The sequence below is a fragment of the Python bivittatus genome, unplaced genomic scaffold, assembly GCF_059951505.1.
Source record: "Python bivittatus isolate LINGU-HERP-01145 unplaced genomic scaffold, Pbiv_v1 ctg000060_np1212, whole genome shotgun sequence".
NCBI classification, from domain to species: domain Eukaryota; kingdom Metazoa; phylum Chordata; class Lepidosauria; order Squamata; family Pythonidae; genus Python; species Python bivittatus.
Window position 1 is genome coordinate 1,250,099 of NW_028277044.1, and position 1,153,433 is coordinate 2,403,531.

At 38.9% G+C, this 1,153,433-nt stretch overlaps 4 protein-coding genes and 1 non-coding gene across 6 annotated transcripts; 3 read left to right on the forward strand and 2 right to left on the reverse strand.

Annotated features, from left to right (window-relative positions):
• Window positions 1-27,949: 27,949 nt before the first annotated feature.
• On the reverse strand, window positions 27,950-46,674 carry GPR180 (G protein-coupled receptor 180). Its single transcript, XM_007440503.4, has 9 exons — window positions 46,435-46,674; window positions 42,474-42,632; window positions 40,221-40,421; window positions 38,519-38,699; window positions 37,141-37,190; window positions 36,263-36,420; window positions 35,382-35,573; window positions 34,490-34,567; window positions 27,950-32,621 (listed from the first exon to the last, which is right to left on the reverse strand). The coding sequence occupies exons 1-9, from the start codon at window positions 46,580-46,582 to the stop codon at window positions 32,463-32,465; spliced, it is 1,326 nt and encodes a 441-aa protein (XP_007440565.1). The 5' UTR covers window positions 46,583-46,674; the 3' UTR covers window positions 27,950-32,462.
• Window positions 46,675-46,717: 43 nt separating this feature from the next.
• TGDS (TDP-glucose 4,6-dehydratase) lies at window positions 46,718-62,927 on the forward strand. Its single transcript, XM_007440505.4, has 12 exons — window positions 46,718-47,733; window positions 49,045-49,111; window positions 49,728-49,796; window positions 50,719-50,809; window positions 51,858-52,000; window positions 52,817-52,915; window positions 53,662-53,721; window positions 54,895-54,938; window positions 55,920-56,085; window positions 56,988-57,046; window positions 59,864-59,961; window positions 61,766-62,927. The coding sequence occupies exons 1-12, from the start codon at window positions 47,645-47,647 to the stop codon at window positions 61,849-61,851; spliced, it is 1,071 nt and encodes a 356-aa protein (XP_007440567.1). The 5' UTR covers window positions 46,718-47,644; the 3' UTR covers window positions 61,852-62,927.
• A 6,091-nt stretch (window positions 62,928-69,018) lies between these two features.
• On the forward strand, window positions 69,019-69,091 carry TRNAF-GAA (transfer RNA phenylalanine (anticodon GAA)). Its single transcript has one exon. It is a non-coding gene; the product is annotated as a tRNA-Phe (tRNA).
• An 18,121-nt stretch (window positions 69,092-87,212) lies between these two features.
• DCT (dopachrome tautomerase) lies at window positions 87,213-106,356 on the forward strand. Its single transcript, XM_088136622.1, has 8 exons — window positions 87,213-87,525; window positions 93,253-93,552; window positions 95,028-95,128; window positions 99,069-99,235; window positions 101,107-101,286; window positions 101,389-101,524; window positions 103,968-104,169; window positions 105,169-106,356. The coding sequence occupies exons 1-8, from the start codon at window positions 87,213-87,215 to the stop codon at window positions 105,348-105,350; spliced, it is 1,581 nt and encodes a 526-aa protein (XP_087992748.1). The 3' UTR covers window positions 105,351-106,356.
• Window positions 106,357-116,343: 9,987 nt separating this feature from the next.
• Window positions 116,344-928,746, reverse strand: GPC6 (glypican 6). 2 transcript variants are annotated; one of them, XM_088136457.1, is made up of 10 exons: window positions 927,595-928,746; window positions 694,716-694,874; window positions 518,488-518,879; window positions 327,816-327,981; window positions 172,100-172,230; window positions 169,271-169,414; window positions 163,170-163,199; window positions 127,977-128,113; window positions 125,508-125,683; window positions 116,344-120,731 (listed from the first exon to the last, which is right to left on the reverse strand). In XM_088136457.1, exons 1-10 carry the CDS (start codon window positions 927,755-927,757, stop codon window positions 120,529-120,531), a joined length of 1,701 nt encoding a protein of 566 aa, XP_087992583.1. In that variant the 5' UTR covers window positions 927,758-928,746; the 3' UTR covers window positions 116,344-120,528. The 2 variants fall into 2 exon arrangements, with proteins under 2 accessions (XP_087992583.1, XP_087992584.1); XM_088136458.1 differs by lacking the exon at window positions 163,170-163,199 and having other exon boundaries at window positions 927,595-928,745.
• Window positions 928,747-1,153,433: the final 224,687 nt, after the last annotated feature.

A 1,153,433-nucleotide genomic window follows, 5' to 3' on the forward strand; every position in this document is an offset into this window, starting at 1 on the left:
AGACTTCATTTAAAATAAACCTGTACAGGCTTATTATATAGTATAATTTGTTGGAGGGTAGACATCAATGCAACTATCATTAAGAACCTATTTCTGCTGTGTCCAACTTAAGTCCCCCCCCCCTTTTTTTTTTTGGCCTGGTTTGGCCTCTCCTTTCATTGGAAATTCAGAGTTTTTGGAGAATCTGTAACAGCAGCAACCTTAATTGTGGGTACAGCATCACCCTCACAGACATCTTTTTAATTCTCTTTTTTTTTTTTTTTTTTTTGCTGGGGGAAGAGAGCCAGGAGGGTAGCAGTAATTTAAAAGGGAAATGGGATCTTCTGATTCAGACTTGCTTGCTTCCAATCTTTCACCTCTCTAGTCCTGAGACTTTTTAGGTGAAAGGAATGAAGCAGTCATTGTAAACAGCTCATTGCCTTTTTTGAATGTGCCTATTATCATATTAGCAGAGGAGTAAGAAATACATGGCATATTACTCATCTTGTGCCTCTAGGCAAAGAATTCTCCTATTGAAATCAACCAGTATAACCAGATTTCTTATGGGAAATTACAGAAGGCAGCTATAAACACTTCTCTTGGAAAGATTTTAATGGTGTGCCAATCTTCTTTCTACCTTCATCAGCTACGAGCAAAAGTAATTAGCCATTTATAGCTCAAGACTTTGAGTTGAGCACACAGAGACAAGGTGGAAGGAACACTGAAACCTGGGAGTATTGGAATACCAAATGTATCTAGACTCAACTGAGAATAAAGTCTGGAACTCAGTGGGCACTAACCTCTGAGAAAGCATGCATGAGATTGAATACTGCACATTATCACTGCTAATCTATGGGTACTATTCTATACTTTTTTGGATGCAGCTTAGACGCACTTATTGAAGTTGTTTTCAAAAGCATATATAACCTTTATAAATAGATCCAGGTGCATAAGGTTCTAGCTGGTACGTAAAAGACTGTAAAGGAAACATGTCAAGGAAAGAACTGTGCCAACAGTAGCTTGTATAAATGATCAGCAGAGAAGGAAAAAACACTCTTACCAAATTCTTCCATGGAAATAATTTCTGTGTGGGCAAGTGAGTGATTTTCATGTGTGATCATTTATTTTGGCCTAGTCTGCATGTACATTATTTGATTGCTCTATATTGAATAATTTGAGCCAGGTTGTATCTTCTTGTTCTTTACTTAATGACTGAATAAGCTGGTGACACTTGCAGGTTTAAATGGGCCCTTGGTGATACACTAGCAGAGAAAGAATGGCCAGTTTCTTAGCCACCTTGGATGAAGTTAATCTTTCACTGAAGTCAAGAAATAAAGTCATGTACATACTTGTGTGAGCAAACCCTTGACAAGCACTGATTGGAACTGCCTACGATATTTAAAAACCCCTGACTTTTGTTTTTCAGGTGAGGTGAGACTAAATGAAAGTTTTGCTTCTAATGACTTATAAGTCATTACTGGATCTTAAGTGGACATGCCCATGTTCACTTTAAGCATGCCTTGTGGACTGTTTATAAACTTCTTCATGGATGTCGGTGGTCATGTCTCTTTCCCATTGAGCTAAGGCTCTCAAACTGCTTCCTGTATCAACGATGGCTTTTTGCTCCTCCTCAGTGCACGGAGACACTGCATGTTGATCATCATTCATTGCAGCCTAGAGGCAGTAACCATAATTTCTTCCACAGAACTGAGATGTATGGAATCTTCAGCACATTAGATGATGCCTTAACTCTTTCCCACATTCCTTTGAGTATTAAATTCCCCAAATCATCTCTCAAAGCAATTAGTAAAGAATTATAGTACCTATACAGCAGATGGTAATTGTACTTCTATAAATCAGGGAAGACAAAATCTAGAAGTAACAATAAGGATGGTGAAAAAGAGGAGCTGAAATTGAATGTGGCTTATTTTTTCGAGATCGTGTTCCCTTTCAATGTCTTTTATGCTTAATTTTACAAAACAGGAGCTACAGAAAATCCGTCCTTTTCCTATCTGCACAGCTGCTTCCCAAGTTCTGGTTTTTGGTCACCTTAGCATGTAAGGAAATCTTGGGAGCACAATCTGCATCTCAAGATTCACTAGAGGCCTGATAAGCTTAATTCCTGTCCCTTTTCTCAGCTTCCGTTTATTATTCCATAATGACTAGGCAAGTGGAGAGGTAGGCTGCCTATTTTATTCCAGTTGTAGCTCAGGACTTTCTCCTGTACATCTAAACTAAACATGTTAACCCCCCGCCCCCTGCAAAAGGAGCATTAGAAGTGGATTTTAATTACTATAGCTAGTGATACGTTAACACCATTTCCATTTCATTTCAAATCCATTTCATTTTGTTTGGATTTGGAGAAACTATGACATCATAATGAATTACAGGCTTTGTTGTACAAGTTCCAGGCTTCCATCCTGGAATCACCAGCTTAAAAGAATATCAGATAACACAATGAGGCAAGATCTCTGCCTGGAATAACCTGGGAAAAGCCAGCCAGAGTACCTAGTACAGCACTAGATGAACCAGTGGTGTATGACTCAGCCAGCACTAAGTAACTTTGTGTGTTAAAAAAGCTAGTGCTGTTTTGTATCTCAGTTGTGTTCACTCTTTATTAGTCAACCAGCGCAGAGTACTCTCGAAGTATGGGAAAAGGGAGGTGATATCCACAATGGGGTGCCCTGGAGCAAGTTATGCTAGAAGGCTCAGTGATTAATGTTTGTCCATTCCTGTGACATTCTGCCCACATATATTCACCACTGAGAATAATCCACATTCTGTGGACCAGTGAGGGTAATTGAAGAGTTGAGGAGGGGGATTGGTGGACCCCCCGCCAAAATCACTGGAAAACTTTCTTCTCCTCATTTCCAGTTCCTGAATCCTTTGTCTAAAGCCTGGGCTGCCAACAATCTTTTAAAGAAACCCTCTGCTTTGCAGCTTTCTCAGCTGTTTATCTAAGGCAAAGGGATAAAGCAAGTTAACACACTGGGCTGGAGTTTTCCCTCCTTTCAGGACAGGGTTCCACCTGCTGCGGACAGCTTTGGGCTCCATTGAGAACAAGATAAAAAGGACAGAGTGATTGAATGACCTAACAGCAAGCTTTTTTGGTATGATGAAACAGTTTTTGGAAAAAGCAAAACCACAGGAGCAGCATTCCAACCTCTTATCATTATTATTATTTTGCATTTACAACAGCAACAAAAGCAATAAGGAATGCCATGACATCATAATGGATGGCCAATGGTGTAAGAGGGGATTATAGAGAGAAAGAAGGGGTCTCTTGACCAAATGCTTGGAAATGCTCCTAAGTTCTTCTTCTGTTTTTGAATTTTTCTTAGGCTGCCAGCAATGAAATTCAAGATAGTACTTTCAGGTCCTCAGCAAGAGGAAGCCAATGGATGGGGTGGGAGTGGTGCGGGGGTAGGATGGGAGGAATAAGAAGGAAAGAAAGAGAGGGGGAAGATGTAAAGACATTACATGATCCAGCACGCTTCCATATTTTTAAGTAAACATATGTGATAATTTCTTCACAGCATCAGGTGTGTTTGTTAGCATATACCTTGACAGCTTCTGTGTTCAGTAGGCATAACTAGTCCACTGAGCAGAAGTTTCCATTTTATTTTTACATGAACCCAGTTTATACAGGAGAAGCCCTGTAACAAAAAAAAGTTTGTTAGCATATATCTCAAATGATAATGTACATTCTCCACTGATTTGAACATAATAATTTATAGGGCTTTTTTTAAAAATTAAAAATAAGCATTGCAATGCCAACTAGTTTTTGAAGACCATACCGTATGTTACACTGGTAAAAACATAACTTTAATAAGACATACCTTTGTTGTCAATATGATATCATTACATATTTCATTTAGATGTGTCATGGCTGGTCTCCCAAGTAATGGACATCTTTTTATTTCATGGCTACAGTCATCATTCCTGTGAATTTTTGAGCATAGCAAGGCAAAATTTGTTACCGCTTCAACTTCTTTTCCACCAATGGCTGGGATTGCCTGTTGACATAGTCTTTTTTTCCCTTTAATATTGAGGAGTTGACCAGCTTTTGCACTCTTCTCACTCACCTTTGCTTCCATCCCTCAGAGGGAGATCCTCAGTATATCTGATATTGTTGATGTTCCAGTTTCTATTTATATTTCTTCTAGTCCAGCATTTCTCACAAGTCATCCTGCTTCTGTTAATTAAATAAGGCAGCAGTATATCATCCTGACACATTCTTTCCTGATTTTGAACCAGTTAGCTATTTCATATTCCATGCTTGCTGATCATCACATTATTTAATTGGCATGTGAGCTAGACCAGTTTACCCATGCTTTAAGGGGCAGCCATATTGATTGTTGTCTACACAGTCAAAAGCCTAGGAAGAGGTTAACCTCATATCGAAAGTGCCTGGCATTTAGGTTGAAAAAATGTTGGCACAATATTAAACATTTAAGGCAAACAGGATTGCAAGAATGTGCCTGCTTCTTAAATGACAACAATGGATTGGTAGTTTCTTTACATTAAATATATACACTGATGACAGATTCCATTTACTACTTCTTCACTTGGTGTATTTAGATGAACGTTTTTTGAGCAGTAAGTCTTCAGTCCAATCAGTTAAGTCCTACTGAATTCAATGCAGTTGTAAACAGGCATAAAAAGGAGTGCACTATATGTGATACAGGTGGGCACAATGTGGGTAGTTGGTTTGGAAAAATGGATGACAAATCCCTTACACACCACCGATTCCAGAAAGGGGAATTGTTGCCAACATGGTGATTCAGACATTATTCCATCATCATCTTTACATGGGGTCAGCTTGGACAGGCCATAAGTGTTCTCATAAAGAGATGAAAAGGGCCACAAACAAATGAGTGGATATGGATTCCTTGCCAAAGGGCAAAGAGGATTTATTTGGCCCAATTCAGTTGTCAGCAGATGGTGCAGAGGGTTGGGCAGTGCAAGGATGTAAGACGAAAACAGCTCATTTTGTGATACGTTTACTCTGAAATGGTGCATTCATTGGACTGAGATTTCTGATATGTGAAAAGTCTGCAACACTATCAGCCACTGCATTATACCAAAAAGCCCAGTGCCTTGTATCCCTTAGCTACGACTGTGAGGCTCTCTTGCCCATTTAGTTAATAATGTTTGAAAAAACTGAAGGGGGTCTCATTTGAAATCTGCAATTCACTCAAAAGTCAATTGCTAGGCTGTCCCTCATGATCAGGCTTTTGGAGCATATCTCATTACTGCTTGAAGTGCTACACCTGAAGTGCTTCACTGATTCTACTAGGATCTACTAGGATCTACTACTAGGATCTTTAAGGGTCAAATAATTTACCACTTTGATTTAAGGAGAAAGAGTAGTATAAAAATCAGATAAATCATCATCATCATCATCATCATCTCTTAGCTGCAAAAATCCAGTCAACCACTAATTAGCAGTATCTTTTTGCTGCTATCAGTGATCCTCCAGATAATGGCAGCTCAGATCTCCACTCCATCACCTCCTCCTCCTCCTCCTCCTCCTCCTCCTCCTCCTCCTCCTCCTCCTCCTCTGACATTAAAGCATTTCTTCTAGGTCTTCATCCTTTGCCCCCACTGTCATTTGAGATCAGATAGATGATCATAGGAGAGATGGAAAGAATATTTCTTGACTATAGAGTCCTATTTATGGAATTTGCTTCCTAGAAGATCTGCTTCCTAGGAAGGTTTGCCCAGAGCTTTGACTGTTACCAGATAGGAACCAGATAAAAAATATTCTGCCATATTTTCTCTCTCCACTTCCTACCTGCAAATATTTCAGTGAAAGATTACAGAAAGTAATACAATGCATTTGAGTATCAAAAGGAACTCAACAAAATAGTTTGTGCTTTATCACTCAGTAAATATTAGTATCTTAGTTAATATGGTGCATTAATTAATGTTTTAAAAAAGAGCTGTCTAAATTATGTTAAATTAAACCTATTAAAAAGTTAAAATGATAAACATTGTATCTACTGGTCTACCTTAAAAATTAGAGGCAATATTTAGATATAATATTTATCATTCTCGCTCACAATAACCATCTAGTATAATTTCAACAAGCTTATTATAGCTCACCTAAAGAACAAAAGAAGACCATTTTATCTGAAAATTGCCTGAGTTTGTAATATGACATAAAAAACAAAGTTGGGAAGGAAGCTTTCCCATTACTGCAGTTTGCTAAACTTTTCTGAGTTGGCTGTTAATAGAGAAACCGTTTTAGACTGTGCCCATCTCTCGCAATAGCCATGTAAGCAGGTTGCACCTAGGTGGACTATAGATGGCATATCTTTTGAGTTCTTATTTGTAATTGCTACATCGTGGCAAAACCAGTTGGGGTGTTTCCTGCCCTTGCTGTTTAGTAATACTGCTTAAAATCTGAAAGATAGTACCCACCCACCCACCCTCCAAAGAGCCCACATTTTCACAAAACTACCATGCACATATGCATAGGGCCTTATCTTGACAGTCCTTCCAACAAAAAGATGAAACTGATTTTTGTATGTATGGTAGTTTACTTGGTGTGTTACACTATCTATGAATCACTTTGAAAACAGTTTCTTTCATATTTTAGGAGATGGATTTTAGTGGAGCTATGCAGCAAACTGAAGCCCGAGGCAATCCAATTCCCAAATATCTAGGAAGAATCCTGGCCATGTGTGATTCCTGGGATTGCCCATTCATTTTAGATATTATGCAGAAGTTCCAAGGTCTGCCTCCTTTATTGCATTTTCAGATTTTGTGAACTGCTGAGTTCTTTACCCCCAAATATGCTTTGTTGCAAGCAAAGTTCTTAATTGAAAATGTTGTTAGGGAGCCAGAAGGGCTTGTTATTAAACATTTATGTTGGTAAAAATCCTATAATCTTTGTAAGTTTTTGTTTTCCAATATGTAGCTGGTCCTTTTTTGTCTGGATATAGTGGATGACAGCATACTGAGACCAAGAGGAAGCATGAGAAACGGACCCCTTGTTACTCCAACATTAGGCATCCTAAGTTCTTTCTGGACCTTCTGCACTAAAACAGAGATAATAATAATAAAAAAAATGTGGGTAGGAGTTGCTGTGTTTTTACATTCTCTAGATGTAATTGTTTGGAAGTGTCATTATTAGTTAGTGAGACTAATTGTATCAATCTGTGTCATAATAAAGTATTAAATTGGGAATATTCCAGCCTCCTTGAGAGGAATGTGTATATAACATAGAATGCTTAATTCTAGCTGTTGTTAAATTAAAGCTAAGGTCTTTGTATTAGGTCTTTTTTTGTCAAAGTTAGGAACTGGAGGCACACAAAATAAATAATTGAATTTTGGCAAAATATTCATTTTCACTGCTTGGCTCTTCCCAGCAATGGCAACTAGGTTTCAGCCATTTGAATGGTACTTTCAAATGCCTCAATGCTATAACTATCGATAAACGTTAAGTTTCTAGTAATATTAACATATGTTATACATATGTTAATATACATACATTAAAACAACTTCAGACTTTTGATAATTTATTTGTAACCTTGGGGGCTTTCCTAATGTCTACAGAACTTTTAAATTTTCTACCACTGACCCAATAGAATTTCTTGTCATAAGAATCTTACTGTTTGTGTACACATTTAGCTTTTTAATCTTTTATGTTTGGCCCCTAAAGTATTAGCATTTAACCTCAAAGAATAAGTCAGTAGATCTAATGTTGAGATAAGATACTGGTGACAAGGAACATGCTTGTTTTGCTCCTCACATTATGGAAAAAAGATCTGAACTACGCCCATCTATCCTAACTGAGGTGTGGAAGGGCTGGCAAACTGAAGAAACAACTGTTTTAAATATACAGTATAAGCCATCATTCAACATTTTCAAGAATGTTGGTTAAAAAGTCCAGTTCAGCCAATCAGATTTACATATATTAAGGGAAAGTATGGTTAAGAGGAAGAATACCGCTTGTTTTATTTTTACTTTATTCTGCTACAGATATTTTATTTTGAATTGGTGGCAGATAAAAAATGTAAACTACCATATTTATTGGCGTATAACACACACTTTTTCCCCTAAAATTTGGGGCTGAAATCCTAGCTGCGTGTTATACGCTGATATGTCCTGCAGCTTCTCACCTCAAGCGGCAGGGCTGGGAGAGCAAAGCAACGGCGGCCAGGAGAGCATTTCTTTTTTGGCAGCCACCGCAACCCAGCGCTGCCGCTCCAGATGGCCGCAGAGGGAGGCACGGAGTCTGCAGCGCAGTGTGCAATGCCCCCCTGGCTGCCTGCCAAGAGCTGAGCCCGACTCCTCTAGGATTGCCCCAGGACCGGTGAGCGCGGAAGACGCAGCCTCTCCTCTGGCTCCTTGCGGCCTTGCCTGCTCTTCCCTCCTTCCCATCAGGAGAAACATTGGCGTGGAGGGGCAACCCCCTCCCCCAACCGTTGGGAGCACGGGAGAGATTCCGGGGACCCAAGTTCTCTAGCACTCAGTGTGTCAGAGCAAAGCGCAAAGAGCAGATCCGCATTGGCTCCTCGTTTGTTAAAATGGGGTGGGCAGGGAGCTGCGTGCCACCCATTCCCTAGGCCTCCAACTTTGCAAACCAGCCACTGTCCCGAGTGCACTGTGCCTGGAGGAGGAAGAGTTAAGTGCCTGTGTGTGTGTGTGTGTGTGTGTGTGTGCGCGCGTGTGGTTTTTATTCCTCCCCTGCCACTCCATGATTTTGAGAGACTTTCCGAGAGCAGAGGAGAAAAGCTTGGAACAGGAAAGCCAGGAGCTCTTGGGCAGAGCGGGACACCTCCCGTCGCACTAAGCCTCTGACTTTGCCTGGGCTGAGGGACTGCACAGTCTGGAGAGGTGAGTGTCGTGTGCTGCACTGCGCTGCCCCATCCTGGCGAGGGGATTGGCACTCCTCTGAAGGCTGCACCATGCTGTTGGGAGCATGGGAGAGTCCAGGGACCCGAGTTCTCCAACAGCCTTCGCTTTGCTCTGACACACTGAGTGCTGGAGAACTCAGGTCCTCAGACTCTCCCGTGCTCCCAATGGCGCGGTGGAGCCCTTGGGAGAGGGGTTGCCCTTCCACACCAAAGTTTCTCCCAACAGGAAGGAGGGAGGAGCAGGCAAGGCCGGGGGGGGCGGGTAGCTGGAGGAAAGGCTGCATCTTCCGTGCTCCCCGGTCCTAGGGCAATCCGAGAGGGGTCAGGCGCAGCTCTTGGCAGGTGGCCAGGGGGGCATTGCACACTGCGCTGTGGGCTCCGTGCCTCCCTCTGCAGCCATCTGGAGCTGCAGCGCTGGGTTGCAGTGGCTACCAAAAAAGAAATGCTCTCCCAGCCGCTGGCGCTTTGCTGTGACACACTGAGTGCCGGACCCCACACGTGATGTTACTAAAGACTGCAAACGTAGGAGGCATACCCTAATAATAAATTACTGTACCCCCCAATGCACTCAGACCACCAGGGATTTTTAGCCCCTACTGGTCCACCAGAGATCTTACCTGCCTGCCTGCTTTAGACAGGTAAGCAGGAAGGGAGGGAATAGGTACCAGTATGGTAATAAACAGATTACCATTACCACACATTAAACACAGCTAACAAACACTAATGGTACACACACACTACACACAGCCAGCCTACAACATACAAAAGAGGTGCTTTTTCTTTTATATTACATATTTACCTTGTAAGTGGTATAAATATTAATAAACAAAAAGTTCAGAGCTCCCTTTATTTTGCTTCCAAGTCATTTATTTTAAATTTAAGTTTTTTTACTCAAACTTCCTTCTTAAAATTAAGGTGCATGTTATACTCCTGTGCGTGTTATACGCCGATAAATACGGTGATTCATATTAGACTTAAGCACTGAGAATCTGGATATCCTATTGTAATAGCTCAGTTAGGCTGAATGTTTGTATCCTATTGGTATATTATTACTAATTACTAATCATTATAGCATATTATTATTGGCTGTACCATTATGTGAAAAATAAAGTCTCCCCCAAGCTGAATAGGACTCTGGTGTCTTCAGGAATATTGTGATGGAATGGAATTATGAAGGCCAGCCTCAGGAGATGAAAGAAAATGTTTTTCTCCCTGAGTCTGGCCTTCATAATTCCATTCCATCACAAATATGCTCATACAGTATAGTTTTCTTGGCAATAATACCAAAGATCAATGTGACCAGCTACTGACTGAACTGTGTAAACTCCCCACCACCAGACTGCTTATGGACGAGACGTATCCATACACAGAATCAGGTACAGTAAGGTACAGTTCCTCTCACCATGGCAGGGGGACCTGCAAATTCAACAATAATCGTATCCCACCTGAAACGAAACAAAAACAAGGAAAGATTTTAATCTGAGTAGGAAGACAGCAGTCAGAGACCCAGCATGGTGGTTCTAGGAGTGAGGTCACCCAGGTTCTTGTCCTCCCTTGGGCAGAGAAGCCAACGGGGTGACCTTGGGCCGGGCACTCTCTCTGCACCCTAACCAGCATCAGGCTCTGCCACAAGACAGCCGATGAATAAAGGTCCTTGTTGCAGCTTCGTTGTGAGAACCATATGACTGCACTGCAAAAAGAAGGGGGCCCTGCAACCAATCTGGACAAATGTTGAGGAGAGCAACAGGAGGACAGCAACTAAATATGAAATCTGCTGGAAACAACTGATGGAGAAACAACTTAAACAGAGATGCTTCTCTTCAAATAAAATGAAATAAATAAAGGGACGATGGGTCATATACTCCATAGCCATTAACAAAACTGAACCTGGTCTTGAGTTTGGTCCCCTGTAGACTGACCAAGCATCCTGGGGATCTGTTAACATTACCCACTAGATGAAAGCTTCTTGGGGAAATACACTTGACATGGAATACAACTGAGCTTCATGACTATGGAAAACGTATAGCTTGAAACAAGCAATAACAAAATTCAGTGACTGCCTTTTATAGCAGGGATAAGCTTCTGCCTCTAGGTAGATGACTGAAACTGGGGTAGTCAAGAGAAATGTTACAAGTTGCTTCTAAAATTATACATTTACTGTACAAAGGTTAATAAGTGCTAGAAACTAATACATAAGTAACTGAGAATATAGAAGAAGAATACAATATATGTATTGTAACTGTATTTAGTTATGTACTTATGTATTTAGTTATGTATTGTAACTGCCGCCAGTAGAAGAACATCACAAAGGCAAAACCACACAATTTTCTTGACCTGTCACAAGGGCAGTCCAATTTCCATTTCCAGAGGACACATCCATGTGACATCTCATAAAGTATAATCCCCCTTTTATCTCCAGTGATATCTTCTGTTTTGCAACTTCATGTACATTTTGTTTTTGTAGTTTCAAAATATGGACTGTTTCCTTTCTCCCCTGCTTCACATTTAACATTATTTCTTGTTGTTCCAAGTTTTTTTTTCCTCTAGATTTCAAATAATTCAATTATTTTGTACTAAAAAGATTTCAGTGTACTTAAAGTCTAAAAGTGAGAAGTCAGAATTCAAAAATCTACATAGGAATGGGTTGAATCTTTTTTTGCTTTCTTCTTCAAACATTTCTCTTTTTAAAGTTCAAGTTTAAAAATGCAAATATATCTGGTAGTCTATAACAAAGCATTTGCCCTTATCTGATTACTTGGAAGCTGGTATGAACTTGTGCACCAGATCAGTATAAAATTCCATTAATATTCAGTCCTAGCCTTACAATATAGGATTCCACTGCAAGGTTGAAAAATGCAGGACCCAGGCTGTTCTCAAAAAATTAAGCAGAGTCCAACTTTGTTAGTACAAGGATAGGAGACCACAAGGAATTCCAAGGGCAATAGAATAGACTGGGAAGTTGAAAAAAACATTCTAGAAGTCAGTAGTGGCAAATCAGACATAGATGTATCCATTAAGTCACTGGGAGCCAAATGCAACTTGAAGGCTTTACTTTTACAGGAACCAGCCTTAGACAAACTCAGAAAGAATTGTTTCTCTTTAGATTAATATATTCTGTCATCCAGATCCATATACACATAGTTGCAAACAAGATGGAGCTCTAATCCAAGCTTAAAGGAGGGCAATGAATAACTTTAAAATAGAATGTCTATTTATTTAGAGTTGAAATCACAGCTGCATTTTCTATCTCCAGTCTAAAACAGAGACAGAAAATGCAGCTGTGATTTCAACTCTAAACAAATAAACATTCTAATTCCTAAATCCAGTTCAGTCATGTTCAGATCACAGTGCTTTTAAATGGTTCCTATGACCATCACTAATTATTCTCAAGTCAAATTAGACTGGTTGACATTTGCTCACAGTATCTGTTATTTATTTGCCTCAACTATTTGAGGGCATATATATGCAACTTCAAAACTCAGAAGAACTAAAGGACAATGCATTAACATCTACTTTGCCTCTACGCTCACAAAAGCAAACGTTTATTTATGAGAATAAGCTCTCCATGACATATGTAATTTAAATGGCCAAAATAGAGACTCACTGCTGTAAGTTATGATCGTATTTGAACTAGCAACTTGATGTATAAAAAAGAAGTCCCACAATTGTTAAAAAAAAGAAGTCATATTTCTTCTGAAGATAGTTGATAGATTTTTAATTGCTTTTATCCCCATAAACAGTCTGATATAAAGAAAGCAAGTGAAACTATTATAACAATGAATATGATGTAATCGGAAAGCTCCTGCAAAATTAACAAACAAACAAGTAAAAAACAAATTACAACAAAGACTTATTTAAAAAACAAGGAATCCTGTCCCCAGAGTTTCCTCTTCACATGTCTGGTTATTGTTTTTCTGAAATCTTTTATTAGTCTCTGGAGATGGTTCATTTTGTTATCAGATTACTATTTGATTTATAAACGTTTTGTCTTTCATCATAAAAACAATCCATTATCATCTTCATAATGCTAATCCCTTTCATTCTGCTAATATTATTTTTAAACTGCGCAGTTTGGAAATGAAAACTGATGACAGCTAGCACTAAGGTTTTCCTGTTCTGTCAAGTGCAATGCTCTGTTGGTTTAGCCAAAACTACTACAGTCCTGTGTTCAGTAAAGTCAACCTCAAAAAGCTGTTCTTAGGGTTATATCCTACAGGCCAATCCGATACATGTTTTCTTAGAAGTAAGGGCCACTGTGATAAGTTAGCTTATTATGCATAGGATTACTACTTAAGTTTTTAAGTGGTTAATGTAAGTAAGCATGGCATTGTCTTTTTATGTCACAGTGTCCTATTGTTGACTCAGGTGTAATTTGTTGAATCGCTGTCTTGAAAGCATTGTTGCTTGCTACCATCCAATTTATACTGAACCCTTTCTTTGCATGCTAATTTTCATTTTATTGTGTTCTGCTGACATTTTTTGCCCTGCGAATGTATAAATATTGTTATCCTGTCCTCTAAAGTGACAAATAGGGCAGAGAGTGGCATCTTTTGCTGCCCCTTTGGATTAGTAACTATAAAGTGCTAGATTCATGCTGACCAGTCAGTTTTAGTTTTCTCCCTTCAAACTGTGACTCTGTTAGGTAACTACTGTATTCTTGATCTTATAGGATGAGCTGAAGGTGGTTTGCATGAAGTGAAATTTGAATTTAGGGTTTTCCAGCTCACACTCCTGGCCACAGGGTTTGTCAGAAATGACGAGCTCTGGCTGAAGGTCTCAGCTAGTGGCAAGGCCTGTTTGGGCTCAAAAGCTAAGTAGAAACAGGCCTAGGTAGGACTTGGATGGGAGATCTCCATGGATTCCAGAGATGTAGGCTAAACTAGAAAGTTGAAAAAACACCCCAGAAAAATGTCTGTTGCCAAGCACTGACCTACATGGACCAGAAGTTGAGCTTGACTTCAAGAACTCCAGGTCTCCTTCTAGAAGTTACCTTCACCTTTTGAGGTTAAAGAAAAACAACAACAACAAAGAATATATTTCCCAAAATCTGTTATCATTTGTTGAAAACATAATGTTAAATTTGAGTTATAGAAAAAGGAATAATTCTAATTCTTTTTACAAGATAAATATAGTGTGTGTATATTTATTTTCATATTGCATTTTTGAAATAAAATTAATAGAAATAAAAAGACACTTAAATAAAAGAACTAGAAAAAGCTTGCATCAGTTCAGCTGACAATCATTTCCCAATAGAATGGAAAGAGTCTGTAACCATTTGGTAATTTTTAATGTATAGTTACACTCTTGAAGAAGTAGGTTACACTGATTTCAGTGGAGACCATTCCTGAATTCTGTTTAGCACTGCCACAATAGGCCAACACAGATTATTATTTATTATTGCCCTCTCGTCATTCACTAAACAAAATAATTCCAGATCCATAGCTAAAGCATGATAAGGATGCCAGGATAAAAATCTTTCCATACTGCCATGATGTCAGGAGATCGGATTAAGTGATATCAATTCATGTCTCTTATGCCAACAAAAGTATTAATTAAAAACAACACACACACCACACACACACACACACAAAATGAACTGTAGTGTCAAACAAAAAAGAATCAAACACATCTCTCTCCCACAATAATCCAGGTTAAAATGAAACAATACAATTATGAAATGTAGGGTCAAGTAGGCACACTATTTTCACAAAATAGGGATCAACTTGATTATACGGTAATTTTTTGACAAAAGTTCAGTTTAGAAACATTCAGATGGGGATTCAAATTTAGAGTGATAGAAGTTATCTCTGGTAAAAATTAATAAATATTATTTATGAAATAGTGGCTTGGAAGATGTTTCATAGCCACAGCATACATTTTGAAGGGTATACGAAATATATGCCGCCATCTTCTAATGCTCCTTGCTTATGTATGTATGTATGTATGTATGTATGTATGTATGTATGTATGTATGTATGTATTTATTTATTTATTTATTTATTTATTTATTTTCTTGAATGTATTATACCAGCAGCTGCTGAAGTCTCTCAACAGTTTACAGTGAAGCAGATTTCCATTTCAGTTTTTCCTCTACAAGCTGCCATATTATAGAAACACAGTGAAGTTTCAGCAGAAGATCTGGGAAGGAGGCAGCCTTGCCCTCTTTGTTGAGCATTAATCACAGGACATCGACTAATGTCATTTTCTCAGGTCACTCTTACTACTTCATTTGTGTCGGATATACATTTTCCCATGTTGTTATCTCTTCTGGGCTTGACAGCATTTTGCTGGGGCTGTGCATCTTTTGCAAGAAATTCAACCTGGCAGTATGGAGAATTAAGAGATTATCAGCCATCTCACGACAGACAACTTGGATTTATGTTTAAATGTTACTGTATCATTGGTTTAAGAAAAATATCAAAAGGTACATTTCAGTGTGGTTTGAAATGTGATTTGAAAAGATTGCCCTAATCTATTAGTGTCTGCCTGGACACATATGTGTTTCAATGGATTGCACCTTTTCTCTCCTTCACCTCTCCCAATATAAAGCAATTTAAAGAGATATGCTAAAATCCAGCCGAATGCAGCTTTGCTGTCTCGGAAGTGTTAAACTACAGCTACAGATTAAAAAAACTGATAAAGCCTTTGCAGTCCATGTCATCACATTGCTGTAGAGCTGCCTTTTCCACATGTCTGTGAAACTGAAGTAAAGCAGGTAGCTTGAAATGAAAACTTCCTCTACTGAAATGGTTGGAGGAAGAGAGATTCTTCCCAGAGGATCTTATCCTCTCTGCTATCTTCTACAACTACTGTAGATGACTTTCTAATGGACACTTTAATAGTTTTTAATTAGGATGACACTTCTGCATGTTCAAGGATGACGTATTAATGCTACAGATCATTAACTTTGCTAAATGGCTATAATGACACTGAAGTCTCTAATTGTACCAGTTAGATACTCATTTTTTCATGTGGCTTTCTTTCATTTTTGCTATTGGCCTCAGAGAGAATTCCAGCATAAGTTTCAAATCTTGAAATCATGTACCAAGGAGATAGCAAGAAGCTCCTCTTCAATTATATCAAAATCCTGAAATATTTCATCTGTTTAAGACTGCATACCAGCTAACACTATCATATCCACTCCATCAATAACAGAAGTTAGGAAACTTTGGCTCTTAAAATAAGAACAGACTGCAGTGTATTTAACATCTGCAAAATATTCATGCTTATAAGAAATGAGATGTTCTGTTCTGTCTGCAATGGTTTTAATCTCTTAAGTTCACTCACTGTCCTCTAGCAGACTATACCTTCTTGGATTTCATTTTTAGATCCTTAAGGCTGCATATATCTGTCAAACAGAGGTAATGATTTTAAAGTGCTAATGCTTAGGAGGCTAGAAAAAAAAATAACACTGAAATATATCCTTGGTTGATTAAATTACCACCTCAAGCTACTCTACCTCCTTATGTTCAAACTGATTTCCTTTTCTGCTTTCCAAGTGCTGAATCTAAAAGATGTGGAAGATGTAATTTAACGGCAAAACATGTAGAAATCTTTACAGAAGGACATTTTCTTTTTGACTCTGTGCCTATAAGATAGGGCTTCTAAATAACTAGAGGGACTTTCAATCATACTCAGCCTCTAGGCTGACCTGAGGCTGATGGAAGATTTTTGTACATTGGCACTGATATATAATTAAGGTTAAAAAAATCTCTGACTCTCTCTCTCTATATATATATATATATTGTCAGAAATTTTTTAGCCTTAATTATATATCAGTGCCCCCCCCTCTCTATATATAACATTTGTATTAAATATTTTTAAGAAGGAAGATAAAAACTAATACAAACTAATATAAAGTAAGAAAAAGAAAAGAAAAAGAAAGAAATCAGAGAGAAAGCTAAAAGTGCAGGAAAGGGGAAAAAAGTAAAAGAAAAATAGAAAAGAAAAAAAAAAGATACAAAGAAGGAGCTTCCAATCTTCTTTACAGCAGTTGTAAGTACAATTATAAATTTACCTCTTATTCTATGGTTACAACATAACTTTCTTCTTTCTATAGTCTATCCTGTCTAATCATCAAGACTATAATTCTTTTCCTGATGTAAGTAAAATGTTCGTAGGAGGTTTCCAATCATCAATAAACATAGATATTGTCTTTTCTCTGATCAAAGAAGTCCATTTGGCCATCTCAGCAAGTTCCGTCATCTTCACCAACCATTCCTCCATTGCAGGTATTGCCAAATTTTTCCATTTTTGTGCATGCAATAATCTTGCTGCAGTTGCAGCAAAAAAAAAAAAAAATAATAAATCCATTTTTCAGTATAGTTTCTTTTCCACTTTTTTCTACATGTAACTCTGTTTTCAAAGAAATGTCTGTGCTTGCCAATTTTTGCATAATTTATTCCTTTAATATTGGGTGTAGGTTGTGCTGTCCTATGGCAATTATGTTCTATTTCTGTGTTGTTTCATTATTAAATTGGTACCTCCCAAAATAGTCAACAGATGGTTATTATCAGCATGACTACACTTTGGAGGTAGATTCCTCTTACCTCTAGTCCTGCTTGCAGGCTTAAAAAAAATAATTAGATAATACTATTATTATGCAGCAGCTCTTCCACACCACATCTTATTCCTGCTGTCATCATAAATTGCATTGCCTGTCTTGAAATGATTTCTCCAGATGGCATGGAAAGGTCCCATAGTATTACCAAAATGGATTGTGGTAGTTATGGAAACAACTGAATATGGTACCATTGAATGTGGCATAAAATATGGCACATAGGCTCTTCCTTTATCATAAAAGCTACATGTAGACCAGGCCTTAATCATAAGAGCTGAAAATGAGGATGATAAGGAAAGACTGGATTTAAAGAAGACCAACATGCAGACATTTTGATCTTCATGACACTCTTATATCTGAATCATTTAATTTTTATGACAGGCACAAACATCAGTAACTATTTAAACAGTTTAAAAGCATGTGTGGGAATTATGTCATATACATTCCATTTACTCAGATCCCCATATACTCAAATGAATTCAGGAACACAAAGGCAAAAATAGATAATCAACACATGTGCATATTTAATTAAAATAAAATACCAATACTCATGCATCTAACTACTGTATTCTCTTTCTCTCTCTAAACACATTGAAATCCAGGTTTAGAAATTCTCACTGATTCATAACAATTTTTTTATACACAATCAAGATTACAACCACTCCCCATTCAAACAGACATTCCAACACCAGGTGTGTGTTCTGTATCTGAAAAAAATGAAATCTTCACATTATAATGCTACACAGATAGTTCATTTGCCCTCTCATCTCTGCAGAAATACATTCCTATTGTCTGTCCTCTTGTAAATAAAAGTGTGCTAAGAGTAATGCCTCTTAACATTCTCTTGTGTGTATGCACTAAGCATTGTACTCTCTTCAGTCAAGGTATACACTCATCCACGCAACATCTGGGCTATGCATATACAAATTTTGGGCTTTGGGCTTGTCTCAAACTAGGTATCCTAATTCTACATAGAAATGTGTAACACATGCACCACATAAGTCTTGCCTCCTCCAGAAACATTCATGTATACGCTCTTATACATCTACCCACTCAAATCAAGCCTACTTGCACATACAGGTGTTTTTACCTTCTCTCCTGTTTTTTTTCCCCCAGGCATGAGTTCACAAACAAGTTCTTCCCACAACTACAAAATGTAGACACTTATGCCTAGTACTGACTAGAAAAAAGATGCCCATCACTGTCCCTTCAAGATACATCCATTTATAGGATTATCCCAAGTTTGTTTTGTAGGATTTCTGTATCACTTCATGCCCAATAGAAGCCAGTAGGTACTGCTGCCCACTTCCTCAAAAAAGCAAACAGACAAATATTCCAATAAATGCCAATGCATTTATGCTACTCCTAAGGTGCCCTCCTGAACACTCTGATTTTTTTTGTTTGCTCCAAGAACACCCACTCATCTCATCTAGAGATTCCCAGGGACCTCCTTGGTCTCCATTAAACATTTCTCCTGGAACAAACCCACAGCCAGAAGAAGACACAGCTTCTTCATGAAAAAAGCCAGCAGGCTTTTTAAAAACAGCCATAATGTCACTGTCTGAATTCACATCCCCAGAAATGGTGTGGTGGTGGTGATTGTCCTATTGAGATACATTCAAGTGGATCCTCAAAATGTAGAAACTCATAAGAACAAGTGAAGGGGAGCTGCGCCTGGTGGGGGGGCAGGGGGGGACTGCACCAAACCTCCCTCCCTCCCTTCCCCACTTCTCCCTCAGCAGTAGAGATCCAGGGTGGCCTCTGTGTGTGTGTGTGTGTGTGTGTGTGTTTCTTCTCCATCTGTTGCCAGCCGCCCCCCAAAAGCAGAGCTTGGGGTAAGGGAGAAAATGAGGCCACGTGGGGCAATTCTTTGTCCTCTGAAGCCATCACAGAGTCAAGGAAAAGTTTCAGGGTTGGAAAAACACACCTTCTCCTAAGGGGTACTTTCATTTTATTTTATTTTTATTTTTAAATGAAGAAACCTACCCCCCCCCCCGAGAAATGAATAAAGCCCCACAATGGGGGGTGGGGACGGTGAAAAGGAAAGAAGAAGAGAAGAGAGGAGGGGAAAAGTTGGGGTGGGAAGGAAAAGCAAATGGAAATGAGTGAGACAAAAAAAAGCAAAGAGAACAAGAAACGAGAACAAGAGGGGGAAAAAGAAGTAATATTTTCCTTGATAAAAATGCACAAAAGGGAAGATGAACTTTGTTCTTTTTCTCTTTCTCCTCTCCTCTCTTTTTCTGCTTTTCGCCTCGCAGCACGCCAGCCTAAGCTGAGAGCTGTAATGTCATTAAATTGCAAATGCTTTTTCATTTCCGACACACACTGTTTACTTATCTGGCAAAAACATATGTTGGAAGGAATCCGTTAAATTCTGCCCATTGCCTTGGGTAAAAGTGCAATGGAAACGGACCCAGGGAGCGTCTTCTTTCTTCTCCTTTTAGCACTTCCCTTATCTACAAGCCTGCTTCGCAGCAAACTGGCTAGTTCAATGAAAAATGAAGATACAGCCGGAGATTAAAGAAGAACAGTGAGCAAAAAATTCCTGGAGAGAGGGTCACTTCATTGCAAATGATTTCACTTCTCTAGATCTGCATAAATTACTATTTTTAAGGCATCTCCAAAGTCTGTATATTTTTCTCACTCTGTCAAACATTTAATTTCACGCCCCGTGTTCTGAATATGCTAAAATGCATATCTCTGATGCACCTTTAAGCCAGAAAAACGAATGCAAAATTGAAGATAAAATGATGTGATTTGCACTACAAGCCTATTACTTGAGGTATTTACATATAGTTTACCTCTGCAGTTCTGAGAATGATTTATTTTTTTAAAAATCGGGATTAAACTCATATAAATATGTATAAATCTTTGTTTAGAAAATAGATTTTGCAGCTGTTGTGTCAAAAAGTTCTTTAAGATTCTGAGAAGAATTTTCCTTTTAGCGTAACTGAAAAAATAAGAAAGGAAATTGGACATCCCTCTTTGGCAGGAGAACATGAATGTTTTCCCTAATACCTCGCCTTCCCCCTCCCCAAATTAACCTGATTTTCTTTCTCCCCTGTCCTCCACCCTCCCTCCTAAAGCCATTTGGAGTTTTCCTTCCCACTGATCGTATCACTTTGGACCCCGGGTTGGAAACAACCAAAACGAGACTGTTTCCCCCATAGAAACGCAGATCAAACGGCCGGGGATCCCTCCCGGGCGCTGCGTTTTCCTCGCGAAGGGGAGAGGGTTTGTCCGGGCAGTTCTTGAAAGAAACGGGAAGCGAAGCGCTGCCGACGGAATTCTTTCATTTTGAAACGAATGCCCCTTGAGGAATAAGACGTTTTGGATCTGGAGCCTTTCCTGGCGTGTTTTTTTTTTTTTAAATAATGGAGGAGAACGATTGCGTGACGTATTCCTCCCTCTCCTCCCAATCATCCCCACCCCCGCCCCAGACTCTCCTCTCCGGCCCCGCGTGGAGAAATCAAGGCGGTCGCGGTCGCCCAACGGACGTGGCCAGGACGACGCGTTCGGTCCGCTGGGCGCTGATGCGGCTGAAACGGGTCCTGGAGGACACGCTGGCCCTTTAGAGACGACCTTGCCGCAGTCGGAAGACTGGCCAAAGACTTGGCCAAAGACTTGGCCAAAGCCTGGGAGGGCGGGAGGAGAGTTGGCTTACAAAGCTGCGCTGGGCGCTCTCAGGATGCGCTGGCTTGAGGCTGGCCGATGGCCACGAGAACAAGAGGCAACCCGAAACTTTAAAGTCACTTCCAGAAAGTCACTCCTTCTCCCACTTTCCTAGCAGTTTTTCCAGCGTCACTGAAAATACACAAACATGGCGCCACACATTCCTGCTTAAATGATACGAACTTTGAAAGGCAGAGTTTTGTAAGAAAAGCATGTCTGTGTGTAGGATTGAGACAGACACTTATGCTTTAATATAAGACAAATTTACAGAGCAAGCATGATGTGTGTACCTGAAGAATAGACACATGACAAAGTTATAGAAAATACGACATTTAAATATATATTTTATAGGGAGGATATCAGAACCAATTCAGGGACATCATCTCATTAGTCCAGCATGATTTATGAAAAAAGAAAATTACAAAAATATACAATTTAATTGCTTATGTTTAAATTCTTTGCATGATATAATTAGATATAACTAATGATAAAACAACAGTTATTTTGTTGTTAGTCTCTCCTGAGATAGAACTGACTCCAAATTCGCATATTCGGAGAGAAAAACACATATAGAAAGAGAAAGAAGGCTTTTATTGTAAGATTGTCTTCTTATAATAATCTCTAAAACTCTATGTCTTAATCATCTTTTACTCCTAAAGCAGATGGTTTAGCACAGTTTGAGTGCTGCATACTACGTATCTGTATTAAAGCTCCACTGTTATGCAACCAATCCCCACGCTTTCCATTTTTCCTGTCAAAATGTGGTGGCATTTCAACACTTTTGTGTGTGTGGTTCAGGCAAGAAGAAAAGAGAAAATACGTAGGAAAGCAGGGCTCCTGGAATTCTTTCCAACCCAGTAACCAGAACTGGCCCTTGGAGGCATTTGTATTTCTTCTGCATCGTGCAGTAATGCGTTGCGTTTGCGCTATTCCGTTCCATTGCATCTTGTGCGTAGGTATGCACGGGGCAGCTCAGGGCAGACTGCTGTTCTGGGCATTGTGCCGGACAGAGAGGGCCTCATCCAGCCCATTTCCAACTTGGGCTTTCTTGTGCCTGCTTCTTCCCCTTCATCACCTCTGGCCCTTCATCAATTCTGTTCAGTTTTCAGAGAGTTATCATGCTCCTAGACTGACAGATGGACAGAGTCCCAACCCCCTTTGTATAATTTCTTTCCAACACTCTCTTGGATTGGAAAAAATAAAGAGACCTGTGGTGGGGAGTTGTGACAATAGGTACACATTGCTCAGTGCAATCAATACTTTGCAACAGTTTGTACTATGAGACACCATGTTATGAAAAGATGATTGCTGGAGTGAGTTGCAAATGCAGAAAATTGTATCTGTCCATCCTAGTAATATCACTAAAAATAAATACTGTATCGATTAGCAAGTACGGTATCTTAGGGTTCATCCTCACATCCCACTAACTGCATCATGGAAGTATCTTCATGACATTGCCTTCATCTCATCCCCAGCACACGTGAAGGCTGGTCAAGCTGTTTTTCCTTCTCCCGAGTCTTGCCAATGAGCCACCTGAGATGGCCCAGTCAGGAGCTGGGATGATGGATACCTGAGGCTGGTGTGGACACGACCCCTAGTTCTCCAGCCACTGGGCATTGTGCTCCATGGCAATTTGGTCTGGGCTGCAGGACTGGGCCTCTGGCTTCAGCAGAGGCATTCTGCCTCAGTGACGTTCCATTCCAGGCATTATGCACTTATATACAAGGGCTTAAACTCTTCTGGAAGAGTGCTACAGCTGTTTTTAAATACAAGTTTAGTGGTCTTTAGAAAGAGTTCTAGACGTGCCCATAAGAAACAGGACCGGTGCTCCAGTTAATTTAAACCGAGAAAGAGAGCTGGCTTTGTTGGTTCCACCAGCAATAAATGCATCTTCTACAGCTTATCTTTTATAAAATGTTTGCACAACTGTACTTTTTACTGTTTTAGAAAAAGGGTATGTATGTATTGTGTGTATTCACAGTCCTACATAAATTTAGTTCAGCATGCTGTATTGTTCCCCTTAATTGTGAATGCTTTTTGGTTTGGAAATGAAAGCAGGAGTTTTATGGGGATACAGAAATATGAAGTTAAAAACTAGCGGTCCAGGGACCACAACCATGAAATGAAAATAGATAAACATGAAATTGTAGTGATGAAAGGATGTAAATAACAGTAGAGTCTAGCTCAGCGTTTCTTAACCTTGGCAGCTTGAAGTTGTGTGGACTTCAACTCCCAGAATTCCCCAGCCACCCTGGCTGGGGAATTCTGGGAAATGAAGTGCACACATCTTCAAGCTGCCAAGGTTGAGAAACACTGGTCTAGCCATTATATAGACAGCCCATGATCAGAATTCATCTGACAAATGAACTTGTAGGCAACAACAAGGGCATTTCTTTTTAATTACAGTAGGATTTAACATTTTTGTTTTATATTCTTTTGATTGTGCTGTTTTGCCACAACCTTGCAATCTATTGTGTTTGGATGTACACAAGACTCTCTTACATGTGTACCATCAATATTTCCAAGAGGGAACAGGACAATTTTGTGTTATGTGTGTATGTATGGTTATATTATTTAGTCTATTGTTACAAAGTGAACAGGAATGTTAGAAAAAAACAGGCACATACGACAAGTGCATCTGGACATCCATGTGGGTGAGAATAGCCAATGAGTATTAAAGTAGCTAGAATAGCCAGTGAGTATTTCTAAAAACTACTGATGTCTTGACTTCTGTAGAAAAGTATATATGTTTGGGAAAGGTAGCTCCCCACTTCTCTTTGTAAATCCTCTCAAATAATATAAAATTAAAAAAAATTAAGAGCACAATGCAATTTTGGAATGTATTAATAGATGTTTTATATTTATATTCCAGAAAGCAGTACTTTCACTCTATTCGGTTTTATCCAGGCCACATTTGCACATGTTTAACACCACATTTTTAAGGAGGGCACTGAAAAATGGTCTTTGTACAAAGAAGAACAGCCAGGATGGCAAAAAGAGCTAAAAACAAGCCATATATGGAATAGCTAAACGATTGGGAAGAGAGGCATCTTTAAGCATCTGAAAGATCTTCCAGCAGAATATGAAGGATGGGACTACAATTAATGGATGAAAGTGCAGAGAAAGTGATTTCAGCTAAATTTTAGGATAAATGCTAAGCCAGAATATGTAAGCTAATATTTTGGCTAAACAGACTGTCTCAGGGTTAGAGTTAGGTAAAGGTGATCTCTCCTTACAGGAGACATTGAAACAGAGGCTGGCCAATCATCATTTAGGGGCTGATTCATACGGCCCCCACCCTGGTCCCTTTTAAATGAGTGTAAGACCTGTGTCCCCAGCACTTGGGTTAGAGGAGGTGAAGGACCTTTTGCCTAGTGTTCTGGTTTTTTAAATGATTGCTGTTTTTTCCAGCCTACTGATGATTTTTGTATCTTTATAGTATTTTTCTTGTTGTATTCTACAAGCCTCCATGAGTCATAACAGATTGAGGTGTCATCAATCAATCAATCTTAGCATCATAAAACTGGAAGGAACTATTTACATCAGAGTTTCCCAACCTTGGGAACTTTCAGATGTGTGGACTTCAGCTGGGAGTTGAAATCTGAAAGTTCTCAAGGTTGGGAAAAACGGATTTAGACCATCAAATTCAATTCTCTTCCGAGTGCAGGAATTCAAATGAAAACACCCAGTCTAACTGCTGCTCAGCCTCTATTTGAATGTATTCAGTGAAAGGGTGGTCAGCTCTCCATGAGTAACTGGTTGTGCAATGGAACTACTACTACTGTTAAGAAAGTTATCCTAATATATACAGTTGTCTGAAAAGTTTAGACATATGCAGTCAAATTGTATGTTTCTGTGTATCTCTAAGTGACAAGAACTTTACCTGAAGTCTGTTTGCTTGTAATTTTGTATCCTGCTCTCCAGAGCAATAGAGAGCAGGTCTTAGCCTTCTGTCCAATGTTGGTTCACATGCTGTCATACACCCTGTCAATCTTCTCAAGCTGAAGCAAACTCAGTTCCTTCCACTTCTTCTCATATGATTCACTTTCTAAGCCCCAATTACTTTGGTTGCCCTTCTCTGAATCCTTTCAAACCAAAGTGCCCAGAACTGTACATAGTTTTCAGAGTAATGTCTGAACCGTTTAGAATAGAGTAGAACTGTTATTTTCTGTGATCTGGAAAACTATACTTTTATCGATGCATCCTAAAATTGCATTTTTGTTTTCAGCAGTGCTGACTCATATTTAGCCTGCAGTGACTTTTCACATGCACTATTGCCAAGTCAAATAACCCCCAAGTATTTGTTTGCCTAAGTGAAGAGCTTTGAATACGTTTCCTCTAAAATGCATTGTTATTCTTTCAGTCCCTTCTCTAACCACTGAAATCTTCACAAATTCTCTTTTCTTTCTTTGAAAATTATCACACCCAATACTGAGTCTTTTGCAGATTTGTTAAGCATTCCCCTTTCCCAACCATTAATAAAAATGTTAAAGAACATTGAACCCTGCTGTGCTGCAGCCAACATGTTCTTTCGATGAGAGGAGGAACTCTTGATGAATATAGTTTTCAAGCCAGCTGTTGGCCCAGTTAACAGTCCTGCCATCCAATACTCACTTAACTAGCTTGTTAATTAGAGTTAGCATCGGGCATTTTGTCAGATGATATAGACTGCAGATCTTACATTGGCAGTGAGTTGATCTCTAAGGTCCCTTTCAGCTCTACAGTTCTGTGATTACTGCCACATCAGATATCAGTGCCAACCAAGTGATATGCAGGGATAGAAAACTTCAGAAGTTTTGGACTACAACTCTCATACAGTAATCATGTATCATTGACCATACTGATTGGGGCTGCTGGAATTGAAAAGCCAAAATGTCTGGAGGACAGAAGTAAGGACACTTATGCAAAACTGGTGCGTGTGTGCGTGTGTGCAAATAACTATCCTTAAAACTAATAGAAGACCACCAACTGAAAGCATTCTGTTGTGTCTTAAAATAAGCCACACAAGCATTTCATTGCTCATACTTACAATTCCCTCCTTTAGATTAAATCCAGTCTCTCTCCTGCCCTTATCTCATTGTCATTTTATCTGAATATATTTATTTAAAAGTCACCCCCTGATCTCCCCTACTCTTGGGCAGCTTTTGCTGCCTATCACCCCCATCCACATTTGAGCTCAGTGACTGCTTGGTAGAAAACCTTCTGAGTTTCAGAAAAATGATTGTAACGTGGGCACGGCAGGCAGTATTCAAAGTAAAATATATTGTTTCCATTTGTATTAGTTTAAAAGACCTAAAGCAGTTAAATCATGTAACTGACTAATCACTTGCCAATTTTTCTTTTTTTAATCTAATATATATTAATTTATTACCCTGCCAAAATGCAAATGAAATTGGACTGCTTCCAACCTCTCTTCCATTACAACACAACTTAAGGTCTTCATAATTTGAGTAAAACATTTTTTCCCAGTAAAAACATTTCTTCTTGCCTGTTTGAATGCTGTTTTGCAAGTTTCAGCCTGAAGCAAAAGTTCAGCCTGAAGGAACTGAAATATATATATATATATATATATATATATATATATATATATATATCTTTTGTAAATATTGATCCATCTTTGACTGCAGTGTATGTGTTCAGTTTATGTATTGTAATTCAGACCTCAATTGTCTTAAAGAGGATCACATGCCAAAGAGGTGTTTGTCGAAAACTTACAAGTCTGATTGCCCTTTCGGTTCTACCTACCACATCAAACAAGCGAAATGATGGCCCTCCTGAGACGGCCTATTTGCACAGTTTTCCCTGGTGGGGTTTCTTAGTGTACCGTGAAATACTCATTAGCCAGCATAAATACACTCCTCATTGTTCTATCCTGAAAGGGGAAATATGGTTGAAACTTTCCACCATTTTGTTTTCAATATGTACACTTCAAGTCAGCAAGCTTTATGCCTTGTATCAGTTCAAATGAAATAGAACAAATAGAACAATCTTGCCAGTTTGTGTTGTGAAATAGAACAAATAGAACAATCTTGCCAGTTTGTGTTGTGTGTACTTCACCTGAACACACACACACGATACTTACATTGTTTTTATTACAGTACTGACATTTTCAAGGTATTTAAATATATAGGTTGCTTTCACATAGAAATAAATATTATTCTTGAATCTAAAAGCAACAGAAAACTGGGTGCCCAAGATTTTCCTAGGCATTTCTTGCATGCCTATTCAGCTAAGCATCCAGATGCACAATTATTTCCAGATAGGAAATAGGGCTCGTTCTTCTCTTCTGTAGTCCAGGCTGGGCAGAGAGCTGCTGTCCTCTCTTCTGTTGAGCAGATGGGGGCTCTGCACTGTGAGAGTCAAATTCTCAGTCAGGTTGGGGTGAATGTGGGTGGACAGCAAGGTGTCATGAACGCCCGTAGGCTGACCTGGTTTCTGGTCAGCTCAGCAAGGTTATGGGGGAAATGATTGATGGCAGGGGCTTACCAATTTATTTTCAAACTAGCAAATTCACGTTATATTCTTATTAAAGTTTAGTTGGACCAAGATACAACTCATGTTTGTATGCATCATTTACTATAGCACCACACAGCCAATAAACAGCGCATCCTAAACAGACATGATGAAACATTGAGATTGCTTCATTTGTTCACCTCTAAGAAGGTCTTCCACTGAAGACGAACCCGGCTTTCATAATACTCAGCAAGTCTATCCAGGAAAGGTTACAACTGTCAGGAAAAAAAGATGGGAGTCTCACACACCTTAGAGCTGTGTGAGGGACCGAAATTCCCCAAGTTGAACTTGCTCCAGTAGTTTTTTAAGATATAGAGCGAAAGGCAAGAATTAAAGACCATTCACACATTGCACTAAGTCATGTTCTGCTTAAGAATAGTTTATTGAATAAGCCACAATTGGCCAGGGCTATACAGCGGGCTCATCCATAAACTATAGTTGACGAATTAGTATCTGGGTTCACTTATTTATGTTTTATTTCTTTATAAGATTTATAAACTGCCTCCTTCAAAAGGCTCTAAGTGGTGTGCAAAGTCAAGCATAGTATGAAGCACAATGTAATTTTTTTTTAAATAAGAAAATTGACATTATTAATAGTACAGTTCTTCTTTCAGCTCCTTAATTAATTAAATGCCAGGTTATAATTATTTTCCAGAAAGCTGGGCAAGTGGGGGCCATTCTCAGCATGGGAGCTAGGAGTTCCAAAGAAAGGGACCAGCCACCAGGCTCTCTCACTGCAAACTTCTCAAGAGGAGGGGACTATATTATGCTGAGGTCAAACAAGCCACCATATGGTTTTTCCTAATGTATGAACCCTATCAGTATGGAAACAGAATCTTTCCACATACAATTAACCTGTGGGACATAGGACAGGGGGGCTTAAAGAAAAAATGCCCTTTCAGACAGTAGGGCTACCAGGTCTGGGTTGCCAAAATCAGGATGATCATGGCAGGACTGTGGAGAGACAGATGTTTGCAGCCCAGATCTTGTAGCCCAAACAGAATCAACTTGTTATTAAAACTCAGGGCTTTCATTCCACTCCCATGATTCCTTTTCTCTCCCATGCTATAAGCAGCATTTTTCCACAATCCAAAGGAAGAAAGAACTCCCAGTGTGGGATGTCCCTTATAACTCAGAAGCTTGTCGTACCATAAGTGTCTCTTTTGAGTTCAGCTTAACCCTGGATGACTTTATGGACATGAATCTTTCTTGGCAAAAATATGTAAATGTATTTACCACAATCTTCTTCCAGAATGTTTTCTTCTACTTCTCAATCTAGCTTATAGCCCTGGGACTTCCTGGTGGTCTCCCATCCAAATCTTAATCAGGCTCACTCTCCTTTACTTTCCTGAGATCAGCCAATGTCGACCAGGTGCTGCCATCTAATGGGGCACATATGCCTTAACAATCCATTAAGTTAGGACAAGAATGCCATTACAGTACTGGAATTTATCCAACTGAATATTAACAGAACACTCACATAATTACCTACAATATGCTTACTCTTGGTTGCAAGGCTCTGTTCATCAGCAGGGGCCTGAGCTTCAGGAAAAAAGCAGGATGTACACGTAGCAAATGCTAAAAGATGGGATGGCCAGCATCTTTAGAGGGAACTTTGTTGGGATATACCAGGGTAGCTGCCTCTAAGGTCACAGCTTAGCTACTCAGGATACAAACACTGATGAATTTTGGATCAGGGATCAGCTATTTTTCAACTAATTTATTTGGTGATCTAAGAGAAATGCTAGAGCCCTCATTCCTGTAATTTCAATGCCAATGAATTCTCATTTCAATTGGAAACAGATGGCGCTACACAAAGATTCCTCAATTTGTCCTATTGTAATTATATTTTAAAAAAAGCCTTTCCTAAGGCTTACATGGGTTTGAAAGCAGGAGTGAATTTAGCAGACAGACTATTTGCTTCATTTTATTTGTACCCTGATTTGACAGACCAACATTTATGTTTTCAGTGTATAAGATTTGTATAAACTAACATCTAATAAACTTGTTGGCCTCGGTGAGTAATCAGAAAGCTTTATCCCTCCTCTGATGAAGAGTTCCAGAGTTACATAACTTTGCAGCTTTTGGGACTGGCAAAGAACATTCACGATGCATCTCCAATCTTTGTTTCTGGGGGTTTTTCCAGTCCTTTTCCCAATATGAAAAATCTTTTGTACATGAGAACTGTTAAACAACAGTGTTTTAAAAAAAACTGTTTTGGCTTTTCTTGGGAAGCGATCCATGTAAAGCACAATCCCATTTCTAATGTCTCCTAAAGATCAGGAAGCAGCTGAGGAGAATGACTCTTCTTTCCATGTGACCCAATTACCTTTATCAGGTGAGTCAAAAATAATGTTGGGTTGGTTAGTTGGATAGATTGTTTGACCAGTTAAGGCTGCTTCTTAGGTTCCCATTATCCACATTTAGGGATATCCTCTGGTATTGTTAGGACACCTCTGCCAATTCTCAGTAGACCTGCTTCAACTCAATGACTCAGAAACATGCCATAACAATGTTTGATCATTACATTAACAAGAATGACTAAAAGTACAACCACTACAAAACAGCATCTGATAAAATGCTCAGGGTAGATATGTCTGTGGTACGTAATTACTATATGTTTAAATTGTAAACTCCCAAACTGCCACTGGTAACTTTTGGAAAGCCTACACAAGATAGATTACAGTTACTTTCCATGGCAGCAGCTGAGACGCTGAGAAGGTTTGCTGTTTATGGGTAAGTAATCCATTATCTGCCAGTCCCTCATGACCACACTTTTTCAAATTTGCTGGCAGTGCCAATCTCAACCACATAAAAGCAGAAACCATAAATATAAGAACACCTGTCATTTTTTGGTGCAATTTTCTGAACAAATGGCATGTCTGATAATGCAAAATCACAAATGCCACTATTCTCCAATCTTTGAATTTGTACACAAGTATTTTGGGCACTAGAAAATCCTAATTTATGCTGTTATTAAAATCTGTGCCCAAAAGCACTTTTTCTATTCTAAATATCAGCACATAAACACAACTTTAACCAACAACGTTTTGATGTGGTTAATGAGAAATGCAAAAATAATTTTGCAATCATTCCACTGCTAATGTGAAACTAGGCTATTTCAATCTTTCCAACCCCAACCTTTTATTCTTGTTCCAAGTTACAAAGAATAAGTTAACTTTTTTAGTGAACAACTTTTATCATGTTGTCATTTGCCTTAGCAAGAAACAAATACCTACAGGATCCGTAAGCTGAAATTAAATACTGGGATGGATCTGCTGTCTACTCTCTAACTAGAAGAACTACCAGCTTCACTAGGAATTGTGCTGAAGCAGCAGTTCTGAAGGCTAGACTGTCTGTGATTTTCAAGGATGCATTCCTAAAATTATGTTCAAGTTTGCACAATTTCGGATTTGTAGCCTGAGGCTTCGTTGACAATATTTTTTCCTTGTGCAAGTTCTTTGAGGGTAAGTCTGTGATAGCTGCATTCCTGCTTTTGCTAGACACTAGCAAAAGCAGGAATGAGGACAGAGAGGTAGGAAGATTGCATCAGTGGGTAGCATGGTATTCTTATGTCCTCCTTTTCTTCTGGTGATTGAATCCACCAGCAAGTGCAGGAAGAACACAGAAGCACAAAGCTATCCATTTCTCCCAGATGACAGTAAAACGCAGCATAAATGCAGTTTGTGTGTGCAACTCAGCACAAAGGGGAACAAACGGAAACATCTTTTAAAAAGAAAAGTTGCTTCACATTTCTTGTAGAACCCAATTACAAGCATGTTTGAAAACTGACATTAGCACTGAAATAAATAAAAGCCAGTTACTTAACAGGAACATTAATACTGTATAGAGATACTGTTCATATGATTTTAATCTGGAGCAATAAATAGGCACTTCAATTAAAGTCTGCATTTACTGCAACAGCCTAAATGCAGTAAATCACCGACAAGCATTGCTCTATTACAATGGCTGGAGGATGGCAACCACTTAGAACCCAAATGCCAACATGGATTATAGCAAATCCAATGAGTATTTTGTTTTTCAATTATTCAGAGAAAATTTAATCCTGATTAAGTATCCTTGGGCAGGAATGCATGGGTAGTTGATGACTGAAACTAACATTTATTTGAAATGCTTCTACTGTATTAATTTAATCTGCGGCTATGGCTTAATTATGACTGAATCCTTGCTGAATTCTATCAGGATTAAAATTCTAGTACTGCATCACACATTTCATTTTTTTCTCCTCAGTTTAAGAGGCACAAGCCTGATACTTTATAACCATGCTGCTGTGGGTTTTTTTTTTTAAACTTAGAGTTAGTTAATCACCCTTCTGCTCTTGTAAAATGTCAAACACAGAATTAAAACACAACTGGCAATCAAGCTAAAAACTGAACTACATCCAAGCCTCAAGGCAAGAAAGTGATAATGAGAACTATTGTTCACTGTAAACATTATACACTGGTTTTATGGACCTATTACAGTTTAAGTCCTATTAAACTTCTGCACAAATATTTTGTTTCAAAGCCACCTTAAACAAGATGTGTATTATCTGAATTGCAGAACTGTTCCATCCAATTAGTTTAAATTTATCATTATTTAAATTTGAACTTTAATGTAGATGAAGCAGCTTTGGAGTGAAAATGTGGCTAAAATCACATGGTCTTTATCCAAATAGCAAGAAAAACAAGATATTTGCTCATCACTATTTTTGATAAAATCCAATCACTTCTGCATTTGTTGAGATCCAGTGAGAGCAAAATGCTGTCTTTTAATTATTTAGCTCTTCTTGAGCTGGGCTCACTGCTGAAAATAGCTGCACGATTTCCAAGTCTTTATTGCACCTTTGCCAATCAATCTCCAAAGGGATCTCAGAAGTGATGCCGACTTTTATGTCCAGATGCTACTGTTAGCGGCAATGTCACTGAAGAGAGGGAGGAGACTTCCCAGTAAAGACTATGGGAAACAAAGAGTCGGTACAGAAGGACCATGGAAAACAACTGGCAGAGGATGACACCCATGGTAATAATCTAAGAGGAAACAAGAAAGGAAAAGTGAGTGAGAAACAGAATACCGTTCATACAATGAACAACAATGAACATGCAATTCATGTGAATTTTACTGGATGTAAGTATGGGTACAAATCTCTTAAGGCATCATGAAATGAAAGAACAGTTTATGCCAAGGATAATTTTTTTTCCCTTTCACACCTTGCAAATGTGCTCTAGAGGACTGAAAGTTTGCCTGGAAGGAATATATAGAATATCTGAGAGATGGAGAGGGAAGGAGAATGGGAGGTACAGTGAAATCTTGTTTTAACTGATTAATTGCAGGGAAGGATGTCTGCTATTCCCAAAGGAATGGAAAATCAAAGATTGCATCATCACAGCAACGTATCATTTACACTGTTTAAGTGATGTTATTATACAAGTTATGTAAATTGCACAGAATCTGTAGCATGAAGGTCTAGAAAACTAAAATTTAATTTTACCATTGCATGAACCAAAATATGCTCACATAATGGAAAATCACAGCTTCAGATGGTCTACAAAGTGTCTTTAATTCATATTACCCACAGAAAAGACATAATTCCACACATTCCACAAAAACATGGTTTATTTAACAAGCCATAATGGCTTCGTTCACGTACAATGTTAAGCTATTATTATTCTGTAGTAATGGTTTACAAAACACTGTGTCTGGGTAAGGGTCACACATCAAAATGGGATGGGCATGTTTCAGGTCCCATCAGCCAAGGAATGTTGGCTGGCAGGGACCAGGAGATGTGCCTTTTCTGCTGTGGTGCCTGCCCTCTGGAACATCCTCCCTCCTGAGATTAGGATGGCCCCGACCCTTTTGGCTTTTCAGAAGGCCTTGAAGACCTGGCTTTATGGCCCGGCCTGGGGCCCCAAGTGTACAAAGGGCCCCATTTCATGGTTGTGCTGACACCGACAGTTTTTTAAGATCTCTTGGCTGTATTTATATTTAATTTTCTGTATTGTTTTAAGTGTTTGATTGTTTTTATTATTGTTAGCCGCCCAGTCACTAGTCTGAGATGGGTAGCTATATAAATTGAATAAACAAACAAACAAAATTATATGGCTTGGTGTAGTACATGAAACTGGCCGTTGAACTGCGGTTCCACTACTTTATCTCCACAGTACTAAAACATGGTGTAGCCTGGATTTAAGCCAATAATCTCAGAAAATGTCCTTCACATTTGATTTTCCAACTGAACTTTGATTAACAGAGAGAAAAGCGTAGTGGGCAAACCAATCTTCATTCTTTCCTTTTCTACTTTGATTGTTATGGCCAGATTCAGGATCCTTCCTCTGATCTCCCAGAGCTTCAGGCTGGGTGTGCAATTTCCACTGCCTTGAGGATGGAACTAGGCTTTACAGGGCGGGTTAAGGGTGTATTTCAAAAATGGGCAGGTCCAGGTTCCATTTGGGGAGGCAGCTCAGGAGCTTTAAGGAGTGACACAGGTGCCTTAAGTCATCCATTTTTCCACCCAAAACCTTCCAAATCCGAAAAACACAAGACAAACTCTTTTTTTCTCTTCTCACTGGAGTGGGGGGTACTCTAGGAGGCCACAAAAGGCATGCTGGAAAGCCATGATGCAACTTCTTTGCAGTGCTATTTGCCCTCCTTTTTAGGGCTATTTATAATCATTTAACTACCAACTCAGATAATCACTTTTATCAGGACCACCCTTTATCTGGCTTAGCCAAACACAGAACAAATGTCAGGAGAATAGTAGGACTGCAATCCTAACTTGCTCTCAAGGCCAGCTTAGTGAAATACACACAGCAAGGACAAGCTAAATTAAAATGTGTTGAGTCCTTATCCCAGTGTTTCTCAGTTCTGAAAAGCACCCCAGTGTATTGTATATACGAACCTTCTCTCGCTGATAGTCTCTAAACATCAGAGATACAGTTACAAGACTTGGATGACATAAAAGCCACAGAATGCATCCCTGGAAGAGAGAAGACACATTGGGCGTCAGCTACTGACATCTGGCAGCATCAATGGTTTATGGCCCCCCAGTGAGACACTTTCCCATTGTCAAAACCCAATTTTTTCTAAATTAACTATTCTACATCAAGAAACAGAAAGTTGTAAGGACGCTGACGGAAGTATACCTTAAAAAAGTATTTCCTAAGCAATCCAGAGCATTTTTATTTTCATGTAAATGCACACTTACATGGAAAGAAGCCTCATTAAGATCAATACAACTTTTTTTTTTTTTTGTCTGTGCTCAGTCATTACTGACCCTGCAGTGACTGCTTGGACGAGTCCTTGCAGTTTTCAAGGCAATTGTTTTTCGGAAGTGGTTTGCCAGAGCCTCCTTCCTAGAGCAGAGCCCAGCTGGCGAGCGCAGGAGGCGGGGTTTCCGTTGCTTCGCGCCCTTTTCGGGCGCGCACGGTTTTTCATGCTTACCGGCAACTGCTCCCAACTCCTTTTTGCAAGGCGCCGCCAGCATTTTTCCTCCCACCGGAGTGAGAGTACCCATTTATCTACTCACGTGAGTTTTCGACCTGTTGGGTTGACAGGAACTGGGGAGGAAACAGGAGCTCACCCTGTTTAACGTGAAGGCTGGACTCCAACCGCTGAAGCGTCGACCATTTCTGGCCGGCAACTTTCAGTGTCATTAAGCCGCTGCGCCACCGCGTCCCCCTCAATACAACTTACTTCTGAATAAATATAATTATACTTCTTTGTATTTTCTTCAAAATAGTTTCAATGGGGCTTCTAGAAGAATACATCAGGTTTTCATATAATGTACATACCTTTGTAAAAGTAATATAGAATTCTCTTTTTAGAGTACTTCTCTCAATTCGGATAATTTGGTAAAGTCCGCAACCTAACAGCACAGCTAGACAAATTCTTAAGCCAAGGAGAAGTCCACCAGCTAAACTTTGGTGTGAATGGTAACTATGGTGATTGGTATCCTCAAGCTGCTCCCAAATAAGCAGAACGCTCTGCAGAAGAAGAAGCCATATACCAAGATTAAAAATGATGGCTAAAGAAAACTTTGTTCAGAAAATACAAGCATGATGGATCCACGTTATTAGTAAATAACAACAATAACCATCCCAGATTGGAAAAAAGTAAGGCTCGAAATGATTACTAAATGTGAAAAAATCAATACAGATTTGGAAAATGTACAACGAAGTATTCTGGACTAATGCTTTTTTGGAAGTTATTTTTTTGGGAGGGGGCTTCAAGTCAGTCTTGACCCGTGGGGACTGCCTAGACAAAGTCTCTGCAGTTTTCTTGGCAAGATTTTGGAAGTAGTTTGCCATTGCATTCTTCTTCCTAGGGCTGAGAGAGGGGGACTGGCCCTAGGTCACTCAGCTGGCTTTGTGCCTAAGGAAGGACTGGAACTCGCAGTCTCCCAGTTTCTAGCCTGGTGCCTTAACCACTACACCAAACTGGCTCTTTTTTGGATGCTTGTCAGCCTGAAAGAGTACTTTTGCAACATCTTCCAGTTAACACTAAAATCAGCTGCAGAAACTCCACCCGTTCAACTCGCCTACTATTAACAATCTTCCCCAAAATCATTAGGCTGTTCTATTCAGGTAACATCATTATCGGCATTACATCTTATTAACATTCTGGAATTAGCCAGTAATCCATTCTGCAGTAAACACAAAAAGTCACAACAGACCTGTGTCACAACAGCTGTTATAGCAATGGCTGTGGATGTTGGGGTGGAATCCCACTGGAGGGGTTTGCTCTGAGATTTCTTCATTCTGCCAATTGTCCATCCCATGCAGAGACTCAGTAGCAGGTACAACATCTGCATCTGAGAGATTATGTCACACACTAAGGGGAAGGTCAAGAAAAGTATCATAGTTAAATCATTAACAATGGCACTAGGAATATCCACTACATAAAAAGCCCTTGTGTAGGGCCTTAATTCTGCAAAATGTTTCTAGGGGAAGCCTGTGCCCTCACTGCAACTCCTTCAATGCAACAAGTTCACCCTCACTCTTGCTATATTTAAATCAATTTTGATCTTGTTAGGGATGTTTCTGTACCTACATCCACTTCCACAAAAACGTGGCAAGCCACTTTCAACTTTTACAGCAGAGCAAGCAATCTTCTGGTGGTTAACAATATTTTTAAGAGGCTGAGGGCTCCCCAAATATGCAAATAAGTGATAACACGCTGCCCAACCTCTCACTTTTCCAGCTATAAACATATGTTGCCTGATGTAAAGCATTTTAATTTGTCTAACTATTTGGTTTTAATCTTCTACTTACTCTAAGAGTAATCAATTCAGCAGAGTTCATGTTTGGATAGACAAGCGTACGATTACATTGTTAACATCCTTTGAAACAACCTTATGTATTGTTAGACATAATGGACAAAGCCTGCCCTGTGCATTGGCTGGGGGGATTCTATCAGCCCCAGGTAGTATGTGGAAGTACAGAACAGTCGCGCACTTGAAATAACACATACAGTAATTAAAAAGATATTAAACAGTGTTTCATGATATACTATAGAAAACATAAGTATTCAAATTAGAAAAAATGCACTTACATTCTGCAAGGCTTCCCATAAAAGGCAATCCTACTCCGTTTTTAGAATAACTAATATAAACAAAACAACAATTCTTTAAACAGATCAATCTATTAAAAAATCTAATATTTCACACACAATATTAGGGTTGTGCAGCACTTCAGGTTCAAAGGGTAAAAGGTGCTTCACAGTCTGTCCCTTCATGAACCAAACAAGCCTTTTCCTGGGACGGGCTGTGGCACTGAAAGGGGGCTGTGTGATGCTGGGAAAAGAAGTAGCTGCTGTCAGGAGTGGGCAGCGGGTCCTACTTTTGCACTCCCCGCACACTGAAGCACGCTTTCCCCTTCAAACGCAAAGTGCCCTACAAAATAATTACAAGTAATGTTTTTTCTGGATACATATATAGACACAAACATGTGTACACTCATAATTTTCAGACTGTATTAAAGGTAATCCATAGCAAAACAAATAAGAGATTGGAAGAGTTTTGTTTGTTGTACAAAGAGCACATATAGGATTGTCTACATTGGAAAATAATTTGGCTGATGCAATGCTACTGAGAAACTTCTACATCGGGCTCCCTTTTGTACTAACCATACTCCCTTCTCTTCTCCTTTCTTCTTCATTCGTAGATGTTAGTTTATGTTAGTTTACATGTAAGTTTACATAAAGTTAGTTTACATTTACCTTGCTAAAAAAAAAACCCAAAGTACTAAGAGAACTCTGAAATGCATTTCAACAGTGGTTTATAGTGTACTAGCATTATTTCATGGAACCCATCATAAGAAAATCTATTAAGATTAAGGAAGTTAATTTGAAAAGAAGCTAAAGTGGGAATGTGCAGCCACAAGGAAAGAAGATTATGGGGAAGCCACAAAACAGTTCTGTAGGTTTAATACCAGGAAACAATAACCGGCAACTTGATTCTTTGTCCTACTAGTCTGTGAAACCAGTTTGGTTAGAAACACAGAGGCCGCTGAATAAGCATCCCTGTTTCCCTCAGCAAATCAGAAAAAAGGGTCAGTATGATGGAAGCCTGGTCTGCTTAAAAGTACAAATTACATGTATACATCTGAATGGCTTCCATACCACTGTGGGAATCCACAGTGCAATCCCAAGCAACCCATGCACTCTGTAATGTGTGGTGCTATCTCAGGTTAGTGCACAGGAACGTAGCCTGCTTGCCTCTATGCTGGAGCAGAAAGAAGGTTTAGGCCCGAAACACAGTCTAGGATTTTTCAAAGGAAGCATTTGAGGTTCAGGCCTTAGCAGCAAAGATAGCTGGGAAAGCCAGGAACTCTTGTTAGTAAAGATTGCTGTTTGAGGCCTAAGACAGCAGGCAACAACGGCAGTTTAGAGGAATTCAGCCAAAGTTCCTTCACTGGGATCTTAACTTTACCTTGAAAAATGCAGATAGTTTGCAAGAGCTGAAGCTGCTTGCAGGAGCAAAACCGCAGAGAGCACTTTCAACACGGTGTGCATAGGTCCCCCCTTCTTAATTGTTTGCCACAAGGACTGAGCGTAAATGCAGGCAGCCACAAAATAGCCCAGGACAAGCAGGAAGAAGAACTCGTGTAAGCCTGTGAACAGAAACAACAATGTTCATTCACTTCTTTAGACACTGAATGCCTCATCTCTTCAATGAAAAACCTGACAATTCCCAGAGCACCTTCCAATTAAAACAGCAGTAACACATTTGAGTTAGTAACAATGGAGAACAGCAGCTGATCCGAAGTTTAAGAAATCTGAAAAGTCTGGGGAAATAAACAGTTTCATCTTGTGCTAAAAGATGCAGGGAGCATTCCAGAAACAAAATTCCACTACAGAAGATTCCACTTCACGATCGGACCTGGAGAAGTTCATTAGGTCTTTAAAGGACTCACCTCCATAGCATACAGATTGCTAATACAGATGCAGATATGGGTTACGGCTTCCATATGACAGCTGCTGCTTCCAACAGAGCACTGTTTCTCAACCACAGCAGCTTTAATCTGGGTGGACTTCAACTCCCAGAATTCCCTAGCAAGCATGCTGCTTGGGGAATTCTGAGAGTTGAAGTCCACCCAGCTTAAATTGCTGAGGTTGAGAAACACTGCAACAAAGATGGGAAATTATATGAAACAAGGAAACTCAGTTTTGCTTTTGATTTCAGAAACAGTGCCAATAACTGTTTGGTTATATCATTTTTTTCTCTCTAATCATCCTTCTTTTGAAGGACCATTACCTTCAGGACTGTCTTCCTTTCAGATAAATATGGCAACTATGGCAGCATTTGGAAAAGCAGCAAGTAAGAGTGGGGTGTTTTGTCTTACCACTAGATGTCACTGCTGCAATACTTAAAAGTGATAGGTACTCCATAAAGTGCTTGAATGTAAAATACAACTTAACTGTATATTAGACAATGCTTTGTCATGTAAACCTGGATTAAGGAATTATAGGTTCTATAATCCACATTCTTTCTTTTATTCATTAAAGAGCTACAGGAGAGCAGTCACAGGATACCAGGGAAAGACAACAAAGGCTTTCAAAAGTTGCAGACAAGTGCTTTTTTTTTGCAATCAAGTATGTACTGAACCATCTTTTTGGAACTGAATCCAAAGGGCTCCACAAGCCTAGCATGCAGATATGTTACACATCTCATCAACCTGGGTAATCCCCAGGGCTAAAACATTTGACCATCCCAGTTTGCACTATTAATTCTCAATTTATTCAACACAGCCTAAGGAGCTTTCTTGCTTTTTTTTTTTAAAGCATTAGAACAATGGTACCGTACCATACCTATATTTAAGCAAACTTAAGCACAAAAATTACATATCTTTCCAAAGTAAAAAATGTCAAACAGATTTTTTGGATAACTGTCTATATCTGTAAAAGAAAAATGGAGGAGGGAAGAACCTAACTTTCTGATCTCTAAAGGCTAGTTAAAGGAATTAACCAGTTTAAAGTTAGTATTAAATGAATAATCTTTCAAAGATTTGGAGAAATGCTTCTTCTCCAAAAATGTACTTCCTAAAGATGACTTTTATGTCATTAAATTGGTCACTTCTTCAACTTCATTCTATTTCTCACAAACCCCACTCCATGTCAAGAAAATGTCTTACCTGATTCCCCTGCACTAAAGTGATCTAACGGATTCCTTTCTGCATCTGGATTTAGTAGCACCATTTCAAATTGAACATCCTCAGATTCAGAGTTTTCATACGTCTCCGCACAGGTAAACTTGTCAACATAAAACACATACCATGTGTCTGGATAAGGAACCTGGGATACCGTCATATTTTGTTCTGTGCAATTCATGTTCACTTAAAAAAAATATGTTAAAATCAGTATCTTCAGGAAGCTTTTAGTGATAAGAAATTTCTAGCAGCCACGTAACTTTTCATATTTGGATATGGCTAAGGGGCACATTCATATTGCTGAAAGTATATGTACCAAGATGCTAGGATATATATCAATGAAATATATTTTTTCCAGAGTATGTTTTTAATGGAAATATGCTACTTTTAAAAATACACCTACTCCTTAAATACCATATGGCAAAAATCATCCCAAGTTAAGCATTTTTAACTGCCTTTCAGCCAAAGGGGAAAACATCTGCACTTAATTATGAAAACCATAATGAATGGTCCAATTACAGTAAAATATTATTTAATTAGCACCAAAACTACTTCAATAATTAAGGGGCAGAGTAAAGGCTTTGCCTGAAGGAAGATCCACCATGAATCCCTGCCTTCTTTATGTAAGGTTAGAAAAAACACCAGTCTGAAACCCAGGAGGAGTGTAATTAATATGTGCAAACAATACTGAGCAATGTAGACCAGTGCTCTGAGGATAAAGCGGCTTGTTAAGTTCCAAAATATGATTAAATCTCCATGTGATCAACTATGAACAGACCAATATCCAGTTTATATGTTTCAAAAGAAATCTGGGGAGGAACTACACATAGATTAGCCAGCATAAGGTACCTTTTAAAATCTGCCTAATTTGAGGACATAATTATGGATATTAATGGTATACTACTATTAACATTTTATTTTGATTAGTACACCAATTAAGAATGATCCTGTTTATGACCACTTTGAAATAAACTATAAGAGGATCTTAGTTACTATATATAAATTATCTCTGGTCCACAAAAAATGATATTGATACTAGTTCTATTTTCAGTAAGCTTTAACTGAATAAGGCAAGACAAGGGATCCTTTTCATGCTTTTCTAAAAACTAGACAATATTGCTTTTTTATTTTATGCTACTATAAATATAGACTCAAATATTAACACTTAAGATATGCAAAAATAGCCAATTGCATCAAGTGGTTTAAAACATTGCTTTTAAGTCAGCTACAGGGATAACAATTTTCTCTTCAGACCCGTCAGGAAAAACTTGGAAACAGAAGCAAATATCATTTTAAAAAATGTGGCAAAATGGAAGATTTCCAACTGTGTGAACAAGAGCAATTCTTTGGTGGGGGTGGGAGCAGCTTACCTCTCAAACCCTCCTATCCTAAACAAAATGGCAAAAAGGGGCAAAATATCTTAACCCTGACCATTCTGGTTTCACAGCAACAGAGGGTAGACTTCTGCATCCGCCTTCTGCATCTGGAAGGCCAAGGTAGCCTCTGACCCATCAAAAATTGCCTCCCTCTGCTTTCTACATCTAATATTTGTGGCTAAAAGTCTCCTGGGAAGAGTTTTGGACTCTCAGAAGAAACAGGCTGAGATGCTGAGTCACCAAGTGTTGGGCCTCACTTGATAGCACCTGACTAATCTATATATTAGTCAGCATTATTTCAAAAGTTATCACAATTGATGTAATTAATCCAAAAGAGAACAGTAAATATTAACATTTGCTTGGATTGCAAGTGGCAGCAGGGGTAGAACCTTTTCCTTCTATGAACTTATCCTAGGCACTGTATTTTGTCAACAACTGGAAACCCGACTCTGATTAACTTTATGGGAGTTTCTAAAACAAGAAATGGCCATGCTGGGGGATAAGCAGGATGTAGTAATCCAGAAATTATCTGGACAGAAAAGGGGACCCACGTTTGGCATATTGACTCTAGTATACTTCTACATATATATTCCATCAAAGGAAACAGACTAGGACTAAAAGTTGAAGGTGAAATATATGTATACAGAAGCTAATGTGTGAGGAAGCACAATAGGTGCGATTGTAGAAAGATTTCATAGCTAGCATAGCTAGAAGACAAGGTTCCATGTCTTTGGGTGCAAATTTCAAAGGACTTTAATTCACCTTAAAGTGCTTTACAAAGGATTAATATATGGTCAGATGATGAATTTCAGCAGGCTCTACAATGGCTCAATATATTAATAACACCTGTGCACAGACTCACTTATCAGTTGAGCTTTAGCCAGCTTCTCTTTACAGCTGTAATCCTGCTGGCTTTCTTGAAGCTTTAGCCATTCCTGAGCTTGAAAGAGATGAAGCTTTGCTTCTTTTCCAACAGCAATTGCTACGTTGTTGATTCTGACATACAGAAGAGCACAATCACCTTGATATTTAAAAAGAAGTCAAATTCTGTTATATAACATTAGTGAGAGAGAAACATTCCCTAGAAGGCAGTTAATGCTGGCAGGAGTGCCTCCTAATGCTGATCACTGCCAAAGATTTGCTGTTCTACTACATATTTACAAGTTGCATTTAGTATTTGCATAGCATGGGCACTTTTTAAAGCTTTGTCTATGCCAAAAGGTGTCAAAAATTTCAGTGAATTAACTTTTCACCTTTGACATGCATATACAATGTGCTCAAGACAGCCTTTCAAAACCAGGGACAACTTTCATCTCATTTTGAAAAGCCAAGGGATGATAGAACAAGTGTTTTCCATTGGCTTGAAAAAGGCTAGGCTCATTCCTATTGCAATACAGGTAGTCCCCAGTTTAAGAATGAGTTCCTTTCCCAAGGTTTGTCTTTAAGTCGAATTTGAATGCAAGCAGGAACAGTATTATTGTAGAATACTGTATATGTAGTATTTGTGTAATGAACTTCAACCACTGTGCATTTAACTCAAACCATTGTGTATTTAACTCGAATTTTGCTACAATAGGCTCCGTTCTTAACTATGGGTTGTCCATAAACCAGGTGTTCTTAACCAGGGAACTATCTGTAGGTAAAACAAAGCAGAGGAGGACAGAGCTTCAGTATGTTTAACAGAAAGATGGGTAATCAGGGGAAAACTGATCAAATGTGCTCCCCCTATACTGTACTTATGGTGACCATATTTTCTTGGAAAAAAATAAAGGACAAACCTGAAAAGGGGGCAAATCTGAAAGAGGCTCATAAGGATAAATTTTTTTAATTGTTTATGTTTATAACTTTGCCTTACAAAGGAAAATTCAACTGCAAAACCAAGAAAAACTTTACAAAAACACATAATCTAATAAAGGAGAGCTTTCTGAAATAAAGGACTATAACGAAGGACATATGGTTACTGAACCTATACTCCAAGGTCATGCTGCCAACATTTAAGGGTAGGAATAGAGTAGAAGACCATTCTTTTAACTTCCTGTCTCCAGCCGTTTTTGACCCAATTTTGGAATATCCTTCAGGGCTTTCAAGGCAATGTTGACCCCGTTTTGATGGTTGGAAAAGATTTTAAAATGGTAGGAAAGGAAATGGTTTCCACATCTTCTACTTATATTCCTATTCTTAAAACACTGAGAAAATGGGGTTTTGAAAAATTGAAAAAAGAAATCACCCTTTTCGATTTAACCTCCATCTCATCTGATGATCTCATGAAGACCTTTGGAAAGTCAAAGGTTTACAAGCCTCTTCCCCAGCATTACCTTTAAGAGTTGGATAAAGTCAAGTTGTCTTTGAGTCAAGCTGAATTTCTGGTGTTTTACAGATAACTTCATGTTGTTTTCTTGGCAATAGTACAGAATTGGGTTGTTATTGCCTTCTTCTAGATGCTTTCACCTCATACCATACCATCCATGCCTGACCATGTCAAAGTCAACTAGGTAGCTAGCTGGGCTTAGGACTTACATAGTTGCAATCATTTTTGCACATCAAGATTGTCAGGCAGATACAAACCCATACATATCTATGACTAGTAATAAAAAAAACCAGTTATCTATGATTAGTACTGGTTTAGAAGATTTGTCTCCTTGCTTTAATGGGGCTCTGTAAGTGCTTTTTATAAACCTGAACAACTACCTTTCCAGATTTCCTTTTCTAAGATGTCAATGAGGGTTAATAGGCTTCCTGCTCTCCATTATCTGCCAGGAGAAAGATTTAGTGAGCACATGGATCAATCGAATCATAGCAGGAACTTCTGCAAGTATAGAACAGAAGCAACTCTCACTTCCAGAACTGCTCCTTAAGGAAAAATGACCAGGAAACAATACTGACAAGGTTCCCTCACTTATTCAGACTTTATAAGCCCAAACAACTTGTTTGCCACAAAAATGTTTACCAATCTATGGTTTACCAGAAGAGGCACAATTAGGTCTCAGTCCTGCTTGCTGCCACTCATTCTACTTCTATGCTGGGTGCCAACAAGGCTTTCTTTCCCTGGAGCTTCGCTGGATGCCCCCACCAGGCACAGAAGACGACGGAGGGCTTGGTCCCTACTCTGCTATCCTGCTGACTTGCTCAGAACTAGGATGGCTAGCCCCATAGAGGCCTTCTGCCACCAGCCTCAGATTTTTCATCCTCTTGGTCTTTCCTTCTTCTTTTTAGTAATGTTTTTAATTAAGGTTTTATGTATTTATATATTTTATGTTTTTAATGTTTGTTGTGAATCACCCAGAGTTCCCCCATTGGGGGGAGATGGGCGGTTGAAAATTTTAATAAATAAAATAAATAAATAAACTGCTTGCTGCTTCTGGCTTCCAGGCCAGTGCTTGTTCAGAAGCTGCTGCTTCTTAGTTAAGATGTTTCTTCGCTGCCTAAGGAAAGAAGAGCTTAACTTTCTTGACCTGCTATCATCAACATCATCCAATGAGTAGGCTGGCCCAACACTATGCAGGAGGTGAAGCAGAAATTGGCTTGCAAGTTGATGACCAGTTGCCCCTGCCTGAAAGATTTACGATCAAGTGAATAGATATTCCAGCACTTAGGGGAAAAAAACACTTATGTGAGTTACTTTCAAAACAACCAGTTTATGCAAGTCATGTGTGGCAGGCGCGACCTGAGGATGGGGCATTCCTTCCTGAAAAGAGCAAAGTGGAGGAACTGATGTAGTGAACTAAATGTCCTAACATGAAGTGTTCATGACTAAATGATCTAGTGGTCACCCAGGGGCTAGAATATACCAAGCAGTGTACATGGAAGACTGGAGCAGCTACTTTGAGATGTAGAAAGAAAACATTCTTTGTGGCCACAATGGCATTCACAGATGAATGTATATACTCAAAAACTGACAATCTTTCAAAACCTAACACTAGACTAAGATGGTGGCCGCTGCAGCACATGCAAACCTAGTATCAACCTACCAATTGATGTGCTCCTCTTTCAGAGCTAGACTTTTTATGGAGATGTCACATATTTCTTCTCTTTGGCAATAACACATTTGCCAGTTTTCCTGCTAAATTCCTGAAGATTCAGAGATCAGAGGTTGGTAACAGAAGCACAGCAAATCAGATGGACCATAAAAAAAATCTGATCAGCTAAAAGGAGGTTTTAGAGACTCCGGATGAGGAAGCTTCACAACAACCAGCTGCACCTTTGGGGGAAGGGCTGATCCCAGAGAAGGCCAAGCAGAGTCAGACCTGGCCAGGATTGGAATAGGAGGCTACCAGGACATCCCAGTGCAGAAGTAAACTTCTTAGAGGAAGGCAATGAAAACCCACTCCCACACCGCTGCCAAGGAGACTATAGTTCAACGCAAGGGAGACTTTCCTTTCCTCATGATGAGAATGTACAGCAGCCCTCAGCGGCTCCGGGAGGAGCCTGCAGGGACGGCACGCCGCGGGTGGCAGGGCGAAGAGGAAAGCTCCTGGACTCTGGCCTGGCCGCCGCCTCCTCCCGCGAAGACGCGCGTCGTCCTCGGAGAGATGAGGAGGAGCTCAGAGTCGCAGAACTTAACGCCCCTCCGGGAAAGTGCCCATTTTGGCCCGTATCACCAAAGGTCGGGTTCGCGCCACGGCAGCCCCGGGGTCCCAGCGGGGAAGCGGCTCTTCTCCCGGGAATCAACGGGGCGTTGTTTCCCTGAGGAGCACGCGCGGGGCGGCAGACACTCCACGCGAGCCAGCCCCGCGAAGCGCGGAGGCGGCGCTCCGAGTCAACCTGCCACGGCCTGCCTCGCAACCGCGCCCCCTTCCTTCGCCTCCGACCCGCGGAGCCCTTACCGCGGAACTGGAACTGGGCCACCACCTGGCCGGCGCGGGCCGCGGTGCTGGAGAAGCCGCCCTGGACGGTCTTGGCCTGGGCCCCGCGCATCCAGGCGCAGCTCCCGCTCCAGAGCGCAACCCAGGCGAAGCACAGGCGCCACTCCATCGCCCCTTCGGGACCCACCGTCACCTCTCCCCCATCCCGACCACGTCTGCAGCCGCCCCGAGCCCGGGCGGAACGAGGAAAGGGGCGGCAGCCAATGGGAGAGGGGTTTACCGGGAGGCTGGCCAATGAGGGCCTTCCGAGGCGAGAGCGGCCGGGGCAGAGAGAGGCGTTGCCCCGCGCCACCTCTCACAGGCGGGCTTCCAACGGGCATTAGGAAGACGGTTGCTAGGAGAGGAACGCTCCACCCGCCACGTCACTGAAGTTGGATGGGATGGGGGAGGGAGAACCACGGCCAGGGCAGGCGACGTGGATGGTGGTGGCCGAGTCCGGGAGCGCATCCAGTCGAGCCCTATTTTTACATTTCTGGTCTGGGTGTGCTCTTCTCACCCAGCCCAAAATCTTCCAGACGTGGAGGACCAATTCTGAGCCCGCGTGGCCTAAATGCCAGCAGCCCCATGTAACTTCAGCTTGTCCCAGTTGCGCATGAATGAAAAATGCTTTTAAACATATTTGGTAAACTAGTGTGAATGGTTCTCTTCTGGGGAGCGGAAAAGGTTGCTCCATCTCAGGAGTCTACTGTAAGCCCACTATACTAAACGAACTCGCGTGTCCTCTAAACGGTGCCTCCTTCTTACATCCTGAACGCTGGCTTTCTGTCAGCAGCTGGAAGGAGGGCTTTCTGGTCCAAGGCGCTTGGAATACCATCCCTGCTTGCTTATTGAGACGTTCGGTTGCTTAGGTTCCCACAACACCTTTAACCCGGCCGATCTGACAATGCTTGTACGGAATCCGCTCCTCTGGGTTGGCTTCAACGTTGGCTTGCTTTCTCCTGGCACTGTGTTGTGCAAAGGTCCCTGACTAAGAGACTGGCGTTACTACTGCGACGTTGGACTACAGTACCCATCGCTTACAGGCTCGCGGGCGCCGTGTTACAGAAGCGGCAAGCCCCGGAGGAGGCGCCAATCGCGAGGCTCCCCGGGCAGAGCGCGCGCGAGAAGATCGCCCTCGCGGACGGAATTGACGTAAGGAGCGGAAGTGGCGCCCGGCTCGCTCTGCGGGAGAATGTGCGCGGGGGTCCTGCTGCCTGGGGGGGCTCCGCGTCCGCGGGGTTCGGCGAAGCGAGTCCTGGTGACCGGAGGCGCCGGCTTCATGTGAGTTCCTGCGGGGAGGGGAGGCGGGGAAGCGGCGGCTCGCTTTGTGTTTCGTTTTCCTCGCTTCCAGGAAATGGGCAACGGTAAATGATGCGCTGAGCGAACATCCCGACGCAGGTCATTCGATGTGTAAAGAGAAGCCGAGAAAAAGTAGCCACTTAAGGTGTTTTTGAATGGGAAGGACAGCTTTGAGGGGTATTTGTTTTAGTTAATCCTGAAACGTTAATCATAAATAAGACTAAACATTGAAAACGAGCTGTACAAAAACAAAATAAATGTATAATTTGGGACTATATAAAATGTGTTTATGCTCTTAGAGAAAAATTTAAATGTATCTGTGCAATATTTATATCCAAAAACACTGTGTAAACAGAGGTAGAACTACTTCCTCCATATAAGAAAAAGGAAGGGTAGCATCTGCTTTTGAATTCCTAAAGTAGGTACACAGTAAGTGGCTTAACGGTTCCGGCTGAACCGTGTGCAAGTAAAAAGAAGCTGAATTGCCCAGTTCAGGTTAGAGCTTCAGCATGAGTTCTTTTTTGCTTATCTAATTTTTGATATAACTTTTTTTTAATAAAGCCAGTAACCAGAGATAACAAGTTAGCTGCTTATTCCCAGACTTCTTTCCTTTCCATTGGCCATAACCAAATGTTTTTTCTTGGAAAAGTTCTTCTATTTGATTCACTGATACTCTCATCCAAATTGTGCATTTGAAACCCAGAAAGGAAGTTGTTCACCTGATGAGGGCTGCTTCTGTGCTCTCAAGTCTTTGTGTATTCTGCTTTTTTTCCCCCAAGCCTCTTCCTATACATTCATTTCCTTACTCCAAATCTCAATTTCTTTTATATTAAACCTCTTCCTGATAGCACACTTTTCAGGCCTCATATTTGAGACTGAAAAATATTTGAAATTTCTATAATTGACCATAACCTTGCATATTTAAAGTTTTGCTAGTTTGTTTCCCACAAAATTAGTCATGTTAAATACATGGTTTAAAGAACATCAGAATAAAGTATCATTATTGCATGTGATATGTCCTGTGAGCATTTCTCAAAAGTACTAAAAAAGATTCCACTCCTCTTAATTATGGCATATTTCTTAGTTTTGATTGAGAGGTAATCAAACGTCTTAGTTTGGGCTTGAGAGAGAAGCAGAAAAAGGTTTACACCTCCTGATCTTACTGCCAGAGCAAATAATGCGGAAAGCTATTGAATTGATGTAAATGAACAAGATTTAGAAAAACAACTGAAGTCTGGTGTGTGTTCTGCATTTGAGATATGTTCACCATGTTTTCTCTTCCAAAATTGACAGTGCTTCCCATGTGATAGTTTCTCTTGTGGAAAAGTACCCAAACTATATGATCATTAATCTGGATAAGGTAAGACCATTGGTTTAAGTAAAATGAACCATTAAATATTTGACAGGCAGGTAGTACCCTAAAAAGAGCTGTACTGTCAGATGGTGGGAGGGGAGTCTAAGGTGTCACCCCAGGGTTCTGAGGCTGTAACCTATTCCTAAAGGTTGGTGTGCTAATAGTGTTTAAGGTGGATGAATTTATATACCCACATGTCTTTATAACTGAGCATGTCTGTGAATTCTGAATCATAGATGCAAGTCAAAGAACAAATTCTGCTACTAAATAAGAGTTTGAATTATTCAGTTTCTAAAAACTTAGAAGTATGCTGAAAAACATTGCAAAACTTGTTCATTTTTCCTGATCCAATTTTGCCCAAGCACAGAGTACTTATGAATGTATACCTTTACCCAGCAATTGTGACAAACAATTGTGGCAGTGGGATATCAGCATTTGCAATGCTAATGTAAAGGGAAAGGCAGGCATGTACCTGTGTCCATGTGAAGCCATAGAGCTTTTAGAAAGCTGCTTCTGCAAAAGTTGGAACTCCTGGATCAAAGCATTTTTTTTTGAAAAAACTCTGGTTTTTAGCAACCTCTTGCATAAAATACTTTCTCTTTCCTTTTCTGTTTTTGTTAAGCTGGACTACTGTGCAAGCTTAACAAATCTTAAGACAATTTCTGAGAAAGAGAACTACAAATTTGTTCAGGTAAGGTAACTTTTTTGCATTCATTGTTTTTAAAATCAAATGACTAAGGCTTCAGTTGTAGCAAGGTAGTGAGTTAGGTGGTATGACAAGATATAGTTGACTCAAATTAGGGTGCCATATTCCCAGGCTCTGTATCTTCAGAAGATTCATCAGTAACTTGAGTGAAAAGATGGAGGGATTGATTAATAAATTTGCAGTTTATTATTTATTTATATTTATTTATTTATTAATAAATTCAAAACAGTCTGAGTAAATTTGAGAGCTGGGTTAAAAATAAGAAAATGAAAGTGAACAGGTAAAGACGAAGTTCTTCACCTAGGACACAAGTCAAATGTACAGATATAGGATGGGGGATACTGGCCTGGTAATAGTACTTGGGGAATTTTTTTTGGAATAATAGTTGATTGCAAACTAAATTTGAGTCAGCAGCATGGCGTGGTGGCTAAAAAGGCAAATGCAGTTTTAGGCTGCTTTAACAGAAGTACAGTTTCCAAGTCATGGAAAATAATTGTTTTGTTTTATTCTGCTTTGGTCAGACTGCACCTTGAGTACTGTGGCCAGTTCTGGACATTGTATTCTAAGGATTCCAAGAAACTGGAAGCATTTCAGAGAATTATTGATGACTATGATCATGTGGAAATCAAGCCCTATGATTGAAGTTATATTTAGCTTTGATTTGGGGGGGGGGGGAGAAGAGAACAGTGCTAATCCTAATTAGAATTCTGTACTAAGGAGTTGGAATTGGTGTAAAATTCCCCCTTCCAGCTCTCTGATTCTACTGTGCAATTGTTACAAGATGAAAACTGAGATGAAAGCCTACAATTTTCTATAAAATTATGTACCAATTATATATTGAATGCTTAGCATTGGGAAAAAAATATGGTGTCCATACTTATTTTGTATTTTCTTTTTTCTTTATTAGGGAGACATCTGTGAACCCAATTTCATAAAAGAATTATTTGAGACTGAAAAAATTGATATAGTGTTACATTTTGCAGCTCAAACGCATGTAGGTGAGCATGGCATATTCCTGTAATTGTCACATCTTGCAGGATTGATAAAACATTCCTAAATAGCTTCTAGGTTTCGTGGAAGGGGCAGAGCTAACATTTCATGTAATAGGCTGCATATTTTGATATGGCTGGTGGTGGAGACTTAAATATTGCAGTTTGCCAGCTGTTGAACCCTGTTGAAGTATAGCACTGCTACTAGATTAAATGGAGCAATTTGTAGACAGTCCGTTCAGTACATTTATTCTTTAGTATTTTTATTTGGTATATGCTTATATATAGGTGCAGCACAAGACTTATTTTTGCTGAGGTTTTGTTATGTTGCTGCTATGTTTACTAGAACATTTGAAAAATCTTACCTTTTAATGTAGGTCTTCAGTTCTTAGGGTTGCGGAAAGGAAACTGAATAGGTACAGATTCATAAAAGGACCATGGCTGCATCTAGCACAGACTTGTGTTCTCATTCAGGTTTCTAGGATTAGTATGCTTAATTCTGCATTAGATTCTGGCCTTTAAAAATAATTTTAAATATTGTATGTTTTCCTCATTTCTATGCTACTAAGTCTGATAATCAATTTTAGAATAGCTATTTAGCTTAAACTGCTATGTGTTTGTTTAAAAGATTCGTTTCTGGCTTTTTAATTTTTAAAAAACAAAGGCAGTCTCTCCTAAACATAAACATAAAACATTAATTAAAATACGGAAACACTACTATGCATAAGCTCCACTTATTTAATATCTAGACTTCCAGTGTTTGCTAAATATATTATGTGTGTCTGAAGCATTAGCAAGGATTTCTTTGCTCAAAGTGGGGAGGTTTGTAAGCACAGCTCTTCCTCTCTGTTCACAAAGAGAGAGAACTTTTCTGAGCTGCGGTCCTTGCTCCATACTTCCATGGACTACAAGGTTGCAGCCTTAACATTTTAGGGTGTTTTGTTGTGTGATATTTGGGGGATAAAGAACATATTTTTCTATAAGAGCAGTTAAGGATTATAATTGTTTTCAGTTGTCAAAGTGACACCCTCTCTATTCTTTTTGACTGAAAATTTAGATCTTTCATTTTGGCACAAACTTGAGTTCAACTATGTTAATGTATATGGAACATACATTCTGCTTCGGGCTGCTTATAAGGCTAATGTGGAAAAGTTTGTATATGTCAGTACTGATGAAGTGTATGGAGGAAGTTGTGATAAGGTGAGCTGGACTTAGATATTATTGGTTGAAGTCACTTACTTGTCTTTCTGTGTGGATCTGGATGATTTAACAGCTGCAAATTTATACAGAGGTTATAGTTTTATTTTATCATTTTTATGTATAAGCAGCCTAGAGTCGTTGTACAGTGAGATGGGCGGTGTATAAATTTGATAAATAAATAAATAGTTGATAATATCAACATTTTAAATCCTTATGATATTTCCTGTTAAAAGAAGGTATTGAAGATGCCCATTTGTGCATACTTCAAGACATTTTCCTGATGGTAGTTTGATGTAAGCAGTACAAATTATGAGTACAGGTAGTCCTCAGATTATGAGAACAATTGGGACCAGAATTTTTATGCTAAGCAATGCAGTTGTAAAGCGCAATGTCATGTGACAGTGTCGCTTAGCGATGGCAATTCCAGCAGTCCCAATTGCTGTAATTAAGTGAGGATTGTGTGGGTCGTTAAGTGAGGACCTCACATGATCGCAGCTTCCTGCTAGCTTCCCCATTGACTTTGCTTGTGGGAAGCTGGCAGGGAACATTGGAAATCATGATCATGTGACTGTGGCTCACTGCGATGGCTGAAACTCTGAGGACTAGTCATAAATACCATTTGTTCAGCACCATCATAACTTTGGACAGTTGCTGAATGAATGGTTGTAACATGAGGACTACCTGTATATATTTTCCAACTGGATGCTTAATAATTGTTTCTGGTATTAGAGTTACTTATACTAATTAACTGGAGCCATTTGTAATCTGCTGCTCTATCTGTGTGAAAATTTACTTCATGTAAAGCTTTTGTTGCAGGAATTTGATGAATCCTCACCCAAACAACCAACAAATCCTTATGCAACATCTAAGGCAGCTGCTGAATGCTTTGTCCAGTCTTACTGGGAAAGATATCAGGTGAGCAGAAATGACATTGGAGGTGGTAAATGCTTCTATCAGTTATCTGTTTATTTCCAAAGGGATGTGAATGCACAAAAAGGGGCACTAAAGCTAGTGATTTGTCCCATACAGCTGGGGAGGGTAACTTGGAGGCCACACTTAATGGGAGGAGGTTGAGGCCCACCATATGTCATGGTGAGGTCATGGCTTTTGTTTAGCATGGGGGAAGAACAGGGTATTTTAAAACTATATGAAAGTTATTTTAAAGTTTACACTATAGTTTTCTACTATAGTTTGCTTCCAAATGGGAAGGAACCATGCCACTAATTTTTAGCAACTTGTTTGGAAGCAGATTTGGACATTATGTGTAGCTTAAGGGATCCAGATTGCTCACCCCGTTTTTAGAAGCCAGCTTGTTCCTTGGACTTTCATCTTGAATGTTAAGTGCAGTGGGTCAAGATAGATCCTTCTGCTAAATGTGCCATTTTGATCTTAGCCTCTGTGCCTTAGCAATGTGTATCTTTTTGTTGTTGCTATTCTGCTGGGAAAAAATAATGGGTGAAGTCAGGCATCACGTGAATGCATTTGGATATCAGTCCTTAGCAGTAGAACCTTAGGAAGCAAAAAACTAGGGGAATTGCTGCTATTGTGGCAATAGAAATTATGCCATCAGGAAGGGTTTAACTGGATATCATTCATGTTAGGTCATTAATAGCAATTTTGACTGGGTTCATTTTAATACAGTTGTCATGTATACGTTAAAGTTTCCAGTGGTTATCACACGGAGCAGCAATGTCTATGGACCCCATCAGTTTCCAGAAAAAGTAAGTTAAATGAAAGCCTTTCTACTTTTTAGTTTCTTGAGCTTTTATAGTTTGTCATGGAAACGTCATGGAAGTGACAAACTGCATACTATTTTTAGGACAATTCATGATATGGCCAAGATATAATAAATAATAAATTGATCAGGGTGCAATCCTCTCATAGACCCAGGGCATTTTAGTCTCTGGAAAATGTTCCAAAAGCTGGACCTGCATCTGTTATCAGATCCCATAATTATCCAAAGCTTGACCATTATGAGATATCTATGCTTATAGTAGAGTATTTCCCATTTCCATCCTGCATACAAGTCTAAGTGAAATGAAGATCTGCAGCAAAATCTTTCTAATTTATTTGTAACTAAATCTCATTGTATTTGATGATGCAATTGTATATTAAGTTTATTGTAGACTAAGTACAGTCTAAATTGTATTCTATCATTTTACGTCCAAGTTGAAGTTTTGAGATTTCTGGTGGGTAAAGTTTTTTTTGTAACTCAGCTGAAATGTTTACAGAGCTAGCAGGGTCTCCAATTAGTACAGTGTTTATAAGACTTCCAATTATTTTGGGGTAGGATGTGACCAGAGACTGCCTGTTGGACATCCTTCAGCTAGAAAGTGATAATATCGGACTTAACTCTTGTGAATCTTCTCTGTCACTGATAACTGCCTGCAGAAGATTAGTCTTAGTGTTATCTCCAGTAATAGCCCAATTAAATTACAGTTTTATGTCTAGGCTGTATTTTGAGGAGTTTTAATATAAAGAATGAATAGAGTGAATGTTGTAATCTAGCTCAGGTTTCTAATATATGAAAATGGGCTTTGCTGCTTTAAGAATTCCAGGTGGATAGGAAGCACTCTGTACAGCATGTACATGCAATCCCTCTCTTCCCTCCAGCAGCACCACTGTGCAGATGTGTGCCTGTTATTTGCCTCCACTTTCCCTTTTAATCAGCTTCCTTGGAGTTGAAGCAAGGCTTGAGCTTTCCCTGTCCCCCCACCCTATACTTCCTGTTACTGGATGCACAATTCCATACAAATCTTTTGATGGAACGTAGGAATTTTATGTTCATTGCTAGTATTAATGAGGACATACTTCAGCAATGAAGCTGCATCATTCTCTGTTTCAAAGTAGGATGAATTTTAACAACTGTTCATTTTGTCTTTTATATTTCCTAGGTTATTCCTAAATTCATTTCTCTCTTGCAGCAGAATAGAAAATGGTATGTGTTATATTTATGCTCATTTAAAAACAACAACAGTGTTTTTAAGAAACAAACCATGTCACACTCTGAAAACTCAACTATGGTTAAAAATTAGTCATGGCCATAAAATTAGTTCCCATCTTTGAGACCTCCATGAAGCCTGGAGCTATTTTGATGTGCATATTGGTTTTGATCAAATGGGAATTGGTATTTGGGTATTTAATATCTTGTTCCACCAGCAGAGGTCATAGGATTTGTGCTAGATCATATTCATTATTTTGTGCTTTTCACTAATCTAAAATCTTGGTTGAGGGAGCTGTATGCTTGTGTGTGTGTTAAATCTCTCTTTCTCCCATTGCCCCCCACCCCCAGCAATCTGCAGTTTATGAGTGTGATGTTATATGTGTCATCTGGAATGTTGTTGTTGATAAAAATGGAAGATAGATTATCATTTGCTTTTTACCCAGCAAAAACTGCCAGTTTGAATAATAAAATGAAAGTTTTAAGGTTTCTTCTGCCTACCTTTTACAGGTAGTCCACGCTTAACAACCACAATAGGGACTGGAAGATTGGTTAAGTGGGGCAGTCATTAAGTGAGTCACCCCATGACCAGACCTAATTTTACAACCATTTTATGACAGTTGTTAAGTGAATCATGTAGACGTTAAGTGAATCCAGCTTCCCCAATGGACTTTTTTGCTGGAATTTGCTTAATGACCATGTGATTCGCTAAATGACTGCCGTAAAAATGGTCATAAAATAGTGATCCTGACCGCAGGGGGTAGTGCGATGGTTTGTGATGGTTGTGTGATATAGGTCGTAAAGCAATTTTTCTGAGGCCATCGTCACTTTGAACCATCGTTAAACAAACGGTCATTAAGCGAGGACTACCTGTAGTGAGTTACTCCTTGAAAACTTGACTAGACCATTCTGTTATTAGTGAGGGCCTTGTTTTTAATGACCCATATTAAAAATATCCACTCTTGTCTTTTCCTTTAGTTGCATTCATGGTTCAGGACTTCAGAAAAGAAATTTTCTTTATGCTAGTGATGTAGCAGAAGCATTTCTTACTGTTCTGAAGAAAGGGCAGCCAGGTGAAATCTACAATATCGGGACCAGTTTTGCAATGTCTATTACACAGCTTGCAAAGGAATTAATCCATCTTGTGAGTAATAAGTAAACAGAAAATAGGTGGCCTAAGCAACAGCGGTAAAATAGGCAAGAGCTGACCTGAGCTCGCTGAACAGACAGATCTTGGTTTTTATTTAAACGTTTGACATTTTAAACTTCTTTTTGCTTCCATTTTTTAATGTTTGAAATTCTGTAATGGAAAAAGTCACATGACAAAGCACAAGGATGGATCAATACTGTGATACTCGGTTCTGTGGAGGTGTAAGAGAAACTCTCTCCTTGGCTCTTGTGTCATTCACACTCCTTCCTGTTCTTTGCTCAAATCAGAAAAAAAGATCCTTAGACTTAGTCCAGGGGAGCAGATAACTGGTCTGTCATAAGGGCTGGTCTACTGAAATTACGCATTACTAGATTTTCTCTATTGTAGTTCTGTTTTGTGACAACCATGCCCACATCACTGTATCTTATGCTTTTTAAGTGTTACAAGCTTTTGAGGAGCCGTGCAGAATATATGAGGAAATCTTCAGTGATGGTGTTCATAGTGTTACAGCATAGTCAGCAATACTTTTAAAATGAATTTGAAGATTTGTAGTCAACTCTTTCCCACTAGTTGCGGCTTTTGAGGTCAGGCAGCCTTTGTGAAACTGCCAGCAACATAGTTCTAAAATAGAAAAATGGGACCACATCTACCCTTTCATGTCTTCCCATTAGCTACTCTTTTTGCATCCATAACTCTATAATATTTATATTGTACATTATGTTTGGAATAGTCCTGCTAATGCCAATGAGATTAGTCCTGATTGAAGTACATTAATAACAAATCCATATAAAAGCTGTCCATTTATTCATTAAAATACCTATTCAAAGAATGTTACCCAAATCAATATACATTGTCAAATATTTCATTGGTAATATGCATCTTTTCCTCATTGTCAGATTAAAAATACTAGTTCAGAAGCCGAGATAGAATGCTGGATGGATTATGTTAAAGACAGGTAAGACAATAATGTTTTCCAAGAGTAGGCTTCATTTCAAATCATTTCTTTGGATTGCTTTCTTTTTGTATAATCATCTAAAACGTTACTATTTGCCACAGAGTTAGAGACATAACTCTGTCAATTCTGAGAGAATGTAGACAAGCTGAACCCCAAGGTTTCCTGATCCATTCCTTTGTGGAATTGGTTGTTGTATCGAGAAGACAGCATGGAGCTTTAGTGAATCCCTTTTCCTACTCCAGAGCAGAAAAAAAGAGGGGAGGCTTGTAGAGGACTTGGCAAGTTTGATCAAGATAATCCGCAGCTTTCTGTTAGTCTTCCAGCTGGAGATGGGAGGGCATTTCTGCATACTGTACACTGAACTGGTTCCCAGCCTCCTCTTCAGTTCCAAGGTTGAGAGAAAAACTGTAGCTTGAAGCATTCTTTGTCACGCAGTTGAAAATCTAAAGGCTTGTATTGGCAGACTAATTTTCACTAGCCATAAGTCTTAAGATTTTAAAAACTAGGAAAGATTCAATCTGAGGAGTGAAAAGCTTTAAATACATTTGTATGGAATAGGAAAGAATATTTTCTTTACAATTCTCTCTTTAACAGTTCTGTTTCATTATTTTTTTTTGTCATTAGGATATTGTCTTGCAATAGTCTCTGTTTTTTTCCATTTTCATTGCTTCTGGTCTCAGTTTCTGTTAATTACCTGTCCTGTCTTGTTTTAAAAGATTAGCAAAATTACCATCTGCACAGGGATTTTTGAAAATGAGTGATTTGCTATCAACAAAATTAAGCATTGTCTGTTGACTCTAAAGAATACTGATACTTAGAAATGTTTATGAAGAGTGACTCATCTTTATTGAACATAAGAGGCATTGGGTGCAGTTGGACGATGAAGAATTAAAACGTATATGACCAGTTTCAAATGGAAGGGATAATCTGTAAGGATTAGACTGCATAAAAGCTTGGAAACATCAAAGAGATAGGGAATTTCTAGTGTGCTTACTTGGTTATTAGCAAATACTGGGTGCCGATTTGGAGACAATTGCCTTTACAGATACAAGTGCCATCTTCAGCGACTGTCAGCAGCTTATATGGATACTGAAACACAAAAAATATCTCATATTAGCTCAGAATTGTGTGGTGTTTTCCCCCCTTCCCCCTCCCTTTAGCCAAGAGTGGAGGTAGACAACACTTTAAGAATAATAATATAGTCAGATAACTCAGTTGATACTCTATTTGAGGCATTTCTGCTGTTAAACAATATTTTGATTTTTTAGAAAAAGCTAGCACTTAGAGTTGGAGTTAAATAAATCAGATTTATCCAATAAACTCATTGGATAATAGTTGCTTGAAGCAATGCAATTAAATACTGCAACATAGCTGAGCTCCTTGTAAAACTAATCATGTATAGCTTCTGAAACAACTTTTTCTTCTCTCTGCTTATTAAGTTACATAACTTAAATGACTCTTTGTTTGTTAGCTTCATGCTAAGTAAGTGGTGGGTGGGAGGTTAGTAAAATGAACTTGTGCTTAGAGTACAAGTATGTATGTGGTGTGGCTAATGTGGGGCCACCCGTGTTAAATTATTTATCCTGAAACTGGCTGATGCCTTAGGGATTAGTTTAACCAAGGATATTCTGAGCATTCCATGAGCTCCTAAAGTAGGGATAACAAGCATCTTCAAATATCCTTTTCTGGATTTCTTACATTTTCTGCAAAATGTTCTGAAATACAGTATAACAACAAAGATGGGATTTTCCCTGCTAAAATCTGATGCTCTAAATTGATTTACATCTGGTTTGGTATGTTTAAATTATGTGTGCCTTTTTGTTTTAATTTACATATTCCATCTCTGGTAAAGATGGAATAGGTTGTGCAAAGTAAAATTTAAAGTATATTTGATCCAAATGTATTAAAATATATACACATTCTCTCTTTTTTCCTAGGGACAGTAATCTAGAACTGTACAATTTGATTGCCTACATTATGTGTTGCTTATTCATTTTAAGGCTGACTTTAAAGAAGATGAGAGTCAGTTTGGTGCAGTGGTTAAGGCACCAGGCTTGAAACTGAGAGATTGTGAGTTCTAGTCCAGCCTTAGGCACAAAGCCAGCTGGGTGACTTTCATGTAGTCACTCCCTCCCAGCTCTAGGAAGAAGGCAATAGCAAATTGTTGGCCTTGCTGGGTAAACCAGATAAAAATCATAACCAGATGAGTTAATTCTACTTCATTGTAAAGCTACATGGACAAAATCTTGCAAGTCTGAAATTACATCTCTCCTCCCTTTACAGCCCAAGAAACTAGGGAGGGTCCTTTCTGAGCCTCCTGCCCTGCCTGCTATCCAGTTGCGGGCTATGCTGTCTCTGATCTGACCATTCCCTTGGCAGCGTTTCTTGGCCCTGTTTCCCAAGGTCTTTCCCACATGCTATCACCCAAACACTTCCAAAAATGTTGCCAAGAAAACTGCAGGGACTTGTCTAGGCATCACCATGAGTCAACACTGACTTGAAGGAACAAATTTCCTTTTTTTTTTTTTTAAGAAATGGTAACATTTCACATGGGACATTTCTGCATAATTGAATTATTATTTTCTCCATTGCTGCTACTATCCTATGGTTGTAGCTACTTAATTTGATATTTTGAATTATTTCAGTGGTATGACTGATTAGTGTGGATTAACGTTCAGCTTTGTTCTACTTAAATGTGTGTATTTTAGTAGCAGAAGGAAGGGATCTCTCTCAACTTAAGGGCTGATCCAAAGGAAGGTGCCTTTGTAATGGTAACAATTGCTGTTTCTGTTGAAAGACTTTTTTTCTTTTTTAAAGACCTACAAATGACATGGGATATCCAATGAATTCTGGAAAAATATACAGCTTGGGCTGGAAACCTAAGGTGCCTTGGAAGGAAGGAATCAAGAAAACAAGTATGTTATCTGTACATTAGAATGGGACTAGAATGGAAATGAACAGCCATCATAAGCTAATTTGAAAAATAAAGTTTGCATAGTTCACATGTTAATTTGTCACAGAATTGGACAGTTGAAGTTGCAGTTTCTAAAGTGAGGAACTTGCTTTTGAGTTTTATGAGTTTAATCAGCCTGAGAATACGCAATGTTTGTTGCAAGAATCCTGCTGTTGGATGCAGGTGGAAATCTGAGCACAAATGATCTGTGCCAAAGCAGCAGTTATACCTGCCAACATGACTACTTAATCCCGGGTATCATTTGTCCTGTTGTCATGTCTTAGATTCATATAGAGAGCTCAATGTTCAGTTGTAAGAACAGCAGAAAGTAGCTAATACACATTTATAAATTTTACACGCAGCATTTTTGTTTGCATGATTCCATGTGTTCTGTTTCATTGTTTAAATTATGCATTCCTGCCCCCCCCGCAAATTTGCAGTTCTCAAGTTTAGGTTCCATATTAAAAAAATATTCATCCTGTCCTCAGAACATTAATGAATGGGATCCAGAAATTGCTTTGTGTGAATGAGAGGCATCTCTGTTTATGAAAGAGACCCTCTGCCTCTTTGTAAACTTCTACAAGTCCTTGTGCTACATTGTAGAAGGCCCTCCAGTCTTGAAGAATATACACTATATAATATAGTTGGCATCTTTTCCCCTTTTTGGAATATTCTGGTTCTCTAGAAAAACAACACAAGATTTTCAGTACCTTAAAGTCAAGAAACATTTGTGGATGAGAATACACATTTGAACGTTCAAGTGTGTATTCTCATCCACAAATGTTTCTTGACTTTAAGGTACTGAAAATTTTGTGTTGTTTTTCTAGAGAACCAAAATATTCCAAAAAGGGGCATTACCTAGGGTAGGAGTACATATTACTGTATTTATCTGAATGGAACGTGGCCCATTATTTAAATAAGCCCTCCCCCACCCCCCAGGAGAAACCAACAGAAAAATAATTGTAAACAAAGACAAATCCTTGTTGTTTCCATTTTCCACAGCTAGTCCATCTAGGCTTGCCACCTCTTAAAAGCAACCCTGGAAATTACAAAAAGATTACATTCAACAGAGAAGCAGCCCCTTTTAAGTAGAAGCTGAACTTCCAAGGCATCCCACTTTTGGAATTAGCCTCCATAGCAAATGGCTGCGGTGATTTGCACCTGATGCTAATTCCTTTGCTTTCAACACTTCTAATCTTTGCAGAATGTAAGATGACTCCCATCCCATTGTAATCCCAGATAATTATCCAGAAAACGAACCTTTCCTGCCCAGTAAGTACTAGGGATGTGGAGTGTTTGGGACTGAAAGTGAGCAGGGCGTGGGTATGTGGACACGTCCGTACCAGCTGTTGGCAACTCCTGAAAACAGTTCCGTCTTTTTCTGGGATAGTGTGGCTGCTTCTGCAGCTGTAGGCTGATCCCAGGCAAAGGCATATTTGATTATGGAGTTGCCAGCAGCTGCTGAGTGGGTGCAATGGGCACTCCTGGTAAATAAGGTACAGCCATGATTTTATAGCATGATATTTTTTCCCATCATTAGATGAGAAACTGCTTCAAACTGAAAATTGTTGGAATAGTTTTTAGTATACAGAGAGCCCTTGTAGGTTGTAAGTGTGGTAAGTAGGTTGTTAGTGATAGTGAAGGTTGCAAGGTTGTAAGTAGGTTACTAGTGACTAGTTTCATTTAATTTTTTAATTGAAACTTCCATAGATTTGCCTTAGAAGGGTGTTTATGCTGTAAATTGTTTCTTTTTTTTTAAATCCTAGTTGAATGGTATCAAGAGAACTTCCACAACTGGAAAAATCCAGAAAAGGCTTTGGAGCCATTTCCTGTTGCTGGAGAATCTGTATGAATTTGTATGCATCAGAACTGGAAAGAAAAAAAGAAGAAGGAAATCATCCTACCTCAAGAACCTCTTGGAAACCTCTTCAGCATCAGCTGTAAATCTAAAAGAAAAAGACTTCAGTGGTTGAAGTTGAAGGTATATTGTATTCAAGAAACAACAAGTATCAGCAAAATTGAGAAGGAAAATAGAATGGAATTTTTGAACTCTCAACGTAATCCTCTTTGGGGCCAAATCAATGAACACTCCAGTGCTGAAGCTTTAAAATGGCATTTCAAGACGATGAGATTAACTTCTTTTTCCTTAAAAGTGCACTTTAAAATAGCTATTTTGTATCATTACAACATTGTATTATCAGTATTAGTAAAATCTAGACAATATTTTATACTTAAGGGGTAGGCATACTCTTCATCTTGGTTTACCAGATGACACTAATAATCTGCTTGTTTTAAAACATTGTCCTGTGGTGCTGTCTGATGTTGATCCCAGAGCTGAACTGGAGAGAGAGGATTTTCTCCATTTGCTCAACAGAAATTATGATTTGTGGATAATTAAGTCTATTTTAACAGAATAACAAAATATATTTCAATTATATTTTATATTTGCCATGTAAACACCTTCTGTGTGAAATGATAAAGCATTAGATTCCTTTAAGGGTAGTTAGTGCTTCAAGATTCATGTAAACCAGACTGTTTTTTGCTTCTGAGTTAAATGTGAAGATATGTGCGCGAGACGACCTCTCCTCTTTTGGTTCAACATGCATTCATCAGCCTCCTCTGGCTTCCAGCATCCGTAGGTTCAAAAGAAATATGTAAGAATGGTGTAAACCCAATTTAGCACATTAATTGTATTTTTGCTGAGAATGCTGAAATGATGCTTGCACCTCTTGGAAACCTCTTCAGCATCAGCTGTAAATCTAAAAGAATATGGTTAGTCCTTGATTTACAACCACAATTGGGACCAGAAAATTTGTTGAGTGGTGTGGTCATTAAGGGAGGCTTCGCGTGACCGCACCCGATTTTACCATCTTATTTACTACAGTGGGGCAAAAAAGTATTTAGTCAGCCACCAATTGTGCAAGTTCTCCCACTTAAAAAGATGAGAGAGGCCTGTAATTTTCATCATAGGTATACCTCAACTATGAGAGACAAAATGGGGGAAAAAAATCCAGAAAATCATATTGTCTGATTTTTAAAGAATTTATTTGCAAATCATGGTGGAAAATAAGTATTTGGTCAATATCAAAAGTTCATCTCAATACTTTGTTATACAGTATATCCTTTGTTGGCAATGACAGAGGTCAAACGTTTTCTGTAAGTCTTCACAAGGTTTTCACACACTGTTGCTGGTATTTTGGCCCATTCCTCCATGCAGATCTCCTCTAGAGCAGTGATGTTTTGGGGCTGTCGCTGGGCAACACGGACTTTCAACTCCCTCCAAAGGTTTTCCATGGGGTTGAGATCTGGAGACTGGCTAGGCCACTCCAGGACCTTGAAATGCTTCTTACGAAGCCACTCCTTCGTTGCCCGGGCAGTGTGTTTGGGATCATTGTCATGCTGAAAGACCCAGCCACGTTTCATCTTCAATGCCCTTGGTGATGGAAGGAGGTGTTCACTCAAAATCTCACAATACATGGCCCCATTCATTCTTTCCTTTACACAGATCAGTCCTGGTCCCTTTGCAGAAAAACAGCCCCAAAGCATGATGTTTCCACCCCCATGCTTCATAGTAGGTATGGTGTTCTTTGGGTGCAACTCAGCATTCTCTCTCCTCCAAACATGACGAGTTGAGTTTAGACCAAAACGTTCTACTTTGGTTTCATCTGACCATATGACATTCTCCCAATCCTCTTCTGGATCATCCAAATGCTCTCTAGCAAACTTCAGACGGGCCCAGACATGTACTGGCTTAAGCAGGGGTACACGTCTGGCACTGCAGGATTTGAGTCCTTGGCAGCGTAGTGTGTTACTGATGGTAGCCTTTGTTACTTTGGTCCCAGCTCTCTGCAGGTCATTCACTAGGTCCCCCCGTGTGGTTCTGGGATTTTTGCTCACCGTTCTTGTGATCATTTTGACCCCACGGGATGAGATCTTGCGTGGAGCCCCAGATGGAGGGAGATTATCAGTGGTCTTGTATGTCTTCCATTTTCTAATTATTGCTCCCACAGTTGGTTTCTTCACACCAAGCTGCTTGCCTATTGCAGATTCAGTCTTCCCAGCCTGGTGCAGGTCTACAATTTTATTTCTGGTGTCCTTCGACAGCTCTTTGGTCTTGGCCATAGTGGAGTTTGGAGTGTGACTGTTTGAGGTTGTGGACAGGTGTCTTTTATACTGATAACAAGGTCAAACAGGTGCCATTACTACAGGTAACGAGTGGAGGACAGAGGAGCCTCTTAAAGAAGTAGTTACAGGTCTGTGAGAGCCAGACATCTTGCTTGTTTGTAGGTGACCAAATACTTATTTTCCACCATGATTTGCAAATAAATTCTTTAAAAATCAGACAATGTGATTTTCTGGATTTTTTCCCCCATTTTGTCTCTCATAGTTGAGGTATACCTATGATGAAAATTACAGGCCTCTCTCATCTTTTTAAGTGGGAGAACTTGCACAATTACTTTGACTAAAATACTTTTTTGCCCCACTGTATGGTCATTAAGTGAATCACCGCGGTTATTAAGCAAGACATCATGTGACCACAACTTGCAACCTTCCCTGCTGGCTTCCCCATTCACTTTGCTTTTTGGAAGCCGGCTGGGAAGATCGCAAATGACAATCGTGACTGTAGGAGGCTGCAACCATTGTAAATGCGCAATGGTTGCCAAGCATCTGAATCATGATCATGTGACTATGGGGACACTGTAACGGTTGTAAGCACAAGGACTGGTTGCAAGTCACTTTTTTCAGTGCTGTTGTAACTGAACGGTTGCTCAACAAATGGTTTTAAGTCAAGGACTACCTGTAACTCTTTTTAAATGTGTTTCTAAGGTGGTATGGTTTGGCAGTTCCTTTGCTTCTGTAATACTTAGGAAAAAATCTGGATTACTTTGGTATAAAGAATGTTTTGTGGGACGTTTAAGGACATTTTCTAGATACTGTTTTAAAAATTGACTTATGAAGCCTCTTAGAGGGCAGGAGCAAAGCAGCTCTTGAAGCATAAAAGCAGCTGTGTCCTTGATGCAGCTGCTTCAAGTCTTTCCCATTCTCTTGGTGTGTGCATGTACAGCCCTCTCACTGGATTGCAGAAGTGTTGTGTGCTGCTCTGCTTCGCTTGAGGTCCCAGGGGAAGGTTGTTTGATGCACAGCTATAAATGTAAGCAATTGGATGAAAGCCTTTAAAGCAGTTGCTTTAACACTTTCTGGTCCATTGTGTTTTGCAAGACATCCCTTTCGAATGCTTTGCAAAGCCGTACTGTTGTCATTGGCGGAAGCCACGGAAGGTACTGTATTTTCCGTCAATAAGACATGTACAAGACGACCCCCACTTTTCCAACCCAAAATTAAGAAATCAATATTTTAAAGATAGTGCAGAACACATTTTTATTTAGTAATTAGGTAACATTTACCTGATACACTTGGTGGGAGGAGGTCCAAACCGTCTCTCTGCAGCTCTATTTCCATGCTCTTTTGCATAACTGATTACATTCAATCACGAGTGAAACTGCCGATAGTTTGTCTCTGCAAACAGACTTCCTCTAATTGGTTTGTTCAGCATCAGCTGACATCAGTTACATAAGGCTCGTGATTGGAGGAAGTCTGTTTGCAGAGACAGTATGGGCAGTTTCACTCGTGATTGGAGGTTCGTGATTGGAGGAAGTCTGTTTGCAGAGTCAAGCTATTTCACTCATGACTGGAGGCTAACAATAGGAGGAAGCCTGTTTGCAGAGACAAAGTATGAGCAGTTTTGCAACCGCGTGGTTCTCTCCTTGGCTTACTTCCTTGAATAAGACGCTCTTCAATTTTTAGTGTAAGGATTTTAGAAAAAAGTATCGTCTTATAGTCGGAAAAATACGGTATGTTTACGTGGGCTATATAGAGCCATTCATTTGTTTGGATCAAAGTTTATTAACATTTTATACCACCACAATCACATGACTAGACAGCATATAGAAAGATATTAAGAAAGTGTCCCCATATATACTAATTAGCAAAAATAACCACATGATCCGAAAAAAATAAAATCATCCTCACTAGGTATTAAAATCATCAAGTGCCCGCTTAAAAACATTTTAAAAGGTTTCCTGAAAGCCAGGAGTACTGGGGCAATGTTTTCCATGATGTAGACGCCTTCTGGCCTGTGTTCCTTCACTTTGCATGAGGGCAGAATCTTAAGCAGGCCCTCTAGTTGACCTGATAGGAGGGGCAGAATCTGTATGGACAGGCAGTGCCACACCGGCCTTGAGAAGTGATATGCAATTGAATGTACTACAGCAATAACACCAGTTCCAGAACTGCTTGAAAAGGACACATTATTTTCACCGCAGCATGTCCATGCTCAAAACAAAGCTACCATTGCAATTTAGAAACTGGCTCCAAAACTGTAACACACCTGCAAAAAAAGTACAGCTTAAATAAAAATTCTGTCTGCTCATAACTCTACGCAGAGCAGATGAATTGCAGACATTCTGCTGTGCGGGTTTCTTTGGGATCAGAGATAGGGGCCCTGCAGATGTTAGTTCATTTATTTAAATAAGTTATATGGCTGACCACCTCACAACAGTGACTGAGTGGACTCTAAGGATTAAAACAGCTGCAATAGATAACCCATGACGCCTGAAGTGAAAACAATTACCTTGAAAAACTACAGCAGCAGAACACTCCCTAAACTCTTGTCCCAAATGCCAGTTGGACTCTCTTCCATCATCCCCAGCCAGTAGGGCCAATGGATAGGTATACTGGTGCAGAGTGTCATCAGAGTTTTCAGAATTACAGAGTTAAATTTAAACATGGATTCAGGGGACAGTTTCAGAAAAGAAAAAAATGTCCAAGTTGAAGTGGAAAATGCTTAAAGGGAGAGGTTGGTGTGCTGATTTTTGACTTGGCTTCCAAAGTATGTAACAATATTGCTATTTGGCTGAGTAACTTGATAGGTGAAACTGCTCAAAGAGTGATACAATATATTACTTTGCTATTTTTTAATGTGCAAGTTTGTCCTGTAAAAAAAGTGGGGTCACATTGCATGTGAAATCCACTAACATCCAATGGAACTGAGTCCAGTGTCTGAATTCTCCCTCCTTTTCTGCACCCCCAAATCTGCCAGATTTATTCTCCTAACAGTTTGCGAATAGGTTGAGCTGAAACATAATGAGCAGCCCAAAGTTACCTTGCACATTTCATGTGTGATTTGGGATTGGAACTGGAGTCTTCCCAGACATGATCTAATGCTGGGATGAAACCTTACTTCAGCCCTCTTCAAAACTCATCTGTAATCAAGCACTTATTCTTGGTATCCTGTTATAACCCTTTGTTAGGACTGTAGGTGGAGAGCTGTGTTAGTCTATGGTAGGAAAGTATCAAGAGGAGTCTGGCGGCATCCTTTCTGGCTAACACATTTTCTTAAAAAGCATAAGCTTTGGTGAGCTTGAAAACTTAGGCTTTTTAAGAAAATGTGTTTGTCAGAAAGGTGCTATCAGACTCCTCCGGATCCAGTGTTAGGATGTGTAACTGAAATCTGCCTCTTTTCTCAGTTTCCCTTTGTGTTCTTCTGGTGCTTGTTTTGTGGAAGTGCCTTGGGACAACCTTAACAATGATACTGAGCTTGATTACTACTTTCTTGTTCCTTGTTTGCATGACACCTTAAGAGCCTTAATCATAGAGTTTAATGCTGATATAAAGGTGATAGGGAGGAACTAGTCATTATCTTCAGTGTAATCTAACCTTGTGTGGTTGATGAAGAGCTAAGTTGGGCTTTATTTGCAAAAAAAAAAAAAAAAAGGAGGGGGGTTGCTGAATATGGTATTATGTTAGGAGCTGTTAGGAGATACTCAGCAAGTGTAAATAACCCTCCAGAATGTTATGTTTGGTATATGTATGCAGAATAATTATTGTGGTGCTGCCTTAACAGCAAATACATCAACAAACTTTTGGGAATGCATTTCACAACATTTGTCTACTGGTAAGGTTCTAGATCAACTCAGAGTTCTCGCTGGAGGCACAAAAGCCCAAGCTCAAATGATCATACTTTGGAAACATTATGCAAAGACCAAGCTTTCGGGAGAAGGCTCTAATACAGTATTTCTCAACCTTGGCCACTTGAAGATGTGTGGACTTCAACTCCCAGAATTCCCCAGCCAGGCTGGCTGGGGAATTCTGGAAGTCCACACATCTTCAAGTGGCCATGGTTGAGAAACACTGCTCCAGGGCCTTTGGTGTAACTCAGCCCTCACCATACTGATGGATCATCTTGCCTCGATAGTGAGTTGCTCTAAGAGGCAGACAGTCGAAGGCACAGCTGACGGTGAGCCGGCCGCACGTATTTCTCGCTCTCTGCCGGAGACGCAAACACCTTGCTGGAGGTGCGCCAGACACAGACCAAGAATGGGCGGGGAAGCGGCTCCCTGGAAGTGGGCGGAACCAATGCAGCCGAGTTGATGCACCGCGATGCCGGCGCTGGACGAAGGCGAGCGAACGGGCTCTTGTGCGGGAGAGGAGCGTTTTCCGTCGCCCTTACCTGGAATTACCTATATAATGTTGCAGCTGCAGTTTCGTTGCAACGTGCAATGGTGTTAATTCAAGACCGCCTAATGATAGGCTTCAGTTGGCTAGAATTACTCTCAAATTGTTCTGTTTAAATCCGTATCAAGATGCCATTTGTTTCTACCCCTTAAATGAGGCAGCAGGGTTAAGCTGTGAAATTTGCATTATGAATTTGGTACAGTATCTTCTAGCTGAAAGAAGTCTGCTTTCAGACAGCACGTGCCTTTTTAAACGACGCAACCAGCCTGGTTTTAAAAAAAAACACCTTAAGAAGCGGAGATTTTGGCTGAGTGATTTGCACCTGTTGCATACAAATTGTTATTCGTGGAAGGTTCAGCTAATCAACGAGAAGCTGCGCTGGACGAAAACGACGTCCAACTGTATACTGGATCTTTCTATTGTAAATGTTATAAACCAGAAATCAGTGGAAAAGAATTAATCAGTTTTGTTTTTCTAAGCCATCTGGAACAGTTGTTGATCAACTGCCGAAATAGCTCAGTTGGGAGAGCGTTAGACTGAAGATCTAAAGGTCCCTGGTTCGATCCCGGGTTTCGGCAATAGCTTTTTCTTTTCTTTTTGCTAAACAAGGATGTTCCTTCCCACGCCCAACCTCACCCCGGTTGCAGATCAGTCGCATGTAATCAGGGGTATTAGGAGAATTCACGTGAAGGGGTTATTGCTGCTTTTTTTCCGCATAGAAGGAAGGGGAAAAGGACGCTGCTGGGAGTTGAGGGAACGAAAGGGAGTAAAGCTGCCTCTGAAAACACTCAGAAGGACCCGGCAGACTATCCCGCTTTCTGAGATTAGAGCAGGAGAAGATGCAGAGACGTTAGTTCATCTTCAGCCTTTCTCACGACCCCTGTTCACGTGAAGAGCTTCGCACGGAGACCTTCCTGTTTGTTGCAAAGGCGCGACTCGCTTCCACGAGTCCGAACGGAGGTCTGACCGCGGGCGCTTTGGATGCCTGCGAGCAGACCTCGGCTACTCTTGGAAGGCTGGACAGCGCTGGGCCGAGGGACCACCAGGAGCTCCCAGGCCCGGAGTCTGGGAAGTTGGAAAACGCCCAGAAAACGTGTCCGCTGCGGGGCCGGGCTCTGCCCAAACGCGAGACCAGGCTTTACCCCAAGCCTGCGTCTCCACCCCCAGTCCTTCGATCCGGGGCTTTTCTCGAACTGCCTGGTTCTGTCCCACCCCAAGTGACATCGCAGAGATACCTTTATGGGCAAGGTATTAACACTGTCATATTCGCGCATCACCATTTTAATGAATCCCCCCTGCACATTATACTTCCAAATGAATTTCTTTAAAAAAGCTCGGAGCATGAAAATGCTGCATTAAAGGTGCTTATTACAAAATGACCATCACCATAATCCAAGACGATCAAACACGGAAGCAGCGATGAGCTGTCAGGACGAACGGCCGCGGCCCAGTTTTCTCTCAGTCTGACGGTTTCCAGGCAACCACGCCGCCAGCCTCAGCACGCTCCGTAGCGGCGACTAGAATAGACTGACTGTTCTCTTGTATTTGAACCTGGTAAGCTGTTCTCTGATTGGTTTACGTCATGGAGTTCAAGAAAGCTGGCCCTTAATTGGCTTCTCGCCCAAAAACAGCAGTTCGTGATTGGTTTATCTTTGAGCCAGGCTGACAATTGGTTCCTTGCAAAGGTGGTTTTCTGATTGGTTTATTTTGTAGAATGCCAAGATAGCTGGTCCGTTTAGGTACAGTATCCGAAGAGTGCGGCGCGGCGCCGTCGGGGCTTCCAGGCCCCTCCCCGTCCTGGCAGCCCTCTTCTGATCCCGCCGTAGTGGCACTATGCCAAGTGGGGCCTGGCCAAGGCAGAGCAGAGTGGGGGAATTGCTAACCACGACCTGGACTCTGCTTCCTGTTATACACCCCAAAAGAGCACTAGCCTTTTAACAGTTGCATCCCACTATTGGTTCATCTTCAGCTTGGGATCTACTAGAATCGTGGTTCCCAACCGTTTTTATGCCCCACAACCCCAAGAAAAAGTTTGATGAATGTTTGCGCCCCCTACAAAAGTAATATCACATTTGAAGATGAAGACGTCTAATTTCTAATGCGGGTCAATACATTGAACTTCAAAAAATAAGCTTTTAACTCAGTGCATAAAATTGTTGCACCCCCTGAAATTCCATCTCACAACCCCTGGGGGTGTGGGCACCCCAGGCTAGGAACCCCTGTACTAGGACATCCAAATCCTTTTCACATGAGCTACTGACAGGCTAGGTCTCCCCCATCCTATACTTTCATTCCCCCCCCTTTTTTTTCTAGATGCAGGACTTTAATTTCTGCCTCTTAAATTTCATCCAGTTAGATTCAGCCTCTGTTCAAGCCTGTCTTTTTGAAAAATTTCTTTCTCTTTGAAAATGTTAAGCCACTTCTACTTTGGTGTCATCTGCAAATCTGATAATCATCCCCTCAAACCCTTCATCCAGGTCATTAATAAAAATATTTGACAGCACAGGGGCCAAAGACCTGCACCACTTAGCTCAGTAGTACTCTCCAATCTGATCTGGAGCCATTTATGAATAGCCTCTGGATGTGGTCATTCAGCAGGTTATAATCCATCTAGCAGTTGCATTTTCTAGTCCATATTTAACATTTTATTAATTAGCTTGTCAAGGGAGACTTTGTCAAATGCTTTGCTGAGGTCAAGGCACATTATATCCATGAAATTCCCCCACTCTATTAAGCTTGTAACTTTGTAAAAGCAGAAGTTAATCTCGCATAATTTATTTGTGGCAGTTCTCATTAATTGTTCATTTCTATCCAAGTGCTCACAAACAAGCTGTTAATTTCCTGGATCCTCCTCCTTCCCTTTGTGTCTTTCAGCATTGTAGAGGGTGGAAAGCCACCCCCCAGAAGACATTCCGCAAAATGCATTCAGAGTTTCTGCTATCCTGCTGTGGCTCCAGTGATTTGTTGTTCTTGTATCCTATTTCTTGAAGAACTGTCACTTAAGAAAGGGACAAATATTGTTTTTAGCTGTCTCAGAGGGCTAGATCCAGTGGTGTGCTAGTGCCTTCTTGCACTGACTTGCGAGGGCCAACTGTTAAATTTTCTGGAATTTTGTTAGCTGGTTGAGAGTGGAGCTGAGCCATAATGCCTAGTGCGCCAATCAGCTGTTCTGTGGCGAGTGTCATGGTGCAGTGGTGACCATGAAGCCAGCAGAGCCAGTTCTTACACATTTACCAGCACACTGGCTAGATCTCATGGGTTTTACACTGGAGTAGCTCTTTGATCCATGTTGGTAGCAGATGCTGTTAACCAGAAGAGTAGTGAATTCTTTTTTGGGAGGGAGTTTTTGTTATTTTATTCATATTCGTTCCAGGCAATCAGTGCTGTTGTCATCTCAGGCAGTGGATTCAGATGACTTGTGCATGGCCAGATTCTTCAGCTTCCTAACACTGCAACACTTTGAGATGTGAGTTATATAAAGTGCCCTGAGGAGATGTGTGGTTTCTCCCATCATCCCTGAAGGTTTCATTTTAATGGGCCCATGTTCAGGATGTGCCTTGTGATTTGGCAGGGTGATGTTCCATGTACAATGAACAAATGGCCTTTGCGGTCTTTTTTTCTGTTTCTAGAAAGGCCAAGTCAGGGAACCCCTCATTATACAACGTAAGATCTCAACATAAACACTGTTTTCCTGTGACTAAGTTGCCTTCCTTATTTCATGAGAAAGGCATTGGTACCTTGGACCTTATCTTGTACATGGAACACTACAGTATGTGATTTTGGATTTAAACATTTATGAAACATGATTTTAAAAAAGGCTTCTTTAAAATAATAATAAAAACATCAACAACATCCAAACCATCTTAATTTTGAGGAGAAAAGAAAAGAATATGTATAGTTTTTTCCCCTCACATTTACACTACTTGGAGTGGGGATTCTGGACTTGCTCTTAAGATTTGAGTTATTGCTGAGTAGCATCTGGAAATTTTTGTTTGATATACTCCTGTCTCTGCCCTTACCTGGATGAGGTAACCCCAAGAAGCTTAACACAATAACAGTAGTTAAGCAACTCCTCCTGCAGTGTACAGCTTGTTTGAGACCTGGATTTATTCTGGGGGTGGGGGTGGGGGTGGGGGTGGTAAATCAAAGAATGTTGACAGGCAGAGCAGTGTTTCTCAACCTTGGCAACTTTAAGATGTGTTGAGAAACACTGCGATAGAGAGAGAGTTTGAATTCCACTGATAATGTGAACTATATTCTAGAGGGTGAGAGGAACTTGGGAAGTGTGGTTGTAAGGGTGCCTCTGTGCAAAGCTTGGAGTCTTAACTTAGGAAAACCTCCACCTGTCAGGGTGACTGGCTTAGAAGCATTTATTTAGTGCCAGAAAAAGCAAGGCCTGTAGATAAGTTCTAAAACTAAAGAAACCAGTTGATGACCCATTTTTAACCTTAATTAACATAATAAAAGGTAATTCGTTGTTTAAATGTTAATAAAGTGCCTGTACTATTCTCTACCTTCCTCACACTCCACCAAGTCACATTACTTTCATAGCTTTCCTGGAGTTAATGGAATTATGCTTTCTCTTCCTCCTTTTTTTTCCTTTTGAAAAAAGAAAAGGACCATGATGACTCCAACCCATAACAACGTTTGACATTTTTTTTTAAAAAATGGCTATTAATACCAAAAGGATAAAATACAAAATAAAACATAATAAAACATAATAAAACAAAAACGAATAGAATAAAAATAATAAAATACAATGAAAGGAATAAAGTAAAATAAAAAATATGCATAAAAATTAAAAGGGATTCTGGCCCGGCCCTGCCCACTTTGAGCTGATGAGGTTTATATATCCCTGACTCATAAAATACACACCCTTTATATAAACTTTATAAAGTGTATAAGCTTTATTTATGGTCAAGGCAGCAGTATTGTGGGCTTCCATCATGCTGCCAATATTGCCATCTTGGATGGATGGATGGATGGATGAATGGATATGTAAGGTTTTTCTAGCCCAGAATCCATAAGTTCAAATGAGACTCTAGACTGAGGTTTTTCCAAAGAAAGTTCAGCTTTTATTGTTGGCCAAGAGAAAAGCAGGGTGGACCACCCTCTGTCCGGCTGGCAGAGAAAAGACAGAGAACAGCCACACCCAGAGCACTTTACAACAGCACGTTTATACCTTTTTGTTATCAGGAAGCATCTAGGAGGAGGGTCACACACACAAGTGTACCTGCCTTCCAAGGTTGTCAAAACATTAACTTAAGCAGCATAAACCAATAGTTAAGTTTCTAGCCCTCATTTGCTCCAGGGATTATAAGGCGTTGCTAAATTGTTGGCCAAAAGAAACTAACTTGCCCAAATTGTGCAGAGGATGTGGTTGGATAGTGTGGTTAGAAGCAAGAGCAGGTGCAAAAGTTCATGCATACTCAGGAAATGTGTCTAGGAACTCTGAAGCAAGACATTTGGCCTTTAGCTTAACCACATCTTTCCATTTCCTTTCGCACCTTTGCAAAATGTTCCTTTAGCAATCAGCATAGCTCTTATACATCTTATAATTTTTATCCTTAATAGCATCTAGACTGACCCTAGCCACACAGTCACTAAGTCAGCAAAAGCTTGAAATACAGAAGCAAAATAGGCAGTTAGTCCAAACATTCCTTACAGATGGATGGATAAAAAATTCCCCTCTCACCCCTATGGGTGGTACGTGTCTTCCTCAATCTCGGGTCCTCTACCAGAGGCCTGGGAGTTTGAGGGTTCTGCGCAGTATCTTAGCTGTTCTTAGCTTAACTGCACTCTTCTGCACAGAGAGCTCTGATGTTGTTCCTGGGATCTGTTGGAGCCATTCTCCCAGCTTAGGAGTCATGGCCCCAAGTGCTCCTACCACCACTGGGACCACTTTGGCCTTTACTTTCCACATCCTCTCTATTTCCTCCTTCAGGCCCTGGTACTTCTCCAGCTTCTCATGCTCCTTTTTCCTGATGTTGCTGTCACTTGGCTCTGCTACATCTATCACTACCGCTGTCTTCTGGTCTTTGTCTACTACCACGATGTCTGGTTGATTAGCCAGTACCTGCCTGTCCATCTGGATCTGGAAGTCCCACAGGATCTTAGCCCTGTTATTCTCCACAACCTTCTGTGGAATCTCCCATCTGGACTTGGGGGGGGGGTCTAGCCGATACGCTGTGCAGATATTCCTGTACACAATGCCAGCTACTTGCTTGTGCCGTCCAGTGTATGCTGTTCCTGCCTGCATCTTACACCCTGCCACTATGTGTTGGACTGTCTCTGAGGCCTCTTTGCACAGTCTGCACCTTGGGTCCTATCTAGTGTGGTAGACCCCTGCTTCTATGGATCTGGTGCTTAGTGCTTGTTCTTGTGCTGCTATGATCAGTGCCTCAGTGCTGTCTTTTAGTCCGGCCCTTTCCAGCCACTGATAGGATTTCCCAATGTCAGCCACCTCAGCTATCTGTTGATAGTACATCCCATGCAGGAGCTTGTCTTGCCGTGGCACTTCCTCTGCTTGAACCTCCTGCCTTGTCTGCTGCTGCCTGAGGCATTCTCTCTGCAGCTCATCTTTGGGTGCCATCTTACTGATGTACTCCTGGATACTCCGGGTTTTGTCCAGGACAGTGGCTTTGACACTCATCAGACCCCGCCCGCCCTCTTTGCGGCTGGTGTACAGTCTCTGGGTGTTGGACTTGGGGTGGAAACCTCCGTACATTGTGAGGAGCTTCTGGGTCTTCACATCGGCAGCCTCCATGTCTTCCTTTGGCCAGCTCACTATACCGGCAGGGTATCTGATGACTGGCAGGGCACACATGTTGATGGCATGGATCTTGTTCTTCCCATTGAGCTGGCTCTTCAGGACCTGTCTTATCCTTTGGTGGTACTTGGATGTTGCTGTCTTCCTTGCCTCCTCCTCATGGTTTCCGTGTGACTGGGACACCAAGGTATTTATAGCTGGAGTCTATCCACTCCATCGGTCTTAACTACCTTCCCTCTCTTTACTATCATCCTGCCACACTTCTCCAGTCTGAATGACATCCCAATGTCCTCACTGTAGATCCGTGTCAGGTGGATCATTGAGTCGATGTCTCGTTCACTCTTAGCATACAGCTTGATGTCATCCATGTAGAGGAGGTGGCTGATGGTGATTCCACTCTTGAACTTGTACCCATATCCAGACCTTGTGATTATCTGGCTGAGGGGGTTTAAGCCTATGCAGAACAGCAGTGGGGACAGTGCATCACCTTGGTATATGCCGCACTTGATGGCCACTTGTGCGAGCTGTCTTGGGTTGACTTCCAGTGTTGTCTTCCACAGTCCCATTGAGTTCTTGATGAAGGTCCTTGGTGTCCTGTTGACTTTGTATAGTGCCAGGCATTCACAGATCCATGTGTGTGGCATGGTAGTCAATCCAGGCTGTGCTCAGATTGGTCTGCCTAGACCTTGAGTCTCGGGTGACTGCCCTATCTATGAGTAACTGGTGTTTTGAGCCTCTGTTCCCAATGCCCTTCTGACCCTACTGGCCCATATGGTCTTGTAGCTTGGCAGCTATGATGCCTGATAGAAATTTCCATGTTGTGGGGAGGCAGGTTATTGGCCGGTAGTTGGACGGTGCTGTTCCTTTATGAGGGTCTTTCATGATCAGCACTGTCCTTCCTTGTGTTAGCCATCTGGGTGGGACCCTGCTGCTAGCAGTTGGTTCATCTGTGCTGCTAGGCGTTCATGCACTGCTGTTAGTTTCTTTAGCCAGTAGGTGTGGATCATGTCCGGGCCAGGTGCTGTCCAGCTTTTCATGTTCTTGACCTGCTGTTGGATGTCTGCTACTGTGATGGTGACTGGTTCCTGTTCTGGGAGATCGCTGTTGTCTGCTGGGGCTCAGCTGTTACTCTGTGGTTGCACTGCAGTTGGGAGTACACTTTGGATGGTTCTTTGGAGAACAGGGCATTTATCTTCTTGCCCTCTGCTTCTCTAGTGTATCTCCTTAGCCTGGTAGCCAGTGCTGTGAACCTTTGTTTAGCAGTCTCTAGGGCTTCAGATGGAGTCAGGCCCATGTATTTTTCCAGTAGCCGAGTCTTATCCTTAATCTCCACACGCTTCTGTAGTTCCACCAGCTGACTGACTTCTCTCCACGTTGCCTTGATCTTAGCCTCCAATCTCATTTTCCAGGGTGGGTATGTACTACTGTTCTTCTTGATTGTGTAGCCAAGCATTTCCAGGATTACAGTGGCTGTAGCATATACCAATTCATTGGTTTCAGTTATGGTGGTAGTAGGGATTGTCTGGAGGGCTCTGTTGGCATCTTCTAGCATACTATCTGATGGTACTTCTCCTCTGAGCTTTGGTAATTGGACTCGAGGGTTGACTGTAGTTAGTTTATCCATGATCTTATGCCTCATATCAGCTGCTGTGCTCTGCAATGGAGAGGGTGGCAGTGACATTCCAGCTTCAGGTGTTGGCTGGACATCTGCTTGTTCTTCCAGGTCTGCTTGAGTCCGGGTTGTTGAGTTGGTCTATCTCAAGTTGTGAGAGCAGCTTCCTCTTCACTATGTTGAAGCGCTGGGTAACTAGTTGTTTCTCAGTTAGTGTGGATGTAGGCCTTCTGTCTATCCATAGTTCCCTCATACGTTTCATACTTCCACTCTCATTAGGTCTGCTGTTGTAGTAGCATTCCATCATTTCCAAGTTCTCTTGTCTCGTCCATGTATGGTTTTGTTCCAGTAGCCCACTGTCCTGGTTCTCCAACATTTGACGTGGACCTTGTTAATCCGGGCGACGTCCGAGCTGGCGTGACTCTCTTAGTTCGTGTCACTCTTGTTGGAATAAAATGCTTGCTTATCAGAAACTTGATTCAGGCTTCTGCAGTGTGGCCAGGCCAGTGGCCGGCACACGAACCAGAAACCTAGGATGAGGGAAGGTACCAGATAATAAAAGCACCTAAAAGCACGATAAGGCGATCACTGCTTGAGAAATACCTGATGTTACGTAAGCAAGTAGGGAAACGTATAACCATGACAGGCTATACAGGAAACATAGAGTAAACCAATAGTGTTGCTTAAAGCTGTTGCATGACTATAAAAGGCTATATGCCCCCACAACCTGCCCCCACCACCTGCTTCCTGACTTGTAATACCCAATAAAAGAGTAGTTCAGAACATGCTCTGGGCTCACTCACCTCGAGGAAAACCTGCGTGTTTGTTTTCACTCTCGCCTGTCGAGACCCCATGAGTGGCCCACCCTGATGCGGACAGCAAAACCGCATTGTGGTGACCCCGACGTGATCGCGTGAGTTCACGAGGTGCGTCTCGGACCGTCCTTACTTATTCGCTCGAGGGGAGCTGTGCACTCGTCCCGTCTGAAACACGGCTGGATATTCGTAAGTATGGGCGGAAAATTCTCTCAACAACAGACAGCGCATCTGAAGGAATTGAGGGAATTAACCGAATCTTCCTCTAAAATTTCTTCAAACGGAGGCAAAACCCTCCCCCGTTTGAAAAACAAAGAATTAATTGGCCTTTTGTCTTACATTTGGCAACAATGTCCATCATACCCTGAAAAAGGGTCACTGAAAATATCCACATGGACAAAATTGGGGGAATACTTCCACGCGGCCCCTAGGGCCCCGGTCCAAATTCTGACCTCATGGCGTGTGGTCATGGAATGCTTAATGATTCACCATAAATTCGAAAACCAAATGCCGGCAGAACCCATACCACCCCCGTATGATTCTGTTAAAAATTCTCCGGCCACTTTACTTCCCATGTCAGCAGGTTCTGGGTGCCTTGATCCAGCCAATGGTCCCACGGCTCCCATGGCTCCAAGCTCCCCCCTGACTATAAAACCTCAAAGGGGGGGTCACATAATCAGAGCTATGCAGACTGCTCAGCAGTCAGGTCAACTCTCTGCTGAGGATCTTGAAGCGTGTGCAATGTTTCCGGTGACCTGGGTGGTGCCCGCCGGAGCTGCTGCGGGCGCTCCCGGCCAGCCGGTGCATACGCACATAGATTACAAACAAATCAAAGAGATTAAAAGTGCTGTTAGAGATTATGGCCTGCAGTCGCGTTATGTTATGGGCTTGCTTACTTCGCTTTCTACTGCTGCTGTGGAAATGCTGCTTGCAGATTGGCAGTCGCTTTTTGGCAAGATTTTAACCCCTGCTTAATATGTAATTTGGAATTCGGAGTACGGCAAACAGGCTGCCGTTGCCATAAATGCTGGACTCCCTCAAAATGTTACTGCTGACGATGTCCTGGGGACTGGCACCATCAGCACTATCGCACAACAGCAAAACTCCGATAGAGCTGCTTTTCCTATTATTAAAAATTGTGCCTTAGCAGCCTTACGAAAGGTTGATGACAATCAGGGCAAACCTTTGCAAACCTTTTCTAAAATAATTCAATCGCCTACAGAAGACTATTCTTCCTTTATTAGTCGCCTTCAAGTTGCATTAGAACGCCAAATTGACAACGTAGATGCTAGAGGTGAACTGTGTATGAAATTGGCTTATGAAAACGCTAATTCGGACTGTCAAAAGGTGCTCCAGCCCATAGCTAACAAACCTGGCATCACCCTGGCTGATTTTCTCCAAGCATGTCGTATTGTCGGAACCACCAGCCACAAAATGGCTGCGCTGGCCTCCGCCATTACCACAACCTTGCTTCCGCCTTCTTCTTCCTCCCTCGCGCCACAAGACGCACTTCCTGTGTCACGCCCTGCCGGAAATTGCTTCAATTGCGGGAAACCTGGTCATTTCAAATCTCAGTGCAGGGCACCAGGAGTTGGCTCACATAGCAGTTTCTCCCAACAGGCAGTCAAACCTAAGACCGTTTGTCCAAAATGCAAAAAGGATTTCATTGGGCCAACCAATGCAGGTCCTTTAATCAAAGTCAGCAGAATTCGGGAAACTGATTGTGGGGCATGCAGCCAGCCCCACCCCCAAGGCTGAATTACCCAATGAGGACCCGTCCCCTCACTCTGTAGAGATGACTGCGGACGAGACCGTGACCTATTCTTTACCCGCTCATGTTTATCATCTTTTTATATCGCCTCGCTTGCCTTTGACATTGCCCCCGAAATGCCGGTGCTTGTTTTCCCTAACTTGGACCTTACCGCTCAAGGAGTCATAGCTGCCCCCTTTTTGCGCAGTGCTGACTCCTTTTCTGATTTCGCCTTGGCAATTATGGTTAATTCTCCGGTAACCATCAAACAGGGAGATGTGGTGGCGACAATGATCCCCCTTGAGACTTTTTCTGACTGTATGACTATAGAGCAAAACGTCAACTCCAAAAGGCCAGTAGCCAAGTTTAAACTCAATGGACGTTCTTTTTCCGGTCTTCTAGATACCGGTGCCGACGTCTCGGTCATCTGCTCAGCTGAATGGCCTGCCGATTGGCCTACTGACCCTGCCCCATCCGTCAGAGGGGTAGGAGGGATCCAGACGGCTCAGATCAGCTGCAATTGGATCTCAGTCACGTCAGCCACAAGCCCTGTTACCGCTTTCATTAAGCCTGTAGTTTTACCTTTACATACTAACTTGTGGGGACGAGATTTGATGTCCCAATTCCAAACCAAGCTTATTTTGCAATAATGGCTGTTTCAGCTGTTTTGCGGCTGGAATTGCAATCTCAAACTCCAGTCTGGATAGATCAATGGCCGCTCACAGTGGAAAAACTCACTGTATTAAAACAATTGGTCAATGAACAATTGGACAATGGGCACCTTGAGCCCTCTTTAAGCCCTTATAACACTCCAGTCTTTGTAATTAAAAAGAAATCCGGTAAATGGAGATTTCTTCATGACCTTAGGGCGGTGAATGCAATTATCAAACCAATGGGGGTGCTGCAATGCGGCCTCCCAAATCCAAATTTGATTCCTCAAAATTACGATATGATGATCATTGATCTTAAAGATTGCTTTTTCTCTATACCCTTGCATCCTAAAGATAAACATATCTTTGCCTTTACTGTACCTGCGCTCAATAATTCTCAACCAACTTCTCGCTATCAATGGAAAGTTTTGCCACAGGGAATGCTGAACAGCCCCACCATGTGTCAATACTTTGTATCGCAGGTTTTACAACCCTATAGGGATAAATACTCGTCATTTTTAGTTTATCATTACATGGATGACACTCTGGTTGCTGCACCAGGACCCAAAGGTACTGTCTTAAAAACATTGCCTCACCTACAACACATATTGCAACAAGGAGGATTACATATTGCACCAGACAAAGTACAACTTTCATCACCTTTTCATTATTTGGGACACAAGGTGCTTGAATCACACGCTAACCCCTGTTTGCCGAACATTCAATTGCCACCTGCGCCTACCTTGCTACAACTTTCTCCCTTATTCACGGCACTAACTAAAGGAAAGCAACCTGCAGATGTCATCCCTTTGCAAAAGGAACAATTGGACGCTGTAAAATTAATTAATCAGGCCCTACGTACCAAATGGGTGGATCGCATGAAAGACAACTTGCCTTTCTCTTTGCTCCTACTGAACACGCTGACACTGCCAACAGGTGCGGTGGTTCAGGTGACACCTTCATTGCTAATCCTTGAATGGATCCACCTGTCTCACACGCCTCGTGCAACGCTTACTACTAAACCCGCTCAATTTGCTTCCCTTATTACCAAAGGTCGGCTGCGGTCTAAGGCCCTAGCTGGTGTCATTTATGTTCCTTGCTCTCTCTCCACATGGGAGTCACCGCTAGCGGTCAGCGACCACCTTCAGTTTGCCCTCGCTGACTGGCCTGGCACTGTCTCTTGCCATCCACCACCAGACCCTCGGGTACAACTTCTCAGAACCACTCCCTTTATTTGGCAAGCTCCTATGTCTCCTTTCCCCATTCATGATGCAGTCACTGTCTTTGCCGACGGCAGCAAAAAATTTGGCGCCTGCGCTTGGCAGATTGACGGCCAATGGCACACAAAAACCACCCCTCCACAATCCTCCGCCCAACGGGCAGAGCTTTATGCTTCCATCCTTGCTTTTGAGGCCTTTCCTCATCAATCTTTTAACCTTATTCTTGACAGTCTTTATGTTTCCCAAATTATTTCCTCCATTTATCAAGCCTACTTATCCCCCTCTATCGAACCAACTCTTCTATCTTTGTTTCTGTCCTTACAACACCTCATTTCTAAAAGGACTCATTCTTTCCATGTTGCACACATTCGTAGCCACCAACCGTTCCCTGGTATCCTCCAGGAAGGAAATAGCGTGGCCGACGCTGCGGCTGCGGCTGCATCCTCCTCCCCACTCATTTTTGCCTTTTCCTCTCCCACTCCGTGGGAAAGTCATTCCTATTTCCACCAGAATAAAAAGGCGCTCATTAAGCAGTTCAAAATTCTGCTACAGAGGCCACTGCAATTTTACAGCAATGCCCCACCTGTAGCAAACAAGCGCACTCTGTGCCCATGGGAGTTAACCCCAGGGGGACAGAGTGCAACCAAATTTGGCAAATGGATGTTACCCAATATGCTTCCTTTTCCCCATGGAAGTACTTACACGTTTCCATTGACACTTACTCGGGGTTCATCATGGCCACCCCTCAAAGGGGCGAAGCCTCTAAACACATTATTAATCATTGTATTCGAACCTTTGCAACGCTGGGACGCCCAAAAGAACTTAAAACAGACAATGGGCCTGGCTATACAGGCAGTGCTTTTGCCGCCTTTTGCCAGAAATGGGGAATCACACACAAATTCGGCATACCATACAACAGCAAAGGTCAAGCCATAATTGGAAGAGCAAATCAGACCTTAAAACATGCTCTTGACAGATATATAGAAACAAAGGGGAAAGGGCCCCCTAGCCTCCCAGCGGTGCAAGACATTCTCAACCTTTGCCTCTATACTCTTAACTTTCTCAACTTGACCGGACTACCTGCCACTTCTGCTGCTTGTCGTCACTTTGCCTCACAACCTGCCGCTGACCACCAACGACCACTTGTCTACTATCGTTGCCTGCGAGACCCCGCCTGGAGAGGGCCTGCGCAACTCATCACCTGGGGTCGAGGTTACGCGGCCATTCAGCTTCCCGATAAGGTTCTGTGGGTCCCTGGTCGCTGCGTCCGTCCTTGTCATCTCCCGCTTTCGCCGGACGCCCAAGACGCCCCTCCTCCTCCCCACATAAGAGGCCTTACTGGTGTCACTCCGGAAGCTAACCCTCAACGTACGGCCGAGGAAGAGGACAGCAGGGACAACAGAAGGTAGACCAAGGGAAGGGCCCCAGTCAAAATGTCACATCTGCCTCAATTGGGAAGAATACTGTGGTTCCCGGTTGCCCTTCAGCTACTGAGCGTTGCCCTCTGCGCACCTAACTATGCGCAGCACAATCCCCATCAACCCCAGAACCTAACGTGGGCGGTATTGGACGCACACGCAGACATCCTGAACTCCACTTCATCTATGGCGGTGCCGGGGTCCTGGTTTCCTGACCTGTACTTTGACTTTGGTGTGATGATGGACACCACCACTTCTCCCAACAGACCGGGTATGGTTAGCCACAGATGGATCAAGAGATGGCCCCTTTATGTCTGCCCCGGCCATGTCAGGGCAACAACATACCGGAAGAAGTGTGGTGGGGAAAACGATTACTTTTGTGCGGACTGGAGCTGCGTCTCCACGGGAGAAATAACATGGAACCCTCCTTTCAGAGATGATCTTATTACGCTCAGACGGACTGGTGAGAACGTACGATGTGAGCAAAACCAATTTGGAACATATGTTAATTGTAATCCGGTTAAAATCTCTTTCACCGCTGAGGGAAAACGACACACGGGGTGGCAGTCAGGGGTCACTTGGGGAGGCCGAGTTCATGATAAAACTGGGGAGCCGGGGAATATTTTTACTATACGCCTAACACAAACCCCCATAGAACCCCCAGTACCGGTGGGCCCCAAGACAATACCAGCCAACCGCAGGGAGCCACCCCCACAACCCACCCCCACTCCCGGGAAAAGTTCGACTACTTCCATCGGTTATTCTTTTTCCCCTTCACAGAGCCGCCCTGGGAACCCTCTTTGGGACATCGTCACAGCCACCTATCACATGGTCAATGACACCAATCCCAACCTTACTACAGCCTGCTGGTTTTGCTACGATGTTCGACCCCCATATTATGAGGCTGTAGGGCTTGTTTCTCCATACAACACTTCCTCGAATGACAAGGCATGCAGATGGAAACATGGCTCACAAACATTGCAGTCAATCTCAGGCAAGGGAACCTGCCTTGGACAGGTTCCCACACAGTATAAACAATACTGCAACACAACACATAGTGAGGTTGATACAACACTCTTTTACATACCACCCACAGATGGATGGTGGGCTTGCTCTACAGGCCTCACGGCCTGTGCCCATGGTCATGTAATAAGCACCAAAGGTTTTTGCATCCTTGTCCAGGTCATGCCACGCATATACTACCACACAGAAGAAGAAGTTTACAACATTCACTCAGGGTCAGAACTCACAAGACACAAGCGTGAACCCATTTCCACCCTCACAGTAGCTCTCTTGGTAGGACTTGGCCTAACAGGAGCAGGAACTGGGATAGCATCCTTTGCAAATCAGTATGTCCAATACCACCACCTTAGGGCAGCCATCGATGAAGACTTAGAGAGAATAGAAACTTCGATCTCTCACTTACAAAAATCCCTAACCTCCCTCTCAGAAATGGTCTTGCAGAACAGAAGAGGCCTTGATTTACTTTTTCTAAAAGAGGAGGTTATGTGTGGCTTTAAGAGAAGAATGTTGCTTCTATGCAGATCACTCTGGCATAGTGCAGGACTCCATGACCAAACTCAGGGAGGGCCTGGATAAACGTAAAAAGGAGAGGGAGGGTCAGCAAGGATGGTCTCAATCCTGGTTCAACTTTTCCCCATGGTTGACCACCCTGATAGGTACCATAGCAGGACCACTGATATTGCTACTCCTTGCATGTACATTTGGCCCCTGCATTCTATCTCGCCTAACAAAATTTGTGGAAACTAAAATAGGTGCCTTGGAAAATATGGTACTGGAACGCCACCATTACCAACCAATACGGTCTGGAGAAAATATGGAAAAAGCATCCCTCCGCATATTAGACTCTGACGAAGAGTTGGAATCCACCAGTTTTACTTTTAAAACAAAAACGGAGGAGATGTTGGAATAAAATGCTTGCTTATCAGAAACTTGATTCAGGCTTCTGCAGTGTGGCCAGGCCAGTGGCCGGCACACGAACCAGAAACCTAGGATGAGGGAAGGTACCAGATAATAAAAGCACCTAAAAGCACGATAAGGCGATCACTGCTTGAGAAATACCTGATGCTACGTAAGCAAGTAGGGAAACGTATAACCATGACAGGCTATACAGGAAACATAGAGTAAACCAATAGTGTTGCTTAAAGCTGTTGCATGACTATAAAAGGCTATATGCCCCCACAACCTGCCCCCACCACCTGCTTCCTGACTTGTAATACCCAATAAAAGAGTAGTTCAGAACACGCTCTGGGCTCACTCACCTCGAGGAAAACCTGCGTGTTTGTCTTCACTCTCGCCTGTCGAGACCCCATGAGTGGCCCACCCTGATGCGGACAGCAAAACTGCACACTCTCATATTTTTGAGGTAGGCAGGTGAAGCGTTAAGGGGTCTTTGCCCAAGGACCCCTACTGGTAAGGTAGGTACCAGCCGGGATTTGAACCCCGGTCTCCTGCATCAAAGGCGGTGTTCTAACCACTATGCTATCCAGCCACTATCCAGCCACTTCTGGAGATTATATATATATAATGTGTTTGTATGTGTGTGTGTGTGTGTGTGTAATTTTATTGAACATTTTAAACACAAGAATAAGACTTATACAAACTAAATAACAAACTAAAATAGAACGAAAAGCGAAAAAGAAAAAAGAAAAGAAAAAAAACTAAAGATGTAAAAGAAAAAGAGTAGCAGAAAAGAAAGAAAAAAGATATAAAGAAGTGGCTTCCGATCTTCTTTACAATAATTATAAGTACAATTATAAATTGACCTCTCTCTAAAGTTACATCGCAACTCTCTTCTTTCTATAATCTCTCCTAATCATCAAAACCATAAATCATTTTTTTCTTTTTTATGCAAAAAGTCCATAGGGGGTTTCCCGTCTCTGCCGTCTTGACTTTCTTGACTTCCCCCTGCAGATGCTGTGAAAGATTTGTTGTCTGGTACACATTACATGTAATCAGGAGGACAATCAAAAGCAAGGGAAGGGAAAATGAAAATCTCAAACAATTAATTAAAACAAACTAACATAACTGAAAAGAATACCCACATATGTACACTCTAACAGTAACAACTATAGTTATAGTACAGAACTTTATAAACCTTCTAGAGAATTTTGAAGGTAAATCGGAAAAGAGGAGAACGTTCTTCTGATCATTTGCCCAAGGCAATTGGATCAAAAGATTAAGAAGGCAAGAGAGCAATCACTGAAAATAAGTTTGGCCCAAATATGTAAACAAGCATGAGGTTTTAGAGAAGCTGGTCCTGGTTCCCGGTGCACTAATGAATTGGAAGACCTCTTAGGAACTTGGACCATGACTCATAGATGGTTCTGCTTCTAGAAGGCTTGAATCTTTATAATTACCAGTCTGTGAGCCATCTAACAGGTGGTTGATCATCTTTGCTTTAAAAAGTATTTATTTTATAGTAGTAGGTATACAGTTACCATCTTAGATGCTAGGCAAACACAGAATTGTATTAATAAACTGATGAGCCTGGTCAGTAAAATTTCTTATTTGCTCTCTCTAAACAACAGAAAATGTTCCTCCCAAATATTTAAAATTTGCTGAATGTGGATGCTCTTAGTCTTCCAGTGATAAGTACAATCTGCAAGCCTCTAAGTGAAGATCACTTTCTTTGTTGGGACATGACTGATGATGAACCTTTCCTCTTTACATCACTGTATGAGACACATCATAAAAATGGAGATTCATTTTTAAACACTGTAAGAGTCTTGGTATCATAGCTAGAAAACAGGTGGCAGAAAATGTCATTTGAATATAACCTGAATGTAGATATCAGCTCACTATGAAGGCTACAACATGGTAATGTGTATTGTCTTCTGCCATGTGGTAGCTCGTGATCCTTTAAAGTTTTCAGAGTGAATTACAATATTCAACTATAGTTGCTGTGGAGGTCCATAATTTTGCAATCTCTTACAAAGCTCTCAAAGAAACTTGCACCCCTCAGCCCACAGCATGAAGTCTGAGGTCGTGGTCTCATAAAGCACTGAGCAGAAGAAAAGATAAAGCAATGGGAATCAAAGACGTTTTGTCTCCCTCGTCCAGGGCTTCTCCCCCAGCATTCCATGGGTTTCTTTTTGCTTGTAATGTCATGTGCTAATCATAAGGGTTTTCAAAAAGCTAATCCTTCTAATTAGGGTTTACTGACCCCCAAATATAAAATCTCCAGCTACGGCCTCTTGGCAAACAACAAAGAGCTAAACTGTTTGCCTATTAACCACATTCAGTCCTGGTAATCTTGGATTAAGCAAAGACCCCTGAAGGTTAACCTAGTTGCAGTGAGGAGGAAAAATTGCTTCTCGGGTCAGTTCGAATGGGGCTTGCTCATCCAGCTGGAGATGGCTAATGATAATCTTTTCACTGTATCCTGCATTTAGAACCACAGGCTGAGCAGCAGAGTTTTGGAAGCTCTGGGAATTAGATCTTGATGGCCTTCCTGCTGCAAGATGGGAGGCTGCTTTGCCTGATGTTCTTAGCCTATCTGAGCCTTTTTGGGCTTCCAGGGACAAAGGCCCAATTCCCACGAGTGTGTATGACTGTGGAAAAGTTGCAATCCAGGGAGTGCTGCCCAGCTTTGGGGTCGAATCCAAACAATATGTGTGGCTCACAGGAAGGCAGGGGCACCTGTCAGGAGGTGCAAGTAGACAGCAGGCCCTGGAGTGGGCCCTACACTCTCCGTAATGTGGATGATCGGGAACGATGGCCCCTGAAGTTCTTCAACAGAAGTTGCCAATGCACAGGTGAGAAAAAAAGGGAAGGGAAGTTCTCCAGATGTTTTACGATTGAAGTGGACCTGATGCTAGCAGGGAATTTTAGGGTTGTAGTTCTGGTATCTCTGAAGTATTGCTAGGCTGGTCACTGTTCTCCATGACAAGATCTACAAAGGATCTTGGTGTCCTCTTTACTTGATGCTGCTGTTCAAACTTCCCAGGTTTGAAGCTCATATAGGTAAGCTTTATACTTCGAATGAGCATTCTGAATATCTCTGATAAGCATTAACAACTGGCTTGGGTATTATTTTTTTCCTGTTTGTTCATGTTCTGAAAATGCCAGTAAGGATGCAACATGAAAATGGCTTGCATTGTCCATTTTAATAATGTGATCAGGCCTGAGTAGGCATGTTCATTGGATGACAGCATTTGAGAGTTTTTTCTTTTAGGCAATTCTGTGGATAGGAGAGGTGTGCATTTTGGGTGGAGGGAGCAAGAGGTGCACTTTGCCTCTGAGTGACATGTGAGGAGACACACTCCAAGGAATGGTGGCGACAAAAACTGAAAATGATTTCATTTACATTTAATTTTAATTCATTACATTTAATGTTAATATGATTACTTTCTAGTTAGGTATTTAACAATTCCCCTCTTTTGTCACATTAAAAATTACAATGCAGTCACAACTTTTGGAAGTCTCTGAGGGCCACATCCAAGGTTCTGGTGATACACTTTTAATGCACAGTATGGTCAAAAGGTTGCAGACTACAACCAGCTACTTCAGAACTTTAACACTTCTACTCACCAAATAGCTAGAACTGTTTTCTTTTGTCATTCTTTTCATTGTGGACTATTCTTTTATATCAAAGGCAACATCCTTCTGAGATTCATTAAAAAATATGGAGAGTTTCAGTGGAGGCCCAGATTTTTTGTAGAACGGGAGAAGTTGTACTGATGCTTGAAGCCCCTATTCTAAGTTGCTAGTGTGAGCCCCGACTCATATGCAGATTGTCAGTGGTTGGAGAAGACTTCATTTTTTTCAGCTGATATGTTTTTCTCTATCTGCTCTTTTCTCTACCTGTAACTATCTTTAGCTACATGTCTCTGCTAATTGTACACTTTGAAAAGAAAAGGAATGCTTGTCTTTCCTAGCACAAGGTGTTTAAGCCAGAGTGAGAAAATATGTATTTCAGAGTACCTCAGTACTGTATTATTCATGGCGCCATCTTTTGTATTTGTATTTATATTTAATTGTGTTTATTTTTGCTAAGCCAATTGGTTTTCTGATTTAACAATTGATTCAAAATTTTTAAACATACCATAGATGTTTTAATCTTTTTCTTAGTAGGATATGAGCCACTGAGAGTCATGTTCAGCTTGGGGATGGTGTGACAATTCCTGTGTTTAGGGTTTTTATTACACAAAGGATTATATTCAATAGGATTCTTCCCATAGGTGTCTGAAGGGAGGGCCAAGGGGTGAAAACAGTGTTACGTTATTGCAACACAAGCTCTGCCACTTTTGTATGTCTATCATGATGTCACACACACATACAAAAGGTGCAGAGCTTGTGTCGTGCTGTTGTGATGTTACTTTTGTCATTGTGATGAAAACCTCAAATCCTGCAGACGCTGCTGGTTCTTCCTGTACAAATGCAGGTTTCTATCTCTTATTGTCCCACACAGATAACTAAGACCACCTTATGTTCTTCTTTGTCACTATTAGAAAACCTGTTGGAAAACCTATTCTATCTTACCTCCTATTATCTAAGGCTAAGCTACTGTTTCCTATTTTATGAGGTTCTTTTAACATTTTGCTTTCTAACTTCTGTTTCCTAGTGCTTCTATATTCTATTGTCTGTAAACTTTCCTTATTCTTGCTCTTGTTTGCTACTTCTACCTTGTTCTTCATGATTTCTCTGTAGCCTATCATTTTATCAACTTTCTTATTATTTTTGTACTGGTCCTGTGATTTCTCTACTATGTCCTCTATCCTGTATCTTCTATACTAGATTTTTATTCTGTTTTTTTTTCCTCCTCCATCCTATACTTTTCAGCTTACTCCACCCCAATGTCCCCTTGGTCATGCCTAGACAAAGTCATTTCAGTGTCCAGGAAGGCTGGATTGTCCCTCTCAAGAGCTGTGCTTGGTAGTTGACCTTGACTGTGTCCTGCTTCATTGCCATGGCTTGGCCTGCTGCTAGTTGGAGGATATGGTGGTTTGGGGATCCTTGCTGCTCCTTTGCTTTTGGGCTATCTGGTAATGGTTGCCAGTGCTCTGTTATGCCAGCTTCTCTAGGCTTTGGTGCAGCCTTGACAGGCTGAGATGCCAATGCCTCAGGCCTCCTTAAATTCAGCATGCCTCCTGGGACTATTGGCTTCTTCTGTGGTTGCTCGCTTCACTGAGGCCACTGGCTTTGATTTTCTGGTCCAGCCTTCAACATCCCTTGCTGTCACCCATCGATTGCCAGCTCTGATCTCCCAGTCTGGCCTCCAACATTCTCTGTTGCCGCCAATCCATCACCAGCTCCAGTCTTCCACTTGGCTTCTGATGCCCATGCCCCTGGCCTTTGTGCTGCTGTGTCTCTGTCTGTAGGTAACTCTGATGTCTGGTCTCCATGTTGAGGCTGTCAGCTGGGTTGCGGTCTGTTGCTGCTGGCTTCTTCTCCCATCTCCTTTTTGGGACTTCTGCTGTCCTTATTACAGAGATACAGCTGCTTTCTGCCACGTGGGCCAGATCAAAGAAGCAAGAACCACACAGGGAGATATCTTTAATGCTCAACTGCACTAAATACAGGATCTTAGAAACTGGAAGAGGAATTTCCCAGCCTCATTTACTGTATAGTGAGCTCATTCGAGAGGCATCTCTGATGCTTCTTTCTATCTGGGCTAAGTTGTCATTTATGAGATAAGCTGTCAACTGACTCGCCCAATCTCTATTTTTTTCCTATTTCCTATTTTATTGTTAAAAAAATGAAATGCAGAAGAGAATAAGAAAAAGAATTAGAGAAAACGAAATGATAACTTACTAAATACGAATTAAAAGCATTGTGAAAAGCTTTTCTAATAACATATCCTCCCCTTCACTTCTGTTTGTGTCCCTAAACACTAACTGCAAATTAGATATCTGCTCTTTATATTAAACATTAAAGATTGTTGCTGGTTTCTGTTTAAGCCCTTGAAAACATATTCCAAATGTCTAAATATTATGATATGTACTGTCAATTTTGCCACTGCAGCATATTTTCCAATTTTAGTCTCCCACTCTAATACTGTCAGCAAGGTTTCGCTTTTCCAGCATTGTGCCAAGTTTGTTCTTGCAGCTGTCAACATATATCTTAGTAAATTATGGAATTTTTCATTTATGCTTTCTGGAATTATGTCTAGTAAAAAATATCTGGATTTCAGTTCAAATTTCATTTTTAAGATTTTTTGGAATATTTTGATATAATTCTTTCTAGTACTTTTGAGCTTCTTTACATAACTACCATATGTGATAGAGTCTTTGTTGCGGCATTTCCAACATTTGTGATTATATGTCTTATCTATTTTGGCAATCGTTGACAGAGTTATGTTCCATCTGTAAAACATTTTATACCAATTTTCCTTTGAATTATAATTGGAGTAAATTTTATTGACTTTTTCTCATAACTCTTCTCATTGGTCCACTGTAATTGCTTCTTTAAAATTTTGCATTCATTTTAGCATGTAATTTTTTATTTGTTCTGTCTCTGTATCGTATTTCATTATGCACTGTCTCTTAATTGTTAATGTCTGCTATCCTTTCCATTCCTTTCCCAGAGTCCTCACAAACTCACACAAGAACTTTACCAAAAAGGAGGGGCAAAAGAGGGGCACAGGTATTTTCCTGGCCATGTATCTTTCTTTCAACACAGGGAGATGCTTTTCTCCATTTGGGAGCATCATATGCCCCCCTCCAAATATTGTTGGGCTCCAACACCATCACTCATCATGGCCAACCTTGAAGGATTATGGGAACTGCAATCCAACAATATTTAGAGGAACATGGCCCACCCTTGTTTTAAACCACACCCACCCCTTTCGTGGCCTAGCAGTCAAATATAGTGTCCCAGTAAGGGGAGACTGTAAACCTGTTTTTTGCTTGAAGCTTGGAGCTGTGAATTACCAGAACTGCAGCAGTAAGGGTCTTGAGTTTAATGTCCCACAGGTTGTACACATCTAGTGTAGACTTCCTTAACTGCAATCATGAGCAAACATGAACAGTGTTTTATATGCTTACAACCCTAGTTGTTGCCATTAATTCCATGCTAAAGGCAGTGTGTATATGGAAGTCTTGAACTGCATTATTGTACATTGTGGACCTTCTACCACTTAAGTCTTCCGTTTTGTAAATCAGGGGTAATTAAATCAGAAAGTCTGACCTATTCTTGTTTTCTTCTGTTAATACTTCTTGTAAATGATTATTGTTTGAATGTATTGTAGTAAGTCGGCTGGTTTAGAATAGAGGTCATGGATGCAATTACAAGCAATTACCAGTCATTATTGCTGTTAGACAGCTAATTCCATAATACATTGTTTCTGAATGCAGTAAGTTCCCAGGCATGCAGGCTGTGAAGCACTAATGGGATTCTTCTTCCCAGGGCCATTTCTTTTTCTGAAAGTAGATTTCATGGAAGAGGGTTCTCATAGAGGTAATCAAAAGAACAACGGAAAGGCCATCAATGTTGCAGCACTTTATCAAACTCTTCTATTCCTCTTTACTATGTCTTTATGGATCAGTTTGCTAACATAGCTAATGCCAGAAAAACTAATAAGAATTATATGTGAACAAGGTCAGAATTCCCCGTGCTGGGAATTCTGAGGCTTACAGCCCCAATGTTTCTGGATAATGGGAATATACACCACATTTAAGATGTTCCTGTCCTGTGTTCCTGCTGGCTTGGCTCTAACAGGGCTTAGGAAAATCCTGGCTGGACTGAAACATTGGCAACAGCTTGCAAAATACTCAGTCTGGACTGTAGGCTTCCACGTCATCCCTTGGACAATTCCCTTGCTTCTGTGCCCTCCCACCTTTCTCTCCTGGAAAGTAATGGCCAATCACTTTCCTTTCTGTGAATAGATCCTATATACATACATACATGTGTATATGTGTTTATATATACACACACACCCACACAAGTTAAATTTATATTTACAAGATTAAAGCATCAACATGCAGATATGTGCAGACTCAACAAGCAGCTTAGTGTTTTCTCCTATTTTCCATCATGCACTCCAATATACTTTCCCTTACCAGCACTAAGGAAATAGCACAGCGGTTAAGATCTTTGCTTAGCACAGAGAAGCTTGCTGGTGTAAAACCCAGTAGAAATGTTTTTGGCCTTTTTTAAACAAATACAATTTTTCTGGAGTACCTAGTTTTCTCCCTCTTCTTTTTTTAAAAAAAAAAAGTCCAAAGTTTTACTGTTTTACCATTTTTTCAGTCATCTGGGATAGAAGAACTCAGTTCCCAAAGAGCCCAGATATACTTTTGAGCTTGTGGACAACCAGGCCTGACTATGTCCCAAGCTGTATTGTGTTCTTAGAAAGTGTTATCAGTCAAGTCAAGAAGAATATCAGCTATATTATAATGTGAGCTTGACTTCTTCCCACAGGGTAGCGTCTAGCTTTGTAGTCACATGTTGTAATTACATGTGTTTTATGACATATGTGTTCTTTTTTTAGTGTTCTTATTCATATCCAGCAGTAGTATAAATGATGCTCTCTTTTTCTCTAGGACATTTTGCTGGCTATAACTGTGGAGACTGCAAATTTGGCTGGTCAGGGTCCAACTGTGATGAAAAGAAGCCTCTCATTGTCCGGAAGAACATCCATTCTTTGACAGATGAAGAGCGGGAGCAGTTTTTAGATGTCCTCAACCTTGCCAAGGCTACTATCCATCCTGACTATATGATTGCAACCCAGCACTGGCTGAGTCTGCTTGGTCCCAGCAGAAATGACCCACAAGTTGCAAATTGCAGCATTTATAACTACTATGTGTGGCTTCATTATTATTCAGTCAGAGATACTCTATTAGGTTGGTGCTTTCCAGTTTGGTGAGGGGTTAAATAGGTGAAAAGAGTATTGTAGGTAATATGGATGCAATTTATTTGGTTCCATATTACAATGTTAGGGAACCAATGGCCCTTTAGATCAGCTTTCTCCAATATGGGGATCTTCAGATTGTTCTTACTAGGAAATTTGGAAGTTGTAATACCAATACAACTTGAGGAACCAGACTAGGAAAAGCTCTTCTAGATGTTGGAATACAACTCCCATCACCCCCAACTATTGGCCATGTTACTTGAGTCCAGTTGCATCTGAATGGTCAAAGGTTTCTATCTGTGCTGCATTATATGGTTAATCTGTTCTCACCTTCTCCTGTTTTGGGAACAAGAGAAATAGCTTTTGCAGAACCCAATAGATTTGAAATTATAATTTAACAGCAATTTGATCTATAGAGAACAAAATGAAGATTTTCCCACATGCTGATTTCTTCAAATCAAGCTGCAACTAAAGGCACAGAAGCAGGGGGCGGGTTTAAAAAGTTGACAAATGTGATTGTGTCTCTTTTTTTTTGCTGTGCATTTTCTTGCACAACTGTGATTCCCCTAAGCTGAATCTCACTAGGAATGTCCATCCACCAGATCTTCCAAGCTTCCTTTCTTTGGTCCCTGCCTTGGACTGAAATAACGTGGAGTCTATCTGACCTCTGGCAGGCTGGAATCCATAACTAGTGAACAGAATTCAGTGAGCTTTACCAGATGTTTCTACAAAGCAAGCTTTGTTTTTCTTTAGAATACTCTTGCTGTACTGAAGTCTTTGAGATGTGAGCATCTGGCTACATTACATTGGCCAATATAAGTAATTGAGGGGTTATCTCTGGGGTACTGGAACTATGCAGAGAACTGACAGAAGACTTGCAGTGATTCCAGAGTAAGGAAATCTATAATTCCAGATTTGGTTCAAAAGAGTGTATGGACAAATTGTCAAACTATAGCCCTGTGCTTTACTCCTCTCGGCCCTTTTCTCTCTGACCAGTTGCACATGCACAGAGTTGTCACATTTCACAATTAGATGAATATGTTAAGGGCCTTGTGCAAGTGAAGAAATAAAAAAGTAGATGTGGCCCTGTCAGAAAGTAGGTAGGTTTAAAGAAAACACACTTAACCCCCCCATCTATTTTTTTCACACTAATTTTCTTGTCCCCAGCATTTTTGTCAAATCTTAAATCACCAAGATTAATTTTAATTTGTGAAAATTGGCAGCTACTGTGGAAGGTGTACAGGCAGGCAACCTTTGGGGATTAGAAGTTGTACACCTACAGTATGTTATGCAGATTTACAAGACAAAGAAAAACCAAATAGGCACAAAAATTGGAGGGAGAAAGAGCAGAAGAGGGAATGGTAGAGAGGACCCAGAGGCTATAGATTTGTTCTGCCTTTGCAGATCTAACCTATCTTTCAGAGTGTCTTTTAAACTGTAAATCTTGTTCCTCTCATCTGCTTTCAGGACCAGGCCGTCCCTTTACAGCAATAAACTTCTCCCATCAAGGCCCTGCTTTTGTTACCTGGCACAGGTATCATTTACTGCTCTTAGAAAGAGATCTGCAGGTTAGTCGTCGTCGTCATCGTCCTCCTCCTCCTCTACACGTAACTGAAAGAGGCAACTGGGGCATCTCCTAGCCTCCACAGTGCACCAGGAAGGAAGGGATTCTCATTACAGGAAATTAAAAATATGGCTCATTGCGTCTTGTCCCAGAGCCAAGACCAACCAAAGTGGAGGCAGAAAAGTGATAACTTGGTGAGAACAAAACAGAACATCATTATTATGGTAACTGACCAGAAAACTGTACAGTTATATAATAGAATTTACAAAGCTCAGATGGAATTGCATAGTAGGACCGGAAACTCTAAGTGTACTGCAGTTCATTTCAGAGGTTGCCTACATGCTCTAACATGATATATGACAGAAAGAGACTCCCTTCCTTCCTTCCTTCCTTCCTTCCTTCCTTCCTTCCTTCCTTCCTTCCTTCCTTCCATCCATCCATCCATCCATCCATCCATCCATCCATCCATAAATTTATATGGATGCCCATCTCATATACATCACTCTGGGTGGCTAACAATTACAACAGAATAAAAACACAACCAATGATTAAAAACATAAATAGTATAACACAGCATAAACTAGCAGCTGAGAATAATTGAACACCTCATAGTCAATATAACCAAAAAACAGGCTTGTCCCAGGGTTGACAGCACAGCTAAGTTTTTAATGCCTTGCAAAAAGCCAGCAGGATCAGGGCAAGTCTGATTTTGGGGGTGGACAGGAGAATGTTTCAAAGGGTGGGCACCATGGTAGAAAAGGCTGTCCTCCTGGGTCCTGCTAAATGGCCCACTCTTGCACACGGAACCTGAAGGATGCTTCTCCTGCTGGATCTAACGATCCAGATAGATAGATGGATAGACACCCATCTATATATACTTATATAGTTTTTCTATACAATCTATAATTTTATGTTTTACCACTTCTCTTAACAACTCCTCTCACCAAAGTGTTTTTCTCCCAAGAAATAATGTGAGTGTCCCCCACTTGAGAAATCTTATACAGTGGTACCTCGGGTTACGAATTTAATCCGTTCGGTGACTCTGGTTGCAACCCGATTTGTTCACAACCCGAAGCAAATTTTCCCATAAGGTTCAATGTAATTACCATTAATCTGTTCCGGCGTCCGCGGACCACGCATCAAGGGCGGAAAAACGGCTGCGGACCGTGCGGCAGGGCGGAAAAATGGCCGCGGACCACGTGGCACGAGCGGAAAAACGGCCGCGGACTGCGCGGCAGGGCGGAAAAACGGCTGCGGACCACGTGGCACGGGTGGAAAATGGCCGCGGACCATGTGGCATGGCGGAAAATGGCCGTGGATCTGGTTCATACCCTGAGGCGGAGTTCGCAAACTGAGGTAAATTTTTGTGGCCAGAGTTGGTCGCAACCCGAAAAGTTCGTAAGCAGAGGCATTCGTAACCCGAGGTACCACTGTATTTTTTATCTCTTCTCTAATCATGTGATATCCTTTCAGAGTTGTAATGTTAAGCAGTGCTGAAAATAACAAGAACTTTGGAAAGATGGGAACAAGGAAAGAGTAGCTAGATCAGTCTATTTTTTTCAAGTCTATCACTATCACAGGGTTTACCCATAGCAGCACAGTGTTATGGATTGTGCTATTTTTCAAAAAGAAAAGAACAACCACATTCCCATGTACTGATGAAATTACCTAGCCAGGTAATGAAATGTTTGCAAGAAAAGAACCAAGCTCAGAGAGCCCCAAGGACTCCACAGTTCAACCCTGAGCTACACATATTCACTTCTATTGATACTGATGATGAGATGGAGTTCTTTACTACACTTGAGTTTAGCAGATGAATTTGGGGAAGGGGCAGGACAGCCTGCTTAATTCCAAACAGCATTATTTAGTGAAAAGGACTGGTAGTTTTCAAAATATATCTCCATGATAGCATTACTGGGATGTAACACTATGTATGTATGTGTATGTATAGATATAGATATAGATGATATAGATATAGATATATATTTCAGTTAAGTGTAAATATACTACTTAAAATACTGATTTTAAAACAGGTAATAGAAAGGATGCCTACTATAGAGGAGTGTGGTTTAATGTATGTTGTGCTGTGATAGGTTCAGCTGTCAGTGAAGTCCCTACCTACATCAATAACTTGCATCTTGTAAGTTATTGCTTTGTATTAAAACAAACAAACTCCCTCCCCCCATAACTTTAACGTGATCCTGTTTGGGTTAAGTCATCAATTTAGTTTTGGAACACATCTGGACTTTTGAAGGACTCAGTCAAACTTCCATGGGATACAGTATGTATTTCCTGAGATCTTAAATGGTCAATAATTTACATTTAAATCATTATTTAGAGCAAATAATGTCTTACTAAAAAGACAACTTTGTTGCAAGTTATAGTACTATCAAAAGATTACAAGAATGGATTATACCACAAAACAGCATAATTATAAATCACTAATATTATTCTACACTAAGGCTTATAAGAATGAATATTTACAAGGTCTATCTGAGATAAACCAAAAGGTATAAGTTTTCCTTCTAGATAGCTATTTTTTAAAAATAGGTGTGTGTTTTATAGCTTTTCTAATTTGTTTACTGCATGTTTGGATAGACAGACTTGAACCAATAAAATATGAAATAGTCTGCCTTCTTCTCACATTCCCAAGCCATAAATTGTCCATCTTTCAAACCTTATTCTTGCTGCATATATTTTTGAGATAGACTGAAGTTAGTAAAAACATGTATACATTTTCCCAAGGCTGGGATTCTTATGCCCCGTCTCTTACCATCCTTTATCCTAAATCATCTCCATGACCTTCCAGTGACCCTTATATAAAAAGCACATCATGGATTTATGATGTTCACAGCAACCTGCTTTATGATGTGTTCAGCTCTGATTTTGATGATATAAGAGGTGCCCAGAGAAAGTAGTATGGGATGTTCTCTTTTTCAAGGTAATTTTCATCCTCTAGACAAAAGCTTTTGTGTGTCTTGTTTGGGAAATAGATCTATTTTTATAATCTCTTCTGGAGGCTGTCCATATCTGATTCATCAATATTCCAGTGTAAGGTTTGCAGCCCTGAATCCCAGAAAAAGCATAAGCAGCAGGTATGCCAGGGTGTGCCACGCCAACGGAAATACAAACTCAGTTTTTATAGTTTACAAGGACAAGGCAGTTTGAACTGGTTTAGCTGTAGACCCTTTCCTGAATACCCTCAAGGTGTCCTGCGTACATGTCCCTCTTGCTTTGAGCTAATGGTGTCTTCCTAGTGTGGCCGCAAAGGCAACCCCCCCTCCCCCCGCTTCTCCATGTCAGATTAAATGCTGATTATTTTGCGATAAAGAAGTGTAGTGCTATGAAAAAAAATTCAGCAGGATAAATACCCAGGGGATGCATAATGTCTCCAGGTATTCTAGACAGACTATTGGAATTCCTCTCATAGCTTACATGTGGAAGAACAACCATGTATTAGCACTAAGAAGAATCTATCTAATTTTGTTGTCACAGTCATCTTTCAAAAACTAGTACTCCAAGCAAAACTATCCTTCTGAAATGTATCTGTACTGCTTATTTTGTTGTTGTTGTTGATTGGATGATGGGGTCTATTAATGAGAGCAGACCAGCAAAAGAAAATGGGGAAAATAAACTTATTTTTAAAACACTTTCTGCTATTCTGGCTAACTATTCCGTGGCTGCTGGGTAGCTAGTCAGGATAAAATAGCATGAATCTTGCATTAAATAATAGGCATACATCAGTTGGAGATTGAAATGGTATGGAGCTTATAAATGAAATATGTAATTTTGGCAAATGAAGTCAAGAAACATTGCAAAGATATGAAGGAAATACATTAGTGATGTAAAAAGTGATAGTGATATCCTTGCAAAAAACCAGTCTAAAGATATCGGTCTATATTAGTATCTTCTCTCCATCTCTTCTCCACCCCCATATTCTTTAGCGACTGATTGGCAATGAGTCCTTTGCACTGCCATTCTGGAATTTTGCTACTGGCAAGAATGAATGTGATGTGTGCACGGATCAACTTTTTGGAGCATCAAGGCCAGATGAGCCAAATCTAATAAGTCGTAATTCAAGATTCTCAGAATGGGAGATAGTTTGCAACAGGTAACAACATTTTGAGAACAGTGAAACCCACTTTAGATGTTCAACCTGCCCATGCTAATTTCCCACCTGCCACTGCTGTTAATCATCTGTCTTTCAACTGCCTAATCAATACAGATGTTGAATTCAAATAAATATGGTTCTTACAAAACCCTCAATATTTTTAAACACCGAATAATTTCTATGATAATTTTCAATTTACTAAATAGTCTTATGGTACTTATGGTACTCTTGGTGAAGTAACATAAGAGGGTTACAAACTGAAGAAGGCAATATCTGAGACAACCCCAATTCTTTGATTGAGAAAAGGCAATTATATAACAAAAGCCTCACTTGACACATCCTTGGCTCAGGCACAGCTTTAAACTTTAGCTGGTGCCACCACTGAGGCAGCCAGGGACTTCCTTGATGTTTGAGCCACAACATCACCTGTACCTGCAAGGACGCCTCTGGACTACAAATGAGCTTCATGGGGTTTCTTAGAAAGTAAGCATGGCAGGAGCTCAGGGTGTTGTTCTGCTCAGGTGAACTGGAATGGGGTGGGATGGAAGGAGGATGGAATTATTTTAGTACATCATGCTTTATAACTGGTTATGTCTCCCATGACAGCCATTTTGTGAATGGGCAAAAGAACTGCCTGCCAGATATTTTCCAAATGTTGTACAAGTCTCCCAAAAGTTTAAAAGCATTATACCATGTTATGTGAATAAACCCCACGGCCATGTCTTCTCCACTTCTCCCCTCTTCCTCTAATACAAAGATACCGATGCATCCATTTTCAATCATCTCTGGTTTGCTCTTATGCCCTATCCTTAATTGTGGCTAATCTTTATCCTACTTTACAGAAACAAGTCAGGATTGAAATAATGGTTTGAAGTTGGCATGTTTACACTAAATTATGGGAGGGGAAGCCATTCATTCCCCGAGGCTTGCTTTTCCTCAGGACCTCCATGCTACTGATGCCAAAAGTGAACAGCATTAAAGTAAACATTGTTAGGGCCCAAGCACCTTGTGTAGCTATTCAGTTAATGCCAATAATCTGATTTCTTCCTGCAGCAGTATAGCCATTTTAAGAAGTAGCATTATATTTTGTTTTACTTCAGCATTTGTTGAAACTGATATTCTATAGCAGTGTTTCTTAAAGTATGCTCCAAGGACCCCCAAGACCCTCTTAGGGGTCTGTAAAATCAAATTTATTTGCCAGATATTGAAGATATTTGCAAAAATTTAAAGCAATGTCACTCTTCTCATTTTTATTTGTTAAAAAATATAGGGAGTTTTCATGAAAAATATTTATGTTAGTATCTAATGGGTTTAATATTTTTATTTTTACATGATTCAATAAATATTCTACAAAAGCATCAGTTTTAATTTTTTAATACACTAAATATTAATAAATATAGCCCACACAAACAAAACCTCTTTTGGGGTCCTCCATAATTTTTAAAAGTGAGAAGGGGCTCTAAGAGCAAAAACTTAAAGAAACCCTGTTCTGTACAGTAATATCTTCTAGTTTTACCTAGGGTGGCTGTTGTTATCCTATAAACAATGCTTAGTTGTAACCCTGACCTTGCTCTGTGTTGTACTTCAGCTTTCATCAGCTTCAACAGCATACTATAACTGTTACCTAAGCTTACTGAGGATGATGGTAATTGTAATCCAACACATGCCAAATCTGATATAGAGTGATTATTACCAAATATCTTACAGTATGGATTATTAAAATTCTGTTAACTTTTAAAAAATCAATGTGCTATTAATTATTCAGGTAACTAATTAAAGGTTTAATTCTTTTCCATGGTATAAGTCAGGAAACAAAATTTGTCAGATGATCAGATCTAACTCTTCCTATCTGTCTTATTTTAAACCTTAAGTTTGAATGATTATAATCGTCTGGTCACGCTGTGTAATGGAAGCAATGAGGGGCCTCTGCAGAGGCGCCCTTTTAGCGAAGCTGGTGATAAGCTGCCAACCGTGGAGGACATTCAGAAGTGTCTCTCTCTTCAGGACTTTGATAACCCTCCTTTCTTTTGGAATTCTAGCTTCAGTTTCAGGTGAGTCCTTTGAATTTAAAAGGGGTTTTACTTGGCAATAGCAGTTTACTTCAGGCAGAGGTGGCTAGATGTAATACGCTGGTTTACTTGCCTTTGCCACAGGAATGCATTGGAAGGCTTTGATAAATCAGATGGAAACTTTGAGCCACCAGTCATAGGTCTCCATAACTTGGCTCACTCCATTTTGAATGGAACAGGTGCTTTCCCCCATTCTGCAGCAAATGATCCTATTTTTGTGGTATGTCCTTTTGCTTTTGATTTCCATAAACTTTTAGAATTAAATATGTCTCTATACGAACTTTTTCCCACAGGTCCAGCACCTGATTTATGCACAAAATGGAAATAATACCTTTACTGATTAGTGTTTCTGACCCCTGTTGACTGCTATGCTTTTAGCTAGGAATAGCACAGGCAGGAGTAGCTGCAGGGTATGGTCAAAAAATGTTAAGATGTCAGCCGCAACAGTGTAATAGACTTTCAGACTTTTTAAAATGAGTGTCGCAGACGGAACACAAATAAAAAACAGCCGCTATCTTGACATTATTTTACTGTACCCTATGTACTCCTTTGAGCAGAGATCAAAGGGACACAGAGCAGAATAAAGTTTGCATATGCTATTATGCATTAGCATATGCAAATTTAATTTAAATAGAACCATATATGTGTATAGGGTTTTATTTAAATTTCATAGGAAGCAAATCAGCCAATTAATTTCTTTTGCAAACCACTCAAAATAAAATAAATTATTCAGTTACTTTTCAGTTTTCTACACCATGTTGTTCTTGTGGCTGTTGTTGCTATTATTATTAGTTAATATATTTAATTTATTCTATGCTGAATCCTGAAGCATCCAGAAATGGTTTATAATTAAATCAGGTTATCAGTTGCCCCAAATTAGTTACAATGAGTTTGTAATGGCAGACAGAAGGTATAAGAAAGTTAAAGAAAAAGACCCAGTAGTAATATTTTTTAATCACTTATCTCGTGTATGTACCTCACAGGTTTTGGTTCAGGGGCAGAGATTGAAAGCAAAGTTTCAAACATTTGGGAAACCACTAACCCCCCACATTTGACAGGTCAGGAGCCAAGAGTGAATTGTGTAAGGGATGGTATTTCCAACTGATTTCCAAATGTGTACCCAAATTCTGCTCCCAGATAGAATATAGATAATTAGTATTATGAATATTCCAGTTTCTTGCAATAGACAGAATGTCTTATGAAGAGACAGTAAAATCTGGTTCATTGTAATTTTTATTATTTTAAAATGTGAAGTTCATTATGCTGTTCTGAAGACAAGACATTACATGCCTTATTATTAAAAGCAGCTGGAAAGAAAATCATATTCTGCAAGGATAGTGTATGGGCAAGCTGGTGTGATTTACTTCAAAGGTCCTTTGCATTCTGAGGGCTAAAGACATTGCGGGAGGAGAGCTGTGTTAGTCTGTGGTGGCAAAAAATCGGAAGGGATCTTTTCCAACCAACACATTTCATTAAAAAGCATGAAGCTGCAGCTCATAAAAACTTAAACTTTTTAAAATAACATTTGTTAGTTGGAAAAAGTGCTACCAGACTCCTTCTGATTTTCTGTGAGCCCCCTCTGCTGGTTAAATTAAAATTTGATCCCTGCAGCCATTAGTACAGTAATCAAAATAGGAAGGACTTGAACATTCACTCTTAGTAAATTTCAGTAAGTGCCAACTGTTCACAGGGAGATTCCTCCACAGTAGGTTTGAAACAGTGGTTTGATGTCTGAAGCAAAGCGTTCTCTGAGCCCAGATGTAATAAACAATCTTAACAATAATGAAGAAGAAAACCTGTACTATTCACTTCAAATGGAGAGCCTTTCAGAAATTTGTCCTGTGGTAATCTCTCTTCATAAGCATTTAGGACTGTCTCTTGAATTCAGAACATCTGGAAGCTTACATTCATGTTATAGGAAGACTGTGTTTTAAAGACCTTTGTGTGACTGGTGAGCCAAGAATCCAGTATTACATTTGTCAAAAATGTGCGGATGGGTCTCTCACACAAAGGTTTCTTCAATTCACGAAAAAGTTCCCTGAAGTCTGTTAGCTTGCACTAAAATTGCTATTAGAGCAGAGCCTATAGCCGGGGGCGAACAATTCTGACTGTTCCTGAACTCATCCCCAACACTGAGGCTTAAGTTCAGTGGTGACCTTCCAAACACCAGGAGCCCAATTTCCCACCAATTTGCAGCAGGAACCTAAAGGAAATGGATGAGTGAAGCCTCTGATGGGTTTAATGCATTTTAGTATTGAAGGATTCTTTCATGGACCTCCTGTGCCTCTCTCTCAGAAGAGAAAAAAATGACTGAAAATCTTATTTCTATGGTCTGTAGTTCTGTTTTTCCCCAAAGGAACGTGTGGCCCCTGGCTATAAATAAAGTACCCTTGAGGTTTAGAACCTGAAGCACAGTCCAGTTTGCAGATGCCTAGAAGAGAATATGGGCTAGCTGAACCTTTCATAGAATAGGAATGAATAACTCTACCATTTTTGTTATGCGTCATCTTTCATTCTTCGGGATAGAGTAGCACTTGAGTACTGTAGACAATGGCACATGGTGAATGTGGATAGGCAGAAGATAGTTATGGGTAGTAGTTTGCTTTCATTACATTTGCATGCCCGTATGAAGAATTTAAGATCAATGTCAATTGGAATTACAGGTCCTTCATTCTTTTACTGATGCTATTTTTGATGCGTGGATGAAACGGTTTAACCCATCTGACAGTGCCTGGCCCCAGGAGCTGGCACCCATTGGTCACAACCAGATGTTTAACATGGTGCCCTTCTTCCCTCCTGTTACCAATAAGGACATGTTTATAACTGCTGAGCAACTTGGCTATAGCTATGACATTGATCTGCCAGGTAATATTATTTCTTTCTGAATTACAGTGTTGATTACACAATAGCTAGGCACTGTGTACTGTAGTTGCTGCAGGATCCTTGTAGTTGATGCCAAGGGATTAGCCTGCAGCTTTTAAAGGTGTAGCTATTCTCACAGCAACCTTTTGAGCCAGATCAGCGTGAGAGAGCTTTAAATCCAGGTGAGAATTGGAACCCTGCTACCCCTGGTTTTTTATACTCTCCACTATCCATAATAATTGCCATCATTGGTTGTACTTCTCCCCATTTCAGTGCATCTAGGTTACCTCTTCACTTCACTTCTATACATCTCTGAGAGATCTCTGAGAGAAGAGTTGGTTTTTAAATACAAACATATACAGTGGTACCTCGGTTCACGAACTTAATTCGTTCCACGACTCTGGTCGCGAACCGAATTGGTCGTGAACTGAATCAAATTTTCCCATAAGGTTCAATGTAAATACGTTTAATCCGTTCTGACCCCTATGAATGTGGTCGCCAACTGATTCTGGTTGCCAACCGAATCAAATATTCTCATAAGGTTCAATGTAAATACGGTTAACCCGTTCTGAACCATATGTTTTTTTTTTTTAAACCACAAAAATATGAAACAAAGTACAGTACAGTACAGTACAGTATGAAGAGAGAGAATGCTAACCTTGCTTGAGGTGACTTCTGGCGTGGAGGAGGGAGAGTCCCCCTCCCTACAGGAAGCCACGACCACATGTCACAGCAGGGAAAATGGCCGCGGATCCTGTTTGTCACCCGATGCGGAGTTTGCGAACGGAAGCAAAATTTTGCGAACAGTGCTGTTCGTGAACCGAATTGTTTGTGAACAGAAGCATTCGTGAACCGAGGTATTACTGTATTCCTGTTTTTAAGGAGCTGTGGAAGGGTTCAGAAGGACCTAATGTTTATCATGCCTTTTTAAAAAAAAAAATTTGATGAGTGGTGTATAACTACAATGTTGTTATACCTCACAATGTTTCTCTTGTTTTTCAGGGTCTGCTGAAGAATCCCTGGCTTGGGCTCTGATGGTAGGATCCACTGTTGGGGGAACTCTCATAGTTTTGATTGTGCTGGTCCTTCTGCTTATCCTCTTCCGGCACAAGAAACACCAGAAAGGCTTTGAGCCACTAATAAATGCACAGTTCAGTGTAAAACAGTACACTGATGAGCCATAGCAGTGAAGCACTGTTTCATGGTATCTCTCCTCATTCCTCATTAGACCTCCAGTTCATTTATTTAGAGCAATGCTTCTCAACCTTGGCGTGGCTTTAAGATGCGTGGACTTCAACTCCCAGAATTCGTCATCTTAAAGCCGCCAAGGTTAAGAAACACTGATTTAGCGCATACTTGCTCCCACATTATAAAATTATGTGCTCAGCTGTATAGGAAGGAATCCTCCAAGCACATGCAAATCTTTGTGGAAGGTATTTACCCATCATTATATTCCTTTTGAGAAATTAGCTCAGCACAAGTTCCCTAAAAATTGCAGGTGGACAAGACCAAAGTCATGAACTTGAGATGGGTGGCCATATATATTGAAATAATGGATAGATAGATAGATAGATAGATAGATAGATAGATAGATAGATAGATAGATAGATAGATAAGGGTCACAAAGAGAGACATAAGATTGATTGTACACCAAAGCTCTAAGGATATATAACACTTTACCTCACCATTATCTAGGAGTGCTAATCACAGAGGTGTTCAAATTTGATTGCATACCTGCTTACTGTTTCTGCTGTCATATTATGTATTTACTGCATTGTGTTATAAAGAACCTGCCTATAACTGCTTCTGTAAGAAAAATGGTCAGTATTGCTCCCTTCATCTATATTCTCTTGAGTCTACGCATTCATTCTGTACTGTTTGACCAACTGTGTAATGTTCTGCAGCCACCAGTGCTAAACCAGAGATCCATGTCTTCTACTGTGAAGGCTGATGTATGTTGATGCTCATTCATTAAAAGGTACTGTGTTATCCACCTTGATAAATCAATAACCAGCTGAAGGCTCTAAGAGAGGCTGGATTCAGCTGTCAATCCAGTATGACAGTATGTCAGAAGACTGAAGAATTGTAGGTGAGGAGGAATGCAACCCTACTTAGTTGGCTTAGCTAAAGAAACTGCAAAGCGTCTTCTGTGGTTAGTTTTCAGTGACAGGTGGATTGGACATTCTGGCTTGTTTCCCTCATAAAAACCAGTCAGCAATTGTGATTTGTTCTTGGCTTCTGATTTGTCTGGTTAAGCTTTAATCCCAGTTTGCACATATCTGAAAACCTTCGATGTGGACCCTTCAAAATTGCTACAGTATTGTATGTTGCATGTGACAGAAGAGGGAAATTAATTAGTAACAATATTTAAATATTAACAGAACAATTTAATGGGAAGTAATCATATTAATACCAATGAATGAATTTTGATTTAATTTTAATTATATTACCTGAAATCATACTTCAGTCACATTTCATTTTTGTCCTGTCCCTTTCTTATCCAAGGCACTGACATTTTGGAAAATGGCCACTGGCATTTCCTTCAAAGGCCAAATGCAGCCCTTGTGTTGCCTGAAAAAGCTTGGTCACTGCTGTGGATACAAAAAATCAAGCCACTACGAGGCCCCAGACACCACTAGTGTGCTTGTGGGAAGACTTCTTGATCAGTGTTTCTCAATCTCAGCAACTTCAAGACGTGTGGACTTCAGCTTCCAGAATTCTTCAGCCAGCATACTGGCTGGGGAACTCTGGGAGTTGAAGTCCATACATCTTAAAGTTGCTGAGATTGATATGAACTGTTCTAGATAAGGAATGCCTGAACAGGTGGAGGGAAATATTTAGTTCCTTCTCCATTCTTTTTTTTTAATAATAACTTTATTAAATTTTAAAAACAGAAAGATAAAAACTAACAAGAACTAATACTCAAGAAAAAGAGTAGAAGAAAAGAAAGAATGAAGAGAAAGGAGAACAGAAATGCAGAAAGATAAAGAAAAAAGAAGAAAGAAACAGAAATACAAAAAAAAAAAAGAATGACTTCCAACTTCTTTTACAGCAGATATAAGTAAAACTTACATTAAACTCTTAGTCTAGCATTACAACTTAACATCCATTTTTTCTATATTAATTTTACTAGTCATAAAATCCATATATCATCATTTCATTTTCTTCTGTTTCCCACAAAAAGTCACTTCCTTCTCTGTTCTTAAAGACATGAGATTGTCCTGTGTTTCACATGTTTATCTCCTCCCACTTGTGTGAGGAAGGCACCTTCTTTCTTCAGTTGTATGATTTGCAACCCATCATCTGTGGTAGGTTAGACTAAAGGCACTCCACCTAAGGTTGAAAAGCAGCTCCAGTCCTCTCTCATCCTGTAACATCAGCAGGAATCAGCTGAGCCAATGTATTTCATTGGCATTATGGTTGAAAATGGCAGCAAAGTTAACATATTCATTTGCTGTGCTTTGAAACACTGAGTCCATGGTGCTTGGGGGTGATCCCACTTTCCAGTTCCTGGTATTTCACTAGGAAAGGTGGCTGGGCAGTTGAGTTGCTGAGATTTTTTTCCCCTGAAACCAGGCTGTCATAGACAGCATGCAGGCAGGAGGGGTATGTGGCAGGAGGTGGCAAAGCCCCAACTCTGGCAAGATTTAAATGCCCTTCCAACATCTCTTCTTGAGCAGAAATTTCAGGATATTCCATCTGAAAAAAGACTTTTCGTAAAGGAGTTATTGAAACTTCAAGCCACGTTGCCCTTCTTACAAGGATGCCCAGTTACAACTCCCTATCTAGGCCACCCAGATTAATGTTATTTACAGATATTATTGTCCAACCAATGTGATTTTATATTCCTGAATGTGGTTACTATTGCTAAAATATGTTGTCTTTTGACCACATTAGTTTTATAATTATTTGGTTTTAATTATGTATTTATTTGTAGTCTCAGAATGTGTTTTCTTTTTTACTTTTGAACTGGTCAATGACCAGAATAAAATTTATCATTCAGACTGATAAATTTGGGGAGGGGACGACAACAGGTTAAACAATCCATTTCCTATCAGATTTCTAGGGGGAAGCAGAGCGTTAGCGACCCTATCCACTTCTTTCTTGATTTCAGCATAAACCAGCTTCAAATGATAGGTCAGGCACAAATACATTTCTTTCATACTGAAGATTAAGGAAGAGACATCACCGCATTAATGCCCAAACAGATTCCTATCTTCATGTTGAAATATTGGACTGCAAATTAACTTCCTCCTTTCATTCTTCTCTCCTTCCCTTCCTTTCCCCTTTTTAAATTGCACAGCCTACTTTGAGTCTTCTGCAACTCATTTGTGGTTTTGTTTATTTTGACCTTTAAACAACTCAGGAAATTTTTCTGAGAACTACCTGAAATGGTGCCAAAGAGGGTTTAGGGATGTCTCATTAGGATGATACCTGTAAGGTTTGCCCCGTTCGACAGAGAAACTCCTGTGACACGTGTGGTTCACAAAAGAGGTTTACTCATGCGTAACGTAGCAGTCACAAGCAAAGCCAAGACTGGCTTGGTACATTTACATTACTCCTTTATAGTTGTCTCAATCCCCCCGCGGGCCCCGTTGCTAGGTTACATATTACAAATTAGATTGCAGATTGCCCCCTGTAATCCCCCCTTCTACTGGAATGGCAGGTTCAGCCCAGTTCTCTTGTTTCTTTGATTGTTGCCTATGGCTGGTCCTGATGCCTTCGTTGGGGCTTCTGTCGCGCGCCCAGCCGGGAGCATCCCCTCGCGCGCTGATCTCTTCCTCAATTCCGGGCTCTCTCCTTTGTCTATAGCGCCCTCTGGCCCTCTGGCGTTAACACAACGCATCCGCTCCAGATTAGTGAAGTGGCGCCAGGCGGCCCATTCATTAGCTTGCGGTTTCGCATTTCCTCTTTCTGCGCTAGCGCTCGAGCGGTGAAATTGACTAGTGAAATTGACTAAAGCGCGGCTGGGCAAGTTCCTAGGCGTGCAGTGCCAGCTGAACCTGACAGATACCAAGGGGCAAGTTCTCAGAAGGGGCCTATACATTGCATTAGGCTTTAAAGTTTTTCTTTCTGTCTTTCTTTTATGTAAAAATGGCAGCACTCTGCATCCTCCAGTAGTTCTGCTTTAATTTAATGTATTCTGTGATTTGCAACACTTGGTTTCACCTCCTTACACTCTCCATCAAAAGATGCTGCTGCAGGCTGATTAACAAATTAGATTATGCATTCTAAGAGAGCTTGTTGTTAATTTAATTGAAACCTAATTGTGACTTCATTAACACCTTCTAATTCCCTGCCCCGTTAATACTTAAGGTTATTCAAGATATCAAGCAGCTACCAAAAACCCCAAACCAAAACAAAGCATGTATTTGAAAGTAAATTCCATCTGGTTCTACAGAACTTGTATCTGTTTTAGATGCTAGCTGTTCTGTTCCTCTAGTATGGCCTTCTGGAACAGCAATTGTCCAGAGATCCAGATGGCTCCCATCCTGATAATGTTCCAAAAGGTGCTATTCTCCCAGACCCTGGGGCAGGGTGGTAGGTGAATCATTGTAAGATTTTTGCGTTGTTATTTATATTTATATTTATATATATATATATATATATATATATATATACACATACACACACACACACAAATACATACATACATAAACACACACACACACACATATATATATATATATATACATACACACACATACACACATATACATACATACACACACACATATACACACACATGTATACACACACACATATATACATACACACACATATACATACATACACACATACATATACATACATACACACACAGATACATACATGTACATACATACATACATACAGTATATATTTTTCTGGCTGCGTAGCATTTGTTTCCCTGTTTTATGGTTCTGACTTTTATTATGTAAAACACCCAGAGTCGGTTGGAGTTGGGCATTCTTTATGTAATTAATATAATGAATGGAAAGAAAGAAGGATGGATGCTGGATACAAATAGGTATTATTCAAGGAAGGCACCATCTTTTTGGTGTCATCATCCCAAATCCGTTGGGATTTACAATATGTGGATAGTAGCCTGTTATTATCATCCTCTCTAGAGGGTATGAGGAATAGAGTTGGCACTTTAATGGATTAAGGTGATTCAGACTGCAACTCTTTATCTTAGGCTGCAGGTAGAGATATTTACCTGGAAGTAAGTCCCATCAAACCTGATTTAGCGATGCTTGCACAACTCTCACAGATAAAAAGGCTAGCTCATTTAATGTCCCCCCAACACTGTTTAAAAAGCTTTAAAAAGCTCCTTTAAAAAGCTCATTAAAAAGCTTTGTGGCTTACCATGTTATGGCCGACATTTGGGGTATCTTGAAAACAGGTTGTTTTACTCACTGCAAATTTTTGGTATAAGTGCTACTTTACAAATACCCCCAAATGATGGCCTTCTTCGTTTCAGATAACATAAGCTTTGCATAAAGTGCTATCCATAATGAGATATGATTGGGAAAATCCAGGGTCTAGAATATCTTCAGCCATGACAATGCACTGGATAATTTTGATTCAGTTGGATAGGATTGTTTTGGTAGGGATAAAATGAAGGGGAATCTCCATGTAAGCTGGCTTGAGTTCCTGAGGAAAAGACTGGATATCAATCAATCAAACAAACATCTATATCAGTGACTTTATGTTTATTGGGGCTCAGTCCCAGTTTGTGAATCTGTACCCTTTCCTGAGTCCCATGCAAACAGAGAAGAGTCCCATTGCTGGGTGACAGGCATAACCTTTCAACAAGGCAAGGAGAGAAATGCATTTGGAATCTGGTTCCAAATTGCTTTGCAACTCTATTAGGACCAAAGCTGTAAAGCATGCAAAGCTACTTCTTTTTATTCATATTATCCTACAGCAGAGCGACTCATAAAGAAAGATTTATAGCAAAGGATCTTCTTTAGCTGCTGATATTGTAGTTAGCTTTTGGCAATGTTGTTTGCACTCAAGTCTTATGACAGTGATGTATGATTCAGCCAGTAGGTATCATGATGACTTCTTAAAGTGAAAAAGAAAGATCTCCTGCTCATTCAATGAACCATAAAAAAAAAAAAAAAGTACTGATGTCCCTGAACAATTTCATACTCCCTGAATGAAACTCATAGCCTAGGCAAGGAGAACTCTGCAAGCATGCCTATAACAAAACTGAATATCTTGCTCATGCGTATTTCTATTGGCCAACTGGAGCTGGGGGATGAGGTTCTTCCAATGCCTGATTCTTATCTGGCACACAATTCTGGCACAATATCTGGCAATGCAATTCTTATCTGGCACACATGACTAGCTTGTCACAGGCCAAGTAGAGAAAGCATAGCTTGCCTGCTCTGATCATTGATAAAAAAGAAGAACCTCTTCCCCTCTGAAAAGGCAGCTGTGGGACAGCTTTCCCCAATTTGAAGATGTGCAGATTGGTCATGTAAGCTTGGAATTAATTGAACCGAAGTCTCTTGCAACAAGATGCCACTAGGTTGAGGAAGGCTAAGCTAGAGGATTGCTCACCTCTCTTAGAACTCTTTGGCTGTGTCAAATACATTAGAAACCGCTCTGGTTCTTTGTGTTCTTTAACAAAAAGATAGCATCATATAGCAATGAGATAAAAAGATAAACATGAGCAAAAAAAAATTGCAGGCTGGTCTACATTTGTTTTCTGGAAGTGTGTATGCGAATAGTCACTGCATGGACAACAGACACCAAAGCCTTTGAAGAAATAAATTTGAGAATTTCCCAGACAAATATAACATCAAATTCTTACTGAGAACCTTGTCCTCCTACTGATCTGCTAGAGATTTTAGATTTAAGTCTCCCTAAAGATTTATCTTGGGGACCCCCTTTTCCCAGTAGATTCTGTCTTTCCAGCCTGGAACATCTTAGAGTGTCTGCTGAGGGTCTCCACTTACCAGGAGCTACAGTGTGAGAGAGCCCAATGGTGGGTGTTCTCTGTAGCAGCCATCCTCCGCTGGAACAGCTTTCTCCTGAAGTGCACATGCCTCCCCCTCAGCCTTCTGAAAGCTGGTTGAAAACATGACTCTTCCAAAGAGGCTTTGGGGACTGACATCATATCTTAATTTTATAATTTTATAGTTTTCAATTTTAATCATAGTTAATTAATGATGTGTAGTTTAACTTCTGTAAGCTGCCTAGAGTCTGGCTGGTTTCAGGCAGTTAGATAAGTGTAGCAAATCTAAATGAATAAATAAATAAACCTGGCTTCTCTGAAAATTTATTTGCAGAATATTTTAGGATATTTGTTCTTATTTCATGTTTTTTCCTATGTATGCAATGCACACTGACAATTTTTCATCTCTTCCTCTTAATATCAAACTTCTAAGAGAATGAATAAATGAATAAATAAATGAAAAGCAAAACAGAGTCTTGGCTTGCAAGAATATTGAGGATATTTTGTATCCACCCAGTTCTGTGGATATTAATAATCAGTTTGCTTTATGAACAATACAGGGAGTCTTTAGCTTGGATTTGTCTAATCTTTGTCATCTGAATGTCCTGAGCGTCAAATCCATAATGTGCACCCAAAGAGCTCCAAATGTCTCACATACTTTAAATCTGTATTATGTGGTGTATCAAGAACAATTCTTCCCTTCCACCTTCTGGGAGGCAGAATCCAACATGGCAGTTTGTTTGATGACTGTACAGGTAGTCCTCGTTTAGCAACCACAATTGGGACTGGCAACTCAGTTGTTAAGCAAAGGGTCAGTAAGTGAAATTGTGACTGTGCTTACAATTTTACTTCAGCTTTCCTTTGCTTTACAGACCTGCGAAGGTTGTAAATGTGAGGATTGATTGCAAAGTTACTTTTTCATCACTGTCATAACTGCCGAACAGTCGCTAAATGAGTCAGTGGCTAAACGAGGACTATCTGTATAAATCAAGGATGGCAGCTTGGCACTCGCTCTGTTTTCTTGATCAGCCTATTCTTGTTCCATGCTATGTTTATTGCAATAGTCCTATGGCTGTCAATTTCAGAAAGCTGATGTGCTAGCAAAATGTGGAAACCAGTGGACCAGAAGCCCTGCAGGAGTCTATCTGAACTGAGGTAGCCAGTCTCACTGACCCATAGGTGAACAGCCTCTTGATTAGGTTACTTGATTGAATTACCGCAATGCACTCTACACCAGGTTCCTTCAAGACAGGCCAAAAGCTGCAACTCGTGGAGAATGTGGCCACCCAACTCTTAAGAGGAAGCAGAAAATAATGTAGCATGGTTGTGAGCTAAGTCCAATCAGAAATCTTAACACTTATCTAAAATGGTTTAAATGGTATTCTTAAAAGCCCTGCCCCCCCTTGTCCATTAAAGGCACCTATGGAGGTCCTGCTTGTGCTCCTTAGTGAGAGCCCTTCCAAAATGTGGTGTTGCTCCTTCCAAAAATGAGTTAAGCCTGTATTCGCATGATATGACTATTCCAGAACCAGACTGTCTTTGCTTGTTACTTTGCTTTTGTGTGTGTTTTAAACATGAATGAAACTTCAAGTATTTAAAGTTTTGCATTGTTTTAAGGATCTGCCATTTTTGTATTGAAAAGGATTTGCTTTTAATTGATGATTTCACTGTGCTTCAATTTAAGATTTTTTCAAATCTAGTTTGCTGGGAAACACTTTGGGCTATCCTGGGAGGCATGGTATGGGAAGAATAACAATAACCTAGTTAGCTGCTGCAAGAAGATCACACAGACTGATTACAAACAACGGCATGACAAAGTAGCAACAACAGAGTATTGGAATATCTGCACGAAATACCATTCGCCTGCAAGCAAGAACTGGTGGGACCACAAAACAGACTGTGATGGAATGTATCTACGAGGAGGAGAGTGATGTGGGAGATCAAGGCTGTCGGGAAGGAAGGGTGGCATTCCAGCAGGGGAAAGGAGGCAAAAGGCAACATTGTCCACAGGGGGAGCATGAGAAGAGTAAGAGATTCAGGATAGCCACTCCCTAGAATCTCCCAGGGTATATCCACTAGTTGCTGTAATATAGATTTAGCTTGGCAAGATTCTGTCTATAAGGTGTAAGCAACATCTGCCTATCCAGGTCCTTGGGAAGGACTTGACAGGTGGATAAAATGCCAAATCCAATCTACACATCTGGCTGACTGTAATAATAATAATAATACCTTTAACACCATCAAACAATATCTGCTATCCTAGGTCAATGGGAAGGAATTGATAGGTGGATAAAAATGCCAAATCCAGTCTAAACATCTGGTTGACTATGCACCCAACAATAATAATACCAAAAAGCAAGAAAACTCAAGACTATTCACTCTGCATTACATCCCTGTAGTGATATTGATAGATTATACCTGCCCTGCAGAAATGGAGGCAGAGGTTTACTTCAAGTCAAACAAACTGTTGAGGAAGAAAAGCCTGCATTGGCTGATTATATAAAAGTCAAGATCAAGCACTGATGCAAGTTAAAAATTGGAACTTACTGAATGTAGAGGAAACAAAACATGAATATCGAAATAATGTAATAAAAACACAAACAGAATGCTGGCAAGGAAAAGCATTACATAGTCAATTTCTACAAAAGATCAAGGGTAAAGTGGATAAAGGTAAAACCTGGCAATTGCTTATAACTGGAACATTAAAAAAAGAAACTGAAAGCTTGATTCTGACTGCTCAAGAGCAAGCTATTTGAACTAATGTGGTCAAGGCCAGAATTGAAAAATCATCAAATGATTCAAAGTGCAGATTGTGCAAAGAAGCAGAAGAAACAGTAGATCATCAGCTGAGATCAACTCAGCTTGTGCAAGAAGATTGCACAAGCTGACTATAAACAATGATGTAACACAGTCACCAAAATGATTTACTAGAACATCTGTAAAAATTATCATTTGCCAATAATGAAAAATTGGTGGGAACATATAGTCGAAAAAGTAGTTGAAAATGAGCAGGTTAAATTGCTGTGGGATTTCTGAATATAAATTGATAAAGTTTTGGCACATAACCCACCAGATTTAACTATAGTTGAAAAGAAGAAAGTGTGGATAATTGATATGGCAATACCAGAGGATAGTAGAATAGAAGACAAAGAATTGGAGAAGATCACAAAGTATCAAGATCTGAAAAACAAAGTTGAAAGATTATGGCATAAACTGACAGTGGTGGTCCCAGTGGTTATTGGCACAGCATTTAGAAAATGTGCACATTGACAACATTTCCATCTGTCAATTAAAAAGGCCACACTGCTTTGATCTGCATATATGCTATGCTGATACATTACGACATCCTAGGTTCTTGGGCAGAACTCAGTGTGAATGAAGGCCAACACCAGCTAAAGAACTGGCAGCTGGGATTTCACGTTGTTGTGTGTATGATGATGGTGATGATGATGTAACAACTGACCAGAGTGGTAGCATTTTCAGCCAAAAATTGGAAATCTACAGGCATTACACTGTTGATTCTGGGCTTGCACTTATATAGGGCTGAATCCCAGAAAAATGTGATCTGTTGAAGCCAGAGACTTTTCATAACTGCTAAATGATTCTCCTGATGGAGCCTGTAGTTTGTGAAAGGGACTAGCAGAGGGCTGAAAACATATAGTTGATACTACTGTGAGAAGCCTTTGGAGTTTTTGGAATTAAACCAGAATGATTATCTGGCTAAAAAGGTAAGAAGAGAGTACATTACACCTTAGAAATCCCACCCCTGAGCTCCATAATCTTCCTGGTAAAAAAAAAATGAGTCTAGTCAGCTCATAGATGGAATTGATCCACCTGCACATTTTTGATTTAGGCCATGGTGGTTGATTCTCACATTTTTCTCATGATAGAAAGAGCATAAATGTTTGTGTTAGGAACATTTGTTGCTGTGACCTTCTTTAGAATGATAAGGGCAGCAGAGGTTTTAGGTCGGTATGTGCTGCTATCTTAACCACATCATGCTACCTACGTAAGACTTTGAATCTGCTACACTGACCGGAGCAAGCTTGTGCAGGGCACATTCACTGGAAAGCAATGTAGGTGTTGTTTGTTATACTGGGCCATCAACAGGGTTTTTTGTTTTTTGCACTGTGACACAGCAATATCTAAGTATTTCCAAGAGACAAGCAATGATTATAAGCAAAGTAAAGAAAAGCACATCAAATGATATAGAATACTTGTGTTTAAGAAGCACCAGGTTTTTACATTTTTATTTCCTAATTCTGAAATTCAACACACTTGGTAGATTTAATAGCTCTTTCACATTCCAAGGCAATGTGACGTATGAGAAAAAAACAATTTAACCTCTAGCGGGTATTTGAGAGCCTTGTGCACATCTGACACAAAGCAGTCATGGTACCTACTGTGAAGAAATAAACAGAGAAATATGATGGGACAAATTCATTCCTGATTTAACTCACATGGTAATTCATACATACAATTGAGGTGGTTAAATGGAGACACACTATCTGAGTTCCCTGTGAGTTAATAACACCAGTCAGCATCAGCTCTGGTTGGGGAGATGGAACCATGGTTACTGCATAGCCACCAGCATTTTCATCAGAGCTACCTTTGGGCTGATCCTACTCTTGATCATAATCCAATATTTCTTTTGAGAAACTCAGGCTGCTGCTACCCTCAATCAGCCATGAGAAACCAGGCACACAATGAGATCACAAGTTTTGTCCCTTCAAATTTGGGCCAAATCTTTTGTTAATGGAGAGACACAAAAGCCATTTCAGTATAGCTGGACCCCAACTGAGAAGCATCAGCAACAAGTGAGGAAGTCTGACTTCCTACATAGTCAGAATGGTACTCAGGTATAAAGAGTAACCATCTAAACTGCATAACCAGATACAGTACAGAATTGATCCGAACAGGAACAATTCTTGAATAATTCCAAGTGTTGGACTTTAATGTTAAAACAATGTGTTCAAGCAGCTGCTGTTCAGACATGTTTAATATGTCTGCTGGGGATCAGAAGAGCTATATATTAGGAGATAGTAGCTTGAGGAAGGCTAAAGTATAATTTTTTTTAAATGGATGACATCAGAAAAACAAAAAGTATTGCAAAAAATCTTGGAATGTGAAAACTTCTTTTTCCTTAAATTTTGAGAAAAGTGAACGAAGTTAATTAATCAGAGGAGACACCTATTCTGCTCAGAAAATATCAGTAGAATAATCTGTACAAATATGAATAAAGGCTGCTCCAGCAGACAGATTACTGTAGTGGATGTCAGTCTTAAATTTAAGACTTTAAGATGTGTGGACTTCAACTCTCAGAATTCCCCAGCCAGCAGACTTCAAGGTAAGCATGTGACTGACATTTTCTCTCCTAACACAAGGTGGTTCATCAATATCCAGATCTTTGCAAGTGGCTGCCACTGTCTGCCATCGGAAACTGAGTGTGGCTGGCCCTGGTTAGAACTCAGATGCAAAACCACCCAGGGCCATAGGCTTGGCAGAGAAACAAGGACAAGAAAGAACCCAAGAAGAGGACAGTGACCAACTACTTCTGTCTCCTTCCCCAGAAAACTTTGTGATGTCCTGCAGTCTAGCTTGGCTAGAGGGCACAGCTTTTGAAGAGCTGAAGGGTCATGGATTGGTATGAAGTTTATGGTTCTCTTGAATGGCAGGCTGGGCAGAAAGCAGATCTGGATAGACTGATTTTTCCCAAGGTGGTTTGCAAGGGACTGATTTCTGACTCCCAAATGTTTGGAACAGTAGCAATTGCATGGCTCCTCACCTCCACTATAAATTGTATTGCCCAAAGGAACAAGGCCTGGAGGAACCTGGAGTGGAATTTTGAGTGGAAGAGTCATGAACCTGGTACAATTCTGAATTTTTAAATAAATTTCTGGTTCAGTCTTCTTGAAATCAAAGTGGATCTCTTTGAATCTGGTTTTGGCTTATGGATCTCATGAACAAGTCTGAAGTACCCCCATTGGGATCACATAAGAGTAGATTACAGTTTCACATCAGATCATGTTATCCAGATGCATCCTGCAGATATTTTAAGTCTGTATGCAGTTAGATTGACCTTGGAGAAAAGCACATAAGAGTACAATCATCATTACCAAATCAAGCTGTTCTGCATATTTCTATGTCTGTATTCCATAGATTTGCACAAATGCATGAGTTTGGAAAGAATTAGCACTGCAAAGGGCATCCCTGGGCAGTCTGTCAAAAAATCAAGATAGTGATTGCAACTGTGTGATCAAAGTCCCTTTTTTACATGCACTGTGCATGTGATATCACAAAAAAGGGGGCTTGCCTTTTTGGACACCTTCCCTGTCCTTGTGGAACTTATGCAAGCCTTCAAAGATTAGAAGCAACCTCCAAGGTCCTCCAAAGTTACCCCAGATTGACACCTTAACAGAACCAATGGTAGAAATTATCAAATACATGGGGAATACAGGTAGTCCTAGTTTAGCAACCACAATTGGGACTGGCAACTTGGTCACTAAGCAAAGCGGTTGCTAAGTGCAACTGGAACTGTGCTTATGATCTTACTTCAGCTTTCCTTTGCTTTACAGACCTGCAAAGGTCATAAATGCAAGGATTGGTTGCAAAGCTACTTTTGATCACTGTTATGACTGTGGCCGCTGTACGAGACAGTAGCTAAGCAGGGACTACCTGTATATGAGTCGTAACTTATTTTAATGAAAACTCAGATTAAAAAGATGTATTATTTTTTTGCTTGACTTCATACATATCTACTGTATAGAGTATGTCCCCCCATGACAGCACACCATTCAAAGACCAAATGTGGATCTTAGCCTGAAAAAAAAAATATTGTGTATTCCTGCTATAAAGAAATGGGCAGAAAGTCTCGTGTTTGACTTTTGCACTTGTCAATTATGAAAGGATGACATTTACCCAAGCAACACATATACACAAAAAACTGGTTGACAAAACATTTTCCCCCTACAAAGATGTGTCAACCCTGAGCTCGTAATTAAGAAGTTAAAATCTGTGATTTTTATATATATATATATATATATATTTATATTTATATTCATATATATAAAAATAGATGGCCGTACTAAGACTAAAAAAGTGAAAGAAATTTTGCGTGTCAATACTATATATATTATATATGTATATAGAGAGAGATTTGTGTGAGTGCGTGCACATGTAAGAGTGTCAACAGTTTAGCAATAGAATTCCCTTCTGATACAATAAACAGTATAAAGAAAGTGATTTCTATGTAAAGCTAAGATATTGATCCAGTAACTATTATTGGCTTCTTTCAAATTGGCCATTTGGGTATGTCAAACATCATAGTTTCAGAAGATTCTGCTTGAGGTCAAAAGTGAAAGTAAAAAAGAAAGAGATTACTGTATATCATAAGAGGGGTGTGTGTGTGTGTGTGTGTGTGTGTGCGCGTCTGTGTGTCTGGTTCTTTTCAATGTTTTAAATTAAATTCAGGAACTGTTAAAAATTTACTGCAGATTGACGATAATAGGGGACCAGGAGTCTGCAGAGGTTTGTTAAAAATGCCAAGATAGGGGTGTGACCATGTGAATGAAGCCCCACCCCTTCTTATGTGCAATGCATGAACATGGAATGCTCCTAAAAAGATGGCTTTGATTACATGATCATGGCTGCCATCCTGACTTTCCTGACACTGTCCTGCAGATGCCCTGACAGGGCACTCCTGGGTCAATGTCATAGCATGGATCAAACCAACTGCAACAAGAGCCTTAGAAGGCAAACGCAAAATGGTGCGAGCAAAGGGAAGGTGCTACTCTTGTTATCAGAAAGTCTCCTATTTTTGCTTTTAAACTTATCAGCTAATTCTTCCATTTATAGTTAACAATGCACATAGTTACATTTGTGTTATAAACTCCAAGATATTCTCTCAGTGGTAAACATCATTTTGGTGATTTGAAGTGCAATACAGAAGTGTCCTTGATAAGAAGGCTTGGCTTTTCCATGTGTGCATATGTGTGTGTTTCTTATTCGGCCTTGGAATAGTTTTGTTTTCAACATTTTTCTTCTTCCCATTCTCCTTTTCTTTCTAATGGAAAAAAAGAAATAAAAATAAAAGGCCATGTCCCCTAATCCCCCCCCCCCATTTCTTTCTGAAGCATAAAAGCAAATAATATTCTGAAAAGTCTACTACAATAAAAATGTGAGAGAAGAGATCGCCGAGGAACGGACGTTGCCTTCCCAGGAGCGGTTTTTCTGGGCACCTGGCACTCTCCAGGAAAGCACAAAGGCGGGCAGCGTGCTGGGCCGCTTCATTCTGGTAGAAAACTGTAAGAGTTGGTGGCATGGTCCATTGTCCAAGGGCATCAGAAAAGGAGCAAATTGGCTGTTCTGTTCTTTTTCAATAGCTAAAAGACAGTCAGGGCTGACTGGAGCCAGGATTATCTGCAGTGTCTTTGCAGGAGAAAGACCAAAGCGATGAGAAGCCCCGTGAGGACGGATGGGCGGGGCCGGCCGGCCGAAGAGTCCACTTCCCTCCTGTCTGAGTCAACGAGAGGAGCTTCTGTGGTGATGAATTCAAACTCTGTTGGACAAATGTCATCTGTACAGCCACTTCCACTACCTGAACCGCTGGTCTCCTCGCCTGTAGGGAGCACGGAGAGGAAGGGAGAAATCAAGGGAGAGGCTTTAGAGAACAGCTCTTGTTTCTCAGTTTGGTTTCAAACAGGGCTGTACATGGCCCAAAACACGGAGAATGAAACAGCTCCAGACAACTTTCATGGTCCAAGAGCTACTGCCTGATGGGTCTGACTGCACCGCTTGGAGGACCATCAGATGGTTCTGAGCTCCTTCCCAGGACCTCATAGCAGGTCCTGCATTGGTGCTACATGTGGAACAGAGATCTGCTGGGGTTACAGTGGCTCCCCCAAAGGGACTGAATAGGCCACAAATCACAGCAAACACAAGGACTGAATTATCGGGTTTGAATTTTTGAAAAATATACTGTATGGCTGCCCTTTAAGAGAGTTCACCCTCCCTATCAGAGATATCTACAGGTAGTGGTGGTGGTGGTGGTCAAACAAGTAAAGAGGGCAGCCACCCTCTGGACTTTAGTGACCCCCATGGAACGCCCTCTGCTCCCTTGGCCATTTCTTTTTTAAAATAATACCTATCAGCATCAATGCAGCGTATTCTTTGAAAGGCTTGTGTGGGGAAGCTTTGTAAAAGCGCCAGAAACAAAGATGAAGATGCTGGGACAAGCGGAGGAAGGCTCAGATTTCCTCCTCTCGAAGGTCGAAGATAGTAATAACATTTTAAGGGATGGACTTCAGTGGGAAAACTAAATATGTGCGTGCAGCTCCTCAGGTGGCGCGAATGATTAAAATACCTCACTGAATTACAGCCATTTGTTTGGGCCCAAAAAAAGGACAGAAATGAAATAGCAAACAAAAACTTTGTTAGCAAATTGCAATCTGGATGTTTCCACAAATATAGGGAGAGGTATTGGGATGTTTTTACAGTGAACTCTTAGTCACGTTTACTGAAAAATAACTTCTTTTTTTTCCCAAGGAGACTTATATATCTACTAATATTTCATTTAAAACAGAAAGTTATTTGGTCTTTGCACATATCATTCACTCAAGGAGAGTTATATATTAAAAATGCAATACAATAATGCCAGAAAAATAAATAAAATATCTAAGTATCTTTTTCTCCTGCAAGAAGCCTCAGAGCAGCTAGTTTCTCATGTGAAAATTGTAGAAAAATAAAAATGCCACATATGCACATATGAGTGAAGAAAGGGCGTGGATGTCATTTTTTTTTTAAAAAATCCATATACAGTGGTACCTCGAGATACGAACTTAATCCGTTCCGTGACTCTGGGCGTATCCCGAGTTGGTCGTAACCCGAAGGAAATTTCCCCATAGGGTTCAATGTAAATCCGGTTAATCCGTTCCGCCCTCTGAATTTGGTCGCACCCCGAGGCAAATTTCCCCATAGGGTTCAATGTAAATCCGGTTAATCCGTTCCGCCCTCCGCCCGAATTTGGTTGCAACCCGAGGCAATTTCCCATAAGGTTCAATGTAATTACCGTTAATCCGTTCTGGCGTCCACGGAGCACACGGAAAGCGGCCGGGCGCGGCGCGAAAACGGCCCGGCCCGGCGCGGCGCGAAAACAGCCCGGCCCGGCGCGAAAACGGCCGCGGACCACGCGGCAGGGCCGGAAAAACAGCCGCGGACCACGTGGCACGGGCGGAAAATGGCTCGTACCCCAAGGCGGAGTTCGCAAACCGAGGTAAAATTTTGGGGCCGGAGCTGGTCGTAACCCGAAAAATTCGCAAGCAGAGGCGTTCGTATCCCGAGGTATCACTGTAATAGCATGTACTTATTTACAAGTCACATCCCTATCCCCACTATTTCCTAAATAATTAAAGACAAACCAACTTTAGTTATTTTTTTCTGAAAGTGTTGAGTTTAACATGTACACATTTCAAATGTAGCTAACCATTCTTTATTTGGCAATAAGAAAGCACTTCTCTTTTTGCCCATTCATTTTACATTTTTTTTTTTTGTCTGCGCTCAGTCATTGCTGACCCTGCAGTGACTGCTTGGACGAGTCCTTGCAGTTTTCAAGGCAACTGTTCTTCGGAAGTGGTTTGCCAGAGCCTGCTTCCTAGGGCAGAGCCCAGCTGGCGAGCGCAGGAGGCGGGGTTTCCGTTGCTTCGCGCCCTTTTCGGGCGCGCACGGTTTTTCGCGCTTACCGGCAACTGCTCCCAACTCCTTTTTTGCAAGGCGCCGCCAGCATTTTTCCTCCCACCGGAGTGAGAGTACCCATTTATCTACTCACGTAAGTTTTCGAACTGTTGGGTTGACAGGAACTGGGGAGGAAACAGGAGCTCACCCTGTTTAACGCGAAGGCTGGACTCGAACTGCTGAAGCGTCAACCATTTCTGGCCAGCAACTTTCAGCGTCATTAAGCCGCTGCGCCACCACGTCCCCCTCATTTTACATAGATGTTTGCAAATTCCATTTTAAACCTTTTTTGGGAAGCAGTATAACAGTCTACACCCCATAAAAACTATTAAAAGCTCTTAAAATAGTGTGTATGTGTGTGTATGTATATACAGAGTATGTGTGAATGTATGCGTATGTGTGTATATACTATATACAGTATATATAAAATGAAAAAGTAGTAACAGCACAATTCCAAAAATATTATCTCAATGGGAACTCCTGCAGTTTTAAAAACAGTTTTTCAAGGGTTAAGTGACATGTAATGACCTTTTAACAGAAAATTTTTCAACACATCTTTTCTGTTAGTACAAGATGGTACAGTTGAGTGTGGTGCATTAATCTTTCACTCTATGGCCTACTTATACAGATCTGGGCTGCAAAAATCCAGAGGCCAACAGAGAAGTACCCCAGACGCCAACCCTTTGCTGGCCCTGGCCAAGGGCTTCTCTGTGCCATGCAAATCAAAGACAGCTGGAGCCCCATCCAGGCGTTCCAGCAAGTCGGAAGCAGATTCCACGGGGGATGTGGGTAGGCGTGTCAGCCCTGCCTTGCGTGTTTCCATGCTTCTGGCTCCATGCAAATATCTTAACATCTTTCCGAATATCAGATGCATTTGCTTATGGTTCCCTTTTTAGGTTTATACACTTAGAATCTTCATTCTAAGCGTATAAAAATCTTGCAAGCAGGTAGGCAGATAGAGCTTAGATATGCAGCTATCTCCTGCGTCGTCATTTTTCCAGGCACGGGAAATAGAAGGCTTTCATTCCATCTCTGAAATATCCCAAATAACCTCATGGGGGTATTTGGGAGCTGTGGGTGAAATCCTTTTATCTCAAGTGACAGGAAAAATAATAAAATGGAACACAGGTGGACTTATTAAAATATTAAAAGCTCAATGGAATAGTAGATAGCTCGGGGAACGAAAAACATCCTGCTAAGTTTCAAACCAGGGATATTCCACTCGTCAAGCAGGTGTTACAACTGCTGAGCCACCATTAACCAGCTGCAAAAATGCAAGGAAGGAAGGAATTTTTATTTTAAAGCTGGTTGCTGTGCTTACATATAGTGCATTTTGATATATGTGCAATTTAATATAATTTAGTATACATATATTTTTATGTGTGTATGCATATGTACATATGAAATATGCGAGTCCAGTAAGATCCGCCCACCAAAAGGAAAGCAATGGAAAGTTGCTCTCCTAGAACAGAAAATTGGGAGGGTACAGCAGCAGGGGGATTGCCCAGTGGGGGGACGGTGGTAGCCTGCCGTCTGGACTGAATCCTTTGCATGCTGCTGCTAGAGTGTCATGATAGGTTTTTCTCAGGACAGCATGGAGCAAGGCTGGCCGGGGAATTCTGGGAGTTGAAGTCCACCCATTTTCAAGTTGCCAAGGTTGAGAAATGCTGCTGTACGCTGTCTTTCTGGGTGGGATGAATAGATTTGGTTTTGTTTACACTGTAAGATATCTTACTGGCAGGCATGAAAGACCTCAGCTTGTGAAAACTCATAAAATCACTGACAATAAAAGTAACAGGCATTGGATTGGATGGACTTAGCATCTGACGCTTATGTGTAAGGCTGCTCTTTATAAAATCAAGCAAACCACAAGTCTATGTGTGGTCTAGGAAAGTTCCAGGACCACATATAGACTTCAAAACGCTTTTTGCAGCTCCCAGATTCCTCTCTGTGATTGCTGAAAAATTAGTGATATGTTTCCTCTTCATTCAGAAGTCAATACAGGTAGTCCTCAGTTAACAACCATTCATTTAGTGACTGTTTGAAGTTACATCAGTGCTGAACAAAGGGACTTACAACCTGTCCTTGCACTTACAACTTTTGCAGCACCCCCACAATTATGTGATCGCAATCCAGGCGCTTGGCAACCAGCTCGCACTTATGACAGTTGCAGCGTCCTGGGGTCACGTGATTGCCATTTGAGACCTTCTCAGCTGGCTTCTGGCAAGCAAAATCAACGGGGAATTGCATGATTCGCTTAACAGCTGCAGTGATTTGCTTAATGACTGGTACAGAAAAGGTAAAATTGGGCATGACTTGCTTAGCGACTGCCCTGCTTAACAATGAATTTTCTGGTCCCTATTGTGGTTGTTAAGCAAGGACTACTTGTAGTATTGTAAGCCCTGAAGTGGGCTTAATACAGTTAAAAAACAGGAGCATTGAACCCCAACTAGAACAACATGTAAAAACCTGGTTCCAACCTCATTTATGATGTGGTCTTACTCACTCTGCATGAATGCCCACCCACAGTGGTGCCTAGCCACCAAAAGCAATTACAGCAACCGATACAGCCATTTACTTCTGTGTAGATCATTATTAGTGTTAGAAGTCAGAAAACAATGTTGCAGCAGAGGAGATAGCCCAGCTGACCAACATAAGGTCTTACTTGTGTCCTGAAAGTTCACATCATTTCCATTGTATGCATTTTTTAGTTTGTTGGTCATTACTCTTAGGGCCATGATTTGTTGCCTTATGTAGGTATCAGGCCTGGTGATGTCCACATCAACCTCAGGATTGTTTATCTGATTGGTGAGCCCATCATTCATGATCTCGGGTAGATACCTGTGCATCAGAACAGAGAATTAAGACACACCATTGTTATGATTACACTTTCATGGCATTATTCACTGACACAAGGACATTCATCCATGGCACATGCATTCGTCTTTTGAGATAAACTTGGTTATAGAATCATTCACTCATTCTATGATGTTTTATACTTGGGGGGAGGGCTGCCTTCCTAGAATGGATGCAAACAGGTGGTTCTCTTTTCCATAAAAGTCACTGTATTTCATGAGTAACCATGGCTCAAAATTTGAAAATTCTTAAAAATCAGTAGGGGTCATCCACTGTGTGTCCTCTTTGTGTATGTAATTTTTAAATGGAGAAATATATTGTGATATGGCCTGAACGTTTGTAAGAAACAGATGGAAGAGAATATTTTCATGTAATATCTATCTGTGTTTGAAAGAAATAATGTACTACTATTTATACTGTGGTATAATGTAAACTGAATTAATATTGTTAACTTTGCTAAGAGAAACAAATAATTCCATACTAAAACGCTGTTGGAAATGGGCACAACTTACTTCTGTGCTCTTCTTCCGGTCCTTCTGTTGAAATACCAGAAATTAAAAGCTCTAGGTTTTATTCAGACTAGGTTAATTTCCCATTGAAATAAATGAACCTTGAGTCTTTACTTAAGGGCTATTGATTTCAGTGAAAATTAAGTATATAAATTAGGAAAATAATTCTCTAGTCAACAGAACAACATTCCAAGGGCCTTAAGAGAGATATGACCTTGGAGGACAAATCAGAAGAGAGGAACATCTTCTTTCTTCCATATCCATTTTCATGGCCGGTAGTTCCTAATCTTGGTAGGCTTTGGAAAACCCTAAATAAGCAGCACAGTGATTTGGCAGAGTATGGGCTGTAAGGAACTGTGAATGTGGAGAAATGAAACCTCTCTGTCACATCCTAATCATCCTAATCAGCCCTAAATGAACTATCTCTTCCAAAAGAAATATTCTTTTTTTAAACACAGCTATCAACTAAGGATGCTGAATGTTTCTCCTCCCACATTTCCTTTCTGTCCAAACAACCCTGGCTGAACACTGACTGTATTGGAGGTTCTGGCAGTGAGTCCTCTTGAGCTTGGGGATTGGATTCCCCTGCCCATTTGAAAAGAAAAAAGAAAAAAGAAAAGAAAAAGAAGGCATATAGGCGTACTAATTAGATCCAGCAGAAATGTGTTAACAAGAAAATATTGTTAGTTAACTAGGAAATAGTTTCGAACATCATTTTTGATGAACTCTCAGCAATCTTGTGAAAGACTGGACTTCCTTTATGGATATGCTGCTCCACAGATGCCTTGGGCTTGTTGAGTGTACTTAAGCTGCAGGAAACATGTAGACCAGTGTTGTCCAAACTTGGCCACTTTAAGATGAGTGGACTTCAACTCCCAGAATTCCCCAGCCAGCATGGCTGGCTGAGGAATTCTGGGAGTTGAAGTCCACTCATCTTAAAGTGGCCAAGTTTGGACAACGCTGATGTAGACTGTTAGAAAGCTAACAAGCCTAATAAAGCATTCAATTTGTGCACCTCAAAATGTGTTCCAGAATGTAGTGATGAGCCTGAAGAAATTCCTGAAGGACAAATTGGTACATGTAGTTAGTCATGGAGTCAGAAATTTAGAAATGATGAATAACCGAGTAGCAGTTTTAGAGTCCAAGACCAATACTTTCTGGTACTACTCACCAACTGATGATGTTTTTATAGCAAAAATAAAAAATGACTATGGTGATCCATAAATCCATACTGCTAACTGTGTTCTTCAAAAATGCATATAGGTTTACAGAAAAAAAGCATTGAGAAGCTTCTTCTTCTTTTGGTATCTCCTTTAACAACCCTCTCCCTTCTGTCTGACGTGGGTTAAAATATCAAATTTGGCAAGCCTTCTCAGCATAGGCCTAATCTTTCCATTTTACTCTTCATTCACACACACACACAAATTCCTCTCAACATGTTTTTTAAAAAGATGTAAGTTATGCAAGTTGTTTCTTACACATCATATATTAATAATGTTATAAATCTATTATGGCTTGTGGCATGGGTTTTGAAATTGATACTGTGAAGAACTGCAAGATTCTGGGATTTCTGGCATTTGTATGTATTTTTTCAAAGTATTCCAATTACGGTGGAGAGAGACATTTTCATTAGTTCTGGGCAAGGCATGCCAATGTTCCTTGTGTTCATTTGACAGAGAGTTACAACACAGAGCAACGCCTGCTACACCCTGCAGAGCTGCATGGGAGTTTCACCTGCAAATATTGTTTTTATGTCTTCTCCCACTTACTTAGCTTTGGTATGTCCATTCCAACAGTCCTCTTCATTGGACATGCCAGCAGTCACTGTTTCTTCCTTGCAGATGGTGTAGGGTAATGTAGACCAGAACTTTTTGGAAAGCTTTAGTTTTTCTTTAATGTCAATTACCTAATCACAAGACAAAGGGAGGGTATTTGGTTAAAAAAAATCCAAACAGTAAAGCCTGTTTTTGAAAAATATTCTTGATGGCGGTAACAAAGAAAGAACTCAATTAAATAAGGTATATCTACTAGGGTCAGTTACACTGTATCAGGATCAAGCTCCAGGCTGAAGTTCTGTGGACCTGCAGGATGGGGTCCCTGAAGGACATGTCCCAGTGGCCTAGCTGCAACAAGTCATGATATGCTAGGCTGGCTGGACCCTGGCTGATGGAGCCTACAATGGCAATCATAGGCTTTGAAATGTGGGAATGTTAGCAAGCTGATCCAAACAGATGTTGCCTTTGGGGATGTGTGGCTGCTGAGGAGCTGGGAGCAGTAAGAACCTGTGCCTTCACTGGACCCTTCTTGGTTGACTGGTGAAACAATGGCCTTCGTAGCAAGTAGAAAACCAGGTAACCAGTGGGGGAGTGAGAAAGAGGAAGGTGTTTTACTGTTAAATTTGCTTTAAAAAGTAGAAGAGCAAGAGGATAGGGCTAGATGGAGTGATGCAGCAGCAACAGCAATGGAAGGAGAGGTGGTTAGGGTTGTAGGCAGGGGATGGGGGACCTTGGAAGATCTACAGCTTTGGGCATTGTCAAAGGTAGCATGCTTTGGGCTGAAATTGCACTGTAGTCTACAAGTCTATACCCACTTACCTGGGAAAGGAGCCCTATCAAACATGTTGCAATAAACATCTGAGGAGATACATATGAGATTGCACAGTCATAGGCAAAGTCATTTGAAGGGGATTAGTGATATCACAGAAGATCAGTATGCGGGTGGGGAAAAGCATTAACACTTCACCTGGTCAGGGAGTTTTACATTAAAATGAAAATGTGATATAAGCAGCAACAGACACTGGGGTGGGCGGGGGGCTACCTTGAGGAATCAGTCCCCTCGCTCTACCATCCCCCCATTGAAGGAAGCAGAGACAAAACTCATGTAATTGAATGAGGATAAAATTGGTATATAGGGAACACCATGTGCACAACCCAGTGTTCTCTGATTATAAATGTGGCAGCAAGAAGATAAGTATGTCTGTATTGCATATAAAAGATCAAATACCACTACTTATGATGATTTAAATTAAGGATAGGGAAGTCTCCAAACAAATGTATTAAATTTTATTCTTTAGAACCAAACTTGTATTTACAGTACTTTCGTTTTCGGTATCACAGTATTTTTTGCATGTATCTACTCCTTTTGTCTTCAGATTGGGGCAAATAGGGTTTCATTAAAATAAATAAGTAAGTAAGTAAGTAAATAAATAAATATATATATAAATAAATAATTATTAGGATGCCTGGTCCATGTATGACTCAAACTTGTGGATCATCACACTGTCTGACATAGATGTATTGGAAGTAACTGACTGTGCATATTTTTAAAAACAAAATCTGTTGTTCTTGTACCATTTAAGATGACTGCCATCCAGCTGGGCCCAATTAATTACACAAGAGGCTACACTGATGTAATTGTTCCACACTTCCATAAGTGTTTTTAGGAGATGAGTTCATCTCTCTGTATGTGGAACAGAAGCATTTTTCCCTATTTTTGAACTTGCACATGACCTGTATTTTTTTAGGAAGACTCCAAGGTGAAACATCAAGTCTACATCTTCAATAGTTGAACATCCCAACTTTTACACATTGGATTGTTCATGTATAAGATAAATATCCACAATCAGGTATTTACTAATATCAAGCCCTACATAGGGAGAGATTAAATACTTGCAGAATGCATGGTATCCCACACAGGCTGGGGGACCCAGTTGGCTGCCAAAACTGCACATCTCTCTACACACATCTAAAAACATACAGCACCCCCTGACTGGTGGCAGCTATGACTTCACTAAAGCATTGTCATTTCTGCCAGGCAGCATTTTTACTATCTCTTATTCTTCCCAGAAATGGATTTAAGTTACAATAGTGAAGTCACACCCACACCCACACCCATACCACCTGCACCCACTCCAATAGCTCTGGAATCAGGCTATTAGAAGGGCCTCGGTATCTTTTTAATATATATTATTGCTTGCTGGTTCAGTTGTGAGACCGAAGCAGACACAATAGAAATCATGGAAGAGTTCAAGGTCCAATCAAGATCTTTGCACAGCCCTACCAAATATATTCATTTGGTTTTAATGAAAAGTTTTTGTCTCAATATATGAAGTAATTTTGAAGATGGCCTACTTATTATTACCAATCTTTCTGTGATATGTAGAACTTCAAAATTAGGCATTTCTGGGACTGCTGGATAATGGTCTGTACATAAAGCCCATCATGAAGATAAAAAGTTAGACAACAGAACTAAAGAAAATTCTTGATGTATAACAGAAGCATCTGGAAAGAATTAGATCTAAAAATCCTAACTGTATCTAATTATAATAACACTAAATACTTCCAGTAGAAAAACATGTTACTCTTCCATTCTGCTATTCCAAGTCTCGTGCTTGCGTGTGTGTGTGTGTGTGTGATATCTTGAGAATCATCACTGCTCCCCTCATGTATGGCAAGAACACCTGGACCTTTCTTGTCCTCTAGGTGGCAATATTGACTAATGCTTTCTTTTTTCACTACTCAGGACACACATCCCACCTCCATACAAAATATGTCCTAAATAAAATTGTAGATTATTCTATTGAATATAAAACTGACAGGCCTGATATTTTAAAACTTGAAACTGACAGGCTGCTATTTTAATGAGGCCTGCCAGAGCCAAGGTTAACCAAAACCTTCGTTCATTACAAAATGTTAAGACCTCAATTCGCAGCAAGAGAAGGAAGAACGTTATGCCTAGTGATATCTTGACAGGGTTCTCAAAACTGCATCATGAATGTGTTTTGCAAACTTATGCCTTCTGATTTGTATAAAGTATAACTTTAAACAAATTTCCTTTCATTCCTTTTTTTTAAAAAATAACAACACATGATGGGCAATTCTTTCTAAAAACAAATGAGTATTGTATTGTAGCTGTTACCTTTATTATCTGGTATTTCTACTGGAAAAACAAGCCTTTATTCTTAAAGGGGATTTTCTTTTGTTATTTAAAAAAAACTTTAAAGAAATATAAACAACAAAATATTATTTTATATTGATAATAACCTCATACTTTACTTAAGAGCTCTGATGTGAAAGCAATTAGCTTACTAACATCAATTGGGGTGTTAACATAGTAAGAACCACGTTGGGCCAGATTAAAAACTGAGTCGATTTTTCTGTACCTACATCAGCCAATGAAATACCTCTGAGAAAGGTTTGATAAGCAGGACATCTCTTCTGGAATACTCTTCTGCTAGGAATTCTTGTTTATGCTGAACTCCTCTTATGTATACATGTGAACATACATACACACACCTCTACATTTCAAAATCACAGAGTTTCCAATAACTTCAGTTTAAAGAAAAAAAAAAACCCTTGCTATGCAAGTGAGAACTAGTGTGCAGACTACTACAAGATAGATACCCATGGATAGACCTGAAATTAATGTGTTTATTTTCTTTTGATGCTGCTCAAGATTAAAAAAAAAGAGTTGGAATTCCTTTTGGACTGAAGAAATGATATGACAGTACAGGTGTTCTTGATTAACGACCACTCGATCAATGATGGTTTGAATTTGTGACAGTGCTGAACGAATGGTACTTACGACAGGTCCTCAGAGTTCCGAGTGTCGCAGTATCCCCGCAGTCACGTGGTCACTATTTGCAACCTTCTCTGCTGACTTCTGACAAGCAAAGTCAATGGGGAAGCCAGCAGGAGGTTGCAAATGGTGACCGCATGATGTCCTTGCTTAATAATGCACTTAACAATTCACTTAATGACAGCAACTGGGAGAGCTGGAATTGCTGTTGCTAAGCGGCATGGTCACGTGATGTTGCGCTTTATAACCACATCACTTAGCGAAAGCAATTCTGGTCCCAATTGCTGTCGTTAACTGAGGACTACCTGTATATAAATAAATAAAACAGAATTGCACATGCTTAGCACTGCAAAGAACCTGTTAACTCTCTGTGCAATTTCTGTGCAAACACAGGGAACGCTATGCTATGAAAGATTAAGAAAGGGTCCAGAAGAAAAAAATTACAGCATCACAATGCTGTCTGTGACGATAATCATTTGTGTATTCATACTGCTCATTGGAAGGATCGATAATGAAGCTCAAGCTCAGATACTTTGGTCACCTAATGCGAAGAGAGGACTCTTTGGAAAAGACCCTGATGCTGGGAAAGATTGAAGGCAAAAGGAGAAGAGGACGGCAGAGGATGAGATGGTTAGATAGCATCACTGAAGCAATGAGCATGAAACTGAGCAAACTCAGGGAGGCAGTGAAGGACCGGAAGGCCTGGCGCAGTATGGTTCATGGGGTCACGGAGAGTCGGACACGACTTAACGACTAAACAACAACAACAACTGCTCAGACAGGTTGTCTGTTTGCAGCCAAAATAATACTGAGAGACATAGCACCTTACATGATCAGATATCTTATGGCATGTATGTAGGGACTCAAGACTATTTCATCATATCTGTAAGTTATTACCTTAACTTGGCAGATATTTTATCCATACTGGTATACAAAAAATAAATGTAAATAGTGAGGTCAAAGAGAAATAAAATGGAAAAAAACCCAATTTTAGTAACTTTCACATTACAGCTGTTAAGTACTAATTACAATAACATTTGACTGTTTGAATAAATAAATCAATACTTAATTACAAATAGTGCTGATAATGCACATCTTTAGAGGGACAATGGTTTCATTATCTCCATTTAGGCCCTAAATCATACTTTTCCAAATTGGTTCCTTCCTAACTGACCTTCCAGAAAGATCAACAAGTGCTGTGCTGGCTCCTGAATTTGGGCAATTGAAATATGCACATGTGAAACTGGGCTCCAAATTTGGGAAGTATCATTAGATGACACAATAGAAGTTACACATAAGTTGTATTTCAGCTATTTCTTGCTACAGTAGGTTCTAATCACTCTTCTTCGTGTATTATAGATAAGAAAAATATGTTCTATGTGGTGGCAACTACAGGTAGGCATAGTGGGTATACCATATCTGGGGTGTAACCCCTAGATGGAAGCAAAGAGTTAGGACTTTGTGTGTCTTTGCTGCCATCTAGTGGTCATTTCAATTTCTGTAGCCCATACATGCTCATACAGTATATGTCTAGCTAAACCTTACTTGATTGGGACTTTTTAGTTTAGAGTATTGACTATCTGATTGACTGGCTGACTAGTGCAAATAAAGGCTACTTTGGGGGAAAATGTCTGCATGAAAGAATATATAAAATATATAAAGTTGTGGAGAAGTTAGAGTAAAATCTCTCTATTGGTAGAAGATTCAGATAGACAAACAGGATTAAAGGGATTTCTTTTTGCTGCAATGTGTGGTTACCTGTTTAGGCAATGGAATTTGACTAATTCACAGAAGAACTGGGCAATCAGGGGCTACTTTTTACAATGGCTTTATGCTCCCTCTGACTTCCAAGGTTGCATGCCTCTGAAGGTCACTTACAAAACGCTGGGAAACAAGAGTTGGGCAGAACTGTTGCCTGAAGTTCGGCCCTTGGGAGAAAAGAGATCCTTAGCTTAGATCCTTGTGCTGAAGCATTAGGACTTTTATCATGATCTTACGGTTTCGCATATCCCAAAACACATATGTTTCTTTTATGCATGAATTTCTTTACTGGGCAGACATTTTTTTTTCCTATTGAAACAGAAGTTTTGATTATTGCTTCCTGTAAAGCAGGGACTCAGTCTCACATACATGGCTTGTTTAGAAAATCATTATGCTTATTTTACTTATTACATTATTACATTATGCTTATTTGCACTAATTGTAGTTTTTATCTATTGTTTTTATGTTGTTTTTGATAATGTTTTAAATTTTATGATGTAAACTGCCAGGATTCATTTTTGAGTCTTGTAGTATAAAAATACAATAAATAAAATTAAAAATGCTTTTCCTTTTCCTGGATAACTTACTGTAGGAACACTGGGGAAGAGTGTTAAAAAGTTGTAAATCTTGTTCAAGAACATCCAAAGCATTCTGAACAATACACATTTTATTACAGTTGAATATAAAAGTGGTGGGAGAAACACACTAGCATCTTAAAGATGAAGAGCTGGGAGCTTTTTTTATTCCACTTCTTTAGCTAAGTGCCAACATTTTAGGCGGAAACATTAATCTTTTCAATAAAGTAGAAGCAAACAAGTTCTCAAGTAAATAGAATCCACAGAATAGTCAGTTCCTACACCTCATTTAATTGCAGTAATACAATTCTCCATTAATTCAGCATTTTAAAAGTGATAATCTTTTAAATTCATCCTAGTTAAATAATGGTTGTGTGATGTCCATGGGTATATACAGCAGGGTTCTTAAAGCCAATGTTATAGATTAATACCTCAATAAACTCCTTCCCTTCCCTTCCCTTCCCTTCCCTTCCCTTCCCTTCCCTTCCCTTCCCTTCCCTTCCCTTCCCTTCCCTTCCCTTCCCTTCCCTTCCCTTCCCTTCCCTTCCCTTCCCTTCTTAAAATTTGATGAATGCCAATGTGCACTGATGAATGTTGACAATGCAAGACAAATTTTCTAAATATTCTTCCAAACCAGAAAAGAATGACAGACATCTAAATGTGATTGTCAACATTCATTGGTGCCAGACTAAGATGTGGGGAAATGGGTATCTATTTTTGGTCATTTTTGAAATCCATTTGAGATGATCAGCATTCAGATGTGAATACTAACATTCACAAAATATAATGGCTGATATATCTACAGCTGAACTGTTTAGGGACCAATAAGGAAAATAAACACAGGAGGACGTGGTCAATTATGCTCAGTATTAGGTTAGGGAGAAGGTACAGAATAATCTATAGGGCCAGAGGCAGAATTAATTTAGTATTCCATTAGTTGTTTAGACTTAGAAACCAAGCCTCAAAACAAAATAACTATAGGGTAAATCAGGCCTCTGCTGGTTCTTCAAGTCACCTAATGTGGCTTAGCTGACCAAATCACAGTACCATACTGGACCTTTGAAGACAGAACTAAGAGCAACACTGGGATTCTGGATCCCTGGTGGGACTACCACAAATGATATGGGCTGGTTGCTAAGAACGTATGCAAACGGGAGCTACAGTCACAGTCTTCACAGTTCTTGATGGGACATTGCTGTTATGTGTGACTTATGAAGGAGTTGTTTATAGATGTAAACTACAGTGAAATATGGTAATCCTTTATTGAAAATTTTGTGTAAAATTCTATGCATATATAGAATATATAATTTATTTATGCATTACATACATACATTACATGTATATGTAAATGCACAAGATACCCTCATTTATGTATAATTTATTTTTTCCTTTATTTTTTTTTCCTGTTTAATTAAAGACAAAAAAGAAAAGCGGGATGGGGGAACAAGAAAGAGACAAAAGGAAATTTAGTTAAATCTACTTTGCACTGACACCATTTCCACATCTTTCTATCTTCCTCAGTTTTTCCCACTATCATCTCTTGTATACTTTTAATCAGAATTCTCTGAACATGTTCCAGGCACACTTAAACTTTTCACTCTCTGATTTCTGCATTCATTCATGCTATATTTCCCATTGTAAAGGGGAACCATAATAACATTCTTCCAATTGTCAAGCACAGATGCAACCTTCATGTACATGTTAACAAGCTGTACAGTGACTCCGTAAGCAAACTATTTTAACATATCTCTAGTTATATCACCTACACCTTACAATTTTTCAACATTCTCACTTTGTTACAGCATTTATGACTTTTTTAACCAACTTCTTCTTGGACACTAATATTTATCACTTTTGACATATTAAAAATTCCATTTCCATACCAGCATTCCATTCAGATCACTAAAATACTTCTTTCAATATTTCCTTACATCAGTTTCATCCCAAGCAATTTCATCATGTTTACCTTTCATTCCACTGATTCTGATAGTAACTCCTTCTTTAATCATCTACATGCCCTTCCAAAATAGATTTATTCCTATCAAAATTTTTTGACATTATCTCTGTTTTAATCTTTACCATTCCTTACTGTTTTAATTAAGTTATTTGGAGCTATTTTTCTATGTACACATTATATAATAGATTTCTCCCATCCTCACGGTTTGCAGCAATGTTTCTCTTATATGTATTTTTCTCATCCACAGCCTACATCATCATCATCATCATTCCAAAAAGCTTCCTTTTTCATACCTCGCACTAGCATGACTCCACAACCTACTGTAGTATTTTGTAACTTATTATTTTTTTCAAGCAGCTTTCAACACCCTCTTTCATTACATACATTTCCCATTCTTTCTGTTCAGAGACAAATCTAGCTTCTGATACTTTTTTTCATGCAGGACTCATACTTTCTGTTTTTGAAATTCTTCTCCTCCCCCACTCGTTTATTTCACTTCTTTCCTTTTCATTCATGTCAGTTTTTCATCATGATCCATTCTGGACACTTCCCTCAAACTGTGTTATCTTACATTACCTTTGTAGCCTTCACTAATTCTTTTCCTTCATAATAAACAATCAAACCAATCATGCTTTTAAATGTATGTTCATTCCTTTGCCATGTACAATTAGTCTCATGCTTCAAGCATGTATTTGAAACAACCAGGTCTTTTTCTACACTGATATTTATCAGTCATCATTCTTATTCATTCCTTCTTGGATATCTGAATGGCCCATTTTTTCTGTACTCTCTTGCCTTGTTCCCAGCCATCTATTCATGTTACCTGACCCAATTATTTTTTCTGCTCCTTTTTCAGAACATTTATTGTTTTTCTCCCCAAAATTCATTTCTGGTTCTTTCATTATCACCATTCACTAGAACTATCACCAGCCTATGGATTCTTACTTTTAAAGGCATCCACAAAAGTCTGGATGGCACCAGTTCATACTTTCTGACACAAACTGTAGCCCTTTCTCTAATATTCATCAACAACACTCCACAAGATCAGACCAACACTGTCATCCAGCTCTGTGATACCCATCTTCTTTCTCTTAGCTTCACCAACACTGCCTGCCTGCCTGCCTGCCTGCCTGCCTGCCTGCCTGCCTGCCTGCTTTCCTTCCTTCCTTCCTTCCTTCCTTCCTTCCTTCCTTCCTTCCTTCCTTCCTTCCTTCCTTCCTTCCTTCCTTCCTTCCTTCCTTCCTTCCTTCCTTCCTTCCTTCCTTCCTCATGCTCTTTATCATTGTTCCTCTTATATGCAAAGTTGCACATTTCCCTATGTTCCACTGCTCATAATGTCTTTGGCCAAATGAAGCCCTCACATTATGCTTTTTAGTAAGACAGAGAAGGTATAGACTAGGTTACCAGCCGGATGTACCTGTGCCACATGCAGCATTACCTGCTAACAGTAAGAAGACCAGCAGTGAGACTCATCATTAATGGTGCTGAGAAGAGCATGAGATCCCTTAGTCACTGCTGCCATTATACTTTTCTCACTGCCCACTGGGTTTGTTTTTGATTCTTTTTTTTAAAATTAGGATAGTACTTAGGAAAAGCCTCAGACTGGCCCGTGAAGAGGGATGGAGTCGCCTTATCCGAGCCCCCTTGAAGTCAGCCTTGATTACAGGTATGGCATGGCAGCATGACTGGATGGAGCTGCATGGTCTTTCTGTGAAAAGTGGCCAATCAGCAACAAAGAGGAAGCCTCCTGGGCCTTCCTGGGCATCTTTCAGACCCCCGTAGTAGCACAAAACTTTTCTGTCATGTCCCTCTAGAGAAAGGGCTCTCCTTGTGTACAACTGTTTAAACATGTTTAAAATTTAAAGAAACAACTAGATATTCTTTTATATTTTGCATTTTTCTTGCATTAAAAAGCCTTTTTAAAAGATGCAGATATGCTGTTTTCTAATGCCTATGCTTTGAGATCAAATGTTGGAGTTATTCTTCACCTTATCTTCCAATTCTACAGAGGATTACTGAATGCAGTAGAACTAAAAATCAGGAAGCTATGCATAGAATTCAGCTATTAAAGAAATATCATCAATTCTCTCTGGAGTAATTAAAACCTGGCTCTTGTTTTGGAATTAGGAAAAATAAATTTCATGTAAAAATAATTCAATAGCTAAATAAATAAATTTCTCCTCTCCCCAAAATAGTTTGACAAATTAATACATGTTTGGATTTTTTTTAAATCAAACAAATGGAAGAATTCAGGGCTGCAGTTATAGGAAAAGATTTTCAATAGAAAAGAAAAATCTGAAAGTAATAAAAGAGCCTTAGCATATTAGTATTTCATAAAATACTATCAGCTGTCAGATTTCCACTAAAAAAAAGAATACAGTCCTTTGTACTGTGATGGAAAAAAACACAAAAATAATGAAAAGTGCAGGTTAAAACCAAGGCTCTGACAGTGCTGAGTAGAAGCAAATAATCACAATTAATTTTTAGAAGTAAACTTGTTTCTGGACAATACTCCTGAAACAGCAGGTATGTATGTGGAATTAATAGCATAATTAATTCCTGTGCATGTCTGTTGAAATCAGTAGGAACTATTCTATGGAAAATGAATATATGATTGCAGGTTAAATGCTGTTCCTTCATATATAATATCATTTGCACAGAAATCAGAAGATCTAGATCAATATATCAGATAGCTAATTTCTATGCATTTACAGAATCTTTTGTATGGAAAAGCAATCTGGTTGACCTTTCAGCAAAAGAGAAAAGAGGATGCAGATTTGCATACAAATTGCAGATACTAACTTATATATATGGATACCACTTTAGAAAAATGTGTAATTTTAATGCAATACATCTCATCATATAGTGGAAGATTTAGACTAGATGTTCCTAAGTGCCTGTAAACTAATATGTCTGCTGTCCAGATACCCAGGAGGGATAGGTAACTGCAAAACTGCTGTTCTTTCCTGTCTTGGTTCAATAAATTAAAAGAGACTTGGATTGATCCCCCAAAGGTGTTTCAGGGTTTGCAGCAGCATGAAAGTAGTACTAATCTGAAACTCCTTTAAAGCAGCTGCATCTTCCTTGTGGATTTGCACTGGCAATTCTTGGTTTATTTTGTACTTGGGACTAATCGTGCCTTGCATAATCCTTCAGAAACCACAGAAACTCTTGAGGGAAAAGGTGGATACAATGTTGATTCAGTGAAAAATAATCCCAATCCTTCCATTAAATATTAAATTTCCCAGAACAGTCAGTTTAAAAGAGTAGTCAGATTTTCTAGTTTCACAAATGCATGAAGAAATGCAGCGTGTTTGGCTTGATTGCTAACCTTCCTTTCTCCCCAAATTACAATACGCCAAAATGTGATGCAGAAGAAAATGTTGCTAAAGGCCTAAATGGATAGAGTTACATGATACTTGTTGGTGAGCTCTCTTCCTTTCCACCTTCACCATGATTCTTTAGTAAAGCAAATACAGGTAGTCCCTGAGTTAAGAACACTCAGAGGACCCATAGTTAAAACCGGAGCCTATTGTAGCAAAATTTGAGTTAAATACACAATGATTTGAGTTAAATACACAATACTACTTATACAGTATTAGATAATAAAACTGTTCCAGATTACATACAAATTTGATTTAAGGACAGAACTTGGGAACAGAACTTGTTCTTAAACTGGGGACTACCTATAAAGCACCTATGTGATTATTTTCTTATGGAAATGTCAGTAGCAAACTCATCCTTTGGGTCTGAATATTTATCTAGACCAACTTTAAGATGTGTGGACTTCAACTCCCAGAATTCCCTAGCCACCATCTTAAAGTTGTCAAGGTTGAGAAACACTGGTCTAGACAAACTACCATCCACATACATTCTGAGTGAAGCCAAGGATTTGCATAAGACAAATACAGTAAGAGAAGCACGCGGTAGTAATCCATTCCCTGTTCCTAGCCAGATTTCAAAGGACAACTGTTTAGTTAAGTGAGCTGGCCCAGATTTTGGAAGTAACCATAGAATAGAGGCTGGGAGCCAAAACTGGTCACGCATGCAGAAAGCACTCAATCTCCTTTGGTGTTATTAAAGTTTGCTGTGTGGCTTCCTGCCTTTGGCACCTCTCCTTGATAATCTTCAATAGACAGAACATTGGTAGCAACACTGGGGCAGTTTTTTGCTAAGGCATGATATATAATACTGTGTCTTCACATTCTTTTTTTACAAGACTCAGAGGGTAGAACTAGCCATCACACATCTTTTTGTTTCATTGCACGACCAGTTTTTAGCCTCGTATTGCCAGAAGGCTCCCTGTTTTTTCATTTCTCTTTGCACAAGTCTCCCTCTGCTTTTGGAGTTCAATGGAAGCATTGGGTTGAAGGTAGAAACTCTACTCTTCATCCTTTAGGAAAATGACTCCAGTGCTGCTACATGATGCTGGCAGTCATGTTTTTGAAATGCTGCCTGTCCCAGGAGGAACTGAAGATTATAGAAAAACCAAGTTCACATTTACCGAGTACTATATCATCATCATCATCATCATCATCATCATCATCATCATCATCATCATCATCACAAATTTATTCAATCAATGATCAGAACAATAAAAGAGTTGGACAGCAAATTGCATTACAAAATATAGCATAATAAAATCTATTTAAAATTGAATGTAAAATTCTAATGATATAGCATATAACATAACTCACCCCAGGCATAATATTTATTCTTTGTCACAGCAGATCTAATTCTGCAGTAATGTGTTCGCATGCTTTAATAGCTGCGACACAAAAATCAGCTACATTATATGCTTATTGTCTGATAAGAGAAAGTAAGATAAACCTTATCTGATTGTCTTGGCTGTTTGCAATATGGACTTTGAACAACAGAATTTCTGCCAACGGGAAGAGGAAAAGGTGGGTGCTTAGCATGCCTGTCTGTATTACTAGCCCAACCCTGTGCTTTAAAAACCCCAGGCCATGAAATATGATGCTCTTCTGTTAACCTCGGAAGTCAAATTTTATGTGAACCTGAGCTAATACTCACCAAGACAGCAGGTGTGAAAAAATATGCTCTAAGAACATGAAATGCTTATTGACTTTTGTAGAGAGGGTGAACATAGAGTGGTAGAAGGGAGTCTCTTGGGGAAATACCAGGCCTGGCTGGCCTTTAAACTAGGGTGCTCCACATGACATCACTGAGTTGCAGGTACGAAATGTTTCTATTTATATTCCATCTTTCTATCAATCATAAGTGAAATTTATCTGCATCAAACAGCTAAAATATATAACTATCAGGCAATAATTAGCAATTTCAAAATGATAAATGCTACAAACATCCATAAAAAATACAAAACGAGGAAAGTAAAAAATAGTAGGAAGATGGCTTTCTAGCTGCACATGCTTTAAATTCCTGTAATCTGCCTAGAGAACTGAAGGTATTGAATTACCTAGAAAACCAGGTAACCAAACAACTATGTTTAAACTATGTATCTCTAAATATGTTTTAGTTTAAAACACAGATTTTTGAATATTTTTGGTATGTGTATTGATAAATTCAGAAAAGTGTGACTTCTGAAGAATAATCATGTTTTCATTTGCATATTAGTCTGGGAGGCCTCAAGAAAGTCATTTCATATGTGAATCAGTGATTAGGTTTGGTTCCAGAAACGTGTTGGCCAACTGTCATAGATTCCTAGAGTTAGAAGGGATCATGGAGGTCTTCTCTAAGAGCAACCTCCTGCACAGGTCAGGTATCCTTAGACCATCTCAGACAGCCTTTGCCTGAAACCTCTAGTGAAAAGTTTGCTTGGAAGCTCCATGCTCAACTCCAGCTGTTCTACTGCTTAACAGCTCTTATAGTCAGGAGAATTCTCCTTTTTCAAGTTTGGGTCTCCCTCTATAAAGTTTCCACCTATGAATTCTTGTCTTATCCTATGGAGCACTATGGAGAATAAATCCACACCCTCTTCCCTGCAACAGTCCTTCAAGTATTGGAAGACTGCTATCATGGCTCCCCTCAGCTTTCTCTTCTTTAGGCTAAGCATACCCAATTCCTTTAAGTGTCCCTCCAAGACCCTCACTCTTTGTCACTCTTCTCTGTACTTTTCCAGTTCCTCAGCATCCTTCTTATATTATGGTTCAAATCTATCACAATCTTTTTGAACCTAGAGTCTGTCTTTTGAAATGTTAGCAACCCCACCTCCCAGTTTGTGCAAATCTTATGAGACATCCCCTGTATTCCCACAACTAAGTCATTTTTGAAAATGTTGAAAAACACTGGGCCTAGGTCACAATCCTGAGGTACCCCTCTGCATACCTCCCTCCATGTAGGCATAGATCTATTGAGGACTGCATGATGAGTCCAATTATTAAACCAACAACAAATCTAGCTAGAAGTGGGACCTTCTATTCCATATTGTTCTATGTTATCAGAAAGGAAATGATCAACCTTCTCAAACGATCAACTTTCTCAAATGACTGACTAAAGCCTAAGGACATGACATCTGCATTTGCCACCTCCTATTGGTTTCAATATCACCCTAATGGCAGAAAGTGAAGAAGAACTAAAGAGCCTCTTGATGAGGGTGAAAGAGGAGAGTGTGAAAGCTGGCTTGAAACTCAACATTAAAAAAACTAAGATCATGGCAACTGGACCCATCAATTCCTGGCAAATAGAAGGGGTAGAAATGGAAGCAGTAACAGACTTCATTTATTTGGGCTCCAAGATCACCACAGACGGAGACTGCAGCCATGAAATTAAAAGACACTTGCTCCTTGGGAGGAAAGCTATGGCAAACCTAGGTAGCATATTAAAAAGCAGAGATGTCACCTTGCCGAAAAAGATCTGCATAGTCAAAGCAGTATTTTTAATTACTATTAAAAATTACTATTTTTCCAGTAGTAATGTATGGCTGTGAGAGCTGGACCATAAAGAAGGCTGAGCGCCGAAGAATTGATGCCTTTGAACTGTGGTGCTGGAGAAGACTCTTAAGTCCCCTGGACTGCTAGGAGGTTAAACCAGTCAATCTTAAAGGAAATCAACCCTGATTGCACATTGGAAGGATTGATAATGAAGCTCAAGCTAAGATACTTTGGTCACCTAATGTGAAGAGAGGACTCTTTGGAAAAGATCCTGATGCTGGGAAAGATTGAAGGCAAAAGGAGAAGAGGATGGCAGAGGATGAGATGGTTAAATAGCATCACTGAAGCAATGAGCATGAAACTGAGCAAACTCAGGGAGCCAGTGAAGGACGGGAAGGCCTGGCGCAATATGGTTCATGGGGTCATGAAGAGTCAGACACGACTTAACAACTGAACAACAACAACAAATTGGTTTCTATTTCTGTCATTGGAAAACTCCATTCAAGAGAAAAAGATGGATCAGCTACACAAAGCCCTTCACTGGTAAGTCTAGGACGTGAGAACCTCTGGGACCTATGTGTCTCTAGTGGCTTTCTCCAGTCCTGGAAGCTTATTCGCCAAGCTAGGTTTCTGTTCTAAAAGTTACTATGTGTGGTTTTTCTTTTTTTTTTAATGAAAATAATAACTAAATAGTTGGATTAAACTTCTGGCTATTCTGTAACAACCCCCTAGAACCATCCAAAATGCCTAAAAATGTTGAACTTGTTCTTACCTGTAATGTTGATGGGTTATCACTACCTTCACTATAGCTCTCAAAACTCCCTCCCTCCCTCCCTCCCTCCCTCTAAAAGGAAGTGCAAACTTCCATCAGAGAATGATTGCCATGCTTGTGCTAGGACCTCTCCCTCCAGCTACCACCTAGCATGTGCTCCTATTACAGATTTCAAACTCTTCATCTAAACCTCTCTTGTCAGAACATCTACATTTCCCTGAAGAGAACCTCCAGGGGCACTCATTTTGATTTTTCAACAATCAAAACTTAAATGGAAATATCATAAAGCCAGTAAGAGAAATAATTTAAAGGTGACAGTGGTAAACACATTAAAGTTTAAAGATCTTCTAGTCCAACCACCAGATGGTAATTAAGGTGCTGGACTAGAAACTGGGAGACCATGAATTCTAGTCTTCCCTTAGGCATAGAAGCCAGCTGGGTGATTTTAGGTTGGTCAAAGTAGGCGTAGGGAACCCCACTCTGAGTTATACAAATAAGACAGGATATAAATCTAATAAATAAATAATTCCAAAACAGTCTAAAATGTGGTACAAACAGTAGGAAAACTGAGGTCCTCAAGGGAATAGATAATACCTGATATAGACATCCAAATGATTAACTACGTTTAGCTATAATTCAGATCATATAATATTTTTAGTCACTGAAAAGGCACTTTAGCCTGTGCATACCTGTAATTAATCCTTGCCTAAGACATGTGCTGTCAGACCTGTCACAGCGGCTCATAGATTATTTGTCCATCAGTGCCAAAGGCATCCTAGACAAAGCATGTGATAACAAAGCCCTGTACTGAACAACCAAATCAAACTCTTCAAACAAATCAGGGAATTTGGGGCTGGGTCTTCATAAATATAGAACTTTTTTTTTTAAAACCTTTGGCTGTACCAGCCTCCTGACACAACAAGGGTTTTAAATGGACCTGATGGGCAAGGATGAGGCCAAGCAAAACGATATCATAGGATGTCAGGATTGGAAAAGATCTTAAAGATCCTCTAGTCCAACCCCTTCCAGTGGAAAAATCTACAGATTTACAGATCCCTGACAGATGGCCATCCAACTCAGTTTAAATAACCTCCAGTGAGGGAGAATCCACCACCTCTTCCTCTGTTGAACAACTTCTACTGTTAAGAATTTCTTCCTAATATCCAGCTTAAATCTACGTTTTTGTAATTTAAATCCCTTATTTTGTAACTGTGAACATTTCTGCTCTGTCTGCTACACAACTGCCTTTCAGGTGCCTGAACACCATATACCAGAAGACCTATCCCAGCTTTGTTTCTCCTCAGAACAGAGGGGATTGAATAGGACCATCACCCAATGTACTTGCTCCCTTTAAACATGGGGGTGGGAGGGTAGGTAGGGGCAAATGCAATGACATCCGGTTGAAGGGATGAAATGTTGAGATGGCAGTCACAACCATGTCATCAAAGCCCCACCCCTTTTTAACTTGTGTCACGATGTGCACTCCTGCCTGACTTCCAAACACCATCAATGTGGCAGAGTAGCTGCACCTGAGTCAGGAGATCCTCTAAGAAAAGGAGCAAGTTCACTGCGTAGCTGTCCTGTTTGCTCCCTTCTCTTCTGGGAATATGAGCTGGGAGGAAATGATGACCAGAGGCAATCACATCCAAATGCTTCTGAAATGCATGAAAACCTAAAAAACTAATTCTCCATACTGACCAGGAACCAGATTTTCCCCCCCTGAAAATTAATAAGTGCCACTGCCAGATAGCAGCTGATGTTGCAAAAGCATTGGAGATGTCTCCAGCAGGAAATGTAGTTTTTTTTTTTCCTAACCTACAGCAGCAATTGAGAGGATGCACTTTGATGGTTCTGGCACAAGAAGTTGTGCTTGTTGTCTCTGAAAAAGGTAGACCTTTTCTCTGTCTCTGAAAGGATAAACTTGCAACTAGTTCTTTCCCTCACCCCATCAGATATTTTGGCAGGGATAGTTCTTTCTACAGTAATACCACAGTGCAGTTGATCATGCTTCTACAGCTTAGCAACAACTGGCGAGGGTGGAAATGATTTATCAACATGGGTAATGGGACTCAGTGTCATGATTAACATTCAGCCGATGAAAGAAAAGATAAACAAGTCATTAGTGACATTTATAACCTTCCCAACTCCTTCCAATTTTAGTCACGATTCTCCTTCTCAATTCATTAAAGTGTGGGTGGGGACCAGGAGTTGCCTGTGACCCTGAACCTCTTTTACTCATTTTTCACAAGATCTCCAGAACCATAACACTAAAATTTGGCACCAATCTGATTTCCTTTGGATAAGTTTACAGCACTTGGAAACAGCATCATGCCAAGACATTTCTAAAGGATGAAAAAGAATCAAGAAAATTAAACTCCACCCATGTGTATGACATCATTCCTTTGTCTTTTGCACCAAAGTAATTGAAAATGATGTTTAAAATAAAAGGCTGAGAGTCCCTTACTCCACCCTGCAAATTTGGGCATAGATCATAGGAAAGGAAAGGGAACTTGACCCAAGACACACAGTTTTGGCAGTGCAATGGCGAAGACAACTTTTACTTCCTTCTGCACAATGATCTTAGCACATTCCTTTCTGGGTTAAGTAATAAAAAGTATGTGAAGAAGCTACAATGTGGAGGTGGATATTTCTAAGATTCTTCTTCAGAAATGATAATAATAAAAACGAACCTTCATTTGTGGAAAAAGAATTCTGGATATATGCGCACACTTTGCTCCCCCCATTTCCTATCTGTTATTAATATGGTGATGGCACTTACTGACAAACTGAGAATCAGCTTGGTACAGTGGCTAAGGTGCTGAACTATAAACCAGAAGATCATGAGTTCTAGTCCTCCCTTAGGCCAGCTGGGTGACTTTGAGCTAGTCGCTTTCTCAGCCCAGCCCACCTCACCGGGTTGTTGTCCTGGGGAAAACAAGAGGCGGAGCATTATGTATGTTGTCATGAGTTGAACAAAATAAAGTCAGGATATAAATTGAATATAACAGTTCATATCTTCTGTGCAAATATGGTTCATCAAGTAAGTGAATGCATTTCTATGATTGTTTCATGAGAGTATGAGAATCACCCATTGTCCAGAGCAACAAGATGGTGGCATAGTCAACAACTTTGTTTGGCAGGTCTTACAACCCAATCCTGGAGCCTAACAAGTTCCATAAGGGCTTCTCCCAGATAACAGGGGATTTGATTGCAATCAAAATGTTTAAGCTTCTTTTGACTGAATTCCACAGGGGCACACTGCTAATGTGATAGAGGAAGCTGAGATATTCCTGTATACACAATGTTGTGGCAGCATGCTCTTAATATGGCAGAGAGAAATTATCATTGTTCATTAACAGAAAGAGCAAAAGAACTCCATCAGGGGGAACGAAGCAACCAAAACCCCACAGAGCAATTGCTTAAAGCGACTGTAGCATTTAGTCCCTATCTGAGCATATCTTCATTGGTCCTTGATGTGCCTGCAGAATCTTCTAATTAATACCTATTCATACATTGAGAAATAATAAGTGAAAGCAAAGTGCTGGAAGAACTGACATGGAGACAAAAGCTTCCATCTGTGCAGTGCTTCAGTTGAAGGAGCTCTGCCTCTATTTTTTTTTAGAGAAAAAGCAGAAATCAGAGTAAATTTCTCTAGCACCACCTTTCCTCTCAGCATTGAGAGAGACCACTGAGGTGACAGCTAATGGTTGGAATCCTTTAAATAGCTCTGTCAGGCCTGCTTGAGCAGGACTTGGCTTTTATTTTGCCTCGTTTACTCTCTTGTGCATGAAAATGCAGCTATTTGCATTCAGGATGCGGTGGGGGGGGGTTGTCCAATTAATGCAGAGAGCCCTCAAACACTCCCTCACTGTAACAGACTTGGCATGCCTGGGCATTGCTCAGGATTCCTTTAAACTGTTCATTCTTTTGCATGTGGGAGGTCCATCACAGCAGAAGATGGGAGAAGGACAAATGTGCTAAGGCCCAGTTAGCAAAGAGGAACTAATTGAAACTGGTTGGACTTTCTTCTGATGGAAACACTCTAGACCAGTGTTTCTCAACCTTGGCAACTTGAAGATATGTGGACTTCACCTCCCAGAATTCCCCAGACAGGATGCGATCACTGGTCTAGATTGTACTAGAAACACTGGTCTAGATTATACTAGAATGGCTGAGTCTACAGTCCCAGCTTTGAGATAACTCTGTAATGAAAGGGATTTCCCAGCCTGAAAAGAAGGCTGCATTCCTTTTCATAGGATTAGTTCATAGGATTAGGGATTTGTCTCCCAAAACCAGAGAGATGATTCCAACATCAGAGAAAGTCTGATGCCTCCCAACTCTCCAGAGGCCATGGTAAAGATTGTACAGGGAACATGTCAGGGGAATGCAAAGGACCTTTTTCTAGTCCTCCACTGTCCCCAGTGGGGCTGGGGTAGGGGAAGAAATGCAGGTCAGCCCTTTAAACGAATTCTGATTGCTCACAATAGGAGGGATTGTTTTTGAAAGGAAATACATGTTCTCTTTTCTGCCCTTTGACTCTGCCAGTCTGTACTCACAATTCTTCTTTGGTGATGGAGAATGGATGAAAGATATGGGAAAAATGACTGACTCCTAGATCTCAGGCACAACCTACAAACAGTCAGTTATGGGAAAAATACATGGACATCCAGGCATTAAATCAATCTCAACTGCATTATTCCAAGGTTGTGGAAGCCATAAAAAGCCACTGAAGAGGTAAATGAACTGCATGTAGCTTGGCTGGAGTTCCCAACTGGTTTCTACAGCAGCTTTGCCATTTTATTCTGTTTGACTTCATTTCCTATGGATTAGAGCAGTGTTTGTCAACCTTGGCAAATTTAAGATGGGTGGACTTCGACTCCCAGAATTCCCCAGCCAGCCATGCTGGGTGGGGAATTCTGGGAGTTAAGTCCACCCATCTTAAACTTGCCAAGGTTGACAAACACTGGACTAGACATTTACAGGCTGGATGTCCTGACCATGCACTGTACATGGGCTTAAAGCACTAATTTGAAGACGGTACAAGAGAGAGGCACAACAGAAGGCCCTCACAGAATGATAATTGCATCCATATATTTCTTCTTTATTATGCAGTGTTCTGACTCCAGAACCCCATCCTTCATGCCAAAGTTTCATGCCAAACCTCCAGGAGCAATCTCTCAGCTAGGACTAGTCATCTGAGTGAAACTTCCCATATTATTTGTACTACAAAAATATACATTTCTAAAACCATTTCCCCCCCTGTATAAAATAAAGGTAGACGCATGATGCTAATACATTAAGTCATTTAGACTTTATTATTCTAATATTTAGAATATCAAATATTCTAAAGAATCTTAATTATTCTGAATGACCCTTCCAATGCTGTTTGTGCTCCATAAAATTCAGTTTCTAATATCTTCTTTGTCCTGTGCAAAGTACAGATAGAAAATAATATGTTCCTCCAGTAAAACCTGTATATTTAATTATTGTATTGGGATCACAAATAATGCCAACGTGAAATACAGAAAATAGGGCTATAACAAAAGACATTTTTACTATTAAACTTTTGAATCATCTTGTAAAAGATGCAATCTTTTGCACTGTTTATGTGAATAATATTGGATGGAAAGGTGGTGAGAAGCAGCTGTAATGTCTACAACATTCTGGTTAAATAAGGTTTTAAATTTGGGAAAGGCATCTGTAAAACCAAAATAGCTTCCTCAGCTCTTTTCAAAAACATAAGATTTGATGTTCTGAATGCACGAGATACTGCTTTGAAATGCCAGACTAATAGAATGGGATTTTCCTCCATTTGACCAGATAATACCTTCTCCAAACTAGTCAAATGATGAAATATTGATATTTTAAGAACAGAACTATTTTGCTTCATGGACTGGAACTGAATTAGTAATATAATTTCAGGTTGTTGGGGCTGGAGAAAAGTTCTTAGAAAAACTTAACAATATTGACAATCACCTCTTATCTTGAATCTGTTTAATATTTAGAATGAAACCCCATGACCCAAGGGAGATGTTTTCAGGGTTCTAAGATTAATTTCTTCCCTTTTGGTTTGAGAGAGGGCTCTGGCCCTGGTGTATAAAATTCAGTATTGGAGTCTTCCTCTGGTTTTTCAAAGTTTGCCCCCGTGGTTGCTCATTTCTAACCTGGCACATTTTGCCACTGGACAGCCCCTAAAGCAGGCATGTTTGGGATTGCCAGGACAAGAGGAACTCAGTCCTCCTGTGACAAGGACGTGGCCCAGCTAAAAATCCGAAGCAGGTACCTGCTCTGGACAGGATTTAGAGCAAGCCTTTCACCCAGACATACATGCACTCAGAGACAGGGTTAATGGACAAAAACAGTTAAAGCCTTTTTTATTTCCTGATCAAGGATAAAAGGAGCTTACGATGATAGTCGCTGTTCGTCTGATATGTGCTTTGGCCCCTAGATAGCTGTAGGATTAAAACTACAACTTTTGTGAAAGAGTTGCAACGATTACTCTTGTGAACTCTTGTGAAAGAGTTACAACAATTACAACCACAACTCTTGTAAAAACTGTTTCCCTCGCTCCAGATGTGAGCACATGTGTGTGTGTGTGGTGGTGGTGGTAGTGGGAATAGGGTTGTGGCTTGGAGTCTTCTTTTTCTGTGTGGCTGCTAATAGCTCTCCTAGCATCCACGTCTGCTCCCTGGCTCAGAAAGACAAGCCTGATGGACTTCTACAGTTTTGCTTGCTCAGCCTTAGTAACCCCTATAGCAAATCCTGTTCAAAAAGCAAAGGCCGGATCTCATCTGTCAGGCTTAATATTCTATGCTGAGAGAAGGGCCACTGTGACTTCCTTGCTCTAGCCGGCTGCTGCATAAACAGTAGACTCTTCAGGCACTTTTTAAAGAAATAAAAGTAAAATGCTGAGCCAGCAGCATGCATCCAATAAATCCAAAATCTGCAGAAATGGTAGATTGCAGACCAAAAGCCAGCAGGATTTTTGCTTTTGATACCAAGTGATACTGGCTCCAGAGAACTAGAAAAGAATTTGTGAGAAAGACTGTTGTATTTAAAATTACAGCATGGACTAGATGAAAGAAATACAGGTTACTTTTAGGGCAAATAATATAAGGAATACATGGATGTCTTCCCATATTTTTTTCATCATGTTTCTTAAAATTAATGAAAAGTATTTTAATAAATATTAGAGAAATGCAGGGGTGTCCATAGAGTGTGGTCAAAACAGATAAGATGGTTGCCTGATGATGCAATCAAAGCGTATTTTTTAATGCCTGTCACATGTGCAAAGAAAACCGTGGAGCTTTGATTGCACCAATCTGGTTGCAATCTTGACTTTTCTGACCACACCCTGTGGCTTCCCAATGACAGACTTTTACTCTTGGGAGAAGAAATACTTTCAATTTTTGAAAAGCTAGTGGTCCAAATCATTCTTTGGCAGCTTTCTTGAGCTAGCAGTCCCTTCACGGAAGCTAGGTGTAGACTTGATACCTAATTTTTCAAAGTAGGCTTTCTTTTTTATGAACTACTCTTGTGAGATGCTCTGTAACTGCAAAAATCAATGGTAATATAATATAGCACGAGAACACTCCATTGTGGCTACTGCTCACCTGCCGTGCTGGCCTATGCTCAGAAATGAGGATGAAGCAGCAATACCTCTGTGCTAAAAGTAATCCTTCATAAAAGGAGTCATTCTTATCACTGAGTTTAAAAAAAAAATACCTCCAGCCAAACCAGATGTGTCAGCCCAAATTTATATTCCTGGGTCTCAATTCTTTGTTTTTCCAGCAAACTACAAGAACAAACTGAACAGTTTTCATGTACAAGCCACATGTTATTAAAACCTCAGAAGTTGTGATGTAAAGGAAATATCTATCTCAGTTCTCAAGGTGTTTCCGTATGTTCCCAGCATATTAGCAATCTCCTATCAGAGTGTAGTACAGGACCTTTGGAAGCAAAAATTTAGTTTCAGCCATTTCATCTATGCATCTACATGTGTAATTGATGGTTTTCACTATAGAGATTGATCACATACTAATATCTTGCTTCTGGGCATTTTACCAAATCTCCCTTCTCTTTCAACAATGAAACCGTATGTTTCAATGAATCCATAAGCGCTCAGAAGCCCTACAGGTACAAGTAGAACATAGTTCTACAAACCTAGATATATGCTAACAATTTGGATGCATTTTCCACCCCAATGTACAGTTGATTACAGTTTCAAAATAAGCAAAGAGTGAATGTGGCAGGCACAAAAGTTTGGACACCCTTCCAGATAATTCATTACTACTTTTTTAAAACTGAAAATTGTTAATAAAGCTCAAAAAGGTGATTGACTTATTAAGCCTACAACTAGCCATGTGAAGACAATTCCACAGATGAACAAATCATCTGATCCTGCTAACCTCTTGAATTGTCACAGATCTATCATCTATCTATCTATTATCTATCTATCTATCTATCTATCTATCTATCTATCTATCTATCTATCTATGTGCCGCCCAACTCCCAACGGCTCTGCACTGCTCTAAAACAGCTGTCTGAGCATTTGAAAATGAAGAAATATCATTCTTACAAAGCAGAGGAGAGCTACAAAAAAATCTCTAAACACTTTCTTATTGCAATTTCAAGTGTGAGAACATTGTTAACAAATGGAAGTTAAATGTAACTTTGAAGTCAAGGCAAGATATGAAGGATGAAGAAACTGCTGCTAGAACTATCTGAAAACTGGCCAGAACTACAAAACAAAATCTACAGATCATTGCAAATGACCCCTAAAAGGTATGCAGTATAGCATTGCTAATACAGCAATGATGTACATGGAACAGTTGTCAGAAAGAAATTTTTCTCTGACCTCATCAAAAGTCATTATCTAAAGTATGTAAAACAAAAACTTGTTTTGGGACAAAGTACTTTGACGAAACACAAATTGAAATCTTTGGCCATCACCACTGGTTGGCATTGAAAACAAAGAGCAAAGCATTTGAAGAAAAGGTCACCTTGCCCACTATTAACCATGCAGGTATTATGCTTTGGGGTTGTGTGCCAGCCAATGGCATAGGAAATGTTGTGTGGGAGAAAGGAACGGTGAATTCCACTAAATATCATTGTTTAAAAGTTAATATTCTTCACAGTCAGTGAAGGAATTGAAACTGAAACTAGTTTATGTATTTTAGGAAGACAATAGTCCAGAATATATCTCCAAATCAACCATTAAGTACTTACAAAAAAGAAAGCTGAAGTCTTTGGAATGATCTTCACAGTTTCCAGACTTGAATGTTATTGAAAATCTATGGGGATGTCTCAGGCAGTGTGTTCAGGGAGACTTAAGAATATTTTTGTGCTAGAACAGTTCTGCAAGGAAGAGTGGGAACACATTCCGAAAGCAAGAATAGGAAGACTCTTAGTTAAGTACATGGAATATTTGGAAGCTGTTATTTCTGCCAATGAGGTGTTACAAAGTACTGAATGGAAGGATAACCCAACTATATTCAGTTTTCTTAATGTGAGACTGTTAAAATGCACTTATAGAGTAAGTATGCATTCACATTTGCAGAAAGAAGTTAAGTTAATTTTGTACCGTGTAGAAGTCACGTTAGCTTTGGTTTACCTAGGAGTTCATTGAAGCATATAATTTGATCAGGAAAGCCTAAATTTTTGCATGCAACTGTACATATGGCATTTGATTTTTGTCATGCTTCTCATTGTAGTGTGCGCTCATTATGGTTAATCCTGTTCTTAAGCATGAAAGGAATGGGCAAATCAAATTTGCATCCCTCCTCCACTCTTTAACATATGGAAAAGCAGAAACAGAAAAAGTAGCATCTCAATTTTTGTGTCAAGTCCACAATGTCCAAAACCCAATTCAGAAGCATTCTCATGCAACCAGGCTTGGTTCAGAAAAATACTTCTTTATTATGTGGTACATGTAGCTTGCAAACAGAACATTGCTAAAACTAAAGCCTTGGGTAAACTTCCCTCTATTTATACCCCCTCCCCTTATTGCCTGGCGTCTCAATTCCTCTTCACCTGGTGTTGACCTCTTTCCTTCCTCCCCCTCCTACCGGAGCTCCTTCCTGGCTCTTTGGGCTCCAGCTGCCTTGCTGGCAATCAGGCCAGTCTAAATTGCCCATATATGGTTAAGCACCGTCCCACCACCCTTTACTACTCCTATTACAACCTTTAACTGCAACCCCCCTTAGTTACAATTGGCAGAAACAAATCAATCCAACTCCCATCGAATGCAATACAATGTAAAACAACAATAGTTGGGTGATGCGGGTTCTGACATTTTGACTATCTGAAAAGCACAGAGCTGGATTTTATATGTGCTCAGGTTTCTCATTTCATGAGAGGCATTGAATTTTGTGCTTGACTTTGTATATTTCAGATGGGACTAAACTTGATCTTCCCAAGAGTACAAAAAAGCCAAGAAATTATTCCTGCTCACTGTTCCTATGGCATGATACTGCTAATCTCCACTGACCAAAGTCTTTGATATTCTTCATCAAGAATACATATGGGGAAGGATCCTGCCAGATAGGTTACTGCTTTCCAGATGTAATTTTATAAATGAGAACTTCTCTACTTCTTCATGGCATTCACTGGAAATGTCACCACAGTGACAGGCCCATGTTTTGTCCCTGCAAGCCCTTCATTTATATTCATTCAGAGCATGGATAGGGTCATGCATATATCTCCCTAGAGTTAACTACAGTTAGTTTTTGATTGGTTTTGATTTTTTTCTATATAGCTGTAGATACTTTCTGATTATTTCAGTTTATTTCTATGTCATTTTCAGGCAATCAAGGTACTCAGTCCATTTTAAAGTGAGAATCTGGCCTAAGATGTTTGAGATGCTTGGATGCCAGCCTGGGTTTGCCTTCTAGAGTACAGATGCCAAGCAGCTGTGGCTTTCCTTGTGGGGCTAGTGTAGAACATGCTGATATTGAAAAGGAAGTTTGTTCAGTGAAAAGATAGATTGATTTACCCGAGGTTACCAATTTACTATGGCTGCTAAAAATGACACATCAATCTCAACTCTTATTTTCAGGGAATACATATCTGTGGGACAGGAGACAAAGTTCTTAAAATTAATGTTTAGTAGCACCTAGCTACTTAACTGCATTATTACCTAGTAATAGGTAATAATATCATTATTTAGTAGCACCGAGTAGCTACTTAACTGCTAAATTATATCCATGGAAGAAGAAATGGGTGACAGTGTTTCATTTCATATGTTGCAATTCCCTACTCTCACTCCCCAATAATTATCAAACAGCTCCCCAGTTTAGTAAGAATTTTCATCAGAAGAAATCAGATGCTTTTCTAAATGGTGGCATTTCTAATTTTCCCTAGAATTAAACTTACTTTAACTTCTCTTTCTCTTTCTCTTTTTCCTGGAAGCAATAGATCTCAGAAACATGTACAATAGGCCATAATTTGCACTGGGCCATCTGGATTACAACCCTCTTTCATACCAAGTTACCAACTCAAAGGCCCAAAGTAGTTACTGAGTAGTAGCCAAGGCAGGTGAACTTGCTGGGTAGTCCATGAGGAAGATGGATGGATAGTTCCCCACTCCCAACCTCTGTGCAGTGTAATCTTCCATTAAGCCAATGGGTGTTCAGGTAGGTAATAAACCAGCATCAGTGAAGACACGTGACTTCTAAACAGCATCAGATCATAATTTGCATTGATCAGCAAATTAACCTATTTTGGAGTGGAATATCCCATATTTACCAATACCCTTTCAGGTTCCAATTCTTCTTGATTACTACTTACTTCATAAACTTAGAACCTATTATTCTTCCTTATTTTTATTTGTACTTTCAGAGGGCATCAAATTATCACTTTTGTTTCTTTTATTTTATGTTTTGCAGCTGTAAAGGAGAAGAATAGGTTGCTTTTACCTATTGGTGCAATAACAACAAAGTAAAACAACACTATAACAGTTCTTTTGTTATTCAGCCATATGCTCCCTATCCCAATACAAGAAGCACTGCACCATCACCACCACCACCACCATCATCATCATCACCATCATCAATCATCTTTACAATCATTGTAATAGCTATAAATGAAGAGTGCTCCTTGGCTATTAGACTGTCAGTTTATGCGAATACAATTCCTCTTGTAAACTAGTCTTGGGGACTGGATGGTATATAAATGCACACACCCACACACAAACTCACACCCCTGCTTGGAAATTCTGAGTGAACTTTCCAGGCCATTTTGTGATAGCTCATAGCCTTTTTGGAAACTCATTGTAATATTTCAATTTTGAATGTATTACTTAAACAATGGTTTAAAATAGCTTTTAAATGTATCTCTGCGGGGCTAGACTATGGAAAATGTGAGAAGCCGCAAATAATCCAGATATACATTTTAACACAATCTTTAGCAGAATTTCACACTGGAAGAATCACAACATTCACACAAAATCATAGCAATGTGCTCAGGGGAAAATGTACATGTACACTTCCAAAACTAACAGTAGGCACTTAGAAATGATATCCAAGCCTCCCTTGCTCATTACTACACTAAATAAAAACTAGAAGTGGTATACCATATGTTTTGCAAGCAAAAGTTGTAAATTCAAATTCCAGCAACTCAGTGTAATGAAGGACTTTTGTTTGGTATCTTGGAGAAAATCAGTTGCTTCCTCTGTTTCTGTCTTCTTAGGTTTTCTGTTAAATGTCCAGCCTAATTCCATATTTCTCCCATAAGATGAGACTGCATTTAAGATGATCTTCCTCCTATAGGAAGAGCAGGCAGGAACACAAAGGACCACCTTCCATATTTTGCCCTCCCTACTCTACCCAATAAATGTGTACATGTGATGCACTTGTATGTATGTGTGCATACAAGTAAATATAAATGTATATACCTGCTAGAGGCCACACTCCAAAAGAGGGTAGGACCAGGACAAAAAGTTTTGTAACAAATGATTAAAAGTAATTGCCAGCAAAATAAGGTAGTCCCTTTATAAAATGACTTGATTCTCCATCTGTATATATTAACAAACAAGTAAACAGAGACTTTTCATCCTAGCAGCACCAATGCAAAAACAAAGAAAAACCCTCAAATGGAGATTGGCTACAAAAAAGGGGTAAGTGCATTGAAAAGAAAAAAAGAAAAGAAAAAAGAAAAGAGGATAAGATGAAGATAAGGCAAGGAGCAGATGTAATGTACAGGAAAAATAGCACTGTAAAGAGAGAAAAGCTCTGCTTAGAGAATAGGAAGGATTAAATTTAACCAGCAGGTTGGCTGGTAACAGTTAATTTTATTTTTAAAAAACTCTTAATGCTTTTTTTCAACAGCTATTCTCCATTACTGTAAGATAATCCTCACCACAGTTCTCAGAACATCTTCAAATAAGAATTTACTTCTGTGAATAATGCTTATTCTTCAAAATAATGTTATGTAGACCAATTCCTTCCATTGCCTATTTCTCCTCCCGCGAGAGGAAGCAGAAGAAAATAACCGTACTTATTTCTCCTTCACACTCATCATGGCAATAAATGAACATTGTAGCCCAAAACAAGTGCAGGTTCCTGAACAGGGATTGTCGGCAACTCTAAATGATGATGTATGAAAGAGAGGCAGGGAAATTTGATTTTTCTCAGAGTAGGCTGACCCTATAAAACTGAGCGGAGCAGAAAAATTGGTTTGACTAAGCAAACATGACATGCAAGTCATAAAAGGAGCAGCATTTACAATATGAAACATCAACATGTCTCATTGCTACAAATATATAGTTGAAAGCAGAATGACATTTAAATGACAGCAGTAAACATGTTTTCTTCATTATCTTTTATCTGCCTGTCTTTTTGCCCATTTTACATATACCAATATACTCCTAAGGCCTAGGAATTTCTGTGCCACAATGGACATAGGTAAAATGTTATTTATAGCCTAAAAAGTGCTGACCCTTTTGTAGAATTTTTTAAAAAAATTCTTTTAAAACTAAAGTTTCTGTCCAACATGCTGTGGAGCTTGTAAAAAAAAAAAAAATTGCTGTGGAAGGTCAGTGACCAGTGGCCAGAGGGGGCTTGTTTTTCCACAGTAAATGGCATATAGTAACAGACTGGAGTGGACGTTTTTGCCTGCAATGAAATGAAGTGCAGAAGGTGAAAAGCAAGCACTGCTCGAATTGGTACAAGACAGAAAACTCTACTTTTGACACACTGCAGAAAAACATGGGTGGAAGTTGCCTTCTCTGTGACCTGGGTGTGGGTAGAGCATGTACTTGTACATTTGTGCCCTGGAGAAATGGTCAGTGGTCCTGTACTCACACTGGGGCAAGCTGATGATGTGGATCAGCCCACAGATACCTGGGAAAATTGTAGAGCAGGTAGGAAATCCATGACATGCAATTATCAGAAGGTAGCATGAGTCTGTCAAAAATATGTCACGCCAGACTAATCCTATCTCATTGTTTTATTGGGTATCTTCCCTCACTGATTGTGGGAATGCAGCAGATACAGTATTCCTTAATTTCAGCAGAGTGTTTCACTATCAAGGTAATTAAACATTGGCCATATGACATGACAATTATATGCATATACAGCTGACCTGAAAACCATACTCAAAGAATGCTAATCATGGTTCTTCATTAAATTGGAAATGGCTTTCCAACAGGGTGTCACAAGGATCAGTTCTTCAGCATTTTCATTAATGATATGGATGTTTATCAAGTTCTCCGATGATAGAAGATTTAGGGGGATAGCTAATACCCTTCAAATGATCTTGATAGGCTAGAGAAATACATTTAAATTAACAGAATTGTAAATTTAAATGAGACAAATGCAAAATTATTCACTTAAGAAACAAAAATCAAATCAAATGCACAGCTATAGGGATAGGCTGTGGGATGTTTGGCTTTGTAATAGTACTTGTGAAAAAGATCTTAAAATAATAGGTGATTTCAAACTGAATACGGTCTGACAGTGTGATGTAGCTGCAATGGAGGCAAATGCAAATTTAGGCTGACTCAAGCAAAGTATAATTTCCCAACTATGGGAAGTCATTGGTTATTCTGCTTTGGTCAGACACCACCTCAGTTGCTGTGTCCAGTTTGGGTGCCAAATTTTGAGGAGTCACAGAAACTGGAAGGGCAGGTTCTTAGGGCAACAAAGGTCATCAGAGGGGTAGAAATTAATCCTTCTGAGGAGAGATTGGAGGAGATGGAGATGTTTATCCCTGACAAAAAGTACTGAGGAGAGAGAGTACTCTTTAAATATCTGAAAGGATCTCACATAAAGGTTCTGCTTTCTTGCTCCAGGTAATAATGGATTTAAGTTCCAGAAAGGCAGATTCTGATTGAACCTTGGCAGGATGTCCGTAGGGTATTGTTAGCAAGATGGCAGGTGCAGCTGCCATCTTGACTTTTTTAACCAGATCCTGTGAACCCCTGAAACTTAAGGAAAAAACCCTTCTTAACGGCAAAAGTAATCACCCAGGTGAATGCTAGACTCCTCTTTATTGGATATATTCAAGCCGTTTGTCTGGGACGGTTTAATCTGGTTTCTTCCAATAAGCAAGGAATTGAATGCGATGATTAAATGTTCCCCACCAAAGGGGTGTTTTTAAAGATGCCCCTTGATTTCAATGGCTGAGATGATTAACTGTCATTTAAATCTGTGGGACATAAAAGCCAGTGACTTTGACTATGCTGTATCTCCAAAACATGTAGCCAATGCCTTTTAATCAAAAAGGAAAAGGATATTTTTAATAACACACCTATTCCAGCTCACTTTCATATAAGTCTGTCACTGAAACCAAGTATAGTGAAAAAGGAGCAGTCTGTGCCTTGTCATTTGACTTTGATTAAAACTGTGCTTGTACAAAGTATTGGAAGAAATCTGCTTGATTATATACCACCAAATGTTAATTGTACTGTATAGCTATTTAAAGTTTAATTATTTTTCTGAAGTTAGCAGTTTTAGATCAATTGTTGCCAAATATGCTGATGTATAACGATCATCCAGATATAGAAAAAAATTACCTAGCCATTCTGAATGATTTATTTATGAAGAATTGCCATTTTTTCTGGAGCATGAGCTTCTGCATTTGGTTTTTTTGACAGTTTTCAATGCTTTCAATGCTTATGCATTGGTTTCAATAGGACTCATGTCTGAGTAACAATCCATGCTAATAAAGTCAAACAAACAAACAAATATTATAGGCTGTCCAGGACTCCCATTATGTTTCAAAGTAGATTCCAGAGCTACCTCAACAGCAGATTTAGCCTGGTCCTGCTCTTGAAAAAAGGGAGAATCACAAATTCTACTGGCTGCAAGCTGGACCAGAATTTCCCTGACACATTAAATCATGCTACTTTTTTGATATCTCTTTGGTTCTAATGAAAAGAAGACATGGTGATTGCTGTATGGAAGCACTGTAGAATGTCAACTTTGAAAGACATTGATTTTCTGGCACATTTCAGTCTGCATTCAGACTTGGAACTGAGGTATCTGTTGCCTTGGTGGAATATTTATGCCAGAAAAAGGACAGGATGAATACAACTTGTTAGTTTTCCTGGACTTCACAGTCACTTCTGGCAGTTAACTAATCTTGTGTCAGGAACCTGGACCTCAAGGTTTTGTGCCAAAGTAGCACAGAGTCAACTTATCCACCGTGCCATGCTTTGAGATTCATGTTTGGCAAAGGGTTGTTTTGGGAATGAATGGAGGCACACTGTAGAGCAGTGCTTCCCAAACATTTTCCTTAATTAGGGAAGGAGGGCATGGTGTGAGCAAAAGGGGGAAGGAGGGCACAGTGCATGTGAGCTAGTGAAGGGGGAGCAAAGGGGGGAAGGAGGGTGTGGTGCGTGTGAGCAAGCAAAGGGGGGAAGGAGGGTGCGGCATGTGCAAGTGAGCAAAGGAGGGAAGGAGAGTGTGCTGCATGCGAGCAAGCAAAGGGGGGAAGGAGGGCGCAGTGCATGTGTGCAAGTGAAGGGACAAGGAGGGTGCAGTGCATGCAAGGGAGCAAAGGAGGGGAGGGCATGGTGCATGTGTGCAAGCGAAGGGGGGAAGGAGGGCGCAGTGCATGTGAGCGAGTGAAGGAGAGGAGGGCGCAGTGCCTGTGAGCGAGTGAAGGGGGAAAGAGGATGCGCTGCATAGGAGTGCAGAAATGCCAGAGTGGGTGGGGAGACTTACCTGAGTGACTTGTGACCTCCCCTGCCAGCTTCCCCATTGACTTTGCTTGTGGGAAGCTGGCAGGGAAGGTTTCAAATGGTGATCACATGACCATGGGACGCTGTAACTGGTCATAAGTGTGAGCTGGTTGCCAAGTGCCTGAATTTTGTTCATGCTACCGCAGGGGTGCTGCAATGGCCGAACATCGAGGACTGGTTGTAAGTCCCTTCCTTCAGCACCGTCGTAATTTCGAACAGTTGCTGAATGAATGGTCATAATTCAAGGACTACCTGTGTTATACAAACAATATCACTGACTGATCTTTATGTCATTTCAACAAATTACCACTGGTAATTTCATTGATTTTCATCTTAATAGGAATACTTTGGGGGATTTTCGAATATATTTTAGTACACCTGGCAATATTTAAGTTAATTTAAATGTCCCTGTTGTGAATGGGCTTGTCTGTCATTACCCAAAGAAAAACCACTTTTACCCAGTAAATTTTGGGTAATTTACCCAGGTTTGGGAAGAACTGCTCTAGAGGCCTAGCAGCTGACTTTTTAATTTTGATTTCCCCACTCTTCTTGTTGGTGCAGTGTGTGTTCATTAGCAGGCCTGTAGCAGCAGCCAGTGCATTGTGGAGCTGAGCCAGGCTGCTTGTACTTTGTGTGGGAGAACCAGTCAGCCTGGTTGTGCAACGCTGGTGCTGCTTGGGGAATGGTGGTTATGTTTTTCTGACTTGGCTATTGCAGTGAAGCCTCTTTGGAGCAGGAAAGGGCACATACATTCTAAAGGAAAATAATGCAATATGTGTAACTATTGCTTTTTTGTTGTTCGGAATAGGTTGCTTTTGCTAAGGCACGAATTTGGGGACCTTACAGAATCTTGCATCTTTCCACATCAAGTCATTCTCCACCTCCAAATCTAAATTCGGAGACTTAAAACCTGACTTTAAATAAGCTTTGTGGCAATTACAGTACATGTACCATTCAGTACATTCCATTATTAAATACCAGAATCTGGAAACACTGGATGTGCTAATGCTTACTTTAAAATACTGGGCCATAGATACTTCATGCTAGAAAGCACCCCAAGTGATTTTGCAGCTGGAAAAAGCATATATGCAGCCTATTCACCTTGTTTTTATCTAGAATACCAAGATATCCCAGGTGACATCTGGTAGAAAAGATACTTAGAATTCAAGAATCTTGAAGTCAGGAATTTGTTTTCAGTTCAAGAAACTCAAGTCATATTCACACATTTGGATCTGGAATAATTTTGTTTCTATATTCACAAGTACTAGGAGTCAGATATCCTTGGAAGTGTCCTTCAACCCAATATCTGCAAAAATATTTATTTCACTCCTAAACAGCCTGCTGGACCCATCAAATTCTGCCCAACCTCAACATCCTGTTTCTTTTTAAAAAACTTTTTATTGAGGAATTTTACAATACTAAAAGATAATACAAACTAAAGCCAGAAATAAAGAAACGAATAGAAAAGAGATGAAATACAGAGTCCTGTTTCTGACAGAGGCCAATCAAATACTTCCAGGAAGCCTTAAAAATCATCCAAGCACTGTTTCATGTTTCTTCTTTTCTTTTTGCCTACATCTGTGTCTTCACAACTGTGTGCTGGGAAAGTACTAATGTTCTGTGCCTCAACTGCTGCTGTAATGTGAGAAATTAATTGTGCACACTAAATAACAAAAGGATCCTGAAGGAATTCACCCATCAGGGAGGCTGCCTGTTGTATCTTCTTATGATTTGGGTCCCTTACTTGGTCCTTTTAACAAGGGGCAAAGAGGCTATTTCTTAGATTTCTCTCCCATCTTTCCTCTGAAGTTTGAAGTGATGAGCATGGAGTCTCCCTTGATTTTATATCAACCAATCAAATCTGTGAGGTTGGTCAGGCTGAGAAAGGGACCCAGCGTTGCCAAGGGAGATTCCATAGTTAAGGGGACAAGACTTAAATCAAAGTCTCCCTGATCTTTGTCCAACAGCTCAACAATTATGCTACCCTGACTTAGAAATAATAATAATAATAATAATAATAATAATAATAGTAGTAGTAGTAGTAGTAGTAGTAGTAGTAGTAGTATTTATATGCCACCCAACTCCCAGCAACTCTAAGAAAAGACAGTGATTAGAATCTGCATGGCTCAATCTAAGTATTAGTTTGCAGAAGCAAACTAGAAATCAGATTATTTTGCAGGAAGAAAAAAAAGGATTGCTATGTAGGTGATACTAGATGTCATTTGTCAGCAAAATCAGCAATAAGTTAATGGATATGAAAATCAAGAATAAGAATACCAGAGCTTACACCATGTTGCATTGTCCTCCAGATAGTCCTCTAGGAAGCAGGAGAGAAAAGAAAAAACAAAAAGGGAAAAAAATCAAGACAAAGTGTTAGGTTATAGGAAGCAGAGAGCTGCAAAGAGGATAATGTATCAGTATCAGCAAACTACAGCGAATGGGGTTTATTTAATTATGCATGCTGTGACTGACAATATAGACATATCCAATCAGCCTTAAGCCACTTCTGTACCTCTCTGAACTCTTAAAAATATTTCAAGTGCATGTTTTACTTTCTTTCCCTAGCTACGTTTTCAAGAACTATTGAATACAAAGCTTCTTTATCATGTGATAATTGTAGGCATTGGTAACCACATCATTCATTGCTCTTACTTTGTTCAACAGGTCTGATCCTAATGGATTTATCCAAGACTTTTCTGCCACATTTAGGCATCAAGGAAAGACCAACAGTTTCTCTGAACATTTTGTCTCACACAGTTATTTTATATACCACACGTAACTTAGGAGTCTTTTACGTGACATTCTGATGGTAAAGACATTTCTCAGTTGATTTTAAATACTCCATACAACTTTGTATTGGAATGTACTATGATGAATCAATAAAAAACCAACTTGACAGTATATCATAAAGATCTCAAAGACAGATTCCTTCTAAAGCCCTTGTGTTTATTCCAGTACTATTCTGTTTCAGTCAATAGATAGTTTTCTTCATTTTCATTTTCTTCAGGTTCAAATCAAACTCAAAATAAAAATGAGTAAATAATAAAAATAAAACTATTACTGGTTGAAGCCTGTTTAGATTGTCGTATATTGTTATATATAAGTAAATTATGACTTGTTAATCACATAATTGTTTTTATCCAATTAAATTCTATATTGTCTATTTCATTTATATCCCATCTTCTATTATGGAACAGAAGATGATGTACATGGCATTTTCACATAGCCTCCCATCCATGCATTGACCATACCTTTCCTACTCAATTTCATCAAAATAGCTGTATCTCATGTTCTTCAGATCATGCTTTGCTTTACTTTACACTTGGCTGATACCAGTTGGACTGGGAGTCTCATAAAATTCATCTTGCTCTAGATCTGGTCTATTTATGTTGTCAAGGTGCTGGGAATGGTGTCTTTTGGGAATTTGAAAGCTGGCATTTGTGGCTTTTTGAACTCTTACAACCCCACAGGAAATGTCTTATTAGAATCATATGACTGAAGTCTGACTTAACCAACCAAATGAAACATTTATATGCAGAAATCAAATTCCTCTTTACCGCAATATGCTTTGGACAACACCAAGAAAGGGCAAACTTTTCTACGTATCCTGGTAGTGGATTCTAGATGGCCGCTGTAGGCTAAAGGATACTGGGCTAGATGTATCTCAGTCTGTTCTAGCAAAACAGACCTTAAGCTTTTTTCAAATTCAGATTGATATTTTTCCTCAGACAGTTGTCAACTCTTCAGGTGGACCATATAAATACTAGTCTATTCTGACCTGCAGTAATCCTTCTTGTTCTTACAAACTAAAAAGAGAGAGACACAAGAGACTGAACTTGAGTTATTATACATACATTAAAGACCATGTCATCCATCTGTCTTTTTTGCTCATGTCTTGGTGCATGTGAGGGCTAGGATCTTGTCTCCTTGTGTCACCTCCAGTGTTACACAGGGCCTCTAGGGGAACTATGCCTTGTCATAATGGAGAATAGTCATAAATCAAGGTATATGAATCCACTCATTTGAATATGTTTGGGGGAAGGGTGGGGCCAACAACAATGTCCTTGATCGCCTCTCCCTGTGTCATTTCCATAAGTACTAACTTTACAAGGTTACACTATGAGCAAGTACAAAGCAGGGCATTCAAAGGCAGGATAAAAAGATTATCAGAGTGATATGAAGAAAGAAGAAAAGTAAGAACAAGAAGGCCGGATGTTATATCTGTCTATCTATGCAGGAAAAGCCATCTTCAGTTTTCCTGCCTTTGTGTTAGTGTGTGTATGTACCTTTGAGTCAGTCTTGACTCTTACTTGACTAATCCCTGCAGTTTTCTTGGCAAGACTTTCAAAAGTGACATGCCCTTGCCTCCTTCCTAGGGCTGAGAGAGAGGGACTGGCCCAAGGTCATCTATCTGGCTTTGTGCCTAAGGCAGGACTTGAACTCATGGTCTCCCAGTTTCTAGATTGGTACCCTAACCACTACACCAAACTGGTTCTCTTTCCTGCCCTTAGCTACATTATTGCCCGTTGTTGTGCCTATAATTTCCTTTCCAATACATTTCTTATAGACTGCTTTCTACCAGGTTTTTGGGGGAGGCTCTGAATTCCAAGATTTATAAACTGGTAAATTGCCTGGTGGTTTGACTAACAGAGAATGTGCAGCCCAACTACTGACAAAGGCAAGGGGCCTTTTTTACAACTATCTTTACAGCAGTTGCCTTTATTCTCCATTTATTTCATGATCCAATTTAAAGCATTTTAAAGCCTGGGGAGAGTAGGGAGAACTGTCTCCATTTATGTCTCCCCAGCCACTGAAACAGATAGATCTTATTTGTGCTTTATCTCCGTTCCTGGTCAGGTTGTTGATATGTCTCCTCAGAAGGAAGTATCAGGGAAGTTTACTCACAGGCAAGTGATATTTTTTTCTTACGTGACCTCCACAATCTGAAAATCTCTGTCTGAGGTGGTCAGCTAAATAACTTTCCTTTATAATTTTTAGTATGATTTCAAACACTCATGACTGATAGCAGTTCCCTCAACCTGGTGCCCTCTAAAAATGTTGGACCAAAACTCCCAAAACATACCAAGTCAACATGAAATGGTACCAGGCTGAAAAATGCTAAAGATGCTGATTTGTGGAATAGGATTTCATAAGTATTATTCCTACTATGTCATTTTTATCTCTGTGCATGTATTGATTTCTTTATTTGTGTTTTTTATTACTGGTTTCCATTGATTTATTATGTCTTTACTTGTCTCTTTGAAGATATTTTATTTGCACAGAAAAATGATCAATAGATTCATAAGTAAACATGAACAGCAAGCTTTAGCTTGCTCCTCATATTCTATCCCAAAGAATAAATGGAAAAATGCAGCTAATTGGGAAGACCATTCACTTGCCTGCTGGTTCTGTAGAAACCAGAAAAATGAATCTGGTAGTGTCAGATAAAGATAAATGTCCCCCCTAAAATTTAATGGGATTGCATGGAACAAATGGTCTTACAGTGAGATTTGCTGGAGGTTGAGGATCCAAGGGTCAGTCTCTACAACTGCTGCAGAACTGAGTTGCTCTAAAAGGTTTCTTCCCCTCTCTCTCCCCCGTCAGCTCCCAATATCAAATGCTGGTAAATGGCCCAGCTCTGCACAGTTACTCCTTTTCATACTGTTGGCCCACCATAGGAATGTATGATGGTTCAGCTGACTCTAGTTGGCTAAAATATCCAAAGAATGTACTGAAGTTAGTCTATTCAAGTTTTCAATTTTGTAAAATGCATTTGAAAAAAATGTCCCCTTGCTGCAGAACAATTTAAAGGCATTTTAGCAAATGCCCCATGTAGAGACCTGAAAGGTCCAAATTCTGTTTTATAGCTTAGTTTTGACTCTAGCAAGGTCAGATGGTATATTAGGAATGTATCTTTATACTGCTGTGCTAAAGGCGTATTTTGATTTTCATTGCTTTTCCCAAAAGTTTTTTTTAATTCAATGCTGCTAAAATCAAGTTGTTTACTAGATTTGCTCTCCATCATTCTGGAGAGAAGGAGCTGAACCAGTGGGTTGAAACTACAAGGAAGCAGATATAGGGTAGATATTGGGATAAATTTTCTGATGGTAATTGCTATCAACCAGTGAAAGAAGGAAGAGGCTGTCTCATAAAGTGGAATGTTTCTTCTTCAATAAAAATCTTCCGACAGAGGCTGGGTAGGCACCTGTCCAAAATGTTATATAAAATTCTGCACTGAGCATGGTTGGACCAGATGACCTCTGAGATGTCTTCTGACCCTCTGATACTATGGTTGTATGATTAGTATAACACGTGGTGGTCCTGGGATGAGCTAGCACTCCCTCTGCATAAACATGAAGGCAATGCTTACTGTCACATGTGCTTAAAATGCACTTCTGTAACTATTTCCTGAGTATGCAACTCTGAGAAAACACCTGACACAGATTCCCTGCTAGATAGCATGGTAAGATTCCTTGCCATCTTTATTTTCCTTCAAATAGAGGATTCCAAAAATTAGTACAAAAGAGAATTATTTTTGAAATTGACCCAATAATGGCTAGCTGCTTGTGTTTGAGCTTGAAAAGCTAAAGAATAAGTTTCTATGAAAAAAGGGCATATTTTGCCTTTATATAGCATATATGGCAAAGACTTCTTGCTTGCAATGTGGAATGTTGCAGAAAATGTTCATGCAAAAATTAGACAGCTATTTACAGTATTTAGGATATTTGAATTCTTGATTTTCTGTACAGACCTATGCAGGCTCCTTTCAATACGAGGATACACACACAAATACACACACACACACACACACACACAGAGCTAATATTAATGAATGTACAAACTAAAGGTATTGGCAAAATAAGTGCTGTTTGCTTTTTTTAGTGATAACTAAGGTATATGTGGTTTCTAAATGTTTGTAGTAAGTGGGTATTTACAATGGATTATTTTATAACCTGTGCATCCAAATGCAAATATTTTTAAAAGGGGAAATAGAAATAGATACACTTTTAAAATAAAATCTGAAGTTGGATTAATAACATACATCATTTTTTTAATATTTTGAATTTTAAAAAGTTAATTTAGAACAATTTTCAGTAGAAATACTGACTAGTATTCTTCTTGAGAATGCCAACAAAAAAAAAAGGGGGGAGGATTTTTGTCTAAGGGGGAGAAAAAAGAATAAACCACAGTTGAAGACAGATTGCCAAAACACCATTGCATACATTTAGTATAGTTCTAAAACAAGGTTTTTTGTCTTGACTTGTATGAAACGTGAATTCCTTAATTAAACTTTAGCAGAGAAAGATGCATTATGCATATGGACACTTAACAACAATAAGTGCTTATTTAATGATGAGCAGAGCTGTAAAAATGAGTGTATTGTAAAGTTAATTGGGAGCTGAAGTGATTGCACTTTAATGTGACAAGCAGGGATTACTTATTTCAGTAGCTGGTACGTGCAATTTTCTCACAGAAGGAAAAAAATTGTCAGATTGCTCTTCTTGCATTTTGTCTTAAGAGTACCATATAATGTATAGCAAATGCATGTCTTGCAGCCATAATGCTTTAAGTCTCCACCTGCCCCAGGTGGCCTTTTGGCCTCTGAATGATCCTCAGTTCATACAAAGGCCAGAAGGAGGGATGAAGAAGACACCTGATGTGGATTTTGTGGAAGGGATTTGGGAGAGTTGCCCCAAGGGTTATCCAAAGGCTCTGAAGCAAGGTCAGAGCTCCTTACGACTCTCCTGCTGATTTGTGCATGATGGTGAAAAAGAAATACACGGGTCTGAAAATTGCATGCAAAATGAGTATCTGTGTAAAGAAGAAAAATCCAGAACTGACATCAAAAACATTTGCATTTAGAGTTTGCATGAAGAAAACGTACTAAACAAATTCGTGTAAGAGGAATAGAATTGAAATAGATTTCTCAGGGAATCTGTATTAACAGATGTATGTGTTATGAGAATTTGCATGCAGAGGCTCTCTATATTAGGAAGAGCTGGAGCTACTTTTGTAACCTACGGAACCTACGGAAACTGAGCCCTTTATTCTGTGGCTCTTCATCAGGAGCCAGTGGTTGTAAAAGAAGAGAAGAGAAAAGCTTGTTTCTCCAAGGGAAATGCTTAAAGGGCCATGTGAGAGACTCTTAAGCTGTTCTACTAGTTTGCAGAAAAATACCTGTGTGACTTGCATATTGTTTCTTTTCTTGTATACCAATACATGGTCTCAATCTACGGCTGCTTGTTTTGAGTGGAAAACAGTTGCCTGTTATAGTGTCATGCCTTTCTTTTGGCAGCTTCGCATAATCAGTGGGAGGCTCAACTTTCAAAAGAAAAGTCCTTCAACTTTAACAAGACAGAAGCTACATGATCACAGAGCATTACTTACCAGCCTGTCCAAGCTGGTGCCGGCAGCAGTCGTTGGTCTTTCTTCCGGGTTATAAGGTCGAAAGCGGGTGTTGAAATTTTCAGGAATGGATCGGGATGATCTTAAGCCTGGAGCTGGTTTAGGCTGTCCACAACCTTGAAAAACCTGCAAGAACCTACATGTTCAGCTGCACACAAAAGGCTCACTGAAGATACTGTAAGAATCTAACACACCTGACTGGATAGAAACTTAGCCTAAGTTCCACACCTTGAAAAGTCTACTTGAATCAGCAGACTTTTTACTTGCTATGCAAAACTTCAGTGGATTTTTTTTGTTAAAGGCCATCAGCCAACCGGTATAGTTTCAAAAATTTCAGTTAGCATTATCCAAATCTGAACTGTAAGCTCCTATCTGCTGTATCAGACAAGACTTGATTCATGAATGCCATATTTGAATGGTTCTGGTTTGGTTTTCAGTCCGTATAGGCTGAACAATGCCCTTGCATTTTGCCAGTTCTTTTCAGCATCAAGTATCTGAGCATGGACTGCCTGAAGGACTACGTAGCAATCTCCTGAAATGCTTAAACTTTGTTCTTTCAAGGCTGTGCATTTCTTGCCATCCTCACTATTCAGCAGATTTCTTCTGGAACTTCACAACTGCCCCATCTTCCATGAAAATGCAATCTTTTTTAGCACCAACTGCCTACTTCATAACCCATTTTATTTATTTATTTATTTAGTAAACTTGTCCCCGCCCATCTTCCCACAATTTTAGAATACTGTATATGAATACATTTCTCTGACAAGCTTAGTGGTTGAGGCCTTTTTTTTTTTAATGAATGTGCTCTGCTTTCTAAACAGAATTGAACTGAACTAAGAGCTATTTGAACAGAACCAGACAAGTTGCCATTGGTATAACCCCTACTGATATTTGGTCAAAAAGGTATTTACATCAATAATGGAAAAAAATAATAATAATATATGTCCTGAGAGTCACCAGACTAAGGAATACCAAATAGGGACTATAACAGGCTTAAGATTGAATAGGTCAGTGGAAAAATCTTCCTGTACTCCAATGTGTTGCAAATAAATATTGATCAATATACCGTTAATAGAAGGAAGTACATTTGGTAGATTATTAATGGATCAGAAGGATTATGATTTATCATAAAACCTCAGTATAGCTTATGTTACAGTTAGGTGAGTCTAGGAGAGTTAACCTAATTGATACTACTCATTGTTGCATCAGAGACTCTATCAAAACGTCACAAGCTGGAGTTAGATATACTGAGATCAGGTAGGGCTGGAGGTATGTGGATCTAGATGAATAAGGCAGGGTGAAGCTGGATCAGGGTGATCTGGCAAGAAAATGATGTTTTCCTCAGGAAAACACAATCAAACCCCTCTGCAAACATTCTGTGTCTCATAGAGGGGGAGCCTGAGGGAGGTCAGTGACCTGCATGGCTCCAGTTGAGCTCCTTCCTATATGCCTGAAGGACTCTGGCCTCTGTAGCCATTTATACTTTTATTGCCAGGTAAAAACTTTTCTTCTTCTAAAAAGAGAGCCAGTTGGGTGTAGTGGTTAAGGCACCAGGCTAAAAACCAAGAGATTGTGAGTTCTAGTCCTGCCTTAGGCACAAAGCCAGCTGGGTGACATTGGGCCAGTCCCTTTCTCTCAGCCCTAAGAAGAAGAAGGCAATGGCAAACCACTTCCAAAAAACCTTGTCAAGAACACTGCAGGGACTAGTCCACACAGTTGCCAGGAGCCAAAAACTGACTCAAAGGTACAAAAAACAAAGAAAAGCTTGTCTAGCATCCCTTCCCTTTGCTTCCATTGACCATTCTGTCCAAGTCTTGGCATTGTGTTTCAGGAAAGATACTGACAAACTGGCGTGTGTTCAGAGGAGAACAATCAAATTGATAAGGGCCAGATAGCTAAAGAAACAAAATGCAAAGAACAGTTGGAAATGTTGGGTATATTTACTCTGGAGAAGAGAAGACTGTGGGGAGACCTGACAGCTATTTTCAAGTATCTGCAGGGGTCTCATGTAGAAGATAGGGTAGACTTATTCACTGTTGTTCCACAAGGCAATGGACAAAATAATAGGTTTAAATTACAAGGAAGGAGATTTTGATTTGACAAAATCCTAATTTGCTAAGGTTAAGAACTGTTTAACAAGGGAATAGACTTCCTTGAAAGCTCTCCTTTGGGGTATTTAGACAACAGTTGGATAACCATCTGTTGAGGACGCTTTAGTAGTGGATTCCTGGACTGGGATGGTAGTTGGGCTATATAATGACAATACGGGTAGTCCTCAACTTATGACCACAATTGGGCCTGGAATTTCTGTCGCTAAGCAATGTAGTTGTTAAGTGAGTCATGCCCAATTTTATGACCTTTTTTGCCATGGTCGTTAAGTGAATCATGTGGTCATTAAGCAAATCTGGCTTCCCCCATTGACTTGGCTTGTCAGAAGCCAACTGGGAAGGTCACAAATGGCGATCATGTGACCCCAGGACATTGTAATTGTCATAAATACATGCTGTTGCCAAGTGCCTGAATTTTGATCATGTGACTGCAGGGATGCTGAGACGGTTGTAAGTGCAAGGATCAGTCGTAAGTCACTTTTTTCAGCACCATCACAACATTGAATGGTTATTAAACGAATGATTGTAAGTCAAGGACTACTGGTATTCCTTTCAAATCTTACACTCTATGATTCTGTGAAAATGACTATTGTCCTAGAAATGTACATACATGGCTTTCAATTTTCAAGAAAAAGGAAAATTAATACAATATAGCATTCTGGTTTGCCATCTACTCCAAACATTTAATAGCAAAAATTGATACCTTTCCAGTCACATGCACACTGTTTTCTTGCATGTTCATAATGGCTTCAGAAATTTTGACATCAATAGGATCCATAACTGATTCAATGTTGAATGGTCCCTCTAGTCTGTCTGCTACCAAAAGCATGGCATCTATTAAAGAACAAAGGAGTCAGTCATTAGATAATCAGTAACTAAGGAACCTCATATGTTATCTGCAGTTATCTCAGGACAAAATAATGAAAACAAGCTAGTCTCTTATTTGCTGTGCAGAATTCACAGGATGCTTGAATACGCAATGAGACAGAGAATAAAGCAGATTTTAAGAGGTCCTCATAGTGCAGTCTTGGGCCTAAAGGTTTGCATTGCTTTAACCATGTTTCAGGGTGTCTCATCCTAGAATGTATTGCAGATGTATCTGGATGACTTTGAAGGCATGCTTTTCAGTTGAATGCCTACTTTCAAAATACAAGTATGGCATGATTGTCTACAGTGCAGGCTGTCAGTCTGCATAGCATGCTTGTGTAGGTGTGTTGTGTGTATAGTCTGGAAATCTTAAGGTCAGATGGCCCATGGCAGTGGGAGAAGCCCATGGACGCTCTCTTCAGCAGCCAGCTGGGTCTCCTTGCCTGCTGTGCCCTGCCCTATGGGGTCTCCCTTCCCACTTCTCTTCTGAGTTGCAACTGTTGTGATCATGTTGAGGAACAGGAGAGTTCATTTCTTAGGCAATTATCTCTCCCCCCGCCCCACCCCACATGCTTTGTTAGGATCACTTGGGAGAGAAATGGGAATAAATTCTCTTTTCCCACCCAATAACTGTACCTACAAGATGAATGTTTCTCCATTGCTAACAGGACAACTGATTCTGACAAACAGCCATTTTGATCAGAAGGGCCGTGGGTGGGGATAGGTGCCTGGTTATAGGCTGATAAGAAAAGCTTTTTCCCCCAGTAATCAATCTTTTGTGTGTGGGTAATCCCAAAGTTACATTACTTTGTACACTATAACCCCTCAACCGAAATAGGTTGCTCATCCCTGATATATAGGAAAGGTTCACCTAAGTAATAAGAAGCAGGCTGAAGGTTTTCTCCCCCAAAGCCATCTGCTGTCATCCGTACAGAAGGAAAAAAGACAACAGAGAGTTGACAAACTGAATTCATTAAGGATGCCATATTCTACCTTTTCATGTAGCAGAGACAAAAGACTTTTGTCATGACACCTGAAACAGATAATTTGCTAAATAATTCATTCATAGATTTATCCATCATACAAATGAAAGCTGATAGAAATGAAGCCTTGGTATATAGTCTAGAGTTTTGCACAAGACACTGAAAACTTTGACTTGACATAGCAGGATCTTGTAATTAAAGCAGCTGTTCCCTCTGACCCCAAGGACTCCATCTCCTTGCAATACAAAATGGGATAAATATTGGATTCTTGCCATGATGTACCGGTACAAGCCAAATTTGATGCTTTGTGCTTTTTACAAAGTGCAGCTTGATGTCACCTGCTGGAAGATACATTTTATGGTACCACTGGGGTTACATAAGCTCATTTGTCTAATTACACAACACTGTACTCTGGGTGTTACATAATGCACAATAATAAAAGGATGATGATGTATACATACTACCCTTGTTATAGTATACCTTTGACAATCTGAACCACTGCCAGCTTATCCATCACCTTACTTTGTATTCTAGCCTTAATGCATATTTAAACAGTGTTCCTTTTCCCCAGCGTAGAATTCTTTTACCCCCTGGACCAGACTGAATGATAAGTTCTGTGTCAAAGACTTTGTTAGCTAATCAGTCTTTTCAAAAAATTTGCAGACATCTGAGGGCTCAGAATAAGATTTAGGGTGACTGCATGCATATTACCTTTAAAAGAACAAGCATAATTTAAAAGTGAAGATTTTTTTTAAAAAAATTTGGATGCCACGTTTCTAAAGATATGTGTATCATAATTATACCCAGTTTCTGTACTTCAAGTAAAGTCATAACAGATCTCACTGCAGTAATTATAGCAATATGATGGTCACAGACACCACCCTTGGTGCCTGCTAGGTCAATCATGCCTGATTATTTAAAAAAAAAGTTTTAATTTTTGCGCACTTTTTGAATAATTAAATAGGAAGTCAGCACATTGTAAAGCAAAGCTGTAACTTCTAGCATCATCTTTATTTACAAGACTGTTTCTAGGCACCGTATAGCTGACATAAATGATGGAAGGTTACAATCCAGACCAAAGAAACTCAGGGCAATCGATGGCACCCTCCAGGGGACTAGAGAATGTAGCAGGAAGCAACCTCAAACCATTGTCTTTGAGTGAATGGTTGTTTGGGACTATCCATGTCCACTATGGCAGCCAGGAAGTGACCAAACATCCTGTGGGAGCCATTGTGTAAAGGATGACACATAGCTGGAGGGTGGAATTTGCTAACATTCCAGGAGACCAAAAGGTTCTTGATAGATTTGAATATTGGGCCCTATTCAACAAAATGTTGTTCAGTGGTGAGAAATGTAGGATTTTGCACTTAGGCAGGAAAAAACAGATGTCCTGGTACAAGATAAGTATACCTGGCTTAGCAGTAGTATTTACGAGAAGGATCTGGGAGTCCTGGTGGAGCACAGATTAAGGATGAGCCATCAATGTGCCACAGCTGGCAAAAAAGCCAATGCAGTTTTGGGCTGCATCAATCATTGTCAAGATTACAGGAAGTGATAGTCCCACTCTATGCTGCACTGCTCAGACTGCACGTGGAATACTGTGTCCCCTTCTGGTTGCCACAATACAAAAAGGATGCTGAGGAAACGGAAAGAGTGCAATAGTGACACAGATAATAAGGGTCTTGGAGGCCAAATCCTACGAATAGTGATTAAAGGAACTGGATATGCTTAGGCTAAAGAAGGGAAGGCGAAGGGGAGACATATCAGTCTTCCAATATATGAAGGGATGAAACAAGAAAAAGGGTATGGATTTATTCTCCAGAGCACCCAAAGGTAAGATAGGACCAATGAGTGGAAGCTTTAGAGAGGGAGAGATCCAAACTTGAAATAAGGAGGAATTTCCTGTCTGTGAGAACAGCCTGCCTCCTAAGTCTGGAGCTTGTGAGTGCTTCATCATTGAAGGTTTTCAAGAAAAGATTGGACAGCCATTTATCTGGGATGGGCTGAGGATTCTTGCCCTGGGCAGGGGGTTGGCCTAGATAACATCTAAGCAATTCCAGTGCTGACCAATTCTAAATATGCTCTCCAATCCAAGAAAGTTGCTTAACTCTGCACTGTGAAGAAGACTGTGACCAGATACCTGCAAGCCTGCTCAGTCTGCTTTCTTGTTGTTATTTGTTGAGGGGTCTCTTCAAAGAAAGCCCCTGCTTTTCATTCTTAGGTTTCTTTGCCCCCCTTCCCCCAACATGTTCTTGAACTGGAGAGCTCTCCTTGGTAATGCAGGACATGAAGCTACCCAATTAACTTGAAACTCGACTTTTACAAATGTTCATTGAACAACCAGAAAAATTATGAAACTTTCTCTTTCATCTACTCCACCAATCATGGAGCTTCAGGACATCAGTCCAACATGCTTCTACCATGGAGGTCCTTAATAGGAAAGATTTCCAAACATGGTGCCACATGAACTTGAACATTTTTCTGGCCTACTTAAAAGAAACAAACTTGACAAATCTGGCAAAACTGAGAGACTGGGAAGCACTACAGATATAATTGACTGTAATATTTTTTTCAATAAACCAGAACATTGGTTTTTTGGTATTAATGCCAGTGTGCAAAATAATGTTTTCCAATTTAATTTGGCCATGAAACCTTCTGGGTCTTTGAATACAGTATATGGATGGCACACATACATATGAGTTCAGAGAAGGAAGGGTATTTTAGGTGGAAAGTTAGAACACCATGTGTGTTTGCGTGTGTGTGTGTATACATGCACACACACACACACACACACACACACAGACAAATGATCAGTTGAAACTTTGATCAAAGGAAAACTAGAAGTGACAGATCTCAGGTATTTAGTCAAGCACTTTGCTTCATGACAGCCATTTCACTTTTGCATGAAGAAGGAGCACTGCATGTTGATTGTGTGAGATTTGCCCCGTTCGACAGAGAAACTCTCGTGACACGTGTGGTTCACAAAGAAGGTTTACTCATGCGTAACGTAGTAGTCACAAGCAAAGCCAGGACTGGCTTGGTACAATTGCATCACTTGTTATATTCCCCCCTTCCCGCGCTTTTTCCCGCCTCGTGATCGCGTTGCAGCTGTGGACTATTGGGCCCCCCAATGTCCCCCTTGATTGTTCATGATGGCAGGGTCGGTCAGAGTCCATTGTCCTTGATTGCCAGTCCCCCTCCGGCTGGGTTGGTCCCTCCCTGCTACGTGCAGACCCGCGGGTTCTGTGCTGCGTTGCGATCTTGTTTCGCTGCCCTGCGGCCCCGTTCCTTGCTTGCTCGCGCCGTTATCAGTTCATAGTTAAAAGCTTCCGCTGCGGTTTTCCTGTTTAGCTGGCCGCAGGTGGCTCGTTAATTAGCGGCGCTTTCGGTTCCTCTTTTCCCCGCTAGCTACCGCCGGTGGATTCCGCGTGGTCTGGTTGCGAGCTTCCCTGCAGCCCCGTGCTTCCCTGAAGCCTCGTGCTGACCGAACCTGACATGCCGCCCCCCTGAAGACAACTCCCCCCCCCTCAGTTCTATTTCGGCTTCCCGGGGTATTTACTGTAAAAGTCCCGCACTAGGTCCGGCGCCCTTATGTGGGTTTTACTCACCCATTCGCTGTGGGACTTGGGGAAATGTTTCCATTGCACTAGGAGCTGGGTCTGCCCCTTGTGCCTCCGGGCGTCCAGTATCCGGTTGATTTCGAAGTGCTGCTCCCCCCCGACCATGATGGGTGGCGGTACTCCCTCCGCCTTGTGCCAGGCGTTCCCCGGCTGGTGCAACTTTAGCAGGCTGCAATGGAACACCGGGTGGATCTTCCCGAGGCTTTTCGGGAGCGTCAGCCTGACGGTCACCGGATTGATGACCTCCGTAATGGGGAACGGCCCCACAAACCTCGGGCTGAGTTTTTTCGATGCCTGGTGCGTCTTTAGGTTTTTGGTTGACAGATACACCTGGTCCCCCACTTTCCATTTCTCCTCGGGGAGCCTCTTGCGGTCCGCGTGTTTCTTGTAGTCGGCTTTGGCTCTTTGCAATGCCGCGTGCGCCGCTCGCCGGGTCTCGTCGATTTGGGCGAACCAGGCGTCCAGGGAGTTGATCTGGGATTCCGGCTGAGGCAGCTCCGGCATGGGGACGAAATCTCTCCCGGTGGCTACTTTGAACGGAGAGAACCCGGTACTCTTGTGGACGGCGTTGTTGTATGCCACCTCCGCGAATGGTAGTAGCTCCGCCCAATCGTCCTGTTGGTGCCCCACGTAGCAGCGCAGGTACTGTTCGAGCCCCCGTTCAGGCGTTCCGTGGCTCCGTCCGTCTGCGGGTGCGCCGCGGAGGATAGGGCTTGTTTCGTCCCCACCCGCTTCAGGAACTCCCGCCAGAACCGCGCGATGAAGTTGCCGCCCCGATCGCTGACGACCCGTCGAGGTGCGCCGTGGAGTCGGTAGACATGTTGCACGAACAGTCTCGCCAGCCCCTCGGCCGTGGGGACTCGCCGGCACGCTACAAAATGCGCTTGTTTGGAGAATAAGTCCGTGACCACCCAAATGGCGGTCTTCCCCTTACTCTCCAGGAGCTCCACTATGAAGTCCATGGCGACCTCTTGCCAAGGGCCGTCGGGTTCCGCTACCGACTGGAGTAGGCCTCTAGGTTTGCCTTTGGCCCCTTTCGCTGTCGCGCACACCGGGCAACCCCCCGAGTACGCCTCCACGTCCTTCCGGAGCATGGGCCACCAAAACTGCCGCCGGATTAAGTGGAGTGTCTTTACGAAGCCGTAATGCCCCGCGCTCCGACTGTCGTGGGCTCTCTCCATGACCTCCCGTCGGCAACCCTCGGGCACGTACAGCTTTCCTTCGTGCCACCACAACCCCTCTTGGCTGGTTAGCACCTCTCGGTTCTGCTTGAGCCAAGCGTCCCGCTCCGCCGCCTCCGCGAACCCTTGCCTTACTTCAGGCGCCACGTCCTGTCGCTCCCCCTTGGTCTGGCTTCGGGTCACCGCCTTTGCAGCCAGCCTGCTGGCGGGGATGACGGAGTCCACGATCTCCTCCCGTAGGCTGGCGTGTTGGGGCATGCGAGACAGTCCATCTGCTAGGAAGTTGCGCTTCCCGGGGATGTGTTTCAGTGTGAACCTGAACCTCCCGAAGTATTGGGACCACCGTGCCTGTTTGGGGGATAGCTTACGCGGGGTCTTCAGGGCCTCGAGGTTCTTATGGTCCGTCCACACCTCGAACGGTTCAGTTGCCCCCTCCAGTAGATGCCTCCACGTGGCCAGCGCCCACTTGACCGCGTACGCCTCTTTCTCCCACACCATCCACCTCCGCTCTGTCTCGGTGAATTTGCGGGAGGCGTAGGCGCACGGGTGGATGGCCCCCTCTGGGCTGGGTTGGAGCAGGACTGCCCCCGTTGCCACGTCTGATGCATCTACTTGGATTATAAACCGCCGGTCTGGGTCGGGATGGCGCAGGATCGGCTCCGCTGTGAACCGCCGTTTTAGTTCCTCAAACGCCCCCTGGCATTCTGCAGTCCACGCGAGTGCCATGCTGGGCTTGGGGGGTTTCCCAGTGCCCTTGGTTTTTAGCAGGTCGGTTAGGGGAAGGGCGATTTGGGCGAAGTTCGGGATAAACTGGCGATAGAAGTTCGCAAACCCTAGGAAGCTTTGGAGTTGCCTCCGGGTTCGCGGCGCTTCCCAGCCCAGGACATCCCTTACTTTCGCTGGGTCCATCTCAATTCCCCGGCTGGATATTCGGTAGCCGAGGTAGTCTAGTTGCTCTCGATGGAACTCGCATTTCGAGAGCTTTGCGTACAGCTGTGCCTTCAGCAGTCTCTGGAGCACCGTGCGCACCAGGCTCACGTGCTCCGCCAGGGTCTCGGTGTAGATGAGGATGTCGTCCAGGTAGACCAGGACGCCCCGGTAGAGTAGGTCGTGCAGCACCTCATTTATTAGCTGCATAAATACCCCCGGGGCCCCTTTTAATCCGAACGGCATCACGGAAAACTGGTAGCTTCCGAGCGGGGTGTTGAACGCCGTCTTCCACTCATCTTTTGCGCGGATCCTGACTCTGAAGTAGGCTTCGCGCAAGTCCACTTTTGTGAACACCCTCCCCTTCGACAGATGCGACATCAAGTCCTTCATCAGGGGGAGGGGGTATTTGTACTCCGTGCTGATTGCGTTCAGCCCCCGGTAGTCTACGCACATACGGAGCGAGCCATCCTTCTTCTCCCGGAATAGCACCGGGGCCGCTAATGGTGACTTCGCGGGTTGGATGAATCCCCGAGCTAGGTTCTTGTCTATGAACTCGCGCAGGGCCCCCATCTCCCTCCTCGACAGGGAGTACATTTTCGGCTTAGGCAGGGTCGCTCCTGGCTCTAGCTCGATGGCGCAATCACTGGGCCGGTGTGGTGGGAGCTGGTCGGACTCCTTCTCCCCGAACGCTGCCACCAGGTCTCGATACTGCCTCGGGATTCCGCCGCCCGTCGGGGGTTCCCCGGGTCCGGCCCCTCGCTTTGCGGTCGCCTCGCCAGTCGCCGCTGCCTCCCCTCGCCTCGGGATCGTGGCGGGTCTCCGGGGTCCCGGCGCTGCTGCTGCTGCTGTTGCCGCCCGGGTCTCGGGCCCCATCTGCTCTCGCCCCGTCTCCCGGTGTCCCGGACCCTCCGCTTGCCCGCCAGTGGTTGCGGCTGCCTCCGTCTCCACGGCTCGGTCCCCTCTGCTCTCGCCCCTCGCCGGTCTGTCGACCCCGAACCACACTGCCTCCGCCGTCCAGTCGACTCGTGGGTTCCGCCGCCGCAGCCACGCCAAGCCGAGTACCACCGTGTAGTCGGCCACCGGGACCACCACAAACCTCAGTTCTTCCCGGTGACTCCCGATCGTCATCTGGACCGGCTCGGTGTAATACTGAGCTGGCCCCCCCCTGCCAGCGTGCCATCTAGCTGGCTGAATGAAATGGGCTCCCAGAGGCGCCTCAGCTGTAGCCCGAGCCCCGAGACCACCGCTGGGTGCATCAAGCAGTGGGTGCAGCCCGAGTCCAGTAGCGCCCGTAGCTGTGCCTCCCCTCCGGATCTCACCCCCCGGACGTGTATCCTCACCCGGAACGGTGGGCAGTCCTCGTCTTCTATTGGGTCCGCGCGCCTCGACTCCCCTGCTCGCACTGGGACGCCGTTCAGTGCGAGCGCGCCTCGTTTCCCGCTGGCTCCGAGTCCTCTCCGGAGGATGCTGTCTCCGGGGTCGACCACCCCCCGCGTCCTTTCTCGGTAACTGCCGCCATTGCCCCCTTCCACGGTCGGTCGCCGGTCCTTTTCCCGTTCGCACGCGGGGGCTTGACTTCGGGCCGTGGTGGGGCTCCTTCCCGCTCCGTCGGGCACTGCGCCGCTCGGTGGCCTCTGCCTCCGCATCGGAAGCACAGATTCGGGGCTCTGGTCGCCTCTCGCCCCCCGGTGGACTGCCGCCGACCGCTCCGCCTCTCCTCGGGGGTCCTCTCCCTCGGCTGGTCCCTCGTCTGGTCCCGTCGTCTTGTGCTCTGTTGGATCTGCCGCCACGCCGATTCCGCCGTTCCGGCCAGCCAGATCCAATCCTTCACTGTGGGCGGGTCGTCCCGCCCCAGTGCCCGTTCCAGGATCTCTGGGTTGAGTCCCCTCTTAAAATACTTCACCTTCAGGGACTCCGGCCAGTCCGTGAGCTTCTCGGCCAACCTCCGGAACTCCAGGGCATACTCCGATACCGATTTGCCCCGCTGTCTGAACTGTAGGATGTCGTCCTCCGCCCGCTTGGCGCTCAGTGTGTCCTCGAATCTGTCCCGGAGCGCCTGCATGAAGTCCGGGAAACTCCGTAGTTCCGCCGCGTTGGCATCGTACAGCCTGATCACCCAGCTGGCTGCTTGGCCATCTAGCAGCTCGGCCACGTAGGATACTCTGTCCTCGTCTCTAGCGAATAGGTGACCACCCCTCTGCATGAACCCCCTGACGTGCGTCAGAAAGTGCGGCAGCTGTTCGGGGTCCCCTGAGAACTTCCCAGTGATACCTCGAAGTCTCAGGGCGTCTGCCGCCCGTTGGTCCTCCGACCGGGGCACCGTGGGTGGTGCCGGCGGGGGTGCCGGACCGCCCCCCCTGTCGCTCGCCCCCTCGTTCACCGCCGGTGGCCCCACTCTCTGTAGTAGGGTCTGGAGCATCGCCTCCACGGCGTCTAGGCGTCGCTCGACTCTCTCCTCTAGTCGGGCAAATTTCTCGCTCCACTCGCGGTTCCGGAACCCCGAACCCCGGGTCATCGTAACGCCTGAACCGTCTGGTCCTTGGTTCACGCCCATCGACCACCGCTCGGATGGAGGGCGCCCGGCCCTGGCCGCTGCCCCGTTGCTCCTGGGTGGCTCCGACCGCCCTTCCGCGAGCCTGGGTTCCTCGCGCTCCAGCTGACCCACGGATTCCTCGTCGCTGGTCATGCCTGTATTGAGAAAGAAAACGCTCCTCGGTGGTACCGGGTAGCGCTGACGGTGAGTCCTGGCTTTATGTGAGATTTGCCCCGTTCGACAGAGAAACTCTCGTGACACGTGTGGTTCACAAAGAAGGTTTACTCATGCGTAACGTAGTAGTCACAAGCAAAGCCAGGACTGGCTTGGTACAATTGCATCACTTGTTATATTCCCCCCTTCCCGCGCTTTTTCCCGCCTCGTGATCGCGTTGCAGCTGTGGACTATTGGGCCCCCCAATGTCCCCCTTGATCGTTCATGATGGCAGGATCGGTCAGGGTCCATTGTCCTTGATTGCCAGTCCCCCTCCGGCTGGGTTGGTCCCTCCCTGCTACGTGCAGACCCGCGGGTTCTGTGCTGCGTTGCGATCTTGTTTCGCTGCCCTGCGGCCCCGTTCCTTGCTTGCTCGCGCCGTTATCAGTTCATAGTTAAAAGCTTCCGCTGTGGTTTTCCTGTTTAGCTGGCCGCAGGTGGCTCGTTAATTAGCGGCGCTTTCGGTTCCTCTTTTCCCCGCTAGCTACCGCCGGTGGATTCCGCGTGGTCTGGTTGCGAGCTTCCCTGCAGCCCCGTGCTTCCCTGAAGCCTCGTGCTGACCGAACCTGACAGATTGTTCATATCTTTGCATAAAATATCTTGAATGGAATTAGTGTTTTTGTAGCTGTTGATCACAAATCCATTTGGAATTAGGGGTAATGCTCGAAAGCTGGATCCTCATGTCTGGATTCTCAGTTGCCTTCTGCACTTGTTTTTCATTGCACCATAATGCAAAAACCACATTTCATACAAGTATGTTGAACAGAAATGTAGTATGTTGTCACATTTAGGTACCATTGAATTAGGCTGTTTAAAAAGTCAGTTGGTCAGTCAGATTTTCTTGTCTAAGTAATGGTTAGAGTTTTAACAGAGATAAAGGCTTTTGGCTGGTGTGAGTCTTCCAGGCTGTGTGGCCGTGTTCTCGAAGTTTTGTTTCCTAACGTTTTGCCAGCATCTGTGACCGGCATCTTCAGAGTGCAGGAGCACAGACAGGAGCAGTTCTCTCTGTGCCCAGGAAACATTAGGAAACAAAACCTCCAGAACACGGCCACACAGCCCGGAAGACCCACACCAGTCATCGTATTCCAGCCATGAAAGCCTTCGACAATACAATAAAGGCTTTTATTTGTGTCATTACCATGGAATGTGGTATGAGATCCCTGTCATACAACAAAGACATCATGGACATTTTTCCTGTGTTCCCCAACCCTGCTCTTTTTAGTGCAGTTTTCATTACCAACAAATCATGAACTGACATTTTTCCTCTTGAAAGAAAACAGATGATGCCTCACAACAGTGGCTGATTCTACCTGGGGAGGATAAGAGAAATTCCAGTAAGCATACTAGGATGCATGTCATCTTGTAGTCTATTGGATTTGGAAATGAAAGAAGAGGTACTTGGCGTCTGGCACATCATTTCTTAAACTTTTATGCAGTGACTGGTTGCTCCTGGATTTATAGAGCTTATGACTGGCGTAGAGAGGTAGGAAGATCAGCTGTACGTAGGGATGATTTGTTTATTTTGTTTTGTTTGTTACAATTATTTTACTTCACTCTTTCTTCAATAAGGTCAAGAATAAAAGACACGTTCCTCCTTCTCACTGTTACTTCAGAACCTTTTTGATCAGTTATCTTGAAGCAGGGACATCCTCAAGATTCCCCAGTGATCATCCCTGCTGACCTGCGATTTGAGGTTTGCTGTTAGTCTCACCCCACTGCCAGGGGTCAGTCACTGTTTCTAGATTGTTCACACCACTGTGCAATCTTCAATGATGTCTTACCCATAAATCAGTAAATCTTCTAGACTGAATCACTCTGAGGTCTTATACAAGATCACCAAAATCTCGTGAGACCTTGCACAAGATTGTCAAAACACTTAAACGCTGAAATGAGATTTGTGATCTCATGAAATTTCAATGATTTTACATATGTTTTCTACTATTACTATTAATTTACTCTGTTTTGGGTGGCCACAAGTGCCTTTGGGAGTTGAATGGAGGTGAAAGCATCTGCCAATTGCAGACCTCACTACCCTACACTATCCTGGTTCTGATATAGACAGGATAAGTGCTTGGAGCATCTTCTAGCATCAGCTAGTCATTACTTGAATACTAAAAAGATTGTCCTTATTCATGTTATTTCAGCGCATTGATGATTGGATGACTCCAGGAGGTGCTATGTGTTGGAGCCCTGCTTGTACCTAACCTTGTTATCTAACCCTGGCAACATCTTTTTGTGTGTGATTGTGTGGCTCCATGTTGCCTTCATCTCATCCTCAGTTCATGAATGACAGAGGAATATATCATCCTTAGCTGTACTGGTGTTAACATAGTGTTTTCTCCTTTAAGATAACAGCATCTAGTAGCAGCCAAAGGCTATGTAAAAACTGCTACCCTTTGCCACCCATTACGTCAGAGGTGAAGTCAGATTACCAATAGTAGGTGGGATCAGTGAGGTGCTTATTGGCTACTTTTGCGTAATGTGGGCATGTCTGCTCTCCTCCAGTCTCTGACTTGGCATAATTCTGCTGCTGCGACCCCAAAGAGCCCTGCTATGCCAGTGATGGTTTGGAAATGCTCAGTTGGCAATACTGGAAGTGTTGCTGGCTTAGTGCTAGGCTGAAACAGTGAAACAATGGAATGACAGAACCACCTCCCGTTTCTCAAACAGAGCAAGGAGGATTCTGTTGGCTGTTTGAAGAAAAGAAAGGAAGGGAAAATAAATCATTCCAAGTCCTGCTTGCCACTCTACTCTCTTCACAGCTCCAATCTGTTCCTCTCAGTAATTTTATCAACTTCGGAAAACAGTGCAGACGGGCACAGGAAGAATCCTAGAGATGACAGACCCCACACTGGCCCTCCCTGTTACGCATTTGCTTGGTAACCTTTTGTGCTATGGATTACTCCCACACAAACAAAATTATTATGAATGCCCACAAAGCATATATATTGAAGCTGTTTAAACAAGACACCAGATTAAACAAATTCTTCCTTTTTTATAAAGCAGTGTTCATATTTATCACATTAATTTATATTTCACCTTCCTCCTTCTTCATAAAATGTTTATATCTTACTGGTCTCAAAAGAAGTTTTTTCTTTCTTTCCTTTGATTATCTTTCTGAGCAGAAATGTACCTTGGCTGTTTTCTGAGTCCCCCATGTAAGGCAAATGAGAATGGTATCTTTCAGGCAAATTAGAAAATTAATAAAAGCAAATTAATATTTGATCTGGCCAAAATCCAAACTGAACTCTCATGTGAAAGAGTTAGGCATATGCTTAGCTTGCCAAGTGAAATTAATAAGATGTGGGCTGTAACCCTGTACACAATTACCTGGGAGAAAGTCTAATTATGCTCAGCAGGATTTCTGAACAGGTTTGCATCTGCTTGTTTTGCTAAAATTGTGCACAACTTTGGTCATAACTAGATATACCTTATGGGTTTAAAGCTGATTGCAAATACACCACTGCTCCTAAGTATTTTTATCTGCCCTGACATTTGGGATGGAATGGAAGAACAGCTAATAAATTAACTAAAATGCTCTAATGATGGGCTTCTACAATATGGGTTAAAGAAAGGTAACAACTGAATTAAATGGAATCACAGGAAGTCACTTCAAATAAATACAATATGTTAGCTTTATTTGAATGATATCAAACAACTCTACTTCTTAAAACGTAAACTGAAAGCACTGTAACTGTTACTGTACTTTTTTTAGCTTGCAAAGGCAATATAAGAACAGTACAAATAATTCTCCCTTTTTGCTTACTGAACCACTGAGCATTTGGTTTTGTTTTTATCTTACAGAAATCCAGAGTTGCTGTTGGGCACCGTGCCAGCCCTTTTTAAAGGGCATGTTGTTTATATTTCAAATCAAAACGATCACTTACAGTAAACCACTATTCATAGCAAATGGCTGCTGCACAGTTGCCTTTAGATCTTTTCATCTTGCATGATTTCAGACTTGTTATTTGTTTAATGTTCCCCCCTCCACCCATCATTCCTGCCATGCTTCCTCATCATGGCGGCATATGTGTGTGCACTCCTGGTAGGGATAAGTGAAGAATGTCAGGAGTGTATGCTCAGAGTATAAATTCCCAGCAGGGTCATCCAAAGCCTGAGGATCATCCCAGCTGCCCAGCTAAAGCCAGCAGGCACCTGTGTTGGGCAGCAACAATACAGGAAAGTGCTGGAGGCAAAAGATCACTTTAGTGACAATGGCAAAGACATCACTTTATACTGCTTGGGAGAAGGCAATGGTAAACCACTCCTGTATTTTTACCAAGGAAACCACGTGGACGGAAAATAGAAAACAATTAACGATATAGTGCTGGATGTTGGGCCCCTCAGGTCAGATGGTACTTAACATGCTACTGAGGAGGAGCTGAGGGTCTTTCAGAGTACTAGTGGTGTTTATGACATGGTTAGAATAACATCTTTGGGATGTCTAACTGCTGATGTTAACATGCAAGAAAAGAAAATCTGAAGCTGCAAAGATAGAATTACAGCGGGAACATGGAATATAAAAAATATGAACATGGGAAAGTTCCACACAGTAAAAGATGAAATGAATCAACCACGCATTGACTTCTTAGGGATCAGCAAACTGAGATGGACTGAAATTGGTCACTTTCAGTCAGAACATCAAACTGCTTTACTACTCAGGACATGAAAAACAAAGAAGGAATGGCATTTTCATAGTTAGGAATGGTATAACAATAACAGTACTTGGCTGCATCAATTAGACTTCATGGACACCCCTTTAAAATGATGATTATCCAAGTTTATGCTTCAACCATAGAAAAGGAAATTGATGAATGTTATGATCAAGTTCAACCTGAAATTAAAGGAACATACAAGAAGATGTGCTGTAATGCCAATGTTAGAAACATTACAAATGAAAATGTAATTTGGCTTAGGAAACCAATGAAGCAGGAGAACAGCTTACCAATTTCTGCCAATTCAATATTTTCTTCACTGCTAACACTGTCTTCAAACAACCAAAATTATGCCTGTATACTTCACCATATAGAGTACACAAAAATAAAATTGACTATATTATTGTTAGAAGAATATGGAAGTACTCAGTTATAACATCAGAGATATGACCAGTGGTTGACTGTGAAACAGATCACAAGTTGTTCATGTGCAAGTTCCAAGCTAAGCTGAAGCAGAGGAAGAAAGCCTACCAATTTCCACAATATGATCTTGAGCATATACACACCATTTTCAAGGAGAATATCAGGAATTGCTTTGAAGTCCTGAATCTCAGTGATCAGGAACCAGAGGAACCATGGAATAAACTTTAAATGTTGTTAAGGATGAATGTGACAAGAGACTGCCAAAGATTAAAAAAACCAAAAACCAAAGAAAGCAACCTGGATGTCAGAACAAACAGTGGAAATTGCCAGGAGGAGAAGGGAAGACGAAAATCTCAGGAAATAATTTAACAAAGAATTGCAGAGATCTGTTAGAAGAGACAAGAAGCAGTACTGTATTATAACAACATCTGTAAAGACAGTGATGAGGGAAAAGACACAGAAAAACAGGAAAAACCTTCCAAAAATCTCTGAACTCAGAAGGAGGTTCCAACCTCAAATTGGTATGCAGACAATTGTTGTCCTCTATGGAAGTGAAAGCTGGACTTTGAAGAAGCAAGATAGAAAGAGTATTGACACTTTTGAATGCTGGTGTTGAAGAAGACACCTGAGAATACCACGGATAGCAAAGAAAATGAACAGATAGATCATTGAAGAAATCAACCCCAAGGTCTCACTTGAGGTGCAAATGACCTGACTCAAATCATCATATATTTTGGACACATCATGCAAAGACCTAGCTCTTTGGAGAAGTCCATAATGCTGGGAAAGGTAGAAGGAAAGAGAAGGAGAGGATGACTAGCAGCAAGGTGGATGGACTGAATTACAACAGCAATAGGTGCACTGTTGGAGATCTTTAAAAGATGAAAGGCTTACATGATCTGAAGAGAAACCAGAGTATTATTGTTGGAAAACCTAAAGGACCAGGGTGAAGACAGATTGTCATGGAGAAAATCTATTTATGTGGTCCCTAAGAGTCAACCCCAACTTGATGGCACATAATCAGTCAGTCTGTCAGTCAGTCAGTCAGTCAGTCAGTCAGTCAGTCAGTCAGTCAGTCAATCAATTAATTTGTTTAATGAAATATATATTGCTAATGACAGAGACATCAAAAGAACAAAAATGGTATGCTAAGGCTTAGATGTATACATTTAAGATATAGGCAGTTTATAGCAAAGGGAATCTCAGTGACTTTTAAAGTCAACACAGACAAAATAATATTTCTCAGTATGCATGAACAAAATAATGAGAAAAAAATAACTGCTAATTCTTTGCTTGTTTTATCAGGAAACATTAATTTTAATCAACATTTAGAACCCAGAGGTCTATCATGCTGTTATGCTAATTTGCTTGGAATTTTTTTTTTAGACCAGAGATGTTGGCAAACCCCTTATGTCACAAGGTCCTTGGTTATGAAACTGTTATGAAACTTACCACTGAGAACCACAGTGGTAAAAAATATCTCATCCACTGAAGAACAGCTAGAAAGGTCTGTTTCCTGAGAAACTGGTCGTAAGTTGCCATTTGACAGACTAGTGGGTTTTCTCATGTTCCCCCCCCCCCACCTTCAGAATCCAGACACAAAAAGTATTTAACAATGTTGCCTTGGTGCATCAATGCTTTATATTACAGGTAGTTCCCAGGTTAATATCACCTGGTTTACGGATGACCCATAGTTAAGAATGGAGCCTATTGCAGCAAAATTCAAGTTAAATATGCAATGATTTGAGTTCAATACACAATGATTCGAATTAAATACACAATACCACTTATACAGTATTATACAATAATACTGTTCCAGCTTACATACAAATTTGACTTAAGGACAGACCTTGGGAATGGAGCTCGTTCTTAAACTGGGGACTACCTGTATTATGTATTTGTTTTTAGGTCCTGATACTTTGTGGGGTTTTTTGGGGATGGAGTTAAGATGAATATCAGTGCTTTGAAATCATTTCCAAGAAATCTCAGAGCTCTGAATGATTTGATTTATTAATTACATGTATATACTATCTGACTTCTAATAACAAGTAAAAAACCTTAGAAACCAGAAAAAAATAGACAGAAATAAAAGATGGCAGAGATGACAAAAACTGGACAGGAACAAAAAAGAACCAGACCCACACAACCAATGGGGACTTCAGTCATCCCTGCCAAAGGCCTGAGAGAAGAGGCAGGTCTTTAAGGACCTTTGAAACACCATCTCAAGGAGCACTGAGACCTGGATTTGATATTTGCAAACTCATAAACTTCATGGGATCCTGAAGTTTGTACAGAGGTGGGCATTGAAGATGTCTGTTCATACCAAACAGGGCTGAGAAAATGGCTTCTAATAATGTGGTGACAGTTTCCTAAAATTAAAGCAGCTGACTGATTGATTGATTGATTGATTGATTGATTGCTGAATTTGTATCTTATCTTTCCTCCTTGGAGTTCAGGACAGCATACTTAGATATGATAGCTAGCTATTCCTTGTCAAAGAAGAGGAAAAGGAACTAGGTTGTACAAAGTTGTATACAGTATACTAATTTAAATGTGTCACCTGCAAATCAAATATGACTGCAACTGAAATGGAGGTGTCACTGAGCTAGCCATTAAATGGTTTGCAAATATAGAGTGGAAAAAAGCAAAAAAAAAAAAAGTATTTTTATGCCCCTAACAGAAGCAAACAATCAAGAAATCCAGTTTCATCTAGAAGTGTCTGCAAAAAAGTCAGTATGGCAGCCATGATGGTGTGATCAAAGCTTTGCTTATTTTTAATGTCCTTGCACATGTGACATAAAAATATAGGTGGAGCTTTGATTGCACCATCATGGCTGTCATCTTGACTTTTTTTTATCACTCCCTGCAGATACCCCTGGTCTTGTTAATCAGGTTTAGTCCCAGGAAAAAGGGGTTACATCACAGAATCTTGGAACACTAAATATGAAAATTTCAGTCTCTGAGATGTTTGAGTTTCTTTCCTCTAGATTCCATGCCTGATGGTCCAAGGCCTTACTTAAGAGATGAGGCCAAAATGTCCATCTATTCCTCTTTCCCAGAATCTTGACACGACCCTTACAGCATCCTTGGACTGCTTGCTAACAGAAAAGCATTGCAAAGCATTGAAAAGTGTGTGTGTGTGTGGGGGGGGGGGGGGATGGAATCTCCTGGCAAAGGAGATGGCTGAATCTCTAAATAAGAACATTCAAGACTACAACGTTTTGAACTGGTTTGCAGTTCTTTAAAGTAATCCCCTTGTTCAAGTGACTAGAGAATCTGCCACTTACAGGACATCAACAAGGGCACAATGGCGTCCTTGCATTCACATGTAGAGAATTGCTCCAGTGGGGTAACTCTTCTGCCACATTCAGCTCAGCTGTTGAAAACAGCCAAGACTGTCAAATCAGAGAGGTCTGGAGCTGCTTTTTAACTGCCAAAAAAATCTCCCGTGAAAGTGCCTTGAATATTGACAACTGCTTCCCAAACAGCTTTTTTGGGGGGGGGGGGCTGGGTGGGTGGATAGGGGAATTGGAGAGAAACAATAAAAAGAATAGTAGAGTTTATTTGATCCCCTCTCAGACCAGAGTGAAGGAAGTTTTCCCGTCGACCCTGTTGTTTTTCTCTTGTGCTCTCCATGCAGAAGAGTTCAAAAAGTTTTTCTCCTCCCTCATAGGATCTAAAGGATAAAAGTATCAGAGGGCTTTTCCCTTCTTCTACCAACAGAGAGCAAGGAAATGAGTTTCTGTAGATGAGCAGAGGATTTTTGCTGAGAACTGGTGTACCTCTTTACAAATTTGACGAAACAAAAATCAGCTTTTAGAAACAAAGTGAGTGGAACCAGATCAGGAAGGAGTGCCATCTTTTAGAGTGAATTGCAAATAGGGATGGATTTTGTTTTGTTTATTTGTTTAATTTGCCAATTAGTAGAAGAGAATGTAAGGAATAGAGAAGAAGAAAAGGGCAGCAATTTAATTCTTCCTCCATTCAGAAAAGGCGTAACTTATAATACAAACTATTCAAAATTTGAGTAATAGAAAATTATTATAAATGTCAGGAATTAAGCAACTAGTATTTTCTTCCATCATAAAAAATACAGATGTTAAGGAAACAATGAAAAACTGGCTACAAAAATTAGAACAATTTACATTATGAACTAAGAAATGAAAAGTAGAACAGCTTCTTTTCTCAAAAATTCTATTCTTCTCAAAGTTCTGTTCTTGAAAAAGCACATTCTGTAATTTATAACAGAAAATTCTACTTTTGAGGCACTATTTTACTTCTACATAGGCTCTTTTCTTTCAGGATCACTCAAGTAATTATAGCATCACTATGATAATAAAAACTCCATCTTGACTAAGCAGAGATTTAAGTTTGTACAGAGAGTAATAGCACCATTTCTTAAACTACAAGTCTTCCTGTTTTTCTAAAATGAAGCCATCTTTCTTTAAACAGAGGTTATGGAGATTGTTTCAGGGGAACAGGAAGTCAGATATTGTAATCAAATGATACAGAATTAAAAGAAGAAAAAATAACAGTTACAAGGAAACTCATAATCTAAAAACTCATAAGGCCAAGTTCAAGCCAAACATCTGAACTTGTGATTGAGGGCAGACACTTGGACCAATGGACCAATCTGCCACTAGAAAACACGTTGCCCCTTCTACAGGCCAGTGAAACGCTTAGTGAGGAGGGGGAGCTAGAGGGTTATCTCTGATTCTGTTTTGAACTCTACTTTCCCAGGGCTCCGTTGGTTGAACTTTCCTTAAGTTTCCTAATTAGCAGTGAAGACCACCAAGAACGCAGCTGATTACTCAAGCTAAAGCATTATTTAAAAATTGGTCAGATCCTTTTCAAGCCAATCAGTTTTCTACAGCAGTGTTTTTCAACCTCAACAACGTTAAGATGCATGGACTTCAACTCATCCTGTCTGGGGAATTCTGGGAATTGAGGTACACACATCTTAATGTTGCTGAAGTTGAAAAATACTGCTTCAGCGGTTCGAGTCCAGCCTTCGCGTTAAACAGGGTGAGCTCCTGTTTCCTCCCCAGTTCCTGTCAACCCAACAGGTCGAAAACTCACGTGAGTAGATAAATGGGGACTCTCACTCCGGTGGGAGGAAAAATGCTGGCGGCGCCTTGCAAAAGAGTTGGGAGCAGTTGCCAGTAAGCCCGAAAAGGGCGCGAAGCAACAGAAACCCCGCCTCCTGCACTCGCCAGCTGGGCTTGCCCTAGGAAGGAGGCTCTGGCAAACCACTTCCGAAAAACAATTGCCTTGAAAACTGCAAGGACTCGTCCAAGCAGTCACTGCAGGGTCAGCAATGACTGAGCGTAGACAAAAAAAAAAAAAAGAGCATGTGGCCATCATATGCATTTGGCCAGACATTTTATGAATTGCTTTGCTTTAGCACAATTTATTCAGAACCAAAAATCTTACAGGCATTCTAGGCTCTGTTCTATTTTGTTAGTTGAAAAGATGATGTAGTTGCATACCACGCACTGATCAATCCTTGGATGAATAATCACAGTATTGTTTCATTGTATCTGCATGCTTTCGATATTTCAGCTATAATACCAGAACATCTATTGTCTCATAATGTTTTAATTCCTTTTCCCAAATTAATTTTCATTTCTGTAAGTGAAAATGAGGTTGCAAAATATTTCTGCAGCAGAGCAAGTAGACGGTTAGTCTGATTTGCCCCATCAAAGCAGATTTGCCAGATGAAAAACAGTGGATCAAAGCAGTCACTTGGCTTTATTTGGGCTGCTTCTCTGGCCCTTCAGTAACCTTTACACATGCACCACACACACAGAGAATCGGAAAGCAGTTGGTGGACAACAATTGGACCTCCCTGGATGCTTCAAAAGGAGGATCATGTTGCCTCTGTTGCTTTGCTTCCGGCACCAAGGTGGATTGTACAGCTTCTGTAACCAAAATGAGGCTGATCACAGTCTCTTTGCAAAGACTTACAGCCTTAAGGTTGCATAATAGAGATTTAGATGCCATTATGGAGATTTAGACATCTTTGCCTAGAAAAAAGAAGGGGAGGTGTCACTAACATAAAAAATATTGAAAGATGCCTTCACTGCTGGAAGCTGCCAAAATACAAATGAACATGCCATCCCTACTTTTTCTTTATCTTCCCATTCCATAACAACAGTTAGTGCCTCTAATATTCCACCCACAGGACAATATTCTTTACATCTATATGAACTTGACCACAGTTCAAGAACATCTATTTTTAAAACATTTGTTTTAAGGTCCCACAAGACTTTTTGTTGTTTTTGCTGCAAAGTACTACTATAACACATTAACTGAGTTCCAAATATAGTTTTCTCATATATGTCAGGAATATCTTTTTTGGTTTTTTCAAATTTTTGTTACAATGCTGATTAATGGTGTGGTGGTATTGATTCTTTAATGCTACAGTATGCATTTGTACTTTTTAATTAAGTTTGCATAATAAATACAAATAAATTTTAAAAGTAAGATGTAATCTATATGAAAGTGATTAATCCAAAATCAACAAAAATGTTGTGTTGCCACATTGATTTAAAATGGGTGATGAATTCCAGTTAAATGCAGCAATCCAAGTACCCAGTTACTCATTCACTAGTTTAATCATATATGAAATCTGAAGGTGTATGAAAGACATGTGTATAATATAAAAAGATGGTAACAACTCATTATATATATATATATATATATATATATATATAATGAGTTGTTACAGTCTTTTTAAAAGTCTTTTTAAAGACAGGCTTCATTCCTGATGATTTCATGGACAGCCACATCATTGTCTTGGCTACAGTACAGAAGTGGAGCATCAATGTTTTTTTCTGGGATATTTTTCCATCTCCCAGTCTAGCCTGGTGCACAGCTTTTTTTACATATGTTGTTCCCAGTGTAAGCTTTTCAGAAATGCCTCTTCCCGATAGAGGTGGGTTTTGGGAGAAATCTTTGGCAGATGAACGTTTTTTGTGTGCGGATTTTTGACTGGAGAATTATCAGTGCTAATAGACTCTGTTGTTTTTGTTCATGCCATTGCAGAAATCAGTGCCAATTTCTTTAACAACTGTACATGCACCCACAAAAATTAATTAAAAAAAGGACCGATTATATTATAGCTGAATGGAAGAAAATGATATTACAAGGAAATGAAATCCAATATTAAAAGAAAACAATGACAAGTTAATAACAGCGAAGAAAGGAAAACCTTTACTCCTATCAAGGAATATTTAAATCTGGCCATGCAAGAACGTGATACTAATCTCTTTTCCTTAAACATGCCACCGGCTTTTCTCCGTTTACTATAGAAAGCTGGTAGATGATATTCCATGGTCTTGTCTGCATTTAACGATCACTTGCATTTTGCTTTTGCTTAATGAGGCATCATTGCTTTTAGATGATGCAGTTGCATATCTGATCTGACTGCATCAGAATCTCTCATCAAAAACCAAGACATGTTGTAAATAATTATTCTAACCATTCCACAAGTGACCATTACCTGCTTAAGGTTTTTTGATGCTGCTTAGCGTCTCCTTTTCAGAGAATCTTTTCAGCCAGCAGAGAATGCTACCTGGTGCACGTGTTCTCTATTCCTACATTCAGTCCAGTGTTAAGACGGCCCAGATGCAGAAGCTGTCGCTGCTCCTTTTCTGGATCCAGTGGGCCTCGGCGTTCCCTGCCAGTTCCCTTCAGTCAATCTTTCTCTGCTCTTTTTTGTGTAGCTTTGACTAGATATCCCACTTGCAGAAATCATATCCATCTGGACTTTTTTTCTTAATTGTTACAGTCTTCAAATAATTGTCAGACATCTGCCACAAACTTGGTAAGTCAGTATTTCCCCAAAAGATACACATTTATAGGTCTTCAAATCCTTCATCCTAAATCAACATTCTAAGCACACTTCTTATTTTTCCTACTTCTTCTCATTGTTTCTCAAGACTTTTCTGAGCTTGTTTCTTTTCCTGTTGGAAAGGGCTTACGGGGTTTTTTTCCTGGTACAATATCACTCTTATGTTGGTGTGAATGCTTAATGTTTTCTTCAAGTTCATTTGTACAGTGAATGTTTTATGCACAAAGTCTGTGTTCACATGATCTGCTTGTTCATGGCTAACTTTACAATACTTTACTCAATTTGGGAGTTCACACAACATACTGAATCATAATCTAACCATGGGGTTAGATGGTTTTGTACAACCTGTTGGAGCAAATTGTGATTGTATTGTACATGAACACAGCCCAACATTTCAGATTAAATCCTTGAAACTTTCAAGTAAGGCTGAGAAAGATATCTGAAAAAGCCCCCTGGAGAGCTTTTGATAATCAGCAGCTGTACTGACGCATTTTGCTTTTAACTGGTTTATTTTAACTCCTGTATTCCTGAATTTCTGAACATCCAAGCCGCGTCCCTGCCCTCAATAAAATAAAACATTTTAAGTCTCCTGGAAGAAGACCAAAGGATCAAAACTTCACAAAATCTTAATGTAGGGATTTCAAAAACAACAACACTCCCCTTCTTTCTCTTCCCCAGGACTGCAGGATATAATTTGGAGGCCAGAAAGATCCCTGCCTTAAATATTATCTCCTTGACAATTCCCCATGTTCCAACTTCAGCCTTCTAGAAAGGCCAGTAAGGCAGAAGGTTTTCTCTTTGTAAGTTTCCATGGGACAACCCAAAGTGCACATCATCAGAGGAGACTGCCAACAGCATCACAGCTTCACCTACATCTACAGGGAGCAAAGCCACAGAATCGCAGAATTAGCTGGGATGGAAAGCGCCATTAGCAATACTTGGTAGTAATACCTGGTCCAGCCCCCTGCTCAGTTCACCAATCCAAAGAAAGCACCCCAGTGCTGTTGTCCAGCTATTGCATGCACACATCCAATGAAGTGATGTTCACTGCCTGAGTGAGTGAGATTCAAGTGCTTCCACCAATCTGCTGGTCATAGCTCCTGTTCTAGGAGAACCTGTTTCACCATCTTCTGCACGATACCCTTTCGGGTACCTAAAAAGTGCTATCACATCCCTGTTCAGTCCCTTGATCCACATGCACTGTGGGGAATGGAAACGCCCCCCGAAGTCTCAGGCAAAAGCCAGACTAAAATACTATTGGACAACTGGGCAAACGTTCATAGCTCATTCGCATCTCACTTGCATTTTCCTTCAGATTTGACTGTGAAGTTGTTTTCTAAAGGTGGCTGAGTGAGAAGGTTGCCAGATATTTCCCAGAAAAGCCTTTTGGCTTGCTTCCAAGACTGTCTAATTGAACTCCAGGAAGTGTTTCTGGGATGTGGGGGGAAAAAGCAGCAAAGGGAGGCTGTTTAGGGCAATAAATGTACAGAAACAGATAATAGAGATCATGCCCTGTGTCAGGAGGGATATTAGGGAAAGATCCAGGCCATCCGTGCCCGTTCAGTGGCACAAGGAAGGCTGAGCTATGCAGTGCACCCTTTTAAAAACTTTAAGCAGCAAGTTTACTTGCTGGTTTCAAAGAGGATGCTTTTTCTCACTGTCATCAGCCTAAAAAGAGCCAACTGTTAAAGTCAGATTTTTGATTCGACTTGAAAAGTTTGATTTCTTTTTCTTTATAAGCTATTTCAATTGATTTTCTCACTCCCTTATGTGTTTATTCAGTTATCCTTTTAGATCACTGAACATATATTAAGTAATACTGAGATTTTACAGAGCCGTAACAATGGATGAATTTGACATTTTGCCTTCTCACACTTTTGGATTTCTTCTTTTTTTTTAAATCATGTTCTTTCTATTCTCAGTATGAAGGACTGTACGAACTCTGATACCATCCTGCACTAGCCCGATTTATTTGGTATGATAATTAGCAGCATGGAGAGGACCATGTTGTCTCTGTCTGCTGTGGAGCTGTTCAAAATGTGGAACCTGCCAAAGAAAAGGCCACAACCCTAATTCAGAGCCACAAACTTGAATAGAAGTGCAAGTGAAGAACTAAGCATTCAGCAACCTCCATCTGGATGGCCAAATCTGCCTGTTCTATTTTATTTCATAGCAAATTCTTTCCATCCTACTTATAAAGAATTTTGGTAAATTCTTTTAAACAACAACAAATGATGACTATCTCTGTGGACTGTGGCATGCATTTTTTTTAAAAAAAGGAAGATGAACTATAAAAATAAGATTTTCTTTGTTAGTTCCTGAGCACTATCAGGGACAGGGTGCCTGGTCAACCAGGACTCACTAACTGAAGACAGATAGTCTGTACTAGTTCTGTGGCAAGTTAAGGATTCTTGTGGGAAGCTCGGTGACAGAATAGAATCTTTTCTATTTAGAAATGTTTGCCGGTCATACATTGAAAATCAGTAGAGGCTTATTGTTGCCAGCAAGAGTGGGCATGCATAGCCGAAGTGGATGAACTGCATAAGAGAACAAGGGAGTGGAAAGATATGAAATGTATGTTCCCTCTCTTATGCATTAAAGTGAATGCATAAGTTCCCTTTTCTCTTATGCATTAAAGTGAATGCATACTAGATAGGCTGAGTTCAGTAGAAATCCATTCTGTTTTACTGTCATCCTTAGTATGGCAAGATTCTTTTTACAAAAAATCCATTTAAAATATCATCTATTTTCATTTGCAACTTTCTCAACATATGGATTTTTTTCTCCCACAACTTCCTATATTGGAAGCACAGGAAATGCTAATGCAAATTTCCTCCAAGTCATTTTAACATAGATTGTCTGCTATGGTTCTTTGTTATGTAAATGGCAAAGGGCCCTTTGAAAAAAATTATATCTTGTAAACATCTTTCAAAAACTCACATTCTTTTTCAGATTTTGAGTGTGTAGATCTGTGTATTTTTGACAGGAGCAAGACAGCTACTATCAATGGTATCATTCAGTCATAATATGCATATGGCATTTTTTATGCCACTGTTGAGTGGAAAGGAGAATGCAATAGCCTTTTGTACATAATTAGGATGCAAAATTGCAGGCTCACCACTTAGTAAGATGGCAGGCAGGGCCAATTGCATAGCTTCTCTTTGTTCAGTAGAATTTTACAGTTGCAGTCCCTCAATAATCCCGTGGATGGGATAGACCTGAATATGGGGGGCAGGCAAGGTCAAGAAACAGGCAAAGCAGGAATTCCAGGAATGTTCTTCATTGTTGTAGGGCAGAGTAACTGAGTCTTGAAAGCCTGTCAGAGTTTTTCCCTATTCCATCTTGTATCAAACAAAATCAGAATGGAGTTATTTTGAGTTTCTTTCTCATGCTTCCCTTTTTTCTCTGGCCTGAATAATCTTTCTGAAACTACCCCTCTCCTCCTTTAATGGTTTACTCATCTCTTCTCCATTCCCAAGGTCAGATCTATATTTTTCACAAATTCTGAATTCACCCATGAATGAAAAACTTGTCTCCCATTTTTCATGCTGCTCTTTCATCAGTCCCCAGGAAGATTAAGACCACTTCACAAGTTCACCAGGGAGGCAGCATTTAATGACTCACTTGGGGATGAGTGAGGGATTAGGAGTATGACATCCAGATCCCAAAGTCTCTACTAATCACATCTCCTATTGTCCCCTAACGAGCCCATCACGTTAGTGAGAAACGCAGCCACCTTGGAAGACATTTATGGGGTCCCCCCAACCAACTTTCAAGACCGAAGAAGCTGCTTGGGCAAGCAGTGAAATGTATCAAACCAAAAGAAAAGAAGTCCAGTTGCCATGATTCAACCTCCAGATAGTTTTATGAGGATGTTTCATATTGTCTCTTCAATTTCATAAACATCAACTGAACTGGTTTAAATTTTGAGCTCCTCCCAATCAAACCCATCTTTGGTGGGTCCCCCTGATATAAGTGGACCTAATGATAGCTCACTGGTAGCAATATGTAATGCAGCATTACTCCAATATATATCAGATAACGATCAATCTACTACCAGTTTAATTTCATACACAGTCCAACATGTAATGTCACTCAGAAGTTGAAAATGACATGTTGCTTGACTTCAGTTTCTGTTTCTCAGGCCAGAAATAATATGGTGGGGTCCTCCAATGACAGAGTGAAAAGGAAGCATTATAAATCAATGTGAAACAATAAAATAAAAAACATATATGTTGAAAGTATTGTATCATAATAATTTTGTTTCTGAGCATGCACAGTAGATTCAGTCAAATGCAGAAAAAAGTGTTATGAAGAACATTTAGTGAGGAATAATACCCTAATTGCATGCTGAAATAGTTTCCTTGTTCAAGTAAAATAATAATATTATGAGAGGATTAACATGTCTTCTTTGAAATGAGTACTACAAGGCATTAGTAGTATAAAAAGCATCATAACTGGTAATTGCATTACCAAGTTTTTCTGAAGATTCATCACTAAGAAATTAGCATGGAGCAGCAACTGATGGTTGCAAAAAAGATAGCTATTCAACAGAAACTCCTTTCTCGATTCTGCTATCTTTATGCTTTTCCTCCAAGCAGTAATAGAGACGAGTCTGCCTCTTAAAAAGCATTCTTTGTGACTTCTATGTAATCCTTGGATCTGGAATCAATACCTTAGCCATTACCATCAATGGTGAATTCTAAAAAGGATTGCAGTGTTAGATATGGGTAGCCTAGATATTTGGAGCCATTCTGGGGTTGGCGTGAAATACCAACAGAACATGTTCAGTGTAATTCCTCAAAGAGAAACACTGTGTTCATCATAGGGTCCATGGCTTTCATCACACCTTGACAGAAAGCACAGATTGCCTGTGCACACGATCCTTTCTGCTATCCTGTAACTCAAGTAAATCATGCAAAAATGAGATGGATTGTGCTTCATTTGTGCCAGGATGAGACCTGGATGCAATCCTACTCTTCCTGTCCATATAATCTTTTGTTAAGCTGACTTAATTAATAAGACTTACAGGCACCAGTGCTGTTGTTTTACTCAAGCTAAAGAGATTTTGCATTGATAGAAATTGTTTGGCCGACTTGATAAATGACTGGTACAAATTTAAATCCTCTTCTTGCAGACACACAAAAGGAAAACAGAAAATAAGACATAATAAAGAGTATAATACAAACACAAGGTCTATTAAGCATGCATTACATCAGTAATTGCAGCCATGTTTATATTTCAGCTGCTAAGAAAAAAGACACAAAAATGTACAGAAGAAAAAGAGGATCAAGTCAAAATTGGAGTAGATTTTTCATGAATTGATTATCTGCCTAAAGAAAGCTCCATTTCACAAAGCACCTTATCTTAGGAGAAAAGATGAAAGGGACTTGGAGTGAGGAAAGCAAAATTAACTTTTTGGGGGGAGGGTCTTCAAGAGATTCTTTTGTCCACTCACCTCTCTTTCATTGCAAAAATATTCTCTTGAGAACATGCAGCAGAGCTGTAAAGTCAGTGCAACTGGAGAAATATTAATGTGCCCAAAGAAAATGGAAAAATAAACTCTGAGTGAGCAGAAAGGCTGTGAAGATAATTTTGTTCATACTGTAATACCAGCTTAGTGAGATCCTCGTAATCCACAGAGCACATAGCAAAATTCCTTTTGAAACAGTGACATCTGGTACTGAAGAGCAGAAATAATAATAATAATACATTCCATGATATCTATGCCCAAGAGAGTTATTCTATCGATCTTCCTCTGTGGCTGTATCTTTACACTGTTGAGCCACTACCAACTGGACTCTTTGAAGACACACTACACTTTTTGCATCACTTATATAAAGAGGTCACAAATCCATGCTAATTTTGGGGACCTGAAAAAAAATGGTAGCAAAAATTACATAGGGTGTTCAGTAATCACTATGCTAGCGACCGCTTTGCTGCCTTGAATAACCAAGTATGCTATTGTCAGCCTCACCAGAATATAATAAATTCCAGTAGCACAGCCGCTAAGCAAGTATCAAAGTTAGGGGCACAAGTAATATTGATCCCCCCCACTTCTAGCTTTTAGATTAATATGGAAGCCCTCAGCACATTGCTCACAGGAGTCCAGATTTCATTCTTTTCTGCCTCTGCTTGCTGCATTTATTCTCAACAGAACTCAATACTACCCATAAACATGAAGTTTTGGACTTCATCTAGCCAAGTCTCAGATACATAAACTATAACTCATTGATATGCTCAAGGGATGTTTGCACATCAAGACAGCCACAGATCAATGTTCTGCATGATTTATGTATTTCTTATTTTGAGACCAGTTCTTGGGAGGGAAAGGAGGAAGAAGAGGAGGAGGAAAGGGATAATTCCTTCACTCCCATCTCACTGTTCTGATGTTTCTTTGTTTATTTTGGTCATAGATCAGCATAAAACTAATAACATAATAGTCACTCTAAAATAGAGGTAAAAATTTAAAAAACATATTTATAGAATAAAATAAGTAAAACTAAAATTATTAATGTAAAATTACAAAGTACAGGAATTAAAACCTGGGAGAGACCTCTAAAATTACAATCAATAGTCTGAATGCTATAGATAACTCTAAGATGCTATAAAGACAATAAGAAGTACTAGGATTTATAAAACACAAGACTATTACAACCATATGGCAACTCTGTAGCACACAAACCAACAAAATCACTCCAAAATACCCTAAGTAAACCAAAAGACCCATTAGCCCAAGAAGAAAAAGCAGGAGTCATCTACAACATACAGTGTAAGGACTGTAACAAACACTATGTAGGACAGACAGGTAGAAGACTAGCAGAGCGCATCCACGAGCATCAACTAGCAGTCAGAAGACATGATGAAAATTCCTTAATCTCACAACACATGGACAGACTCAACCATAGTTTTAACTGGGAAACTGTCAGCATTTTAGACCAAGCTAAATCCAAATATGCAAGAGAATTCTTGGAAGCCTGGTATTCAGACAAGGCAGCAATTAACAGACACATAGAGATAAACAGCATCTATACATACTATTCAAAAGAGACAAAAGACCAGAAGATCACCTCACCAGCAATCATCACCCAGATAAGCAAAGGTTACCACCAGGCACACAATCAAGCAGCAAACACATGCCAATCAAAGAACTACCAGAGGAGCAAAACAAAAACTCCATCCTTACCAGCACTGGCAAGGCAGGCCACAGCATATAAATAGAGAGCAAACCCCATCCCATTTTAGCACTGAAGATGTTACCTAGCCGGGTAATGAAAGGTTTGTAAGAAAAGAACCAAGCTCAGAGAACCCCAAGGACTCCACACTACAAGAATGTAAAGGTATGCAAACTTATATTGAGTTTAATACTTGCTGAAGCCCTACTAGGCTTTGTTGGGATTATGACAGTTATGATCCAACCAACTACAAGAAATAAATAGCAAAATAAAACAGAATGGTATGTGTATATGTAAAGGGAGAAAAGGAGGAGGGGGAGAAAGAAAAAAGGAGGGAAAGATTATAGAATATATTGAGTTATGGGAACCCAAGTAAGGCTCAGCATCACTCCATCACTTGGAGGAGCTGTTTACGTTTGATCATAGCTCTGACAAAGGCCCCTACGGCCTCTGGGCACTGCAAAAGGGTAGCCACAGCATCACTTAGGTCACCTGGGATGGAGATATATAGTTGAGTATCATCAACATACTGATGATAGCTCATCCCATGGTGCCAGATGATCTCACCCAACAGTTTCATATAGATGTTAAATAGGAGTGGTGAGACCACTGAGCCCTGAGGCACCCCACAAAGTAGGGGCCGTGGGTTGGACCTCTCGTTTCCTATCAACACCGAGTGGTATTGCCTTGGAGGAAGGAGCTGACCCAGCATAAAAGTGTGCTTCCAGCTCCAACTCCTGCAGCCGACCCAAAAGGATACCATGGTTGATGGTATCGAAAGCCGCCGATAGCTTAAGAAAAGCAAGGATGGATGCACTACCCCCATCTCATTCTTACCAGAGATCATCTAAAAGTGTGACCAATGCTGTTTCTGTCCCATAACCAGGCCTGAAACCTGACTGAAAAGGGTGCAGATATTCTGTTTCCTCCAGGATCCTTTGAAGCTGTCACGCGACCACCTTTTCTACAACCTTTCCTAAAAAGGGAAGGTGGGAAACTGGATGAAAGTTGTCCAAAAGGATGGGATTTAGTGACGGCTTATTGAGGAGAGGTCCACTTAGACGCCACTTCTGGCACTACCATACACCAAATGCAATTTTTAGTGGCCAGCATTGCAGGAAACATTGGAATCAGAGAAGATGTAAGCACTATCGTTTAGGATCTTGTGAGGTTTTAGACTTCTTTCACGAGGGTTCAGGAACTGATAAAGAATAGCATTACTGTGAGCCCTCTGAAGACCTCCAGTTGTAGGAAACCCTGAACCAGCTTGCTTTGATATAGAATGGGGTTGTGTTCTGCTGAATCTCAGGGTATTAGAGATTATCAGAGTCCGAAATGGCCTCGAAAGGACTATAGTAGTATCCCTAAGCCATCTCCTTCAACTTCAGGAACATGCTACTCATTAGGAAACAAATTATATAAGCATTATTTTTTATAGTGGCCTGGTGGAGAATTTGAAGCAGTAAAGCAGTGAAGTCTATGTACTTTACCCTTTTTTTTCTCTAATTCAATACAAACATTTATTTTGAACTCCTGGTGAAAGGGAACCACTGAAAGAGGAAAAGGTAGGGAAAGGAATACTTTATTATTAAATGTTTATACTGACAATTATTGTAGTTGCATGATGGTTTATGCCCCCTTTCCTGCTGCAATTTCTCCTGCCTCAAAGCTACTTCTATTGCTATTTTTATGGCATCTCAAGTCACTTAGTTGCTGGTCCAAGGAGGAAACAGGCACTAACACTATAGAAATACCCTCAGGGCACAGCATGGTCAGGTCATTCAAACAAATAAACCAACTCTCATATCTCACAGAAAGAGGACAATATATTCCCATCAATTACTAGCAAATATGATCTGGAAAACCAAGGACAGTGCAAAAGTACCCATACTCTTCCTCCCCTGCAAATGTTTTGTTTGTCTGCAAACTTTGAACATTGCAAAATGATAAATCGCAGGGTTTTCATCATAACAGCAAGGCACAGCATCAATATTTCAAGTGTCTGCATGCTACACATAGCCAATGACTTCATATGAAATTAATTACCTTTAAAATGGAAGATGTGCATAAATCAATCTGGCTGGAAAATAAATGATTTATTTTCCCTCCCATCAAACGGGAAGAGATAATGATGCTTGCTGATCAATGTCTTGCAAAAAGAGAGGGAGGGAAGGCCCGTAAAGTTATCCAGGCTCCTGGGATTGCTATCCTCCAAGGATAATTTCATTTGTCTGTGAATCTCTTGGAGAGAAAATGACGCTGATAAAGCAAGTTGCAGGATGTAATAACAGCTCCTTGGTTTTCTCTTGGCAATTAGGGTCAAACTTCATACAATATGAGGAGTAAAGAATAACCCTTTCCAGGAAGCCCTGACTGACACTGTCAGTGAGTCCCAGAAATCAATTACCTCCAAATAATCCTCCCTAGAACTGTGATATGAGCACAGGTAACATAATTTAGCTAAAATATTTCAGGAAGCTCCTGACACCATTTTTAAAAGCAGCTGTTCCTCTGAAAGACACCAGATTCTTCCTTGACCAAGACATTCTCTTGGACTACGTTTCAAAGAAGCAGCTGGAGAGAAGTTCATATTCTGGGGTTCCAACATGGGACTGGTAACAGTCAGAGAAAACATTGTGGTAATTAATAATGCTTTTTAATAAATTGCAGCTTTACTGGTGACCTTGCCACCATAAGTCTGTATCTCACTAAAGGAGTAGTGGGCAACCTGCTGTAAGTGGCTTTGGGATTGGAGCTGAGCTGAATTCTTTCTCAGTTTGAATGGATATGAAGCAGTGTGGGAATTTTCTTGCAAGTGGTCCCAAATCTTTCCTTTCGATTCTTTCCAACCCAGTGGAATCTTGGACAAGAAAATACTGTGGGTAGAGTTTTCTCCCTCTAGCCACAAGCACCTGGTAAAAGACCAATAATGTCTATGTGAAAAAACAGGCATCATGATGCCACAACCCAAACATCGGCCTTTCGTGCTTGCATCCTGATATTGCACGTAGGTAAGTCACATGATTTACTTCATGACATTATGATGCAAGTTTCATGATTTGCCCCACTGCCTCCCCTGCAGAGACTCCGGCTTTCCAATGTTATATAACAATTCTTTTAATCAGCCTCCCGTTCCAAAAAGCCTGCCCATCTTAATATCCTGATAGATCCTAAATGCTAGGTGTTTAGCTAGGACAGAGTTGCAGAGCTTCGAAACTGTGAGCACCCTGTAACCTTGTGTCCACCAGATCTGTTGGATTACAGCTCCCATCATCTCCAAAGGTTGAAAGGTTGGAATTTCACATGCTGTCAGCCACAGTTATGAAACCAACACTAAATGAATGTGTTATAGCTTCTTGTATAATATTCAAATTGACAGGGAACCAAGATTGTAGAATATGTAAAAACTAGACAGAAGACTACAACTAAAACATACAGGAATGTGAGTGACATGAGCAGAGAGCTAACATTTTGGTTTTCTTTTAAATGCACAGAGCCTAATTAGTGAACAGAAGCATAGTGCGGAATAGGCATAAATTAGTTTAACTCTTGTGCTATTCAAACTACTTCTTCTAGTAGAAATAGTTTCAAGATCTAGTTGCATTAGCAGGTCAAGACACAAAGCCCTATACGTAAAACTAGGGCAGCTGCACTTCTTCTGAGTGCTGCGAAGGAGCAGGATGCTATTGAGAAGCAAAGATCATAAATGCAGACGCCAAGAAATCCCTTCAATGGACCCATTGGAGTCAGCAAGGATTAACTGCTAAATAAAGCACTGTGAAAAAACAACTTCTGCACTTTGAGTTCTTTTAATGTTGGGAGGGAAAGGATTGGTGGACAAAAAAAATAAATAAATAAATCAATTCTTTTAAGGCTATTTCCAGTGTGTAGAAACAAAAGATGTGAACCTGGACATAAACTCACAATAGATTAATAATTTTTAAATATAATTTCTGCAAAGACCTGCATGTTTGCAGATATGTCTCCATGGATTTTGAAAAAAACAAACACACACCTGCAGTTGGAGCCTGCAATTATGTTCCTCGAGTTTTAAAAAAAATTGTGACATTTCCAATATCTCCAGCTTCTCTCACCCATATAATGCTATCCATTGGCTTGTGTCCTGCACTCCTATTTCAAAAACAATGGATGATGTGGGGTGTTTATAAAACAGCAATTGCAGTTTAAACATATATCACCATTATAGTACCTCCAATGTGAAGGACCTCCACTGAAGGTGCTGCAAAGGCCACTAGCCATTTAGAGCATCTCTTCCAATTTGCAAAACTAACTGAATATGTTTCATTTAGGGAAAAAATTAATGCTACTTAGTTCCTTGTCATTTTGTGAAGAGGATGTCTGTCTGTGGCACACATTTTGTGAGAGCCCTCATGCTTGGTTCCTAAAATTTCAAATTTACCACCAGCCCCAACGCTTGCTTATCCCCTCCTGAAGTGCAAGAGGTCATACTCAGTACTTAAAGATAAATGTCCACATATCCTACATATATCATCCTCATTTTATTTTGTCTTGTTTATTTACATCTATTTTCTTGATATAACTCTGTTTGATTTTGTCATTACTTTTAACTGTTGGTTGCTCTTAGTGGCTTAAACTTCAAAGAGGAGTCCTAGCTCCAAGAAGTGGTAGAGACCTAGCACTGCTCTTCTTGTAAGTTACCATGGATGGCTCTGCTATTACAATTACTTTATCGGAGGGAGAGAAAAATATGGTACTTTTCATTCATTTTTCCATTATCAGTAGTAATCCCATGGCAGGTAGCCCCAGCTGAAAGATGAAACGTTGCTTTCTGAGAGAAGGAGATGGTTAGTGACAAGCTGGCGACATGGTCTCATCCTGCACTGAAAAAGCTCACAGGCAAGGAAATAATCTTTCGATAAAACTCCTTACAAGTGCCCCCTTGTATGAAGGTCACTTTGAGTAAACTTTGCAAAGGCATGCTGCATGTATTTTGGGTATTCAGCCCCTTAGACAATGCAGAAGGTGAATTCCAAAAGCACTTTCTTAGAAATGATATGGAAAGTAGAAACCTCAGGAGTAAACCTTCAGGAAAAGGGAACTATTAAGATGCAGTCTATTAACATTTTCCATTTTATTATGTCAGCTATGTCAGCATGTATCAGCTACAAAAATAGTCAGCAAATTACTCACAGTCCAGAAAAACTCCCCCCACCTCATTTTTCCTCAGCTTTACAGGACATCCTTAAAGCTTTTGTAAGTATTATTCTTGCAGATCTGTTTGCCTCCCTATTTTGTTGTCTTCTATACACTAGTCTCTTCATATGTCTTGATTAATCTACTCCACCTGGTACCCTTTAAAAGCACTTGGAGTACAATGGCCAGAATTTTCAGCCTTCTGCCTCGTGGGAACCACTTTGCCTGTTTCATTGCCCTCAGAGTCTGCTTTAAAGTTTGTCAGAATAACTCAAAGTAAGAAAGGAGAGGTGATTCTTACTTACCTGGCACGTAATCCTTTGGGGGAAGTGGGGGTTACAGAGAATGGCCATTAACCTGCTTCACAAAGCCAGTCCCCTATTTAAATGCCATAAATAGTTATACTCTTTTAGGGAAACAGTCTTTGGGTGCATGTGGTTCTTCATCTGGAGGAAACAGGTCAAGAGTGATGAGGTGCAGAATGGGGGAAGGGGAGGCAATGACAGAAAATGGATGGAGCCATACTGCTAGTATGGAATTTCCACATTTTTGGGCTGAGTTAGGGAAGGAATTTATTTCTTTTAGTGAATGAGGTCTATTTTTGAGTTTATGGAAGTTCTTGTTCTGTTTTCTATCTTGAAACAATGTTATTACAGTAATCTACAGTTGTAGCCTCAAGAGACAACTTACAGTAAGAGGAGACTGTAGGGCAGTGCTTTTCTACCTTGGCAACTTTAAGATGTGTGGACTTCAACTCCCAGAATTTCCCAGATAGCATGGCACAGCCTTAATCGGTATCTGGAATAATCCCAGAGAAATTAAACCTATTCATCCCTTCTGTAGAATAATACCCCTGAATCCCATGAATTATTTTCTTCCATGCCATGTCCTTCTGGAAAATGCAAAGATAAACTCTAGTATTCAGAGGGGTTTGCAGGAAGGAGGTCAAGAAAGTCAAAATGGTGGCCACAACCATGCAATTGAAGCTCTGCCCTTTTTCTCATGCATTGTGATGCACATAAAAATGGTGAAGTTCTAACTGCATGGTTTTGGCAATTCTTGACTTTTTGGGCTCCTCTGCAGACACCCCTGTTAGTATTAATGCAAGAATTTATTTCCTTTCTCCTGTTTCTATTTTTTCTTGCACTATTCTTTCTCATGCTTCAGGCAGCTTCACCTCTTACTCCACGGCCTTGTTGAACTCTCTTTTGCATCAGGAAACAGTTCCAGAACTTGCTCTGCCTTGGGGGCCTGTCAGAGGAAAGTGGAATGTAAATACCAAAATAATTCCATCATTCCAACTGGCCAGACAGTGAAAAATTAAACCAGTCAGGCAAAAAAGGAGAGACAAAGAGAGAAAGGTTTCTTGAAACTACACATTTACTATACACACACATGGCAGACTAATTGTTTGCTGTCAGTGTATTTAAGAGTTGCAGGAATTGCTTCTAAATATTCAGGTAATACATATGCAAAAAGCAATTACTAATTGTTAATTGTCTTTTTAGCCCTTTGGAAATATTTTGCTTATCCCCCATCAGAAATAATTGAGTTACCAAAGTGAGTTAGGTCATGGCCAAGTAATGAGCACATCTGATTAAAGGGAGTAAACCCACTGCAGTGTCCCAAAAGAAGAGTATCTTATTCTCTTCCAAAAGTCTTTCATAAAACAAAATATTCTATTCCTTTGTTTAGTTCTGTTTTAAATAATCAAACTATTCATTTAAGAATGTTTTAAAACTGTGATATCATCACATTTTTAATATGTTCACTGGCATCATTTCATACTGCCACTTTTCTAGAAGACTCATGAAAATACACACTTAAAACAAATAATGATTAAAAAGTTCCTTCCTGAACAGTTTTGTTTGACCAATCTTCCTAAATGTTAGGAGTGAGACCACCATCCAGATTTCCAATGGAAATTCTAGAAGGTTGCTGCCATGGCTGGAAAACATGGTTTCTCACTCTGTCCTGCATCTCCTGCTGGGGAGGAACCCTTAACATTCCTGCCAGGGATGGTAATACCGGATGGGTAGAATCAATCTGGAGCAGATGGCTCTGTAGGTACCTGGGTGAGAAACCATATAGGGGTTTATAGGTCAAACCCAGCAATTTAGATTGCACCAGAAGCCTACTAGCAACTAATACAGAGTCCACAACACTAGTGCTCTCACCCACCCACAAAAAAGTTGCATTTTGTACCAGTTGCAGCTTCTGAGTAGCCTTCAGAGATAACACCCAAAATGAGTACATTGCTCTAACTTATATGAGAGGTGACAAGGGCTTGAGTTATTTTTGTAGGATGTCTTTCTCCAGGAAGGACTGCAACTGGCATACCATCTGAAGCTGGGAAAGCCCGCCCCCCCCTTACCAACAGCCATGTATCTAGGGGAATCCCCAAGTTATGAACCTGATCTTTCAGGGTAAATAATATGCCATCTTGTGTCAACACTGGAGCAGATGTTGTCAGATGATTTCTGGACAAGCAATAGCTCAGTCATGCTAGGATTCAACTTCAACTTGTTTCTCCTCATCCAGATCTTTATAGACTCCAAGTCAAAATCTCCATTAAGTCACTGGCTCCATCTGGGGTGGAGCTTTATCTGGATATCGTTAATTGTACCTGTGCCTGAACTGACATACAGTAGATCTTACTGATTATCCAATAGGGAGCTGGTCACCCTAAACACAACTGCTGACACAGAAAGGACAAAGAAGTACAAGTGCTTTTCTGCCCTTTCACCACTGTGATGGCTCAGACATGGACTTGTACCTATGTTCAATCAAGTTAATGTATGGTCTTCCTCCACCAATTCTCTTGACATCTATTCTGCTGCTTCATCTACTACTGCTTCATATTCATTGGGATTGAGAAATAGGTACAAATTCTGGATTACATCCAAGAATATACAATGTCCTCTAGGATGGATAATGTTTGTTCTTCAGAGATGTTCCAAAGGCTTACTTGACTGCAGTTGCATCATGTCATGGGGTAATGAATAGCAGCATCAATACAAATATTCCAAGAAATGGTGGGGTTATATTGTACCTCCTCAGTAGAGGAAAAATATCAAGGGTCTAGAGGAAACTATATTTGCAGGACAAAGCAGGAGAGAATGATTGGGAAGTACACACTGGATTCATGATACTAATTCTCAGACAGAAACTGAGCTTCTAATGCCCAATATCAATTACACTGACCTATAACAATCCCTAATCCTTATGCAGTGTGTGTGTTCGTATGTATGTATGTATCTTGGCAAAGCTATATTTTGCATCAACTATACCTATGCTAGGTGTTAATTTATCTTAGAAACTTTCTGCTTTTTTATTTATGGATGTATCCTTTTGATTTCTTCCAATTCAGCAAACATTGGCCCGATAATGTAAGAACATGTATTATCATAATGCCTATATTGCAGTTTAATTGCCACAAACTGTTTAAAATAAAGTAACCTTTCACTGCAAATATGAAGCAAGTTATAGCAGTAAGCATTTTGAAATAAGGAGAAGATAAGTGAAACTCAAAGATACATAATGTTCTAGGACTTACATTTTAATTACCCCAAGTGCATTTTTTTTAAACTTAGCATGGGAAAATCAGTTATACAAAAATGTAATGAAAAATTTAAAGAACTAGTGATACTATTCCTAATTATGAATGTCACCTGTATTAATTCCCCATTTGTGAGGACAAAAAGATAGGAAAATATAGGAAAAGAGTGTCATGCTTTCATATGGCAATGCATGATGGAAATGTAATTTGCTAAGCACTATGCATATTTGTTCATAATCTGTACTTTTGGTGGGGGAGTTGAAATGGTTGCTAAATATGTCATAAAGATGCTTTGCGACGCTTTTCCCAAAGGAACTGTGTTTACTGCTTTCTTTCTCTGTTTCAATCAACATTATAATCATGGATATGAGCCAGATGCTTTGGTTCTTAATTTTATATTTACAATATTTTAGATTTAATTTTCCGAAATCAGAACCTTTTACATTGGCAAAACAAATTCCACTAGAATGAAAACACATGAGTAGCATTTGTAGAGCAGAATTTTTTTAAAAAAAGCAAAAGTATGAAACTGAATCAGGCAATCAGGGTGAAGGAACACTTATACATGTCTTCTGAAGTGATAGAATCCCACCAGGATGGCTTTTCAATATATGAACTGATTTTCAGCTCATGATTATCAGTGCAGCCTGTGACAATGAATTCTTTCAGTTAATTATCAATGTCATGAAGACAGTTATGTGTATATTCAGTGACCAAAACCGAACGTGTCTGTCTCCCAAAGCAAACCTCTCAAATGCGACTCCCTCCCTCCCCAAATTAGTCATATTAAATTGCAATAAACCAAACCCTGCAGAAAACCCAACAAAGCAAGAAATGAAGCAATGTGTTTTTGTAGTGGTACTCTAAGGCTTATGGAATGTATCTGTTTCGCCCAAGATGTGACAGTTAGATGATGAAGAAAGTCAACCTTTTAAAAAGGCCTTGCTTCTGTAGGTATTTTTGCCTTTGTGTACTGTATTGTTTATTTATGTTCTTGTCAACATGGCATCAGTAAAGACTTAGCCTCCTTCTCCTGTGGCCATAAGCATGAAAGGGTTGAAGTTGCCTTGGTGCACGTCCTCTGGACAGAGAAGGACCTGGCATTAGTCAAAAAGACTAAATGGGAGGAAGTGCTGGAGCAGAGCAACATGGTTTGCTTGAGAAGGCGGCCATTGTGGCCTACGTCCCATTATTATTATTAGCATCATTATTAGCATTTTCACCATTATTATTATCCCTCCTCCCCCCTCCCCAAAGCAAATCAAGATAGAAGAGACTTCAGAGAGGACATTTTCTTATAAAATCAGGGCCATGATTGAAAAGGTCTAAAAAGGTCTTTGGTGCTGGAAAAGCCCCTATGTTAGATGCTAATGAGCCTTTACAGGGAGGAAAATCCAGTCTTTCCTCCAGAAAGGCTGTAAGAAAGTAAGAAGAATCCTGCTGGATCAGACTCAAATTCAGACCAGCATTCTGGGTTTCTGCTGTGACCACTTAAATCTCTATAGGCAATGCAACAAACAGAACATAATGCAACACTTCTCCTTCCCTTCATACATTTATGTGCCCCCACAACTGGTGTTGAGAAGCTTGCTGTCTCCAGTGGTGGAAGGATAATAATGCTATCCCAGCTACCAGCCATTCCTGGAATTTGCCTAATGTTCCTTTAATGCTGTCCAAGTGAGTGGCCATCATCTTACATCTTGCAACAAATCCCTCAGGTTAAATATGTGCTGGGCAAAAAAATACTTATTTCAAACTCTCCCAAATCTCCTTGGACAGAGAAGGAAAAGAATGCCTACCCATTTATTCCACACCTTATAGAATTTTCACCATGTTCTCCAAGCTTGCTTTTCTAGACTAAAAAGCTTCAAATTGTAATCTCTTCTCATAGGGAAGATGCTCCAACCTTTTCAAAATTTTGCTGACCCTGTTCTATTCCCTTTCCAGCTCTACAATATCTTTTTGGAGACTCAGTACCGAGAACGATATACCCGGAGGCATCTGTAGAATCTGGAGGTTTGGATCAGGATGATGAAACAAGCATTGTGATGTTGTCATGCATGTTTGCCCTTTGTCCCTCCTTGCCCACTCCCCACAGATGCCCTAGGAGTAGCATCCAGAGAAGACTCTCCTATAGATACATATGAAAAAGGTGAGCAGCCTTCCTTTGGGGAGCTGCCAAAAAGCAATTTATCATTGCTGAAGCAATAGAGGGATCCTTGCTGGCTCAGTCCACTCCTTTTCATCCTCAGCATACTTGCTAAAGTTTCAGTTCCAGTGAATTCAACAAGGTTGATAGGATTTCTTTATTTATTCCATTTTAGTCTACTATACTCAGTCACTCATGGCTGGTAAACAATCAAGAACTGATGATAAAACATCCATGGTAGAGTAATAAAATATAAACAATTATATAAAAACTAAGCCACAACAGGTATCAATGAATATAAAATAAACAGAATAAAACAACAATAAATAACTAGACAGCAGTAAATGTCAGGTACATGGAAGAGGAATGATTTCTTTGATTTCTGTCCTGCCTTTTATCTATAGTTCAAGGAGGCTTATTTGGGATCTCTCTTCATTTTATCTCAAGAACAACACTGTCAGGTAGGTTAGATGGGACAAAAGAGAGTCAGTGGCCCAAAATCACCCAGTGAGCTTCTATGGATGAGGGTGAACTTGAACCTCCATCTCTATTCCATATTAGCTGGCACCAGTATGAGATGTTAATGGCTTCCCACACTTCCCATAAATTATTGTGGTGAGTGTGTGGGAGGTGGGGGGGGGGGGGAAGGGGACTAGGAAACTGGTATCTTTAATATGAACTACTCTTATAGAAATCTATCAAAATATAGTTTAGACCTGATATTGATGGATTCTGAAATTCCCCAAATGTATTTTAGTTCAGACATTGAAGATCATGATAGTAAAACCTGCATATTTTTGCTCAGTTTATGGCAACCTGTGTAAAGGTCTGTTCCATACATTATTCTCACTTTCTAGAAGGAGAAGCAGTTATTTAACTAAAGAAGTGCCAAGCACATTCCAGGAAACTCTTCCTGAAAAGATGTGAGGTTTTATAAGTTGTTTGCCTATTTTATTACAAGTGGAAAAAAACAAAAATATACAAATATAGAAAATGTGGAAGTTCTGTTGGGAACAGAATAATATATAATACATAGATTTTATAATGTCACCCTGGAAATGTATATTTTGGTAGTTGGTGAGAAGAAAAGATTATGAAGATGACTGTTGACTGTTGTCAAAACACTGTTCCAATGAACAGCTACATAGGATTCTGCAGAAACCTTACCGTATTTTATTTATTATTTTTTATTTTTCATGTTGTTGGCGTTTCTTAAATCTTCTTTTCTCTCTAATAAACATTTGCCTAAAGGAAAAATATTTCCCTTTTTTCTTTTTAAATGACTAAGCAAAAAAAAAAAAAAAAATTATAAGGCAAATGAACCAGAAATACTTTTACTGTGGAACCAGATTGTGAAGGCATAGAGATAGTTTGGAAATCTGAACAATTTCTGAGGATCAGAAGTCATGATCCTCAAACCACCTGCCTATACTTCAAGTAATTAATGAGCCACTTGTTCATCAGTTTCAATATCTAGCTCCTCCATTAATATAACTATCATTCTCAGTCTCTTGAAGGACGCATCTGTCCATTTCTGTGCTTGACTTCCTTTTTATCAGATAAATGAAGACTTTCTTAGTCAGCTGGCTATGAGTTCCTCTTTGAAGATGGAGGGCCACCATCCTTTTTCAAAGAGATGGTAATCAAAGATCAAAGACACTCTGAAAAAAAATTAATCTGGCCCCAGAAAATGAAATCTGGAAGGCAGTTGCCAGCTTCTTTTCCAGAGCAAGGTATTCAATGAATGGTACTGCTCAACTCAAGTATGCATCTTTCTGGATAGGCAATCTCAGTTGGGATATAGTTCCACTCTTATTTGGAGGGCCAATTCTGGATGGTAATACTGTAAAATTATTTTCCTGCATGGTACACTTGTTCTACATGGCTTTTTTAAAAAATGTCTTCACAATTTTTGACTTCATATGAAGCTACCAGAAGAGTTATCCACAGATATAAGGTAAGATGTAGTTAGTATCTAGATCCTCTAGGTATTTTTTCAAGTTTCAAATTTCATACATTTATTTGCAACCTTAGGTTTTAGCAAATAGTATCTAGATAGCACTCAGCTGTACCTTTCCTTTTAATCTAATTCATGTAAGTCTTAAATGGCAAATACTATTCATTGTACAAACTGATGGGGGTCTCAGCCCAGATTGACTGACAGGCAAAGGAGGTAGATGACTTAATGACAATATCAACTTGGTGTGCAGCTGCTGTGACAAAGACAAATTCCACAATGGAATCTTTAGAAAAGGAATTAAAAACTAAAAATCAGTATTGTAATGCCTTTTCACAGATTTCTGGTATGATCAGAATTATATATAGTAGGGCTGTGCATGCTTCAAAATTGGTTCAGAGGAAGTATTTTGGACCTCACATGAATATGAGATCAGCAGCACATCATCATTTAAGCAGCCACCTCTCCTTTCAGGCTGAAAAAAGATGTTGCAGCTGTCTCAAATCCGAAGTAGTGGTGTCTTTTTTCAGGCTCACATGACATCCAGAAAAACACATGGCTGCTTTAACTGGGAGTGGAGAGGTGTGCTTGTCTAATATCCAAAGCACTCCTGAATAATTTTTGAAATGTGTAGGGCCCCAATATACTTAAAGGGGGGGGGACCCCTCTAAATTCAGAATCAGGTCTTCTGAGAACCTGACCGAGTCACTCTATGACTTTTTAAATCCTTGCTGGAATATTATTGTAATGGGAGCCAGCTGGGTGCAGTGGTTAAAGGCACTGGGCTGAAAACCAGAAGATTCTGAATTCTAGTCCCTCCTTGGGGACAAGGCCAGTTGGGTGACTTTGGGCAAGTCACTCTCAGCCCTGGGAAGAAGGAAGGACAAACAATTTTCCAAAATGTTGCCAAGAAAACTGCAGGAACTTATCCAGGCATATCACCAAGAGTCAAAATTGACTTGAAGGCACAAAAAATTTAAAAATAAATTATTTCAATACAATTTATGACATTTTCACTAATATTTTAATCTCAATTTCTGTGGTCACTACAGTGTTTTTGCCTGATGGAATGGTTTTTAGCTCTCAGTGTGATTAAGTTATACATGATAACTAACATTATATTTGACTCTTGATACAATTCTGGTAGTTTTCCTTCTTGGACTTCAGAGATAACTGATTGGCCTTTGGGAGTTTTATATTTCTAAATTACTTTAACCTGCTTAACCTGGAAAAATTGGCAGTGGCACCATTACTGTTATCCCCAGAAGCTAGACACAAGTTATCTCACATATTAATTTTATTCATTATTTTTTTGCAGGAGTTCATATTCTTTTGAATTACGTCCTACTGGCATGTGTCCTACATGGATATTGCATGTTCCTCTGATTCTTGTTTGACGCCTCAAGGATGGAAGGAGAACCACTCTCTGTAGGTTATAAAATGATTTGAAGAGCTTTTCTGCCTTTATCTGAACAAGCATTCTGTTGCTGGGGATGTGCTAATACTACTATGTATGTTTAATTCTCCATGTTTTCCTTTTCTGAAGGTAAACTGACTTAAATGTAAACAAAATTATTGCATGTTGTGGGCAAAAGGCATCTGCCGGACCAGACAGTTCTGTCAAAACACAAGCTGTGCCCCTTTCATACCTTAGTGCAACACTTACCGAAGGGGTGGAGCTTCTGTTGCAATGGTGCGATGCTGCCTTTTTTGTGTGCCCCCCTGCTTGACACCTCTCGATATGAACATGTAAGATTGCCTGCATGATTTAGTATAAATCTATGAACACAAGCTTTTTTCAGATTTGTTCTCTTTGCAACCATAAGTTTGCCACATGACGTTCTTTGCACTTTCCTCTTCCGTCTCCTGCTCACTTTTCTCTTCTTCTTAATCAAATGTGCATCGGCAGCTTGGCTGCATTGCCAGGTGCATTGAAGCCACAGATGCCTCTGGGAAATGATGGTACTTGATAATGTTCCACTGGTTCCCAGGGGCACCTGAGTCTTCCATCCATGTGAGCAGGGATGTATGCAGGGGGATCCAAAGAGTCAAGATGGTGGCCACAACCATGTGATCAAAGCCTCGCCCCTTTTTATGTGGGTCATGATGCATGGGAAAAAGGGGTGGGGCTTTGATCACATGGTTGCAGCAGCCATCTTGACTTTTTCTAACCACTTCCCTGCCAACAAACCTGCATCTGAGCATCAGGTGCATTTTGGTTATCACTTTTTTTAAAAAAGAGCTGAAACCTCTTCATTTTAGATTACCCAGCTTGGAGAGTGCCTGAAATACTGATTTAGGAAAAAAGATACTTCATTTCTCTAACTGTGCTGGGTGTTTCGTAATGATGGCTTGTAGAAAATACCCCTATTCATTTCAGTAACAAGTTACTCTATATGAAAAGTTTACTATGTGGTGCCAGGTACCCCAAGATATGATCACATGAGAAAATCCCCCAAATTCTACGGGGAATGCTCCAGGCAGTAAGGAAGGGTGTCCGCAAATATTACTTTAAAATAACATTCCTAGGCTAACTATTTTATGTATGGCACTCAGTTTCATTGGCTTCAATGGTAAGGGTTTTTCTGTATGTGTCGACGGCCTAATATCCATTATAGGCTCTACTTTGCTGCCGTGCCATATGGGCTGGCCCCAGTGAGAGTTCTCTCCACCATTTACCTGGGATGGATGCTAAAAAGATGCCAGACCTGGATGCTTGTCATGCTGTTAAAGTCCCATCTGGCTGTGAGATAGAAATGGGGAAGGAGCATGAAGTTTTAGAAACACAGGGATTCTCTTTCAGAAAGCAGATGTCAGGTATAACACTTTGAAAAGAATAACATAAAGTGGAACAAAAGTAAATAAATTAAATATTATATACTAGGGTGTTTTTGGAACAATTCTGTGCCATGTTAAATCAGTTACTTTCAGCACGCAAAGTTTTCTGAGGTCTGTTTGAGAGATCTAAATGAAAGTTTGTCATTTAGATGGATGGATAAAATGGGTTAGCAAAGGCCAGTTTTGATACAATTCCATCTCCGTCCTTAAGTGTTCCTTTAACATCTTCTTGATAATTTAAGACATTGTCTCCTCCTCTGCAAAATAAATCATTCATGTGCAATATCAGGGGGAAAAAATCTGAGCAAGCTAAATCAATCTGTAGTTAATATTTGATAGCTTCCCTTCATGCCTTGATGATAACATTGCATATTGTTCCATACAAGACTAGACTAGAGAGTCTGTTTTTTTCATGGGGTGCACAAGATGATTTATACAAACATTTTCCATTACTATTAATGGAAACAGCAAGCTACACAATTCACACAGAAAGGGAAAACAGAAAAGATTGGTGCTGGTATCAAACCATCTGTGTGGCATAAGAATATGAGTGACAATGGAATGTGTTATTCCTAGAGCAATGATTCTGTTTCAAAAGGTATTAATTATTGCTGCCCTCAAAATGAGACATGCTTCTAAGTCTGAAATTAAATAGGACAGTTCTCTGGCTATAGCAGAGGATAAGCAGAAAAGCCTGTCCAGGCTTTTTCTCACACTGGTCTCCCCTTCTGCCATGAACACCTTGCAATAGAGTTTAATTTAGGTGACAATGTAGGATTCAAGACTGTGCTTGTCTGAATAATACCATTCTCCTGAACATGCTGAATGTCAGACTCAGTTTTTACAGTCTAAATTTTGCTCCTTCAGTTTAAATTTTGGGGTTAGTCAAAAGGCTACCTTTGAATAAATTGACAGGAATAGTTCTAGGAATTTAGCATCAGCTGCAATAGGGTGATTTTTTTTAAAAAGAAAGATGTATGTATATGTGGCTAAGTGTTTATATGTGTTTACACACAGTTTATCATATATCCTGACTTTTCACTGCAGCAACGCTCATGGCAGCTGTTGTAAAGTAAAAGATCAAATACAAAATTATACTTAATATTTAAATGAAAATTAATTTAATCACTTCCACATCTACCTGTTGAAAGATATTTCTGCAAACAGCTTAAAGGCAAAAAGAGCTGTTTCATTCCAATCCTTCATTTAAAAAAAGCAACAGCCACTGAAATCAAAGTGAAACGTGTTCCTTTTATTGGCTTGATGGATGCACCCAGTGAAAGCCCTCCATCTCTTGGTGCTCAAACCCATGAAGACTGCTATCCTGCAATCTCCTAGTGATGAGCAGCCATCTGGAGCACATGTGGGCAATTTCCTGTCCACTCCTTGTCCAGTGAGGTTCTGAAGGACTGGTCTAGTCACCAGTTCTTTGGTCTTTGCCACAGTCATCGGCTCCACTTTCACAGAGATGTCTTCAGTTTGCCATGCCTTCCCCAGAAGGCCTCACAACTTTTAATGAAATCTTGATTGTCATAACTGGTTCCAGGGGTGCCCATGCATATGGTCAGAAGAGTCAAGATGGCATGCAATCCATATAAAAACAGGTGGAGCTTTGATCACACTGTCACAGACACCATCTTGACTTCTTTGACCATACCCTGTGGACCCTTCTGACTGGCTTCCAGTTTGTGAGGACCAAATGAGAGTTCCATCAGTGCCCTGCCTCCCAAATGAACTATGCCTAAATAAGCGAGCAGTGAGGCGCAGAAAATGCCAATAGCGCTGGGACAGAAAGATATCAGCATTATGACTTTTTTAAAAAATGGAAAAAGAATAATAAAAAAATAGATTTTGTTCATACTTGTTCATACCTGCTATACTGTGGCTGCATTCAGTGATGTGAGTGACCCAGTCATGCCCCTGTCCCTTGTTGCTTACCCACCTTCTAGCTTTTTATTATTTTGTTTCCACTTCAGAAGGGGGAAAAATCATGGGGACCTCAGTCAAATGGGGCTTGATTGGGGTTGTACCACTGTGGATACACTCAGGGGGAACTTGCCTGCCCTCTTTCTTTCTTTTTCATCCTATTTTTCATGCATCTTCTCTAGAACATCATCTCAACCTCAGGAATAGTGAGAATCAATTAACTCTATGCTAAATTGTTCACCCAATACAGGGGTTAGTGGACCGTGGACTTATTTAACCCCCAACAAACTCAGGGCTGTTGGGGGCAAAATCTAACCCCCTTTAGGTTACTAAAGTGTGGCCTTATACCGCACAGCCTTGTACCTAACAGCCTTCAAAATGGGTTTGAGAATTCACATGACATACTTGCCATGTACCCCAGTGAAGCATCTCATGTCTCACTTTATTCCAGTTGTTGGGTTGCTGCATGCTGACACGCCACGCAATTCTATAAAAATGTTATACATTCTTGTACAAAATTGTTATTTTCCCTGTTTTTTATTAAGTGATTTTTTTTCCTAAAAAGCAGTATGCAATTTTGGATACAACAGTCTCAACAAGACGTTTGCTGCATTTTTAGCACTGCCAAGAAGTGACCTTTGCTATGACCTTACTATGGCTATGCTCAAGAATGACAACCAGCCATGGTTTCCTCTCTGATCTTCCTTGGCAATCTTATGACTAATTCAGGACTTGGGTTCACCTGTTTCTTTTTCCTTGCTGTAAAGTGGACAAGCCCTAAACAAGTTAAAAGACAGCAGTATGCATGTAGGTATGTTTAAAGATACATAACTTTTCTCCTAATTCCTTTGCCCCACCAACCTCTCTCTTGTACCCTATTCTATGAGAGCATCTATATGCAAGTGAGAGAAACTGTCAAGTGATAACAAAAGAGGGGAATGGGGCCCATTTTTACACTACTTTTATGTTACTAACCATGCTAATCTTTGGATGGAAGGAAGGAAATATTGTGTTTAAAACGAATTAGCAGTGAAATTTCTCAAAAACTCTCTCAGTGAAGCCAACCATAGATCTTTGTGTTAATTAAAAACAACAGTTCTGTTGTACAGACATGAGAGAGCAAAGAAGCCACATCTTCTGGACTCATTTCAGCTTGTCTGTGGGGACTTCAAAATGTCATCTTTCCTTCTCGTCTTCGACATGCCTGCATGATGAGGAGACAGTATAACTAATGGTGCTGCGGGATACCTTATAACCCTTCTGTCAGTGCAGCATTTGGGATTGATGAAGTACTGGCACACCTACATGGAGAAAGAAGAATGGATCCATGCTGGGTTGCAAGTAGCACATAAATCCTCATTTGTTATTGTCTCCTTTGTCACTCTTCTTTATTTTTCTTCCTTGTAAAAACCAACTATTGGGAGATTTAAGAAAAGTTGGAAAATGCTCTCATGGAAAATCCAGGCTAGGATATAAAGAAACCTTCTAAAGAAATGGAGGGGAATCGCTGAGGTCACCAGATCATTCTCTGCCCTGTAATCCCAGTCTGTAACCCTCCAGGTTTGTACAGCTCCTCTGCTTCTTCTGTAACTGAATTATTCTGAGGCAAAAGTTCTTGCTTTGACATTGTACTGCTCTGTCTGGAGAGGTGATATGGCAGCAATCTTCAAATATCTGAAGGGCTGTCACACAGAAGTAGTGGACATTATCTATTGCCCGAAAGAACCAATGGGTTAAAACACCAAAGGAGGAGGATCAGGTTAGACATTAAGAAAAACCTCTGAGCAATCAGCCCGAGGAAGAGGTTGACTTAAGGAGTGGTGAGTTCTCCTTTTCTCAGAAGTTCGGAATAGATGCTGGAGGGTCATCTTCCACAGATGTGCTATTTGATCCTGCACTATGCAAGGAGATACACTAGATGGCTTCTAAGATCCTGTCCTTGTCTAAGATTTTTGATGGTATTTGGATGTTGCTGCTTAAATGCACAGAAAGTTCTGGTAATATAGAATCAGTTTACTTTTGTTTTAATTAGACCTGTTTCAGCTGAGTTGAGAGGTAGGATGAAAGCAGGGTGTGTACTATTCATTCATCGTACTGATGTTTTGTCAATTTATTCCCTAAATCAGTTTGACTTGACTTAAAAAAGAGGCAAATAAGGCTGCAGTCTTAACACTTCACAGCTACTGGTTGCAGGAATCCAGGCTATAGGTGGCTGGCATGAGTACTGCTATGGTGGCATCATGGAATATTTATGAATGTTCCATTAGAGTTTTAGAAATAATTAGACAGTAGGGGGCTGACTTGGTGTAAATGTTTGCTTGTTTTTAAAACAAAGGAGAATCTATTCACATGATGCTAGGCTGAAATAACGGAGGGTGTCTGAAGGAGTAGTACTGAAAGTTAGGTACTAGAATTCTGGCTGTGAGAAATTCATATGACTAGAGTAAATAAGCATTTGCTGAGTGAATGGCAAAATGTATCAGAGTATGAAAAGGAACAGATGGATACATAAAGAATATTATACACACAAACTTTCATCTGCAATGTTAATGTAGGTGATGGTCAGCCCTCTGCCCTAGGAAGGAGGCTCTGGCAAACCACTTCCGAAAAACAATTGCCTTGAAAACTGCAAGGACTCGTCCAAGCAGTCACTGCAGGGTCAGCAATGACTGAGCGCAGACAAAAAAAAAAAAAATGGATTTGAAAGCAGAATATGTTAACATGCTATTTTTTTGATCCACCATCCATGTACAGGCAGTCCTTGTTTAGCGACCACAATTGGGACCAGCAACTCAGTTGTTAAGCAAAGTGGCTGCTAAGTAAAATCACAACTGTGCTTATGATCTTGCTTCAGCTTTCCTTTCCTTTACAGACCTGTGAAGGTCATGAATGCAAGGACTGGTCATAAAATTACTTTTTTCATCACCTTTGTAACTGTGAACAATGGCTAAATGAGGCACTCACTAAATGAGGACTATTTGTATATGCAATGTATGGACCCTATATCATTGCCCAAGGGTTTCAATAAGTTTAATTAAATGTATCACTTCAAATAAATTCCTTGGGCAAACACACCACCGTAGGGACCCATAAAGAATGTGAACATTAATTGCATTTGAGATTAGCCTTGCTGAATTGAATTCACACACACTGATACCTTTTGTTCTTAAGCTATAAATATTAGGCTTTTATATATATATATCCAACAACTGGCAGCTTTACTGCAAGTTGAATTCCTGTTCATCCAGCTTTGGATGGGGAAATGGGGCTCACAAAAGAAATAGTGAAAGGATAGTGAAGGATAAAGCCTGACTTTGGGTTCCATTTTTAAAATTAGCATTATTTTTTAATGTGAATAGCCTTTCTTTTGGTCACTGACTAATACAACATATAGTTTTTGAAATTATAAATTCCAAATAAGAATACAAAAGTTTCTATGACATGAGTGTAAACAGTTTTAGTGAGACAACAGGAAGAAAACTCATACATGAAAATAGAAACTAAAATACCTGTGTGTTGTTAAAGGACGCAAAAAGTTGGTAATCTAATTTGATAAAGTATTATGAAATGCCTAAGTTAATACAATACTTAATATTTTAATACTTAAGGATTAAAATACAATTTTAATATATCTCCTTTTGAATATGCTACTGAAATTACAAAAATTGAAAGACTAAAATATTTAAGATTAAGACCTATTGATTGATAAGATACTCTTTCAAATTCTTTATTAAGATTCCAAGACAGTGCTGCTAATTGGCTTCCATGAGTTCAGTAACATAATATAAAATCTCCTCCTCCTCCTCCTCCTCAGAAACTTATCTAAGTGTGGTGCTCCTTGAGGGATCTCTCTATTTGGCATGCTCTTAGACAGAATTCTGCTACTTGCCAAGTAATTTTTGGATACTTCACTTCAAATGATTAATTTACATAGGTACCATCTGCAGCACTTGGAATTTTTTGGCCACAAAGGGGCTGACAAAGTTCTGTGAGTACCTGTGTAGAGGCAGCAGGGCAGAAGAACATGAACAAGTTTCTAATGCCCCATCCCTGCATGACCAGATGACATTACAAGAGATCTTATCTAGCCTAAAGGATTATGGATGAGATCATATTGTAGAATCATAGCATTATAGAATGATTGGGTTGGAAGGGAATTTGGGGATCTTCTAGTACAGCTCTCTGCCCAGGGCAGGGATCCTCATACCATCCCAAACAAATGGTTGTCCAACCTGGGCCAATTAAGTGCTGCTGTGGAGGTCCTGTCTCAGTGTCTAGAGATTGTGGGGGGTTGGATGGAGAACAACAGGCTTCAGCTCAACCAGGGCAAGTCTGAGTGGCTTTGGGTGTTGGAGCCCTCTGATTCTGGATGGAGTTGCACTATTCCAAACAGAACCTGTGCACAGTTTGGGGATCCTTCTGGACTCATGGCTCCTGTTAAGAAGAACAGGTGGCAGCCATGGCCAGGAGGATCACAAGATGCACAAACCAACGATAAGCAACAACATAACACAGTTGTCAAAATGATTCACTGGAACATCTGTAAAAATTGTCATCTGATTATCACCAGATGCACAGGTACAGGATAGGCAGCACCTGGCTCAGCCTATGAGAGGGAACTAGGTGTCCTGGTGGACCACCGCTTAAGTATGAGTCAGCATTGTGCTGCAGCTGCCAAAAAAGCCAACACAATCCTGGGCTGCATCAACAGAGGGACAGCCACATTTGGAATACTGCATTGGGTTCTGGTCACCACAATACAAAAAAGATGCTGAGACCCTAGAAAGAGTGCAGAGAAGAGCAACAAAGATGATAAGGGATCTGGAGGCTAAATCCTGTGAAGAACAGCTAAAGGAACTAGGTATGTTTAGTTTAACGAAGAGAAGACTGAGGGGACACATGATAGCAGTCGTCAATACTTGAAGGGCTGCCACAGGGAAGAGGGTGTTGATTTATTCTCATAGTGCCTGAGGGTAGGACAAGAAGCAATGGGTGGAAGCTCATCAGAGGGAGATCCAATCTGGAAATAAGGAAGAATTTCCTGTCAGTGAGAACTGTTAAGCAGTGGACTAATAGTTGTGGGTGCTCGATCACTGGAGGTTCTCAAGAAAAGATTGGACAACCATTTGTCTGAGATGGTATGAGAACTACTTTGGGCAGGGGGCTGGACTAGAAGACCACCAAGGTCCCTTCAAACCTTATGATTCTGTGATTCTATGATCTACCAGTAATGAAAAATTGGTGGGAGCAAATAGTTGAAAAAGTAGTTGAAAATAAGCAGGTTAAAATACTGTGGGATTTCTGAATACAAACTGATAAATCTGGAGGTTGAGTCATGGCAACTGGACTTCTTTTCTTTTGGTTTGATACATTTCACTGCTTGTCCAAGCAGCTTTGTCAGTCTAGAAAATTGGTTGGGGGAAGAAGCTGCTTGGACAAGTATCAAACCAAAAGAAGTCCAGTTGCCATGACTCAACCTCCAGATAATTCCACCTGAATGGCTGAGAACCTTCATCAACACAAACTGACAAAGTTTTGGTTCATAACACACCAGATTTAACTGTGGTTGAAAAGAAGAAAGTGTGGATAATTGATGTGGCAATATGAGGGGATAGTAGAATAGAAGAGAATTAGAGAAGATCACAAAGTATCAAGTTCTGAAAACTGAAGTTGAAAGATCATGGCATAAACCGGGAGTACTGGTCCCAGTGGCTATCTGTGGTGGATTGCAGTGGAGAGCAAGGCTATTAGGAAGGGGTGGGTGCATTCCAGGAAGGGAAAGGAGGCAAAAGACAACACAGTTTGGAGGTGGAGTGCGGAAAGCATAAGAGGTTCAGGATAGCCACTCCCCAGAATCTCCCAGGGTATATCCAACAGTTGCAGTGGTACAGATTTAGTCTGGCAAGATTCTGTCTATATGGAGAAAGCAAATAAAGGAACTGGACTCAACTGGACTATTTCACCGTTGTTCTTGGGCTGGGCCTGACATTATCGCACACTGGTGTCATACCAAAAAACCTTGGACAGCACTTGGAAAACCTGTGCATTGACAACATTTCCATCTGTCAATTACAAAAGGCCACACTGCTTGGGTCCACACATATACTATGCCAATATCCTAGGTTCTTGGGAAGAACCTGATGCAAATGAGAGCCAGCACCAGCTAAAGAACGGGCAGCTGTGATTTCATGTTGTTGTGTATATAGAAGTAGTAGTAGTAGTAGTAGTAGTAGTAGTAGTAATAATAATAATAATAATAATAATAATAATAATAATGGGACAATAGTGAAGCTTTGTTTAACTTTTCTTCTGGTGGGGACAGGCTCAGAAAGTTGCCGTGCTGCATTACATATGTGATGTAAGTAGACTGATATTACTGGTTGTACTAATTTGGTGCGTATCTTTATGCAACATGTTCCTCTCTTGGGTTTAAAGGGACCCTTGATTTATGAAGAATTTGGGTTGTAAAGCAATACATGTGGCTGAATGACCTGGGAAAAAAATCATTCAAATGAACACTAATGTGTTTTAATAAAACTACACAGAGTGGAAAATACATATTAAAAAAGAGAAGGGGAGTGAAAAGCAAGGATACCTAATGAGATTTCTATTCGCCAATTAATTAAATTCCCTACCCACCCAACCCTGAATGAATCTGTCCTACACATGAGAGCCCAAAAGATGAATTTACTAATTAATGTTAATGCAGAGAATGGAACAATTAGAGGAACAAGCACATGGGCAAAAGATAAGTGAGCAACCCTCCTGTACATACTTAGAACAAGCAACAGGGCTAAATGAATGTTGGCCTTTGCAGGGTCAGGCAAGGGCCAAGTAGGCAATACTAGTTTCAGTACCTTAGGTAACTACTGTTATTATAAAATTAGTATACAATTATTATACAACAGCTGTGTGACTGCTCCTCAAATTTGAACATTTGACCTACCTGCCATGTCAGACTATAAGTCCATCTAGAGGAACGCTATCTCTTTAAAATAAGTGTCTTTTCCAGCTATGCTACTGGACTTTTGAAAACACTAGAGATGTCCTGATTGAGCCATGCAAGACACACCATCCACCACTCATCACAAACTCTCTTGGCTATGCAGACCAAGTCTACATGCTTTTTGTAAGCAGTTAAGCCCATTTTTTCCAACCTGATTCATTTCAGTTTTATTTACCTGGCTTCTGGATAGAACTGAAACTAAGCAGGATGACCTTTAACCACTGAGAACTGGAATTTTGTGTTAAACACACACTGTCTTACTTTCCAGACTCTTTGGAAAGGTCAGAGCATAAACCCAACTAACTAATGAAATGAATCAGAAAGTTTGGTCTGATTGGAGTCCAGGAGGGAAAAGAGATAACAAATAAAGGTCCTCTGCTCAGTCCTTTAGAAACTGTTTACAATCAGATGAGTAACACAAGAGTTAAAGAAAGGGCTTAGGTTTCCTGACCCTGGCAGACAAAGAGCACAACCACAATGAAGTTAGGACCTGTGGCAATTCCCTGGTCAGGCCCCATCTCCACCTTATCTCAGTAAACCTACTTTCTAAAGACCCATTTTGGTTATGTTATATCTTCAGCTTGAGTATAATATACGTTATTGTCAATTAAAGGAGTATTTTAAATGAAAGTGAACATGAACCAAAAGCCAAGTTTTTAAAACCTTCAACCACTTGGATAACCACACAGACAGTTTCTTGCATACAGCTTTTTATGATACGTTTCATTATCAGCATCCCAATGCTTTTTAACTGCTGATCAATTCTATATTAAAGATTATTATTTGATTTTAATTTTTTTGCAGGGCAGACTGTATGGAGCCTGCATGGGCTACTGAGCACAGTAAATGTCTGCTTTAACAAGCCCACAATTATGTATTTTGTAATATCGGACTCTCTGTAACAGCTCCTTTGGAGCCACTGCAACTTATTAACCCAGTAATGCGCATATCTAGGTTAATTATATTTGAATGCTGTCACTATCAACATCATCAAAACAAGATGATGAAAGGAGGGAATGGAATTTCAGGATATGAAACTTCTATATATTCAATTGAATATATAACCACACCTCATCAGCTGCACATTTCAAGTCCAGTGACACCTAGCCAAGTTCCATGTATGGTATTTTTCATTGTTTGCTTAGGCAAGCGAACTGTAGAAGAAGAAAGTGTTGGCTAATGAGAAGTGGGATAGGCTTGGCTTGCCTCAAGACCTTCGAGCAAGCCAAACTAGTTTTGAATTCCTTCTTTTCCGAAATGTAAACCCATTCCCAATAATGACTGTTTTAAAAATACCAGCCATTCAGGTTATGAGGCTGTACATTTTCATTATGATCTTGAATTGGACTGTAGTGAATTGTTGTATTAATTAAGATATTGTATTTGATTATTTTGTACTGCACCTACATAGGTACAATAAAAATAAAATTACTGCTACTAATACAAATATGGACAAGACGAACCTGGTATCAAAGAAATATAAAAATCTTGTGCTCATGCTGATATTGTAACATCAGGGTATCTGCAGAGCATCAGAAAAGTCAAAATGGATGTCACTGTTACATAGTTGAGGCCCTACACCTTTTTATCTAATTCCCTCCTCTTTTTACTGCCCTCCCCCCAACACCACTGAAGTGTTTCCGGTGAACGGAAGAACACAAAATAGTTCTGAGTTACAAAACGAAGGGAAGATAATAAAATCTGATCTGTTCCCCTTCACAGGAAATCACTTGTGCAATAGGGATACATTATATACACTCAATAGGACTCACAGCCAGAAGACTGTGAGTCTTACAACTTGGAAGCTTTTCTCAAAACTCTAAATATAGAGTTAACCTCAACATCATTTGCCTCAAGATTGTTCCACTGAAACAATCATTGAGAGGCATCAAGTTAGAGAATGCCGCAGGTCTACACAATTTGTAGTGTCAGATGCCAGACAGCAGAGCTAAGTTCATTTTCTTAACCTACATTGGGCTAGGAACTGATAAAAACAGAGAGATTTGTAAAACAAATCATAGTATGTGGCTGATAGACAGCACGCACCATTGTTTCTACCAGCTTGGAAGAAAATTGATATTGTTACACCTTCTTACCAATTTTCTCTTTCCTTGACATTGAAATAAAACAGCAAGTTGTTAATATATCAAGTTTTGTCAGTACAGGAAGATGAAGAACTTAAGATGAAGTCAAGAGAACAACTGACTACAGAGGGATTTAATTTTCAATGATTTTCATGTGCACAATTAAGAGAAAGATTTAATATAGACAAAAAGGTAACTGGAATTGAACAACTTAAGATGGAATTTGAAACTGAATTATGTACAAATGATAAACACATGATTACAAAAATGTATAAACTTTTGCTAAGTATAGTAAGAACTTTTGCTAAGAAACAGAAGAGGAACAGGTTAAGGATTGCATGATAAAATGGGCCAGGAATTTTGGTTATAATATACAGATGACCAAATGGGAGAGAATGTGGTTAAATGGGATGAAATTCACATTGTGTTGCAATTTAAGAGAAAATTTTTATAAACTGATGTACCATTGGTGCATGATTCCAGAGAAATTATCAAAGATGTATAAAGGTACTTCAAATCAATGTTGGAAATGTGAAAAACAGGAAGAGACATCTTACCATGCATGGTAGACTTGTGAAAAAGCTAAAAGAATATGGATACAAATACATACAATGATACAAATAATTTTAAAGATTAACATTGAAAAAAAGCCAGATTTTCTTTTTTTTAATTTGGACTCATGGATAGCCAATTAGAAAAGACTCATGGAAGACTGATTTTATATATGGCGACTGCAGCAAGATTATTATATGCACAGCGATGAAGGAATACTCAAATTCCCACAATGGAGGAATGGCTTATGAAGGTGACAGAAATGGCAAAACTGACCTGTTTGGTCAGAGATAAAACAACAAGTACTTTTATAAAAGAGCGGAAACCTTTTATGGATTTTTTTTGCTAAAAACGGGAAAAAGTGAAATGATGATTGAAAAATGATTAAATAAGGGGCTGAAGGGATTTTTGTAGTGTTAAGAGGGAGGAGGGATAATGGGTTTGTTTATAACTGTTGAAAAGAAGGTTGGAAGTTGCTTTCTTTCTTTCTGGCTCTTGTTTCTTTAATTAGTTCTTTTTCTTTCTTTGCCTTGTTTTTCACACTATTTTTCTTTTTTCTTTTTCCCGTTTCTTTATATTCTTTCTTAACATTTATCTATTATAATATATATGAGAATACTCAGGGAAGCAAATGGGTAGACGCATTGTGGTTAACTGTGAAACTGATTTTGTTCTTACAGACAAAATAAAGATTTTGTGAAACTCAAAAAGAAAACAAAAAGAAATAAAACAGCAAGCTCGTGCAGGCAAAGGGTATGATAATGATGAAAGTGCTATATCCTCAATGGGAGCCTGGGATAAAAGCTGAAGAAATGAAGCTGTCTTGCAGTTGGGCCACTTGATCTCTGAGCCCAGTAAAATCTCCCCACAGTTGGCCAAAGCTTTTCTACAAATCCAGGGAGAACCTTTTCCACTCACCATTTTAAAAAACTGCACTGTCAGTTTTGACAGCAAATGATGCAGCATGATTGAAAGCTCCTCCATGTGGTCCTTGGGCACCTGTCCCCTCTTTAACAGAAGGTGATGCTGTGACTGTGTGAGCTTTTTCTGCATATGTGCCATCACTGGTCCTTTCCTAGCTTGGAGGCAACTGGGGGGAAGAAAATCCTTTTTCTGCTCCAGTTGCTGTGACATCTCCTTCCCTATCATTTTCTCACTGCAGTCATATGTGGTTTCAGGGCAGCATCCCAAAGTGATTTGCTGCAAGGTGAGAATGGGCAATTATATTTATATTGCTGGATTCTTCTGAGTGCTAAAACTATCACACCTGGATGCTTTCAAGTTCAAGCAACGTATTTACCTCCTGCTGTGCTGAATAAGAGGGCAGTAAGAAATGCCAGATGCATTACTTCTTAGTGGCTCTGCAGATTCTTAGGGAGATTTTGGCAAAGTAACCATTTATTTCTGAAAATTATTTAAATCCAGCAGCCTTTCCCACTCCCTTCCCAGCCACAGCCCTTTCCGCTGCCTCAGCTCCCCCTAGTTATCTTGTTTCCAGTTGTCAGAATGCACTAAGTTTGCTGAAACTATTAAGATGCTAGAAGGAAATGGAAACTGGTGGACTTTTCCACATCTAGATGCTGAATTAGATATATAGCTTGCTCATCAGTCAAAATGGGAAGTAGGAAATGGGGAAATGGGTGACTTCAAAGGCAAAATTAACAGATCCCCTCTCCCCCCAGTCTTACTTTCTGGGTACATTCAAATATGGATTGAAATCCAGGACTTTTTGTGCAAGGACAAAGCATTAGAAAGCAGAACATTGGAGAGACACAAGACTGACTTTACTGAAATGTGCCTAAATGTACATACTTAGCACTGGGGTGCTGGATAAATATAACATATCCAATAAGAAAAACAACCCTGACAGGGACAAATCTCTTCAACTTTTATGCTTTTTCTTCTTTCTGTCGTTCTGGTTCTCACATTTTCAGTTGGAAGTGTTTATTTTCATGTCTTTCTTTTTTTAAACGAACAAAATGGCTCACATCAGGTATCTACTGCTTGTGAGAAAATCATCTAGAATAAAATAGTCATATTTCAATTATTTACTGTAATTGAAATGGACATACCACTATCTGGAATAAATGCAACGCAAATTAATTCAGATGTTAGTGGGTCAGTTGTAAATAGTGTTGCGAAGAATAAAAATGCTGGTGTCTAGCTAGCCCAGTATTGTCAAGCTAGTTGGTAGCAGAGCTACAGGGTTTCCACAAAAGTTTTCTTAAACTTTTTGGAAAATGGTGAAGATTAAACCTGAAGCTGTATTTCTGAGCTGGGTTCCTGCATAGCCTGTTGTTTCTTCTTAATTCTTGTGTAGAGATGCAGTTACAGCAACTGGCCATAATGAGATAATGAAGACCTCAAATTTCTAGCTGTTTAGACCAGGTGGGCAATGTGTAGCCCTCCAGACGTTGCTAACTACTGCTCTTGGCCACAGTACCTGGAGCTGATGTGAATGCTAGTTTAGCAATATGTGAAGGGTTACACATTGCCCACTGACTTCTCCAGCCCTTCCTGAAGATTCCTCATAATTAATTTAGAATCTTTTGTGTGAAAAAGCAGCCCCTAAGTTATGGATTCCTTTTTCTCCCCAAGTCATTTTAGGAGACTGAATAAATTTCAGTTGCTGCTTTAGGAGATAGAAGGCACTCAAAGTATTGATAAGGAAGGAAGGAAGGAAGGAAGGAAGGAAGGAAGGAAGGAAGGAAGGAAGGAAGGAAGGAAGGATATTTTAGAATTATAATGGGATATGATCCATATCTCTAGGCACAGTATTATAAACTACAGAGCTAAGAGCAATATGTTCCTCACAAGATCCCACCAGACTGGGTTTGGGCGCTCTGTTCATCACTGGGGAATGGCAAGAAGAGGGTGGTAACCCCCTCCCTTGTCCACAGACATTTAAAAATACTTAAATAGTGCACAGTCTGCTCAGAGAGGTGTGATAGGGAAGAAATAGTCCAAAGAGACAGAGAAATCTCAAACACTCTCCTATATTCCTTTAATTTGTTTCAACTATTTTAATTTGGTTCCTAACTCTTAGTAACCAACAATAAATAGAACTGCTGATGAGCCATATTATATTTTCACAGAATGAGCTGAAGCAAACCGCAAGATGTGTAATTAATGTGAGGCAGCAGCAGGACGGTTTATAGGGTTTAAATGAATAGGCATGTTTAAATATGCCTGTGTGAACTCTTGCACTCCAATTTTAACAGGGTAAAATTCCATTAACTCCTTTCAATATTACACTAAGTCAAAAAGATTACAATGTAGGCGTTTCTTACGATCATTAGGAGCAGTTTTTACCAACCAGAAATTGTGAAACGCATGTCCCTTTGTGGGAGCAACTGATTGAGAATAGGTCCAAGTCATGAATACAAGATGTCCTTACCCATATTTGACCCAGAACACACGTCTTGTTTGGTGGTACCTCTTTAGTGCTGCTACATTTGTTAAAAAAGAAAAGAAAATGTTCCAGTATATTTCAAAGCACAAGAGCAGACATCTATAACAATCTATTAAAGTGGTATAAAACAGGAAGGGCAAAGTTTTAGGGCCAGCAGCCACATTTGAGGTGTTGAGAATTGGTTGTGGGTACTCTTATCAAAAGTCTGTCACAAGCCACTTCTCTGCTCATAAAATGGCTGTCAAAAATGGCTGGAGTGCAGCCAGTCAAAAAATACAATTGTTCAGAATGTGATGGATAAGATTGTTTCTTGTTTCAATCCCCCAGCAACCAATATCTGTTTTTATTTTCTAAGAAAGTTTATGGGGCCTGTTATTTATTCACATAAATAAAGATAATGCTGGAGACCCACCACAGGTAAAAGTTAGGGTAAAAAAAAAAATTCAAGATGGCAGCCACAATGGTGCAATCAAAGCTCCACTCATTTTTTATGTGCAACAAAAACCAGTGCTTCGAATCTTGACATTTTTGGCCATATCCTGTGGAGACCCCTGAGACCAAACCTGAGTTTTGTCTCATGGAAATGTTGTATATAATTTTGTTTAACTAAAATAATCTTTAAAAAAAAATCTGACCATGTGAGGGCCAGGAGACTGGAAGGAAGCAGAAGCTGTGTTTGCAGGCATATTAATGCCAAAAGCCACCATGTTGCTTTCCCCTATTCCAGAATTTTCAGGATGAAAGTTGATCTTTAAAGGCTGTGTTTCCCTAGCCAGTCAAGATACCATAGTTATGATTATATGTGAGTAGGCCTAAATCACAACAAGGAAGGGCAACCTATCACCAAGAGCACCTGATTTGAAATAGAAAAGGACTACTATGTTGGGCCCAATAACTCTTGCACTTAATGAAATGCTGAAATAGCTCTGAACAGGCATGGGCATCTCTGATGCTAAGCAATGGAGATTTGTTGATACCACTATCCACACGGTATGTCACACTTTTTTTCTAAAAGCCTTCCAAACAAAATGCAGTATTTTTAAGACCTGGTGGTCTGGTTATGTATCATCAGTAGTTTCTTGTCAACCCCACTCTTGGCTCTTCACCTTGTGTGTGAGGTGGCTTTCAACTTTTTCTTTTATTCACATGTTTATTTTTCCCCCACAGCTGTGCTTGTCCCACTGTGTCTCTTATTTCAGGACTTGCTGCTATTTTGGGCGCCTTCCCTTCGAAGGTCTTTTCTGCGTGGCCTTCATAAGAGGTGCATGCGGTGCAGAGAGGAGATGGGTGTTACTGTTAACTTAATAAGAAAAGGCTTTCCAATTTTGTCTGTGCCTGCATTATCTTAACATTTACATTTTGTTCATGGATCCCCCAAATTCTGAGTGACATGAAGGTTCAGGGAGTGGGGTTGAGGTCAGCTTGCTTTGTTCTTTTTCCTTCTTCTTCGAAAGAAGGAAAGCTCTTGGGAACGCTTGCAAGCTTGCCTACTCCCTCTTCTTTCTTTGGCTCCCACATTTATGGGCCCTGCCCAGTTTAAAAGGAAGAAGACAGAGCAAAAGTATATGGATACTTTTTGCAGTCAGGCATGCGAGCTCTTCATGGGTGACCACAAAGGAGTCTAAAGAGTCAAAATGGCAGTCACAACATGCAGTCAGTGCTCTGCCCCTTTCTGTAACCATGATTGCATGGTTGTGGGCTGCCATCTTGACTTTTTTACCCCCTCCCTGTGGATTTCCCTGGAGCTCTTTTTTTAAGATAGGAAAGAAAAGGGAAAAGAGGACAAAGATAAAATTCCCTTCCCTGAATTCCAACCGAGATTTACTTACTATCTACATAAGAAACAGGGGTAGTAATGACTCACATAAACATCAGGGCCTTGATTTAGCCTGGGATTAGGATAAATAACTACATAAGCAAAAACAAACAAACAAACAAAAAAAGCTGCATGCAAACACTTCCATATAAACAAGTCCCAAAAGCAGGTGAGTAGTAAACACTTGATGCAGCCTTAAATCTGGTAAAAAAATATCCAGCCCTTTGAGTTCATTAGAAGTCAGTTAGAATTTATACAGCTAATCAACAACCTACACATCGTTAAAGCAAGAAAAAGTCAATGACTGGTACGTCTGAAGGCCCAGGCAGTCTAGGATCAATATACGTAAATAATCTACCTGTAATACATATTGCTTACAGAAAACAATGAAAAAAAATGGAGAAGAATTAAGAAAATATTAGTTAAGGGCTGTCCCTTCAATTCCTTCTTTATTGTCCTGAGACATAATTATCTTGCATGTTAAAATCCAGAAGAGTTCTCGCTCTTTTTGTTCATTTGACAACTCCTTCCCGGACCTGTGATCTTGTTCAAGGCACCTAAATTTCAGGTGAACGGAACCAAAGCAGCGAAGTGTTGAGCATGTCACACAGGAACCTTGACTATTTCCGTACTTAGGCCTACAATAATTGTCTGTCCATCTACCCATCTTCAGGTTGCCCTCAGGGCATGGTCAAAAACATCAAGAGGGCAGTCACAGCGGTGGGATTGAAGCTCTGCCTGTTTTTTATGTGGGTGGCACGTGTGATGCACATAAAAAACAGGCTGATTGTGACCACACCATAATGGATGCCTTCTTGACTTTTTGGCTACCGCCTTCTGCTTATATTTATTTTATATTTATTTATTTACGTATATTCAAATTTAGTCACTGCCCATCTCACTTAGCGACTCTGATAGAAAAAGAAATCAGGGATGTCCAGTTTCTTGGATCTGAAAGGAGATAGGCGCTTTGGAACATCAAGGGCCATGCATTTTTCCTCTGGAATCGTGTGGCAGCTGCATAACCTGGGAAGGAGGGAGGTGCTTTAAGGAGTTGCTGACTGGTGCCACAGGAGCCTCTCCCACACCCTTCAAAGCATCTTTTCCCCTTTGCATCTGAAAGGACTGCACAGCCCTAAAACAAATCCTTGCTCTTATATTGCTTTTTACCACCTGGCCTGAAGAATGAGTTACTTACCACAATTAGAAAGAAGACTACAACCATAACTGCACTGGAGTATGACAAAGGATATGCATCCATGCATATTTTTTCCTTAATTTTTAGTATTGACATAAGATTTTTTAAAATTCTGTCATATCTTTCTAGGTTACTTTTTATGTGTTTGATTGTGACTTCTTTGATCCATTCATGTGGCTTGATCAGGCCAGCCAAGGCACCTCTGTGACCCATAAATCCAAATCTAAGATTACGCAGCTACACTAGAGGTTCTGGTCTACCACCTGGCTTAATAGTAGGACTGGCCTGGTGTCTTGCTTGTATATCCATGCAATCTTTTAATCATCAGATACTTCGCCCCCAGCCAGCATAAGGAAGGAGATAAGAACTAAACAAAGGCTCTCTTGAGCTTCCTAACCTCTCGTACTCATTTAACCCAAGCAGTCATCCAATTACCTTCAACAGATCGCATTAATCCCCATGGGAATAAACACACTTAGCCCAATAAATCCACTTTGTTATACACATAAAGATTTTTTTTTTTTTGCAGGAGGAAAATAAAACCAGATTCATATACTATTTCTGAACTTTCAAAATGCCAATTAAAGCTGAAAGGTTAGAGGAGGGGAAAGGCAGCAGAGCACAACAAGGAACTAGCAAACCCCACACGTTTATAAGCCCCCACAGTCAGCACCAGCTGCAGCCCTATTAAATTCAATAATAGCACATTCACTGGAGAATTCTTACAATTTACCCACAAAAATCCAATTTCCTGAAAACTGTCAGGAGTTTAACTCTAAAGCCCAGCTCCTAAAGTTCTAAAACACAAAATAATTGTTGAGAAAGTACTGTGTCAAGATTTATGATCTCCCTGCAAATGTGTTGGAGAGATCCAGCTCAACTGAATAACATTAAATCATTAATGGTACACTTCACCAAAGCAAAGAGATCTGAGACGCTCATCAGCAAAGAGAGCTTTAAAGGGTTTCCCACGCATTCTAATGTCAGTGTCATTCAGCCGGTGGGTTCAGAGACTAGCATTTGGCATCAGCCACAGGGGGCCTTGGCGTACCAGGAGGATCTCTAGCAACAGAGCAGATTGTTATAAAACCGTGGCAAGTAAATGTCTTAGAGAGAAACCTGGTACTTCCCCAGCATGTGAAATATCTCATGGCCTGCTTAAGACTACATCAAGGAGCTACACAAATCTTTTCATCCACCCGCCTCTGTAACAAGCAATAAGTACAGAGAACCCAGATATGAAAAGTTGAGATCAGAGCAAATGGGAAAACAGTCTAGGAATGCAAAGGAATTCTTCTCATAAAATCCTTCCAACTAATCCTTTTTCTCAGGGGAGTTTGGACATGAACTTATTTTAGTGCTGAGTTTGCTAACTTCATTTTCCAGGGGATGGGGGCACCTCCCTTGATGCACTTCTTGTAGAAAGAGTTTACACTGCACTTGGTCACTCTTTGCCTTCAATGATGTCATAAAGCAACCATGGCTTTGTTCACAGTCACTCATGCCCTTGTGACCTCTCGTCTGGATTACTGCAACATGCTCTACGTAGGGCTGCCCTTGAAGAGCATTTGGAAGCTTCAACTGGGTACAGAATGCAGCTGCATTGGCAGTAAATGGTGTTGGATATTCGCAACATGTAACACCACTACTGTATGAGCTACATTGGTTGCCAGTGTGTTTCCAGGTGCAATCCAAGGTGCTGGTTGCCACCTTTAAAGCCCTTCATGGCTTGGGACCAGGTTACCTGAGGGACTGGCTTCTCTCAGTTGTTTCTGCACATCCAATTCAGTCCGGCAGATTGGGCATGCTACAGGTCCCGTCAGCCAAGGAATGTCGACTGGCAGGGACTTGGAGATGTGCCCTCTGCCATAGCTCCTGCCCTCTGGAACATTCTCCCTCCAGAGATTAGGGTGACCCCAACCCTGTTGGCCTTTCATAAGGCCTTGAAGACCTGGTTATGTGCCCTGGCCTGGGGCCCTGAGTGTGTTAAGGGCCCCATTTCCTGGTTATATTAACATCCATGGTTATAATTTTTCTCAGCTGCTATATATATTTATTTTTGTATGGTGCTTGTACTTGATTTTAAATGATTTTAAGATTGTTCGCCACCCAGAGTCACTTGTCTGAGAGGCAGCCATAGAAATCAAATCAAATCAAATCAATCAATCAATCAATCAATCAATCAATCAATGGCACATAAAAAGGGACAGGGGCTTAGATTATACACTCTCAGACACCATCTTGATTTCTTTCACACACACACGCACACATGCACACCCCCTGTGGACATCCCTGGGTGGGTTTGAAAGATATGAAGCTGGAAGATATAAAAAGCAGCTATTATTGGAAAGGAAAGGGAAGGGAAGGGAGGGGAAGTAAGAAGCAACAGCAGCAGCTTCTGTCACCAACCAAAGACACAAGGTGTGTTTGGGGAAAAGAGAAGCCTTCTAAATAATAATTGAATTTGGGAAATACTCAGTGCAATGAGGCGTTCTTTAGTAATGGTGAAAAATAAATGCGCACATAACTAGATGACTATATGAAGACTACTTTATGTATTTTGCAGGGAGATACAACAAAAGGAACACTTGGAGAAGGCATGATTTGGGAAGAATTTGAGACATAAGTTCTAATATGGACATAGAATAAAGAAAAAACATGATTTGACTTTAAAATATTGAGAGAACTAGGATGGAACAGCATGTTTTGTACAGATAAATTTGATCTGTTAATAGGAACTTGTCACTAAAATCTTGGAGATCATACACAATTCTGATCTGCTGCCACTCATGACTTGCAACTGCAGGGCAAAAATTCATTTTCTTACATATTTTACAAAACCACTTCAGAATCTGTACGAATGATCCACTGACCTGGATTTGCCATGATTTCTTAAGTCCAAGTGTCCAACTCAAGATGAACTGTGCAGTTATTTCACACCTATTTATCATCTGATCCCAGATTGCTCTTTGGCTGGGCTTGGCACTGAGCAGACAAGAGCCACAATCCCAAAGGAAGCTCTCCAATGATGCTCTGAAGGTACATTGCTGAGGTTTTGAGCTCATACTTTGGCCATGGGGAGGGTGGAGGGGATGGGAGAGAGAGACTTCTTAGAATCAAAACTGTTCCCATTCCCTTAAAACTTCCCCTATAGCCAATATCATACCACCAAATTCCATGGTGCCATCTGGGTGCTGGGGAAAGTCATGGATTGCCCTCTTCTGTAACAGGAGCACTAAACCCAAGAAGGTATAGACATAATGATGGTGGGACGTGTCCCCGTGTTAGGTTTCCTCTATTAGAACCTGCTATTCATTCAGTTTAGGAACTGGACAACTCTACTGCATGTGTGGCATTGAGACTATGCTCAGCCACTTGCTTTGTTCCTAATCCCCTCAAACATGCAGGAATTAGATTTGGCAATGGGAAGTGCCTTCTGCCTACAGATAGCCAAGAGATAAAGAAGTGTCATAGTTTGGGGAAATGAAGTAACACTACTGGTTCCTTCCTTCCTTCCTCCTTTCCCTGTCTTATCCCCCATAATGAAAGAAGAAGCCATATGGGCAGGGAGCCAGCCAAGGAAATATGTAATTTTTGTTTATTGGTTGGTTGGTTGTTTCTAAAAGAAAGAAACAGATGAGAAATAGCACAGCTGTAGTTATTCCTTTTTGTGAAGCTGGGCTTGTGCAAAATGGGCTTCTGCCTTTCTATGAAATGGCAGCAACAGCTTAATTATCCATTCTTCTTGTCTCAGGCAGTAAGGATTTCTTCAAACTTCAGCTCTGAAGTCTCTTCTGATGGAATTGGCCTTTTCTAACCCAGATACCCTCCAAATGTGTAAACTTCAACTTTCAGAATTCTCTGCCTGCTGAGGAATTCTAGGAGCTAAAGTCCACACGTTTGAAAGGCATTCATGGGTGTCCACGGGGGTGGTGGTGGTCAAAGAAGTCAAGATGGTGGCCACAACATGTGAGAGTCCCACCAATTTTAAAATTCTGCATTGGCTACCAGTAGGCTTTGGAGCACAATTCAAAGTGCTCGTCTAAAATCCTACAAGGACCAGCATCTGGATATCTGAAGCAATGCCTTCCAGAACCAAATCTGCCCATCTAGTATTGTAGATTACAAGGAGGCCATTGCAGAGTCCCCTTCCTCACAAGGTCTTCTCCATAGTAGTAGACCAGCCTTCCCCATAGTAGCCCTCACTTGATGGAACTCTCTTCCCCCATAGACATGAACAGCCCCCAACCTTCTTTGCTTTGGGGAAGAGGTGAAGACAGTATTATTCCATCATATCTTTGGCCTGAGATGATTGACAGAATGTGTTTGTATTTGTTTTATTTTACTGGTTATCTGATTTATTGTATTATATACTACCCAGAACCCATTAAGACTGAAGCAAGTTAGAAATGTTGCTAAACAAACAAACACATTTATGTCTGCCTCACTTTTCATTCCATTCCTAGTCCAATAAAGTCTTGGACAGGCAGCAAAATGTTCCAGCAAGATTTCTTCAGTGATTCATAACACTGATAGTACTCCAGTAACATAACATTTGTCCTCCTCAAATTCAAAAAACACAGGATGCTGTAACTTCTGTGCAGAAAAACACATGCTTTTCTTTTGAAGTATAGGATTACTCTTTCTGTAAACTAATAACTAAGCCACAACACTATTAATTTCTCATTAAAATGTGACTGTAGGCACTGAGATTGAATCTCATGTATTTTCTTTTTCTCAGGATGAGCCTTGAAAAAAAATCAACCTTAATGGTTAAAATCCAACCTTTAACCTTGGAATTGTTGAGAGAGTCTTGAAGGGTCATGTGTGTTCTCTGAAATAAGCATATGGTCATAATGATTTTAAAATTGTGGGTGTGAGTGTGTTTGAGCAACTAAGAGATTCCTGGGGAACTTAGCTAGATGACCTTAATGACGAATATGCTATAAGGAAATGAATTTCCTTCTCCTTCTTCTTTGCCATTCCTTTTCTTTTTATATATTTTCAATTGTAAATAAGCAACTTTTTAGCGGTTAGCAAACTAGCAAGAAGTTGCGGTGATGAGATATATTTCTATTTAAATTATACTAATTATGTCTACATTTGCATCTATAAATTTAAATGAGCATATTTGATTTTTATTCAAGACCCTCCCTCCCTCCCTCCCTCCCTCCCTCCCTGCCTTCCTTCCTTCCTTCCTTCCTTCCTTCCTTCCTTCCTTCCTTACTTCCTTCCTTCCTTCCTTCCTTCCTTCCTTCCTTCCTCTAAATGGCCATTCTAAGCACGGTTGTGCTCAGATTAACTACAGCTGCAGAATACACTTACAAATGTATTTTTAAAACAACTCAAATGTATATCCCCCAAAATATAAGCTTGACTTGCCTTTCAAATTATTGTCATTTTCCTGTGATGCTGTCACCATATTATTACCAGTGCTACTATAGCATTATTGTATATATTGATGTGTAGCTGTATGGTTCATAGATGTGTGTGTGTGTGTGTCTCCATGTATAGTGCCATGTATTTGTGTGGCAATAGGAATATGAATACAGATGTAGGAAAAATACAGCACCCGAGCACATCCAAAGTACACCCAAGAGGATTCTTTCAGCTTGTGCAGCACACTAGGATGAGGACTTGTAAGAAGCCACAACAAAGATGTGTTAAACAAACATGGTTCTCACAAGGAATACTTCCCATGGGCCTGTGTGGTGTTGTATTCACTAACATCTTAGGCACCTTGTGTGAGTGAAGTTTTTAGCTCAGAAAATAAACAATCAATATTGTAAACCTGGTATTTGTTTATGCATATACTGAGACTCTGAAAAATGAACAAATAACATTGCCATATGACTAGTTAGGGAAAATGGTAAGATACAGCATGATAACTAATGCTGTATTGCAGGATTTGCCCCCTACCACACATAAACAAATAATATGTGGTAAAAAGTTGATGGGACCCAATATTTTAAGGGCTATTATTCATCTTTTCCTCTTGCACCTGAAGATTCCTTAAATTGTGTTATTCAGATCTCTGTCTATTGATCTAACTTGAGGAATAAATTATTTTAGTGCAATCCATCTATATTACCTGGTGTAAAATCACAAAAGATCCATGTGGAAAGATATATAATGCTCTGCCGTTCCATCAATCTGAGCCACAACGTGCAAAGAAACCGAAGCAACAGGCAGTCTTCTTCACTGGTGCCACTGGCTTTGGTCTGTTCTAAATTCCTGGGAGCCAATCAGCAAATGAAATCCATACAAGATGGTGACTGATGAACTCTGTGACATAGGTATTTGTGTAATCATCAGGGGTGAGTTCTCATTATTCCATACGTTATATTGCTGGAGGGCAATCGTGTGAATAAATTGATGGCTGAATCAACCAGAGATGTTCTTATTAGTTTCTTTCATAGAGTTTCATCTGTATCATTCAACTCTCATCCATATTTTACCCAAAACAGCTTAGCCAAAAATGATCATGCCAGTAGTATAGAGTTGCTTTTACTTTATATTCACTTCCCAGACAAAGTGTAACACAGAGTTTTATGGGAGGATGGTCAAAGGTGAGCAGTTGCATTATTATTCTAAGTATTTTAATCTAAGCTGCTGCAAACATTTTCTTAACTTTATAATAGCTTTGGGAAGCTGCTCCTGCTCACTCAGGGATATCTGCAGGGCATGTAAAAAAAGATGGTTGCCACGATGGTGCAATTGAAGCTCCACCTGCTTTTTATGTGCAATGTAACACTCATCTGAAGTGTGCTACATTGGGGGAAGCTGAGCTAGCTAATCTCAAAACCTGGCTGACCATCCAGAGTGGCTCTGCCCAAAGTTGCCCCCAGAATTCTTTGCATCAGTTGATGAAGTTGAACAAAGGAGTTGTCTCTAACCCACCAACAGAAGCAGATGTCCATCTGAAGTGCAGGAAAGAACTTTTCTGTTCAGCAAGCAAAATGAGAGAAGATGGCTCTTAAGTATCCTATCAGCTCTGGAGACTTTTACTGCCTTTACATTGTACACACCAGTTTTCATATATCTACTCTATGTGATGTTTTGGGCAATCTCAGCATTCCCCCCCCCTCCGCCCCCGTGTCAGGCCTTCCATAAGCTGTCCCAGAGAACTGGGAGAGGATCACATCCTGCTCCTTCAACAGCTTCTTTAGCCTGGAATGACCTTTCTATAGGCACCTGCAGATCAGTGCTTTTGTGACAATGAGGAAAGCAGCATGGATTGCCTTCATGAGCTGAGCTCCAGCCCATGCCTGCAATGTCCTGATGCCCATACAAAAGGGGTGGGGCTGAGCTGTGGTGCTGCTTTGATGAAAGCATTGGATCCTGCAGAGGGCTTGGGTGCTTTCTAAGGGTTAACTTATTTGACCTGGCTTTGCAGCTGCTTGTGTAGAGGCAGGAGAAATGGCAGGAATATCCAGTCTTTGAGAAGAAATATTAACATACTGTATGTTATGGCGATACTTCTGTGTTGAGTCTTTAGAGAAGCTTGGTATGTCTAAAAAACCCAAACTGCTAAAAGAGAGTGAGCAAGCGAGTATTCACCTACAGTTAAAAAAAAAAAAAAAAAAGGGCTTGGCCCATTTGTGTTGCATCACTGCCCTATCCCTCCCATCTCCTAGCTGTCCCCAAATGTCTGCCACACAAATGCAAAAGATGGCTTTAGATGAGGGGCCTTATGCCTGCTATGCAATTTGTATGGTCCCAGCTCCCCAAATCTTCTTTTTCATACTGGGGAGTAGGGGGTTAATCCATGTTATGTCCCCTCACATGTTAGAGCCCTCATTTGAGTTATGATCTCCATGCCTGCCTGCCTGCCTGCTTATTTATTTATTTTACACACTTTATTAGCCACCCATCTCACTTTTTCAAGTGACTCTAGGCAGCGTACAACAGGGTTAAAAAGCAGTCAGTAGGTACATTAAAAAGTATTAAAAAATATAAAAACCAAACTAAAACAGAAAATAATAGGTGAAGGGATGTTAAAAATAATGGAGCCACTGCGCTAGATCACCTGTCCCCTGGGGTACCCAGGCCTGCTGGCACAACCAGGTCTTGAGGGACCTCCAGAAGCCCACAGTGATGAGACCAACCTCACCTCAGGGGGAAGAAGATTCCAGAGTGTGGGTGCCACAGCAGAAAAGGTCCGTTGCCTAGAGCCCACCTGTTCTGAGCAGGCTTCAGAATCTGTAACATGCCCTCTCTGCCAGATCTGGTAGGACGGGCAGATGAAATCAGGAAGAGGCAGTCCCTCAAGTAACCTGGTCCCATGCCATGAAGAGCTTTAAAGGTCAACATCAGCAACTTGAATTGGACCTGGAAACAAACTGGTAACCAATGCAGCTCACAAAGCAGATGTGTGATGTGTGTTCTACTGGAAGTACACATAACTGCTCACACCACTGCATTTTGACCAGCTGAAGTTTCTGGATGCTCTTCAAGGGCAGCCCCATGTACAGTGCATTGCACTAGTCTAACTGGGAGGTTACAAAGGCATGAGTGATCGTAAGAAGATCACCCTGATCCAGGAACGGGTGCAACTGGTGCACAATACAAAGTTGTACAAAGGCCCTCCTAGTCATGACTGCCACCTGCTCATCAAGCAGGAGTTGCGAGTCCAGGAAGATCCCCAAACTGCACACAGGGTCTGTATGGGGCAATTGACCCCATTCAGAACCAAAGATGGTAAAGTCCTAGAACCAGAGGGGCCCCAAACCCAAAGCCACTCAGTCTCAGCAGGGTTCAGTTGAAGCCTGTTTTTCCCCATCCAGACCCTCCCAGCCTCCAGACATCCGGATAGGACGTCCACAGCATCGCTTAATTATTTGTGGTCAGATGAAGACAGTGACACAACTGGCAGTCTTGAAAGGAGCATCCAGAATGACCTTGATGTGAGCCTCTCTTGTGCAGCTGAACAGTTCCTGAAGAGCCACAGCTGGCCCTGGGGGTGGGGGGGGAGAGACATCTTTTATTCTGTTCTCCCCACTGTTGGACTTTTAGGGTTATTCAATGAAAAGCACTTCTCATACACCATTTATTCAAAGTATGAAATTCAGGCAGAGAAATCTACACAAATAGTATCACAAAGTGAAAAGGAGCTTTTACAGGAAAGAAAAAAGGAGAGGGAATTAAGGACAAAGAAACAGAAAAGATATGATAGAGAAGGGACTAGATACAAAGGGGGAAAATAAATTAGGGAAGAAAGAAAAATGGATCACTCTGGAAGAGACACAATTAAAAAAAATACTGAGTAAGTAACATGTCAAGGAAAGCCATTAGATGATGCCGTATTGCTGTCTCTATCAGATGCCAAATCCTTGTACCTCTGCTGCATAATGTAACTGATATATATATTTTAATTATCTGTGGAAGAAAGTAACACTGTTTACGCAGTGGGGGTCTAAAGAAGACAAATTCAGGTCCAGGATAGGCAAATGATATGCTCCCCCTCTTCCCTATGCCTACCATCTGCAGGAATCTTGCATGCTTGAAAGAAATGCCACTCCAGTGCCATTAAATATGTTCAGTGCCAGGGGGTGGTCAAAAGGTCAAGATGGAAGTCACAGTGGTGAGACAGAAGCTGGGCCTGTTTTTTGTGTATGAAATCAGGTGGAACTTTGATCACCTTGTTGTGGTCACCATATTGACTTTTTTGATCAGATCCTGCTGTTCAACGCTTTACAGAGGCAGCCCTGTAGCACCGCTGGCAACTCTTTTCTCAAAGTTGTGTGGCTCCTCTCTGCAGCTGCAGTGCAGTCCAGAGACAAGAGGTGTTTGGCTCAAGGAGTTGCCCAGAGGTGCTCTCCACGTACTTCTGCGGGCTCCAAAGCTTTTCTCCCCCTTTGCATCCAACCAAAGCACTCCAGATTCCACAACTATCTGGAGTACCTGGGAAATTTTCAGCTCCAGCACATACTTTCAGCTGCTGAGATGACTGTAGTAATATTGTGAAATTCGGCCCAAAATGGAGTTGTCATTGCCATCCTCAAATCAAAACCTTGGTCATTATAAGATATTTTCACTGTGAATATTAACACACGAAAGAAAAGATATATTATGGTTAATACCTATTTATGGTTATATATATTAAAATTCAAAAGGAGAGATTTAAACATTTATATTATTCTTCAAGCCTCATTTATCTTCTCTCCTAAGTTTTCCTAGCTCCGTTTGTCTCATCTTTATGACATTATATTGACTGGTCAACTTTCTTTTTGTTACGGAAAACCATTAAAGACTAAAATGGCTGGTAAATTATTCAATAATAGGATGGAAGATAAGCAGGAATCTTTCTAGGTAGGAAAACTCCCCAGAATGCTTTGCAAATAATTCCCTAGCTAACTGGAGGTGCTGATAATGTGATATGCACACACATTGGGTGTGTGTGTGTATGAATGGAAAATAAAATAAGTATTCTCACCTTGTGAGAATACAGATCTAGAATCTGGAATCTCATTACTCTGACAACATTAATCCTATCTACAGTTTTCTTATAGTCCAAACTAAGTTTACTGTTTATTGCTAGCTCAGTTTGAAGGCATTGAACTTACCCTGTAAATGTAACATGAAAATGGGATGATCAAGTGATGGATAGATTGCAAAGCAAAAATACAGACTGAAGAAGTGCAACATAGGTTAGCTGACTGGAAGGTGTTGCTCCCAGTGATCACATCTTAATGATGGAGAGTCCTGTGGTGGCTACCACAACAATGAACACTCTGGGTTCTTCTAAGATCAGGTTGCTCCAAAGTCTAAATAGCTGCAAAATGAGTGATCACAACCATTGCTATACATGGGGAAATCTGTGCTAAGTGGGAGAGATTAAAGAGACTGAGTGACATGCAGGCAAAAGACAGGTTGTATGGGTGTATGGTAATGTGAAGAATGGATAAGGAGAGAAGGCAAATTGAAGGTGTAGTAGATCAGGGGCCTGTTGTTATTGCAACAAAGATCAAATTCAGTAGCTTTTTAGCTGGAGATGAGCAAGCACCAAAATAAATAAATAAATTAATTAATTAAAAAAAAAATACTGAGCAAACTACATGAAATTAGCATGTTCAGTTCCTAGGCAGTTAAATCTATGTTCATTAAAACAATTTTAAAATAACTTGATAATACTTGCTTTATCACTTCATGTCTGAGGTTGCCAATCATGTGTTGATATATTATAGTTTATAGTTTAATAATATGGATTGTTTACATAGCTTTTACTTTGCCATGCTTAAAGTGTTAGTGAATACAACGCAATACAGACACATGAACATATGCTCAACTCCAATTCAGAAAACATTAGTGAATGAAAAGGAGTCATTTCGAAATGGTTTCAGTTATCTCTCTTAAACCTGCAATTCTCTCCTGAGAATAGGCAGATGCCGGTAAACCAGAATGAGAACAAAAAGTATATTTTAAGGAGGCTATATTTAATGATAGGGAGGGAAAGAGATCTTATTTTTCTTTGGTTATGCTTGATTTCCTCAACGTATTCAAATTCATGAGCTATACTTATGTTGAAGGCACCTGACTCTGAACACTCAACTGCTGCACTTTCATACTTATTGTGGTACTGGTATTCCTGAATCTCTGGATTTTATCTAGAGGTGCAAAGTGACAATGTTCTTTCTTTCTTCATACAGAGGTTGCCTCCCTCCCTGCTCCCCCCTTAAATGTCACGGTAGGGCGTGATAGAACAAAAGTTAATATTGATCCTAAAAATGTAATCAGGAATCTACCAGTCAACCACTGTAAGAAATGTATAAAATCTTGGCAAGGATTGATGGAATAATTCTAGTGACTATGTACCTTCTATTCAGGGTTCTCTAGAACCATCAAATCACATTATGATGTTCACAATGTGTATTAAAATGTCCTACCTGATAAAGAATCTGAAATCTGGATTAGATTTAATTCCCATGTACAGTATCTATTTCTCGTTCTCCAATTTAGCAGGGAGGCATTTTCTGTGTTTACAGGTATCTTGCAGTGGAAGTACACGTATGATCAAGATTAATTGCTACTTTACCCCTGAAACTGCATCCATTGATATAGATTTTTCTCCAGGAATAGCTATCATTCAGTAAATAAAGGAATCATTGCTACATTTTAAACAGAATGTTCTTCCAAATATTCCTTTGCACATAAAGAATTGAGCTCTCCACTGGAAAAAAAAAATGGGGAAATCTCAGTGCAATTGCAGGCACAAAGAAATGTCTATTTAATCATGCCTGCTGTGAAGCTCATCCTAAAACTGCTTTAGCAACGTGTGAAATTTGGATCTGTAAAGCTTTTCACACACAGGCAGGGACTTAAGGAAAACACTATTACCCTTCAGTTTTTTCTTTCCTATGTCCTTTGAACTTCAGAAGCCAGACCAATTTAATTTAGGTCAGGTATCATTCCTGATCTTAGAACTTGTAGCCATTAAGTAAAAGCTTCTAGTTGTAGGACATTTCGTAACTTATTTTAATGTACTAACAGTTGCTTTTTACATTACGCTTTCTCTTCTATTTGCTTCTTATATTATATTTTCACATATACTTCACAGGATGGGAAAAGTACATACTTATAACACAGGAATTTCATAGGTTTCAACACCCAAATGTATTTCTATATGCCTCCTTAGTCAAAGGTTGGGGTAGTTATACAATTAAGTATAGACATAATTGTTCTGAGTTGCTCAGCTGAGGTCATGGCTTTTAGAAAGTTGAAATATACTCTAACAATGTTTGGAAATCATTACTTTTAATCTTATGAACAAGGATTACTCAGAATGCTCCTAATTCAGGGTGCAAGTCCAGAGACCCATCTATCTGGATGGCTCCCCCAAATTTAGCATACCTACAGCTCTTTTTTAAAAGAGATTCAGAAAAGTTGTGCTGATCTCCCCTCCCTTCTTTTCCAGCAATTCTGTCCTCCAGGGTCTCTGGAAAAATGAAGATGCCAGCTGTTATTGCAGCTGCCCTTTGCAGTACATACCAAATCTTTTAACAGATTAAAAGAAAGAAAGAAAAGTATTGGTGCTTTGCTTGGAAGGAAGCAAAAAGATGGATCACGGAGAAGACAGCAAGAAAAGACATCAGGTGAACAGAGAGCTACAGCTTCTAAGACATTCACTATTTTTCTTTATGCAAAGATTGATTAGAGGTGAAATGTTACAGAGCATGTCTAGCATAGAGACTTTCTTCGTTTAAAGCATCACCAAACAGCCCAGCTATCCAATTTTATAACCTGTTCCCGGTGATGCTGGCCTTGTCTTGTCCCAGGGCTATGATTTATGCATCCTTGGCCTGCTATTTGCTGTACTCCAAAACACAGAGGAGAAAAAAAGAGGTGTCAGAAAAAAAAACCAGTTCATCTTTAGGCTGGCAGATCTTTCAATCACCACAGTAACGGCTGAATTCTGCTAAGGTTTACTACTATGTAAAAGGGGCATATGTATCTACAAGATAAGATACAGTATCTGCAGAAAGAAATTATAGGTAGTCCTCCTTTAGCGACCACAATTGGGACCAGGAACTTGGTCATTAAACAAAGTGGTTGCTAAGTGAAACCGTGACTATGCTTATGATCCTACTCAGCTTTCCTTTGCTTTATAGACCTGCAAAGGTAATAAATGAGAGGATTGGTCATAAAATTACTTTTTCATCACTGTTGTAACTGCAAACGGTTGCTAAACAAGGCAGTCACTGAACGAAGATTACCAGTAGAGGTGTATTGTGCAAACTTTGTGCATAGATACTCTGTGCTTGCAGTTCTAAAAACTTAATATGTATGGCCTACAAATGTAAATATTTGAACTGGATTGGTAGAAATATCAAGAGGGCATAGTAAAAAAAAATCAAGATAGCAGCCCACGATGGTGCAATCAAAACTCTGCTGTTTTTTATGAGCATGACATCATCATGGCTACTATCTTGACTTTTTTGACCAAACCCTGTGGATATTCCTGGGGGGGAGGTAAGAGTACAGCTACATATGGCAGTGCTCCCTTTTACATGCAGGTTAACATCTTACCTGTACCAAACATTAAGATTTATGTCTCATTTTGTGACATTTCAGCAAACGTGAGAAGCTGCAATCTCTGTTAAACATGTGGAGATTTTGGGGGAACAAACTGTAATTTCTGGCAGCCTCATGTTTTTAATTTGCTTCATATTTCATTTGTATTACCTGCTGTTTCATGACTAAATGTATTTCAAACAGCAGAGAGAAGAGGCAGTTTATCCAGGACTGAAATTCAGGATTTTGAAATCTGTAAGATGCAAACCTTCACTTGAGTTTGCTATGATTAACCCATAACACTTTTCATCTTTGTGATATCTTGGTATCTTGGTGTCTTTTGTTTTGGTATTTTTGTCTTGGTATATTTTGTCTTGGTATACAGTGCCTTGAAATCTTTTGTCACAATTTAATAGTGCTCACATTTAAGTTCCACTCAAAGTTCATGTACAGTCTTGTTTTGAAGTGGCGTAGACATGTGGGTAGCTCGGTCTAATGATCCCTATAGTATAAACCAGGGTTTTTCAAACTTGGCAGCTTTAACATGTGTGTACTTCAAGTCCCAGAATTCCCATCTATTCCCTGGTATAGATCTTTCAAGTCACTGAAAGCAAATTTGTAATGGTCATCCTGAAACAGTCTACACGGTCCTAAACATAAGATCATAACTACTTATTTGATTCGTATCCTGCTTTTCTGCCCACATATTACTTTTACAATTACACAAATCAAGATACATTCTGAACTTTAAAATTGTGGAAGAGTCAGAAAAAAGTGTAAAACTGCTTATGTGATTCCATTTTCTTTTCAAAATCAAACCAAGCCTAAAGGTTAACATTTTGTTCTGATAATATCAATAGATTCCCAACACCATGGCAAGCACTGCATAAACTTACAAAAGGGAATCTTGCCAGATGCTGAATTTTGATTGAGAATAGCAAGTTCCCAGGCAGCAGTTGGGATCAGGTGCTGGAACAGTGTAATATCCAGAAGCATTGTGAGTAATCTTACATGTGTTTAGCAAAATAGGATAGTTGGCACACTCAGATGGGGCAAATTCTCAGGCATGATTTATATGCCTCACTGTTATTCAGTTCTATCAGCCATTTTATTTCATCCAACATCCTCCACACAATAGGTTCCTCTATTCTATTCTATTATTTCCACAAATATTTATTGGATATCTATCTGTATTACTTTGGAACATATTAGCATCAGAGTCCTCACTCATACTCACCACGGCAGATTATCTGAAAATCACAAAACCTCTTTTTTTTTTTTCCAGGAAGACAATTTTTTTTATTGCAGGGTGGAGATATGTTCATGTACACGAAAAATTGACCGGGCTTAAGGTTGTCTGGGCTTTACTTCTACCAATTATGGATCAGAGAAAGAACTTACCTATAGCTGCTGATTGCAAGAAACAACAGTGTTTGCAAGTTTCCTTTAAATTAATATCTATAGGTAGAGTCCAAGGATCCCAATAGCCCAAGAAGAAAAAACAGGAGTCATCTACAACATACAGTGTAAGGACTAACAACCACTGTGTAGGACAGACAGGCAGAAGACTAGCAGAACACATCCATGAGCACCAAGTAGCAGTCAGAAGACACAATGAAAACTCCTTAACTCACAACACATGGACAGACTTAACCATAGTTTCAACTGGGAAACTGTCAGCATCTTAGATCAAGCTAAATCCAAAAATGCGAGGGAATTCCTGGAAGCTTGGTATTCAGACAAGGCAGCCATCAACAGGCACATAGAGATAAACAACATCTACACATTATTCAAAAGAGACAATAAAAAGGAAAACAAAAGACCAGAACATCTCCTCACCAGCAATCATCACCCAGATAAATCGAGATTTATCATCACCCAGATAAATCGAGATGAACACCAAGATTATCACCAGACATTACAATCAGCAGTAAACAATACCCTAATCAAGGAACTACCAGAGGGAAAAAATAAAACTAAACCCACCCACCCACCCACCCCCACTGGCAGGGCATGCCACTATATATAAACAGAGAGCAAACCCCATTCCATTCTAGCACTGAAGATGTTACCTAGCTGGGTAACGAAACATTTGGAAGAAAACAACCAAGCTCAGAGAACCCCAAGGACCACAGTTCAACCCTGAGCTACACATATCCTCTTCTATTGATATCTATAGGTGCTGATTATTTTTTGTTCCCTGGAGCACAGTTTGAATACCATCAACATAATCTGTAGATGAAGCCTGTGAACTTTAAAAGGTAGCTAAATGTTCTCCACTAGATGTGCAGAAATGACTTCCAAGTTAAATGTGAATTCTTGGTTACCATTTCTGAAACTTAACTTTTGCTGAGTTTTGGATAATAAAATGGAGAGTATTTTTTTCCAAATGCCTTCACCTTCACTAAATAATTTTCAGAGCTATTTGCATTATGCAATAAACTCTAAATTTGCAAAATATTTAGTACAGATTGTAGTCGTTCTCTATTTGTACCACATCATTTTGCTGTTTATTGGCTTTATTAACTGGATTTACTTTTTCTATTTCTCTCCCTCTATAAAGGAAACATTTCTTCCTGCTCCTTTTCATCTGTAAGCCTTCTTTATGAACAAAGTGTTTCTTATACTTTTCTGTTCCCAGTGAAAATAATTTAATATACAAATAACCCCAATTCATGATAATATGTGATGACAGCCTGATAGCCATATGTGAATTATAGATCTCACACTGCCAAAATGGAGCCTGCTTTCTTATCAGGTCAATAAACAGCACCACCTTGGGAAGATCTAATATCCCATGCATATGTAATTTAAGAAACAGAGCAATAAATTTTAGTCAGCAGTTCTTAAATTGGGCTGGATACAGGTCTAGCTCATGCTGCTGTGCATAAATTATACCCACTGCCACCACTGCAGAACACTACAGAGATGTCGTGGGGCTATGCAGCCCTTTAAAACAAAAACCGAACCAGGAATTGTGGCCCTTTCTTACAATGTGATTTTGTGCCTGAGGACTTATACCAGAGCATTGTAAATGACATTCATGAAATGGTGCTGCTGCTTTCCCTATAAGAATTATGCAAAAGTGGTATAATTGGAAGAATAGGAAGAAATTGGGCTTGATCAGTTATTTTCAAAGAAAAGGACAGATTTCAGCATCAATACACTGTTTACCATTGATTCAAGATCATTCACCTGAGTTGAGTATATGGATTGGGTCCTACTTTTTAATGTCCTTGCACACTTTAACTAACTTCTGAACCAGGGGTCAGCAAACTTTTTCTGTAAAGGGCCAGATCCCTCCCCTCTTCTGCTTCCATGGTACAGCTAGCAGATCTGCAAGGAGCACAGCAGCCACTGGACAGCGCTGGCCTGCCAGCAAGGAGGTCCACCAACTGGGAGGTTGGCTGAAGTTCTGGCCTGGCAATCTGCCACCCACCCATTCTTAGCTTGCAGGACGTACAAAAACAGGCAGCAGGCTGGATTTGGCCCACATGGTTTGCTGACCCCGGTTCCAAATCATTAAATATTCAACATGAACTTTAAAAAAAAAAAAAGTGAAAACATTTGGATGAACATCCAAAACACCTGTGACTGGAAAGGCAACCTTACTGTTAGGCTTCACACTAGATATGGCACTATAAGTTGCTGGTGTCAAGCTTTCTACAGCCATGCTAGGAAATCAGAGCTCTCTGGATGCTACCTCATTATTCAGGAACTTGCTTACAGCAGAAGCTCATGGACATAACATGGCTAGATTAGATGCTTTATTGCAGACAAGCATGAAGCCATATATATCCAGAAGATCTGCCTACCACAGTACCAGAAATCAAATCCTAGTATCACACCCACACAGAGGAGATAAATGCTTGGCCTCTTCTTCCTGCCTTTTCATGTGAGTGGAAATTTGGCTGTTCTTTTCACAGTCTTAAGTTTGGGAGGCATTTGCTCAATATTGATGTAATGGTTCTGTCTTACCTGAGAACCAGTAAAGTCTTACACCTAAGCAAGGGGTTACTTTTATTTAACAAATAATTTGGCTTCTCAAGGCAATATAGCATGTGGTTTTTGATAATAGAATATCACTGGTGTGGATGGTGAGCTCAAACTTTGATGTTTCAGAAAGCTCAGGGAAGAATTAATTCAAGAATTGGTGGGGAGGGGGTGTTTTAATGTGCTCATTTCCTTGGTTGTTGCTGGAACAACAAAAGAACAAAAATTGCAATACTTAAAATGGGGGTAGTTCTAGATTGCCCTCTTCTAATTTAGAAGGTTGCTGGCCATGTAGTATGTTGGGGAATGAGATTTTTCTGCATGCTTATGCCCCAACCCAGTTTAACTATACTTATGTGCTGCTGAATTTATGCATATGGATTAGGTGAATGTAAAAAAAGAGAGAAACAAAAAACCTTACCCCTTACATATATTAGTTCTTTGAAGGGGTAAGGGCCTAAAATAATTCTGCTGGGAATTCTACTAGAGAGAAGTTTGAATATTCTATTCTTACTGGACTTTGCCATTGGATGAACACAGACATCAGAGAAAGTCCTTTGGCATTCATCTTTGCCTGATCAAAAATCTGCAACAACAACAAAACCCCTCTGTAAAAAAGTAAACAACTGCAAACAGTTTTCATGCAGAAAAGAGGGCTTATGCTGGGAGAATTTACATTTAAAAAAATATGCACCAGGCAAATGTAGGTATCAAAGAAAAGTGTGGTGATTTGCATTTTAAAAAAATGGGAAATTATAGGAATATCTCTCAAAAGTGTCTGTAGGGTAGGAGATGCTGACGAATTAAGCAGTTGCCACTTTTTTGTAGCATTTTTAAACCACAAGGAAAACATCTCCAGACAGAAATACTGAGCCTTAGCACCCAATGTCTTATTCCATGGCCAAACCATGACACCAGTCTCAACTTATGAATGCTACTCAAACAGTATAATATCGTCTCTCCTGGATGGAGCTTCGCTTGTGCAAGATGACCAAGTGACCCACCAGAACCTCTGGGTAAAGGAAAAGCCAAACATCCTGCAGTTGCCTGTGATGTCTCCACTCTGAAAGTTGGAAGGAGGAGGAGGTAATGGCAGGCAAACATGCACAGACATGCTTCTAATCATGCCCATCTCACCCCCACATGGAAAATCTTATTGCCCGAGGTTTTCAGGAAATGGTTTTTCTGGACTAAAGAATGTATTGTTTGCAGCAGCGTCGTGTGTTTTCTGGAGAAGGTGTGACCTGGATCTGGTGTATCTTTTTTTTAAGGAGTGTGATAATTACTTGTGTTCCTGGTCATTATTCCAGGAACACAAGCAATGCTGTAATGTGGGCAAGATTTTCACTTATCGATATGAAAAGGCATCAGGTGGACATAGCTGGACCCTTTTTGGGAGCTCACTCTTTTTTACATTTACTGTAAAAGCAGGAAGTCTGGAGGAAGAGATTTCTATGGCTGTTGTCCTTTCATGTAAGTAATGCATGAAAAGTGGTTCCTGTGTATATAGATTTTGGCTATGTGTCAGTTTTGTCCCAAAAAATTAATTCTCAGACATGCATGACCTTGTTAAAACTCAATGTCTTTCAGAAATATTTTTTTTTCCCCTTTAGGAACAATGAAGAAGGCAAAACAATGTAGGCTTTAGAGCATTCATGTATCAAATCTCTCTCTCTCTTGTTGTCTATGTGTCCTACAGCATCTTTATATCCATTGTTGCATATTCCTCAGCACGTAGCTTAAGATATCAGATGGGAAGCTTGCTTTGCTTTGATTTTGGAAGTTATGGCAGTAATCTAAGCAACTGTCTTTTAAAGAATGACCAACAAACACCTGTCTTTTAAGAACTCCAGGAGTTGTAATTGCTATTCTTCTTGTAGTTCTTGTCCATGAGATCAACATGGCTGGCAAATGTGTGAAGAACATACATTCCTTGTTGATACCTTTTTGTTAGCTTGCTATTTTTTAATGTAGGCTGAGGGAAAACAAAACAGAACAAAATAAAACAAAAATAGCAGTGAGGTTTATATTCTTCTGCAGAGCATAGCCAACAGTCTGAAACTGTCTAAATTACTGACCTTGGTGGCATAGTGCAATTCATTATTTTCCAGAAGTTTATAATAGGAATGATTTGGGTTTGTGAAAATGGTTTTATTTTTTTGCTTTCTTTTATAGTATATACAGTATGAGAAAAATGTATTATTGTATGTACATATTTCACTTTTGCTCTTCCGTCAATCTGAAGTTCTATGCAAATGCCACAAAGGCTTGCTAGATAAGCTGAATTTTAAATCTTATGATCAGTTTATATTTCATTTTTTTCAAAAGTCTGCTAATTAAACAGGTCTAAAATGCAAAAAAGATGACATTAGATATTAAAAAGCAAGCTATGATAGAGATGAAATAACTAAGTGGGGGAACTATAAAAAGTATAATTTTCAAGTATTTCAAGAGGCAGGAAGCAAAGCATTACAAAGAATCAAAGGACTTAATTTCTATATACTAAAAGTCATTTATCTGAAAAATTAACTCCTGATTAAGACAGTCATGGATCTAATGGACCAAAGCAGCACCATCATGAGTGGATATTGGCCCTTAGTCTCTTGAGGCTTTACATCCTCAGGCCTCAAACAAGGCTTAAGATTTGAGTCTGAAAAGAGAAGAAGCTTTGAAGTAACATTTTGGAATCGGATACAAAGTATGCCCTGGACCTACTCAAAACTCTCTTAAGGGAAAATGTCTATGTAAATGTTAGCAGGTTGCTGAAACCTGCAGTCCAAATGAAAGTTTTGCATTGACTGGAGACCCTGCTTTATTAAGCAGCATACTGTTGTTCCTTCTTGTCTAGACTCAAAACACAAGCCTGTGAGCTCTGCATCTTTGAATGGAAGACATCAGTTGCATGCCAAGATCTAGGAAGAGTCAGGAATGAATTGCTCTAAAATTAGAGCAATGGAAAGAAGCTATGGAGAAACATCAGGCACACGTGGAATAGGGAAGCCAATCTGAGATTTGGAATAGGGAAGTTGTTTTGGAGTTGTTTATGATACAGTTTGCTAAGGCTTTTGTCATTTTCTTCTTCAGCTCCCTTTAATTCTAATGTTGTACAAAATGTTTCATGCACACACACATTTTTTTTTGTCGGTTGGCTATAATGAAATGATTTTTAAAATGAATCCCAAAAGGTTGTGGCTGGGTGGAGAACTGAGCAAGCAAGCCAACTGCTCCCAGCTCACAAAAGGTTTATTAGTTTGCCATAAAAAGCAGACCATGAGCTAATTTCTGCTTAATCCCTGTGGAGCCTGTTTCACTGCCAAACAACCTTTTGTTAAAAGTTGAAATAGGGATGTCACCAGGGTCCCATAGATATGCCTCAGTTCTGGGCACCAGTGATACAGCCCAGAGTAAATCTGCTGTCTCCATGAAAACAAAACCTTGAACACAGTTTCACTGAAGAAGCAGGTGGATGAAGCTGTTCAACTATACCTAGAACCACAAAGGCGCCAAAGGCTTGGCCGAAGGAAACAGCAAAGCATTTGTGGTGTTCTGAAAAGTTGCTCTGAAGACTTCTAAATTCATCCTTTGCGGGTGACAGCCCATACAAGCCAGGGCCAATAGCATCTTCGTTTTAGCAAATACAGCCCTTTAACACTTTCACTTCATTGGTAAATCAGTGTCAGCTCTGCTGCAATCCATCTCAACTCAATGGTGCCTTAGCCCACCCCTGTGTGTGTTAATGCTAAAGCATTCAGATTCTCCTTCTGGAAATGTTTGGGTTTTTAACATCTTCCTTTTACAGTTAAAAGCTGAGGACTCCTTAACACATTTATATCCTGAGATAAGAGGGAAAATTATCATTTATGAATATAATCTCAGGAAGTTACCTTCGGCTTCATCCTGCTCTATCATCTTTACTGAAATAATATATAGTGTGTTTGAGATCAGCCACCAATCCAGCATTCTCCATGGACTATATTATGGAACACATTTCCAAAGTGTTGAAGCAGGCCTCGGCTTTCTTTCAGTTTAGGAGAAGATTTAATTTATTTCCAGACCTTTTAATGCCACTGTTTTAGTTTAATAAACTGTGCCTTGTAAACTTTAAAGGAGTAGGCAACACAGAAATTTCCTAATAAATACATAAATACCTTAAATGTCCCTGAGACGTAGTCTATGTGCCATTCAACAAATGAAAATAGGAGCTTTATTGTAAGAATATAGTACATGGGTCAGTTTAAATCCATTCTGTTTCAGGGTTATAAGCATTCACCTATCCAATTCCAGGTGGATTGTTGCATATGCAGTACAGTACTTTACAAAGAAAAAAAGCTAGAAAATGTATATTAACTGTAGCAGACAATTTTCCTCAATATATATGGCACAATTTCCCCATATCTTTTCTTTCTCTTAGGGCAACTATGCTTAATAAATTATTTTTGCTTGCAATTTTTCCAAATGTGGCCTTTCTGGATGCATATAGTCACAACTGGTGTTTCTCAGCCTTAGCAATGCTAAGATGTGTGGACTTCAAATTCAAGTCCACACATCTTAGCGTTGCTAAGGTTGAGAAACACTGGTTGAGGCTATATGCTTCTATATATGAACAGTTGCTAGTAGATTGTGTTTTGGTGGATCGTGTCACTTCAGTTCTGCTGAAATTGCTGGCTGGTTTCTTTTAATTTCATAAACATTTGTGTAGATAAAATACATCTATTCTGAAATTCTCCCCAATATTACATATTTGGGGTGTAGTGGTTTAAAGGCCCTTGAAAATAACAAAAATATAGAGTTCGAAGGACCATTTAGGCTATCCAGTCCAACCCCTCCCCACCCACCCCCTTGCTCAATGCAGAAATCCAGATTAAAGCTCCCTTTCTAACTACTGCTTAACCATATTCAGAAAAGGGCAGATTGGGAATTGTGGCACTGTTGAACAGACTTAAGGTTCCAAACAATATGCCCCACCCTAGTCTTAAAGCATAATGCCTGCACAAGACTAATTTTACATCTATGCAGATGACAAAGCACAGGATGTTAGTGAGGCATAAGCATCTTCATAAAGGCAGGTAGAATGGCTCTACCTTGACAAAGGAACCCGATCAAGGTGAAAACTGTTGCCACCTGATGCAGCTGGGCAAACTCTTCCATTCCACCCAACCCTCCTCCTTATCCTTTCCCACCCACTGCCCATCCCTAGCTGGGTTTCTGAACTTTCATGCAGCACAGTTAAAATATGGCATTGTTTGAAGCAGCATGCCCCCCTTTGTGGGGGGGGGGAGTCTTCTCAATAAAATAGGAAATAAATTAAGGTTAAAAAGTAGCTACATTTTAAAAAAATATGCAAAACATGGATTACATGAAGTTTCCTCAAGTCCGTTAAGTTTGTGTTCAGGTGCCGGAACGTTGTCAAAGGAAAAATCATAGCATAACTGAAAAAAGGCAGTGATGTTTCATTCCATTTGATAGGCATCGTTTCTATGTGGATTCTTTCAAAGACTTCTATGACTACAGGTAATCCTCGCTTAATGATGGCAATTGGGACCAGAATTTCTGCTGCTAAGGAATGCGGTTGTAAAGTGTGACATCACATGGTGGCTGCTGCTGGGTGGGGGAGGGTGCAAGCGACTTACTAGAGCAGTGTTGTCCAAACCTGGCCACTTTAAGATGAGTGGACTTCAACTCCAAGAATTCCCCAGCCAGCCATCTTATCTTAAAGTGGCCAAGTTTGGACAACACTGTACTAGAGTGACTTGCGACCTTCCCTGCTGACTTCTCCATCAACTTTGTTCATGGGAAGCCTGCAGGGAAGGTCGCAAATGGTGATCATGTGACTGCAGGACACTGCAGTCATCGTAAGTGCGAGGAGGTTGCCAAGTGTCAGATTGCAATTACATGACTGTGGGGATGCTGAGATGGCTGGAACTTCAAATGGTTGCTGAACAAGTGGTCATTAAACAAGGACTACCTGTATTAACTGAAAATAGGCAGAGTTGGAATCTGGCTCTCTTTTATATATAATAGCAGGAATAATAGGAACATATCAAAGTATCTCTATATGTCTGTGGGTGTTGGAGGAGAGGGGAACTCTGACATATTCTGTTTATTTGATCCCTCTAGCTACTCTTACATTTTGTTATTTGGAGGTTCTGTGGTGGAGATGGGAATATGTAATTCTTCTGGTGTTCTTGGGGAGCTACTCCAACTAATCTTAATCATTTGCCACATGACTAACACTAGTCCAACAGCTTTTGGAGAGCAACAGATGTGCCACTCAGCATACCTAGTTGATCTTGCCTCAGAATTCTTTTTCAGTTTCATAACTACCAGCAGATAAGGACTTCTTTCAGAAAGTTTTCCCAGGTGGCATGAAAGCATGACATAGTGACAGGGCATATAGAAGAATTATTAGTAAAAATGACATTATTCTTCACTTTATTGCTGCAGTCTGTATTTTCCATGCTAGAGAATAACGCAAGCTTATCATCAAGATATTCTTAATCTAGAGGCAATGTTAGGGTTGGTAATTGGGAAATACTAACTCCAGAAACTATGGTAGAACATGGTTGTATTCCAAAGCAATACAACCACCACTGGAATTTTTATAACTTTGCATATTTTCAATTATATTCTGTTTTTACCCCTTGTTTTCCCTGCAGCCAAAACTCTTCTCTTGGCCTAGTAATTAGCCTTACTTTCAAGACAGGGGGTAGCTTTTGCTGCCTATGTTGACTCCTTCAAATGGAAATAGTGGGACCCTCCCCCATGGCAAAGTCAAGATGTGAAGGAATAGCACCTCAAAAGCTCAAGATAGACCGCCTTCCCCAAAGGGCATAATTGACAGGAAGGGCCTGAAGACTGGACAATTCAGAGTTGCACCTCATCCAGATTGGGCAACCTGCAAAAAGAAAACTATCTGCTATTATGCTAGAAACTACCATCAGAGAGTCCAAAAGGGAAGTGAAATGAGACTCAAGCCGGGTCTTTGGAGGAGCATTCTAAGGGACTTGAAGTATCTGTCAGCATTGTTGCTTTGATGGTGAACCTACCTGCATGAACATCACAATCAGAGTAATCAAAGTAATCAAAGTAAGGAGTGGTTTTTATCGCTTTCCTACAGGTTCTGGGTCACTATCATGTAGTTTACCAACCTCTAAAAATAATTAGAATGAAAGAACAAATGAACTGTGTTTAAAATGTTGAGCCTGACACCTACAGCTTAATTCAGTATTTCTTAAACTGGGAGTTATTATCCCGAAGGGCATAATTTGGGCATAACCTGGGGAAATGGAGTAATTTGCAATTGCTTGTTTGTGAGTCAAGGATCCAGTTTGGGGCTACCACTAATAAGATGCTTGTGTAAAACAACAGAGTCTGTTTTTTTTTTTTTTTTGGTGGGGTAATGACATTATTTGAGACTAGGAAAATGGATAATTGGGTCAAACAGTTTAAGAACCACTGGCTTAATGTATTCCACAGTTAAAAAATAAAAAATAAAAACAAGGCTTTGAGCCAAGACTGTGCATGTACTAGGATGCAAAACTAACTTTTTTTTTTAACCAAATGTATGAATGAATTATGAGAGGAAGAGTTTATGAATTCAGAAAAAGCAAGATTTGTGTATCCTTGCCCATGACTGTGAATAGATTGTCCCCCACAAAATACATATTTCAAACAAGAACTACTGAAAATGAGGTTGTGCAGCAGGATGCAAATAAAGAAAACTAAGTGCAGAAGCATCAGGAAAGCCCAAGGACAAACAATAGGAACATGAAGCCCGGGAGCAATAGAGATTTAGAAACTCCAACTTGCCTGGATAATGTCTGATGTTTGATGGAATGCTATTAAATGTTATGGGAGATTTGGGCGCTCATCAATACATCTGTTAACCTGGCTCTGGAGGTGTACAATGATGCAATGTGACGAATGTCTTGAGAGCTTTTTATCTCATTGTGAACAATTATGTAGTACCAAACTAGGTGTTTGGGCTTTTGGAAAATGCCTAATATCACATAGTAAAATTAAAATGGAGGCCCTGGAGAGACATTTGCTGTTCGTTTTAGAAAGAATTTCAACTGTGTTAGCAAAAAACATGAGAGTGATTTCCCATTCTCTAGGCTGAAGCTAGCTTTCCCATTCACTCATGCAGCAGGACATTTAAAAGTCTTTGCTGGGAAAAAAAAGGCAGCAGCAAACTATAGAAGGAATAAACTGTTTTTTAGGAATATCAACTATAGCTCAAATGATATTTTACTGATCGTTGGCATTAAATAGCACACTTTAAATCTTGATTATGGATTGTACAGTGATACAGTGGACTGAAGATACATCTTGAGATATGTTAAGGTATGAGGACTCCTTTTTGTGAGATGATAGACTATCAAACCTAAGTGGGCTCAAATGCATTCATTATATTGTTGTTTATCAATTGGAGATTCCAGCTATTCCAGTGGAGGATATGCAATTGCTCTATAGAAGAAGACATACGTTGCATGTCAAAAGTCACTGTTTGGAGCGGGCAAGTGGCTGGGGCTCTGGACCACATGGCTTCTGCGTGGCCTCTCTCTGTATCAATCCTACATACATCCCTGTACTAATCCTACATACCTTGGAAACCTTCAGTCTTTTGCAGGAAGAGCATACAACCCAACTGAAGTTTACATAAGATTAAAAGATGGCACATATCACCCCAATTAATAATGTTGGTGTTCTTCAGCATCTACAGCACTTCTTTTCATTGAAGCAGAATCTGCTGGTAGAATTGTTCAGCTAGATATTTGGATGAATCTCCTCTCCCATCCCTAAAAGTTGCTTCAGGTCTAGGACAAGATGTGGCTGCTTTAAAGAATTGGAGACAGGAGCTGTTTGTCTTCCTGAGTGCTCCAAAAATTTTTAAACTGAATCTCTAGCAAGATACAGCCCTAGTCTTTGCCATTTTCTGCCTTACGTGGGAGATCCAGCTTACCCAGAGGAGCGGGTAAGGAGTGGAGGGATATTTAAAGTTATGGCAACCTATTGCTCTGATTCCTTTTTTTGCCTTTTGTTCCAATTGACTTTTAAAAATTAACTAAGACTCTTTGTAAGCCACAGCCTTGGTCTCTAAAATAAATGCTTCTGTATATCTTGCTGAAAATAATATAGAAAAGGGAGAAGAAATGACAAAAAGATTTTTGCTAAAATCACCTTGATGTTTAGATCAAGAAGATCACACTTAGAAAAACTAGGCCTAGCAGATTGATTGTGTATCCCTAGAAAACTACAGTTCTGTAGTACATCTGTCTTTCAGCAGCCAAACGGGGTTACTGAAATGTAGGAGAAACTTTCTCTCTCTCTCTTTCTCTCTCTCTCTGTCTCTGTCTCTTTCTCTGTATATGTGTGTGTGTGTGTGTGTGTGTTGCAGACACTTGCATGTAAGTTGCCTCCACATTTAATCAAGAATGCCATAGGTTACAGGTGCTACTAGTGTAGGACCTTAGAACATTTGTTATTTAAATCTGGAGAGTCTTAATTGATTACTACCATGCCAGGGAAGAAGAATGGGTAGGCTTCCTAATCAGCTTTATGTGCATGTGAAGAGGATTGTCCAGCCTTTTCCTGCCCTTCCCAAATTGAAACTGTCCATTTCTTGTCTCACCGCAACACCTCTGTGTGAAACTGATGCCTATCGATCCACTGGGGTGGGGGGAGGAGGCAGGAGAGGGAGGGGGATTGGATGGTTGCCTTGAAGATGTAAATTCAAAACTAAATCTGATTCCTGGATTCAATTTTCAAAAAGCTTTTCTCATTATAAAAATGCTAAGAAAGAATCCCCGTTCTCATATCAGTTTATTGACTGAGGAAAATAGGGGCCCAACTGTCAAGGAAAGATAGCCAGCCATGAAAGATACACAGAGTAAGATAGGTTTGCTTGGCATCAAGGGAGCTATTATCTATATGCTAGACAAAAGACTGTGTTTTGGATTTATTTCTCCATAGCCCTGCTATAACTTCTGCATTTTATATAATGCTCAGAGAGACTTAACTTGTTATAAAAGTCTTCCTGTTTGATAAAGTGGGTTTTCTGCCTTGGATTTAACTCTAGGTCAAACAAGGAGCTCTGTGCCGAGTTGCCTTTATCTATGAGGATGGGGACTGGGTAGACTGCAAAGAACAATGTGTGCAACTGCAACAATCCACTTTAGCTTGACTTCAATGTCAAGAGGCATTTTTCCTTGCAAAGGCAGTATGAGTAGCATTCTAAGTCCTTTTTGCAATCTTTTGGAAAAAAGCAAAAATATAAATTTACATAGAACAATCTTTTCTTTTTATAAATGGCTTTGGAAGTAACCATGTTGTAATATGGCTGCAGTTGCAGACCTTTAGAAATGCAGCAAGGGCCACATTGTTAAATGTAATCCAGGGGTTGCAGTAAACTGGGGAAATGAGTAAAGCTGGAATAAACCGGTAAGAGTTTGCCATGAGAAGCAAGGAAATAACATGTGGGTTAGGATTCTGAAAGCCCAGGGACTGGAATTACTAGCATATAGGAAATTGGAGGAGGAGGTTTAATATAATTGCCTACAGACCACCACCCAACCTGAAGCAGATTCTCACAAGAAACAACAGGATAATGATAGCAATGTGAGAACAACAAATGCATACATCTCTTTTGCCCCCATATCTACATCAACAGCATCATCACAGGCCCCAACAAGCGCACCCCCAAGATTAGAGGCACTTTCACGTGCTCTTCCTCCAATGTCCTATATGCCATCACCTGCCAGCAAGGCCCCTCTGGATTCTACATAGGACAAACAGGGCAAACTTTGTGGAAAAAGATTCATGGACAAATTTTGATGTCAGGGCTCAAAACAAGGACAAGGTAATATCAGAACATTTCAACCTCCCGGGACACTCCATAGCAGATCTCAAAATGACTGTTTTAGAAAAGTGGGACTTTTAACAGCACCACTGAATAAGTGATTGCTGAGTTCACATACAGAAAAAGGTTTCAGGCAGTTTAGAAGGTCTCAACAAACACAACAAGTTTTTAACGCATTATATTTTTTAATTGGTTAGGTACTTGCAACCTGTTTCACATGAAGCCTGCATCTGCATAACCAACCTGCTTTTCCCTCCCTTCCCCCCTCCTCACCCCAGTTTAAACCCTACACCAGTCTAGCCACTCTTTGCATCCATTCAAGTGAGCTGCAGCTCACAAAAGCTCCTGCCTTTTAATAAAATTTTTAGTTGGAAAAGGTGCTACCAGATTCCTGATTTGTTGCCAGGATGCAGGAAAGAGGCTGTAGAGATAAACAGGGAGAAATAAGGTAAATAAAGCCTTAGCAGACAAAGGGGAGCCTGCAGGGAAAGAACTGGGGTCTTTCCAAAGGGAGGGGGAGGTCAACCTGAAGAGAGGAGAGGAAGAGTTTGGAAAAGGTAAAAGGTGTGGAACTGTAGGTGGAAAGCCACACAGGCCGAGGGGCAACCACAGACTTTGGATTGAAGGGGCAAAGCCTGGAAAAATGGCTAGGAAAAAGAAAAGGAAGTGCTTATCTTAGCAAGGCAACCTGAGAAGGTGGCATGACCTCAGGGTATGTTCAAAAAAGTCAAAAAGGTGGCTTTGACAATGAGATCGAAGCTCTGCTCATTTTTAATGTGCATTTTTATGTGCAATGCGCATATGCTGCAGACATCCCTGGTTTTGGTTTGGTGGAGTTGGGGGAAATGCCCTTTAGAGTTAGCCCTGGGCTTGGTTAAAAGGTTCTGGATAGGAATTAGGTAAGAAAATGACAAGGACTCAACACTGGGAGTTTCCCTTGGGGTATAGGTTCCCAAACTCAGGTCTAGCCACTGTGTAAAAAAGAGGACTGCCCAAAAGAACTACTTTTGTTTTTTTAAAAAGCCTTAGATCTGTAACAATATTGAAGCATATATTTCCCAGCCCCTCAGTGAAGTGTTCCTATTCAAGGCTTTAATTAATCAGTCTTTGAAACATACCCCTCTTTTTCCATCTTCCAAAAAATGAAAAGGCTATTGTTGAGGTAGACCTAGAACCCAAACACTTTATTAATACATAACTATAAAGATTTTAAACCAGACTCTTGTTCTTATCTCCAGAAAGCTTTTAGGGTCTTGAGCAAGACAATTCTTCCTGGCACTTTCAGGACCTGCAGTTTCTCATCTCTCAGTGCTACAGTCACACTAATCCCATTCCAGCATTTGCTGTAATGCAGAACTGGGTGTATAGTAGTCAAGGTGCCTCGGCCCTGAATCTGTGCATCTGATCCACCCCTTCCTGCCTCCAGTAAGCCAGAAAGTCTGATGCAAGGCTGTGCTTGAATAAGAATACAGCTTTTCATGTGATCTTGGACACAATAAATTGGGAGCACAAAGAACTGGACATAGATTGAAATTGTCAGAACCTCGCAATCAATTAACCAGCATTTTAGCTAGCTTGCTCAGTACTGCCATAGTAGTAGTGTGGGGGGGGGGGGAGAGTTAGGTGAATAGCCGTTAGAGCAGATGGCTTGTTATCTAATTCTCAAGAATGCCAAGGTCGTACCAGCATCAAGCAGGAGAAGGCACCAGAAGGACCGAGGGGGTTAAGGGGAGCCAGGAAGAGGGGGTTAAGAAACCGTTGCTGTGAGCGGGCTTTTCAGTTTCAGCAAACTCTATTATGGACTGTATGTTAATCCTCAATAAACTGATTTTCTTTTGGAACTGCTAAGACTCCAGAGAAGGTTTCTTTTTATTGGGTTGAGTACTACCACAGCTGACAGAAATAACTACAGCAGATAGAGTTCTCCTTTGCCTCCCACCCTCCCCAACACACACTCACAGAGGCTAAGAACACAAGCAGAAGAGAACTGAGAAATTGGACTGGCTGAAAACCCAACCCCAAAGAACACAGAAGATTTTAGTCACTCTCTCTCAGCCCTAGGAAGGAGGCAACAGCAAACCACTTCTGAAAAACCTTGCCAAGAAAACTGCAAGGTCAACAAGGACTCAAAGGCACCAAAAAAATAAACACCTCCCCCTTTTTAATAGATTGTTTCCATCTATACAAATGTCCTTTGTAAACACTGAATTGGGGTATTTGAGATTTTGCATCTCTTCTTAAGATGGCAATTACATTAAGATGGGGTGCTTAAATTAAAAAAAAAAATTAAAAATCATATCCTCAGTATTCAGGTGAACGTCTGACAGGGCTACAATGGACCTTTGAGCCCCTGTGATGTGGGAAAGAAAAATGGCAGGAGCCAACTACCGGGGTTCAGTCAAATGAGTACCACTGCCAGATAAGCTCATTGCTACCATTGCGATGTAGAAGCTAACTTGGTGTTTGGAGGGTTGGAACGGATGTCTTCTACCACAAACATCAGTAGTAGGGATCAGCACTGTTGTCCCAGAAGTTGCAGCCAGATCTGTGTTTTTTTATAAATCATGCTTTTAACCGCAGCACACAGCAGTGTAAGAAGAATGAGGCAGTTCTCATTTGTAGGCCACACCAGTTAACTTCTGGATTTTCTGCAGTGGGGCGAGAAGGAATGCCACCAGAAACATCAAGATAAATTGCTGCAGCTTCTTTGCCCTAACAATTTTATTGGAACTCGTGCTTCCACAGGCAACAGGCAACCTAGTTCATCATTTAGACCAAAAGGCGTAAGAAGATAGAAGGAACACACACATGTGCACATACACGTTAAGATAAACTGAGAGATAAATCAGGTAATAAAATGAAAACTAAAGATTGCGTCTTGTTAACATCAAACTTTGTTAAAGCTCCTTCTAGAGAGACGAGCCAACTTTATCATAATGCTCAAGCAAGAGAAAAAGAGGCACAAAGTAACTAGACACTCAAGGAGCTGAAGATAAAATAAAAATGTACTTAGCAAGGCTTTTTGAGTTTAACATGATTTAGGGAAGATAATATAGTCTAGTCTACAGAAAAAATGTGAAGTTTTATTTTAAAATTCTTTTTTAATGTAACTTTATTGAGCATACTTTTTCGGGGGACCTCTGATATCAAAGGTTCTGAAAAACAGTTGCTGGTTTTTGTACTTCCCTACAGATTAGTAAGAGGGGTTGGCTCCTGGGGAGTTCTTGGAGCAACAGCAAGGACACTTGACTAGAACGGGGGCTCCAACTGTGTCTTCTGGATGCCAATTCTGGCACAGCCAAGAGCAGATATTCAAAGATGGAAATTACTGCCTGCACCATTAACAGGCACCACCTAGCCATTTTTCTTAAGATGATCATGATGGTTTGCCACAGGGCAAGCAGTTGCATCAGAAAGATAGCATGGTGAAGTTACAGAGACTTTCTGTTGCTCCATTTCAACTTGTGGGGGGAAGAGTGTTCAAACTGTTCCAGGATCTAGTGCCAAATCCCAATCTAGTAGATAATGTCTATTACTGTTAGCAGTAGAACATATACAACTTGCAATTTTGGCCCTACTTCCAGATTTTAGCAGGTAGTCATCCACTTTTGATTCCTTCAGTGGTTTGTGTAAGGTCGGTAGACTGTGGCTTGCTGCTTACTTTTATTTCTCTTTTCTATTTGTCCCAATTTATTCTTATTTTCTCAAGGTCTTTATTGTCCCCTGGTTCAGTGAGGGAGCTACCAGATTATTGTTTTCTTGCTTTTCTCAGATTCACCAGAATAAAACAAATAAAAGCTTGTGCAGAGCTCACTAAAAGAGCTGCTATTCCAGCTCCCTGGCACTATTACCCCACATTGCTCCAGATGTGATCGAAGCCAGAAAAATGAATTCAGATTCTCCTTATGGCTTTTTATTGATGTAATGAACTGACTGTTTAATATCATTTTGTGTGCTCAAAATCTGATGTATTTAGAATTTGGGCTGAATTATAGGCATTCGATCTATGTACCATTTGTTTTTGTTGCTTCTGTTTCCATTCTTTGCTCTCTTTCTTTTGCTCTGTTTCCTTTTCTTTCTTTCTTTTGAATGTCTAAAATTAAAAACATGGATGCAATTTGAGCATTAGGCTTGCCTTAATGTAGATTATATACATTTTCTTCAAGTTGGTATGAAAAAGGGTCATAAAAATGTGTGACAGGCTTGACGCGAGAGGAAACTGCTTGATTTTGCGTTGAAACATCTCATGCTTTCACATACACCTGCCAAAAACTGTACCTGGAGAAGAGTCCTGTATAATTTCACTTCTTATTTTAAATGCTAATTGGGCTAAGGAAAAGTCTTATCAAAAGAAATTTCAGCACATTCAGCCTTGCAAACAACATTACATTAGTGTAGTAAAGAGTTTATTAAAGTGTTGCCGATAGTCACTGAGTCACTCTCTTTTTGAATATATAGTGAGATTAGTTACTGCTATTTGAATTAAACTTTCTAGTTTTTATTTAGATTTTAAAGCTTTCCTATAAAGTCCAAGAGCCAAAATATACATTAGTGCCATAAAAATAAAACAGAATATATTTTAAAGGGCTGTAATCCTGAAAATGTATTCATGTATCGTGAATCATAAATGTAACTGCAGGTACATATTACAAATTATTTCTAAACACTTATTTTGTCAGAAATCAAATTGTGCTGTACATCTTGTTGAAGTCACTGAATATTCACATGTAGAACATTCAGGCATACACCAGCTTCCACCAGGCATGGCTGCATTCTTAGGCTGGCTGAAGCATCTGTCTAAGGCAGTGTTTCTCACCTTGGCAACTTTAAGATGGGTGGACTTCAACTCCCAGAATTTCTCAGCCAGCGTGACTGGCTGGGGAATTCTGGGAGTTGAAGTCCACCCATCTTAAAGTTGCCAAGGTTGAGAAACACTGGTCTAAGGTCACTTACACTCATGCCTCCTATTACTATCCCTACAACTGCTCTAAGATGCAGAGAGGATTAGGAAGGAGAAAAATAGGAAGGATATACAGCTGCCCAATGGGGGAGTGGAAAATGTGTCTTCCCACCCATGATCTTGTTGTTTCCTCAATCATTAGCTTTTGTAGCAAGAAAGAAATCTACTGGTAACCAGAGGAAAAGAAAAGGCACCCTTCAATTCTTCTGAAATACTGAGAGATCATTTCAAGGTGCAGTAGAGCCTTGGCTTCAGGAGGGAAGAAGAAATCCAAGCATCTGGATGATGGGACTAGCAGAATCTATCTCTCTTGCAGTTCCAGAAAAAACTTTGCAAAACCACTTTGCAGTATTTCATCTGGATCAGAAACTGAGCAGATTCTGCTTGTGAATATCTACAGAAGGCTTGTGGTATCATGGTAACAATTTAGCACCAATATATCCCCACATACATTTGGGAGAAATCTTTCTGATTTTCTTTATAACAGCATCCCTGTAACCCAGAGAGGAGGCAGGTCTCTTCACTGATAAGAGGGAAGCCAGCTACAGGACTTCCCTATCCAGGTCTTACAATCTGGTCAGTTCAAAGCAGAAGTACAAATAAGGATTTTCTCAAGAATCCTGGTACAGTATATATGAATCCAAGGTATGTCCCACCTGTAACAAATCATGGCACATGGCTTCTAAGCTCTTTTCTGATCTCCCTGGAATGTTCCAAGATTGGTGGCAAACTTCCAAATAGCAATACAGGTAGCCCCCAGTTTAAGAACAAGTTCTGTTCCCAAGGTCTGTCCTTATATTGAATTTGTATGCAAGCCGGAACAGTATTATTGTATAATACCATATAAGTAGTATTGTGTATTTAACTCAAACCATTGTGCATTTAACACAAATTATTGTGTATTTAACTTGTATTTTGCTACAATAGGCTCCGTTCTTAACTATGGGTCGCCTGTAACCTGGGCATTCTTAACCCAGGGACTACCTATGTTCTATTAGTTTGCACGGGGTACATGAAAACTAAGGTGAATTAAGGTTTCCTGCCTCAGTATATTCTCTAATGGGCTTTCAGTTACTGTTGGCCAACAGTGAAGGCTGGCGAGCTTGGCCAGGACCATGTGTGGGGCCTAGAATCCTAACTATTCACGTAACATTTTGTATTAAAATAGTTATAAAACAGTAAAAATGTAATATGCTTCCTAGATCTGATCTGGGAATGCATGATGCATCAGTTCAATTCAATGCTGAAATAATAAACTGAGTAACATATTTCAGCGATCATCCTTTCACTTGTGAAAAGTGCTCTAGAATAATGATTATTCTGAATTACGGTACCGGTAGCATTTTCTATCAGTACAATAACTGACAGTAGTTAAATTCAGACTTAAAGAGAGTGCATTAAATTTTGCTCTCAAAATTTCCTGCAACAGTCTCCCTCTCCCTCCCCCCACCTTTCTTTTTTTCCAAGTAGCGATTATACCACAACCTGCTCATTTTAAAAGATCTGATAGAATCACGCTCAAAGCATTTTTATGGCAGGAAAACATCAAGAGGAAGAGGACAGAACACATTGTGAATTCTTTATTGTTCACACGGTTTGAAGATCTGATCAGGAGGGTGCTCAGGCGTAGGAATTTATTATATAGTACGCCTACAATTACAGTAGTCATTACTGTAAGGGTTTCATTAGTTCTAATGAAATGTGTTCCATCATGTTAAGACTCTTAGAAGAGAAAGATTTCTGTAAAGGATGGGGCAGGTAAAGAGAGAAATGTGTAATGGAAATCTGTGGGTAATCTAGTCCTGTTCCTGTTACTTAACTGGGCCTTTATTACAGTTAATCCAAGAGGTAGCAAATAGGATTGAAAAGGCAGATAGTAGTTAACACCTGAGGTCTCTTTTTTTGAACCCTGAAATCTTCTTGTTACTATCAGGGTACTGTGATAGGTGCTTTGAAACACTTCCTATGTCCCTTAAGCCATGAGTTGGCCTGGCCTTCATGCTGTCTCTTTCATTTAAAGAACAATGGTATGGCTCTAATAATGACATTTTTGGCTTAGATCCTAGATTTCTGAAAAATATAATGGGTAATATAACAGAAAGGATTCCTGAAAATGGGATGCCCTTAATTTATACCCAGGCCTTGTTCTGCCTATCTTCAGGGAAGAAATAGGACTAGTCGCAAAGTAATTATAATTACACCCTCTACTAAGCAGCTGAGACAAGCACATTTTGCCAAGTTTCTTGTTCGCTATATTTTTTCTGGGATGGCTCACAGGTACGGCATATGTTTTCCTTTAGAGCAGTGTTGTCCAAACTTGGCCACTTTAAGATGAGTGGACTTCAACTCCCAGAATTCCCCAGCCAGGCATGCTGGCTAGGGAATTCTGGGAGTTGAAGTCCACTCATCTTAAAGTGGCCATGTTTGAACAACACTGCTTTAGAGGGTTTCAAGGCTTAGTTTTTGGCATCTCTAATGAAAAAGAGTGAGGGGACGGCAGGGCCAGTCCCCATCCCAAAATCGAAGGCTGTGACAATTGGTCAACGAAGCAGATATTTACACTGCAGTGCAAAGCAGTTTTATGTGATCATACTTAAATCATTACAGAACAATGAACACAGATTGTCATATGTTTGTGCTACAGTTTCAACTGTGTCATAACAAAGCAATTATATTTAATTTCACTAGTGCTGGGACAACTGCCACAGTTCTATCCTAAATACTCCTCTGAAGAACATGAGATTCCTAAGTTTCAATCAGGTGTAAAAGCTAAAACTAATGAGGTTTTAGAAACTATGAACTTTTCTAAAATTAGTATTTATTAGTACCTTTTTAGCATGGCATTCCCATCCTTAAAGTACTCTTGATCCTTCCTTGCTGCTTACTGAAACATTAGAAGCATTCTTACAAATGAATTGTAGCTTTATACAGAAGATTATTTCTACTAATTGCATGCTACCTTATAACATGAAATTATTTTTTGTACAGAATACAGACAACAAGAGAAGAAAGGTATCTGATGTGATAATTTATACACTGACAATTCATCAAGGAACATGTATCTTTATCTGTGGTGCTTCTATTAATAACAATGTTTGCATGTTTTGTTTTGTTTTTAATCTTCCAGACCTGATAGCAAAACAAGGTTTGAATTCATTTATTTTTGTCTCTGTAGCCCAAGTATTTGGAGTGGCACACTCCAAATGTCATAGGGGTATAATCAGAATTGCCAGCCAGCATCTAAGTGTGGTAGATACATTTAAATACATTTGAAAACTACAGGGTGACAAAAGGTATTTCAGGATCTAAGCCTATGGATAGGTAATTCCACTGAGTTCAGGGAAACATACATAAATGAATAGAGGAGTGTAACTGTAGGTGCTTTGAAGAGTGCAGTGGTGCAATTGCAGAACCTGTCTGAAACTCTTTAAGGTGGCTGAGCCTTTTCTTGTGTCACATGGACAGCTGTTGGAGAGGGAAGCCACTGCATGCGCTATTAATTACTTATGCAGGAAAGGGCGTACTTGTCATACCATTCATATTTCCTGATAGGCATTCCTGGCCATGGAGGTTATTTGGGTCTCTCATGACAGCTCTCTGATGCTCTAGAGGGGCCTCCAAACTACACATCTGTTCTTCCTAAGAGAGTGTAAACAGACAGGCTTTCTAGTTCCTCTACCTGAGAACTATTTGCCCATCTCCATTTTATCAAGATTCAGCCTTGGTTGGAAGCAAAAGCTTTTGTTTGTATATTACAAATATTTCAATATAACAGGGAGGAAGGAAGGAAGGATTTATGCATAAATCATTCAAAATTCATATATGGAATGTACAGGAACTTTGTAAAATAGAAAAACAGTAAAAAAGAATATCTCTAAGTTATTGAAATTCATAAACTTTTGGGTATTTCTAACAATATATATTATTATTTATCACAGTGTGGTTGCATTAGATTAACAGGAGATGGAGGAATCTCCCTATTATTATGTATGGTGGTATAAAATGTTGGTACTCAGAATGGACCTGTCAGATTATTTTGATAATGTAATAAATAGATAGTATGAAAAGCAGCCCTATTATTTTAATTAAGGAAAATAGGAAGTTATACGATACCCCAGCTGGTGAGGTCCTAAAAAGGACAACTCATTACATATTAGCCATTTTAGTAGAAGATGATTGCTAGCACAGCTTAATGAATTCTAATTTCTCATCATGGATCGCCAATTTACTTATTTTATTATTTCTTTAAAACATTTATAGGTTTCTCATCTTTTATACAGTTTTTAATGTGGTTCACAGCTTCACTAAAAACAATATAAAGTAACAAAACAGTACAGAAATCACTAGAGCAATAAACGTATTTAAGGTATTAAAACAAGAATTGCATAAAATCAGACTTACGCATTGAGAATAATAAAGAATAATTGTTTTCACCAATCTCCAGATTAATTTTATTTTTGTACAAAGCTTGCCACCTAAGTTGCAAAACTGTAGCCACTGAAAACAAAGCCAACTGACTGAATATTCTACAAAAATATGGGTACGTTTGCTCTGTTACACTGTAATCACATTCCTATTGCATACCAATAGATTTTACTTTAAAATAGGCTTATGCAGAAGTACACTGTTAGACAACTGAGCACAAAGTTTCAACTTCTGGTCCTCAAAAGATGTCAATGATTATTCATCTGAGAAGGCACGTACAGAAAAGAAAGCTATACATAGGGAAGATGAGGTTAATGCAAAAACTTGTATAATGTGCAGTTTTCTCAAAGCAGTAGGTTGCTTGGATGATAAAGTGTTATTTAGTACTGCTTTCAAGTTGCAGCATCAGACATACCACAAGAGAAGGAAGAAAAAACTGTGTGGCAGCTGATCAAAGTTGCCTGATGAACAGAGAGAATAGGTGGGACTCAAAAGCAGAACCTTTGGAAACAGAAGATCACAGGTTTAATTGTCACTTTTAGGTAAAAGTATAAGCAGAAAAGATCCCTGCTTGAAGCTCTGGAGAGCTATCACCACCTGGAGCAGGTAATACTAGGTTTCAAGGATCAAATATATCATTCAATATAAAGCACTTTAATCTTTTCCAGACTATGCCAATGACACTAAAAATAAAGAGCGGAGTAAATTATGTGATAAATTGTATGATACTTTGTATAGACTGCAAAACTTAATTATTAATAAATCAAACATGAAATTTTTCAAGATTCTTTTTTCAGAATGGTCAGAATCACTGGAATCAGTATCTCCAAAGAAGCATAGTCCTAAAGGAATTACAAAACAAGATGGAATACTCAGAGACTTGACTGAATCTAAAAGACTTGTACCCCAAAACTCAGAGCATTTGGTTAGACTTATTTACTAGTTGTTGGAGAAGTGTGATTCAGGAATCAAGCACGTTAAATATTGTATGATTAATTAGATAAAGAATTTAGATAGGAGAACTGATATGCAACAATGGGGATATCAGTAGAAGATAAATATCAAATTTACTGTGAATATTACAGTTAGAATAAACTGGTTTAAAATATTTTATTGATGGTATAGTGCTCCAGTTATTAATTGCTAAAACAGATACCTCATTTTCTAAAAATTGTTGGAAATGTAATCAGGTTGGTTAATTTTTTAATGTTTGGTGGCAATGTTGTAAAGCTTAAGAATTCTGGAAGACCATTTATTATCAAAAGAAATACACTGCAGTAAATTCTAAAAACTGTATTTCCTTTCCAACCAGCCATTTTTTTGGTTAAAATCAAACCTTATATTTCCAATATACTGAGTTGGTTTTATATATTGTAACAGCTGTCAAGACACTTTATCTTTTCATTGGAAATTGCATGTAATTCCCTCCATAGAAGAATGGCAAATTAATTTGTGGGAGTATGTGTTAATGTAAAAATAACCTTATATTTGAAAAACAAATATGATACAGAGTGTAACTTAATTTGGAAACTTGAGAATTCAACTCAATTTGCTTACAGTTCAACATATGAGCTTGTAATGCATCTGAAGTTTGAGTTTCTCTTAACATAATGCTTTAATATTTAAGCTTTTGCTTGATTCACTAAATAAAGGTAGAATTCTTAGCTTAGACAGAACAGAATGTTTGTAATTAATTTTAAATCAAAACTCATATTCATATACATGTTATTTAAAAAATTTATTTAGTCTTATAATGCTTATAAATCTCAAAGACAGAGAGATAGAGAGAGAGAGAGAGAGAGAGAGAGAGAGAGAGAGAGAGAGAGAGAAAGCATGCAAGGTCTGATGGGGCTAGTTCAATGCAAACCCTGTTACTAATCATGTTTGGATATGATAGAGTACAACAGAAGAGTTCCCAAAGAAGCTGCTCCTGGAGTCCAAATGATCCTAGCCTTTCTATTACACAATGTAGATGTCCTTCTTACAAGTAAGAGCAGAGCTATAGCAACAAGCCTGACATCTTTCAGCAATGACATAACAGAGGGATAAAATAAGGCCACTGAGCATGATAAATGAGGCAGGGCTCACTTGTGCAGACATTTCACAACAAAGAATTCCTCTGGCATCAATGAAAGGGCAAATGGATGTGCTGAAGATCCCTAAAGTACACTAATCTAAGAGCAAACTAAGGCATGCTACAATTATTTTGCAAATATTTCCCCAGTCCAGTATTATACTTCAGAATAAAACTTAATTATCAATTTTCACCATTCTCAAGGCTTTCTTTAGAAAGGATTTTCCAATCAATTTGAAGACTAAACATCAAGGCTCACTCTTTATGATCTTTCCATAGCATTTTATTGTTCTTGTACTTTGATGACTTTCACAACATTCTGGGCTATTTACTTTAGAGGAAAGACAAGCAAGATTGAACATGATAAATAAAATGAGTGTATAAAAATGTTCATAGTAACTAATTCAAAGAAGGTCAAACAAAGGTGGAAGGAGTATACTGAAATTCTATACAGTAGGGATGTCAACATCCAAGATACCTTAGAAGACATTCCCTACTTATGTACAAGAACTTGTAGTACTAGAAGATGAAAAAATTCCAGTAATTACCAACTTGGAAGGCTACAGGAATTGCTGAAATACCTAGAGAAATATGGCAAGCAGTTGGCAAGCAACGGAAGAAGAATCAGAAAGGTTCTAACCAAGCTATGCCAGCAAATCTGGAGAACGGTGGCCAACAGCTTGGAAGAGATCAATCTATATACCAATACCAAAAAAAGGAGACTTAACAGAATATACAAACTATTGCATATTATCCTAAATTCCACATGCTAGCAAAATAATGCTCAGGAGCATCCAACCCAGATTAGAGCCCTACATGGAAAGGGAAATGCCATATGTTCAAGCTGGCTTTAGAAAAGGTCAAGGAACATGAAATATTATTGTGATGGACTATGGATAATTGAGAAAGCCAAAGAACACCAAAAAGAAGTGACTGTGTGCTTCATAGGCCTTTAATTGTGTTGATCATGTCAAGCTGTAGAATATGCTTAGAAAAATGGGAATCCCAGAATGTCTAATTGTCCTGATATGAAACCTATATACAAGTGAGGAAGCCACAATACAGACAAAACATGGTGAAACAGACTGGCTCCAGGTTAGCAAAGGAATGAGACAAGGCTGTATACTCTCTCTTTATTTATTCAACTTATATGCTCAATATATATTGAGGGAAGCTGGACTGGAAGAAAATGAGCGTGGTTTTAAAATTGGAGGAAGAAACATCAATAACCTGTGCTATGCTGAGGATACTACCCTGATAGCCAAATATGCAAAACATCTCCAAACTCTAGGAATGAAAGTGAAGGACAACAATGAAAAAAATGGGATTAAAATTAAGTATAAAGAAGACCAAAGTAATGACAACAGATAGAACAACGAGCCTTAGAATTGATAATGAAGACATCAAAGTGGTGGATAGCTTCTGCCTTTTAGAATCAACTATTAATACTAAAGGAACCACAGTCAAAAAAACATGCTGCAGACTAACAGTTAATTGGGTAACAATGGAGGCCTTTGAAAACCTATTCAGATCCCGGGATGTGTCTATATCTACAAACATCAGAATCGTGCAGACAATGGTTTTCCCTGTAACACTCTATTGATGTGAAATTGGACTCTGAAGAAGCCAGAGAGAGAGAGTATTGACATTTTTGAACTTTGGTGGATAACCAAGAAAACACATAAATGGATCATCAAATAAATCAGTCCAGGCTTTTCACTCAATGACCAGGCTCAAATTATCATACTTTGTATATGTTTTGCAAAGACCTAGCTTTCTAGAGTAGGCTGCAATGCTGGGAAAGGTGGAAGGGAAAAGAGGAAGAGGACTACCAGTGGCAAGGAGGATGGACTCAATTACTGCAATGATGGGTGCAACTTAGGAAGACTTGAGAGATCAGATTTGGAACAGATCCTCCTGGAGAAAATCTATCTATGTGTTTGTAAAACATTATAAGCTATCAAATCAGTGATAGCACATAATCAATCAATCAATCAATCAATCATTCCAATTATTCATACTCTGAAATGGCCCTTCCTTAAAATACCAGGAGTGGGAGATTTAGAAAAAGTACACATGCAGCATACTTCAATTAAACTCTAGAATGAGTTCCCACAGGATACAGCAAGGATTAGCAATTTATATAGCTTCAAGGGAAAATTATACAAATTCCTGGAGTGCAAGATTTTTGTTGGCTGTTAGCCATGATAGCTCTGATGCTGCTGAAAAGAAGACACCACGTATCCTGCTGGTAACTTTTCCACAGGGGTTCACTTGGCCATTCTGGAAACAGAATGGCACATGACATATGCCTTGGCTCTGATTCAGCAGAATCCTTTTGGTCTCCTTTGGATAAGGGATATTATTGCAGAACTGTTAAGAAATACATCCGAACTTTGAACAGTTTTTCATTTAACCACTTTGTGTTTGACTTGTATGTAGGTAATCATATGTGTCAGTATAAATGGATGTTGATGAATCAGGCCAAAGTCTAGCTAGCTTGGCCTTATGTTGAAAGTGAAAATCAGCCAGGTATCTCTGGGGAAATCAAAGCAGGACACACTGGTGACAGTTGTTTTGTCTTTTGCAGTCAGTAATATTATTCAGGTAATATTTAGCTAATATGGCTAATAACTGTGGAGACAAGTCCAGTAACACTTGTGACATTGAGTACAGCCCTCATTCTTCTTATAAACATCTTAGATAGAATCAGTATGCATGTTTCACTTTAGGAAGATCTGTAGAGATTAGCCAAAGGAGATAAATGAGTGAATTGTGTTCGTTGGCAATTTTTAAACAAATATCTACCAAAGTTTACAGATTTCTTCGTAAATACTGTTTTCATTTAATTATTGATACTTGTTCCTTGATATCTAAAACTAAAGTAGGTGATGTTGATGTTATTACTATTTCAGACCATTATCCTGTGAAATTTAGAGATTATTTGACAAAAAATTAAATACCTCTTTTAAGTGTATCTTTGATGACAGATAAAGTTTTCCTTAAGCAGATGGAACAGGAGATGTTCTCTTTTGTTTTAACAGGGACTTGGACATTATGGTTTTGGTGTGGGATAGTGCCAAAGCTTTTATCTGTCCTTTAAAAAAGCACATACAACTTATAAACAACACTGACAATTAGTTAAAGAAGTTAAGGAAAAAGTGTTATAACAGTTCATCAATTCCATTCCTTCATTTCTGCTAAATAGAGGAAAACAGTTTTTTTTTACATTACAGTATTATGAAAGAGGACAGAAAGCCTAACGTTTTGGGCTGAATTCTGGATTTGGGAATATGGCAATTGTTTCCCTGCCTCCATTATTATATAACATCGGAAGATTGAATCTATAACTGATACATAATAGTGGATTGTTGATTTGTCATATTTGTCAAATATTTGAATTAGAGTTTTCTCTTTTCTTTCAAGGTGGAGTTCTCTTTATGATATAATTTTCTGTTTTTTCCTTTCTATCTTATCTCCTAAAATAATTAATTTGGAAGTTGGGAATAATACAGTATGTATTATGTTTATTATAATGAAAGTATATACACTCAAGCACAGAAGGCCAAATTTTACAAAATCTGAATACAAGTAAAAGCAAATCCGACCTGACCATCATTATTTCTATGCAGTGACAATGAACTGTGAATCTATGACTGCTGATAGGATTTAAAGAACATTCTTTAAAAGAACAAAGCACAGAAAACATGACCCTTACGGGGGTTACACATTTTATGAATTTATTAGATCAATTTATATAGCTGCCCAACTGATGTGTGACTTAGGGCAGTAAACCGATAAACAGAGTTAAAAACAACAGATGGTAATAAAAATATTAAATATAATAAAGTATATTGTGTCAGATGCAATTTAAAACAACTCAAAACAACTAGAAACAATCTATCAAGGCAGGTGTAAAATCTCCTAACCCAGTGCCTGGAAAACAACAGATCTTCAAGCCAGCAGAGTTAGGGCCATCCAAATTTCCAGAGGAATGCTGTGCCATAGGGCAGTGGTGGTGACAGAGAAGCTACATCTCCTAGGTCATGCCAAATGGACTCCTTAGTGATAGTACCTGGAGTAACTCCAACCTCTCAGATCTTATCAGATAGGCAGAAGTAATCAGAGAAGTGGGCCCACAAATAACCAGGCTGTGTGCCATGAAGCATTTTTAGGTAACAATCAATACCTTGAATTGCACATGAAAACTGGTAACCAGTGCAGCTCAGAGTGAAGAGTGTTGCATGGGCATATCTAGGTTCTTCCAAAACTTCTTGCACTGCTGCATCCTGAATTAGCTGCAGTTTCTTTGTGATCTTCAAGTGCAGCCCCATATAGAGTGCATTGCAGTAATTCAGACAAAAAGTGACCAAGGCATGAGTGACCATGAGGATGGCCTCTCAGCTCAGAATTGGGCATAACTGATGCACAAGATGGGTTTGTAAAAAGGCCATCTGATCCACAGTTTGTACAAAGGCCATCTGATCTACAGTTTCCACCTGCTCTTCAAGCAGGAATAAGAGTCCAGGAGGACATCCAAATTGCTCACTGGAGATACATTGGATTTCCATTGCATCCAATGGAAATGCATTGGATTCAGGTTGTTACAAAATCCATGGCCACTCAGTCTTGCTAGGGCTCAGTCTGAGGCTGTTCTCCCTCATCCTGATCCCTACAGCCTCCAAGCACTGAGACAGAACCTCAGTGGCATTACTATACAGTATAATGAAGTATCACAGATATGCTGTGGCAATGGATAACCTCACCCAGTGGATTCCCATAGGTTTTAAACAGGAGCAGGGAGAGAACCAAGCCCTGGGGTACTCAACCAAGCAAGGCCAAAGGCTAGACCTCTCCCTCTATCAACATTACCTGAAACTGACCCTGGAGGAAAGATGAGAACCCACCATAACACTGTGCCTTCTATTATCAAGTTCCTGCATCAGTCTAGAAAGATAGCATGATAGAAGGTATCAAAGACTGCCAAGAGATGAAAGAAGCCAGCATGGATGCACATTCCTTATCTCAGTCCCACTATAGATCATGAGCAAGTTCAATCAGTGCCATCCCAAAACTATGCCCAGGCCTGAAACTGACTGAAAGGGGTTCAGATAATATATTTCCTTTGGAGATTTCTGAAGCTGCAGCTCCACAAGCATATCAAAACAACTTTCCCCCCAAACAAGGTTTGGAGATGGATTGGAAATTATCCAACACTATTTGGTCCAGCAGTGGATTCCTGAGGAGAGGCTGCACCACAACTTCCTTAAGGAAAGCAGAACCACCCCCTCTCTCAAGGACAAGGGAACTTGGACCCACTCGCACATCGCCTCTGGGAGGCCATAACCATGAGGAGGGTCATAGGTCTAAATAATGACAACGCCAGTAACCTTGCCTACTTCCTTGGGGTGAACAGGATCGTGTTGTATTTAATGATGGTAATTTGAACCATGGTTTGTTAAATAACCCATACTGGCTTAGTTGACGCAACATGTTAAACCATAAACCATTGTTTACCAACCACAATGGTTCACAACCAAAGTTCATGCTCTGCATAGTATGTGAACCTGGCCATTGTTGCTATATATTTTTGCATATATCTGAAGTACGGATTGATTCCATATTGTGTTGTTAGAAACAGATGACATACGCAGTCAGTTTGCTTGTTTTATTTTCGGATGGTAATGCTCATAATATTTAACCTTGTTGATCATGGACTGAGGCTTTCTGAATATCCCAGATATCATAGGAGGACTTTAATAGGGAGAAATTTATAATTTCTCACTTATGAGAGTAATCTATTTCACATGACAATTTCAGCCAGTGAAAGTTGTGGTTGGATGGGAGCAGAGGAAGTGGTGAGAAGTTCAAGGAACAAACAGCCATTTATGGAGCTGATAGAAGCAAGGGTAGTTTGCAAAGATGGAAAAATATGGAGAAGTATAGTGAATGTGGTTGATGTAAACTAGATTTAGTAATATTTCCTTTTTTGCACTCCTATTTCATGTCTTTAATTTCTTTGGCTTACTATTTCTTACTCCTTTTCTGAACTTTGCATAATGTTATTTATCCTGAAAGGGATTAGCATGATGGGTATATCTATTTATATGTATCTTCTAGCAATGCGTTCCTAGTTAAGTGTATTTTAGTAAGCAAGATATACTGGTTTTAATAAAGTGGAGCTACTTAATGGTGGTAATCAATATAGAATAACAGACAACAATGCAATATATAATTCTGGCAGATTTAATTATACTGCAAAGTGTAAATACGTGAGGAATAAATATGCTAAATACTTCCAAATTCTCATGATCCTAAAGTTAATTTATCTACGATAACATGCAGCCTTTTAACGTGTGTGTGTGTTTTTGTGTGTGTGTGTGTGTGTGTGTGTGTGTGTTGATTGAAAGTATCTACTTTTAGGAAGTAATTTATGTGATCTTAGCCAGAACCCCTGTTTGGCAAGTGATGCAAGTGCTATATACTTGTGGTATACTTAACAAACACTTTATTAAAATAAATTCTGATTAACAGAATTTAACTTATGCTGTGGTTTGACATTCTGTGCAGACTGATGCTTACCAATAGTTACAGACAAAAGGCATGAAGGCAACATGCAGTGGGGTAACTCTTCCAATCAAAGTCTCCAGACTGGGGAGGGGGCAAACCTTTAAGGACATTCAAAGGGGAGTTCATATACAGAGAGTCCTTGGGTTACGATGGCAATTGGGACTGGGATTGCCATCGCTAAGCGATGCGGTTGTAAAGTGGGATGTCACATGACCGCATTGCTTAGCGACAGCAATCCAGACAGTCTGTTGCCATTATAACCCCAAGACACGTGGGTTGTTAAGCAGGAAGTGGGAGGAGTCCCAGGTATGGAGCACAGGGGTGCCCCAGGGGGGTGGAGGAGGCCCAGCACAGGCCGCAGGCCAGTTAGGGGAGGGGGGTGCTGCATTTTGCATATGTGGCAATTCATTATTTTCTCTCTCTCTCTCTCTCTTACACACACACACACACACACACACACACACACTCCTCCTTTCCCTCCTTCCTTCTTTGTTCTTCTACCACATTAAATAGGTAAAATCAAAGAAACTGCTTTGTGAGGTAGACCTGTTGTTGTGGATACTTTCAGTTTGATCAGAAAAATAATTCTATACCATAATTCTGAATTTAAAACAAAACCTATGCAATAAGAAAGCAGATAGGTACTTTGAATATAAAAATAATATTAAGGAGCATGCTAAAGTGAACTAAATCAGTAGCGGAGACCATTTATAGTACAGAAATCATCTGAGGAAGATTTGGCAAATATCATCCTTGATGGACTAAGATTCTCCACCCACAATGAACATTAATCAGATTTTACATGTGAATGGAGAATTTTTGTATTTTTATGTTCAATAATTGAATATTTTATATTCAATAAGGAAGACAGATAAACTTTACTTTTCATTCCAAATTAGTTCAAAGTTTTCCAAAGCATACAACTAGCTTGCATTCAAACAAATGCAATCATAAATCAGTACAGCAGTATTTTTATGGGTAATAATGACTTTATCTTGATCTAAATCACACTAAAGCCCATCTATGAATTATGGATACCTTTGGCAGTCAAGAAAATCTATCTTCTCAATAGTGATATAAATTTCAGTAGTTTCCACACATGCAGAGATAAGGCTCTTATGCAGAGAAGAGTTCAAATATTTACTTGTCCTTTAACTTGTGGAGGAAGACTAAAATGATCAGGGGTTTTAATGATAAATTTCAAAGTCCAAAAGTTCATCCTTGACAATCCTTCATAGTTATGCCCTCAGAATATTATATCTATTTATCTATCTACATCTCCTTTTTCCTTTTTTTTTTTTTTATTCAAACAAGCTGACTCCATCATAAAACAGAAACTCCCACTAACAAAATCCCATAATTAACTTTACAGGGCATGACTGTAATCTTATGCATAGTGATTTGGTGTAAGCTTCAACTAAAGTTCAACTGACTGGATAAACCAAACTTGAAGAATGCGTTGACCTTTAAGCATCCGTATCAGCTGGTAGAAATGTAATTTCTAATTAACATTTTTCACTAGAAATGCTAGAATGAGAAGGAGAAGGAGAAAGGGTTAGACCTATGAATCCATAATAGAATATGCCACTACATAGAGGTAATACGCACTGCCAAATTTACTGGGGACTGCATGCATTTGGGATTGTTCATTTCTCTTATAAGGAGTGCAGTTAAATGTTGAAATATGCACTTTCCCAAATTATACAACTAAAAATGCATTTAACAATCCATGCATTGGAGAAAAATGCATGCAAAAATGTGCATGCTAAGGAAAAACATGCCTGCCAACAGACTGCATTATGAGAAAATACTAAAAAAAGTGTATATCTTGAAAAGAATGTACAAAAAGTATCCCCCCCCCCCCCACAAATACTTCTAAGGAGGTGGACTGCAGGTCCTTCTCCTCTGCTAGACTTCAGCCATGGTGAATTTTTCTGCAGAGGTAATGTGGCTGGTGTACTATAATGACAGAAATGTCAGGCAAGTTTTATGGAGCTGTCATGTTACACATTAAGTTAATTGACCATGTTTTTGTTCTGAAGAATTAAATTATGTGATATTTTGTTCTGCCCCAAATACTTAAAAATGTGATATTTAGGAGATATCATTCACTCCTGTGGGCATTAAAAGGAGGGGAAAAAGAAATAAAATGTAGCATTAATGGCAATGATTAAAACTTTGTATTTAGTGGTAAGAAGAATATTAATATACTGTAGCAAACTCCACCTTTAACATGTTATTATATCTAGACCGTATAAAAACTGAAATGTAGCAAATGTATCTTCTTATTTCCACAGTATAAAGGCATTTCAAGGATTGAGAGTTTTATCTCCTGCATCAATTCTTTAACAATGCAGCCTAGAATTTCATAGCACCTAATCTTTGGTGAACTACCTTACACTTAAATAAACCAGTTTTTCAATTTCAAGCCTCATCATCTGGAGATACTATTTATGATCTACTTATAGAATGTTATTATTAATATGACTAAGTGTGTGTATGTGTGTGTGTGTATTTACATATATTTAATAAGATCATGGTAATTGCATGGAAGAATATTGAAGGAAGTGGTATATAAATGGTGACAATAATGGAAATTGCTGTAATTTAAATATGTAAATACATTTGCACCATTCTAATAGGATTAGTCCATTCCATAGTGTACTCCCTTTCTGCAAACAGATATATAAAATCTGTAAAGGTAAAGTAAAGGTAAAGTAAAGGTAAAGTAAATCTGTAAAGGATCTGTAAAGTATCTTAGATTTATTAATTAATAACTAAAGGTAGCTTTATATGTTCTTATTACTGTAGTGAAATTTTGGGGTATGTAAAGTTCTCCCTACTTTGAAAGCAAACACTTGAAGAGCTATGATATATACCACAGAAAAATCCTTCTATGGATAATGTCTTCACATGCCCTTTTTGTAAAATAAGTACATATTCAAAGAAATTTAGTGATTGCCTTTTTCCCCCAACCCAAGATTCTTTATCTTCAAACAGGACATGGAACTAGCTTTTTAGAAAAGAAACACTGCTGTATTTAATCACCATAACCCATCCCTTTCTCAAAAGCTTGAAAGAAACCTAAGAATACCATCCTCTGATCCTGCTTTCACTCCAACAGGCAACAGATTTTTTTTTTTTAAATCTCTCTCTCTCTCTGTATGCCACATCAGGGAAGGCTGGTTGTGGCCCTGTAGGAGAGAATCAGCCACCACAAAGGCTGCTTGTGAATAGACCCGCATGCAGAAATGCCCTTCTCCTGAAATTTGGAAAGCAGCTACTGTATGTCATGATTTCCTACCACTTGGTTATGAAAAAATCAGGCACAAATAATGGCCTTGAAAGGAGAGGAAGAAGAGCTGCTACTAAGGCAAGAATCAAACAAGTGGGACTTGAGTCCATCCCAAGAAACTAATTTGAGGAAACATCTTAGACAAGCCCCTCCCTAATTCACACAAATTGGTTTCTTAGTCTGGATTACTTTATAGGGCTGTCATATTTACTATAATTTATACAATAAAGAAAACATTCCGATTCCTTTCAAAACCCAAGGGAAAAAACAAAACAAAAACTGTTCTTCTCTTTTTGGTCATCATCTGTAGCCCTTGGGTCCACAGCTGTGGTCTCGGCTACTCACAATTTGGTTACCCTTTTATAAAAAAGTAAAGTAACATGCATAGCCATCCTAGACACAGCAAATGATCACCAGAACATTGGCAGCTCATAAGAAGTTATCTTCCCCACTGAGACCCCGTGCAAAGGGCAGGAGAGTTAGATTGACCCCGATGGCTCTCAAGCCATCAAGGTAGGAGCAATCAAAGACCCAGTCTTTCCCCAGGCCTTGAGAAGAACAGACAGCTTTCCCGGCCACTGCTCTTTTGCTCCTATTTGAATCTTAAATTCCTTTCATGATAGTATTTTGATTTAGATAAGAGGTTAGAAAGTACAATTATTAAATGGATGACATAAAGCAAATATGTTAGAGGATAGTATCAAGATTCAAGAGAAACTTGAACAATGGGCAGAAACCAGCAAGATGAACTTCAGCAGGAACAAATGTGAAGCTCTTCTACTGAGTAGGAAAAAAAAAAAAAGAAATAGGTATTGGATGGGAGGAAACTATATTGGATAGCAATACATACAGAAACATCTAAATGCCTTGATGGATTACAATTTGAATAAGGGGCAACAGTGTGATGTAACTGCTACAACAACAAATATAATCCTATGCTGCATCAACAGAAGTATTGTGTCAAATTCAAGAGGAGTTCTTTTTCTTTTCTAGCCTGCCTACAATATTGTGTCCACTTCTGGTATTCCATTGTAAGAAAGACACTGATAAATTGGGGATGATAAGGGGTCAGGGAGGAAAGTTGGAGAAGTTGTGTATATTTAGCTGGAGAAGAAAGGACTGTGGGAAGATGTGATAGCAGTCTTCAAGTAGCAGAAGGGCTTTCATGTAGAAGATGAGGCAGAAGCGTTCAGAGTTGTTTCAGAAGACAGGTCAAGAAATAGTAAGTTTACATTATAATGAATCAGCTTTTGGTTGGACATCAGGAAAAAAATCCTAATGGTAAAAGCTGTTCCATAATGGAACAGATTGCCAGGATGGTGGTAGGGTTGGCCTCTCCTTCTCTGTTTAAATGGAGGCTGGATGACAACTGGTCATCTGTTGGGGATAGTAGTAATTGATCTCAAAGTTCCCTTCCAACCTTTACAATCTATTATTCTATTGCAACATTGGGCAAGCCAGTGCAGCTGAACTGGAAGGTAGTGAATTATTCTTCACTGGAGCTTTTGAGGCCACCGTTTGGTGGGCAGCAAACACTGAAGCAAGTCATTCTTGTATCAACTCTGCAGTGGAATAAATCATGTGTGAAGCCCTTTCCCTCTCCATAGTTCTATGAACTGATGCTAGCCTATCTATTTACCACACTGTGAGCCAGCGTTAACTTAGTTCAAAAGTTGTTCACTTTTCAACACCTTGCTCTGAAGTATTCAAATTACCTTGGACCTAATTCACCAATTGTATGGATTTCTTTTTCTAGCACAGCATAATTTGAACTGACAATGCAACACTTTATCCCATAAGCAAAGCCTTTCTCTTGTGCAAGAGGGGAAAAAAAAAAAAACCTCTCTTTTTTCATTCCCTTTATACTTTAAGTTAATCCTGACATAAATTATTAGAAAGAGGATTAGAAAGAGACATGCCCTTTGGTCTTCTGGCTGCCCTCCATCCAGCCACAAAGAAGACTACAAAGCAGCACTTTTCTCCCGATCCTAATCTGCACTTTGTGTCATTTAATTGCTAGCGACAGCTTAAAAATATGAGGATGAAATTTAAATGATAGATTAATGAAAACAAGGTCATGGATCAGCAGCTCTGTGGACACAGGCAAAATCATTAACTACCTGACTTTTCTAAATTGTCCCAGTGGTTAAATAAGGGGAAGCCAATATGCCTATGAATGGGCTTTTTGAAAAGTAACTCTCTTTCTCTCTCTTTTCATTTTAGCAGAATCAGATATGCTGGCCTTTCTTCCACTGAAGTTATACGTTGAGCAAATGAGTCTCTGCATTTGTACAGGAAGCTCATGTGGAAACTGGCAGAGATTCAAAATTGCCACCATTCTTGAGACAAACAAAGCTTGGGGTAGCTAGCTCTTTCTCTGCATTCATTTGTTCATTGGTTTTAATTAATCTTAAGATTTATTATCTTAACAGATTTAATTCTTGGTTGTGGTATACAGACCATCCTCAGCATCGTAAGACACAGGCTGAAAAACTGAAACAGTTCTGCTAGTTCTGGAGGGAATTTATGAACAAAAAACTGATGCCTCTTTTGAAACCAAAAGTACATCTGTGTTATCCTTCAAATTCAGCTCTGAACATCCACAGTTGGTATTGTATGGATTTTCCATATTTCCCACAATTCATGTATTTTTATGCAACCTATTTTTTAGGCCACTTTCTCAGCACACACTTTTCCCTTTATGCAATGTTCTGTTTAGGGGGAGGAGGCATTAGAACTGTATAGTAAATACTCTTTGTTTAAAAAATAATTTTCATTGAAGATTATATAAAACAGATAAAACTAATACAGAAATCAAATACAAAAATAGATTTTAAAAAAAGACAGTGCAAAGAAAAAGAAAAACAATCCCCCTACCAAAAGTAAATATTTTATAACAAAATGCATACCCTAATCCATCACTAATGCTATTATGATATTTACAATTCAATTCTAGCTCTCCCATATTGTACTGTACGTAGAAGCCATGTTGCTCCTGTAGTATGAGTGTCAGCTTTTAGGACTGATGAGAACAGAAGCATATGTGTATGGCAATGAACTTTTGCACAAACATTTAACATGCATTTTTGTATAAGGGAAAATATAACTTAAACATCCGAACTATGAAATTGAGTTCCTAGGGCATGACAAACCTAAACCATTACCAGATTACAAACTATGGTGAATTTTGGAAGGTTTGCAAATTTGTCAGATCTCTCATCCAAATCTTAAGATTTGTAACTGACAGAAATTGTCATATTAAATGTTAATTATTACAGTAAACCCTCAATGTAATAACTTATTTTAAAGGGGGCTTGGTTAAAGCTGTTTTGAGCCAAAACACACTTGGAACAGTGGTAATAATTAATATTAGTGGTGTGCAATATTCATATCCACAGTGGGTGAAGGTATTTTGGATAGGCATTCCTACTGTACATATTGGCAGCTTTTCATAGGAGTTAGGCGATCGAAAATACATTTGCCCACTTTGGATGCCAACGCTACACACATTGTCTGAATTTATTTGCCAGTGTGTTCAGACAATGTTTGGGGCAAAGTTTATTCTTACTTGGAATTCACACAAAACTCGGATCCGGGAAATTTTCTCCATTAAATCTGAAGTCAGCTAAACCAAGGCCTGTTAAATCAAGGTTTACTGTCCCTGGTACTAATAATATGGGTCTGCTTTTCACTGTTTGTGTAAGGGGGACAAGATGGATAGATGTTGCTTGTCTGATTCAATGCTGAATCATTATGCTGTTTGCCTAATAAAAAATGTTGGGTTTGCCTAAATCCAATATTCCCCTGAACATGGGTCCAGGACCATGTCCACCTGTTATAATTAAAATCACTAAGCAAATAAATAAAGGTACGTGCTTGGTTGCTGTTGAGTTGTTTTATCTACTGTTCAATTTTCATCAGCTGATTTTGTTCCCATAACAATAGTTTTGTCTTGTGTTTGCCAAAATGGCCAGCATCTGGCTTCCCAACTTGTTCATCTAATTTTTCCTTTTAGGGAAGCTGCATAACAAAAACTCTTTCTTTTGGGCAGTGTTTACTTTGTAGAAGTGAAGATGTGAAGAAGGGAAATACAACAAATGATGTGCAAAACCAGTGAAAATAAATGCCTTAATCCAGGCTAATCTAGTTCAATATTTTAAAAACAATTATGTTTTAATTAACAGCCCACCTGCTAGGCTGAATGATATAAATATGCTTCAGTGCATACATATTTTCACTCTATTGCACCTGTAGGCAAAATTAAAGAAAAGGGTAATAATTCTGAAAATGATTACAGTGGCTCAGAGGCGTCTATGTTTAATCCAGATGCAGTTGCAGATGTACTGATTGCAAACTTGTAGAAAAGGGAAAATAGTGGAATAAGAGCCAGTTCTAGTCCTGCCTTAGGCACAAAGCCAGCTGGGTGACCTTGGGCCAGTCATACTCTTTCAGCCCTAAGAAGGAGGCAATGGCAAACCACTTTCAAAAAACCTTCCCAAGAAAACTGCAGGGACTTGCCCAGGCAGTTGCCAGGAGTCAACACTGACTAGAAGGCACAAAACTATAAATATACTAAACACAGCTTTGTGTAGTAGTGATTAGGAATAACACTCTATCAAGTTGTGCTGAATAGTTAGTTGTAATCCACCCCCCCCTTTTTTTTTAGTTTATACATTACTCTGAATCACAGCTTACTATTGAAGAACCCTGATAGATTAGACCAAAGGCATTTCATATAGTGGCCATATACGTAAGTGGACATGGTAGGAGACAAAGTGAGACATGACTGTAAAACCAATTAATATGCTGCCTCAGAACCTGAAGGTAATTCTCAGCCATCATAGTTACCAGCTATTGACAGACCACAGTACACTCCACAAAACATGCTTCTGTACTTCCTTTCTTGGTCTTCTTGAGGCTTCCAATCCTATTCCAAAACAGCCTCTATATCTCTATTACTATGTTCATAATGAAATATTCTGACAAAGATATATTATAGTTTGTGCACACTACCTGTGCACTCTGTTCAGATTTTTTGTTGAACAAATGAAGGATAAGGAAGGTCTGGTGAAGATCCTGCTCTTTCTCCATGGCCTGAACATGACAGTACCTTCTATGTGAGAATAAAGCCCTCCATTATTATAACAATTTCTTCAAAGACAACAACATCTTTCACTATCCAGACCACAGATTAAGTATTAACTGGAGCATGCTGCAGCTGCCAAAAGAGCTGTATCAACAGAGATATAGTGCTGAGATCAGGGGACATAATAGTTCTGTTCTATGCTGCACTGGTCAGCTCTCTATTGGTCCTCGTGGGGTGGGAAAAAACAATAGGAGAAAGGCAGTCCGATAAGTAGCCTAGCCCTATGCTATGGTGGTTTTGTGCAGTAAGTGATGACCAGCAGTTTGAATTGCACCCAACAGTAGGCATACTGGGAACCGATGCAGCTTGCAGAGCAGCGGTGTTTCCTGAGCATAACAAGAAACACCAAAAACTGCCCATGCTGCTGCATTCTGGACCAGCTGCAGCTTCCAAGTGTTCTTCAAGGGCAGCCCCATGTAGTAATCCAATCATTTACATTTACATTTGTGGCCAAATACGGCCACTCATAAAGAGTATGTGGAGGAATCCTTTCTTCTATTGTTTTCTAGTACGTTAGATTTAATACCCACCACAACAGAAAGTACAACATCAGACTCTATCTACCATCCCTGTCCTTTCTATAAAGTTTGTATCAAGGAACGACCATATCCCACTGATTCCACTATTCATTTAGGTTTCTGTCATTCTTACTAATCTATGTTCTTGAACTCGGTGTTCTCTAATTTCCCTAACTTGGCATCCATACTTGAGTTGCCCTTATGGAAGGTCCAATTTACAGTGAGGTTCACATTTTCTCATAAATAATGTGAAAGGGTGTGAAAATGTATGCCAATTTTTAATAGGCAGATTTGACCTTTATTTGAATTTGAAAATTGAGATAGCAGTTTTCATATCAGGAGTGGGAGAGAAAGAATATTAATCTGTGATAGTGTGACCCTAAAAGACCCAGAATGAAAATATAAATATGTGCATTTCTCTCATCGTGACTTTTCAGTATAAACTTGTGTTTCTTGGGAATGTACATGATAATTCTTGAAAGCCAGCCACTAGCAATAATCCTTGCAGTATGGCACTTCCACTACATATTTACAGGACAAATGTATTCCTGTCAAAGACATTGGAAAGGTCTGGAATCTGGTGCGTTAAAGAAATGGCAGATGCTCTGAGCTACGCTATGTCTTCTGCTTTACATGACCTACGTGAGAGATAGTGATTTTTAAAATAATTTAATTTTGCCTACCAGAATCAAAGGCACAATGAGAGTACATTTTCCTGCTATATCCTGCACACTCAACTTCTTTTCTCTCTCTCTTTTTATCATAAAAAGCCTCCAAATTTAAATAGCAAAAGTTCAGTCCCCAATCCTAATTTAAGCCCAATTTAGCCATGTATGAAATTATTTGGGTAAGAAATAGGCGCTTGGATGATCAGAGCTTGCTGAGAACTATTTTCAGTTCCTGCAGATAGCATTTCCATAATACAGAAACTAACTGCACTGCATTTTAAATCTCTATATATGCAATCCAAGCTGGCTGTATTAGTGGGTTACAGTTGTCATGAATACACTGGTTGTGTTATTACCTGTCTGTCTACCCTTCTGTAATCCAATCACCCAGTGACCCTTCTTAGCCTGCTCCAGGGCACTCTGTGCAATTTATATAGGCATTAGTATTAACTAAAGAGAAGCCCTGGGATAGACAAAGAAGATTTTGGGAATTAAGCAGCTTCTTCAGATAAGTAATATTAACAATTCTTTTATTATGGTCAGCAATAACTAAAATAAAACAACTACAATACAAAACTGAATAATAAATCAATAATATTTTGGTACCCAATGAGCAGCAACTGGCACAGACAAAAATCACAAGATGTAGCAACTCTACAGGTGGTATCAGCACAGCGCTCAGCTAACAGATAATATGGAGGGTAATCCAGCTCTCTGCCTGCAATTCCCTGAACAATAGGACAAACCAGTAGGCCCTGCCAGTCACTATAAAATGAACAGTAAAGCATTATTATGTGACTTGGAGTTTCCACACCACCAGACTTCAAGGGCAAGGCATTGCGAAATAGGTGTTGATGAACTCTACCAAACAAACTTAGTGCGCAGCATGTCAGCCTTTGCCACAGTGAGAGCCAAGTGAACATTCAAGGCAGTAATGCTAACAAGATGGGAAGCTGCTATAGACTTGTTTCTAAAATCTAAAATGATTCAAAAGGCTAGGGGTAAACCACAATCATTTTGGCAATCTGAGATGCATTGTCTGGTAAATCTTTTGGCATTATAAACACCTAGAGGAAGAATGGTAGTTGGTAACTGAGCTTCTCCATCATGTTTTTTTTCAGCCACCCTAACTTGAAATTTTCTAAGGAAACATGCAGGCTTTCTTCTCCAGGGAAGAAAATTTAATTTTAACCCCAGACTGAGATCTCCGGAGGCAATAACCCCACCTCAAGGAACACAACCACATTTGTAACATACTGAGGACAGCCAAGATGGAATCGAGAAGCCTTAATTGTATAGTTTTTTGTACAACCAGTTTTCTAAACATACAGACTTCTTTGGCATAAATAAGTTGAGGGATGTTATTTGCCATCACCTTGTAGGCCACCAGAATAAAATGATCCCTCCTTTATGAGGAAAAAAATATACTCATGGTAAATTGTGTTCCCATTTATTTGCCAGATGTGTATCTTTTGATGACTTTAAAACAAAGGGTAGCACCTAGCATCTAGGTTTTCTGGTAGTTAACAACTATATCTTCAGTTTTGCAATAGATAGATAGGGACCTCAGCACCCTTTTCATGTCCCCTTATGAGGCAGACAAAATTACTCCATTGTCAGCTTACAGTGAAACTGAAACTACTCTACCTGTCAAAAAAGGTCAGAAGAGGATTGAGCTAATATGTAAATTGAAAAGAAGAGAAGATAGATATTATTATGTGGTCTTCTAGTAAGCATTAATAGCTTCTTATTTATAGCACGTATGTATAATTTTGGCCATAGTCTCTCCCATGGAACAAGTCAAGGGTGGTACTGAAATCTACAAAATGTACATAAAGAGCTCCTTTGTGGACTCTTTCAACTTGAAGAAGCAACATTAGTCAGACATTGAACTTGACCTTACCTGCTCCTCTTCAAGAATACCCTTGGTCTTGAAGAGTTTAACATAAAGAAATGTTGCGTATAAGTTACTAATTACATTTACATAGCTAATAGACCTAAAATTATATTATTTGTGTATGAATCTTAACTGTGTGTCCCCATCCCTTGGGGAGATGTGCTGCATTCTTGATACATATGGAAAAAACTACTAAACTATTTAGTCCACATTTCAACAGGGTTAAAATCCTCACCTGATGCTTTCTATGATCTCACAGGGGAAATAAGTTCCTTAAACTCTGCTTTGGACATAGGTGGCCAAGATAAGAGATCAGTTGGTAATTGCCACAATGTTCCCTACTGGATTGTCATCAAACCCCCCTGTAAAAATACTTTGGAAATATTCTCTGAGAGTCTACTGAAATTTGGGAGACCTACTGGTTTTGTTCAGCAGAAGATGTTAATTGCTGGGTGATTTTTAAACTTGCAGCAACATTCCTATCTTAGTCTTCCCTTTTCTAATATTAAGACATATATAACTTTTCTTTAATACAGTTCCTATAAGGAATGGAGCTGGGGAGTTGGTTTCACAAAATAATTTGATAGGTGGTGTCCATTTGTCTTTCTCATTTATTCCCTTATAAAACTTTAATCTATGGATTAATCCATAGATGTTTTAATGCATTTTCCCCCACAAAATCACTTTTGTACATATTTTTTTCATTTTTAGATTATTTTATCTTAAAATAAGATGTATTAAAATGCATTTTGATATTTTACTTATGAAATTTCAGAAAAGAAATTGGGAGGATAGCCAATCTGAGCAAATAACTCAATTTTTCCTGGAAATGCAAAGATAAAATTCTTGAGTGTCCTTTGCCCTGATGAATGAATGTGACCCTGTTGCATTTCGATCAGCATGCACACTTTATCTTGGGAAAGAACAAGTCAGAGACTCATGGCTATTCTAGGGCATGAAACAGCAGCCTGTAAGATAGACATGTCCTTTTTCGATAGGCTTTGGGATAATCCCTGATGGATTAATAATCTCTATCATGAAATTGAAATCAGTTTTCAGTAAGGGAGTCAGATGTAACAGAATACACAGTATATGTTTCAATCAATTTACTACCAGAATGTGCTTCTTGGAAGATGTTCACCAAAGGCACACTGGCAGTTTTTTCCCTTCTTTTTCTCAAAAGTGTAATTGCAACCACTTTTTAAACCTGCATTATAATTTTGTGGGAGTAGCATCAAGGTAACCTCAGGGGTCTTATGTAGCTTGTAGGGTGTCAAAAGTTCATTCTTGTTCAAAGATCAGTTTTGTTTCATGTCAGAAGGCGGAACTATGAAATGTTTTAAAAAATCCTTTATTTTTTGACTGAACAATTATGTAGGTATATGTGCAATCTGCTGTACAAAATAGGAGCTGTGCTGTTTGGGGCTGATAGGAAATACTGAAAGATTCCTATCAATTCCCTCCATATTTGCTTGCCACTAGATTTATTACACTTTGATTTATTTTGCTGTATTCCAAACATTTTTTAATGGTCTCACTGTTCAGATAAATTGATCAATCATTAAAAACAACAGCAACAACACTGTAATGTGAGGTATACTTTAGGTCCTTATGGTACATGTCAATATAGTTACCAGTAATGTTGTACTGTACTGTATATGGTTGCATGACTTATATTGATGTAAAGCTTTTATTGATGCTTTGCTACCTGTGAGTTATGCAAAGAAGTAGGAAAATGACTTTTATAGCACAGTTTTATGCCACTGTATATTCTGGACACACCTAGCAAAATAGCTCATTAAACTGACAGCAAGGGGGGGGAAAAGCAAAGTGCTTTAACTCTATTGATACTGAAGCTTCTCGTGGTGCTTGTCCCTTAGTAATACATTTAGACTTTGATTCTAGAAGTTTAATGGGTTGCTTGGATCTGGCACAAAGATTATATTATCTGTGTTGTGCAGAGTGCAAACAGCTGGAACAGAAGGACAATAGGGTGGATTTGAGGCTTTGCCGAAATCAATAACACCTGTCTGACTCAGCTTCCTCTTGCCATTACTGTCTAGCCATCCAAAACATGTGACATTGTCATGCTGTGATTTCCCTGTGACCTCTAAGTGGCAGCTGGAGAAGTTCAGCAGAGGGTGGAGAAACCTGCAATACATACTTTTTATGTCAGTAGAAATTACTGGAGCATCTGGGAGAACAAGGAGACAGGAGGGAGCACTTGAAAGCATCCAGTGCCTTCTTCTCTGAGCTGTCATGTACAGTCAATAGTGATGTTATGGTTCATAGAGAGCAACATTCTGCCAATATTGAGGGATGCAATGGGGTTTAAAGCTGTGGCTGACAAATTCATTGGACAGTTGTCTGTCTATCAGTCTCTCCCTCGGGGGGGAGATGTCAGTTTCTTCCTTCTGCCATGAAGCCTTACATCCTCAGGCTCTCTATTTGAAATAATGCAGGAAAGGGCTGCCCTATCATGTTCTCCATAGACCTTGGACTGAAGCATGCTTATTCTTAGGCCATACTTAAGCAAATATTGTATTTATATCTTATTTTTTCTACTGGCTTAATGAGAAGCTATTTTAAAATATAGCATTAAAACTAAGCAGAAAGAAATCACTAGTTACAGATTAAAAATCAGTAAAAGCCAGGTAGAACAACAAATAGCTTCTCCTGCTTTCCCACTCCCCCAAATCATCATGGATGTCCTAGTCTAAATTCTCCAGGGAGGAGTATCATAAAAGGTCAGCAAATCTGTCATTATTGAATATATTTTTACTGTACTTTTATAGTCAGGCAAGGGAAAATCTGCTTGTGGGGTTTCCTGCCTCAGGCATGAAAATAACTGGCCTTGGATACTACTAAACCTTTTGACAGAGAGTGAGGAGTAAATAAATCTGTCAATACCACTTTATCATGAGTCCCTTCAAGCCTCAGCAACTCGCCAAATGTGTAGCAATGATAAACTGAGGTCCAGCCATACAGCAAGGAGAGGCCTTTGCTCAGACACAGATACCTCTATCAGCGGGATGTTTCAGATGGGAAATCAATGGAAGGATGTATCGCCTCTGCCTGTAACCCCTGAGTGGGTTTCAGTTCCTTATTATTACAATCCTTAATTATTCTACCCTGTTTCCCTTGCAATACTCCTTTAAGCCAGAGTTTTCCGTGTATTTCCCTAAAGTATGCATTTTGTACACCATTGTGCTGAACATGATGTATTTGTGCAGGAGATTCTAAACAGAGTGTATTTTTGTTTGTATGTCTTGATCAGTGGACTGGATCACAAAAAGTGTAAATATCAAAAGATAAATGTTACAGTACGTATCAGTTTGTGAATTGGGGGAATGCAAATTAGGGTGGTTCACCTTAAAATCCAAGCTCAACAAATGTCCCCCACATTTCTCCCATTTACTGCTCTGCCGATAAGAACTGCATTCAAGTAACACATACAGAGTGCTTTCCAATCCTTGAAGCTCATATGCAAATGATGTCACATTATTATAATTAGGCCTAGCTTTACATTATTGAACCTGAGCACTTCTATTATGTCCCTTGTTCCCCCCAGCAACTTGCAAAGGCACAACAAACACGATTATAGCAAAAAAGCTCTAGATTCTTAATATTTAATTATTCTATTTGCACTGCCTGTTACAGCTACCCTTATTCAAGGTATAATCACTTCTTTCAATAGCTTTTTCTTTTCTATTGAACAGTTACTTTTACCAGTCTGAAATGATCTTCCTTGCATCATGAAGTCAACAACTGCAGCTAAAACTGGGAAAACACAACTTCAGCTACAGTATGTGCATTTCTCTCTCACGCATGGATATAGGCTACCTAGTAAAATTTTAGCCACACACTCTGGTCCTAGGAACATGTACTCAGGATACACCTATTCTCAAGTGGCATGGGCTGCAATATTATATACTCCTACCTGGGTACAGAATATGCTACAGTGAATTCATCAGACTTCTGGAGAAATATATAGTACCAAAACTATACAGTGATAGCACTCAAATAGAGGTACCCAGCCCCTACCCCCATGGGACATTGTTATGAAGATAACCAAATCTGCCTATACAGCAAAGACTCAATTTAACCATTCATGCATTTGTTACAAGAGTGCTTTGATGAGCAGTCTTTTGGTTAACATATTAAATGTTGTCAGATCCTGGGGCAACTTCTAACTGTAGCTCATTCTGAAACTATATACAGCAATGCATTTTCACAAAGTACTGCTATTAATTATTAAAAATTTAATGTTTATTTTGTCTATTATTATTATTATGTTGTTGTTCTGCACTTTTACTCAGAAGGCACTGAACTTAAGAACAGAGACTCCATTATCTACTAACCATTATTTACGCCATCCGTAGAATTTTCTGGATCTATCTTATGGGTCTGCATTTCACCCTTAATTATCAGGGGTATGATTTGGAAGGACAAAATAGGCTGTGGAGAAGAGGCCCAAGCATATTCCTGTGTCACTGTTTCTCTTCCTTCTTCCAAGTTATCGGGGTTTTAACAGAAATGTTTTTATTTCTGTAGACCAGAATGCTAGAGTTTGCTTCATTTGTTTTATGATTGGCAGTAACTTTTACACTGTATTCATACAACACACTAGGTTAAAAATCTTGGCTAATCCTCAAAATGATGATAATTTCAGGTTTCATAGGTAGAGTAAAGTTTGTGGAGTCCTTGGGGTTCAGTGCACTGAAGATGTTACCTAGCTGGTAATGAAACATTTGCAAGAAAACAACCAAGGTCAGAGAACCCCAAGGACTCCACAGTTCAACCCTGAGCTACACATATTCTCTTCTATTAGAGTAAAGTTTGGTTAGGCAGCTGAAAGCAGTTGGGGAAAGGAATTTAAATATCTCACATATGCTTATTAACTAAGAGTTTTAGCTTAGCATGTCTGAACCTAACTTTTCTCGACTTGGAGAATAAACAGTACTGTATATATGTGTGTGTGTATGCATTTGTGAGTGTGTGTGTATGTAGTATGTATATATAAACACTGAGTCAGTATCAATTCTTAGCGACCACATAGATAGACCTTCTCTTGAAACTGGCCGTTCATATCTTCTAATGGTGCACCAATCACAATTGTAACAGAGTCCATAGAATGTCACAGGAAGACGAATGCCTGCATGCTTCTGAACTTTGTAGGTATGGATACTTCAGAGCACCTGAATATTTTTTCCAAGGCCTTCATGACTACCCTACCAAATGCTAGTCTATGGCATATTCCTTGATTCCTCATTTCTTTATTGTTGAGAGTCAATCCTAAAAGATAGAAACTATCAACTACTTCAGTATCTCCTAAGGCTGGTTGCTGTATTTGTTGTCATTCACTTTATTTTCTTTATACAGTATTTAAACTTAATCCTATTTTTTTCACTGCGTTCCTTGACTTTCATTACTAGAGCTGGCAGATCATTTGAATTTTCAGCCATCAGAGTAGTGTCATCAGTATAGCACAGGTTAATGTATTGTAGAAGGCTTTCACGGCCGGCATATGATGGCTGGTGTGGGTCTTCCGGGCTGTGTGGCCGTGGTCTTGAAGTCTTGTTTCCTAACGTTTCGCCAGCACCTGTGACCGGCATCTTCAGAGTGCAGGAGCACAGACAGGAGCAGTTCTCTGGAGCAGTTCCTGTCTGTGCTCCTGCACTCTGAAGATGCCGGTCACAGGTGCTGGCGAAACGTTAGGAAACAAGACTTCAAGACCACGGCCACACAGCCCGGAAGACCCACACCAGCCATAGCACAGGTTATTGATTTTTTTTTCTTGAATTTTAAAACCATAATCATCTTCCAATCCAGCCTCCTCCAGTCTAATTCCTGTATCTATATTATTAAGGACATTCCACAGCTTGATTTAGTTGACACAACTAAAAGCCTTCAATGGAGCACATATCAGCTTTCTCAATCACCCAGCATGCATCAGCATTTATTTATTTATTTGATTTCTTCAGCCACCCATCTCAACAAGTGACTCTTGTGAATAACGTCTCTTATTCCTCAGTCTTTTCTAAAACCAGCATGAACATCTAGCATCTCTTTTTCCATGTAGGGCTCATCTATATTTGATGATCCTAAGCATTATTTTGCTAGCATGTGAAATTAGGAATATTGTACTATTATTATTATTATTATTATTATTATTATTATTATTAATTAAATTTATATGCTGCCTGATGCCCAATGACTGTGGACAGTTACAAATAAAAACATTAAAAGCAAGAAAAAATACAATAAACAAAAATGAAGAGTAAAAATGGCAAGGATGACAATAGTTTGCACACTTTATAAGTGGCTTTTCTTAGGTATTGGTTTGTAGACTGACCTCTTCCAAAATGTTGGCTGCTGTGTTGTTCTCCAATTTTGCTGGCATAATTTAGTTAGAACTGATTCTCCTTCTGCTCTTGTTATATTTCTTTAGATACGCCTGTATCTAAATTCCTTAATTTAGATCCTTAATTCCTGTAGCCTTCTGACTTGGCAATGACTGGAGTGCTGATGTAACTTCATTTTCTAGTATTGGAGGTTCTTGTAAGTAGGGAATATCTTCTAAGGTATCTTGGATGTTGACATCTCTGCTGTTTCAGTTTACTTCTTCCGTCTTTGTTTCATCTTTTTTGAATCAGTTTTTATCTGTCTATTGGTATCCTTTAGCATACCAATTCAAGGCTGGAACTGCCTTCTGAGTTTAGAGATCTTTTGAAAGTCCTTGTTTTTCCATGTCTGTTTTCATCCTTACATATGTTGTTATAATACTGTTTTTGTCTCTTTTAATAAGTCTCTGAAATTCTTTGTTAAATTCCTTCCTGAGATGTTTGTCCTTCTTGGCTTTGGCTTCTTTGCTCTTCTTGGCAGATTTCACTGTCTGTTTTGAATCCAGTTGGCTTCTTCTGATTCCTGGTTCTTCTTTTCACATTCAAACTTAACAACTTATTTGATTTCATTCCACAATTCCTCTGGTTCTCTGTCAATGAGGTTCAGGACTTAAAAGCAGTTCCTGTAGTTTTCCTTGAAAATGGTGGGTATATGCTCAAGATCATATTGTGAAAATGAGTTGCCATTGTTCTTTTGCTTTAGCTTGACCTGGAACTTACACATGAGCAATTTATAATCTTTTCCATGGTCAGCCTGTGACATCTTTGCTTTTATAATTGACCTCTTCCACCTCCTTGTACTAATAATATAGTCAATTTCATTCTGTGTACTGCAAAAAGCAGTGGGGTACCGGGGGGCAGGGGCAATGCTGCCAAAGACACAGGAAGGCTAGCAGCAGGTTGGTTGCTGATGCCAGCACACCAATCAGCTGCTTGGCAGTTTGCAGTGGTGCATCAATGATGGAGGAAAATAAGTGTGCCTTCAAGTCAGTTTTGACTCTTGGCAAATGCCCCCTGTAGTTGTCCTGGCAGTATTTTTCAGATGAAGATGGGCAGTTCCTTCTTCCCAGGGCTGAGAGAAATGAGTGGCCCAAGGTCACTCAACTTTGTGCCCAAGGCAGGACTAGAACTTACAGTCGTTTCATTTCTAGTCTGACACCTTAGCCATTACAGCAAACTGGCTCTCAGCAATGAAGGGGTGTGTGTGTGTTAAAACGATCTGCTTTGGGGGTCAAACATGCTAGCTATGCCACTGCCAACTGGTGATGTCTCTCTCTCTCTATAGGTGTCATTTTGGTTGTCTCAACACTGTTAGCAATGAAGAAATTATTGGAGTGGCAGAAACTGGTAAGAATTTCTTCTGCTTCATTTTTGTTTTCTAGACCATACAGTCCAGCTACATTTTCTTTCTTATTGTTTCTGAATTTGGTATTCCATATGTCCAACCATGAGCAGCACATCTTCCTTGCATGTTCTGTCAATTTGACCATAAAACTCATTAACCTCTTCTTCTTCTGCATCAGAGATTGGAGCATTATATACATACACACATTGAGAGATGTCAAATGCAATAATAAAGATATGATTTGTCCCTAAGCAGATCATGAAATTCATGTCTTTATTTTAAGACAAATTAAAATCAAGTATTTTTCAACTGCTCATAAGCTTAATAAACTTCATCCAGTGCATCTGTCTCTGATTAATCTTTAAAGAACAACTCAGCAATAAATATGAATTGCTAGTAGAACAATTTAACTGATGAAAAATTAATTAATTTTTTCAGAACAGTGGATGCAGAGTACCTAGAATCGCTTGACCTGTAGAAAGGAGCAATATAAATCCTTCTTTTCTTAACAGCTGGAATAAACAACTGGAAAAAAACTCAAGGGAAATGAAGAAATGCCAGTCATACTGCACATATTACAAATCTTGTTTACAATATATATTTGGGCAATTTATATTTATATTGACTTCTTTCAATGAATTACTAAAAGACTAAAATAATGCTCCTTTTCATCTTGTCAATATTAATTTTAAAGGGCCAATCATACGTACATAAATAGAGGCAAAATAACCTGCAAGTATACAGGTAGTCCCCAGTTTAAGAACGAGATCTGTTCCCAAGGTCTGTCCTGAAGTCAAATTTGTATGTAAGCCAGAACAGTACTATTGCATAATACTTTGTAAGTAATATTGTGTAATGAACTCGAACCATTGTGCATTTAATTTGAATCATCGTGTATTTAACTTGAATTTTGCTACAATAGGCTCCGTTCTTAACTATGGATCATTTGTAACCTGGGCTTTCTTAACCCTGGGACTACCTGTACTTTCCATCAAACTGGTTTCATCAACTATAAAAAGCCTTATTGCTGTGAGTTAACAATTTTTTCAATGCATAGCCAGTTGCAGGACATCAACAGGACTCAAAAGTTCTGATTGATTCACATGATCCATCTATAAGCAATGCTAAGGACACATGCTTCCTCTTCACATACCTCTTCATTTCTCATTGAGGAGACCATGTGAATGAAGCAGCCATGTAGGCAGGATTAATGAATATTTTTCTTCTACCCAATCAGTATATTTCCAAACAGGCATAGACTGGTAAGAAAAGACCCACATAATTGTGTTCATTAAGATAAAACTTTAGTTGCCCTCTTTTGGGGTTGTCCCAGCTAGGGTTAGGATTAGGGTTACTTCAGTGAAAAATGTATTCTTTGAGAATATTGTCATGGTAGTAGAATTTGGTAGACTTTTACCTCAAGAGATATTCTGAAAAGGTATTTACTGATGAAATGGTCCAAGAAGGACCATCTCTGTCCCCTTGCACAGGCTAAGCTGCTCATTTAAATCAGTAAGGTATGTCTCCTACAGATACTCTAGTATCTTTTATGCAATGGAAACACAGAGAAAGACTTGGCAACAGATCCTAAAGAATTGACAGGCTGATATGAGAGTATCATATTACCCAAATTCTAGGTAATTTAGGAAAATCAGCACTTTAAATTTATGCTGCTCTTTTATCATAAAAAATCTGATTGTTTTACGTCTATTTTATTAATGTTAATTATTTCATTTGTAAGATGACCTGAAAAGATTGGTTTTGTTAATAAACATTCTGATTTTTTGCTACTATAGACTAACATGGCTCTTCACGTCATGGTAATGCTATATTAAACAGCATTCTCATCTATTAAGTTTAAGATTATACGTGTTTCCATGGAAACCAATGGGAAATTTGCCTCTAATGACAGGATTGCATACATAGATAATTCAACTGATAAGTCAGGCTGTGTATTTTTTAAAAGCAGCCTTATTATTTCAAAAACATAGTATTTGATTTAGTACATGTGTTACACGGATTGAATGGTGCCGACCAAACCAGTTTATCTATTGTAGTATGCATTCAGGATAATGCAAAAAACTTCAGTAAACTGTCCTGACTCAAAAAGACTCTTGAAAGGTTTAGCTCTCAAACTCAGTCTTCACTGAGGAAATTAATGGGTTGTTTGACAAGATTCCTTGGAAAATAGTTAGGCAAAAAAGATGGAAATAGTACTGCATCAAAAAGATGGATACATTAAGGATGAAGATATTTACAAATGATTTGCAAAGCAGTAAAAATTTCCAGTCTCCTGCAAGGCATCAAAATTGCAGTCGGATCATTTTTTGTGTGTTTGTTTACAGAGTAAAGTAGAACACATAGTGCTTTTGCTCCCAAATAACATATTACCATATTTGAAAGCTACCCACACCTGGAAAGCTACCCACACCTAGTGGAGGTCTTAAAAAATAGCCGCAAAAGTTCTTTACATATCTACTAGTCTCTAAAGTAGTCTTTAAGGGAGAACAACAAAGTTAGGCTAGCTATTATTACTAACTCCTTCATGGATCACTGCCTTGTCGTGGCAAAGGGGCTTGCGTAACTCAGTGAAGCCATGAGCTATACCGTGCAGGGCCACCCAAGACAGACAGGTCATGACAGAGAGTTCTGACAAAATGTGGTCCACTGGAGAAGGAAATGGCAACCCACTCCAGTATCCTTGCCAAGAAAACCCCATGGACAATGTTAAAAGGCTAAAAGATATGACGCCGGAAGATGAGCCCCTCAGGTCGGAAGGTGTCCAATATGCTACTGGGGAAGAGCAGAGGGCAATTCCAAGTAGCTCCAGAAAGAGTGAAGCGGCTGGGCCAAAGCCGAAAGGATGTTTAGTTGTGGATTATCTGGAAGTGAAAAGAAGGTCCAATGCTGTAAAGAACAATATTGTATAGGTACCTGGAATGTAAGAACTATGAACCAAGGCAAGCTGGATGTGGTCAAACATGAGATGACAAGATTGAACATCGACATCTTGGGAATCAGCTAACTGAAATGGACGGGAATGGGTGAATTTAATTCAGGTGACCATTATATCTACTACTGTGGCCAAGAAACCCTTAGAAGAAATGGAGTTGCACTCATAGTCAATAAGAGAGTGGGAAAGGCAGTAATGGGGTACAACCTCAAAAACGACAGAATGATCTCAGTGCGTATCCAAGGCAAACCATTCAACATCACAGTAATCCAAGTCTGCCCCGAGTCTGATGCCGAAGTCTGATGCCCCAAGTCTGATGCCGAAGAAGCTGAAGTTGACCAGTTCTATGAAGACCTACAACACCTTCTAGAACTAGCACCAAAAAAAGATGTCCTTTTCATCATAGGGGATTGGAATGCTAAAGTAGGAAGTCAAGGAGTAATCGGAATAACAGGCAAGTTTGGCCTTGGAGTACAAAATGAAGCAGGGCAAAGGCTAATAGAGTTCTGTCAAGAGAACAAGCTAGTCATAGCAAACACTCTTTTCCAACAACACAAGAGACAACTCTACACATGGACATCACCAGATGGTCAATACCAAAACCAGATTGATTACATACTTTGCAGCCAAAGATGGAGAAGCTCTATACAGACAGCAAAAACAAGACCAGGAGCTGACTGTGGCTCAGATCATGAGCTTCTTACTGCAAAGTTTAGGCTTAAATTGAAGAATGTAGGGAAAATCACTAAACCACTCAGGTATGACTTAGATCATATTCCTTGTGAGTACACAGTGAAGGTGATGAATAGATTTAGAGGATTAGATTTGGTAGACAGAGTGCCTGAAGAACTATGGACGGAGGTCTGTAACATTGTACAGGAGGCAGCAACTAAAACCATCCCAAGGAAAAAGAAATGAAAGAAAGCAAAATGGCTATCTGATGAGGCTTTACAAATAGCTGTGGAAAGAAGGAATGTGAAAAGCAAGGGTGAAAGGGAAAGGTATAAGCAACTGAATGCAGATTTCCAGAGAATAGCAAGGAGAGATAAGAAGGCCTTCTTAAATGAACAATGCAAAGAAATTGAGGAAAACAATAGAATGGGGAAGACTAGAGATCTCTTCAAGAAAATTGGAGATATCAAAGGAACGTTTAGTGCAAAGATGGGCATGATAAAGGACAAAAAGGCAGGGACCTAACAGAAGCAGAAGAGATTAAGAAGAGGTGGCAAGAATACACAGAAGAACTATACAAGAAAGATCTTAATGTCCATGATGTCCATGCTGGTGTGGTCACTGACCTTGAGCCAGACATCCTAGAGAGTGAAGTCAAGTGGGCCTTAGGAAGCATTGCTAACAACAAAGCTAGTGGAGATGACAGTATTCCAGCTGAGTTATTTAAAATACTAAAAGATGATGGTGTTAAAGTGCTGCACTCAATATGCCAGCAAGTTTGGAAAACGCAACAGTGTCCACGGGATTGGAAAAGGTCAGTTTACGTTCCAATTCCAAAGAAGGGCAATGCCAAAGAATACTCAAACTATCGCACAATTGCACTCATTTCACATGCTAGTAAGGTTATGCTCAAAATCCTACAAGCTAGGCTTCAGCAGTACGTGAACTGAGAACTACCGGATGTACAAGCTGGGTTTCGAAGAGGCAGAGGAACTAGAGATCAAATTGCCAACATTCGCTGGATCATGGAGAAAGCACGAGAATTCCAGAAAAACATCTACTTCTGCTTCATTGACTATGCAAAAGCCTTTGATTGTGTGGATCACAACAAACTGTGGCAAATTCTTAAAGAGATGGGGGTACCAGACCATCTTACCTGTCTCCTGAGAAATCTGTATGCAGGCCAAGAAGCAACAGTTAGAACCGGTCATGGAACAACCAATTGGTTCAAAATAGGGAAAGGAGTACAACAAGGCTGTATACTGTCACCCTGCTTATTTAACCTATATGCAGAGTACATCATGAGAAATGCCAGGCTGGAAGAATCACAAGCCGGAATTAAGATTGCAGGGAGAATCATCAATAACCTCAGATATGCAGACGATACCACCCTAATGGCAGAAAGTGAAGAAGAACTAAAGAGCCTCTTGATGAGGGTGAAAGAGGAGAGTGTGAAAGCTGGCTTGAAACTCAACATTAAAAAAACTAAGATCATGGCATCTGGACCCATCAATTCCTGGCAAATAGAAGGGGTAGAAATGGAAGCAGTAACAGACTTCATTTATTTGGGCTCCAAGATCACCGCAGACGGAGACTGCAGCCATGAAATTAAAAGACGCTTGCTCCTTGGGAGGAAAGCTATGGCAAATCTAGATAGCATATTAAAAAGCAGAGACGTCACCTTGCCGACAAAGATCCGCATAGTCAAAGCTATGGTTTTTCTGGTAGTAATGTATGGCTGTGAGAGCTGGACCATAAAGAAGCTGAGCGCCAAAGAATTGATGCCTTTGAACTGTGGTGCTGGAGAAGACTCTTAAGAGTCCCCTGGACTGCTAGGAGGTCAAACCAGTCAATCTTAAAGGAAATCAACCCTGATTGCTCACTGGAAGGATTGATAATGAAGCTCAAGCTCAGATACTTTGGTCACCTAATGCAAAGAGAGGACTCTTTGGAAAAGACCCTGATGCTGGGAAAGATTGAAGGCAAAAGGAGAAGAGGATGGCAGAGGGTGAGATGGTTAGATAGCATCACTGAAGCAATGAGCATGAAACTGAGCAAACATAGGGAGGCAGTGAAGGACAGGAAGGCCTGGCGCAATATGGTTCATCGGGTCACGAAGAGTCGGACATGACTTAACGACTGAACAACAACAACAACAATTATTACTAAATTTTACCCTGTTTTTTTTTTTTAATATTGCCTAGATATAGATAATCATGGTTGTAAAATAAATGATATGTTTACCTCTGAAAGCATCTGTTTCTGAAGCAAGAATCAGAACTCCAAGCCTCTCTTTCTATGTTGTAGATGATGCAGCTAAAGTGTTATTTGTAACGTCTAAGCAGGTATGGATCGCAAAGAAGTGGCTAAGGGACTGGAAAAGTTCAATTTATATTCTAGGACCATGAAAGGACAATGCTCAAACTCCCAAACAATTGTATTTATCTTACACAGTAGTAAGATAATGCTCAAAATTTTGCAATTCAGAGTTCAGCAATACATGGAGGCACCAGATGTGCAGAGTGGATTCAAAAGCAGCCTTCAGCTGCAGGATAATGGAAAAGGCAAGAGAGTTTCAACCTAACATCTCTTTTTGCTTTATTGATTATTATTCAAAGTATTTTAAGTGTATACAGCACAACAAGTTGTGGATAGCCCTTAAAACATGGGTGTACCAGGTCATCTCATCTGCCTATTAAAGAATTTATACAATGACCAGGAAGCAACAGTTAGAATAGAATATGCAGCAACAAAAGAGTTCAAAACTGGCAAAGGGGTACATCAACTACATACATTATCACCTTATTTATTTAACTTACATGCAAAACGTATCTTGAGAAATGCTGGATTGGAAGAACTTGTAAATGAAATTAAAACTGTTAGGAAGAACATTAACAACCACAGAGATTCTGAAGATGCCATTTTGAGGTATATAAATGAGGAAGACCTAGGTGAAAGAAGAGTACAAAAGCTCAGTACTAAAAATGTAGATTAAACAGGTTAAGTTGGTAACAGATTTCACCTTCCAAAAATCAAAATACTCACAGGGATGGTGACCGTAGCCATGAAATAAAAAGGCACCCACTACGTCCACTATAACAGGTCTTTGCAAAATGTTAAAGTTAGAGACATGACACTGACAGAAAGGTACCTGCTGTCAGCGCCATGGTTTTCCCAGTTTAATGTACGACAGTGAAAGCTGGACCATTAGAAAGGGTGAATGAAGAAAACTGGATGCCTTTGATTGTGGGGCTGGAGAAAATAGTTGAGAATATCTTGGACTGTATGACAATAAGTCATTTAATACTAGATGAAGTAAAAAAACAAAACAAAAAAACCAGACTGCTCACTGGTAACGCTAATAATGAAGCTGAATCTGAAAATTAGGTATCTGGACAGATAATGCAAAGGCAAGAGTAACTGAAGAAGACCCTGATGCTTGGAAAAATCAAAGGCTATCAAAAGTAAGAAGACAAGATGGCTAGATACCATCACTAAGGACACAAGCGTGAGCTTATTGAGAAAAGCAGTTACTGTCAGACATCCTAATGTCATGATGTCTATCAGGTCATGAAGAGTCAGAAGCAACTGAACAAAAAAAGCAGATGTGAGCCAGTTCAAATCAGTACATCCCCCATCTTAGTTGCCATTTTTGGAAATTCTTCAGAGATCATTTCAGATATAACACCTTGCTATAAACCAAATGAAATATTTTCTGAAAGTACAAATAGTTATAGATCTTTATCCTGAACAAATTGCAGTTGGCATATCAATGCAGAAGAAGATGCCATATCTCTCTCACATTGCAAGTGGATTCAGAGAATGAAGCATTATACTGAAGAAATCTTTATCTCTGATACCTTTATAGTTTAATCGGATGAGAATGAAGAGTTAGGTATCACCAACCTACTGGTGACTCCAAGTCACTGAATGAGTTTACTTGATGGTCCCATGAAGTTATTGAAGAGAATGGGGCACAACATGTGCTACCTATATAGAACCCAACTATAATATGTTCCACAAAAGAAAACAACTGTCTTCCAGCACTTCTGCAAATATCTACCAAGAGTGGAACCAATGCAACACAGAGACCCCAATCTCTGTGTCAGACTGTAGCTGCAGAAGAGTATAACGATTCATGCTTGAATTGAAGCATGAATTGAATTGATTCAAAACCTTCCAAAATATTACAGTATGTTTGTAAGGATAGTTAACTATAGCCCATTTATCTTTCTTCCAGCAAAGGTCATATATTGGGATAACCAAAGATGATGCCATTTTAAATGTGGTCCCAAGATGGCCTGGAATAGGTCAAAATAATTTGTAAGATCTAAAAGTGCCGAGAGTTGGCTAGCTGCTATGGATTGAGAACCAAGGGCTTAATAGTGAACAAACAATTGTTAGCACATTTCCCAGAATCCAGATACTTCCTACAGTGTAGGAATATGATTGCCTCTTTCAAGTACTTCTTGTAAACAGGGCTTTAGACTTAGCCAGGTAATGTTGCTGTTGCAGATGTTGTAAGGTACTATCATAATAAACACAAGAACATTATCCTGAGACTCTCCAGTGTAAAATTTATCCAACAAGAAGTTGCTGTTGCTGTTTTTCTTAATATTTAGTTATTAGAGCAAAACTATCAATACATGATGCAACGAGAGGTTTCTGTACCAGTTGGTTTATCACTAGCCTAAGCCTGATTAGGGCTGAGAGGGAGTGACAGGCCCAGGGTCACCCAGCTGGGTTCCATGGCTAAGTGTGGAATTATGAAGGCCACACTCAGGGAGGCAAGCATCCTCTTTCGTCTCCAGAAGGGCAAGGAAGAGATAAGAGGATGAGGCTGGCACCTCCCTGAGGAATTCACTCTGTTTTCACAGTTACTGTGGGAACAGAGTTTCAGTCTGGGAAAATTCTTGATAGAGGTTGTAGCTAATAAACATTGCTGAACTGAATCTGCATGGCCTCCTGGAGTTCCTTGGGCTAGGTCTGACACTAAGGGAGGCATGGAGCCTAGGTGTCCTCATTTGCCTTCCAGCACCTTAACCATTACACCATGTTGATTCTCTTATCCTACAAGACAATGAGGCCTAGTTACAGTTTTATCTACCAGGTGCTTTTGGTGTTATTTTCATTGTTACTTCCCAATTCTCAAAGGCAAAACTTGAATTACTATTCTCAGTCATTAACTCTTGGGGAAGTAACAAACTAAAAAAACAAAAACAAAAGGAAAAGTAACTACACAGCCACTTTAGTTTATAGATATTTCTTCAAGCATTATGCTTGAAATGCAAGGTAATTTAGAGATAATTCATAATTGCAAAATGTCAGCATTTTGATTTGTAAGCAAATGAAAGAAGATGTGATTCCAAAACATAATCATCTATTTTAAAATAAATTACTTGAATCCCCTGGGAATAAGACTGATAAATTAGAACATTCCCATCCTTTTCCACTGAGGTGTTGGTACTACCCCTCTCTCTGCAAGTCTACTTCAAGAACAAGACACATTAAAAAAAATTATAATAAGGAATAATTAAGCAATGAATCAGAATAAAGCCTTCTGCTACTTATGTACACTTATGCTACTTCCATCTAAAGTTACATGAAGAACTCATTAACTTGGGCCAAATATTGGCACTCATATTAATTTACCACATTGAAGATTGCATCTTACAGCAGGGAGAGACCCCAGTTCTGTTAAGAAAACATATACATGATGATCTCCATATAATATGAGGTCCCTATCATTTTTATTATTATTATTATTTTAACATCCAGGTTTTTGTGTCCATAGTGGAGGATCGATGTTGATAACATAAATGTATTTCATTTTATAGGAATTTCCTGCATCTCTTCTGTTCTTGTTTAAAAGAGAAAATTAGAGTTCTGGCCTACTTTTCCAGCTCAGTTTCTAAAACCCTTCTAGGACTCTGTGGGCTGTGTGAATAGAAAAGAAAGTATATCCAGTTGTGCACTAGATAACATACATTACGATAAATTATAAAGTAGAGGGTTTGTTTTTGGCTTACTGTGATGTGTGATTTCCTGGTTTATTCCCAGTCTGTTTTTGTTCCTTATCCAGTCCTTTAGCAATTCACAGAGGCCCAAGGCAAGGATGTTTTTAAAAAGGCAAAAACAAAACAAAACAAACCACAGGAAGCAACATTTACTTTGTTCATCTACAGGATGGATACTGGCTTCTTTTTAAGTTCTTCAGCACAGCACGGTTAAAACAGCCTATTGGTTAATTTGATATCTGAATGATGTTATTGGGTATATTCATGTGACATAAGTGAAATAGTGGGGGAAAAAAACCCCAGTCTGTTAGTTGTTCCAGACATTTGTCTTCACACAAACTGTTTATTTTTGTGGCTTATGAGACTGTGCCCAGAGTAATGGAGGGTGTGTAATATCCCAAGAGCCATTACAACACTGTAGTGCTGGCAAGGGTTGAAAGTGACCTCAAAAAGGCAGCTGAATGAGCCTGTGATGAAAGGTGTGGCTATGAAATCACTAACCACCTTGTAGGTTTTGATCATGTTGATCCAAAACACTGTAGTGGAGTAAATCTTACCTGAACTAATAGCTCCACAGAGAACTGCTTCAAATGCTGATAAAATCTCCTGAATATTGTTGTCCACATTTGCTTCCATGGCACAGGGATTTGGAATATTGCTGTTGGGAATTTTAGGGTTTGGCCTTAGTGTTCATTAAATATTAGGATTACCCCTGAAATGATATTTAAAAGTTTGGGATGGTCTCATCTTTAAGTTTTGATTCTTAAAATAATCTAAATTCATCCTAATGCTAATGCAAATGTGTACTCTAACAGCAAATGGAAAACTGAATTATCATTTGTAAAATATATCTGAGACTATCTTTATCCTTAAACCTGAAGGCAGCTTCAGAGAAGGCAGAAGAACAACAGAGCAGTGATTGGTGTTGAGTCACTTAGTGGATAGATATATAGTAAAACCAAAGTCTAACCAATATGCTGCATTTATTGACTGGTAAAAGCTTAGAGGTACATCAGTTGACCAACTACTGCTGAACCTCATCTATAAAATATATGAAAATATCCAACTGAAAGTAAGATGCAGTGCAGCAGGGCAAACTTTCTGAGCTTTACCCTGCCAGGACAGGAGTCAAACAAGGTTGTGGTATTGCCCCTTTATTATTCAATTTTTATATAAATCCATTATCTATTATCTGAAAAAAGCATTAACACCACCCACCAAACATGGCAGGCAGGCAGATAGTGCTACTAAACTATCTGCAGATGATGCAGTGATTTTATCACAGGGCCTTTCATTCTGTTTGGGTCACCACTTAGAACTAATCTGTAACCAAAAAAAAAAAAAAAAAGATTAAGGTGTTCTCAGAAAGACCCATAGGCCTGAGTGGGCAGTCATATGGACAGAAATTTGATCAGGCGGCTTGTTTTAATAACCTTGGGATGATTTTTTTTAACCCAATGGGAATCAGAAAGCTAACTTCTTACTTGTCTCCCAGAAGACAATCACAGCAGCAGTGCAGCGATTGTGTCATTTTTCTGTACAAGAAGAACACAATAGATTTCAGCCACCATTCATCTCTGTGGCTAAACCTATAGCCCAATCCTTTATAGAGTGGACTTACAACTAGTCAGCAGATTGTTGCCTGAGTCAATCCAACCCAAGCTTTTAAGAAAAGTCTTCCAAGCGGTATGCTATGAACCTAATGCAGCACTATGCCCGGAGGCAGGCCTGATCAGGGTTGACAATAGGGCTTGGGTGAGGATGCAGAATGTCTGGCGACAGTTGAATTTTGATTCTACCATATGGTCCCACTAGTAGATACAAAGAAAGTCTCTGCCCATACAGGGATGTGCCATTAGAAACTCTGGCCCAAGTTCTTCTGTGCTGCTGCCTTTACACAGATACTCACAGAACTTTGCAAAAAAAAAAAAAAAAAAAATCCAAATACTCCAGATGGTATCTATGTAAATATCGACTTGAAGTTAAATATTCAAAACTTACTTGGCAAGTAGCAACATTCTGTCTAACAGCATGCTGAATATGGAGATCTCTCAGAGCATTAAAGATGGATAGGTTTCTTAGGATTTTTATTATATTACATTACTGAACTCATGGAAGTCAAATTACCAGCACTGACTTGTAGTCTTAATATAGAATTCAGTAAAGGAACTAATCAATCAATAGTTTTAACCTTACATATTTTAGGACTTCAAATTTTAGAATTTTAGAAACATAATGAAAAAGTGTAATATTGAAATAGAATTTTAATGCTTATGTATTGTATTAATTAAGGCATTTTGTAGGCATAGTACCTTATCAGCTTCTGAAGTCTTAACATGACAAAAGTATTTTAGCTTCGGTTTTCTTTTCCAGTATGCTGTTTTCCTCAATTAGTCTAATAGCACATACTCTTATTTATGTTCATTTTATAAAATCTCTTTCTGTATTCTTATCTGGGATTTATCATTTGATTTGTAAAACTATATGTTGTATTGGTCAATGACCATAATGAAAGCTATTCATTGAAAAATCAACAATTCCCCAAATTAAAAATATATAATTAGGTACAGCCACTACTGAGGCACAATCTCAGATCAAATCCATTGCAACATATTTGCATAAGACTTCCAATTTAGAAAAAAAGTAAAGAAGTTATTTTACAGTTTATTGTATCATATGAATTAGCCTTTTATTTCATAAAACTGGCACAACACACCATGGTGCAGATGTCCATTAATTCCTATTAAGAAGAGTAAAGTGTAGCACTTTGGGGAAACGCTGTGGCACTGCTTAGCAGATTCTAGATAATGTGTTCATTACCCACAGGAATGCAGTGAAGGAGAGAAATGCTTCTCTTGTTCCCCTACCATCATCCAGTATCTATATTTACTGTTGCAGAGAAAAAGTTAGTTTCTCACCTTTTCTCACAGTTAAAGCTTCCCACGGGGTTGTATTCAGAAAAGAGGAAGCAAGAAATATCTGTCCCACCATTAATGCTTCTGAAGAGTTTGGAGCAGAGGGAGAGAAGCATTTTGCATTATAGATAATGAAAATATCACAGAAACTTGTCCCAAACAAAGAAAACAAGATGTTGTCAATTCCCAGAATCAGAAGCCCAGGAAAGTTTCAATAAGGATTCAGAGTCTGATGAATCAGGTTACCCCCTAATTCAAGGAAAGTCCTCAAAGCCACTTTAAGGATCCTGGACACAGTCAGCAGCAAATGGGTGGACCTAAGACTTATTAAACCCTTAACTGGGCCTTGAACTGTGAGAGAACAACAACTTACACCAAGAGTGAATCCAGACTGACACTTCCTTCTCTGAGCTCTTCAAAAAGCTCAAATCTGTTTAGTCTGTTGCTTGCGAATATCAATACTTAGCTAACCAGGCCAAGATAGAATAGCTTAAAGCACACCTTAACAAGGCATTTGTCTTTGATAAGGACAAGACTGGGACTACATATCCAGGAACCCCTGTGGGGGGAAAATAGCCCTGTGTAGGATGCTACTTCTGGGGAGAAAGGAAATAGGGGAACAGATATTTGTGCATGAAATACCATGCAGGGACCTTGGTCTACCATTGAGTAGGGTTGGATGAGAGCCTATTACATAGCCAACTCTTAAACAGCAGTCCTGAAATCCTTGGAGAAAGAGGAGAGCATATATAAATAATTCATAAGATAAAAGTCACTTTGCAAGATTGCCTCCATAGCATGAAATGTACTTATGTTCATGAGTGCAACATGAACTTGAGAAGAAAAATTACCATGGAAGCTTAAAATGGCAGGCATTTATGTTTGAACTTTGATCTGCATGAAAAATTTATGAGAAATAGCACTGGATTCTTATTTTTTGCAAACTGTGCATCAAAATCAGTATGTTGTTGGGCTTTTCTGTGTTGTTCCTTTTTTTGCTGCTGCTTGATAAGTAATGCCACATGGGAAAAAATGCTTCCTGTTACTGCTACTTTACATAGTTATTTTCTCTGGGAAAGAACCTACTCGGAATAAAATATACAATTCAGAGAAGACAGTATGAATATTGAACCACTAGTATACCTATTAGTTTCAATAACAGGAATTTGGCCTTTCAACTTGCAGACCAACTTCAAAATCTACAAGTTAAACTATGGAACTATGGGTTAGTGAGCTGAAGATTGGAGTATGGCTGCCCACAACCCTGAGATGCAAGGTTTGATTCCATATGGCCTTTGTCTGACGTGAGAATGCCTGAAGACTTTTATCTTTGCCATCGCCAGTACAAATTGACCTGATCTGTGCTTCTTAAAGTAATGTGCTAATTGGAATTCAGTCATCTACTATCTTAAGGGCCTATCCAAGTGTTTCAATTTGTTTCTTGACTCAAAAAACAATTCATACTGTATTCAAGATAGACTATGTTAATGGATAGGTATAGTATTTTGACATTTTATGTTTAAAAATGTATCTTAATATGGTTTTAAATGCAATATTTCATGTAGTGCTTTAAAAAACCAGCAGGATAGAACTGATCTATTGATTTTTTTAAAATAAATTTTATTAAGTTTTCCACAAAAGTTAAAATACAGAAAAATCAAGGAAAAAGGGGGGAAAAAGAAGGAAAAAAAGAAAAAAAGGGGGGGGGAAGAGAAACACAAGAAAAAAAGAGTAGCTTCTGATTTTCCTTGGTACAGGTATAGATGAAGAATATATTTGCCTCTTACTCTAATATCTAAGGAACTGATCTATTGATGAACAGGTACAAAAAGGACACGGACAAGAAACAGGCTGATTTAGACAACTGCTGCCTGAGACCATCTCCATATATATACAACTTACTTCTTGCTAGGTCAGCAAAACATTTTGGAATTGTAATTTCAGCGCTCCAGATTGTCAGCTATGAGCAGCAACAGACGAAAGCTTATGCCTTGAAATGGTTAGTCTCAAAAGGTGCTACCAGACTCTTTCAGAATTTTGGCTATCACAGATTAACACAGATCTCCTCCTATACTGCCTGGCTCTGCAGTGTCTGTAGCAGCTCAGGGCCAAAATGGGCCGTCACCCCTGGTGAATCTGACAATACATCCCCTGCCCTCCCTTTCCTTATTCTATTCCCCGCCCCTCAGAGAATGTCACATACTCCCATAACAATGAGGAGTGGGGTTGCTGCCTTTGCCTTTCACTTTTGCATCCTTCCAGCCTTGTACCAGTTCAGTTTTGTGCAAAAACGCCTCCTGCGTATGGGTCTAAACAAAAAATCTTGGCCTTCTGTTCCCCTCTCCTTGCCATTTTTAGAAGCTTGTGGTACAGTACTTGATATAAAGCCAGATAATGTGAACCCAAGGTTGGAAGATGAAATGGATTAGACTGAGGTAAGGGAAGTTACTTGAAAATAATGAGGAGATTTGAAAAATGCATTTCTTCCTGAGTTCCTCAGCATATAACAACAACAACAACAACAACAACAACAACAACAAGAAGCCTTGGACAGCAGTTAGAAAATCTGCGCATTTACAAAATTTCCATCTGTCAATTACAAAAGGCCACACTGCTTGGATCCACACATATACTACACCAGTACATGATGACATCCTAGGTTCTTGGGAAGAACTCAGTGCAAATGAAGGCCAACACCAGCTAAAGAACGGGCAGCTGGGATTTCACGTTGTTGTCTATAATAGTAATAGTAATAATTTATTAAACTTGTATGCTCCCAACTCTCAGCAAGTGGGCAGCTCACAACAATCAAGCAAAAAGTTATAATAAAATCAAAGATAAAAGATGGCAAGTGCAATGAAGTGAGGGATCTCAGTCTCGTCAGTAGCTGTATGAGGTAGTCCGGACAAGAAACACAACCAGGAGCGCCAGCACTTTCTTTATTGTAAGGTTACATTAAATAGAACCTTGCAAGATTGGAAGTATTTCTTCCCTCCTCTTTTTAGTCTCCAGAAAACTAAGGAGGGTCCCTTCTGAAATGCTTCCTGTGCTTTTCCCCACCTGTGGACTGAGCTGCCTCTCATCAGACCATGGCCTAGGCTGCAGGTCTTCCTTCTATCTCCTAAGGTCATTCCCACATACCATCACACTCTCCCTCATCAAAGGCCCTTGTGAAGAGCCAAGTCTTCATGGCTCTTCTAAACAACAGCAGAGTGGGGGCAATCTGGACCTTGGGGAGAACCTCATTCCAGAGGTCAGGTGCTGTGACAGAGATGGCATGCTCACCGGGTCCTGATAGATGACATTGTTGCAGTGCAATACTTGTCCTGCACATGATCAGTGGTGAGGCCAAGGAAAGGAGATGTGATCTGGGAAATGTGAATGGGGGGTTGTATTCAGCTAACTAACTTCTTAGCTGATAAGCACAGCATTAAAGAAGGATGATAAAACCCAGATCATTTTATAATCATTGGGTTTGATTTTATAAAGGAGAGGGGCAAGGAAAGGAGCTTGGGACCAACCCCGAAAGGGTAAACCTTAAGAGGAGAGAGGGTGAGCTGCATCTTTAGACATGCCAATGTATATGGCCATACTCAGAAGGGAGTCTCCTGCTTGGCTGCCCTGAAGGAAAGCTAGGAAATGGCCTTGGTTTGGTGCTGTGGCTGAACCCTGCCCACTTAAGCAGGATGGACTGTTTCTGATCCATAGCATGAAGAATGGCTAACTTTTCAGCTGGAAACTAAATAATGCAAGGATCATGTTATTAGGGGAAAACAGTGGGGTTGCTGGGTCTTGTTGGTGCTTTTTGAAGTTACAAGTAAGGAAAGGCTCTGATTTTGCTTTTCAAAATTGCTTGATATAGCCTTGTTCTGTTATTGTGGGTAGGGTGATTACATGCCCAGAGGCTCACCATATATACTGTATATGTTTTGGAAAGCAAACAGATAAAAGGAAGGAGGAAGGAGGAAGGAGGAAGGAGGAAGGAGGAGGGAGGGAGGAAGGAAGGAAGGAAGGAAGGAAGGAAGGAAGGAAGGAAGGAAGGAAGGAAGGAAGGAAGGAAGGAAGGAAGGAAGGAAGGAAGGAAGGAAAGAGTTCCATTCCTCTACGAATTAATATTTTGCCATAGAATTTACCCAGCGTAAAAGCAATGCAGTTGGGGGGTGAGGTGGAGGGTTGACTAAGAGCTGAAGAGCTCTTCTTCAATAAAAATAATCTGACATGGCTACAGATTTTGCTCACTATGACTGACAATAGAACATGGCAAATGTGACAGTTGAAATCATCTTGGGAGAACCGTCCAGAGAGAAAAATTCAGGGCCTGATATTCTTTCAAGGTAAATCATTTTATTATTTTTTTCTTTGAGTCTACATCTGTGTTTTATCTTTGTGCTTGCTTTTTTAAAACATCAGGCATTTGTACATGGAAGAGCCACACTTCAATCCTCTATGTTGTCACCTACAAATAAACCCCTCTGAATGCAGTACCTTAATACCTTTCTTTTGACCTTCTACGCACCTTGTACTGAAGGTGCACATGTCTTTTAATTGCTCTAAAAAAGCAAAAGTACTGGTTTTCAAATTGCATGCAAAAGGTGGAGTGTCTAAACATTTGGGCTGAAATTCAAAGGCAATTTAGTATAGATTTTTTTTTAAAAAAATATTATTATTACAAAATCAGATTACATGGAAATTCAGAGGATGAATAAAAATGTTATTGAAGTTCTTTATCCCAAAGAGCAGGACACAGTATGGACTTGCTTTTCAGGTTCTAAGGCTGATTGAGTGGTGATTGAAATCAGAAGCAACTACGGAAAACTTACCAGAGCATCAAATTCTCTTAAAAGAGCTTAAATTCATCCTGAAGATCCCAGGAAATGTATTTTCAATATATTCAGAATGGCAAAGGTTGATCAGCTGAATCCTTATGACTTGGACAAATCAACTTCTTACACATGCTAGAAATGACACGTGACACAGCTTGTAAAAAACTGATTGGGGAGGCTCATTCTAAGGTGAGCCTTCTATTCTCATTTCGAATTCAGGAAAGCAGGCATTTAGATTGTGGAAGTATAGAATTCCTTATTGTTGCCTCCTTGGGATTGTTTAATGTCAAAGAAATATACACTTTTGAAAGCAATTACACTGGCTTTGCTAGATAAACAGATTTTTAACAGGGTAAACTACTGTACTGTGTTGTAGTGATAAAGATGAGGAGACGAGACCAAAGTTCAAGTCCACACTCAGTGATAGAAACTCATTGGGTGATTTTGAGCCAGTTAACCTCTCTTAGTCCAGCGTGATCCACAGGGTGGAGGGGAAGGCAATGTAGGAGCCTCTTTGAGCTTCTGAATGCAAGGCAGGCTCAAATTTATTCTCAAACAGCATAAATAAAACATATGAAACACACTCAGAATTAGAGTCAAACATTACTTTAAAGCATTCTTTGTAGAAGCCATGAGAGAAAAAAGTAAGAAAGAAGGTAATGGGCAGGATTCAGTGAATATCTGGAGTGCCACTAAAGTTCTTTTTATGCAGAAGATGTTCCTTTCAAGCATTTGATGCAACCGGACTCTTTCTGTAGTTTCCAAGAGAAAATTGTTTAGTTGTTTCATTTGTTTTAACAATGAAAAATATACTTAAACTGTAATAGGTATGCTGCTTTTCTGAACTTTGAGATGTATTCTACAGTGTGGAATCAAACATAGATATATGTTAGATAATACAGAAGAATGAGTGAATTGGGCCTATTAAGGCATTCAATGAAAAATCAAGAAGAACGTTGACTTCTGAAATTATGACCTGTGATGTCTATGTACTGATGTTCAGAGAATCAGAAATAAACAATATAAGTTTGAACTTCTAATACAGGTAGTCCTCAATTTACAACTGTTTGGCAACCATTTGAAGTTACGATGGCACTGAGAAAAGTGACTTACAACCAGTCCTTACACTTACGATCATTGCAGTGTCTCTGTGGTCACATGATCAAAATTCAGGTGCTTGGCAACCCGGCATGTATTTACAATTGCAGCATCCCGGGGTCACATGATCGCCATTTGCGACCTTCCCAGCTGGCTTCCGACAAGCAAAATCAATGGGGAACTGTGTGATTTACTTAACGACACCACAAAAAATGTCATAAAATCAAGTGCAGTCACATGATGCCTTGCTTAATGGCTGCACTGCTTAACAATGAATTTTCCAGTCCCTACTGTGGTCGTAAGTCGAGGACTACCTGTACAGGAAAGCAAAAGTATTTGAATAGGCACAATGGAGACCTGACTGGAATAATTGGACCATGACTAGAATATAGCAACTGAAGCAAACTTATACAATTAGTCAAAATGAACAGAAGTGTTAGAAATGGAAGAGGAGTAGTACGGTATCTTAAAGTATTCACTCCTGTTTAAAAAGCCAACTGAATTATCTAGGTAGTAGTGTTAAAATAGTGGAGGAACAAATAAAAGCCATGCCATTGTTGGCATCTGCTACTGCTGCTGAACCAAGAAGATGTGGATGATGTTTTCCAAAAGCCAGTTGCTAATATTTCAAAGAGGCATGAAACAGTAGTGACAGGGACTTAATTATCCTGATGTCTGTTTGAGAAATTACCTCTGTCAAGCATGGTCCTTCCAGAAACCTTGAGTTGCTGACAACTTTGTCCTGGATGAAAGCATCAGAGAGTCAGCTATTCTAGTACTGATATGAACTAGAGCTTTGAAAATAATCTGGAAGTGCTCCAGAGCTTGCACAAACACTGGCCATCTCTAGAATTCTCTAAAGCAGACCAATTTTTTCTGGCTTCCATGTAAGGCTGAAGAAAAGCTGTTGTAGCCTTCAAAATCACATTCACTTTAATGAGTGGATTTCTTAAAGTTGTAGCACAGTCTAACTGGAGTAGCATCTGACCTTATTTGGGCTGGGAAACTAAGCTGGCGTGGATCTAGTAGCGCTTGGAAGACCACTGGAGAATACCAGCACTGTAAACTAGATTTAGAGGGCAAAAAAAGAAATTCTGTATTGTTGCCAAGATAATTGGACAGATATGGCCATGGAATCACTAAGAGTCAAGCTGAAAGAAAACTATCTTTCCACCAGCAAACAAACCTGCCCTGAGGAATTTGTGGACAAGTAACTCAAATAAGAACATTGACTTATATATTTAGAAATTAAATCAGGAATTGGCAAATTGAGTCTGGGAACTAGAGAAAATCCTAAGGCTATTTTATTAATCCCAAGGAAATCCTACCAAATTTTAATTAACTGATTGTGGGAAGCCTGATGCTAATTTCATTCAAATATATACATACATAATTATAAAAGAGATGGAGAGACTCCATATTGGAATGCTGGATTTTCCTTTGGGATCTTAGATGAAATCCCCAAGCTTTTCTTTACTCGTGACTCAGTAACTCTGAAACCCATTTGCTGCCTGAGGCAAAACAACAAATGCAACCCTTCATTTGGGTCAAAGTGTACAAAACCCAAAGAGACACATGAAAGAGAAATGCCCACAGCATTTACCTCCATCTGTGTCAGGAAAGTTACAATAATAATGTCTTCAGAAAGTAATCATTTGGGGTCCTTATAAGGCAGCTGAATTCTACTGTCCAGATTGTCTCCTTCACTCTGCCAGCCTTGTTCTGCTGATGGTTGGTCTACTTCCTTGGGAGCAGAATAACTTAAACCTGTGTTTCTCAACCTCAGCAACTTTAAGATGTGTGGATTTCAACTCCTACAATTCTGGAAGTTGAAGTCCCTGCATCTTAAAGTTGCTGAGGTTGTGAAACACTGGCTTAAACAGACAGAGAATTCCATTCCAGAGTAAATTACATTACTTTACGTGGGGAGGTCAGCAATTTTTCTGGAGCCATAATTTATCAGAACACGGAAGCTTTCTCCGCAATGAGCTACATTTTTTTCACTTTAAAAATCTCCATATTTTTAAATGGGGATTAGGATGAGGAATTATTTCTGAAAAAGGCAAATACTTTAAAATAGGCGAATGTATTTACATACGTGGATCTCAGCCACTGTAAAATGTCTGATTTTCTTCCATTGTTTCATGCAAAGCCTTACATTTTCTGTCCTGGACAAGTCATGTGAAAGCCAATGTGGTATCATGGTTAAGATGTTAGACTAGCACCGGAGCGACTCAGATTCAGATTCGTCCTCGACCATGGGTGACTGGGCCAATGACTTTCTCTGAGTCCAATTACATTACAGAGATGTTGTGGGGAAAATGGGAGAGGGGCTGTGTATGTATGCTGCATTAAGCTCCTGAATGAAAGGCAAGATACAAATCGAGCAAACAACCAACCAGATAAATAAGATCAGGCTGGGAACCCTCTTGCCAGCAGCCAGATTCAGTGTGAACTCTACATTTTCTGCAGACAGAAAATGTGTAAGATGGGGACTTGGATAATCTTGTAAGACTGTGTGGTACCACAGGCAGAACATTTGTTTTCTCAGTGATCTCTCAATCTCTGCCAATAATTAAATGAAAGCTATCTACAAGAATTCAGGATAGTTACCACCTGTTAGGTCTTGGCACACACAATTAAGCAGAAAAAAAATAAAGTCTTGCTTGAGCTGAGGGAGAGGATAAATATTACCACCTTTCCCTAAGCCCAATTAATGCGCACTCCCCCGCTTGTGCCTAGTTTCCAACACAAGCTTCAGAAGTGACATTCTGACTGATTATTCATAGCTCAGTAGTGCTGTACAATCTTCATTTTAGTTCAGCTTGTGCTGTATGAGGAAATTACATAGAAACTTTATTATTAGAAGGAGCTTGACAGCTTTCTGACAGAAATAGATTGTCTACAGTTTTGAAAATGTTTTACAAAGTTGCTAGTAGTCCTGGAAAATATGATGAAACAACATTTAATTCCCCAAATAGCTGGACAATATGATAATAATCACAGTCTTTACTCTAATAGCATGTAATGTCTCCCTTGAATTAACCTTCTGGTGACCACATGGACATGTGGATGTTCCTTTGGAACAATAGGAAATTAGTTTGTTTTTGTCTTTTTCTATATTTTTAAACTTTCCACTCTGTCCTGATACTTCCTGGTCATCCATGTCCTTTTTGATCCTATTTAACCTTTTCAAGATTAACCAAGTTTGGTTAGGAGAATTTTATATCCTTCCAGAGTTCTAAGACAATGTTACCCCTATTGACAATATTTTCATGCTGCCTTCCATCTTATGACTCTGGGAAGATACACAAAATGCAAAATCCCAATGCATTAGAAAATAAAAGGGTGTAGCAGCATCAATGTATAGCAATAAAAGGCAGAAAATACATAAAATAGCCCACCAGGGTATTTCCTGTGTACTAATGAATATGCAGAAATAGTTTCATCTTTAAGAATGAATAGCTGCTATAAGGAGGACTATTGAAATCACTGTAATGCTCAGTGGACCAAGGAATACTCTAGTCCAGTGTTTCTCAACCTCTATAACTTGAAGATGTGCGGACTTCAACTTCTAGAATTTCCCAGCCAGCCATGCTGGCTGGGAAATTCTGGGAGTTGAAGTCCACACATCTTCAAGTTGCTGAGGTCAAGAAACACTGCTCTATTCTAAAGCCAATTTTCATTTCTATGTTAGTAGAACCAATTTACAACCTCTTCCTGAAACTCAGAATCATCTATGTTGGACCGGAAACATATGCTGCAGTTGTGGCATTCAACCTCAAATTATTGGCCCTTATCCTGTCAATAATCAATCCATACATTGGTACAAACCTATGTAGCCTCACATGATTGGCACAGTATGGAGAAAATCTTCAAATAACTGCAACTGGTTCCTTTATACAGATGTTAAAAGGGAACATATCTTGCTTATTAACATAAAAGAATTTTTTGATTTAACCAATTGGTCTACTTATAATTCATATTATTTTCCATATAAAAGGATAAAGAACTACAGGAAAAAAAAACAAACCCTCCCTTAATACGTTGCCAAATGTGTAGATCACCATGGTATTTATCTGGACAAGCCAGAAGCACTGCCAATCATAACATCCAAATAAAATATTTGCCTGACTTGCATATGTATGACATCCAGCCTGAGTTTATACTTCTGAAAAGACTGGAACAAATGTCTAGAAATAATCATTTTTAGGATTGCTGAAGGAGGTCTAATAGACACATTGCTGTACCCACTTGTTTCTTTGTCTCAAGGTCAGTGGCGGTTGTACAGGATTGGCCAGTCTGAAACTTTGTCAGATTTGACCGTAGGCATCCATTCATTCCAGGGCCTCCATCCTAGTGAGTTCTAGTTGATTTACAGGTATTAGAATAACAATAATAAATAATACACTATATGGAATAATTAAAACTACAATTACAAATATGCAGGAGCCTGTGACTCTGTAGTCAGCCCCAAAGGCTTTCTGGAAAAGTCAGGTTTTTACCAGCCTCTGGAAGGCCATGAAAATGGGGACCATCCTTGCCTCAGGAGACAGGCTGTTCCAAAGGAGGAACACCCACTGTCAGGTTCCCTCTCATTGCACTTCCAGTAGGTGAGGACTCCTAGACACACTCTGGCCATCCAGACTGGATGGGCAGAATCTATATGGAAAAGGTGGTACCACAGATCCCCAGGCTCTGAGGCATGGCCATTTGGAAACACACTGGCAACCAGTGCAGTTCCCACAGCACTGATGTAACATGGCGGTACTACGTCTGGCTAGTAAGCACATGGGCTGCTGCATTCTGGGCCAGTGCAAGTTTCCCAGTAGTTCCCAAGAGCTGTTTGTAACCATCAGACCTGGATTGAGCCTCTTAATTGGTCCCTCCTTGCTACAGAGACAGGTTGTTTCAGTTAATCCTTCAGTCACGAGAAAATGATCTGTGCACGAGAAGAGGTTGATGGAGATGTCCCCTGAACCGAATCCTATCTCATCTGCTCCAAGTACAGGGTAATGTGTGGGCAGCAATGTGTGGGCCAATGATATCCTGCGACAAACCCATGGTTCTCATGGTGATCGTGAACTCCCTAGCTGCTTTGGAACTCAGAGGAGTACTTCAGGGCATGTGTCAGCCTGTGAGGTAGACCAGATCAGGAAATGGATTCCACAGGAAGATTAGAGCTCTACTTTATTGAAATAGGCTATAATAACAGAATCTTATAAGCCTGATTGTGCTTTACAGGTAGTCCTTGCTTAACAATGGTAATTGGGACCGGAATTTCTATCACTAAGCGATGTGGTTATAAACTGCGATGTCACGTGATTGCATAGCTTAGTGATGGCAATCCTGGCATTCCCTGTTGTCATCATTAAACGATGATCATGGGTTGTTAAGCGAGGACCTCATGTGATTGTGACTTGTGACACCCTGCCAGCTTCCAACAAGCAAAGTCAACGGGGAAGCTGGCAGGAAGTTGCAAGTGCCAGGAGGCTCGTAAGCAGGCCAGCGGGCAGGTGAGTGCAACTGGGAGGAGGGGGTGGCTGCTATGGTGCAGTAAGAGTGCGGCCAGGGAGGGGGTGGGTGCTGCAGAGGGCGGGAGGCACATGGGAAAGCAGTGGGAATGGGAGCAACTTACAGGAGCAACTTGCGACCTTCTCTGCTGGCTTCCCCATTGACTTTGCTTGTTGGAAGCTGGCAGGGAAGGTCGGAAATGGTGATCCTGTGACCGCATGATGCTGCAACTGTCATGTGAGCCAAGTGTGAGATTGCGATCACGTGACCACAGGGATGCTGGAATGGCCAGAACTTCGAGGGCTGGACATAAGTAGCATTGTTCAGCACCACTGTAAATTTGAACAGTCACTGGATGAGTGGTTGTTAAACAAGGGCTACCTATACCTCCTCTCCCTCTTATGTATATTAGAGTGAATCAGGGAAGAGCTTGCCTGAGTCTCTTCCAAATACTGTTGTTTTTCCCAGGACTTAAGGAAAGTTTTAGCTATCTTTGCTTACATAATGGTTCTTGCCTACTTCCCTCAAGGTCATATCCCTGACTCTCTGTGGCAGTGTGAACATTAGATCTGTTTGCAACTCTTTAAAGCAACTCAGCCTTTTCCTGGAATGTTGTGGCAGCAACTACATTCTCACTTCTATACTGTATGCTCTGAAGCATGATTTTGGAGCTGAATCCAAAGGACTTCACAGACCTAACATATACCCTTTCCAGGTTATAACAGTTACTTAATAGGGACTCTCATCACCTCATCAAGTGGATGGAATCTGTGCAACTGTGGAACCTGATAGATTAAGTTTCCCTCTACAGTTGTGCTTCAGGGAGCACAACTGATCTGAAAATCCTTGAATTACTGGAGTTCAAAACGGTGCATCTGGGGATAACTGAGAATGTAAAGGACTTGTGTACATTCCTGATGGAGTTCAGTAATGGATGACCTAAAGACCAAATAACTATATGCATGTTTTTTTAAAAAATCCTCATTGTAAATATTATTTTTTTTTCTTATAAGTATTCTCCATGTTTCCTCACTGTGCCTTCTCTCACCTCTTTTTCCAGCCCTCAATATATTTTCAATGATTCCTAAATATGTACAGTCATTCTCAGTTTTTTGTAGACTAAACCAATTCTCCTGTGCTTTTTTTTTTTTTGGTCAAAATAAAGGTGACAAGTATTTTTCTGCCTTTTTCGGGGGGGGGGGGGTTCCCTTCTGCTGTATTGCTTATTGTATATGTATTTCATTCCAAGGTACTGGAAAAAGGAAAAAAAAGATTAGACAGACACTTCAAGAGAATTAATTTTTATTTGTGTCCTTGAGAGGGAGTGGAAAAACTAATCAAAACTGCTCAGCCATTTAAGATTTATTTAGAAAGGAAAACTGTTTCACAAGTAGGGTTTTTTTTTTAATGTGTCAGGAGTAGATGCACGTAGTCAGATGAGGGGTGTGCACATTCATATCAACTCCTTTTCTTCCTTTTTTAATCGTTTGTCATATTGTGATTACTTTCTGTGACTTTGCAGTTGAGCCATTTCTTAGACTTCCTGGACTATTGGTAAATTTCATATCTTTTGGGACACCCTTCCAAATTGTGTGAGGTACAGCAGACCACACAACTGTCTGGAAATGGAATGGAATCCCTTCTTCTTGTTGTCCAGAAGGAATAAATCTGGAATATTTTAACATTTGCCTTAGAAGATTTTGCTGGTCAAATGGCTTTTCCCTATTTCCAATCACAGTGGATTTAGGCAAAGAAGGGACCAAGGACTATGCAGTCTTTATTCTTGCATCTGGCAGCTGAACATGAAACTTTAATGTGAAATGCACAGAATTTAGTCTTTGTCACTGTCTTCCTCCCCTCCCTCCACCCTGTCCCTCTGTCTCCTACTGAATCAGAAATGCAGCCTACATTTTTGAGCATGTTTTACACCAACAAGGTGGAATTTTGCTTACGGACTTCAACATCCCACAAAGAGAGATTTCATGAAAATAGCTCCCAGGTGGAGCTACAGAAACTTTGATCAAAGCTTGTGAATGACAACTGAATAAAGGCATTCTGTCAACATGTCCTATTTTCAATCTGGCAAATGCTGGTTTGAACTTGTCATAAAGTTTTACAGATTACTTTCCCCTCCTCCCTCTTTCACCCCACTCTTACCTATGAAGAGATTCCATTCTGTATCCAAATCCGCCTGGTTTGCAAGGCAGCCCTTCATTACATTGAGACAGTAGTTACTGCAAGGTTTCACAGTGGGAAGTCCCCGGCAATAAGGGCAGTACAACATCTTCATTAATGCACGGATACACCCTGGGGTGGGGCTGACCTGCAGGGTTGACAGGTAGGAGAAAGAAAAAAGTGGCATCAGTTTCCTATCTGTACTTTGGGCCTGGATAATTTTTTTTTTTTTAAACTCATTTCTCAGGTAGTATTGCCACAACTAACCAGTTCTTCATGGCAAGACCTTCATCTTTAATAATATTTTCTTGTGAAACCAATGTTTTCCTGCCATTACCTAAACTAGCATAGACCTCCACCCCATTGGTGTCTACAATATTTACAGGCTGGTATCATGAGTCAAAAAATACTGTGTGATTTTGCTATTATTATTATTATTATTATTATTATTATTATTATTATTATTATTATTATACTTTTGTCCATCAATGTTGAGATTCAACTTGGCATGCACCAGCTTTCTGCACTAAGGGGCAACAGATGTAGAGATGGTTAGCCAAGAGAAGGTTAGCAGTTATCTCCTTTCCTTGTCAAATAGACTTCCTTCACACGCTTCTACACCACATGTCTCCTATTAGTCTCCCTGACATTCTCAGGCCTTCCATCATTTCCTTACTTTCTCAGTTCAATCTTCTTTTCTCTTCTGTCCCTAACCTGTGCAGTTCAGCTACTTAGCTGGCTCACTCTCTCTCCATAAGTAAGTAGACAGACTTAAGTAACTCAGGCTTTTCCATCACCAGGTTATTTTCTAAATAAATCTTATCTTCATTTTCCTTTCACATCAATGCCAGCCTCAAGAATACTTTCTTATAAAAGTTAACCTCCTAACTCTAATTTTCTAGTTTTCCAGCTATTTTCCACACGTTCTTTCTACCATGCAAAGCTATGTATTATCCAACCATTAACACACCTTGCGGACAGAAAAGACTGTACTGCTTGCATTTCTGCTTGCTATGCAACTGGTAGATAGTTTTTGTCAACGAAAGAGACAACATGCCTGGCCTCAACCCATCCTCATCCACACCTTGGAAATGCAATCTCTGTGGCTTGAACAAAGGAAGCTACGCTGCCCTCCAGTATCCCTGACTTAGGAGAGCCTAAAGTCACCTTTCTCCTCTTCACCTTTGAAGCTCAGACAATCATATGAATGAGTGTTACGCTGTGTTATTAACTATGTTGGGTTTTACAATCTGATGGATGTCTTTGAAGAGGAAAAAAGCAGAGATATAGCCTTGTTGGGCTTATTAAATGTGGTGTCTATATTTGTGCTTCGAAGCTCCATGAAGAAATCAGTCAGAATCCCTTTTCTGGCAATATCAACTTATTTTGTTTTGTGTTTGCTGGCCTATACAATCACCCTTTCAGCTCCACATGGTCTGTGTGTTTCTTTGATAAATTATCTTAGCAGAAACCTGCTGACTATTTTGCAAATATTAGAAAAAGTACATGCCGTTTGGCAAATAATGATCTTCTAGAGAAAAAGAAAGAAAATGTTGCTATCACTTCTTTCTGTTTAAATTACATTTGAATTACATCACATTAAATCACATCACTGCTTGTCAAAATATTATTTTTTCCCATTGACAACTGCTTATCTCAGTTTGTTACTTATACTTTTGTTTTTGAATTTGCACAGCAACTTATTACTTTTGGTTTCTCCCCCCCGCTCCACTGGAAAATAGCTAGGAAATTACCTAGATTCTGTTGTTTAAACTTCAAACTTCTAAATGTGTATTTCACTTCTGAAATCCCTGAGAAAGCTTTGGTCTTCACAATTTTCAGCAGTCTTTACTGATCCCCACTTGGTGTCTCAGTTTAATGAAGGTTGACATTTTCTGCATGTTGTTCCACTAGATGAGTCTTTCAAGGTAAGACTGGTATGGGGGCTCCAAACTCAAGTTACTTAATCTGTTCTTTGATTGTTACAATCAGAGGTTGGCCATCTAATGCACGATCAAAAGAGTTCCTTCTTGAACTAGTGTAATGATGTGACATCCATGTTTCCACACCCCTGTTAATTGCATTTATATTTTTATTTTACACTTGGGGAAATAAATAGGTCTAAAAATGTCACATGTGAAGCAACCAAATTTTGATTAAGTCTTATGAACTGGTTACCTATAAGTTTTCCTCTCTTGCAGGACAATGAAGCAAATTAACCAAGTATTGGTGTGGGCAGCACAACTGTGTTTATGACGTTCTTCTGTCAATATACTGGTAACCAGCTGTCTTATTGTATGTTGTGGTTGCATAATGCTTAATACTACATCATCCAAGTAGTGTTTTAATTTATATTCCTCTCCTTGATTCTTAATGCCTGATATTTGTTTATCTTTTCAAAACTTATTTGCTCATACTTCTAAAATGATCACAAATAATAAAGGAGAAAGTGGACATCCTTTTCTGGTTACTTTTATTGATTGAAAAATTTAAAGAAAGTTTCCCACTGGCTTTGACATTTGCTGTTTGCTGTTGATATATGCTTTTAACCCAAGGTGTAAATTCTTCTCCAGGATTTATTTTATTCAATACAGCAAGTAGAAATGGCTATCCCAAATTGTCAAATGCTTTTTCTCCATCCTCCAAAATTATTGCTGCTCCCTCCCTTTTTTTAATTGATATATTCTATTGCATTTATTATAAGACTTGATGTTCCTCTTGGGAATATAACCTGTTTGATCCATAGGTATTATATTCATAATAAATGTATTATATTCAGAACATACTTCTTTAAGCATTCAGCTAATAATGTAGTAAACATTTTATCATCAACATTCAATTGGTCTATATGATTTTGGTATCTCCAGACTGTTCCCTTCTGATGAAAACAATTAAAGGATTTGGTGAATTCTCAGTATATAAAATGGACATACATAAAACAAAGATATAAGTGAGACACTTATCCCAAGAAAAAGAAAGTTTTGTCCATAAGGAGTCAGGTTGCTAGTCAACAAAAGACCTTGTGAAATATTTTGGACAGTGTTTGTTAGGCAGTAAATAATTAGACATAATTATGGAAAGAAATTTAAAAAATGTAGAAAGGTGAAAAAAATCAAAACTTTCCTGGTTAGGATCAATTGTGAATATTAAAATGAATATATTACCTAAGATAGATAGATTTCAATTTGCGCCAACCTTAATCCAGGAAAAAAATTGCAAGATTGGCAAAATTAGTTAACAAAATTTGGAAAGGTAAAAAACCTAGAGTAAAATTAAAAAAAAAAAATGAGATTCAAAAGATAGAGGTGGACTCTCAAATCTTAAATTGTGCTACTGTGTAAACTGTTTGTCATGGATAGCCGAGTGGATAAAATCCCTGAATAGCAGAATGTGAATGTTAGAAGGTGCCAGTTTAGCCAATGGATTTTATAGGTATTTATGGTATCAGGACACAAAAGAAGATAAAAACTCTAAAGGACACATTATAAGAGAGAGCATGATACGAATATGGAATTCCACAAAAGCAACAGTAAGTACAGCAATCTTGCCTTTATTTTCACCCTCAAATGCCTTTTATTCTGGAGACAATTATTGTAAGAAAATGTAATTACATATGGTGCATCCAGGCTCTAGAAACAGACTAAAGGCATAGCAAAAATTATTTGGCGAAGCCAAAATTTTACTAAGGATGATGTATTTACAGATTGCTGGAAGAACAGAAAGCGACCTCAAGAAAGAAGGAGGCTTTTTTAAGACAAATGACAGGATTTGAAACACTTACACAGAACCAAGACCATCTATTTGGATTATGTACAAATTACTATTTCAATATGACTTGGAGACAGAACCAGTAAAAGGCTGTATGATAAAGTGGATGCAAAATTTTAAAGAAGCAATTACATTACAACAATGGGAGGACTTATGGAAAAATTCAGTAAAATTTATCCCAAGCTGTAATTTAGCAGAAAGTTGGTAGAAAATATTTTACAGATGGTACATAACTCCATTCATAATTGCAAAAATAGATAAATGATATAATAATAAATGTTGGAAATGCTGTGATATAGAAGGAACATTTTATCATATGTCATGGTCATGTAAAAAAAAAATCAAAAGTACTGTAAAGAAATGCACAGCATTATTCAAAAAAGTTTAAAAACAAAGTTTGAATTGAAATTTTAGATTTTTCTACTAGGCATCTGTCCAGAACAAATCAATTAAAAAAATAATATTAAGATAGATGCTAACAGCTGTGAGGACAAATTTGGTCCAACATTAGAAAAGAGATACTTTGTCAACAATATCAGACCAGGCAACAAAAGTTGGGGAATACACAGCAATGACAAAATTAACAGTTAATACCCAGTGTAGAAACTGATTAGATTTAAGTAAGAATGGTTTCCCCCATACATTACATATCACACAACAAGGCAAACTCAGGGTTTGGTTTTTAAGGGAGAAATGTTTGATGTAAAGATAGTAAGCAGAAGCAATTTTAATTTTTATAAATAGTTTGATGTAATCACAAGTTGGATATAATGGGAGGGAATCTAAAACTTAATATTGTTTCTTAACTGATTATTTTTAGTATTTATTTTTTCATTTTTTCTTTTTTATAACATTTTAGATAGCAATAAATAGTGGTGACATTAATATAAATATTAATGTTTAGTGAGTTATAATTATTTTCAGGATGATAATCTAATTTTATATATTCAGTTATTTAATCAATGAAATAATGAATTTTAAATTTTATGACAATTGTACATTCTCTGTTTATTTATATTTTATTTTCCATCCACTATGTCCTTTCTCACTTCTTCTTTTTTATGTAGTTACTACATTAAATGTTTTAAAATAAAAAAGTAATAAATAAATAAATATATATAAATTAAAAAATACTATGTCAACCATGATTATTGTGCAGGCAATCTAACAAGTGATTTCCTTTGTCTTCCTTGCTCTTTTCTTTCCATCCAGCACTTGTCATCTCACTTGTGGTTTCATATCTCACATGTGCATTACATGTATGGAGTGGACAGCTATATTTAACAATAATAATAATTCAGAACAAATCCTGCCACTTCAGAAAATACCATATTAAACAATGATTAAAGCAGTCTTAAAATCCTGCAGTGAGACATTTGTACAAACACTATGCACTTCGCAAACTGTAAGAAATTCTGGGTGACAACTAGTGCTGGTTTAATGTGAGCAAGAAAGCAGGATAAGCTCCCAGTTTAAAGGGTTTTAGGAAAATGTGTTTATTCTGATTTCAGGTTCAGAGAAAGCAACAGGGGGAAAGGTCAAGGTGGAAGCTTTTCTCCATCTTCTGTTCATCTGAAGAACATGGAGATGGAGAGAACCATTCTTGTGATGTCCACATGTCTTCCAGAAGATGACAAGAACTACAGATGCCATGAGGCAAGTCTAGGAAGGAAAGGTCTAGGGGCAAACCTGTCCATCCTTCATCTGACTATGGAAGAACAGGAATTCTTGTATCACACCCACAAAATGCTTGGAGTGAACAACAGAAGCAAGAAGTCTGACATAGAAGAAAGCAAAGTAGAGAGAGTGAAGAAATAGAGAAAGATGATTTAAAAGAACAAAACCATCAAGAAGAGCTCTTGGGGCTTCAGAATAGATGGCAGAGCCTCGCCATAGTTGATATTTGTGGACCTTTGGGCAAAGAGCAGCTGCCCCAAGCCTCAGGAACTGAGGAAGGGGCTCAGGGACTTTATGGGCTCTGCAAAGGGAAGGATTCCTACCTCTGTCTGAAGAGGAGGAACAATGGTGATCAGATGGGGCCAGAAGCAGGGATTTGTCTGCCAAGTGAAATGTGCTCCCTCCCAATTCAAATGTCAAATGTTATTGATGTAGCAGTTCTGCCTTAGCAAGCTAAGTTTTAAAAATGAAATCAAAATATCAACAAAACAAAACAAGATAGAAATATATGCCTACCAGAGATTATGTTTCCAAGCACCAGCAGGAATGATTCCCCCAATCCCCCCAGAAACAGCAGCAAACCAAGCAAAAATGTCTTTAGGGCCAAGAACATTATCTTTAGTAGATGACAAAAGAAAAATGATTCTACAATGACCTGACCAACACATTTTGTTCTGCAAAAGAACTGACCTACATTTTTCCCAGATCCTTGCAGAAATAGGGCAGTAAAGCAAATAGTGAGGGAGATCATTGGGCACATTTTCCCATATAGAAATTGGGTAAATTATAGGGAATATTTTGAACCTGCCTTTAAGAACTACCAGTGGCATCAACTGCATTCACAACAGAGCTAAAATACTTGTCAGTTAAAAATTCCGAATTGATAAATATTTTTCACAGTACTGGGAATGTTTAATTAAGGGAAACCATGTCGATACCTTATTACTTGCTAAGGCACTATTATGTGATGGGGTTGCACAATGATAAAGAGTTCATTTCATTAGTTAAGCTGCTGGCCTAGAAACTGGGAGATGTTGAGTTCTAGGCCTCCCTTTAGCCTGGAAGCCAGCTGGGGAACTTTGGGGCACTCCTTCTCTCTCAGCCCAACCCACCTCACGGGTTGTTGTTGTGGGGAAAATAGGAGGCAGGAGTATTGGGTATGTTCGCTGCCTTGTGTTATATATAAAAAGGTGGGATAACAATAACCAATCATTTCAGACAAGTTGTGATCAATAAAGAATGCATCCAAATAGTAAGAAAATTGTTAATGACAAAATTGAATGGTGGAAATACCATCAAAGCCATCAATACCAGGGCCATACTTGTTATACGATATGATGCTGGAACTATTAACTGGACACAAGCTGAACAGGACAGTTTGGACCAAAAAACAAGAAAACTCATGACTCTGCATTACATCTCCATAGTGATATTGACAGATTGTACCTGCCCTGCAGAAATGGAGACAGAGGTTTACTTCAAGTCAAACAAACTGTTGAAGATGAAAAGCCTGCATTGGCTGATTATGTAAAAGTCAAGATCAAGCACTGACGCAAGTTAAAAATTGGAATTTCTGAATGTAGAGGAAACAAAATGTGAATATCAAAATAAGGTAATAAAAACATGAACAGAATGCTGGCAAGGAAAAGCATTACATAATCAATTTCTACAAAAGATTGAGGGTAGAGTGAATAAAAGTAAAGCCTGGCAATGGCTTATAACTGGAACGTTAAAAAAAGAAACTGAAAGCTTGATTTTGGCTGCTCAAGAGCAACCTATTTGAACAAATGCAATCAAGGGCCAGAACTGAAAAACCATCAAAATAATTCAAAGTGCAGATTGTGCAAAGAAGCAGAAGAAACAGTAGTTCATATAATCAGCTCATGCAAGAAGATTGCACAAGCTGACTATAAACAATGACATAACACAGTCGCCAAAATGATTCACTAGAACATTTGTAAAACTTATCATTTGCCAATAATGAAAAATTGGTGGGAACATATAGTTGAAAGAATAGTCAAAATATGCAGGATGAAATACTGTGGGATTCCTGAATACAAACTGATATAGTTTTGGCAAATAACACACCAGATTTAACTGTGGTTGAAAAGAAGAAAGTGTGGATAATTGATGTGACAATACCAGGGGATAGTACAACAGAAGACAAAGAACTGGAGAAGGTCATAAAGTATCAAGATCTGAAAATCGAAGTTGAAAGATTATGGCATAAACTAGCAGTATTGGTCCCAGTGGTTATCGGCACACTGGGTGCCATACCAAATAACCTTGGATGGTACTTAGAAAATGTGCGCATTGACAAAATTTCCATCTGTCAATTACCAAGGGCCACACTGCTTGGATCTGCACATCTACTATGCCGATACATTACAACATCCTAGGTTCTTGGGCAGAACTCAGTGTGAATGAAGGCCAACCCCAGCTAAAGAACTGGCAGCTGGGATTTCATCTTGTGTATACAATAATAATTTCCATTGGTTCTGAATGATTGAATAACAAAACTGTGATGTTTACTATTATTTCAAAATAAAGGGGAGGGAGAACCCTTCATTTTTTATACATCAGATTCTGCATCAACCCCTTCTGTGCAGATTTCTTTAGCTTAGGACTAAAAAAATGGTAGTGTAGAAGGCGAGAATGCCCAAACTCACCATTTTCTGAACCTGCACCACAGACTCTAAAACTTTCTGAATTATGTAATTGTAGTATAATTTCTAGCCACCTTATCAAAAACTATATGAAAAAAAGGCACTGCAGTTCAGCTCCAAAAATGTCCCTCCATTCCCTCCTGTGAACAGAAATCCACCATCCTTCTCCACTTCCTCTTGCAGGAAGTGACCGTTTAGCAAGGCAGATTTTCAGTACATTATTAGTTAAAGAATTTTGACCAACTTCATAGTTTGATGAAATTGTACCCAGTACTGTACAGATATTTTAAACTCTTAAAAGTATTTCTACAAGTTCTAGTTTCAGTTTGAGGTTTAGTTCAGTCAAAGTGATCTCCAGTTGTGAATTGTTTTAAGGAGTCTATGTATAATTTCTGATATAAATGAGTTGGTGTTCTACTGAACTCAGCTGAACTATTACACTATACTTCCGAGTAGATGTGCTTCTTCATCACCTTTAAGAAAAAAATGTCCAAAGTTCTGAATAAGCTAATGATAAGCAAAATAATTAAGGTAGGAGAATGACAGATAATGAAGTGGTTGGTCCAAGTTTTAGGAAATTACTGAAACAGAGTGCAAATTGGCAACCATAAGAGAATTTAATTATGTACTTAATTAAAATAGGATTGGCCAAATGTTGATAAGACAACATAGTAACAGAAAGGTATACAGACTTCATCTGTAAAAATGTAAGATATTGAGTAAAAAGGGGTATTTTTAAATGTGCTGTGAACTCAGACAAGAAATACTAACATAACTTCCCCAATTTTTAATTAAAATCGTGTGCTAATGATTCTGTGAGATGTAAATCTTGGGCCCATATTTCTTATCTCACCAATGTCGGTCTGTACGTGCATGTATATATATATATAAACCACTTATCACAGAACTAAGTAATGCAAGATCTTTCTACTTCATAAACAAAATACCTTTCTTTGAATAATCTCCATGCAATACCAGCTTTGAACTTGTCTGTAATGAGACAGAAGCATCTTAGATGGTCACTTAAAATAAACCCCAAACCAGTATTCTGAGAAGAATGACAAATTGTTCTAATATCTGCAAGGCCTCTTGTAGTTCCTTGATGAAAGGAACACTGCATCAGATTGACAGTTGCGTTCTGCCAAAATTAAGGTAGCCTTTCATATGTTAAGTAGGTTATAATCACACATATTGTAGGACCCACAGTGGGCCTCAAGACTGAGGAAGGACAACTTGCTCTCTTCTCTCATGGTAGGTTTCATAGTAATTCTGTCTCTCTTAAATGAGGCCAGAGGAGATTTCTAGTTAATTTTTTTTTATCAGGGAGCAATATACACACTATTGTCTTTCCCCAGTGACTTCATCTCTGGAAACTTCCCTTTGATTTAGACATTGTCTTCTAATGTAGCCAGAGAAGGTGTCCTGAAAGATAAAATCTCAATCTCAATCTCAATCTTATTTATGGCCAAAAGGCCCCAAAGCAAGTTACAAATATAATCTGAACTTGGCATTAGATAAAACAGTTTAACAAATAAGATATTTAATAAATGTTACATAATGCACTAAAACCCCCAACTCATTGATTTGTTACTAAAAACCTTGTTTTTATAGCCCTAATTAAAAATCTGGCTATTGTCACTGTAATTTTAGGATTTCCATCTGCAAGTAAAATTTTTACACACACAGAAGTATCTCTTCCTGGCTGGGATTTCAAAATACTCCAGATAACTCCCTGCCGAAGACTCTTATAAAATGCACTGAAGATGTTACCTAGACTGGTAATGAAATATATGCAAGAAAACAACCAAGCTCAGAGAATCCCAAGGACTCCACACTCTTATAAAATTCGCAATACAAAAAAATGCGATCCACCGTTTCAAGATCAGTACCATTACAGAGACAGAATCTTTGAGAGATGGGGATTTTTTTGAAATCTATCATATAGCATATTTGATGGCAGCACATTTAATCTGGCCTTTGAAAAGGCTATTCTGTATTTACTTAAATATAAGCTATTCAGATATTTAGGGTGTTGAAAAGTATATCTGTGGTTAATTCCAAAAGTTACAGCTGAACACGAAATTTTGGCCTTAGCCATTAATTCCTGTACTAAATTATCCCATAGTCTTTGTTTGATACAATGAAATGCTGATGACATACCCCTGGAAAATAAATAATCAGGATCAATGCCAATCTGACTTATCTTTTGAGTCACCTGTTTAAACCACAAATCTACAAAGGATCCATTTGGGATTTCCAGAAGCAACCCTTCCTTGTTTTTAAAAACATATACAGTATTTGCAACCAAAACTTAATAGTGCTTAACCAAGTCTTTGTTTCCGAGGGGCATTGCCCAGTTTCCAAGATAATAAAGTCACACATCCTTGAAATGGTACATCTTACCCCAGATCTCTTTTGAAGCAGATGGTCTGGATACACGGGAGTCTGCAGGAGAAAGTGGAAAGGTGGCCTTCCTGATCTGCTGATGAAAGCCATTGTATTGGTGGCAAAGCTAATCTGATGCAAGTTATAGTTTCCAACCTGAAATATTCAAATACAGTATTTGGATGGTACTGGTAATCTGGATCTTTTCTGATACGGCTGGTGCAGATCATGTGCTATTTTTATGCTATAAGGAAACATTCCCCCATGCATTGTTGCAGCAATGGCAACAGACAACATATTTGCAATAATATGTGATGGCTTCTGAAGGGCAGTTTATGATCTCTCTTCTTGAAATAAAAATGTGCCAATAGGTTTTATAAGAGAAACCAAGAGCACTCATATACTAGAATGAAGAAATCTTTTGAAAAGACAAATAAGATAAATGAGAATGTATTGTTATATTACAAAAACAATTCTTTATCACACAATATCTGTACACAATAAATGTTCACATTACATGTACAGTATATGTAAAGAAAGTAATCTGTCTGAAGTGGCATGTGTTCCTTATCAGTGAATAGGAGAAGCCCAAATAATATAGTAAGAAATAAAACAGAAAAAATAGAAGCAAGAATTAGCTACAGAGTGAGGTTTACTACTGGGAAAAATAAATAAAGGACTGTAGATGGTTTATATATTTCATTATTGTATGCAAATGAAGTTTCTGTTGTTTCATTAAAAGTCTTAGATTAATTTATAAAAAAGAAATTCTTTAGATCTCACTATGTTGGATAATTTCTAATTTGCCATTCTTGTGTAAGGTTCTAGAGGTAGTCACATCTCAGCTCATAGATTCTTGAGTGAGATAGAGTATTAAGATCTATTTCAGCTAGCATTAGACTTTGCCACCTTTGAAGGTGGGAGCTGAAATATATCCCTGTTCTGCTGGACCTCTCAGTGACATTTTATACCATCAATCGTAGCATTGGTCTTGCATGAGTTTACAATGATTTTACAAGTTTCCAGTCCTTCCTCAAAGGCTGAATTCAGAAGATTATGTTGGAACACCCATGTCCAACCTCTGGATCACTGGTTTATCATGTTCCTGAGGATTGGATCTTCTGTCACTTGAACCAGCTATATCAACCTTCTGAAAGAGACTTTTAAGGGATTTGGAGTATACTGTCACCAACAAATAAGCTCTATTTCTGTTGCTCATCTAAATATCTGATCCAAGACAAGCTATTGATGGCAGTAACGGGAATAGATGAGAGCTAACTGAAACTTAACTTAGAGGGGCTCCTTGACTAAAAGTATACAAACCAGTTTCAACCTGCTTGGGAAGGGCAGTGTTTCTGCTGAAGAATAAAGTCTGCAATCCAATGCTATTTCTGGTTTCAGTTTTTCATCTGAAAAGCTTCAACCAGGCATACTCTTATTCAGCTTAAGGTGATGCCCTAACTAACATAAGTTCCTGATGACAAGATGCCCACATACCTGCAGGGATGCATGCTTTATGTATGTATGTATGTATGTATGTATGTATGTATGTATGTATGTATTTATTTATTTATTTATTTATTTATTTATTTATTTATATTAGAGTATTACAATATATTCTTCTTGCAGCTAACTTTGAAGAAGTCTTGGCAACTGCAGTGGATCCAGAAAGTTGCAGTGAGAAAGTTGACAGGTACTCATAGGCAAAGGTACATCATTGATTCTACAAGGATGACACTGTGCTTGTTCTGGACACAATTTGAAGTGTTGGCCTGAAAGTTCTAAATGGTTTAGCCTTGCAATATGAACCTTCCCACAATTGGTGGAAACATAAAGTCCTCTCAGCAGCCATATTAGCATCCTGTTTAACCAATTGGATAAGACCCATTTTTTCCCCAGACCATTTCAATTTTACTGTTGAAAAATGTTATATGCTGTATCAGCTTACTTTTATAAATAATATTTTTGTATTACTTTTGTGTGTGTGTGTGTGTTTCTTTCTTTTAGGAAGTTTTAATTTGTACTTGTTTTAACGGTTACTTGTAGCCCTGACAGATGTAAATATTAGAAAGACTATATAGTATTAGTGGAAGCCAGTATGGCATAGTGCTTAAGGCACCAGGCTAGAAACCGGGAGACTGGGAGTTCTAGTCCCACCTTAGGCATGAAGCCGGCTGGATGACTTTGGGCCAGTCACTCTCTCTCAGCCCTAGGAAGGAGGCAATGGCAAACCACTTCTGAAATTTTGCCAAGAAAACTGCAGGGACTAGTCCAGGCAGTCACTAGGAGTCAACACTGACTCGAGGGCGTGCACACACACACACACACACACACACACACAAAATATTAGAAAGCACTACGTTTGCATTATATGAATGAGGAAATAGTAGCCACAATTCATCTAAAGTTAGTGTAATTAAAATTTTTCATCTGATTTCCAGTTCTGTGGGAGCAAGTATCACTGATCTGAATTAGTAGACATGTTTAGGATTGCTCTGTAAAATAAGGCACAGGGAAACAAAGACTACAATCCTATGTATGGAAATTCAATTGAATTCAGTGAAATTTTACTTTTGAATGTCTGTATGCATGACTGAGCTGTAAAGATCAAATGAAAACAAACTAAATAATGGTTGTGTTCACACAACACACTCAACTTGGTTAGTGAATTAACCCATTTAATGGGTTTTTACAATGTACTGCACCCTAATTTAATCAAACAGGCTGGGTTTGTCCCAAATGCTAAGACTGAAAAAAAAAGCCCCAAGGTTATGACTAAGTTTAGTATGCTGTATGTGTGAGATTTGCCCCGTTCGACAGAGAAACTCTCGTGACACGTGTGGTTCACAAAGAAGATTTACTCATGCGTAACGTAGTAGTCACAAGCAAAGCCAGGACTGGCTTGGTACAATTGCATCACTTGTTATATTCCCCCCTTCCCGCGCTTTTTCCCGCCTCGTGATCGCGTTGCGGCTGTGGGCTATTAGGCCCCCCAATGTCCCCCCTGATCGTTCATGATGGCAGGGTCGGTCAGAGTCCATTGTCCTTGATTGCCAGTCCCCCTCCGGCTGGGTTGGTCCCTCCCTGCTACGTGCAGACCCGCGGGTTCTGTGCTGCGTTGCGATCTTGTTTCGCTGCCCTGCGGCCCCGTTCCTTGCTTGCTCGCGCCGTTATCAGTTCATAGTTAAAAGCTTCCGCTGCGGTTTTCCTGTTTAGCTGGCCGCAGGTGGCTCGTTAATTAGCGGCGCTTTCGGTTCCTCTTTTCCCCGCTAGCTACCGCCGGTGGATTCCGCGTGGTCTGGTTGCGAGCTTCCCTGCAACCCCGTGCTTCCCTGAAGCCTCGTGCTGACCGAACCTGACATGCCGCCCCCCTGACGACAACTCCCCCCCCTCGGTCCTATTTCGGCTTCCCGGGGTATTTGCTGTAAAAGTCCCGCACTAGGTCCGGCGCCCTTATGTGGGTTTTACTCACCCATTCGCTGTGGGACTTGGGGAAATGTTTCCATTGCACTAGGAGCTGGGTCTGCCCCTTGTGCCTCCGGGCGTCCAGTATCCGGTTGATTTCGAAATGCTGCTCCCCCGACCATGATGGGTGGTGGTACTCCCTCCGCCTTGTGCCAGGCGTTCCCCGGCTGGTGCAACTTTAGCAGGCTGCAATGGAACACCGGGTGGATCTTCCCGAGGCTTTTCGGGAGCGTCAGCCTGACGGTCACCGGATTGATGACCTCCGAAATGGGGAACGGCCCCACAAACCTCGGGCTGAGTTTTTTCGATGCCTGGTGCATCTTTAGGTTTTTGGTTGACAGATACACCTGGTCCCCCACTTTCCACTTTTCCTCGGGGAGCCTCTTGCGGTCCGCGTGCTTCTTGTAGTCGGCTTTGGCTCTTTGCAATGCCGCGTGCGCCGCTCGCCGGGTCTCGTCGATTTGGGCGAACCAGGCGTCCAGGGAGTTGATCTGGGATTCCGGCTGAGGCAGCTCCGGCATGGGGACGAAATCTCTCCCGGTGGCTACTTTGAACGGAGAGAACCCGGTGCTCTTGTGGACGGCGTTGTTGTATGCCACCTCCGCGAATGGTAGTAGCTCCGCCCAATCGTCCTGTTGGTGCCCCACGTAGCAGCGCAGGTACTGTTCGAGCCCCCGTTCAGGCGTTCCGTGGCTCCGTCCGTCTGCGGGTGCGCCGCGGAGGATAGGGCTTGTTTCGTCCCCACCCGCTTCAGGAACTCCCGCCAGAACCGCGCGATGAAGTTGCCGCCCCGATCGCTGACGATATGTCGAGGTGCGCCGTGGAGTCGGTAGACATGTTGCACGAACAGTCTCGCCAGCCCCTCGGCCGTGGGGACTCGCCGGCATGCTACAAAGTGCGCTTGTTTGGAGAATAAGTCCGTGACCACCCAAATGGCGGTCTTCCCCTTACTCTCCGGGAGCTCCACTATGAAGTACATGGCGACCTCTTGCCAAGGGCCGTCGGGTTCCGCTACCGGCTGGAGTAGGCCTCTAGGTTTGCCTTTGGCTCCTTTCGCTGTTGCGCACACCGGGCAACCCCCCGAGTACGCCTCCACGTCCTTCCGGAGCGTGGGCCACCAAAACTGCCGCCGGATTAAGTGGAGTGTCTTTACGAAGCCGTAATGCCCCGCGCTCCGGCTGTTGTGGGCTCTCTCCATGACCTCCCGTCGGCAACCCTCGGGCACGTACAGCTTTCCTTCGTGCCACCACAACCCCTCTTGGCCGGTTAGCGCCTCTCGGTTCTGCTTGAGCCAATCGTCCCGCTCCGCCGCCTCCGCGAACCCTTGCCTTACTTCAGACGCCGCGTCCCGTCGCTCCCCCTTGGTCTGGCTTCGGGTCACCGCCTTTGCAGCCAGCCTGCTGGCGGGGATGACGGAGTCCACGATCTCCTCCCGTAGGCTGGCGTGTTGGGGCATGCGAGACAGTCCATCCGCTAAGAAGTTGCGCTTCCCGGGGATGTGTTTCAGTGTGAACCTGAACCTCCCGAAGTATTGGGACCACCGTGCCTGTTTGGGGGATAGCTTACGCGGGGTCTTCAGGGCCTCGAGGTTCTTATGGTCCGTCCACACCTCGATCGGTTCAGTTGCCCCCTCCAGTAGATGCCTCCACGTGGCCAGCGCCCACTTGACCGCGTACGCCTCTTTCTCCCACACCATCCACCTCCTCTCCGTCTCGGTGAATTTGCGGGAGGCGTAGGCGCACGGGTGGATGGCCCCCTCCGGGCTGGGTTGGAGCAGGACTGCTCCCGTTGCCACGTCTGATGCATCCACTTGGATTATAAACCGCCGGTCTGGGTCGGGATGGCGCAGGATCGGCTCCGTGGTGAACCGCTGTTTTAGTTCCTCAAACGCCCCCTGGCATTCTGCAGTCCACGCGAGTGCCATGCTGGGCTTGGGGGGTTTCCCAGTGCCCTTGGTTTTTAGCAGGTCGGTTAGGGGAAGGGCGATTTGGGCGAAGTTCGGGATGAACTGACGATAGAAGTTCGCAAACCCTAGGAAGCTTTGGAGTTGCCTCCGGGTTCGCGGCGCTTCCCAGCCCAGGACATCCCTTACTTTCGCCGGGTCCATCTCAATTCCCCGGCTGGATATTCGGTAGCCGAGGTAGTCTAGTTGCTCTCGATGGAACTCGCATTTCGAGAGCTTTGCGTACAGCTGTGCCTTCAGCAGTCTCTGGAGCACCGTGCGCACCAGGCTCACGTGCTCCGCCAGGGTCTCGGTGTAGATGAGGATGTCGTCCAGGTAGACCAGGACGCCCCGGTAGAGTAGGTCGTGCAGCACCTCATTTATTAGCTGCATAAATACCCCCGGGGCCCCTTTTAATCCGAACGGCATCACGGAAAACTGGTAGCTTCCGAGCGGGGTGTTGAACGCCGTCTTCCACTCATCTTTTGCGCGGATCCTAACTCTGAAGTAGGCTTCGCGCAAGTCCAGTTTTGTGAACACCCTCCCCTTCGACAGATGCGACATCAAGTCCTTCATCGGGGGAGGGGGTATTTGTACTCCGTGCTGATTGCGTTCAGCCCCCGGTAGTCTACGCACATACGGAGCGAGCCGTCCTTCTTCTCCCGGAATAACACCGGGGCCGCTAATGGTGACTTCGCGGGTTGGATGAATCCCCGCGCTAGGTTCTTGTCTATGAACTCGCGCAGGGCCCCCATCTCCCTCCTCGACAGGGAGTACATTTTCGGCTTAGGCAGGGTCGCTCCTGGCTCTAGCTCGATGGCGCAATCACTGGGCCGGTGTGGTGGGAGCTGGTCGGACTCCTTCTCCCCGAACGCTGCCGCCAGGTCTCGATACTGCCTCGGGATTCCGCCGCCCGCCGGGGTTCCCCGGGTCCGGCCCTCGCTTTGCGGTCGCCTCGCCAGTCGCCGCTGCCTCCCCTCGCCTCGGGATCATGGCGGGTCTCCGGGGTCCCGGCGCTGCTGCTGCTGCTGTTGCCGCCCGGGTCTCGGGCCCCATCTGCTCTCGCCCCGTCTCCCGGTGTCCCGGACCCTCCGCTTGTCCGCCGGTGGTTGCGGCTGCCTCCGTCTCCACGGCTCGGTCCCCTCTGCTCTCGCCCCTCGCCGGTCTGTCGACCCCGAACCGCACTGCCTCCGCCGTCCAGTCGACTCGTGGGTTCCGCCGCCGCAGCCACGCCAAGCCGAGTACCACCGCGTAGTCGGCCACCGGGACCACCACGAACCTCAGTTCTTCCCGGTGACTCCCGATCGTCATCTGGACCGGCTCGGTGTAATACTGAGCTGGCCCCCCCCCTGCCAGCGTGCCATCTAACTGGCTGAATGAAATGGGCTCCCGGAGGCGCCTCAGCTGTAGCCCGAGCCCCGAGACCACCGCTGGGTGCATCAAGCAGTGGGTGCAGCCCGAGTCCAGTAGCGCCCGTAGCTGCGCCTCCCCTCCGGATCTCACCCCCGGACGTGTATCCTCACCCGGACCGGTGGGCAGTCCTCGTCTCCTATTGGGTCCGCGCGCCTCGACTCCCTGCTCGCACTGGGACGCCGTTCAGTGCGAGCGCGCCTCGTTTCCCGCCGGCTCCGAGTCCTCTCCGGAGGATGCTGTCTCCGGGGTCGACCACCCCCGCGTCCTTTCTCGGTCACCGCCGCCACTGCCCCCTTCCGCGGTCGGTCACCGGTCCTTTTCCCGTTCGCACGCGGGGTTTTGACTTCGGGCCGTGGTGGGGCGCCTTCCCGCTCCGTCGGGCACTGCGCCGCTCGGTGGCCTCTGCCTCCGCATCGGAAGCACAGATTCGGGGCTCTGGTCGCCTCTCGCCTCCCGGTGGACTGCCGTCGACCGCTCCGTCTCTCCTCGGGGGTCCTCTCCCTCGGCCGGTCCCTCGCCTGGTCCCGTCGTCTTGTGCTCTGTTGGATCTGCCGCCACGCCGATTCCGCCGTTCCGGCCAGCCAGATCCACTCCTTCACTGTGGACGGGTCGTCCCGCCCCAGTGCCCGTTCCAGGATCTCTGGGTTGAGTCCCCTCTTAAAATACTTCACCTTCAGGGACTCCGGCCAGTCCGCGAGCTTCTCGGCCAACCTCCGGAACTCCAGGGCATATTCCGATACCGATTTGCCCCGCTGTCTGAACTGTAGGATGTCGTCCTCCGCCCGCTTGGCGCTCAATGTGTCCTCGAATCTGTCCCGGAGCGCCTGCATGAAGTCCGGGAAACTCCGTAGTTCCGCCGCGTTGGCATCGTACAGCCCGATCACCCAGCTGGCTGCTTGGCCATCTAGCAGCTCGGCCACGTAGGATACCCTGTCCTCGTCTCTAGCGAATAGGTGACCACCCCTCTGCATGAACCCCCTGACGTGCGTCAGAAAGTGCGGCAGCTGTTCGGGGTCCCCTGAGAACTTCCCAGTGATACCTCGAAGTCTCAGGGCGTCTGCCGCCCGTTGGTCCTCCGACTGGGGCGCCGTGGCTGGTGCCGGCGGGGGTGTCGGACCGCCCCCCCTGTCGCTCGCCTCCTCGTTCACCGCCGGTGGCCCCACTCTCTGTAGTAGGGTCTGGAGCATCGCCTCCACGGCGTCTAGGCGTCGCTCGACTCTCTCCTCTAGTCGGGCGAATTTCTCGCTCCACTCACGGTTCCGGAACCCCGAACCCCGAACCCCGGGTCATCGTAACGCCTGAATCGTCTGGTCCTTGGTTCACGCCCATCGACCACCGCTCGGATGGAGTGCGCCCGGCCCTGGCCGCTGCCCCGTCGCTCCCGGGCGGCTCCGACCGCCCTTCCGCGAGCCTGGATCCCTCGCGCTCCAGCTGACCCACGGATTCCTCGTCGCTGGTCATGCCTGTATTGAGAAAGAAAACGCTCCTCGGTGGTACCGGGTAGCGCTGGCGGTGAGTCCTGGCTTTATGTGAGATTTGCCCCGTTCGACAGAGAAACTCTCGTGACACGTGTGGTTCACAAAGAAGATTTACTCATGCGTAACGTAGTAGTCACAAGCAAAGCCAGGACTGGCTTGGTACAATTGCATCACTTGTTATATTCCCCCCTTCCCGCGCTTTTTCCCGCCTTGTGATCGCGTTGCGGCTGTGGGCTATTAGGCCCCCCAATGTCCCCCCTGATCGTTCATGATGGCAGGGTCGGTCAGAGTCCATTGTCCTTGATTGCCAGTCCCCCTCCGGCTGGGTTGGTCCCTCCCTGCTACGTGCAGACCCGCGGGTTCTGTGCTGCGTTGCGATCTTGTTTCGCTGCCCTGCGGCCCCGTTCCTTGCTTGCTCGCGCCGTTATCAGTTCATAGTTAAAAGCTTCCGCTGCGGTTTTCCTGTTTAGCTGGCCGCAGGTGGCTCGTTAATTAGCGGCGCTTTCGGTTCCTCTTTTCCCCGCTAGCTACCGCCGGTGGATTCCGCGTGGTCTGGTTGCGAGCTTCCCTGCAACCCCGTGCTTCCCTGAAGCCTCGTGCTGACCGAACCTGACAGTATGAACACAGCCATTAAATCCCATTACTTGGATTTATTGTGGAGTAGACAAGGTTAGAATTCCACTATATGATTCTAGTTCATACTGGGAAAGCAGATTCACTGTTAAGTTGTCAGAGATTTACTTAGGATTGCACTGCGTTGCCTACCAACCCCAAAGACTTAATGTCTGCAATGTCCACTTGCGAAAGGTAAAAGGGACTGTGTCCCTTTTCCCACATGAAGTGAGAGGAAAGCATTTGTGTGTATTTTCCTTGTATATCTCTTCTTCTTGTGTGCAAATTACTTTGGGATGAAGGAACTCTGGATGGGAATTCCAACTGAATCTTGTTTTTGATTTAATATGGCTGTATTGTGCTGAGATAGCACTGGGATTACTTTCTTTTTTATTACCGGGTGCTTTTAAAAAAAGGATTATGTACTGAATGTCATTGGCATGAAAAATATAACTAACCTGATCAAATATTTACTGTAACACATGATTGAGTATGGCATGGGGTGATGAGTGAAATTGGTGATAGTCAACCTTTGGGTTGCTAAGAAATGCATTTCAGCTGCTAGTTTCTTGGCATCCTGGAAGATATGAAATAGTCATATCTTAATACTCAGTTGCCTTTGCCACAAAGTTAATGAAGGGGACAGTTCAAACAGAAGGACATGCATTTTTTTTTTCATTTGTTTCACATAGCCTCATCATGAGCTGCATATAACAGATATTTTTCATAAATTTAGGTCAGCACCCTTTAATGCACAATCTGGAATAATCAATTGAACAATAAAGTGATGATAGAACTTGTATGCTCTATACACATGGGAAGTGACTGTGAGAAGGCAATAAAACACTTACATCTAATACGTATGTAAGTAAACACACTTCATTTTGCAATCATAAGCAATAGTTCCTGCTGCTTCTAGCAATTTGTTTTTGCCAGGCAAAGACTATTTCAAACATGTGTTTGTCATCCAGAGCCCTCAAGAATCAGCCCTGTGGATAACCCCCCTCCTGCTGGCATCACTCAAATGACATCTGGAGACATTCAGTGAATTCTCTGCCATAGCAAAGCTTGGTTGGCTTCCATGTGCATTTGGATAGGAATAATGCACACCCCTGGCAAGCCAGTGTGTGTGTAGGCACAGAAGCAAAGGCTGCAGGCAGTCACATTGGGCATGCTTGAGGGTGCTGGTGTCATTAATGCAAATGTTGGCAGAAAATTATTCAGTGTGTTCTTGTGTTGAAAATTCCAGATCACGTAAGCCCCATCCGGGTATTAATAACTCTCACAACTCTTCCCCATGTCTTCATAGGCAGCAGGGTGTTAGATGTTAAGCAGGGTCAGGTCTGGTTAATGGTGGAATGGGATTCTTCCAAAGAATCCCAGGACTGTAGGCTAGGTTGGGATGAAGCACAGTGCACATCTCTTCTATAATGTTCTCAAGAAAACTATGTGAACTTGTCCACAAAGTCAGCAGGAGTCAAACCAGATTGGGGGAGTGTTTCCTTTTCATCTTTCCCCTTTGGTAGCTGAATTAGTGCACTGATTTCCATCATCCTGCTCATCCTTTTTGAACACTTTTGTGCTTTTTTGTTAAACAGTTTCCTGGTTATGTGAACAGTATGAAGAATATTAATTTTTGCACTGTATTTTCTTGGAACAAATGGAATGGCTGGTTACCCTCAGCATTCTCGAGTTTTATGACTATGTCTTTCAATGCAACTTTGTTTCAAATGTCATTATATGAGACTTTTATATAGTTTACCCGGCTCATGTATCCCTAATCTGGATGAAATATAACTAATGGATTAAAAAAAAAAAGAGGGTTGTTTAAAGGGCAGTGTTAAAGTAGGTGTCTTTGTTTATGTTATGGATTCATCATAAATAGGCAAAAAGTTTCTGAAGTTAAAAATAATTGTTCTCACACAGCTTACACATTTTTGCAGTTATTTCACAGCTACTAAAATAAAAAATTCCACCAAATTAGTGACACCTAACAAGGAAATCTGCCTTTCATCTTATTATAATATTCATTTCTATAGAGAAATCTGAACTTGATAATTGGTTTGGTACCCTGAGAACCTGTGCAGGAGGGCAAGTATAAAAAAATGAATGAATCTGGCTTCATTAAACTGCTGAGATTTTTTAAAAAACCTCTGAAGTTCTCAGGGCAGAACCTTCACATGTGAGCTACCCAACCTTTATTTATGCCCTTCATGTCTTCAATGAGGGGGAGGAAACCCCCACTAAATATATATGTTTGTACATGCATATGTGTAGGTAGGTACGTAGGCAGCTATATATTTGTTGTTGTTATCAGTCTGAATCAATCTATTTCAGGAGAAAGCCCTCTCCATTTAAGGTTATGGACTGTAATCTACCATGCTGGTTCAGTACTCTGTCGCTTAGGGCTGAGAGAGAGTGACTGGCCTAAAGTTACCCAGCCAGCTTCCATGCCTAAGGATAGACTAGAACCTGGGTCTTCCTATTCCTATTCCTAGTCCTGTGCATGCATGATATATCTACATCTAGGGAGAAAGGGGGGGGGGATACTGGAATTAGTATGGTAAAACTTATTGGATTGTCTCTAAACCTAACTCAGGAAACCTCTGGCATTATATAATGCTTCATTATATAACACTTATTCAGTTTTTCTGTAGATGTGATGCATTTTTCAAGTTGCATGAATTTATCTAAACTTCAGTGAAAACAAATTAATGTTTGTACAAACAACATTTGGTTGTACGTAAAAGTTATTTGATTGTTGAAGACCATTCAGAACTATAGTTGGTCTAAGATGTGGCGGCCACTGTGTTGCTCAGTGCAAGGACCATATTACAAGAATTTTGTGAGCTCTGCACTGGTTTCCAATAGATTTCCTGGTGTAATTTGAAGTGCTATTTTTAACCTAGAAAGCTCTTATGGCTTGATTCTTAGGTATCTTCAGGCCACCTTTTCCAACTAGAGGTGACCTATTAAAGGCATCTCTCTCAGGAGAAGTTGCTGGCAATACCCCATTTGAATCAAGGTCTAGTCACCTCACAACTGGACTACAGCAACACACTCTACATGGGCCTGCCCTAGAAGACCACTCAGAAGCTATAGCAAGTCCAGGCGTGGGCAGTGATAGTCATACCACAAAAAAACCATTTGTCCAAGATGGTATGAGGTTGGACTAGAAGACCTCCAAGGTCCCTTCCAACCCTATGATTATATGAGTTTCAAATAAAACTCCTTTACTCTGCTGTAGCAAAGATGGTTTGTTGTAACAAGGGTAGGAAAATAAGACAGTGTATTAACCCAAGGTTTGTTTTAAACCTGCTTTCTTGAATAAGCTACTGTAGTTGGGTTTACATACCACTCTAAGCTTTAAATCTTAATTTATACATCTTAGTGGATGAGTTCATACAAAGCCCTAAGGCTGAAGACTGAACCTTGTCCAGATGGAATATGGTCAAGGATAGCTAGAAAGCTTTAGAATTACTATCAGTCAATTTACCTTTCTATATACACTGTCTTTGCATTATAATGCAGTCACTTATCCTGCAGTTCTTGGCACAATTAATGAGGGAACGGCTCCACTGAAAGCAGGGGGCAGGATTTACTTATCAGTAAATATTCATAGATTTGACCTGTAATTCATGAAGATGGCAAGATTGTTTAAGATTATTTGAGAGCAAGCCCCATTAAACTAGGCAGCAAAGTCGAATGTTAATGAAAAGTTCGTCTGCAACATCTTATTGCCTGAAGCAGAGAAGCAGATGCTCCCCATGATCCATTGTAGTGCTGGCCAATTTATTTCTGCACTTGAGGCAGATCATTCTACAAGCGCATCTCTTCTTCCTTAGCAGTACAAGAAATAACAATAATAAATTTAATAACTAACAATTTAGTACCAGTGTCCAGTATGACCATGTTCAGTCAGCTCAGGATACGCTAGACGATTTGAGCGCCCGCTGCCCATGTGGTTTATCTCAGTGTGCCTCATTAGACAGCTGCACCTGTATGAGTGGCTCGGAAAGGAATATATGATCAGCTATTTTCAGTTTTCAGTATTTACAAAGAATTTTAAAAAATTAATATTCAACTGAAGCCAGAACTTTTTTTGCTGGGATTAATGGACAGACAATTAGAAAGAGTCATGGAAGACTATTCTTATATATGATCACTGAGTCTCTTTTTTGTGAGATGGGCGGCTATATAAATATGATCAATCAATCAATAAATGATCACTGCTGTGAGATTTATATGTACTAAAATGGAAAGACTTTAAAATACTCACAATGGAGGAATTGTTGGTGAAGATGATGGAACTAGCAAAGATGGCAAAATTAGCCAGTTTGTTTAGAGAAAGATCAACAACTACATTTGTTAGTGAGTGGAAATCCCTTATGAACTTTTTGCTGAAAAAAGAAAAAAAATGAATTTGTGATTTTTGGATTTGATGATTAGAAAGGGTAGATTATGGAAAAAAGGAAATTATGATGTAACCGTAGAGAGAGAGAGTAAAATATAAATACATTTATAACTGGCATTAAGAAGATCAGAAGCCACTTCTTTGTAACTTTTCTTTTTTGTCTTAGCTTTTCTTTTCTATTTTTCTCTTTTTATTTCTTTTCACTTTTCATTTTTCTTTATACATTCAACTGAAAATTTGTACTGTTTTCATTCTGTTGAAAACCTCTTTAATAAAAATTACTTGTATAAAAAAATCAGTTTTCTCCTTCCCATTATAGTCCATTCCCAGTATGGGACACTGGCCACAGTGCTCTTTGCAAAGATACATTGATTAAAAAATGATAGTAGCTAAAGAAAATCTCTCTAACTTTCTGTAGAAAGTGCTTCCCTTTACATCAAAGAAGACATTAGGTAAACTAGTTGTTTATCCCCCTCCCTTTCTGGACCTGCCCTTTGGGGACATGGCACTCTCTAACAATGTCATTATGGGAAATGTAACATTTCTAAAATAAATGGATGCAAATAGATCTCTGCCTCCCTAACAGGCTCATTCAGGAAGGTTAACCTCTCCTGATTCTTCTGAGCATGCATTAGGTACTCATCTTTAGCCAACCAATATCTAACTCACAAACAGAAGTGGCTGCTGCCAAGAAGATCCCAAGCAGGATCAGAGTTAGAAACCATTATTGGCTTGGAATGATCTCAGATAGAACCATCTCTGGCTGGTTCTGACTACCTGGTTTTAGCAAGGATGGGAATTTGGGGAAAGAAAAGGTGGCAAACATTGTGGTAACTCCTATCTCCCTACATTCATATCTATGCTGGTCAAAGGCTTCTCCATATACATGAAGCTGAGAACCTTGTGTCTAGAATCCTGATTTAAAGATGGTGTCTTCTTAATCTTGTCTACCTGCTCTAAAAGAGAAAAGTGGGTTTCAGCCATAAGATCTGGGAAATAATGCATTCAGCTAAGCTTTATAGGCGTGCTGAGTTCATTCAGTACTAAAGTGAAAGATGAAGAGAAAATATCAAAAAATTACCAAAGAAATTAACTTTTTTCATCATAATAAAAATAATCTACATTCATATACATTCTGAGTGAGTTATCACTATTAATAAACACTCCTAAGGTTTAGCAACTGCAGAAACTAAAGGCTTAAATAGGAAATACATTACATGGAAAAACAGCAACAGGAATCTTTTAATTGTGCGAATCTGGCTATGTACGTGTGAGTAAGAGAGCAACCCATGTATAATCATTCAGTCTCCTGAGTTTTTCTGCTCACTTATGAGATAGAAGATGGAACAGCAAATGTCAAAGTTGAGAGCAATCTATTCTGGGAACCATTTATAATATACATACAAATCTAATTAAATAATTATTTCATTTCAGCAGGATCTCATGATAAACATCAATAGGCAAGCTACTGATGTTGCATTAATTTTTCATTATCTTGTCACTAAATCTTGTTAGAGTCACACTTTTTTGATGTCTTGAATTGACCTTGAGCGTAACCTTAATTTCCAAACAGAAGCCCAACAAAGGAGTCTCATTGCTAAAACCTGTATTTGTATTTCACAATGGTTCAGTAACTGCTTTATGAAAATATGGATTGCTCAGCTGCCAAGAAGCAAGTGGAGATCTGCAGAGCCTCCATCAGCACCTGTTAAAGGCTGAGACTTTGGAGCACTAAATAAGGTGATTTATTTGTTTTTTGGCTTAGTGTGATGTGGAAACCCATCCATAATATCACCCAGGCTTGACATACTTAAATTCCAGTACATTTTGATTCAAACTGTCCAATCATGCAAAATCTGATAAAAGATAGAAACATCTTTTCACATTAAACTCTACCCATATACGGCTGATATGCATTAACCTTTACTCACTAACTGAACTTAATTGAAAGAAGCTTGAGATCAAACCAATTGCAGTAGGGTTTCTATATTATCAAGTGATTAGATTCATGCTTACAGACAGGGTATTCCTTATTCTCATTTTCAGATGAATGTTAAACCCTTTTACAGTATATTCTATCAACATTCTATCACTCAGTTATGCTATTTGTACACTTTAATGCATCTTAGCTTTGTACTTATTTTATTGTATTATTCTTATTGACATCATTATTAGTGCTTTTATTCCTATTTGCATAATGCTTAAATGGGGTAAGACCTGGGAGGGCATCAAGAAATGCCAGGGCTGTAGGCTGGATGGAGAAGTGGAAAAGAAAAGTTTGGCTACCTGCTTCCAGCCAAACCAAGTATGTTTGAGAGTGGGGCATTCAACTTAGGGCATCTGTCTAGTCAATCTGCAGTTGCCAATTCTACAAGGAACAAATCCTGAATGTTTCCTTCTTCCCAATATGTCCATGTGTCTACACTCACATGCACATAGAAACATAAGCCCCCATGCCATTCACCACCACAATAACATTAACCACTGATTAAATTTAATCAAGACATCCCATTTCTAAAAGTAAGTGATTTCAACAATTCTTTCTCTCATAAAAGGAAATATACAAGTACACACACACACACCCCCCCCCCACATTCCCTTCCCTTCTTCCAGTACAAGCAGCAAAAATAGTTGAAGGAAAAGAAGGATGGAAGTGGGATGCGAAGAAAGAATATCTGCAGGGGATAGGATGAAAGAAGATGGGAAGGGAGAAAAGCTTTTTAAATATTACAAATAGGCTAAATTCACCAAATAAATATCTTCCCCAGAAGCAATCCTCTAATTGTCAGTGGCAACACATCCTTCCCAGCAAAAAGGAGTGAGGTTCAAATTCCTTTCCTTTCTTTCCTTTGCTTTTAGCATCTCCTATTCATACCAGGAAGGTAAGAAAACATTCTAAAAACTTACCTTCATATTGGTTAAATGCAGCAAGCAAGCAATAGATAAATATTTTTTTATCTGTTTCTGGATGTCCGGGAAGCCTGAAGAGATGAGAAAACGTCTGAGGAGATACTGCCTTTGCTTCCTCTCAGAATAGGCTGCTCATATTTGGATTCCTATTCTACTTAACTCAACATGTCCAAACCATCATATAGACTTTTTCGCAAGGCAGTGTTGCAGTATACCCACTATATTAAGGAATTGGTGTTGCTGAACTTGTCATAACAGCATTCCTACATTTATTGACCCTCCTGACCATTGTAGAATTAATCTCATTGTGTCTGCCAGCTGCCTTCACTCACTGAATGTGGATGATTTTTCTTAACTAATGAACTTAAGTGAATGATATCATTTTAGTACACTTTTTATAAGATGGAGTTGCCAAAGGAAAACTGTTCCAGAAAAGCCTGCACTTGTATACAGAAAATATGCTTGTACCTTTTCCACCTTTCATTAACAGAGCTCTGTTTTGCAAAGGATCCTTTAAGTACCTTAAATATATAATCTAATACGGTAGTATCTTTAAGACAAAACTACCACCCCCTATTTATCAAACTAGGCAGATAATATTCAGAGAAAATATATTTTGTAGAGTAATGTAACTGGAATGCCTGGGAATGTAGTACATGTCTTTTAAATTTTCTTCTTTAATTATATACTAAGATTAGAAATGTAACATGGATTAATAATTTCATATTTATATTCATCTAATCCCTATCCTCCATACAATCAAAATATACACGCAGGGGACAGACAGCTTTCATAAGATTCTACTGCCTGCCAGCTGTGTCTTTTATTCTTTGCATATTGATTGAAAGAGAGAAGTGTGTTTATTCAGCTGAAAGGATGAAGTTTCCCGATTGAACAAGGTGCCCAATGGGGTGGAGGACACTATACGCAGCACCTCCATATGTCATCTCTTCCTTTAGACTTTGAACCTAATACCCAAAAGTCAAAGGGACAATCCAGAGAAGATGGAGATATTGAGGATAGGACCAACTTCCACATTTCTCCTTGGAATGTTAATATGATCTGTTCTTTGGCTGACAATCTTCCTGTTTCAAACTGACAAATTAATGTAAAGTTAGAAACAAAAGTCCTTTGCAGGTCTCACAAATATTATATCTTTCTCTTCTGCATTGCGGAATACTTCCTCACAGAAGAGCACAATCCCACATTAGTGCTTTGATATTAAAATCCTATTATCCTTCATACCAATTGTCAAAATATATCATGTAGCACTTTTGTGTCTGATTGTCCGTTTTGTAGAAAGGCCAAGGTCTTTTGTTCACTCAAGCAATTTTTTTTCAAGTTGATATATTTTCCCTACCCCAGATGAATATCTTACTGATACAAATAAGATACCTGCACTCTAAAGGTCACTTCTAAAAGCTGCCAAAAGTTGGACGGTCTTTCAGAATGAAAGATATGCAAACAGGTCAGTTCGAATCAGATGCAAACAAACAAACATACTGTGTACCTCACTGTTATAACCTAGTCATGTTATGAACTTTAATGTGGGAATTTGGTACATCTAAGGGACCTTATTCCATTCCAGGACTGTTGACATACCAAAGTGACATAAAAGAATGGTATAGCAAGGGAAGTAGAGAAATAGATGCATTCGGAAGAAAGTCGGCATTACAGCCATTCATTGAGAGGACTTTATTTTAAAATAAGTGTAAGAGAAATCTAACTGCAAGCCAACCAAAACCAATGCTTTTCTTTAATTATGGAATTAAATTTAATTATGGAATTAAATTTAATTATGGAATTATGGAATTAAATTTAATTATGGAATTATGGAATTAAATGTAATTATGGAATTAGATCATTTAATTTCAAATTTTATGCATATACTGAGGAGGAGGAGGAGGAGGAGGAGGAGGAGGAGAAGGAGAAGGAGAAGAAGAAGAAGAAGAAGAAGAAGAAGAAGAAGAAGAAGAAGAAGAAGAAGAAGAAGAAGAAGAAGAAGAAGAAGAAGAAGAAGGTCCCCACCAACTTAGGAACTGAAGAAAGTTTCTGCCAATTTGATTTCTTCAGCAATGAAAATGATGTAACAAATTTCTGGAGGATACAAAAAGTATGATCTCATTGATCCACCAATGGAAATATTGTACTTGGGCTTGAAATGTTAACCAACTGTCAGTATACATCTCACAAATCTTAAATTTCAGTAACTGACTGCATTCCCATTTAGATCTAATTTTATAAGATGGAGATACCTGCTTATTTTGGTTTAGCATTTCTTTGCAAAGAAATGGTGGCCAATCTCCCTGGCATTGTAGAGGTTAATAGCCTCCAGAATCTGCAGAAGACAGCCTGGAGAGGCTAAAACAGGAGTCAATTGTGGCATTCTTTATATCCTTACACTTTCCAGACTTGGAATGGTGGCAGACAAAGAATACACATAGAACACTATTCATGTAAAACAATGTCTACAGTGGCAGAGCTGTCTCTTGCACCCAGACATTAAGGGGTTTTTTTTCTCCTCTCAATGGAAGAAAGTGGTTGTTAGGGCTGTGCTAGAATTTGGCCAATCTGCATTGCCAGTCAAGAATAGCTCTGGGGAATAATACATTTTAAGCAAAGAAGAAAGTGTTGGCTGGCTACGGGATGCAATAGAACAAAGGGACCAATTGGATGAATGTTAACCAGAAAGTAAGTTAACCTTCCCTGAGACAGGCAGAGGTACTCAGAACACAAAGTTTAAAACCTATTGCTTTGCTTAAAATACCCTGGCAATTCACAAGCAGGATAGCAGCATCATTCAGTGGCCAACTGGAACAGAAGCAATAGACCCCAGACAGGAATTGACGATGTAGGCTGACAGATTCTATGTCAGGATAATTTCTCCAGTTCAAGGATGGATGGAGAGAACTTCAGATCAGAAGTGGGGAAAAGACCTTAAACTCATCTTCCTGGCTTGCTTAACTAGGCTGAAGATTTAGTAGCTAGGAAAGCATCTACATTTCACTCTTCATCTTCATCATACTTAAGAGGGCTACTGTTTCTTTGCTCATGTAAACCAAATACCAACATCAAGGTAATTCTAAAATCTTGCCTTCCAATCCCTGTAGTCTTCAGCCAGCACATACAGTGACCATGTGAGCTGAAGATCATGAGACTTCAAAGTCCAGTGCAAGTGGTCAGTAACAGACATGGGAAAGCTGATGTACTCAAAACTGTCATAGTAGAACTCATTAGTAAAATGCTGGAAATTTCCCCTTTGTTCAATAGAAAATATCTGTCCTCAGGTCATGAAACCTGATGACTGTGGGGAAAGTTTTCATAGTTCTTTTGTGGCCTGCAAGCTCACAGAGCAAATAATTCATAAAGTAGAAATAGAAGAAAAATGTTTTAGGATATGATCTTATACATTTACCTGGAAGTAAACCCCATGGAATACAGTGGATCTTACTTCTTCATAAACTGTGTTGTTAATCCATTATTTAATTTCATTATTTAATTCGTTTGATTGACAGAATGAAGCAACTTAAATATTTTTGTTTTCTATATGTATTATTAGATTTGGAGGATACAGAGAATACAAGCATTGGGGAAGACCTTGGGGACAGCCAACAGCTATTTTAAATTATATATATGGTTTAACCACATAGAATAAGCCTACAAATAACATTTATACAATTGGGCCCCCTGATTCTTCATAGAATATGAACAAACATGGCTTATTTAATATGATGTAATGAAGGCATTCTGAAGCAAGCTGCTGTCATGAAACTAATGTTCCCCTGCCCCCTTTCAGCTCTCCTTTTTCTGCACAATTTATTCCTCTACAGAATTCAGGATTAGGAGGTATCATTTCCTCCAACTCTGATGACAAGGTGGTAAGTTGTTAAGGCTAAAATGGTACCAAAGTGAGGAAAGCTTCTGCAGACTTGGGAGAACCCCAAGCTTTCAGGACTATTAAAAAAAAAAAAAGGAAATAAAATTCTAACTGAGGAAAAAAAAGCCCCCCTTTGCCCAAATACTTCACTGAGCATGCTCAGAGGCTACAGAATTTTAACTGATGGCTTGGGATACAGGTGCAAGAAAGAAAAGAATACTAGAAGAATGAATGTTACTGACTGGAATAATAAAAGTACTACCACATTTTGTTGTAGGATTCATTTGTTTACTTTACTTTAATTTTCTTTTTGTTTTTACTAGGAATCCAGTAGTTGAATCAACGTGATGATGATGGGAGTTTCAGGATCAGAAGTAGAAACCCAAGGCTTCGATCCTATCCAAAATGTTTCTTTTCCAAATATATTTAGGAGCCACTTCTTAATGTTTTAGAATGCCAACACCCTGTGCTTTAGCAAATGCTGCAGTTGTATGAAAATGACTCTTCCCTGAACACAAATTCAGAGAAGCTATTAAGGTATAATAAATACATGGTCCTGGTGACATTATTACATATGTTTTTAAAATTAATGAAAAATGGCCTTAAACATGGCCCTGTGTACAATTTTCGTGCCTCTCACTCTCAGACTAGGCAGTCACAGAGTGAACACCCTCCCCCCCTAAAAATAAAGGGAATAAAGGGAAGTCCTGTTGGGCTAGCCACGTGAAGGTACCATTTCAGGCATGTTGGGGAAATGGCCTAGGTGGACATCGGAGGGTATTTCTATGGTGCTTACATTCTGAATGCCATTTTTGAGCAGGCAGAATAAAAATGGAAAATTTTCCTGGGACTGTGGTATGGAATCAAAAAGCTCAGTTGGTGCGCTAAGCATGTGCGGCTTCAAACACTGGCAGTCCTTCCTTGTGGCTGTTCACCATGGTTTAGCTTTCTAACTGTTGATAGCTTCCATTTATACCCTTGTCTTTCTTTCTTTAGTATTACACATTTTCTTCTGCTTTAACTAAAATTAGCAGGATTAAGCTGTATTGTCCTAAGGGCAGATGTTTTGGTCTGAGCCTCTAAAACTAAGAGACATGTGCTAAGTTCTTGGACTCCCTTTTAGATTAGATAGTGTATTCCCTGATTAGGAAAAAGAAAAGCTATACTGTTTGCCTAAAAATCAGACCACAAATCTTGTCAAAAGTAAACATTATGCAATAAAAACAATTCTCTGTTCTGTACCACAAACAAGAATGCAATCTATAGCCATATGTTAATGATATGCTTATATACAGACTGATTATTTCTCTGACCAGAAATCATTCAAATTAAAATGACAGGGAATAAACTGGGGAACGTTGCTGGAAAGCAACAAAAGTGAATGTTTCTGAAACTTAAGTGAAATTGAAGTGATAGTAAATTAAAAAGGTTTTCTGAACAGCCTCAAGGTGAAAAAAATGGAATTTTAAGATGCCCACCTGCCAAGAGAAAGCAATCCATGAGTAATTCTGTCTTGCATGGAGACGCCTGAAGGTAGTTATAGGTTTGAACTGAGGTGTGACATACTGCTACAATAAGAGTTTAACTTAAAAAGGAGACCTGCAGACATCAACTAGAAATACTTCATGAAACCATGCCATGTTCAATAGAGGACCAATCTGTCATTCAGTTGTAGCATCAGAAAGAGCTGGGGGTAGAAACTGGGTGTCTAACTTTCTCGATTCTTGGATTATACCTAAGGCAGGATCTGAAAGAGGTATTGCTCAGAAGAATTAGGCTTAAAGGAGGATATTCAGTGTTGTGGGAAAGATTGAGCAACCCTCTTCATTGCATTCTGCTTCTTGGCCTAGCACAGTTTGGGGAATTGTATACTTGCTAAGATATTTACTAAATAAATGAGGGGATCTGATGTGATAAAAGGTTGACATGTTTCTCATTTCCCCCTTCAGTATGAATAGATAAATTTTTAATTCCTCAACCAGCTGTCATATTCAAATAAAAGGTTCCTTCAAATGTGGCCAATTAATGGGTTCAACCCACTGGAAATCTAGATTTTGAGCTATCCACTTTAACCAGCATTTTGATTGCCCTTCAGCCAGTTGTATTCATGACATACAAATTCTTTAAGTACGCTGAAAAATGGGAATAAAAGTTTATACTCTTCTGGGAATGATTCGCTTTGTTTCCAGAGGAATTTCCCTTTCATTCAACCCCATCTCTTCTTACGTATCCTGTCTTCTAACTCCAGCTATTTTGCTGTGGTTTGTATAATGGAGTGCAGACCATAAAATGGCCACCAACGTTTTTCCATGTTTGAAGACCATAGAGGGTCCTTGTGCAACCTTAAGAAAATATTAACCTTAGAAACTTCCAAGGATGAAAGTGACTGAAGTAGCCAGGCCCATACCTCATGGTTATCAGAGAAATTAACTGTATTAGGAATGGAGTATTAGTCTTGAACGAACTATGCCTTTGGAGGATACAAATGGCGACATGGTTTAAGCTTTTTTTTTTTTAATGCATGCTTGTTTAGTCAAAAGTATACCCCATCATTTTGTGGTTACTTAAGGCTTATCAGTAGATTTAGAAACATAGACACAAATTAATTTAGTTGGACTTTTTAAACATTATCAATGTTTATTTTATTTTTTTCTACTAATTGCATCCTGGCAGTTGGACAATTGGACAATAATTTTAAAAGTAAAAGTACCCTGGTGGTCATTTTAAATGAAACAATTTAAATATGTCATTGTAGCTTTTCCTTCCAACCTTATAATTACTCTTCTGCAGCTAACATTTATATTTTTAAAAATTAAATTATGTCCTTCAGAAAATGGATTCATATTTTTAAAATTGCCCACAACTCATGAATCCATGACCGCAATAATTAATTAGTATTTCAACAGCTTTTAGAGTTATTAGATTGATGAAGACCATGGCCATAACTTTGTATTACTATTGATTTATATTCAGTTGTTTAGCCTTTTACCTTTTCTGCCATTGCTTTCATATTGTAACATTTTACCATTCCATACTTTTTTATAGTACATTACATTATAGTTCTTATAAATTTAATATTAATATTAATTATAGCATTACATGCAGACTTCAGTAATACCATGACCCTATTTTTCCATAGCACTGTGGTGTCCATAATCTTTCTTAATCATATTATTTCATTGATACCATGATTTTAAAGATTGTGTTAGTAATTCTAAATTTTAATTATTTTACCGCAGCTTACAGGCCAGACTGTTCATATTGGAATAGCTTTAAATTTTCATCACCAAGTGTAATTTTATGATGGTCAGTGATTAAAATAAACATTTGTACTGCTACTACAGCTGATGATTAACACTGCACAATCCAAAATTTTTCCCCAAAGCCAAGTAAAGCAGAATCTGAATGATATTGAACTAGGATAGCAATAGCGGGGAATCAATGAACCCATAATATAGCTGGCTATATACTGTAAAACAGACCACAGATGATACTGTTCTGCTACACATGAAGGTCTCTTCCCATATACTGGAGAGGGTGAGGGTGAGGTCCCAAATTACTATGGATTACTAGACAGACAGACAGAGACAGACAGACAGACAGACAGACATATTTATGTTCTGAAGTACAGATAAATGCTAGCATAAAGTCCTGGGTAAACATTTTATCTATTTCTACAGAAATAGCAGTTTTCCGAAGCAAATGTTTCTCTGCTTTAATTACCAGGATTAATCTAATTTTGCGGGGATTCCAAAATGTTCATTGGAGGCTTCTGGGGAAAAAGAGAACTGCTAATTTCCAATCTTGGTCCACGGAGTTTCTCAGGTTCTACCCTTGTTTTTAAAGGTTCTCAGCTGTTTATGGCTTTAATACAACTTCTTAGATTATGCCTGGTAAGCAGCTGACAACTACACAGATCTTACAATACCATGCAAGAGACCTATTAGGAATAGCTTTGTGAGCATCATCATTCCTGCACTGAGAGATCTGTAAGCGAGCTCCATTCCAGTTCAAATTCTCAGACAGCTTTTCCATCTCCTCATTGTTCTTTGTTTTCAGAACACAACTACTGTACATGAAGACTTTCTTCAGTGGAGCCATTTGATACTGGGGTCCGTTAATGTGATGGGACAGTGACAGTTATTATAATGCCAAACTTTGGCAGGGAAGGCAGAACTCAGGAAAACACCATTGATTTCAGCAGCATTACTTGTCACCTAAAGGTGTGCTAGAAACACAGCGTATTCTGTAAATCCAATAAGCACAGTGCATCTCCAAAAGAGAAGGCAGATGGTACCACAGCATGAAAATCTTGCCACAGTGGAAAAGCCAGATGGTAGCCTGACACAATCCTTGTTTGAACTTTGTGCCGATGCCATTTGCACTGGAAGAAGAACATCATCTGCGCAGCACGAACCTACGTTGCATTGTTCCTTTTCTAATGAGAAACAGGGTTTTTCTTCCTACTACTTGCTGCAGCTAAGTGTCACTGCCAGAAGAATTGGCAGAGAGGTCATATTCTCCCTGAGATTTCCCTTACGGTAATCAGTACAAACCTCTGCACCCAGAAAGTGTCTTGTACTGAATGAATACAAGAATAACCATTGTTCTACAATTCTTTCACCTCACTGGTTTGAGATCTGAAGTCCTTGCCTGATTTTATTGTAGAGTGCCCCCCGTTTAGATGTTTACAGTAGTTAATAATAACAGGTGCCAACTTGTACAGAGGAAGAAATGGATCCTGATCTAATTTTAGCTTTGCAATTGTGCATGTCAATGTATTAGAACAGCCTACTGCAATCAGGTGCTCTGTATTATGTTCCCTTTAGGCATCCCATGTATGAGATTGACTACAATAGAGGGTGTGCATTTAAATGCATATTTGAAAATAGATCAAAGTACATGCAAATAGATGATGCCTGGAAACATGCTGGCATGCAGATATTGTTTATGGTTTTAACTGTATTCTATTGTTTTCATGGCCTACTGTAAACCACAAGGAACTGCAAGAGTTGGCCATATTCAAGTGTAATAAATAAGTAAAAGAGCTCCAATTTAGGTGAAATGATCAACATTCAAAAGCAGAGTTGTTACCCATATAGCATTTACCAGTTCAGAAATTTGAAACAGAAACTTGGAACACACTATCTCTACTGAATTTCTTTCCGTGGGAAAGCCTTGTTCACTCTCAGTGAGAAACTTAGGCTTATCAAGGGCACAAGCAAAAGATGAGCAGAAATACTTTGCAGGAAGTTTCATGCAAAGATGAGTTGCTTCTGAAGCCAACAAGCAAGCTCAGATGGCAATTGGCTTAATGTCATTATAATACAAATAACATCTCAGGAAGCTGGCTCATGCTCTGATGCCAATTAGCACTCAGAGGCTGTGAAAGTTAATGTGGACATTCACCATCCAGCAGCCAACATAATTTTTACCTTGAGGCATTTGAATCCTAAAGTAAACATATGGTGTGGGTTGTCCTGCTAATATCTAATGAAACGTCAGTATCACAGATCAGATCAGACAGTATCAGAATGATCTGGTTAAATGGCCTTTTACATCCAGATAACTTTTCTTCTGTCTTAGCAGGAACACATATAACGTAACCAGGTCAGTTGGCACTGCATACAATAAATTGATTGCTCTGACAGCATATAAGCATATGGTTGATGGCCACCAGTAAAGACATCCTTTTGTGCAGCTGGAATACTGCAAAACCGCACTGTCTGCTACAGTGGTTTATGATATACTGAGCAGCATCAATGTTTATCACACTATACCATGTAATAAAAGAAACAAAAAGCAAGAGAAAGGAAAGCCAGCAACCAGAGGATTTTACAATTTAAATGTTGACAAAAAAGCAAAACTACCGAGAGAAGAAAGACTGAGGCAAAATGGGGCAAATATGTGTAAATGTAATTACATATATTGATTAGTTTTGGGATGACAATTTAAAAATTTCTTGGCATCCACATGAACAGTGCAGTTTGAAGGGGAAGATAGCAGGGGGCACGAACTGGGACTCCAGAGCCCTCTCAGAACTACTCAATGTGTTGTAAATGTCAGTGTGAAGGAAAGGAAATTACTGAATTATTAAACACATGTAGGAGTAACTATATTAATTTTATTTAGTTAATGAATTGGTCACATTGGAATGCTATTAAATCCATTTTTAATTTTGGCATGGCCACACCACTTTGTCCCAGCCTTCTCCAACATTTAGGGTTTGTTTGTTTGTTTGTTTATACATCATATTTATATGGCCACCCATCTCGTACAAGCGACTCTGGGCAGCTTACAACGTTATTTTTATATTAACAATTACTAATTTCTCTACAATTACTAATCTTCTCTACTTGGCCAGCAGTGGATGCAGGGAAGTCAGATCATCCAGGCTTTTCTTCTTCCGCCGATCTTCCTGCTGAGCGCATCGTGTCTTCCGCCGATCGCGTCTAGGTGGGTTCCCAGAACGCCCCTAAAGGCCAAATGTGAAAGGTTGTGCTTTTCTCTTTTACATGATCCAGTTGCATGTTAGTGCAGCCTCCCCCAACCAGGTGCTCTTCAGTTGTATTAGAGAATGTCTTCAGGCAGTTCTGAGAGCTACAGTGACATCAAAATGGGGAGAGCTAGAAATAAGTTATTTCAGAGGTGTCTTTCCCAACTTGGTACCTCCCAGAGAAGCTCCCAGAATAGTCAGCCAGTTGTGGTTGAAAGAGAGACTACCATGTCAGAAAAAAACTATACAATAGTTAGAAACAGAGGTGAGGGTGGGAGGAACAGTTGTGATACATAATTGACTTTTTTCTTGGTTAATTGACTCTCATCATGTTGAGGTCATGGTGGTGACCTCACCACCATGAGAGAAATACAGACCTCACAAGAGTTCAGTGTTACATTATGTCACCTCACAGTGGAGGTACAGCCATTTAGGTTGGTGGGCTGGCAAGTGGCTGGAGCAGATAAACAGATAGCAGGAAAGCTATCAATCAAGGCCATTAATCAAAAAGGGAGCAAGAGGTTGGGAAGGCCAAGATCAGATAAGCTGGCCAGGCGGACTCAGATGTCCTCATATCAAGCAGGTTGGTTGTCAAGGAGTCTAGCAGTGCAGACCAAATTGCCTAATTTACATTTTATGATGTGAGGCTTCACAAATGTATTTGGCCTCACTATTAGCTGAAAAGGTCAAGAAAATGTAAGCTGGGAAGCAGGTAATAGAGAATGCATTAAGATCCTTTTTCAGGCTATCGACTGACTGGTTGGAAGGGTTTTCAATCACTTGGGACATCTGAGCTATGGAATTCCATATCTGTCTAGGCTGTCTGCACCTCCTATCTTTGCCAACACATAACTGAAGCCTTAGAACATAGAACTACACCCTGCTAAGGGAATGACAGAAGTAAATACAGATCATTTCAAAAAGACTCTTTACGATACGCTATGTTTTTGTGCTTCTCAACAGACACTGCAACAACAACAACAACAACAACAACAATAATAATTATTATTATTCTTTTATCCAGCTTTTTATATATATAAAGAAATGGCATATAAGTTCTTTGAGTGATTAGAACATGAAATAAATGCCCAGCTGGTGATTTAAACAATATAGGTTTAATTTATTTATTGCTATGTCCTCCATGCCACTTCTCTCCTACTCTAAGTTATTTAACTAACTCAGGATTTTATTTTATTTTGTGAGTGGCAGCAGAGCTTCCAAAGGAAATTATACTCAATTCCAAACGGATTCCACAAGTAGGCAAATTTCTATTGCACAGCAAGCAATTATGAAGGACTGTACTGTCAACACATTCATCTTGTAGGGATCCTTACACTGTATTTAAATGTATTTGGCTTAAATTACACCATTTTAAATTAATATGGGAATAAACATATTAATTATTATTAGTTAATATTTCCTAATTACTAGGAACTCTTACATTTGGGAGAATTCTCGTTCTAAGCTTCGCAGACTGATATTGACCTATTAGTTCACTGCAGCCAAGAATGGCAAAAGCCCACAACACAACTGTAATCTTTAAAATGCATCCAATCAACTATGCTTTTATTTAACAAAGAGAGTTGTTGATGTATCACTTCCTGTTCTGTCAAATGCACTGAAGCAAATTATTCATATGTTTTAACCAGCCTTCAACCACCACCCTATTCCTGAGAATCAGTATGGCTGCAGCTTTTGTGTTTTTGATGATGTTTTGTTGCTAGCACTTAGTAAAGCTCTGCTAATGAGTTGTGCTATATGCTTGTGTCCTTATGCACATAGTTTCAGACAACAGCTACTACTTCTGCAGCACAAGCTAATATTACTGTTTCTCTGACAGCCTGTACTTGAGCTATCATACGGAATTTGCAGGAAAAGGGAAGAGAGGGGCAAACAATGCAATGTACCTAGTAATGCTGCGACACTAACCACATGTTAGCATGACAGTCAAAAGTTAAGCTGTAGTGGAGCCTGAAATAAAGACAGCACAACCAAAGTCCCGACCTGAAAGAGAGCAAGTTTGATGAACTTTACATTTTAGGATTAGGTAGCATGCAATAGACACAGATAACATAGTGACACCTCACCGCTGCTGAAAAGCCCAAGGAAGTCAGGCACCTGCAGCTAGGCACAAGGATGCCAAAATGATCTAATGTGCATGGTGATGTCATAATACAAGTTCTGACATCACACACAAGTACAAAAGGGATGGAATTTGCATCGCAGGGCATATTTTGTTATTTAATCCCCCTTGGTCACCCAGTGACAGTATCCCAATGCACAATATCTAAAAATTTAATCCCATCTGCTGTTTAGACATTACCTTAACCCAATATATAATGTGTCTGTTCTTCTTCTGCCATAAGAGTGGTTTCAGTTTATTTCCTTTTTAAAACCAGGCATTGTTTCCTTAAAGACAGCATTGTGGATTTGTTCATCAGCTTGATTAAATGCTTTTCCCCCTTAAGGTCAATTGAAAAATCATTTTTAATAATAACAGACACTCTGAAGTAAAAGGTTATTTACATAATGCATTTATGATAATTATAGACTTGAATTTGGGCAAGCTGTCCTTTCTTTAAGCTCAATCATGTCATTGGTGACAAGGAAATGTAGAATTCTCCCAAAGGTAGGTTTAAACCACAAAGACCACAATTACAATGAAGAACAAATTGGTTTCTTGAAGCACTGGAGGTAAAGAAAGGTCTAAAGATGAGAATGGTTACTTATGGAAATTAGCGTATACATGTGATTGGATACTGCAAGCTGCAAGGTATTTGATTGGGTATTGACAACAACAAAGAATGTTATTAGATCTAGCACATGAAGCACTTTGTGAGATCAATGAGGCAATTAAGGTGTAACTACAAGGTAATGGGGCAGGACTACAAAGACAATTGTATTGTATTGTATTGTATTGTATTGTATTGTATTGTATTGTATTGTATTGTACTGCTATTCTACAAATGTTGGTCTGTGATGTATGTCTTGACTGCTGCTTCCTTTACTATTGATAGTTGATCTTAAAAGGCAGAAGCAATCCACTACTTCAGTATCTTTATTATCAGTTCTAAGACTGGTTGCTGAACCTGTTGTCATTAGTTTGGTCTTCCTTATATGTACTCTTAGTCCCATTTTTTCACTGTGCTCCTTGACTTTCATTACTAGAGCTGGCAGATCATTTGTATTTTCAACTGTCGGAGTAGTGTCATCAGCACAGCACGGATTATTGATGTTTCTTCCTCCAATTTTAAAATCACAGTAATCTTCTACCTATCTAGCTTCCAGCAATATATATTAAGAATATAGGCTGAATTAAATAAGGTGAGAGTGTGTGGCCTTATCTTTCTCCTCTGCTGACTCAGCCAGTCTGTTTTACCATGTTCTGTCTGGACTGTGGGTTCCCGTCCCATGTATAGCTTTCTCATGAGGAAAAAGATGTTCTGCGATTCCCATTTTCCTAAGCACATTCCATAGCTTAGCATGGTTGAAACAATCTCTATAATTAATGATTTTATTTATTTTACAGCCCAAAGGCCCTATAATTAATGATGTACCTATTGACTGATTCTTGGTTGAAATAATCAAAGATGTCTCTATAATTAATGATGCACCTTTTGACTTATTTTTGGTATTCTTTGGCTTTCTCAATTATCCAATGTGCATCAGTACTAGTGTTCTTGTAATTAGGGAACATCTTCTAAGGTATCTTGGAAAGTGACACCTCTACTGTACAGAATTTCAGTATAATCCTTCCATCTTTGTTTGATCTTCTTTGTACCAGTTATTATCTGTCCATTGGCTTCCTTTTGCATACCAATTCAAGGCTGGAACCTCCTTCTGAGTATGGAGATCTTTTGGAAGCCTATCTTTGTTTTTCTGTGTCTGTTTCTATCTTCGGTGTCTTTACAGATGTTGTTGCCATACTGCTTCTTGTCCCTTCTAATAGCTCTCTGATTGCCAAGAGAGAAGAAGAACCCAAAGAAATTGCCAAGAGAGAAGAAAACCCAAAGATCTCAGAAAGAAATTTAAAGAAATTTCTTCCTGAGATCTTTGGGTTCTCTTTTCTCTTGGCAATTTCTGCGTAACATATCTTGGATAACCATCATTTTAAAGGGTTGTCCTTGAAGTTTAATTAATATTATTTGGTCACTGACTGCATTGTAGTGTCTTTGCTAAACCCTTTCTGACTATGAAAGCACTGATATTCCTTCTTTGTTTTTCATGTCCTGAATAGTAACAGCATGATCTTCTGACTGAAAGTGTCCAATTCCAGTTTATTTCAATTTGCTGTTGCCTAAGATGTCACTGTGTAGTTGATTCATTTCATCTTTCACTGTGTTGAACATGCTTCTTACATTTCATATTCTCATTATAATAGTGTCTTTGCAACTTTGGATTTTCTTTTTCTGCATGGCTAGATATCCCAAAGGAATGGTTTACCAATGCTTTCTACCACACAATATGAAATGATGCCTTTGCTGTTGTTATAAAGTTATTACCCATCTCCAGTATATTGTTACTGCCCATTATAAGTGCCCACTGGCTTTAGCTGTATAGCTAGGATGACCTTCACACCTTGGGTAACCCTACTGGGAGTATACATATTCTTGGTGTGCACTTCTAGTGTTCTTTGCTCATTCCTCCCAGGAACCTCCTGCAACACAATGAGGCAGCATAGCAAGACTGGAGGGGAGAAATATGCAACTTACCATCAGGTTAATGTACATGGGATTTATGGCATTGGATGGCCATTGAAACAGATGGCAAAGCTAGCTGTTTAACCCCTGTTGGTGTTTGTCATTCTTTTTTACTTGCAGCCATTGTGGACAACTTGCAGGCATTCTTCCATTAGTTATAATTATTTGGAAAAGAGACAGGAGGAGAGAAGCATAGAGATGGCAAAACAAGCAATCAGAAAGGGCAAACAAATTGATAATCTGCCATCTGAAATGATCAAGATGTCAAGAATGACATTGAAGTAAAATCCCAAGTTATGGCACAGGAAACATTATGATACCATGGGGATGAAAATGAGCCAGATTTAATTTGTCAATGTGTTGATGTTATTTTGACAAGATTTCAGTGAAAATGTCACATATGTCAAAATTGTGTTAGAAAATTAGCTGTACCAAATAACACCAAACAATCTTATTTTCTAGTATTGAGCATCCTGGGATTTTACTCTAGTGAGTCATCATCGGGCAGCAACCCAAAATGTGTCACAACAACATAGGAAAGATACCATCTGCTTAAGAGAGAGGATGAAATGAGAAAATTATCTAGCCTGATATTCATCAGTTTCCTGCTCCTATGCCACCTCACTGGCTTTCTTTCTTTAAATGGCATGTACATATTAGTGTTTAGGAAACTCCCTTTGGCCTGGTGGCAATTACAAGCATGACTGAGAATGTTCTAAGTTATTCACATGTGATTCTTTTCTAAGACCCACTTTTTTCTGACAAAAATGCTTGGAAATTACAATATGAAGTATGTGAAGGCAGGGTATTAGTGTCAGTGCTGACTGACAGTGCCGGTTGCTATATAATTCCTTTGGCTTTCTTTTAGTCCTGTTAAGTGGAATCAGGCTGTAATATATGATAGACTCAAAAAAGAATATTTTTCCTATTAGCTCATGAAAGCCAGCTTTCTTTGCTGTGTTCATGCCTTTGAGGTGTACCTGACTATTGATCCTAGAGTATATACCAAGTACATTTTGTTAATCATATTCAATTCCAGCGCTCTACTTGGGGCTACCCTTGAAAAGTATCCAGAAGCTTCAGCTGGTTCAAAATGCAGCCGCGTGGGCAATTTTAGGTGCCTCAAAGATAGCACATGTTACACCGTTACTAAGTGAGCTGCGTTGGGTCCCTGTTTGCTTCCGGGTCCAATTCAAGGTGTTGGTTATTACCTTTAAAGCCCTACATAGCATGGGACCGGGTTACCTGAGGGACCGTCTCACCTCCATTATACCTACCCATCCCACCTGGTCAGGCAGGGAGGGTCCATTGCGGATCCCGTCGATGAAAGAATGTCGACTGGCAGGGTCCAGAAAGAGAGCCTTCTCTGCCGTGGCCCCCGCCCTATGGAATACCCTCCCCCCAGAGGTGAGGCAGGCCCAACTGTCTTGCCCTTCTGGAAAGCAGTCAAAACCTGGCTCTGCCAATTGGCATGGGGCGCAAAAAAGGGTAACCAACCCTGGGGGTGGCTAGCACCCTGAAGATGCTCCCAGGTGTTAACATCTTACTGACCATCAACATCTTGGAAGCTATTATTTGTGTATGTGTTTGGTTTTATTCTATTTTTACTGTATTTTATATTGTTTTATTGTATTTTAATATTTATTGCTGTTTTATTGTGAACCAGAGTCACTTTTTATGAGATGGGTGGTATCTAAATTTGAAATATAAATAGATAAATAAATAAATAAATAAATACTAAATTCCAGCCAGTTCCATTGGCCTTACTGTATCCTTTCTCCCATCCCATCTCAAAGAAAAATTCACTATTGGTGAGAATGCCATTCAATCCACAGGCTAAAATTCTCTTAATTGCTTGTTTTCCATGGTCTATCCTTCCGCTGACAGCTTGGAATACACAGTGATTTTAATGACAATAGACTGATTGACCAAGAAATATTTGGAGTTTTGAGATGTCTTTGCCACAAGAAAAAAAAAATCTTTCGGGGTCCAATTGTCTCTGCTCACCACACTAGAACTAATGGGGATGGCATGTTCTGCAGCCCTTCCATTAAACAATGTCATCTTGTTGGACACAGTAGTCTTGCCTCCTTTGTTGCAGTAGCTGCCCTGTGAAACAGCATCTCTCTGGAGATCTGGATGATAACCTCTGCAAGACCTGATGGTTCCCCAAGGCAGTGGGGCAGGGTGGGGGTTAAGTCAGCTCTAGTAGCCTATATTGTTTTTTATTGTAGGCTGGAATTGCGTTGTGATTTTTGTTTTGCTTTGTTTTGGTGACCTCGGATATTTGTTATTTGAATTGTTGCTCTAATCAGTTTGGTTTTAATTCTTCTACATGACCCAAACTCATTGTTATGAAATGGGCAGCCTCAGAAATAGTATAAACAAACAAACAAACAAACCCTTTATTTATTTAAGCAAACTTAGTTTAAAAGGATTGAATTATAGTGTACTTTGGAAAATTTTGTAAATGGATGATTGATATGTGCAGTACATATTGCATGTGAAGTACAAGAGAAATATAGACGTTACAGTTGGCCATAAATAATTCTTTTGGTTATGCTATATGGATTTTGTATGACATATTCTAAAGAACTGTTAATATTGTATATTGAATCTCTTAAAATACTATTACCTTGGGTCACTGATATTTTAAAAGGCAGGAAATTGCTACTGCTGAAACATTAACATTAAAAAAAATTAAGAAACCCTACAATGAAGAATAAAGGCATTTAGATCTGCTCACCAATTTTTAAATATATGTGAACAATGTTTTTGCAAATTGATTTTCATCATGTGTACAATTGTCATTATGAATATAAATATTTAATATGGTTGTTTGGTGTATTTGTATTTCTTAGGGTGTGGGTATGTAATCACATTTTTTAAAAAATCTCTTTTTCTTTCATTTTGTTTTGATTCTCAGTTAATTTTTCTTTTTAGCTATGTAATATATACATGTTAATGTTTTTACTATGTTGTTTTCTTCTTTAATTAAAAAACAAAATAAATGTTATGTCTCTTCAAATGCTATCACTGACAGTAATTTCAGGTCAGATATAGAATTGGTTGTCAGATCTTGCAAGCAAGAGTACCATGCGTAAATCAAAACAGACCTACTAAATTAACGGCAAATGCATACCTAGGCAGTTATTTTGTCTGCAGAATTAATGCTTCAAATGTGTGCTTACACTTTTGTCCTTTTTAGTAAACTGAGATGTAAATATTTTCTGTTAAGATTAGTTTATCAAAAGAAATCCCTATAGATTTGAAATCATAAAAATAACCAATAATTTATTTGTATTTGTAATTCTTTCCAAGTAAATAGAAGTGGAATTAGAAAACACAAGAAAGCATGATATGTGGTTACAGCAGAGCACGCCAAGCTAGACACTTGTAAACATGTAACCATAAACAATTTTCATAAGCACCCACTGCAACATATTCATGTAGATTAATAATCATTGAATCCTTTAACCAATCTGTTATTCCTGCAATCTGGATGGCAAATGGGTAAGAATTCTGTTTTCTTTCAATAACTGGATTTGATTCATCATGCTAAACCATGGTGTGATGAATAGATCACAACTGGATTCACACAACACACTAAGCAACAAACACTGATTTACACATGGTGGCTGGGTTTGCATGATGCATTAAGCTAAAACTCAACAAACTCCTAGAGGCTTATGAACTGAACCAATGCCTGTTTGTGGCTAGAGTAAAGTAAAGTAAGTTAATGCTAAGTCCATGGCAACAATATGGACGTGGTTTACCGTACTGCCTCCAGGATACAATTTTGACATCTCTATGTAGCATACGGCCACGGAATACTCCCATCCAAATACTAGTTAAATCCAATCCTGCTTAGTGTTTCCAGTATTTTCAGTATGTTTGAACAGATCAGAATAGCAGTTATTATAAACAAGGAGGTAGCCTGGTATATTAGGCATAAATCTACAAATATATTTTTTTGTTTCGTAGCTATGCTGGTATATAGTATACTCATATCCCCACTTTTACTGAAAGGTGAAACTAAAATCAATTAGATGCTTGTTAAGAAAAAACAAGCAAAATTATGTTAATGGGTCTTAATAATATAAACCCGATTCCTATATGACTCTGACATTCCACCTGTCCCTGAGTGACATACCCAATGTGGACATCGTGTAAGTGCTGCTACAATATTATACTAACAGCTTTTTTCTTCTTCTCAGAATTGACTCATTTTCTTGTTTTGTGTTACAGTTATTTGGCCATGATAACCATGATGCTCTGGCTATGTAGCCCAGCACACTGAGAGATTTCTGGCAGCGAGAGCATTGTTTCATCTTGGGAATGTTTCAGTGGAACACCAGCTAATTGACCACCTATTGCTAGAGCCCTCCCTGTGCAATCAGAAGCCTGGAAATCACCTTCAGTCCCAGAAGCTTCAAGAGGTCAAGGCTGGATTGGTTAAAATTCCCAGATAAAATTTACTTTCTGACCTGGGAGTCAAGGTAGCAGCACTTTCTGCTCTCTTGGCCCAGCAAAACCATAATTGCCCATGCCAAGTTGTCTCTTTGTTGGTGAGAAAAAAGCAAAGATAAAAATCAATAGAAATGACAGGCTGAAATACAGGAGAGGTGATGTCATACAGCTCTATCCAGGAGAAAGTAGCGGTCCTCTGTATTTATTTCATATGAAGGAGCATCTCATTGGGTAAAACTACTTCTGGTTGTCAGTGTCATCAATGTGTTTACACACAAGTTGAAGGCAAAAAGTATGTGAAGAGACAGAACGGAAAGCAGTGAAAGGCTTAACTCCAATCCAGTATCCTTATACTGCAAAAAACTGGTGCATTTTCTTGTGTTACAGATGAATACAGATGCCTGCCTGTGGCTCATGGGGCCATTATTTCCATGGCTTCCATTTAGTTGGACAGAGAAAGAGGAGAAATTTGTTTATTTCCTAAGTTGGGCTCATACCTATCTACAGTCAGGACCAGAAATACTGGAACAAGGATAACTGTTTCGGCAATTGGCCTCTGTACACCACCACATTGAAGTTGAAAGGAAACACACCCAGATGGGAGCGAAGTCAGGACTTCCAGCTGTAATTCAAGGGGTTTGACAAAAGTGGGGCACCAACCATTCAGGAAGTACAGCCAGTGGCATACACCTCCCTCCATCGTTGGTGGCTCATAAGTAATGGAACGAATGGCTGACAAACAGCTGCATGGCCGGGTGTGGCCTGTTTCCTGGGTACCCCATGACCAACCAAGCAGATAAAAGGCCTGGAGGTGGTTCTGAGTGTTACATTTGCATTTGGTAGCTGTTCACTGGAACTCTCAACATGAGGTCCAAAGAGGTGTCCATGCGACTGAAGGAGGCCATCATTAGGCTGAGAAAACAAAATAAACCCATCAGAGAGATAGCAAGAACATTGGGAGTGGCCAATACAACAGTTTGGAACATCCTGAAAAAGAAGGAATTAACTGCAAGCTCAACAACAGCAAAAGGCCTGGAAGACCACAGAAGACAACTGAAGTGGATGACCGCAGAATTCTGCTCATGGTGAAGAGGAACCCTTTCACAACATCTAGCCAGGTCAAGTACGCTCTTGAAGAGGTAGGCATGTCATTGTCAACATCTACAGTCAAGGGATGGCTTTATGAATGTAAATACAGAGGCTTTACAACAAGGTGCAAACCACTGGTAACACTCAAGAACAGAAAGGCCAGATTAGACTTTGCCAGCGAACACCTAAAAAAGCCTGCCCAGTTCTGGAATAAGATTCTTTGGACTGATGAAACTAAGATTAACTTGCACCAGAATGATGGGAAGAGAAAAGTATGGAGAAGGAAAGGAACAGCTCATGATCCAAAGCATACCACATCATCTGTCAAACCTGGTGGAGGCAGTGTTATGGCATAGGCATGTATGGCTGCCAATGGAACCGGGTCACTGGTGTTGATTGATGACCTGACTGCTGATAAAAGCAGCAGGATGAATTCTGAAGTGTATAGGGCTATACTTTCTGCTCAGATTCAGCCAAATGCTGCCCAACTGATAGGACGCCGCTTCATATTGCAGATGGAGAATGACCCAAAACATACAGCAAAAGCTACCCAAGAGTTTCTCAAGGCAAAGAAGTGGGATGTTCTTCAATGGCCAAGTCAGTCACCTGATCTCAACCCAATAGAGCATGCTTTCCACTTACTGAAGACAAGACTGAAGGTAGAAAGACCCACAAACAAGCAGCAGCTGAAAGTAGTTGCAGTAAAGGCCTGCAAAGCATCTTGAGGGAGGAAAGTCAGCATTTGGTCATGTCCATGGGTTCCAGACTTCAGGCAGTCATTGACCGCAAAGGATTTTCATCCAGGTATTAAACGCGATCCTTATATTTGGCATGATGTTGATTCGTTCCATTACTTATGAGCCACCAACAATGGGGGGGGGGGGTATATGCCACTGGCTGTAGTTTCTGAATGGTTAGTGCCCCACTTTTATCAGACCCCTTAAATTACAGCTGAAAGTCCTGACTTCACTCCCATCTGGGTGTGTTTCCTTTCAACTTCAGTGTGGTGGTGTACAGAGGCCAAATGCCAAAACATTATCCTTGTTCCAATATTTCTGGTCCTGACTGTAGTTATCTAATTCAGACTAGCTGGATATTGCTATGTACCCATCATTATCATGGCTATGTCTTTAATATTAAGTGTACCCAGCTCTTTCAATCTCTTTTTGACATGTGACTTCCTGTGTTCCTGTATTTCTGTTGATGCAACCTAAAATCACGTTTGCCTTTTTGTAGCATTGCAAACTCATATATAATTTGTCATCAGCTACAACATCAGGAGGCTTTTCTCAAGCTGCCAAACTAGGCATTCCCCATTATGTGCACTTACTGTCTATGTAAGAATTCCTTCTCACACTGATAAAAGGGCTAGTAGTTACCAAAACAGTGAACTGATGGAAACTGCCCCTTCTTCACAAAAAATTGGCCTCTTGAAAGGCTGGGAGGAAACAGGCAAGGATTTTGTCAGCCTAAATTGCCCAGGTATCTCATCTGAAAGTAGAATACTTGCTGGAATTCTTATAACATTTACCTGCCATCTAATACTATTAATCAGTATTAATGGTCTGCAGATTAACTGTTTCCAGTCTAGCCTGCTAAAATGCTTTACACATTTCTTAGTAGAAGAAAGTAAAAAGATCCCCAGAACTTTTTTAAATTAGTGGGCACATCTGAATATTTGAAAGCATATAAGGGTCCTCAGACACAATGGTTCCTAGGGAAGAACTGACTGTTCCAGAAACAGCTGCAGTGGTGGGGGTGGCTGGTCTCACAACACTCATTTACAATAAAACACATTGGCTAAAGTGCTCTTTGTTATCCCTTCCAGCCCCAAGAATATTTCTTAACATTCACATCATATTTTTTCTTTATTCCGTGCAGATGGATGACAGGGCAGTCAGGCTGCTGCTGCTGCTGTGCAGTGAGCAGGAGGGAACAAGTTTCTGGCAGCTGCGCAGAAAGGAAAAAACTCCTCTGAAGGGTTCACTAAAAGTTCAGCAGTTGTGCACCAGCCTGGGGTGGAGAGCTGACATTACACTTAGCTTTAGTAATGAGTGCACAGTAGGGACGTGTGAAGAGAGAAGAAAGTACACAGATGCAGTTTGCGAGGGGGTGCAAAGGGTTAACAATGTGCACGAGCAAGAGTCAGAGAGTAAAGGATGTAAGGATAAGGGTGGCGTGTGCAGGTGTCTCTTTAGTATCCCTAAAAAGCCTAGGTATAGAGTAGAGGGCAACGCAGGCGTATCCATGGACTGAGAATTTCACACTCTGCGTAGCTTATCGCTTTTTGGCTGAAGGACGTACAGTTTCTGATTTTGTTTTTCCCTTGTTGCAAGAATGTATAAAAACTCTGTTAACCTGAGAGCTGTTGTGCCTGGTCTGGAAATTATTCCCAGGCACCTTACTCTGCTCAGGATGAATACTTTATGGTCTCCACCCTGGTGTGTTTATTGGGCAAAGCTGCATGCCCGGCTAGAACCCCGCAGTTCCTGGGACAAGAAGGGCAGTGTTCTGAACAATGCACTTGGTACCGTTTTTGTTTTCTAACACTGTCAGAGACACATTTGGGCTGAGAGGTAGTGATTGGTCTATGAGCTCCATGGGCAGGTAGAGATTAAAGAAAAAGTGCTAATGCAGCATCTGAGCCACTTGCCACCACTTGATGGTGGAACCATCAAGGCGCAGCTATGAATTAGTGAACAACTTTTCCAGTATGCAGTACTTGTTAATAAAATATGAAGTTTGGAAGTGTTGGGGCTGATGAACCTTATTAAATGCTAGATTTTATGACATTTTCTCAGAGCCAAATAGCTGAATGGATGAGATCATTTAAGTTTGTGTATGTGTGTGGGGGGGATGGATGGAGGGGTGCATGCATGCATCAGATCACAGATTCCCAGTCTGCTTTCTTGATCTAAACTGTTCCCCCACAAATCTACATGTCCTTGTGGGAAAATATAGAAGTGTGTGTGTGTGTGTGTGTGTATGTGTGTGTATGTATGTATGTATGTATATATATATATATATATATATATATATATAGAGAGAGAGAGAGAGAGAGAGAGAGAGAGAGAGAGAGAGAAGGGCAGAGCCATTCAGCTGGATAGATTTGGAGACAGAAGACATGAAAAATTAACAGCATCCCCACATGAAAAGCATAAGAAATCTCTCATTACAGAAGATGCTCTCTGAGGGCATTTCATTTGTAGTTGAAATTCTAGTCTCATAATGCGGCTGTCCTACTATTTTGACAATAAATCTTACTTCGGGGAAAGGTCTGGGAAAACTATTATTGTTAAAAAAAAAATAACACCCTCTCCAAAATCTAGTTAATTTGGCTTTTGGCTATAATCATATAACTAATGGTTTACTGTATGGCTTTTTACTCTAAATTTACCTGAAATATGTCCTTATTATCAGTAAAATACCCCCACAAGCAGCAACACAGAATGCAATCAAACCTGAAATAATGAGGAGGTCCAAATTAAGTAGGCAATTTAAACCGAAACAGAATGAAGGAAACAGAAATGCTACAGATAGCTAAATGTGACCTGTCCTTCTGCTGCCCGGCACTACGTGTTCGGACTGCATTTCTAGTAAAGTTAAAATCAACACCTCCCCTCGGCACCTATCTGAAAGGCTAACTTTTTCTTTAGATCAGGAGTAACATGATAGCACTTCCTCCATGAAGGTAGGAAAGGAGGTGCCTCTACATTTTCTTGATAGAAAGCTAAGTAGCCATTCAAATGTTTGAAATTTTCTCTATTTCCAGTTTGGTGTAGTGGATAAGGCACCAGGCTAGAAAGTGGGAGACGGTGAGTTCTAGTCTCACCTTAGGCATGAAAGCCAGCTGGGCGACTTCGGGCTAGTCTCTCTCTCAGCCCAGCTCACCTCACAGGGTTGTTGTTGTGGGGAAAATAGGAGGAAGAAAGAATATTAGGTATATTCGAACGCCGCCTTGAGGTATTTATAAAAATAATAAAGGTGGGATAAAAAAAAATCTAAAAAAAAAAAGATTCTGTATGGTTTTTGTTTCCTGCACTCAAACGTTTTGCTGGGAAGTCGTTTCCCTGTCTGGAATACACGGTATGGACAGATGAATCTATTTGCGGCCCTAAGTCTGTTCTGTCTAGTTTTATCATCATCATTATTATTTATTAGATTTGTTATAAGCTGCACTCCAAAAGGCTGTGGGCAACTAACAACATCCAATATACCATTTTAAACAATTAAAAACATAACCACAAAACATAACAGCCCAGACAAAAACAGCCATAAGAGAGAGAGAGAGAAAAAAAAAAAAAGACAGGCCCCCTACATTAACCCCAGGCCTGAGACCAAAGCCAGCTCTTAAGGGCTTTTTGGAACCTGAGGAAAGAAGATGTTGTCCATCTCCACTTGAAGACCATCGGCACTGACAAAATCACCATCAGTCAATTGCAAAGGGCAGCTTTACTTGGAACAGCTTATATCCTGTGATGATACCTTTAACACTATCAAACCATCAAACAACAACATCTGCCTATCCCAGATCCTTGGGAAGGACTCAGTAGGTGGATAAAAATGCCAAATCCATTGATGATGATGATGATGATGATGATGATGAAGAAGAAGAAGAAGAAGAAGAAGAAGAAGAAGAAGAAGAAGAAGAAGAAGAAGAAGAAGAAGAAGAAGAAGAAGAAAGTAGTAGTAGCAGTAGTAGTACATGGCTGCCAGATCCTGTTGCCCTGATTCAAAATTAGAAGGTAGTGTCACAGTTCTTGAGCTCTCCTGAAGCCTGATATACTGCTGTCCATTGAGCAAAATTTCTTCAGGAACAGAGCTGCCAAGAGGAAAGCAGCCCTTTTACATGCTCAGCCACATTCTCCTTTTCTGTGCTTTCTATGCCTTCCTTCCTTCCTGTAGGCTGGTCATCTATTTTATTTTACAGAGAGCAGCCCTCTAATTGCACTGCTGTCTCATCCCTTTCCAAGTCAACAGAACACTAAGAATGGACCTCCAGGGCCTTTGGAACCCTTGCTGGATCACGTTGTTGAAGAAGGACGCAAGAGGCTTCAGCTCAGGGACAAAGCGCTGAGCTCCTGAGGGAAAGGGACTTACACTGATGATGCCTGGGGGATCACAGAGAGGCCTAGGGAGGATGCCCGGCAGTCCTTTAAACACAGATACTCTATAACCACCATTGTTTCATGGAAAACACTGATGGAGATACCTGATTGGGCAGAACTTTTTACTTCAACATGTATTATGTCTGAAACAAAACAGTACAGGTTTTCTCCACTTTTAGTCCATGATCTAAAATGATTAAGATGCACCAGTGTTTGTAAATAGCCTAATTAGGCCAGGGATCATTTGGTCTGGAGAGAGGGAAGGTCAAATAAGTTAAGACGGTGGCCACAACCATGTAATCAGAGCCCCACCTCATTTTATGTTGTCATGATGCACATACAAAAGGGGCAGGTCTTCAGTCACAAGGTTGTGGTGGGCTTCTTGACTTTTTTTAACCTCCCTCCCTGTGGACACCCCTGATTCCAGCTGTCCACACCATTGTGAAACATATGTTCTGTTTAAGTGATAGCTATTCAGTAAATGTTACTTAAATCTGAATCTTTTTTTATCTCTTTTTTCAAATGAGGAATTATTTCCTTTTTGTCACCACACTATAATCCCTTAGGATTCCGTTTCTACTGAAGTATAGAATCACTGAACTTTTGTCACTACTAACTAGATGCTAAGAGTAAGCTCTGTAGAGCAATCCTACATACATTGACTAGAAATAATATTTAGTCAGACGTATTATTAAGCCTTTTAGAATTTTTTTTCTCCCTATTATTCTCCATTTTTAAAATGTATGTGGAAGCCACTTTTACTATTTGTCAGAAAGCTTTAAAATATTCTAGGTCAGGTGCATTATGGAGGAACACCAAAGGTGGCCATGTTGTAACATACTGTATTTGTCGCTCTTGCCATTTGCAATAGCAGCAAAACCAACGAAACAAACCTGTGAAAACATCTATGCAGATGTTTAGTGTTCAGTGATCAGACTTGCATCTGGAAGAAGGAAAAATATTTGAGGGACCACTTGACTTCATATATTTTTCCACATCTGGTGAGATCAGGCAGACCGAGGAAGTGTACCTTCTCAGTTGTGGGCCCTGTCCCCTGGAATGAATCCCCCCAGAGATCCATACTGCTCTCCCATTATTGATTTTTTGATTTTCCATAAACTGTTAAAAACTTGGTTGTTCTCCTAGCTCCTAGGGTAGGATGGTGGTTGAGTCCCTATGGTTTTTGGGTTTGGGTGTTTTTTAAATTTTTTAAAATTTTTTTAAATTAATTTTTAAAATTTTTTAATTTAATTTAATTTAATTTAATTTAATTTAATTTAATTTAATTTAATTTAATTTAATTTAATTTAATTTAATTTTATTTTATTTTATTGTGATGTGGAGTTGTTTTCTAGTTGGCTGTATATATGCATTGAATAACTATTTGTTCTAGTAAGAGAATCTAGAAATACTTCAAAGTAGAAATATTTCAATATTCCGGGATTTTTTTTTCTGTTAAACCTCAGCAAATTGTAACAGGTGATTCCCCCATCTCCACTATGAACCTAACAAAAGCAATATGAAAACTAAGTATCTTAATTTTTGCTTTTCTTAACCATAATCTTAATGCTGGCTAAGACAGGTATGTGTGTATTTGCATGTGTGCAGTTCTCGTCCAGGACAATATATCATTCATTTCCTCAAGCTGCCACATCACAAATCTTAAGACAGAAAGATTTATTTTCTGATGTTAAATGCAGGAATAGCAGTATATTATTCACATATTTGACATGAGTTAGACTATGATGTGATGTAACACATAAATAAATAAAAAATAAATAGGCACCCTTTCCTTATGAATCAAGTGAATAATAAAGGTCCGTTAAAAAAGTGCTAATATTCTATCAACAAAAGTAAAATTGTGCCAGTAAGGAATGTGTCTCTGAATGAATAACTAACTAAGGTCCATCATACGTTATGTGGACAGTACAGACTTTGTTGCTCCAAAATTTTTATTTTCCATTTTCTTATAAATGATCACTTTCTGATGAAATATCTCCATCCCTCAATATGCTCACTAATATTTCATGACTTTCATTTGAATATATTTTTGTTAGTTAACATTTAATGAGGTGTAGTGCTGAATATGAGGCTCCATCATTCATCAAAGAACCCTTTAGATGAACTAAGTTGGATCATAGTATACAGGAGTCATACTGTATGCTTTCCAAAATTGTATCTAAACTTCAATTCTAGATTCAGTTATCCTGATCTCCCTTAGGAGGGCTTACTTTTGAGTAGGCAATTATACAGTCTGCCAAAATGACTGTATAATGAAACACAAGACATTGATATACTGTACCTCTTCATTTTCTCATAAATAAATAAGCATATTAAGGCATAATTATGAGGTAACGGGGCAGGACTACAAAGACAATGGATTATTCCATGAACATATTTCTTTGTAGAAAATTACTTTCTTCTTTGTCCTTGCTTTCCCAACATTCATTCATTCATTCATTCATTCATTCATTCATTCATTCATTCATTCATTCATTGTCTTTTGCTCAGTCTTGATTACTGGCAACTGCCTGGAATAGTCCCTGCAGCTTTCTTGACAGCATTTTTTCAGAAGTAACTTGCCAATCCCTTCTTCCTAGGACTGAGAGAGAGTGATTCTCCCAAAGCCACCCATCTGGCTTCATGTCTTAAGCAGGACTAGAACTCCCGGTCTCCCAGTTTCTAGCCTGCTGCCTTTTACTACTACCCCAAACCGGCTCTCTAAATGTTGGCAAACAAGGGAACACTTGGTTTCAAAAGAAAAAGAGGAAAAATGGCAGGGCAGCAGAAGAAAGTAAGAACCGTGTCTGGGGCCCATAGATTTGAAAAAAAGAAAGTGGGAAATATAATAACATGTATAAAATTCTCCATTCTGCAGAGGGAGAGGGAGAGGGAGAGGCTTGTCTCCTTGTACCAAAATACTGAAACCACCTGCATTACTGAATCTAATGCAGTTCAACAGAAGTGATCTAAGCCAAAGGAAAGTAATTCTTCCCATACAGCCAAGCTTACCTATGGATTTCACAGCCATAAGAAGTCATGATGGTAATCTATTTGGACTGCTATAATAGTATATTAGACAAATTCATAGAGGAGAGAGCTCCAGTGGGTGGTTAGTCATGGCGATCTGTTACTTCTAATTATGAAGGTAGGATGTATCTGAAGATCAATTATTAGAAAACAATAATAGGAACCAGCCATTACCTTATGTACTAGTCATGAATGTCTGGTTAGCCAGTTTAAGAAACTGTATGCTGGACTACGTATATCTCTGGTCTGGTTCAGCAATGATTTTATTACATTCCTATCAAATGACTAACAAACCAAGCAATACTTTAACTTATTTCCTATGTGCTCTTGTTTCTACCAACTTCATATACATCTGTTCCTTGGCATTTGCCAAAAATATTAAAAATACTGAAAAGCTAGTATTTCGGGGTACTGCACATTTTTCTTCTCCGTCTGGTTAAAATTAATCCTGCCGTGAACCTGTTAGCTTTGCAAGGTAGTCCAGGAGTACTCGCTGTATCTTTATTGTAAGGTTACATTAACAGAATCTTGCAAGTCTGAAAGTGCCCCTCGCATCCCTCACTTTTACCCTCCTGAAAATTAGGGAGGGTCTCTTCTGAGACGCTTTCACCACCATTCCTCCTTTGGACTCAAATTTCATTTATCAGACCGTTGTCTAGGCTGTAGCAATTCCTCCTGTCTCCTAGTGGTTTGCCATCATATACAAAACCCTATCCGGTAATAAAGATGTAGATTTAGCTATGACAAGGGAGTCTGTATTAAAAAAAAAAAAATTATAGATGATGGAAAGTAGGGTTAATCTTGAAGAGCCAGAACAGTTTTAAAAAATAGCGTGGAAATTGTAGTGGCTGGATTTCGTTTGATTTCGGTATGTGTGTTTGGGCATATGTGTATGTTTGAGAAAGGAATCACTGTTCTGTGTAATTTACAATAAGAAATAAATCACTGGGATAGAAAAAAAATATGCAAAGGCCAAACATAGGGAATTATCACATCAAGTCACTGCCAATCTGCTTCTATCTAACTAAAACAGATTTGCAATTCTGACTCACTCAGTCACCCATTCACCTACCCTGCTTTCCTTATTTCTGAAAACAACAACAACAACCCTTGCATTGATTTTTACAGATGGTCCACCCCTTACTTCCACATGGTTTTTACTGTAAGAAACAGGGATTTATTCTATAATTTAATAATGGCTAAAATAACCCAAGATTACCTTGACCAGTTAGACTGCTGAAGGCATTCCACTGCAAATAATCTTTCAGTAATGGATACACTACTTTTAAGTATTATTTGCTTTTAAAAATGTAAATTTGTGTGTATTTGTTATTCAAATTGCAGCTGGAACATGCTGCAATGACAATATGCCTGAAATAGCCATTGACAGCCAGAATAATGTGGGACTGAGGACAGGGCCATGGGTCATGACTCTTTGGGGGATCTGACACAACTTGTGGTATGTTTGTGTGTGTGTGTGTGTTGGGGGGGTAATGCAAAATTGTTGTAAAGCTGATCGGGCACTGTCAGGCCCACCCCAAGAACAATGGTGAAACAGTCCAGTTGAGTGAATTTCCTTTATTTGCTTATAGACAGACTCTTACCGTGCCAAATCTATTCTATTGCAACTAGTGGATATCCCTTGGGAGGTTCTAGGGAGTGGCTGTCCTGAACCTCTTTCGCTTCCCATACTCCTGCTGCGGACTGTGTTGTCTCTTGCACCTCCTCCTTCCTGATAGCCTTGATCTCTCACATCACCCTCCTCTTTGTAGACACATTCCATCGCAGGCAAGAAGCAAAGCTTGGAGAAAGTCTTGAGGGATACTAAACATCTCTCAAAGCCATTCACCAGTGGCAGCAGCCCTGAGATTAGCAGTTGGTTTCCTGTCAGCTGGTGATAATTTCTGCAGAGTGTACTCAAGTAGTATAAACTATACTGGATCAGTCATCACCCAGGTCAGCAAGGACCATGTTAAGTGTTGGAGTTCCTGGACAACTGGTGACAAGTGGGCTATAGGACTCAGAACTATTGGCTGAGGAACCAGGGCCAGCAGCTTTAGGACTACTGGAAGAAAAGTTGCTTACTCATCACAAATATACAAAGATTGGAAGCAAACAAACAATGATTTGTTATTACAAATCAAGTCCAACAAGAAGAGGATATCTGAAAAGAATGAACCAGTTCTGGAAAGAACGACATCCAGAAGCAGAAAAAGCAGAACAGAGGCTAGCAGATCAGCATCAATTTATAATATGAAATAAAGTATTCATAGAAGTAGAATTGGAAGAACTGCAAAGGTCCATCCAGGACAAAGAAATTGACGCCTTGCCAGAAGTAGCTCAGACTGTAGAGGCAAACCAGAGGGAGGCAGTAATAGAGGAAGTCAGTATTGCTATTGAACCATTTTCATTCCCAAAACAGGCACCCCCTCCTTTAACTTCTCAGAAAGAACAAAGTCCTCTAACTGAAAAAGAAGAGGAACTGAAATGAAGAATAACAGCTTCTAGAACAGCACAAAAACAACAGAATAAAGTTCCCTGCATTGAAGCATGTGATCAAAAAAAAAAAAAAAACCCAACAAACCACCACCACCACCACCACCACCACCACCACCACCACAACAAACAGCTAGCTCAAGTATTAAAAGATGCCAATACCATAATATCAAATATAAACACCAGCTCACTGCAAGAAACAAACCAACTGATGTACAGTACAGCACAGCTGCAGTGATAACTGAAGATCTTGGATGCAAAATCAACAAACAAGAAAAAAAGCCAAACAGTGCATCACCAAAATAGAAAATCAGGTTGGAAAATAAGATCAGCATGCTAAGATCAGATGCAAGCAAGCTAGAACAGATGAAAGAAAAGAAGACCAAAGAATACCTGAAAAGAAGACCAAAGAATATCACCTAGACACAAGGAAGATCAAGGAAGCACTGGAAATAATAAAGCAGCAAATAACAGCCATAGCCAAGAAGATCAGCAGATATGAAGCTTAAATTGCATACTATAGGCAGAATCTCCAATTTCAGTCAAATGAGAAATGTTTCTTCCAATACATCAGTGGAGAGACTGCAATGACCAGCCAACTTCTGACAAAGAAGAAACACTGCGGTTCTAGGCACAGCTATGGGACAACCCAAAGAAATACAAGTCCCCAGGTTAAGAACGCCCAGTTTAAGGACAACCCATAGTTAAGAATGGAGCCTACTGTAGCAAAATTTGAGTTAAATACACAATGATTCGACTTAAATACCCAATGGTTGACTTAATTACACTATACTACTTATACAGTATTGCACAGTTAATACCATTCCAGCTTACATACAAATTCAACTTAAGGACAGATCTTGGGAATGGAACTTATTCTTAAACTGGGGACTATCTGTACAACAAGAATGCAGCTTGGAGAAAGGAGGTGGAGAAGGAAAAAAAAGAAGCTGAAATGAAAGAACTTATAATAACAGCAGAAATGGTGGAGAAAAGGGCAAGGAAGATCAAGAACTGGTCAGCATCAAGTGAAGATGAATTGCATGGTTTTTGGTTGAAACATCTGACTGGTCTGCACCCACTCATTGCCAAGCAGCTTAACAACATACTGCAATCAAATGCTTAGAAATAACAGGAGTCAATTGAGACATCAGAAACTTTGTACAAAGATCAATGGCACAATGGAAGACACAGTTGCTGGTCAATGGTAATAAACTGGGAGAGGTTAATATCAGGAGAGGAATCTTTCAGGGCACTCAATATCACCACTACTGTTTGCCATTGCACTGATTCCTCTGTCAACCATACTGAACAAGTCAGGCCATGGCTATCAAATAACAAAAACATCTGCCAGGCTATCCCACCTCCTTTACATGGACAATCTGAAGCTACAGTATATGGAAAAACACCATCTGAAATGGAATCACTGCTCAACATTGTCCAAATATATAGCCAAGATATTGCAATGGAGTCTGGACTGGACAAATGTGCCACTTTACCACCAACAAGGGAAAAATAGTGAAAACTGAGGGAATCAAGATGCCCTATGGATGGAGATTATTACAAATACCTGGGCATCCTTCAGGCTGACAACATCAAGAGCACTGGAGTCAAGAAGAAGGTTAATAGTGAATACATCAGAAGAGTGAAGAAGATCTTAAAGTCCAAACTCAGTAGCAGAAATACCATTTAGGTGATTAACACCTGGGAAATTCTAGTCATTAGATATACAGCTGGAATATGGGGCTGGACTCAAGCTGAACTAGGGGCCCTGGATAGGAAGACCAGAAAAATAATGACAATGAATCATGCCCTTCATCCATGCAGTGACATTGACAGACTATTTACCAAGGAGTGTAGGTGGGCATGGAATGTTGCAAATACACCAGACAGTTGAAGGAATAAAAAGGGCATTAGATGCAATAACTGAAGGACAGTGAAGAAGATGCACTGAAGCTAGGATACCATGAAGGCTTACTGAATACTGAAGAGACCAAAGTGGCCTATGTCGTTGTTGTTCAGTCGTTAAGTCGTGTCTGACTCTTCGTGACCCCATGAACCATATTGCGCCAGGCCTTCCTGTCCTTCACTGCCTCCCTGAGTTTGCTCAGTTTCATGCTCATTGCTTCAGTGATGCTATCTAACCATCTCATCCTCTGCCATCCTCTTCTCCTTTTGCCTTCAATCTTTCCCAGCATCAGGGTCTTTTCCAAAGACTCCTCTCTTTGCATTAGGTGACCAAAGTATCTGAGCTTGAGCTTCATTATCAGTCCTTCCAATGAACAATCAGGGTTGATTTCCTTTAAGATTGACTGGTTTGACCTCCTAGCAGTCCAGGGGACTCTTAAGAGTCTTCTCCAGCACCACAGTTCAAAGGCATCAATTCTTCGGCGCTCAGCCTTCTTTATGGTCCAGCTCTCACAGCCATACATTACTACTGGAAAAACCATAGCTTTGACTATGCGGATCTTTGTTGGCAAGGTGATGTCTCTGCTTTTTAATATGCTATCTAGGTTTGCCATAGCTTTCCTTCCAAGGAGCAAGCGTCTTTTAATTTCATGGCTGCAATCTCCGTCTGCCATGATCTTGGAGCCCAAATAAATGAAGTCTGTCACTGCTTCCATTTCTACTCCTTCTATTTGCCAGGAATTGAGGGGTCCAGATGCCATGATCTTAGTTATTTTAATGTTGAGTTTCAAGCAGCTTTCGCATTCTCCCCTTTCACCCTCATCAAGAGGCTCTTTAGTTCTTCACTTTCTCCCATTAGGGTGGTATCATCTGCGTATCTTAGGTTATTGATGATTCTCCCTGCAATCTTAATTCCGGCTTGTGATTCTTCCAGCCTGGCATTTCTCATGATGTACTCTGCATATAGGTTAAATAAGCAGGGTGACATACCTGTCGTACTCCTTTCCCTATTTTGAACCAATCAGTTGTTCCGTGACTGGTTCTAACTGTTGCTTCTTGGCCCGCATACAGATTTCTCAGGAGACAGGTAAGATGGTCTGGTACCCTCATCTCTTTAAGAATTTGCCACAGTTTGTTGTGATCCACACAATCAAAGGCTTTTGCATAGTCAATGAAGCAGAAGTAGATGTTTTTCTGGAACTCTTGTGCTTTCTCCATGATCCAGCGAATGTTGGCAATTTGATCTCTAGTTCCTCTGCCTCTTTGAAACCCAGCTTGTACATCTGGTAGTTCTCGGTTCATGTACTGCTGAAGCCTAGCTTGTAGGATTTTGAGCATAACCTTGCTAGCATGTGAAATGAGTGCAATTGTGCGATAGTTTGAGTATTCTTTGGCATTGCCCTTCTTTGGAATTGGAACGTAAACTGACCTTTTCCAATCCCATGGCCACTGTTGCATTTTCCAAACTTGCTGGCATATAAGAAAGTGGCCTATAAGAAAGACCAAATGAGCAACAGAAAAGAGCAAGGCAAAAATTACATGGGCAATACATAAAAAAACTAGCAGGCAAAGCAGAGAACAGCAAGACCTAGCAATGGCTAACAGCAGGAAAGATGCAGAAAGAGGCAGAGGGGCTGCACAAGACCAAGCCTTAAGAACAAATGCATACAGTATAAAGCTAGAATTGAGAGGACAGCCACAGACAGCAAATGCTGCCTCTGCAAAGAAGGTGAAGAAACAGTGGACCACCTAGTCAGCTGCTGCAAGAAGATCACACAGACTGACTACAAACAATGGCATGACAAAGTAGCAACAATGGTGCTGCAAGAAATACCACTTGCTGGCACGCAAAAACTGGTGGGACCACAAAACAGACAAAGCAATAGAAAATGAAGAAGCTAAAGTCTTCTGGGACTTTAGAATTCAAACAGATAAGCATCTGCCACACAACACCCAAGACTTAACAGTTGTTGATAAGAAAGACAAAGAAGTCTGGATGGTGGACATTGCAATACCTGGAGACAGCAGAAGAGAAGAGAAAGAACTGGAGAAAATCACGAAATATAAAGATCTGCAAATAGAAGTAGAATGACTATGGCAAAAGAAAACAAAGATAGTACCAATAGTTATAGGCGTCTTAGGTGCAATCCCAAAACATCTGGAGCACCACTTGAACACCATTGGCATTGACAAAATCACCATCAGTCAATTGCAAAAGGCAGCTTTATTTGGAATAGCTTATATCCTGCAACAATATCTTTAACTCCATCAGACCACAACGTCTGCCTATCCCAGGTCCTTGGGAAGGACTCGATAGGTGGATAAAAATGCCAAATCCAGTCTAAACATCTGGTTGACTGTGTGACCAATCATAATAATATATTGAACTTGTATGCCACCCAACTCTCAATGATGCTAGGTGGCTCACAACAACTGAACAAAGAAATTACAATTAAAATATAAAGACAAAAGATGGCAAGTACAATAAAGTGACAGGTCTCTTGGTGCCTCTGGTCTCTTCACCCTCTACTGAAGAGCCAGGTCTTCTGGGCTCTTTTAAACAACAGCAGACTGGGGGCCATCTGGATCTCAGGGGGAGCCTTGTTCGAGAGGGCAGTTACTGCTACAGAGAAGGTGCGCAACTGGGGTACTGAGAGGTGACATCATTTAATTGAAGGAACCTGGAGTGTGCCAACCTTGCAAGATTCAAATCAGCCAGGCAGATGTTATGGGAGAGACGCAGTCCTTCAAGATAACCAGGCCCTATGCCATGTAGCCAGGTAGAGTTAGGGGTTGCAATAGGCAAAGTTATAAAGGCAATAAATTCAAAATTATACAGGAAAAACAAAGGCCTGGTTCATCAAACCAGACAAAAACACTTCATTGAACCCATTTTTTTCCCCTGTTGCAGCTCCAATCCATTACATTGGAAGAGAAACTAATGCAAATAACAGCTTCAATAAGCATGAGTACAAGAGAGGTGGTTGAGGAGTAGGAATGCATGTTTTGCTGCCCCATTTTCCAGGAGCAAGGCCTTGCCCAGAAAAGACAACTTGAAATAAGTAATTTCAAGAACATAAATTCAAAAGTGGACAGGAGGAGACTGGGGGAAATGGGAAAAATAAGGGTGGGAGGATGAAACATTTGAGCATCTGGCCTACACACCAAAACTCACAGTTGCTTTCTCATCTACGCAGAATGAAAACTTAAAGAAGAAAAATGGGTTGGGAACTCCAGAAAAACATCACATCCCTCCATGGTTATTAGGCTTCCCCCCTGCTTTCAGCTAAAAACACATACATAAATAAAGCTGTCTGGGCTTCCACCCACCAGCTTCTGTGGATACATCCAATATTAAAACTCAGAAAGCAAAGAAGCAATGTATCTTCTAGTGCTGCTTAGTAGTCATGAAAAGAAGACAAAACAACTGGCTATGGGTGACTTGAATGGCTGCTGTGCACAGAAACCAACACCTGGTTCCTGACTGGCTCAGTTAGATCAAGGTCAAGGTCAAGGTCAAGATCAATGGAAAGAGAAGAGCTGAATAGTCTGCCTGTTGGGAAATGGGAACCACTGTGTCCCAGAAGGAAGGAAGGCATAGAAATCAATCTGCCAACTGGGATCTACCAGCTACCATTAAAAGAGGTAGGGAGAAAGAGAGAGGAAACCAAAACTGAAATCTTAATAGGTTGGCTCCTGGAAGAACCCAGAGAAAATGGAAATTGTAGGTAATGAATCCGTCTCCCCAGCACGTACTTACTTACTTATTTACTTACATTTAGAGGCCACACAACTTCAGATTACCGTGGACAGCTTATAGTACAAAATAAAGGATAATAAAACCAGAAAGGTAAATCTGGGGGAAAATCCTGAACATCCAAAACAACAAACACAAGACCCCTAAAAAACATCCCAAAGAAATATCGACAGGGGGTCAACAACCACTCTACCTCCAGGGCTGGGAACAAAGCCAAGTTTTCAACAACTTTCAGAACACCATCTGAGTGAGAGCTGAATGGATCTCCAGGGAGATGCTATGCCATAGGGCAAGTACTGTGACAGAGAAGACACACTTCCTAGGTCCCAGAGTATGCCCACTCTGTCTGATCTTACAGAGCAGGCACCCACTATTGGAGATAGGCAGTCCTTCAAATAACATGGCCGTATGCCATGAAGGGCTTTGTAGTTCATAACCAGCACTTTGAATTGCACCTAGAAGCCAACTGGCAATCAATGTAGTTCATGAAGCAGTGATGACATGTAAGCCTATCGTGGTATGCCCATCACTCCTCACACCACTGCATTCTGGACCAGCTGTAGCTTCTGAATGGTATTTAACAGTAGTCCCATGGAGAATGCCTTGTAAAGTAGTCCAGTTATGAGGTGACTAAAGCATGAGTGACTGTCTGAAGGGCCTCCTGATCTAGGAATGAGTGCAGTTGGCACAACATATGGTTCTGTGCAAAGGCTCTTCTGGCCACAGCTGCCACCAACTCTTTGAGCAAGAGCTATGAGTCCAGAATGATCCCCCAAGTTGCATACCAGTGTAACCTCATCCAAGATTAAGGATGAAGAATCCTTAGATCCAGGAGGCTCAAATGACCACAGCCACTTGGTCTTGACAGGATTAAGCCTGAACTTGTTTCTCCCCATCCAGACCCAAAAAGCTTCCAGACACTGGGATAGAGTATTGATAGTACTCAGGGTCAAGTTATATAATTGGGTATCATCTGCATATTGATGATACCGACAGATGATCTCAACCAGTGGGTTTGTATAGATGTTAAACAGGGCGGGAGAGAGTGTCAAGCCCTGCGGTACTCATAAGTGAGTGGCCGCAGGTGCAACCTCCCTCCCTAGCCACAGAGGAGAAACTGGCCACAGTGGAAAACCATGTAAAAATTTTGCCTCCCACCTCTAAACCCTGAAGCCAGTCCAGAAGGATACCATGGTCGATGGTATTGAAAGACTTTGAAAGTTCAAGGAACACAAGAATGGATCCTCATCCTGGCTGTGCCAAAGGTCATCATATGTGTGACTAATGCTGTCTCCATATTGAACCCTGGCCTGAAACAAGACTGAGAAGGGACCAGATAATCCAATTCCTCCAGGATCTCTGGAGCTGTTGCTTAACTGCCTTCTCAACAACCTTCCCCTCGAAGGGAAGATTGGAGACTGGATGGAAATAGTCCAGAAATGTTGAACCCAAGAATGGCTTTTTGAGTAGGGGGCTCACCATTGCCTCCTTTAAGGCAGAATCAGCTAGCCCCTCTTTCAAGGAGGCTGATACTCCACCTGGACCCAACTACATGTCACTTCCTGGGCAGCCTTAACAACCCAGAAAGGACCTGGAACTAATGAATAGGTAGCTGAACTCATTGATTGGAGGACCTTGTCCACATCCTCAGGAGTGTAGATCCAAACTTAGTTCAGATAATCTCACAAGATCATGCCTCAGCACCTCATCTGGATTTACCCAGTTGGAGTACAACTCCGAGTGGATCTGAGCAATATACAGTATATCTGCCAGATAGCTTGAATATTCTTCACAGTGGCCCTGAGGTTGTTCATAATAAGAATCCCTAGAAAACATATAACTATGTCTCTTTAATAGACTGTATATTTTTCTATGATTTTTGTAGTTCAATTTACCCAGTTAAATAAGCAAAGTTTTCTGTTTTATTGAAATGCCTTTTCAATAAAGGTGCAGAAATTGAGTCTTGGACTCAGATTTCTAAACCAGACTATTAAACTGAGTTGATCTCATTTGAACATATGATTCCATAACACCAATAAATACCATGTTGGCAACACCATTGACTTAACAGATCGGCTCCAAAGCAATCAGTTTGATGAGAAGATTTCATCCAAACTGATGGTCAGATTTGGACAGTTGATTTCATTCAGAGTTTCTCTGCATCATTTTTTCATACAACTGAGCTCTTGAATTGTTTCAGAGAACTAACTCAGCAGTCACAAAATATAATTAAAACTGAATTAAAATAAGAGCAATGATCTGAGGAAACTTATCACACAAATTGCCTGTTTGTTTTGTTAACTTGGCTTTTAATAATTTTTTTTCAGGTGGCTTTCTCCTGCTACTACCTGATTTTCGACTTAGAACCTGACTTTCTTGACCACACAAGACTGATATTTCTTTGCTGAATGTGTAACGTATTGACATCAGCCTGATTTACTGTATCCATGGAAGTGTGCCTGGGTGAATTTCATTTCAAAGCTACCTTCCCAAACCATTTATTTATCTTGCAATGTTGCACTGTGTTATTGGCTCATGTAAAGGGAGTATATTAAGCAACTATCTTTTTTTGCAATAATTTACCTGATTGTCCAAACATCTTTAAACTAGACTGTCAGTAAGAATGTCCCTGAAACTTACTGCCTGCAAGTAAGAAGGAACAGTTTACATAATGAAGAGTTGTTACTTCCACTGAATTTTCATCAATGGCATCTTTAAAATACTGGCCCTTCGCCTAGGAATGGTTGAAGCTTACAGACTTCTTAGCTTACAGTCCAACACCGAGAGTGGTTTTGTAGAATAGTTAGAAAAGAATGTCCTTTTTCCAAACTGGTGCCTTCAGATTTTTCCAGATGCTCATGGATTATTGACCATGGTAGATAAGGATGATGTTGCTCACTACATTCAGAATGCATCTGGTTAAGGAATCCTAAAAAAAATTATGAATGCCATTAAAAGAAAAATATAAGAAAACCTGTTGGACTTGTATGCATTCACCAATATTGTACTTCTTCTTGCTATCACATGCTTATGTGAGCACATAACAGAAAACAAATCTGCTTAATTTAATTTACAGTAAATGATATATTGAATCTGCAGATTGATCACTCTAGTCTTGACTACAGGAGTTTGGTGTTATATGCCTGTGACTGATTCATACCGTTGGAGCAACTTTTAATGATCGAATTAAATTCTTCACTGGACGCTGTCCTTTAATTATGCTGCATTTTGGAATATTTGAACATCATCTGGCTGGTTGGGTGTCTGTAATTGCAAAATGAATAAAAGCTAAAGAAAAAGATCTATCTATTAAGTATCATTCAGTAAAGACTATAAAAGATACAACTTAAGGTTTGGAGGTTACCAAAGTTTCCCGAATTCTCTCAAAGTTATCAGTTTTCTTATCAAAGCTCTTGGGAACTTTTTCAATGACAAGATTTTTATAATTTTAAAACTATTTTACTTTATTTTGAGGCATCTGGGAATGCCTTTTTGGTGGACATGCTCCTGATTTAAAATGTCTCAGTTTCAAGAATGCTGGAGGCCACAGCTGGACTTTCTTTCCAAGAGAATCACCATGGTGGCCAGGTGAGCCAGTAACATGCACAGGGAGGAAAAATTGGGTAGTTGCAAACTAAGTGATCAATGGAATTAATTTGACACCATTAGCCCTCCTTTAAGAAAGCAGCTCATTTTGTTTGGCATAATAAAGAATAATAATCTATCTCAGCCAATTTATGGGTTACCTGAGGGACCACCTGTCCCCAATCACATCACCCTGTCCCATTTGATCTGGCATAGAAGGCATGTTGCAGATACCATCTGCCAGGGACATTTGGTGGGTCCCAGGAGGCGGGCCTTCTCTTCCATGGCACCCCCTTTACGCAACACTCTCCCCCCAAAAGTGAGGTTAGCTCCATCCCTGCTATCATTTCAGAAGTTCCTTAAGACTTGGTTATGTCACCAGGCCTGTGGGTCCCAGAGAACCAGATACATTCTGAGATGGCTCCACTGTGATTGATATTTTTGCTCTCTCTGTGTGGTTGGTATATTTTAAACTTTTTATAATATTTTTCTTTTTAATAATGATTTTTATATCTTTAATGATTGTTTTTATGTATCTTGGTTTTATCTGATTGTTGTACACCACCCAGAGTCTCTTTTTGTGAGTTGGGTGGCTATATAAATGTGATTAATAAATGAATGAATGAATGAATGAATGAATGAATGAATGAATGAATGAATGGTCTCTTTGGCCAAAAACCAAACCAAACCAAACCCAACAACAAGAACCAACCCCCCCTTCTATTCAGTTAAAAGTAAACATCATTAAACACACTGTTACCCTGGACTGGGTGGGTATCAATAAATGCCACATACAACCCCATAGGCTGGAGTTAGTTTCAAAAACTCAACTAGGCTGATTTCTCATACCAAAATAAGGATACTTACCCTTGCATGTCCATCTTCCCCTGAAATTTCCCCACCCAGTGGGGTGGAGAATTGTGACTTCAGTTCATGGCAACTAAATACATTTCTACAGTCATCTTTCCTATCTGAAATAATCACAGATTAATTTTGAATTGGAGATTTGCAGTATAGCAAATCTTGAATTTTTGTAGTGAATTACAATATTAATCTCAATGTGTTTATATAGTTTTGACAGAACAAATAATGAAACATTTGCAAATTATATCACTCAGAGAAATAGTGATAAACATTGATAAATATTCCTTTTGTTGCAGTGGTGTTTCTGCAAATAGCCATTTCTAGAGCCAGCACTGCCCCAGGTGACTGGACTATGTTTATTTTATGTTTGTGGTTATAAGTAATTTGCTGAGCAACACAACAAGCATATCTAGAGCTTTTGATCCCTATCTTTCATCTATACTTTTCCTTTGTGTGGATTCCTCTAAAGAAAGTAAATATTTCCCTCCACCCCCAAAAAGAAGTTGACTGAATTTTAAAAGGTGCCAAGTCCATTTGCATTCCACCTTGAAAAGACTAATTCTCCCTATAGGAAACTATCAACATCTTCAAAAGCCTAAGGCTACTCTTTTTCAAAGAAGACAGTCATGTAAAAATGGGATGACAATCAGAACCAGCAAACAAAATACATGGAATGATTCAACTGGAAATTTTTTGCTCTGTAAAAGAAAATTGGAAGAAGAATGGCAGGGTGAGAAATTAACATGAATTTTGCAAGAGCAGGGAGGAATATATTTCTCCATGACTTCATATAGCACTCTCACAGAAATAAAATAATTAGAATCAAAGTGTTAATTGATGGAAAGTATGAGCTGTCTTCAGAAAATGGCTCATGTGTTCTTCTAAAGATAAGGGGAGAGCAGGACAAAGTTGATTATCTGAGCATCTGCAAGAAGGCACCTTTTTATTTTTTCCAGTTACATGGGATATTGGGAAGATATTATGCAAAAGGAAAGGAGGACTCTGTTCTTTCTGTCTGCAAGCCAGATATGTCTCCCAAAACTGGAACAGGGCTTCATTTCATGTGTGTGTGTGGGGTGGTGGGGGGGAGGCAAAGCTGGCAAAAGAAAGATTGAGTTTGAAACTGGGTCAGACCTGACTGGGGGCTATGGAGAGGAACATTCTATAAAAAATCCTCCATCACATCCACATGGGAGAGGCACTTGGGCAGCAGCTTGTAAGGTTGTGAACTGCTCCATTCTAAGGATTTGTCCTGGACACGTGACCCAAAGCACAGTATATGCAGCCTGCCCAGGGCGTGCATTCACACACGCACACGCACGTTACTTCTGTGGACACTGCTGGTAAAGAATCCCAGGAGCTATGCTCTGCATGTTTTCCTGCCTTGCTCTCTTTATGACAGCCTGCTGTCTCTTTTCCCAAGATGCAAGGTTTGGAACTAAGGGCTTTGCCCAACTTCTTTGACAAGAGTTGGATATGAAAGTGCCACCCCCAGCCCACTGAAAAATAGGAAAAAATGAAGACATTTCTGAAATATGAAAGTAGACATGGTAATTCAGTTTAGTGTTATGGATGGCATTATAATTGTTCAGATGGAAGGGAAGTGACCAAGCAACATATTTTTAGTAATGCTAATATTTCTGTCACATTAAGGTGCAGAAATTGAATTGCATTCAAATTCAACAGAATTAGGATTGGTTTGCTTCTAGCAGACCCAATTTTCTCCCCCTATTACTAGGAATAGTTTGTAAATTACCCCAAGTTTTGTTAATTTTTTGATCATCCATACGATATGAAAGCTCAGATGCAGGTAGATCTAGATACTGTGAAAAAAAGTAATCTAATTTTATATCAGAAAGCTAAGCAAGTGCTTTCTGACATAGACTGATTTTATTTTAATATTCAGTTTTAACATGGCATTTTATTTTACAATTTAATTCTTACTGTTTTAAAAGTGAGAATTAAAAATAAAAGCATCGTTTAAAAGAATATTGTAAACCTAACATTTAAAAATGTAGATCTAGGTCAGAAGCGACTATGTAATATTTGTGGGCATCAGTACAAGGTGAGAGACCCAGCTTTGCAAAATTTCATGCTCCAAAGGCCATAATCTCATGAATCTGCTCATCAGTGTGACTGCTGAATACATGTACACACGTATATACACATACATACTGTATATACACACATACACATCTTTATTTTTTAAATTTATGGGATTTATAGGCACCCCATTTTAATTGTTTTGCCCACACAAATGTGTAATTGTATAATGTTCCCTGAGTGACTGCCAATTATTCTTGGATCTGTTTATTTTCTATTTATTAATAGTAGATCATAATTTTGTAATTTTAATTGATTTCAACTGTTTTGTAAACCACCCAGAGTCATTCAGCGAGATGGGCGGTGACAAATTTGATATGTAAACAAACAAACAAACAAATAAATAAATAATGGTACTGAGAACTTAAAAGACTGCTGATTCCTGCCTTAATTGCTGAAGAGAAGAGAAGAAGAAAAGAGGAGATAATGAAATTGTGTTGCAGAAAAAACATTAAATAGCTATCAAAAACACTACCTTCACTGGCACCAGTAGGGGTTCAACAATACAACTAAATTTCCTAGAGAGACTGAGCTTGTTAGAAATTCATGGGTAGACTACATGTATGCATAGGTTCTCCTGGTGGCTGAGGCACTCTCCTTTGTTGACTGCAATCTGTCAGAGGTTAGCTGTCTAGGAGCTGAGACTATTTCAGCAGAAGGAAATGCATTTTCTTTTTACCAAAAAAAAAAAAGAGAGAGAGAGAGAGAGAGAGTCTACCAAAATGCTAGGGTTTTATCATTTCAATGAATCATATCATTAAATTTGAGTTATAGTCCACAAGAATCTCAGAGAATGAAAACCTGAAATGCTGGCTCTGTGCCACAACATTAAAGCTCTTTGAGTTTATTTCTGTCTGCATAAGTCAGCATTCATTCACATATATAGCAGGGTTCCCAGGTGCAATGAAAATGCAAATGGAAATCTTCTAAGGCTCTATGGTTAAGCAATTCTCACTCTTTTTGATGGAGAAACATGCAAAACATACTATTCTTAACAGAACTTTTGCTGGAATGATGCACCTACAAACCTTCTGGGAGCCTGAATAGACTAAAGTTTGGAACATGGAACACCTGCATGTTTCAAATTAATCTCTTCCAATGGATGATAATTTAAAATGTAGGACTCAGGAGAAGGGAGAAACTTGTAAAATCATACAAGAGTATGCATGCATACAGTACATATATACTTGTCAGCCCTTTAAAGCCAACCAGGTCAGGAAACAGATATCAAAAAAAATACTAGAGCTTTATTTTATTGATACAGGTTATAATCACAGAATTCTGAACGCCTGACAGCATTCCTCCTTCCTTCCCCTTACAGGAGTGCCATGGCGGAGCAATCCTGAGTTTCTTTCTCACCCTAAGTTGAGTTTTCCTAATAGCTGCCGCATATTTTCTTCAAGGCCATTTCCATGCTTTTCTACAATACCCATCATGCTATTTCCCTTTCAGGATAAGCTGCAGTAGGCAAAACACAGGAAAGCCACAGGAAACAACAAGCCAGAGAATTAACAAGACAATGCAGCTAAATCTAGTACAGTATCTCTCTGCATATCTTTCTATCTTTGCAAATCAACCTTGGTTTCACTACTTCATTCACTGTCTTTCTTCTTTAAATTTATCACCTCTCTTTTTTTGAAGACATCAATTCTACCCCATCACAACTTTCTTGGTTTCCCCTTTCTCTCAATGCATTCGCTTTCCTGTCATACATTTGTTCTGCAATTTGATCCTCATTCATTCTCTGTGTGGCCGAACCACTTCAATGTATATCTTTTGTTCTGATCACTTGCTTAAGTGCCATTCTTCCCACTGCATTCAAAATTTCTCCTAACATATCTGACTCTCATTTCCATAAAGTAGATGGAAGCATCCTCTTTTAAACAGCCATTTTTGCTTCTTGCCTCACAAGAGACCATAGGCAGAGAGTAGTACTACTTTCTATCAGCATTTGCACATCTTAAAATTTCTCCATTCATTTCTCCATCTTTAATAAACATTCTGTTAAGATATCCAGATTCATCTACTTGCTCTAGTTTTTCACTATTTATGCATAATTTGTAATCATTCATTCCATTTTTACTGTCAGATACAAATATCTCTGTCTTTGATATATTCATTTTCATATCTATACTTTTCATTCTATTATACATTCTAATACTCACTGCATATTATTCAGCTTGTCAGCCAACAACATGGCATTATCAGTAAGTAAAAAAACATGTGTACTCACGACCCCAACGTCTAATGTCAGCATGAGCATTTGTTTGCATAAATACATCAAACAATTTAAGGAGCATCTCATACCTTTTTCTTACTTCCTCTTCAGTGCTGAACCACTCACTAAGAATTCCATATATCCTGCCAGATTCTCTCCTTCCATCATATGCCACTCTTGTCACATTCAGCAACCAACTTTCAACTCATTTTCCTAATTCAAGCCTATTTGCTTTATCATACAGGTAGTCCTTGTTAATACTGATAATTGGGATCAGAATTTCCATCACTAAGTGATGCAGTTGTAAAGCATGATGTCACATGACCATATCACTTAGCGATGGCAATCCCAGCAGTCCCCATTGACATAGTTAAGCATATATTCCCAGTTGTTAGGCGAGGACCCACTCTGATCCAAGCCATTCCTGGCTTGGTCCTTCCCAGCCCTGAGCCTTGGTAAGGTAAGGGCTCTTCTTCAACTCCCCCCACCTGCCTATCGCCCACCATCTCTGCCCTTTTGGCTGCCCACCTACCCACTGCCACCAGCTGCCCCCTCCGCCCAGCCCTGCCTACCACTGCTGCACCTAGCACACTGCATGCCACTGCTGTACCGGCTGGGGCCTTCTTTTGTGCTGCCACACTGGTGCAGCTGGGGCTTCTCTCATGCCCCAAACAGGATGTCCATTTGCATGACAACTAAGGCCTCCATTCGTGCCCTGCCCAGGGCCTCTGTTCTGCACTGGTATGAAATAAGGCAGAGCAAAAGAATGCCCCAGCCAGTACAGTAGTGGTGTGTGGTACAGCGGGTGTGGTGGTGGCAGGCAGGGCCAGGAGGTGTGAACAGCTGGCTGCAGTCGGTAGGTGGGCAGCCAAAAGACGGCCCAAATTTTGTTTACATGAACATGGGATTCCTGCAATGGCCAGAACTTCGAGGACTGGTCATAAGTCCCTTCATTCAGCACTGCTGTAATTTTGAACAGTCACTGAATGAATGAACATTGTGAAGACTACCTATAATCTTCATCTTTGACTTAGAAAATTTTATACTTTTTTTTCCTCATTCATTGATACATTTCTCAATGACTTTATGAAGAACAAAAATGTGGTTTGCATAACCCCACCCAGCACTTCCCAAATTTTGCTTATTGTCACCTCTCACATCTTTTAAATTAGAATTCTGCCAAACAGCTTCCCAGGCTCACTTAAAAAAAACAAACAAACAATAATCCAATTGTAATTTTTACTATTTTTTTCCTTTCTATGTGGGATCAATAATGTAATTCTCCCAATTGTCTGGTATAGATTTAGCCTTCACACAGATGTTAACAAGTTGCATAGCTACTCCACAAGCAAACCACTTCCATTTTATTTTATTTTAACATTTCTCCAGTTATACCATCTACACCTGCAGCCTCACTATTCTATAACATTCCTTTGTCCTGAACATTAATATATACAGTATACAGCTTGGTTTAAATTCCACTCTTCAACATATCAGTATCATTCCTATAGAAATTTCTGAAATAGTTTTTCCAGCATTTCCTCACTTCAGTTTCATCCCACTTTCAAAAACATTTCTTTTCTATCACAATCGCTTTACTCTTTGCCTCATTTAATCTTAACCATTCTTTCTCTTTGGACTACATCTTTTGCAAAAAAATACCTGCTTTCCAGTTGTCTTTTCCAACTACAAGAAAAACAAAAATATAAAAAGAAAAAATAGCCCCAAACACTTCTTTGTGGGGTGCAATGCCATCTGTAGATAGTAATCTGCCAACTCAGCAGTTTGGGTTGTTTTGTGAGAGAAGAAATTTGTTCTTGGCATAAACTCACTTGTTAGCCTTATGCAAGCCAATCTTTCCTCAGGGACAATGCTGTCTTGAGTATTATTAGCAGTAAGGAAAACAGTTACATCATGCTGGGGGATCTGTAGCTCATCATGTATGAATGGACTACAATTCCCAATAGCCTCAGTCAGCATGGTCAATGACTAAGTCTTGGGAGTTCCAGGTAAACATCTGGAGTTTCAGAGGTCCTTCAGCCCTGGCACAGAGACATTGAAAGTATTATTCCCCATTTTATAAATAACAGATTGAGTCAGAGAAATAGTGACTTGCCTAAAGCTATATAATAAAATCACTACTGATTTCTCTGTTGGATATGTATTTTTTTGTATTGTTTGTTCTTGTCTTAAAGCTGTTATATCCTATCTGGTGATTATAAATTAATTTGTAAATATAGCTGAAAGTATGGTATTTTAAACTAAAAATGAAATAAAGGTAAAATGACATACTTTAAGAGATCTCTTCTATATACATGCTTAGAACAGTTATTAAATATAATAGTACAGTAACTGAGATCTCCAATTATTTCAATTTCAGCAGATTTGGATATTATTTTGGGGTGTGCTAGCTTGATCCACAGTATTTATCAGCTTTAACAGATACAGAACATACATTTGATATACTTTTCAGTAGCCTTTAAGGCACTGAAAAAAATGTGATTCTTTGTTATGGCTAGCTGAAATAAATTGACAAGCAAAGTTCTGTTTGTGTGATGGTAAGTAGTGCTGTGTAATAACAGAAACAATGTCAAGTAATGATTACACACACAAGTCATGCTGAGCTTAAAGTTTTTTTAAAAAGAGACAAACAGATAAGAAACTTAATGAGATCAGTACTCTCAGCAGGCTATAGCTGATTGCCAAAGTGTCTTGAAAAGTCTGTAAATTGGTAAGCTGTAAGGCTTGACAGAGCAAAAGAAGATAACACATTTCCTACAGGTAGCAATGCTCTCTTTTATAATTACACATCTGTGGACTGTAAGCACAGTCCTGTTAGTGTGCTGATAAATTAATATTAGTCACTGAAATAAGCAAGTGAAATTTCCATGTAAAGTCACCTCTTTAGAAAGATTTGCCTGGGTGTACCTAAAAACATCAACTACATGTCCTAAAAGACTAAATTTAGCACCTAGCCTTTGAGACATGATTTGTATAAATATAACTCATCTAGAATGGAATATTAAGGCTAAGATGAAAGAAACTGCTTTTTGCAAGCACATTTGGAAGTAAATAACAAAAATAAAAGAGTATCCCACAGCAATTTTTAATGGGATATTCTTAAATAAGGTAGAGGTACATGTTCATAAAGACTGTTAGGAGTCAATGATTCTTAAATCATTAGCTTCAGGATTCTTACATTCTAGACTGGGTCTGATTGCAATATTATTGGCTATTTTGTGTTGTGATAGTTAAGTAAGGGGCATTGTGTGTGTGTGTGTGTGTGTGTTTGAGAGAGAGAGAGAGAGAGAGAGAGAGAGAGATGACTGAGGCCACAAAGTGAACTATCAAGGGTCTGTTAACTCAGAGGCTGGGAAGAAAGTACCTGGAATTTAAATTCTGGAGCATAGTGTATATAAAAGCTTTGACTTCTTTGCATTGCAAATCCTGACTTTCCTTTTGTCTAATCTAGACTCTAATCTAGACTCTAATAACCCAAGCAAGATTATTCCTGCAGATAGGCTTAAATAACTGGAGAGCTGAAATTTATTGTCAAGCCTGAGGGCTAACAGCAATTTTTGATGATGATGATGATGATGATGATGATGATGATGATGATGATGATATCTCACCTTTCCTCCAGGAGCAAAAGGCAGCACAGACAATGTTCTCTCCCTTCAATTTTTCAATATAGTAATGGAAAACTGGCTGTATTCAGCCACAAAGAAAGAAAGGTCATTCTTGGACATCTTTCAGTCCAACAAGTTAAATGAAAACTGAAATGCATAAACATATTAAAGGTAAGTAAACATATTGATCATAAATCTGTCAAGCAAGGAGCAGCAGAGAAAGGAATCTTAACAAGACTTCATTTAGTTGCTGGCTGGTAAAATAAATGAAATAAAAGCTTTTCATGACCCAGAAAAATGCCAGTTTGATCCAGTAAGGCTCTTCTTATGCTTTTTATTTTTATGAAAAAAGGATATATATCCATGGCTGTTATCTATGATAGTTAAATGGAACCTCTCTGTGCGCTGTTCTGTATTCAAAGGCCTCTCTGAGCACAGAACTTGGTAACCAAATATCAATTTTGGCTGATGAAAAAATGGGACAGTGCTATGATGTTCATGCCACTCTTATTAGCTTCTTAGACATACTTTGTTGGCCAAACAAAACCCTGGATTATATGTCCTTCCTACAGCATTATGATTATTTATGCTCAGCAGGGGAATCACAGAAAGAAACTACTGATTTCATTAGGCAACTGCTACTCTACTGTGATAGACCTTTTGTGGTGACCTGGTTCCCACAATATTATATTACTGATGCATTTTCAGTACACCAACTCCCACCCCAGCCTTCTGGAACTAGGGCAGGCAGACCTATTACATCATATCTGTCACAATTGCTTCTATTTAATTACAGGATCTTTTTTTAAAATAATGGAACACTGCATATCGCTTTTTTTACTTTGATTTGTTGTTTTAAAAGATGAAGACATATTTTAAAAGAGCAATTTTTCCGTTGTACTTTAGAGATTTAAGAATTTTAGAAACTAAAAGTCATGTTGAAACTGAGAGGGAAGATGAGAAAAAAAAGTGGGAAAGAGTGTCATTCTGTTGTGAACAGAATCTAGCAATTGTTAGAAATGCATTTCTGAATTTGGCCGTATTTTTTCATTCCGAACTTCTAGGCAAATATTGAAGGGAGAAAATCAGACATGGAAGGAAGAAAGCATGTGCAAATATCAAAAGAATATAATTCTACAGAGATATGTAATATAGCAAGATCATTTCCAATTTGTGAATTATCCCAAGAATGAAGTTTGATTGCTTCAGCAATACTTCTGCCTAAGGCTTGAAGCAACAAAAGAACCCAAAACCTACTCAATGAAAGGAAGGATAATTTTTATATGTTTTCTACTTTTAAAAGATACCATGTGAGCACGATTCTGTTAGAGATCCATGGAGTTCCATGTTATGGAGTTTATATCTGAAAACAGATTGCCAGTAAGAATATAAAAATCACAGTAGAGTATCATTTATTATAATGACATTCCTATCCATCTGAAGTTCTCTGAATTTAGGACATATCAATGTTCTGCTGATCATGGAGAGATTTGCAGTCTAAAGCTATTTTCCACACTCTGATACATCCCTGAGCCACATTTATAAATTTATGTGGAAGAGACCCTGTCCAAAATACATGAAAATCATTTTGGTATGCCTGCTTCTGTGCTTTAGGAATCTTGTATGTGTGTATGTATGTATGTATGTATGTATGTATGTATGTATTTATTTGCCAGCTCTACATTTTTCCTGCTAAGTTTTTCTTGGCTTACTGGCCTGTGCAGTTTCCCTATGTCTGGAATATTCTTTCATGTGAGGACTTAACTGCAGACAATTTCCTGTCCTTCACCTTATATGCCTTTCTCATATTGAATCAAACCATTACCCACCCACCCATCTTCAACTTGGTGAAAACAATTCACTGATCTTCTCGTCAGTAGGCTATTGCCTCTGTTCCCAGTCCTACACACCCCTGACTCCCCTCCAAAATAATGGTGACAAAGCCTAACAAAAGTAACACAGAGTGCCCTTGGTTGGCACTGGATAAAGTGGGAAATGCTACTTTAGCCTTCTTTACAGGAGCTGGGGATGAGATAAAGGCAACATCACTGGGACATAATGGAGGAAACAGGCTTTCAAGGCATGTTTGTGCAAGAGGGAAAGAATCTAAATGACTGCACCTACAACTGCAGTGATCATAGTGATGGTCCAATTCTATGGCTCTAAAAGGGCAGACATTTAGCAATACAGCCTTTTACAGAGCTCGGTGTGCATTGGCAGCCTTAAGATTGTAAACTATGCCCATAGCAGTGATTGAGGGCAATATCAGCAAATCCTTGCTGAAGTTGCAGTGGTGTGCTGGAACTGGCTAGTACTGGCTTGCAACAGCCCATTGTTGAATTTTTGGGAATTTTGCAAGCTGGTTATTAAATCCAATTGAAATCCAAGATGGTGTCTGGGAGGGTGGTTTGTTGGCACAGGGGAACTTGTGTATTGTTTTTTGGATTTTATCATGCCTGATTCTCCTTGGGTGTCCTACAACAGTTACCCCTCTGGCATCGAAGTGGGTGGCAGTTGAACAATTCTTGTGCCCTAGCCTTCTGCAAAGCCCTGAGGATGCCTGAATTATTGCCAGCTATGTGGCTCATGTCTGGAAGCTGCTGAAGCCCCAGAGGCTGTGAAGGCTGTGGACGTTGCAGAGCCTGAATGGAGGGTGTGTAGAGACTGACGGGGACCCTGGAGGCAGCTGTACCGTGGTTGCAGTGGCTGGTGATCGTGAAGCTTCTGGATGCCTGGGAGCAGTAATGGGTGTGCTAATTAATGTCTAACAACTGGCTCTGCTGACTCCACTGCCACTGCCATTGTGATTCAACTCTGCTCTCAACTAGCTTGCAAAATTCCTGAAAATTTAACAATCCGTTCTTGCAAGCCAGCACACCACTGCGTGGGAGCCTTCCGCACCAGTTTTGGCAAGTGAGGTGAACAGAACCAAAGAGGCCACTGGAGCTGCCAGTAGGAAGATGGCCCGGCAGGCTACTAGGTGTCAGGAGCTGGATGGGACATGGCCAATGTAGTGTGATATTGGGTCTCCCTTTTCTGCCTGGTCTTCTTCAGTCTTTATTATCTCCCAGTGAGGCACTACCTTAACATACTATATTATTATTATGGTTGGTTGCACAGTCAGCCAGATGTTTAGACTGGATTTGGCATTTTTATCTACCAATCGAGTCCCTCCTCCTCCTCCTCATTATCACCATCATCATCATCATCATCATCATCATCATCATCATCATCATCATCATCTATCTGTGGCCCTCCTGGATGTAGGACTGTGGTGGATAGGCTTTTTTTCCTGGCCTGATCTGGGCCTGCAAGAAGGGCCCAGGTGGCCACTTTGGAGGGAGGGTGGGGGTCAAGGGAGGTGTCACCCAGTATTGGGCTGGAGGGCATCAGGTCTGCCTGGGCCAGTGGTCTGGATGCCAATGTAGTTGGTAAGAGAGGTCCCAGGTGACAGGCAGACCTGCCTGGCCTCCAGCATGGAGAAACCAGTGCCCCCTTTGGGTTTAGAGAAGGGTATTTTGTTCTCCCTTATCCCTATGAGTGTGTGATATATTCCATGGCTGGGGGAATAGGTATGAGTCTAGATGTTCTTTCCCCATAGAGGGGCTCACTGCCCCCCCCTCCCCCCAGTCACAGGATGCTTTGGGCAGGTGCGGACAGGTGTGTAGTTGCCAGTTACACTTTTACCTGGATCAGTCGGCCCTCCAGGCAGTCACTTACACCCTTGTCACCTCACGGCTTGACTACTACAATGTGGTCTACATGGGGCTGCTCTTGAAGTTCACTCAGATGCTTCAACTGGTCCAGAATGCAGTAGTGCAAGCAGTGATGGTTTGCCTTGGCATACCCAAGTGACACCTCTGCTTTGTGAGCTGCAGGGTTGCCAGTTTACTTCTGGATGCAATTCATGGTGCTTGTTATGACCTACTAAGCTCTATATGGCATAGGGCCCGACTATTTGCAGGACTTTCTGCCTTCCATGGTTTTTGCCCATCTGGTACGATCCAGGACAGTGGGCGCACTCCGGATCCCTTCAATTAAACAGGGTCATCTTTTGGGACCCAGGAAGCATGCCTTCTCTATAGCGGCACCTGCCTTCTGGAAAGAGGTCCTCTGAAATCTGTATCGCTCCCACCCTGATAATATTCCAAAAAGCCTTAAAGACCTCAGGCCTTGGGGTAGGGTGGATGGGGCTCCCCTCTCTGTGATACCTTATGCTTATTTTGTTGTTAGATTGCTATCTTGTGACAATTTTGTAGTAATTTTTGTACTGTATTGATTTTTTTTTTTTTTTTGGTATTCTGTTGTTCTTATGCTATTTTTTTTTTTTTTTGTGAGCCACTCAGAGCTGGTTAGAGTCAAGCAGAATCCAAATTGAATAAAATAAATAAATAAACAGAGTGGGTAGGCAGAGAGGCATGTACAACACTGCAAACATCAGTTATGTTGACAGTGAAGTTTAGGAAAAGAAGAGAATGATCTTCTTGATGAAAGGTAAGTCTTTCTTAGTTCTGAATGGTTAGTAACACTCTGTCATTGGCCTATACCTTGTACAGGCTAGGTGGACTTCTCGTTGGAAGGCTTATCTTTTCTGAGCTTAGAATAACTGCAGGTGGGGAATAATTCTAAAGTAAGGTTTTTATCCCTGGAATTTGAGCTGGACTTTTCTCTGACTGCTGTTATTTGAGGACTTTTTATAGCTTCCCAACTTGGCATATTCTTTTTTTCCCCCCTGGAGTGGTGGCTGTTAAACATTTATCAGCATACCACTGAGTGAAACTCCATTCAAAGATTAAGATGGCCTTGTAGAAGAAGAAAACGCATTGCCAAATAGAACTATTTTTAGTGTCTCTTTTTCCCCCCAAAGATTAATCTCCCTATATCTATGGAACAGATTAGCTCTCAGTAGTCAGTTTTGGGCTTTTCTTTTGGTGCACCTTTATCTTTGTTTTTAATCCCTTGAATTCCTAATAGCCCCCTTTGTTCCCCATAAGGCCCACTGGTTCTCCATTTCACCGGGTCTTCACCAGCTAGGTCTGCAGTCAGAGGCTTTCCCCCCCTGAATCTTATTGTTTGATGTGTCTTTTATAAATTGCACTGAGGATATAAATACTTTAAATGCAGAAAATAAAACAATTTAAACTTGCACACAGAGCAACAGGTTTCTTTAGGGGGCTTTCAGATGCTCTTTCCTTTGTTACAGAAGAAAAAAGAGAGAAGAAGGGGTAACTATGGAAGGGTTAGATACCATCATCTGGTAGAGCCTCCACAAGATGTTGTAAATGTTGTAGACAATTGCACAATGAAAGCTCAACTGGAAGTAGAAGTAGTAGTATTATTATTTGTAATTAGGTACAGTAAAAAATAATAAAATGCAATTTCAAGAAACTAATGCAATAGCACAGTCAAATTCAACTGAAGATCACAAATATACAGTCCTAGTAACCCAAATAGCCCATAATATTGTTCTTAAAGCCTGTCCAAATAATTATATTTTCTTGAGTCAGTAGGGCTTCTGCCTGAGTAAAATGTGAATGAAGTTATTCTTAACCAAAAAATACAGAAATACTATATAAAAAGCTTCAGAATCAACATTTGCCATATGCCAGATGACAAGCATTTGCTAAAGGAATTACATCATTATCTGTGGTTAAATTAGACTAACCTTCAGTTTTTTATAGCACATAAATCATATAACTTTAGGAAATAAAGAAATAAAATGAGTACTATGAATGACTAATAATCTTGAAACATACCTGGATTATTTAAAGTTAGTAAAGAAAGAATAAGGTCTTTTTAAATCAGAGAAGTAGGAGAATTATTGCACTCTTTTTTCTTTTTCATTCTCCTAGGCACTGCAAAGTTTAGAATATAAATCAGACTAATAGAGAAATGGAATAATTGAAGAGATTATTACAAAGGTAACATGAAATAGTTCGTGAGGTGTTGGTTTAATGCATGATTAATTTGCATTACATTTCCTAATTTGTATCAAGCTCCAGTAGTGCAAAGAACCTTTATGCTGGCAGTAAATAAGCCACAGCAGTTAAAATGGTGTTGGGATAAATACATTCATCATCCCCTATCAATTCATGTTGATTATTGCTGATGGAATTCATCCCTTATCATATATGGAGGACATTGTTGGGAAAAAAGGGTTAGAGTATTGGGCTTGAAGCAGGACTGGGTCCAAATTTCAGTTCAGTGAACTATGGTTCCAACTATGTGACTTTAGGTAAGTCATTAATTTGTCATACAATTATTGTAAGGATAAAATGGATGTAAGAGAAACCTATGCACACCAGCTTGGATTCCTTGCAGGACAAGTGGAATATAAATGGAATGAATGGATAGAATTGATAGGAAGAGGCCCATGGTTGATGAAGGGGCAAAAGCTGGAGAGAGTGCCTGCAAAGATAACCATAGAGATATGATATTTTTACTTGCCAGTTAATAAATAGATGGGATCTTACAGCACTAAAATGATAGATAAACTCAGATCCTATATCTATTTATATAACTACATAATAGATATTTTAGATTAAATCACACTCTATAGAATTAATTCATGTATAACTATATTTGACTCATGGGGGCTCACTACAGTCAGAGCTTTATAATATGAGCCAATAAATACATATTTCTGCAACCAGGCAGTGTAGCCAACTGAGGAGCATCAAGTTCAGAAAGGCTGAGACTTTAGGGATATGCCATGTTCTTTTGTCTCTAAAATCTCCAAAGGCACTGCACAGACTGTGAGTGAATTAATGAATAAATCCTTTATTATGGCCAAAGGCCAGCAACTTAAATTAGCCCACAAGTACAGAATGTTCACACAATAATACAATGCATAATAAAACAGACTATAACACACAAGCAATAATATCCATCCATCCATCCATCCATAGGCATACACACACATACATATTCAGTTAATCTGGAATCTTATTATATGTTGCTGCACTTTTTATGCTATATTTTGCTATATTGTAAGTAGTAGTAGGCTGCCTGTCTGCAAGTAAACTGATGAAAGAATTCATCCTGGTGGCCTGGAAAGGTATATCATATTCGTTTCCATAGATCTTGATAAAATTTACAGAACAGCAGATTATGCTCAAGTCTTTGACAACTTCTGAGCCACAAGGGTAAGTTCAACCTTCATGAGAAGTCCTAGTACATCCATTTTCCAGTACCGCAGATAGAACATCAACCTGAACATGAGAGAAGTCCACAATGGTTAGGCAGGTCAAAGGTAGTAAAAAATGTAGCAGGCTGTAGACTCAGATTCAGTTTCCAGATCTAAAATCATCATCATCATCATCATCATCATCATCATCATCATCAATCATCATCTAAACATCTGGCTGACTGTGAGACCAATCATAATAATAAAAATGCATATAAAGCCAGAATTGAGAAGACAGCAACAGATAGCAAATGCTGCCTCTGCAAGGAAGCTGAAGAAACAGTGGACCACCTAGTCAGCTGCTGCAAGAAGACTGCACAGACTGACTACAAACAACAGCATGACAAAGTAGCAACAGTGGTGCATTGGAATATCTGCAAACAAGAACTGGTGGGACCACAAAACAAAGTAATAGAAAATGAAGAAACTAAAGTCTTCTGGGACTTTAGAATTCAAACAGACAAGCCACACAACATCCCAGACTTAACAATAGGAATAGAAAGACAAAAAAGTCTGGATAGTGGACATTGCAATACCTGGAGACAGCAGAATAGAAGAGAAAGAACTGGAGAAAATCACAAAATATAGACCTGCAAATAGAAGTAGAACGACTATGGCAAAAGAAAACAAAGATAGTACTAATAGTTATAGACACCTTAAATGCACTCCCAAAATGTCTGGAGCACCACTTGAAGACCATCGGCATTGACAAAATCACCATCAATCAATTGCAAAAGGCAGCTTTACTTGGAACAACTTATATCCTGCGATGATACCTTTAACACCATCAAACCATCAAACAACAACATCTGCCTACCCAGGTCCTTGGGAAGGACCCAATAGATGGATAAAAATGCCCAATCCTGTCTAAACATCTGGCTGACTGTGTGACTAACCATAATAATTGGTGCCTTCAAGTCAGTGTTGACTCCTGGTGACTGCCTGGCAAGTCCCTGGATTTTTCTTGGGAAGATTTCAGAAGTGGCCTTCTTCCTAGGGCTGAGAGCAAGTGACTAGCCCAAGGTCATCCAGCTGGCTTTGTGCCCAAGGCAGGACTAGAACTTGCAGTCTCCTGGTTTCTGGCCTGTTGTCTTAACTACTACCCCAAACTGGCTCTCTCAGGACCTAAAATAATTATGGATCGCATTAAACTTGTCTATGTCCAGGACTCACTGCTTAAGAAACGCTTCACCTAGTTCATGAAGAGCAAAAACTCTAGAGAAAGTCCGTAAGTCAGCAGTGTATTCAATATGATCCTCTTGTAGTTCTAATTTAACAGAGATCTAGACAGAAGTTAAATTTTAACTAGAGAAGAAAAATCACCTGCCAAGCATATACCTAGGATAAACCAACCTTCAGCCACAAGGTGCAGGAGCTAAACTACTTTCCTCAGAAATTTGGATTGCATTATTTTTCTTGGGAATAACTGGGCATGGATCTTTCTGTGCTTCATAGAGCACATATAATTTGTATTTTGACTTAGAACCTCAAATTGTTTGATGGCAGAAGCTACAAAACCATCTCTTTTCATGCAAAAGAAACACAAGATACCTGCAGCATTTATCTGTGCTGTCTGCTCTGCATTTTCATCTTGGGCCTTGGCAATGAATGGGAAGAAATCCCATTCCAGGAGTTAAATGAAAACTTGGACCTATCAATCGAGATAAATAGGAGAGACATCTCCATGAAAATAAAAGTTTGAGAGACAAGTCAGGAGCAGAAAGTTACCCCCCTGTTGTGCAGCGGGGGGGGGGCACCCATTTTTATTTCTCGCTTTTATCTTGGCTCCCATGGGAACTTTGTCCTGGAGCTGTCTAAAAGGTAGGTAAGTAAAGAAGATCCATCCCATATAAATCTGGGTTAGAGATCAGGAAATTAATTATAAAGGAATTAGGAACTAGTAAAAGCTAGTTGTGGATTAGAACCTGATTTTATTTTGGACTCTGTGATTTGAGGTGTAGGTTGTTGGATGTTGTGTGTGGACGGAGAGATCCTGCCTGAAGATGCAGAAGCTGAAATCTACCACTTTGGAAGTCACTGTTAATTTCTTCTCTTTTGTTTTGCTTTTCTCCTTTTGGGCATTCCAACTTCTTTAACCTTAGTATTCATCATAAAGAATTGAATTCTTAATGAATCAGTGATACTCATTCTGAAAATAGGGAGAGTTGGCACTTCCTTTCTCCTTAGTAAACCAAGTCAGGGAGGCATTTCTTAGGGGAAACATGGCTGCTGCCAAGGTGGAAACCCCTAGTGTTGGAGCAGTACGTTTCAGGCATGCACACAGTATGCCCCATTACTGCCCTCTTATTGTCTGAGTCATAGAATATTTTTTCCAGATCTTGAGAGCATTAACATACTAAGTGATGCTGTCCTGGATGTTCTACTTAACGATAGTTATTCTGGGGATTTGGGTACAAAGTATCATCTTTGTCTTCTGATAGTGAATCAGAAAATGATACTCAAAGCTGTACTGGGTGATATCCTCAGTACTCCGCTTGAAGCAGTACCGGGAGATTTTTCCTAACAATCTTAGGAGGAATGGTGCAAGGACATCACTAAGTTAATGTAAAAGTTGAAAATCAATGGGTTAATAAACAGCTATTTAGCCCCTTTCCAAGTTGAGATCCAGTTTGTAAGTTGCCCCGATAGCTTGTATTGCACTACACACACACGTTTACTACAGCCCTAAGGCCAGATACAATCAAAATATACAATAACAACCATCTTACATTTATATATATCTATAAAACAAAACAATTAATATTATTTAATCCAGTAATTAAAATAACAGTGCTAAAATATATCAAGGTAGGCTACTATGTTGTGGAATTTTAACTCTAAATAATGGTGGAGCGTATTGTACAGATGGTAGCACAGAACCGGGCAACTTGGAAGGATATTTCTGGGTCTTTGTCTGAAAGGAGTAACATTAGATAGAAGTCACACTCCCTACCAGGAAATGTCCTCAATATCAGGTATATATATATATCTGTCTAGAATCTTTATATAGGGAGCAATATAGTAGCATATGGCTTAGTATTTCTATTGAGCCATCTCCACATGGGCATAATTGAAGGTGCATAGGAATGCCCTTAAAGTGCCCAAAAAGGACTGCTGAGGGCGTATTGTACTAGAAAGGTCATGTTTACTTACAGCTTATATATAAATAGAAACACACATGCATCTATAGTGGAAGCCTTAAGGTTTTCACACAAGATTTCTCTAGAGATGGAATCAAACATGAATTTAAAATTGACAAATGCATCACTGTTGAATATTTTTTAGTCAAATGTTGTCTGAAGAGAAGGTGGTTCACAGTAGAACATCCTGCACTAAAACCAGCTGTTTTTCTCATCTGGGACGTTCTCCTGCTTCAACCAGTCCTGACGCTTCCAATGCAGCTGCATTTGATTCTCCTACTCAGAATTTTATGGGGTGGTGTTTAGCAGGATCTGTCCTGAGGCCTTTTTAATGAATTATATAATTCAACAAGATTGTAATGTGTGTGCTAATGGCTTCTGCTTTATACTACTCATGTGAGTAGATGCTATTAAAGAAAAAATGTCTGGAACATTAAACGTTAACATTAACATAAACTGACTCACCATCATCTTTCATTTATTATTCAGAATCTTAAAAAAAGAAAACAGGGCATAAACTGAAGCATTCTGGCTCAACAGATGTCTGTTTCTGGTTTCAAGGCTACAATCCCATTAAACAATATTCTCACCAAATCCCAGTCAAGGGGGTTCAGTAGAAACCTTCTTAAATAAAGTCCATAATGAATCAGGCAGTGAAAAAACATTCACTCATTTTGCAACGTGCCTTACGCTTTACATTTCAGCTGTGTGATCCACATTCACATACTGGTGTCATGTCCCCAAAAAGCAATTAAAAGGAGTTCCTGGATCAGGAGGCTCTACTCTCAGTTACTCACGCCCCGGTCACCTCCCAAATGGACTACTGTAATGTGCTCTACATGGAGCTGTCCTTGAAGAGTATCTGGAAGCTTCAACAAGTGCAAAATGCAATGGCAGGGCACTTATGTGTGCTCCTAGAACTGCACACATTACACCTCTGCTCTGTGAGCTGCATTGGTAGTCCGTCTGCTCCCAGTTCAGTTCAAGGTGCTGGCTTTGACCTTTAAAGTCTTACATGGCATGAGGTTGAGGGGCTGCCTCTCCCCAGTTACATCTACCTGTCCCATCAGGGTCAGCAGGAGGGCATGTTGTGGGTCTCAGATACCAAGGAGCTGCGTCTGGCAGGACCCAGAAGCCTCGGCACCTGTCCTGTAGAACAAAATGCCTCCCCCAAGGTGAGATTGGCCCAGAAATCCCTTAAAACTTGGTTTTGACAGCAGGCTTGGGGATCCCATGGGAATAGGGAGCCCATGAAATGGCTATATTGCATGTAAGATCTTGAAGGCATTCTCCTGTTGTTTTATTTATGTTTATGTTTTAATTGTTTAATGGTTTTTAAAGTTTTATTTTTAATTGTTCTGTTTTTTATTGTATGCCACCCAGAGTCACATTTGTGAGATGGACAGCTGTATAAATTGGCTAAATAAACAAAGATTTACGTGGCACATTTTTCACTACATATAGGAATCTGGTAAAACTAGTTATAAAGGATCTACAAACAAAATAAATATACATTTAAGGCTTCATTAAGGAATTGGTTTCAGACTCAGCTTACATTGTCCAGGAACACAAAACAAAATTAACAATGGAGGTACTATTCAGACTCCATTAGTTTTGATTCATTCCAAAATGTACTGAAGACATTTTCTGAAAAATATGTTGTGCTGCCCATTCTAATTTAATCAATGTTGTCACCCAGCTGAAAAGATGGATGGACTTTGCAAGATCAAATATGAATTTCAGGAACAAAAGTCTTTACACTGAAGCATTTTGCATCTCAAGAAACAGATTCTTCATCTCCGAGAACTATTGGCTTTTGGCTTTCTTTACCCTTGCTCTCTGACTATAAATTCAGTACGTAATAATTTATCCCCCACCCCCAAAACATCAGAAGTTTACAAATGAATACACATTCGTTAATTCTGGTTGTTTGGGAATGATAATTTCAAAGGGCAGTTTTCTTAATTAAGAATTTGTGGGTATGCATCATAAATACTCAAAATACTTGTATGCTTTCTAAAGAAGGAAATTTAAAATAAAGTTTAAAGAAAGGAAATAAAACTACAGTTCTGCCACATCCAATGATGAATTGGGATCATAATGGGTTCTTAAGCAACTGGTACAATGTAGCACATGGGCTTGTGGTAAGAATGGGAAAGAATGAGCCAACTTTGCCTTAAGTAGCAACGTACCTTGGGCAACAATATTTTCAGCAAATACGCTTCATTTCTGAACCTGCCCTGAATTTCTGTTCTATCTTATCATGTTTTCCAAGGATCTAGAAAATGGCAGGCATCCCAGAACTACAACATTTGAATGGGCATAGTTTAATAAATCTAAATAACCCATTTCAGTAATGATCAGCATGCGGAATTTCTATTTTTCGTTGGAACCAGTAAATGCAAACAAGGAAATAATTGCAGAACTTGCCCAGTAGAAAGGCAGAATAGAAAACAAATAAATACACATATAAAGCCATCATATACTATAACACTGCCTAAAACTCTTCTAGAAATGCCATATTTAGTCATTTATTGCCTCTGAAATGGGCTACTAAATTATCTGGAAAATCCCTGTTATCACTACAATCAAGTCTAGTCTGGCAGGCCATTCAATTTCTCTTTTAATTAAAGGAAAGGGAGATAATTCCGAAAGTTGCAGCATTTATTTCTGTCAGAAGCCATGCTTCCCTCGGAGCAATGGAGTTGTGACCATGCTCTTTCCCAACTTGTGATGCATCAGATGGTCTCATTCTTTTCCTAATCTGACTGTATTGGCAGCTGTTCCATTTTAATCCCACCTCTTATCCATTTGTGATCTTGTCCTCATCTGACCTTGATAAACTGATTGCATTTGCAAAGCTTACAATTTGCTTTTTAGATTTGTTTCCAGACAAGTAACTGCCTGAGTAGCCACACAGAGTTAGTTAATCTTTCCTTGCCTTTGGGCAAGAAATCATATTTTGCTCCCAACAGCTAGGATGAAATATGTGACGTGTTCTGCTTTCTGAGGGGGACATCCTTCTATGCAAAACTACACAATTTTCTTTTGCAGTTCCATTTTTTAACCTTTCACAATAATTTATACTATGTTATTTATATTTCTAATATTTTTATCATGTAGGTGTAGAAAAGGGTAAGTGTAAAACGCATTTAAACACATACAGTTGCTTACACTTAATTGGTCAGATCTGATGACTTTATGATCTCATGCTTTTGTGAGTAATGGCTATATAAATTAGCATAAATTTAACTAAGTCCCTGTAGTTTATTTAGACCACCAAAATGAAATAAAGAAGAATCAGGACTGTATTTGGGGAATTTCCCTTAACTGTATTTGTTGAAAGACATTGGGTAAAAGTTTGCCTAGGCCAACAGTGAAAAAAACTATACACCTTCATTGGTGGTGATGCTGGTGAATCTCAGGTTTTCAGAGCAGTTCTTTTCTTCATCCTATTTAATATCTGTATGAAACTGCTTGGAGAATTAATTCCACTGGTTCCGTATGTTAGTATGCTGATGAAACTCCAATGGCCAGAGTGCATCTACTAAGGATCCCTACCTAGCAAAATGGGTGGCAGGAGGGGTGTCCTAGGTGGTAGCTTCCTTTCTTATGGTACGGCTTGCCCTCTGAGACAAGGGTGGCACCCACCTTCCTGGCCTTCTGGAAAGTACTAAAAACATGGATGGTCTTCTCAGAAGCTTCTGGGGATGTACTGGAATCCACAGGTGCCTATATGTGGATGTGGGCATATGTGTGTGTGCAGCCCAAATCCATCCACTGCATGCTGAAGGCCTTCTCACTGATGTTTTTGACTTTTCAGGCTAGGGCTGAGAGACATGACTGGCTCAGAGCACTCAGCCAGCTTCTGTGCTGAAGGGAGAAATAGAACCTGGATCTCCCCACTCCCAGTCCAGCACCTTAATCACTACAACACATGAGTGCTCCAGAATATGTATTTATGCAGGTGTGTGTGTGTGTGTATGTGTGTATAAAAGTTATAATTTTATTTTGGAAGTTTTAAAATGTAAAACATTCTTTATTGTTATTTTAATATCTGTCAGTTACAAAATTGCAGTTCAGGAGCAATTTCGTTCTATGTTCTGGTCTGGGAACACATTTGAGACTGTAACTCTGACATTAACCATGCCATTTTATACATATCTCCCCCAAATTAGCCCAAGCTAGGTAGATAAAAGCTTACAGGCTCATTTCCTAAAGATGGCTGAAGTTTTTAAAAAGATTTATTAGAGCAAGCACATTATTTCAATAAAGAAACATTTGTCATAATTATAAACAGGGGGAAAAAAAGGTACATGCTAACAGCACTTGAGGAGATCAGGGGAAAAATCAGAAATATATATATATATATATATACAGAGAAAATAATGTGTTTTAAAGCTTAAATTTAAAAATGTGTAAGCAGTGGCATAAACATCTTTTAACAATCAACTTTGATATGAAGTTGCATTTTTGTTTTGCTGTGACACACATAATGGTAGCAGTGGAGCTAGCAGAAAACTTGAAGAGAAAGTGCAGAAATCCATGTTAGAACAAATAGCAATTGAAAAATGAAGCAGGAAGCCAGATGAGAAGGGAATGTATCATTTGCTTCAAGCCTAAAACCTTGGAGCCTTAATTATGATTCATGAATTCGTGAATTCTTTTTTGGCATGAGAGGTAATGGAATAATGATTTTTAATCACATAGGGATCACTCCTGGAACATCTCAACAAGCCGTTATGATGCATGACCATTGTTTCAGAAAGAGGAATTTTAGAGGAAAAAATAAAACTTTCCCAAACTATATGCTCATCTATGCAGCTATAGAGAAAGCTACAAATTGTAAGATATTAAAAGTTTCCCCCAAAATAGGTCCAAAGTGATCATGGCCAATATACATACATTGTTTGTCTCACATTACTTTTAAGTACAACATAAAGTATGCTTTCTGTCATAAATGTGCTCCATGTTTTGTTTGCGGTCTGTGTGTGTGTGTGCGCTTCAGCAATTCCTATGCCACTCGGTTCCAAAAAGGCTGCGAGTGGCTTATAATAATATAAAAGTAAAACGGAGAGAATTAAAAGGAAAAAAAAAAAAACCAAACCAAACAAACTAACCACCCTTCCAGCCAATTACAATCAATTTTCTACTCACTGACCTGCAAGACAAATAGTAGCCATAGAAACAAGCACCTATTGCAGGAAGAGGACCCACCAAACTACTAATATCCAAAAAGCTTTCTGGAAAACCCAGGTAATGGTGCCTTTCCTGAGTGCCAATCAAGACACAGGAGAATTTAACAGATGGTTTCGGAAAAAATGGGCACATCCATGCGCATTACTGGTGTGCTTATTGGTCTATAGGGATTTAAAGTTGGTGGATGAGTTGAAAACTCAAACAAAGAAGACAATAATAAGATTGGTGGGATGACACAACTGTATTGTAGACGAGCCCACAAAGTTACTCGTCCACCAACATTTTACCTTCTTGCTCAGACTGGAAGAGGAAGGATGGCCTGCCAGGGCTAGAATTGCTATCTGCTAATGTCACGTAGCTTGTCACGATTTTAATTTCTCAGCAGAGGAATGGTAAAGATAAAAGTAAACAGAGCAATGTTTAGTTGAAATTTCTATTCACATATTAAATACAGTAAGCTCGAGGCAACTGCTACTATCTTGTTGAGTTATGCAGTGCTGTGTATTAAACAGGTGTTGGCCACCAATGAAAACAAATGAAGCCCTGCCCAACAGGTTTTATTCTGAGCTTGGAACCAAGCAGACCCATGCGGAAAAGCATTCCATGGAACTGGCAGCACTGAAGGATTTTCCTGGCTTTTGAATACTACTTTTTAAATATGCATATTTTGTTTTGAGCTTGAAACACTTGAGACGGCCTCTTTAATGGTGGTTTTTTATGGCTGGAACATTTGCAAGTTGTGTTTTGTGGAAACAAAGCTCTTAGAACGCATGAGGTCTGAACACTCGACATCCCTATTTGGGGCTCAACACCTTTTGGGTTCCAATTATTTTACACACCCGAAGGAATATTTGGCGCTCTTTGCTTTCTTACTGAGTTGGAGAGTTAGCTAACAGGGTTTGGCTTGTAAGAAAAACAAGTTCATCCACAAACTGAAAGTATACTTAAAGTAAGAGATACGAAGCTGAGTTAGGTTCACACAGAATGATGATAAATGGTGAACCTTCACATAGAGCAAAACCAGCACCAAAATATCCTGCAGTGCTCCAGTCTGTTCCCTGTATCAACATCTGCATAAAATTGCTGAGCAAGATAACCCAAAGAGTAGAGTGTTATCAGTATGATGACATATAACTCATTTATTCCTGAAGCAGGTGAAGCTATTGAATCTGGGGTCAGTAATAGATTGGATAAGGGTCAATAACTAGAAGCTCTGTTCAGGTAAGATGGAGATATTCTAAATGAGTAACACCTGAGAAAAGAGGTGTTCAGGAAGGTGGCTGCCTGACTTAAAGATCAGGTTCGTTGCCAGAGACTGGATATATCAATCCAATTTGGGGCTTTAAGATCACTCTGCCTTATTCCTACATCAGTTTGCACTAAAAAGCTTGGACAGAAACTTGCATGTATGTTCATCTGCATTTCTCTAATATAGACCTTCTCCAATGTACATGTTTTGTATACCTTATATACCCTTATACACATTTTATAAATTGCAAACTATATCACAAAAGTGATGAGAAGCTTTCTTATCAGAGTCAGGCTTACCACATATATGATTACTGCGGCCAGACTAATATACGCTCAATATTGGAAAAAGGAAACTATTCCGACAAAGGAGGAATGGATGATTAAACTTATTGAACTAGCACAAATGGCAAAACTGACATGTCTATTGAAAGATGATAGTATTCTGAAATTTAAGAAATGTGGCAACCATTACTAGACTACCTGTATTTAATTGATGAAAATGAAGAAATGACAGTGGGTTTCTTATTGTAAAGGATGTGAATGAATAGAAATAAATAGTATACCAAGAGCTTAAAATTATCAGGAGCTATATAAGGGGGTTAAAGTTATATCGACAGCTCATTTAGTCGGAAACGTTTAGCTTAGAGAATTTTGTTTATAAGGTTATAATTTTTCTCTACTCTTTTGGAAAAAGAATGTCAAAAATGGATAATGACAAAAAGTACTATCAACATAATGTATTATAACAAGATGTTTAGAAAGATATGTTGATCTTTATTGTACGTTATTCTAAATGTAGAAAAAACTTTTTTGTACAAATATTTGTTTAAAGAATAAAATAAAAAATTTTAAAAGCCAAAAAAAAAAAAAGAAACTTAAATGACACAAAACACTGCTTAGTTTCACTAGTGCTTCAGGTGCCCCACTCTATTGCTGGTGCTTACTTTTAAACTTAAATGTAGTCCAGTTCTTGATAGCCCAGTTCATAAACAGTGCTTTAGCCACAACATCCTGGTATAAACTTCACAGGAAATTGTGGTTTAACAAGTCAGAACCTAAATCCTGAGAATGGAATGAGAACAGAATGTATAAGCACACTTGTTCTTGGTTTGATAAATAGTGGCTTACTGTTCTGGGATTACATGTAGTCCTTGTTTAGCGACCACAGTTGGGACCAGCAACTCAGTTGTTAAGCGAAGCAGTCACTAAGTGAAACTGGGACTGTGCTTATGATCTTACTTCAGCTTTCCTTTGTTTTACAGACCTGCAAAGGTCGTAAATGCGAGAATTGATTGTAAAGTTACTTTTTCATCACCGCTGTAACTGCAAATGGTCGCAAAATGAAGCAGTTGCTAAACAAGGACTACCTGTATATCTAAACTGGCTGGAGCTATTCTTTACTATCAACATTTGATTTGTAAGGCCATCAAATTACATAAGGTTTCACCATACAATTTCACATTAGAGTGCTAGAGAGAAGAAATGTCACCAGATTTGGAAGGGAAAAAATATAAATATACAATAGAGCTTTAAGTCACATTTACATCTACAGTTGGATTCAGAAGTCAACATTAAAAATCAGAACTTTTGAACATAATTCTGTGGTATGAATGGATTATTTCTGAACTGCATTTTCCAGATAATTCAACCAGAGACATGCATCTTGTTATTTGGCAATTTCTCTAAACCTCTCTCTCCTTCATTGTATATCCATATCTAATAGAATGAATCTTTCAATGGATGGGGTGATGTGTCAAGAAAGTCTACTGCAAGTAGCAGGTGTGCATAAAATTTGGTTTGGCAGAAAATTGAAATAAGCAATTTATTTCAAGGCCTATGGACACCTGTTCATTCTAGCTATTTTGCTTTCTTGTTTTCCTGTTCAATTAAAATCATTCAGTTAATTAAGGAGTGTGTGATTAGCTTATATGGATCTTAAGACAACACAATTTGCATGTATGTTGTGAATAAAACCAATGAGATATAGTTAAGATTTGGACAAAAAGATTTGGAAGCTTGAACACATATTTACATGGACAATAAAGTATAATTCTGGTTTGAAACTTTGGTCAAAGCTATAGCTAAGATGAACTTAATGGGATTTCTGATGTACATTTGACATATTGTTTTGCATATGCTTCAGTTTTACTTCCTTTCTATACTTCACATGTTAATCTGGGGGAACATTTTTAATATCGTTAATTTTATTATTCCTTTCATTTAAAAACTTACCATAGCTTTTCTCCTTGATTTTGAAGACCTGTTCAATGTCACAAGGTTGAATATTTCTATCATTAGTTAACTTGAAGTAAAGAAGACAATTTAAAATGAATCCCCTGAGAGCCTTATAGAAAATTATGAATGTCATCGCTTCAAAACAAGAAGTGGAATAAACTTATAAAAACCTATTTTGTAACTAATGTCTGCCTGACAATTGTAGACCAAAGTGCTCTTTGTTAGCAAGTATTTTCACCCTTTGGTATCCTATGAATCTCTTTTAAATTATTCAGCCAGAAATATGAACTTTTAGTACTCACTAACTTCAATTAAACACATTTTATATTATATTTAATATAAATATAATGTCTTTTGAATTAAAAAAAGTTCAGAAATACTTAATTTTGGCTAGAAGGCATTGAAATACCATTTATATAAAAACATATGTGTGGCAGGGCAAGATGCTCTGATGGACCAGGGTGTGATAATTGGCCTCAAAGATAGGGCTTTTGCTTATTTGCCAGCTCCATCAAAAGTTTCACACAGACTCTGAGAAGCTTCTTGCCTGTGAGCAGGCATGTCTGCTTTTTGGAAGTAATATATGGAAAACAGAACGATTAGGCAATGAAGGAGGTTGTTGGTGTTGTATTTGCGCTATGTGGACCGGAGGTGTTGTGTGAATTCCAATACAGTTGGAGAGAGATTTCCTGGAGGAGGGAGGAATCTGTATTTGAGGACCCAGCAGGGGACTTCCAGGGAAGAAATGGTGGACTGAAGATGGTCCCACGAAAAGCATTGCTGACAGCTGCAGCAGAATGAAGACCCAGTGAGTAGACCATCTCTTCGATAATTCCTCTCCAGACGAGAGGACTTGAGATCACCCACAAGTGCTCTGGACAGCTGCTCCTCATGAGAAGACCACAAGACAGTGGTCTCTGGCAGGTTTAGAGCTCTGGGCGACAAGAACAGCCATCTTGCTTAAATCATGGCTGGCACCTTTAAAAAGACACTGGTTTCGCATACTTCCTTTTCTAATCACTTTTGGAAATTGCTTTTTAACTGTCTTTAGCTATTAGGAACCATTGGATCGACAAGTTTTACAGCACCAGGGGAGTTTTCTTCAGTCCTTAGTGAAAGAAGTTTTAATTACAAGTTCAAGAACTTTATTTTTTTTCCTGAATAAATGGCAAAAGGGTGATTAAAACTTTGATTTTAGAAAGCTACAAATGGACTAAGGATCCAGATAATTTTGGAATAAGATTTTGAAATTAATTATAAAGAATCCTTCCCATGGGAAAATGCTTTTGTTCTGATTTTTTTTTTCAGGAAAAATAATAAAATAGTAAGACAAGACTTTAACAATTGGACACTAGGGGGAACGAAAGACTACAATTAAAGGAGAAGAAAAACTCAACTTAGAATTACAGAATGAAGCAAAATATTTTAACATTGGACATAGGCTATTTTTAAACAATGGACCCAGAAGTTAATTTTAGTAGTGTCTGCCTCTATAGATAGACTATATCTAAGACATGTTATGGAACAGGAACAAGTTCTACATGACAAGATTGAGAGTGAGTTGAAAGTGGATTTAAAAATGAAAGACTACAAGAATGACATGGAAAAAAGACATTACACTGGACATACAAAAGAAATCAGCTGGTGTCTTAATAATTAAAAGAGATATACAAATAACAAACCAAGAGTGACCTGGATAATTTTTCTATACTGGATTTGCAAAAGAGGCTTGTTAAAGTTTTGAAGAATTTTGTTAGAAGGGACAAAGAAAAAATGAAAAGAAATCAAGTTCTACGACATGATTTGAAGGGACTAAAGATCCAGATTGTTAGAAGTAAAAGGAAGGAATATAAAGCTGGTTTATTTGATCAAGGTTAAATAGGTATGTTGTTATCTCTGGTAACCCTTAATGGACTTTTGCTGACATCAGGGCTGAAATGACAAGGCTTTATGGATTTGTTTATAGATAAGAGATGGGATATGGGAAGAAGAGATCATTTTTTGTATTTTAAGAGAAGGTGATAAGTTACTAAAATTGTTTATACTTGTTGTAATGAAGGGGGAAATCACTTCTTTATACAGTCCTTTTCTTTTTCTTTACTATATTCTTATTTTTCTTTTCTATTTTTCTTTCTATTTTCCCCCTTTTTCTTTCTTTTCTGCACCTTCTACTTTTTCTTTTTATCCTTTTTCAGTTTGCATTAGTTCTTACTGCTGTAATTATAATCTTTAATAAAATTACTCTAAAAAAAAGGAGCAAGCAGGATCAGAAAGCAAATTCTGAAGGACTGGCTGGTAGAAGCGAAGCTGTATTCAGAAAGATCAGACCAGGAAAAGCTTAGTGGGTTAGTTCAGTGGAGTCCTTGAGCCCCATATTCTTTCATTGCCCTGACTTCATAGAATCCTGGGACACTTCTATTTATCCTATCCTGGAAAAAAATTGTCTGGCACGCCACGTGACTTTTATTTGTCTCTTCTTTGTCCATTATTTAGATATATCCTTCTAGTTGCCCAGCTCTCAACTTCTCTATCCTAAAGTACCTTCAATCCATATGATTCTATGAACATCCCATTCTGGTTGCAGCTACTTTGCTGAAATGAGAGAAGTAGGTAATTCAAGGGCACACATAACTCATGTTTATTGCTATTATGATAGATAGGTCAGGGACAGTAAGAAGATCTCATACAGAGAGAAAGGATGTGGCATGAATAGGGAAGAGTAAAAAAAGCTATATGAGGATATTCTTGGAGAACACAGAAATGGACAGAGAGTAGTCGACGCCAGTGATACAATTAATCAGATTAGTGGAAGCCAAGTATGTGAAGCTCTTCTTTCCTCATTTTCCATGGAATTAATAGTTTATTTGAGTGAATAGCTGAGGGAATAGTTAAGAGAATAGTTGAAGGTTGAGCTGAGGTGTAACAGCACTACTTTAGTTGTTTCTTCAGTTTGGTTCCTGTTGCTGAGACCTTGAAAAGTATGATGTGAAAATTTGTAAGACTCTCTTAAGGGATAACTTCAGTACAGAAGTAGTGGTTTTGACCTACAAACCCTACATGGCTAGGGTCTGTTATATCTTTAGGAACACCTTCAAGTAGAATTGACCCATTTGATATGAATATCCTGGGAAAAGTTGCTTGTCATCCTGCATAATTGGGATATTAAAGGGACTGGGGCTAGGACAAGCTACTTCTTGGTGGTGGCCCCCACATTATGGAATGGCCTCTTTCAGAAAATGAGTTTTGCCTCAACCATTTTAGCATTCCAGAAGCTGGTTAAAGCAGAGCTTTTCTAGATGACTTTTAATCAATTGAATTAGCAGCATCTAAGGGGTTTCAGAATGACAAGCACTACCCTTTGGGGTGTGGATGTGAAATTATGACACATGTAGAAAAGGGGTGGAGCTTTCATGAAAGAGCTGTTGTTGTCAGTCTACCTACCCTTGTCTCTCCTGACATTTCTGGTTAAATAATGCGACTGGTATTGCATATAGTTAGTCATTGCTGAATTTTAATGTAATTTTAACTGAACTATTTTTATTTAAAAGTATTTTATTGTGGATGTTTAGGTGTACCCAAATGAAAGTTGAATGATTGCAGCAGTGTACAAATCTAATAAATAAATAAATGAAACAAAAAATAAGTGCATGGTCTATGTGGCTGCTGAGCAATTAATCTACAGTAGGATAGTAATAATGAGTAACATTAATGAAGGTGAAGTCAAAGGAATTTTGGATTCTTCCAGCCATCAGTACTTAGTCTGAATGCACACAACACAGCCACTTTGCTAAGCTAAGAAGGTCTACGTCTCATTAACACTGGACTAGGAATCCAGTTCCAGTTCTGTGACAGAAAAGTCCTGAGCTGCACAGCAAGGTATATAAATAAGTAGAATACACTCTTTAGAAAGTAAAAATACATACAGGTAACCTTGGTTCCACAGAAAAAGAAACCCAAAGTGTCAGTTGTGAAATGTCTTTATTCAGGCCAATGGGGACCACAGAGTGTAATGAGGAACTTTCAGTTCTATCAGAAGTCTTCCTCAGGATTCTTGTTAAAAGGTTGTACGTGTGTGTGTGAGTGTGTGTGAAGGGAGAGGAGAGGAGAGGAGAGGAGAGGAGAGGAGAGGAGAGGAGAGGAGAGGAGAGGAGAGGAGAGGAGAGGAGAGGAGAGGAGAGGAGAGACCGAACTTGAAGGACATGATGAAAAAAACCAAACTTCATCTTTGAACATTAGTATAAAAAAGGTTTTGCTGTTTTCACCAAGTTAAAGAGTTCCTTGTGCAAGAAGATTGGAGATAATGTATGGGATGAAGACACAGTAGATAGTCTCCCTTTGAATATCCATGAGAGTAATTTGGATAAGCCTGTAAAAAAATAAAAAAGACATCCCTGAATACTGAAAAGGATTGTTGTAATTGTAACTTAGGAAAAGGGAACCTACTTCTAATTTTTCATCTGCATTGGTCTTTTGTTTTATCCAAACAATCTTGTAAGAAATGTAGTTCTTTTCCTGACATACTGAAGCAGTTTCATATTGCAAATTGAAAGAAATGGATGACATCTGAATAATTAATAACTTGAAGCCAAATGAGTCAGGGTTTTTTTTTTGAACCACACGGCCTTAATTTGGGATAAAAGCGAATACTAATATTCTGTTAGGGAGAACTTTTGAAGACCTTTAACTGTTCCAAGCCAATGATTTGAACATCTGGTTTGTAGAACACCTGTTTTAGCATAAGAGGACAACATTTTCTCAGTAGAACATGAAGAATTATGAACCGAATTAGCATACTGCACATCCAAGACATGTAATGATTAGAAAGTTAAAATTTGGAGAAATCCTTAACCTAAAAATTTTTTTAAAGTACCACACCAAAACCCACTTTCAATAAAGACAGTGATACATTTCCAAATATCATTTGGATATTTTTCCTTAACAACTGAATTCTAATCTTAAACTTCAACCCTAACCCTATGAAACTGATCCTTAAGTCTGGTTCCCTCCAGACATGTCACAGTACAACTTCCATAACTATCCATGTTATCTATGATTTATGGGAATTTTATGGAAGTTATCATTTTGGGGAAAAGCTAGTGTAATGTATTTCCAGATATATATAATCTAAATCAATTCTACGCTAAATGCAACAGAAAATAAACTCTAAGGTACCCACTGTGATATATTTCTAGTAAATGTAAGTTGAGCTACAAGAGTAAGTTTTAAAGATGTGCCCAATCTTATCCAATCCCAAATGCATTTCCTACCACATTTCTAAGAAGTAGTGGCTGTTCCCCACTCCTTCTTACACACAGACATTGTTCTAAGAAGTGAATAACATGGTTACTGCTAGGCCACTCCCTTCTAAGAAAAGGGGGTGCATACCATCTTCCTTACAATGTAAATGCCTGGGCTCTCTCTTTCTTTTCCCACTTTGCAACCTGTCTTCAGTGTGAATGGCTTTAACTCATCAGCTCTAATTCATGAAGTGAACCCTGTCAGAAAAGGCAAGGGAAATGCAGTTGAGAAGCTGCAGCAACTTAAGATTCCAGAAGTGGGACTTTTGGACCAAAGGAAAAAGAGAGTGAAGGAGGTCTGACACATGTGTGTGAAATTATGGGCACTGTGGAAAATATAGGTGGGGCAGAGGGGAGAAGCAGCAGCCATTGCAGTCTTCCTTATATTAGCTTTTTTGCCAACTCAGAATTGAAGGTGGTACCATAGGAATATTGCCTTCTCTCTCTTTATGCTTGAACCTGGATGATCCAGTAAACATAAATGGTGGACAGTGCCAAACAGACAGCAAGAGGCACTTATTCACACAGCATATAATTAACACATGGAATTTGTGATGGTCACCATCTGCATAACTTTAAAAGCAAATCATGAGCAATTTGAGAAGGATAAAGGTATAAACGTCTACCAGTCGTATTAATTATTCAAGGCAGTAAATTCCAAAAACCAGTTGCTGGGGATAGTGCCATTAAACCTGTATTTTGGTCGTGGGGATAACCCTCAGCTTGGCTACTGTTGGAACAGAAAGCTGGACTGACTGATCCTGTTAGATTGTCCATTCAGTCTGCATGCTCCATTTTTTAAAGAGAAAAGAAGCAAGACATCCTTGATCCTTCCATTTGTATTGCAAAAGAATTGAAGTTAATCCTGCAAGGAAAAGCCCTTAGGATATGAATTTAAATTGTCTGAGATAAACCTAATGTATTCATTTTTTATTGCAAGTACTGTTTTATTGAAGTAAAGTACGTCAGAGACTGTTGTGCTACGAATTAAGAACAGCAACAGAATAACATTCATAAACATGTCAGAGACCATCAAAATCATTGTTACCTCCTCACATACACCAATTAAATTCTTCAGAGCTCCTGCCATATTTCCTAAAAACTGAAGTGATAAAGCAGCGTACAAGTCAATGAATACCCTAATTTATGTAATGTTATTTTAATATATTCTATTTATTTATTTTTCCTTATACAAGTGTCAAATTCCACACAAGTTGACACATTTTGGATTTTACCGTTAATGTATCTTTTGGGCTCACAATTACTTGTAACATGCTAATCAGGCATATTTTCTGCTCATTTCTATTAGCTTGCCACTTCAAAAGTGTGCCTGCTATGATTTAAAGACAGTTTTTGAATAGCCTTGCCCTCTTTGTGGCACAGTGAAATTATACTCCCCTTTCCTCTGCAAGCTTTTGCAGACTGTTTATTCCATCAGGGCAATTTGCTGTAATTAAGATGTGTGTGTTCTGAAATTGTAGCTATTTATCCAGCCAAAAGATTGGTATAGGAATGTTGCAGATGCCTACATTAGCATTATAAACAAGGCTGAAGCTCAGATTATACTGAGACCTTCGCATTTGCTCTATTGACCTGTTTGCAAGACTTAATATTTGCAAGAAAGTAAAACACTATTTTGTGTTGATACAGCTCACAACAAATGCAAAATCAACCTGAACTCTGAAAGTGATACATTGGTGGTAGCTTGCAAATGTGCATAGAGTTCTAAATATTAATGATTGACAGTTGTTCATTATAAAAGACATTTATGTCTGATGTTTCTGCCATTTTACCTTCTCTGGCCATATAAGACATAAAGGTTGTCAACCAACCTCATTGCTGGTAAAACCCCTGAGTTTACCTTCTGTCTCTCTTCTCCTAAGTTGATTGATGGGGCAGAAACAAATTAGCAGACTAGCCTCTATAACCAGGTATCCACCACCAATGACTAATGGGAGCTGCAGCATTAATGGACTAGAAGACCTCCAAGGTTCCTTCCAACCCTACGATTCTATGATTCATAGCACAGGTTCATGATACCTGGTGCAGCAGCATTCATTCTTGGAAAAACTGGGTGGACAGCAGTTGGCCATATTCAAGGACTACTGGTTAACCCTTCTGCACTGATAGCATAAAAATAATTTTTCAGAGGATTTGTTTAGATTGCATATATCTACCTGCCTTATTAGAGACTAGTCTGTTAGCAATACATTTGATAACTAAGCATGGTTTGAAACAGCAGGCCCAGCTCTGGCCTGGCTCTCTTCCGAACTTTAACTTCCTATTTTCTCCATCTGCTCCAATGGACCACAGGTATAAAAAGGCCAGTTGTTTTTCTTGTTGTTTAAGGGGGCAACTGTTTCTTATATTGATCTTCAGATTAAAGGAGCAACCCATCTAAAGATTGAAGACCAGCTTTTAAAGAAGATTCATTACTGCCATAATGGGGGCAATAAAATGGGGGGGGCGGGTGGAGGAGTTTTACTCCACATAGAATGGGGAACTTTTGGCTCAAACTAAAACAAACTAAAACTCTTAAAGTAAGAGAGGCACAGAAAATAGTTCACTTTGACCTAGTAATGCTCAAAGCAAAATTACTGACCCTGAGGGCAACTGACAGATTCAGAGCAGGCCTCATTGGATAAATAACGTAGTCTTCTCACAAATACAACAGTCAAAGAGAGGAAAATGTATTTAGCATTTTGGATGGGGAGTTGGGCTGTAGGGATGCTGGTGCAATGAATATGGGCATTTCTTGGATGAAACTGGATTCTTTTTTCACATTTTAAACTATATAAAGCCTGTTTCAGTTATTGCTCTACAGTTTGCATGGGATTTCTGTCTCAGAATGGACTGCACTGTCAATATCTAGCAGTTGCACTGCTGAAGATGTACCAGGCTTCGGGGATCACACACACACACAAAGAGGCTTGAAGGCGGCAGGTGGTCCAGGGCCCTCTTGACCGAAGCCAGCATTCTTAATTTCTTTACCAGTATCTCTCTTTCCCACTCTTTCCTTATTCTGTTCTTGATCTTTAGACGATCACTTGTGAGCAGGACTTTTATTCTGTATTTTATACAGTGCTGTGCAGTATAGCCCAAAGCTTCCAATGGGCAATCTGATTTGAAGGAGACTTAATTGATTCCCTCCTTCAAATCAGATCTTCAAGTCTCAGGGGCGAATCAAGGCATTGAATCAAATCAGGGTGCCTTCTATCAGTTCAGAGAGTTTTGAAGGTGATTGGGAAATGAGTTGACACTCTGGCTTTGAGAGAATTTTAAAAAATGCAGCTTTTTCTCCATGTACAAAGCTGGGGGAGGCTGAGTGGTGTGATGAGCTCTTTGATAGTAATACGAATAACCAGCTAATGAATTTTATCACTTCTGTCAACACTGTAGACCAGAGCACTTGGGGGAGTTCCACTTTGCTCTTTGTGTCTCATTCTTCTGCCACTGTTTTAAGGCAGATTCATCTGGAGGGAGACTCAGATTTATTTGGGGGCTCTTTTTTTTAAATCTAGTTTACTCTTTCTTTCATGGTCCTCTGTTTTTCCTCAATTCCATTATACTTTTACCCATAATCTTCATAAATGCTCAATGTATTGTCTCACCCAAGAATATTCTCTTTAGCCTTCATATACATTCTGTCTGCAGTTCTTCTTCCACCCATCTTTCATCCTCCTCACTCCCCCATTTTTTAAAAAGCAACATTTTTCTATTTTCTTTTCCTCCTTTTCTGTCTGTCTTCTTGTACTGAATTAAGTCTTTTTGTTTTGTGGGTGGGTCTAAAATAGACTGTTGTAAATTATGCAGATTACTTCTATATACAATGATGTATCATATACACAATAACAACAACATATACTTTTCAGAATTTTTTATTGTTGCATATGCAGACCTAATGTGGCATTCTCAGAAGAAACCAACCTTGTCAATAAGCCATGTTAACACATCTGCCAGTCCAGCAAATACTCAGGGGTGCTGGATACTAAAATGATTAGTAAGAACTTATTTTAAAGGCCAACTAGAATGCTTTCTGCGTAAGTTCAGCACAATACTTCTATAGACTCTTTGCTGGATAATTTTGCTGGAAAAGACTATGGCTTTCTAGTCTTTTCTTTTAAAAGAATAACAGGGATATACTGCATAAGGAGAGAGAGACAAAAGAGAGAAAGAAAGAGCTTAAACATGTGAATTTACTTGTCTAAAAATTTGTAGAGTAAATGTTCTCTCTATTGTTCCCACTCTTTTCATTCCATATTACCAAAACACAAAGCAATTACAGATGCCTTGATGCTTCCCCATTATAGCCTGTGGTAAAATCTTTCTTTGAAGCTAATCTCAAATCTGTTTCAAAATCTATTTCAAAATCCACTTGAATTTAATCTTATTTGAATCTCAAATTCAAATCTTGCCTGATTTGAGGCAAGATTTGATCTCTACTGTTTGATACACCACTACTATACAGCTTCTTCTTATCTATCATCTCTCTCTCTCTCTCTCAATCTCTCTCTCTCTCTCTCTCTCTCTCATGGAACTTTTAATTATGGATTCAAGATTTATTATTTTGACCATGACTGGTGAATCCTTTATTGATCTATAGAGCATTTTATCCCTTCCTTGTTACAATTCCCTGCTTAGCTGCCTCCATCACCTTCACAACTTTATTTCAGAACTTAGTTAATTACCCTTTGATCTGCTAATTGCTTGTTACCTATGATCCCTTGTTCTTTCTTGCATATAAAAACGCTGTTCCTTTCACAAGAATTGTCATACTGGGAGGAAACAGTGGGACATCTGGCCCAGTTTTTTTGTCTCCAACTGTGGGCAATGATGGCTCTCCACTTTAACATACACACTGACTGATTCTGCCCATTTTTTCACCTGCAAACTCCAGAGAAGCAAAAGCCAGCTTCCTGCACACCTGTTCTCTCCGCTTCATCCTCACTGACAGCCACTGTACAGAGACCAGATGTCTTTCCTGAATTGTCCATGGTGACACTTAATTTTTTTTTTGCTTGTGAGGCTACAATTAATTCTGGATGTGGTAGTTAGAACATGTGAATAGGGCAAATATCTCAGTTCCATCCCTCAAAGCTTGTGCATACTAATGAGGGCACTGAAATATCTCACTGGTAGAAATCATAAACTGGTCACCTTGGGGGTTCAGGCAATAATGAAATTAACAGCCAGGTTTCAGATCTCATCACTATTTTGTCCTCTAATTAAATTGTGATGAACTCTATCATTTAATGTTAGAATGGCAGAAAGCCTTCAATGTTTTAATTTATGAAACAGAACCAGTGGAAGGGATGTTTATTTTTTTCCCAAGGAAGAAAATAAGAGCTTGATGATCCATCATCCTGTTCTTCATTTAACCTTACAATATGACCTTGTAGGGAATGGACAGCAGAGCACAGGGGATTATAGGGAAATGAATGAAGAGACTCCACTGGACTTCTCTCTGATTTCAGCAAAGCCTTCTAAAACACATTTTGAAAAGAGGAACTTAGAATAAGGATTCTGTGCCTTGCTTTATGCGGTGGGGAATGTGACCTGCTGAGTGAACATCATTCAGAAAACTGCATATGAAAATATGCTGTATCTGCTCTACCAATGCAAGCTTGAATTTCTTTGCTGAAAGTAAGAACTAATGAAAAATACAGTATTATTTATTTCTTATCTTCTGTGGTTTACTAATACATCTGGAGAAAATAGGAGGGTGGACATGTGCAGTGCTATGATTATAAGCCATACTCAAGCAAAACCTAAAGAGAATTGTTATCAGTTCTAAACAGTAGACATATAAATGAAAAGCACTTTAGAAAAAAATCTTGCCATTCTGGGAAAAAAAGAAAAAGAAAAGAAAAAGGAGGAGCTACTGCTCAGGTGATGCAACCAGATATTTATAACTTATATAGAAAGTTTTGCAAGATTTTCAGTAGAGAATGCAAGATTTAAAGTATTCATCGTATGATAGTTTAAATTCACATGTTTAAAATGATTTGCTATGACGTTGTCCTTCTAACTTTATACCAGCATTTATACCTCCCTGCCTTGCATTCTCTGAGAAGGAATAGGAAAACTTTGGGGAGAATGCCAGAGTCCCAAAATCAAGGCACTGCTGTCCACTTCTGGCTTCTTCAGATCTAGGGTCTCCAAACATTGCTGTGTGAAACTGTACTGCTTTGGATTTAAAGACAAAAAGAGTTTTGTGCAGATGACACCAGATAAGGGGTACAGCAAACACTTTGGAGGACAGTATCAAGATTCAGGAGAATCTTGGTAGGATCAAAGAAGGGGCAGAAAACAACAAGATGAAATTCTCCAGGAAAAAGTGTAAAGTATTTCATCTGGGTAGGAAAAATTAAAGGAATGAGTATAGGATGGGGGGAGACTACAGTATACAAAGATATGAGTGCAAGCTCAGAAAAAGAAGCAACAGCAACTCTAGGCTACATTACATGTTGAGATCAAAAGAAGTCAGCATTCCTGTTTTGCCTGCATTGGTCAGACCACACCTAAATATTGCATCCAGTTCAGGGTCCCATAGTTTTAGAAGCATATTGAGAAAGTATAGAATAACCAGAAGAGAACTACCAGAGGTTCTCAAAGGAAAAACATGAGGAATGTTTAGAGGTGTGTATGTTTAGCCTGAAGAGAGAAAACTGCAGGGAGACATAACTATTGCCTTTTATCTGAAGAGCTGACATGTAGAAGACAGGATAGATTTGTTTATAGTTGTTTCAGAAGACAAGACAAGAAACAATGAGTTTAAATTACAAGGAATCAGATTTCAGTAGACATAATTTCCTAATGGTAAGAGCTGTTCAACAATGGAACAGAGTGCCTTGGGAGTTGCTGGCCTCTCCCTTGCTGGAGGTGTTTAAACAGAGGCTAGATGACCATCTGTTAGGGATGCTGTAGTAATGAATTCCAGTATTTGGAAGCTGGTTGGTCTTCTCCAATGTCCCATCCATTGTCCCTTACTTTCTCTGATTTAATGTGCATGCAAGGAGGTGGGGTCTTAGCATAGCACTTATCTGCAATTCTTAAATGAAACATGCCTTTTCTTAGGGTCATACTGCAGCTGCTTTAAGAAGTTGCAGACCTGAGGTTCAAACCCAAAGCACTGCATAGTTGTACTCCAAACCACTACTGAATAGTTTTGCAACTTAGGTTTAAAAACAGAGCAGTTGAACCTGGTACAGGTTCTTACTACACTTACTACAGGTAGTCCTCGGGTTACAATGGTAATTGGACCAGAATTGCTGTTGCTAAGCAATGCAGTTGTAAAGCATGACATCATGTGACCACGTTGCTTAGCGATAGCAATTCTGTCAATCCTGGTTGCCATCGTTAAGTGAGGACCTCATGTGACTGTGACTTCTGACTTCCTGCCAGCTTCCCCATTGACTTTGCTTGTGGGAAATCAGCAACGAATGTTGGAAATCTCAATCACGTGACTGTGGCTCACTGACGTTGTAATTATAAGCCAGGGGCCAAGTGCCCAGATTGTGAAAACGTCACTAAGGGGATGCTGAAACAACTGAAACTCTGAGGACTGGTCATAAGTCCCCTCATTTAGTACCGTCACAAGTTTGAATGGTTGCTGACAAGTGGTCATAATCTGAGGACCACCTGCATATTTCTTTTTTTTAATTTATGTTTATTAAGATGTTACATAAAGCAAAAGGCACATCTAAAGAAAAAGAAAGGAAAGAAAGAAAGAAGTGCAAGAAAAAAAAAAACTAAACATGAAATATAATGACTTCCTTTTATATACCTAAAATTTTAATTAAGAATTTTAATTATAATAGTAAAATCTAATACAAACTAAACTTAAAGAAAGAAAAGAGAATAGAAAGGAGTAAAGCGTGCAAGAAAAATAGAAAAAAGAAAGAAGAGAGAAGAATGCAAAAAAGAGAAAATAAATATATAAAGAAGTGACTTCCAACCTTTCATCATAAGAATAAACAAATTTAGTGACTTTTCACCTCCTCTAATGTTACAAACATTTATCTTTTCATCCCATATCCCATTTGTTATCTATAAACAAATGCATAAACCATGATCTTTTCAGTCCTGGTGTCAACAGAAAGTCTGTACAGGGTTGCCAGAGGTAACAACCTATATTTTTTTTAACCTTGATCAAATACACTAACTGTATATTCTTTCCTTTTAATCTTTAGTTCATTCAAATATTGTTGTAGGATATGATTTCTCTTCACTTCTTCTTTGTCCCATCACATAGAGTTCTTCAAGATTTTAAGAAGTCTTTTTTGTAAATCCAGTAGGAAAAAATTATCCAGGTCACTCTCTTGTTTGCCATTTGTGTTAACCTTTTAAATTTTAAAACCTCAGCCCATTTCTTTTGTAGATCCAGTAAAACATCCTTTTCTAAGTAATTTTCTTGGCCTGACAGTTGTAAATCTACTTTCGATACCATCTCTATCTTGTCAGCTAAAATTTGTTCTACATTTGTCATTTCTTCAATAACATCTTTTGGACATAGTCTATCCATAGAAGCAGACATAATTACTGACATTGTTGATATTGTGGCTATTATTTTCTGATTTCATTCTTCAAAAGTATCTTTCAGTATTTTCATTGTTAGAATGTTTTGCAACATTTTGCAGGTTTATAAATCTAACTCTACCTAAAAACTTTAGTCCCCTCTAGTGTCCAACTTTTGAAATGATGAAGTTGCTTATTTATTTATTTATTTATTCATTCATTCATTCATGTATTTATTTATTAAATTTATATGCCTCCCATCTCCCCCAAAGGGTGACTTATCTTTGTTTTGTCTTGTAGAAACCAAAACAGAATCTATTTTCCACTAGAAGCTATTTGTTCTTTATAATTAATTCTAAAATTGTATTATAAAAGTTTCAATATTCCAATTTTATCTTCACCCTTAGTCCATTTATAACTTTCTAAGATCAAAATCTTATTTAGCTTTTTGGTGTTTATTTCAGAGTCTTTAAATTCTTACGCTTATGTTTAAAATTTTATTTCATTCAGAACTGAAGGCAGATTCACCCTTTTCAGACTTGTCAGTCCAAAGGTCTATAATAGTTTAGAAGTAGTTAATGAACAATTTCTGAAAGTGATTAGAAAGTGAGGTTTGTGAACTTAGTGTCCTTCAAAATCCTCTGCCATGACTGAGAACAGGACGACTAATCCTGTTGAGTCCCAGCACTAAAACTGTGGAAAACTACTGTCCTGTGGTCTCTTCATGACGAGCAGCCATCTGAAGCACATGTGGCAATTTCCTGTCCTCTCCTTATCCAGAGAGGTTCCAAGGAACTGGTCTACTCATCAGTTCCTTGGTTGTTGCCGTGGTCATCAGCTCTGCTTCTGCAGAGCCATCTTCAGTTTGCTTTACCTCCCCCAGAAGTCAGGACCACCTGTATATTGATCATCTGAGTATGTGGAGGTTGAAGGGAGTTACTCTTGGTGTCAGACTGTAAATCTCACCTCCCAGACAATGAAGCCGTTACCAGAAAGCTCTCAAACATGTCTTAGCTTGATTCATCTTTTTACTTCAGACAAGCATGAAACCATGTACACACAGAGATTTTGTCTACTGCATTCATGGAATCAAAACCCTTATATAGGTCTGTGTTTCAGAGTTTAGATTCTATGTTTTTTTCCCCCCTCTCTCTCTGCCTTCCTGAGTAAATGGCTACTTAGTTGTTCTCTTAATGGCCTTCAAATGCACCTGAACTATGTTGGCATAATGGTTCTGTCTTGGTATCTGCTCCACTAGCTTCATTCCTTTTACTAGGGCCCACTAGCATTCAGGTCATATCTTGGATTTTCTCTCAAGCTGAGTAATAATGAAAGACATCTGTTGGTGTTGATATCATGCACTCAACTAGGAACATTGCCTGAATAAGAAGATTGTAGAAGACTCTTTCAACTTAGAACCACAGAATTAGAAGGGACCATGGAGGCTAATTAGTCCAGCCTGTGGTTAGATATATTTCAGATAATGTAGCCAGCGAATTGAAATGGACGGGAATGGGTGAATTTAATTCAGGTGACCATTATATCTACTACTGTGGCCAAGAAACCCTTAGAAGAAATGGAGTTGCACTCATAGTCAATAAGAGAGTGGGAAAGGCAGTAATGGGGTACAACCTCAAAAACGACAGAATGATCTCAGTGCGTATCCAAGGCAAACCATTCAACATCACAGTAATCCAAGTCTATGCCCCAACCACTGATGCCAAAGAAGCTGAAGTTGACCGCTTCTATGAAGACCTACAACACCTTCTAGAACTAGCACCAAAAAAAGATGTCCTTTTCATCATAGGGGATTGGAATGCTGAAGTAGGAAGTCAAGGAGTAATCGGAATAACAGGCAAGTTTGGCCTTGGAGTACAAAATGAAGCAGGGCAAAGGCTAATAGAGTTCTGTCAAGAGAACAAGCTAGTCATAGCAAACACTCTTTTCCAACAACACAAGAGACAACTCTACACATGGACATCACCAGATGGTCAATACCAAAACCAGACTGATTACATACTTTGCAGCCAAAGATGGAGAAGCTCTATACAGACAGCAAAAACAAGACCAGGAGCTGACTGTGGCTCAGATCATGAGCTTCTTACTGCAAAGTTTAGGCTTAAATTGAAGAATGTAGGGAAAATCACTAAACCACTCAGGTATGACTTAGATCATATTCCTTGTGAGTACACAGTGAAGGTGATGAATAGATTTAGAGGATTAGATTTGGTAGACAGAGTGCCTGAAGAACTATGGACGGAGGTCTGTAACATTGTACAGGAGGCAGCAACTAAAACCATCCCAAGGAAAAAGAAATGAAAGAAAGCAAAATGGCTATCTGATGAGGCTTTACAAATAGCTGTGGAAAGAAGGAATGTGAAAAGCAAGGGTGAAAGGGAAAGGTATAAGCAACTGAATGCAGATTTCCAGAGAATAGCAAGGAGAGATAAGAAGGCCTTCTTAAATGAACAATGCAAAGAAATTGAGGAAAACAATAGAATGGGGAAGACTAGAGATCTCTTCAAGAAAATTGGAGATATCAAAGGAACGTTTAGTGCAAAGATGGGCATGATAAAGGACAAAAAAGGCAGGGACCTAACAGAAGCAGAAGAGATTAAGAAGAGGTGGCAAGAATACACAGAAGAACTATACAAGAAAGATCTTAATGTCCATGATGTCCATGCTGGTGTGGTCACTGACCTTGAGCCAGACATCCTAGAGAGTGAAGTCAAGTGGGCCTTAGGAAGCATTGCTAACAACAAAGCTAGTGGAGATGACAGTATTCCAGCTGAGTTATTTAAAATACTAAAAGATGATGGTGTTAAAGTGCTGCACTCAATATGCCAGCAAGTTTGGAAAACGCAACAGTGTCCACGGGATTGGAAAAGGTCAGTTTACGTTCCAATTCCAAAGAAGGGCAATGCCAAAGAATACTCAAACTATCGCACAATTGCACTCATTTCACATGCTAGTAAGGTTATGCTCAAAATCCTACAAGCTAGGCTTCAGCAGTACGTGAACTGAGAACTACCGGATGTACAAGCTGGGTTTCGAAGAGGCAGAGGAACTAGAGATCAAATTGCCAACATTCGCTGGATCATGGAGAAAGCACGAGAATTCCAGAAAAACATCTACTTCTGCTTCATTGACTATGCAAAAGCCTTTGATTGTGTGGATCACAACAAACTGTGGCAAATTCTTAAAGAGATGGGGGTACCAGACCATCTTACCTGTCTCCTGAGAAATCTGTATGCAGGCCAAGAAGCAACAGTTAGAACCGGTCATGGAACAACCAATTGGTTCAAAATAGGGAAAGGAGTACAACAAGGCTGTATACTGTCACCCTGCTTATTTAACCTATATGCAGAGTACATCATGAGAAATGCCAGGCTGGAAGAATCACAAGCCGGAATTAAGATTGCAGGGAGAATCATCAATAACCTCAGATATGCAGACGATACCACCCTAATGGCAGAAAGTGAAGAAGAACTAAAGAGCCTCTTGATGAGGGTGAAAGAGGAGAGTGTGAAAGCTGGCTTGAAACTCAACATTAAAAAAACTAAGATCATGGCATCTGGACCCATCAATTCCTGGCAAATAGAAGGGGTAGAAATGGAAGCAGTAACAGACTTCATTTATTTGGGCTCCAAGATCACCGCAGACGGAGACTGCAGCCATGAAATTAAAAGACGCTTGCTCCTTGGGAGGAAAGCTATGGCAAACCTAGATAGCATATTAAAAAGCAGAGACGTCACCTTGCCGACAAAGATCCGCATAGTCAAAGCTATGGTTTTTCTGGTAGTAATGTATGGCTGTGAGAGCTGGACCATAAAGAAGGCTGAGCGCCAAAGAATTGATGCCTTTGAACTGTGGTGCTGGAGAAGACTCTTAAGAGTCCCCTGGACTGCTAGGAGGTCAAACCAGTCAATCTTAAAGGAAATCAACCCTGATTGCTCACTGGAAGGATTGATAATGAAGCTCAAGCTCAGATACTTTGGTCACCTAATGCAAAGAGAGGACTCTTTGGAAAAGACCCTGATGCTGGGAAAGATTGAAGGCAAAAGGAGAAGAGGACGGCAGAGGGTGAGATGGTTAGATAGCATCACTGAAGCAATGAGCATGAAACTGAGCAAACATAGGGAGGCAGTGAAGGACAGGAAGGCCTGGCGCAATATGGTTCATGGGGTCACGAAGAGTCGGACACGACTTAACGACTGAACAAGCCTCTGCTTCCCAGTGGCGGGAAACCTGCCATTTCTCTGGATAATTGATTCCACTGTCAAACTGCTCTTATTTTTAGGAAGTTCTACCTTCCTGTAACCTAAATACGTTATTATGCATCCTGTCCTCTGAAATGAGTGAGAAAATAGGTCCTGAAATTCTTCTCTGTGACATTGTTTTGAGTATCAGTAACATGCTATCACCCCTCCTCACTCTTCTCTTTTTAAGGCTAATCATTCCTAGTTTCTTCAGTCTCTCTTCATATGCTTTTTAGTTTCTAGTCCATTAATTGTATCATCCTTGTTTCCTTTCAGGCCTCTAAAGTTGTTCTACTTTCTCCAAATCATTCTTAAAGCTTTCTGCTCAATGCCAGACTTAAGACTTGAGGTGGGGTCTGTCTAAAGCAGAACAGAGTGGAACTATTACTTCCCATAATCTGAACATTATAGTTCTGATACAGCCTAAAACTGCATTTGCCTGTTTTGTAACCACATCACTCTGTTGGGTCACATTCAATATGAAATCAACCACTATTCCAAGATTTTTTTCAGAAATACCATTACCAAACCAGGTATCCCTAGCCATATACTTGTGCATTTGATTTTTGCTTTGTAAATGAAGAATCTTGCAGTTTCCTCAATTAAATTTCTCTTTACTTTCTATCCAATTCTCTAAATTATCAAGGTTAATTTGAATATTATTTTTAACTTCTAGGGTATTAGCTATCTGATTGAGTTTTATTTGATTTGCAGATTTGATAAACATTTCTTCTATCTCTTTATCCAAGAAATTAATAAAGATACTAGTTTATATAGGAATCTTGTAGAATAATAACAATAATAATGTGCCTTTCAACAAGACATGTAATAAACAACCAATTCAAGACAATTAAATATCAAAATCTCAAAGACAAGGAGTAAGCACAAATCTTTACACAATATAATTTCAAAAATGTAATTAAATAACCTAATAACCAACCAATTTACAATGACCAAAATGCTTAAACCAATTAAGTTTATAATTCCATACCCTACTAAAACTAGTATCCCAATAAAAGGATACTAGTTAAAGATTCTATAAACAATAGAATTTTAATGCCAATATATTATCTGCCTGGCTTAGGTTGGGATTTGCACTATTGTCTAGGCTATAGTCCATTTCTTTGACTACACTCCAGGATGAAGGAAATAAGGCTTTAAACCTTTCTTAAATATGTTAAAATCAGTTGGGCTCCAAAGAGTATTAGAGAACTGATTCCATAGCCTAGGGCCAAGTCTTGAAAAACCCTTGGCTGTGAAAACATGAGGAAGAAGTAACCACCAAAATGCCTGTGAGCTGCACAAATCATCTGAGGAGGAATAAATGAAGAAAGAAGAGGAGGAGGAGGAGGAGGAGGGGAGGAGGATGCAGATTGTTGCACCAAAGGACCTCAAAGATCAAACCAAGAATTTATACAGGATCCTTGTGTCAGATCGGCAATCAGAATACATGTATTAGCCTAGTAGTTGCTTGCTTTGTTCCTGCCATTCTTTAGAGGGGGGAGGGGCAAAAGGAAAGTAGAAGGAATTGGTGTGATATCAAAGGCCAGGAAGATGGACTGTTATCAGGGAATAGGAATATGTGAGGTCGCACCTCTGTGGGAAAGAAAACTGGCGCCGGGAAAGAGGGGGGTGAGAAGTAGGGGAAAAAGAACAGAGGGAAAAGTGCGGGCTTTAGTTTCAGCAATGCTTTGCTTAGAGTTACATGTACTGTTCCAATAAATGAAATCTTTTTTGAACCTAACCTGGATTGCTCAAGATTTTTCTTCATTGGGATTTGAACATCGTAAACCTGACACCTTGCTCTACTTAGACAGCAGTGAAGGGCCATGTAGTACACAAAGATATGGGAAAAATGGGAAAGATCCAGGACTGTATGAACAACATGGACCTGGACCTGGAAGGCCAACTACTGTTACAGTAGATTAGGCATGAAACAATCAGGTTTGGCATGAGGACCCTCACGGTATCCATTCTGAAGAACCAGAAGATTTGGTAAACATTCATTAGATGGAAAGGACAGGCTTCAACTGTTGCTGATACAAATGGCTGCAAAGACATTGCTATCCCCTAGAATCCACACGTCCTGAGACCACTAAACAATCCTAGAAACAAATAGGGGTATCAGAAAGAAGATCAAGATGAAAAGCCAAGCTCTCAGATTTGTAAATGTTGAGCCTGAAATGGTGTGTGTTTATCCATGCTGAAACATTAGATAATCTGAAATGCATTTCAAAACATCATCAAGTTGAGTATAGGATTGGTACACCTGAATTTCATCAGTACATATACTACATAGAAAAGCAAGAGGATAAACCAGCCCTTTGAGAACCAAGGAAGGGATAGAGAGAGAGAATAACATGGGACCCAGAACGGACTTTTGGAGGAACACCTATGATAAAGGGAAACATCTCTCACCAACCAAAACAGTGATTACTCAGAAAGTAAGAAAACTAAACAAACTTGTACATGATCTGGACTCATGGTAAAATCTGAGCTATAGGAATTAGAAATTTGGATAGGGGATGGGTCCTCTTGAATTCTACATTTGTACCTGGAGAGGCCCCCTGGCTTAACCTGCGCTTTTATATTTCTATCCTTGTTTAACTTTCTTCCAATCAAGGCTGCCCTTTTTTTGCATCCCGGAGGCAAACTCAGTAGCCAAAATGTCACCTAAAAAAAAAAAACCCATTATGCCATTACACTTTGCCTTTTATCTATCTGCATAATGACATATTTCAATCTCTCTTTCTGCATTTCTCTAAACTAGTTTTTCCTTTTAACCTCATTTATCTTTCACCTTTACTTATATGTTCTGTCCTGCAGATGCCAAGACTTCAACAATATAACTAAAAGTGATAGAATCTTTATTGTAGCAGGCTGATTAAAGGATGCTAAAGTGATAGTACCTCTAGTGGGATGACTCATTATTCTTCTTTCAGCAGCTTTTTCCCAAGAAACATTTAATGTCCTTTTGCCTATAAATTTAAAATATAGTAACCACAAAGAACAATAATTCTTAAGAGCCTCAGCTCAATAATCAGGATTGTTGGTACTGTAGTTGAAAATATTGGGAGGATATTTGCCTGTCACTCCAGGTTGCTATTACAATCTAATCAATTCACATGATGGTGACAGAGTTAAGTATCATCCAGATAACAAACTCTATTCATTTATAAGGTATATCAACATCTAATCCACATAATCGTATTGGTAGATACAGGCCTGTTCAGTTGTTATGAAAAGTGGCAAAATTAGGTTCAGGAGAATTGGTGACAAAGACACTAGCTTTGTCCTCATCTTATCACTATTTACAAGTGAAAGATAAATATCTGTTGTGGAGAGTCTTTTTCATTTATTGAAGCTCCTCATGTGAGTCCTCATTGGAAAATCAAGGTCCTCAGTTATGAAAACAGCTGCAATAGATAGAGAAAGCTCTCTTTTACGATACTTCCCTTCTATATATGATGCACAAGTGACAGGATGACACGCTTATATTGTTTCCTCCCAAAATGAATAGAATATTTTCACTTCATAAGTGTGGAAAATGATCATGATATAAAAGCAACTATCCTATTCCAGGTTACAATTCCTTGATTTGTTGAATGGGGCACTTTTATTGTTTAGAATGAATCCTACAGTCACAGAGATTCATAACATACCATTCTTTTAATTGTCCTATTTATTCTTGAGATCAGCAGTAAAAGGCAAAGGGGATTGGCCAGACTGAAGGAGATCAAAGCCAGGTAAACCAGTAAAGTAAATCAGAGAAATATGCACAGAAGAGCCAGAAAACAAGCTCAGGTCATAGAAGTAGATTCTGTGGAGTCCTTGGAGTTCTCTGAGCTTGGTTCTTTTCTTGCAAACTAGTTTTAAATGGGAAACTGTCAGCATTTTAGACCAAGCTAAATCCAAAAATGCAAGAGAATTCTTGGAAGCTTGGTATTCAGACAAGGCAGCAATTAACAGACACATAGAGATAAACAGCATCTACATACTATTCAAAGGAGACAAAAGACCAGAAGATCACCTCACCAGCAATCATCTCCCAGATAAGCAAAGGTTACCACCAGGCACACAATCAAGCAGTGAGCATATGCTAATTAAGGAACTACCAGAGGAGCAAAACAAAAACCCCACCCCCACCAGCATGGGCCAGGCATGCCACAGTATATAAACAGAGAGCAAACCCCCATCCCATTTTAGCACTGAAGATGTTACCTAGCCAGGTAATGAAACATTTGCAAGAAAAGAACCAAGCTCAGAGAACCCCAAGGACTCCACAGTTCAACCTGGAGCTATACATATTCACCTCTGTTGGTAGCAGATTCTGACATGCATAGTAGCCAGCTTCAGAAAAGAGTTATGCTAAACATAGGTGTTTAGTATAGCAGAGCAGAGCAGAGCAGAGCATAGTATAACTGATACCAAGAACCACAGACATAGCAACAGTTAGAACTGTGGGGTGCAATTAAATGGGGCAAAAGTGTCTTTCTAAGAACCCTAGTATTGTTAACTACTTGAAATGGCTTCCTCATTCTGCAAGGTTTCTGCCTCTGATGTCCATTCTATCTTGCCTTTTATTTATTTATTTTTTATATTGCACACTATCACAGAATGAAGTGGTTGAATGTTGTCCAACATGCATGAATGAAGTGATGGTCACTTCAGCTGGGTACTATCAAGGACTGCCACTTTCTCCCTTGAAAATGTATTACCCACCTCCAAAATCCAGCTGCATATAACCACCCACTGCCTGAAAGTCAGGAGCAATCTTGTCTAACACAAACAAGGAAGGGAAGACAGCTGTCTGAAAAACCACTCTTGCTCACCTATCAGCAATGTGCACATCTGCTCAGCCTTCAATCACCACCAAAAAACTGTCTCTTGGTGGATACTGAATACTTTCTTCGGAGGAAGAAGGAAGAGTTAAGCAATTATTTCTCAACTTCTAATTTCTTGGCATCTGCAGGACTGAAGACTGCTTGACCCACCCTTGTCTTTATTCTCTACCTATGAGCCTACCAGGCTACCCAGATTTAAACCTGCAGATGGTCTATCTCCTCCTCATCTGAGGACTCTTCCAAGGTGAACGTAACCTTGACGGTATTCTGAGGTACAATATGTCCAAACTTTAATTATATCAGCAGGACTCCTTTTAAGCACCCTTGTTTATAAGTCCAGTGATTAGAATTCCCTTTTAGGTTTATGGAGAAATGTATGACTAATAATCACGGAACTCCAGATATCTGTTCTCCCTGGTTCCTCAACTTAGTGTTAAATCACAACACTTCAGAGGATTTAATGAATAAACAGCATTGCATCTTCTTCATTACTTTCTTCTTTTAACTACTTTGATTGAATAAATTCTTTAAAGATTTTCTCATCTATTCCCTCAACTCATGAAGGCAAGCTATTATTTTACACCTGCTTTCTGTCATGATCTCCATGGCAACATAGGCTACAGTACTTCTCACCCCAAGGAGAGTTATTTACAAATCACTTAACTGCCAGACTTAAAGGAATACTTTAGTTAAAATATACAATATACCCAAGGAATGACACAGCTGAACCTCCAATCTGTTTTGTATTTCCACACACAAACAAATGTTGTGAAGAAGGAAAGTATTCCTCCTACCATGTTTTCTCTGAAGGATCCTAGAATCTATATATCATTTTTAAACATTACAGAGCTGAGACTGTAATTTTTAGTTATCTTTGAATGCTATCTTGCATTCAGAAAGCTTTGAACATTCTTAAGTGCTACAATTATTGAGGACAGGAAAGGCATAAAAAAATCTTCACATCTTTGGAGATAGAATGAATACAATACAAAATGAATACAGTAGGTGGTAACTGTTTTTTCAATAGCATTATGAAATTACACTATTGTTTTCTGGAAAAAAGAAATGTATCAATAGCAGCTGCACATCCTTAGATTCTTGATTCAGTTCATACTTAAGTTCAGACCACATGTTATACTTAAGATACAGCATCAAAGTGGCTGGATGAGAGTAATCTTACTTCCTCCACAACTTTACTTCCTCCATTTAATGGATATTGGTGGTGGGGAGATGAATTTTGGAGAGAAAGTAGCTCATTAAAGCTTATCTATCAGTTCATCCTGGGGATGCGGTGGCGCAGCGGTTTAATGATGCTGAAAGTTGCCGGCCAGAAATGGTCGACACTTCAGCAGTTCGAGCCCAGCTCCGCACAGCAGAGTCAGCTCCTGCTTCCTCCCCAGCTCCTGTCAACCCAACAGATCGAAAACTTACATGAGTAGATAAATGGGGACTCTCACCCCGGTGGGAGGAAAAATGCTGGTGGCGCCTTGCAAAGGTAACGCGGAAGCCGCGCACACCCGTAAAAGGCATGAAGCAATGGAAACCCCGCCTCCTGCACTCACCAGCTGGGCTCTGCACTGGCAAACCATTTCTGAAATACCTTGCCTTGAAAACTGCAGGGACTCGTCCAGGCAGTCACCGCAGAATCAGTCACGACTGAGTGTGGATTAAAAAAAAAAAAAAATCAGTTCATCCTAATCCATAAATGCTATGTTTTTGCTTTAGAATAAAACACTAAAAGAAATGTGCAGAACTGTCTTGCTTTCTTCTAGTCGTTACTGCTTCTTCATAGGGAGAAAAAAAAATCCAAGCTTCATATTCAGGAAGAGAGGGAACAGGGATTAGTAACAAGTAAAAGTGAGTTCCAATGATTATGAAAAAAGACTGAAAGGATCTCTCTTTCAATATGGATGGACCCTTTCCTAGTGATAAAACCTGGAATCCAGGTCAATCTTTTTTAGGCAGACTGGCCCCCACCTCCAGCAACAGTATACATTTCTTCTCAGAAATAAGCTCCAATTAATTCATTGAGGCTTAATCCCCAACAAGCGGGTACAGGACTCCAGGCTAGGGGTTTGATATTTATTCTCTTTTCCATTGGGGAAGCAGAAGGAAGATTGACAATGGTTATTTTTGGTCTTTTCTAGTCAAAAACCTTGGGTTGCCAATTCCATTTCCCTATGTCACAGTGCATATTTTGGCATTTTTTCCCATCGGGTTTGCAATGGTCCCTGCCAAAGTAAGGAAACCAAGATGGCAGGGTTATTCTCAGGATGTGGTAAAAAAATTAAGATGGCATGATTTATGGGTTTGAAGATTAGGAAGGAGAAAAGAAGAAAATTATGATCTAACTTTAGAGAGGGCAAACCATAAATGTATTTATAACCACTGTCAAGAAGGTTGGAAGCTACTTCTTTATAACCTTTCCTTTCCTTTCCTTTCCTTTCCTTTCCTTTCCTTTCCTTTCCTTTCCTTTCCTTTCCTTTCCTTTCCTTTCCTTTCCTTTCCTTTCCTTTCCTTTCCTTTCCTTTCCTTTCCTTTCCTCACAACTTACTATTTTTTTTAATATCCTTATTTTCTTTTATGGTTTATACTTTGTTAAAAATTTCTTCAAATCTCTCTCTCTCTCTCTTTCTCTCTCTCTAAAGATGGCAGCCACAACAGTGTGATTGAAGCTCTGCCTGATTTTTATGCGTGTTGCACGTAAAAATCAATAGCATTTTTGTGGCTGCCATCTTAATTTTTTTTTTTAACCATATCCTGTGGCCAACCCTGCAAGGAGAGAAGAAAAGGAAAAGGTCAACAACAGGATGTGAAAATTCTAGGTTGCCTGACCAAAGAATTTGATAAAAAGGAAGAAGAGGAGGGGCTTAAACGTGCATTAGTTTAAACCTAAACTGGCCCCAAACTTGCATTAGGCATCACCAGAAGTCAAAAAGATACTAAACAATCAGTACAGCCAGTTGGAAGGAAATAATGTGTTATATATCCCATTTGGAGTGTACTGTTTCAGATGGCTTTAATGTTTCTGTACCCCAAAACCTGGTCAAAAAGTAGAATAAATCTCTCTCTTTGAAATGTTAGTGACTAGAAATAAAAGTTTACTTGGCTGAACAGTTTTGATTTCTTATTTTGGAGATATGGTATACATACACACACATATAAGTACATATAACATACAGCAGATGCACATGCACACACACACACATTCAATTTTTCTCCAGGGTGACATAATTAAAATATGATGCACACTGTCCTACATTTAATGACGGATATTTTATTCCTTAAGTCTCCTGCCTTAAATACATCTAGTAATCTAACCTTTCAGTTCCAACTGTGTTCAAAGTTTTGTTAATACAGTATATTTTGGTTTGTTATTTAACATTTAATTTGCTTTCTACTTATAGAAAGAAAGCCACAAAAAGAAGGAATTTTATTTTAAAAGTGTGAAATTAAACAGTTGACAGTTATGGTTATTTTAATCTTCACATTATCCAGGATTTTTTTTTTTTTTGCCTAAATCTTAGTCCAAAGTTATATTAATATGAAAGGGATGAGAATTGCACATTTCTTGTCTTGACTAATTTGTATGCAGTCTAGTGAGAAACAAGAGGATCCTGAAACTATTGCTCCAAGTATAAAAAATGTGCTCTGGGAATTTGTGCCATCATTGGAAACTGACAAATTGCTTGTTCTACAGAAAATTTAGGCACTGGTGGTTTACTTCACACAAGATGTAGGAAAGTGACAAGAAAAGCAGAAAAACATTTTAGGACAGACTATGAATCTTAATTTAATGGTTGTATGGCTGAAATAGAACATCTTCTTGATGGTGTTTTTAGTCTGGCACCAGATAAATATATAAATATAAATGCTCTGTATTTTTTTTTTTACCATAAATTATAAATACATACAGAGCATTTCACTTTACATTGCTGGATATTTGTTCCATTACTTTAATAATAGCCAATCTTCTCAATTTCCACCCTCTCCTAAAATACTCAATTTACTGGTGACAAGAGACCTGTGAGAAAATGGCAGGAGAACCAAATGAAATACGGTATTCTTGCCATATGAGCAGCAGAATGTATTCTACAAAAGTCACATTCATGCTCAATTAGAGTCTCCAGAATTGCTTCAACATTTATTTCTAAAAGCTCTAGGAAGCCTTTTGGGTCAATGTGAAGTATAAAGGATTTAATAATAATTAAAAAAAACCCCTAAACTAATTTTTTTAAAGGTGATTATTTCCTTCAACAGCACAATCACCGCATATGACATTTCTCAATGAAGCATTAGGAACATGAAAGATGTCTACCCAGAGAAGTACATAAGCATATTTTGATATGGATGGGGGTTGGCAGAGGAAGGATAGAGTAAACCAAGGCAAGAAGAAGAACTGAGTACTGAAGGGTCAATTTTAATTTAATTTAACTGGATCTCTTTGGGGCATTACAACAGAGGTTATACATGGCTACACAAATTAGGCGAGATCTGGGTAGGCATTTCAAATAAAAGAGCAAAAGGCCATCTGAGAAGTTGCTCTATGCATAAAGCAGGGAAGAGGGACTTGCAGTACCTGAGTCCAACCTAGTGATCTACCATTCTGCCTCTGGGCTGTTTCTGCTGCCATCCAATGGCAAGCCATCATTTTTTAATACTTCCATTTGGAGTTATGTTCTGGGGAAGTGTTGTTTGGGTTTAATGCTCACTGTCCCATCTGCACATTGTCCCAACAATTGCTTCATTTCCATTAAAAACAGTTCATGGAGTCTGAAGGATCGGCCAGCTCTGACACAAAGAGTGGCAAGAGAACCCATGGGAAATACGTAAATATGAATGCCAGATTAAAGCAGGCAAGATCCAGGCGCAGCTCCTTATTTATCCATGAAGCTTCTCTGGATGGCCTTTCGCAAGTCACTTTCTCACAGTCCAGGTTGCTATGCATTTCCTAACAGAAAGAGAAATGGCCCACTGAAGAGAACAAAATAAATGTATTTAAAGCATGTTTTAATCAAAGCATACAAAAGAGGAGATGGTTTGTTTAAGAGGTAATAAATAAACATAAAATGCATCCTAATCAATACATAAAGAAAAGTGAAATATTTCACTTACATGAACAAAATAACTTTAGTGACTCGGTTTGGCCGTTTGGATAAGAACAGGGGTTCTCAGCCTCAGCGGCTTGAAGAGGCTGAGGTGTGGACTTCAACTCCCAGAAGTCCCCAGCGATCACTGCAGCACGGTCCAATAAAAGTATCCTTTGTTGCATCTATCTCCAGTCAGTTTGGTTTCTTTGGTGTTTTAAGTGAGCAGATTTCTCAAAACAACACTGAAACGAAGCCAACCTATTGGTTTAAAGAAGGCAGCTTACGGCTTACCTTTTAGGACCAGCATAAACAGAAAGCAGTTAAAAAATAACTCGGATAATTATTGGCTGTTTAAATCCAACAAAAATCAGGATAATGCTTAGAGTTTGGGATACAAAATAGGGAGAGTCAGGTATGAATACCCATTCATCCAAAAAGTTCACTAAATGATCCTGGGTCTGTCTCATTTCAAAGGAAGGAGCTATGTATGCCATTGTAAATGTTCCATGAAAGAAACTGATTATTTGTTGATTATGTGCCAATAAAGTCAGTGTTGACTCTTAGTGACTACACATATAGACTTTCTCCAGGATGATTTGTTCTGAAAGGGTTAGGGTTAGATATTCATCATCTCGGTAATCAAGTTGATCCACCTTGCTGCTGGGCATTCTCATCTTCTCTTTCCTTTAATCTCTCCCAGCATTATAGACTTTTGCAGAGAGCTAGGTCTTTGCATAATATGCTCCAAATATCATAATTTCAGGCTGGTCATTTATACCTCCAGTAAGAGCTCTGGACTGTTTTCTTCTGTGATCCTTTCATTTGGTTTTTTGACCTTCCATGTATTCTCAGCAGTCTTCTCCAACACCAAAATTCAAAAGCATCAATGATCTTTCTATCCTGCTTCTTCAAAGCCCAACATTTTTAAGTTCACAAGGCAACCACTGCCTGAACAATTCTGACCTTTGTACGCACAAACACATCCTGGCATCTGAATATCTTTTCCAAGGCCTTCATGGCTTGCTCTAGCAAATGATAGTCTGCAGTGTATTTCTTGACTGCTGGTTCCTTTACTGTGGTGGATTGCAGTAGAGAACAAAGTTCTCAGGAAGGAGTGGGTGCATTCCAGGAAAGGCAGAGAGACAATGGACAGCACGATCTGGAGCAGGAGGGTGGGAAGTGTAAGAGGTTTAGAATAGCCACTCCCTAGAATCTCCCAAGATACGTATATCCACTAGTTGCAGTAGTACAGATTTAGTCTGGCAAGATTCTGTCTATATGGCGTAAGCAATAAAAGAACCGAATTTGGATGAACTGTTTCCTTCTTGTTTTTGGATTGGGCCTGATATTTACTGTCCTAAAAGGCAGATGCTGTCCACCACTTCAATATCTTCATTATCACTTCTAAGGCTGGTGGCTGTACCTGTTGCCATTAGATTGATCTTCTTTACATTTATTTATAGTTCCATTTTTTCACTGTGCTCCTTGACTTTCATTACTAGAGTTCCCAGATCATTTTCATTTTCAGCTGTCAGAGTAGTGTCATCAGCACAGCACAGGTTATTGATGTTTCTTCCTCCAGTTTTAAAACCAGTCATCTTCCAATCCAGCTTCCCTCAATACTTATTCAGCATATAGGTTGAATAAATAAGGAGAGAGTATACAGCCTTGTTTCACTCCTTTACCAACCTGGAGCTAGACTGTTTTGCCATATTCTGTTTGTACTATGGCTTCCTGACCTGTGTCGAAGTTTCACATGAGGATAATGATATCTTTCAGGATTCCCATTTTCCTAAGGACATTCCACAGCTTGATATGGTTGACATAACAAAAACCCTTTTCTATAATCCATGAAGCACTTGTTGGCTTTCTCAATTATCCAACGTGCATCGGCAATAATGTCTGTAGTTCCTTTTCTACAGCCAGCTTGACATCTCCCTTCCCATGCATAGTAGCTGTTTTTTTGAATTGGCAGAAATTCAAAGTCCTGCTTCATTTCTGTTTTCTAGGGCATACAGTTCAACTATGTTTTCCTTATTGTTTCCAATTTTGGCATTTTAGTCTCCAACCATAAGTAGCACACGTAGCTTGCACATTGTCGGTTTCACACTGAGCTTTACATAAAACTCATCAACATCTGCTTTTTAAGCATCAGTAGTTGGAACATAAACTTGGATAGCCATCATATTAAAGGGTTTTCCACAAAGTTTAATAGATATTATTTGGTAATTGACTGCCTTGTACCCAAGCACTGTCTTTGCTATAGTTTTCTTGGCTATGTTAATAACATTCTTTGTTCCTTCTTTGTTCTTCATGTCCTGAATAATAAACTATATAATCTTCAGGACTGAAAGTATCCAGTTCCAGTCCTTTTAAATTTGCTGTTGCTTAGGATGTCAGTGTGTCAGGATGTCATTCATTTAATCTTTTCCTGTGTTGAGTTCTCCCGTGTTCATGCATCTTATGTTCTCTATTCCCATAGAATGTATTTCTGTTTTTGCAGCTTCAGATTTGTTTCTGCTTAGCAACATCACTAATAGATGTCCCAAAGGTTTTAATATAGCTGCATCATAAACACTATTAGGACTCTGAAAGATCTTCAGCTCTTCCTCAGTAGCATGTACAGTAGAAAGCTAGATGACCTGAGGGGCACATCATCCAGCACTATATTGACAATCACTTTATACTGTCTATCCATGTGGTTTTATGGGTAAAATACAGGAGTGGTTTACCATTGCCTTCTCCTGCACAGTATGAGATGATGCATCTGCTATTGTCACTAAAATGATTCTCCACCTCCAGTATCTTCCTATCTCACTGCTACCTGATATGTTTGCTTTAGCTGGACATCTGAGATGACCTTCCTGCCTTGAATGACCCTGCTGGGAGTATACTCTTGGTATACACTTCTCGCATTCTTTGCTCATCCCTCCCAGGAAGATTCCCTCTCCCCATCCCCCTGGGCTTGAGGGGGCCCTGGAAGAAAACAGCATGTAAATGGAAATTAGTCCATCAATCTGCATAATTATTAAGAGCCATTAAGACATTCAACGTTCAGAACACATTTTTCATTTATCTGAAATTAAATAAAGATGTGGTAAAGGGCTCTCCTGGTCACAGAATTTCACAGCTCCAGTTTGAGATTTTCAAAGGTTTTATCTTCTCTGTATTTTGAATTGAACCAATCTGATCTGCATCTCACAGACTGCTATGGACATCACAATGTGGCTAATATTTTCCCCAGTTCTGCAGACCTTAGCTCAAGAAATATGCCAAAACATGCTTTATCCATTTTAGAGCAGAACTGTGGAGAATGAGAAAAAAGAGAAAGTCTCTATGAGGGATCTCTAATAATTGTTAAATTTCAGGCTGATCATTTTAATCCTCTTCATCATCCAAGGCTGCAGGTTTGACAGGTACAGAGCAGGTTAGCCACCTGACTCTTGTATCATCTTCAGCTAGGTGAATTTGTATGCTTGTAACTTTGTTATTTTCCTACTCCTTATAAATTGTATGGGGATTATATAAACTGGAAAATGCTTTAGGTGAACTGAGTAAAAGAAACGCAAAGGTGTTCCTGTCTGCATCAAAGCATTTATAGGGGAGACATTCTTCTTTACTACTATCTGAATGTGTTACATGTATAAATACATGTGCTAAGCTGGGGGATTCATAGCACATTAGAGGGGTTTATGAGTCACAGATATCCAGACTGAGCTTCAGACTCTAAGAGCACAAGTCATAGGTGACAACTGGACATAATAAGCTGTTTGGGGTTGTGCTGGCAGATTCCTTCACACAGGGATTTACTGCCCTACTCAGATTTCAGGAGGATGGCTGCTCTGCCCTCTGTGAGGGATGACCCAGTGATAATGGAGAGACCTAAGACCTGCCTTTACAGTGGCAAATTATGTCTTGCATAAACACTGTTACCAGAAGGACATAGTGTAAAATGAAGTTATCAGGGAAGGTGGGCCCTATTTCTATTACTGATTGCCAGTGAAGGAAAGGCCTCTTCAGACCAAACTGTATCCGATCAGCCTGAAATCCCAAAGAAAAGAAAGCAGAAACCACACCAAGCCTTGACCACATCAAGGCTTTACTAGATAAAAAATTAGGATGAGGACACCTGGTTCGTTGGGAGTTTCAAGGGTTGTAAGTAGGCTGCTTTTGAAATCATAAAAGTTGCATGACTTACAAAAGCATCTGGAAAATGCATGTGGGAACCTAAACAAACAAGGGAAAGAAGAATTTGAATGAATTAGAGTTATGCTAAATCAATATTATCTTATGGTGTCAAAAGAGTAGGAGCAGTCTTGGAAGTATAAAGTCCAGACAAAACAATTTCTTTAAAAACAGAGAGGCAAACAGATTGTTCTGGTACTTGCTACAGTTTTTGAACTGGACATACAGGAACACTGGTACTTCAGAAAAGGATCTTCTTGCATGCTTCATCAAGGACAGCTGAAGGAATAATTTGGATAATTTATTTCCTACTAATCCTCCTTGCATTCAGTGAGTCGGTGGGTTAATGAATAAATAAGAAGTAAAATGACTTATAAAACTACATGTCTTACTACCTCAGTCTTCAACTAGCATGCCCTGTTTATTCTGGACAGTATTGGAAATTATGGGAGTTGCATTTAATACATACGGAGGGTGCCAATTTGTGGTTGGCTATATCGCCATATACATATGCAGTTTAGTAGATGAACACAAACATCATCATACTGTGAATGATACATTTTTCTTCCTTATGCTATGCCTTGTCAATAACCATATGCTAGAAGGTATGCTTTTCCATCATAGGATCCATATTATGGTAATGTGCAATGTATTTCTGAAAGGATATGACTGGAGGAGTTATAGTGGATAATTTGTGTTTTCCATGTATAATCTGAATTACCACCTCAATAGATTGCTCCATTTGTAGAACATTAAATAATTTATATAGGAAGCACAGTAATAGAGAATAGCAGCAAGCCCCTAGGGAGGATAAATAATACATTAAAATTGTTTTTACTCTGTTGGTGTGCATGCATGCCTGTGTCCTTGTTTAGTGAGCAGCTGGATGGAAGCTGATGAAGTACAGCCTTCCAAAGTAATGCGTCCATACAAATAAAGGGCACTGTCATAACAGAATAGATTATGCCAGTTTAGTTTTACACCTAAAAGGAGGAAAATCCTTAATGAAAAGTTTCCCTCTAGTTTATCCTCTTCTCCTTGAAAAGTATCTCCAAATCATCACACTCAAGTGAACAAGAATTCTGCAAGCTATTTACCAAAAAACACTGAAGAAAACACTCTGGAAGGAACCTTGTTTTTGACTAAACAGTTTTGCCTGTAGCACTAACATCATATGCTGTTTGCTTTAAGATGCAAAAGTTTGAAAAGCCACAGCTAGCAGAATGTCTTTGAGTTAGCAGACAGAATGTAATGTGTTAAGAAACTAGCAATATTATTTGGTTACAGATAAAGCAGGGTGAAGCAGCAACAGAAAACACTTCGGGGCACACAGGTTTGTTTCCACGGAAACAGCACAGAACTTGGTCTGCCCTTCTTTGACTACCATGGGCAAATTCATTGTTTTAATTTTAATTCAATTTCTCATTTTTAACACCCACAATTCTAGTTTTGCTCTATTTCTATGTCAATCTATGAATTCACTGAAGTGTTTTGTTTTTTTTTCAACTTTCCACAAGTCCTGATGGGGGGAAGTTCCTCAGAGCGATGAGTGAAGAATGGCAGGAGTGTATGCCAAAAATATACACACACAGCAAGGCCACCCAAGGTGTGAAGGTTATCTAAAATAAGCAGGCACCGATATTGGGCAGCAGTGATATAGGAAGATGCTGAAGACAGACAATTGTTTTAGTGACAATGGCAAAGGCATCACTTCATACTGTACAGAAGAAAGGAACACTCCTATATTTTACCAAGAAAAGCACATGGATGGACATGATTGACAATATATTGCTGGATGATGGGCCCCTCAGACAGGATAGCATTCAACATGCCAACAAGAAAGAAAACGAATGGCATTCATGTGGCAGCTGGATGAGACATCTAGTTGCTGATGTTGCCACGCAGGAAAAGCAAAGCCAAAGTCACAAGTATAGAATTACAGTGGGAAAATGGAGTGCAACAAGCATGACACAGGAAGGCTCAAGAGAGAAATGAAATGAGTCAACTACACAGTGACATCTTAGGAATGAGCAAATTCAAATGGACTGGAATCGGACACTTTTGGGTAGAAGATAAAACTGTTTACTACTCAGGACATGAAAAAGAAGGAATGCCTTTGCTTTCGAAGTCAGGGAGGATATAGCAAGAACAACACTTGGTTACAATGCAGTCAATGACCAATTTATTTATTTAAGGAACCTACATAGCCACCCATCTTATGTACAACAATCCTTGGCAGCTCACAGTAGCCAATAAAAACATAAGGGTGAATAGAGTCCAGGACCTTATAAAGGAAAGCAACACACTTCCCACCATGGTGTCACAACGTCAACTCCACATTTTTTGGGCTGACCCCCATCCTAGCCGAATGCTTGGGAGAAGAGCCAGGACTTCATGGAAGGCTAGAGAGTGGAGGACCTCCAAATTTGAAGGGCTGGGCTGTTCCAAAGGTCCAGGGCAGCTACAGAAAAGGCATGCCTTTGAGGTCCAACAGGATGCCAACATTGAAGAGAAGTGACTTTCTAATATGTTCAGCCCAAATATAATAGTACAAAATATACCAAATGGCTCAGATCTAGGGAAAAAATAAGCAAAACTGAAATCATTGTGTCATTTCACACTTACACTTTCACATTTCATCTGCCATTATGGTGCCCATACAAACTAGGTCTTGTTGAATTTCTTCATTATTGAAATATCATTCAAATCAAATGTAATTTTTTATTACATGTCTATGACCCAGACTAAGTAAGACTTACTAAATAAAAATATAGCTTTCAAAATAGAACATACAAAATAAAATAAAGGATACAAAATTAAAAATGTGCAGTCATGCTTGCACTGTTTTGCTGTCAACAATGGGCGAGCTCTACAAGCTGCAGAAACAAACTTTGGAACAGTGAGAGTTATCTTGGGGTCCTTATCTGCCAGTAAAAATTGAACATAACATTCTTCAGCCTACAGCCAATAGAAAAATCCCAGAAAAATCCCATTTCACAATCCTGAATAATTTGGAGTTTACTATAATTTTGACGCCCGCACTATTTGGTGTTGATTCCATATAATTTAAAAGTATGTTAATTGAAGAGAAAGCTAATTAGCATCCTGTAGGTGGCTAAGTTGCTTATTTCTTTCCATGGTGAAAGCTCTAGATTCTTTCCTACACTCTGTCAGGAACTTCTGGATTGATGTGAAGATGCTCCATGTGCTGAAGCACAAATTGCAGGCAGCAGTTTGTTAACCAAGGATCTTTAGGTTCTGAAGTTTCTCTTCCCAGGGTGGTTGCCTGAACACCAGTATTTCCCTGCATCTGTTGTTGTTCTTTAGTCATGGTTTCCAGCTTGCTCTTGACCTGCTTTCTGATTTTCTGCTGTTCCTAAAGCAGTAACCCCACAGTTCCTGGCTCACTCCATTTCTGCCTAAGGCCTATCCCTGATAAGCCTTTTCTCTGACTACTTAGCTAACTAAATCATCTAGCCCAAAAGATGTGCCAATCACCTGACTATCATCTTCTTAGTAGTTTAGGGGAGATACTTTTGTCCCTGTCACTCTATGATGAAATCTTACATGCACAGACCGTTATTTGCTTGCCTTCTGTTGCATAGGAAACCACATTATCAAGGTGTCTGTGAATAAACACGATGTCTATTCCTTCTATTAACTGATCCATCTTTCTCCTAAAGGAGACCTTTGTGCAGAATATGTTGTAATACCTGTACATGAGCCACAGTTGGAAGAGTTGGCATTATATATGTGCAAATTAGCAGATTCTGCTTTTAAGTAGCTTCTGTGCTGGTTTTAATCCAATAAGTTATGGCTCATTTTCTTTTCTTTGTAGAAAATGTAGTAATCAATTTGAATCGTTAAGGTTCCAAGAATCCTCGAAAGTGGAGCAAAAGCTAGACACCCCATCCCTGCCCAACATCCATCGCTGCACAGCATGTACAGATGCTCCCACTGCTTTTCTTACTTGTAGCCAAATGTATGTTATGGGGTCTATTAAAAGTGCAGGGCGGATTGGACTCATAGTAACAAGCACAGGTGTTCTTTTTAAGTCCCCATCCCACTTTTTGCTTGATGACATGTTTCACTTTAGCTTTTGTTGTTATGGCTGCAAGTAATTAACTGCTATGAAATAAACATGACGAATATTCCCAGAGACTTTATGAGTTAAAGCCAGCAAGGTAAGGGCAGAGAGGAAAGGTGCCCAACTTGCATAATAAAGAAACAATGATTTACACTCAGGATTCCTCCTTGCTTTGCATATTACAAAAATACTTTATTAAGCACCTCGTTCATAAACCAACCTCTCCATTCTTAATAAAGTGTGAAGTTTAGGCAAGTGGGTAAGTCGCCCTAAAAAGCTGGCTCTTCCCCCGAGCCTTGGCACTGGTGAAGCTGGAGCCCAGTGACTGTTGTTATTGTTACTGTTATTGGGAAACATTGCTTGAGGGCGCCGGGCACTGTTTCTTTCTGGACTGTTGGGTTTCTATTGTTTTCTACATGTTTTTATTGTTATTGCTGGGAGCTGCCCAGAGTTATGGTCTATAAGATGGGGGACCATGTAAGCGTTCTGAAGTAAACAAGCAAACAAGCGAGATGCACATTTGATAACCTGCATTGGTCTCATGAGCATTCTGAAACAACAGGTCTTTTCTGAGAGGACAAAGCCAGTGTTATATCAGGAGAACAAAATCTTTTAATCTATCTAAGTGCTTTTAATGTGACAGTTTTACACTGGCCACAACAGAATTGAACCACTTTTATTTTCTGTCTCTTCTTGCTACTGCACATCTAACTTTGCCACAGATTCTCCGTTCTCTTAAACTGTCTGTCTGTCTGTCAGCAGAACTGAGACCTGGTTCACGTATGCTTATCCAAGGTTTATTGAATAAACCACAATTCATTCTTTTGCACAATATGCCAATCTATAATCCAGGGAATGGCAACCTACGTTACTCCAAATACTGTATAGCTGTCAGCCCTTCAAGGTAGATCAGACTGGGAATCCAATGTCATGTAGATCAATACTACTTTTATTATAAGGATATAGTAACAGAATCTTGCAAGTCTGAATGTGGTTCCCCCCCATCTCCATCCTCCCTTAATCTAGGGAGGGGCTTCTCTGAGACATTTATTCAGGTTAGATTCCTGCCCTGGAGTCAGCCCTCTTTTATCTGATGGTTGTCTTGGTAGTGGCTGTTCCACCTATCCCTCAAGGCCATGCCCTCTGCCCTCTACAACAGCTGAATCACCATTCTCAGAATCCTCTGCCTGGCAGCTTTTTCCTGTCAGTTCCAAAACCACCTATGCCTGCTTGTCAGTTAGTTTTTTGGTATTTATTTGTTGGCAAATTCTTCACCAGAGGCAAGCTTTCTGGCAACAATACAGAAGTGGTTTGTCATTACCTTCTTCCAGATTTTTTTTTTTAATTTCCCAGTCTAGCCCAGAGATCTGAAATTTGCTGATGATTTCTCATTCAATACTAGTCAGACCCAACAATTTAAATTCAATGTATTGTCGAAGGCTTTCACGACCGGAATACGATGGCTGGTGTGGGTCTTCCAGGCTGTGTGGCTGTGTTCTGCCTAATCCCCAGGAAGATACACACATATTCTGACACCAAAACAAGCAGCCACTCATTAACCCAACCCCCCCACCACAGACCCCCACTCCCCCCCCCCCCAGATCTCTATAAATACCCACAAAAGGGTCATCTCATCCTGGGCACAGAGAGAAGACTGTTCCTGTCTGTGCTCCTGCTCTCTGAAGATGCTGGTCACAGATGCTGGCGAAATGTTAGGAAACAAAACTTCCAGAACACGGCCACACAGCCCAGAAGACCCACACCAGCCAATTTAAATTCAGTTTCAGACTTGATCACTGCATAGAAGCAGCATTAGTTGAAGCAATGGAAGATCTGCTGGGGAAGCACAATAGGGTAATTTGTCAGTGTTCTTTGATGTTTCAGCAGCTCTTGATGTCACTGATCCAGGTATACCTCTGAAGTGCCTTAAGGAGTTGGTGTGGCTTTGTGATGGTCAGTTTCAGAGGGAAGTTTTGGGGATATATTGCTCCACTTCATGGTCTCTCTCCATTCTGTCCCAGTGCTATTTAATGCCTACCTGAAGCTGATGGATACAAATTATCAGGAGTGTTGGGCTGGGTGTCACTTTTATGTAGATGATACCCTGGTTTATTCCTCCTTTCCTTCCTTATCAGATAAGCTGAGCTCCTTTGGTTGCTCATGCCTGGAGTAGATTGTGGACTGGATGAGGTGGGACACAGGTGAAAATTAATCCAGACAAGTTGGAGGATTTGAGGTTGGGAGAGATCTTGGCCAGATGGTTGGGTTCTTCTTGCTGTAGATAGGAAAAAGTTTGCTCTGAAGGAATGAGTCTATAGTTGGGGTGCTTTTTGATCCTGGACTGTTTTTAAGTACAGTGGTACCTCTAGTTACGAACGCCCCTCCTTACGAATTTTTCAAGATACGACCAGCTCCGGCCCCAAAAATTTACCTCTACTTGCAAACTCTGCCTCTACTTACGAACCGGATCCGCGGCCATTTTCCCTGCTGCCACGCGGTCGCGGCTTCCTGTGGGCGAGATCGCGGTAGCAAGGAGACGTTCGGTGAGGCTTGTGGTGTGTTTTGTGGCGTTTGGAAGGTTTTTGTGGCGTTTGGAAGGTTTTTGAGGTTTAAAAATAAAATGCATATGTTTCAGAACTGTTTAGCCGTATTTACATTGTACCTTATGGGGGAAATTTACCTCGGGGTGCGACCAAATTCGGAGGGCGGATTAGCCATATTTACAATGAACCTTATGGGGAAATTTGCCTCGTGGTGCGACCAAATTCGGAGGGTGGAACGGATTAACTGTATTTACATTGAACCTTATGGGAAACTTTACCTCGACTTGAGACCAACTCGAGTTGCAACCAGAGTCACAGAACAGATTAAGTTCGTAACTAGAGGTACCACTGTACTTGGCTCAACATGGTGGTTCAGAATGTCTACTTGTAACTATGTTTAATTTTTTAACTGTGCCCTTTTTGGAAAGGTCTAAATTGATCATCATTATCTATGCACTGGTTACCACCTGTTTAAACTGCTGTAACATAGTGGGATATGGGGATATTGTTGAAGGAAATCTTGAAATTGCAACAGGTCCAGAATGTGACAGTCAGACTTCTGTTGGGTGCATCCAAATGGAAGATTGTGATACCTGTCTTGACTAAGTTGCATTGACTCCCAACAGATTTACAAGTTCAAATTTATTAAATTTATAAAGGTGCTTGTTATTTTGTATAAATTCCTATTACATGGCTTGGGCCACACTGTCTACTTAAAGGAAAAACTGCCACCGTATGTTGTATCCCAGGAGCTTTGATCATATTGTATCTCATGTGTCTGTTGTCTCAAGCATGGCAACTCTGGGATTTTGGAATCTCCTTTCTTTGGAAGTCCTGCCTCTTTAGTTAGTTTTAATAAAAATAAGTAGAAAACATATTTATTTACCTTAGCCTAGCTTTTTTCAAGCTATGGACCACCTGTAGGGGAGTCATGGGAGAACTGATGGAGAGTCACCGGAGTGTCTTCCTTGGAAGTCTTTTCTGAGCATACTTTCCAGTTTGATGCAAGTATATCTTGAATGCAAAGCAATATTGATGGGTTCCAAAGCCATCAAGAGTGTTCTTTTTGCTTTCATTTGTTAATACACTGAAGTAATCATACCTGGAGGGCACAAGGCTTAAATGAAGATCTGACCATCTGACCTAATGCTCACCTTGCAGAAGGAATTATAATGAAGGAAAGGGAGGGGTTCTGCCAAAAGGAGGAAACTGCAAGAGTTGAGGAAAGAGTTACCATCACCCAGAAAGAATTTAGGCTGTGATTATTATCTCGGTGTTGCTATGCTGAAACAAAGAGCACCACAAGCAACTTACAGCCTGCCAGTGCTTTACAAGTTGCAGCATTTTAAGAACAGTTTAAGAGAAACTGATTTAAGTTAAGAATGCACCTTTTTTCCTGTCTTTGGTAAAGTGCTGTCTTCAAAATGAAATCCAGATTTCAGAAATTATTTAAAAATTCTTGCTTCTCATTAAAAATGTACTTTTAAATTTTCACTTTTTTTTTTTTTGCATTTCCAATGTAACAGGTTCTATTATTGTTTCATCTGATAAACAAATTAAAATGTAATTATTAACCGGAAGTGGTATATTTATTTCTTACCAAACCCTGACTCCAAAGAATTGTATAAATCACTTTTATAATTTTAGGGGGTCACAGTATTTAAGGAGCCCTAACTTATTTTTTCCCATCATAGTTTCATCTGTCATCCTCACTTTATCCTGGTACCTTGTATTTATATATGCCACTTTCTCTCTTAATTCTTTCTTGTGATAATGCTTTATGATATTACAGTTATTTTGTTTAATTTTATTGTTACTGACTCATTTTTGTTAACTGCAATGGGTAGGCTTTGTTAGGAGTAGATAATATACAAATGTGATAGGTAAATTAGTAAGTAAACTGAATAAGCTTTCAGTCCCAAATATGGGCAGGGGCTGCTATCTGCTAAGACCTACAGTATATGAATCTATAAATAGACATTTCATTAGAGCAGCAGTCACAAAGAGTTTCCTTTCTTTTTTTCTTAAAGCACTCTTAGTCTGGGCTTGCTCCATTACAAAGAAAGAATGTACTAAACTAGGTAAAACTCCTTTTAAAAGGAATGGCTTGTTAAACAAGTCCAATATTTTAAATATGCAATTTTTCAGTTATAAATTACATGGTTAAGGCTAAGGAAACAATACCCTTCATTTGATATATAACATGCATAACTGAATCTGTGTATAAATACCTAAATAGAGCAATTTCATCTAACTATTCCAAACTTACCTAACAATTTTCTACAGGCTGGTTTTCCTTCTTTGAGAGTAAGAAGTTATTTGCAGCCATTAATGGAGGAACTTGCATGTCCCCACAAATCTCTTACTACAAATGAAAACTTTCTGGAATCCTGGCTGAAAACGACAGATTGATTAGCTAGGATTGGTTCTGGTAGAGGCATCTCCAGACTGTGTGACCTTATAACTTGCAAAAGTTTAAGGGAAATGGTGCAGAGATTGAGGAGAGGAGGCAGTTTATGTGAGGGCTGAGATTTTGAAATTAGATTGACTCAGGGATCAGCTAAGCCATGTCTTTCTTTATGAGAAACGGCTCAGTCATTTGATGCAAGGTTGCAGATTGGTTCACCCATCCAGGAGAGTTGAAGGATTCCAAAAACCTTGCTGCTTGTGTGAATGGTCAGGAAAATGCATGTGCAAATGAACTGAGCATTAAAGCATAGTAGGAATTAGGTTACATGGCTGTGAGAAGAAAACCAGATATCACATATTGCTTTAAGGCAGTGTTTCTCAACCTTGGCAACTTTAAGATGTGTGGACTTTAACTCCTAGAATTCCCCAGCCAGCCATGCTGGCTAAGAAATTCTGGGAGTTGAAGTCCACACATCTTAAAGTTGTCAAGATTGAGAAACACTGCTTTAAAGAAAGAGATAAATAAATCCCATCAGTTCTCTTCAAATAAATTCTCTGCATTATATTTTTCAGTCATCTCAACTGCTGCTGCTATAGGTAGCACTATCTGCTAACAGTATCCTAATGTAACACTCTTAAGCTTTTGATTTATTGCTCTTGTAAATAAAAGGTCACTTGCCATATTCAGAGGCAATTCAAAAATTGCAGCTTGCAGGAGACTCACCAGGGCTAAAAACATAAATATAGCTTCTAAGCCTTTGAACAGGGACAAAAGGGGATATGAATCGATAGAAAAGCCTGTGAATTCCAATGAGCTGAAGGCACATTAAGGCACCAGTGGGTGTAATATAGAATGGAGCTTCTCCTACAGTTTCTTAACACTTTTGAGAATGTTGGACAATGACAAAATATTGAGAGGTGTCAGATCCCTTTTTATCTGAAAGTCTGGCCTTGCTCTGTTATACTATAGCAGTGTTACTTATGCTTCAGTGAGTAAATTATGGCTTCTACAATAATTCAGTAGCTCCATAATTCATTCGTGATTCCAATATACTGTACTTGATCCTAAAAACAAGGTGAAATGTTGACTGAGGATGTGGCTGAAATAAGAACAGGTAAGAAACAATATTCAGTTGTGTATACAAAATGCCTATGGTGAGTATATTTTTAAGTATCTATTTTCATTATTTTCATATATTCTCTTCAAAATTGTTCATATTGTTCTCTTCAAAACAGACAGACAAAAAGGTCTTAAAACACGTATCAAAACTGCAAATCATCTAGCTTTTTCATAGGAAAGAAAAGTTGAAACTTTTGTTTTCACTTTCTTATAATCAATGGAGACAAGGTTTTTCTATTTTGAGGGCTGTGTTCATGGTCAAGCACTAAGGGTTGGAAGGGCCAAATGTGGTCCAGGACATCCTTTTTAATGTTTTCCTCCCTCTTTTATCTCTTCCCCTTTCCCTTTTATTTGGCTGTGTTTGAACATCACTGCTGCTGACTTAACCCTATTATTCAATTCACCCAATGTACTGGATTCATGTAACACACTGAAACATAAACCAATTACACAGACTGACTTTATAGAACATGTTGGTTAAAATGTGATTTGTGGTTCAGTAAGCCATCCAAGCAAATTCTCCCCTCTTCCACCTCCTCCCTCCCTGTTTTGCTGCCATCTTATTCTCTTTCCTTTTCTCACCCCAGTTCTTCCCCACCCAGCAGATTGCGAAGAAAGTGCAGATCCCTTTTGTCTGGAATCAGAACTGATCAAGAGACAGCTTCTCTTCATTCCGTTGCTGAATCTCTTTTCCTTTCCTTTCCATTTTCCCTGTTAGACTCTCAATGACTTGCAAAGACCAGCTTCAGCTCTGGGTACCACATCTGGAGGAGAGAGGCAGCTTCTAACATGGTTTACATGCCATTAGCCCATTTTCCATTAGGTCCTTGTTTGTGGAAAAGCAAACTTCCCAGAGGTCTCTTTCCCTCCACATTTAAACCAACAGCACCAACACTGCTGTTAGAGGTGCCTTCACATGCTGTGATGTGTGCCATCTGCATGACCACCCTGTCTTCCCCCCCACTTCATCCCAATTTAAATCCTACATCAGTTTAGCCACTCATGCATCTGATGAAGTAAGCTGGAGTTCACATAAGTTTATGCCTTTTAATAAATTTGTTAGTCTGAAAAGGTGGTACCAGACTCCTGATTTTTTACTGCAGATTAAGTAAAAATCATTTCAGTGAAAAAATAATAACAAATTCTTTGGATTTTTTTAGTGTTCCAGGAGCATATGCTAATTTGAACTTCATTCTATTACAGATGTTCTTTGAAACCAATCATATGAATTTCATTCTATTACAGGTGAAATTTGAAACCAATCAACCAATCACCTTGTTTCATTTGGGAAAGATACAAAATCCTCACTTTCCAATGTAGTCAGTTGAATCTAAAGGAAGTAAGGCATGCTTCATTCTTGGTAAAATGAATGGATTTTAGTTTAATCATTACTAATTTGTCCCACGGATTTCAATGAGAATAAAATGTAACTAATTTTCTTTGGATCCAACCAAGTGTTTCATGAGTTATATATATATAACTCCCATGCAATATAAATTTACTCCAACAAATTGATATTATTCCTTTAGTGACTAAGGCTGAAACATAATCTGTTTTGCAAAACTATATACAGTATGTAAGTATGTGTGTGTGTATTGTGTATGTTAGAAAAGAAAGGAGCTTTAATCATAAAAAACAAATGTACACAGTAATTATCTAAACCTCACTAAAGTCAAAATGCACAAACTTCTATTTAGGAAACACTGATTTTTTCCCCAAAGTAATAAATATTTATAGGTTTGTATCTTGGCAAGCTGGTAAATGAATCTCACTTAATAATTACTGACTTTTACCCTTCTATACTTAAGCAATCATTCTCCTTGTAATGATTTCCACTAACAGATTCACATTTATTGACTAATGTTTGTTAGCGCTGTGTCATCATAACAATGAGATATTTTTCATCTTATAGATTTAGTGCAATCTTTACTGAAACTGTGCTATGTTATATTATTCTGTGTTTGCTTCATTAGCTTGGCAAGTTTCACCAAACAAGGCTTTAAGTTGATTGCTTTTCCAATTACACAAAGAGGATAGATGATAACAACAACAACTACTATGGCAAAAGAAAGCAAGGATAGTACCAATAATTATAGGCACCCTAGGTGTAATCCCAAAACATCTGGAGCACCACTTGAACACCATTGGCATTGACAAAATCCCCATCAGTCAATTGCAAAAGGCAGCTTTACTTGGAACAGCTTACATCCTGTGATACCTTTAACACTATCAAACAACATCTGCCTATCCCAGGTCCTTGGGAAGGACTTGATAAGTGGATAAAAATGCCAAATCCAGTCTAAACATCTGGCTGACTGTGTGACCAACTATAATACAGCTTTTAAAAATTAGTACTGAATTGCATTTAGTGAACAAAGCTTTCACCTATGAGTGTGACTGTTTCATTGACCTTGAAAAGAATTGTTATAACCACAGGTATAGACCACTCAGTAGTTTAATACTGACAAGAGTTTATATACACTATAGCACCCCAGGATACGTTATTTCTTTCCACAACTTTAATTGAGATAAGTGTGACAAACAAGGCTAACTGCCACCTACAGCTGACATAGCCTTTTCGAAAAAAAGAAGAATCACAGGAACTGCAATATCTTTCCCTTCTTGACAAGGGAGAAAATGATATATAAGACAGGGTGGCAACTTGCCCTCCATTCAGAACAACATCCTAAGGTTAAACAAAATTACTTGGTTAAATTCAAGGTCTGTGTTTACTTTTTTGGTAAATGTTCAGGTGAAAAATGGTGCAACTCCATAACAGACCATCTACTTTATTCCAGTTCCCTAGTTCTCCAATTGTATCAAACGGAAAGAGCCTCTGCTATAAATGCTGGAGAATTACTGCAAGTTAGCCAAGGCATGACTGTGCTAAATGAATGAATGATTTGTTTCCAAGGAAAAATTTAGATTTTTCCAAGGATTATGGGCTTTTCTCCCCCCCCCCCCCATTAATTGTTATATATTTTTGAATACTGATAAGGCACTTCTTACCCATTTTATAATCAAAACCCTTATGTCCCTGTTGAACTTTAAGGCAAAAGTGCTTGGTTTACACAGTTCAAGCCATTTTAAAAAAAGACTGTAGTTAGCAAACAATACAATAAATCAGCACTGTCAATTATACATCAAATTAAGATATGAACTCTAAAACCCAAATTATGGATGCAGCATGATTCCATGCATAAAATAATAGTCCAAGAATCGCTTCCATCTACAATTACATTCTACATCAGATTTACTTTTTAAATATAAAATTATTCTACACATCAAGGCACGTTCCCACAATTTAGTTAGCTATTATTCTGAAGAGGGAATCAGATATCTTTTCTAATAAAAGGCATATTCAAATCAAATATCTTTATTACGGTCTTTGACCAGCCTTTGGAAAAATAAACTATACAGCAATTTGTTATCAGGGAAATAAGAAAACAATAGGACAATAAAATGACATTAACTAATTAAAAGTTGTGCGCAGTTGTATAACATGATGAAGGTATTTGGCCACCTGGTATGTGAGTGTCAAGTCAGCATCCTTTAACGGGTAATAAACATAAAATTTATCAGTATGGCCCTCAAATTTAGAGATGAATGGGAAGATCAGAGCATGTCTTGGGGCATCATAAAAAGAACACCATAAAAGGACATGAGCAAGGGCAAAGTCTCTGTAAATAAGGAGTCCCATGAAATCTTCCTGCCAGCAGTGCTGAAGGGAGGGCATATTGAATCATTGGATCCATTAACATATACAATACTAGTTCACTGTATTTGGAAAAGATATATGGTTTAGTGAAATATTGTAAGAATATCTCAGGTTGCAATGGATTACAACTTTCAAAATTTATTCCATTTTACAAAGATTTGAAGTAGATAAAGGGACTTCGGTTTTGAATATTGTAAGACTGAATTCAAAACAGAATTAGGTACAAATGATGAATATGTTGTGCTAAAATGTGTAAATTTTTATTAACACTTGAAACAGAAGGAGAACAAGTGAAAGATTGCATGATAAAATGGGCTCAAAGTTTTGGTTATAACGTACAAATGGAACAATGGGGGAATATGTGGGATGGAAGGACTGAAAGTTACATTATGTTATCATAAAGAGAATTTTTATAAAATGATGTATTGCTGGTATTATTCATTGTAGCATTCAAGATTGGAGTGGTATACCAATGGTAATACTCCTTATACCAATTCTTTCTGAGTATGATGTTTGAAGTAAATTTGATATTTTTCCATTGAAGTTCCCACCATTGCATCTCTATGACTATTTTCAAATTGTCCATCCATTTAATCATAGAATCTTTGACATGTATGAATACTGAATCATACTTCATTAGTAATTTATAAATTATGCCTAACAAATGCTCTGTATGGTGTTATAAGATTTTCAGATTTAGTCAAGCCTCTCAGTGTCCCCCCCCCCCTTTTTATTTCTTCCCCCAATTCTTTTGTTGCTGTGCTGATCATTTGAAGAAACTGGAACCAATTTAGTATAGAGGAGGACTGTGTGGTAAGAGACTCAAGAAATTATATCTTGGACCCGCTGACAATGAAAGTGTGCAATCTAAACAAATTATTGTCTCTCCACTGAGTAAATTTCTTAGTATCTTCATGTTCTTAAAATCAGACATTTAATAACGAGGCAAGAGGGGACAAACCCAGAATTACTCTTTTTCTGGGTATATGGCATGAAGTCTTATAAATTGTTTTTTTCTGTGTATGTCAATCCAGATATATCTGTGCAACCCCTCTGGGAGACCTGCCCCTTCCATAGAAATCATAGGATCATAGGGGGATGTAATCCATTCTGATATCCACATTCAACAGCTAGGATGATAATACAGTCTGAAATTGAGAGCCACTAATCCACCTCATTCTCTTGAATCCTACAAATTCTTGAATTTAATCCTTGGCCTTTTATTGAACTGGATATAACCCATTACTCTTCTATGCCAGACATTTAATACCCTTATTCTCAATAAAAACTGGAATCATTTGAAAATAGGAAATGGAGTCTTCGTAGGATATTCATGTTAACAACTGTAATTCTTCCTAACCAGCACAGGTTTATTTATTTATTTATTTGTTAATCTAGAAATATCTGTTGTTATATTTTCCAGTTTGGTAAATGATCCTCTAGCAAGGCACCCGAACTTGAGAATACCTGCCTCAGAATCGTATACTGGTCTTGAGACTATTCCTTCTGGCATCTGGTTTAAATCTGACATTTGCCTAGGCTTTGCAGTTTTATTCATCTCCATATTACTATATTTTTATTAACGTCTTACACGTTATTGCATTGATTTAACATGTTTATATATTTTGCCATGAAAACCATTTTTGGACACAGGTGATTTATAGAATGATGAGAAAATGTAAAGACAATGTTAGCAAAGGCATTCACACTAATTCCTTACCCTAATCCTGCTATGTTGTCTCTCTGTTTCCCCATATGCTATGGGTCAACCCTGGAATATTGCATATCAATCACATAGGACTAGAATTAAATTAGGCAAAAGCTTCCCCCTCCTTTTTCTCCTGCTACATGGAGTATTCAGGCTATAAAGTGACAACTCTAATAATTTAGAGCACATCCTGGCCATCTTGTTTAAAAAAATATGTTTGTGTGTAAGAGTTATGACAGTAACAGTAATATATACAAATGACCATACTTGTGGGGTACAATGAGTTACTATCCAGCATAAGAATCCTTGCTTTGAAGGGCTGTCTGATCCAAAACTGGTTTAGAACAGTGAATAAACAGGGACATATCATCAGTAAGCAGCTGAAGAGTAGACATGCAAGGTTAAACTGTTCTCCATTAGGGTGTGTTATATTGAATTTTTGTTTAAATCACAGCAATTATGCTCAAATGAGCTTCTCTTCCTAGCAAATAAGCATTATAAACTTTATGCAAATCTCCCTCTTATATTTGACCTTACACTCGTAGAATATGTACAGTATACAGTGCTTTTGATGTTCAGGACTGTGTATTTTAGGCCAAAGTATTCAGAACAAACAGTAGGGCACTGCCCTACTGGGCCTCAACAAAGCCTTATTTATTTACTATTATTTGTATGCCACCCTTTTGTGCAACTTTAGGAGGCTTACAACAAATGCAATAAAATATCCAACCAGGCTCTCACTCACAAAGCATTTTGATGCTTAAGGTTAAAGGCAACTGGCATCTCTCTTCTCCCTGCCATGCACAGAAGCTGAATGATTGGCAACTGACCTCATTGTCAGGACTGGAGCTGGGTCACCATTCCTCAGTCTAGCTGAAAGCATAACTTAAGATGCAGGACAAGTTTTGAAATGCTTTCCTGCTTCACTCCACCCACAGCCCCATTCTGCTTTATTATAGCATCTGTTCTGTCTCCAACTGCTCTGTGTTGCAAGGGAAGGTGATCTTCTCTTTGAGGAACTCTTCATATTTCTATATGAGTTAACATTATTAACTACAATGTTCACTCTTCATTGGTCTTTTTCTCATTCCCTTTCCCCTCTCTTCTGTTTCCTGGCTCAGCAAAGTCTCTCCTTTCTTCTTCCCTTTGCCAAAGTGACAGGTCTTGCTGTATGCGTGCTGCCTTTCCTACTCTTTGCCTGACAGAGAGATTCTTATTCTATCTATCTATCTATCTATCTATCTATCTATCTATCTATCTATCTATCTATCTATCTATCTATCTATCTATCTAACGTATACCCTAATGTGTATAAGATAAGCTCCGCCTATCTTATACACATTAATCCTAGGTGGCTCACAAGAGCCAGTTACGACTTAAAAGTGAAACAAAGTCCCATACCTTACAGAGGAAAGCAACATACTGCCCACATCATGACATCACATGAACTTGTTGCTTTTCTCTGTAAGGGTAGGGGGAAAGTCAGGTTTTCATGGTCTTTCAGAAGGCTAAGGGAGGTAGGGACCCTGCAGATCTCAGCAGAAAATATGTTCTAAAAGGGATTGCTATGGATAAGGCACACCTCCAGGGCCCCACCAGATGACAACACTGAAGTGAGAGGACCTGGAGCATGTTCACCCTATCCCACCTCTATGGGCAGAGATCTTCAGGAAAAGACGGTTCTGAAAATAAACTGGGCCTGTGCTATTCAAGTGAATTGTGTTTATATTGCAAATATCATTCATATTGTCAAGTTTTCACATGTCTTGTGAAAACATGTGCTTGATCTGTTTGCATATACTGTAGTAGCTTCTCTAGATTTAAGACACTGAAATTATGGTTGAAACTTCTAATAGCAGACACTGAAAATGTCACATTCCTCAATTAGCAGGAAGAAAAATTTTTAGTTCTGAAGCCAATATCACCTTGCCCAGTACCTTTTTCTGACAGTGGAAAAGTATACAGCAGCTGCAACATTCCTAAAGACTGGGTGGCCTATAAACAGCTGCTCTTAGACCATTCCCCAAATATTTGGCTATGGCTGGTGCCTATGGTCCCTTGCAATCTGTCTCACTATTATTTTGAGCTTTTAAATCAGAGCTTTTAAGCTTCCAGCTGTCTCAGTGAGCCTGAGGATACAGCTGTGATGAATTTCCCTTTACATCTACACGCCTTGGGAGATGCCCACCGGCAACAACTACTTTTCTAGATGCATGCTGGCAGATTTGGCACTGCCAATTGAGCGTCCTCTACTACACAAAGCCTCAAATCTTTTCATCATCCAAAAACTTATTACCCGTGTAACAAATTAGTTATATACCGTATCTTAAGAAAAGCCTCATCTCCTCATTTGACAGCTATGTCACAAAAGGGGCTCACTTAGGTAAGATGCTGACATGAAAACACTGTAATCTTTCATCACATAGCCTGATTAAGTCCATCATAACTTGTGAACATCTGCAGATGTTTTTGATTTAACAGGTGCAGTATTCTTGAGTAAAATATTTAATGTGTGAGAGTACTTAGGAATTACTAGTTTCATTACAGAAGCCAAGATAATAGCAACAATAATCTGTTAGCAATGATAGTTTCCTATATCTAGATCCTTAAAACGTCTTGTCAAACACTTTGCTTATTTTCACAAAAAAGCCATGCTTGGTTGGTATCCCCATTATTACCTTAGCAAATAACTTTGTGCAAGTTTAAGGAAGGCATAGGTTAATTATAGCTCTTATGTAGGATAAGCAGAAGAAAAGGAAAACAGGGCCTTTGTCATTTTAATAAGGATGTTACAGGCAAAAAAAAAAAAAAAACACTTGTAGCAACTGTTCTCTGTAGGACAAGACAGTGTGTCAGACAAAGAGTCACTGGCAAAAGGGATTCACTACATTCCACCAAAACCTTGGGTATGGTCCCCCCCAGGCTCCCAAAATGTTTTTTTTTAATTTAACATAAATGAAAAATTTATAATCTCATATAGTGTGATCTTATTGACTCTGTTCAAACAGTTTAATTAAATCACATCTTATTTTTATCCTGGTCTCTTCCCTTCATCTTCATCTTGCCTACTTTTGGGAGTACAGCCCTCAAACTAAACAATGTGGCACACCCCTTAGCTAACACATCACTAGCTACCTGGAAATGCTAGGTCTGAACCTAGGATCTTTGGCAAGCAAAACCCATCACTGGGGTATAGTTTCTCCTTGATTTCCAGCCAATCTTTTGCCCTCTATTGTGGGGGGGGGGGGGGAGAGAACAGGCAAATTTTCCAGTCTAGGCTTACATACGATGCTCTACAGCATGGGTATGAATCCCATGATGTTCCTGTGCCTCAAGTATCCATATTGCAGCTTAGTGTAACAATATTCTGCATTATGAAAATGTATGCATTAGTAAACTGTAATAATCTTTACAGAGCTGCAAGACATCAAGCTGTTCATTGTAATGACTGACATTGCTACCCCTTCTGTAAATATGTACTGTCAGCTTTATCTACTTTACTTTCCAAGTTTATTCTTACTTAGTATCAGGGAGGTTGGAAATGGGATAGGGACTGCTCTTGTAGGAAGCCTGTCAGTCACACATGGGAAACGTGGTGTCATCCATATGGAGAAAACAGTAGTCAGTGACAGACATTTATCTTGCCAGCTTGTCACTCACTCAGCATAGCAAAGGTTCACCAATCAATCACTGCACAATTTTCAAACTAAATGATGGGAAAAATAGCTTCTGGGGCATCAGACTTTGGAACCCTGATTTACAGTAATGGAAGGCTAATTCTGAAGAAATAATACATCTGAGGTTCCAGTTTCTTGAGGCAATGCAAAAGCCAATAATTAAAACACCTTAGCAAAAACACAATTACCCGCTCCCAGATGGTGTAAGCCTGGATTTTGTGGAAAACCACCATCTATTTGTGAAAATAATATCTATCAATCCAATACTATAGGAAAAGCATATATTTGTTTATCACAGTACTCAAAAGACTAATACTTTTTAGAATCAGAACGCTCAAATGATGTTCTACCGTTTTCTGATCTAAAGTCATGACTACAGAAGTAGTCTGTGATGCTATCTAGAACACTCACATTCCTGCAAGTCCCACCTCTATTCTAGTGTCTCAACCAATTCATCTCTCCCAGTTGGTCAAACCACAGAACTGGAAATGTTTTCTTCAGATGCTAACAGTGCAGTCCAAACCACTTTGCTCCGCTGCCTACAGAAAGTGAGGATGAGGTGGACATCCACTGACAGGGAAGGTTTATTGAGTATGCCTGTGGAAAGTCCACAAGTATATATAGCTAGATTAGGCTACACCTCAAAAGAAGATGAAAGTCGACTTAGAAACAAATCCCCCTTCTCTTATTTTTTTAAACCTACCCCAAGATAAATGTTCTCTATTTCATTCAAGCCTGGCACAATTCATCCCTTGAGAACCAAGAGGAAATAGGAGAACAAGAACAAAAACAAGCAAAACATACAAACATAGTACATCAGTCCACATATACATGCCCAACATACAATTTCCTGCTGCGGTGAGCAAATGCTATATAAATTACAGAAAAGAAATCAGAAATAATAAGCAAATGAAATTCCACCAAAATGATTCACTAGGCCTTTCCATGCCTTCCTGCCCTTGCAGAACATCACTGCCTCCATCGCAATTAAACATCAATCAGTGCATTACCTTTTGCACTTTAAACTTCTCACCACTTTCTTCCTGAGGATCTCATCTGTTCTGTTGAGGTACTTACAGCGGCTCATAATCAAGAAAACAAGATTCTCACAGATTCAGCATAGGCAAAATTTAATGCAAGGAAATAAGATTAGATTACAGAATCTCAGAAACTGTACTCATTTATCAGTGAGTACATAAACTGGAGCCTTCCCATTGCTTTGCTCTAACAGTGCCTATAGATGTATTTCAGAGTCCGTTGGGGAGCATAAGATCACAGACAAAATAAAGGGTTGCTTCTTTGTGTCTGATGTCTTGTTCCCTCTAAGTGCTGGATGGTCCCCCTCCTGAGCTCCTGAAAGTGAGGCCTATTTTCCTCTCCAAATTCTCAGCCTTGGAAACAATAACACATTTATGGACTATATGCTCCTTAATTCCAAAGGTGTAGTATTTCACAGCTAACCCAGTGCAACAATGTTTAGCAGGGCAGGCAAATGCAAAATTACCTGAGATGCTGAAATAAAGACATAAACCAAGAGGACATCTGCATTGTTTCTCATATAACCAGCAAAAGTCCCAAAGCTATAAATTGAAGTCAGCAATCTTCAACACTGCTGCATCTTAAAAAGCAGTCAAAATAACATTGACAAATGGCTGGAAAAAACATTTTAACACATGGAAGTAGCTTTGCGATTTGAAGTCAGTAATTATCACAGAGCCATACAGAAAACTTGCAAAGAACAAGCACCTGAAGATGATGTCTTGCAGCAATCAGAGGAGGAGGAAGGCCATAAAAGAGAGTGGTGATAAAAGAGAATGAGACAGCGAAAGAGCAGGCCATGTCTTATGAGAAGGAAGAAAGTGGCAAGGGGAGGGGGAAGCAAAATAAAGTTGTTATTGTTGGGACCCCATGTTGACAGTATGGTATATTTTCTCTGATCTTGAAGTCCAGCCAAGATATCTTCTCCCAAGATTTGGGAGATAATCATAAAGTTTAGTATAGTTCAGTTAGTTTTCTCGTATATACTGAATATTCAAGTATAATTAACTATTGAATTATGTAAAAGTGGTTTTTTTAGCACTTCAAAATTAACATTCCAATTTAATAGACGAATATAACAGACATCCCTTCCTCCTAGATAGTCCATTAAATCAAGGTTTTACTGAAATGATATTCATCCAGACATGAGGCAAGTCACAAGTTACACACAATTCCATAAGTGAGCCACAACCATATTTTAGCTTTTCTGCACGCAGCCTTATTTTTCACCATTCTCATGAAACTTATCATTTTTCATCAATTTTCTTGGAATTAGTATTTATAGCATTCACTTCAATTCTATTATTTGAAATATCAACATGATTCCCATTCAAATTTCTAAAATATCCCTTCCAGAATTTCCTCACTTCTGTTATTTCCCCCCAAATTTCATTACTTTTAAATTTATTCCCTTTTTACTCTGCTGGAAGCTCCTTCTTTAGCCATTTGCACTCACTTTCAAAACATTCTTTTCAATCAAATATCTCTGCATGTTGACTTTTTTCAATTTTTGCTCTACAACATTTTTCATATGTCCCAGTATTCTTTACAATCACTTCTATTGGAAGATTAATACTTTTTCATACAGGACTTGTGCTCCTCTTCCTGTAGTAATTTTACTTCTACTCTAGTGTCTTTCAGTTGTTTCATTTTTGTCCATATCCATTTTTCCCAAGATCCACTAGTGACACTACCAAATAATGAACTGTTGCAAATTTAGAAGGCCTCATTTCTCTTGTATCCTTCATTAATTCTCTCAGTTTTTCATCATAAAAAATCCAAGCAATTGTGCTTTTCCATTAATTCTTTTTCTTTGGGTATAGAAAGGGTACAGCTTAAACCATGTATTGAAACAAACATACCCTTTGTGATCACAAAACAATCACAATTCTTACACATTCTTGGTCTCTGGCCTCACTTTTATTCATTCGTTCACATCACCTTACAGAATATTTCTTATCCTGGACACACATTCATTCAAAATGTTGCACATTGTACCCCCTACATATTTATCCCATTTCTTCCATTCATGAAAGCATAACATGCAACTATCACCAATAACGTATGGATTCCTATCTTCATATGTACCTATACCATCTAGATGACATCAATCCAGACTTTCTGACATATATTTTAACTTTTTTATTCTTAATTATATGTTTGATTTTTAGTGGACACTTAGTGGACTACACTTTCTTTTCTCTGCATGTATTCAACTTCACGAGATTAGACCACCTACTATCAGATCTGTTATAATTTCCACCATATACCTACTTTCTTATTCCATTTGTTAATTCATGCCCTTTATCATTTATTTCTCTACAATTCCAAGTCACAGTCTTCCACATGCCATGGTGTTACCAAACGGGCCCACAAATTGACCTCCACTGCTCATCATGGATCAGGTCAATCAAGATATCAATTAATTTCTGTAAGACAGAGAAGATAACTAGCCTAAGTCATATCTGTGACACATGCAACATTCCCTGCTAATGGTTAGGACCACACTACTGGATTTCGACACATTTTTGTTGGTATGTTATAAGCACAACCAGTTTTACTCCAAGCATGCATCCCACCAGTTGGAAGATACATGCTGCAGAGTGACATCTATTTAGGATGGACAGATAATTGACAGATTCCTCACCTAACATGAAGTATGCCAAGTCAGGATCTGAACGTGGATCATAGTAGTCCCATTTCAACACTCTAAATAAATCATTTATTTCAGTTCTGTGATAGTAAATCCTTATGATTTCTCTCTTCACTGAAAGCATGGTTTGTGCCTATAGTTTGGGAAAAAAAACTCTGCAGGTTGATGTAAGGCAAATGGTACAGCCTTGTTCAAACTGTCATGTACCTACAGAAGAAGGAATAAGAAGTTTCCAGTTTTAAATTGATAAATTATACTGGATTTGGGCTAAGGCAATTTGGTGAACCAGTGGCACTCTAGATGTTTGAAGAATTTATATCTTGCACTTCAGTGGGAAATCTCCAAGTAATCACTGGTTCAGGTTTGCAGTTTAAATGATGGGGGAAGCGGTTTAGAGTAGAAAAAGAAAATAAGGATAATCAATCATTTCATTAATATTCAGATCAATGAAATAATGAAGTTAGTCTCTCCCTTCACTGTTGCAGCCCAGTGAAATGGCTGTTGGGAGTCTGCACTGGCTGGGGCAGATGGGAGCTGCGCCTTAGCAACATCTGAACTACATGTGAACTAATTTCAGGAAAATAGAAAAGGTTGGATTTCCGTTAGGCTTAAAAATGACTTACAGTGTTATTGCTCTCTTTCATCCCCACTGATTTCAATTTCCTAAACACAACATCTATTGCAACTGTTATGAACAGTTTTCCTCGTCCTATCATTACTGGCTGTGCTTGCTAGAAATTATGGGAGTTATAATTCAATATATCTGAAGGGGAACTTCATGGGCTGTCCTTGGCTTTCTCCCCATTGCTAAATTGAAGTCTTACCACCCATCTTTGAGTTGGCAGAAAATTATTCTGGCATGAATTTTACTGTCTTGACTGCCAATCTCTATACCGCCTCTATTCCTAGTCACTGCCAATCACCTCTATTCCTAGTCACTGCCAATCACCTGACTTCCCTCCAAGGTAACGAATGATAAAACCTAACAGAATTTACACACCTTGAGGCTGCTCTTAGACAGTGACAGATGAAGGGTGTGGGGGGAAACACTTTAGTAACACCATTACAGCTAAGACGTAAAATTGGTTCACTCATGGGCTTGGGACAAGATGAAGGTGACATCATGTAGACATGGTAGAAAAGATGTTGTCCAGTCATGTTTAGGCTTTGGTTAGGTATAATTGGGGAAAGGTCCTTGAAGAAAACAAGCAAGTCTCCTGCCAGGATTCCCAGCTGAAACACACAGCTCATAGCAGGTTATGTCAGCTGGGAAGAGATGGAAGGCAGGACCAAGGAACCCTATGGGATGGCAGTGGTTAATCCCACTTCTTCTTGTCAACCTTGGTAGTACAGGTAGTCCTTATTTAGTGACTGCCTCATACAGCTATTGTTTGTAGTTACGATGGTGATGAAAAAAGTAACTTTGTGACCATCCTCACATTTATGACCCTTGCAGGTCTGGAAAGCAAAGGAAAGCTGAAGTAAGATCATAAGCACAGGTGTGGCTTAACTTAGCGACCACTTTGATTAATGTCCAAGTTGCTGGTCCCAATTGTGGTCACTAAAGAAGGACTACCTAAACTCTATTCTACTGCAATGGTGTTATAAATTAGGCTAGAGGCCACAAAACCACAATGTAGCATGCTTTGATGAACTGTTAGGTTTCACAGCTCTTGTATTAAGATCTATGCTAGTTCAGACTAGAATTCCTACACTATATATATGCAGTCTCAGGCTTCAAATTATTACAAAAATACTGTAATATTGCTGAGCCTCACAATCACAAAAAGCCTGGTAAGGGCACATGTGTATGTGTGTGTGTTTTGAGATGGAGTTATAAGGAGCCCTGGAAATTGCCTCTTTGAACATACTACTAAGTTTGCACAAGTATGTGATTTTCCAATGTTTATTTGGTGTATTAAAGTTTAATCAGAGCTACAAATCTTAACTTTCAAGTGAAAACCTACAGTTGCTACAGTTATCTGACACCATATCTGAGACCAGAAAACTCATTTTGAATTAACTGATTTGCTGTTATGCATATCTATATTGGATCTTATGCAGTCAGACATCTTGCACGCAAGTCCAATTTGCCAGAGGAGAAAAAAATGTACATAAAGACCTCATTTGCATAAGCACTGGATACAAATGGGATTAGCATACAGCCTACAAGGGGTGCATTCAAAAGCAGTCATCTGTATTTTTGTGATCTTAAAGTTGTTGGCAAATGAGCAAGTCATTTTCAGATACAGCTTCATTCGGATCACTTTCAAGTGCCTTTATACGAGGCAGGAAGCTTTCTCCTCTGATTATTTTATGTTCAGTTCACCTTTGTTGTTCAAAAACTTCAGGAGCAGCTAGGTAATTCCTTGCCCATTCTCAAGACTGAGACAATGCCACCTCCCTCTCTCCCTCCTTCCCTCCCTTCCTTATGCCAATGTTTTTCTTAATTGTTTTTATGCAGACTTGCATAATAACCCAAAATCTAATGGATAAGACTTGCATGTTCATGTAATTTATAATGCCACTCCCTGTGCAATACTGGGTACATAACTTTAATTACAAAATTGTAATTCCCATGGAGTTCCTGTTAATTGTAGAAAGGGTTGCTGTTTTCTCCAATCAAAGTGAAAGGTTGTAATTCTCTTATATTTTTACTTTCAGCATGAGTAGGAATAGGCAGCTCTGTCAAATCTGGCTTCCTTAGTTTTACAGTTCTGAAAATTAAGAAACAAACAAGCCTGCAAGTATGTTTATTGCTCTTAATGCATGCATCTGTGTGCATATCATTCTTAAGCAATACCTTTTGATATAATCCATTTTGGAATGCAGTTTTATCAGATTTACATTTATGCAAACTATCACCAATTTAGGAACAAAGTGAAGATTCAGGCATAAATCTACACTTGGCTTTGCGTATTGGTTAGGAAAGTTTAAATTGGATTAATTCAAGTTAAATCCAAACTAAATGAAATTTTCCCTGATTCCTTGCATTTACACTTCACTTTTAAAAGCCCCAAAGCATTTTTTTAAAAAAAAATTAGCCTTAACATCACAAGTCATCACAATAAACAAAATTTAAAAACAACCAGTTGCTAGAGTATGTAAGGAAGAAGAAAAGAAAGAATTATATTGCAGCATCTGATATACCCACAAAGCTCTCTGGTGGCTGAGTAGGAATTGTGAGGGTAAGAGAAGAGATTAATACATGAACGTTTGGAAAAATACTGTTATGCTTTCAAGACAGGCTGTTCCAAAACACCTGCCCTTTCTTGGCTATTTCTCTTAGTAACAGTTTCTTTTTCTTCACAGAAGCAGGAAGCCCCCCTCGTTGATCTTTTCCTCAGCCAGAGACCTGGTGGGGAGAGATGAGAGATTCAGCCACACAGCCCTGCCAGCGCCCGCTGATAATGTTTGCAATGAGGTTAATTATTGCTGAAACCCGGAAGGAATCACTGACACAACCCACTGCACTGCAGTGTCACAAATGGATTAAGCCATCAGTGATGCAAAGTGGGAAGTGCAGAGCTTCTCTCAGCAGCTGTTAGAAGGAAAAACACATAGTGTAACTTAACCAAGCACCCTGTGCTTGCCTGGGTGTGTGCAGTTTTGACCCTTATTTCTCACTCCAATATATTCACTACTATTCCAGCTGGTTCACTTAGAATTCAGGGGAAAGTTGGACCTTGTGAATACCTTCTTTGGAGTTTAAGCACCTGCTAAAATTGTATTTCTGTACTCCTTCCTTCTCCTTGTTGCCTGTGCCCCTGCCCCAGCAACTCCTACATGAATCATCTCACCTAGTGACACTGTTCTCAAGAGACTCACTCTTAGATGGGTCCCCCAAGATGTAGAAGCAGAACTTCCAATGTTATATCCAGCCAGAGCCAATAAATGGCGCCCCCTTTTCCCCCTAGTGAGTTGTTTCCAGTGCTCCAGACATTTAATCCTTTAGTTTGGGGGGTGATTTTAAAGCCAGTTGTTAATCTGCTCAATCGCTTTTATCCACTGTTTCTATCAAAAGAAAGCAAGCCATACTCAGGCCTTTATACAGAAGGAAAGTTAATTGCAAAACAAAGTACGATTAGTAGCGTAAATGTGCTTAAACATCCTTAATCCAGGCAGTTAAAAGTTAATGTTACAAACATATACTCCATCTCTCTCTCTCTCTTTCTCTCTCTCTCTTACACACACACACACACACACGCACACACACAAAGTGGCTGGATGCTTCATCAGAGTGTGTTTTTCAGCCATCTGCTGTAGGGAAAAAACCCTAAAATTCAAACTTTTGCATGACTTTTGCTCTCTTTGAACTTTTATTTTTAAGGCAGAATTTTGACTGAAACATTTCAATATGTATATTTCCAAACTTACCAATCCCTAGTTCATCTTGCAAAGGAGGCCTAATGATAGTTCCTTTTTTCATGTTTAGATGGATTTAAGAGCCATTTGTTGTCATAGGTGTATGTTTGTACTTGTGGCATGTTCTTATAATTATTAAGGGATTGTGAAGATGCAGCGTTTTTTCCCATTTCTCTTTAAAACTATGGAGGTATTGGAGATTTCTTTTTCCTCTAAGCTGAAGAATTTTACCAACATTTTAAAAATTTCATCCCAGAGCCACAAAAGACATGCTGGCATACATCCTGCTTGAGAATCGCTACAGAATACATCCTCTGAACGGAGCGTCTGATGGCTCTTGTGAATTCAAAAGACGCTACTACCTCACCTCTGCATTGTTTCCTGTTTTCCTGAATCCATTACAATGTCTCATGCAGTAAATCGCTACTGTAGCGGGTGCCCTTCTCAAATCAGATGATTCATCAAGGGATTCTTCTGTGCAGGAGACAGTACGGAAGAGCTTTGCATTCCTATTAAAACTTGATTCAGCAGCTAAGTCTTCCTCAGTTCTGAAGCTCTGCTCCCATGCTTGGTTTCAGTCTTTGGCTCATTCTTTGGGCTTGTTCTTGACACAGCCCCCATTTGTTTTTGTAGTGTGCCTTCTGGCTTGCTCTTCGCCCTGCTTTCTGGTTAAACTGATAGGTGAAAACTGCATTACTCTGGTTTCCAATTTCACTTTGCGACTCGTCATACAGCCTCCAATCAAATCACCCTCAAGTTTATATCTCAAATTTCCACGCAGCAGGCCCGACTCAACCATTCCTGTTCCATATTCTTGATGGCCATTCTGTTTCTCTACTAATCACTGCCCTGGGCTTCCCTCCTTCAAAGATCCCAGGAGTAGTAATCTGACCATTTCTGAATAGACTCCTTTGAGTTGACTAACTCTGTTTCTTGTGCTAAAAGCAGCCTTTTTAATATTAGTTCATCCAATGTTGGATCCACTGCTACATCTGTCCTTGGCAAACAGTAAACCCAGTGCCCAGAGAATATGGGAATTTGGTCCAGCGACACGTGGGATCCTAAATTTATATTATTTCTGATAGTAAGAACAAGTCTATTTTAATTCAAATAAAGAAACAAACAAATAGCTTCCACTTTTTGTATCCAAAAACCCCAGGTTTTTTTTTAAACAGGCCTCTCGCACTGGCATCTACACACAGCAATTAAAAAGGATGAAGTCTTTATTGCTGCAGCGCTTTTTCCAGCTTCCACAGCCTTGAGAGACCACATCTGCAATGACTTTGCTGCTTAACATCTCATCAGTGGCACCATGCCTCTTAACAAAGCATCTCGCCAATTTTCTGGGCATAGCTGTCTCTCAAAGACGGGCTAAGGTGATGAAGCACAGCCGTGCTATCCCTTCCACGGGAAGACTGCTGTTTACGTGCACAATGACACATTAATGTCAAGCATCTGATATGCCAACATGTAATATGTAAACAATGGGGAAAATGTTGGCAGAGTGCTTCCAAGTACATCCTGCCAAAGACAAATAGATTTGCCAGAGGTACCTGCAAAAGCTATTAAGAGCACAGGTGTCCAGGCATATGAAATCAAAAATGCAATTCTCAGGTGCAAGCATGCAAATTATAAAAAATTAATCCTGCTGGAAACCAGAAAAAAGATAAACCGCCACATATGACTCCTGCGACAAGGGCCAGTACAAAATTTCTTTGCAGGATGTGCTTTTTCACCAAGTTCTATTGGTGAAGTTGAAATTTTGTCACATGGATGGATGGATGGATGGATGGATGGATGGATGGATGGATGGACACACACACACACATACTGTATATATACTTTTGAACCATGCAGCATTATACTACATATTTTAGTTCTGCTAAGTTTGGAAGACTTATACCCAGTTAAATTAGCACAAGATCATTGCTTTAATGCTACAGAGAAGTGACATTCTTACTCAAGAGTTAGGAGAAAGATTGAAACTCACCATGGGAGTTACACAGGCTTCCATGTCTGCAGCAGAGCCTTTACCTGTAGTGCTGTACGTCCAATGGCTTCAGTGCAGTTCAAGCCCCAAGGCTACAGGGTTTGGGTGGAAACATTTGCATGGAGAACTGAACACAGATTTTTTATCACTGCAGATGCCACAGCTAGAAGTGGACACCTTTGAAGGTGAGGTACTACACTGTAACTTTGGAGGGACAGGACTCTTTCTTACCTCTGGGTGTTGAGTTTTCTCTCTTTTTGCAACAACTGTAACAAGACCACCAAATTTTCTATTTAACCCTAGTTAAAGCATAGCCCTATATAATTGCAGGTATGCTAGAACATAGTTATTAACTCATCAGAACTATGTGGCAGCAGAAATAGTTTTTCATAAGGTTAGATACTAAAAGAACAACTAATTGCTATAGACTAGCAAGGATGCAATTAGGAGGGTGGGTTATGCCAGTTCCCCACTTCCAGCCCATTGTGTTTTGGTCCTAATGGAATGATCCATCTGAACTGCTTGCTTCTTCTAATTGAAAAACAAGTCCAGTTATAAACAATTAAAGAGTCTTAGATGTTTATGGTAAAAATAAACAAAACATTTGCTTCAAAAAAGGGGCTAATTCTATTATGTCCCGTAGTTGTTCTAAATAATAAGTAACCATCTAAAATGCTTTTAAAACAAGACATTTTTATATTCTTAATTTCAGATTGTCTAACTCAGTATTTTAACTAATCAACACTTATGAGAGTTTGAAGTGCTTAATTTTAGCTGAGATAAAACACTGCAGTTTTTTTTTTTTTATTACAGATGGCAATTTTCCTCTATTTCAGTTGAGCATGGCTGGCCCTCCCCTGCCTCAGATATTGAGGACATCAAGTCACAGCAAGTGTTGGAGGACCAAGCCATGTGTCCCATCTGGTGTGACTCTGCCAACTCAGGTGTGATAGAGAAGGTGTTCCATCTCTTATGCTGAAGGAGGCATCAGTGGGCACTTCTATCACTTTCCATACATGGATGGAAGATGGAGCATAACACTGATGCCTTGAGCATTTACATTTCTTGGTCAGACTTACAATTCATATAATTTAGTGGGAGGCAGGCAGGAATATCCAGCTTATGTATGCTGGTGGAAGTTTGAAAGAAGCTGAGAAGAAGAAACCTTATAAGCCCTATAAGGAGCGTTATAAAAATTTATAAGGTTTTATGGTCTCAAAGCTGGCATTTGAGCTGTGAGACTTTGATGCTTTATTCATACACCACAATGCCAATCACAGAATGGCTACCAGTTCAAAGGACAAAAAGTTGGCAGCTAATTATTTACTCATTGGGGATCATGTGAATCAAGGGTACTAGTAAGGTTCTAAAAAGTGGCTAATATCACCTTAAGATACTCCAGCACGCCTGTAGCAACCCTAAAGAAGATGACTTAAGATGACATCTGTACATTGTATTCTTCAGAGTTAATGAGCTTCCTTGTATTTTCAGCTGCAACTTGGGCATCAATAGATTTAAGGAATCCACTCAAGCACCCATACAGTATTCATTACGTTGTCATTATACGTTAACATAAGGTTAAAGATGCACAGCAGAGTCCTTTGAGTTTTATAGCCAAACACCAGGAAACAGAGAGAGAATGAATCTTGACTCAGTGAATTATCCAGGATCACCTAAATCTCTAAGAACGCAAACTACAGTGATAACCTCTTTCAAACTCTCTTTTGCTTAAACAGCTTCAAAAGTCCACCTTGCTGCAAAATGGTACAGGTTTTTTTTTTTTTTTTGGTCTAGGATTGTCTGATTATTATTTCCTGATTGAAAAAAAAATAGGAATGACATTCCCAAGACAGATACAACAAAAGTGGAACAAATGGCACTTCTCTTTTAGGGAAACAAAAGGGGAATAACACTTTTGCCCTGCTAATACATCTCTATCTCTGAAAATACATTCTGACACAAAATTACAGTACATTGCAGTGGGATCTCTCAAGGAAGTAATGCAAACCCAGTGGATAAAGTAGATGAGACAAGGGCCAGGTACTGTCTCTAACATTTTTCCAATCCTCCACTGAAATCTGGTAACATCTTGAACATCCTGAAATCATGAAGTCTCCATTGAAGTCCTATAACAGTGATATCTTACTGAAATCAGTAAGGTTTCCCCCCACAGAACTGGATGTTGGATTGCAACCTGAAAATCAAGTTAAGGTTCTCTGTACATTGACAAATACATTAGCGAATGGATGATCTGAACAGTGTGAATGTTGTAGATAATCTGTTTTGAGATTAGTGTCTTTTCTGAAATTTCTCAGAGCAGATTGTTAAGCATTCTAAAATGGCCTCTTCAAATTTGGCCACAGAATGGCAGATGTAAATCATTTTAGATACATACTGTCCAATGCCAGTTTAATCCTTTCATTAGCTGTGGGTCCTCAGCAAACCAGACCCAGTATATACCAGCACTTTGGTTCGAGCCTCAGAACTGCTGGGTCCCCCTGTGCATGGAGCTATGCACTCTGCTCGGTGCAGCATCCTGGCACGGCTGATCCATCTTAAATAGCTGCTTTGAGGCAAAGGTTTCAGAACATACATTGCAGGTACACACAGGGCCCTGGAGGGCCATCTGCCCAACATGGTAAATAAAAGCACTGCTTAACTTTATCAATCTGCTTCGATGGGGTGGTTGTTTACATTATCTTTGAAATGAATTGTCCCATTGAAGCTGTACACGGGCTTGTTAGTTGTATCAATAAAAAGCAACCACAGGGTTGGAAATTGACAGCAGTTTTTGGGAATGGTTAGAAATACTGAGTTGAAAGCAGTCACATTTTAGACAACTGTGAACAATTATTTCATTCACTTATTTGGCCCTTACGCGTTTCAATTCCCATAGTCTCTTTTTTTTCCTTGAAAGAGGTCCAGAATGATAGGAAATCCTGAATTAGGAAGCATGACATATTCCTTGCTTCTATTCCAGGAAGCATTTCTGCCATTTACTATGCATCTCTTGTACTCAGGGACAGGCGATATCAATTGCCTTTTAGAACATTACAGGGCCATCTTGTCTATGTGATGATATGCAGTTTGATATGGTTGTCTTTATCAGACAGGAATATGCAGGAAGCTTGACCGAGCTGCACCATCTAAGATGATCAACAAATCCAACAGGGTTGAAAATATTCAGAGGGGATGGTGGGAATTCCTTGCTGAAAGTATTTTATGTTTCACAGCAAAACAAACCCTGGGAAGATATGGGATGACTAGATTAAAATTCAAATGGTAGGGCCCGAGTTGCCCAGACTGTACTTATTTTTTCCCTCTTGCTGCCACTTCTAAAGCAAGTTTTAGAAGCACCAGAAATAAATACTGGTGGGATAGGGGAAATGAATCTATAGGGGAGAAGCAATGCTGTTTTCTATCATCCCTCCTTCATCTCTCTGAAAGACCATGAGAAAGAAATCAGACTGCGACAGATCCTTCCATCCACTTTAAGGTTTCCTGAATTATATGCTTAGAACACTGCAACTTCAACTTCCAGGATGGAAATGAGTATGCATGTGAGTATGTAGAAGGGAGTGGAGAGAAAGAAAATTTGTATTACATTTCTCTGGCTACAATATAATTTACAAAACAGCCCCAAAGTCAGCTTTCTCGTTAAGTAAACCTCACGCATAGAGATGAGCTTTATTTTGGTGCAGGACACTCTCCAAAAGTGACTGTTTACTGAGGCAGTAACTCATGTGCTGGTTTCATCTTGGGCTCTGTATCAAAGACCCAAAAGCAGCAATCCATCATGAGTTCATGAAACACAAATGAAAAATTCCCTATAGGCTTGACATGTATGAATTATTAGCAAATCAACTTTACCTTTCCAGGAGAACTCTGAAAACATGTAGAGGATTAAACAACAACAACAACAACAACAACCTCACAGACATGATTGTAGTTGAGACCAATTGCTACTGATGCTTAGTGAGGATCCAAAGTGTCTTCCCCATTTTTTTAAATGAGGCATATTAGCTCTAAAGTGTTTGGTAACAGAAAGAAAATAGTTCAACCTTATTTGCTTGACAAATGCACCCCCTTTCACATTTTGTTGTCATCACCAGCCTTGAATATTGATGGCAACGATTTTTGGCTTTCCTCTGTCTCCAGCAAGCCAATACTGTTTCTGACCCTCTAAATGGAAAGCAAAGATTCAGAGAATTCAGAATGGCTGATTTATTTTTGCCCTATGGAGCTGTAACTGCCAGATTGTTTTCAGAAAACTGCTTCGCAATTTGCATGTTTCTTTCTTGGCAGAAGCCTCTCCAAATGTCACTATACCTTTGACAGCAATCAAAAAGATATTGGTTGCACTGGGGAGTGGATTTTCCATTGGGGAAATCCCATAAGCCAGCAATATTAAATGCCTTGAAGAATTTATGTATAGTCATCAAGTACTTCTTTCTAGTACAATATGCTAGTCAACAGCTGCAAAATTCTCTTAAAAGGAGAATTTTCACATCAGCAAGAACAAAAAACAGGATCTGGAGCCCAAATCAAAATTCTGCTCTTTCCAAGTAACACACTTCCTGGAGCATTCAGCACATAGTTAAGGTTCTTTGGGACTGCAGCTTATATTTGTAACATGTATGAATGTCTGTCTTTATAGAAAAACAAACCTTTCAGGATTCCATAAGGAACTGAATGAGACTTGGAGCAATAGAAAGAGAATCCTGATTATCACAAAAACCACTGTTCTTCTGATTATCCAGATTTGATTTTTATTGATGGGAACAAATTAAAAGCAACCACCAGCAAATTTAAATTACATACTACAAATTGTGGGACAGTTCCAATGTTAATATTGTCCTAATATTTCTGTATTTGGTGTTGTATTTTTATAATGTTTTAAACTCTAAATGCGGTCTTGTCTCTTTTTGATTTGGTACCTTATAAATTTAAAAAATGATGATTATATGGGACTGGAACATAATTTGAGAGAAACAGGGCCATAATTTGGGAGTTTTCTTGGATTCACATCTCCTGCTGCTGAAGCTGGTTGGCCCAGGAAAAAACAACAACAGTTTCTGGAGACACTGGCCTCTTCACCTCTCAGTTGGACTACTGTAATTTGCTCTATGTGGGTCTGAAGTCCACATGGAAACTTCAGCTGGTATAAAATGGATCTTTCCCTTTCTGATTGCTGCCAAAGGTATAGTGACATTTGGAGAGGGTTCTGCCAAGAAGGAAACATGCAAATTGTGAAGCAGTTTTCTGAAAACTATCTGGCAGTAACAGCTCCAAGGGGCAAAAATAAATCAGCCATTCTGAGTTCTCTGAATCTTTTCTAATAGGAATATTTTGATATTGTCCTATTATATTATAGGTTATTTATTTATTAGAAAATTTATATGGCTGCCTATCTTAAAGAAATAATTCTGGCTGGCAAGCAAACAATACACAGAAAAAAACATATTATAAGACCTATGTATAGCAACACCCAAAAACTTCAATTAAAAGTTAATTGTAGTACAATAACTGAGGCACCTCACAAACCAACTCACAATACCAAAACACACATATCAGACTCCAGTAACAACCCGACTTTAATGCCTAGGTGGGGAAAGCTAGGTCTTCATGGTCTTCTGGAAAGCCAACAGTGCTGGAGCCATCCAAATATCAAGGAGAAGGCTATTCATGACAGAGAAGGCATGTCTTCTAGGTCTCACCTGATGACATTGTTTTACAGAAGGGACCTGGACTGCTGAATCTGGTGGGACAGCAGAAACCATTTGGAGACCACAAGTAGTCTGGCCCTATGCCATGGAAAGGCATTTCAAAGGTGATTAACAGAATGGTGGCGTGCTGTAGGTGAACCTTAGTGCATGTGCAGCTGCATTCTGGACCAGCTGAAGCATCGGAATGTTTTTCAAGGTCAGTCCCATATAGAGCATATTGTGGTAGTTTAACTGAGAAGTGACTAAGATGTCACTTAGTAAGCAAGGCCTCCTGACCCAGGAATGGGTACAACTGGCACACAGTGCAAATTTGTGCAAAGATCCCCCTAGTCATGGCTGCCATCTGCTCAAGCAGGAGTTGTAAGTCCAGGAAGATTCTCACATAGTGTACCAACTCTAGGAGAGTGCTATCCCATCCCGTCTCCACCTGTTTTTCCCCATCCAGACCTGCACCACCTCCTGGCACTAGTAAGAAACTTGACAGCATCACTTGTACAACCTGGGACAGAGATGTATAACTGAATATCATCAGCATACTGATGATACCTCACCCTATGACCTCAGCCAGTGGTTTCATGTTAAATAAGAGTGGGGAGAGAGGTATGGTTCTAGGGCTAGACCTCCCCCACTCCCCACTAACACTGAATGGAACTGACCTCAGAGAAAGGAAGAAAATTACTGCAAAACTCCTCTCTCTCAACTGCCAGTCCAGGAGGATACTTTGGTGGCATTGAAAGGTTATATGACATTATGTTGCATTGGTTGCCAGTTATTTTCCATGTGCAATTCAAAGTGCTGATATTAACCTACATGACTTAGCACCTGGGCATGCCTCAACTGGAATATGCCCATCCAAGAGAAAGAGAGATGCCCATCCAAGAGAGAGTCCCCTCTTCCAGCAAGGTGTGATAGAAGAAGACCTGGGGCTTATTGTTCTTTGCAGAAGTTCCTCTTATGTGGAATAACTGAGCCCCAGAAATGAGCTGCATTCTCACTATTCACATTAAGAAAGCTTGTTAAGACCTGAGGAGTCAATGCACTATGTAACTCGGATGAACATGGGTGCTAGTTATAATAGTTCTATTACTATTGTGTTAGATTGTGTATGTGTGCATGTGTATGTATATATTTGCGGGGATCATTGTTTATTCAGCTTTTGTAAGCTTCTTGGGCTTTTTTGAATGAAGCAGCATAACATTAATAATGAATAAATACATAAATATTTGTGTGTTTGTGTGACTCGCCAGTTGAACTTCTTTTAGGAAATAGCTCATAAGTGGCAGTCCAAGACGAAAGAATCCAGAGGCGGGTTCTGTATCTTTCCCTGGCCTCCTCCATAGGAAGGAACCTTATCCTGGATTTTAGCTCTTCTGAGTAATGGGAGACAGCTCACATCATTGATCCCTTTATAACAACAACAAAAATGAAGAAGAGGAGGAAATGCTTTTGTAAAGAAATCTTTGGCTCCATCAGACAATCATAATTCACTTATGAGAAGCTGAAGTATGAACAATTACTTCTCTGCTCAATTGTTTGCTTTCCAAGTCACCTGGGCCATGAATAAACCAAGAAACATCACTTCCTCATTTATCCAAACCAGGAAACAATAGTTGCCAGCTTAAAATAAGCCAGGATCTTAAAGCACCTTCTTCCATTGCTTTGGATCCTGTCCTATTCCAAAGCTGCTATCTATCACTTTTTGGTTAGACAAAATTGGAAACTGTAAGTTGTATCTTGGATGAAGGAATACTGTGGGTGACTGACTTTAAAATATGTTCCTATCTTGATTTGTTACATCAAGATTCAGTCATTTGAAATGGCTCAACTTTAAGAAATCCAGCCTATCTAATGCACTCATAACTTTCTATAGCAGCAGTAATGGTAGGAACAGCAGTAGCAGCACTATGGAGGACCATTCAGTATGTAAGTTCTCACAGGCTAACCACCTCTGAATACCTTGAGTTTAATTATATCTCACATTATTCACATGGCAAACAGCTGAGCTCCTGCTGGAAAGGACAAAGGTTTGTCATCCCCATGTTTCAGAAAGAGGAAACCATCACTCACTCTTGGACAAGAAAAACAGTCATAGCCACGGTGTTCCATGGTCCAGATCCCTAGTTGGCTAATCACTTCATTAGAACACGATGTCAAAGAGAGTACAAGTTCTGGAGATTCAAGAATTCTTAATCAGGCAAGTGAGTTAGGAAAAAAGGGGAAAATGCCTTTTAGATCCGAGACTGTATATATCATATTGCCAGATGAAGCAGAGGAAGGTTCACACATAGAAATTAGTTTGTAATAAGGGTTTTCCTGAAGCTTACTGAGAGGAAAAGACAAGCAAATAGAAATAAAATGGTGCTCCCCCACAACAAGTATATTAGTTCCCCAGTCAGTTTCTAGCCACAGATAAAACACACGGGCTCTTGACCTTAAAGAGAAGGAGAGGCTGGTTGAGTGGGATTTTTGCCTTTTCGTTTGTCACCTTACTGCTCTTTCTATTGAGGTATAAATTGTTATTTGAGAAATGTTTTCCACACAAATTCCATTAAAGGATGACCAGAGGCTGCTGAACAGCACATATAAAACTAAATCTACCACTTATAGATAGAAATAATTTCAGTCACTTAGTTTTCATAGCACTTCTATTCCCCACCTTTACCTTTTACTGATTCCTTTGTGGATGTTTCCCTTGATACTAATAATATACATATTATACTGAAAGCTGACCGGTTGTGGATTACTTGGTACGTATTTTATATGCTTTTATAGGTTCCGGTGGGATGTACAACTTTGATCGTTTTCTGTTGGCTTGTGAGCGCGTGTATGGTTTTTAAATGATTCCACTCAACGAGTCTCTCTGGAAATATTTCTAAACCATTTAAGAAGGCACAAGTTGATTTTGCATGCTATATACAGTATGCATTCCATATTGTTTTACTTTTAACTGGAACTGGCACACAACCCAATCAGAAGTAGGTATACCATGATGAGAGTGCTTGTCACAAGGGAATGAGCTTTTAAATTACCAAGATATCAAATTTTGGACTAATGTACACATTGGCATGTCAGCGAGCCATTAGTGTCAGCCAAAAATCCCATAAAAAGATAACAACAAATCTGCCTCATTCACATAATTCTAAACTGATGTAGATTTTAGAAGTATCACATAATTGTGAGCATTTGGGAACTGAAATGGTACTTCAGGGAAAGAAAGAAATTGGGGCAGAAGTAAGTAAAGATAAAAAAGACCAGTGAGATATACAGAGAGAAGGGATAAAACTGCATGTTTCATCCTGGACTCTTTAAAATTATTCTGCATTCTTTTCTTTTCACATTTAGGTTTTGTATACTTTCTGAGAGTGGAACAAAACACTTGCCTGAGACTCATGGAATCTGATGGATTTCTGAATACCCTGGGAGAATTTCCAGAAGCCAGAATTAGTGACCCTGTCGAAACCTTATGACTTGTGGAACGGGGAAACAGAACAGGCCATTGACATGATTGTTCCTAAATGCCCACTCCAGTCTCTCATGCACCGATAATGTTACCTAGTCTGGTAATGAAACATCTGCAAGAAAACAGTCAAGCTTGGAGAACACCAAGAACCCAATAGTTCAGCCCTGAGCTAGGTATATTCTCTAATATTGGATGTGGGATCATTTTCAATTTATGAGGCCTAAGGATATGGACAAGACTCTTGTAGCTGTCTGGCTTTCAACAGGCTTGACCCTGTCTATCTTGGCTTATTGGAACTAGCCAGGAAGAGTTGCATCGTGGCTCTAGAGAATAGTGAATACATATTTGCATGAAGGAACAGCTTTAACAGCTTTGAAGAAGAAACTACTCTGCCCACTCTTCACTCTATCCAGGGAATTTGCCAATTATCCCCAGTTATAAATACCACTGTGGGAGGTGGGGGGGGGCAGGGGAAGGGGCTTTGAGAGGTTGTTGGCTATTTGCTTATAGACATTATAGACATTCTTGGAGGATACTGATTATCGCAGTACATTTCAGTCTGGATTCAGTCTTAATAGGTGTCTCGCAGGAAAGAGAGAGCAGGGGTGCGACTCTGTTGATACTACTTGATCATTCAGAATGGGTTTTTGGTACCATCTTGTGAGGTGGGGATTGTGGATACTGTGATAGGGTTCTATTCTTCCTTCTATCAGCTGTTCCATGGTTAGCGGCATGATGTGGCAGCTGCCATGGGGCCAGCAGAGCCAGTTCTTAAGCATTTACCAGCATGCTGCTGGCTACAATCCAGTTTAAGATCACAACTTACAGAGCCCAAGTAACCTGAATGGTCCAGCTCCATAATAATTACAAACAATGGGAATTTTGAGGGGAAGTGAGCCTGTTATCTTGGGGTCTAAGATACTAGAAAAATAAAAGAGCAGAGCTATATATGCACACTAGGTTTCAAGGTAGCCAATTTCAATAAAACTTAGAGAAGTATTACTACTAGATAGGGTTCTATGGACAGAAACGCTCAGATCAAAGAGATAGCAGAAGAATTGGGTATATCTCAAAGACAATGGCATACAACAGCTAATGAGAAAAAAGGTGACAGTTTAGGAAACCATTGTGGGTTAACTGGGAGTTTTTGACTGAATTAAGAGTTAAAAGGCACATGTATAGGAGAAGGAAGATGAGTTTAATCAGCAAGTAGTTAATAGCTGCTGAAAGAAAGTCAGAAAGTCTTGTGGTGGTAAAAGAACCCCTGCCCCATATAAACGTGAGCTGCATTCACTACCTATGAGATGGCCACCCCCACCATCCATGTGAACTGCTTAACGTGCCTTTGTAAGAAAACATTCACAGCATGCTGAGTTGACCTTGAGTGGTGACAGGGGGAGGAATCAGCCGGGGACCACTGGCTCAGTCAACAGATTGTTTATATTCATTGGCCGTATCTCAGAGATAGTATGGCTAGCATGCCGACCTAGTAGGAAGGGATAAATAATAAGAAAGTCACCCAGATGGGATTATCAAAAACATTGCAACATCTGTCTTTTTCTTTGTCTTGCCTTTGATATGTAGTAAGCCAAAGGTAGATAAGCTGTGGTTCTGCTTTTGCTCAGGGCTTCTCAGCAAGCTGCCAATGCTTTGCTAGAAGCTCAGGGTACACTGTTTGTTGTTTGCATGCTTAATAAATTTATGTTGTCTTTTCAAAGTGATTTGATTGTTTTGAGTGAACCAGGTTTTGGCCACAACTGTCCAGAGCAGAACAGGAATTTAGGCTCACAAGGGAAGCTAAAAGCATCAAAATAGGTGGCAGGAAGAGGGAGAGGGCAGAGTTCCTCAACTCCTACTTTGCATTGCTTTTCTCCACAAAAAGAAATGAACCTAAGCAGAACAACTGAGAAAAGGAGGACGTAACAACCGAAAGGGAATCTTTAGCTACCGTTAATGAGTTAAGTCTCTAGGACCAGACCAGTTGTTAGCCTGGAAATGTCAAATCTTTCAGGAAGACAGATATAGTGCCAGAGGATTGGAAGAAGGTAAATATTGTTCCTATCTTCCAGAATGGGAAAATGGAGTACCTGAGTGACTGCAGACTAATCAGCACAACATCAGTACTTTGTAAAACTCTGGAACAGTTTATTGAGCAGCTAGTTTATGATTAGAAAAGAATGCATTGCTTGGCAGTGGCCAGCAAGGTTCGATCAAATCATGCCAAGCCAACCTCATCTCCTTTGTTGACAGTGTGACCAGTTTAGCTGATTATAAGAATATATCAATATGTTTTATTGAATAATGTTTTCTGGGAGTCGGGCAGCATACAAATTTTATAAATTATTATTGTTGGTCGCACAGTTAGCCAGTTGTTTAGACTGGATTTGGCATTTTTATCCAACTATTGAGTCCTTCCCAAGGACCTGGGATAGGCAGATGCTCTTGTTTGATGGTGTTAAAGGTATCATCGCATTGTGAACTGTTCCAAGTAAAGCTGCCTTTTGCAATTGACTGATAGTGATTGTTGTTATTATTATGCATTAATAAATTATTATTATTATTATTATATTTGACTGTTTTATCCCAAGAATGGTTTTATAATATATTTTATTGCTGTTTTATTCTAAATTGCCTTGAGATGCTTTAGCATACAGTATGAGGCAATATGTAAATGTATTAAATATTTAATTAAATAAAGGACAGCAAGAGCAAACAAAACCAATATATCAGGAGACACAAATTACTGATCATAATTTTACTGTAGTTTTTGTGGAAGGTTAATGGCAGGTACTGTATGACAGGTTGTACATGCAGAAGCATGAAGAAAAGGACAGAAATACAAAGGGCAACTAAAGTCACTGGATAACCCTGGAGGGGGAGGAGACAGACAAGGTGTGAAGGGGTACAATATGGGCACAATAAATGCCATTGTTGATGGTACATGGTGTGAGTATCTGTAATTAGGGTGGGTTAGAGTCCTGTTAGTACAGAATAATGTAGCGGTGCTTGGAGAGACACTGTAAGTCCATCCCATAGGATTATCAGATACCACATTCCAGTTGTAATGGTCACAATATGATTTACACTATTTTCTTTTTCATTCCTATGTAACTGTGTGGATGGTATATAGTGTTCGCTGTAGTTTGTGGATGCCAATAAAGGATACTTTATTGCCTCTATCTCCAAATGCTTTGGTTCCTTATTTATAAGTGGGTATTTTTCCCACAACACTTTTCCAAAAATATGTTTGTCGAAACTTCATCTCCTCTTGTTCTACCTGGGAGTAGTTTATCCAATGTTATGGATTCAAGCACACAAGCATCAGGTAAGGTGTTTGCCTTTCTGAAACAACGTTTCATGTCAGCTTTCCATTCCATTATGGAATTTATCTAAAACAACTGAAAACTCACAAAGCAGCAGCAACAGCAACAAAAACAATTGATCTGTGTTCAGAACATTTTGAAAATAGACCCAATGTTGAGGGATGGTTAAATCCCTGAACAAAATGAATCAAGCAGTGAAGTACATAGGATAAAAATACATTTCACCTTCAAGTGCAGATGAAATAATTAAAGTGTAACACGGAACTGATTTAAGGAAATCAGAGCACAGACAGCATAACAAATGACAAGGGGAAGATAAAAGACAAAATGAACAAGATGTGCTTCTTGCACAGCTAACTGCTGATCCATGTGAGAACAAATGTCACAGAAGGTGTGGAAACATGCAACGCTCTGGGGGTAAAAGTGGTATATTTACTACTTTTTTTTGCCAGCAGTTAGTAGAAAAAACAGGATACTGGTTACTTAGATAACATTGCCAGAAAAGATTTGCTTTCATGAATCATTACTCAGTTTCTGGATAAACAAATGTATCCATTACAAATCTGCATAATTTTCATTTTCTGAACTGTAAGTTATTGAGTCTGTTTCCATGTAAGTTTGTAAATTTGGCTACTAAAAAAAAAAAAAGTTTGCACAATAATTTCTATGCAAGCTTATATATTTAACAGACAGAAAAGAAAGGGCATCTGATTTTAATATGAACTAGTTTGTGATGACTATCAAGCAGGATGAAACATTTACCCAAGTCGATCAAAGACGGTGGTGACATCATCCTAAACTCTACTTACAGGAAACTGAAATTAGCCTAATTCTTTCCCTCCCTCTTTCTCTTTCTTTCTGTCTTGCACTGGCAATCTGCCAAGAATCCAGAACCGAGACTCTAAATTATGGAGAAAAGGTTTGGGATATGCGTGGCAAGAAGACACTGCCTGCAAACTGACAAAAAGAACTGCATAACAAGCAGATGCATAGACTTGCAATCAAGCAGCTATTCTTTAAGGAGTTTTTAATATGGAAGGGATTGATTTAATTGATCAAATTAAAGGTAATTTTCATTCCACAGGACACAACCAGGGCTAAATTTCAGTTTTTGTTTAAGTATTGTAGCGTATCACTGGGAGATAACTTTTCTCTCAGGAAAACCTACTCATATTATGGTCCTGAATTGTCACCAGTAAAGAGATAGCATTGGTTCAATGACGCACAAGTTATGAAAGTGCAAAAAAGTTGTAAGAATGTAGTTCTGAAATGGAATATTTCTGGTTGAAATCCCACTTTAGTCACAAATTCATCAGACATGTTGAAGGGAGCTAATGTTAAGTCATCTCAGATCCTTTGCCCAAATCCATAACAGGGACTTTTTTCTTGATCATTTGAACAATATGACATATCTATAAAACCACAAGTGCAACACGTTTCCAGAAATTGCATGTGTGGTTCTTCCCTTTTGCTTTATCCCCACAACGCTGGGAGAATTAGATCCAACAAGTTTTTCTGAGCCTCTGGTGCTGTATACATCCTCACTTATTGCATAATGCCCACCACAAACTCACAGTAACATGCTGCAAAGTCCTTGCTAACTCTACTTCATCATCCCATAAAAACTTCAGATTCCTCCCTCCTGCCCCCCATGCTTCAGCTATGGAGGGAACTCTAGTAAGCTCATTCTGTTTCTCATTGGACAGATTGCTTGCCATACTCCCACTCTATTTCATTCAGCCCAGCTTGGGGAAAACCTTTCCTGGTTTGTTGTCACTTAAGCAACAAGTGAGATAACATAGTTCACTGGTACCAACAGAGGCGAATATGTGTTTGCCGGCTTTGCTAGAATAGTGCCATGTTATTGCTTCTTTTTTGATTTTACTGAATGATTGAAGCAGACAGAGGAACAGTGATTGGCAGGCATTCTTGCAACTCAGCTGTTGGCTAGTTTGGGTTGAACAATGATTAGTTGAAAGGGCTCCCTGCAAGCTCAACATCAAGCTAAATATGTTTGAGATAAGCAGATGGTGAGGACCAAGTGAAGGAGATGTAGATTAAGTCAAAATGCATTTGGAATGATTTGCAAATGGAAAGGATTGTTAGCATGCAGAGCTGAGTATCGTATCACCCATCTGAACCCATCTCTATCTGATTCTTCACCATACTGGCATTCTAGGGGTAACATAATGCATTCCTGATTAATTCCATTTAGAATTTTGATAACAGAATCTCAAACATCACCTAGCCTTACCCTCTTTCAATGAAACAATAGGGATTAACAAAGCCAAATTCCCTTCTGTGGAGCCTGTTCCAGGATTCTCATTGGATAATATTGTTTCCCTCCTGGCTACTAATGGTGACTTCAAGTCATTGACTGTTACTGGTGCTTTGCTCTGTGTTATTGGTCACTGCTGGTGGTGGGAGTGGAATTCACGGAATTGTGATAATGAAGATATAAGTGGATTCTATTAGATATTATTGCTAGGAAGGGGAAAAATAAAATGTATGGATATTGGTTTCTTGGGCAGCTGTATTAATTCCATCATATGCATTGCTAACGAACCACACAAATAAAAAGGGTATTCGCAAATTGACTTTTTTCTGATTAGATCTAGTCTCTAGGCCAATGATTTCCTTGACACCTTTTAGGCAATGCTGACATCACATCCACCTCTGATGGAACAGGCCTTCCCTTACTAACATCAGTATTATTAGTGCAATATACCTGTCAGGCTTTATTAAAATTCCTCGTTCATGGCTCGTACGCCTCCATATGCATCAATACTGCCAGAGGGAAATCCTTGTTCTAGGGAATTTCTGCAAATGGGATGACAGGACAATGTTCAAAACATTCTTAAGAGATCAACTTATGATGTCACTTCCTGACTTTTCCAACAACATTTTTCTTTGCTACAGCTTTGTGTTGCCACCATGATTATGTGCTAACTAATGCTATAACAGCATTACACAGAAGAACTCACAGAAGAGTTTGAAGATATACAATACCTTGTAAAAGAGAATAGTGTCAATCAGTATGGTTTCAGGATTCCTTTTTTCCTTTCTTCTTTCTCTGGTTCCTTGTTTCTCTTTCTCTCCCTTCCCTCCCATAGGTATACTCCTATATGCAGTTTGTTGTACTCTAATATACCTGAAACTGGGTTGCAACTGATGGGTTTCCACTGACATTAGAACTTCTGAAAGCCACTTCACACATGTTGGAGCATTGGGAAGGTTACTGTACATGGGCTGCTGTATTCATTCCTAGTTGCGTAGGGCTACCATATCTGGGCTGCAACACTCCAGAAAGCCACTAGATGGCAGCAAAGAGACATGGAAGACTCCCATTCCCAGGTTTTGGAGCCCAGATCTCTTAGTTGTACACTCTTATAAAGCTGTAAGTTAGAAATGGCAAACACAATTCATGGATGGTACATTTTGTTTATTTCTTACTTTTTATCATGGATCTTATACTGCATAGCAGGAGCAGCAACTCATTTGTCCTCAGACTGCTGTTTGCCTGGTTGAAAAGAGTGTGTATGTGTGCCCATATTCACACAGGCATACATATATGGGAGGTGGGGTTAAAAAGATGGCAGTTGCACTATCAAGCCCCACCCCTTTTTTATATGCATGTATCTCCCCCTGAAGATGCCTTTGTTCCAAGGTTTTTTTAAAAAAAACTCTGATGGGTTTTCAATTTGTTGAGAACAGCACTAAAATAGATTACTCAGCCTTCTTCTTTCATCCTTTCTCAGTCTCCTGGTTTGCAATGTGATTGATGATCATCATAAAGTCCATTCTCTGTAGCTGATTCCCAAGACATATTGGAAAAATAAGGGTGTTTCTAGCAATAATTCCCATATGATCCATGCTACTGGGCTGCTATAAATATTTACATCTTACAAATAGATAATGGCTCTTTTACCACCGCAATACGCATCATATCGTAATATAAACGAATAGTTACAATTTAAAAGGGTTTCCTAAATTTGAAATGTAGTGAAGAGAAGTGGAAGAGGATAAGAAGGGCCAAACAATGTGATACAGACAGATTTTCCTAAGGTAGAGACTGCCTGAACGTGCCCTGTGCATTTTGCAGTTCCTTTCTTGGAATCTGCACACATATTAGAACATTGGTCTTTTAAGACATGTTGCTTTGCAACCTAGCAATTGCTAGGCAGGACTGGCCATTACAAATGTGAATTATTAAAGTTATAATGCAACACATCTGGAAGACAGTAGGTTAAGGAAGACAGCTGTAAAATAGTTGGAACAGACAACACCTTCCAATATTCCCAAACAGAATCAAGAGCTTACATTTTTGTCCGTTTGGCTGGGCCAGAGGAGACAAACATTCAACCTGCTGCTTTATTTACTAATATATTTTAAGGAGAAGTAGGCCAGATCTTGATTATTAAAGCTATAACATATAATCCCTTCACCCCTGCCATATTCCCAGTACAAACTGCTTCTGCAGAAAATGTTATTTTCTCCATCAGAGGAATGAGAAATAAACTCTGTTCTTGAGTCTTCTCCCTATAAAATTAGCCAGTTCATTCTCCAGGCACATTAGGCCTTTCCTCACAGTCTCTCTCTCCCCCGCACACCCCCATTTTTGCATTAACCAGCAATATTAAATGGGACCCTGTATATATAGCACTAATAAATATTTGGACAACTTCTATTTGGAGACAGCACAGGAGGCAGCCAAATACAGAAGTACAGCTGCTGTATTTTCTCACACCGATGCTGCATGAAAGGATAGAAATCACAGCTTCCAGACAATGTATTCCCTTGTAGTGTTAAAGGTTGAAATCTTAGATGGCATGAATAGTACCACAGTAATAATGAATTCAGTCTCAGGAGTTCATCCATTTCTGTAGTTTATTACACTGGGTGAGGAAATCGCCAAAGAGCTTCAAGCAGAGAGGCGATCTATGGGGCTTCCTGAGAGAAGCTAACCCTGGGGTCGGGTTTTTTCTCTCTTTTACTCTGAAAAGAGAGTGAGAGAAAAACAGAAAGGGGGAGAGGGTGAGAAGCAGGAAGAGATGATGAAAGACTTTTAAATGCTTATCTCTCCTAGCAATGTACATGTCAGGCATGACAGATGGGATGGCAGGACCTTTTTTTAAAGCTTCTGTTCCTGCATTTGATGCAGAAGGAAAGTTGCTTTCTTTAAGGTTGTTTTAAGATCTCTAGAAAGCATTGCAAGGTGATAGCATGTCTTAATCTTTTTTTAGCAGATCCCATATGAATGCTGAAACAATCTTTTTATTGTATTATTCAGCATTCTTCATTTCTCCTGATAGGACCAGATGTCTCTTAATTGGGCTGGGAGGTTACTAGAGGAACAAGATAGCAGCTGGGTCTCTGCTTCTTCACAGCTACAGAAGTAGAATGTTTTAAGAGGAAACAGTATAAACACTTACCTTGTATCAGATTTCCATAAAAAGCAACTGCACCCAAAGATCTAACTACATATAATAAGAAATATTGAAATATTTTGTCAGTCTGCATTTTTAAATAAGCTGATGGATGTTGAAAACATTGGTAGTTATGATGGTAGTTGTTATCTGCCCCCTTTTCGGTCCCATCCATTTCCCCACTTCTGGGAATTGGCCCCAGAGCGCAACTTTGAATGCTGAATTAACTTGAAAAGGCTTAGTCAGATACATTCTGCAGCACTAAGCAAAGACAACCATGTTGACTTGCTATTGCAAAGCCACTGGATAGCCAAATAAATTTGACCTATATGATTTGGATGTGAATTGCCAAGAGATAGGGCATTATCCCACAAAAGTTAGAAGGCAAATAAACTGACACATTGAAGGACATTACTGATGGATGCAATTTCTGTTCATCAGTGGTTATCCTTCTATGGCTGAGCCAGGCAGTGAGGATATTATTGCTTCTAGGTATAAGGGCTGCCAGGATGAAGATGGATAACTTGTTAACATTACACTGACAAGTTTGTAACATAAGGTGAAAAACAGGAGATTTGTGCCTCCTTGTTTATGCATCAGGCTACTGTAGGATTGGCTATCTGGCCCTGAAGACAGCTTTAGAAGGGACAGAGTGATTTTTAAACTATGAGGAGCTTACGTTCATTGAAGGTGTCATTATTGGTGATATACCAATTGAGGGAATTGTGAAAAGAACATATCCAGGGAAATTGTCTGAAATCAGCCACCAGTGAAAGAATTCCTTGATGCTGGATGGGACCAGAGGAGGTCCATGGTTGGAGAACTGGAAAATGTAGGAAGTACATACAAAGATAGATGAAATGAACATGAAGTCACCACTGCCTTTGGCTCAGTAGTTGGGTTATGACACCGATTAAGAGGGAAAAAATTGACAGAGGTACCAGAAGCACAGACAGTTACAGTAACAGTAGGAAATTAGCACCTCTGGTAGTATTTATTGGTGCCCCTATATGAAGGATGAAAGGAGAACTTCTTATAATTGATCTGAAGTTAATTCTCACACAGACAGTAAAAAACAACATGATAACAAATCTGACTGTTGTAAAAACTAAGGAGAGATAGAAACGGGTTCCCAACTTTGGGGAATGGGAACATAGGTAGGAATAAGAAAGACAAGCAAAAGGTTTGAATACAGCTTCTACATATAGGACTTGCTTTTGAAACTCAGCAGTAGAACTTTTTGATTATGTTTTCCTAACTTTCTTCAGTAAGGGCTACTTTTCAGAAGATGCTGGATTCTTTTGAACTTGCCTACTTGGTTCCAGTCTTTGCCTATCAGATGAAGCCAAAGGCAGGGTGCTCTATGAGCAGAAGGACATGAGCTATTGGATAAGAATATGCAGTTAAGAACAAGGAGTCCCAGGTAAGGGAACAAAATGATACCTTGGAAGTGGAAGAATGGAAGAACCTGGTGACAAGTGCCATATATATAGAAGAAATTATTGGGGCTATGGAGAAGCAATTGGTAAAACACAAGATTGGTAAATGGCTAAAGCAAAAGAAGGAGCAATGGAGGGATGTGATAGATAAATTAAAATATACGTCCTGCAAATTTATAGATGAACACTGTATCCTCCTCTGCAAGAGGAGGATGAATGGAGCAATCAATATTATCCTGAAATGAGATAACCTGAAAAAATAATTGAGTTGGTGAAGATTCAATGTATGTATGAGGCTGACATCCATCATAAGGATGGTAAAGTACCTAGAAAAGAAAGTGGGAGCACATTCAATTTCCATTATTTGTGGAAGGAAAAAAAAACTCTTGATGTTACTCTAGAGATACTTTGGAAGTAGCAGATTTAGCAACAGGACCCAATATACTAACAGTTTAGCAACAGGACCCAATATACTAACCACGTGACATCATTGTTAAAACCCAAAGATCATTAGTTATTGAAGTCGATTTGCCTTGAGGAGGCCCAGAGATTTCCAGCTGGTTAGCATGGGGGGACATCATGGTAAGAAATGCCATTTGCAGCCTTGACGTTTACGCCTATGGCTTTGCTACACTAGATGGTACTGAGGCTGTTTAGAGATTCTGGATATGGAATGTATATTCTTTCTGTTTGAAAGAATGGCAGACCTCAAGTTGTGAGAGGGATGATAGCATGCTGCAGCTCTCATTTGTGCATCTGACTAATGTTCAGGTTATCATAAGTCTTGCTGCTGAATAATCCATCCTCATCAGAGAGAAGATCCTCAGTTCTAGCCTTATATCAGTCAGCATCAGTCAGTGAAGCAAAGCCAGACATGGTGACAGAAGGCAGTGAAAGACACTATAATTTTGGCTGCTAAGTCAGCTACGTAACAACTCATATCTGATTTCAGCTTGGCAAACAGTATTGTTTCTATTTGGAAAACCAGGATCTTTTCTTCTGGCAAATCAGATAGAAATAGGGATATCTTCTCCTACAAAAAATGATATTTCACCATACATGCTTGATAGTTGGCTATATGGAAAGAGAGGAGCATAATATGAGTGTGAATCTGTCCAATTTTCTGCTCCCTTGTCCAAGCATGCAGTATGTTATTACTGGAAAGATTCTGATTGTGGTAGCTCCACTATAATAGAATTAAGCAGTAGTTTTTGGAATAAGAAACATTATCACTTCTTCATTCTGTAAAGATTCTCCATTCAGGAACAAGTCAATGGCACAGAAGTTGGCTTGGCCCAGGAGGCATCCAAAGAATAATTGTCAGGGACATAGAAATCAGCATGAGCTCTACTAGGTGATGAGTAAGCAGATTCCACTAACTGGATTTGGAGACTAACATTCCTTGGAAGCAGAATAGGCATGAGATGACTTTACTAAATGGGCATGAGAATAGGAGAAGAGAAGGTCTCTGTTTTGACTAACTTGATGTATAAGATAGTATTATGGAGGAGTAGATGTTACAGGGATCTATCTCAAATTTCTCTTTCTGAGATCAACTTCTGAGCCTAGAAAACTAGTTCAATTACATAGTTCAACAAAAGTCAAAATTATTAATAGAGAAGTTGAAGAAAACCATTATATAGAGGAACCCAAGGCTGCTGGAGCAAGAATTCAAAAGGCAATGGTCTTCTTTATTTCCCCTTCTTACCCTGATTGGAACTGGATGGGAAAGGATCCTTAGAAGGTTCTAAATGCTTATAATGGCACAGCAGAGAGATCTGATTAATCTATCGGGGAGACAAGAGGGTTGCCAGATAATTTTAGGGACATGATAGAAACTCTGAGGAAGAGAAAGAGGTACAATAATTTCAGCATGTGCTGTCCTTAATGTAGTAAGCCGTGTTTTGCAAATGGAACATACCATTACAATGAGCCTGCCTGACAAATGCCTCGGCAATGACTACCAGGGTCTACTGTGTGACCTTTCCTAAAGCAAAAAAGATACAACTGCCATTCTGCTATTATTTGTATAAAGCAACAGGACAATCAACTAAAGAACAACTGTGCTAATGCTGTGTTGGTGGATAACAAAATGAAGAGATTTAACAGGAGCTAAGGGTGTCCAGGGGGAAGGGGACAGGAGAAAAACATCAAGATGGTGGTCATGACTGCATAATTAAAGTCCTGTCCCAGTTTTGTCAGCTTCAGAGGTTTCTGATTGATCTCTGCAAAGGTATACAACCCATGAGTATGAATCACAGAGATCAGAGTGAAGAACCATGATTTAAAATGCCTAATTCTGTCAGCAGTCTGTTAAAACACTTTAACAAAAATAAGTAACTCTGGTAGTTCTAAAAAGTCAGCACATCGCAGAATGATTTACATAACCTTTTGGCTTTTGCTTTTTGTTTTTTGAAACTTCCTTTCCATATTTTGCTTGTGTTTTCTGACTTCACCATGCTAAAATAGCAAAGGAAAAAAGCAATCTAAGACTGCCATAAGATTAATTATAGAACTACACTATGCTAAAATCTAGCAGTGTCAGCAGGGAGGCAATGGTGAGGATCAGATAGCTTTAAGCTTATTGGTGGAACATTTATCATATTTCCACCCCAGAGAATTCATTGCCCCCACCCTTTGAACTGCAACTTCTTGCCTTTTGTTATTGCAACTTTGTAAACCCTTTTAGCAAATCACTTCGCTTCTTTCTGGGGCTCCTTTAAGAAGCTTAGCTTTTGATACAATTTTCAGCAATGCTAGTAGATAACTGTGAAATACCACAATGTAACTATTTTTTATCATCTTTCACTATCATGGCTGGAGTTAAGGATAACTTTGATACAGGCAACATGCTCCAAATATTAAAATAAGCCCTGGACTGGATGAGTAACGGATTGAGGGTGGGGAATCCAGCCATCCTTTAAGCACTAAGCAAAGTCCTCTTCAACCAAATTTAGCCCTGATTATTTAATGGACAAATCCATCTTAGCAACTTTGCAGAATTTGTTTTCCATTGCCTTCTTCCAGGAAGCTGCATCATCATCATCATCATCATCATCATCATCATCATCATCATCATCATCATCTAGATTTAAATCCCCTGTTTTGTTCAGAACCTCCAGCTCCTGAACCTCACTCTCCTTGCTCCCAGTCAAACTTGTTTACCAGCCTAGCCTACAGCCCTGGTGTTCCCTGGTCACAGGGGCATTTCTATGTGAGGGTCAACCAGGATAATTAAAATCCTGCCCTTCGGTACATGCATGCGATGCATTCCACACAGGTTAAAAAGGGGCATGGCTTTGATCACCCATCGGTCACACCACCATTTTGAGGCTGTTGTGCCTTCTTTCTGAATATCCCTGCCTAGTGGCCTTCTATCTAAGTGCAAAAAAGACCCATCCCTACTTCACTTCTAAGTCCAGAAAAGATTGGCTTGATGTTGCCACTTGCTAGCAGAATGTTATGCAATTTGCTCTGAAAAATCTGCTTTCAGTGCTTGATGAACTTCATCTCCTCCCTCCTTCCCTTCCTTCCTCAGAAGCACTTGCATTCTAGAGCAGATCTCTTTTAGAATATAGATCCAGAAAAATTTAATAATCCAATGTTCATTAAAACAGAAGTATGCTGAAGAAGATTCCTCTTGAGATAAAAAGGTGCAAGATTTTGTACATCCATAACTGAGAAAGATGCAACTATTCTGTGAAGCAGTGTGTTTATGTAAACTATACTTATCTCAGAAAGACCTACTGAATATTTAAGTTAAAGTAAATGTTCATATGGGCACAGCGTCAGACATAAGAAAGAAAGCAGCTTAATCAAAATCAGTAACTGGGTTCCCACAACTTCTGCCAGCTTTCACAGTTGAAACCCTAAAAACCTAAGCACATTTTGTAGTCCTGCTCCATTACCTGGAAGACATCTTACTGTCCTCACTGACCTCACTAGGTACATTATCCCATCTGTATCCAATCTTCTGTGCTGCTATATCCAATCACATGCACACTCTAATATCTGATTCATTTATCTTCTGTTATGTAGGATTGAAATACTGGCTCCTATTACTCTAATACCTTTTTAATAATTATTTTAATACTTTGGACTATTAGAACTCAGAGTACATTCACACAAATATATAACATTTCAATTTCTGATGTCTACATGGAAGGTTTCTTTTTTCTTTGCTATCATCTATCTATCTATCTATCTATCTATCTATCTATCTATCTATCTATCTATCTCAATCTATCCTAATTTGCTGAAATAAATAAATAAATCTATAAAGAAACTCCCTCTTTAGTCCTGTCTTTGCCTCCAGCACTGTCAATAAATCAATTTTGTGCTACATTGTAATGTGTTCTGGTCTCTGGTTCAAATGTACCCCTTGGGAAAATTCTTTAATGAATCAGCGTCAGAAGTGGGATATTCCAGAAACATAGAATCTAGAATTCTGCTTCCATGGCAAGCACCAGTCACTTCACACTGAGGAGGAAAACTGGTAAGATTGTCTTTCCTTCCATTTGTTTATGTGGGAATCCTCCGGGTGCCTTTCTGAAGGACCATGGTGGCAGCATATGACAAGTGACCATCCCTACATGTTCCTCTTCCCCTTGAGTCCATGCATGAAGTGGACTGTTGCCTGTGGGTTGGCAGAGCACATAGAATAAAAGCTCTGGTGTCCATGTTGACCATGAGCCAACACGGCAGGGATAAGTGGCAGGCTTCCCACACTTGAGCAGATGGGGTAGGGAGACAACTCAAGAGTAGAGCATCTTGTACATCCATGTGTCTGGGTGGCAAGTAGGCAACTCTGGCTCTCAGGTGTGAGTTGGTTGATGGGATAAGATGGAGGGTGCATCCATCTGTATTTAATATGTGCCTCCACTGATTTTGAAAATTGGAAGCACCTGATCCAGGTGTGCAAGAGAGGAGGAAGAGGAGAAAGAGAGGGAGAGATGTTGAATTTTGAGTTGGACAAGGCAACATAATGCAAAACATTGGGACTTTTAATTTGAGGGTTTTGCAGCATTGGATGTTTTACTTGTAAATGTGCACCCAATACAGTGGAAAGTTTAGGATTTTGGTGGGGGGGGGAGGCAGAAACAGCATCAGGGGGCTGCTCTGCTTTCCTTAGTCTGGTGAGTTCTCAGACTCTGCCTCCCTACATTAATTGGCTTTAGCTCCAATGGGACTCTTTATGTCTCAAGCTGATCAGCACTTTACAAATCTTACTGCAGTCTATTTGGTGAAGTTTTAACTGTCTGGGTACCCAGGCTGCCTTTGCTGAGGAGGCAAGATGCCATCCTATCAACTTGGCCCCAGCAAACACAGACCTCCCCTTTCTCTGTGTACCAACATCCCTGGTGAAATGTCACTGAAAACAGCCACTTTGAATTGCATCTGCTGCCCAGTCGAAATCTGCACAAAATAGCAGGCAGGTTGCTTCATCTAGCCGGTGATTTTTTTTTTTAACTGTTGTGTTTTTGGACCTTGGTCCACTCCATCGGACTCAAGAATGGTTTCTCAGTGGACACTGACCTGGCATGTTGCATAAAAACAGCCACTATGCTTTGTCAAACATAGTTTATGGATTAGCATGTTATGTGAATTAGGTAAATTATAGCTTATTTGAGAAACAGTGGTTAAGCAAACCATAGCTTACCCAGTGTGTGTCTTCGTGAGTACGGATGAAAGCTTTCAGCTTGGGGTGGGAGTGGAGAAATGTTAGATGAATAGTGTTTACATTGTTAAGTTGTCAGTATTCTTTGGAGGCATACCTGTATCTTCCTCTCTGCCTGCATTTGTGAGGGTGGGACAGAGAAAGGAAAGCTGGGTCTCCCTGCTATGCTTTTTAAACACATAATTCTAAGATTCATTCATTCATTCTCTCTCTCTCTCTCTCTCTCTGAAAGGGAGCAAATCTTAACTGATACTATTTTGCTTGTTCTGGGCTCAAAGAAAGATTGTCTCCTCTGTGTTACAACTCCTGTTCCTTCCATGCATACAATGTTTTCTCCTTGCCTTCAAATTGTATTTTCCAGGGTTAATATACTATTTGTTTTTGCTCCTAATTACCAGCTTTATCAGCATGTCATATTTGTTTTTCCCAGCCCAGTAATTATACTCTAAATCAGTGTGACACTTGATATTGACCTTTATTTTTAGTTTTCTCTTTCCCTCTTAGAAAAGAGGACAAATGCTTATTTATAAACCATGAAAACTGAGTTTCTGAGAATATTGATTCCGTGCCTTTAAAAAGCAGCAGCCTGGCAGGCAGGAGCTCAAAGTGATCATTGACAATTAGCAGGGCCCATTTGTCACTGCTAAATCTTGCCTTTACCTTCTAATTCTATTACTACATTTGTTTTGCCCCAAAAGCACCATGTTTGTGGCAAGAAATCAGCCTCTGTGTAATCTAATGAAAGCCCAGGATAAAATTGGATTTAGTCAGTTTCAAAAGCAAAGCTGTGGCATCAGAAACTTAAAAGTTTTCAAATAACCCTTTTTAAAAAATTAGATGCTAATGTAATTGTTACGTTCCTTCATAGGGACAAGACATTAGCCACAGTGCCAGAAGCTATTTCTATATGCATGGCCACAGTACCTAATTATTACTGGAAGATTTAAGGGACACGAATAAATACTGTACACGAGTTAAGAAAGGTTTCATAAATTAAATTTTGTCTAAAATGGAGATATCAAAAAAGACGTTTGGCCCATACTGAATTTTATAGGACTGGATGTGTTTTGACTGCTTGCATATTATCCAGGACAAGCCACAGCTATAATGGCAGAAATTCTTTGCAGTATTTATTTATTTATTCATTCAATTTGTATGACAGCCCATCTCAAACATATGACTCTGGGCAGATAACGGAGAATAAAAACAAGATAGAAACATGATAGAAAAACCATAAATAACAAATAGAGGAGCTGGAATAAAAACAACACAGTCAGCATAATCAAGCTACCACTCACCCCGGGCTTCAGGCTTGGCAACAAAACCAAGTTTTTAGGGCCATACAAAAAAAGCCAAAATGATCAGGGCAAGTCTTTTCTTTGGGGGAATGTTGTTCCAGAGGGCAGGTGCCACAGCAGAAATGGCTCTTCTCTGGGGATCCACCAAATGACACTCCCTAATGAATGGGACCCAGAGCATGCCTCTCCTGCTGGATCTCACAGGACAGGTAGATACAACTGGGGCGAGAGAGTCTCCCAAGTAATCCAGCCCCATACCCTAAAGGGCTTTGTGGTACCCTTGAATTGAACCTGGAAGCATACTGGCAACCAATGCAGCTCATGGAGCAGAGTTGACATGAATAAAAGGGTCCATAACTTTGCACCACCTGAAGTTTCTGGATGCCCCATGTGCAGCACACTGCAGTAGTCCAATCAGGAGGTGATCAGGGCATGAGGCTGTGATCAGCCTCTCAGTCCAGGAACGGCTGGAATTGGCACAAATCAGATAGCTGTGGAAAGGCCCTTTGAGCAAGAATTGTGGGTCCAGGAGCATCCCCAAACTGAGCACAGGTTCAATCTGGGGTAGTGCAATCCTATCTAGAACAAGTGATGGAAGATCCCCAGAATCAGGGCACTCTAAACCTAAAGCCACTTAGTCTTGCTAGGACTTAGCTGAAGTCTGCTGTTCCCCATCCCTACAGCTTCCAGACACAGACAGGATATCCACAGCATCACTTGGATGACCCAGGATGGAGATGTAGAGCTAGGTATAATCGGCATACTGATGACCCCTCACCCTGAGCCCATGTGGCACCACAAAGCAGGAGCCATGGGTTGGACTTCTCCCCCCTCCCCAGTACTGATAGGAATAGGGCCTGGACGAAGGAGGAAAACCAGGACAGAATAGTGCCACCAACCCTCAGCCTCTGGAGCCGATCCAGAAGGATACAATGATTTATGATATTGAAGGCCATTGAGGAGTCAAGAAAAGCAAGGGTGGACACATCACCCCCATCCTGGTCCCACCAGAAGTCATCTAGAAGTGTGATCAATGCTGTCTGGGTCCCATACCTGGGTCTGAATTCTGACTGAAAGGGGCTCAGATAACCCACTTCTTCCAGAGTTCTCTGGAGCTGTCATGCAACCACCTTCTTCATAAGCTTCCCCAAAAAGAGAAGGTTGGAAATTGGACAAAAATTGTCCAGAATAGTTGAGTCCAGCCATGGCCTCTTGGGGGGGGGGAGGGAGGAAGAGTATGACTAGCTATTAGTAGATAGAAATTTTACTTAAAACATCACAGCCTGCTTCCCAACCTATGTAAATTAGTACTAAACAGCTTTTTCTTTGAAGATTCCAGCCACATTGTATTCATGCATAGAGCATTCTGAGCAGAAAAGCTAGACCATAATAATATCTTTACCTTAGAACAGTAGGTAAGAAAGGCTACTTATGACATATTTTTCCTCTTCATAAAGTCTGTATGTTGTTAAATTCTCACTACTAAATTATTTAAACTTGTAGTATTAACCAAGAGATGATACTGGCAATTTCTTTTTAAAATTCAGAATACATACTTTGGGTATAAAGCTCTGAAAGGCTTTCAAATCTTAAAAAGAAACAACTTGTTTTCAACAAGCTATGTGGAGGTGCTGAACAGGGGGAACACAATAACTTAAATAGTCCAAGGCCCACAAGACTGCTCATTGTTTTGGCTGCGAAAGAGTAAACTAGCTATCATTCTGGAAACTATTTTGGCTAACTATGGATCATAACTATGAAGTTACTATTATTTCAAGAGTGTGACTAGTCATATTTATTCAGAGGCATATCCAGCTTTGACTAAAATCAGCTCAAAGTAACCAAGAAAAGTATATTGTTCTTAGTTCTTTTCATTATGAGCATATGAAGACATTGGCAGCAAAGCTTAAATTAGTCCTGCAGATCTGTTTTGGATATTCTTTCCCCATTCTTTTATGTGTAACTGTCAATAGTGTGTCGTTTCTTCTTTACTGAAGCAAACTTGTCAAAACTTCTGAGATATTTTGAAAGAGGCAAGAGAGGGGGGGAGGGAGGGAGAGGGGGAGATTTCTGATTAGCAATATTTCCAGATGAAATGACAATGAACAAATAAATTTTGCATAAAGTGGAAGATCTTACTCATATGAGACATTCACTGAAGGATCTAAGGAGATTAGCAACACTGAACAGACGAGATTTTCACACATCCCTTGTTTACAATTTAAACCCATTGATTTATTTGAAGCAATCTGACTCTTCTCTCCAGTCAAAAAGGCCCCCAAATTAACTTACAAGTTAATCAAAGATGTTCCACTCCTTGAGAATTCAAACTGCAAGTCTCTCAGATGCAACAATGAATTATTTCTGTTCAACTTCTCTCATCCTGAAGACCCATGGAATGCTCTTATAGGTATTAAGGTATTTAAAACAGCCTTCTTTACCTTGGCAACTTTAAGATGTTTCAGACTTGATCTCCCAGAATGGGATGGAAGCTAAATGGGATTTCAGGAACACTTCTCAAAAGTATATTGATGCAAAAATATCAATGATTTGGTCTTATTGAAAAACAGTGATTGCTTTGAGCAATAAGAGTAAAAGCAATACTACTTTGTTTCCTACCCAGAGTATCAGCACACATTATAACTGTTTATATTCATAATAACATTCTGTTCTTTCCTAACTAGCTGTAAATGTTTGTGACTATTCCCAGGAAGAACTTAATAGTGTGAAAAGAAAAGGAAAGAGCCCAATTATCAACAGGTCATCAAAATATCACTGGCATAAAAATGATAAATCTCAGCATGACAGGAGTTCTGAAAATATTTTGGACATCCAAAATCATACAGTGCCTTGAAAAAGGATGTATGCTACTTAATAAACCTAAATTTGCCATCTCCACATATAATCAGAACTTTGTGGAACAAATGTTTCCTACCCAGGATATCAGCATACATTATAACACATGTAGCACACATTTGGAATTAATTCAATCTTTCTGCTGTATCCATAGGGGGCTAAAAATGATGGGATAAATAGAAACTGGGTGGCCGTGAGTTCTAATTCTGATTTAGGCACAAAGCCAGCTGGGTGACCTTGGGCCAGTCTCTCTCAGCCCTAGGAAGGAGGCAAGGGCAAACCATTTCCAAAAACCTTGCCAAGAAAACTGCAGGAACCTGTCCAGGCAGTTGCCAAGAGTCAACATTGATCGAAGGCACCAAAAAAAAAAAAAAAAAAGTTGAATCAACTAATTATATCCCTGTTTAATTATTTTTCTAATTATCCAATATCTTAAAGCTGTATTGTATTGAAATGAAATAGTCTATCAGAGATATGTGAGGTATTTGCTATTTTTTCACATGGCTTTATGAAAAAGGACAACTGTCCAATGCTAACTCTCTGGTTTTTTTTTTTTAAGTAATTCTAACTATATATGCACAATTTTTACTGGGGCTGTGATCTTTCTTTCTTTCTTTCTTTCTTTCTTTCTTTCTTTCTTTCTTTCTTTCTTTCTTTCTTTCTTTCTTTCTTTCTTTGAGTCTACTATGTCATCACTTGGATGAGGATTACTGACATATCCTGGATACTCACTTATATCCTCTTTGGCATCAATTTAATTTGAATCTGAATCTCAGCAGTTTCTCTATCATTTTTCTTTGTTGTCTTCAAGATCAGTATTTATTGTAGGCATCAGGTTTTCCTGAATTATTCACTTTATTCCACACCACCCTGAAATCTGATTTGACGAAGGACTGCATTTTTAAGACAGGCAAAATATAAATTGGATAATTCCATTTCATCATCTTCACCACTTGAGAGCTAGAATTTTTTGCAATACAATTTATAACTGAGCAGGAATTTAAACCCACATCTCTTTAATGAAAAGATGACAAAGTAGATTCTAAATCAGACTCTGATAGATAATCGTTGAAAAGGTGCAGTGCCATTTTTAAAATATAAGTAAAGGTTAAAATATAACAAATAGCACAGGTTGTGACACTACCACAGCCCCGGCATATACTACCTCTAAAAAAATTCTCCTGACAAAGAAAGGTCCTTTGTGCTCCAATGGACTTTACCAGTCTAGTGCATTTCCCCAAACAACTACACTTAGTTATCTGCATTAAAGGTACGTCATAGTTATGGGTTGCTCTAAAGTTCTCAAAGCAGAAGAGACAGTCTGATGAAAAAAGGGCTCTGTAAGAGAATGACAGGCAGATTCTTTGTTGAATATTGCTTTAATCATGACATCTCTAAATCATCCACTTTGCTCCTGTTTTGCAACTGAAATCCACCTGTAAAATAGCAAACCCCTGAAAGAGAGAGTGGGTGGTGGAATGTGACAGCTGACTTTAGCTGTAATTTTTACATTTTTACCTCTCAACTCTACACCATGTGATATGAATATAAATTATTTAATCAGATTGCCACTTTCATAATCTCATTTTAGACCAGGTCGGCAAAAAGAAAAATGGAAAAAGAAATCCCTTTGAAAGAGAAAGGCACAATATTCCTTGGCTATGCAAATTTAAGTCTACAAAATGTTGCATTAAGGATAAATGCTTCCACTTGGGTCTTCTGAAACAGATATTTGGAGTATTTAGGGTAACTGAGTTGAGTAAGAAGTTATTTGATTCAGATTTATAAAACATTATTACTTGGAGGGATAATTCATATATCCATTGAAAGATAATGATGTAAATTATCAATAAGAGGTGACATTTCTTATCTTGGCAAATGACAACTGCTTTGCAGTAGACTGATCAGAATTTACCTGCAGAAATCTGAAGCTTCTTATGCTTTCCTATTTACTGTAATGGGGAAATAAAAAATAACAGTAACATTTCTGCTTTTGAAGAGATCTGAATAACTAAATTATATCTGCAGGCACAGCCCTTCTGGGTACATGACATGTGACAAACACACAAGTAAGATGGAAGTATGAAAAAAAGTGCTTATATTTTGCTTAGAAGAATAGTTGACGGAATTGGATGAAATTTGCAGCAACTGTTTCTGCTTCTGAGATAATGGGCTTATTTTGTTCTGCTGCTGGGGCTAGGATGAAGAAAGATGTAAAATGGCATATGTCAAAGATATGGCATAACCTGTTACAAGGTGTTTTTGAAAATAGAAGGCAGGAGGGATTTGTTTCCTCCTCCTCCTCTTTGAATTTTGAAAATGTGATAGAGATACTGTACTTGTAAGCAGCAAATCTTCATTCTTGAACTTTATTACTAAAATATATGAGTATGCTCACTTTGGTTCAAATGAGTCTTGTGCACATTTATATATGGGCACAGGTTTAAGAGGAACCATTTCCTCTTTTCTGGACGTTCTGTTCTTGGGCATGCAATCGTGTTCCATGTGTTCCATGCCCATAGACAGCATGAGAATACAGTTAGATGCAATTATTAAACTTTTGTTTGGAAAGCAGAAAAGGAGCTTCTCGCTTTTTATTTCAGAGTGAAAAGCCAAGCTCATTACTGCTCTTTATCTTCAACAATTTGGAAAGAGGCAGTAATGATGGCCAGGGCAGTGCCCCCACCCCACCCTCATTTCTGGAAATCTGGAAATAGCTGCTGCCAGGAAGTTCTGCCTTCTGGTGAACGATAGTATCTTGTCTCCTTGTATTAGCAGCCAAGGAGAAAATGCAGGGGAAGGTTGACTGAGGTTGTGAGGTCCTTCAGTTGTGGAGTTGTTACCAGCACTACTGTCTGAGAAGTTAATCTCAGCAGTCATCCTTGAAAGCCCTGAGTCCTCCTATTGCAACTGATGCTGCAGACATACAGGTACAAAATGTTTGAAAACAGATTCCTTCCCAAAAGAAAAATTGATAAAACTGAGCAGAAGAATAATTGATAAGGACATTTTTGGTTGGAATCTAGGGCTTTGGTTGTAACCCCTCTTTCCTCCCACCTGGCTTTTTTTATATACAAAATGAGGAGCGAAACATTGCAGTCTTACTGTCAGTATCTCATCTAGCCTATGCATTGCCAAAATGATTCTTCAAACTTTGAGAGAATACAGAGCAATTTGGACAAAGCCAGCTCTATAAATCTCCCAATTTCTCTGAAGTGGTCCACTTCAGCTCAAGGTCCAAGACTCATTTCAACCAATAAACTTCTCTAATTATTCACTGAAATGTCCCCTGTGTAGCAGCTTCTATACAAAAATGTTACTGGGTTACAATGTGGGGGTGAGGATCTTTTTACCCCCAACTTTCAATGAAACAAGCAGAACTTGCTGCAGGATGTAATGTGTAAATGTCTGGCTGTTGGGTAGATGATCAGCCATTATTTTATTTTATTTTTTAAATTGATTTATCAGACTTATATGGCTGCCCATCTATTCAATGAAACTCTGGGCAGTGAAAAAAAAATCCACAATCAAACCATAAAACACAAAGATGAACCCAAACCAACCCTCGCACAATTAAACATCTCAAAAGACACACATCCCAACCATACCAGACCTACTAACATATTGGCCCCTCTGCCGGGGGGAAGAGCCAGTTCTTCACAGCCTTCTGAAAGGCCAGTAGGATTGGGGCCATCCATATCTTGCCAGTGGGGGGGGGGGGGGTTGTTCCAGAGGGCAGGCACCAAGGCAGAGAAAGCATACTTCATAGGATCCACCAGGTGACACTGCTTTACCAAGGGGACCTAGAGCATGTCCACTCAGCTACATTTGCCAGATTATGACTATAGGGTGCTCACATAATCAGGGATTAGTATCAGTTTAACAGCTGTACATTTATATGGAGCGGTGGCACTTTCACCTCTGATCACTAGCACCAAAAGATAAGAGATAGAAACTCCATCCCCTAGTAAGTGCTATGCTACAATTACTGATACTGTCACCTAGAGCACCTTAATGGCTACCCATTAAGAATGAAAAATAACTGGGCCTCTAGTTATTGTTGAACTACAACTTCTATGAGACCCACTCATATAGTCCATGGTGAAGGATACTGGAAGTTATAGTTCAGCAATATCTGGAGGGAACAGATCCCTTCCCCCCTTTGCAGGACATAATTTTTAAAAGGATACTGAAAGCCCAATCATGGTGATCTAGTTCATAATGAAGGCCCTCAGCTACCAGGCCCTTCTCAAGAAAAGCCTTCCTTTCTCTTGGATTTTCAGTTTGACAAATACCATGAGCACCAAGAACTGCTCCTTTGCCACTCTTATCACCATTGTGTAGCCTTGTACATAATTTTAAAAAGAAGTGGTCATGTGATATCCTATTATGAGATCTTTGCATCACATTTTGGCTGTTTGACTGTACAACTGTAGATCATCCTGTCATGATAGCGTATGTAGTATTAAGTGTACAATATATCATTACCATTTGCAGTAGTACCAGCAGTAATAATAAAGTCCCATTGATTCTTGCTTTTTCTGTGTATTTATATCTTCTCTGAAGGACCAAGAATTATAGGGCAGGGATGAAGGGCTAGCAGGCTGGCCTTGCTCTAAATACCAAATGAAGATTGACACACCATTCCTGTCTTAAATGAGAATCTTGGCAGTACAGCTATCATTTTTGACAGAGTCCAAGGGAGCAAAGGAAACATACTATGGTTATTCACACCCCAACAAACTTCCCTGCTAGCTATAACGTTGACATAGATGGAAAGCTGCACACTATAAATGACAGCGCAGCATAGAAGCTTGAGTCTCCAGTGAAGCAACTGAAAAGAAAGAGCTGGCAACAAAAAGAAATCATTTTGATTACCTTAGATACCCTGTTAGCAACTTCTCTGCCCACGGTCAGTCCCTGAACAAAGGTCCTTGCAGCGATGAAAGCTCTTGTCACCTGAACCTTGAGTTTCCTGGGTACGTCTCCGAAAGGCTTAAGCTGGTCTGTGTATTTGCTTACACACTCTAGATAGTCCTCAGAGAAATGATAGTGGGGGTTTATGAGCTGGAACATTCGTTCTAATAGACGGGCCCAGAAGTCATTCAACATCTCCTCCAAGTTCACATTGCCTCCTGTGTAATATCGTTTCAGTTCTATAAAGAGATCCTGGAATACTTCTGAATTCTGCATGTACAGCATGCCATATGTTCGTACAAACATATCATTTAAGGATCTTTCTGCATTCTCCAGGAGCTCTCGGAAAAATTCTACACAAAGAAAGAAACAAAAATAAACATATGGATGAGGAAATAATACAACAACAGCAGTAACAAGAGTAGTAGGAACAGAAAAAGGCAACCTAAATAGTGAAGGGAAAAGGGAATGCGTGGAGATTTTTTAACTTGGAACCAAAGGAAAGTAAAGGGAAACATAATAGAGATCTATAATATGCATAAGTGTACAGAAATTTAGAAATGAGTAAGGTTTTTTAAAATCCAGTAATACTAGAATCTAGATTATAGTACATTTAATCTGATAATGATTATGATAATAATAATATTTAGGACAATTAAAGGAAGTTATACTTCATACAAAACACAGTTAAACTATGGAGTAGGCTATCTTAAGATGTAGTAATGGGAACTAAGGATTCAATACATTCAGGAAGATAGGGCTATTAATGGCTATAAACTGCCTCCTGTATCAAAAATACCATATGTTTTTAGCTGTTGTACAACAAATTGTCGAAGCTTGACACAACTAATATGATAAATGTTATTAATCAAAACAAATCCACAATGCAAACAATAAAATATTGCAAATATAAACAAAGAGTGCCATCAGGGACTAAACAAAAGCTAAAATAATTGCCTAACTGGATAAAATCATTGACCTTAAAATTTAAGCTGTTCTAAATATTTTAATCCTTAAAAATCAAAGTAAAGAGAAAACTGGATTAAGTGGATTAGACTTATGTTCTTCATATGAATACCAAAAACACTGTCAGAACAATTAAGGCAGTTATTGCATCAGCTTCTTGCTTTAATGGATTGCTATGAGTAAGACACATGGTATTATAATTATGTTTACTTTTGCTTTTTTTTTTAAAGCGGATAATCCAATAGTATATAGATTTGCTGTCAATGGGGCAGGTAAATGTGTATTGCAAAACAGCCTTAGATTTGAATTGCAAAGTGTTTCCTTAGAAAACACATTAAAATAGAAAGCACTGGATTCCTCATGAGAGAGCAAAATTGAAAATCTATAGCTTTAAATGCTAAATATGCTTTAAGGAAGCTGTTATGAAAGCTGTTTCATTTATATTTTAAAAACTGATTCAGTGTTTAAGCCCTGAAAGTACAGCAGCTCTACTCCTTAGATACTGAATTCTTGGCATTTTGAGTACTAAATATGAAGGAATTATTTAGGCAATGGGATGCCTACATCAACAAGCTTAAAACTAAGGAACTGTTCACACAACTTATTTACTGGGTCACAGTTAGCCCCTGAAGATCCTGTTTTCTTAAGGGCTAAAGTAATTCCTCCTTGGACAACAAACTTGACCCAATGTCACCAACACTACTTACTTGAGAAACATTACCCCTTCTGATTTCTCTGATCAAGACAAAGTCTTAGGTATGTCCTGCAAAGACAAGACATCTCTAAGCGCTGGAGGGGAAAATAGATCTATGAGGTAGGAAGAGGAGACAGAACTGACATTTTCACTGTCTCCTTTGCTGCAGCTGGGACAACTAAAATATGGCCTGCAGAACCACCAGCTTGGGTGACCCTGGATCCCTACTATTGGCACAAAGTTGGACAAAGTGACTGGGGGAAAAAACCACTGGTGTTGTCTGTTGTTTGATGTGAACAGGGTTTCAGTGTTGTTCTTGAGACTTACAGGTGATCACACAGGAGAGAGGATGCAAATCAGTATAAATTCAGACCAATGTTTCTTTGTTTATTTATTTATATATAAAATTTGTCACCGCCCATCTCATTAAAAAGCGACTCTGGGCAGTTTACAGAGAAGATATATATTTCACAGTGGTGTGCAAATATTCTGGTCTCTCAGAATTTCCTTTACAGATTTTTTAAAAAATGTGTGCATCTGACTGGCATTGACCAGTTTGTCTAACTACAGAGCCTCTGTATGGAACTTCCTCTAATATTTATATTTTAAAATGTAAATCTTCCCAAAGTACCTTTTTTGACACAAATCTACACAAAGCCATTTTAAATGTAGTTTTTTTTCCAGTGCAGGATTTTAAATTTAAATTCCTCCAATATAACTACCCTAACATACAATTAAAAAAGAAAAAAATAAGTAGATAGATAGACAGATACACACACACACACACACACACACACAAGCATGGAACATTTAGATAAAGATAGATCCACAATGGAAAAGTTGTTTGGGAAAAAAGACTATAAACTTTTTACCACAGAAAGACACTAGGGACTATTTAATCTTGCCATGGCAAATAGCAAAGTCTGTTCTGACAGATCTTACACATCAGCTTTCCAGAAATCCATAACACAATTCTTCAACCTCTGTGGCTAGACTTTACTCATAACTGGATTCAAAATAAATCAAGAGGCTGCTACCAAATTGCAAGGGTGGGCAACTGCTTCAGTCTTGCAAGACTATTTATAAATCTATCAGAAGGGAAGGAGTGGCCCCACTTTACAGTAGGTTAGAATCACACTGCTAAAGATGGTAATATTTTATAGCTGAATTATTCAAAGCAACAATTCCATTATGTGAGGTAATTTTACTGGTGTCTTAATCTCAGTCGGTATCAGATATGAAGACTCCCACCAAACAGACCTTGAAGTCAGAGGCATTTTGTGGCCTGGGATGGTGCAGAAAAACTGGTCTTATGCTTCATTTGTGTGGAATATGCATTGATGCTGTAGCCAAGTTTACCTGTAGCAGACAGTGGGCTACAGATAGGAACAAATTCCTCTAGGAACAAACTTAAGACATTGGTTCCAGGATAGTGTACATGACAAATATATTTTGTTGCAGATTCTGTCATGCCAAACTCTAAATTATTATCATATCCAATACATAGTGTATATTATAGAGGGAAAAAAGAAGAGAAGGAGGGGGAGAGGAGGAGGCTTTTGGCCCACTGAATATTAATGCACCTGAAGACCATGTAGTACCATTTGATGTAAGTGGCTGCAGAGCATATGTGGGTAACAAGATTAATTTTCATTAAATATACAGGTGCAAAATACTGATTAAAATATAAACTGATTCTTATGTTTCTCACTTCAAAAGTTAGTCCTCCAATAAATGAAGGTTTGCTGAAGATATTGACAAGGACATGATGAAAGGAAAATAATCCATGGGTAAATTCTAATTGGGTACACATGTAAATATTTGAATCAAGTCCAGACCTTTGTGATTGCCTCTCCATTTTTAAATCAGGCATTTCATTCTTAAGCTTTGGAACCACAATGCAATGAAACCCACATCAAAAGGGCTCATTGGCAGGTGCCATGCCAGAAGCAGCCCTAACTAGATCCAAAACCAGCTCTTTTTTGCCAAATACATTTCGTTCATTTGATGAGGAACTTACTTCTTTTACTATCTGCCCTTTGAACATCCACTTCTGCAAATTCTAAATGTGCTCCCACAAGGCCAGGGTAAAAATATAATTCATATAATAAATGAAAGATCCAGTAGTGCATGGCCACTATGCAGATCTAAATCTGCACAAAGAAGTGGTTGTAAATCTGGTTCCCTTCTTATGTGTTGGACTATAACTCCAATTCTGCCAGACAATTTGTTGGCTGGGGATAGTAAGAGTTGTATTCCTACATATCCAAAATGCCAAGGAAGACTATTTTAAGTACCATATTTGAACAATTTAACCTAGGATCCTTTAGAACACTTTTTTAATGATTCCAAACCATTTGACTTTCATAAACTTTTACATAATTTGAAATTTCAACTGCAGCCAGATATTTGAATCAAGCAATTAATCATCATGACTGAGTCAACTCAGGTACAGCTATAAACCTCTCTTCCTTTCTCTTGCGACTACGGTTCCAGTACTTTGTAGGAAGTACCCTGCAGCATTGTTGACACATCAGTGGGTTACAATATATGTTCTCTTTCATACAAGACAATGATCATTTAAGTGCTAAGCACCTTAAAAGACTTAGTAACAGCTACGTTTGTGTTCTTTTCATCCAAATTATATAGGGGGGGGAACCCTCAGGAGCAAAAAAATCAAGTCAGCAATTCTATATTCATCTGTCCTCACACATGTTGAACTCAGTGGAAAGCCTGAGCAAATATGGTAGGATTGCGTGAAAAATGGCTGCTATGAGTTTGTTCTATGAAATCTAAAGACTCTCCAAGAACTGCTCTCATATAAGTATCACTCTCTTTCTCTTTCACTCTCCCTGTGTATGTGTGTCTGTATGTATCTATATTTCTCTCTCTATATTCATACACACACACCTACCTACCTATACACCCATGCACATACATATACACCCATGCCTACCTACCTATGCGCACACCCACCCACACATACACGCAGGCATTGGTCCCCCAAGACAGCAATGATTTAAGCTGGGACCTGGAGCATGTCAACTCCTAATGGCTGAGCACAAATGACAGACAGGAGAAAGACAGTCCTGTAGGTAACCAGGTCCTACATATTGTAATGGGCTGCGAGAATAACCTTGAGGAACAGGAGGCAGAGCCTCAGCCAAGGCAATGGTCAGGTAAGAGAAATCTTATCTGAGTCCAAAGCAGGAGTGGAATTTGAAAAAAAATGTCTCAGATGTGACCTTCCCTGGCTCTCAGTAAGATAAAGGCAGGGAAGGGGGAGGTGTCAGATTCAGCCGGCATGGCCCGGCACAGTGAAGGCACTGCTCAGCTCCGCATAAGTCAATTTCACCGCCTAGGTGCAAGCAGAGAAAAAGGGGAAGTGAAACCGCGAGCTGAATACGGCCAGGTGGCAACGCTTAACTCAAAACCGCAAGCGGATACTTTGTATCAGCGTGGTTTCCCCTCGGGCGCTGCAAACAAAGGAAAGCACACAGGCTCGGAAGTGAAACAATCAATGAATGATCGAGAACTCCAGGCTTTGCGCGCAAACACCACAACCCATAGACTGCAATCAGAAAGACAAAAGCACTGGATTGAATCTGCCACTTGGGCGAGGGGGGATTACTGTAACTAAGCAACAGGGGAAAAGCGTGGGAATGGGGAAACTATAAAATACAATTGTAAGACGTGCCAAGCCAACCCTGGCTTTGTCTGTACTTACTTACATTATGCTTGAGTAAACGTCTTTGCTGAACACACGTGTCACGAGAGTTTCTCTGAGACGAACGGGGTAAACCTTACAGGAGGCACATTCAGAGTTGCAAGACTGTTATTGTAATTCTACAATAAAAGTAGTTTTAGTATTCATAACTTTAGTTTTCAAGTCTGGTCTACCTCAAAGGGTTGAGACATACTGGGCTTTATAGATGATTACCAGCAACTTGAATTGCACCCACCTTGAATTGCGCCCAGAATCCCACTGATAACCAGTGCAGCTCATATAGCAGAGATATTTGATTACTGAACATGTGCCATCAAGTCATTGTCGACTCTTAGCAACCACACAGATAGATTTTCTCCCTGACAATCTGTCCCTAACCTGGTCTTTCAGGTCTTCCAATGGTAGCAGAGATGTTACCTAGACAAAATGAGGAGTGGTCATAACTCCTTGGTTGGGCACATTCTGAACCAGTTGTAGCTTCTGAGTGGACATCAAGTGAAGCCTCATGTACAGTGTGCTAAAGTAGTCCAAGGAGGAGATAACTAGGGCATGAGTGACTGTATGAAGGGCCTCCCAATCCAGGAAAGGATAGACTTGGCAAATAAAATGGATTTGTAGAAAGGCCCTCCTGCCCATGGCTACCACCTGGTCACATGCATAGAGATATTCCTTTTGCTACAGACAATTAGTTCTATATATTTAAATATCCATGGAATTACTTTATTAAATCTAATAGTACTAATCTAGTTACTTCAGACTACTTTAGGAATGAGTTTAGGTATTCAATTTATGTAGATTTCAATGGTGCATGAAACTTACTCATACTTCTCTCTGCATATTCTAAGGTTTCAGCTGTATTATCTAGCACCATGGTATGAATTAGCTCTTGAGATACATGGACATTTAAAAATATATGCATTATTTACTTCATGGCCTTGTTTCTAAAGGATTTATTAGGAAATTGAAACTGTACGTGGAAGCCTACCACTCATCACAGGCCATGTCTACAAATATGAATGGCATTGTTAAGGTCAAGGACTATTGCATAGTTACTCTTAGGGTCAATGTCCTCTGTTGCCCTCTCTTTTGGGGTGAGTTTGCCGTATCTGTCAGTAAACTAATCTTGTAAGGTTCCCCTGAGGATAAAATGGGAAACAAAGAACCATATACATTGCCTTATATAATTAATTTATCTGTAGTAGGAAACATTGCTAGGATGCTTCTTTACAGTCTGGAAATACTGTGGCTTCATGCAGCTGTTCACAAATGCAGCAACAGAAGAGAGGTTGAGAGATGTACTCTGCTCTCCCGCTTCCACCCCAACCCCAGGTTGCTGTTGACTGGCAGATAAAGATAGAAGACAAGTTAGAATGACACTTAGTTACAATCCTCCATGGGGAGAAAGTCTTGAGCAATCCATGAGGACTGTGGACCATATCCACACAATGACAGTTACAGTCCCTCTCATCACCCCGGGATGGTCAGAAGTGGGGTGCAGTTGGACTAAGCTTCTCTTTCTCCTGCCAAATTTATAGATGTGAATGAGAGAAAAGGGCTGATGTTGCCCATACTTCAAACTGGGAAACTCGGTTTCTGGGTGACAGACCCTACTTTGGGGAACTGCTTACTACTCAGTTAATGTTTTGGAAATTGGACAACATGGAACTTTTTCAGAGAGCACCTGGAGACTGCATGTCTGTTTGGGTTTGATTATTTATTAGGTTTTGAAGTTATTTGCCAGAAGGGATTAAAGTAGTATGCAGAACTGATACATACATTAAAAATATATATCACAATGCAAGCCACAGACTTGAAATTATTTCTGCTATGGAAGAAAGGAAAGGAAAGGAAAGGAAAGGAAAGGAAAGGAAAGGAAAGGAAAGGAAAGGAAAGGAAAGGAAAGGAAAGGAAAGGAAAGGAAAGGAAAGGAAAAATAAATCTGAAAAATGTTGATCTCTATTAATGCAATGCTAACTTGTGGCCCATCCTCACCATCTTCCCTCAAAGCCTATAAAATACTAAGTGCCAACTAATTGCAGACTTCTTTCTGTATTAATAAAAAAAAGAAAATCAACAGAATGTTGTAATTTTATTGTCCCCTACATGGCCGTAAATGTTAACTGCTGCTGTTTTTACCAAGCATATAATTAAGTGTGTGTTCCCATTAAGCAATATAATATTAGGGTTCATTATGAAATTACACTGTTCAGTTAGTTTAGCATCTAAAATACAGTTGTCACTTTTACTGATACAGGTATAATTTCATTAGGCACCTGTTACTTTCCTAGACAGCTAAATAGTACTTAATTTATATTTGCTTTTTAACTAGCAAGTTAAGCTGCATTTTAATTAGTGGGAACCCTCCACCTGAGAGTTAACTATGGCGATAATGTCCCATTGACTAATATTATGTTTTGCTGGCACCTGTCTTAGAACAATAAAACAGAAGAATGGACTCTATCAGTTCAGGGATTATATTTCAGTATTCCTTTACTGTAAAGAAAACAGAACAAAAGCACTAGCACGCAGGAAGCGGGCCAAGGTAGAATCTGTTTACAGATATTGGGACAAAGAAGTACGTTTAAAAAACCTGTAATCAGGAAGCAGTGCGTAGTTTAAAGTATTTTTATCTATCTTATTTTTTTAGCTATTCTACACTTTAAAAATGTGAAAATAGTGCACTACACACAAACTGTCACTTCTACACAGACCAATGTGTATTTAAACGGAGAGTGCAGATTAAATGCAAATATTTGCCAAATTTGACAGATGAAAACAGTGGCACTGTTTGTGATTACCCTATTCCCAAATACGAGTCAGTAGCTGAATCCTCTGCTAAGTATATTTTTAAAAAACTCTAATCAGCCAGATTTATGTTTGAGAAGTCCACACAAAGCGCCACATTTTTAAGGAACATTCAAGAGAAACTGCAGGAACAAATCAGCTCTAGCCATCCGTGTTAGTATGCAACAACCACCTTCTGGTTGCGCCACATTAGGACCACAGTCCCAGCAGCCGTAACCCACAGAGGATATGTTTCTCATTCACACCTATGCATGCTGCTGTCAGATTGAAAGTAACTGGTGCTGGAGGACACTCCTTCATCAATGTCCTTCCCATCTATTTTCTAGTTAACTTACTTGTTTTCCAAATTGCTCTATGCCATGAACGCACCTGGAAGCAGAAGTTCAACTTGAGAAGTCTTTCCCCACCACAATGTTTATTTTTCTACAATTTAGTGGTGGGTTGTTATGTAGACACCCAAGAATTGTGAAAAAAAAAAAAGGGGGAAAAAAAGACAAATGTTCTTGGGCTCCAGGAAGTGACTGAGACAACAGATAGCCAACTTCCTAGAATATTTTAAACAACTAGCTCTCTGTTATTTAGTAAAAATAGGTTGTGTATTTTTAGATGTGCAGTTAATTAGTTTATGTTGCAGATTAGGAATGTTGTAAGGACATCTTTAACATCTTCCCCAAATGCAATTTTTTACCAGAGAGCTGGATATCTTCCCCAACTCAAACTCAAATTCCTCAAATGGTGAGGATTTCATCATTCGATATGTTACATACAGTGTGAAGTTATGCAGCCTAGGTAATATTGGGCATCTTCAGAGAAACCATTTGTTTAAATTGTAGAAAGACTTGGAGATCCTCCAAGCTCTCTCAGATGCAGCAGTACTGCTTTGACCACTCTGTCCTGAAGAAAAAAGTGCAAAATAACCAGAACTGGAAGCAACTGAAAGTAATGGCTGGAGAGAAAATGTTGAGATAATCCTGGTTGGAATTTCCCAGTTAATTCACTGGGATCTTTGAGTGTCTGCATGCCTTTTCATAATGGCAAAGCTGAAGTGTTTGCCAATCATTCTTGGATCAGAATGAATTTTGCTGTCCCCTCTGCCAATCCCTAGACTCTCCCTGCTTCTAGTCACCGCCAGTCACCTGACTTCTATCCAAGGTGATGTGTTGATGAAGCTTAACAATGTTTATACTTTTTTGAGGCTGTGTGTATGCAATGAAAGAAGAAGGGGGTACCACTTAGATTGACTTAAGGCTGGTTCTGTCATGCATTTGGCTGAATTAAAGCAATATCACAAGGTCATGGCAGGAAAAAAGATGTTGCCAGGGCATGCTTGTGCTGTGATTAGGTGCAAGGGGCAACAACTTTAGTAGAATCAAGCCCACCAAGAGTATCTACACACTGGTATTTACTCTTCAAAATAACAAGTAAAATTTATTAATGAATGTACATGCACCAATAGAAAATCTGCATCTTTGAGGTTTCCCTCCTCATAGTGGAGAGAAAGTAGTAGGAAAATACTCTATTCTTTTTGCAAGAAACAGGTGGAACCTGAAGAGGAGATCCTAAGGGTCAATCTTTCAATCAAGGGAAAAAAGAGCAGAAGCAATGAGAAGAAGTAAGAAAGAATCCCTTGCTAGTTTTTTCCATTCTTAGTACCTACCCTAGTGGTAATGGGCTATATGATCCAAGTGAAGAACCACCTGGAGCTTTATCTCTAGAATGGGACCATCTCTTTGCTCAAACAGAGACTGGAAGCCACTGTCTGATGGGAAGAATGGATGAACATGGGGAGAAGGCGTCAAGGAGAGCTTCTCCTCCTCTAAAGCCTAAACTTTGATGTCATTGGGCCTGCAAAGTGTAGTGGGGCTGAATCTGGCCATTGCAAGATACACCTAAGCTTGCAGGCCTTGACCATTTCCTCAATTCACTTCAAAATAGTTTAGTCTCAGACTGAAATACAGGAACATTCAAACTTCATGCCAATAGTCTTCCTGAGAGGAACTATCAATCTTGGCCTGAGAGTGTTTTCTGCCCAATGACCTCTCTCATTCATTGGCAGTAACTTCAAGGGTTGTTGGTTTTCCCTTCTTTGAGTGCCATATGCATTTGCAGTTTCTCCCATGAATAGAAAGAACATCAGAAAGCTGGGGGTTTGGCAGAAATCCCAGGAGCAATTTACAAGAGCAAACTGACTGCAGACATTTTAATCCCTTGGAATATCTCTCCCCTCACCCTTTTTTCCCCAGTATAATGTTCAGGAATGCCACTCATTTAAGGTTGTTTTGAGAGTCACACCTCACTTTTTTTCTGAGAGAATCACACCTCACTTTTGTACATTAGATGTCAGGATGCAGCTTGAGTTGCTAATTTCATCCACATCTTTAATTCAAAGTTGAAGGTTTAAGACCAAGAGTTCCAAGAACAGATTCATGAATTTAGGGTTCACCTTGATCAGTTTCCTAAGACACTAGCACATATGCATGCACAAATTATCATCACAAATAAAGAGAGTGAGGTATAAATTAAAATGCAATGTTTGATTTTCCTGTTAATATCAAACTGCTTGTTTTCAGCAGGCATCTGCTAGATGCTTTTATATCAACTGCCCCAATTATTTTATCTAGCGTACTGAATGTGTGCATATTTCAAGCTTGGATTTAAAAAAAAAAAGATTATGTCTTTTCTCATCATCTGCTGCCTTACAAATAATCCTAAAAATCATTAGCATTTCAAGCAGAACTTGAGCAGCATAGTATTTTGGGCATGCTAATCAGTGCTCCTTGAGGTGGGGAAGAGGATCTGGATGAGGAGTGATATTCTGTGCTTAGTCAAACTGCTGCAGAAGTTTAGTATCTCCAGAGACAGAGGTCTCCAATTTCTTGCCATGGGAATCCAGGGATCCAGGGGATCAGCTTGGAGAGGTTTCTTTACCCCAAGGGTTTGTTTGTTTACCCAATCTTCTCCTTCTTAATGACTGATGTAATGAGTTGGCTTCTTCTAGCCCCAACTGCTGCATTCAGTTATCGTCAAACACAGCCATCACCTGGGCTTCTAATCTTGCTGTGATGGATGGAATACTAACCTTTCACAAGATTAGAGACACAAGGTGCTCTGGAGATAATAACATTCAAATAGGTTTATTTCAAAGGGCAACTCAATCTTGATTTCTTTCATGGGTCACTTGACAGAGCATCTGCTGATGTGGGGAGGCGACGTGGCTGGGTGTGTGTCTGTGTGTCCTTCCAATCGTGTCTTCTGAGCAATACTCTAACTATATCAGATTAAGAAAGAACTAAGGGGACACAGATCATTCAGTTCCTGGCCTCTGACACTTCCAAAAGTTTCCAGCCTGTCTCATTACCACATTGACTCCACTTATGCTCATTCAAATTCAAATAGATTTTCACTGACCTGTAACTGAGTGAATATAATTTTATATATTCGTGGTAATTGTATTTAAATGGTCTATAATGTATATACATGAATATAATTACTTTCTAAAAAATACAGTATAAAAAGATTAGTTCTGATTATGACTAAATGCTTTCTTTGAAAAAAGCTGTGCAAAAAGGTTGTCTTAAAGTATATTTAACATAAAATATATGTTAAAAAATTGGGTAACATTTTTTTCTCAAGGTACTAATTTTAAAAAGTATTTTCTGCTGATTAGGTGGCAAAGAGTTCTGGCACCAAACAAATCTTGCACAATCCTCTTTATAAGTTATTATATCACTTTTGCCAGAAATAGAGTCAGATTCTTCTCTTTTTTGTTTCCTAGTCTGAAGCTGAAAATATTAGCCTAACATCTGAATGCTAAAGATTTAAATAGATTAGCCATCTTGTCAAAATTGGCATGCGGCCTTCAAAATGCATCCTCTTAGATACCATTGAGTGAAACCCCCAACACATGAAACCATTATTTCAGGCACATAATAACAGTGGCATATTTATGAGGTGCTATAAAATACGCTCTCATTTCTACAAATGTGACAGCACAGAATCATTCATTATAATTGCTGCTGTTGTTATGTGCTCATAAAATCCTCATGCAATAAGAGCAAACATCATGTTAACAATTTGGGCACAATGGAATTTTTACTGAAATCTCCACCACTGAGGAATTATACAGCTTCAGGGCAACAGCCACACCTTCTGGAATGTCTGACATCTGGATCCTGCTAGACAATGGAACTTGAGAAAGTTACACAATGTTCCTGAGACTTCAACCATATTAAGCTATTTGTGCATTTTAAAATCTCACAGTACAGAGAAATGTACATTTCCACAAAATATTAAGCCAAGTAATATTCAATTTCCTTTCCTCCATTATAAAGCTTGATTTAGAGGACAAATCTATAATTTGGCTTTCAGAATTGATTTTTTTAAAAACCTCCATTAGTTATGCTCCATTTATGTAGAAATTTGCAGAACTGGTGAGTTCTTACTTAAAAATAATTTGAACAAAATTCTCACCCCTCTCTGCTGGCCAACAGCAATAATGCATCTATCCTCAATATGGAGAAAGCTATGCTGCACCTATCAATTATACAGCTAGTAACCATCAGAAGCTTGCCAGAGGGGGGAAAAAAACCCTCCTAATTCACCACCATGAACCTGGCATAGAATAATAATATACATTATTCATATGTAGCCTTTCAAAAGCTAAATATAGGTAATTCCATATTTATTTTTTAATCTTTCTATCATGTTAATAAAGACTTGACCTTCTCTTAATTTGTAGTTCTCACTGAAGATCCTGCTATATGTTGCATGAGCTAAATGCGTTAAGTTGGGGGGTCCGCTAGTCATGCTCCATCCTTTGTCTGATTTAGAGAAGCTGGAGTGGACAGCCCATTAAAGGTCCCTGCCCCTCCTTTCTAAGCAGCCCTCTGGTTCTGCCTCCTGCTTTGAGTAGTGGCTTGGTAGCTCCTGCTATGACCAACTGTCTTCTAGGGTGCACTTGACATTGCACCCATCCCCTAACCCCAGAATGTGACTGTGAGAGGGCTCACATCTAACAATTAAAAGATAAAAATGCAAAGAGTGAAATAATTTCAACAAAGCAACTTCTTCCCTGTTGCCTGGATTTTTGTAGCCCAGTTCTGGGAGCCCTCATTTCAGGTTAAAACTAATGTCCTCTAATCCCAGTGCTGACTGGATTTACTGGCTGCGCAACATGCAAACCACCAACTTTGACCCCTTTGAGTCTGTAAAGGCCCTGACAAAACATCACATCCCTCTTATACCTGACCTTAGTTTGCCCAGCTGTGTGCTATGATTACACCTGTGAAGAAGACACTGCCATACACTACTCAAATAAAGAGGTGGAGGCATTGCTTATCAGATATGCAAATGATACAAAATGGGATGGGATAGCTATCAATGGTCATTCTTCAGTTAGTGACCTGCTGTCTAAATGGGAACTTTTAAATATGAGGGGTGGGAGTAAAGGGAAGAGAAGTTAAAAGCTTATTTGCTTTCTTTTTTAAAAAAATTTATTAATTTGTTTTAAAAAACTATAATAAAAGACAATACAAACTAAACTTGGAAAGGAGACAAAAGAGAAAGAGAGAATTAGAAAGTGCAAAAGAAAAGAAAAAAAAGCAAGAGGAAAAAAGAAGAAAAAGAGAAAAGAAATATTGAAAGAAGTTACTTCCAATCTTCATCACAAGTACAAACTTAGTAATTCTTCACCCCCTATAAGGTTACATGGAAGAATCTCTTCTTCCCATAACCCATCCCTTATCCATATGCAAAACCATATATCATTAACATTTCAATCCTGGTTCAGCAAAAAGTCTATAAGGGTTCTCAGAATTTTATAGAAACATGCCTTAGTTTAACCTTGGTCAGACAAACCAACTTTGTACTCCTTCCTTTTGCTTCTAGCAATCTTGATTTTTAATTCATTCAGATGTTGTAGGATTTGATCTCTCTTCAGTTTTTCTTTTTCCCATCTAAAAGGTTTCTTTGAGGGTTTAGCAAACTTCTTTTCTAAATCCAGTAAGTAGTCATTATCCAGGTCATTCTCTTGACTTGTCTTTTGTATTTCCACTTTAGCTGTCATCTCTGTCTTATAATCCACTTAAAAAAAATTCCAGTATTTCAACAATTTCTTTATATTCTAATATTTCTGCACCAGATGAGGTTTGTTTCAGCTCTGTACCCTGTAGGTCTTCCAAAATAAGATATTCTCTTCTTCCTTAGCATCTTTTGGACATAGCCTATCCATAGAAGCAGACATAATTGCTGACATTATGGGCTGCTAGTTTCTGTCCCCATTCTTCAAATATTTCCTGGAGTATTTCAAATGTCATACCATTTTCTGTCATTTTATCTCAATGCTGATCAAAGACAAAAGGCAAGCCTCTCTCTTTTCTTTTTCCTTTTATGTCTCAAATCTTTAGTTCCCTCTAGTGTCTGATTTCTGAAATCATAAAGTCTTGAATTTCTGTTATGACTTAAATAGACTAAACAATTTAATTCCCATGAAGGCGATATTTATATAATTACTTCCAAAATCTTACAGCAAAAGTCCTAATATTCCAAATTCATCTGGTCCCTTAATCCATTTATAATTTTATTAGATTAAAGTCTTATTTAGCTTTTTGCTGTTTGTTTCAAATTCTTTAAATTCTTAAGTTTATAGTTAATTTTTTTTTATTCTGGGATGAAGGTAAACGCACCAGATGGCTTTGCAAACTTGTCATTTTGAAGATCTCTAATAGCCTTCAGATAGTTAAAGAGGTAATTTCTGAAACTGATTGGAAAGTGATTTAGTGAACCCAGTGTCCTTTAAAGGCTCTGCTGTGGTTGAGAGCATGATGGCTTCCTTTCGTCGCCTGGCACTCAAATCCAAGGGAAACCACTGTCCTGCAGTCTCCTCACGAGGACCATCCTTCCAGAGCACAAATAGGCAATATCTTGTCCTCTCCTTATCCAAAGAAGTTCTGTGGGACTGGTCTACTCACAGGTCCTTCAGTCATAGCCTCAGCATCATCTCTGCTTGTTCAGAGACGTGGTAGGTCACCATTTCTCACCCAGAAGCCTGCTCCAAAGCTTATTTGTTTTCTGTGAGTTTTGGCTGGAGGTCAAGGAAGGAGATTTGATTTGACTGGGCCCAAAGCTCTTAGAGAACTGGAATAAAATGTCTGCAAGCAAACCACCAAGATCAGAGAGCACCAAGTACTCCACAGTTCAACCCTGAGCTACAGATTTAGTCTCTTCTATTGTAACATATATTTTCCAAGTTAATAAAGCAGAATATTTTTATTCTATGGTTTCCAAACTTCTTTGAATATACTGATGCAGCTTTCCAAAATAAAAATGTGTACATTAGGGAAATTTGTATATAAGAGGGAGGATTGTTTAGAAACGTTTTTTAAAATGGCATATCTCTCCCTAGGAGAAAAATAATACAGTTTTGGGGAATTTATGACAACTGTACATGGAAGTACTATGAATTTTCATTCACTATTCTTGAATATCCTTCCAAACCGATGTGCTAAATTGTGCTTAAAACAGTGTAAATGTTATAGAAGCATTTGTCTAAACCTAGCTATTAATCCTAAATGTGGGGATTTGGGAGAATATAAGCAGCAGGTGTTCCGGCAATTGGGAATATGCCAGCAGTTGCAGTTCTACTCCTGCATGAATTTGGGAAGAACATCTGTGCAGTCATTCCCTTTTCTGCACAAAATGTTAAACAGGGAAAAAGAAGAGAACTTATATGGCCATTTCTTACAGAGATGGCCACAGATGCATAGTTTCCGCCATAAACCAGAGTGGAAAAACAAATGTTTCATGAAAAAATACTTAAGAATGGTTCCCCAAACTGTACTTGATATGCTGTTCTTAGTTTCTATTAACAGAAAAAAAATAAACAATAGAACAAAATATAAGTAATGTTTGCCATTTATAACAGAGCTTGTTTTGACAATTGATCTTCTAAATTAGTTTTTCTAATTTAATGTCCTCCAAAAGTGTAGATACTACAACTCCCAAACCATGCTATCTGGGAATTCTGGAAGTTGTAATTCTAACAAATTTGAAGGGCACCAGATTATTTTTATCCTCAATAAATTATCGCTTTTCAGAAGTTTTAGAACGAGCACCATTTCCTTTTATCAGCTTCTGAAGGCTGCATAGTTCCTTATGGAGGGAAACCAGCAGGCAATATAATCACAATAGCACATTCTTCTTCATCACAATAGAACTTTTATTCCTATGCTTGCTCCCACATTAATAATAGCCATTGTCAATGAAGAGACAGAGAAATTAAATGCTCAATATATGTGAGCATTTCTGTGTAACTGAATTTAGCTGGATTTTTTTTGGGGGGGAGGGTATGCCTTCGAGTCAGTGTTGACTCCTGGCGACTGCCTGGATTAGTCCCTGCAGTGTTCTTGGCAAGGTTTTTTGGAAGTGGTTTGCCATTGCCTTCTTCTTCCTAGGGGTGAGAGAGAGTGACTGGCCCAAGGTCACCCAGCTGGCTTTGTGCCTAAGGCTGGATTAAAAATTGCAATCTCCTGGTTTCTAGCCTGATGCCTTAACCACTGCACCAAACAGGTTCTCTTTAATTGGATATAAAGAGCTTCAAAATGTGGCTACCTTATGTGTAGAAAACCATTTCTAAAATCCCTATCTTTATTTCTGAAAGTTCACTAGATTTCAAATCAAGATACAATATTTAATTTCAGCCTTGCACAGACCACAACACATTTTGTGTGTATCATTTATTTTTGTCTATTTTCTGTCTACAATATAGCATGATAAAAAAAAAAATGGTGCATTTCATTTTCAGTTGTGTTTACTCATCTATCGTTGTCTAAATGCCTTTTTTTTTTTTAATCTAAAAGGGTTATTTGCTCCATGATCCCAGTCAATCAGTGATCACATTGGCATTTCTAGTGGCCAACACTGAGATTTAGCAATATGATAATGTCACTACTAACAAATGAAGCATTTACATGGCTCTCATTCTGAAGGAGCTAATATGGGTATCCCACACTAAATGTAAGTTTATCATACACAAATTACTGTATATAAATTTGCCCTGTATAACTTCCATAATGTGAGAATTCCTGAGGTCACATTGAGGCACCGTTGTTCTTCTCATGAAAGTGAAGGAAGCAGGTGGCCTGATCATATTGATTTAAGATGTCCCACAAGGATGCTGTTAGGAATAAAGAGGTACAAGTTGCTAAGAATTGCAGAACCACAGGAGATTCATCTCTTTGGATTTAAGAGTGTTGTTAGAAGTGTATGCTTAGAAGTGAAGACCTTGGCAATAAAACTTAAACTGCTGATAAGTTGTGTGAAGTACTACAGTTGTTGGTCAGTTGTTTATAGCAAAGAAATATGTGAGTCTTATATTTAAACAAAACAAGGAAGTATAAAAATGGGAAGAATGATGTTGCTTAAGGACCTGTACATGGTACTTGACCTGATCATTGATAAGATGGAGCAGGCACTTAATCTTGGATAGAGGATCAAGGCAATGCCAATGAGCACTAATACAATTATAAAGAAAGCTAAGAAACAATAGGAACATTTTGTGGATGCTACAGGAAAGAGAAAGCCCTGAATGTTTGTAGCCAGCAAACTTATGTTGGTGGAAGAGACAGCATTATCAAATTACGATGGAGCAAAATTAGTGGGAGAAACATCACAATGTTAATCTCTCTAGTTAAGTGCACTAAGACATTTCAAAGTCTTTGTGGAACCCATTGGTCACTACAAGACAAAGAATCTTAAGTGCAAAGTTCTATTTTCTCTACCTAGCCACTTTATTGCAGAATGCAGCTTTAGAACATTAGGGTATTCAACGCTCATTATGGGTAAAGAAGAAACCTAAAACTAGATTATGATTTCATATATTAAAATTTATTATGGGTCATGCAGTACTGTACAACCTTTATTCTCTGTTAAGAACCGTTTGATGGATTTTAAGAACAATTCAATGGATTTTAAGAGGTTGAATTCTATCTTAATTCATGATTTAGTTCTATCTTATTTTATCCTATGAGGTCTTTAGTTTATCTACCACAAATTAATCAACTTCAAGTGTTCCAAGGGGAAAAAAAACCCTACCAGTTAGTTAGGGTAACTGACTGTGTAGTAATTAAGATGTTGCACTAACACAGGGTGGTCTTTGTGGGCAAAAAGTTCTGTGTTTACTGCCTGGAGCTCTGGAGGAAATGTGGAATGTAGATCTAACAAATAAATAATTAAAAAGTATTCCCAGTTCCCTATACTACTAGCCTTAATCTTGATAGGCTGTCCTAAAATATTTTACCTAGAATGTTTACGCAGATCATATTTAAAGTATTTTGGAAGAACATATGGGCTGAAACCTTCCACATGGAATTATTTGCAGCTGCTGGACCATTTGAAAATGCTCTTCCAACAATATCATACTCTGCTTCAACCTATCAACTGTATGCATATGGACTGAAGACAGGTAGAGTCAGCAAACTGGTTCAGCATTCTGGCCTGGTATCTCTCCTAACGTAGTCCTGCACCATTTCATAAAAGGTGCTGGGTGGGGGACAATCTTATAAAACAGAGCAATACTTTATGAAAACGATCCCATTTTAGCTCAGTGCTAGTTAAAATGCATCTATAAGGGGCTAAGGACAAGCATTTCCCCTCTTCGAAAGTCAGGTATAATGGACAAGCTGTGCAAGCATTTTTCATCATGGCTTTTCCCCCTTTTTGTCTTGGACTGACACTATGAATATTATCCAGAATTAATTAACAGTTATAGACAAACTGTCTTTTTCTAAGCAACTGCACCTCTTAACCAAATAATGGTGTGTAGAATGATAGTTTGTGCCCCAAATGAAAAAGATATTTGCCATGAACAGGAGAAACACTCAAGAATAAATGTCTCTGTCTGACAATCATCTGGAACAGAAAGGAAAAGAATAAATATTCAAAATCTGTTCCCACCAGTGCTGATATATTCGTGATGCAACATTTAGGAAATCAATCCTGTGAAGAAAACTAAGCGTTATGAAGAATGAATAATGACTTCTCATTGAAGGAAAATAATATCCTCAGCATTTAATTATTTAAGGTACTCAGTTGTCAGTAAAAATATTCTTTATTTATCCAAGATTAAAGTACATCTCAGAAGAAATCTCTGCTAATATTTCATTTCATCTTCACCAATTTTTTTTTTTTTTTTGGTATTATCTAAAAAAAGGTTGACAGTTGAAGGAAGGACTGTTGGAACCCATTTCCATTCCTTAATTGCCATATAATGCACTAACAAATGATTAAAAGGATAAATCAAAAGTTTTCCAGAAGCATGAGGCTTCCAGTCACATTAATGTTTTTCTTTGCTCTGCTAAGATGTTTATTATACACTCATTTACAAAACAATGAGCTCTCACTGTTTATGAAATTTTAATCTCTTACATGTTTACTGCTTTAATATATCTCATGTTGGTAAAGTTTACTTTTAAATGAAATCCAGAATTGTGGTTTTCACAAAATCTGTTTTACACATAGGCAAGATATTATTATTTTATTCATCTACAAAGCAATTAAAATTGGGGTAATTGTTTCTGCTTCATTCATATCTGCATGTAAAATAACAGAATTAATATTTCATCATTTTGGCATTGCTCTTTGTTAGTAAAATATTTCAGAATCCATCTCTTTTTTGGCCCTGGGTAACTGAGCAAACTTTTGGAAATTTCAGCTGAACTAGAAAGGAAAACAGAACCTTCATGATACAGATTTGTAAGTGAAGTACTCCATTAAGTGGTAAAAGAAGAGGAAGCAAGCACAATTTTAAAATGTAGATGTTTACAAAAGCCAGCACCCATATGTATGCATACACAGATAACTTTTCAGCAAGCTGGATATATCAACAATTTTACAAGCAGTTAACAAGGTATTTTGAGCCATTTAGATAAGAGCTCTGGGTTGTGAAGGGTTCGCACACTAGTGGTTACTGCAGTCTTCAAAATAAGATATCTCTGTCTGCCTCAAACTGCAGTTTCTTTCACCGATCCTCAGCCAGGTTCTTTTATTCCTTTTAAAACACATGCACTCTTTTAAATAATTCTTACAGTGTGAAAACTCTGTATCAGCCTTCCCCAGCCTGGACAGATGCTTTGGAACCAGAATTCCCAGAATTCCCCAGACAGCATGGCCATTAACTGTACTGATTGGGAGTTTTGAGTCTTAACATTTTGTAGTCGTAGCATTATGGAGAGGACACAAGATGGTGATAAGACTGCTTAGTCTTATCTATATAGGAGGGGAGGAGGGAAAAAATTCTTTTCAACCTCCACTTGTGGAGAGTGTGAACACTGGACATCTCACTTTATATTCATAGTTCCTTTGTGATTGAATCTACTAAATTGTGAATATATCACAGAGGCTTCCAAGGAGTTCCAGCTATCACCAGGATGTTCTTGGCTATTTAGCTTGAACTTTCCTACCAATCTAGATGGCCATCTATGTTTTGGGACATTGACTACAAAGGAATTTTAATAATAAATAAGATCTACATGATTACCTTCTTGCTTGTATCTTTGCAGCTATCAAGGGAGCATTCCAATAAAGGTATAACAAGCCAAGCTGAAAAAGAATAAAACTGGGGACTTCTGGAGAAAGAAATGGCAGACTGAAGACAGCTGTGTGAAAAGTGGAGCTGACAACCAAGGTGAAGAACGAAGAGCCAGTGAGTAGACCGGCTCTTCAGAACCTCTCCAGACAAGGAGAGGACAGAAGTTCACCCACATGCGCTCCAAAAGTTGCTTCTCATGAGGAGACCACAAGGCAGCAGTCCCTGGTGAGTTTTGAGATGATGGGAGGAACCACCTTGGTCACAACCATGGTTGGCATCTTTTAAAGGACACTAAGTTTGCTAGCTTCTTTTTCTAATCACATTTGGAAATGGCTTGTTTTATTTTTATTTACTTTTATGGTATTAGAGATCTTCAGATTGACAAGTCTGAAAATGCTGAGTGAGTTTTCCTTCAATCCTTAATGAAAGAAAATTTTAATCATAAGTTTAAGAATTTTTAAAAAATTGAAATAAACAGCAAAAAGCTAAATAAGACTTTGATCCTAGAAAGTTATACACAGATTAAGGGTCCAGATAAATTTGGGATAAGATTTTGGAATTAATTGTAAAGAATTCTTCCTGTGGGAAATAGATTTGTTTGGACTTTTGCAAGACAAATAAAGATAAGCAATTTAAAAAATTGGACACCAGAAAGAACTAAAGATTTCAGTTAAAGGAAAAAATATACAAACCTGATTAACAGGTAAGTAACTGGGATGTATAAAATGATGCAAAACATTTTAAAATTGAAAATATTGAAGGACACGTTTGAAAAATGGAATCAGAAGTTAGTATTAAGAAAGTCAAAAATGATGCTTGCTTCTATGGATAGACTGTGTCCAAAAGATGCTATGGAAGAAATGGCAGATGAGGAACAAGTTTTATTTGACAAGACAGAAATGGCATTGAAAATGGATCTACAAATGACAGGTTACAAGAATGACAAGGAAAAAGATGGACATACAAAAGAAACTGGTTGGTGTTTTAAAAACCAAAAGGGAAACATAAATAATAAACTGTCAGGCCTAGCCCAAGGAACTCCAAGAGACAATGCAATTTCAGTTCAACTATGTTTATTAGCTACAACCTCTAGCAAGAATCTTCCCAGACTGAAACCCCAGCTCCCAAGTCAGCCAGACACAGCAGAGTGAATTTCTCAGGGAGGTGCCAGTCTCATCCTCTTGTAGCTCCCAGGCTCCTCCGGTGAGCTAAGAAAATGTTTATCTCCCTGAGCCTGGCCTTCATAATTCCATTCCATCACATAAACCAAGAGACTGACCTGGGTAATTCTTTTATATTGGATTTACAAAAGAGGCTTTTTAAAGCTTTGAAGATTCTTGCAAGAAGGGACAAAGAAGAAATGAAAAGAAATCAAATTCTAAGACAATATTTGAATGGACTAAAGATTAAGACTGATAGAAATGAAAGGAAGGAATATAAAGTTGTTTTATTTGATCAAGGTTAAAGTAAGATATGTTATTATTTCTGGTAATCCTTAATGGACTTTCTGTTTACACTACAACTGAAAAGATGATGCTTTATGGATTTGTCTGTAGATAAGAGATGGGATATGAGATGAACAGATCATTGGTTGTAAACTAAGAGGGAATGAAAGTTATTTGTTTATACCTATTGTGATGAAGGCTGGAAGTCACTTCTTTATATAATTCTTTTCTCTCTCTTCACTTTATTCTTACTTTTCTTTCTTTTCTTTTAATTTTCTATGTTTTTTCCCTTCCCCTTTGTACTTTTCACTCTTCTTTCTTTTAGTCTGTATTAGATTTTATTATTGTAATTAAAATCCCTAATAAAAATTATACATATACATCCACACACACACACACACACACACACATATATGACACGTGAGTGTTGCACGCCACCCAGAGTCACTTTTTTGTGAGATGGGTGGCTATACAATTATATATATATACGAATGTATCTAACTATCTATCTATCTGTTACACAAGAGCTATCACGTGATGCCATTCAGAATGTGTAAATTCATCCAGTAGAAAGTATGGCAGATTGACAATGCTCTTGCCCCCACCCCACAAAATTTGTGCCATGACTGTGGGATGCAACATTTTTGACAGCTCCATTTGGAAAATGCATTGCTCCCAAAGAGGAAACCTTTCTCCCAAAAGGAGGCAGAAGGCACCAATTTGTATAGCCATTATATATGCAAATTTATCTCGGCAAATTTAAACATTATTACAGGAGCTTAGAAATAATTATGCCATCTCCGGGCATTTAACTAATGTGTCTGTCCAAATGTTAGCTATGAAAGAGCAGTTTCAAGGCTCTAGTTCCCCTAGAGTTTCTTATTTTTCTTAACCATCCTGGGCCAGCCAGCCTTCTAAAAGAGATTTGTGTTCAGCCTGATTATATGAAGGGCCTATGATTGCTTTTCAACTTCAGAATATATTCTACAGAAAAGCAAGCAGTGATGAAAAACCCTGAAAACACTGCAACTTTGTTTCAGATTCAGTTTTATCTGGGAAATCTACACCATGGAATGATGCTTATTTTGTTAACTATATGGCAAAACTAGGTTGAAGAATTATTATGTTTTCTTTATTTAATATCTTTCCAATTCTCCCACCTTGGTACTTCACATCAAAAACTGCATCAACATTTAAAGAACATGCACAAAAAACTATCTATGGGTGTAAGAGCACTCCAAAATTCAGACCGATCCATTCTTTTATAGCTGGACCATTTTTTTTAATCCATCTTTATCAAAGGCACTTAAAATATTTTATAGCCAGTTGATTATTACATTTTAATGAAGTTCTTAACCTATGATCAGGCTCTCTTCTTTTCTTACTCTAAATGTTTATTTCCTTACTACAGCTCTGCTTAAGTTGTCTCTGGAGATATTCCTAATGAGTTTAATAGAGAGGTGCACTTTGCTAAGCAGCTTTGTAAAAGCTTTCGTGTTGCATTGATTATCTTGTAATCTGGTCACATCCTGCTCTTTGGTCCGTTTCATTTCTGGTGAAACATATGCACATTTTCTAAGGCCAACAGAAACTCTGTGGTGGGAAAACAAACAAACAAACAAACAAACAAACAAACTCTGGATTGTCCCAGACCAGGCCAAAGATATTGGTCACGTTGTAAGGAATCACCAGTAGGGTTCTGTTTCACTGTGAAGGTTGGAAAGTGAAGGTTGAAATGAATTTTTCTCTGATTGTTATCTTCAGTGACATTTAAAAAATAGGACAAAAAAAAAAAGCTTTTGAAAAGGACTCTGCTTGAGATAAAAAAGAAATATGGGATATGATGGAGTCCAATTTTCCAGCTCAATGTTCCTGCTATTACAAGACTTTTTTAAATGCACTGTGAATGCCTTCTTTTATTTTTTACCAACTATATTTCACACACCTTTGTTTATGGATAAAATAATTCAGAAATGTAATCTCTTTCTTAAGTCATGGAGTATAAGTAATTCCAGTAAATCAAAAGTGTAGTTCTGAAAACTTCATATTTCAGTAAATGTTCTCTTCAGATTTATTCTGCACCATCTTTATAACAATTGTGTATCACTGTCTTACTTAATCTCACTCCTATTGATTATTTCCTACCATCAACTTGTTTTTTAGTTTCTCTTCCAACCCAGGATACAATACACAATATATGTGCAATATACAAACATGGACCACTTCCCTCATTTTATCAATAAAGCTATCGATTTATGTTTAGATGAAGATCATACATGCCTTCCAGAATAGTATCACCATTAGCAAAAGAGCTGCAGCCCTAAGATCCTAAGATTCAAAAGTGCCATTTAGTACACCAATAGCACAAAAACAAAGGGAAAAATGGAAACCATGGAATCAATGCACGTTAGCAAACAGATACGTTTCTCCACAAGGATAGGTTAGGGTTTTTTGCCTCAATGATTTCACATATGCTTCTGGATTTCTGACCTCCTCCTCAACACATGAGGACTTTCCAATGTCACCCCCTCACTTTCAGATCTTAATCTTTGAGTACGTGTAGCACTCTCACGAGAACTGGCCTTCAACTTCACAAGGTCCAAAATGAAGCCCCCACATAGAGGAAATATAGCAGGTGGGCCCCATTACTCAAACCAGCATTTAGTGTCTCTTGACTCTAGCTCCCATTCAGGTACAAACCAGATATAGCCTCATTTCAAAACCAGCCAAGGTCAGCTGGTTTATTTACTTTCAAAGCCTCAAATATGCTGGCAAATGGCATATGCAAAAGTGCCACATATAAGTACCAGGTGCCATATATAGCATACTTTGCTCCACAATAACCCTGTGAGATAGGCTAAACTGAGAGAAATTGCACAAATTGCATAATTAAAAACAGAATTTGCATCCCTTTTCAAAGTGCCAATTCAGGCTTCCAGGCAGGTGTGAATGTACCCCAGTCATTCATCAAGTCCCACAATGAAAACTCCTAAATCATTTCCTACACAGCAGATGGCAGAAAGAGTTTGGCATGTGTGAATCATTCACTACCTCTATGAGTTCTTATTATAGAAAAACTCCAAACACGTTGACTATATTGTTTAAATGTCTTCTTCCTTGCTGTTTTATCAAAACTGCAACAACACTAATTCAAATATTGACAGGCAACATATCTAGAATCCATTGCTACAAATCAGGCATTGATTTTTCTGCCCAGTGTTGTATAGTTATTCTTTTACCCAACTCCTATCTGTCCCAAATCCACAGTTCTTGATATCTTGATAGATTTCAAATGCAGGGGATGAAGTCAAAAAGAACACATGCATCTTTAACACCCAGCTGTTATTCCAAAAGAGACCTGTTTGGTTGGTGAATTCCATGTATTTGTTCATCATTTAGGTTTTTTTCTTGTTGTAGTTTCAACAGCAATTGTTTTCCCCTCTAAAAGAAAGAGGAAAATATCACAACTACTAGTGATATTAATTTCATGCAAGAAGTATTTTGTGAGGGAAGCATGCTGGCACTCATATGTCCCAACAACCAGCTGGTTTTAAAACTAATTCACTCTTCATAATTATTACAACCAATTGTCATGAAGAGATGGGAAGGAAGGGAGTCAGGTGAAGCCTATTCCAGATGGACCCATCCACAGAGCTTACCCTGAGTGAAAGACGCTAGTAACATACTTTTGCCACACACAAATATGTAGCTTTGGATCATTTTCCTCAATAAACAAATGAACAAGTATAATGTTTTTGACTCATTTCTTTAATTCGATTCTCTATCTAGTTTTAGGACTTGTGTGGAGAACAGATCATGTTTCAGGTCTTATTTATGCAGAAATATTGAAAATTTAAAAATGTTCACAAACTTTTAAGCACCACTGTAATTCTCTATATTGCTGATAAGCTGCTTGGGCAGGATTGTTATAAATAATAGTAATAAAAATAAGAAAACATGCCAGAGTGGCTTTATTAATCTGACATGGGTCATAGACTATCTCTAACAATTGGCTACTTTAACCTACCCAGGTGGGGGATTATTTATTCATTTATTTGTTAGATTATATCATAGCTTTTCTCCAGTCATTCCTGGTGCCATATATAGCATACTCTGCTCCACAACAACCCTGTGAGATAGGCTAAATTGAGAGAAAGTGGCTGGCCCAAAGTCACCCAGGGAGTTCCCATGGCTGAGCCTGGACTTGGATCTGGGTCTACCTAGTCCTAATCTGACAACATCTCTCCAATGTGGAGGGAAAGAGGAAGTAAGTAAGAAGGATGTAACTTTTTAGCCAACATTCCTTCATGAATGGCCAGAGGACCATACCAAGGGCACTAACAGATAATCATCTGTTCCTCACTTAACTCTTCTGATTGCATTTTAAATCACAACCAGGATTGATCTGGCACATTGGGACATCATGCACTTACTTAAGCATGATCATATGTTCAAGAATTTGTTGTGCTTGCAGAGAATTGACAGCCAAAGAGCTATATTCCTTCCTGACCAAGAGCTGCCTACAGCGAACTGCCAGCCAATCAATGGCTCAAGTGTCTTCTCATATTGCCCACCGTGGCATTTCCTTGTTGGCAGACTCTTCCTACAAAGTATTCCAAGGCGTATCACAATATTAAAAGCCCACTCATATTGACCAGTAGCATAGGGGCTTATCCATCCCATTAGTGGAACTGCACTCCTATTTGTAAGAGCCTTAAACTGGATCATCCTGGGATGCTGATTTCCCTCCAGTGCTTATTTTTTGGAGTTGATTGGAATTGCTGCTGGGTACTTATGACTGGTTGCACGAGAATTGGTGTTATTGATTTTAACACCAATCCACTGTCTGGAATAAAATCAGCTTTTTGCTGCATTTTCAACCAAATGAGAAAAGTTCTATTTGAAAAAACATTCTTGATTTGTTTTAATAATATTCTTCCACCAGCGACCTCAAGGTTGAATGTATAATGTCTCTCCCCAGCCACATTTGATGCTCTCAGCAGTCCTGTGAGGCACACTGGACTTCACAGAACTTCACAGCTGAGTGGGGATTTCTGTTCAAGGTTACTGAATCCTCACATTTTAAACCCTTCACAAAGCTGACTCTGAATAAATACACATACCTGAAATGCTAGGGCAAGGTTGGAAAACCTCCTGGGCCCTCCCCCCTCACGCCACTGAAATCTGGCAGAGAATCACCAAATTACAGCTGCATGCCTTTCTGCTTATAATATAGATTGTAGTATTCTTCATTCACTTCCACCCACCCACCCCAAAATGGAGAAACAGGCAGGGCAAATACATAGTCTCATTTCCTTCATGTCACCATTGGATTGATTGAAGGACAAAAAGGATGCTTAACAAAAAGTTCTGGATCACAAAAAGGATGCCTGCTATTGTGTTAGAGGTAGGAAGACAGATGAATCTGTCCATTTCAGCTTCTGTATCTATCACTTTTAGAACATCCAGTTCATTCCTTTCTTTTCTTTGCACAATTTATGACTGGTTTTTGTAAGCAGAAGGGCCCTCACAAAAAAACAAAAGCAAAACAAAAAAACCCACACCACTATATTTTTGTGCAAATTCTTCCTAGCGTACATATTTATGTTTTGCCCAGCTCAGTGGCAATACTTTGACAACCTTAGCTAATCTTGAGTGGGTTAAATAAAATTGGAACAGGTTACTACACAGATAAAAGACTATTAGGGCTGTAAATAGATTGGGAAGTTTTTTAAAAAAATTGGGAGGGGGAAGTAATGGGAAACTGTTCCCATACTGTTGCCAAAAAAAGCAACATGGACGTGTCCATCTAGTCATTAGGAGAATTTTGATCTTCATTTATTTTTATATACATTTCTGTATGTATTCTGTATTGTATTCTGTATGTATTCTGTATTCCTTATTTATTTATTTTAATAATGTACAATTCTTCTGTATATCTTTCCCTAATATGCAAACTATTATACAAATATACATACTTACACACATTAAGAGTAGTACATCTCATAACTTCAAACTGAGTACCTAATGAAAACTTTGCTCCTGTTTGCAAATTGATTTGGGATGTATGATTGTATCAAAATGTACCTTCCAACATTCTGCTGAATGAACAACAGAAGTGAGACTTGAATCCGTATCAAATTGAACTAGTTGTTTTCTTTTTTTCTTTAAATGCAACCTACATATCTGGATGTGAGAAAAGGAATTGTTCTGAACATGTAAGCCAGAGGCAACAGAGAGCTTTGTAATGCTGTATTGTGGAATGTGCCCTTTCCATCCAAACATAGACAGGAAATCAGCATTGCTTCCACTGGAGATGGGAACGTAGATTTAACATTCCTGGATTCATGAAATTAAGAAGATGCTTGGGGAAAAAAGAGGTTAGGTCTTTCTCATGCTTGAAACTAAAATCACAAAAATTTTATTTTTCCTTACTGAGATGTTTCTTCTGGATCCTTCAGGAATACAGATGTTTTCAGAGAAATGATGCTTTTTGGAGGTCGCACTGAGGCATGTTCTTTGCCAATAGATTACTGCTTTCTCAACACATAGCCATTATTATTATTACTATTGGTCACACAGTCAGCCAGTTATTTAGACTGGATTTCACATTTTTATCCACCTATCGAGTCCTTCCCAAGGACCTCAGATAGGCAGATGTTGTTTGATGGTGTTAAAGTATTGTTGCAGGATGTAAGCCGTTCCAGGTAAAGCTGCCTTTTGCAATTGATGATGGTGATTTTGTCAGTGCTGATGGTGTTCAAGTGCTGCTCCAGATGGTTTGGGATTGTACCAAAGGTGCCTATTACTACTGGTACTATCTTTGCTTTCTTCTGTCACAGTTGTGCTACTTCTATTTGCAGGTCTTTGTATTTTGTGATTTTCTCCAGTTCTTTCTCTTCTATTCTGCAATGTCCATTATCCAGACTTTTTTTGTCCTTCTTATTAACAGTTGTTAAGTCTGGGGTGTTGTGTGGCAGGTGCTTGTCTGTTTGAATTCTAAAGTCCCAGAGCACTTTAGCTTTTTCATTTTCTATTATTTTGTCTGTTTTGTGGTCCCACCAGTTCTTGCTTGCAGGCAAATGGTATTTCTTGCAGATATTCCAATGAACCATTGTTGCTACTTTGTCATGCCATTGTTTATAGCCAGTCTGTGCAATCTTCTTGAAGCAGTTAACTAGGTGGTCCTCTATTTCTTCAGCTTCTTTGCAGAGGCAGCATTTGCTGTCTGTTGCTGTCTTCTCAATTCCAGCTTTATATGCATTTGTTCTTAAGGCTTGGTCTTGTGCAGCTAGAATTAGCCCCTCTGTCTCTTTCTTCAACTTTCCTGCTCTTAGACCTGCCAGGTCTTGTTGTTATTTGCTTTGCCTGCTAAGTTTTTTGTATACTGGCCATATAATACATTGCCTTGCCATGTCTCTTTTCTATTCTTCATTTGGTCCTTCTTGTAGGCCAGTTTGGTCTCTTCAGTATTCAGTAAGCCTTCATGGTATCCTAGCTTCAGTGCATCTTCTTCACTGTCCTTCAGATATTCTTCCAATTTCTTCTTCAACTGTCTGGTGTACTTGCAACATTCCATGCCCATCTATGCTCCTTGGTAAGTAGAGTCTGTCAATGTTGCTGCGCGGATGAAGGGCATGATTCATTGTCATTATTTTTCTGGCCTTCCTATCCAGGGCTTCTAGTTCTGCTTGAGTCCAGTCCACTATTCCAGCTGTGTATCTAATGACTGGAATTGCCCAGGTGTTAACTGCCTTGATCGTATTTCTTCCACTGAGTTTGGACTTTAAGATATTCGTCACTCTCATGATGTATTCACTACTAACCTTCTTCTTGACTTCAATGTGCTTGATGTTGTCAGCTTGAAGGATGCCCAGGTATTTGTAGTAATCTTCTTCATCCAGACTCTTGATGTTATTTCCATTGGGCATCTTGATTCCTTCAGTTTTCCCCTGTTGATGGTCAGGGTGGTACATTTGTCCAGTCCAAACTCCATTGCAATATCTTGGCTGTATATTTGGAGAGCGTTGAGCAGTGATTCCATTTCAGATGGTGTACTTCCATACGGCTTCAGATTGCCCATGTAAAGGAGGTGGGATAGCCTGGCAAATGTTTTTGATGTTTGATAGCCATAGCTTGACTTGTTCAGTATTGTTGACAGGGGAATCAATGCAATGGCAAAGAGTAGTGGTGATAGTGAGTCTCCTGAAAGATTCCTCTCCTGATATTAACCTCTTCCAGTCTACCACCATTGACCAGCAACTGTGTCTTCCATTGTGCCATTGATCTTTGCACAAAGCTTCTGATGTTTCTGTTGACTCCTGTCATTTCTAGGCACTTGATTATCCAGTCATGTGGCAGGGAGTTGAATGCCTTTTTGTAATCAACCCAAGCTACATTCAAGTTGGTCTTCCTTCTCTTGCAGTCTTCCAAAATGATCTTGTCAATTAGGAGCTGATCTTTTATTCCTCTGCTGCTTGGGCAGTTTCCTTTCTGCACTGGTGGAAAGAACTTGCTTTCAACTAGATGCTGTTGGACTGCATCAGCTAAAACACCAGTTACCAATTTGAAAGTTGTTGGTAAACAGGTTATTGGCCTGCTCTTATTACAAGTTCTTTCATTTCAGCTTCTTTTTTATTCTTATCTACCTCCTTTATCCAAGCTGCATTCTTGTTGTATTTCTTTGGGTAGTCGCATAGCTGCACCCAAAACTGCAGTTTCTTCTTTGTCAGGTGCTGACTGGTTCATTGCAGTCTCTCCTTTGATGGATTGGTAGAAACGTTTCTGAATTGAGTGAAATTGGAGATTCTGCTTATAATGTGCAATTCAAGCTTTATATCTGCTGATATTCTTGGTCATGGCTGTTATTTGCTGCTTTATTGTTTCAAGTGTTCCTTTGATCTTCCTTGTTTCTAGGTGATATTTCTTGATCAGATATTCTTTGGTCTTGTTCTTCAGCTTCTCTTCTTTCATCTGTTCTAGCTTGCTTGTATCTGATCTTAGCATGCTGATCTTATTTTCCAACTTGATCTTCCATTTTCGTGGTGCACTGTTTGGCTTTTTTTCTTGTTTGTTGATTTTGCATTCAAGGTATTCAGTTATAACTGTACATTAGTTGGCTTGTTTCTTGCAGTTAGCTGGTGCTTATATTTGATATTACAGTATTGGCATCTTTTAATACTTGCACTAGATGTTTCTTTGTAAAAATCTTTAATGTGAGCAACCATATTCTGTTGTTTTTGTGCTCTTCTAGATGCTCAGTTATTTTTTGTTTCAATTCCTCTTGTTTTTTTACTTAGAGGGCTTTGTTCTTTCTGAGGAGAAGGCAGAGGAGAAGGTGCCTGGTTTGAGAATGAAAACAATTCTCAAGGAATGTATGATTAAATGGGCTAAAAACTTTGGATACAATATCATGTTGGAACAATGGGAAAATATGTGGAACAAAGGTTTGAATTATACATTGAATTATAATTTAAAAGAACATTTTTATAAAATGATGTACCGCTGGTATTTAACTCTTGATAAGTTATCAAAAATGTTTGCTGGAAATGTTCGCAGGGTGAAGGAACCTTTTATCATCTTTGGTGGACCTGTGAAAAGGCTAAAAAATTTTGGGACCAGATATTATTGCTATTCAAAAGATTCTTAAAGTGAGCATTCAAAAAAACCCAGAACTGTTCCTATTGGGTTTCATGGAGAAAGGACTGGAGAAACAACATGGAACTTTGCTTCTATGCATGACTGCAGCTGCAAGACTGTTATACGCGCAAAGATGGAAGGACTCACAAATACCTACAGTGGAAGAATGGATTATCAAATTAATGGACTTGGCTCAAATGACAAAGTTGACAGCTTTAATAAGAGATAATACTGTTTCTAAATTTGTCTCCTCACGGCAAACCTTCTTAGATTAAGTGCTTGGGTGGGAAAAAATGAAGCTTTGATTGTGAGATTTAATGATTAGATGGTTTGTGCTGATAGAAATAATGTGAATTTGGATTAATTAGCGGTAAGAGATAAACCTTTTCTTTAATTTGTACTCATATCTGTATTGGAGATAGTCAGAAGTCACTTTCCATTTCATCTTTCTATCTGTTCTCACTATCTTAGTTTTTGTCTTCTTTTTTTTTAGTTCTATCTTCTTTCTTTTCTATACTTTCTGATTTGTATTTTAACTGTGCTTTTTATATATCTTAATAAACGTTTTAATTAAAAAAAATGAAAATAATTCAAAAGTTATGCTGGTTTCCTCAACTGGCAATTCCCCTGGTTTGCCTCTACAGTCTGAGCTACTTCTGGCAAGACTTCAATTTCTTTGTCCTGGGTGAACCTTTGCAGTGCTTCCAATTCTACTTCTGTGAATACTTTATTTTGTATTATAAATTGACATTGATCTGCTAGCTTCTGTTCTGTTATTTCTGATTTTGGATGTTGTTCTTTCCAGAACTGGTGCATTCTTTTCAGATATCCTCTTCTCGTTGGACTTGACTTGTAATAGCAGATCATTATTTCTTTGTTTTCAGTCTTTGTATATTTGTGATGGGTAAACAACTTTTCTTCCAATAGTTCTGCAGCTGCTGGCCCTGGTTGCCCAGACAATAGTCCGGAGTCCTGTAGCCCACTTCTCACCAGATGTCCAGGAACTAGAACACCTAGTGAGGTCACTGTTGACCCAGGCAATGACCAATCCAGTAAAGGTTTCTCTAAATTACGTCTCACCATATTGTTTATGGGATGTCTCTTTGTCTGGCTCCTCTGATGAGACCTGTCCAGTATGGTTGAACCTCTAGCATAGCTCTCATCCTCCTTGGAGCACTCAAGCCCCACAACCACCTCAAGCGAGAATTGTTGTTGTTGTTGTTGTTGTTGTTGTTATTATTATTATTATTATTATTATTATTTTTAATCTGAATAAAGGACTTCCATGATAATGGCTAGATAATGGTCAAAATAACATTTAAGATATTTTTCAATGGAAATGTAAGAATTTTAAAGGAATACAAAGACTGTGAAATCTTTCGTGGAGTAAATAATATATGAGATTCAAAAAATCTACTGTCTAATATTGGATGATGGGGGGAAGAGTCCAGATGATTTAAATCATGCACATAACAAAATGATCCAGTCTGAGTGCCTAGTTCACTGGGTTTTTAAAAATTGTCCTTCCTTCCAACCCAATGGTATGATGGCAAAAAAATTATGCAAAGAAAGCTGAAACTATGTCTGTCCATCATCATAATTGTCTGAAAATTGAATAGAATGGGACCAAATCTGATGTGGTAAAGAAGTTAGCGGAAGAAAGGCTGGATCCAGCTGGGGGCGTGGAGATGAAATATTCCCTAATTCATCCCTATGGGAGAGGCAATAGAGCAATGGCTTGTAATGCTGGGAATTGCTCCATTCTAAGCCTCCTCCCTCCCAGCCTCCTGACTGAGACTAGAGCATATATAGCCCACCCCATGCTTCGCACTGCAGCTGTTTGGAAAGAATTCCAGAAACCATGCTCCACATGCTTTCCCTATCTTGTTACTTTCTAACAGATGTTTGATGGGAAAACTAAAATTGATTTTCACAATTCTGCTCCACTGAAATTCCAACGGTTAACTCTTTTTATATTCATTCCATTTATATGTAAATGACCAGTCATTTTGGAGAGTATGAAGTGCTGCTCATTTACAGATTTTGGTGTTGTTTATAAGTATACACAAACCATCTTATCAGGCACTTTCTACAATTCTAGTTGTAGAAAGTCACAGGAGAGATGGTGAAGCTTCAAGGGCATTAGCTCTGCAATTTTGTAATGCAAACATGGATTGCCATTATCTATGCTTCATATTTATTTAACAGTTTCCAATAATTTTACTATAAGTTTTGATTGTGATTAGTACTGAGAGCTAAATTTGCAAAAAGAGGGACAAGTGCTGTTACTTCCTGAGCACCCTTTGAATCTTACTCACATGAAGGCTTCAAATCCCTTACTGCATGCTGAAGCCGATCTCATGATCTGCATTCAGTATTTCTGAATCTAGAAGCACTCTACAAATCTTATGTTTTTGCCCAGAAATGTGAAAAACAGAAAGGCATCCAGGATTATATGAAAATTCCAATGTAGAACTAAATATTTTAGGAAGAAAGCTATGTATCCTGATCTTAAAACTGCTAGGATTTTCTTTTAGCTAAATTAGCATTAGGATAAACACTCAGGGTTATGATAAGTTCATACCTGCCTCAGACTTTGTCTGTCTGGGTAATTAAAAGATTTCAGGGCTCTTTTCTTTCCAAAAATTTTGGAAGGTAGTAGCAGGTACAGTATGCAGTAGGAGTATGGGGTGAAGAGGCAACCTGCTTTCAAATCTCCATCCAGTCATGAAACACAATGGCTGATTTGGGGTTAGTTAGTGCCTTTCAATTTAATGTCCTTTGTGGGGTTTGTTGTGTGTACACATGTACAACTGGAGAAGGAACACTCATGCTGTTTTAAGCTGTTGGAGGAAAGGGGGAAGCAATATAATAAATGAAATATGAACAGTGTATAAAGAAACATGAAACCTCCACAGAGATACTAGCAACAACCTGATTCCAAAGGTTATATACCTCAGGTACAAAAACAAGTGAAATTTGAACCTAGAATTTTGTTTTGGTTTCAATTTTAACTGGAGAGTCAGTTAAAGAGAAAACTGGCACTGGGTCTAGAGAAATCAAGGTCAAATCTGAAAGAGGCATTTACATATCTTATAATGGCACAAGGATTTCCAAGGCATAATCAGTGAATTCCATTTTCAAAAATTCTCCACCTGTTTTGCACTGCAGACCACTGTTGCACTACTATACAGTGCCAGAGAGTCTTTTCTATTTGCGAATACATTTAAAGCTGAAATCCTGTATATGCTGACCCACTGTTGGAGATGCACAGGAACCTACAATTAAAAGTTACTGCTTATACAAAACATGTACATAGATTGGTATGGTAATTAATATGCACAAACAGGAAATCCTAGTTAAATGAGCCAGAGAGTTCACAAAGGCTTAATATTAGTTTGTGAGTACCTAACTGCTCTTATATTGATTTGCTGGATAATCAACTATCTGTTTCAACATCCAGGGTTGAGATGAAATTCTAGAGAGGCCAATAAAAATGGGACCTCTTTAGGAGTTACACCTTTGTAGCCATGTCATTTTTTTCTTTATACTCAGTCATAAGGAATGAAAAAGAGGAAGAAGCAAGTACAGGGTAGGTAAACTCCACCCCAAGTCTAATAGATGGTGGCATCTCTGTGTGTTTTTATTTTGCTTTATATTGTTTTGTCTCAAACTGTTTAATAATGTATGCTACCCAGAGTCCTGGCAGAGTCAGCTGGCCTATAAATGTAATAAAATAATTAATAACAATTTAACATCTATAGGAAGCCTTTGGATGAGGTCATCTGATGGCATAGGGTCAGGTATCAACAGTATGCTGATGATACCCAATCAGTAAATGTTGCCATGAAGTGTCTTGGAGGCTATGTGGTTCTGAGTGGGGATGAACAGGTTCTGGCTCAACCACAGTAAGATTGAGTGGTTGTGGGTTTGTGGAATCTCTGGATCTGGGGACCTACCAATTTTGGTTCTGAATGGGGTAGCGCTCTTTCAGATGGAGCTGTATCCTAGCTCTTGGCTCCTGCTTGAAGGGCAGGTGGCAGCTGTGGCTAGGAAGCCTTTTGCACATTGTATCCATTCCTAGACCCAAGAGGCCTACGTATGGTCACTTATGCTTAAGTCACCTCCCATATCAATTACTGCAATGCATTTTACATGGGGCTGTCTTTGAGGACCCCTCAGAAGGTACACCTAGCTCAGAAGGAAGCAGTGCATGTAGTTATGGGCATGCCTCCAAATGCCCATGTGACACCACAGGTTCACAAGCTGCACTGGCTCCCAGTAAACTTCCAGGTGTGATTCAAAGTGCTGGTTATCAGCACTTCATAGCACAGAGCCAGGTTATTGACAAGACAGCATTATTTCTGCCTGTTCCCTGAGATCTGACAGGATGCGCATGTTCTGGATCCCTTTTATCAAGCAGGGTCAACTGATGGGACCTAGGAAGTGTACCTTCTCTGTTGGGGTAATGACTGTGTGGTTTATAAGTCACCCCAAGTGCAATGTGTTTTATTTTTTCTAGATTATTTATAGTTAGTCGCCGAGAACTGCAAGGTAAGTTGGCAGCTATACCAATTAAATAAACAAATAATTCGCTTTTTACTGGAAGGAATGAGAAGAGTCATGGCTAGAGCAGGGACAAGGAAGATCTCTGAGATATTTTGGACTAATTGTCATTGGCTGTCTTTAGTAGAATGTTGAGAATTAAAGCCCCAGATCTTCGGAAGGTACCACATCACCTGCCCCTGGTCTAGAAAAAACTTCAAAAGAGAATAAGCTGGGGATGGGAAATTCATACAATGGACCTGCAGAAGGTGAAAAGGAAAATACAAGAAAGAAAATAGTGGTGAACAGAGGGAGAGGACTACATGCTAATATGAAAAAAATAAATAAAAAACCCTCTACTTTTCCATTTCCTTTCCTTTCAGGTTTTCTCTTTCTTTCTTTCTTTCTTTCTTTCTTTCTTTCTTTCTTTCTTTCTTTCTTTCTTTCTTTCTTTCTTTCTTTCTTTCTTTCTCTCTCTCTCTCTCTCTCTCTCTCTCTTTCTCTTTCTCTTTCTCTTTCTCTTTCTCTTTCTCCATAGACTGCTACAAAAATTCTTGGTGAGTATTCAGTTGAGATGAACTCAAGAATTCAAAATGGGCCTTTCAAACAAAATAGCTCAGCTCCAGAGAAAACACATGGTGAATGGGACTGAAAGGAGAAAAATATTCTTATGCATTGGAACTGGGGCAGCCTGGGGAAACCTGATCTTCTGTTGCTTCATCTTGGTTTATAGGTCAATAGTGAATTTTGATATTCTGTGATATCTTCAGAGGATTTAAAGATAATTTATAATGAAGATTAGAGCAGTAATTCTTGGGAATAAAACTTTAGCCACGTATATTACTGATAATAGAAATTGAATGTGATAAATAAATCTTCTTACTAAACAAAGATATAGCAACATGAACAGGACTTAAAAACAAGCTCAGTCTTCTTTTATGATCTGTAAAATTGATTTATAAAAGCAAGTATGGCATGGCCATGTTGCTCTTTTATGAATAAATTTCATCTGAAAAACTGAGTAATTCCTATATTCGTGGTACAAGTTCACCTTATGAATGTCTATTCATACATTCATAACTGTGAGAAGACATACAGAGGTATATACTCTTCCAAATTGCAGTGCTTTCTCTCACTGGTGGGGCAGGGTGCATTTTTCAGGAGTGATTATGAACATTCATACATTCATAATGTTCATAATCCTGAAAAATGCACCCTGCCCCACCAGTGAGAGAAAGCACTGCAGTTTGGAAGAGTATATACCTCTGTATGTCTTCTCACAGTTACCAACAAACAGTGTCTCTTTATATACCTTTTCCTGAATTTGGAAGTCGCCAATTTGGGTAGCTATTCAAAATCCACCTTTGCATGGCCAATCTCAGCATGGAAGGTTTGTGTTTCTTTGAAATATGTTGCTTATATCCAAGCTGAGGGAAGTTGTGCAACTCCTCCCTGTTGGGTGCAACCTAAGAGACATCAGTTGCATATAAACAGTTTCCTGTACGTCAGTGTATAAATGTATGAAATGCCATATTTTCAGACTGAGTTGCACAATTTTAACTTTAACTGCTCTACTGTATTAGGTGCTATATCAGATACTACCTTCTCCTATCAGCTAGAGTAGTAGTATCCTTAGCTCTCTCCCCATCCTGTTTTATCCTCATTATGACTTTATGATATAGGTTGGATTAAATGGTGGTCTTGCTCCAAGATACCCCATAACATCTGCTGCTAAATACAGAATTTAACCCAGCCATACCTGCTGCTTTTGAAACATTTTAGCCATTGTATCCTACTGAGATTCAATACACTGCTATGTAATAATGAGGTAGAAGTTCCTGGTTGCATCTATTTTTTACTTAGTCTTGAAGGAAAGTGCAACCCTATAACACAGTTGGAAGACCCTCTGTATAACTTTCCTGGGAACAAACATTGTTTTCCTTTGGCTGCCTTTTCAACCGCTCAACCATTATGTTGCTCATGATTCATGGAGTTCAACCAAGCCCAGGGCTATTCTTTTTCTTTTTGCCTTGGAATTGTCAAGTTCTTTTCTGTTTTCCTGCTGGAGCTCTATTGAATGAGGAAATAATTGCCCTCTAACTATATCAAGCAAAACTTAGCGACTGGGAGGATCTCAAGGCCCTATTGATGAACTGTATCAGTAAACACAGACCTTGTTGAACCTTGTGATATCTACAGAAAGTATTTAAGTTAAAAGTACTGTATACACTTTTAACAACAGTGGTTTTGAAAACACTAGTTCCTTAGAAGGATCTCTCTTTATGTGCTGAAAACAGGGACCAGCTTCTTCTGAGAAGTCCCTTCCTGCTAAATTGACTCAGGGTCCAGAATTAATATTTATTACAACTGAAGTTTGCTCTGCCGGTCTTTCATCTAATGCTACATGGAAGAAAACAGGAGTGCTTGGGAAGCTGGAGAATGAGCAGATGGCTTGAGAATACAAATGTGAAAGACAATTGGAGTGGTGTATTGAAATCAAGCAGGAGTACAATACTGTGGATAACAGTTTCCCTATTTTTTTCTAAATCTGCATTTTCACAAATGAAATAAAATGCTTATGCAGAACTGTGAGGACATTGTATAAGGGGGCTTTAAAGGTTAGAACAAAACTTAAAAGGCAGAATCTGGTAAGAGACAGAAGGGGGGCATATATTACTTATTAAAGATGCATTTGAGTGACAGTGGGAATCCTGACTGAGTGAGAGAACCTCTAACAGAATTCAGAGCAGCCGACAGAGCTTTCAAACAGGAATAGGTATTGTTTGATTCTGTTTCCTTGCTGTACCTGCCAGCAGTGCAAGTTGTTAGAGATCATGGGGACAGGGACAAAATTATCTGTTTCACTTTTTATTTTCAAGCATATGTTCTATTTCTGCACCAGTTTACAATTCTTCAAAAGGAAGTCAGTAGAAACATGTGCATACATTTGCATGTATATGTTAATTTGCAAGAGAATACCTGCTGATATCCTCTAATTTGCACCAAATATTCTTAAAATATGATTGAACAAGAAACATGAAAAAAATGAAGTGTGGGAAAAGTTTTTTATAAACCCAATGGGATCTCTATTATTGTATAAACTTAAATACTGGTGTCTCTCATATATTGCAGTAAATGCTTTGACCATTGTTGTTGTTATGTGGTAACACACCTGTACAGTCAGACACTGTAGCCTTAAGCTGTTCCTGTTCCATGCTGTGCCAACTATGCTTTGATAGCTTAAGAAAATTCCTCCCAATCGGCAGTATTTTCAATGGATTCCAAAGTGTTCAGTCCAAACCACCAGTTATCACAGTTCTATGTCCTCCCAACTTTCCATGCCAGGAAAGCAATTGCTATTGTCTAGCAAGACCCACCCAAGGAAAAAAAAATCAAGACAGATTTCTTTTTGAATTACTATTTTTCTTTCCTTACTATACCCACTCTACTGCCTTTTTAGTAACCAATTCACTGGTGCACCATTTTAGCCATTTCTGGAGGTTGAAGAGTTTTACAATAGTTCCCAATAGATAGCCCAAATGAATCAGTATTGCAAAGGGCTTGTTGCATTTACCTGGGGCTGAGGAAGGAAAGAACAAAGGGCCAGTGTTTCAGTGGTGGACTGATCGAAAAAAAACCCCAAAAGGCCAGTGGAAAAATGGGCAGCTGAGGAAAAGAAAAATAGTAATTAAAAAACAAGCAAGCATTTCTTCTAAGAACAAGACTTCTAGGATACTTTACGATCACTCGAATATGAATCACTCAAAATAGTTCTCTGCTTTGCCTTTCTGAATATTTGTATTATATTTGGGGTGGTATTTTTCAAACTATCAAGTAGATTATTATAGTCTTGCATTTTTTTTTAAAAAAAAGTTATTTTGCTTATGGTATCATAATCATTAACTTTCCTGAGATACTCTTTGACCAAAAATAAATGTTTCAGATTACATAATGAATCTTATAAGATGGTCAGTAATCACTGTTACATATTCTGCTGATGTTTTCAGATTCTAAATAGTTTATACTTGTCTTGATGAAGGGGGAAGTCATTTCTTTATATATCTTTTTTCTTTTCTCTTTACATTTTTCTTCTGCACTTGTACTGAATTTGTACCTGCAGGGACAACTAAGAAAAATTGAGTTGTTCTGTAGATCCATAGTTGCAACCAAAGCTAATATTAAATGATGAACATGGTAGATATATAGCAGTAGAAATTAAATGGAATGAAATGAACATTTTGAAATGAAAAGGCCCAGACTTCTGTGAAACAAATTAAACTAACACTGGATAAACTCTTGAGAATATTTTTGAAATGATGGAGAATTTGGAACTTACTGATATATGAGACATATAGATGGAAATTCCAGAGAATATATGTACTTTTCTGAATGACATTGTTCTTTTTCAAGAATAAATATGTTATGGATTTCAAAGAAGTTGTCCATATATATTAGGAAAGCAGAAGTATTACCAAAAAACTTCTCAGATCATAATCCAGTGACTATGACATGGAAGAAAAAAAATCAAAATCATAGATGGAAATTAAATGAAACTATATTATTATGCTGACAGTTAAGGAAATGGAAATAAACATGAATTTTGCCAAACAAAAGAATTTTGAGCCAGCAAATAAACTGGGAAAATGGCTGGCATATAAGCCGAGGAAAGAAAGTGGGAAAAAATGATATTAAAACTCCAAAAAGGGAATGCCATGGTAACAGATAATGTAACTATGCAAAGAATTTTTCAAAAATATTAGACAAAATTATATAAAAGTGAACAGATCTCAGATGAGAAGGTAGATGAATATTTAATGAAATCTAAGCTTCCAAAAATAACAGAGGAACAAAAGAAAATGCTTAATGGACCTATAATAATATGAGAAGTCTGTGAAGTAATTAAAAAAAAACAAACTAAAATGGGGAAAGCACCAGGACCAGATGGATTACTGGCAGCCTACTATCAATGTTTTGAAGGTGAATTGATGTGACCCTTACGAAGGATGATGAACTTGATTCTAGAAAAACAACTGATACCATAAAGTTGGAAAGGAGCAAATATTGGTTTAATACATTAAGGAAGGATAGGATCCTACTTTACCAAAAAAATTATAGACCAATTCCTTTGCTGAATAATGGTTATTAAATATTTACTATGATTTTGGCAGAAAGACTGAAAGGCATCTTGCAAGATTTCATACATGAAGATCAATGTGACTTTTTGCCTAAAAGACAATTGAGAGATGATATAAAGAATATTCTAAACAATATAGAATATTTAGAACAGCACAATGAAAAACAAGCTGCACTAATATTCCTTGATGTGGAGAAAGCTTTTGATAATTTCAACTGGATTTTTTTGTTTAAAATTGTGGAAAATATGGATTTTGGAAATAATTTTATTAAATGGGTAAAATTGACTTTGGAATGTTACAGTAGCTGGATTTAAAATTAATAAATAATTTAAATAAAACTAAACTATTAACAAAAAATATGAGTACAGAAGATCAAAAAGAATTGACTGGGAAAACTGGTTTTCAGATTGAAAAAAAGGTTACATATTTGGGTATTATTAAATCTAATATGAATTGTATGAATTGTATATTACTTCAGAATAATTATGTGAAGGTATGGAATGAAATTAAGAAAGATTTATTAAGATAGGGTAAATTACAATTGTCATTGTTTGGTATAATCTCTGTGATAAAAATGAATGTATTGCCTAGAATGATGTTTTGTTTCAAACAATATCAGATCTGAAAAGTGATGCACCATTTAAACAATGGCAAAAAGATATATCTAGATTTGTATGGCAAGGAAAGTAGCCAAAGGTTAGATATAAAATACTGCAGGATGCAAAGGACAGAGGTGGATTAGGATTACCTTACCTTAAATTGTATTTTGCAGCCTGCTGTTTAGTTTGGATGAAAGAGTGGGTATTGCTGAGAAATAGGAGAACATTAGAATTCGAAGCACATAATTTGAGGTTTGGTTGGCATGGATTTTTATGATATGGTAAAGTTAAAGTTAATGTGGACTTTAAAAATCATTAAGTGAGAAGTGCCATACTAAGAATATGGAACCAATACAGACCCAGGTTGTGTCCAAAAATATCTTAATCAGTCTTAGTACAGGAAGCATTTTACAGAAGAGAAACATCAGACAGAGAGAAATGGTTAACATATCAGGATTTATTAATACAGGAAGATGGAGAACTTAAGATGAAGTCAAGAGAACAATTGACTACAGAGGGACATAGTTTTCAATGGTCTTCATGTGCACATTTAAAAGAAAGAATTAATATAGACAAGAAGGCAATTGGAATTGAAAATGAGTTATGTGCAAATGAACATGTAATTGCAAAAATGTATAAACTTTTGTTACGATTTGAAACTCAAGAGGAAGAAGTTAAGGATGGTATGGTAAAAAGGGTACCAGTTTTGACAATAATATACAGAGGGATACATGGGAAAGAATGTGCATAAATGGGATAAAATTTACATTGTGTTATAATCTTAAAGAGAATTTTTATAGAATGATGTATTGTTGGTACATGACACCAGGGAAACTATCCAAAATGTATAAAGGTACCTCAGGTCAATGTTGGAATTGTGAAAAACATGAAAGGACATTTTACCATACCAGAACTTTTTACATTATGACTTATGGATACTGAATTAGAAAGGACTCATGGAAGATTAGTTTAGTAATGGCAGCAAGATTACTATATGCACAAAGAGTATTGAAAGAGTATTGAAATTCCCACAATGGAGGAATGGATAGTAAAATGTTGCAATTAGCAGAAATGGCAAAATTGACCTGTCTGGTCAGGAAGCAAACAACAAGTGCTTTTTTAAAAGACTGGAAACCTTTTATGGACTTTTTGTTAAAAGAGGATAGAAGTGAAATAGTGTTTGATGGATTTAATGATTGAAACAAATGAGAATTAAATAAGGGACTGAGGGGATTTCTGGAATAGTTTAGAGGGAGGGGAGATGATAGGTCTGTTAATATCTGTTGAAAAGAAGTAGGAAGTCATCATATTTCACAACTGTAGTTTTTCTTTTCTTCTTTTTTTTTCTTTTCTCCCACCTCTTTTCTCTTTCTTTAGATTTGTCTTTTACTCTATGTAAAATCCTCAATAAATAAATACATAAATAAATAAATAAATACATAAATAAATAAATAGAAATCTAGCCTATAATTTGCCATCATGTTGGTTTCCTCCACCAGCATGTACTGAGGATTCTGTCTAGATCCTAAATATCTCATTATCATTCCATGACCAGACAGACAAATGATTGCAAAATGCCACCAAAGAAGAGAACAGTGAAACATTTTCCTTTACTGGTAACTGTATCTGTACATACAGAGAGACTATTTGTCTCACCACAGAAAAAAGAATAATGAATCATTACTGTTGCTGTATCACTGACAAATGGACTGCATAAGCACTTTATGTCTGAGGGGCACTGGAAATAACTGTGTTTTCTGTACCAGAAGAGATAACAATTTGAAATTTGCTATAGTCAGCAATACAAGAACTGAACAATAGGAAAGAACACAGAATAGTGCATATAGGCAACATTAAATGCACAGCACACATTTTTTTAAAAAAAATCAACATTAATATGCCATCAATGATCCATGCCACATTTCATATAGTTCAGGAACAGTGATTAGTTGCTAAAAATTGGATTTATTTGATGCTAGAATTTCATCTTCAGCAACACTGTCAGACCATAACAAGTGACTCTGAAATCATTTTTGCTACCTTCAATTTTATCTAAAGTAGGGAAAGCAAAAGTCCATTATCATATTTGCATTGTTATTTGCACCAATGTTTTAACCTTAATATTTCCCTCTGCTATCTTTCATTAGCATTCATTTCATTAATGTCACAGAATTTCCTTTTTAAAACCTGTCTCATATACATCTCTTCCATATTTCATTTATTTTGTCTCATGAGCATCCCACATTTTCTTCATGCTGCTTTTTCCCTGTTTTATCTTCAGAAAAACTCTTGAGAGCTGGATTAGATTGGACAGGTGTCATTTTATAAGCTTCATGGCTAAGTGGGAATTTGAACATCTCCCAGTCTTACTCCGACACACTAATCACTACAGTACTCTGGCTCTCACACTGCACTCCTTTCCCATTTGAGGAGGCCCTGTACATTGCACCTCATGCTCCTTTTCTTGACAGAGTACAAGGTAAAGGCACAGAGCTACAGAATCATAGTTTTGCAAGGAAACTTAAAGGTCACCATCCAAGTCCCTGCTGAATGCAAGATCCACTAGAGCATCTCTGATGGATGACCATCCAACCTCTCTTCAAAGACCTCCAGCAAAGGCAAACTCATCAGTTGATATAGCAGCTCTTCCACTTGACTGACAGCTCATACAGTCAGGAAGTTCCTTCCCTGTAGCTTAATCTGCTGGTTCTGGTCCTTTCCTCTGGGGCAACAGAGAATAAGTCTACTCCCTTTTCTATGGGTCATCCTTTCAGACATTTGGTATCTCTTCTGTAAGCTAAACATGCACAGTTCCTCACAGGGCTTGGTTGTCACAGGCACAGTATTCAAGTGGGGTCTGACCAAGGCAGAGGAGTAGAACAATTACTTCCACAGATCTTGATTCTATGCTATATTATGACACCATGTGCCTTCTTAGCAGCTGTGTCATACTGCTGGCCCATGTTTAATTTGTGGTCAACAAGGACACCCAGGTTCTTTTCACAATTATTACTGCCAAGCCAGGTCTCCCTATCTAGTGTTTGTGCCTTAGATTTTTCTGACACAGGTGCATTTTTTAAAGTTTCTGTTAAATTCCATAATTCCTTTCAGCCCGCTGTTCACCCTCTCTAGATCTTCTCATCTTCCTTATCCAGTCACTGATATTAATACTGAATAGCACAAGACTCAGCACAGAGCCCAGAACTCGATACCTCCCTCCAAACTGAAATGGAGACATTAGGGAACAGTCTTTGGGTGCAGCCATACAGCCAATTATGAGTCCATTTCCAAATAGTATCCTCTAGCCCATACTCCACCACTTTATGAATAGAATATCATGAGGGACTTTGCTGAAGGCTTTGCTGAGATCTAGGCACATGACAGCTGTGGCATTCCCCTGCTCTACCAACAACACTTTCCAAGGAGATCAGGATAATCTGGCACAATGCAGTTGAGATGAATGCTACCCAACTGCTCACAAAGTGGCTTCTAATAATTTATTCAAGGGCCTTGCCAAGTACAGGAATCTAGCTAACAAGTCTGTAGTTTTCTGGGCCCTCCTTTTTTGAAGGTGGGGATGATGCTACTGCTAAACTTAAATAGGGATTGAGTTCAGCAGAAGTGCCATCCCCATTTTCAAAAACCCACTAAAAATCAAGCTTATTTTAAAATCCCTTTAGAGGTTTTGAAGCCTTTAAGAAATCCATTTTGCCCTCAACTACCCCATTAAACAAACTGTTCAGGCACGTCCCTCTGCAACTTTCTGTTCTTAAGTCTGGCTGCACTTTGGGTTTGAGAGCCAAAAGAGACACCTGAGCACATGGAAATGCGGACCAAGCACTGCCTGCAACTTCTTAACCAAGCATGTCTTTCCCTGGGATTGTGTGGCTCCTTTAAGGAAGTATAGGAAGATGCCATGTTCATGCCCCAGGTATTCTGAAGTAACTTTTTGCCATCACACACAAAGTGCTGCACAGCCATACTATTTTTAACAGCAGAGGGAGTTATGCTGCTACCTCCTCTTCCTCCTCGTCCTCCTCCTCGTCCTCCTCCTCCTCGCGTTTTTCCACCAGGTGCAGGGTCCGCTTTTCGGATCAACGAACGCCATTTCACATGACTGAACACAGCAACTGGGTCCAACTGGATGATTTTCATGTCCATGTTAATTGTGTCCTGCCACCTTTGCTCTGGTCTTCCAAAGCATCTGTTGTCACTGTTAAAGTGGTAGGCGGTGCAGGCAATGGTGTGGGGTGCTGCTCGTAGAACGTGGCTGTACCACTGTAGGCGTTTTTCCTGCATTTTCTCTGCTATTGGTGCAACACCCATCTGCTGCTGGACTGCATTATTGTTGATGTGGTTGAGAAGGGAAATGCCTAATGACCAATGGAGCATGTGCATCTCCATGGCATGTAAAGGGTGCTTAGCACTTTTGGTGGTTGGCCAGCACTCAGTGTGCTATACAGTGCTACTGGGCAGACCATCATTCTATATACTTTTGTTTAGTTATGCTACCAATTCTCCTCCTACATTTTCCCAGCATCTTGCATTGACAGGGGAAAAAATCGAAGCTTTTCTTATCTTTAATGTTGCTAGTGCATTCCCTGACTAAATAATAACCTTCTGAAATCAAAAGTTAAAAGAAACTGATAAAATAAACAGTGATAATGTTCCTACCCATTTTGGGTCTATTTTTGCAGTAGTGCAGAGTTTGAGTCCCATGAGTCTGTGGAATTTGTGCATTGCTGCTCTCTTACAAACACATGTAAACCACTGTCTCTTCTGGGCTATGAGTGTGGTGTGGTGGACCAACTCAGCTGAAAACAGATGCCTCCTCTGAGTATTCCAAGATCGAGGGCATACATCCATTCTCAGATTTCTGGGGTTGAATTACTATCTGTGGCTATAGATAAGTGAAGCCCCAAAGGATTAGTGCATGTTTGCAGTCACAGAGTCCAAACAGCAGCCAGTATTCTCAAGGACTGTTCAGATAGCTGCCTAGTTTGCAGAAAGATGATGAATGCTGGGCCTCCCAAGATCAGGAATGAGTAAGCTTACATAGGCACGTACAGAAACATGTGTAGGGATTCATGTTAAGAGGATTTTTCAAATTCATGGGATTCTTATAATGAGCATCTATGCCTAGAATTTTTCTTCATTTACAAAAAGAAGAAAGCCACTGGAAGCTGCCCTAGAAATATTCAAACAATCCATCACAGATTTATTTTCAAGTGAAAAAAAAAGTGATTCAGCAAAACGGATGCCACTGGGGCATGAATGGATACATAAATTCACTGAAACTGCTAGTATCTGTCTTGAAACACTTTTGGGTTCCTTGTGCAAAAAACTATGTACATTTTGTAGAAGCTTCACTCAAAAATGTATATAGTTAAGATGCACAAAAGTGCATCTATTGAGTATGAGAAAATGATTTTTCTTGCATATTTTAATGATGATTGATGGAATACAGGAATGATTGAATATAAATGATATTGATAGACTGCAGGATTACCCATTTATCCTTAATATATGAATAATAATCCAATATTGTCCTCTGTGCCAGGCTATACCTCTCCAGGCAGAAGTCTTTTAGTTTTGAACAACTGGCAACGTCAAGATTCAAATCTGACACGTTTTGTGCACTAAACACTTGCCCTATCATTGAGCTATGGTTCCTTCCACAATTCTTTATGGTGGGGTTAAAAAGAAATGTGAATCAGTTAATGTCTCATGTTTCACAATTGGCAGATCCAATGTGAAGGAAGCAATGTTTTTTTTAAGTGTACAGATTAATCAAATTGGTTGTAAAATTGAATTGCTTCAATTTTCTGAAATAATTTAAAATGAAGATTTTGTGCACATGCAAAATCCCTTTTAATCACTAAAAATATTTGATCACTAAAAATACTTGGGTGTTCAATCCCCACACATTTGAAAAGTTGGAGGGGACTGCAGTAATTCAAGAGAGAAGGAAAAATGTGCATCTTACCCTGATCCTCATAAAAAGGATTTTCACATCAGAATATCACTTCCCACATTCAGCCGATCCCCAGAATTCCACTAAATCCCTCAGTCTCATGTTACTGTTTCTTTATGTTATAAAACAGAGATGAGCACATCTGAGACTTCCAGGAAGTGCTTAGCCAGAAGTCAATAACCAGAGCCAAACAGTGCAACTCAATAGCTAGAAGTAGGGAAATCAGATACCAAATTTTATTATTTTTGGCAGCATCAGTACGCTCTCAGCTTAGGAATCTGTATTCCTTGGTAGAATTTCAGCTGAGCATTAAAACCATTCTTGCTTTTCCCATTGTTTTTCTTTTTTACTCTAAGTTTAAACTATAGTCCTAAATTAAATATTAAATTCCACTAGAAACATTGGACTTTTCTTCTGAAAAATAACTTAAAAAGTGATCTTTGGGAAGGTGAAGAGCCTTTTAATAGCATGATTGTTAAATGATTAGGAGTAAAAAATTCTTGAACACCCACCACAAATCGCTCAGAGAGTACCAATACATCTTAGTCTATGTTCTGTTCAGTTCTACTCTAATATTAACATAGCAAAACTCTTCTTTCATCCAAAAACAATCTTTCTCTCACTCCCTGTATTGCTAATCCTACTTTTGCTATTGACTCAAAGCAAGGGATCCTGACAAAAATGAAAATGATACAAAGACATTCTTTGGAAGACACAGTGGGCTCAAGCACAAGGCCCCCTGCAAAAGCCAGTGTCTGCCTGAGAGCCTACGCAACTTTATATTGTATAATTCCAGAATGAAAAAGATCTGCAGATCTTTCTCACTGAGCATCCTAGTCATGATATAATAGCCTGTTCTATTTTCCCAGCCAGACATGTTTTTGCTAACAGTGCTTTTATACTGTACTGTGATCAGCAAATTCTCCAGCAGAATTCTTTCTCTCAATCTAGTGCTACATCCTGATAATCTTTCAATATTTATTAAATAAAATAAATCATTGCAAGAACATAGACCTATAATTTCCTGTATTATACTTCTGAGAGTTATTCAACAACAGAAAAGGAATGGATCTAAATGCTTCCATATCTTATGCAGTTTCTTTGCATTACTGATCAAACAAAAAAAGGGCCAAAAGATCAATCACTTCTATTTGTTACACTTTCCCTTAACCTATAATGGCAGTTGCAGCCAGTCTAGATTTCTACATTCAGTATAAATACAAAAAATATATTTCTGCTTGCCCATCCATAAAGATGGATCATAGAACAAATCAATCTAGAAGTGTCACTCCAGGTACACGTGACCAGGCTTAAATCATCATATTCTGGGCATATTATGCAAAGGCCTGGCTTCCTTGAAAAGTCCATAATTCTGGGAAAGGGAAGAGGGCAATCTACAGCAAGGAGCATGGATCTGATCATAGCAGTGTTGGGTGCATCATGGGGAGATGTGAACGTTGGGGACAGATCATCTTGATGAATGTCAGACTTGACACTGGCTTGATGGCACTTAAGACATTACAGGCAAAATAAGCTACATATGTCCAGTGCCCACCTATTTCTAATTTAATTCTGTAGTGTTTTAAAATAATGGCAGGAAACTATTGGTTCAGCTATTGACCTACTAGCAAACTCAAAGCTATGCCATACCCCTTTGTTCCCATGCTGGCACCATTTCTGGGCAGTTGAGTTCATTCTCTTTTAGTTCAGCTGTCTTAAATCTCAAAGTGCTATTTGAGAGAATTGAGCTCTCAGGACCTGGGGGCAGGCGGTTTTCCCACTGGCAGAAACTCTTCTCCAACTAGTAAAAGGAAGTCTTTCTGCCTTGCCTATGGAGCATCACAGTGCCTTTGATGGACTTGAAGCATCACTGTGGTGGACTCAGGCCTTGTTTGCCATGAGTTGTTCACCTCCTCTTAAACTAACAGTGCAATAAAGCAAGGAGGAGAATAGACATGTGGCATCTCTGGAAGGTGATTTTGTGCTGATTGTCTTCAGAACAGCTCTGGCTGTTCTTGCACCAGCTGCAATGACCATCCTCATGGGCTGCTCTGAGAATGACTCTGAAGGTTTGGGGAATGTTTCAGAAGCCTGTGAAAGTGCCCTGAGAATATACAATGCATTTACATGAATAAATAACTCTATCATATACCCTTTATAAATTAAGTTCTCCTACAATCCAACCAGAATACATATACAAACAGCTAGTTATAAACTGTAATGCAATACAGTCCTGACCAACACTTAGAGGTTTGTTTCAGCAGGACTAATAGAAGACTTGAGATACGCCACAGGTATCAGAAAAAGACCTTTTTTTTTTTTTTTTTTACTGTGGTCCAGTAAAATATACCTCAGAGTTCTCACCGACAGCAGCTGGATGGGATACTGGCTTGATATTCTGCAATGAGGATTGAATCACTTTTCCCAATGTATTGAACAGGAAAGTAAAGAACCAAGATATGCCACACTAGGCATTTTTGTATCCTATATACAGTATTTCCTTTTCAGCACAAACCATCAACTAGATTAATAGCTGTGCATGAAAAGGGCTCTGTTGCAAAGCAGATAGACCACATCAACTATTCACAGTCCCAAAGAGAACCAGAAGGGGTTCAATACTTTTCAAGACCCTTGATGATTACCCATCTATTGATTGTTTGAACTGGTGGCATTGTATAGGAAGATCAGCTTTGTTATTGGTAGATGTGGAAGAAGAAAAAGGCTGAGGAAGGAATTAAGGGACAGAAAGACCACCATCAGGTTCCAGGACTTTTATTAATATTGCACGACAAATACTCAATAAAGGCAAGAGCTTGAAATAAGGGACAAAGGTGAAGCTTTTTTCAATACTGGTAATTAATTCCCACTTTGCATAGGCTAATTGAGGGCAATCAGAGAATATTGTGTGTCATTTCATTACCTAGCCGTCAGATGCTCTCCAACTTTCCTTTCTTGGCACCTCTCTTAACCTACATCTTCCTTTGCTCAGGGGAACAAAAGACTCACCCCTTCATTTCACTTGTACTGTTGACACTTCTCTGTTCCCTGTAACAATTCATTCTTGAACTTTTAAAGATGCCTGACTGGGGATTGAATTATTATTTATAAACTAAATTATCTAAATAAATACTGTTCAAATGCATGCCAAACAAGCATATGCTAGAAGCTAGAAAGGAAGGGGAAATACTGACCCAGGGGTGCACAGTGGGGAATTCATGCGAAAAATGAGAGAATTATGTCAAGGGAAGGAAGAGCCAAAGGCAACAAGTCTGGAACATTCCTGTTCAAATTCATTATTAAAACAACAGCTGGCCTGATAACATTAATTTATTTTTCTAAAATATACCAACATTTTTTCATACTGAAAGCAAAGTACATGTAATTCCCAAGTAATTACCCATCCAGGCACAGAGCAGTTCTCATCCAGTTTAGCATAGTTTGTGGCATCTTCCAACCCTAACCCTGACCCTAACCCTAACCTTAGATTTCATTTTCATTCTTTTTTTTTTTTTTTTAGGGGGACATCATACCACTGTATACCTTCCATGTCTTGGTCTGTACCTTCCATGTCTTGGTCTGGCAATTTTACCCATTTATATTTGGGGAACATTTCAGATGAACCTAAATATATGTTGATCCATTAATCATATTGATATAATCTTAATTATTTAAGTGTGTGTGTGTGTATCACAGGGTTGGAAGGGCTCTTGGAGGTCTTTTAGTCCTTGTCCAGTCCAGGACATATCATTCCAGACAAAGGGCTGTCCAATCTTTTCTCCAGTATGAAGCACCCACAAGGCTGTTCCATTGCTTATTAGCTCTCACAATCAGGAAATTCCTCCTTAGTTCAAGTTTGGATCTCTCACTGTAAAGCTTCCATCCATTGGTTCTTGTCAGGTGCTAGGGAGAATAGATGTACTCCCTTCACCCTGTGACATCCCTTCATGTATCGGAAGACTGCTCTTATGTCTCCCCTTCTTTAAGCTAAACATACCAAGTTCCTTTAACCACCCTTTGTAGGATCTGGCCTCCAAGCCCCTTAGCATATTTGTCTGCATTCTCTCCCATTCTTCTGCATCCTTTCTGAATTGTAGTGACCAGAACTGGACACAGTATTCCAAATGTGGTCTGACTGGTGCAGCACAGAGTGGTACTATCACTTCCTGTGATCTTGACACTATACACACAGTCCTTGGTTAACAATCACTTGTTCAGCCACTGTTCAAAGTTACAAAGGTGCTGAACAAGTGTTACTTGCAATCAGTCTTCAAAGTTCTAGCTGTCCCAGCACCCCCACTGTCACATGATTGTGATCTGGGCACTTGGCAGTTGGCACTTATGATGCTTGCAGCATCCCACGGTCACGTGATCACCATTTGTGACCTTCCCTGCTGGCTTCCCACAAGCATAGCCAATGGGAAAGCTGGCAGGAAAGGTTGCAATTTGCCCCTGTAAGTCACTCCCACTCCTGCTGCTTTTTCTCCCAAGGAGCCCTGCTACAGAGTATGAGCTCCTGTAGAGTCTCAGATCCTGCACAATCCCAGATCCCATAGATCCAGAGTAGAAAATAAAGACATGTTTATCCAAATGCAACCTTAAATGTGTAAAAACCAAAGAAAGGAAAACGGATAAATGCTGCTGGAGAGCTGGAATTTGAGAAGGGGGTTCAACTGTGGGCATCATTGTGGAACTCATAAACATAATGTTAAGTAAAGGAAGCCAGCCGCTGAAGGGATTCCCTGAAGACAGGCTACAGAAGAATAAGGGCAGAATCCTTTCCATGGCTCTTTCACACACAGGCTGGTCAATTTAAAGATGGTGCACTCCCTAGATCAACCAGCCCCTCAATTTATTTAAAGGAAAAAGTGTGTGTGGGGGGAGAGTGGCTGCATAACCCAGAGTTCTGGTCTTCTTTGTAGCCAAAATTTGCTATCTTTAATGCCAAACAGGATCAAACAGTAACAGCTTCTTTTCTATGATGGCTGTTTGGCTTGTGCTCTCTTTCATGGGTTGAGGATGAGGCTCTATCAAAAGCTCTCCTATATTGTTTCACCAACAGTCCAAGGAAGGTTCCACCTCTATCAGCATGCAGGGGTTCTGACAGCAGTGTTACCTGATCTTTTAATGTTAAAGGAGTAGAGCAGAAATGATTGTTTAGCTGAACTCCGTTACTGTACAGTATAAATTACATCTTATTATTTGACCATAATGTTACTGTAGACTATAACCCCCTTTTGGGTTTCACTGGGATCTGACAGAAGCATTCATCCTGTTTCAAAGAAGATTGAATAATCTGATATTTGGTGTCACTGAATATTGTGTTATTTTTGATACCTGGATCTTGAAAATTACATAGCAATGACTGCTAGACATAAGTCCATTTGCCATCCTTTTATCAGTCAAGGTGCTGCTCACTCTTGTCACCATTTCATTCTCTTCTCCCCACCCTCCACCCAAGTATTTCAGTTGCCAATAATGCCCCCTACCCTTTGACATGACAGTGATGGTATTAGGAATAGCAGTGTAATGTCACTGGTAACATTAGATGGTTTCTAGAGCCAGAGTGAAAGGCAGTATTAGCAAATAAAGTCAAAGAGTAAGAAGAAGGAAATCAAAACAGCAACTTCAGTATACCTTCAAAAAACAAGTAGTGATCCAGTACTGAAGATATTGGTCTACACTAAAATAAGATGAACGAGCTCTGTTCTGTTTGATATAGGACAGCCAGCTAGAAACCCAGAGACTGTGATTTGTAGTCCTGCCTTAGGAATGAAGCCACTGGGTGACCTTGGGCCAGTCACTCTCTCTCTCAGCCCTAGGAAGAAGGCAATGACAGCCACTTCTGAAAATCTTGTTCAGACAGTTGTCTGGAGTCAAGAGTGACTCAGAAGCACAAACCAACCAAACAAACCTTGATACAGAATATGTTGCAACTGTTCCACCACTCAGGCTTAATAAACATGCCTGCCTGCTGCTCTTCATTTTTGGAAAAAAAAAAAAAAAAGATTATATCCCTTTTAAACATGATAGCAATTTTAATGATCAGCTTTCATTATCATAAAAGGTTTTGTGTGGTCATGATTGATGTATGGACTGGCACTATAGCAATGTTTCTCAACCTTGACAACTTTAAGATGTGTGGACTTCAACTCCCAGAATTTTCCACCCAGCCATGCTGGCTGGGGAATTCTAGAAGTTGAAGTCCACACATTTTCAAGCTGCCCAGGCTGAGAAACACTGCACTAAAGAGACTCAGGTTCAAATCTACCCTCAAGCGGCAGAAGTTTCCTGAATGACTTTGGGCCAGCCACTCTCTCTCAAACCAAACTCCATTATGAGGTTGTTGCTATGGGGGAAAATGGGAGAGGGGATGCTATGAATGCTGTCTTGAATGAAGAGGTGGAATATAAAGCATATAAGTCAATAAATAAGATATCCAAATCTTTTCTCCTCTAAGAAAATCCAAACAATTAAACCTTAAAGATTGAATCTTGACTTGTTAGATGACCCATCTGAATCCATGTGCTTGATCAAGATTATAAACAACATCCATTGTTCTGAAAGTTGAAGACCACCTCAAAACTTGAAAGTGGAAGAATTAAAATATCTTTGTTTTCCTCTTGAATGGATAAACATTTCTTCTCTGTTTATGCAGGTGTTTGGCCAGAGAAACAATAAACCCACTTTTTGCTCAGAATGTATAGCAGGAAATATAATCAGATGTAAACCTTTTTCTTTAAGCAGATTCACTCAATGGGCTTGAACAAAAGCATCCATTTTCTCCAACAGGAGATCATTTTTCTGCAAGGAAGCTTTCAAAAGCTAAGTCACAATAGTCGCAATTACACTGACAGTCTTGCATCATTCCAGAGTGCTGAGGGGAGGGAGGGGCAGTGGTAAGATGGCACCATACCTCTCTGTATACATGTGTGTATCCTTTCCCAAGCTGTTGCCCTCCCAGGTATGTTGAGGTTAAGTTTCCCCATTTCCAGTTATCTGAAATTCCCACTGCCAAAGCTATCTAAGGGTTTTGCAAAACTGTAGTCACAACACATCTGGAGAGCAACAGGCTAAGACCAGGTATTTTATTAAGTGCCCTTCTTTAGTGGGTGGGTGTATGTGTAAGAAAAATAAATATCTAAGAAATTATCCTAGGAGAAAAAGTCTTTTCAATTCTTTGTGGATTGTTGTCTGCAATGAAAAAAAAAAAAAAGAGCTCACCTGCTTTTACTGATGATCAGAAAGGAGTTAACAAATGTTTGGGTATAGAGTTGGCTCTGGGAGTTGAAGTCCACCCATCTTAAAATTGCTAAGGTTGAGGAACCCTGCTATAGAGAAATGGTCTTTGCCTTGAATATTGACCTTAGTTGTCCCCATGGTCAGCCATGATTTTCTACAGAGTGTTGTAGCATAATAGACTATCTCATTGTGTTTATCCATTAAACAATTAGGCTTTCTTCCTAATGAATGTGCTTTAGATCACTATATCATCCCTGTTGCATTGGGGTCAATGAATACAGGGAAAGGAGCATTAAATAAAAGATAAAAGCAGTTAAAGAGAAGAGCACTGTGACTGTATGACAGAAGTATCTCCACTGTTTGAAGAAAGGACTGATTGGACATAAGTATGCATTTTATGATAAGTATTGGGAGCAAAATGGTATAAACCAGGCACAGTAACCTGAAACTTTTTATCATCTATATACAGTAGTTTGGTTAATAATTTGTTCAGTATTAGTTCCTGAAGAGCAAAAATGGAACACAACATCCTATGTGGGAAAGCTGGTTTTAAAACTATGATAGTCATAGGTCCCTGAATCACTTGCCTTAACCTTGGCTGAAACTTTCTCCTGAATTTCAGTCTCAGGCAGAATAAATGTCATTACAAGAACCTTATTCCTCCACTCTTTCTTTCTTTTTCCCAATAAATGTTTTATGAACTTCCCAGCTGTGCTAATGCTAACAAATTGCTGGGCACTGATATCAAGGCTGGGATTTGAACTTAAGAACCCAGGCAATTAAGCATCTATCATGCCAGGAGAAATACCAGACAGTCCCAATAGTGTGTCCCTTTTTTTTCCTGCTAAAGTAATATTGCTTGAGAAATCCTGTATGCACCTCTCCCCAGATGTATAGTACATAATTCTCATGGGACATACTTTCTGCCTGCAAAAGACAAGTGGAGATCACAGTCACTGTTAATGGCTGATCTAAGTTGTTGCCTGTAATGCATTTGCAGATTAGATCAGTTATAGCCCACCTGCTGACTGTGGGGAATTAATTAATTAATTATAATTTATGCTAGATGCCCTCACTAAGGACTCTTTCTCTCTGTGAAGCCACTTCCCTGCCCTGAAGCTCTTCCCATTCAGAGGCAGGTGAGATAATAAGTGAGGCTGATTCCATAAGACGATCTGTGTCAAGCTCCTGAAGTGCCTTGACATGGGAGCCTCCTGGGTGTTCTAAGATGAGCACCTCATGTGTCCCATCAGGGCAGGTGAGAGACCGAGCTGGCTGAACCAAAAGATGGAGCCCAGCCCATTTTGCTAGGCTCAGCTAATCTAAAATGCACTATTAAATATCAACCCTGAGCTTTTTACTCTAGAGTTAGAATACATTAAATATTATGCAATGCATCCCTATTAGATCAACCCATCCCACCCAGGCAGGCAGGGAAGGTATGTTACGGACCCTGTCGATTAAAGAATGTCACTTAGCGGGTCCCAGGAAGAGAGACTTCTCTGCTGTTGCTCCCACCCAGAACACTCTCCCCCCAGAGGTGAGATGGGCCCCCATTCTCCTGCCTTCTGGAAAGGGGTAAAGACCTGGCTCTGCCAGCTCACGTGGGGATCAAGGAGGGGTAGCCAATCCTGGGGGTGGTTAGCACCCTGAAGACACTCCCGGAGGTCAATAATTTATTTATACCATCTATCCCTTGGATTATATTATTTATTTTTGATTACTGTTTTTATTGTATTTTTATTGATTTTTATTCTTATTTATTGTAAACCGCCCAGAGTCACTCATTGAGTAAGATGGACAGTGACTAAATTTGAAATATAAATAAATAAATAAATAAATATTGTAATTACCATATATTTAATTATATTCTATGTAGTATATTACTACAGTGAATAATTATAACTGTGTTATCTCTCCCCAGTTTCAAATACTGTTGTGTAATAATTTTAACTATCTGCAAGTAATTAAAGTAGCATGTATTTTTTGAGCAGGTGACCTGAATTTTAAATTTCTACTTATCAAATGTAACAGAAATTCTGCATCTTCTTCCTTTTCTCTGTTTTATGTTTCTAAGACATGATAATATTATGTACTTACCCTCTGTCTAAGAATTTTGAACTACTTTGCAAACATTAAGCCGTAACATCTCTCCAAGGAAGCTGGCATAATTTATCACCTTTTCCCATGCAACTGAAATAGTTCTATCCCTTGAATGTCTTCATGACTCAAAGAAATGAGGCAATATTAAGGCAGGAATAACTTGTACAACAGTACAGAACTGTAAAAAACTGATCGTGGTGATCAGGGCAAGAGGATGGAAGATCACACTCCACAAGGAAGACCGTCAAAGGGAAAACATTTCCAAAACACTTTCAGTACCTAAGCCAAACCGCACTGCTCTAAAATGTATATTAAAGTAGCACCTAGTGAACCTTTTGAGTTTCCAAGAACTGTTCATCAATAACAGGTTTATAGTCCTAGATGGAGTATTTTGCACTCAGGCAAACTGGCCCTAACTGGCTTCTCTAAAATTTCTTCCAACATTCCATAGAAGTCTGATATGGATTTTGAAAATGGTCAACATTTGCCTTTGTTTTTTCTCCTGTAATGCACTGTAAGAATGTATAGCCACAGACAACACTGATATCATTTTTACTGATTTTGTACTCAGGGATTTGGCTGCAGAATTTCTTAACCTTCTCAAAGATAGCCCTTTACCTCTTGGACAGCCTACCCTATATTATATTTTCAAAGAACTGTGAAAACATGACTCTTCAGTGAGGCATTTAGGGACATTTGAAAATTTGGCTGCCCAAATGGTGGCACATTGTTCTTCTTCTTGTGGTTATGCTTGTGATTTTCATTTATGTTGTCATCTGTACATTTTTAAATATACAGTCCTTATGATTTGTATTATGTTGTAATTTGTTATTTCTGAAAACACCACTTGGAGTCTTCAGAAAGAGAATGGTGTATAAGCCAAAGTGATAAATAATTAAATAAATACTTTCATAAGTAAACTCAGTTCTGGTAACTCTGTGAATGAATAGTGTGCAAAGCTGTCTTATTGACAAATCAGAATGGAGCAGACAGCACATCAAACATGATTTTGATACCAGAGGGTATAAATGATAGAGAAAGAATATCTTCCATCCTTTGTTGACTGGAAGCTGCTACACTGGCATCTCTGTAGAGTCCAGATGGAGAAATCCTCCAAGTGAGAAATGTAAGTTGATAGTCCAATGATTAGGTATGGTATCTCTCCAGAAATCTGAAGTATTGCCATGGAATGCATGTCAGTGTGGTTTATGCTTGTTCTAAGAGAGGAGAGGCAGAAGGTAGATTAGGATCTCTCTGTGATTTGCAGTAGACCTACAAGAGTTCCTGATTCCCTGTTACTTAACAACTGTAGCAACTGAAAGATTTATTAAGGTTGCTGAAATGAATACAGCTTGAAGAAAAACTGTGTGTGAACTTGTTTGGAAGGGATTGTGAGTTGAGTACTAGCACTGAATATCAAATCCCTGAGCAGATGTTAGAGGCATGCAGAATTGTAATGGTGTATCTGCTTTTTAAGCCATTTGGCTCAGTCTGGTAGATTCAGTTTTCTAGCGGAAAAATAAAATAGATCCTGCAAGTCTGGAGCCTAACCAGAAGAGAAACATGTATATTCATTCTCAGTGTCCTTTTTTCTAATTCCTCGTGCCTAAAATGGAAATAATATTGGCTTAGTTTCATAGTAACAAATAAGGTATCTCCTGCAATAATTAAGGGAAACACTTGCATACTCTTGCACATTAGGGGCTTTTTAATACTAATGCTAAAGAGGTATGCTATCAAAGAATGATGTGTAGGTATAAACATAACAGACCAGAAAGCTGATGTGAACAACATAATTTGCATCATTTGCATAATGACCCAATTACACTAATAATGTAAACTGCTGATGTAATAAAATAAGGTAAAATTAAATCCTCTGTTGGGATTTATCTGGATACAGTGGAGTTTTCCATTTTTTTCCAGGGAGATTATCTGGGCAGAGATCTGGTCTGTTGCATCCAAGTTCACTAAATGGATTTTTGTTAAACTGAGGCTTTGCTGTACTACAGCTGTGCAATGATTCCAACTCACTTTCAGAAAGGTGCTTCTGAACACAGAGAAGCATGAATACAGCCCTTGTCTGTAACTCTTTAAAAGATGTGGCTGCTGTAAAAACATTCATGCTCCTACAAGCTCTAAAGCAACTTTTTGGAACTGAATCGGAAGCACTGCCCATCCCTAATACAAATCCTGTTACACATTGGTAAGTGGAATAAGATTTGACCGGTAACACACTTCTACATATCTAGTCAGTCTGTGAAGTAACTCTGTGTATACTTTGTGTGAGTGGGAATCCTAATTAGACCAAGATCTGTTCTTATGTAGAGATATTCTTCACGTATTGGCTAATCGTCTGCCTGGCAGAAGCATGTTTAATAATAATAATATTATTTTAATAATAAAATAAATTTAATACATGGTGCTGGGAGCCTATAACCCCTCACACGAAGGCTATTTGTACTAAATTGAAACTGATGTTACATTGACACCTTGAAGTAACAATATTAGTGTCACTCATGCATTATCAAAACAGAGTGCTCAGCACATTCTGCTTTGCCCTATATTCAAATGATGCCAGTTTCCTGAAGGTCATCGCATGTCCACTGTGACTGCAGAGAAAACAATGTTCCACAGAAATCTACCACCGTACATACATTGGTTTGTATGTGAGTTGGGACCCTGCAAAAAGTCTATGCCTGTGTAATGCACAAAAGATGTGCATTCTCCATGGATGTCTGTAGAAGCTGATATCATTACAACAACGTCAGCAGGATCAGTTATCCAGGAGGCTCATGGTTGAGCACTTCAGGTAACCCTTGAACATGTTATATTAGCTTCCATAATATCGTGTGACTGTGTGTGTTTGAGAAGCCTGGATTCGAGATTCAAAGAAGCTCTTGTAATCCTTCACCTAACTTCAGAAAACGGGACAATGTGATATTTAATGGACTGATCATTTTAAATGGTGCTGCCTCTTGAGCCTGACAAAAAAAATGTAACCCAAGAGAATCCTTGTATTGCCAACTGTGAGATCCACCTGATTAATTCACAAACTTCAGTGGTTGGTGCGACAACTATGGTGCCCATGGGCTTCATCATGTCTCACCACATCTTATGGCAGCACGAGAGAACAAAGACCCAAAACTGCTCCTGAGATTGACAGGTGCCATTTCAAGTTATCTCAGCCTTTAGGAAGAAAAATCACAAGTGTCAACCTCTATGGATCAATTCAGCACTAGAATATAAACGAGCCAGAGTAGGTGCATTGGGGAAGATGCATTTTGCTACAGATTTGCGCCTAAAGAAGTTTATAATGTAATGACTGAAATGAAAGCTTCCTTTTCTCCTTTTTACAGTAAATGGCCCTAAGAATATTGCTAGATTTTACATTTTATAAGATTATTCTACAAATGAAATGGGTAGTTTCTGTGCTGCCCCATAATGAAATTTGCTGAAATGTATCCATTTAATAGTATTGCAGCAATTCACAATGAACGAGGGTGGAAAAGAAAAAGGGGCATTATGATCTGCTAGGAATCTCGTGTGCAACTGCTTCGCTAATAGGAAGCAGCTTGCAAAGACTATTGCTGCCTGGGTTTGAATATGGCAAAAGGTAGCCAATAAAAAGAGAAGAGTCGCTTGTGAATTTTGTATTTGTCTGGTATGAAACATCTTTCAGAAGCTAAAACATCTACTTCTGCTAGTGGGTGATGGTTTCTGTTCAAGAATAGTGCTGCATCTCTGGGTGCTTGATTCTTTATTAAATAAATACATTATAGAAATAGCTGAATGTACTGTTATGCACAGTGATACAGGCAGCAAATGTTAAGAGAAAAGAGTGGTAACAGATTGGTGGATACACAATCTAAGCCCCTTGAGGTGGTTTGTTACTCTCAGTTGCAGAGAAAGATGTTATCTTGTCACTAGCGTAGAAGCAAGATTCAACTGACCATCTAACTGCCTTTTGTATAAGTAAGAGGTGAGGCATAACCCTTATTCTTCACCTTAGGGAGGACAACGTTTAGAATCAGTCTTCAGAAGCAGGTAGATGTTTTGGATTCCCTTCCAGACCTGTTACTGAAAATGCACCATACAGCAACATTAGAAGCAAACCCTGGGTTTTCCTGGGTTTTGATAGGACTTTTGGAGGGGTGTACAAAATTTATCCATTTGAAAATGGAGCATTCCAAGAATCCTAGAGCTTTCCATTCCATGTCAAACTGCCTCCCAGATCATGCCTTTCCAGGGTTGGCTGGACATTTTCCAAAAAGGTCCTCAAAACTGGTTCAAGATGTTCTGGGCAATGTCATGTCTTCTTTCATCACCATATTTTCAGCAAATGTAAAATGATTGCCCCTGTAACTGTCAGATAATTATTTGGGCAGAAAAGCTCATCTTCCTTTTAGGTAAATAAGAGATTCACTTTTTTTTTTTAACTTGACTTTCTTGAACATTTTGTATGCAATCTCCTCAAATATGCTACTTCGGTACACATCTTTAAAAATCTAGAAATAGTTCAAGATGGACATCATTACCTATGAGTTAAATGCAGTGGCAGATTCTATTTGAGCAGACAGAGAATTTGCTTTAAAAGGAATAACTGATAGATTTCCAATAAAAGAGAATTCTCATTTGATTGAAAACTGGAACTACTGTAGGTCTTGTAAAAGACCCAAATGCCATCTGTCTCTCTTAATTAGCAATAATACAGTTATTGGCCCCAAATAATATAATCCATCACATCCAGCATACTTACACTGATATGCCAGCAAACCATACTATCTTTCCTAATATTTAGTATCATTTGGCTGTACATATCAGACACATGAGATTGACTTTAAAGAATATAAATCTGATATAAAGACCAAAAACATTATGGCATCTGTTAACCTCCCTGGCCACAAGGTTAAAATCTGCTGGCTAGCCATTCATAGAAAATCAATTCAAGGGAAAAAATGGAAAGCAAACTACCAAAAACAGAAATATTAAATTCTGATGATGTCAAACTAGTTTTGAACAGAGCCTCCAGATTTTATTCATATGACAGAGAAGCTGCCATGTTTGCATATATAACGGCACTCCCTGTAAATGAAATGGAAATGTTTGCTCTCTAATTGCCCTGTAATTGACTATCCCACTTCCCTCTAGTCAAATACTTTTGCCCTCCACCCTGATTATGGCCAAAGCATATCACATATCGTATAAGCATAAGCATATCTCCTGGATTGTTCAAGGAGACTTGAATCCACCTCAGCTTGGTGTTTGTATCTTGGGGCAATGCAGTTGTCTTTGAGATGGACACTTTATGCTTGGAGGAAGGGCTAGCTCTCAACTACTACGACTGGCAGTTGCAGGATGAGGCTTCTGGATGTGATGGGCAAGTGCAGAAGCTCTTCTGGTTGCTGCAAGTGCAGGTGGAGGCAAGAGAAGTAAACCAATGCGGCTCACTTCTCAGAAGCATGGGAGTGTGGCTTTACTCAGAAGCATGGGAGTTTACTTTACTCGGGCTTTTATCCAAGCACCCCCAGGAAAGCACAGGCCTAATTAATATACCAATATTTAAAACACATGAACATAACACAAGAATAAGACAAGCAACTAGACTAATTAATATCCAGTAACATTAATATTTACATTACAACAAGAAAGCAGTTCATTTAGCAGTTCTTATTAACAAATCCAACATAAAGACTACCTATAAATACCAGACAGAAACAGATGGGAAGATGAAACATGATCATCATCAAGAAGTCAGCTGCAGGGGACCAAATCTGATGCAAACTGCTTCATATTTGAGGAGATATATAACATAAAAAATCCGCCATCATTCCCTTGGTTGGTTGGTTGTTTCTTTTTTCTTTTTTTTTGCCAAGGAAAAGGTATATTTTCTCTCTTCTTTCTTTGGATCCATCAAAAAACCCATAAAAGTTAACCAGAAAAAAAACAACAACAACAAAGAACCAAACATAAAAACACAAGAACACAAGAACACAAAAACAAAACAAAAAATCAAACTTCAGTAGGAAGTAGTTATTAGAATCACATTTTATTTTATTTATTAATAAATTTTATTAATGAATACTGACTATTAAATACTGAATACTGCAAATAATGATTATTTTATTCATGTCACTGAACTTGCACCACTTGGTTGCCCACGATCAGAACAAATCTGGAAAGGAAGTTTGCCTTCAAGAGAAATGGGTGCTGTAGCTTTCTTAGATGCTTTTGCAAATGATTCACATTTTCTTAAAAAGACATTTCCCATGATAGTCAATGCTTACAATTAAACCCTTAAGTCATCTATTGGCTGGAGGGTGAAATATGTGAGTGAAATAGTGTGAGATGGTTAATTCACAACCAAGTGAAAGTCTGAAAGATAAATTTTGTTATGAATGATTCAGTTCTAGTGCATGATTGAAGACTAGTCTATTAAAGATAGTAGAAATTAATTCCAAATCAACGTACACACAGTTTCTGACTTTATAAGGCTTTCAGTAATGTGCATGCTTTATGTATATGTAGTATATAACTTGTATATTGATGTATGCACATTTACAACAATATAATACATATTTTAAGTCCACATATGTAGAGACAGCCAGTTAGCCATAGTGGTTATGGCATCAGGCTAGAAACCAGGAGACTGTGGGTTCTAGTCCTGCCTTAAGCACGAATCCAGCTGGGTAACCTTGGGCCAGTCATACTCTCTCAGCCCTGGGAAGAAGGCAATGACAAATCATTTCCAAAATCTTGCCAAGAAAACTACAGGGACTTGTCCAGGCAGTCACTAGGAGTCAACACTGACTTGAAGATACATGCACACACACAAACACACAAAATTACTAACACAAATACCTCCTAATATTTTTACATATGACTTCCAATATTCTTTCCCTGTCTTCAATCCTCAAGATGCAGTATCTGAATAATTTATTATGTAGTGTGGTAAGGACCATGTCCTATAAAAAAATGAAAAAAAAAGTGCACTGTGATATTTTAAATCAAGTCCTTGTGCAATACAGAATGCTCTTTTGAGCAGAAGACAGATGCCTTAAAAATGGCCCAAAAATATTTGAAAATCAGAGCCGCCAAAAGGTGGGGAATCCATTCTGCTGGATTAAACAAGAGAGTTTTCATATTTCTGATAGCATACATTTGGCCTTGAAAATATTTTTCAGTTCACCTCATTCAATAACCAACATTCAAAAGAATATTTTAGTTCACAGCAAAACTGATAATAAATAAAATGCCTTTTTTTTTTTAGATTGAATGAATGCTTTGCTCTGACAGTCATCATGGCTCAGTTTTTCATCTTTTCATCTAAATAGCATGAGTGAACTGTGTGTTTTCTTGTTTCATGATATTAATCTTTTAATAGCTCTGTTTGGTTTCATTCCCAAGACCCACTCAGATTGCAGAGATAAAATTTGCTACTGATTCAGCTTGGCATCCAGAAATACAATCAGTCATTATCACAAGAAGAATCTGCATGGTTTTCAAACTTTAATGCAACATTTTGGTATCTGAGTGTTGATCTTGTTCTGTGGTTTATCCTTTTGATCCTAGCAAATGTAATACTTTCCCATTCTAGCTGCTTACCAAAATTGCTGTTCATTGTCTGCCATTTTGCTAAATACATTTAATGTTCTTTGTTTGAAAATGCATTGGTGCTTCCTGCTTTAAGAAAATACGTTACTGTTAATGCTGGCTCTGCTGAAATTACTAGCCTTTTCTGTACAACTGAAGTCTCATTTAATAATATGTACACTCTTTTGATATTGAGTATAACTACTGCGAAAATAAGGAAGTGCATTAGCACCTCCTCCAATGACATTGTCACACAATATAATTTCAAGCCAGCCCACAAGGTCACCTTGGCCTGCTCTTTCTTTATAGTGTACTCAAATGTGAATGTGTGACAAGCTTTCTGACTTGGGGGAATTGTGACTCAGAAAGGGGAGGGGTGTTATATGACCTTCATATATCTTTGATTTCTAAAATTACAGGCTTAAGTAGACTAAACAGCTGAGAGAAGATCAAATTTAGGAATAACTTGCAGCAAAATTGATTAAAGCTGACCTCAAGTCCTTACAGAGTTGGGGCCTTCTACACAAGCCTTTTTCTTTCTCCATTGTGTTGTAAATTGTTTAGAAACATTTGGTTTGAAAAGAGCTGGATATGAAATGTTATGAATCCAGCATAGTGACAAATTAATATTCCCATTTTGTTACTGCTGAAAAATAATTTCTCTCCCCCTAATTATCCCTGCCCACATCAGCTCTATAGATTTTAGAAATGTCAGGGAATCCTACCTGGTCCGCAAAAGTCCATACAACCACTAGATGGCAGCAAAAAGAGACAGCCATCTCTATTTGCTGCCATGTGGTGGTCACATAGATTTTTGCAGACTACAGATGACAGCCATAAGAAATGCAATCTGGCACAGTAAACTTTGGCCTTGTTTCTGAACTCTGTGAAGGCCCATCAGCTTTATTTGAGAGAAAGTTTTCCATTGTTACTTGCTGTCTTAGCAGGGAATTCCTGCCAAGCTTTGAGAGAAACCATGGGCTGTCCAGACAGAACATTTTCCTTTGTTCCATAAAAAAAGTAATTGATCATGCAGAATGAAAGGGAGCTTAGGCCTGGCTACAGAAAACCCCTCACTGTGTTGGGGGACCTGATGGCAAAAATCATGTGAACAAGCATGGCCTAGGCTGTCCTTTCGTGACTGCCAATCACTTAGGGAAGAATACAGATACAGAGCTTTCGCAAATTACCGATATATTGGGGATTTTTTTTAGTGTTCCTTCTTTGGCCTGCAGTTTTTTCTTTCTTTCCTATAATAGCAATGACTGTATGACAATTAATCACTAGCGATATTCCATATTTCATGGCTACTGACATTAAAATGACCAAGGTTGGAAGTTAGGTTTTAAACTGTAATTAACCTGTTAGACTAGAACTAGGGGGAAAAGGTTAAATACTTACTCTCCCAAAACACTGTGGGGGAATCTGGACTGGTCGCTCCTTGGCTTAACATAGTTCACAGGGTAGCTTGTTGAAAAAACAAGCAAGCAAGCAGAAAAATAATCACTAATGATGATGGTGGCAGAGAGCATTGTCTTTTGCATATACTCACATGGAGAACCATAAGGAGAAATGGGTTCTGTTTGGGTCAGAGTGAATGGGAAGAGACACTCATTTACAGTATGTATATAAGACAAGCAACTGTGATGGACTTACAACCTCACTTAACTGTCCTTAAGCCAATCACCTGCAGTTGTTAAGTAAGATATACATGACCACAACTTGTGATTTTACTGCCAGCTTCTCCATTGACTCTGCTTGTTGGAAGCTGGCTGTGAAGTGAGCAAATGGCAATCACTATGACGATCATAAACACCCACTGGTTGCAAGTGTCCAAATCTTAATCATGTGACTGTGGGAACACTGTGATGGTTGTGTGAGAACTGGTTGTAAAGTTACTTTTTCAGCGCCATCATAACTTTCAACGGTTGCTAAACAGGGCAGTTGTTAAGTGAGGACTACCTGTAGATGCAATGGAAGAAAAAAAAAGATGCAGGGAAAAAATAAATAAGCAGAAAAATCCAAAACTCAGGATGGACTTTAACTTTCTATAGATAGCCAGTGCAAGGGATCGTGGGAGTCAAAGCTAAAACTTTATTTATTTATTGCTTTTGTTTAAAATCCTATGCCATTCAACTCCAGGTTGAAATGAACTCCAGGTTGAAATAAATACATAATCAAATAATAACCAATAGAAAAATCCAATACCTTGAAAAATCCATCATAAAAATTATTCAAACCAGTACCACTTCAGTGGACAGTACCCAAATCAGAGTGGTGAACCCAAGTGACCTATGAAACAGTTAAGTCTCTAACATTTTCTGAAAAGATAATGAGGTAGCTATTCAGACCTCTGGTGGGAAGTTATTTGGGAGGGTAGGGGACACCACCAAAAAGGTCTACATCTGTTTCCTCCCAGCAACTTCACAAAAGAAAGGTTGCCATAGCATTTCCTTCCAAATCAAGCAAACAGGATGGACAGATTCAACTTACTGACCCTTGCAGTTGAAGAGCTACCTTGGTGTATTAAGCTTTATGAAAATTCATTTTTAAGAAATCATATTTCTTGTAAATGTCAGATGTGTCTCCAGTAATTCCCACTTGTAAACCTATTAATTCAAGCTCTTTCTCTACTATGTGCCATCTCTTTGACAAATGCTCCAAAGATTAATAAAAGAGATTAGATATACGGACTGGTTTTATAAAAGTCTCTCCATAAAAGAGAGAGAGAGAGAGAAGAGTCCAAACTGCTTCCTTTATTGCTGATTCAAGATTAAATATGAAACAACATTAGGAGCAACAAAGAGCATTATTACATATCACTGAACACTGATATATCTATGCTTGGGTAGCTAGGGAATTCATACATGCAGGAATTGAAAATAAAAGAATCAGAGATATAGCACAAGTGAGAGTTCACAAGAACAACTGAAGGTTGGGCTGGAGGAAGAAAAGTTGTGCACAGTGTCACTGCTCTTTTCTGTACCTGCTGACAAAGGAAGAATGGAAAGAGCCAGGAAGTGCCTGCAGAGAAGCAGCTCTAATACTGTTTCTCTAATACGGGATCCTGTGACTAGAACAGCCAGGGGCAGGGAAAACAGTACTATGGGCTGATCCAGAGTGAGAAAACAGCCAGGAACTCAAACATTCATCTTTTTTTGCCCCTTCCAAATTGTCCACCCAATAACTTATTGGATTTTAACAAAAGAGTGGGGTTCTAGTTTTGCCAGGGATATACTTTAGATGGGGGGAGGGGGGGCTTCTAATTTTTTTCTACACTGGGAACCCCAGGCATGGAACTGTCTGTTAAAGTCCCCTGGGTGCATGAAAATGGGCGGGGATGGGACTCTGCAGCACCAGTCTTTCCAAAGTTTCATCCAACCTGAACATTCTAACGTAACCAGAAGGAGATAATAATGAATCAGCAGGAGAGGAATTCCATTACCTCTATGAGATTGAGCCACACATTACTTAGAACTAATTTATGAGCTTAAGATGACAGAAGGGTACTTTCTCTACCCATTTTTCTCCACAACAGCTACCTTGTGGGCTAGGCTGGTCAGAGATTGAGCAGCTGGTCCAATCAACCAACCAGTGAGTTTTCCATGGCTGAACGTGAACTTTATCTTGGATCTCCATGCTTATAGTCCAGTCCTTAATCCCTACTAGTTCAGACTGACTCTGATAGAGCTCAGAATGCGTTGAGGCACAGTCAACTTGACCAGGAAAATTCTTTATACAGGATTGGGAGCCTGAAAGGGGGTTGTAAAGGCTTTTAAGCTTGTCTTTGTCATATATCTCACCTGAATTAATCTACTCTTGCTGCACTGTTGCTCCTATTCCTTCCAGAATATTCAGACATTTGCAATAAATGAAGGAAATCATTCCTTGGATGCTCCAAAAAGAGAAAAAGAAGCAAAAATAGGGCAACCCAGCAGGATCATGCGGATGAAATTAAGGTTTCTCAGAGGAAGCTGAAAATCCCAATCAGCATGTGAATTCTGCTATTATGTATGAAAAAGGGAAAGACTCCATTCAGCCCCATGCTGTTCACTATTATGCCATTTACCCAAGAACTGATGGTTCTTTTATCTTAAATACTAAGTTTATTGCCCCCCCACGATCCAAAAGTATTTTCATCAGAGGAGTAAACTAGGTTAAAGTAGATGTACAACAAAAGATAAATGCCTGCAATGAATTCTGGGAAGATCAGTGTAGGCAAAGTCAACAAGCTATAGAAAAAGTTCATACTCTTTAACTTAACTCTTACCCTGAGGGGCAAGGCACCCATTAGATAGCATTTACAGGCCCTTAATCACATTGCAGAATTCTCTTTGCAATGTTCTGTGGTGGTTGCATGTGAAAACAGCTGGTAATGGATGATGATCTTCACTTAACGTGAATTAATCCCTCTGTATTCCCTAATTTTTACAAATCTTCCAAGAAACTCAAGGTGGTATGCGTGGTGCTTATTTAATATCTCTTCATATGAAAATTGCAATATAAAAATGTTTGCAAACATTCTTTGCCTTTGTTGAATCATATTAATACATGATAAAACTTTCTCCAGTAAGAATTTTGGAGTTTATACTGCAAACATATCTGGAGAGCAACAGGTTGGGGAAGGCTGAATTAGAGCACTGTAGGAAAATTCATAATTAACAGTAGTATCTGACTACTGTACAGTATTATTATTATTATTATTATTAATTGGATTTCTCCACTGCCCATCTCCCCCACAATAGGGGACTCTATCTACTAGAGTACTAGTAGTATCTAACTAGTATATTTAGATGGATGAGAGAAGCTAAGTCAATGCTGGGATATATGGAAATTCTGAAAGTTTTAATGTTGGCTGGCCTGGATAGTAATTTCCATTCCACTCTAGCACTGAAGATGTTACCTAGCCAGATAATGAAACATTTGCAAGAAAACCCAGAGCTCAGAGAACCCCAAGGACTCCTCAGTTCAACCCTGAGCTACACATATTTGCTTTTATTGGTACAGTAATTTCAATCCAGTGCTGGATGGTGTTACCCTGTAGCAGCAGTGGAATGTCTTCTGCAAGCTGTAGATTGAATGCGAGATGTATCCCTGTTTTTGGAGAGGTCAGACCTAGTTTCAGTTACCTGCCACATGTGGTCAATATACGGACTAGATGAGTGCAACCTGCTTTATTTGGAGCTACTTTAAAAGAAGGTAGCTCCAAATAAAGAATCCAGAAGTTCAGATGGCATCAAATGTGGCCATTTAGATCTTGCTTTAGAACATCAAAACTGATTCTGCATGAGCTTTTATTTTTGGATCCAATTAAATATGCTAGTCTTAGACTATAGATTTTGTGTTGGGGTAGGTTCTGTAAGTGTTTGTCCATTCTAATTCCAGGGCTGATGGAAGCTCGTGTGCCAGATCTTGCCCACCCTTGGCTTAAACACCTTGGGACCAAGTTATCAGAAAGACTCCTTTATTCATGCAAATGTGCATGGGAATAACATGATCAGGCACAAACTTCCAGATCTGTTCCTTAAAGCAGCTATAGGTGCAGCTTCTTGAAGGCTTAGCATTTCAAGGTAATCCTGAGGTTTTCTGGGAAGGCATGTGTCTGTCTAGCTGCTGGATAGCTGGCAATGAGGTTCAAGCAGCTGCTACTACTGCATGGAATAGATTTGCTTAGGCCTAATACCCGTATTGCAGCTGAGGAAGCCAGAGCAAAATGAGTGAAATGCCCCTCTGAAGTAGGTGCAACCTGAATCAATCCATTGCAGGATTATGAATTCAGTGAAGGTTGTCAACTACACTGGTCCAGTGTAAGTTGGGATGTATGTATGCATGTATGTAATATCCATAGTACTGTGCAAACATTTTACACAGGTATGAAAAAATGTTGTAAAGTAAGAATGCTTTCAAAAATATATATTGTAATTGTTTATGTTTATCAATTTACAAATTGCAAAGTGAGCAAACAGAAGAGAAACCCAAGTCAAATCAATATTTGGTGTGACCACCCTTTGCCTTCAAAACAGCATCAATTCTTCTAGGTACACTTGCACACAGTTTTTGAAGGAACTCGGCAGGTAGGTTGTTCCAAACATCTTGGAGAACTAACCACAGATCTCCTGTGGATGTAGGCTGCCTCAAATCCTTCTGTCTCTTCATGTAATCCCAGACAGACTCCATGATGTTGAGATCAGGGCTCTATGGGGGCCAAACCATCACTTCCAGGACTCCTTGTTCTTCTTTGCACTGAAGATAGTTCTTAATGACATTGGCTGTATCTTTGGGGTTGTCGTCCTGCTGCAGAATAAATTTGGGGCCAATCACACGTCTCCCTGATGGTATGGCAGGATAGATAAGTATCTGCCTGTATTTCTCAGCACTGAAGACACCATTGATTCTGACCAAATCTCCAACTCCATTTGCAGAAATACAACCCCAAACTTGCAAGGAATCTCCACCATGCTTCACTGTTGCCTGCAGAGACTCATTATTGCACAGCTCTCCAGCCCTTTGGCAAACAAACTGCCTCCTGCTACAGCCAAATATTTCAGATTTTGACTCATCAGTCCAGAGCACCTGCTGCCATTTTTCTGCACCCCAGTTCCTATGTTTTTGTGCACAGTTGACTCACTTAGCCTTGTTTCCACATTGGAGGTATGGCTTTTTGGCTGTAATTCTTCCATGAAGACCACTTCTGGCCAGACTTCTCCAGACAGTAGATGAGTGTACCTGGGTCCCACTGGTTTCCACCAGTTCTGTGCTTATGGCACTGATGGACATCCTCCAATGTCAAAGGGAAGTAAGCATGATGTGTCTTTCATCTGCTGCATTAAGTTTCCCTGACCGACCACTGTGTCTACGGTCCTCAACATTGCCTGCTTCTTTGTGCTTCTTCAAAAGAGCTTGAACAGCACATCTTGAAACCCCAGTCTGCTTTGAAATTTTTGCCTGGGAGAGACCTTGCTGATGGAGTCTAACTACCTTGTGTCTTGTTGCTCTGCTCAGTCTTGCCATGGTGTATGACATGAAACTATCTTCCACAACTTCACCTTAGTAGCAGAGTTTGGCTGTTCCTCACCCAGTTTTAAACCTCCGACACAGCTGTTTCTGTTTCAGTTAATGACTGTGTTTCAACCTACATATGAAATTGATGATTATTAGCACATTAGCATTATATGCTTGGTATAATTGGTTAATCATGCACCTGACTCTAATCCTACAAGATCCCTGACTTTGTGCAAGTGTACAAAGTGTGCAAGTGTAAGAATTGATGCTGATTTGAAGCCTAAGGGTAGTCACACCAAATATTGATTTGATTTAGATTTCTCTTCTGTTAGCTCACTTTGCATTTTGTAAGTTGATAAACATAAACAATTACAATATATATTTTTGAAAGCATTCTTACTTTACAGCATTTTTTCACACCTGGCTAAAATGTTTGCACAGTACTGTATATTACTTTCCAAAGTCTCTTACCTGGTTTTTATGCCTCTTAGAATATAGCGTGTATGTTTATGAGGCATACAGAGAGACAGAGAGAGAGATGAATATGACAGAAAGTATGATGGAGGAAGAGAGGCTTAAATAAATAGTTGATTTTGGTTCACACTCTGCTTTTCTGTTTTTCCCCATATATCAATTCCCACATGCACTACATGGGGAATTTATATAATTTATTATTCTGCTTGTGATGAACATACAGAGTCTGACTTTCTTGCTTTAGGATATTTTGCGGTTGCAAACTTCATAACCTTCAACATGTCTCCAGTGTAAAAACTGTTGGAACGTCTGGATAGAAACATAGATTACTGGCCAGAATATGGTCAATAACAAGCTTGAACTCTATCTGGCAGATTATTTATATTCATGAAAAACATCCTTCTAGCTGCTGATTTAAAACCCTGCCTTCCCTTCCATTTTGAGCATTTGCCATATGGTCTGCAAACAAGATTATGCACGTTGGAAAAATCACCTTGCTGCTATGATGTCATGATTAACATTATGAGACCCTTGAAAGAATGAGGGGGCACTTCTGAAGGAAACAATGAGATACAGAACACTAATTAACTGTCAGAATAAAACATGGACAAAGAGATGACAGCAGAATTTAACAGCAAAATCATAAGTATACAGTGCATTCAACTTATTTTCTTATTACAAGACTAAACAGGTGTGTTTTATTGCTGTTGAACCATCTTAGTTAACACATGGGCTGACTTCCATCTTCCTACCTCCCTGCCATGCATAGACCATCTGCTCAGCCTTTTGATTGTAATTAATGCTATTGACTGATTTATTTCATTATCTACCAGGCTGTTTTTCTACATTTAGACAGCACAGTGTGTGTTACTTTGTTTTAAACTAAGTAATTGGAATATTGCTGAAGCTGGTATCTCTTTTGGTGGGGAAAATGCTGAGAAGACCTTGGAGGAAATAAGTGCTGCTTGCTTGTTGGAGAAGCCTTTCTATCACAGAGCTGAGCAAAAATATGGCTCTCCAGAGAAAACCCTCCTTCAACTAAGTCTTTGAGATTATCCAGAAGGGAAAGGGATCCAGAACAAAACCTCTCCTCCCCCTAGTGATTGTAGTGGTGGACGTTCATAAGCAGTATAACAGTGGCTGAGGCCAGATCATTAATAAAGCTGAAAATAAAGAACCTAGGTGAGAATTTTTGTTTCCAAATTGTAAATGCATGAAATGACTGAAAGTTAAAATCTCTTTGAAAAACTGAGGGCAGAGAGATAATTTTTAGGAATTGGGAGAGTCACTGCTGTTTCCCAGAGCTGCTCTGAGCAGCTGCCAGTCCTAATTTCATTTCCCTCAAAGACCCTTCTCCTCCCAACTGTTCTGTCACATTCTGCAAATTGACTGAGATCACTTCTCTGCCTCTGTCCCATTAATTGGGTGATCTGTTTGGGACACGTTCACTCAGCTTTAATTGGAACTTTGCCTACAGACTCCATAATCCCTTTTCCAGAGTAAAATGCAGGCCAAGGCCAACATTTTAATACTTGGAAATCTTTTTTTGTTTTTGGGTCAGTTGTTGAAAATCCTAGTCTTGCACTCTCTCAACTCCCTAATAACATCTAGTAATACCAGTGAATGCCTGCAAGAATGGGCAAGCATTATCAAATGTGTCATTGTACAAAAGACATGAATTATGTATTTTGATCAGTTGCAAGATGTCATTGTGTGATAATGCTTCTTTGCGTCTTCAAAGGAACTTGAACATGATGACATGCTTCGCATTGCTAGATGTTGCACAGGAAAATTGAGGATGAAATGTGGATTAGCTAATTCCATATCTGCTGGAGTTCTGGCAAGATGGATGGAAAACTGCATGTCCGCTTGTGTAACATCATGGTGATCCTTACATTTAATAGCTGGCCATGCAGGCCTCTGTTTGGAATAGGCTTAACCCCTGCCCCTAGACATAACCTCCCTTTAAAAAAATGCATAAAAAGTTAATATACTGACATACATGTATAGACAAGAACAGAAGTAATAAACAGAAATACATATCACACTGGGGAGAGGTATAGGACAAGATCATTTGAATGCCTGTTATCCATATTGTAGAGAGTTTCAAAGCTTGTGTTTTCTCTGTTTAAGTTTATTTTATTTACTATGAACTAGGATATTCGAGTCTGTCATCTATAAAGTAAACAGATGGCCACCCTAGTTCTCCAGTGTTAACTAACAAAGGTAATGGCCATTCATCCTGTTTACATGCTATGTTGTAAAGTGCTTTGAAGAGTGCTCTGACTTGTTTTTACTAACTCTGGCTGCAATGTGAGTAGGTAGCCTGAAGCTTACAATGGAAACATTTGGAAACATTCTTCTTAATATTCCAGATATCAAGAACCTGACTTTGTTAAGATGGCTGGAGATAGCTGAAGAGCCAAAGAAAGCACCCCCCCGCCCCGACTTGCAATGGAAAATGATTAGCAGCCATACACAAAAATGTTCTTGTTCTGTTGCTTGTTACATTCATACACACCCAATAGCACAATGACATTTTCCTGCATGTACAATGGAAAATCAAATTGCCAATACTTGCTTTATGGGAAACAGAAAAAAATTACTTGAAAAGGCTTCTGGTTTATATAAATGTCTGCTTCTGCTCATCAACAGACAAATGATCTGTCAGTTTACTGGACTCCTATTTTATTATGTGACAGTTATAAAGGCCTACTTCCATATGTATTGTCGAAGGCTTTACCAGCCATCTACTTCCATAGTTGATCAAATGTGCACACAAGATTAGTTAATGAATTAAAACTTTTTGGTAAAGAGATATAAGTTTGGTCAAATTTCTCCTCAAAAGAAAAAGAAATCTGATTTCCTGCTTCAGCTTTTCTTCTTCACAGGCTCTCTAGTCATGAAGAATCCTAGCATGGCCTACATGGCTATCGAACTGGATAAAGCTTAGGAGTCACGGGATTCCAAGCCCTTAGGCTGAGAGTAGTTAGACTAGCTCAGGAACCAGTCAAAATATATTCCATTTCATATCATTACCTATAATGTGAAGGGCTTTATTTCCTAAAGATAAAAAACAAGCAGGAAACTTCTACTTTTCCTACTTTAATATGTCAGTCTGTTGCCAATAATATATCTGGAAATACTGGAATGTTCCTTCATAATGGCATACCAGCCAGAGCATAGGATTGCTTTGCCAGTCTTACAGAGTAAGTGTCAGCATTATAGTTTAGGTATAAGAATCCAGTGCACTGTTATCTTCCATGTTAAACATTTACGCAGATCAACAAGACCTGCTTTAGCAATACCAGCAAGTACCAAGTGTTTTGTCTTTCTTTGGAATCTGCTTCTACTCTTCTGCCAAGAAATAACAGAAGTGAAGAAAACCCATGCATATGCACACATTTTAACCTCTTTTTATTTTGCTTACAAGTCCAAGCAAACTCACGAGTCTCTATTTAGAGATTAAATAAGCCACCAAGCTGCTTGTTAGACTGCAATAATTTTGGTAAGGATGAATGAGGCTGCAGGCCAATTTAGCCAACTCAATTTAGTTTTAGGTCTTACAGGATATTTCATCAGGTATAGGTAACCAAAAACAGTAATAAACCATTTACTTGCCAGTTCATAAATACAGAGGCAGAGCAGTTGGGAAACAGGAAGGCTTACAGATGGAGAATTCTGGCCTTAAAACCAGCTGTAGCCACCCACAAACAATTCTGCTTTTAAACAAGGCACATTTTCCTAACATTGCTCCTTGACAGACAGTTCAGAATAGTGCTATTTTCTTTCTTTTTCTAACCAGATACAAAACTTGTTCCATAAGCACTTACAAAACAAATATGATAAACCATTTCCTATGACATGGAATAGCCAACAAAGGTGAACTATATCTAGACCTCTATAAACAGTGCACTATAAAAAAAAGTGTGCATTTAAAAAATCTAACCTTTGAATAATGCAAAACAGAATGCTGCTCCGTGGATTTTGAATGAAAGATGGATGGGGAAAGAAAACCAGTGCCAGGCTACTAGTCTGATTAAGAAACTGAGGTTCAGTGTCCATCACACATGATTACCCCAGTTTTCTTGGAAACAATTCAGTTTTGAGCAAAAGACCCTATAACAAGAAATTTTAGAAAGTTCACCTAAGAACATACAAGTCCTGCTAAAGGGGGCCACTGGCCCATCTAGTTCAGCATTCTTGAGAACCAATAGAAGCACTCAGAAAAATCTCAAGCACAGGCAGTATGAGAATCATTTATCATACTGATAAAAGGAATAGCAGTTACTGATACACTAAACAGATGAAGATTATCTTCTCCTATCGAAAAAGTGAGAAAACGGACCACAGGTTGCCATCTCAGATTGCCTACACATAGGTTTCTCGTTTGAAAGCAGAGCACTCTCTGAAATTCTTGTATTGTAACTTAACCTTGCTTCTAATTAACAGTCTTAATCAGAGCTCTTAGAGTCTTGTTTCTGGAATTATTTCTTGTCTACACTACAGGAGGAAAGTATTTCCTTTATCTTGAAATACAGAGTGGAATATCAAACATTAACTTTAACCTTCACCAAGATTCCAACACTATGCTTCTAGTTCTGTAACAACAAGCTAAGTTATTTGTTTCCTGCCAAACAGGTAAAGTAACACTTGTGGACATTTTTTATCATTCTATTTTTTTTATTAGAATCCATTGGAAAATAGATATTTTGCAATTATGTCTTGGTACATCTCCATCTCTCCATTGCTGATACTCACCTTTCCACTTTCTTCCAGCATTGTCAAGGCATAAAATTCAAGACCCAGCTATAGTCTTGATTCTCAGTGGCTGAATGACCAGTGGCAAGGAGAGAGCTTAGTGGTATTCCTTTAATTTCTTGCACATAATTACATGGGTATAATTAATCTATGTGGAGATTAATAAAGCACTGCATTTATATCACAACCTTTATACATGGGATGTGCCTCAATCAGAGCTGTATCTCCCAGAGAAATATATAGCTTGTCTCTGAAATACATACTTTATCTCTCCATATATACTCTCTCTTATACAAGAAAAAGCAATGGAAAAACCTCTGAATTATATAGAAATATGCATGAATATGAACACATTACAAAAACTACAATTGCTTTTGGCAAGGAAACAACAAGAATCATAACTTTTTTCTTTTTCTGCTATTGACCCTTTTGCCAAGAATATGGCATATCTGTAATTCAAATACTGGGGAAAAAAACCCCTTCTTTTACAGTATAGTCAACACAAACCAGGGATACAGTATTTAGGAGACTTACTGATTCATGTGACAGTAAAATTCTAAACGCATGGTATAATGGCCCTCCGATTTCAGCAGAGAGGCACGTTGTATCACCATACAGGAGTGGTTTTATACTCTTCAACTGCAGAGTCCTGCAGGACATATTTGAAAGCAGAAACAGAAATATCAGAAACAACTGCATCTTCCTGTCTTGTTCCCTTTTCTTTTTTTAACCGTGTTTTCACTCTTTCCCCCTCTAAATTTGAAATAGATTCATTGTTTAATTATTCCAGCTGCCGATTTAATTCATACAGGGTATCTCAGGAATCAGCAAAGCTCACCCAAGATGTTCCGGTGCCTAAGACAAGAGATGTGTTCTCCTCTCACATAAAATGCCGATTAGCTGACTGTGCTGATAAGTTTTTTCAGTGTATTATTTTCTACTCTGTATTTAAGTTCTAAGCTTTGTAGACAGGCCTGCTTGGATGAAACGTTGGGACAGAAATCAAATCATTCAGTGGAAGTTCTGAACTACAGCTGAGGAGCAGCTTAATTTTAGAGTCCTAGCAGAGATTTGGCACAGAGATGTCGATGTTGGAAGCAGACAAGGACAGTTCGAAGGGACTGGCCTCAGCTGTTCGCCAATATCTGCTCCTTGAGTTGTTTAACTAAAATTAAGTTAACTTCTCAATGATTGCTGTATATTCCCATCATACTGTATTTCTCTTGCACTTTTATTTCAAAGTTAGTATCAAGCTTTCTTTGAGACCAGCTTTTCTGAAACACAAAATAAAGTAAATCTCTCTTATTTTAAGTGAAAAGTAAAATCTCCTTCAAATGGAGCTTGATCTCTGATGCTTTTCTGTCACTTTGCCTACCTGAGAATCAAACAAGAAATATGTAATTCTAAGATGACATCAGATATCAGGACCAGAATTAGGGTTAGGATTGCTAGTTGCTTTCTATCAAATTAGCACTTAACTTTTTCTCAGAATCCTTTTGGTTTCTTGGGCCTGTGACCAAATGCTTTGGGATATTTTCTGTATTTTGTTAATTAAAATTTTCATTTCAAATTAAATTGGGCAGGTGGTTTCCCCTCCATTAGATACAGATCAAAGCACAGACTGGATTCTGTTACTGGATATACTCAGATTTTTTTGTAGTTGATGTACAATAATAATGATGATTGATGAGGAGGAGGAGGAGGAGGATGGTGGTGGTGATTATATAATTTACCCACTGGTTGAGGAAATGTAACTGATACTTCTGTTATTATTACCTGACATACTGTGCTGAGTTTGCATGTAGACGGAAGGGTAGGGCACACTGATTTAACTCTACAGCACAGGGTTGAGTTTATAAAATATAGCTTGGAACGGTGGTGAGGATGGGGAGAGAGAACAAGTTTACATCAAATTTCTTCTCTCCTTTCTTTTCTGGTGGTTTGCTAGAAACTTGAATTATTTTTCTCATCTGTCTCTTCTCCCATGCAGAAAACAAATGTCCATGGACATTTAGAATCCAATATGAACCCCAGAAGCGAGAAGGGAATGTCTTCTACATTAGTGTAATTTGTCTTTGTATGGAAGGAAGACTTTAATTTTCAAGGGAACTAGAAGGGACACAGAATTCCAAAAACGGTGGTGCTAAATTAGTAATAGTCAGAGGTGCTGGAATGTTCCAATCCCACAACATTCTGTTCTACCTGTTTGGAGGTTCAAACCCATTTTGGAATCAGTATGTTTTTATCTCAAATTGTTTTGCACATGCCTAAGAAGTACTGGGGCTCAAAGGTTTGCCAAATACTGTGCCTAGATGTGTTGAAAAAGCTGCATTTTTTGTGAGAATATGTAATACAGCATTTTGTGCTTTTCCCTGTGCAGTTTTTAAATGGAACACTTACAAATAACAGAGCAAACCAGACCAACCTGCTCTTCTACAGTATATGGGCAGGGCTACCTCTCTCCTCAGTTAGCAGGGAGGCAGAATCCTGCTTTAGATCTTTATCTATAGCACTTCTTTCAAATATTCAGGCAGATCCCTTGTTTTTTATTTTAATAAAATTGGGAGGTCCTCATTAATCCAATATAACATTTCACTTCTTTATTCCAGATGTGAGCAGAACAAGTTGCACAAGACAGAGCCCACAATTACTATTCTGCTGAATGATGTGGATTATAAGTCTTGGCCCATGGTTAAGTTTTATTTTATGCTTCAAATTTAAACTCTATTTTAGCTAAGCGCAACTGAGCTGATGATACATAATTATAAGGGAACAAAATCATGTAATGTGAGCAATCATGAACATCTAGCAATCAGTTGTCCAAGTTTTCTAAATTAAGCTTTCACCCTTTTCTAAAGGCTTGTCCTTTTCACAAGATGATTCAGAATTCCGAAAACCTTATAAGCCACAGATAACATGTGAAATAATAATAGTAATAGCAATAATAATAATAATAATAATAATAATTTCATTCCAGTGGCTCTCATTGTTGTCATGGCTTTATGAAAGAGAATGTACATGTCACCAAAGGTAATTATATTTTTTCCTTTTGAAGTGTACTTGCCACAGCCAGGTATTTGAAAAGCTTTGGTTTATGAATGAATAGTTTTTGGTGGATTACATTCTCATTATAAAGTGATTAAAAGCTATTTTACCTTAAGCTCAGTTTCACAGGCTTCATGCTTCTGAATACATTTCACCCCACAAGGCTGCCACAGCAACAGCTATTATTATTGCTCAAGATCTTTTACAGTTAGCTCATATCCATCTTCTACTACTTTACTTAAGTTCCACTCAAATGCAGTTCAACAGCATTCTTATGGGGAAGAAAAGTATCCTAGATTAAAAATTATGCAGTTCCCAGTGGTGGTGATTCAGGATACAAGCTTGCCACTGCATCTAAATCCTGTGTGTGGTTACTTAGAAGGAAATGCTATTGTGTTGGATAGCACTACTTATAGGAATCAATGGGTTATAGTAATCCAGGATAATCTTATATACATTTATTCAGAAGTAAGTTCTACTAAGTGAACATTCTCTGGGAATAACACACACAGTAAAGTAGCCTTGCTATACACTGGATTTATAGTCATTGTCATAAGAACCTTTGAACAAAGTCTCTATAGCTTTTGAAAATCACTGTTGAAACTTTGCTTCCGCAGTATATGGTTACCCTGCTAGGAGTGATTGCCTTCTGGAGGGGACACTGGAGGATTTTTGTTTTTTTAGTTTCTTATAAGTTGCTTGGCAGATCTCAAAAAATAAACAAACAAACAGAGTTGGACTAGATTAGTCCTTCAGTGGGAGACTACCTAGATATCTCAGGTAGTAAATTCAATGGGGAAATTTTAAGAAAAAGTCCTGGAAGAAGGCAATGGCAAATTAATAGTAATAATAGTAATAATTTTCTTCCAGTGCCTCTCATTGTTGTCATTTCTGACAACAAGAAAATGAAATGGGAATGTCCATAAAGCACCAAATGTACTGTCTTCTTCAGCAACAAAGGAAGTCCCATATAAAATTTCTTAAAAAAAAATTATCAGAATTTTTAAATGAAATAGAAGTATGAAAAATGAAAAGAAAAATATGGAAAAGAAAAAAGAAAAAAACCCCATAGAGTTATGACTTCCACCTTTTGTCCCATCGAGTAGTTATTATCATACTTTTTCCCCTCCCTCTTCTTCTCCTTCCTCTTACTTTATAATTCCCTTCCCCTTCCCTTTTAACCCTTTTAAATCCCCAAATCCATAAATCATCAATTCAGTCTTTTCTTCTTTCAACAAAAAATATTTTTGTTTCCAGTCTTTCCAAAAGACTTTGCTGTTTTTTCCCTGACCAAACTAGTCACCTTTGCCATTTCTGCAAGTTCCGTCAATTTTATAATCCAATCTTCCACTGTGGGTATTTCATTGGTCTTTCATCTTTTTTATATGGTAATCTTTCTGCAATTACCATATATAATATTAATTTCCCATATTTCTTCTCTAACTCAGTGTCCATAAGACCCAATAGACACAATTCTGGTTTCATCATAATGTTAATCCACAGTATCTTTTGCATCATTGTATGGATTTGCACCCAAAATTTCTTTGCTTTTTGACAGGTCCACTATGCATGACAGAAAGTCCCAAATCAAATTCCCACTGAGTCCTGCTTCCTGCCAAAATGAATACCTGAAGATCATCTTTAGAGTGCTAAAGGTCCTTTCTTTGTATCAGTACTGTAGAAACCAAGTGCGCTAAAAGGATGTGACATTTTCTCACTTTTTAGAAAATGTCTATTGAAACAGTGCTATGGAAATTGAAGGTTTACACTGGGGGAGTGGACTGGAGCTTAAATCCACATTACCATTTTCCTTAATATTGTTCTTAAATTTCCTACCTGAAGGGGACAATTGTTCCCTCTGAGGTAGACCTCAGTTATAAGAAAGGAAGTTTGCTTTTCCAGGGAACTAGGCATAGATAATGATTGTTGTTTAAAGAAAGGAGAGTCATTCTGCACATCTGGCCAGTAGCAGAGTGCAAGACATTCCAAGTATGAACTAGTATGAATATAGTACAAGACCCTCCAGACAAGGTCTTCCATGCATGAACTTTCAAGAAAAGACTGGACAGCCCTTTGTCCAGAAAGGTATGAAGATTCCTGCAGTGGGCAGGGGTTGGACTAGAAGACCTCCAATGTCCCTTCTAACCATATGGTTCTATGTCTATGTTGAGTTCATACCTTGAGGGATTTCTCAAGAACAAATTTCTCCATGTTCCAGTTGCCCTGAACTCATGACTATCCTCAAGACCAGGACAAAACATTGCATATTGTTACACGTATTCTACTAGCCCATAGTAGTAGTTGTTGTTTTATATATTTGGGCAGCCACTGTAACTTAGAACATGCACATAATCAATCAATCAGGATGAAAAACAAGGAGCTTTTTCAGATTCCCATTGTACCTAGAATGGAACAGTACAAATGTTTTGAGTGTTGTTTTGTTGGAACATGAGACATGTATAGTAATACACAAGTACAATCTGAGGGGGGCTATTTGTTCTGACATATATTTTATGCATATGTTGAAGGGATATTGAAGGCTTGCCTGCAGTGGCAAAGTTTGATACTTTGCCCTTTATATATATTTAAGCTGCAAAACAACTGATTCCTGAATACTGCTTATTTTAGTCTAAATTTATTTAAATAGTTTACAGTGGCAGTGCTCATCTCACAGTAGGGTGTATCTTTTATTCTAGCAGAATTAGAAAATTGCAAATTCAGGTAATTAGGAGGCCTTAGTGGAGCTGCAGCTCAATTCAACAAAAATCTGCAAAAAAAAAAAGTAAGATTCATATTTAGAGTCCTAAAAAAAGAGCTACTTAAACTAGAAAGCTTCTGTTCCTCACAAACCATCTAGCAGCTATAAATATTATTCATAGTGGCACATGGAAAATGGAACTCAGGAATCTTGACTCCCATTATTCTGTAGATTTAATCATAAGACAATATTTATAATCCATTATAAAATATTTAGGAATAGACCAAAGATATCTGCTAAAAACTAATGGATATACAGAATGTGTGCATTTTTCTAGAGTCTTCATCTAACTAATGCAAGGTATGCATTGAGATTTATAAAGAATTCTTAGCAAAGAGAGTTGAGTGTGTATTTAGACAAAGAGAGCTGAATATGGATTCAAACTCTCTCTGTACAATTTGTGTACATTTATAATGCTCTTAAGCAGATTCCATATTAAGCTTCTCTTTGTAAGGAAGACAGTGAATTATTATTTATATAAACATTATTCAGGAAACCTTCCATCTATCATACGGTGTTTTCTGTGCTAGAGGTACGTTATTTAGTGGCATCAACATCAACACTGCCACCCCTTTTCCCCAACACGCTCACTCCCTAAGCCCTCATTTTATTAAAGATGCAAAAATATCAAAATATTCCTAGGCAATAAAATCACATGTGGGGAAATATGACTTGCTAGACAACCAATATGCAGTCATAAAAACTGAAATGAAAACCAAGACTATATTATGTGTGACTGTAATATGCTGCCAATTTTCCACTAGCATTGTAAACAAACAGATGTGCAGCTGACATGGAGGACATGGCTGAATGGTCCTTGCAAGTATTACAACATGCAGGGATATTCGCTCTTTCCTGTTAGACAGCCGTGGCACCCATGGGCTTCAGAAAGATCTTAAGATGGTAAGAACATTTTAACAAGGATGGGATGAACAAAACAAAAGAAAATACTGGAAAGGGTTTGCAGTAGAAGTATGTGCACAGTTTTCTTAGCAGAAATAGCTGTGAAACAAATGCTACACTGTAGTAGTTGTGCAGCTTATGGAAAGGGACAATAAGAGTTAAAATTCTTTGGTTTGCATTTTAACGTGAACCTAATTTTTCCTTTCAAACCTTTGAAATTTATCTTTTGCAGTGCACTTTCCATAACAATATGCACAAATAAGAAAAGTACATAAAATGAGTGTATTATTGAAAATGTATTAGAAAAAAATGCTTGCAGAAAATGCTCAAATTGCAAAATTATACACACGCTAATGGTCAGGAGAAATGGATCGGCAATGTCTGGTATAAACATGAATGCAACACATTCAAAACTAGTAACAAATAACCTAAAGCTGACAAAAATGTTTCCATCTCCTTTTTTGGTGGTGGTGGGGTGGCTTCAAGTGTTCACTCCTGCTGACTTCCTGGATTAGTCCCTGCAGTTTTCTTGGCAAAGTTTTTAAGAAGTGGTTTGTCATTGCCTGCTTCCTAAGGCTGAGAGAGAGTGAGTGGCCAATGGTCACCCAGCTGGCTTTGTGCCTAAGATGGGTCTAGAACTCAAAGTCTCACACTTTCTAGCTTGATGCCTTAACCACTGCACCAGACTAGCCCTCTGGTTTATGAGATATTAATTCTTTACTGTAGTAACATCAGTAGAGGCCTTGGCATTCATTGTTCCATATTTCTTCTTGATATCCTCGCTGGGTTTAAGGAGACATTTTACACTGGTTTTGGCTGTGCTCATTATCTGCTAATTATCTTGAAACAAATGAACGAAGACTATGTAAGGACAGCACTCAATATGCTCTTGAGGAAGAGCTGAGGATCTTTTGGGGTACTAATGGTGTTTCTGACATGCTGATGTTGCTATACAGGAAAAGAAATGTGAAGCTCAAAGGACAGAATTACAGCGGAAACAAGGAATGTAAGAAGCATCAGCATCGGAAAGCTTGACACAATGAAAGATTAAATGAATGATTGACATCTTAGGCATCAGTAAATTGAGATGCACTAGAACTGGACACTTCGGTCAGAAGATCATGCAGTTTACTGCTCAGAACATGAAAAACAAAGAATAGTGTTGCTTTCATAGTTAGGAGTGGTATAGCAATTGTAACTTGGTTACAGTGCAATCAATGATGGAGTAATATCACTTGGTAGGGTACAATAAAGGCCCTGGAAAAGACATTCAAGTATTGTGAACTGTCCATACCTACAAAGATCAGAACTCTGTAGGCAATGGCTTTCCCTGTCTCACTGTATGGAAGCAAGAGTTGGACACTGAAGAAGCAGGATAGAAAGAGGATTGACACTTTTGAATGTTGGTGTTGGGGAAGACTCCTGAGAATACCATGAAACAAAACAAATGGATCATTGAACAAATCAACCCAGGGTTCTCACTTGAGGTACAAATGATGAAACCCAGGTTATTATATTTTGCATTAGGCAAATCACTGATATCCACTGATATCTCTCTTGACTTCAGTTTTACCAGTTGCTGATCTGAACTATGAAGCTAAAGCAGAAATCTACATAGAAATGAAATGGATTTCCATTGGTTCCACTGAGACTGCTGCTCCTTTGAAACCACTGGCAATTATTAAGAGAGCAATCCTTCCGACAATTACAAACAAGTAGGCTCCATAGTAATAAAATGTATAACTTTGCTCAGGACCCTAGCCAAATCTAAATGCCAAAATAATTATAAGAACATGGAGGAAAAGGTCATGCACATAGCCAGAGTCCCATCCATTTCCATATCCCTTAACACTTTATAGCTCCCCTCCCAAAAGAAGAAGCAAACTTGTAATTCTACTCCTCTCTGATCAAGGATTATTGCCCCCCCAAACCTTCATTGTGTGTTGCTTGCTGGTAACTGGGATTTATAGTCCTAGCACATCTGGAAGATGCCATGTTGGAGAAGGCTAGCCTATTCTGTTGTGTTTTATCAGTTTATTCTGTAATTGCAGACTCTGCAAATCCAAGGTTAACAACAGAAAAAATAAGACATAAAGCAGAGGCATTCAACTTTCTAAGTCAGAAACCACAATTTACTCCCTCTATCGCAAGAGTGGTCAGTCTTCCTGAACTAATGTAGTTAATCATATCAACACTAGTACTCCCAGCCTTTCCTCATAATAATTTTTATAGCTGAAACTTGATATAGGAACCAATATTCAGGACACGTTTGTTAATCCTAAGGTAGTCACCAAAGTAGTGTTTCCAGGCCTGGTTAAACACAAGTAATACTTGTTTATCATTCTCTACTGTACCCCTGGCTTTTGTTCCTGTTTAATTTTCCTTAATTAATTAATTAATTAAATTTATATTATATCATATTAACATGTCAAATATTCCAAGTCACTAATCATACAACTTGTTAGGAACATCAATGCCTGCAAACAGTACACTCTTCAAACCTGCAGAAAATGATCCTATTGAAACATGATTTTTTTTAAAAAAAAATTATTTATTTAATATGGCCGCCCAACTCAAACAATGTGACTCTGGGTGATGTACAACACAAAACAAACAAACAAAAACACAAAAGAAAAATTAAACCCAAACCATATAACATTAAAACATGTACAACTTATAAATATAAAATCCAAAATATAAAATGGTGACCAAGCACCATACCAAGCAACCAAAAGGTGACTCCATTCAACTAGCCCCTAATGCCTGGGGGAAAAGTCAGGTCTTAATGGTTTCCTAAAGGTGAGCAGATCTGAGGCCTGTTGTTGATCATTCCAGAGATGATTCCGTTTCAGTTTTGATACCATAATTTTGAGATTATCCTAGGTAGAAATGGGGTAGAATTTATTCAGGGTTCCAGAGCCCAGCTGAAGGGGCTGAGAGGGAGCCATCCATATGTAATCCACATTTGATGCCACTTTCAGGGGCTTCTCCAACTTTGCCTTTCCCCAAAGCCCATAGATCTGGGATAAGAATCCGCCAGACCTTGGATATATCTTATAGTTGACAGTATCAAAGACAACAAAGAAGTCTAAGAGAAGTTACAGGATAGCCTTCCTCCAATTTTCCAGTTGATTCAGGTGACCATATCTATTTCTGTCTCAGAACAGTATGACACATTTAAACAGGAGGTAAATAACCTTGTGCATCAAAGCCACACATTCACTCACTCACTCACTCACTCATTCTATATCCTGCCTTTTCTCTGAGAATTCAAAGCACAAACTTGTGAGGCAAATTGGGCTGAATGGTCTAAAGCCACCCAGTGAGATCTGTGGTCAACTGGGAATGAAACCTATGCCTTCCTGGTCCAGTACCTTAGGCACTAGACCAGTGTTTCTCAATGTTGCCAACTTGAAGATGTATGGAGTTCAACTCCCAGAATTCCCCAGCCAGCCATTCTGGGAGTTGAAGTCTACACATCTTCAAGCTGGCAACACTGAGAAACACTACACTAGCCTGATTTCACTTTATTGGTTATAGCCTTTGTATGTATCTCCAAATAAAAATTAGGAGGAAATGGAAAATATATATATTTAAATAGCAAAGTATTTCCAAGAATATTAATAATTCCACTTTATATTTCCAAATTATTTCAGACTATTTAACGGTCTTTTGCTCAATTCAAAATCTTTCCACTGCTAATTAACCGCACTAATTTTCATTCTAACTCTAGACACTGTAACATTATTTTATTAATTATGCCTTAAGTAAAGCCACAAAAAGGGAGTGGGGATCAGGCCTACACAACTCACAGAGGGGGCCACAAAGCAAGAGCTGGCAATGCCAATCAGCTGTTCAATGGCTAGTGGCGTGGCTGCAGCAATGGAGCTGGCGGTGTCAGTGAGGCCTGGAGGCATTGGAGGCACTTGGCAGCTTGTCTTTCAGGGCGGCAGTGGTGTTGCTGGATCCTTCCTGGCAGTGGTGACTTTGACAGTGATAGATTTACTGAGTTTTCCAAAAAAAAAAACGCCACTGGGCAGATTGGCAGCCCATATGCAGCCTGTGGGCCATGTGTTGTGCAGGCTTGCTATAGACGTTCACATAAAGAAAAAAAAATAAGGCCCATCATTTAGAAACAACCATCTCTTAGGGCAATGTACCTTAACCTTTCAAGAACATGGAATAAAAAGCAATTTCTGTTTGTTTTCAAGAAGGACCACCAATGCTAAAAAGAACCCTGGCATCAGCTGTAGCAGCTCCAGCAGATCGGGTTTAGGTAGGCTATACTTAGCATCGTGCTGCCCCAAGCTTAGTGGCCCACTAGTTCTGCTCAGAAGCTTGGTCAATCAGCAGTGTCCAAGTGAGAGTAGAGGAGCTGCATAAAGGGGTGAGCCATGTGCTGGGCTGGAAAGGTGAGGCTTTTGATGGTAACTGTATGGCATGCCAGAAGCTTCATGTTGTAGGAGAAGGTGCTGGATGTGGACTTAGTTGATAGTTGACTGTGGTGCTTCTTCCACTTGACCTGATGGAGCTACAAATCCTGCACAAGAAGGTTGTGTAACTTTTTGTTTGAGGTAGTTCCACAATATTTTCACCAGTGATTCCACCTTTTTTTAGAGCACAGAAGGCTTTTAAATCACAACAAAGCTCAGAAAACCATTTAATTGAATTGGTTCCTGCTGCCCTTTGTGAGGTCAAGATGGAGTACCACCGTTTCCCTACTCAACGCACCAAAGTTAAGCACCCTGATAAAGATGTGCATAGCCCTATAGGTGCAATTGTGCTCAGCAGGAGAGTGGAATCAAGAGTGCAGCATTGAAGGACTTTGAGAAATATGCTATTTGCAGAATGCTGTTCTGCAAAACCTACTTTAGTATTGCATGAAGCTAGAAATCAAATACGTTGTTTTTCAAAATACAAGCTAGCTCATGCTTATGTAAAAAGTTCTTTCTGAATTTCATCCTGATCATTTTTTAAAAATGTATTGGTCATGCTGACATATTTTCATTGCTGAGATCAACAGTCTTAGTATCTATTTTAGGAGCAGAATATTATCAAGATTTATTGTAAATCTCTGAAGAGAATTTGAACCAGTGGCATCCTGCAGGTTTACCTCCTGCAGTGACCTCAAAACTGGTCCAATTCCCCAGGCAACCTCATTTTCTCAGAGTTTAAGTCCTTGGACAAAAATGAACTGTGAATAGGAACAAATTAAATGAAAAAAAAATCTCAAACTTAATGTTTCGTTTTTGTCCTGAATTTTCCCCAGTCTGATGCTAGTTTGTTCTATATTCTTGTCCTTCTTGGGGTATAACTTTCAGCATTCAGAGACCAGTACAAAGATGACAATGGATTTGGAAAGTCTTTCATGTGAGCATGAAAGATGCAAGTATGTTTAGCACAAAAACTGTAAATTAAAGGTGAACTTGACAACTTGATCGCTATCTTCAAATCTGGTGAAGAAGTTAGTGTAAAAGATGATAAGAATGCCTTTAGGCAATATAACTGCGGAAAGGTCAAGAAAGGGAAGATTTATAAAAGGAATGTAGGAAGGTGGTTTTCAAGTTGATACTAATCTGATTACTATGTATTAAGTGCTTAGTTTCATGCTATGAGGCAATCCATATCAAACTCAATTCCCAGTTCTGCTGCAGAGCTTTCATTTGTTAAGCTATCACCAGTTTGGTACACTTATTTTCTCCTGACCTCTTTGCTTATCTCTTCTGTTCATCAGCATTTGTACAATGGTATGATTTAATTACAACACTTCTGTAAAGTCTGAAATAAAGAGCTGGGCATTATAAGAGGATTTTAAATTAATTTCAAACTGATTAAGTCCTGAGTTACGAAAGTAGTATTATCCCAAGATCACTATTTTGGTTGTAATAACTATGGTTTAATTAAACCAGGATGTTAGAAATAAGTAAAAAAGGATGACACATCCTTTATTTGTACACAGCTGCATCACTATACTCAATTCCAACACTTGGTTTTGGAAGTGATGTTCCCAGTAGAACCCCACTCAAATGACTCTACCTCTTTTGTCTGTCTGCACTGTAGATGGATATGCCCCTTGGATCTGATTTGTGCAACTATGCAGATGGCAGCACAAGAGTAGAGCAAAATGTCACTCAAACTTCTCACATTGGCCACTGTTTGCTTTCACGGAAAGAACAAGTGAACAAATAATGAAAGCAAGAAGAGAAGCAGCAATGCCAGGAGTTCGTGAAATCTGGCACTGGTGCCTCTTGCAATCACGCGGTCTGTGTGAACTGGATTGGTGACCACAATGTTGAAGTGTAGCTTATGTGTGCGAACAGCAATTACAGGACTCAAAGGCAAGAATATTTTAAATGAGCCTCTATTAACACTAAGTCCTAAGTCATTAAAAATGTACATACCTGTACAAGTGAAATTCAATCAGTAAGCAAAGAGATATGATGAACAGAATACAGAATTTCTTTCTTTTTTCTTTTTACATCTCTGTATAGCATATTAGCGTGGCTCTGAAGATTTAAATTCATTTTGTGGTCGGTAAAGGGCTCTACACCTGGTTGGAGAGCAGTAACCACATGATTCTGCAAGGATCAATCTTCAGGCCAGTATTATTCAACATTTTTATTTATGACCCAGATTATGAGACTGATGATTATTAGATTTGTTGTTGTTTAGTCGTTAAGTCGTGTCCGACTCTTCGTGACCCCATGAACCATATTGCGCCAGGCCTTCCTGTCCTTCACTGCCTCCCTGAGTTTGCTCAGTTTCATGCTCATTGCTTCAGTGATGCTATCTAACCATCTCATCCTCTGCCGTCCTCTTCTCCTTTTGCCTTCAATCTTTCCCAGCATCAGGGTCTTCTCCAAAGAGATCTCTCTTCGCAATTAGATTTGTAGATTATACAAAATTTGGAAGTCTGGCCAACACAACAGGATTGCAATTTAATCTGGACAGGTTGGAAGACAAGGCTGAGAGACAAAAGATATCTTTTAATAGGAAAGTATTAAATGTAAGGTGTAACATTTAGGGAGAAAATAATGTAGGATGAGCATACAGTTTGAGAGGGGGGGCTGGAAACGTTACAACTGAGAAGGACTTGGGTGTGGTCATAGTGGTGGATAGCAACAGAGAGCAAGGCTATCAGGAAGGGGTGGGTGCATTCCAGGAAGGGAAAGGAGACAAAAGACAATACAATCTGGAGGTGGAGCATGGGAAGCATAAGAGGTTCAGGACAGCCACTCCGTAGAATCTCCCAGGGTATATCCAATAGTTGCTGTAGTATAGATTTAGTCTGGCAAGATTCTGTCTATAAGGTGTAAGCAAATAAAGGAACTTAACTCAACTGGACTGTTTTACCATTGTTCTTGGGCTGGCCCTGACAGTCATTGACAAGGTGAACATGAGCAGCAGTGTGAGGCAATTGCTGAAAGGGCTAATACAGTTCTGGGCTGCACCAGAAGAAGCATAGTGTCAAAGACACATGAAGTCCTTATCCTCACTACTCAGCATTACTTCACACCTGGAGTACCTTATATGATTCTGAGCACCGCATTTCCAGAAAGATGTTGGCAGGTTTGAGATTAGAGAAGGTTCAGAGGAGGGCCATGAAGTTGATACTGGGACTTGAGGACATGGTCTATGAGGATAAGCTGAAGGAACTTGGGATGTTGACAGGAGATATGGTAGGCATATTCAGGTACATAAAGGGAAATTATAAGGAAAAAGGTCAAGAAATATTTTCTATGACCTCAAAATAAGATCAGAAATAATGGACATAATTTGCAGCCTCTAGATTTCATTTGGCATAAGAAAAAAATCCTGATGGTATGATCTGTACCACAGTAGAATAGTCTACCTATGGAGTTTGTGGGTTTTCCATCGGTAGAGATTTTAAGAGGCTGGACATATCCCTCTTGTGGATTTCTCTGGTTTCTCTGCCCACTGCAGAGGGTCAGTTTAAATGATTCTTGTGATCCCTCCATAATTCCAGTAGGGGTTATGTTTTGACTTCTATATAGCAAATATTTTAGTCTCTCCATTAGTATTTTCAAATGTTTTACTCATTCTAAACTAGAAAAGGCATTCCTCAGCTAGTCACAAAAGGAGAAGAGCAGAGAGGGAAATGAGAGAGAAAACAAAAAGTGAGGATGCAAAAGAAACTCAGAAGGACATACATCCCCATCAGTACTAGAGGATGGATAAAATAGTTCACACAGACACTGGCCTGAGGTTATACTTGGAAATTTTGCAATTACACTGTATATTTCCAACCTATCCTTTTCAGGGTAATTCTTCAGGATACAAAGCAGTGCAGTCATATCATTTCTCCAATTTAGTTCAAAGAAGATGATCTCCTCTCCTCTCCTCTCCTCTCCTCTCCTCTCCTCTCCTCTCCTCTCCTCTCCTCTCCTCTCCTCTCCTCTCCTCTCCTCCCCTCCCCTCCCCTCCCCTCCCCTCCCCTCCCCTCCTCCCCTCCCCTCCCCTCCCCTCTCCTCTCCTCTCCTCCTCCTCCTCTCCTCTCCTCTCCTCCCCTCCCCTCCCCTCCCCTCCCCTCCTCTCCTCCCCTCCCCTCCCCTCCCCTCCCCTCCCCTCTCCTCTCCTCTCCTCTCCTCTCCTCTCCTCTCTTTCCACTACCTCTGTGCCTGGAGATATTTCCATCTTGCCTGAACACTAGTAATACAGGGGACTATTTCTGATTTTGAGAAGAGAGTTCTGACAAGTCTTCCAAAGTATTTGTTAGATGTTGTATTGTACAGCCAACCTATGATCCATTATTTGCCACTTCACTGGATGTTTTTAAACTTTCTGAGAAAATTAGATATGCACAAACTTACAGGAGACCTCTGTGTGCAGTAAACCTTTAACAAGGGCAAACAAACATTTTCTCAAGTGTCTTGCAGCAATTGATGGGCAGCAAGCTGGCCCATGCTGGCTTACTGAATCTGTTAGCAGTAAGCCAGCATGCTTCCAGCAGCTGTTAGCTCAGCAGGAAGAACACACTTATTCCAAAAACCACCAATTACCAGAAAGAAAAACCACTTTCCTTCCTCAACTGCTTTGTATAACAAAATTCATGATAGGCTACTTATACCTATGCATTTGTGGTTATCAGTGGTATGGCATATAAATTTCTACCACACCTATTTATCCAATTTTACCTTATACAATCTGCATAGCTGGTGTCATAATGCATTTTTACTCCAATATCTCAGAAAACTGTTAAAGTCAGAGTTGGGATTCCAAATGATGCTGGTAATAGTGAAAATTCTAATTTAGGGATCAGTCAGCTTGTTCTAACTTTCCAAAGCTGTGCATACAGGCTACCCACATTCATTATCAACAAATTAATTGCACTTACTTGAATTTTTAAGCCATGCCATCATGAATGTTCAACAGGGAGTCACATTTTCAACAAAAATGTGCATAAAATATTCATTATATTTAAAGTTGTTCTCAGTCCCAATTCAACAATGAACCTAGCATTTTGGAAAGCATGAAGTCTGACAAAAATACTGCTTCTCAAGATGTCCACAATATTAAATCATCAAAGACTCCCAAAGACTCCAGTTTACTTCCTATGTTTAATGGTTATGGGTACAAATGTTTACAGGGATTCCATGGGAGTAATGTTGCATGCAAATAAGAGGCCCAATAATATATGTATGGATATACTTCAATAAAGAACCACTCTGAGGTAATGACTAAAGATGTAGAATCTGGAACCCTTTTCCCATGCACTGTTTTCTGAATCAAAAGTACCTCCGGGTGGCTTCTCTTCCTGCAAAATTCTCACTGCTTCTTGAAAAGAGAAACTTGGGAAGAACTTTATGTCAAAGCTGCTTGGGGAATAGGCAATTTGGAATGAAGATATGAAAGGATAGAAAATGGCTAAATATTTGTTCCTGCATTACATCAGAAAGATTATATCATTATATCTTTTTTCACAGAGAAGGGGGGAAAAAAAGAAACAATATAGCACTCTAAGAAAATGTGCAAGTTTTCGATTCACAATCCACAAAATAGGGTTGGGTAATTGTGGCATCTCCAAGTTCTATATTTTGCTGGTAGCAAAATTGTGTAGGAGGCATTTTGTCAAATATTCTCCCGATAGAATCAACTTCTTCAAAAGATGGAGGTGGGAACAAAAATGAACATCCATCAGTAAGCACTATATTTTTCATTCTTGAGGGTGAATAAATGAAGCAATGAACCGGAAGGAGAGGGACCAGCCCCTATGCTTTTTCCCAGCAATTGTTAAGCATTATTGGATTGGATGGATTCACAGATCTGCTTGAAATCCTTTCTTTCAGAGCACTTTTTCTGGTTGGCACAAACACACTGCCTCTCTATAAAAATCTGCCCCATTCTTTTCAGAGCCTCATCTGACAAGATACAGTCAAAACTCATTTAGTACCTGACATTGATATAACTTTGCCATGAGCAACTAAAGCAATTATGAGACCTGGTTTGGGCACAGCTGAACTACCTTGATAAGGAGACAGTGAAAAATGACACATCACAGCAGCTGAATGGTTTCATCAGCACATCAGTAAATCAGCACGCATGGCCCAGCATCTCCAATGATCATGGAAACATCTAACAAAGGCGGGTGGCTTTTCCCTCCACCAAAGGCTATGCTGGTTCTGGCGCTGCAGTTCCAGCACAATTCAGAAAGCTGTTGTTTGTCTATAAGTACCAGATTCTCGGAACAAGCAATATGGGAAAGCAGTTGGGATGTTCAAGGAGGTATCTGATGTCAGATTCAGCCAGTAAGCACACACTGCAGGACAGAGCCATTGGTCAGTTTCACCGACCGTTAGTCAGTTTCACTGCCTCAGGCAATAGGGCAAGGAAACAATGTACCCGCAAGTTAACTACCGACAGGGGATGGGCAGTTAACTCGCAGAAGAGACCCAATTAGAAACGGCAACACTGGAGCACAGCTGGCTCCCCAGGCGCCCTGGGCAACTCCGGCTTACAGTACACCGGGAGCACAGCAGTCCAGAGGTAATCAGCAGGTAATTCAAAACCAGATTAAAACAGCCACACCAACTCAACATGAGAAAGGCTCAAGGAATGCAAGGGCAAGACAGACAAAGGATGAAGATCATAACACAGTCGAAACCAGCTGAATCTGCCATCAAGGCAAGGGGAAGGAAGATTGCAATGGACAGATGGATAGCCCAGGGCAAGGGAAAGGGGCGGAACTGAGGGGTAACTATGGGCCAAGGGGGGAACCCCATAAAACTGCTGTAAGAAACCACGCCAAGCCAATCCTGGCTTTGTCTGTAACTGCTACGCATTATGCCTGAATAAACTAGCTTTTGTCCGAGCCTGTGCCTCACGAGGTCTCTGTTCAGCGCCAAATGCAGTGAACCTTGCATCTGATTGGCCACAGTTGATCTAAAACTTTTGTATTTTTCAAATGGTCCAAATAAACTTTTGGCTGTTTTTCAAGAATAAATCTTACTTTCTGTTTATCCCTCTTAGTCTAGATTTGCTCTCAATGATGCAACAGTGATGGAGATTTTAAATTCAAAGGATAGAAGCAAGTTTGTCAACCAAGCCAAATGGCTCCAAATCCAACACCATCAGCAGGCAGGATTGACTCTTCTGTTTATAGCCACTGCCCTACTAAGCAGAGTTGGATCTGATTCATCTGATTGGATGGGAGGCCACTAGGGAATTCCAGAACTGTAGGCTAGAGTGACAGGTAAAAAAAGTAAGAATCCTGGAAAAAAGGCAATGACAAAACATTTCCATCCTGTTGCTTTGAAGTCACCAAAAATCAAACTTCTACTCAAAAAGACTTTACTTTTTATTTAAAGTAGAAGATATTTTCACTGTTGGGGTAGTCAGTTTATAAAGCTATATAAAAGAAAAGGGGGGAAAAAAGCTTACTCCTTATTAATCAGAGGTTCTCCTTGTTCATCAAGATGTCATGCTTTCACATGAGTGAAAGCAGCTTCCTTCCCTTTCCATGACAAGCATGGAAAAGCCTAGCCATAAATCTAGCCAAATATTGCTTGGACTAAGACATGAAATTGAAGGTATTTGTTCCATTTGTTTTGGACTTAAGAAAACTTAAATCAGGATTCGAATGTCACACCCATGCACATCTGCAGTTGTATTTAGAGGATGGATGTGTACGTGGATGACTTTAAAATCCTGATTTCCTGAAAAAAAGAAAAAGAAAAAAATACAGCAAGATGTTTCTTAGACCCAACTGTGATGAAACACTGATGCACTGCAATAGCAGATGAGAAGAGCTGAAGAAATGCATCATTTCTTGGCCATTACAAAAGAGAAGACTTCACATATGAAGGCATTCATGCAACCTTGAAGACTGACTGTCAAATCTTCAGATTGAATAGATACTTGGACATAGACTGATACGTGTCCCAAAAGCAGTCCTTCACACTGAACACATGGTCTCAGATAAACGGCAACCCAGCCTCCAAGAAAAGTTCCATGCTGATGCTTTGATGTGACACTTGCATCTTAGATTCATTAAGAACTCCTATGATCTTAGTGCTGGTGTAGATTAATACAGTTTTGCTAAATTAGAGCGCTGGAGAGCTCTCATCTATGGTCTTACAAACATACATGCCTGAGAAACAGCATTATCAACAAATGAAACAAACAAGATTGTTTGATTGGGTTTTGCAAACAGAGTTGAGCTGCAATTATTTAATAGTGTGAATGAACTAATTTTGTCTATTTAAATGTGTTCTGAACAACTATCACAACAAACATTATGAATAAATTATGTACAACATTTTTTTTGGTAGAAAACCTAAATCATTTCCTATCTTCAAGTATTTTTTTCTAATAATTGTATCTTTTCTTAAAACCATGGACAATGTGAATTCGAGGCTTTTTAAGCAGTCTAAGTTTTTCTTATACATTTTAAGAAGCTGTTGTGCACATCCAGATAAATTAAAAGAGCATAAGAGCTCTTTTAGAAATTTATAGGCAATGCTTGTTCCACATGTCATCTGTTACTAATGCAAGTTGAACGTGTCTATCTCTGACAGAAATATGTATATTTCTAGAATTTTAAAGATAAATTACTAATATATGATTTTGTAATGGTGGAAAGTTAATTGGATTTTTGTAAGAAAACAACAACAACAACATGATGGTCTTTTAAACTGCAATAAATCTGCCTGCTTACCTATTTAACAAGCAAATAAGCAAATTACTGAGTAATTGAGAAATTTCCACTCTCCCAGTGCAGTGAAATGCACAGCCTATAACCGTTATGTTCTATGACAGGTTTTCTCAGCTTCCTAGAATCTTTAGCTAATATGGAATTGGCCATCCTGATTAGGGATACTGGAAATTGTCCAACATACTTAGAATACCCAAACTACAGGAAGCTGTTCTATACTTGCAGTCAAAACACAGATATACTCAGTATACTCAATATACTCAATATACTCAATGTTGCTGGACTATACATGCTTTAAAATGATTAAGGAAAAATGCTTTGGACCTTATGCAAACTCAGCTATTCAACAATACAGCTGCACGTTATTTTCAGGTTGGCACAGAAGCCCAATAAAAGTGGGGCTGCTTTTGTGAAAAGCCAACAGCTGTTGTGATTGTGTAAGTTCTGAAGCTCTTTTTCCAAGTCATTTTCAAAGCACGAAGATCCCTGAAAGGTAACACTTTCTCTAGTATTCCTTTAACTCAGTAGTTACATACCCTAGGCAGCATGGTCAGTGGTGAGGGGTGATGGAAGCTGCAGTCCAAAGCCACCTAAGAGAGCCCCCTCCCAGCCAATTGTTTGAACAAAGATTTTTTTTAAAGCAGAGGCTGGCAATATTGGAGGCAGGGACCACTGTAAGCCACACTCAGCATGTAAGGAGAACTGTAGTGAGTGATACAGTGAAGCAAAATAAGAGGTTATGAAGCTCACACTGGTAGATCAGGTTTTTTTCCATCCTTTACTTATTTTGAATGGGTTGAAGGTTTTTTTCCCCTTTGTTTTTTTCCTAACGGTGATCAGCATATTTAAGGCATGCAGGATTATTTGCATGTTACCTGTCACAAAATGGCTATTGATTTGGGAAAATCATTCCAGAAACATGACATGGACAAGTCAGCAAGCCTCTGGGAATGGCAAAACTTGATTTTAAAGGAATACTTATTCCAACAATGGAGAAAAATGTGTGTGTCCCCCAAGGCAAAATAATACAGAAAGCTAGACTATATTTTCTCCCTTAAAAATGAGACCTCGTACCCAGATTTCTTCAACCTTAGAGACCCCACAAAGGTGTGTTTTTCCAAATCTTAGAGTTCTCATCATTGGCCAATTCTGGGAGTTGAAGAGCACACATCTAGAGACTACCCAAATTGAATAGGTTAGAGTAGGGTTCCTCAACCTGAGCAACTTTAAGATGGGTGGACTTCAACTCCCAGCCAGCCATGGGAGTTGAAGTCCACCCATCTTAATGTTGCTCAGGTTGAGGAACCCTGGGTTAGAGAACTTCTCCATTACTAGTTCCTTTCTTCTTGAAAATGTATCTCATACATTGTTAGCCCTAAAGCCAGCTGAACCCGAGGTTACTGATGGAAGGGAACCGTCCTTTTCTTCCTGCTGTGTATGGATGGATGTTACCATAAATCTTTGTTACATATACTCAGTATATTGTGTAGCTTCCCCCTTTGCTTTGTACTATCAAGCAGCAAACTAAAACTGTCACAATGGGAACACAGACAGAAACAATAAGGGTCAGGCACCAAATGGAAGAATGAGTCAAACATGAAGAGGGAGGTATATACTAACTACTTAAATTTTATCTTCCAAAAGGACTTTCTTCCATGAATATGTGTGGAAACTGAACTAGGAATTTAAATAAAAAAATTGTCATAGAAATGTTATTATACCTGCCTATGTATTTATTTAAATGTGCAGGGATATCAGTTCTCTAGCTATTTATTAAAAGATAACTAAAGTGATAATATCCTGCTGAAGCAACCTGCCATTTTCCTTCAGTGCTGAAACTTTTTGGTTTTGTTTGCTAACACAGACTTTCCAGAGATGCTCAGTCATCTGGGAAGAGATAAGGAATAATTTGGATATGTGCCTTAAATGCCACAGTGCAACAAATAAATATGACTCCAGAGCATCAGATCACACTGCTAAAAGACTTAGACTTGTCCTCCTTGGAAGGATCTAAAGTAATTAAAAAAACACTCTGCCTTTAACTCTGGCCACGGGAAACCATCCTCCACGGCTTCTAGTGTCAGTAGGCTGCCTTAAAAGGTGCATGATTAAGCACACACCTTTTACCTACACATAGGCATGGACATCTTTCGTCAACAACTCACTGCTGTGTCCCAATAGCCAAGCACTGGCCTCACTCTGACAAACTGTAAGAGCAGAGCTTGAAAGACAAACAGTGATGGTGGTTGTTTAAAAGGGTTTAAAGAAATGGGTATGAGAATTCAAAGAAAAAAAATGTCCACTGAAGGGTGACATTCAGAAACAATGGAGTGGATGGTTGAGAGAGTAGGTTCAGGCTTCCCCCATTTCCTTAATCTGGATCTATACTACAGTTCCTTCTCTTGAATAAATAAAATGAGGAATACCAGCATGCAGCACAATGAATGCAAAATGAGGTTTGACATTTCAGGCCTAATTTATTTGGCAACAATAAAATGAGAGGCAAGACGCCTGAAGTGGTAGAATTACTGCATCTTTCTGCTATGTACTGTAGTGTATCCCTGTGACCAGTTGTAAAAAAGACAATCCTTGGTTTGAAGGTGGCCTCCATCTGGATGAGAAGCCTTAAGAACCAAGTGCAGTGGCCTTGAAATGGGTCATCAGCAAGTGAACATCTCGCCCTCAAACTAATCAGACACCTGTCACGTATGTTGTCTGTTTATTAAAATTATGGATATTATTTCTGTATTTGCATCAATACTTAAAATATGGTCATTTAATTTTTGTCCTCTTTCCTCAAGATCCATTTTCTATTATTTAGCAATGTTTAAGGAGAGAGTCCATGAGGTAGCTCCTTGCAATGTATATAAGCACAGAAATGAACACTCCCTTAAATCTTTGCATTTTTATTTTTTCTTCCAATGTGAATTTATATTTCCTGAGGGAGATATTCCTCCTCCATCTCTACCACTCAAAAACAGTATTTTCCCAAGTAATACAGCCCACTCTGGGTTCTACTGTAAGCTTAACCTAACCATAAAAGTATCAGGGACTTAGATTATTTGACGTGGGTATCACAGGATATAGAACACATGTCAAGAGGGCACATAGGGTACCAGGATAAAACAAATAGAAGCTCTGGAGTGTACAAATCACAAGTGCTACTAAGAAGCTTAAGGTTGGAAATCTCACTGAATATCATTTAAAGGTGACAAGCTTGGGGCAATTATTTCTCTGTTTCTAAAATGCCTCCTATTATTTCTGTTCTCACTTCTTGAACAATTAATTCTTCCAAGGAAAGTGACACCAGGGAGCATGCATGCAAAAATATCACATTAGCTCTGAAGTCCCAGGGGACAGCTAATTCCCCAACAATTTTTGACAGCTTTCACTTTGCGATAGCCCATCGTCAGGATTTCTAAAGAAGTTATTGAAGGGCAGGAAGGAGAAGAAGGGAAATCACATCTTCCACTCCCTGACTCTAAACATTATAATTTTCTGTAACCCACTCCTCCCCTCCACATCACTTTCGCTTAATCCCTTTTGTTTCTGAGCTCATATCACATTACCCAATATTTTATTTTATTTATTTTATTTTCATTCTTTCCTGTCCCAATTTTGCCACCCCATCACAGATTAAATATTATACCAAAAATATTTAGTTGCTACACTTTCTCTCTGTGTGCTGCTGTTTAGGATACATTATGCAGTCAGATTCTGAAATCTGAGTTGAAAAGTTCACCACATCATTTATGAGAGGCGCATATTTATCATTTGTCACTTTCCTTGTTAGAACACTTACAAGAAGCAATTAGATTGGGGCCTTTTCTTTAAGGCAAAGCTGGGTGTTATTGAAACCTCAAATATTTGGCAAAAGATCACAAATATCTATAAAACATGTATTTAGATGATTCAGATTTAGATCAACATGCATTTAATCTTACGAAAAAGGTAAATTAAGGCTGGCTAGAGTTTGCTTCAGGATATATTAAGCAGATGCATGTAACTCCCAGGGAATGAGTGGAGAGGTGTCCTGTTTTACAGAAATCACTTTTCTGTCTGAAGGATTTTTTTTAAGAACTGTCCATCTCATGCATTTCTTTTTTCTTTTTTAAAAAAATCTGTTAGAAGGAAAATTTCAGTGACCCAAGCAGCTCATTTGGCCAGAATCTTTTCTACTAAGAGATTTTTAAAATATATATACAGTATATTTATGCCACCCAACTTCCAACAATTCTGCAAAAACAGAGATGTGAAAACAACTTTACTAAACCCAGTTTACCAAATCAAGAAATTGTTTTAGAGAAGCCTACAATAAGACTTCAGAGGACTCCTCGTCTCTCTGTGAAGGTGAGGCATGTGGGATATTTGGGGTAGGAGACAAGGATAAGAATCAGTGTGGGTGGCATGTTTATAGAATGTGCAGAAGGCCAAAATATGCTGCTGATTTTTAGCAAGCATGGCACAGTCAGAAATGGTTCCAACAGTGGTTCCAATTTTATTTTTTTTTTAAGTGGGAGGGCATGACTGCAGCTGGGGCTATAAATTATCCCTTCCTGTTAGATGGTTTTAGACAGTTGGCCAAACTGTGATTGCTTAGGATTCAGCTGGGAAAAAAAAATCATGTTAAGGCTGATTTCCTTCAACTGTTTCCTTTGCATCTGTGGGCTTTATGGATGGTTAATTTGGGGGGGATTCTGAATTTAGGGAATCTAGGTTAAGAAAACTTAATATCCATACTCTTATATAAAATCATGCCAGAGCTAAAGATCTATTTGCCAAACTAAAAAATAAAATTTAAAATGTTTGTAACGCAAACTTTAAAAGTATAGTATAACTAAGCTACACACAAGTCAAATACACATTATTTTTTTCCCCTTTTAATACTGTAGGTATAGTGAAAGTTCATCAGCTTAATGCCTACTTACATTTCCACATAAGTCCTGGCAATCTGAAGGGAAAAGTTAATTGCATTAATATGTTGCTCTTATTTAGATCAAGATGCATTTAATCTGAAGAAAAAAAGTAATTCAAGGCTGAGCTAGAGTTTGCTCAGGTATACAGTAATTAGATGGACATTTTAATCTGTTGTTTATTTCTTAAACATCTGTTTTATTTATTGTTGTTGTTTAGTCGTTAAGTCGTGTCCGACTCTTCGTGACCCCATGAACCATATTGCGCCAGGCCTTCCTGTCCTTCACTGCCTCCCTGAGTTTGCTCAGTTTCATGCTCATTGCTTCAGTGATGCTATCTAACCATCTCATCCTCTGCCGTCCTCTTCTCCTTTTGCCTTCAATCTTTCCCAGCATCAGGGTCTTCTCCAAAGAGATCTCTCTTCGCATTAGGTGACCAAAGTATCTGAGCTTGAGCTTCATTATCGATCCTTCCAATGAGCATTCCAATTAAATAAAGCTACTGTAATACAACTAATCTGAAACAAGACATACTTTTATATATAAAGAGATTGCTCACCTATCACCGTGTATTTTTTTTAAAGAAAAATAGATAATATAAGAACATATATTCTATCTGCTACTATTGGTATAATTTATAGCATCTATGATAACAATCGTATTAGGATAATGTGTGTTTGTGTATGTATATCTATCTATCTTTAATGTATATGCGTGTATTATATTGTGTTATGTGAATATATATGTGAATATACAGTATGTGTATGTGTATACACACACACACACACACACACCTCTTTGTGCACCCACAAATGCATAAAGGGGTTGGGAGTATTACATTTTATTTCTGGTGAAAAAGATTTTCGAAACATTAAAATTCATATCTTAATAGTGCTCCCAAGGATCAGCTGGCTGGGTGACTTTGGCCAGTCACCGTCTCTCATCCTGGCAGCCCCACTAGGTAGACCTGACCAGGAAATCAGCCCCACAGTAAGGCTAAAACTACTTTCATTGAGATTGGCCACAATAACTGAATTTTGCTGTTCCTCCTCCTCTTTCTTATATTCCAGTGAATTGAAGATGCGTCTGCCTAAGCTGCTTCTGAAAGTTATCTCTTTTCTCAGGACGTAAAAAAAGCCTTTGCCCCTTTTGCCTAGGTAACAGTTCCTGCATATTTTCATCAAAGTCCCCTTCTTTACTCTCTACACAGCTCACCTTACCTCACAGGTTCTGGAAAAAAAAAGGAGGGATGTATTCTATGTATGTCATCTTGAGCTCCTGAACAAAAGGCAGGATATAAAGCTAATAAATACATACACACTGTACATTTCTCTGAGGTTATTTCTCCACTTTCAGTTATTTGGCGACTGGCTTTGCATTTTGCAAATTGTACCCAAGTGCTAGTGTAAGCATTGTATTGAAGATGACAAACATTTGTAGTGGGCTTACCAACAAAATGTGTCTATACCTTTCTTCTTTTGAGAATCCATATTGAAAGAAAAGAAGATGAGGGCGATAGAGACCTGGAAAAAGGATGCCATTGGATGGCACCCTGCAAGTCACTATAGCCCTTGTTGCAAGCCCTGAACTTGATCCAGTGCCAACCTGAGTGAGTCAGTATGCTCTATTTTACTCTTTCTGTTATAATCTACCTGGAGTTTATTTATTTGTTTATTAGGCTTATACCCTGCCACAATCTAATGACTCTCAGTGGCTTCTATTGTAGGAAATGTGACAACAACAAAAATCCATGATATGACTAAAGGTAACATCATAAAACCCCAGGAATAAAAATAACAAGTGAGAAAACAAACAAACAAACAAAAAAAGATGGTGCAGTTCTTAACTAGGAGGTTGCCGTCTGAAATAACTCCATTTTCAATACCTTCCTCAAGGAGGGGAGCAGCTTGATCTCTATCAAGAGACTATTCTAAAATATCAGCACTGCCATGGAAAAGCAGCTTCTTCTAGCTTCAGTCCATCTCACCTCTTGGAGATGGGAGACCAAAAGTAGTTTCTCCTTAAAGAATCTAGTTATGGATATAAAGGCTGTCCTAAGATGGTAGTTTCAAAATGAGTTTGGCGCTCAGTTTGGTATCGAGCTCTAAGAGCAGGCACAACTATGATTGCAAATACAGGATTGCTCAATCCTACTCAAACTGATTGTCCTTGTGGTCACCTGCTTCTTGTCATTCTTCCTTTGTAGTAATGGGGTAGAAAATGAGGACCCCAGTAACACTGCATTTATAATCCATGCTGGGGTTATGGCAAAAGATATTTTCTATTCAAGAACCTTGTTTTCGTTGCAATATTTTTATCAGCAGAATGGAATGCATCTGTAATTCTTCCAGGTGGATGTCATGGCTAACTTGCCTCTCCTCAAAGGCAAAAATAGAGCACAAAAGATTGAGGTATCAGCAATCATCCAGATATATGTTGAAGATACAAAGAAATATCTGCCATTATCTACAGTCTTGGGGCAGAGAAGAAACCCATCTGAGGGCCTACTGGATCACACACGCTTGGAACATATAAACATCTTTACTGTCAGCACTGAGGATGTAACCAAGACACAGTCGATGGCCTCTGAAAAGGGCTTTCACAGGGGGTCATCCAATCTTTCCCAGCAATCAACATACATAATATATAGTAGAACCCTTACTAGTATAAAGACCTCAGAACCAAAGAAGTAATTATATGATTATAATCAATCAGTGGGAGCCTTTAAAAAAATCAAACAGAATAGCAAAAATGTCCAATAGTTTAAACTACCAGATGAATAAGTACAATGTAGATAAATTAAATCAATTTTTCTTGAATTAAAAAATGAAAGGTTGAGTTTTAATTTTTATTCTCCTAGTTTGACTGAAGGCTAAAAGAAAACTTGTATTTTAAGACTTAAATCACCCTTAAACTGCCATATTAATGTAATGTGTCTTTGGTCTTTTCATGCAGCAAGATATAAATGGTTAAATCAGAAATTTTTACGATGCGCATATGTAGAGATCAGCCTGGCCTGAGGGAGGAAAAAAAGACAGCTTAATATATTAGCCCATAAACATTTTTAAAGACTTTAACTACTCTTCCACTTCAACAACTGAAACCTGAGCCAAATAATAATGGTCATATTAAATTCAATTATATTTCATTTATCTCTTGCTTTCTCAAAATTACTTCTATTGATTTTTCCATTATCTACACTTATGATGGATTCAGACTTGTCCATAGGACTTGTAAGACACCCCAATAATTAGTTAATACACTGAAAAAGTGACAAATAAACTATTCCAGATTTCAAAATTGGCTATTTGGCCAATTTATAGTAAATACATATGTGACTTATCCACACCACAAAGATAATTCATGACAAGAATGATTTGTACAACTGAACATATGCCAATCAAATGTTAATCTATTTGTACAGATGTTAATTTTTTTCTCTCCCATCCTAACCATAGAATTGTAACTTTGTTGAAATGGACTATAATTCCAGGGAATTATTTTTAGAAATTCAGTATATCTAACCTGCTTACCGGTTTAGTAATTTCTTGTTTCTGCTTTCTTTTCTTTTTAAATACCAAGTATGCTATCCTTAAAACACAAGGACAAATTGGACACTTAATAACTGTAACAGTAGTAACAGGAAGATATATGCTGTGTTGGGGACATCCTTCTTCTTAAAGCTGATTCCTAAGATGTAATCTCTAGTTGATAGGAAGACAATGTCTGCACTCTTCTTCTCCCAGAATACAAAGAAAATTGTGTCATGAGACAAGGAACTCTATTTTATCTATTAGTTCTGTTTAGTAATTCAATTTAGTTATTGCCCAGTGGGCAAAAGGCTTGATTTTGCTAATTTACAAACATAAAATAAAAACAACAACAAAAAACCCCAAGGCAAGAAAAGCTGATTTAAGAAAAGCAGCGAAAATGTAATTGTTGAATATTAACTGTTTCCTAGAAGAGGAAAGTCTTGGCTTGGCATCTCACATCCCACTAGTGGTTGGCAGATAGATGTCCTTGGGAAATGTAGGTACTGTTCAAAGAAAGTTCTAGAGTTCATACTGAAGTATTAAGGGTAGTGAGATGCAGGGACAATCCCTGAAGATGAACTTAATAATATTTAATACAAAATTAACTGTACCTATCCAAGATGGACATATTCCCCAAGGTATAGTTGAGTAACTTCTTCTTCAGGCACTTATGACTGAAGAAGGAAATTCTTCTGACCAAGGCACTGAAGACCTGGCTGTTTCCTTAGGCATTTGGGCCAGGTGGGTACATGAGCTCTGTTATTAGTGATGGTGAGTGGGGTTATTGTTTATCCTTGGGCACTGGAGAGCTGCTGTATATATGATGAGTGTTTGTGTTTTAATTTTGCAAGCTGCCCAGAGTCACTTGTGTGAGATAGGCAGCTGTATAAGTTAAACAATCAAATAAATAAATGGAAGACACAGGGATAGAACAGACAGTTTCAAGATAGGAGGAAGACAATAGTGTAGTCCATTCTCAATGCCATCATCCTTGCTTATTCTGCTTTATTCCATTTTTTTTTTTAAGCTCACTAACATTTCTGTCAATTCAGTTAAACTGAAATCCAGGGGACCAAAGTAAAATGTTGGATTCCCTCTGAGCCTCAATAAAGATCTTTGACTGCAGCAGAAGAAAACTCTCCTACCTACCACCAGCCATTGCCCCTAAAGCTACCTCATTGTGGTGGTAATTTCGTTATTCGACAGAGGAAGCACCTAAAGGAGGCTGTTCAGAATTGATCAGAGGGTAAGCTCAGAATGGCCCTGGATCCAATGTCCCGGGAGCTCCTAAACTTTCCTAAACTGGTAATTAATCTGTGTCACATCTGGAACTAACGAAAATGTACTTCTTCCTATCACTAACAAGGTATGGGAATTATTTTTAAAAAGCAATGGTAGAAGGGGAAGAAAGAGACATAAAAATATATTTGCCTTCACTTCCATATCCTATCACAAGAATTATAGCAGCACATGCATATCTGGTCTCTATCTTCAGTACCAATGGAGGTTTTAGAAGCAATTTAGGATCTTGGAACTGCAGGGTCTTAAGAGGGCCCCCAATTGCTATGTGCAGGTGGAAGGTGAACAGGATGAATGATTAAGGGGAGAAGAACTAGAGGCTTTTTTTTTTTTTTTGCTTCCTTGCAAGAATACCCTAATCCCAATGTAATAAAAATTGAAAGAGGGTGTTTTTTTTAAAGAGGTGTTGGGAAAATAAAAGCAGGAAAAAATATGATAACTATCTTGACTTTTCTTGAATAAAATCTACCTAATGTAATCTATCTATAAAGCAATCCATCTTTTCTAACAAAAAGATTCATCTGAAGCAATGATACACTCTCATTTGCAATGAAAAGTAATGGCCTTTTAATATTTTTAAGTGTAATTAATTAATTAATTACAAAAATACTTTTACAAGAAAGATGGTGCAAACTCCTTCTGTGGTATATCTTTTATTTCTTTTGAAACAGACTTCTGAACTATGAATAAAATATGCACATTATAAAGGGATGACAACTGACATTTTAGATTGGCATCATTTTAGAGGTTAGCCATTAGATGATGAAAACCCAAAAACATGCAGTAAAATGCATGGCCAAATGAAAAAGCCAAAGAGCCCCACCTAATCATGACATGATGCTGGCAACCAGAAGAATGCAATCTTACATTATGCTAATATGCGGACCATGAAAATATGAATAATTTGCTGGTGTTTTTTCTGTAAAGCGAAAAAAGATATGAAGAATGAATGTATATAGTCCTAGGAAAGCATCATGCATATTGGACAGCCTATTTTTTTTCTAGCTCCTCAAATGAAGAGCAAGATAATCAAGCTAATTTTAATGGCTGGTAGTCTCATTTTCATGTCAATAAATTTACTCTTTAGAGATAGTGATTTATAAGGTACATGATTTGTATTCTCAGCTGAGGGCAAAATCCAATGAGTACATTACATACTCTTGGGAAAATAACTGTCTACATTTTATTACTAATAAAATATATGATGAGCTGAGGTTTAACAAAATAAATACATAAAATGAGGAAGAAAAATCTGAGGCTTCCATTCTGTTTTCTCTAAGCACAAACATTACCATATTCTACTGTGCAGTTCAGTAAATGGAATATTTGCAAACATCCTGTGAACTATACAGCTTGGATTATTAACCCCCAGGTTACCAATACATCTTGAGCTTATTTGGATGAAATAGGATCCATATACAAAAGGGAAGATAGAGAGATAGTAGGGGAAGAAAGTTTGCAATGCATGGCCTCAAATATGAATTCCATGTAAATACGGCACCCCAACTGATGCAACAGAAACCAGGACAAACTACATATTATGTACAGCCACATGTATCTTTTTCTTTAGTGCACACTTTTAACAGTATGGACACAGATTAAATTTGTACAAGAATGTAGTCACATGGTATTAGAAATAGATGATGATGTTTTCCCCCTTCTCACCACATTTTACCCTTCAGAACTCCTGCATCTGTTGTTCCTCGCACTTTGGACTTTCTGCAGGAAAGGTGGACTGCTCAGCAACTCTTAAAAGAACAGGTAGATTTGGCTAAGCCTGCCTCCAAGTGGACCACAGATGCACACAGTAGGGGATTTGGTTTGGCTTTCAACTACATTTTTGTCTTCAGCCCCTTCCTAGTTATCCATAACTAACCCAGTGGTTTCTTGTCTGCAGTTGCCTGCTTGAATGAAAGTTCATCCTGTGTCCATCAGCCACTACTTGTGCTAGAGGAGTCCCCCTGCCTCTTGTGTTCCAAAACTGTTCATATTCTAGATTCTGGATGCACTGAGAAACTATTAGCATACAGTATATGATTCACTGGAAGGGCTATCCTGAATCTGAGAAGTCATGGGAAAATGTGGCAGATGTCTATACCCCATGCCTTGTACACTAGCTTAATCTAAAATTTCTGCATAAACCCCATCCCTATGATCTGCCACTCTACCTACAGACAGTGAGCATCAGGATGAAGAGGACTCAGTGCTTCTCACCACCATAGACTCTACAGAACAGTCCTTCATGAAACAGGAAGGGAGGGGAGACATTTCAGCTCCATCTACTTCTGTGCTGCTGGACTTCGTTAGTGGAGTTGGGGAGCTCCCAGGTGAGGGTGGAGGGAGGGAGTCTTTAGTTCATTTCCATAATGAACTGTCCCCAGGGGAGGTGACACAGAGATGACCTTGGAGAAAATATGCAGAGACTCTTAGTAAAACATGAACTTAGCCTTATAAGGGCTTGTATGCAAAATATACACGCTTCTACGGCTGGAATATGTGGGTAAATTGGATGAGTTTTATACCATTCTGTCCCTTTAGGATGATATAACTCGTAGGGTAGCCAATTTCTGTATAGCTGCTATGAAAAGAAGATAATAGAGTATTTAACTATGATGCTTTGGATGGAATGCACCCATTACAGCTCAAATGTGTTTTATTAACTTGTGCTTGATCTTAAATAAATATGTATTACTCTACATATTATAATGTAAGTCAAACACATCTCTCCCCCATTCATAGTAGGACCCAAAAATAGGTCTGAGTGTGAACTAAATGGATAGATAGGCTATTTGAAGATCTCTTTGCTTTGGAATTTTAACTGCTACAAATCTAAACATTTCAGCAAACATTCAGTGCCATCCTGCATTCACTGCTTGTTTTCCATTATTAGAGTGTACTTAAGCTTTTGCAGTGTTTTTCCTTGTGTTGAAAACAGTTTGGCATTCAAAGAAAGCTATTACACCAAACCATCTGCACCACTCTGTTTCAAGAGGGACGTTAATTTTTATTCTTCTTGAATCTTAAAGGAATAAATTTCCTAAACGTCACCATGCTTGCTAGTCAGATATAACTCAACCAACAACTGTGGCCAAAAATGTGTGCCAGCCTGAAGCTTTTTGATAAAACAAGTATTTGTTATTCTAAGGCTAGATGGCAAAGAGGTGTACTGAAGCAAGATAATGCTAAGTAACACTGGCAGTGATAGATCTTGACAACGTACATTGACTTAAAACATCAACATGCCAGAAAAGGAACAAAAGGGGATGAAGAGATGGCAGACAGAGGGGAAAAGAAGCTTTTCTCCACTTGAAATGCACTTGCTATTTTTGATGCAAGTTTTGATCTGTTTGATGCAAGTTCTGAAATCCAAAAATCATGTTGGCAATTCAGTTGTACTCTTCCCTGAAGCCAAATGCAAGGAGTGTTAAATGACTTTTTTCTTTTACACATGCCACACACATATATGAATAGCTCCTTGGAGAAAGCTAGATATCAGGAGACAAGCAACTTCTTCCTAGAATCAAGTTTGTTTTTTGTTTTTTAATGTGTGATCATGCACTTCATCAGATCGAGCCCCAGTTCCAGTGAAGACTTTCCACAGATTGTGATTCCTTACCCAAGGCAAGAGAGGTGGTGAATCCAACAAAGATCCTACTCTGATAGTGGAGACTCTGAAAGCAGTTGTTTTCTTCTTTTATGGAATAGTAGGCCAGGATTTGTGATCACCTCCTCTCTCTTTGGGATATAATTGCCAGTATCCAAAATGCCTCTGCCATCTTATACTTCCCCACCCATCCACTGAACTGGAGTCCTGTCAGAGCATCATTCTGAAGGGACACCCTGCCCCCACCCTGCACCTGAAATACCCCTGGAAATATTAGAATTATAAACTTAGCACAGCACTAACTAATGAATCTGCATCTGCTAGTGCCCTTTTCTGCATATAAGAAAACAGGAGAGAAGGGGAGATGAGAGGAAATGACAAATAGACAGGGTTTCTGAAGTAACTGAGCCCTCAGCAAATATCACAGGTGCCAATGCTAGTTTTCCATTTATTCATATGAGCTTCTGTTTATAGCCCATACTAATACAGCCAAATTTCCAAAGGCATGTGAAAAATAAATTAGGCTATATCCAGTTTGTAAAACAGGCAAGTTCGTTGGCCATAGCTGCTTTAGCTCAGGTATCAGAAGAGCAATAAATCTTCCATCTCCACCCTTATTCAGCTTTTATTTTAAGTGAACGGTTAGTAATTTTACTGCGCTTGGGTCTCAGATCACCCAAAGGCTCTGGACACATGCAGGCCCTATCCTGGTATTAGCACTTCTGATTTCAAGAGCTGTCAACATAAGAAGATTCATAATGTCAAAAAGCCACTGGTCTACTCTTGAGGAACCTTTATGTTCTCCTCTGCAGAAGGCAATATGAACACTGCCATTGAAGGGAACAGAATTTATACTGTTTGTATTTTGGGCAAGTAAAATTTGTTCATAGCACATATTGACACCCTTGGCAATTGATTTACCAATTGATTTACCAATTGTTTTATGAACTAATACATACCACGCAAACTATAAGTATTCTGCTGTAAGTATTGTTTCCTTTTCTGACTGACTGGGCAAAGGTTTATAAACTAGAAATAAAATCTATGGTTGTATAGATAACCCACAGGATACGCACATATTTTCAGTCACATTAAATAGATGCTTTCAGGAACCAATGGCACCCGAGGGAGAACTACTGAGGTTACAAACCACGGACCTCATTCATCATCTTCTGACAACAACTCAGATAAAGCTTGTAGTGCAGACTCTAAGTTCTGCTCCATTAAGTGTAAATATTTTAGAAATTACTATGCTCCTTTGAATCACATTTTAAGTATGATGAGCTGTCAAATAATTTTTCCACATGTTAATCCTAACTCACATCTTTATTTACAGAACTCTATATATTTGTCTTCTCATGCATGCTGTCCATACATATGCAAGGATACTATCCTATTGATGTACATACCTAGCCAGTAAATATTTAGTTTAGCAACATAAACAGCCACAACACCCTGCCCCCAACATGTTATTTAGTTTCGATCAGGAACAGTGAAGAGTATAAGCAAAACAAGCTATGACATTTTAGTAAATGCCTACATAGAATGTTAAATATTGTATTGCAAAAGATAACAAACCCCAAATCTGAATATAGCAATAAAAATCTGAAAAACATGCTATAAATGAATGTACACATAAATGTCACATTAGTACTCATATGCATCACTAAGTCTGAAGCCAACACATTTAGCCAGTATTAATCTGTTATTTCTTCTGATAAAGGCTTCCTGGCCTGAGAATTTACCATGAACTATTTTCAAATAAAGCTTTTCATAATTTTTCTACTGGAACACTGCAGGTTGTTTTATGATGGCAATTGGGATTGAAATTGCCATCGCAAGGCAATGTGGTGATAAAGTGCAATGTCGTGTGACTGCGCCTCTTAGCAATGGCACTTCCAGCAGTCCTGGATGCTGCTGTTAAGCAAGAACCACAGGTCATTAAGTGAGGACCTCATGTGATCATGACTTCCAACTTCCTGCTGGCTTCCTGATTGACTTTGCTTGTGGGAAGCCAGCAGGGAATGTTGGAAAGTGTGATTATGTGACCACGGGGATGCTGCATCAGCCAGAACTCTGAGGACTGGTCGTAAGTACTACTCGTTCAGTGCCATCATAAGTTTGAATGGTGCTGAACAAGTGGCCGTTAAACCTGAGGACCACCTGTATAAGATAGCTCTAAAAAGTAATGTTAGGTATCGAAGTTTTACTTCCCCAATATATAATAAGAGAAAGCTTTAATTTTAATACTAGAATATATTGAAACGGTATCTCTTCTTGCACAGGGAGAAATTCCTCATAAGTATCTTTGATTGGCAAAGTAATTTTAGGTAATGAGAGATGGAATATACAAACAGGTTTGTGTATATGAATGTTTAAGGGATTCCAGGTACCCTAATACCAGCTGAACTTTCAGGATCAGATCCATGTGATCTACTGCTAAATCCATTTGCTCTTCTTAAATTTATGTCTTACATGACACAAGTCAGTTGTGTCAGTTGCCTGCATCTGGCACTTTCTCCAGCTTGAGTTGCAAGGTCAAGTCCATTATCTGGATTTTTGCAGCTCAGATATGTTAGTTTGACACCAAGAGCCTGACCTTTTAATCTGTCTAGCCCCATTTCTCAGTTCTCAGAACCTTCAAGGGAAACCTGCTTGCAAAACAAGTTTGTATGAAGGAAAGTTTAAAAAAACACATATGCATGTTGAGAAACTTGTATGAAAATTATCCATGGGACTTAAAATTAGCACAAACCAATAGAGAAACAAAAATTGACCAATTTGTCCATTCTATTTCCCAAGGTCTAGAATTTCAATGTGTGACATGACAATAGCCACCTAAAATTTGCTATTTAGTGGTTGCATAGATATTTGCAGCTAAGATCAAATGGCTGCATTACTTATGTTCCTGTGTTAGAATGGAATTAGGAAGGGCAGGCTCAGGGAGATAAGTGTATTCTTAGTTCACTGGAGGAGCGTGGGAAGATCAAGAGGATAAGGCTGGCATCTCCCTGAGGAATTCACGGTGTTGTGGCTGGCTGGCTTGGGAGCTAGGTTTCAGTCTGGGGAGATTTTCTGTCTAGAGGTTGTAGCTAATAAACACAGTAGAACTGGATTTGTATTGTCTCTTGGAGTTCTTTGGGCTAAACCTGACAGTTCCTTCCAAAAGTTTAATCCTGATTTAGGATTGGATATTTCAGTCTTTACAGATACTTAAATTAGCCATGGGAAACATTCCGCCTGTAGATGAAGAAAACTTGCAAGCTCTTTCCAAGAGTCTCCTCCCCCAAGTGACAAAAAGTGGAAAACAGTTGAGAAGGACTTTTTCATGAGTCCAGACTAAAATGGCTTCCACAGATATCAATGGCAGCTGTTTAACAGCATAACTGATCTATGGGGTGGCATTTTCTGGGGTGGAACCTGCTGTGGAAAGCCAGCCCTTTCCTTGCCAATACTGTAGTCTGACTTTTAATAGGGCATCCACTGAGGTCAATGGAAGCTTTTAAAAGCCTTTTTGATTGGAGGAAGTAGAACCAGTGAGTGACTGTGAATAAAATGTGTGTATGTGCGTGCATGCAGGGTATGTGTGTAGACACACAGAGACAGAGAAAAGGAGAGAAAGCTCTACTAAGCAAGAAAAAATTGTTACCAGTGAGTGGAGATATTTAGTTTTCAGTCACTAAATATGGTTTCTCCAGTTCTGAAATGCCAATATCCTACGTTATTTCTGAAATAAAGTGGAATTGGAGATTCCAAAAGAATTTTTACAACAAAAAGGAAGGGTTACAAATGGCTCTGAAATATAGGATGGATATGCAAAAAAACAGGGATGTTGGCAAGGTGTGGTCCAAAAGATAGTCAAGCTGGCAGCCAGAATGGTGCATCGCTCTGCCTGCTTTTCATGTGTGTTGCATTGCAGCTGCTATCTTGACTTTTTGGATCATATCTTGTGGACATTCCTGCAAAGAAAGCATATCAGATTTAATCTCTGAACAAACTTCTAGGAGGAATTTCTACAAAACTACGGTTTCTTAACAGGAAAAATTGACCATGTATGTCAACCTACAACTTCACCACAAAATAGGGCTTACCTACCTGGCTTCGTAGCTGTAAAACCTATTGAATTCAATGTGTCTTACTCCAAAGTAAACAGATATAGTACTGCAGGCTAAAACTAATTCCATTTCTCTAGGGAACATTAAGTTGGAAACGTATGAGACTGGATAATAGTGTATTTATATATTTATATAAGTTATATAATTATATATAATTTATTGTTACAGCAGCTAAAATGAGGCAACAGGTAATATCAAACATAACTTTTTTTTCTGTTTCCTTTCTCTTAACTGCTTGATTTTATTTGGTTGCTTCTATTACTGAACTCTGATCATAAATAAAGAATTTGATTTGATAGTAATTTCTAATAAACTCAGTAACTTTCCCAAACAACAATACCCAGAACACCTTTGGCGAAGCCGTGGCAGTTAAACTGGTAATATTGATATAAATTTACAGTATAAGCACACCTTTTTCTAGTGGGCCATGTATAATAGCCATAAATCAAACCAATTTCAAGTCAAAACAAAACCACAAAAGCTGTGAGATGTTGTGTGATTCCAGGAATTTGGAATCTTAAAAGAAAGAACATAAAGATGCCTTCCATATATATATGTCAGCATTAAAGAATAAATCAAAGATTTTATGAGCAAATTTGTGCCCTTGATGCCTAACGTATGGACTTATCATAGTTTGGATGTTTCTTTCTCTACATTTTCTGTTCTGAGTTTTCTGCCAAGGTTCTCAAATCAGAAATTGTAGACAATTCCTGAAACAGCCCAATAGTCAAAGTAATTGTAACTCACGTGCTCACTCTAAAGAAATCAAGACCCTTTAGATACCATAATGATCAACAGTTGATCATAACTGTAGAAAATTTCAGATAGGTATTTGGAGAAAGCTAGCAAAACATGATTTAAGCTCAGGAGAAAACAAAGGAAGCAAACCTTTATTGCAGCCATTATTATGTAGAAACACATAACCTAAAATTATGGATGTGAGTAAATTGTAGGCATAAAATACAATAAAATAAATATAACAATTACATTAATATAATACAAATAATAGTGGCAGTCACCAAGATTCACACTGATCTTCAGTCATGGGTGGGATGAATGGAACAGATAGAGGCACACAATTGGGCAACTTGGGAAGACACATCAAGAGTCCTGGTCAGATAGAAGAAGTGACAAGTGTTGTGCTCTCTTTAAAATGGGCATGTGCTCTGCTGCAGTAGAATGTTTTATATTGCTCTCACAGGAGGTAACTGTAGGTCCAGGTGAAGGCCTGGTGAAATTTCAGAGTTAGAATGGAGGAGAGATGATGGCAAACACCCATTTACGGGGAAAAAATCCAGGGATGTTAGGTTTAGACGGGTTTGCCAATCAACATCCCAGATACGCTGTTTAAGATGACTCCTGGCATTCTGAAACCCTAATGGGCAGAGGCTGTCCAAGAGACACCTAAAGACTGGAGTTTGCTATTAGTGCTTGTTGGCCAGGCTGATTGAAAATGGTCTTTGAGAACCTGGGGTGGGGGTGGGGGCAGACCCACAGGCAAAGAAAATAATTTTAAGAGACCGAACCTGCATCTAACCATAAGACGATATTCTTGATGCATCTCAGAATGGCCAGGATAGCTCTTACAGAGCCCAGGACAGGAAGAGAACATGAAAAAATAAATGTAAAGTGGGTAAAAGTGTAAATTATATAAGAGGGAGGACGGGAGGAAAAAAGTTGCCAGGCTTTCTAGATTCTGTTACCTTAGCCTATTAGCCAGCCATGGCTGGCTGGGGAATTCTGGGAATTGAAAACCATACATCTTAAAGTTCCCAAGGTTGAGAAATACTGGCCTACATCAATAAAGCAGAATTCCAATATCTCTCTGGAACCTGTTTCCTGACCTGGGCCTCCTTGAAGGCAGAATCAAAGCCAAATCTCTGTAAATGTTCAGTGTAAGGATTGTTCCATCTTGCTGTCAGGGATTTCTAACTGCAATTATGACTAGAAATGAACATTAAAGGAATATATCTCTGAATTTGGATTAAGAAAAGGGTTAAGATGCTAGCAGAAGAATTTGAACAAGAACTTTGGCTTTCAGGCATGAACTTATACATAGGTGATTCCAAATTGTTAAGTTCTTTTTTTCTGCTGCCCTTTTGGTGAAGATAGGAGAAGTTTGCTCAGCTTCTTGGTCAGTGTGAGAATTCACTGTCAGTGCTGGAATCCAAGGGACAACTGTCATGGCAAAGCTGAACACCTCTAGCTGAGGAAAAGGGACAGAGAAAGAGATAATCAAGATGCAACAGCAGACTCCAACAGTTTTGTCCCAGTGACAAATACAGCAACGCAACATTATTATGAAAGTGCTACCCTTTACGTACATTTGATGCTACAACACATATTCAAAAGAGGCAGAGCTTCCATCACAGCACCGTCACTCTTAGTTCATCTTCTGTCCCCCCCGCCGCCCTTGCTTCTCCTTGTAGACATCCATGGAAATAATGCTATTGTTCTGGTGGGAAAAGCTGAACAAAGTATGATGTAGCTTATTCCGGTTATTATTTCAGCATCTTTTATGGGGTTTTCAACGTGGCATTCCATCATTTTTTAAAAATATAATACTTCCCTTGTTTTTTTTAAGAACCAAAACCTGAACAGTAAGATAATCAGTAATCAGGAAGAACTTCCTAGTCCAGACTAGCTTTTCTCTCAAAATTCACCTGTTCTTAGTGATGGTTTTATGATTTTGACAGCAATTTCAATTTTTTTTGAGGAGGCAGAAACATCAATGATGTATACATCTGGCATCTAAACTGACTTCCTTCTTTGAAATGCTGAATACATTTATCACATCTAGTTGTTTAAAAATCATATTTTAGAATATGTTGTTTATTCACCAGAGCAATCATCCTCATTGCAGGGTTTTAAAGAAAATGCCTTTCTTGTTATTTCTTAACAAGAAAATAAGTTTAGATAAATTGCCCATTCATAGGACTTTGAACATTGAAATGCTGAAGGGATCTCTACAATATATATTTATCAATGCAAGGGAGAAAGAAAACACCAGAAACCTAATTGTGATCATGAATTTCTCAATGTACTTGCAGAATTTTATACAATTTTATATAAACAACTGGCTGCAGTTTATTTTTCTACTATTGTACATTCTTATTAACATGCACAGGATTAGGAAGGACGATAGTTACAAAATCTGCTTCCTCATGCAAATTGCCCTTTGCTGGATCAGGTTTATTTATTTATTTACTCAGATTAACATATACATAAGGCACTACTAATGAGATCTGATGGAAGGCACAGAGGTCGGTTTCAGCTGAATACAATTAAAAATGAGGCATGGAAAGAAAAAAAATAAAAAAAATCTGATTAACTGTGGTACTAAAACAAAACTGCCCTCTAAAGAAAATCCCTTGACAACTGAAAAAATAAAGTGATTCTCCATTTGACAGTAGCAGGATTTTTGGAAAGTAGAGTCAAATGAATGTTCTCATTTCATGCAGGTTTTCAATCCTGTTATTTGATTTTTAAATATGTCAAGACGGACAATTCTAATATTATTGTGAGAATAATTTGGGCACACATTGGAGACAAATTTGCCAGTGAAAGTGTTTGGACTACTAGCTGCTCCTGATTGTCATTTTTCTTTATTGCAAGTTGAACTTCCTATCCCAGTAGAATGGAAACTGTTGCTTTCTAATGGTGAGCTAGCCAACAGCTTGAGAACAAAGTTCTCCCAGATTTTTTTTTTTTAAAAAAATACCATGCACATTATGAAATTATTATGTGGAAAACACATGGAATCTGTGCAGTGATTTATAATATTTTGATCCCATCTTCCTATTCAAAATATTATACCCTATTCTTTAAGCTCTCAGAAACTAGTACATAATTCCTAAATTACTCTGAAAGACATGAAATGCAACAAAAATAAAGGTGGAAGAAGAAAAATATGTGGATAGTAGTTAATTCAGTTTAACCATGGCTTGGAAGTACTACATTGGATAAGGACTTTTGTGTGGTCGTTGACAAGTTGAATCTTAACCAGCAATGTGAGATAGTAGCTAGAAGGGCTAAATGCAGTTCTTGGCTGCATTAGAAGAAGCACTGTATCAAAAACATGAAGTCATTATTCCCCTCTACTCTGCTCTTGGTGAGGTCACACCTGAAATGTCCATGTGATTCTGGGCACATTTTCTGAAGGATATTGACAGGTTAGAATAGATTCAGAGGAGGGCAACAACCATGATACAGGAACTTGAGGACATCCCCTGGTAGGATAGCCTGAAGGAACTTGGAATGTTGAGTAAAGATCAAGAGGGACATGATATCAGTGTTGTCTATAGAGGTTGTGATTTCTCTGTAGGTTTTTAAGAAGAAGCTAGACAGTGGTATCTCTGCTGACTGTGGAGGGTTGGACTACATGATCTTCATGATCCTTTCCAACTCTATGATTCTATGATCTTCATATCAACTTTGTGATGCCTCAAACTGTCCAAGATTATTAGGACTAAAGGTACATTGAACCCAGCTCAATTCAGTCCATGGCCAGGTTGCTGAGTCTTCAGCTGAAAAAGAAAATTGAGTCATATTTGGAAGGTCTTGTTCAAACGGAACTTCCATAAGAATTTTCAAGCAATATATTTGAAAACAATATACAATAACAACTTGGCATGTATGTACCCTTAATATAGTACTAGACTATAGGATAACTAATGTCACTCATACTATTCAAGTTCAAGCAGACAGAAATTTAAAGGGGAGAAAAAGCAGAATGGAGGGCAATGGCCTATGAGTTTTTTTTTGGGGGGGCAACTCCTCAGCCACCAACTGTTGTTGAACTGTTAATTTCACTGTGGGGAAAAGATGTAGAATAAATATGATTCATAAGTGTCCATCAACTATGCTGAAAGACCAGCTTCAGTGAGATTCTCCTTTCCCTGAACTTCTATGTAAGCAGTCATTTGATGTTTGTGTTAAGAATGGATTGTTTTTCTATTCTTCTCCAGATCTTCCTTTTGTTTCTTATTTTTTTAGATTGTAAGACGGTTGGGAAAGATTGTTTTGTTTTATTGATTTAAGCTACTCTGATATTCTCTCAGTAGTAGAGTCCAGTAAAACTGCTTTAATTAAATTATTAAATATGGAGCATTCGTCCCCCTATCAATTGCTCCACATCTACAAAACATCTCCTAGACTGCTTTGCAAATTAACATACAATGCAATCCCTTGTTTGTTATAATTTGTCCAGTACTTCTCACTGACTGAAGCAAAAGAAGAAGAAGAAAAAAAGAAACCCATTAGGGAAAAAAGGATGTAAATATTTAATAAACATTTTAAGAGCAGGCTAATTAAGGCATATTTGCAAGCATTTGGTCAAGCGAATTTTCATTTTCTCAGACAGACAGACTATAACCGTTTTTGATTTCTCATAGGAAAAGCCAGTTTAGCCAAAGCATTTGTTTTTCTACTTTGTGTTTCCTATTGTGGTTGAACATTGTGGCTTCTGTGAGATCCAAGTTGCACTTTGTTTAAAACAAACAAACAAGCTTCCTAGATATAGCTTTCAATTGTCATTTTAAATTAATCCTTAGAGAATTAAAATATATATACAGTACATATACAAAAGTTGATTGTGTGTTCAAATGTCTATGTAAAAATATTCACCTATATTTACATACAGGAGATGAGATTTCACAACACCATCACTTTCAACCAGCTTGTCATTACTATTGACAAGAAATTATTTGATCCAACAGGCCAAAATTATTCTCTTGGGCAAAATCATTCTGAACTGGAATAAGAACACTTTCTGTTGGTTCTTTGATGTCTTTCTGGCAGCCAACATTAATTCCAAAAAATTTAACTGGCTTTCATTTGGTAAGAACTATGGTTATTATTAATAAACAGTCTAAAACAGCAAAAATAAGTGTAGAATACATACAGGTCTACAGATGGGGAAAGTTTTGTTTCTACCCACGACGTACACACATTTATTTGCATTTCTTTACTTTTGTGTCCTGGCTAAGTGTGAAAGGATTTCTCCTGCTTTTTTTTTTTTTTTCCTTGTCCTGTATTCCAGTGTTCCTCAACCTCAGCAACTTGAAGATGTGTGGACTTCAGCATAGCTGGCTGGGGAATTCTGGGAGTTGAAGTCCACACATCTTCAAGTTGCTGAGGTTGAGGAACACTGCTGTATTCCATTCAGGCTGATCAGCACCTGCAGAGTTATTGGTCTTGTTGTAGCTCTAACAGGAAGGAAATGCACAAATAAAGGAGCTTATTTTGAATGAGGGAGGGGATTTTTTAACCCATTTTCCTTAAACTGCTACTCCATTTCAAGTTTGGAATGCTGATATTCCAAGTGTGAGTGGGGTAGAACTGAATGACTCCATTCTTTGGACAGGAAACCTTCTCTGACTATGGGACACAGGTTAGGCACATAATGTTAGCATCTGAAAGTAGAATGATATCTATCAGCCAAGACATTTGGACTAAAGAAGACATGTATCCATGAAGTCATTAGTAACTTTGCTCAAACAAAGGAGACTTTGGTTTTACAAAACAAAGCAACACAACTACAAGAAACAAAGGTTGATACTTTTCAACACTTGAAATTTTCAGTCATAATGGCTTGAGTGTTTGTAGTGAATGTGCAAGAATCTGTTGCATACACTCACTCAGACATCCTACTACATAAATTGTCATTAGGGAGGAAGGAAGAGCTTCTCCCTCAGCCCTGCCTTGCAGGTAAAACATGCCTGAGAGATGACTCACAACCCCCCCCCCCCCCGCACTTTGGCTACAGGAACCAAAATTCAATTGTTTGGAAATCCTGGTCTGAAGTAGGGAGCAAGGAAAATAGGGAAGCCCCAAAAGGTTTCCCACCCTTTTGGGTCAAAAGCCTTAGTTTTGAGACCAAAGAGAGATTGCATTAGATATGACAGAGATCAAGGAAACAGAGAGATTTTCCAGAAGAGGAGAATGCAAGTCAGGGTGGGTACTAGAAGACAGCTGGACAGCTGATCTCAGGAGGGATGGTTAGCAAAGCTCCATGGTTTATGGTGAGGGGGAAAAGTCATTATGGAAAGTTCTAAGCGAGTTTATGTAAGGAATAGAGGGACCTCCAGACTGGATCCTCTGAAGCCTCCAAGAAGACAAAGGAGAAAAATTGAATTGTCCCTAAACTTCTCATTGACAGCTGGAAATCTGAAGGAAGGAAGCAACGTTTATCCAAGTAACCACTGGCTCACAGAATAATAAGCAAACCAAAGACTAGAATAGATTGTCAGGGATGTTATACTTTATTTTCTGTAGAGGTATCTCTTTATTGCCTCTAATATCTTAATTGTTTCTGGTAACATTTGTACCTCAAGTTTATTGTATTTGTGCAAGACAAGCTCAGTTTTGTAGTTTCTTTCTGCCACAGGCTCACTGAGCTACAGATCCTAGCCAGTTTTTCCTTGGCATTTTATGGGAAACTGATATTTAATATGTCATTTGTGATTTTATCAGCAGAAAATGTCTTACTTCTTCCACTTGTAATTGTTTTTGGCATTTGACTCCCTAAAATTAATAGGAAGTTTTAGATTACCCTTTTCCTGATGTTAATATAATTGCTTTTTAAATTATACTTGATGTTTTTGTTCCAACTCTTGAAAAAAGGAGGGGGGCATTTTTTTTCCTGGCCATATACCACAAAGTTTTAAAAGCTAGGTAGTGACACTGCAAAGTAATATTATTGTTGTTATTATTACAGTACTAAGTAGCAGTTTATTGCATTGCTGGCAAGTAAGTGCTCTGGCTGTGAGAGGGCTTCTCTTTCCCTCTCAAAATGGGGAGGAAGCCAGATCAAGCAATTCTCCTCTCCCCTCTAAAATACATGGGGACAGCAGAAGTACCTTCAGAGCAGTTGCTGTGCAACAGAAAGAAGCTGGAGCAAAGAATGGCCAGTGCCAGAGGACTTCTGCGACAAGTGGGGGGAATCCTTCTCTCTCCTTGCGCTCGGTTTGCGTGCAGCCAGGAGGGTCAGTCATCAGCCCTTCCTTGCCACTACAGTGGTCTTTGTTCTTATGAAACGAAGCTTATAAAGTTTCAAGTTTTTCATCAAGGGGGAAAAATGAGAACTTAAATCAAGACTTTGTTCTAGGACCACAAAGACATCCCATGTGATATGTTATCTCACACTCATTCTACAAAAAAAGAAAGAGAAAAAGAAGAAAAAGGCTAAGGGGATGCTTCTTATTTTTAAAAGAAAGAAACATTTTAAGCAAGCTGCAAAAAACATGCCTTTTCCCACTGAATGTAGTTTTAGCTGCTTGTATTTAAATAACAACAACAGCAGCAACAACTCCTGTGGTCAATTTTGCTATACATTGGGTGGCATGTAGCAGTCAGTATGGACCGCAACTCCCACTGAAATCTGTGTTTCTAACATGGACGTTTCTTTTGTGCCCCCGTTATTCCATAGGGCAGAGCCAGAGAAATAAAGCATTTTGCTTTATACCAAACATTGGACAAAAGTCCACAAAATGGAGCTTTTAGTTTTGAGTCTGGAACATACCGAGCTTGGCATGTTTTGAGCTTAGAACATTTTGAAGACCCCTCATTTGGCTGTGTAAGGTGAAAGTCTCGTGCTCCGGCCTCTCCACTATCTTGTAATGCACAAGAAGTAATAGCTATAATTTAAGGTAAAAAAAGGTTATTAAAAGAATACCTACTTAAAACGGTGACAATAAAAGGTGGGCAGATTCTGCAAAGACAAGGTGGCCCCCAAAACCTTATGGTTTCTGCTATAAAAGAGTTGAAAGTTTTCTGATGCTGGGAAAGGGTACTTTGACTGGGACCTAGGGCAGACATCTGGGCACTGCTTTTTTCTGAAGCAGCTCAGAATACTGTCTGGGGAATCAATCTTTGAAAACAGCATCAGCTTTTCTGAAGGACTTCTCACTTCAACAGATCCTCATGTGGCATTATAACCCTGTTAAGTTGACAATATCAAAAGTAACCTATCACTTCTATGTCGCAGGGTGTGTTCAGAACATGACTCCTTGTTTACAAAAGATGGTCCTTTAGGGTCATTCAAGGTATTCTGGGGAAAGGTCTTCCTATTATTCCAGGACTTTTTTTTACTAATATACACCAAATGGTTGAGCTATTGCACTGCTTGCCTTATTCTGATTTATTTTGATTCAAAGCCCTAAGTGATATATAAAATTGCACTATTTCAATGGTTAAGTCTATTATTTTAAAATATTTTAGTTATCTTTCAATATAATTCATAGCTTTTGTAAGGTTATAAGGAAAATAAAATAGAAAATGTAAGATTTTTTACAACAGCTGCCATAAGGTGCCTAACAATGTGGAATGAATTATTCTCCTCTAATACCATCATTACAAATGGCCTAAGCATACTAGCAACATGCCTGTGGAAATTCAGATGGTGGAGAAAGAGGTGCAGAAATTGAACCCAAAATTTCAGTGGTATAGTTCCGAACATTGGTGTGTATGTGTGTGTGTTAGAAAAAGAACTTTACTTTTCTCATGCGATTTTTGTTGGAACTGTGTCTAAAGACATTGATACTAATTAAATATCCATTTCACCTTTCCCTCTGGCCTTTATGAAAAATGCTCACATTAAATGGAGAGGAAGGTAGAACATTTATTATGGCTGACAGGTTGACTGCTAAATGATTTGAGTGTAATCAGGGAGAGCCACTGGTTTTTCCAGCTCTGAGGCCAGTTTACGCTGACATCTGAAGGGAGCTTGATGAGTTTACTGGGTCATTCCCAAGTAAAGCGGTACAGTGATGTTTGGAAAGTCCTGGAGATGTTGCTGATTTCTAGCTACTGCTATTGGCTGAACTTCTGCATTTTATAATTCAACTGCATCTGAAGGGCAGCTGAACTCCTGAATCCTTGGATTTAAAATTGTATTGTTCATTGTCTATTTAATTTTTAATTTCTCTTCCTCCTTTTATATAGGTAAAACACATAAATAAATTTGTGTTTTTATAAATTGATAATATAACATATATTTATAGCAATAAATAAGTCAATTTTTGCTTGCTGGAAGAAGGTCAAAAACAGAAGGAGAGATGGGCCTCCCTTGGCTACCATGGTGTCCACAGGGTGTGGTATAAAAGTCAATATGGCAGCTACAATGGTGTGATTGATCACGCCCTGCAGACACTTCCACTTGATTAAACTTCCTTTGGTGTTTGCGAATGCTCTGGATGATTTGGGTGGCATTAGAGAGGTGTTTGATTCATACATGCCTATGGGAGACTGCTTAAGGAAGAAGCAGAGTAATGGTGATTGATAAAAAAGCACTGTTAGCGTGTGTTAACATAAGCCTTACACAGTGGTGTCTGTAACAAAGCATGATGACACCAAATTAACAACATTCTGGTGATGACATAATAACGCAAATAGTACAGGTACAGAAGTCATGGCATTTGCATCATCATTTGACCCCGCTTCCTGGACCTCTATGTCCATATACTTTGTTGTTTTGAAAACCAGCAGCATATAATTATTAGTAGAAATGTGTATCCTTAAAATAATAATAAAGCACTATCAAATAGTTAAATGTGAAACTATTTTTAATGCTTTCTTTCCCACCCCATGATTCCAAGCCAATACATTTTAACAATAAAGCCAAGAATAAAGACTGTAGGTAGAGAAAACACCAGCTATCCATGTTAAGATTAAGATTCAGTCAAGCACCAGCTGTACTTCAGCTTCCTTTTCATCCAAGTGTAATTAAAGAAATTCTGACTTGCTAATGCTACTTGGACATCTGTTTAGCTAAGCTTACATTTTAAAGTCCTGCTCTTTGTCTCCCTAATTACACATAATATCAGGTCATTTCTATTCTTGTTTTCTAGAACTGTGAATAAGATGCGTTTTATTTGACATAATGTCTCTTTTGTGTCATCCAACATTCTGGGCAGGTTTTTTGTTTCCTATTACAACATTAAGGCAGTGAGAACCTAGTTCTTTCCTTGGGTGTTTTGGTCAAGATGATTAGAGTTCCCATCTGGAGAAGTGCAATAAATCTGAGTCCTGATCGCCAATTGGTTTTAGCTACTATTATTTATGAGGTTTGGGCAAGAAACAAACCAGAGAAATTACTTACCTATAAATTGATTCTTCAGTGCTCATCTGTGCACTCATACATATTTATTTATTAGAGTTATGTCCTGCCGTAGAGATTAAGGAAGATGACATTGATGGTGATATGCAGTAACTGTTACCTAGGCAAAAGGGGCTGATACATTTTTAAAGTCCAGAATTATGAGATAACACTTGGAAGCAGCTCAGGCAGACACCTCCCTAGTTCACTGAACTATAAGGAGGAGGAGGTACGGCACAATCAGACTTGCAACTTATTATAGCCAATATCAATAAAAGTTGTTTTAGAGTTGACGTAATGGTCTGGTCTCCCTAGTGGGTTTGACACCTGCCTTCTTTCAGGAGTTCAAAGCACCAACCCTCCTCCCATGAAGAAGGGTGGGCAGAGAAAGGAACAACAGACCCAAAATCACCCAGTGAGTTTCTGTGGTTAAGACTGGACTAGACCTGAATCTCCCTGTTACTCATTCAACCCCATACCAATCTGAGTGCCTAAGGATCAAGTACTTGTGTAGAGCTTTTTTCAGAAAGCTTCCATAGCAGAGGATGAGCTGGGGCAATAAGTTCATTATCCACACCACTTCTATGCACTCCAGTGGCACTGAGAAGCAGGACTAGATACGAGTGTAGGGGACCTGAAGATAGGAAAGTTGGTGGATAGTGTGAATAACCATCCAAACAACCACAGTTATGAGTAAGCAAGTTTTTCTTCTTCCTTGTAGTCTCTTTATATTATACTTATTACAAGTTTACTTTCAACACTGCGGAAGATGTCCAACAGGATAAGATAGTACATCTTAGTCAAAGGAGGCATTAGACTGCACTGATAGCCAATGAATAATGCATTCCTAAGGTTTGATAAGAAAAAAACATGAAAGAGTGTGCTAGAGGACATCATGCCTCTTTTAATGTTCTGTGAAAAACTGTCCTTGTAGGTGGTATGATAAGATATCTGCTGCATTGTCCCCTGTACTAACAATCATAAGAAAGTAGGAGAAGCAATTTCAAAGCCTTCTAGGATTGGGCCCAGAATGTCAAACAAAGACTCACTGGAACATGTTCATGAGAAAGCAAGGACATGCCACACATCCAAGGAATGGAGGGAACATTTCAGTTGTGTGCTTGTTGCTGGAAAGACTAACAAACCCAAAGGTTGATTTACATAGAATCTGGACACAGGAGAAATGTGATCTCTGGAAACAACACTACATTATTGGATGGAATTGAAGGCAAGGAGGTCCATCCAAGGAGTGTAGAACTTATTAGTCTTGGAAATAGCTGTCAAAATGTAATTTTAAACTATAGTAGGTGAATTTCCAAAGTAACCAAAGGTTCGAAACATTTGTTCATTAGTGACATGAAAACTATGGATGAATAAACTATGTTTATTCCATGAGTAAATAGGTGCTCAAACAGAATACCTCAACCAGGGGAAAGTTCACAGAAACCACAGCCATGACAACCTTCAGCAAAGAAACAGTCATGTTGGTTTTTCATGAGAAAATAAGACTGAAAACTGATTGTAACAGGGATAATGACACATTCAACCGTTTAGAGTTAGAAAATTTATGACCTCTATTCTGGACTTCACCATAATTAATTCAGCTATCCCGACAGCAAGATTATATTTTGAGTTTCAATGTTTTTAAAGAAAACACTGAATGTTATTAAATAAGCAGCAGGATCTTTGGGGACTGGAGGTGAGGGGAAATTTTGTACATGGAAAAAAAGAGTTGCTAGATGATTTGAGGAGAAAATCAAGTTATGTAAGTTTTTCTGATAAGGATATTTGATTACTAATAACCTGAAATTAAATAACAGATTATATTGTTAAATTGAGAAATAATTGCCAAGAAAGGTCCCTTATTTCTCTGTATTATTTATTTTTGCCTTATTAACATGGTTTCCTAGAGGACCAAAATAAGAATAACTAAGGTGCAATTTCATACTTCTCTTAGTAAATATATTTGCGTAAGTTATAAGTAAATCTACATTCAACAAAAGTGCACCCCCTTCATGATTATATTGGAAGAAATTATATTCAAAAGGTACTAAAAGTAAGAAATGATGTTTAGACAAGGCACTAGTGGACTTAACATATTTCTCCAAAAAGATGCCAATTCTTCCACCTGAAGATCTGGAAGAAATACTTTATAGAGTGGAATTTTTGTCATGCAAGTAACAAGAACAGAACATGGTGATACTTGTGTGCAGAGTGACTGCGTGGCTACTCTGTAAGTTTCCGTATTAACTTTTCAGTGAATGAAAATATTACTTCAATTCTTATTTCATTACATTAATTTTCAAATTAATTTGAAGGATGAATTCCCTGTTAATTTAATGATTCAATGAGAATTTTAAATTGGGTCTCCTTTGAAGCTAAACCATATTCTATCACACTGCTCTCAATTGGTTATGCCTATATTTTATTTGGTTCAAATTTAGATAAGCCCACAACTAAAGGTGTACTTCATTAATTAATATGGGAAAATGACAAAACAAAAGGAACCCCAAGAGAACTGACCCATTTACCCTTAAAGGCTCAGGTTTATTTCAATTTAATTGTTAAGACTTATTGCAACATATTTTGGGAATTGTAGTTTGATATCACTACCAAAAATTCTAGCCCATTCTCCAGTATGTTCCCAGGGGAGGAATAATTATTAAACAAATTTCTGGAATAATGATTCCCTACTTTATCAACAGAAATTCACTGAATCTGACCAATACCAAATGGTAATGATGAAGCCACTCTGATAATATTTATTTTTTAATTTGCAATAAGAATTCTTCCACTCTATTGTGAAATTTGTTAAACAATTGTCAACCAATTGCTTCCACAGATTAACCTCTGCATCCCAAGTGTACCTTCCATAGCAAATAAGCTTGGAATGAGTTAGCTGAACTGCCTAGAAATCATGGAGAAATGTTGTATCTCTCATTTTTATTTTGAAATCCAGATGCATTGTTATATTTGCCCTATTTGATTTGGCAGAGTTTGAGGCTCTAATATCTTTACAACTATATTCCTCTTTCTTTGCTGTCATTCATCCCCTAGACTTCCACTACATATTGTAAAGATAGTCATACATTTTCTTGCCCATGTAAAAGCAATCAAATAAATGGAGGTCACTAGAAGGATGCATATTTTATGGCTGAGTTCCTACAGACCTTAGTCCACTATTTATCTTTGGAAAATCCTTCAGATAACAGGTGCATGAAGTACAACTATTGCTTTGGCCACCTGACAAAACAAGCTAATATCACTGAGATATCACTATTCTTTCTCCATCGTCAGCTCATTCATAATTACACCCCATGAACCAAATGGATGGACACATATACACACAAAGATAAAATCCAATACTCTAAGCTTTTTATTGTTACATAATAATGAAAGGAGATAAATCCCTTGGCACATCTTCCTGTGAAATACCCTCATTCCCTGCAAACAGCTTTGTATGTCTTTAAACACATCTGCACCACAGCCTTAAGCTGCTCCTCTCCCTGAGATGATGCTGGCTTTAAGCACTTTAAGGAAAAGCTATCTAGACTGAGGCACTTTAGCAGTAGTTTGCAGACAGTTCTACTACTCAGCTTTCCACTCCAGGAAAGTAATTGCCAATTAATATCCTTTCTGTGGGTGCCTGTTATTTATATTTGGCCTGTATATCTATCTATCTATATACACACTTACAAATATATAAAAATATGTATACAAAGTTAAATTAAATGTATATATACAAAGTTAAAGAATCAAATATATGCAGGCACATTAACTAGTTTTTTTTAAAAAAACTTTGCTTGCATTTTTCCAATTTGGCCCAACAAGGTCTGCTGCAGTGCTTCTTTAGAAACACAAATCTAAATAGTGTAGTAGTTATAACACTTGCCTGCCATGTCAGAAAAATAATGAAATGGTGTGCTTACTTAAAGAAAAAAAGTGTACAGCAGAAAATTAGACAGCTCACAGAAAGGAAAATCATAATTAAGAAAAAAAATTATTAGGTTTTGAAACCAGTGACATTCTACACGTAAGGCAAGTATTATAACCACTATACTGCTGAAACTGCTGTTTCTCAGCAAGGTTATATAGTGATTATTGTTACATCAGGAACAAGCACTATATTGGGAGCAAATGCTACAGAATCATTCATTCATTCATTCATTCATTCATTCATTCATTCAATTTATATGTCCCCCATGTCCCCCAGAGGGTGACTCTGAGCAGCTCACAGTCAAAATCCAAATGGTAAAAACGGTAAAAATATAAATATCCATATTAAATTAGCTAAAAAATAATTCTATTTAAAAACTATATACTATATAGTTATATAGATATAAAACTAAATACTATATCTTCAATATATACACACATATATACAGTGTGTGTATACACACACACACTATATAAAACTATAGAGATATAAAACTATATACTGTATAGATATAAACTATATCATATGCTGCATAATAAGATCATCTAAAGACACAGTCCTGCAGACCAAGAGCAGTCACCTGCATTGTGTTGCTGGGCCTCCTGTGGAAGGCTGTAGTATATTATGAAGACTTAGGGTCACTGAAATGAACAGGAATTACGTCCATCCCTGATCTGAGTTAAACATGGCTAAGGCTGGTTTGGATGAAATATACTGCTAAAAACAGCCAATTCCTGCCAATGTTTAATTTGAAATGGACAAGAAGAGATGGTATAAATCCCACACAGACTAACATTCTCAAACTTCTGTATAAGTGGAAAGGAAAGAAAAACGATTTGAATGCTTACAAATGTGTTAAAAATTATATACACTGGACCATGCTGTGGTTCCAAATTTCTTGACAACTTCCTCATTTTTAATGGTAAAGTCATAGACAGGCGCAAGATCTTTTAAATTTGCCCAGTGCCAATGAATAAAGGCATTTGTATGGTTTATTCTTTTGAAGCAGTGGGATGGAAAGCTACCAACTGATTATTATCTTGCAAGTCACAATGCAAACATCAATATAATCAGTCTTAATCTGTGGACCTTAGGATGGACAATTTTTTCCTTTCCAGACCCAAATACTCAAGGCTTCCCAAGTGGCTGAGCGGAGAAAGAAAAGTCTACCTCAAGTAAGCATAGACCTTCCTTAGGCATAAAAATCAACTGGATGACTTTGGGCCAATCAGTCTCTCAGCTCAACCCACTTCATGGAGTTTTGTTGTGAGGAAAGTAAGAATCGAAAGCATTATGTATGCTACCTGGAGTTGTACAAAGTAAAAGCAGGAAATAACATCATCAACAACAACAACGATGTTGTCACTGGCACATGATAAAGGGGAAAAGGGTTTCTCACAGGTCAGAGTTTAGGTTCCATCATTTACTTCCATTTTATTGTTCTACATACAACAGAAAAAAACAAGTTGAATCTCATATTAAGAATTATTTATCTGCTCCTCCTCACACAAAATATATAATAAAATAATTTGATATGCAATTTTTATTATTTCAAGCACATCTCCCCTGTTGCCCAGTTTATCTCACAAACCAGATGCAGTAGCTATGGTTTTGCATTATAACTGTAGATTAAATTAAAAAAAAACAAAACTTTGAGAAATGTTTCAGAATTGCAGTCCTGTCATCTATGAGGCTAGAGGACAGATATTCACTGCAGAATGATAAATATTCCTTCATTAATTAAATACCTTCAAAACATAAATATTTTTGCCACGACAACATCAGGGATTGCATATTAAAGGAAACTATTAAAACCTTTAGCATCTTTCACATACAATTGAAAAGTGCAAGGATATGACCCTCCAAAGTATGGAAGAATTAAGTCTATCTCTTATTGGAGGAGCCAAACTGCCTATGTTTATGCAGCCAGAATTAAGCTTCAAAGCCAAGGCTTAAAGATTTATATGGCCTGAAGAGAAATGACACTGAGAGAGCTTCCAATAATCATTCAGCACAGCTATTGACTTAAAAATTCTACTGGCCTTTAATTTGGCCATTTAACACCTCCCAGCTGTTTAGCCACAGAAGAAAAATTCCAAATAAATTCACTGAATCTTCACCTTCTGAAGTAGAGGTGAACTGACATTTCACAAAAGTAATTTGGCAAAAACTTTCGAGAAATGAAACTAAAAAATCCTGGAAGAGGGGACTGATACGTACAAACAGGCATATACAATTTTGTACTTTCATTTCTATAAAATACTATCTAAAGGATTCACTGACACTTTTTCCATATATGATCTATTTTTCTGCTTCCTGGCTTTTTAAAATGGTTCCAACTGCAGAGATCCAAATTCCTAAATCCATGCTGCACCATTTATCCCTTGGATTTATTTTAGCCCATGAAATGAATATTCTGTCATGTATAAGCCTCCGATCCAGAAACATAAAAACCATAAAGATGCTTTTGCAGGTTACAACTTCGACCTTGATTGAACTCTTAGGCCACGGATATTGCCCAAACCAGCCAGAGTTATTTAGACCGGTGGAAAAATAATTTGCTATTGCACATTTTTGTGATAGCATTTTGTGATGGATTACAAAAATTAGATCCCAATGAATCCTTTTGGTTCTGGAGGCTGATTTAGATAAGCAATGCAGCAACTAGCCCTATCATAACTTTTATTCTGGAGTCCTTTGTAAGGGCCCCATTGTCATTGAATCAGGACCAGAGAAAGAGAGAGAGAATGGAAGAGCTACAAGGGGGGTAGGAAACTTACTTTAAATTGTTCTAGACATACTTTTAGACTTGCCTAGCAAAGAGATTTTTCACACATCTTATAAGAAACTTTCACTGATATCATCGACACATGGACAATCAGAGTGTCATGGGTTGCTATGAGAAACAAGGGAAGACTGATTCCTAAATTGTAAGGTGACCAAATTGGAAACAAGCACCTTTTTTTAGCCCCCACCACAAATAAAATGACTGCACTTTGTTTAAAGCAAACTGAAGCTCAACATTAGCATAAGAAACAAGGGCTCTAACACCCACTGATGTAGAAATCCCAGCCAATGCAACACTGGTGTCAGTATGAATCTTTCAACCATACCTAACTTGTAGAGTCAAGGCCACTCACTGAGATCCACAGTGACACTGATGAAATTACCCTACAGATGAACAGTCTCCTGAGACACACACTGTCACAAATAATAAAAGAAGAGGAAAAGAGGAAAAGTTTTCCCACTTGGTATAATAATAAAAAAATCACTAACAAAAGTTGTATATTTTAAAATAAGGACATGCATGCATTTTAATTTCTCTGGAACATTGTCAACAAGCTTGGACTTGAATATGCTAAAAAGCAGTACTTAGTTCATCTGCAACAAAATGTCAAATATAATGAAATGAGAATGAGAGAAAAAAGATAAATCCTGCACAGCCAATCCAATAAGCTTATACTTGCAGATGAAATAACTGGAACAGGTAAATTGGTAAACGTGTTTTTTCAACAAATGTCCCACCAGCTTCAAAAGCATCTTATTCCTACTTTGCTTTTCATTTGTGCAAATCAGGAAAACCATCTTAACCTTGCAACAGCTCTGTGCTAAATTCTTATCAAAGTATCTAACCAGAGTTTTGATTGAAAAGTGTCAGACAGGGATAATATGACAATGGTTTTTCTTTCTTTATAAAATCTTCCCATGTAGGCAATTAGGAAGAAATACTCTAACCTAACCAGAAATGTTTATGGCCATTCAATTAAAGCAGGGCTGTGTGGCTTCCATTGGCTTTATAGGGCATGGCAAGTGTAAAACTCTGAAAATCAGTTTCAGAAGTTTTAAAGGCTGAAATGGGTGTCTCAGACATGTGTAAGGCTTAAGGCACCATTTGATACCCCAAATCCCCAATATTCCCCAAAATGTAAAGAAAGGGCCTCTTGGGAACAGAAAAAGAAATGCTGGCAGGCTGCATTTGGCCCATGACTTTCCATTTGTGCACCCTGAATGAATGAAAGAAAATCTCACTTTGTATTTTGAAGGATAAAACCTTCACAAGGTTTGCCATCTTGGTGAGAACTAGATCCATGTTGTAGGATTCAGTGAAACACAGTAACTTGCTGAAGGAGGTGACAATTTGAATGTGGATTTCTCACATCCAATCTCACATTTTCCAAAAATATTGAGTTCAGATCCCCATATCTGGAGTGGTGGCAATGAAACTTGCAAGATTGATGTCAGCTCTACTAGGCAGACCAAACCAGGAAATTAACTCCATAGGAAGACTAAAACTACTTTTACTGAGACTGGCTGTAACAGAATCTTGCAAGTCTGACTGTGCTATACCACCTCCTCCTCCTCCTCCTCCAGCAAATCAGGGAGACATCTGCTGAAGCTGCTTCCAAATGTAATCTCATTGTCCTGGACTTAATAAATGTTTCAGCCCCTTTTGGCTAGGTAATGGTTCTTGCATATTTCCATCAAGGTCACCTTCATTATTGTCTGCAGAGGGAGAGGGGAAGCTAAAAGACAGTGGACTAGATCTTGAACAAGTAGTTAAGAACTATACCTCTTTACCCTTAAAATTAAGGGCAGACATTAAGTTTATGTTGCTAGGCCTGTGGAGAACCATTTAGTGTTGAATTTATCCCTGTTTGTTCACTTTTATAAGGAACCTTTGAAATTAGGATCCTGATGTATCATTAATTAGCCTAGTTCAAAATCTAAATTGTGACATGTATCAGGATGTAGTCCTTAAAATATTTTTTCATGGAAGCAGAGCAAAGGCTGAACTTAATGGTCTGACTTTGCACATTCCTCTGACAGATTTTATATTCAAGCCTCAGCACCAGTGCCAAGACGGATTTGTCACTTCTCTTCCTTCCAGTACCGTTCCTTGCTCTACAATGGTATGTCAGCATCCTCTAGAAAAGGTCGGAAAATTTTCTTCCATACCAAGCCAAGCACAGCTATCCAATTATTTACTGGATCCTGTCAAAAGCTTGAGTATCTCCTTCCCAAAGTCTCGTTTTTAGCATTGCTAAGCAAGAACTCCAACAGATTTCATCATTCCCCTGCAGGATTGTTATCAGGAGTCATTCCAAACATCTTGGTGGAGCCTAAACTATGCAAACTGGCTTCACAGCTGATGACGAGGGAGGTGGGGAGGAGTTGTAGTTGGAACTTGCCATACTTTGGACAGGAAAAAATCTGCGTGACTGTGTAGTGCAGCCATTTTGGAAAACGTTTTGTAATAGATACAGAAGTTTGCAGGTGTTAGGTTTTAAAGCTTTTGCAAAATAATAAGAATCATGGCTGTAGTATCTTTTCCTGGGAACACAACACAGTTGCTGTTTATAATTTGAAGACATTTGTATGCTGGCCAAGATGATAACCTAACATGTACTGTTGAGATGGCACATTAGTCACCTGTTTACATTTTCCTGGATACCATCAATGCATGTCGTATGCTGAAGTACTGAAAGGATAACATGTAGGGCATTTCTTGATTTTTTTTATTTCATTCCACCCATTTTGAAGATGGATCACCCAAGAAAGAGCATCCAGTGTAGCAAAAGCACAACAGCCATTACCAGACGCCTTTCATGCTCTCTCAATTTCATGCTTCCCTGCACCACTTATTTACACTAAAACTGTACTGCTATGCACTCCAACACAAACAGTTGGATCTGATCAGCTGCCAAATCTCAGCTGCATTTTTTGTACATTCAGTGAGGTCCTTCCTAGAGACTTCTGGTTGACATCTCAGGTGAGATGCAAGTGAACTGCCTAATGGGAGTTAATATTCCATCAAAATGAGGTCAACAAAGAAGCACTCAAACGTGTGTGTTTATGCATATATGTGTACATTGTTCATCCACTGCATACATGCTCTCACCTCAAGCATTTCAAACTGCCATGAATAGGGCAAGAAGTTAAACACTAGCATATTCTTATATAATCTGTTGCTCATATTTTTGCAGTTAGAATTTGAGTGTTTCATTTTCTTTCACCAGATTTTCTCTTCTCATTATATCTAGTGCATTAGTCAATATTATCACAAAATAGTTTTATGTGTTTAATCCAAAGTCATAATAAAATTCACAATTGTATAAAATAAAACTACTCTATAAAGACTACAGGGGAAAAAATCATGGATAGGTCCATGTAGTATTCTTGTTTACAGTTATGGAAGGGGCTAGACATGTGTTTTGTTTTTCTTTAACTTTCCAGTCAAATCTACAGCCCTGGGTTTTCTAGTGGTCTCCAATCAAGTACTAACCCTGTTTGGCTTGTGAGCCTAGGCAAGTTTGGCTACACTCTCCAAGTCCAAGAATGTGTCCAAACAATAACAAACTTACTAAAGCACCTAACTGCACACAGAACAATGCTGATCTTCTGTTTTTTTGAAAAGTAATACTCCATATTATCTCTAATATACCAATGTTATTTTGTTTCTTACAGGAAACAAAACTTGTATACCACTTTAAAAAATCACCCCCCTTCACCAACACAATGTCTTAAATCTCTCAACTTCCAACTCTATAGCACAGTAAGGTCCTATGGATTCTTTCACATGATCCATGTTTCCACCAATATGGTGTCCTCTGCATTCATTTCCTTTTTTATGAGAAAAGCATCAGATGGTCTATCCGGCACTAAACCATAATTTAGTCAGAATAACATAAGGAGTCTTGCACTCTGCAGTCTTCACCTTCCCTTCTAATTTACCAGTAGGGCTACAAGGCAGAGATCAGTCTGAACCTGGGTTTAAGCTACAGTTAATGTCAATATGTCTTTTTTTTAAACAGCATGTAGTTTACCAAGCAGTTCGAAGTCAGTTTATTTCAAGATTAACTAACCATGATTAAGATTATTCAGTTAACTTGGTTTGAGCAATATGACAGGCTACAGTTAATCTAAACCTCAAATAAAGTCTACAGTTTTCAAATAGGTATGTGAGCATTAAAAATAATCTCAAGGCTTGGTGCAGCTAATTGTCACACTGACATATGTTTAAACCAAAGTCCCCAGGAATTTATTTCAGGGGATAAACAATGCATTCAATGGCACTCCAACAAAATGTGGGAATACTTTATTTTGCCAAGTACAGTTTCTGACTTTGTCATATCAAAGCCGAAGTTCAGAAACAAGTCACATTCAATTGCAATTGCCAATTTGTGGAACAAGGCTGATGGTAATGAGCTTTTTCTTAAAGGCATGCATACTTTAACAACTGTGAATCCTCCTCTATCAATTAGTGATTACCCATTAGTGATACCCATATACTGTATGTTCCATGGAAATTTTGCAAGTGTCACGTCTACGTGAAAGATGCCAGGTGTTGGAAATACATGTTTGACAAACTTATTTTAAAGAATAATAAATCGGCAACGGTGTCCATTTAATGCTGGTATTTGCTTCTGCGGAGTTATAATTTGTTAAAATGCTTTCTGTATTAACTTTCTTTCTTTTCTGATTTCATCCCAAATAGGAATACTGAAACACACTATAAGAAATTTCATTGCACAGTGAATAATCTTGGACCAAAGAAGCATTTTTAGGAAAAAGAAAAGGAAAAAGAGACTTCCTCTTTAAAATTATAATTATTCCAAACATATTAGACAAACACAGCTGAATTGTTATTTTGTGCAGTGAATGACATTACGTTAAAAAATGCAGAGAACATAAAACTTTGCCTTACAACTCTGCATCTATAAATGCCAGCTATTTAGATACCGTTTGTGTGTGTGTGTAGGGGGGTGTTTTTCTAATGCAAATTGGTATATTTGGAAAAAGAATGACTGAAAAGCTATTTTATAACAGATGCACAAATGTCCAATCAAAGACAAATCCACCACAAAGTTAACCATTTTTGCATTTTGAATTGCACAGCATTTTATATATCAGGAAAAGCTTTTGACCCACTGAGAAATTTGTAATCTCACAAAAATGAACTGCATCTGGCATCATTTTGATCTAGAAATTTGCATACAGCTTTAACTTGTGTGTGCTTCAAAATGTTGATAACTTTGGGCAAATCGAAAGCACAGCATCAAACTGAGTACCACAGGTATGGAAAGGAGATGTATCCACTGTCAGGAGAGTGGCAGCAGAATTAGAGTCCCCTCATTCTAGCTGTAGGACAAAATCTGGACTGCAGATGGAGTGGATACATAAGAAAGCCATAGGCAAAAATGGTCAAGGTACCTGTAAATGTTTGACTGACAAGGTAGGTGAGTATCTGCATAGGAAAGTGGGAGTACAGAGGTCTGAAAGTGGGTGGAAAAGGGCTTCAAACCGAGACACAGAGCTGGGTGGGATAGACTTTCCATTTGGGCTGCAAAATGAGAGAAGCCATATGTCCCACAGATGGTGAGACTACATTTGAGGGCACATTTTGACACTTTTATTATTCTTAACTGGGCTTGGAGTACTTTCCCTGGGTTTCTTACTTCAAAATAGCAGGAACTGTGCTGTCAGTTTCAGCAAGCACCTTCAGAGTAGGTTCCAACTCTTCAGACAATTGAAAAAACTAACTAAACTGCAGAAAAACAAAATCTGTCATGTGACATTCCAGGTTTACCCACTCCTACTATTTATTTTATTAAAGTATTAATTATCTACTTTATAAAGAAGATGTCAGATATCATAAACAAACACATCGGTAAGACTTGATTCCATATGATGGACATCTCTTAATGATGGGACTGACAGACCTTTCAACAACCTTCTTACCATGGAACAGGGATGCAGGGACAAGGCTAAATATTAGTGAATTGTCTCACAATAATAGGGGAGGAACATTGACTTAATAAACTAAAATATATATGCATGTCATTTGTCCCCCCCCCCCCAATTCAAGAGTGAAAGTCAGCAATTCTGTTCTAAACAAGTCAAGATTCCATATCACATTAAACCAGGATGTGGATCCACAGTGATTCACTGAGGCATAGAAGAGGGCAACTGCAGAGAGCCATCCACCCACACACTTATCGCTGGCACCATACATGGCCAATCTCATAAAGAAGAAAACCCCTCCCACTCTTGTTAACATACAAACTAGCTAACTGGGGGCTATACAGAATATACAGTATGTTTATAGAAATATAATTATGACAGAGAGGAAAACAACAGTCTTGGAACTTAGAATCATACAGCCAAAGGGTTGGAAGGTATTTTGGAGATCTTCTAGATCAACCCTTGTCCATACCATTCCAGCCTCCCTCCAGAGATATGGATGGCCCTAATCCTGTTGGCCTTCAGGGAAGTGGAAAAAGCCTGGCTTTTTTCCAGGCCTGGGGCCAGGGTGTTGATGGAGCTGGCATGGGGGGCGGGGGGTTGGTAGATGAATGTGAAATTTATCAGGGCCTCAGCATTGTTTATTGTTTTAAGGTCTTTTTAGTGTAGTGTGTTTATTCTGTTGGGTGCCCAGGGTTCCTTCTGGTACATGGGCGGCTATATAACTCTCTTAAATAAACAAATGATGGGGCACTCATGACTCCAGGAAGCAGACTGTTCAAATGCTTAACAGCTCTCACAGCCAGGAAATTCCTCCTTATTTCGAGTTTGGATCTCCCTCTATAAAGCTTCCACCCACTGATGGAGAATAAATCCCTCTATAGAGAATAAATCCATACCCATTTCCCTGTGACAGAAGCCCCTCGCCATCCTTATGGCTTTTTTTTTTTTTTAGTTCTTTCCAATTCCTCAGCATCTTTCTTGTATTGTGGACAGAATATTCCAGGTGTGGTTAGACCTACTGCAGCACAGAGCAGAACCACCACCTCCCATGATCCCTATACGACACCCTTGGCAGCTGCAGCATACAGTTGGCTCATGTTGAATGTGGTGGTCAACCAGGATGCCCAGATCCTTGTGACAAATACAACTGCCAAGCAAGTACTACAGTAGTTATACTACTGCTGAGCCAGTTCTTACTGGCTTATGGTTCAATCAAAATTCTGAGTTTGAACATCATACCCTGTGCCTTTCCTGTTTTTTTCCCTTATTTTTTTCTGAACCCATTTCTAAAAGAACTGTGTCCTGCAGTGACTATGATTTTTATATGGGAACATGCAGGCACCCAAAGCATTCTTGAAAGCCAGTTTGAGGTAGTGGTTAAAGGCACTTGGCTAGAAACCAGGAGATTGTGAGTTCTAACCTGACTTTTGACATGAAGTCAGCTGTGTAAATTCCGGCAAGTCACTCTCTGTCTCAGCCCTAGGAAGGAGGCAATGGCAAACCACTTCCAAGAAGACAGTGTGCCCCCACTCTCATGGCCTTCAGGAAGAGCGTGAAATCTTGGCTGTGCCAGATGGCCTGGGGGCCGGATGGGGGCTTACATCAGTGGAAGTGGCTTGTGGGGTAATTGATTTTACTTCTCTGTCATCTTGAATGTTTTTAGTTTTTATGTATAGGGCTTGTTTTTGTAGTTTGACTTTTTAATTAATTAATTAATTAGAATTAATTAATGGGGGTATTTATTTTTTAAGTGTTTGTGGGTTTTACTTTCATTGTGAGCTGCCCAGAATCACCCGCTGGGGGAGATGAGCGGCATACAAATTTAATAAATAAATAAATAAATGTTGCCAAGAAAACTGTTCTGTCCATGTAGTTGGCAGGAGTCAAAACTGACTCAAAGGCAGACACATATACACACCCCCACACAAAGCATTCTTAGAAATTTGTGTACCAAGCTCCATGATGCCAAGCAATATTTTTGGGAATTATTTTTTAATAAAAGAATGAGCAGAAATTTTAAAATGAATAAATAAAAACAAATGTCTATAAGGCACACTGGTACGTATGAGCACCATGTTGGGGACCTAGAGCCTTGCTGCTGCACTTCACATGAGTGCAGCTTCTGGCCTGAACAAAAACTGAGATTACAATGCACTACCTCTAAGTAACTCCCGTCCAGAAAGTTTTAGCTGATCTACCAGTGAAAGCTTAATTCTGTCCTTAGGGGCCAGATAGATAGATAGGTATTTTTTCTCTGACTCTCAAGAAGGTAATTTCAATCCAGTTTGGTTGAGAAAGCACTGTGTGAGAAAATAGTAGAAGCTTATTTTTTCCCTATTATTTCTCTGGTTGTTGTCTCCCACTGCAATAGCTTTACACGTTCCCCAGCCTGTAAAATATGACTATCCCCTTAAAAACTTCTCCAGCATATCTGCTCTGCAAAATCCTCTTGATAAGAAACCTAGCTATTTTTCATTCAAGGGCATTTCAGTCTACTTTCCTACAGCACCAAGCAGGAGATTTCCCCATAGGTATATTAGTCTATTAGAAAATAAATTACTCATATTTATTTTAAACAATTTATACAAGATATTCCCCTGCTGTGTCACAACCTATTTTAAATGAAGCTTCTCATGCATGCTAATGTTTTTTCCTGTGCATATTGTGGCATATGGGTTTGAAATGTACCCTTTCCTCCCCTTAGGATTCTCCAATTATTCCTTTTTAAATGTTGTGGTTGGATGTGATGGTTTTTATATGAATTATGACTTACATAATGCCATCCTTATGTGTCATACCTAAGAGAGCTTCAGAAATAAATACACAGGAACTGCCTGCTTTTTTGTTTGCAGAATTCTGAGATGGCCAACCCACTAATTAAACCTACAAGGTCAGTGCGACACTTTAAAAGACCTAGGTAGAAAGATTTATTTTGAGCCCTTTCAAAACTGTAAAAAGAAAAGGGCTTGCCCAACTCAAGAACACATCATTTTGTCATGTAGGATAGTCCCAGACTCCAAAAATGCAAAGTCTGTTTAATTGGTAGATTTACATTTTGCCTTTTCTCCAGGAGCTCAAAGCAGTTTATATGGGAAATCTCCCTTCGTGTTATCCCAACGCCAGGCGGTAGGTTCAGCTGAAAGACAGTGATTGGTCCAAGGTCACCCAGTGGGTGTTCTTGTGTATGATGGACTTAAATTTGAGTTTCCACAATTTTGATCCAAACTTTAACCAGCATGTCACACTAATGCTCCAATATTGCTAAATGGCTACAGTTCTTATCAAAATGTGCGTGTGACAAAATTTCTTTCTCATTCCTCTCTCATTCTCCCCCTGAAAGGGAGAAAATAACTAGGAAGGGAAATAATAACATGGGATTAAACCACTGTCCTCTTTCTAAAGCATCTTTCACCTGCGTTACTTGAGTTCAGGTGTCTCTGAAATTAATACTGTTACTTAAATTCCATTGATTTCAATAGGAATTACAGGATTCTGGGAGTATGCACTATTGCAATTAATACATTTTGTTAAAATAAACAGAAGTAACTTGAATCTGGATCCAATCTATTACATTGAGGAGATCTCAAAGGCCTATCAAAACAATTCAAAATGAAAATTACTATATACCCTTCTAATTTGTAGTTTTACGATACACTAAAATAATTTCAGAATCAAAATTTCACCTTGAAACATCAGTGGAAAGGCTGGTAAATACTGAATAACTGCAAATGTCATCTCAGTTCTACTTTTAACTAATCAATGACATAATTATATAATTTAGATTATATAATTTATTGAGTAAATGTAGCCTTCATGGTTTTAAAGAAGCAACTACTTTAATGTTTGAGAAAGGTTAAATGCTTATGATGAAATTTATTACAACTTTACTTATCTAAAACGTTGAGATAACTTGTTATGGTGAACTTTAACTTTTCATAGACTTGAAATTTATTACAACTTTACTTACCTAAAATGCTAAGATAAACTGTCATGCTGAACTTTAACTTTGCATAGACTTACAAACATATTTTTAAAAATACAGGGATGTAAAATTATCATCAACACAGGTATTTCTTGAATATATAAATGATATATAGAGCCAGTTTGGTGTAGTTGTTAAGGTGCTGGCCCAAAAACCAAGAGATGGTGAGTTCTAGTCCTACCTTAAGCATGAAAAACTGGCTGGGTGACTTTGGGTCAGTTGACCTCTCTCAGCCCAACTCACCTCACAGGGTTGTTGTATGGGGAAAATAGGAGGAGGAAGGAGTATTAGATATGTTTGCTGCCTTGCATTATATATAGAAAAGGCGGGATAAAAATATAATAGTAATAATAATAAAGATAGATGGAATTTTTCCTCATAATACTCATTTTTACTTGGGGATACATAGGCTACTGTAGAAAGAGGAAAAGCTTTTATCTTTGTTACATCATAATTTGAAAATTGTTCCCTGGCTTTGTCCGTTTTTTTCTTAATAAACTCATCCTCCTATTATCCTAAACTGTCACAATTTCTCCTGTTCATTTGTCCTAAGCCTTTTCTTTCACTAAATAGGAAGTTAAATACAGAAGGAAATATGTAAAAAACCCAAATATTTAGTTTCAAAAGGGAATGCATATCTTTAATATGACTTAATAGGCCATCATTTATATTTCATGCATTTCACGTTCTTTACATCTGTAATTCATTACTTTGGTGACGCAAGATTAATGACTTCTGTCAGCATATAAAAAAAAAGCATAAATTAATTGGTAGGTCTAGATGCAAATTAAGAAATAATCACCACATTGCTAATTGATATATTTAGAAACGATTATTGTAATTTAGATTGAAATATAGTATATCTCACCATACTGGGAAACACTATGAACAGTTGATCTGTGTCCCTTTACTTTCTAGGGGGTCAGTTGTTGATGGCAATTTCAAAGGAAGCCCCTACTGTCCTTTCTGCTAATTCTTTCTCGGATACTAACTCAATATGTTTTTACTATTATAGGACTGAGCATCCTAGCACAAAGATATTCCAGGGCGACTGCAGAACCTGTTAAAATCATTAGCTGGAGCTTAGAGCAGTGTTTCTCAACCTTAGCAACTTTAAGATATGTGGTCTTTGACTCCCAGAATTCCCCAGCCAGCCATGGTGGCTGGGGAATTCTGGGAGTCAAAAGTCCACATATCTTAAAGTTGCTGAGGTTGAGAAACACTGGCTTCGAGTCCTGTTGCATCCAGTCATGGAAACAGCAGTAATTAAGATTAAATTCTCTCCATATAATACATGGGCCACAGGAATGGTTTACTTTCTGCATATGAATAGGTAAGCAGACTTGCATATCCTTTCCTCCTTTTCAAAGAAAATTGCTCAAAAAAAAAAAAGTCATTGCTTTCCTTCATTATGTACCAATTTCTTGCAGGATTGTTCGGTTTGGCTTGAAATAGAACCCCAATATATTAAATTGCCAAAGAATAAATGATGCCAGTGACCTAGGTTTTGCTACACTTGGCTAATTCATGGGCTTTAACAATATAAGTTTTTTTTCACAGCTGCCCTACCAGGCCAGCAAGCTGCCTTCCCTAATAAAATTTCACCACCATTTTTATGAAGTTCTTTCTCTAAAATATTATTGCTACTAAACTGACAAGGCAGAGAAAATGAATGAAAATAATTCAACAGCCGCAGTGATTCATCTTTTGCTACTTTATGAGAATAGGCACTTCATTTTAATTGCATTAATAATTGGAGGTTACTCTTAGAACATTCCATAAGACAAATTTATATAATTAACTTTTTCACAACAGCGTTCAGTTGGAACTTTTCATTCTTTTCTAATATTTGATAAGACTACTTTTATTTTCTAAAATCTTATTCACTGTTTTGCTGGGCACTGAATTTTTATAAAAGCTCCATATAGTCAATGTCCTTATCTAAACTCTAAGGATAAAATGGAATATGGGAGTTTCAAATCTAGTTTAATTATATTTCCCCACCTTTATTTACCTAGTAAAGTCCTCAGCACAGAATAAACCTATTTGTTTGTTGACTAACTTTATGAGCTGCTGCAATATTTCAAACATGCTGAGTGTGTGGCATTTCAAAGCATATACCTCCTAGTTGATTGTGGAGAAAGATATGTTGACTTGAAAGGAACTCTCCATAGTCGAGAATCAAGCTTGCACAGAACAGCTTTTATTGTACTTCTGGCACACTGGTCAAAATGTGTCCAAACTGAAGAGTACTTCAGGAAATGCTACATGTGGTACTGATACAACTAAAGCTCATAACCTATGGCAGCCTATACCTTCTTTGTCTTACTGAAAAGTATTATGTGAAAGCCACAATATGATGGGTAACAAAAGTTAATATTTATAAGCTCATCTGGTGATGGCCAATGGAAAATTTCAGCTTGGAATGTAACAGACCAAGCAGTAAAGAGCGGCTGTGGAACAGGGAGGGAGGGAGGGAGGGAGGGAGGGAGGGAGGGAGGGAGGGAGGAAGGAAGGAAGGAAGGAAGGAAGGAAGGAAGGAAGGAAGGAAGGAAGGAAGGGTTGAGTATCTGTCAAATTAAGAGAAAGGTGGAGGGTGCAATAACTCTGAATGAAGGTAGTGTGATCTTGTGGAGTAGAATTGATGAATACAGGGAAGTAAAAGTATCAGCTTAATTATGAATGAAAGGGTTAAACTGTTTGTCAGAAAGTTTGAACTCAGTTTAACTCAATGTATTCAATGTAGGCACCACCCACCTCCAAGCCATCTTTGGATGGTGTACAATAAAACCAACATAATAAAAATAGAATACAATAATTACAAACATTAAATAAATAAATAAATAAATAAATAAATAAATAACGAGAACTGATAGCAGATCTGGCTAACCTCACCCCTACACAATCCAGCAAGGGCCCCAACTACCCTAATCCAAGGCCTGAGAGTACAGCCAGGTCTTTAAGGCTTTCCAGAATGCCAGCAGTCTACAAAATATATAGCATGTTGAACACTTAGGGTAAAATGCTAGAGATAAAAAATCTTCTCCCCCAGGAGTCCCCTGTCTTTACCCACCCTGTCCTGACCTCCATGACATAATGTAGCAGCTGGATAGTTCTGCTGCCATCACCTATGGCTTCCAGGGAGCTGTCAGCCTTACCAAGTAGACCAGACAAGAAACATGACCAGATGAGCTAATTCTACTTTATTGTAAGGCTGCATTAACAGAATTTTGCAGGTCTGAAAGTACAGTTCTCCCTGTTTCCTTTACACCCCAGGAAATTAGGAAGCGTCCCATCTGAGCCTCTTGCCCTGCCCACTATCCAACTGAGGACTATGCTGCCTCTTATCTGACCACTCCCTTGGCAGTGTCTCTGGGCCCAGTCTCCCAAGATCATTCCATTATAGGAGCCCATTACCCTGTGTTCTCCCCACAACTTCAGTGAACAAGAGAGACACGATTCTCCCCTTCTTTATTGTCTTACTAGCAATTGAAAAGTAAAATTTTTTTTAAAAAAATCTATAATCCAAACTTTTGGTCATGTAGTGTTGGTGTGTGTGGCTAGAAATGTCAGCTCTTTCACATCCCCTGTGACAGCTAATCTCACAAAAGATAAACAAAATCAATTAAAAAATAAAATATAAAAGCCTTATTTAATGTTAAATATAAATATGCAAATACTTCGGTTTAAGAAAAAGTATAAAGTTCCCAGATATACCCATCTCATGGGGAAGCAACAACGGTAACTTGTAAAATAGAATAAAAACCACAAGATGGTGCTGATCTGGGAGTGACATTCAAATTATATTACAAGCACAAGGATTAATCTAAAAGCAATATTTCTTTCTAACCAGCCTGAAAAAATAGAAAGCCTGGAAATAGAATTTAATTTACTGTAATTATTTTAATTTAATGTATTCAATTTAGGCACTAGCCAACCCCAAACTGACTCTGGGCAGTGTATAATAAAACCAAATAAAATACAAAATATAGAGGAGAAGAAGAAGAGAAGAAGAAAAGAAAGAATATGTGATCTTGAACAGAGAATAATATTAAACTTAAGCAACACAGCAAAGAATACATTAAGAAACTAATAACAAGTTCCTGGCTTGGTTCTTACCTAACAATGGTCTGAGACAGATACTTCCCCTTTTAAATTGTCTGGACTTTCCGCTACTTTTCTGGAGATTCCAGTGGTGTGTCAGAGCTATTACTTTCTCAAGTCAGGCATGGCAACAGCTGATTCCACTGTCCCCAGAGCTCCGGCTGCAGTTGTCTTGACCAGTGTTTCTCAACCTTGGCGACTTGAAGTCCACACATCTTCAAGTCGCCAAGGTTGAGAAACACTGGTCTAGAATAACCAAGTGTGTCCCTGGAGAAGAAGGGGCTGGGCAGAATCTGCCTTTTGTGCATGTTCATGCCTCATGAAGGTGTTGATTCTAAGTTATGCCTGTCTGGCATAAATGCTAGGAAAGGCTAGTTATAGCCCTGTTAGAGCAGAAGTCTATTCATGCATACACATGGCAAAAGAATGAAGGTAAATCTAAAACCATGACTGTTTTGACTACTGATTGGAATACTTTAAGGATTGGTATGGGAATGAAGGGTGAAATTCAAACAAATGCTGTAAACATTAGCATTTGTTTTAGAAAATGTGAAAAGGAAATAATAAATGCTGTGAGAATGTTAAAAAATGGTAAAGAATGAAGGTGTTAATGGTATAACTGCAGAAATGTTAAAATATGGAAGTGCTTTGCTCTCACCTCCTTTTCAACATCTACATGAAGCCGCTGGTGAGGTCATCCACCAGTTTGGGATTCATTATCATCATTATGCTGATTATATTATATCTTTTGGGCCCACACCGGACAAGTGAGGCTGTCCATCCAGCCTGTCATTCCTGCAATCTTCTCTTAATTCCACTGTAATTTCTTGTTTTGATTGTTGTGAGCCATCAAGAGTCACTGGGAGTCAGGTGGCATAGAAGTTTTAGCAACAGCAACAACAACAGTAATGGAGTGGTTGGGTGTGAAAATTGTATTGGTGTCTGATGACTGGAAGAACGGTAGCTAAGGGAAAGATAGTAGGAGTGAAGGCAAAAATTACAGGAGGATGAGTTTATAAAGTGTCCGTGGGAAACTCTGATCAAGAAATGACAGTGAACAAAATTTGGCAACTACAATGTGGTTTTATGTAGACCAAGGGCTGTCAAACCAGATTTTTACTCTTCAGAAAGTTATTGTAAAATGTATGAATTTAAGAATACTTATTGTATTTTTGTTGATTTAGAGAAAGTATATGATAATGAGTATAGACATGAATTATAATAATAATTATTATTAATCATATTTACTGTATATAGCCACCCATCTCACACAAAGTGACTCTGGGCAGCGTACAACAATTAAAAAAAATAAATACATAAAAACAATTACAAATAAAAAACTATTGTTAAATGTTTTGCCCAAGTATGGGACTGATTGTGAAAAGAGGGGTATGTGATGTAAAAAAAGAATGTACAAAGTATACAGAATGCTTAGTAATTTGGCTATCAATATTTGAGAAGGCAGCATCAAATATGCAGCAGTATTGATGGATCCACTGATGGGTGTTATTTTTATATGTAACACAAAATGAAGAGTTCAGTTTAATGTCATTTAAGTTACAAGCTGTTCTGCCATGTAAAACAAAGGCTACATTTCCATTGATCAGTCTCATTTTTATATATTGCATTAACAAATTATCAAGTAGAGTTATGAATGTCACATGTGTTAAAAAAGGCTGTGGAAATGAGCCCAGTGCTGTATAATTTCATGCAGAATAAAGGAGAAACGGCTAAAGAATGTCAGGTGAAAGATTGTGGGCTTTTCTATAAACATTCTTTGCATTTCCATATATTAACATGCGCAACCGATGATAGCTGTTGAAGAAGATGCCTTTTATGAGATCATGATAGGGGGAAAAAAAAACCCCTAGTGTTAATAGCACCTTCTGCAATTTTGACACTCCTTCAAACATTTTGAATTCAGATGAGTTGGGAAACATTTCTGATGAAATTCTTTTTCAAAAAGAAATTGTATAAAAAAGACAGATGGTATAGATTATGCAAAACATTTAGGCAGGATGATCTAAACTTACATTGGGCAGGCTAAAAATATGTGCATCTCAGAATAAGGGGTGTGTTTTTAATATCCATATTTTGAGGATATAATATACAAGTCTCATAAGTTGACATCCTAAATTAGTAAAACTGAGATCCATAGCATAGTTCAGTGTCTCTTATTCTTCACAACTCCCAGAATGCCCCAGCCACCATGGGAGTTGAAATTCAGACATCATGAAGTTGCCAAGGTTGAGAAACACCGGCTTAGTTGTTTGTGGGACAGATTGTTATACTAGGGCTGTGCAACATTTCAGATCCTAAGTCATAAAGATGCCTTGGAGGGGCAAATGTAGCACTTCCCTGCAATTTCTTAAACTACATTTGTCTTTTCTTGGCATCACACAGAAGGGATGATCTAAATTACAGTAATTGTTTATCAATATGAATATAATAGCTATATCTTTCCCTGGCACTGTGTAGCTCTCTTCTTCCAACAGGCCCCAGGAAAAGACGGTTTGGTTTAAGGAAATGTAGACAATTGCTGTGTTCACTCCCTGTATGCTCTGAAGCACCTGGTTCTCTCCAATCAAGTGCTGTTACAGCTCTGCTTATACTATAATTCTCTTACATAAGCATATCCCCAATCACTGTCAATGGCATGCAGTTCAAATCAAAGTATCCTTTGTGTTCTGGTTGCCTTGAACATGCAGCTAAATAGAAAGGTAGGGTATAAATCAGACACATGAACTTATCAATTACATCATTGGACTGTAATACAAGGATACATTCTAACTATGTAACTATCAATAGGCACCATTCAATAGTAATGAAAAAGACCAATACTTTCATTCAGTAAAAAGGCTGGAGTGGATGGGAAAAGCAATGAAATCTCAGCCCTACTTAAGGATATTATTTTTGAAAAATGGGTATGTCTTAATTATAGAAAATTTGTTTTGGTGAAAAAAATTAAGTCAGGCTCATATTCAACTTTTCAAATAAATGGCAGTGTAACAGCAATAGCATATTTAGAGGATTAATATCTATTTTAAAAATTTGGGAAAACCATTTTTAAATTCTGAAACGAATAAAATCAAGGGGAAAAAGTGTTCCAAGTCATGAGATATGCTATTACTATTTTTATTCCTTGTCAGGCTAAATTAAATCAGTCTATTTGAAATAGAACTCTATCTGAAATTACTCAGATCTCAAATTCGAAAGTTCTATTGTCTTAATATAGAAGAAAAAAAAATCAGAAAAAAACCTGAACAAACAGAAAATTAAAATTATGTTTAATAACCTGAAAGTACTTATGATACTGTATGAAACACTCTGATATTAATAGTTACATGCCCTACTAGTTCTTATTAAACAGATTTTTATGTATGTGACATAAGGACAGGCCCTAATTCCTCCACACATAATTGACAACATTAACTCTCAGAACTAAAGCAAACAAGCAGGGGTGCGTGTATGTGTCCGTAAAGTAATTTTTAAAATCATCATTGTTATCTTCATCGTTATATTCCAGCTTTATTTTCTGTAACTCATCACTGAAAATGGGACTGATTTCAGAAGCAAAGGATGGTTATGTTTTTCTGGGTCTAGCTCAAATGGCAAAGCTTATGTTAGAGCAGTTTCTCAACCTTGGCAGCTTGACGATGTGTGGACTTCAACTCCCAGAATTCCCCAGCCAGCATGGGAATAACGGAAATGCATCAAGTAGGCTTGAATGTTGCTTCAAATGCCATTCTAAACAGAGCCTAAACCCCAGCGTATCTTGCATTCTGTTAAGAGTGAGTCAGAGATTTTTGATACCTGAAATGCTTCATTTCCTACAAAGGTTACTTGGTATCGCAGCCACAGGAATTCCTTATGTCAATGCAGCAAAATCTGCATAGTGTCAGCCTCTGAAATCCTTGCAATATATCGTTTTCTAATAAAGATAAGGTAGAATATTCTTGGAGCTGAGTTCGACACCTGGTGACTAAGTGGACATGACCATCTAGTTTTCTTGACAACAGTACAGATATGGTTTCTCACTTACAGATTTTTAAAATTTCTCAGTCTGGCCTCTAGCTCTAGTATTACCTAGTGGTCTCCCATCCAAATCCTAACCAGGTCCAACAGCACTTAGTTTTTCCAGGATCAGCCAAAGTTGGTTAGGTGCTCCCACTTGTTGTGAAAGAAGAAACTACATTTCTACAATTCTTTGCCCCTCCCTAAAACTTACTTAGAGCCAGTTTGGTGTAACGGTTAAGGTATCAGGCTAGAAACCGGAAGACTGTGAGTTCTAATCCCGCCTATGCACAAAGCCAGCTGGGTGACCTTGGGCCAGTCACTCACTCTCAGCCCTAGGAAGGAGGCAATGGGAATCCACTTCTGACAAACCTTGCCAAGAAAACTGAAGGGACTTGTCCAGGCAGTCTCTGAGAATCGGACACGATTGAACAGATTTTTTTTTTTAAAAAAAACTACTTACAGATGGCAATAAAGTAGATTTTGTTTGTTTGTTTTAAGGAAAGTAAGGTTCCAAAAGATTAATATAGGTCAGTCCCAAGGGGGAAATTTGAGACTGAGCATTCATTTAATTTTTTAATAAATAATTCCAAATGAAATGAGGGTAGCTTATAAAGATGAAAAGTAATTTTAAGAATGAATGAAAAATATACCCTGAATATTGTGCCTCACATCCCCAGAGGCTGTGAAGACCCACTCTGGGATCTCTTATGAAAAGCTGTATAATCTTTTTAATAAGCACTGGGAGTCAGAATGCAAGGTGCATCATGAATATAACAAGTGTATTCCATGTTTCATTTTATTTATTTATCTAATAGATTTTTATCCTATCCTTCAATGCATGTATTTTCACAGAGATACGCAGTACAACAACATACTATTCTAGTAGACAGTGGGCTGTATTTTCTGAATACTATTTCATTCATTCTAGTAAAATCATAATTTTTTTTATTCAGTTTAATGAAATATCTGCCAGGATTGACTATACGTAGCAGATAGTGATTGAACGGTGAAGCGAGATCTACAAAAACTGACTTCTTGACAGTGCAAAATGGTTAAAGTGAACAAATCATTTTATTTATTTTTTTAAAGCAGCTTTCAAAAAGATTATGGTTCCTATCAAAGCTTCCTCACAATCCAATCAAAGCTGCCTTCCTTCTGGTATTTTTCTCTGACCCTCTCACGGTCCACTTGCTTTATCAGCTCATCTGTCTGAAACAGCAGATTCTATCACATCCTGAAACTTACTAGAGCAAATCCTTTATACTGTAAAACTAACAGGATATGCCACTTACCGTACCCTCAAATATTGGTCTTTGAATTTGTAGTTACTATCTGCAAAGCACTCAAACCTATCCAGTTTCAAAATTCTTCACTGGGTGAAAACAAGTCTTATGATTGTCCCCAACCCCACCCCAGCCCCCCAAAAAACAAGTCATGTCCAACTTGCTGCATTATGAAGACACCTTTTTGAGCGACATGTCCTCATGATGTTACCTCCATCTCATTCCCAGCCCACTGCTAAGACAGGCTAAGATTATATTTAGTTCTTTGAGTTTGGAAATGGTGCTTCCCATGTAGACAATGCCTCAGTGACTATATATATATACAGACTGAGCCTGAGTGCCTCAGGAATTATGTAGTCAGGGACAGCAATCTACTTTATTCCAATAAAGTCTGCAATAAAGTCTGCAGTGAGAACGCTACCTCTCCATCTGGTCACTTGTCACTGCCCTCCATGGCCATTTTAGCTTTGGCTGGGAGAGAGAACAGACACCTGCCTTGCACAACCTATTTTGCTGGGGGATGAGAATTGGACAGGCAATTTTTTATCTTGGGAAAGAAAAACCCCCAAAGTATTGGAGCTTTCATATTGGAGGACAGGGGAGCAGATATCAGTGGATCAAGAGGGAGCTGGTATATTTGCTTGCCACCGAAGTTCTCCCTAGGTGTTTCGGAGCGAAGAAGTGCAGATATTAGCAAATTCAAAAGAAGCACAGAGGAAAAAATGCAGAAGCCTTAAATGCAGCATTGTGGCTTGAAGACAACTGGCAGGAGGGAGAGATTTTGCTGGTACCTTGCAAAGAAAGTAGATCCCAGTGGATCTCAGTCTTCATTCTTGATGTGCAGCTATATGACTGCAGTGAGGTGAAATGATATGTCTAAAGTCCAGTGAATCTTAATTTGGAGTCCCCTCAATAATACGAATGGATTTACACAGCTATGTTAAAAAGATTTCAAAATAGTTCTCACAAAGGCCATTGCTGGACCTAATTTCCTTTAATTGCAGGGGCTTTCACATACAGCTTCTTGCACATCTTGCACATCTATAAGGTCCCAGCTAAACCTGGTGGAAATTTATTTGGAATCATGGCAGGCTGCTTGAAAGGCAATATGAACGCTCCCAGGATGACGGCAAACCCTCAGGTGAACTGCATTCTGGGTCAGGGTGTCAACCAGCTTTTGCCATCAGGCTTGAGATGAAAGATCAGCTGGATCGTTTTCCTGATAAGCACCTTTTTGTTCATCTTTTAAGCAGAAGTTGGAAGTCACAAGACTATTTTTCTGTTCTGATTTCATTTTGACATGACTATTTTTTTCCTCCTTCCACGCTGATGGTATCCAGATTTCTGTCCATCCAAAGTTCTAGCAGGCAACACCTCCAAACTTTAAGCATCTGGAAAATAATTTCCTATCCTTTCACAAATGCTGATACTATGGGAATATAGATCTCTCATTCTTCCATATCTACCAGAAGATTAAGGAACAATATTTGCAATGCAATGCAATCAATAAACTGATTCTATCTATCTATCTATCTATCTATCTATCTATCTATCTATCTATCTATCTATCTATCTATCTATCTATCTGAAATACATGTAGAACACAGTGAAGGATGGGTGAAAAAGAACGTGCAGTTTCCTAATTTTTCTTCTCTGATCCCAGTATTGTCAGATATTATTAACCTTTCTTATTATGTATTTCAGCATATTTATCATCACTGAGAAATCTCTAAACTGAAATATATTCTGCTGGAAGAAAAGGATAAAGGAAGGAGGACTGCATGCAGATAAAACACCCACTAAGTTTCATAGTCTGGCATAATCCCATTAAAGACACAACTCCAAGAATTCCCAACTAGCAATGCTGACTAGAAATTCTAAGAACTGGTATGAACGTACCTGGAAGTGCCAATTGTGGAAGGAAAGTTTAGTATAATACATGCTGATATAATCATTAGCTATCAACAGCTTGCACAAAAGTTAAAATGTTTATTAATGAAAACCTTTCTATTTTCCATCATCCTTGATTGCATTAATTGCAAATATTTTTTTAAAAGTTCAGTAGTATCTACAAATCAGAATCACTAGCCAATAGATAACAAACACCATGATATTTTTTCCTCTTCTGGAAATTAATGATTTCAATTTATACCAGCTCAATAGCAACTATTCAACCACCAACCAGCTAATATTTGCAATCTAAACATTTAGCAGCAGGTTTTTACATTAGTAACAGCAAGAATCTGCTTGGAAAAGATGACTGAAAATAAATTATTCTCATTTAAGAGGTCCTTAAGGCCATAAGTGCTTTATCCGCCTAACAATATTCGAACAAGCACCATGTGATATCATCAAGATTAATGCTAATGGACATCTATTGGGGAATCTCTGTATAGTATTAAGCAGTTTTTTAGAATACATGCTGCATGCAGAAAGGTGTGGAAGAAAGAGGTTCAAAAAGTGATTTGAAATGATCAACACATACAGTCTTGGCTTGGCTTTCATGCTATTACAAGCACTATCATCACCCAGAAACTCATTAATCCAAAAGAAATAATGCATAAACCAAGATATTTCCACACTGTCATCTAAAGAATTCTCCTGATGAAAAGTTTAAAAACGCAGTGAAATTCTCTCATCTTGTGAATAGTGAAAACCTCATTAGTGCTGGAAATTGAGATAAGTGTAAATAGCAAATATAGTATTTTAAGAAAAAGAGGAATTGATTTCCTTTATTACCTAACTTATTACTGTCTCACTCACAATCCTTTGTCACCAACAGCATTTTTCACATTCAGAAATTCAAGGTCCCTGTCAAATACTTTTAGATGCTAAAAGTTAATAACGGGCTCTCAATGATGGCTGTTAAATTATTATAGTGATTGTAATAATGCCTTTTTGAAGGAAGCATGATAGGCCCCATTTGTTAATGGACTAGTTGGTGTCCATTCATGAGCCTAACTATGACGTATTTTTCTACTGAATTTCTTAGACAGTTAAGTACAGGTTTTTATCTAATGTAACTTTTACAGACACAGTGATGGAGTAGACAGAGCCATATAAACTTCAGACATTTGGGGGTGACATGTATTAGCGGATTCATTTCACTGTGGTGCTTGAAAAGATGGCAGGAATGAGATGGCGGTGATAACCTTGACAGATGTCCAGGGCTGGAAGGAAAGCAGAGAATATGAGTTCATTCTTATATCCCTGTTCATTCTCTTCAGCTTGCCAGAGAGGAACACATCCAAGGTGTTGTTCAAATTTCTGAAAGTCAAGGTCACCTTTTGAGGGCTGCAAAGCAGTAGAGCTACATCATGTGCGTAGATTGGACTAAATTTGGGGGTGTTTGGAAATTCCCCCAAGTGAAACTTGTTTTTCCTTCTTACCTGTGATATCCCTATATTTGGGCTTACATTACAGTTTTCTCACTTCAACATCTGAAAACTATATGTCCATTTTCAGCCATCCTGGTCACAGTAGAGCCTAAGGGCTAGCAAAAGGAAACTTAGGGACTGTGGCTGTGGGGACACAGGTTGCTGATCCCTGCAGTACAAACCAGTTCCTAGCTCCCAATCCACACAGATATTTCAAAAGATACTTTGCCTTTTCAATAACATTAATTGTGGTATTCTTTTTTATTGCTGGGGACTTGAAATGATAAAATAGATAAACTAAAGTTTATGGCAAAGCAACAGCCAGGCAATGGAATACATTACATCAAATACAGGATATTTATTTCTTTGACACCTTGCTCCTAGTAATCCAACAGTCTTTTATAAGAGAATGGCCAGAAATAGTATAGCCACCAAATTTAACTAGAATTTATAAAATGGAAGTGAGTGTGTAGATCATGAGGTATCAGCAGTGACTTATAGATTTCCACAATTCTGTGGAAATTATCCTGCATGGTTTCACAAGTTCTGCTTACCTCATATGTGTTTTAATTTACATAAAACATTTTAGAATTTAGAAAAGACACTAGATCAACAATACCATTAGCCTCTTGTTATTAACCATGAAAGCTGTTCTTACAGCACTGGTTGACTAGCTACTTCAAAACCCTTCAAAACCTAAAATGGTTTGACATAATTTCTTTTATATGTGGATGAAATTTAAAAGTTCTATAATCCGCAATGTGGTAGAGGGTTGTTAGCTGATGCAAAGCATAAAAAGCTGATGTCACACAAACTCTTTACCATACATACCAGTTGCCTATTAGCATACAGACTAAATTCAATATATTGGCAATTACTGGTAACAGTATGAATGAACTTTGTTACTTAGGAACTAATTCTGTCCTGGCATTCTCTGATTTGGACACATTAGACAATGACCTGGCTCTCTGGAGAAGTCTATAATACTGGGAAAGGAGGAGGAAAAGACAAGAAGAAGATGGACTCAGTTACAGTGGCGATGGGTGCACTGTTGGAAGACTTGAGGACATATTGTCTTGGAGAAAATCTATCTATGTGGTTGCTAAGAACTGACACTGATTAATGGCACAAATTTGTAGCCATATTCTTTGAATCGATTAGCCATATATATGCCCAGCAAGTGTTAAAATGATCTGGGGGTTTAAACCCAAACTTGAAATTTTGAAAATTGAGAAAGCCAAGTTTATTTATCCTTACTGTGAGAATATTAAGATTGTTAAAGGAAAAGTATGTTGAACAAAAAGCTCAACAGCACAATATCCCACTATGTCAGAAAATGGAGTCAAATGTTGTAAGCACTGACAACCTTGACATGTTTATATGAAGGAAGAAACCATGCATAAGTTAAACGCTAGATTACTTTTTAATTTCTGTCTTAAATAAAACAATGCTTTGATGTCAAATGAAGCTGATATTCTTTTTTCCCCCCTTTATTCTGCATTTAAATACAAAACATTCAACTTGTTACTCTGTTCAGTATTTGAAAATGTCCAGAACTCTATTATCTTTCCATACAAAAATTATATTTTTCAATTGTGGTGTAGAAAGCATTTTATTTAAATGCAGATGCTGACTTTTATCTCAGTAAATTGTCTCTTTTGAAATAAAAATGGCAGAGCAAATGTTGTTCCAAAGCAGCACATGAAAGACAATGCCCACTTTATGAAATCTGAACAATATTCCCAATTATGAAGTAGCCAATCCAAAGAGAACACTGAGTTTGTAAGCTTAGTTTTAAAACTCAGAAGTATTTAAAAAAAAAAAAAACATATTGAGAGGGAAGAGCAAAAGAGAATGACAGACACAGAGACAAAAGACACTGATATTATAAGCATCTCATGTGGTTTTCTCAAGTTTTCCTTGCATTGTTGGAAGCGTTTGTGAAATAAATTGGTGTCACTATTTTTTCAAGAGGGATAAATTAAAGACTTCAGCTGAAATCATATTTTCCTCTAAGTCCCAGTAGTTTCTACTCAACTTATTTCCAAAGCAGACATAATTAAAAATGAGTTTTAAATCTGTCCAGAGTCACCTGCATCTCATGGAATCTAGGAGGGCAAAGTGTAACAATACTGCTTTCATATTAAAATGCCCTCTATTCTATGTCTTCATTCATCTATGTCTTGAGAATAGATCTGAGAATATTCATTTCTTTATGGAAGGCCCCAACACACTTTTTTTTCATTGTAATGTGATATACTTTATTTATTAGATATATATTCTACTTTTCCTCTAGAAATTTAAATGTACCCTCCTTCAATTTTTCCCAGCAGTCATGTGAAGTAGGCTGGGTTTAGAAATAGTGAGTGGTTTAAAGTCATGCAGTGAATTTCCTTGGCTGAGTTGTCCTAGTCTTACTATGACACCATATTGCCTCTCATACACTTAATATATTTCATGAGATTCCCCTTCTGTTATTAAAAATTACAGGTCAGTGGCATATGGGAAATAGCACTCCAAGCCAGCTCAAAACATTTTACTATGAAGACGTTAGATTTCTGGACTATCCCAGAATTCACAAGGTAAAGCAATAAACATACTCAGACTAAGATACAAGACAATTAAGGTAGAATCATTAGACAAAGCATGGTTCAAACCCAGTCCAGATGTAAACTACTCAGGTTCCAGTATCAGGAACAAGCTCAAGAGTTAAAGCAACAAAGTGTTATCAAAGATTAGATCTGGGTGATCTCAACAGGGGTAGCTGCAAGGAGCAGAACATTCATGCTCAGGCTGTCACAAAGTATATGGCACTCTGGCGCTATCGTCGCTGGCTGCAAAGACTGGGGTACTAGGGACGAAGAGTGTTTGTTTGTTTATATGGCTGCCCAACTCACAGACGGTGACTCTGGGTGGCTTACAGAATTAAAACCCATAATACAAAACCAATAACCCCAGCCCCACCCCCCTGGCAGCAACAAACGCACTCAGATTAACCATTTTATTGGCTTCGTATCAGCCTGGGGTCCCCAGGCCCGCAGACAAAACTAAACGTGCCTTCTGGAAAAGTATCAAGGTGGGGGCCAGTCTTATTTCTGAGGGAATGATATTCCATAAGGAGGGAGCCACAACAGAGAAGGCCCTTTTTCTTGGTCCCCTAGATGTACCCCCATCATTGAAGGGACCCACAGCATGCCCTGCCTCCCTGCTTTGGTGGGCCAGGTAGGTGTAACTGGGGAAAGGCAGTCCTTCAAATAATGTGGCCCCAGCCATGCAGGGCTTTAAAGGTGATAACCAGCACCTTGAATTGGACCCAGAAGCAAATTGGCAACCAATGCAGCTCCCGCAAATGAGGTGACACATGTGGAATTCTAGGCTTGTGCAAAACCATTCAGGCCGCCGCATTTTGAAACAACTGAAGCTTCCGGATACTCCTCAAGGGCAGTCCCATGAAGAGCTCATTACAGTAGTCCAAATGGGAGGTGACTAGGGCACGGGTGACTGTGAGAAGGGCATGTTTGTCCAGGAATGGGCATAACTGGCACACAAATCGCAATTGTGCAAAGGGCCTCCTGGCCACAACTGCCACCTGCTCCTTGAGCAGGAGCCACGAGTCCAGGAGAACCCCCAGATTATGCACCGGGTCCTTCTGGGGCAGTGCAACCCCATACAAGACCAAAGATGGTAATTCTCCTGAGACCAAACAGTCCCAAACCCAAAGCCACTCCACCTTGTCAGCTTCAACATGTTCTTCCCTATCTAGACCTCAACAGCCTCCAGGCACAGAGAAAGGGTGGTCATGGAATTGCTTAACTCACCATGGGCAGAGATGTACAACTGAGTATCATCTGCATATTGATGATACCTCACCCCTTGGTGGCAGATGATCTCACCCAGCAGCTTCATGTAGATGTTAAACAGGAGTGGAGAAAGCACCAACCCCTGTGGAACCCCACAAAGCAGGGGCCAAGGGCCGGACCTTTCACCCCCAATCAACACCAACTGAGAACAGCCTTGGAGGAAGGAAGTGAACCAGGACAATGCAGCGGCCCCCACTCCCAACCCCGAAGGTGGTCCAGAAGGATACCATGGGTGATGGTATCAAAAGCTGCAGAGAGGTCAAGTAGAGCAAGGATGGATGCACTACCCCTATCCTGCTCCTCCCAGTGACCATCAAAAAGCACAACCAATATTGTTTCCATCCCACATCCAGGCCTGAATTCCTACTGAATGGGGTCCAGATAATTCGTTTCATTCAGGATCCTCTGGAGCTCCAGCACAACTACCTTCTCAACAACCTTCCCCAAAAAAGGAAGGTTGGAGACAGAACGAAAATTGTCCATCAAGGTGGAATCTAGTGATGGCTTCTTAAGAAGGGGGCAAGCCACAGCCTCTTTAAAAGGCTGGAGTACCACCCCCTTCTCCACAGATGCATTAACCACTGCCAATATCCACCCACTCCCTGGAGGCTTTCACCAACCAGAGGGACACAGATCTAAAGCACACTCTCTAGGACCCTGCCCACTTCCTCAGGAACAACAGGGTTAAACCTTTCCCAAATAACTGGGCAAGAACCTACCCCAGGTTTCTCCACTGGACCAGCATCCACACCAACATCCAACTGGGAACAAATCTGAGTGATTTTATCTTCCAGAAAATCAGCAACTTCTTCAGCCCACACCTGCCGGTAAACCTCCAAGTCTTTCTTCCCAAGAAGGAAGGAAGGTCACCTTAAAGAGGGTTGCTGGGCAATTATCTGCAGATGCAATTAGTGTGGAGAAGTATTTCGGCTTAACCACACAAATCAGTTTGTCCCTGAGTACACTGCTGCTTCCAAGGGGCTCTTACAAGCAATTTAGCTTTTCTCTGCTTTTCTATCCTTTGGCTGTCCTGCAGACATAGAGGCCATATTGTTGTGTCAGGATCAGAGTCCAGGACTGCAAAAAGAGGAACAGATGAAGTTGTTCCCTTGAGATTTTAGAACTAAATCCTGCATTCTTGGGATCAGGCTCATCAGCCTCTTTCTCTAGTGACCCCGGTGTCAGATTCAGCCGGCATAGAATGGCAGGGCGAACGTGCTGCTCACCTTCGGCTAGTCAATTTCACCGCCCAGGCGCGAGCAGAGAAAAAGGGGAAGTGAAACTGCGAGCTGATTAGGGACAGGTGGCAGCGCTTAACTCAAAACCGCAAGCAGATACTTTGTATCAGGGCGGCTTCCCTCGGGCGCTGCAAAGAAAGGAAAGCGCAGAGGCTCGGAAGCTGTGATGGAATGGAATTATGAAGGCCAAGCTCGGGCAGATAAACATTTTCTTAGCTCACCAGAACCGCGTGGGAGGAACAAGAGGATGAGACTGGCACCTCCCTGAGGAATTCACACTGTTGTGGCTGGAGGACTTTGGGAACTGGGGTTTTAGTCTGGGAAGGTTCTTGCTAGAGGTTGTAGCTAATAAACATAGCTGGGCTGAATTGGCATAGTCTCTTGGAGTTCCTTGGGCTAGGCCTGACAGAAGCGAAGCAATCAACGAACGATCGAGAACTCCCGGCTTTGCGGGCAAACAGGCAAACCCAACAAAGGCAACAACAGCACAACCCATAGATGGGAATCAGAAAGAGAAAAGCACTGGACAGAATCTGCCATTTGGGCGAGGGGGGATTACTGCGGGTAATCTGTAACTAAGCAACAGATAAAGCGCGGGAACGGGGAAGCTATAAAATACCATGTAAGCTATGCCAAGCCAACCCTGGCTTTGTCTGTGCTTATTTACATTACATTGGAGTAAACTTCTTTGCTGAACACACATGTCACAAGAGTTTCTCTGAGACAAAAGGGGTAAACCTTACACCCTGTCCCAGAAGCCAGGGCCTAGGTCTTCCACCTCCTTGTCAGAAAAAGATCCTTTAAACAGGTCTGCAATAAACTTCTCCTATAAATTAGATTATTCCCTTATTTGGAAGATGAGGGGGAAAAACCTGTACGTTTCAGTTCTTTTCAGTAAAAGCATAATTAATTAATTAATTATCTATCTATCTATCTATCTATCTATCTATCTATCTATCTATCTATCTATCTCAAATTTCAATAAAAAATTGGCTGCCTTTTCAGGACCATCCAAATAGGTCCTGGGATGATTGCCTGATGAAGACACTAATCAGACGACTAAAAGCTGACAGGGATCTTTCTGACCTCTTCTACATGTAAGACACGAAGCAATTATTCCAGTTATGTTGTCAATCAGGACTAGTCTGGCATATTTACAAACCAGTGCAAATATCTGGGGAAATAGGACTGCTCTATTAGTGATTGTTCTTTTATTCATATATATTAACCTCTCTTCTATAAATAAACCAATTTGCAGATGTAAAGAGTTTAGTAGGGTCAATTGCTCAGGGTAACTTATCCCTATTCTAAAACTTTTTTTTTCTTTTTAATTTTGTTACTGCAATTCTTACATGGAGGCTGATAGGTATCCCACTGATTCCCATAGATTCTGCTGGTCCCTATCTAACATTTGTTTACCTAAATCTGCATCCTATACCACCCACCCTATTCTAAAACATCTGAAACACCAACAGGCCCACTAAGACAGTGCAAAGCACCAAATGAGTTTCAAGCTACAAGACAGAACATGAGAACCTTTTTACAGCAAAGGTGTAGGACTTAAATATTGGTGGACATAACTATACAAAACACAATTTTGCTCTGCAGGTTTTTTGGGTAGAGCACTATCCACGTTCTTCCATAACTTCCAGATTTTGTTGCTGGAACTATACAAGTTGCCCCCTGCTTAAACTTTTACCCTATTTTAAGGGTTGGTTGTCAGACTGATAAGGATTCATATGACTGTTACTTAAAATATCCACAGTTGCAGACCTCCCCAGATTTGGGGAAAGACTTCTTTCCTTCCTTCCTTCCTCGCTGTGAACTGTAAAGCTCTGAGAAAAATACTCAGAGAGTTTCCAGCCTAATATAGACCAACATATTTTGGTTATAAAGGGAAAATAGTTCACTTGCTGGAATCCTTATAATGCATTCTTCCTAACAAAGCTTGCTAATGAGGATTCTGTGAGATTTGTGCTTGGGAAAAAGATTTACTTTCTATTTAGGCATTTACCAATGGATGGACATTATAGACATCTGGTTCTAAGTCATAATTAGTTACATCTGTGCTATGCATAGATTAGAGTCAGTTCTTGATGACTTCGACATCAACATAAAAAATTCTAACTGCCGATGCCTGTCTCCATATACCAATATAATGATGATGATGATAATAATAATACCAACAATTGGAATAATATAGATACCTAATCTTGAAGGAGTACAGGAAGGTTATGAAATTAATTTATATCAACTAAATGCACATGAGTACATTCTATTTTGAAGTATCCAGTTTTTGAAATGTTAACACCTTAGTGCTAGATATACAATCCTTATCTATGCAAATGCCTTGGATCTAGAGTTCACTTCCCCTGAAATGATTCCAGGGTAGTTTGAAGATTCCTGCACTGGGCAGGGGGTTGGACTAGAAGAACTTTGAGATCCCTTCCAACCCTGTGATCCCATGATTCTAAAACCTAAGACTATTCTTCTTAATGCAAATGACTGAAATAATCACACACACTTACATAGGGTTATATGAAAAGTAATGCCTCCAATGTTGTAAGTCACCAATAGCTGACAGAGCTCTGACGTGTTCTTTAGCAACTGTTCTTTCACTTTGGTGAGCAAGAAGCTGCTCTGAGAAAAGGTTGTGTTACTACTGTTTGGGAAATGGAAGCTTTCAATGAGTCCTTGTCAGCGTGTTTTAAGTAATGTGCTGCAATTACATTTTTGACTGTTGAAGGAGTCCCTCCAACTGAAATTCACTATTGAATGTAGGTTGATTATAGTGATGAGTGTTGACGTGACTATTGTGCATCACTGGGCCAAAAAATGTAAAGATCGTGAGCTAGGAAGAGCTGATTTGTGTGACCAAGAATGAAATGGGTTTGCTGTGACAGCCACAGACAAGTTTCACATGAAAAAGATTGATGAACTGATTAAGGACAGTTGGTGGATCACTCAAAGGAAAATTGCTGTTAAGCATGGTATTTCACAGAAACATATGGGTCATGTTACAAATATTCATCAATATTGAAAGGTTTGTGTAAGATGAGTTCCTCTCATGCTGACAAGAGATGAAAGCTTCAAGAATTGAAATTTGTTTGAAATTGTCATGCTGTGGGAATTGATGGTGAAGAAATTCTTCACAGCATTGTGATACCCAACAAAACATTGACATCATTATGACCCAAAAACAAAGTGTGGGTCCACAGAATATTATCACAAACTTTCACTTGTAGAAAAAAAAAATCCAAACCCAGGCTTTGGCAGGAAAACTTGTAGTTACAGGTTTTTGGGACAGTGATGTTATTCACATGGATTTCTTTGAATGTCCCCCCCCCCCACTCAGAGCAGTACATTGTAGCATTCAAAATTTTGAAACAATTAGGCAGGGTTCAGAAGCACAAGAAAGACATTTTGTTACAATGCTAGGCCTCACATGTCACAAGCGGGAATTCCCACATGAGGGAATTCCAAAATTGGGTCTCATCATCTTGTCCCACCCTGCCATTTGGTCTAGACTTGGTGCCATCAGACTTCCACCTTTTCCAAAAACTGAAGGAATATCTTTGTGCACATCGATTCAAATGAAGAGATAGAAAGGACTGTTAGGACGTGGTTGAAGAAACAAAGCATGGAGTTCTTTCATTACAGCTTAAGGAGCTTGTCCATCATGGGCAGAAATGGGTAGCAAATGGTGGTGATTATGTGGAGAAGTAAATACAGGAACAAAATAGCTCATTTCAAAAACTGTTGTCTTATTTCATTTATTAAAATATCCCTACTTTAAAATAAAGTTATGGAGGTGGAGTCATGACTTAACATTCAACCCTCATATTTACGTATTTATGAATAATTAATACAGAAACTTTAAAAAGCTACTGGACAGAGAAGGCACCTTTTGTTCAAATGGAGCAAAATGCGCCTTTCAAAAAAGTTCATATAGAAAACATCCATTAAGATGTTCTAATCTAAAAACATTGCTGTTCATTTTGAAATTATTTCCCATTCTTCCTTCCCCATAGTGCATGTGGCCAGCAGTGTTTTTCACAGATACTCTGTCTTAATTGTAAATTGAGACAAGTACACAAGTCTCGTCACCAGAATGTTTGAAATATGTTTTAAAAGCTACCAGATGGACATTTCTACCATTCTGAGATAAACAGCACCATGTTCCAGAAGCATAAAACAAACAGATTACACAGTGAATGGAAAAGGGCAAAGTATAAATCACTCATTGCGAGTAATAAGCTATCTGCCAGCAATAGCTTTGTAAAGGATAGGGAACATTTATTTTAGTATTCTGTCCACAAATATTTCATAGGGAAAACCTCTGAGATGACACACTGAAACCCATCAGTATAATAAGAACTGAGACTGAGGATGTCAGATAGCAGAAGAGTCAAAATGAAGCACTCCAGCCAAAGAGGGTAATACCAATGATCAACCTATTCTCACATCAGTTTGAACTTTAAGGTGAAAATGTTTAAAAAGCAAAGCAAAGAAATAGTGGCTTCCTTATTTCTTTATAATCTTGTTATTATGAGCTTTCAGGTAATTCTAAGCAATCCTTATGTAACCTTCAAGTTGCTCATTAGCTCAGATGTACTGATGTCTAGTTTCCCTAGTTTAATTCATACTATACACCCATCTCAGAAAAGCAAAATCACCCAGGTTGCAAGCAGTAGGAGCCATAACTACTATAGGGAGTGGTAGCAATTCATTCTAGGTTTCTAAGATATCACTGCTAGTTTATTCCTATTCACATGTGTCTCTGGAGTAGATTGGTCAAGAAGACCAAGGCAGAAATAATATGAAATACGAAGCAATGGGTTAAACTCCATTACAATCTGAACATAACACACCATGCTAATCAAATAATGAGCTTTATTAAGGGAAAAAGACCACAAGACAGCAATCAATAAAAGAAACAAAGGAGGTGTTAATTTTAATTCCCACGCCTTGATCTAACTGCTATAAAAAGAGATGCTTCATCTAACATTCTGCAGAAAAAAACCCTGCTTTTTTTCTTACCAGTTCTCATTCAATTTCATGAAAGAGATTTGTGTTTGAAATTTATTTCAAAGGCAGAGAGCATTTCAGTTAAATGTTCATGGGTAGATCTGGCCTTCTTATACTTGTTTAGTTAAAAGTGGCCAAAGGCAGTACATGATCTATCACAGTAAAATCTTTCATGGTAAAATCATCTTTCAAATAGCCTGTAATTTCCAGGGCTTTCCACATTTTGCTTCAATCTCAAGGAAAAGATTCTTCCATTGGGCCTTTTCCTTATGTACAGGGAGTGAGACTTCACAGTGATGGGCAGATAAGCAAAAGAAAACAATACAAAATAAAACCTCCATCAATAAAATAAAGTTTAAAACTTTATCAAGAGAATTTGAAAAAAACTTAAGTATCTTTCGCAAAAAAAAAAAAAAAAAAAGCTTTTGAGAAATTTCAAGGCAGTTTTTGGCATATCATAAAATTCATCACTTATCTGAGAATCTCTAGTAACATAGAAAATACAAATCCTGTCCTACTCCCTTTTCTTTCCATGCAGATGGAGACTATGGTGATCTCTCTCCTTCTCCTGTGATACAGAGAAAGGATGGCTGAAGGAAACAGAATTAAATATAGGAGGAAAGATTTTCCCTCCTGAATCTTCTCCACAAAATTCTTGGTTTTTGAAGACCTGTCCACATTTCTTGATATTCTGAACAACAAGCTAATGAAGTATAAGCACATGGTACAACTTTTAGGCAGAACTACAGCTGGCTAGAAAACCATATTCCAAGAGGGCTCATCAATGGATCCTCACCGAACTGGAGTATGGTATCAAGTAAGATATCATTGAGTTCAATCCTCAGCCCAGCAGTCTCCAACATTTTCAAACCAACTCTCCCTGCCTAAAAGAAAGGCGATTTGATAAAGTAACTGCATTGGCCAAGTTATGCTGTATGAAAAATCCACAGCAGTATCAGGGACTGCTTCATATGTTTGACTCAGCTAAAAACATGTTGCAACCATATAGCACCTATGTACTAACCTGGTATACTGATGACTACAAAAACCTCTCCAGGTATTCTTCCACCTGGATACACTTTTGCTGTATTCTGTTTGCTGGGCCATTACAGACTTAAGGCCTGCAGTTCCCTGAAAAAAATTGTACTCTAGTAGCACTATATAAGATTTAAGATCACCCAACAGTGGGTCAACTCTATCAAGCTAAAGGTTCCTGATCATGCAATACACTCCTCACTGCCGTCTTTCTCTTCCTTATTATACTGACATGTAAACTGAATTTCCCTGCACTTTTAAGCTAGTCATGATGTATTACATTTGCAGTTATGTTCATGCTAATCATGGATAGCTAAAACTATAGTGTACAACTCTGATCACTTTGACCATTCCATATTTAGCACTAAGACAGGTATGTACATTATGGTAAACTCCTTCCATCCCACAAAAAGAAGATAAAGAAAAACATACATAAGAGAACAGAAAGGGGGAAGGATAGAACAAATAAGTATGTGAAACGCCTCTTAGATTAGAAGATTAGGATCATCTGATCTGCTTGAAATTTAATAGGAAAAAGCATAGATGTCTGAAGGATAAAAGCAGATGAAGAACTACATTCCAGTATTAATACTGAGAATGGAAATGCCAGTTTAGGTTAGATAAGTGAAGAAACAAACAGTAACATACAGTTAAATATAACAACAGTCATAACAAATCACAGCTGATTTTTATAGAGATTTGGAAAGGACTTGGAAACTCAAATACTCTTGAGTGATAATAGTGCTAGCACTCCTTAACAATATGTCTACATTAATTGGTGATAAACATGGAGTTCAATGAACTATGGTATCTTTTTTGTCATGACTGTAGAACAGATTTATTTCAAAAGATCAGCAATGAGAGAACATGATGGCAGACTAACAGCACCCTCATTAAACTATGCTAGCAAGGCATCTTTAAAAGACAGATGAGTCATTGATGCTCCGTTTTAAAGAAATGACTTATTAATCATCAATAAGAGAGGATCAAAACTGCATATTACCTATACTTCAACTAATATTTTGCTAAAATAGGAAATGACAATGCCCCCAATCTAGATAATGGGAAATATATATAAAGAAAAATGAAGACATTACAAATTAAAAATTAAACAGCTTGCTTTGTGTCCTTTAAACAAGCAAAAAGGGAAAGGTAAGAACCACCTCAAATCAAGCTCAATTCTTGACTTAACAGCATCCATACAGTTTTCTTGACAGGAGTACAGAAATAGCTTGACATTTTCTTCCAGGATGTCTTTTGTATTCCAGGTTTAGCCAGAAATCAACAGTCCTGCAATTCTGAGGCAGTCCTTCATCAAGCAAAAGTTTTTTTAAAAAGTGAGACTTCCTTATTCAAGAGGAACACAGGGAATACTACAATAAAATCTATTTTGCCCTGGCTAGCTTCCACCTGGAATACAGCATTCCATTCTAAGCATCCCATTATCATCCCATTATTACTACCAAATTATCACAAGCTCAGGAGACGGGTTCCACAAATTATCACAAGCTCAGGAGATGGGTTCCACAATGGTGTTGGAGGTGGGTGTAGAAACCAAGTCCTATGAACATTACTTAAAGATCTGAGTATGCTTAGCCTAAGATCAGAATCATGCAAGCCAGGGTATTCCCTAAGGAAGTGAAAGTTAGAGTTTGAAGAAGCAGGATAGGAAGAGTATTGATTCTTTCGAACTTTGGTGTTGGAGAAGACTCCTGAGAATACTGTGGACAGCTAAGAAAACAAACCAATGGATCATCAAACAAATCAACCCAGAGTTCTCGCTTAAGGCAGAAATGACCAGGTTCAAATTATCCTACTTTGAACACATTATGTGAAGACCTAGCAATCTGGAAAAGGCTGTAATGCTGGGAAAAGTGGAAGGAAAGAGAAGAAGAGGATGACCAGCAGCAAGGTGGATGGACTCAGTTACAGTGGTGATGAGTGCACCATTGGGGGATCTGAAGGAACAGGTTGGGGATAGATCATCATGGAAGAAATCTATCTAAGTCGTCACTAGGAGTCGAAAAAATTGGATGGCACTCTATCTATCTATCTATCTATCTATCTATCTATCTATCTATCTATCTATCTATCCATCTTAGCCTACAGAAGAGATGACTGAGGAGAAATGTGCTATTCTCATTGCCCTAGAGGGCAGATTTAGAACCAATGGGGTAAAACTACAAGGAGATAGGTTCAAGTCAGGCATTAGAAGGAACTTCCTGAACAAGATAGAACAGGCTGTCAAATGAAGTGGTGAGTTCTCCTTTGCTGGAGATCTTTAAACAGATGTTGATCATTTGTCACAGATCCTGCAGTGGATCATACACTAACAAAAAGCTGTAGATGACTTCTAAGGTTCCTTTCAGTTCTATGACATTAAAGAATCTACAGGCTAGAACAGCCTTCCTGAAACTGCTGGTCATTATCTTTATCCATGCTGTCCAGAAATTATGTGAGCTGTTATCCAAAACTCTTGGTATCAGCTGGCAGAATCATACACCAGAAGAGAAGAGGACAGCTGTGCCCTCCTTCTGTTTTTCACCTTTTTTTGTTTGTTTGTTTTTAGTGCCTTTGATCAGAAGTGACTCCTGGCAACTGCCTAGACTAGTCCCTGCAGTTTTCTTGGCAAGACTTTAAAAAGTGGCTTGCCATTGCCTTCTTCCCAGGGCTGAGCAAGAGTGACTGGCCCAAGGTCACCCAGCTGGCTTTGTGCCTAAGCGGGACTAGAACTTACGGTCTCCCAGTTTCTACCCTGGTGCCTTAACCGCTGTACCAAACTGGTTCTCTCTGATTTTTGTGGGTACTATCTTTAACAGGGATTGAAGAAGAACCTTGAAGAAGACCTTGCCCAAACCCTTGCCCAGGGCAAGAGCCCACTATATAGAAATATGTATATTCGTGCATATCATTTGCTTTGTTTTGTTTATATGTATACAAAACAAAAGCTGGAAAGTTGTTTTTTTTTTTTTGAGGGGGTGCCTTCAAGTCAATGCTGACTTCTAGCAACTGCCTGGACAAGTCCCTGTAGTTTTCTTGGCAAGGTTTTTCAGAAGTGATTTGCCATGGCCTCCTTCCTGGGGTGAGAGAGAGGGCCTGGCCCAGCTGCCTTTGTGCCTAGGCAGGACTAGAACTTGCAGTCTCCTGGTTTCTAGCTTGATGCCTCAACCATTGCACTGGGTTTCTACTTTTCAGCTTTTACGACCCCTTTCTTCTTGCCCTAAGTTACTAAAAATCATTTCTGTGATTTCTTTTCATTTTGAGAAAAAAATATCATGAAAGTTACTGTGCAAATCGGGCACATTTCAGTAGCTGGAATCTGCATTTGAATTTTTGAAGAAGTGATAATCTAGTGAGAGAGAGGAAAACACACACACACACACACAGAGCAAGTAAGGGTATATCAGCCACGTGGGCTAGGAAGAGATTTTTCTCATATGGAATAATATTTTGTTTTATTAAAAAAAATAAAAATAAAGAGTCCTTTGAATCAGATCCTTGAGGACTCCATGGACACATTGGCATTTTTAAATAATCAGACAAATAAACAAATGCCCAAATTTCAGATCAGTGAACATCCTTCTTGAAATTCTGCCTCCAAGCTCCTTTAGATCACTTGTTATTCTATGCTGATTTAATATCCTCCATAAGAGCAGAAGCAAGTTATCTCATATGCTACTGAGAGACTGTGACCTTTCTGCCACATTACATTGGGCAATAGCAAATCTGCCAGCTGGACATAAATGGGAACTTTAAATGAAGGCGATAGCTGCCCACTCCAATTAAGACAAATGCTGGGACAGACCCAGTGGAGACGTTATCAGGAGAGCAAAGGAAATCATCTTCCCGTGTTACCCACTGAACAAATAACATGTCAATCTGTTTAGAAAGGTTAGCCAGTTTCCGACATTTAGCCCAGTGTTCTTCTGGCAGTTGCTTCTGTTTTTTGATAAGTCCGTTCCTGGAGAAGACTCAGCCTTGTACACTCAGTTGGATTGGCAAAACATAGACAGTGCAGGGTTATCAAGCCCACACTGATCTCACAAAGATGCATAATGCTTTCTGGAGGATAGGGCATGGTGATGAGTGCATCACTTCAGTGCAGAAGCAAAGACAGGAGAGATGTGCTAAAAACATTGTCCTCCAATGAACAGATTCACTGGAGGAAAATGATCTGTTTTCTATTGTCTACAGAGCAAGTATGTGTAAATAAAGGGGTTGCCTTCTGAGATAAGCATGGGGTGTCCTCCACATCAACTAAGGTTTAGGTCAACCCCCCAATTTTACAAGTGAAAATTTTCAATGTTACAAGCTGACTGGACACACTTGGCTTGTTAGGGATTAAAGCATAACAGACATGCTGAAACCTGGATTGATCATGTGTTATATACTCTATTCAGTGTCTGAAATCTCTTGGGTAGATAATTTCCTGTATCTGCCTCAGAGAAAGAAAAGCTATAAAGCCTTGCCTCTACTTGACATGTACTGCATAGAATGCACTTTTTCCTATGTGAAGCAGGATCCCGAGGAAAAGGCAATATAGCCGTGTTTATCCTCCAGCAGAGCTTGAAAGCTAGATTCTGCTTGAGGTTATTGCAATTCACCCAGAGGTCAACAAATTTCCTGATTTGATATCTGCCTAGGAATTCAGAACCAAGGGATTGTCCTACAATTAATACGGCACAATATATTTCTCGATGGACACTCAATGTTCAGATTGGATCACAAATGGACAAATTGTCAATTTTGGCTTCCCGCCGTTCTCTTTTCCCAAAGTTTCATTACTACATCATTTTGTTACATATATAAATAGGTTTGTGCACATATTTCCAGGCACTTTATAAATGTGTTTCCTACATTTTTTCTAATATCATAATTTTTCAATATTATTTTCACTAATGTAAGCATTTAATATGTGCTTTTTCCTAATAAATGCATGCACGCTTGCATAGTGGAGAACATTATCATAAGATATGAGGAAGTGTGAATAACAAAAAAGTAAGTGCAATTTAGTTCATGCACTGGTTTGAATAGAACAATTTGTGTGCATATTAAAGTGCAATTTTGAACATTTCCCCCCATTTTTTTCACTAAGTTGTGCTTTACTGTGATGAGTGATTTCCTTGTTTCTTTCATCAAAAACACAGCCTTTATATTTACACATATAATTGGCAGCTTTTTCTTTCTGTTCCTTCCATGAGAAAATGACAATTTATTTATAACATTTGAATATTTCTGAGAGAGGGAATCAAAGAAACTCAAGTCAAAAATGTTTTATGGGGCTTCTACTCTCTTGCCTTCTAACGCAAATGTGATTCTCTGTATAGTTATGAGAACATAGATGGTCTAAAATTTGGGCAATGAATTACAATAAATGATTGCTTTATCTAAAGCTTGATGTATCTGTCTTAGATGTAACCACTATGGATAACAGAGTTAGAAGCATTCGTATGGCATGGGGAAACTTATTAGAACAAACATCCTTTTATGCCATCTACAGCCACAAATCTCATAATTTCATATTTTCATATTAAGAAATACACACACACACATTTAGTGATCTACAATTTAGCAAATGACTCAGTTTAGTAGACACAGCCCAATTATAAAATGTGTCTACATTTCTATATATATGAAAATCCAACTTCAGCAAGCTCCAAAAGCAGTCTGTATCTAGACAGTCATAAAGATCTAGAACTCTCTTTCTTGGTCTCCATGGAGATTATTAATTAACTGAAAAGAGATTACAAAAATTTACATATTAAAAAATTACACTGAATCTTGGTAATAATCAGGTTTCATAAAAGAGAAAAGGAGCAAGGCATGCTATAATCTGCTGAAAACAACCTGAGTAACTTCTAAGCATTATGATAACTTTGAATGGAATTATTTACAAGTCAGCCAAATACATGTTGTAATTCATGCATAACCTAAATAAATGAGTAGGAGCAGATCTCCCCATTTCATCGGCCTTAACTGGAAAGCCTGGGTGGCCAAACCACAAACACTAGCGGGAGTGTCTGCAGGGTGTGGTTAAAAGGTCAAGATGGTGACCCCGATGGTGCAATCAAATCTCTGTTGTTTTTTATATGTATTGCACAAAAACTGCACCATCATGGCCATCCTCTTGACATTTTTAACCACCTTGCAGACGTCCCTGAATGTTAGACAACCACATTAATGACACCATTCACAAACCAGTGAGTTTGAAGTCTTCATATATTGTTTGAACTAGAAAGTGAATTTCATTGTCTTCTCCCATCTTAATTTCTGTTAAGTTAGAAAGGCATAACATGTATCTTGAATGCCTATTGATTTCACTTAGATGAAATAACTTAAGAGAGAAAAAATTGATTGACGCTTCTCACCTCTGATATTTTTATTAAGCCTAAGGCTATTATCAGGCCAATGTGATAATCAAAGATAAACTTCATCAAATGAAATCTATAGGTATTCAAGCTCTACATACAGCAATGTAATTGATTTTGGCTCTGATTGCACATCATACTGAGTCATTTCTTTAACTATAGTTTACTGAACAACTATATTATGGCTTAGCATAATGTGGAAACCCAATCTTTATCATTATCAGACTGAATTTCAACAAGTTTAAAACTATTTTAATGTATTTGCTACATACTAATGTAGAGCGGTATTGTAACCCAGCTTCCACGCAATTGTTTTTCCTTTTAGAAAAATCAGAATATCTTCACTTTCCTATATTATTCAGAGGATTAGTTAAGAAATGTCACTGAACAGAAATTGCTTATTAAAATTCATGGCAGAACTCTTTCTGCTGTGGTAGGTTTCAACTGCTGATAGAGCAATACTTAAAAAAAAATTGGCTTGGCCGCAAAACAGCTGCTCATCAAAGCCACCACTTACAAGCAATTGGTGATAATAAGATATCATTATGATGATACTGGATGGATAATATATTGTAAGCTGCTTTAAGGTATGCCTTATATAGGTGGAATACAAACTATAATTGTTGATTCAAAGGGTTGGCCATCTAGATCTACCCTAACCTGTAACAGAAACAGAAATAATCATGAATCAGTTCGGTTGCAATGAGAATATTTCTTTGTCTCAACAATATTTTCAGACATGAAGGATTATTAGTGCACCTTACTATAAAAAGTGATTTAGAAAATACTTGATGTGATTTTTGAGACTAAATAACTATGATTAAGACTTATAGCACCTGAATATTTGTAAGGTGGCCAGCTGTCAGCCTGGACAAAGGGCAGCCAAAACAGTTTAGTTCGATTCCACCTCTGACCCATCATTAGCTTCCTACCTCCACCTTTGGAACACACTTGTAAGACCTGCAGAAGTGTGCTGGAGAAGTGCCAGAAGAACTGGGTGTGATACTTATTCTCCACTAAACCCAAGTTCCCAAAGGAACTGGGCTGGTTGATCACAAGTAACTATATCTTAAAGTAGATTTTTTTTTTTGAGATGTTATGTTTTTAAATACCAGTTTAGCATTTAGGCAGTAAAATGTCTTGATCAATCCTAAATGCTATATGCCACAGCACATGTGTGCGTGCAAGTGTTTGCATTTATTTGTAGCTGTTCAGAAGTTAAGGACAAAGTTGTCAGTGGCACATGCGCCTTGGAGAATCTTCATAGCCATTTGGATGTTATTCTACCAAAGAGAACTGACAATGATCAGTTGGTACTTTTTCAACTCTATTTCAATTTGCCAGGTATGCTTCCAAAACCCACTGGTATGTAGAATGCAACATGCATATAGTCACATTCTAATGCTGTTTCCTATTTCTAAAGGCCTTTGGAAAATCACATATCCATCCATTAATGTAACACATTAGTCATTTTAAAATATATAATCTACATGAAAGCTTATCGTAATTAAAACCTATGTCTTCATAAGATTCAAGTCACTTAAATCCATTAGCAAAATTATTTGAACAGATTACACAATTTCCTGAATGTCATGATAAATAATGCCATAGTTTACTATGAAATAAGTAACTCTGTTTTACCATCTTCAGGTGTTTTACCAGGCATGGTAAAAGAATATTTAATGTAAACTTCACTCAGCATATAGTGGGCAAAATAAAATAGCAAATTACGGCTTGTGCATAATTGTATCCAGAGACACATTCTTGATATTGCTGTGGGATACCTGCACCCTTCCCTTTGAGATAAACAGACGGCATTACTTGGAGCTTAAATTTCAAAAAGGCCCTATGCAATGAGGGAAAGGTCAAACAATTCAACCAGCAGTTGAGTCATAACAACAACAAAATATAATAATTTGAGTAGCATTGTTCACAATCCCATTCTTTTTCTTCCCTCCCATAGGGGACGAAAAGATTATCTTTAGAGCATAATCTCTAAAGAGAAGAATGACAATATTCACAATGAGCTCACCTCCTCTGAAAGAAAGAGAGAAACGTGTGGTTAAGCTTGCATGTTGATGCCACATTATCTTTCTATTCTGTCCAGAGGGCCTGAAAATGTCCATAGTACCAAAATGTGAAGGAAGAAAAATCTTATGCTGGCAAACATTTGTTCTGGAAGAGGAAACGTCTTTTATATATTTATAGGATGACCTCAGATTATGGTCAGCAAGTATTCCTAACTCCTATTCAAAGAATGGCACAAGTACATATGCACCCATCTACTACAGATTAGGGTTTACTGTATCTTCGGCACAGGCTGTTTTTTCTTTTAGCTACCACATTATAAGTTATTCATGAGATGAGCTGTCATGACTACTCCTCTTCGCAATGGAGGATTCATTGAGAAGAACATCTCTGCACAAAGCACAGAGGACATTATCTTTCTCTCTTGCTTTGAGATTTAAAAAACAGATCCCTGTGCATTTATGGAAGGTATGGTAATATATGTAGTATTCTTGGGAACCAAGCAACTTTCTTTTAACAAGAAAACATTCAAGATATTGACAAGTCAAAATCACTATTTTGGTTCTTAAGGACTTCTGCTTTAGACATTTTTTGTCCTTTCAATTTATTTTGTTTTGGAAGGGAGAGAAAGGAATGGGATGGGACACCTGGAATAACGACATGCATTAGATTCTCCATTGCTGATGACAATCTTATTGTAGATTGCTAAGGGTCTATAAAGCCTGCATCAAAGAAACATGGGTGATATCTTACGTAAATGGGAAATATATTCTGATATATGGTTGGAAACAAGTTAGATATTATACTGTAGCAAAAAGCTAACCAAGCTCCCATGACATCCATGACTCCTTTTGCACAATATATATGTCACTGTTCAGCCAAATACACTTTATAATAGGGAAAAGAAGCATTAACTATCCAGCAAAGTAGATCTACTTTCTCTTCCACACACCCTTTCAAAAAGTAGACAACTCTTCAGGGTCTAAGCAGTCTAGTCCTGCATATTACTGCAATTAATATCAGTTACCACAGATAAAGAACAACAGTTTCCAAATAAACTCTTGTCCAAATAACAGGACCACAGTTGGGTATGATCTCCAATTGCCTTGAATATACAATTAATATTCTTGCTGAGTATAGGCCTTGCTAGGATAAATTAGTACAATAAAATCATAGTTATCTTATTTCAGACAGACTGCAGATAAAAGTTCATATATCTGAATGGCTTTCTCCTTTTTTTTTTTTAAAGTACAAAAATATAATTCCTGCATGTATAAAACTAGCATCATGGATAGAAAGATTATAGCCTAGCCATTTCTCTGAAGGGTTTTCCACATGCATGGATCTTTTTAAAATGGAAAGCATTAAGTACTGTAGTTTAATCTCCTACCTGTATGTCCCAGTTATTTCATTTATAAATAAACAGATGCTTTGCTTCTAAGAATAAGCAAAATAGAACGTGCTACTCACCATCAAATTTCTTGTGCCTGGACACAAATGTGGTACGGACAAAATGGCTTGTCTTGTCCATCAAATTCTCGAATTCCAGTTTGCTTTGCTGGCTTAGTTTGTCTTCCATTTCTGATGTGCAGCATGTATATTCCTGAGGACAGATTCTCAAGTGTTCCCCTGAAATGATAGGACATGAATGCAAAGCATCAGTAATAGCACACAAAACCCATATATAGCGTCATATTCTATCATATATCATATGCTGTTATATTCAACAGGCATTTTTTAAAATCACTATCCACAAAAGAATTTTATAATCAAGATGCCACTGCCAAGAAAGAGGTCCCATTACTAGGGCCTTCTTCTCCCCACTTCTCTGCAGGTTAGGCTTACTGGCAGAACTATAGTCTGGAGCTTCCTAGCTGATCGTAGAATGATGGGTTATCTGGATTGGGGAGAGGTAGGAGTATTTGCCATATTATAAAAATTAAGACATGAATCAGGAAGGAATTAAAGATGATTTTAAAAAAAAATCTCTGGAATTCTATCTGTATACTGAGCTTCCTGCAATGCATTTTATTGGCAACACTTGGCTGTTAGACATTCCTATAGGCATCAGCTGATTTCTTTTCAGGTAATGTCAAATACATAATTATGAATAGAAATGCTAGAGAAGTTTAATATTTAAGCTACACCAAGAAAAATGCAGTGAACATGGTAATGAAAGATTTTGTATTTAATTCCCCAGATTATCTCTTGATGTACTAGGCCTATGTTTCTGCACAGCGCAGCTTATATTAATGCAATCTGCCAGTGGAAGCCAATTCTTTAACTTATGAAATTAAAATGCTCAGTTATTACATGAACTGTGACTTTCCAATTGAAGCTGTACTCGGCTTGTCAGAAACGTTTAGCTCAGCTTGCTGGGAGCACAAAATCCCACCATTCTCACCAAAATGTCACCGAGTACTTGCCTCTTCAGTAAGAGCTGCTCTGATGTAAACTGCTTCATTTTTGGTGTAATGAATGTTGATTAAAATCTCTTTGTACTCTTAAGTGGCAAAGCTATAAGCTAAGGGCTTGTACCAACCTTCCCAATTTACTACTCCACAGATGTGTTGGCAGCACATCTTCCAGAATTACCAGCCAGCATTTAATCCCAAAATATCCATGGGAGGAGGGCCAGGAAAGCTTTGTTTTATTTATTAGCAGACATCAAGCTGTTCCAGTTGATCTACTTGGCTATCTACAATCTCACAGAGTAATCGTGTTATGATATTTAAAATACTGATTATGGTTAGCATTGGTAAGTACGTTTTAGTCTGAATCAAAAAGATGGCAAGCTTAGCATCTCTCTCACAGCTTTCAGAATCAAAATTCCACTATAAGAAACTTCGTTGACTTTGTACTGACATGAAATACTTCACTAGCCGAGAAAAGGCTTCATCGGATAATAGATGAGAAAGAGAATAAAGGAAAGAGGAAATTGGATCCCAAGGCATATGAAGTTTTGAAAGGGAAGCATCCAGGTGACGAACTGCCTTAAAACTCTTGCCACTCAGAGTTATATATTTAAGATGGGCGGCTATATACACTTTCCAAAATAAAAACTAAAACACAAAAACTAAAGCAGGGCAGCACTTTGGATTCCAAGACAAAAGGGTGCTTTGGAGCCCAGAGGTGCAACCCAGCACCCATCTGTGGCTTCTGAAAGCAAACCTGTCTTTTCCTGGGGCCGCACAGCAGCTGTAGAGGGCAGTATGAACAAGGAAGTCTTGAATCCACAGCCTAAAAAAATTGGGCAACCTTTAGTTAAAGGTCATTATAGTCTGTCTCACATATCCATTCTTCATTATACATTAGTTCCATATAGCAGATGAGCAAGGCAATGAAGAAGGATCCCAGTTGCTACTCCATGCCTGACTGTGGGTAAAGAACATCTATGCCAGTGTTTCTCAACCTTGGCAACTTTACGATTTTTGGAGGACAAAAAAATTGAACTCCATTTCCTCAGGCATTTCAACATGGGGTCAATTTATTGGTAACTTCAAGGGACAATGTGGATACACACATTGTTGGACATTAGGGAAAGGCTCCCCAGCACAGATGGCAATCTTTTAGTCTGTATTAGAAGGATTTCCTGTCCAAGAAAATAGATGAAAGAATGTAGCAGTTAAAATACTACCAATATTTCTTTTCTTAAATTCCCAGTCTCCACCTCCACTAACTTTTTACTGTGGTTCCTACTGTAATGCTGCTTAGCCCTAAGCAAAATGGTTTCCATTTTTTTAGCCAAAGAAGAACAAGACTTGGGGAGGGGTGAAGAGCAGTGTTTCTCAGCCTTAGCAACCTTAAGATATGTGGACTTCAACTGGCTGGGGAATCCTGGGAGTTGAAGTCCACACATCTTAAAGCTGCCAAGGCTGAGAAACACTGATCTATGCTGAACTTTATTGGGCAATTACAGTTAGCCTGTAACTGGAAGGGCATTTCCTTCGATCCGGTGGAAGCAGACCAGAATGCTGATAAATTGATAAAAGCTATCAGGCAGGAAGCAAGTTCCTGTTTAGCCTAACATTTGCAAAATAAATATTGTTAATGTAACCACTGAGGTTGTGGTTACATTAACACACTATAGTAAAGGTGACCAAATAAATTCTGCTGCCTCAGCTAAAGCATTACATTAAAACCATTATTACAAATGTCTCTACATTCGGTTTCAAGATTTCTCTGCCGTATTCCTTTACAATTATTTATTAAACTGTTACAGATAATCTTAGATGAGGCATTGGTGTTCAGGCCACTATCCCTCTACATTTGTTATTTTTCTCCTTCCTTTTGCCAATCCAGTTTTCTTGCTTGGTCAGGGTTTCCAAACCTTTTGCTCTAAAATGTTATTTAATGATTGATCTGGACATTTACAGAATTATTTCACAGACTGCAATTGTGCTCTCAAGAAATTCATGGCATTTTACTCCAGGAAACTCTTCGTGCTCTGTGCTGTTCTGCCACTTACTGCAAAGATTATATGCCAGAAGGGGCATCCAGTACAGTTGAGTGGCTTTTCTCTCCCCTGAAGGGTTTCCCCATAGAGAAATCTGACTGCTTTAATTTATGCTGGGCCAGCACTATGCCAAACAAAAATGAGAATTAATTCAGCAACTGCCCTATTATAACTCAATAAACCACAGTGCTTCAGATTAAATGTGGTAACTCTCTTCTCTTTCTCTCTGTGGCACATATTATATAAATCAAGTCGATCATCTGCTACAAATTCAACAACTACTGTTCAATTCCCAGATTTATTACTGTTCTAATCTTACATCTGTCTGTACTTGCTCCATATTGACCAGCTTTTACTACTGGATTTGGTAAAATCTATATACCTAGAACAGTACAGCAGTTTACAAGTACTCTGACTTTATATTCAAATGCAGGTAATTGTGGTTATTCAGCCACAACCTTCCCGTGAGGTCCCTTGAGGTTGTAATAAATGAAGCAGCCCTAAACATATATGCTAACATTCCTTAAGAATAACTGCCCTATTGTGAAAATGAAGTAGGTAAGGGTGGAGAAATCTGATGTGTGTTTTAATCAAAAGGTTCCTAGTTCACATTTCCTAAGCCAACAAGCAAATGGGAGAGCAGATATACTTTGGCAACTGTACTTTTCAGCATTTGGCAATGAGGTGCTTCACTTGATAAGTTTGTTAAAAATGCACACAAAAGGTATATTTTAAAGGAACAGTGCATGCAATGCTGAAACATATGAACAAATATTTTATTAGGATATATTGTTTGCCAAGATTAGGGATGGCTTAACCTTCCAAATATGTTTTACATAGTTTCTAATTTTTTTCAATGCTAACTTTGTTTTCTTTATCCTGGGTTATCACATCAGTGTACTTATTGTTTTTCTAAAACTGTGGCAGGAATATTTTTGCTAATATACACATATATGTATGTACTTTTTCTAATAACTGCATATTTGTAATCAGTGATCATGAATTAAACCACAGAATTCAGAAAAAACGTGGATATTCACACATGCATATATGAAATTTACACTGGGACAGTATACATTAAAATGTAAACCAAATACATTTCTTAGTTTTTGCTAGCCAAAATGTTTTGGAATTGCAAACAGTCAGAAATGGGATCCCCTCCTTTCCCATCCCTGAAGCACAGGGCAAAAAACAGCTCTCTGAATTCCTCATGCTGGAGATCAAGCTGAACCAAAGACCTAAATGATTGATAGTACCAAGACTCTTCTCTGGCAGATGTCCCTGAAGTTCACATCTAATATCAGAGAGGATGAATTCTTACCTAATATATCTCAGGTCGCAAGTTCAAGATCCATAGTGAGCTGAAGTTACCACACCAGGCCTGAAGAAACACCTGACTCAGTTAACTAACACTGCAAAGCTCTCCATATTTATTTATGAATAAGTTGCATTGACATGAATGGGGCTTACTCCTGAGTAGATAGCCATAACAACTGTCAAAATATAAAATTAGCCTTTTATTTCTCCCACTTCTGAAATCTTACTAAAGTCCTGACTACAGACGTTAATGATAATGACACCCTAAGTCGATGTAAAATTTTATCACACAATTTTATTCACATGATTGGGGACATAAATTTTACAATTAAAGAATTTTTTTAATGGCGTACTCAAATTTTGATAGCTTCCTCCCTAACTCAAGCCTGAAGCCAACCATTAACTTAATAATTTATGCTCCTTCACCTGAGGCTATTAAACTTGCATAAGAACTTTGAAAAGAATGAAATGATCATTTCTGATCTTCTTTGTTTAATCCAGGTGTGGCCAATACCAAAGGCACACATCAACTGGATCCTGAAATTTAAGAAAACTCACAAAGCAGGAACTCTCTTCTTTTTAACAACGTCCTAGAATTGTAACATACAGAAATGCACGTGGTCAGGGATAGTATGGAAGGCTCTGATGGAGATGAGAAAAGAGAGGGGCTTTCCTAAGCTAATGCATCTTAGAATTCAAGCCAAAGAATGAATGATTATCATCTCTTTCTACTACCTCCTGCGTCAAATTGAACCTGTTACTGGTATACATGGGCTTCTTTCATTTAAGCTCAGAGGAATCTTTAGAGGAAAATTGGAGCAGAAATGACTTGCTTGAGGACACCCAGTGAACTGGTTAAATTAGCAGGACTTAAGACTGGGCATACCATGTCAAGCCTTTATCCCCTTTACTGTTTCAGTTCAGAATAAATCAGCAGGGAAGAAAAGAAAATAGTTCAATCCCGTGCAGCTTCAAAGGATGGTAGTAATTATGAATATCATAAACAAAATGAAAAACATAATTTAATTCCTTTGAATTGTCATGCATGCAGGTCATCATCTCATTATGCATATTCTCAAGGTCCCATAAATTATTTTCTTTACAGTTTTAAATAACAATAATGAACCAAAGAAATAACTAAGTGTGCATTAATCCTGACCAGCATTAAGTTTTACTGAATGTGGTTTCCTTGCCACCAATGGTATATAATTAAGTCATAGTAGAATATTATATTGTACAACTTTTATTAAGCAATACTTGTTTATTTACAACATTTGTAAGGGTTGCAGAGTTTGAAATTCCTAAAAAATCAAAATGATTACAAAAATCTGCTTCAAGGGAAAAAATGGTTTTTGCACAAATACATAAGTGGGTGTAAAATTTCTTCATTGGATTCATATCTTTCTGAATTGATTTGGAGATAGATAATTTGTTCCAACGCTGCAAAATTATTTGAAGATTCAATTCAGAAACTATAATGGACATACTAGGGTATATCCATATACTAAAGAGAGTTTTATGCAAGTAAGAGAATAACTAGACCTACCATTTAAACTGCTCCTGTTCTGTGTTCGTGCTGGCTCGACTCTAACCCAGTTAAGAAAGCCTATTCTGGACTGAGATACTCTGGCAACAGCTTGCAAGGTATTCATCAGATCCTCCTATTTCCTGCTGTTGTGGCCTCCCATCTTTCTTCCAAGAAACCAATTGCCAGTCACTGAACTTCCTATGGATGCATCTTCCTGGATAGACATGTGTGTGTGTGTATGTGTATATATATATATGTGTATGTATGTATATGTGTGTGTGTGTGTATATACATACACACACACACACACTTCCAAGCACAACAGGTTTTTTAAAAAATCCTTTCTCACTGGCTTGTTTTAACTTGATCACTGAGGTTCATAAAGAAATAGAAGTCAAATTATATGACTGAAAGTTAGAGAAGTTGAAATCTCATCATCCTATGGTAGAGGTAATTTATATAACCAAAGGTTGGGAGGTTTTCCTTCCAATTGGGGGGGGGGACCTTTCTTAATAACATCACTACTTGAAATACCTCTAACTGTAATTACATGTATCAATCTTGAAGTAATGTTCATTTTTACAATATTTATTTTTTTCCAATAAGTGCACTGGATGCTTAACCATCCATATCAATATTAATGTGAGACAGTTTAATATGCTTACATCTATGGGGGAAAGGAGTTTCTTTGTGATAATTAGAAGATGGAATCAGAAATGGAAGAAGGAACAGAGTAGTCTACTATCTTGGACCTAATCCTTACCAAGCCTGAATGAGAGAAGTGATGGGAATGGATGGGAAAATCCTTTTTAAGATGCTGAAAAGAAAAAGGGACAAGTATACAAAACAGAAGGAGGGGCTAACAACCAAAGGAGCGTGCAAGGCAGTCACCACAAACTGTTGGAATCATGTCAGAAAAGCTAAAGCACTGAACGTACTGAGGCTTATGAGAAATGCTCAGAAACAATACCCAAAACCAAATGAAAGGCAAAGAGATTGTAGGTCTGTTGCAAGTAGAAAGATGAAATGGTAATGGGCAAAGACAAGAAGGCAGAATGCCTTAATTGATAGCAGGGTATTACACAGCATAATTGGGTAGAAATGCTGTTCTAAGAGAACCAGCATAGGTTTATCATGACCTCTCTCCTGCTTTGAGAGAGTAACTAGTTTAATAGATCAGGGGAATTCTGTAGACATAATCTAATTTTACCTCAGCAAAGCTTTTCATGAGATCCTCATGAATAACATGATAAAAAAATGGGTTAGATTATACAATTGTTCAATGGATTCACAATTGGCTAAATGACAGTAATAACTGTTTTTTAGTGGAATAGGCTGCCTCATGAAGTGGGATGTTCCTATTTATCCAAATGCTTTACTATTCTTGTATTGATATCTTCTATGGCCTATTCCAGCTTTGATTATATGATTCTGAAATATTTAGAAGAGTTCAAATACCAAGTTAACTCAATTTTTACAGATTTCCATAGATTCATAAGAGTTTATAAGTATATGAGCCATACTTTTTTTTCCCCATGATGGCACTAGGTTGGTGTGTTGTGGTGCGGCTGAGGAGATTTTACGTAGTTTAGAAAGTGGAAGAAAAAGGAAAGTATTTCATGTTGGTGCCAATGTTTGATGGCGACTGGATGGTACTATAGAGTGAAGAGATGATTGGTGCTGAGTGATGCTTGTGCTTGATGAGGAAGAGGAAAGAGAAGACGAGGGAAATGAGGGAAATGTGAGCAGGAAAAGCATGAGTATGAAGGAAGAAAGGAAAGAGAGGTAAAAGACTGGAGAATGGAACACAGGCTATACCAATGAAGAGCTATGGAGATGATTCTGGATGAATGGAGCTTGATGAATGACTGGCAACTGGAAGGATCTGGCTCCTGGAAGTAAATACACCTGGAGCCTCCAGCATACTGTTGAGCTTTGAAGATGCTACTGGACTGGCTGCCTGGATTTGTGAAGTGCTCTATGGTTGAGGCCAGATTTTTGGGCTGGGTCTCCAGGCAGTAGATGAGTGTTGGTGGCTTGGCTGCCCTACAGTTAAAATGTATGTTGTCTTGCATACGTATTCAAATTACTTGATTTTTTTTCCCCAAATGTTCTTGTTTAGATATTTTTAATTTTTATTTTTCCATGAATCAATAATAAAACCATGAATATATATGTTTAAAACATTTCAGATTACATAAAGTGTATGTATAGAAAAAAACAAGTCAAAATCTTGTTTAATCTGTTTTATAGTGGATCATTTAATGATGTATTTAAATACCACTGTGAAAAGTAGTACCAATTTTCCTTATATCAATAGATATATTATGACAGTGTAATCAGATATTGTAATAAGATCTTTATAATATTTATTCATTCAGATCATGACACTAAAAAAAAAAAAAGTTCAAGAACAAGTCAGATGTGAAACTGAAAAAAAAAAGAAGTATACTTTTGCCATGATGTTTTTAAAAATGACCATATACATTCTCTGAAATTAAATTCCTGTACAGAAGCACACAGGACCTTCCATATATAAAAATTAATTCACATGGAACAGTATTACAGCTTAATACAGGTTCTAAAATTTGATTTCAATCTCTAGACAGAATTATCTGATCCAAAGCTAAAATAAAAAGTTGTTCAAAATATCTAGGTAAAACATCTGTATGATCCTTATTAGGTCCATAGTGCAATAAATAAAACATGATTATTAAGACATGTAGCCTCCAATATGTCCTTCTGGAGCTATTATTACTTGTCCCTCTACAAATTGTGAAGACTTGTTAATTAAAGTCATAACACTCTTGCCGATTTTGAATTTCCACTAATATATATGTATCTGTCTCTACCTGGATTTCACCAATTTAATGACTTCAGTTTTGTACAAACTTCAGCACTAGAGAATAAAAATTGGATAGGAAGGTTCAACAGTTGGTAAAAACGATTGAGAGTTTTTAATAAGACTATATATATCTGCTTGTGTGACTAATTTTATTTTATTCAGTGTTTTATACACTACCTTGGAATTCTTTGATGACTAATTAAAACCTGAAACAGTAACTAAAGACAGGAAATGACTTGGGTTTTTTCATTCTAGCCCACTTCTCACAACTTGGGCCACAGAATTTGTTTGGGTTACAGGCAAGGTCACTCTGCCTTTACTAGTGAATGTTCTTAAAAAGCAAATTTGAAATTTGCAAAACTTGTGTTGTTCTAGGAAGCTATATTGTACTTTGGTTAGAGAGCTCTGGTTAGAGTTCTAGATGGTGATTCCTAGGGCCAACAAATCTGGGCTGCAAAAATCTGGATTATCACTAGATGGGAGCAAACAGTTGGCATCAGAGAATATCAGACTTGGAAATAATCTTAGAGATCACATGATCCAACCCCCTGCCCATTGCAGGAAGCCACTACTACAGCAAACCCAACAGATGACCACCAAGTTCTGTTTAAACTCCCATAGCAAAGGAGAATCCGCTCATCCTGATGCACTCTGTTCCATTGCTGAACAGCTCTCACAGTTAGCAAAACATTCCTGGTCGCTAATGAAAATCTACTTCTTTGCAATTGAAACCCATTGTTTCTTGTTCTGCCTTCCAGAACAAGACTGAACAATTCTGCCCCCTCCAACAATTCCTGATAGTTTTTTTTTTTTCCCTTCCAGGCTCCCTATCTAATAAATACCAACACAGACTCTATGATGTGAATATTATTACTGCTTGCCAGAGTTTCCTGTTCTTTTATATTCTACCTCCAAATTTCTGAGCCTATTTCCATTTGTGCTTCAGGTGATTTACAAATGTCTTGGCATGGCTCTCTTAGCGTACGGTGTGCAGCTACATAAGCCTATATGGGCACTATTTAAAAAAGGGAAAGAGTACATACAGTATGTGTTAGTCTGACCTGGGCAAGCATTTGATCCAGCATTACAGTTCTAAATGAGACCTGGATATTGTGTTTTTTCAAATCACAATCCAGTAGCCACGGTACAACAGGAAAGTACTGGTTGATCATGAAAGAACAGGTCCAAGCCACATCCTTGAACAATTAGACATTAAACCCTTTAGGTTTCTGGTCATTTGCAGGACTCAGACTCCTTCTCTCTCTCTCTCTCTCTCTCTCTCTCTCTCTCTGCATGAACAGGGCCTTGTACAAGGGCACATAAGCTCACAAAGCTGTCCCTTTTTTCACAACTCCTCAGTCCCCCAAAGCAATGTCTCCATTCATGACTTTAGTAGAGCAGGGCATGTTAAGTGTATTAAGCATATGAAGCGGCAGCTGCTTTTCCAATATTAGCTCATCAAACTGACAAATTGTCACTCGTGATGAGCTGCAAGGTGGCAAATTGTTCCAAGAGGCATATTGTCTTAGTATATTGTAGCCTGTTTCAAGTTTGTGTCTATGCTTTTGTAATGCCTGCCATAAAAAAGGGGAAAGAACCGTGCATACAAAGGGCTGCCTTTCCAGAGATCTCTTTCAGAATGGCTGCCTCTGTGACTGGCTCTGCCATAGCCAGTAAGCAGAGCATCTGCCTAAAAAGCAGTTCCATTATTAAGAATTGAGCCCATTCTGTCTCAGCTTTAAGGCACATGTGAGGGTATTCCCTTCCATTCAGTGTAATGCTGAGTGAAACATGTGCATACTGTTCCTGAAAGCATGCTGTGCATATTCTTACATTAAGTCACCAGGGGCAGGAGGGTATGATTAGATCCCACCTATGCCAGCATCAAAAATGACATTCAGGAGTCCTGAACTCAACAATTTTCAGTAATTCCAGCAATCCCCTAGAAAAATATATGTATCCTTAGACATACTGTAGATCATAACATTCATAGAGATTAAAGAATAGAATCGTAGATTGCAGGGATGTTGAGAACACCAGAAGCAAAAAGCCTGCTGAATATTAACAAGCCAGAAAAGTTTGATTTAGCATTCTGTCCAATATTCAGGTGAAGAAAATTGAAATGTCACTTCACTGGACCAAAGATGGTTCCCAATGAACAGTCCACCTTGACTCCCCTTCTGGTTTAGCAATTATCTTCTTTATCGCATATAACAATGTGGCACGTTGCCCTGCTGAAACTGCTTCTGGCATTTAAATTGCACAAGTCAACTTCTCCACTTAAACTCAGACTCAGACATGTGATGATTTAAATTCATTCTACAGCAGCTTTTGGACAAAGCAAGATTGAGGCAGTATTTTTCAAAACAGTCCTTTGCATATACAATAACCCTATCCACATACAGTATTTTACAGTCCTAACAGACTGTAAATGCATCCTTTTCATCTTCCTCCTTCTCCCTCCCCCAGCCTTTGCCCCTGATCCCCTGAATTCCTGAAATCACATCCCCTGCATTCATGTTTGTCCTAACCAAGGGAAAAAGAAAAAAAAAACTTTCTTCAGACACCTTTAGTGTTCCCTTAGGGGCTTGAGGTCAATTAAAAAATGAATGCCTTCCAAAACAGATTGATAATTAGTTAACAGTCTCTTCATTACGAGTCCCATGGGAGACATTAATTTACAAGAAGTCTGACCCAGTTGTCCTTGGAAAACCATCAAACTTGCAGAAATGAAGGCCACAGCAAAACTGTTCATTTGAATACAGCACAGGCACAATAAAGCTGTTATGTCTGCTAATCATCTTGCAGATCATATTCTTCTGTTATTACATTCTTCAAGCATATCTAGGTAAACATTTTTTTTTAAAATGGTACAACTAGAGGGTATGAATATACAATGCATCAGATCATTATTTCATGGATTGGTAGATGGTCCCACTACCAGTTGGATTTGCAGTTGTTTGACCAACCATAGCCAACGTGTGGTCCTTAATGGTAATGGATCTATATCTACACAGGAAAGAGATACTGTATATGGTGGGGTATGTCCTGGGCCCAGTGCTCTTTAACATTTTATAAACAATTTAGACAACAGAATAGATGAGATGCTATTTTTCAGGCAACACAAAGCTGGGGGGAGGGGATTATTAACATCTCCAAAGACGGTTTAAAAGGATCTTTATATTTAAATTTATAAATTGGGTTTTCTTCTATAAAATGTAGTTCAGTGACAAAAAATGCAGGGTTCTGCACATAGGTAGGAAAAATCAGATGCATAAGTACAAGATAGGTGGTACTTGGCTCAGGGTAATACCTGTGAGAAGAATCTGAATGTCCTCCTGGCAGACCACAGATTAAGCATAACCACTAGTGTGCTGCAGCTGCCAAAACAGCCAATGCATTATCAAAGGTATAGTGTCAAGATCATGGGAAGTGACTGTTCAGCTCTATGCTGCACTGGTCAGTTTTCAGTGCCACAATACAAGAAGGATGCTGGGGAACTGGAAAGAGTGCAGACAAGAGTGACAAAGATGGTAAGGGGCTTGGGAGCTAAATCTAATGAAGAACTGTTAAAAGAATTGAGTATGTTTAAACTAAAGAAGAGAAGGCTAAGGAGGGACAGGAAAGCAGTCTTCCTATACTTGAAGGGCTGCCATGGGAAAGAAGATGTGGATTTATTCCCTATGGTGCCCTAGATAGGATAGGAATCAATGGGTGGAAGCTTCACAGACAGAAATCTAAACTCAAAACAAGGAGGAATTTCCTGACTCTGGAATTCTGTTCCTAAGAAGTGGAACAGGCTGCCTCTTGGAGTCATTGGTGATCTATCACTGAAGATTTTCAAGCAAAGGTTGAACAGCCATTGTCCAGGATGGTCTGAGGATTCCTTCCCTGGGCAGGGGATTGGGCAAAAAGACCTCCAAATTCTCTTTCAACCCTAGTATTCTATGAGATCAAGAGGTCAAATATCCAGGTATCACACATCATGATAAGTCATGAGTTTACTTTGATTTTGGTTTAACATACCCAATTCTGTGATTCATAAATCATGGTCCACATTGTCCAAACCTGACCTGCTGTAGTTTATTCTACTGACCATAGTTAAACAAATCCCAGTTAGTACAATATGCACGTTGGGTCGTGTTTAACAACCAGGTATGTAGCTACATAGATAAGTAGGAAGACCAGATGTCCTAATTTACAAAAGACAATACTGCCCCCCCCCTTTTTTTTTAAGTTTTAAAAAAGACTATATAGTCTCCTGTATAAATTTGCCCACTATTTGAAGGATTTTTCAAACCAACTCTATTCTGAAAATGAAAAGGCATGGAATCAGAGGTGGCTTGGGAGTTCAGGTCCATGAACTTCCAAGTTCCAGATCACTGAGGGCCCAATACACAGTAGAGGCCATATGTTAGCCTAGTTTTACTTCAGGGCAGTGGTAACAAGATCTGGTTTGGGGGCAATTTGTCTTTGAGGGAGTGGGTGGTCCCTTGTCATGGCCAGATCACTCTTCAATTGTTTTGGAGTTCTTTATGTACTCCCCTGCCACAAGGAATATGATCTATTTGATCAGTCCACTACAGCAGCCTAATGGATCTACTGGGTTTCAAAAAGCTTGGGGTGTTCCTGAGGCTCTGGTACGTAGTTCAGCTAAGGCCTTAATCACTGTTTCGAATGAAAGGATGACTGTAAGGAGCCACGCCAAGACAATCCTGGCTTTGTCTGTAACCGCTACGCATTACTCCTGAATAAACTACCTTTTGTCTGAGCCTGTGCCTCGCAAGCTTCTGTTCAGCGCCGAATGCAGTGAACCTTACATCTGATTGGCCACAGTTGATCTAAAACTTTTATATTGTTGCGAATGTGGTTGGGCTGAGGAAGATTATCTGGACTCCTTTCAGTCAGGATTGTGGCCTGAGGAGAGTACTGAGATGTCATGGATTGCACTTACTGAAGACCTGTGGCAAGACTGGGATGGTGGCACATCCATCCTGGCTGTCCTAGATCTCTTGGCAACTTTTGATACCATCAATCATGGTGTCTTTCTGGGCTGACTTGGGGGGCTGGGAGTGGGGCTCACAGTGCTACAGTGGTTTCTCCCTTCTTCCAGGGTTGGTTCCTGTCACTATTGGTAGTGGGGGAGAGAACTAGCCCTAAGCCCCTTCAGGGCTACACAGGGTGCGGTGGGGTTCTATTTCTATTCTATCCTGTTTAACATTTACATGAAGCCACTGGGTACAGCCCCACTGGTATGGGATTAGGTATCATGGTGATGAAACTCACTTATACATCTCTAACCCAAGCAGTCCAAGTGATGCTGTCAAGGTTCTGTGTTGGTATCTGGAGCTATGGGGTCTGGATGAAGAAGAACAGATTGTGGCTCAACCTTGGCAAGACCGAGTGGCTGTGGGTTTTGAAACCCCTGGATCTGGATTACCATCTTTGTTTCCCCAACCAGAACTGGTGTGCAATTTAGAGGTCCTCCTACACTCCTGAACAGTAAGCATAGCCACGTCTAGGAAGTCTTTGAACAGCTTCATGTTATGTGCACAATTGTGTGCCAACTATGTTCCTAGACCTGTGTAAAGGAATCATAGATAACCTTGAAGAAAGTATGCAGAGAGAAATAAGGGAAAATAAGAGACAGTCTTGGAAAAGAAAAGGGGTGGAACCCCCCCCCCCCCAAAATAGCCCTGCCTTGATTTGGTGTGGTAGAAGAGGGGGCAGAGGGAAGAAACTGGCACCACTCAAAATTCTGCTATTGTACCTTAATAACTATAAAGAAGCATTCCTATAATCCTTGTACCATCTTTTTCCTGGCCTGACCTACCTTGAAGGGCTGACAACTAGAAGGCCCCACTTAAAGTTACTCACGTGTCACCTTCTATTGCAATGTTCTGTACCATTGAAGACTACAGCTGGTCCAGACTGAAGCTGCATCAGTAGTTATGGATGTATCTCAGTATATCAATGTAGAGGTATTACATGGCTTCCAGTTGCAATTCAAGATGGGACCATGGAAGTATACCTTATCTCTCATAGCATCTGTCCTATGGAACAGCATGGCTGCCAAAATTTGGATGGCCCCAACTTGGCCAGTTTCTCATAGAATATTAAACACTTGGCTGTTACTCCAAACATTGGCCAATGACATTAGATGAGCCTGTCTTGTGTTAAATTGTTATTACCTGAGTGCAATATGGTTTTTTAAAATCCTTTTAATTTTTGTTTGTTTTTAGTTATTGTGAGCCAACCAGAATTGTATAAGAGCGGGTGGCCATATATGGAATGAATGAATAAATTAAAAAAAAAAAGGAAAGGGAAGCCTGCAGAAGCTTTGAAGTTACCTGTAAATTAGGCCCAGATAATCCTAATGAATTGTTCTGGATTTCTATTTAGAGTATAATAATGATGTCTGTATAATTAGCAATACAATTTTGCATATGGCAATTTAATGCAAATATGTATCCTATTTTGTTTTGTTTGGGGCAGTGCAGAAGTGGCCATTTAACAGCTTGAAGCCTTTGGACAAGGGCAGGGTAGAAATGCCAGAAATAAACACAGGCGTCCAAGGAATCTACAAAATGAAGGCATTTTCTTTTTCCCTCTTATCTCCAGCATTTGCTAGTAGATGTTATACTCCAGCTGAACCTCTTACACTTAAGCATATTTAATCTCCTTTAAATCTGTCTTTGTCAGCTTGTCACTGCTGCTGTTTCTCTAAGTGTATGCAATTAATGCATTTAATTGTTTTAATGTCACCAGCAAGAATGAAAAGTGTATTTTTGTCCACACCAAAAATCCAGAGGTGGCGACCCATCAGACGGACAGTGGAAAAGATATTGCCTACTCTACTCGCTTGTTCATATTCAACAATCGGGGATGCAAGAGGCAACGTTGCAAATGGTCTTCCATTTAAGAGTACTGCAATTTATTCTGAAAATGCCACCTGTCATGCAGAGGAAGGCATCTGTAATTATAGGGTTTCTCTTTTTCTTTCAGCAGTTTATAAATAAGTGTCTTATTTCTTTCTGGTGATTTATTTCTATCAGATTATTTAATACTGCAACAGATCAAAGTTATATTACAGGGAGATCAAATAACCAGTGGCACTCCTATTTAAATATGATTTCTTAAGACGTGTACATTTTTATTTCATAGGGTTCTGTTAACATAATCTTTTTCCCCACAGAAGCCTTCCAGGTTTATATTAATGATACTAAGTAAGAAGACAGACTACATAAAAGCGACTTTAGCATTTCAAAATCTGCCTGTTTTAGCATAGAACTGGCTAAGAAAGATATATGTTAGTCCAATAATAGTTCATGTAGAACTTTATTTGCAATATTCACATGTGAATATTTAAAATAAATTAGAATAATAAAATAAGTTCAAATAATAATATGCATGTTTGTGAAGGTTCTTTTACTTTAAGCTCAATGCTAATGCTACACTGCTATAATCCTGTTATTATTATTATTATTTTAAATGATTGCCCTGCTACCTGACAGTTATATCCCCTGAATTCACTGGGGCTTTTTCTGAGTACTGTGCAATTTTTACTGATGCACCATTTGTACTTCCACTTGAAGGCATCCTCTACACCAGTGTTTTTCAACCTTAGCAACTTAAAGATATGTGGACTTCAACTCCCAGAACTCCCCAGCCATCATGGCTTGCTGGGGAATTCTGGGAGTTGAAGTCCACATATCTTAAGGTTACTAAGGTTGAGAAACACTGCTCTGCACCCCTCCCCAAGTCTTGTTCTTCTTTGGCTAAAAAAATGGAAATAATTTTGCTAGGGCTAAGCAGCATTACAGTAGGAACCACAGTAAAAAGTTAGTGGAGGTGGAGACTGGGAATTTAAGAAAAGAAATATTGGTAGTATTTTAACTGCTACATTCTTTCATCTATTTTCTTGGACAGGAAATCCTTCTAATACAGACTAAAAGATTGCCATCTGTGCTGGGGAGCCTTTCCCTAATGTCCAACAATGTGTGTATCCACATTGTCCCTTGAAGTTACCAATAAATTGACCCCATGTTGAAATGCCTGAGGAAATGGAGTTCAATTTTTTTTGTCCTCCAAAAAAGCCTCTTTCTTGGAATCCCGTGTACAGTACACAATGGCATTACTAGTGAAAACTAATACGCATCTTTAACATTCTGTCAAGGCTCATTAGAAATTAGATTTAGCTACTATATAATTTCAGATTTGCCACTTTAACCCAGGACATCAATTCAGAGCATTTTTCATGACTGGGCAAAGAAACAGTCTCCCCAAAGAGGTTAGCTTTCATTTTTTCCCATATTATATAAATCAGTGGATAATTTTTCTTACTTTATTTTTCCTGTGTTTCCCTTTTCCCAAGAAAACTGCTTTTTAGATCTAGAGACTGGGATTTGTTGCCTTAAGAAAAGAATTTCCCTCAAAGCAAGACCACACAGCTTCACAGTTCAAAACTGACACAAGGTTTCTTGTGCTTTTGCAAAGAAGTTCTAAAATACCTTCCTTTCTATTTTTTTCCCCCAAGGCCCTAGATCATGGCTGAAGGGTAAACTCTGGGGTAAAAGGGCTAAAAACTCCCCACTGTCAGAAAACAACAGACACGGGTTCGGTTATCCAGTAGACAGAAGTTTTTATTGGGCACGTTTGCAAAGGTGGGTCCCTCCCGCAGCAATGGAGGAACCCCGAAACAAGGTCTGACAGGTTTTTATACCCCCTATCTGTCCTCCCCCTCCTACGAGGGCTTGGCTCACAATCTCACCTTTTTTACCGCCCCGGAGCGCCGCTAATTAACCGCAAAACCGCAGACATTCCACTTTCCGAATCCAATCAGCGCAATACACATTCCAATCCCCACTTGACCCGACAGCCGCCCCCTGCCGTTTCTCTTCACTCTGGAGCGAACGTGCCTCTTGCCTGCAGTCTTTCCTCCCTCCTGCCGTCCCTCTCCACTCTGGTGCGAGTGTGCCTTCTGCCCATCCTCCCTCCTGCCACCCCCCCAAGGCTGCCCCATGGTGCACAGCGCTCTCCCCTAGCAAACATGGTTCGTTTGAGGCCCTCACTTCTCCCTGCCTTCTCACAATCCCCCTTTTTCTTTTCACGCCTCTGTTGGGCCTCAAACCTGGCTAACAGGATTGCTCCCTCGTCCCGGACCCGGGGCTTCACACACTGGGACAGGTAATTCCCACAAGCAGGGAGGCATTGCATTAAGCAACATACTAGGACCAGTAAGGCAATGAAGCCAATGGCTAGTACAGAAAGTTGTTTTAACCAAGCAAAGTTAGGTAACCAACTAGTGAGCCACGACCAATTCCATCCCTCTGGATCCTCGGATATGCGAGAGGCTAAGGTCTTCAACTTGGCTAGTTTTGCTTCAATATAATTCTCATTGTTGGTTAGGTTAAAGCAACAAAGACCTTGAAAAGATTCACAGCCTTGTCCTGCCCTTAATAGGAGATAGTCTATAGCTATCCGATTTTGAATGACCGCCCTCCTGATCTCAGTGACTTCTTCAGTGAGGGCTGCAATGAGAGAGGATGTAAGGTTGACACTTTTAGCCAGGAGGCAGGCCACCTTCCTTAGGTCCAGATAAGTTCTTCCGCTCAGTGCAGGAACCCCTACTAAGGAGAGGGCCAGAGCCATGGCTTCTGTTTTGGACAAGAGTGTCACATCACTCTCACAATCAGATGGCAGCTCCCTTTTTCTTTTTTTCTTTTGATGGGTGCGCTTGCATTGGAGGCAGGGCATATAGAGAGGTCAGGCGCCCTATGGCACAAGGGCCCCCTGAACTATAGGCTGGAACATAGGTGTAAGCTTCATGTCCACATAACAAAAAGAAACCTTTAGGTAGGTATAGAGGGGTTGAGGCGTAAGGGATATTATAGACCCCTCCACAAGTGAAAGCAGGACCTTTTGAGGGTAATGGGGGGGTACGGTTCTGGGTATTGTTGAAATATACACATTGAGTTGCATTGGTTATCCCCAAGAGATTTAGAGCCATTTGCCTTTGATTAGTCCAGGGTCTTGGTATGGGAGAAGACCCAAAATGATAGAACATCCCCCCCCCACGGGGATCATCCCCAGTGATCAAAGCTGTCTGTGCCAATTCTACGCCTTTATGTTGGTCATCTCCTCCCCTGCCTTAGTTCAGTTCCTTTTAAGTTTTACTTTGAGTCCGTCTCCCGGTTGGGCAGTCCATGGTCAGGGGTCGGGAGCTCGCTTAACCCGATGGTAGTGGGTCCAACCCCCCTGTCAGGTCCGAACCGCTGATTCAGTTGTCAGGAGAACTTGGTATGGTCCCTCCCAAGACGGCTTCAGCTTCTCATCCTTCCACGTCTTTATCAGGACCCAATCCTTTGGCTTGTGGGGGTGTTGGTCTTTCAGCAAGGGGGGCCGTTGAGCGAGGAGTCCCTGTTTTCTTAGAGACAAGAGAGATTGTGACAGTACCAAGAGATACTTTCTCAGGAAGGCATCCTTTAGCTCGGGGATAGGCTCTCCCATTGGAGCCAGGAAAGGTCTTCCCATCATCAGCTCGAATGGGGAGACCCCCACATCCTTGTGAGGGGCTGTCCGCATTCGAAGCAGGGCAACCGGAAGTGTCTTTGTCCAAGGTAGCCCTGTTTCCAATCCCAGTTTGGTGAGATGTTGCTTCAACACCCCGTTGGCCCTTCCCACTTTCCCACTGGAGTCAGGATGCCAAGGGGTGTGGAGTTCCCATCGAACCCCCAGGCTCCAGTACCACGGCTTTACAGTGTCTATCAAAGCCTGCACCCCCCAGTGAGACCCTTCGTGCAGTTTCTCCACCATCCCCCTCATGTCAGCACGGCTCACTACTGGGGTCCCCTCAATTGTAACCCAATGACCTGCTTCCTCCCTGCAACCTTCCCTTTCCAGCAGCTGTGAGTAAACCCCGTTCCAGCCAAATTTTCCCGAAAGTGTGCACTACTCCCCAGGCGTATCGCGAGTCTGTGTAGACAGTGAGGGACACTCCCTTTCCCAACTCTAGTGCCCGTTTCAAAGCGTGCACTTCACACAGCTGAGCCGACCAGTCCGCTGGTAGTGCCCCCTTCTCTATTGTCTCTCCCTCCGCCGTCACTATCGCATATCCTGACTTCCTTTGTCCCTGCTCTACTCGGCTAGACCCATCCACAAACCAGACCTCACCCTCCTCCAGCGGGACCTCCTGCAGGTCCTCCCGGGTCTTTGTTTGCAGCTGCAACAGGGTGGAGCACTCGTGCTCCGCCGGCTCCCATTCTTTCCGCTCCCCCGCAAGAAACTCCGCTGGGTTCAAATTCCTGTCTGTTCCTACCACCACATCAGGACTTATCCGGAGAACTGTCTCATATTTCAACATCCTTCCTTCTGTCATCCAAGCAGCCGCCTGCTGACTAAGCACACTTAAGATCTGATGGGTTGAATGGACAATCACGGGGCTCCCAAAAGTGAGTGTTTTCCCTTCTGTCATTAGCACAGCAGCGGCAGCCACTGCCTGCACACAAGTCGGCCATCCCCTCACCACTGGTTCTAGGGCTTTGCTCAGGAAGGCCACTGGTTGATATTTCCCAGCCCGTCTCTGAGTCAGCACTCCAATGGCAGTTCCCCCATGGGCTGTAACGTATAGGTGAAAGGGGGGGCCAAGTTCGGTAGAGCCAGAGCCGGGGCCGTCACCAGGCTCCTTCGTAATTCCCCCACTTCTCTGTGTCCCCGTCTGTCCATTCTACCCTGTCAGATGATCCTTTCAACTTCTCATACAGAAACTGAGCCTTGCTCATGTACTCATCTATCCATAGCCGGCAATATCCTACTAGACCCAGAAACCGCCGCACCTCCGTTTTAGTATGAGGGGCTTCAACTGCATTATCCCCTGTATCCGAGAAGGATCAATCAACTTCTCGCCCTTCCGGAGTACATGTTCTAAATACTTGACCTCCCTTTCCACAAATTGGACCTTCCCTTTTGACACCTTCAATCCTTCCTCAGCCAACCAGTTCAATAAAGCCACTGAGTCTTCTCTCACCTTTACTTCCTTCTCTCCAGACACCAACAAATCATCCACATACTGCAGCACCCGAGAACCCCCAGGGGCCCGGAACCCCTGGAGTTTCTCTTCCAATGCCTGTCCAAACAAGAGGGGGCTCTCGGTGTACCTCTGGGGCAGCACCGTCCATCTCAGTTGTTGCTTCAGCCCACGCCTCCCATCCCAGGACAGCGGGTATTGGGCTTGCCGCAAACCCGTCACCCCTGGTTTCAAGGGGATGCTAATTGGGGCTATGCGAAACCGCCCCGCCCCCCCCTCCCCTGCCCATACCTCAGGGTTCACAACCTCCACGTCCGCCTCTCGCAACAAACACATCCTTTCTGCCTGTTCCACATTCCACAGCTCCACTACTAGACTACCCATTAGATCCCTTCCCAGCAAGTTCACTCTCGCCTGTGGGATCAGTAACACATCTGCAGTTACCTCCTTCCCATTCCACTCCAGTCTCACTCCCTCCAGTACGTCTGCCTTGACCGGAGAGCCTCCCACCCCCATCACCGATACCGACGTGCCCCGGGATTTCGCAATCCCTGGGATCGGTTGGCACAGCGATGTTCGAGAGGCTCCGGTGTCCACGAGGAACTGCTGTTCCTCGCCAGTGGGACCCACCGTGATGTTTACCAAGGGTTCCCCGTGGGTCCTGGTTGGGGAACCATGACCCCCCTAGTCGTACAGGGGGAAACTCCTCTCATGTTCTCCCGATGTTCAGCATTATTGGGATCCCAATTTGGGTCTGCCAGAGGGAATTTAGTATCTGCGGCCGGGGCATTTGGGACATTTGCATTCCTTTGCTCCCAAGCCCCGAGCGCAGCTCGCCAAATCTGGCCCCTCTCTTCTGGCATATAGAGGTGGGCTAAAATGTAATTCAGTTCCCCCAGGAGTATTCCACCGGGCCGAGAAAAAGTTCCAATTGTTCGGCGGCGGTATGGGCGTTCTCTTGCATACGAGGGAGGGTCTTTTTTTTTTTTTTTAATTCCCTCAACTCACTGGGTTTGATGGGAACCGTTACGTAACTGGTGACGGTCACCCCCTGTGCGTTCGTTCCGTTCGGGACTTCCCGGACGGGGAAGGCACTGGCCGACCTTAGAATAAAGGGCAAGTTCTGAATGTCTTGGTTCAGCTGGTCCAGCTCTTTCCGCAACCCGGGATAGGGTGGGGGCGCCGGAGGGGGAGCGGTAGGAAGAGGAGGAGGAGGAGGAGGTGGCGGCCCCCATTGAGGTCCAGTCAGCCAGAGGTCCTCCTCATCTTCCTGTTCTTTTTGGACAAAAATTTTGGCTAACTTGGGTCGAGGCCCCTCCCAATGAACATGGAACCAGACTTCCACATAGGGTTCCTGTGTTAACATTTTATGCTCCACAATGTAGTTTTTTTTTTTTTTAGTTGGGTCACCCAGTAATTACTGGGGATTCCAAGAGTATCCCAATGGTAGGGGAATTCGGGGTCCACTAGTGGATATTTTGGCCATTCTTTAGTGCACAAAGTTATCATGGTCGGTTTTTCCAGACCCCTGGTGAATGGACACAACCAGGGTGTCTCCCATTGTTGCAACAATTGTCCTAATGGAGAATCCGTGGGGATTCCCCCTACTGCGTTTTTCCCACTGGCCCCTGGCCTTACACTCTTACTCTGCGCCTTACCCATCCTTCCTGACTACGTTTCCCACCTTACAGAAGGTCCCGGACTCTTCTGTCCCCTTGCGGCGTCCAACGCCTCGTAACCACGCTAATCTCCCCGAGATTATGGGTAGGCTGTACTCACCAGACCTCCCGGAGGTCCCCTCGTCGGCCGACTTCCTCTTTACTTCTGTCTGACTGGCGATTGGAGTCCCGTCCTGGACCCGACTCCGGGGAAAATGGGAGACACCTCAACGGGGTGTTACGGCCGATTACTCACCGGTTCCCCACAGTCCGGTCCACGTCGAGGACTCCTGGCTGGCTCGCCAATTTTGTCAGAAAACGACAGACACGGGTTCGGTTATCCAGTAGACAGAAGTTTTTATTGGGCACGTTTGCAAAGGTGGGTCCCTCCCGCAGCAATGGAGGAACCCCGAAGCAAGGTCTGACAGGTTTTTATACCCCCTATCTGTCCTCCCCCTCCTACGAGGGCTTGGCTCACAATCTCACCTTTTTTACCGCCCTGGAGCGCCGCTAATTAACCGCAAAACCGCAGACATTCCACTTTCCGAATCCAATCAGCGCAATACACCTTCCAATCCCCACTTAACCCGACAGCCGCCCCCTGCCGTTTCTCTTCACTCTGGAGCGAACGTGCCTCTTGCCTGCAGTCTTTCCTCCCTCCTGCCGTCCCTCTCCACTCTGGTGCGAGTGTGCCTTCTGCCCATCCTCCCTCCTGCCACCCCCCCAAGGCTGCCCCATGGTGCACAGCGCTCTCCCCTAGCAAACATGGTTCATTTGAGGCCCTCACTTCTCCCTGCCTTCTCACACCACCGAACAGAAAAGCTTGTGTGAGGAGGTTCTTCCTGACAGCTGGCAGCCCATCGTAACTATTTTTATGGGGGGAAAGGATGTTTTCTTAATATACTGGAGCATATTCCAGTAGGCAGAAAAATGCCTAAAAAATGCTTGTAATATAGAAAACATCACCTATGCAGACAAGGTCACAGCGGAAAAAAACAGAAAGAAAGAAAACAGATGGACACATCTATCTACTATGTGTACTATGCTGGCTTCTTTTAAAAATTACAGATTAGCAATAAATCAATCAATTCATTTATTGACAGTGGATGATTCCCCTAGTGCTGTTTGCAGAAGATGGATTTATTGGTTTATAATGAAGAAAATCAGAATGTAAGTGAGACTAATTGCCTGACCCACTGCACATGAAGTAGGCCACAGCCCAAGCGCTTTTGAACAGAAACTCTGTGCTTGCTTTCAGAAGATTACAGCAGTTTACCCATGATTATTTGCTTCCATTTTCTGCTATAATTGAAGTGATCTGGTAAAAAGAAAGCAAAGGTAGCCAAATCCTTAACAAGACCTTCAAAGCTCAGAAGAAAACAGCTGAATATTATGCCTCTGTTTACTCTGTCTGCAACTTGAAATTGAGGCATTTTGCATTTAATGGAGCATAACCAGCAGACCACTTCTCTGCTGCAATGATGAGAAACAGGGGTGCAGAGAGGTGTTTAACATTTTCTGTTAATGGTTCTACTGCTTTACTTCTTTAATATCATGAGACCTAAACTATACATTAACTATGTAATATGCAGCTGACTTACCTTTTATTTTCTCTACGGGAAACATGAAATAACCCAATCTCCATCAAGACCACTAATGTAGAAAAGGAAAACGAAGTTGGCCCCAGGCTTGTTGTTATATAAAATTCACTACTATTACATCCATGCACAAAGATTTGTGTGTGTGTATGTTTTGTTTTGTTTTGAATCTCATTTTGCACCAGGAGTATCCATAGTGTGTGGTCAAAAAAGTCAAGACAGCAGCCATAACGGTATAATCAAAACTCTGACCATTTTTTGATCTTCTCAACCATCTTTCCTTTTTGGAGACTGCATTAAAATTGTCCAGAATTGTTGGGTCTGGTGATGGGGAGGGGGCACAGCTTCTTTTATAGCCAACCACCTCCTCCCTCAGAGAAGCTAACAGACCCTCATGGACCCAACTACATGTCACTTTCCAGGCACCCTTTCCAACTCAAGAGGGGCATGGATCTAATAAACAGGTGTCCAGGCTCTTAGTTTAAAGAAAGCAAATTCTTGTTGTTGTTTTTTTCCACAGTATAATAACATGGCTACTCACAGGGCAGAGGTCATAGAAACACGTGTTTTCCTATCCCAAATTATGCAAGGCTTCAGAATGATGTAGAAAATATGGTTAAAAAAATAAGTAAAATAAAACAAACCAGCAGCAGATCAAGACTGTGAAAATTTTATTATGCAATCTTTAGAACAACCTGCCATCTGTCAAGGCATGCCTGCTACCTGTTCAGGAGTGCCTACAAGATATGGTAAAAAAAATGACTGCTGTGACAGTGGGATGGACGCTCTGCAACACAAGTAGAAAACAGGCAATGCTTCCATCACATCCTTGCAACCACCATCCTGACTTTCTTGACCATACCCTGTGGATACCTCTGTACCTATTTGATGGAAAACCTCTGTGTCATGCTGCAACAGAACAAAGTAGCAAAGCAGCATCTCAGAATAAATAAATAAAAGTGAGTGGCAATTTCATGGTAATTTAATGGCATTGAGTCAGGTTGGTGTCAAAGCTTTGTTTGAATCAACCCAAAGCCTTGTCAATTGTTTTATCAGCGAATGGAATTTCAGAAAAGCCAGAATGCCTGCATTTCCATTATAAGAGTTGGCATTATCAACAGAAGTCTTTTGAGTTGAAATTGACAGATAATGCAGCAAGCAAAGTACATAAAAGTGAAAATGTTATCAATTACCTCAAAATCAAACATGTTTGTATCATACTGGCAAAATGTGTGATGTAGATTACTGCATGATTCCAAAAAATGATCTATCTATCTATAATGTATTAAATCTAGAATGACTTTAATAATGATTTAATGCACTCAGCAGAAAGTCTTAATTTAAATCTGTGTCTTTAATCAGCTTGTCCCATTTGGATTTCAGTTAATTTTCCAGTGGAAAAAGTATTTTCATTAGCTGATATAAATTAACACATCTTAATAGTTCTACAGTAACTAAATAGGATTATTATGCTAAATATTTAGTAGATTGTTATACAGCTGTAGATTATGAGAAAAGAAAAATCCTTCATAGTTCTGTAGTACGTGAGACTACTGTGAAAATGGTGCTGCTGTATCCTATTATTTAGATGTACAGCTCATGTTGTCGCCAAGATTTCCAAAGGAGTTTACACAGATTCTTCCTTTGCAAACCAGGCTGTAAGAGAATGACTGGTCCACCCTCAGCTTCCATGAATGGGGTTCCTGGTCCTAATCTACCACCTTAACTAACCTTGCTGGCTGTTTATCCTTGTGTCCATTTATCTAAACATTGTCACAGAAGTACACGCAAGGAAATTTCTGGAGCTAGCCTCTCATGACAGTATGAGTGAGAGTTCTCCTTCAGATAATCCAGTCCCAAACTACTTAGGATATGAAAACACTCATAATCCAAAAGCTAGCTTTCACTTTGACACTCAGGTGGCCACATTCTGCATTAGACATTTCTGAACTTCTTAAGTTAACCACACACAGATTCTGTTTCAATACCCAGACATTTTGAACTCTAATGAAGGTATGTATACCTTGTGTTCTATTCACTCTATTTTCCTGGTCAAATATGTTAATTTTAGATTTAAACTTCTTGTTTCATCACGTGATCTAACATTAACTGCTAATAATCTTTGCCAAACATATAGTATTTTTTGTATTCAAAGTATACACCTTCACATCCTAACCAATACACCTCTAATGTCATTAGACACATTCTTGTACATTTAGCCATGAACACATTGAACAAACAAGGGGGCATCTCTTATTCCCAGAAAGAACACAGAAACATCATAGGTTTGTTTCTGTTTTTACCTTTAGTGTGATTTTTCAAAAACAAATTGTGAAGATGCTAGTGAGGCTACCTTGGAATCAGAAGCAGAAAAAACACCAACTGTATATAGAGAAATGTCCAGCTGTGGTCCCTTACTTCCAAATATGAAAGGAGTAAATATTCCATTTCCATCAGCAAACCCTGACTTCTGAGGCCTCCAATAGCTAGAAACACTCCCCTTTCCCCTTCTGAATTAAAATTAAACTAAATCTCCAACAATTTTAAGGGAAATTTAAATTTTAAAATTAGAGGCAAACTGCATTGTTATGACTGAAAAGATGGCAGAAAGTCATGTCCAGAACTGAAGGCAGGTGATTCCATCTCAATGTTTCATGGGATTGGATCACTCAAAATTAGTTCCCAACCTACATACAACTGAGAGGCATCAGCTTTTCCTGTCTTTCATTGAAATGATTGGAAAGAATGCTGCCTTGCCAGGGGCACGTGGATCAAATATATCCTGTCAGGAGCTTCTACTTATTTATTTTCTTGCTTCCACACAGGTCACTCCACTGCTAAATCCCACAGTATACAATATGAGACTAGTTCAACTGCACAGAATGAAAAGCATTTTAATAGAAAGAAAAGAGAAAAAGTATGTATCTAATCCCAGCATCCTTGCCCAAATGGAGAATTTGACTGCCACTATACATATGCCAAAGCCATAAATGAGATCCAAAAGGCATAAGAATTAATTGATCAGCCAAATGATCATTTAATCATATATTCTGCCATTTGCAGAATATTTCCCACCTATGCTGGTGTTCCCACAAACATATCCCTCATTGAAATATAGTACAGAATTGCACTGTAATAATTCTGACAATGGCAAAAAGAATATCATGATCCAGATCGGGATGGACTGGAATCAAGAATTTCTGATGAAAGATTAAAATTATGTAACCTGAAAAATGCTCAAGAGAAAGTTGCAGTTTTCAAACGTTCTTCAAGGATAGCCGCATGTAGTATGTGTTAAGGTAATTCAATCTGGAAATACCGCTGACATATGTCACGTGACCTGATCCAACTTCTGCAGATAAAGCCCTTCTGGCAAAGATGAACATAAGCACTTCTAAGTTGAATAGCTATAAATACTTCTACTGTAGATGAAGGAGCACCTTTGGTCCTTCATCCAACATGGGTCCTTCATCCTTCATCCAACATGGGTCCAAAATTCTTCAGCTCATTGACCCCTTCATGAAGTTTCAGATTGTTCATCAACCCCCCAAACATTTATTATATGAGAATAATTTAATAGAGGCCACTTTAGCTAATAGAAATAATAAATAACAACAATAATGGATAGTCCCATCGACCCTTGGGGGTCAATAATGACCACTTCGGAGAACCCTGATTTAGAAGGAATGTCACCCAATCAGAATAGATGGCACTCCCAGTCCCTGCCTGATAATAATCAGGACTCCCAGGCAAAACTTCAGTTTTTTTGTTTTTGTTTTTAGCTGAGTTTCAAACCTAGGGCTTCATTTCCACCACATGCTCTAAAACATTAATGAGAAAAGACAGACTGGCGGCTAGTTGGTGATTGAATATAATGGTGGAGTCGGATAAAAGTTTCTTCAACAATCCAAGGAATACAGGCTTTATGAGTGTACCATCCACATAGTAAATTCTCCTCTAAGACATGACTGGAGTCTCTCCTCTAAGCAATTTCCATCAACTTCAGGCTGAACACATCAGTACCCAAAATGCCTCATGTAATGAGACATCAAGCCTGGAGGATATCAGAACAAAATTTTAAAAAATGTAATTAAATAGAAAAGGCTTCAATTAACTCATTAACAAAGATATTAATCTGTGCACTCTAAAGGAAATCTGAAGTATTTTTATCTAAAGGCTTAGATGCAAGTTCTAAATTATTTCCTCACTTTGAATTTCCAAGTACAGTCCTCAGTGGACTTTATATATCTTAGCAAGTTTTCCTAGTTCCAGCAAAAGGTTTTTCATTTATGAAATTGGTTCAGGTCCATGGAGGAGAACAGACCTTCAGCCTGAATGGGATAATTTAGAATTGCAGAGACAGTTAAATAAGTGGTGAAACTGGCTATTACAAGAAAGATCTATTTCTCACATTAAAAAGCAGCCCTATCACCTTATAAGGGGTGAAGAGTTATTAAGTTTATTTATACTTGTTGTGATGAAGGTTGGAAATCACTTCTTTATATGTTTCTTTTCTTTTTCTATATTATATTCTCTCTTTTATTTTTCTTTTTTCATCCACTTTTTATTCTTTTTTTCCATTCTCTCCTCTTTTTCTAAGTTTAGTTTGTATTAGTTTTTACTATTATAATTGAAATTCTTAATAAATATTATATTTTAAAAAGCAGTTCTCTCTTCCTCTTTATATATATACAGTGTGTGTGTGTGTGTGTGTGTGTGTGTGTGTGTACATGAAGATTCCCTAACCCAATTTGGAATATAATATTATCATATAATATGTCTTTAATAACATATGCTACATGGGAAGGGAAGAGGAAATATTGGGCGATTATTCTTGCCCAATATTTCTATAGCTATTTTTGTTAACTTTCTTTACAAATAAGAAACAGAGAAAAATGTTAGTATCAATGAAAATCAATCCGTGGCTTCCTAAAGTGAGCATGAGGTTAATACTATACAAGTTCTCTCTCTTCTTCTTCTAGCTTTAAGGCTTCCCACAGACACAAGTGTCAGTCTCAGTTCTCCAGATAACCCCTTATCTGGAGTGACTTATTTAGCAGTAGCATCACAGATGGGACTCAAATATCTTTACTGTAGACAGGAACTATAAAATCCCTCCTAGACAGAACTCACTCAGAAAACCACTGAGGTCTCTATTAAGTTGTAGTAGTCCACTAAAGGAGAAGTAGTGCAGCTGTACCAACAGTCTGGCAGAAAACCTAAATACTTGTCTTGCAGTAAGTTTAACAACTGGAAGCCACAGTTACAAACTGATAAGTAATCCCAGATTGAATTGCCTTCCCTCGACTGGGAACACTGTGGTTTCAACTCTTGATTTGCAAGGGGTGTCTGATCACTCACCTCTACTCTAGAGATTCCCTCACAAGAAAACATAAGTATTTTAGTTATTGCTCTAGCACTTTTATTTGTGAAATTAGCTATCTCCAGTTCTTTATAAAAATAATCACAAGTTAAACATTCACTGATCCATATGTAAAAAATATCTCTAATTCCAGAACCGCATTACAAACAGCTTCTGCTTCTGCTTCTGCTTCTGCTTCTCCTCCTCCTGTTAAGATAGTGGACTAGAAACCAGGAGACTATGAGACCTAGTCCTCCCTTAGGCACAGAAGCCAGCTGGGCAACTTTGGCCAATCATTGTCTCTCAGCTCCACCCACCTCATAGAGGGAAAATAGGAGAAAGGAACATACATGTGCTGCCTTGAATTGTACACAATAAAAGTGGGACGTAAATGTAACAAATCAGTAACAACATATACCCAGAACATTCTTTTACAATCTGCCCAATATCAGCTTGCACACCCAGTGAACATATTACATTCCTTGTCCAAGCTATCAACTTCATGGAGAACACCAGGAAATGGTAGGACCATACCTTCTGCCTCTGTAAGGTGGGAATGACTATTTTTGTATCTACATAAGGATACATCCTGACAATGTAACACATGTTGTCACAGTCCCCAAAGACTTAGTAGTACAGCACTATAATAAAGGGTGCAACTCTTCTTTATGACAGCTGTAACATTTTGGAGTTGGGTATCCTGTTTGGTTGCCTTTGGCAACCTAGCTATACCCTGTATATCCATATCCAGTGTTACATGCTTAACTCATGTAACACTGGTTCACTCTCTGATACAGCACAATCATCTAATGGAAGAGTGACCACAGCTGTAGATAGTATATCTGCCATATACATTAATTGCTGCAAAAATAGCCTTTGAATTTCAAAAAAAAAAAAAAAAACTTCTAATGATTTAAAGTCAGTCTGTCATTTTCAAATACATATTATTAAAATCTATTGATAGCATGCACCACCATCAGCAATTCTTTTTCGATTTATGCATAATTCTGTTCTGCCAGCTAAGACCTAGATACTTCATATGCTGGCCTATTACCTGGGAGTACAAAAGCCCACCAACCTTTAAATGTATCTGCCTGAACTATCACTGCTTTTGTAACATAAAAGTAATGCAAAACTCTCTGACGCTACACCCTGACCCCCTGTCTCTTTAAAAGAAATTGAATATCTGATCCTGGCGTTGCCATCAGACAAAGCCTCTGGAGAAGGTTATATCCCTGGTGATTTATTAAAAGCTAATATTGTCTGGTGGAAGCCTATTTTGGATAAACTCCTTAATAACATTAATTCCTCTGGCCAAATTCCCCAGGGCTGGAATACAAGCATAGTGATCCCAATATACAAAAAAGGTGATCGTAGCCACCCAGAGAACTATAGACCAATTAGTCTAATTAATATTACAGCTAAAATTTATGCAAAACATCTAGCTAATAAATTAGAGGTCTGGGTCATTGACAACAATATCCTTGCAGAGGAACAGGCAGGATTCAGAGCAGGTTATTCAACAATTGATCGAAGTTTTGTATTGGATCATCTGATAAATAAGTATATAAAACCTGCCCACAGGAAACTGTACGTTGCCTTCATGGATTTTCGTGCAGCTTTTGATTCTATTGATAGAAACCAACTATGGGTTAAACTAGATGAATTGAATTTGGATAGAAGTTTATTAATTTTGATCATGGCTTTATATACTAATACTCAAATTCAGGTTAGGTTCATCTCAGCAGGGCATCTGACAGATAATATCAAGCCTTTTAAAGGAGTAAAACAAGGATGTGTGCTTGCACCATTATTATTTAATCTATTTATTAATGATATTGTTCCAGCCCTGAGTGGAGAAAATCTTTTTCCAGTAAAGGCGGGAAATAGAAACTTGTCCATATTGCTTTATGCAGATGATTTATTCTTATATCCCATTCTCAGATAGGCTTATGCAGACAGTTAAGAGCTTTGGACAGCTATTGCTCCTTAAACTGTCTGTGAATGCAGAAAAATCAAAGGTGGTGGTATTTGGAGAGAAAAGGAAAAGACACAAATGGAGAATTGGGGAATGTAATATAGAGCAAGTTCTCTCTTACAGATACTTGGGCATCCTTTTTAATGCTTCAGGTAGTTGGCGTTCTCATTATCAGGCCCAAAAAATAAAATCTGAAAAAGCTTTGGCATACAAATGGTGGTTGACAAATTCCTCCTATCCTAACTCTTTTAAAAACCAAGTTAGTTCCTTACTTTTTGTATGCAACAAAGTTATGGGGAATTTCTACCCCTTATGATATGGAATTCTTTCAAAACAAGCTCCTCAGAACAGTTTTAGGTGAACCCAATGGTAGTCCTATCCCCTTTCTCTATGCAGAAACTGATACATATCCAGTTAAAGATAGAATAATTGTAAGGACATTTAATTATTGGGCTAGACTCCTTGAACTACTGATCCCTGTCTTGTTAAGCAGTGCCTCTTGGAGCAAATAAATTTATCCACTCCTTCTCATACCAATTGGTTTACATTTTTATCCAATCATATGCATACCTTTGGTTTTTTCACCAGAATTCTTTCTGAACTCAAATAAAGCCAATTATAGTCTATTATTTAAAGACAGGGTGCTCAATGACTTTGCCCAAATAAATTTGTTTAAATTATCACAGAATAAAATTGCCTCTTGCTACACACTCAATAAAAGCAAATCGAATGTGAACTTTATCTGAGATGTGTTACAGAGAGGCACTTACTTCCATCAAATGGCATCAGCAATTAGAGAGGGCCAATTTCACAATATCCCATATAATATGCGATTCTGCCCCATGGCAAGAAAAGTATAGATTTTACCCATTATTTATTGTACTACCCTATTTCTGCTTCAACACATGGAAAATTTCTGGAGCCCTTTTTGATAAGAAAATCATTTTGAAAATTGAATATTTAATGAATTTAGACAAGGAGACACTGCTATGGAAATTAGGAAGCTTTGCACAGGCTGCTGCTAAACAGAATATTTTATCAAATGTTCCTAATGTTTTCTAATATTTTACTGGTTGTAATAAAACTGTTTTAATTTTTTTACTGAATTTTGTATATTTTAATGTATTTTATTAATGTATGGCCACATTTATGCACGTTTTACCTTAGTTGTTACAGCCTGTGGTCAAAACAATAAATGAAATAAATTGAATTGAATTGAATCATGTGACCAATACTTCCAACTTCCTGCTGACTTCCCTATTGAATTTGCTTGTGGGAAGCCAGCAGCGAAGGTCGCAAATCGTGATCACATGACTGTGGGTCACTGCGAAGGCCATAAGTATGAGGTCCACCTGTAATGACCACTCATTCAGTGCTGTCATAAGTTCGAACAGTCGCTGAAAGAGTGGTTGTTAAACAAGGACCACCTGTATATGGATTCCATTAATAGGACCAGATGTTTGTTGTCACTGCTAGAGACTTCAGGGCAAAAAAGGTAGACAATTATTCACTCCAGGATGAATTAAATGTACACAACCATGAAGTAGATTCATTGAGCTTCATCTGCCAATGCCTATTGCTCTCATCCAGCCTAGAGTCCATCATCTTACCAGCCAACATCCCAATGCATATTTTGTCATTGAACAATAAAATGTTGACTTTGTACCACTTTGTTTAAATCATGAGGATCCAAGGATATCTGTTCATTACCATTTTTTTTTTCAGTACTTATCAACTGAGCCATGTTACAGGTTCTGAAAGTTTGGAAATTTATCTTTTCCTGTACATCTGGGAGAAAATACCCTTTAATTTAGCTATGAAGGGGCCTTTTCAACATCCCTGAATGACTGGCATTACTGTTGGATTCTTATAATAAATTCCCCTTTAAACTCCCCTAAACCTTAAAAAAATCTATATATAATATAAATAACAAATCTTGTGCTAAACCTCTGTTGATCTAATGTCATCAAACAAATAAATCACACTCACAATGCGCCCTACTAAATATTGAAAAGTTGTGAGGGGAAATTTACACACTGATAAGGAAAATGAGCTCATGTTACCATTTATTACAGCATATCTCCAAAGCTTTTTCAAGCACGTGGCCTGGATTTTACCAAGTCACACTTTTATTTGTTGTTCTTTTATGCTATATACTACTTTATCTCTAATCACATCTATTAGTTCTAAATTTAAGTTTAGTCACAGATTGCTCAGTTTCATCAACAGAATATGTGGTCTGAAACCAAAAAAATAACCTACAAAATAGCATTTTTACACAGGAAACAATATTGTACGATCTAAATTGCCCGAAGACGTCTTCAGTATCCTTAAGATCTTCTGCCATTGATAACACACCTGCCCTTCACCAATACAATGTTGCAAAATCACTATTTCTGATGAACACATTTTCTGGCCATGTTCCTTTTAACATGCAACTCTGCAACATTGCCATGAACGAAGCACTGTCTCTTGGTGGCCCCAGGAAGTGAGCCTTCTCTGTCATAGCACCTGCCTCTGTCCTGAAATACAAACTGCCCCCACCCTGATGGCCTTCTGGAAGGCTGTGAAGACCTGGCTGCTCCCCTAGGTATGAGTGTGTTTTATTTGATTTTTGTTCCCATTTCTGTTTGCTGCCCAGAATTCCTTGGGTAGATGGGCAGCTACATAGATTTGTTCAATCAATCAATCAATCACTCAGTCAATCACCAGTGAAGCTGGAGTTTTAAATGTCCTTTATAAGCAATAACTTACTCCAAACTTGGGTCCTCTCAAATATGTCCATAAAGAACAAAGCCATACAGGGATGTAGAAAAGGACACCATGCTGTACTGTTTGGCCAGCACACACTCATCAAAATACAGATATCTCCATTAAACTCCATTTAACTGAGTGGGGAAAAAAAGGATCAGATCTTTTATATAATCAAAATATCACTAGTTTTATAAAACCAGTAACTTGATTTGGATTTATTAAATGTTCAAAATAATGAGTTTTAATTCTTAGCAGTGGATGTCTGGAACTTTTTGGTTGTGTAAAGAAATCCTCAATGCACCATAATACTTATTTAGCAGCAGGATCAAGGTAGTCAGTTAGATATTTTCAGTTACAAAATAAATTGGAAGTAAGCAAGAGAAGCACGTAGCTCCACAGAGACATGAGGGATTCAGAGCTAAGCTGTATTAAGTGGAAGAACAATGTATCTTTGAATGATCGGAGTGCTATTTTTTGTGTATTGTTCTTGGTTGCAGTGCAATGAACTCCTAATTTCCTGTGCATAACCAAACAGGATTTTTGTCTCCAAAGTGAAGTCTTCTATTTCTATTTCTATTTCATATTTTGGAGCTGAGCTATTGAGCGAGTAAGATCACATGATGCATCTAATTATGGACTATACTACAGGGTTGAAGGTGGTGAAACTTGGAAGATGGATCAAGAGAATCCCTTTCAGGGGTAGAAGATATTTCTGCTCAGAGCCTCTCAATTTCCACTGGTTTTCTCTTTTCGCCACAGTTCTCCTGCTACATCTTGAGAAGTTTCCCAAACCTCCAGAGTGGATATTTTGGCAACTACAGCAATAGGAGAGCGAGCAAAATCCAGTTTCTAGTTGAGTTTTTAATCTAAGTAATATTTCCTTTTGCATATATAATATGCAGTGTTGTCATTCATCAAGAATGATCAGTTTAAAATTATGCTGCTCATGTAGCTCGACTCCAAGATGCAGAACAGCTTTTTCCTGTGTCATGTGCTGATCTGACTGACATGTCTGAGCCAGGTATATCTGATAACGTCCTACTTTCTGGCACCATTCTGTATATAAGATAATAACAGTCATTTGTCTAAAAAAACCCCAAAAGGCATATTCACCATGGTAACAATATTGAGACAGTAGTTATATAAGGCAGTGCTTCACATATACATCTGCCGGTTATCTGGCAAGACGATGAGCCACCGATCTCATGCTGCCAACTTTAATCTTAGTATATGATATATGAATTCCAATATCCCACAACTAATAATGCCAGTGGTGCAGCAAATATTAATGCAATACACCCAAAAGATTTTCTTCAACAGTTGACATCAGTTGACATTCTACATGTAATCATATTTTCCATGCTCACCCACACAAAATCACATCCATGCAAAAAGAAACTGTACCAATGACTACCTTAAGTTTCTTTTCCACTTTTCTATGTCCGAGAAGCAAATGAAGTCTAACCAGTGGCCATCCTGAGAAGTTAGCATGTGTTAGGGCCGTGAGACATTTGAACGGAGGTTTAGAGTTTTGTTGATGCTTTGAACAAAGCAACCCTTCAAAGCGCTTTCATGACCAATGAAGAAAAACAACCTTGTTGTCTCATTTTGTATCACTTCAGGGCCTCTTGCAGCACTTCCATCAGTCAGAAGAGCCTCCTTCTCATGCACAGAAGTCTCTTCTGGTGCTTCCTGGGAGTTACTGAAGGGCTGAAGGATTTCAAGAAATGAAATGACAAGAAGCACATTGTGCTTCCCTGGAGGGAAGAGCATTGCCTCAATATCACAACACACCTTATCAAAACAAAATGCAACTGTTTTATCAAGGCCTAATATTGGTTTGATTAATGAAGCAGATTCTGAAAAGCCACTATATCAGTCAACTCTGGTGAAGTACTGAATCACTCTTAGAAGGGCTAAATGCTTTCTATTTGCTTCTAGTGTCTCTAGGTGAAAGCTTTCTTACTTTCTCAGTAGAATCCTATGCCTTGGTGCTCTCAGCACTTTTCACATTTCAATTGGATTTCTCTATTCCAGTGTATCTGTACCCAGAAAATGAGAACAATCCAGAGGCAATATATAAAGTGGATTTCACAAACTCAGCTGCTGTGAACTGAAGATATCTTACAGTTCTGCTTTACCTAATGGCTTCTGGGATATTTATAATATACTGTAAGCTACATCAGGATGTGACTGAACACATTTCCTCTTCCTTTAATAAACATGCCTCCCTTCACACAGCTTTCCAATCTTCGTTTTTACCATTCAAAATAATGTCCAGGTTGGGGTGTAGCACACTTCTCTGAAAGTGTTCTCACCATTAATTACTAATGTAATGTACAGTCGTGTGAAAAAGAAAGTGCACCCTCTTTGACTTCTATGGTTTTATGTATCAGGACATAATAAAAATCATCTGGTCCTTAGCAGTTCTCAAAAGTAAGTAAATACAACCTCAGATGAAGAACAACACATGACATATTACACCATGTCATCATTTATTTTACAAAAAGAAAGCCAAAATGGAGAAGCCATGTGTGAAAAAGTAAGTACACCTTATGATTCAATACCTTGTAGAACCACCTTTAGCAGCAAGAACTTGAAGTAATTGTTTTCTGGATGACTTTCTCAGTCTCTCACATCGTTGTGGAGGAATTTTGGGCCACTCTTCTTTACAACATTGCTTCAGTTCATTGAAGTGTGCAGGCATTTCTTTATGCACAGCTCTCTTGAGGTTCCGCCACAGCATTTCAATCGGGTTGAGGTCTGGACTTTGACTGGGCCATTGTAACACCTTGATTCTTTTCTTTTTCAGCCGTTCTGTTGTAGATTTGCTGGTGTGCTTGGGATCATTGTCCTGTTGCACGACCCAATGTCGGCCAAGCTCTAGCTGTTGGACAGATGGTCTCACATTTGACTCTAGAATACTTTGGTATACAGAGGAGTTCATGGTCGACTCAATGACTGCAAGATGCCCAGGTTCTGTGGCTGCAAAACAAGCCCAAATCATCACCCCTCCACCACCATGCTTGACAGTTGGTATGAGATGTTTGTGCTGATATGCTGTGTTTGGTTTTTGCCAAACGTGGTGCTGTGCATTATGGCCAAACATCTCCACTTTGGTCTCGTCTGTCCAAAAGACAGTGTTCCAGAAGTCTTGTGATTTGTTCAGATGCAACTTTGCAAACCTAAGCCATGCTGCCATGTTCTTTTTAGAGAGAAGAGGCTTTCTCCTGGCAACCCTTCCAAACAAACCATACTTGTTCAGTCTTTTTCTAATTGTACTGTCATGAACTTTAACATTTCACATGCTAACTGAGGCCTATAGAGTCTGAGATGTCACTCTTGGATTTTCTGCAATTTCTCTGAACATTGCACAGTCTGACCTTGGGGTGAATTTGCTGGGACATCCACTCCTGGGAAGATTGGCAACTGTCTTGAATGTTTTCCACTTGTGAATAATCTTCCTCACTGTAGAATGATGGATTTTAAATTGTTTGGAAATGGCCTGATAACCCTTCCCAGGTTGATGGGCAGCAACAATTGCTTCTCTAAGATCATTGCTGATGACTTTACTCTTTGGCATTGTGTTAACACACACCTCAACACTCGAGACCAGCAAACTCCTAACACTTTGGCTTTTATAGAGGTAGTCACACTTGCTGATGATCAATTGATCAAGGGCATTTGGTTAGTAGCACCTGGCTGCTACTTAGCCTCTTCATACCCATGGAAGCAATAAGGGTTACTTAGTTTTTCACACATGGCTTTTCCATTTTGGCTTTCTTTTTGTAAAATAAATGATAACATAGTGTACTATGTCATGTGTTGTTCATCTGAGGTTGCATTTACCTACTTCTGAGAACTGCTAAGGACCAGATGATTTTTATTATGTCCTGATACACAAAACCATAGAACTCAAAGAGGGTGTACTCTCTTTTTCACACGACTGTATTTTTTTTTAATTGACTCTTCTTTAATGCAGTGTTTCTCAACCTCAGCAACTTTAAAATGTGTGGACTTCAACTCACAGAATTCCCCAGCCAGCATGCAAAACTTATAAATAGCATATAAAACCATAAAAAATAACATAATCCACAGCTGGGGTATTAAAAAAAACCCACTGAACATGGCCACTGCACAGGATCTACAGCACACCTGGATCCCCAAGCATGGGGGCAAAGCCAGACATTTAAGGCCTTACAAAAGACTAGTAGGTTCAGGGCCAATCTGATTTCCAGGACATTTCAATTAATATCAAATTTAGATCTTATTGTAAGCTGTTGTGACTCTCATTCAGCAGCATATAAATCCAATAAGCAAACAAACTAATAAAGCAGCTGTGAACCAGGAGCCTTTGTCAGCAATCAGATGCCTGAGCAAACTCTGTTTCTGAAAAAACTGTTGAATGAATGGACAATTTGTGTCAGGAAAAGAAGGGAGGCCACCATAGGGAATGTATATTTAAATATCTAATATGTTAATCAATTTACACCAGTGTCCTATTATACTCAACAACTATTTTATGAATGGCCTCAATTAATAAGGTAATTATCCTCGTCTGTATTTTTTGCACTTTGCATTTCATATTTTAACTTGGCTTTCCAGTCCCTAACCATGCATCTATAGCTTAATACTTAAAACTGAATTACTCTATGAAAGCTTATATCATAATAACATTGATTGTATTTAACCAGTCATTCTCTTCTGGAAAAAGGAAGACAACTTTCCAGTTTGATGGTACATACTGGTCTTTCTAGGTCTATTAGCCAGTTTATTAGTTTACTTTAATATTCCCATCTTTAGGTATAACAAGCAACAAGGAAGGATGAAGAGAAGCACCCTGGCAGAATGATAATTCTGTACTGATAAAGTGCAGGTTGGAAATGATCCCAAGTGGCTTATTTTCAAGTAAATTCCTAGTTCACGAAACTGATTGTTGACAATGCCTTAGTGTCCTGTTTGGGAAACAGCATATTTAATAGATAGGATCTTAATGTACTGTGATGTACAGCATACATTTTCTGGAGTTTTCAATTCCTTTCTGATGCTACTCCTTTTACAATATTAATGAAGTTGCACCTAACAATAATCCCTCCCCAAAAGTCAAGACAGGATTAATAAATTAGTCCAAATTTTTTATTTGAATATTCACATAGTTATAATAGATCAGTGTTGTCCAAACTTGGCCACTTTCAGATGAGTGGACTTCAACTCCCAGAATTCCCCAGCCAGCCATGCTGGCTGGGGAATTCTGGGAGTTGAAGTCCACTCATCTGAAAGTGGCCAAGTTTGGACAACACTGTAATAGATGAAGCCTGACAAAACTCTCAAACGAATCTGACACATTAGGAAAAAAAGTAATGGTAACAGTGAAAATTACTTTTTTAATGAAAGGAATTCAATTTATGTTTCAGTACAAAAACCAGTGTTGCTGTGTCATCTGCAAATCCTCCTTAGAAACAGAAACCAATCCGAGGCCGAGTAACTACTATGCAAACCAAAAATGAATAACAAAGTAGGCAATTTTCTAAAGCAAATTAAAATGCAATAGCAGGAATTTCATGAATATTTGAAAAGATGCTTGCCTTTCAGAGACAAACATCTGCACATCTTTTACCAACCATATTTTTCTGAAGCAAGTGAGGGGGAAAAAAACCCAAACCTATTTGAAAGCTTAACTCCAAAATGCCTAGAAACAATTATATTTAAAAGCAGCTAATTTTCTAAAAACAGAGTTTTTTTCAACTCAGAGCATGCCCTAAGCAATGAGCTTATTTCAGAGAGCAATAAAAATATTATCGATCTCGTTTTAGAGACAATAGATGTTTTCAAATGCATAATGCCAAGAACGGGCAAAACCACTGAGAAACACATAGCAAGAGGCATTTGCTCAGATTGGTCATAATGATGTGTCAAAAGTTGAATTTCACAGATGAGTTTCACAGTGTACAAGTTATCACATTCAGCTCCAATGAAACTCTTGTGAAATGCAGGATCAGCAAAAGAAGTTTACTAGAGTGTAATGCAGGTAGATACAAACAAAGCCAGGGTTGGCTTGACACAGCTCACATAGCGTTTTATAGGTTCTCCGTTCCCACGCTTTCCCCCGTTGCCTAGTTACTGATTACGCGCAGAAATCTCCCCCTCACCCAAATGGCAGGTTCAGACCGGTTCTTCTGTCCCCTTTGATTGCTGTCCATTGTTTATGGGGCTATTGTGTCCATTAGACTTTCCCTCTGCAGGTTAAGCCGGGAGTTCTTAATTGCGCACTGATCGCTGCGCTTCCGAGCCGCTGCGGCTCTTTTTGTCTGTGCCGCTTGAGGGAAGCTGGCTGTGATACAATGTATCCATTCTCGGCAGGAGTTAATCGCCGCCACCGGTTGGCAATTAACTCGCGGTTTGGCTGACTGCCCCTTTTCGGCTGCCTGCGCCTGGGGCGGTGAAATTGACTAGGTGAAACTGAGCAGCGGCGTTCGTGTCAGGATTTTCTTTCTCATGGGAAAGGATTCATCCCGTTATCTTTACAACAATAACAAATAATATTTTGGCTACAGAGATCATATGAAAAACACCTGTTATTGTGTGTTGTGTATTGTGCTATTTACTGCCACCTATTGGTGTGTGTATGCTAGTTACCCAGTGGGGGTGGCATAGAGCTATAATACAAGGAGAGGAAAATGTTCAGCCTCTCTGAGTAGTTGTTAGTTGTTTTAGTGTTAGCCACTATGTAGGTTTTATGGGCTACGTAGTTGTAACAAAGTACCAAGTAGTGTACCTCTTCTCTAAGAGTTTGTAGCTAGAGATTTTGTTAAGCTTGTGTTGCTAATAAGTCTTGGATGCTACATTACATGGGAAGATGTGTTTTTCTTTATATTTTGTATGCTATTTGCATTTTATGGATTTTTGCATTTTTATCAATAAACACCAGTTAGTATATATTTTCTGACTGGATTTCTTTGGGAGACAAGAAATGGACATTGCATTGTGTTTCCTTTCATGGCTAATATTTTCCTGGAGTTTTTGCTGGGCTCTGCACAAACAGGAGTGTTTGTGATTATCACTCTGCCCGACAGTTCGCTGTGCTGCGCCAGCTGAATCTGACACACAGATGATTTCACTGAAAATCACATTTTGACAACTACATGCTTGATCACAGCGATGCTGCTGCCAAACATCTTTTAATTTCAGTGCTTAGTAAAAAGTAACAATAATTCAAATTTTATCTATTGTAGATTTCTGGTGGCATCTACTTTTGGGTGGGCAGTCCAAGGGAATCCAGAGGGAGGGTCAAAAAAGTCAGCATGCCTCATATAAACTTGCATCCTGAATAATCCTTTATTTGAAGGTCTTCTCTGTTTAGAGCCCTCTTCAGCCCAATTTAAAAATCAAGAACTATATGAGAGAATGACTTCCTTGAAATTGCTGCCCATCAATTGCTAAAAATCTCTGTAACAATTTGAGTAGGCATATAGGTCACCTGTCTGCCTCACTATGATGAAAAGTATTGTATTTCAAAGTAAATTTTAGTAATTTCTTCTAAAATTGTCTCCATACATATGCCTATGTTAAGCAATTCCTGTGTGCTTCACTAAAGATGCGCTTCCTCTTTGGGGGCAACACAGAAGTGGCCACTCTACGTAAAGAATAAGCTAAAAAAAACCTTTGATTTGAGTTTGTCACCTAATAATGACATAGACATGACCATGATTCCCCACCCCTAGCCACTGAGAAGAATTTTTCTTCCAATCTGTAGCCTAATCTACAGTCCTGGCATTTCCCTGGTGGTTTCCTACTCAGATACTAATTAATATTAATTATTATAACTAGTTGCTGCCATTCACTGTGACTCTCCAGGAAAAAGGTGTTTGAGAAAGGAACTGCATGTCAGGAGTAATCCTGGGTTCAAAACTAGACGTCACTATCTCTGTGTGCCACACATGAATACTTGGTCTGTAAGGTGTGAATTACTGCTGTATATCTGTCCACCAAGGCTAATGAACCATCCACAGACCCAGCATCAGAGTCAAAGCCTCTTTCTACTAAGGCTATAGACGATGTCACAGAAGAACATCTGAAAGTGCCTTGAAAATTTTGGTGTTGTTTTTGCTGGTGAAATGTTAATCTGTTAAAAACAATACTTAAAAAGAAAACAGAAAGCTAAAAGATTGTTGACTAAAGAAGAGTTAGTGAACATTTCTGCCTGTCAGTAGGCCATCGAAGTAGCTAACAATGTATTTTTTTTAATGTATAACGTTGTTGTAGCTGTGATGATGATGATAATGATGATGTGTAAGAGGAAATACACTTCCAATTTTCCTTTAAAGCAGCTGCAGAAAACCTCTTTGGGCCAGGGTCATATTTAGTATGATGAACTCATTCACCAAATGTTTAGCATGGGAGACTTCTCTGTTCACTATAATGGTGAGAACATAAATAGCTTCCCAGAATGCTCTCTGCCATCTTGGCAGGATCTTTGGGAGCCCGAAGTGCTAGGAGCTCATGCTTTGCTTTGCAGCATGCCAGCTCCTTATTTAATTATTTTTAGTAAAACAATATTTTTTTAATCAAGTGGGAAAGGAACCTGGCAGGCACCAAGGAAGGTATCTTGAGAGCACCATCTTGCCTGTATCTGCTCTAAGGGTTCTGCAATGAACTCATGGAAAAAGAACACACACACGTCTGTATGTTTGACTTTGTCCCTGAGACTTGAGCATATCCCTTTGGACAGCTGGATTATCTATAGCTTCTGGCTCTTCCTGCCAGCAGTGGTGAGTCAAGCACCACAAGAGCAATTATGTTAAGTGTACATATCCCAGACCTAAGAGATGAGTGTTCTGTCGCAACCATAAGGGGGAAATAGCCTATCTTGATGTGAATGACTGAGCAAGCAGGGCCAAGTAGCTTTAGATGCTTTAGAGGGCATCTCAGCATGAATATTATTTTTAAACTGTTTCACATTTCTGAGACTGATAGGTAGCTTTGACTACAGTTATCTTTTCACTTCTGTTCTTGTCTAAATTACATAGTTCAGTTCCAAAAAAACATATTAAAGCACAAAGGAAAATTCATGTCTTAAATAAAATTACATATAAAGCCCCATACTTTCAGTTAAGATTCACGCAAAAAAAAAGTATTTTGTCCCCCTCTCCAAACCATGCATAACAATGTATCTCTTGTGATATTGTTTCATACTTAATTACAGACTGATGGAACACTTTTATGAAAAACATACACCAAATCAGGCCAGAAAGAGAGAGTTTCTAGGATGCATAGGAAGTTAACTACTTCCAAAGCTGATCGTAAATATGAATACGGTTACAGAAACTACAGTTTTTGTTTTACAATCTTCACATATATAGTTAATCCAGAGGCCCTTTTTTCTCCTTAAATGCATAAAGTGAAATTAATTCGGAAATGCTGTGCAATATAGCATCCTTTTATAAAGAAGATACTGTGTTTCTCTTTATAAAGGACTATAAGGCTGATTGTTTTCATATGCTGTCTCCAAATGCTCAGAGGCCCAGCTTTGATGGGTGAACACCTTATTAAATCAATAACAAGGAATTTAGCAGATGGATCTACTAGCACCAGTCCAAATGGAGACATTAACCTTCCTTCCCACTTACCCTTTTATCCCAAATGGTGTTCATAAAATAAGGCTGACATAAATGGCCTTCATATCCTACCAAGCCACAACTACTCATAGGTAGTGGCTTAAGCTCCCTAACTACCTGCAGCCCACAGGAAGTCTAAAATGGCCCCAAAAGCTGGAACAATACAATAAATTTTGAGATGTTGGTCTTTGTTCTTTTCCCTTTTCTTTTCATGATGTAATTTCAGTCATTGTTTCCCCAGATGTTCAACCCCTTTCCCACCCAATATTTAGCACTGGTCAATATGGTCCTGCATTCTATTAAAACACTCAATATAAACATTGGTATTGTAATAGCTAGCACTGCTGGGCAATGTACACAAAGGGGAAAAGTTGATGAGTGGCAGAAGAGCAGGATTAAAGCAACAAATTTTGTCTCTAGTCTCTATGTCATATAAAGAAGAGTTTATGTGCATGCAAGATATTTACCAGCAGATGCTGTCTATATGATCCATAAAATATAGGGGATAGAACGTGCAGAGAACATTGATGTACTTTCACATTGTGTATTTGCAGCAGTCAATGGCAGGGCATGCTGCCATAATTCCACTTCTCTACAGATATTGGTTAACCTCTCTTTGCACAGGGCTCTTGTCACAAACAATCTTAGCCTGCTGGATCACAGCAACATTCACCAACTCCTACATTTTGATTTTCCAGAATCACCATTCTCAGTGATTCTGACTACTGATAAAGAAGTTACAAAAATGTTCCATTGAATTGTACTGCGGCCTGAAGACCTTCAGGCTTTCTGTCATCTTTGGCTGGGTTCACATGACATGATTGTCCTAGTCAACTAGATCCCTAAGTAAATTACTTACTTGGCAAATTAGCTACAAAACATCAATGAAATATAAACATACCTAATTATATCAAAAGCAATCATCTTGTCTGGTACTTCACCCCCGTTTCAGTAAGGTAGGGTAAAAAAGAATATTTAAAGAACACAATACAGTACAATACAGTAGTAACCTAACTGGGTCAAGGTCACCAAAGTGAGAGCTTTATCCTCTCATTTCCTGATTTTTGTATGGGGTACTGTTGGTGGTAGAAGTTTTTTTTTTTTAATTCCTAAAGAGGGTCTAATTTTGTAGGGCCATTTTAGGCTCCCCTCTTCATCTGCTCCCCTCTTCATCTGCTCCCCTCTTCATCTGCAGTAACGCCCATTGTTAATACACCTTTCAGTATTCAAATGACAGAGTTTAACTCAATTTGGAACTGTCTTTTTCCTGCCCCAGTGCTTAATGTGGTTTCATATTTGTGATATGCTAACTCTACCAATGTCACCATTGTCATGGAAGCAGAATCTTTATGTATATATTTTTTAAAAACCATTTAAAGAAAATGTATTAATCTGTCAAATTCTTCATTGATCCCTAACCTTTAATCTGAGTGTTCCATCTAAATATAATATCACTTTTCTACTCTCCCCATCCCTTTTCCTCATGTTGTTACATCTTTCAGATAATAGGCTTGAGGGCAGGGATTGTCTCAAAGAAGAATCCTAAGCATGCCAATATACTGCATGAACCTCATAATGGGTGGGATGCAATTGCCTACCTTGCAATGTAGTCTAAAGATTAGAGATCCTAGATTGTATTGAATAGCATGACCATGCTTGGGATAGAACTGCTGTCATGCTCGTGCATATGGGCCAAAATGTGACAAAACTGACAGAACTGTTAGAAGGAGTGATATATGGTTACAACCATATGGTTGGTAACACAATCTACACCTTCATTACTTACTAGAATGCCTTGCTTGTTCAAAGCCATAATGGAAAACAGAGGTCAATAATTATGGCCCCATCTGGTGATACTGATGGAATGTGGAAGTTTGTGACTTGAAATGAAAGAAAAGGAAATATGTATGTTGTATATTCGTTAAAACATGAGAAAAAGGAATTCTATAATAGATTAGAATGAAAGAAGTCTAATCTTAGGGAGTGCTTTTGATGAATACATACAGGGAAGCAAAGTTGTAGGTTTAATAATGAATGAAAAGGGATAAAATGTATGTCAGAAAGTAATATTTGGAACCATCTAATTTGTTGTGGGCGTTTATGAAAATAGGAAATCATTAGTGAGTGGTGATAATGGAGGATGAGTTTTTGGAAAACTGTGCAACATTCCGAATGAATGTGGTTTAGGAGAAAAAAAAATGATGGGTGGGAATGAAATGAGAATATTCAGAAGGAAATAAATAACCCATTAGGAGTCCCAAGAAGGTATGAGAACGTGACTGGTATCCAAAAAGGTCTGTTTGTTCTGAGTGCATGCGATAAATCTATTCATGGAAAAGGAATGATTTGAAAAGCATGATTGATTTGTTTATGATGGCAGTTTGAGAGAATTAGTGAAGGATACAAGGGCAATAAGAGATTGAGAATGTGGGACAGACTATTTTTTGGTATTGTTAAGGCTGGATCTTAGGTAAAACAGGCATGGAAGAAAAGAAGGCAAAGAAACTAGAGTGCATGTAGAATGACAGCAAAAAAGAGAAAGTACCAGTACATTCTCCCAACAGAAAAGTAGGCATAAGGAAAGAGGACGTGGGAGCTGCATGGAACAGCATGAAGTGAATTATGGGACAGAGTGCCACAGAACTTTACAGAGTTACACTAATGAAAAGTGTTAAAAAGGAAGGATGGTGGAATGATGAACTGAAAGAGTTATGAAGGAGAAAAACATGCATATGAGACAATTATTGCTGCAAAAAATAAGGATGAGAGAAATGTGTAATATCTTTAGAGAGAGAAAAGATAGTTCCAGGAAGTCTAGTCAAAGACAGCAAAGATTAAGCCTAAAAAAAGAATATAATTTAGAGGAAAATTAAAAAAAAAATGTTTTCAGTGTGATTGAAAAGGGCTAAATAAGGTTCCTCCAGCACAGTGAATTTATCTAAAAATAAAAGTGATGAAATTATTTGGAAGGAAACTGAAGTGAAAGCCAGGAGAATTTTAGAGAGTTGTATGGTATAGTAATATGTTGAAAACTGGAGTGAAACTGAAGCAAATGCTATTCATACTAATGTATGTAAGAAAAAAAATGAAAAGGAAGTAAAAATAAGTTGCAAGAATCTTGAAAAACAGTAAGGCTGTAGGATGGATTATGTAACTGGAGACATGTTAAAACATGGGTGTGGAGTAGCTGTGTGACTTGTTTAATCTATTAAAACATCTGTACCAATCTTAGGAAGGAAGCAATTACTGATTGTCAATATAACAGATGGAGAAATCTTAAGGCCTGCAAATTATGGTAGAAAGTAATGGATAGCGTGTGGTCTGTTGTGAAGAATGTACATCCATCAAAAACAGAAATGGCAAGATATACGAACATATCTCTGCCTGCTTCATTATATAGAAATGAGAGATGAGTATGTCAACAGAAGCATCAATGTAAATTGAATGTGGTAGGAATGGGTTACTAAGGAACGTGTGTGGTAAAACAGGAAGTGACAGTGCCAACAATGAATGGGTCCTGAATGAAAGTGCTCACAACAGTGAGCAGCCAGTATGAAAGAAATATGTTGAGGTGGTCTGTTAATACAGAGAGAATGAATGAAGACTGAATTGGAGTAAGTCAAGAAGAAGATAAAAACTGAGGAGGTTATGGCTGGATGGAGTTGAGGAGATCCTAAAAAAGAAAGAGGTGAGAAGTCCAAGAAGAATGGCAGTTTTGAAGTAGGGTATGGACATGATGGAAACAAGGATTGTTTGCGAGACCAAAAAGCTATGGAAAGGTATAGCGAAGGATGTTGGAATAAACTAGTTTTAGCGCTGTTTCCATTTCTTTCTATTATCACGTCATTCATTTCTTTTTTCTTTTTCTTACTTTTTTTGTGCATTATTTAGCCTAAAAGAAAATAGTGTCTTGGGAATGTGTATATGCAGACAACTCCAGATATTATTTCAACTGATAAAATGGCCTTCACCTGTCCATTTATCGGCATCCCCTTCAATGATTTAAAGTAAAGGACAAAACTCAGTGGGAAATGCCATTGTAAACCTCTGCATCACATCTAGTTTGGCCAAAATTATCAACAGTACCTCCTAAAAATAAAGCACAGGGCACTTTTTTCCATCATGGACAATCTTTAACACGTATAAAATTAGCTACTCTTTTGAAAATATGTTTTTTTTTAATGCAAAATAAAGGATTATAACAACAGTACTAAAAATTGAAAGGAAGTCTAGTTGTCATCTATATATTCACTTTCAGTCAATCAGTTCATTTTTTCCACTGATCAGTACTTTCAAATGCAATCTTAAACCTATTCTCCCAAGAGAAAACTCAATGGAAGTTACTAGGATTAATTTCTGAGCAGGTTGCAATGCATAGTTGGCCTTTGTTTATCTTGAAAAAAACTCAGCAAGGTCAGATCTTGTTTGTTCTTCACTGGGATGATCATCAGGAAAATCCACAGCTATGGACCAAACTGGGAAATTTTAAAAAGTTTTCTGGAAGAAGCCCATAGCCAGCTCCTTCCATAGCATTGTCAAGAAAATGACATGGACATCCATCCATCAGGAGTTAAGCCTGACTCATGGAAAACTTTACCTTTAGATATGGATAGGACTGAGATGTCAGCTGCTATACACTAAGTGGGAGTAATCCTCTTTAGTTCAGTGGGATTTCTGTATAAACAAACCTAAGTAAATATTGGACTAGAGGACCTCCAAGGTCCCTTCCAACCCTATGGTTCTATGACTCTATGATATGTCCCACTGAAATGAACATGAGACCTTGGGTTCTAAGATATCCCTGTTAAGGACCAGGCCATTTTGGTAAGCATATGTCAGCCTTCCCAGATAGACCAGACAGGAAACATGACCAGTTTCTACTTTATTGTAAGGCTGCATTAACAAAATCTTGCAAGTCTGAAATCTCCTGCTGTCTCTTTTACAGCCTGATAAGTTAGGGAGGTTCCTTTCTGAGTTTCTTTCTCTTCCCATTATGCAGCTGCAGGCCATGCCCCCTCTTATCTGATCATTCCCAAGGCAGCATCTCTTCCCCCCTTCTCCCAAGGTCATTCCCAAATACCACTGCAGTATGTTTGGCTTATTCTGGATATCCCTTTGGAGTCGGACTTTAATAGGGCTGATAAACGATGCTGATACTTTACCCCTGCATACTGTGCATACAATTGCAATCTTCAGTTGTATTTGCTTGGGAGGCAAGGAAGATGTACTTAGTTTATTCTGAATAAACAAACAATGCAGAAAGCAGAGATGCCTTCATTCTAAACTTTCACAATTATGGTTGCAATCCTAGACAGATGCATTTGAGCTAAAACCCTGTTCAACTGAATACCTGCTATGTTTAAAGTGCTGCATGTACTGTACATTACGTCAATAATTCTTACATTAGCTACATAAATGACACTTGTATCACCTCTATATATGAGCTGGAACTTGCAGAATTTACTTCAATTCACCTTGTCAGATCATAAAAAGAAAGTCACTATGCAATGAACACATGAAAAGAACAGTTTATACAAATACTTAGGAAAAATAAAATAAAATAATGTACCATATTTTCTCTGTGTGTGTGTGTGAGAGAGAGAGAGAGAGACCATAGCAAGAATCAAGATACAAAACAAAAGTTTAAATTATCCTCATAAAGATGAACAAAATCATATAGTTGCTTACTGCTTTGCACTTATATTTATTACTGCCACTCTGTTATTATGGCTATTTGCAAACAAATGTAGATAAGATAGGAATTATGACTAAAACAAACAGTTTTGAAAGCACTGGGTTTGACTCTATTACTGTATTTTTCTTTCATTACCAAGGCAATCTCCTGAGAAGTATGAGAGTTGTTTCCAAGAATTCATTTGTTCTCACTATTTGTTCTCTAGCTGAACTCTATGACCTACCAAATTATATCATCATAAATAGTAAATTTTGAGTTATGTTTTGGTGTCGAAAGAAAGGAAGGAAGGAAATATACCTTTAAAAAGTTGCAAATACCTCTTGGTAGGAAAGACATGGGAAGGTGATTTAGAAAAAAATATGTGTGTGTATGTGTGTGTGTTAACATGGCCTTATCTATAGGATCACATGGCTAAGCACACTTGCTGCTCAATACATGTCCATTAATATTTACTTCTCCCCCAAATTCAGTGGACTCCAGTAAACTTATTCAGGACTGCAGCTAAGACTTTAGTCCCCCATCAATCTATTCAGAAGTAAGCCCCATTCAATAAGATCAATTCCTAAGTAAGTGCAACCTAAGCTTGTAATTCTACATGCACTTTCCTGGGAAAAATTGTCAGCATCTCCTATCAACCCTACTCTAAAGGGAATCCAGTCTTAGAACTCAAGGTCTCAAGTGGTAAGGGGAGAGAATTCATTCCCACAGGAAAACTGTCTCCATGTCAAACATATCATCTGCCATCAATAAAAATGTTCACAGATTTAACATTAGGGGATACAGTTCCTCTAATACAAATACTGACTCTGGTAGGGATTGCCTGAATTTGGAACTATTCTATTATTTATGCGATTGTTGCTCAGCATCTGTATTCTTTTCCTTAATTTTATTCTACTGATCTCAGCTATAATGCTTGTAAATTAAACTGTAGCATTTATATACTTTTACAGCCATAGATTTAAGTTCCCTTTAGTTACTGCTTAACAAAATGATAAATACTGAACTCTTTTAATCTGTTCTTCTACATCAATCTGTCTCCACATGCATTTCCTGTTTTCTGACTTTTTTTCAGTTGCCAATATTTATCCAGCAATGAGTATCCTTAAAATATAGAATATTTCGTTACACACTGCACAAGAGTGAAAAGGGGACTCTCACAGCTTTTTTTTCTTCTTCTTCTTCTTCTTCTTCTTCTTCTTCTTCTTCTTCTTCTTCTTCTTCTTCTTCTTCTTCTTCTTCTTCTTTAGGTGATGAAACTCTTCTGGTAAAAATGATGGAGCAAACCTTTTCATGGTTGTTGAAATAAACATTCCTTAAAATATTGAAAGTACAATCTATACTAGTTTACTCAGAAGTATAATTGAGTTCAATCACTTTTAATTCCAGGGTAAATTGGTATGGGAGTGCAACTTACATTATTAATGGGCTGATTCATCTATACAGTACATGCTATGCTGTATCTCTTGCATTTCCATTATTTCATTGTCCAGTATTTGATGATCCACACCTAAACTAGACGACATGAGGTGACAGAATGAATATCTCTTCAGACAAGATTTTTTTGGGGGGGTATTTTCCCAGACATAACAAAATAAAATCTCCCCACAAACAGAAAACTACCACAATAGGATAAGGGTAGAAATGTCTTCTAACCCTAACCCTACCTCTATGCTAGATTTCTACTTACAGGGAGTTTTTTTTTTTAAGCTATAGAAAAAAAGCACAAGTTTATTTCATCATATCATTAATCCATTAAGTTTAAGCTTTTTCTTTTCTTTTCTTTTCTTTTCTTTTTGACTTGGAGTCTCTGTCACAGTTGCAGGCAATGGAGTGGAAATGCCAGGGACTGAACTTAGGAGCACATGCTTTGGTGCTGAGCAACAACCCATTTCTTTGTCTGGAATGGTACAACTGATTCTTCCACTGGGGGTCCAGCACCTGCTGCCTGTGCAAAATTAATGTGTGAAGTAGGATTGTAAGGCGTCACCTGCGCAATTCTGCTTTTATTGAAATACTTTAACTTCTACAACATCTTTGAATGTTTCTCTGAAGTAGAAAGTGACCTTCAAATTAGCCTTCATGCATCTTTTTAGAGAGTTTTGTGATTAGCCCCACATTTCCAGTGGGGGATAGTGCCAGGGGGGAAATGGTAAGATAAGCACAGCTTGAATGCAGTCTTGTTTCACTGAGTTTCAAGTAAGAGTGTGTGGAGCTATCCTAAAGATAACTAGAAATTCTTTCAGATATCCTTAAACAAATGGCTGACATTTTACCAAAACAAAATTTCTGTAGTGGTGTAGAAATGTTGCTTAAAGCTAAACTCAGTGTCAACTGTAATTTGAACTGACTCCAAAGCATTCTGTGCAAGTTGATGCCAGCTGATGTAAATTTTCCACCAGTGAGGCCTGCTTTGTGATTTTTGTGATGATGTGCTGCAGCTTGCCATAACTAATTATCAAGTTATAACAAGCCTATCTTTCTGACATCCCACTACAATCCAGACCGTTCAACCAGGAACACAGATTATAACTATATAGTAAACCTTGCCCTATTTGCTCAAAGCTAGGTGGAAATTGGACCACAGGAAGATACAGAGAAACTGCATTGGGAAGGGTTGTAAAAAGGGAAATGAAACTGGAGATGAGGTGAAGGGAAGAAAAGAAGTGAAAAGAGATAACTCTTGTTGAGGAGTTATATGACAGTCATCAGGAAAACAGCCCATTCAAGCTAGTTAGCTCAGTCATTTCCACTTCTTGCTCATGCCTTTTTTCACTAGCTTCTCCTACTTATGACTACAGTCCTCATTCACAGAAAGAAAAATAATATTCCTTGCAGGATAGATGGGTGGGTGGGTAGGTAGATAATAGATAGATAGATAGATAGATAGATAGATAGATAGATAGATAGATAGATAGATAGATAGAGGCTTTCAAATCAGTCTTGACTCCCAACTACGTAGAGTCCATGCAGTTTTCTAGGCAATGTAAGTGGTTTGCCATTGCGTTCTTCCTAGGCTGGAGAGAGAGTGACTGACCAAGGTCACCCAGTTAACTTCTGTGCTTAAGGCAGAACTAGAATAAAAGAAATTGAAAACTTTAAAATTTAACTTGAGTGGAAATAATATGAATACCCAGCCCTCTTTTCTCCTCTAAAATACCATTTTCTTGTGGAGATTTGCTTAAAGACGAGGGTGAACCTAATCTTTGTTGGAGTTTATACACACACATAGACAGACAACATGCATAGTGTACAAAAATGGAATGTTTACACAATAAACCAGTTGCCATCATGCAAGTGTGAAATAACAGGTACCTTTAATTAGGTTGCCTGATCAGTCTACAAAAAGCCAACCCACAGAGACCTCAGCTACTATGCAGATCTCAGGAAAAAAAAATATTGGGATAAGAGTAGGCATGAAACTAAGAACAGATAGAATATGTATCAGGATGAAAGATAGACATTGGTCAGAGATACTCTAGTGGAGTCTACTAGAGAAACTCTTAATAGAGCCTGGGCAGGGGGTTGAACTGGATGATCTCCTAGTCAGTTGCAAGTCTATGATTCTATGACAACACACAAGAGAATAAAACAAAACAAACAAAAAATAACTTCAGGAAAAATGACTACCTATCAAGGACAATTGAACAGGACATGTTCAACAACATTAAATAAGTATAGATTTCAACAGCCAGTACACCATATAATGAGATATACACAGAAAAGGTCTAGAGAATTTGCCAAAAGTACAATGTCTGCCTAATAATGACCAATCAAGATACAATACAAAAATGTCTGAATAAAGTAGCACCCATAGTCTGAAGGAACTGCAACAACTATCAGATCCCCATATTACCCTGCAAGGAAGTACACACAAGGTGGGCCTTGAAGACCATGTTAACAGAACATCAGAATGCATTCAAAAACCAAAGTACTGAAAAACTGGGAGTCACTGAACATTGCATAAGATGCTGTTGCAAACATCATAGCCATTGCAGCCCAAAGAATAAAAGGAAGATCAAAAAGCAATCAAAATGGAAAATAGGATACCCCAAAATTCTGGGGGGAAAGACCACTGATCTTGGAAATACATGAATGCAGAATTCCTTAGACAATTCAAGTACCAGTCATGTGATGCCTCAATGAAGAACTAGTCACATGACCCATCTATAATTTACTTTTGGGGGGGGTATTTGCCTGAGTGCAAAATTGGTTATTGTCAAAATGTTACATTTTCATATCCTATCCTTGTGTTGTGCATTAAAAAATATTATAGGAGGAGAGCCATGTTAGTCTATAGTGGCAAAAACCAGCACCTTTTCCAACTAATAATTTTTATTAAAAGAAATGTAAGATTTATAGTGGGGTGAGGTGGGGAGAGGAAAAGAGAAGGCAGGCTAGTTATGCAGTTGCAGGTTACGTGTGAGAAGTTTATGTGACTGAAAATAGCCAACTAAGCAGATTCAAATTCATTATTCTATTCTATTATTATGTAAGTCTTATTTTCTTTGAGTTAAATAAGAAGTGCTGACCTTACTACTACACAAATATGTCTAGGTCACAAATACTTCTGTTATATAATTCCTTACTTCCTTATTCCATTTGATACTTGGGGTCTATGAGACTGTCAACAAACCAGATTAGGATTTAAAAACAATAAGAAACAATTACAAAGTAGTGATATTGTCTTCCCCAGTGTATATAACCTTCCATTTTATCCCCAAATCTCCTCTGGAAGAGCCATATTTTCACAACTCTTCCAAAACCTACTAAAGAGTGGGTCATCTGAATCTCAGGGGTAGGCTGTTTCAGGGAAGGGGCTGTCACTGAGAAGGCTTGAATGGTCTTTGCAGATGACAATCCCCTGGTGGTGGGACCTTCAACAAGCCTGCTTTCCCTAACCTCACTAAACAAGTAGATTCAATCCAGAATAAATTGTCCTACTGCTATTCCATATGCCATAACAGACTTAAACTACTCAAGTTGTTCCATGTTGAACAGCTGATACTTCCAAATGGTCCTCAGGGCAGCCTCAAAAAAAAAGCATTACAATAATCCAGACATGAGGTAGCTCCATGTAGATGTTAAACAATGTGTGTATGTGAAGGGGGGGGGGCAAGTCCTGGGAGTCCCAGCACTGGGGTGTCCAAGAGCTCAGCATCTTTTTTTGTGTTCTGACCTAACTGTTCCCTAATTCAAATTCCCCTTCCTCGAATATTACCAAATGGGGTTACAGCTTTATTCTGAGTAGTGAAATGGAAGCAATGTAAGGGTACTTCTGTAGGATCAGTATGCATACACTATAAGAACAAGTTTAATAATGAGGAAATATGTGGTTTTATAAATAATCTCCAATTTTCAACCAATGTGACCAGTCAGTGATATGCAATGGGTTTGTTTGTGTGTATGTCACAGGTTGCCATTGTCTAGAACACTTACTTTTAATGATGATGGTTGTTGATTATAATCTTCTTTAAATAATGTAATTTTAAAATATTACTGCATGTAATTACAGTAACAAAATGATAAGAGATAACAGTAGTAGCATTTGTAAAATTAATGGCTATGACGAGGATAAAAAGAACGCAGGAGTAAATGTCTCAAAAGCCAGATGCAATCTTTCCAGGTCTTAGGAATTCTGCTGCCAGCAATAGACCTCCAGCAGACTCTGACCTAAATCAGGAGCCTTCTCCACCCAGCCCTCAAGAATGCAAGAGGAAAATTCCAGAAGAATGAGCAATGTAGTCCTGCTCAATACACCAAGGAATCGCTGCGATGGGCATGAGACTTGGAAGTAAATTGCTGAGGGAAATCAGGACCAGTTGTGCTTTTGTGACTTTCAGGTATTTAGGGAGCAACCTAGGCATGGTAAAGCTCCTGGAACAATGTGTCAGATTCAGCCAGCACAGCAGGCACAGCAGGGCCAACGCTGCTGTCCAGTTTCACCGCCCCTAGTCAATTTCACTGCCTCAGGCGCAGGCAGCGGAAAAGAGGAAGTCGCAAGTCAAAAGCTTAAGATACTCAGGGCAGGAGCGGATACTTTGTAACAAAGCCGGCTTCCCTCGAGCGCCCCGGGCAACGCAAACCGCAATGGCTCGGAAGCGCAGCAGTTGGCAATCAATTAAGGAGCCCCAGCTTAGCCTGCAGAACAAAAGCCCAACGAACTCAACAACCCCACAAACAAAGGACAGCAATCAGGGAGACAAAGGAACATGGCTGAATCTGCCATTTGGGTGAGGGGGAGAATACCATGGGCAACCAGTAACCCAGGCAATGGGGAGAAGGGTGGGAAAAGGGGTAACTCTGGGTCAAGGAGAGAACCCTATAAAACCGCTGTATGTAACCACGCCAAGCCAACCCTGGCTTTGGTTGTATCCACCCACATTACACGCGAGTAAACTTCTTTGACTGAACCTATGTTTCGCGAGAGTTTCATTCGGCGCTAAATGTGACAATTCTTACACAATGTAGATCTGGGAATGGTGTGACTCCCAATTTTATATAACCCTTATTCCTAGCTTTTTCTCTCTCTTTTTTACTTTTTAATTTCCTAATTCCTTTGGATGCTGCTTCCCTGGTGAGCTTGCTTTTATGTTCTGAGCTGGTACTGGATTTACGACTATGAGACTGGTCCAATGGATTTATTATAGCAATAAACCAGATAACAAGCTGCCATTTGTAAGGCCAGGACGATGGTGGAAGTAACAGTAGTAGATACATCTATCCCATTTTGGCTCTCCCCATTTTGGGATCCATCAGTTTTTCCACTCTGTCTCAACCCATATCTGACAATGTAGACCCTGGCATGATTCTGAATGCTGAATATGGCCCCAATCTGAAAATTATATTCCCCAGCTACATAGCGCCATATTCATTCTTTATTCAGAATGTTCAAATACATGACAGGAAAAGTCAATTTTAAATGATTCCCATTACACGTCCTTAATTCAAATCTAAGGTTGTCATGATCCAATAAGAAGAGTGCTCTACTTGTGGAGAAAAGTTAGAAATTCCCAGATTTTACATACTCTATGCCTGGATATTGCAGTTTTTGTGAAATCACAATTCCTTGTATGGCTTTTCAGAAGAGTACTTAAAAAAGGCATATGAAGCTTCAGGGGAGTAAGGTTTCCTCCCCTCTAAAATCCAGAAACCTACAGTCATTCTCTCTCTATCATCCAAGGGAAGGTTCATTTTTTCCAAAAATAGTGGCAAATCTCTGAGATAATGGATAATTATTTCTGGAGTAATGGACTCAAAGTAATTTTTTTCCTGTTTAGGAGAGACAGGTCTATCTTAAATGGAGGGTCAATTTCCTTTTGGAAAGGTCCTTCTTCATACAAAAGCTTAAGATACAAACATAACTTATACAAATAACTAGCAGTGAGTACTTTGAGAAAAAAAAATACTTGTCATCTACATTGAATGGCTTGTTAAAGTAGAAGAAATAGTGTACTACTCCTGAAATAATTCCCTCCCCCACTTCCAGTAGATATACTTTTTTATTATTATAAACCAAAGAGATTGCATTTTCAGCTAAAGTGTGCCCTTTGCCAATTCATATGACTCCAGCCTGTTCTTATTCAGGCTAATGGCACAATTCCCATTTATTCCAAAGAAAACAAGAATTGGTCCATGGAGTGAAAAGGTCAACAGAATGCAATTACATCTGAGTTTCGAAGAGCAAAATGTAAAAATCCCAATTAAAGTCAAAGAAAGTTGGGTCACGCAGAATGGGTTATCCATTAGTCACTGAAAGTTCGAACTGTCATTATGCTAATTAATGCTGACTCTTCTTAGCTGGGTTATTTCATATGAATTGGACTCTCTTTTTTTCCAAAATGTCTGGAGTTCAGCATTTATCAGGTCAAGTTTATTCCATGCACCCAAGCTGTGGCTTGCCACTCAGATTAACCAAATCAGTTTAAGGGTTTTTACTGCTCATCTTCTGAATAAAATTGTAGGTGGGTATGTGTTTACCAGTGAATATTATACAATTTTAAAAGTTTATTGGAAATAATTATAGGTTATGCTGGTCATAAAGTTGTCAAAAACACATTCCCCTCATGTTAGAAGACCTCAAAGATATCACTAAATGAATGTGTTGTAATCCTTAATAAAATGTATTGGCAGAATCTAATCTTTAGTAAATTCCTAAAATGAATTAACTGCCTGAAAAACAAAGGAGATTATCTTTCACAGCTTTTCATGGCAGACAAGAATTCTTATCTGCTTTATTGAATACTTTCCCTAGCTAAAGATTTCTGCTTGGATGTGAATAAAATAATTGGTAAGATGACATTGTGAAGTACAGCAAAATAATCCTTTCATCTTTTTAAGACTGCTAAGGACAAAGCTAGAAAAGCTGCCTCTTCATGGGAAGGCAAATGGCCAGGCCATCAATTATTGGCTCAAAACCCAGGAAAGTACAAAAATTCATAGTATATTTGGAGGCTGGAAAGTAAAGAATACTGCAAAAGATAACATGGGATCTCTAAAATTAGATTTAGATTGTGATCCTGAATATGGGTATAAATACCAGAGGAATCTATGACATTTATTTTTAAATGAAAGTTGGAGATCCATGGGGATAGGGAACAGATTTCTGTGATATCTTTGAGGGTCTAGAAAAAAATGACGGATGGTGCAACAGAAAATGAGCCCAAAACTTAAATTCATACATGACCTCCTTATCCCAGATCAGAATAATTAGGTGAGTGGGGTCTAAAAGTCTTTCTCTCAATAACAAGCAAGCAGCAATCTCAGTCAGGATTACTGAAGGTCAGAGTCTTTACTTTCTCCATACAAACTTGTAATCATGATTATAGTTCCTGTTTTCCCATAGGTACTGCCATCTTTTCTGTGAATCCCACCCCATTTTTTCCCACCACTATCCCCCACTGGTGGCCGATCAACTGGGAAGTGGGGGCAAATGGGAGAGCTTCTGCTGTCCAGGCAGAGTGGCCAAGGACTGCTTGAGCTTCATGAGCTGTAGATTGCTCATCTGTATTGTAAGTAATATGTGGGTTAAAAGGTTAATAGGTTAAAAGCCTAACCCATGTGGGCTTTTTCCCAAGCTAAGCATGACAGAATGAGTTCCAAAATATCATTCCTTCATTTGTTTTGTTTTGTTTAAAAGAAGGTCCTATCATTATGGAAATTGTGGGAAGAAGTTGACTGTGAAATCCCTTGGTTTCAGGCAATACAATCTTGAATTGGTCATGTGTCCTATTTTATACACATCAATTTCATATTTAACTAGTTGCCAAAAGACTATCTTTTATGTGAAGTATGTACTACTGCAAGGCTATCTTTTCAGTACTTCCAATTTACTATATACTATGGTCCAGCTTTTTTTATGATGTCCCCAAAGAACTGTTAGATTGGGATCATGTATTGTGCTAAGGAATAATGTTCGCTTCTGATGTGTTGCACAAATCCAGCCCATGGTGACTGCAGACAACCGTTTATGTCTTTGCATGTTATAACCAATTATGATTTAGCCAACAAACCAAAATGATGCTTTTCAATCTCCCAGATGGCATGTTATGTACAGTATAAACCCTAACAATGCCAGAATTTAATTCTCTTGTACAGTAAATGGGATTTTTTATCCATGTGCTTTTCTTGGTAAAAATACAGGAGTGGGTTACCATTGCCTTCTCCTGCACAGTATGAACTGAAGCCCTTGCCATTGTCACTAAAGGGATCAATTGCCTCCAGCATCTTCCTATATTGCAGCTGCCCAATATAGGTGTTTGCTTGGTTTAGCTGAGCAGCTGGGATGACCTTCACACCTGATGGGAATATATACTCCTGGCATACACTCCTGGTGTTCTTTGCTCATCCCTCCCAGGAACACCCCCGCCATGACGAAACCACATAACAGGACTTGGGGTAGAAGAAAACCACGAAATAAGCGAAAGTTGGACTTTGAAAAAGCAGGATAGGCATTGAAATTTGGTGTTGGAGAAGACTCCTGAAAATACTGTGAACAGCCAAGAAAACAAACCGATGGATCATTGAACAAATCAATCCAGAATTCTCACTTGAGGCACAAATGACCAGGCTCAAATTATCCTACTTCAGAGACATAATGCAAAGACCCAGCTCTCTGGAAAAGGCTGTAATGCTGGGAAAGGTGGAAGGAAAGAGAAGAGGATGGCCAGCAGCAAGGTGGATGAATTCAGTTACAGCAGCAATGGGTCATCACTGGAAGACCTGAAAAACCAGGTTAGGAACAGATTGTGATGGAGAAAATGTGCTCATAAAGAGTTGACAATGACTTGATGGCACATAATAAATGGAATGCTTAATATTATCCAACAGTTTGCACTGTGGATTCCTCTGACTTAATTCAGATTTCTGAATTTTCAGTCTGAACCTTAATGACTGAACTGGTGTTGTGCATATCTGAGCACAAAAATGCAGAGAATGGGCAATCTCTTGTTCTTAAATAAATAAGAAGGATCTCTAATTGGTGACTTGAGAGTTCTCCATTTGTTCCCTGTTATGGATCTATTCCCAGCAGTTTCCTTTTACTGTCTTTTGCATGTAGAGTAAATGGTTTTCGTAAGTCCAAAACAATCTTAATTTATTTTAACAGATTTTCAATCTGTGGCTCTGTGAGTCTCATCTTTACTGGCCTTTTGTGACAGCAGAATGAAGGTGTTTCACTCTTGACAGGAATTATATATCAACAATTAATATGGAAATTAGTCTTTACTAATTAATAGCACGCAGGAGAGTCAAGCGCTCCTATTTTGCATGCAAACAATGGGTCAGAGAAGCTAGTCTCTCCTTAACACCTTCAAGCACCACTTCTTTGCCTTTGGGAATGTTCAGGCATTCTATTCCTAACAAAATAACTTTGCAGAAATGCACTCTATTTTCTGAATGTCATTGTGGGGGGCTGTATGAATGAGGGGAAAACACCACCCAGATTCATGAAATATAACTGCATGTTTTTACAAGAGTAGGGCTACTTTTCAATTTGTATTACATGGGATGCTTTTTCACAAAAAACATGTTATAATATTCTCTTTTCAGTACATCGTTTGTAGCCATGAATGCCTACGGAGAAAAACTTCAAGAAACAATCCATGACAGATTATATCACACAATTTTGCATATACATTATATACTGAGTGAACTCTAAATTTACCCAGTGATCATTTCATAGGAGCTATAGTGTTGAAACAAAAAGGGGTAGCATGTCCCCTGCCATTTCTCACATCTATTTACCCTTCATCATAAGCATTCTGTTTCAGTTTTTTTTATTTGACTCTTCCTTGACAATGTGGGTGCACGACATATGATTTAGAAAAGGGGTAGGCCATCTGAGACCCATGGCCCTGTTAGGCCCCAGAGTTCCTTTCTGAGGCTCTCAGAAACCTCTCCCAACCATTATTGCTGAAAACGTATGACATATCCTTATTTTGAATTGCAAAACATATGAAAAGTGAATATAACTGCTAAAAGAAGCACAGCAATTAAAAAGCAAAGGAACACCTCAAAGTTCAGTCTTGTTCAGATGTCTTATGTTACCTCACCCATTTTGAGGCTCTCAGCCTCCCCCAAAATGCTAAATTTGGCCCTTGGCCAGCAAGAAGTCGCTCACCTCTAGTTTAGGGAAAAGAGGAACCATGGAGACTTAAGGCAAACAATAGACTATTATAGTGAAATTATTACAGAAATGTGGTGAGGCTTACCACGTGTACCAAATTTGGAACATAAGCAAGTTAAGGGTTCAGAGATACACTGATAAATTTGAAGCACAAAGCTGAAATGTGGGATCTATAGAACCACCCTACAGGCCTTGTCTGGTTCCCCTCCCCCAGTGCTGATTCAAGGATGTATGGTGCCCCTAGGCCACATTGACTATGGCTCCATCTCCCACCAATGAGAAGGTTTGCATTTTTAGAATGATTGGGATGAGGGACAGTGTTGGTACCTCCCAAGCTCTAGTGACCTAGGCCAGTGCCTACTCATCCTTAGCCTAAAGACGGCCCTGGTCCACCCACTGCTTTTTTTTAAAAAAAAATCAACTGAATATCTTATCTGGGCATTTCATATTTCACCTAGCAACCAACTGAGGGAAAGATTAGGTCATCTCCACCAGTCCACTCTTCTTGTTATAGGCCTCTGTTCTCATACTTCCATGGGTTAGGTGATACCTCTGTTACTGGATTCTTCTCCAGATACTTGGGATCCCAGAATGACTCCCAAGATTTCACATAACAGGATGTAGGAGCCAACCCACAACCTGTAGGTTCACTATTTCAGACATTCCTCCCAATTTAGGTGAGAATGGTGGGGATGCAGAGAGTATCTAGTTCTGTGACAAACATTCAGATAAGCTGAAACACAGACTGTGGGTGCAGAAAACAGCTCACAGTCATGAGAATAAGGTTAATGGTGATAAGTTCATTCAGTTAAGATTTAAAACAAACAAACAGAAAAAGCAAAACTGATTCAGCTTTCTGCTTCAAATTTACCAATGTATTTCTGAACAGTTAACTTGCCTATGTTCCAAATTTGGTACTTTTTTTTTTTTATCACAGTTTTAATCAGTGAAAGAAAGAGAAGTGATCCTCAAAGTGTGTGGGAAATGTTTATCGTGGAGGCCAAAATGTTTCAGACTCCAGGTCCTTTATCAAAGGAATGGAAAACTCCCATACCCAGAGTCCAAAACAAATACACAGTAAATGTTTCTCAGTAAAACTCCCCATCTTCTTTGACTCTTTGTATGTTTTCTCACATTTTGTCTTGAACAGTCACATGGCAGGAAAGGACAACTGGGTCCTTTCTAGGCAGGAAATCAGCTGGGACTATTAAATACATTCATAGCACCATGTGAGATTTAAGGGAGTATATTTTTAACATGAACTTGGCAACATTTACATATTTGAGAAATTAGAGAACAAATGAATGTGGGGTAAAATAAAATGGCCAACTTTCTTTATCTTTAAAACTGAATTGCTCTCTTCACAGAGTCACATTGCCTGAGGCAAAGAGGTCCTTCAAATGTTTAGCCACATTATAATTTAGGTGAAATTATTAGCTTGTCCCATGGTATTCCTATGATGTTTAAAGGCACCACAGTTTGAGGAACAGTTACCAATGTATGTGGGAGACACTAGTTATTTCCGATTCCAACCAATTCTATCAGAAAGATACAGATGGTGGATTTGAAACTGATTGTTTACTGACTTGCCACCTGCCTTGAATTTATGGTGCTCCCCAACAAAAGGCAATCCAGCAGCCCAAATGGTGCGCATGTTCCACAGCATCAAACAGAGTTAAACCAAATCACTCAACCTGAAGCTATCAATGCATAAATTGCTTTGCTCTTTTTCTCTTCTCTTTAATCTTGAAGTCTCCACCTGTGTTTGCTATTTATCTATCCGGGGTAAAGGTAATCCGCAGCAAGAGAGGTAACACAGCTTAACGGCTCTCAAACACTTGGACCATTCCTACCAAAGAGATCGATTTTTGTGCCCTTGAAGTGCCGTGTCACTAAGCAACTGCCATGCTTGCATTCACCTGGAGCTCTAATCTATTCTGCAGATAACTCCTGTTTTAAAAATAATCAGGGTCTCATTTTATTTGTGATGGCCATGCCATCCCCTTCAGAAGGGCTTTCAACTTGACTCCATCAACTTTTATGCACATGGCAGAGAAAGATGAAGTGTACTTTTTAAAGCAAAGACAGAGTGACTGTAGATGTCCATTTCTCACATTATCCACTATTGCTGAACCTACACCTTCTGAATTAATGTCTTTTTACCCTGAGCTCAATTTGATAGTATTTTTCCTTTTTTACCTTGAAGGAACACTTCCTTACTTTGTAATACTGATATATTTAATTTTTATTGGGAAGGTTTAGAAATGCCCTTCAAAAAGAATACTGGCTGTTTCTCAGGGAAAACAAGTCATGACTTCAAATACAATTTTTAAGGCACAAGTTGGAAATTACTGAGATGAACAAATCCATGGAAGGAGCAATGGACTTGTTCTTTCATATGAATCTACAGGGAAATGGATTAGTGTATTAATTTACATGTTGGCACATTTATTACTCTTTGCCTGTCAGATTGGAAAAATACGCTTTTTAAAAAAGTTAATTGCAAAGATTAATACTCATCAATCTCTGAGGTAACCAAGGAAATCAGATTCCTTAAAAGCAAGAAGCTAGATCTTGGATGAGAAAATTTTACAATCATATTTCAGTTCAAAACAAATAAAGAAATAAATTGCAGAAAAAAAGTTTTCCACCGAGAAATCTCAATGTTAATGATTAATTTTGTTTTGTAAAAACTTTTGGGAGTACAAAACTAGCCTTAAGATTTTGTGTCAAACAGTTCACTATCACTGTTGTCTAAAGTTAACCAACTGACATTCAAATGAATTAAATGAATCCCCACACTGTAGAGGAGGAAGTAATCTGTCAAGCAATTCAGCAGATAATAGTAAAACTTTGCAAATGCTGAAACGAATTTATGATAACTGAGAAAAACTTAAAAAGTAGACTGGGAAAACTATTCATCCTCATGTTTTCAATTTTAAAAGAAAATTTTGATGAAATGCAGGGAAGGCCCTGCCTTGCAAATTAGATCTCCACAGCATTGAATCTATCAAGGCAAAATACAGTCCGGTGGCTGGAAGGATGGAGGTACATACAAAAGAGGACAAGAACACAGAGACAGATATGTTGTCTGGCAATTACAAAAATGCTGACAGAAAAAAATGAGGCCACGGATGGCAACAGCTATGTTCCCTGTCCTTTGGCATGAGCAATGAGTGAATGGCGACTCTTGGCATTTTTATACACAGTGCTTTTCAACCCAGGAAGAGTTCCCAGCTCAAGCATTTGTATGGACCAACATTATTCAGGTAGTGTCAAGGCTCAGATTCCAGTCTAGCTGATGAACTTATCTGGGTGGAACAGCAGGAATTCAGGGAATATAAGAAAATATCCATCATTAGCGAATACTATGAGAACTAGAGTGCAGTCCTGCAAAAGAGCAAAACATCTCTTGAGTTTAAATTCTGAACTACCTTTCAGCCACTCAGAAACTAACAACTCCAGGACATGTTTAGCTGTTTTTAGCTTCTAGCCATCTCCAGCTATGTCTGTAGGATCTTGCTGCTTTCATCAGAATGATAAAAGTATCCCACCATTGGGTTGCAAGCTCTTTTCTTTTGGGTATGCAACCAATATCACGCTGCACAGAGAAAAGGAACAGTGTTTACACTGTGACACTTTTTGTCAATCAGACCCTCCTTGACCCTCACTAAGAATGCGGCTGGCTGTTTTCAGGCAAAAGGGTTGTGCAAGCTGCAGTATGGGAAATAACTTCCACATTGAGTTCAATATTTATTGTGCTTGCCCAAGTACTCAAATAGAGCTACCTTACCTGCACTGCAAAAATCCAGATGACTGCTAGATAACAACAGGGAAATGCAAGCAAAAAAACAAAAACAAAAACAAAACAAAAACCCCAAACCCTCTTTCTTTGCTATCATCCAATGGTCATCAGAATATTTGCACCCTACATATGGTCTTCAGCTTAAGTACTTGAGGTACAGCAGACAGCAGAGGTCGTAAAAACAACATATCTTAATCAAGCTGCCATGACAGTGCCTGGTTTTAATTTAATCCATCAAGTTTGGGTATATCTCCGGATTGAAAGAGATATGGGGAGGAAAGAGAAGTTCTAATCCATTTTCTGACCAATAGACAAAAGGGTCTGTAGCTGACAGTCATTCACAATTTGGTTTGTCCTGAAAATCATTTTCATACACAACCTAACACACAATAGGAAGTAGGAAGCATTGGAATTACTGGAAGCTGTTTCATCCCATAATTTACAGCTTTTTGTTCTTGTTTTTGGATATATATAAATAAATAATTTATCTGGAACACTTGGGAAATTGGGTTATGGATTAAAATGAATAAATATGTAAATTTGTACAGATTAATTGTGCTCTGATTTTTACTCCTGGAAATCTGGCCCATAGATATTTCATTAAGCATGGCATAAAAAAGGTATTGTCAAAGAGAATGGGAAGAAAAGCTTATTTCATCAGAATATCAGTTTCTTCTCACTTTTTTCTCTCCATTATATGATTATCACATTCCAGGTTTTGAACAGGTTGTTGAGTATTCTTCATAGGGCAAAATCAAATTGCTTGCTCTCTACTGCACTGTTCTTCTCTTGCAAGAGGCATTGCAACGTATTTGTTGGAGAAACCATAGGTCAGCAAATTGTCAATAACTTGATTTCTTGTCTTTTTGCCAGGAGGAATCATTTGCTTTTCCATCTTTTCCATCCAAAACCAAACCTAACTGTGCATGTGTAGAAACAGGCTGCAAAATCAAATCAACCTTCACTGCCTTGTTACTGATACACCTGCCATGTATAAGCTGCAGATTTCCCCCTCCAGATTCATTCCAAGATCAAAAATATCTCCTACATTTTCAAATCAAGCCACAGCATTGTGAGGAGCAATCATCTTATAATCAGTATTCACCTGCTGCAAAAGTCCAAGAACTTATCCTGGGACCAATTGACATCTCCTGATGAAAAGTTCATTGCCATCACAGCAAGATAATGAAAAGGCCATATTGGTGGATTGGCCTCATTGATAATAGCATCTCCCCAGAATGTGGAGCACTGTAGCAATTACAGTCTGCCAGACAGACAGAACAGATTAATATGGGCTGCTAAATTAGAAAACAAAGTCCAGTAAAAAGGCACATTTAAATAGGCAACCAAGAAGCAACAGCTTCTCTTTGAGAAATGCCATGGACATGAACAAACTGATTGCTGGTTAAGTTCTAAACTTGGAAGTCATCCAATTCTGATTATATTTCAGGATGAAATTCAGTGAAGAGGCCAAAGATTTGATCAACAATAGAAAATAGTGAGAGTATTAATGTTTACAATTTTTCTCAGAGGCGCAGAAGAGGAAGACTTTGAAAAACTGCTATAAAGCAGTATTCTGGAGGAGGGGGGAAGGACGTGTATATGTAAGTTTCAACCTATTTTCAGTAGAATTGTTCTTAATAAAGCCTAATTTTTTACAAAATATTACTGTCAATCAGCATCTCCATAGCTTAGGAAAAGTGCACTGAGGCCCAATATATGTCTGAGTTAACACATCCTTTACTAACCAAGCTGTATTCACTGAGATTTCAACTTTCTGGTACTATAGTACTTTTGTTAATTCACTCTGAGATATTCTCTGTGGAAAATATAAGCAACCTACAAATAGTTTTTTTTTTCTTCCCCCTCATTTAACTGCTGGTTGCTAAAGATTCAAGTGGTAGAATAGTCTTAGTCACCTTTACTTTTATCCAAAATAAATTCAGACGTAATTTTTCCCACAAGTAAAAATTCTCCCTGCACATTGTCTTTTAAAATAAAGAAACTATTCAATCCATAAAGAAATTTCCAACAATTAACCTTTGAGTAAGTGGCAAGTGTTGAGTAAGTAGAACTAAAGTCAAGAAGACTCTCACAAGTCAAGGCCCCAAAATAATTATTTTTGACCTGGAAAGTGTTTTTACTTGACAATGTCAAGGAAGCAACGAGTAGATGAATTGCTTGCTCTAGGAAAGACGCACCTATGATATAGGAAGCAGTCAGAGTAGACAGCTATTTCAGACAACTACTGTCCTCTCTCCAACCTTCCCTTTTTAGTCTTAGCTGTGCTCACTGATGACCTGTGGCAGAGTCAGATGGGATGGTGCATCTGTTCTTGTGCTCCTTGATCTCTCAGTGGCTTTCAATACCCTTTGACCATGGTATCCTTCTGGACCAACTGCAAGGGTTGGGAATTGGGGGGCACCATATTACAGTATTTCTCTTCCTTTCTTCACAGTCAGTTCCAGTCAGGTTGTTTCCCAGGCCCCTCCTTTATGGGGTGCCAGAGGGCTCAACGCTCTCTCCTGGAGTGCTGGAGGCTGTGTGGTCTGGATGAGGAGAAACAGACGCTGACTCAATCCTACCAAAACTGAGTGGCTGTGGCTGTTGGGACCCCAGATCCAGGGATTTTCCCTCTTTATGCCTGCATAAAGGGTTGCATTTCGAAGAATGGGTGGCAGCAGGAATGTGTTTGCCTTGTCATGCCCATGTAACACCTCTGATTCATGAGCTGCACTGGTTGTACAATGTGTGATTCAAGGTTCTGGTTATCACCTATAGAGACCTACATTATTTGCAGGACTGCCTGTCTTCTGGGGTTCCTGCCTGTCCAAAACAATCCAGCAGATTGGGCATGCTCTGGGTCTCTTCAACAGTGTCATCTTTCAGGGCCCAGGAAGCACACCTTCTCTCTAGTGGCACCTGCCTTTTGGAACGAAAATCTGTATGGCTTCCACTCTGATGACATTCCAAAAAGCCTTAAAGACCCATCTATTTAATGAAGCCTTGAACTACGGTGGATCACCACCATCTTTATGATGTCTTTCTTTGCTTTGTTGTTGGATTGCCATCTTGGGACTATTCTGTAGTTATTTTTGTACTTGGTAAATGTTTTATAGTTCATTGTTTTTAATGTTACTTTATTGTTGTGAGCCACCCAGGGTTGACTGGAGTCCAGTGGCATCCAAATTTAAATCAATCAAGCCATCCATCAGCCAGCCAGCCAGGCCAAGAAAGAAGGATGGACAGAGACTCTGGCCTCACCACTTCAGCAGAGTGATCACAAGCATTTCTACTTTAAAGCTTGGCCTCACTGTGACCCATCTGCCACAAATTATATTCTGATAGCATAGGCGTGAGCACAGGCCTGAAATACTGATCATAATGAACACGATTCCTTTCCCCTCTGGGATAAATAAATAAATCAAAACTAACCTAGTGCATGCAGGTTCTTGGCATGTAACCACTCTGTGTGATGGTGGTAGCCTATAGCTAAATGCGATACGCAGGGAAGTCGGGTCTATCTTTAGCAGAAAGATGTCTTGTTTGCATATGAAATAAGAAGGAGGGTGCTTTAAATAGAACGCACAAAATGCCTATTTATCCCTTACCTTGCTTTGCTCCATAGATTTTAAGGAATTTCTTCTTGTTTGGTGTTCTGAAATTCAAGCTACACTGGGGGAAAAAAATTGCTTCTTATCTATAGGCCACAATGAAGAAAGGTGAAGAAAAGGGAGAAGTTTCATTGCTTCCTCCAGCATGTACTTAAACTATACATGATTGTCTGTTGTGTCTGGTTGCTTTTTTTTCTTTTTTTGGCTTGTTTATTTGTTTAAATCTGGCTAGATGCATAATTCCACCCCCACCCCACCCCCCAAAAAAGTTCTCTCAAAAGTGACTACCATCTGTTTGGAAACAAAATTCAAAGATGAGAACGAGGGGCCATATTGGCTGGTATTCTGTTTCCAGGAAACAGCCAGATGCCTATGAGAAATTCACATGCAGAGCATGTGGGAGGTTTTAGCCAGGAAAGCTTTCCACAACCTCCAGACATACTAACCATTAACTTCCATAAATTGGCTGTTCGAGGCAGAGCCGGTTTGAAACTGCTCAGATGGCAGTTCTTCCTCAGAAAAGTTTTCCAGTAATCTCTTTATGTCCCCACCCTTTTATCTTCCTGCCTGTGCAATTGTCTAGTCATCCACCCACTAGCAGGCTGCTTACGCTAGTGGAGAATGAAAAATGGTAGCCCAAGCCGCCAGCACAAATGCTTCCACAGAGGGGGGAGAGAAACATCAAAAACAGGAGAAAAATATTGTGCTACTGCCATTGTAATTGGTGAGCTCCAGGCCTGCAAAATTACTGGGAAATTCTCCCTGCTCCTGGAGAAATTTGTTTTTTTTTTCTTCTCAAATTCTCCACCCACAGATAAAACAGCAAGTTCTTACCAGTAGAGGTACAACTAATAATTAAGATAATTGTCATTTTAATAAAAGCACTTGCACAAAAATGCACCGAATCTTTGAATCAATTCAAAGGCATCTAATTTAATTAAATGATTCAAATCAGGTAGGTGATTCAATTAAACGCTAGTTTAATTTAAAGGACAATTCTATCAAGTTCTATTCAAATTGAATCTTCAAATCAAAGCTCTGCAAAGCCCTTATAATACCATAGTCTGAATAACATATGCTCTGTCTTTCACTTCATCACTCTTCTAAATGCACCTAAATGCCAGTTTGCTATAAATGAAAAAAATATGAAGATTTTGTGTTTTCCAGTCTTTATTTCTGCTTCCGAGTTTCAGAATTTCCTTTGTGGTGTTGCTGGTGTTTATGGGGGTGACTGCTGCTGATCCTCCCCTTTTAGTTTGGAGAAGCCTAGTTTATGGGATTAACTGTATAAGGGGCATTTCAATTTTATTATGTATATATGTAGAAACTTATTTAGCATACGTAATCAAGATTCATTTTAACAGTGAACTGAATAACACAGCATTGATATTTGAAATGTTAGGAGTGTTCCAGGGTGCTAAGGGGAGGATGTGACTACCATTTCTATTGTTACAGCCTGTCCAGTCCACATGAAAGTAGCTACGTTATGTCCTATACAAATGGTACAGTGACAGATTACGTTACACAGGGATGTAACAAAGCTTCCTGGGATGAGATATTTTCGGAGTAGCATTACCAATACCACTAGAAGTTATTGAACTATAATCAGCTCTGGTATGAAGCTGCCTTGGAAATTGTTCAAAAACTGCAGTTCAAGCAGATCATGTTGTACAAATCCTGCTATACTGTTAATTGATTTGCACATTATTTACTTGATGCTTATGCTATGAGAGCCAGTTTGGGGTAGTTGTTAAGGCACTAGGCTAAAACTGAAAGACTGTGAGTTCTAGTCCTGCCTTGGGCACAAGGCCAGTTGGGTGCCCTTGAGCCAGTCACTCTCTTTCACCCCTAGGAAGGAGGCAGTGGCAACCCCCTTCCAAAACCCTACCAAGAAAATTGCTGGGATTTGTTCAGGCAGTTGCCAGGAGTCAAAAACTGACTCGAAGGCACCAAAAAAAAAAAAAAAAAAAAATCCTATGACAATTGTGCAGTCCATTTCTAGGGCCAGTTCTGAATGCTTTAATTTTTTTGTTCAGAGTTAGAATTTTTGAAGGTCTGTCAATAGCATATGAACGTCTAAGACATTCACAAATGGCATTATGAAAGATACATACACCACCACCTGGGGTGAGAAAGGTAACTACCTAAAGGGAGTATTTGGCTGTAAGTATTCCACTTCTATAATACAATCTCTAATGAGGCTCTCCTGATGATCACTTTTGACCTGCCAGCTTGATTTTATTGGGGTTTTTGTCTGTGTGTGTGTGTGTGTGTTAGCTATCAATTTAATCTTCCTTACTTCTTCATGTTGTTATAAGTCTATCTCTTTTCTGTTGTGTTTTATTTAGATAACAGCATCTAGGTGATTTTGACCTACCTTGAAAAACCTAAATAGGATTGGACCTGTTAAGATTGGTCACCACCAGAAAATGTCTGGGCTGTAGAACAGACTGAAGTTGGAAAAAAAAAAAAAGTCCCAGATGATGGCAATGACAACCAATGTGCCAGGGACACTACATGGACATGTACTAACCAGGACCAGCCATGCTTACTTAGCTTCTGAGCACAAACAAACTCAGCCAGAAACATGCTATGATAGATAATAAATGAATTTGAACCTGAATTATGCATGCATGTTTACAAGAATGTTTTTGTTCATTTCCTACTGTGGGGTTTCCTGTGTGAACTTCTATCTCAGTGAACTTAGAAAGCATTTATTATACTATAATTCTTATTGTTATTATTGTTCAGCTGAGCCACAAACTGGAAAGCTGCTATATACAGCTAGTTCCTTTCATGTAGCAAGGTTTCATTTGCACTATATTAAACATTGGTGTTTTTTTTTTCCTTACAGTGCTTTATTTGAATGGCAATCAAATCAGGTTCAAAATTAGGTTTTGAATTAACCAAACTTTTTTTTCTTTTTCTTTTCTTTTTTTCCTCTAGGAAAATATAATTTGATGTGTTAAGTCCAATTCCAAGTTAAATCTTAAAAATGAGGACCATATTGACCATCCTTATCTCAGAACACATTGTTAAGACAGCCAGAACACAATCATTCTGTGTCATGTTTCTATTTTCCACAGGGATCAAAGTTCAAATGCATTGTCTCAACATTGGCTCTAAGTCAACCAAAGGTATTTGTTGTCTCCTCTAGTTACTCTGCCAAAGGCCAAATAAATAGACAGAGATATATAGAAATGGCTGCTAAAATCTTTCAACTGGGAACTGTAGATGCATATTGACGATTAAATTAAGTTGCATACTCAAGGTCTGTATCTTTTCATACTTTATGGAAGTCTTTTAGAACAAAATTGTATAAATGAAAGATGAGAAGTAATTTCAATCTAAACACTTGTCACAGACTTGCTACGCCTGAGTAGGAGTTCAACAGTAAATTGGAATCTATTCAGCAATCAGTCATCTAGCAACTTATGGTATAAAATGAGTAGTTTTCGGCAGACTGAATTCACTTCTAGCTGAGAAAACAGTTTCTGATTTCTACTTGGGGGAGGGAGGAAATGGGTGATAAGAAGATACAATGGAGATTGCAAGTCTATAATGATTCAGCTAGACTCTCTTTGTTTTTGATGTGGTTCTACAGTAAATGGAAGACATTAATATTTAAGGGGAAAATGCAACATTGGTGATGCAGAATATACACCCGTCATTCCAGGAGGACAGAATGTCTGAAGTCAGTCTGAATGTTAGCCTAAGGTTGTTGGTTTTTTAAATATTATTATTATTATTATTATTATTATTATTTAGTTGTAAATCTTAATAAATTATATTGTTTTGATACAATGATATTTGTACAGTATTAATTACAATTATTGGCATTCTGTTGTTTAAAAGAAATATTCTATCAGTATTAATTACAATTTAGGATATTAGTATTACAAGGATAAAACTATTTGACTTTTTCATATGAAATTGAGTATAACATTAGAAGAAAAGAAACTGCTGCATATTACATCAAAGTATTTGTTGTAGAATATATTTGCATGTTAATAAAAGGGAAAAAATAAGGTAAGCAAAACCAGTTTAACAAGAATTAAAATACCAAAAACATCTCCAAGTTTAACTTCTCAATGAGGTATTGTTAGAACTGTATATTTCTTCCAGTGTCAAGCAAAATTTATTCTCACTGCTGTAAACATATATCTCATTAAATTATGAAGTTTCTAATTATTTTTTTCTGAGGTTATATCTAGTTAAGAAAAGTTGTGGTTTCATTTCAAATTTAAATTCCAAATTTTCTTGCATTGTACTATATACATCTTTCCAATACTTTTGTTTTTTAAAAAATGTCTACCACATGTGATAAAATGTTCCTTTTGGCATTTCCAACATTTATTACTGTATGATTTCTTTACCTTAGATATTATTGATGGAGTTATATATCATCTGTAGAACATTTTGTACTAATTTTCCTTTAAGTTATAACTTGGTGTAAATTTTAAAGATTTAGTCCATAAATCTATAAAATTGTTGGAACTGTTTCTTTAAAATTTTGCACCCATTTTATCATATTTTTTTGTTCATGCTGTCTCTGTATCATATCTAAGTAAAAGTTTATATATGTGCCCTAACAGATGGTGCTGGTTTTCTAGAAGCATTTCAAATTCTTTTTTCTTAATATCCATTCTTCCTTCAGATCTGATTTTATCCTTCCAGCAATTTGTAAGAACATCAACCATGATATCTTCCAGCCTTCACTGAGTAGTTCTTGCTGTGCATTTAATCTGTTCATAGAATCTGAGTGTACCATATCTGCATATCTAGTTACATTTTTCTTGTTGCAATTGTCTCCAACATGAAAAGCATTTGAGAGAGAAGCTAGAGGTGAAATTGTTGGACTTATTATTCCTTTTGTAGAATTTCATGCTTTTATCAAATTTGATCTAACAATGTGTCCTTTTAGATTTTTATCTCCTTTGTATCTCTATATCATAGATATCTATGAAGTCCATTGGCCAAGCTGGCTCCTTCTAAAATTGCCATTCTTCTATTTGGGGATTTTATCCACTCTATTATCCATGACAGGTAGCTTGCTTTATGGTACAGTTTAAAATTTGGAAGGGCAAGACCACCTCTCTCTTTGGAATCTTGTAGGATCTTTTTTTGTTTTGACTCTTTTCCCACTCTATATAAATTTACTGACAGTTTCATGCCATTCTTGTAAAGTTCTCTCTGAAATTCTGACTGGCACCATTTGAAATAGACAGATCTTGGGTAGTACATTCATTTTGATGATTGCAATTGATCCTAACCAAGATAGCTTTAGATTCCTCCATCTTTCAAGATCTTTTTTAATCTCTTGCCATAGTTTAATATAGTTATTTTTTCTTGATTGTGTTCTGTCAAGTACAAACCAAGATATTTCACTGAGTGGGCTACCTGACAAAGAGATTAATTTCTTCTTGCATTAAAAATCTTGTAATTATTTTGTTTTTTGAATGTTGATTTTATATCCAGAGTATTCTCCAAAACTGCCTAAGGTTTTCTTTCACCTTTTTAAAGCAGGGTCCATTATACCTCTGTTTGCCTGGAGAACTCAAGAGATACATTACTCCTTGGCAAGGTACCAAAAAGTTGTCTAGGGTTAGTTGCAGTAAAAGTTTAAACAACAACAACAAATATTAAGTGAACACATGCTTATGGGTTTACAAATGAAAGGCACTTTTAAAATCATTCTTAAAAAAAAAAAAAAAAGATTAAAGACATGCAGATCTCCAAGTACTTCTGGTTCATCTGCCAATAATGATGAGTGGCCATTCCCTGGTTTGATATATAACTGGGGTTGGTCTCAAGATATGATCTAATGATTCATGTCATATTCACTTTGAGAAGCTATGAAGATGTGAGTCAACTAAGAGCTTGGATGGCAGTCTGGAAACTTAATTTATGCTACTTTCACTATTCTCTGGAAAACAGTTTAGTTTATTCTGAGCTCAGTTGAAAGGTACAGTACATATGATAACATCATTACAAGTTGAAGTTCATGCACAGTTTGGTGGTATGTCCTTCTCTAGCTGGACATCAGTTCCAGAATCTTAATAGAGCTTGAGTTTAATACTTAATCCAATTGTCAATATGCATATTTCAAACTCCACAGCAAGAAGGTAACAACTTAGGGTATTTCTCCATATATTATTTATGATACTGAGATGATTTCACTTTGTGAGTTTGATACAAATCTGTTGTTTTATGTCATGGTGTAACCTGGAAACCCTCTGCATTATTAGAATGGTACAAATGGTCTACCTTTCCTTAAGCTCTCAGAGCAGAAACATACAGATGTCATATTATTTTATGCCTCCATGTACAGGGTTTAAATGACTTCCAACCCCACCCCCACCCACAGAAAGGGGAGAATTTATCTATTTTTACATAGTGCATATCCTCTGTGGTGTTTTTAGTTACAGTGACCACCAGAAGACACCATGTCAATTTCATATTTATTGGGAATTGTCAGATATGGGTAGCCAGATGTTATTCTACCAGAACTTGACACCTGACACTTTATATGACCATATACAGGACCTGGATAGCTCTTATAGGTAATGCATTGTACAGGTACTCGTTTAGCGACTGCCTTGCTTAGCGACTATGATGAAAAATGAACATTATGACCAATCCTCTTTTTTATGACCTTCACAGATCTGTCAAGCAAAGGAAAGATGAAGTAAATTCATAAGCACAGTTGCAGTTTCACTTAGCAACCACTTTGCTTAACAACTGAATTGTCAGTCCCAGTTGTGATTGGTAAAAGAGTACTTACCTGTATATATAATCTAAAGTGAAAGCTATTCTTGGTACAAGATCTGAACACCATAAAACAACATCTGGCTATCAATATCTGATTATTTCCAGTAAGGACAAAACCAGTATGTGGTACCTCTGGTGCCCACTGTATCTCAAGTTTTAAAAATATTTCCTTTACCACATAAGTTGGAACACATTTCAAAAAAATATTTATTACATGAGATTGAAAAGGTTCAATAATATCAGAATAGCAATATCATATTAAACATGGGCTTTGTTTCTCCCATTATATTTGGAATACAATTAGTGATTCCATGGGCAATTAGAGAAAATTGTTTTATTGCAGCTCTGTGCAATTAGTGTCAGATAACAGAATTTAAGCTAGTATTATTTGATCATCTCTATACACTCAAGCTGAGCTTTGGACCAAATATTTGTGTGCTGCATTTGATTTCTATAGTACTTGACACAGCACTGGGTATAAGATAGAACCATAGCAGAACTTAGTGGCATACACTGTTTTGTAAAACTACAGCTGTCTCTTTATGAATTATTATATGAAAGGGCAAAGATAATCAAAATCCTTCCAATTAAGACCTCTCAGGTATTAAGAAGAGAGAGAGGGCCCTTGCAGGAAGATGCCCTTTTGCAGTTTTGTACTTACCCCTTTCTACAGCTCATTTCTTTCCGCAGCCCTGCTGCCTTGGGAGAGCTACGCTATCATCATATATTACAGCCTTACCCCTTACAAGTTCACTAAAAACTCAAATATCCCCAAACAACATTGTACTAACCCATAATGTGATTGGTTTCCTTATGGTTTATCATATTGATTTATTATGATCTTAGATTTATTATGATCTTAGATCTTGCTACTGGATCACACATTTTTGTCCTTGGGTTACCAGACATCTGGCAAAAGGAGAACATATCCTCCTTTCTGTCCTCTTGTCCTCCATCTGGCAGGTATAGTCTTAACATTAAATACTGAGTGTCTTGGGTTTGTTTGTTTGGATTGCTTTCACAACAGTTGTCATTCAGGTTTGTGTATCGTGACCTTGTAAATTGTCTGCTTCTTTCTCTCCCTCATTCATTGACAGACGTGACAGCCTAGATTTATATTATTTATTTTCTGATTCCAGCAGTTGGCTTCAATCCAGCACCTTCAAATCTTTGATCACTGTAGTCTGTAGATCACATGACTCATCATAAATTTCTATGGTGAAATTTGAAAAGCATATCATTGTCAGTTCTGTATTATCACTAGCATATGTTCTTGAAAATAAAGATTTGTTGGAAAAACATTGCGATTGAAAAACCAGTCTTTCTGATGCTGGAAAAAGGAATTTCATATGCAGGTAGGCCTAAGTACATTTTTTTGCAGTTTTTCAATGTAATTTTTGTTATGGATGCCAAGAAAGTTAAATCCCATTTTCCCTCCTTTCCAATTGTCTGAGGCCTCCTTTGCCTGTTCTGATTTCTGGTAGCCCTACCCTGTCCAATACTTTGAAATAGGAAGCCTTAATGTATAGATTTCTACATATGGAAGATTCTTTGAGTCCTGCAAGCTCAGTGTGAAGTACCCGTAAAGACTGTCTTGCGTTAGATATGCACAGAAAGCAACAGTGGGGTGGAAGGCACCTTGCAATTATCTCGAAACGCTTGGTAAAAGGAAAGGGGTTCCTCCATTTTCCCAAATATTGGGAGAATGGGGGCCAAATGTACCTCTTTGAGGATTGCATTGAGGCTTAGCATGTTGTATTATCCCATTCATTTATCCACGTCCTCTCTAGGTCCTCATATCTGGTTAGGGAATATTCCTAGCTCTAGGCATAATGATATTGATAACGTAATGTAAATATAATCACCAAGGAGAAAATTTGAATTTATTGGGACATAAGTATATAGACAATTGTTATATCCTCTGGCAACACTGATTTATAGCATTGGTTAGAGTCTTTCAAATCAAGGGGATCATTCTTCTCATTCAAAAGATCAGTCATTTTCACGATATAATAAATGATTCTCCCATACTATCTTATTAACAGTACTGTGCATTATTCAACAGCCTTGCTTGTTGAAACATTTCTCCCTGATCAGAAACATTGCATTTTAGAAAAGCAACTTCCACTTTAAATATTTAATACTTCAGCATGTCCAGATCTTCAAAAGTAACAAGCAATTTCGGCAAAGGAGTGCACTTTCTGTAACGTTAAAAGCATTACTGACATTTTGTGTTAGCTGATGTTTAATGACTGTATTTTTATAACATTAAAAATGAATTAATATCTGCCTGCCTAAGTAGTCTACTGCACATTGAAAGAATAAATCCTGTGGAGTTACTTATATCTTGCAGATGTGATTGAGATCAGTGAATACTTTGTGCTTCGTGTTTTTAAAAGAAAAGAATGAAATGGCTTTACAATTCAATCTTACCCCAGCTTGTTGCACTGCTGGTTGGCTTCGAAGGACATGTTTGTTCCCTCTGAATTTTATCAAGCTCTTATGTAACATCCATAAAATGCACTCACCATATTTTAAGAAATGAGGTAGATATGAACTGAGGCAAATACAATCAGCTACCATTAGTACTGTTACTATTACCACTCTTACATGGAAATTATGGCTGGAAAATACATTTATTCACTTTGCATTTTGGTTTAATGTACACTGGCCTAATTCATACTTCCAGAAACACAACTTGAGTAAAAAGCAGTTATCCTTTAATATTTATATTTTTCTGAATTGTTGAATGTACTTTCTTCTATTAAAAAATAACACATACAGAAATGTGTTTATTGAAAGGGAACTGCAAAGAAAAAAGGAATTAATTGCTTAAAATGCATTATACGAAGGGGATGTTTGCAAAGTCATACACAGCAAGAAAAGTGAATAAGTGGAGTACATGTTTAAGAAAGTGTTTAAGAATTTTTCATATATTTTTCAATTTTATTTAAATGTTTTCCAAAATGATTCTTAGGTGAAACAAACTAAATTAATACCCAGGGAAATCTGACAAATTTCACAAACCCAAACATGACTCCTCCATCTCCACTCTACATGAAAGGCAATTTTGAAAAGATAGTGGATGTGTGAAATTGTGCCAGCCCAGCCAGTTAGTCATTCAAAGAAAAAATCCTTAGAACAAAGATTCTGGGTATGAAGGACACATACCAGGGTTGACTAGGGAAAATGTGTCTCTTGATTCTTTTCTTTTGACACTAAAGAAAGGAACAAAAGCTGATACCCTCTGCCACTTTTTAAAACTGTACATCTTAGACAAATCAGCAAATGTGATGTTGCACCCTGTCCATGCTGGAGGAAAAAACAAAAACAAAAAACACAGAGTTCTTCCACCAGATCTAACGAAACCAACAAAACGTGCTCTGCAGTCCATTAGAGAATTGAAAATAATGCAAAACAAGTAGAAAGACACAGATTCGTGTTCCATCCTTTGAAACTAAAAGGATCCAACCTCTAGTGATCTGGAAAAAAGGCTTAAGACTTAGACTGTAGCCGGTCGGAATATATACAACCGCTAGGCCTAGAAATTCTCAATTAGAAAGAAAGAGAATTTTCTTTAAACATTCTGTCAGAGAAAAGGACTTTAGGAAAAATTCTTATGGGTAGAATTTTGGTGTTATTGCACTTGTTTAGTTTAGTCAAGGGGTGACTGAATGTCTTGTCTTTCATGATACAATCCTCTTTCCAGCACTGGCAGATTCTTCAAGATTCCTTACATAAGGTGACCCCCAGGGCTAGATCATGAGGAAATTCCTTCTCTTAGTATTTTTACTAGCAGTGCTACTCCTAGTATTTTTTTACTACCAGTGACCCAGTGATAAATTGTTGGAGAAATTATCTTTTTCCTGGAAAAAATTAGAGAAATTATCTACCAAGCATATTTGGTAGAGAATATTGAAAGGTATTTGGACTTTCCTATCTAGTCATACTATTGATGCAGCCACAAATGGTAAGTTCTTTTAGTTGGGCCTTACAACTTGCTCTTCTTACCAGTAGCTATGTCCCTAAAAGAGTAATTATGTTACCGAAATGGGAGGGGCAGAATTTTTCAGCCTGTTTTTCCCTTTTGGAATGGTTTAAAAGTAAGAAGGGGACCAGGAGGCCCTTTTTAAAACAAACCCTTCACACGTCTACCCCAAACACTCCCCCAAAATGGTCCAAATGTATGCTACTGAGTCTTGGAAGCAAAATGTTTTGAGGGGCTAGTGAGTTTTAAGGGTGAAAATGGGACGGATTGTCTCCCACCCACCCCCATCCCATTCCTTTTATTTTGAGAGGGGTAACCCTCTACCATCCCTGATCATTTTGGTTAAAAATATCTCAAGATGCTGGAGGTCACAAATGCAATTCTGGCACCTTCACATAGACTGTTACCCATGGTGCTGAAAAACCCTGAAGGATCAGTGCTATCCGCAGCTCCTAATGATTTCACCTTTCCCTTCACCACAGGACTGATTTTGAAACAGAGGCCTCAGATATTAAATAGCTAAATTATCACCTTCCCATCTCCCCAAAATAAATTATTTCAAAAACTATCAAAGTTAGATCCAAGCAAGAAATGAAAAGTCCACTCTGCTGCAAGGAGAATGTGCTTTTTCATTCAACGTGTGCTTCCTTTCCTTAATCTACCCTCCCAAGATCGCAATGAAATGTGAGAAGAGAAAAGGTCTTGGGGGTTGGTCCTGTAAGACCTTTCTAACATCCATGGACTGGGTCAACATGCTTTGGGCAATACAGTTGTACTTTCCCCAAAAGCCAAAATCACTGTAGAAGTGTACAGCTCTGGAGTTTTCAGGAGTGCACCCCAATTCAGACTGGTTTTAGTCCATGAATTTTAGAGCCTATTAACTAAATGATTTTGATGGTAACTGCACCTTGAATCAAGATACTGCATAGCTCATCCTGCGGTGTCAACAGAATCTATGTGTTGATGTAGTAGTATGTGGAAATGACCTTGGGAGACAGGGCCCAGAGACACTGCCTAGGGAACAATCAGATAAGAGATGGTATAGCCTGCAGCTGGATAGTGGGTGGGGCAAGAGGCTCAGAAGAGACCTTCCCTTATTTCTCAGGATGTAAAGAAGACGGGGAGAGAATTGTACTTGCAAAATTCTGTTAATGTAGCCTTACGATAAAGTAGAATTAGCTCATCTGGTCATGTTTCCTGCCTGATCTACCTGGTAAGGCTGACAGCTTGTATATGTGTGCATTTGTGTGAATCAGAAGTAGCTGTTCTCCAATTCCTGAATCCTCTTATCATCTTACACAACCTGAAATATTAATTCAGCTGAAATCATTGTAAAGTCCTCCAAAGGGCTACTTGAATTCTAAATCCCATCTGGGACTATAGATACATATATATTAGCCATTTTGCTGATGTGTAACAATAATGGTAATAAAATATATATCTTGTGACAGGAAGCCTCAGACAGGTAATTTTTATAACCAATGGTTGGAAACATTCCTGCAAGTAGGTGCTTTATCATAGCAAGCTGTAGGCAAGAATTCTCAAATATCTAAGAAACAAATCTAATGCTAAAACAGCTGCAAGAGATGGACATGAATAAGTGAAGTAACCTCTCGCACAAGTATCTGTTTAGTATGAACCACTAAATTTAAGGAGAACTTTATGTATACTGCTGGGCACTTATAGGCAGAAATCTTAATTTTGGAAGCCAGGGATTGGTAACTTGGTGTATTCCAGAAATTTTGGACTCCAGTACCCACAATTCCTTGTCATTGGCCATGCTGGTGATGGCTGATGTGATTTGGAATCCAAAACTTCCTGACGACACCTCACTGCCTATCCACATTAGAAGCATATTTCTCATAGAACTTGATACTGTTTGCAGATATGCCTGGTGGTTTTTATCTATTAAATCAGAAGTCAGCTAAACCAAATTTGGTTAAATTGTTTATTGTATATGCTAGACTCTTACATTCTGACATTACTTATGAGGCATAGTGTCATGCCCTGGTATCGACATTTATCGTCCTATATAGATTAGGACCTGTTTATCTAAGGACCTGCTTTTCTCATTACCAACCTAGCTTCTGCAGGACATCCTTTTGAAGAAGCCTCCCCTGTCAGAAGCCTATCTTTCTAGCCCACTACAGAGGGCTTTTTCATGCATTGCTCCCAGACTGTATAAGGCATTTCCTCAATTCTTGTCTAAGCTTTAAGAAAACTGGTAAATATGCATCTCTTTCACAAGGGCTTTTAATGACTTTAATGCTTATTTTCTTGTTAATTATCTGTGTTTTTTAAAACGTTTTATGTTCATTTTTTGTTTTAGTTTTGTTAGCTGGCCAGAGTAAAAGTCAGGATATATGTAAATCAAATAATTACAAATAAAATATACCATAGATTAGTAATTTAAAAACAACTTTATCTTGGTCTGCATTGAACTTCAATACATTTGGGGAAAATGTTTCACTTTTAAAATCTAGGACTAAGGATAAGCAGTGAGGTCACCATGGAAATGAACCTCCATGAAAAGTTTTCTATTGACCAAGCAAAGCATTTGGCAGTCCACAGCATGTGAATTATGGCCATCATGTATCTACTTAAGCCTCACTTTCCATGATGGGAATGAAAGAATAGGCTTCTTATGCACACTGTTGTTGTGCAGCAATATTGGCTATGAACTAAAACCAGTCTAGTAAGGCAGTCAACTCCTTTTAAAACCTTTCCCGACAAATAGTTGGTCATATATACAAGAAAAATTGTACTAACTGTTTGAAAACTAAGCACAGGATGTTTATTCCCATAGTCGTTATAATGGATAGCCTAGCTCTAAATCATCCTGAGTTGCATTTGGAGCTGAAACAGCCAAAAGAAAACACATCCAAAAAGTGCAATTCAGCAAACATTCACTAAACACTCACAAGACAATTTGCACCACAATCCATAAAAGTTAATTTGAGGAATTTTAATTGTTTTGTCTTTTTGGGATTTTGGAACAAAGACATGAAATGCAGCCTGTTTTACTGAAATTAAAATGTAGTATCCACTCTACATGGATGAAGCTATTGATAATGTGCCACAAATTGGGTTGGTCAGTGTCCTTGCTTTTGACAAACCTGCTGCGTACCATGTCTAGGATTTTTAGAAGCCTCTTCAATCCCCTATTTAACTACTATCCCTTCTAAGAAAGTTCATAAACTGCAGGCATGTGATAAACTACTCCTTTCCAAAAGACACTCAAGGATACTTTATTATAAAGTAGCTACAGCTCCATCTTGCAAGCTGCATGATTTATCATTTGAAGTTGCCTTTGAACATATGATTGAGGATTATACTGTGAATTATTTTCTTATTCCAAAAGAGAGCTCATTTTAACGAAGGATGCTAAAATTGGAGCAATTCATTCTGCCCAAGCCTAAAAGCAGACGAACTTAGGCAAAGGTTGGTGAACAGAACTTTATCATATCTTACTGAGACCTTTCATATTTGGAGATCAGCAAATCTGACTATATTCATCAGGATGAGCTTTACATTTAATTCTCAAAAGCTGTAGCAGACTGTGAAAGACCATGCTAGCAAAGTACTAGCCAAAAGAAACTACCTTTTGTTTTTGTTTTTATAAAAAAAATGTTCTATTTTGTTCTAGTGCACATCTGAGAATGATGATTACTATATTTGTTTCTATCAATTAGAACCCCATTAAAAATCCACATGGGAGGGCACTGCGGCAGGGGAAGTGTCCAGATATCAAAGTTGCTAAGATTCCTGTTGGGAATTTTAACTGGAGCTCTTCTAATTATCAATGTTTCTTCCAGATCTGTCTTCTCAAAATAACACACATGCACACACATGTACACACAAAGATATACACACATACGGAAGCAAACCTGACCCTAGAGAAGAGAAAGGGTAGGCAGTGGACACTTCCTTTAATGTGCACAACTTTAACTATTCCCATCAGAAACTTTAACTACTTATCCTAGGATTCCAGCATGAAAATATATGTTGGGACCTCCTCATTGGCAGCAATTACTTTCCTTTCAGGGATCCTGGGATTTGTTGAAAAAGATCAGGAGAAAAACTAGGATGCATGGGTAAGGGAAGAAACCCAGCATTTTGTGATTCTATGGAAATGCAGATGTATGATATTACAATATTCCAGTGTTTGTTGAACAGAACAAAATTCCCACATACCCAAAGAGCTCTATTTGTTCTGTGGAGCATCTGAATCATCACCATAGTCTGTAACCCAAACGTATGGCCTGTAATTTGCACCACAGCAAACAAACTCTAGAATTATAAAGATGTATTGATGCTTTTGGAAATCCTTCTTTCCTCCTTTGCAGGCAGAGTTAGTAACTGGTCTGAAGAAGCAATTTAAATTCAACAACAACAAAGGAACCCAGGCAATAGCTATATTTTCCCATAGAGGAAAGCTCGGTTGGTACCATTGCTAGTGTAACTGGTTTACGAATCAATGTTATTTATAGCCAGAAATAAGAAAGCTTCGATGGTCCCAATGGCTGGCTGTAAAGCATTTGATCATTGCCTAGTAGTCTAATATGCATGCTTTATCCTGATGCAATTTCATAGAAGCTTACATGATGCCAAGATTTTTTGTTTTTAATTAATCAGACCTCTTCCATCACATATTACAGAAGCTGAAAAACATTCATTGAACTATGGCTGCCATCAAACACGGCTGAGTAAGAAGAATGTCCCATTAAATTTGGGCTTCCAAGAAAACATTCACAGGATAATATTGTAGTACTTACAGATTTCATGTGTGTGTGTGTGTGTTTGTGTGTATATAATTTTTTAACAATTTCAAAGAAGATATATAATTCAATTGTTTTTTAATTTAATTAAAAACAGCTAAGTAAAATGAATTCTATAAACTCCTTAAAACATATACAGTATGTAAAAATATAAACCCCTTAAAACTGTGAAGACAAAACAACAATACTATACCATCTACTATAAGCAAAAATATGCAGTAGAACCAGTTAATGAAAAGCTTCTAAATAGATGTTATTAATGTAACAGATGTTAAAAATAAAATATTCTCCAGTGGTAACAGGTAGAAAAACTTTGGTCAACTCTAATTTTTTTAATTAGCCATTTTTTCACTCATACAAGTAAAAAGTCCTTTCTTAGACCATCTGAGCTCCATTATTTTCTGTCTGCTTGCAGGATGCTCCACAGCTTCTAAAGGGCTTTGCCAAGGATTTAGGATATGGATCTTATTGTAGAACATTTTGGAATCAATCCAGGATGGCCAACAATAAATCTTCAAGCCAATTCTGACCATATGTCACTATTCCTTAAGGCTCTGACAGCTTTTAAGTAACTTTAATAATGATGGGTATTTAAGGTATTTATCTTCTTTCCTTCCTATTTCAAAAGGTACTACTACCACGACCCTTGCTCCTTGTATAAGTAGTTAAAAATCCATTAATATAAAATACAGAAAACAGCATGAGATTTATAGACAGGAGATGGGAGGAAGTATCAGCATTTTTGTTTCTAGCATTTATGTAAGATTAACCTTGTCTTCGAGAGGGTTGTGTGTGTGTGTGTGTGTGTATTAACACACATACACACACACAAACCTATCCTGATTATTGCAGAAACATATTTATAGGAAAAGGTCAACAAGGTACTCAGTGATTTAACTGAGAAGGTAAAAGACGGATGGCATAAGTTCAGATTGGGCTCTGCCAGTAAATTGAGGTGTTTATCTCAAGCAACAGATGCCTGGAAGTGGCAGCAAGTCTTGGAAGGGAAAGCAGTGCGTGTACCTTGACTGTGCCACCGAGACTAACTATTGCTTGCAGACATAGAAAGAGTCCCTTGCCAATGTAGATTTAAAAAATCAGCAATGTAGATTTGAAAAAAAAAAGATCATTTTTTATACACAAAATAGGAGAAGATTCCAGCTTGGTTTGGGGGTCTTAGCACATAGTGTTTCTTCCCCCCAACCTCATTCAGTCACCTTTCTTAATTTATATTCACAGAAAGGCATGCATTCAAATGGATAAAATGGATATATGAAAGGCATAGGCATATATTTTTCACAGCACATGCTTATCCATAGATAGGTAATGAAAATGAAACTCTACCAATATCATTGGTTGAATATTTCTCTAAAAAAATGAGGCATGTAAATCTCTACAGTTAAGACTACTAGTGATATCAGTTGTTTATATAACTACTATTCTCCTGGTACCTTCAAGTCTACTAAGTTGTGATTCATGAATCTGTTCCAAATTAGATGGAAGACTTGTTACATTTGCTGCAGAAGTCTAATATGGGTATCCCTTTATTTTCAATAACATAAACAACCAATTGTTATTCTGTCTATAATGAATGCATATTTAGCACACTGAGAGTTAGCTTCCCACAGTGAAACCATTATTGTACATGACTTAATTTATAGTATGGACATATATATCATCTAAATTTAATCTATGTCATTACAACATGCAATTAAGTAGTTATTTCTTCCACAATAAGAAGTTAGGAAAACGGAGCTTCTAGAATTCTTTAATCTTTCCGATCCCTTTACCAGCTGTGCCTGTAGAAGGCATCTCTGTTTTCTTCTGTGTAAGCAAGTGTTGCATCTCTCTGTGTGTGCCCGCACACATTTCTGTGTCCGTGAGTGTTACCTAGTGAGACTAGGAAGGATTTAGAATATAGAAGTCAGCAACATTCTGGACGACTGGATTGCACTTTCTACCCAGAGGCTAATCATGGGATGTGCATGTATGTTTTCCATGTGTCTAGCTCTCTGAGGTTCTAAAGGTGCTGCCTCTGCGTGCATATTCCTCTCTCCACTCACATTATGTCTCTCTGTGTTTGTGTGTATCTGTACACTGGGAAACACACGATTTTCTTTGTCCTTTGCCAATGACTAAATCTTCACTAGGGTTAGTAAATATTTTAAAAGGGACCCATAGATCAAAAAAGTAATTTTCATAGACCTCTGTTTACTCCATTTACTTAGTTTTTTCCTTGAAGACTACTTCCCACATCATATGGATCTGATGGGCAAATAGATGGGAATCCAGATTTTAGTGTTATATTGTACGAGATTCAGCTTTTCAGCAAATGAAAACACACCTCTGGCATTAGATTTTTTTCCTTTCTATAGCTATGTGGCAAATAACTATTTCCTTCTTTCCTAGATACAAAGTAAAATGTTACACAAAAAAAAGTTTCTCAATTTGTTTTATATATAACTGCTTTTGATTATAACAGCAAAATTGCTCATGTGCAAGTTCTAAGTCAAACTAAAGCAGAAGAAGAAAGCCAACCAGATTCCATATGTTCTTGAACATAAACCCACCATTTTCAAGGAGAACATCAGGAATTATTTGAAGTCCTGAACCTCATCAGCTGGAAGCCAGAGGAAATGCGGAATGAACTTGAAGAAGTTGTTAAGGATGAATGTGAAAAGAGACTGCCAAAGATGAAGAAACAGAAGAAAGCAAACTGGATGTCATAAAAAACTGTGGAAATTGCCAAGAAGAGAAGAGAAGCCAAAGCCAAGAAAGACAAAGATCTCAGGAAGGAACTTAACAAAGCATTTCAGAGAGTTGTTAGAAGAGACAAGAAATACTATTACAACAGCATCTGTAAAGAGATCAAAGATAGAAACAGACAAGGAAAAACAAGAAAAGTCTTCCAAAACATCTCTGAACTCAGAAGGAGGTTTGAACCTCAACTTGATATGCTAAAAGAATGCCAGTGAACAGATGGTAACTGATTCAAAGAAGATCAAACTAAGATGGAAGAAATATACTGAAATTTTGTACAGGAGAGATGTCAACATCCAAGATACCTTAGAAGATATTGCCTACTTACAAGAATATTTAGTGCTAGCTATGCTGGTCTATGACCGTAATAAAAATTTGATTTGATTTGATTTAGTGCTAGAAGATGACGTTACATATTAACTCTGATAATTATGAAGTTGGAAGGCTACAGAAATTGATTGGGTATCTACACAAATATGGCAAGCCACAGGTTTTAACCAAGCTATACCAGCAAACCTGGAAAATGAGACAGTGGCCAACAGAATGAAAGAGATCATTCTACATTCCAATACCGCCCCCCCCCCAAAAAAGGAGACTTGAAATAGTGTGCAAACTATTCTATAATATAGAATATGAATATGAATATATATATACAGTATATGTAGTTTAATATATAACAATAATATTATAATATATAATATAATAGTTATAATATATAACTATTCTATAATACACTGATTTCACATGCTAGCAAAATAATGCTTGGGATTATCAAATGCAGATTGTAGCCCTACATGGAAAGGGACATGCCACATGTTCAAGCTGGCTTATAAAAGGCTGAGAAACATAAGATCTTATTGTTGATTCATGCTTGATAATAGAAAAGGCCAAAGAATACCAAAAAGAAGTCTCTATGTGCTTATTGATTATAAAAAGGCCTTTGATTGCATCAATCGTGTCAAGCTGTGAAATGTGGTTAGGAAAATGGGAATCCTAGAATATCTGATTCTCCTCCTGTGAAACCCGCAGGGCAAGAAGCCACAGAATGAACAGAGTGTGCCAAAACAGATTAGCTCCAGATTGGCAAAGAAGTAAGTAAATAATACTGAATATTCTCCCCTTACTTATTCCACCTACATGCAGAATATATACTTAGGGGGAATGGATTGGAACATGACCAAAGTTCTAAAATTTAAAATTGGAAGAAGACACATCAATAACATCTATGTTCATGACATTGCTGTGATTCTGAATGTGCAAATGATCTGCAAACTCTAGTAATGAAAGTCAAGAAGCACAATTAAAGATTAAATATAAAGAAGACCAAGCTAATGGCAACAGATACAGCAACCAGCCTTACAACCGGAAATGAAGATCAATATGGTAGATAGCTTCTTCCTTTTCGGATCAACTCTCAACAGTGAAAGAACCAGCAATCAAGAAATATGCCACAGACTAACACTTGGTAGAGTGGCAACAAAGACCTTGGAAAAGATATTCAGATGCTGTGATGCATCTGTACCTATGAAGATCAAAATTGTGCCGGCAATGGCTTTTTTCCATGACACTCTATGGAAGGGAAAGCTGATCTTTGAAAAAGCAGGATAGAAAAGAGTATTAGCAGTTTTGAAATTTGGAGTTGGAGAAGACACCTGAGAATACCATGGACAGCAAAGGAAAACAACAACAACAACAAATGAATCATTAAAAAAAATCAACCCAGAATTTTACTTGAGGCACAAATGACCAAGCTCAAATGATCATATCTATGACACGTTATGCAAAGACCTAGCTCTCTGGAGAAGTCTATAATACTGGGAAAGGTGGAAGAAAATACAAGAGGATAACTAGCAACAAGGTGGATAGACTCAATTACTGTGGTGATGGGTGCACCATTGAAAGACCTGAAGGATCCGGTTGGAAGCTGATCCTCCCAAATAAATCTATCTATGTTGTCAGTGAGAGTCTCCAGCAACCTGATGGCACACATTCAGTCAATCAATCAATCAATCAATCAATCAATCAATCAATCAATCAATCACAGCAATTTCTAAACATTACAGGTGTTTGTAATGCTTTTTTTCATAATTTTTAAATACATGATAGCTATTTTATTGCTCTCTTGACATTGAAGGTTCCTTCAAAAAAGGGAAGGAAGGTATAATATCCCCATATACACCAAGAGCTTTCCTACCTTATTTCCAAAGCTGTTATTATGAAGGAAAATATGGAAGATACTATGCTTGGCTTTAGTAAAGAAGAAAATGCAAACTGTTCATGTTCCTTATGGGCAGATTCTCCAATTGATTCAAATAGAATTAGGCTAAACTGCACCAGCTGCAAATAAAAAACTGTTTATCTCCCAATCATTTCATTTATCTCTCACCAAAATTAAACAACCAAACGCAAAAGTTAAGTAATTCCAAAGCATCATATTCTTTCTGTGAAATCTGATTTTGATAATGACTATGGGTTGAAGGGGAGGGAAAACAGATGGTGATAATTTATGCTGTTTGTTCAAATATTGAGAGATTTAGCAGAGTACAAATATTGCTAACAGAAAAAAGTTGCAAATACTGCAACCAACCCCACGAACATCAGCATCTCTTTACCTGGGAAAACTGCAGTGTATAGAATTGTTGGTGCTGGAAAGACAGTGTACCTGGAGAAAGTATAAAAGTTGATGAGACTGATCCTGCACATGCTGTTTAGAGTATAGGTAGTCCCCAGTTTAAGAACAAGTTCCATTCCCAAGATCTGTCCTTAAGACGAAACTGCGCTTAAGACAGAACAGTATTATTGTATAATACTATATAAGTACTATTGTATAATCAGCTCGAACCATTGTGTATTTAACTCAAATCATTGTGTATTTAACTCAAATCATTGTGTATTTAACTTGAATTTTGTTACAATAGGCTCTGTTCTTAACTATCAGTCATCCTTAAACCGGGTGTTCTTAGCCTGGGGACTACCTGTAAAAACAATCTGCAGACAGGATCTCAGAATGGGACAAAACCTGATTTGTTATTATTTGCTGTGCATGAATATAGCAATGGACTGTGAAAAAGGAGAAAAAGATTTCATTGATGACTTTGAGGGAGCTAGGACGGAAGATATATCATCCTCCAAAAGAGCCTGTCCCAACCTGGTGGCTTTTAGCCATATGACTAAAACTTTCACGTTTTAAATTCCAAGTTCCTATCACAGTGCTCTGACTGATATTCTTATCAACAAATCAAATAGCTTGCCTTTCTTTCAATTTTCTGGTGGGCTTCCTGATTTTTGCATTTCCTTTTATGTTTAAGTAATCAAGAATCTAGTGTTGGAGTGGAAGTATTTACAGGTAGTCCTTATTTAGTGACTACCATTGGGACAGGCAACTCGGTCATTGAGTAAAGCAGTCGGTAAGTGAAACTGCAATTGTGCTTATGATCTTACTTCAGCTTTTCTTTGCTTTACAGACCTGTGAAGGTTGCAAATGCGGGGACTGTTTGTAAAGTTACATTTTCATCACTGCTGTAACAGTGAACGGTCACTAAATGATGCCGGTGCTAAATGAGGACTACTTGTAGTTTTAAAATGCTGCAGAGATTTTCAGTGAAGGAGATTCATGATTTCAAAAGGCATCAGAAAACAACATTGTGTATTTTCACAGCTTCTACTGTCAAATCAACGTGGCCTTGGAGCACATTAGAGAAACATGCCAAGAACATGGTGAGCATGGTGTTTCCAGTAACCAGGTATTCCTCTTTTATTGTGTATAAAATATGTTTTAAGATCAAATCTCTTTTCCTCAAGATTGCAAGCATTAATGTCCTTTATCTAACATTACTGGGTGAAGTACTTAAGTCAGTCCTTAACTGGTGTAACAGGTTTATTTTGTTTGATGGTGATTATTATGTGCCATTAAATCAGTGTCATCTGTTATTGACCACACTGATTTTTGCTAGGAGAGTCTGGCCCTAATCTTCCAAGAGTACACCCGCTGCTGGTGTAATTGAGTTGATTCATCTTTCTGCTGGTCTTCCTCTTTTTATTTTTCCTTCCACCTTTGAAACATTATGGACTTTTCCAGAGAGCTAGGTTTTCTCATAATGTATCCATAGTGTATTAATTTAGCCTCATTTGTGGTCATTTGTGTCTCAAGTGAGAACTCTGGGTTGATTTGTTCTTTGATTCATTTGTTTTCTTCATGAACCATGGTATTCTCAGGTGTCTTTTCCAACTCCAAATTTTAGAAAGCTGGTTCCTCTACTGTGGATGGTGGATCCTAAAAGGCAGAAGCTATCCACCATATTGATCTTCATTGTCAATTCTAAGGCTGGTTGCTGTATCTGTTGTCATTAGTTTGGTCTTCTTTATATTCAATCTAAATCCCTTTTTTTTTCATTATTCTGCATGACTTATATTACTAGAGTTTGCAGAACATTTGTATTTTCAGTTTAAAAAATAGTGTCATAGGGCAGGCTATGTTTCTGCCTTCAGTTTTAAAACCACACTTACCATCTTCCAATCCAGCTTCCCTCAATATATATTCTTACCACATAGGTTGAAGAAATAAGGAGAGACTATATAACCTTATCTTACTCCTTTGCCAACCTAGAGCCTGTTTTGCCACGCTCTGTCATATTGTGATTTTCTGACCTGTGTAAGGCAAGCACATTCTACTAGCTTGACGTGATCGAGACAATCAAATGTCTTTTTATAATCAGTGAAGCACATACTGACTTCTTTTTGGTATTATTTGGCTTTCTCAATTATCTAGTGTGCATTAGCAATAATGTCTATTTTTTTCTTTGGCCTTTTCTAAAACCAACTTGAATATATAGCATCTTCCTTTTTGTGTAGGGCTCTCATTTTCATTGTACGATCCTAAGCATTATTTTGTTGGCATGTGAAATCAAGGATATTATACAACAGCTTGCACAAGTCCCCTTTCTTTATTTGAACATAGACTGATCTCTTCCAATCTGTTGACAACTGATCATTCTCCAAATTTGCTGACATAGTTTGGTTAGAACTTGGACAGATTCTTCTTCTGTTGCTTGCCATATTTCTGTAGATACCCCATCAATTCCTGTAGCCATCTGACTAATGCCTAATGGCCAGAGTGCTGATCTGACTTCACCTTGTAATACTAGAGGTTCTTGTTAAGTAGGGAATACCTTCCAAGATATCTTGGATATTGACCATCTCTACTGTGCAGAATTTCAATATACTCCCGTCATCTTTGTCTGATTTTCTAGGAATCAATTACTATCTGTCCACTGGCATTCTTTAGCACACAGTTTCGATGATGGAACCTCTTTCTGAGTTCTGCAGATCATTTTCTTTGGTTTTTCCACATCTGCTCAATGTCTTTACAGATGTTGTTGGAATAATGCTTCTTGTTTCTTCCAAAAGGTCTCTGAAATTCTTTGTTAAGTTCCTTCCTGAGATTTCTGTCTTTCTTGGCTTTGGCTTCTCTTGGCAATTTTCACCATTTGTTTTGACATGAAGTTTGCTTTCTTCTCTTTCTTGGTCTTTGGCAATCTCTTTTCACATTCATCTTTGATTTCATTGATTTAATTCCACAGTTCCTCTGGTTCCCTAACAAAGAGCTTCAGAACATCAAAACAATTCCTGATGTTCTCCTCGAAAATTATGGTATATGCTTAAAATCATATTCTGGAAATGCATTGGCTTTGTTCTTCTGCTTTAGCTTGACCTGGAACTTGCACATGAGCCATTTGTGATGTGTCCCAGAGCCTACTCCTGACCACCTCTTTGCTGTTTTAACTGAGCTCTTCCACCTCTGGATACCAATAATTTAGTCAATTTTATTTCTGTGTACTCCATTGGTGATGCCCATGTCATTTTGCTTGTCTGAGGACTAGCAATGAAGAAATCACTGGATTGGCATTTTCCTGCTTAATTTCAATTTCCTAGGTGATACGTTTAACTGGGTTTTCTTCCTTAATATTTCCAACTTTGGCATTCCAGTCTCCAACCAAAGGCAACATATCTGGCTTGTGTGTTCTATCAATTTCAGATTGAACTTGGCCATAAAACTCATCAGCCTGCTCTTCTTGTGCTTCAGTGGTCAGAGCACAAACTTGGATAATCATATTAAACTGTTGCCCATGAAGTTTAATGTATATTATTCAGTCATTGATTGCACTGTACCCAAGTACTGTCCTTGATATATCTTTCCTGACTATGAAAGCAACATTGTTCTTTGTTTTTTGTGTCCTTAGTAGTAAATGGTATGATCTTCTGTATGAAAGTGTACAATTCCAATCCATTTCAATTCACTGATACCTAATACGTCAATGTGTAGTTGATACATTTCATCTTTCACTGTGTTGAGCTTTCTCTTGTTCATGCTTCTTATATTCCACATTTGATGCTTTGGATTTTTTCCATACAGCAACATCAGCAATTAGACATCTCAAAGATGTTAGTCTGGCCTGTCATAAACAACATTAAAACTCTGAAGGACCCTGAGTTCTTCCTCAGTAGCATGTTGAGTGCCATCCGACCTGAGGGGCCCATCATCCAGCACTATATTGTCAATATTTTTTTATTATTATTTTTTATCCATGGGCATTTCTGCTACAATACAAAGTAGTTTATCATTGCCTTCTCCCACACAGTATGAACTGATGCCCTTGCTATGTCACTAAAGTGATCATCTGCCTCCAGCATCTTCCTATATCTCTGCTGCCCAATATAGATTCTTACTTGCTTTAGCTGGGCAGTGGGGATGACCTTCATGCCTTGGGTGACCCTGGTGGGGGAATATTCTTGGCATACACTCCTGAGGTTCTTCACTCATCCCTCCTAGGAACAGTCCCCTGCTATGACAAGGCAGCACTGCAGGACTTGAGGAAATTTGTGTACAGAAGCACTTTTTAGGGACAATGTGTTAGAGATTATGTGTAGAAAATAAGGAAGATGACATTGATAGAAATAGGCAAAGAGGGCTGGAACATTTTTTAAGCCTTGGGAAACAAAATAATGTTTGGAAGTGGCTCAGGTGGACATTTCCTTGATTTACTGGGGAATAAGAAGAGGGGGAGGGTACAGTGCAATCAAATTTGCAAGATTCTGTTATTATAGCCAATTCCAATAAAGGAACTTCTAGTCTTCCTGTGGCGTTAATTTCCTGGTCTGGTCTACCTAGTGGAGCTGATAGTATTATTGATAACATGGGCCATCCAAATGGTATCTCTATTAGTGGTATGAACTAATCATAAGTTTTTTCTTACAAACACAGGATTTACTTTTCAAAGCTCCTTGAAGCATCAAAATGCTCCCAGGGCTTCAGAAAAATCCTGGTTTAGTGTATGTAACTTTGGAGAAAATCCTGCTATGTTACTTTGGAGGCCAACAAATTTATAATTTAAGTACAATTTAAAAAGTACAATTTAATCCATCTTGGAATTCTCCAAGCTAGAGTTATAAACTTCACTCATAAGGAGGTTTAATAGCATTTAAGTTGAAATTGCTCTCAGGTATAAATAAATAAGACCTTTGATTCTTTTCTGATTTTGAAACAAGTCAACCATGTATTATAAATTCCAAGGGTGCTGTATATTTATAGAACAATATTAACATATTACTTGGAAATAGCTTGAATATATATTACGCTATGCATAGCACAGAGCAGTTTTTAATTTAATACTCAGATACCTTCTCCACTTCAACAGGGAGGAGACTTAACATTTGCTAAAACTTTCATTCTGTCCACTTCCAAATGTAGTTAGTTTCATTCTGCTATCACTTAATTATAGTTGCTACAGTTTTTAGCTGCAGAAAATCAAATATATACAGGTAGTCCTTGGTTAACGATGGTAATTGGGACCAAAATTTCTGTTGCTAAGCAATGTAGTTGTAAAATGCAACATCACATGACCATATCACTTAGCCATGGCAATCCTGGCAGTCCCTGTTGCCATGGTTAACCAAATTCCACTCGTCATTAGGCAAGGACCCACTCTGATCCAAGCCATTCCCAGCTTGGTCCCTTCTAGCCCCTAGCCTTGGTAAAGTAAGGGACTGCCTCCTCCTGAACTCCTCCCACCTGCCTATCTCCCCCCAGTCTCTGCCCTTTTGGCTTCCCTGCACAGCAACACTCCTCAGCAGCAGTGGCAGTGCTGGGGCTGAAGTAGAGGCCTGGGGCCTTCAGAAGTCTCAGCTGGCCGCCACTGCCCCCAGGCCCCAGCACCAGCACCAGCACCAGCACCGCCACTGAGGAGTGCTGCCTCAAGCCCTGCACCACAGCCAGCCACCCCAGCATGACAGTGCAAAGCCCCAACCACCCTGTGCTCCACCAGCCCTGCTGCCTCCACCTGATCTCCTCCATCTTCTTCCTTCATTGCTGATGAGGCATGCTTGGCCTGGCCCTATGGGAGACAGTTGCAGGCTGCACCAGGCCTTTTTCCCTAGGCCACACACACGCTTCTCCAAATGGCATGCAGCCTTCTCATGAGCTTTCAGAAGGCCTCAGAAGCTCGTGAGAAGGCCATGTGCCATTTGGAGAAGCGTGTTTGATTTGAAGAGGGGCCAGCGTGGCCTCAGGAAGAAGGCCTGGCATGGCCAGCAGCTGTCTTGCATAGACCCAGGCCAGGCATGCCTCGTCAGCAGTGGGAGGAAGAAGACAGCAAAGGTTAGCTGGGGGAGGCAGGGTCCGTGGAGCACAGGGTGCTGCCCGGGTGGGTGGCTGTGGCATGGAATTGGGGCAGCATTCCTTGGGGGCAGTGCTGGGGCTGAAGTAGAGGCCTGAGGGCAACGGCAGCCAGCTAAGACTCCTGAAGGCCCTGGGCCTCTATTTCAGCCCCAGCACTGCCGGTGCCGCTGCTGCCACCTAGGAGTGCTGCTGTGCAGGGTGACCAAAAGGGCAGAGATGGGGGGGAAAGGCAGGTGGGGGGAGCTGAAGCGCCCCTGCAATCATAAGTGCAGGTGGGCTGCCAAGTGCCCGAATTTTGAACATGTGTCTGTGGGCATGCTGCAATGGCCATAACTTCAGGAACTGGGCATAAGTACCATTCATTCAGTATTGTCTCAACTTCTTGCTGAATGAATGGTTGTTAATCAAGGACTACCTGTATATATTTATGAGTGGTTAAATGTGCACAAGGTTTTTACTGACATATTAATTGTCTAATAAAAGAAAAATGCCAACAACTGGTGTTAATTTTCCAGTTTGGGCAACTTTGGAAAAAACATATATAGCACCTTTGCATGGATGGATAATATTAGGACCTAAATACAATAGAATTCTAGTATCTCTGGCAACAATTAGGTCAGTTACGAAGCTATGGAATGTAATGTCTAATAAAAAAAGATTCAATCCTTTTTCCCATGCTAAATTGACTTTATGGGGAAACCCAACATTAAAAATTGGGGAAAAGATAGCGATATGGAAAAATTGGATGGACATGGGAATATTGACTTTGGACCAATTGATAGATGATGAAGATGAATTTTTAACATACTGTATGCTGTGTTAAGAGATAAATATCATCTATCAGATATAACTCAGTGGCAATATTTACAGTAACAACATTTCTTAACAGCATTATTTGGATCAGCAGAATTTTCAGCTTCTGAGACCCCTGAGATACTAGAAAAACTTGTTAAATCCTTTAAAACTAAAAAACCTACTATTAGGCTTTTTAGGTATTTGTTATCAATAAATCAATTTGATATGCAGCTGCTAAGAAATGAGTGGAATAAAGAATTAGAGGTTCCTATATTGCCTAGACAATGGGAGAGTGTCTTAACTTCTATAGCAAGAGTGTCAATGGACCTTAAACTACAACATATACTGTACAACAACAAAAAAATATGTAGAATTTAGTGGACTCCATTATGTTTGTATAGAAAAGGATTGCCTAAGACAGCATTTTGTTGGAGATGTAATAAGGATAATTCTTTAAAACATATGTTTTTACAATGTCCTATACTTACTAAGTTTTGGGAGAAAGTACTCGACCATATCAATATAACTGGTGAAAAAAGCTAAATTTTTCAGAGGATAATATTCTCTTGAATAATATACCTAGTACATGAACTTGATGATTGGACAAGGTAAATAGATTCTCTGTGCCCTTACTATGGCCAAAAACTAATATTGCAGCATTGGAAAGATAAACGCATGGCCCCATTCACTCAATGGATTGAAGACCTGATTGCACTTGCCACTTATGAGCGGATTGCCTATAGACGTAGACTTTGTATGGACAAGGATAATGAAATATGGGGTTCATTTATACAAAATACAGTAGGTTAAAAAAATGGTAGTCATATAAATGTATTAGAAATATATATGTACTTTAATATTTGCATTAGATAATTATATACAGAATTGTAATTGTTTATAATGACAATGACATATCATACTATTTTTTTCTGTCATACTTTTTTCACTTTTTTGTAAAGCACTTTTTATTTTTTTCTTCAATGATGTATGTATCTCCATAATTATTATCATCATGTTTTGCTTTTATTTTCCTTTTCCTTTTTTGTTATTAAGAAGCAATAAAAAAAATAAAAAACGAAGAAAACAGCACATGCAAACAAAAAAGCTTCTTATTCATATACATCTGTTTTTCAGATAGGAAGTACATGGTTGGTGGGAAAGTTACTGCCCTATCATGAATTTATTTTAATTTTTACATAATTTCCATAGACCAGGCCAATATCAAGGATGACTAGACAGCCCAGTAGCCTGGAATTCACACCAAATTAAGTCACAGATTGCCTTAGAAGAGTAGACCAAGATCAAGATATGCATTATAGTTGTTTTTCAAATATGTGGGTTTTAATGAAAGTAGCTTTCAGTTATAAGCTTCTTTTTTTCCACATCACTGACTTCAGTCCTAAAAGCAATATGGTCAGCTTCTATTCACTCAATAAAGCTACACTGCCAGAAGTAATCCTGTAACCTTCACCGCTTCCTACATGTCTTGTTCATCTTCTTCTTGTGAATTGCATATCTTTATAGCCAGACTCTTGCTTTTAATCTAATTATTTCTGAACTTGTATCAGAGTTCTAAGACTTTATTTGCTAATCACATTCTTCTTTCTTAAAACAGAGTTTGCAAGTAGCCTGAAGTTAATACAACCAATCGTCTAGGCAGTATAATATCATATTTGATGTCACTTTTGGGATGAAATCATATCCTGTGTAATCTTTCTTCCTTTTTACATTTCAACATGCAAGTATACATACATGCACATCGACTCAGCCGAAACTAGGAGAAGAAAGTCAAAGAAAAACAAAGGGAATAAGTCAACTGACTTATTCATGCCAACATCAGCAGTGATTACATAGGATTGCAAATTTTAGGAACAAGCCTTTAAACTCATCAGGTGATCAATCTCTCTATCCTGTATCAAACAAGTTATATAATATTACATCAAGAACTTTTAAAATGGCCTTCTGTTGCTACTTAAAGATTTTCAGTATAATTATTTTCTTTAACTGATAGATTTTTTTTTCTACAAAGGAACATGATACTGCCTGAGCAATCAGGGCTGTGCTATCATTTCCTATAACATGTATTGCAATAAAGCACACAATGAGAACAACCTAAAAAATGACCACATTACCTCAACTAAGGCTGATTTTTCAAGCAACCTCTGTGAGAAACCATTCATTTAAAATGTAGTCCCAGCCATGGTCCCTTCATTCCAAATTCCCTGCATCTTTTTTTGAAAGCAGAATTTCAGGATAATAAAGCAATGGTGTGATGAATATTGGAAAAGGTCATTACTAATTAGTTACGTACTCTTAATGCCTTTTACTGAGGAACAGCTGGCAGATGTCACACTGATTTCTTTCTAAAGGACATCACAGAAAGACACTGAAGCTAGGATTCAGCAAGTATCCATCTTAAGCAAAATAAATAACGTTTGCTCTGTTACATTAAAGACTTTACAGAACTGGTTCCATCACTGAAAGGACCTTATATTCTTAAATACAACTTTAGACTTGTAAATCTGTTTAATTAGTTTAGAAAAAGTAGCCTCTTGTTAGGTTTAAACACCTGCCATAGAAAAAATAAATGGATTTTGACATCCTTGTGTATATTTTAAAGGACTGTTGCAGTTTGTCCACCCATATTTCTTATTATGGCTACAAGACTCTTAGCTTTCAGTACAATACCATTCAGTTCATTTGTTTTATAATGCATAACAAATGCAAAGCTTTATGCCTTGATGCACAGAGATTTAAAATCATTCCATTACCTTCACATCAGCCCATGAGAAGAAGGCTATTATTGATCAGTTTACTGATAAGGAATAGGAATCAAGAGAAAGAAAACAGCTAAAGAACTGACAATGTTTCTGTAATATGAATCCAGGTTCCTTAAACGTGTTGCCTGTGACTATAATACAGTGATAATGTTGCTATTGAAAGCCTTGAGGAGTCTGAATAAATTCCTTTCAGCAGTATAGAAGCTCAGTAAATAAAATAAATAATTAGCCCATCTGCAAATCATTGAAGAAGAATGAGAGCTCTTGTCAGTGGCTTAGCTGACAACAGCTACTGGTCTCCTCCAATGTCAAATGGGCTCCAATTACAGTACTGGGTCATTGTAAAGTGATTATGCTTTAATCTCAGCCTTCAGAGTTTCATCCCACTTTTTAAAAATTTATTTGGTCAGTAATGCTGCACACACCAACTACTGAAGTTGGCTATAGTAGCTTCTCAGCAGGGATACATATTATACAGCCTCCTATTATGCATAGTATATTTGGGGCATCCACTGAGGAAAACCCATACTGGAAAATATTTTATTATCTTCCATTGTCTTCAGGTCATATTTAGAGTAGACCATCGAAGGAAAAGGGGGAAAAAAGTAGTAAATGGTTTTCTATTTAAGGCTCTCCTTTTGGATTGAATTATGCTGCTTTGTGGGCATTTGTGAGCTACAGATAATGTCTGTTATTTTAGGATAGCAGTGGGCAATGAAAACACACACACACACACTGAGGACTAGAATGTATCAAGAATCAACATTAAGAAAAAAAATGACACAAGATCAGAAGCTGACCATTGATAAAAGAGCTATTCTTGCTTCCTTCCTTTTATCAATGGTCATCTTCATGTCACATATATCCAGCATGCGTGTATACCTACTACCGACTGAAATAAAAGGTACCTGTAATAAGTACGATACAGTTACAATCTCAGCAGTTCCTCCATCATGAAGCAACGCTCTCACTTCATTCAGCTAAAGTAAAATAGAAAGGTCAACACTAAGACACTTTCACCAACCTAACATTAATCTCACACTCTTTCCAGTAAGAGAAGCCATGCAGCCAACAACTTGAGGACAACTTAACCCCTCCAGAGAGCAACACTATTTTGTTTCATCTGACATGATCGAATCACCAGCTCTAAGAATATAAATGAATATGTAACACAGTTCCAAAGCAGTTTCTTCTAATTTAGTGGAATGCAACAGCTTTACAGTTGTAAAATCCTGTTGACCGGCAATATAGAAATAGAAATGTATTTCCTATGAAAGTGCTGGTTTCTACTAGAAGGGAAAATCATATCATAGTAACAGTAGTTTTATTAATACGCATTACAGTTTGTGAACAAATTTGGAATTTGTAGCTCTGATTATGTTCTAAACTGACACTTGTAATTAGGTCTCTTGCAGATTTCTTTATGTCCATGTGAATCCCAATTCTATTACAGGAATAGGCAACATTTTCTGGGCTGCTCAACCACAGAAAATCTTCCAATGAATTATGACACCACTGGAAAAGAGGCATTTTCCTTTATTTTGGGAGGTTGGGGACCTTTTAAGGTAGGGAGTAAGAACATTATACCATTCAGAGATTGTGTGGTCCCATTCCCACAATGATTTTTGTATTTGAAACCACACTGCCATTTGGCTCACTAATTTCCATAGACTGACGTCATAGTGCTTTGGGGCCCATTCATTACATTGGAGAATTGCTAGGTACTGTAACTGTAATGAGGAGAATTATAGCAACAGTTCATTGTGAAGTAACTGAAATGCTCATCTTCTAACAAATTGAATGGAAATTTGGTGTAACTCAGCTCAGGTTTTCAAAATGGTTAATAACCCAATCAGAACACATCTCAGACTAAGGTCGTTTCCCTCTTGTGCCTTATACATGCATCTTCATGTTATCTCCCAGCCATCACTGAAGCCTTTCTTCAATAGGTGGATGACTCTAGAACAGAGTTTCTCAACCTGAACAACCTTACAATGTGTGGACTTCAGCTCCCAAAATTCCATAGCCATCATGCTGGCTGAGGAATTCTGGGAGTTGAAGTCCACATATCTTAAAGTTGCTGAGGTTGAGAAACACTGCTGTAGAAAATGCAGCAAGTTGCTAGAGGGAAAATGACCTCAGCCATTTTCCAACCAGGATCATTCCAAGAGACATTATAAAGTACTCATCAAATGCAGGTGTCATTCAGCTAGATCATACTTATCTTAAGGCTGTAGAAGGCTAAAGTATTTGATACTCCCTTCCACATTCAAAAAGTCCTTCCTTCCTATAGAAAATATAGCATCATAAATAAATAATAGATTAGTCCACCTCTATCAAATGCTCTTAAGATATATTAGCCTACAATGTCCAGCCAGCATAGCCAGTGGCAAGAAGAAAGCTGATTTCCACAAATCTTTCCCTCACATACTGTAGCTTTCTTTTTCTTTTTATGGGCATGGAGCATTTATATGGCTGTGTGAAACTTGAAGAGGTGTTATGATTTGACAAAGCTTTAACTGATGTGCACTGACAAAGCAGCACCCTGGATCAAAGTGGCATTTCCCTCTGATTTGCAGGATTGGAGGAGTTGTGCTACTTTGATCAGATGTAAAAGGGATTCTGCATATGTGCTGTGCATACCCAGAGACCTCTTTCCATCAACACAAGTCCCTAGTGAAATCCAGTCAGCCTACTTCACTTCAATTCAAGCCATCAAGCTGTAGCAATTTGATTTCCCAAGGTAAGGAGCTGCCTTAAATTGGATTGGTGTGACCATTCTGATCATGGCAATATCTCAAGGTGAGTAGGAACCATACCACCCAGCCCCTGTATTCTGTTTCACCAGAATCCTCATCTACAATCATGTAGCCTAACCCAGTTCACATTTGAGCAAAAATCTCCAAAACCACAAGCTCATTTTCAATCTAGGAATGAACCTGGAATCTATCAGCTCTTCAAGGTATGCCAGATTAGGAAACCAGAGTTATGAGTTACTACTTTTATTGTAAGGTTACAATAGTAGAATCTTGCAAGTCTGAATGTGCTTCCCACCTCATTTATTGTCATGAGAACTAGCCAGGCCAAGTCTGAGATACTTTCCACTTCCGATGAAGCTAGCGAACTGACGTCCCACTCTCTGCGGAAGACATGGCAGCTGGATGCAGATCTAGACTGCCGATAATTCTCTCGGGATTAAAGAGAGATCTTGATATTACCCTCATACATTCCAGAGAGCTGTTTTTTTGTTTGTTTGTTTTTTTGGTGAGTAAGCAGCTGAAACCCATGTTTTTGCAGCCATTTGGAATCAGCTGGGAGTTGCAGGTTTCATCATTCTCTGAGCCATTAATGTAGCCTTTTAAGGACTCAAAGTTCATCTAAACCTCATCTTTTTAATCACTTTGGAGTTTAATTTTTTTTTCTTATTACTTCTTTAAAATTTAAAAACCTTCGGAACCTTCAATCCATTTAAAAAGAAATAAAATTACATGTTCAGCTTTGTAAGATATTTTTTGTAATATATAACAAAAGGGGGACTATGGTGTTGTTTTTTGGAAAATTTTTGAACGCTAAGGATTTGGATGAAATTGATTTAAAAAAAGACTTTGAAATTAATTAAAAAGATCCTCTCATGTGGGGAAAAAAAATCATGTTTATATTTCGGCCTGATAACAAAGCTTTGAAGGTTAATCACTAGAGAGCACCAGATGGCTACTTTGAGGAAATGTTTTATAAGCTGGCTCAAGAAATGCTTTGACTATTGGAACCTTATATTGGAACCTTACATTGGAACCAAAAGTTGCTATTGAAGAGAACCAAGTTCCTTGGAAGATAACAAATGGATTTTAAGGTGGACTTAAAAATTATAACCTATAAAAAAGAGATGGAAATACTGGATTTACAAATGGAAATGGATGATCATTTGAAAATTTAAAAAGGTATATAAATAATGTATCAAGAGAGAGATGTGGATTACCCATTTAAATTGGAATATAAGAGACTTACAGGAGTGGCTACACAGAAATTACATATGGATTTTGATAAAGATGACAAGGATTTTGAGAGAAGAGACAAGAATAACAGAAAAAAGCAGATGTTAGAATTTTATCTAGAGGATTCAAGGATTGATGGGAAGAAGAAAAAAAATACAAAACGGATATATTTGATTACGGTTAAGTAATGGGTTGTTATTTTTGATGATGTTTATCTCAAGCAGCACAATGTCCTCAAAGCCAGTGGAAGTTTCCGTCTTTAACACACTCTCAAAATTGCAAATTAGCCCTGGCTCAAAAGGATTTCCTACCTCTTTTCTACTGTTAGCCCTTTGAAGTAGGCCAGGAAGGAAACACATACCACAAGAAAGATCAGGACCTATGTTATTCATGCAAAGCATACTAACAGAACCTTGAAAGGCTGATGGCATTTCTGCTTCCCCTCTCTCTTATACCAAAGAGAGTCAGGGTGAGGCAATCTTGAGTTTCTTTCTCATGCCCTCCTGTTTCCCAGGCTAAGTTCATGTTTCCCCAATGGCTGCAGCATTATTTTCTTCAAGGCCATTTCCCTACCCCTCTTCACCTAGGCATTCAGTTGCCTCTGAGGGATACGTGTTTCCATGCTATTGGCAACATTTGTGATCAGATCTCAGTCCAATGGAAAGTCCTAGTTTTAGCTAAGGCTCCCTTTTGGACTTTTGACTGCATGTTTAAATGTTGGGAAGGCCAATCTTGCTCCAAGCTAACCTTGTCAAAATGGACTGGCTTTGAGTATCATAAAAGATCAGTTAATGTTAATTCAGTGTCTAATACTTTTGTTGGAGGGATGAGGAGGCCACCCATTAAGCTTATTGCACTTCCTATCCCAAAATATTTCAACTGGTTTTGGCAGATATGCACCTTGATGAAGGACAAAGGATATTTATTGTTCTATATTAGGTCACAAAATATGTATGATCTATGATCTGTGATTGTCTTTGCCCTCCTATTTAGTCTTTAGGAACTGAACAACTGAAAAGGACTACAGAGGATTCCATCAAACTTGAATATCATTCTATAACCATTCATTACTGAATAAAATTTGCCTATTGAAAGCACAATCAGCTACCATTTGGACTGAAAACTACCAGGACAGCTGCAATGTGTGACACTCTAAATTGATTCAGATCAATTCAGAGGCTGATGAATAGATTTGCTTCTTTGAAGGAAATGCAGCTCAGACACTTAGTCCAGATCTGTATGAATATTTGATTCAGATCAGATTAGTTTTCCAAATTAAACTGGCTTGGCCCAACTCAATTTATATTCTTCTACAGCTATGGAAAAAAACATAGGAAGAAGTTTGCCAATCACTGCTTTATATTTTTGTCCTTTGGTCATGTTTATAAGCCATTGCTTATGCAGAACCTGATACCTGCTATTTCCTATTACCCTTTCTCATAAAAAGGCACCTTTTACTGGCATCTAATGAAACAAAGCACTGCTTGATGGAACTGGTGAGGATATAATTCTACTTATCTTCCTTCCCAAGTAACCTGCTTGTTATCAATCAATTTATCTTTTTGATGTTAAAAAAATACTACACTGAAAATTGTCAACTCTGCATTCAGGCTATTCAGTGATCTGCTAACTGTTCATACACTGCAGAAGAGATGGACATGTATAAGCTGAACTGTTTTTCTCCCCTTTATTGCTCTTTAAGACTGAATTTAGCCTTCCACTTGCAATTTGAAATTAATTAACACCACATTTAAGAGGCAAATAATTGAGACAAATATCTTTAATTTTGTACTTCATTTTGCCTGCAAGACACCTACATTTTCTATTTAACTGCTCATTTTTGCCAGGTGATGAATTAACAAAAGGTCTTTATTTTTCTCCCTAAGGGGAGAATTAAGCTGGTGGTGGCTTACAGAGAAATGACACAGGCCAGCCAAAGTTCAGCTATAGCACTCTGAAAACCAATGGATACCAGTTTTAGGCTGAGAAGGAAAGTTAATGTTGATTTTTTTAGGGGTTTACGCTATGCATGTTTACTCAAAAGTAAATTCTATGGAATTCTCCAAGACATATTCCCAAAGGCACATATAAAAAAGAATAGAAATATGTGACTTTGGATGGATTCTGTCCCGAATTGTGGGGGAAAGAACGAACCCCTGAAATTCCTAAAGGGAGGGCATATTTTTCTCTCCTGCTTAGCTTTCAAGTCTGGAATATCTGCAGTATCTGCCTTTGAGAACTAAAACATTGTGGTGAATTGGTTTATAGCTCTGTTTCAACACAATTGCAAATTTATGTCCACTGCACCAGGCCATGTTTTGCACTGTTGTTGAGGTACCTCTGAATGCTACCTTGATGCAAATTGCTCAGCCTGTGAAAGGCTGGTCAGCCAATTTGGTGATGGTTTGTGCTGACTGAGGGTATGCTTCAGGGTTCAATTTTAAATGCTGTTATTGTCTTGTTAAAAAGCCTACAGAGCTTAAAGAACAGGTATTCCCACAGAAAAATGTACCCATTAAGGTCAGAGGCAGGGGTGTCCACAGGAAGGGGGGGGGTCAAAAAAGTCAAATGCAGCCACAAACAAATCCCCAGCCTTTTACATGCATTTTACATGCATGATATGTAAAAAAAAAAGGGAGGGAGGGGTTTTGCTTATGTGGTTGTGACCACCATCCTTAACTTTTTTGATCCCCTGCAGACACCCTTGGTCACAGGCAAGTTCCTACTAATGGAAATGGGAGCTGGGGGGCAGGGATGAAATAAGAACAGCAACAGGTAGGCCTTCGTTGGTGATAATCTAAATCCGAAGTGTACAATTGCCAGTCTTCACTACTACTGGGGAATTACAAACTGAATATTTTTTTTGTCAGGCATTCATGAATTAAGCTGATTGGCACCTCTCTTCTTTTGACTTTATGAGCATGACCCTTTATAATTTTTATTCTTAGTTTCCAGCACTGATTTTAACTGGATTTTTAGATATTTCAGAATTGTTTGTTCCTTTGAACATTTGGAAAGACAGACTATAAATTAAATCTGGGATTCAAAGAGCTGTTCTAAGCCTACCTAATCATCTGGACGTTTCCCTTTCCCTTCCTGCTTTCTGATGGCAAACCAACATGTCATGTTACATCTGTTTTTGAAAATTCCCTTAGTATTAAAAACGGTTTACCATTTAGCCTGAGAAGGAAGCTGAGAAACAAAAGCCCTTGCTTAAGCATTTGTTCTGATAGAAATACAAATAGGTAATCTGAAGCCTGAATTTTGGTCTTGAAGTTTGGTGCAGCCAACCACAGGTGTCCAAGTCCCTAAACTCCCTTCCACCCGCCAGTGCCTTGCTTTTTGAAAGGCATGGAGGAGTATTGATTCTTACAGCATGGTGTTTCTTTGCCCAGCCTTTGAAACTGGTTTTAGAGGAGAGAAAGAACAGAGAGAGGTAGATAAGTAGCAGGATTTTTTAACTGCATGTATAAAATATGTGTGGGAGAAAAACAGAAAGTATAAAGGCAGAGACACTGCCCTTGATCATACGTACTTCCCATTGTCTTCTGCCATGAAGACCTTCAACATGAGACCTTCACTAAGGAAGGCAAAACTTTTGTTCCACAAAGCATCAGAGAGGTTGAAAACTGGGCTTCTGTCACCATTATACAGCATGATAAGTATAATTACCAAACAACAAATTGAGTGCTCCCCCGAGTTAGGGTTACTGCATTTATTTCATGGGATCAAACCTTAAGATTAAATACAAGGAACATATTATTTACCTAATCTTAGCAACTAAAATAATAATTGCTCAACATTGGAAAATCCTACATAATCTAACACTTGAGGTGTGAGTTAACAAGGCTTCTTCAATCTCCAGTTAGAAAGGGTTATAGATAAACTTTAAAGAATGAAACAACAGAGCAGAAATCACAATTCTATCAAACTGGGGGGAGGGTGAACTTTATATTTTATCTGAACTGTAGCAGACCTACTGCTGGCTTACACTGTTATGATATACAATAAATTGAACTGAACAGTAAATATGGATGTTTTTATTATTTGTCTCTATTTACTTTTTTGCAGATTTTTTTTCTGTATGCCTCACGAATTTATATTACTCATTTACTTGATAATCTTTGTTAATTACTGTTTCACAAAGAGAAAAGAGAAAATAGTAGCTGTAGTAGTAGCAGCATCAGTAACAACATTCAATTTGTTATTATTTTTTCAATACAACCATTTTTATCATAAAGCTGTTTAATCTACAAAATATTGAAGAGTAATTTGCAGTAGCCTGGAAAACAGAGTAGATTGGTTTCTGCCGGGAAGACTTTGTTCCTCAGGAGCAAACTTCATGAAATAAAGTTGAATGATTTTTTTTAAAAGTCATTATTCAGCAAGATAAACAGAATTATTGCTGAATCTTAGGCCAAAAGTAATTATTTTTAAAATCCCTAACCATATCATTAGCAGAGCTAACTCAAATGAACAATGGGTTATATACTTTCAGCTGATTATATCAATTTGTCTTGCAGGTCCATCCTTATTCTAATCTTTGAACTCATGATCAACAATCCTATTACTTTCTCACAATAAAAGATCTGAAATTAAGCAGTTTGTCCAAATCAAATGCTAACCAAGACCAACAGAGGTTGCAAATAATTTAATGAAAATAGTTGTATAAATTCAGCAGTATGGGCATTTCTTCTTAAAACCTTAGTGATAAAAATAAGTCTTGGCCTAGTTGGGTTTTCAAAAATAGATGAATCTGTAACTTTCTCTCCTGGATCTTAGTGTAACTAGTGTGTACATTTATGAGTGGGGATTTTTCATCAGGATCATTGGAGAAACTTTTTTTTATGCTGTCGTTCTTAGGAGACACTCCTATACCTCTTTATTTTTCTTTAGGATAGGAAATGCTATCCTAGCTTGACATGTTTGGCAACAGCTATAAGCTGGCTACGAAACATTCTTTTTCTGAGCCACACCCAGAAAAGTGGTGGTAAATGTCAAAAAAGTGCTAATGGGAACACAGAAAACACATTCTCAGAAATATATTGTTAATCAGTCTGCATAGGGTGTGTTGACATATATATGAATACATGTGCTAATTATACCACCGACTGAAGTATCCCAGTGGTTTCCAATGATTTAATGGGATGGTAGTGTAAGACCATGCTTTAGCAGAATCACAATGCATTTCTATACATTTCTATTAGGGAAAAAGAAATATTAGGTTCAGATATTTGATTCAAAAGCAGTTTCATCAAACCACTGGATCAAATTTCTGAACTTCATTTTAGATCACTTTAATGCACTGAATAAAATCAAGAACTTGTGGCTCAATTTGCAGAACTTCGGACTTGATCCACAGATTGCAAGCTTCTGCAGCTGTGCAAATGCATATTTTCTGAATCCATCTGACTTTATAAATTTATTCATCAGTTTAAATTAGATAAGACTTTTCAAACTGCAAATTCAGATTAATTCAACTTTTGGGATCAATTCATTAATTCAAATCAGATCTCCTATGCTCTTTCTGATAACAAGTACATGTTATGACGGGAATATATTAATGTTGTCTGTATCATCATTACCAGTTAATTCCTTGCAGAGTTCATATTGTGGATGTTTCACAAGCTTTCAACAGTCTGTTCTCTGTGTGGTGTAAAAGCTCTGGAGACTCCAGAGCTGCCTGTATTTTATAGCCCCCTCAGTTCGGGACTAATGATATCTATCCATCTTGTCTTCTGTTGCTTAATCTCCTCTCACCTTCTGTTTCTAGTGAACAGTCTCCTTAGCAATTTCCTGAACGTTCCCCTTGAAATAATTTGGTCCTTAGAGAAGCTACACTGAAAAAGTGTATCATTCCCGGAGGGTGGTATTTTGTAGATTAGGTTTTCTATTATTAGGATATTCTTTTTCTTTCCCCGAATTATTTCTTTAATAGCCTGTGGCAGGGATCACACCACAACCTAATCCCACCCAACCCATATTATAGTTTAGCACAATGTGAAAAGCCAGCCATTGTGATTTGTCAACCATGGTGTATAAGCATATTGTGTGATCCCAATAAATTATGATTAACAAACCACAGCTTAGCACAATATGTGAGTACATCATAATGATAGACTTTACCACACCCTGCAAGATAGTAATGTTTTCTTGAAACCAGACCTGCTTACCCACGTCATATACAACTGGTAATCATATGTATGCATGTGTATATGTATATACGTACACTATATGTTTGCACCTCTCTCTCCTTTTTTATCTTATGTTTTGTTTTGCAATAGGATAAATGCAAAACAAGTTTATTGAGCTCCTTTAAGGCTGCAATAATGGCAAATAATGTGTTTTTGGGTGTCTGTGTTGTGCAGGGGGGAGAATCACTTCTTGTTTAGGCCTGTTTCCAGTTGCAATTACATATAATAGTGTCAGCCATGATAACTTATGATGCAGTCTTGTTGGAAGGTAAAACTTTCCTGAGAAGATAAAACTGCTAAATCTTGTCTTATGTATAGCATAAATAAAAGGTAAAGAATCAAAACTGACAAATCTTATTTCAAGTGACCACATGTCACTGGCAATTGCATGGTATGTGTTGTAATCCATGCATAATGAAATAGCCATGCAGCATCTCAGCATGAGGATAAAGATGACTGTGAAATTTAGTCTTTGATAACCTCTGTCCTGTGGTCTTATCTGCACCTGCTGAATGCAATTATCTCCTGGCTTTTACACTTCCTGAGAGTGCCAATGACATGTCCAGTAGAAAAAACATCTCAAAACATGCCCTTAGAAATGCACATTTTGAAAAATAGAATAGATAAAAATAAGTGCTTAAAACATGTGTTGATTGTACTTCAAAGCACTGTTTCTCAACCTCAGCAACTTTAAGATGTGTGAACTTCAACTAGCTGGCTGGCTGGGGAATTCTGGGAATTGAAGCTAATTGACCAACGCCTTTCCGGCCAAATGAGTTGGGATCACAACTCCCATCATTCCCAGCTCCTAGCCATGCTAGTTGGGAATCCTAAATTATAGCCCCAGCACTTCTGATCCACCCCTTTTAACAACAAGGGTTTAAGTAATAGGAGCAGGGAAGGGCTTAACTTGAAGTTAAGATTTGATTTAGTTTATATTCTAAGCTATTTTTTTGGTTTTATTGTGCTCCTAAAGAGGTAACATTTTTATGTTGCAATTTATTCATCCTGTTGTATTTTAAGGATATTGTGTTACTGTCTGCTATTAGGATGGATTTAGATATCATTATACAGGCTGATTTCAGGCATTGTGCTCAGCCATAATTTTATTAACTGTTGTTTGTTGAATAAATCATAGTTAGCCAGGTTCACACACTGCGCAAAACTACAAACAAGGAACCATTTTTGGCCGATGACTGTACAGCAAATAAATAAAAGCAAACCAGATTATTGCTAAGCACAATATGGGAACTCAGTCTCTGAAAAGACCCTCTAAAATCCATGATGATGATGATGATGACAATGATGATGTTCCACTGAGTCCACTCTAAAAGCAGTTCCGCACAACTGCCTAAGCTGCTTCTTGCCTGTGCTGCTCCTGGTTATTCTTTAAACCAACTTCAAAAATTCCAGCCTGGATTCCAGTGGGTTGGCAATGGGGCCAGCTTGGTGCTCCATCTGGATTAGAGCCACAGGCTTGTTGATCCCTGCTTCTTGTCCTTCCCAACTGTGCAGAGAAGGAAAGCCTCACCGGATAGCCTGTTTTTTTTTCTTTTACCTGATGTTCTCCCCTCATTTTTTTCCCTTCTTATGGTACCACTGTTGCTTTGATACTACAATGGTCAATGGGAATGATCCTTCATTCCTACTTTCTACTGTTGTTGCTGGGGGTTTTGTTGTTGTTGTTATTGATTATATAGGTCCCCAGAAACCTTCTAGCAAGGGAGACCTCAGGGATCAACTTCAAAGAAGCAAAGGAGCATTAATTTAAACTTTGTAGCTTCATTTCATCACTCACAACTTAAAGATTTAGGAGGGGTACCGTGGGGGGAAAGGCAAGGCAAATGTTGCTGTACTGTGGATAGGGGTGGAAAAGCAAGAGATTGTGCTTCACCCAGCCTCAACATAAAGGGTGCCCACAGGGAGATATTAAGAGAGCAGTCAGCTTCTAGAGGCAGTGGGAAATAAAGGATGAGGAAAGTTCATTGGATTAATGGGCTACTATCAACTGCAAGATTAATACAAACATGGCAGCTGCCAATCAGTGGGGAACACAGGAACCAAGCAGCCCAGGATGAAAAGCCTACACAGAACAGGAACTAGCTGTGGAGGGGAGAGGGTGTGCCAGGCCCTGCAGCCAATTGAAACTGAGGGTGTCACTAGATTGGAAGGTAGCACTGCAGATCATAGGCTCAGAAGGGCTTATGACGGCTTAGGTCAGAGCTTCAGAACACAAGTCCCAGTATCTTTGTAACGAGGTGGGAGCGGGTGGAGGACAATATCATCAAGAAGAAGTAGGTGGGCTGTCCTGATGATGAGGCAAGTAGAACATGCAGACCTGCCCTAAGTGGCAGGAATCCATTCTATACTTTTGGCTGCGACCTGTTAAGAGAGGATAAACTGATGTATAGCCAGATAAATTCAGCATTACACAGAAATCAGAAACCTACATATTACCATGTTAGAATTACAGAATAAAAGGGCTGGAAGAGACCTTGGAGATAACCTAATCCAACCCCCTGCCTAGTGCAGTAATGCATTACTTCAGCATCCAGGTAGACGGCCATCCTGCCTCTGTTTAAAACAGTGAAGGAGAGGTCACCACCACCTCCAACCTCCACAGGATCTCTGGTCCATTGTTAAGAATGTTTTTCCTGATGTTCAGCTAAAATCTCATTCTTTGTTATGTAAACCCATTGTTTCTTGACTTGTCTTACTCTGAACAATTCTGCCCTGTCCTCCTTAGACTTTCATAACAAAGAAGAAGAAGTTTGCTTGTTTTATAAAATCCAATTATTAAGATCAAGACACAACAGGCTTATAAGTGTTCAATTTTATTTGGGTCAGATATACATACTCCTAGAATGTTCCTAAACAGCACATTAAAAATGAAGACACTGGACATGTTTTATTCTAACTCTTCTTTACATAACAGTAAGAAAATAAAATAAAAAATAAAAACATTATCAAGGCAGGCTTTGTTCTGATCTAGAGGATTAATTTGTTACTAGTTGTGAAGCCACATAAATCCTGAGACAGTTAACTTGGTTTTCTTTTACTGGGTGTGAGCTGAGAATCCCCGGTGGGTTTCACTTTTCCCTCCCTGCAATGAATAAGGTTACTGCACAGCAGACCACCTCACTATTAATCAGCAAAGCAGCTTCTTTCAGCACTCTCCTGCAGCTGTTCACAGTCGGCAGTGAAGTGACATCGGTTTCCATTAAAATAATGCCCTAAGAAATGGCATCAGGTCTGAAAAGAGATATATCCCAGAGAAACTCAGAGAGAGAAGGTATGTGTACATGCCATAAGTCCCAGATTTTCTGGGCAGGGAGCTAGATGAGAAGCAGATAATTGCATGCCTAGGTTGGAGTCCTGATCCTTACTCATAACATAATGTTTTTAACATATGAGCAGATGTTGTTCAACATAAAGGACTTCATTGTATGAACAATACAATGTCTTTTGCAGTTTGCAATATACAATGTCTTTTGCAGTTTGCTTGGTTTCTGTTTTAATTAAAGCATCACTCTTTTCTCTAACAGCCTATCTTCTGAGATGTACAAAGATACTTGGTGATGAATTCATTTACATATCTTGGTATTCTCAGATCTTCCTAGAAGTCAGTGAGTTAACCAAAAAATGACCAAAATCTGCTTCCATGAGACACCTTGGCTTACTGTAGAAAGTAGGTAACTTTCACTCATTGCTCTCATTCACATAATGATGAAGTTAAAAAACCCTGATATTTGTTTAGATAATATCTACTTTGTATCTCAGTTATATGTTAAGTCCAATTATAATCCTACTTTCAGGAAACTTGTTGAAATAGACTTATTTCTAGTGTTTGTTAGTCCCCTTACAAGAAAAATTCTCAGGGTGATATACAATAAAAACACAGAATCACAGAGTTAGAAGGCCCTCAGAGGTCATCAGAACCAACTGCCTGCTCAGTGCAAGATCTGCTAAAACATTTCAATCAGAAATATATTTGTCTGAAAAATATCCAGTCTGTGAAGGTAGACGTATTACATCATCAGGAAACCTACAGTATTCCACTGATTGACAGCTCTTACCATCAGGACAGTCCTTCTAATATATTACTTGAAACTACAGGTAGTCCTCACTTACCCACCACTTGTTCAGCAACTGTTCGAAATTACAACGGAACTGAAAAAGGAGATATGCGACCAGTCCTCAAAGTTGTAGCTGCTGCAGCATCCCCACAGTCACATGATTGCGATTCAGGCACTTGGCAACTGGCACACATTTACAATGGTTGCAGTGTTCTGCGGTCACTGATCACCATTTACTTCCCACAAGTAAAGTCAATGGGGAAGCAGACAGGAAGTTGCAAGTTGTGGTCACATGATGTTGCACTTAATGGCCAGGTATGATATGCTTAACAACTGCATCCAGAACTGATGTTGTAAGTTGAAGTGGTCATGTGACATCGTGCTTAATGACTGCGCCTCTTAGCAACAGAGTTGCCAGTCCCAGCTGTGGTTGCTAAGTGACCTGTACTGTCCTGCAGTTTCAGTTCACAGTTCAGGTCTCGTCCTCTGAGGCAACAGAGAGTAATCCGCTTTCTCCTCTGTTTAGATATCTGAAGACGTCTATCATACTTCTTCTCAATCTTCTCTTCTGCCGCTGTGAGATTCCGGTTCCCCCCAAGGTCCAACTGGGCTTTTGCACAGAAATAACTCAGGAATTCAGATAGTAATAGCTGAATGAAATATCTCAGGAACGTTCAGTGTGCATTTCCTGTCAGAATTCTACCAATTGCTCTTTGTCACCCCTCTCCTCCCCCCAAAAAAAGCTGTGGGGAAGCACCTGCCAGAAATGTAAGCATGTATCAATCCAAAATGCAGAAAATTATTATTTTGTCATTTACCCTCCTAAATTAAACATACACACGCATACAATTTCATCATACATATTTTTTTTTAAAAAATGAATTACATAACATGCCATTTTCTCCTTCATCAGGCACAGTATTTGGTCACTAACAGAGACTAGAAAAAGATAACAAGATACCGCCAGAAGAAGAATTCTTTCATCATCAACCACATAATAGATAAAAATTCATGGTCTTTAGCAATTCTTGGTTTCATAAATAAGATAATAAACTTTTTAAATCAAGCATCTAGCTTATTGTTACTGGGCATGGAATCTAGGAAGTATTTTAAAAATTCAGCCACAACATTTGACTTAATGAACTTCTCTGGCTGCCCCTTAGGAAGGGTGAATATCTGCATTTACACTTGAAACAGTCTATCCATTTACATATGCTCAAATTAAGGGCTATTACAGATGAAGTCAGTTGACTGGCTGGCTTCTGCACTTGAGGTTAAGCATACTCTTAAGTGCCTTGGTAGATAATGAACTCTGCTGATTGGCACTTCAGTGTTTTGGGATCTTATAAATAAAAAGCATTACAAACAGGCCTATATTATTATGCGCAGAGTAGGATACAAGTTGCCTTTCAATTCACAGAAGGAAAAAAGGAAGCAATAAACTCAGAGTATCTGGACTTATAGCACAAAAATCTATAGTAAGAAAAGGTCCCTGTAACAGATGGCAGTTACAGGAAGAAGCACAAAGCTAGTTTGGAATAGAACAGCTGACAGCTATTCGCTCTTTAATCCTTTGACTAGGAATTTTATGAAAGAAGGAAAATCAAAGGTCATGGCAATGAGACAAAGTGATCAGCAAGAGGCTAATTTTCCATTCAAGAACCCCACATTGAAAGAGCTGTACACATTTGCAACCCCCAAATTACATAATTCTATTTATTGGGTGGAAGGACATAAGTATATAGGCAGATAGATAGTTATCTTTGAAGTTTTCAGCATGTTAAAATCTTACAAAAAATGTCTTCTTTCAGTATGTATATGTAGCCTTTCTTCCCAAATAAGTTTAATTTGATTCCACCCTTTTAATTACTCTTGGAACAGCTGACCTTTTTTGTATTTCAAAATATCTTCAGAAGATGATAAATCTATATGTTTCCAGTCTTGTGAGACTTTGCATTTGGGAACACATCCAGTTCTAGTTATAAAAATCACTACATTTCTAGAGGGGAAGGCAATTTAAAGTATTGAATTCTTAATTATTTCATGAAAAGCTTCCATACAGTTTATCTCCTGTATCAGAGACAATGTGATGAAACTGGCATTCAAAATCTAGTACTAAGACTGTGTTGGCTCCTGGCTTTGGAGCCAGACCTAGTAAAAAGTTGGAGTAGATCCACTGAAATCCAAGCACAAATCGGTCTTTAATACATCTTATTGGAGATTGAAGGCCTGTGTTAAAAAATTTCATACATTTAAAATTACGATATTCCCCACTGCTTCTCTTTAGGAACAAAAGGAATCTGTCACTACCTTGGGGACAGATAGACCCATCCTGCCCTTCCCGTCGTTTTCTAAATCAGGGTACAGCATGACTCCAGCAATGGAGACATCAGAAATTATTATGAATTATTAGACACAGTCTGACTAGACATAGACATATAGTGGTTGAGATATTTGTCTAGGATTTTGGGGACCCAGACTAAAATACACCCTGAGCCATGGAAGCTCACTGGATGAGTTTGGACCAGTTGTTACGGCGGGGGGAGGACTGGAGTGGGAATGCTGTGCATGCTGCCTTAAGCTCATACAGGAAAGCCAGGACAGAAAAATAACAAATAAGCATGTTCAAAATAGCAGTTAAATGTCACTATTCTATACCCTGCCAATACAGAAATAATGAAAACAATCTGGATTTATTTTGAATGCAGAAAATCCTGATTCTCTATTTTGATTTTTTGAAAACAACAACTAGGATATTCTGGGGGGAGGGGGTTTGTTAAGTTTAGAATGTGTCAATCTTATTTTTCAAGAATTGTTTGAAAACTGATTATGCTTTTCAAATGAATTAAGATGAACCCTGGTACTTGCAAAATACTTGGGGTATCTGAGTGAGGGAAAAGTAAGAGGAAGCAAGCAAGCAAGCTATTTGGGAGTGAAGAATCAAAAGGTGAACTTTCCAGTACGTGACACTAAGATATTTGAGACCCAATTAAAGCAAGCCTTATCATCAGCAAGTAGCTGCAAAGATTCTATTAAAATATAATACTAGAGAAAATTGAAAAGATCGTAATAGTAATATAATTGCACTGAAGTCTAGAAAAACGTTCTGTTAGCAGCACCATGAAAATCAATCACTGGCTTGTGCATGTGAGCTAATCCAAATGAACCTCATTTAGCATTCACTTTAACGACAGGGCTATAGCCTGGTCTTAAGATGGCTGAACTCAGTAATGTATAACCATCTCCTTTGCCAATAATACTCAATTTATGAACTGCACAATAGGCACTTTTCACAATCACAAAGAACTAACCACCTTTCTTACTGTACTATTGTTTGAATTAAGTTTTTAAAAAATTATCTGTTCTTTGAACTTTTACTTATCCTTTGAACTTGTATTAAAAAGTTATTTGTTCTTTGAACTTTTATTTGTTCCTTGAACTTTTATTAAAAAGTTATTTGTTCTTTGAACTTTTATTGTCAACTGTAAATACTGACTGAAGTGTCCACTTGCTTTGGGTCTTAAATCAAATGTTAACTTAAAGTTAAATGTACTTTAACTGTTTGATAATTATTTTCCTGGTGAGATTTAGTAACTATATACACTTTAATCAATTCTAGTAGTTTTTATAATCACTAATTCCATAATAGTTATGGAGAAGCCACAGCTTATGACAGTGTCCCCATCTTGGTGACATGAAAAATGTTGAATTACAGCTTCTATACCCACTCACATGAGTGTATATGTGTGTTTATGGCTGTGAGAGCTGGACCATAAAAAAGGCCGAGCGCCGAAGAATTGATGCCTTTGAACTGTGGTGCTGGAGAAGACTCTTAAGAGTTCCCTGGACTGCTAGGAGGTCAAACCAGTCAATCTTAAAGAAAATCAACCCTGATTGCTCATTGGAAGGATCGATAATGAAGCTCAAGCTCAGATATTTTGGCCACCTAATGCGAAGAGAGATCTCTTTGGAGAAGACCCTGATGCTGGGAAAGATTGAAGGCAAAAGAAGAGGACGGCAGAGGATGAGATGGTTAGATAGCATCACTGAAGCAATGAGCATGAAACTGAGCAAACTCAGGGAGGCAGTGAAGGACAGGAAGGCCTGGCGCAATATGGTTCATGGGGTCACGAAGAGTCGGACACGACTTAACGACTAAACAACAACAACCCACTCACATAATCATTGGCTAGGTTGCCAGGGAATAATGAGAGTTTGATCTAGCGTATCTGGAGGATCTGAGGTTAGGGAAATCTGGTCTTAAAGTACTTGGCCAACTAAATTTGAGGGTTGGGAAGCAATTTCATCTGGGATCATGGAGAGCCACTTCCATCTAGAGAAAATAAGCCAAGTATCTATTGGTCCAGTTAAATCATACATAGGAAAGTAACAATTATGGATGTGCAAAAATTTTCATCTTGGAACTATCATTTCTAAGTATGAAACAGAATATATGTTTGGGTTTGCTCTGAGAACTTCTGACTTTTAAATATTCTTGGTTATTTTCAGGATCATTGATTTGAGTGTTCTGCCTGTTCTTACTTTTTCCCCACTTTGTCCTTTTATTCTTTGGGGGAGGGGGGGTGGAGCAGCCAGCAGCTACCTTATATAAAAGCTAAAACATAGAACTACATAATCAATTTTACTAAGCTTACACCTGCAGACTAGCTACAGCGCAGAAGTATGCTAAATATAAAATTGGCCAACATGATTTCATTAAAAAAACCTCCACCTTATAGGAATAAAATGAAATTGTGCCTGCCTATATGGTTTGTTTATAGTGAGGCTGGAAATGTGCTGGTTAAAAAATGTTAACTATTCTCTTAATCCTTGAATTTGTTAACTGAGCAATCCAAAGATTATTTTTAAAATATTGAAAGAATTCAGTCTATTCTTTCTGTTGGGTGATGGGATTCTACTAATAGATTTATTCTAAACATGTTTTTCAGAGGGTGTTCCTGTTGTTTTCTATAGGGATTTATGTTAATTCAATAATGTTTCAGAAAAGAAATTATCATTTGTTTAGTAGGTAACACTAAGCGTTGCCTATCATGCCATTTATTCTTGTGGCCCTGAATTGTTCATTGTTAAAGAATTAACAGAGAATTTTGATGTCCATAAATATTGGCAAGCAAAGCAAAAACAAAAAATAACCTTCCCATTAATTAAATCATATTTAATCAGAAATATTCTAATTTAAAGCACATTACTTTGTGCCAAAACTATTAGAAAAGGGGAAAGCAAAAGTTGATAAAAGTTGATTTGCCAAATCATTTTAATCCAATTTGTTACCTTCAGTTGACTTATTTCTTTCTAAATTTTTAAAAATAATTCCCACAAAATAGTTCTATTCACATTTTCTTTCTTTCACATTACATATAATATTTGTCAGTATTCTTGGGTTTTGCAGTGAAAGTGAGTCAGCCTAGAACTGGATGGACAGCCACAGAATGACATAAGAGAAGGGCATGTGGCAGATCAAACATCTCATACTGAGATAGGACATCATCGCTATAAATTGTCTCAGATATATTTCTTTTAAAAGGTTGATCAGTTTGCTTTTGAGTTATTTTTGCTTTTTGGTTATTTGCTCAAATGTAATTATGCTTGTTTGCCTGTTTTAAAGTAATTTGACCTAACAATATCCATGAGTTATGTGCATGGGAGTACATACCAATTTCCCCAAACCTGGTGCCTACACAGATTGGGAATTCAGGGTGCTCTAATGCCCATACCTCAAGATGAGACTACTTCAGAAAGTACTGGGAACTGCATATTATTTATCTAAGAGAATGTAGATAATGTGTTTGTGTGTGTATATATGTGTGTACTAGTGGTTTGCAAATCAGCCTGATTCAAATCAAATTTCCAGATCCAAAGAGTTGAATTGATTTGATTTAAATTGGTTATTTGATTTCAAAAATCACTCCACCCAGTTCAGACTCTTTAATCAATTTTTAATAATCATATCAATAAAGAAAAAGTGCATTTATGTGTCAGAAAATTTCTGAATCAGGCCCAACTCCTGAATCAGTCCAATTCTATGCTTAAAATCAATGCGGAGTTTCAATTTAGAACGTGACTCAATTCAGAATTTTGACTGAATTATCTTTAAGTTGAATTATCTTTAAGTTAATTATCTGAATTATCTTTAAGTTGACTCAATAAAAAAATAGATCTTCAGGGAATGCACACACAAACACACTTAGTAAAGCATTTCATGTACTTGATAAACTAATCTGCACCCTCTGAAATTGCCACAAAGCCCTTTCTGCTACTAACAGCTTTCTGTTGGTATCCTCACTAAAGGAACTAGTGCCTCAAAGCACCATAGTGCTAGGATCTCTTCTTTCTCTTCACAAACATACTACTAAGGTAATTAGGAAATGGTCAGTTATTCATCTGAAAGATACTGAGCCTGCCATCATAGGTAGTCAGGTTCTTTTCTTCATATATCATGAATTGTAAACAACAGGAAGAACAATGACAAAGAAGGTCATTGAAAAAAAAAAAAAAGAACACTGTAACAAGGTAAGTTACTGCCAGGTAAATAATGATATATTTGCAAAGTCTCTGGAAAATATTTAAAGGATCCAGCATTTTTCACCTTAAGAGGCAATGGTACACTGAACATTTCTTTTTCCTGTACATAGCAAGAGATATACAGTACTGTGCAAAAAGTTTAGGCAGGTGTGAAAAATTGCTGTAAAGTAAGAATGCTTTCAAAAATATAGATTGTAATTGTTTATCAATTTACAAAATGCAAAGTGAGCAAACAGAAGAAAAACCCAAATCAAATCAATATTTGATGTGACCACCCTTTGCCTTCAAAACAGCATCAATTCTTCTAGGTACACTTGCACACAGTTTTTGAAGGAACTCGGCAGGTGGGTTGTTCCAAACATCTTGGAGAACTAACCACAGATCTCCTGTGGATGTAGGCTGCCTCAGATCCTTCTGTCTCTTCATGTAATCCCAGATAGATTCGATGATGTTGAGATCAGGGCTCTATGGGGGCCAAACCATCACTTCCAGGACTCCTTGTTCTTCTTTACGCTGAAAATAGTTCTTAATGACATTGGCTGTATCTTTGGGGTCATTGTCCTGCTGCAGAATAAATTTGGGGCCAGTCACACACCTCCCTGATGGTATGGCATGATGGATAAGTATCTGCCTGTATTTCTCAGCATTGAGGACACCATTGATCCTGACCAAATCTCCAACTCCATTTGCAGAAATGCAGCCCCAAACTTGCAAGGAACCTCCACCATGCTTCACTGTTGCCTGCAGACACTCATTATTGTACCGTTCTCCAGCCCTTCGGCAAACAAACTGCCTCCTGCCACAGCCAAATCTTTCAAAATTTGACTCATCAGTCCAGAGCACCTGCTGCCATTTTTCTGCACCCCAGTTCCTATGTTTCTGTGCATAGTTGAGTCGCTTAGCCTTGTTTCCATGTCGCAGGTATGGCTTTTTGGCTGCAGTTCTTCCATGAAGACCACTTCTGCCCAGACTTCTCCTGACAGTAGATGGGTGTACCTGGATCCCACAGGTTTCCACCAGTTCTGTGCTGATGGCACTGCTGGACATTCTGATGTTGAATGGAAGTAAGCATGATGTGTCTTCCATCTGCTGCATTAAGTTTCCTTCGCTGACCACTGTGTCTACAGTCCTCAACATTGTCCATTTCTTTGTGCTTCTTCAAAAGAGCTTGAACAGCACATCTTGAAACCCCAGTCTGCTTTGAAATTTTTGCCTGGGGGAGACCTTGCTGATGCAGTCTAACTATCTTGTGTCTTGTTGCTGTACTCAGTCTTGGCATGGTGTATGACTTGTGACATGAAACTGTCTTCCACAACCTCACCTTAGTAGCAGAGTTTGGCTGTTCCTCACCCAGTTTTAAGCCTCCTACACAGCTGTTTCTGTTTCCATTAATGACCATATTTCAACCTACATATGAAATTGATGATCATTAGCACCTGCTTGGTATAATTGGTTAATCATACACCTGACTCTAATCCTACAAGATCCCTGACTTTGTGCAAGTGTACAAAAAGTATGCAGGTGTAAGAATTGATGCTGGTTTGAAGCCAAAGGGTAGTCACACCAAATATTGATTTTAGATTTTTCTTCTGTTCGCTCACTTTGCATTTTGTAAATTGATAAACATAAACAATTACAATATATATTTTTGAAAGCATTCTTACTTTGCAGCTTTTTTTCACACCTCCCTAAAACATTTGCAGAGTACTGTATACTGCAAAACTGGCTTACTACGGATGAGGTATGCAGAGCTGGCAGTATTGTTAAGCTGAACAAGGTGTTTGTCTATGCTAATACTGAAGTGACATGGAAGACATCTGCAGCCATGTCCACAGGGAGGACTCAACATTGGAAAGATGGCAGACAGAGCACTGTGATGTTCCAAAAGGGTGGGCTTGCACTGCAACACTCGTCTCCCACCTTGCCATTCTGACAAACACACAGACCCCGCAGATGCTGCTGCATATCCAGGCCTCACTGTAGTTTACGCACACAGGATCTGGATTGCAAAAATCCAGATGATCATTGAATGGCAGCAATGAATGGTAGAAAAAACTACCATTTCTGCTGGCATCTAGCAGTCATTCAGATTTTTGAAACTCCGATCTGCTGTGTAGGATATACAGCAAGGCCTTGGAAAATACAGTTACATGTGACATGTGATTTGCTGTCAGTAGATCACTACTATTCAAGTAAGATTCAACTGTCAGCCTGGTTGGCACTGGGGGATCACAGGAAACCAGCAGCAACCACAGGAGGGATCAAAACTGGCAAGATGGCTGTCGTGGCACTGCTCCTTCTGTTTGTGCGTGACTGTCATGCTGTCATCCTGCTTATTTTGACCCCCTGAGGATGCCACTGTAGTGAACAAGTCCTTTGCCTGAATTTCCAAAACTTCTTGTCCAGTCCTGATTTTTCTGAGGCTGTTCATAAAAGGCAAAAGAGAATCTACTGTTGCTCTCTGCCTGTGATTCTGTGGTTTTACCTAGCTCCCCAATACTGTGCATTATTTCTAAACATATATATGAAAATATTGGTTTATTTCAGGAAGTACTAATTGTGACTGAATGTATGGCACACAACATTTTTCTAATAAGTACATTTTCTTTTGAGTGTTTGATGGAAACACAAATTACATTCATAAGGCAACCATTGTACTCTAAGGACTCACAAGGATTAACCATCTGAGAAAGAGAGGGAAAAAAAGGAGCTAGGCAGTTAATTTAAAAAATTAATTTTGGAGTCACTCCTAAAACTAATGGTCTCTAGAAATTGTTACAACTTACCTGTTTTTTTTCTAGAGTTAAACTACAGATGAGTAATATGTTCCTATGCTGGGGAAAGTTTCCAGAGATGAATGAGGTATGAAGTATTGGCCATATAATCCAAATCTCAGTTGTGAAAAGATAATCCAGTACATTGGTACCTCGGGATATGAACGCCTCTACTAACGAACATTTCGGGTTACGACCAGCTTCAGCAGGAAAAATTTACCTCGGGTTATGAACTCACCTCAACTTACGAACCGGATCCGTGGCCATTTTCCCTGCTGCCACGCGGTCGCGGCTTCCTGTGGGCGAGGTCGCGGTAGCAAGGAGATGTTCGGTGAGGCTTGTGGTGTGTTTTGCGGTGTTTTGCGAAGGTTTTTGGTGTGCGTGTTAGCATGGCTCCAAAGAAAATGCAGAGCAGGCTTGGCGGGAGTAAGGCTTTGAAGAGAAAATTGCCTCGGGTTGCGACCAAATTCGGGCGGAGGGCGGAACGGATTAACCGGATTTACATTGAACCCTATGGGGAAATTTGCCTCGGGTTGCGACCAAATTCGGAGGGCGGAACGGATTAACCAGATTTACATTGAAAGCTATGGGAAACTTTACCTCCACTTGAGACCAACTCGAGTTGCAACCAGAGTCACGGAACGGATTAAGTTCGTATCCCAAGGTACCACTGTATTTCAGGATACAGTAAGAAACTGAATTAGTTCTTTAAATGATAATTGATTGTTTCTTAGCCCAATGAAATCTTCCCAAGTAGAACAGGATAGTTACTAAAATATACAACTATAATTTCAACCTCAGCAATTAAAATGGGTTCAAAAGTGTTATCAGACTGTCATTGCAGGTAATTTCTTTTTGGCTCCCATAGTCCCTGTGGCCAAAATGAAGTAAAATACTCCGTCATCTCCAGGAATTTCCCATGCATCCCTGTCTACTTGACACAGTTTACATAGCTTTTTATAAAATTAAACCAATTTATAGTGATATAAAAATATCCTAGTTAAAAGTAAAACACAATCTCAATAACATTAAAAGAAGGAAGCTAGTAATGAAAAGATGCATGAAAATGTTCACAGCCCAATAAAACATGAGGTCATTGTAATTAAAAGCATGATTTAAAAAATCTACTTAAAACTCTTACATTGATGAAAATGCAAGAATAGGTTTTGAGTGCCTACTTAAATGCCTGATATGATGAATCCTGTTGAACTCTTCAAACCTTTAAAAAATTAAGCACAGGTTATTTGCTCAAATGTAACTATGCTTGTTTCCCTGTTTTAAAGTAAGTTGGCCTACCAATATCCATGAGTTATGTGCAAGAAAGTGCATACCAATTTCCCCAAACTCTTTCAGATCATCCTGTCCGAAACCATTTCAGGGTTTAAAATTCATTGAGATGAAACTATAAGAGCTGTGGAAGGCACTGGAATAATGCATATGTCATAAATCCCAACTCTGATACATCAGTGTCCGGGTGGCATTCTTCACCACATATTTCCAAACTATCTTTAAAGACTGTCCCACTTTAAAACAGAAGTCAGAAGTGTACAAGTACCTCTTATAATCATGTCACAGTTGGATTTTATCTATCTTGTAAAAAAAAGAGTCAGCTTCCTTAATGAACATCTGGTCTAAGAGATATCTCATGTGATAAATTTCAGTGGAAATACACAACATGGTTGACATATAACCTAGTCTCTTCCTCCAGCATAACATTTTCATTTTATCTAGCTTATACTTCAGCTTGTTTACCTTCTTCCAATCAAGCATGCATTCAGACATCAGTTTATAAGTTCAACATTTTGGGGAAACAAGTTAAAAAAAGATGTATTGTTGAGTGGCATCTGCATATTGACACTTCAGTCCAAATTTCCAAATTACTTCTCCTTGAAGTCTCCTACCATGTTTCTCAAGGAATAACACAGCTTTCAAGTTTTCTGATATATATGGAAGATGTGAGCCAGTTTTTCAATTTTTGCTGCTCTGTAGATTTGTAAATGGAGATGGAAGAGAAGCATGTACAGTAAGTCAGTGCTTATCCTAAGCACTGAGGCAGCTCATAGCCATCTTATCTGTTCCCATTTGGAAGTGGTATTCCCATGTAGACAACTTCCCATGTAAACAATCTAGAGTATCTCAGGGAGAGGCCTGGGGATGAACAATTGGGGACAGTAATCCCTCATCTCCAGCTGGTTGGACAATTCTGCTGTCGAAATATCCCCTTCCTGTACAGCCAGTGAGCCCTTTGGTCTCTTAAGTTTTGAGAAGACTAGACACTGGCTCTTTTTCTCTTTACACTGGATATCAAATCCCAGGAGATGGTAATTCTGTCAGTTCTGAGATTTGGATGTGCCTCTGGTATATATATGTGCTGGGGAGACAGTAAAGTAGGAAAGCATGTCACACCCCCATATCCATACACCCAGAATGTGAAATGAGGATGGGAGATAAAAGAGGCTCATTGCCTGATGAACATTTATTTGTGGGGAAACTGGCTTCAGGAAAGAGGAAAGAAAGAAAGATCTGGAGCCACGATCACACAGAGGTTCTCTGCTTTGTATTCCAAACCAGACTTTTGCGGCAGGGGTTGCTTAACCTAAGTATTGATCTTCTATTTCTCTGACAGGACTATCAATCTCCTGGGAGACCTCTAGATGGCAGCAACTCCTGGGAGATCAATAGTCCTATTAGAAGAAGTATGCAGCGCACAATAAAAATGAAGACTTGAGCCCCCCACCCCACCATGTATTCTCCTCAAATGGTGTCTAGTTTTCCTACCAGAATAGAGAAGACAGCAGGGAATCTCCCAATTGCTGCCCTCAAACTACCCACATTAAATTGTGTGAAGGCAGCAAAATTGCAAAGGGTAGCACAATTTGTGTTAATGTGTTTTCTTCTTGACACAAGGATGGGAGGAAAGTACATGAACGTGGCTCTGAGGAAACACCCCTAGCCACAACCAAGCAATTAGAAGTCACAAGATAGAACTGAATATATATGACATCTGTCTTAAAATTGGCTCTACTAGCATTCCAAGAAGATTATTCCAGGAAGCTTTTAAAACCTTTTCTACTGCTTTAAAATAATTTTGCTAATTAAATGAGCATTTCTCTTGGCTTTTAAGGCAAAGACGGTTGTCTATTACAAGATGCTCATGTTGGTAAAATCATGCATGATGGATTCTTTCTGCAAGTTAAAAAATCTGTTCAATAAATAAGGATATCAATGGGCAAAGCAACTTTTTACTAGAGCTACACCAATTCTCTGAAAAAAAAAATTACCAAAGAATTCCCTTCACTCTTTCAAATAAATTCACTTACAGAACCTATAGTATATCTCAGGTTTTAAAATGCTGACTGAATGAAGCTGCCCAGTTAATGGCTCACTTTGTGCTGTAATTCTCTAAGCAGAATAGTGCTGGCAGAAACAGCAATAACTTGTGATGCTTCAGTTATCTTTTTCCAGAACACATAAAAATATACTAATTAAGGGGAGGGGAGGAGTCAAATGGTAGTTACAAAGAGCTGATAAGTAGATATTGTCTTATTAGTCCATTCTTAGGAATATGTTTATGAACTATCATTTGCACATCTTCACAAAAACCCATACAACCACTTATAAAGGTTTGCATGCACTGAACTCTCACGCTGTTCAAGGGATTATCTTAGGTTATGTACAACAAAACACACCTCCAAATGAAGGTCTACTGAACTTCCAGTAGCCTCCCCATACTGGGAGTTATACTTCACCAATACTGCAGGTCCATAGGTTCCCCAAGATAACACAAGTGTTTCTCACCTATAAAGCACTATGTGCACTTGAAGCAAATTCCCCATATAATGTAATTGCAGTCTCTGATTCAGAATATGCTCTTATCATCTGCAAGAAAGGTGATAGGAATCCAAGAACGTGCATCACTTCCTGGACCACAATAAGGGCTGGTACCTTCTAATGTAAAAAGACTTGGAGCTTTATGGAATGGAATTGTGTCTACATAATGTAACATAACATAACATGACATAATGTCATAACATAACATAACATAACATAACATAACATAACATAACATAACATAACATAACATAACGTAACATGTAACTACATTTTCAACTGCTAATCCCCTCCTGCTGGATGTGAAAGAGTGGAATGTCATTCATGAAAATCAGTGTTACATAGAGCCTTGCACCTGGCTGAGAAAAATACTGAATAAAAATCCTTCACAGTCAAGAATTCACTTGGTACATCATCAGATCTGTATTGACTTTGTATATGTTTTATTGTCTTAAGCCTATGTGAATATATAGCCAGTCCGCTTATATATCGACAAGCTTATTCTAGCAGAAATAATATATATTGTTTCAAACAAGATAAGTTTCTCCTACAGTGGTTTCACTGCAGCAAAACTAACAAAGAAACCAAAGAAGGTTAGGGAAAAGTGGAAGTCCTTCAGCTTCAAGGGGAAAAAAAATCTACATCTTTTTACAGACAGGAGAGGAAAGGTTGAAGGGAGTGTGAATGGAAGAAGAATATCAAGAGGAAAAAATATAGGAAGAGTACCAGGAAAAAACAAAGGCTTTCAAGAGACAAATAATTTGGTTGCTCGGAAGCATAATGGCAGCCTGAAAAAAAAATAGCTTTTACTTTTCTACTGTGTCAAAAAAGGCCACTGCCAGTTATACCTAAATGGGATCCCACAGCTCTGAGATGCAAATGAAAGGATGGAAATGTCCTTCACCTAGAGCACATCTTTATAATCTGTGGGGATTTGAAGATTCCTCACAGAAAAGTATGTAAACAACTTCAGTGTCGTTCTGATCATTTTACTTTTGGGAAGGAGGCACAATCAAACCAAAGTTATGTTTGTCTGCTCAGAGTTTAATCTGTCAGCATAAAATAACTCAAAGTATTTTTTTTTTTCAAAGGCAAAATGCTAATAAGATTTCTGCATATAACTAGGACACATATTTCAGTGCTAAAAAGAAGTTAGGGAATCATAATCACACAGAGATATGGAAGCCATGAGGTAAGTTTAAATCTATGACACCTATACCATTAGGTTTACCATCACAGCCCAGCTGAATTCAGAATGGATATGCTAACAATAGTATAGTACAGAGTTAATTTATCTTCCTTCAATGGTAAAAGAAAAATGCCTCTGGAATTTGTAGTCTCCACAGACCTGTGTGAGGATTTTTAACATGTTTTCTGCAACTTCCTGTTGACCCCAAGTATGAGCTATTAGCCAAGTCCCTAACACTCGACAGAATTTACTCTCTTGGGCCGTGATGCTCCTATAAATTTTATATTTGACACCAGCAGTTAAATCAGGATGCTCACCAGCATAAGAACAACCTAGAAGGACATACTATGCAACAATAGATGTAATATAAGGGAGGGAGGGAGGGAGGGAGAAGCTTATGTCTTCTGTACTTCATTCACATTCCAATTTAAGAAGTATAAATTGTATAAAAAGTATGCATGCCTCTACAGTTATTCATTTAAGTTGCCCTCGACGGACAAGAAAATAAAATGATAATGTGTGGTAGTCCTTCAGGTTTAAAGATGACAGACTGTTGCGCAGTTCATCTGTGGACACGGAGGTGGCTCTGCAGTCCTGGTCTGGAAGTGCCCAGTGATAATAACCCTCGACTAAGAATGTGGAGGGGGGTCCCTCTCAGGAGAACAGACGGATTCTCTTCTTCTGCTGGCCTAGTTATTTATTCCACACAATAACAACAACAAAGCACTGCTGCAGATAATCACTACCAATTAGAACACCAATACATCGATAGTTAAATCACCCCCTGGAGCATATACCGCAAAAGCATAGGGTAGCTGTAGTTTCATTATTTCAGTGTTCTGAATCTGAAACATATCTCTTGCCCATATCCATAAAATATATCCCCATGCAAAGTCACCACGTGAAAAGCTAAAAGACCTGAAACAACATGAGATAGTTATTTATTGGTCTGAAATGAGAAGCAGACAACTACAGTACTGAAGGCATATGTCATGAACTAACTACTAAATAGCTGAATCAAACAGTAAAGACAAATCTCCCTTAAATTTTGCTGGTCTCCCTAATGTCCTGGTGATCTTGGCAACAATACAGATTCCCAAAGCCTTCTTCTCCCCCTGCCCCATTTTTCTTTTTTACTTACAATCACCCTGCAATTTCCTTGTGGTATCCCATCCATATAATAATCAGTTCCAATCCTGCTTAGTTTTTCAAGATCAGACAAGGTTGGCTAGAAGTTGCTACCTGCTATGACCCAGGCAGAATATGTACATAAACCACATGCTAGATCATCTAGCAGCTACATTCAGCCTGCTATTTGTTCATTGTGTACTATGCAGTTGTATTCAGTTAAATAAGCCGAATGAGTAAGTTCCTTCTCCCTAAGAAACTTCCTGTACAGGCTTGGAGGTCTGTAGGATGTGCAGAAGAGGAGAGGATATACCATATTTGGAAGCAACATTGGATTTCATCAGCATTATTTTGTAAAGTCCCATAAGGTGAAGATAGCTTATAGCAGAAAGATGAATCGCATTCTCCTAATAGCTGCTCCACAATTTGCACATTGAATATTGTTGCTGCTATGAACAGGAAAAATATCCAGGGAGATTTCATCTAGAACTGCTCTGCAAAATACATGTCGGAGTACAAGAATGCCTTGTCTGTCCTTTTCATGATTGCAGCTACTACTGTCATGGTATTTGTGAACCCCCCTTGTTGCTGCTGTCAAATCAAATGGCAAATTTTGGTGGTAGGTGATCACCAGAAGAATGGATAATTATTTATTTGTATGTAGAACTAGATGCAAAACAGTATTTATAACTAAGAAAAGGCCACCTCTTGACCATCCTGTAATGTAATGTATTGACTCAAAGACGTGGTGCTTTATGTAATTTCTGAAGAAATAAAAACAAGTTGAAAACTTTTACTTTTGTATTTTCTGTTACTCTTCTAACAATATAACAATTCTTTCTTTGCCATTAAGGTTTTTCATGAATAGAAAAGCCCAGATGGATGCAATTCTTATGTATCAAGAATCAAAGTAGCTTATGAAAAATTAATGTGACTACATGCATATGTTTAGTTCTGAGGGCCAAAGATGACATCATATCCTATTTTAAAAAGGGACAAGGAGAAGTCAATATAACTAACTGATGGATGAAATTATGTGTGTGTAATCCTGGAAGCCACCAACTATATGTGGTTAAAATACACACTTTAAAAAAGGTCTTCTGAGTGCAAATATAGAAAACAGCATATACATACAAAGACAAAGTCACATCATTATAAATGTGTTTGTGCATGTATTTGTGTATGACACATTACAAGGCAATAGCCAGTACTGCATAAGATAGACACTTAAATACAGTGATTTAGTAACAAACTAAACGCATAACAAAGTAAGCCAGAGAACACGACATGATTTGTTCATGTAACTGTAACTCTGCTTCCCCCTTCCCCTTTCTGTCACTGCTTAAGGGAACCCATCTTGGATGTGGTAAGCTTCAAAAGTGCCAGCAATTCTATCAAAATGCAGGTACTGTACAGCTCAGCGTGCAATCATCAAAGAACAGCTAAAGCTGCCTTTGCCTGCCAATGGAGAGCACCGTGATTCATAGAAGAGCCAAGCTAAATCAATGATCCATCTTCAGCACTAGAGTCTTGCTAGAAGCTGCATGGTGTAACAGCAGAACAATTCAGAGAAACTAGGAGAACATTAACCTGGATTTCTGTGGCTCTGAAACTATCTATAGTAGATGGCTTACCTAAGGGCAGATTTCCACTGAAAATTTTGAGTTTCTAGCACCAAGGATTAGCACTCCCTGAGGATAGCCTTGTCTTGGTTCCCCTGCACTTCACACTCTCCTTGTAAGACAAACTAACTCAAGATAAGTACTTAACTGTTCTTCAAAAAAAGACTGCACATCAGCTACTCATCCACTTTGACTGGAGCAATGGCATTACAAAGGGAGAAGCTAAATTCTTTCATAAGATTGTTCTCCTGAATCAAGATATATTTTTTTTTCAGATTGCACTTTGGTTTCTGGGAAACATAACTATATTCCCTGACATCAGACACCCATGTTGATTTAATTGATCTGGCTGGCTAGGTGGGTGTCATCTTCTCCCAGTGTTCCTTGTCCACCCCTTTCAAATGGTGGAGGTCAAACATTCCAGATAGAGAATGGGTAGTCTGTAACATAGTGATTAATTTACAGACTTCTTCACACATTTCTCTGATTGAGTGGAGGGTTTCATACGGAACAATGAATGGGGTGGAGGATGCAGCCAGGCCCCCTGCTATCCTCAGCTTCAATGCATTCATCCGAAGGAAGATTTTTGATTGGCTCAAAATCAGCACATTTCTCAGCATAATCAAGAAACCAAACAAAAACCCTTGCTCAAGCAAACGTGTGGGTACCTTTCCATCAGACTTCCCAGCTGAATATACGGAAATCAGGAGGAGGATGGGGCAGAATTCCTCTAAGGTCCTCCATGGATGCAAATGAACATTGAACAGGGCTGGTATCAGACTCTGAGCAGATCCAGATTCAAATCATTAGCTGGTGAAAAAAAAATCACCTCTGAACATTAATAAAGTCTTAATCTAATGATTACAAGAAATGATGTAAAGAAATTGCAAAATATTAATAAGCAGCCAAGCATTAGCACAATTTACATTATGGGGCAGATAGGTATTGTAACATTTAATTTTCTCCAGAAAAATAGAAGTAAATAGTTTAAGAGATTTTTTTTTTTTTTTTTTACAATTGCAATCAATACATTTACTTAAAGGTCTACCAAATACTTTCATGAACAGGCCTTGACTATACTGATGAGAGAGTGAAAAAGAGAGATAGAGCACATGCACAATAAGATTTGAATTTTAAGTAGGCTTGCATAAAAACAGGAAGAAATTGTCCAATAGCCTAATTGTTAATAGTGGCAGAAATGACATAGATGAAAAAGATAGCAGATATTAAAGAAAATTCTAAAAAGTATCTTCGCTGCATTTGGGAAAAAAAAGGGGGAAATTCCTAATCCTAATTCTGAAAGTTAGATCTTATGACCAACAGAAATTATTTCTAAACATGACTATCCTGAATTGTGTTATCAGAGTAAAAACAGCCCATTTATTCAAGCAAATCATTGTGTACAGCTGTATAAATGGTGATCAACCATTTCCATATTGAGTGAATGAGATAAAGCACAGCTTATTCAGTACAGCATGACCCTGTAGTACAAATTAGGCATAAGTGAACTGCATACAGTAGTTGTGAATGCTATTGTTAAAATAGACCAGTGTTTCTCAACCTTGACAACTTTAAGATGTGTGGACTTCAACTCCCAGAATTCCCCAGCCAACCATGGGGAGTATCTGGCTGGGGAATTCTGGGAGTTGAAGTCCACACATCTTAAAGTTGTCAAGGTTGAGAAACAATGAAATATACTAACCATAATTTTCAATGGAAACTTGTACAAAAGCTTCCTTTCTAGGAGAAACTTGTCCTTAAGCCTAAATACAACTAAATTAAGGAATACTGTGTAATTTAAAGAGATTGCTGGACCATGCCTCTTGCATCTTGTTTAACTCATCATGAGCTTCTCCTTCCTTCTACCAATTACATTAACGGGCATTTGACATGGGGAAGATTACAGATCTGTAAACATGTAGATTTTCTCCACTTTCCTCCAGTGGAAGAAGGCAGCTATGCATGGTGGGGCAAGGACATTGGTACAACCCATACTAATTCAGTGAAAAAAATCAATACTCCTGTATTCAGGATAATATTCAACAACAACAAAAGCAACAAAAATATTCAGAGGCATACAAATTCAAATCAGTCAGCCACTGAGAGAGCTGTGTACTGAACAGGCAGAAGACATTTTCATGCCAAAAGAATGTAATAATCACATTTTACTCTCCACTTATTAACATGGATGCACTAGTTCCATTTCATTAAGAAGTTGGGCTTCTATAAAAACACTGTTTATATAATGATCTTGTCTCCATTATTTAAAACCAATCTCTTGTCTCCTTTACTGATGATGATGGAAGAAATGCTGTGCTAACAGTGTTTCATCTAATTTCTTACCAAGATGTAAAACAACTGACTATTTTAAAAATCTCTATTCCCAGGCTAGTCTGTAATTCTTTTTTGCTCACTTAGTGTCCTTCAGTCTGAACTATTGGGCTACAAGGCTCCTCCTAAGAATGATCACTCACTTCTATAGGCTTGCACAGGTAGACAGCTGAGATCTTCCCATTCTACTGCTGTTAATGGCCCTCTAAAACTTGCTGCTTGAACCTCTCTATCTCCCCCAAAACAAGTCTGTCAGTGTGAACCGGGTCACCTATTTACTGCACGTCTTTTAAAAATCCACACAAATTCTCTGCAGGCTGAGAGCCAAGTATGCACTGATGTCTTTTGATCCGCCAAAAAGGTTTTGTCATGCTACTTTATTTTATGGAAAGATGTTGACTTGCATCCAGCAGGGCAACTAATATTCTGTAGCTAATTGTGTGCACTACCATGACAGAACATCTAAGGAAGGACACAGCTTCATATGTCTCAGGGGGAATGGCACAATACTTCATTTACAGCCACCCATCTGTCTCACCATGGCATAATCACATACCATGGAAAACTCACTGTGCTGAATGCCCTTCAGGGATATACAGCCACCTTCCTTTTTTTCACTCACACATCTCTGTTACGTGGATCAGGAAGTTGCCTTCCATATGATAACATGGAAAACAGGAAGCTGTTTAGGCTCTTTTGTTGTGATTTGAGGGTTACATGTGGGAAATCCCCTATTTAACAATCAACACATCACTTTTTATATTTTCTGGTTTTCACATGTATTTGTTTTTGTTTTTTTCTTTTTCTTTCTTTGTGGGTGTTACTTCATGATGAGACCCAGAGCTTTCAGGACCGAACAGCATACAAGGGGAGCAAATAAATAAATAATTAATAACATGAAGTTTTGAATAGGCAAAGTTACTTTAAACACAGTATTATACCCAGAAGGTATTATCATTTTTCCCCATTGAGGCTAAACAGTCTTGATATTACAGAGCTGGGCTGTGAAAAGTATTTCAAGGGGAAGCTTTGTAAAAGCAAGCTGTTGGAGCAAAGCTATCTTTCTGAAAGAGTCTTTGGAAGGTGTGATTTGGCTGCTTGAATGTTTCCCTTCTTGTCTGCACATACATCCACAGGAGCAGACAACATTTCTATTGGGACCATCAGCGTGCACAGACACCTGGGGCTTATGCATGCACACACATCTGGAGAGAAGCAGGAAGTGCTCTCAGTGCAACTGCAGGAGCCTTTCAGAAGTTGCCTTTTGAAGGAGGAAAGCTTTGCTCAGGCTAAGATGCTTCACAAAACACCCCTTACTTTGTGCAGTCCTGCTGGGGAGTAAACTTATTTTTGAGCAAACATGCATGGACTGAATTAACTTGAAAATTACCATCAGGTCTTTCAAATAATATAATATACAGCTATAGGTCAACTAACTCAAAATTTTATTTTATAAGAGCAAACCTCTGTATAAGAGCTTGATTACATGAGCCACAGTCAGCTGAAAATGTTCACTGTTTTTTTTAAGGAGAACTGGAAAATCAGGAGTGACTATAATGCTTCATTGCTAAAGCAAATCAGATGTGGGAAAAGCCTTTAGGACACTAGACAAAATTCTAAATTCTGGCTAGACAATATTTTAACCTCTGAGATTTTAAAGACAGAGGAAGGAGTGAACTCAGAGGTTTGGTTAGTACATTTCTAGAACATGATATTTAAATGAATGAACCTGCAGTGCACCTTTGAAGTGATTAATCCAAATAGTGATTATATGATAGAGATAATTAGGTCTTATTTCAACTACTGCATAATTTAGGTTATCTTGCACGAATGCAGAAATGGTTCATAACTTTGTAGTGACTTAAAAAAATTGCTTATTGACAATCATTTTGCCAGTGTATATGTGATACAGCTCTATTTTTTTTGCAGGATGAGAGACAGTGCTGAATTAGCCTACGTGGTACAAAGGAATGTGGCAGGGACAGACACTGGGAGAGCTTTCCAGTGGATTCAGGTTTTTTTTCCTTGTAACAGGCATCAAAAGATAATTGAACTGTTGGCCCTACAGTTACACAGATGAGGACAGTTCTATTAGTGGACAAATACTCTGACCCTTCTAACTTCTCAGGTTGTGACTGTTGTTCTGTCTGCTTTCAAGTACCAAATGCTCTTCCAACCAGCTGTCTAAAAAATTAAAAACGAAGTTAATTCCCTTTTAACAAAGCAGGCAAAGGCTACAAAAATCTCTCAAATCTCCAAACACTTCTGGCTAGAAATTTCAACCATGAGAAACAATGTTTACAAATGGAAGCTTTTAGACAGTGCCTTGACTTCGGTTCTGTGTAACTGTTGATGTGAAGGTACAATCTGAAAGACCAAGAAAAATCTCTGCTAGAACTGTCTGCAATCTGTCAAATCTTAAAAATTAAATGCACAGATTTGTGCAAGTGACCTACTGGAAAGTTTAGCTTACATTGTAGTAAATGTCCAGAGATCCACAGTACAGCTTTGCTTATACAGCAATATTCTACGTGGGAGAGTAGTCAGAAGGATGAAGGACTTTTTTCCAGTCTCATTAAAAAGTGATTGCCTAAAGTAGGCAATTACCCTGAAACATTTTGGAACAGAGTGCTAGGATTTATGCAACAAAAATGGAACTCTGGCTATAACTGCACAAGAGGCATTTGAAGAAAAAAGATGAAATATTTAAAGAACAAATTATCAACCATTAAGCGCAAGGATGTTATTCTTTGGAGTTGTGTGGCAGCCAGTGGCACAGGAAGTATTGTGGGGTGGAAAAAAGAATTGATTGCACTAAATATCAACATAGCTTAGAAGCTGAAGTCCCAAAATCAGTGAAGAAATTGCAACTGAAAAAAAGATTGAATATTTCAGTGAGTTAATGATTCAAAATATACCATTCCTGTTCTCAACACACTTCCACCCTGCAGGAAGTCTGATGGTCCCAACAGAAATATCTGGTGACTGAGAGTAACACCCATGGTGGCGGTAGAGATAGGATGCCCAATTACAGCTCTGTATTTGATCTTTTTTTCTTAGATTTTTCTTGCCACTAAATTTTGGAAGCTACTTTGGGCTTCCCAAAACTCTTGGGGTGGAAGCTGCATGAAACCCACAACCATGTATCGTGTATCTTTTTCTTACAACAATAAAATATATTTTTCAAAATAGCTTGACTATTGACTATTCCCTAATAAGCTATTAAGGAATTAAGTTCTAATATTTGTAAATTTAAAATGTCAACAGCTAAACACTGCCTTTTGATTTAGGGGGGCAAAAACTGAATCCATGAATAATTTCAAGGAAACATGCCAAAAAAAGACAGTAGTTTTAAAGTTAATATTGCTTATTTTACAATAAATTTCACTAGAAAAAAGTGAAATGAGAACATTACTATTGTTATTTTCACATTTTTCTATGACTTAATGCATTACTAATCCAAAAGCAATTGAACTAATTCTATAATTATGAGCAAATAAGATTCAAATTATTTGGAGTCATCAGCTGACCTGAAGACAATCTCTCGTGGAATTTATTAAATATTTTCAAAAGAGTCAATTTCTGTTTTATGTAACAAAATATGTTATCTATGAAGACTCATTGATGTTTGCAGTAATTAACTTTAGTAGTAAATAATATTAATATTCTATATTGTCAAGAATTAGACTTGTTTGCTTCAACTCTGATATTCATATAGTACATCTTAAACTGATTTTTTTTTCCAAATTTTGACTTCACTACTTCCAAAAGTAATTCTTTTTCAGCTCCTAAAGACAATAAAGACTTAACCTGAAGAGGTAACTAAAGTGCCAATATTGGGAGTGCTGATAATCTCACGTTTTAAACAAAAAAACCCTCTCCAATGATATATAGCCTACAGCGTTTCTTCTTTTAGTATCTCCCTTTAGATGTCTGATATATAAGGCATTTGTATGTGCTGTTTCCCCTTCTCCCAAATTTCATCAAATCTAGATACTACAGGGAAGTTAGCCCCTTTTATGCTATTTCCCAGAATTCTCTGACGCTATTCAGCTAAACTAAATGGTATGTGTTGTGATAACTGATACATTTTTTCTCACTCAATACACAGCATAAATATAACAGAAATGCATTAATCTCTCAGTCCACAGATGTCATCATGATCATCCGTTCTTTTAGGGATGTGCTGGGTTTCAGATCCAAAGGACAAAAGGTTCTTTGAAGGAAAGCTGGGTGGATGTTACCCTGTTGGTGCCTCCCCTTTTCTGCTTCTGGTGCAAAATAAAGCACATTCCCAGTTTGTTCTGTCTTTTCACAATATAAACTTACTATAGGAAATTGTTACAATATTTTAAAATAAATCTTTATTTTCCAAGTACATGAGGTTTACTTTCAGTATAAACTTAATAAAAAAAAAAATGAACAGAACTTTGTACTACCAAAACTGGAAAAGGTTTTCTCTGATGTTATCAACATAAAGGTGTCACAAAAATATTTGAAATGCAAGGGTACTTGAGAAGAATGTCATGGGTCAATCTGCCACTGTAAATCTTTCCATTTATATCACATCATTTTTTCTAATCAAAATTTTAAAATAATGGATCGATGGCACTATGTTGCATTTCTATAGATTTTGTGGAACCTGGCCAGTTCTGAAAATGGATGTTTGTTACAGTCAGCATTTCTAGTGAAAATTGAACTCCCTAAAAACCACAAACACAAGACAATTTTTCTCTTTAGCCTGCCTGTGAAACATTTCTCCTCTTCACTCACTTGATCCAGGTGTGAATTCTTAACATTTTTTAAAACTGAAATCAGAACTATTGCCTTTCAGAATGTCCCAGTAGAAGCCGCTGTTGGGAAAGAGTGAAGTTGTTACACCTAATTCTGGCCTTGGAATCAGTATCTAAGAGACTGTGAGTAACCTTCCCCTTCAGGTCAGTGATGCCCACTGACCTATCACTTCCAATGTTTTGAAATATAATTAATACACCAGAGAAACCATCTTCTGTTCCTCTTAACACAAAGTATAACAATGTTGACTATCCGATTAAGGAAAAAGGAAAGGCCTGCATGGAGCTTGGAGGTTATTACGTGAAATGAATGATATTAAACCTCTATTTCTAAAATTATTCTGAAGGTTCTAAAAGCTCAACCTCACATAGATTTAAGTGCCTCTCCCACTGGATTTCATTCAACAATCCTGAACAGAGTCTTCTCCAAGAAATATTGAGAATGTATAAACATAGGCCTATTTTTGTTTAACATACATGCAACATCTCTACAATTCCACAGCAGATTTATAACATAAAAAGCATGCATTTTCTTTCTTGCTGCTCATGTACAATGTCTGAAGAAAATGTAATCTGAAAAATTTTGCTATCTACAAACTTTAGATAAATAGAGCAAGCTAGTATATTTGCCAAACATATGATTGACTGTGAAATTTATCGTATGTAAATTGGAGTGCTATTTAGGGAAAATAAAGAGGACCCAATCACCTTCAAAATGTTGCAGCCATGTAAATACTTCCAGAACAAAAACTGGAAACACACAAAAAAGTAGCAGCAAATGCTCTTAAAGTAACTTCCTATCAATCTACTCATATACTAAAATAATCAGATGCATCTATGCATATCTATACATGTAATATTTACTTAATGTTTTTATAAGTATACTTCCTTCAGGATCATAAACCAGCATATTGGTACTTCTGTTCTGCCCCAATGTTATCCCCGTAAGAGCCTTGTTGGTTAGAGCTGTCCCCCTAGAAATTTGAGCTTGGGTCTCTCTACCCTAGCACTTTGATCTTTTAAAAAAAAGGCCTGTGGTACTATTTAGTTCCAGAATGGTTTTGGTGTATGCATTCTTTAAGGACAGAACGCCAAACTATTATTTTCACAAGACCTGTTTATGTGGTCATCCAATGCCCCCCATTCCATTGTTATCTACAGACTGTTTAACTAAAGTGAATAGCAATGTCCATGGCACAGGCTGTTGGCCAGGGGAATTGGTTGCCACAGAATGTGTCAAGTTCCCTTTCATTAGAGGTCTTCAGAGGCTGGATGGTCATCTGTCCAGAGATCTCTAGTAGATCCTGCCCTGAGCAGGGATTGAACTAGATGACCTTTATGGTCCTGTAGAAGTTTGTGATTCTATTATATTAACACTGGGAATATTCATATGCCTTCTCTACTTCGTATGATTTCCTGCATTCACAACTTCAAATAGGTTGAAAGAATAATCATACTAGACTTAGCCGTGCAAGCTTAGCTACCTGCATGTTTTCCTTTTCGGTCTTTACCTAACATTGTCAAGCAGAACATATGGCAAGCAAGCAGGAGGCCCTCAGCAGAATTTCAGATAAAGCCTTTTATGTAATCAAAGCTTCAGAATCAGTCAAACAAATTAAAAAACACCACCACCATGAGCAACAATGGGCCAAGCAAAAGTTCTGGAACTTTTATAGGTCTTACACCTGTAAGGGATGTGTCATCTTCTTAGAGGGCTACAGATTGTCTGCTTGCCCATTTAAGGGCTCATCTAAACCATTATCCTTTCTTTAACTCAGATAAGATTTTAGAGAAACCACTGGAATACACACCAAGTAGTTGCTTTCTTTTGGACCCAGGATATCAGTTAACCATCTATATAAATTGTACTTTCTTCTCTAAAACCTCAGCCAGCTCACACCATCAGAAGACAATCAAGGTTAGAATTCTATATCCTAACCCTTGTTATATTCCACCCAGTTAAAAAGAAACTATCAGGAGTTTTTTTGTTCACCAAGCCTGAATTCACATTTTTAGAAATCTAGTTCTCACACCAATGGCTTTTTGTTCACTAGAATGAAAATAGCTTCTGGCTCTTGTGCTTCCATAGACTTGTACTTTGCTAACGGGAAGGAAATGCAAGCCATTTATGGCAAATTATATTAGTCATATTACTTGACCCAAAACTAAGTGTTCTCGGATCTGATCCTCTTAATTGGATGCTTCATTCTTCCAAAAATTTCACAGGGGCATTAAGGTCAATCAGCAAAGCTGACAGCTATGCAAGCTAACAAAGGAATTCAACTTTTTAAGGATAATCTAGAATATAAATCACTAGTCTGTTTAAAAAATTGTCACGGCATTGATTTTTTACAGCCTCTCTGACCTCAGGTTCTGATTTGTAACCATCAGATACAGATTTCAATCCTATCGCTGTAGTCACCCAGGTTCCAGCAAGTTAATTCCAAGTATTGGGCTCAACAGAATTACATTATTGACATTTCGTAGCTGAAAGGCTCTTGTTAATACCATCCAATTTTCTACCTTTCTTTGAAAAGTTTGGTAGATGCATCTTGCAGAGGACATGTGAATTTACACTGAGAGGTACCAATCATTTTGAATACAAATGCTATTCTGGATGTACAAGTTTCTACACTACCCAGCTGTATTTTAAATCAGCAAAACATACTTGGAGTTCAGATTACATACATTTATGCAAGTGAACACTTTTTCTGATTGAACTATCTCCAGGCTAAGATATCGGAGAAGTTTTAATTAGGAAGACTGGTACTAAATTTCAGACTCTTCATAAAACGTGGGTCAACAGCTCTTGAAGAAAATGCTATTTGTACTCAAAAATGCATAGTAACTAGGCTGTGTTATTACTAGAGCAATACACAATTTAGGCCTAGAACATTTATGCTGCATAAACATTCAAACTGCAACACCTACAGAAGCCACATCAGGCCTCACTTTTGCCATTCACAGAGGCACTGTATTTGATTTAATCAGCTCTGCATTCAACCTGAGGTCTGTTGGCGTAATTGTTACATTAATTATTTTGTAAGTTGTCTTGTTGTTTTGGTGAATCTCAGCTCCTCGTAATCCCTAACATTTGCATTTAAATCCCGCTTTGCTAAAATATTTTAAAACATTTTTTTTGTAAACTCAAATGTGATTTGGACTTGTATAAGCATCAAGTATGAGTGACCTTTGTGAATAGATATGTGTAATTACAACTTTCCTTCTGTCTGTCACAAAGTCAGCAATTGTCAGTGAAGACAATGAAAATATTCAGCTGAGGTCTACCATTCCATAATCAAGAAATGTACATGCATACAGAGCGGAAGTAAACTGGGGGTGCCCAAGCCTGTAATCTAAATCCACTGGTTGCAATGGCTTCCTATAGCCAGTACCCTTAAGATGAGATGGCAATTAAAGGATTCATTCATGCATATCATGTAGCTGTTACTGAATGGAATACGTACTGAGAAGGGACAGAAATTAAGTTTTCCCTGCATGAACTGGCAAACAGCATTTCCTAGCATCCCCAGAAGCTGCTGTAGCAGTGTTACAATTCCCAAATATCCAGAATCTGGGAAGGAGAGAAAAAGAAGATGACAACCCTAAACTGTCAGCAGTTGCTGTTATAGTTACATATGTGGATTTTAAGCCTCCGTTCTCCTATTTGCAAAGCCACACTAAAATACAGATAATTTCTTTGATTACTTACGTATCGTGTAGTGTCCAAAGACCTTCACTAATTATTAACATGAAGCCAGTGAAGCTGTCTGGACACGATATACATATTTTTCATTGATTATGACTGCAGCAGTGTTTCAAAAAGAAAAGAAAAAACAAGCTTACAGAAAGTAATATTAAGCAGTTTTCTTCTGAAAACACAAGGAAATGATTGCATATTTTAATTTGTACCTTTTTTTCTTCTCTCACAATCATTTCAGTCTTGCTTATTCCTGCACATTCCAGTTGATCCTCTCTTATTTTGTCACTCTTGTTCTCTAAACATAAAAATTCTTATAGAAAGCCGTTATATAAACAACAATAGCCTATACCATAATGGATGGGTGTGGCTGTACCCCTGTGTAAAACAGAAAATTGAATTTACCCTTTTGGATGCTTATACCCAAACAAAGGGGATTATGATTTAAACAAGATCTGACAGGTGAGATATTTAATTATCTCAAGTGCTGACGCAACTATTATCCTTCATGAATAACCTTCATCTAGAAGCATCATCTGCCTCACTACAGTGCATGCACTTCAATAGTACAAAATGTACCATAATTACGCATTTTTGTTTTTAGCTACTTTTATTTCAAAAGAGAACTTTAGTAAAGACAAAATATACATGTGTTAACACTGCCATAAAATAATTTTAACAGATCCATTAAGGAGAATGGCAAGACTGAAATCTAGGCAGTATCTTTAAGATACGCAGAATGCAAAAATATTTGCATTGTTTGCATAGAAAGCCTTAGATTTTCTATGCAAAGGGACGAGTGCTTCTGTCTGAACACTGAACTTTAATTTTCCTAGGCTGCACCACCATCTCCTTTGTAGTTGCCCTTTTATTCATGGATAAATGTCTTGAAGAATACAAAGTGGTGCTGTGGAAACCGAGGCAAAAAGAAAGAACCACTCAGAAAAGGAAACACACTTCAGAGGTATCATTATGACCTCTGCTGCTAAGAAAAGACCACACTTCTGGAGAGTAGAAGGACAAGTGGCAGCTACTAAGGCAGAAGGCTAAGTGAGGCTTTCCACGGCTTCTTGTGGTAGGAATTGGAATGAATAGCAAATACAGAAACCAAGGGGCTTCTGAACAGAGCACCATTCATAGACTACTATGGAGACTGGACCTTAATAACAAAGCCAACCCATTCTGAAAGTGACGTGCTGACTTTATATATGCCTATGCTGCTTTTACTGCTTTGAATCTGAAAAGATAAAAAGAAGGCAACAGCTAATTTAAATTAATGATTATCATGGAAAAGGGTCCCCCATCAGTAAAGGTATCAGTGTAAGAGTTTCAGACAGTGGGTGTCACACCTTAAACAGCAATGGATAAATCTGACAAGATTCCAAATGTACAATCTTTGAATGCTGTTTCTCCAGCACTGCTGCATTGCTTTAAAAGCTACATTAAAATTCCATGCATGCTTCTTTTAATATATGCACTTTTGGGGATACATTACTGTCCCTAATACATATGTTTTGGTGCGAAAACCTTTTTTCTTCAAATCCCTTATACATTTTTTTGTCCACTTTCTCTGAATACTTCCTTTTTGTGCATTTTCTGATTTATGAACTAGACCTCAAATTTTGCAAAAAGGCACGTAGGGTTCAGCATATAAATGCTGATATATTTCATATATAGGTTTGGGAAGTGCTGATTGGCTGCAAATTTATCAAAATACACACTGAATAAATTTCTTCCCTGTTCCTAATTTGAAACACCTTGGACCATGTTTAAGCTTCCATAGATGTGATGTATCTATGGCTGTTGGCAAACAAGCTGAAAAGCAGAAGTTGTACATATATCAGTGAGCATATAAAACATCTGGTGAATTGAATTCTAGAGAGATGCAAAACTTCCATGTAAACTCTGTCCCATGTCAAGCCAGCTGGTTTACTTTGCTTCTACCGGGAAAACTTAAAGCAAAGCATGATATACAGCTAAAAAAATCATGAAAAGTTCCATGAAAATGGTACAACTGTGAAGAAAAAGACAAAATCCATGATAGAAATGTTAGGAAATTAATTAAAATAAAACCAATATAGTAAAGTCTCATATAAAAATGTTTATTAGCCCTATTCTGTATAATCTTCATTATTATTTTCTGTATAATCTCTAATTATTCTCTCATTTCAGAGTACAGGGTAGAGAATAATAGAGCTTGAAACTCTTGCTCCTAGAGATATGAATTACAATCTACTTTCTGATGGACACGATTAAATTATTTTGTTTGCCTTCAGTATGGCCTCTCATTATGAAACAATACATTCTGAATCTGCAGTTGATTCTGTGGCAAGTCCATTTGATCTGTGACCTTGTGTTCAGTTTTTAGCCCAGCTTAAAGCACTCTATCTTTCCTAAATGGCTCAGTTCTTCTATTGTTCAGTGCTATGTCTTTTGTCCTTACCAGTGATATTTGTTCCTTGTGGTTTGACATGTCTCTTTTGAGGTATTTATTTATTTGTTTGTTTGTGTGTTTGTTTAGATTTAGGATTTTGAAAAAGTTCTGCTTTGCTTTACTTCTTGTGATTGGCAGTCCACAGATCTAATGGTCAAGGTAGGCAGTCCTTGTGCTCAATGCCATATTGTATCGTGGTGGAGACCCATATCCTGAGCACATTTTGGTTGTGTTTGCAGCCAGTATCAACCCTATGAGACAGACCAGATCAGGAAAGAGACCACAGGAAGATCAGAACTACACTAACCCTAACCCTGAGACAGGCTACAGTAACAGAATCTTGCAAGCTTGTTTGTGTTTCTCCTTCCCTCCCTCATACCCCAGTGAATCAGGGATGAGTCTTCCAAATACTACCTTGCTTCCCAGGACTTAAGAAATGTTTCAGCCCTCTTTGTTTAAGTAACAGTTCTTGCCTATTTCCTTAAGGGCATCTCCCTGACTCTATACAACCATATCCTTGCTTCCAGTCTACTTGTATTTTAGATATCCACACTGTATTCTAACCAGCTCAAGTTATTTTTTATATTTTATTTCATATATTTTTACATTCTTTACTAATATTAATATGCTTCTGTGTTTTCAGCTACCTAGGTGGGAAGTAAAGCCTTCCAGTGTCTTCTTTGGGTCAACATGTTCTGCTCATCAAAAAGAGAAATCCTTCGACTTTATGTCCAAGGCTAATAATGTCCATTATTATTTTTAAATTGATAATGAACCTTGCCATATTATGATATGTATAATGGAGGAATGGAGGCTGTACCTCAAATATGCCCTTATTGGTACATGTTCTATGGACATGTATTGGGGGAGGGGATATATTTTGTATTTGTTACTATAAGTTACTGCTATGCTTACTGATAAGGAGCTGGGAATTCCTATAGGAGGTAGCAGGTATGGGGATGGCAAGTGGGGGAAGTATTAAACCTAGGATGACATGTGAATTCTGGGAAGAAGATTGGTTATGGAAGTGATGGTGAGCAATGACAGTGTTACAATGGCCAGAATTGACTTATACAGTTATAGTGGCTATTGAAAATGGCTAGGCTAAAACAGATTGGGCATCTGTTCCCTAGTGGAGTAAAGTTCACAAAGTATTCAAGCGTGAGACCTGAAGAAAGACTCACCAAAGGGAAAAGCATCATGGGATCTAACATACCAATGCAGATGGCATGGGGGCTGTGTCAGAAGATAGATGGAAGAAAGAAGATCAAAGGGTGGCTGGGGAATTCTAGGAGTTGAAGTCCATACGTTTTAAAGTTACCAAGGTTGAGAAACACTGTGTTAGAGTATCATCAGCTAGATCCTGGCCAGGTGCTAATTCATCTGTCAGTGAAAGATGAAAAAATTGCCACTAAGTTCCATAAGCTTTTTTCTTGAATCTGGACAGAATTAATTCTAATATTTAGCAACATAAAGGGTGTGTATCTGCTAAGTACATACATATGTTAAGCTCATAACTAAGTTATTATATTTCCTTTGAATTGTTCTTGGATAAAAATGAGAGAGCAGGAAAAAGCTTATTTTGTACTTTTGCATTAGGCGGGGTCAAACTATCAGGAGGAATTGCTTACAAAAGAATGCAGAACCATTAGTGAGGCTTGAAGCCTCACAAAACAGCTTGACTGTTTTGATAAAGCTTGGCTGAAAGTGCTTCCCACTCTCTATTTATTTATTTATTTATTTAAAGGGGGGGGGAATCTGGAAATGATGGGCCTTACTTCTTTCAATGAGATCCCTCAAACCTGTGTACCTACCGCATCAAAAAGGCATTGAACTCAATGGCTCAAGTGGCCCCCTTCAACTCTATGAATCTATAATTCTTAGAACTGAAACAGTGCAAAAAAAAAAAAAAAAAAAAAAAGGAAGGAAGGAAAATGGCCAGGAGAAAGATCAGAAACCAAAACTGTAGGCAGGTCAGGATATTCAGGATGAAGGAAATATAAGTTACAGCCTCTTGTCTAGGATGCAAAAGTGGTACTTCCCAATAGGGTTATTTTGAAGGAGATGCCATGTCACATCTGAGCCATATTTTATCAGGGAGTATTATAGACCATGACTAGAAAGGAAAGAGCAAACAGGATTATTGGGAGAATTGCATAAAAATATTCTAAGGCACACTGGAACAGAAAGGGATCTCAAGTGTACTCAATGCTGCAAAGGAATAAACGCAGGCTATGTAGAAATATGCAGTTACGGTTCCATTTGATTTCCAAGTACAACCATTTGTAAGAGATTCTTCAAATCGTTCATACCAGAAATTGCACTTCCCTTAGCTTTCAAGAGTTTCATAAAATGTTTTCCATTGGCTGCTGTGTTAAGTAGGCATGCACATTTCTGTTTCTGTTATCAGCAAGCAAAACAATCTGTTCACAACTTAACTGATTACAAAGAGAAAAAAACCAAACAAATATTTCCATATGCATGTATTCTTTCTTTCAAACACAAATATGCATTAATCACTCATTATTTGGATGGAAGAGTCATAAGCATCTCTGGTCGGTATTGCTCTTAGCAGAAAATTATAAAAACCAAGAAAAGAAACGAACATAACTTGGGCCAAGGTAGACCCTCCATGCCATGGTTCAGTTTGTCTCCTCTGAAGCAAATGTAAGTCAGCCGAATGTATGTGAGAGCCCCAGTGCCGAACAGGAATGGCCCACTACGGTCCCCTCTGCAGTTGCATTCTAACACTGCACAGTCATGCCCTGACAATCTTCTCTCTTAGTCTTTCAATACGGCCATCATCTTGCTCCTGGGCCATGGAGTTAAAGGGTCTTAACGTAGTACTTCTTCCCCTCAGCTGACACTTCAGGTGTGTAAAATCTGTAATGCTTTGTCACGTATTATCTTGGAGACAAGTTCAGTGATCTGCTGTGGTTACAATCAAGTATGTTTGGGCAGAGACTGAAGTTGCACTAAATTTGCATAACTATTTCAAAGTTAAAAGGGCACTTGTAAGACTTGAATAATCTTGGATATTTTAGGGATGTTACAGAAACTCCCCCTCCCTGCCCGAATTCTCCAGTTCCAGTTGTAGGTCGTGAAACTGAGGTAAATTTCAAGTGTTAACAGAAAATTTTCAGAAGGACCTATCGGGCGACGTAGGCTTTTATTGGTAGTAGGGTCACAGGGTCACAGAATACCATCCCAACGAGAACAAGGAAACTTTAGTATGTTTCCATCCATAGAAAAGCATCATTTCTGCTCACAGAGAAGCTGAGTCAGCAATCCATATATTGTCACACTGCCCTTAAAGCACCCATGGCATCTGGCACTCATAAACCATATTATCAGAAATTGTAGTCGTATTTCTGATCAAGAAATTGCTAACTTCCTTCTGCAGGACCTGACCTGAACAACCATTATAAAGGTTGCTAAGTTTCTAGCAATAGCTACGGCTTGCGGAAGCCGGGTGATATCCTCTTCTTGTTATTAATTGTTTCAGGTTTGTTTATCAATATTTTAAATTCTGCACTTGTGCTTTATTGAACTGGAACGGTAAATAAATTAAATAATATTAATTGCAGGATGGCAACTTCATTTGGAGGAAATCAGAAAAAAAAGTTTAGTCCAGATTTTCTGATCTGAACATTCCCATTTATTAAAATCATCAACAATGGCTCTTTTATGTGTCCCACCATCATTAGACATGCATTTTATTGAGTTTAAAACTGGACCTATTATGTGGCCATGCAAGTAACTGGGAATTTTCAGTCTAGGAAAGCTCTCCCTGAATCCACCCTGATCAACTTCAGATACGAGTTCAAAGCCTTCAATGAATACTAAATTATTTTCATTTTTGCTACTCTGCAGCCTTCATGGGAAGCTGTTGTCTTGAAATCATGTGGTGTTGCATTAAAAAAAAAAATCCCAGGCTTTTTAAAATATATTCTGAAATATACTATATTTGATACTATATTTTATCTATTGAGATTTTGTGTTCATCTGAAAAGCAGAGTATAAATGTCTTACCCAACCTGGCCTCATTCAAAAATATGGCCTGACAAAGACTGCTCAAAAAGTGTGTGTGTGTGTGTATGTGTGTGTGTGTAAAATTTTACAACATTCTGAGCTAAAAATAGGTATATGCTGTTTGAAAAATATTCTAGAGAACATAGCAAAAATGACACTTTCCAGCAAATAAGGAAAGGTTTATATTTAGTCCATTTGTCTGATAGTTGGGTTTGAACTTGGTATGAAGCTGAAGGAAAGAAAAATATAACAGCAAACAGAGAAGACTGAAATTCACTCTTCAGTTCATTAAAGTTTTATGTATTCTTTACCCTGAAAACGACAGCCTGAATACTCAGAAAGACATTTTAACCAGGGTCACTCTCTCTTCTGATTTCTCAAAGCCAAAATACAGTTTCTTAACCTTTAAGGTGAATAAAAGTTAAAGAAAAAGAACATTTGTTTCTTTTCTGTTTAAAAAAAGTTAAAGAAAAAGAAAATTTGAAATAATCCCAAATAACAGATTTTTATCTGTTCCATTCTTATTTGAATTAGACCGCCTCCAAACTCCATGTAGACCCAAACAGGAGGCATTTGGGGCACCTCTTGAGCCCTACCCATGCAGTGAAGTTTGAAATATTAGAAATGTTGGCAGGGTGGTTCCCTGGTACTTTGCTGCCCTGGAGTGTGGATATAATGGTATGGAAGATTTATTGTTGCTCTATCATTGCAATGCCTGGTTAAATTGGAAAGTGGAAAAGTTGATAACAGCATTATGTATACACATAATTTACACTTAGGCGCTAATATGTTATCAACTCAATTATACTATGATTCTAGTTTATAAAGATTGGGAGGATATTATGTCCACCAATATAATCAAATTTCCCTTAATTATTTTCACTATAGAAACAAATAGGTAACCTGAACATTAGCAAAATCCTCAGCTTCAATAGGTAGTCTATATTAGCTTTGAATAACAATTATTTCATCTTTGTTTATTTGTTCATACATACTGTACATACATACAAATAGGTTGGAGGCTGCCCAAGTCCAAACAACTTTTAGTAGTTTACACTTTTTAAAAAAGGGCAGAGAGAATTACTGCACAGTAACAATAAAGAAAGAGATTGTATGCATCTAGAAAACAAAATAAAAAAAACATCCTACAGGAACTCAACCACCATCCTACCCGAAGGCTTGGGAGAACAGTCAAGTTTTCAGTGACTTTCTCAACACCAGAAGGGTGGGATATGGATTTCGGGGGGGGGGGGGGTTACTGTTCCAGAGGGCAGATACCATAACAGAGAAGGCATGTCTCCTACGTTCTGATAGATGACACTCTTTAAGCAAAGATGCCTGAAGCATACCAACTCTGCCCAGTCTCACTGGACAGGCAGAAACTATTGGTGTTAGACAGTGCCTCAGATAACTAGCCTAGTTATTTGAGGCACTGTCTATCACCAATAGTTTCTGCCAGCTATGTCACAATGGGCTTTATACAGGTAATCCTTGAGTTATGACCATTTGTTCAGCAACCATTTGAAGTGCTGAACAAAGGGACTTATGACCAGTCCTCTGTTGAAAATTCCAGCAGCTGCAGCTCCCCCATGGTCACATGAACAAAATTTGGGTGCCTGACAATCAGCTCGCGCTTACAACCGAACAGTTGCAGCAACCTGCGGTTATGTGATCGCCATTTGCACCCTTCCCTGACAGCTTCCCCCAAGCAAAGTCAATGGAAAGCTGGCAAGGAAGGTTGCAAGTCGCCCCTCACAGCCTTTCTTCACTTGCACACACTATGCCCTCTCCCAGCCTCCCTGCGCTTGCACACAAGTACGCATGTACCCCACACTCTCTTTCCACAGCCTCCCTGTGATCACACACAGGCACACATGTACCCTGCACCTTCTTTCTGCAGCCTCCCTGCGATTGTACGCACCCTGTGCCCTCATTCCCTGGCCTTTCTGAGCTCACGTTGCACCAAGCACCCCCTCCCCTGACTCACACGTGGCCTGCGCCAGGCCATCCAGGTTCTCCCTCACCCCTGTGCTCCTTACCTGGGACTCTCTCTGCTTCCCACTTAATGACCCACATGTCTTAGGTTACAATGGCAATGGGGACTGCTGAGATTGCTGTCACTAAGCAATGCAGTCACATGACATTGCACTTCATGAGCGCATTGCTCAGCAACAGCAATCCTGGTCCCAACTGCAGTCGTAACTCAAGGACTACCTGTAGGTGGTAACCAGCACCTTGAATTGCACCCAGAAGCCAACTTGTAACTAGTGCAGTGCCCAGAGTAGTGGCCTTCATGGACATAAAGTGGAATAACTATCACTACCTGTACCATTGAATTCTGGATCAGCTGTAACTTCTGAATGGTCTTCAAGGGTGGCTCCCATTGCAGTAGTCCATTTGTGAGGTGACTAGGGCATGAGCGACTGTGTAAAAGACCTCACAATCCAGGAATGTGTGTAACTGACACACTAGATCAATCCGTGTGAAGCCTCTTGGCCAGAGCTGTCCGCCTGTTCTTCAAGCAGGAGCCATGAGTCCAAAACAACTCCCAGATTGTGCATGAATCTCAAATGGGGAAGTACGACCCCATCCAAGACTAAAGATTAAAAGTCCCCAGAGCTAACGGCCCAAATATCCACAGCCACTCAGTCTTGTCAGGATTGAGCCTAAGTCTGTTCCTCCCCATGCAACTTCTAGACAAGACTCCCCCAGTATCACTTAGATGACCAAGGGTATCTACAACTGAGAAATACAATTGGTATAATCTGACTCTGGATCGACAGATAACTCACCCAATGGTTTCATGTCATTGTTAAACAAGAGGGGTAAGAGCATTGAGCCCTACAGTGCCCCACAAATGAGGAGCCATGGGCCCAGTCTCTCCCTCTCATCACCACCAAGAATTGACCACAGAGAAAGGAGGAGGCCACTATAATATGTACTATTATGCCCCCATTTCCAGTCCCTGCAGCCAGTCAAGAATACTATGATCAATGGTGTCAAAAGCCATTGAGACATGAAGGAGCACTAGTATGGATGTATCATTCCCAAACATCTTTGATAGCAAAGATCATCAACAAATGTGTCCAATGCTGTCTCTATATTGTACTCCAGGCTGAAACCTGGCTGAAATGGGTCCAGAGAATGCATTCCAGGATCCTGTGGAACTGTTACCTGATCATGTTCTCAACAAGATTTATAGTAATACTCTTTGAAGTACTTTCTGGACTGCACATGAATCTATAGTAAATTATGACATAACAAAGTTCTATAATCATTACAGTGTGCAGAAAGTTAACAGTCTTAACACATCAAGACCATTGTTTAGGAAGTATCCCAGATATACCAAATCCTGGAGATAATAATCTCTTTCTGAAACACTGCATAGTTTCAATGCATCACTTTACAATACAGTAGGAGTCCGGATAATGAGAACCTGGAAAGAAACCTTTCCAATTGATGTTTTACCTCACCTTATTAAAAAAAACTTACAACAGATATTAACTTTCAGTAAAATAAGGGATTAAACGCTTTATTACAGACAAAACATTTTGAGAATAATTGCTGACGTAGCCAATGTTATATGAGTTTCATTGCTGAGCCCTTCTTTTAAGGCTTTTTTGAGAGGATGACCATGGGAGAAAGTCTGTTTCACAACCTTCTCTGGTTTGCCCATTCTTGTGCAGGCCCACTGCTTATACTAGTATGAGTGAAATTCTGCTGCATTCTGTAGATTTTACCAATTTATTCTACACAACTTATCCAGGTAAAACGATTTTACCAATTCATTCTACCCAAATTTACCCAATTTATCCAAAGAAGGAATATTTTCAAAATAGTAGAGTAAGAGCACGAGAAAGTGAAAAGTGCAATACTTTAAACTTTTCTGCCTGGTACAGCCACCTCTGCCCAGGATATCAAAACCCTGCCTCAGTTATCTTTGTTTTCTCAGGGGAGCACATGGCATACTTCCAAATAAAGCACTGAAATGCTTGTTATCTTCTAAGGATGCCTTGGGAGCCTAGGTGAAGCTCAGAGGCGTTCTTTAAAGAAAAGATGAGGCTGAAAAGGGGTTCTTAAATTTAAACAGTATGTATTTTAGAAATCAATGTAATTTAAGGCAGGCAACCTAAAGGACATCAAGAGAAGGGTTCTTGGGCTCACTGATACCACTGGCTATCAATCTGCCCATCTCTGCTAAAAGATATATCATAAATTACAAGCACTAAATTCATTCTCACATTTTCCTATTCTAGGTGCCCTTCCCAACACAGCAGCTTCCACATTTTTGGGACTTCAACTCCCAGGTCTCTCAGCCAACACAGCCAACAAACATGCCACCTGAGAGATTCTGAGAAATGCAGTCTCAATAAAAATGGAAGAGGCCAGCTTAAAAAAGCAGCTCTGAGATTTCTGGGTGCAACAAGAGTCAGTACTGCGGACAGCATCTTACATCCAACTTTCTGCCCAGCAGCAGAAAACAAAGAATTGTTTGGGGATTTTTTTCCCCCCACAGAACATGTTTTATTTCCATTACAACTGCTGGAATGTTTAATGAAAAGAAATCTGAAATTGTCAGATTTTTTTAAAGTATATCTTCAGCCCCCACATCATAAGATACTGTTTCACATCTGATTTGTCAACATAGTCATTTATCCAAATGTTGTGATTGGCAATAGCACTAAAAGGAACAGACTCAACGGAAAGGGATGGGACATTGCATGGTACATAAAGAAACCATCTGCTCACAAAGAAATTCACAAACCAAAGGGCACAAATCCTGTTGACAGGGTTATATACAGATAAAAGGAGAAATAAAAGTGTTATAACCATGGGTTATATTTTAGACTGACTGGATACTGATAAAGCCTTTCTGTACCTGATTACCAAACTTTCAAAAGCAACATGATAGTGACATTGGCAGAGTTCAACTACCCTGTCTTCTGCTGGAAATCTCATTGTGCCAAGAGTCAGAGGTTGAACAAATTCCTTGCTGACAATTTCATTTGCCAGAAGGTAGAAGAAGGAACATGGGAATTTGCTATTCTGGACCTCCAACAGTGAAGATGAAGAATGGAAGGTAACTAGAATTTGGGATAAAGAGACATGTTATTCTTTATTTCATTATAGGGGAGGAGGAATACAAAAGAATCAGAGGAGTAGACTGCTTTCAGAAGAGCAGATTTCTATGAAATCAGACAGAAGGTAGGTTAGATTCAATAGCTTGAAATCCTGAAGATGAAAGGTGTCCAGGAAGAATGAAAATCCTGGAAAAAGAGATACTGAGACACAATTTCAGAGAAGGAAGGGAACATGTGAAACAGTGTGAATACACATAGTGCTTTCTAAAATGCTGAAAAAGGAGCATGCATTGGAAATGGAAGGAGGAAGTCACAACCAAAGGAGGATGCAAGGCAAGTCACTATAAACTGTATAGATTATTGCAGAAAGGCTAAAGCACAGAGTGAACTGAGGCTTTTGAGAAATGCCCCACAAACAAACAAACAAACAAACAAACAAATGGTTTATGTTAGAAACAAAATAAAGACAGAGGCGCTGTAGGTTAGCTGTGAGGAGAAAGAGGCAAATTGGTAATGGGTGATGGGGGGAAGAAGACAGAGAACTCATATTTGTCATCAATCTTCTCTCAGAAGAGAAACAGAGCCCTAGGTGGCCACCGATTGCCTCTAGTGGAAGAAGGGAAGTGCAGCTCAACATAGTCAAGGAGAGGGCAGAAGAACCCTAAACTATTTTCAGTGAATTTAAGTCTTCAGGACCAGAGGGATTACATCCTAGAGTACTGGAGGAACTAGCAGGGGTGATTGCAGAACTGATTGCATATTCTCTAGGAATTCCTGGATGACTGGTGAGGCCCCAGAAGATTGGAAGAGAGCAAATGTTGTGCAAAAAGGAAAGCCGGTCAACCCATGAAATTACACACTGCCAACTTGACATGTATACCTGGAAAGGCCCTCAAGCAGGTTGTTAAGTAGTATACTTGTGAATACTTGGGTAGGAATGCAACAGTTAATAAGAACCAGCAAAGGTTTGCCACTAACCTTATCTCCTTTTCTGAGTCAGTTACTACTTTAATAGATCAGGTAAATACCATGGATATAATTTACCTTTATCAGAAAAGCATTCATCAGAGTCACTCATGAAATCCTCTTTAATGAAATGGTAAAATATGACCTAAATGATACAACTGTTCAATGGACTATAACTGACTGAACACCTACACCCAGAGAGTACTCATAAATGGCTTCACATCATCAGCTTGGAGACTAGTATCAAATGGAGTGTCTGGGCCTTGCGCTGTTCAACATTTTTATTAATCACTTTGAGGAAAGGGTTCAGTGAATGACTGTCAAATTTGCTGATGATACAAAACTAAGAGGTGTGGCCAACACTTTAGAAGAGAAAGAAAAGATTCAAACAGGTCTAGACAGGCTTCAGTAGTGGACTAAAATGAAATAGATGAATTTAGCAAGGAGAAATGTAAAGTCCTGCACCCAGGGGAAAAAATTAAAAACTTTACATAGACCATAGTACACATGAAAAGGATCTGGGTGTTGTAGAAGATAACGAGCTGAACATGACCCAACAGTGTGATACAGCTTCTAAGGAGGTGAATGCTATCTGGAGATATATTAACAGGAACACAGAGTAGGCAACTGCCCCATTCTATTCAGCCTTGCTCAGGTGTAACTTGAAATACTGTGTTCTGTTCTGAGCACCAGAGACTAAAAGGGACAGTGACAAAGTGGAGTGAATTCAGAGAAGGGCCATCCTGATGGAAGGAGATTGGAAATCATGTCCTGTGAGGAACTGGGTTCCTGAGAAGAGTTTAGACTGAGAAGAGATGTAATAGAGGAGGGAGTGACCTTTTTTTCTGTTGCCTCAGAGGGCAGAACCAGAAGCAATAGACTGAAAATACATGGAAGTAGGTTCATCTTAGATATTAGGAGGCATTTCTGATGGCAAGAGTGAAATGCCTCATGAAGAGCTATATTCCCCATCATCGGAGGTCTTCAAATAGAAGCTGGATAACCATTTGCCATTACACATCCTGTACTGAAAAGGGTTAGACTAAGTGACCTCCAAGGAATCTTCCAACTCAATAATTTAATGATTTGGAAATAGACCTAAAATATTGTTGTGAGGAATTCTTCTTTCTCTAAGGACAGCAATGCCAACCTGAAAGTCTAGGATGAAAAGAGGAAGCTCATAATTAATGGGTATAACTGTCATAGCATCATAAACACTGAGCAATATGGAAGATGAAGGGCAGAAAACTCAAGAGGACAGTAAAACAAAAACAAAACCATGTATTAGTCATTTCATCTTCTGTAAAGACTGTTAGTGACCTTGCAAATACAATATAGTGATCAGACAGGACTCAGAAGGAATTTAGGAATGCACATTTTTTTAGCACTTTCTGCACAGCAAAATGGTCATCTAAATTTATCCAAATGAACCCATAAGGGCAGGAAAATTGGCTCACCTGAAAACAAATTGCACTCTTTCATATTATTGAGGTGTAAGTAAATTGTGGTTGCAGCTATCACAATGCCAGCTAACCTCCTCTCATCAAGGTAGGATGTATCTGTATTTCTCTATTAGTCACTTATTATAAATATGCCTCTTAACTAGGAAAGAAAATCCAAGCAGCAGGGCATGAGAGATGCATCACCTGGATCTTTGAAGAAAGAAGCCAAGAAAGAGCTTGTGTCACCCACAGCTGAGACAGGTGGCAGAAAAGCCTGTCCCCATGAAGAATGCCTGTCCAGAAGCAAGGTCAAGCATGGAATCATGAAGAGACACAAGTGTCCCTTCCTGGTGTTAAGGGGTGCTTTAGGCTCACAGAAACCCTTAATGTTTATATCTATTTCTTGTGGAAGCTAACCTGCTACTAGTAACTACTAACTCTGGGATTATAAAAGCAGAAGGGAGGAGAATGCTAGGTACCATCCAGATGCCTCACCTATCCATTTTCTCTTTGATGGCAGGGATAAATACTATCATCAGCTGTTGCACCAGAGAAAACCTGCTCTGCCTTATGATTCACTAAGCATACAGCCCAGTAAGTATATCATTGTCAGGAAGACCTTTGCTCTCAAAGCTTCCGGTTTTCTCCTTTTTAATTTGGAAAATGTCAGCACTATCTTTGATTTCTTCCTTCACCTTTGTGATCCCTGTTCAAGGGACAAAATCCTGCCTTCCATGATGTCTCCAACAAAATGGAAATTGATTGCAGCAAAGACAGAATTTCAGCCTTGGACCAAAAAAAAAAAAAAAAAAACACTGCGCAGGCAAACAGGAAGTCTCAGCTTCAATTCAAGGTTAGTAATATCTATTTCTTCCCCTAATCAGAGCAAGTCATTTTTCCCCCGGGACACAACATCCGAAAACTTCTGATTTTCAGCCCCAATGCTTTTTACTCAGTAGGCAGTTTTGCTTTGTTTTTTAAAAAAGAAGCCTTAAGAAATAATAAAAATCCAAACTCTTCACAACTTGCTCTTCAGCCTAAGACAGAGGCAGAATGCTCTATTTTATAGGACAAATTCATCAAAATGGATAGGTTTTGAACTAAGAAATGTTGTACATAGCTCCTCAATTTGATGCAGCACTGTTTAGTGATACAGAGAGATAATATAAAACATAATGCAATTTACCGCTTCGTTTCTCATAGAATCTCACTGGCAACACTATCTCACGGTAGCAAAAATTAGAAGAACAGCAAACAAGAAGTGGGGTTTTAGTTGCAGGATGGATGTGAATGTTGTGCATCTGGATTTTTTGAAAGAACATACAAAAATGTTTTTGACTCATATGAGTGAATTTGAGATTTTAAAAAAATTGTAGACATTTGCTGCTTGCTAATTATATCATCATGTAATAAGTTTGTTTCTATGAATGAGTTATCACAGATTGACTACCATAGCATTTTAATAAAACATATATCTTATATACAATCAAGCTTTTAATTTAGAACATTCACACCTTTGGCTGAAGGCTACTGATGGCTTGTCACACTCACAATTTGATGAGTTCAGCAATGAGGAATTGTGTCACTGCAAATTCTCTCAAATTCCGATTGTAATTAGTGATCTAGAATTTTATTTTCTTGATTAAAATTGTTCCATATGCTGTGCTCATCCTACATTTTTCTGTGAGAATTGCAGCAGGGCATGGGGTAGAAGGTACATACTGCAATAGTTTGAGGCCACAAAGATTCCAGAAGACTTCATCCTTCCATTCAGGGAAAAAGCAAGATGTCATAAATTATGCAAGAATAATTCTGGTAATCTAAATCTCTTGGTAGCATTCCTCAGTAGAGAATGAGATATAGTTTGGATCCATTCCTTTCATGGCTTCATCTTTGTGTTAACTGATGGCCTGTAAGCCAAGATATGTTTTGTCTATATGTACAAGGAAACATAGATATCAATTTGTATCTATTTTTGGCTATTACTAAGGTACCTTTATTTAAACTGTGATTCTTGAAACTTGCTGTTCATATTTGTAGATATGGATCACCTTTAGAACTGGCTGTTTTACTCATTCAAGATTATGGGGCCCATGAAATTTCATCTAGGACTTGGGAGCCAGAATGGATGGAAGACCATCTGTAGGATCCACTTAAACTAGATTCCAGCTTACCTCTGTATATCCTGTACTTTTAAATCAGTGTGGCTCTCTTTCAATCTATTTATATGGTCCTTGCACAGTAAAAAGTATAGCAGCATATGTAACTTATCACTCAACAGGCTGATTTAACCTAGGTATGACAAACAGGTATGATACAACTCCAGATTTCTCCACCTGAAACTTAAATCCTAAATTTAGTAAATCAAGAAAATGTATCTACCACCATTGACATATGCAAAGGATTTCTTCAGGCAAGAATAATTACCAGTAGAGCTTAATATAATAAAAATGCATTTAAACATCTTCCTGTTAATGATTTTATACTTTTATTCCTTCTCCAACTTTTGTTTGAAGTTTAAGTTAAAAACAAAGGAGCATACATTGGAAAAAAAATCTATGTTAAAAATTCCTCAGGGTATCTTCTCTAAATAATTATATATAATTGATTTTAGTGTACAATTATAATTTTGGCAGGTAAAAATAAAGCTTCCTTTAGGTCAACCTTGACTCATGAATGCATCCATACTGTGTTCTTGGCAGCATCACAGAAGTGGCCTGTCACTGCTTTCTTCAACTGCTGTTTTTTCATTTCCCAATCTGGCTGACAGCCCTGGTATTCACTGGAGGTCTCTATCCAAGTTCTAAACAGGCCTCACCCGGACAACTTACTTCTGAAGCTAAATTCCTACAGGGCCTCGGATACAAAATCAGGTCAAGATGCAACCCCCTTGTTCCCAACCTGGCAATCTATAGACTTAAATGCTGTTTCTCATTTCCATGGCTTTGAAAAAATCCTTACAATGAAATAGAGAATTTTATCTGGGTTTTATTCTCTCCTTGATGAAAGAAAGAACATTAAGCAAACTGGGGAATAAAAGAAAATTCAAGACAGCTCAACAAGCAGTTTAAAATACTGTCAGAACAAGAGACAACCTAAAATCTACTGAAACAACTATTTATGATTAGCTTTCACAATATATACACCAAGGGCTTACTGATCCTTGAGTGAGATTAGTGATTTATCTTGACAAATGTTGGAACATCTGAAAGGAAAAATCCTCTGCTAAAATTTAGAATCCCCTTCAAAAAGAGGTAGTCCAAAGTCAATTTAAACACCCAACCTATTGGAGAAGAGAACAAATAGCCATTTAAATTATGTCATAACTGAAGGAATACTTTTTTCCTCATTTTACTGGCATACCTGTGTAAAAGTTAAAATATTGGAGGACAGTTATAAGATGGTATATTCAAATGAAGAAAATTCCTTCAACATTCATTCTGCTATGCCCCTTGAACAAATGCTCTCAGATGAAATTTGAGTAATCCTGTTATTACATTTATTTCTCAGTTTTTCTCTAAAAAAAACTCAGTGTAGTATTCATACTATAGTTCTCCTCCTCAATATCGTGCCCTCCCCAATTTTAACCATACAACAAAACTGTGACATCAGTCAGGCTGCAAAGACTGGTACCATATTGCAAGCTTCATTGTTGAGTGGGGACTTTGCAGCTGGATTTCTCCAGTTTGAGTCCAACACTCTACCCACACCACTAAAATGACTGTATGTGGATGCCGCTTGAATGAAAGCTGAAGAGAAGTTAATTCAGCAAACCTACTCAGTTTGCACTTAACTTCTATTTGAATCAGAACTCTGTACAATCCCTATAATTTTCCAAACTTCTCAGCATAGCAATAGTTCCAAAAAATCATAAATGAGACACATGGATCCATTAGGAAAAGGTACACCAAATTGTCTACAAACAGGATTCAGAAAGCCTGGAAAAATTGGACCATGTTGTTTCCACATATCCAAAGAGCAACAAGTTGGGAGAAGCTATGTGAGGTTCATAACATTTTGTTTTTGCTCCTGTTTTTCCATTTGAGCTTGCTGCTTATTATCTGGAGACACTTGCTATAACTCCAGGCAAATTTGCCACTAAACTTTCACGTATAATTTGGATGTTTGCATATTACAGACATATTGGCCATTTAATAGCGGACTCCTGATGTCAATAGCACAATTACAAACTAGAGAATACCTTTTCCCTTGATGTGCTGTTCACTGGGGGGAGGGGGTTTGTTCTGTGGCATTTAAAGGGAAATTCCAGCTTGAGACACCCCCACAATGTTGGCCATCAGCTTATGTCTAATGTAAAATGTGCCCCTTTTTTGAGACTCAGAAAGGATTTTAAAACTCTAAATATGAGAGGAATTTTAAAAGAATATAGACAATTTTTCATAATATCAAATGTTTTGGCCCCCCAGTAAAACTGAGTAGTGGAAGATTAAATACAGAAATATTTCTTACCCTGTTTGAATGCACTTAAAACTACAGCTAAATTTGGCTACATGATGAAGCCTGAACAGCAAATAGGGCCTCAAGGGGTCAGCAAAATAAAATAAATAATTTTTTAAAAAATAAACTATCCCTGATTTTAATTGTTATCTTCTCCTTAACCTTCTTTAAAAAATAGGTTAAAGCAGATTGATCAGCAACATTCTGGGATAAAAATGGAGATGTCAAAATAAGTTTACTTTGGCAAGGAAACATACATTGAAATTTATTTTTTAAAGCAATAGGGGAACAACAGCATGAGCTGCTCATTGGTATAATTATCCCTAAATAAGATTTAAAACCAGCAGGTAGAAATTATGAACTATTGATAGCATTAGTCCTAAAATATACTCTCAAATAAAGCATAGGTTTCTTAATTTTTTTTTTTTTAGTTCTATAAAAGGCCAGATGATGAAAAGAAAGATTGCGATTGTCATAGAAATAGTTGTACTGCTCCCCAGTAATACATTTAATAAAATACCCATTTAAGGTATTTAAAACCCATTTAAGGTATTTTAAAACTCTGGCTCTTAGCAGATAGGCACAACAGGTCTGTTGGGCATCTAGCATATATCGCTTTTGAAATGTGTACACATTATGGGTTCTTGCTCAGCTTCTTCTCACATCATCCTCATCCTCAGATGGCACTGTATCTTTCTCCAAAAAAGCCCCAGTTGTACACAATGTGATTTCCAGTCATAAAACAAATGCCTGTTTCTAAGTATTACTGGACAATGACTCCTCCTTTTTGCCTTTCTCAGCTATTATATATTTCACTTCAAGGTCTCTTCAGTCCAGTGTAAAACAGGAGTGTCCTCCTGAGAGATTCCTGCTTGCACAATGCTTTGGGTCACCATTCGTCAGTCTTACATGTTCAGCTGGCAGCTCCAGGGCTGAAGGAACTAGTGTGATACAGTGGTTTCCTCAGCCATGGAAATGCACTGGGTGACATTGGGCCATGACTATCTCTCAGCTTATCCTGTTCCACAGGATGCTGTGAGAAAAACCGGAGGAGGAAGTACCCTCAATGCTCTCTTGCACTTCTGGAGGAAAGCCATGAAAGAACACCAACAAATAATAAGAACATCAACATCCCAAATAAAGAGGTGAACTCATAGATAAGTTCACACAATATGCTTAAAAATGGTTTTTGAATTCAGACATTTTTGAAGTCGAGCTTGACTGCATAATTAGATGAAGATATTAATCCAATTTTATTGACATCAGTAGGAAAGTGGTTTGATACTGCCTTCTTCTGGGACGTTTTCTCAACTTTCTAGTCTAGCCTAAAAATCCTGGAATTTCCTGGCGGTGCCTAATCCAAGTATTATATAATTAGGCCTTACCTTACTCGGTCTCTGTCAGCAGCAGAGACAGGTTCATGCAATACATGAGGCTACATGAAGCATATTAAATCTTTAACCAAGACTGAAACTAAACATGTTTAGTCTATGGCATGAATGAAGGACCTAAGTTTGTGACTGACCAGGTTAAATGTGTTTTCTGAGCGGAATCATATGGTGATAACTTTAGAATCAGATTTTTTTCCCCCCAAATCAGTAATTAGCATTGTGACAACTGAGGGAGGTGGGATTGCCCTGCTGCTGCCTCTGTAACTTGCTTTGAGACAGAACCAATGTCCTACTTACTTTGCCCCATCAGATCACTGCTTTTTAATGTCACAAGAAACCCTCCTGGAACACTGTCACACTGAAAAGGCATGAACTACATCCACAAGAGTTTGTTTGGAGGTTCTAGCGGGGAATGCAAATGTCATATACCCTTGACCAAAGAAGAATGGCCTCCTTCTCTCTGGGAAGTCTGCAGCTTCAGGACACACGAGACATGAGAGAGGAAGGAGATGTCTGGTTAGCCGGGCAGCTCAGCCAAAGTAAATCTGGCAATCAGTGAGGTGACAGATGTTACAGTCAAACTGCTTTCAGACCTAAGGAGCATTAACTCAATTATCTCAATGAAATATCATCACCACAACTAAGATGACGCTAAAGCTTCCAACATAAATATGTAAACATAATGGAAAGCAGGGACATTTTTTTGAAATTTATTATTTTTGGGAGTGAAGACTACTGTGAAGGAGGATAGTGACATCCTGATATAATCAAAAGGAGTAGGGCAGAATTTTTCAGGTGGTGGTTTCAGGGGATTATATTAGTTTATTTTAATTGTTAAATGTTTTTAAGGTTTTTTTTACGAAAGGGAAACAAAACTCCAATGAGATATGTTAGATATGTTCAGATGTAGATCTTAAAAAGCTCTGGGGGGCTGTTTAAAATTGGTTTGTTTGTTCATTCATTCATTCATTCATTTTATTTGATGCCACCCGATTCCAAGTGACTTTTGTTTTGGTTATTCCAACCTTGATATAAAGCTTTGACACAAATATATACTAGCTTTAAGAATACGGTTTTATACTATTGAAAATAAAAAAGCTCACTTGAAGAATCAATGATACTGAGTTCATTACTGCATAACTGCTTTTTGACTGGATTCTGCAGCTAAAAGCAGGCAAAGCTTTTTTGAAAAAAGATGAAAGCTATTATTTGCTAATTGAATTGCTCATGAAGATGAAACACAGTTTCCTGTTGGAACATTGGCAAAACTATTTCAATGAGTTCTACTTCCAATAAGAGTTGCTGGATGCTGTATCTTCTTCTATTCATACTGAACATGAGAGTGAAATGTATCCAGTTCAGTAAGAACTAATTCTGGGAAAATTTACAAAATATTAAAAAATCTTAGTCTTCCATGTATTTGTTTGTTAGATTAATATCCCAACTTGGCCCAAGTGGCCAAGTAGCCCTCCCTTCTCCATTATTTGCCACCACAGCCCCCCTCCAGGTGGGTTGGGCTGAGACAATATGACTGGACATTGCCACTCAAGTGAGCTTCATGGCTGAGGGTGAACTGGGACCAGGTTTTCCCCAGTCTTAACTGCAATGTCACAGTGACTCTTGATTCTGCCCTTTGCTTTGGCAAGTTGATTGGCCTGTCTAGGACCAAAAAGAATAAACTATGACTATGTTTACCTTGGCCAGTACTTGAACAGTTCAGACAAATATCCCGTTGATAATAAAATATTTGAAAAATTGCCCTAATGGCAAAAAGCCATTCATGATAAAAACTTCAGCTGTGGCTTATTAGAATCAGATCATTCTCTTCTATATTCTGACTCACTAGAAGCATTCATATTCCATAGTTTAAAAATGCAAATAAATTATTATACAAAGGTCTTCTAGATATTTCCAGCATCTTTTACTGTAATAAGAACATCTGACTGGGAAAGATGAATCATGGAGGTATGAAACCATACTGTGTTAAAAGACATCTTTTTATACTTGTTTAGAAGTCATTTTTATGGAAACACGACAAAAATTGTCACATAAGAGGCAAGAAAGGAAATCACTGTATAAATACATTATTCAACATCATCCCCCAAAACTTTATAGAAGGCAAAACTTTAATGGAAGGAAAGAAACATAGAGCTATAACCAATGTTACATGAACATATTTCCAATCACACAGTGGACTTCTTGTTCACCTCCCCTTTCACATCTGACCCAGAAGAGTTTTCAAATGTCTGAAATAGATCTGGGAGCATAAGGTGGCATGATTTGAATATGTACCATTCCACTGAGAAATTGACAAAGTCAGATACAAGCCATGGAGAAGCTCAGAAATACACGTATTAATTTACTTGGATTTTTTCTGGCTATAAAGTATTTATCTAATTTCACCAATCCAAAGTCTTTCAAAATGAGAGGATGGAACTAAATATTCCATTAAACTTGAAACGAATGCCTCTCTAGCAAAAAAGATTTTTTTTTTTCCTGATTAAGTGGTAGGTTCTTGAATGGATCATTCAAGATCCATTCACCAAATTATTAAGTTGTAGCTGTAGTATATATCTTTGTATATATATTGCATTGTATAACTGTAATCTGTGCCCTCTGATTTGAAAGCATCAGTTCCATATATTGGTCAGAGTTCTGGGTATTTCTGAGTTTTTAAGAGGCATACTGTTGCAGACATTGTTGCTGCATCATACCTTGAAAGCAATCAAAATCTAATCAGTTGATTGATCTGTAGGAAAAAGAGGCTTAGCCATCCTTAGAATATGCTATTTTACACTTTACTTTCTTCCTATATATAGGGAAAAAAATGAAAACATACCTTTGAATAAAATGCTAACATCAAAATATGTAACTGTAAAGCTTATCATCTATTTTTTTTATTATTTTAAAACCATACTATTTAGGTAGATGATCTTAAAAACCTCAACAGAAAGAGTAACTGCAACAAATATGATAATGGGCTATGAAAAATGATTGAAGTTCTGTTCCTAAAGAATGTAGAGAATTACTAATTAGATGCTGAATGCCGGGACAATGATGTATGAGATGATTTCAGTTAATCCTAAAACGAAAACAAATTAACTCATTAAAAGGAGAAAAGTGCTGGGATTAACGGCAGCTTGGAGCTATTCCATGTTCTCTTGTGATCCTTAAATAATCCAGTCATTTGATACACCATACTTATGAATACCAATAACACAGTAATCACAAAGGACCCAGCAAAATGTGTGGGTTGCACTACATCTTTGTCCAATCAGTACATACTGTGATCTCAAAGACTCCCATGACCTTGGATACTAAAACCCATGCTTTTGTCTTCCTTTAAGCCTTAGCTTTCAGGCAGTTATCTTCTACAATAGATTTCCATCAGTAACATGCAATTCAACTGGTGAATATACTCCCTCCAAAACTGGTAATGAAATTATTCACTAGAAGAACATGCCTGTGACTTTCCTAGCCATTACTGTGGTATGTGCACGAGTCTGCAAGCCCCAAATTTGGTTTTCTGAACTTTATAGATCTTTATTGTGCACTGGACTGGGGTCCTGGACTCACGATTGTTAATTCCACAGCAGCTGAATAAAGAAACCATGCAGACGGGGATTCCAGACTGGCGCCCTTCATATGAATGGCTACAGCCACCAAAGAGCACCGCTGTGCACATTGGCAGTAATGGGCTCCACAGGCCTAAATTCTTTGGTAATACTTCCTTATATTCAATTGGCAGCCCCTCCCTTTTACTTTCAAATTTCCCACATTGTTATAACTTGCTCCACAACATCTAGGTATTACAAAAATTGTTGTTTTTTTTTTAAAGATACCTAATGCCTAATGCCTTGAGATAGAAATCACAGATCTGGCCTCATACATGCATGATTTACATATTACATATTACATATACACTGAAAGTAAGGAGTGAGTGTTTTTGTTTTTAATTGATTAGCTGTTTTTAATTGTTTATTTATTTATTTATTTATTTTAGTCTTATATTGAATTGTTTCTCATGTGAACCACGACACAGTGAAAACCCTACTGTCATCCTATAGGCTTCTGACAGAAATTACAGGAGCACAAAAAAGAAGGCCTGGCTGGATCATGTTAAAAGTTTACTTAAGAGAGCACACAGTAATTAACAATATACATTCACAAGTCAACACAGAGGTAAGCCATGAAAGCAGTGGTCAACCTCCACTGTTGTTCCTTGACAACTGGTATTCTAGTAGTGAGTATCTCTTATGTAATTTTGTGACTTCCAGTGTTGAGTCCACTAGTACGTATGTCAAGTCAACATTTTTTCAGTATCAGTTGTTCTAAACTGATTGACATTGAATTTTGAAGACCACCACATTTCCCAGTAGACAGTCTAGATGCTTTAGAACACCCTTTCCCAATCTGAAATCCTCCAGATATGCTGAGACTGCATTTATCAGAATTCCTAACCAGCATGGGGTAATGACTGGCTAGGAATTTTTGGAGTGACACAGGGAGGGGAGGGAGAATATTCATTTTACAAGATGTCTCTTCATGTCTGTAGTGCTTGTACATAATGTTGGCACATTACACTTTATCAAAAGGATGCTAGTCCCATTTAAATCAATTCATTATAAACAGAAAGTGTTTTATGTTCTGGTGAAGAAAATTTCAGTAATTTTATTTTTATTTGCTAAAGTATATAATTAATTTCTTTGATAAATAACCCAGAACACTTTAATACTTTGAGGATTTCCAGTATCTAACTAGCTTAAAGGAAACTTTAACAAAAATGAGTATCAAAGACAGTGGTTTGCCACATGATATTAAATATATCCATAATAATTTATATTTGGAAAATCAAAATTCCAGGGTTCTAGATGAGAAGACTTTGCTGGGTTTATATCAAATAAAGGGACTTAAATTGGCTATGGGTATGCATTCAAAAGAGAAAATGAAACACAGAGACAGGAATCTCATCCTCACAGCCTGCTTACCATGGTGCAAAGACACCCCTCTTACCTTTTGCTGAGGATATCTGCTGACAGTGGCATCTCCACCTCACACACAAACAACTGCTGAGGCAGACTGAAGCCGATCTGGCACGGGAGCAGTGTTTTCCCTAGGAAAATGGAAGAAGGCCTCCCATCTGGACAATTATGGTACATGAAGAAGCAGACTTGAAGTGACAAGGTTGGCAACCTGCCTGCCTACAACTGCTCTACCAAGTCTGCTGTGGGACCATTTGGTCCCTGGGCTTAGCACCCATTCTGCAATAGTGGTTTGGCTGTGAAGAAGGTTGAAACACAGGTTTCCGCAGTCATTTTCTTTTTAAAGGAGATTGGTCAAACGTCACCTAAAAAGTGGGAACCCCTAAAACCGACTAGTTTGTCCCTTGCTTAATGCATGTAACTGAATGTGCAACTTTTCCCTCCATCATAGAATGAAACCTGGAATAACATATTTGTACCAGTCCCCCTCCCTGCCCACTTTCTTATTCTCTTGATCTGGATGATCAAAGATTCATGTATACTGTGATCTGACATAGAACTCAGTAAAGTTTTTTTTTTTTTCAAATTCTAGCTCTAGCTCTGCAAGTTCTAACACTTATCCAGCAGTTGTATCTCAGCTGCACAAATCCAGAAGATCACTAGATGGCAACCAAGAGAGTCTAAAACTCTTCTTCCCTGTCACCTAGCAGTTAGTAGGTTGACTAGTCAACAGTTCAGTAACTATTTTGGAGAAATTATGTGGGTATAATCCAAGGAACCTCACATCTGAACATTTCTCTCATGCAGCAAAACCCTGGTTCCAAGAAAACATCTGGAGTAGCTGCCTCTGGGTTACCCACTCCAGGCACCTGCTAGCTTACTATTAAGAGAGGTGAACTCTTTGCCACCATCTAGAGAACTACGAAACTGCTATCCCAGATGGGAAGACCTAGATGGTTAATGAAAAAGGGAGGCTGAATTTCCAACCTTTCACTCTGTGGATTCAGCTGTGTTATTACAATATTCCAACAGTCTATCTTTGTGTAAACATATTTGCATGTAAGTTCAAAGGACATAAAACAAGATAATTTTAAAACGAAGCAATTACAGATCCAAAGCCCTTCCACTTAAAGGAAAGGTTTTCTGGAGAATAGGGAATGTACCTTGCAGTGATTTGAAAATGTCCCTAGATATGATTAGGCATGCATGGATGCATATATATGATTTGCATTCATGTTCACTAACATTATCCATTATTAGTAAGAACTGCTAAATATTTACTGCAAGAGGAGGTGGAGGTATCTCACTTGTTTCCATGGTGCATTATATGACAGACTGGACAAAGATAATAAACAATACAAAGGAGAGTCTAAAAAGAGAATAAAGTTCATTAATAAAGAATTAAAATCTTATCAATCTTAGTACAGCTTGCCAGGGAAGAGATGATGACAATAAGCCCCATAGAAAATGGTTCTGAAAAATCCTCAACAATAGAAAACAACTGAAACAATAAAAAAAAGCAATAATGGCATGTTCAGTAAAGCTAATATCCCCTAGCCTGGTGACTTCATGGATTGAGACGGTAATTCCTGAAATTTCCAACCAGCATGCTAGCTGGACATTCTGGGAATTGCAACCTTAATTTGTCTGAAAGGACAAAGGAAGGCTGCCATGCTTATTAAAACCACTGAGGGTATCGAGGAATGACAAAGAGTCATCTGGTCCCAGAGGAGGCGAGGAGTTCCAAAAGACCCAATGCACAAGATAAATCCATTCTCTGAATAGGCCATAGCATTTCATTCCATGAGTGCAAGGTGGCTATTGGCCAGCACTGAATAATAATGATTATGATAATCACCTACTGGACAGGGAAAAGCCAGGTTTAAGTCTCCACTGAAACTGAGAGTTTCAGTAGGTGTCCAATCTACTGCACAGGGTAATTGTTGTGTAAGATAAGAAAAAGGAGAGTTTCTCTGGCACTGGAGTTGCCAAAGGAAATGTAAGATAAAAATTCTGTGCAAACAATGATACTATTTCTGCTAATGACGATGCTGTCCTATTTGTGGAAGGCCTGTGGTTTGCTGTTTTACGAACTGAATACTGGGCTAGACAGGCCTTTGAGATGATCCAGCAAGGCTCTTCTACTATCCCTATAAAGCTATTACCTTAAATAGGCTTAAGTAGAGGTAATGTACCAATGAAGTACCTACAGTTCATTTGTGCATGCAAGAATGTGAATGTGCACTTGTCTGTATGTACATACAGTATATTTGGCTTGTGCAGATCTGATTCAGGAAGGCATTTCATGCCACAAAAGCACAATGATTTTTCTCATCAAAGCAAAGAGGTGACATGATTTGTCTTGGGGAGATGCTTTTCATCACCTTACAAACTCAATTAGGAATTCCAAGAGTTCAAAGAGGCTGCTGTGCATGTCCAGAAGCCTCTTTTTGCTGTTGGACCTGGCACCAGAAGACAGCTGAAGCAGGGGAGCAACCTGATTCAGAAAGTAGCCTTGAGAAGATACTCTGCTTGAGCCCCACTAAAACAAAGCACTCCAATGAACTTCTGGGCTACAACAGTGTTTCTCAAACTTGGCAACATTAAGATGTGTGGACTTCAACTCCCAGAAATGGCTGGGGAATTCTGGGAGTTGAAGTCCACATATCTTAATGTTGCCAAGCTTGAGAAACACTGTTATACAGTATTTTTTATATATTTTGTGTTCTGCCTTTCCATTCACTGAATGCTCAAGGTGGCTAGGAATATAAAAATACAGAAAGACAAAATAAAATGTTTTGTCTCAAAAAGTGATAAACATATTAAAAATATACAAATACAATATAAATATGATTCAAATCATTATTAATCATTTAGCCAAAAAGGCTTTCTGGAAAGTATGGATCTTATCTACTCATCTAAAGGCAGAGCAAGCACTGAGCAAATGCAACCCTGGAGGAAATATATTCCACATAGGAGAAAGCCAACTCCTGTGAGCCAATAAACGAGCTGCTGATACGTATGCACTCTGTTGTATTTCTGTATGCACTCAGATGTATTTTTGATTTATATTAGCAGTTCCTGATCCATCTAGTGATACATAGTTTTCCTTGCTCAGCTCTCTCTGGTTTAACAGTGGCTCTAGTCAACCACAAGGAGTTCATTCCTATAATATTTCAGGAGCTTAATGAGATTCAAGGGCTAAGGAGGGGTTAGAAAAATACAGCCCTATAAAGCATTCAAGCGTGTATGTGAGACAGAAATTATGTAAATAGTATGCAGCATCTCATAGGAATTGGGAAGAAATTGCAGCAATCAAATGGAAAACAGGAAAACCATATGCCTACTGTCTCCTGTGGTGTAAATCACCCTGAAACATGAGCCTATGCCAATATATACACCAGCAAGGGAGATCGGCAAAGCCAAAATAAACATGCCAAACTTAAATACAAACTTGAACACCAAGTCTTCATTTCCATCAGCCTATATAGTGCATTGTTTCCTTTAAAGTGGCCAATTTCTTGATTGACTTGTCCCTAACTTTTTTTTAATGCTCTTAAAATTCATGCTTCCAGTGTGGCAGTTCAAGAAGGAGAGGCTTCTGAAGGTTGGGAGGTAAGTTGAAATTCCATAAGGCACTTATCCTAACAGGCTGATGGGGAGAGAGGGACAGGGGTTTCTGTGGGAGTTACTCCTCAAGTTTCAGAAGCCTCATCCAGGAGAAAAAAACAGTCCAGAAGACCTCTTTCGAGCCTTACCTTTAGCTTCTCCAATGAAACTTCCAAATAGATTTTCCCAGCCCTCTAGTGGTTGTGAATTCTAGGATTTGTGGTCCCAACCCCTCTAGTGCATATCAGATCTGAAAAGATTCTTGTAAACACCTAAATCCTAGTATTTATTATATTTTTGTTCTTTCTTACGGAAATAATTTTTATAAAGGGGCTTGGGTATCTGTCCATTAGCAGGATAACTCTCCACAAACATAGCACAGGATCAAATTGGTGTGGTGGGAGAAACTGGTAAGGGAAAAAAAAAAAAAAGACCATGTTCAAAATTGGGCCAATCCAATCTGGTACTACAGAGAATAATGTTGTTGTTGTTGTTGTTGTTGTTGGTCCTCCAATGAATTGCCATGAGACTGGTTGTAGGGTGGCAGCTCAGGACACTGCCAACTGCTCCATGCTTGAGTTATCTACCCACCCGCCTAGTCACACGAACCCAGAATGGAGCTCCTATCAAAGAGCTGGCAAGAATTCCAGAAGCCATGCAGGGAGTGCTTCCCCACCTTGTTTAAACAGAGATTAACTGAGATTCTCTGAGCCACTAACCAAATTTCTTAGAATACTTACAACACTGAAACCAATAAAAGACACTGATGATAGCATAGTGAAGGATAAAAACATTTAAAACTGCTATTCCAGTATATCCCTAAATTATAAAACTACTTGAAAACGAGGAATATCATAGCTTGATGCTGTAAAGACATCAATGAGTGCCATATGTGTGTTTCCTTTGGAAAATATTTAGAAATGGGAGTCATGCAACATGAGTTTTTCTCTCTTGAAGCTACCTTTTCCTGATGGAGGACCTGAAGGATGACCACTGATGATTAACAGAGTTTGATTATCTACCATCAAGTTGGTGTTGACTCTTAGCAAGTACACAGATTTGATTATTTGTCCCCAAGTGGTCCTTCACCTCTTCCAATGGTGCACCCATGAAGTCTGTAATTGTGTTCCTCCACCTTGCTGATGATCACCCTCTTACTATCTTTCTGAATTACTGTGGCCCCAAGCCATTTAAAGCTTTAACATACTGGTTACCATGCTGATTAAATATTCTTGGAATATTTCTGGTGAGGATCATGGCAAACTGGATGTCTCCAAAGGAGTGGGGACAACATAACAGTAGAGAATGACAGCTAGAGAAAGCCAGAGGCTGAATGCTGGCCAGAGGCAGTCAGAGGCTGAATGCTCACTGGCAAAGCTTCTTCAGATAAAGGAGAGATCATGAGATTACCCATGTGTACTCCAGACAGCTGCTCCTCATGAGTAAACTGCAGAAATTGAACTTTTTGCAGTCAGCTCATGAGTCGAGCAGCTGGGAGTCAAAAAACTGATAGACAAACAGTTGGGAAAAAGTAATGGAACTCTATTTTTATACATGACAACTGCAGCAAGATTATTATATGCACAAAGATGGATATAAGGTAAAGATGATAGAACTTGCGGAAATAGTCAAACTGACTTCTTTGATTACAAAAAAGACAATATCTATGTTTATTGCTGACTGGAAACCCCTTACAGACTTTTTGTGTGAAACAGAAAAAAATGACCTTATGAGATTTGTTTTTGATGATTAGACAGGATAGATTATAGAAAAAATTGAGTTATGCTATAACCAAAGAGCAAGAGGTAAATTTATAATTGTACTTATAACTGCTGTAAGAAAAATCGAAAGCTACTTTTTTGTGTTTTCTTTCTTTGCTTTTGAACTTCTAGCTCTTTCTTTGATCTCCTTTTTTTTTCTCTTTTTCTTACTCTATATTAGTTTCCATTAGTTTTTTATCTTCTTTTTTCAAAGTTTTAATAAAATTCTATTTAAAAAATTAAATATTCTTGGAAATCAAACTAGTCTAAGAAGATAAAAGACACTGAGCTCAAAAGTCACATACATAAAAGAAAAGTCATTAGGTTTAAAGTCATTAGGTTTTTTTAAAAAAACAAAGTGATTGGCTATTATAAATAGCTCTGCTTGGAAAGGAACAGTGGAAGGAATTCTCAAAAGGGCTGCCGAGAGCACAGAAACAACATCAAGCAGAAAGGGGGTGCAGATTACTTTTCTATCTTTTTCCTTGCTTCATCTCACTGATAAGCTATGAGTTACATTGACTGTGAGTTCTATAGTCATTTGTGCTGTACAGTGGTTGACCTTGATATACATTTGAAGAGATAATCTCTCAGTTTTTAAAGTCTGTTGCTTTTCTCAGGCACTGATAGAGTGTGCTACGTTATACTACAAGTAGTGGCGTTAATTAATTTATGTAAATCAGTGTGATACAATCCCTGATTAATATCTTCTTTGCATTATTAATTTTGAGTGTTTTAACGGAATGACTGGAACAGTTGTTGCGTCTGCCTTCAACAGATTGAGATATGAAACCCAAACTCAGCAATTTCAACCTGGATCCCAATTACATAAATATAAAAATGCACACATTCACTCTTGCTCTCACCATGAATGAAAACAAGAATCTACTTCAAATCAAACCCTTATTTTGACTAGCATTACAGAACGAAAAAGCACTAAGGATTATAGCCATTCTAATAATAACAATCAAAGCTATGAGATATGAAATCTACTTCAACCATACAGTCTAGATTCTGTGCTGCTGAGGACTCTTTTCTCCTTTCTGTTGTGATCCACAGATTCCCGAGCACCCACAGAACATGTTGTACAGTAGCTATTCTGTCTCCCACATTATCCAAGATTAAACAGTACAGTACTTGATGCATAAGCTGCAGTGTGACAACATAGAATAAGTCAATGCAGAGTATTTATGAATCATTCAGTGATGACATTTGCTTGATTTTGGCTTAGAGTGTTGGATAAATTCAGCCAATTGTGATTTGATGAAAACATGTCTAAGGGACCTAAGGAAACCAATGGATTTGTCTGCCAGATAGAGTCTGTAGCTCCAAAGTCCTGATTTGAATCACGAGGTATATTTAACCATTTCATGGTACTGAATTACATTTGATACCTTGGATTTCTTTAACAGCTATATAGAGGACAATATGTTATGATGCACCTCCTATTAAAACTAGCTAAACCAACTGCCAAAACCAATTTAAACATTTGCAAGTTTATTAAATTTCATGAGGAATTACCCTTTGCCTTCAGAATTTTTTCCCACAAGCACTATTCCTCTCTTGACATTCTCAAAATTTAGGAAAAAGATAAATAAAAATAACCACACAACACAAAATTTCTTACTTTTATGAGCTGAAATTTAGGATATTTTTTCTTAAATGAATGCATAAATGCCATATAGTCCTGCATATATACTTAAACATCATGTATGCAGATTTGGGAAACCCCCCAAAAGTTAAGTGTTCTATCTCTCTGAATTCAGTTAAGCCAAATTTATCTATATTTCTGAATTTTCTAGGGCTATATTAACACGGTGCTACCTATCCTCTATAAAAAGTTAGATGTACAAGACCTAGAAAATAGAGTCAAGTTGCTCCAGTTTTGCTAGCATGGAATTACTGCATATTGAGTTTGTGGAGATATATTTAGGAAAGCAGATAAATAATTATAGGAACTCAGATCACATTATGTAACAGAATGACTTCCAGACAATTAGTTAAAAATATGCCAATATACAGCTCCAAATCAACTCAAGGATGGATTGAGTTGCTCACTTGCTGCTATGCCCTTATCTGTCTTATATGATGGACCCTGAAATATATGGTATCTGATAGTTCTCATCATCTCTAGATGAAGCTGCATAAATTATGTAGCAAAAAGAGTTTCACAGAGGTCTCTACAGCAATAAACAACTTCATATTTCAGGGATGGGAAGGATGTGTTAGAAGCAGTGGTAGGTAGCTGAAGCTCCCAAACACTCAGCTTAAAAATTCAGAAGCACAGAAAAAAAAAAATTGTTAAACTACGAAAAGGGCAGGAGGAAGAAGCACCATAATTAAACCAGAGTGTGTATAAAAAAGAAATTGCACCTTTTTATTGACAGACAGCAATCAACTTCTTAATCTGCAATCAAGGTCCTTATCTAGGTGAGCTATGTCCTTTGTCTGGCAGCCTTAAAACAAGTATAGACCTAGAAGCTTATCAAGCTCTGCCAAGGGGGGGGGGGGGGGGGGGGGAGGAAATTCTGCTGATAACTTGCCAGTGAGGCTGATAAAAACATTTCAGACAGTACTGAATCCAGTAGTTTGGATCAGAGGTAATCGGCCTAGCTCTGAACACAGCCCTGCTTCCACTTAGGATTCAGTTGCTTGTTAATGGATATTTTTTATACCACTGTCCTGGTCTGATGGCTTTCAACAAGCTTTAATTAATGAGGCACTCATGGTTAATTCGCGAGGCTGTTAAATCTAATTCAGTCCAAGTTGAAACACAGAGTTCCTACTGGCAAGCTGCATTTAAAGGACAAAGCAAATACATAGTTGGGAATTTTTTCATCAAGGATTCCAAGAATCAAACACACATAGCACCCAGCTTGAACCAACAAAACAGAAACCAGAAGGTCAAGGATCTAGGAGTCAACGTAACATGGTCTGAGGCACAGGAAAACAGACTGTATTGTGAAACTGTTACAGCCCTTAAGAGGTCTTGGGTAAAGCCCTAAATTCAATTGCTTTCAGCCTTTGCCCAAGCACAACTGCAAGCATAATACTTCAAACCCATATGCTGTTTATAAACAATACTATTTATTTTATGAGTTGCTTCCTGCGAATATGCACTTCTCTTCTATTTTCTGGCTATCTGTTGAAACCAGCAAGGTTCTTTGGGGGTAAATAATATGGCACCTAACTCGAGGTTAGAGTTTCTAGAAATGGTTTCTAGGCACCCATTCCATGGTGTTGTACCTGAACCTTTGTATCAATAGTACATAGAAAGCCAAGACTCACTTTATTAGCCTGTATAGAAACCAATTCCAATTCCTCCTCTTCCTCCAAGGAGGAATCATCAACAGAAGCCATGACATTGCCATCAGCAAATCTGCAATTCCATTCTTTGTTGAAAGAAAATAGTCTTTTTGCAAATATCTACCTGCACCCTTTCCTGTCTCAGCAGAGCATGTGTTAGTGCTTTTGCTCTTTTCATCTGTGCCTTAAAACAAATTTCTCAGGATATTCTTGCACAAGAAGTGATACCATTTGAATTGGCTGAGGTTCTTGCATTTTAGTCCTATGAGGTCAGACACTGATAATGCATGCTTATGAACAGTTGCATTTACAGCCGCATATGAGAGAAATCAAAACTTTCTGAATAATTCTTGGCAGCCCTTCCACTGAAAAAGGAGTGGGATTTAAATTTTAATTGTAATTCCGCTCTGTCTAATCTAGTAATTTCCAGATGTATTGGGCAACATCTCTCACAAGCCCTAACCTGTGCAACTGTCAACCTGCTGCTGTCCCCAAATGTAAAAAAAAAAAAAAAAGGAAAATATTTATAACCATCCAACTTATTCAGTGAGAGAGAACAAATAAGGTTTCGGGATCTTCCTAAAAGTTTGGAGAGCAGCCTAACAAATTTGATAGTCTACAACTTAGATTAAACCAAGATTAGGAATGACTCCTACACAATAGAACATAAACTGCTTCACTTTCAAATGTTTATGTTATTTTCATTCTTTCCAACCCAATGGAAAGAATTGGAAAGAAATTATGTAAACAGGCTCAAGATTGTCACAAGAACTTTCCAAAAACTGAAGAGAATTGGATTATATTTGGTGTCAGGAAAGAACTCACCAAAAGAATGATTGGTTCAAAATATCAGGCTGGAAGCTGCAGAAGAAAATATCCCCCACCCGCCACATCCCAGTACATCCCAATGGGAAAGGCAGATACTGTAGGTAGCAGTTAACAATGTTTGTGGGTTCTCCATTCTAACACCCCCTTGTTTCTTAGTGACCTGATCCAGAGCACAGCTATTATTATGGTATTGGAAAGCATTCCAGAATCCATTCATGCATGTTTTCTCTGACTTGTCCTTTCTCAGTTAATTGAAAGAGTTAGTAAGTTAAAGCTACCAGAAGTGGACTGCAAACATCCAGAAGACTCTGGATATAGATAGCAGCAAAGAGTAACATATGAGTTTTCTATATCCCTTTGATGCCATCTAGCAGATATCTGGATTTTTTGGGGGAAAAAATCTAGCTAAATGAAATAAAGCTTTGTACTGAATTGTAATATTTTGCAAAAAATGGGAGAAGCCCACAGCTATTTCTTGTGTTGTTTGAAATGTAGTTGCTACTATCCAATACTGCATTTGCTTTTTATCCATATGCATATCCCATGTCTATATAAACCTACTTTCTTAGGAAGCTGTTTCAAACATCTAAGGCAGGCTTATTCATAATAAATTGGGGAGCCCATCATGTAGCCTTCCCCAATATATTTGTAACAGTGCTGGAGAACTGAAGGCTGATAGAAAATGCTACAGCAGCATTTGCAGGTTCAAAGTAGAAAGGTAATAACAGAAGATGTGAAAAACACCATCTTACACTTTATACCTGAGCAGGCCACAATATGACTTAGAAGGTGATTTTTCTGCAAGTATTGTGGGCTGCCATGAAGAACAGTAAGACTGCAGACTATTGTGGGGCAGAAAATGATGACGCATACTTCCTTTTTGAATTAAAAGTAGTAGTAATCTGTGTTATTACTTGGTTCTGTAATAATAGAGAACATTTGGAAGGAAGAAAATGTATAAATAAGGACCTTCCATAAAATGTCAATCTGATGAAGCTGAATCACCATTGTTGTGATCTATATTCATTTCCAGATATAAGGGAAACCAAAAGAATGAATTCCTAAAATATTTCAAAAGGCTGGCAAGAAGGGCATCAAAATCTTAGGTAACAAACAGGCAATCGCATAAAAAAGAGTAACCTTTCACCAACAATCCAAATAACTGATATAGGGCTACAACAGATTTTAGGGCTGTTTTTTTTTAAATTCTCTTAATTATATAAAAGTCGAGAGAAAGGAACAAAAACAAGAAGCAATGCCAGATCTGTCTAACAATATCCACACCTTCAAACAAATGTGACGAATATTTGGTTTTCAGACAACTACTGGAAAAATTGTACCTGTTTTCATTTGCAACTTTTCATAATGCACAGAGCTGTTGTAAATAACTTTCCCTTATTTTAATGCAAATTCCCCTGATAATATTATTTTCTTACATATAATTTTATTACATTAAAAAAAAGAGATTCATACAACTAAAAAAAACCCTAGCACTGAAAACATTAATTAAAATAATGATTCATACATAACCCCAGTGGGAGGGCCCATGTAACGCCTCTGCTCCACGAGCTGCATTGGGTGCCAGTTTGCTTCCGGGTCCAATTCAAGGTGTTGGTTATCACCTTTAAAGCCCTACATGGCATGAGGCCAGGTTACCGGAGGGACCGCCTCTCCCCTATGATTTCAACCCGTCCCACCCGATCACACAGAGAGGGCATGCTTTGGACCCCCTCAGTGAAAGAACTTTGACTGGCGGGGTCCAGAAGGTGGGCCTTCTCTGTGGTAGCCCCCGCTCTCTGGAACATTCTGCCCCCGGAGGTGCGATCGGCCCCCACACTCCTAGCCTTCCATAAGACTTTGAAGACCTGGTTCTGCCACCTGGCCTGGGGTGGGGTGGGAATACCTCAAGCATGGGGACGGCTAGCCCCATAGAGACCTTCTGCCTTCAACCTCAGATTTTTCTTCCTCTTGGACTCTCCTTCTCCTTTTTAGTAATGTTTTTAATTAATGTTTTATGTATTTATATATATTTATGTTTTCATGTTTGTTGTGAATCGCCCAGAGTTCCCCCATTGGGGGGAGATGGGCGGCTGAAAAATTTAATAAATAAATAAATAAATAACAGTTATACTGATCCCAAAGTTTGGGTTATTGCTAAATGTTTTATATTTGTTATATGAATAAAAATGCTAAGAGAGATTTTATCTAAAAGGCTTACAAACTCCAGATTTGTAATACTAAATATGAGGAGGGATAATCAAGCACAATTTCAAATACAAACAAGTAGTTTGTGCCATACAGACAAAATGTGTATTTTGTTTGAAACTGAAACATTAATGTTAGAAGTTATTTTTCAGATATTTCACGGTCCCAGAACTAAGAATTTGTATGTAAGCCCAAACAGTTTTATTGTATAATGCTGTATAAGTAGTATTGTGTAATGAACTCAAACCATTGTGCATTTAATTTGGATCATTGTGTATTTAATTCAAATTTTGCTACAATAGGCTCCGTCCTTAACTATGGGTCATCTGTAAACAGGGCGTTCTTAACCCAGGGACTACCTATACTCCAACTGGCTTTGCAAAAGGCAGCTTTATTTGGAACAGCTTACATCCTATGACGGTACCTTTAACACCATCAAACAACAACATCTGCCTATCCCAGGCCCTTGGAAAGGACTTGATAGATGGATAAAAGTGCCAAACCCAGTCTAAACATCTGGCTGACTGTGCAACCAACAATAATAACAACTGCCCACTTCTGTAGACTCTGTGCAGCTGACAAAAACAATAAAAATTATGAAAATCATACATCATAATAAAGACAAACCATATCAGAAGCCCTACCATCACATCAAACCCAGGCCAGAGACCAAAGCAAGGTCTTAAGGGCTTTTTGAAATCCCAGGAGAAAGGGCACTGTCTGTATCTCTGGGGGAGGCTGTTCCAGACAGTGGGAACACTAACAGAGAAGGCCCATTTCCTTGGTCCCGTAGATGACAACATTTAATAGAAGGAACCTGGAGCATACCCACTCTGCCAGAACATACCAGGTAGGCAGAAACAATTGGTGATAGGTCCTATGCCATAAAGGTAATGACCATCACCTTGAATTGCACCCAGAAACAAACTAGCAACCAATGCAACTTGGATAGCAGCAGTGGCATATGTGCATACCAAGAAGCTGCACTGCTGCTCATACCACCGCGTTTTGTACTAACTGTGCCTTCTGGATGGGCAGCCCCATGTAGAGTGCATTGCAATAATCTAGTAATAAGGTGAGAAGGAGCTCAAGGAGTCTGGTAGCACTTGAGAAGCATCTGGAAAGGTCCTACCAGACTTCTTCTGATTCTTGGCTACCTAGACTAACAACAAGAATCACCAGTTTCAGCCGGGTACACTGCTAGGCATCAGAGGGATGTTCAGTTTTTAACACATCTCTAGAGGGCTCTAGTGAACCAGGCAATTTAGCTTATCCCACTTCAGTTTTAATGAAACTACAGCCAATCTAGTTCTCTTTGGACCACTAGTTGCAAGGACTTGCAGGGTCTAGTGTTATATTACAGTTATATATATTTTTTGGCCTTGAAGAAATAGCCAGGTATCTCCCAACTCAGAAAGGTAGGAGGAAAAAGCATAGAATATTGAACCTTGGAACACTTGTATCTGGGAGTCCACTGTCAATTAAGTTAATACAGTAAAGGGTTCAGCATCTGAAGGGCCTAGATTTACAACCACGCCAAGATGGAATGTGACCATTGACTCCTGATAAAATAGGCATTCCCACCATCACTTCAACCCCACTCGTATTACTATTGTGAATACACAGAGAAAGAGAGAAAGAACTAACAGGGACAGGCAAAAAGGTCTTCCCAAGGTGTCACCTTGGGAGAGGAGTCAGCAACAAAATAATTAGTGATTGAAGAATTCAATTGTACGTATTTCTACTGGGAAAAAAATAAAAAAGGAACTGTGATCCAGACAAAAGGGAAGTAGCAAGGATGTGTAATAAAAGCATTGCCAGTGAGCGTATAGATTTGCTCTTAGACTCTTGACTATCGTAACTCTCAAGCTCCTTATGAGCTCTGAAGCACCATTGACTTCAAAGTAGATTTAAGAGCCTGTCAGATTGTGTACTTCTGGCCTTCATCTACTTTTGATTGCAAATATTTAGCCTTGTTCAAAAAATGTCTTAATAAATTCATTGCTTCATTGCTCTGTGATGTGATCCACTGTGCATTTTAAAAGGTGGATAATGACAAAGGTAGAACTGTTACTTCAAGAAAATTGTTGTCTATTTGGGACATATTTAAAATTGATTCCAATGGATTCCTGAACCTTCTCAACCAATTTTCTCCAAATTGGGAAAGCAAGGCTCTATCTCCCCGCCTTTAAAACCCCCCCTATTTTTAGTAATATTTCCATATTTGGTGGCTATCTTGCAAACAGCAGGCATAAGATGGAGTTCAAGTTGCAATATACTTAGGATAAAAGATCAGGAAATGGATTTGGAAATAACCACTGCTACTGAGGACAGCCCATACTGTGTTCTTAGAAAGGAAAAGCACAGCTAAAGACGATAAACTGCATAAACTATCAGTTGAGAGAAATGTGGAAGTTTGAAAAGAAGCCAGGGCAGGGACCCCCTGAGCCACAGTGTGAAATATGTCCGTTTCTGGATCACCAACAACTTTTTCATGGGGCTTCAAGAAGGCACATAAATGAGGATGCACATCTCTTCTTGTGGGTTCATCTTATTGGGCGTCCCTTGTGTAACTCACACAGTCGCAGTTCAGTGAAAAGCATAAATTAATCTCAGTTAATGCAAAACCTCCATTAATCTTTTACCTCAAAAGCTACCACCTTTTTCAGTTGCCCGGAATAATTCAGAAAGATTCCGGCATAAGCATATGCTAAATTCTGCAGTACATTAAATGCAGACAAAGTTTTCTCTATCAAGGTAGGTGCCTAGGTACTATTGCCACGGCACACTTTTTAAAGTTACGGATGCATAGACATACACACACCAACACACCCCACATGAGAATTGTAAAAAGCAGCTCAAAAAGACAAACAGGGTGGACTATTGATTGAAATTACCATTTTAGGAGATAGACAGTGACTTTGACAAAGAGTTATTAGAGGCTCCAGAGCATGCACTGATGTGACAAACTTTCAAATGTAAGATATGAGAGATTTGCTTCTCTGTCATGATTATACATGGATAAACAGAATACCAAACTGCTCTAGCAAGTGTATGAAAGAGGAAACTTGGCAAGGTATTTGCTTCTTAATTCAAATGATAAGTTATTGAATATCTGGCCAAACAGAAGGCTATTACCATAACATACGTCATGCAGTTGAAGAACCATGTGTCTGGGTTTTTTATATATAGTACACACACACACACACACAGACTGTATATATATAAAATACACATCTGAAAGTTATTTTTCTTTATTGAATAAGTCTTCTAAAAAGTGTTATTACTATTACTTAATTGCCAAGGATGTAACTGGCAACAGATTATGATAACAAGGTACGTTCCCATTTCACCAACAAGGAAACCAATCTAATATTACTTTATGGAATGTGTCTTAACAGAATTCAAGCAGTTCAAGAAATTAAAGGATAATTCATTTATTTAAGCTTATTTAAATGGATCCAGTCCCAGAAGGTGGCTAGAGCTGTCTGATCTTAGTTGATCTTGAAAATTCCTGGTTACTACTGGATAGTAGACCACTGAAAATTCCTAAGGTTATAGAAGAAGGCAATGCCAAATCCCTTCCATAACTATCTCACCATGCTACTGCTTAGTAGAGATCAAGCATTTGGTGAAAAAGAGGTGGTTTGTCTTCTATTCTCAGACCAGAGTCCTATGAACAGAGCTGCCAAGTTTTCATCAGCAAAGATTGCCATTAAGAAGGCTTAAGGTGTCCTAATCATGGAACGGTGTCACAAGGAGGTCCTTTTATTATTTTATTTTTTTATTCTGTTTTATTTCATTCTTTTGTTTATTTTTTCATATGTGTAAATTTCAATTGGCAGGTTTATATGGTGGTTTCATTGCTCTTACTGTATTTGAGCCTGCTTTTATGAGTTGTTTTAGGGTTGTAGCTACTCTCCTGGTCATTGGCCATAAATAAGTAAATCAATAAACAAACTGTCTTACTCATACTTGCTGCTCCAAAGGGCAGCAACTGCTCAGAGTGTGCTCTAGCATTCCTTGATTATTATTATTCCTCCTCCTCCTCTCTAGAAGTCAGATACTTTGTGTTTGAAAAGGTGGCTCTTCCATAAAATTAAGGACCTAGATATCTATGTTGAATGGAATAGTCCTTTGCAGAATAAGATTTTCAGAACCAGTTCAGAGAATGGCACAAGGGTATGCTGTTAAAATAATCTCAGTTGGAAATGCACCAGATCTTTAGGAAGTTACAATTAAAGTACCCCTTAGGTTACCTAGTCTGGCCCCCTGCTTGGTATCCTGTAAATGCATGCAATCTATGTGTTTTTGAAGGCCAGCCTAAATATAATTATCAAAAAATGTTTCTCAGTAGATCGTGAATGAAAAATGCATAAATAAAATGATGTGAAAAGTCTACCAAGGTTTCATTGCCTCAGAAACAGTTCAAATCTTTGGAGCCTACCTGGTCCGTGATATATAGCTTTTCCAACTTTGGGACAAAAAGCCACATTAAGGGAAAGATTTAAAACTTTGTCATAAAATATTTTGCCTCTGAACGTGAAATTGCTGGAAACAAGAGCAGTATATGCACTGAATTGTACAGATATATTATTATTATTTATTATTTATTAAATTTCTCCCCTGCCCATCTCTCCCCAATGGGGGACTCTGGGCGACTCACACAAAACATTAAAACCATAAATATATATGAATACATAAAACATCAAAATTTAAAAAACATTACTAAAAAAAGGAAAAGGAGAGTCCAAGAAGATAAAGAATCTGGGGCCAAAGACAGCAGGCCTCTATGGGGCTACCCATCCCCACGCTTCAAGTATTCCCACCCCACCCCAGGCCAGGTGGCAGAACCAGGTCTTCAAAGCCCTCCGGAAGGCCAGGAGTGACGGGGCCAATCGCACCTTCGGGGGAAGAATGTTCCAAAGAACAGGGCCTCCCACAGTGAAGGCCTGCCTTCTGGACCCTGCTAATCAGAGTTCTTTTACTGAGGGGGTCCGAAGCATGCCCTCTCTGTGTGATCGGGTGGGATGGGTTGATGTCATGGGGGAGAGGCGGTCCCTTAAGTAACCTGGTCCCATGCCATGTAGGGCTTTAAAGGTGATAACCAACACCTTGAGTTGGACCCAGAAGCAAACTGGTACCCAATGCACCCCATGGAGCAGCGGTGTTACATGGGTCCTTCTTGAGGCTCCAAAAATAGCCTGCCTGGCTGCATTCTGTAGCTTCCGGATACTCTTCAAGGGTAGTCCCGTGTAAAGCGCATTGCAGTAGTCTATATCACATGGCACTGTTCTGTTTTTTTTTTTTAATGACTGTGAGCAAAGGTGTGCTTCCTGACAGACAGGCAAACTAATCCTGGTGGTCTATCTGAGAAAGGAAGCTGAATAAATACCCCAGAACTTGATAAAAATGGTTGCAAACTGGAAGCTAGCCCTTGTGAAGGAAGACTGAGGGAACTGGTTGTGTTTAGATTTTCAAAGAGAGAATTGAGGTGAAATAACAACACTCATCAGTTATCTGACAAAGTGTCACAACAGAGTCCACAATCTCTTCATTGCCCAGTGGTGTAAATTTACAGGAAGATATTGGCTAAACATTGGGAAAAGAGCATTTGACAATGGAAGCAATTATCCAGGTGGAGAAAAGCTGATCTTTGTTGGATCTATTTAAGCATAGTCCTTAATTGGGATTTCTGCACTGAACTGGAAATTGAACTCAGTGGCCTAAATGTCCCCTTCCAAGCGTATTCAATGAAAATAATCAGCAAGGGGAGGAGGTGGAACCTGGATTAATAGTGTCTGACATAAATAGGTTCAGCACCCCTATTCACTATCCCTCTTTCCCTTTGTTCTCAGCCACCCCTCGCATGGCTGCTTTTTAGCAACTGTGGGAAAATGTGAACTGTATCTGATGTCACATGTCAAACTTGATTAAATCTTATATTGGCAGTCCAGAGAACCCCTTATTTCTCAGCACTTGCATCAGGAAAGCAGGTATTTATCATTATAACAAAATGTTTATTAAGTACCAAATCATCAAAAAGTTTAGAAACAGTAACTTCAATGAAGACAATACATTATCATCTTGTAATGTGCATTTTCTCTTAGTCTGATTTTCTTGACATTTATGAAAACTCACTGCATTTGCAAATCTGCACAGCATATAAATTATAGCCTAGGACTAAAAAACTCCATCTGTTTCACATAAACAGACAAATGTTAAGTAGGTAGTCATTATATCTTTTAAAAAAAAACTATTATTTGAAAGAAATAATGATATCCTCCCTGTTCAAACAAAACAAAATAGAGCAACATTATCCTTCTTCTGACAGCTGCTACAAAGCATCAATTCTCTTATGAGTTGGTCAAAGGCCAAATATATAAGTTTTCACTATTAAAGGCTGTAAAGTAGCTTGTGTTGCTTTTAATATGGCAAGAGAAAAAAGGGGAAAAAAGAAAAGAAAATTAATTTCTGGTCCTGGTTGTGGGTTTTAGCTGATGACATTGCAAATGTTACTTAGTTAACCTTATCTGCCTCTAAATCTTGATGGCTTTTCCAGGGACATATATAAAAGCCAATGGAAAACAAATATATTGATATCACTGTCTTTAAAAGAAACCATCTGTTTTCACCTTGTACCATGAAACTGAACAGTTGCAGCTCCCTAAACTGTGATTACTTTTACAGATTATTTTATAGCCTCTAGGCCTGGCTATAAATAAATAAGACATCAAGACAAATGCATGCAAGACTCACTAAAATAACTTCGTTTTCTTCGCAATTTCAAACTTTCCTTCCAATCCCAAACAAACAATGTTTATTTGAAAATTATGTGCCATTGAGTTCCATAGGGCTTATTACCCAGTTCCTGAAAAAACAGTGAAACATATAACTTGAACAAATGCAAAAGCATGCAACTATTTGGGCCAAGTGTAGGCATGAACTTAAGCATTTTTTTATTCTCATTCCCAGTGGGAGAAATGAATTAGTGCTTAACTGTGAAATTATCTGCATACTCCCAATCAAGTTTCACAGGAATACATTTGTTCTGTTTAATCAGTCAGCATATCTCTCGCCCTTTCTGCCTGAAGGTAATTAGCAAAAGGATGGAAGAAAAGTTGAAAGCAACACAGACAGCATAAAGAATATACCTAGAAAAGTAGGAAAGCCACACACCAAAATTCTGTCATACCTTTGTGCAGTTTGATGAACACACGGCCTAGGAAATATCGCAGCATAATATCCCTTCTGTAACTTGGAAGTCACAAGTTCCTCATCTGTCCCCTAGAGTAAAGTGTATTACAATCCTACGTACATTCAGTCCAAATGCTTCAGAGAAATAAAGACTATTTGTACTACTAATGTTCTTATTTCCTCAGTTATTGGTGGGTCTCTGTAATGTTTGGGGTTTCACTAAATTCATTAAAAGGTTATTTATCATGGACTAGCGTGGGACTAAACTGGACACTTAGACACCACCCAAAAAGAGGAAGTGCATCACCCAGACACGAGGTCAGAGATATGCAAGAAAAGGTTCTGTGTACAAAGATTTGTATGCTTAGGGGCAAATGTAAATATAATGATGTAATTTAAATAGAAGCGTAATACATCTAATTATAATTTCAAAGATGGTGAGAAACTAGCCATGGTTCTTTTCTCTCTGCAATCCCAGTAGTTGATGGGAAATGTAAAATTCCTGGGTTTCCCTTCTTATGGTTCTTTTTCTTTAAACCCAATTTTGAATAAAGTCTCATGAATGACTTGTTGACTTCACTGACGTATTTATGAAGTCATAACAACAATAAGCACATGGTATGTCACTGTCATCTTCCAGGATGTGTTTTTGCTTTTTAATTTCCTGATAGCCTCATCCAGATACCAACCAGTCTGACCCTGCTTAATTTTCAATAAATACCATCACACAGAGGAATATTCTCTGTAAAATAGGGCACTATTTTGGTTCACTGTATTATTTTTTCTCCTCTCCATTCACTAGATAAGGTGAATATTGATGATTGTGGTAAGAAGATTCATTTGGAGTCAATTAATACTATTTTTCTCCAAATTCCTACAATTTCTTCAGATACATTTCTCAAGTCTATGGGAGAAATGCTTTAAAAAATTAGGGAACATTTTTGAGCAATTTTCTCTAGCAAATAGAGCTAAATTAATGTAGTAGTTAACCTGAAGTCTTGAGAAACTTTTTTACACCACAAATTCCCTATTATTCTTTGCATAAAATTAAGAACATTGCCAAGATTCAAAATACCACCCAACCATGAAGCTCACTGGGTGATTTTAGCCCAGTCACAGCCTGTCTCAGCTCACTGTTATTGTTGTGGAAATAAAATGAAGAGCCCCATTTTGCTTCCAGTATACAGAAGTTCCATTCATGCAGATAAATAGATAGCTAGCCCAACCAATCTGATGGATCAGGCCAATGTTTTGTACAGTGATTGACCAACTGCCTCAAGAAGCTCACAAAAAGGAAGGTGAGAGCCCTCTATCACTGCTGCTCCCCAAAAGCAACAATGCTTTCCACGGTATTTAAGATATGCTATAGAGTAGGTGATGCAACCATAAAAACTAGTAGCTATTGATAACTCTGTTCTCCATGAATGAATCCAACTCTTTCTAAAATCATCTAAATTGTTTACTGCCACAAAATTTAGAGGCAATTAATTCCATATTTCCAAGATGCAGTTTTTTTTAAACAAAACTTTCCTATTTCAAATCTTTTTGGTATGCTCATTTTTGTATATAACTTTTGGGAAATGTATTTTGGGAAAATACATTTTTCAAAATGAGGTCAGGGGCTTTATTGCAGAGATAATGAATGTATAGTAGACTCTATTCAAAATTTCCATCTGTGTTGCACCCAAGCCCACACTGGAAGACTTTGCAGAAATTCTCCCATAGATACAGAGGATAGATTTCTTTCACATACCTAAAACCGATCTATCTTGCAATTGACAAATATGATTTTTACAATTCAACAGAATACCATGTACTGTATTTATTGATCCCATGCTATTAGTTTCTGGCAGGCTTTTAATAGGTTAAAATTAAAAGAGAAAAACTGAAATAGTTTCTTACTATTAAGACAAACATATAGTACAGACTGAATTAAGACAGCTTCAGAAAAAAAGCAAATCTATTGTAGTTTTAATAAATAACAATGTGATAGTGATTATGACACATCAAAATATCAGAAGCATCATATTGTGGGAATTGATATGGTTTGTAGGAAAAAAAAATCCATGTATTGGATGGATTGGTATTTATTTTTATATTATGTTTACCATCCCATTTCATTTACTCTACAATGATTGAAGATTTTCGTTCAATAATTATGCATTTCATTAACTACAATAAAACCCCCAGCCAAAATGGCTAATCTCAGGGATGCTGAGAACTGTAGCTTCCACACATCTGGAAACCCAAGGCTTCCAGATGTACACATGGGCTTTCCTCTGGAGCTTGACCTTGAGAAGAGATGTAGGACAGAACAAGGAAGAAGCAGGACTCAGATACAAAAGTTCGCAAAAGGAGACATGGGATTTGTACAAGGTAGCACAAATATATACACACACACACAAACATGCACATATGCATATACACACACATAAATACATACAGTGTATAGCAGTTTTTGTACTGAGCTTTAACATTATTTATTTTAATGAAGTTAATTATCAATATAGTGTAATTAATCCTGAGGCTTCCAGGTTATGGAAAGATAAAAGTCAGTATCATCAATATATTTAAAGCTGCATATTTAACTGTTTAATACTTCACCAGCATTTACCAAAACCAGAGCATAACTTCTTCGGCAAAAGAACTCCGACTAGCGGGGTCCAGAAGATGGGCCTTCTCTGCGGTAGCCCCCACACTTTGGAATATCTTGCCCCTGGAGGTGAGATTGGCCCCCTCACTCCTGGCCTTTCAGAGGGATCTGAAGACCTGGCTCTGCCATCTGGCCTGGGGCGAGGAGGGGCATCATCAACTGTGGGGTTGGCCAGTCCCTTAGTGGCCTGGCATTGCTGCCTGGAACTATCGGCCTCCTGGATTTCTTCCCTTTTATTTTTGTGAATGTGTTGTTATAGGTTTTAATTGTATATTTATTTATTGTTTTAACATGTTGTGAGCCGCCCAGAGTCCCCCATTGGGGGGAGGTGGGCAGGGGACAAATTAAATAAATAAATAAATAAATACCATTTCTTTTTCTTTTTCAGTGATTCCCTAGCAAAATACACCACAGCTAAAACCATCCGTATAGCCCTTAGAAACTGTAAATACAGACTGGAGACCATGCGCCTCTACAAAATACAAACTGTATGCTCCATCTTTATCTCACATTGCTCATTGTAGGCTTAAATGGAATCATCCAAGACACTTGAATCTGACTCGAAATCTAACTCCATTCAAGAGGGCCAAATTTCATAGCTTTCATAATCTTGCTTTTCCCCTTCTTTTACGGCAACAGGAGCTGCATTTTGCCTGAAGTCTATAATCAGAGTTTGTGCTCCCAGGCTGCTACAATTCTCATCAGTGCTATTTTACAGCCCTTTGACTATTAAGTATTAATAGAAAGAAAAAGAGAATGTGTGGATATGGGGGGGAACGAGGGTTGCTGAATAAGCTAATCAGGATGCCTGAACAGGTGGCTTGGAGATTGCCTACCCCTCCATTTCCTGTCAAGTCCCCTTCAGCCTTGGCACACTTTGAGTGTCAGGGCTTCAGAGTACATCTTAACATAATGTGATGTCGCATCATGCAAATGTTACAACAACGATCATCTATGGCATTTGTCTCCCAAATGGTGCTTTGAATATGTATTTGGAAGAAGAATCATGTTCTGATTAAGAGTGTTCTCAAGATGCCAAATAACATTTGCAAATGACTTTATTCTCTTTGGCAAATGACTTTATTCTCTTTGGCAATGTGGTTCAAGGAAACAGCTTACAATAATATAAAAGGGCTTTTCATTTGCCACCAGTCATTCATTACTCCTATCTCAATTTCTTTCCATGGGATCAGAATTCTTACAAAAAGATAGTTAAAGAGCGGTGAATTACTTTTGTGCATACCAGCCCAGTAAGATTTATGTCTCCTCTATTTTTTTTCTTTTTTGTTAATGAAAGGACAGAGATGTTACGGAGAATTCTATCTAACAACTTCTTTTCTAGTGGTACATTCAACAATTTGATCCTGATTCTTCCTGCATTCCCATTTTCCTCCTTGATTACTTCAATCTGTAAGTAGTAAACAGAGAAAGGCACAATAGATTTTGTATGGTATAGGAGGCAGGAAAGAAGGAACTATATTTTCAAGCTGGATCATGATTAACGTCAGAGGATCATTGGGGAGTGAGTTAAAAACTTATCTGTTCTTTGAGAAGGCCTTTCAAGAACCCTGGAAGGTTGCTTCTGAGCATTCTTGCAGCACGTTTATTCCCACTATAGTGCCTTAGTGACATCACCATAAATCAGGAACCATGCTTGGGAAATTTCCAGATATGAGCACATTGTAATGGGCTCTGACTACAAACAATGTCCACAGAGGAGTTTGTAACTATAAGAACTATTTCATCTTTTTTTTTCCTACTTGAGTTTACATTATTACCTCAGTATTATGAAAGTCTATAATTGTAGCATGAGTTTTAAACAGGGTACTTGAAAGTATGAGGGTAGGTTTAGGTAACAATTTTTAAATAAGACTTAATGTTGATCCTTCCCAAAGGCATCCTTAAATTGAAACTCTGTTCATATGCTGAACATTCTCTTTAAGACCCCTACATATCCACTTTAGATCCATGATTCCTAGAGAGAGGAATGTGCAGTCATTAAAAATGAGTTAATCGAGTAAAGCACAAATAACTTAATACTGTTCACATTCTCCTTCTAGACCAGCAGTTTAGTTATCTCATTATTTCTTCTGTAAAATCTTTACTTTTTGAAATAATGTTCTTAACTGAAGATAAAATGAACATATATGGTTGTTTCCAACCACTCTATCAAGTGAAATGAGTTCACATTAGAGACAGATGAATCTGTCCATTCCAGTTTCTCTCACTAAACACATTTAACCTAACAGTAGTCATTTATGTATATTTTCTTTAGTATACGTATTTCTTCTGCTCTTGTCTCTAGTATACATAAGTTTATGCAAGGCATGAGGTGAAATCAAAGAACTGAATTACTTAATTCCAAAGAGTACAAATTCTGAAAGATAATTACATTTTGATTCATGTATTAGCTTGGGAAGTACAAATTAGGTGGGTTTCCATCAAAAGCATTTTCTCTCATAGTTACATAATAGGCTATGATGAAGCATCTTTCGCCTCAGTGAATGCACTCATGAAAGAACCTGCGAGACCCAGGTCAACTTATTGGCTTTGTTTTACAAAAAAGAAAACAAAAGTTCTTATGGATAACAAATAAATGGGCCATCAACAGATTAATGAAGCTGGATAGAGTCCACCACCCGGTCAGGCGCTGATCCAGGCCACAAACAGCAAGCAGACAAAATGGACCAATCAAAATAGTGACAACACCAGCCCCAGCAACCAGTTAATTGATACCTCCCAAGCAACCTCCAACCATTAACCTATCCCCTTGAGTTCAAATTTTATACAGAATACAAATACTGCAAGGTGATCCCCACTGATAGGGGAAAAAAACCTGAACAATACGCAGTACTCATCTCCTGAAGCCTGGAGAAACTGATTATTAAATATGTAAAAAAATCCTACTGTAATTTTTTGGAATACACTTGGGGGCATCTTGATCTTCAGGGATAAACAGACATTCGAACCTGGATCCACCAGTCTTCCATTTTGTCTGTACAGAGACACACTATTCAGAACAGATTGTTTATGTCTGTGTGTGAGAGAGCAGAAATGTGTGCTGCTACACGAAATGTAAAATTACGAAAGCTGGAAATGTGGATGTACAAGCATTTAGCTTGTATTGCAGGCTTAAGGATCAAAGGGCCTGTTCATACAAGAATGGTTTAGAAGAATGACAAATAGAAAGCTGAAATATATCAAATTGGTGCTGTACACAAAAAGTATAGATACCATATCGCCTATCAGTAATCTAGTCATTTTGGTTTACCTCTTCACATCACTACCCAAAACAGCCCTGAGCTAAATGATCCAGCAAAATGAAAGATAACTTAATCTCTTCTCTACCCAGAAATGTCTTCTTACTTTAATTTTCCAGATAGCTATTTCCTTTCCCTCTCACTTCTCCACTCAGACAGGAAATCAGCTCTCCCCTGCTTGCTGAACACATTCAACTATTGCCCTTCAGGAATAGCTACTGTTCAATTAAAGTGCCAGCCTAGTGTGCAAAAATGCCTTGCTATAACAAATAGAGGATGTCTCATATGTGTACATTGCCAAGGACCATCTTAATCCAACATCTGCTTCTCATAGGAACAGCCAGGTGTCTCACAAGCAGGAGACAGCCCTTCTATTGCTCCCCTGTAGCTGGTATTTAGAGGCCTGCTGCCCCAACTTGGAGGTAACACTGATTCTTAAAGATGAAATCGTGTCTGGCAGACCTTTCTTCCATGAATTTATCCAAGTCCGTTTTAAAACCATTCAAGTTAGCAGCCATGCCATGCCTGCCCTGCCATTAAACTGTAACTCCTTGCCTAGCCAAACAGCAGGACCTTAAGAAGAAAAATACATGCTGAATTCTCTGTAAACTAAGGCCAATTGTTCAACCTATCTTTGGTGTAAAGTAGCTCAAGGCAGCTTGCTTAGGGCTGCAGAGACGCACTGAAAGAATTGTGTCATTAGACTACATAATCCAAACGACAAAGGCACAAATGACCAGGCTCAAATTATCCAACTTCAGACACATCATGCGAAGACCCAATTCTATGGAGAAGGCTCCAATGCTGGGAAAGGTGGAAGGCAAGGGAAGAAGAGGACAAGCAGCAACAAGTGGATGGACTCTGTTACAGTGCTGATGAGTGCACTGTTGGAAGACCTGGAAGACCAGGTTAGGGACAGATTGTGATGGAGGAAATGTATCTATGTGGTTGTTAGGAGTTGGAAACGGCTTTTGATGGCACATAATCAATTATCAATGCTACCACTACATTTCTGGAAAAACAGTTATGCCACGACATATTTCAGATGGGTTGAATTTCAGATGTCATACTGGCCAGGGATTATCACTGCTGAAGGTAGAGAAATCTAGATGGCAACAGTTTAGGGAAGACTGGCTTGCCATTTCCTGAGGCATGAGAATGGTTCTTGACAATTCAGTGAGACTTGCTTTCAAAAAGGTATGTGCTTCCTCTTGATAAGGAATGCTAGAGAAGTACACACATGTTCTGAAACTTCCTAGCACTTAGAGGAGGAGGGTTCCTCACCAATGCAAACATGGGCAGTGGCTCTTTTGTGCTTCCCAGGTCTTAAGCGGATTCATTCTAAAAACAGGCAATTATTTCTTTTATTTCTAGCAACAGTGCCTAAAATATTGAAAGCAAGTATTATCCCTCATGAAATTGTATTATTTTAAACAAAGAACAGCTTTGAAGAAAACCAGAAAATAAATCAAAATCTGACATGAAGGTGAGCATCCACGAGTGCATATAAAAATCTGTAAGTCATGAACTTTCCCTGGCTTTTTTGTCCTTAGGAATTCAGGAAGCAGAAATTCTGGCAGTGCAAGGAACAAGAGATAAATGATACATTTTTCCTCTTTTAAAACCCCAGTGTCCTTCATCCTTGGCATTAGCTCTTCCCCTTGCTAGAGTCCTTTGTTAAAGAAGCTACAATCTGATTAACAGAAACTGAACGGAGCCAGCTCATCTTCTTTCTAAAGAAAAGACAGATATTTTTGTTAGTGGAAACAAAAGCAAAGTGTTTTCTCAGAAAGGTGAGTTTTAGTTCATTGCTGAAACCATCAACGATGATAATCAATATGTAAAAACAAATTGGTTACGATCAAGAATACTATGGTGGTCACAGCCTTGCAAAAGAGCTCTATCTCCAGACAGACTGAACAGGACAAACTCCCTAAATAAAATTGTAGAGCAGCGTTTCCCAACCAAGTGCCCTTTGGATGTGTGCACTGGCTGAGAAATCTAAGGATTTGTAGAGTAGCGGAATGGAGAAGATAAATATAGAACATAGAAAATGAGAGAATCATAGAATGAAATAAACTTTGGAGAGCATGTAGTCCAAATCCAAATCCTCTACCACAACCTCTGGCATGAGACTGGCATGGGAAATTCAGAAATTCCCACTCTCTATCATACAGCAACCCTGCAAGGAAAGCTTAACAGGAGAAAGCAACATACACAGACGCACACCCATCAAGTCAGGGGTGAATGCAGTCCCCATGTACGTGCACATATTCTGTGATGAAAACAGAAATAGGAGGGGAACCTGAACAGCCTTAGGCCCTCAGGAAGTGGGGCAGTTAGATGGAAAAGACTAGGTTTACCTCTTGCCTCTGCCACAGCCAGACAGAAATCAATTTTCTAAAGCTTCTCTATCCATTTCAAGGGCATTTGGCATTTAAAAATCAGCTTTTCCTTCTCTTTGTAACACGTTAATACATTATTTTTTACCCTCCCCCCTTCCCCCCCCCTTCTCTGTAGGACTCCAGGCTTCAACAAGGAGACTGTCTTATTTTTTCCACACCACAACCCCGTGTGCTAGGACAAGCAGAAAGACAGTGCCTGGTCTGAGCACCTCAAAGTCAAGTGAGTGCTTAGAATCGGGTGACTTTGATCCCAGTTTACAAGTTACACATGATACTTCAATGGCTGTCAGCATACTGTACAACTTCCCATATTCTCATTTTATCAGGTTAGGTGTTTTCTTCCTAACTCTACAGTAATACAAAACTGCAGTACAGTAAGAAAGTATTGGTTGATTTATTATTTATTATTTTTATTTATTTGATTATATGACCACCCATCTCGCAAACACGACTCTGGGTGTCTAGCAAAATTTAAAAACCAGATAACCAACAAAATAAAAACAAGAACCAAAAACAAGAACAAACATACCATAGCAACCAAGGAATCTATCAGCCAACCCACCTGGGCTCAACTAAATTCCCAACTCCCTTGCCTGGGAAAAGTGGTCAGGTCTTAACAGTTTTCCAAAAGGCCAAAAGGGCTAGGTTTAACCTAATATCAAGCATTATGGTGTTCCAGAGATAGGCACAGCAACAGAAAAAGCACACTTTCTGGGTCCCACAAATGGCATTCTCTAATGGATGGGACCCAGAGCATGCCTTTCCTGCCAGATCTGATGGGATAGAGACAACTGGAAAAAGGAGGTCCTGCAAATAATCTGGAAGAGCTTTATAGGTGACAACTAGCACCTTGAATTACACCCGGAAACAGTGCTGTTTATAAAGCAAAGGTGCAATACGACAATCTCTAAATACACCCATAATTGTGTGCACCACCACATTCAGGACCAATTGCAGCTTCTGGATGTTCAGTCCCATGTACAGCACATTGCAGTAGGACAAACAGGAAGTGACCAAAGCTGAGTGACCGTGTGCAGTGCCTAATAGTGGTAGGAAAGGGGAAATTGGAATTATCATGCACAGGGCAAAATGTCCTCCATATTTATTTTGAGATAACACTCAACGTAAGGATGCCAGTATTAGTTGGACATTTGTGTCACAGGTTTTTCCACTTTTACTTTTAGGACCACATTTGAATGGAGGTTGCTTGCAATTTTGATTTTAAAAAATGCTCTGTCCCTTGGGGTGCAAGACCTGTGACATGTTCTACTATCCTACTAGGTGCTACAACAGAGAGATGAAAATGGTGTGCGCACATGGTCTTTTACAGATGCTGAATTCATTGGAAACATGTCATGGAGAGTGAGGACATGTCATGGAGAGTGAGGACATCCCTTTTTCACCACAGCACTGAGGAGTGTGTCAAAACACAACTACTTAAACACGAGCAGAGAAGCACACTTCACATTAACGTTTGGAACTCCCGTGAGTCTGATCTTTACCTTCTCCATGTTCCAGCTCTGCATCAGATTTCAGTGCTTAGGATGACACAGGATTAAATAGCTATCTGGTATTCTCACTTTATGAGTAGACTTGTTAGAAAAGCTATCATTTTATTACAGCCTTACAGCATTAATTTATTACAGAAATTAAAGCCTTCCCATTTTTACGGTAATTTGAGCTCTTGAAGTCTTGGCCAAATTTGTTGAGGAAGTTTCTAGTGTAACTTTAATAAGGTTCTGTCTGTGAACAAAGGTTTGTGTTTTGATCACTCTGTTTGCGTTTAAGACATGTTTCTGTAATGTCTTCAACAGATCATTTGCTGAATCACAAAATTAATCACTCCAGTCAAGTAATTTTCACACAGGCTGATGCTGACAAATGGAAATTGTTCATAGACTCAGAAAAAGGAGAGAGAATGAATGAGCACCCATTTTTAACTGTCTCAGGATTCTTGGCAAAGTGTGTTGTAACAGACATATTAATTACCAAAAGACAGGTAGAGGATCTTGCCACATAAAACTTTCAGTAAAGGACATTACAGGACACTCTAAACTCATGTATTTATGTATTGTTTTTACATATTTATACTGAAGTCTTCAACACCAAAGGAATTCCTAGAGTGGCTAACAAATCAAAATGAATTTAAACAATATATCAACAATTGTTTTTTTTTAAAGTACACTAAAGTACATTAAGGGCCAGAAAAAAATCCATTTAGTATTTAAAAAGCCAGAACAAATAGTCTTCCTCTTCCTCTTATTAAAAACATCAATCCTATCTTCTTTTGGCAGGCATTTCAGAGAAGATGTGCCATGACTCAAAAAATCCCATTTTACATCAGAAGCCAACCCATCCCAAAAGGTAGAGGAATCTAAAAAAGGATTTTCATAGGGAGTTCGAACTTCCAGGGAAGTTCAGGCGAGAGCCACTGAAGAATATATACCCTCATTTTTTAAAGATTTTTTTCTTTTTTTTTAGAGGTCAGGACCAACACTTTGAATTGTTTCTGTTCTGTAAAATAGAAAATTGTTTTTTAAGAATGGCAAAATACCTTGTCCAAGTTCTGGCCAGTAAGATTTTTCCCAATGAAATATTCAGAACCATTTCTAAACTTCTTAGTGAATTCCATATCTGCAATCCTCACCTCGCTTCATACAATCAGATTTGGCTCAGAACTAGTCAATTACTAAATAAAAATCATCTTTCTCTATTTTGCTCCACTCAGTTGACTATCGCTTACAGAAGGACAATTTGCACTAATACTTTGTTAAATCTGTTCTCCAATTTCATAGAATCCCAGGGCCATTTTGGTCATCAACTCCAATCCAATTCTTTGCTCAGAACAGAAGCTCACACTGAAGCATAAAACAGGGAGTTCCCAGGCTCTGCTAGACAACATCTCCGAGCCACTGTCTCCACTACCAAAGTTTCCTTCAATCTTTTTTCCTAAGACTTGTTTACATGTCCCCTTATCATCATCATAGCTTTTTTCTGAAATTATACCAGCTTCTCCAATTCCTTCCTAAGGTGGGAGTTATGAGAATCTTACTGGAATCTGATTAACACAGAATATAGTAGAATGATTACCTCTTGTACTTTGGACACTCTAACTTTGAGAAGGAAACTGAGGTTGCATTTGCCCTTTTTGCAGATACATCTTGACTCATACCCAGTATGCAATGAAGTACTATTCATTACTACTACTATTACTAACCCATCCTATATTTGTGAATTTTATTTATGTTTCCTGAGTGAAGAACTTCCTTTGTTTAGCAGCTTGGAATTGAAATCAATTTCAAGTTGTAGATGTGTAATACTGGCTATTAACAGAGCCATCAATGATACTTGGAATCTGGGCAACAGGGGCCTGCCACACTGGAACCCAGGCTACACCACTGAAATAAGCAAGACAAGGTCAAAAATAAATGTGATTTTATATTTGTCTTATATTAAATTCTATTCTGTTATTTTCAGCCCATTTCACTAATCTATCAAGATTATTTTAACAGTGCAATGCTTTGGATTACTTCTCCAAAAGATGTATCAGGGAGTAGGGGAACATGGACACAGCATCTGTTTTCAACATTTAAAGTGACTGAGTTTTTCTAAGACCATACATGGGATTCTGAGTTTTCACTTTCCTAACATCATCTCCACAATTCCAGACTACTTGTATGAATTCTTCCTCAGTTCTCTTCCAATTTACAAAACATCAAAAAGCTTTTTCTTTAGCCACACTGGATTTTTTTCTGCCTTCCGTTTTTTCTCCTCATTGGAATTGTTTGCAATCCTGCTTTTAATGTCAGTATATCTTTCTTATTGCACCAGCCATACTGTTGTGCCCAGTATATTTCTAAGAGCAATTTAGAGTACCAATTTTAACTTTTAAAGCATTTAATGGTTTGGAACCAAATTACCCGAAGAACTGGCTTTACCTACACCAGCCTGACTGCACTTGAAGACCAGCAGTAGGGCACTTCTTGCTTTCTCATTGCTGAAAAGCATCAGATTCTGTGCTGAAGGAGATAACCTACTAAGAAAAGTTTGCTAAGCCCCATCACTCCATGCTTTAGAAAAGAGCTGCTGAGATGATGACGACAATCCTTCTCTTAACTTTTGTTTTTATGGATCTGCAATGGCATCTTTTTATTAATACAATGAGGCAGGATCTTTGCTTTATTATCTATTAATTTTATTCATTTTAATATTTGTAGCTCTAAGGTTGTGTTCAGTAAATTGCCTTGGGAGTGTCTGCATCTAAAAGGGACTTCAAATTTTGCTTGGATTTTAAAATTCTGAAAAGAAACTGATTATCCAAGCTTCAGAATCACATGGTGAGATAATGCATGGAGTGGATATTCTAATGCAGATATAGTCTCTCGTACATACTTCAAAGAGCCAAGAAATATAGTTCTCCTTTTCCCTTCACATGATTTAACAACCAGCAGAGCTACAGTCACTTGCAAATACAGTAGCGGCAGAGCTTACTGACCCCACAGCAGCTTTAGTATTCCATGAAAAAAGGGGAAAATATGGTTTTAATTTGCAAGATAAAAAAACAACTCAGATGAACCGTCATGCATAAAATATTTCCACAGGCTGTGGCTGGAAAAGGCTGTTTAATTATCAGAGAAGAAAGAAGAATTCATCTAGCAATCAAGTTTTCACAAGTCATGCTCAAGCTTTTAGTATTTCAACAAGACTTGTCATAGAGGGGTGAGAACGGTATCTGGTGTGATGACTGTTGATAGGGTATTTGTACATGTGCTGCTAAGCCTGAAGGAAAGAAACTTTCTGAAAAGAAAGAACTTCTCAAAAAGCAAATCATTAAGTCTGAATAAAATTTGGCTTTCTCTCACCTGCCCCAAATTAGCTACCTACTTAATCTGGGAGTAGCTTCAGGGGACTAATGAAATCAATCCCAAATTGGCCAGCGTCCTGGAAATGGGACAGCATTTGGACCTTAGGGGGTTCTGGCAGAGAAAACATAATTCTGGGAATGTAGGAACTGCAGCCTCATGAAATGTTCCTTTTTCCTTAAAAAGTTCCCTTTTCTTTATATGCCACCATAGCTTCCTAAACAAGCTTCTGGTTTCAGGTATCAAAGAACCCTTTATGCATTTTGATAAGCAGTTCATGAAAACGCTCAAATGGCACCTCAATTAAAAAATAATGAACCTATTTCCTCTGAAACAGAATCATTAACTTGATGGCTTCTATGATAGCTGAAGGCTCACTGCTTTATAAAATTGTCTTCCTGGCTGCTATCAGGACCTCAGGAACTCTTCAAACAGAGGCTAATCAGACCATGCTGGTAGAGCTTTTCATGTGTCCATTCTGCTTTGCTTTATCAACTCCATCATTACTTCTAAAGACAGACTGAGTGTTCTTTCTCTCTCTCTCTCTCCCCTTCATTCACACATATGCTTATATAAATGCACAGAATATTGTAAAGAAGCTACCAATTGTAATCCTGCACGGCCCAGCGGAGCCGTGTAATTGTAATGCTGCATGGCCCAGCGGAGGCTCTGGCCGCAGCCTGGAATAAGGAGGCGGCTGGGGCCTTGGACAGGATCGCACCTGTGCGTCCTCTCTTGGCCCATCACTCCCGGCGCTCCCCGTGGTTCCCGTAGGAGTTGAGGGAGCTGAAAAGGGCTAAGAGACAGCTAGAGCGCTGCTGGCGGAAAACTCGGGACGAATCAGACCAAACACAGGTTAGAGCGGCTATTAAGGCCTACTTAGTGGCGGTAAGGGCGGCGAAACGTCAATATTTCTCCACTCTTATTGCATCCTCAGAGTGTCGCCCTGCAGCCCTGTTTAGGGTCACCCGGGCCCTCCTGGGAAAAGGGGGGGCAGAGGACTACTTGCAGGGTCGTGCAGAGGAATTTGCTGAACACCTGATGGATAAAATTGCTCAGATCCGCTCTCAGTTGGAAGCCAAGCGTGGAGTAGGTCCAGAAGAGTTGCCCAGGGAGCGTTCTTGCCCAGTTATCTGGGAGCGGTTTGATCTGGTTGTCCCTGAGGAAGTGGACAGGGTCTTCTGGGCTGTGAGTGCGACCACCTGTGATTTAGATCCGTGTCCCTTCTGGTTAGTTAGATCTACCAAGGAGGTGACCTTAGGGTGGGTCCTGGCGGTGGTTAATTCATCCTTGCAGGAGGGGGTGTTCCCGAAGCCTTTCAAAGAGGCTTTGGTCCGCCCTCTCCTCAAGAAACCGTCGCTAGACCCCACCCTCCTGGACAATTTTCATCCAGTCTCCCACCTCCCCTTTTTAGGGAAGGTGGTAGAAAAGGTGGTCGCGCAGCAGCTTCAGAGGATCCTGGAGGAAATGGATTATCTGGACCCCTATCAGTCAGGATTCAGGCCTGGTTATGGGACAGAAACAGCATTGGTCGCACTTTTAGATGATCTCTGGCGAGAGCGGGATGGGGGTAGTGCATCCATCCTTGCTCTTCTTGACCTCTCGGCGGCTCTCAATACCATCGACCATGGTATCCTTTTGGGTCGGCTGCAGGAGTTGGAGTTGGGTGGCACAATGCTGTGCTGGTTCAGCTCCTTTCTCCAAGGCCGAACCCAATCGGTGTTGATAGGGAGCGAGAGGTCCAGACCCCGGCCCCTACTGTGTGGGGTGCCACAGGGGTCAGTGCTTTCACCGCTCCTATTTAATATCTACATGAAGCCGCTGGGTGAGATCATCCGGCGCCAGGGAGTGAGGTATCATCAGTATGCTGATGATACCCAACTATACATCTCCATCCCAGGTGCCTTAAGTGATGCTGTGACTACCCTTTCGCGGTGCTTGGAGGCTGTCGGGACCTGGATGGGCGACAACAGGCTTCAGCTGAACCCTGGTAAGACGGAGTGGCTGTGGATACGGGGAGCCTCAAGATCTAGGACTTTGTCATCTTTGGTTCTTGACGGGGTTGCACTACCCCAGACAGACCCGGTGCGTAATTTGGGGGTTCTCCTGGACTCACGACTCCTGCTCGAAGAGCAGGTGGCAGTCGTGGCCAGGAGGGCCTTTGCACGACTTCGTGTTGTGCGGCAGTTACACCCCTTCCTGGATCAGGGGGACCTCCGCACGGTCACTCATGCCCTGGTCACCTCTGGGTTGGACTACTGTAATGCGCTCTACATGGGGCTACCCTTGAAGAGTATCCGGAAGCTACAGCTGGTGCAGAATGTGGCGGCGCGGACAGTTCTTAATGCTCCTACGAGGGCACATATAACACCGCTGTTGCGCGAGCTGCATTGGTTACCAGTTTGTTTCTGGGTCCAATTCAAGGTGTTGGTCATCACCTTTAAAGCCCTTCATGGCACGGGACCAGGTTATCTGAGGAACCACCTTGCCCTGGTCACTTCAGCCCGTCCCACTCGGTCCAGCAGAGGGGGCAGGTTGCAGACCCCACCGGTCAGGGAATTTCGATTGGGGGGGGTCTAGGCAGAGAGCCTTTTCTGCTGCAGCGCCCACCCTATGGAACATCCTGCCTCCTGAGGTCCGGTGTGCCCCCTCCCTCATGGCCTTCAGGAAAGGTATTAAATCCTGGCTTTGCCAGAAGGCCTGGGGGCCAGAGGGGGGCCCGCACCTGTGGAGATGGCTGGTGGGATGATGGGTTGCCCCCCCCCCCCAAGCATCTTACAGATTTTTATAGGGCCAAAATTAGAGGAGGTTTTTTAGGGTATTTTTAATATGTTTTTAATTATTTATAGTTTTTAGCCATCTTGGGGAGAATTGTATTTCTTCTTTTTATTGTGAGCCGCCCAGAGTCACCCGTGGGGGAGATGGGCGGCATACAAGCCGAATAAATAAATAAATAAATAAATCCAGGTTGCTATGGTATATTATCATAGCACAGACAATATACAGGCAATGCCAACTTATAACACTGTCCAGTCATTTCTTAATACCACAGAAATTGATTTAATGAATAAAATTTTGTTTTATTCATATGGCACCTTTCTTCTCTGAAGCTCAAGCCAGGTTCCAAACGTTCTGTCCCCATCTCTACTTCTACAACCACCCTGTGAAGACATAGAGAAAGTGACTGGTCTAAGGTCAATTTGTAGGCTTGATGGCTGAGTTTCAAACAAGATAATGTCAGTGCTAATCCACTGTCCACGCCAAGGAACACGTTTCTCAAATATCACATATTTCAAAGAACTTCCCCACCATGGAAGTTGACTTACACAGAATCAAAGTTTTATCTAGTTCAGTCTTGGCTACATCAGCTTGCTCATCCTAACACTCTCCAAGTGTGTTGGGACTTCAGTTCCCAGGATTCACACTCTGCACTGGGTGCTGGCTTAGGTTAAGGAAGAGTAGTTTAGGTTGACTAGGAGTGATTCAGTGATTTTTTTTTTACCAGCCTTATATGGAAATACAGGATAATTAAACTTTGTATATACAATGTACTAAATTATGGACACTTAGATCTCAAATTTTGTTTTAATGTGGGACAAATAATAGTTTGGTGTAGTAATTAAGATGTGGATTGTGAAAATGTCAGAATCTGCAGAAACGGCAAAACTGACCTGTTTGGTCAGAGAAAAAACAACAACAAAATTTTTTCTGAAAGACTGGAAACCTTATATGGACTTTTTGCTGAAAGAGGAAAGAAATTAAATAATGATTTATGGATTTGAAGATTAAGGATGATGGGAATTAAATGAGGGGCTGAAGGGACTTCTATAACATCTAAGAGGGAGGAGGGATAATAAGATTGTAATTACCTGTTGAAAAGAAAGTTAGATGTCATTAATAGATTCCTTTAGTTTTTTCTTTTTTTATTCCTTGCACTTCTTTCTTTCTTTCTTTCCTTTTTTTCTTTCAATTTGTCTTTTATTCTATGAATAAATATAAATAAATAATAATAATAAAGATGTGGGCTAGCAACCAGAAGACCACGAGTTCTAGTCCTCCCTTAAGCATGAAAGCCAGCTGGGTGACTTTGGGCCAGTCACGTCCTCTCAGCCCAACCCACCTTAAAGGGTTGCTCTTGAGGGGAAATAAGAGGCAGGAACATGTATGCACACCACCTTGAGTTGTACAAAATAAAGGTGGGGAAAGCAACGATGACAATCTTATCAACTTGGGAGGTGATTTTCCCAATCCCTGTCACTCTGTCCAGTTTAAATCCATTCAGCTCAGGAGAATATAGTGGGATGCACAAAAGGATTTGAGAAGGAGTATATGTGGCATGGTCAGGCTGATGCAGAAAGTATTCTTTAGGTTCAGAGAAAATAAAGTAAAACTTACAAAAGTTGTTATTTTTAATTGGGGGTTATGGGAGTTTTGGAAAGGTATTTGGCTTGAAAACAATATTCTGGATTTTTGAGCCCATGTTCACGTATGAATACAGTCTCATACAGTAGAAACAAATCTTCTCATAAGTTCTTTTCATCCAGAGGTCTAATTTTTGGAAACTTGGAGGAGCTGTGCCAACAGAGGCAAATGCCTGTACTTACAGTGGCCTAACGTCATATTTAAGAAACATCCCAAACATCATTGTCCAAAAAGTAAGTACCAAAAAGAGAATGATTATCCCAGGTACAGCAAGAAGCAACTAATCTGTTCCCTTGTCATTTCTAAGAAGGCTTAAATGCTATCATTAGTTGTTGCTGTTATTTTTAAATCAAATAAATGCTAGTTGTATCTGCTTTTAACATGTATCAGATTTCTAAGCCCCTCCCTTACCATCACATCCCTTCCCCCTCTGCTGAGCTTTTATTTTTGCCCCAACTGATTTGTCCCCTTTTCCCTAGCACTTTTATTAGAATGGTTATGTTGCCTCACACAACAGATGAAGCAGGACCTGAACAGGCAAACCAAAATTACTAAATCAATAACAAAGCACTGTTTGTGATTATAGAGCTTTTTTTTAAAAAAAAGTAGCTTCATGAAGCCAGAAAAAGTCTCGTTTTGCATTCTGAGCAGTTTTTCCAATTTTGTTTTAAAAATATAAAACTAGCCCCAGTTCTACACTAAAAAAATCAGGTGCAGTCAAATCTTTTATCCATTGGAGAATCGCACTGCCTCATTTGCAACAAGCTAACTACAGGGGGACAAAGAGTGAGTTCCACAGCTCCCGTCCCCAAATCTTCCAGGGTGGCTGCCGATCGCCCTCTTACAAAGACTTCTTAATTCTCACCTTCTATCTCACTTTGGGGCTTTCTGATAGAAAATTATTTCGACAGTATGTTCAGCCTAAAAGGGGTTATTCCCAATGTTGGGACTCTGAATAATTCCATGGAGGATTGAATGATTTCTTGGGACAAAAAAGACAGCTTTATTTAGCAGTTAAAAGTTTCAAGTTGAAGACTGTCTCTCCATTTCTCCTAAACAAAGTCCTGTGTTACATAGATATGTACATACAAATAGTACATACGTTTGTTTCTAGCAAAAGCAAAAAGTTAGATACTCAAGATTTATGGTCCTGCCTGATGTCTTCAGGAGAGTAACTTCTTCTAATGGGGCCAATGTCCCAATTATATAGACAAGACAACAAGGATATAAGCCTTAGCTCTCAACTTATCATCCAATTTTAGCCAATTGTGCTTTTCATCTTAGTTCTCCAAGAAGAAAAAGCTGTCACAAAGTATAATTGAGAATTCTGTTTTAATAAACATTATTCAATTATTGATTTGGGGAATCTGCTAAATAAAACCATGGGCCTTCTTACACAAATTATTATCTACTTAGCCTTGGAGGAGGGGGTTACCAGAAATTTCTATATTTTTATTATGATTCTCTAATTGTCAGGATCTACGCAAGCAACTATTGAAAGGCTATTAGAAAGTCATTAGAAAATTTACAATGTAGACAAATAGCTGCTGATGAGCTAGTAGGTTCAAATGTTAGTTTAGACAAGAACCATAACTTGTATACCCGCTTGCTTGTTCCTGCTGAAGGGCATTGTTTTGATACACAATTTTACTCTCTCTCATAATGTGTGGGCATGCATGTGATAGTGCACTCTATCTTATTTACAAAGGATTAACTTGCTTTGTAAAGAGCACAGCGTTTCTTTCCCCCACCTTATCCCTTTGTTGAATGCCTGATTGCCTTCTAAGAGAGCACAGCAGTCCCCCACCCCATTTCCTTAGAAGCCATAAATTAGATCGGTACCAGGCAGAGAAGTTGCAACGAGAGAGGCCCTAAATTCCAAGGAAGTTAGGTATTTAAACTTAGATTCACCTCTTTAGGCCCACCTTTACTTTTCCCTGGGTCATCCCAAAATTCCCTTGTATGGATATGAGGGGATGTACTATCTGAAATATCTGAATATACCTATAAAATCTTTGTTGCTTGCTTTGCAAGGTGTGGTTCTGGGCAACATTCTTGAGCCATCCAGGTGGTTTCATTGGCCAGTAAAACCTCTGTTAAAAGCCTCATCTCAAGTCTTCTTATTTGGTTTTACTGAAACTTGGGAAATAAAAGGTGCCATACACTGCCATAAAAGTCAAGAGGGAGGATGGACAATAAACAACAGAGGCCAGGTGCACCATTATCTCGCCAAGAGGCACCAGCAAGGTCGGACGACCGTGGGACCAAAGAGCTGTGAAGAGGCGTGAAGGAATCAAGCAGGAAAATTAGAATAGAGGGGGGTTAAAAGGAGAGCCCTGGCCAGGAAGGGTCAGTCTCAGCAATCTATGGAATGCTGTATGCTGCTTCTCAATAAAGACATCTTTGCTGGAAACAAATAGGCTCCAGAGGATTTACTGGACTTGGGAATTGAGCGTGCAGACTCTGACACTAATTCTCAAATTAAAACTTCTCAATAAACTAACCTGCACTTTTTGGCTGGACACACAGAAAAGAGTAGTCCTGAAATATAGTTTGTGAGTTTATGAGATTAAAACTTTCCCTCTTTGGCTGCCTAGCTTTGAGCCTTACCTAACCCCGCCTCCACCTTGTGTTTCAGAGTTTGAAAACTAAAGGAGATATGCAATTTACTGAAATGAATTGTGAGAACATTATGGAAAAGATGAAAAATCTTCACACTCTGAAATAGTACATCTTTGTTAACACTTTTTACTAATCTGTTTAACTGTTTTCATCTGATCAATGAATGTCGTCAGATGTTGCTTTTTCATACATAATGTACAGTTGAAAGATCATAGCCTTTTTTTTCTTTAAATAGCATCTGAAAAAAGAGAAAGATTTATTCTACACATATTACAAATGGTTTGAATAATTTGTTTTGTATATTTACCATGAGACATTATTTAGATAAAAAACAGGCTTTTTTGAACCCTCTGAGGTGCAAATTGGGCCAAGCATGTGAAAGCTATTTCCACAAATTCTTACATTTAAGTGCAAAGTATGGATATCAGGGTTGTTCTTGTAAACATATCTTTGCCAAAATATGTGAAAGAGATTTGTATACCCAGAGTTGTGGGAGAAAAGGTAACCGAACACTGTCTACAAAAGAAGAAAAAATAAAAAATATTTCAGCAACAATTGTCACAACACATATTTTCTAAGCATTTTCCAAACTACTCATAGACTAAGCACTACTCAGGTATTATAAGAGAGAAAATATTCACCAGCCCTATTTCTTCCATCTGAGATCTCAATATTGATGGGAAAGAGTAGTATCTACTGTATATATTGCTAACCTGGTTGTGAAAATTTCCCAGAGCAGTAGGGCTTAGTAACCACTTCTGCCTTTCCTTGTTAAAGCTGTTCCTGAGGCCTGCTTTTTAAAAGTAGAAGACAGGAGAGCTATTTCACAGTAACAGAGGAAAGCTGTTACCCCAAAATATAAAACATAATGCAAAACCCCCATTTTTACTGATGTAGCATTGTAATGACCGCATGAAAGGCATTTTCCTGCATTAAACTTACCCACAAAAAGGTAATGTATCAAGCTAGGTTTCAGCTTCTTGCCTTTTTTTAAAAAACCACCTTTCTGGTTCCTCATAGATTCTTTGTGAGTTTGTTATTCTCAGCATTTGAATTTTTGGAATATTAATGGCTTCCATAAGATGTCCTTAACAGCTTGTTGCATAATTGCTATCATGATAAAATACAGTAAGAGTCCACTGGAGTTGGGCGGCCAATGATAGATAGATAGATAGATAGATAGATAGATAGATAGATAGATAGATAGATAGATGAAATCCAAAGGGAATATAGGCTTGAATACAGTTTACACAGAGTAGTTTGTGCAATGGATGACAGTCCAAAATTACTAAGATGTCCGGGGGGGTAAGAGAGAGCGAGAGACAGTTCACCATCATGGAACCATTGTAGTGTAGTGATTAAGGCCTGGGACCAGGAGTGGGAGACCAAGTTAAATATATACTCTTCATGAGGTGATTTTGGGGTAACTACTCTCACTTAGCCCAACCACACCAGGTAGTATGGCAAAGAGAAATGGAGATAAATCCCCCTCTGAGCATTCTTTTCTGAGAAAAGGCAAGACATAAATGTAATCAATAAATAAAGGCTATAATCAACTAATCTTTGCATTAACTTAATCATTTGTCCAGTTGTTATTTTAAGCTAGCTGTAGTTGACCTTCCAACACAATAAGAAAAAACTAAAAAACTATTTTTATATCCAGAATCTGTGTTTATTCCTGTATTCGTCATGTCTTTTACCAAGGAGAACTCTTACCATATAAAATGCTGGCCAAAAGTCTTCAAGAAAACTACACCAAAGTATGTGTGTCCCATTGAGGGATACACACAGGCATTCCAGAATGTTTCATTTATGTTTTTCTTTAATGGTGAAATCTTGCAAGATTAGGCAATTACATGAGGTTGTTTTGTTTTTTAATGAAAAGTAGCCCTAGAAAAGTTTGCTAACCTTTGCTTCAAAGCGAACGAAAAAGCTGAGATCAAAACCTTGCCCTGTTGAGCACCAAAGGCCTATTAGTAATATTTTAACTTACTATAAAATTAGAAATAAGGATAATCAGTTGCTTAAATTCTTCCTATATTTATTTATTGCTTGCTTAATCATCTGGAAATCCAGTGATACTCCTTTGCATTGTATTGATCTTTGTTGTTGAACAACAACAAAAGCAAATAATGAGCATATAATAAGCCAGCCAGAAGCAAAGTTTGAACCCTCATGCAGTGAAAGAAAAGCTCCCAGTTGATCAATGTCGTGCCTTCATTCTTTTAGGCATCTTTTTGCAACCAAATTTCAGGATTAAGAATCTATGTCTTGGGGGGATAATGGACTTTCAAATCGGAAAGCATCTTATCAGAATTACTCAATACATGATTACCGCAGCAAGACTTTTGTATGCACAATTTTGGAAAACCCAGACACTACCAACAATACAAGAATGGCTGCTAAAACTGATGGAAATGGCAGAAAATGATAAACTGACTTGTTTATTAAAAGAAAAATCAAATAATTATTACCTTAAGGAATGGAAACCATTGATGGACTATTTGCAAAATGCAGGTGGGGCAAAGCTTACATGGAGATTTGAAGATTAGATTATAAATGTAATGGGATATGTTTTGACAAAGAATTATTCCTATTTAATGCATTAAAAACTAGCACCTATGACACTCTTACCATTCTCAAGACCAGAGATAGATTGGAAGCTATCTATTTTTCATGCCTTTCTTCTTTTCCTTTACTTTATCTCACGTTTTCTTTTCCTTTTCCTTATAATTTGTATTTTTCATTTTCTTTTCCATTTCTAACTTTTAACTTTGTAATTTTAAAATTTCAATAAAATATTATTATTAAAAAAAAAAGAATCTATGTCTTGGCCTCAATGCAGGGATTAGATTCTCCATGCCACATAGACCTTGTCCCAGAGAATGATATACAACTTCTATCTGCAGCTAATGTAAAAATGCTAACTCAAAGTCTACGTTGCTAATTAAATGGGTAGAAAGACGCCTCCATGAAGGACTCGTTAATTATGGAAAGAATCTCAGAGGGATACAGATCACATCTTTTTAAATAGGATTTTGCCCCCCCCCCATAAGTTTAACCATGATGAACACACAGCAAATGATTTAAAGTCAAAAGCCCTTCATGCCGCAAAACAGAAGCACCAACAAAAAATAATGCCAAGCCAGACTCAGTATTACAATAGGAATACATCTGTGGAGAACAGAGCACCACTGGGACTTAAATAAATAGCATGCATACAGTTATTGGATTTACACTAACAACTACTAGAGACCCTGAGCCAAAATTTCACCAGTTATTATGAATCAATACATGCATATTAATTCTTCTTGTCTTTAAAGGTGCCATTTCTTTCTTTGTGCTTTCTTGCGTGTAACGATAATCTGGCCTTTCGTTTCCCACACTCACTTGTAAGTGGTACTTGCCTACTTACATTCTCAGCATTCCTGCTCTGGAAATCTCTAGCTTAACCAATCCAGACGTTATTAACTCTTCGTCTTTAGCTACCAGTACTTTTACTTCCATAGCTTCTTAAATATCAGCCTTTCTGTGTGAAAGATAGGTCTTATTTATAGATATGCAAACCCACATATTTGGGAACAGAAAGTTTCTGACAATTCTGAAACACTCTATTTCCTCTCTAGATCTCTCTGGCTACATCATTCTGGCCCATGCCAAATTGGGAAGAGGTTTGGCATGGGCCAGAGGGAAATGGAAAATCCCAGCGCTATCCAGAGTGTTCCAGTCCTGAATTGGAATCCGGAATTGCACATCCTTACCCTTATTTATCCTGGATGCATTAAGCCCATAACACTGTGGTTTCCTTTTCTTACGTTCCATTGCTTTCTAAGCCAAACGTTAACTTTTCAAACAGCCAGTAACATTCTAAACCAATAGATCCGAGCATTAGAGGAAAAATGTATTATATTGGGACACAAAGGTGAAAGAAATCTAACCCATTGAAGAAATTAACTGAAGCAAAATTAGAATTCTTGAGGATATTTATGAACTATGGTTTTCATATATCTCTTCTATGGATATCATTCAAACATGCAATTTCATTCATTCCATTCAAAAACAAATGTAGAGAGGAAGGAGGGGGGCATTTTGATCAAACTTATCTAAATTCCTATATTTAGTGAGCTATGGAAGAACCATACTCAGTAAATACCCTCTTCAGTTTAATTAGTGCTCTTGTACAATTATTTTATTTTGCCCATTATTTACACAATTTCAAAATATCATCCATTTTCCACAGTAAGGGCATTTTAAAAAAAACACCTGAAATGTAGATATTTAGCTTTTTTTTTTTTTTTTTTTACTCTTTCTAGAATATTTGTATTCATTTTTGAGCCAATAAAAATGTTCCAACATTCCAAGAAGGGTGGGATTCAATGAGTAGAGGGAGCTGATCAAGACATTTCATGTAACTATTTGCAAAGATCAAATTCTTCACTCACTCCTGTAGTTCCCCTCTGTGAAGGGGCCACCACTCTGCTTGTTACCACTGGAAGCATAAGACAAGGTCACCTACTCAATTACTTCCCTCACATAACTTTAAAAGAGAGCCTAATTCTGGTGACAAGATGAAACAGATACACCTTCCATCCCATTTCAGAAAGGACTTCTTGATGAAAAAAGCAAGCATTGTTCTTTACAAGTTCTTAAAAGCAGTTTTATTTGCTTCAACATGGCACAAAATATCATTACAGCAAATATGAGCTGTGCTTTTTATTTGTAAAGCTGCCACTGATTTTAAATTGTCTCAGAAAAAAAAAAAAAAAAAAGGAACACCATTTCCCTTTGTGATGTACCTCCTAGACTAATTTGTTTTCTGGGTGAAATAACTGGTTAACAAGAACACTAGAACCAATTTTTTCTCTACTGCCCAATTTCACTGCTGGTCTTTATGGCTTAATGAACTCAAAATACAGACTGGAATGACAGAAAGACTGAATCAAGCATTCAATCTTTCTGAAGTAGATAAATACTAAAGTAGTCCAAATTTCTTATCTTCCCCAACCATAATTATGCAACCATAAGAAAACAAGCTCAGGTCAAGATGCTGGGAGCAAAGACATTATCATTAGGCAAAATGAAGTGACACCTTCAAGAGCAGATGTGGCAGTTCTCCCTCCTGCATCCCTCACCTATTCTCCTCTGCTGGAGGACAGAGATATCTAGTTTGCAACTGCCCAAAGTTTTTCTACATTAACAGCCATGTTAACAATTGCCTTTCACTGATCTGATTTTTTTCATATAAAGACATAGAATGATACAGTGCCTATTCATGACATTTCATTGTTAAGTGTATCAAGGATCTCCACAATTCCCCTTCCTGTTAGCGTATTTCCCCCCAGTGCATAGGTCCTTACTTTCATGGTACAAGATTATGACTTCATTTATGCTGTTTTATACCAATTCACAAAATCTTAATCAGCGGATCCTGTATGTCTCCTGGTCTTGGCTGTCTAGCACAGGACATGGCTACCTGCTACACTCCAGATGCTTTATGTACCTCAACTCCTATCATCCTCAGCCACCACAGCCAACAATAAGAGTCTACAGAACTGGACTCAAAAATATCTGACATGTGCATGATTGTTCACCCAGTTATAAGATCACAGACACACTGTGGATTCAAGGTATGTTCTCCAGCCTGCCTGTTTGTTAATTTTTATTAAATCAAACTAATTAATAGAAGAAAATATACATACAACAGTATCAATACATAGTATAACATCAGTATGAATGAAAAAGAGAAGAAAATTTTACCATAAACAGAATTCAGGAAAAGATGTGACTAATTGCTCAAAAGTCGTCTTCTTCTATATTTTTGTTTTTTAAAAAAAGTGATTCAAATTAACAGAGAACACATATCAATGATCTATTGCTGCATATTAAGTGTAGATTTTCGTTCCAGTGTAAAATTAGTTTGACCACCCCTTGTGCAAAATGCCCACAGTTCTTCAAGTCCTGATAAATCCCAAACACTGGGATATAGTTTTCTTAACTATGAACATGAGTTGTGTTTACAATCCTGTTGATTTCAGCCCAACATCTGACAATAATGGATCAAGTCCAAGCCTTGTAAGTTCCATTCCAACATCTGAATTGCATCTCTGAGAGCAAGTAATTCCAGCCAACAATAATAAACATTCTCTAAGGTAAGCAATATATATGTAATATATAGAAAGATAAACATAGCAGAGAGGAAGGAGAGGCAGAAATCTACTGACCTCATTTTAAGAAACAAGAGAACTAATGTCACATCTTTAACACTACTTTCCATTGTTTTATCAAAACAAGACACAGAAGTTTATTTGAAATGTTGTGTAATTAATATCAATTAATATCAATTTCATAAATTTAACTGATTCCTCCAAAATCTCCAGCAGCAATGACAAACGGTCTATACAATACTGGGGTGGATAAATGGTTCTATCAGGTACTGAATGTTGTTGGGGAGGAGGGGGGGGGAACTGTGGGCACAGGGGAATACATAGGAACTGAGTGGGGAGATCATGCCAAGGGGTAAGACTATTAAACATGGCCACTGGGGATACAACTTTAAGGAGGTATTAGAGAGGATTTTTATTAATTTCTATCTTAAGCTTATTCTGTTCTAGGTGGACAGCTGTATGTTGCTACAATTGCATGGTATAGATCAATGGGGCTCTGTGGGTTGCAGGCAAATTCAAAAGCCACATGAAGTCCCTGTATTGTAGACAGCCCCCATCCCTTGCCCTTGACTCATATTTAGAAGCATTTTACACATGCACTCTTTTTGTTCACAGAAATCAATGTCAAGTCTTGGCTTTTTTTAGGATCATTGAGTGAAATATGAATGGAACAGAGATTCTTCTAGTTTCTCAAATCAGATTTTACTGCCAATGGGAAGATTCATTCTCAAGCCAAACAGCTGCAAAATGTTAAAAGGAGGCAACCACTTTCTTATAGGAAAAAAAACTCCATGGAATAGAAGTCACTTCTAAGAAAGCATATATGGATTTACACTCATAAGGGTTTTGTTTAGCTCATTTTTATGGGGGGGGGGGAGAGTTGCAACCCAAAGACAAAAACTGCAGTTATGTAAGTACGAGCCAGCTGTTTTGAGATAAGCCTACCAATGTTTCCAAAACTATGGCTAGACCCCAAACCTTTTGTCTGTCTGTCTGTCTGTCTGTCTGTCTGTCTACCTACCTCTTTATTGGTGCTACTGGAATTTAAGTCAATCCTATCACTGCTGTTTAGTTTCTGCCAGTTCATATCTGTTTTATGTTGTTCTTGGTTTTAATGGTTAAATTCTTACACATTTGCACATAGATTATTTATTTTATGCTACTGTTTTAGATTTAACATTTCAGATATCATTTTCTAAATGTTTAAATCAGCCCCTTTCAAAGAAAATAACCCTCCCATTTCAAAGGCAGCATAATCATTTTTAAATAAACAAACAAAAAGTTTCACTTTAAGAACTGTCTCCCACGATTGCTTGTCTTCCTCCCCTCTTCTTTTGTACCTGCTTTTTACAGCAGTGAGGCAGTCTGCAGAGGCTGCTGCATTTACAAACTCGGTAAAAGCAAAACAAAAATATACACGTTGTGCTCTTTATGACACACTTTTCTGTGCTTCAATAATTACAAAACACGTTGAAGCACAGTAGTTTACAGAACAGGACCGTCGTTTAATCCAGTAATTGCAAAGCGTTTGCTTCCAAGAAAGTGGGAAAACTTAACCGCCAGCTGTCCCCCTCCTTTGCATCTGCTGCTCAACAGGAAACCTGTTAAAAGGCTATTAGAATCTTAAGGTAACAGCCCTTGTAAGGCTCTGAAAAACCAGTGGAGCAATTTGCTGTTTGTGTCTGGAGTAGGAACCGCTTCCTTTGCCCGCGCTGCGAACAGCTTCTGTCACGAGCCGTGGAAATCAATTCTGCAGTCGGGAGAGTAAAACGAGCTGCGGGCGACGTTCGGCTCCCGGGCCAGCCAACGCGGCAGAGCCTCCTTCCGGGCACCCGAAGTATCTACAAGCCCTGTTCCCCAAAGGCTGCGCGAAGCAAATAACGGTCAGGTGCTATTAATATCTTCCAACGGAGCATCACAGGAGAATTGGCTCAGTAAAGCCAGAATCTCCGCGATGTGCAGCGTACTCTGCAGGAAGGGAGGGGCCGGGTAAATGTTTGGCTTTATTTGCCTCTTTTATGTCCGGGATTATAGTAATTGCTGAGAATGCCTTTTCTTCCAAATTACACTATTCAGATGTCTTTAAAGGCAATAAAGCATTGCTGTACATTGCTTGAAGGAGATTACATTTGACAAAAATATGTACGCTGCACAAAAATGGGCTAATGATGTTGATGACAAATGTCTCCTAATGCCTCGGGAACATGATAAATATGATTGTATTTTACTGGAAGGATTTTGAATTCCCCTTCCCAGGATGAGAATTAGAAACAACCATGCCTGCTTAAAAGATAACAGTTAGAAAAAAGGTATTTCTGAAGACGTAATGGCAAGGTCAATGAAATGATGTTCCTCTTGTATACCAGTTAGACTTTTTATCTGGCTTTTAATTGTTTTCCTCTTTCATAAAGGAGGGGCCTGGCATAAAAGGTGCATATCAAGCCCAGATTTTACCCCCTTCTTGTTAATGAGCATTATACTACCTTAGATCTCTATCCAAGTGGGCAAAGAAAGTTGCTACAGCTAGAAGTTAAAGTGCTACTTTAAAGCAGTTCTGGATGTGTATGGTCCCTTTGATTAGACAACCACCCTGTCTAAGTGACTAAATATATAGCCACCCTTAGTAAGGTTGGCTCACTGAAATGGATGAGCCGTTACAAATGCACCTTCCAAATTGCCAAGTATTGAAACACAGAAATGCCCAAATATCTTAGGGCGGTATTTACTCGAGCAAGATCTGAGCCGTTGGACACAATGGTTAAATATGGAAGATTTAACCAAGTCCCTTATAATGAACACACTTGTATTTGCGGAGCTCCAGAGATAATATGCATATATAATGTGAATGTGAATTGTATAAAAAAGAGAGGGATCAGTATCTTGGACCACACATTAGACAAATGGTCTATTGGGATCCTTATATTAAAACAACATATTTCATGTGCGGTCAGAATTCAAAAATTACATATAATATGGCCCTTTATTCGAACAAAACAGTACAGCTGAGAACTGCGTATGTGGATCTGATCGGAGTAAATTGTAGGGGTGATACAGAAATAGGATTTGCATCTTTTTTCTTTAATTTTGTTTCTCTTATCCTATTTTTAATATATGGTCTTATTAATGTGTTATGTTTTCTATATTTCATATTCTGTATCCTGATATGGCCTAATGGCTAATCAATAATAAGCTGAAGTGACTAAATTGGAAGAAAGTCCAAAAAGGTTTGTTGCAACATTTGGCAGCAAATAGTGAATTAACATCCTTGAGAATGTGTACTATGTGTTTTGGTTTCTGGTTTTTTTTTTTATTTCTGATAGAATGATTATGAAATTTGTCTGATAAAAAAGTAGTTTGGAAATTAGCTAGTTATCTCTGAGTTGACTGCATGTTAAGGGAACCCATGGGTTAGCCACTATGGTTGTGAAGTTGCTGTCCTCAGCTGTCTCTATACGTATCTTATTGTTCCTGGTTGTTGTTTTTATTGATTTTTTAATGTTGTCAGCTGCCCAGAATAGCTGCTTGTGAGATGGGCACCCCTAAAAATTGACTGGAATAATAAATGAAACCTTCCCCACTGGGGCTGAAACAGCAACAATTCCAGCCAAGTCAGGCTTGACTGTTAAGAGAGTGTGCGCAAACAGAGACTATGCTTTGTTAAGAACCCAGAACAAACCATCGGGTTCCCTAAATACCTTTTGTGCAGTTTTGTGTTGGATACAGTTGGCAAAAACAAAACCTAGATCTGTTCCATGTTCTGGCCGAAATAAAATCCAGACGGATCACAGAATGAGTTTATGGGCCAATTGCTACAAGCCTGGTGGGGAACTTGAATCCTTTTCTTCCCTCGGTATGACGTATCCCATCAGCCTGCCCACCCCCAATCTTCCCAGTACCTTTCCTTCCCTCTTCCCCATGCTTCCTCACAGATGCCAGCAACGTCCTTGGCTCTTTCTCACTCTTACCTCCATCTACTTCAACCCAGAACAATCATATTTTAGTCCACGGTGGGAATAAAACAGCCTAATTTCTTTCTCCATATGAATCACAACATCTGAAACATGTGTTCTCCTTTGAGCATAGTCAGCTTGAAATAACTCTTCTTTGCAGAAAAAAGTTTCTGCACAAACTGATTTGCACACCCCTAATGTTAAGCGGGAATACATAATTACTGAAGAAGTGCATAAGCTGGGAATTTCTGCAAATGTTGGTTTAGCATGGCCAGAAGTAAACAGCCAGTTGCTACCAACCCAAGAAAGAATGGCTTCTAGCCATTTACATAGAAGGAGCAGGAAAAAAGATGCAAAATAATTTAAACTTATTATTATAAATATAACTTGCATTTAATATCTATTAGCCTATGCATTTTAAAAACAAAGCAGTGGATCCTTCCCTCAATAAATTCTTCCTAACTGATATTTCAAATATCTCTAGGCTTACAGGAAAGGTCTGCAAGGAGATGCAAGCCCATTATAATAAATTCAGCTGCAGCCTTACATGAAAGACATACCCAACAGGTTTGTTATTTCAAGATTTAATTGTGCATGGTACAGGTCTATGCTAAAATTAAGTCCATGTGGGAAAATCCTCACTACACTTTTCTAAATTGGAGACTTTGAGCCTCTGGAACACTTGTGGGGGTGTACTATGAACTAGCAAACACCTGTTTTTGGTTCCCCCCCAATCTTTAAAAAAACAACAATGAAACATGGAGGCAAATTGTAGAAGGCCAAGTGTTATTTAGGGAGCCTCCAAAGCCCTCCAGTTTTTTAAGAGTAATTTTTTTTTATGATTATCTTCCTTTCTAAACTTCACTCATTTTATTTTATTTATGTGCACAGGGCTGCGGGTACAGTAGGGAACTATGGGTTTATTTATGTTATAATTTCAATGTCTTCGAGTGTGTATTTGTATGTGATACCAATTGTTTATATTGTTTGTTTTTTAATCCTTGTAAGCCACCCACAAACAATCGGCATAACTAAAAATGATCCTGTTGGAGGAAAACATCACAATTAACAACCATCTCTGTTTCAACATTGGGCCTGCACAACGTCTCAGCCCAGCGCCTGCAGAAAGAGCCAGATCGTTAAGGCTGTCTTGAAGCCAGCAGAGTTGGCATTATGTGGACCCTGAGGGAAATGGTATTCTAGAGGGCAGACAGAGAGGGCATGCCTCCTGAGTCCCATCTGATGGTTTAATAAACAGAATCCAAAGCATGTCAACTCTGTCAAATCTTATTGAGCAGATGGATATGACTGGAGATGAGTGGTCCTGCAAGATCCTGGCTCTGTGCCATGTAGGGCTTCATGAATAACCACCAGCACCTTGAATTTCATCCAGAAGCCCACTGGTACCCAGTGCAGTTTGTGTAGCAGGGACATTTTGTCAGCATGCCTATGACTACACACACTGCTGCATTCTGCACCATGTGTAGCTTCTGAGGGTCTTCAAGGGCAGCCCCGAGTACAGTGTATTACAGTTATTAGCATTGCAGTAATCTACATCTGAGGTGACCAGGATGTGAGTGATTATTGGGCTTTCTGGATCCAGGGTTTTATCATCTTTGGTCCTAGATGGGGTGGCAGTGCCCCAGATAGACCTAGTGAGCAATCTGGGGGTCCTTCTAGACTCGCAACTCCTGCTCAAGGAGCAGGTGGTAATCATGGCTATCATGGCTAGGAGGGTCTTTGTGCAGCTTTGTGTTGTGCACCAGTTGCGCCCCTTCCTGGACCATGAGGCTCTACTCACAGTTACTCATCCACCTCTAGAATGGACTACTGTACAGGTAGTCCTCAGGTTAAGAATGCCCGGCTTACCGACGACGCATAGTTAAGAAAGGAGCCTATTGTATCAAAATCTGAGTTAAATATACAATGATTCAAGTTAAATACACAATGGTTCACGTTAATTACACAATGCTACTCATACAGTATTATATAATAATACTGTTCTGGCTTACATACAAATTCAACTTAAGGACAGACCTTGGGAACAGAATTTGTTCTTAAAAACTGGGGACTACCTATAATGTGCTCTACATGGGGCTGCCCTTGAAGAGTATTTGGGAGCTTCAGCTGGTGCAGAATGCAGCTGTGCAGACAGTTATGTGTGCCCCTAAGATGGCGCACGTTACGTCTCTGTTTCACGAGCTGCACTGGTTGCCAGTTTGCTTCCAGGTGCAATTCAAGGTGCTGGTTTTGACCTTTAAAGGCCTATATGACATGAGACCAGGTTATTTGAGAGACCACCACTTCCTAGTTACATCTACCTGTCCAATCAGGTCAAGCAGAAGAGGCAGATGGATCCCGTCTACTCAGGAATTACATCTGGCGGGACCCAGGCAGCGTGCCTTTTCTGCTGTGGCCCTTGCCCTCTGGAACATCATTCTCCTGAGGTGAAATTGGCCCCATCCCTACTTGCCTTCCGGAAAGCCCTCAAGACGTGGTTTTCCATCAACTTTGGGGGTCCCATGGTGAGCCTGCAAGATGATTGCTTGATGTTAAGTGATGGTTGTCTGTCCCACTATCTTGAGTTTTTTTTTCCTGTTTTTACTTAGTATTTTATAATGTTGTTTTTATGTATTGTACACCACCCAGAGTCACATTTTGTGAGATGGATGACTATAGAAATTTCATTAATTAATTAAGACAGACGGACAGACCAGGGCCTCCCAGTCCAGGAAAGGATACAATTGGTACACCAGATAAATCTCTGCAAAAACCACAGCTGCTACCTGCTACTTGAGTTCAAAGAAGCACTTTACACTGCTGTGTAGGTCACCTCCTTATTTACTTTATAATGATCCTTAAATTAATTATCTCTATTTGTCTTTTCTGTATAATAGGTTTTTGACACAACAGATACAGGCATATCCTTAAATGTATTTTCTCAGAGAGGAGCCGCTGGCCATAAAGTTTCTTTTTTTTAGACACAAACACAACACACACACACACACAAACTTTGTTCCTTCTGAGAAAGACAATTTAAACTAATCCTGAAATACAAAATGGTGTTTTTAAATAAACTATTGCCACTCTAAGTCGGATGCTATTGGCCAGTGTATATGAACATTTCTGGTATAATACATCTCACTTCAATATATTTCTTCCTGGACAACATGGAACAATCTGAGATCATTATGTATAGAGCAGCGAACCCTACCTTGGGTAAATACTAACATCAAGACAATCTCAAGGATGCACAAATATAAAACTTCCCTTTGTTACAAAACAACATACAGATTTTTTAGGCCTCTTAAGTAATATAGTAGTATATTGTTTAATATAGTTGGGAGGAGAGGAAATCTGCAGTCATCCAGATATTGTTGGACTGTATCTTCCACTATTAGTGACCCCTGACAACACTGATTGAGGCTGATAGGAAGGGTAGTGCAACAAAATCAAGAGGAATGTTAATTCTCTAGACCTGTATTAGTTACTAAGAACATGATTCCCATGGAAATTGTGGAACTGTATAACTATGACAGTTTCACCCTGAAATTCAGATGCCTTTTGGAACTCTAGCTTCATTACAAATGAAGCTTGTTCTACCTATAGCTATAAGAATGCTAATTTACTGAGCTGTTGTCTAGTTATTGCCAGAGAAAATGGTTATTACTTGCAACACAGAAATCTGCCAAAAGCATAAACACCTTCAAATTATTCCCTGGGTAACAAAATGCTACCTACTTTCTCTCTGTGAAAGGGACATGTGAAAATAAAATAATACTGCAGCACCATCAGTTCCACAATCTGTAGATATTTATTCTCATGAGTTTTTTGTCCTATGCAAAGATATAAGAGTTAGACACACTGACACAGGGCTAACCCATGCAGTTCCATTCACACATTCCTTGTGCAAGTTTGATGTGATCATATACTATATCAAGATCCATTCTGTGCAATTCTAATATTGGTACAGTTCTTGTCAGTGTGAAACACTATATAAAAATAATCTTTTCACCCCCATACACACACTAAAAACTGCTTCTTTGCTGTGTCTTACTAATCCATGCATGTTTATAATTAATACACAGGATGTGAATATACCTATCAAACCAGAAAGGTTCCTTATACAAGGGAATTCTTCCCTAAAAAGTCATCGTTTCTTTGGATACATTTTTTTAAGGGTTACTCAGAAATTTCAGACTTGGTAGAAGAGATTAAAATGGACATTTCTGACTGGGGAGTTTATGGGAAAAACATATCTTTATGTATTGTACACCACCCAGAGTTTCTTTTATTAGCAAAAAAAAAAAATCCACACAGAGAAAGAAAATACAATGAAGTCAAGCCTTCATACATATTTATTCAATTCTACTGTTTTCAGCTCCTAGGTATGAATCCAGGAGATTGCAGCTTTCACTTGCTGAACAGTCCCCTACCCAATACTAATAATTCCTCCTAGTCATTCTGAGCAACCTCTGTTGAGAATTTCACTCACCATTCACAGATCCAATCTCCTTTTGAATAAAAGATTCTGAAATTTTTGTTTTCACTGTAAGTGTAAATTATACCACGGTATATATTCACTTTGTTGCTTTTGTGTAATTTTAAATGTTGTTAATTTTGATCATGGTTGCACTGCATCCCAGTGGGGGGACACAAATGTCTTTGTTGTTGTTTGGTGAGGTTGGGGTTCCCCAATTTAATGCCATCCTGTGTTGGACTTCAGTTCCCAGAATTCCCATAACATGGCACTACTCTCTGGAGATGACGGAAATTCAGCACATCTGGAGGGCATCGAGTTGGGGCAGGTGGTGCAAAAGTTTCACTAACTCAAGCCAATTATCCAGAAAGACATAGTGCACTAGTATATACCAACCAGTTTGCACTAAAGAGCAGGCCAACATTCTACTCATGTGCCAAGGGGAAGAATAAAACTCCAGAGTCTGGTTTGAGACTACCATAAGAACACCTAATAATTAAAATGGAGAAACTGCGGAGGTAAGTAATAACACTAATCTGAAAGATAATATTTCAATGAAAATTATCTGCACTAGAAAAATAAGCACCAATCTTCTAATGGTATAACAGGGTTTTAAGTACACAGCTTGCTATTTCAACTGAAATCTTTAATGTAATTGTACATGAATACTTATGCTATAAAACAGAAAGTCAGATTAGCATACATAGTATTGTACTCTATTTTGCTAACAAAAAGATTAAAAAGCTAGTCAAGAGCTGAGTGATTCTGTCAGGTCCACGGAGTCATTCTAGAAAAAAGTAGATGGCAATTAGAAAAAAGAAAAAAAAAATGTAAAAGCTTTTATTGTTGATCACTTGTTACAAGACGTGCCCTTTGCAGGTAACTGTACATTCAGCCAAAACTGCCCTTCTATGAGAGCCAATTGGTAATATAATTGAAATTAATATATAATTTATTGTAGACTTACAAAAGAGAATGACCCAGCCTTTTAACACAGCGCTTGACCTGTTTGTTCTTTGAACATCACCAAGTCTCTAGAACAGTACAAGATACCTTAGGATGAAATAAGAAGGAAAGTACTTGTAAAGGGTTTGGGCATGTTAGCAGGGGACAAAATAGTCATAGTCTTATCAATCCTTAGGGTATTTTGTTGTTTTTTTGTACTGCTTAGAAAAAAAATACAGCTGCATAAAATACAGTTGGAGTGTGGGGGTACAGAGCATTGGATGGAAGCATTCAGATTTTGTAAAGAAGCAAACCATCTGCTTTAGCCTATGCCTCTTCAGAAATCATGCCACAATTAAAGCAGGGATGGTGCATGAACACAGAAACAATGCAGGTATCTTACAACACAAATCCTACGTACAAATCCTGTCTCTCTGGATGATGTATAGCTTCCATGTGTTTATCTAACACTTCCTGTTAAAAGCATTTCATTATGGTTTTCAAGAAACAGAGCAGTAGTATGAAATTTGTTAGATAGCCATGGGAAGTGTTTCTCATTAACTACAACTACAAATGAACTATAGATAAATTCATAACTTCAGAATAGCCTTTCAGGTAGAGCTAAGATGAGCAGCAATTTGTCTGTAATATAAGAGGACAAACTGCCATTCATTTTCTTAAAAATGTTCCTGTAATAAAACTACGATTATTTATTTTAGCTTCGTGACTTGGTTCAATTTAATATAGATTGCCAGAGATGTGGTCTAGGTATGGCAGTTTAGAAATCTCAACATACTTGTAAATACTGGCAATCAACTTTTACCATGGAAAACATAGTTTTACTTTTAAATGATACTTCTTTCAAAAAATTCAAAATACTCCCAAGGCATATTGCTGGGTGACAATATAAAAGTCTTCAACAGTGTAAGGAAAGTTAAAGCCCAAACACCCCATTTTAAAAGGAGTGAATTACTGGCACAACTTTGCTGCCTATGCTCAGAACTTATGTGTGAAGATAGCTTGACCTGAAGAGAAATGGCAGATACACCCAATTACATCTGAATCATGCTTCATTACCCATGTTATCCTAAACTTACCACTGAAACTACAGCTTGGCTGGGTCTGAATGACACACTTAATCATGTCAATAGCAGGGCAAACATATTGTGTAAATATCATAACCTAGTTAGTATGGGGGAAAACGGGGGAAATTTTAGCCCCAAACAATTGTAATTGTTAGGAGTACAGTACTATTCAAATATCAAAACCCAGTCAGTATGAGATAGTATTTAAGTCACACCCAGTCAGGTCTTAAAGAAAAAAGAGACAAAGAGCAGCTGAAAATGGAAGGCATTCCATTACAAAACTCACTGTGGAGACCTGGCAACACTGAACATGTCATCAAAGAACTGTTTCCTGGGCAATGAGAAAGGGTTTCTTAGCACATCAAAGCTTTATTAGCACTCTTCTGCTACAAGAGCTGGTAAGATACTAAGAACTGAAGGAACTGAACAGAAACTCTATATTCTACAAAACGACATAGGAGGCTGTCACATCCAAAGGTAATTATTATTAACTATTACTCAGTGGCACATTTAGTGGGTTAACTGTGGTGTGCACAGCCAGCCTATAACTTACCTAATGAATGGAAGGAAAAATCAGTGTAAGAACAGTGAGGGAAATCACTTCTATTCTTTTCCAAGAGGTTAGTGTGCTTGGATGACAGGTGGCTGTGATATGCAGATTATTGCTATTCATTCTCTATTAACGATGATAGTAGGTTCTGAGCTTATGCAGAATGCTTCTGAACATGGTCTTAAAAGGGGATATTGTGTGCATGAATTTTATTACTAGGGGAACCTCACTTGGAATTCCAGGGCAAAGGGCATTGCTGCAGTCAGTCATACTTGCTCAGAAATAAATTCTGCTGAGTTCAGTGGGATTTATTTTCAGGCAAATGCTTATCTTATTTAGTCTAAGAAACACTGTATGTTAATTCTCCTCCTGAAGAAGTTTAAATTCTTCTCATATAACCAATAATGATATATATATATATATATATATATATATATATATATATATATATATATTCTGATATAGCCAATAATGATGTAAAGTAACCCCTTTCTGATGATGCGGTAAAAATACATTTAAATGTCAGGCTTGGAATTCTTTAAAAAATAATCCCATGAGAACAGTAACCAAAAGGTAGAAAGTCCACTCCTAGATAAGAAAGGGTGTCTGCACAGTCTCACCCTGCTAGCTTCATTTCTACAGATGCTTTTTTCCCCCCAGGGCAAAAAATAAACTGGAATTTTTATTAATTGATTTGCTGAATACCTAAGTGTGATAAGCACATCTGCAGGGAAACATCTGGCTAATCAGTGTTATCCTATCAGCTTTATCAATACTCAGGGTCAAGAGTGAGTCTCAGCTATTCAAAAAGCAGAAGTCAAATGTTTCTGGATCATCTTTTTTTTTTGCTTCCTCCCCAGAAAATCATCATTTCAGGATGCTCCTTTCTTTTGGTAAGTAAAGCCAACTGCGCTGTGCTCCTCTCTCAGTTTCCTTTATTGCTACATGTGCAGCCTCTTAAGATAGCTGAGGACACTTGAGTATTCTGCAACTATAGCCACTATCTTCCTCAAATGAGAAGCAGGGACAAGAATACTGTTGTCTTAAATGAGCTGGAATTCTTGTATGGTAACCTTAATGTTCCTGCTAATAAATACTGTTAATCAGGGCTCTTACCTTCTTGGTCCTGAGATTAACCATTGCCTGTCTAGACTGTCAAAAGTCCGACAGATGGGTGAGAAAGTCAAGAAGGCAACAAAGGAGTGTAGAATACAACTGTGTTGGTGCTTCAGCTTTGAATGCAAAAAGGTGCTTCAGCACATGCAGAGTGCTCTTAAGACCTGTTAACAAATACTTGAACCAAATCCAATGTCCCAGATTATGTGACTGCCCTTGTTGCATCAGCTCCATTTTCGGGAAAATGTTTGACTAAAGGAATTGACAATAAGTGTTACATGTTTGCCCCCAAATGCTCTGAAGCACCTTTTCTTCTTTGAATCTGAAGTGTTGCAAAGCCCTATAAAGAAGTGCGTTCTTCTGACTTGGTTCTCACTCTGTGCCCCCCAAAGCTTGGAAAAACTGGAACTAGTAAGGTAAAATAACAGGGAAAATATAGGCAGACTCATGAGAGAATTTTTTTTTTTTTCAGTGCTATTTTGCCTAGTTTGCAAATCTGTTCCCATCTTGGTCTGTAACTTTGTTTGCATAGATTCATGACCGCTAGCTTTGGTATGGACAACTCAGCCTCATGTAATTTGATGCAGGAAAACTATTTTTTGATATCCTTATTTTGTTGCTATTATTAAAATACAAATCATTTATTCATTGATACCCTAATGTTGTGCTTGGTATTAACGGCATATACTCCATACCCCTCTGAGACCTGGTAACCCTGGTTAAAAGGGAGAAGCAGACCATTTTATATAAATGTGTATTCCTGGGGAAGAGGAGTTTCTTCATTGGTTCCATTGGGTGGTAGCAGTATAAATTTATGAATGGGTAGAAAGAACTCTTTCACATGGGGAAATAACACACCTAGATATCCCACACCTAGAACAAAGGGAGAGGAGGTGGGGAGATGGAGAGCCTAGGAAGAGATCTGGCAGGCTTGGATGGGCATTGGTGACATATGTCACCAAATCACTAGTTATTTGGCATTCACTTACCTATTCTTTTCATACAACCTCAAAATCTTGGTTAAGCAGATGTGAACATCCCAGAATTCCCAACTGTTCTCCCTCCCAGTCCTTCCTAAAAAATCCAGAAAGACTAAGCCTAGAGAAGAAATCCCCAGAGCATTGCTTTCATGGAAGTCTTGCTGGCCTCAGCAAGATGATTCCAACAGACCACAGGAAAAAAAATGTTTCTGTTTTGGATCAGTTTAGACCAGCCAAACCCCTGTGATTCTCTCCTGGATGAGTAAACAGGACTGCAGAGATAGAAATGAGGAGAGGTTTTTCAAGGGCTGCAGTTGAAAGGCATGGCATAGCACTGAGTAACATGCAAGGAAGTGCAAAGACATTGCAGAGATTTCACATTGCTGCAGTCACTCCTTTTAGCCCTTTTTCCTTGTTTTCTTTTTTCTGTGACCTGGATTCAGGCTAACTCTCCTCTCCAGGAATTCTTTAGACTTGTCCAATGGGACCTTTAGGAAACTTTTTAAACTGTCTCTTCCAGAATTTCCACCTCCAAATTAGAGGCTGATCTCACTTCCAATCCCCAAGAAGTAAGCGTAAGTGCTTGCCTTTTTCTCTTTTTGACTTTGCAGTTTGTTCTTTTTAGATTTTGAATTGAATTACTAATTTCCCCCAGCTAAGATAATTAGATAATTATTTTTGCTATTCCCACAAGAAATTACTTGAATACTTTAAATCTACATGCTTTATATGTGTCAATACTTTTTTTTTTTAATTGGAAGAGGTTTTATATGCGTCGTAATTGGGTTCAATAGCCAAAATACATTTTTGGCAACGGTTTAAAATTCCCTTAATGAATATGTAACAGGAGAAGTTTGAAACATTCTCCTGAGTGTATCTGCCAACAAAAGGAGATAGAAGCAATTTCCAAAAAGCTCAGCAATAACAAATAATGGCCCTCACTACAGAAGACAATAGATTTTAAGATTAAATTTAACTTAGAATTTATACCACCAGTTAATTAAGTATGTCCACATCTACACATTTTGTTTTTTAAATCATAATATTGATTCCTTTTACAATGTAAACTCATTTAGAAAACTGTTTTAATATTTATATTGTATATTTACATTCTCCCCCATCCCCACTAAAAGCATGTGTTATTCATTCCTTATAGACTCTAAGCCACTGCACTATGAAGTCATCTTGGATCATGGACATGTGTGTGGTTTTTTCTCAATCTCCATATAGCTAGCAAGTCCAAGGAAGCAAGAACTATGCAGATTTCAATAACAGATGTTTGGTGCTAGACTGGGATAAATACAGATTTAAGAAACTGTAATAAGAATTTGCCATTTATAGTGAGCTGATTAAGGCAGAATCTTTTTGAGGTACTTCTTCCAGATCTCTCAAGTGGAGCTGAGTTGCCGTTTCTGAGATAACCTTTCAAATGACTCTCCGCCAACTTTCCCACAATCTCTCACAATTATTTTATCTGCTGAACCTATCACTGTTGGTTGGTAGGAAAATACATCTGATGCATCCCAACAAGATTTGTTTCCTAAAATTCCACATACATTAATAATTTGCCAAGCAGAAATTTAAAGCTTCCACAATCCATCCACATTTACTTCCCACAGATACACAAAACTGCATTAGAGATGACAATGAACCAGTTAGTACTACAAGCCAAAAAAAAAAAAAAAAACATAAATTTAATCTCTAAATTCTTACACCTGAAGCTTTTCTCCTTAGAAAGGCTAAAACAAAATTATGAGTACTTGGGCTCTAATTTATTCATTTAGCAGAATGAGCAAAACCCTCCATTTTACATGACATGGATTATAAAATGTATAGTTTATATTCCAATTTTGGGAGTTTTAAACCATCTTATAACCTCAACGTGTGTCACTAAAGTGCCAATTTATACCTATAATTCAAGATTGTAATTGCAGAATTATCTCTACAACATTAAATAATGATCATCTTGGTTATTTCCCATACATTAAAAATTTATAATTCTTCATATAATGTTATACCCTCCCCCCGCATAGAATCTAATTCAAAAGCACATTCACATCATTAAATAATGATCTTTTAAATAAATTTTATGACTATCAAACAGACTTCTCCAACCTTCAAAAACAGTTTTGTGAAGAGGGTATTAAAGAAATAGGACCAGATTGACTAAAGTAAATATGTTCCAGTGTGTCCCACTGGAGTGCTTTCCATTAAGGGAAAAACTTCAGCTTTATACATTCCTAGTTTTCAATTATAATTTAATACGATCATGATTTACTGACAGTTACATAGAAATATTCTTAGCTAGAATGGAATGAACTAGCCTTACGAAACTGCGTAACATTTTTTAGATTGTTGCTTGGACAGACCAACATGCCCAAACCTGTCAATATATAAAATAAATGATTCATGTCTGTTTTAAAGCTGGTTCAGATCCATCTCTTTAGTATCAATGTTAAAATGAATTGCCCAAAATCATTAAATGTAAGATGCTCGAACTCCACTTGACTGTGCAGTGAACAAGGTTACTTTCTTTTTTGACAAGAAACAACATGTGAAAAAAGTACATAGTGTCAACACAGAGAAGGCTGGTTCATCCAATACATCCCATATTGTATGTTGGTAGAGTGGAAGAATTAGAAGATATGGAAAGCCCTTTGCTGCTTGTGTAGCTTCTCACAGCTGAATAACCCATAAGCTTAAAATATTTTATGTAGATTAGCAAGCAATTAAGGTTACTAATGAAGTAAGTACTTTGATCCAGTACTTATTCTAAACATTTAATATAGGATGTTGCCTTACGCCAAGTGAGCCTACAACTTCATCTGGTTTAACATTCTATGAGCTGCCCTTAGAATTTGCATTATGGCATTATAATATCAATTAACTAAATAAAATAAATTGTTTATAACAGAAAATGGCTATCCAAAATTTTAGACTCAAGTGTTCTTCAGACCTACTTAAAGATACAAGGGCATGTATTCTACCCCAACCAAAAATTCCCCTAGATTTCAATTCTTCCCCTCCCATTTTATTTATAATACTACCTCTCACAAAAGATTCTGCTATTTTATAGTAACTCTCATTCTAAGAATCTCTAACCAAGTGTTATTTTTTAAATTATTTCAAGTGTGCCTTAATTTGCTTGTTTTTTGTAACAGAATTACAATTTATTGCAAATGTTACCTTTAAGCAAGCTGATCAATATTAATTTACAAAAGACAAATATTGTCAATATAATTTCATTTTGAAGCTAACTTCTGCGGGTCAATAACACAGAGAACAACTACTTTCTGTGTTACAGTTCTGGGAAAACATCTTCTTTCCCCTTCTGGACTATCCAAATTTTTGCATATCTTTCCCACTGAATGTTATCAAACCTTCAGAAAGATCCTACTGATATATCAAAGGAGTCTGAGTGATCAAGTTTGATGCTCCTTTCACTTAATGTCATAAAGTCATCCAACATGCAATGAGCCAGGGTAAAAATGTAATTGTTTCCTTAGATGAGCAACTGGTTGCACCACCTACGTATAACTGCAATGACTGTGACCAAATAATTACCCAACAATCTGTGTAGGAACTTTGTGCATTCCTCCCTGGCATACTGCTTCATCTCAGTAATATTTGAGGGTTTTCTACCGTGGACTGCTCATTTCAGAACCTGCCACAACACTTCTATAGGGTTTACTTTGGACTTTGATTTGGTTTAAACACTGAATTTGTTCTTCTTTGTCCACTGCCTTATAGAGTTGTTTTTATTTTTAGAATTGCTGTCTTGCTGCATGACCCACATGCACTTCAGAGGACACAGAGAGAATTTGAAAATCTCCTGTAGAATTCTCTGCTACAAAGGGCCTCTACAGAATGAAAATGTTGCTTAGCCATCCAGGACTCTAAAGGAATTTGCAACACTGCACGTTCTTCATGCAGAAATCCCTGAACAGATTTAGATGTATGTGTTCTGTTTCAAAATTTGCTAGCTGGCGCATAAAAAGTTACACTTAACAATTTAACACAAGTATAATAGAACAGCAAAGTAGCAAGCATTCTGTTAGATGATGGCTGTGATTTCTAAACAATATTCTGAGAAGGCAGAAAATATTACAAATACTAAATCATAAACAGTTATACATGACACTGTGCTGTATCATTATCTAGCATACAAAATCTTCAGAAATCTTGGATGTAAAAAATCAAAAGGAATGCAAGTGTTTGGGTAACTGAGCTTTTAAACATTTGATATCTTCAAGGGACTTTACAAAAAATACTTTAAAAGAGCCATTATGATTCAGCTATATGTGTTTTGGTTCAAAGGTATCGCTTTGATAGTTGCCTTCTACCCTTTTATAAGAATGACTTCCATTCGCCCTCTAGAGAAGATAGTTAAAATTAAGACTTCCTTGAATCAAGCTTGATTTCTGGTGTCCATATAGCCATATAGGAAACAATAGATAGGTAGTATACGCCTTATTCCAAAGAGGCACAGAGGTCTAGATTATCCCTTACTTTTTTAGTCTTGTTTCACCAAAAAAAAGAGAAAAAAACCCAACAACTTTCCCTTGTCTTATTTTAATCAAAGCAACCTTCTTCACAATTTCTTCTGCTTATGTTATCTGATGAGTAAGCCAATCTGTTTTTAATAGGCGCCCTACCTTAAAACCACTTTTTGAGCATCTAAGAATGTATACCTTAACAAAATAATAGCACTTAGAACTGTATATTAAAAGAAAGTCAAGATATAGCCAGTCATTTGTTTATTAATTTCAGATTCTCCGAAACCTGATACATCATTAAAATTGCACAGGCACACACCTGAATTAACTGGTTTATATATAACCTGCATATGGAGTAACAAAAACAGATACACAGAACACATCTTCATTAACTGGTTAGATTGGCTGTGGGCGGCCACAAAAGAATTATCGCAGGTGGTGGCAAAATAATAATGGCAACATTTAATGCCCAAGTGTCTTTTCCAAGCTAGTTTTCCTCTAATCAAAGCACTCAGTGCTAGGCACAAAAGACCATACCGCTAATTATATTCTCTTAAAACAACCCAACCTCTCCCTCAAATAGATATAATCAAACTGAAATGTTTCCATTAACTTGCATCAACTGGAGTTAAACCCACAGAACCAAAAAGTCAATGAAGCTTAATAAAAAGAAAAGAATCCACTTGGATTAGCAGCAATTTCATATTCAACGCACCACAGAGGGGAGCTGATGGTGTTGAAGTCTTAAGACAAAGTTGAAAAGTAATATCGGATTTAACAGTGATTAATGCCGCTATTTAAACCAAAGGCTGATTATTAGTCTTCCCACCAGTTACTTCCGCTACTTTGCAAATACTTCAACATCAATTACTGCAGCTTTTTCAGGCTTTGTGGTGGGAGCCATCTCTAAACCAGATGAGCTGGTGGGGGGGGTCTGAAGTTTATTGGATGAAAATGGCAATAGGCATCCAAGCTAGTTAAACAGGAATACTGTTTATAATAAGAAATAAAGAAATAAAGAAGGAGCAGAGTAAAGAGGTCATTGTCTATTGCTGACTTAAAAGAAAAGAACAGTTCCTGTAGGGAAAACTTGACTGAAGAATCCATACTCTTGAATTCAGCCTGAAGAAATCTCTGCTGTAATTGATTAGCAACTTGAGGGGGAAATGGTGGGGTGCAGAGAGAAGGGGGGGAAGAATGAGAACTGAACACAGGGACTTTAACATTATTGCAAGTACAGCTTTCTATCTCTACTGCTTACGTTTCCACCTTGGTTCCAGGTGGATTAGGAGCAAACTAGCTCTCCTAATATTTCTGTCCCAGCCACTTTCAAAAAAGGGCATGATTTTACTCAATACAAATATATGTCTCTTTTTCCCTGACGTGGTCCAGATCAGCTGATGCTCTGAAGCTGTCCCTCCAAGTATAAGCAAGGACAGGGTGGCTCAGATCTGTGGTTGTGCCTACACCATGCCAGGCAACTGAATTTCTGCACAGGTGATTAAGTTAGACTGCTTCTGTATGTGAAGTTCATTAGAAAGGGCAGGGGGATAGAAAAACATGGTGAGGTGGGTGAGATATTTTGATGTTACCTGGACCTCCAGAGAAACAATTAAACCTCAGGAGTAGGAAAAATGAATTCATCCCCCTCCCCGCCACTGCCCAGCAATGCTATTTAAATCCTCAGTTATACTATAGCTGTTAAAATGTTGGACTTGGACCAGGGAGACACACTCAACCATACAGGTCACTCTTTTTCAGCCCAATGTATATAAGGATATAAATGCAATGACGAATTGAATAAACAAATTACCCAATGTTCCAATAGCTTAAAAAAGGTTGTGATTTGCATCTTTCAAACTATTCTTAGAGATGCTAAAGAATTATTCATCCAATTATTTCAGCTTATGCCAGTTACAGCTTTATATTATGTCAACCCAGACTTTAATCTATATAGCCGCAGGCTGAACCAATGACCTGAAAGTCAGTGGCACATGCCAAGTCAGGACAGATTGCTTTTGGGCCTTTTGGCCATAAATAAAATTGATTGAAGATGAAGTCAGGAGAGATCAGCACTCAGTCACAATTTATGACTGCCATGTTTCTACTCATGTGCAAAACAACATTTTGAAACAGAACTCGAACACATCTAGCCTCGGTTGCTGTGGGAATCCTACAGCTTCCATTGGTTGAGAAAAGTTGTGCAAATCAATATTGGACTACAATCCTAAATATAGAGACCCAAAGGTTTTCTCCCCAGTTAATGAATATAGGGCATAACAAGTATCCTGCACATAACTCTACATTTTCTGAGAACTGCATGGATTGTTTTGATTGTTCATAACTATAAATATATCTCAATAAATTATTATGAGGGGCCATAAGCAAATATGGATACAATTACCATGTATATTTAAAAAGAGAGAGAGAGAGAAGGCCCTGGAAAATACTAGCACTACAGGAAAGGAAACGAAGACTATTTTTTTGTGTTAAGAAAAATCTTCCCTAAGTGCTCTATACCTCAAGAAAGAAACCTTCATCCCCACTCCATTGTAACTAGTAAGCAGCATCTGAGCTGAAGTTTCTATTTGCTTATTTAATGTGTGAATGAATTGCATTTACACAATAAATGCCACATCTAACTCAGCCCTAAACACACACTCACACCCATTCAGTCAGGAAAAGGAGGATCCAGCTCACGATTCTACCTAAGTCACTTCAGATGAACTTGGCCAACCCAATGGCAACTTAGAAGGGCCCAATTCATTTTAATGTAATTAATTCAGATGTTTGTTTCTGTTTTAAAGGGACTCTAAAAATGATTAATACACCCACATTTGTTTTAAAAAATCAATCAGTATTATTACAATAAACAATTCATCCCTATGGAAGACTCATTGGGAACTGGCATACACTCAGTATATATCAGTGAGTGGCTTAATTCAGTTTTAGAAATTATGGACAAGTTTCATCCATTTGCTCTAGTATCCTTTCACACACAACTTGTTTTTTTTTCCTTAATCATGCATTAATTCAGCCGAGTCCCAGAGAGACAACAATGGTATCACTGTAGCAGCTCCCAGGGATAATGGGATTACAACTCCTAACATTTCTTGTTGCCAAAGAGACTTAAAATTGTCCCTGTGCATATGAAAAATACAGCTTGGATACAACTGGCTCACAGTGAAAAAGAAACCCAAGTCAAAAACCTCACATACTGTGCCATAATTGTGCAAAAAGAAAAGGAAATTTTAAATGGCTACTTTGTTTAAAGGTAGACCTGCAGTGGGTCATGTCCTTCACAATCACTTATCTATGATCTTACCCGTTTTGTTTTCTACTTTCAAGTGTTGTGTTTTCAATATCCCTTTCTCAGGAGTAGGAAGCCCTGCATCTTTTACAGGTGTTTGCCCAAACAGAAGTAGTAGAACTCCTGTGTGATAAAGAGCACACCCTACTGGCAAAGGACAATTGTTACTGGTTGTAGACAGCTGAAAAGTTGAAACCCTGTAAGGTTCCTGGAGTTTCAAGCAGAAGAATTTTATTCATGTGTTCAATAGTATCCTGGGAGCTTGTCAATTAATGTTAGGCTCATGGACAACATTATCCAAGATTGTAGGAGAGACTAGTTACTTGTATTCCAGCTGCTAAATTCTTTGAAGCCAACTAAAAACTTTGGGGGAAAAGTCTCTGGTGGAAGGAAGGAAGGAAGGAAGGAAGGAAGGAAGGAAGGATAGCCTTTTGCCAAGCCTCTCCTCTCTCTTCACTCTCCTAATTTGTTCTTACCCTGAAGGTTTCTTTAGAAATCTAAAAAGGATACTCTATTCATTGCACAATGAAGCAATTCATAGCTTCAACTGCTCCCAAGCACGGCTCAGAGGGGAAAAAGCATCGCTCCTTGGGAAGGAGGAGAGAGAAGTGGAGCCCAACGGGAAGAGCGGGTGCCGAGAAGGTGGGCGAAGCGGAGAGGAAGCCCCAGCGCCGCTCCCAGATCCCCAGATGCCACGGAGAAGGGCTTTCGCCCAGCGCCCATCCACCGCCTCCCTGCCCCCCCCCCGCCCACGCCAGGTGGCTTACCTGCGATTTCCTGATAGGGGATGTTAACCAGGCTGAAGCCTTTCGCTTTGTACGCCTCCCTCACCTCGCCGCAGCTCCGAGCTTTCATGTCAGCAGCTCCGGCCCGAAGTGACAGCAACAGCCCGAGGGGAGCCCAAAGCAGCGCCCCCATCCCAGGAACCATGGTGCCCCCCAATTTTTTTAAAAGGGAAAAAACCCTGCCCCAAAAGAATCGACCCGCTTGGCTTTAGAAAAACAGGGAGACGCCAAATCCACTGGAAAGATAAATCCCCGGGAATGGTTCCTCTTCTCCTTCCTCCTCCTCCTCTTCCTCCTCCTCTTCCAAAAGGCGCCGAGTGGAGCCCTCCAGCACGAAGTGTCTTCCCAAAGACCCCACCCGCGTGTCTACGCGCGAAGCAAACCTTCTCGAGCGAGCCCGCAAACTTTGAGTAGCCGGCTGGGGAGGGAGACAGGGCAGAAGGGCGCAAGAGCCGCCGCCGCCGCGCTCCCCTTCTCCCACTCCTCCTGGTGCCCCTCGGCCGGTGGTCGTTAAAGTCCCCCGAGGTTCAGGGCCAGCTCAGCGGGGCCATGGGCGCCCTGTCGAGCGAGGAGAAGCCGCAATCCGCGAGGCGCCGAGCCGCGCTCAGGTTGAAGGCAGCGGAGAAAGCGCTGCGCGGGAAAGAGAGGATTGGCTGGCGAGGCGACGCGTTCGCGTTGGTGAGAGGCAGACATCAAGGAAGGAGACTCGCCTTGGAAGCGATCCGAGGGAAGCCTCTGCTCTGCCGCGCGCAGACTACCAGGAGCAGACGAGCAAGCAAAAAGCTGGAGACGCACACGCAGCGCGAGCGAAACGTGCTCCAAATTGCAGAGCCGGCTTGCAGAAGAGGGGCGGGAAGGAAAACCCGGGCTGGATTATCTCTCTCCCTTCTCTGGAGCCCCTTCCCCAAATGGAACAGAGTTGCTGGGGGGCGGGAGGAGAATGCCTCTCCCCCGGGAAGGAACGTTGGACGTTCCCTTCGGCCCGCGGCCGGATCAAAGAAGCCGCCGCGTTTCGGCCGCGCACGCCTTTGGAGGGTGGCAGCTGTTGCCGCGGAAAGATGCCCGCTTCGGACTGATTCTGGGCCTCACCGGGCACCTCCAACCTGGTGCCCTCTGGATGGGACCAGATTCAGCACATCTGGAAAACTACAGATTGGGAGGGGGAGCCTGATGGCGATGCTGAAGGGCGGCTTCAAACTGCCTGCCTGGTTTTAAAGGAAAAGCAGCTCAGAGCAACTTCACCTCCTTCTCCTTCCAACAGAGTCCTCCCATGCGAGAGAGGGACAGGGAAGGGCAATGGGAAGAGAAGGCAACTGCTCCATCTCGTTCCTCTTTTTGCTCATCTTCTGTGGCCAGCATTGGGGTCTCCAAGGCCAAACCAGCAATTTCCCTCGCTGGGAGCCGTAGCAGTCATGGATGGCTTGGGAAAGGCTCAAACCAGGACTTGTTCTCCCACCAGAGTGCTGTCAGAGGAGACCTCAGATGAGCCAAGGAGAGAGCAAGGGCCACCCAGAGCAGGAGAGAGAGTAGCTCCATTGACCCCAAAGTTCACAACCCTGTTTCAGCCCAGGCTCCAAGTGTTGTGGGAGCTGAGAAACGTGGGCTGGAGGCAACACTGGAAGTCGAACAACATCCCAGAAGAAGCCAGAAGCAAATATTTTCTGTCCAGGAGTCCAGAAAACTTAATGGGCATGTCCGTGAGGTCACCAGGAGTCCAGCTCAACTTAAGCTCAATAGAAAGGAGACTTTATGTTACCTGAACACTTGTGCAATCATGGACCCTGACTGTGAAGGGCCCAGCTGCAGGGCTGAGAAAATGAAGAAGAATAGCTGTTATTTTTCCTTTCCTAAGGACTTCCTCACACACCGGAAGAAAACCAAGAGGAAGCAAGGACCTTTCTCCTTCAGCTGCTCAGCTGCTCTTGGAATCTCACTTGGGCTACCAGATCTGGGGTGCAAAACCTCACCTGAACATTAGAGGGCAGCAGAGAGCCAGAGTGTTCTGTAGCTGTTTGCTGCCATTTAGTGGCTGAATTCAGAGTTCACAGCCCAAATCTGATAACCCTTTAATTTTAAAGTACAGGTAAGCAAGGCAAAAAGGGTCAGATACCATGTATCTCAGAAAGAAGGAGGATGCTGATGGAAGGAAGCCTTTTTAGCTATGGTATTTATCTGAAAGGAACAGGGAGCCTGAATGTAAGCAACTCCCCATTAAGGAATATTAGAGAGAGAAAAATGCCTGTCTCCACCATTGTATTCTTAGCAAACCCAGGACTCTGTTCTCATTTTAAAGATAGATTTTTGGGGGGGGGGGGGCGAGGAGGCTTTCCTTGACAAATGCCTGATATATGTTAAGATTTTGACTTCTCTTCCCTTAAAAAGAAAAGACAGAAGAAACCAAGCCCGCCATTCTTTTCTTCCTACTCTTGTCCCTTTAACAGCAGCTGACACAGTAAAATTAAGCAAGAGAAACTGTCCTTATTGATTTACCGCTATACAAAATAATATAAGATCTATATCAAATCTCCTCCATCTTTTGTGTAGGCATGGGTACTGAACTTAAAGGAAAGGAACAGAAGTGAAAGCAATGCTACAAACTAAGAATAGCTATAAATAGGGTCCCACTCCCCCCCCCCCAAATTCTGGTCCTGGCACTGGCTTAATTTGCAGAGATTAGGAGGTGTCTGTAATAATGCTTATATCTATGTTGGAATAACTTATTTCAGCACAATGACTGATGTTAAAAGCACAGGAAGAGAGGATAACTTTTTTTTTCTTATATGTAGCTAATGAGGAAATAAATGAAAGTAGCCCAAGGAGATGTGCATCCCCCACAGCATCCTTCAAGCATAGTTTGGCTCACTTCCTTGAGTCACCTCTTCAATCACCATTTGGGTATTAATGGTGTTGCCTTTCCTTATGGCATGTTAAAAAATGGAATGTCTACTGCAAAACTGTAAGTCATCATGCAACCTGTAGTTGGCTATTTTGAGTCTACTTTGTCCCTACATTTGAACACATTAATTTGCAAAAGTAGAAAAATGGGGCTGTCATGGAGGGTGGGGGGGAAGAGAGAAAAAAAGAGAGAAATTATGCAAAATTACCTTGAATATCTCCCAAATGTATCCCCTTCAGGTGTTTTTATTTGCTTTCTGGTACGTTATTTAAGTGGGTCTTTATTATATAATTTAGTCCTACACTGTTTCAATACACTCCCCTTCCAAACCAGTTTATAATCCAGTTATTAACTTATCATAATTAATGAAGCAGAAAAGCATATTCATTTAAAAGATGGAAGAAAACAGAAAAGAAGGAAACAAATGCCCCAAGGCCATTGATCCACAGATGGCTTAGGGAAGCAAGGAAGCATCACTAGGAGCCTAGAAAATGATATCACAATCACCCTGTGACAGGAAGGAGAGCATTCCAGAGTTCAGGTGCTATCACAGCAAAGGATTCCTCCTTCAATGTATTCAATGAATCTTGGCATATGACCTCCTTCCTGGACTGAAATAATGGCCCAAGCCTGCAATGCTGAAGGCATCTGTCAGAAATTCTGGTCCTTCTGAGTCCAGGCCAAAGCCATGAACTAGCTCAGGGGCAAGGCAGTTGCTTCAGCAAGGACATCAGCATGAGTCTTCACCCTTTCCTCCTCCTGTTTCTGTTCCTCTGGTTCCATTTTCTCCTTCACTGCATTATCCTAATTGTAGTGACAGAGGTGGTATCACAGCATCATATAGTAAATCAAATTTGGCAATATGTCATCAACAGGGATCAATGAAACAGAACTCCCATCAGTGGAATGGCTAAGGATACATCCCCTTTTTGCTCAGGAAATTCACCGTTCTTCCTGTGCTGCGCCTAAGCACGGTGCAGGAAGCAAGGAAATGTTATGTTGTTGCCTAAGCAGCTGGGGATATGCAGGGCTCCCAAGATCATTGCTGAACATAGCAGACTATCCTATCACCACCAGAGAAAGCATTTCTGAAATGCTAATGCTAGCTTATGAAGAGGGCAGCGATAAGGGGGGTATCCGTTGAATTGTGATGTGGTATGGATGGAGAAATTTAATATGCCCCCGGAAAATAGGGCTGTGTGACTATTCAATTCAGAGATTTGATTCAACAGCAATTCAATCTAATTTCCTAATCAATTTGACTTTCCAAACTGAATCTCCAAATCAGTTAGCAGGAGGAATTTTACACTTCTCAATTGATTTAGAAAGACTTGAACTGATCTAGCAGTTTTATAAGCTTTTGCATATTTGCAAAGGCACTTTTCCTGAATTGATTTGATTTTCCAAATTGATCTGAATGCCTGAGTAATATCAATTTTCTGAACTGAATTGCAAATTTAAATCAAACCAATTAGACTCTTGATAAATTTCAACATTTGAGACAGGTTTCGACCTATTCTCACATTTTTGCTCTCCTTCCAGAGAACAGTATCAATATTCTGCCCTATTTTCATCGTCAGCAGATTTTTTTGTCAATGAAAAGCCCTAGCCACAAATGCCAGAGCCTGGAGGGCATGTCTAGCCTTCTCTGCACCAGAATCTCTTCTTCAGCCTATTTTGTTGTGCCATTCAAACCTAAACTGAAACTTCTGCAGGGTGTTTCCTGGTCTGTTTGTTAAAGTCACTCCATGCCCCACCAAGCCTAGTAATTGGAAATCCACCCTTCTGTAGTAAAAGAAGCAGAATTTGGAACCCAGATGAGCTTGTGCTAAGTAACTCTGAGTTGTGATACAGTATATGCAAAGGCATGTGGCAGCACTCGGTTTCATTGTAGAAGCTCACAGGTTGAGGGAAAACAGCTAGGCTCGTATGTGGAGCGAGGATACTTGGAGCACAGAAGGTCTGCCAGCACCAACAGTCCAGCAGCGTTTTGGGCAAGGAGAGAGCTGTGCTGGCATGTTGCCTCCTGGCCAAAGAAAGATATACATTAGAAGAGAGAGGAATGGTCCAAGTGTTGTCCAGCACCTGGGCTGGCCATTTTTTCTGGTTCTCTCCAGAGGCCGGCTCACAACTTCAGAGATAGAAGGAGAGGTGGCAAAAAAGACATTGTAAAGCAGAAGGGCTGGATATTTCCATGTTGTCTGAATTCTTTGGCTGGCTAAAAGAAAAAGAACATCCACTGTTCTTATTTTAAAAAAATAATGCTAGTAACAACTGCATAGGGTTGTACAAAGCAAGTGTTGCAAATTACTCTACAAAATTATAGTAAGTTTCTTATTTGTCCACTTCATAAAGCTTCCCGATGTAGATTGGGAGCAGTACAGTAGTATAAGAAAGAATGAGAGAGAAAAACAATAGTAGGACTGTCTGCTTGTAGCAATGACTAAGGCAACATATTTGTCGTTTTGCATCCTTAAGTATGACAAGGAACAATACATGATCAAGGTGGGGGTAGCTAAAACATGACATAATTAGTTACTACTGTTAGCAAGTCACACTCAAGGGAGATGCTCCCTTCCAAGAGCTCCCGTGTTGTGTTCTTCTTTTCCTTACTTTCTGTCTACTCTTAGACAGACGGAGAAACAGTCCAAAACAGGTTCCTACTAATGCTGGAAGGAGGATCACTGAAAGTAGAGGCAAAGACGTGGCTGCTCATATTTAATTATGGGCTCAAGTGCCACTTTTTCTTCCAACAGGGTGGATCCCTCTAGTTTTGATTTATCAACTTCAGTAAGCTTGCCTCTCTTGGCCACTCAGCTATTGTCTGTAGAATATAAACAATTATTAAGAACAAGTTATTTGATATTCAACAGTAGAGTGAACTTAGTTTAATTTCACATCATATCATGGAGCATTTAGGTTACCTTAGATGGGATCCAAGTAGATATTTAATCACACTTATATCCCTTACTCATGAGCGCGCCTTTTTCAGAGCTAGACATGTTCTCAGTGGTAGATTAGCCCAAATTTCTTTTCCAGAATAACTTATCCCTGCAATTCAGATTCAATACAAACCACCTAACACATGCTGTTGTACTGCTCATATTATCAAGGTAGCCACCAATCTCTCATCTCCCTTGTTGGAACACATGCCAGGAGGATCAGCCTTTCTCTTATCAGGCAACAAGCCTAACATTACTGTATATATAATGTAGCTAATTTTTTTGTTACAGCTATTAAAGCACACCAACAAATTATTACTGAATTAGATCTGCGCTAATGAAGAATAAATATTTTTGCCAGGGTGAGTTATATTACATGCTATGTCATTTTACATACGGTTTTAAATCAGTTTTTTATTATGCTATATTTTATTGTTCAGATCATAGATGGAATAAATTTGTGTGTATGAACATAAAATAAATCTGCCACAGGATTCAGCAGAGGAAGTGAGTTGGGGTGATCCACTAATAAGGATTCTCTCTCTGTGTGTCTCTGTCTCTCTAATTACATGGCTTATGTTAGCAGGAGCAAATGGAAATGTGAATCAAGCTCATCTCAAAAAAATTCCAGAAAAGCAGACTTTTGTTAGAGATATACAAAGTGTTTCAAGATCAAAACATCCTGTTATTGGAAGCATTCTAACTTTTCAACATGCCATGTTGACCTTATTGGAAGCGGCTTTTTTCACCCTTGGAGTGGTGTGTTCTAGGATCAGTGCACTTCCAGTGAAGTCAGAACAGAACCTTGAGGGTTAAGATGCTGTGACCTCAAAACTTCTTAAACCCCTTTGATTTTGGGAAAGACGAATCCAAAAAGGCACTACCTTAGGGAAAACTGTGTATACAAAACAAGTCCATTAGAAGCATTTGTATATTTTAAAAAATACAGCCTTTATTAGGGACTGTTGTGCAAAAACTCTGAAAAAGAAAATTGGAATGTTTAATAAAAATGGTATATTATACATATAAAATATATATTTAACATGTATATTGTATGCTGGGATATTGGAAAAATACATTAAATATTATATTTTAATACTGAATATTGGAATAGTCTGAATGACAAAATGAAGCAGATGTACTGACTTTTTTATAAAAATGGAGAAAATGGGCAGAGTTTCAAGTGATGCTTAGGAAGAAAAGACTTACGCTGAATCTGCCATGACATCATGAGTCTCATGACTTCATTGCATGTGATGTCACTTGCTCCCCTTAGTTATCTTAGATGACTAAGTTATCTTAGTCATGCAGATAACTAAACGAACAGCCCATTTCTTGCAGTTGCTCCAACCTGCTTTGCGTTTAACTGTCTCTTTCCCAGGCGAGGAGAAAATGACCCAAAGGGCAAGGAACAGAAAGAGTCTTTATTCACATAGCATAATCCATAGTTAATTGAATCATGATTTATTAATTAACCCCGTTGCCTGGGTGTGCATAATACACTGCATTATAATCACACTGTCTGGCTTTGAGTAACAGCCAACCATATTTCAGATGGGCATGTTGTGTGAACTGAGGATAAGCAAAGCATTTCAAATCCAAAACAGTTGTCTAGAGCTCAGACAAGGTTGCTCCAAGACTGAAACAGGCCTTTCTGCAAAGCAGGGTTTTTGGAGTACAAAACTTTTCTGGAACGATTGAAGCAATCCATTCAAAATGGATTTTGTGCTGGAAATGAACCAAGCCACAATCAGCAGCCATCCCAAGGAGAAGGGAATGAAGAAGAGTTTGGTTAGGGGATCCTTGCGCTTCAGGTCAGCAAATAGTGCTTGTCTGAACTAGACTCTGAAAGTATGCAGAAATGTATCCTTTGCATCTTTCTTTCTTTCTTTCTTTCTTTCTTTCTTTCTTTCTTTCTTTCTTTCTTTCTTTCTTTCTTTCTTTCTTTCCTCCTCAGTTGCCTTTTGGAGAGATGTTTCTTTCTAGAAATTGCAGGCTTGCTTGGGGACGGAGATATGCAATTTATGTATCCTTTGTAGTTTTATAATTCCGTTCTACAAAAGCTACAAAGGTGATGTACAATCAATATCAGTAGAAGCAGTAATAAGAATAAGAATACAATACTACTGAAAAACACATATAACAATAAAACAATTGGCAGAACTTTTAATTTGTGGATTTTTTTTTTAAGTGGGTAATTTCTAGCTAATAAATAAATCCAAGTCCATGTCTAGAAGGTCACGTTAAGAAATTGTTGGATACACCTTTATGGTGCAGAATAATGTATAAAAGATTAAAGTCCTTTAGAACTGTCCTAAATTATGCAAAGTATTGTTTCCAGTGGCTCTGGAAAGTTCTGCACCCTTCAATATAGTTATAGGGATATATATGTAGATAATGTAAATTCTTGCCTCCTGTTCATATCTTACTGTCTTATATCCCATTTTGCCAGTTAATTTTTTTTTAATCATTGCTATTGTTTATAAATAAACATCAATCTATATTTTTTTGCTAGGTGAACTCAGTGGCATAAGAGCTTGCTCTGATCTGAAATGGGGATTGACTGGGAGAGTGCTGGCTGCAAACTAAAATGGAAATTATCCACAGTAATTTTCCAACAAAACAACAATTCACTTGTTTCTTCCATTTGCTTTTGTTTGTTGTGGCCTATCCAGATTGCTGAACATGTTTTCCTTTCATGTATTTTAGAATAAATAAAACTTGCTCTATTTTCAAAATAATATCCTTACATTAAAAAGAAGACTAATTCAGAAGATACTCTTCCACCAATGTGAAAAAGAACTGAGGGTGGAAGGGAGAGGGACAGATGCTCAGGTGTGCTCTTTACTGTTAAAATAGAGGGACAGTCTAAATCCTTATTGTCACCCATACAATTGTATCATCTGTTCCGTACAGTGAACCAGAACAACTAAAACAACTAGGAAGCAAGTTATCTACATCCCATTAAGTCAGACCAAGATGATGGTAGGCTAAAATGTAAGTCAAGAAATCTGCATGAAATAAACTAGGACAAGAATTTAGGGAAGTAGCAGGCAAGGTGGAGTGATAGACAGAGATAAATATTTTATGGCAAAGAAAGCTGAGGACTGCTCCTGATTCCACTGTAATTCAAAAGTTCAACTGCTCAGGCCAGATCAGCAAGGAACAATTTGTCCAGGTTAGGTCTAGGTTGATGGCATGAAGCCTACAGAGACATTACTGCATCTGTATATTTTTTTTCCAGTTTGAGATGTGTGCAGGATCTTGCTGGCCCTGAAGTCCTCATTGACAGGAAACAAAAGGTTTTTAAAAATAAATAAATGACTGAGCATACTGTGATGCCAGTAAGGTACCAACTTCCCAGCACTAACTTCCCAGAATGCTTGTGGGCCCCAAATGGGACCAATAGTTCTTCTTAGAAGATAAACATGATTTGGGGTATGCATTCTGGTATTTATTTGAAAATGTGCCCATCTGCTCAGAAGAAAGAGCAGAAGTAAGGTGGGGCAGTGGATAGTTGCTATATAATAGTATGGTTTGGAGCATTCTGGCAAATCAGTGCTTTGTAACTGATTAGGGGAGTTTTTTTGTGAACAGAGAGGTTCCCTGCCCAAGCAATAATTGTGTCCAACGTGTTCTCCAAAACCTAAAGATGCCCACTATTCCAAAAAGGTTTGGAACATTTGAATTACCTGATTCTAGAAAGAGCAACCAGCTACGAAGATATCTCCATGTATGGAAGTAAATCTATTCATAAACATTATATTAAATAATATTTGCATTCTTAAAGCATAGCACAGGAATGACTTGCATCACTAACTAACCCTTTTTAATGTCGCCTGCACTTTGACCCACTTCCTCCATTTTGTCTGTTTAAAGCTGGCAGAAAATAACAGTTGTTAGTAAAAGTTTGCTGATCAGGCATGTAAAGTTCCTTCTTTAAAGGAATGCCTTGGCTTCTCCACCTTTTTGTTTGTCTAGAAAACCACTGTTCAGATGACATTCTTGAACTTTCCTTTCAAAATTAAGAGTATGCCAGTCTTTGGGACATCTCTAATAGCTTTGCTCTAGAGAGCACAGGATCTGATCCCTGAAGTTCACAGCTGGTGACAATTTATGCCCTATTGCACCTTGATACACACACATGGAAGAAGCCTTCCTATATACCAGCCCTTCAAGGTAGGTGAAGTTAACAAACAGATACCACAAGAATGCTACTTTATAGTTATAAGGTATATTAACAGAATCTTGAAAGCCTGTCTAAAATCTTCACTGCCTCCTTTTTAAGGACAACCAAGTCAAGTGGGGGGGGGGGGGCTGTTCTGTGTCTCTCATGCTTTCTAGTTTCCCAGGGCTGAGCAACCATTTGGCCTCCCCGCTTCCTTCTCAAGGCCAGAACTAAATTCCTCTACACTACAGTCCAGAAACGATTGGTGATGTACTATCTCATTTTGATACCCGACTGATATCCAACTATTTCTTGACCTCCTCTCCTTAATGTATGAAGATACACACCTTCTCTTTCCCTCTTTCCTCTTTTCTTGTCCTTCAGCTTTGCCCTACATCTAACAAGGATTATTTATCGTTTAGTAGGCATAGAAAAACATTCCATCATGTGAACTCCTACCTGGAATCTACTCGGTCCTGGCATAACCTTGCTCTTTGAATGCTGGAGCACAGAATAGTGAGAAACTCAGGCTGAGGTGAGCTTCTCAATGACAAAGGGGCACTAAAAAACTATGCATGTATTATTTTTCAATACTTATATATGTATTGGTTTTAATAGTCTTAGTATTATGCACTGCATATTGTTTTTCATTCTTTGATTTATTATTTTGTTCTGTATATAATATGTAAGCCACAGTTGGCTATTTAATTCTGAAAACTAGTAGGGTGGATTCAAATAAATGAATTCACTTATTCACCTTAAGGTCTTGCATAATAAAATTTTAGTACATTCTCTTCCTCTTTTATAAATGAAGAGTGATATACACTGACAAATCATTTTTATTTTATTCCAAGGACAGAGTTTTTTCTGTTCTCCTGATAGAATTCCACAATTAAAAAAAGCAAAACTAGCAAATAATATTCCTAATAACTCTTCTTACCATCACAGCAGTTGACATAACCTTGCTATGTTATCCCTAACCCTTAGTATGTTCAGGGAAAATGAATTAAACTCTATTTCAAAAGAATGAAGAAAGTGATAAGCAAAACACTGGAATTCTCAAAAGAAGAATGGAAGGAAGTAGCCAGATTTTATGTTTCTGTATGATCAGAATGGCCCACGTGCATGGTCAGCTTTGGTCTGATGCACCCTTAGTTCCATTCTGCCAGTTGGAATTCACCTTGAGATGCACCAGCTTTCTACACCAATCAAACTGTTGACCACTAGGAGCAAGTGATGTAGGGATGATTAGCAAAGGGACTCTGCACTTTATATATTTCCTTTCCTTGTCTAAAAGACTGACTTGGCCTGTCTCTGCATAGCATGCTTCCTATTGGTTAAACCTAGGACTTAAATCACTTCTTTCTCACTCAGTTCAGTTCTCTCTCTCTCTCTCTCTCTCTCTCGCTCTCTCTCTCTCTGACTGTGACCTGCGCAGTTCTGGTTCTTACCTTACTTGCTTCAATAATGAAGGAGCACACCACAGGTTCTTAGCTATAAATAGACTTAAGTAACCCAGGCTTTCCTATCACTGTGTTATTCCTCCCAAATAAAGGCAATTTTATTTTCTTTCACACAAGCACCAGCCTCAGGAATACTTTCTGATACAAGTTAATCTTTTTCCCTGCAAACATTCGTTTCACCATATCACCTATCCAATATCTTCCCTTCTCCTTTTTATTTCCCATCAGCTGTTTCTTATCCAACTAAAGGCTATATTAGCAAAACAACCACTAAGTTGTTGCACTAAGTTGCAAACAACAGGGAATCAATCTCTGCCATTGTGGTCTCGGAAGCCATTATATCAAGAGCACCCAGCCACAACAGCAGTAGGGCAGCTAGCTGGGCATGAAATCACCACCCACTCTCGGATTGTAGTCTGTTGTGCAGTTGGTTGAATGGAAAGTGGGAGCTGGAAGACTCTCCTTTCTGCCAAGTGAAGTGCTGAAAACATCTGTGTTTCTACTGCTAATAGCAGCAGGTACCCCTCCACTGGGAGGAAAAGGTAAACCTCATCAGTTCTCCTTTTCTTGCTGGAAATGGGATTAAATAGCACAGTTTAAAAATACTGTATTGAAGATCTGCCCTTCTTTGCAGGAAGAAAAAGAACCCTCATGGCAAAAAGTGCTCTCTTTACTACTCTTATTGCATCCATAAATAGTCGGCCAGTAGCCTTGATTAAGGTGACCCCCTCTCTGTTGAGGAGGGATGAATATTCTAGGAATCTATTGGATCAGTCACTTGGATCCGCTCAAAGTTAGACTCTGACTGGATGAGTCTGTGAAATTTCACTGAGGCTCTTGTGTTATCTGGAAAGCATTTAATCTTGTAACACCTGAGAAAATAAATACCTGGTACTGCTAACCCAGACACCTGAAGATTAGATCCATGAGGTGATGTATTGTTAGGTCCATGTGATGGTAAATGCATCCTTGAGTATGGTGGTGGTTCTGCCTGCCTTGAAGAAGGGAATGTATCCTGGCTTGACCAAGTTATTCTGTCAAGGTCTTGCCCCAGTGCCTGAAGGCTGTTGTGTCTGGATGGGGAAGGACAGGCATAAACTCGACCCTGAGAAGATTAAGTGGCTGTGTGTTTCTGGTTTACCTGGAACCATGGATTTTCCATCTTTAGTTCTGAATGGGTAGAACCTCCCCAGATGGAACTGTTGTCCAAACTGGGATCTTCCTGGACTCAAAGCTCCTGCTCAGAGAGCAGGTGCCAGTGTTGCCCAGTTTTATCTAGTGCTCTAATGGTACATCTTTCCTGAACTGGGAATCCTTTCTCACAGTCACTGACACCTTAGTGCACCTCATGTGTGGACTATTGCAATGTGCAGCGTGCTCTACATGGGGCTGCTTTTGAAGAACACTTGGAAGCTGCAGCTGTTTCAGAATACAGTGGTGTAACACCTCTGCAGCATGAGTAGTACTGATTATTAGCAGGCTTCCAGGTGCAATTCAAGGCTATACAGTCTTACATGGCATAGGGTCTGAGGGACAGTCTTTCTGCCATTATGTCTGCCCATCTGACAGGGTGGGCATGTTCCAGGTTCCATCTTTGAACAGTGTCATCTGATGGAGCGAGCTGGTGTAGCACTTGCCCTCTGGAATAGCTTCTCCCAAGAGGTTTTAGTGGCCCCAAACTTGCCATCCTTTAAGCGAGTTCTGAAAAGCTGACTCTTTCCCCAGGTTCTCAGTTAGCAAAGTATGTGGCTTCTGTGGGAATTTTATGATGGGTATATTAGCCCCTGAATTTTGGCCTTATTTTGCTATTATGGTATCGGATATGTTTCTAACTTGTGTGCCACCCAGGGTCATTATGGGTAGAGCGGCCTATATATTTGATTTACAATTAAAATTTTCACACCATTTACTAAGGGAACAGATGACCCATGAAGTTTGTCTTTTCTCCTAAGCCAGAGGTTTTCAAACGTTTTCAGGCCACAGAACTTGTTAGTTTTTTTAAACTAATCCCTAATCAAGAGGCAAGACAATGAGTCATCATGAGCACAAATGCCTCCTGAATGTTCTGAATGTTAGCTGATAAGTGTCATCCACTCCATTGTACCTTAAAAAAATTGCTATTGACACCTCTGCCTGCATCTGAGTAAACTTTTTTTTTTCCCCCTTAATCTCTCATGGAATTTCATTAAGTTTTTCTGGAACCCTGAAGCTCCATGGAACACAGTTTGAACAACCCTACTGTAAGCTAAGAAAAACTGTGTATATGCATGTATGGGGTAAAGAAAGGTGTTAGTGTTATAAGTGTGATTCTCATATGGAGCCCTGTATAATACCACGCTATCTTACTTGTAGACCTAAGAATGGGGTTGGGAGTGGCTTTTACTAATGGTGGCTGATATCTAAATAGTCATTGACGCATGCCTTCCTGAAACAGAGAGAATTGATATTCTTCCTACAGGCTGGTCCTCTGGGGGAAATTCTTATGAAAAGGTCTTTTACTGGGTGAAAGCTTGCAGCTTCTTTAAACAGACTCTATGCATTACAGAATAATACTAAGGAACAGCCAATTATTCAAGAAGAGTTTTCAAGAGAAGCTGAAATTCTGACCTATCCGCAGAAACAAAGACGGTGAACTGGACCCTTAACTAAATATACACTTGGTTATTTTACTTCACAAGGCCCTGGAGCAAAGATCAGATTAGCAGGCAGCTGGTGAGAGAACATGTTTTAGTCATGATGAGATAAGCCACATTCAACTTTCATTTATTCAAAGACCAAGTTAGGTCCTTGGCCCACCAGACGTTGTGCACTCCTGCACTCAAGACAACACAGTTTCTCTTCCAATTTTCTTCATACAACAGTCCTGCAATGTTTGTTGGGATGAGAGACAGATTTGTTTCTACAATGAGATGGGCTTGAACCTTGGTTTCAGACATGCTTTTTAATCATTATGCCATATTCTTAGTCACACATTCCGCTGACATTCTGTGAATAAAGCTTATATATGGATAAGTTGCTTAAGCTGTCCATATTTTGCAGCAATTTTATTTTTTATATTTTAGCCACCCAGAGCCAAAACTGATTTGAAGAACAATGTTTAAAGGGCAACTGCATTTGAGGGAAGAGGGGGAAAATGGGAGGCCACTATTCCAGTCCTGTGCAGATTTCATCAGAAATATGTTCCTTTCCTTTCAGTAAGATTTCTTCCCAAAGTGTGCTGAAAAATCAGCAGAACAAATAGGTGAAATGCAATTAGCTGGGGAGCCATTTTGTGAAATGAATTACCTTCCAATTATTGCTTCTTTTTCAGAAATATTTGATTGAATCACTGTTTTTCCCCAGGTTATTCCCTTTCTTTCTCAACTATATTCTAGGAAAGGGAAGAGAAGAGAAGAATTTGAAGATAATATCCACAATTTAAAAAATTGTCAGCACTTCTGAAAGTGTTTAAAAATCATCCAAGTGTTTGGACAGACGGGTGATTTCTACATATATATTTGCTGTTAGAGACTCCTGAAGAGAGAGAGTAGCATTACATAATGGAACATTTCAATATGCCAGTCGCTTCTGATGGACAAGCTGATTTGCATTGCATCTGAGACAGGACAATGCGGAAGTGAGAAGTGAATGAATTTAAGGCAATTTACCATTATGGCTTACATTCAATTAAAGCTTTAATATTTTTGACAATGACAAAGTCCATAGCATACAACTGCATCCAAATTTGGGCATTAGACATATACAGAAATGTTTTCCAGAAAATAATAAAAACTCTGCATTCAGGGTCTAGAGTTTTAAAATGATAATGTGTTTAAAAGTATATGGGACTTTTTCTTCTTTGAAAAAGACAGTCAATGGGATTAATATATTTTGTAAATTACCCCTGTAGTGCTACCATTTAAAAAGGACATAATGTGCTATCCCATTTTCCTAGTGAATGGAGGCCTAATGAATAGAAGGTTTTTTGCATTCAGTCGGAATATGGGGCATCTTAATCCAAATCGGGTCATTAATTCTAACAATGATTTGAAAAGTAGTCTATCCCTTTTCCTTGTTGTCTAACCTCATCAGTGTTTTCTTCAGGTCTTTGTGTAGGACCAGCCAAGAACATTTTCCACCTGGTTGAAAAAGAAGACGTTTCTTCCTTTTTCACAATCCAAAGCTGACTTGTAGAAGCACTCAGACATGGTGGTGAGATAGTGTTAGGGGCAAAAGTGAGGGCATTGCTCTCTCCTGCAACATTGATGCTGCCTTCTGGCATCTGCCATTGGTAGACGAGCTCTCTTTTTGTCTGTCCCTACTCATCTTTTCTTTATATATTCTTTCTCTATTTCTCCTTTCTCTTTCTTTCTTTATCTCTCTCCTTCTCTTCTTTATATCTTCTTCCTTTATATCTTTGCCTTTCTCTTCTGTTGTGCTCATTTTTGTATTAAAAGGATCCTTTGATTTCTGTAATGGTTAGTTATGTACAATAGGTTGTCAAAGTCAAACCATCTTGTGGCTGAAAGTAATACATAAACTGGGATTTTCTTATGTGGGGATATTGTTATCCCCTGATCAATTCCCCTATACTTCAACAAAACTTCTAGAAAAAAATATCAGTGCCTCATGTGATACTGGATGAATTGCTAACTTTGCTGATAATAATAAATGCATATAAACAAACTGCTTAAAAAAATCTTTAAAAACTTCAATGTGAGGAAATGTAGAGATTAATACTTTGTCAGCCTATCTCAAAAATTAAACAACAATCCATAGAAGGATATTTTGTTTTTATCCCCATATTTTCTTAAAGTTTTTTGGGGAAAATTCTGAAAAAGAAGGCTATTTTGCAGAACATCTGCAAGTTTGAATTTCTACCATTTTTTCAAGGGGGCTGCTATTTTTACCTGTAATAATTTGGAAGTATATCAGGAACAGGAAGCATGATGGAGGATGTGGTTAGATTTAAAAATTCTTAGGGGAAAGCGAAAAGAAAAAAGAGAAGAGAAGAGAGGAGAGGAGAGGAGAGGAGAGGAGAGGAGAGGAGAGAGGAGAGGAGAGGAGAGGAGAGGAGAAGAGAAGAGAAGAGAAGAGAAGAGAAGAGAAGAGAAGAGAAGAGAAGAGAAGAGAAGAGAAGAGAAGAGAAGAGAAGAGAAGAGAAGAGAAGATTTTTTCATAATGGTAGTCAGGGCTGGAATGTACAATTCTTCCCCAATTTGTATGGAAAAAGTGTAAGCATCCAGAGGGAATCCAAATTAATTACAATTCCATTTTAGTTGTCTGCCAGCTCTGGACAAACTCAATAGCAGGGACTGATTCACAAGTAACACTGAATAGGTTCTACGCAGATTCCTTATAACGACTTCGGCTGCCTTTTCTGTAGATATGAAAGCACAAAGATCTGTCTCTACCAGTTGAACTTATAATAAATCCAGTGAGGTAATCTGCCAGATACTTTAATGCAAGGCTGATAGCAGATGTAATTTCTTCTCCCTCCCTCCCTCCCTCCCTCCCTCCCTCCCTCCCTCTCTCTGTCTCATATGATTTTGGAAAAGCCTCTCTTTTGGTGTTCTCTATTTTTTTGAAATAGTTCTAGACCAAATGTTATTTCTCATGTAGGGTATTTTAAAATATATATTTCTTCTCCCTCCATCTTCACTGCCTTAAAACAATATTTTTCACAAGCTTGTAACACTCCATGATTATACTGTGAAATTCTTACTAAAAGACAGAATTCCATTTCTTTCACCAAACTCCTTTCAGGATGTATGTTCTTCCATGGTCTTTCAGGAGGTGCATTAGAAAAGAAAGAAGACAAAGACAGATGAAACCAGTGTGGAAGCCCATCATTTGCCTGAACATGTAAGGAATAAAAGTATTGGAGCAGATGTCCATTTTTTATCTTAGTGCCAGATAATAAAAAAGCCAGGCATTATATTGTCATTATAGTGATATTCACTGACACTAATATTGTAAGTTGTAAAGACACAACAGTAAAACCATGTTGTTTCTTTTCTTTTTTAGGAAGACAAGGTTCTTTTTCCCCAAATAACTTTCAGTGAATAGGAGAAATGTCGTTTACATTTTGAGAACAGAATATGTTGTATGGATGTTGTGTGAGAGCCAGCTTGGTGCAGTGGTGAAGGTGCTGGGCTAGAAACCAGGAGATGGTGAGTTCTAGGCCTCTCTTTGGCATGGAAGCTGGTTGGGTGACTTTGGGCCATTCTCTCTCTCTCTCTCTCTCTCTCTCAGCCCAGCCCAGCCCAGCCCAGCCCAGCCCAGCCCAGCCCAGCCCAGCCCAGCCCACCTCACAGGGTTGTTGTTGTGAGGAAAATAGGAGGTGAGAGGATTAAGTAAGTATGCTGCCTTGAGTTGCACAAAATAAAGGTGGGATAAAAATATAATAATAATCAAACAACAGCATCTGCCTATCGCAGGTGCTTGGGAAGGACTCGATAGGTGGATAAAAATGCCAAATCCGTTCTGAACATCTGGGTGACTGTGTGACCAACAACAACAGTAATAATAATAATCAGAGGAGCCAAATGAAGAGTGTCTCTCCCATAAATAATATGGTGAGACATAGTTTACAGAAACCCATACCAAATCAGTCGTCACCCGGGTCAACAAGGAATGCACTAGGTGTTCTAGTTCGTGAACACCTGGTGACAAGTGGGCTACAGGATTCATGACCATTTGCTTGCAAGTGAGGACTGGTGGAAACAGAGAACAGACAAAGCAATAGAAAACAAAGAAGCTAAAGTGCTGTGGGACTTTAGAATTCAAACAGACAAGCACCTGCCACACAACACCCCAGACTTAACAATTGTTAATAAGAAAGACAAAAAAGTTTGGGTAGTAGACATTGCAATTCCTGGAGACAGCAGACTAGAAGAGAAAGAACTGGAGAAAATCAACAAAGACCTGCAAATAGAAGTAGAACAACTGCGGCAAAAGAAAGCAAAGATTGTATGAATAATAATAGGCGCCTTGGGTGCAATCCCGAAACATCTGAAGCACCACTTGGAGACCATCGGCATTGACAAAATCACCATCAGTCAATTGCAAAAGGCAGCTTTACTTGGAACAGCTTATATCCTGTGACGATACCTTTAACTTCTCCCTATCCCAGGTCCTTGGGAAGGACTTGATAGGTGGATAAAAATGCCAAATCCAGTCCAAACAACTGGCTGATTATGCAACCTACAATAATAGGCAAAAATGCAAAAGACTGCAGGCATCGTTGCTGCAAGCCTGGCTGCTTTTGAAAATTAGTCTGAAGTCTGGTAACATTAACACAAACAGGGATTCTTGTCCTCTTTCTTTTGTCTCTGTCCATTCACCTCTTCCTTTGCTTCATCTCCATCAACCTTTGTTTCCTCTTTCCCCTTCCTAATGCAATTTGCCCTTCGCCATATTGCATCTCCGTCCTATTTGTTTCCTTCTTTTTTCTACTTCTGCTGGAGGGAGGGAAGAAAGTATGTGAGACAAAATATTTAGCATATGCAGATGAGGTCAGTTGATATCTTATTTTACAGGAAATTGATATTAATTAATAGAAATGTATTAGATTAGATCATTAGATTAGCATTTATAGAAATGTATTTATTTTTTTCCCCCAATCACGCCCATTTTTCACATGTGACTCCTGGTAGGTATATACACTCTCATACATTATATGCATACAGATATAAGTCACTATTTTTCTTTGTGCTTTTTAAGTCAGTGTTGACTCCTGATGACTGTCTGGACAAGTCCCTGCAGTTTTCTTGGCAGGATTTCAGAAGTGGTTTGCCACTGCCTCCTTCCTAGGGCTGAGGGAGAGGGACTGGCCCAAGGTCACCCAGCTGCCTTTGTGCCTAAGGTGGGACTAGAACTCACCGTCTCCTGGTTTCTAGCTGGGTACCTTCACCACTATATCAGACTAGCTCTCACATTTACTTAGGTTTATATACATGCACGTATATGAAGGTTGAAGATATCTTTGTGACACACACTGTGTGTGTGTGTGTGTGTGTATAAACACAGTGTGTCACAAAGACACTTTCATTCTGAAAGGGAAAGGGGAATCTCCAGGACTGATTTCAACTGGACAAGATGGAGAAAGTGGACATTGCACATGATTTTTCTTTGTGTTACATATGTACATACATATGTATATAAAACATTAGACAGTTCTGAAAAAGAGTAAGGAATAGTAAGCCAATTTGATGATGGAGGAGGAGGAGGAGGAGGAGGAGGAGGAGGAGGAGAAGAAGAAGAAGAAGAAGAAGAAGAAGAAGAAGAAGAAGAAGAAGAAGAAGAAGAAGAAGAAGAAGAAGAAGAAGAAGAAGACAATAAAAGGAAAGGAAATATAATTAAATCTAGTTTACACCAACACCATTCCCAATATCTGTTGATAAGATACTTGTAAACCCTCTTTGTTGCCACATAAGTTCATACATAACATTTCATTCATAAGCACAACTTTCTTGGTCTTGCCCTTCCTTTTGACCCAAATGGTTTTGCACTTTTTATCTCTATGACCAAAACACCTCAATGTCCTTTTTTTTCTTTCTTGTCATTCACTTGTACATTATATCTAGATTCATTCAACATCCATTTATTCTTGACCCTATTTCTTTAAGTACCCCATTCTTACTGCATTCAACTTATGTCTATGCTGCTTCTGATGTACCCAGTTCTCCCTTCCATGTACCAAAGTGGGCAGGAGTAGCCCATTTTGCATCTTTTAGTAAGCATTCATTTTTGTATATTACCATATTACCATATCCATTACCTTTCTACCAGCACCTGAACATCTTAAATTTCTATCGATTTTGCAATCTTTAATACCTATTCTACCAATCAACACAAATTCATCTATTTTTGTCATTTTTCACAATTTATGTGTAACTTACAACTGTCCACTCCATTTTTTATGCCAAACACAAGTATTTCAGCCTTTGTTCTTAGTTTCACAGACACACAATATACATTTTTTTTTTCTTTTAGCTTGTTAATTCGTACCCTTTACTCCTCTGACATCCCAAGTTGCAATCTTCCATTAAGCATGTTCATCACCAGATGGGTCCTGGAATTCTGCCTTCTACTTCCTGTCATAGATTTATTCATTCAGAGTTATCCCATAATATTTTTAGTAAGATGAAGGAAGTGCATACTTGGCTACTAGGAACCTTAGCAGTACCCATGCTACAGTCAGTTGGCTAACCAACACAATAGTAATTTGGGCACATTTGTGCCAAGTGCACCCAAACCCCAGTTTTAGTCCAACTACACTCATCTTATTCCATGCAAGCAAAACCTTGCAATCCAACCGACTTTTGCCTGCATTCCACCAACTAGAATATACACAGTGAAGTGACATAGTTTCAGGCTGCTTTGTCTGTATTTATAATGCTTTTCTACCTACTCTGCCTTTCAGTCGAATTGCCTTACATGCAGGCCTTTCTTCCTTTTGGGTAAAGATAGGAATACCTTCCCATAAATCCAAATACATTAAAATAATTGATGTTGGCCAACTTGTGCAAGCCATATGGAGCATATCGTTTGTCAGGCAAATGACTTTTTAATGATCTAGGATGTACCGAGAATGATTCACTTATAGAGAGAAACCACTCTGGAATCTCTAGAGTGTGAGACTTACTGCAGGAATATCTTTCTTTCTTTCTTTCTTTCTTTCTTTCTTTCTTTCTTTCTTTCTTTCTTTCTTTCTTTCTTTCTTTCTTTCTTTCTTTCTCTCTCTCTCTCTCTCTCTCTCTCTCTCTCCCTCTCCCTCTCCCTCTCCCTCTCCCTCTCCCTCTCCCTCCCTCCCCCTCCTCTGTCTCCCCGTCCCCCCTTTCTCTCTCTTCAGCTCAGAGTGATTTTAAGGTGAGGGCATCTATGAAAAATAAGCAGGTCAGGGGACAGAGTGGGAGAATGAGAGGCAATGAGGCAAAAGAGAGGTTGGCTGCTTATGAGATGAAGACATCTAAGGAGCTGAGGTGGAACTACAGATTTCCACGTTGTATGTTTGTCAATAAATCCAAATAATACACAAATGCCACACATGTCCAATGATCCTTCAGAGGAAGTTTCTCAACCCTTGACTAAACGGAGAAGCTATAAGAATGATTTCATTAAATAATGATTTCGTTAAGGTTAGTAAGAAAGTTTATTACTAAGAACTATTTGATGACTATAGCTGTGAAACAAAGTGTTTTTCATGTACCTCATTTTATTTGCTGCTGTTTTAATAATTTGATATTCAGATTGAATTTTTATTATTTACTTTGTTATTATACTGAAATTTTTAATTGTGTAAATCAGGTTATGTAATTTTAACTAGAAATGCAAGTTATAATTATCTGTATTGTAAGTAAATGCTGTAATAATTTTAGCATAGGAAAAAAATCATCAAGATGTATTCTGTATGGCAATGGTTACATTTATTAATGCTTATCAACATGTCCTGATTACATGTAATCATTATATATACATATTTGAAACCTTATATATCCAGACAAAGGTGTCTCTTTCCTTTTTAAATATAATTTCAAAGATTGGACCTTTGATATTAGGTCCAGTGTTTGGATTGGATAGGATCTGATAAGGTGGAATTCGATAAAATCGGTTTTCATTGGATGCTAAACTCATCGATTCTTATCCAGTCTATTGGGGAGAGGGGAGTTGCCATAGAAGATGTTGCCATTCTATAAATGAAAACTTGCTTTCATCAATCTTGCTCCAATGAACTTAATGAACAAAAGATATCCAATTTACCCTTATGAAAGCTATGTTCATTTGTTCATTCTAAATTGTACTAATGAACTAATTGCTTGAGTGCTAACGATTTCATTAGTTTTCCTCTTCTTTGCTGAGCTAGAAGGCTTCAAACTCTTACCAGTGCTCTATGCATCTCTCTGTGGTTGAACATCAGTGTGTTAAATTTACCAACCAAATGTGAAACAGCATAGTTGTGTTCTTTTTTTCCTTAGAATTTTAGCTTCCTCATTTTTTGCGGTGCTTCCAAGTTAGTCGTGATATTGTACAATTGCTCTACTTGCTTTATGAAATTTTATGAGTCCATGTAAAGTCAATTTTCATTAACAGGCCTCTCATCTTTTCCCACCAATTCCATTATTCTTCATCCAAGTTAAAACCTTATAAAGGTAAAAAAAGAAAGCTGCACAATTTCTTTGCATTGGTAAGTATTGCAAATTTCTAAATTGCACAGTTTTAGACATTCAAGTGATAATCACTCAATGCTTAGAATTCTACTAGTTGTAGAAGACATCATATTGCTAGAGACAGTAATGGATTTCAGGAAATCATTTTCAAATATGTTCTTCATATGTTCATCTTTTAACTCGTATCTGTCCTGAAGGAAAGGATGAACACTGACTGGCATAAACATAAACAAGACTGGAAAATTCAGGAAAAAAGAACCACTTAGATTTCTGAAAAGATCTTTATTGCTAGTGGAAAGCCTCTCAAAGTAATGTTCCAGATCAACTTATACCTAGGGTAATTAAGGCAGAGTTGCTCTTTCTTATGATTCCCCCCACCCCTGGGCCAAAGTATATCTTTTCCAACAGCCCTGTTTTCTTTACTGATTTCATAGGGTCTGTTAGATATTCCAACTCCCCATCCCAGAAAGAGGTTGTAAGGAAATTCCATTAAAATTCTGTAATGGAAGGGCGTCTAAAAAAATTGAGAAGATTTGATAACAGAAGGATATTCTTGTCAATGGTTTTTGTATGTACAATTAACAGAAAGGTTTAAAGTGGATAAAAGGTTTTATGGTTTTGAACTAACAAACACTGAGTTTGAAATGGAATTATGTACTAATGATGAACATGTTATTGCTAAAAGGTATAAACTTTTGCTGAAATATGAGACAGAAGAAGAAGAAGTGAAAGAATGTATGATAAAATGGGCTAAAAATGTTGGCTATAATAAACAAACAAACAAACAAATGGATCAATGGGAAAATATGTGTTTGAAAGGATTGAAATTTACATTATGTTCTAGCCTTAAAGAGAATTTTTATAAAATGAGGTACAGTATTGTTGGTATCTATCACCACAGAAATTGTCTGGAATGTATAAAGGTACTTTGAATCTTTGCTGGAAATGTAACAACATGAAGGAACATTTTATCATATTTGGTGGACATGTAAAAAAGCCAAATAAATTTGGATACAAATACATGCATTCATTCAGAAGATTTTAAAGGTTAAAGTACAACTGAAACCAGAGACTTTTCTTTTGGGACTAATGGACAAGCAATTAGAAAAAAGTCATGGAACTTTGTTATGTATGTGAACTGCAATGAGACTGTTATATGCTCAAAAATGGAAAGGTTCGACACTACCCACAATGGAGGAATGGCTGGTGAAGATGATGGAACTTGTGGAGATGACTAAATTAACCTCTGATCAGAGAAAAAACAATATCTACATTTATGGTTGACTGGAAACCACTGATAGACTTTTTGCATGAAACAGGAAAAAAAATGCACTGATGATTTGTGGTTTTGATGATTAGAAAAAAATGGATAATAGAAAAAAGTGAGCTTTTTTTGTAATCATAGAGTAAAAGATAGCTTTGCAATTGTATTTATATTTGCTGCAAAGGAAATCGGAAGCTTCTTTCTATTTTTTCTATTTTTTTCATTCTTTTTTCTGCACTTTTTCTTTTTCTTTTTCTCTCTCTTCTTTCCTTTTTTATTTACTGTTTCTGCTCTTTATTGTTTTGTGTTAGTTTTGTAAAACTTTTACTTTGTGCTTTGTAAAACTTTCAATTAAAAAATTATAAAAAAATAATAATAATAAATCAAGATGGCAGCCATGCCTGTGTGATCAAATCCCTGCCCTTTTTTACCTCCTGATATATTCCTATAAGGAAGGGACAGGTTTTTTTATTAAACCATCTTGACTTTTTTGACACTCCCCCCCCCCCCCCCGATGCACTTGGGGGCAAATGTGAGCATTCTGGACTTCTCAGCTGCCTGGATATTTGCATCTATCTCCTAGCATTCATCTTTCCTCAGTGAAAAATCCTTAGCAAAGTTTTCGAAAAGAATAAATTAGTTCTTTTAAATTAGTTAGATTAAAAAAAAATAAGTTATATTAAAAAAAGTTTACATTGGTGAATTTACATTTTTTTTAAAGCCTGCCTCAATAAGCAGGTTCATTTCCAAGTTTTTTTAAAAAAAGGTTGACAAAATATTTTTATAAGTTACAAAAAACAAATACAAGTATTCAGATTTTTTTTCTATATTTTTTTTTTAAATCATCAAAAGTCCTCCAGACCGCAACATTATTAACTTGGACAATAAAACAGAGTTTTATTCATACAGACATCCCTAACTATAGACAGCATGTAAGTTTCTTTGTTAATAAGTTGTTTTCAACATTAATATGAACTTTTTGGACTAATTCTGAATGAAATGTATTTGCAAATTTCACAGCTGGAAAAGGAAGGTCATAATCTCATCAATTTTATGTCTTTAATTGGGGGAAAAAAAGTGTATCAGAGAAATAACACTGGTAAAGCAAGGATGTTTTTAGAGAATGTGAGGGACAATTGATGATATCAAGAGAATAGGAAGTATCTATGGGAGAGGAGAACAATTGTGTCATGAGGCAGAGTACAGGTTTTTTTTACTTAGGACATTGCTCTTTAACCTGGTGGTGCTTACCAAATTTACAGTGTTTTGATCTTCATAATTCTCAGCCAGCACTGGCAAACCCGCACTCCCTTGGAATTGTGAAAATTGAAATCTCATATATCTGCAGGGCTTCAGTCTGAAGAAGACTGATCTAAGATTTCTTGTCTGTACTATAGCTTTCCTGCTGTGTATTTCTCCAATTGCTGGAAATCTCAGCCCTAATTTTCAGGAAAAACAAAACAAAAACATGATTGATTAGTGCTTGGGGTATTCCGTGATACAACACAAGCTGGGATTAGGAATTAGATAATAATTTTGAACTGATCATTTCATTAGTCTTCCTTTTGATACTAAAGGAATCTAAGCTAAACTAAAATTGTTCTGGCAAAATCTCAGAAGCAAACATGGGCTGTAATTTCAAGAGTGCTGGAGCTTTATGCAGCAAGAACAAATTGGTTTGAGTTTTATAATTTATACAGGTAACACTTCAACTCTATTTTTAGTGTAGAAGATATTAGTTCTAGAATGATGATCCCCCCCCCTTTTTCCTTTTTTTGAGGGGGAGGGCTGTTTACTACTTTACCATAATGCTGTTTAGTTACAATAAACTATCAAGCCCTTATTGTCATTCATACAATTTAAAAAATTAGAAAATAATTGGACATGTTTCTGTGCCATGTTTGCAGAACATAATTTGTATATCAAATCCATCATCTATTCAGAAAAGGGTAGGGATTAGCTTGGTTGATCTAACGCATCACAGGAACACTATTTAATTTCAAAGGACAGGAAGGAGCCAAGCAAACAACCAATTAAATATTCTTGCATAGCCCACAGTATATTTAATCATCGCTTTTTGTTTATTGGCTCTCAATATGAAAATTGATACTTTCACAGTATATCTGTATTGCTATAAGCTTTATAAATGTGGGCCAATTTGATGTTTTTCATTATTTAGATTAGTGGTGTTTACTTGTAGCTCTCTTGATAGTTGTTGAACTGCAACTTCCAATAACTTTCCAACCAAAATGCTAGTAGAAAAAAATGTTTGGAATTGTAGTTCAATCATATCTGAGGACTATCGATTTTCATTCCCATGTATATGATCCACGGTGAAAGTATAGAATCCGTGTATTCTCTTTCAAAATCTGATATAGATTCAGGTCATTTTTCCAAGTGGCGATATAGTTAAACAAGCATAGGGCACTTTTACATGAGGACTTTGCATATGGTCTGATCCTATCTGTCTTTGCATATGGTCTATTGGCTGGTTTAAATATATTTCTGGTTTTGTACAGATTATTTGATTATCTGAAGCTAGAACAAAGTTAGTTCTCAGATGCAGCCCTGTTAAGGCTGTGGGTGCTCTGTGTTCCTGTTGACAGAAATCATATCTCATCCTATCTCTGCCTCATGGAATCAAGGAAACCATTATTCTCCCTGCTTCTTGCTGCCCATTAAATGGCCCATTAAACAAATGTAACTGGACTGGTATAGGAGAACTTGTGTGATGTATAGTTTTGGACTATGTTGTTATGGGTTTTGGACTATGATTGGGGAAATCCAGGTTCAGGTCCACCATCAGCCACAGAAATTCACTGGGTAATTTAGGCTGGTCATTTTCTTTCATCTTAACCTCCCTCACAGGGTAGTTGTTTTGGGATAAAATGAAGGGAGCTCCCCATGTAAATAATTTCGTGCTGATGGAAGCCAACAAACATAAATAGAGGAGCACCAAATAGAGGTCATAAGGAATATTTGTAACTTACCTAAAGCAAACACATAATGTTGTTTAGCTTGTCTTTATCATCATAAACAGACAGGGTTAACATACAAACATGCTTATTCCTGAATTTTTCTTCAATGAACTTTTCTTTTCCATTTTCACCATTTCTTTCATATTGCTTCTTGCCAACACCTTCCATCAATACGAGCAAAATTGAGAAAAGATGCTATGCATTTTGGAGCCATTTTAAGTCTTTCCTGCTGGAAAGAAGGCATCATAATTTTAGGTGCTAGCCTAAAGTATTTGAATGTGCCTCCCAGAGAATATATGGCTTAACTTTCCTCCCTTGATTGGTAGACCACTATTTCATGTCAATAACCAGGTTTCAAATGCTTCATTTTCACAAAAGGTTTGCTGTGGAGCAAGTAGGAAAAGTATAAATCTTCCTTGGGAACACCAAACTAGCTGTGAGGTTCCTGGATTGAGGCCAATATTTTAAAATAAACTAATAAAAAAAGTTCTCAAAAGTTTAAGAAACATGTTCAAAAGGCTACAGCATATTATATACTAGAATATAATGCAAAGCTACAAAAGCTAAAGAAGATTATAGCTATGACATAGGAAAGTACAAATATTAATCAATCGTAATGTTAATAATATCCTTAATCTTATTCAGGAAGGGACAGCTTGAAGCTCCAAGACATTTGAGGTCCTTCCCCCCCCCCCCAAATCTGGCAACTAAAATGGTTCTTGTTGCCCAACTGCAATTCTTATTTCTTAAGAGAAAGATGATAAAATACAGGAGAGTCAATCATATTAATTATATTTAATTTCACCTAATTTTAAATTGAATTAAATTTTAGATTGAATTAAGTTTTACTATTAAGTTGGATATCCCTGGTTTAGCTTGTTAATAGGCAACTTATGCTTATTTATAAAACTCTATGCTTGCCAATATCCTTCACAGCATTGTCCATTAACCATTACCCCAATATATGAAATAGGAAGGTACCAAGACAGTTCTCAGTTTGAAAGCTGGGCTGATTTAGTTACAGGAAATTAGTGTATTTAAAGCATAATAAAACTACTTGGTAAGGAAGCATTTGGAAATGTGATGCCTGACAACTAAAATGGCTAACATGGAGTTAGGCAGCTCCAGTGGTTGTTGAAGATGGATTGCTGGTCAAATCAAATCAAATCAAATATTTATTATGGTCACAGATCAGCATAAGGAGGGTGGGGTGCAGTCAATTAAAAAGCATAGAAGATACATCAGTCTAAAAAAAATTATGAAAAGCTAGAAGGTATTTAAAAAGATCTATTAAAACAGAAAGGATACACTATATGAAAAACAAGAGTCTAAAAGAGTCTAAAAGGAGGGGTAGGAGCATTTAATCGGTGTAGGGGAGCATAAAGGTTAGTATGTGGAAGGCCATATCTATCAAATTACATTCATATGGCACACTAGATGCTCATTCAGTGTAGTTTGACACAGGTCATCATCTGACAAATTTTAAGTGCTGCTGTGCAGAACCTGACAACATTGTATGTTGTAGCAGGGTTGGTATCTGAAAGCAGCAGGGAGGTGTAGAATTGTCCTGTGCGTCCTGGGTATTTATGCAGTAATGGCAAGATGAGGCTAGTACAAATGTCTCTGTGATACAGGCACCGGAGAAGCACATGCTCTGTTGTTTCTGTGTGTCCAGAGTCACAGGGGCATCGTCTCTCTGGGTAAGGGATCTTTCCATATCAGCCTTCAAGGACAGCTTAGGGGAGGGCATAACATTGTGCCAGAATAAAAGCCCTCCGGTGTTTAGGTACTTTCAGTTTAATTAAGTATGCCATGGAGGAGGCAGAATACCTCTTGGATTCACTGGCAATACAGGTTGGGGACCTGGCTAGATCCAATCAGCACTCTGGGTCTGCTACACGCTGTTTAATGAGTGCTTTGGCCTGGTCATATCCCATGTTGAGTAGAAGACTCAGAAAGAAGCCCGATGAGATTTTATTTACCTGGTGGGGGAGATACCTTGATCATGAATTGCTGGTTTTTGTAAAATCCAGTTAGAGCTGGTAAACAGAAGCTAGATTAATTCAGGGGCAAGCGGGAAGATTTAAACACATCCCACAGAAGCTTGCTGAAGAGAAGGATCACAGGACCTTTCTACTTACCACAGAAAGCTCTCAGTGGAGCTGAAGATGATGAAGAAGGGATTATCAAAGATTTACCAGTCAGAGAAAAGCCAGCAGATCACATTCACCCAATCTGAGGATGCTAGCCAGTGTAATATTAAGCTGTTTCTTAAATTTATGTAGTAATAGTTCTAGCATTGGGCACCATAGAGGGGTACATACACTAGGTACGTACAATACATTAAACTTATGTCATCATTTGCTAAGATATGCTGTACATTTAAAAGCAGAAAATAAATGTTTGGACTTCTGCATTAAGCTGCATCCGGCTGTCAGTCAGGAGAGGAAACTGTCTACAAGAGACTGTAAAGCAATTAGGAGGGCTTGGAACTGGGGAAGCACAGCTGCTTGACTGTTCTGATAAAGCTTGGGCAAAAGTGGCGTGTGGTTGTCTTTCTTTTTTTAAAATATCTTTCAAGGGGAAAAAATGAGAAACCGTGTGGCCCAGCTCCTTTCAAATCCATGTACATACCTCATTAAAATGGCACCAGTGGTTCAAATCTGTGTCTCCAAAAAAGACATAGGAATTCTTTCCTAATTCCGCTTCCTAGCTTCTGCCTGTACAAGGTCTTTCAAACCACTTACACAAACCACTAGGATTTTTTCCATGCCATCAGACAGATGTACACAATGTAAAATAAGGATGTGGACAGGGAAGTGGAAAGAACTTGCTCAGTGTTTCGAAGCAGAAGTGAATAGAACCATAGTTTACCTTCAGATGGCTTTTGAGGAATTGGAGAGTGAAATCTGAGGCAATGTAGAAATATCCTCAGTTTAAACAGACTGGGAGGACTTAAAAAATACCAGGAAGAAATCTGGTTTTCCCTCTAATCCTTCTGAGCCAATTCAATAAAGGGGAACTAGAAGATTAATATATTTTGCTGTTTGCTTAAGTGACCTTGGTAAAAGCAAGTAGGTGAATCCAGAAATTAGTTTAATTAGTGGAATTTTAATATCAGCTAAGTCATTCAGACCATTTACCATGCTGACCATTTAAGTCAATTTCACTAATGGATGGGGAGACAGGAAGGTACACAGTGCAAAACACTGTGCAGATGTCTAATTCAATAATTTTCCTCTAAGCCCCTTTAGCAAATTGCATATCTTGGAACTGAATTGCATATCTTAAAATGGAATTTCATTTAGTATTCTCACAACTGCACAGAAATGCAGAGGTTATTTCTGACCTACTTGCAAAATGAAAATGACATCCAAAACTCTGCAGCATAGGGATTCAAAAGGCCGGATCGGCAAACGATCTGTTTGCAGATCTGTGAAGATGTGTAAATGTTTTCTCTTTACACATAGTACAAGTCAGTGATGGCAGACTTCCACACTGGTGAGTACTCCGTGTGCCAGAGTTTTGTAAAGAAGACTGAGCTAGTCTGAGACATTTTGCTGCCTAAAGCAATGGATTAGAAGCAGAGGTTTTTGCACACAGAAGTAGGCAGAGCTTCAATTGCACCATTGTGGCTGCCATCTTGACCTTTTTGACCATGCCCTGTGGACACCCCTGATTAGAAGGTACCCCTTACTTCAAAATTGATAATGACATAGTGTCCCTCATGATGCCAGAGGCAGCAGATGAAGTCAGGCAATCAGATGTGGTATTAGAATTACAGCTTCTTTCTCCAAAGAGGAGAAGAGGTCCAAGGCCACCAGGTCCAAAGACCTGTCATTGTGCTTTGTGGTAGGTTGACTATACATATATGCAAAGGGAAGTAGCTCATTAGTATCTTATGTATCAGACCACTATTATTCTCATGCTAAAATTAATGCACGGGTTATCAGTTGGTTTTCAGGCTTAAGGTGTTGATTCTAATCTTCAAAGCCCTAAATAGCTTCCAACCTATCTGCTGAGAGCTTGCCTTTCTTGTTAAGAGCCTATAAAGAAGTCTAAGAACTGCAGGTGAGACTTATGAGATTTATTTATTTAATTCAATTTATATAGCCGCCCATCTCACATATGTGACTCTGGGTGGCTCACACACTTAAAAACAGAAAACAATAAATAGTTTTAACAATTCCCTCACTTTCAGAAGCCTATTTCTAGGATTATATGTAATTTTAATTACAACTGTTTAATTGTGTCTTTTATTTTAATTCAGATAGGAGCTGTGAGCTGTCTTGATGATTTGGTTACTCAGAAATCAGGTGGATATACAGTTTGAGCAATAGATAGGGAGGAGTAGTTACTAGATGGACATTGTGTTTCAAATCCTAAGACATGTGAGTGAAACATTATACTCATTTTTTTCATCGCACTCGTAACATGGTTAAAAAAAAAACACATTGCACAAGGATGTTACAGTAGGTGAAAGACATACCAGTTCTTCTTTGTCAATATTCATCAAAGGTCCACAGTCCAAGGTTATTTCATACTTAGATGAACGGATAACTTTCACTATTAGCATAAATTGTCATACAATGGACTACAAAATAACAGAGAGACAGAGAGAAAGATCTATCTATCTATCTATCTATCTATCTATCTATCTATCTATCTATCTATCTATCACATTTATGTAGTCACTCATTTCACACAAAGTGACTCTGGGTGGTGAACAACAATTGAATAAAATAATAAATAGATAAAAACAATCATTATAAAAGATAAAAAATTGATATTTAAATGCAATTTTATTAAAATGAAACAAGATATGTATGAAATAATGTCTGCTGCGTGAAGAAGTTCTGATTGGTAAAGAGTCTGATGACAATATTAAAACAGACAAAATTGTAGACATAGGATCAGAATTTAGTCATAAGAACTAAATCCTACTGAAAGCAATGGGATGTATATTAAATGTAATTAAATGCTACATCATAGTTTTCAACTGGGATTTAATCTAAGGATTAAAGGATTTAATTCTGTAAAATAAGGTAGACTTTGATTCATTGGTAGATTTTTGATATCCTCCGATGAACCCACAACCAATTGTAATATTTTATCTTGTTTTGTTTTTACTTTATTTTTATGTTTAATGTGTTTCTCTCTCTTATCTGCATTTCTTGCTCTTATTTATCAACCCACAACTTGATAACTGGTTAATAAAGTGTATATTCCTGAAGATAGTACAGAAAAAGTACAAAACAAAAATTATAAGACTGAGTGATATAAATTTACACTAATAATGGTTTCAAGTTCCCAGATTAATAGACTATCTTAAGAAAAATCTATTACTAAAGTGATTTGTTATGTTGAACTGAACTGAATGCAGTTGAATGAATTTAGCAATTCAATAAATATGTACATATGCATCCAGACACTTTTTATTGAATCAATTTCATTTGATGATTTGTACTGACTTAACTTATTGAACTAAATTGATTTGATGAATCAGATATGATTGACAATTCAAATCCAATCAATTCATCAAATTGAAACAATGGTTTGAACCAGATCTTGGATGATCTGAACAGCCCTAACTGGTTTCTAAGCTACTGTGCAGGCCAGCTGGATAAAACAGGGTCCAGTGATCTGTAGACAAGCTAAATGAATGCAAATAGATGGCGCCTCATCCCCATCTGTAGACCTTGTTTGCTACCCAACATAGCAAAAAGAGCAAAATCAGAAACCAAAGGGATGGAATTTGTGTAAATATTCTTGTCCTCCTTATGCCCAATTCTGTACTTCGTAGGAAGTCTGAACAAGGTGTACAGCTGGTTGATAAATGTAGAAAATAGCCTGCTATTGCCAAGGCACCTGGGATGATGTGCTTCCTTCTGGGAAAGTCAGCTTCCCATTGCTGGATTTATCTCCCCCACAGTAAATGTTCCCTCTAAGCTGTGCGCATGTCTAGCCACACAGTGGCAGTTGCAAGCAGGTGCACAAAATTCAGTCTCCTGCATGCTGTCCTGCATGACATACTAATGAAGTGTGTTTTTGCAAAGAAGCATGCAAAGGAAAGAGAGAGAGAGAGACAGATAGAGAAGGAGAAAGGGAAAGGGAAAGGGAAAGAAACAGAGAAAGAAAAAGGGGATGAAGAAGGGGAGAAACTCCTCACCTGGAAGCTAGGCTCAAACCTAGGGATTTTCTGCTGGGGTCCAGGTTGAAGGAGGCACAGAGTAGTGGGAAGAAAAAGTGAAGCAAAGGGGAGAGAGGGAGGGGAAGGGAGGGTAAGCAGTAGCTCATCCTAATAATAATAATAATAATAATAATAATAATAATAATAATAATAATGATGTGTCAGGAAAGAAATTGATTAAAAATAGTTACAGATATTCCTGTTTACATTCCTCTTTAACTTTATTTGGAAGGAAATTGAGCAGGTTAAAAGCTTCACATCCCTGGGGTATGCTTCAGTCTAGAGGTGCCTGGAAGATGCACACTGATCATACTGCTTCACAAGCATAAGGGAGTCCAACTGCTATTACAAGTTTGGTGGGCGGGGAGGGGGGACAAAGGATAGGGAATGCAACATAAGCAGCTCTGGAACATTTTACAGCAAAATCCTTGGCCCAGATGTTGTATGGCGCTCAGCTGGGACCATTCCCTCACTGTAAATCATTGGAAGCCATACAAACAAAGTTTTTGCAAACCCTTTTTCAAGCACCCAGATGTGAATCCAATGCGATGCTCAGAAGAGAAGCAGGGCAACAAAAAGTGGAAGTGAGAGTATGACTGTTAATTCTCATGTATTGGCTGAATGCCACTTTTTCCCATCAGGACGGAATCCATTAGTCCTGACAGATCAATTTCAGTCTTCATGGCAACAAGCAGTTCTGGGGAACTTGACCCATTATGGCTTGCCACATGACAAACTGCTTCTTCTGGAATACTCCTGGGCTAAAAGACTCATTAGGGAAAAGGTCCTAGATATAGAATTGCAGAATGAGGTCAGCCATATTCCAGTCCAAGTTAGAGCACAAACAACTTATTCCAGATGGGAAGTGGGCAGATACCTACCTAGTTTAGTTTCTCCTGCTCAACCTTTCTCAGAGTTAGGCTTGATGTTTTACCCTCTTCAGTTCTTAATGGGAGATTTACCAAAGTCCCCATGTGTAGGAGAACCTGTCCATGTAGCACAAAAGCTATTGAGACCACACATGTGTGCTTTTACATTGCCTCTATTATCAGTGTAGTCAATAAACTTTCCTTCTTCCTTTACTGACATTTATTATAGATCATAATGAAAGTTTTCTTCTCGATTTTCTCCTCTCAGATAAGGAACCGTATACAGTATTACATACAATATAGCTAGATTTTGTTAGGTAGCAATTTAAATTTGGAAGCAGATAATTAAGGGTACTGGGCATGGGTAAACTTACTCTTTTATGTTTGTGTGTGTGTGTGTGTGTGTGTAATCTTTACTTGTTTTTATATCTTTTTGTGGCCTTCAGAGGTCCTCTTTCACTCTAGTCTTAATATTAATATAGAAATGTTATAGAGATATTTTAGTGTTTTAATTTTATAGTATTGTATTAGCAATCATAGTTTTTAATTACCTTTTATCCCTTACAAGTTTCAGTGGAATTATTGAAATGGATGTAATTTTCCCTGTTTGTATTTTATGCTGATCTATGACCAAAACAAACAAACAAACAAACATTTGTTGTTTTTGTTGTTATATAAGTATATGTATATTTTATATATAATTATATTTTCACTGAAATAAAAATATGTAACTTCTCAATTTTTCTAAAAAAAAGTGAGTTTATAAAGCTATGCAGTTTTTTTCAAATTTCCCTCTCCTAGTCCAAAGTTGCCCAGGCCAACCCAACTGCTCCTTAGAAGACTTCATGTCTTGTGCATCTACTTCCCTGGCCTAGAGAGAATATTACTCACAGTTTTGTCCATAATTGCAATCCTTGGCTTTTCTTTGTGGGGTGGGGCAGTCAGGATCAGCCATTCATTTTTATAGGGGGGGGGGAAACAGGGGTGTCCCCAAAAAGGCAAATGGCAGCCCTGACCATGCCATCAATGTCTCCTCATTTCCCCCCATCATGCCAGATATTAAAACCTGCAGGCTTAAGTGAGGCAAATGGAGACATAGCTTTATATCTGCACATTCTTATATTCTCTTTACCAAAGGCTTGCTAAATTCATACTTTGCATCATCATCATTTATATGACATATTATAGTATAGCAGAGTGGCAAGCATTGGTATGCATGTGTAATTAACCTCATCCTCATGTAAATAAGATTAATTAGTCATTTTCTCCCTTAATCTGGTGGGAAACATGGATAATTATAGTTGTATTGTTTATGCAAATTTCACTGAAATATGCAGAAGGACAGAACAGGTTACAAAGTAAAGTTCAACTAAATGACTACTCCTGAATATACCTCCAAAAGACAGATAAGCTAATTAAGTTATGTCATCTGCATAACAAAAGGGGGGTCATCTTACTCTGCATACTCACTGCCATTTATTTCCAGCTGTCTAACATGATACGCAAACATTCTGAGGTCAGGCACTGAAAGTCTGATGTATTTAGCACTGTATTTAATACCAATATTTCAATGACTCACATGTCACCTGCAGACTCTCTCCTGCATGATGCAGAAGAAAACTAGCCCCGGTGAGCAACAGACACTGCAGCTTTCAGGCTGGTCAGATGTGGCAGAGGGCCTGAAAGTATATTTTCCCTGAATTATGTATTGCCTGAATGTATATTTAGGAGGAAGCTGCAGGCAAAGAAAGAGAATGAGTCTTTTCTATTGTCACACATTTAGAAAAGGTTTAGGTAAATGGGAGGGATAGGTTGCCTGTGAAAAAGATGTGGAGGAAACCTCCTCCTTCTTCTATCTTGGAAGGACCAGCGCCTACTTTGGGAAGGCAAACTCAGTAGAGCTCCATCTCGCCTAATCCTAAGGCATCTGGAGGCAAAATAATGGTAGCCCTCAATAGATGCGACTATTTTTGTGTGGTATCCATCTGCACTCCCTAGGCTTAGAAACTATCCCACCATTTTGTTTGTTCCCTGCAACGGGGATGTGGAATAGTGAAACCATTCTCTGAAAAGCTAAGGAAGGCAAATAAAATTTTGGGGCGGGAGGGAAACAACTGCAGTGGTGCGTGTGTTAACTGACCCTGCATAAGCTCCCAAGAGGCTGTCGGGTGCAAATGATGGTTTTGACCGAAACAACTCTACATGGCTTGGACTTTAGTACTTGCAGGGTTTCCTTCTCCAACTAAAATTGTCCTAATCAATGTTGTCCCCTCAGGAAAAGGTGAAGGTAATGCCCTGCAGCAAGATTATTGTATGCACAAAGATGGAAGAATAATAAAATATTCACAGTAGAAGACTGGATTATAAAAATGATGGAGCTTGCAGAAGTGGCAAAACTGACCAGTTTGGTCAGGGAAAAAACGATAAGGACTTTCTGTTGAAAGAAGAAAAGATGGAATTGATGATTTATGGAACTGGCAATTAAAAAGGGTTAAAGAGGAAGGGGAAAATTAACATGGCAATTATTCGATGGAAAGAAGGGCAGAAGTCATAATTCTTTCTTTTTTCATTTCTTTTCTTTTTTTTCTTATTTTCTATCATCTTTTTTTCTTATTTTTTCTTTATTTTTTTATACTTCAATTATATGGAAAATTTCTAATTAAAATATTTTTAAAAAGGAAAGAAAAGATGAAGGTAATATCCCATTTCTGGGAAGTGAGGGGGGCTGAAGCAAAACGTGCCCCTTCTTTGTGGTCATTCAAGAAACTACTGAAAACCAAGCTCCTTCAGAGGTTGAGATGATGCCATCAGGGCTGACTGTGTGTTTTCTGTGATTGATTGATTGATAGTGATTGACAGAGGAGGCAAATGTTCCCTTGTTGACTTATTTTTATTATTTCTTTTATTAATTTACTGCAGATGCTTTATTTTTGCATTGATTGTGGATGTTGTAATTGCATTATGTTTACTGCCAGGAATCTTGATTGAATTATGATAGCATATAAATGGAATGAATGAATGAATGAATGAATGAATGAATGAATGAATGAATGAATGAACTGTGCTGAAAACATGGTGGGACTTTATTTTTGCCTTTTCTATGTGAAGGATGAGTGAGCAGCTTTTTCTTACTCCAAGAACTGCTATGAAGGGCAGTTTTTGGTGGGGAGGTCTGACTGGCTCATGAGGTTCCCTGCCTGTTCTTAGTGCACAGAATTTAAGATAATCACATGATTAGCTCCAGAACAATTTGGATGGATTGGGAAGCTGAAATGGGGCCATGTGGAAGTGCCTAGAATGAAAATGTTATTCCTACCTGACAAATAGAATTCATTATGTCTGAGCTGAATGTATTATTCCAGGTGATTATGTTGCATGTTCAATTGTTTTATTAGATCAGATTTCCTTAACACTGATGCTAGAGTTTGGGAGAGGAAGAGAAGCAAAGGGGACATGGACATACTACAATATGTCCCAAATAGGAAATAGGAGAGTGGGAGCCATTTGGAATGGGATGAGAAGGAAGAATCAGGTGGATAAGGCAGAGAAATTGATGTGGGGCCATTGGAAAAGGGGGGAAAAGGATGATAGGAAGATGGAAGAACATGATAGTAACCAAGGAGAGAGACTAGACCTTTGTATTTTTCTTTTCATGGAGTTTCTCTGATCTTGTCCCACCTGGCTGAAGTTTTTTAACTTTGTGACAACCCCCTCCCCTTCCAGATTCCCACTCACTTAGCAGAACGGTATTTATTCCTCACCCTATCTCTTCAAATGTACCACAGCAAAGCAGGAAAGGGAAGCTTATTTGCAAAGGAAAACCCAATTGCTAAAGAGCTTCCAGCATAGACCTTCACGTTGTTGCTATCTAGCTATAACTTAGGGAGGTGGGCATTATGATCCTCTGATGGAAGAAGCAGGAACATCATGGACAGAGAAAGAGCTGTGCAAACATGGCATTGCCTCAGGTCTCTCCCTTTCCACCAATAGCAGTATCTTCCCTTCCCTTCCCTTCCCTTCCCTTCCCTTCCCTTCCCTTCCCTTCCCTTCCCTTCCCTTCCCTTCCCTTCCCTTCCCTTCCCTTCCCTTCCCTTCCCTTCCCTTCTTTCCTTAATTTAGCTGCACAGAGACCAGTTACATCTCCAGTGAGAGCACACAGACTGAGCAACACAAGAGAAGGAGTTGATCTACATATGTGACCTGTCCATTTTCAGAAGGATTTCTCTTGCAGAACTTAATTTCCTGGCAGAATATTAACAAAGTAAATTCCCCAGATTGCAAATCTGTGCACTATATAATAATCATAATCATAATAATCATAATAATAACAACAACAACAACAACGTTCTGAACTGAACCTAAAAAACAATTAGCAACAGGACAGAATCTTTTTGTTCAGATGCCTGATCTTGATATCAGGCAATAGTTAATATAGCTCAACATCTACATTTTGCAGCAATTGGTGCAATAGCACAACACTCTAAGCAGGCTTCTGCAGAACATAAAGCAGATCTCTGAAAAAGTTAAATAAAAAAAATGTTGCTAGTGCTCTTACTAACATTAAAGGTGGTCCACCAAATGTTAGAAATCCTTGCTTATAAACCTCTGATCAAGAGCAGTGAAACCAGTAGAGAAAAGCTCTTTAGGCATATATTAAAACAGTTTAAAATCATTTTCAAGAATAGCTGTCTGTGTGTCTGATATGTATGTATTATAATGTTTGGATATGGTTTGAAGAATACTGTAAGAGAACAGCAAAGTGGCTGATAAAGGACAATCTCTGCCACTTTGCTCCTTCATGCTTACGTCCCACTTTCTTGTCCTAGACCCCTGAGGTTTGGTCCAGCCAGATCTTCTGCTTCTTTTCTTTTTTCTGCTCTTACCTGGGAATGGTCCTAGTGGGAGGTCTACCCTTTTTCCCTGCCTTTTCTTTCCCTAAAGAGGCCCACAGCGTCCTGTGTTCTCTTCAGCAGACAGCTCTCAAAGCTTCTAAAAAATTTAAAGGAAAAGCAAGCAGGCTTTGCACAGCTTTTGAGGAAATTATACATAAATTAATAAAACTGGCAAAACTGCATAAATAATGCATCATAAAACATCATGGATTATCACAAAAAACAAGAGGGGGGACTCTTTTCTATGCTAAAAGACTATACAGAAAGACTATTTTTCCATCCATTCTTTTAAAAAAAAAATACAATGAGATTGAAACAGAAGTCTCAGAAGGAAGAATGATGAAAGGAGCAGTTTTCATCAGTCCACTGGGCAAGTAGTCACCACATCCTTCTGAACAAGTGGGAAGATGTTGGAGCTGAAGTCTCAGATCTCTAAGAGACAACAGTTAAGTATTTGGGCTGTGCAGCCTTTCAGATTCAAAGGCCACAAGTGCTCGGGAGCATGTGGGAGTGTTATATTGCATCTCTCTGCCACTCTTTAAGCTGCCGTGTCTTCTCCAGGATTGTGTGCTGCAGCGTGATCACCAGAATGGACACCGTACTAGGTATTCAGAATGTGATGCTTTAATATATTGACGCTTTTAGCAAAGCCTTGCCTTGAATTTGGATCTTGCCCTAATTTTGCTCCTTCTTTACTTGCCAGTCCTCTTAAAGAAAGCCTTATTGCAGAGTAAGGAAAGAGGACACCAACCTTACTGAGCCAGCAGACAGAATTTGCAATGTTGACATCATGTTACGGACACTTTCAAAATAGGAGAGTTTGGCCTGTCACAAAACACCCATTCTCCAGGTGGCAAACAAAGCAATGGGCTGCACTGTGTTTCCTAAGAATGCCTCTGGGCTCAGTGTGGTTCCAGAGTTATTGTAGGAAATCCAGGTTATGCTTGAAGCTGTTCTTTAGCTTAATAGAACCCTAGCTCCCCTAATTTGAATGGATTAAAAAAAAATAAAATTAGATAGGACAAGAAACTTGGTGAGTACCACAGAATATTGGGGATCCAGAGAGTAAGTTGTGAGACTCCACAAACATGTGAGAGGCACCTTCAGTCTGTTAGTTTAATATGAACTTTTGAAGAGATTCAGCATAGTTTTTAAACACTGAAACCATAACTTAGCTTTCTCAAACATTTTCCAAAAAAAAAAAAAAGAAACCCTTTTGTTAGAAATGTAAGCAACAGGAAAGGAGAAAAGAAGAAGAATTTTCGAGAGAACATTTTGAACTTTTAAATCAAAATACTTTCTTTTAGTCACACTCACTTTTTTATAGCTGAATGTGGCAGGAACATGGTTCTTCTCTTGAACCATACATGAATTGTTCATCTTAAGTTTCTGCCAGCTCTTTTTTTTTTTTAATTTTTTATTTTTTACAACAAACACAAACAAGAGCGTAAAAAACATAAAAACCATCTTCCATCTTAAACCGTGTGTCAGCCAGTTACCAATCATTTGTGTCATCCTTTCATAGTCTTCACTCACCATTTATATAGAGTCTCATATTATCTATCCAACATATATTTATATATTTATCAGTTATCAATTATTATTCATTTGTTACTAGTCTATCTATAACACCAGCTTTCATTATAAGATTTGTATCTTTTTTGTCCATTGATTATATATGTATATATATAGTAATTTATATCAACTTATCAAGTTTCTATTATATAATTTCCTAATCTATTACATTACTATATCTTTTCATCCAACCATTGATAAAACAAATCCCATATCATATAAAATTGTTTGTCTTCTTGCTCTCTAATTTCAAATGTCAATTTACTCATCTCAGCACATTCCATAATTTTCTTAATAACTTCCTCCTGCATAGGTACTTTTTCATTCTTCCAATTCTTAGCAAATACAATTCTAGCCGCTGTCAAAACATTTACAATCAGATATTTCAGTTCTTTACTATATGTTTCCGGTATAATTCCCAGTAAAAATGTCTCTGGTTTAAAGTCTATATGTTGTTTTGTCATTTTTTCCAACCATGTGTGGATTTTAATCCAATATCTTTTGGCTTCTGGGCATGTCCACCACATATGGTAATATGAACCGGGTATCTGATGACACTTCCAACATTTATCGGACTTGTTCTTATACATTCTCGCGATCCTCGCTGGGGGTAAATGCCACCTGTAAAACATCTTATACAAGTTTTCTTTATATGCAGTTGACATTGTCATTTTATAGTTTTAAGACCATAGTTTTTGCCACTTCTACAAATCAATTCCATGTCCAAAATTTTTCCCCCATGCAATCATTGTTTCTTTGACCTGTTCTTCCTCCATTTTAAATTCTAGTAAATGTCCATAAAGTTTTTAAATCACCTTTTCATCAGTACCCATCAAGATTTTATCTAGAACAGTCAGCTCATCATAGATACCTTCTGCTTTAAAATCTTTATCAAACCTAGATTGTATTTGCAAATACGAAAGCCAATTCATTTTTATACCTTGTTCTTCCAACGCTTGCATAGTTTTAAGTTCACCCTTTTCATTCAATATCTTAGTATATCTAACTGTTTGTTCCTTTTTATATGTTATTGGATAAGAGAAGGCTTTGATAGTGGATATCCATCATGGAACTTTTAAATAATATTGTCTTCTTGTCTTCTCCCAGTTTAAAAACAATGCCTCTCGAATATAATGCCTTCTAAAATAGCCCTCTGCCAGCTCTTTTATATATGAGATATTTTTTTCTAAAGAGTAAACATGAGTGGATTCATTAAATATTTTAATGTTTATTATTTAATATTTTTTTATATCTTTCAGGAAACATTTTTCTAACATCTCATCTGTTGAAGAATCCCTTTGCACTATGGATGATTCTGTAGCTCATTTTAAAATATACCTCTTGATGATAGATCATATCTCAAGGATAAAGTGCAAGCAAGCTTTGCATTAGAAGGACCTGGATTCCCCACCACATTTTGTTCTGAAGGACCATTCCCCATTGGGATCCACAGTATTAACCTGGGTGGACAATACACGTCACCTACCACATAGCACATTCTGTGTTCTTCTGGTGCAGGTGAATTGATAGCATGTTCAACAATGTACCCATCCCTTCTGATTGCACTTTGCAGAAGAAGATTGGTAGGGATAGGTAAATTGCTTATTCAGGAACACTAATTCACCATTAGGGACAAATCAGAGGTTTCCCAGGACATAGCCTGAAAAGATAAAACAACATTCTTATTTGAAGAATTCAAAATGGCTTTCTGGAAGTGCCCAGTGGTTTCACATCCAAGTATGGGTCACTTCCCTGCTCAAATATAAACAATCTTTCAGTTTCAGAATTCTGGATCATTGCATTTTCCAGCTGTCATTCTCTTTTTTGAATGTCGTGAGAATTGTTTAAATATATGATCAATAAATTTAAGATCTATTCAGTTTCTGCAGCACAAAATGAACATATCAAGCAGAAAGCAAAATTAAAAGAGTTCTCCATGGTTGCAGCAGTCCTTTGTAGATGAAAGCACAAATATAGGCAGTTTCTGATCTGCAGTCTGATGTAGTAGAAACCCAGTAGGACTGTACTATGTGATTACACTGAACAGGGTCATGGTTAGCATCCACTTTAGGCAGATGCCAAAGCCCCAGCTTTTGGTCTCCCTTCCCCCCAACGCAGCTCAGCACTTTAAGCTGCCTGAGGAAACTGAAAACAATTTTCCAAAATGTCCTAAGCCCAGCTTTACTTTGGAGCATTATGACAAACTAAAAATCAGCTCCCCACTATCAAACCAAGCCTATCACGGCTGATTGATAGGAACAAGAAGACTCTGTGTCACACATTTTCCCAAAGCTCATTCCAAACTTTCAAAGCCAGTGTAAGAATTGCCCCATTCCTCTGCTTCCCTGGCCTAACTGTTCTCCAACAAAGTCCTTCCCCACTGATTGCTATAAGATGGAGTCCCAAAGATTGCATGGGCTGCAAGTTTACTCCAACTTAACTTAGTGCAATTTTAAAAACCAAAGACATGGAACTGAATGTAGAGACTTCACATGTTCGGAGGCTGGTGACGTATTAAAGCCTTAACAATACTTTCCTGGGGCATAATATTTGATTCTTTCTGGTAGAAATAGATTGTGATTTTTTTTGGACCCAATAAGTGTCTGGCAGACAGCAAGTTTAGTGTATAGTAGTGGTTTAAGGCACCAGGCTAGAAACTAGAAGTTCTAGTCTTGCCTTGGGCACGAAGGTAACTGGGCCAGTCACTCCTTCTCAGCCCTAGGACAAGGAAGACAATGGCAAACCACTTCTGAAAATATTGCCAAGAAAACTTCAGGGACTTGTCCAGGCAATTGCCAGGAGTCAGGAATGACCAGTAGGCATGCACGCATGCACACATGCACACACACACACACACACACACAGTTATGGTATGCTAGAATCACTGTTGGGAAGATTTAACTGGCTTAGTGGCTGATTAGATTAAATATGTGGAAGGAACAGAGCCAAGTAGACACCTTCTGCTGTAGCTTAAAGACCATGATTATTTTCTATAGTTTTCTAATGTCAGGTAAGTGGTTGTAATGGTAAAGACCCTATCATTTTATTTCTAAACAAATGAAAGCAAGATGTAAATAATGACATTGGATAGATGGTCCAATGCTGGCAAGGAATGCTGGCTCTTAATTTTGGACATATGTTCTGACCACCTACATAGAGCTGAAGAGTGGATAAAAGCCAGCTTCTTTGGCAAAGGGAAATATCAATGAAGGATGTAGCTGGCACTGCTTGCATTTGGGTTGCAAAGAACCTTTCTCTTATTACAAACACAGAAAATGGTATAAGAACTCCCTTATTTAAACCGATGGAATTTCAGACCAGAATCATGCATGAAATAATTACACTAAATATTTAGGTAGGGAATTATTTCTAATGCATTTAGATGACAGCATTCTTGGAGATAACATGATGATTTTCCATGTATCAGCATGAATGGGTTTCAGGGTATACATACTGCGGGGTTTATTACGCACTGTTTGATTGACATCCTTGGCAAATGTCTTCTACAACATTTAAGCCATAAAGATGAATGTAGAGTTTAGTGTTTGTATAAGTCTTCAGCAATACCGGAATACTGTTTTACATCACTATATCAACCAGATTGTACAGCCTTTCAGTCAGAGATCGATCTGCGGCATGCAAAATTCATACTCCCAAAGATGGATGGATTCAGGATAGATAGATAGATAGATAGATAGATAGATAGATAGATAGATAGATAGGGTGTGTGTGTGTGTGTGTGTGTACACACACATACACTGTATGTATATATGTGTGTGTGTGTGTATGTGTGTGTGTATATATATATATCTGTCTCCCATTCTGTCCCAAATTCATCCAGTTTGGGAAATAATTATTTAGTTTATTATGATAATTATAATAAGTACAGGGACTTAGGCCATGGTTTGGAGGGCCTGCAGCCAATGGCTGAACGCATGATACAGATATTCTTGACAGTTGTTCTTATGACTCTCAGGCACAAGTTCATCAAATGTACATTTTTAAGAATATATACTGTATGCATACAGTATGTATATTTTTAAAAAGACATGAAGTTCTTCACACTATGTCCTTTTCATAAACTTGGTGCACTTTGCAAATTCAGGTTCAGAAATAATTAATGGCAGAATTTAGAAAGTTTTATCCAATAAATCAACTGTCTATATTAAAAAATAGTTATATGGGCTGTAAGTATAAGCAACCTACAGTTTATAATATTAAAAATAAATCTGCTTAAATGGTATGCATATTAATGTCTACAGTTTCTGGTTTAATACTTCGAAAATGTTCAAGATTTTATTCAGTTTTTTTTTTTAAATAAGAGCTGATTGAAAGACAAATGAAAAGGAAAATACCAAAGAAAAATGCTAATGAGTCTCTAGATTTAGAATTAAAGACAGTTATATAAAATATTCAGATAATTTGATTTGCTTGTAATGAAGTATGCATATACCTATGCATATAATCTACAATACATACCGTGGGTAAACAGCTATTTCAAATTTTAAAAAAAGAAGGAATTTGAAGGAATCCAAAAGGATGACTACTGAAATGCTTGCTTCAGACAACAAAGAAATATACTTTAGAATTATTGGGCCAAGATAGAGCTGTTCTGAGTCTTTTTCTCACATTTTCTATTGTCCCAGGAGTGAACAACCAATTTACCTCTTCCATTTCCTTCTCAAGGCCAGAGCTAAACTTCCCTATACTGTAGTTGAGATTGCTATCTCTGTGGACAGAATGGGGGAAGACTTACCCACCTTCACTGCTTTCTGTCACACTTTCACTTCCCCAAGTGTAGAACCTCTTAATCCAGCAACTAATTCCTAACTAACTAACTCTGGTGTCCTCACATATTCTTTCAGTGAAACAAGTGCTCCTTGTTATGAATTTGTACAACCTGAATCACAGGAGCTGGACATAGATCAGTGTGATTCAACTTGGATATGATCCTAGAAAAATGTGAAATAAAAAAGTGATGACATTTGACGCTCACACATAAGACTTTACCTAAACACCCCTTTCCTATTTCTTTGAAAAACTGACTTGACACCCTTTCTCTTTCTGTTTACAGGGCCACTGTATTATTGTAACACCTGGATGACTTTAGACTTGGAAGCTAAGAAATGTTTGGCCTGGGTAGTACTCGGATGGGAGACCACAAGAAATCTTGAGTAGTAGACTCAATCCCAGAAAAGACACTAACAATCTACTTCTGTTCTGCTGTCAAAAAAGCTGCATGGATGTCTCCATGTGGCCATTGCTAGTTGAGCTGGATCCAAAACTGTTTTTGTCTATTACCATTGTACATGTCTGACAATGCCCAAACATATCTCATATACAAGAAAGGCCTTGGATCTCTGCCAAATAAATTGATATGATGAGACAATATGTAACACTTTGCAGAGATGACAAGATATTAGATCATTGTCTGGGTGAACAGCATCCTCATTTTCTCAAATGATTTTTTCCCCCAAAGGATGACAAAGTATTGCTTTTATAAAAGGTGTTGGCCTATGATGTCAGTTTTTATACTGTCAAGTGACTGGCTTTGATCTCACTATGATAATCTTTGCCATGTAGTTTTAATCAAGTGGCAAGGAAGATGGCATTTAGGATCCACAAACTAAATAATTCATTGCATTTCAAACATTAAATTGTCATCAAATGCTTTCCAACCTACAACGTCGGGTTGAATATCAAGACTATATTGCTAAAGCCATGGTTGCTAATGTAATGAAAGCCCTCACAGATCCTCTTCAATCACCACAAGACATTTGAGAAGCATCAAATAAATTCTTTTGATAAACAAGTCAACTGTAGTGCATCGTCTTTTTTTGTTTGTTTGCTTCTGTGCACATTCCAGAGAATCACAGGAACAGGGTTTAGTCCCAGCTGACGGTGCACATGCGAAATAAATTGACTCATTATTAACAAGACAATACTTTTTCTAATGATTTGTCAAAAAGGAAGTTTTATAAAAAGAAAAGTTTAGGTATAACAAATACAGATTATTCTTTTGGGGAAAGGAATTTGAAATCGTTGTTTCATTTTTGCATTTAGAAACTCCCATAGGTGCCAAATTCCCCACAGGTGCCATTTTTACTATATCTCCAATAAGCCTGACATCACCCAGCCCTCTAGGGTGGTTGCGGGCCTGGATCTGCTCTTTGGCAAAATCCAGTTTGTTATCCCTGTCCCTTGAGAGACACTGCAAGTCAGTGCCAAAACTGATTTAAGATGAGGGACTGTTAATCAAAGGCAGATTCCTTTGTTCCTACATACATTTTAAATATATATATTTCGGTGGGGTCCTTTTAAGGGCTATATCATGGTCAGATTCCTCAGTGCACCAGTATGATTGGAAAAGAAATACCACATTGAGAACTGGTGGTGTTGTTACCATATGATTTCTTAATTTCAGAATTTGATTTGCATTCACTTTGATTATGATCTTTGGTTCACTTGTGGACCTGCCTCATTAATGGACTTAAAAGTTCCCGATTTATTATCAACAAGTGATTGACACATAAATAACAGGGCTGTGCACCAGCCTGAATTCAAAAAGCAAAGTGTGATTTGGAGTAAGCATGGTGTGAATGTCGCGCTTGTCAGGAACCCTTTAAAAGAAATATGCCTTTCCCCAAGATCCTGGGGTAACTCCAGAAAGCAGCCACTTGCAAAAAGGCATGGCTGCTTTAAAGTGTGTTCACATGAGGGTCAGAGCATATCTTGCTCTTCCAATCCGTGTCTCTGTACTGCCTTACTGTGTTCTTAAGATAAGTCACAGCTACTGTATTATTAGTGACAGACCCCAGGGAATGATACATACCCATGCTAGGCTTTCCTCATAAATCCACTGAACATTACTTGGCCTATATAATTAAAGTTGGGCGTGCTTCATAAAGGAAGCATATTTCCATACAATTAACTGAGAATTTGCTGCCACAAGGTATAGTTTGGGTTATTGATCTGGAAGGGGATTGGATATATGAGTCTGTCAAGAGCAGTGAAGCATGGTTGAATATACATCTAAGATTAAAGCCGAGTTCAGTGGCACTATGCCTTTGTGTAGAAGTCACATATGGTCCAATAATGGAGGAAAAGCTTCTATGGCTAAATGGTGAAGCAGATGCTTTGTGTGCAGAAAATCTCCCAATTTTCAGCACCTCCAGAATGGATTCAAAAATTCCAGTCTGAAATCCTGGGCGGCCACTGTTTAGGCTTGCAGATTGCACTAAACCATACTGTAATGTAGTTTGATGAGCTTAGCCTGTGGTCTAAACCTAGCCTTTGTGGTATGTGGCTTAGCATAATATGTTAGCCTAGGTAGTTATGAGTTATTCAGTGCACTATAATTAACAAAACTATATCTTGGTGTGAAATGTGATCTTTGTTGTTGTTCAGTCATTAAGTCGTGTCCAACTCTTCGTGTGATCTTGGTCAGTGACAATAATATTGGGCAAGATTGAACAATGGCAACATCCCATGTTATACTGTTTATGGATGTTGTACTTATTTTATGAACCACTAACAGAAAGAGAATGCAGAATTATTTTGAACCTAACATAATGTTAGCTGAACACATTGTTTCAGAGGTATAAAAGACCATATGGGCCACTGAATCCAACCTCCTGCAGGGAATCTGAATTAAACCATCACCACATCTAGCTTCTGCTTGAACCATTTGGTGAAAAAAGCTCAGTACCTCCTCCACTTTTTCAAATTGCTCTTACAGTTAGTTTTTTTTCCCCTTCTTTTTCTTTTAACAGGCAGAATCTTCCTCCCTTACGATTACCATTGTGTCATGCACTCTGGAAGGACAGAGATCAAGTCACAACCTCCTTCTGTGGTACTTGAAAAGTGCTATTATTTTTCTCCTTAGTTGTCTTTTATCAAGGCTAAACATACCTAATTTTCTTATATTCTCCTTGTAAGATTCAGTTTCCAGTCCCGAACTTCCAACTTGCTCTACTTGCACCTGTTCTAGTTTCTCTCCATCTTTCTTAAATTGTGGTTCCAAAAACTGGATACGGTATTTGATGTGGTGCCGAGCTATGCAGAATACAGTGGTATCATTACCTCATGGATCTGGAAATTTAACCTTTCTCCGGGACTTTTTTTAGAGGTTTGGTCAGACCATCAGTTGGTTCCTTCAATACCAGAATGGAATCTATTTCCTAGATTTGATTTTTGTTAATTCATTTTTTGTTGTTTTTTTAACAATGATATTGCCTTCCAATTCCCTGTTACTTTAATTTCTATACATTTGACTTAATAATTAAGTGAAGTTAATAAAACTAATTATAGCTTGCAAATCATTGTTAGGTTAGTAAGTATCATGTGTCTGTGAAACTGAAAAGAAATTAATCTGCATGATTTGTAAGCGAGCATACGTGGTGCTACTTGCATTCTGATAAAGTCATCATAGTGTCAATCCAGTGCCATCTGCTCTGATTTTGCTAATCAGTTGTATACAAGGATATAAAGTTTTGATGACTGTTTTTGATATGCATTTATAATAAATGGTAAGGGATTGAGTGATGATTTGGTTTGTATTTTTGTGCATTTAGCTAATATAAACTGTCCTGGATCTTTTTGACAGGGCAGTATACAGACTTATGTAATAAATAAACAAATAACTAAGATGACCAATGCTTAAATTATTATCCATGATTGATTTGAAAATATATTCCATACTTGTTACATTATCAACACGAGCAACTTTCCATTCCTACTTAGTTGGAAAGCATGCTACTTTGTCAATGTAATTTCAGAAAGCTGGGCACTATTATTAATGCTGTGTTTTCAGTTTATACAATCTTCACATAGATATGATTTTTATATAAAAATATTTCAGCAAGCTTTAAAATGATTACAGTTAATATTTCTTTAACAACATTGGTCATTAATAGGTAATATTGTATATAAACAAAATAACTATGTTACTGTACAACTATATTACTATTGTATAAAAGAGTGTATACTTCTAAAAAAGAAACCTATTATGTAAAATCTGTATGGGGGAACAAAAGAGGAAAAGGGAAAAATATTTTAAAAAGAACAAGTAAATAAAGAAAACTAAAATATAAACACATATTTAATTCTAAATATATATTTAAAAGCCCTTGATACACACACACAGACACACAGACACACACGCACACATATATAAAATGTGCCATCAAGTCATTGTTGAATCTTATTGGCCCCACAGATGGACTTTCTCCATGATGATCTGTCCCTAACCTGGACTTTAAAGCCTCCCAATGGTGCACTCACTGCCACTGTAACTGAGTCCATCCACCCCACTGCCGGTTGTCTTCTCCTCTTTCCTTCCACCTTTCTTAGTATTAGAGCCGTCTCCAGAAAGCTTGGTCTTCACATAATGGGTCTGAAGTAGGATAATTTGAGCCTCATCATGTGTGCCTTGAATGAAAATGGTGGGTTGATTTGTTCGATGATCCATTCGTTTTCTTGGCTGTCCACAGTATTCTTAGGAGTCTTCTCCAACAACAAAGTTCCAAAGAGTCAATTTTATATACATATACATACATATATACATTTTATATACGTATACATACATATTTTATATAAATAAGATCAGGCTATTCACATATAACTTACCTCAGTTTCATCATCATAATTCAGTTCCTTAACAATGATTTAAACTTGCATCTCCTTCTGTACAAAAGTAATTCAAATCTTGAGAGTTAATGAAGCCTGCTTACCTCATCACTGTAGATGGAATGAATGTGTGATGCCGTTTTGCAGTAAGGAAGAAGATGGGTGTGGTTGTTAAATTGGAGGAAGAAATATCAATAACCTGCACTATGCCGATGACACTACTTTGATAGCCGAAAATGCAAAGCATCTGCAGGCTCTAGGAATAAAAATCAAGGACAACAGTGAAAAAATAGGGCTAATTTAAATATAAAGAAGTCCAAACTAATGACACCAGGTAGAACAACCAGCCTTAGAATTGATAATGAAGACATCAAGGTGGATAGCTTCTGTCTTTTAGGATCAATCATCAACAGTAAAAGAACAAGCAGTCAAGAAGTATGTCTCATGCTAGCACTTGCTAGAGCAACCATGAAGGCCTTGGAAAAGATATTCAGATGCTGTGATGTGTCTATAACTACAAAGATCAGAATCATGCAAGCAGTGGTGTTCCCTGTGAGACTCTATGGAAGCAAAAGTTGGACTTGAAGAAGCAGGATAGGAAGAGTATTGACACTTTCAAACTTTGGTGTTGGAGAAGACTCCTGAAAATACTGTGAGCAGCCAAGAAAAACAAACATATGGATCATCAAACAAATCAATCCAGAGTTCTCACTTAAGGCACAAATGACCAGGCTCAAATTATCTACTTCAGACACGTTATGCAAAAACCTAGATCTCTGGAGGAGGCTCTTCCACCTTTCCCAGGGGAAAGGCAGAAGAAAGGGAAGAAGAGGACAACCAACAGCAAGGTAGACTCAGTTACAGTGGCAATAGCTATACCACTGGAAGGCATGAAGGACCAAATTAGGGACAGATCATCATGGACAAAATCTATTTTTGTAGTTGCTAAGAGTCAACACCAACTTGATGGCCCATAATCAATCAATCAATCAATCATTCAATCAGTCAGTCAATCTATCAATTTTGCAGTAAGGGCTTAAAGGCTGAGAGAAAAATTGCTGGTAGTAATTGGTTGGATTGCCATAATGTCAAATGGAAAAGCTAGCAGGTTTCCACTGCTGAGATTTCTATGTGACAGAGTCAGTATGGGATATCTGGGGTAGGGGGGCAGAGATTGATCTAATTGTCCTCTTTAATTGCAACCTGTATTCAACAGAAAGGACTGTTAACTTAGATTCTTACTTAAAAACTAAAAAATACTGGGGTACCCAGGAGAAATTGTCTTACTTTTTGCAGGGGGTGAACCTGCATATCACTAGTAAGATTGCACTCTTCATATCAAAGGTGATTTTGAAGAGGACAGAATATTTAGATCAGATTGGGGTTAACTGCAGGGGTGATGACTTATTATGAATTTGTTCTATTGTTTTTTTATATATTTACTTATATACTGGTATTGGTTTTATACTTTTTATATGGTCAGATGACTAAATCCCCCCTCCAAAAAACCCTACATTTTTAAAATCCCAGGATAGATCATATGATATGTTAAATCATAAAACAATGATAAAACTGAAATATAAGTCACAGTTGCTAGCAGTGAGATAAAAGAATCTAATATCAGAGATAAACATTTGCATGCTGATAATTCCAAATAGCCAGCTGAATCTTCCACTCCGGACCCTTAGATGTTTCAGAATGGATGGAAAGTTGACTTGTTAATAAAATTAATATGAGGGTGTTGTTTTAGGAGGTTAAGATTCACAATATGTGCCTTCCCCAACTACCCCTCCTTGCTCCAAAGCAATTCATTATTCTGTGTATGAGCATGAGAGCAAGAGAGCGAGAGAGAGACAGAGACAGAGAGGTTGTTCACTGGGTTCTAAAACAAAGTATAAGTGATTTCTAAATTCTTAGATTACAAAGTATTCTGCTGTAGGTGACAGCTGAAGACAGTCCTTTATTGTACCTAACTAGTACCCCAGAGATCTGATCCATGAAACATTTAAGAGGACCAGTTTTGATGTCACCAAGTTAACCCATTATCTCCTGGAGGAAGAACTCAGTTGAAGAATAGATTGCCCCTTGATATCATCAGCCTTTGTTGTTGTTGTTTAAAGTTCTTAAAAGAACAGATACTGTATTTCCTTTGCTTGGGAGAAATAATAACTCTTGTGCATAATACATGCCCTCCAATGTTTCTTTCCTTTTATCTGAGGCAGATCTCAGCGAGACAAACTTTTTTTCAAACAACTCTATGGAAAAGTGTTATTATCCTCTTGGTGAAATTTATATTTTAAATGTTAAAATGAGAGGAACTAGAGATGAAGCTTATCTCTGTGATCATTCTAAATCTCCTAGGATTGCTAATTAATCCCTCTGCAAAAACACTAAAATACCAGAAAAGGAGGTTTTTATTTGGTGTGCATTTGATATGAACTGATGTAAGAACCAGAAAAGAATAATTCCTTGGTTTTCATATTTCTTCAAATAATTTAATACAGCTCTCTGGTATATGTCTGCCTGCCTGTCTATCTATCTATCTATCCATCCTAGAGAAAATTGCATATGAATTAAAGAACATATTAGTAGGAATGTATACAGAAATACTTCATAGGTTTTCCTAAAAATAAAAATATCCTTGGATATTTGTAGAAAGTTTTGGATTTTTATCAAATCAGTCTATCAATAAGGAAACAATATGGAAAAGAACAGAATGAATTTGTATTTACCAAAATAGCAAAAATGAAGGAAAGCAACCCAATAAGATTTCTTCACCTTTTGGTCTTGCATTTGAAATGGCGTCTAATGCAGAAAATCTGTCACTCTGGACCTTGGTTTGGAAAAAGGGCTCTGCTCTTTGAATAACCCCTTTCAAATGTATAGCTGATCCAGGAATCACTATAACAGCTTTAGAATGGGCCAAAGATAAGTGCTAAAGCAATAATTTGAAGGCAAAATATTTTAATTTCAGAATTCTAGGTAGGGCTTGGAAAGAATCACATCTGAAATTCTGCAGACTAATTGCCAGTCAGTGCAGTGGAATATTGAACTAGATAGACCACTGCTTTGACTCATTCATCATAAATTTCCATGCTCCCTAACTCAAAATAACTGCAGACTGAGATGATAAAAACACCATTTCAATATTTAATTCATCCTTTATACCCAAAAACCCTGAGTTATGCAGAACTAAATTAAGATCAAGTGCAGATGTTACTGTAACACTCCTCCCCACAGTTCAGGATGATGCTGGGAAGCATTCCAGGAGGAAACATGTCATTGTTCAGAAATAATAAACTTCAGATTCAGATATACGTATATATGGCAAGATACACTATACTTTGTTTCAGTGGGCAAGCTCAGATCATTAGCTGGTTGATTATACCATGTTGTGGTGTAATATACCTGTGTGCTACTTTGCATTTTATTCCAAAAATGTGCTTCAGAATGGCCAGACCTGGCCAGAATCTTTAAGACAGACACATCTTTTCCCAAGATTGCTTGGCAACTGCACAATCCCAGGAAAAGATGTAGCGGCTTTAAAGAACAGTAGACAGTTTGCCAACAAACAATTATAATAGGGCTGGGCAGTACTTTAGAAATAATTCAGAAAAGATGCTTTGGAGATCTGCAAACCTGTTAAAACAGTTGTGGGCAAATTAACATTTTTATACATTCTGTTTAGGAGCATGTTCACAAAGAACATCGAGTTCCATATGGAAGCTGCCTTGCACTCATAGAGGAAAGACAATATATATATCTAACAAACAAAAGTTATCTCTTTTTGTCTGAACCATATTCCAACTTTTTGGACTATCCTGAAAAATTGCCACTAAGAAAAGAGAAACATCCCTTGGTTTGTTGTCTTCTTCTGGGAGACAAATATGAGATATTTCTTCGGAAGAAATAAAAAACACATATAGCATGTAAAAGAAGCAAAAATTCTACTAGCATTTTAGATCATTCTGTGTTCCTGATGCATTGGTCCACATAGCCACTTGGCAGGTTGATGCTAAAGAAATGGATATGGCAAAGGGAATCTGAGAAAATGTAATTCTGCAAAAATTAGGGAAATTGATCTCTAATAATCAGCAGTCATTAACAATTTTTCATGAGACAAAAAGTCTTCTATAAAGAACAATCTTTCTCTGTAACCCATTCAGATGGTAGCTGACCTTTGTTGGAAATTTCTTCAAGTACTTCAATAATCTCACTTGTGACTCCAACAAAAAGAAATTATTCCAATTGCTCTCTAGGATTGTCATTTTTATTTCCTTCTTAATTTTCAAATTCTCATCCAGTTTTTTCTTTATGTCTGATGAAAAGATCTTATTCAGATTCTCCTTCATGTTTCCCATGGGTAAGTTTTGCTGAATATCTTGTTCTATAACACCTTCTTCTGAGAACAGACTGTTCTCAGAAAAACACAACATAGCTGATGTAATTGATTCAATATCCTGATGCACTTCCTCAAAGATATCTCTAAACACCATTTTAAATTACTTGTCTTATGTCTTCAGCCTCAAAACAATTTCTCTTTCCCACAAACATGCAATTATTCTTTCAAAGTAATTTCAGTCTTAATATTCAAAGTCCAATTTCCAACGCTTTCTGAGTCTTTAATCCGTTTAAAAACTTTCTATAGCCAAAACCTTGTCTTGCTTTTTGTTGTTTATTTTACATTCTTAAAATTTATAAAAATAAATCTTCATACTCTTATTTCAAGGATTGAAGGCACTCACCAGCTATTTCCAGCCTTGTCACTTTGCAGGTGCCTAACTTCTTTGAAACAGTTAATAGGCAATTAGAAGGTAGTTAGCAAGGGAAGTGTATGAACTTAGTATCCTTTTAAAAAAAGGCCCAGTTTGTGGTTTCTGCAATTATGGAGAATTCTCCATCTCCATATCCCCCCCCGAGATTGCTGTCTTGCAGTCTCTCCATGACCAAAAGGAACAATCGTTAAGGAGAAGCAATTGGGCAATGTCGTCGTCCTACTCTTTTATCCAGAGAGGATCGTAGGAGCTGATAAGTTAATCGGCTCCTTATTAAAGTCTGCAGACATCAGCTCCACTTTACATGGAGCTGTCTTCAGTCTACCATCTTCCCTAGCAAGTCAATTATTCACTGATTCTTCACCAATCAGCAATATAGTATATTGTAAGATTTCAGCAGAATCTTACAATATACTATATTGTAAGAATTAAGATATAGGATGCTTCCAGATGAAATTTTTATTGTGCAACTGCCCTGAGTCATTCATAATTCCCCTCCCCCACCGCCCCCCGGGACTCTAGAAAACATGGTGCTTCATTTATAACCTGTTAAGGGGGGAAGGACAAAATAATTGCACATTATCTTAGTAGACTGGGAATGGAAATCCAAGACTGAAGTACAATGAGATACAGTTTGCTTGGAGAATATAGATGGTGTGGGATGGGGAAGTTCAACATTTTTTGTAGCACTTCTTTTGCTTTTCCAGTTGCTCAGCTATTTATTGACTTCCTGGCAGCAGAGTTTTTCTCTTGATTTAGAATGGTTCCAGCCAAGATTATGTAATTAATTGACTCCTGGAATGATATGTTCTCAACTCCCATTGCTTCAATTAGCTCTTTAATTAGGAGGTTGTATCTTACTGGGACACAACTGTGTTTGGTTAGTAAGGGGAAGCATAAGAACTAAATGCTTCCAACAGCCTTGTGAGGTAAACAAAACTATGCACTGCATCTACGTTTTAATCCATTAACCTATCATAGGAACGGGACTTAGAGTGGATAAAGAAGAGTTGTGGAATCATGGAACCAGGGCACAAAGAGTTTTATCTTATTATAAAAAACAAGATGAATAGATCATATGATAAGTTGGATCACTGGAAAAGACAATGACTTAATGTATGTAGCTAAAAGCAGAACTGAAGGGAGAAAATTGGATGGCTTCAGGGATAGATTTCTAATTCTAATGAATTCAAGTCTCCTGGGCCAGATGGATTACATTCCAGGGTGTTAAAGAAACTGGCAGATTCATCTCAGAGCCACTGACTGAAATCTTTGAGAAATCGTGGAGCCCAGGGGAAGTGCCAGAAGACTGGAGAAGAGCCAACGTAGCTCCAATATTTAAGAAAGGGAAAAAAGTGGACCTAGGAAACTAAGACCAACCCCCCAGTCTCACTCCCAGGCCCCAGTTGGCAGATCTTCAAGGGCCTGGGTTGTCACCTGCTGATGATGAATGCCAGGTCAGTCTGTAATAAGGCCACTCTCATCCATGACTTGATTGTGGATGATAGGGCAACCTGGCAATGTATTATCAGGGCTGGAGGGAGGGGTTCCCCTTTCAGAGGTGTGCCCAGCTGGATTTCAGGTGTGGCATCAGCCAAGACCCCAGGGTAGGGATGGTGGTATGGCAGTGGACATCCGAGATACTTGGGAGGATTTAAGGGTGCTGCCCCACAGATTGCCTGGTGTGAGATCCTATTTATTAAGTTGGGCTCTAGGGATCAGTTAGGACTATTGCTACTGAACCAGTGCCCCCTGCTGTGGAACTACCTCCCTACCTGAGCTCCTTGACTGGGCTGGGTTGGCAGTGGAGTTCTCCAGGTTTATGGTTTTGGGGGACCAACTTGCCTTCTCTGGGGGCAGAGTCTGAGGTAGCTTGGAAATTCATGGCCACCATGACAGCCATGGGCCTGTCCCAGATCACTCAGGGCCCAACACATAATAATGGTTATACTCCTGACCTGGTTTTTCTGTCAGAGCAATGGCAAGGTGTTCTTGATTTGGGGGAGATGTTGGTTTCTACCATCATGGTCAGATCATTGCCTGGTGAGCCTTAGTTCTCTAGCATTACCCCCCACCACAGGGAGGCTGGACCTATTAGATCAGTCTGCCCCAGGTGACTAATGGACCCAGTTGGGTCCCAGAGGGAGCTTGGGTTTTTTCCAGGAGGTGTGCTGTGTGGTCTGACTGAAGTCTTGGTGGCCACTTGGGAGAGTGGCTGCGGCTTTGGACCAGATTGCACACGAGCAGCCTGTCTGGTGCCCATGCTTTCTGAAAGAGCTGAGGGAGATGAAGCAGGTGAAGAGACACCTAGAGTGCTACCAGAGGACGAGAAGGAGCAAACCCAATCAAACACAGGCTAGAGTTACTGTTAGAGCCTACTTGTGGTGGTAAGGGTGGCAAAACTTATCTATTTCTCCACGCTTATTGCATCTTCCTAGAGCTGCCTGGTGGCCCTATTTTGGGTAACTGGACCCTCCTTGTAGGGAGCAATTCTGAGGTTTAGTTTCAGGGCCACTGTGAGAAATATGCTAGGCATCTGATGGATAAAATCGCTTGGATTTTCTCTGTGTTGGACTCCAGCTTTGAAGCAGAGCCTGTGATGGCTATGGGGGCTACATCCTGCATGGTTATCTGGGAAGAGTTCAGTCCTGTTGAACTTGAGGAAGTGTACAGGGTTCTGCCTATGAGGGCAGCTATTAGTTTGGCCACCTCTCTATTAGATCCATACCCCTCCTGGTTGGTCAGGGCTGCCTGGGAGAGGATATGTGATTGGGTTCAGGTGGCAGTTAATTCTTCTTTGAGGGAGGGGGTGGTTCCACCAGCTCTTAACGGGCCATTGCTCTGCCCTTGAAAAACATTCAGAAGGTTCAGTTGCTTGGCACATGTAACACCACTCCTCCATGAGTTGCATTGGTTACCAATGTGCTTCTGGGTGCAATTCAAGATGCTGGTTGTCACCTTTAAAGCCCTTCATGTCTAAGGACTGGGCTACTTGAGGGACCATCTCTCCCCAGTTATTTCTACCTGTCCAATCCAGTCAGGCAGGATAGGCATGCTTTTGGTCCTGTTAGCCAAAAAATGCCAGTAGATGCACCTTTTCTGCTGTAGTGCTCACCTTGTGGAACATTCTCCCTCTGGGGATCAGGATGGCCCTGACCCTACTGGTCTTTCATAAGGCCCTAAAGACCTTGTTCTGTGCCTGGACTTGGGCCCCGAGTGTGTGCAGGGACCCGCTTCTTGGTTGTGTTAGTGATTTGGGTTTGTTGTTTCTTGGCTGCTTTGTATTTTAATTTTTGTAATGTTTTTAATTGTTTTTATTTTATTTTAATTCTGTTCATCACCCAGAGTCACTTTTGAGAAAGGCAGCCATATAAATTGGATAAATAAATAAATAAGACCATTCAGCTTCACATCAGTACCTGGGAAAATCCTAGAAAAGATAATCAAGCAGTGGGTTTGCAAGCACGTAGAATCAGATAGGGTGTTTACCAGAAGCTAGCATGGATTTGTCAAAAACAGGCCATGCCACACAAATCTTATTGCTTTCTTTTATGAGGTGATTAGATTAATGGGCCAAAGGAATGGTGTGGATGAAAGATACTTAGACTTCAGTAAGGCATTTGATAAAGTAGACCATAGTTTCCTTCTTGAGAAACCAGAAAAATGTGGGCTGGGTGGTCCCACTACCAGATAGATTCACAGTTGGCTGAACAGCCATAGCCAACATGTGCTCATTAATGGGTCTATGTATGCCAGTATGCAGTGAAGGACCTCAGGGTTCTGCCTGGGCCCAGTGCCCTTCAACATCTTCATAAATTACTTAGATGAGGGAATAGAAGGCATGCTCATAAATTGGTGGAAGACACAAAGCTGGGGTGGTGGTGGTGGTGGAGGAGGAGACTGCTAATATCCCTGAAGGCTCAAGATTCAAAAGGATCTTGATAAACTTGAACATTGGACCCTGTCCAACAAAATGTTGTTAGGTTTTGAGAAATGTAGGGTTCTGCACTTAGGAAGGAAAAACTAGATGCTAGCTGTCTTCCAATATATGAAAGGAGGTCATAGGGAAGAGGGAGTAGGTTTATTCTCACTAGCATCTAAGAGCAAGACATGAACCAGTAGGTGGAAACCTTACTGTGAGAGATCCAGACTTGAACTAAGGAGAAATTTCCTAGATGTGAGAGCTATTAAGCAGCTGAACAGCTGCCTCTTGAAATTATAGGTGCTCCATCACTTGAGGTTTTATGCAAGAAAAGACTGGACAGCCTTTTGTCCAGAATGGTATGAGGATTCCTGCAGTGAGCAGAGGGTTGGACTAGAAGACCCCTAAGACCTTCCAACCCCATGATTCTAATTATAATGTAGATGAAAGTCTGAGAACCAAAAGAGTAATAGACTGTATGCCAGCACTGTAAATGATACAGTTAATATAGTCAATGGTTTATGCACATTTTAATCATAAAATACTTTCTCTTATCTGCACCAGATGGCTTTTCTTGCAACCTTTTCATGGCCAGCAAAATTATGATTTCTACTCTTCTCACCCATAAGTTTTCTCAAAAGGAGTTCTTAAAAACCATGAAAGCAAGTTTGATGACAAAATGAGGTAAAGAAATTTCAAGTTGGTATGTACACTGTCCCTCTTGTTTTTATTTTTTTCAAGCCCTGGTTTCCTATTACCAGAGAAGTAATGTGGCGGTGCTTTGGACCTTGTGGAGATTTGATATCTGAATGAGTATGTCAGGGGCTCCGTATCACCAAATGCATGAACTGGTGTCCTGGAAAGTTTCTGCTTTTCAGCAAGGCGTATCTTACTAGTTTATCGAATCAAATATTTTATACATTGAAGCTTTTGAATCTGATCTCTCAGAATCCCAAGGTCAGCTGCAGGCCATCTTGGAAGCCCTTAAAAGGGTCTTACCATGAGGAAGACTTTACTTAAAAGCAGGTCATTATTCAGAAGTTTTTTTTCTCAGTGAACTCTCTTTGCCTGCCCATTAGTTGAGCATGTACTGGCTCTTCTCTACACTTCCTAGAGTTATGTGGTAGATCTGCTGACAAGTTAGTATGAGAGGGAAGCCCTCTGCATTCTTAGGTGAAGGTTTTAGAGGATCTTCCTTAAGTGGGTAGGAGTAGCAAGAGAAACATCGGGTTTCCAGGAATAATGGTTTTCATCCAGACGGTCTATATCTTCCCTGAGTATGGATCCTCCAGGTGCAAGGGGATGGGGAATATCATTTTCCAGCTATACTCAACAATTGTTACCTGGTAAAATATCAAAAGCAGAGGGAGATTTAAACTATCCTTTATTTTTTCTCTAGCATTAACCATTAAAGAAACAATTCTTTAATTGCATCTTACTAGATTACTGAGTATGGAGAACTCTGGGAAGAAGTTCATTAACTCCTAGTCTCTTACATTCTCTGTTGTTGCCTCCAGTGATGCCACTCGAACATCCAAAGATCAGTGAATCAAATTCAAGTTTCATTTGAACAAGAAGTTATTAGACCTCTGGGATGATTTTAATGGAAATCATAAGTATCTGAAGCTAAGTTTTTAAAATGTGAATGACCAATGCAAATGGACCTATGATGTTTTAATGAAACAATGGATCAAGAAGGCAAGAATGATGAGGCTGTTGATGGGTAATACATGCCTGGTAGTTTTCCATGAAGAAAACTGGAGCACAATAGCTGCCATTTGCAATGGAATGAGTGATAAAGTCCACAGCCTATTTCAACCACCTGATAACTATTTGGTTTATAGATTAGTCATATGGATTTGCAGCAGAATCATATGAGATTTGGGATGAGAAAGAAGACAAAAGAAAGCTACAAAGAAGAACTGCTATCTGGTAGCCAGCTCTTTATTCTCCAAGGCATGTTTATATTGCAGCCTTGCTGGGGATGAAGGAGCAATAGCCCAGCGAAATAGAGCAGAAGTAGGTGCCATTTAACATTTCAGTTCAGAGCAGGCAAGACACTGCTAGTTGGAAGGAGGGCAGATCCAGGATTTTCAGGAAACTGAAAAGTCTGATTTTGGGTATATTTTAATACAAATTGCCTCCATCTGCTACAGCCATTAACTGAATGAACCTCTTCTGTAAAAAGTAAATTGATATATGCCTTTGGCAGAATACCCTATTATGCATATCCTTGCCACCCCAGTTGAAGAGGTGGCAGTCCCTTATCTTACCAAGGGTCAGGGCTGGGATAGCTTGGATTCAGATGGGTCCTCAGCTAACGACCAGTGGAATTTGATTAACAATGGCAATGGAGAGTGCTGGGATTGCCATCACTAAGCAACGGAGTCACGTGACATCATGCTTTATGATCACATTGCTTAGTGATAGAAATTTGGGTCCTATAAATCAAGGACCATCTGTATTTTCTGTCAGAACCATCTGGTTCTCATTTGGTTCCAGATTAGCCCATGAGAACTAACTAAAGAGAATTAATCATGAGAACCCCACCTCCATCCCCCCAGTCAGGCAGGAAGTGCACAACTTGGGGCACTTACTACTTACTACTTACAAGTAGAGGCTATGGCTTTGCCACGTTTTGGCTGCTACATCAGCTGTGGCCATGCCTGAAACAGGAGGCTCTAGCAACAGCTATACATATTATTATTATTGCTTAAGAGAGAACAAAATGCCAGATCTGAGAAACTTCACTTTATTACCTATAACTAAAGCCTATAACTTGTATTATATAGATTATGGAATTCAAATGTAACCACTAAAGTTTCCAAGTAAGTGGAATACCAGATTTGTTCTGAGTGGAATCTACTCATTCAGTGTGCACTTCCCAATTAGGGGTGTTGAGAATTCCAGCCTAGATGAGATTCAGAAAGGGACAGCAACAAAACACCTGTTTTTGGTCCATGCTCCATCCTAAGGAACATCTTATCCTGTAGATTCAGATGCCACCTTCCTTGGTGGATTTTGGAAAAATAGTCAAAACAGAATTGTTCCAGACTGCTTTTAGTAGTTGAGGTCACCAAGCTACATGCCAAGCAGTGATTATTGTTATTAATTATATAAGTTGTAGATTTTAGGTTCTTATGTTTATATATGTTTCTATTGCTTGATGTTACATAAACTGCCAGTACTCCATATGTAGTACTGATATAAAATTGTATAATAAATAAATAAATTGCAGATGTTTCAGTAGAGATGTCATATGATCCCTGTACCTTGAGCAGTTAGCAATTAAATTGGCATCAATTATAGCCAGTACAGGATATAACCAAGATGTGGATAAGTGTTTGCCAATTCTGTTGGACCCCGGAATGATCACAACCCATTTTAAAGCTCCAGATGACCCCCACAGCAATTTCATGTAGACTTTGAATTGTATGGAGGAAGATGAAGACCAGTAGTTAATGGTTTAGGTGTTTTTTAGCACTATCTCCTGGAAATGGCCTGACAGAAAAAAATCAAAATCCTAAAAATCCCCAAAATCTGATTCCACTGAAGAGTCCACAAAGAGATCCAGAAGAATTAGCAATTCTTTTGTGAAGTTTCCACTTTAAGTATACCTATTAAGAAACAAGACAAAAACCAGCCAATTTAGCAGGCTTAACAATGTGGCTCCCAACACTGGATAGCTCCTGAAGTAACAATGAGTAGTAATTGTTCCATTCCTTGGAAGACAATTTTTATCAATAACAATTTGTTGTATTGTATAACAAAGGAAGTTAGAGGCACCTTGCAAAGGCTTACCAAAAATATGGGCATTTGGATCTTACTGCAGAAGTGGGCACCAATATGTGTCTGCCAATTTCCATGTGTCACCTGACTTAATTTTTGAAATATTGTTAGTTTTAAAAATTGGGAAACTGTAAAGCAAAGCAAAGCAAAGCAACAACTTCTAACGACATATTGTTATCAGAATGCCTGTGGATCCCACCTAGACCTTACTTAGCCAGATCAGTTTGCCTTTTGATAAATAGCTGTTTTATGACTTGCTAGTGTCTAATTTTTGAGAGCACCTCCGTAAGTTTTTAAAACTCCTGGTCCCCCCAAAATTGCCTAATTCTGCTTTGCATTATCCAGCTTTGGTAGAAGGGCAATCATGGGACACAAAGCTGGCCTATCCATGCCATTTTGCCATTTCATTTAAACACCTTTTAGTTAATCATGGTTTTCAAGGAACCACCAGCATTTCATTTTATTAAACAAACCCAATACAAGATGTTTCTGTATCAGAACCAAATTCTTTTAATGGCCTTAGTCTTGGCTGGTTCATATACTTACCTCAACTCCCAGATCCTGCCTGTATTTTACATAGAGCAGAGAGGTTTGGAAATGTTATAGGTATCATCTTAATTAACCAGCATTCAGGGGTGTTTGTGAGGTGTGTTAAAAAAGAGCCAGGATGGTGACCACGACAGTGAGGTCAAAGCTTTTGCCTGGTTTTTATGTGAGACACACATAACTCCTGCCAGGGTTAATTATTTTAACATGAAAACAAAGTTTAGCTTATCTTCAAAATGCATTTCTTATACCAAAAACCAGAGAAGAAGAAGAATATTATATCAGATTGGAAACATTGTTGTCTTGCATTAGTTTGTGAATGATGTAATGCAACATTATAGGACACACTTTTTTTTTTTTCCTTATTGGAATGCAGAGACACAAGATAAATATTTAAGATTCCAACTGACATCTTCCTAATCAGATCTGGCTTCTGTAAAGCCTGAAGGACTTATTTTATCAGCCTTATAGAAAGACTAGGAAACCAAGCTTGAATTCTACAAGCATGGATACACATTTTTGAGTGTTGATGAAAATCTCCCCAGGCTAATTGGAGTGTCTCTGAAAAAGCAGAACAATCTGTAGTTTAGCATGGATTCTAAATCAATGTGCATAAATATGCTTAGATCCTGCATGGAGCCACCCTCAATATTCAGGTATATGGATAAATAAGCAAAAAGGGCAGCAAATGTGCCTTTTTCTTGAAAGAGTTTCAAAAAATGTAAGAGTCCAGTGCTAAAGAAGAGGCTATGGATGTTAGTTTAGCAGATCAGATGCCAGCTTTTGCTTTTTAATTCTATTGCTATTACATCCTTTTTTGATTTCAGGATTTTAAACAGTTGTTACTGTTTACTGATCTTTTCGGCATGAACTCATTAGCTTACCATTGTTCTGGGGTGTTCATTTTATCATTGGTTAATAACTATCTTCCCAAATCTGAAATGTTAAATGCTCTGTGGAACCTTTGCTTAAGGCGTATGCTACAGATCATTGAATAGTTTAATTAAGACTCACTGTTGGATGAGGTGTGAACTCTGTTATTGAGTTGAAGTAGGGAAAAAACTTCATCAATATAAGGATATTATAGTAAGATAAGAAGCCAGATCTACAGAGCCCAAAGTTGTTGCTTTGCAGAGTTAAACTCTGCCACTGTTTTATCAGTGTAGGAGGAAAAAAATAGAAATTAATGCATTCTGAAAGCCCTGTACCATTCAAGACTTAATTAGATTATAATTTCTAAATGCATGAACAATTGTGTTTCCTAACTCAGCTAGAGCCAAAGGGCAGAATCCTACTTTCAAATTGTTGTATCCAAGCAACATTCTCTTTATCAAAAATATGCTCAGATTTTTGAAACCGTTTTCACTGTGGATGGTTACTAACCATCTACATTGCCTAAGTTGTATGAGTAAATGTGAATGCCATGTGGGAGGAGTCCATATGCTTGTACTCCTTCACTGTATTTTCCTGGTTTCTGGAATAGAAATGCTGGGCTAGAAGAAGGGGAATTATGAAATGATTTTCACTCACAGAGTCTGGATTATTTCTTGTTTTCCAGGTTGGAATTAGGCAGACTTCACTGGTATCTATTCTACCAAAGTAACACTAGATCTTTTTATACTTATTGTATGAGCTTCTTTCCAGATGTACATCATGCTATAGGATAGAAAGAATAGTGGAAGACCAGAAGGGGAAGAGATTCTGTGGTGATCATCACAAGGCCTGGTTAAGGTGAAATGGCTCATAGGATTCCACAAATCAGCCCAGAAGCTTTTACTGACTATGAAGTTATTGGCGTGTGCTGCAAAGGCCACTAATGGTTGCTCTTTGCTCTGGTAGCGAAAGAGTTATGACATCTGAAGCTGTTTTCTTCCTTAATAAGGAAGCATCAAGTACATACGAGGTACATGACCAGAAAGCAAAGATGACCATAGAAATTTAGATAGGACAACAGCATTTTACCAGCCACTGGTTTTTTTCCAATCTAGCTTGGTGTCATTATCAACATTCCTGTGCATCTAGCCATCTCAGCTAGAATTTATGAAATATATGAGTGTTTACAATTTGAAAATAATTTTGCACAGGCCTACAATTAGCCTCTGGCTTACAATACTAAACTTGGGTTCCTCTGCCATCTTCACTGGATGCTATTGGCCTTCTTATCCACAAGACTCTTGAACATCAAAGGTGTTACCCTTTTGAAGCTCAGGTTACTAGTTACTCTTTCTTCCTGGTTGTGCTTTCCATTCACTGTAGGAGTGCTGCTGTTGGGAGTGGGATAGTTGTCCAAGCCTCTTTTGGGCACTGCCTAGTGTAAGTTGTATACCTTGCAGCTTCTCTCCATTTCCTCCCATGCCCTCATCAGCATCTTTCGCCTTCCTGGGAAAGCTTGTCAAGAGGAAGCAGTGTTAAGGAGCTAAAGTAGGGCAGCATTTGCTTTGTTGTAGACCCCAGGTAGCAAGAAGCATAATTAATTAGGTCAATAGGGACCTGTTCTGGGCACTGGAAAACACTGATTTAAGGAGCAACAGTGAGTGAGTAGAGAGAATTTGGAAAGAGTAAAGTTTTTGAAATATTTTGGGATATATTCATTTCAGCATTCACTAAAACTTTGTGAAGAATCTGAAATGTAAATTTTTGGGATAGGCAGAATTCCAGCTCTGACAGACTGAGATAACTTCTGGTTGGAAATCATAGCTGGAGTTTTGGGTTTTTCTCAATGGAACAAAAGTCCTCCATACACACACACACAGAAAAAAACAACAACAAGCAAGCAAATCCAAACTGGGGAGCAATAATATTGCAAATCTTCATTTATGCCCAACCTGTCTGTTGGGGAAAGTATGCAAATATAACCAGAATGTTGTGTATTGCCAGCCCATTATTCAAGGAAAATAATAGATTTCCCCATTTGGAGATTCAAAGTGCAAAGACATACAGTATCTACAGGTAGTCCTCCTTTAACGACCACAATTGGGACTGGTAACTTGGTTGTTAAGTGAAGTGGTCATTGAGTGAAACCACGACTTGCTTACGATCTTCCTTCAGCTTTGCTTTGCTTTACAGACCTGCAAAGATCATAAATGCAAGGAGTGGGTGCAAAGTTACTTTTTCATCATTGTTGTAGCTGTGAATGGTCACTAAATGAAGCATTCAGTAAACAAGGACTACCTTAATTCATACACATAGGAAGTATACATTTTGCCTCTCATTGCTTGAAAATACTGTTTTTTATAAAAAGTAAGGCTGGAGATTTAAATGTGCTCAACTTGCTCCCCAGGAGCTTGTTCATCATATTTGGTGGGATGCATTTAACAACTTGTAGGACTTCAATCCATGCCAGTTTCATTTCCTTTCTTAAAAAAGACATAGATAGGCCATGAAGATCCTAAACAATATTCAGAAAGTATGTTCCATGGGGTTCAGTTACTATCCTAGTAAATAACCTTAGGATTGCAGACAAATAATATCATTTATAACTAAGTCAGCAAAAACCAATTTCTGACACTTGACTAAGTAAGTTCAATACTTTGTGAGTGCAAAATCTTCTTTTCTTAAAATAAAATTTGCACCAATTAGAATTTCATTAAAACAATTACACATTAACAATTAATGCTATATTTGCTAAACTGCTATGCTAATGAGAACTGCTATTTTTTTTTTTTAAAAAGCTGAATGAAATTAATTTAGACCATTTAGGCTTTCACATCATAAAGAGCACAATATATATGAAGAAACAAAAAGAAAAACCCGAGCTTTCATGGTAGGCAGAATTATTAATTCATTTTAAATTAATGTGGTACTAAGCATTTAAAATGTCTTCATATCATCATTCTATTTGTTCATGGAAGAGTAAGAATGCCTTAGAACTGATGGAATAATTTTTGAGTTACCACCAGTACATCTGGATTCAAATAGCAATTCCACAGAGCTATTTAATAAATAACAGAGCCTAAGTAAATAAAAATGTTTGCATAAACAAACTTTACCTGAAAATATCATTTATATGTAGTTGCTGGCAGTTTGCTGCAAATGATCTCTACTTTCCTGTTCTTACAGGTAGCCATTCTGTGACTGCTAAGGATGAAATAAGTAAAGTCCTCTGGGGCATTAGAAGAACAGCTATGTAGGGGAAATTGGAAATCAAAGTTTTATAAATATTCATGGATAGCCACTGAAGTGATATATGACAAAATCTACCATCCAGGGAAAGATGTCATCAGAAAACAAATGACCAAAAGTAATTTACATATTTAGACTGCAATCCTACCAAATCAGAAGGCCATTTCACCCTTCTAGTTCTTCCTTCTTAGCAGGTGTTTGACTACAGAATTAGACTGCAGAATCCTCAGCCATTCACTCACGGGGCAGGCAGCATCTCTGGACCTGCCAGGTATAGATTTTGTCTCCCACATACTGATTTCTGAACTGAAAGAAATGGAATAAACTGGAAGGGGGTGTGAATGTATGAAAATTGGTCTTGATTGGACAGATAAAGGTAAAGGTAAGGGATGAGAAACCAGCCAAATTTCACAGTGTTTATATTCCTATCTCTGGCTGTCAACAAAAAAGACGGGGGAAAAAAAAAGAGGTGTGAATGGGTAGGGCAAGACAAGTTAAGTGCTCCCAACTGGCCAGTAGTTCAGAGGGCTGCTACACAGAGAACACTTGAACGATCAGGCCATGCATAGAATTTGTGGAGCGTGCCTTAATCTGTTTCTGAGAGATGGCACTCAAACATCATTTGCTAATGATAGCCATCTGGTACCCAGCAGCTGGTCGTACTTGCTGGACTTCCTAGTGGTACAATTAGATTTCCAGAGTTGGAGGACTTTGCTGTCTGCCCTGTGAATCACTCCTGCCTTCTTTTCCCTGCAAATAATTTGTTCTAACTTTTTGTTTCACAATTGTTTTTGAAGATTGTTGAAAAGAGAGGAGGAGATGTGAAAGATTAAAAAAAAAAAAAGGAAAGCAACCTTACATTTCTGGTTTTGGAGATATGTTACTTATCCCACTATAGTATCAGAGGATCCTGCTTGACAGGGGGATCTGTGTGTCTATGTGTTCATGTCAAACTCTGCAAGATGATGAGTGCAGTGTTGCAATTAAAGCCCTACCCCTTTACGTACATACAAAAGGGGTGGGGCTTTGATTGTGATGCCATGCCTGCCATCTTGCAGATCTTGATGCTCCAAGCCCCACCCCAATGCCCAGTTGTTTAGGTGGACACTACCATCTCCCCAGATACTCCAATTCTAATTATAATATTATGGGGCATTAACAGATCTTGGAACATTGCACTGCAATGCAGAACAATCCTGCCTCCTTGAGAGCATAAAATTAGTGCATTATGAGAAAAACCTGTGCCTTGCCATCTGCAGAAACAAGGAATATCCTCCTAGGAAGACTCTACCACTTGGTTTTAAGGCTGTGCAGCAGAGTCATTAGCTAAGATAAATGGAACTATCCAGTTGTGAAACTCTCAAAATAACATTATCCTCGTCCACCTCCAAAGACAGCTTTGAATTTGGGAAAATAGTAGTGAGGAAAAAAGATTCAAACTAAGAGAATCTTCTGTCTTTCCTTTTCCAGCTGCATCCATTTTTTAAAGGGCTGCATTGTGCACAAGTCTGTTCTATGTCTAGTCTACATACCAAGCAGAGGGCAAGGATTTGTTCCAAGTAGGGTTACCAGATATCTGAACAGGGAAAGGAGGACATGGACAACTGGAAAGGAGGCCAAGTGGGAGGAGGAGAAGGGGGACACACTCACCATTTAACTTTCTTGGCATCCGTATCAAAAATTACAGTGAAAAACTGCAAAAAAAAAAAAAATGTACTTTGGTCTACATGTACATGAAGTTACTTTTTCTAGCATCAGAAAGACTGGTTTTTCAATCACAATATTTTTCCGACACATCTTAATTTTCAAGAACATATGCTAGTGATAATATACAATTGATGACACGCTTTTCAAATTTCACCATAGAAATGTATGACAAGTCATGTGATCTACAAGCTACAGTGATCATAGATTTGAAGGGACTGGAGTGAAGCTGTTTGCTGGAATCAGAAAATAAAGAATATAAATCTAGGCTGTCAAGTGTGTTGATGAATGAGGGAGAGAAAGAAGCAGACAATTTGCAAGGTCACAATACAGGAAAGTTTGAATGGCTATTGTGAAATAGGATTAAAACAAAAACAAAAACCAAGACACTCAAAAAGTTGGACAATATTTGATTTTAAGGCTATGCCTACTGGACGGAGGGCATGAGGACAAAAAGAAGGACATGTCTTCCTTCTGGTGGACATCTGGTAACTCTAGATTTAAGGTTTCTATTTTCTGTAGCAGAAGACAACATGGGACAATACAACCCTGTAAACCACCTGAAATCCTTTATTTTGGTCCTTGGAACCTCCATCAGTCACAATTACTGAAATTTTAAGACAGTACACTTGAAAAACTATATTGTAAGCCTAAAACAGATTTACTGTCATTAAAAAAAAAAAAGTCTCCTTGTCATCAGAGGTGATGCCACCAGAAAATCCTAGTCTCACCAGGCAGCTGTGTGGTCCCATTCATTTTGGATTGCTATCTTTCCTGCTGTGGTCTCCACTCTTGCAAACCTGTGAAGTGAAGACTACGGCCACCAGAAAGTTACCCAGTTCTGCTCAGACCTTGCTGTCATAATGCACCCATCCTTTGGATGGTGGTAGTTAATGCAAGCTTGCCGGATAGATTGCAGGAGGCCAGCATAGAGCATTATGCTTCTCTCAAACATTTCCTGACCCACTAATTAGAAAAATAAATATTGGATATCCTAATCCTGTATCTTCCATGTTGTTGTAACTCATAATTACTCCAGGAAATCCCTTTGATTTCAAGGGAAGTTAATTGGAGCTATATTTGGCAGGATTACACTCAGATCTCTGAATAAATGGCAAGATCAGAAGCTGCAATGCCATAATATCACAGTACATTTGATAAACAGATGTGAAGTACATAAATGGAAGAATGATTATTATAAACATTAGATTAGAGATTATTATGCTTATAGTAACTTGTCAGTACTTCTGGAAGTCAATTAAAAAAAAAAAACCAGGAACTACTTGCTGGATTTTCAGGGCAGCTTTTTTGCCTGCTCTTCTCTTCCTTCCTATGCTTGTGGGATCTTCGCAGTAATTGTAAGTTATAGCAGACATTTGGTTATTGCCAGCAGAGCTTCTTCTTGCCTTCTAAAATAATAGCATTACCAATACCCCCCTGTGTACTTGTCCACACATAGTCAAGAAGGAAGATAATATAGCTACTGCCTAATCAGATTTGACAACAGCATGTGCCACCCAGAACTTGCTGTGTGAGCAGACGCACCAGGAGCCTTGACTAGAAGATTGCATGTCACGTTCATGGCAAATCAAAGAATCATTCTACTGCAAAAGAATGTCACCAACTCTGCTGTGGAAATGCAAAGGCTGTTTGAACTGACTGGCCTTGGTAGAATGCAAGTAGTTTATCCCCAAATTGGCCTTTAAGTGTTTTGGTGCCCTGCCTTCCTAGCAGTTCAACCAAGGAGGGCAGGATGTTGGCATCCAGTTTTGCCACTGATGCAATGTGACAGTGGGTTTACAATTAAGTGGAGTGGCCTAGCCAAATCTTCTTCCCCAGATAAAATAGAAGTGGAAGAAAGTAAAACAAAAGGAGGGAGGAAGAACAAAGTTTATTCTCTTTGGTGAGTTGAGATATTTTGAGAACGTATCCCTTTTCCCAAAGTAAAAGAAGATGTTTGCGTTATAATGTCACAGTTCACGTTACATCTTGGAGAGTTGCCCACCCTCCTTCCCTTACTTCCTAGCTCTTGCATGCACAAGAGCTGGAGGATGCCCTTGAGGAGTAAGTGCTGCGGGTGGATCTTCCAGTTTTACTTTTTTCAAAAAGCTGTCTTTCTGATTTCCTGCCCTAGTTTTGAAAGGAACATTCCACATTTTACAGGGTGGAAGAATTTGTGACTGACTTTCATACTTTTTTGCAAGGATCATGGTGCTTAGAAGCACTCAACACTCTTAACTGAAGCCAGCGAAACCAAGAAAACATGAATTTTGCTTGGACCCCTTCTGCTGTAAAAGTACAGCGGTTCTCTCCGTATATTGCCAGTTTTCTGTGTTCCTCTTACTCTTCTACTGTTTTGCTAGTACAGTTCTCTAATTTTTAAATTTTCTGTTTATTCAACAGTGTAGTGGTAAGAAAAGCAACTTCATTCATCTCTTCAACATGGTCAGCCACAGGACCTATATCACCTTTGTCTTGATGCATATAAAAAACAAGTGACTCTTCAATCACACCATTGTGACTGCCATCTTGACTTTTTTGACCACACCCTGCAGGCAGTCCTGGCCAGCTACCAGCATCGTCATTATTTCCAAAAATGCCAATGGCCTGATATAGGTTGCAGAAGCTTTCTTAGTAGACAAAATTGGTTGGTAATAGCAACCAGGTGCTTTTTTAGACACAATTTCACACTCACAATTTCATGTGGAAGCTTGTTCCACTGGCTTGTAAAGGGCAGAAGTTCTTTCTGGCATCTAACCTACTTCCTTGTGGTTTTAACCCACTGTTCTGGTTCTGCTCTCTAGAGCAATAAAGAATAAATTCACTTCCACTTCTATGTGACAATTCTTCAGAAACCTGAATACTGTAGTGCTGTCGTTCCCCACTCAGTTATCTCTTCTGTAGGTTCAGCATAAACTGATTCTTTAACTATTCCTTATAAGGCTTTGTTTCCAGCCCTCCAAACTCATCCAGCACTGATCTTTTTGAATGGCAGTGCGCAGTATTCCAGGTGGGGCCACACCAAGGCAGAGTGGAGTAGAGTAGAATAGTTACTTCCTGGGATCTAGACTTTATGTTCCTGTATATAACCCCAAAATAGTATTTGTGTGACCTGAAAATTTGATAAATGCTCCCTCAATTCCCTCTTCCAAGTCACTGATAGAACAGCCTAGGGCCCAGGTCAGCTCAACGGGTCAAAAGCGCAGAAGTGCTTAGAGACAGTGGTGGGGAACAACATCACCAGTTTGCCTTCTGGTAAGTCAGTGTTGGAGAGATCCACTTTGGTGTAGTGGTTAAGGTACCAGGCTGGAGACTGGGGGTTCTAGTCCTGCCTTAAGCACGAAGCCAGCTGGGTGACCTTCAGCCAGTCACTCTCTCTCAGCCCTAGAAAGAAGGAAATAGCAAACCACTTCTGAAATCTTGCCAAGAAAACTTCAGGGACTTGTCCAGGAATTCACCAGTAGTCAATGCTGACTGGAAGGCACATACACAAATGAATGTTGGAGGGCTGACCATGCCCGTGGACAACCCTTTTGGGAACAGACCTGTCCACCTCATGGCTGTCATTATGCAATTGTACCCACAATATGTTCTCAATATTCTAGATATGTTCATCAGCTAAAAAGTTGATTACTCTTCATATATATCACAAATATATTCTAGGGCTGCGGAAACATTCAAAGGATGGTTTGATTCAAAGAAGACCCCTTTAAAGTGATCATTCAGACCAGTTTCAGGCATGAAACAAATCAGGTGTTTTATATGCACAATAATCATAGCACATGTACTTCTCATACTTTTTTGCAACATAGCAATACACAGAAATGCATTTGCAAGGTTAGGCTAGCATTTGTATTTATAGCATATTTTAGTTTGCTCCATTATTTTTTCTCTTCAATTTATTCAGACTTTTAATGCTATCTGTTACTTGGGCTCTGTAAATCCTCTTATAAAATGATAGAGTTTTGTTCAGTGACTGTAATAAATGTGTTTTATCTTTTATTTGTTTGCAGAAGAGGCTTACCTTGCCTATATATTATGCCAACAAGCCTGCCAGCAAATTAAAGCACGTGGCTGGAAGACTTTGGGCTCTGATTTTTAGCAAATGCTTTCTCAGTGGTTAAAAGGCCCAAATTCACTATAGATGTCACACAGGAAATTGATCCAGGGTGTAAATGATTTTGATTTCTAGTGCTATTCAGGAAAGACTGGCTATATTTATTCAGTTCTGAGAGGTAGAAAAAAGGCAGGAGGGCAATTTACAACTTCTTAATACATAGTTCAGATTGCAGAATACACACACAGAGACATACAGAGAGACATTCATTACGTGTCACACAGTCACTCATAATGCTTCTTCTAGAGCAACTCTTCAACCATGTCTCCAGTGGTCAGCACAGCGTTGAAATGCTGTGCGGAACAAGCACCACAAATCTCTCTGGGTTAGTCAGAAGTAAAGTTTTATTGGAAGCGTTTGCAAAGCGGCTTCATTGCAAATAAGAAGCCACACCCACATACACGCTCCGGCCTAATTATATACATTCCCGATCGCAAGTCCCTCCCCTTTTCCCCATTGGCTAAGGTACTCAGGGTGTACAGTCTTTCCGGCCGCTCTATGATTTCTCCCTGGTCCCTCCCACCTCATCCATTGCAAGTCTATGGTAATTTGCTCAAGGTTTCAGCTAATTGCATTATACTGATAAAGACTGCCCCAGGTTAAATTAGTTTTTATTTACATTGTCCCACACAAGGAGACAACTTCCTCTCCATCTGCCACTATTTGATAACCATAACACTTAACACTACTTCCTTCTCTCTCACACAGCTGCACTCTTAGCATGCTCAAGCTACTATTTCTTTGTCAATAATAACACATTTTATCCATCTTTCACAATGCAAAGGATGTCATTTAAACTAGTTTATTGGTATAGACTTGATTAAGCTTGCTATTTTCACAAATGCCACTGAGCAGATGTGAAATTGCAACTACTGACTGCAAAAACTCCTGGCCAAGTACCTTTTTTTCCACCGTTCAGAAGATTTTCAATGTTTTGGGCCACCATGGTGATGCTAGCAACAATAATAAAGTGGTCCCAGTGGCATTCAGGTAAATTTACTCCTGCACTTCATAATTTGGAATAATCCAATAAAACTGAATAGTGGCAGACTTTGGTTAAACAAAAAGAAAAGTATCATTAAATTGTGGGATTTGTTGCAAGATACAATGAGAAGCAACAATCTGGGCAGTTTCAAAAGAGGACTAAGTTATCAGCTGATGCTTCTGAATGCCTGGTTTATGACCTCCCTATAGGCATTGCATTGGCCATTGTCAGAAAGGACCCTGGACTAAATAACCCTTCGGTGTGATCCAGCAGAACTCTTCTCAGGTTCTCATCAAAGACTAAACAGACAGAAACAAGCTCTCCTGATTCTAGTGGACTGACTTCCAAGGAACTGAATGGATGATGCAAATTTTTTGGTAGGTGACAGAAGAATTTACATTTTCTCTCTTACATTACTAAGTCCATGTCATACATTTCTTGCCAGTTCTGATACCTATGCAAATACTTGTTCTTTGTGGTTTTCCAAATCTATTTGCCCTGTAACATTTTGCAGAATTCAGGGAAATGCTGCCCTTTCTTAGTAGACTGTAAAAAGGCAAAGACTCCCTTGAACAGAGCTCAGCTCCTGGAATAACACATCCTTATAGTTTTCTTGACATTAACATGAATGTCGTTTCCACTGCTGCCTTCTAGGATGTTTATTCAACTAATCAACAACACTAAGATTTCTTGGTGATCCCCCATCCTGGTACTAACGAGGTCTAGCTAGGACTCCCATCCAAGTCCTAACCAGGTGGCTCCACAGAAAGCCACCTGGTTAGTACTTGTTTTGTTTTTTTGTTAGAAAAACAAAAGTGATATTGCATCATTGTGATGCAAGCTCCACTCTTTATATGCAGGAATGCAATATCTTTTTTAAATAGTAATTTTATTAAAAATTATAATTAAAAAAATAAAAGCTAATACAAACTAAAAAACAATAAAAAGAAAAAATAGAAAGTACAGAAAAGAAAAAAATAGAAAGAAAAATGGAAAAGAGAGAAAAAATAAGAATATAGCAAAGAAAAAGAAAAAGAAAACATAAAGAAATGACTTCCCCCTTCGTCACAACAAGTATAAACAATTTTAGTAACTTATCACCTTCTCTTAAAATACAAAAAATGAACTTTTCTTCCCATATCCCATATCTTATCTATAACAAAACCTTGAAGCCTCATCATTCAGTCCTGGTCAATGAAGTCCATTAAGGGTTACCAGAGATAACAACATATCTATTTTAACCTTGATCAAATACACCAACTTTATATTCCTCCCTTTTACTTTTAACAATCTTGATATTTAATCCCTTCAAATAATGTCCTAGAACTTGATTTCTTTTCATTTTTTCTTTGTCCCTTCTCACAAAATTCTTCAAAACTTTAACAAGTCTCTTTTGTAAATCCAATATTGGAAAGTTATCATGGTTATTCTTTTCATTTGTTATTTGTATGTCCCTTTTAATTATTAAGACAACAGCTGGTTTCATTTGTATATCCAGTATAGCATCTTTTTCCATATCATTCTTGTAGCCTGTCATTTTTAAATCCAATTTCAGATCTTATCTGGTAAAACTTGTTCCTCTTCCATAACATTTTTTAAACACAGTTTATCTATAGAGGCAGACACTCTTAAAATTAACTTCTGGGTCCATTGTTCAAAAATATCCTTCAGTATGTCTAATGTTAATTTTTTTTGCTCCATTCTGCATTAGTAAGTCAAATTTAAGTGTTCTTCCCCTTTAATCGTCATCTTTAGTTCCTTCTAGTTCCTTCTAGTGTCCAACCTTCAAAGTCTCATCCTATCATGCTTAAAAAAAAAAAAAAAAAGAATTCAAAAGAAAAGCATTTTCCCACAGGAAGGATTCTTATAATTAATTTCAAAATCTCATTTCAAATCCATCTGGACCCTTAGTCCATTTGTAACTTTCCAAAATCAAAGTTCTAATCACTCTTCTGCTGTTTATTCCAAAAGGAAAAAAAAAGTCCCTAACTTTGTATTTAAAACTTCTTTTGCTAAGGATTGAAGGAAACTCACCTGGTACTGTAAAACCTGTCAATCTAAAGGTTCCCAATAGCTGAAAAGCAGTTAGCAAGCAATATCCAAAAGTGATTAGTAAAGGAAGTATGTGAACCCAGTGTCCTTTTTGAAGGTGCCAATCATGGTTTGAGAAAAAAGTTGGCTATTCCCTCATCTCCCAGAGCTCTAAGCCTGCCAGAGATTACTTTCTTGTGGCCTCCTCATGAGGAGCAACTGTATGGAGCATGTGTGGGCAACCCTAAGTCCTCTCCTTGTCCAGAGAGGAACTGCGAAAAGTCAGTCTACTCGCTGGTTCTTCATTCTGCCATGGTCGTTGGCTTCCCTTTTAGTGGAGCAGTCTTTAGTTCACCATTGCTTCCCCGGAAGCCCAACAGGAGTAGGCATCCAATATCATCATGCACATACAAAAGACAGCATGACCCTTTCCTCATTCTGTCTCTCTCTTCACTTCTGCTGCAACATCACTGAATCCTTCTTAGTTTTTTCAAGATCAGCCAGAGCCAGCCTTGGTGAAAGGTTTTCATGGATTTCCATCATCTGGCAGAGTGTACCCACCCACCTGATTTTTCAACAAATCATGGCTACATCAGAAATGACGTGATTCAGACATTCTTCAGACATTCGCCAGAACTGGTGATAACTCACCAAATAACTTAGGCAGCAGTGCTAACAAGAGTACTCAGGTCAGTATAGACCTTAATCTAGCCTGTGAAACAGGAATGTGATCATTGAAACTACCTCCTATCCTGCCTATGGATGCCTGGCCAATCTTTGTTTCTAGAGTTTATTGTATCCAGTGCCAAAGTCTGTCCTGGAGACCCATCAGTATTCATGGTATGGAAGCAGAACTCTGATCAAGGAGACAATTGTATGTGAGAAGAATTGCATTCCAAGGAATGTAAGGTGAACTCCAGATCTTGCTGTTCAGTACAGAGATATGGAACTTCAGAAAGAGTGAATTTTGAAACCATCCCCAGTCTCACTGGATCATCGGAAAGATTAATGTTATTCAACATTCTTCAGAAATATCCTACTAATTAGGAGGTACTTTTCCTTTTCCCAGTTGTAGATTACTTTCTTTGCAACCCTGAAAATGCCTTTCTTTCCTTAAACACAATACGGTACCTATATTTACTATAAAATATTTTTCTACCAACTTCATATGACAATGGCATCAGCTGAAAATGACTTTTTTTCTTAAAATCAAAATGTGTATGGCAAAATCTGCCGGTGTCTATCTTTGATTCAAGCGGTTTCTTGTCATTACTACCAGCTGAAGACAAAACAGATGCAACTTCATGTGATTTACTATATTTGCCTGATATTTACTAGCAGCTTGACCTTTATGACTGAAAATCATTATTTTGGTTTCATTTTAAGTGGGAGGGGAAAGGAAACTTAGTTTAAATAAATTTAAAACCTGTATACCCTCAGCATATCATTGCTATTACTGGCACTCCTTTGAAATACTGTATCTCAAAGCTCATGCATTTAAAATAGATTGTCTGGCTTTTTTACTGACACAAGAAAAGGCTTCTTTGACATCATTAAAGAAAAAAATGAAAGATACAATTCCTGGCAGACATCCAGAGGAATCAATTACTTATTGGTGTAAGCTGGAGGAGGGGGATATTTAGTTATCTAGCTTTTGATGCCACACATTCAACAGTGCCTTATCAGTATTTTTTTACATGGCATCATCAGTATCCATAATTCTTTCCAGAGTAATGCAAGCAAATGTGCTGATTAATTTTCAGTCTAATTTTGGTAGTAGGGAAGTTGAGAAAAGGAGAAGTAGAAGGTAGTAGTGAAGGGAACAATGAAAAATACAACAGAGAGAAAGAATGAAATATGAGCAAATGCAGTTCTGCACAGTTATTTATTTATTTTAAAATATTCATATTGAGACAGCTAACATTATTCAAAAGCAATGAATAATGACATACTGAAACTAGGAAAAGAAATATCAAATCAGATAAGCAAACAAGCCAAAGTGGCAAATGGCCTGGGGAAAATTCAGTCAGGGAGATAAATATCTCCTTTTAAAAAATGGGAAGATATAGATGGGAGGAAATGGTCTTTTGGGCATTGAGCACCCTGGACCAATGTTCTAGGTCAATAGAAGCCCTTTGAAGTGTCCATATGATTTATTCGTTGGGTGGACTCTCAGTAAATGAGAGAACAACTGGGAGTAAAGGAAATTCTGTTAAAAAAGAAGTGGCCTTGAACCCACTGTGGTTAACCGTCTGGAGGCCACATTCTGCACCAGTCAATAATGATATCAAACTTTTCAAAGACAACCCAATTTGATAACCTTGACTTCTCCATTTGTAACCCTGTCATTATATCAGCTGCTCTTGAAGTGTTGCTGGCCTTTGTATCTTGTTGATACAAGATGAACAAGCCCACAGGTTCAGTTTTTAAATATCCTAAAGTTGGGTTCATATGTGGGAGTCCATTACTCAACATGCATACTGAAGATGAACATGCAGTACAGAAGCAGATGAGCATGGAATTCTGGGCTGGGTTTGCATATTCTTCTAAGCCAAGGATAAACAGCCTATGACAGTTGTTCTTGAACTACAACTTCACCACTGGCCAAGAGGCCCAAAGGGGTGACACATGTGAAATAAGGGACACAATCTCAATTGCATGGTCACAGACATCATTTTGAGTTTTTTGACCCCCTCCCCCCAATTCTCCTGCCATTGGCCATCTTTCCTACTGATGATAGGAGTTGTACTCCATTAATATTTTTGGGGGTTGCCTCTGCACTAAACTAAACCCTCATTTCTTTTACCATGCTTTATTGAGTAAGTTAAAATTGGTTGGGCTTACATCATACACTAAGATCTAAATCATGGTGTACAAGCAGAACAGCAGTGTTTACATTATATAGTAAGTCAAAAATATATAAATGTGAAAGCGCATTATGACTTGGTATGGAGTGTTAACCTGGATGTGAAGGTTTCTATATAGCCAGAAATTATATAATAGCAATGAGAGCATAGATAATGTCTAGACTTTTTTGTTTATGGTTGTATCCTATAAATAGCTCCTGAGATGGACTAAGTGGCATATAACATTAGGAACATGGTTGTTCTTGTGTTCCCTTTCCAGACTACCTTATGCACTGATTCCATTTTTCTGATGTGACATATTCTCTTGGATTTTATGCAATTTAGGTCATACCATACAGTCTTTTCCTACATGCTAAGGCATGTCATGGAATTCTGTCATCATAAAATTCTTTTTGAATTTTATGAATCTACATTTTGAGGATTTTTCCCACAACAGCATGTGCTGCTTGGGATATTGAAGCTCAGTGGACATTATACAAAATGAGACATTTATTTATTTATTTATTTATTTATTTATTTGATTTCTCTCCCACCCATCTCCCCCACAATAGGGGACTCTGGGCCCTATATATAGAAGAAAATATATATCTCGCTCATGTAGGTGAAATTAGCAATGATCAGGTTAAAATATTAGAAGATATAGTTGCTCCATTGGCCTGGTAGGAAGAAGAGCAAGTTGGAAATGAATGCAGAAAATTATTCAAGGAAGTAACAGCTAATGCTTACAGAGACGATTTTCTAAGAACTAGAAGAATACACTGCAAATGAGAAAATCAAACAACCATTTTTTAAAGGAGGATGGGGCTATTTGATGCCAAGCATTTAGAAAATCTGTAAAGATGAACATCCTATTTTAGTGTAAATTTTAATCTGTTTTTGACTTCTTCTATTCTATTTTTAACTTTTGTTAGTGCTTTGAGTTTTCCACAGAGCAGAAAGGGAGATTATATATAAAACAAATAAAATTCAACCAACTAATCAACAAACTTGCCAGTTATGTTAAAATCACGTTATGTGGTATCTGTGGAATCCTTGGGGTTCTTTGAGCTTGGTTGTTTTCTTGCAAATGTTTCATTACCTGGCTAGGTAACGAAACGTTTGGAAGAAAGCAACCAAGCTCAGAGAACCCCAAGGACTCCACAGTTCAACCCTGAACTACATACAGTATATTCTCTTCTATTGGTATGGGGTGCCTTTCTGAAGCCGGATCATCTAAATACTAGGGCTGTGCAGGCTATGAACATGATTAGAAAGAAGCCCTCTGGATCCTGAGTGAGTGTGAACACAGGTCCTTTCTATTCAAGATACAAAATAATGAAGTAGATTGGCAGTACCAATTTTAAATGGCATTGCCAAGCTAGTTCCTTAACTCAGATAACAGACTGTATTACAACACTTTATGGCTACATTGCTTATGTGGAAGCTGCAGGATTTCCAGCTGGGTTGCACAGATATATTTCATCTGATACAAATAGAGCAGTACAAATTTTAAGGGATCTTTCAGTAATAAGCAGAGTTTTAAAAGTATAGGAAAAATTGAAAAAAAAAAAAAAGAATTAGTCCAGATTTATGATTTCTTGCTTTGATTATTAAATATTTATCTTCATGAAGAAGAATGTACAAAGAAATTTGATCAGCAGAAGGATAGTAATTTATATAGATTACAATACTTAATTATTAATAAAACAAAGATGAAATCCTTCAAGATTCTCTCTTCAGAAGGGTAAGAATCACCTCATTGGTTTCAATATCTATAAATAAGTCCAAAAGGAACACTTAAAGACTTGACTAAAGTCAAAAAACCTATCACACAAAATTCAGATTATTTATTGGGGCTTATTTATAAATTGCTGGTGAAGTATGATTCAGAAAGTGAACAAGTCAAAGTCTGTATGATTAAATGAATGTAGAATTTAAATAGAACAGTTGACAGGCAACAATGGGAGTATCAATAGAAGAAAACTCTCAGGTGCATGGTTAATATTTATGCTGGTCTATGACCACAATAAATATTTTATTTTATTTGATGGTTAATATTACACCTGGAGAAAATTGGTACAAAGATGTTCTATTGATAATATGGGTTACAAACATAGACAATTCATTTTCTAAAAATGGATGAAAATGTAACAATCAAGTTGGATCTTTTTCTCATATTGGATGGCAATGTTGACAAGGTCAAGAATTTTGCAAAGTGATTCAGAATAGAATGAAACAAATTTTAAAGATGGATTTATTTTCTCAGCCTGCTTTAAAAAAAATTAAATAGTACTAAACATATCCCTTCAAAGAACAGTGAACGGGCTTGTACATTGTAAAAGCTGCCTGGATTCTTAATGTTTCTTATTGGAGATTATGGACAATTCTTTCCATAGAAGAATGGCAAATTAAATTATTTGAAGTGTGTGCTAATGAAAAAACTAACTTCCTGTCTGAAAAACGTATCTGAGATAGAATTTAATTCAATGTGGAAACCATTTTGGATTACAGTCTTACAAACAAGTTCATACTATATCCAAAGTATGGATTTTTTTCCTAACATAAGATTATAATGTTTAATTGTTTTATGTTTTGCTAAACTTACTAAATGTTCTATGATTAGGCAGAAATTATTGCAATTTTTTATCTTGCTTTATAATTTATAATTTGGGTCATTTGGAGAGAAGAGAAGGAGAAGAAAGGAAGAAGCTACTTGCATCCAGTATATCGCAATTATAAACGTACAGCCTGATTTATTCAGCACAGCTTTTTTAGTTCACTAGTTATCCATGACTGTATCCACAATTGTTGAATTTGATTCCTCTGTTCCTTGAGGAAGAAGACTGGGAAAGAAATAACTAAGTAATTCTTGTGTCAAGATTTGGATTATATGATTGATTTTTTTGATTGATTATGTGCCATCAGCTCTATGTCAGCTCTTACTGACCACATACATAGATTTTATTTTTTTACTATATGAAAACTCCCTTATTAATCTGAAAGACTTTATGGAAAAAAACTCCCATCATGTAGTGTTAAGAGATATTCAACTTCAGACAATTAAGAAAGCTCACAGCAACCTCCACAAATATATTCACCAAAGTGGAAAAAAAGGAAATGTATTATCTTGCCTTAATTGTAGACAAACCACTCTTGTCTTAGCATCAACAATTGGTGACCTTTCAAAGTTTGTTAATAAATGGTCCTCTTATAATGTCAAAGCACTTAATCGATACCCGCAGTCAAAGCTCTTCGTAAGACAATACCACATTACACACAAAAGCCATCTGTGGGTTTTGGATCTTCTGCATTAGAAATATGAGCTCACAAATCAATTTTCTTTTTTCTTTTTAAATCAACTTTCCTTTCATTGCTCTTTCAGCTGCAGATATAAAATCCACAATCTAGGACTGAAAACATGTTTACGGGCTCTACCTAAGAAATCATAAAGGCTACTTAATCTGTTGAAGTTTGGGCAGATATCATTTCCCCTGTTACCATCTCTATGTCTCAAAATACTTTTAGAGTGAAACAGTGGATAAAACAGAAAGTACAGAATGGTCCAATAAAAAAAAAGAAGAAAAGAAAAACAGAGGGATCTTGCTCCTTTAACTATTATGTGGAAATGGAAATTTAATTTTAACAGATATTTGTCATTTGTTATGCAAATTGCACTTGCTGAAGACCTGTGTCCTGCTGCATCTTGCAACCTCATGATTTATTCTTGCTCAGATTGATGGAATTTTAGCTCAAGTCATCTAGAGATCTTCTTTAGGGTAAGGCTGAACTAGGCAGAGGTTCTATCTGTCCTTTGCTTCCCTAGTAGCTGGAGTATTTGGGAATTTAGTCCTGGGATTGGATTGAGAAATCTCAGGCTGAAGAGACCTGCTTTGTATAAGATACTGTACAGTGAAGTGTAGAAAAAATTTAAACATTGAAACAATTACAGTGTTTGGTTTTGGCTAAAAGCTTACAACATAAAAATAATTTTCTGAGTTGTTTATGGATTTAGGTTTTAGGACTGTGTGGATATTCAGTTCAGAGATTTAAGTAGTTTTAATTGAATCATTGAATCAATTCATCAAATTGAACTGCCAAATTGATTAGAGCAATGGAATCAAAAAGGTTTGATTCAACAATTTCATTGCACGAACAAAAGTACCTTTTCAAATCTATTTGAAAAATCAAATCAAATCAGCCCAAGAACATTTTGTATTGAAACACTGTTGTGACTTGAAATAAACAAAATGTAAGTAAAATGTTACCAATAATAATAATAATAATAATAATAATAATAATAATAATAATAGTTTGGTGTAGTGGTTAAGGCATCAGGCTGGAAACCAGGAGACTAAGTTCTAGTCCTGCCTTAGACAAAAAACCAGCTGGGTGACCTTGGGCCAGTTACTCTCAGCCCTAGGAAGGAGGCAATGGCCAACCACTTCTGAAATCTAGTCAAGAAAACTGCAGGGACTAGTCCAGGTAGTCGCCAGGAGTCAACACTGACTCGAAGGCACCAAAACAACAAAATAAAATAATCTAACCAACCTAGGTTTGACCTTCGCAATTTTAACATCTTGTATATATTCACAGATAAGCCAGGAATTTTAGGTGTGAAAATACACCCCTAAAATTGGGTTTGGCTTATCCACAGATGGGCTTATCTGTGAGTATATATGGTAATAATTCTAAAAAGTATCTGTATATCCCATATATACTGTTGTGGTATTTCTATCTCATTCTGACTGGGGTTGTACTTTTTCTTCCCCACATTTCTTTATAGTACAACATGAATATATGTACTATTTATAGTCGCATATAAGTTCATCCATGGCTAAGACAACCCTTGAACGTTTAACCATAATAACATGAAAAATGCAGGTTGGTTTATCTGTGAGTGGATATTTTTCATGGTATTTTCATTAAAAGTTCAAGGGTCGGCTTAGCCATGGATGGGCTTATACGTGAGTATATATAGTAGATATATTCATGTTGTACTATAAAGAAATGTGGGGAAGAAAAGGTACAACCCCAGTCAGAATGAAGAAGAAATACCATATAGGTAACATGAGGACTGGATGCAGCTGAACCACTAATATTCCATGAAAATGGATGTGAAAATTTAGTCATGCCTTAAATCTTATTGACTTGGTTCATATATTCCATTAAGCCAGAGTATGCTTATCTGTGGTTTATTGAATAAGCCACATTGCTTGGGTTCACATAACATCTTACACTAGAAACCATGGTTTGAAAAGCATACCCATGCTAACTGTAAGCAAACAATGGAACTCCAGTCACTGAGTTTAGATTTCTCAAAGGTCTTTGATAGCACTGAGAAGATAGAACCTTTCTTCCCAGTGAGATTTAATAACTTGAGATTCAGCATGTCTGACATTATCTCCACCAAGAGAAACTAATTGTGTACAACTCTTATAATTATGCCTTGCAATTCAAATTTAGAAAGAAAAATCCAGGGGAATTATAGAGTTTTCAAATGGTATTTTAGTTCAGCTGTAAGATACCTACTCTGCCAACTGGAGACCCCAAGTTCAATATCTGTAACCTTTCCAATGTTCTCAATACTGAAACAGGCATAATTCTACCAAATTCAGGAAGGTAAATGATAAATAAGTGGAATGAAGTCCTTGGTAATGGGAAAATGATGTTGGTTGAATCTTTCAAAATTTAAACAGAAGACAAAAGAGCTTAATTCAGTGGTAGACTATCTTTTGAATTTGGGGGCACATTTTGAATTTTGACACGTGATGGTACTTTCACAAAATGTTTGCCAGGACAGCCAGATCAGTTACAAACCCATCAGGTGAAAGTGCCCTCTCCCTGCCATAAAAGTGGGTGCTTTGTGGTGCCCAAAGGCATCATTGTTGAAAATTAATATGATGTTAGAGATCAGTGCTTTGTTTGCGACGTGTTAACTGTTACTTATTGGAAAATTCCACTGTTTAAAATGGCTCGTGTCCCCCCCCTTCTTTCCCTCCCTCCCCCCCTCCCTTCCTTCCTTCCACAATTTTATTGCTGTGCATTCCCTAATAAACATTGCTTCTTTGGCTGTAGTTTAATGAAATACTGGGAAATTTTTGAAGGAGCACAAAACAAGGAGGAAGAGAGGAATAACCTTGAGGGTATGGCATTCACCCCTTCCACACAAACACTCTCTGAAGTGTGAAGCCTTTGGGATGAAGTTGAAATTAATGCTAAGACAGGGTGTTCTTTTTCCTGGAGAGAAGAGACACTACAGAAGTGGCTTGGTTTAAAAGAAGACCTGTCATTCCCTTCTTCCAAGCTGAAAACAATGTTGGCTATAAATTAGCTGTTTCTAATTAAAAAATTACCTCCACAAAAAGATGAGCCTGAATTTAAGATGACCCCTCCCCTGCCTAAAAGAAAACAAAAATGATAATAAACACCAGGAAAATCCTGGACACTGTCCAATTTCCCCACTTTGTCAACCTCCAGCTAAAATTAATTTGGAGATTTCTTCCTGCCAAACAAATATTGTGTGTGTATACACACACAATACATGCACCTAACAGAAGTCATACAAAAAAGAAACATATTAACTGGATTAATAATTACACATCAGAATGAATTGTCTGTAAGGTGAAGTATGCCATTTGCAAAATTAATTCCTCCCCATCTGATACCATTATTCTCTCTATGACACACAGGCATGTTCCTCTTCCCCCTTCCAGGAAAAAAAGAAAGAAAGAGGCAGGGGTAGGGTAAGAGGAAAGGCAGCTGCCCCTGGAAGAGAAGAAAAGAGAAAGATGGCATGGAGGAGAACAGAGAGCTAATTGGGTTACAAAAAGGATGAATTCCACCAGGCTAACCTCCATCTTTTCCAAGAGGAATGTCTGTGGCCACTTTCTCATTTTTTTGTTTTGTTTTGTTTTCCATGCCCAGTTCATAGGTAAATGTTGGGGGAAAACTCATTGCCCTATAAAGGTCAATACAGTACTTAAAACTATTTTTTAATTAGCTTTTCCTTTAACTTTTTTTCTTCAGTCTCCTATTGTTTATTTTACCCCTTTACTTAAGTCTCCAGATCATTGTTTACTTTACCCCTTTCTTTAAGTCATTTTAAACTAATCCCTGTTTCTCTGCTGCCAGTTGGGCCTCCCACCTTATTTGCCTTGCTCAGAACTTCAAAGTCCTTTAATTGCTTTTCTGGTTGCTCCAACAGAAACATGGAGAGATGTTTCTTTCCCATGCCTGGTACATACTATGCTCTGGGAATTTTAACTTTCCCAGGTTTATTGACCAATGTTAGTAGCACTAGGAATATTTTATTTCCCTATTGTTGTGTGCCAAATATAACCATATATTCCTCTTCTGAAACAACAAAACTCATGTGCTACAAGCTGGCTGGATGAATTAAGAGGAAATGTTTGGGAGTTTCGGTAGAATTTATTTTGTAGGCAATGGATCCTATCTTACAACAAGGTTTAATATCATATTGGAATCACTTTCTAAACAGTGAGGAGTGAAAACATATAGTAGGGGCTGATGGTTTCATTTCTAAATGCAGCTATAAGATTGAGGTTTGGGGGGAGAGGGATCAATTTATGCAACTATAGTCCTATGCATGTAAACTCCAATGAAAGTAGACTTACAGAAAATGTCAATTTCACACCTTTTTCCAACCTGGGGTTCTCCAAGGAACACATCTCTGGGGAAATCTGTGAAGCCCTAAGCAGGCAAAAACTGTAGTTACAGAGTAGAGGTGGGTATAAAGTGATGCCTATTTGAATCTGGTTATACCAGTTCTACTTTCAATTGTACTCAATATTCAGGATTACTGTCAGCATAATTAAATCACCTATTCAATGGCATTTTTCCTGTCACATGTTTATTTCTTTCTCTGGCTATCAGCTTGGCTCAAGCTAAAGAAAAAGATTCCTTGAGCTGTCTTTAAAAGCTTTGGAGGAACAAATATGATGAGACACATAAAGATTTATCTTTTTTTAATATATAAAGCCTACTAAAGAAATTGCTTAATTGACACAGAAATTTGCTGTCTCACTGCAATTTGTATTTAATTTGTATTTAACTTCCTTCCTGTACTTAAGCTAGCAATCATTCCAAACAATTTAGTTTTTTATTCTCAGACTTACCACACTGTTTGGGAACTTACGCTTTCTTTCTTTCTTTCTTTCTTTCTTTCTTTCTTTCTTTCTTTCTTTCTTTCTTTCTTTCTTTCTTTCTTTCTTTCTTTCTTTTAAAGTGGCTAACAGATATCTAGACAACTCTGATTTATCTTTTAACAAAGCTGTTCTATGTTGTAGTAGGACCCAGCAATTTATGCTGATTATTCAAGCTTTCCTTTAAAAAGTTGATTTGTTCCACAGATACATTATTTCAAGATTAACATCAGAGTTCAACATCACTCTAATTATCCCCTGACTTTTCAGGAATTTACAAATCTCCATTAAACTGAAAATGGGTATGCCAGTGTGAAAAGTCTCTATAAAGCCTTAGTCTTTTGACCTGTCTTTTAATACTCACAGCTCTGTTTTTATTATCCTTTAAAATTGTGGACCCAGGAAGGCTCTTATCTTCTAAAACATAGCACAACTCGAAGTCATGTTTGTCAGAAAGAATGCATAAGCAACAAGATGAAGCTGTCTGTTCTTATTAATGTAGGTTAGAAGGAGCCCTAAATTGAGACAACAAAGGGTACACATACACACTTACATTCACATGTTTTTTTTAATATGAAATTTTACAACACGTTCAATAAAAGATAACCATATATATTTGCTTGCTTATTCTTTCATTATTTTTTTTCTTCTGCTTTATTAAAGGTTTAGAGTTATCATATTGGGACTGCAAAAACCCATAGTGGGCTACATGTTGAAGATGATGAGACAGAATGATGTAACAGCTGAAAAGGCCAGTGTAATTTTGGATAGTGTTGCATTCAGCTCATGGGAGGTAATATTGCCATTGAACTCTGCATTGCTTAAAGAACATTTGAAGTATTATGCCCAGTTGTGGGCATCACACTTCACATAGAAAAGGGGCATGGAGAATCTGGAGGAAGTTCAGAGAAGAGCTACCAAATTGATAAAGGTTTGGGAATCAAGCTCTCTGAGGAATAGTTAATTAGTTTGGCATGTTTAGCTTGCAACAGAGAAGGCTGAACAGTGATAGGAGAGTAGACTACAAATATATAAAAAGCTTTCCATGCAGGAGAGAGAAGACCTGGTTTCCTACTGAAAATGAGTGCAGGACAAGGACCAATGGGTTGAAGTGAAAAGAAAGGAGAATATTTGGAGGAATTTCCTGACTGTAACAGTTGTTAAACAGGTAAACAGTTTCCCTCCTCCCCCGCTGAAGGCTTTTAAACAAGGGTTGGATGGCCACTTGTCAGGGAAGATTTAGCAGATCTGGCCAGGTGTGTGTGTGTGTACAGCACGTGCACGCGTGTATTGTTGGTGAGCAAAACCTCCTGATCTTATCTGCTGTATGAACCTGCAGCTCAAAGAACACTTCCTTAGGAAAGAATATATTCTGAAATTGCCGCTTCATCAGTGGCATTTGCACTCCCCCATATTAGGTCATTTAAAATACCCCAAATCTTAATGAGATGATCAAATCTTATGAGGTTTCAGGCACAACCTTCAACATTGCTTGGAAAGTTCACCCATTTAATTTATTCATTTTTAAAAAAAAATTGGTGCCTTCCTTCATTGAAGACAATCATGTGGGCACACCTGGCACCTAAAAAAAGATTGCTGGAACCACTGCCAAACTTATATTTGGAGGTGTTTATAGGCTGGATAAAGACAAATAAATTGCAGCTTAAGCCAGACAAAGAACCACTAGTGCTGCTGAGGTGGGAAGAACAGTTCATACTGTCTTGAGCAGAGCAGGGTATTCACCTCGGAAGTTCTCAGTCCCATTCAATAAATAAGTGAAAAGATTGCAGAAAAGTATATTCTGTCCATCGGAGCTGTGTGTATATAGTCTTTGCTGGGTTCTCTTGGATTGTGATGGTTCACAAGACTATTAATCACAAAAGTCTTGGTGGGAGTGTTATTTGTAGATCTCCAATCAATCAATAAGCAACCAAGCACCATCATTCCATCCAAGCATGATCATCAGGATCTTCCTCCCTAAATTATCTGTCTCTGTAAATCATAACTATTGCAGTATTCTGGGGATTAAAGAACTTCCAATAAACTCATCCATTATAAATCTTCATATCAAGGTTTTATTCCTTCTTGGTGCCATTCTGTCTAGTATACTTTGATCAGCATCATAAATTGGATTGTACAACATGTTTGAGGCATTTGAAAAGCAACGTCCATCTAATGACCTTCAAATCAGATCTAAAGATAATTAAATCAAGTAAATAAAGTCAACTCCTAAAATTTTGTTTACTGTTCCATCTGTCCTAGTTTATTGCGATCAAGAATGTAAAACCATGATAGGCTATGCTGAGGAATTACTAGGCTATACAGGGAAGGAATACTATCTATTCCCAGACTCTGAGTTTCCTGAAAAAAGAACAAGAAAGTAAATGAAGGATAGGTTGAAAATTTAAAGAGAAGATAAATTCACATCATCAAAAATTTAACAATTAGAGGGTGATACAAAACTTTAGGCATGTTTTCACAGATCTTGAACTGTATTAGGATGTAAATATAATTTGAATTATAATCATTCAGTTACTATCATTCCTCCTGGCCTAAGCAAATAAGATCAATAAATAAGCTTGTTTCTGACTTACTAATGACAACGTAGAAACAGTGCAAAGATTCAAAAGGGAGCTGTGATTTATTGAACAATAGGCTACTTGGGCTGTCTGGAAGTTGACAGCAAAAGCCTTTTACCTCAGGACATTAGAAAATTAGTGAAATGATGGAATTGCACTAATTAAAAAAATGAAGCAAGGTGAGAAGGAGAAAATTTGGAAGTAAAAATAACAATTACCAAAAAAATACTATTGTTGAGATTCAAGCCAGCAGTATATGTGTTACAGAAGACTAACTAACTGTGCTATTATAATAATCTACCAAAACATTTGTTTGTTTATTCAAATGATTTATATGGCTGCCCATTTCACAACAGTGACTCTGTGTGGTGAACAAGGATTAAAACATAAAACCACAGCATACAATTTCTGGTGTCCAAGGATAGAACAATAACCCCAATGAGAAAAAATGCATCTACAGCAGCAGAGTTCATCGAAATGCGTGGGGTCTAAGAGCTAATGTTAGCATTGGTTCAGTTGAAGGGATTTCTTCCTCTGCAGAGTAGACAATAAGTAGCTGAGATTATCCTGCAGTCAGCTGAAAGCACTCTCACCCAAACAGACAGGCACACTTGGGCAGATATAGGGAGGAATAGTGTGTTTTTGAAACACAGCAGGGAAATGCGGTGTGGAGCCTCCTTTTGGGGTCAGTGGATGATCAGTAGAGGGTGAATCATCTGTTTCTGCTCTCCATTAACAGTTGCCAGCCAGTTCTGATGATGGGGCAAGAGGTGAGTTTGGATCTGCTTTAAGTCCATGTCACAGGAAAATATTGAGAGTGTTAAAGAGACTTTCCGATCTTTAATCCAGTCTTTGCTTACTTTGGGATGTACATGGGTATCTGCTCCTGTTGAGTTCTGTGGCTTCTTGCTAGATTGTACAGGATTCCTCCAATTTCTCCTTTAGAGGTCTCTGCTGAAATAGGGCTCTACTGATGTTCACAGGATAGTGGAGCTGGTGGTGGTAGTGATGATGATGTCACTTTACCATTCCCTAAATGTGGCTCTTTCTGAGGTCAAGGACAAGAGATATGCATAGTGAAAAGCTGTTGAAAGTTTTTCTGCCCCTTTAAAAGATACTCACGATCAACTAGATTTCAGCCAGTTATAGTGCTTGTCTAAATATGTTCTTTCCATGGGAGTTTAAAAAAACATACACCAAAAAACAGCCAAATAAACAATAAAAAAATGAAACTGAACATGTCCTACGTTGAGCTGTTGCTAAAAGGGCTCTGGACTTGTTTGAGTAAAAGGACTTTTCCTTTGGATTACTTTTATAATTCAGTTGTGTTTGGACAGGAAATAAAAATGTGATCCAAACTGTTTTTCCTTTGATTACAAGTACTTGTTCACATTCAAGACAGGGTAATGTAATACAAGGCTCATCCAATACAGCTTGCAATCAGATGAAAGGCACACTCTAATTAATACTGATTGTAATAATTTCTGAGGCAAGTTCATGTGGTCCTGTAGCTCCATACGGGAATTTGCACAGCACGATCACACAGCCATCACCACGGTAGAGCATAATCTTGGTCCTTAGAATAGGTGTTTCTACTGGCTACTTTCAGCCTGATCTTTTGAGGTTATCTGAAATTGATTAGTTATTGTTGATTATACTGAAACATTGAAAGCAGTGAGATATAACGAGAGGAGATGAGGGATAGAGAGAATGTTTGAAGTTGCTTAAGATCAGAATTTATGCCAGAAATGTAGATGTAAAAACTGAGGCAATTTGGGTTTCTGGCCTTTAAGTTGCTAAATGAACCCCTCTTTGTCAATTCCCATAGAATCTGACCTGATCCACATCTCTGGACATGTGGATAGAAACATAGCTATCAATTAGCGTTGCTCTTCCTAGATCCTCTGATGCAGTCTGTAATTCAAAGAAGCAGACCAAGGCAAATGAAAACAAGCAAACAAAAAAGTGTCGAAATACTAAAAATGTGCACTTTTTAAAGGCAAGGTTCATTTTGAGGGGAAATGTGGTTTGAAATATGGCCATAAACACCTATTAACTGAAAACTTTCCAACGGATTTTCTACCTTTAAGAAATTCTGATTTTGGTAGAAACAGTATGGAGGAGACTTCTAGTGAACACATGCAGACGCAACAGGATGGAAACAAACTGATTCACCCATCTCTCCCACCGCAGAACCTAGATTCAATTTTGAGGTGAAACAGCAGCCAGATTTCATTATTCCATTCAGCCATGCTTCCCTGCATGGCTCTGCCTTTTGACATTTGTTCTTATGAAGTTAACTTTATAAGTTCAATTTGTTTCAAAAAAATTTAGACAAGAGCAAAAGACAACCTCTTCTCTTAACAATCTTTTCAAAATTGTTTGTGCAGTCTCAAAGGAACATATGATACAGCTATACGGTATATTGAGTTCATTGAAAGCTATTCTTTGAATTTGCTGCCCCATTCTTCAGCAGCAGATTTAGGACTGTTTTGGAAATTGGAAGCATTTCTGAAAGACTTTGTTAGGGACTTACAAATGGTTAAAAAAAAAAAGGAATGCTAAGTTTCCCATTTTGTATTTACAATCTAGATCTTTCTTACTAGTTCATAATCCAGGTTTACAGCACCATCTTGATTTTTTTTTTTTTACTTCAAAGGTTTCATGGGAAATGAATTTAATATCTTGTCTCTTAGATATATGCTAACAAATGAGCAACAAATATGGCCAAGTCCTCCATTTTTAGGAAGGATTCCACTTCCACTGTAGAAACTTGGAACACAGCTTCCCAATGAAGCGACTTTGCCCATAAATATCACAAACTTAGTATAAAATTATCATAGTTTAGTAGTACCAGCTGAAGTAGGAAGCAGAGTGTTACATTCATCAGCGTACATATTCATTTCTATTTGTTAAGCAGATCTACAGTACATGGACCTGGAGTTGGACTAGGCAAAGTTTTACTACTCCATGTAATAGGGTCACTGTCAGGCTAACCTGGCCAGGACTTGTCAGTTTACCACTAACCTCTTGATGTTATCTGGCTAAATAAACTCCAAAGAGTCCATTAGAGTTGCATAAATAAATAAATAAATAAATAAATAAATAAATAAATAAAATGATAAATTTGTTTCCTAAACCAGGAATTGGCAGAAGATGTATAGTCACAGTTCAGCTAGATAATAATTTTTATTGCAGACAACAGTCAAGTCACACTGAACAGTTGATTGACCACTGCAGGAATAAGGGTGTCAATGGTTCTTATACTCTTTGTATATCCATGGGATTAAACCATAGCTCATTCTTCAGCCTTTCCCATGAACTAATGGACTCTGTGTGTAGTGCTGGGTGGTCCTGGACTTTATTGGCTCTTAGCTTACTTCACACAGCTGCCATGTTTATAGAGGTTCCCAGCTGCCATCTTTATGGAGATGTCCCTGGCCCCAAATTCAGATTGAGGAGTTTGTTTGCCCTGGGTGACAAGATTAATCAGTCGGTCATGGTGGTATGCTTGGCTTCAAGACACTGATAACACCATGTTCATGAGATGATCTCAGGTTTGATGAGGTTACACAGTATTAATGAATTGAACACTGAACTGATACATTCAGGCATTATTATTTTAACAACAACACCAATAACTGCTGTTCTGAAATGCGTCAGTTTTCATGCTCCCTTATTATTCTCCTTAGAAATGAAAATACAAGTTCACATAAACCTTGTCACCTTCCTCTGACAATAAGTCGGCAATCCCTGGTAGGGATTAGAAATTAATGCTTTGCTGTCAGTGGAGTGTTCCTCTGTTCCACAGATTGTCCACATATTGTTCCTGAGAAACAACCATCTTGTGTACTTAGGAAGAGATCTTATCCTTCCTTACCAAATGGATTAGCTTAAGCGTGGGGGATATAGATGGCAGTATTCAGTTTGCACATTTTACTCAGCAGGTGTTTATTGTCTTGTGATACTTACAGATCCTGCAGAGGGCAGAAAGCCCTGGATGTTATGCAGGGAATACTTTGTCTGCAAATAAATTTAGGGAAGCAGAATTATTCTAATTGCTAGTAACTTAGCTGTCAGCAAACCAGTCATGTTGATGCAATATTTTGTTACTAGTGGTAGAATAGCCAAACGATGTGCCTGGAAACTCACAGGCAGAAGTTAGAAACTGCCATTCCTAGTTGTCTGTTTCTAGAATGCCTTGTCACAGGGATTCTATGGTCCAGAAAGGTCTTGTGATGCTTGCCTTCAGTGCAAAGATGACCATGAAGCCCACCCCACCACCCCCATTCTCTTGCTTGAATTTCAAAGCCAGCAAAGAGCTCCCCCTGCCAACTCCTGTTTAACTTTTCTAGGGTACATAATGCTGTGCTATCAGCCTAAGTGTAAGCAGCCATGCGACGTAGCTAGTTTCCATATTATCTGATGCCATTACTGTCCTGATGCCTGTGATGTGGCCCAGCTATACTACACAGTCTAAGAAGAGTGGGAAAACTGAGAAGGACAGAAAGAAAGAAAAGAGATCATCTATTTATGATGATACTAATCTGAATTTTATCAGAATTGAATTTAGGGGAATACAAATCAGTGCATAAAGTCCCAAGAAGGAGACGGCATATCAAGTAGCCATTAATACTGCTGTAATTTATGTTGCTGTTTTGTTCTACCACAATATTACGTATGAATCTACTGGAGTGACTCATGCAGATGCTTATATGCAGTGAAGCTAATTTATAAAGAAGCCTCTGAAGCTCTAAGCATTAAGATTGATCCATAAAAATGGTTGTTTGGAACTCCATGAAGTCAAAACTTAAGACCTCTTCAGCTTCTCTAAATAGAAAGAATATTCATGACTGAGCATATACGCATATCCATAATGAAAAATGCTGCTATCAGTGATTTGTCTTAAATACCGTTTTCACTACTTCATCTTTGATTAGTAGATGAAAAGAATGTATATGCAGACGTTACTGTAGGACTGTGGTATTAGTTTTGTAGCCACAACAGTTTTTGCTAAGAAAGCTACAAAAGAATTCAGAATTACAGTATCTGTGTAGTTTCATTGCAATGGCTAGTATCAGGGGACTTCTGAAGTAAGATACGCCTGGGATCAATTCCTGGCAGAATGCTGTAGAAGTGAATCCATTCTTAGAAAATCTCTTTGAACCAAGGAGCAATTCAGAATGTATTGTTGGACTGTCAGCCACTCCCCAAATGGGAACCTCAGACGTGTCAGCCCACAGGCACCATGGTCATTCTGGCCAGTGTGCCAGTCACATTTGCTGAGGTTGATGGAATGTAATCTAAAGATGCCTACAAGATAATCTGTTAGAGAAGGCTACTTTTATTGTTTCCATCCTTTTTAAAATAATCTGCCGCTTTGCAAATTCTGCACTGAATAATCCAAAAGTCATCTAATCTTTTCTGTTTTTGAGTCTTTGTAGCTCATATCCTCTTATGATACAGTAAATGGAATGTTTAATTTAGTCAATACAAACTTCAATTAATCTTCTCTACTGAAAGATTCAAGAGGTCTGAAATGAGCAAGGTGGCATGCATTTAAAAAAAATGTAAGTGAGGATTAGTGGGAGTTTCAGAGGAATATCATATGATGTTATCACTTCTTCTGATCTATATTGTAGCAGTTTGATAGATAAAAAGTTTACATCCTACATTATTTTACAATTGGTTAACATCAGCAGTATAGTGAATTAAAATCTGAGGATTACCAATAGATTTGTTGGCAAACATCCCTTGCTGTCATAACAGTATAGTGGAAGCAAAGAGAGAAAATGGTAGTGACTGAAAGAAAACAGCACTAATTTCGAAATTTTGGGCATTATCAACTACCATTTTCATTCCCCAAACCATCAGAAGCAAATTCCATGATTGCTTTCACCATAGCCATTCACGAAACACCACAATATTTGGATGACCTGACCAATGAGGGAGTGCAAAATACACCACCTGGCTAGTGTCCTCCTTTTTTCTCCTGCTTAATTTGTCCACACGTGGTTAGTATCAATTCAAATCAAGAACAACAACAACAAACATGATAGAAAGCTGCAAAGCTGTCCCTTTGCTAAATTTTAAAAACTGAGTCAGTTCAACAAGGGCAGGGGGGCAGGGAGGAATGCACCTGAAAGCCAAGAAGCACAGTGCAGTACAGATTCTGATTCCACACCCATTGAAGATCAGTGTTACCATCACAAAACCGACTTCATGGCAATTCCTCCTTCCACAGCTAAACTGGATGCTAACCAACTCAGCTGCTGAAGGGAGATGATGGCATGGGAACACAGGGTTACTGCAGTAGCCTCATCCCAGTCACAGATGCCTTTGAATCATTTTAATATTTCTGGGCAGCATTTTTCAATCATATTAGGGATGTATCTGGTCCAACAATCTATGTAAATCTGAATTCCACTGAGGCCTAGATACTCAATGCCTCACCTTTTGGTAATCCAACTATTCAGGAACCTAATAGTGCTGACTCCAAAAGGCTGGACAGTGATTAGCTTTTTAATATTGTATTCCTTTCCCACTTTCTTCTCTAGATCCAGTTACGATCACAAACTTCCACAGAACATATCCTGATAGCCCAACCAATTGTACTGTAGCTACAGTTGGCCAAGCACACCCAATGATTTCTAGATATACCAAAATAACTAAGTCCTGATTGTTCTATTGTGGCCAGCACTGTTCTAAAAATTGCAGCTGCACTGCTCCTGCCCTCCCATTTCATAGTGGCCTTGCAAAATCATTTTCATTTTAGATTTAATCATTCCCCTTCCTTTGTTGTCTTGACTTTCTATTGTTGCTTCCCTTTGGGGCTTGCATCTTGTATCTCTTGAGTGCAGTGCTGCCACCTGGGGTTGCTCTTACCATTGGCCGTACTCCCTCAGTTTGGTAAGAGTTGTATTCAGCAACCACAGGAGGGTCATAGGCCCCCCACTCACTTTAAAATGTTTGCAAACCATGGTGGAGAAGATGTTCAATGCCAGCTTTTATGGTTATACAGCATAAAATCTCCAGTACTGGGGGAACATAGCCCTGATCACTACACATTCAACAGGATATTTTTCTCCTCTATGTTTTTGAGATGATCAAATATTATACATGCTTACTTTAATAAACATTATTCCAAGCAGTGTTCCAAGCAGTGTTTTCTTCAGCCTGCTTTGCTCCTGGCAGTTCTAGTGTCTAGCAATTTGTCTGCAGGGCCTTTCTAAAGGGTTTGGAGTGAATGGAAGGAATAGCTGCAGATTGCTATCCAAAGTATACTTCAGTGTTTAAAATGATCAGATGGGTCAATATTTTTCATACATTTTAACTGAACAGCAAAACTATTCAGTTAGAATGTAATGCTCAGAGTTATTTAAGGTTTCCTCATAGCCCCAATGATTTCAGTGATCAAAAAAAACGAGAAAAAAAATTGCATGGATATAGAATGCAATGACAAGAAATATGGTGGGTGGCTCAGATGATCTTTCTGCCTTTGGGCTGGTTAGAATCTTAAAAAGCTCCCACTTGTCCACCATACAATGTATGTGTGTGTGTGTGAGTGTGTGTGTATATATATATAGGAAGTATGTGTGTGTGTATACACACATACACACACATATAGGAAGTGTGTGCGTGTGTATATACACACACACACACACACACTTCCAAAAATGTTGCCTAGAAAACTGCAGGGATTAATCCAGGTAGTCACCAGGAGTCAACGCTGACTTGACAGCACAAATAAGTATGTATGTATGTATATGTATGTGTGTATGTATGTATGTGTATACACACACACACACACACACACACATATATAAGTTTTGTTCCTCAGAACTCTGTACTTAGAAAGGGAGACCGCCTCTGCAGTAGTGGCAAAGCTCTATGGTTGGTGCTGCTTGATAGAAACACCATCCTCTCTGCTGAGACACCCCTTCCAGCTGTGCTGAGCTTTTATGCAGCTGGTGGGACAAGGGTTCTCCTGCTGCACCACCACTGGGGCAGGCTGTCCCCTGGAGTTTGCATAAGCTTTGCAGTAAAGTCCTGGTGGACTCCTGTGGAAAGATCAATTTTCCGTTTAATCCTGAGCTATGTTAATCCTGCTTCTCTCCACGCCTTTCTGGTGTTTAGACAGCGGGGGAAAAACCACATTTTAAACAGCAGTTTGGCTTTGCCTTCAACTAGCACTGTGAGGGAGCAAGCATTGAAGCATGTTGTTCTCGTATGTTGTTCTCTATTCTTCTCCAAAGCCTGGTTGTACCCAAAGAAGTAGTGAAGAAAAAGCTGTAATCCTACCTGTTTTTCTTTATAAGTAATACAAGGATACTAATTTCTAAGAAATCATGCTTTCCTTTGGTCCATAAACAATAACGAACTAAAGTGTATATTATTTGAATCTTTATTCACATTTTTACCCTTCCTCTTCCTTCAGTGCACTTCATTTAAATGTTGGGAAAATATGGCAAATCATGTTTTTCCATTTCATTTTTGGTTTATTCTTTTCTGTGAAGAAAGGCTCAAATCTCCAAACATGCTTGCTTGCTCATGAAGCTCATGGGACTCTTCTGCCTTCAAAACAAAGTTTATATTCTGGGAATGGCACCAACCGGAAGCGTATTCTGTACAAATCAAGTCCTGTTTTGTTCTTTGAACCTTATTCTTTGCATCCTTATGGAGCTTTTCATTCAGCAGTGTGGTAATCAGCGTGAAGAGCAGCTGAATTGTATGGCCATGCAGATGCTTGCGAAAGGGACCACAAGAATTGCAATTTTGGTGCCAGTTACTGATTGAAATGTGATATGATAACCCTGGCCATCAATAGCTGTCATAATTGTATACTGTTCCTGCTGCTAAATCAGATTATTAGGCATAATGGACAGTCTTAATATTAACACTGACTGCTGATCTGGGGCACAGAGTTCAGAACATGGGAAGACTCTACCTGGTCTTGGTCAATCAAGTTCTGGACACCTCAGTCTCAAAGGGCAATGACAAGCAAGTTCAGAAGAGGGTTACCAAATGGTGAGGAGACTGACAACCAAGTCCAATGTGGGATAGTTAAGGGAACTGGGTATGTTTAGCCAACTGAAGAGAAGACTGAGCAGAAGTATGACAGCAGTGGTCAACTGCCTGAAGGTCAGTCATAGAGGGCAGGGCCAGAACCATGAAGTTCAAACTAGAAGGAAGAAGCAGGATCAAGGTAGATGTCCTGACTGTATGAGCGGTCAGCCAGTGAAACAGGCTGCCAGCTGAAGTAGAAACAGGATTGTCCGTCTCTGACGGATGCTGGATGGCCATCTGTCAGATATAATCTAGTAGATCCTGTACTGAGCAGAGGTTTGGACTAGACTTTTGAGATCCCTTCCAACTATAAGAGTCAATATCTTTTTGTTATAATATCTTGCAGTTCTGACTTCTACCACATGTTTGCATGACTGCCCAAAGAGTCACTTGCTGATGTCTTACCAGACCACATTCTTACTTTAATTGTCTGGTCCACAATTTCCTTACTGAACTCTAGCAGAATAGAGTTTAGCATTATAGCATTATAATTCTAAGGCAAATAAAATTGTATATGCTGTTGAATGTTATATGTTATTTTTATATGTTGTATGCTATTTTATATGTTATGTATGTAGCACACATGTTTTATGTGATTTGCATATAGTCATGCTTATTCAGGGTCTTATTTTTAGTTAATACCCCTTAGAACCTGATCACTTATAAAAGGGTCTACCTGAAGCATGATCTTGCCTCTAAGTAGTTTTATTTATTTATTAGAATATTGCATGACTGCCTCCCCCCATGTGCACATACTATAACAAAACCAAATATGCAAAACTTTAAAATGAGTTAAAATACCTGAGTGAGTATAAGTCATTTTGCCTAGCATTGAAAAAAAAAATTGTAAATGGATATCAGGTGAGGAGATTTGGGGAAAGACATCCTGTTGCCGGAGTGCCATGGCGTAAAAGGCCTTTTTTCTTCTTTCTGAGTAATATATTATAGATCCAGTAAGAAGGCACCCGAGGGCCAGTTTGGTGCAGTGGTTAAAGGCATTGGGCTAGAAACCAGGAAACTGAGTTCTATTCCTGCCTTAGGCATGAAGCTGATTGGGTGACTTTGGGCTAGTCCCTCTCTCTCAGGCCTAGGAAGGAGGCAAGGGCCAGCCACTTTTGAAAAACGTTGCCAAGAAAATTTGTCCAGGCAGTCACTTGAAGTCAAATCTGACTCAAAAGAAAAAAAGAAAAGGGAGGGAGGGAGGGAGGGAGGGAGGAAGGCAGGCAGGCAGGCAGGCAGGCAGCAGGCAAGCTCATAAAGAAGAGCTTCAGCAGAAGATATTAAAGCAGCTTAAGGGGAAACGAAGAGCTCCATCAGGTACAGAGGATCCTTATCCAAACACAGAAATCGCACCTGATAATAGAGAAACATATACGCCTGGGCCATGAGGAGCTCTACAAATATTCTGAACACTTTGCCAGTTGCTTTGGTTCCTGAAATCCAATCGAGCTCATCTTAAGCCAGTATCAAACAGTCAAAATCCATGGATAATGAATGTGTATGAAAAACAGGAGGAGGAGGAGGAGGCAAGTTCTATTATGACCTAACCTCTTGCTTATCCATAGATTGTGAATGCCTGAAAAAGAGCTTTAGAAAAGCCCAAGGGATTTTTTTTTTCTTATAAAGAAAGATTTGAAAATAAATCTAGCAGAAATGGAGAGGATAGAAAGTTTGAAATCCCAATTAATCTATAGGGCTATTAATAGATGAAATGCATAAGAAGCCACTTTAATAACCATTTGGATTTAGTTACTTGTGAATTTTGTCAACGCACCAAACAATTTCAAATGTTTAACTCAAGACTACAGTAATCCATTAGCCTCAGGCAATTCTGGAGCTCACAAACAAAGCTCCCCACAACCTATTTTATTGTTATCTGTGATTTCCTGATGTATCTTCTGACTTTACCAAGGCATCTGACATATGAATCAGGCTAGAAAGAGAGTTAAGGTCTACCAGCACACTGTCAATGAAATCATATAGTTACTAGGTGTATAAATGAAATAATAAAAAATTGTTTTGAGAACCCAGAACTCCCCTCAGAACATTCTGAGCATCATGGATTCCAACTGACCCAAATCCCCAAATATTTGTGATTTTCATCATGGCAATTTGGTAAAAACTCATTTTCCATTTTAAAAAATTCTAAGACTACAGAATGACAGCTTCATGCAGGGCACAAGGGTAAATCTCTTTGTAGCAACTGAGGCATTAATAGCAGAAGAGTCCAGGAGAAGATTCAAATATAGCATTTGTTTTTATTGTAGATTCAGGAGTTGTAATAACGAAGCTCATCTACTACAGAACCAAGCAATCAAGGCCTATTTATTTATATCCCATTAAAATGAAACATGCCTTAGTAGCTTCCACAATATGTAATATAGCAAAAAGTTAAAACAAGCACCGTATGATTAAAAGTACTAATAATATAACCCCCCAAATCAAAAGATACACTATAACCAAAATAAAATACCAAAGAAATAGAGGAGAATAAAAAGAAATAAAAAATGCTGTACTGCATAAGCTCAATTAAAATGCTTTCCCAAATAGTTCTGCTTTTAATATTTTCCTGGAAACCAGCTAGGAGGGGGCTAGGCTGATTCCATAGGGGACTGTTCAAATGCACTGGGGCTGCCATGGCGAAGCAGCACCTTATGGTTCCCTTCACCTCTCAGAAGAGTTGGACAATAAAAAGTTTCCCCCAAGATAATCTAGTCAGTCAGGCCAATTCTGGTTGGACTGGCAGTCTTGTGGAAAAGGCTTTATGGAAAGCCAGCACATTAAATTGTACCCAAAAACCACCAATCGGCAACTAGTGCAGGGCCCACAAAATGGGTGTTACGTGGTCCCAGCATCATGTGCCAGTGAGCATGCAGGCTGCTGCTTTCTGAACCAATTTTAGTTAAAGGCAGCCCCACAGACCATGTGTTTCAGTAATCTAACTGGGTGGGGACTTCTAGGGAAGAAATAGAGAACTGAAGACAGCTCCACTGAGAATGGAGATGACAACACTGGTAGAATGAAGACCTGGTGAATGGACCGACTCTTCACAATTCCTCACCCACAAGTGCTCCAGACAGTTGTTCCTCACGAGGAGACTGCAAGACAGCAGTCTCCAACAGGCTTAGAAATCTGGGAGACCAGGGAACGCCATTTTAGCCCAAACCATGGTTGGCACCTTTATGGATACAGGGTTCGCATACTTCCTTTTCTAATCACTTTTGAAAATTGCTTAACTGCTTTTCAGCTATTAGAAACCTTTGGAATGACATGTTTTATGGCACTGGGTGAGTTTCCTTCAATCCTTAATGAAAAAAGTTTTAAATACAAGTTTAAGGACTTTACATTTACTTACTTACTTATTTATTTATTTATGGAGTAAACAGCAAAAGGGTGATTAGAACGTTGATTTTGGAAAGTTACAAATGGACTAAGGGTCCAGGTGGATTTGAAATAAGATTTTGAAATTAATTATAAGGATCCTTCCTATGGGAAAATGCTCTTGTTTTGAATTCTTTAAAAAAGATATGATAGGATGGGACTTTGAAGGTTGGACACTAGAAGGAACCAGAAGGAACTAAAGATTGCAATAAAAGGAGAAGAACACTTAAATTTGACTTATTCATGCAGAATGGAGCAAAATAGTGTAAGGTTTGCTCGACAGAGAAACTCCTGTGACACGTGTGGTTCACAAAAGAGGTTTACTCATGCGTAACGTAGCAGTCACAAGCAAAGCCAGGACTGGCTTGGTACATTTACATTGCTCCTTTATAGTTGTCTCAATCCCCCCCCCCCACGGGCCCCGTTGCTAGGTTACATATTACAAATTAGATTGCAGATTGCCCCCTGTAATCCCCCCCTTCTACTGGAATGGCAGGTTCAGCCCAGTTCTCTTGTTTCTTGGATTGTTGTTGCCTGTGGCGTGGTCGTTGCCTTCGTTGGGGCTTCTGTCGCGCGCCCAGCCGGGAGCATCCCCTCGCGCGCTGATCTCTTCCTCTTCCTCCGCGGCTCTCTCCTTTGTCTATAGCGCCCGCGGCCCTCTGGCGTTAACACAACGCATCCGCTCCAGATTAGTGAAGTGGCGCCAGGCGGCCCATTCATTAGCTTGCGGTTTCGCATTTCCTCTTTCTGCGCTAGCGCTCGAGCGGTGAAATTGAGTAAAGCGCGGCTGGGCAAGTTCCTAGGCGTGCAGTGCAGGCTGAACCTGACATAGTCAACACTGATTTATTTCAATCAACCTGTGTGAGTTGAAATTTATTTTCACTTACTCCGTTCTCTGTGAATGTTCCTTGGGTCCTATGAATGTGAGTGTCATGAGGTACATTTAAGGATTTGAAAGATTTGATTGAAAGAGACAGTGCAAAGCAACATTCCAGCCCCCCCCAAGTCAACTGCTGATAAAATACATAGCAGAAATAATTCCATTTCCAGCTAAGTATGATTTACAACTACTAATTGCTCTACAGACCAACAAGAAATTGGGCAAGTTCCTAGGCGTGCAGTGCCGGCTGAACCTGACAAATAGTTCAACATTGGACAATATTTGTGAACAGTGGACCCAGAAGTTAATTTTAAGAGTGAAAGTAATCTAACTGGGTGGTAATTAGGGCTGTAAGCTAAGTAAGGCCACAATTGGCCCAGCAGATGAAGTTGGGCAAAGTTAGCCATAACTTTTACTTGCTGCTGAACAGGAGCTGTGAATCCAGAAGGATTCCCAAAGTGCTTGCTTTTCCTTCACAGGTAATGCTTGCCTGTCCAAAGATGACACTGGTGTCCACAGAGAACCCTTCTGTATAAATAGCAACTCCATTTACTTGGGTTCAATTAAGCCTGTCCTCTTCGAACCAGACCTTTACAGTTTTCAGGAACTCAAAATGTCAGAAACATCTTCCCTTCTGATATCAGCCCTATCAGGTTGACCAGACCAAGAAACAGATACAATGCAGACCTAAACTTACTTTTATTGGAACAGCAACAGTTACAAAATATTGCAACTTTGAGCGTGTTACCTTTCCTCCCTCTTTTATCTTCATGAGAATTGGGAAAGGGGGATGGAGAGAACTGTCTGAGGCATTTTTGCAAGCTGAGGCATTTCTTGGCCTGTGCTCAAATTTTATTTACCTGATCATTGCCTTGGTAGTGGATCTTCCCCTATCCTTCAAGGCCATCCTCTTTATTCACTACATCTGTAAAACTGGGTATCATCAACATACTGATGAAATTGCACCCCAAACTATTGGATGTTTTCTCTCAGTAGTGTCCTATAGATGTTAAAAATCAGGATGGAGGGGCCACAGTATTTTCCTCTAATTCCCCACTACCACAGACTGAAAGCACCCACTGAGGAGGAGCAGAAACATTGTAAAACAATGCCTCCAATCCCCAACTCAGCAGGTATCCAAAAAGACACCATGGTTACGGTAGTAAAAGCCACTGAGAGATCTAAGAGGACCAGGAAAGGTACATTCCTCTCATCCAGGTCCTGAAAGAGATCATCCAAGGGAGAGATCAGGCTGTAAACCACAGCCTCCTTGAAGACTGTTGGCAATTCCCCTTCTTGAAAAGTGGCGTTGACAACCTCCCAAATCCAAGTAGTTGCCTCATCACCCACTCCTCTTAAAAGCCAAGATGGGCAGGGATCTAAATAATAATTGGCAGAGGACAATCTAAACAACACTCTATCCCCTTCACAGCCAAAAGGAATCCTGGATAATATCACTTTGTTGCCTTCATCACCAACAAAGACTGGCCATGCAAAGTCAAGGCTTTGGACATCTCAGCAATTTTATCAGCAAAGTGCTATGTAAGTTGGTCACAAGGGCCAGGGGAGAGAACTCTATGTTGACTCTTCATTGGTAGGAAATTAATCACTCTACTGGACAACAGGCCACTGACACAACATAGGAGAAGTGAACCTGCTTTGCCTCCCTTATTGTGGATGAATGTAGACCTGGCCTTGGGAATGAATGAAATGTTAAGGAGAAACTTTCAGAAAAGATTACACAATTCTGAGAATGAGGAAAGCATAAGAAAGAAAGTTAAAATAATCCTGCCATGATTTTGTTTGGGTAGGTTGGTGCCAGTGGCCTTTGCTCCCAGGGTGGTGATCCAGCCAAAACAGCAAACAGCTCTTTCCTCCATCTGGCCCAGATCCTGCCAGTAATCCACACCAGAGTCACCAGTCCACTATAAGCAAAGCAAAGATCCGCTGAGCTGCAGCTCAAAAATAAAAGACACCAAAGAAATGAAGCTAAAGCAACCCACACACCTTGATAGCCTCAACTTCTTTGTTCCAGTCCAACTTCTAGTTCCCATAAGTTTGTAATCTGGTGGCCACTGAAACAGCAGCAGCTCCAGCTGCCACAGTCTGGCACTTCCAGAACTCCGCCTCACCAGGATTTCCAGCTGATGGAATCAGGCAGGTAAGCAAATCTAGAAGCTAGAAAATTTGAAAGATGTGATCGCCTGCAGGTCCTTCTCACTGCACAAACCAGCAGACTGGTACAATAATCAAACTGCCATTTCTTTTACCCAACAATGTCTCTCCCCAAAATCCAGCTTCATCAGCCATAAAGTATTTCTAGTACAAGCAGAAGGCCAAAGCTCTACTCCTTACCCAATGTCCAAAGATCCGTAACACACCATACAGTAACCACAACCATTAGTGGACAAGGAACATGCATGATAGGGAAACATCACAGGAGAAACACTCCTGTCCAGATACTATCTTAAAAAAATTAATAATCCTTGGTTTTAATGCTATAATATCTCTTTCTCTCACTGGTGTGAGCTAGTGGACTTCTTGCCACTTGTCTCTCAGCCTTGAAGGTGGAGGGTGCTTGCACCATGTTTTGATAATGGTCCTGTCTGATCTTAGACTCTGCTTCCAACCTTGCGAGCTTCAGTCCACACACAAAAGTTTTAATAATGCTGAACTAGCTATCATCCAGCCAACAGAAAAAAAAAAAAGGATGATTTTTAAAATTGTCATAGCAGACAATAGAAGCAATAGTTAAGCAATAGCTTCTCTACAACCCAGCCTATGAACTATATATCCTCAAAAGTATGTATCACTGCCAACCGACATAGTATTTGTAACCTGAATTAGCATACTTTTGCACTTGGCTACCAATGTGAAAAAAGAAACAACTACAAATAGAAAGCACTCGGGAACAACATTTTTTTTATGGCCTGTGTGTTCTCAGACTGATAAAGTTTCGAGTGACTGTTATGTATACATGTAGCTGAAGACTTCTATATACCCTCCAGTGAACCATAACGTTATGAGATAAAGACTCAGAAAGTCTCCACCCTAACGTGCATTGAGATATATTGGTTTTAAATTGACTATTGGTTCACTGACTAGAATTCGTGTACCACTACTCCTTTTCATTTTAATAAATCTTACTAAACAGAACTCTATGAATTCATGTTAGGGCAAAAATGACTTTCATACCAGATGCCTGACCCTATGACACTAACTTCCTTGCAGCAAAAAGTTAAATATAGTAGTTGAACGTAACAGAATGTTCCTCAGTGACTTAATGTATTATATTTAACTGAAAATGTGAATATCTTATGTTTAACTGAATTTCTCTCAACCCTCTCCACTAGATCTAGCCAACAACAGCATGTACAGAACATGTGCCTGCTAGCTTGGAAGAAAGTTTGTAAAAAAAAGTCAATCACAACAGCAGAACAATAGAAACAATGCAGAATTACATATCTCTATTTTTTTTCCTGAGCTTAGGACAAACACAGAAGGTTATGATCTGAACTGAGGAAAGGAATAAATGTATTTTGCTGGGCAGAGAAAAGATGTAGATGGATAGACAACAGGAGAAGCTACAATCATGTAATGACAGCAGGAGCTTTCCAGATGGTATTAAGAAGTGACTTGAAGTCCAGTTATGAACAGTAAGGGGAAATGCCCACTCGTGACTTTAGCGTTCCTATGTAGCAACCATCAGTCAACAGCAAGAGTGCTCAGGATCCAAAATTGTACTGCAAACACTCCTGGGTTAATCAACCGCTGCAGCAGACAAGAAGCTGAGACACCATAGGACATTTGTCCTCTTCTAGTTGTCAGCTTCTAGCTCTATACTTGGAAAGCTGCTCCCTGTCAAAGTAAGCACTACTCAGTATTCACTACAACCAAGCTTTATATGAGGATATGTCTTATTACATATTCAGAATAGCTTTTCAGATGCATGTGAACAATAGTTGCATTACGCTTTGCCTTCATTCTGTGCATAATCAGTACATGGAGATAAAACTGCAAGGGCCCAGAAGAACACTCTCACATCATGAGGAAATCAGGATCAAAATAAGTTGGCATCTCCCTTCCCATTCCTATATAAAAATGGCCTTAGACTGAGTCAGACCATTGCCTCTCTAACACCCCTAGTTCTCAGGACCTTTCCATGACTTCTTGCTGGGGTTTAAATGTGAAATTGTGTGCATGCAAAGTATGTGCTCTATTACTGATCTATGGTCCCTTCATTGAATATGGTCCTAAGCAAGAGGAATTTTGCCCTTGCTGAGACAAAAAGAGCAGCAGTCTGAGCAAACAAAATGGAGGGTGGCTTGGTGAGTGGTAGCAGCAGAATTAAAAGCTTTTCTCCTTTCTTTTATTTCATCAGCAAAGGAATTGCTGTGATGGTCTTCTAAACTAGAGGTGGAGAGCCTGTATCATTCAGTTGTTCTTTGGCCACAACATTCATCATCCCTGACAATTTGCTGTCCTGCTTTTCTCTATAGAATTCAAAGGAACATGGAAACATTTCATAAATGTGTTCCGAGGAATTTGTGAATCAAACAGTCCCTTGGCATACTTTCCAAGGTATGGTTCTGTGTTTTTTTAAAAAACATAATATTATCAGACTAAATGTATCATCTGATACTATTTTAAGTTACAGGGTGTAAATGAACAAGATTTAAATTTGTCTAGAAATATTTTGACTTTATATATAACATACATATTTGTAAAACAAAACAAAAACAAAACAAAATAAAACAAAACCCTCTAATTATGCCTAATGTAATTTGAATTTCTATAAGGGCTTTAGACCAACAGTGTTAAGCAGTTTCACAGTCAATTAAGGTTGGTAAAATATTAGTGTTGGTAAAAAGTTCTTTTAATGGAACTTAGTCCTACTTTTCAACTAATCAACCACAACAATTGTGATAGATGCATCTCTTATATTCTCCTGGTCCTTCTTAGAAGCATCTTGCTGCTACTATTGGATGATGACTATTTATATTTTTATCAGTGTACTCATGAAAATAATCATGTCTTTACTCTTTAAAACGTTAATTTATTCCTTGCCTTTTTAAAACTCTGGCCCCACCCACCTTCTCCTTGTCATGTCCATTTTTGAGTGCAGCCCTTGTGCAAAACTGGAGTGTAGCCTCAGAACAGATGGCCCAACCCTATATCACCTAAACCTTCACTGTTCTCTTCAGGACACACTGAAAGATCTCTAGTTCTTGGTAGCAATTGGAACCTGCAAATTAGCGTAAGGACAGAGAAATTCTACTAAAACAATTAGGAGGATCTCTCTGCCTGACATTTGCTCACACTTACAAAGTCTTTCAAAGAAGATATTTTCACGTGGAATGTGACTTTCTTGCACTACTTTATGTGCAAGATGGCAAGATGGCCAAGAGGATTTTGTGTTTGTGTGAAAGACAGAATATCTTTTTTGTTGTCTCTCTTTAGGATCTGCAATCTAATGCCAAAGGGAAACATCATGGGGAAACTTCTCTTACTGTTATTTTTCAGTAATGCTGCTATTGTGATGGCTAAAGTGAATCCTGCTCATCTGAAGAAATTATCTGCCCAATTTCTTTGTCTACAAAGTAGGCATTTGGGTTCAGTTCTAATATATTTGTGCATCCTACAAAAGTTTAAACCGATCTGGATTGTGGCTGGCTTCTCTGCAGAGTTGGCAGTTGCTACAGTAGTGGAACCATCTAGCTGAGAAAAACATCAAAGTAGGTTCTGACTGAGTTAGTACTAGATGAGGGACCGCCGGAAACCTCAGAATTGTAGACTACACTGGGAAGTAGAAAAGACAATCTTGGAAGAAGGCAATTGCAACTCACTTCCATATTGATGCCAAGAAACAAGCTTGGTTTGAGATAAACTATCTTTACCTCTAGTTAGGGTGTTGATAGGAAAGTAGTTTAAATGTTAATTAATGAGATATATTTATTATAGTCTAGTGGGAAAAGCCTTAATTAATTAAGACTTAATTAAGATTTTTCCCAATAGGCAATAGTGAATGTATCTCATTATTAATATTAAATGACTATCTTATAGTAGCTATGCTATTGTCATTGTTAAGGGAGAGTCTTGTCCTTGAGAAATTGTTATAAAAGTTCTCCTAGTGAAATTTGGAGAAATTGTCCCCACAAAATTTGATGGAGAATTTTGATAGGCCATCTGTGTCCACATCAAGAGAATATGGTATACTTGGAGCTAAGAAGATAATGGCCTGGATTTTCTAAAGACACTTGGAACAGTAGTAAGATTAGTTGAAAGATATTCAGAATCAACCATTCTGACAGTTAAAAGCACTACGAACTGGTAGAAAGATGCAAGAAGCAATTAAAACTGCATTTTCAAACACTACCTTGTCCACTGTTTTGAGGTTATGATGAAGAAATAAGTAAATTGAAATCACATAAATGTGTTTTGTTCTGTACCTATGTACACTACACATATATGAATGCTAGGCAGTATGCATGCTACATGCCATATGGACTTATCCTGTATATAGTTTGAATGTTTTGTTTAGCATTTCTTGGTTCTGTGGTCTGTCACTTGGCTTACTTTCCCGAGTGCTGCAAATCGTACTGCTTCATAGGCAGTAAAGGATGTGTACACTGTTAGGAATTCATCAACAGCTCTCCAAGGAGTTTCTTATTTTACTTTTGCTAATAAGAATACAATTTCTTAAAAATGTTTTTAATGGACAAAAAACTCTGTTTCTCTAGAATACTCCAGAATGATGCAAAATCCAGGGCATCATGTGGGAGGGAAATTATTAGCCATCAAGGAGAATTCTGCTGCCGTCTTCAGTGGCTCTGCTGAGAATTTTTTTTTTTTTTTAAAGAAACCAAACCAAACCAAACCAAACCAAACCAAACCAAACCAAACCAAACCAAACCAAACCAAACCAAACCAAACCAAACCAAACCAAAGAAGAAATATAATCATTGCTGCCATTGCTTTTGCAAAGCTAAACTTCTTCCCAGGTTTTCAAACCATTTAACAAATTCCCCTGCCCCCAAATCAATTCAGTTTTAAGGACTCTGACATTTCATCACCAGCTCCCATTTCAAGGCAAACCAAAGGGGGAAGATTGGGTTGGATGAGGCAGGCATTATTGACTTCCAAAAAGTGGTCTGTGAGGCAGAAACAACATGGCGAGCCTTGTTGAGGCCCAGGAGTTTCAAGCTTCTCCTCCCTGAAGTGGCTCCTGTGAAACCAAAAACCTTTTCTATTGCTCTTCCTTTAGCTAGAAATGATCCTCTGCACGTCCATTGGCCACACAGTATGCGGAAGTAAGCTTTTCCTTCAGGGATGTGAAAATTTTAAACTAATTTTAAACTAATTTCCATGTTTTGCAGATTTAGCACAAAAATAGATCCAACATTATCAACCATACACTAATAATGAAATGATACTTACAACAGAAAAAGATCAGAATATATATTTTAGAAACGTTTATGGCCACTGAAAAAGGTTTGTTTTCAAGCTAAACCATGTTGGGTTTTGAATTAGAAATATCTCAATATCCAGAGGTCAATGCTGGGGTGCAATCTATCACTACAGGGGTACTATTTGACCATATCATAACTGGTGCTCACTGGGCACATAACAATTAGTACACCCTGTATGTTCCAACAGTACCTATTGTGACTTCTTGACCTTTCAATACAGTCAATGCACAGCTCTGCAGATGTAACTCTAATAGCAGGCCACACTAACTGAGGCTCAACATTTTTTAAAAGAATAAGAAAGGGGAAAATGCCATAGCCGTGCTGGAGGAACTGCAGTTCTTAATTTGAAGAAATATGTGGAAAAAGGACTTTTCATATTATAAACTTGAACCCTCTACTGATGCTGCATACTCATCCATTTCTTCTTTCTTCTCCTCTCCTTTCTCTCTACTTGCTTCCAAGCAAACATGCAAAGCCCATCTCATCTTCCCTAAAGAAAGATGACATAGTGGCTTTTGCAACAATCAAACAAATGTTCTTTGTCAGGCTCTAGAGTGAGAATCACCCCAAATAAATATTATATAACCTGCCAGACCAAAAAGAACTTCTCAGGAGAATGGGTTAGGGGATTTTCTTATGTGTCTAAGGCAGTGTTTCTCAACCTTGGCCACTTGAAGATCTATGGACTTCAACTCCCCAAATTCCCCAGCCAGCATCAAATGGCCAAAGTTGAGAAACGCTGGTCTAAGCCAAGAAACAATGATAGCATTATATATTTTCCTCCCCAGCTTTTTTTCCCCCTGTGGCATATTAAAATTGCCTTGTTTAAATACACTTTCTCATGATAGTTCTTCTGCTTCCTTCATTTGTTTGTTTGTTTTTGGTGTTCAACGGCTTAAAGACTTTTGCCTGATTCTGCTGTTTGCTGAATTAATTTTATTCATTTAATGGGAATTGTTGCTTTTATGTCTGTTTTGTTAGTCTCTCTGAGGAATCCTTTTTTCATGGCTGAAGAAATTATTTATAAGTCAAGCTATAAATAAATAATAAAACATTTATGTCAACATCATATGTGGCTTAAACAGTGAAAAAATTGGAAGTTTGCTATATAGTCCTATGGGGGAGCCAACTAACAACTGTCAAAACAACTTCATTCAAATTCTTTGAAATTCTGCAAATTTTAATACAGAAATACTATGATTATTGTTTCAACTCTATCAACATAAATCAACCCTGATCCTGAATTTTCCTCTGTCATGGCCAAATTCTGTTCATGTGAAGACCTACTAGGAAAATGAGGACAGGATAGTCAATGTGTCTCCTGTGTCCTCCAAAAGCTGCTTTGGACTATTGGGGGCTGATCAGAACAGTGCAATGATATGCTGAGTAAGAGTATTGGTCAAACTCACCCCTCTATTTTCCAATAGTATCATTTTCACTATATTTTGTTGAAGAAAACTTAAGATATTTGCATTCTGGCCAGTGGAGATGACAAGGGCATATTCTTGCTCATTTATCTGGGAGGAGTTTGATTTGGTTGGACCTGAGGAAGTGGACAGAACCCTCATGACTGTGAGCTTGGCCACCTGTATGAACTATGTCCATCCTGGCTGGTTGGGATGCAACATGTGGTTGGTACTGGCAGTAGTGAATTCTTACTTGAGTGAGGGGGTTGCTTCTCCTCCTCTTAAAGAGTGGTTTGCTTTCTCCTCAAGAAGCCGTCACTAGACCCAATTATTCTGGACAATTTTTGTCTGTTCTCCAACCTTCTCTTTTTAGAGAAAGTTATTGAAAAAGTGGTCATGCAGCAGCTTCAGAGGATTCTGGATGAAGCAAATTCTCTAAACCCCTTTCAGTCTGGATTCAGGTCTGAGTATAGGACCAAAATGGCATTGGTCATATTTTTGGATGACCTCTGGCAGGAGTGGGATGTGGGTAGTGTGTCCATCCTTGCTCTTCTTGACCTCACAGTGGCTTTTCATATAGACTAGGCTGAAGCTGCCATAACTGAAGATGAAGCAGGCACATAAGCAGAGAAGACAAAAGCCAGGAAACTTGTCTATGAGATCCTTCAGGGAGGTAGATAAGAAGGAAGCAAGTCGTTAAGGAAACAAAGGACCTGAACCAGACAAAAGAAGTTGGGCCTGAGCACATGGAAACTCTTACCCCAATCCCATCAACTTGTAAATCAACCAAGCAAGAATTTTTGGGGATAAAAGGGGTCCCAAACCTGCCCACTAGGAGTCACCTGAATCGTCTGAGCTGAGTCATCTGAGTCATTTTTGGATCCAGACTTGGTGGCTTCCCTTCCTCTAGCTAGTGCCTGGCAGCCTAGTTGGGAAGGACATGGGTAAATGTGTGTGTGTGTGTGTGTGTGTGAGAGAGAGAGAGAGAGAGAGAGAGAAAGAGCAAATGTACTTTGCAACCAGTAAAGTTTTGCTGTTACTTTAAATTCACTGGATCTCCATGTATTACAAAGAACTTCTTGTGCCTCAGTGATTTGTGTGTGCCCCTAATTATTTCCCAACTGTTGACCAGGGCTGTGTGTCTTGTCTGCTCCAGCCACACCTATCTGGAAAACCCAGGTAGAAAGCAAGGGGAGCTTGCAAGATTTGCATGCCTCAACAGGTTGTGAGTGTGTGAGTGAGTGACCATAAGCTGAACCTGGGAGCAGCATGTGTAACACATACCATCAACTGGATCAGCTCCTGGGGTTGGGTGTGAGTGGCGCAGTATTGTGCTGGTTCTCTTCCTTCCTCCAGAGCCATTTCTAGTTCATGTTGATTGGAGCAGAGAGGTCCTGCCCTTGGCCCCTGCTTTGTGGGGTGCCACAGGATTCAGTACTTTCTCCTGTCGTGTTTAACAACTACAGGAAACTGCTAGGTGAGGTTATCCAGTGGTATGAGGTGAGATATACCCAGCTTTATAACTCCACTCCTGGCTAACTTATTGATGTTGTGGAGGTCCTGTCTCAGTGCCTGGATGGTGTGGGGGTTTGGATGGGGAACAATAGGCTTCAGCTCAGCCTAAGCAAGACTGTGTGGCCTTAGACATTGCCCCACCTGCCTGGTTCTAGGGACTTTCCATCTCTTGTTCTGAATGGAGTTCCTCTACCCCAAAAAGAATGTGTGCACAATCTGGGGGTCCTTCTGGACACACGGCTCCTGTTCGAAGAATAGGTGGCAGCCATGGCCAGGAGGGCCCTTGTACAACTTCATGCTGCCCAGAATCATATATATGAGATGGGCAGCCCTATAAATTTGATGAGAAATAGATAGATGAGAGAGAGAGAGAGAGGGAGGGAGGGAGGGAGGGAGGGAGGGAGGGAGGGAGGGAGGGAGAATAATAATGTAAAGTTTCCTTCAAGCTGAGCTTGACCCCTGGTGACATCATGCAAATGTCAGGAGCTTTTTTGGCAATAATATGTGAATGTTTTGCTGTTGCCTCCTCCTCCTCCTCCTCCTCCTCCTCCTCCTCCTCCTTTATATAATTTTATTGAAAGTTTTAAACACAAAGGAAGAAAGCTAATATAGAGTGAGGAATAAAAAAAGAAAAAGAAAGAAAGGAAAGAGAGAGCTAAAAGTGCAGGGAAGGGGAAAAAAGTAAAAGAAAAATAGAAAAGAAAGAAAAAAGATACAAAGAAGTGGCTTCCAATCCTTTGTACTGCAGTTATAAGTACAATTATAAATTTACCTCTTTCCCTAAAGTTACATCATGACTCCATAAGGGGTCATGAGTCCATAAGTGGTGGGTTTCCAGTCAGCAATAAACATAGATATTGTCTTTTCTCTAATCAAAGAAGTCAGTTCGACCATCTTAGCAAGTTCCATCATTTTCACCAACCATTCCTCCATTGTACATTTCCAAATCTTTCCATCTTTGGGCATACAATAATCTTGCTACGCTTAACATATACAAAAACAAAGTTCCATGACTTTTTTTCCAACTGTTTGTCCATCAGTCCCAAGAGGAAGAGTTCTGGCCTTAATTGTATATTAGTCTTTAAAATCCTGAATCAGCGTATGTATTTCAATCCAAAATTTTCTAGCTGTTTTACATGTCCACCAAACACGATCAAATTACCCTTCTTGTTGTTTACATTTCCAACATAAATTTGAAGTGCCTTTATACATTCTAGACAATTTCTCTGGTGACATATACCAACAGTACATCATTTTATAAAAATTCTCTTTAAGATTATAACAATGTAAATTGCAATCCTTTCAACCACAGACTGTATTTTCCCTTTGTTCCCTTTGTACTGTATGTTATAACAAAAATTTTAGCCCACTTTATCATACCTTCTTTCACTTGTTCTTCTTATGTTTCAAATTTCAATAAAAGTTTATACATTTTAGCATCATCATTTGTACACAATTCTATTTCAAAATCAGTCTTACACTGTTCAAAACCATTAACTCTTTTGTCTACTTTAAATTTTTCTGATAACTGTAAATAAGAAAACCGTTGGCGACTATATCCCTCTGTCACCAACTGTTCTCTCGATTTTATTTTACGTTCCCCTTGACAAAATTCTAGTATCTCATAATAAGTTAACCATTTGTGTCTGGCTGTTATTTCTTGTCTATAAAATGCTTCTTGTGCTCAGAGCCATAAAGGTGTTTTCCGGCACAACCTGGGTTTGTATCTATTCCATATTCTCAATATAGCACGTGTAACATAATGATTTTTAAAATCCACATTAACCTTAACTTTGTCATACCACAAATACCCATGCTACCCAAATCTAAGATCTTGTTCTTCTAACTCCAAAAGCCTTCCATTTCTCAAAAGCGCTTGCCTTCTTCTGAGATGACTTTCTGATTTTCCAGTATAAAGACCTGAGATAAGCTGGTAGTTTCCCATCCAACTACTAATAAGAACTGACCCACTTAGCTTCTTGAATCAACAATGGTTTTAAGTTGGCCAGCTGCTGTAATTATTTTGTCAAAATGTTTGATTTTTTGTTGTCCTTTTGTTTGGGAGTTCAAGGTGGCATGAAGGTGGACCTGGATTGGGTTTCCCCAGGACCTGTTTAATAATGTTAATCACAACACCAATGTAGTTCTTACTGTTATAGTGTATTTCTGTCAAAGTGACATTCTGGAAAAGATAGACAGTTACAATTGCTCTACCATCTGCTTGGATCTTTCAGGAGGGATATTTATTTCTCAACTTCCCTATCTTAACTTATGACTTTCTGCATGAATTGTTACACTGTAACACTTGTGTGATGAGCAGCCATGAAGGCCTTGGAAAAGATATTCAAATGCCATGATGTGTCTATACCTACGGAGAACAGAATTGTGCAAGCAGTGGCATTCTCTGTGACACTGTAGAAGTGAAAGTAGGACTTTGAAGAAGTAGGATAGGAAGAGTATTGGCACTTTCTAACTTTGGTGTTCCCCTTCATGGATCACTGCCTTGTCGTGGCGAAGGGGCTTGCGTAACTCAGTGAAGCCATGCGCTATACCGTGCAGGGCCACCCAAGACGGACAGGTCATGACAGAGAGTTCTGACAAAATGTGGTCCACTGGAGAAGGAAATGGCAACCCACTCCAGTATCCTTGCCAAGAAAACCCCATGGACAATGTTAAAAGGCTAAAAGATATGACGCCGGAAGATGAGCCCCTCAGGTCGGAAGGTGTCCAATATGCTACTGGGGAAGAGCGGAGGGCAATTCCAAGTAGCTCCAGAAAGAGTGAAGCGGCTGGGCCAAAGCCGAAAGGATGTTCAGTTGTGGATGTATCTGGAAGCGAAAAGAAGGTCCAATGCTGTAAAGAACAATATTGTATAGGTACCTGGAATGTAAGATCTATGAACCAAGGCAAGCTGGATGTGGTCAAACATGAGATGACAAGATTGAACATCGACATCTTGGGAATCAGCGAACTGAAATGGACGGGAATGGGTGAATTTAATTCAGGTGACCATTATATCTACTACTGTGGGCAAGAAACCCTTAGAAGAAATGGAGTTGCACTCATAGTCAATAAGAGAGTGGGAAAGGCAGTAATGGGGTACAACCTCAAAAATGACAGAATGATCTCAGTGCGTATCCAAGGCAAACCATTCAATATCACAGTAATCCAAGTCTGCCCCGAGTCTGATGCCGAAGTCTGATGCCCCAAGTCTGATGCCGAAGAAGCTGAAGTTGACCAGTTCTATGAAGACCTACAACACCTTCTAGAACTAGCACCAAAAAAAGATGTCCTTTTCATCATAGGGGATTGGAATGCTAAAGTAGGAAGTCAAGGAGTAATCGGAATAACAGGCAAGTTTGGCCTTGGAGCACAAAATGAAGCAGGGCAAAGGCTAATAGAGTTCTGTCAAGAGAACAAGCTAGTCATAGCAAACACTCTTTTCCAACAACACAAGAGACGACTCTACACATGGACATCACCAGATGGTCAATACCGAAACCAGATTGATTATATACTTTGCAGCCAAAGATGGAGAAGCTCTATACAGACAGCAAAAACAAGACCAGGAGCTGACTGTGGCTCAGATTATGAGCTTCTTATTGCAAAATTTAGGCTTAAATTGAAGAATGTAGGGAAAACCACTAGACCACTCAGGTATGACTTAGATCTTATTCCTTGTGAGTACACAGTGAAGGTGATGAATAGATTTAGAGGATTAGATTTGGTAGACAGAGTGCCTGAAGAACTATGGACGGAGGTCTGTAACATTGTACAAGAGGCAGCAACTAAAACCATCCCAAGGAAAAAGAAATGCAAGAAAGCAAAATGGCTGTCTGATGAGGCATTACAAATAGCTGTGGAAAGAAGGAATGTGAAAAGCAAGGGTGAAAGGGAAAGATATAAGCAACTGAATGCAGATTTCCAGAGAATAGCAAGGAGAGATAAGAAGGCCTTCTTAAATGAACAGTGCAAAGAAATTGAGGAAAACAATAGAATGGGGAAGACTAGAGATCTCTTCAAGAAAATTGGAGATATCAAAGGAACGTTTAGTGCAAAGATGGGCATGATAAAGGACAAATAAGGCAGGGACCTAACAGAAGCAGAAGAGATTAAGAAGAGGTGGCAAGAATACACAGAAGAACTATACAAGAAAGATCTTAATGTCCCTGATGTCCATGCTGGTGTGGTCACTGACCTTGAGCCAGACATCCTAGAGAGTGAAGTCAAGTGGGCCTTAGGAAGCATTGCTAACAACAAAGCTAGTGGAGATGACAGTATTCCAGCTGAGTTATTTAAAATACTAAAAGATGATGCTGTTAAAGTGCTGCACTCAATATGCCAGCAAGTTTGGAAAACGCAACAGTGGCCACGGGATTGGAAAAGGTCAGTTTATGTTCCAATTCCAAAGAAGGGCAATGCCAAAGAATGCTCAAACTATCGCACAATTGCACTCATTTCACATGCTAGCAAGGTTATGCTCAAAATCCTACAAGCTAGGCTTCAGCAGTACATGAACTGAGAACTACCGGATGTACAAGCTGGATTTCGAAGAGGCAGAGGAACTAGAGATCAAATTGCCAACATTCGCTGGATCATGGAGAAAGCAAGAGAGTTCCAGAAAAACATCTACTTCTGCTTCATTGACTATGCAAAAGCCTTTGATTGTGTGGATCACAACAAACTGTGGCAAATTCTTAAAGAGATGGGGGTACCAGACCATCTTACCTGTCTCCTGAGAAATCTGTATGGGGGCCAAGAAGCAACAGTTAGAACCAGTCACGGAACAACCGATTGGTTCAAAATAGGGAAAGGAGTACGACAAGGCTGTATACTGTCACCCTGCTTATTTAACCTATATGCAGAGTACATCATGAGAAATGCCAGGTTGGAAGAATCACAAGCCGGAATTAAGATTGCAGGGAGAATCATCAATAACCTCAGATATGCAGACGATACCACCCTAATGGCAGAAAGTGAAGAAGAACTAAAGGGCCTCTTGATGAGGGTGAAGGAGGAGAGTGCAAAAGCTGGCTTGAAACTCAACATTAAAAAAACTAAGATCATGGCATCTGGACCCGTTAATTCCTGGAAAATAGAAGGGGTAGAAATGGAAGCAGTAACAGACTTCATTTATTTGGGCTCCAAGATCACCGCAGAAGGAGACTGCAGCCATGAAATTAAAAGACGCTTGCTCCTTGGGAGGAAAGCTATGGCAAACCTAGATAGCATATTAAAAAGCAGAGATGTCACCTTGCCGACAAAGATCCGCATAGTCAAAGCTATGGTTTTTCCAGTAGTAATGTATGGCTGTGAGAGCTGGACCATAAAGAAGGCTGAGTGCCAAAGAATTGATGCCTTTGAACTGTGGTGCTGGAGAAGACTCTTAAGAGTCCCCTGGACTGCTAGGAGGTCAAACCAGTCAATCTTAAAGGAAATCAACCCTGATTGCTCATTGGAAGGACTGATAATGAAGCTCAAGCTCAGATACTTTGGTCACCTAATGCGAAGAGAGGAGTCTTTGGAAAAGACCCTGATGCTGCGAAAGATTGAAGGCAAAAGGAGAAGAGGACAGCAGAGGATGAGATGGTTAGATAGCATCACTGAAGCAATGAGCATGAAACTGAGCAAACTCAGGGAGGCAGTGAAGGACAGGAAGGCCTGGCGCAATATGGTTCATGGGGTCACGAAGAGTCGGACACGACTTAACGACTGAACAGCAACAACAACAACAACTTCGGTGTTGGAGAAGACTCCTGAGAATACCATGGAGAGTCAAGAAAACAAACTGATGGATCATCAAATAAATCAACTCAAAGTTCTCACATGAGGCACAAATGACCAGGCTCGAATTATCCTACTTCAGACATATTATGTAAAGACCTAGCTTTCTGGGGAAGGTTCTAGTTCTGGGAAAGGTGGAAGGAAAGACAAGAAGATGACTAGCAGCAAGGTGGACAGACTCAGTTACAGTTTTGATGGGTACTCCTTTGGAAGACCTGAAAGACCAGGTCAGGGAGAGGTCATCATGGAGAAAACCTATCTATCTGGCTGCTAAGAATCAGCAACTACTTATAATCAATCAACCAATCATACCAGTGTGATGTCTATTTTACTATAGAACCTGGGCATCCACTGTAGAGGAGGAATATTTTGGACAGTCTGAACCCAGAACTAGTGTCTAAAGAACGAAGGACCAACACTAGAGAATTAACAAAATATAGTATTCGGCTATCCCTGAAACAGAACGATGGATCTACTCATTTTCAAATAAAACAAAACTATTCTTTGCCTTTATTTTCTGAGATGAAGTATGGATTCACATAGTTTCAATTACCCCTAACAGTAGCTTTCTGGGCAATCTCAATCCTCTGGTAGTAATTTTCTTTGTGTGAACCCTACTAATGGAATTACGTTTTGAAAGAACAAGTAAGCATTTTCTCTTATCTGATTCATACTGAGCTCTAATCTTGAAATAGCAAAAGAACAGCTAAAAAAGGTTAAATGAAACCTTTTGCGAGTCTGGTTTATGCAGCTCATTGATATGGGCCCATGTAGACTCAGCTTAACAAAAGGAACATTATTTAGTGACATTTAGTGCTCCCATTCCAGCTATACTAGGTACCACTTGGCTTCTGAATGCAATTCAAGGGCTGATTGTTACCTTTAAAGCCCTACTTAAGACCTGGGTTTATTTGGGACCACCTGCCCCAATATGGATTCTTCTGAGTCAGAGGCTGAAGGGCTAGATCAGAGATCCCCAAACTCTTCAGCTCATTGATTCCTTCATGAAGTTTCAGATTGTTCATCAACCTCCAAACATTTCTTATATGAAAATAATTTAATAAATACTATTTTAACTAATAGTACTACGAATAATAATAACAACAGCATTGATCACTTGAATAGTCCCATCAACCTTTGAAGGTTGATATTGACCACTTTGGAGAACCCTGGGCTCAATCCATCAGGTTGTCAGGAGTTGGCAGACAATAATCACTTGAGGTTGACTCGGTAGAAAATCAGCAGGAGCAGGTGCAGGAGGACTCAGATGATAAGGGGCAGATACTAGCAGGATGCCCCATCCTGGGATGTGTCAGCAGCTTCAGAGACCCATAATTAAACCACACCTGCATCTGGGCTATTTAAGGCAGCTGCCAGAGATTGGCCTCTGTTGGAAACAGCTCACCAACCTTGGATCTGTGTTCTTGCTTCTTGTTCTGCTCTTTGGCTCTTACATTCAAACTGGCTGACACGGGAGTTTGACTGTCATGGACCATATCTGCTTCTTTGTTGCTGCTACACTCCATTTCTCTGAATTTTTGCTTGGTTGACTCCTACAACTTGAGTCTGGACCAAACTCTCTAACCACTGGCTACTAGGCAAGGTTTCACTTCCCTGTATTTTCTGGAGCAATTTACTGTATTTTCTGCCTTTGTAACTGACTGCAGTCCTACTCATAAGTAAACTTCTTGTAAATAGAGCCAATGTGTTTGCTCAATCTGAAATGACGTCAGATCTGGAAGGGAGGGATCCCTGTGGGTTCCTAAGTCAAGGGAATGTTATCATCAGGGGTCACAGGGATATGCCTTCTGAACTGTTTCCCCCTTCTTTGGAATTACCTCAGTATTAAACTGGCATCAACACCATTGCAGTTAGGAAAGCCATTAAGACTTGGGTGTTCCAACAGGCCTTGTATATGATGATGTAACTAAACACCTACAATAAGGATTTTTTTCATTTTGGTATGGATTTTGGATTGTTGCTTCTTGGTATGGTGGGAGTTGTGAAAACTCTTCTGATTTTGTATTTGTTTATTAATTTAATCCTTTAATTTGTGCTTGTGATTGTAGACCACTTAGAGTTAATTCATGACTGAAGCAGACTATTTTTTTTTTTTTTTTTGTCTGCGCTCAGTCATGGCTGACCCTGCAGTGACTGCTTTTGGACAAGTCCTTTGCAGTTTTCAAGGCAACTGTTTTCGGAAGTGGTTTGCCAGAGCCTCCTTCCTAGGGCAGAGCCCAGCTGGCGAGCGCAGGAGGCGGGGTTTCCGTTGCTTAGCGCCCTTTTCGGGCGCACGCGGTTTTTCGCGCTTACCGGCAACTACTCCCCACTCCTTTTTTTGCAAGGCACCGTGCCAGCATTTTTCCTCCCACCGGAGTGAGAGTCCCCATTTATCTACTCACGTAAGTTTTCGAACTGTTGGGTTGACAGGAACTGGGGGGAGGAAACAGGAGCTCACCCTGTTTAACGCGAAGGCTGGACTCGAACCGCCGAAGCGTCAGCCATTTCTGGCCGGCAACTTTCGGCGTCATTAAGCCGCTGCGCCACCGCGTATAAGCAGACTATAAGACTGAGTAATTAAATAAGTATAATAAATAGGCCTTTCAACATTGTCATACGCCTCCTGGGACTCCATTGTAGGCTAGTACAGAGTTTCATATTCCATAGATGGAAACTCATGTCCTGAATGCCACACGGGTCTGCCTTTGAAGATCCTCTGGGAATTGCAGTTGGTATAGAATGAATCAGCCAGAGTGTCGCCAGGACAACTCTTCTATAGCAGAGTTCAAGTTGGTCTTTGCTTTGAGATGAAGTTGGAAACCATCAATAACTATATGTATTGTCATGTGGACATCACACTGTTTATATTGTATTGATTTTATGTTGCTGAGCACTGCCATATATGAATGGGGCAGGTCACAAATACTGTACTGCAGACAAACAAGCAAATTCCCCAGCTATTTTGGTCATCCATTCACAGCTCTTTCTCAGAACTCTCATACTGGTTAGTTGATATTCAGCATCCAATAGCAGTTGACAGCATCTAGCCAGTCTTGGTTGGTCTCTTGAAAAGCTAAACAGGATTGGGCCTGGTTTAATATGTGGATGGAAAACTAATGAAACCAATGAAAAATCCCAAGCCTGTAAAATAGACTGGGAAATGGGGGGCGGGGGGGAACACCCAGCAAAAAGGCAAGGACAAATCACTTCTGTATTGTTGCCAAGAAAGCAACATGGATGTGCCCATAAAGTCATCAGAAGGACACCTCATCTCAATCTTTATACATTGCACTACATTTTGATATCTGAAATCCATTCATATACAGAGTCCTCTTTTCCAACCTGTTTCTGTAATCCACTCTCCTTCTGAAGGCAAATTGTCTGACTGATTCTTTTCAAATATACTAACATTTCTGAGGAAGGAAACCAGTGATCCCAGAAAAAGGCTTTTGGGGAGCAGGAATAGGAAAAAAATCTGATTGTGGGTTAGAAATATGATTACCATCTGAGGGGTCGACGGAAAAAAATACAGATTGACAGCACCACACTGCATTATGGCTTTGCAAATTTTCAGTTGCATGCATAAGCCAAAATTCCTACTGAGAAAGCTGATTAGAACACCCCGTTTGTTATGTAGGACAGTGGCGTTCTGATCAGCTTTGGCTTATTAGCTGTATAGGACAATACGAACCAAATATACAGGCATATTTTATGTGTTCTTTCCCCCAAGGATTCAGACCCTTGGGTACCCTTACCTTCCTCCAAATTCCTCTTAGAAAAGTCCCACGTATGTCTTGAAAATTTGGTCTGTTATTTGTTCTGAAAACCTGGGCTGTTCTGAAGTGCTGATCATAAAGAAATGCTCATAAATTTGGATGCTTTCCCAGGGATGCATTGCTCATGAACAGCACAGCTCAGCTTTCATAGACTTCCATGGGACTTATTTGGAGGGGGAGTGGATGGTCTGGGGGAGAGCCTGATATAATGCTTTCTAGAGTGAGCGAGCGAGCTTAACTGGCAGCCAAGAGGGAAAAGCACAATCTCATTGCAATATAGCTGATGAGATGAAAGGCTAAACAGTTGCATGTTAATGGAAGGAAGAGAACTTGAGGCTTTTGGGGTTTCATAGCAGTTCAGAATAGGATGTAATAATGAGACACTCTTTATTATGCATTTGTGAATATTCAGTTCAGAGATTTAATTCAAATAAAATTGGGTTGAATTTCCAAATGCCAGTTGAAATCAAAACAAGCTGGATGCCTTTGCCCACGCGCAACCCCCCTTTTTTCCATCTGAATCAGTGATCCAGTTGAATGCAAGCTGACGTGATTTTCAAAGTCAAATTGACTACTTGAATAGCATCAGACCTGATTCTCACAGCTCTAATATTTACCTCTCTGGACTAAACAGAGTCATATATGATAATTCCATTCTGTCCAATGTGTTTTTTTCCCCCTTAGATTGTTATAGACTATGTCAAGCTGTTTACCAGGTATAATCATATTAATCCCAATATATTGTCACTAGCCACTGGTATCTTATAATGCCAAGGTATAACAACATGTACTCCTATGCCATGTATATTTGTGAAGGTGTAAACAATTATGAAAGATGGAGTACATAAGGCTATTTGATGTTCCCAGTTGGCAGAAAGGAAGATTTTGGGCTCTACCAAATATGGAACATGACTGCTTCAAAGAAGACTTGAGAAGAGACAGTTTTCACTACTGAGGATGGTTCCCAAAAGAGCAGATAGTTCCAGTATGAAGTAGATAAGCAGTGAAGCAAATGAAAGAATACTAGAAGGTAGTGAGAAAAGTACCAGTGAGACTGGCTGAGCTTTCATGGACTGGTGATGCCTAATTGGAAGTTATAAAAGTGTATGGGAACTGTAGTCCTTTGGAGCCATCACATCAAATAAATGTGCTAGGTAAGCACCCCAGTTCAGTTCTTACGAAAATGTAGCTGGTGAAGCTTGATTTTGAGGTGGGTGGTAAGCATGGATGTATGAACTGCGTGTGAATTTCAAAATTATACATTAATAATTGTAAACCTGCATTTGTTTCTACATGTCCGGAGTCTCTCAGTAAAAAAGAACAACCTCTAGCACTGGACTTCATGGCTCTCATGAATCTCATGGCAAAATCTGTAATAAAACATATGTGTCTACAAAGTACAGAGGGTTCATTGCTTAAAAATATAGATATTTGCTTACAACTATCTTGCATCAGAATATTCAATAGTGAAATAAAATGTGTTAGTAGAATGTGTTTTATTTTTTTTCCCTTTCTATATTTGTACAGCCTCTTAGCTGTGCCATCCCATCAGTTTGCAGAATTTTACTAATATGGACTTGTGAGTTTTCACAGTCCATTACATTGGTGTAATCATAATTATTGCGTTAAAGGTCAAAATTAAAGTGAAATGTTCTCATCAGCCTATTTTTCCATGGTAGAAAGGTGGGATATAAACAAACAGCAGCAGGATTCTTTCCTGCCCTTTCCAACTACTGTTCCCCACCCCCCTCCCAGTGGGTTATCAGTGTGGAGCTCCCTGTTTGAGCCCAACTGAGGTCACATTCTTTTCTTCCCAGCATCCTTTGTTTGTACTCTGCTGTTGGGTGAGGAAAGACAGAGAATAGAAAGTTAGCTCATACTGTAATTTTTTCAGCCCTTGAAGATAGACCAGACTAGAAAACCAAAGTTAAGAATGCTAATACTACTTTTATTGTTGGGTTATAGTAACAAATTCTTGCAAGTGTGAATATGCTTCCCCCCTCCCCCCATTTATCTTCATGAGAACTAGGGAGGGCCAGGTCTGAGATGTTTTCTCAAGTTACATTTCTGCTTCAGACTTAAATTTCTCTTATCTGACCATTGTCTTGGTTGTGGCTCTTCTTCCTGTTCCTCAAGGTTATTCCTACTGCCCATTACAGTTTTAAATAAAACAAGACTTTCCTGTACAGAAGTCTCTCTGTTGCATGCATTTACCACCCCCTCCCCCCATATGCAGGGATATGGAGAAAAACAGCAGAGGGAGCAAATAGTGAATTGGCCCCACATGTTTTACCTCTTAGGTCAAGCTAGCATGACATTAAAATAGTGGAAGAGGGCTACAGTGTTTTTAGCATGTATGCCCTGACAGCAGTGCCCTTTCTCCTTTCAATCTTTCCATATTCTCTCTTCAACTGCCCCCTTGCCTATTTTTGAGTAGACTAAGAATTACAGGTCACAGCAGCTATCCAATCTTGGCTGATCTTAGAAAAGCCAACTAGGAATGAACCTGGTTAGTGGTGTGATGGGACACCAGAAGTCCACAAAGAAATCCCAGGGCTGTAGTCTAAGTTGAAGAAAAAAAAATCCCAGAAGGTGGCAGTGGCAAATCAATGTCATATTGTTGTCAAGAAAACTGCATGGATGTTTCCATAAAGTCCTTAATCTTTACCTTTCTGTTGAACTAAATATAATATATAAGCCACAACTCATTGCCCCACAATACAGGATCAAAGACTGAAATTTCCTTTGTTTCTGTTGCTGCTGCTTCTCCTCCCTAGGTTCCAAAGGTTTTATTTGGTTACTTCTAATCTATTTAAGGTTCATCTTTCTTAACATCTGCCAGCTAATGGGAGGAAGAAAAAGACAAACACATTTGTTGTTTAACAGGCCAGCCTACTCAATTCCTCTGTGCTTCACTTCACTTGAAGTTTAGAATGAGCAATGGTTGCCTTCTCCCACATCCAAGGGTCTCCCTTATTCCTTACTTTCCACAAAATCTTCCTATTTCTTTCTTTGTAAATACCTCCCAAATGTGTATTTGCTCTCTTTATTCATGTCTGCTCAGATCCTCTCTGAACAACATACACTTTACTCACCATCAGTCCTTCCAGGAAATTTGGGACATTATGAGGGCAAGCGTATTTCTCCCCTACCGCTATTATTTTATCAGACCTTCTTAATTCCCTATAATGGCTCTCTATGTCACTCTCCTTTAACAGCAAGCTTTTAGTCCCTACTTCTGAAGACACACTGTACTCAGACACGTCAGCCTTTTTGCTGGCCTTACTGCTGAGCCATTAATAGGAGCTTGAGGCACAGAATTAGGTAAAGTTTTTCCTTGTGCTGACCTTTGTGCATCCAGAGTTTTCCTGAAGAGGAATATATGTTAGGGATGCAGGGAGGGAGAGGGATAGAACAAACATAACTATGCAAAGAATTGAAATATAAATTGCAGAATGCTAACATTAAATGTGGTTTGAACAAATTTAGCCCTTACATTTAATTAAACGTATCACAATTGCCAAAATAATTGTTAGATACCTCACTTTTGTGCACAATTGCCTCAGAAATGTACATGCTTATTGCATACATTTGATTTTTTTACCCATTCTGTGCTAATGTTTCTCAGCCATACAGAAGCTTTTAGGGTCCAACTAAGTGGCTAAACTTGGCTGATCTCAAAAAACCAGTGCAAAATCAGACCTACTTATTATTTGGATGGAAGACCACCAGGAAAACTGAGGTTTGAAAACCAAACTACTAAGTCAATATCCAGAAGGCAGTTGTAAACCATTTTTGTGTTGCTGCCCAAAACCCCCAGATGGCATGGCCATGAAGTCCCCAGGAATTAAGACTGACTCAAAGGAAATGTTATCTTTGGAAGCTTATTACTGTCATAAATTCATTTTTTGCTGGGCCACTGGCATCTTAGAAGTTTAGATGTAAGGTTATACACTTAGAAGGAGAATTCAAGCTGTAAAATGTATTTCATTCTATTTTAGATAATCTTCCAGAATTGTTGAGCTTTGCAGAAATTATCACCAAATAGAAAAACATTATCCAACCTGATTATTGAACATCCACAATTTTTAGAGAATGAATTATCTATTTTAGCAATCAATACAGGTAGTCCTCAGTTAATGACAGTAATTGGGACTGGAATTGCCATTGCTAAGCAACACGGTCATAAAATGTGATGTCATGTGACCATGCCGCTTAGTGATGGCAATTCCAGCACTGTCTGTTGCTGTTAAGCAAGGGCATCATGTAGCTGCCATTTGCGACCTCCTGATGGTTTCCCATTGACTTTGCTTGTCAAAAGCCAGCAAAGAAGGTCACAAATGGCAATCATATGACCATGGAGATGCTGTGATGGCCAGAACTCCAAGGACCAGTCATAAGTACCACTTGTTCAGTGCTGTTGCAAGTTCAAATAGTCACTGAATGAGTGGTCGCTAAGCAAGGACTATGTCAGGTTCAGTCAGCACGGGGCTTCAGGGAAGCTCGCAGCCAGACCACGCGGAATCCACCGGCGGTAGCTAGTGGGGAAAAGAGGAACTGAAAGCGCCGCTAGTTAACGAGCCACCTGCGCCCAGCCAAACAGGAAAACCGCAGCGGAAGCTTTTAACTATAAACTGATAACGGCGCGAGCCAACAATGAACGGGGCCGCAGGCAGCGAAACAAGATTGCAACGCAGCACAGAACCCTCGGGCTTGCACATAACGGGGAGGGACCAACCCAGCCGGAGGGGAACTGGCAATCAAGGACAATGGACCCTGACCGAACCTGCCATCATGGACAATCAAGGGGGATTATTGGGGGGCCGATAATCCGCAGCAGCAACGTGATCGCGAGGCGGGAAAAAAGCGCGGGAAGGGGGGAATATAACAAGTGATGCAATTGTACCAAGCCAGTCCTGGCTTTGCTTGTGACTACTACGTTACGCATGAGTAAACCTTCTTTGTGAACCACACGTGTCACGAGAGTTTCTCTGTCGAACGGGGCAAACCTCACAGACTACACATATTGGAATAATAAACCATCAATAAAACATAGAATCTTATACCATTTTTCTTTAGGTGTAATATTAAGTGCAAATTAATATTTATCTCCCCTGATATTCCCATTGTTGCATCCATTTAATATTTAATATAAAATTTGTTCATTTTATGAATCATATTCACAATTTGTAAATAAGCTCCAGCAAATGTTCTGAATTTTGTATTATAAGTATTTTTAATTCAGTCAAGTCTCTGAGTATTCTACCTTGTTTCTGTAATTCCTTTAAAACTGTACTGCTTATTTGGAGATATTGAAACCAGTGAAATGATTCTAACTGTACCAAAGATTTTTCATCTTTGTCTTATTGTTAATCAAATATTGCAGTTCATATGAGTTATTATATTTCCACTGGTCAAATTTCTTTTTACATTTATCTTCATGAAAATAAATATGTAGTACAGAAGCAAAGGGGGGGGGGTAGGTCTGGACTTTTTCTATTTTTATTCCTTACTTTTAATACGCTGCTTATAACTGAATGATCTCTTACAGACTGTGTATTTCTATTTGCATCAAACCAAGAAGCCATCTGGGAGTCTGCTTCCTCTATAGAAGCAAGCCAGCCATGTTATAATCCAGTCTGAAATTAGTTAAACACCTAGTTTTATAATACAATTTGAAATATAGTACTGCCAGTCTGCCTTGTTCTTTCAACTGTTCAAGCCTGCTCTAATTTTTCAAGTTCTTTCTCCCTTCTTCTGCCTATTACAAAAACTGTTGCTGCCAACTGGGGCACTTTTTCCTAGGCTTAATAACTTCAAATGTGAATTAAAAATAACCAGTAAGTCTTATGCCTTGTTAGTAATGGACACTTTTTATTGATTGCCATTTTTGTGTGGACTACAACAACTGTACCTTTTACTGATTCTTATGATGGAGAATAGGGTATTTCCTAATTTCAGTTAGGGAATTTAATGTTTTGTCCAAAATAATGACTCTGAGAACAGATGCAGTTAAATAGTTTTCAGGAAACAAAAAAGGCTTATTAATTTAATCCATTTTACAGCAGCAAATTTTTATGGGTTTCCTTTCTGCATTTAGTTTAGTATTCACATTGTGCACCAAACTTGTTTGAGTAAAATAGGCCAAATGGCTATAGATTTAACACCTTGTTTAAACTCTGACAGACAGGAATGGTGGTAAGAGAGCTGTTTGGTTCCAACTGTTATTGGCTCTCACATTATAGTAATGCCTTCTCATCAGCCTTTAGGGATGTTTAATAAAGATGCCAGGGAAATAGAAGCTTTCAGATACTGGATCAGTGGGGCGAAAAAAAAGTAATTATTCGAGACGTGTTACAGGTATAAGGATCCCCAAAATAAAACAAAGCAAGCTAAAACTCTCTTTTTTCCTTTATGGTGGTCTTTTATTTATTTTTTATTTTTTATAATAACTTTATTAAATTTAAAAAAACAGGAAGATAAAAACTAACAAGAACTAATAATCAAGAAAGAGAATAGAAGAAAAGAAAGAAAGAAAGAAAGAAAGAAAGAAAGAAAGAAAGAAAGAAAGAAAGAAAGAAAAAGGGCAGAAAAAAAGGAGCAGAAATACAAAAACAAAAACAAAAAACCCAAGAATGAGTTCCCACTTCTTTTACAGCAGATATAAGTAAAACATACATTAAACACTTACTCCAAGATTTCAACTTAACATCCATTTTTTCTATAATCTATTAATTTCACTAATCATCAAATCCATATATATTAATTTCATTTTTTTCTGTTTTCCACAACAAGTCCAAAAGAGGCTTCTAATTAGCATTAACATTATCCAATGTCTTTTCTCTAATCAAAGCTGTCAATTTCACCATCTCAGCCATCTCCATCAACTTCACCATCCATTCTTCCATCGTAGGTAATATTGAGTCTGTCCACTTTTGAGCATATACAAGTCTCACTGCAGTTATCATATATAAAAACAAAGGTCCATTATATTTTTCCAATTGTTTATCCATCAGCCCAAAAGAAATGTCTCTGGTTTCAATTGTATATTAATCTTCAAAATCTTCTGAATTAATATATGTTATGGCACTCTTTTATTATATAATTTGCAAGGCACAATTTACTTTATAATTCCCACCCCATTCCACTTCTTAGCATCTGCAGTTGGATTGTCTGGATTCACAAATTGCACTAACCCACTGGGTTTCTTACTAGTCACCCAAGACAACACTAGACACCAAAATATATGGACATTTAAGCAGATGATAACCATCATACTGAGAGAAAAATGTGGATATGGAAACTCTCTGATTGTGTTATCACCTTGATGTATTTATGACAAATAATGATTTCAGGCTTTGAATTCTGGTCTGATATTGTTGCTTTATGATAGACTAAGGAAAGAAGAAGCAATGTTTTAAGATTTATTGGACATTCATCTAGCCAAGGGGCTAGCCCAGGGAGTCTCCTCTCCAGATTCAGTTAAGTTCAAGAGCTCAATTTACATGTCTAATTCAACCTGATCTGGCTGTTTGGACTAGGTGACTTTTTTTTTTTAATCAAATGATCCAGTGACATCTGATCAAGCAAACCAATATATTATTTTATTTGAAATTGTGTTCAAATATGAGTTTTGGATATGGTTTTCCTTAATTATTCCCTCCACCTCAGCACTATTACAATATAATATAAATTGTATCCACCCCAATTCAGCAATCAACCCAGAGTTCTCACTCGAGGCACAGATGGCCAGGCTCAAATTATCCTACTTCAGACACATTATGTGAAGACCCAACCCTCTGGTGAAGACTCTAATGTTGGGAAAGATAGAAGGAAGGAGAAGAGGACAACTAGCATCAAGGAGGATGGACTCAGTTATAGTGGCAATGAGTGCAACATTGGAAGACCTAAAAGACCAGGTTAGGGACAGATCATCATGGAGAAAATCTATCTACGTTGTCACTAAGAGCTGACAACAACTTGTTGGCACATAATCAATAAATCAGTCAATTCAACAAATATCTCAAGAAATCAGTAGAAAACAGGAGGAAACACTAGAGGATTAATATCTTCCAAAGTTTCTTTAATGACCAATTTGCATATATTTCCCCATCATTTAGTTTGATGACATTTTGATCAGTCCCAAGTCTCTTCCTCCAGTTGCATTTCTTCAAAATGTGGATCAGACAAAATCCTGACAATTTACTAGATTAGCATTTCCAGTGACTGAAAATGACTAGGTGGAATTATCACAGCAGTAGGCAATGCTAGAGAAGAAAAGCTAATTCTTCCCTGCAGCTAAGACGGCTAGATGAAGATTTTGCTGCTGCTTACTTCTCCCTCAGTTCTAAGTTGGGTCTTAACTTTGCTTACATAACTACTGGCCAAATAAACAGCCTCTTGAGAAGTAAATCTGAAAAAAAGGAAAAAAAAGACACGGAAATTTCTCATTAAGTTATTGTTATGACCACCCTTAAGAAAGCAATGTCTTGCAATTATACTATATCGTCACCACCTTCCCTGACTCTGTTTGGTTAGGGAGAGCCACAATTCATCTTAAATGAGCAGTGTGATTAAATATGACACTGATTAAATATAAGGCTATAAAAGCTGGGTCAGTGAATAGGAAACTCTGCAGGAAGAAGAAACCTTCACCAAGCCAAATCCTTAGGGGAAATTTCCAAATACAATACATGACAATTCTGCTCTTTTGCTGCTGGCAGAGCTTATTAAAACAGGACTGAAATTGCAGAGTAAACTTAACATGTTAAATAGACAGAGACAAACATTATCATCTGTATCTCCAAGGTTTCATATTTGCCTGTAGCAGTTCCTTAAACCACTGCAGACCAGTGTCCTGAGTAAACCAAAGAGTGATTTGTCTGAAAGAAATGTCTTCCCTCAAGAGTAGTTAGTGAGAAAGAGTAGATTCCTTCATAAATGTTGCCATTCAAACTAGCAGGGAACAAAAATCGCTGCCTCTATTAATCAGGACAATCAAACTGCACTACTCCAAAAAGCCAGTCTTTCAGATGTGAAGAGTTTAAGGGCCATTTGATATAAAATATTTTTCCTTCATGGGAATAATTTCAGGAGAGCTGAGTGAAACAAGTAGCCAGTGGAGAAAGGTGGGGAAGATGTTCAATTGAGCTTGTCTTTTACATCTGTCTGCCTTTGCTGTATTAGTTTATAAAAATAGATGGGAAAAACTCAGTCTAACCTCTTTTCTCTCTGGAATTATTATTTTATGACTTTTCCCCCCTCACTAGCTATAATTCAGAATCAGATATGAAATTCAGAGGCATGAGACAGTAGAAATAATTTGTGTTGAAAATTAAGGTCAACAAAAGATAGATAATTAATTCAGTAAGGTTTTTTTTATTCCTTGTTATCTTGTCAACTCCTGTACAGTTGCTTGTGAGTATTTATTTGAGTTTCCCATTTCTATATGAGAAGGGAAGGAAAAAATCTACAAAAACGTGTTTTTAAACATTCATTTCCCCACACTGAAGGCTGAACAAAATAAATAGTAAAACTATCTGAACATTATAAACAGTTCTAAGAGGCACATAATGCATATAATATCCTTTATTTTTAGGGAAGTGAGGGGAACCTGTTATGCTCCAAATGCTTCAACTTCCATTGGTGCATCCAGTACAGTAGTAACTAGAGATCAGGGGAATTCGCATTAGGAAGACCACAGGTTCCCCATACCTGCCTTAAATGGAAAAAGGCAAATAAGATTAACAAGAAAAATAATGCTGAGAAGTTACCAACAATCAGACTCATGGCCTAATCTAGTAGGAAAGCAAAATGATGTGGTGGAATAGAGTTCCAGAGCTGGTGATACCAGCTATTCCGATGATACATACTTTGGCAGAAATTACTAGGCAAGCAAGATTAACATGTGACTCTTGAGTTGAGGCAATTTTTTCAAGAAGATGGAACTACTGTAAGCTTGTTCCTTGATAAGCTACAGATAAATCAGAACATTCCCAAAGTCACCAATTCCCCTTAGATAGTCCAAATAAGATTTTAATGCTTTCCCCATCACATTTCATTCCGCCAGATTCCCTACTGTCTATCTTCTGATTTAGCTTTTTTAAATATTCCCCACCATTTGTCTCATTCCCAGTCTTGTGGGAAAGCAAGCATGTTTTCTGAACTGCTATACTGTATATTTGTATGACTACTTTATTAGCAGGCCTCACATTTAAGGCAGGATTCCCATTAGTGACTTATAGCATCTTCTAGAATCATGCAACCATTACTGTGTCAATATAATAGTAATGAGGAAAGGATTTATACCACCTTAATTACGCTAAGGTGGAAGATCTGATAAGTCAATAATAGGGAAGTCACCAAACTATAGGCCAATTTCCCCAGCTACTTTGTTTCAAATTAATGTATTGGCATGGGTGGCATTTATTTTACTAGTTCTGGACCTCTCTGCATTACAGAGACAATACACAAGAATAACCACATCTTTAAACTATTTTGAGTACTAGTGTGCTCTGACTGAGTAACAGATTCTAAGAGAGGTACAAATACAGTGGTACCTCAGTTTAGGAGAGATACAAATACAGTGGTACCTCAGTTTAGGAACTTAATTCGTTCTGTGACTCTGGTCGCAACCGAATTGGTTGCAACCCGAAGGAAATTTCCCCATAAGGTTCAATGTAATTACCGTTAATCCGTTCTGGTGTGGAGGACAGGGAGGCGGCTATTGCTTGGAGAGAGAGTCCCTCTCCCTTTGACCATGTGTCAGGGGCGGAAAAATGGCTGCGGACTGTGTCACGGGAGGGAAAATGGCCGCGGATCCGGTTCATACCCTGAGGCAGAGTTCGCAAACCGAGGTAAATTTTTGTGGCTGGAGCTGGTCGTAACCCGAAAAGTTCGTTAACAGAGGCGTTTGTAACCCGAGGTACCACTGTAGATCCAGTCCAAATCAAAATTCTGTTTCTGAGTAGTTCTTTGTTTGGCTTAGACAGCTCTACCAGCCATAACACTACTTGGATAGAGTGAAATGTGCAACCATCATCCACATCGTGGTAACTTCCCATTTGGAGGCCTGCAATGTGTAGGCCTATTTTTGAGAACAACCTGAAACTTCATTAGGTCAAGCAGTAAGGGCTGATAGACCATATTATTCCACTGTTTGTCATCTTCAGAGGCTGCCAGTCCATTTCTGGCCCTGGTTCAAATTGCTTTTCCACAGAGTCAAGGAGTATCTTCTTCTGTATTTACCTATCAAGAATCCTAAAATTTCCACCTAAGCACCTGAATGAGAAAGAGCCACCCAGTCATACTTTATATTATTTGACCAGTTGAAGACATTTTTGTCCTTTTCCCAAGTATTTTCAGAACAGTGGTGTTTAAGAATGTTGGCATCATTATTATTTGTGTGACTTATGTTGTGATGCCAGTCTGCATTCACAAAAATGTCAATTGGCTTCCCACAATGGAAATACACACCACTTTGTCTCAGAGAATCAATTCCGGGCTAGAGACGTATAATTTCTGTCATGTAAGACAAAAGCAGGTGACACGGCTCCTCCCTCTCCTGGATTGGAAAAAGCTTTATTGTTTCAACACTGGGGAAATGGAAAAACAAATTGCTGTGCTAGAGCTGGGGTGCCCCATCTCCCCTACAGCCCTGATAAATGGCTGGAATTACAGTCTGGTGAGGTTCAGGGGGAAAAAGCAGAGAACTTTGGATTAGGACTCAGATTATTTAGGCAGAAGCTACATTAAGTAGTGGGGTTTTTTTGGCCTGTTTATGATTAAGTCCAATATTCTTTGTATTTTTATAGTAGCTCAGGGATTATATATACTTCAGTCTTTTATGTATGCATACATTAGGTTGTGCATGAGAATGCTTTTTTTTCTTTCAACTCTTTTGAGGTCATAATTTTGTCCTGTAAAATTCTTAGAGCTCTTTCAAATTCAGGGCCTGGGGAAATTGTAACAGATAGCAAGAAAGTGTTTTGCTATCTTTGAGATTTTTTAGTTTAACCAGTTTACCAGCTGCTTTATGTTGCAAATTGGGCAGCTCTATACTTCAGCTCCAGCAGCTCTCTATATATACAATTAAAAAAAGTTAAAAAGTCATTTCTCTCTTTTTAAAAAAAATGTACATTGATTTTTCTTTACCTCTTATAACATTTGTCTGTCTCCCAAGGGATGGGGGCTGAGGGAGGGGAAGAAAAGCTGATACCCAGTAGCTTTCAAACAATTATTTCATTATTTCATTATTACTTTTTTACCTGCTCAAAAGACAGCAGGGTGTAGAAACCACATCTCTCTCATACCCCAAAGGTTAGGAGGGAGGATCTCCATGTGTCAGACGGGGACTAGCAGGCCACTACTACTAGCCCAGGGGAGGAGATGGGGCCACACAGTGAAGGTCCAGTTACTTGGAGTTTCTTGAAGATCAGGTTTGAGACCTCCAGCCTACCACCTTGTCGGCTCAGCCCTGGTTGCTATACTGCTATACTATTCTGTGTCGGTACTCCAATTTTTTAATATAGTGTTTTATATTTTCATATATATTTATTTTTATATTATTTAAATTTATTAAATCTTTATTATTTAAATCTTTAACTGTTCCAGTTTTCAAACAACGTTTGCCTCTTCTCCCAGCTCGATCTCTGCTGTGGAGACAGCCTAGCACGCTTCCTCATCGATGGGGTTGCACTGCACCCTGTCAGGGGCTGGGATCTGCCAAGGTCCTGTTGGCACTCTAGGTTGCTATCACTGTCCCCCAACCCCCCATCCAGTTGCTGGGCACTGCCCTTCATGGCCTTCCGCAGAGGTATCTGTGCATGTAACAACCTGCCCATGCTTTCCAAAGCACTTGTTAGGCTTTATAAGGGCAATTTATCTCCACAAGGTTAGTGCTCTTTTGAAAGAACACTAGACTTGTTTTTCAAATACGTGTTTAGTGCTTTTTTGAAAAAGTGCTTGGCCCATGGTTGAAAAAACAGCCCTAGTCCTATACTGCACGGAAGGTCAATTTAAACTGGGAAATCTGGCTCAGCCAGATGTGTGTGGCTGCTTCTGCTTCTGCTGCTTCTGCTGGCAGCAGGTTTTATTTGGGATTTCATTGTACTGTTTTTATTACATGGGGAAGAGCAGCACCATTTTTGTTCTTCTACGTCATTTTGCTTACTGTGTAGTGGCCAGGGCCGCTAGATGCCAGAGCTGCCATTCCTTTGCAGCATTGCTTGGCTCTTATCCTTTGTTGCTGCCACCCTAGGTCCCTTTTCTAGGTCAGCCTGTGTCCGCTTGACTGACAGGTCACAGGCGCAGAGGAGGAGCAAAGGGTGAAGTGGGAGGGAGTGTGTCCAGTGTTCTCAGACTTCTTCCTCCATGCTTTTAACCTTTCAGCCAAGCAATAAAGCAATTATGCACACAAACACACACACACTAAACCCATGTTTAGAAAGTGCTTAACTGACATGCCAGTGAGCACCTCCATACCTGCATTTCACTACTTGCACAATGTGACAGGTGGCTAAATCTGCTATTCAAAGGACTTACCTATTGTCACTCAGCCCTATCCCATCACATATTCAGGAGAGTGATTGATGGTTTTTTTTCCAGCTGGCAGGTAATGCTCAGTGTGAAGGGAAACAAAGTGAGGAGAACCCACCAATTGCTTTTCTTAACTTGTATCTCATTTAACCTGCTCTCCTTGTTGCTGAAGCAGAATAGAACTTTGACTTTGGGAGCAGCAAATTTTATACCAGCATATTTTTCTGATGGCTCAGAGACTGGTGGATTACACTTTAATGCGGTCACGTGGCTGGGCCCATACATTGAAGGACAAGAGTCCTCTTGTATGGGACATAGCATATTTCTTATGAAAAGTCACATGAAGTTAATGATGAGGAAGTACAGTGCTGATTCAACTGTTTACTACAGATGTATATAACTATTGAATGATTTAGTATTTAAATGAAATTAGTTCTCTGAGTGTCAGTGGGAGGAAAGAAGATTCAATCTTTTGAGCAAAATATAAATTACTTCTTTTGTTGACTTGAAGAATGGCCTTTAAAATCCCACTAACCCTTTTTGTTTGCGCTTCCCACATGAACTATTTTATTAAAGGAGGGGAGCTTTAAACAACTTGACAAATTTTGCATGTAGTTTCAGGTTCCTGTTAGAGATTCCAATAAACAGAAAGCTTAGCAGAGATCATCCATCTGACTGAAAGCATATTGGAACATAATAGATTGGTGCAAAATGGATCAGAAATGCACCCCCCAGCTCTGTCTACACCTCCCTCGCCAGCCAGGTGGCATCCATTTATCTGCTAGAACCAGCCCTACAAATATGAAATTTGGAAGCGCTAGAATGCCATATGGCAGAGTGAAGATCTGCCTAATAAATCTAGCTAAGCAGACCTTTCCTTCAAGCTGTTGTGTATATGTCTAGATTTTTTTTTCTTTTTTAATATAGTCTACTGGTTGTTTCAAACATCTGGGCCTCACAATGAGGACACTGCTCATCCCACAAAGATATTCCAGTCCTCTATTTTCTGCATCATTGACTCTGAGTGTCTAAATGATATTTTGCTACTGCCTCACAGCTATCTTTATGAGACATGGGAGATATAAAATGGAAAAGGAAACGTAAGTATTGACAAGGTGGCTGTTTGGGGGGATGGCTTTTCATCTTCAGTACTGCAATGAAGGGGAAAATATTTTGATAATAAAACTAAGCATTAAAAGTGGCAAATTAAGACTGGTTTGTGAGTGAATGTGTATGTATATACACAGGGAGAGACAGTTAGGAAGGTTCTCCATATAATTTTTACACATGCCATTCAATTAAAAAATATATATATCTGGTAAGTAAATTGCTAGTATACACCAAACTCCAGAATCAGCTGGGACAAAATTACACAGGCCCTGTTCCTCTGTAAATAATTTCATTGATCTCACCATACTTATTACGAAATGTACCTAGATGCAATATCATTAAAGACAACTAATTTACAGTATATCTTGTATGCATGTTCTGAATGTGCCATTTATCCAAATTTTGAATTATTTTATGTGCAACCTGATTCTTCTATTTTCATAATCTTATGGCCAAAAAATACATTTCATGTATAGCTCCCACTTTGGCTGAGATTATGGATTACAGCTTTTCCTATTTTATTCTTAAAATAGCCTCATGAAGTAAGTCACATTGACTAAGAGCGGTTGAACTATGCTTTCCTGGTGTATAAGTGAATTTATGCAGAATAGATATTTAAGACTGGGCATCCTTAGCTCTACTATATGTGTAGGGAACTTGAGTCCTTCCATCTGTTGCTGAACTACAATTTATGATATACCTCATAGCATTGTGAAGTTGGAAGTCACCACAAAGATCATCTAGTCCAACCCTCTGCAGTGTGCTGGAAAACCAATTAAATTATTCCCCCCCAAGTTGTTATAGAGCCATTAATGCCAATTCCCAGCCACACTTCAACAGCGTGTCAGTGAGGATGTCATGTGGAACCTTCTCAAAAGTTTAGTTGAAACTGAAGAAGATGATATCCAGACAACATTCTCCTAGTCTATTAAATAGTTCACTTATCAAAGATGAAAGGGACAAATTTGTCTTGCATGACCTATATTTGACAAAGCCATATTAGTAATCATAGCATTGACCACAAGGTGCTTACAAATTCCTGCTTTATTATCTGCTCTAATATCTTTCCAAGTATTCATGTTAGGCTCCTTCATTGATGATTACTGATTTTTTCCCCTTTCTTGAACTGGGAGCCCACATTTACTGTTCTCCAGTTCTCTGGTAACTTTTTTAGTTCTTCAGGATTCCTCAGGTATAATTGACAGAGATCCCACAGCTCTTCCAGAACCCACCCAATATTTCATCAGGGCCTGGGAACCTGAAAGCAAATTGGCTAGAAGACCCTTTACCACTGACTTCCACCCTCTTTTGCTATGTTTATCCCCAGTCTTTTTTACTCAAATCACCATTTCATGTTTGAATGTCAGTAGGACAAACTACTGGAGGCCAGACAGGAGTTCCCTGCTTTCTTTTGGTCATCTGTTAAGATTTGTCCATTTGATTTCTCTGTTTTCTCCATTCACTCTTGCAGTTTTCTTCTTGTTATTGAAGAAACCCTTCTTGCTAGCCTTAGCTCATTTTTCACCTTTTCCTTCCTGTGCTCATTCCTACATTTCTGAAACACTGTAGACTTCCTTAGTTGTTAGTCCTTCCTTCCATTTCCAGTAAGCATCTTCCTTAGTCTTAGCTCCTTTACATGCTGTCTGTACAACCATATTGACTCCTTTAAATATCTCCTAGGTTTTTCACTCAATTTTTTCTGTTGAGATTTCCTGTTTTTCGTACAACTTGGTAAAAAAATTATGGAATGCTTTTTCAATCTTCATTCATTCCACCATATTTCTGTAATTGTGATGGAATGGAATTATGAAAGCCAAACTCAGGCAGATAAATGTTTTCTTAGCTCGCCAGAACCGCGTGGGAGGAACAAGAGGATGAGTCTGGCACCTCCCTGAGGAATTCACACTGTTGTGGCTGGAGGACTTTGGGAACTGGGGTTTTAGTCTGGGAAGATTCTTGCTAGAGGTTGTAGCTAATAAACATAGCTGGATTGAATTGGCGTTGTCTCTTGGAGTTCCTTGGGCTAGGCCTGACAACATTGGAGTCTGGGATAGATAATACGGTTAATAAGATAATACGGTTAGATTCCCTGTGTTCAGTCTCCTTTTTTCTTTATGTCTGCATTTTCCTTGTTTCCTTGTTAAGCTAGTAATCTCCAAAACAGTTTGCTTTGTTGCTGAATTCAGTCCATTACTTGCCAATTCATTACTTATCAATGGTCTTACAATTTCCACCCCCTTATACTCTGCTTTAAAGTTCTGACAATCTTAGCCAGCCATTATCCTAAGATATACTTTCTTTCTGTAGTGAGATGAATTCCATCTGTACAAAACAGCCTCTGCTTCCTGATTTTTGTACCATTACTGAAAAATGCAGACCTCATGGTGCCTTCCCACCAGGAGATCACTTGAAAAAATTGCCTTCTCTTACTGGATTTTTGTCTTCAAGATTTTTGTTTCCTGATGCCAATGAATCACTTTTTATATTATAGTCATTCCTACCTAGTGTTGCTGAGAGTAGTTCAGTCACATATGGAGGCTACAGATTCCTCACCTCTGGTTAGATGAACAGTTGTCTGACTTTACCACACCAGTATGGCTTCAGGAATGATAATGTTCTAAACCAGTGTTTCTCAACCTTGGCAACTTGAAGATGTGTGGACTTCAATTTCCAGAATTCTCCAGCCAGCCTTGCTGGCTGGGGAATTCTGGGAGTTGAAGTCCACACATCTTCAAGCTGCCAAGGTTGAGAAACACTGCTCTAAACAATAAGGCACAGAATTCATTTTTCCAGTGTATGTTTCTATGAAAATAAGCAATATTGCTCAGGGTGTTTCATCTTCAAAAGCAAGCATAGGGGAAGGCATTTGTGGTGAGCTAACAAAAGTTTTCATTTAAGATCATGTATGGGTCCTTTAAACAAAAGCACAGAAACATAACTTGCATCAGCAGTTGTTCTTCTCATGACCCAGTTAATGCATAATTCATTTTTAGTTTGTGTTTGTCTCATTAGTTTCCTATTTTGATAGAATGGGTCTTCCTCCAGCTGTTTGAAGAGCTCCTTAAGATTTGTTCTTTAGAAGCTGTGTGCAGTGATTTTTAAAAATACTCTTAACCATATTTCCTCAGGACCTCTTCAAATGAATACCACTGTCAACTAGTCCTTCATCATCCCCCAGGGAATCTTTTCTTTGCTTAGTGTTTCTTTGCTTAGTGTTTGCTTAGTATTTCTAAGTGCTTCAGAGCTAAAAAAAAAAAAAAAATAGTAAGACATAGTCATTATATTAGATTATTAGGTAGAAATGCCAGATTACAAAAGCCATCCTGTATAATGGAATGAAGTAAATTGTCAGGACTCTCGTCTACCCTTGTTGAGCTACATCCAGGCTGGTGGGGCTGTCATGACAACTTGAGCTGGCTCTATTTCCTTCACTTTAATCAAGCTTTCAGCAGCCTCTAGTGGGGGGACAACCCTCCTGTCAGGTAGGTGAGCAACTGCTTCAGGTTCATTCTTTTACTGTCCCTTGGAGTCCTGTTCTACTTACTTTGGAGTGCCTGGTCCACATTATGTCAATAAATTGACAATTACTCCTTTGGGCAAGACATTGTGGTTGGATTTAATCCTAAGATTGCTTATTTCCATCAGTTCTTTCTTTGATGATGGCTATGGTTAAAAAGCAAATAACATTGTGATGGAATTAATTTCAGAAGTTTCCCCGGCCTGCTATAATAAACAATCAGAAATGCGGAGACATATTAATGTTACCCTACAGTGTGCTGATCCAGTTTGGAGTCCCTTGGGATTTGAAAGCTCCCTCTGGACCACCTTATAGTAAAAGTAGCAGAAAGCTGATGCTGATGAGGTGTCACAGAGGCACAGAAAGAAAGAGTATTCACACACCAGGAGAATTCCAACAGAGAAAGAACCAAAGTGGGGTAAGGCCAGAATTTAGTGGGAGAGGACTAAGTGATAACCACTCAGCTCATCCCATTCAGCTCCAGACACTGAGCAGCCAAGCAATGTGTCTATGACAAATCCTTTCCTTCCTGAATATAGACCCAACCCAAACACCAGCATAAAGGTGGAGGCAAGCAAAAAAACCCTCTCTACAGCACATTAGATTGCAATTCTTGCCCTGTACCTAATAAGCCAATACCATATTAAATCATACAAAAGAAGGAAAAGAGACCCCAGAGAGCATGATGTAGAGAACCAGGGAGATGGCTTTCAAGCAAATATTCAGAAACCATTATGTAAACAAAGAGGACAGAAGCATTCCTTACGTCCCTAAGGAATGGAGAAGGGGAAGAGACTCAAGCTGACTCTTCCTTGACTCACAGGGATATAACAGGGAGGGGAGGAGAAGCACAATCAGGCCTGAAAGGTTCTGTTGTTATAGCCCATCTCAATAAAGTATAGTTCTAGTCTTTCTGTAGGTCGGTTTCCTGGTCTGGTCTACCTCAAAGCTCTGACACATGAAAATAAAAGGCATCTCATTGGCCTGATAACAGTCCATCTCAGGGGTGTCTGCAAGATATAATCAAAAAAGTCAAGAAGCTCTACCTGCATTGCACATTAAAAACAGAGCTTCAATCACACCTTCATGACCACCATCTTGACTTTTTGGCACAGTCTGTGGACACCCCAACCCATCTAATTTGCACATTTGAGTTCTGCTAAACCTGGAGCATCTCCCAGATATTTTCTAGAAAGTCTTTTTTGATTGAGCTTAACATCTGATGAATCCATGGCCCTATCCATGTATTACTCCTGCAAAAATAAGGACAAGGGTTTCCACTGCTTGCCTCTGGGAAGTTTTTATCCAAGGTTTAAGTGCTTCCCATAGTTTCACTGGTTATCCTTCTGGTGAGAGAGCTCCGAGGGAAGGGGGAAGTAGCTGTGGGATGTGATGCCCAGGTTGGGCTACTAGTTTGCTGCAATGGTTACCTGGATAAACAGTTCTCAGGAATCAGGTCCTACTGGTTTTGCTATGTTTCACTGTGCTTCTGGCCACATTTAACTTTCTGAGTACAAACTTGCTTATCCTTCTCTCAAGTACAGTATGTGCCAGAGAATTAACAGGGTATGTCTTCACCTTGTTCTCTTGGCACCTTCAGGTTCCTTTTCCTGGTACATTTGTTTTTTATTGTCTCAGGTTTAAATTATTGCTTTGGATAGCATGGGCAAAGCAAGACTGTTGGCTGAATAATGCACTTTGTGTTAACTTGCAATGAAGGGAAATTCTCATAACTCTGGATGGCTGGCTGGCTGGCTGGACCCCCTCTCCACATACATTATACTCTTTGCACCATAATAACTAGTCTATAAGATGATATCGGTGGCATCCTGATATTTATTTATTTATTTATTTATTTATATTTATTGGCATCTCAGTATGCCAACGTATGCCTATTGGCTCCTTCCGTGACCAGCTCCTGAGAAAGATATGATCAGCATAGTGCCCTATCATTGGATTGAATTCAGAGAAGATCAAGGGTAGGCTTTGGGCAAAGGATCAAGGAAGTTGTAGTCCAAAATACCTGAAGGATGCCAAATTGCCCCTACTTGCCATAAAAGCGACAGGTTTCGTCCGGCATCAATACCCCTATATTCTGATGTGTTGCTCTGCCTTTATTATGCTACAGTTAGGATACTGTAAGTCAGCTCCAAATGTGGGAAAATCATAAGGCTGCTTAGCCAAAGTAGGTATTAATATTCATAGTATATATTCATAATATATATTCACAGATTTTGGTGGCATGAATGTGAAGACAGATTAAAGGAGACCAAGTAACAGGCAGCTTTCTGTTTCCTGGAGCATTTTACTGGATTTCATACCATATTTCTGGCATGATGGCAATCACAAGATTCTAGTAGGCATACTGGATCCTGGTCATCATGCATCCTATCTGGTATTACATGGGACAGAAATTCAGAAAGATAGAACTATTTTGCATACCTTCCCCTCTCTGCAGACATTGCTGTGGTGCTGGGCCCCATTCAGCTTTTCTTTCATTAGAAAAAAAGGACTGATTTATATTCAGTTATGCCTGAAAATTGCTAAGATAGTGACAGATGAACAAGACATGTTGTAGAAAACTCACTAGCCAATGTTTATACAGAATACTCTGCTTAAAAATAAAACTATTATATTTTTTCACAATGATTTTGATACTATTATTGTTAACATATTCTTTTTAAAACTCTATAGTGTTATGAGGAATGAAGAATTAATTAAAAAAACAATTAGGAGTAGAAATGTAATTATAAGATTTTATTCCTCAGTTCTCAGTTTAAACACTGGAAAACTTAAAACAGCTTAAAAATGATTTTGGGAAACCATAAGTGGAAAATAATTCACCAGGGGTAAGAGGTTTGGAAAATAAAATAAATAAAAAAAAAATATTCCCAAGCAAATTAAATTAATCCCCCACCCCCATCCCAGTCTATGTAGATTAGGATGTACTAACTTTATAACCCATTGTCTGTCTGTCTGTCTGTCTGTCTGTCTGTCTGTCTGTCTGTCTGTCTATCTATCTATCTATCTATCTATCTATCTATCTATCTATCTATCTATCTATCTATCTTCCCAAAACTCTTTTTTGCTTTCCTGGATATTCCTCAAACATATTCCTCAAACTGCAAGCTCTGCTTCTCCCCACCTTTTCAGCAAAGCAGGTCCTGGGGGGAATAGAGTTTTGTAAATCAACAAGTATGCAGATGGTAGTTGAACAACCCAACATATTTAGTAGGGTTCAAATGTTGAGACATCATTCTTGACAGCTGTACTGAGCAATCCAGTAGTTCAGACTAAGCTGCCTTTAGCTATCCTCTCAGCATGACAGAAATGAACAAAGAACATTGCAGATTTCTAGTTTTGTTCTTTTGGTTTTTTTTTTTTTAATTATGCCATTAATCACAATGGAAAAGTATATATTTAGACCACTGAAATAACCAAACTACCTTTTGTTAGGTTGGAAGCATAGTGAAGTGCTGGGAAGTCAATAGTCAAATCGCTTCCCATAGTTACTCTCAGGCTTCTACAGAGGAAGGATGACATGGCTTGAAACTACAATTTTATTGCATTTCAGGAAATGGTTGTTTATTTTTTAAATAATTTTATTGCTTTTTAATTAATAAAAACAACAAAAGACAAAAATTATAATACACTATCAAAAAGGAGAAAGAAAACTTTAAAAAGTACTATTACAAGAAAGTGACAAAAATACAACAAAAAATATAAAAACTTAGCATAGTATACCATTATAACAGTAAATAGTTACAAATCTATCATCTATCTATCTATCTATCTATCTGTCTGTCTGTCTGTCTGTCTGTCTGTCTGTCTGTCTGTCTATCTATCTATCTATCTATCTATCTATCTATCTATCTATCTATCTATCTATCTATCTAATGTAAATATTATTCAGATGCATATATATTTCCAATACATTTATATGACTATCATGTTTTTTAACCTACTGTATTTTGTAAGGAAATGGTAGTTTATAGGTGGCCTGCTGGCAACTGCTTGCACTCTCTTTTAGCAATGCCCTATCAAAGAGGAGATTGGATTTTTTTCTTATCTCTAGCCCCTGCAGTGGCCACTGATGAAGGTTGCTTGTTTACATTCTCTGATTCCTGTAGTCTCAACTGCTTACACTCTCTTTTAGCAATGCTGGGTTCAGATAATTCCTGAAATTCTCCAGCCACTAACTGATCCATGACAACTGCTCCTTTTGGTTAGGTTCTGATATTTGAATTTTCCAGTTGCAGAAACAGTCAGGGCAGCAGAAGGAGACTTCCATGTCATCTATCCCCTTCCCCGATCAGTGGGGGTAGGATAGATTCAATCCATATTTTGTGAGAAAAATACACGTTTAAATGAACATGAACTACAGAGGGACAAAGAAGATTTAAACTTGCTGAATATCCCTTTCTCTGTTACAAATGGCTTATTAGCACCAAGTGCTCGTGGGAACAAATTAGAGAGAAAGGGTGAGGAAGGCAAAGAAACTCTCAGAACATGGCTCCAGCCCAATGTTTTGTCTCGAGCCAAGTGACATAAATTACCCTTTGACAAGGTCTTCAGAATGTATGGGTATTGCTTTATTGTGATTACATTAATTTATTTTGAGCTTACAAATAAACTTTCTTGGAAGGATTTGTATCCTCAGAAAGATATTTAAATTATATTAAGTACATTATACAGTGCAATAATTTAAATAAAAATACTGGGGAAAATATACATGCTTTGAGGAGACTGAAAAGACAGACAAGGAAAACTTGCAGTATCAATTCCAGCTAGATTTTCTTCTTCTTCTCTCTCCCTGTAGAGTCAACTGTCCCGTGCATAAATTTTCAAGAGAAAGAGAGAGGAAGACCTCAGTTTAACTTCAACTCCAGCAGAACAGTCCCCTCTTCCCACAGGACAGATACCCTAACAGCCCAGGCACATAAAGCAGACATCTCCAATTTGGGTGTCTTCCAGATCATGGAATCATGGACTGTAAAGGTTGGGAAGGACTTGGGAGATCATCTAGTTCAACCCCTTATGGAAGGCAGAACTCTATACTCAGCATCCATGACAGTTGGCCATCTTCATTTCAACATGTCCGATGAAGATGAGTCCGCCATCTCCTGAGGCAATCTATTCCATTGTTAAACAGCTCTTTTGAATGTTTTCCTGATCTCCAACCAAAATCCAACTCCCATGTCTTCTGGAACAGGGCTGAAAAATTCTGCTGCATCTTTTATATGACAGTCTTACAGGTAAAGAAAATTATAATGTTTTCCCACAGTTTTCTCTAGTCCAGGTTCAACAGTCCCAGTGCCTCCAACTGTTCTTTGTAATTTGTTTTCCTCCCAGGGCCCTTATCTTATTGCTTGCTCTCCTCTACACGTACTCCAATTTGTTGGTGTCTTTCTTAAAATGCAGCACATAGAACTGGATAAAATATGTAGATGTAGTCTTACCACTGCAAAAATAGGGAGGAACAAGAACTTCCCTTGGCAATCTGGGTCCAAAGTAACTTCCCTATTTGCTGACTTCTGAAAACAAATAAATATCTTGATTAATTTCAAGAAAAAAATGGAATGAATTTTGCTCTCCTTTCCATAGGTTTAATATCACCCCTACTTTTTAAAATGTAGATTTTTCAACTCTCACAAAATATTTCTGTGTTTCTATTGGCCATTTTGGGATTGATATATTTCCCCCAATCTTCCTTTGCCACCCCAAATAATGTTAGTGTTAAACTGTAATTAATCTGGAAAAATATAGCTAGCTATTGATGTCTTCAAATTTCCCACAAGGGGAGAGATTGTTAATTTAATAAAGCAACAGTGATTGGAGACTGTTCTTTACACAGCTTGCAGATAACTCCTTAAAATGAAATTATTGAAATTATCCATCTGATCTTCTGACTACCCACCACTAGTTCTAACTGGTTTTGAAAAATCTGGAGTGTAGAAGTGAAGATCTATGTTTACGCATCAGTTTCTCTTTACACTGGTAGAGTCCGTGGCTTTCATATTTGGCTCAGCAGGCATTTTCACTTAACACCCTATAATCAAAACTCATCTAGCCAATCTGGTTTGTTTACCAAAAGAGAATGGGGATCATTAATCAAGAAGCCAGCAATAAGAATAATTCCCTTACACATTCTTTGAACAAGCGGGGTTGGTCATGGAGAGGGAATAATTCTGAATGATGCTTAATTGTGAAGGAAATCCCTCCCTTTGCTTTCCTCTTCAAAAGCTCAGCAGGAGCAAGTGAAACTTGGCATCTCCTGTAAGTAAGGCTGCCATCTGCTTCTCATTCAGCTCCACTGTCTTTAAAAAACAGCCTGGCAAACAGAAATTAAGCAGCTTAGCGTTTTAATTCCCAGGGGGCATGTTGAACATACAAAGAACTGGAGAAATCCCACCCAAATGGTGGAAAATAAAGGGAAAAATTACTGTGATGAAAAAAAATATGTTTTATTGTACCAAACATCCCCACACATTTTGAGGGAATACCTCTTTGTCAGGGGACTGCAAAAACAATTGAAACAACATGTTTACAAAGTATGAAACAAACACCAATATACCTAAAACATACAAGCATATCCAGGAACAACATAATTCCCAATGAAGGGGAAGAACAGTATGAAAAGATTAAAAACAAAATGCCAAACGTAAAAAATCAAGAACATATACAAGTTAGAAATCATATAAATTAGATAGATAGATACATAGATACACACACACACACATATAAGTAAATAGATAAATAAATAAATAAAATGTCTAATGGGAAACACCATTGTATCTTATATACATATATTCCGATTAAATGGCTACTGAAGTTAAAATATTGAATTAAACAAGAATAAGGAATGCATGAGGATCCAGAATGGTATAAATAATCAGTCAAACATAAAGGGAATGTGAAAAAAATCCTACCCAGCCACCCTTGTGATTTCTGCGACAGCGGGCTGACACTTTTCTACTAGTCAGACCTGCTATTCAGTTTGTTCACCTTTCTCCATGCGGGAACATGATTCCCTTTGCTTCACTATCCACTTTTCCCATTTTACATCCCTTCTCATCAAATTCCCCAAATAATCATCTGCCTCTGCTAAAATAGTTTATTGAAGGAATCCATAAAATTTCTGTCACATGACTAGAGAGAAATTTGTCACACCTTAAAGCAGTTTTTCTCAACCTCAACATTGTTAAGATGTATGGACTTCAGCTCCCAGAATTCCCCTGCCAGAGGTTGGCTTCTCCTTCTCTTTCTCCACCAATGGAATTGTGAGACTAATGCCCCAAAAAGGAGAAAAAGGAAGAAGATGTAAGCCTTTTTTTTTTTTTTGGAACATTTAAACAGGAGTTCTCTCTCCAACTTACAATGAACTCTGAACATACTCTGCAAGGTTTTAAACAAGAAGGTACTCACCTAGGCTGTTCTGTACTGAATTTGATTTGGAATTCTGCATTCAGGATCGCTATCTTCCCTTGTTTTTCCACCATCTTCCTTCTCCTGGTGACTCCCTTGTTTATATCAGAAATGATTGTTTTAAAAGGTTTCTTGCTGCAGCCTTCCTTGTAGACTGCAGGGGTGTGCAGCCACTCAATATGATTCTGAATGGACATACATTTTGTTACGTTTGAAATCCCTATGGCAAGGTAACAACCGCTGAATAGCCCACTGTAATTCTGATTTTCTGGGGAACCTCTAACCCTTTGCTGCCACCAAATGAGGTCATCCATATTTTCGCAGCTTAGATCTGGTACACGTCCATGGGATTTTTCTCCAAATGAAACGGACTTTGCTTGAGGGCTGCTCTGGCAAATGAGCGACATATATCTTCTTTGGACTGGACAGAACAGAAAGAAGGAAGCTCTTCTTTTTCTTTTCCCCAAGGCTTGTGTGATCTACTTACAAGAAGGTATAAATGTCACTGCTTAATTCCAGTGGGTTAACTGTGAAATGTTAGTGGAGAGACAACTCAATTTTTTCAGCATAATCAGTAGAATTAGAACAGAAGGGATTACCTTCTTTCTCTCTCTCATTTTGTTTTTGCATACATAGATGCACATGTAATCAGTTGCAGAGTACAGAACTGCATGCAGCTACAAGTTAAGGCCTTGCTCATGATCATTCATGCCTTAGTCGCTTCCCCTGTGGATTACTGCTTCATGCTCTACATGGGGCTGCCCTTGAAGACCATCCAGAAGCTACAACTAATCCAGAATGCAGCAACAGCAGCATACACCTTCTCTTCCATGACAGCCCTTTGAGACAGTCTGTGCAGGGCACAGATGAGGCTATTTGCAGGACCGCCACTCCCTGGGGGTATCTGCCCATCGGACTAGATGGAATAGGATGGGCATGCCCCAGGTCCCTTCCCTGAAATATTGCCGTCTAGAGGGACCTAGGAGGCATGCCTTTCCATGGCTGCCCCTACCTTATGGAACACCCTCCCTCTAGCAAAAGGGTAGGCCCCCACCCTCTTAGCCCTTCAGAAGGCCATTATAACCCTGGCTCTTTACCTAGGCACTGTGATAGAGTGGTGGAGCCTCTGGGTGGTTGTTAGGACACGCTGGGAGGTTGGTTGGCAAAAAAGTATCTCCAAACATCTGACATTACTTTAAGATAAAATATATATTCTGAATAAAGGTAAGTTGTATTTATTAAAAAATTGCTTTTGCTTATTTAAGGAGCATAATCCTAAAACAAAGTAAGCGAGCAAGCAAGCAAACAATTAAATAAAAGGCATTCTCTTATAATTGTCCACTCAGAATCAAGTCCAGGGGTGACTCTGTGTGACAGAAAAGTTATTATGAGCTTAAAGTATTATTCTGCAGCTGTATTTAAACAACATGCTTTATCCTGATTATTGAATTAACAGCCATTTTCTGGATTCACACTGTACGTTGATCACTGTACTTTGAACCAGCCAAACTTGCTGAATACATGCAAAACAATAAGACACAAAACAAATGGAAATGAAAGTTAATCAAGGTTAACCCCAGCGGAATTTAGCAAGTTGTGCAGATTCAGCTGTTTGGGTCTATACCTGATCTGGTTATGCTTATTTATTATTTCTACATAATAAAATTAAATGCAAGGGCTAAACTGTGTTCCTGAGAACTATCAGAGCAAGGAGCAAATATGGGGAAAAGTGATGCTCCATGCTGGGCTGGGCAGAAGCAGCAGGTGAGTTAAACATCTCTCTGCTGCCTCGAATTTGCTCATGCGAGCCCCTTCATGCCTATTAAAATTCGGGGTTACAAGACTCAGCAACCTTTGCAGAGATGAAGGGCAATTAAAATGATTTGTCCATGGAGATTGATGGTGTTTGTGTTTCATATTCCCCTGGAGGGTTTAGAGATGGCATTTTTCTAGGTCAGGAAGGAGGAATTAGCTTTGGTTCTAGAATAAGACCCTGACTTGCTGCGTGTATTTTTTTTTTTTTTTTTTGGAGCAGGTACCTCTGACATCACTGTTCGTGGCACAATATCCTCTCCCTAAATAAATATGAAGTCACTCACTGGTTTCCTGGGGAAACTGTTATTTATGCATTTGTCAGATTTATATCCCATCTTTTTTTTTTTTTTTTCTCCCAGGCGTTAAGACAGCATAAATAGCACCCTCTCCTCCATGACAGCCCTTTGAGATAGTTTGGGCTGAGAGATGATAAATAACCTAAAGTCAGCCAGGAGTTTTTGTGGCTAATGGCAGACATGAACCTGGGTCTCCTAATGTCCTGGTCCAACATCTTAACTATCCGTTCATATGGGTCTCATTGCTAGAGAACGATGGCTGAAGTGATATCTAAACCGGCCATAAGAAGTCTGAACAAACACATCTTAGAGTCCCTTTGACATCACACTTCTTGAAGGTGTTCACTTCATGATCTAGGTAGGTTAGGGTGTCAGTACCTGAGGTTTGAAGTCAGATCTTCCTAATCTTAGTTCAGCTCTCTGTGGTTACATATGAGCTCAGCTCATGCTGGTCCTGTGCACATTCCCATTGTTGAATTGTTTTGCAGCTGTTTTTAGACTCAAATGTTGAATAGCATTGTACATTTTTAATTGCAGTCTTAAAGCTTTTATGAGATGGATTCTACGTTGCCTGAACTAAAATTGGTAAAGAAAATTCTTAAATAAATCAATGGATCGAGCTATGGAATAGTAGGAAATATGGTTAATTATTTTGGCTTTATAAGGCTGCATTTATAAAATCTGTACAGTTTGCATTCTATTATCAAATATTCCAAGCATATAGTACTGTCTATGCATCAGTGAAATAATTTTGTATTCATATACTTAAATGGAAAAGTAAAAACTCCTTCAAGTTGATCTCAATTCCTGGTGACTTCATTACATTCAAGCAATTTTACTGACAACAATATTGAAGCGTTCTTGACTCACTAGTGCAGCCTATAATTGAGGATTTCCTAGTGGTCTCCCATCCAAATGCTAATTTAGCTGCAGGTCAAGCCATAGGGTAAATCTGACCCTAAATAGTTCTTGTTTTGTTTTTGACCTTCAAGTCATCTACGGGCTATTGTAAGGCATTTAAGTAGTCTTTTTTTCCGAATCTTTCCTATTGCTTCTTCATACACTGCTTTGCATTCAAGAACCCCTTTCATTTTCTCCCTTAGCAGTTTTTCCAACTCACAGGAGGTTATAGATTGGGTCTTATATGTGTTTGCAGTTAATACTTCTGTTCTTTATATTAATCTGTGGTGTGCATACGCATATAAAATAAAATATTTTAAACAATAGACAAAATTCAAAAATTCAGTTGTGAATATGTGGATTTAGGAGATAGCATCTTTTGTGCCACCGGCTTCTCTTTTATGGAAGGCACAGATTCGATTTCAGTGTTTGAGATAACATATTCCCCGCTAGATCCTATTCAGAAAGTCATCATTCTTGTATTGTGTGCTTGGAGAACATCCACTATTTAGAGCTCTCGGTTCTTGTAAAAGGAGTCCTTGAGTCACAAAATTCACCAACCACATCCCTTCTCAGGCAACCTTTACATTCATCTGCTTGTGCACATGAGGATCTCTTAAAATGAGAACCAGTTACAAGGCAGAGCTGAATCAGATCAGATAACGTATTGCCTTAACCTCTGTAAATGCAGAAGAGAGGCAACAATTTACAGTCAATGTGCAGAATTAAAGAGAATCTCCTGGGATGAAGATGAAGCCCATCAATTGAAAGAGAAGTTAGAAACCCTTAGCAGAAGTTTTACTTCCTTCCTGGGGAGAAGTGTTAGACATTTGTGGTATTCAGCATTTGGTTTGTCAGATTTATATTCTAGGGGGAGGGCATCTGTCTCTGTGCAAAATGGGAAATGAGTTTTGGTTTGAAACAAACACATCTCATTCTGGGAGTTCTGCCAAAATGTTCCGGATTGGTGACGAACTGGCAGAAGCAAAACCCAGAATTGTTTTGTCACACATTTCAGCTGAAACAAAAGTCACAGGATCCTGCAGAGATGTTATGGGATGAGTAGGGCAAGGCGTCTTGGTGTCTCCCTCTCTCCCCTTCTTCAAAAATGAGGTTAAGCGATGGCACCATGGTCTCCTTTTCAGGATCTGTGTACCTGTTCCTTATGGTATCAGCACTTCCTAGCATGGCATATCTCAGGAGCTCATGGGTCTCCAGATCTTCCGTGCCTTCTCTTCTCTCCATTTCTCATCTGCCACTGCCAAAAAACCTGTCTGCGCTTTTTCCTGTTAGTCCCCAACACTTCTGCATTTTGGTTCATATTTATAACAAAATGGGCCTGGCTTGGCCATATATTGACCAAATACACATATGCCCTCTGGGACGGGGTTCCCTCTGAGATCTGGATGGCCTCCATTCTACCGTGTTGAGAAGAGCTGTGAAGATCTGGCTCTTCACCCAGGTCTTCAGTGAGGGAGAGGGAGACCCTTTACTTCATTGCACTTGCCCTCTTTTGTCTTTATTTTTTATGTTTTATTGATTATTTCTTTGTTTGATTGTTGTGAGCTGCCCAGAGTCATTGAGAGCCAGGGGGCATACAAGTTTAATAAATTATTGTTGTTGCTGTTGTTGTCATTCAGGCATGAACCACTGAAACCAACATTTCTCCTTTCCTCCAAAAGCTCAGAGTAGCTTACATGGCGATCATTTTTATTTTAATTTTCAGAAGAGCAACCTCATGTGGATAGATTTGGCAGAGGGAGAGTGCGTGTCTGGCTCATTGTCAACCATGAATTTCCATGGCACAACTTGGGTGTCCCAAGATTAACATCTTAATCAGAATACCACACTTTTGCTTGAGTATGGTTTTAAAAAACAGAAAAATTACAGTAATTCTTACAGCAGAAGCAGAATAGGAATCCATGACCATTTCACAGAGATAGAGGTGTTATTTTGGATACAGCTGATGCACTGCAAAATATTCCGAGAATTCACTGGGTGAAGAAAGTGGAAGATGTCCATTGCCTTTAAGATATTTCCCTTTAGTGAAGCCCAAGAAAGGTATTTTTTTGTGTGTGAAATTCCAGCAGATTCCAGCTAAGTACTGGTTGCTTTCACAAACTCCAAACTGTTCCCATGTGGTTCCTGTAGCTTTGCTTACTAGCTTAGTAAACACATTTCATATTGCTTGTTGATGGATCTGTAATCTTTAATTACTAGCAATTTTGTTTTGTGATTGTGGAACATCTCACTGAGGGTAGGGAGAGATTTGTTTGGTTCAAATTTTAATCAGAACCGATCTAATTAAAAATTACCACATACAAATAGCCTTTAGTATTTATATTTTCCTTCATTTTCCAATGCATTCCTTCTATCAAAACTGCACTCAGACAAGCATATATGGCTTGCAAAAATAGAAAACATGCATACCAAAATGCATCGGTTGCTAGGACTGTCAGATGAATTGAATGATGCTTAATCTCAAGTAAGTTGTTACAGAACAGTGAGTAAATTGCTTTTAGCAGAAGTCATGACCATGGACAACAGATGTCAAGACCAGCAGTAGGTAAGCTCTGATGATTGAAGCTGTCCTCCTTAGAACAGGTATGAAAAGATGTTTTCTCAGTGGTTGCCTGAAGTAATTGGAAGCTCTCTATAGCTTATACTACAGTTGGTCCCACCTCTCAGAGCTATTGCTTTTAAAGTTTGCTTTCCTGAGTTTGAATCCTCAACTTTTATAAAATCAGGCAGATGAAGATGCTAAGTCATACCAAAGAGTGACTTCTAAGGCAGACAACTTGCACCTCATCCTTCCTTAGGAGAAAATAATTTCTGAACTGAAAATTATAATGGATTTGAAAGAAGTAATCAATTAACCACCCAGGTTCAATGAAAACAGGCCCTGAAGAGAGCATGTCATTGGCAGATCACCTGAAAAGATTAAAGCAAAGATTTAAGCAAATCTAAGCAAAGATTTAATAAACTTCCCCAAAGTACAACTAGGGATGCTATGCTACATCTGCAGACCTGCATGCTAGATGGTGATTCTTAAGTGGGTGGTCTACTCTGCAGTTGGCTATTCTGAATATTCTATAACTAAATATTATCATCTTCCAAAGAAGAAGAGTAGGCTTCAAGGGATAGAAAGTTAAAGGTTCTTTGGTCTCAGCTTCATTTAACTTGCTGAACTTGGTCCAATTTCTGGGTTTTTCCTCTGTTGTCTTTCTTAAAATAGAAGCCCCCTATTCTTTGTTACTCCAGGGTTTGGTGTGTCATGCAGGCCTCACAACTCTGTTTCAAAGAAGAAAATGAGCCATTTATTGAAAACCTTATTCCTGGGGGAGGAAGGCTTCATATTCTGCCCCATCCAGATGGAACTCAGGTAGAGAGGAGGTTGAAAGACCTGGGGAGTTTCTGTTGCTGTTCATGACCAAAGCACCTCAGCCTCCCTGGTGCAGATGCAAACTCACAAAGATTTCTCTTGGTTTCCCCAAGGATGGGAAGAGACCAAGCTGGTGTTTAGTTTGATAAGTTTAAAATAAAAATAAATGAAGAATTATAGCAACAGCTGCTTGAACAATTGAACTGAAAGCTGCACCAATAAGAATGTTGTTTCTATTTGCAAGAACTGTCATTGAACTAGATCTCTGCTGTTTTGCACACAGAATATGGAATGTGTTTTATGATTGTTCCAAATGGTTCAGGATTGTTAGCTGAGTTAGTCTGTAATACTTCCCCAAATATTCAAGATTGGGAAATAACAAAAAATCCATCTGAAAGAGAAAGACAGAGGCCAATATATTGTTTATGCTTTATTACATTACAGTTACATCTTCTTTTTAGATACATATGCCATTAATTGGTAATTATCACTTTTAATATGCCTACAAGACTGTAATGTGATCCTTCAAGCATATAAAAGGTTTCTGGTTATTCCGTTTAAAAGAATCATTCAGTCGTCCACATTCACACTAAAATAGCAAGCACGAAATCAACAAGTGCTCAAAAATATATGCCATAAAAGTATAAGAAGCAAGGAATAGTCATCTCATTAAATGTTCAGTCATGGGCAAAGATAGGTTTATTGCTTTGTAATATGTGAAAGGCCTTTGCACTCTAAGCTGTAACAGCAGTATTTTGTAGAGTTTTCTACTGTATCAATATCTTCTCTAAATAACCTTGACAAGATTTAGATGTGCTTTAAGCTTCAAAGCATTGCATTGGTAAGCACTCTTCCCTTCACGGGGTCATGTAATGGCACAGAGCACTTAGGAGTAAGTCACAAGGTAGGGGAAAATCTTTAAAAGCCTAGTAAGGAGCTTATAGAAGACAGGAAGCTCTTCAAAAACGACCACCACATTACAATCACTACCTAATGCGTTATAAGATAAAGGCTCTGGTCCAAATCTTGCTTCCTGGAATAAAAATTCCATTGAAATAAATAGAAATTGCTACCACATGAAGGAAAAGATTCCAAAGGCGAGTGATAACAAATGGTCAATGATGTTTTAGGAAAAAGGTGTTTCAGGGGTGTCTGCAGGGTATGGTCAAAAGAGTCTCCCTGCTTTTATGAGATTACCCTTAGTTTGAATGCAAACATTTAGTTCATACCATCAAGAGATGGATGCAATTTTTGGCTCAGAAATACCCGAAGAAATATGTTAGGCATTGCTATGCACAAAAAATGTCTTGTTAGGGAACATATTATATACATTGTGTGTGTGTGTGCACATGTGTGCATTTAAATAATGCAAGATAACTCAAAGCATTTAATAAGAATAAAAGAAGTTTGAAATAAGACAGGATACTTATACACAAGGAAAAAGTGTTTCTAATTTTCTACCTATATTTCAGAAGCCCACTCAATTTAAAATGTTTGTACTGCTTTAGTTGTAGTGAGTTCTTTGACTTCTGAACCAATTAAAGTTTGTTAAACTCACTGAGTTTAATCTGCTTGTTCAGACATTATCAGAATGAAACTGGATCTGGGGAATTCTGGGAGTTGAAGTCCATGCATCTTAAAGTTATTGAGATGGAGAAGCACTGCACTACAGAATATTTACAGTGATTAAGCCCAGGATCAAGATCCTTACAAATGGGTGCACCTTTTTCATAAAATTGTAGTAGTTAATAGGAGTGGTCACCTCATACAACCATGATATTGATGGGAACCATTGTATTATCTTCATAATCATTGTGGCCAGAACTAAACCTTAACTTGAAATATTATTCTGATTCTTTAAATTTTATTCTGTGAACTTCAGCACCTCTGCATGTGTCTCATTTTCCCTCTTTGCCATCCTTTAATTTAAACTGAAATATGCCATTATCCTTAGTCCACCTCATTATATTCTGAGCAATTACAGTCAATCTCTTTGACAAAATGTTGAGTAACTTTAATTTGAATCTAATGTCTTCTAAGATATTAAAAGAACCCATGAGTTCCAAAAGGATATAACTGGAGCCAAGAATGCTTCAGTTTTTTAATTTTGACTGAATAATTGAGAAAGAGCAATCTTGAGTTGATTAAGGAGTCGTAGTTAGCATGCAATGTGTGTATGTGTGAGAGAAAAAGAGGGAGGGTGGGATAGGGTTTCATAAGAACATAAGATGAACACAGAAGAATCAGATGAAAGGAACTTCTAGGTCAGCTTCCTCCTTTGCATCATGATCAAACAGATGCGTCCATATCAAGGGCAAAGAGCCCTGCTTTGCTTTTCATACACACAGTGGCAAAGAGCTTGGATGAAAAGATTGTAACAATTTATCATGCCTAATAACCGTAGCACCTAATTGCCAATACTTTTTATCCCTAATCTTTTCTTAAAGCTGTCTAAAATCAGTAGTGGTAACCACATGTGCTGATGATTTCCATAAATTAATTAGAGCACTTAATAAATTTTAGAATGATCAGAGGGGTGAAAACTGCTTCTCTAGCCTTAATTTAATCATCAAAAGGCCTGGATATGAAGAACATTTATAGGGGTAAGGAACTGTGGTCTGGTAGAAGTTATTGGTCTCCAGCCAAAATTACAAATGATCAGGGTTGATGGAACTTTGGGGGCAATATCCTCTTGGGATCATGCATTTGCATGGAAATGTTTAGGTATCCCTAGACAAATTGTATGTTTCAGCTTACTGAACAGAAGCTGACACAACCTCTACATGGTACAAAATTAGACACAACCCTTTTTTGTACATTTGAATGTATTTGTTGTTCAGTTGTTAAGTCGTGTCTGACTCTTCGTGACCCCATGAACCATATCGCGCCAGGCCTTCCCGTCCTTCACTGCCTCCCTGCGTTTGCTCAGCTTCATGCTCATTGCTTCTGTGATCCTATCTAACCATCTCATCCTCTGCCGTCCTCTTCTCCTTTTGCCTTCAATCTTTCCCAACATCAGGGTCTTTTCCAAAGAGTCCTCTCTTCGCGTTAGGTGACCAAGGTATCTGAGCTTGAGCTTCATTATCAATCCTTCCAATGAGCAATCAGGGTTGATTTCCTTTAAGATTGACTGGTTTGACCTCCTAGCAGTCCAGGGGACTCTCAAGAGTCTTCTCCAGCACCACAGTTCAAAGGCATCAATTCTTCGGTGCTCAGCCTTCTTTATGGTCCAGCTCTCACAGCCATACATTACTACTGGAAAAACCATAGCTTTGACTATGCGGATCTTTGTTGGCATGGTGACGTCTCTGCTTTTTAATATGCTATCTAGGCTTGCCATGGCTTTCCTCCCAAGGAGCAAGTGTCTTTTAATTTCATGGCTGCAGTCTCCATCTGTGGTGATCTTGGAGCCCAAATAAATGAAGTCTGTTACTGCTTCCATTTCTACCCCTTCTATTTTCCAGGAATTGATGGGTCCAGATGCCATGATCTTAGTTTTTTTAATGTTGAGTTTCAAGACAGCTTTCGCACTCTCCTCTTTCACCCTCATCAAGAGGCTCTTTAGTTCTTCTTCACTTTCTGCCATTAGGGTGGTATCATCTGCATATCTGTGGTTGTTAATGATTCTCCCTGCAATCTTAATTCCGGCTTGTGAGTCTTCCAGCCTGGCATTTCTCATGATGTACTCTGCATATAGGTTAAATAAGCAGGGTGACAGTATACAGCCTTGTCATACTCCTTTCCCTATTTTGAACCAATCAGTTGTTCCATGACTGGTTCTAACTGTTGCTTCTTGGCCCGCATACAGATTTCTCAGGTGACAAGTAAGATGGTCTGGTACCCCCATCTCTTTAAGAATTTGCCACAGTTTGTTGTGATCCACACAATCAAAGGCTTTTGCATAGCCAATGAAGCAGAAGTAGATGTTTTTCTGGAACTCTCGTGCTTTCTCCATGATCCAGCGAATGCTGGCAATTTGATCTCTAGTTCCTCTGCCTCTTCGAAACCCAGCTTGTACATCCGGTAGTTCTCGGTTCACATACTGCTGAAGCGTAGCTTGTAGGATTTTGAGCATAACCTTGCTAGCATGTGAAATGAGTGCAATTGTGCGATAGTTTGAGCATTCTTTGGCATTGCCCTTCTTTGGAATTGGAACATAAACTGACCTTTTCCAATCCCGTGGCCACTGTTGCGTTTTCCAAACTTGCTGGCCTATTGAGTGCAGCACTTTAACAGCATCGTCTTTTAGTATTTTAAATAACTCAGCTGGAATACTGTCATCTCCACTAGCTTTGTTGTTAGTAATGCTTCCTAAGGCCCACTTGACTTCACTCTATAGGATGTCTGGCTCAAGGTCAGTGACCACACCAACATGGACATCAGGGACATTAAGATCTTTCTTAAGATCTTATACTTTCTTTGAATGTATACTTACTATTTATGTGCAGTTCTGTGCTTGCCAGGCATAAAGGCTGCTGTGAAGAAAGGGCAGGAATGAAAGGGTTGGAGAAGAAGGTTGAGGGAGATGCCAGACAACAACAAAGAGAAGCCTATAGAGAAAGCACCTGATTGATTACCCTTATCAGCCTATGTAAATGAACTGCTCCACCCTTCTATTCTGCCTGGCTGGGACTCAGCTCATTGCTCGGGCAGAGAAGAGATGGTTCCTCACATCAGAAAGCCTTATACTCAGAGAGAGAGAAGGGGCCAAAGACTACTCAGGTAAGGAGCTGCTTATACAGGTACTCCTTGGTTGTGACGGCAATTGGGACCGGAATTTCTATCGCTAAGCAATGTGGTCATAAAGTGCAATGTCACATGACTGCACTGCTTAGTGATGGCAATTGTCACAGTCCCCATTGCTGTCATTAAGCGAGGCCATGGATTGTTAAGTGAGGACCTCAAATCAATCCCTAAAATAAATCCAAAATCTGTATCTGCATCTCTATCTAGCTCCACTGTTTCCTAGACTGCTATTTCTCCTGATTCTCCAACTCCGCCAGGTGTTTTTCTTATCTGCTTGAGCCAATCTGGATTCTTTTGTCTTCCTAAAGGATGACAAAAGAAAAAAGGCCATATGAAGTTTCCCAATCTTACACTGTGTAAGGCTTACACAGAGGGTAAAATTGTCCTGCTCCTGATTGATTCTTACACTTGAGTTTGTAGACTGATAGAACCAGACTGACAGATCAGATTTAAGTTTTCCTTAAACTTTTATGTCTGAACCTCTTGGAATTGGATTTTTTTTTCCTCATCCACAGCTAGATCTCACTTCAGAAGTAGGTAATTTAACCCAAATATAAATATAATTACAATTGACAAATGGAATTAATAAGATTGGTTACCATGTGTTTAATACATTTCTGTTTCTGCCACCTGAAAACTTGCAAGTTGGTGACATCACTTGGAGGGGCTTCGGGGGACATAGCTAGTAGTTGATGAGGTACATATCATCCTGGGGCTATAGGTTAAACACTTCTGATCTAGATCTTTCTGAGGTTTCATGAGCCATTTTGTTCTTGAGAGGACCCTAAAAAGACAAGGAGTTAGTCTCCAAAAAGCAAATTACCACTAGGTTTTCATTTTTCTGTTCATGGCAAAGAGAGGGGAAGTCGAATAATTGACAAGTCTGTGATCTAATCACAGAGAAAGGCTTAATTAGGTATTATTCCCTCATAGTGTTTTAAGGGAACGCTAGAGCATCTTTGCTTCATTTATTTGGAAAAAACATATCCTGCCTACTCCCCATTTTGTATATCCTCCCCATTTTGTGGCTCTGTGCAGCACATGAATATTTGTATAAAATAAAAACCATTAAAACCAAGCTAAAAACTCTTTAAAAACTAAAAGATCTCCTGGGTGAAAATAAGCTATAACAAAGAAAAGACTAACCTCAGCTCCAGTAAGAAACTATTCCATAATTCTTCGTTCTAGTGAAAGCACAGAAGATCACTGTTCTATGTTGGAAAGATAGAGCTATCTCAGATTTATAGTCTTGGATTACAGATATGTGTACACTTTCTGTTATGTGCTGGGTCTTTACCATTACATTGGAAAGAATGATGGATATGATTTAATGTTGCTAGGTTTAATTATATACTTAAAAATCAAGGTAAATGATTTCTTGTTTGCAACATAGTATGTCTTGTTTCTTTTGCATGTTTTCCTGGTTTTTTTCTTTTGTAAATTATATTAACAAAAATAAAAAATAAAAGTGTACTGTTTCATAGTCAAGACCCCATGATGGAAATAGCAAAATTAGTTAAGCATATCCATTGTGAGGCCTGCAAAGATAAAACTAAACATGCTCTAAACATGCAGAATGGACTATATGAAGCAGTGGGTTCTGTAATGTTATCTGGTCCCGAGAGATAGAAAACTTTATGCCCCCAAGTGAGCAGCTTGAATTGGACCCAGAAACCAGCTGGTAATTAGGGAAGCTGTTTCCAAACAGAGATGACAAGGCATTTACTGGAAGTACCATTCATCACCTATGGTCCTTAATTCTGGACTAGTTGCAGTTTCCAGAGTTTCTTCAAGAGATGACCTAAGAAAAACAGATTATTGTAATCCAATTTTGAGATTACTAGCACATTCATCACTGGCTCCGCATTTCTGTCCTTCTGAAATGGAAACTACTAATTTAGCAAAGCTAGAAGAGCCCTTCTTACCACTAATGCAGTACTGTTATCAATCATCAATGATGGATCCAGGAGGACTCCCAAGCTGTAAACCAAAGGGAAGTGTGACCTTCTTCAGACCAAGTATGTCTTCCAAACTCTGAAGCCCGTCTCCTGGCATCAACCATAACTATGACATTTTGTCCAGATTCAGATTCTGTGTCTTTTCTCACATACTGTTCTTTACAATCTTTTACAGGAAAAAGGGATAGAACTCCTGAAAAAAAGAAGTGAACAAAGACAGATCAAACTGATCTTACTGGAGGCTAAGATACAAATGTGAATAAGTGCCGGAGATCCCATAAAACACCAACACTATTTTTCTTGTTTCAAGAAGTTAGGTTGTTTTTTTTTTTTAATTTCCCTATTTGCTTATTCTGTGTTTCAGAGACACTTATTCATATATTTATATGTATCTGAAACGTTCATCGTTCATTTTTGCCTTTTCTTCATGATGTGGATGGACAACGTTCTCTGCTTGGGGGACAGAGGAATGAGTTAAGATGGGAAAAGCCTATCCTATTCCCTCTGTTCTGCCTAGTATTTCTCAACTTCTCAGGACACCAAAAGCGGAGACTTGCCCATTTGGTAACAAAAGACTACAAACCGAATAAAATATAGGCTTGCCCTCTGAAACACAGAGCAGCCTATTCAACCTATTGAATGTTTCCCACTATTTCTTTTAGATATTAAGAATAACATATATCTCAAAACAGAAATGGTAGAACAATAATCCAAGCTAATGGCATTCCATGATTCATCAAATGCCTTCTTCAGTAAATCTTAATTAGAGAGATGCATTTTTTACCGCCAGGATGTCATTTCAGATTTGGTTCTGTATTATATATTCAGAGAATAGTAATATCAAAATTAACAAGTTGAAGTTCAGTATTGTTACATGAAACAAATATTGACATTGTGGTTATATCGCGCCTGAAAAGGGCTTCATATAAAGCTAAGTCAATATTTATGTAATTAGGTCAAGACATATGCGATTCAAAAGGTAAACTTTAATATACTGCAACAGACACATTAAAGGAAAGCAGAGCTCTAAGCTGACATATTGATTTTAGAGCCTGTATCTTTGCATTCTTCTCCTTTTCCTTTCTTTGGATGTTTAAATTACCCTTCAAAGATGAATAAGTTTGAGCGTATGTGCATGCACACATATGAATATAATAAAAATCTAGTGAGTTACTCTGAGATATTGCTTGAGCTATTAGACCTCTTTTTACACTTTAAAAAGTCTGGTACAATTTCTGACTACTTTTCCATTTTAAAAAATAAACTATCCCAGTCCTTCATAGATAGTTCCAAAATTCTTGAGAACAGTAGCACCTCTTTCCAGCCTCAAATTCTTGCAATTTGCTTCATTAAAAGCACAGGAGCTTTTCTAAGGAAATAAAAGAACAATTTAGAAATAATGTTCTAAATAAATAAATAAATAAATAAACTCTTATTTTCAACTTTTCTTCAAATGACCTTTGGTACAGGGCCACCAACATTGCCCCTCCCCCTGAAGTTGAGTGCAAAGTATCTTTTGCTCATTCCTTTCTAATCTGAACATCAGTGAAAGCTTTCCCAGAACCTTCTCTTCCTTCACATGGCCTGCATTCTACAGTAAGCTAAGTGCCTTTCAAGTGAGAAGGCTAAGTGTATATCAAGAGGTAGAGCCCTGCCAGGGCCTCTCAGTGCAGAAAAAGAGATTAAAGAGTCCTTGGCCTATGTCTTTCCTTGGAGAAATGGGCCCAAGGTACAGTATATGAGAGATACATAGAGCATCTTTGGAATTAGAAGTTTTACAGCAATATCCTTCCAACACTCTATCACTGTGAAAAATTTAGGTAATTGAATCAGATTGAGGCTTATGTGTACTGAATGGTGAACTGGACAGAGCATCAGAGCTTCACCTGAAGAGATGAAAGATGTACACAGTGATAGATTAAAATAGAATTTTGTATATTGCTGAATCTCCAGAATAGGTTTGGGTCACACTTAGAGTACATCCATTAAAATCAGTCAGTCTAAAAGAGTCATGCTGTCTTAAGTTGTAGTGATATTTAAAGCTGTATTCCAAGTATAACTAAGTCTGGATTCAAACCATAATCTCCAGATCATGTCAAAGAATATATATTCATTCAAGACGTATTATACATTTTCCAGGTGGATTAGAATTGTGTCTCAGCAATTTCCAAGGTGCAAAATCACAGTAAGCTTTGTACTTCCTATAGTTCTTAAAAACTGTACACACGGACTGGGCAATGTAGGAAATAACATTCACACATTCTGGTTTATGCCTCTGCTCACAATATGGCTCACAAAGATGAATACAGCTACAACATTTTCACAAAACGTATCTGGAAACAGCAGGTTGAAGGAAGCTGTTTCAGAAATGGGCTGCCCTTTCTTTCCCAGGCAACAGGTGATGGAATAACTGGAAAAACTCTCCCTTGATGTTTAATCATCATCTGTTCCAGCAGCCACTTTTTGGTCTGCCCAGCACTTCACCTTTATTGAGGCGTAATTGGCCCAAAGAAAGAGACCTGGGAGAAATAGTATGGAGGAAGCGTAACCATTATTGCAACGGTTTGCTTACTGAAACAAAAGCAGCATAGCTTCTTTTTCATGAGGTGCTTCTGGAAAAGAGTGCTCTTTTATCGAGTGGCTCCTCAGCCATATTTATTTCAAGGACTTTTTTTGCCATAATGAACAAACAAAGCATAAGATCTCAGCAGAATAATCTAACAGCATTAGGAATTTGGCAGGAGAGAGACATGCATGCGTCAGTGAGTTAATGACAGGCAGTGTTTAATATGCCACCACTTAATACTCATTTCTGAGAGCTGTTCCCATATATGGAAAACTGATGGATATATTTGGCACACATGAGGAGAACACTGGCTGACTGTCAGTGGATATTTTTGCCTAGTCCTGTATTTGATTTATTTCTGTGGGGGCAACTGAGGACACAACAGGATGTAGAGAATTAATCTGAAATGGCTTAATGGAGAGGTGGCAACCCTGTACGGTCTTGTTCCCTCCTGAAAATGTAAAAAATCTGCAGTGACACAACTGGGCTTGGCTTTGCTTTAGACAGACTCAAGGGGGATTTACCTACCACCATCTTTTTCTGCTCTTTTCATACTTTCTCTGAGGTGTCTATAGGGGCAAATGTAGGAACTAGGGATGTCCAATATATTCTGTGGATGAACTTGTGCATGTGTGCATGGAACAGATCCCTGAACCTAAACTTGGCATGAAACAGGAAGTGGTTCAGGGAGCAGAGAAAAAGCCAAGAATGTCAGCAGATGAGGGAGGGCAAGGTGCTGGGAAGATACAGATGGATAGGCTGGTATACACTGTGCTGGCAGCTGTAAAGGGGAGAGACAACTCGAGGCATACCAGCCTTGATACAGATTTTGTTTTGCCAAAAGCCAGAATAACCCAAACAACCAAACATTCTGGGTTTTGTTTCTGCCAAACCATGACTGGCACACTAACCTCTGGGACATGATGGATTGACTGAGAACAAAACATTTTCCCCATTACATACAGTACATGACATGTGAAAACTAAAAAGTCTGTGGTGATGAAGTGCTTAGGCCAGCCCTGTTTTAGAAGGCCATTCTAGGACATTTTCTTGATGATGAATCATGGAAGAGGCAGTTACCCCTCTAATAAGAAGATTATATAATCCAGAAGAAGCTAGTCGATTGGCTGAAGTAATTTTAAGCCTTGAACTAAATGTAAACGCCTTGGGGTTAGTTAACTGAATCAACAGATTACTTTTCAATGTTCTCACAACTCCAAATTACCTAGTTTACTACATCAGGACCTATGGGGATGATCGGACTTATCAATACTTCTTTTACTTGCTCACTGCAAAGGTTCTAGGATTTAATCCTCTTACTTCAAATGTTATCTTCCACACATCTTGAAACATAACAGTGGTAGAGTTGATGGTATGGAAGAAAGCTAGTAAGCTACGATTAGGCCAGAATATTTAAAAGGCCAGGTGAACTCACATCAAGCACTAGAATAGCCTACCTCTTGTTGTGCTAATACACTTTGTTTTACCCAGAAAAGTGGAAGGAAGCAAGACTCCTCTACTGGCAAACTACCATGGGAACTTTATATATTAGAAGTTAATGCTGGATCATTTTTAAATATGTCAACAATGTTGGGGTGGTGGTTTTTATATATAGTATTTGTCTCATTTTAATTATTGTCACAATAACTTTGTTATTAGGTAACTGAATCTACAATATATAAATGGTGGCACCACATAATGATTGGTTTAAGGGGCCAATGGCAGCACTGTTTATTACCTTGTATCTTATGAGGATTGTTTTCTCCATAAGTCATGTTTGCACTTGGAAGCCATATCACAACTTTATAACCCAGTTTTTCTGAATCTCCTTGTTGTTGTTACTTACTATATACTGAAACTACAATATAAATTCATTGCCCCCAGTGGGAGAAGATCTTGAAAATAGATATATTTAACTATTTTTAAGAGTGTACATTTAAAGAGGCTTGTTAAAAGTTGTAAAGATAACACTGAAGTATCAAACCCCCCAACTTGATATTTTCATGATCTGTTAAGGAACAAATCTGTCAGGATTTTCAAACTTCTGGAGTCAATCAGTCGTGAAAGTACTGGAAAAACAAGTGAAAAGAAATTCCTCTAACTCATTTCAGCAATAATTTACACATCACAGTTTTCTACCTTTCAAACTCTGTGTACAGTGTCATAAAAACCAAGCATGCAAGTCCACCGAAGAACAGTTCTTAAATCTTTCTGACTATTTGCAATAATTCCAAAAGTTATTGATTTTTTTTAAAGTATAGATTTAAACAATCTGATTTTCATTAATCTGAAGTGATACTGGAAGAACCAAGTTCATGTCTGCAATTGCAGGGGTGGTAATGCATGATTCTCCAACATTTCCTGGAATTCCATTCTAGAAGCTTTGGGTACCGCATCAAATGGGCAGAGATAATGAGAATCATATTCCCAGGGGACATCTGGATAGCTCTCATTCTGAGTGCTTTTCAGATACTGCTCAAAACAGAGCTTGTCCAGTGGGCGTTTAGGCTTTGACCCTCTCTTGGTTTGGTTATAGTTTGAATTGGTTAATTCAAGTTTTTTTTATCAATTTGTGGACCTTTTATTTCTATACTGTTTATTTTTTATATTTTTTATTATTTATGTTATATGTACATTCTGCCAAGGTCCTTAAGAATACAGGAGTCTATTGGTGCAACTAATAATAACAGATCAGGAATAGCTGTTTCTCACTCTGCAATAGGGCTATGATGGTCTATCACATGCCTAGAAAAACAGGTAGCATCCAACAAGATGTCCGAGAAAAAAGAATACTTACTGAGAGTTATACATTGACTTATAGGTACAGTAGCTCTTTGTAGATACAGTGGACAAGATAATTTCTGAAAACAAAACCTTATAATATAAAGAACTCTGAACTATTAATTCCCATTCCATTTTTAGGAATGAAAACGAGGAACATTTCAACTGTCCTTAATATTATACCCTGGAAACATTATGTGTTGCTCAAACTTCTAGATGGTTTGGGTTCTTTGCATTCTCTCAGCTTCATTATTTTCTGAAGACATTTCAGTACCAGGCTAGGTAACCTTATCAATGCATATTAGCATCTAGATGGGATTTCTCGGGAGCTGAACCCTTTGGAGATGGGCCTCTGGATGTGGCTACCAGTATGTGACTGACAGGAACAACCAACCACTAGATGGTAGCAAAGAGAATGGCCTTTGCCACCACCTAGTGTCATCCAGATTCTTGCAACCCAGCTCTTGTCCTACTTCTTGCATCCCTGAAAGACTGTTGTTGGTGAAATTTCTTGGAGCTGATGCAGCATTTTGTACTCGCTTTTCTTTGCCTCATGAATAATTTCTGACAAGAGAGGTGTAAAAAATAAATGTTTTAAAGTGCTGTGCACACTTTGAGGATAGCTACTGTTAAAGTAGCTAACCTTTTTCAGACTTTTATGTGAGTGTGAAAAAAAAGGTGTTCTGCTTAAAAAGTTGCCTTAATTTTAATGAGTGGATTCCTTAAAGCAGTTGTGTCATTGTTCTCTGTCTCCTGGAAGCAGAGAGATATTGCTTTTTCTGAGATCCACAGTATTTATTCCAAACCATTTTGAAAGTGTCCTTAGCCCTAATATTTGAATTAGCACTGGAAAGGCAGCTTAACTTGCTTTCTCATCTCAGCAGCTCCAGTATCTGGGGTTGGGTCCATGTTTTGCCATTGCTTCATTCATTTCCAGCCTGTGTCCCACCTTCTCTATTCTCAAAGAAATCACTGGGAGTTTCTGAGTAGCAGAATCATCACTATCTGCAGCGTGCCTTGACTTGCATCTGATTACCTTGCCTAAGTTAGTCCTATGAATTCTGGGATGGATGGATAGATAGGCAGGTCCAAAACCAGGATGTGGCCAAAAAAGATCAAGATGTCAGCCACAACAGTGCAATCCATGCTTTGTCTGCTTTTTATGTTTGTTGGCATATGCAAAAAAACAGATGGAGCTTCAATTGTACCATCGTGGCTGCCATCTTGACTTTAATTACCATAGTGCCTACCCAAAACATTTTGCTACTTGAGACAAAGATATATTTATTTCTAATCTGTGTTGGTTGCCTTGGAGCAATAGGTGTCAGAACAGTGGGCAATAAAGCATTGCTAACATCAAAACTTAATGAAACAACAATCTACAAATGATCACTAAAAGTAGCAGAAATGTTCTGTTCTGCACAAAGGTAAAACTATTGCAAAGTGCAGAACAGAACATTAAAATTAAAATTAAAGAAAATTTTTTTGGAAGAATAAAGAGAGTTTTGCCTGGCAATAATTAAAAACAAAAACAGATTAGGTGCCATGTAGGCCTTTCCAAGACAAGGAGCCCAGAGATGGGATGGGTAGATATCATCTAGAGGCCTAGACTCCCATCACACCTCCGAATATAAAGGTGTTTCCAGCAGGACTCCCTCGGATGATTCCATGACTCTGATATACTGTAAGTATACATTTGAAGTCATCCCTTCAGATATTATGGTTCCTAGCATGAAGACTTCCTTCCGCCACTCCACATATTCACTGAACAAGTAGTTGTATCTTCTTTTATCTAGCAACAGAATAGCTTATTCTCAGTGCCTGGGGGCAGTCAGCTAATGGGGTGCAGGCACGACTCTTTTAATCAAAAGCTTAATTTTAATGAATTCCCTGCTTCCCAGCATCTCACTTAGCTCAATGGTAGGTGAAGCCCTGCCAAACAGACAAAACTGTAACTATGGCAAGCCTTTCCCTCATCTGAAAATCTGATGTTTAAAAAGAAACACCCAAGAGGACTTCATTTTACAACATGATGTACCATCCCTGTGCTCAGAAAAAAATGAAGAAATTGAACTATTGTTAAATGGAACTGGAACTTCCTTTATTAATGAAGAGCAAATTAAGTAGCTAATCCTCAGAGTCCTGAGAATTCTAAAAAATTCAAGATCTGCTCCAAAGAGGCTTTGGGAATTTGTGCAGAGAAGTGCCTTTCCTATTTAAGAAAAATCAATTACTTTGTGGAACACATGGCTTTCATCATCTAAATTAAATATATTTTTTAAAGCTTTGCATTCATTCGTCATTCATTGGAGCTACTTAGGGTGGAAAAGACAGATGGAAAATAAAAAATGGATCTAAAGGCAATTGTAACTGATTTGGAGCACACAATGTCAATGGCTGCTTATATGATTTCCTGGCCTGTTAACACATATAAGTACTTTACAGATTATAGGAGTGCCTCTGAAGAAAGCCATGTACTATTTTATTTTATTATTTTATTTTTATGGCATAAGATTTGATACCCCAGAAAACAATATGCTGGTTCAGGAATGTACTATCTGTACTAGCGCTCCAGCCTGTAAATAGAGATTCACCTTTTTTCATTAAGATGCATAGTTTGCTTCCAGGAGAACGGTTATGCATTTTCAGGTGCGTGGGGGACTTCGAAACAGATTGTTAGAATGCAAATTTCTAGCCTTCATGGTTATATAGACATGGTCAAACAAAATAGTGATATTTTCTAAAATCTCAACAGTCAAGGATGGATGATCAATGATTCTTTGAAGCCATGCTCCAGCGCAGAACGAAGGATTCAAAGAAATATAATACTAGGTTATTTTCCTATATGTCTTTCCTGATACTTCTGTATCCCATGCATCAAACCTGCAGTTTATAGAATGATTGCGGGCCCTATAACAGAAGAGGAAATTACTAGATCCTAGGGCTGTGCACCATTTACGCTTCAGTCCCCAAAAGTGCTTCAGAGTATGTGGGAACTTGAATCCATCCACAATTTTCGAAGAAGCCCCTTGGGCTCACTGTAATATTTATATAGCTTAATGGCAGTACAATTTTAAATGTGTGTATCTATGACCTAGGTTGTGGCAACCTTCTCTGGATATAAACAGTGTTATGTCACAGCAGGTTGCACCACCTAACTAACATTAACTGATCTCAGAAAAAGCTAAGAAGGGTTAGTAATTGGATAGGAGTCCACCAAGAAATCCTGCATTCCTAGGAAATTGATCAAGTACCCCAGAAGAAGGTAGTAACAGACCACCATTTATACCAAGAAAACAATATCTATGTGCCCACCTAATCACCATGATGAAGCTTGACTTGAGGGACACATTATTTTTAATTTTGAGTCAGGATGGCAATACTGAAAGATTGTACCAGAACTGTTCAGGATGATACATTTTTTTAAATGTAGCATAATATTGAAAACTCTAATTATAATCAGTGATTATTTAATAGGATATTCTTGCTGTGATAGCAATTAGGATTTAGCTAGTGCCTTCTTTTGATACCTCTTTTTAGAAAGGACTCCTGCTGGTCTGATAAGTAATAAAATATGTAGGGCATTAAAAAAAACACCCAAGTATGGTATTTACATTTTAAAGACAGCATTTGAATCAAAGAATGTTGATTGTAAAGAAATAATGCAAACTTTCCAGTTGAGGGGACTATGCAAAGAGGATTTCAATTGAGTGAAAATCCTTAATTTGAATAGGATGGATTAAAATACACAAAAAATTATTTTGAATGGCTGCAATCCTATTCACAGCTTACCTAAATTATATGGCTGGCACAGAACTGAATGATGTTTTAACCTAACATAGTTGTAGCCTGCATGGAATTACACATTCACAGGTATAAAATATGACCTTGGGTGCAAAGTCTCTATACATACCCCCTTTTGTAGAGAGCAGTGTATTCTTTAGGTGTTTTTAGCCTTGCCTTCTACTTCATCAGATTCCCTCCAGACGAAGCTTAGTTTGAATCTGTCCATGTGCACAGTCTCCTTTTTATTCTGGTCCTCCATCATCTTTTTAGACTCTGTTGTTTTGTGTTTTTAAAAATATGTCTTTTGTACATTTCCTTGAATGTAACCTTTGGAAAAGGAATTCCAAAAATTTGTGAGTCAGAGAAACAATGCCTTGTGAGACAAAGAGTGGATTTATACATATAGTTTATTCAACACACAGTATCTGCAATCAAAACCTCAAATTCTCCCCTGACTAGTTTGCAATATATGGAATGGAATGCTCCCAGAATCATAAAGTTGGAAGAAATCTTACAACAATCTGATCCATCTTCTGTTTAACAGAGGAATGCATTCTCAGGAGATTTTGCCCATCCTCTGCTTGAAGACTTCCAATGAGGAAAAATTCTTCCTTATGGCTGATCAGGTGAAAGAATTCTGCATTCTCATTCTTTTGCATACCTTTGCTATCAGCTTGGCCTTCCCTGACAAAAGGATTGTAAAATGAAGAGAACCATCTTCTACGGGACCCTTTCTAGATCTTCATTCCTTCTCACCTTAGAATGGGCAAAAGCAGAATGGGACAAAGAAATAAAACAGGGGCCTTCTGGACTTGTTGAACTTCAGCTCCCATCAGTTACAACCAGCAAGGGTGCTTAGAAGGGATTGTGGGAGTTGTAGGCCAGCAATCTGAAGGAAATAGGAGGCATACTTGGGCTGAAAAAAGAATATTTTGACTTACTGCTTTCTCCTACAATTTATCCCCAGTTATTCACAGAATTCTCCTAGTTGTTCATTAATCTAAAAGACTATGAACACTGCTGAGGACCCAGATTTAATAAAACCTGCAGATTCACTCAACATCAGAGATAAGGATTACCCTTTTTTACAGCTATGGGCCATAGCAATAAGGAAAAAATGCATTTGTTGTATTTACATAGGAGCAATACATCACTACAAAGTAATAAAGGCAATCAGTGAAGCTATATTTATCTATGTAAGTCATTCAATCACTTTTCTATGTAAGTTGTTCAATCATGTTTTTTTGGTATGAATCAATGCACGATCTACAAATCTGATATCAGCAATACCAGAAGCTAGCAATATTTGACATTCTTTGCAGGAAAATAATAATAGCAATACTACCATTAATACTGATAGGCCTCAATATAACATCACCTTCCGAATTGCTTTCTTTTGTGAACGATAGCGGCAGAATAAAGCAAAAAGGTTTGAAAATGACAAAAATTTAATCCCAGAGCCAAAATCCTGCCAGTCATCTTACCAGTTTTTCCAAGAGAGAAAACATTCCTATTCAAACAGGATTTAGAACTAATGTAGTTCAGCCAAATATCTGAGCAAAATGGTGAACACTTATTGTTCCTTTTATCCCACATGTTCAATTTTAGAATACACAGATTCATTCCAGATTCACAATGTTATAACTGTTCACAGTTCACCTGAAGTGTCCAAAAGGGCAGGGTCAAAAAAGTAAAGTGAATAGTCTTAGCCATGATGATTTTGTTGACCCCCATCCCAACCCCCATGGGTGCCCAAAATAGTCAATAGCAGATGGTTGGATGTGCCTTCTTTGAGTGCCACTGTGTTTGATATATACTATGAGTGAAGAACTGTCTCTGTGTTTGAGCTGTTGATCCATGAAGACTATTTTACACATGCAACTGAATTGCTTGCTGTTGTGCCAATCAAATTAAAATGCATGTGTAAATTAAAGCTAAGGCATGGCTCAGAGTCTTAAAATCTTTATGAAGAATGTCCATATGGAGATATGGAAGAAGCAACATTTGGCCCAGAATGGCCATCTGGATGAGAGCAATTAAAAAAATGAAACTCTGCTCACTTTTTGCTATAAAAGTTTAGCTGTGAGCATATTTGCTTTTGATCAGGTGTTTCTTCATTCCACAAGGATGATATATAGGATGGGGTGACAAAAACCTCTGAACAGGGTATAATGTCAAAATGGCAGGTTGATGAACTCAGAAAGGCCTTAAAAAAACAAAGAAGCAAAACATACTTCTCATATGTTTTAAACAAGAAGATTTTTTCTAGGATTTTTAAACAGTCATGAGGTCCTTCCCTGAGCATGATTCCCCACAAGATTTGGTTGGACTTTGAAATGACCAAGCAGTCTGCTTCCTGTCTGCTTTCTGATCTGGCAAAATCATAGTTGTCAGACTGGTCCTATGGAGATAAACAACTTTGTTGTGGCCAAGAGCTCCACTTAACTTTGCAAAGGTTGTGTGGAAGTGTGGAGAAGGACTATAGTATCTGGGGTGAAAACATAGTTCAGGTAAGTGGGGCTGCATCATACATGTGGGTGGAACTTTTTTTTTCCCTTGGATTTGTGGAGTGGACTTTTGAAGGTTTTTTAAAACATATTTTAAGTTTAAGCCTATTTTAAGTCATAGTATTGTAGTTTTTGTGTTTTTCCTGACCCCAGCAGTGAAAAACACACTGCTGTTTTTCCAAAATCATGAATGGTAGAAGCTATTGAAGTTCTGAGAGCTGCAAATTTGGGCGAAGTGCCCTGGGGGCATGAGTTCATTTATTTATTTATTAAATTTATATGCCGGCAAAGTTACCTTTCCCTGCCATAAACCATTGTCACAAATCCACTGACATTCAAGTATGACTTGTGCAACTGTGACTTCAGATCCTAAACATGTCTAAGCAGGCACTAGTGAGGCAAATTCTGTAGTATGGCCATTTTAACAGCACAAGTAAAACACCTGTACTCTGTGGCAGGTTTGTGGCCATTTGATAACCTTTTCTCCTGGAATGGGAATACAGCATCCGCTTTCCATCAACAATATTGGTAAGGCCTGCTGAGAGTTCTAATTTTGCACTATCTAGAAAACCAAATGCTCCCCAAACTTGTGCTCTTTGGTGTATAATTCAGCTTCATTACTGCAAAAAACAACAACAACTAAGCAGTATTTCTGCAGCCTTAGCCAAGCTGGGTGAAAGCATCTAGCTGGCCTCGGCTGATAAGCAAAGTCAGACCTCAGCAGTACTTGGGTAGTAGATCACCAGAAAAAAACAGGGCTGTCATATATACTGGAAGTTAAAAAAGTAAATTCTGGAAAAAAGTTGTGGTAAGCCACTTCCATATCCATATCACTTCCACTTCCATATCAGGAAAACTACATGAATGTATCAGTGCAGCCACAAGAGTTGAGCACAATGTGAAGGAGATTTACTGTTCCTTCCTACCCTCTAGATATCATTCAAGAGAAGGGATTATTCAATTTCCACCTGATATACAATATAGATACTTCGCTTGATTTCTCTTTTGTTCAAGTTATAATTCATTTACTCAATCCTTGTATGTTTCCTTGATTGCTCTATCTTCTAGACCACCAACTCTGGCTCTATTACTGATTAGTTCATTGATCTACAAAGTATATACTGTAGTTAGTATTCAAATATAATCTTGTGGGGAAGAAGAAAGACCACAAAAGCGTATCTTTATTAAGCGTGCTTAGAAAAAAAGATGAAAGTGATGGAAAACCTTCTGGGTCAACTGGAATTCTGACATCGTAGAAGCATCCACGTACAGCAAACAAGATGTGCCTGTTGAGATTTTAGCAGCTTTCTTAAATTGCATCTGCAGCTCTCTTCTTGTCATTTAATACCATCTGGGACAGAGGCAGTAACAATACAGCTGCTTTTCAAGGACAAAAAAAGTGTCACATTTATAATGCTTGAAAGCAATGACTGATATATAGGTAATGAAGCAAAGAGGTTTTCTCTCCCTTTTGTAGATGTTTGGAAAATGAAGAGGAGTTCTAACTATATAATCCTTTTATTGTCACAAGGATTCCTCCCTCCAGGTGTGAACTATTTGAAAACCCATTTTCTAAATTAGATTTCCAAGACTGTAAATAAATATGATAAATTGCAAAAAGTCAGCTGTGTATTCTGTGTATTCCTCACACAGGTATCTTTTGGAGAAAAAATTCACATGACTTGTGTATTTCATTCCAACCTGTCTATTCAAGTTAATGAGAAAGAAAGAATGTTGGAAAGGAATGCAATATGTACATCTTTCTGCAACAAACAGTTTCCAAATGTTCATAGCACTGATTTAGGCTTGCATGAGCCTTGTGCTAACATGGTCACATACTTTAGAATAATAATATTTTAATTTGCTATGAAGAGCGATTCGAATGATGGAAATCTCAAATTGAGAGTCAAAGCTATATCCATATCTGTATGCTGTGGTTGTTGAACTACATTTTCCAGCATTTCTCATCATTGGCCATACTGTTGGGACTGCTGGGAATTGTAAGCCCACTACATCTGGAGGACATTTTCCCTATTCCTGAATCAGAAGACTGACATTTGTGCAGTGATAGCTATCTATATGGCAAAGCCCATTCAGATTAAATCATGTAATAATGAAAGACACTGAAATGCGATTGGTCACTTGGCTATGTTTGACATCCACATTTTGTTTAAAAAAAATGCCTGGAACTTACTTAATATTCCTTATGAAGAGGTGCAGATTGCATAGCCAGGAATAAAAATTAATGCAGTTTTCAAAAAGATAACTACAGCTTGTGTCTTAAGTTTTCAAAGGTTTTTGGAGCTTAGGAGAACTGTGCTTATGTTTTAGAATTGTCCATATGTCTTGGTATTACATAAATAATAAATAACATTGGCCATGAATGACCTTGTTTAGTTCGAAGGAGTCCAAAACCAAACCAAAATACTGGCAGACTCTTACCTGGAAACTGGAAAAAAGAACAACTTGGCCATTTTGGAGTGACTTTTTATAGTGGAATGAATGTTTTTGCTGTGCTGCAGTGAAAGCTCTTAAGTAAAATGCAACTCCTTTGTCTTTTATATCTCAATCTGTTTCCAATGTTTTGTATTCAGGTACCGTTTTTCATAGCATTCTGCTCTCTGCACCAAGAAATGCTCAAGAAAGATATTGCTCTTTGGGGGAAAAATGATTTTTCTAAAGGTGTTTTATTAGTGCCACAGGCCTACAGAGTTACTGAAATCCTTCCTTCCAATAGCTGCACCTTAATTGTCCTGTTTATTTATCTTACCAGGTTTATTTTTCTGACTACAGTCTATAAAGCACTTATTCAAGAATTCTCCTGTAGCAGGAAGACAGGAGCGACACTATTTTCCAGTGACTTTGTACAGAGCACAAGCAATAGCAATATCACTCTCAGTTTGGGATCTCTTTTAAATGCATGAGTAGATGTTGAAGATTGCAGTTAGTAAAATTAAACAGTAGGCTATCCTGCTCTAAATTTTAATAGTAAAGTCAGATAGCAAGTGTCAGGTTATAAGTATAGGATTTTATATTTGTATGAGTGTTATTGTTATGGGGATTGTAAATATATCTTCACGTGTTTTGATTTTGTAGTGTTTGCATATTTTTTAACTTTTTTTTAACATGACTTAATACTGATTAGGGTTGGACTGGGGTGGGATATACTTAATAATGTGGTTGTTGAAGTTCCTTCTTTGGTTCTGAAACTTTAGCTGTCTGATAGTTAGGAACAGGCTGGTATTGCAAATGGGTGCAAAATTGACCCAGTGTCTCAGGTTTCATGTTTCTACTGATTTGGGGGAAAAATTAGGTTTGTTTTCTTTTTAGCATTATAGTCATTGCAAATCTATAATAAAGATTCCTTTCATTCCTTAAAAAAAAAAAGAGTCTGCCCGTTTAAGGCTCAAACTTTCAATGGGAAGACTAATGTGATGTAAAATCACTAGGCTCTGGATAGTTTATCCTGATTATCCTATTACAAAATCAATCTATTGCCTTTTCAGACTGGGGAACTTGTGACCGACAAGCTACATATGTCAGCTGCCCTAGCCAGAGTGGTCAGTAGTGAGAAATGCTGGGTGTTGTAGCACAAGAACATCTGGAATGCCACAGGTTCCCTAATCCTGGTCTAAACTGAGCTGTTGAAAACATAAATCCTTCTGTTTAGGTTTCTATAGGTTGGATCCAGATTGACTAATAGTTGTAAGTCTGTTAGAACAGGTGTACTGTATAGAAATCAGTAAGGCTAAGGTTAATCATAATAAAATAATTTCTTTCCATGGGTTTAAACTAGTATGACCTAACCCAACATTTTCATTTTTTTTATTCTTTCCTCCTCTTCACTATTTCAGGCCCTCTTTGGAATGTCCGAGTCATAACAGCAGACTGAAAACACACAGCAGTCTAAGGGAGATAAATGTATGATATTTTAAACATTATTTTTAGACTTAGAAATGACCAAGGTGTACATGTACCATACAGCTGCTATTTATTTACAGTAATGAGGACCACATGAATTTTCTCACACTGAAACACTATAGGAATATCCGCTGTTTTCTACTTTCTGTGCTGGATACCAGCTGAAGCTATTCTATAGTACATCTAAAGTATTTGAGAAGCTAACAGAAGCTTGGAATGTGAAAATAGATATCATAGTGTGTACTAAAACTCTGAACAATATTTGAACCAGAAAATGCTTTGAACATTTTTTGATTTAAATGTGGAACTGAGTACTGTAAGAGCATGACCATGTCCTTCTCAACTACAGGAACTGCTTATATTCCAAAACATGGCAGAAATGTAGAAAGACTGGGTTGAACAAACATGCAAATGTCAATCTTAATTGACTTTGCAGTTTTTAAAAACTTTAAATTCACTTTAATCCATTTCTGAATCAGTTCACATATTTAGAAGTCTGCCCAAGATTAAGTATTCCCTTTCTACAAAATGTCTTCCAACATGTATATTTTTGTAAGATTTTTTAAAATAAAAGTACAACAGTGTTCTTTCACAAACATTTGTATTTTATGTGCTTTTTTGACTAATTTATGTTTATTTATTTATTTATAACTTTTAAATAGAGTATGGAATCACCAAACTGAAGAAAATGCAACTACAGAAACTTATTTATCTTTGGGCCTGTGTATTGGTTTCCCAAGTGCAAATTAAACACAGCTTTAAAGTTTAAATAGACACTTTTATAATTAAATTATAATAATTAATTAAATTTATAATTAGCTTAATATTTATGTATTAAGATGAAACAGGAAGTCATTTGAAAATCTTTTTGGAAAGAGGTCAAGAGAAATACTATAGATATTATCTAATGCACAGCAACAATACCTACTTTTAGATTGTGTTTTGTAAATCAGCCTTCAGTGGCATTCAAACCACAAAGCTATCCCAAAAGGAGAAGAATGAGAATGCCTCAAAGCTGTCATGAAACTGGGCAAAACTGTTCAAGATCCATTGATTCAGCAATTCTGTTTCCATCTATTTCAGGCACAGAAAACAAAGAAGATCAAAGGCTTCCACTGGAAGAAAAACAAAGCTGCATTAAATTATTTCAAAGATTTTTTTTTTGAATAGTTTTTAGTATTCCCCAAAGTGCTTTTCTACTTTTTTTTTTCCAGAGAATAAAAAGCAAATATTGTTTGAAGGGAGAATGCATGGTTTGGAAACCCTGAACCACATAATGCAAACTTAGTCAAATCTGGACTAATTTTTTGAAATAAATAGGAAGAGAATTATGGCTAAGTTCCAGTGGAGTTAATGTATTTCCTCTCTATATGAGTAATCACTATCCAAACAGTTCAAACATTTCATCCAGTTTATTCACTTCTCAATCTCTGGGCATAGACTGGCCCTTTGCCGCCCTGCTTTCTTGTAGAGATACAGTGAGAGCTGTGTGCAAGCTGGGAAAGATCCTTGCCACGGGATGATTTCTGAATAAAGGAGTGATAGAATCATTGTAAAGTAAAATCTTCATTTTCCCCTTGTTCAAATTCTCTGGTGGCAGATTTAGCTTTAATATGTAGTAAATCCTATAAATGATAAAAAGAGAGACCAGCTAATTATAAAATATTATCAGTTCTAGAACTATAGCTAATCTCAACAACAACCCAAAATCAGACCCATTCTAAGAACTCTTGCATGAAAAATAAGTCGTTTTTCTGTGTTACTAATAGGACTGGGACTGGAATAAGTCCTGGGACTGAAATAAGCTGTGGGCATCAAGGAGGTTCTCAGAAAGGAGCAGCTTGTGAATCAAAAAACACAGGACTAGAATATGGTCCAATATATTGGGCAAAGCAGCATATTGCATTTAACCCTAACAGAAATGTAACAGTTGGAAGCGGTGAGCAACTCACGGCTATTGGCCTAGACACTTGTAGTCTTCTTAATTTCAGAATGTCTCTGTAAGAAATGAATGCATGCCTCTGGAGAGAGCCACACTCTTACCCTTTTCTGCAATATGCTGGAGGAAGAAAGAAGACTCTAAGAAAGAAACAAAAATGGGGTTGCTTGAGAATAAAGGGCATCTTTGCTAGTTTTGCCCTGCACCTATTATACAGCTTCCAATTATCCTTGAGGAAATTTTGTTGTCCTGGACTTGAAAATGGTGTCCCATCCCTGGCACAATGATCAGCAAACCTCCAAATCAGGAATATAGAAAGGGAAAGTTGAATGTGTTACAAAACCATGGGTTTTCCCACAATTGCATTGCTCTTCTTTAAATAGGGACCTTCTGGATGGAATTATTCACCAGAATGAGATGACTGTTGTTGGAGAGAAAGCTATATAATTTGAACATTAACTCGGCAATATGGTTTCTAAGTGGCTCAGTCTCTCAATGATACACGAGTGTTTAATGGACAAATATGGGAGATATTTATGATGTCCTTACCTCACAATAACACAATAAGATAAAGATATCATTACCTCTTTTATGGCACCCTTCCTTATAGTCCAAGAGTATTGGCAGATAACCAGACCAACAGTTACTCTACATGGAATGAGCAAAAATCAGCTACAAGGATTTTTGTTGACCTTCCTGAAGCTCTTTTAGCATCCCTAGAATTTTCTCAGACACTTCAGATGAGAAGAAATGCCTAAATTATCTCAATATACATTTTGGGAAAAATCCACCATAGCTGAAAGATTGGAGAACTCCTATGAGGAACACTGCTGGTCTTATTAAAACAATGTCATTTTTCTTAAAAATCTGTCTGATGTTTGGGCCAAGAAGCTTCATTCAGACCCCCATGCTTTGAATTTTGCTGAGTTAAAAAGTAGCAATTCCAGTTACAAGAGATCCAATTATTCCTGTAACTGCAGTTACAAGAGTCTCCAAAGGAACATATACAATGGCCCTTCAACAATCAAGCTCACCATGTTAAAATCACTTGCAACCTTATACTTGTAGTTTTCCACAGCATGTTGGTAGCTTGATATTGAAGGCAGCTTAAATGTTTTATGCACTTCAGTTACAGCTCAAGCAAATGGGAGGTCCTTTGCAAAGTGTTACAATCACTTAGTGCCTGCTCGTGTTGCAATTTTTGCTGAACAGCTGTAACATATGTTGAAATGTCAAGATGACACTGATGAATCTAAATGTCATAATGCATTCTTTGATAGCTACATGTGAATGCTGCTTTTATACCTGTGCAGGAAACAGCTGCCTCATTCCTTTTTCTCCCAACAGGTGCGATGTGACAGATATTACAATACCTACTTTATTGTTTTCCTCAGTTAGTATATGAAAAGTACTCTGTGACTGATCCTAGTGTTCTTACAAGCAGAATGAGTTTAGAAGCCTAATTTTACTTTGTTTACAATAGTTCCCATAAACAGGTCAAACCTCTCTGGGGTTCGGCAATGTTTCCTGTAAATTTAACCAGTATAGGATGTTCCCTTTTATTCCATTTCCACCTTGTTACATTCACCAACTATTCCTAGAACTTTAAACTCTACAGATGCCAGACTTTTATGCTTAAAGGTATCTTTGTTGAGATTTCAATAATTACTCAGGTCTTACTAGTACTTACTTACTAACTTTTTGACCTAGTAAAACATACTGGCATTACTTCAGTGTTTCAAAATATCCTTAATTTTAGTGGGCATTGCCTGGGATATGTGGCATGTTAAAAGACCCTGATGGTTTCCCTAATTTTGAGATCCCCGATCTGGAGCTCATGGCACCAATATATCCTGGACACTTCCCATGACGCCACCAAGTGTACTGCTCTGCTTTCAGAATTTATATACATTTATATAAATGTTTTAGATATTTCATTTTAAACAAAATGAGGAAATTGGCCTTCTGCAAAGCAAAATACCACCATTCAGAATTTTATTGATTGATTGATTTGATTTATACTCTCTGTCACTGTTGTGAGATAGACAGCGAACAACCACCCCACAAATAAAAAGTCACATCACCAGCAGAACTCACCTAATCTCCTGGCCCAAATGTCTGGGGCACAGCCAGGTCTTCACAGTCTTATGAAAGGCCAACAGAGTAGGAACCATCCAGATCTCTGGGAAGATGCTGTTCCACAGGGCAGGCACTGCCACAGAGAAGGCACAATTCCAGGGCCCAACAAGATGGCACTGTTTGATGGAAGGGGTCTTCATGCTAGATGTGGTAGGGTGGGCAGAAACAATGGGGGACAGGTGGTTTAGAAAGATCCTTGTTTGCACATAGGCCTCATAGGCAAAATTGGGATTTGGTTTATAAATGTGTCCACCTGAAAAAAAGAGTCACTTGTTGGGATGGGCAGCTACAGGAATTAATTAATTAATTAAGATAAAGTTTAATGAAAGGGAGGCTAGCAGCTACAGTATCATTTAACTTTACTTCCAGATATATTAGTGTTCTGTGGCTGGCCATTTTGTGAATGAGAAAGCCATTTTCTTTGCATGCCAACAGTATGTTCTCAAAATATCAAATGCCTTCAATACGTTCTTCCCCCTCCCAAAATTGGGGACACCTTAAATATCAGCACACTCAACTGGTTCAGAATACATTGATTGCCATAAAGCTATAGGCTCTTTGCTTATTACATTTCTCCTTAAGGTATGTTTACCTGACCTGCTCTGTATATCATCTAATGCACAGACACATGATAAGCCCCTACTCTCCCATGACCTACCCCGTAGATACTTTAAAAGGGCTTTGTATGTAAACAGATATAGCTGTTATGTCTGTAGCTTCTCCACAGCAGCATCTACCAAAGTCTCTGGTCCCAATAAGAGTGGGGAAGTGGGCTCCTGGAAGCTATCCTTCTCCATTCTAGGCTTTGATTTAGCTTCTCATTGATGTTGACTGTAGAGTAAGATAGTAGATGGCCACAGTATACAAAGCACCAGGGGCTATGAGCTGAAGCAGAGTTGCTCACAGAAGAACCAGATCACCTCTGAGTTTATTAACAGAGAGTACAGCTGGATTTTAGATTAGATTCCAGGACAGTGAAACTAATTCAGCTACTTAATTCAGTGGCATCACATGACTAGTAAGATTCCTTTTAGCTATTCCTTTAGTATTTAATTCTCTTTTTAAGCCTGATCTGATCTTGAACCTCTTTCATTTAACATTAACAGTTCCTGCAAAATTGCTGAAACAGAAGACATTAAAATATATTATATTTATTAAAATATAATAAATAATACAGTAAAATATATTATTTAAATAATCAATATATATTCAATATATTGATTATTTAAATATTCGATATTTAAATTGGAAAATTGATTGGATTAGATTGGATTTGAAATAGTCTGAATCAATGTGATCAGAAAGTTATTGTGAATTAAACCAGATGCCTCCAAATCAAGTGAGATGGTTTGGATACTTCTCTGTGTGTGCAAAATCCAGTTGTTTTTATGTTGTTGTTGTTGTTGTTGTTATTCTTGATCAGTTTGAAAATCCAGATTTAATCCACTTAATCTGACAATGTGGTTTAAATGTCCAAATCAGATCAATTTTCTAAATCAAAATCACCCAATCACATTGATTGTGAAGAGCCAGGTCTTCAGACTCCTTTGAAACACCAGCAGAATGGGGTCTGTTCGGATCTTGTAGCAGTATCTCATTCCAGAGGGCAGGCACTGCAACAGAGAAAGTGCACTTCTGGAGTCTTGATAGATGGCATTTACTTAACTGAAGGAACCCAGAGTGTGCCACCTCTGCCAGATTGAATTGGCCAGGCAGACACTATGGGAGACAGGTGGTCCCTCAAAAAACTAGGCCTTATGCCATGTAGGACTTTATAGGTAATAACCAGCATCTTGAATCACGCCTAGAAGCAAACTGGCAACTGGTGCAGATTGCAAAGTAGAGATGTTACATGGATATACTAAGGTATGCCCATCACTGCTCGTGCCACTGCATTCTGGACCAGTGGAAGTTTCTGGGTGGTCTTCAAGGGCTGCCCCATGTAGAGTGCATTACAGTAGTCAAGCCATGAAGTGACTCTCTCAAGGGCTCCCCAATCTAGGAAAGGACACAACTGGGGCACTAGATGGAGCTGTGCAAAGGCCTTCCTGGACACAGCTGACACTTGCTCATTGAGCAGTTGTGAGTCCAGGAAGATCCCCAAGGTGTGCAGTACCGTTAAATGGGGAAGCACCATCCCATCCAAGGTCAGACATGAAATACACCCAAATCCAGGCAGTCCAAACATTCACAGCCACTTGGTCTTAGTAGGATTGAGTCAGAGATGGTTCCTCCCCATCCAAACCCACATAACCTCCAGGAAGTGAGACAGAACCTCAACAACCTCACTTGGCTGGCCCAGGGTAGAAAGATATATTTGGGTATCATCAATTGGGTAATCATCAATCAGGGTACTGATGATACCAAACCCCAAACAGGCAGATGATTTCACCTAGCAGTTTCATGTAGATGTTGAAAAGAGGGGAGAGAGAATAGAACACAGGAAGGCTTAGACACCCTCCAACCAACACCAACTGGAACCAACCCTGGAGAAAGGAAGAGAACTACTAATAAATGGTGTCCCCTATCCCCAACCCATGGAGCTGGCTCAGAAGGATATTATAGGTGGTGATCAAGAGATCAAGGAGCACAAGGATGGATGACCCACCGCCATCCCAGCTCCACCACAAGCACAACTACAGCTCTCTCAGGACAAAATCTGACTGAAATGGGTCTAGATAATCCATGTTCTCCAGTTCTCATCAGCTGCAGACTGACTATGATCTCAACAACCTTCCCCATAAAGGGAAGGTTGGAGACTGGTTGACAGTTATCAAAGACTGCTGGGTCCAAGGATGGCCTTGAGGAGGGGGCACACCACCACCTCTTTCAAGTCTGGGGGCACTGTCAGATTCAGCCTGCCACAGCCAGTGCCACTGTTCAGCAGCCAAAGAAGGGAAACAGGGCAAACCACAAGTTAATTGCTGGCAGGTGGTGGCAATTAACTCAGGGCAGAAACAGATAGCTTGTAGCACAACCAGCTTCCCCAAACGCCCCAGGCAACGCTAACTACAATACTTCAAGGACACAGCAATTCAGAGGCGATCAGCAACCAATTAAAAAACCCCGGTTTTGTATGCATAAGAAAAGCCCCACAATTACAACGCCAACGCAGACAAAAGGCAGCAGTCACAAAGACAAAACTGGCTGAATCTGCCATTAAGGAGGAGGGAGCCAGGGGTACCTACAGGTCAGGGGGGACCCTATAAAACACTGTAAAGAACTGCACCAAGCCAAGCCTGGCATTGTCTGTAACCTTTACGCATTACACTTGAGTAAACTAACTTTCATCCAAGCCTGTGTCTCATGGGGTTTTTGTTCAGTGCCGAATGCAGCGATCCTTACAGGCACCACCCCCTCCATCAAAGTGGCCAACACTATAGCATGGGTCACCCCCCTGGCTGCTTTCATGACTCAGGAGGGACCTGGATCCAGTAAATAGGTGGCTGAGCTGACAGCACAGAGATCCTTGTCCACTTCCTCAGGAGTCACTGGCTCAGAGTCATCCCAGATCACCCCATCAGACCATGCCACAGGCATCTTGGCCTGCCCAGCCCAGTCAGAGTCAAAAGCAGAGCAAATCTGAGTGATTTTTTTCCTGCCATATGGCCTGAATAATCCTCATAGCAGCCCAGGATATTTTGAGGGTCCCTCCCTACCCAATAGGGACTGAGTCACTTTAAACAGGACCACTGGATGGCTATCAGCAGACACAACAAGGGTGGAGAGATATTGACATTTGCCACCCTTCTCACCACTAGGTCATCCCTAATATGAGCTGTTTCCCTTGGCCAGTCAGACTTGCTTTGAGTCTTCCTCTGATAGTGCTCCAGGTATATTTTCTGGTACTTTATCTTCATGATGGTGCAGTAACAGTGAAATTGTCCTTGAATGGCCCAGTTGACAATCTGTATTGGGAAATCTCTGTTCAAAATTTTTCTCTGTAATACAGAGGTAGCCTCAAGTCCACGTCTGATGGAAGGCCAAAACGTACTTTCCCCCATATCCAAAGCTTTTCCTAACACTTCTCATTCTGCCCATGTCATACATTTGAATGGTACAGCACTCTATTATTCATCAATTCTCCAAGTTGTTCTTGAGAAGGATCCCTCCTCATTTCCTTGAGATGCTAGACAGAGATTTAGCCATAAGGAGCTTTTGTCATATAGATGTAACTATGAATAATGAACATTGCAGTAATGCATTCTCAGCAAAGAGAACTTAATTCTCACTTGATTCAGTTTGCAGTATTGTGTTTGGCACTGACAGAGAAGATGTAGTACTCTGCTAAACTTTAGTTTCTTATACTTTCACTATTGGGTAGGCTTTTAAGGGGTTGAATGTGAGTGAGGGGTTATAGGAGTGTCAGTATAATGATACAGGAAGTAGATGAAGAAAGAATATTGCAAAATTTTGGAATAGTAAATTATTTACATGGATTTATTTTATTTACATATTAAACTTGTTATATCATCAGGTCCCAAAGCTGTCTTAGCAACATGCAGTTTAACATAAAATCAGATATATTAAAGCCAACAATTAAAAACTAAAATTAGCAAATGAAGACCCGCTTAAGAAAGTATAGTTTAGGCCTTTTAAAAAAAGGAAAGAAATAAAAGAGAAAGAGGTTAATCTAATCAGCTCAGTAGGGAGAACATTCTAGAGACCAAGATGGCCGAGTCCCAAGTTGTCATGGCAACAGCCCATAGCAGCTGTGGGCAAATCTCCTTGAATGTGGGGAAATCATGCAGAAATAGCCTGGACCCATGCTGTAGAGGGTTTTGAAGGTAATAAAGATTATAATCCAGAAACAAAGAGGCTGCCAATATAATGCATATGGCTTGTATGATTTTAAAGACCAACCTGGTTGCTGAGTTTTGAAATCAATTGAAATTTCTGGGCAAGATACAATGGGAGCCACAAAGGGAGCATATTGTGATAGTCAAGTCTAGGTCTACCATGTCTGTCCTGCAAAAACATCAGAAACCAATGCTTTCACCAATTTCATTCAAGAGGTAAAATAGAACCCTTATTCATGTTACGGACTTATACACATATCTACTAGAAATATCCCCCAGGTTCTAATGGGTAACCACCAGGAATCAAGATTGACTTGAAGGACTATTGAGTGATTAATGGAAATGTTTATGGCATTCTAGCCTTAATTCTCCCAACATTTTGACCCCACATTTCAATTACAAATTAAAATACTCAATGCAGTTTAGAATTAAAAGGGAAGGAGGTGCTTCAGAGTGTGTAGGGGTGCTCATGCAGCAACTGTCTGTAATTCCTTAAAGCAACTGTGTCTTTTTCTGTGGCTGGAAAATACTGTACAAGTTTGAGTTCAGAAGTTGCACAGATGCACCTTTTTGTTTTGAAGTCAGAAGTGCTGTATGGTTGCTTTAATTTTGTAAGCCACTAGAGGAAAATACTGTTGAACACTGGGCTAAAAACAAAGAGAGAGGAATTTAAATAAAATGTTACTGTTTTCCAGAATACCTTTGGAAATGGATCACATTTAATCTGGAATTCCCATTATGTTGAGCAACTGTCCATTAGGTATGTATATTGAACTGCAATCTAGTTAGTCAGTATTTCTACCTACCACAAATTTAAGATAGCCTAATACTAAAGTCTCAGAACACGATGCAGTTATCCACCACTCAGGAGCTCTGATGTCAATTGTCCCATATAATAGTGAGCTGATGGAGTCAGAAGCAGCACAGCTAATTTTTACAAGATGAGACTTCTGAATTTGTCCAGAAAAACACTGGTGGCCTCAAAGAGATGATCTGTTTTAGTTTGCTCGTGATACTGCAAGGCAGCTCTTGAAGGAAGAGACTTAGCAGAAGAAATCTCACATGTCACAAAGTCACAAGGAGAAGGAATGTACAAGTCCAGTTGTGGAATGATAGCTTAGACATGCTTTTACAATTCTCAGTTACCTGCAAGTTGGGTCATCTGGTAATGTTTATTGAAAGTAGAAGACTGTTTCCCTTGATGTTTCTTCTCTGGCTAATATTAAGCAAAATTCTTCTCACACATTCAAGGCACCCAGTAGGATATGGTGTCCTTTGGTCTACCACATGCTTAGTGAGACCTCTTCAAGATCCATGAAGTTCTCAAAAGTAATCACTGTAATTCAGTAAAATTAATTTGTAATATAGAAAATAAACATCAATTTTATGACTATTGTTAAAGATATGCAGTAAGTTTCAGTATCTGTTTAAATACACTGTATCCTCTAAATAGGATCATTTCTCTTCTGGTAAATCTAAGCAACCCATTTTTTTCTCCATATGAAAGCACCTGATGCAGCCAATTTTCTGAATGTATCTGATCTGAATCTGTTTGGCGCCAAGCCAGGAAGTCATCTGAAGAACTCCAAGCCATTCTGTGTCTCTGGGATTTATTTCTGAGTAAACAATAGTTATGGAGCTCAAAATCTAATGTTGTCATTTAATGTTGTTATGGATTTAGAGTGCTGTCTTTTAGATAGTTACTACTTTAATTCTATTTTGTGCCTCCATTTTGGAACTGTCACTGGTAACAACAGCCTAAGAAATGACATTTAAAAATAAAGTACGAGAACATACATGCAACAAAACCCCCTATATTTACCTATTTCTCTCTGTTCAGTATATATAAAAAAATACTGTTGCACATTTTGTTTCCGTGCTAAAAATTGTTTAAGATGGAACTGGGACAATTGGTTGTGGTGGTTGCTGTGGAATTTGGGAAAACATTTCATACCACCTTTGATCTTTAGTCCTTTGAACTCAATCCTGCCCAGAGTGATTGGCCACTATTCTACAGCTTCTCAGGTTCAGTATCAGGAGTTTGATTTGAGCATTTTGCACACAAAGCACTGAGCAAACTCTTGAGGCATTCAGGGTGTTTTCTCAAACTGAGCAGCTTAGGGCAAGCCAGACATCTGTTGACAAAGGATATAATCACTTTAAAAAAAGTGAAGGTTCAGCTTGGCTGTGGGAGAAAGTCTTGCCGAGAGCGTCTGAGATACTTGAGGGCCGTGAGAGACCCAAAGCCTTCAGGCAGGTATTGTTTCATTTCTAATGGCTGTGATTAAGCTTTTGGACAGGGTAGGCCTGGGCAAAGAGAAATGTTAGGAGAGATTGCAAGTAGAAAGCAGTCACTCTGAGTGAGATGGGCGGTGACTAAATTTGAAATATAAATAAATAAATAAATGAATGATGGCATTCCAAAGGGTTAGGACTTCAGAACCTGGTGAAGGGGTATCTGATGCAAAAAAGGGGAGGGGGAAATGAAGGCACGCTGAACATTCAGGAATGAACGACAGTAGCAACAGTACTGAACCAAAATTTGGGACCAAGATGACAGGAGTTTGGAAGAAAACTTTGCTTGACAGAAGAGCGGTGAGGAAAAGCAAAACTGATGTGGAAATGTAGGTAAGTGAGCAAGGATTGATTTGGCCAGATGGCTGGATTCAAATTCTTATGAGTGAAACAACAACAAAAAATGACTTGGAAGCAAGAGTGTCCATAGGGTATGGTGAAAAAAGTCAACATGCGGCCATGACAGTGTGATGGAAGCTTCACCTGTTTGATTGCATTGTTGTGGCTGCCATATTGACTTTTTTGACCACATCCTGTGGACACCCTTGCTTGGAGGAGAATATCTTTTTGACTCGATACTGCTCTTTGGTCTTATTGTTTGTTTGATTCTAGCCACAAAATGTTTAAAATGAACTGGAAATACCTGTCAACCAAACCTCCCATTGTGGCTTCTCTTTTTCAAGACATTAAAATAATCATGTTCATAAATGTTCACAAGAAATCTAACCAACATTATTCCCAAGGTAACTTTTCACTTAATTCACTTAGTGGCATTTGTTCAGGATCCCTACTTTGGGCTGCTGTGCAAGCATTCTTCATGCTCAGTATATTTTATGAATGCCCAACTTGGGACAGGAAACAAAACAAAACCACAGATGATTTACTGCCAACTGTAGAATTAACACACATGTAGTAAACAGATCCAGGTCATGGATATGATCCACCATTCTATCAAGTAACTTGAGACTACAGCTTCCACAATTGCCAGCCAGCACTGTTGAGTCAATAATAAGGGAGAGATCTATCCAGAGAAATTCAGAAAGGTCAGGAAGGGATCTTCTTAAAAGCCATATTGATGCAGTCCTGAAAATTATGTGAATACATGGTGTAAAGAAGCTGAAAAAGCCAACCCTTTTCTTGCCATCCTCACCAGCTCCATCACAACCTTCAGTGTTCAGAGCAGAAACATTTATGATAAACTGAACGTGCTTTAGGTTGAGGTCCACAGTGCAAATGCTGGGCATAGATTGGACAGGGCCAGGGGCTGATACGTGAGGTCCTTCATCCCCTGCACATATTTTTTCTGTACAAAGTGTAGATATGCTTGCATCCATTACCGCTAAAATTAATGTGAAAACATTCATCCCATCTTCCAGTTAAAACATAGCTTGGGGACTGCTACCATGTCTTTCTCATAATTCTAGGAGACAAGCTCATGCTAAACTGGCTTCATCCCCAGCAACATTTTTCAGAAATTTCAGAACATCCCATTATTAGCGCATTGGCTGGCAGCGACTGGGTTTCCATCCTGCAGTAAGCCATAGCATGGATTGTTTGGTTTTCAGCTCAAGTGTTGTGCAAAGCTGGCCATTGCTGACTGTAAAGCATGGCTTAGCATCTGATGTGAACCTGACCAATTGTGGCATTCAAAATGCTGTTTTTACAAAAACTTCCTTTCTGTTCTCCTAACTAACATTTCTCACCTGTGGCTCTTAAATTCATTTTTAGCTTTTCATGCCAAATGTTTCCCTAGCTTTTTGCACTCCAGAAAGCATCCTTTCTGCTTTTACCTGGAAAATCATGAACCTGTTTGAAATTAGAATCGCAATCTTCTAGCTTGTTCCCACTAGAAATGTGCCGGTTAAATTAAAATGAATAACTTCATCATTGATGCAGGACTCTTCCTAACTAACTAATTGGGTTTAGCCATAACCCTTTGGTTCCTCCTCCCACATCCATTCAGTTGCACACATATAATAGACCTCATCCCACCTAAACTTACTCATTTCTAGCAGAGTGAGTTATTTGACTCAATTGGATAATGCAGTGTGTTATAAATGACCTGGATAGATCTATTATTACAGACAGTTAACTTTCAGTAAATGTCAGATGTATTGTTTCTCACATATTTCTAGTTGAATGCACACTATTAACTGTAATACATTTCTTTTACAGAGCCCATACTAAAAGTCACTGTATGCCCTTGGATTTTTGCTTCAAGCCATACACACAGCCATGAAGGGAACCACAATAATACAAAGGGGAGGCCAGAGCAAAATAGGTTTCCATTTCCAGGACAAACTCACACTCTTTCACAAATGCATGGAGGAAAGGTAGACCGGAAACTTCAATAAGCAGAATTGAAATACAAAATATCTGTGTCGCCATCCTGTAGTAGTTAGCTAAGAAAGGTGATGTGTCTTGAGCGTCAAGTCATTTTATTTTAGGGATATATCTAAAAAGGGCACATGTGATTATAAATATAAAGTCTAAATATACTTGTGCAAATATGTATCATCTGCAGTAGCTGTACTTGTCACAAGCTGTTATTAAGCACCAAAACTGTAATCAGTTTATTTATTTATTTATATTTATTTATTGGCAACATTTCTATCCCACCACAATCCAGAGACTCTTGGTGGCTTGCGTTACAGTACAACACCAAACAAAACAGCAGTATCAATATCAAACAATAAAACTAGCCCACACAAACAAAAACCACAACCAATGAAAATAGAAAATACAGATGGTTTGTTAAAATCAGCAGAAGGCTCTACTGAACAAGTGTTTTTAAAAACTTCCGAAATGTTAACATGGAAGGGGCTAGCCTGATATCAGCTGGGAGGCTGATCCATGGCCTTGGCAACTAACATGGAAAAACAGAACCTTCTCACTTCAGCTCCCTGGATCTCCCAAAAATATTGGATCAGTAGCAGTTTTTCTCTGTTCGATCAAATTGGTCAGACAACATCTGGTAGGGAGTATGTTTCTGTTCATGGGTCAGCAGTGTAATTTATTGAGTAAGAATACATGGAGGGTCTCCTGCAGAGCCCCTGTATGACTGCATTATTTGCATAATTGCAGAGTGTCCATGCTTCCCATCAGGGGTGTCTGCAGAGTATGATCAAAAAAGTCAAGATGGTGGCTGCAGTGGTGCGATCAAAACACCACAAGACCCTGCAGACACCTTTGCTTGCCATGTTGAGGAGAAGGGCTTTCATTTCCATGATAGCTGCTTTGAAACATGCTTGAACCTTGGCATTTTCTTTGTCTAGAAATTAAACATTACACTGCTGTCCGCTCAGTAGGAAACCCAAGGATTTTTTTTGTCCCCTGGAGTAATGTCTGAAGTGGATGTCAGTTTGACCATAGGACAATTTTATGACTTTCAAGGGACACTGGAATATAAATTTTGTCCTGCGTTCCATAGTGATTAGTATCTCCCCCAGACAGCAGACTGGTTCTAATGGATATGAATAACCTATCATTTAGAACAATTTCAGCTCTTTTGTGAAACTGGGGGATGTCCTCCAGATGTGTCCATCAGCTCAAGTGGTCACACAGTATAACCTTTCTGATTAAAATTAGGATATTTCATTGAGAAATTCAATCAGTTTGCACATATGATGAAGACCAGGAAGTGTCAGGTTATACTTTATATGTGCAGATTATTCCTTTCTGATTGGAGGGGAGGACCACTTTTCTGCAGGTATCAACTATGTCTCTAATGAGAGAAATGCTAGGTCTCCCTCCCATGTCCATATGATTGTACCAATGGCAAATTGCCACTTCCTTTTATTCTGTGAAAAAGTCTTAAAATATAAACATTTCCCAGATGGAAAATAGAGGAAAAAGCCACAACAGAAAACTAAGTTCTTGGCATCTGCTAAGCATCTTATCTGAGCAACAGAATCTGACATGTTTTCTATAGATGGTGGTGGGAATCTCCATAAGCCCACCCGAGCATAAGCATTTTTCAAATAAAAACACTGCTGGGAAGTTTCCCAAATCAAACTATTTAAATGAATGGATTGTTTGGAGGATTTTTTTGAAAAAGATTTTAAAAGCAAGGAAAGAAAACAGAAAATAGTTTATTTTTCTTCCATCATACCAATCTGTTTCCACTTATGCCTTGGCAAAAAGGAGCTCTTGTCAGATTTATTTTATAGTACAAAATGAATCAGTAGATGCTTCTGGGTCTGTTTTTGCCCTAAGTGAAAATCATTTTACATGAAAGGGTAAAATGAAATGAAATGAAATAAAATGAAATAAAATAAAATAAAATAAAATAACTTCATTTTGAAGGAAAAGCTTGCTTCTGCCATTGTTAAAGGAAACCAGTAGTAAATCCAGGGAGATCAAACTTAACAGATGGTGAAGGTTGTCTCTCAAAAGTATGAGGAATAAGAGGGAGGTGATAGGCAAGGAAAGGACATTTTCTGATCCTCTAAGGCAGTGTTTCTCAACCTTGGCGACTCTAAGACATGTGGACTTCAACTCCCAGAATCCCCCAGCTAGTACGCTGGCTGGGGGATTCTGGGAATTGAAGTCTACACGTCTTAAAATCACCAAGGTTGAGAAATACTGCTCTATGGAATCAGCTCAACATTCACCTCTCCCATTCACAGGCTGCTGAAGCTGGCAAAGATCTAAGTCAATGACTGATGTCACTCAAAGCTTCATTGATCTAATCCAAGTGAACAACAGCACTGCTGTACATAACAAATGTAACTTTCTTTGGGATAATGTTTTAAATCAGTAATACTCAACTATATCATTATTTTTTAAAAAGGGAGAATAGGCAAAAGCTTTCTGGTCTATTCTACTCTTCCTAAGCGTAGAGGAAAAGAAACTACTGAAAACTGCCTGGAAATCATTACAGAGGGAAAGCCAGTTGAAATTAATATATTTATTTATTTCTCTTTAGCTGTGTTTTCTCCTCCTCTCCATGGAGTTCCCGACTGCATACCAAGTTTTCCTACCCAACACCATTTTAGTCTCTTCATTGAGAGAGACAGGTTCCCAAAGATTAGGATGAGAGATTTTAGCTCCTCTGTGTTTGATGAACATCATGGATGAGTTGGGATTTGTGGTGTGGGCTATAACCTGCCTTTCCTCCAGGAGCCCACAGTGGCTTAAGAGAGTTTCTCTCTTCATTCCATCCCCACAATAATCCTGTGAGTATAGTTTGGCCTGAGAGAGAGTAACTCAGTGAGCTCCCATAACTGCTCAGTGAGCAGTGTTCTTCCCAGTCCTACATTCACCTTCGCACAACACGGATTCTCAATTTGAACTTAGGCTTCCTATTCTGTTCAAGCATTCTAACCATCTATCAATGTTGGTATCACTGAGTTTCTAATTGTGTTGTGGTTAAGGCACCATGCTAGAAACCGGGAGATCATGATTTCTAGTCCCACCTTAGGCATGAAGCCAGCTGGGTGACCTTGGGCCTGTCACTCTTTCTCAGCCCTAGGAAGGACGCAAGGGCAAACCACTTCTGAAATCTTGCCACGAAAACTGCAGGGACTTGTCCAGTAGTCACCAGGAGTCAACATAGACTCAAAGGCACACACACAGAGCCAGTCTAGTGTAGTGGTTAAGGCATCAGGCTAGAAACCAAGAGACGGTGAGTTCTAGTCTCTTCTTAGGCAGAAAGGCAGCTGGGTGACCTTGGGCAAGTCCCTCTTTCTTAGCCCTAAGAAGGAGGCAATGACAAACCACTTCTGAAATCTTGCCAAGAAAACTGCAGGGACTTGTCCAGGCAGTCAACAGAAGTCAACACTGAATCAAAGGGATCAAAATAAATAAATAAATAAATAAATAAATAAATAAATAAATAAATTTGCAACTTTTATTTTACGTACACATAAACAAAGCAAAGCAAGTAGTATGCATAAAACCCATATTTTATATAGTGGACTCTTGCCCTGGGCAAGGGTTTGGATGAGGTGACCTCCAAGGTCCCTCCCAACCTTACATTGTATGATTCTATAATATTTTTTCCTACACATTTTCCAAAGAACCTTTTGCATGTGATGTTTCTATAATATAATGCATCTTTGCACATCCACTTTTCTAATCATAATCATCAGTGTTAAACTTGTCTTCAATATTATGAAAAAAACATTATATATCAAGTATAGTATCACCTATCAAATATAACTGAATGGAGCTCTGTTTTCAATGGCCTTATTTTTCAGTTATGGAGGGAGAAATATAGTTATTACAGTGTTACAAGAAAGACAGGGCAAAGGCAATACCTTATAAATATAGCCTAATGGGATTTTCATTTGGTTAAATAATATTTGCAAGGAGTTTTGGGAGTAGAAAAAGGTCAGTATGGTGTCTGCAACCATGCAATTGAAGCAGCCATCTTGGCTTTCTTGATCCCTCCCTTGCAATCCCCCCCCCCGCCCCCAGTCGCTATCATGATGTTCAATAATATTCCAAGGAACTGAAGACTTGTTCAGAAGTCTTGTATGAAGAGCAAAAACATGAAGGGGGAAGATCTGAACTAGAATCCAATGAATTTGCCCCCAATATTACATACAGTATGTTTGTAAAAGGTGTCTGTTTTGTAGAGAACAAAAAATTTTCTCTGCTCTTCATGGCTCCATTTACTACAACCAAACTACGATCTGCTCTGTTGGCCCCACATTGGACTACAGTATATTCCATGTAATGAAGTTTAACAAAAGGTTGGGGCATTCTTTTGTGGTAAATCAACACATTTTAAAGAAATAATACATAGAGATCCATAACTGGGTGCAGTGAGATCTCTTATTTCTTACTGCTATCTCTGATCCCAAAATATGGAATGAGAGAACTCTTGAGACATGCAGAGGCCTCCAGGTTTCTTCTGGAAACTATGTCCTCTTCTTGATTCTGGTCAGGATACAGAATGCTGAAAAGGAAATCCAAGGCTGACTGCTTCACAAGTTGAATGTGTCCAGAGATGTAAGTAATATTAAATTAATAAGTCACTGATCAGGTTTGGCAGAGCTAAGTCCAGGATATGAAAGGTTAGAGAATTCAGCCTTCTGTCCTAGAAACTATTTGGGTTTATATACCCTGCTCCCCTTTCTTATCTTGGTATAGGTCTGGGGGTAGTTGCTGCTGCCTATATTCTGGAGGAGATACTTGGCATCCTATCTCCACAAAATGTTGTGTTACCGTTGGGGAAATAAAGAAGGAAGAATACAATAAAATGGAATAAATTCTGTTGCTACTTGCTGGCCCAATAGCTTTTGAGGTATGTGACCTGAACACTCTCCTTTGTGGTTTAAATCACTCCCACAAGAGATAAGTGTGTTTTTAAGGACCTTTAAGTAATCACATGCAAAAACTATCATTCTGAAGGAGATAAAAATACAGAGCTGATAATATTATGGACAGTAACTCAGGAGAAACTATACAGGAAAGTATGAAAGATTCTGAGCAAACTTCCTGGAAAGAGGTTCCAAACTGCATAAAATTCAGTGAATGAGCTTGTGTAGTGATATTAAATTCCAGCTGCATTAAAGATATCAGAGGCAAAGCATCAACTTAAATGCATTCAGAAAATAAAGAATAACCTTAGTGCAATGTTAACTAAACCTTTTACCTTTATCTATCCAAGCAACAATTATTTGAACCAGAAGTATCTTTCTGATTTACTTTTATTTATTCAATTTATTTAACCTGGTCTTGCTTTTTGTTTTTCTGGAAATGCTAAGATTTATTTATTATGGGGCTGAAGGAGGAGACACTCTACTTTCCTGTTCTATCTACCCCAGCATACAACTCTCCTTCCCTTCCCTTCCCTTCCCTTCCCTTCCCTTCCCTTCCCTTCCCTTCCCTTCCCTTCCCTTCCCTTCCCTTCCCTTCCCTTCCCTTCCCATCTCACTCACAGATGTTTGGGGTTAAAATGACAATTTCTTCTCCCAAAAAGCTGGGGGAATCTCCTTAGCACGTGTGGAAGACAGCATCTTTTCTCCATCCTGAGATAAAAATGTGAGTTCAGAAGGTCTGCAGTCAGTGGGACCTGTGCAGGGCAGGCCTCAGAGGATCAATACCCACAACATTAGTCATATACTATAATATGGATTTTTCTGCCCTGTTACAATTCTATAGGCAGGCCAGTTGGGTTCTTTGGAGTGGGCCACACAGAGTGTGCTGAGGTTATTGTTTTAGCTCATAAGGACTTAAATGCAAGATATCAATATCTTAAAAACAAAAATGTATCTCCTTAATATTATTTTACAAAACTATGCTATTGTTAAATACACCTGAAAAAGAAATTGGTTTAGGAATATGACAATGAATCCTGTTGTACAGGAGGAGAGAAAGAAAAGGAAAAAAATATCATAATTTGATTAATCTGTAAGGGATATCCACAAAGTCCTGCTAAAAGGAAACAGAATTGCTTGCTTTCCAGATTAAATGAATCATACTGTATCCTTAATAAATATTCTTCTATTTTTTTTCCAAATAATGTGATTTTGGTTCATAACGCTCTTGATTAGCCTTAGATTGTTTTAGTTCAATAATTGTGAAATATGCAGTAATTTAAAGAAGATATATATATATTTTAAAAATACTTTCTTTAACAGAATATTAAGCAAATTATAGCAGGATGCTATACTGTTATACTAAATATGAAGTTGTTGCATTAAGTCCAGTACAACTGAAATCAAGGATGAGGAATTTGTAGGACACATTTGGTTCCTGTGAGGCTTTGTATGATCCCCAGAGCCTCTCTCTTCATTTATCAATTAACTTGCCCCCAAAATTTGCCACAAACAGTTGAAGGAAACTTTTTAAAGCACTGATTAGGGTTAGGAAAAAAGTTGTTTACAAAAGACATTGTTTAAGATGATACTACTATACCTAATGGATAACTTTTGTACATAGGTAAACTTCAGAAAGTGTGTATGGCTAAAGAGGAAAATACAGGATGTGAATTAATCTAAATTAAGGATATGAATTTAGTTTACTTTATGTCCTGAGTTTTCATCTCTAGCCATGCATGCTGAGTATAGATCTCTGCCTACCATCCAAAACTGAATTTGGCTCTTAGCCTAGAAAGATTGCCTGTCCTGATATTATCTCCTGGACTTTCCCATATTAAACAGGAAATTCTGAGTGGCCTTGTTTTTGAAATTTAGTAGTACTTTTACTTGGTATGTATCTATATCTAAGTGCAGTACAAGATCTTTTTTAAATTATGGGTTTTTTTCTTTTGCTCCTGGCTTGTTCATTCCATCCTTTTGACTCTTTTGTGACCACTTTTTGAATGTGACCTTTGTTATACCACACAAAATGGAATGTAGATCTCAGACCAAAAGTTTGTTAGCCCTAGTCTAATTAAGCCAAAGGGAATGGAAGAAGTGTTCCGCATTCAGCATGAAGACGACTGCATTGCTGGATGACAATCACTGTACATTGAATCATTAAGTTTTATGGAGAGCTCACAAGTTCCCCTTACTGTGATCATACTAATTTTGCTAATTGCATTATTATAATCATCTGCACCTCAAAGAATTAGGATCATTCAAAATTTCAGCACCATTGCTTTTTAAAATTAATAACATTTTAAAATCTGTATTCTAAATGATGCACATTTTCTGAAAAACAATACTTCTTTGAAACAATGAAGGGTGCAGTGCTGTGCAATTTACCAGGAAATCTATTTCTGAGCCGACATGTTTAGGCTGATGTTGCGAAGGATTCAACAATTCAAAAACAGCCAGTTAATATTCTAAAGTGATGCTAATACCTAACTACATTTTCATAGACAGAATAGCAATATTTAGTCAGACTTCTAGTCTGTGATACAAAATATTATAACTTCATTTGTTTTTGGGCTTTTTTTTGTAATAATTTTATTAAACTTTACAGTTGGTAAAGTTTAATAAGGTAAAGATAAAAGACTAATACAGACTAAGAAAAATATAATATTTAAAGTAAAGAGAAAGAAAAAGAAAAAGAAAAAGAATGACTCCCAACTCCCTCCAGACAAGTATAAACAACTTTAACAACTTAACACCTTCTCTAGTGTTTCAATTAAAATATATATATATATTCTTCCCATATCTCATCTCTTATCAATAAACCCATTATAAATTCATAATTCAGTCTTATTCAGCAAAAGTCCATTAAGAGCTATAACATATAGTCCTGGTCAAAAAGAAATTCCATTAATAGCTACCAGAAACCACAACATCTATATTTTAACTCTGGTCAAATAAATTCACTTTGTATTCCTTCTGTTTACTTTTAAAGAGCTTGATCTATAATCCCATAAAATAATATATCACAAGTTGATTTCTCATCTTTTTCTCTTTGTCTCCTCTGAGGAATAGCTTCAGTAGATTAACACATTCCTTTTATAAATCCAAGGTAAGAAGGCTATCCATGTCACTCTTCTGGTTTATTATTTGTATCTCCCCTTTAGTTATTAAAACATTAGCCAGTTTCATTTGTAAATCCATTGTGGCATCTTTTTCCATATCACTCTTATAGTCTGTCATTTTAAAATCTGTTTTCAAATCCACATCACCTTTTTTCTTATCGCTCCTGCAGTCTGGCATTTTTAAAAAATCCATTTTCAAATCCACATTCAAGTCAGCCTCAGTCTCTGTTTTGTCCAGTAAAATCTGTTCCTGTTCTGTAGCCTCTGTTAGATCCATATTTATAGTGGCAGACAATCTTAAAAGTAATTTCTGAGTACATTGTACCGAGACAGCCTTAATTTCTTCTACAGTCAGATAATATTGCTCCATTGTATTGATAGATCTCTTCTCCTTTAATTGTATTGTTTAGTTCTTTCTGGTTCTCTCTAGCCAACCTTCAAAGTCCCCTCTTATCATATGTTTATTTTCCAATCAGCAAAACTTTCCCACAGGAGGTTTTCTTACAGTTATTTTCAAAATCTTTATATATACTTTTATAAAATTTTAAATAACACACAGGAAAGATTCTTTCAAGTCTGTTGGGTCCCTTAACTTTCCAAAATCAACATTCTAGTCCATTTTTTGCTGTTTTCTAAAAAAGAAAAAAAAATTCTTTTTAATCCTTAAACTTACATGAAACTTCTTTTGTCCAAGATAGAAGGAAGCTCTCCTGGTATAATGAAACTAGCCCTTCAGAAGATTCTTAACATCCAAAAGGTCAATAACAAGCAATTTCCTAAGGTAATTAAAAGAGGAAGTGGGCAAACCCAGTGTCCTTTTGAAGGCACCGAACCATGGCTTGGGCAGGATGATTTTCCCCTGGCTCCCAGAGCTCTCAAACCCGCCAGAGGTTGCTATTCTATGTCCCTTCACGGGTGAGCCTCTGTATGAAGCAAACTTGTGGGTGATCCTAGTCCTCTCCTAAATCCAGAGATGGGTTCTGGGGACCTGATATACTCACTGTCTCTTCTTTCTGCTGCAGCCATCAGCTCCACTCTTGTGGTGCTGCCTTCAGTCTTCCATTGCTTCCCCAGAAGTCCCAGAGCTTCGTTTGTGAAATATCACAGTGTTGTGTACTTTCCATTTTTCCAAGAGGTAAAATGTGACAGTGTTTTCCAGATTTAGTTTGAAGGAAAAAAAGTATAGGAAACTTCAGAACAATTTGCAAAGAAGGGCCTTTTACAGCATGAACAAGAGAGTTGGGGCAACCTGAAAACCAGTATGTTAAGTATAGCATGGACTTTCCTCCCTTTCATCAGATGGAACTCAAGGTTATCCCATTTCCTCACAGAACCTTCTTGGATCAACCAGCCATCACGGCGGCAATATTAAGGTCAACTTCATTATTGTTATATCAGCATAGTGTTCATTGGACAATGCTACAAATCAGTACTGAGGGCAGACAGACTTTCCCACCCCCATCCATGTTTCCAACTGGATGGGTGATATGCCAACACTTCCTGCCAACTTTTGCCAAAAATAAGCAGACCCGTTTCCTTGCTCCATGGCACAATGTGGAGAAAGCAAGATACTGTCCCCCCACAGTTAATTATGGCAAAACCACAGACCCGTAACAGACAACCAACTAGATCTACATTGCTGCCAAGAGATGGCAAGGGAGCTGAGGAGGCTGAAAGAAAGCCATGCCCCTCTAGTATAGTTCCTAGCACCAGTCCTATAATGCTTTGGGCCTCTGGCATCAAAAGGAGACAAAGGGGTGCCCAACCAGCTGAGCATCTTTCTCAAATAACACTTCAAATCTGCTACCTTTGCCAGTAAAATTTGCCCTTTGAATTGGGAGGTTTTCTCTCAGCATTTGCAATGTGTGTGCTTTAGATATCTAAACTGTTGGTAAGCATCAGAAATGGAGTATCATAAACTGTCAAACACAGCTTCTAAAAATCATTAAGCATCATGCGCCGAGTCTCGACAGCTGCTAAATATCATTGTCAGCTATTAAACTATGAAGTGCTAAAAATATCATTGCGTAGAGTCTACCCAATGCAGCCAGATATTAAAAAAGCTAGAAAAGGACAAATGTCATTCTGTGGTTTGGATATTTGCATAATTCACGAGGGCTTTTTAAAAAAAAAAATCTGGCAACGTTTGTAAAAAACTGTTCAGGTCCAATATTAAAATTAGATATTTTAGGGATATTTCTGAGTCAACCAAAAATTGTCTTATGACTGATTTTAGGAGAAATGGGTGAAATCTCATCCATAAAAAATCACTGGATAATAATGTGTATGTGTACATTGTGAATGGATGAATATCCTTCAGGCTACCATGTTCCTTGAGCATGAAACTGAGCAAACTCAGGGAGGCAGTGAAGGACAGGAAGGCCTGGCACAATATGGTTCATGGGGTCACGAAGAGTCGGACACGACTTAACGACTAAACAACAACAACCATGTTCCTTATCACTAAAGATAATTTCATATCCTACTCAGGAAAAAGTCACTGAAATTACTCCTCTCTTGAAGAAAAAAAATCAGAAATGGCTTATTTTCCCTCAAATTAAAGGAGAAAAGTCTCATAGTGCCCCTCCCCCCTTACCCCCACATCAGAAATAGTTGTAATAAATGTGTGTTTAAATTACGAACTGCATGGTTCTGGGATTCAGAACAAATTTGTCTGAAGTATTGTTTTGTCCTTTAATAATCATGTAAATAAACACATAACCACAATCATACTCTTAATCACTCCATGATAATCAAGAGAATATTTAATATTTAATATCAAATTCTTCTCAATAGATGTATTTACCAACTGTATCATTTGTCTTCAAGGAAAAGTGATTTAACTTACAATTCAGTGAAATATACAAAGGTATGAACTCCAGCCCTCTTCTTGATGACAGATTGCAACTGTACCAGAGACAGATGTTAAGAAAAATAAGAAGGGTGCTATAAATATTTCAATTTGTTAACAGGAAGTAGGGTAACTAGGTCTGTATTGCAAAAATCTGGACAACCACTAGATGATAGCAAGCCTTTACTACTAGCTACTTCTAGTGGCAATCTGGATTGCTGCAGCCCTGATCAGGTAGACCCAGTATAAAGATCTATACATATGACTTACAGTTATATCAGAACTGGTTAGAGTTGGAGATGGTCAGACTCTTCCTAACTCAGACTAGAAACCCAGGGCATTTTTACAAGGCTGTCTTCTTTGTTTTGTAGATTAAAAAAAAAAAAATCCTGACGCCATAAAGGCATCAGGAATTGAACTCTTTCAAGCTATTTTAAATACACATTAGGCCTCTCATATCTCTTGACAATATCTGAATGAATACAGTAACTGAAAAATAAAGAGCTAACATTCTCACAACATGCATTCTGAGAAATCACAACTCCAACAGTATAAAAGTAAGAAAAGTGGTAGAACAGAAAGAGTTAGTAAAAATGGAATATATTAATTCAGGCTAAAATTGGAGGGAAATCACATTTCTCAATGATGCTTGATGGAAGAAAATCTTCTTCATTTTATAGAAAGTATTTTCAGGCACTTCTTAAATATGGGGGAATGTTAAAAATAAGAGTCCTCAAGATTCAATCACCACCTTCTGGTGGACCAGGTCTACTTTGATGAGTCAAATTTGTTTGATCTTTCCTTTCTTAAACAATAGCCACTCTCTATATTACAAAGTGCTTTTGAAATGGAAAATATGTTTTATAGCAGTCTGAGAAAGTGAGAGAAATGCTCCCTTAGTTTTTTTTTTTTTAAGTAATTGGGTTATTGTACACTTGCTGCATTGGCCAAGGAGATTTTGAATTCCAGCTATTAACTAGATGATCTGTAATTGGGAATTGTGGGAGACTGGATGGTATAACTCAAGGATCATCTCAAGGTCAGATTCCATGGCACCTGAAGTCCATTGAAACAGTGATTTTGAGATACTGCTTGACATAAACTCTGGGGGAAAAAAATCCTACCCTAAAACATAATGTGAGATGTATTGAAAATGAATCCATTTTTAACACATACTGTGGCAATATCATGGTTCTATTGATTTCTTGACCTCCAATTGGCTGAAGAGAATTGAAGTGGGAAGATCTAAGGCTTTAGTTTCTTGGTTCAATAACTCATCTATAGTGAGCGATTAATCTTGTTCACTCTTCTCTCTCTCTCTCTCTCTCTCTCTCTCTCTCTCTCAAGACCAGGAAACCTCCATCTATCTAACATACTTTCTAAAGTGTAGATGTGGACATAGAGATTTTTTTGTTTATTTCAGGCATCAACATTAAAAAAAAAAACACAACTATTCTTAAAGAGAACAAAAACTTAACAATAGAAAATGTGTGTGTGGTTGCTTAACGCTGAATTCAACAAGGCTTTGATTTTGTGATCAAAAAGGCTTTGACTTAGTGATCTTGCAATTTTGTTTTCTTTTGAAAATAAGCTTATTAAGATGAGGCCTCTTTGGCTGTGGTAGTATTGAAGTGCATCTCTTTACTGTACAGGCAGGATAATAGTAAAAGCATTTTGAAGAACACTTTGGCTGTCTTTTTGCATGCTGGCAACATTGCTCTTCAGATTGAGGCAACTGTCATGTGGGAAAAGGATAAAAAAAGGAAACCACCCAAATAGCAGAGGAATAAAAGATCAGCTCCTAGTTGACAAGATGATTTTGGAAAACTGTAAGAGAAGGAAGACCAACCTGAATGCAACTTGGATTAATTACAAGAAGGCATTTGAGTCCCTGCCACATGACTGGATAATCAAGTGCCTAGAAATAACAGGAGTCAGTAGAAACATCAGAAGTTTGTGCAAAGATCAATGGCACAATGGAAAACAATGAAAGACACAGTTGCTGGTCAATGGCGATAAACTGGAAGAAGTTAACATCAAGAGAGGAATCTTTCAGGAGACTCACTATCACCACTACTCTTTGCCATTGCATTGATTCCCCTGTCAACAATACTGAACAAGTCAAGCCATGGCTATCAAACATCAAAAACATCTGCCAGGCTATCCCACCTCCTTTACATGGATGATCTGAAGCTGTATGGAAATACACCATCTGAAATGGAATTACTGCTCAACACTGTCCAAATATACAGCCAAGATATTGCAATGGAGTTTGGACTGGACAAATGTACCACCCTGACCATCAACAGGGAAAAAATAATGAAAACTGAAGGAATCAAGATGCCCAATGGAAATAACATCAAGAGTCTTGTTGAAAAATATCACTAAAAATACCTGGGTATCCTTCAGGTTGACAACATCAAGCAAACTGAAGTCAAGAAGAAGGTTAATAGTGAATACATCAGAAGAGTGAAGAAATCTTAAAGTCCAAACTCAGTGGAGGAAATACCATCAAGGTGATTAACATCTGGGCAATTCCAGTCATTAGACATACAGCTGGAAGAGTAGACTGGACTCAAGCTGAACTAAAAGCCCTGGATATGAAGACCAGAAAACTAATGAGAATGAATCATGCCCTTCATCCACGCAGTGACTTTGAAAGACTCTATTTACCAAGGAGCATGGGTGGGTGTGGAATGTTACAAGTACACCAGACAGTTGAAGAAGAAAAAAAGGGCATTGGAAGAATATCTGAAGGACAGTGAAGAAGGTGCACTGAAGCTAGTACACCATGAAGGCTTACTGAATATTGAAGAGACCAAACTGGCCTATAAGAAAGACCAAATGAAGAACAGAAAAGAGATATGGCAAGGCAAAGTATTACATGGCCAGTACACACAGACACACACACACACACACACACAACCTAGCATGCAAAGCAGGTAACAACAAGACCTGGCAATGGGTAAGAGCAGGAAAGTTGAAGAAAGAGACAGAGGGGCTAATTCTGGCTGCACAAGACCAAGCCTTAAGGACAAATGCATACAAAGCTAGAATTGAGAAGGCAGCAACAGACAGCAAATGCAACCTCTGCAAAGAAGCTGAAGAAACAGTGGACCACCTAGTCAGCTGCTGTGAGAAGATCGCATAGACTGACTACAAACAATGGCATGACAAAGTAGCAACAATGGTGCACTGGAATATCTGCAAGAAATACAAATTGCCTGTAAGCAAGAACTGGTGGGACCACAAAACAGGCAAAGTAATAGAAAATAAAGAAGCTAAAGTGCTCTGGGACTTTAGAATTCAAGCAGACAACCATCTGCCATGCAACATCCCAGACTTAGCAATTGTTGATAAGAAAGACAAAAAAGTCTAGATAGTGGACATTGGAATTCCTGGAGAAAGCAGAATAGAAGAGAAAGAATAGAGAAAATCACAAAATATAAAGACCTGCAAATAGATGTAGAATGAATATGGCAAAAGAAAGCAAAGTTAGTACCTATAGTTATAGGCACCTTAGGTGCAATCCCAAAACATCTGGAGCACCACTTGAAGACCATCAGCACTGACAAAATCACCATCAGTCAATTGCAAAAGGCAGCTTTACTTAGAACAGCTTACATCCTGTGATGATACCCTTAACTCCATCAAACAACAACATCTGCCTAACCCAGGTCCTTGGGAAGGACTCGATAGGTGAATAAAAATGCCAAATCCAGTCTAAACATCTGGCTGACTGTGCGATCAACCATAATTTATTAAACTTGTATGATGGCCAACTCTCAATAACTCTGGATATGGCAAGGTTTATGGAGTGAGTAATGACAAAATCTGGTTATTTTTTACTAAATGAGATAATTAAGGCCCTAAGAGAAATGATATGAAAGAGAAAGAAAAATGGGGGACATCTAATGAAACTGTTGTAGTTGCAATAAAAGCTCTCTGATAAGGTGAGAAATAAAAAGGACAATTTAAAAAAAATGGAAAAAGGAACATATAAGAAAAGCAGAATATCAGAGAATAACCTTAATCTGTAAGGATGGAGTAATGAAGCCTAATGCTCAGAATCTCAGAACTGAGATTTATAATGAACACCAAAAATAACTACCACCACAACAATATCAAAGAGGTTCTTTATGTATGTGCAAAATAATAGAAAAATCAAGGGAGTGGTTGATTTGCTGGTTGAAGAAGATGATAAATTTTCAATAGGAATTAGGTTGTGCTGCTCAATTCTTATTCTGCATCTGCCTTTTTGCTACAGTGGTCCAACCTGTCAGAAGCCAAACTAGGGAAGGGTATAGAACAGAAGTGCAGGTCAAAATAGGTAAGGAATTGGTAAGAAAACATCAAGCTACTTTGAGTGAATTTAAGTCTCTGGGACTGGATGGATTACATTCCAGGAAGTTAAAGGAACTGGCAGATGTGACCTCAGAACCACTGACTGCAGTCCTTGAGAATTCCTGGAATACAGGGGAAGTATCTGAAGACTGGAGAAGAAAGAAACTTCTAAGAAGAAACTACAGATTGGTCAGCCTGACATCAGTACCTTATTACCTTTCTTGACAAAGTGACCAGATTAGTAGACCAAGGGAAAATTACTTAGACTTCAGTAATTTTTTTGACCAAGTTGACCATAGCCTCCTTCTTGATAAAATGGAATAATATAGGATGGATGGTCCCACTGCCAAATGGATTTGTAGCAAGTTGAACAGCCATATCCACCATATGGTCCTTAATAGTTCTATATCAACTTTGAGGTTGGTATAGAATGAGTATCTCAGGATTCTATCCTAGGCCCTGTATTCTTCAACATTTTTATTAAATGTCTTAAATAAGGGGAAAGAAGGAATGCCCAACAAACTTGCAGATGATGCAAAACTTGGGGAGGGGGGAGGAATTGCTAACACTTCAGAAGACAGTCTCAAGGTTCAAAATGATCTTGGTAGACTTGAACATTGGGCCTGATCCAACAATATGCACTTCCACTGCAAGAAATGTAAGGTTCTGCACTTAGGTAAGAAAACCAAATGCACTGGTACCTGGCTCAGTAGTAAAACTATATTTTAATTCTATGAATGGGTCCAAAAGTGAAAGAAGATGTCAAGTTAAATTAAACAAAAATCCCATTTAAATCATCCTGTCTTTATTCACTTATTAATATCTGAAAACTACCTTTACTCAAAGACCAAATCTGCACAGCTGAAAAGCATGGACTTCAAAGCATAGTTTTAACATTTACTGACCAATAAAAATAGTCACTTACTGCAGGTTTCTATCAGCAGTGGGGTAGAAAGGGCAGGGTGAAAACCCTACTGTATTTGAATGTGTTCCTGAAAAGATCACTGAGGAAAGCTTTTGGGGAAACACATGGGGAGGAGGTTTATGGAAAAACATGCAAAACTGAGGAAATTATATAGATGTCTAGTATAATTAAGAAGATCTTCCCTTCAGAACTGGAGTTCAGAAACATATTAGTTTAATTACAAGAACCAAGTATACTATTCAGATATTTCTAACAGTAAACTGCCTTTCTGCCAACAGAAACCTGATGCTATCACCTTCAATCTCAAGCAATCACCACAGACAGGCTGTCTTTCTTTTTATTCTCATTTTTAAAACTTACTCAATAACAAAAACTGCACCATCTGAGAAATGAGATCAAAATGAGCATTTGAATGGATCTGAAGTAAACAGGCCCATGAAATGCAGATTCATCCCCTTCAATTTGTTAGCAATAATGAATGCTAATACGCTTTAGTCAGAGACATGCTACTGTCTGCAAATGTTTAAATTCAATTATTTAGAGCAAATGAAACAGCTATTTTAAGTGGATGAGGAAAAAGGAACCTTTCAGAGAATCAGATGCTACTTGGAAAGATACTCATTGACCTATTCCATTCTCCCATCTTAAATAAGACTAAGCACTAGCCATGGATTGTATTGATTGCTTTTTGAAAATGAGAGATGATCTCAACATTTAACTTGCAGATGATGGTCTTTTAATAGTACATGTGGTTACTTGTCAATTAGGTATTGATGAACACATTCTTCAGCTTAGCATTGTAAACAAATAGATTCCCTGATTATGGCATTCTGGTTCTGGTGTAATTCAGGCAGAACTACTATGTGCTTTTAGAAGAAATAGTTACATAATATTCAAGATGCCAGCTCTCAACCGCTCTTAGAGGCTGAAGTCTGAGAATAACCATTTTCTTATCTACAGTGCAGGAAAAGCATTATCATGAAAAACATCTAACTAGTACAGAATTATTGCTATTTGGGGGGAGGGGGGATCCAGATTTAACCAGAGGTGCTGCAAACTTTCAGACTCTATTGCCTTATATTACCTTGTCTAAGTATGTCTTGTGTTTAACACTGTGGAGATAAAAAGTATTCATTAAATACTTTTCACGGTGGCAAAATTGTTATAAAAAGCAGATAGCATCTCTTAATATATTAAGAATAGACTCCAGAGGATGATTTGTTAGCAGTCCTGCAAATTTAAATATGGAGTCTAATTTAAATTTTTATTGAAGATGAACTTTTACAGATTCAGTACCCATAATCCAGAAAAGGCTGAGATAACCCTGATTGTAATTTTTGAATTTGTTCACAGGGTCCATATTTAGCAGAATATATGTGTGTGAATGGAATTAAGAGTTCAGGTAGAGCTGAACTGCTACAAATCAATGCTGATAATAATGAACCAACCTTTTCTGATCTCAGAATTAGATCTTTATCAGTTACATTTCAATGTTCCCTTTTGAAAAGAAGTGCAGAGGATTTATTGACAAGTTTGTTCCTCCCTCACACCAGAAAATTACTATATTTTTGGACCGCTTCTTAAATTTAGTTGTACATTTCTACTTTTAAATCATGAAAGTATTTCATGTTTTTTTTAAACACTTTCAATAGCAAAGCCTGATTGTGTTTCATACTTAGACTGATTAAGGACAGTATAAACCAAGTATTAGACAAATAAACAAACTTTTTTTATTAAAGTCCTTGTTTCAAATTGTTCATGGATCATTAAAAACTATAATGAATTTTCTTTTAAGCTTATTATTGATTTCAATATTAGGTTTTTCTATGCTTAAAAATATGAATTGGATTGAGCTGTGGATACTGTGTTCATTACCTCCTAGAATTCTGACTAATATGCTAGCATTACACTTTGAAATCCATGTGCTGCATGATAGGATTTATTATCATAGTTTTCCAAATAATTTTGGTATTATTTAAAAATTATTTGGTGGTCTAAATAATCTGGGAATATATTAATCTCTGCAGGAAGAGTAAGGACAATGCTTCTGTTTTATCTGCTAAAGCATCACCCCATAGACTAAGCTGTTTAGTTGTCCCAAAATACAAACTTCATTTATTGACATTTTCAGTTTATGAAATAAAAATGACCTTCCTTGAAAACTATGTTACTTGTTATCTCTCTGAAGCCTTTTCATTTAAAATATTGCTCCTGCCATAAACAAAATATGGGAATGAAAATCAGAGAGTGATAACTAAGCCACATTTGGGGTTCTTTTTACTCTTATCAAGAAATAAAAGAAAATAGAAATAAATATGCCAATGAAACCCAGTTATACACCTCCACCCCAAACTGTATTGTCCTGGTGCCTGGAGGTTGTGAAGTCTGAAAAACAGGTCAAGACTCAAACGAAAATGACTGATTGTGGGATAATACCAACTTTAGTACTGGATGGGGTTCTGTTTCCCCAGAAAGAGCTCATGTGTGATCTGGAGTGGCTACTGGACTGTCAGCTGCCCTCCAGACCACCTACTGCAAATAGAATATGCTATCTGAGACATGTTTGTGGAGAGTGTTTTCTGAGATATCCCACGCCTTGCAAAGGGCAAGGATGGGAGTTTCAGGGTGAGCATTCTCTGCAGGGGTTTTTCTCTGAATCCTCTGCCACCAGACACAAGAACTGCGTCTTCCCTCTGAGACTTTAGGGAGCTTTTAAAAACATGGCTCTCAGAATATATTTTGGGGAACTGATATGAGACTGGGAGATACATCTGAGTTGGGATGAATCTGGTGTAAGATATTATGGCTTTTATGACAATATGGTGATTATCGTTAATTTATTATGTTGATATATTTGAAAAAATGGATTGTTTTATTGTAAGCTATTATATGTTTTTGCTGTAAGCCACTTAGAGACACATAATTGAAGCCACATAAAAGCACTCATAACAAATAAATCAATGTGTTCCCTCTAGCATTAGTAGCTTACTCTCATGTCTGAAAAGCAGAGGACAGCGCCTGCAGCGAAGAACAGGGAACCTGGTCACAGAAAGGCAAATAAGCACCATCAGCCAAGTGTGCTTACAGATAGCTTTCCAAACACTGAGCTAAATGTTTAAAGATCTTTTCAGACTCTCTTTTTTCCCCAGTTTAATTTCATTCACGCATGATCAAATGTCTGCATAGAATTATAGTTTTGAGCATCGTCACACAAAGGGTGCCGTTGCCTGAAAAACCCATGGTGGCTAACTTATCCAGTGGATCAATATCTGTCTTAAAGTAGGACATACTCTATGATTTGGAACTGCTTTTAAACACATATGTTTAAAACTAATTCAGTTGGAGGAAATGTCCCTTTGCAGAAAGACAGGGAAAGCTCAGCAATCAGAAACAAAGGACCATTTTAAAAGTGTAAGAAGTCCAATTAAAATGTAATCATCATAATCAATAATAACCAATTTCAATAATTTCCACAAATGCCCTTTGTTTGTGCTTTCAAATATTCAACGCTTTTCAAGTGTGCTGTTTAAAGGCGAACCTTGGAACGGTATAAGGTCAAGCAATATTAGTATTACCCCTGTTTAAAACTGAAGGGCTGAAACTCTTTCCATAGCAGTAAACATTAGTATAATCCACCCCTTGCTTGGGCAATAAAAAGAGCTGCCACTATAATGATGAACTCTCCTGATTTCTTGCTCTGTATTTTGCAATGGGATGGTGTTCTGCAGTGCAGAAGACAGCAGATAAGGCTACGTAAATCATGGGATCAAACAAAGCCCAGGTCAGTAATAAAATTAGGGTTGCCAGGCCATTCTGCTGATGCTGTTAATAACTATTAAAGAAAAGCTCAGACAGTAGTTTGCCCAGACTAAGCAATAAATGCATGGCAGGTGGGGGATCTGGACTAGGGAATTTCTGATCAGTCCATTTATAAATATACTAAACTATGTGTCTTATATTATAATCTGTAGTACAACCCAATCAACATTAGGCACTTAACATTCATGTCAACATCCTCCTGAAATAAAATACTGTATTCCTAAGCTAAGATGTTCAAGAAAAACACCTGCAACATCAGACTCAAGAGTTCTCTCCTCCATTTCCAACAGTGCCCAGGCAGATGCTTCTAGTAGCCCTTGAAAATTTTGTTTAACTAACAGAACTAAACTCTGTGGTTTTTGCAAGCTCTTTTAAAGCTGCATCCACCAGCAGGCATCCCTAATACATCTTATTCCAGTAAATTGGACAAATTCATTATGCACGTAGTAAAAACATATTTTTGTCTATCCTGAACTGATCATCAATTACGTTCAGTGCCTCTCAGTTCTAATCAACCTCTCCCAATCTAATACCTATCTAATATTGAATCTAATATCTAATACCTATTTAATATTGAAACCGTAACTCTGGGTTCTAGAGTTACAGAATCCCAGGACACCTGCAGGTATCTGACTACAGAAGGCTATTCTAATAAAATGAAAGAAGAAGGAAAAATGTAGCTCAAACCATTCTCCCTACATCACTGATAATTAAAGTGCTAAATTTATCCATTTGAGCCATATGGGCAGCTATAAAATGTTTGGATAACAGAATATTTAACTTTATTTCTAGAAATGAATTCTTCAGTGCATTTTTAAGACACTGTGACAAAAGTCTTGCACCGTTGACCTGACACCGGAATTCTGGTCTCTAATTCCATGCACTAATAAGAGGCCAACATGATGGTCAGAAGCTACTTTTCCTTTGTAGAACTTGCAAAACCTGTTTGTTTGTTTGTTTAAGTTCTGTAGCTAATGTTAAGAGAGATAGGAGTATCAGGACACGGATGTTTTAATTTAGGATTCAGGGTTTAAACCTTACTGTTTATGATCTAGACTGCCTATTTAATGGACATTTATTGGAATGAAGATTTGGTAAACATAATCGGATCCTTCTGATAAACATCCCTATGGTTACACTGTTCAAATGGCACACACTTATTGTTGCATAAGGAAAACTTTTTTCTGTTTGGGCTGAAAATAGACAACAAGATAAATACAAGATAAAGCTACAATAGTAGAGGTGATAAATCATCACAACTAAGGATGTCAGTCTTTCTCCAGGCCATGGAAGTTTCACAAGTATTTAATTTAATTGTGCATTTCTACTGTCTTTACATCCTTGAATGTATTTCTATTTCAAAAACATGATTAAAAAAAAAAATCCATTTCACACAACAAAGCGAATGACAAGGTTGTACTTTGTTCTGAAGATTCTGAAGGTATACTTGGCTTACCTCTTCAGGACATAACAGCTGGGATCATATAGCAAGTGGTTTTGTTTTGTTTTGGTGCCTTCAAGTCAATCTTGACTCCTAGCAACTGCCTGGACTAGTCCCTGCAGTTTTCTTGGCAACATTTTTGGGAACTGTTTGTCATTGCCTTCTTATTCCTAGGGCTGAAAGAGAATGACTGTCTCAAGGTCACCCAGCTGGCTTTGTGCCTAAGGTGGGACTAGAAATCATAGCTTCTTGGTTTCTAGCCTGGTGCCTTAAGCACTACACCAAACTGGCTTTTACAGAAAGATAAAACTATGCAGTCTTTTAGACTCTGGGACACATATAGTTCATGGCCACATACAGAATTTCCAATTTTTCACCCTAAATCCCCCAACTCCAGTATCACCAAATAAGGAAAAAATAGTGATATCACCAGAGGCATTTTCTGTGGCCCTTAGAACACACACACACACACACACTCACAGAGAGAGAGAGAGAATGAAAGTTGCCTGTCTATTCTAAGCATATTCTTGGACTGCACTGCAGCAGAATTGTTGACCTTCAAGTTTATCTTCAAGTCTTTAAGAAAGTACAAGTACTCCTACATGCATCAGTCCTTAAACTGCTCACTTTACATGTTAGAAAGGAATCACTTTTCATCTCTCATGTTCCACGGTTCAAAGGCAATATAGTCTTAATATGGGAAGTCACAATATCATTCATTCAATGCCAAATGTGTCTCTTTTTCATATCATATCACCTTGTGTCACTGAAAAATCTACCTGAGATGTTCTTGAATTGTGTCTGCAGCACAGAGAATTGCAATAGCAATAAAAAGGAGATCTTCCAAACGTGAGCAGGGTCCACTACAAACTCCTTGGAGATATGACTCAAGCTCTGGGCATGTAGCCTGTATTTGGATCAGCTAGATGAGGAAAAATGAATGTTTCCATGGATATGGACGAACTTTCCATATGAAGCTAAGACAGCAGCCGAAAGATGTGCTAATAATGTCCAATTCTATTTCACCTATTAGCTAGTAATCTCTCTCCTTTTCACTTTGAAGTTCAGTGCTGAGCAATACTAAAGTCTGAAGTTTCTTTTAACAATGCTAGGCCTTTATGTAACTTTGAAGCACACAGAGGTTGCAAATCCAATAAGCTATGCTATTCCATCCACTGCAATTAGTACCACTCAGCTTTTATTTTATTTTATTTTCTTTAGATCTGGGAAATTGTGTGGCATGCATTAAAATAGCCCAGATAATTGAATGATTCAAATGAAATAAAATAACTAAGTGGAAAAATAAAAGAGCCTTTGTATCCCACTGAAACATTTATTTGTTGCTAGACCAATGGCAAACTGCTGATGCTGAGCCTTACATTATAATAATCAACAGCCTTGATTATAAATAGATATGCTCTTGTGGGTTTGATACTCTGAAATTGATTTTGAATTTTTGACCTGCAGGATGCAACAGTTTAGCTTCATCTTCTAGCCTTCAGTATATTAATGCAAAAAGGAGTAGATGCTCACAATTTATGTAGCTTCTATACCACAGTGCTACCTTGGATAGGTCCACTTGGATAGATTCAATGGTATGTATCTTTATCATGATACTGTGCAGACAACATGGTAGGATATAAGCAATAATTAGACAGAAAGTGCAGTTGGATTTTTATGGCCTTTCATCATATTTTTATGGATTCTATCTTGAAGGTAGAAGCTTTCTGGTTAAAAGCACAGTTTGGACTTCATTTGGAGTTTGGAACACAAGTTTCCATCTTTCCTAACTTTTTATCTCCAAATGAATTAAAGGCAATTTCACCTCTCAGAATCAGTCAAATTCAGTAAGTAGAGGTAGCTCCATAACAAGGGTTAGGCCATTCCTCTCTCTTATGTAACCTGAGAAACGTGTCCATAAAAAAAAAAAAAAAAAAGTGATGGCTACTCAATTCAGTGTCAATACTCTTCCTACCCTGCTCCTTCAAAGTCCAACTCTCACTTCCATAGAGCATTACAGGGAATACCATTGCAGTAACTCAAGCCCTAGTCACCTTGCGGCTTGAGTACTGCAATACACTGTACATGGGGCTGCCTTTGAAGGCCACCTGGAAGCTTCAACTGGTCCAGAATACAGCAGCGCAAGCAGCGATTGGCATGCCTCAGTATATCCATGTAACACCTCTGCTTCAGGAGCTGCAGTGATTGCCAGTTTGCTTCCAGGTGCAATTCAAGATGCTAGTTGTTATAAAGCCCTACATGGCACAGGACCTGGTCACAGACAAACTGCCTGTCTCCCATAGTGTCTGCCTGGCCAATTTGATCTTGAAGGGTTGGTGCCCTTTGGGTTCCTTCAATTAAACAATGACATCTATCAAGACACAGGACCCATACCATCTCTGTCGCAGCACCTGCCCTCTGGAATGAGATTGGCTCCCACACTGCTGTTATTCAGAAGAGCCATGAAGCCTTTGAATATCTTTTTCAAGGCCTTCATGGCTGCTCTAGCAAGTGTTAGCGTGTAGCATATTTCTTGACTGCTTGTTCCTTTACTGTTGATGGTTGATCCTAAAAGGCAGAAGCTATCCACCACTTCAATAACTTCAATGCCATTTCTAAATCTGGTTGCTGTACCTGTTGCCATTAGTTTGGTCTTCTTTATATTTCATTTTAGTCCCATTTTTTCACTGTGTTCCTGGACTTTTATTATAGCCCTATTGCAGTTAGGAGGCTGAGACCAAGACTCAACACCAAACTGGATGTTACGCTGAATGTGTCACTTGCTTCTGCATCTTTTGGGTTTCAATTGTTGATAGCAGACACGGATGGGTTTGTTTTTGTAATGTGAAAAAGGAGTTGTGAACACTTTCCTTCCCACCATAGTCATGGCAAGAAGCCCCATTCCCCATCGTATTAATTCTAGAAGGAAGGATTTTAATAGCATCAGTGAACATATTTTTTTCCCTTGGCAACGTACTGTATATTTGACCAGTTTTTATTGGGATGCTGGAAGGAAAGCGAAGGATAAAATTATGATGCTAACAAAAATAACCTTCCATTCTCCAACATTTTACCCTGCTGTAGGTTAGAAACAACACTTCAGGAATGATGGCTGGGGCTAGACTTAATTTTTAGGACTGCCGCAGCAAGTGCTACAGAGGATGAGTGATAATGCCAAGAGAACAGCAGCAGAATTTTCCAGTTTCATTTATTTGTTTGTTTAATGGGAAAAGGGCTAATTCTTTTCTCTTTAAAACTTTTCTATGCCTGTTTTATGGCTTGCACTACAGTTTATGTATATTTCCTGCCTCAACATGTCGATGATGATGATTTTCAGCATTAATACTGCCAAAATTCGAGAGCACAGTTGGTAGCGCATTTGGTGCTAATCAATGAATCAATCGATTAATTAATTTAAAAAGTTGACTTGGAAACTGAAAGTAGAGAAACTAGAACTGGACTTGTGCAATGTATAATTGTGTAATGTGGAGCCTTGTCCACCATGGACGTAAGCATTTTTTTTTTCCTAAAAATAAATTTCTAAAGAATTCATACTCTAGTTCTAAAGACCTGTGTTTGTCATGCTTTAACTTTAAATGATCAGAAAGGAGAAAAGGGAAGCAAGCAAGCATTATTAACTTTTTAATGTGTGCTCTGTGTGAGTTCTACAATAAAATACCCAAAGAGTTTTTGGAGACCTTTTGATGTTTCTGTTAGAAGAACACAGCAAATCATTCAAGTCAGAGGTTGTTGTTTTTTTGTCTGCAGACTTCTGTGTGATGGTGGACTTTTTTGTTTTTTCATGTGAAGATTCTTATTAGCTGAAGCCTTTAGATTGTTTTGTTTGGTCCTGTTAACTAAACACACGAAGAAGAGAGATAAAAGGTAAAGTTCCAGTGGCATTTCAGAGCTTTCTGTGGAGATGGCTGTTTTCTTCCCCCTTGGCTTAGGGATTCTTCTCAGGTGAGAGAACATGGCAGCCTGCTTGTTGTCCTATTTCTCTCTGCTGCAGCAGCTGGAGTGTGCTTATCTATTAAAAGCACTCCAGAGGAACATTAAGCCTGGTCACCTGTGGAGCTTGTCAGCATGGTTGCTCAAACAGGTCACCAGTTTACAGGGGGCTTCAGCAGCAGAAAAATAATGATTTTTAAAAAGCACCAGCTATTTCAACTGCCAAGCAGGCGCTTGGTGTCTCACTTCTGCTCAAAATCTTTCTTACAGGGGGAAAAAAAATGCAACTAGGGATCATTTCCAACCATCATTCAGAGATACATTAACAGCTTATGGAAAAGGTATGGCCCCACACCATTCAGAAACACAAACTGCACTCTTTCCAATACTAGAATTGGGTTTGATTGACAGCATGGCAGCCCAAACAGGGCCACTGAAAACAAAGAGGAGGCAGAGCATGCCTGCAAAAGCCATAAGGATCGGATGAATGGTATCAAAGAGTTTCAATCAGGATGTAGGGAGTAACCTTGAACTCAGCAATATTAGAACACCAGATTCCCTTTGTAAAAATTGTTGTACCTAATTATAATATTTAAGGTAACAGAAGGGGGAAATTTGAAGGAGTTTAGCTAGACTCCAATCAAATATGAATCCTCATTTTGAATAACTGATTCAGTCCAATTCGACAATTTGAACTGATTTGTAAAATTGGGTGAATTTGATCCACTTTTCTGAATTAATGAAAGAAAAGGATGTTTGCATTTGCCCCCTTGCAGTATAAGAGAAAAATAATGCTGCAGTGGGATAATCCTGCATTTGGAGAACACATTCCAGATGGAGAATTAATAGTGTTTTATTTCTTTTTATTTCATTTTTTTTTTAAAGAAGGCATTTCATCCAGGTCATTTGGTACATATGAGATTAAAGTACAGCAGTAGAACTATTAAGGGAATCCATTCTTCCATCAGTGATAAGTTCAACAGAGTATTCTGCAGTCTGCAGATAAACCCATCCCTAAAGACATCTGTCCTCCCAGTTCTGCCTGCAGCTGGACTCCCCACCATAGGTTGATAGTTTAATTATGAAGTATTTTTGTTATTTGATTATAAAGCCAAGAGGAATTTACACACACTTGAGTGACGTTAACTGTCTTAACTTTTCTGAATCTCTCATGAAAATTGTCCTCGTGACACAAAGAAAACTAATTTTTATGCCTCCTTTCCTTTCCTTTCTTTTCCTTTCTCCAATTGGACATGATTGAACGGATTAAAAAAAATGTTGTGTGTTATTCAGTGTTAATTCACCCATCCTTTCACACAGAGGTGAAGATCTGATGAACAAAGGGACAAGTTGCCTTTGGTATGCTTCTTCAAAAGGTTATTTATTAATAAATATATAGTAGGTGATACCGGTATCACAGTGCCTTCCCAGATATAATGGCAAAAGCGTAATTATTTTGGGAAGAACTATGGATCAACTCAACAGATTTCTTCTTATTTATTTTGGGGTTCTGGGTGAGTGGCTGCAACTAAATGCTCAATGGTTCTATTGCTGTCACCATATAAACTGTGGCAGACTAATAAAGTATTAATTATCTGTATTAGCTGCAGAACATTTGAGATGATCTTTCTAAAAAAAACCAACAACTTATTTCTACCATTACATGCTAACCTTTAGATCTGTCCTAGTAAATCTGTAGATGCTTAAATGTTTTTTCTGCTTTTTTTCACTCAGTCTAACATCTAAAACCTCTGCTTTCTCATAATCTTGTGGCTTGTTCCTGTGAAGAATTAATGAAGAGTTCTCTCCAGGGCACAGCAAATGATGTCAAATGTCTTGAGATTTTCATCAGCAATAAACTTGACTAAACGTTTTACCCCTGGGAGCACTGCTCATGCATGTTCTCATTCATTTATACAATGCCCACATTCAGCACCACAAATAGTATCAGTGAACTGAGTAAAAGTTTGTTCCTCTCCTTCCTGATGACCCTGCTGCAGACCACTCATCAACACTAGCGGTGGAAGAAGCTTGCTCTGATCCCTCACTGCAAGTTGGATAGGCTGATCAGCTGACTCATGGGGAAAACTTGAGTGGGGTCCTTAGCAGCACCTGAGCTGGGGCTTGGCCAGTGGGAGAACTTTCTGACGATTGACCTGGACTCTCCTCAGTTCCAATTCCTGGTGCCAGATTCTCCCTCCTCATCACATTTGGATTGTTCTTTTCCTTTCTCTGTTATCCTCAAAGCAAGGTCCCATTAAGACAAAAGACAACAACTGAGGCAGACATTTAAGAAACATCTCCTAACTACATGAACTGCATCTTGTGCACCAATTATGCCCTTCCCAGGAGGCCTTCCTCGTGGTCACTCACACTGTGGTCTCTTCCCATTTGGATTACTGCAATGTGGTCTATGTGGGGCTGCCCTCGAAGATCACCCGGATGTTACAACGGGTCCAGAATGCAGCAGTGTGCATAGACCTGGGTGTCCCTACGTTCATCCATATAATACCCCAGTTGTTCCAGCTGCACTGGCTTCCAGTTTCTTTCTGGGTACAGAAAGGTGCTGGTTATTACCTTTAAAGCCCTAGGTGGCACATGACCAGATCAGCTGTGGGACCGCCCTTCCCTGAGGAAATCTTCCCGTCCCAGCAGAGTGGATAGGAACGCCCGCTCCAGGTGCCTTCTCCTAAATATTGGCATCTTGTGGGTTCTCAGAAGTGTGCCTTTTCCATTGTAGCCCCTGCCCTGAGGTATGACAGGGCTCTGCCCTTCTACCCTTCCGGAGGGCACTAAGACCTGGCTCTTCTCCTAGGCTAGGATGAGGTTAGGGTGAGATGAGAATGTGGGTTGCATCAGGAAATGGAGCTGTGGCTCCAGGTTTTTGTTTTTTGTTTTAGCATTGTGGGTTTGGTTTTAAGATACAAATGTTTTAACTCCATACATACATGTATGCATGCATACATAACAGTTAAAATACATAAATACCATAACTACCCCCCAAAGAAAGAAACATCTCTGCCTCCTAAACCTCCTGATCTTCAATCATTGGTTTTAACTCTCAGTCAGAGCAGTGCCATTTCTGCTATGCCTCTGGTTCTTCAGGAGTAGATCCTGTGTTCTTCCCACTTTGTGCCTTGACTAAGAGTTGCAGGATGAGACATTTTGTGCTCGTTTTCTGCTTTGGAATTGCACAGATGCCTTGCAGGGCTTGCCAAGGAGAGGCATTTCTTTTTCTGGAGACAAATTAAATACATTCCTGCAGCTATGAAAAATATTTGATTTTGTCTGTGATTTCAATGCGCAGAAAATGGATGCAATGGGTTACTCCAGATATATGCATGTATTTGTTTGCTAGATTTATATCCCATCTGTTTGTTAAACAGTTTCCTTGATTTTCAGGATAATTTGTTTGTAACTTCTTCCTAAAGTAAGGTTTTGCTGCTGGCAAGTTGATTAAATCCTTACTTCACATGTATCAGATCACAAGAAACAAAAGCAGGTGGGCTGAAAGAGGTCCTTAACCATGACTTGTAGGCTCCTTTTTACACAGGAAGATGATTGAATCCAAAAGATCAATGCAATCTTGTGTTATAGGCTGTCTTTACTGTTTTTATGGTGTGAAAGGTAAGTGTACCATTTCCTTAAATTGCTGTTTCCATGTGAAATCTGGCTCAGTAGTAAAGCTATAAGCATCGTAACTATTCTCACCAAAGCTTTGTTGAGGATAGAATAAATTCTTTTGTTGTTATTGTTGTTGTTCTTGCTGTTGTTGTTAAGGATTAGAATTAAGGAGTTGAACTGAATGGCTGCTTTCAAGTGGCATGTGGCTTTTAAAAGCCTTGGGCAGTAGAGTGGAAGGGTTCTTTTCAGACTGAATGCAGGTGGTATTAGATGTTTAAACAAACAAGAAATCAGCCAAACTATGTTCTAGGGAGCACTTTGTTTTTGTTTCCTTTTTTCAGTGATGAGGTCAGTTATGGTGGACTTGGTTTTGATCTTCCTTGTCAATAGGTAGTACAGAAAACTTTCAGGCATACTTTCTTCACACGTAAGAATAACACTGCTGGATCAGGCCAAGGCCCATCTTAATCCTGCATATTTTTCATGTGCCCAACCAGATGCCCCTGGGGTGGTCCCAGCAGGAGATGGAGACATACCCCTCTTCGGCCACTGTTCCCCTGCAACTGGATTTTGGAGCATGCTGCTCCCAAACAGGAGCTAACACTGATTGTCAAGACTTAATAGCTCTTGATAGATCTGCCCTCCATGAATATATCCAGTCCTCTTTTAAAGCCACGGACGTTAGTGGCCATCAATATGCTTGCGATAATGAATTCCACAAGACTATTACGAGATGAATAAAGATGTAATTTCATTTGTCTGTTCTAAATCTTTTTCCAATCAGCTCTGTTGGATGACTCACAGCCCTAGTATTTTGAGAGAGGGAGAAAATCTTCATTTTTGTAGATCTTGATCTTGTTTCCCCTCAAGTTACCTGTTTCTGAACTAAAGAGTCTTAAACATTCTTGCCTTTTCTTGTATGGAAGGTATTTGTTTCACCATCATTTTGATCCCCACTTCTGCATGTTTTCCAGGTCTATAATATCTCATTTCAAATGTGCCAACCTTAACTTCTAGACACAGACCTACCATAGCTTTGCATAATGACATTACACTATTGGCACTATTCATTTTTCAGTCACTTTTATAATGAACCCTGGTGTGGCATTTGCATTTCTTACAACTGCCACACACTGAGTTAACATCTTCATTGAGCTATTTGCTATGACCCAAAGATCCTTTTCCTGGTTAGTTACAGACAGCTCAGATGCTATCAATGTAGGGGGTTGTAATGAATGGGCAGGTACACCCCCCTTTCTCCCCCCCCCCCCCCCGTTTCACTGTCAGTAACAGCCTGATGGTGTCTGAACTAAACTCATTTCTATAATGGAAATATGTTTTCTTTAGCAAGTCTGCAGGAAGATTATCCAAGCCCTCCTGTGCTGATACTAGAAGTTCCTTTGAATCTAAAGGGAGAAGTCTGGAACTGAAGCTGAGAAGATCAGCCTCAGAATTATCAGACTAGAATTTTCAGGAATCATTTGGAAGAATAATTGAGACAGAGGGAAATCTCTTTCAGGCAACAATTACTTCAGAAAGGATAAGTAAAAACATCCAGTTAGCTACACTGATCAATTTTCATTTCTTTTTTTGTGAGGTGCTATAACTTTATTGCTTCTGATGCTTATTATATCTTTGCAAACTCACTTATTGTATCTTTGATGCCTTTTGAGATCTCTGACCAGCAGATCTTGTGATCTATTTATTATTATTATTTATTCAATGTATAAAGCCACCAATCTCCCATACATGACTCTAGGAGGCTTACAATAAAGTAGATAAAATAGATAAATACAGAATATAAAACACATAGCAGCCGGGCATCTATCCCAAACTTAAAATGTCCTTTACCTTTTACTTTTGGGGGTTCCTTCCTAAAATTGCTGTGTTTTGAGGAGCCCCATATTGTTTAACTCCTTTGCCATTGAATGTTTGCATGTGACTACAAGAATCAACAAAATGAGTTTTTCATTGTCCTTTTTCTTTTTAAAATAATATACCATTTCTGAAATCCATCTGTCTCCAAAGGGAGGTGGGCCTGATACCCCTAATCTGACAACTCATGCTACAGCCCTAGGAAATATGGCCAGCCAGAGCTACTTCATGGGGTTATTCCAAGTCCAATGTCAATCACATCATGTCAAATGCCCACTGAAGTATGACATCCCACAATCAACTTGCCACCAGGGCAGAAGTTTCTGGACCACCAACCTCTAAAGTTGTTACAAGTGTGGAAAAGTGTAACATCTCAAGAAAGACCATCCTAATTAGGAGGCCCAAGTAAATCAGGTAGAGACTCAAAGCCATGGGCCAGAAACATGCTAACAATGAGTTTTCTAAATTCAGTGTGGATGCTATTCCACCTATTGAATGTGATAGTAGATGAACATCTAGTAATGTCCTGGAGCCATGATCTCTACCATGCAAGACTCATTTTCAAAGAACAACGTTTGGCATAGGCACCAAGCCTACAAATGCTGTTTATGAAGGTTCAAGCAAAGTCATCTATCATTAAGCAACCTTTTAAGGAGAAAAACTGGAAGTTGGAGTTTGCTGGGATGGAGGATCATTCTAATGTCATTCATCAGGAGAGAAGGATTAGGAGACAGACAAATCCTGATAACAAGTAGCACCTAGAGCCTTACTTAGAGCTAGAAACACAAATGCAGAAGATGCTGCTGGAGTAAAGAAACCAATTCAAGGTTTCCCATTCCTCAGGAAACAGAGTATGAACATGCAACAATCAGAGAGCACTAAAGTAGACCCTGAAGAGATGACAGGCAGAAGCAATGCCAAAAAGTTACAGAAAGAGCATGGGGAGAACCAGAGCTTGTCCAGGATCCATTAGGAGGTAGAAAGCTCACCAAAGCTTAGAACTTTCATTGTAAGAAAATAACTGTTGCATATTGATTCTTTTTGTAAGTGCATCTTACACTTGGCATAACACAGTCCAAACAGACACATGAGGGTGGAGAGAACAAAGGAAAGGGTAAAACAAAATGTTTGTTGGACTGGATATGGCAGGGGTGTGACTGAATATGTCAGATCATATGGAATTTGCCAGAGGGTGTGGAACAGCAAGGACAGGATCACAACACTTACTTATCATAGAAACTCCATTCCAGATATCTGGGGCAGCAGTATGTACTAATTGTTGTAGACTGTGACACCAGATAACCCAGGGCATTAGCTTCTATAGACCTCCTACCTTTCACCCTCAGCACTGTTCCCACATGGTTCTTGATCCAATGGCATCATTTTATGCTTAAATTAAACTTCTTTTGCTATTTAGTTGACCGTTCATCTTCTTCACACTGAGCTAGCTCTCTGTTGACTTCTCAGTTAAGGCCATTTATGAATAAGTTAAACAGCAGCCCCAACAGATCCTTTTTTTTTTTTTCCAATCAAAAATAAGTCTATTGCTTTGTAGCAAGGACATGGTAAAGGGATTAACTCACACAGTAGAATCTCAAATGAAGATTATTTTGGTTAAAAACAGATACTGGTTGCCAAGGATGATCAAGAATGATGAAATGGTCACTAAATGGTAAACTAAGAGTTGTGATTTTTTAAAAAACTATTCTAGCAACCTGATTATGCTGGTGAGGAATTCCCCATTTTTGGGTTCCTGGAGTGAACTGTAGGATCTCTTTGATCAGATTGCTCCTAAATTTGGCTAAATGCCAGAGGGTTTTAGGATTTAAGTGGAATGAATAGATACAATCAACTGATGTGAAAAGGACAATCAAGGCATGGAAGGATAGATTAAGAGGGCAGGAAGGGCATGCAGAATAACCCAAGGGACTTGGGGCAGAACACACTTCCAGGCCCTTCAGGGATAGAACCACAAACATCCATCCGACCCAAGATGACCCTCTAATATGTAAGTTCATTATTATGTCTTTTGCTTAACTTGCAAAATTTGATCCCATGTGAAATCCAATAAAATGGAAAATGTTTTCAACTTGAAATTGCAGAATTCCATAATTTGCCACACTTATCTTGGCACGTATTTCATGACTTCCAGTGAGAGTAATGATATGAACCTGAGAAAGCTGTTCCCCACCAGCATCCCCCCCCCCACTGCCCATTTTCTGCAAAGAAGTAAAGAGCACCTGGACTCGGGGGGGGGGGGAGCAAAGCTGGAGCAGTAGCAGGTGCAGAGATGGAGGAGGGGTGAACCACATCCACAGACAGCACTCCCTGCCCTCTAGGTTTTGTCTCAGCTGCTTTTCAGTTGACCACCAAATGGATCCTTGAGGGCCGCCATTTCATGAAGCTAATCCTTGGGTTACAATGGCAACCGGGACCAGGATTGCCATTGCTAAGCAATACAGTCATAAAGCACGACATCACGTGACCACATCGCTTAGTGACAGCTGTGAGATTTGCCCCGTTCGACAGAGAAACTCTCGTGACACGTGTGGTTCACAAAGAAGGTTTACTCATGCGTAACGTAGTAGTCACAAGCAAAGCCAGGACTGGCTTGGTACAATTGCATCACTTGTTATATTCCCCCCTTCCCGCGCTTTTTCCCGCCTCGTGATCGCGTTGCGGCTGTGGGCTATTAGGCCCCCCAATGTCCCCCCTGATCGTTCATGATGGCAGGGTCGGTCAGAGTCCATTGTCCTTGATTGCCAGTCCCCCTCCGGCTGGGTTGGCCCCTCCCTGCTACGTGCAGACCGCGGGTTCTGTGCTGCGTTGCGATCTTGTTTCGCTGCCCTGCGGCCCCGTTCCTTGCTTGCTCGCGCCGTTATCAGTTCGTAATTAAAAGCTTCCGCTGCGGTTTTCCTGTTTAGCTGGCCGCAGGTGGCTCGTTAATTAGCGGCGCTTTCGGTTCCTCTTTTCCCCGCTAGCTACCGCCGGTGGATTCCGCGTGGTCTGGTTGCGAGCTTCCCTGCAGCCCCGTGCTTCCCTGAAACCTCGTGCTGACCGAACCTGACATGCCGCCCCCCTGACGACAACTCCCCCTCGGTCCTATTTCGGCTTCCCGGGGTATTTACTGTAAAAGTCCCGCACTAGGTCCGGCGCCCTTATGTGGGTTTTACTCACCCATTCGCTGTGGGACTTGGGGAAATGTTTCCATTGCACTAGGAGCTGGGTCTGCCCCTTGTGCCTCCGGGCGTCCAGTATCCGGTTGATTTCGAAATGCTGCTCCCCCCCGACCATGATGGGTGGTGGTACTCCCTCCGCCTTGTGCCAGGCGTTCCCCGGCTGGTGCAACTTTAGCAGGCTGCAATGGAACACCGGGTGGATCTTCCCGAGGCTTTTCGGGAGCGTCAGCCTGACGGTCACCGGATTGATGATCTCCGAAATGGGGAACGGCCCCACAAACCTCGGGCTGAGTTTTTTCGATGCCTGGTGCGTCTTTAGGTTTTTGGTTGACAGATACACCTGGTCCCCCACTTTCCACTTTTCCTCGGGGAGCCTCTTGCGGTCCGCGTGCTTCTTGTAGTCGGCTTTGGCTCTTTGCAATGCCGCGTGCGCCGCTCGCCGGGTCTCGTCGATTTGGGCGAACCAGGCGTCCAGGGAGTTGATCTGGGATTCCGGCTGAGGCAGCTCCGGCATGGGGACGAATTCTCTCCCGGTGGCTACTTTGAACGGAGAGAACCCGGTGCTCTTGTGGACGGCGTTGTTGTATGCCACCTCCGCGAATGGTAGTAGCTCCGCCCAATCGTCCTGTTGGTGCCCCACGTAGCAGCGCAGGTACTGTTCGAGCCCCCGTTCAGGCGTTCCGTGGCTCCGTCCGTCTGCGGGTGCGCCGCGGAGGATAGGGCTTGTTTCGTCCCCACCCGCTTCAGGAACTCCCGCCAGAACCGCGCGATGAAGTTGCCGCCCCGATCGCTGACGATACGTCGAGGTGCGCCGTGGAGTCGGTAGACATGTTGCACGAACAGTTTCGCCAGCCCCTCGGCCGTGGGGACTCGCCGGCACGCTACAAAGTGCGCTTGTTTGGAGAATAAGTCCGTGACCACCCAAATGGCGGTCTTCCCCTTACTCTCCGGGAGCTCCACTATGAAGTCCATGGCGACCTCTTGCCAAGGGCCGTCGGGTTCCGCTACCGGCTGGAGTAGGCCTCTAGGTTTGCCTTTGGCTCCTTTCACCGTTGCGCACACCGGGCAACCCCCCGAGTACGCCTCCACGTCCTTCCGGAGCGTGGGCCACCAAAACTGCCGCCGGATTAAG

Coding starts and splice junctions, on each gene's coding strand:
- GPC6 (XM_088136457.1), bottom strand. CDS start 927,757: ATGGTTCCTGGGATGGGGGCGCTGCTTTGGGCTCCCCTCGGGCTGTTG. Junction 694,875..927,594: donor CCCCTATCAGGAAATCGCAG/GTAAGCCACCTG, acceptor CTATCATTTCAG/GGGAACACTTGAGAATCTGT. Junction 163,200..169,270: donor GCACCAGCTTGGACAGGCTG/GTAAGTAATGCT, acceptor CCTGCTTCCTAG/AGGACTATCTGGAGGACAAT.
- TGDS (XM_007440505.4), top strand. CDS start 47,645: ATGTGCGCGGGGGTCCTGCTGCCTGGGGGGGCTCCGCGTCCGCGGGGT. Junction 54,939..55,919: donor TTGCAGCAGAATAGAAAATG/GTATGTGTTATA, acceptor CTTTTCCTTTAG/TTGCATTCATGGTTCAGGAC. Junction 56,086..56,987: donor CAAAGGAATTAATCCATCTT/GTGAGTAATAAG, acceptor CCTCATTGTCAG/ATTAAAAATACTAGTTCAGA.
- GPR180 (XM_007440503.4), bottom strand. CDS start 46,582: ATGGAGTGGCGCCTGTGCTTCGCCTGGGTTGCGCTCTGGAGCGGGAGC. Junction 37,191..38,518: donor AACTATCTGCATTTTTCAAG/GTAAAGTTAAGA, acceptor TGTTTATATTAG/TTATTCTAAAAACGGAGTAG. Junction 36,421..37,140: donor TATGGGAAGCCTTGCAGAAT/GTAAGTGCATTT, acceptor CCTTCCCCTTAG/TGTGTGACATAATCTCTCAG.
- DCT (XM_088136622.1), top strand. CDS start 87,213: ATGGCCTTCCTGCTGCAAGATGGGAGGCTGCTTTGCCTGATGTTCTTA. Junction 101,287..101,388: donor AATTCTAGCTTCAGTTTCAG/GTGAGTCCTTTG, acceptor CCTTTGCCACAG/GAATGCATTGGAAGGCTTTG. Junction 101,525..103,967: donor CAAATGATCCTATTTTTGTG/GTATGTCCTTTT, acceptor TTGGAATTACAG/GTCCTTCATTCTTTTACTGA.